A 1,071,359-nucleotide genomic window follows, 5' to 3' on the forward strand; every position below is an offset into this window, starting at 1 on the left:
AAGTACTCCATCTCTTTCTATCTTTCCAAACAGCTTTAGTAGAATAGGTATGATTTCTTCTTTAAACGTTTGATAGAATTCCCCTGGGAAGCCATCTGGCCCTGGACTCTTGTGTCTTGGGAGGTTTTTGATGATTGCTTCAATTTCCTCCCTGGTTATTGGCCTGTTCAGGTTTTCTATTTCTTCCTGCTCCAGTTTTGGTAGTTTGTGGCTTTCCAGGAATGCGTCCATTTCTTCTAGATTTCCTAATTTATTGGCGTACAGCTGTTCATAATATGTTTTTAAAATCGTTTGTATTTCCTTGGTGTTGGTAGTGATCTCTCCTTTCTCATTCATGATTTTATTAATTTGAGTCTTCTCTCTCTTCTTTTTAATAAGGTTGGCTAATGGTTTATCTATCTTATTAATTCTTTCAAAGAACCAACTCCTGGTTCTGTTGATCTGTTCCACAGTTCTTTTGGTCTCGATATCATTGAGTTCTGTTCGAATTTTAATTAACTGTCTTCTTCTGCTGGGGGTGGGGTCTATTTGTTGCTTTTTCTCTAGTTCCTTTATGTGTAAGGTGAGCTTTTGAATTTGAGTTCTTTCCAGTTTTTGAATGGATGCTTGTATTGCGATGTATTTCCCCCTCAGGACTGCTTTTGCTGCATCCCAAAGATTTTGAACGGTTGTATCTTCATTCTCATTAGTTTCCATGAATCTTTTTAATTCTTCCTTAATTTCCTGGTTGACCTTTTCATCTTTTAGCAGGATGGTCCTTAACCTCCACGTGTCTGTGGTCCTTCCAAACTTCTTGTTGTGATTAAGTTCTAATTTCAAGGCATTATGGTCTGAGAATATACAGGGGACTATCCCGATCTTTTGGTATCGGTTCAGACCCGATTTGTGACCCAGTATGTGGTCTGTTCTGGAGAAAGTTCCATGTGCACTTGAGAAGAATGTGTATTCAGTTGAGTTTGGATGTAAAGTTCTGTAGATATCTGTGAAATCCATCTGGTCCAGTGTATCATTTAAAGCTCTTGTTTCTTTGGAGATGTTGTGCTTAGAAGACCTATCCAGGGTAGAAAGAGCTAGATTGAAGTCACCAAGTATAAGTGTATTATTATCAAGGTATTTCTTGAGTTTGGTTATTAATTGGTTTAAATATTTGGCAGCTCCCACATTCGGGGCATATATATTGAGGATTGTTAAGTCCTCTTGTTGGATAGATCCTTTGAGTATGAGATAGTGTCCCTCTTCATCTCTCACTATAGTCTTTGGGGTAAATTTTAATTTATCTGATATAAGGATGGCAACCCCTGCTTTCTTTTGAGGACCATTTGAATGGTAAATGGTTCTCCAACCTTTTATTTTCAGGTTGTAGGTGTCCTTCTGTCTAAAATGAGTCTCTTGTAGACAGCAAATAGATGGGTCCTGCTTTTTTATCCAGTCTGAAACCCTGCGCCTTTTGATGGGGTCATTAAGCCCGTTCACGTTCAGAGTTACTATTGATAGATATGAGTTTAGTGTCATCATATCTATTCAGTCCTTGTTTTTGTGGATTGTTCCACTGAACTTCTTCTTAAAGGGGAATTTTAAGAGTCCCCCTTAAAATTTCTTGCAGAGCTGGTTTGGAGGTTACATATTCTTTCAGTTCCTGCCTGTCTTGGAAGCTCTTTATCTCTCCTTCCATTTTGAATGAAAGCCTTGCTGGATAAAGTATTCTTGGTTGCATGTTCTTTTGATTTAGGACCCTGAATATATCCTGCCAGCCCTTTCTGGCCTGCCAGGTCTCTGTGGAGAGGTCTGCTGTTACCCTAATATTCCTCCCCATAAAAGTCAGGGACTTTTTTTCTCTTGCTGCTTTAAGGATCTTCTCCTTATCTTTGGAATTTGCAAGCTTCACTATTAAATGTCGAGGTGTTGAATGGCTTTTGTTGATTTTAGGGGGGGATCTCTCTATTTCCTGGATCTGAATGCCTGTTTCCCTTCCCAGATTAGGAAAGTTTTCAGCTAGGATTTGTTCAAATACATATTCTGGCCCTCTGTCCCTTTCGGCGCCCTCAGGAACCCCAATTAAACGTAGGTTTTTCTTCCTCAGGCTGTCATTTATTTCCCTTAATCTATCCTCATGATCTTTTAATTGCTTGTCTCTTTTTTCCTCAGTTTCCCTCTTTGCCATCAACTTGTCTTCTGTGTCACTCACTCGTCCTTCCACCCCGTTAACCCTCGTCGTTAGGACTTCTAGCTTGGATTGCATCTCATTTAATTGTTTTTTAATTTCTGCCTGATTGGATCTAAATTCTGCAGTCATGAAGTCTCTTGAGTCCTTTATGGTTTTTTCTAGAGCCACCAGTAGCTGTAAAATAGTGCTTCTGAATTGGCTTTCTGACATTGAATTGTAATCCATATTTTGTAACTCTGTGGGAGAGAGGGCTGTTTCTGATTCTTTTTTTTTTGAGGTGAGGTTTTCCGTCTAGTCATTTTGCTCAGTGCGGAGTGGCCAAAAACAAGTTGTATTGGGAAAAGGAGAAAAAGAGAGAGAAGGAAAGAAAAGAGAAAAAGAAAAAAGAGAAAGAAGAAAAAAAAAGGGGGAGAAAGAGAAGAAAAAGGAGAAAAAAGAAAAACAAAAGGGTGGGGTGGGTGGGGGAAGCAATCAGAAATTAAGAAGAAAGAAAAAAAAAAAGCACAAAACAAAACAAAAAACAACAACAACAACAAAAAACAACACGGGGGAGTATCTTCCGATTCTGTGTACTTTAAGTCCCTTGACTTCCCCTGGAACTGGTCCGTGTCGCTGGTCTTCTGGGGGAGGGGCCTGCTGTGCTGATTCTCAGGTGTTAGCACTTGGGGGAGCTGCTCTGCCCCTGCCTGGTGCAGGGCTCAGTGGGGGTTGTTCACCCCGTGAGGCCCCGGGAGGAAGCCACAGTGGCGGGGTCAGCTCTGGATCCCTGGAGTCAGCTCCCGCAGTAGCTCCCGGGCTCTCCGTCTGCAGGGCCTGGGGGCTCCGGGGCGGGGCCGCTGATCTGCTCAGTTCCAGGCAGGAGCGTCCTTGCTGTCCTGGGCCCTCCCGGCCTCTGCCTGTCCCCGGGGGAGGCCGGATCCTGGGCTGTGTCCCGGCGCCCTGTGCTCCGGGGCCTGCGCTGTTGGATTCGCGCTCCCGGCGGTGCAGCCCCCTCCGCGGAGCCGCCGCCCGAGCCCCTCCGAGCTGTTCCCGGAGCCCCGCAGCCCCCTCTGCGGAGCCGCCGCCCGAGCCCCTCCGAGCTGCTCCGGGTCCCGCCGAGCGCTGCAGCCCTTAGGGAGCTCGGCGCACTCTCCCGGGGCGCAGGTGCCTGTTACTGTCCCAGGGAGCCCGAGGGCATCCCCGCCCTCCTGGGTCCTGCTCTAACTCCCTGCGGGCCCCTTTCCGCGGGGAAGGTCGGTGCAGCTCCTGCTTCTCCGGGTCGGGGCTCTCCTGTCCTGGGGACACTCGCCCCGGCCTCAGCCCGGCTCCTCGCGGGGCCCCTCCCCCTTGGAGGCCTTTTGTGTCTTTATTTCTTTTTCCCCGTCTTCCTACCTTGATAGAAGCGCGAACTCTTCTCACTGTAGCGTTCCAGCTGGTCTCTCTTTAAATCTCAGGCCGAATTCGTAGATTTTCAGGATGATTGGATGGTTTTCTAGGTAATTTGTTGAGGACCGGTGACTTGGAGACCCTGCTCTGCAGCCACCTTGCCCCGCCCTCTGTTTTGTTTCCTTATGGTTATCTAATTGTCCGGTGGGACTCTCTGTTTCCTCTACTCTGCTGCAGTACCACCTTTGTTGTAAACTAAATGTGTTTCTATTACTCTGTTTCTGGACTTTTATTCTGTCTCATTGGTTTATTTGTCTGCCTTTGCATCAGTAACTTACTGTTTTGTTCACCATCACCTTGTTGTTCTTCAAGAATGCTTTGGCAATTCTTGATATTTTTCATTTTCATATAAATTTGGGGCCAGCTTGTGACGTTCAGAACAACAACAAACTACTAGAGAGCTTCAATTTTGTTCAGGATGGAGAAGACTAGGAAGAGCATCATATTACTCTTAGAAAAAGAAAAAAACTGTATGATCTACAAAATCATAAATTTTCTTAAACCCACCAGAGATCCTAAGTTACATTGCAACCAAGTCATCTGACATGTATGAAAAGACAGACTCCTTCAAGGAAAGAAAGGATGCAAGTATACCTTTGGCAAAACACAGAAGAGATGACAAGCTCCCTACAAACAGGTTAGAAAAATCCAGTGAAAATTTTTTTTAACAAATTGCTAAAAGTTGAGTGTGGGATAACAGAGAAAACACAACCTCTGGAAACTGCTAACGGAGGTGAGTTTGCACCCACTTGTAAGCTTTTCTCTATGGATCTTACAAGGTGCCCAAGAGAAGAATTGAGCTTAGTTAGGGCAAGGGACTAGAGACAGCCCTAAGTAGTACAGGCCTGGAGAAGGAGAGTAGCTGATGTTTTGAGAAAAGCACAAACCTTGCCTAACTCTCTTTCCCTATGGAAACAACACCAGTAAGTCACTAGGGGAGGATAGTAAACCTGTCCTCACATGAAAACCCATTATGACTGCCAGAGAGGAAATAGAAAAACCCCCTAATCATGGAGGAGAACAGGAGGTCATCCTGACCCTGGCCATTAAAGACATCCTATCACTGAGGGAGGGGTGGTATCACTGAGAAAGCCCCTTCACCAAGGCTCAGGGCCATAGGGCTTACCTAAGCTAAGGCTGGATCAGACAACAGAGAATCCCCTGCCTCGCAGCAAGCTAGCAAGCACTAAGTATCAAATATTAGCAGTGTCCACTGGTGGAGGAGGGGTAAATAATATGAATAGAGAGATCAAAAGCTAAGAGTAGAACAACCTATCCTTCAACTTAAGCACAAGGTAATAACAGAGGGATCTGAAGCCAGTAGTGTACTAAAGGTAATCATAACAACAAAACCTAAATAAGATGAACTCCTGACTAAATTAACTCAGAACTGTACATTGTTTCTAACAAAAGTCATGCACATTTTCAGCCGTAAATACTATTTACTTCCATTTCTGCTGCCCTACACATGATGTCCATCATTCAATGTAAACAATTATAAGACAACAGAACTAGAACAAATAATCCTAAAATTCTTTTTTTTAACGATTTTTTAAAGATTTTATTTATTTATTCATGAGAGACACAGAGAGAGAGAGAGAGAGAGGCAGAGACACAGACAGGAGAAGCAGGCTCCATGCAGGAAGTCTGATGTGGGACTCGATCCCGGGACTCCAGGATCAGGCCCTGGCCTGAAGGCAGGAGCCAAACCGCTGAGCCACCCAGGGATCCCCCTAATCCTAAAATTCTTATGGAACCACAAAAGACCCTAAATAGCCAAAGAAATCTTGAGAAAGAAGAACAAAGCTGGAGGTATCACATTCCCAGATTTTAAGATAGACTACAAAGTTATAGTTATCAAAACAGTATGGTACTGGTACAAAAATAGACACATAGATCAATGGAACAGGATAAAGAGCCCAGAAATAAATCCATACTTATATGGTCAATTCATCTATGGTAAAGAAGGAAAAAATATACAACGACAAAAAGAAAGTTTTTTTAATAAATGGTGTTGGGAAAACTGGATCATTTTCTTACACCATGCACAAAAATAAACTCAAAATGGATTAACAACAAATGTGAACTCCAGCCATAAACTAAAAGAAGACATAGGCAATAATTTCTTGGACATTGGTCTCAGTGACATATTTATGGATATGTCTCCTCAGACAAGAGAAACAAAGGCAAAAATAAACTAATGGGACCACATCAAATTAAAAGTACTTGTATGGTAAAGGAAGCCATCAACAAAACAAAAAAAGCAACCTACTAAATGGGAGAAAATATTTGCAAATGATACATGCAATAAGAGATTAATATCCAAAACATATATAACTCAGCCTCCAAAAAAAATTGATTATAAATGAGCAAAGGACCTGAATAGACACTTTTCCAAAGAAGACTTAGAGATGGCCAATAGGCACATGAAAAGATGCTCAACATAACAACTCACACCTGTCACAATGGCTAGTATCAAAAGCACAAAAAAATAACAAGTGTTGGCAAAGATGTGGAGAAAAGGGAACCTTTGTGCACTGTTGAGAATGCACATTGGTTCAGCCACCATGAAAAACTGAGGTTCCTCAAAAAATGAAAAATAGAAATGTTAAATGATCCAGTAATTCCACTACTGGATATTTACCTGAAAAAAAAAATGAAAACATTAACTTAAAAAGATACATGTACTGCTATGTTTATTGTAGCATTATTTAAAATAGCCAAAATATGGAAGCAACTTGTGTCCCCTGATATCTGAATGGAGAAAGAAGATATGATGTGGGTGTATGTGTGTGTGAGATGGGCTATTTCTCAGCCATAAAAAAGAATGAATTTTTTTTGCCATTTGTGGTAACATGGATAGACGTAGAAGGTATTATGCTAAGTGAAATAAGTCAGAGAAAGACAAATACTAGGTAATTTTACTTATATGTGGAATCTGAAAAACAAAGTAACAAAAAAGAAAACAGACTCATAGATAAAAAGATCAAACTGGTGATTTCCAGAGGCGCTTGGGGTAGGGGGGTGGGTGAAATAGGTAAAGGTAAGATATACAAATTTCCAGTTAATAAATAATCACAGAGATGAAAAGTGGCATAGAGAATATAGTCAATAGTATTATAATAATTTTGTATGGTGACTACACTTAGGATTATCATTGAGTAATGTATAGAATTGTTGGATCATCATGGTGTACCCCTAAAACTAATATGTCGTATTTTAACTATACTTCAATAATTTTTTTAAAAACCAACATTTTAAAAATTATAATACATAACAAGAAAAATCAATCCCTTAACAAAAGACAAAACACTCAACAGAACCAGACAGAGAGGTGACTCAGATGTTTGTATTATCAAATAAGGAATGTCTGTGATTACTGTGTTAAAGGGTCTAAGGAAAAGGTGGAAACATGCTTGAGCACATGAGGAATTTCACAGATAGATGGAAAGCATGAGAACAAATAAAATAGAAATACTAGAAGAAAAAGAAAACAGTAACAGAGATCAAGAATGTCTTTGGACTCATCAGTAAAACTTGACAGATGAATCAATGAACCTGGATATAGGTAGTTCTTATTTATCCAATTGAAGGACAAATGAATAAAGAATTACATATGCCACATGTACGAGCAAAAGTTGGGAATAAATTGGCATCTCACCTCATAAGAAGAAAGGATCACTGAGACAGACAAAATATTTGAAGAGATGACTGCTAAGAATTCTCTTGATAAAATGAGAAGTATCAAACTGGAAAATTCACAGAACTCAGAAGGCCCCAAGTGGAATTTTTAAAACAAATAACAGTTTGAAACTGCGGGAAAAATAAAGATAAAAAGAAAGTCTTGAAGTCAGTAAATGGAAAAATTCACATTACATACAGAAACAAAAATATGAATATATAGTAGCCGTGTGTAAGGCATATAACAACAAAGGGAGATTTTTAAAGTGCTGAAATTAGAAAAAAACCCTACCAATCCAGAAACCTCTGCCAGTGAAAATAATATTCACAAGGGAAAAACTTGGGACATGTGGGTGACTCAGTTGATTAAACATCTGACTCTTGGGTTTGGCTCAGGTCATGATCTCATGGGTTGTGGGATGTAGCCCTATGTTGTGCTCTGTTATCAGCAGAGAATCTGCTTGAAGATTCTCTCCCTCTGCCCTTCCCTCTACTCATGCTCACTCTCCTCTCTCTCAAATAAATCTTTTAAGAAAAAGGAAAACTTTTTTTTGGACAAAAGCTGAGGGAATTCATTAACAGCATATACTACAATAAATGCCATAGGAAATTCTTTAGGCAGAGGGAATTAGAACACCAGATGGAAACTTTGATCTATACAAAGAACTAAAGATCTCTGGAAAATGGTTAAAATAAAGATAAACATTAAAAAGTACTTATTGTCTTGAGGTGCCTGGGTAGCTTAGTCAATTAACCATCTAACTTTGACTCAGGTTATGATCCCAGGGTCCTGGGATCAAGCCCCACATCAAGTTCCATGCTCAGCTGGGAGCCTGCTTCTCCCTCTCCCTCTGCCCCTCTCCTCCATTTGTGCTGTCTCTCAAAAAAATTAAAATCTTTTAAAAAAGTTCTTATTGCCTTGCTTTTAATCATCTTAAAAGAAAATTATCTAAATACCAAATAATAGCAATACATTATGGACTTATAGCATATATAAAAATAAAATATATGAAAACAATAACAAAAATGAGGGGGATATATTTGGAGTATACTGTTATAAGATTCTTATACTATATGAGAAAAGATATAATACTATTTGAAATATTAATTAAAGCCAAACACTGTAAATTTTAAACAATTACTAACTTTTTTAAAAGATGGAGTTTAAAAGCCAGTAATGGAGATAAATTTGAATCATAAATCCTCAATCCAAATGCAAGCAAAAATAGAAGTATAAAAGGAACAAAGAGCAGATAGAAAAATAGAAAACAGCTTGCAAGGGATGCCTGGGTGGCTCAGTAGTTGAGCATCTGCCTTTGGCTCAGGTTGTGATTTCAGGGTCCTGGGATTGAGTCTCATATCAGGGTCCCTGCAGGGAGCCTGCTTCTCTCTCTGCCTGGTCTCTGCCTCTCTCTGTGTGTATCTTTCGTGAATAAATAAATAAAATCTTAAAAAAAAAAAAAAAAACCTTGCAAGATGGCAGACTTTTATCTAAACATATGGATGAGTACAATGAATGAAAATGTTCAAAACATACAAATCAAAAGACAGATTATCAAATTGATAAAAAAAAAAAGTGAGACCCTACTATATACTATCTAAAAGAAATCCATTTTAAATATAAAGAATCCGATACAGATGCAATGAAACGCCAGGACACCTGCACCCTGATGTTTATAGCAGCAATGTCCACAATAGCCAAACTGGAAGGAGCCTCGGTGTCCATTGAAGGATGATGGATAAAGAAGATGTGGTTTATGTATACAATGGAATATTACTCAGCCATCAGAAAGGACGAATACCCACAATTTGCTTCAACGTGGAGGGACCTGGAGCGTATTATGCTGAGTGAAATAAGTCAATTGGAAAAGGACAAACATTATATGGTCTCTTTCATTTGGGGAATATAAAAATTAGTGAAAAGGAATAAAGGGAAAGGAGAGAGGGCAGCCCGGGTAGTTCAGCGGTTTAGCGCCGCTTTTGGCCCGGGGCGTGATCCTGGAGACCCGGGATCAAGTCCCTCATTGGGCTCCCTGCACGGAGCCTGCTTCTCCCTCTGCCTGTGTCTCTGCCTCCTCTCTCTCTCTCTCTCTCTCTCTCTCACTCTCTCTCTCTCTGTCATAAATAAATAAAAAATCTTAAAAAAAAAAAAAAGGGAAAGGAGTGAAAATATCAGTGAGGGTGACAAAACATGAGAGACACCTAACTCTGGGAAATGAACAAGGGGTAGTGGAAGGGGAAGTGGGCGGGGGGTTGGGGTGACTGGGTGATGGGCACTGAGGGGGGCACTTGGCGGGATGAGCCCTGGGTGTTATGCTGTATGTTAGCAAATTGAACTCAAAAAATTTTTTTAAATAAATATAAAGAAACCATTTTAAATATAAATATAAAGGTAAGTAAGCTAAAGGTAAAAAATGGAAAAGACATATAAACATTAATCTACTAGAATGGAAAAAAAGCAAGCAAGCAAGAAAGAAAAGTAGAATGGCTATAGTATTATCACACACAGTAGACTTCAGAACAAGACACATTGCCACAACTGAAAATCCATATTACATCATGGTAAAGGTGTTAAGTAGGCAAGAAGATGTAACAATCCTAAATATGTGTTCACCTAACAAAATAGCTTTAAAATACAGGAAGCAAAAATTGATGAAACTGAACGTAAAAGCAGATAAATCCATAGTCAAAGAGATTTCAATACTCCTCTCTCAGTAATTGATAGAACAAGGACAGATATAGTATTAGAAGACCTAAACAATGATCAACATTTATAGACCACTTCTCCCCAAAACAACAGACGGTATATTATTTTTCAAGTGCACATGGGACATTCACCAAAATATACCATATTCTGAGTCATAAAACATACATCAACATTTAAAGTAACTAAAATCACATAAAATGTGTTCTTTTACTGTAAGAATTAGAATTCAATAGCAAAAAAATACCTGGAAACCTCCAAGAATTTGGAAATAAAACAATTCTAAATTACCCATATGCCAAAGAGGAAGGAACAAAAGAAATCAAATATTTCAACTGAATGGAAAGGGAAGTAAAACATCAAAATTTGTGGGGTGTCCCTAAAATAGTGCTTACAGGAAAACTTATAGCATTAAATGCCTATACTAGAAAAGAAGAAACCTTCTATCATGAAATAATCTTCTCTATTAAGAACCTGGCAAAAACATGAACAGAAATTGCATTTCTTTTTTTTTTTTTTTTTTGAACAGAAATTTCACAGAGGAAGACATAGACATGGCCAACAAGCACATGAGAAAATGCTCCACACCACTTGTCATCAGGTAAATACAAATCAAAACCACAATGAGATACCACCTCACCCCAGTGAGAATGGCGAAAATTAACAGGACAGGAAACAACAAATGTTGGAGAACATGTGGAGAAAGGGGAACCCTCTTGCACTGTTGGTGGAAATGTGAACTGGTACAGCCACTCTGGAAAACTGTGTGGAGGTTCCTCAAAGAGTTAAAACTAGACCTACCCTACAACCCAGCAATTGCACTGTTGGGGATTTACCCCAAAGATACAGATGCAGTGAAACGCTGGGACACCTGCACCCCAATGTTGATAGCAGCGATGTCCACAATAGTCAAACTGTGGAAGGAGCCTCGGTGTCCATCGAAAGATGAATGGATAAAGAAGATGTGGTTTATGTATACAATGGAATATTACTCAGTCATTAGAAACGACAAATACCCACCATTTGCTTTGACGTGGATGGAACTGGAGGGTATTATGCTGAGTGAATTAAGTCAGTTGGAGGACAATCTTCATAAGGTTTCACTCATACAGGGAATATAAAAAATAATGAATTATAAGGGAAAGGAGGAAAAATGAGTGGGAAAAATTAGAGAGGGTGACAAAACATGAGAGACTCCTAACTCTGGGAACCAAGCAAAGGGTAGTGGAAGGGGAGGTGGGTGGGGCAGGGTGGGATAACTGGGTGACGGGCACTAAGGAGGGCACTTGATGGGATGAGCACTGGGTGTTATACTGTATACTGGCAAATCAAACTTCAATTAAAAAACAAATTAATTTTTAGAAAAAGAAACTGGAGATAAAAAAAAGTATGTGAAATCTAGAACAAACAGAAAAAAAGAAGCAACAAACGAAATTGAGAAGAAAAGCAGTAGAGAAAATCGGTGAAATCAAAAGCTGATGTTTTGAAATGTGAAAACTGACAAACCTCTAGCCAGGCTCCTTTAGAAGAGAGACAGACTTAAATTACCAACATCAGGAATGAAAGAGGGGATATTACTAAGATCCTACAGACATTAAAAGTACAATAGGAGCTATTACAAACAATTTTATGCCCATAAAATTGACAGCTAAGATGAAATCGATATATTCCTTGAGAAAAATACTACCAAAGCTTATTCAAGAAGAGGTAGATAACCTGAGTAGCCATAAATTATGTAAAGAAATGTAATTTGTAGTTAAGAATCAACAAAGTAACCCCCAGCCCAGGATGTCATCACTGGAAAAATATATACCAGAATTTAAGGAAGAAATAATGCTGGTTCTATAGAAACTCTTCCAGAAACCAGAATAGGAGAGAGCACTCCCTAACTCATTTTTTGAAGGTAGTAACTAAAGCAGACAAAGAAATAGAACTGTCTTCACTCACAGATGACATGATTGTCTATAGAAAAAATTCCCCAAAATATACAAAAATGTAACTGGAACTAATGTCAATGTAGGCAGAGTTGCAGTATACAAGGTTAGTATAAAAAAAATCAAAATGTATATGGAAATAAAGAGGATCTAGGATAATGGAAACAGTTTTGAAAAAAGAAGATTAAAATCAGAGCACATACATTACCTGATTCCAAGACTTTTTATAAAGCTATAGTAATCAAGACATTGTGGTTTTGGTGGAAAGATAGACATGTAGATCCATGGAACAGAACAGAGAGTTTAGAAATAGATTCAAACTTGATAAGATAACTTGATTTTCAACAAGGTGTGTAGGCCTTTCAATGAGGAATAGATCATCTTTTCAGGAACTGTACTCTAACAATCAGACAGTCTTTTTGCAAAGAAATGGAACTTATGTTATACCTATATATCTACAAAGTTAAAATGGATCATATACCTAAATACAAAATCTAAAACCATGAACTTCTAGAAGGAAAACATAAGAGAAAATCTTCATCATCTTAAGTTAGGCAAAGATTTCTTAAATAGGACATAGAAAAATCAGTATAAAACTGTAAAAGGAAAGGTTAAATTGTACTTCATAAAAGTTAAAACAGCTGTTTAAAAATACAATTAAGAAAAGACAATTTTCAGACTTAAGAGAAAACATTTATAAAACATATCTGACACAGAATTTGTATCTAAACTATACAAAGAACTCTTACAAACCATTAGATAGACCAAAGAAAAATTCGTAACTTTAAAATGGGCAAAAGATTTGACTAGAGACCTTACCAAGAAAGAGATACCACTGAAAAACACCATGAAAAATGCTCACATCTTTAGTCACTAGGAAAATGTCCCCCCCCCCAAAAAAAGCTTCAAAAACAAAACTCCACAATGCGATATCACTACACAACCTCAACAGTGGCTACAGTGAAACAAACTGACCACATCAACTCTTGGCGATGATATGGATCCACTGGAACTCTATCTCATACACTGTTGATTTACATTTGGAAAGCACTCTGGCATATTCTAAAAGAGGTAAGCATGCCCTAACTATTCTGCTCCTAGATATTTACCCAAGAGAAACAAAACATATATTCCCCGAAGACTTTTTTTTTAATTTTTATTTATTTATGATAGAGAGAGAGAGAGAGAGAGGTAGAGACATAGGCAGAGGGAGAAGGAGGCTCCATGCACCCGGAGCCCGACGTGGGATTCGATCCGGGGTCTCCAGGATGCGCCCTGGGCCAAAGGCAGGCGCCAAACCGCTGCACCACCCAGGAATCCCCTCCCTGAAGACTTCTATACAAATAAATACTCCTACCAGTTTTGTTTATAATATCCAAAAGCTGGAAATGATTCAAATATCCACCAAATGGGTGAATGAATACACCAGATTTGCAATATCTATGCAATAAAATACGTCATAGAAATAAACGGAATGAATTATTGATACAACATTAATAAATCTTAATGCTGAGTGAAAGTGGCAGATGAAAAAGTGGAACAAACTGTATAATTCCATTTATTTATGTATGCTGAAAAATTCAAATATATTTTTAAAAATTACAACAAATGTAAAACTACTGTTAAAAGATGAAGAAATACATATATATAACTAGGGGTTTTTTTAGCATTTGGATATCCACATTTTTAAAAAATTTAAATTCAGTTTGCCAATTTATAGTATAACACCCACTGCTCATCACATCACATGCCCTCCTTAGTGCCCATCACCCAGTTACCCCATCCCTCCACCCACCTCCCCTTCCACAACCCTTTGTTTCCCAGAGTCCGGAGTCTCTCATGGTTTGTCTTCCTCTCTAATTTTTCCCCACTCAGTTTCCCCCATTCCATTATGGTCCCTTTCACTATTTCTTATATTCCATATAGGAGTTAAACCATACGATAATTGTCTTTCTCCGGTTGAGTTATTTCACTCAGTGTAATACCCTCCAGTTCCATCCACATTGATGTAAATGGTAAGTATTCATCCTTTCTGATGGCTGAGTAATATTCCATTGTGTATGTATATATACATACACCACATCTTTATCCATTCAGCTGTTTAAGGATATCTTGGCTCCTTCCACAGTTTGGCTATTGTGGACATTGCTGCTATAAACATTGAGGTACAGGTGTCCCATCATTTCACTACATCTGTATCTTTGGGGTAAATGCCTAGTAGTGCAATTGCTGGGTCATAGCTCTATTTTTAACTTCTGTGAGGAACCTCCACACTGTTTTCCATAGCGGCTACACCAGTTTGCATTCTCACTGTGTAAGAGAGTTTCCCTTTCTCCACATCCTTGCCAACATTTGTTGTTTCCTGTCTTGTTAATTTTCACCATTCTCACTGGTGTGAGGTGGTATCTCATTGTGGTGTTGTTTTGTATTTCCCTGATGGCAAGTGATGTGCAGCACTTTTTCATCTGCTTGTTGGTCAGGTGTAGGTCTTCTTTGGAAAAATATCTGTTCGCGTCTTCTGCCCATTTCTTGACTCGATTGTTTGGGGTGTTGAGTTTAGTTATTTTTAGATCTTGAATACTAGCCCTTTATCTGATATGTCATTTGCAAATATCTTCTCCCATTCTGTAGGTTGCCTTTTAGTTTTATTGACTGTTTCCTTTGCTGTGCAGAAGCTTTTTATATTGATGAAGCCCCACTAGTTCATTATTGCTTTTGTTTTCCTTGTTCATTTATTTTTTTTAAAAAAGTTTTATTTATTTATTTATTCATGAGAGACACAGAGAAAGAGAGAGAGGCAGAGAGAGAGAGAGAGAGAGGCAGAGACACAGGCAGAGGGAGAAGCAGGCTCCATGCAGGGAGCCTGACGTGGGACTTGATCCTGGGTCTCAAGGATCACACCCTGGGCCAAAGGCAACGCTAAACCGCTGAGCCACCCGGGCTGCCCCCTTGTTCATTTATTTTCAAAAAAATATTTTATTTATTTGAGAGAGAGAGAGGAAGAGTGAGCAAGAGAGAGAGAGCTGGGGGAGGACCAGAGGGAGAGGGACAGCAGACTCTTCCCTGAGCATGGAACCCTATGCTGGGATCCATCCCACAACCCTGAGGTCATGACCTGAGCCTAAACCAAGAATCCCATGTTCAACTGATTCCATCACCCAGGCATATCTGTGCAATTCCATTTATATAAATTCCAGAAAATTTGTACTTAATTGCTTGAAAAGTAAATCAGTGGTTGCCTGGATATGGTTGTTGGGGGAGAAAGGGATGAAGAGAGGGAAGGATTAAAAAACAAATAAGGAAACTTTGGAAAGTGATAGAAATGTTCAATAACTTGATTATAGTGAGCTTTCACAGGTATATATGTAAGGCAAAACCAATCAACTTGTACACTTTAAATATGTGCAGTTTGGGGTGCCTGGGTGATTCAGTTGGTTGGATGACAGACTCTTGGTTTTAGCTCAGGTCATGATTTCAGGTTCATGAGATGGAGCTCTATGCTCAGCAGGGAGTCTGTTTAAGAATCTCTCCCTCTTCCTCCACCCTTCCCCCAACTTTTATGCCTTTTCTAAAATAAATCTTTAATAAATGAAGAAGTGCAGTTTATTGTACATTAATTATACCACGATAAATTTATTAAAAAAGAGAATGATGCAGTAATGAATTGCTTCCTGATATTGGATTATGCTTTTTCGAATAGTATTTTTATATGAAGATAACCCTTTTCAAACATGTAAAATGTCACAACTCCATATATGGTTATTTTCAAATGACTTTTTCAAATTTTCATTTTTTTTCTATCTAAAAAAGCATATTGAAAACTAGATGAACATTCTCTCTTGAGCTAGTTTGAATGACGATTGATGTTTAGATTTCAGGTTGAAACTTGAAGGATAATCAATTCAATTACTTGCTTCTTTTCTTTCTTCTGCTACATCTTATTGTGTGATCTGAGGCAGCAAATTGTTTTCGCATTTAAAACTATTTTTAAATAATTTGGCTTAAAGTTTCTATGGAGTACAATGACCATAGAACTTGGTCATAGACGCTTTCCTAATCAGACACTTTTATTTAAATAACATTTAAATCCAATCTTCAGTATAAAGCATATCAGTGTTTTGAAAATCTTGTTAAACACTGAAATTGAATGACCTATATAAATAATTATGTGCCATACGTCCAACTTATTAATTGAAAAGTAGCTGACTTTTATCCCCAGGAATGTTAGGTTTGTAATAACAGTTAAGTTGGCTAATACCCAAAAGATGTTAAATACTAAAAAGAATATCCTTTAATAAGAAAAGACAAAAAGTGGTCATTTATTTGAAGATATTTTTAAACTACTTTCTTGTTCTTTTTTATTTGTAATCTTGTATAGATATTTTAAAGTTTCATAGCTATTGGTTTTTATTTCAACTCATCCATACCCTATGCCTTTGGTAATTTTTATACTATTGCAAATTAGTTTGGGCCTTTACAGCAACATTAGTTGTCTTCTACAAAGTGAATATATCAAGCAATAATGATGTTTAATTTTTATTATTTTAATTAAGAAATAAAATAGGAACAATAAATTATGTATCTGTTTCCAGCTTTAGAAAAGATTTTGAAGAATATGGGTATTGCCACTGTTGAACTGTTGTTTAAACATTATTTCTCACACTGTACCTAACAGATTTAATTATGGTTCACACACTTGTTTCTTTATCATCTCTTCAGATGGAGAGCTATACAGATACATTGTAAACTACAACAAGAACATGTTATTAAGCTGTCTCTGGTGAGGAAGGTATTTTCAAATTATGCTGTAAAAGTCCCTTGCAAATGAATTCCATTAAGCACTGGCCTCCTCTTGTAGTTCACTAATCATAGTTACCCACGTAGATCAAGTAAAAAAGCAAGCCAACATATCCAAATAAAAAAGTCTTATTGTGACTGGACCCAAAGGTCAGCAACAGTAATTAGTCTAAAATCCATTTAACATGGAAAAGAGCCCATCAAAAATATTTCTTCAACTCTTTTGTAACCCATAGTTACTACCGTAGGAAGCTCATACTTTAATTCAGGATGCTAAACTATCACAAAAAAAGTAAAATTTAAAACTAATAAGAGCCAAACTGACTTTAAGTTTTAGGGAACTGGACTGGAGAAAGATCTGCAATCAGGTTTGAAGACTAGGTGGTTTAATATGAGGAAATAATACGAGCAAAGATGGGGTATAAGTGGGCTGACCATGATTTACACGAGGGAGCTCTGGAAAAACTAGCCTATTTAGAGATGTAGTTTCCTATTTGGAAGTAATGGATAATAGGATGGAAAAGTTAATCAGATTACAGAGAGCCTTAAGTGACATGAAGTGAAGTTTGATCTTGACACAATGGGCAGTCATAAGATTTTTTAAAATTATTTTTTATTTATAATAAATGGCTTCCAGACAAAACTTAAGAGGTATAAAAGGGCATTATATAAAAAATAATTGTCCCTTTTAATAAATCCTAACAATCTGATTGAAACATCTCTATGAAGAGCAAAGATGCAAGAATAGCTGAGAAACCCCTGCATAAGAAAAAAAGAAGGAAGAGGAGGAGGAAAACAATTTGCCTTACCAGATATCAAAACTTACTATGCATTTATAATAATTAAGACAGTCTGTTGTTAACATAGGGATAGAAAACTGACAAAATAAGAGAGCCCAGAAACAGTCTGTACGTATTTGAACACTTGATCTATGACAAAATGGGTATCGCAGATCACTAGGGGAACAGTGATGGGACAATTGGTTATCCATATGGAAAAGAACAGATCCCTTCCTCATGCCATAAAATCGACTTTAAAAGGTAAAATTATAACATTTTGAAGAAAATATGGGACTGTTGTGACCCTAGGAGGGAAGAATCTCTTAAACAAGATATGAACAGCACTAATCATAAAAGAGAAAATTGGTAAATCTGGCTACATTAAGATTAAGAATGTCTCTTCAGTAAAAGACATACAGAAAATGAGATAAACCATAAACTGAGAGAACATATTGTATCACCTGAAATTAGTTATTTGAAATAATGCAAGAAGAACTACAAATAAATCAGTAAGGAAAAAAACTTAATTGAAAGCTAGGCAATAGAAACACAACAGTTATTTCACGGAAGAGAAAATATGAATGGTCAATAAACAAAAGAAGCTCAATCCCAGGAGTAATCAGGAAAATACAAATCAAAACCAATGAGATGCCACTTTTTAAGCAGTGGATTGTAAAAATTAAAAAGTCTTACAAAAAGTGTTGGATGTGTCTTAGATATTGCTGGTAAAATGCTAAACAACCACTCTGGAGAACATGTAGCTATAATATTACGGTCACATAACTTATAAATTACTACTCTGCTCTAGATGTTTCCTAGAGAGTTTCTTGTGCATGTGCACCAGAAGACACACATGAGAGTGTTCATAGAAGAGCTATTTAAGTAGCAAAAATCGGGATCCCTGGGTGGCTCAGCAGTTCAGCACCTGCCTTTGGCCCAGGGCGTGATCCTGGAGTCCCAGGATCAAGTCCTCTGTCAGGCTCCCTGCATGGAGCCTTCTTTTCCCTTGGCCTGTGTCTCTGCCTTTCTCTTTTTCTCTCTGTCTATCATGAATAAATAAATAAAATATTTTTAAAAAATGACTGAGTTGTACAGCCCTTAAAAAAAATAAAGTAGCAAAAATCTGCAAATAACCCAAATGTCTAGTAACAAAAAAGTGGATAAATTTATTTTAGTATAGTCACAGTAGAATATTATGCAGGAGTGACAATGAACTGCAGCTCTTCATAAAAATGGACAATCATAGAAACATAATGTGTGAGAATGATGAGCTATGGAAGACTATAGTATTCCATTTTATAAAGTTAAAAAAAACAAGTAATATGTGATATAGTCATATATACATATGTATTAAATTTTCCTAAAAACCTATGACAATGACAAACATTAAAATCAGGTGAGAGTTACTTCTAGGATGTCAGTGGAGGATGAGGCAGGAAAGGAAAACAACAATAGCTACAATTTTGGTAAACGAGTTTTATTTTTTTAAGTTGGGAAGATGAGTGGGGTCATGGGTATTGTTTTATTTCTTAGCTCATTTGTCCTTTTTTCTTTTTTCCCTTTAGAGAGAGAAAGAGGAAGAGAGAGCCAGAGGAGGGGCAGAGGGAAAGTAGAGAATCTCAAACAGGCTCAACGCCCAGTGCAGAGCCTGGCATGGGGCTCAGTCTCACAACCCTGAAATCATGACCTGAGCTGAAACCAAGAGTCGGTTGCTTAACCCACTGAGCCACCCAGGTGCCCCACTTGTACATATTCTTTGTATGAAATATAACCTTAAAAATGATAATTTGAAGAAAAAATATATTTCCTCCTTCTACTCATTCAACCACCTATTTGCCTTCCAGAGACTTGTTAAATAAATTGCAGAGCAACCCTACAATACAGTACAATGCAGCCATTATAAAAGAATAAAGGAACCCTATATGTTCTGAATGGAATGACAACTGTATTATATTGTTAAAAGAAGTGTGTGTATAATGCTACAATTTGAATTAAAACACACACATTTGTATATGCATGAGTCAGCTATCTCTGTAAGATTACCAAAAACTGGCTTTCATGAGTTCTTGACTCTGAAAATGACTTATGGAAGCCACATTTTAAAAAAAATTGACCCAGCCACATGTAAGAAGTGAGGTGATGGCAGTGATGGGTGGGGATGCAAGGGAGGGACATTCAATAACAAAATCAGGGAAAACAGGAGACCAGCTGGAGAGCCATCACAGGAAGAACCATAAGGGAACCAGTGCTGGGGAAAGGTGATGGCAGTGGGATTATAAACAGAAGAGCATATGAGAGTGAAATAGATGTTTTGACATTGTCAATGATTAAACAGTTCATTCTGTCTAATTATTCTTGCCAAAACCTAGTAGTCTACAAAGTCACTTTTATGTATTTTTAATCTACTAAATGCAATTTATTTTATTACCCTATGTAAGACCTGTTAAATTCAGGGTGTGGTCATGGAATGTCTCAACACAAATGGTCTTCACAAGGTTTTGTGGGATCTCCTTTTGCATTAAAGCCACAAAGGGAGAAAAAATCTCTACAGAATCTGAAATTCCTTCTGATTTACCCTACATAAACTACTTTCTGACCTTTCATCCTGAGTAGAATTCAATCAATAAGTCTTCTATGAGATTATAAAAGTGTTTGCCTCCTAATAGTAATGCCAAAAATACTCTCCTAACTGGGTATTTTAAGAGGAAAATAGTTTTAAGGCAGAAAGTAGATATCACAGGATTTATTCTTTTGATGCCTGTGATTAAATAGAATTAAAACATTATGAACCTTTTCTGCTACCCAGGTACCCTATGATATGAATTTTGACATATATGTTATACCTGCAGTTATGAATTGTTCATTTTTCTGAAACTGTCCCATCAATTATTGATATGCCCATATTTTTACTTGGTTTTAGTAAAATCTGTTGGTAATCTAAAATAAAATAAACCCATCCTTTTTCTCTTCTCTCCCCCCCTCCCAATGCCTTCTTTCTTCTATGCTTCTTGCCCTCATTACTCTTCTTGCAGTTGCTCTTTTTGCCAAAACAAAGCCCAGAGCTAGTTGTATGCAGACATATTGATGGTAGTGTTATGTGTGTGACTCTGTGCTATCCTATTTTCCTGCACCTCAGATGGAGTTGTCCCTCTCACCAGAACAAACCAATCACTTCTTGTTGAAGTCCCAGAGTCTTTGAACATCTGTTGTCCTTTACGTCATCTATGGGACTCAGAAAAGATACACTTGAAGTTTTTTCTCTCATACCACAGGGATTTTCTAAAACTTGTGTTATTTCCTGTGGCCCAGAGATTGTTTCATTTTCCTGCAAGAGGAAGAAAAAAGGGATCTAAATGCTTCCTGTGATTGCATAAAGTTTATTTTAGGAACTAAAATCTGTGGGCTTTTTTTTTTCTTCTATTACATCCTATTTTCCTTGCTCAAGATTTATAGGGAATGTTAGGTCATGTTTGCGCCTTTGCACCAAGGAAATGTTTCTTTTACTGACTAGAAAGTTTTAAAGTAAATATTCTGTTGACCCTTTAGTTCAAATTCCAGGCTTGATGTATTTTTCAGAAGAGGAAAAAACATGACTCTGAATCTAGCTCCTTACTCTTTAATTAGTGTTCAGCTTTTTGCTTGAAATAGTTCACATTATTTGGTCTCTGTCCTCACTAACCAATTTTTATAACTAGTGTGCATAAAATCACCAACAAGCAAAAATATAAAAAACTTTCATTAGTTTATGTCTTTTTGTGATTAGGAGAGAAAGTTTCTACTGTCTTGAATTAGTGACAAATTGTTTTCTGTTGAATCAGGGAGATTTCTTATCCTTCTAGGGAGGAATTTTCATATAAACAAGCTTTTTGTATCTGTCTAAGGCTTCCAGTTAATTACATTTTGCAAGTAATATAAAAAATGGAGATTCATTACAATCACTACTTGTTAGAAGAGAATAAGACACAGGAGTGATTTAGTCAAGTTGCTTTTTTATAAAATGAGGTACTAGAAGGAGAGGAAAATATGCCATCTAAGCATTTAGGCTGGAACCTGTATAATCCACTTTTATTTCTGAATGATGGCTTTATTGCCATGCTTTTTAGACTGCTTTAATGTCCTGCGCTTTTAGAAACCAATGTGTTTGTGACTTGCTTGCACATTTTCTAAGAGCATATTTTCCAAATACAAAATAGGTGCTACCACTTCAGTTTTAGTTTCACTTTATAACTCTGTTAATAAAAAATCCCTGTTGCAAACTAGTTTTCCTCGACAATTCATAGCAACCTCAACATGTTATTATTTTAAGTAGTAAGTGAAGGAGTTATTAATTCCCATGTAAATAAGAGCATTAGTTACCATCTTCAAAACTGGTTTGAGGAGGGAGGTGAGGTTTGATTTCCTGATGATCTAAGAAACCAATCTGTGGAGAGAACTCTCCCTTAGTATAGTTAATTTATCTGTGCTGGAATGTGCCATACTAATATGAATTTCTTTCCCTCTATTATTTTCATATATCGATACACCTAAGCTACCCATTTTTTCAGGTGGAAGAAACAGGTTTAGAATGTTTAGTAAACTTACCTAGGTAACACTGTCAAAGGAAAATACACCCAAAGAAATCCAGGAATCATGATAAGCTTTTATTAGCTGAAACAGTCAACAGTATTAAGTGAATACCAGCGGATGTGAGATTCTCTTCCTATTACCCTATGTTATCTATCAGACTTTCTTTGCTTTACTCACTGAAGACCTTGATATGAATTTGAAGGAAAATTTTAATCCAAACACAACTGTACCTGATAAGTTAGAATAAATGTAAGTGGCACCTTTGTTGAGTTAAATATTAGTGAAGACCATCACTTTGACTCATTTCTTTCATTCACTTACTCTTACTCTCCTCCAAAAGATTTGCTTTACTTTATGGCTTTAAAGAAATATTGCTTTCTCTCAACTCCATTGCTCTGGTTTTTAAAAAGTAATGATTGAGGGAAGCACTCAAGTAATGATTGAGGTTGGCATCTGGGAGGAATAAGGAGTATGCCTCTGGTTTCCCCACCATAGAGAGTGGTGGAAAGGAAGTGTGCAGTGCTTGAAGTGATTACATGTTCTGGGCCATCTGGTCATCAGGAAAAGGCTGTGTTTTCAATTTCACTGTGAATGAAGAGAAGCGTATTAAGGAAGGAGAGCATTTAGTCTAAGGAAAATAGAAATCATACTTTATTTCTACTACTAAAAGCTTCAGCTTCCTTAATTATAGAAAGAAGGGTCACTTGTGGGAGACTGAGCATTTAATGGTGCTGCTGTCTAAGTTACTGGGGGGACTTGAAGGATGGTCTGGGAAGGTGAATGAACACACAAGGGTAGCCACTTAGAATGGAGTCACTCAAATCTTCTAAAGTGTCTCTCCACCCCCATACAATCTTTATGGAAGGAAGAAAATGAGCAAAAGGGCTAAATTTTTCTCAGGCCAAGGAAAGAAATCAGAGCTCCTGTTTCCTTAAAGTTTATTGTCAGTGTCTCTGGTCCAGGTATCAGTTGGAAAGCCACAAATCAAGTGTAATTTTGATTAATATCCATCCACTCTTCTATTTATTGAACTACCTCATGCTTTAAAAGTAAAAACCAAGTTCATGTTTTATTTACCACTTTTTAAATAAAGCACTAGTTTCAAGAGAAGCTGTAGAGGGAAAATCAACAGTAGGAAAGAAATCAATGCACAAAGCATATATCTGCACTAAACTTTGAAATTGAAAGATGGCAATGGACAACGGTATGCCAAAAATTAAGAGCTTGGATGTGAGTCCACCTGTTGCCACCAGCTGCTGATTCTGTCATCTTTGCAGGTAATTAATAGAGTACTCTGATGCTACCTGAATCAAACCTAGAAAGCTCAAATCTTGATGTGTGATTGAGATTGTGCAGCCTGAAAATTTTTTAAAGGATTTGTAGAACCTACAGTTCCACAGAAAAACGCAGTTTGCTTCATTCAAGATGTAGCTAATCACTGACTAAGAAATTTTCCTGACCTTTTTAAGAGACTATTGCTCAGGTGATCTTTGTTTTTTTTTAGGAGTGCTTGTCAAGGTGAGGATTTGTTTTGGCTTCATTTGAAGCTGCCAGTATGGAGAGAAGTGGGGTGATGAGTGGATTGCCCTTCCAAGAAGGGACCACATTGCTGTGAAGGAATATGTATTAGTATATTTTCACATACTGACTAGCGAATACAATCACCTGGACTCTGACTTCCTGAAGAAACTCTACGATGTTGTTGATGTCAAATACAAGAGGAATTTGAAGGCTGTTTATTTTGTTCATCCAACATTTCGTTCAAAGGTATCAACGTGGTTTTTTATCACCTTTTCTGTCTCAGGGCTGAAGGACAAAATCCACCATGTGGACAGCCTCCACCAGCTATTCTCTGCCATATCACCAGAACAGATTGACTTTCCTCCTTTTGTCCTTGAATATGATGCCAGGGAAAATGGGCCTTACTATGCATCTAGTCCCCCATCACCAGATTTGTGACCTGCCGTCTTTTAGTGCTACTGGTTTCCAAGGACATCACTTTCTCCACGAATTGCTATCTATTGAAGTGAAATTCATTTTTGCTGTTCAGATCCAGAGAGCCTTTTGTCCCCACCTCTCTGGTATTTTTTTATTGACTGTATATTTTCTGGCACATAAGCAATCAGAAAATGGTAGGCCATTCTGAACTGCACACTTATTTTAAATTTGTATATTTGTATCAAATGAAAATGTTCATTTTTAGAGGGTTGTTAATAGAAATTGGGGAGCAACTTTTAAGGATCTTCAGTTTCCTGAAAGGACACTGGATTTTCCATTAGACAAGCCACCAATATTGTTCATGCCATCTCTTTAACATTGCACACTTCCTTTGTGTACTTAAATGTTTCTCAAAATATATAGCATGGAGTGTGCAAAAGCTTGAAGGCTGAGAGCTTAGTGGACTTCCAGACCACTGACATGGAGGTCAGCATGAGTGGCCAAGGCTAAGGTGAGCTGGAAAGGTGCAAAGGGCCAAGTCACAAAGGGCTTCCTTCCACGTGAAGGGAGTTGGACTTTCTCTGACGTTGATAAGGAGCCCCTGGAAAATGTTAGCAGGCAGCCCTACCTGTTTCCTGATGCCTTGGCTCACTGTCTGCTCTTCATTCCAGGCCCCATGCTCACAGAGTGTAGTGCTTTGATGTGCAGCTCTTGAGCCTCAAAGGGTTTTTGACTTTCCACATTCTCTGCCTTTAGCTCTCTGACTTTGTTCACATTTAAATCCACTCTGCATCTAAAATCTGAAAGAAACTCTTCTAACTCTGAATGTAGTAATTTAACCACCCTTCCTGTACTCATGTTCCCTTACCCTATTTAATGCTGCTTTTCATGACTTCCATTTGCCTGGATGTTTCTTAACTCAGTTCTTCCCCTCTCTGGACTTACCTCCCGTGTTAGGGTCCTCCAGAGAAACAGAACCAATAGGTTGTGAGTGTGTGTAGGTAGATAGGAAGGTGGATGTACCTGTATCTACTTATCTATTGATAGAGAGACTGTTTATGTATCTACTTATTATTGAAGCTACACATCAAAACAATGGTTTCAGGCTTCATATTTATATCTTTAATAATCCATTTTGAGTTTATTTTTCTATATCATGTAAGAAAATGGTTGAGTTTCATTCTTTGGCAGGCAGCTGTTGTTTCCCCAACACCATTTATTGAAGAAAACTCTCTTTTTCCCAACCTTCTTTCCTCCTTTCTTGGGTTAATTGACCATATGAGCATGAATTTATTTCTGGGCTCTCAGTTCTGTTCCATTGATCTATGTGTCCATTTTTATGTCAGTACCATATTGTTTTCATTATTACAGCTTTGTAGTATAGTTTGAAATCTGGGAGTGTGATACCTCCAGCTTTGTTATTTCTCAAAGTTGCTTTGGCTGTTTGGAGTCTTTTATGGTTCCATACCAAGTTTAGGATTATTTGTTCTAATTCTTAGAAAAATGCTATTGATACTTTTATAGGAATTTTATCAAATCTATAGATTGCTTTCGGTAGTATGGACATTTTGACAATATTCTTCCAATCCATGGGCATGGTATATCTTTCCATTTATTTGTGTCATCTTTCATTCTTTCATCAGTGTCTTGTAATTTTCAGAGTATAAGTCTTTCACCTTCTTGGTTAAATTTATTTCTAGGTATTTTATCCTTTTTTATGCAATTGTAAATGGGATCACTTTATTGATTTTCTCTGCTAGTTTGTTATTAGCATATAAAAACAGATTTCTGTATATTAATTTTGTATCCTCCAACTTTACTGAATATATTTATTCTAATAGTTTTTTGGTGGAATCTTTATGGTTTTCTATATATAGTATCATGTCACCTGCAAATAGTGACAGTTTTACTTCTTCCCTTCGGGTGCCTTTCCCTTCCCTTCCTTTACATTCCCTTCCCTTCCCTTTCCTCTTCTTGTCTGATTGCTGTGGCTATGACTTCCAGTATTATGTTGCATAAAAGTGGGGAGAGTGGATATCCTTGCCTTGTTTCTGATCTCAAAGGAAAATCTTTCCGCTTTTCATGATTGAAGATTATGTTAGTTATGGGTTTGCAGTTTATGGCTTTTACTGTGTTATGTTCTCTCTGTAGAGTTTAGAGGTCTTTTGCCTCTTGTGAATGAATGTGGCTTTTGTTAAATGCTTTTTCTGCATCTCCTGAAATAATCATATGATTTTTATCCTTTATTTTGTTAATGTGGTATATCATGTTGACTTGCATGAGAGAGATGTATTTTAAGGAATTGGCTCACACAGTTATGGAGACTGGTGAATCCAAAACCTGTAGGTAGATTGGCAGGATGGAGACCCATGGAAGATCTGATGTTGTAATTCAAGGCAAAAGGCTGTCAGGCTGAAGACCAGGAAAGAGCTGATATGATTCAAATCCAAATCTTACTTAGGCAGGTCAATCTTTTCTTGTATTCAAGCTTTCAGTCAATTGAGTGAAGCCTACCCACATTACGGAGAACAATCTACTTTACCCAAAGTCTATTTATTTATTTATTTATTTATTTATATTTATATTTATATTTATTTTTTAAAAAGATTTTATTTATTTATTCATGAGACACACACACACACACACACAGAGGCAGAGACACAGGCAGAGGGAGAAGCAGGCTCCCTGCAGGAAGCCCGACATGCAACTCTATCCAGGGTCTCCAGGATCACCCATGGGCTGAAGGCGTCGCTAAACCGCTGAGCCACGCGGGCTGCCCTATTTATATTTTTAAATGAATTCTTGAGCAGTGATTCCTATCTTAACATCACAGCTCTTCTTTTTTCTTAAATTTTTATTTAAATTCAAGTTAGTTAACATGTAATATAATACTGTTTTCAGGAGTGGAATTTAGTGATTCATCACTTACATTTAATACCCAGTGCTCAAACACAGCAAGTGCCTTCTTGAATATTTACTTATCACCCCATTTTGCCCATCCTCCACCCACATCCCTCCATCAACCCTGAGTTTATTCTCTATTGTAAAGAGTCTTTTATGGTTTTTCTCTCTCTCTTTTTCCCCCTTCCTATGAGCCCAAATGTCCATTGACTGATGAATGGATAAAGATGTGGTGTATATATGCAATGAACTATTACTAAGCCACCAAAAGGAATGAAATCTTGCCATTTGCAATGATGTGGGTGGAGTTAGAGTATATTATGCTAAGTGAAATGAATCAGGCAGAGAAAGGCAATTACCATATGATTTCACTCTTATGTGGAATATAAGAAACAAAATAGATCAAAGTCTATTTATTAAAATGTTAATGTTATCCAAAAACTCTCATAGGAACATCCGGAATGATGTTTAACTAAATATCTGGGTGCCACAGCCCAACAAAGTTAAAACATAAAAGTAACCATCACCACCTTCCTGTCTTCTTTAACCATGAATGTGTCCATCAGCTTCTCCCTTACTCCTTTACCTTACTGTGTAACTACCACGCCTGCTTTGTCAACGGCCAAGTTTGTATCACTCCTGCCAATCTGCTTCCTCTACTCCTAAAACTGTTCAGCAACACTGAAGAAAACCACACACCTGAATATAATGGTGCTACAGGTTAGTGGTCTCCAGCTTCAGTGAGGTCCTTAGGGCTGCTGTGTGTCCCTGGCCAATTCCCTCTCCATTCCCACAGAGACTCTTTCAGACCTCTACAGTACTAGGGACATCCCAGTCTCTTTCTCTCGGCAGATGAACTGATCTATTACAGCGCAGTGAAAATTATGGATTTTAAACTGAACCATCTCAACTTGCCCCTCTTCCTCCCTGTCTGAACCATTTGAATGATCTTGGCCTGCCCACATATGAGAATGTTGGGAGCAGATAAGGGGCCATCAGGCATATACATTTTTTCTTCAGAATTCATCCAGGGTGACTGTGCCTCTAACCCCCTGCACAGGACTCTTTGAAGGTCATTGCCAGCTGCCTTCTGACTTCACCTGCCCCTTCCATGGTAGTCCATTCCATCTTTCAACTTGCCTCACCTACTAAGTGCCCACTTTCAACTCCTCTATCTGACATAACAACTCAGAGAGGTAAATCCAAATAGGATTTAGAAATGGTAGGACATAGTATCTGGATGTGGTTGGACAGATGGTACCACTCATGGAGAAGTGGCAATAGCAAGAGGAGCAGGGTGTTTTAGAAGGAAGATGATAAATGACTTTGGCCACAGTAAGTCTCAAGTGCCTGTGGGACATGTATAACCACTATTATCTCTTAAAGGGTGTTTATTAGGCCTGACTTATTCCCTCCCTCCAGGCCATGTGAGTTCATTTTTCATCTTATAGGGTGCTAAAACAAAAGGAACAATGTTGATCACCTAATCCTAGTTGTTTAAACAAGAGGGTATTTATTATGTGTAATTGAAAAGACCCTTGTTACAGCAGGCATACGTCGCATACATCAAAGATAGGTCCCAGCCCCAGGCAGCATCAGCAGTCTACCAGTCTCTGTATTGTAATCTTTTTCCATCGTTGCCTAATTGCTGGTTGAAATTCATCCCAGACCCTAGTGAGCTTAGAGTAACTCTACCAATCACCAGTTGTATTGTTTTGGTCAGTGGTCTGCAGAATTATTAAATAAGGCTCCTCAAAAAGACCTCTGTCTGTTTATTCATCAGTTCATCTAAGCATGTCATATAATTGCCAGCAAGGGGAGAGGATGGTGAGGACAGTCTAATTGCACTGCAGGCATCTGGGAGGGTCTGGAATTGTCAGCTGCTATTTGCAGCATTGGTTGGCATTAGGAACAGGCATGAAAGAAAACATGTGCTGAGACATCTCTTGAATCTATCTCTAGACTGAGAACCTGGCTCATTCCCACATAAAGACCCACTCCTAAAAGGCTATTTTGTGTTGATGATGGCAAATGCCAAGGGTGTGTGTGTGTGTGCGTGTGTGTGTGCATTTGAATGCTGCACCTTTGAAAAAGGCCTTGTAGACCTCTATACCATAAGAGTATTAATGTCAGAAAGGCAGTTCTACGTCTGGCTTGAAGCTCAGAAAGGAGGCTGGGAAGCAGACAGAGCTTTGGGAGTCATTATATGCTGGTAGAGGTTGAAGCATTTTGTTCTTTCTTAGATATCTTTTGCATCCTTCAACTCCCAGATTCCTTAATTCCAGCATTAGAAATTTATATTCTCCTTAATGGTACAAAAATTCAGCTGACATGTAACTCTTTAAAATAAAGGTATTGTGCCCCCCCCCCTCTTATCACACAGTTGTAAACTCTGCTGGTAACAGGGTATAAATAATCATGTTAGTAGAAAAATAAAGGGAGAAAACATTGTAAAGTTTTAAAGAGGAACATTCAAAAAGTATTTTTTTTTAATTTCCAAAAGATTGGAAAGTGAAGACAGATCCTTTGAGTGTCTTACAAGAATGAAATCTTTGCAGAGTTTACAATCACCAAAAAGGTATCAATAGAATGTATACAAAAATGGACAGGTCAGTTGTTCTACTTCTTAAACAGTGAAGTACATCTAAAAATGCACCCAAGTACAGAATTATAGAGGAATGAATAAATGAATGAGTCAGTAAATTTACCTCAAGAGTAAGTTAAGCTCTTTGGGATATCCCATATCTTCCTCAACCTACTTACAGGTCAATGGATGGTACTCCTTTAGTTTCTGAGGGTCTCCTGTTACTCCTAAACCAAAAGCAAAAAATGATAGATCCAATGTTCCTATTAATTTGTTAACTTTGCATTATCTCATCAAGTGCCACCAAGAAATTGCTGTCAGTCAACCACTTTTCTTTTTCTTTTTTTCTAGTGTACAGAGCTGCTCCAAATAATACATGCTTTTCATTCATTCTCTGTGTCAAATTTCCAGGAAAGGTGATGTCCCAGGACCAAGAGACCAGACTTCCAAGATTCGTGGCAGTAGATCTTATGCTGATGAAACCAAATATGGTTTGCTGAGAATATTGATAAAACCACTCATTTTTACTGAGGGCTATTCACACTGATAGATGGTCAAATACAGGAAGCAAAATAAATATGGATGATCCTGGCATTACTGCTTTTTTATTACTTTAATATTTTTCTATCTAATCTGTAGGTGTGGATGAATGCCTGCATTTAATTTTCCTATGCCTCGTGGAATTGTGGTTGTGAGTTTTATGTACTAATTCTTAAAGGAAAAGATATTTTTCTATATGAAGATGTGTTGCTTCACCCTGATAATATGACTGCTGCTTTCTAAATATGTTAAACTTTAATTAACAGATATCTATCTAATGAGATATGCAGATGAATTGAAATATAGAATTATTAAAACCTTCCTAAAACAGAATTGTTATAATTCCCTGCCTTAATAAATTATATTCAGTGTAGTCTATTCACCTTCCTTTGATTAATCTGGATTTTGTCATGCTTCAGGCTATAAACAATCATTCTGCTGCAACCATAATATATATGTATATATAGAAGGAGAAAGCAATTCCTCTCTATTTCCAGGATGTAGCCTCAGAATTGCATTTAAAACAACAACTAAAACCTTTCCGTCCATTTGTTTTCTTTTGGTTGCCTCTTTAACCCACGAGCTAACTGAGTGCTACCCCAAATTCAGTTTCTTTTTTTAAAAATTATATTTATTTTTTCATGAGAGACACAGAGAGAGAGAGAGAGGCAGAGACACAGGCAGAGGGAGAAGCAGGCTCCATGCAGGGAGCCTGACATGGGTCTCGATCCCAGGTCTCCAGGATCACGCCCTGGGCTGAAGGTGGCGCTAAACCACTGAGCCACCCGGGCTGCCCCTAAATTCAGTTTCATTGGGAATTTAGTTATTTGAGGTTTTAAAATCACTGTTAATCCTTTTTTCCAATTTCAATTGGAAGTCATACATTTTTATAAGATACGTTTAAGTTGTTGACTAAGTCAAACAAATGAGTGTCTCCTGACTTTTATAGAAAGCAAGCATTTTTGAACAAAATCCTAAGTTAGATGACCTGAGATGAGAATTTATCTGCTGTTTAAATGCTGTAATCATTCTCCAGCCCCTCTCTTAACTCTTCATTCATTGTTCAGGCAATGAATATTTATCGAGTATTTACAACTTGTCAGACAGTGTGAGATGCTGAGGAACACAGAGATGACAAATCACAATCTTGCCTTCAATGTACTTAAAGGCTAATGGGGCATAGGGATTCTCTCTTCTGCCTCACTGGCTGATGGAATACAATCAAGGCTAGATTTCAAGTTAATTGTTCTCAGTCAATAAAAAACCAAAATTTTAGCAGCCTTCCTGAAAAATTAAAGCTTTCTGGTGGTAGAAGTTTGTAAGAGGCTTCAACAAATAATGGTACTAGATCAAACTCTAGAGTAGTGCCTGGAATTACTAGAAGGCTTATTAAAACACAGATTGCTGGGCCCTAGACCAGAGGTTCTGATTCAGTAGGTCTGGAGTTGGGAGGGGGGGGTTGCATTTCTAAGAAGTCACCAGGTGACACACAGGCTGCTGCTTTGGGGACTACACTTTGAGAAGCACTGGTCTGAAGTATTTTGTCTCTCAAAAGACTTTCCCTCTGGTGACAATGATGATAATGTTAATAGCCCAGAAGCAGTGGGTTCTTGTGAAGAGACAGGTATCTTACAAGCCCTTTAGATCCATCATTACATTCAATTCTTGCAACAACTTAATGAAATAGTTGTGATTACTATCCTCATTCTACAAGTTAAGGAAATAAATATTTGGAGAGGTTAATTAATTTGCTCAATGTCACAGAGCTAGTCAGTGATAAAAACAGGATTTGAATGTAAATCTTTCTGATACAGGTCTGTAGTATCAAACACAGTGCTATTCTGCTTTCCTATGATGGCCAGCACACCTAGGTAATGACAATCTTAGGAGATGCCCATGAGCATCTGTTGGGCCTCTCTCCATATGCACCTACACCTAGGGGATTCTGAATAGATGGCTTTTTAAGTTCTCATGGGAAGGAGATAGCAGAACTTTCTTTAGTAATCTATTCTAGTGGCTATTAAGTTTTTTGTGATGGGAAAAATTTTTTAATTAGATAAAATATTTCTGTTTTACTGATTTTTAAAAGCCATTCAACCATTGAGAATTAGATAACGGTAGCACAGTACACCCAGTTGAATCAGACCCAGCTCTAAATGAAATAGGATTTGACAGTGGAACCAGGTCTGCTGCTTTATCTGGAAGGTCCTATATTCCCTTTCCAATCCTCATCCACTTGCAATCCATTTAAAAGGTGTCTGTGAAATTAATTTGAGCTTTTTGGATCTGAGTTAAAGTACTTTTGCAAATCTCCTGACATAAAAATAGTAATTATTCAATATATTAATTAATAGTTCTGTCAGGAAGGCTCAGTGATCTTAACCACAGGGTGAGGAAAATCAAAGAATGTGCTGGTGGTTCACCAGCATCCTTGGAAGGGCCATCTTGCTTCCTGGTTAGACAGCATTTTCTGTTGGGGAATTGATCCTATCTCCTGACCTTACAGCAGACTCTTCTCCCACCTACAGAGGATGCAGTGCTCTCAGATGGGCTATTACCGTAATAATATAATGTTATTATTATTATTATTATAAAATAAAATACAGATACAGAAGACAATACAAAACAATCATTATATGGCAATGAGTTATTCTGAGGTAAACATTCTTGAAACTACCAAGTCAAGAAATAAAACTTAGCCACCCACCACAATGGCCAATTTTATATGTCAATTTGACTGGACTAAGGGATGTCCAGATAGTTGGGAAAACATTATTTCTGGGTGTGCCTGTGAGGGTGCCTCTGGAAGAGATTAATAGCTGAATCAGACTAGAGATTCCCAGGCCTTCAGACTAGGACTGGAGTACACCACTGGCTGTCCTGGTTCTCCAGTTTACACATGGCAGATTATGGGACTTCTTGGCCTCTGTAGTCATGTGAGCCAATTCCTGTAATAAATGTCCTCTTATATCTATATCTGATGATATAGCTGATGGTGTTTCCTTGGAGAACCCTGACAATATACCCACCCACAATCCACCTTCCCCACAAAAGTGACCATATCCTGATTTTTTATTGTAATCACTTTGCTGTATTTTTATAGTGTTACCTTACATATGTGCATCCTTAGCACTATAATTTAGTCTTGCTTATTTTTAAAATTTGGTATATCTTTAAGTTTCTTTTAACTTATAAAATCCCTCTCCATCCTTTTCTTTTCCTCTGACTTTATGGGGAAGAATCCAGGCTGTTTGACTTTTAGAGTTTCTCCAAGTCTGGATTTGGCTGATTGCAGCCTCTTGGTGTAGAGTACAACATGTTGCCCTGTCCCCTGTATTTCTTAAAAATTGGCAACTGGGTGCAGAGGGTGGATCAGACTCATGTTTTCTCCCTTTGGCAAGATTCTAGGTAGTGTTTGGCAAGATCATAGGAAGCACAGTATGATGTATCAAGGTTGTATCAGGTTGTCTCTCTTTTTATGATTGGAATAGCTTTAATACTTATATCTTTTAATTCATTAGAGTAGCAAAATGATGCTATTCTTATTCTAAAATTTCTTTCCCATTTATTAGTTAGAATACATTTATAAAGAGATACTTCATTTACTATTGATTAATCAGCAGTATAGCTCATGTAGGGAGAGAAGGATAAATGCTTGATTCTTTCCCTTTATTTGCTAATTCTCAGGAACTAGTACTTCAGAGGTGACTAATACCTTTTTTAGAAGATTATTTAAGAACTCATGGATTTAGACATATTAATAGGTTTATTTTTATTTATTTATTTATTTTTTATTAATAGGTTTAAATACATTGCATTTATTATCATTACTGAAGCTCAAATGATCACATATTTGGTCAGTGGAAACCTCTTCAAGGCAGCTCCTGAGTCCTTTTAACATGACCCAAGTAGTCATCAATAGCTTCCTTGCTTTCTGGTATGACAAGATGTTCTAGCTTGTTCTGTCTACTTACTACCTGTGTCATGCCTGGAATCTACCATTTCTCTAACCAGATTTTTTTAGTGATAAATTATATTTTAAAATCATATGTGGTGTTAGGGATGCTCAGACTGGATCAGTCTTCTATTTCTAGTTCTTTTCAGTAGACAGAGCTTGAAAAAGGTATATGTGTGTAAACACATACACACATATGTGCATATATTTTGCATCTGCTCTTTTTCCCAGTTTTTAATAATTTTACTTTGTCTAATTGTTTAGACAAATAGTTTCTTGACCCTTATGTCATCTTTGGCCAATAGGCAAGGTAACCTATGTCAATGTTGCCCTAGTCATCTTGATTGTCTGAAGCCCATTCCTCAGGAAAGGTTCTTGGGAATAATATTCCCTATGTCCTTGTACATTGATAAATTTATTTGTACTTGAAACAAGTTTTACTGGATATTTTACAACATGTCCTTCTGGGAAAAAGCATTGCTGGAGAAAAAAAACTAATGGCAATCTAATTTTCTTTCTCCTATAATTCACTTGTTCTTTTTCTATATGCCCAAGCAATTTTCCCTTCATGTCCCTTCCCTTCCCTTCTCAATGTGGCTTGGTAATGGTTATTTTGGGTTGATATTCATGGTATGGTTTTTTTCAGTTTTTATTTTCATATTTATATGAAAACTATATATATATGAAAACTATATATTTTTAAAGAAGTTCTCTTGAGTTATAGTTTTTAGTACTTGTTTTGTTCCCTTACTTTGGGCTTTTCTTCTCCAGGGACTCTTATCAATACATTCAAGCTCCTTTGTTTATCTTCAATATTACTCACTTTCTCTTGAATCTTTCAAAATGTTTTTCTTCATTACTTTTTGATTTTTTTTTTTCAGCTGAAAGGTCTCACATTTATTACTGAACCAACCTACTGGTATAGAGGCATAGTAACAGAGAAAATCATTCCCTTGATAAGACATGTCTATTGGCCAGGTAGGAAGGATGTTTCCATATTGATAGGATAGGAACATGTGATCTCCATGTGGCTTAAATCTGTGTGCCAATTATGTTTGCTATTTCATGATGTGTGATGCTTCCTCATAGACCCAGCTTGGTTCTTCTCCAGTGTCTCCTCTTGGAGTTGTACCTGATTTTATTACCTGTTTTCATCCAAATCCACTGGGGAATAGGACGATTCTGCTTTTGTTTCTTGGCCAGGAATCGCTTGATTCTGAAAGTCTTGTGAGAAGACATGGTGATCACAGTCAACCACACGCAACCAGGGTGGCGGCGGAAAGGAGAGAGCTACTTTTTGATTTTTAAGAGATTTCTCTTTTGCACATTTAGTTTCTCTTAGGGTACTATCTGTTGTGTATATTCACTCTTACATCCCTTCACGTTTACTCTTCATTCCTGAAATGATTTTTTCTTTCTAATTTGTATAAGTTCTGTCATCATATTTCCAAGTTTTTCTAATTTTGATTTTTTTCAAGTCTTCTATTATTTTCTCAATGTCTTTGAACTCATTGTGAAGCATTCGATTACAGTTTTGTTCTGTATTGTGGAGGTGTCTTTCTGGCATGCTTTCTTTGCCTATTGGATGCTACTCAGTCCCTTATTTCCTTTTTCCTCATAATAATTTTGTATGGTATCTGCTTTGATACTTTTCTATAGCCATTTCTAAGTGAAATTAGTTTTTCCGAACTTTAGAATGAGGCAGGGGCTTCATGAACATTTCTTACTTCACAGAGCCCCCTCTTAATTGTTTTAGTGTTGTGTTCAAATATATCCCAGCTTTCTTTTTCAGTTTTCTTGGCTGGTTTCATTCTTCCACTTTGGTCTGAAATTTCTCTTTTCTTTGTCTCTGTGTCCTTCTTCTGCTTGGTTTTCCTTGCACTCCCATCACCTTCTCTGCAGTCTGGGCTCTATCCTAGAAGGGAGCCCTGATTTCACAAGGGCCCCTTCAGTCCCTCTTACTGCAGGCCCCTTGCATTCACTTGCTATTGGCAAGAGCTCAACTGGCCAGTTTCAGCTGCAGTTCTCTAATGGGTCCTTCATATTTTCCAGTGATACCTATTGACTATAGTGTGGGTTTTCTGGTCCTTGTCTATAAGTGAGGCGTCCCATTGCTTCCTTCTTCCTCCTACAGGCAGGATACCATACAGGTCTTAGGAGGGTTGGGTTGTCTCCACCCACTTAAATTTTGAGATTCATGGGGATACCATCATTTGGTTTTGTTATAAGTGTTGTCCACAGGTTTCAAGTTTTGCTATCTTATTCATTTTTTTAAAAGGATTTATTTTTTATTTATTATAGTCACAGAGAGAGAGAGAGAGAGAGAGAGAGAGAGAGAGGCAGAGACACAGGCAGAGGGAGAAGCAGGCTCCATGCACCGGGAGCCCAATGTGGGACTCGATCCCAGGTCTCCAGGATCGCGCCCTGGGCCAAAGGCAGGTGCTCAACCGCTGCGCCACCCAGGGATCCCCTTAAAGGATTTATTTATTTGAGAGAGAAAGCGTGTGTGTGTGTGTGTGTGTGTGTGTGTGCGCGAGCACGTGCACGCGTGGGTAGGGGTAGGGGAGGGGCGGGGGAGAGAGAAAGAGAGAACAAGAGAATCTTAAAGAGACTCCCCACCAAGCACGGAGCCCAACTTGGGGCTCAATTCCGTGACTGAGATCATGACCTGATGACCTAAACCAAGATCAAAAGTCTGGCACTTAACCGACTGAGCCACCCAGGCCCCTCTATCTGATCTATTTTTATGTGAGAATTTGGAGAAATTGGAAAAACTGTTTGCCACCCTGTCAGTTTCCCAGAATCTTCCCCTACCAACCCTGGATAAATGTTGCCCCAGCTTGCTTCTCACCTGAGGAGGGGGATCTATTTTAGCCTCCTTGGTAAAGACATTTGAGAGTTTCTGATAGAGAACTCTCTCTCCTCCTCAGCCTACCAAGCCCTTTTTACCCTTCTTTGCCCTCCCTGGGCAAGTTTTAGTGGGACAGATGGGAAAACAGGTATGCTTTAGAGCTTAACAGTGTGACAGGATACTTAGAACATTTTTGCAACTTGCCCTCCACAGACTGAATCGAAAGGTCAGTGATAGCAGAATGTTTCAGAGATGAAAGCTATTTCTGTTCCAACTGGAATTTTAGTGATTAATTCTTAAATAGGAGGAAATCACTTCAAATACAGTTTTTCTGAGACTAATAAGCCACTTCCAGGTGGAGGCAGGTACCATGAGGGGAAATCAGCACTGTGACCTCAGAAACAGTTGTGTTGCTTGTATTCACATGGTGAAAATTGAAGAGGTAGGATTTTTACCAGGTTCTACAGACCAGTTTTGTGTGTATAGAAATGCAGAAGCCCACCCAAGGTGGTTTTCCTCTTGATGTGGCTTCTGGAGGAAGGCAATTATATGACTGCACTTGGCATTCCCTCTCTCCTGCCTGGCAGTCCCTGTACCCTCTGATGGGTCAGTGAAGAACCATCAATTCACCAGGCTCTGCGGTGTTTCTGTGCAGGTGCTGGACTTCCTTGGAAATCCAAGTGTCCTGCTTGGTCTATCTGTCAGCTAGGGCTCCTCTGAGTTCTGGACAGGCAGAAGGCCCCGTTTGATTGGCATTTCTTTTATTAGCTGGGAGCCTGCAAACAATCAGCCCTTCTACCCTGCCAGCATTCAGTGCTTGGCTGCAAAGTGTCTCTTGGTGACCTTTATTTGCATTGGCCTGCAGATAATAGTAAGTTTCTTTAGTGAGGAGAAGACAGGAGGAGGTAAAGGGCAGATGTGAAGCCTAAGTATTAACTATGAGGACTTAAGTATAGGATGTGCAGCCAGCTCCAGCAACCTCAGGTCCCTGCCCTTTTCGAAGAAGACAATGACTGGATCATTTGCCGCCCTGGTCCAGCACCACCACAGGGACACTCACAAGTTCAAAGATTTTAGAGATCAGACTGCCACTCTCCTTCAGAGGTCCCTAAAACAGGAGGCCACTCCTGGTAACCATGGAAGAATGTGGCTTTGCCATATGGGAGAGGTAGCCAACTGGCAACCTGCAGATGAGTTTTGTTTGGATTTCAGAGAGTTAAAAAAATGTTTTTAATTAGTTGCCAACATTTAAATATCAGGAGATCTCATGTTTTGAAAAAAAAAAAAAAAAAAAAAGGATCAGTTTCTGGCTTCTCTGAGAAACCAGGGACCTGGCAACTAGTGGCTGAAACTGAGTGGCAACTGCTCCCTAACATAGGGGCCTGTGTGCTCCCCTCTTGCCCCTATGTCATCATTTTTGCTCTTTCTCCCGGATTATTCCCATCAGCATAAAAACCTAATGTTATTTCTCCTCTCTTAAAAATGATCAACCCTCTCTTTCCTGTACTTTCCCCATGAGTGCTCTCTCCCATTTCCTTCCCCCTCCCTGCAGCACTAACCCCTCACAAGAGTTTCTCACACAGTCTCCACCCTCCTGCTCTGGCACATGCTCTGCAGTCAGGCCCTGGCCTCAGGCCCCACTGCAACACAGACAGATCCCCAGATGCTGGGACTCACGTTTCCTCCAAGTCGACCCATGGGATGCCTGGCACTCTGGCACTTGGTCCCTCCTGGCCCTCCATGCTCACTATTTGCTCATCTCCAGGAGCCCTCCAGCTTCCACACTCTTGAGTATTCCTTTCTGTCCTCTTAGGTATCTACCCATTGTCCTTAAGTCTCCCCGTGCCCCTTCATGACTACCATGAGTCTTATTGCTTTAAAAAGCATCTATGTTCTGGTTCCCAAGCGTATATTTCCAGCTCAGGCCTCGGCCTGAACTGCAGTCATAGATGCAGCTGCCTACCTCACACCTCCTCTTGATGTCTAATGTCTTACAGTGGCACATGCAAGCGAAACCCTTAGTCTTTCTCCCTTTGCCAGCTATCTCCCATGTGTCTCCGTGTACATTCTTCTTCCCTTTCCTCTCCCACTCACTACCCTGGAAGACTGACTTGTATGGGCTATTCCACTTGGGCTTCTGGTTGGGTTCTACCAATGTGAATCCCAGCAGGAAATCAAGAGGTAAAGGAGAATGAAGTCCAAGTATTTATTTCTTATGCTCCTACCACACAGGTCACCCACAGCTGGCAGCATCCCTCTATCAAAAGTCAACACAGACACTTCCACATGATTCTATCTTTCCTGGGTCTGGTAACTGGCCTCTCCCACCTAGGGCTGCTCACTGTCCCACCTTTTACTAGACTTGGAGTGTCATTCTATCACTTGTGGTTTCCCTACACCCTGCCCACACCTTTATGAATAGTCCCTTCATTGAATCCTCCATGAATTATTCTACCCTGAGTGTGCCATCTGTTTCCTGCTGGGACCCTGGTTGTACTTCACACTGTTGCCCTTTTTATTTGAAGAGGATGTTATTGAGAATGACCATTCTTTGTGTGAAGAAAGAAAGGCAGATGTATGTCCGTCATTTTAATGTTGCACTTTGATAGAAGCCTAAGGGGAAAGCAGAGCTACATAGTCATTTCAGCAAATATCTGTGACTAGACCTTCACCCAAGAGGATAGATAACAATTCAGAAGTAAATGCAAATGAGGTAGAAGAGCATTCACCTTAGGTAACAACTCTGTTGCACACGCCAAACCAGTTGCGAACTCACGTGGTTCACTCCAGCTGTGGAATAGAAAATTGCAACTTATAGAAACCTTCTGAGAAGGATGCAAACTGTATTCCTACATATTTTCAACCATTTTGCCAAGATACATGTAGTGGAGAAATATTGCATCTCCTTGATCTGAAGAGTGGGCATTGATTTAGCTGCCAGAGACAGAAGAAGCTGGAGTCATTATTAATTTATCTGCTGACACTGACCCAAGCCATTCAATAAACAGGAGGCCCTGCAAGGATTATATTTCACTGATGCTATTGTTTACTCTTACTCTTAATGCTATCTATATGCTCAGCAAAAACTTCATTAAGCAAGATCCTCTCTTTTTAACATTTCACGTTCTTTTTGCACCTGGCTTAGTATAAAAAGGAGGAAATATAGTAGCTCATCTACTGGTGATGGTTGGGACAACAGGAGAAGAGGAGATATCTCTTCACATGTAAATTGTGAGATAGGCAGAGATTTTATCTTCAGTCTTCCACTTCCTGTCTCTTTCATCCTTTCAGAATTCCTTTTAACTCTAACTTTCACAATATAGGTACAGCCTAGTCTTTCCTTTCTGCAAATAAAACAATCTGATAAACATTAGTAGTAGGACTTCAGGGAAAAATATGTGGGCTTTTCCAGTGCATTTTTGCTTTTAAAACCACGCACAAAAAAGTAGGAAAGATAAATATAAATCACGATGAAATAAGTGTCAGTTTTTCTATCATTTGAGGGGTTAATTTTTTTTTTTTGGAAGTCCAAATAAAGGAAAATAAAAGCAGAAAGGATAAATAATCAGAGAGGTAAAGATTTCATGTACAAGGAGGTTTATCCTACATAGATTATTCTGATAGAAGCAACAAAAATGTGCTACATGAAAGGAATGGTTAAATAAAGTGTGATATATCCATACAATAGTTAAATAACTTTTTATACACCAATAAGCACCCATAAAACATCATCTTCTCAAAGTATGTTTGAACATATGAGGGACTGTTCAAGATAAAATGTTTGGTGGAATACTATGTTTAGTATTATCCCTGTTTGAATTATAAATGTATATGTGTATTACGTATATGCATATTTGTAATAATAAAGAAGAAGAAGGCATATGCTAAAATGCTAGCAGTGATTACCCCTGGATGATAGGATTATGGATGATCAATAGTCTGTTCTTTATAAGTTCTGTATTATATACACAATTTTTGCATTAAGCATATAAACATGTTTATTTTATAATTAAAGTTGGGGAAGTTACTCTTTAAAGGAGAGGACGTTGATTTACAGAAAAGAATGGTGGAATTTCAGGCAGCAAGGAATAGGCATTTTAATGTGTGCAAGAGCCTTCTATTGCATCAAACATAACAGCAGTAATTAATAACAGACTTCACAGAATAATAGTAATGAATCTTTTTTGTGTACTTACTTTTTACCAGGGACTGTGCATTAGCGTTCTTTGTATTAATTGCTTCTCTTCTAATCTTCTTAACAGCACTACTGAAGGTAGGTGCTAGAATTAACCTGAAGAGGCAAGTGAAGTTTAGAGAAGTTAAGTAGCTAAGTATATTGGTTAGGGTAAAACTGCTGTAACGTAAACCTGAAATCTCATTGGACTCACAAAAGGGAAGCTGATTCCTTAATCACACAAAGGTTATTTCTTAATCATGTGAAATCCCATTGGCAGCCCCAGTGGAGAGTGGGGTGGAGTTTCTACTCCATGCATGGATGGTAGAGGCCCTGCTGTCTTTAACACATGGCTTCCAAAGTTGTCCTGGACATTCATGTCAGGCTAGCAGCCAGGGTGATTGAGATAATGGAGGATTCTGCGGTTTTTATGGACCAGAATTCCCACCCACATTCCAGTGGCCAGAACTCAATCTCATGGTTACTCTTAACTACAAAGGAGGCTAAGAAAGAGAGTCTGGTCATATCTCCAGGAGGAAAGGGGAAAGGATTTGGAGAATGGTTCACTAACTTCTGCCATGTGGGGTGACTTCTGGAGATTGCAACCAAGTAAGTGGCAGGGCAGGATTTGAATACAGTCAATCCCATTCCAAAGCTGACTCCCTTAGGTACTGGTTTATAGAGCAGCAGAGTTGCTGTCTTTGGAAATGAGATACTCAATCTTTTATTTTTACTTACTTTTGAAAAGGAGGTTTTACTTTGGTTTTTAAAAGTTAAGGTTCGAAGTGAAAGGAGAGGTTGAAGTATGGTGAAAGCTAAATACCCAAGAGTGGGATAAACATCTAGGAATTATAGATAGAATGAGCTGAGGTGTGTGAAGAAACACTTCTTCAGTAGAAATAAGGTAGATTTTATCAAAGTGTAATACAAGAAGAATAGCATGTTATAAACTGATGACAAAGGAAAGAAAAATTGCTTAATGCATATTCTCTCAGGAATAGTCTTCAAATAGGAAAAAGTAGAACAAACATAATTAAGAGGGAATTGAAACAGAGATGCAAAACAACAGTGAATATACAGTCCATTGCTCTATAAAGTGACATCTGTTTCATTGGAGATGGACTAGGTGCACACATTTGCTTCCCATTACTCCCCAGATCAACCAAATTAAAATATAGAAATACCAAAAGGAATAAACCCATAGCAGGGAAGAGAATAGAACTGAGGTTTGCAAAGAATGAGAGATTTTAACATGTTTCTGGAAGGTGCAAAGTGTTTAAGAGTTAATTGACTGATGAGAGGCAGAGGAGGGTGACAGTCTAGAACTAGGGGCAGGGGATGAGGGAGCCGTCTGCCCAGTGGAGAAAGTTTTGGGTTGAGAGTCAACAGATCCTATGGAAGGCAGGTTTTAGCAGTGGAACAAAAAATGGCAGTGGGGGCAGAGGGAAACAGATACATGTAGTGAGATTCTATCTGTTGAAGAATCTATTAATGTAAAAGTCAAAATATACCTGATATAAAGGAGTAGGAGGGATGGGGAGTCAAGATAGGATGTCAGTTTTTATGTAAAAAGAAATAGAGGTTTGAATATTATTTAATGTTACAGCAATCATTAATAGAAAAACTAAAAAAAAAAGAATTAAAACATTAAGCAGAGGAGAGAGGAAAGGGGTAGTAAAAACAAAATCCTTCTCTTTCATATCAGGGAGTCAATAAAGTACTTTATTTGATAAGTTAAGAACTGGAGATATTTCTTAATTTTATCCAATAAATTATCCAGTGGAGATAGCCTCCAAAATAATAAAAATATTGAGAGTTTACCCGTTGAGTGGTGGCCCTGGGGGTGGAGAAGAAGCCAGTAGATTGTAAGTTGTAAACTTACAATTTGGCTTGTTTATGCATTTTCTTCATGGAAAGTAAAACTCAGTACAACTCTCTAGATTCCCTTACTTTGTCATGCGTAGTTTTCCCAGAAAGCCTATTAGAATACAGATTTCCAACCCTACCTCCAGCAATCCAATGAGGTAGATATAATTGTTATCTGCATTTCATAGATATAATTTGGCGGGGGTTTCTGAAACAGTGATGGGCTGTATACTAGGAACCATGTCTGTAGGCTGTGAGAAATTATTACCAATGTTTCTGCCAAAATCATAGGTATGAGAGCTGAACCAGCATTCTCACCCTGCACTCCCTCTCACCACACTTCTGAAATCTGGCGTGAAAATCTGGCTGTTCACTTTTTCTCAGTTGGAACTGTCTTCAGGGAAAGACAGTGAGCCGCTGTGCCCACAGATGAGCCTGAGAAGATGACATCCCCTTAGTGACTTCCTTTGGTCCATGGCCAGCACCTTCTATTTCTAAGCCCAGAAACAGTGTTGTCTGTGCCCTCAGAGAGTCACATCACTGCATATGACAACAAAGTCACTTTTCATTTATAATGAAAAGGTGACTTCCACTTGGACTACACACTCTGATTGACCTGATCAGCACACTGTCTTCTTATGGAGGAATCATTTAGAACAAAAATAAATCTAGAAAGTTGCTTTGTAGATGTGGAATCAGTTTATTAGATGAATAGGATGTTTAATAGACGAAACTCCACTTGCCCATCACCCATCTCCACAGCATGTATATATCTAGGAGACCAGCACTTCCCAACCCTAGCTATCCCTTACACGTGTGGATGGAGCTTTTCATTAGTACCAGCACAGGCTCCCTCGCCAGATCAGTGAATTGGAGTCTTTGAAGGTGGGGCCCAGGCACTGTACCTTTGTTAATCTCCCTAGAAGATTGTAATGTACTGCTAGAGTTGAGAAACAGTGAATTCCCACCAGACTGTCTGAAAGCTTCCTTTCTTCTGACCCAAAAAGCAGACAAACTAATATGTGTCTCAGGGAAAGGCCTGAATGCTTGTGACACCACTTTGGTGACTTCATATGGTCCATGACTGACTAATTCCTTACAAGGTCCAGAAACTCAGTATTATCTATAATATAAGCACAACTTTGCTTTACATGTGTTAGTTCATTTAATCTTCATAACAACGCTATGAGGTAGATACTACTGTTATCTGCAGTTCATAGAAGTGGAAACTGAGGAAACAGAGAGGTCAAGTAACTTGCCCAAGGTACACAGTTGTTAGATGGGAGAACTGGGATGTGAACCCAGGTGGCCTGACTTACAGTCTGGACTCAACCATCCTGTCATATCCCTTTACAATCACAGACTTCTCCCCGTCCCTTTCTGGCTGATCACCTTGATTCTTACTTCACAGAAAACCAGAGCAGTCCGAGAAGGCCTTCCACCTGCTTCCACAAACACAGCTACCAGCCTGCTGTATCTGTGAGCATCCTCTCCATTTGTGCACCAGACCCCATCTCCTCTCACCAACTCAGGAACGTGGTTCCAACACCAAAACCACCTCTGTCCTCCTCCTTAGTTATTTCCTCAGTTGGTTCTTTCTCACTAGCTGGTCACATATTTCAGCATTACATATACCATAACATCTTTCGTGGAAAAAAAAAATCCCTTCTGTGATCATACATCTCCTTTCAGCTGCCATCCTACTTTTCTCTTCTGTAGCCATGTTCCTCCGAAGAATGGTCTCTATTTGTCTTCACTTCTTTTTTTTTTTATTGCCGATTCTGCTTCCACCAGACTTTAGAGCTTCCCTTCCCCAACATAAACACATACAGTCATTAAAATAGTGCGGGGAGGGGGGGGCTCTGCTAACTCCAGTGGTCCTTCCTGAGTCTCCGTTTCTGCTTACCAGCAGTCTATGGCAGTGCTAATGCCCCTGGAAACTTCTTGCACTCTACTCTGTCTCAGCTGTGTCTTCTGCTATGTGACTGTCTATTCTTTCTCAGTCTCATCTGCCAATTTCCCTGACCCCTTTGTTCTTTCTAAGCATTGGCATGGGCCATCCAAATTTCTTCTCATTCTACAGTCATTGAATAAGTGACCTTATCCAGTACACTAAGGCTCCTCAGATTGCTACTTCTAAATATCTTCATGACCACGGGATAGGAAATGATTTCATAAACAGAACATAAAATGTGCTAAGCATAAAAAGAAATGTAGATAAATCAAATTCTATTAAAAATTTAGAATGTAGGGCAGCCCGGGTGGCTCAGCAGTTTAGTGCCGCCCTTCAGCCCAGGGCCTGATCCTGGAGCCCCTGGATCGAGTCTCACGTCCGGCTCCCTGCATGGAGCCTGCTTCTCCCTCTGCCTATGTCTCTGCCTCTTTCTCTCTCCCTCTGTCTCTCATGAATAAATAAATAAAATCTTTTTTAAAAAATTTAGATTGTAAATCAAGACACTATTCAGAGAGTGAAAAGGTAAACCACAGAGTGGAAGATACTTATAATGCATATATCCAACAAAGGACCTGTATCTATATTATATAAATAACTCCTACAAATAATAAGAAAAAGATAGACAAAGCAATAGAAAAAAAAATTAGCAAAGGACTGAAACAGCCCAGATCTCTTCCCTAAATTCCAGCCTTGAATATACAACTGCATATTCATGATCTCCACTGAATAGGCATCTCAAATATAACCCATCCAGGATAATGTCTGCTTCCCCCCTTCCCTCTCAACCTGCTCCTTTTTCAGTAGATGGCAACTCCAGATGCCAGTTGCACAGGCCAAAACCCTTGAAGTCATCATCAGCTTTTCTTTCTCTTATATCCCACATATTAGTTCACTATTGCTGTGCCACAAATTACCATACTTCACTTTCTGTAGGTTGGAGATCTGGGCATGGTTTAGCTGTCCCCAGGCTCAGACTCCTACAAGGTCAGCCAGGGCTGCAGTCAACTCAAGGCTTGACTATGGAGGATCACTTTCAAGCTCACTCATGTGGCTATTGGCAAGGCGCAGGTCCTTGTTAGCTGTAAGCTGGAGACAATAGTTCCATGCCACTTGGACCTCTCGAAGGGAAAATCACAGTGTGCCATCTGGCTCTCCTCAGAGTTAGCCAGAGAGAGAGCAAGGGAGGGGAGCTAGACAGGAGTCACATTTTGTAACCTGATCTTAGGTAGTTTTCATTAGAGGTGAGTCACTAGGTCCAGTCCACACTCAAGGCAAGATAGAATGCACTGGGGCCATGCTAGAGGCTGCCAGTCACACAATCCAACAAGAAATGCTACCATTTTTACTTTCAGAATATGTGTGGAGTCCAGGTACTTCTCATCACCTTCATTGCTAGCTCCCTGGTCCAACCCTCTATTGTCTCTCAACTGGCTAATTTCAATAGCCTCTTAAATGGTATTTTTTCCCCTAATTCCTACCACACAGACTGTTTGACATACAGTAGTGAGAGTGAGCCTTTGAAAATGAGTCAGATCTTGTTAATCCTCGGCTTTAAAAATCTCCAATGTTTTTTTTTTTAATTTTTAATTTTTTATTTTTAATTTTTATTTTTTTTAATTTTTATTTATTTATGATAGTCACAGAGAGAGTGAGAGAGGCAGAGACACAGGCAGAGGAAGAAGCAGGCTCCATGCACCGGGAGCCTGATGTGGGATTCGATCCCGGGTCTCCAGGATCGCGCCCTGGGCCAAAGGCAGGCGCCAAACCTCTGCGCCACCCAGGGATCCCAACCATTTAATTTTTTAAATTGGAGTTCAATTTGCCAAAATATAGCATAATACTCAGTGCTCATCCCGTCTAGTGCCCCCCCTCAGTGCCCATCACCCAATCACCCCAAGCCCCCACCCACCTCCCCTTCTACTACCCCTTGTTCGTTTCCCAGAGTTAGGTGTCTCTCATGTTTTGTCACCCTCACTGGTATTTCCCACTCATTTTCTCTCCTTTCCCCTTTATTCCCTTTCACTATTTTTTATATTCCCCAAAGGAATGAGACCATATAATGTTTCTCCTTCTCTGATTGACTTACTTCACTCAGCATAATACCCTCCGGTTCCAACCATGTTGAAGCAAATGGTGAATATTCGTCCTTTCTGATGGCTGAGGAATATTCCATTGTATACATAGACCACATCTTCTTGATCCATTCATCTTTCGATGGACACCGAGGCTCCTTCCACAGTTTGGCTATTGTGGACATTGCTGCTAGAAACATCGGGGTGCAGGTGTCCAGGCGTTTCACTGCCTCTGTATCTTTGGGGTAAATCCCCAGCAGTGCAATTGCTGGGTTGTACGGCAGTTTTATTTTTAACTCTTTGAGGAACCTCCACATGGTTTTCCAGAGTGGCTGCACCAGTTCACATTCCCACCAACAGTGCAAGAGGGTTCCCTTTTCTCCGCATCCTCCCAACATTTGTGGTTTCCTGCCTTGTTACTTTTCCCCATTCTCACTGGTGTGAGGTGGTATCTCATTGTGGTTTTGATTTGTATTTCCCTGATGGCAAGTGATGTGGAGCATTTTCTCATGTGTTTGTTGGCCACGTCTGTCTTCCTCTGTGAGATTTCTCTTCATGTCTTTTGCCCATTTCATGATTGGATTGTTTGTTTCTTTGTTGTTGAGTTTAATAAGTTCTTTTTTTTTAAGATTCTATTTATTCATAAGAGACACACAGAGAGAGGCAGAGACACAGGCAGAGGGAGAAGCAGGCTCCATGCAGGGAGCCTGACATGGGACTCGACCCCGAGTCTCCAGGATCAAGCCCCAGCCGAAGGCAGCGGTAAACCGCTGAGCCACCCGGGCTGCCCTAATAAGTTCTTTATAGATCTTGGAAACTAGCCCTTTATTTGATACGTCATTTGCAAATATCTTCTCCCATTCTGTAGGTTGTCTTTCAGTTTTGTTGACTGTTTCTTTTGCTGTGCAGAAGCTTTTTATCTTGATGAAGTCCCAATAGTTCATTTTTGCTTTTGTTTCTCTTGCCTTCATGGATGTATCTTACAAGAAGTTGCTGTGGTCAAGTTCAAAAAGGATGTTGCCTGTGTTCTCCTCCAGGATTTTGATGGACTCTTGTCCCACATTTAGATCTTTCATCCATTTTGAGTTTATCTTTGTGTATGGTGTAAGAGAATGGTCTAGTTTCATTCTTCTGCAAGTGGCTGTCCAATTTTCCCAGCACCATTTATTGAAGAGACTGTCCTTTTCTAGTGGATAGTCTTTCCTGCTTTGTCGAATATTAGTTCACCATAAAGTTGAAAGTTGAAGTTAAATGTGAGGGCACATTTCTGGATTCTCTATTCTGTTCCATTGATCTATGTGTCTGTTTTTGTGCCGGTACCACACTGTCTTGATGATCACAGCTTTGTAGTACAACCTGAAATCTGGCATTGTGATGCCCCCAGCTCTAGTTTTCTTTTTTAATATTCCCCTGGCTATTTGGGGTCTTTTCTGATTCCACACAAATCTTAAGATGATTTGTTCCAACTCTCTGAAGAAAGTCCATGGTATTTTGATAGGGATTGCATTGAATGTGTAAATTGCCCTGGGTAGCATTGGCATTTTCACAATATTAATTCTTCCAATCCATGAGCATGGAATATTTTTCCACCTCTTTGTGTCTTCCTCAATTTCTTTCAGAAGTGTTCTGTAGTTTTTAGGGTATAAATCCTTTACCTCTTTGGTTAAGTTTATTCCTAGGTATCTTATGCTTTTGGGTACAATTGTAAATGGGATTGACTCCTTAATTTCTCTTTCTTCAGTCTCATTGTTAGTGGATAGAAATGCCATTGATTTCTGGGCATTGATTTTGTATCCTGCCACACTGCCTAATTGCTGTATGAGTTCTAGCAATCTTGGGGTGGAGTCTTTTGGGTTTTCTATGTATAATATCATGTCATCTGAAGAGAGGGAGAGTTTGACTTCTTCTTTGCCAATTTGGATGCCTTTTATTTCTTTTTGTTGCCTGATTGCTGAGGCTAGGACTTCTAGTTCTATGTTGAATAGCAGTGGTGAGAGTGGACATCATTGTCGTGTTCCTGATCTTAGGGGAGAGGCTCCCAGTGTTTCCCCATTGAGAATGATATTTGCTGTGGGCTTTTTGTAGATGGCTTTTAGGATGCTAAGGAATGTTCCCTTTATCCCTACACTCTGAAGAGTTTTGATCAGGAATGGATGCTGTATTTTGTCAAATGCTTTCTCTGCATCTATTGAGAAGATCATATAGTTCTTATTTTTTCTCTTGTTGATATGATCGACCACTCTGATTGCTTTACGAGTGTTGAACCAGTCTTGCACCCCGGGGATAAATCCCACTTGCTCATGGTGAATAATCTTCTTAATGTACTGTTGGATCCTATTGGCCAGTATCTTGTTGAGAATTTTTGCATATGTGTTCATCAGGGATATTGATCAATAATTCTCCTTTTTGGTGGGGTCTCTGGTTTTGGAATTAAGGTGATGCTGGCCTCATAGAACGAGTTTGGAAGTACCCCATCCCTTTCTATCTTTTGGAACAGCTTTAGTAGAATAGGTATTGTTTCTTCTTTAAATGTTTGATAGAATTCCCCTGGGAAGCCATCTGGCCCTGGACTTTTGTGTCTTGGGAGGTTTTTGATGACTGCTTCAATTTCCTCCCTGGTTATCAGCCTGTTCGGGTTTTCTATTTCTTCTTGTTCCAGTTTTGGTAGTTTGTGGTTTTCCAGAAATGTGTCCATTTCTTCTAGATTGCCTAATTTATTGGCATATAGCTGCTCATAATATGTTTTTAAAATTGTTTGTATTTCCTTGGTATTGGTTGTGATCTCTCCTTTTTCATTCGTGATTTTATTAATTAGAATCTTTTCTCTTTTGTTTGTAATAAGGCTGGCTAATTGTTTATCTATCTTATTAATTCTTTCAAAGAACCAACTCCTGGTTTTGTTGATCTGTTCTACAGTTCTTCTGGTCTCGATATCATTGGGTTCTGCTCGAATCTTTATTAACTCTCTTCTTCTGGTGGGTGTAGGTTTTATTTTCTGTTCTTTCTCCAGTTCCTTTAGGTGCAAGGTTAGCTTGTGTATTTGAGGTTTTTTTCCAGTTTTTTTGAGGGATGCTTGTATTGTGATGTATTTCCCTCTCAGGACTGCTTTTGCTGTACCCCAAAGATTTTGAATGGTTGTATCTTCATTCTCATTAGTTTCCATGTATCTTTTTAATTCTTCTCTAATTTTCTGCTTGACCCTTTCATCTTTTAGCAGGATGGTCTTTAACCTCTACATGTTTGAATTTCTTCCAAATTTCTTCTTGTGATTGAGTTCTAGTTTCAAAGCATTATGGTCTGAAAATATGCAGGGGACAATCCCAATCTTTTGGTATCAGTTAAGACCTGATTAGTGACCCAGTATGTGATCTATTCTGGAGAAAGTTCCATGTGCACTTGAGAAGAATGTGTATTCAGTTGCGTTTGGATGTAAAGTTCTATAAACATCTGTGAAATCCATCTGGTCCAGTGTATCATTTAAAGCTCTCATTTCTTTGGAGATGTTGTGCTTAGAATATCTGTCATTTGTAGAAAGCGCCGTGTTAAAGTCTCCCAGTATAAGTGTATTATTATCTAAGTATGTGTTAACTTTGGTTATTAATTGATTGATTACTTGGCAGCTCCCACATTAGGGGCATAAATATTCATGATTGTTAGGTCCTCTTGTTGGTTAGATCCTTTAAGTATGATATAGTGTCCCTCTTCATCTCTTACTACAGTCTTTGGGGTAAACTTTAATTTACCTGATATGAAGATTGCTACCCCAGCTTTCTTCTGAGGACCATTTGAATGGTAAATGGTTCTCCAACCTTTTATTTTTCAGGCTGCAGGTGTCCTTAAGTCTAAAATGAGTCTCTTGTAGACAGCAAATAGATGGGTCTTGCTTTTTTATCCAGTCTGAAACCCTGCATCTTCTGATGGGATCATTAAGCCCATTCATATTCAGAGTTACTATTGAAAGATATGAATTTAGTATCATCACAATACCTATTCAGTCCCTGTTTTTGTGGATTGTTCCCTTGGATTTACTCTATTACAGAATCCCCCTTAGTATTTCTTGCAGAGCTGGCTTCGTGGTCACATATTCTTTAAGTTTCTGCCTATCTTGGAAGCTCTTTATCTCTCCCTCTATTCTGAATGAGAGCCTTGTTGGATAAAGTATTCTTGGCTGCATATTCTTCTCATTTAGGACCCTGAATATATCCTGCCAGCCCTTTCTGGCCTGCCAGGTCTCTGTGGAGAGGGCTGCTGTTAATCTAATATTTCTCCCCATAAAGGTTAGGGATCTCTTGTCTCTTGCTGCTTTAAGTATTTTCCCTTTATCTTTGGAATTTGCAAGTTCCACTATTAGAAGTCAAGGTTTTGAATGGTTTTTATTTATTTTAGGGGGGGATCTCTCTATCTCCTGGATCTGAATGTCTGTTTCCCTCCCCAAGTTATGAAAGTTCTCAGCTATTATTTGTTCAAATACACTTTCTGGACCTCTGTTCCTTTCAGTGCCCTCTGGAACCCCAATTAAATGTAGATTTTTCCTTCTGAGGCTGTCATTTATTTCCCTTAACCTTTTCTCATGGTCTTTTAATTGTTTTTCTCTTTTTTCCTCAGCTTCCTTTCTTGCCATCAACTTGTCTTCTATGTCACTCACTCGTTCCTCTACCTCATTAATCCTCGTCGTTAGGACCTCCAGTTTGGATTGCATCTCATTTAATTGATTTTTAATTTCGGCCTGATTAGATCTAAATTCTGCAGTCATGAAGTCTCTGGAATCCTTTATGCTTTTTTCCAGAGCCACCAGTAGCTTTATAATTGTGCTTCTGAATTGGCTTTCTGACATCGAATTGTAATCCAAATTCTGTAACTCTGTGGGAGAGGGTACTGTTTGTAATTCTTTTGTGGTGAGTTCTTTCTAGTCATTTTGCTCAGTGCAGAGTGGCTAAAAATGAGTTGTACTGGAAAAAGGAAGAAAAAAAGAGAGAGAGAAAAGAAAAAGAAAAAACAAAAAACAAAAACGAAAATGAAAACCAAGGAGGGGTATCCTCTGGTTCTATATACTGTAAATCCCTTGACTTCCCCTGGAGCTTCCCAGCACTGCTCGGTCAAGAACTTGCTCTTCCCCTGTCCTTCCGCTGGTCTTCACAGGGGCCTCCTGTGCTGATTCTCAGGTGTGTGCACCTGGAGGAGCTGCCCCACCCCCTGCCAGGTGCATGGCTCAGGGGGAGCTGTTTATCTTGTGAGGCCCCTGTTCCCTGGCAGCCCCCCTCCCAGGCACAGGGTGACACCAGGAGGAACAACAACAGTGGTGGCGGCCAGCTCCCCAGCCCTAGAGTCAGCTCCCCCAGTAACTCCCGCAGCTCCCAGTCCGCAGGGGCCTGGATGCTCCCGGGGCGGGGGCGCTGACCTGCATAGCTCCGGGTGCCTGGCAGCAGGACCCTGCTCGCTGTCCTGTGTCCTCCCCACCTCCACCTGTCCCGGCGGGAGCGCAGGATCCTGGGCTGTGTCCCCAGCGCCCTGGGCTCCCAGGCCCCGCAGCCCTCTCCGAGCGGAGCCATAGCCTGAGCTGCTCCCGGGCCGGTGGGTGCGCTCCAGCCCTTGCCCGCAATCGGCCCGCGGGGTGTGGCCCGCTCTCCCCCGGGCGCACCTCCTCTGTTAGTGACCCCGGAAACCTGGGGGCCCACTGCTCCTCCTGGGACCCTGCCCGAGTTCCCTGTGAGCACCTTTCCCTCCGGGAAGAATCTGGTGTGGATTTTTCAAGTTCTGGCTTCTCCGGGGCTGGGCTTTCCTGTCCCCAAGGCTCCTGCCACCCCCCTTAGCCCGGCTCCTCACGGGGCCCCTCCCCCACTGGGGACTCTATTCATTTATTTGTTTGTTTATTTGTTTATTTAATTATTTATTTGAAATTTTTTCCCCGTCTTCCTACATTGTTAGAAGCATGAACTCGTCTCTCTAGCATTTCAGCTGTTCTCTCTTTAAATCTCAGGTCAAATTCATAGGTTTTCAGGATGATTTGAAGATTATCTAGGTAAGTTGGTGGGAGCAGGTGACTTGGGGACCCTACTCTTCCTCCATCTTGCCCCGCCCCCTCCAATGTCTTTTAAGGACCCATATGCTCTGCTTCTACCCTGACCTCCTCACCTCCTACTCCCCTCTTCACTCATCCTGCTACAGCCACACTAGCCTCCTAGATGTTCATGGAACACACCAACTATGTTCCCACAGTAGAAATGCATGTGCATTTCTTCTCTTAGATATCCATAAGGCTGTGTCAATGTCACCTGCCAGTGAAGCCCTCCCCAGTTACCATTTACAAAAGGCAATATGCACACCCTTCTCACTCCTTTACTCCTTATACCCTTTAATCAGCTTGTGCTTTTCTCCATAGTACTTAAAATCATCTACCTTGTTTCACTTGTTTGTTTATTTTCTGTCAAATGCAGAATTTTAAAAATTTTTGTAGAATTTATTGGCATGGAATAGGAGTGCAGTAAACATTTATTAAACACACACATACCCTTGATCAGGTTCTATCAGATTCTCACTCTTCCTCAGGCTGGTACAGGACAATTTTGTGTCCATGTGGCACCTTCTGCGTAGTTGACTTCATCTGAGCTGTTTTGAATTCATCATTTAACTTTATGCTATGTGGAAAGGGTGGGTGGGGTTATGAAAGAGGGACAGAAGGACAGATTGGCTGGTACAGTCCCTTTTGATCCTTTAGTTCTTCATCGTGTTGTAAAAACTCTTCCTCCCCTGGGCCTCCTGATACCTCGTTCTTACTTATGCCTCCTTGTTCTCATTTCCAGACCCCATGTTCCAGACCCTGCACTCATCTAGGACTTTAGCCCCCTCAACCCTCAATTTAGACCTATGGCTCTTGTTCTATCTCTGAAATCACAAACTCTGGTATATAAATCTTTGACCCCAAATTTCTCCCCTTTCAATGTATTCTCCTTCTATTTGTCCTTGAAACACAGTAAGACGTCGACCCAATGTACCTCCGTTTTCAGCCAAACTACTGTCTGCCTTTGACTTTCTGACCTAAACATCTGGGTCATTTTTTCAGCCTAAACATCTGACTCATTTTTTCCATTCTGTACAGAGAAGATGTAGTGTAGCAGTGGAACACAGAGGCCCTGGAGATACAGACATAGGTTCAAGCCTGGATCCACCAGGCTAAATCACCACTTGGGCGAATTAATTTGTCTGAATCCACTTTCCTTGACTATAAAATGACAAAAGAGAGGTCCTGAGGATTGCATGAGATTTTAAAAAGCATTTGGCTCATAAACAGAACAACAAATGGAAATGATTACTATTAATGATAATTCTTACATGAGTTAACATTTAGAAATGTTTAGAACAGTGCCTGGCACATAGTAATTACTATTTAATGTTTGTTAAATAAGTTGATTTTTTTTCTTTCTAATGTCATTAATTTTCTTACCTTTCCCTCACGCTCAGAAACTCCCAGTTCCTGTTGCTCCAAAAGGCGTTCTGTTGGGTAAAGTCACACATTTGCCAGGCAAAATGGGCCAGTAAAGCTGGGACCCAGTGCAGCTGGCCAGTTGTTCCGGTGTGCCTGGACACCACTATCTCTGCTTTCCCCAGCAGCTATATCAGCTCCTCCTGCTCACACCGACGGCCCTCCTTACCAAGACTTCTCGCACACCGGATACATGTTCTTACCTCCTACTGGACAGGAAGACATGGAGGTCTGGCACAAACATCTGCTTGCAGACCCTGCAGCTGGGGCTCCTCTTCATTTATGTTCATCCTCACTCTTGTCTCCCACCCAAGGGCTCAATCTCACAACCTTGAGATCATGACCTGAGCTAGAATCAAGAGTCGAGTGCTTAACCTCCTGAGCCACCTGGACGTTCCTCATTACTCTGTATCTTTCTAAATGGCACCTTCATCCACCTGTTGCCAGGGCCAGAAAATGGAGTGTCACCCTCAACAACACTTTTTTACTCACATTACCCTGATAATTAAATGGTCATGAAATCTCAGAGATTCTACTTTCCACTTCTAAAATTCATCCCCACCACTCTCGTCCTACTGTCCGTCTCTTAGCTAATCTCTCAGTAGTCAACATTTCTTAACAGACTTATTATAATTCCTTTCTGATACAGTCTCCTCACTTAACTGTCTAGCTGTGCCAATCTACGCTTTACAATTCTACAGAGATGTCTTTTTAGCAATACAAACCTGCTTATATTATTTTTGTGCTTACAATTTCCAATAACTCCCATGGATAAAACTCAAATTGCTTAGGCTGACACAAGGCTCTCATGACTGCACCTCTTCCTGCCTTTTATCTTCACCTCCTAGAAGGTGGTCAATGCTATGCAATTCTCTGAGCATATCATTCTCTCCCTTACCTTCCTGGCTTTGCCTGGAATGTCTTTTCCTGGTTCTCTATTAGACTGAATTATATTCACCCTTTAAGATTCATCCAAGCTTTATCTTTTCCTAGAAGCCTTCTGTGACCACCTCCAGCCTATGTTAAATATCTCTTTGATATAGTCAGGAATCTGATGTCGCTAGTGATCTATTCAGCTAGCTTAAAAATAAAAGGCAGAGTGGGGAGGAACAGGTGCTCATAAAATTATTAGAAGGATTAGAGGAACAGGCTCTAGGCTGAGTTTCCAGGAGGGACTCCCAGACTAACACTGAATAACTGGCACACCAAAGGATCAGTGCATCTGTCGTGATCAGAACACCAGAAAATTAGGAAGGTGCCACCACAATTCTTAGCTCTAGGTCCACACTGCCTCTGCCACAATCCAGATCAGCATTGTACCCAGGAAGCTGAGAACTAGACACTGATATCACTACCACTGAGAGATAACAAACCTCCACAACTGGTTATCAGTATAAACAATGGCAGCAGTAACAGGTGGCCTCCTTCTCAGAGTATTTGCACCCACATTCTAAGTCTTTCCAGAGGGTAAGTAGTTAAGTACACATGGGGAGATTGAGCTGCAGGGAAACTGGAAAATGTAGTCTTTAGTTTAACAGTTCCTAACTTGCGGAAAGTCAGTCTAGACAGAGGATGGACTAGGGCAGAGGGAGCTAGTACGTCTATCTGCCTTTCACTCCTCTGTGCTATCATGTATATGTTCTGCAGGAATACCTTCCACTCATGTTCCACTCATTGCTTAATTATATTTCTGTCTCACCTGAAGAGCCTGTCACCTTCTTGAAGGCAAAACTATTTTCGTTCATCTCTCATCTTGATGTGTGCTTGGCACACATTAGGTTCTCAGTAAATGTGTATTAATTGAATGAATAAACAGGAATTTTAACATGACCTTGGAATTCTCCTTCAATCTACCAGAAGGCAGCTTCTATTCTATCTTCAAAATACCCTTCCAAAGAGCTCTCATCATCTTACCCAGTACAACAACCTCATTATTAATTTCTATCACTTGTTTCCATTCTGTGGTATAAACCCTTTATCACTACCACGTAACTTTCTAAAGCATAAATCTCAAATCATTCCCCTCGAAGCTAAAAGCCTAAAAGCTTCGAATGGCTTTTTCATTTAGGAAAAATATAAGATCCTTAGCATATCATTCAGAGTCTTCCTCTCTCTGTGCACAGTCTCCTTTTTAAGAAGGCTTTTCTGAAGTTCTAGAGCAGTGGTGTTTACACTGTATTGCACAGGTCCCAGAGGCTCCACAGGGCTGTTTCTAGAGCCCCAGAAGGGCAGAAAGAAAGGCCAAGCAGATGAGGGTCTGATCCCCCATTTCACTTCAGCCAGAGCAGCTCTGCTCAGTCTGATTCATGTATTGTGTTTTATATAAGACTGTGCTGAGAAAAAGCTTACATTGCTGTGGGGAAAAGAAAAGCATAACACTTTAAAAGGCAGTTTCTAAAGAACTTTATAGTGAAAGTATAGCAATCGTCCTAATGAATTAAGTTTAATTATATGTGTGTGTGGTACTGCATCTTGCTCATTTTCAAATCCCTTATGTTTAGTCCAATGGAAGCAGCCGATAGCATTTGTCCATTTGGATTGAAGAGATAAGGCTTAAAGAAGACATTGTGGTAGTCATCAGCTTCATACAGGGCTGTAAGGGAGAAGAGGATTGGACTTTCTCTACTTCCTCAGAAAAACAAAAAGTCAGACTCAAAGGAAGTGTTATAGAGATGAGGTTTTTGATCCATACAAACAACTGTCAATTTGACCTAAGCAGTGGTGGACTACCTTGCAAAAGCCTCTCTGACAGCGGAATTATCTGCCATGAATGGCACATACGTGATCTCAGTGTGGGGTTGGCCATCCCACTAGAAGACCTTGCAGGTCCTTTGTCTTCTGTGCATCCATGATCTTCTGTTGTAACAAACAATTAAGTCCCCACTGAGATTCCAGATGGCTCAGTATCTGGACTTTCAAGACAGTAATATCAACAGTATTTTTCTTTTTAGTTGAAAATGAATTGGTTTGATACTTTTATGTGATCAAAATGGTTGCTGTCTGTTTCTGATGAAGGCCATTCCAGAAAGGCGGCCATGGAACTGAAGTGGTGTCAAATGGGGGAGCCAGAACTGTAACTGAAGCAATGTTGTTGGCATTTTCTAGTCACAGATTTGTGAAGGCAGCACCTTTAGAGGAAAATTTATAGCTTCTGCTGCTTAGTAGTAAAGTAAATTCACTTGACTGAGGTAATGGATTGTAGGGGATTCTGTAATTGTCTCTGTGGGTGGTCAGCAGCCATTAATCAGCAGCCTTAGAAGTTAAGGGTTTACGTGGCCTCGTATTTTACATTATATTTTACTGCGGTTTGATTGAGTTCTCACACTTGGAGATTGGATAATGGTCCATTTTATTCCCAGAACAACTAACTTTTTACTAGAAACCAAAAAGATAAAAAGATTACTTGTTATTTCCTCACCTTGGGATCTTTTGTGTGGTGTGTTTTGGAACACGTTGGCAGGCAAGACAAACAATGACCCCGGCACTGTTGCGGTTCTCAGGGAATCCTGACACGGTGTACAGTCCTTAGAAACATTGAAAGAATTTGTTTTTCTCACTTAACTGGACCAAATACCTATCTTTGCTGGGAATGTTTTATAAGATGTAAAAGTACTAGAGGTAGTTCAAGAATTCTGTTTTATTAATATTAGAATTCCACTTAATTCTTGAAGTCCTGGCTAATATCTTCAGAGAAGAATGGTTAGCATGATTAATTAATCGCATTTCTTTTTATCTTTCTTTTTCCTGAGATGGTTGTTTAATTGAAGGCTTATGGCGTAGTATTTTTCTTTAATAAGAAAAAAATGTTTGATTTTATAAATTTCATATGTCACAATAAGGACACAAATTCAACCAATAAACTTCAAAGAACATTTCTTTGTATCAAGACAGGATACTTTCCTTGATCACTTAGCAGTGATCATTAAACAGAAGTATAATTTATGCATTATGTCATAGATATCAGTTACACCAACATTCATGCTAAGTATGGGGCTGGCCTACAGCACTATATAGTTTATGATCAATCACCAGAATATTTTCTTCTGTAGCTTAATCTGTCCTATATCCCTTGGCCTCTTGTACATATATGCATACATTCCATGTCATGGATTTCCCCCGAATTCTCTTACATTCTGCACTGTTACTGCTGGTTGTTAATGGGGCAAAGGAGAAATAGCAGTATTTGAGATGCTATCTCTGGGATGGGTATGCTTTCAGATCCAACCATTGATCTGTAGCTAAAGATTCCCTTATAAATTCTGGCAAAATCATTAGGTGTCTCTTTTTCTTTAACCTGATGTTACATTAGCAAGATAGTTACTCAGCATTTACAACACAGTGAATAAGAAAGGAATTTATGTAATTGTCCATGGCTTAAACTAACAGGATTGAAAACCCAGATAGTGTGTGTTACAAGCATATGGCCCATTTTCATGACTAATCACTTGAGATATGTAAATGGTGTCACCATAGAAGCAGCAGAAGGAAATATAAAAATATGTAATATAATTATGTTTCAGAGGAGGAATAACCAATTATATTACACAGGATCAGCTCTAAAAAGAATCAAGAAACTTCTGGTGTGTGGCTGAGGATCAAACACTGCTTTATATTATAGGCTCAAACAAATTCAGAAACTATAGTCCAGGATTAAAAGGACTGTTATAAGAGATGCAAAATGCTCAGCACAGACACAATCTTTGATGCAAATGTCACAGTTCTACAAATCCCTGATAGCACTGGGCAGCCTTTGAAATTTGGTTCATATGTCGAGCTTGTCGATATGCTACCCATTCTGCCAGAGGCTTAGAATTGGTTCTTTTCTTGGTTCACTTGGAGTGGGGGTGAGGGAATGCAAAATTTGTTGCTCATTCATTATATGTACAAGGCAACATCTGTTCTCTGCTCATTTTTTGTCTGCATTTCTCCCTTCAGAGTCTGTTAAACACAAAAATGAACTTTGTGGTTGAAATTTGCTTACCTAAAAATGAAAATAGATAGGTAGGCATATTACCTGGGCTAACATTTAGCTGAAAAGCACCAGCTGTTAAAACACTAAACCCTTCCGTGTTGTTTGGTCAATTGCCTCAATCCTGACACTCCTGTACTATGGGCTCTGCCACAGCCCCTCTTTGGGGACTCTATAGGCCTTTCTATAATCTGGCAACTAAAGGGATAATGCCTGGCTCAACAGGGTCTCCAGGACCCTGCTGGGGCAGTATGTTAAATATTTTGAATTGTATCTCTGCATATACCTAACTATCTGGAAGGCAATAAAAGGTTTGCAATAAAAGGCTGGGATGTTTCTTCTCCTTAATACCGAGCAGTATATCATTATCCAGTCAGGATCCTGGCAGAAAAGAGATGGCATATCCAAATTAAGATAATCTGTTGAAAATCATTTTATAAGAGAACTATTTACAAAGATGAGGGTGGGGTGGTAACTGAGGAGGGGACCACAGGGTAGGACAATAACCCAGGGCTGGAAGCAGTAAAACCACCCCGAATTCTGGTAAAGGGAAGAGGGGTGGCAGTAATATAGAGAAGGCTGCCTTGAAGGAAGTGACCTTAGGTCAAGCATACAGTCAATCTGAAGCAGTCCCGAGGCAGAGATTCTGGTTAGCCATGAATAACTCTCAGAGGGCTCATCTTCTATGAGCTCCCCATTGGCAGAACTGAATGGGAAACCAAGAGGCCCAAGAGCCCATTGATGGTCTGTGGATTGTGCCTTCTGGGGCGGGTCTCAAAGTGGAGAGGAAAGAGAGCCTGTTGTCAGGAGAGGTGAGAAGACACTCAGCCAACTCTCTAATTGTTACCCTACGGATTTTTTCAAAATAGTTCATATCCCACTGAAGTGTTCCTCACAAGGAAAGCATTTGAAAGATTTAGCTTGTTTCTTAGAATTTATTACTTTAGATAAGGAAACATACTTTTTGTTTTGTTAACTACATTCTCTAGGTTATGCTTTGTACCATACCAAAGCCACACTTCTCAAACGAATTTTGCAGTCAATCAGGTTTATGCAAAATGTCAATATTAGAATGATTAAAAAGAAAAAAGACCAAATAGGTGTGCGATTGTTCAGCAAAGATTCCTGAAAATAAAGTGACAGAAACTTAAACAGATGCAATTACTCCTGAGGTAGGGCAGTGTAATAATTTATTCTCAGTAAGATTCAGTTGAATCCTTGTGATGTCTACAGATGTGAAAATACTGCTCTCTTAGCAACTCTGTGGGTAAAACATACTGTTTTAGAGAGGTCACAGTTATCTCTGACCAAAATGACTCCTATTCCTTCTCCATGAAAAAACAGATGCTTACTATCTACATATTAAAGGATCAAAAGATAGATTATAGGACAAAGAGAAACGTGCTTTTTTTGTTTGTTTTGCCTTTGTTTCTTTCCAGCTTCAGCTCCAAAATGTTGAGCACATAGTGGCCTTGATAAGAGTTGGATTTATGCTGCCTACCTTTTGCTTCTAGGGTCCCACAGCTTTTTATTGCCACTCGGTGCTTTCAGACTTTAAGGAGCCATCGAGGTGGTGGAGTACATGTGTGGTAAGCCAACAGTGATAGAAACGGTTTCCAAGATGTGCGACAGCAAGAATCCTGTGCCCTGGTGATATAGTCAACTTGCAAGTGTTTCTGCTGCCAAACCCATGAGGGACCCTTGGCTACACTGGGATGCCTAGAGCAGTTCATCCCAGCAGTAAAAACCTTAATCCCACATTTGGTATCATGGGAGAGCTGAGTCCTAGATTTCAGTTAGGCAAATCACTTAACCTCTTGCACATTTTTTACTTTAGTGGACTGTCATGAGCATTACTTAGCACAGTGGTGGCTTGCCCTGGGCAAAGGAACCACTTTCCCTTTTCCTGAAAGGCCATTTCTACTCCTTTGCCAACTGTAGCTTTTGCACTCATGATGATGTCAGCCTCCTTGGCACTGAACTAAGGAAATTATAATGTTGTTACCTCTTAAGGATATCATCTGATGCAAACATATACAAACAGCTTTGTATCTGGATGAGGATTCCATCCAAACAGAAGAGAAAGGGATGAGTTTTAAAGTTCTCTGAGTATTGAGGGTTTTTTTTTTTTGTTTTGAGTTTTGTTGTTTTTTGTTTTTGTTTTTTTTGTAATTGCCTCAAGTGGGTAGCAAGAAACTCAGTTAATGAAAACATAACAGGGAATTCCAAGGTCAAGTATTTGTTAAGGGTCTACTGAATGCCCAGCACTATTCCAGGCACTGACGTAATGATAAAATGTCTACCTTGGCCACAGGAGGCTCATGGTCTAATAGGGGAGTATATTTAGACTTAGGAGCACAAGGGGTACAGAGTAGGGAGTTTTTATTTATTTTTAATTTAAAAATTTTAATTCAAATTTAGTTTAGTTAACATGTAATGTATTATTAGTTTCAGGTATAGAATTAGGGATTCATCAGTTGCATATAACACCCAGAGCTCATCACATCATGTGCCCTCCTTAATGCCCATCACCAAGTTACCCAAATCCCCCACCTACTAGCCTTCTAGCAATGCTGTTTTTTCCCTATAGTTAAGAGTCTTTTGTGGTTTGCCTCCCTCTCTGTTTTTATCTTATTTTATTTTTCCTTCCCTTCCCCTTTGTCCATCTATTTTGTTTCTTAAATTCCACAGATGAGTAAAATCATATGGTATTTTTCTTTTTCTGACTTATTTCACTTAGCATAATACCCTCTAATTCTGTCCACATCATTTCAAACAGCAATATTTCTCTCTTTTTATGACTGGGTAATATTCCATTGTCTATATCTCCCACATCTTCTTATCCATTCACCTGTCAGTGGACATCTGAGCTCTTTCCATATGTTGGCTATTTTTGACATTGTTGCTATAAACATTGGGGTGCATGTGCCCTTTTGAATCACTATTTTTGTATCCTTTGGGTAAATACCTAGTAGAGCAATTTGTAGGTCATAGGATAGTTCTATATTTAACCATTTGAGAAACTCCATACTGTTTTCAGGGTGGCTGCATCAGTTTATGTCCCCACCAACAGTACAAGAGGGTTTCCCTTTCTCTGCATCCTAACCAACATCTGTTGTTTCCTGACTTGTTAATTTTATCCATTCTAACCAGTGTGAGGTGGTACTTCATTGATTTGTATTTCTGAATTTGTATTTCAGAAGGGAGTAGCAGCAGAAGCTGCTAGAGGGAGAGGTAGAAACAGGGAAGAGGTGACATCTGAGCTGGACTTTGAAGGACAAATTCTAAGCAGAGGAAAAAACTAGAGGCAAAGGCATGGGATGTGAAAAACAGCATGGTGGGTTTGAACCGGCATGGTTGGGGAGGATGTAGACAGGAGGGGAGACTTCTGGAGGGCCTGGTGCTAGGAGCTTGGATTTTATCCAGTGAGCAGTGGGGAACTATTGCAGGACCTTAGGCCAGGCAGGGGCATGGTCAGATTAGCAGTTTAGAACCGGCAGCCTTATGTGGGTGCAAAGGATAAACTAAATGGATACACAACTTAGCATATATTAAATAGCTTTCTAATTTGTTTTAATTTAAATTAACAGTGAAATGAATGGCATAGCAGTAAGAGTCTTGTCAGGAGTCAGAAATCACATCAGTTATTTTAATAGGGAGACTTCTTAACAAGGTGTTGAAGAAAACACAAAGAATCCATTAAGGTATCATGATGGTAGTAACTGAAAGGAGCAGCTGCCAGTCCCAGGGCTAGAGGAGCAGGGCAAGAGGTCAGCATTTTTTTTTTAAAGATTTTATTTATTTATTTGAGAGAGAGAGAGAGAGAGAGCGCGCGCACACACACACACACACTAGGGGGGAGCAGGGGGCAGAGGGAGAGAAAGAAGCAGACTCCTTCTAAGCAGGGGACCTGGCCCAGGGCTCCATCCCAGAACCCTGGGATCATGACCTGAGTTGAAGGCAGACACTTAACCCATTGAGTCATCCAGGTGCCCCAGAAGTCAGCATTTTTTTTTCCATGTAGAAGATTTGGGGGATGGTGATCACGTACCATGAGGCTGGTTCTGTGAGTACTGGAAAGACTGCAAACTAGAATCACCTGTGCTACTGGAATGAAGGGCCACCCCAGGCAAAGCCCTGAGGCTGAGGAAGCACCACTAAATAGGAAGCAAACTGCACACAGGAGAGGGCAGGCTCCATCCAGCATTCCTCCCTGGCAGAGCCTAAAGGGGAGCAGTGCCACAGAGCCCCAGCCCCCAACTGCCAGGCAGAGCAAGGAGGTGAGTTTGGAGCTATTATAGCTCAGTAACGAGCACAACTGCCGTTCCCCCAGGACTGTGGATACCAGTGGATGGGAAGGATCAGGGCAGACAGAAGCTAGAAGCTAAATATTTCCTGAAACATTAGCAGGTAATCATTCACCTTTTACGCTTATTTTCATAATGATCCATGGGTGCCATTAGCTCTCTTTGTGACCTCTAATTCACATTTTCTTTAATGTCTGGGGACTTACTGATTTTCCTCTGACACCTCCCATCCCAAGTCTATTATCCTGTGGACCTTGGAACTTTAGGGAAAAGACATGAGTGGGCCCAGGCACATCAAAAGGTGGGCAATGCCTTCTTGGTCCTACAGCCTTCTGCTCATGGATCATTCTCAGATTATCTGAGGTGTATATGCCATTGGTAGAAAAATCATGCTTCCTTTACTGTCCCTGCCAGTATTTTGCTTAGGGTCCTGCTCTTTGTGGACTTTTGTGCTTGCTTATAGAATTGAAATCAGGAGTCTTGGTCACGCGGATGAAGCCTTTGATCATGCACAGCTGGTATTTGTTTCCAGTTGGTTTCTGTGTGTAAGTCTTGCCTCGATGACACTAGATGACAGTCTTCTCGAGGGCAAAAGGTGGTGGGAGACCGTGAAGAATTGTAGTCAGCAGAATTAGGCTCAAACCCCAGCTCTAACGTGTATTAAATAATTTAAGTAAGTTACTTAATCTCTGGAAGCTTTAGTTGCTTCATCTCCAAAATAGGGAAGAGTATTTACTTTCACTGGTTGTGATGGTGAAATAAAATGGTATCACAACAGAGGGCCTGGTACTTAATAGGTGTTTAATAATTTACTTCCCGTCTCCTCCCTTTATTTTGTATGTCTTCCACCATTTCTCATGATGCTGGGAAAGCAGTAACACGGGTGACCCGACTGAACAAAATAGAGAAGTTGTGGAGTCTTTTCAGGAGAGAATCTGAAACGTCTTTATGCAATTTCCCTCTTCCCCAGGCATCTAGAACATCGGGTACACCGGTAACAATTTGAAAAACTATATATAATGGCTGGAAGTTATTTCTAAAGAGGAAGGTCATCTTCAGTGTGTGTAGACATGAGCAGCCGGATACTGTGTCAGAACAATAGCTATTCATTGTGTCGGTTTCAAAGCTGGCACCGGCAAGCGAGTATTCCAGTGCTGTTCCCACACAAACAGATCTCGAGCAAAATTTCCATGACCCAATGGATTGGTGTAAACAACTCGTTGCAAGAGCTTTTTACATCTCTCCCCATGTCATTCATTTAAACACTTGAGGCTTTTCAGGGAGTCTTGTAAGCACTGCTCAAGAATTTTTTTTTTTAAAACAAATGTTCATCAACCCCGACCCTCAGGATTGTGTTTTGTTGCTGAGTACAGAGCAGACAGCTTGGTCCCCTCGACCAGGGCTGCAGATGGGAGACTCAGCCGTCAGAGGTCACAGGTGAAGGGAGACGTGTTTTCTCCAAAGGCACCAGAGCGCTGGGAGGCGGCCAGGCCCGGGCTGCTAGAGGTCTTGGAAGAATAATGACGGGCTTTTTATTTTTAAGTAGTAGTTAGCATTTGATAGCACTTCGTATTTGCAGTGACCTTTACAACTATTGTTATTAGTTATTCCTCCCAGCGGCTCTTTGAACTAAATGACACAACTATTTTTACTCAAATCCACCAACTCCCCCCACTTCCAGTCCAATCACAAGACCGGTGGGGTTCTCTGTACCTCACGCAGTCGCTTCCTCATGAGCAACGATCTCTGTGATAGAGAATATGTTCAAGCCCAAACTATGTAAAATACAGGGCATTTTAATATAGTCAGTGCACGTTAGATCCGTCACTCTGGTACTTGAAACCCCACAACAATTCCCCCCCTTGGTTGGTGTAAAAGCCTGGCAAACCTGCCACCCTGCCCTCACTGTTGGGCCCTTACCTCCTACTCCTCGCCTAATGCTGCCCCCCTCATGGGAGCCTCCTTGCGCTCCTCTACCCCAGCCCCAGGCGTTGGCACCGGGTGTAAACTCTGCCTCAAATGTTTTCCCTTCTGTTACCTGCAGGACTGACTCTCTTCCTTCCTTCCAGCCTTTGCTTACGTGTCACCTTCTCAAAGAGGTTTCCCTTGCCAGCCTAACTTAAAACTGCAACTGCGATCAAGCACTTAAAGCCTTCTAATATACTATAGAGTTTACTCAGCTATTAGGTTTACTGTTATTTTCTCTCCACCGTGAGACTGTAAAATACACAAAGGTAGGGATCTTTGTCTATTTAGCTCACTGAGATATACCCAGCACCTGGAACGATGCACAAGAAGGCGTGTGATAAATATTTGCTGAATGGACAAACACTACTCTGAAGGTCGTTGTCATGAAATTTGACCTACAGACTTAGAATGTCTCTTGATATGTGGTTTATCTTTATATTCCTTACCATGCTTCCTATGCTTATTTTCCACTTGTAACAAACAATTCATTTTGATAGCAATTCTGTAGAGATAAATGAAGCGCGTAGATTCTTAGGGTTGCAAGGAAGCATACAATCTCAGTGTGGCGGCCTAGGAGAGACTATGGGTATTGTAGCCCACTCATCTATTCTCATCCCACAGACGCATTGCCATGTTGTATTGCATTGCACTTTCTATCTCTACGGGGGGTAGATTGGCGCATTGGTTAAGAGGATAGGGTCTACGGTCAGGTGCCCCTATCAGCTAATTCTTGTTCCATCAGTACCTACCATGTGACCTTGAACAAGATATTTTAGCTTCTCCCAGCCTCACTTTCCTGTAAAGTGGTGATGAAAATCATCTCCATCTCACAGAGCTTTGTGGGGGATTACTGAGCTAAGCTATGTAAAGAGTTTGGCATGTAATAAGCATCAAGTCAATACAAGCTGTTATTAATTATTCTGAGTTTAGAAAGACCTAAATGTGGACTTTAATGAAGTCTTATTTACAACTTGTATATGACTGATTTAACCTACTTCACTAGTTTAGTGGTGGTGGGGTGCTACAAATAATAGGTAGATCTCTCTTTCCTCTATCAGTTATCAGAACATCTTCCTGCTCACATGAGTAGGGATTCTAAAATTTCTCTCTTAAGGCCCCAACCACCTCCTACCTCTTCTAAACATCTGGAAACACCAAGGTCTTAGTTCATTCCAAAGGGTCAGTCTTGGGTCTGAGTGGTCGGCCAGTGTTGTAGAACTGGCTCGACACGGTCCCCGCCGCCACAGGGATTCTCTTGTTGCCCTCGAGCCTTCACACAGCACGTGTGCTAGGACTCCAAGATGACAAGTCTTTTGTAGTGCTCAGTCATTGTTCTCAAATCACAACCACATCCAGGTTTCCAGTCTTAGCCATGGCCTGTGTTGAAACCAGCCTCCTCCAACTCCCACAAGAGTTACCCTGCATCCCTGCTGGTAACCAAGACCTGTGGTCCAGACTGCCCCTTTTCTCATGGTGAGTTTGGGGGACCCCTTTGGGGTCTTTGGGGTCCCTTTATCCCAGAGGGCTTCTTATGAGGTCTATCCTAAGCCATCAGGGAGATTCTTGAACTCCATGCACTTTCCCACCTCTGATCAGAGACCAGCTCTGCATAACAAGGGGAATTAGACATGCAGGCTTTGTCAAGCTACAAGAAGCTTTACTTGGTTCTGTCTCTAGACCCATAGGGCACAGTGTCTTACAGCATCATTAGTACCATTTAAGGACTCTTCCCTGAAGGAGGGGGAGATAGGTATCTGCTTATGCAGAACAGTAACTGGCATTACCTACCTAATTTCAGGTTGCATTCTACCCAACACCCTGTTATACTTACATTCCCTGAATCTAGTTCCATGTCTTGAAGTCAGTATAGGGCTCTCTTCTTCCCTATGACAGACCCTCACCACTAGAAAGCAATTATCCAGGTTCTCAGATTCAATTCTTCTCTACTGGCTCCCTGAATTACAGGGCAATCTTAGGTATGTTTTCTCAATAGCAATAGCTGATGCTTATTGAGCTTACTATATGCCAGGCACTGTGCTCTAATGTATCAGCTAATTTAATCGTCAAGCAACCCAATGAGATAGGTGTGATAGCCCCCTTTTGTAGGTGAGGGAACTCAGGCTTAGGGAGGCTTAGTAGCATGGTCAAGGTCCTGTGTAGCTGCTAGGACTTGAACTCTGGCTGTCTGGCTCCAGAGCCCAGTGATGCAGTGCTGTTTCCCTAATTCAATCTCATGAGTTTAATTCTTTCATGAATTCAATTCAGCTCTCTAAATCAGAGATAATACTTATCTCAGAATATCGTGGTAAGGATTAGATGTGATAAAGTATGATAAAGTGCTTAATGCAGTAGCTCCACTAGTGCTCAAAAACATGTTCATTTGTCACCTTTTCCTTCCATTCAAATCATCTCATAGTTTAACTCCTTCACATTTTGAAAGTGCCTGACACAGAGTGGGTGCTCAGTGGGTGGTAACTATGTCTACTGTTACAGTATATGGTTTGAAGTCCCCTCCCTATACTGATTGCTCTCTAACTCATTTAGAACTTAGAATGTGGTACTCAAGGCTGCACACGATAAACTAGGTGGACTTGAATAAAGCCGCACGGAAGGGGATAGTCACTTTCCACAAGGGAGGGAGGTACCTATGAAAATTATGTCCTATTACTTGCAGTCATTACTTTTTCAGTGAGGCATTTACACTGTCAATAGGTATGGAAATTGCTGCCAGTCAAACCTTCCACATCTCTTAGGCTTGTACTAATCCTCACCTCACTTGGCTTGTCCTTGGATAATTGATTGTTTCTTTTCCAAAAACATCCTTTTTCCCCCTGATTTCTTAAATACCACGTGTCTGTTGTGGAAGCTTTGAAAAATGCAGGAAATCACAAAGAAGGAAATTAAAGTCACCATGAATAGCATGATCTAGAGATAATTGCTATTAATATCTGCATATGTATCTTTCCAGTATGTGTGTGGGTGTATTTCTTTTTTATAAAATCAGGATCACACTGTTCAAAATATATTTTGAGTCTGCCACCTTTTACCATTTTCTCCCAGTCTAAGACACCATCATCTTTTTCTTAACATAACACAAAACTAGGCTGCCTGGGTGGCTCAGTCGGTTGAGCATCTGAGTCTTGATTTCAGCTCAGGTCATGAGCTCAGGGTCATGAGATTGAGCCCTGAATGGGGCTCTATGCTCAGCAGGGAGTCTGCTGGAGATTTTCTTTCTCCCTCTCCCTCTACCCTTACCCTGCTCCCCCCCCCCGTCTCTCTCAAAATAAATGAATAAAACCTTTTTTAAAAATGCCACGAAACTATTAGACTACTATATCCCCAAATTGATTTCCCTAATTCCATTCTTAATCCTCTTCAGCATATTCTCCAAAAAACACCAATGTGATTGTTGAAAATCCTCTCTCCTGCTCACAAGCCTCTAGTGGCTTCTATATCACCTGAGGTGGGCCCCCAGTGCTTCTCCTGACTGGCAGGGCTGCCAGTCTAGCTTCAGTTTCCCTCTCCTCTGCAGCCTGCCCACTAGGCTCCCACCCTATGTCCTTGCTTCTGGACCCAGCCTTTTCCTGTTTAGGGGCCTTTGCTCTTCCCAGCACTATGTGGCTCAACCTCTCATTTCAGTTCCTGGGCAGATAACATCCCTCAGAGACCACCTTCCCAGAGTGCCTCTGCTTCCACTGCCTCCTCTCCCTTACACTGGCTCATTTTCTTCATTGCCTTAATCATTCTTCTGTAATTTATCATATTTTATCTTGCCAGCTTTCATCTTGTGAGGTCCCATCATTTCAGCTTGCCAGAAGTGGTTGGGATCTTGGTAACTCCAACAATCGGGTACTCTTCTAGGTTCTTTACCTCATCTAGTGAGGTAGGTACAATCTTCATTTTCTAGATGGGAAAATTGAATAAGAGAGTATATGTACCTTCCTTAACATCACACAACCAGTAAGGGGTGGAGTTGGGATCCAAACACAGGCTCCCTGCTTCCACAGCCGTGCTCTCAACCCCACCTTCATCTACCCACTGGCTGCCTCCTGGTTTTTCTCCCAGCAGATGTCAGTAAACTTCCTTGTCCTGAAAGTCAAGATCCCCGGCCAGAGAGGCACTGAAGACCGTGTCAAGTGCCATTAAGATCCATCTCCAGATTTATGCAAGCCTGTCCTCCAGTCCTCTTTGGAGATTATAGCTGAGCCATTCTGAATTTTCCTAACTATACTATCAGGGAGCCTTTTTCCCTACCTTGTTTGTTACCATTTCCTAACTCTACAGCACCTGTGGCACACAGTTACCATCCAAGGAAGCCCATGAAAGACATGAGTATTCATGTTCCTGGGTGTCTAATCTCTGCTAAAATTTTGTAAGAGTGTCTGTTACTAAAATGGAGACATTCGTCTCTCTGCAAGTTTCTGGAAGTTCTATCATGCCTCGTGAACTCTCATATATTATCTCATTGCCATTTTTTTTTCAGATACCATAATCATGAATTCATGTTCTTTGTGGGTACCAGGGCCATTTATTTTGTTGTCCCTGTTGCAGTGAGTATTTGGGTGCACCTACAGATAGTGCTGAGATGTCATTCATCGCAGCCTGAGACTTCAAGGCAGCGGCTAGGTGTTCTCTTCCTATCTCCTCATATCTCAGACTTTAATTTCCTCTTGGCCATGCTTTTGCTTTCCTTTCTGACTTGCAGATCATTCTTCTCGATAGAAAGGATGGGAACAAACTAGGAATTGTGGAATTCTGTTTCACTATATCATTTCTAAGTTAACTGCTTCATCTGCCCCAAGCAGTAGGCCAACCCTTCTCTTGTTCTTTTTCTTATTCTGAGCACACCCCACCCCAGTGGTTCTTGTTGTTGTTACCTATGCATTAGTCTCAGGCCCTAGCCTCCCATTTCCCTGACTTGATTCTTCTTTTCATGCCATTCCTTTGTATCTGCTCTTGGTTGCAAATTCCTCCTTCCTCCCTTTGTAAGTAACCTTATAAAATATAAGCTAACTGGAGACACAGTTATTTTATTGGATAATTTCCTCTCTTCTTCCTCTCTGGAATTATGTACGAGTAGATTACATTATGTGGAACCTCTAATATTTCTAGAATCAATTTCCATATGATTAGAGTCTCTGACCATGGGACCAAAGAGCATCTGCCTAGCGCCTTATGCATAGGAGGCCTGCAATCATGGTGGTAACAACAACAACCATAGCCAGTCTTTATTTGATCCAGGCATTTATATACATTACTTCATTGAATTCTCACCATCAACATTTAAAGTAGGTCCTATTACTCATGATTCTGTTGGGGAGCCTGAGATACAGGGAAGTGATGTCTGCATAGCTGCAAGGGCAGGGTCAGGAGTCTGCCTCAGGTCTGTCCAGATTCCTGAGCATACTCTTTAACCTCTATTGTATGCGCCCTCTGAGTTTAAGTCCACTGACTCACCTCTTCTTCTCTCTGGACCTGTGGAGTTCTGCTTGCTTAGAGTTTCAGGAACACAAAATGCTCATATTCCATTCTTTGTCTCTTACAGACTATACGGTGACAAAATTCCTTTTCTCTCCAAGTGCAAGTCACCTCCACTCTGTCATCCATGTAGTTCTCCCCCATTGGCCAAAAATAGGTCCTTGTCCTTCTGTCATGTGAGATTGTCATCAGAACAAGGCTTGAGTGAATTAGAAACTCTGATTCTGGCAGGGTAGCGCTCTGAACAGACCTCTGAATGATTCTTCCATCATTCCTTGGCCTGCAGAAAACAGAGCCTGATGATGGAGTGACAGGTGTGCCTAGCTGGGTGGGCCTGAGGGGAACCGGCCCTCCATCTTGCTGCTTCCCCCCTGAGCTTTTCATGCCCTGGGAATATTATGTTGTTTTGAAGGTTTTTCTTCAACTATGATTTATATGCCACCTACTCTCAAAAAGGAATATAAAGTGGTTTACAATAAAGCATGTCTAAAACAGGACAGTTAAAACACATTTTAGAAAGAGAGGCAGACAGAGAGAGGTCAGAAATCACTTGGTTTGAATTCCTGACAAGAAGTTTTATAGCACATGAACGTATTTATTAATTCTCAATACAAACATCTAAGTGTGTGAGAATGGTTAAAGAGCTCTGCAGATGAGAAGAACCTGGCACAGCAGGGCCCATTCTATGCATGTAATGAAAATCAAATGGCATCATGCCTAGTACCATGTATGGAAATACTCATTAATACTACCTCATCTCAAGAAGCCTCAGGGGAAGGCAGCAGAGGGACAATTGCACAGGTTAATCCTAAATTGAGAGTAGACAGTCTGCCCAAGGGTCATAGCCAGGATAATTCATCACTGTCATTGACAAACGACCACAGTAAATTTGTCTTTAAATTTTAATAAGTAATTCACCTACTATACTGATAGAACTGACATTGTCCCTTTATCTCAGTGTTATTATTTTTAAGCACAGAATTAGTATAAATCATAATGGAACCTTTTAAAATTAACACACTGGCTTCGAGGGAAGCTTTTGTTATGACATTGCTGAATAAGCTTTCCAGTAGGGAATAGATGAGTGAAGAATGAATGAATGAATCAGAGCCGACATGGCCCCAGAACACCAATATCATATTAGCTGTGCCACAGACAGTTCATTCATTGAAGCTGGGTGTGTTCTCTGGCTATACTTCCTGTTGTGATGAAGTCTGACACTAGGGTAGTTCTGAATCAGACTGGTAGCCAGCACGTGACTCAGGATATCACAGGGCAGGGCAAGGAGCACAATTACATTGCTGACTTCAGCCAGACACACACCTACAACCACCTTGCTAGGTTTACATATGACCAAGTTCATTCTATAGCCAGATTGAAAGATAGAGAAGAAACAGTAGAGGGTGGGCTCGTGAATTCTTTTTTTTTTTAATTTTTATTTATTTATGATAGTCACACACAGAGACTAGAGAGAGAGAGAGAGAGAGAGGCAGAGACACAGGCAGAGAGAGAGAAGCAGGCTCCATGCACCGGGAGCCCGACGTGGGATTCGATCCCAGGTCCCCAGGATCGCGCCTGGGCCAAAGGCAGGCGCTAAACCGCTGCGCCACCCAGGGATCCCGGGCTCATGAATTTCTATGCCACCAGAGGCATGATAGACACTCAAAGTGACCAAATGAATCAGAGAAGAGATTCACTGAGGCCCCTGGTAGGCATTTTCTGCCTTCCCTATAATGCTATGGGGCATTTCTATAGTTCATGGAATGGATCAGAGTCTTAAGACAACCTAGGAATTAAGTACAAGCCAGATTAAGTTAAAAACAAAACCAGGCACAACCATGAGATATCAGGCAAGAAATCTAACTAAAACTATTTTCTTAGTTCTTTCTGCTCCCCTAATGTGAAGTGTCTAGGTATGTAAGTATTTATGGGAGAGGTAATAGTTATTTGTTGTAGGCAGATACTGATACTCTCTTGAGCCCAAGAAGTCTTTATAAATGAGAATGATTGGGACAGGGGAAATGGCATTGATAAGTCTTGGCATAGCTATTTTTTGTCAGCTTGATAGACTTTGGTAAGTAGTAATTTTTAAAAACCTCTTATAAAGTTGAATTAAAATATATAATGTAAGAACCCTTGGCATGATATTACAGCAAAACCAAGTTTTCACAAGTGATTAGGTGAATTTGTTCAATTTGCCAAGTATTTATTCACCATTTGGTTGTTTTATCCATCCAGTCCATCTGTTCATCAACCCATCCTTCCACCATTTACTCATCCAGCACTATCAAGCATTGTAATGAGCTAAACTGTGTGACCCCCACCCCCAACCCCGTCACAAATTTATATGTATGTTGAAGTCCTAAACTCCTGTACCTTGGAATGGCACTGTATTTGGAGAGAGGGTCTTGAAAGAGCTAGATAGAGGTTAGTAGGTGGGCCCTATTAGAATATGACCAGAATCCTTAAAGAAGAGGAGATTTGGACAGAGACATACAGAGAAAAGACCTATGAAGACAGATGAGGGAAACTGTCATCTACCAGCCAAGGAGTGAGGCCTCAGAGCAAACTAACCCTGCTGACACCTTGATCTTAGACTTCTAGCCTCCCAAATGGTGAGGAAATGGATTTCTGTCTGTGGCCCTTGGTTCAAGTGGCCCCAGCAAACTAAAACAAGCATCTATAATATACCAGGGCACTGGCCTAGAGGTGGAGATATCATCCATACCTTCAAAGAGCTCCCAGCCTGCCAGGTACAAAGCATTGCTAAGTGTTGGGAAAACTTCAATGATGAATCAACTACTTGGTTTTGTGAGATGTTAACAGCCTATAAAACCGAAGCTCTTGTCCCCACTGGTCTAATTGGCACATGCCCTCATTTTATTTTGTATTCCAACCAAAATTTTTTCCACGGTGAGCAATCCGTTCGGAGTCCAGTGAAATATATATCAGCCGCAGGAAACTAAAATCTGCAGAAATATGGGAGATTGTGTTTTGTTTTTTAATCCATGTGGCATTACTTATGTATCAAATAGTCTTCAGAGCATTTTTGCTGCTTTAAACTTGTCAGAAAACTCATTTTCACAGTGAAATCCTGTCTTCATAGCAGATCCATTTCCTCCCAGCTCACCCGGCTTTTGCTGATCTCCAGAATAAGCAGAAGGTACAGCAGTGACACCTGGTTCGCTTAGATTCTGTTTGTGCAATTGCTGTTTATACGGAGCCACTAACTTAAGGAACGAATCATGATTTGAACCAAGGTGGAGGACCTAGAGCAGGGCCCTGTGGCTTTTGGAGTGCAGCCACACATTTTAACAAACAGCCTGAACCAACTATTGAAACATGGAATTTTTATTTTTATTTTTATTTTTAAAAAGATTTTATTTATTTATTTCAGAGGGGAGAAACAGAGAGAGAGCGAGAGAGTACAAGCAGGCAGGAGGGGCAGAAAGAGAGGGAGAAGCAGACTCCCTGCCGAGCAGGGATCCTGACACAACATGGAGCTCAGTCCCAAGACTTGCAGGATCATGACCTGAGCTGAAGGCAGACACTTACCCGACTGAGCCACTTTGGTGCCCCAAAATATGGAATTTTTAAAGCTATAAGGGACTTGGGATATTGTCTGGTCTGAAAACAATCCCTCATATTTTATTGATTTGGAATTGGAGATGCAGGTTAAGTGACTCACCTAAGGTCAAAACATAACAAAACAAACACAAAAAGCTGGCTAGTAGCAGAAATGGGATGAAGACTCTTGTTTCGTGGTTCAAGTCCAGCTGTCTTTTCTGACCCTGTAAGTTCAGGTTGGGAAATTATACTCCAGGGCTAATCTCCTCACAAACACCATCTGTAATTCAGGTGCATTGTTGCTGAATAGAGTGTTGTAGATTCCTTGGCTTTGGTCTGAAGTGGCTAGAATTCCTATCAGTGTGGGAAACTGAGCAAGCCAAGAAGAGCCCTCTTTTCCATTCAAAAATGGAGCTGCTTATTAACACAATGAATACTTACTAGGTACAAATATGTGGCAGACACTCTGCTGGCAGTTCACAGCAACCTGTGAGGCAGGTATGGTTATCCCCATTTTGCATGAGAACACTGAGGGTTAAGTGATTGTGTCTCTTATCCAAGATCTCACAGTACCAATGGATAGATCCAGGATTTGTTCTATTCCACAGCCTGTGTCTCTCGTGATTTTTATGCTGTCCTCCTCAGCATAATTAAGAAGTGTTCTATGATAAGGCCAAATTAACTTTATGTGGAGACATAAAGACGTACAAATACAGAGTTACATCTTACTGGTTAACCTTTAACTTTTCTCAGCCAGTCACTGTTAATACAATGCTGGTTCATCTCCAGGCTAAAACTGAACACCATTGAGGCTCATTGTGACCTCTTTTGGCCAAGTAAATAGCTGGCCCAGAGTTATATAATTTTGGGGGACAGCTCTGCATTAGCAGCCATTGCAAGAAGTTTTCACTTACCCTTATAAAAGAAAAGAATCACCCTCTCCGTGGGTCCTCTTGTCTTGCTTATCAGGTCTGGCTTCTTTCTTAGCAGAGATGTGGATTGCTCCTACAAAGATTTTTTTTTTAATTCCAAGAAGACCTTGGGTACCATGTCCTGTTCTCATAGCCAGAAATTTGAGTACTTAGGTCTACCACATATTGTTTTTTTCTTTTATAGACAGATAAGAGAAAGGCCAGTGGTACACAGTGTGTTAATTTGGCACACTTAGGAGCTAATATTTACAGAGGGCTGATGTCCTGGCACCATATGGCATCCCAGGCACCATACTACACCTTTTCTGTGGATTGTCTCCCTTAGGCCTCAGAGTAACCTTGTGTTGCACCTATCTAATTTACGGAGGCACAAATGCTTGCTAAGGTCAAACATCTCAGCCAGGCTTATACTCCCATCAAGAAACAGGCCTGAGCTTTGAACCCAGGCTGTCTGTGCAAAGCCCGTGCACGCTGCCTCCCGATAGCATTTTGTTTGTGTATTTCTCCAGTCAGAAGGTTTTACTCTCCCTGACCATTTATTTTCCCTAATTCCTGATCTTGGAACAGATGATTTCCAAGATCCCTTCGAGTATTGAAATTCCGTGACTGATTAAAGTTTGTAATTTATGCAGTTTGATTAATTTGCACCAATGCCTGAGTTCATTTATTACAATAATTCTTTTACTGAAGACTCCAACAGCTTTTTAGTTTACTTACAGATCTCCTGATGTTAAAGGAATCATGCTGCTTTTTCCCAGAATAACATTTAAAACCTGAATTTTAAAATTTAAGGCTTAAAAAACAGATCTGAAAGGATTTTACCATGCACACCATGTACCAATTTTCCATATGGACCAAAATAGTCCTTTTAAGCCCCTGTTCTCTTGGTTGCCTTTGCCTAGCCTCACAGATGCAGTGCTAATTGCTTGCAGCTTCAGGTCCATTTTAACATGAGGTAACAATTTCAACATCTTGGGGTTGAATGCTGCATTTGTTAGACATGCTGGGCCTGCAATTGGTGTTGGCTCATCAGGATGCTGAATCCACTTGGAGATAGCCCCCCATCTGAACTTGGGGGGCTTCCTGAGAACTTTCCGTTTGCTCCCCTGAAACTCGGTGCACCTGTGTGGCTCCACAGCCAGAGCACCGCTTGGTCAACCCGGCAGCTTTGCGTGATAGCCCTTTTGGACAGGCGCAGGCATTTGAGTCCTTCTAATCAAGCTGTGGTTTTTGAAGAATGGTTCTGGAAGTGGCATTTACTCACAGACCTAGCAGCTGGGCTGCCCTCAGCGACTGAGTTGCTCTTTGCTGTCGAAGGCAGGCTCCACTTGGGACACAGCTAAAACTCATTCTGACTGGATGGAGAAGACAAGACCAAAAAGAAGGGAAATGACACGATTCTGCAATCACATCTGTAATTAGGGCACCATGGGACTAACTTTGGAGAAGAGCTGAACCTTGTCTTGCTTTGTACCTTGTCTGTAGTTCTGGTTGTTGGGGTCAGGAAAGCCTGGCTTCCAGTGAAACTCTACCACTGTTAATGGCTCTGCGATAAAGAGGATGGCATTTGACTTCCCTAGCCTCAGTTTCCTCACCTATAGCTGGAGATGGTGGGACCCGCCCCACAGGTGTGTTGTGAGGACCACAGGGTGCTGTCGAAATGCCTAGGTGCCTCGTGCGCCTGCAGGGCCAATTCACCTCAGCGGCTGCGTGCTATTGTTTTTGCTCTCTTCTCACCCTTCCCCAACACGGGACACAATCCTAGAAAAGAGAGTTCTTGCAAACTAGTGGTTTAGGAGCGCTTATACAGGTGTGCGCCATGCAGCATGTGTGCTTGATGAGGTCTCAGTAAATCTAATTTTGAAATCCTGTTTTAAATATACTTAGGGAAATACAGAATGCTACTCCAGAGCAGGTTGTTTTATAGAGACAATAATAATTTTCTGAATCAGTTTAATTTAGGCTTTTTATATATCATATTTTCATAAAATGAGACAACCCCCTTACCCCCACGGCTCCCTAGAGGAGCAATAGCAATGAGCAGACAGTGTTTGCCTCGGGGAGATGCTCACACTCACTCCTCCCTGTGCTTCTCCTACAGGCCAGCAGCTCATTTAGCTCATTTGGCGCAGCTGTTGGGGGCTTGCTCCCCTCCCCCCGTGATGAGGGGTCGGCCCAGGCCCTCAGCTCATGAACTTGAACTAGCGTGTTAAAGTTGAAGAGTCAAGATGGGTCTGTGTCAGAGAACTAGCAGAGTGGAAGAGACTGTCCCCCAGGGAGCTGCCCGAGGCCACGGTGGTGAGGCTGCTCCTTACCTTGCCCAGAGATCCTATTCCTAGTAAATCCATGCAGAGCGTGAGAATCGTGCCTGGCACACAGGAAGTGGTGTGTGTTAACCGCCATTACTAAGGCCACCATTATCATTGCGGTACTTGGTGCAAGACTCGCTGGGATTTGTCTCAAGTTGTCTTTCGAAAGCCCTATTCCATCCTACAGATTTGGGGGGAGGATTTTAGAACCGGTAGCTGCACAGCCAGCAGAGGAGCAATATGACAACCTCAGGATTAATTCCACAAATCACCTCAGACCCTCTATGTTCTCCTTGTTCTCCCTGAAGAGCCAGACTAGCTGGGCTCTGGCTGGGTCCTTCCCATTTACCTGGGCTGTTGCTGTCTCCCAAATCCTGCAGAAGCGATGAGCACCTTATTGTGTATTCATCTGATGGGCTGATGGAAATGGAATGCAGCCAGACTGCTAAGTCCACACCATCCTGCATTTAGGCCTCAGAAATCTGATTCTGAGAATGTACATCTTGCATTGCAATCTAGATTTCCAGAGGAAGGTTTTGGACAGAATAACACAGACCTACGTCTGGGTAAGTTAAAGCCTCCGTGAAATAAGGCTGAAAGAGCCCAAAATATAGAAGTCTGAGTCTTGGCCAGGGAGATGTGGAAGGTTCGAGGTGCCAGACGGCTGGCCTCCCTCCAAGTGTTTACCACCCCTGGTGTCACGGGGCTGTGGGCAGCCCATGTGCTTATTTGCCCCCTCCCCCCTTCCTCTCCCTTTCTCCCCCTTCCTCCTCATGTTTTCCATAGGCTAAAGAAACCCAGGAACCTATGGACCCAGAGGGAAGGTAATGAAGCAAATGAAGCCAAGGAATGAGACTTTGCCCTGGTTGAGGATCCCAAGGGTTAACAGTAGATGAGCCCTCTGACTGAAATGTAAGGACTGGCCTTGGACTTTGAATCCTAGTGTTCACCCTCCTCTTCCTGGGTGTGGACCTTCTTTCCTAGAAGTTTTGGTCTCCAGGATAGGAGGCGGCAAGAGGCCTGGGCTTGTATCTCTAGGAAACAGGAAGATTGTGGCAGCCATGGATCCAGATGGAGCCAGTGACAACGGGGCTGCCATTTCCTCACTGCCCCATCCCTCCCCCACCCCTGACTCCTCATCCCATGGTGCCCAGGCTGCCTGCACTATGTGAATATCACACACAGATGTGCCTGCTACTCAGGCAATAATTGTTGTTCAGTCGGGGGTTGCCTTCTCTTCCTAAAGCATAATGTCACATCAAGTCCTGAGCCCAGTGTAGCCTCTGGAACAGAAGATGTGCTTTTCTAAACCCAAAATACTGCAGATGCTGCCCCAAGGAAGGGCTTTCCCAATTCCTCCCTTCCCCTAGACAACTGTGTGTCAAACTAGAGGAATTACTTTCGTAAGGTAAAGAGAGGGGTTCTTGTGACCATGCCTGCTCCACTTCCTGTTGCCAGCAGCCAAGTATGCCTTGGACAGGGGGGTACCGGAGGCCAGGAGGATGGTGAGCAGCAGATATGACACAGATCATGTGGAAGGCAGGTGGGATGGGGAGAGACTGCACTGCTGGTGCACACCTGCAGAGCCCCGACTTCCTGTCCGTGTACCCCAACCCATCTGGGGGTACAACAAAGGAGGGACTTTCACCAATGGATCTCAGAGTCACCACAGGCCTCAAATTTGGAGTTTTCAAAATTTTATCTCTAAAGATATGCTAATTGGACTGGAAGAAGGAAATTATCATCAGCTTTAAATTTCTGCCAAATTTTGGTACCATGCCCATGAATTTTAAAAATAAATCCTCCTATTACATTGTGAATAGGATGATTATATTGCCTCGAATATGTTTTAAAATTTACATGTGTTACAAGAGTTAATTTAATAAATGTAAGTTTCTAAAATGTATCATAATTTTTGAAACCCTTTTAGACATCTCTTTGTTTTAATATACCTGGACTCAGGCAGCCCTCTCTTGACTTCACCTCTTGGTAGACAATGAGACAATCTATTCCCTTTCCACATGTCATTTCAACTTCAAAAAATCTAAGGAACTAATCCCTGTTTCATTACAGTGGCTGACCTATTGAAAGGGGCCTTTTAGGTTGGGCATGCACAGTTCAGCCTCTTTCTCATGCCATTAAAATATGCCCAGTCTCCCCTTCTACCCCATCCCCAGGTAAAGCTGACCACCCTACCCTGTCTCCCCTGGCCTACCCCTTCCCCAAGTAAGGCTGTGTCTTTTACATACTGTAACCTGCCCAGCTCTGGCTGATATTCTTGAGTCCTTTACCCTTAGACGATGGCACTCAACCATAGCTGCACACTGGAATCAGGGAGGAGGTGTTTTTTTTTGTCCTTTTTGAAGATTTATTTATTTATTCATGAGAGACACAGAGAGACAGAGAAGCAGGCTCCTCGAAGGGAGCCCGACGTGGAACTCCATCCCGGATCCCAGGATCATGCCCTGAGCTGAAGGCAGGTGCCCAACCCCTGAGCCACCCAGGCGTCCCAGGGGAGGAGTTTTTAAAAAATCAATGCCTGGGTCCCACCCCAGAGTTTCTGATTAACTTGCCAGGGGGTATGAGCTGGGCATTGGGAAAGTGCAGGTTAAAAGCTCATCAGGTGATCTTAATATAGAGCGAAGTTTGAGAAATAGCATGCTAAGACAGTGGTTTGAAAACATTAGCATTAGCACAACCCTATAACCCAGCAATTGCATTACTAGATATTTACCTGAAGGATACAAAAATCCTGATCCGAAGCAGTACATGGACCCCAATATTTATAGTGGCATTATCATAAATAGCCAAATTATGGAAAGAGCCCAAATGTCCATACGTCCATCAACAGATGAATGAATAAAGACGATGTGGTGTGCATATCTATACATAATGGAATATTACTCAGCCATTAAATAGAATGAAATATTGCCATTTGCAATGACAAGGATGGAGCTAGAGTGTATTATGCTAAGAGAAATAAATCAGAGAAAGACAAATTCCATATGATTTCACTCATCTTTGGAATTCAAGAAACAAAACTGATGGGACATCGAGGGAGAAAAAAAGAGAGGCAAACCAGAGAACAGATTCTTAACTATAGAGAACAAGCTGAGGGTTGCTGGAGGGGAGGTGAGTGGGGGGATAGGATGAATGGGTGATGGACATTAAGGAGGGCACTTTTTGGGATGAGCACTGGGTATTGTATGTAAGCAATGAATTGCTAAATTCTATTCCTGAAACTTACATTACACTCTATATTAATTAACTGGAATTTAAATAAAAACTTGATAAAAGGGGAAAAAAGAAGACATTAGCGTGTATCAGAATAACATTGAGGACTTATTGAAAATCAGATTGCTGGGCCCCATCCCCACAGTTCCTGAATCAGAGTGTCTGGATGGTGCAATAATTACATTTCTAGCAGGTTCAAGTTCCCAGGTGATGCAATGCTGCTGGTCCAGGGATTTCATTTTGAGAACCAGTGTCCTAAAAGAAAGAAGCCAGGAGATGGACTGGTGAGGGAAGAAGCCAGGTGAGGGAAATAGGAGTGAATGAACAAAGATCCAGCTATTTCTAATTCTCGAACTCTGCAGTTGGCTTCAGAGACTAGGACATTTCTAAGCTCCAGAGAATGGGTCACTATAGCTGCAGCTGTACAGAAAGTCCAAATGGGGTTAAGCTGAGTCCAGGCAGCCAGAGCCCCAGCTGTTGGGTAAGGCATGGCCCTGAAACTGAGTCTGGGATCTGGATGAGCTCTGACCAGAAATGTGAGTCACATGTGTAATTTCATATTTTCTAGTCACGTTAAAAAAACTAGAAAGAAACCATGAGACTAACAGTAATATACTGAAATCTAATTATCCAAAATCTTACCATTTTAACATGTCATCAACATTAAAAATTATTAATGAGATTACAGTCTTTTTTTTTTCCTGCTAAGTCTTGGAATCAGGTTTTACACCTAGAGCATATCTCAGTTCAGACTAGCCACCTTTTTCAGGGGCCACATGTGCGCAGCACAAGTCTGCATACACCAGGCACTGGGGCCCTGTGCTTCTGAGGAAGGGCTGATGCACACTGGTCCCCACTTCTCCGGGCAACCCCTCTTTCCTGCCCTTCCTAGAGCCTCTGAAATCTACTCTTAGGGTCTGCGAGTCTTTCCCATGTTCTTCACCAGCAGCGCTTCTGGAGAGCACAAAAGGTTGAATGGGCCTAATCACGTCTGTGTGTCTGAGATCAGGATCTGGGAGGTTCTACAGATATAAGCGGAGCCTGGGTGTTTGGGGGAAAGGATGAGGCTTTCGTTGGAGAGAAATGGGTGTTGAAATTGAGGATGAGGGTGAAGGGAAAGCTGTGGTTGAAAGGAACAGTAGACCCAGGCTGGAGTTTTCTTTTGGATGTAGCAAGTGGGAATGAACTGATCTCTTTAGTGCTTACGCAGGTCAAAGATGCCCAGAGCTCTGTGGTTTTTCACAGCCCGGCAACAGTCCCTGGGCTCCCCAGGAGGCATGCTGCCCCCTCTCCACTTGAAGTCATTAAACACTCGAGTATTGAGTACCTACTGCATGTGCAAGCATACTGGTGAAGCAGTTGATCGATGGTAATTATTGGGATCACATGTTTCAGAAAGTCAGGTCTGAGTTCGAATTCCCCTTTTTGCAGTACGATCTTGGGCAAGCTATTTAATCTCTAAGCCATGGTTTCTTCATTTTCAAAATGGGGATAATAACATCTATACCACAGAAATCTTGTGTGGTGATCTATGTCATTTCTTAGCTCAGAGCCTAGCATACCAGTGCTCAGTGCATAGTAGCTGCTGGGACTAAGTGAGGTAAGCAAAGTGCCGAGGGTGCAAAATTTAAGGAGGCACTTGCTCTCAGAGTTGTGCAGGTTGCACTGTGCAGGGCTCTCACCACCATCACCATTGTCATATTATTATACTGTGGTAGGTGCCTTGGGGATTACCAGGCTGCATAAAGCATAGTCCCTCCGCTCAAGAGCAGAGGGTCCATGAAGAGAGAGACGATGTATACACAGACAAATCAGAGATGGGCTAGATGTAATGATTGCCTTGAGGGAGGAAGGAGAAATCACTTCAAGCTGAGGGATTCAGAGACTGTGTCCCAGGAGAATGACCGAGGTATCTGTAGGTAGAGATGGAGGGAGAGAATAGTAGGGAGAGAGAGTGGCTTGGTCAAAGCCATGGAGGTGAAGAACTGTGCTCAGGGAACATCGAATGGTTGTGACACTGGAGCCTGGAGACGGTTAAAAGGGAGTGATGAGAGGCTGGGTGCAGGGCTTTAAATACCAGGCTGAGGAGTTTGGATTGTACTTGGTGAGAAATGGAAAGCCACAGCCGCATTCCAGGAAGGAGTAACAAGAGTAATGATGAACACCTTTCTCTTTTGAAACAGAGGGATTTTGAGAGTCAGACTCTATTGGCATTGCCCTGTCAAAATTGAACGCAAGCTCTCGTGCTTTGAGACACATGTAACTTGTGAATCGTATTATCTATTATCACCCCATTCCAACCCCACTCCCCCAAAGTAACCACTGTTACCAGCATGGTACATATCCTTTCAGACTTCTTTGTTCGTAGACAATATAGAGAGATTTTTAAAATTTTAACCAAAATGGGATCATATTTTATTTACTGCTCTGCCATCTACCTTTTATATTGTAGACAACATATATAACATAAAATTTTACTACTTTAACCACTTTTAAGTATACAATTCAGTGGCATTAAATACACTCACATTGTTGTACAACTATCGCCACCATCCCATCCATCTCCAGCACTCCTTATCTGCCCAAACTGAAGTGCTGTGCTCATTAAACACCACTTCCCTATTCTCCGCTCCTCACTCCCACCTCCAGCAGGCACTACTCTACTTTCTATTTTTATGAATCTGACCACCTCATATAAATGGAATCATACAGGATTTGTCCCCTTGTGACTGGCTTGTTTCATTTAGCATAATGTCTTTAAGGTCCATCTATGTTATAGGATATGTCAGAATTTTCTTCCTGTTAAGAGCTGAATAGTATTCATTCATCCACTGATGGACACTTGGATTGCTTCCGCCTTTGGTGTAGTATTAAATAATACTTTGCAGGCATTTTTGCATGCGAGCTCTTATGGAGCTGCTTTGTTCTTTTTAACGGCCGCCTGATATTCCATTACATGGAAGTGACTAGTCCACAATCACACAACAGCTGGTGATGTAGTGGGGATTTGAATCCAGTTCTTTTTGACTCCAAAAGCTGAGGGCTTTTCACCACTTCAGGAAACACGGGGAATGTGTACATTTTCAGCCACCACATGGACAGTATAGTGCTAAGCTAGTATAAAATAATATGATACAACCTGACTGGGTCCTGAGGAGATTCTGATAAATGAAGTGAAGAGAGTGGGGAGGCCAGATCCAGCTCTGATTTAGAAGTCCTCACTGTCCTCCCACAACAGATCCTCTGTTCTCTCTCAGTGCCGACCTGGGCTCTCTCAGGATACCTCTGGAATGTGGTAGTCCCTGCTTATCTGCAGGGGATACGTTCCAGACGCCCCCAGTAGACACCTGAAACCATGGAGAGTACAAAACCCCATATATATGCTTTGATTTTTTAAAAGTATATGCATACCTGTGATAAAACTTAACCTATAAATTATACATGGTAAGAGAGTGATCATAAAATAGAGCAATTGTAACAATATACTATAATAAAAGGTGTGTGAATATGGTCTCTCTTCCTCTCAAAATATTTTATTGTACTGGGATGCCTGGGTGGCTCAGCGGTTGAGCGTCTGCCTTTAGCTCAGTTTGTGATCCCGGGGTCCTGGGATCGAGTCCCACATCGGGCTCCCCATAGGGAGCCTGCTTCTCCCTCTGCTTGTGTCTCTGGCTCTCTCTGTGTGTCTCTCATGAATAAATAAATAAAATCTTTTAAAAAAATCTTACTGTACTGAACAGACTCTTCTTGCACTGATGTGAGATGATAAATTGCCTATGTGATTAGATGAATGAGGTGAATGATGTAGGTGTTGTGACATAGCATTAGGCTACCACTGACGTTCAGCAACAGGAGAAAGTCTACAAGAAGTTACCATTGACCTTCAGAAGGGGAATCATCTGCTTCTGGACTGCTGCTGACCATGGACCACTACTGACCAGGGACCACTACTGACCAGGGGTGACTGAAGCCTCAGAAAGCAAAACCATGGAGAAGAGGATGCTAATATAATAACAAATGGTAGCACATTGGGGCCAAAAGAGACCTCAGAGTTCCTCTGACCCAAATGTTTGTCTCAGGAGAGAAGGAAACTGGGGCCAGAGAGGGACGTGCAAGCTTCCCTTGCCTGCACTTTGAGGGTGTGGCTGCCGGGAAAGTCATGTGGCAAGAGACATCGTGCTGTTTCCCATCCCAGTTTTACTGACTCAGTCACTGTGTTGGTGCTGGAAACTCATTTTCCCAAGTGCATTATTTTTCTTGTTTATTTCTCTCTACACATGTATTCTTCCAACAGCCTGCCTGGCTTTATTAAAAGATATTTATGTTTTCTGATCACTTCTACTTCCTTCTGTTCCTTCCAGGAATGGAAAAATCTATCTGAGTGTCATTAAGAGGATATTCCCTCAGGAAGTTTGCTGGTGACAGTGGATTTGTCACCCAACTTTCTTTTACTGAGCAATTGGAATTCCTCCACAGGGGGTGAGACCTAGTATTATGACACTGTCTGAATTCAGGCAGGTCTTTTACTGACTCACCAAGTTTTCATTCCATTGTCTCATTGTCATCAGCTCGTCTGCTCTCTACAGTGATTAATTAGTTTCAAATCCCTTCTTATTGATCTAATAAAATCAACTTGTTTAATTCATGTCGGGAAATTCTGAGAATGTTTCATTCGGACTCTGATGAGGGGTCTTTCTTTTAGTGTCCTGTCGGAGACATCCCTTGGGAAAGAGGCTGTCCTCCCTGTAGTCTCTTGAATTTCACAGAGCAGATGCTGAAATGTGGCGAGATTCTCCCGGCTGCCAGGTCTGGATGCTTTCATAACAAACATTTCTTCCTGTTATTGGGGCAGTTTTTTATGTCCTCTCACCAAAGGCACATTAGGTTGCTCTTTTTTCCACCTTCAGAGGTTGTCTGAACTGGTTCCAAGCATCAAAACCTAGCATGGCACAGTGGGGCCTGCTAGGACAGTTACGGCCACCTCACCAGCCCCGGTTGCATGCTGCTTGATTTATAAATGCCTTCTTTTTATCTATTGGCTGTGATCCCCTTAGGAGAGGTTGGAGCAAATTCCCAAAGTTGAATGTTTTCTGTTCCATCACAAAAAGAAATGGATGGGCAGTTACAAGTGGCCTTAGAGGGGAGAAGGGAAGTGAGCTAGGAGTCAAGCCCACCCTGGATGCAGAACCGATTCATGGCACTCAGTAAGATGCCTGTCGGGGTGTGGTTACTTACTGGCTGGAATTAAAATTCTTTTTTTAAAAAATATTTTATTTATTCATTCATGAGAGACACACAGAGAGAGGCAGAGACACAGGCAGAGGGAGAAGCAGGCTCCATGCAGGGAGCCCCATGTGGGACTCGATCCTAGCACCCCAGGATCTCAACCTGAGCCGAAGGCAGACACTCAACTGCTGAACCACCCAGGTGGCCCTGGAATTAAAATTCTAATAGCTGCTTTCCCAATCAGCAACCACCAGGATGCGGGGGGCTTGTTTATTTAGCACAATCAGACCATATCCAACTAAGCTCTACTTGCATATTTCCCCTAAGATGGCTTTCATAAAATTGTGCCAACATTAGAATCTTCTTACACTTCCCTCAAAGCCCCCTGTGCCTGCCTGTCCTCAAGCCTCGGCTGTGCAGGCTGTGACTGAGTCACCTCCTCGGTCAGAGGGTTCTCCTACATCTCTACCAGGCAAGGCAAGAGTTGCCCCCACAAAGCAGCTCCTGCGAGGCAGGGCCCTGGGAGCTGCTGTGCAAGCTGCAGCGTTCGGCGATTCATTTGTCTTCATTAATGTTGCTTATAGCTGAGGCCTTTGTCACATATGTGATTATGTGAGATTCAATTCTCCTGAATGTGTAAACACAGAGCTCTAGCTCGAGGCTCTGAGCCGGCAGCAGCTTGGAGAGATTTCTGCTGGTGCAGGGATAGTGTATGCTTTGAGCCCCCAGGGGTACAGGCTGTGCTGGAGGACCCAGGCCTTCAATGTTAGCAACTGGTTCTTGGAGTGATGAAGGTCAGAAACGTGCGGCCTTGGTCCGTGGCCCCAGGGCCTCATCTGCCCACTGTTCACCTCAGTGAGTACGTCCTTTTCCATCCCTCCCCACCAGCTCCACGTTCACCAGGTCCGCCCAGTGGTACCCCCTCAACATGTCCTCACTCAGTCCCTTCTCTCTCCTCCGCCAGGTCCTGTCCTCATCTCAGGCCACCATCACATAGTGGCTGGATTCCTGCCACAACCTCTTTGTCATACTCCCTCCCTCCAGCATTGTTCCCCTCAAATCCATCCCGCGCTGAGGCTGCTTTCCTCATCTTTCTGAAATGCGTTACAGTTTGGGCCACTCTCCTTCTCTGGGAAAAGGCCAAACTGCTGCAGTGGATCTGTAGGGCCCTTCAGGACCGGGTCCCCAGAACCCTTCTGAGCTCTCGCTCCATTGCTATGCTTGTTCCCTTAACCCCTCACCACCACCTTTCTCTCCGTTTTTTAGGCTATGCTTTGTCACAGGGTTCCAGAACAATTCTACCTTGTGCCTGATAACTTAAGGATTTTTAGAAAAAGCACAATTTTTAAGTTTTTAACTCACTCTGCTATTTCTCAGATTAAGACAGGAGAACAGAATGGCTGGACCCGGTGAAATGTCCTAGTCACTACTCTGCTATGTGTATTCTTCCCCAGGGACTGAAGTTTCCTTTCCAAGCTACCATACTCATGCCACGTTAGGTGCAAGAAAGAGAACAGTCAAGTTACCAGAGCATAAAGGGGGGAATTTATTCAAGGGTATGCATGAGGGGACCCAGAGAAATCTGCCTTCAGGAAAGGCAGAAACAACACAGCTCGAGGATCCAACTGGCCTATCTCAGTCTCTCTCTTCAGGCTCTCTCATCAGCTTCCCTCCCTCCATTCTTCTTACTTCCTCTTGACCAGCTTCTCTGTTTACTCATCCTGTATACAACTCAAAATGACAGCCACATGCTAGGGTCTACATGGGGTTCTAACTTAGCACCCATGACCCACTTTAGCCTCCTGTTGTCTGAAAATTGCTATGATGGTCCTGTGTCAATTCTCTGAGCCAGGCTGCAATGGTCCTAGGTCATGGCAAACTTTAAGATTGGCTGTCCTTGGGACGCCTGGGTGGCTCAGTGGTTGAGCGCCTGCCTTTGGCTCAGGGCGTGATCCTGGAGACCTGGGATCGAGTCTCACATCGGGCTCCCTGCATGGAGCCTGCTTCTCCCTCTGCCTATGTATCTGCCTCTCTCTCTCTGTGTCTCTCATGAATAAATAAATAAAATATTAAAAAAAAAAAGATTGGTTGTCCTTGGCTCCAAACACCTTGCCTTCTTCCCCAAAGCTTTGACCCAAAGTGGGAGGTTACAAGGTTGTAACCTTCCTTCTCTATCAGGACCTGGGAGTGGAGGCAACTTATTTATCAATGGGAGGCTATATGAGTTATTAAATTAAATGTTGATAATGAAGAACCACAACACATTAACAAGGAGGCTGTATTAGTAACAAAGTACCCCAAACTGGGTGGCTTAAACAACAGAAATGTATTGTCTCACAGTTCTGGAAGCTAGGAGTCTGAGATCAAGATATTGATAGGGTTGGTTCCATCTTTTGTTTTTTTCAATTTTTAATTTTTAAATTCGTATATGGTTGATGCAATGTTATGTTAGTTTCAGGTGTACAACATAGTGGTTCAACAAGCTTATACATTATGCTATGTTCATAAGTGTAACTGCCATCTGTCCCCATACATCATTATTACAGAATCATTGACTCCAGGGTCGTCTGACTCTTCATTTTGTCTCAGGTCATGATCTTGGGGATGTGGGATCTCGCTCCACCTCTGGCTCCACACTCAGAAAGGAGGCTGCTTGAGATTCTCTCCCTCCCTTTCCCTCTGCTCCTCTCCTCTGTGCTCTCTCTCAAATAAATAAATCTTAAAAAAAAAAAAATCATTGACTATATTCCTTATGCTGTGCTCTTTATTCCCATGACTTCTGTATTCCATAACTAGAAGCCTGTATATTCCACTCCATTTCACGCCCCAAACCCACCCTCCTTTCCTCTGGCAACCATCAGTTTGTCACTTGTATTTACAGGTCAGATTTTGCTTTTTTATTTGTTTATTAATTTGTTTTTTTGAGTATCTTTTTATTCCACTTATGAGTGAAATCCTGTGGCATCTGTCTTTCTCACTCTGACTTATTCCACTTCACATAATACTCTCTAGGCTCATCTGTATTGTCTCAAATGGCATGTACTCATCCTTTTTCACGACTATATAATATTCAATTCATACACATTATGTGTGTATATATACCACATCTTCCTTATCTATTCATCCATCAACAGACACTTAGATTATTTCCATATCTTGGCTATTGTAAATAATGTTGCAATAAACATTGAAGTGTATATATTTTTTCAGTTAGTGTTTTCATTTTGGGGGGGTAAATATCCAATATTGGAATTATTAAATCATACGATATTTCTGTTTTTAATTTTTTGAGAAATGTCTGTACTGTTTTCCATAGTAGATGCATCAATTTATGTTCCCACCAAGTGTATGAGGGTTCCTTTTTTTCTACATTATTGTCAACACTTGTTATTTCTTATCTTTGATTTTAGCCATTCTAACAAGTCAAGTGTAATGTGATATAACCATCATTCTGGTTTTGATTTGCATTTCCCTAATAATTAGTGATTGTTGGGCACATTTTTATATGTCTGTTAGCCATCTGTGTGTCTTCTCTGGAAAAATGTCTATTCAGGTCCTATGTGCCATTTTTAAGCCAGGTTGTTTGTGTTTTTTCGGTGTTGAGTTGTAGAAGTTCTTTATATATTTTGGATATTAATCATTTATTAGGTATATTAATTTGCAGATATCCTCTCCCATTCAGTAGATTGCCTTTTCGTTTTGTTGATGGTTTCCTTTGCTGTGAAAAAGCTTTTTATTTTGATGTAGTCTCAGTAGTTTGCTTCTGATTTTGTTTCCCTCACCTGAGGAGAGACATATCTCAAAGGATGTTGCTACAACCAATGTCAGAGAAATCACTGCCTGTGCTTTCTTCTAGAAATTTTATGGTTAGGTTTCACATTTATTTCTTCAATCCATTGAGTTTATTTTTGTGTATGGTGTTAACAATGGTCCAATTTCATTCTTTGGCATGCAGCTGTCCAGTTTTCCCAGCACCATTTATTGAAGAGACTGTCTTTTCCTCATTGTTTGTTCTTGCCTCCTTTGTTATAGATTAACTACTCATACAATTGTGGGTTTATTTCTGAGCTATCTATTCTGTTCCGTTGATCTACATGTCTATTTTTATGTCAGTTCCATACTGTTTTGACTACTAGAGCTTTGTAGTGTATCTTGAAATCTGGAATTGTGATACGTCCAGCTTTATTCTTCTTTCTCAAAATTTCTTTGGCTATTCAAAGTCTTTTATAGTTCCATACAAATTTTAGTATTATTCTCATTTTGTAAAAAATGCTTATTTTGATAGGCATTGCACTGAATCTGTAAATGATTTGGCTAATATGGACATCAATAATAATAAGTATTATTACACTATATTAATATTATATATGAATATTATATAATATTTATATTATATGCAACTATATAATATATTTATGTTATAGTATATGTAAATATTAATAATGATTAATAACATTAATATTCCAATCCATGAACATAGAATAACTTTCCATTGGCTTATATCATCTTCAATTTCTTCTACCAATATTGTGTAGTTTTCAAACTTTGGTTAAGTTTATGAATTGGTTCCTTCTGAGGTCTATGAGGGAAGGATCTGTTCTATGCCATAACAAAGACTGTTTTGTTGTTATGTATCAACCCAAAGCAGATGCTAAGGGCAGGGGCAATAGCCATCTCTATAGTTCCTCTCTTAGATCTCCTCAGGAGCTCTCTGGTCAGCCCGCTTTGTTAGTCTTTCAGATACTACTAGATACTAGAGAGAGACATTAGGTTCAAATTGAGGTCCCCCACCACAGACAGAAAGCAACTTGTAAACTCCAAGTAAACATATTCTACAGACAACAATGCCCCACTATGCCCTTTCCAGGAATACAGCCTTTCAGTATTGTGAGACTTTTAGGGAAAGATTATTTATAACATGGATAGATCCGTAGCTCTGATAGCAACTATTAAAGTGATCAAGACTAGTTACAAGTGTAATGCTGATACTGTATACCACATGTGTGGTGTGTTTGAATTGTAAAAGGATCTTCACATACATTATTTTGTTTCATCCTCACTTCCTATGTGAAGTAGGAAAAGCAGATTTTTGTTTTATTTTATTATTTTTTATTGAAGAATAACTGACACATTACATTAGTTTTAGATGTACAACATAATGATTCAATATTTGAACATATTGTAAAATGACCACCATGACAAGTCTAGTTAACATCTGTCACTATAATTAGTTACAATCTTTTTCCTTGTGATGAAAACTTTTAAGATCTACTCTCTTAACAACTTTCAAACATGCAGTACAGTATTATCAACTGTAGTCACCATGCTGTATGTTAGTTATATTCCCACAACTTACTTATAACTAGAAATTTGTACCTTATCATCTTCCTTCACGCATTTTGCCCACCGTGAAACCCCCAACCTCCACCTCTGGCAATCGCCATTCCACTCTCTGTATCTAGGAATTTATTTGTTTGTTTTAGATTCCACATATAAGTGAGATCATATGGTATTTATCTTTCTATCTAACTTATTTCAATTAGTGTAATGCCATCAAGTTCTATCCGTGCTACTGTGAATGGCAAAATCTCATTTCTTTTTAATGGCTGAATTATATTCCATGGTCTCTATATATACCTCAGTTTCTTTATTCACTTATCCATCAGTGGACACAGGTTGTTTCCATATCTTGGCTATTGTGATAATGCTGCAATAAACATTGGAGTGTCAATAACTTTTTGAATTAGTGCTTTCATTTCCTTCAGATAAATACCCTAAGGTGGCATTACTAGATCAAAGGGTAGTTCTATTTTTATTTTTTTGAGGAAACTCCATACTGTTTTCCATAGGGGCTGCACCAACTTACTTTCCCACCAACAGTGTACAAGGGTTCCCTTTCCTCCACATCCTCACTAACACTTGTTATTTCATGTCTTTTTGATAATAGGCATTCTAACAGGTATGTTAGAATGCCACAATATCTCCATAATATCTCATTGTGGTTGATTTGCATTTCCCTGATGGTTAGTGATGTTGAGTATCTTTTAATATACCTGTGCAGATTTCTGTTATTTTATCTCTTTGTGCCTTGGTTTCTTCTCTGTAAAATAAAGATAGCAATAGCTACTCAAAGGATTATTGCATAGGTTAAATGCACAAATAACTTTAAAGCATTGGTACCTTGAAAGCATGAAGTAACAGATGCTAGTTCCATAACTGTCATTCATATTACAGAGGGAGCAAGGAGATGCAGAGGCTAAGAGTCTCAGCCAAGACTCTCAAACCCATGACAGAAATAAGACTGGCCCTCAAGTTCTATGGGGAGAGGATCAAATGGGTACCTCTGTGAAGCCAGAAAGGAGATGCCTCTCCATTTCCGCCCCCTATTCCTGTCATATCCTACAGTTAATTTGCTAGAGTCTCCTATAACATCATTTCTTTCAACTGTGTTTTCATTTATTTTATTTCCTATCAAAGCTGTTTTGTTGTTACCAAAATTAGGAAAGTATAGAGAAAATACATTTTAGGATAAATTAACATGCAACTTCTTAGTTATGCCAATAATATCCCCAAGTCTTTCAGTGTAGTCTTTTACCAGAAAGGGAAAGGAAAAAGGAAAATTATATACCCATATGTGTGTGCATGTACAAGCACACACAGTTATTATTAGAAGATATAAAGGAACTGGAAGATGGTACAAAATGTTTCTTTTCTTTACTTCCCCATCAAGTCTCCTTTCAATCTCAATATCAAATTCTTCTCTCTCATCCCTCTGCTGCATTTCCTGCCCTCCCACCTACTGGAGGTTTGTTCTTTCTCTCCCCTTCTTGGCTCCATTCTAGGATGTCTTAGGTTGGGATCTTCAGAGGCAGTTGTTAAAATGAGGGATCATGTGAAAGTGATTCATTAGGAAGCCTTCCCTGGAAAAATGAGGGCGTGGGGAGTGGGATCAGGAAGGAGGGTAGAAAAAAAATAGAAAAAAAAAAAAAAGGAAGGAGGGTAGAGAAAAATATCAAGCAAAGTCCCACAGAATTGCTCTTGGAGGCAGAGGAGGCCTTACCTCAAAGTGTTCTTCATCAACAAAAGCATACAAAAAGTTGGGTAGTTTACATGCCTTCAGTCAACAACCATTGGTTGTTAAGGCCTATCCTACCTTTCTTCCCAAGATGGAAATTCCCAATCACTTCTAACAATTTGTGTGCGGGCCTGAAAGTCCTTTACAAGAGAAGCAAGTACTGGCTGTTGGGAATGAAGGCACTGCTGAGGCTGGTGTGTAAGAAGGTGGCGGAGAGATCTGAGGTGACAGGGGTCCTGCTCCATCAAGTACATGGTGAATCTTGGAGGTTCTGTTCCTAATTCCATCATATGAGGGGCTCCATGAGGTCCCTCCTGAGGGAGGATGAAGGGGACTTTAGATCCTTCAGAGTGGAGAGTCTACAAAACTAACACATCTTTCTCTGTTCACATACACTGGCTCCTTTGGCAGCTTTGATGTTTTATGCTACACTGGGTCTGGCTGTTTATTTGTTTTACTAAACTTCAAGAAGGGAAAGAAATGACAAGAGTGAAAGTAGATGAAGACCCCACCAGTGCACAAAACATATTTTATTCCATCTTACTGATTTTTAAATAAAACTAAGGATTGATGATACTAATTTTCATGCCAATTGAATTGTGGATGAGGTCTATGGGCCTGGGGCCTCTGCTCTCTTGGAATGGGTTTCTGATTCAATGTCAGGTGCCCGCATATCCTAAGACTCTCACCCCACATCTTATCTTTTTTTCTTTTTTTTTGTCTGCCTCACTCCTCCTTCTTCTGTCCAATATTGGCTGTGATTTCTTGTTTCCTTCCCCTTTTTACTTCTTTGAAAGCCATGGTTTCACTAGTAAGGGAGAGATGCTGAGAGAGGGGTTTGAACACTCAGTCTGTATTGTTTTGAACACTCAGGGTTTTGTTTGAGGTGAGAAAAGACCTGGTGAGCTAACTCTCAATGGCAGTGGTGGAAGATTATATGAGCAGCAGGCATGAAGGAAAGGGAACGGGGAGGTACAGAGAGAACATGCTGTCTGGGCTCTGTGTGTCAGAGCTGATTTCAGAAGAGACATATTCTCCCTAATGAGGGAAGATGGGTTTCTGGCCTACAGAAGACAGAGCAGTTGAGGGGAAGTGCTTGGCAAGGAGAAGGCTGCTGGCAGCTGGCACCTGTTGCAGGGAACTGGGCCACTCACCTTCGGTGCCTCTTGGCAGAAAGGCAACGTACTTCCTAATGGAGACTGATGAAGCCGGAACTCGGAGAGATAATGAACTGAATGAAACAGGATTCCTCTCTGAAAGTCAGAGCTGATGGTAATGAATGCAGTTGTCTTTGTTGAGTCTAGAAGCTTCACTTGGCATGGAATTTTGTGAAATGAGGCCCTCCTTGTAGAACAACAGATTGTGAGGAGAAGAATCTATGTTTAAATTGCTGTTAAACTGAGCTAAGCAAAGGGAGGCAATAGCCTTCCACCCCAACAGATCGATCCTGTAAGCTAGGCGCTTGGAAATCTCTGAGAGGCTTGAAGTCTTCCGGAGTCTTCCAGGAACCTCTGAAAGGAAACAGGTGCAAAATTCTTTTTTGCCATTGTAGGAGCTTAAGCATCTGAAGGGCTTCCTAAGACTATTGTCCAAGGTTGTTTCTCTGAATGGAAAGACATCCTCAAGTTGGAAGCTTGTATCATTCCAAGTGCAAGCACTTTGGAAACCTAGAGAGATGATTTCCTGGGCTGGGGAGTATCAACGAAATAACCTAGCCTCTGGAGCATTTTGAAAGAAGGAACTGAAGGAATATTTATCCCATAACAACGTTGGATAACTAGTCTATTGATCTTGAGCTTCCAATATAATTCCCAACGTCATTAGCATTTCTACTGTACTAAACAGAAAAAAGCAGGTCTGGACTGGAGAGATTTACTCTTGAGGTAAGATATTTTATTGATGTTTAAACTGGTATTTATCTGTATAGTATTTGATATTTGCATTGTCATTCACAAATTTTTAACTCATGTCCTACAGGACTGCCAATGGTATATATAGTCGGTACTTCAGAAAAGTTTATGTAATTACGTTTTTGTGAATCAATTGATTTTGATGATTTAAGGAGATAATAACACCATACATCTCTAAGTCATCTTCACAGTTTACAAAGCATGTTAGTATATATGGTATCAGTTTTGACAATCTCTTTATCAGGAAGTATTGTCATCTCCATTTTCCAGAAGGGGAATTAAGACTCAGGTGGATGAAGGGATATGTTAAAGCTTCTGCTGCTTCTTAGCTTGTGTTCAGAAGTAAATCTTGCAAAAGGAAAAAAAAAAGAAGAAGAAGAAGAAGAAGAAGTAAATCTTACATTCTTTTTTCTTTATTTGATATTCATTAAATTAACCCCCTCATTGAATAAATGCTCATTCTTAAAGGTTAATTCTTCTGTTGTATATGTATGTCAACAAATATATTTATTTATCAAATTATTGTTAAATTGGGGTAGAGGGTCACTACACTGAATGAGTGTCAACTAAGAGTGAAACAAGGATTTTATCCCCATGTTGTAAAAAGAAATAAAAAGAACAATGAGGTTAAGTGAATCTCCTAAATTCTTGCTGAAATGATGGTATCAGTACTAAGTAGTTCAAGCCTCTGGTTAGCGTATAAAACACTCCTATACTTTCATTTCTTGCTTTGATAGCCTGATTATTTGCAACACCCATAAGGACACTTTTAGTAGAAGCACAATATGTGATCAAGACCCAAGGGCAGATCCACGTATCTGTGCTTTGAAGGTTACACAATTTGGCAGAACAGTTTTAAGAAAAAGAATACACAATTAGTGAAAGACTCTGAAGATTAAGCTCTATTAGCTTCATGGTAAATCTACCTCTGCCAACAGCTGGCGGGAAAGCTCTAGCGGCTCTCTTCCAGACTCTCACCATGTTCCACATCCCAGAGTACACTACCCCAAGGGGCAGAAATGAATTGGTTTTTGTCTTCCTTCATCAGTGAGGATACATCCTGGAGATGTGGGGTGAAGCCTTTGTTGGGGGCAAAGATATTGAGAGCAGCTGGCCATTCGAAATGCACTCAAGTTTCTAAGACCAGATAAATTACTTTCCAAGGAATGAAAACAATGGAAAGATATGATTGAGGAATAAGTTTTAGCAATCTTTGAACAAATTACCAAGAAATGAATATCCACAGATCACAGGAAGAAATGGTTACCCCAAATTTCAGAGGTGGATTCTGGAAACTTCAGATTAGTAATCTTAACATTAATCAGCAACAAATTTCTAAAATGGGTTATCTAGCAAATAGTTTGTTAAAATGTAGAAAGGGAGGGGAGACATGATTGCCAGCTTCTCACATGGATTCACTAAAAAGAAATATCACAAATGAAATTCATTTCCATGTTTTTTAAAAAAGATTTTATCTATTTATTTGAGAGAGAGAGAGCACAAGCTGGGGAAGAGGCAGAGGGAGAGGGAGAAGTAGACTTTCTGCTGAGCAGGGAACCCAATGTGAGGCTCCATCCACAGGACCCTAGGATCATGACCTGAGCCGAAGGCAGACACTTAACCAACTGAGCCACTCTGGGGCCCCCATTTCCATGTTTTAAATTGAAGTATTAAACCCAAACATTTGGGTTTTAGAAGGCTACTTGACAGGCTCTTTCATGATATCTTTTCAGACACGTTGGAGAAATGTGGATTGAAGTACGAAATAGTTCAATAGATTGGTTTGGTTGACTGATATAGTGATATGAATCAGTGCTGAAGGGAAAGCTAGAAGAAGTGCTCCTTTCTTTTCAACTATTGCTTGTCAGTGACAATGGAAATGCAAAGATGAATATGACAGGGCTCCTGCCTTTGAGAGTTCAGTGGGAAAAAACGATATAGGTATAAACGAGTAGCTCTGATCATTGTAGGCTGCACCAGGGATACATAAGGGAAAGAAGGCGACTGAAGTAGCCCCATTGTAGCTTGGGGTGGGGGATCTTTATGGCAATTGGTGATGTCTGGCTGTTACACCAAGCTGTCTTATAAAGCAGTGAGGATTTCAACTGGAGAAGAAGCAACCGTTGAGGAAGGACATCAAATGACTTTCAGGTTCTGTTCCGATGCTGAAGTCCTGAGTTTGCTCATGGTTAAATCACAGTAGCTGGTCTCAGCACAGCCTAGCCTGCACAAGCTCAGGATGCATCTCCACAGCCAGGCTTGAGGTTGTGTGTCAGGGGGCAGAACTGATGAGCTGGGTGACAAAGGCAGCTTGGAGACCACAGTCACACCAGTAATGAAGGAAAGGGAACAGAAGCTGGTTAGCCTGTTCAGATTCGTAGGGTCCTCATGAAAGGGAATATTCTTGGCTGCTCAAAAAAAATTACAAGCTAAAGGGCCCAGGAATTAAGAGGAAACTTATGGTCCAGCGAATGAAAGCTGGTCAGTGGTGGGAGACCCTCCACTCAGAGAGATTGTATTTATATCTACAGAGTGCTAAAAACCTCTGTATTCTCATTGCAAAGCTTTTTCATGACATTGAAAAGACTGATTCTGCTTTTCTAAAGAACAGTGTGGGTTATTTATTATCGTTTATAAGAAATACTTCTGTAATGCTACCTCAGGGTTTGAAACTAGCCTGGCTGGATGAGGCATATCTGAAGTCTGAAAATCCTCATAATGTCAGCCTTGTTTCCTGTACTGAGCATGGTTTAAAGTGAAAAATTAAGTTATTGAGTCATTTAAGTACCTGGAAAACAACTCATACAGCCTGGGAAGAATTTATTAGAAAAATGCATCTCATTCCCCCAACCCAGAAGCCCACAGCTCACTGTGCACAAGTGGCCACAGCCGGGTTCTGCTAGATCCTGTCCCTGGCAAGTGTCTGGGCCTAAATCTAAATTCTGACTGGAAACCTCCTCCCCACCTGAGAGTCACCATAACAAGATAGTCACACATCCTCAAAATTCTTTATAAATGTATCTCCCTGGAGGCTCACTCTTTCTCAGAATAACACCCTCTTCTGTGGACAAAAACTGGGCATGTGGTACAAGCAAAGCCCTTTTTACCAGGCCCTAATTACGCATAGCCTTTCTCCAGTGCACTCTGAGTCCAAGACTGGCAAGACAATGAACTCATGTTGCAGGGCTCTGGAGAATGCCGGCCATTTAATGCAGTTGAATATCGCAGCCAGAGCCTTCCTGTTTCCAAGCCAGCTGGTAGAGTTGCATGGCTCTGGGTGTGTTCCTCAGCCTTCCACCCATAGACTACAAAGAGGAGTTTGATGTTTGTGCCCTGAATACTTAGCAGGAGATGCTGAGGTCCAGCCATTGCTCCGCACAGCAACAAAAGGCTATGATACTTGCACGAATGAGGGTAGAGCTCGGTGGGCTGGACGGCACCATGCCTCTGAAGAGTAGATCTCATAGGTCCCCAGATAGGATGGTCTCAACGTGACTGGGTGGATATTCGGTCACAAAATAGTCTCTCTTCTCCTGCATAAACAGACAGACGTCATACTTCAATTCCTTCCGGAACTTAAAAATATTAGATGAATTTAACCATTCATTTTTGTGCCCTGGAGTTCCATGTTTTCCTTGTAAAACTGCTTATGTTCTTTAAAATTTAATGAAACAATATTAAATAAATCATCCAGAAGTGGCATAATAAAATGTCAGAACATCCAGGCTGTTATTCTGTTCTGAGAAATGGGTGATGTGTAAATTTGCTGCCTTTCCATCCAAGGAACTACCCTGCTGATCTGAACATGTGAAAATGGAGCTGGGATAGGCCTTCATGCCTTGGATCTCAGTAATAGAAAGGGAATACAGATTTGTACACAGGCAGACTCTTCATTTTATCCATAATAGCTTGGCAGTCAGATTATTCCCATGTTTTGGTTGAAAAAGAAATGCTATGAATAGCAATAGAGTGTGTGAGTCCAATCCATCCCTTCTTCCTCCCACTTCTTCCCCACCCTCTATTTGTAAGCAACTCTAGAGAGGCTATAAAAAAAAAATGTATCCTCATGCTCCTACCTAGACCATGTCTAGCAAGTACTCAGGACTTGCATACACTTGGCTAAGAATACAATAGATGGGTGGATAGATTAATAGATTTAGGCAGATAACTATATTATCATTTCATAATTTTTTATGGCATAAATTTCCTTCAAGTAAATAGAGGAAAACCAAGGTATCACTCTGAGAAATGATCAAGCTACTTTAAATCTCTTTCAGTTATTTTAAAATACTCTTCTCTCATTCTCTCTAGCACCCTTCAGCAGCTAGACTTGAGGTCTTATTTTAAGAAACACCAGCCCTGGGAAGCCCTCCGTGATTTCCCAAGACTGGGTTAGTTGCCCTCATTCTGTAGCCCCATAGCATGCTATTTGTTCCCTATCAGAGCATCAGCATGCTAGTCTGTATCATAACTGCTTGTTTAACTGTCTATGTTTTCCACTGTTCTATAAGTTCCCTGAGGACCGTGCCTGTCTTTTTCACATTTTGATCTTCAGCACGGATCATGACACATAGTAGCTATTCCAGTAGGCATTTGTTGAATGAGTGAATGACCTCTCTGTAATTCAAGGTCACCCTGGACTTTGTAGAGCCAACAAGCATGAATTGTGAACCTTTTATATGTGAACATCATGGTCTGTCTGGTTCTCTTGAGGCCACCGGAGGACATAAGCGGTGGCTCTCAAATCCCTTGCACACTAGCTACACAAATGAGACCATCAGAATCTCATCAAGAGTCAAACTGAACTACTGACTTCAGCTGAAATTCATAGGGGCATAAGAAGTCCTGAAGGGCAAGGAATAAATGAAACTGCATTTGGGTTTAAAGGAGGGGTAGAATTTGATTAGGCAGAGAGGGTGAGGAGGGCACAGCAGGAGGGAGGAATAAGAAATGGGGGTGAGGACAAGTCTGGCATGAACAGGGACCAGGGAGGAGCCCAGCTTCGCTGGAATGAAAAGTCCAAATTCTTCATGAACTGTAGGAGCTGGGGCTAGATGGTGAAGGATTTGGAGAGCCGGACAGAGGGATCTGAGCACCAGACACTGCATCACGGAATAGCAACACAATGTTTGATGTAGGGAATTTCGTGATACTAAAGTCATTGAGGAAGAGAGTCTTATGGCCACAGCAAGGAAGACTTGAAAGGGAGAGAGCTGTGTCGAGAAGGCCATGTAGTAGCCATGGTAATTATGCAAAAGTGACATGACACGGCCTGGGCTGGAGTGATGTGAGAATGAAGAGAGGAAAGGGAAAACCAGAAAGACATTTTGGAGGAAGAAATGGCAGGCTGGCCTCAGCTAGGGACACCCAATGTTCTTTCAAGGTCAGATTCCTCTGAGGGTACAAGCAGCTGCTCCCTGGGAACCTGCGGTCAGGGGGTGCATGGCTCACGAGGAGGAAGGAGATGTTGGGAGGTCATCAGGCTGTGCTGACTCCCCTCATGCTGGTTTCAGGCCAACCGTTCCTTCCCTGGGGCTGTCCTCTGGTGGAACGTCTGCCCACAACCTTGAGTACCGCATGGGAGGGTGACCTTCTCTTGGACACCACGGTCCTGAGTTCCAGTGAGCTCAGGGGTTGTGGGGAGTCGTCCTCTTGCTGCGCTGCCGAGTGTTGAGTCTCTCTGGGACAAAGCACCCAGGCTGTGCTGAGGCCTCACAGAGGGCAGGGCTGTACTGGTGGGCGCTAGGGCACAATGATTTTTTTAACTATGCCAGCCTTTGACCGCCTTCTCTAAGGCCTCACAGTCCTGCTTTCCCGCTTCACTCCAATGGGCTTTTCATCGTGGTCTTAAAAACCATCCTTTGAGTGGGTTGAAAAGAAAAGGTGCCGCTTTTCCAGAATGTGCTCGGGAGGAGTCGCCACCACTCCGGATTAAGTCCCTGGTCTGGAGAACTTGGAGACTTGTTGCCAGTGATTTATCATTCTGGTGTCATTCCCAGACAGCCTGCTGCTCCCCCGGTTCAGCTTTTCATCATCATTTTGGGGCTGTTTGCTCAGCCTTCACTATTGCTGTTGCAATTGTGTTTTGGACCTGACCTCCTGGCAGGCTGTGGGCTTGGCTGAGGAAGCCAGCAGATGCTGAGCGCGGCAGAGGAGGGCAGGGGACGAGATTGGGACGGGACTCTGAGGGGGACGCCTGCTGTCTTACCTGGGGAGGGGTGCACGGGGCAGCTAGCTTAGGTACCCTTTTGGAGCGGGCCCCGGTGACGGGGGGACCCATTGAGGCCTGGTTCCCTGCTCCTGCTCTCCCTAATTCCAGCTCCCCCCTCAGACTCTCTTGCTGTTGTCACCTCCCAACAAAATGATTCTAATTCTCCCCAAATGGTGCTTCATTTGAAGTGAACCCAAAACGGCCCGAGGGCAGCACACAGCTGCCTGCCTCCACTTGGGAGCCAGGGCCCAGGGCTGCAGGGTCTGCTGGGCCTGCTGAGTCACCGAGTGTCTTCTCCCCAGTGGCCCCCGTCACCCCAGTCTAAGCCTGCAGGCCAGTGAGACACCACAGGGATGGGGAAGAGGGAAGAGCTTCGGCCTGGAAAGCTGGAAATCCAGGAGTCCAGAATCCGCTCTGATGCTGACTTCTGAGCTGCCTACTTTACAAGAACAAAACACCATGTTTGCCCGGGGTGAGGGATGAATTTAGCATTATTGACTATTTATATGTGTCATGCTGTCTACATACACTGTGAATCCTCAGGACAGCCCTTGCGACAGGATTAGTTGCGTCCTAAAGTTACAGTTGCTCAGAGAGGAAAAGGGATGACTTAAGGCTGCAGAGCTAGTGAGTGGTCACGCTGGAATTGAGGTCTTCCTGACTTCTCTTACCCCACAGTGCCTCCGAGGAAGGATCAGAAGAGTAGAATCAGAACACACACTGACTCTTCTGATCCTTAGTCAAACAGACATATTGGAAGGATGTTTTCAACATCAAAAACTATGTATTGAGCCCCTTCCATGTAAGGGAAGAAAATGTGTCTACCTTCTCAGGAAAAATGCCATGGGAAGCTCAGATCAGGTGCACAGCAGCTCCTCCTGCCCACCTCTCTTCAGGGCCACTTGATTCCCTTACAATGGGAGCTGTCGGGCATCATGCTTTCTCCTGTCAGCCCAGATGAGTCAGCCCTGTTCCGTGGGAAAAGTGGTCTTGAACAAGAGCCTAAAGGCTGATCCCAGCTGCCTCACTGTATGTCAGAGGACTTGTCAGGTAGCCTGTCTGGGGTTTGTTCCACCTCCAAAGGGAAACTGGACCCCATGCCCTACAGAGCTATGCAATGAAGAGGGGCAAAGCATGCCAAACCAGAGGCTATGCTCGAGGTAATTTTCTGTTGTCTGCTCTTAGGAAGATAGGAGAAGAAAGGGTCCTTCTCTAACCAGCTGCCCTGGAACTCAGAGAATACCCCTTTGCTTCTGAAACAAGTCCTTTTTCCCTTGTTTTCCTCTCACCCCCAACACAGGGGCAGATACAGTTTGCTCCATCAAATTGTATAACATCAGTATTTTCCACATGCACAGGGGACCTGGGGGTACAGGCAGCTTGTAGCTGAGGCATGTCTCTTGGGCAAACTCAGTTATTCACTCAGCCTGGTGCAGAATTAAGTTCTTTCACTCCCCCTCCAGTAACCTGGCTGCTCCTGTAGACTCAGGCCTGGGGTAACAGACTTTGCCAAATCACCTGACTTATTAGCTTAGCTTCTTGGGTTTCTTGGAAAACAGGACCTTTCTCTGTCTGGGTTTCAGATCCAGCCTCAGGGCATTTCTTGAGTTAGGCTGAGACTGTTCAGCATGCACCCAACAATCTGCATAGAAGGCTTGAGCCAGACCAAGGATCTCAGCTGTCCATCCACTGGGGCTCCGCCCAGGTCCCCTGCTTGTCTTCTGTAAATGACCTCACATTCTTTCATAGCCCTGTCCTTCCTGTGCTCTAGTTCATCCATGACTAATGGCTTATATTATGTCTATCAACACCAACCACCCAGTAATGACTGCATGAAATACAGTGTTGGCAAGAATTCTAAAGTTAAACCTCATTTTGGTGGGAAAGAACAGCCTCGCCTTGATTAGCACTGTCTGCAGGCACGGGAGAAAAAGGGTCAACATGCATGTGAGGTATTTGCAGTCTCTGCACCAGCATTAAGAGCTCATTTCTCTGGCTTCACATCAAGTGGTGTGTGTGTGTGTGTGTGTGTGTGTGTGTGTGTGTTTAAATCTTTATTCAGCTCACATATTTTCCTCTTGGATGTGCCGTACCATTTTTTCTCCTGATAAGAGTAGCATATTTTAAAAGCACACATTTACATTTTATCATAATTTTCCCTACCCGATATGTGATTTTTGGAGGAAAGATACTCTTTTTTTGCCAGTGAATTCTGGGTAAAACTTTACACAGTTATTTACTGCCTATCTCTTGGAGAGGTTAGAAAAAAAGAAGCATATCTTTTTTTGGAAACAGGTACTAAAAATGTATTTACTCACCAAATAAATCTTTATTGAGTGGTTATTATGTGCCAGACACTGCAAGGCACTGATACTTAAATGAAAATGACATGGACAACCTCTACAAGAAGCTCGCATTCTAGCCTGAAAAAGCTATGTTAACAACCAACTGTAGATAGAATATAGTCTCACCACTTTCTCTAAGGGCAGCTGCCATGATGTTCTTAGAATTGGAGAATTGTCCTCACCAACTTTCATCTTTTAGAGGCTGAGCTGTTGAAGGAAGACCGAACCTCCTCCGCATTGTTATCCATCAGTGATTCTCAGTTTCCAGTGTCAAAGATCCTGTGGTAAAGAGCCCGTAAAATGCTCCCAGGCAAAAACTGCTGAACTGGCTAATAAATCTGACCGAGGTAGCAACAAGCCACTTGGCAATAGTTCTTGGAACCACCCTGTTCACCCTGTTCAACCTCCACAGTTTCCTGTGTTTGGTACTTGGCCGCCCACCTACCCTGTGGGTCCTGAACCAAGTCTACCCCGGGCTTGAGATCTTCAGGCTATGCCTCCTAATCCCAGTGCAAGCTCACATCCCCGGGCTTCAGGCTTAAACAGGACTTGGTGCTTCCTCATAGGGGTTCCCATGGCTGACACCATTGTCCACCTTCAATGCTGTCTTTTCAGACCAAGCCTGACCTCGCATCACTGACCTGGCATGTCCCAAATCCCATTTTTGCTAAGAGTTATTGCACAAGAATGGTCACCATGTAGTTGCTAAATGGTGCTGGAGCATGGGGACATGCCTGAATTACTTTGGCGATGTCCAGGTATTTCACATTTGCTTTCATTGTGATTCTGGGCTGAATTTCAGTACTCATCAACATGTTTGGCAATACAGAGATTCAGCCTTGGCCTGGAGGAGGCTGAAGCCATCTGTTCTTTTAAGTGATAGAAAGGATGAGATTGGATTAGCTAGAACCAGGATAATACAAGGAATGCTTTCTGAATAGCATGACCTGGGTAGAAATTTTGCTTTGTGTGCTTATGCAGAGAGCCATAAAACTGTTGAATGCGCTGGTCAGAAATCTATAGTCAGAGACAGACTGTAAGTTAGTAGTTACCAGGGGCTGAGGCATAAGGGATAGTAAATGATGGCTAATGGGCACAGAGTCTTCTGGAGAAGTGATAAAGATGTTATCAAATTAAATAGTAGCAGCAACCATTGTACAACTGTGAATAGACTACAGCCCACTGAATTGAATACTTTAAAAGGGTGAATTTTAATAAGAGAAATCTATGATCTGTAGCCCTCAAAAAAAAAACCAAAGCAGAAGACAACCTGTTATACATTTTAAAAACACTTCTTCAGCATCTACTAGGTGCTGGGCTTTACTGGAGGCATGAGAGGCATTCAGAAATGAGACAAAGAGTCTGTAGTAACCCGTCGATGCAGTTGAAACTCCTCCTTGCCCACATTTAGGGCTCCCTAAAGTGTTTGTCAGCCTAGAACCAAGTATGGACACCCACCCAGCCACAGTAGTTACCTTTGGACTTCCTCCCAGGGAAAGCCTGCCTGTCTTGGCAACCTAAAGCCCTTTCATCTCCAGGGAGTGTTTCACTGATGAGCTGGCTTATCTCACTTGTTAGTAATCACAGGAACAGAACAGGTTGCAATGAATCTTTCTTTTTCCTTATGCTGTGGGAGTCATCCAGGCCTTTCTCTGGGGCTCCATAACCATGAGAGCTCTAATACAAGATGTCCTGAGTGGGTGGCACTCCTACAAGGTAGAATTGCCTGGCAGTTTCAAGCTCCTTGGTAGGCCGTAGCGCTCAATTTTTGTCTTCACTTTGAGAGGCTAAGTTCATACAGTGGCAGTCATGATCTGGACACAAATGAGGCCCCTACCACCACTTCGTCTTGGGGAGCCTGTATCTGCTTTGGCAAAAGCAGTATGTTGTTTATGTGAAATTGTTCTCAGCCATGACCCATTCATACCTCCATCTATGACCAAAATCAAAACAGATCGGAAGCAATCTCCTATCCTCCATAGGCTACATGTTCTAACTTCTCCAAATGCCCAACATCTAACCCTAGACCTTCCCTCCAAACCAGAGCAGGGCCAGGCCCTGCCTGACTCCACTAAATGCCACCCACTGTCCAATACTTACCTCCCTCCTGTGGAACAAAACCAATTGTAACCAGATAAGAACTTCCATATGGGCCAAATGAGCTCTCAGCCAGGAGAACAAAGGGACAGTGTTGGAAAGATGTCATCCAGTATGGAGACAAGCAGGAGTTCACATCCTGCCTGTAAATTGAGCCTAGATTTCTGTTCTGAGATACACATGTACATCCCTCAGGGAAGTGAAAGCTGTGCAGATAAGCACAGCTCTGGTGATGTATTTGGAAAATCCAGGAGCAGTGAGGAGGGGCCTGTGGGGGCACAGAAGGACTCAGGGCATCTAGAAACCATATACTTCCAATTTAGAGGCTGTCTGGGGAGTTGGAGTTCGTGATGCCTTTTGTGAAGACTTGGGCTAGGTGGGGAAGCTTGCTTGGTAGCAGTGATAGAAATAAGACAGTTCATTTTTATTTGTGATGAAGTGAAACTTCAACTTAAAACAATTCCATTGTGACCAGAGCCCATATTACAGATGAGTACAGAAAAACACTGTTGGCTGTTGCCATTAACTCTCAGAAATTGTGCCTTCAAAATCACAATAAGCGGCAGCTTGAAGGTCATGAACAGGTCCTGTCCAGCTTTCTCGAAGGAGAAAACAGGCAAGCAGAAGGGGGGAGAGTTTAAAATAACAAGGGGGCTCTTTAAATAGAGCTATAAAACTGGGTGGCAAACCTAGTCCAAGGGTTAAAAACAAGCTTTTCCTCCAAAGTTTCTATGGCAACTAGATAAAATCTACAGCAAGAGTGTAGTTAATGAAATATTTCTTCTAGACCAACATGTAGCAGTAAGTAATGAAGGCTGACATTGTATAAGGATCCAGCATAGGTTACATTTTTAGCTGCTGCTTCTTTTTTTTTTTTTTCCTGGCAAGAATTGGCATGGAGTTTGGTGAGACTCCATATATTATACACCCTGATTTCCCTTTCTCGTAGCATAGAGTCTAGAAGAGTGGGGCAGAAACACTGGTGTTGATCCAAAATACTTGGAGTGCAGTGACACCTTCCTCCCTCTTCCTGCCCCCGCCCCCCAACAGTTTGGATTCATTTGACACACACTTGCAGTGTTAATTTGGACATTTAGAATAAATGCTTTTGACTAACTAATTTTATCTGTACACAAAGAATAAACACAATCTGGTGAGGTTAGTTCGGAGCTTAGTCTTGTACATGACTAAGAAGTGCTCAGAATGCCGGGACTTGGAGGCCTTGAAATGATATTTTAACTTGGTCAGTTGCTAGCAGTGGGGTCTTTGGGCCAATTATTTGATCTTTCTGTGTCTCTGTGTCCTGTAAAATGGGCATGAGGGTAGTATCCACCCAAAAATTGGTTTAAAGATTAGAGGAAATTAAAATACATAAATGTGCCTAGTAGTGACTGGTATAGAATACAGGTATTTAAAAGCTACTTATTGGATCTGATTAAATTTCTTTGGCTACATATCACCTTCAGGATTCTAGAGAAGCTCTGCTGTATTTCTCAACAGGAAGACTGAATCCCAAATCCTTTCTTTTAAGGTGCCTTCTTAAAGAACAATTTAAAAATATGGGATTTTTCTAAGTGTGGAGCATGTAATTAAATAATAATAAAAGTAGCTAACACTTATTGACATTTATTTCATGTCAGGCATCATTCTCAGCATTTTATGTGCATTTGCTTTGTAATCCTCACAGAACCCTATGTGGTAGGTAATAGTATATTATTCATTTAACAGATGAGAAAATGAAAGCAGAGAGAATTTAAAACTCTGGATAAACTCCTTGATTGTTTAAGTTACTACCACTATCGTTATCAACGCTAACATCTCATGAGCCTGACATGGTGCTAAACACTTTACATGTATTATTTCATCTCGTCCTTATAACTTGATATCAGCATCTTATAGTCGGAGACAATAAGGTTTGTAATACTAAGTAGCCCAAGATCACAAAGCTATATCATAACACAAGTGGTAGATTCACTACTCAATGTAAGCAATCCTGCCATCTGTAAATAAAGAGTTTTACTTTTTCTCACAGATCTTTATGCTTTTCCTTTCCTTTTCTTGCTTTATTGCACTGGTTCTGACCTCTGTGTGCAATGAAGACTAGAAGTGGTAAGAAAGGATATTCTTGCCTTATTCCCATTCTTAGGGGAAAAGCAGTCGGTATTTCACTACTAACATATTTGCTGTAGGTTTTTATAGATGCTCTTTATCACACTCTGGAAAGTTCCCTTCTAGTTCTCATTTATTGGTCATTTTTACCAGAGATGGATGTGGAATGTCAAATACTTTTGCTGCTCCATTAAGATGGTGATACAGTTTTTCTTTTATTCTGTTAAAGTGATAAATTTCAGTGATCAATTTTCCATTATTATGCCAGCTTTCATTTGAGAATAGCCTCCACGTGGTCATGATGTATTGTAATAATTTTTATATTGTTGCATTTGATTTGTTAGCACTTTATTATGAATTTTTGTGTCTGTAATTCATGAACAATATTGGTCTATAATTTTCTTTTCCTATATGTTATTGTCAAGTGTTGATATCAGGGTTCTTCTGGATTCAGAAAAAGAATTGAGCAGTGTATCCATTAGAGTTTCACCAGAAAAAGAACTAGTCAGATAAATATATATGTATATACATATAGGAATGTGTGTGTGTGTGTGTGTGTGTGTGTGTGTATTGCAAGGTATTGGCTTATAAAATTGTGGGTGCTAGCTAGTCAAGTCCAAAATCTGTATGACAGGTTATCAAGGACAGGTTGGCATTTAGGGTGGTTCAGCTGGTTGATTGGTCAACACTTGGTTTCAGCTCTGGTCATGATCTCAGGGTCATGAAATGGACCCCCAAGTAAGCCCCACATTGGGCTCTGTGCTCAGCGTGGAGTCTGCTAGTCCATCTCCCTTCCCTAGTCATGCTCTGTCTCTTTAAAATAAAAAATAAAATAAAATAAAATCTTTTAAAAAGAAGGAAAGGTTGGAAACATTCAGATAAGAGTTGAAGCTTTCATAAACTGGCAGAATTTTTTCTTCAGGGAAACCTCAGTTCTGCTCATAAGGTCTTCTAGCTGATTAGGCCAGACCCATCCAGATTATTGAGGATAATCTCCTTTACTAAATCAGCTGATTGTAGATGTTAATCACATCTACAAAATACCTTCAGAAAAACACCTAGAATTAGTGTTTGATTGAGTAACTGGGTTCTGTTGCCTAGTAGAGTTGACAGAAAACTGATCATTACAATCTATCTCTTGACAACTTGACACATCTCCAGAGGTCATACTTAATCTCCAGATAAAGACAATACCAAAGCCCTCTTTTGCCTAACATGACACAACTATCCTGTATATAACCAAAACACACTGACACATTCTCCAGAAGAGGATGCAAAAGTCTTGAGTAATGTTCACTCTTCTCCTTGATATCTTACAACTTGGATATGATGATGTAAAGTTAACTATTATTAATACATCTTATATTGGATGATATAGAGATGAGAGGAAAAAAACAAAAATATTAAAATATTGTATTTTGTATATATACATAAACATGTTTATAACACAATAAGTAAGATAAACTCATAACAATTACGGTCCTCATGTATGCAACTGGTCACATGTGGTCATAACTGGTCACATAAGTCATAGCACATGGTCATAGCTGGAATTTATAACTACCTTTTTAGTACATGTGCTGCCAAAGTGAGCACTTATACTATAGCTACCTTTTAACACCATTTAATACTACTATTTCCATATTCCTTTGCCTAAAGCAAGCATCCCAGCTGTGTTTTGGTTCTTTGCCTGGTAACTCGAACTGTCATTCCTGAAGAGTCTGGGCCTTTAGCAATTCTGCTTTAATTGAGTTGCTATACGGACTCAGTCACAGGGCATGATCGTACTAAGAGATACCCTAAAGGATTCCTATACTCCAGACATACTCTTCCTTACATACATCGTGTATTAACAGCCCAATTTCTCCTTGATAATTAGGGTAAAAATCTCTAGCCGGTACAGACTTTTTTCTTGCCTGTTACTCAGAGACACGAGGAGCCCAAAGTGGCTGGATCACAGTCATAACTTCCAGATCAGTGGAATCATTTTTGTGTCTCCTGGTGGAAACATTCCTCCCTTTGGAACTAAGATTGATAGAGAAGCAAAGTGTTAAAGTCAGAGAGATGAAAGCAAAAATTTTTCTGGTGGATCAAAAGATGCAATAGTGAGTGGTGCTACTTCTATTTCAACCCCCTGATTCTTAGATTTATGAATTCTAGCTGTGGGAGAAACAGTGCCGTATAGTGCATGTTGCTATAAAACATACATGACTTCTTGGAGGACATTGCCACAGTCCTTCACGGTATTGTCACCTAGATGGCACTGTGACTAAATTTTTGGGTTTTTTTTATATTTTAAATATTTTATTTATTTATTCATGAGAGACACACAGAGAGAGGCAGAGACATAGGCAGAGGGAGAAGCAGGCTCCCACTGGGGAGCCTAATGTGGGATTTGATCCTGGGACCCTGCAATCACAACCTGAGCCAAAGGCAGATGCTCAACCACTGAACCACCCATGTGCCCCTCTGACTATGTTTTTTTTAAAAGGCCATTCCATCATTCTATAAAGGCAGCTGCTTTAGGATGATAAAGGACACAGTAAGACTAGTGAAATCCATGTGCTTGTGCCCACTGCCACATAGCCCATTGCTGTGAGGTGAGTCTCTAAATCAGAAGCAGTACTGCATGGAATACCATGATGATGGATAAGATATTCTGTAAGTCCATGAATGGTAGTTTTGGAAGAAGCATTGAATTCAGGGAAAGCAAATCCATATACAGAGTATTTATTGCAGCAAGAACAAAGCACTGCCCATTCCATGCGGATGTGGTTTATTGTAATCAACTTGCCACCAGATAGCTGGCTAATTAGCCCAGGGAAAGGTGCCATATCAAACACTCAGTGTTGGTTTCTACTACTGGCAGATTAGGTACTCAAAAGTAACTGTATCCAGGTTGGCCTTGGTGAGTAGAAGTTCATGTTGCTGATCCCATGCATGATCTCCTTCACTGCTGCCATGGCCACTTTATTTGTGACCTCTTTGGGAAATGGCAGAGTGGCTGGGGAAAGAGGCTGACATGTATCCACCTATCTACTTGATTACTAAAGTCCTCCTCTGCTGAGGTCACTCTTAAGGTGAGCATTCACATGGGACAGAAACATCTTTGTTCTCTTTGCCCATTCAGAGAAGTCTAGCCCTAGACTTCTTCCTTCAACTTCCTTGTCACTGATTTTCTATTCATAGTACTTCCAAGTCTGTGCCCATCCAGTCAAACCATTGGCCATAGCATGCAAACCACAATAGACTCATACCTCTGACCATTTTCCCTTCTAAGCAAAATGAGCAACAAGGTGCATTGCTCGAAGTTTTGCCCACTGGAGGGACTTCCCTTCCCTGCTGTCTTTCAGTAATATCCCAGGAAGGAGTTGTGGTGCTGTCCACTTTTGGGTGGTGCCTGCATATAGTGCAGAACCATCTAGAAACCAGGCACAAGTTTTCTCTTCCTCAGCAAGCTTATTGTACAGAACTCCCCATGATGCCATTATCTGTGATAATACTCTTTATTTTTGTCTGGTATCAGTAAATCACAGCAGGTTTTTTATCTCGTGCTTACTGTTTACATGGTATATCTATTTCTATCATTCACTTTAAACTAATTCTGTCTTTATGTTTCAAGTGGATCTCATCTATTATAGACAGTATTTAATTGGGTCCTTTCTTAATCCCTCCCTTTAATTGGAATATTTAGTTCATTTGCACTTAATATTATTCTTTCTGAGTCTGCCATCTCATTTTTTTTCTAGTTGTCTCATATGTTTTTTTGTTCCTTCTTTTTGACTTCTTTTGGATCAACGGAAGAGTTTTTAATATGTTAGGCCACATGATTGTCCCATAGATTACTGAGATTGGTTCATTTTTTTAATCTATCTCTTATCTCCAGATCAGATAATTTCTATTTATTTTTCTTCATGTTTACTCATCATTTTTATTTAATATATTGAATTTTTATTTGTCCTTACCTATATTTTCTATTTCTCTGCTGAGATTTTCCATCTGTGTACTCATTTGACCATCTTTTACTTTATATCCTTTAACATATGCATAGTGGCTCCTTTAAAATACTTGTCTAAAAGTTCCAGCATCTGGAACATCTTGGGTTCTATTTCTATTTTTTCTTTGTTTCTTTAGCATGGGCAGTATTTCTCTTTTCCTTTGCATGCCTAGTAAATTTCTACTGTAGCCTGGACATTATGGACAATTCATTAAAGAAACACTGGATTAGATGTTGAGTGTTGAGGTTAAAGAGTATTTAGTTCTTGGGGGCAATTAAGTCACAGGTGGATCCTTCTTGGTTCTGTCAGGCTCAGTTTTGTTCTTCAGTAGGACAGGCATATTTTGGTTTTGAAGTTAGTCCTAGTTGTAGCCTTTAGTTTGGGATATAGCCCTTACTCCTAAGGTTCTTATTCCCAAAGTAGGAACTATATTCCTAAAGCAGTCTTTCTCAGGTCTCACCTGGATTCTAGACTGGAATTCCAATATTTGCCAATGCTGTATAGCCTCTGACCTTACCACCCTTGCTCAGGACCTGTGGTGAATCCCCACACTGACTTTGAGGAGCTCTTCTCTGCAGAGGTTCTTTTCTAGGACCTGATCTCACAAACTCCAACTGTTTTAGCAGCCCCAAACTGTGTCTGCCTCACTCTGCTTTGTTTCTATCTTCCTGTTATGGCAGGAATGTGCCCGAGGCGGTTGTGGGCTTGCCTCATGCTTCCCTTCTCTCAGGAATTACAGTCCCATGCTGTCTGTTCTTGCCTGAAAGCAGTTGCCTCATAGATTTTGTTCATTGTTGTAGTTTATTTCAGTAGGAAGACAAGTCAGGTGTCAGTTATGCTGTCATTGTGAGGCACTGAAATCTCTAAACATGTCATCTTAAAACCATTTTGAAATATAGTAAAGAACAAATGCTTGCCTGTGAGAGTTGCCAATGAGACCAAGCTTCTATAAAGAAAAATACGGCACTTTTCCATCTTCTTTAATGAATGTTTAAAAGATACTGCAGTTGAAAAAAAAAAAAAAAGATACTGCAGTTGGAAAATATACCATGATTAATTCACTTATCAAATAGCTTAGAAATATTTACATTTTGTAGTATCTACTAAGGAGTGATAGAATCAGTTCAACCAATATTTTGATGGTTTTCAAGGCCCTGAAAGAGAAAGAAAAATAAAGGAAAGCCCTAATGTCAAGAAGCTTTTACTGTACCAGAAAAGCAAGTCTCATAATACAAAACAAGTTAAATATGAAGGCAAGACAGAGTACAGTTACATGCTAAGACTTGTTGGAACAAATGAATGAGACAAGCCTGACTTAACTTCCCCTTCTAGCTACAGGAGAACCTCTGCATCAGACATGAGCCTCCCCCACACCCAAGTTCCAAAACCTGGACCAGGATTGGACATCTAATCTAAAGGATACCAATCTATAGGTAGGGCTTAGGCAGTAACACTTCCCTCTTCGAATTTGAATTCAGATGCTCAGAGATTGCAGTTCAAACCAGAGTGGATGTTTGGCAAGTAAAGTCATATAGAGTTGATGATGGAGGTAGCACTAGGGCAAGCCAGAGTCATGGCCAGGTTGTGGATCTGGAGAAGTAAGAACCATTGGTGAACCGTCTTCAGAGAGATGTAAGAGAGTAAATGTATGCTAAAGAAATAGAAATGTTCTAGAGGCTGAGAGAAAAATATATTCCTACCCAACAATTTTCTAGCTCAGTACTCTTTTGTGATCCTAACATTTAATTTTTTAATAGTCTACTATATACTTTTATTAGCTCTCTTTTTTCTTGAGATGGTTTTAGTGGTTGTTCTTCCCTGCCAACCCCTCCCCCACCTTATAATGACACATATTCTAAGTAAAACCATAGTTTAGATGAAAAGTGCTGTAGAAGTTCAGCCAAGATAGAAATTACTCTGGGCTAACGAAATCAAAGATGACTTCATGGATGAAATTTAAGGTTCATCTCAAAGGAAAAACAATGTTTGAATGGAGCAAAGCATGGGTGGTCTTCACATGCCTCAAAATTTTCCTTTGTAGTTCATACTATACGATCTTTAAAAACAAACCAGTAGCTTAAACTTTGCGCTTTTTTCCTTTGATTGAGGATGGTCAAAGGATAAATCATCTAGTTCTTTGTGAGTTCTCAAGGTTCCAATCTCTTGCCTTCCTCTTTTTTGGTTTTATATGTTCTACTCTAGGCAAAGAGCTACAGTCAAAACTTACAGAAATGCTATTAAAACTCTATGGAATTATTTTTATTTTCACTGTATCCTCGCTGATCCTCATTTATTTATTTTTGGTATTCTGTTTATTTTGTGCCTCTAAGATGTAGAATCATTTATAGTAGCACTAGCACGAAATGAGAAGCAGAGCACTAACTTTTAATTCCAGTTTAGCTAATTCCCTTGTGGCCTCCCAGCACCTTGCTCGCTCTCCCTGTCTACAAAGACAATGGGTATTGAAGGTCTCAATCCTTATTTCATCTCAGAGTATTATTATGGGAATTAATGAGATCATGTTTATAAGAGGATTTAATATCTTCATTGTGGTAAAACATCAGAGATTGCAAATCTGCCCAGCAATTGCTACCATAATAATTATAGTAAGCAATAGAGACTCTAATGAGAGATTTTTCCATAATTGTGAAGATTGCAAAGTGAGAAGGAGGTAGTAGAGATACAAAAGTCAGGTTCTATTGGACTTAAATGGCATTTGACTTTCCCTTGGAAGTAGATGAAGATAAGAAGAGCCTCGGAAGGAATACAGTCATTTCCTAATCCTTTGTTCTGCATCACCACAGCCTTCTCATTGTCCCCTTTGAGAGAGCACCAGTGAAAACAGCTCTGTCCTTAACTAATGCTCTCCTATTTGTTGGGATAAATGGTGACATTTGGTGTAATGGCAGTGCAGGTCAGGTTGAATAATTGCTTTGCTGTAAAGGGATCCTGGAGTAGAAGACGGAGTTGTAAGCCACACAGACAGGAATAGTATTAAATTTGCAATGGGCAGTGAAATAAGGGCTTCATTTTGCATGTTTTGGATGGGTAATGTGCAGGCAGCATTTTGACATGCATTGGCAGAAATATTAGGCAAGACTGCATGAGTGATAATGTTCCCCTTGAAGAGAAACACTAGGGGCCAGAAGGCAACCAACTATCATAAAAGTAATTAATTGTTTTACTTTTTAATGGTCTGGCAAGATTGCTTTTTTAAAAAATGAATCATACAAATGGGACTATGATGTCAGACAGACTGTCCATTGAGACTTAAGAGACTAGTTCCTGCTATAAATTATGATAATGAGTTAGTTTTAAAAATGTTTTATGAGGTTGAGAAGAGTACTGTCAAATTATTTTTCTTCAATCTCTCATTGCTTTGAATGCCTTTCAGGATACAGAGGGTAACATTTCCTTTCAAAAATTCCTTCCAAGTTGGCTATTAGCTTTACCAATCAGGTCTTTCTCCAAGGATGGTTTTAGTGCATGATTTTCATGACTCAGCTTAAAATGAACAAGACCCCATTGTTGGCTTTCTTGTTTTTGCACCAGCATTATTGACAAGATCTGCATAACTCTTGGGAAAAGGTCTGTTGTCTAACCAAGCTACTATGGAAACCTGATCCAGGCCATTTAGAAGCCTAATGCCTTTTCCTCTTGAAATTGTGAAGAATTTTGAGGCTGGTCAAACTTTGCTCAGAAAATATTCACCAGGGCAGAGGGGTACAGCTTGTTCACTACATTTCTCTTTTCATCTAGACTTTACAAATAGACTCACTGGTCCAGGGTGAGGGACAGGTGGCACTACCCAAGGGGTCATTATAAAGCACGCAGATTTCATTTATTTTACCCCTTACTTTCTGACTGGGCTAGAGCAGAGAGAAGCAAGGCTTGGCTTCTTTTTTTAAAAAGCATACACAGAAAATTGATAGCTGGGAAAGAAAAATTGTAGATGCCTATCCTGTATCAGGGAATAGCTCTATGTTCAAGAGAAGAGTTGAAACTTTACCTCAAACCTCTAGGTTCTAAAGAAGAGCTCAGAGATGTAGTCTATACTCTGGTCTCCCACGAGACAATATTCCTCCTCCCATCACTTTCCTTTAGATATCAGCTTGATAATTGAAATAACACTCCTGAAAGGCTAAGCAAGAATGTGTGCAGCACACTGGGAGCCAACTCCAGGAGTGCCCCAGGCTGTGTGGCTGGTCAAGGACTTTCCTCAATCCTTTCTTCAGGGTATTTCCTTTCTTTGTTTATTGCTAAGTATCCTGAGGCCTTAAGAGGGCAAGAGGAAGGCTTCACTGCCAATATCTTTAGGTATAAATCTCATCCCTGTGAAACAAGCCTTGCAAAATTTATAATGTGGTTATTCATCGTTATTTATGATTCATATGTACTTAAACCTTATGATGATTCTGACCATAGTCATCTCTCCTGGAACATGGGCCAAAGGGATGGAGCCTTGGGGACAGGGAAAGGATTCCTCACTATGTAACAGCTGGGAACTGGGTGTCTGTGAGTTGAACAGTCCTCTTCCTGGGATTTGATATGCAGGATGTGCCTGTGGTGTGCAGGCAGGGTACAGAAACTGAGCAGATCATAGCCTTTTCATATTCTCCTTTCATCCTCCTCAGGGGTGATGATATAATTGTACCATTATCTGAGGTAATTGGGATAACTCAATACACCAACTCTATCCCTAATTCTTGCCAATATTTCAAACTCTTTTCCTGCTAGATCTTTTATGCAAGCTAGAAAACTGATGCTATTAAGGTTTATGTCTCCCCCCACCCCTATGCTCAAGTCATGCAGATTTTGCCAATAATTTTGATGCAAAAAACAAAACAAGGGAAAGGAAAAGAACAAGAATTTGGACAGTTTGATGCTGGATTATCTGCTCTCAGTGAGGTCATTCTTGGCCCAGAGCAGACAGCTAAAGTTGGGGTGTGGTTTGGGCTCCCTCAGATTCCCCTGGGGAGAGGGCAGTTTCTCTCACAGTTTTCTTTATAAATTCTAACATACTGGCACAGAGGCTTCAAGGATGTTGTTAGATTCCCGGCAGATTCCATAAGAGATAGATTCTAAAATTGAGGGAAAACTATTAGATTATAATATATTAGATAATTAATTGGCTCAGGGCACCTAGGTGGCTCAGTGGGCTAGGTGTCTGACTCCAGATTTCAGCTAGATCAGGGTTTCAGGGTCATGGGATCAAGCCCTGCCCCACCTCAAGCTCTGCAGGAGTCTGTTTGGGATTCTTTCCTTCCCCCCTTCCCCTCAACCTTGCATATGCACACACGTGCTCTCTAGCATGCACACGTGCTCTCTCTCTCTCTCTCTCTCTCTCTCTCAAATGAATGAATAAATCTTTTTTTTTAAAGATTATTAATTGGCTCAAACAATATATTTTACTGAGTACCTAATATGAGACAGGCACTATTCTAGATGCTAAGAATACATCACTGAACAGAAAGTACAAAAGTTCCTGCCTTCATGAAGCTTACATTCTAGTGGAATTAAAGCTAATAAAAATAGAATCAGTAAATTAATGGTAGAGGTAAAGGGGATTGGGAGTGTTGCAAGAGTGCAGTTCTGATTTTAGACAGTAGTGATGAGCTGGAGTGACTGAGGAAAGAGTTGAAGGAGGTGAGGGAGTATGCCTTGGGGGTATATAGAAGAAGATCATCCAGGAGGAAGGTGCAGATAGAACAAAGGCCCTTAGCAGGAGCCTGTTGGTACACTTAAGGACAGCAGAAGACCCTGTAGCTGGAGTAGAGTAAGCAAGGGGGCAAGGAATAGGAGAGGTAATGGGAGTGGACAGAGCAAGTGGAGAGTTGTAGGCCATTGTAAGGACTTTGGCTTTCACTCTGCATGAGATGGACAACCCCTGAGCAGAGGAGTAACGTGACCTGACCAGCTGAATGCATTCATGGGCTTCTGTAAGGGTCATTTCCCCATCACTCATGGCTGCCTGCCTTCCGCAGAATGTGGAGGGCAATAATCTCCCAGGCAGAGCATCAGGGTCCATGCTGGGCCTCAGGTCTCCTTAGCTTAGTTAGGGCTCTTAATTATAAAATCTTGAGACCAGAAAGGAAATCAAATCCTGGGTTCAAGAGGACACTTAAAGAGGACACATAGAGGGATTAGTCACACACCTTTCAGGAGCCTTAGCTTCCAGCATCTGAACTACACAAAATAATTTCTCTTTCTGATCCCTCTGCTTTGAATTTAGCCATCTCAATACAGTCCCTTTCCCAAGCTCAAGCCATTTCTCAGACTGACTGGTAAGAGGAGCAAGCCCCCTAGATAGAGCATTTCTCGTCAATTGTGTCTGTGACAGCTTCTCTGCCCAGGAATGGTGCAGGACCTGCCATACCAGCTGCACTTGTCAGATCCCTTCTAGAATCTGCCCATGATATCCAAAACAAAAAGAGTGCTCGTGTGATTTCTGGTTCCACATTAAGTGGAATACATGTCATAATCTTTAAGGCAATTTTGGATTAAACTAATCCAAAACCAATCAATTGATTAAAAACATCAATCAAACAAATAAATAGATACAATCCACTCTCTGTTGCCTTTAAAAGGAAATGTAGGAGATAAAAGAGCATTCTTGGAGAAGAAGGAGGATAGCTTTTGGGAGGTCAATAGCCTGATGTGCATTTGTCCCTAGAGTGACTTCTACTGAATGGGGAGCAGATGACATGAAGCCTGAGTCACATGGTAGGTGAGCAGACCTGGGGAGGACACTGGCTCAACTGGTCAAAAAGCCAGGGACTCAGGAACAATTAGACTGGCTTGAAAGGATGATCTGAGATCATATCACTTCTCTGTGGGTCAACTGAGACTGAGAGCTGATAGAGGTGAAGCAGTAAACTCAAAACTGGAGCTGTCATGTAGCATGGTACAAGAAAGAGTTTTGAGGAAGTCTGGAATCTGGGAGAGCAGAAGCGAAGTCTGGTAATGATGGAATGAGATGGAATGAGTGCTGGAGTCAAGATCTTCCCTACCTTGCCATCAAAGTCATGATGGCTCCTTCTAGCTCTCTCCTCCAAGATGCTGCCCACCACCCCAATACTCCTATTCTTAGATTTCTGTGAAATTCCTTCTTACTAAGGTAAATCCCCTTTACTTGAGATTTACTTGAGTGTCTGTTCCTATCAACTAGAGGAGACATAACTATGTTCATTCACTTGCTCATTCATTCTGTCAATGATTTTTATCTCTGAGGAAGTAGCAATGAATAAGACAAAGCCCCTGCTCCTATGGGGTCACAGGCAAGTGCGAGATAAAGATGACAAACAAATAAGTGAATATACACTGTATCAGATTCTGGTAAGTGTAGTGGAAAAATGCAGGGAGTGGTGTGGTGGTGGAAGAAATGACAGAAGTCCTCACTGATAAGGTGGCATTCTTAGAGGGTAAGGGAGCCAGTCCCACAAATACATGGGGGAAGTATTCCAGACCAAGAGTACAGGAAATGCAGGAGGCAGGTGCTTGGTTTGTCTAAGTATTGGCCAGGGACCCATGTGGCTGAGCTGAATGAGTGAGGGTGAAAGCAGCAGAGGATGTGTCAGAGAGGCTGTGAGAAATTTCAGATTATTATCCTTCATTCACTGTAATCGTCGTTATTGAACTCTACTATGTGCCAAGTTTCCTGAAAGTCCTGGAATCAAAAATTAGGATACAAGTGTCTTCTGTCCTTAAAGGTGCCAAATTTCAATTCAGCCATCTGACATTAAAATGATCTGCAGCTTGTATTTTCCATACTTGGAAAAATCAAACTAATGTATTAGGAAAGAGGAAGTGATGTTTATTTCTTAGGGCCAGTATATCACATGGGAAAAGATACAGAATTGCAGGGTCAAAAATGAGACTTGGAAGTTTTGTTTACCTACTTCAGCCCCTACTTCCACGAGGGAGTGCCCCCAAGCTGTCCCAGAAATGTAGCCGTCCTTTGCTGTGTTTTGAAGAGGTGCAAATGGGGAATTTTCACAGATTTCTTTGGAAATGCCTTCTACAAACCCAATGCTGAATGTATGCAATTCTGTATAAAAGCATCAAGGCTTCCCCCTTATACTGCTACTACCAAAAATGTCACCAGGTGACCCAATTCCTTCATTCAAATGTTATTTTTAGTGAATGTCAGATAAAGAGTATCATTATGAAGCTGAGAACAAATCCCCTGCATATGCCTCTTCTTTTCATCTGCACCACCCATGGAGGACAAGAGTGACACTTGGCCAGTCTCTCTATCCAAATGATATCTGACTATATCCCAAAATAGTCATGTTTCAGCCAAAAGATGAGTCTGCCTTTTCTCTTCCAAAGAAAATCAAAACTGTCCCCAAATTAAGTTCCTAAATGCATAATAACTCTGCTAAATAATGGACTTGAATGTAATTTATCATTCCTCCAGAGACAGAAATAACATTAATAACTATAATTTGGATACAACTGCTCCTCAGATTTACAATCAGTCTAAGAGACTGTATTTGTTTCTGTGCCTTCTGTGAAGTCTGAACGTTGACCTGTGATCCTTTAAAGAAAATGCATGAAAATGAAGTATTATCAAATCTCCCACTCTACTCTCATAATAGACAAATCACCGGTCACTCTTGTCTCTGCTGTTCTGTTGGCTGCTGTGTGTGTGTGTGTGTGTGTGTGTGTGTGTAGAGTTTGTTTAATCTGTATTAGAAATCTGCCTTCTGCTTTTCCTAGTGAATTATTATTTTCTATTCATTTCTTCTTGTGAGCCAAGAAAGGTAAAAAGAAAGTTTGCTCAATTGTCAAAAACTCAAATTCTTGCTACCTGTTTGCTAGGGCACAAAAAATGAAATTGCTCAAGAGAACACTTGGGATTTGATGAGGGCAATTGGTTTCTTTGGATGAAGTGCAGTGCTAATGTGACCAGGGCACGGGTTCAATCCCTTATGGGCCACCTAGAGTCGTACAGAGATAAGCTCTAGCTCCATAGTATTTCTATGACCTGAACCTCAACCAATTGTCAGTGTTTGCTGTTAGCCACATTTAGGAAGCCACATGAAATGAGTATGGATCCATGAAAATTACTATAGACAAAATGTCTTAAAGTGCTGGCCCTCCCCATGAGAAATACAATCTCTATGATGTCATGACTCAATGACAGGATATTGTCAACATTTGGTACTTACATAAATATATAGAGTGCAACATCTGTACAGCGATATCTGTTTTTCAGGATGGTTAGTTTCTCTATATTGCCTCATGGATCCCAGTAGTTAAGATCTTGAGCTCCAAAGTCAAGAACTTTTAACTTAAATTCCTCCTTCATCTCTCACTTGCTGTGTCATTTTGGACAAATTAATGAACCTCTCTAAGCCATAACTTCATAACTGTTAAATAGAAGTTTAATAGAACCCAGCTCAGTATTACACGGATTATGAAGATTATATGAGATGATGCATGTAAAGAACTGTTAACTATTATTATCCAGTATGATTTGTTTCTACAGATAATATTAGCACCCACTATCAGGTGGTGGCTAGCATTAAATGAGATAATCCAGTAAAAACTTAGCACAATGCTTAACTCATAGTTAAAGGCTCAATAAATGCTGGACATGATAATAGTGATGATAACAATGACCAGAAAGTCAGTGAAGTAACTATCCCAAATTTACGCAGCTGGCTAATGAGTGAGTGGGAAATAGAACCTGAATATAATGTCACTTCTATACTATGCCTCTATATTAAAGTATGAACTGAGAACTGTTAATAGAAATTATTCTTTCTGAATCTTAACGTCTTGCATTCAGCACTAGCAGACAAGTTCTTAGTATTTGAAAAGATTGCTTACTTTGGGAAACTCAGATTTTTCTAGAACCACACTTAAAACAAAAGTCTGTTTCTTGTCCCATTCCCATCCTTCTCATTGTGAATTAACCACCTTTTCAATCTTCAATAAACACATTGGTCATTTGTCATAGAGAAAGAGTTTGTCATTTCTAGAAAGCTATTGACTACCAGCAGTAGAGAACAACAAAGCCACATGAAGATGAAGTTCAAAATGACACATTTCTATGCATCGTAGAACTCCAGAGTTTCTTACAAATAGCAGAAATTGCAGATTGTAATATGCAAGTGTGAATTACTCATATGACAAGGGTCTGTCCTCCTCCATTCATTTTCCAGGACATTGCTCTAGGAGAAATCTTTGGAGAAAAGCCCAAAATAATTTCAGAGACCATTAACATTAAACCATCTCTTGGTATGCAAGTTTCCCACAAGTTCAAATGTCATCAAATTTATTTCTTTTAAGTTTGAATAAAGATATATGATAAAGGACACCTATCATCATAGTCAATGGTAGAGACAGAATTACTATTTTAATCTCGCTAATCCATCATGGTGGTTGAGATGGTTAGAGATGGAAAAGCACATTTACTTGGTGACATGAAAGATTTTTTTCAATAAATCTCATTTGGAGTTTTAGATTTTATCATAATTTCTTATATTTAATTACCTATTACTTTGGATTCACACTGATTAATTACTACCTTGGATTCAAGATAACAAGCATTTTTCAAAAACCCATTCTACCTATACTAAGCTGGCTCTTACCAAAGGCAATAGCAGATCTCATGGGTGATAATCCCCTACCCAAATAACTCTGAGACCTAATGGGAGTAAACATATTTCACATTTTGTTGCTTCTTTTTATCTTCTTAGCAGAACTTTTCTCTCATATTTCATGATAGTGAAAATTATTCAAGGCATTATAAAGACTAGGAGAGGAGAATAGTGGGAAGGATGGAAAGAAAAGACAGGTCTTAAGCAATATGTGATACCAATGAAAAGGTAGCCCACTGATTGTTCTTTATCATGATTAGATGTCAGAGGAGAGCAAAATGAAACCCATCCCTCATGTGCACAGGCGCACTAGACAAATCCAAGCTTTCCTGGAAAGGGGAGGAAGAAAGAGGTGAAATCTCTTGCTCTTGATTCCTGTTTCCAGTGAAATGGTGTATAGATCATCTGACTATCCATGTGTGTGGTCCTTGCTCATTTGGTACTTTCCCACACATGGCACTTGGCACTGTTCACTGCTTGCCACAAGGCAGGTAAAACAACTAAAATCGCTCACCTGAGACCTCTGTGTGTATAGCGGACTTGATGTAAATACGTGTAGATGGAGAGATTTATAACCCTGAAATAACATATCTTAAAGCTGACTTTATTTAAGACTTTTTTTAAATTTTTATTTATTTATGATAGTCACAGAGAGAGAGAGAGAGAGAGAGAGAGAGAGAGAGAGAGGCAGAGACACAGGCAGAGGGAGAAGCAGGCTCCATGCAGGGAGCCCAATGTGGGATTCGATCCCGGGGCCCCAGGATCGCGCCTGGGCCAAAGGCAGGCGCCAAACCGCTGCGCCACCCAGGGATCCCTATTTAAGACTTTTTAAAGTAATCTCCACACCCAACGTGGGGCTTGAACTCACAACCTCAAGAGCAAGAGTCACATGTTCCACTGACTGAACCAGCCAGGCATCCAAAACTGACTTTAATACATCCTTGAGCTTCAGTATCTCTGCTCCTGCTGCCTGAAACACTGTCCCACCCTCTCACTTCCATTCTCTCACCTCTTAAAAGCCAGTTTCTTCCTTTTCCTTTGGATAACCATTTGGTTTTTCCTTTGTTCTGCCTTGTCCTTCCAGGTGCTATAGTATATCTACCTAAATGATTCATCAGTAGGTTTTATATGCATTTATTTTCTTTCAACGAGTACTTATTGAGCGCCTATTGTGTGCCCACCCCTGATCTAGTATTCAAAGAGGAGCAAAGGAGACCTAGTCCCTATCCTTATGGAACTCAGCAGTCAATTCTCTTCACAAAAGAAATCCTGATAGCAACAGTTAAGAGGTTAATTCCCTTTAAACTTCCTATATTATAAATTGGCATGTGACCTTCCTAATTCATCATGGCATCCAATATTCTGTCCTCTTGATAATGATTTTCAAATGTGTTAAAGCCTCATGGGACTATAGCAGTGAGCTCTATTCATGTCTCAAGTAAGTTTCTGTAGTTAAAATCAACAAAGGGAGAACCAAACCCAGAGAGACGTTTAAGATGCTAAATCCAGGGATCCCTGGTGGCGCAGGGGTTTGGCGCCTGCCTTTGGCCCAGGGCGCGATCCTGGAGACCCAGGATCGAATCCCACGTCGGGCTCCCGGTGCATGGAGCTTGCTTCTCCCTCTGCCTGTGTCTCTGCCTCTCTCTCTCTCTCTCTCTGTGTGTGTGTGTGTGTGTGTGTGTGTGTGTGTGTGTGTGTGACTATCATCAATAAATAAAAATTAAAAAAAAAAGATGCTAAATCCAAAGGAGATTATTATGAACACTCCCTGAAGGCCTGGACACAGGCATAGTTGACCTCAGAGCCATCATAAAGAAGGAGGAGGAGAAAGAGCCCTGTTATCACTGCCAGACTGCCGCCTTTGGAAAAAAAGTACAAGGGAAGTACCCAACATGTTCCTAGGAGTATGGGTCAAAATAAACAGTGCATTGTGGGTGCATGAAAACAGCATTCTTTAAACATGTTTAGGCCTCAAATTAGAGATTCCCCAGGACACACAAGAGCGGAACAAGTGTGAGGGCTCGGGGTTTGAATTAGCTCAAAGGGAGCCCTTTCTCTTCTCTCACAAGTGCCATGCAGGTGCGACTGAAAAGCATTCAATTGGGGACAGCCAGAGACATGCAAAATAAGAGTCTAAGCCAGGAGACTCTGGTACTTGGGACTGGAAAGAAGGCCAGCAGTCAATGGGCAGATTGTGCTGCCTTCTTATCAGGCGTCACAAGCTAAATAGTACAGGACTTGTCCAATATGCAGATGGGGAAAGAGCAGATTCTTGTTTTTGCTAATGGCCTCATAACTACTGTCAAGTGAGAAGCGATAGCAATGGGTAGACAGTGGGGACTTATTTATAGCCAGAGGAATGGAATGGCTGGTTTTGGCCCAAGTCTCGTGCTACCAGCCTATACAACAATGTGCTTGGGTCAGCCCTTTCCAATAGACTGTCTGCTGCTGGCCAATCTTGGGACATGGACGTGGCAGGTAGTCTTTTCTTTGTGAGCACAGCAGGATGTGCTTCCCAAATGATTTTGTCCAGGGAACCCCAGCTGCAAGATCAAGGAAATACAAATCCAGCATTTAGCCGAAAATTCACAGAAGTTAGAAACGTTGGTTGTGCTCTCTCCCCTTTTATGTGAAAAATATATTAGGATATTATACTCCATAATATATTGCTCTTTTAATGTAAAATCAAATAACTAGTTAAATTGCTTTTTGTGTCCCAACCCCCAAATCTTTGGGGAAAAAAATCACATTCCAGAAAGATGGACTTATTTATGCTTTGGCTACCAGAACTGGGTACCTGCCTTCATGTTTCCTGGGATGGAGGAGATGTGTGTTCTGGTTTGAGAAATAGAACATAATGGAAATGAGTAGCAAAACTGGCAGAAACATGACATACACTGGGAGAGGGGTGAAATTGCTTCATAAGTCATCATTTTGGCCCTGCAACCACCACCCTCTCTTCTTTTCCATCCTGTGTCATTTGAATGTCAGTTCCTGCCCATCCTCAGTCATTTAAGTATGATAACCACATAGCCACCTCCTTAATAGATTGAAAAGCTATGCATTATTTAAACCCACTTGTCTTAGACTTCCACAGATGAAATCAACACAGCCTCTGGCGGATGGACCTAAAAGGAATGGTGTGAGACAGTAATGATAAAAATGTTTGGTCATTGGGGCACCTGGGTGGCTCAGTTGGTTATGAGTCTGACTCTTGATTTTGGCTCAAGTCATGATGTCAGAGTCGTGAGATCGAGCCCCATGTCGGGCTCTGCACTCCCTGTGGAGTCTGCTTGAGATTCTCTCTCTCCCTCTTCCTCTGCAAACCCCCCCCCCCACTCATGCTCACTCTTGATCTGTAAAATAAGATCTTTAAAAAAAATGTTTGGTCAATAACCTCTTCCTTATTAATTTTGGGCATAAAATGGGCATAAAAGAAAACATGTAACTTCCATCTTTCCTAAAATAGGATATAAACCGAGAAGAAAGTAAAGTAAAAGAACCAAAAATCTAATCTGTTCTCAAATTCATTTTAATACTTTGGCATAGGTAATCCACGTGAGAGATGTCTGAGACTCCACTTATACCTAAAAAACCAGGTCTCTAAAGTAAAACAGAAAAGGAGACAAGTATCCAGGTAGAATTCTGAACTGTCTCTAAATTAACATAGGTGATTCAGACACAAGTGAGATTTTGCCTGAATGGCCTGGATAATTACCTAATGTCCCATGGCAATTGAAACAGCGAGAGTTTGCCCCAAATGAGGAATGTGAATACAAGTGTTTGAGACATATCTTGGCTGGCCGGAAGAATAATTGGCCAATTCCTTGAAAAATTGCAGAACAGAATCATGAGTGTGTTTCCCAATCCATTATTGTTAAGGGATTAATAATAATACATAATTATATTACTTATTGGATGGACTAATAAGAAGTTAATCTCCCCTTTAGTTGGAAATGTCACTAGAGCCACTCAGCAAAATCTGGGAGGCATTCCACCAAAAGACTGAGGATACATTTCCACGTGGGGAATGTCAAGGAAATCACAATGCCAGCCAAAGCAGAGGAAAATTGGCCATCCCTTCAGTCTAGAGGTTTCCTGCAGGCTGAGTCCTGGAGGATTTGCTCTTTGAAATGAAGCGGGAGATCTCATGGCTAGGGATGGGATTACTTTGGTTCAAAATGTGCACTAACAAGGGTAGGGGCTAGCTAATGAAAATACTGTCATGGATAGCTGGCTTGCTGGAATCCATAGAAAATGAGAACTGGGTGATCAAATTTGGCATCACCTCTGAAATTCTAGCCTTAAAATCAAGAAAAGCGTTCACACTCCATGTTTCAGAAGTTGCCAGTGGGACACTGTATGATCAGGAATTTGGGGGTGTAAATGACGCTCCCAGCCCATGCAGCCTGTTCAGGATAGAATGGGTAGGGCCCTCCTAACACTTAACAGGGCAAAGGTAGCTTTACCAACACTCACCCAAAATGTAGCTGGGCAGGTATAAACTTTTTTTGTTGTTGTTGTTCTTTTTTAAAACCAAGTCTTTGCTCTCAGAGAGAATTGCCAAGGCACCAAAGCCAAGACTCTATTGACCTAATTTGACATTAGACCCCAAAACCTCTGAGCTGAAAACCCAGGGCTCTAGGTCAAGATTGCGAGGGATGAATTCTAGGATCAGTGGAGTTCTGGGTGTGTATAGAAAGGTGTGCCAGTCCAGTAGGCCAGGGAGTGGAAACAAGGCATGGAGTCTTCTAAACCACTGGCTGGACCAGGGAGAGAAGGCCGGGCTCCCTGCTCCCTCTCCTTACATGGCTCCAGCTTACATATTCTTCCATAGGATGTGAGCAGCATTGAGAAAGGAAGAGTCAGCTGGCACACCTGGGAACTTCTGCAGTCTCCTGCCCTCTCACAGAGGGGCTAGCCCAGTGAACAGACTCCCAGTGGCTTGTTAATGACTCAATGTGTGGTTTGTGGTCTTCTCCAGGGAGACGAGGGCGCCAATGGAATTTCACAGATGCTGTTGGGCCTGGGAGGGAGTGTTGCCTGGGGACGGGACCTTTTCATCTCCCCTCTGTCCTCACCACCTTTTCTGACAGCTTTCATGAGAAGGCCTGCCCGTACTCTTAGCTCCATGCTTTCTGCTCTAACATGGGGTTGGCCATCTGCTTCTCCGACCCCAGAGGAAGCCAGGCTTGCTGGTGCATTTCTGTCCAGCAGGAGGAAAAAGGAATGTGGTGCCTTTTCTGTAGTCACCTGCACGTCCTGGGAGCTTAGGGAGTCTGTGCAAAGGTAAACAGTTACATAAGGAGAGACAGACTCATGTTAGTCCTGGATCTTGTTGTGTGGGGCCTGCAGTACCACGTGGGGTATTAAAAAATAATGTGGGGATTAACGACATCTCTTCCCTGTTTGCTCTTCTGAGTCATGCTCCAGTTTAAGCGGCAAGAAAGATGATGACCTTTCTCTTCACTTTAACTTAAAGAGCAGCCGGTGCCTAATGGAAAATTTTGAGAAAATTATTGTCATGAACCAACTCGATGGCTGGAGGATTTTCCCACAAGGCTTTTCTCTGGAGAAAGTGAATTTCGGGGTGAGAAGTCTGGGTGCAGTGGGTGGACAAATCGGGAAGCCCTGCAACGTGTTAGAATGGCAGGGAGACCAAGAACAAGTTCCTATTCGTGTCTGTGGCTCTCAGATTTTCTTGAGATTTTTCTGGACTTTTAACTTGAAAGCAAGAAGGACCCTTTAGGCTGTGAGCAAGGTAGGAAAGCCCAAGCCCAGACATTGGAGGTTTTCCTAGCTGTACTGATAACTAGCTAGGAAAAGGCACATTGTAGTTTCTTCCTTTGTGTGGAGGTGATAATTCCTGTTCTTCATGAATCTTATAAAAGATGTTTGGAAGATTAAGTGGTTAATCTTTGTGCAATAATTTGGGTAGATGCTAAAGAAATGTGCAGTTAATTCCCAGTCTGAAATTGTTTTATTGTGATTCTCCTCCCCACGGCAGGTTCATGATACTGTGTACTGGAATGTGTTAGGAAAAGGCAGGCAGCAGGATCAGGTCTCATTATCTATTCAGTTATTTTTCAAAGCCTTCCTTGAGGGGAGATGCCTAATGAACGACCTAACAGTAAAGGGTACGGAGGAATACAGAAGATAGGCACTAGCTGGTCTCCTCTGTTGAGTCTGGGCAGAGAGGAAAAAAGGAACTTGTATTAAAGCAAAAGAGAGAAGTTAGTCATAGTGAAGAACTTGTTGATAATGAGGATTTGAAGTTGCTGAGCAGGACACATAAAACCATAATCTTGGCCTTGCCTGATATAGAAAGTGATAAAATGGGCCACATTTCTCACAAGGAAAGAGTCTATATTATCTGAATCAGTTAGCTCTGCTTTCTGGCATAAGTGGGTTCAATTTCCCCACAACCAGCACTCTAACCTGTGGGCCGGACTACTTCAGGATCTCTCTCTAGAAAAGTCCCTTTTGAAAACTAAAGCCGTTCTTATCACTGTGAAAATGAAGGTTCTAGGGACACTATAGATTTTTTAAATGGGAAGGCTTCCTACCTTCCTTCCTGCCTCCCTGCCTCCCTGCCTCCGCCCACCTGTCTCTCTCTCTCTTCTCTTTTAACCTGTTTTATTCAGTCTGTTAAACCATCACAAACCCAGATTCTTCCCAGGAGGCTATTTCTGCCTCCCATTTACTGAGACTACCAGGTCATATCACTTGTTTTCGATTAGCCCCTAGCTATCTGAAACTGCTATTAGGCCATTAACTGCCTTACTAGACTCCTGCTCTGCTATCCCACCTCCTTCCTCTTCCTGCCACCCTACCTCTCTCCCATATTCTCCTCTCTCCCTCCTGCTTCCCCACACCTACTTTTCTTTGCCTTTTTCTGATAACTCTCCTTCCTTCCTTCCTTCCTTCCTTCCTTCCTTCCTTCCTTCCTTCCTTCCTTTCCTTCTTTTCTCTCCCAAACCATGGTTAGAAAAATTACATAATGTCTTGGAATCTACACCAGAAAGCTTAGCTGAAAATCACTCCTGGGAGGTCCAGGAAAGCCAGAAGAGGCAGTCAGATCTGTTTATTCACTCAACAAATATTTACAGAGCAGCTACTATGTGCCAGGCCCCTGAAATTAAACTATTGGCAGTCTTTAAACTTAGAGACTGTCTTACCCATCTGACATAGAGGCGTAATTGGAAATTAGAGCGTTGAGTAAAAGGCCTTATGTTATTCCTCAGCCCTGTGTTCATCACTGGTGATTATTACTACAAAAAAAAAAAAATGTAGCCACAGACCTTTCACCAACATCCCAATAGCCATAGTGGGTTGCCTTAGAATGTCAGTAGGATTATGTGTGGTAATTAGTTTCCTTTCTTTCCAGCCAAAGACCCCTTCAGCATGGTAGTGTCTGACCCTTTCAAATTTTTTCTGAGCAACCAGTTTCTAGATCATTGTAATCAGTTGTTTCCTATGGGCAAACCTTCTTGATAATGAGCTTGTCATCCTATCAGGTGAAAATACAGCAGCACAATTAATATTTGGGGATGAAAATAAATTACTGTTTTCAGGATAATGAGCCCTGAGTCCCTGTTTTAGAACTAAGTATGCAGAGCAAGACCAAAATTTAATTCTTTTCATGAGAACCAATGGGCTTTACTTCAAACCAACTACACTTCATTAAAACTCTGATAAGAGTCTGCAAAGCAGCACAGAAATATTGCAGCTGTGGGCTCTGGGAGAGAAGGAAAGAATCCTTATATTGTTCAAGTATGACACAATGAGTTTGTAATGGAGTAACTCCATTCCAGATATATTCAGATTCAATGCATTAATTCTCCTCGCCTGCGACCCGGGTTCACTTAATGGTGAAAGGGAAGCAGCAACCAACTCTCTTACTTGCTTTAGACTATACAGGAATTGAGCAACCAAGTTGGGGTGGGGAGAGGGGCAGAAGCATAAGAAGGATATATTCCCTCTGAATAAGAGGCTGGTACCAGGACTGACAACAGTTTGGGCAAGTCATGTCCAGCCAAGGTACAGAGGATGGAGAAGTGGATGGAAATTCAACAGTCCTCCACAGAGGTGGAGGTGGTACCCAACCCTCGGGACTGCATTAGTGACTCTGTCTCTGGACTACAGATTAAGGATTAAGGCCACTCAGAGAACATCTCCAGGAAGCTTTCTGCAATGCCTCAGACTAAGTTAGATGATTTTTCTGTGCTCCCTAGGTATCTTATACACCCTCCTTAATATTCTTACCACCTTCTATTGAAGTTGTCTACTTCTTCACAGTGGTTGCACCATGGCCTTTCATTTGACTCTGTCACTAACTAGGTATGTGACTTTGGGCAAGTTACTTAACTTCTCTGAGCCTCAGCTTTCTCATGAATAAAGATTGGAGATAATAATACTTAATAGGGTTGATGGGGGAATGAAATGATTTAGCAAAGGGTTTGGCATTTACTAATCATTATCACCATCATTATTGGTAATATCATCTTTCTCCCTTGATCATAAGTTTCTCATGTGTCTAGGTTACTAATAGATAGGATGTTCTCAATTAAAGTCTGTTCAATGGATTTCATAACAGTAGCTGCCAGCATGGAGTAAGATGACCACATGTGATCTCCCCTGACAGCAAGGGTGAGGGTGGGAGGCATCTACTCAGTTTTCTGTGAGACCTCTCTAGCAGGAGGTTAGGGATAATTTGTTAGCATCCAATAAGGATGGAAATCTAGGTTCCTCACTTAATATTTGCAGATGCGAGTGGGGCAGAACAAAAGTTTTTCGGTGGTGTTTGACTCTCTGTCTTGGTGGACTGCCATTCTCCTTGTCCTTTGGCTAGAGAAAGCAGATTTCTTTTGGGGCATTTATATCTGTGCCCATTGGAGTTTCTCAGTTGCCAGTTCTTTGCTTCAAGTCTGTAATATATGAAGCAAGGAGAAAGCTCACTGAATTGGGGCACCTGGGTGGCCCAGTTGGTTAAGTGTCTGCCCCTGGCTTGGGTCATGATCTCAGGGTCCTGGGATGGAGCCCCAAGTCTTGGCTCCTTGCTCAGCAGGGATTCTTCTTCTCCCTTTCCGTCTGCCCCCACTTGTTCTTTCTCTTGCTCCCTCGCTCTCAAATAAATAAATAAATAAATAAATAAATAAATAAAATCTTAAAAAAGAAAATAAAAGAACCAACACTGAAAAAAAATAAATAAAAATAAAAATAAATTTTAAAAAATGTTGCAATGCATGGGATAATGATTCAACTTGGAGAAAGCTAAGGATCAACAGAGATACCGAGGGAGGTCATTTATTCTTCTACTACATCCTTGCGTTAATCAATGAGAAGTAATCGGAACAGCCTCTGCTATGGAAGGTTAGGATAAATTGCTTGATAAGGAGATGGTCTGATGAATCCAGAGAATCTTGCACCGCATCCAAGCTCCCTGCCATGCCTCAGATGTGTTCATTTGGAAGGGGGTGGCTACTGGGGTACATATCCCAGGAAAAGCTCCCTAATAAAGAGCCGGGCACAATGCATGTAGAAAATGTGTAATTTTGTATCCTTCTCTATCTGCACTGCCTTCCGTGGGCCTCCAGAGGCAGCAGGGGTTCTCTGGTTCCTTTGGCTGCTCCCACAGTGCCTGGCTGTGGTGTGTACTTAAGTAGGGTTCACTCTTAGTGAGACTTATTAGAAACTAAAGGGCAGTTTTGAACCCTTGTGTAGGGTTCATTCTTAGTGAGACTTCTTAGAAACTAAAGGGCAGTTTTGAAGGAAGAAGTACTCTACAATGCAACTGCTTGCATCTGAGAGGTGCAGTTGTAGTCATGGCCAAGAAGAACAATCTGGACAACTTCCTAAGCATCTTTGCAGCCTATTGAGCACAGGAAACAATAGCTGTGGGCAGGCAGCCCCAGTGGCTTAGCAGTTTAGTGCTGCTTTCAGCCCAGGGGGTGATCCTGGAGACCTGGGATCAAGTCCCACATCAGGCTCCTTGTATGGAGGCTGCTTGTGTCTCTGCCTCTCTCAATCTCTCTCCCCCCCCCCCCGCCCCGTGTATGTGTGTCTCCATGAATAAATAAATAAAATCTTAAAAAAAAATAGCTGTGGGTATGTGTGTGTGTGAGAGAGAGACAGGCAGACAGATGAGAGGAAGAGAAGTGAAAATTACGGCATTTCTAACCAAATTGTTTCCATAATTTTGCCTTTCTTAAAATTAGCATAGCTAGGGAAATGAAGAGGTGGCTGCTGACTTAGAAACATTTCAGACAGCAGTGTTTCCACCAATTCATCAGAGATGTCACTAAGAAAGAGAATGACTAAAATCTGGTGGTACAAATACTGTTTCCAGCAACCTTTCTCAAGGAGTGAGAGAGGCACAGTAGATTTCGAAATTAAGGAGAGAGACATTCATACAATGTGGTCGTGAAAATATACCTAGAAGAGAAGGTCTCATTACTGAGCAGGGACTAGAGGAGGAAATGCCTACCTAATGGAAGTTGGGAATCTGGCTATATAGTCCAGGGTCCGCTACTAACTAGTGTGTGGCCTTGGACAAGTCACTTGATTTCCTCAGGCCTCAGTTTTTATATCTGATAGTAGTAGATAGTAGTAGTCCTGGTTGATAAGAGACCTCTGGAACCTCCTGGATAAAGAATTTGAACTGAGTGCTTCAGTGAACTGCCTGAAAGGGATTCAAGGAGAAAGATGTATCAAACACTAAATTCTAAGAGCTGTGCAGTCCCTGGTACAACATTTATCCTTAAGGGAAGAAAAATTCTGGCACAGCAAGCTGGGCTTAGCAATACAACTTAAGGATCAAAAGGAGTAATGACTCTTGGTTCAGCATGGAAGCTGTTGTTTGCAGCCACCCTGGCCCAATTATCTCGGTGTCGTTCACTAGCCTAGAGAGAAGACTAAAGAAGCCTGGAAAAGCAGTGCCACCAAACTCTGTAACACCACAGAGCCCAAGCAACCTCTTTCCCAGCAGAGCATAACACCAGGGCAAACACTGTTTCCTTTCCTTGTGGCAATGTACTAGGTGGCCAAGGCAAGACTCTGCCTTCAGAGCAGAGCAGGGCTGTCAATGCTGGGAAGGGGGTGCACCTAGAGACATTTCACAACCAGCACAGACCCAGAAGGAGTCTCGGGCACTTTTGAGACGCCTCCCCGGGACTCCCAAGAATACCTACAAGGTGAGGGACTGTTGAGAGAGAGTGATGCAGATGGAGTCCTACAATCCAATAAAACTCTGTATTAAGGACAAAGTTGCTCATTGATTCATATAGCCTGGAGACAGCTGGGTCACATTTCTTTGGAAATATGCTTTTGAAGGGTGTATCAAACATATGTTCTACTTCAGTAATTCTCAGCCTTACTTGCCTTGTTGCAGCCACTGAAGTGCTTGCAAGCTCTGCATGGGCTCTGATGGGCTTTCAGTGGCTGACACTGTCTAGCCTCTGCAAGCTGTTCACTTTCTTCCTGGGGCTCTTCTGTTGATGCACAGGCATCGTGCGTCACCTCGTGACCCAACGAGGTGTCCGTGTTGCTCATAGGAGCAACAACCTAGAAATGCAAGATAGTCAATCCCATTGTTGAAACCTTTGACCATCAGGAAACCAGAGTTGTCCCCCAGTGGGGGAGAAATTGTTCCATCTTTCTCTCCTACCCCAATACAATGTATAGTCCCTAAGATGGTTTCACGGAAGATGGTTTCATCATATGGAGCAAGGAGGTATAGAGAAGAGACCTGTAGCTTGACCCATGGAATGGGACATCCAGTGTGCAGATCACTGTGTCTCATAGTTTAATGATTACCAAAAAGCATCCACAACAGAGGAGGATTTCAAGAACCAGGGGAACAGATGATTTAACCTACAGATATAAGCCAATGTCTCTTCTGAGCTGCCCTTGTGTTCATGTGGTGATCCCATAAACAGAGTGACCGACATAGCAAGGAAGGACCCTATGCATGGGCCCACAAGTATGGGCTCTCCCTTACCAAGGCTGCTCTATCTACTAGCACTGTCAGAAGCAGAGATTGATACCAATTCCATGATATGAAGCCATGTTTCAGTGAGACCAGCCAGCCACTTTCATGGCAGGACAAGTATATTGGTCCCTTTTACCCCAGCATACAGTAATTCGTTTTTACTGGAATCGATATTTAACTCTACATATGGGTTTGTTTTCCCTTCCCAACATGACTTCACCTGCATAACCATCTGAAGCCTTGCAGAATGCCTGACATCTTGATGCAGTAGCTCCCATGACATTACATAAGACCAAGAGACCCATTTTCCAGCAATGGCAAAAGATGTGTGACAATAGGATTTACCATGTGCCTGCTCGTCAAGAAACAGCCAGTCTAAACAGAGTGGTGAAATGGACTAGGAAAGGCTAAGTCACCACCTTGGGGGAAAATACCCTGTAGAATTGGAGCACTCTCCTCTGGGCATGCAATATATGTGTTGAACTATCAACCAATATATAGTGTTAATGTTCCCAATAGTTACAACACATGAATGCATTAGGGAAGGAGCATGGTCTCTCTCGTCATCACTCCCAGAAACCTTCTTATGGAATTTGTGTTTTCCATCCCTACAAACAGAATTTTCCAGGTGTAGAGGCCTTGGTGCCCAGAGATCCCAGTAAGGATTCCACTAAACCTGAAACTGCAACTGCTACCAAGTTAGTCTGGGTTTCTTATGTTGTTGAATCAGCAAGCAAAGAAAGAGTTACTGTAACTGAGTACCACAAGGAGCTATACAGTTGCTCTGTGCAATGTGAGCAGGGAAGAGTACATCTGAAATTTACAGGATTCACGAGGATTTATTTTGGTGCATCCATAGGAAATGGGTAATTATAGCAATCACAGCTCTCAAGGACAAAGCAAGAAGGACCTCAGACCCTCGGGAATGTAGATCTCAAATTATACTACTAGGCAAGTGCAGTGCATATCAGTGACAAACTGCTGGCCAAAGTGTTAGAAATCTAAAATGGGAGGCAGAAAACGAAGATGGTGAATGTCAGTTATGGCCTTAGAACCAGCTGTAATTATGGGACTGCATCTTATTTCACTAGCCCTCTTGCCTTGGATCTTTTTGGAAATTTCAGCTGCTACCACTTGAGGGAAACTTCTGTGACTGACTAGACTCAGATCAGGGGAGACTTGGAAGACTCAGAGTTAGACTCAGTCCTTCAAGGAAAAAGTGAGGGCCTTTTGTTCTCAGGAAAACAGAGGCCCCAGAGTATATTAAGTGAGCCAGATGACAGAGGGCACAAGCAGGCTGCTTGGTACTGGGGTGGACTGCATTAGGCCGTTATTTGTTTTAAGATCTATTTATTTATTTTAAGATGACTCATGATGGGGGTGGGGGGAATGGGAGAGGCAGAGGGAGAGGGAGAGAGAAATTTATGCAGATGCCAAGCAGAACCCATGAGGGGCTTGATCTCATGACCCTGAGATCAGAGACCCGAGCCAAAACCAAGAGTCTGATGCCTAACCAAGCATGCCACCCAAGAACCCCTGTGTTAGAACATTCTAACCACCACTTTGGATCTCTTGGCTTCAGTTGTCTCTTGCTATAGCTGTGACTGTAGCAAGCGGCTTCACAAAGGCATAGCCTGACAGTACTTTGCCTCTCACGCATGCTGTGCAGTGCTCACCTGTTACCTTGGGACTTCATTGATACCAAGACATAGATGTAGAAATTCACTTTTAGAAAAGCAACTTTTACATATGCACACCTAGGTGTGCAGGAAAATTAACTCTGTAGAGTGAAACTTTGACCAATGGGATATGGGAGTGAGGGATAAATTCTTCCCCTTTTTTCCCCTAGAGGGACATTCCTAAGACATTGTTTACATGGCTCCATGGAATATGGTCCTGTGATAACAAATAATTAGTTGTGTCTACTGGTGACCAGCTCAAAACGCTTTCTTGTATTGGTTCTATCTCCTTTTCTATCTTACTTCCCTTGTCCTTCACTCCTGATTCTTGATGAACCTTCCCTAACAAAATAGTGGCACATGAACCCTTGCCTCAGGCTCTGCTTTCTGAGGAATCCAAGCTAAGAAAGTTGTGTCTCTAATAGTAAAATAGATAACTGTACAAAAATGGAAATATTCCCCTCCACAGAAAAAAAAGATAAGTCAAAGTTTAAGCCTAACCACGGTACTTGGTACTATTGTACCAAGTGTTCAGATACCATAGGACATCTCCTTCAGAGTTCCAGAAAACTTTTGTTTAGAATTCAAGAGTAGCAAACACTAATATAAGGATTTGGGTTGGCCCAGGGTAGCCTGGTAAGAAGGTGAGGGTGATCTTTAATGCCTCTGCAGACATTCTTTCAGCATCTTGCACTCCTCCCCTAAAACATTCAGTGCTATGTTCTCTTTTCTGTGTTCTTTATCCCAACCCTTTTAGCTACATGTTATTTGGAAATGGTCACTTAAGATTTGTATTTGAGTGTTAATGACTAGTGGAGCCTAATCTGGTAGTCCTCCAAGAACCCCAGGAGGTTTTTATATAATATCACCTTAACTCAAAAGACTGTGTTTCTTTCTTTTTTAAAAGATTTTATTTATTTATTCATGAGAGACACAGAGAGAGAGGCAGAGACACAGGCAGAGGGAGAAGCAGGCTCCCTGTGGGGACCCCAATGCTGGCCAGGACCCCAGGATCACTACCTGAGCCAAAAGCAGATGCTCAACCACTGAGCCACCCAGGTGCCCCAAAAGACTGTTTCTAAAGGTGGAATTTCTGACATCAACACGTGGCTGGTAGAGATAGATTTGAGGGTTCCTTTTAAAAAATCACATATCCAAGTCTTACTTCGCATTCATTTCTAGGATTTAGTCCAAGCTATATTTACTATGTCCTTTCAGATTATGATCATTAATGATTAGGTGAAAGTGTGTGTGTGTGTGTGTGTGTGTGTGTTGGGAGGGTAATCTTAGTTTTCCCCCACCATATTACCATTAAATTCTTAACAATAAAGTTGAAAGTTAAAATAATTTTATATGAGCAGGCTTATATCTACCACTTAGATTTTTCATTAGTATTTTACTAGTCTTGCTTTCTTACATATCTACATATCTATCCACCCAGTGACCCATCTTATTTTTTGAAGCATTTCAAAGTAAATTGCAGGCATCAGTACTCTTTTCCCTAAATGATCCCCTGGCTAGATTTTCCTCCTAAGTAGTCTGCATGTCAGGACAAAGCAAAAAAGAATTCAACTACTGCTGCTTAAAAACTCATTCATTACTTTAGGAATCAAGACAAAGTGAAATCCATGGATAGAATGAATGCGCTTGCCTCCTATTGTCTCTCGAGCAAGGAGGTGACTAAAACCGTGAACATACGTTTCCTGGAAACTGAAGTCCTGACTCATTAATCTCTGTAGGAAGAAGAAGCTGTCAAACATTAGTTCCTAGGTAGCCATATGCTATAGCAAAAATTAGCTCTCAGTTGTTTACTCTAAATATTCAAATCGTTTTGCAGTATCTTTGTGTTTCTAGGTGTTTGAAGCTATAAATCATTATCTTAAACTAAGTACGAAGTTTGAGTCAGAACAATGTAAGTTGTCTGATTGCATTCCTGACCCACAGAGATACCCTTTGTGGAAAAAAACAAGTTGCCCCATCTTGACCCTTTCTAAATTTATGTTCTCCCTGACAGAGCCACCAGCCGTGAGTTTGCAGCTTCTCTACCAAGTGTCCTTGACAACTTCGGCCCCTGTGCTCTCTCATGCCCAGCTGGCACAGAGCTATTTACAACCACACAGTCAAGCACTTAATTGTTTATTTATTTTGCATAGAATGGTCCTGTCTCCCTCCTGGTGTCTAAGTTCTCCGAACATAAGAAGCCTGTCTTCTGAATCTTCTACATTCAGTGCTGGCTGCTGGGCACAGTGCTAGGCATACACCTAAGACTTTATATATCTTAAAGCTTTCTTATATCCTCTCATTTAAAGTTAATGCATGTAGTAGACTGCGTGGCCTACTTGCTTCCAAACAACTGGCTCTGGGTATTTTCAAAGGGTTTCTCCCCGGATACGTGATCACGGCAGTTAATATCAGCCAGAGTACTTTCCAATAAGTCCGCAGGCAGTCATCATGAGCAGGGACTTAGAGACAGGGCTTTTCTGTGTCAGAGCCAGAATTCAGAAATGCTCTGCTTTTCTTGGGTAAAAAAGACCCAGGGTTTTTCTTTTCAACACCCATTTGCACTGACCTCTTTTTCTGGCTTCTCAGTAAAAGGATTAAGGACTCAGGAAGCATTGGGGGAAGAAATGGCTTGTTTAGCTGGAGAGGGGGCTTGGGCAAGTCTGACGTGGTGGGGGTGGAAATGCCATGAAGGAGCTACTATTGCTCTGTTTCTGGCAGTTCTACCAACCCAGCTCCCTTGAGAACTCTGGGCCATCCCACAGGGATGTGCATGGCAGTATGTCTTTTATGTACATTGATTAAGCACATCCTAGGAATTAGCAGGACATCGGGGTGCTGAAGCGCTGGGGCAATTCATTCACCAACACCTTACTACCCAAATCACGTATGTCAACTTCCAGAGGGTCCATTCTCTTCTGACAATGTAGCCAATGGCAATGTGTCAGTCCTTACATGTGACACCTTGTGGGTGTTTAGCTCAATAATAAATACACTTATGTACTTAAAAAAATGAAAACAGATTCAGGCAATAGATGAATGTGCCTTTCTTTCTTTTAAATTTCCCCAGAGAAACTTCCTTCTCATTCTGAATTTTATAAGATAGAAAAATCATCTACAAATGCACTGGAAATATTGAAAATAATTTCACTGAGGTCTGATGGTAGATGGCAGCGACTGGGTCCCATGGCTTGTTCCTGACCTAAACTGGATTTAATTCTAGAACCCAGGTGGGGTACAAAGTGACCTTCTTTTCATTATCCATGTTTTTACTGTGATTTTACAGTGATTTCAGTGAAGAACAGACTGAAAGAAATCTGTAGGGGCTTATCATCAAAGTCGGATATAGAAACATAGATATAAGCCACCTAGCAAGAAGCCAATTGTCTAGAGAAGAGGGAGTCCCAGAGCTGCTGCTTTTGTGTTTCTTGCTTCCTCTGCCACTCTTATAAGATCATTACCTTCAATATTTTTCAGATCAGTCTTCTCAGGAGTGGTCTGGAAAAACCAAAAAGCATAGAGAACAAACTTTGGTAGAAGAAATATAAGCGCACTCGGAGACCAGAGGTGGGGTAACTTTACCATGATCATGGCAAAGAAGCATCACATAATATTCAAGGCACCACTCAATTCTCCCATCCACATCAGCATGTACTGTGGCCCTGGATTCCCATCAGAGCCCGCATGCTATGATGCCTGGAGATTGAGGAGACCCTCTACAGCCACCTCAGATACAGTCTATAGGTTGTCAGATTGAGACCCCTGCAACTCATGAAGATATTTACATGCAATAGCCAGCACTGCAGAAGCAAGGAGGACCTACCTATTCTATGGTTAGATCCTGCTCCGAAGTAGGGTGAGGGATTAATAACTCCCTGGACCTCCCTTAAACCTGATTCTCACATAGCAAGCTATTATCAAACCCATAATGTATTTAAGAGAGTTCCCAGGGCAGATTAAAGAAAATCCATCATGTACTGTTAGGAGGAGACAATCTAAAAAATTTTCATCAGAGGAGAGAACAAGTACATAGTAAGCAAAGCCAACAGAACATCTGGAGACAGAGATGGCAGGGCTTAAATATTAGGTTAATAGTGACAGTCTTAGATGGGATTATTCTGCAGATAGCAACAGAAAATTCACTGTAGGAATATCTACTGTTTACTGAGGAAAACATTGAGCCAGGCAGGTTTGGGTTAGCATCTTCACAATGCAAGGATAGAGTCAGTCTTTGCGATTCTCTTGATCTTCCCCTGATGGTCACAGAATGGTTGCCATAACTCCAGGCATCATGACTTCACAAAGCCATTCCCAAAGGCAGCTAGCAGAAATTTTCATCATAAGCCTTCTATCTTTTATTAATTATACCATAACTAACGTTTCTTGAGCTTTTACAATATATCAGAGGTTACCCTAAATACTTCGTATGTGTTTACTTATTTAAGTCTACAGCAGATAAGAAAAACCAAAGCCCAGGGAGTATAATTAACTTTATCAGGGATTCACAGACAAGAACTGGAAGAGCTGGGACTCAACCTCTGGCATTTTGGCTCTAGAGCCCTGGCAGTACTAAACCACCTCTCAACTAGGGAAGAAGAGATTGCCCAGGAGCCCCACAGTGGACTTTGCCTTAGCTTTATAGTTTAAACCTAGGCTACATGACCACCCTGGCTGTAAGGGAGCAGGAAATGCAAGTATCTGCCTATTTCAACCTAGAGAAACATGGAGATTGCGAAGGTCAGTTGAGTGGCTAACAACAGTATCTGCCACAATTACAAGAGAAACAATGGCCCTTGTCATAAGGGAAAGGTTCTGGTGCACTAAGAGCTTAGGTGAAAGTCCAGGGTCACAGGGCTTTTTGGCTTATTGCCACTGGGGGGAAAAAAAACAAGCTTCCACCCAAAAACAGACATGAATAGCGAAAATGCCAGCAGCCCGACAGTCTTATCTCTCAGTCACTCACTGGAGTGTCTGTGCATAAGCAGTTCTTAATAAATTATTCATCCTGATTTAATGGGGGAGGAAATCAAATGCAACAGGTGTGGTTCTTCCTGCTTGTTGAATGGCTTTAAAATAAGCTTTCAGATACTGGTTGCCTCCGGGAAAGTAGAAGGAGGACAAATCAGCTATATTTTAAGCTAATTACCAAAATGCTACAATACCTGTCAAATGGGGACATTGTGTTCTAGTATCGGTGGTCACAGACTAGAACTCTGGAAAGGAAGGAGGAGTATTACATAAGCAATTTGCTTTACATATATACTGAAAAACCTCTCAGATGTCAGACATGGTCACATTCCAAATGTTATTGTAGCTACTTGTAAACTTGGGTAGAATCTCACTTTAATAAGCTTGAAGAGACTTCCAAATTGCTACATTAGATCCAAATCTCATTAAATTTGAAGTCTATTGCTATAATATACTAAAATATACTGTATTGTTTCCTGGGTTTAAAATTCACTTGTATAAAGCAAATGCTAGGTGCACAATTTATTTGCAAACGACACATGTGGAAGGGAGGGTGGGGAGGGTGCCAAAGAATGTGTCTGCCTTGTGCCAACCCAAAACGATGCTACATCCTTCTGCAATGACTGTAGTTGAATGCAACACAATATCTTAATGAAATACGACATGTTTTTCAAATGTTAGGTGGAACTGTTTTGCAATTTTATAAATTGCACGGTTTTTTGGTTTTGCCCCAATTTCTCTTGTCTCTGCTTTGGTCAGGAACTCATTGTATTAGTACCAACAGCTAAGGAATGCTATAAAATGAACAGGGTTTTGAATTGTCATTATCTACTCAGAAAATAAGGCTTCATTAAAGATAGTCTGCAACTGGAAGATGCTTAGAGCTCGAAAACAAACCTACCCAGATCTGCTGCTTTCTCTCCCTGGCCCTGGAGAGAGCCATGGCTTCTACTGTCCCTAATCTCTTTGAGCCTCAGCTTTCTTATCTGCAAAATAGGGAACTGCACTTCTGTGATCCCTTTTGAAGTTGTGAGGCTCTAAAATTCTATGATTCTACATGCTCTGGATCAGGACTTAACAGAATCCCCAAATTTGATAAATATCACTAAGTCACAACTGACACGCTTTTCTTATGCCATTAAGAATATTTAACAAAACAGAGAAAATGCTATATGAGAAGGAAATATCTTTATCCAAAAAATGAATGATTAAAAGGATAAATATTTCTCAATGCTTTGTCTGAGATTTTTTTCTTCCACATCATTTCTACACTGACGATGTTAATATGTAAAACTCCTTCAAGGCATGGAAATAGCCTTGTTCACTCGGATGTTAAAATGGCATTTTCCCTACATTATGCTTTATGAATGGAAGGTTAATGAAATTGTGCATGTTTCAGTTTTCCCTCTGCAGGTTATTTTGTAACAGGGATGAGACTGTTCTGCCTTTAATTTGGTGTTTTATTAAATTAAATGTATTTCAAAGGAAAGGCCATTTTATTCCACTATTCTGCCTTATATTCACAAGCAAGAGGGCATGCTAACTGCTTCTCTTGTTGATTCTTTTAGAAGTCTCTTATTTCTGGTGAATGTGATATAAGCCCATACTTTATGCACAGAAGAAAAGCTATGAACTTTGTTTAAATCAAAAATCTTTAAACTAAGGCAAGAGCTTCCTTTTGGATTCCTATGGTTTGCTCTCATCTCATCTAAAAAAAAAACAAAACAAAACACTTCAAATGTATCGACAGTTAACTCAATGCTTTTCAGCTAGGGGGATATAACATAGTTATAGTTATATACATATATATATGTATATATATATACACATAGTTATATATAGTTATATATAATATAGTTAGTTAACATATTCCTTAACTAAGTGGTTCTCAGTTGGAGGTTATTGGCATTGGATGGAACAATATTCAGTTTGCATGACTGACCCATGCATTGCAAGGTATTTGGCACTCCTAGCTCCTACCCATTAAATGCCCGAGCACCCTCTGATCATTGGGACACTCATAGCAGCCCCCACATACATTTCCAGATGCCAACTTCTCTGAGAGTCCAAAGTGGAGGTATCCCTCTGCAAAAAGGGGATCTAGTAACAAGAGATTAGCTTTCAAAATCCCAAGGAGAGTCTGTGTTCACATGTGTCCTAATGTGGCTTTATCATGTCTTCAGTTAACATACCTTGGCGAATTCATTACTTCCTTGGTGACAACACGACAACACTTATATTCAGAGAAGAAGCATAAGAAAGGACCACTTTTGGGACGCCTGGGGGGCTCAGCAGTTGAGCTGCTGCCTTTGGCTCTGGGTTGTGCTCTGGGTGTGAGTCCCGGATAGGATGGAGTCTTGCATCAGGCTCCCCGCAGGGAGCCTGCTTCTCCTCCCTCTCTCTGTGTGTCTCTCACGAATAAATAAATACAATCTTAAACAAAAAAACAAAAAAAAAAAAAGAAAGGACCACTTTTAAGGATCACATGACTTATAAAAAATAATACACTTTCCCTAGATTTTAAATAAGAATGGAAGTTTTCATTATGTAACTGTATAGAAAACATAGATTTATTTCTCTTTTGTACTACACAGAATAGACAGTGTCATCCACCATAAAATAACCCTTGAAAAGTAAAGATCCTGCATAATAGGAAACACACACAAGAGAATGAGTAGATTTTGTTTTCATGCTCCAGATTCCTCTGTGGTGTCAGGGTTTTGAATTCCAATAAAATTCAACAAATGGGCATTGAGTGCTAAATGAGACAGATGTCCTCTTGGGCTCTGGAATGTAAAAGATGAGTAAGACACGTTCTCTGCTTTTGAGGCTCACAGCTGTGCCTGGGAGACTAACTCTTGGATAACCAGAATGTAAAATAGTAAACATCACCACAGAGGTATGTTTACATGCTAAGGGGATCAGGTAAATGGATAGTTGGTTTCACCCAGGCATAGAAGGGTGTGGGGAGTGGGTGGGAGAGAAACAGAGACTAGAGGATCCAGAAAAAACACCTCAGACAGAAGGTATCAAGTGAGTTAGACCTTGAAGGATAAATGGGTATTTGCTAGGTGGTGATGGGGTTGGGAATGAAATTCCTAGGAGGGAACAGTATGTACATGGTCCAAAAATGTGAAAGAGAACAGAAAAAAAATCCAGTGTGGTAGATTGCTGGTGGAAAGGTGGTAGAGGGGAGAATAGAAGATAAGTTCTAAGTGGCAGTGTCTAAAGGGTCTGGTATGCCAAATGAAGAAGTTGGAGCTTTCTTACAGGTAGAAAGGAATCAATTTAGGTATTTAAGCAGGAAAGTAGAATAATCAGATTTATATGGGAACAAGAACCCTGATGACAATGCGGAAGATGGGTAAATGTAGACAGACTTCAACCCGGAATACTAGTTAAGTGAATTCACCTTAAAACTTCACTTTTTAACACTCATTCATAAGATTTGGGAAGCCAAATTAATCCATAGCAAATTAAAGGCAGGTAATATGTTGAGGATTTTCACAGTGAAAAAATTTTTAATTGAAGTATAATTAATATACAGTGTTATATTCATTTCAGGGAAACAGTGTAATGGTTCAAGAATTCTATACATTAATCAGTGCTCATCACAATAAGAGTACTCTCTTAATCCCTTTTATCTATTTCACTCATCCTCTCAACCACCTCCCCTCTGGCCACCACCCATTTGTTCTCTGTATTTATTATTTTTTTATTTAATATTTTTTATTTATTTATTCATAGAGAGAGAGAGAGGCAGAGACACAGGCAGAGGGAGAAGCAGGCACCACACAGAGAGCCTTACGTGGGACTCGATCCAGGGTCTCCAGGATCATGCCCTAGACTGCAGGAAGCGCTAGACTGTTGTGCCACCAGGGCTGCCCTGTTCTCTGCATTTAAAAGTCTGTTTTATCATTTGTCTCTTTCTTTCTTTGTTTATTCTTTTTTTGTTATTTTTTAAATTCCACATATGAGTGAAATCATATGGTATTTGTCCTTCTCTATCTGATTTACTTCACTTATCCTTATACCCTCTAGCTCCACCATGTTATTGCAAATGGCAAGATCTCATTCTTTTTTATGGCTGAGTAATAATCCATTGTGTATATATACACCACTTCTTTTTTATCCATTCATTGATGGATGGACACTTAGACTGCTTCCATATTCTGGCTATTGTAAATAATGCTACAATAAACATAACGGCGCATATATATTTTCAAATTAGTGTCTTCATTTTCTTTGAGTAAATACCCAGTAGTGCTGGGTTGTATTTTTAACTTTTTGAGGAAATTCCATACTGTTTTCCAGAGTGGCTGCACTTGTTTGCTTTCCCACCAATAGTACAAGAGGTTCCCCTTTCTCCACATCCTTGCCAACACCTGTTGTTTCTTTTGTTGTTGATTTTAGCCATTCTGACAAGTGTGAAGTGATAGCTCACTGTAGCTTTGATTTGTATTTTGCTGATAAGTGATGATGAGCATCTTTTCATGTGTCTGTTGGTCATCTGTATGTCTTCTTTGGAGAAATGTCTATTCATGTCTTGTGCCCATTTTTAAATTGGATTATTTGGTTTTTGGATGTTGAGTTGTATAAGTTCTTGATATATTTTGGATACTAACCCTTTATCAGATATGTCATCTGCAAATACCTTCTGCCATTGCATAGGTTGCCTTTTTGTTTTATTGATGATTTTCTTAATTATGGAAAAGCTTTTTATTTTGATATAGTCCCAATAGTTTAACTATACTATTATTTCCCTTGCCAGGGGAGAAATATCTAGAAAATGTTTCTATGGCTGATGTCAAAGAAATTACTGTTCACCACTACAGATTTTAATGATTTTCCCTGCTCCTAATATTCTGAATGCCAGCTCCAATTACTTTTTTTTTTTTCTAAACAAGGAAACATGAAACAAACAAACAAAAGACTTTTAAATACAGAGAACAAACTGGTGGTTGCCAGAGAGGATGTGGCTGAGAAGATGAGTGAAATAGTTAAAGGGGATTAAGATCCAAATTCATCGGGCACCAGAACGGTTTTCATGACAGTTGTACCACTGTGGTAGAGATGGCTAGTTGCTCCCCTCGACTTATGCTCCACACTCCATAGAACATAGTTGTTGCTGATACATCACTACCTAGCTGGTCACTATGTTTCCCAAGCTCCTTGCTTCTAGGGGAAGCCATGGGACCAATTTTTTTTTAAGATTTTATTTACTTATTTGAGAGAGAGAACACGAGCTGGGGTAGGGAATGCAGAGGGAGAGGGAGAAACAGACTTCTCACTGAGCAGGGAGCCCGATTCGTGGCTCGATCCTGGGACTCCAGTATCATCTGAGCTGAAGGCAGATACTGAACTGACTGAGCCACCTAGGCACCCCCATGCGACCAATTTTTGCCAGTGGAATATGAGCTTTGGTTTTCTGTGAGCTGAGTGCCCTCTCCATACTCTCCTCTTCTGCCAACTGAATGCAGATGACAGGGACAAGGCTTCAGGGAGCAACAGAGCCACAATGTGGAAAAGCTAATGTCCCTGAGTCATAACATGGAAGAAAATTAGGGAAGAGGAACACCTTCATTATATTATTACGTGAGTGAAAATAAACTGAGATGCTTAGATCTTTGTTTCCACAGTCTAATACAGCTGTGCTGCCTTTCTTTCTTGCCTTGGATTTAAAGAGCAGAACAAGAAAGCTTAAAGCTTGAACCTCTCACACCCTGGTAGGTTACCCAATGTTGTTAAAAGATTGTGGTAACTATCTCAATTTCACTCATTTCCCACACCAACTCCCTTGTTTTATTTAGCATAACAGAATAACCAGAAGGTGTTGTAAACACAGAGTATGTTTGTAAACACATTGTTCTCATGCCTTCTCAAAATTCTTGAAAATTCAGGAGGAAAAAAAACAGCAGAGCTTTGAGCTTTGTAGCACCTCTCATCTGTTAGCACCCTCCATTCTAATCCAACTTATGTTTAGATTTTACTTCCTATTTTATGCCTCCACCTGCTAAATCACAGCCACCTTTGGTGTGAAACCCAGCACCTGTTTAATGGGCTTGCGAGAGAGGACACAGCTGTTTTCAGTAGTAAGCAAAAGCATAATACACCTGGGAAAAGACAGAGAGCCTGTAAAGGACAGAAGCTGGGAATTTGAAGAGTTGCTTATACTACGACCTACTTGTGGACTATGTCACTGATGTGGGCAACTGGGATCCATCCCAAAGAGCCACTAAAGGGAGACATATAGAATGCACCTGGAGTCATCTGCCCAAAGGATAGAAGGATATTTATCCAAGAGTAACCCTGTGGGTTGGTAAGACCCCTATTGGTCAAGAGTTGCCCTGTGGGTTGGTAAGACCCCTATACTTCCAGGTTTCACATTCATAAGGGCCAATTCTAGGAGGTATACCATGCTCAGGTGTCAAAGAGGCCCCATTAAAGGGAGGCGAGAATAAAAGAAAGGGCTCCAACAGTATCTGATACAGACCTCAATGCTAGGAAATGCAGGTGGGATTTGAATCCAAACCTTCTGGTACCATTTCACTGCCCACATGCCACAGCTCATTTGGCCTGGGGGAGAGAATACAGGCCTGGGAGTTGGAACACTTGCCTCTAATTCTATAGTTGCTGCTACTGGCTACTTGACCTAGGCAAACCATTTAATATCTGGACTTCAATTTCCTTCTTTCTAACATAGGGATACCAGACTAATTCATTATTTCCCAACATATGTCCAATGGTAATGTTGCAGAATGTTAATTAACAGGTATAGCTGGGAAGAAAAGGTTTTCTGTCCAGATAAGATTGGTAAATGGAACTAATGAAATTATAGTTCTGGACAGTTATAGAATCTGTCCAGATTTCTCCACTAATGGATATCTCAGAGTCTTTATAATATATATTACACAAGTTCCCTTATTTGAGAAATATCTCACAGAAGTAGGTTGTTTTCTGTTCTCATATTTATTGAGCACTTACTGTTTGCCAGGAATCGTGCCAAGAATTTATCATGTTTTTAAAAAAATTCATTTATTTTTTAAAAACAGTATTCGTAAAAACAAAAAACAAAAACAAAACAGTATTCGTTGAGCTCTTGCTATGTGTACCACATTGTTCCTGGCACTAGATGTACCTCCAGGAATAAGACAAAGTCTTGATTTTTACCTGGAGGTAAGACAGAGAGCAGAAAGGCAATAAACAAATGCATGAACAAAAAAAATAGCATGCATCATTTCATCTTATTCTCACAACCACAAGTGAGACAGGAACTTTTAAAATTATGCCCACCTCATAAATAGTAAAACTGAGGATTTGAGAGGGTAACATTTAAAATCATAGAGGTAGAAATAACAGAACTAGGACCATATCTGAATTGAAGTCTGCTTGACTTAAAGGTAGACATCAGATGCACGGCAATGAAATCATCAGTATTCTGGGTCTCTTACATACCTTGTCATTGATCCATGTTCAGCTCATGCCCATAACCAGTATGGTCTCAAAAACTCTGCTCTATTGTCTCTTCCCTCATCTTGAAGGTCAGTGCCCCTGCAAAACACCAGTTTGAGAACCAACACACCAGATAGTCTGGAGGAAGGATCTTCCATGCCTAATGAGACAAGTGACAGCAAAAGATTCTGCTCAAATAACGGCTGAGATTCGGAACTCAAATGATTGAGAAGTGACAGTATTGCAGAGTATGGCATAAAATATAAGGAGTTATGCCTTTCAACAATTCTGAATAGACTTACATTATTCTCTTCTTACCATAATAATTAAATTTTTTCTCTACGAAAAGTAAATGATGTTGTGGAAGTTCTTGCAACTTTAATAATCTAAGGAGTGACTTGTCAGTGATAAGCTGATTTAAAAAGCATATACTTTATCTTGACAACTTGCTTTGAAGAAAATAAAAAATCCAGGGCCTGATTTTAATTATCCTTTGGTCTATGATATCACTATCAGAAATAATAAAGTAGGGAAAGGAGGATTATACTTTCTGTATATGGCCTATTGAAATGTTCAGAATGGTTGAATATTAGAAATAAGAAATATCCTTTGAAGGTATAAACTATTTGTATGTAGATGACACTTTCTTAAGTACTTTGTTATTTTTACCATTGAAAGACTCCTCTTAAAACTTCATCTAGATCTAATCTGATTTTAAAACTTCCCAGCCAAAAGGAATTTGAGAGTTATAGTTCACATAAAATCTCCATAGTATATGGAAACATCTCACACACACCCACACACACAATATTATCTTTTTATAACAAAGTAGTTGGGTTTGAAAAATGGAAAAAACAAAAACAAAACAGATCTCTGTTTTGGTAAATTTTCACAGTAAAAGGTCACAAACCATTAAAACAATACAAAGTAATCTTAAAAGATGAGACCCTGATCATCTGAGGTCTTTAGAACCACATTCCCACTAGTGTTGGGATCTAGGGAAAAAAAAATATAAGGAAATTGTAACAGAATGGTGCCTTTTACTTCCACTGATTGACATTCAGTGGGGTCATTCTCTTTAGGTGTGCACTATGGAAAGGAAGGGAAAGGGAAAAGGAACAAGGGAGTCAATGTGTTGACCATTCACCATAGCCCATGTGTTGTTGTTTTTAACACATTATCTTATTTAATAGGGCTAAGGCAGGAACCATGTATCTTTGATTTCTGACTGAGATGCAAGTAAAGGTGACTTGAAATGTGTGGGAAACTGTGCTGGGGTACTATTAAAAGCCCTAACACTTATAGACTCATCATTAGCCCCGAAGGCAAGCTAGAGAAACTAGCTCTCTCCTTCTCTACAAGAAAATATGGTCATCTGTGAGCAACCTCTTTTGAATGACCAAGGCTTCATCCAATGTGGAGTAATTTTACAATATTCAAGTAGGTGATCAAGGGAAATGCATCCTCTGATCTAAACAGGTCATAACAGAAAACTAATTGCAGATGATTGCAAAAAGAAAAGGACAGGGTGTATGGATAGTGAGATAGAAAAACACATTATGAAGCAAAGGCCGTCTCATTAGGTCTTTGAAATTATTGATTCAGGATTCCTGGGCCCTGGTTAAGAGGAAGTAAATGTTAAGCTATAATTCTCATTGTACACAAGGATGAGGCCATTTGCTAGCCATACAAGAATCCTTTGGATACTCATGTAAAGTTGTAAAGAAAGGAAAAAAAACCTTGCAAAAGAAACTTTCGCCTGTCCTAGTAGAATAAAATCAGAACTGTTAACGGCTTTCTAACAATTACTGGAATAGTAAAGGTCTGGTGTTTTGTTGTACGGTAGACTTAATGCAACAACACGCCCTACACTTTGATCATTTTGATACTTACACTTTGATCATTTTGATCCTTTCTACCTTGTTGTCACCAAGTTTAGACACCACCTCTCCCCACTCCACCCCACCCGGGGTCAAAAACCTACCTCTAGTCTGAGATAGCCTACTTTTTCATGAAGAATCACAAATAGAACACCTCTTACTCTGCAAGCCTATAAAAGTGGTCATTAAAAGGAATTACCCATAATAGGTACAGGTGGCTAATTTTTCCTTTTATTAATCCATCAAATATATATTGAGGAATTCTCATGTCTTTACCAGAATTCTTCTTGTCTTCTCTGTAGTGCTTTCAGTTTAATGTTACGTGATGGATGAAGTCAAAGCAAACCACAGTATCGTTGTTAATGGGGCACATACAAAGTCTAGGAGCACAGAGAATAGATGCTTAAGAAGACCTTGGGAAGGCAGTGAAAGTTTCCCCAAGTTGCCAAGCAATAATAACTATGAAGAGATTTGAGTAAAAATTTTTCTTTATGTACATTGTTCTCTTGATGTCCAAACATACAAAGCTCCTTTTGGAAATCTACTATACTTCTTTTCCCTGAATACTGCCAACTCTTGTGGTGGGTTGAATGACTCTGGCCCTGAGGACATATTGGTGGCTTATTACGGAATGAATGTTTGTGTCTCCTCAAAATTCATATGTTGCAGTCACTCTCCACATTTTGATGGTATTAGGAGTTGGGGCCTTTGGAAGGTTATTTGGTTTAGAAGAGGTCATAAGGATACAGCCCACATAAATGGGCTGAGTGTTCTTATAAGAGTTATGAGAGATTATTTCTTCTTTCTCTTCTGTGCCATGTGAGGATACCACAAGAAATCAGCAGTCTGCAATGCAGAAGAGAGCTTTCAACAGAACCTGACCGTGTTGGCTCCTAGATAATTATAGACTTGTAGCTTCCAGAACTATGAGAAATAAGTTTCTGTTTTTTTATCAGCTACCCAGTCTGTGGTATTTTGTTTTAGCAGCCTGATCTGACTAAGACACAACCTCTTGCTTACCTTCACTTAGTCTTACAGGTCACATTGGTTACATGCTGTCTGAATCCTTTTCCAGGCTTGTTACAAAGGCAGTGCTGGGCACAGATCCAGCCGAAAAGCTTGGCCTTCATTATTTTCTTAACCAAAGCACAATGTCAGCTTTGTCTCTTTTATTATGCTGATAGCCAGCACTAATCAAATTTAACATTTTTGTCCTTCTATTCATTTTCTATAGCTATCATTCCTTCGTTACTTCATTACCTACTTCCTCAGAAGAAATAGTTTTTATTCAAGGTGGCAGGGGTGGCGGTGGAGAAGAAGCTGACTGCAAAAGATTTATCCAAGCAGAAATTCACATAAAATCAGTTAATATCAATTCAACAAAAACTTGAGTGTCTATTACGTGCTGAGTAGAGGCAACTTAAATTTGGGTGTATACACTGACATATATGCAAATAAATGGATGCAAAACAACCTACAGATTTAATGCAATCCCTATCAAAATGCCAACAGCATTTTTCACAGAACTAGAACAATCCTAAAATTGGTATAGAATCACAAAAGACCCTGAATAGCCAAAGCAATCTCGAAAAAGAAAAAACTGGAGGTATCACAATTCTAGACTTCAAGTTATATTACAAAGCTATAGCAATCAAAATAGTATGGTACTAGTACAAAAATAGACATGTAGATCAATGGAATAGAATAGAAAACACAGAAGTATACCCACAATTATATGGTCAATTAATCTTTGACAAAAGAGGGAAGAATATACAATGGGAAAAAGTCTCTTCAATGATGTTGGGAAAATTGGACTGGAACATGCAAAAGAATGAAACTGGACCACTTTCTTACACTACACACAAAAATAAACTCAAATGGATTATAGACATGAATGTGAGACCTGAAACCATAAAAATCCTAGAAGAGAACACAGACAATAATATTTCTTACATCATCCATAGCAACTTTTTTCTAGATGTGTCTCCTGAAACAAGGGAAACAAAAGCAAAAACAAACTATTAGGACTGCATCAAAATAAAAAGCTTCTGCACAGTGAAGGAAACAATCAAAGATATTACTTACTGAATGGGATAAGATATTTGCAAATGTTATATCCAATAATGAGTTAGTATTCAAAATATATAAAAGACTAATACAATTCAACGCTAAAAAAACCCCAATAATCCAATTAAAAATAGGCAGATGACATGAACAGATATTTCTCTCAAGAAGACATACAGATGGACAACAGACACATGAAAAGATACTCAATATTACTCATCATCAGGGAAATAAAAATCAAAATCACGATGAGATATCATATCACACCTGTGAGAATGGCTAAAATCAACAATACAAGAAGCAGTAGGCGTTGGCAAGGATGTGGAGAGAAGGCAACCATTGTACACTGTTGATGGGAGAGCAAAGAAGTGCAGCCAGTCTGGAAAACAGTATAGCGTTTCCTCAGAAAGTTAAAAATAGAACTACCCTACAATCCAGCAATTGCACTACTAGGCCTTTACCCAAAAAATATGAAAATACTAATTCAAAGCGATATATGCACCCCTGTGTTTATTGCAGCATTATTTATGGTCACTAAATTCTGGAAGCAGCCCGTGTCTCCCGAAAGATGAATGGATAAAGAAGATGTGGTATATATATACAATAGATTATTATTCAGCCACTAAAAAGAGTGAAACTTTGTTATTTGCAACAACATGGATGGAGCTAGAGAGTATAATGCTAAGCAAAGTAAGTCAGAGTAAAAAACAAATATGATTTCACTTATATGTGGAATTTAAGAAACAAAACAAATGAGCAAAGGAAAAAATAGAAGAGACAAATTAAGAAATAGACTCTATTTATTTAAAGAGAGAGAGTGTGTGCACACATGAGCGGGGTTGGGGGGGAAGGGGTAGAGGAAGAGAGAATCTTAAGCAGGCTCCATGCCCAGCACAGAGCCCCATGTGGGGCTCAATCTCATGACCCTGAGACCATGACCTGAGCTGAAATCAAATGCCAGGGGCTTAACCAACTTAGCCACCCAGGCACCGCCAGACTCTTGACTATGGAGAACAAATTCATGGTTAGCAGAAGAGAGGTGGGTGGGGAGGATGGGTGAAATAGGTGAAGAGGATTAAAGTACACTTATCATGATGAGCACTGAGAAATATAGAGTATTGTTGAACCCCTGAGACTAATATAACATTGTATGTTATATTGTACATCTGAGACTAATGTAACGCAGTATGTTAATTATACTGGAATTAAATTTTTAAGTTAAAAATTAAGAAAGACATAAGTAAATGAATGGAGGGTCGGATGGATGGATATGGATGGAAGAACAGTCAAACAGATAAGGCAGGTACCTCTGCCCTCTAGAATCTCACCAATAGGAAAACACTTCACACCCCTAGTCAGATCTATGCCATAACTACAGTTGCCATGTTGCCTAAACCAGGACTGCCAAGTACTGGCATGTGTATGTGAATAAACTGACAGAATATTTGAAACTGAGATTGCCAGAGAACTAGGACTGAAATTCACTTTATCTATAACACAAAATAATAAAAGAACAAATTAATTTTGCCCAAAGAGAGATGTCTACACAAAGGAAGGGATATGTAGGTTGTCTGTAAAGTGTCAGTAGGATTATTCCATTAAGCAACCAAGAAGGACAAAGCTCTGGGACAGAAAGAGCACTGTGAGCAAGGGCACAGAGCTGGGTAAGCCCATTATAGTGGTGCTGGAGGGTTAGGATTTGGCCCTGAGGCACCAGGAGATGAAGCTCAGGAGACAGATTGAGTGGGACAGAGAGGGAGTTTTTGCTCCATAGAAAACGAGGAGCCATAGATGAAAAGTCATTTTAAACCTGACATGGGAAGCAGGGCAAGGGAGTCTGACAACACATTTTAAGCTCCAAAAGGCCAAAAGCCATGTCTTCTGGTTCACCTCAGTTCCACAAATAAACATTAGAGCTTGAAAGAAGATTAGAAGTGATCTAGTGTCTAGTTCAACATCCCTCAGTCCAAATGAGAAAAATTAATGACCTAAAAGACTCACATAACTACTCAAATGACTCATGTACTAGTTAATGATAAAAGCAAATTCCTGCTTTGCCATTTACTATTTCTGGTTTTAGGCAAATTACTTAACCTTTCCAACTCTTAGTTTCCTCATTCATAAAATGGAAGATTGTTACTATGGTTCAGTGATAGTATATGTAAAATGTTTAGTAACATGCCTGATATGCAGGAAGAACTCAATATTAACAAAAATTATGATTAACAACAAAAATAATAATGACATTACTTCAATCCCTCATTTATATATGCCAATGCTCTTTTATATATGCCAGTAGTGCCCAATCCTGGTTGATCATCGGAATCACTCAGGGTATTTTAGACAGTTATAAATTTCCTGGCCTACCCCAAATCTACTGAATGTGAATCTTGAGGTAGTGAGAGAATCTGAACTTTGAAAAGCTTCCCAGATGTTCCTGACAACAAGAGCTAGGATTAAAAACAACTGGCTGTATTTACTTCTTTTCAAAGTTTATTTTCTTAGTCTTTGGATCAGAACATGGAATTTCCTACCATGTTTCAGTCCTTTAACTGTAGTATAGGAGCTGGGGTTGGAGGAAAGGTATTGCACATAACCCTGGGATCCCAGGAGCTAAGATACACACATCTGTGCTCAAAAGAAAGGAGAGATTGGACGGCAAGATTGGAAATGGAATATTCATCACTGGTGGAAATGATTAATTATGCCCATTTTGCACATACATTTGCATGCCTCTTAATATAACATATGCAAATACATCTTTAATAGCATGACTTGTTTGCCAATGTTGAATGCTAACTGTAAATAATTTCTATTTTTTATAGTGTTTAGGAAACTTCAATATGGCACTTGCTGGCAGACAGTTGCTGTCTTCTGGATTTAGCAACATATTAAGTAATCATTTCAGAAACATTTTTCACTTACTACTAACAAAAGATGTCTAGACAATGATTTGTAGTTGTCTATGGAAATAGAGGATAGGTAAAGCAGGAATAATTTAAATTTATGGACAATTGAAAAAAATATGACCTATAGTTTCCATTTTTTTCTTAATAAGCATTTGCTAGTACAGAGCAAAACAAGCCATTAGAAGTTTTACCCCTTGTTTTAGGATCCTAGTGACTTTTTCTGATGATGTCACCAATAGCTAAGAAAATATGGGCAATAATGGAGAGAAAATAGCTATGTGCCCTGGCAGTCAGCACCTGGGAATATTGATCACTGAATACCCCCCTGTTAACATCCCCCTCTCCCTGCCCTCCTCTTCCTCACCCTCAGCGCTCAGTCCATTGTTTTCAGTCTGTAGGAGAATCAGAAACACTTGTTTGACCTGCAGATTCCTGGGGCCTCACTTCTAGAGCTTCTCCCTAGACAGCATATCTCAGGGTGAGTCTAGAGTAGGTCTAGGACTTTACATTAAGATCAGTACCCTCTTTCCCCAATCAACACTGTGATTTTGATATAGACAGTCCTCAAGACACATTTTGAAAAACACTGCCCTGGGTCATCTAGAGTATTAGTGTGGCTCCTGATCCAGTGGCACCACCATCACCTGGGAATTTATCAGAAATGCACAATCTCAGAACCCTTCTAGTCTACTCAGTAAGAATCTGAATTTTAATTTTAACAAGACTCCCTGGTGATTCATAGGCACATTCAAGTTTGAAAAGCACTGGTCTAAAGGAGGCATCTTCTTACCTCTTTGCACGTGTAAACCTATTTGTTTCCCCACAGCCTTTCTCTCCTAAATTACCTGGGATTCTTGAGTTCTCAAGGTAGGTCCACAGATGAGTCAGAAACTCTGGAGAGTAGGCCCAGCAGTGTGTATTCTAACAAGCTCTTTAGTCCAGGTAATTCTGATACATACTAGAATTTGAGATCCACCAGCATAGTTAAAGTTACTGGCCTGAATTTAAAAATGAAGCTCAATGGAATATTCAGCATCTTCTGTTGTATATAACAACATGTCAAATGATATAAAGCAAATCACACAGACTCTTGCCTCATACTGTCAATCCTCCAGAATTAGTCAATCCCATAATATCTCCTGACTCCTACTTAGCAGTGAAGAGGATGCTATGACAAATACAAGTGTCAGAGGTGATCTTCTCTTATAGTAATGAATGAAATGCCAGGATCTAAGAAGAACATAGGTAGCAGTGCTGTATAATGGTATCAGAGGATAAGTGACTCAGACAGTTGAGTTTCAAATGAAAAATAACTTTCTGATCCAAAAACCTTAGAGGTTACAGATTAGCATTCTCTACTTTCTAGCAACTGACCCAACTGGAACAGCCTGATTGAAAATATCAAGGTTGAATGATGCTCAAAAGAGAACCTCTGAACATGAACTGGGGTGCAGTGTAGTGGAAAGGTCAGGGAATTTATGACTGGGACACTGAGCAAGTCAATTTAAGTTGAATGCATCCACCTTTGTTTCACTCTTGTTTGGCCTTTGCAAAAGAATGTTAAACTTAATACTTAACCTAATACCAACTAGCTCTAACTCAGAAGTTTTTGTTTCCCTCTTGCCCCTCTCTCCATGTCTTCTGTCTCAAGCTCTATCTCCCAGTCTCTGGTGTCTTCCTTTATCTCTTCATCACACTCTATGTCCTCTGCCTCTGAGTCTCCCTAACTTCCCATTCCAATCTCTTTAATGAAAAGATTCAGCACGCCTCCCAAGGGATGGGGGAGGAGGAGTGGATTGCAATATGGACAAAAGCAGAGAGGCTGCCAATAAGGTTTTTGTTGGTAATGTTGATTACTTTTTCTGCTGTTGGAGACGTGCATGTTATCCTGCTATCTCTGCTACCTTTTTTTTCTTTTAATTTGTGAGTGTTTGCCATAGATCATTATCATGATAGTTCTTGATGGGGCTGGAGTACTAGTTTATCAAAATGTCAGAATAAAGACCAAAAGTCAAGCAAATTTGCTGCCATAAGAAGAGGCTGTAAATTTGCTGTCAGTTAAGAAATCCTTTCGAATTCAAAGTACAAGCCTAGCTGAAAGCATTTTTTAATAATTGTGACTGAATAAGTGTGAGGTTAGCCCAGTGTGTGTGCACTTTGATCTTGTGCCTTGTTAAATTTCTCAGTTTTAATAATTGGGGCCATTATTTATGCTCTGATTTCAGGAGCTATGCTATCATGGAATGCCTAAAATATAAAATCAGTTTCATTTTCTTAATTTCAATTGTTGAAACGCACACTATCCCCCTTTTATTCTTTTTGAATGTTAATAATGATGTACCCTGGAATAACTTCTTCAAGTCTTAATTATAGTTTGGTTGAAATACTGAACCATTTTAACATTGAAAATATTTGGCAAATAAGCCTGATAAGAGAAATTTTGTAAAAGTTCTCATCGTGTCTTGGATTTAAGCGCAAAGAGAAGGAGCATGTGGAGAAAGACCTTTATCTCCTTGGAATTTTATGTCTTTCTGCAATACACAAAACAATGGAGTCACAGCAGACCAAAAAAAGGAAGGAAGAAAGATTTCCTCAAATCTAATTATCAAAAAGCAATTCATCTTGCTTGAGTATTTCAATCAACACATCCCTGAAGCCACTTTCTCAATTCGCCTTCCTGTCTGATGTATGGATTTGTGTCTTTGTGTTATCATTGGAGAAACCTCTTAGCATACTGTGGAAAAAAATGCTGTTCTGCTAATTTTATGTTTTATTTCTTAATGACCTACTTCTCTGCAGCAGTTTTAGTGGAATGGCTTAAGCTCAGTCTGACTTTTTGAGAGTCCTTTACTCTGTGGCAGTGACTCAGCTGGGGTAGAGCCAAGATGTTTACATGACTGTGATGGGGGGAGGGGTGGTTACATTGCCTCAGCTTTTGCCACTTTTGGAGAGAGCTTTCAAATTGTAGGTACTCAGAATAAGTGGCATCATTAGTGGGTGTAGAATGCCCTAAGGATATGGGAGTGATTCAGAATTCTGGGATTCAGTGAAGAGAGTAAGATAGGGGCTCAGTTGTCTGAGGGAACTGGATTCAGTAGTAGAGCTAAACTGTGACCTTGGGTAAATCACTTGGCCTTAATTCTTACCTTTCAATGAGGTGAATACATGCATTTTCCCTTTATTGGAATACTGCAGTTATTAGGGCAGTACTGGCCAAGCACAAAGAAATCTTTTCACTCTAAGACAATTATTTTAGGTAATGTTTTGCTAAGGACTGCTTAACACAGGGAGCTTCAACCTAAGATTCTGTGCAAATTGAAAATGCCATAAAGGACATCAGCTCCTAACTGAAGGGGTCATTGACAGAATAATATTTCATTTCCCTACAAAGGGAGATGGGCTGGGCTTTTTGTAAATTTGATCTTTGAAACTAAAGTTGAAATTGTATGCATAATTTAATCAGTCAGTATTTTGTAGCCTAGATCAAATGATCTTGCTTACATTAATATTTCCATCAACTGTGAATACTCTCAGTGAATCAGTGCAAAATGTAAATACTCAATTGAGTTTTTCCTATGTAATCACTATGTTATGCATTGCTAGGTTCCCAGAACTTCGACCTTCAAAAGTTGGTATTTTAGATAGTACTCTCCAATAGAACTTTCCATGGTGATGGAAATGCCCTATGTTGGTGCTAGCCAATACAGTTGACATGCCACGTATAGCAATTGAGCACTTGAGATGTGGCTAGTGTAACTGAGGAACCAAGACTTTAAATTTTATTTAATTTTAAGTAATTTAAATGTAAATAACCACATAAAGCTAATGATTACCTTATTGGATAGCCATTTTAATCAAAGACAAAATAATTCTCATAAAACCATTAGTGACCACCCATAAGGAGATATGTAAAGAAATGTCATTTTGGACAAAGGAGATCTTGAGCTGAACTTGGTAGGCTAGGGTAAGGCAGAAAGTGGGAGAGAAGAGCAGATATCCTGGACTGAGGGAGAAATAAACCAATAACATGAAGACAAGAAGAGCCTACTGCTTTATCTGAACACTTAGGAGATTACCTTGATGGCTGCTGAAGATTCCTGCTAGAGCTGAAGGGAAAAAAGACTGGTGGTGAGGGAAGAAGGGCAGGCTGAAGGGAGAGCACCTATCATGTACCAGGCACTTCACAGGTATAATATGACTTAATCTTCACAACCAACTGATGTATGGTTACTACTGTTACCCTTCTTTTATGTCCAAGAAACAGATTCAGTGAAGTTATGTAATTTCTCCCAAGGTTGTAACCTAGAAAATAATGAGCCAAGCTTTAGAACTCAGGTAACTTTCCTCCAGATACCATGCACCTTAACCAACTCCACTGCAGTGTTTGAGAATGCAGATTCTGGTATCATTGTTCTTCTGTCTCTCTTAGCTTATAACTATAGGCATCTATAAATTGAGGAGAAGAAAAGTACAACATTTAAGATCATTATGCTAGGGTTGTGTAAGATATTGCATGTTGAGCACCTAGCAGTGCCTGGCACATAATAAGGGCTCACTAGATCTTTGCCTAATCTTATTATATCAGAAACAGACTCAAAAGGCAGCAAAGTAGTTAGGAGTTGCTTGAGTAGGCATCAGGCAATAATAATTGCAGCTTCTTGAACTGAATAGTGACATGTTGAAACTATTCTGTTACAAAGGACAAAGGACAGGGGTGCCTGGCTAGCCCAGTCTAAAGAGCATGCAACTCTTGATCTCGGAGTCATAAGTTCCAGCCCCATGTTAAGTGTAGAGATTACTTAAATAAATGAATATTTTTTAAAATAAAAAAAGGAGGGACAAAGGACAGAAGGGGAAAAAGGAAGGATGATTGGAATTAAGGAGGCCTCCACAAGGCAAATGTTCAACAGATGACAAAGTGTGACTTTATTTTTCCCCTAGACATAAAATTAATAAATATTCATTGGGGATAATTTTTAAATTTCAAAAGAGGACAAGGAAGAAAATTAAAATCTTCCACAATACCATATCTAAGAGATAATCACCATCAGTATTTTGATACATATCCATCCAGGTTTTTATGTTTTGTGTTTGTATGTGTTAATTCACATTTTAAATTTATTGTATTTATCCACAGTAAAAGTCACACTTTTGGTATACTGTTCTATGAATTTTGGCTAACCCACATTGTCATGTAATAAGCAGTACAATTACAATACAGAACAGTTCCATCACCCTAAAGATTTCCTTTTGCTGCCCTTACCCCTCTTAGCACCAACTGTAGCCCCTAATGACCACTGATCTGTTTTCTGATCCTATAATTTTGTCTTTTCTCGAATGTCATATAGTGGAATTATACAGGATTTAGCCATTTGAGTCTGACTTCCTTCATAAGCATAAGGCATTTCAGATTTATTCATGCATGTATGAGTAGTTTGTTTCTTTTTATTGCTGAGTAATATTTCACTGTATAGATGTGCCACAGTATATTTCCATTCACCAGAAGGACATTTGAGTTGTCTCCAGCTTTTAGCAATTTGAAGAAAACCACTGGAAAATAAGTTTTCATTTCTCTTAGGTAAAACCTAGAAATGGATTTGCTGGATCATATGTTAAGTAAATGTTTATAAGAAAATGCCAAACTCTTTTTCAAAGTGGCTGTATCACATTTGCATGTCCACTAGCAAGTCTAAGGGTTCTAGTTGCTCCACATCCTGACAAGCACTCTGATCAGTATGATTAGGTTTTTCTAAGCCACTCTAATAGATATATGGTAGTATCTAATGGTGGTTTAATTTTAATTTCCTTATACAAATGTTGAGTATCTTTAGATGTGTTTTTTTTTTTACCTTCTAATAGAGAAAATGTTATTTCTCCTTTTCCAAATATATGCCTTTTATTTCTTTTTCTTGACTTATTGCATTGGCTAGGACCTTAAATATGATGTTGAAGGAATGGTGAAAGCAGACATCCTTACCTTGTTGCTACTTAGGGAGAAAGTATTCATTCTTTCACCATTGGATATGTTAGTGGTAGGTTTTTTGTAGATGTCCTTAATTAGCTGCAGGAATTTTCCTTCATTTTCTAACTTGCTACAAGTATCATGAATAGGTATAGATTTTTTCCAAGTGCTTTTGTGTAAATGTTGAGAAGATTATATGATTTTTCTTCTTTAGTCTGTTGATATGGTGAATTACATTGATTTTTTAATAATTTTATTTGTTTATTCATGAGAGTCACAGAGAAAGGCAGAGATGTAGGCAGAGGGAGGAGCAGGCTCCGTGCAGAGAGCCTGATGTGGGACTCGATACCAGGACTGGGATCACACCCTGAGCCAAAGGCAGACGGTCAACCACTAAGCAACCCAGGCATCCCTACCTTGATTGATTTTCTAATGTTGAACCAGCCTTGTATTCATTCCCAGGATATATCCCACTTTGCCATAGTATACTGTCTTTTACATATTTGTTGTATTTACTTGTGTGTGTATGTATATTTTAATTTACTTGTGTGTGTATGTATATTTTTAAAAACAAAACCAGAATGGTACCATATATGCTTGTTTGTAGTCTCTTTCTGAAAACTCCTATTTTCTTTAAATGTAGAAGAAAAACATGTTTGCAGAGTTCCTTCTGATTACTTCAATAGGTTAATTTTTTCCCTATTTTCTCTTAGTAGAGGAATAGATAGTTTTTATGTGTATTTTGTTTCAGTGTCATTAAATTCAAAGCCTGGAATAAGAAATTTCCAACTCACACAAATCAACTCTCAGCTGATAAACTTTGAACATTTCTTAGCTAATCCATTTACATCTTGAAAAAATATGAAGAGAAAACTGCTCTAAGTTCTGAAGGCCATTACAAATGCTAAGAGCAAAGGGATGAATGTAAACCTTGAAATGCAGCCACTCATCAGGGATCTAGGGAGTCCAAAATATTTATCCTGTGATAGTTGCCTTAAAAAACCTGAATATACGACAGCTCTGGTATTTGTGAAGTAAGTTATTTTTCTTCCATTAAACTACACTTGTGTAAATAGATATCGATGTAGGTATACATATGCATATACACAGGCTTGAAGAGAGCATCAACAACTTTTTGATAAATTTTATTTGGAAGTGTTTTTTTTTTTTTTTTTTTTTTTTTTTTTTTTTTTTGCTTGAGGTCTTCCCTGGACAAGTAAGTAAGTTTTTAGATTTTTAAAAAAATATATAAATGTGAATGTTTTCTACTCCAGAAAAAAATGCTTTCAAGACTAATATGCTCTAGGAACCCACTTTAGGCTGATTTTTAGAATTCCAAAAATCTGAGTTTTTTCCAAGTGTTATTTTAGAAAATACATTCTAGTTATTCTTCACATCCTTGTAAAGAAAATGGCATTGCTTTATTTTATATGTGAGACCAAGTTCAACATAATGGTAAATCTTGCCAAAGGCCTCAAGGACACTAAGCATGAAATTTGGGAGGAGTTATTTTTGGGTTTTGTTGTGTTTTAGTGTCTCTCATTCCCAGTCTGGGTTAAGATGGGTCTGGATCTCTCAAAGTGTTTGCATGAGAGGATGAACTTCAATGTTTGCATCGTTTCCCCTGTTTTACACTCTCCTCGCATAGACCACAGCTGAGACTTTTAGAGAAAAGGCGCTTTGGGCAAGTGCAAAGTGGTATTGTCATGTTGCTACTGGAGCTGTCTGTGAGAGCCAAGAAAATAGGACAGAATAAAAAGGAAGTAAAATAAGTCATAGTGAAACCTTCTCCCTCAGAGGAAGGAAAGCAAACATTGAAATATTGCTTTTTCCTGGCTGCTTATTAAAGGGGAAATTTGCCTACTGTGCTGGAAGAGTCTTTTATTCATCGTTCTGTTGATGCAGAGCATCCAAGTTGAGGTTTGTTTTTGTATGCATAACCCATTCTGTTTCTTAAGGTGAACTCTACTGACAGTAAGTATTGAACAGATCCAGCATTTTTCTGATTGCAGGAGATGTTGATTTGTTTTAATCATGCAATAATTTATACTAAACCAATTCCTCCGAAGAAGTCTAATTTGAACATGTTTTGCTGCAAAGTCTATCCAAATTTCTGAAATATATGAAGTCATTGTTTATATGAGAGTGGAAGTCTTATTTTTAATATGAATCAGTTTGTTTGAAATAAGATGCTATTTGGATATTTTGTGGAACTGACATAATTTTGTTACTTTCAGAAATGTTTAGGTACAGCATATTGTAAATTAATTACCTGATATGAAAACCTTGAATTTATAGGTATAGAATTGTAGTGTCACATTATGCAATTAAATACCCTGCATTCTATTTTCACAAGTATAAGGTCATTGGTCTAAATTGCAATTATATAATTTCTGTTATGATTGTTAGTGATTGGTATAATTTGACTAATTATTGCCTAAACAATGGAAGTTGGCTGGGACTCAAATTGCAACAAATGCTTTTTTATATGAGAAGAGCAAAGAAACTGAATGCTTTTCTTCTTTTGTCATTCATGACGATGGGCTGCAATTAATCATAAATATTGCACTGGGGGGGTGTAGAAAGCTTTCTTTATTTGCCGGGATCATCTTTCTTGAACAGGATAGAAGGAAACCCTCCAGAGAAAAATAAATGATCATGTTTAGAGAAACATCACATTGACTGACTAATTGGAAGGATAGTGGAAAAATCCCACAGGAAATAGTCTGGAGCCTGTGACTTTTATAGTCAATACTCTTTTTAGACAGAGCAAACATTCCTTTTAATGGCATAAAAATCCATTTAAATTGAAAGTACCATCTGCCCAACCTTCTTATCTGACCACAGGGTCATGAATAACCATTGTTAGATAAGGAAATAATAAAAATGTTTTGTAAAACACAGGATAAACTTGTGTCTAAACAATTACCTTGCAATTACAAATTTGGACACACTTCCTTTTGAAAAGGCACTTGTACTTTAGGCAACTAAATACTACATAATTTATTAAAACTTTCTTAGCCTTTCCAACTTTTTCCAGTAATTTCTTCGTCTGTTTTGACACAAGCTTTGAATAAATTGGTGATAAGAGAACTTGGTTATTGTCATTCCAAAGGCATGGAAATCTGTGTGATTGCAGATAACATAGAACCCCACAATTTAAAATAGAAAGGTTAGGGAAGAAAATAGTGTGCACTATTCAGCTGCACACCCTGTTAGAGATTGCACAGGTTCTTAGTATTCCCAGCATCACTACTGGGGCTCAGGAACCCTCTGGCCCCTAGAGGTGAGCAGGATAGTGTAAGGATCCACTGATGAGATGCTTCTGGGACATCCTAGGCTTAGAGCTGTCAACAAGTTAGAGCTGTCTGCAAGTTCTATTGCAGAACTCCTCTAGGCAGTGAGGTTTTCCCAATCAAAGTGACAGGAGTGAGAATTCAATCTCTCTTATGGCCACTTCCCACAAATTCTAGTAGAGTCATACTGTCTTCCCCAATGCCTTGCAAGGAGACTTGTCATTTGGAGTGTGTTCAAAGAGGCCATAATTGCATGTCCCTAGATGTATCCCCAATGGCAGAGAAATTCTTATTGAAAGGCTAAGAGGGCAAGTCTTCCATGCTAGTATCACATTCCCAAATTAATAGTACAATTTCTGAAATATTGAATGAAATAGATTCCCTTTAGTACCATAAAATGTAGCATAAATAAAAATGAAAATTCCTCATTTAAACCTCATTTGAACTTTTACACTGCTTACCTTAGAGATTGTCTCATTACCTTAGCAACTAAGGACAGGTAGGCAGAAACAAGCTAACCGTTGTAGAGCTGGACTTTGTAGAAACAAAAGAGGCCTTTTGGGAAGTGGTATATAATACTGTTTAATTTTTTTGTGTATTTTTTTAATTGGAGTTCGATTTTATCATATTGTTTAAATATATCAGATCTGGAACCCTACTGCATAGGTTAAATTCTTATCCTGCAATGAATCCTTAAGAAACTTGCTTAACTTCTTTGGACCTCAGTTTCCTCATTTGTAAAATGGCATATATAATCATACCCATCTCAGAGGATTATTATGAAGACTAACCAAGATCATTCATGTCAAATTCTTGATAAATTTTAGCTACCACTGGGTATTTATCTACTTTAGTATTCATTTTTCTGGCTTTTCAGACACCAGGATTATTCAGCATTATTATTAGTTGAAACTGTTATTGAGAATTATCTAGCTTACCCAAATTCTGAATGCCTAAACGATTCTAGAAAAAGCCATTTACTCTTTAGACACAAAATAGACACATTTCCAATAAAGACCTATCTATTTTTCTCTCAACATTGACAGAATATTCTCACACCATAATTATACCCAAAGTTATTTAAGTGGACCCAAAGCCTCTAAGAAATTAGGTAAATGCAAACTTTGCAGGCCATCTAGCACTCTGATGATTTCTGGAGGTCATGATTATAGACGTCCCTGGCATACTAGGAACATACATACTCATCTGTCTTGGTAGAGAGAGCTTTGTAGTGCCACAGTCTCCTTTCAGGCTCACAGACTATTTTCTTCATTTTAGAAGATGTAGTAAAATGTGAAGGGAGAAGATATTTGAGTACATAGCACTAGTATATAGCCTAGTACTCACCTGGCCTTTGTTGGGTTGTCAGTGGTTTGGTTCTGGGGCTCATATTTTGAGTTATGTGTGGATTAGAGATTATTGCCTGGCATTTTTTAAAGCCAGGACGGAAAAAGTTACTTTGGTTTTTTTTAGGTCATAACATTTATGAATGTTATTGAAGATTAGTATGGAATATAAAAAAAATTGTTTTCCTTAGAATTCTTGACCTAAAAAAGTAACCTTTTCATTTTAACTTCTGAGCTTACCTTGCAATACAAGTAAATAGACTGTAGCAATATTATTCTCCTTAGCTGCAGCAGAAAACATTTTATCTTTCTTGGATGCTGTAAAATCATAAACTGGAGAAGTCAAAGTCAATTTATGAACACTCCAAGATCTTGCTAAGGAAATAGCTAGAAAATACATAGAAAAGGAATATTTATCCTTATGCTACATGCGAAATAATCTCAAAACACTTCCCTAAGTGACTCTACTGTACTATATAGGCTATGTGAGATTATGAATGCATTGAGTTTGCTTAATATGATACTTTGGGGAATGTGGTATAATTGAAAGCTTTGGAGATAAAACCAGCATCAGTTGAGTTGAAAAGTTCTTTTTTAAATAAGAGCTGTTAAATTATACTGCAAAATGCTGGAGAAAATATTATACACTTTCTAAAGTGAAATTAATGTCTCCCTCAGCATTGCTATAAGTAGTGCATCTCAACTTAGTTCATAATTGAGCAAATTGTTTCTTTTGTTTCTGGTGATTCAGAATTCCTGTATAGTAATATACCTTTTTCTTGGCTCTCTGTAACCAAGTTCTGTCACTAGATGAGGCTATCTGAGCTAGCAAATTAATGCCTGTCAGGAAGGTGTTAATAAGTCATGGAGCAAGGAGATAAACATCTACACAATTTCCTGAACGTGCAGCAAATTTGTGTCATAATTTTCCTTGGTGAATTAGAACCATAGCCATTTCACTGGTTTTCTCTTTCTCCTTTGTAACTTGTGTATCATTTATGTGACTCATTTCACTTATTAATCTTGTCTCCATGGACACTAACTATCCAATAAGCCACACTTTGGGCATTTTAGAGAGAGAGTGCACATGAGTGGCAAGGAAGGGACAGAAGGAGAAGGAAGAGAGAATCTTAAGCAGGCTCCAGGTCGGTCCAGTGTGGAGCCCCAGTGCAGGGCGCAATCTCAGGATCCTGAGATCATGACCCGAATCGAAATCAAGAGCTGGCCACTTAACTGACTGAGTCAACCAGGTACCCCCACATTTTGGGCCTTTTAAAAAGACATAAATCAGCAATTCTCAACTTGTATTTTGAATATCCAAGGGGATATTGATATAAATCAAGGAGTATCTTTAGTTCTTTAAAAGTAAGCTCAAAATAACTCTGGACTTCTAGACACTACTGAAAATTAGAAAGAATAATGATTGTGTAACAACTTTCTTTGCTTTCTAAGATTGGAAATACTGTATACTTGAAGAATTCTTAGTATAGATGCAACTATCTGAAGAAATTGGTTGCTAAGCAAATAACTGAATTGTCTCAAAAATATAATTTATGTTATACTTGCTTTCATTTTTGGATTCTATTCCCTTCCCCCAAACCCATGATATTTGGAGACACATTTTGTATTGGTATTCTAACATTTATAAAGAAAGTAAACTCTGCTTCTTTCATTTCACCATTGAAATGTTTAGGCTCTATAGATCATTATCATTTTAAAAATCGGCTTCCTTCAGCCAAATGAAATCATAGATGTGTGATTTTAGAAACTCTTTGTTTTACTAATGAGGAAGCAAAGTCCCATGACATTTAAAAGAATTGTTTGAGTTCACCCAACTAGTTAGCAACAGAGTTCTACAAAGGCGTCTCCCACCAGTATTGTATCCCCTCCCCACCAACTACACCAGATTACTACTACTATGGCATGGCTCCATCTATTTTAGAATAAAACAAGTGACAAGGCAAGGGAATAAACTGTGACTTGGCAATTTGGGATAAGGTCTATGACATTGTTTCTTAAAGTATGATATAAGGAACACTTACATTAATTACCTAGTTGCCTGTTAAAAATATAGATTCCTAGACTCTACCTAGGCCTATTGAATCTCAGTCTTCTGGGGATGGGACCAGGGAATATTCAGTTTAAATAAGCTCTCTGGTAATTTTTCTCTACACTACAATTTGCATTCCATAGACAAATGATAGCCTACATGTTTCACTAGAATCTTATTTAATATGTTTCAAATTGTCATAATAACATAATATATTCCCATGTGAGAAAAGTGTAATGTTTGCAGTGGATTCTAAGGTGTAGTGTGGAGGAGTCATGTGGTGAAAGGAAAGGGCGTTGAGTTTAGCTTCCAATCCAGGCTCTACCACCTGTTGTGTGGGTCTGGGCCAGTTACTTAACTCTCTGAGCCTCCAATTTTTCTTCTTTAAATAAGAATAATGCAGCCCTTACAGGATTGCTGAGAGATAATGGATATAAAATCCCTGGCAGGTTCCAGGTCTAGTGTAGTAGAGGCATGCACCTATTAATTGCTGTCATTACCTAAGCTAATATAACTGTGATTTTCCATGCCTCTTCCCTTACCTTGCAAAGTGAAAATACACTGAATTCTACATTGTTTCGGACCTAGCTACCATTTGTGGATTATTTCTATCCTTTGCTCCTCCTCTTCTCCTCTGTGGCTTCCTGCCTACCTTTTGGCTATTTCACTGTTCATTAGTCACCTCCACCAGGAAGAAAGGGGAAATAAGAAATTTGACTTAAAGCATCCATTTTCCTCATATGTTATTACTTTTAGTTAAACGTTTGGTTTGAGGGAAAGAGGCTGAATCACTGGCCAAAATAACATTTTTTGGTTTTCTGAGAGTTAAATTTACCTATTTCTTAGATCATTTCTGTTCCTGCTCTTGTAATAGATAACTTTACATGTCCTCATTTGAAAACAGTGATTTTAATCAACATGGCATGATAAAAGGATATTTCTACATGAATCACTTTGATTTGATTTTTTTAGGGAAATGGAGATTTGGTTTAACAAAACTCATTAAGATCCTGCAGAGAAGGAGCCAGAGTATGAAGTAGGTCATATTCAATCTTCCTGGTCATGCCCTTCAGGCATCTCTGACATGAGTTTCTAGCTTGACAGAAGTGGACTATATGTCAATGGATTCCTAGTTTGCAGAGCTCCTTGGTACAGGCTCAGACCTAATGGTAAGGTGCCTGGCAGGGCCTATGGTCAGGAGTCTTGATTTTCATGTAAACTGTCCTCAGTTTTTTTACTTGTTTAGATTTTTCCTCATGAAAGGCTCTGTATCCCAGTTGCCTGGTGTTAGGCACCCACTGGTTGGAAAGGAGAGCCACAACCTCAGCTATAGGAACTGAGATTCCAGAGGTGGAGACAACCCAGAGCATCACACAAAAGTGAGTGTAGCAATAGAGAAATTTTTCTTTTCTTTTTTTTTAAAGGATTATTTATTTATTCATGCGAGGCACAGAGAGAGAGAGACAAAGACAGACAGAGGGAGAAGCAGGCTCCCCACAGGGAGCCTGATGCAGGACTCGATCCCAGGATCCTGGGATCACGCCCTGAGCCAAAGGCAGATGCTCAGCCACTGAGTCACCCAGGTGCCTCAGGAAAATTTTTCTTAACCATTCTGGTATGTGGTCAGACTCTGGCGGGAGATGAGGGGCGGGCAGCATATAGGGCTGGGGTGGGGAGTGTCAGCTGTTAGGAGGCCTGTTCTTCTCGTCTTCCCTTTCTTTACCTATTGCCTGACAGGATGACTGATAGTGAACCCTGACTGACTGATAATCTTGCTGAGATGTCTGGCCTGATGGAGCCGCTGCAATGGCATCTTCTGGAAGGCAGGTATTTTTGTCTGCTTTATTCATTGCTTTAATCCTACACCTGAAACCAGGTCTGGCATAGAGTAGACACTCAATATATATTTGTTGAATAAATTGATGAATTAATTATGAGAGTTAATAAATGTTTGTTGAAGAAAAGAAAGAAAGAACAAAAGGGGAAAATGAAAGAGGGAAATGGGGAGAGGATGATGGCTTGGTTGAATCAATCTGATTATCTGAAGAGTGCCTTTTTCAGATAAAAGAAGATACTTCTTTGGTCAAAGGCATATGAGATTCCTACTAGTGGTAGAGCCTCCAAATAGTTTTAGGGTCTACCCCTGATAGTACTAATGCTGGTGACTGGTTGGATTGGAAAAATAACAAAAATGATGGATAAGAACAGCAGCAGCAACTAACGTTTATACAGCACCTGTACCATGTGGATTATCTTTTTATAATCTGTTTGTAAAACTTGATGAATGATAATACAAGTATAATGGCACTTTGCCACAGCAGTGTGAATGTTTCACATTTTGATATTATATGGTAGTAAGGCCATTTAGTCACTGGAATGTGATGTTACAAACAGGACCTAAGGGCAGCAGGCAAAGTCTGTTTTTTCTAAAAAGATACCATGTGTGTACATGTATACCTAAATGCTTAAAGACTACTCAAAATCATTTTAGTAATAACTTCAATTCTGGAAGTTGGGTTGCTAGGTCAAGCTAAGTGTCATTTTTACCTAAATACCATATCCTTTTATTCAGATCATAGTTTTCTGGGAAGTTTCCAAAACCACAAATGCAAATGACACATGCATCTCCAGAAAATTCTCTTTCAGGAGAATGGCAGTATGCCAACAAAGGTGAAGCATAGAGCATACTTGTAAAATGAGCCTCAACTAGGCCTGTATTTTATAAATCTGTTATGTGACCCTTATTTTGTTCTCTCTGCTGCTGTAACACTTTGGCTCTTGGAGACACTTTATTTAAATTCAGTGAAGGCAAACTGAATGAATGGAACCATTAAATAAATTGTAATGTCCTTGAGTGTGTCCTCTGTGAAGGGCCATGTCTTTGAGGAAGATAAACCTGATTGGTGTGAATTCCAACTCTGCCAGTGATCACCTGTATGACCTTTGATAACTTTCTTAGCAATTAGAATTCTCCACAAAATAAAGATAGAAATAACTTCTGAGGGTTATTTAAGGATCAAATGGTTAATATACATAAAAATGCATATCTTAATAACATGGCACATATCAGGTACATATATAATTACTTCTCTTACTACCTGGTCTCATTAACCCCTTCAGCATCCTGCACAGTACAGACTACTTAAATACCTGCACAGTCCAGAACTAGAGGAAATTAAGGGGAAAAAAATCAATTGTTCTTTCTGCGTCTTTCTCCTTTACTTTCACACAGAACACTTCACTCCCGATACTTCTTGTCACCAAGTGTTAGAGGTTTCTTTTCACCTACAACAAGCAATTCTCTATGACATCAGCTGGGTATCCTACAATTTAATTCAATTCTGACACAATCTACTTGGAGACAGTATCTAGATCCCACAGGTTAAGGACTCATTCCCACAAGACATCTCCCATCCCACTTCAGATGCCACTTGCAAATAGTAGGTCCCTAGGTTACCCAAAACCTCTGCCTGACTTGGTTTCAGGTTGGAGGTTCCCATTACCCCCTCCTCCAGTTGGATTAATTTGCTAGAGCAGCTCACAGAACTCAGGGAAACTCTTATATTTACTACTCTGATAAAGAATATGGATGAATGGGGCACTTGGCTAACTCAGTTGATTAGGTGCCCAACTCTTGGTTTTGGCTTTGGTCATGATCTTGGGATTGTGAGATTGAGCCCCATGTCAGGCTCTGCACTCTCTTCCTATCTGCTTCTCCCCTAGATCTCTCTCTCTCTCTCTCTCTCTCTCAAATAAAATCAATAAATAAAATTCTAAAAAAAAAAAAAAAAAGGATACAGTTGAACAGCCAGATGAAGAGATACTTAGGATGAAATCTGGGAAGATTCCAGGTACAGTTGCTTCTGTCACTGTGGACATGGGGTGCATCTCCCTCTTGTTGTGGATAAGTGCACCATCCTGGAAGCTATCTAAATCCTATACTATTGGGATTGTTTGGAGGCTTCCTGATATAGGCATGATCAAATATAATTCCATTTCCCGCCTCTCTCCCCTCTCTAGAGAAGTGGGAGTGGGAAGGGCTGAAACTTCCAAGCTGGCTTAGTCTTTCTGGTGATCAGCCCCCAACCAAGAGCCATCTAGGAGCCCACTCAGAGTCACCTCATTAGAACAAAAAATGTTCCAGTGCTCTTGTTACTTAGGGATTTACAAAGGTTTTAGGAGCCCTGTGTCAGGGCCTGGAGACATAGAGCAAATATATATATTTCTTATTATAAATCACATTAGCATGTAAGAGCCTCAGGGCAGCCCATTCTTTCTCCCATACACTGTTGCAGTTACAGGTAGACATTGTACTCCAGCCCACTCTCTACATTGACACAAGCATTATCTTAAATGCACACACACACACACACACACACAATTTTTCATTCAACTCCCTTCTTAGCTTTCTGCTACCTACAGAATAAAACCTAAGTTCCTTGTTGAAGCATGTGAACCTTCCTTTCTAGCTCTAGGTCTGTTGATTCACTTCTTGCTGATCCTGATCTGTTTCTTCAACCTTGTCCTGCCCTTTTACACCTCTGTGACTTGGCATATGTTGTTTTTGCCCCCAGCCTAGAATGCCCTTCTAGAATACGTTCTTCTCCACCCAGGGAATATCCACTATTCCTGCTTTCAAGGGAAAGTTCACATGATACCTCCTCTGTAAATCATCTCTGGACTGCCTGGAGCCAAGTCAGTCACTTCTCTTTATGCCTTTCTGGCTCCCATAGATCTTTGTTTATATCTCTATTATAGCAATGTCATGTAGTAATTAAAATTCAAACACACCTAGTAATGCCATTTTCTGGTTGTATGACCTTTGGCAAGTATTTAACCTCTATTAGCCTTGTTGTCTTCATTTGCAAAATGGAAACAATATTAGTGCCTAACTGACAGAGTTAATTCAAATATTAAATGAGATAATCCAAGCACAGAATGCAGTGTCTAGAACATGGTCTTTGTGTTTGTTAAACCGTAAGCCACTTCATTTTTATATCCCTGCTACCTAGAACAAAGCCTGAAACATAGTAGGCATTTAATATACATTTGTTAGAAGAAAAGAAGGAAGCAAACTATCATTCATCCATTAACAAAGAAAACAGAAAATGTTAAACTGTGTTTATGAGGAAGGCTCATTAACTATCTTTTCTTTCATGCTTTAGTTAATACTCTTGCATCTTCAGTTTCACTAGCTATAAAATGCATGCTCTCTCCCCTCCCAAAAAACTTTACTAGATGTAATATATAAAAATGACACAGCCTTAAGTCCTGTAGATATTTCTTAGCTCTAAAAACTGAGCCAATATTTGTCCCAGAAAAGAGAAGAAAAATTATCTCCTATTCTAAGAATACATATAAACTGTGAAATTAAAGAAACTTGGTAAAATGGAGGTCAGATAAGCCATGTAATAGCATTTCTAGAATCTTCATTTCTGTATATAGTGTCAACATTTTTTGTTTTCAGGAAATTCTACTTGCCCAATTATCAACTTTTCTATTGTCATCTACTTAAAATTCAAGATCCAATTACTAAAAATGAAGTGTTTCACTGTAATGATCTATTTCAACCCATTTCTTTCTGTTCATTTAAAAGTTGAGCAATAGCAGTAGGTAGCAAGAATTTTGAGTCCTAATGCAAGAGCAGGTATTGACAAATCAATTAATCCAGCCAAGTTTATAATTTACCATCTTCATAGCACTGCTGATTATTTCCCAAATGCTTTGAAATTTTTTAACATCATTTTTTTCTACAATGCAAGTTCCTCATTTGCAAAAAAGAAGGTACAAATACTTATGTGAAGGTATGAAGATTAAATGTGAAGGTTAAATGAAAAATGTATATAAAGCATCTTATACGGTGCTTTGCATGTAGTAGTAGACACCCATTAAGTGTTATGTTCTTTCTCATCAGGATTTTGTTTACAACACCATGTTTTCGTTCAGATTAATCTGTTTGCATATGGGTCTACTTCACTCTACTATAAACCCACCCAAGGCAGAAATTATGTCATACTTCTCTTTGGATTCTTAGCACCCAGCACACTGACACATTATAGGTGTTTAATACATAGTTATGGAAGTCAGGAAGGAAGGACAGGAGGAAGAAAAGAAAGAAGAAAGGGAAGAGAAAGAAACTAAATGCCCTGAGTATCATGGGATAAAAATCCTTGTATAGTTATTCAAGTTATTGTGTTTTAAAGAATTTTATGTTTTACTCTATTCTTTTTTTGAAAAGATTTTATTTATTTATTCATGAGAGACAGAGAGAGAGGCAGAGGCATAGGCAGACGGAGAAGCAGGCTCCATGCAGGGAGTCTGATGTGGGACTCTATGCCAAGACTCCAGGATCACACCCTGGGCTGAAGGCAGGCGCTAAACCACTGAGCCACCCAGGCATCCCTACTCCATTAATTCTAATAATTCTGAATTACCAGCATTTAAAAAAATATAGTTGAATACTCTTTCATACTTTTGAAATGAAAAAGACTGATATATGTCTCCTTTTGTTTTATGCCATTTCATATGAGCAAACATTACTGAATGAAAATTGCTTGTCAAAAATATAACGAATGTGAGATGGGGCTGTGATTTTGATGGTATGTGTCATTTATGCCAACAAATGAGGAGTGTCACCCTGTTTCAGGGCTCTTATGTGGCACTTAGAAAACCCTGCAGTCTGCAATCTACTTGTTCTGTGACCTAGTCAAGGTGATTTATCGCAGGTAAAAAGCATATGTTTCATGCCTTTTTTAGTGACATGCTTGACACATTACAAAATGATACAATCTGTATGGTATAAAGTCACAGTGCATACCAATCAGAGATGTTGTGCTTTGGAGTTATATAATTCACTGTTTGGAAATACTTTATCTGATAGCAAGAGACGAACAAGAAGCTGCTACCAAGATAGTTTTCAGTCTTCTCCAATAGACTTCTAGTACCCTTTCTCTGACGCGTACTGGGGCTCCTAACTTTCTTCACTTTAGGCTTTTTGTTGCATTGCTGTTCTTTTCTCTTGGTTAACATTTGGTGAATAGAATACCATTTTCTTTTTAATTTTTTAAAAAAGTTTTAATCATACAAATGTCAACAACATAAAAGTATAAGAAGTAACGAATTCTTCTTTGCCATCTCCTTACCTCCTTTCCACTCATTCTATCTACTCTCTTCCACAGGTGGGCATCATTCCCAACCTATCCTATATATTAACATTTACATTTACGTACACGTGCATTTTGGCACGTGAATGTGATCCAGCTATACACATATGTATTATTAAGCAATATCCTTTTTTCACTTAATTTGTCTTGGAGATCTTTTCATGTTAGTACACATAAATGATCTCATTCTTTCTAATGGTTGTGTAGTATTCCATATCATTGATTTATTCATTCTTCTCTTAATCAGAATAAGTTCGTTTTCCCTTTTTCATAATATAAATAATACATCAGTGAACATTCCTCTCCACAGGACAGAATCCTAGAAGTAGAATTGCCTTCTTAAAGAGCATACCTGTTTTTTGAGCACTTAGAGCAGTCTATTGACACATTTGGTAACTATTTGTTATTCTTCTCTCTTGTACATGAGGTTGGAATTCTACCCAAGTTTAACTGGTCCTTCAAATATCTTGAGATGTCAGCACAAAGAAGATTTATCTTCTTAAATAAGGGGGAAAAGGAAAGATTGTGTCACTGATGTTAATTTAATCAGAGCATTTTAATGACGTGATATTTGAGTTTTCACCATAATAAGATTCATTTCAAAGTTGAGTTCAGCTTAAGTTTTTTTTTAAATTTTTTAAATTTATTTATTTATGATAGTTACAGAGAGAGAAAGAGAGAGGCAGAGACACAGGCAGAGGGAGAAGCAGGCTCCATGCACCGGGAGCCCGATGTGGGATTCGATCCCGGGTCTCCAAGATCGCGCCCCGGGCCAAAGGCAGGCGCCAAACCGCTGCGCCACCCAGGGATCCCAGCTTAAGTTTTTAAAAAAATATTTTATTTATTTATTTGAGACAGAGAAAGAGAGAGTGTGCATGCATGTGGTCACACACAAAGGGGGAGGGGCAAAAGGAGGGAGAGAAACAGACTCCTCACTGAGCAGGGAGGCAGATGTGGGGCTCCATCCCAAGACCCTGGGATCATGACCTGATCCGAAGGCAGATACTTAACTAACTGAGCCACCCAGGGGTCCCTCAGCTTAAGTTTCATATTGATATTATCTTGTGCCACATCTAAGGAGATTTTAACTGTTTAAATGGGTATAGTCATTTAAAAAAATTATCCTTGTCGTAGATTTGAGGGGTGAGGCAGGCAAATATGGGATGAAATGGTTCTCAGCATATTAGACAATTACAATCCACTTCTGTTGAAGATCTGTGAAATGATTTCTGCTAACTTTAATGTACATTTTCTGTTTTGTTTTATTTCCATTTTTGTGATGACACAAACTTTTCCATTATTTCCTTTGAATTGAGGAAAGAGAATCACCTAAGAATTCTGAACTTTTAAGTGTTAAAAATGAGGAACGTAGGCTATAATTATATGGGTCATGTTTTGAGCTGACTTTAAAAAAGGTAATAGAGATTTCTAAGAATGGGGATATATCACAGCCTCTCAAGTGGGAGGCTATGAATAATGTTCAAAGAGAATTGAGGAGCTAGAGCCGTATTGGATGATGGTTTTTATGGGCTGTTTGGCCATGCCTCTTGGACTCCCTCCTGTATTCCCCCAGTTCCCTTCCTCACCTATCCTGACTGCTATAGTCACAAAAAAAGTTGACCTTTCTTATCACTTTACTGTTAAGTTTGTGTTGCAGCTTCAAAAATCAGAAAATTTTAAAGTGGAAAAGGAGTCTTTGGCCACTGATTCCTTTCCTTTTTCCTGAAGTAATAAAACTCTGATCTATAATCTAGTGTAAACACAGGTCATCTGTCTTTCCAAAAGATTCCTATTGAGTTTCTTTCACCTTTTTTTATAATTAAGAAAAGATGGTTGATAAGAATAGAATGATCAAATCAAACTCCTCTCTCTATGCACTCTGGACATGTGCCATCCCTTGGTCCTTTCTGATTCTATCCACCATGACAGTGCCTTCTCATCTTTCAAGCTCTGACTGAAAGCCTTCCTTGCTACATCCTCACTCCCAAAGGAGAACATTCTTCTATCACGTTTATCACTATAATTTGAGAGGGTTCTCCTGTTTGTCTCTCCTATTAAGCAGTAAGGATAGATTTGTCTTTTTCTTCATAGGTCTAGTATCAAACACAACATCCAGCAGCCAATAAATATTTAAATAAGTGAATGAATGAACAATTGACTGAATAAACCAAGTGGAAAAATAGTCCATCCTTAGATGTCAGAAATGTATTTCAATCCGGAGGATGAAAGATGAGTTAGAGGTCCTACTCTACTTTATGAGTCCATGCTAAAGCAATAATCATCTTACTTAGAATCTTTAAAGTCTTTGAGTAGGAGTGATAACTACTTACTTTGGAAAATGACTACTATGATTTGGTGTTTGTTAATGTGTCAAAGCCATCATGACAGCATTTGTCCATTCATCATTTGGTAATTTCCTGGATTCTTACTTAGCCGATGGAAGTGATCCCAGAGGTTTGTGGTAGAGACCTCTAATCATTTGGACTGGGCCAAAGTAATTTATAAAAATTTAATTTTCAGGGGCATTTGTACCAAGACATACTCCAAAATTTGTGTGTGATTATGTTTAGGTTTGATTGCCTTTCTTTTTTTAATTTGTAAGTTGAGGGCAAGAATGACAAGACCTGTATCAAAACAAAATATGTTGTGAAAACTGCTAAACAGTGGCATTTGGGAAACATGGTGTGTGCTTTTGTAGAAGTGATTAAACTGAAACAGGATTAGCAAAAATTTAGGATTCAAGATTAGCATAGAAATTAATTTCTGAACGAGCAGGTTGTCTTGTTTCATTTAATTGCTTCCTGTGTGATTATGCAAAGCTGAAATTAATTTCTGAACTATTTTTTTAGGCTTGAAACTATGGTAGTGTCTGTCAACTTTTTACTTGTGTCTGTGTCTAAATTCCTATTTTGTGTCCTCCCATCATGCAGGGGTCAATCAAAAGCCTATTTTTACCCTTGCGAGTTTCTTTTATTTTTTAAAAATATTTTATTTGTTTGAGAGAGAGAGAGAGATAGGAAGAGAGAGCATGAGCAGAGGGAGGGGCAGAAAGAGAGGGAGAAGCAGACTCCCCTCTGGGCATGAAGCCCTACAAGGGGCTTGATCTCAGAACCCTGAGATCACCACCCGAACCTGAGCTGAAGGCAGCCACTTAACTAACTGAGCTACTCAGGCACCCTACCCTCATGAGTTTCTGAGTAGTTGATTCTGTCCCTATTTATCTCATGCAGAGATAAATTTTCCAGACTGTATCTGAACCATTCCTTAATCAGTATATTTTTGAGGAAGATCTTTACCATGCCGAGCAATCCTGGGAAAGTTTTTTTTTTTTTTTTTTTTTTTCTGGGAAAGTTTTATGAAGAGACTGCTCAGCAGCCTTGAATTTGTGAGGACTTAATCAAGAGTGCAAAGCTTGCTGTAGCTTGCAGAGTCAGTTTCCACAAATGCATCCAAATCTACACAGAAGAGTGACTGTGAAGGGAGGCAACATCTTAGAGGGGCCTGCAAGGTGGCCCAGTCATCCTACTTCATTCAGGATGAGGAGGATAAAAAGAAGGAAGAGTTGAGCTGCCAAAAGTCTCAGTACTGCACTCTCTGGCTCTATAGAAGTTTTCTGAGATTTAGTTCCTTGTGATTTAGGCCCTACTTTTCTCCTTTCAATCTCCACCTAAACCCCTGCCACTTTATCATCTTATGTTGATGTGACTTCTTAGATTCATACTCAGTAGAATTTTTTAGATTTGAGTGAAATGTAAGTATACTAAACCCTTGTTAGACTGGTACTGGTTTATTCTGGACAGAGTTCTCTTGCTTCAAATTGAAAGGTACTCTTCTTCCAAGACCATTAGGTACTCAGTTGCTTTTAAAACATTGGCTACCTCAAGTTTCTTTTTTTAAAAAAATATTTTATTTATTTATTCACAAGCGACATAGAGAGAGAAGCAGAGACATAGGCAGAGGGAGGAGCAGACTCCCTGCAGGGAGCCCAGTGAGGGACTTGATCCTAGGACCCGGGATCACACCCTGAGCCAAAGGCAGATGCTCAAGCACTGAGCCACCCAAGTGTCCTTCTCTCTCTCTTTCCCTCTCTCTTTCTCTCTCTCTTTTTTTTAAAGATTTTATTTATTTATTTGAGAGAGAGAGTGAGCAAGAAACAGAACACAAGCAGCGGCAGAGAGAGAGGGAGAAACAGGCACCCTGTTGAGCAGGGAGTCCAATGCGAGGCTCCATCCCAGGCCCCCCGGGATCATGACCTGAGTCAAAGGTAGATGCTTAACTGGCTGAGCCACCCAGGTGCTCTTATCCCAAGTTTTCTGAAGAAGAAATCTCTTTATTTCTAGACTTCTGATATTCTAAAACAAAATGTTTTCCTGTAATTAGGATTTAAAATGATGGTGCAATTATAAATAAAAGTTATTCCTGTGGCTACCTAAAATAGCCATAGAGTTCAAAGTGATCAAGAAAAGGAAGCAATATGTGCACGGCACTTAAATATTATATATGTGCTTGTGTATAAGGTTATATTAGTTTTATATATAAATTCATTTCAGGAAAAACATAGAAGAATAAAATAAATGCTAAAAATAATACTAGAATCATATTACTGAAGAGAAGTAAACATATTGAATAGGTATATAGATGTTAAAATGGGACTTGATATTTTAAAATTTACAAGTATATTTATTGAAATTTACTAAGGATGGCACTTAATAGAATTCCATTCATTCACTCTCAAAATTTTCCTGAAAATACTATTTACAGAAGCAATAATATTAATGTTAAATATTTTAAGTAGAGTTTAACTTCAACATTTAAGAAACAGACCAACCCTGATATAGCAGCATTATAATCTTTTAATCAATTACGATCAAATAGCATAAACTAGAAATATGCTGAGTTAATAGTCATCAGTAATTAGGACAGTAATAATTTTGGAGAAGAAAATCACCTACAGTGATTATTTCAATAACTTACTCATTACTGTGAAGAGAGCATAAACAGAGTCTTTCAGCGTTCTTTGCAGAAGTAATCTCCTCATGACAGCTCTACTCTAAACTATGTCATTGACTTACTATGTGATCCTTTAGACATACTTTACTGTTTCCATCTGTAATGTTAAGGATAAACATGTTGAAACCTAATTTTTAAGATGTATTGACTAAATGAAATACAAAAAAATAAAGCTGTATTTAAGAATAGGCATGCTAGGTATTTATAATGGGTTCTCTAAACATAAACATATAGGAATATCAATAAATTTTTTATAAGAACAACTTCTCTAGAAGGAAAAGCATATTAATAGTGCCACACGTTGACATTTACAACCACATGTGACATTTAAATCCAGTTGCATATGGTTGCTAAATAAAGGACCTGATATAATCAAAGAAGTTTTAAAGCTTAAAGGATTCTTAAAGAGCAGCCAGTCCAACTTCCTTATTTTATGGATAAGAAAATTAAGGTTCAAAAAAGATAAGACATTTACTCATGTGTTCAAGGAGTTACTGCAGATCCAGATCTCCTTGGCTAGGGTTGTGTAGTTATTTCTCTTAGAGGCCTGACTTTTTTTGGGACCTTTGAATATGTATACCAAACATTGTCTGGAAACACATAGTGTCCCCTAGGCACAAATTTTCAAATGTATATATGCCACCAGGATTGACAAAATGCACTCATTTTAAAATTATTTAAAAAAATGATGGTAGTATTTTGGTTATCATTTTGTATTCGTCTCATCAATAGATTCTCAAAATACAAAATATCACATGGAAACCATTGAAAAATTTTGAAGTGAATATGAAGTTTGGGAACTAAGATGCAATATCCCTTCTCCTTTTATTTATTAAGACTTGTAATGATTCAAAATATCACAAAAACTGGAGAGAGGATGATTTCTTTGTTACTATTATTATTATTAATATGAACTGAGGGAACTGAGGACCAGTAGTACTGATGAAAAGATGAGTCTGAGGCTAATGAAACAATGGAAGACAATAGTGACTCTGATACTTGTAGGTACCCCATGCCACTGGAACATTAGGTACCATATGTGAATGTCAAATGAAAGTTTATCTCCTTATTTTACACACGTTAAGATAAGAGAACATTTTATTTTAATGGCATTTTTCACATTTTTCACTTGAGAAGAGTAGTATTACAGGAATATCTACCTAGTTCTTTTTTCTCCCTTTAAAAAAATTTTAAATTCAATTCATTAACTAATATAATGTATTATTAGTTTCAGATATAGAATTCAGTGATTCATCAGTCTTATATAATACCCAGTGCTCATTACATACATGCCCTCCTAAATGTCCATCACCCAGTTACCCCATTCCCCACCTTCTACCTAGGCCTTTATCCTGACTAACCAGTGGCACCCCTGACTCTCTCTGTTGTTTTATTTTTTAAAGATTTATTTTTTCATTTGAGAGAGGGAGAGTGAGAGGCATGCAAGTGGGGGCAGGGAGAGGGAGAGAGAATCCCAAGCAGACTCCCCACTGAGCGTAGAGCCCAACCGAGGGCTTGCTCCCACAACCTGTGAGATCATGACCTGAGCCAAAACCAAGACTCAGATGTTCAACCAACTGAGCCACTCAAGTGTCCCTACTCTCTCTGGTTTTTAAACATCTCTAGAGAAGCCTGCAAAACCCTTTGAGTATCTAATTTTTACAATCAGCACTGTCAGGTCTTCCTTCTTTTTAATCTTACGGCAATGTAGGCTCATTTCCTTTTGTTCATTCTTCACTGCATTCTTTATATGCTTAAAAGTAGTTTTCCTTTTCTCAAGCAAAAGAATCCAGTTACTTCAGCTCTCATGGAGCATATTTCCCACAAAGGAGCACACTCTGAAGCATTTGTATTAAATTGTGCTCTGTGAGTAGACCGTGAGCAGCACATCCCTAGAACAAAACACTCTGCCATGAATCTGCACAAAGGCAGGGTTTGAGAAAATATGCCAAGCCTTTCCCAGATGAAATGAGGACCCGGAACAGAACCCTTATTACAATTCAACAAACCAACTGCTCATTCACAGTCAGAATGTTCTCAGAGTCTCTCCTCTGCTGTTATATTCTGTGGGTTCCATGCTTGCCTTGATGTATGCGCCTCATCCCCATTAACTTTAATGAGTTTTACCCACACATCAAAAGAGACTGACCCACGTATGTGGGGACCTGCTTTACGCTGTATTTCTCAGGAAACAAGATGCCACAGGGGTAATCTTACATGGGAAAATAGCCAAGATCTTCCTTAAGGCCTTCTCCCATAACAGATTCTGTTCCTGTTTCTCTTTGCATTTGAAGTGCTTGGAGTCCAAATAAACTTTTGCATGTAAAAGAAAAAGTAAGATTTTTAAGCTAAAAGTTTGGCAGCCCTGAAAAACATAGTTTTCATTTAAACAATTTGAGAGAATACACATTGCTAAAGAATTGTGACTATATTTGTATTGAATCAACGAATACATATACAAAATAACATTTTTAACTCTTGGATTTTCTAGATTTGTTTAAAAGGGTTGATGTTTTAAGTGTTTAACTATATTACGATTATTTTTCTATTCTACTATTACTACTGGTCCTGCTGTTGCTACTATTAATATACTACCAGGAGGACCTGCTGAGTAAGAATTCTCTTTTGCTTGTCTTAAAACGCCTCCCTTTCTCACTTTTTTGGGAATGTCCTGCTAAAAGTTTAGTTACATTGAAGGAAATGGAAACAGTATATGAAGGAGGGATGGCTTTTATAAAATGGAATTTGTGGAATGCCCTTATTTTGGATGAGTTGCAGACTTCCAAATTCCACAGAAACCCAAATAAAAACAGTTATATGCCAGTTAAAACAAGACTTCACTCAGTCTTGGAACAGCCTGTATGTTATTTGGCGGTATGGCACTAACCTAAAGACTGCAGAAAAAAAAAAAAAAAAGAAAGAAAGAAAGAAAAAAACAAAGCCACAAGACTACAAAATTGACAATAGAAGAGAAAAATTGAATTTTTCTTACATTCTGAATGTAGGTCTGTGTAATCCTAATCACAAAAGTCATTTGAGCAAGTTAGTTGATTAATTTAAGAAGAAACTATTGCCCATTCAAATTTGTCATTCTTTAGCAGTTTATCTATGTATCTATCTACCCACATACCTACTTACCTCACTGTCTACCCACCTAGCTGTCTACATTTGTCATGTTTAAAATGAGAAATAGAGATCGAAAGACTTATTTGCTCTTCGTTAGAAGATGCAAACTATGGACCTATTTCTAGGACATGATACAATCCTGACATGAAAATGAACTCATTGCAAATAGGAGCCATGCCTTTCATGTTTTTCTTTTTGATTTGAACAGTCTTTGGCACATAGTGGGTACAAATTGATGGTTGTTGAATAAGAGGATACATCAGAATACTATTCCAAAGAGATAGTCTACCTAAGTTTCAGAACTCCTGTTCATTGTGTTCTGCTCATCAGTGTAATTTAAGGAATGTTGTGAAGGAGAAGGTATAATTAGTATGTGCAGCATTAAAAAAAATCCTTTATTTTAAATTCTAAGAAAGTATATAGAAATATGAGAAAGTATATATGAGGAAAATATTTATCAGAAAATACCCAGACATAGCTACTGTTAATATTTTTATATATATTTTCCCCAGGCTTAATATTTAAATGTATTTATGTTTTTTATATTTGAATAAATTTGGGGGAATATTGAATCTTCAGAATATATCAAACGCCAAATATATTTCGTATATAAAATAATAGGGAGTAAACTAAGAATGCCCTATAACCAGCTTACTTAATGCATATCATTTTCAAACAATAAGAGTTCTCAGCAAAATTAAACTAAAAGCTGAAATCAAATAATATTTGGATTAGTGACAGGTCTAATGAGACTAAGGAAATTCCTGGATCTCTAGATTGTCAGCATTCCTAAAGCGTTTCCTCTTTATATGAAGACTTCTTTTTTTAAAGGAGGACATTTCATCCAGTAACTTATGGTATTTATTCTCTATGACTTAGGAGAGTTTGATAGGCAAGGCTTCTCTGTATGTGGTAGCATCTGATCTAAAAATATCCTTGTAAATGCCTATTATTGTGATGATTTAGCTAAAAACACTTACTTGAATGTTAGGCTGTGGCAGCCCATTACGAGGACTTAACTGATGAGATGACTGGGGGGAGGTGAAGAGTTTTACCCTAAGGTAAATTCAAAGAATTGTCAGCAGCCTGTTCAATACAAGGTGAACATACAGAACACTGTCAAAGCCAGGGCTCTTTTATTAGAATTAGGATGACACTTGGGTTGCGTACCACAGTAACATGAACCCGTAGGCCACACCGTTGATGTACACATAGTAAATCAGAAGGCAGGATTGGAGCTGCAGTAGCCTCTTTTCTCTTTCTAATCCCTAAATCACTGTGGCACATGATTTCTTTGGGGCCAGGAAGTTGCCTTGCACTGCAAAATATTAAAAGGCATGGTAGTATTTTGAGGTATCAAATGAAAAGATCACTTTGAAGTGCTCTAAAATTATACTCCTTTGGCTTAAAAGAGTTAACTCACTTCCAAAGATACTTATAACTGAAAATGAATTAGGCACCAAGGAGAAGTAGATTAGTTGGAGTTGCTCATTTTTGACTGAAATGACTCAAAAGTCCAGTTCAAGGCCCATGTTATTGAGATCCTAATTGTTGTGGGTCACTCTTTCATAATCCTTCACCCAGTTTTTCTGGTAGAATGAATATGTTTCTAACAACAAAAATCTAACAACAAAATCAAACAGGATAACTGGTATGAAGCTATCCTGTTTGAATAAGGAGAAATTGGGAAAGAAAGCCTGAAAAACAACATGTTGCCAAATAAATAAACTGGCTGAAAGGATGCTCTAGAAGAGAAAGTATTTTACTCAATGACATTTTATCTTTTCCAACCTTTTGCAAGTTGGGAAAAGGAAGTATTACAAACATGCTAGGAAGTTTCTTGGGAAGTATTGGGAAATAGTAAAATAAAGTCATTATTACAGTAAGTAAAATATTAAAGATTGTTTTTGGAAAATTCAATCCAAGAATTAAAGATCCAATGAGGCTCAACTCAGTTATAAGCCTAGGAGTCTAATTAAAAAATGGGTAATAGTGAAAGGGAATAGAAGGGAAGGGAGAAGAAATGGGTAGGAAATATCAGAAAGGGAGACAGAACATAAGACTCCTAACTCTGGGAAACGAACTAGGGGTGGTGGAAGGGGAGGAGGGTGGGGGGTGGGGGTGAATGGGTGACGGGCACTGAGGGGGGCACTTGACGGGATGAGCACTGGGTGTTATTCTGTATGTTGGCAAATTGAACACCAATAAAAAATAAATTTATTATTAAAAAAAATGGGCAAGAGCAGAATAAAAATCTTATCAAAGAAGAGATACCAAAGAATAATAAGCACGTAAGAAATCATCATTTGTCATTAGCAAATTCAATCTACAATAAGACATTACTTCATACTCACTAGAGTGGCTATAATAAAAAAGACAGAAAATAACAAGTATTGTCCAGGTTGTCGAGAAACTAGAGTCCTCATACATTGTTGACAGGACTGTAAAATGCTATAGTCACTTTGGAAAATGTCTGGCATTTTCTTATATCATTAAATGCACATTTACTATATGACCCATTAATTTTATCCACAGATATCATTTATCTAAAAGAAATGGAGACCTATATCCACACAAATATTTGTATGTTCAGAGCGACACTATCCATGATAGCCAAAAAGTGAAAATAATCTAAATGTCAACTAACTGGTGAATGAATAAACAAAATGTGGTATATCCATATAATAGAATACTAGTCAACAGTGAGAAAGAATGAATTATTGATGCATGCTAACATATGGATGGACCTCAAAAATGTAATAGCAACTAAAAGAAGTCAGATGCATAAGACTGCATATTGTATGATTCCGTTTATATCAAATGTCCAGAATAGGTAAATCCTGAGAGAAAGAAGATTAGCGGTTGTCTGAGGCTAAAGATAGAAACAGGATTGACTATAGGGACACAACGGAAACAAGGCATGGATTATGGGGACTCAGTATTGGCTACTTGGAAGCTCTGGATTATAGTACTTTGGGGGGTATGCAAAATGATGATACATTGTGGGAGTATAGAGAACTGTGGACTTGGAAGCCACAGGGTGACCTTTTGGCAAAGAAGGTTAGGAGCAGTGTACCTTATAACAAGGGTGGCAGGCTTGTTTTGGGAAATCCAGAGGTTCAAAGCTAATGAAATCAATTATAGGGATGAGTTTTAGAGAAGTGTAAATTAACGTAGTTTCATCTGGATGAAGATTTTTTGTTTGTTTGTTTTTTCTCTTTGTAGGGAGAGATGAAGTAAGGGCCCTAGACAAAACAGATAGGGAAGCTGAGAGTAACAGCTTTGTCCTGAGTGTGGTGGTAGGTATGAGGAGGTGTTAAACTAAGTGTGAACCAGGAAAAAGTGAAGCCTGGTTCCTGGGCTAACCCTGCAAAATAATTTCAAACTTGATAATGTCAGAGTGGCAAACAGACAATTTTGTGGATGCAGAAATTTCAGCTCAGGGAGCTTCAATGACTTCTGAAGATCATACAATAAGCAAAACCCGAGTACAAGTTCAGGTCTCCTGATTTCCAGTTTGGTGGGCTTTCTATTGCAGATGAATTTGTGCCCCAGCATTCCTTTGCACTGTTGTAAGACCATTTGAGCCTTTTCTTTAAACTGGTAATTGATTGTACTGTGCTGAGGAGGATGTAGTGAAGAGGAGTGCTACAAGATAAATGCCCCAACTTAAAACAGCAACGCTCAGTTCCCTGGGGTGATGGAAGCCAAAGGTAACCTAAGTATCAGCAAATCCACATGGGAAACCATCCAAATGGAACAAATTTTATCATAATCCTTGGGGTCCAAAGGGAAATACCACTGCATGTGGAAAGATCAGCTCAGCATTATCAGCATTAGAGGTACTATCTATTGTCTATACCTGAAAGCTATTGAACAGTCTAAGGGTAGAAACAGCTTAAAAATAGACTGTGCCATAAGATCAGCAGTAGAGGCAATACTATTGGCAGACTTACAAAATTAAAAATAAATATTGTTATTAAATATAGCAAAATGTATGTTCTTTGATATGTTTTGGTCTGTAAGACCTTTAAAAAAAAGTCATCAAGACAGACTGCAATCCAGTGATTGCAATAATATGTTTACCTAGGAAATTTCCTTCCATTACATCAGAGGTTGCTCAGATGGAACCAGTCAATGCCCAAGGTGGCCTGTAAAAGGCCCAAGAGATAATTAAGAGAGAAGGAAAAGCGGATGGAGAATCAAAAGGTAAAGAAGGAAGAAAGTAGAAACAACTAAAGTAGGAGTAAGAGGGAAAAAAAGAGAAGAAAAGAAATATTAAGAGAAAGAAATAGGTTAATGTGGTAGGCAGTTCAATTGCTTCAAAAGAGTTTACCTTATTCTGCTTATATATTGTATCACTCCATTTTCAAGACCACTGTAATCCAAATTTTTATTGCACAAGAAATAATATGTTTGTTGTAAGATATTAGAAAATACATAAAAGCACAAAGGAGAAAATTAATATTAGCTTTAATCCAGCCTCTAGATTAAATCTCTGTTAACATGTTGGGCAATAATATTATCATCTTGTTTTCAAAACATTTTTGTTTTACAAAACTGGAATCATACTACCTTTACTTCTTTGCAGCCTGATTTTTTTTTTTTTTTGTGGAAATCATTATAGATGTTTTTCTACCTCAGAAATCTATACTTTTAAAATATTTTAAATATTTGCCTATATTTAAGTACAATTTTATAAGAATTTGATCTACAGGACACCTTATGAATTTTTGCTACTTATTTTTACTTTGTTACCATGTCTGTAAAGTCTCAGAACTTCTAATGTAAATACTTTTTAAGGAGAAAATAGAATTTCTATGGGTACTAAAGCTAGAAATAAATGAAGCATATGCTCTAGTCCTGTGCTAGAGTGTGTTGAAGAGAGATTGGAAGCCTATTTAGGGAAAGAAGAGTATTATTATCTCTCACTATGTAATAGATGTGTTTGAAAGAAGTTGTGTGTCCATCAAAAAAACACATTATTATTTGAGAAGCTTTTTGAAGAAAATGCAAAAGCATGGATCGGCAAAGCAAACGTTTAGCATCTATTGAAGCTTATAATGATAGGGAAAAATAACAAAGCTTTAATTGTGTAGTGATTAGACAGCTTCTCATGATTTCAGAAACTCTTATGCTACACCGGTTCTATACAAGGTTCTCTGATGTCTCAGATCTACAGTTATTGGTTGCTAGTAACTCACATTTACCTTCTAGAGAGATGTAATGTGGAGAAATATGGGTCATACTCAGGCAAGGACACCTAACTTGATTTTTACAGGCTAATTTAGAGATTTCTTTAAATGATTTGTATTTTCCAAAGTGATTATCTCAGCTGGCATTAAATATAATCTAAGGCCTTCTGTGAGTAATGAATCCACAGAAATCTATAAAATTTAAGAGTGTTTCATATTATTATCATCAAACATTCATTGGGCTTTCTACTAACCATGTTCTAGTTATTGTATAGGGCCAAACATTCATTTAGGGTTCTTACCTAGAGGGGCTCACAATCCAAATTTGGCCTAAAAAGAGCAGGGATAAGGGGGTATTCACAAAAATTATATTCTTTTGGTTAAATATTTAAGCAATACAAGTTCCTGTTTCCCACTGTAATGATTTACAAATGACAGTGGTAACAATCTCAAAGAGAGAATTAAGTTAGCAATCTCTACAATTATTTTTTAGCTTTGTGGGGTTAACCTTATTGGGGTTGATTAAATTCAAGCTGTGATCCCTCATGAAAACTCAATGGAGGGTCCAGATGGCCCAATAATACCTTCTTTTGTGAGAGAATATAACTTGAGGATTTTTGCTTAATTAAAGTATTTGTGCTGGTGGGACCTCACTGACTTGCTAGCCCTTTAAAAGGAGTCTGCATTACAAATAATCCTTATAAAATACTAATTATTCAAAAACAGAGTTCTACTTTCATTATTTCAGTTATGTCCTAGGACCAGAATGGCAAGAACATGACATTGTGAACCTAGACTCTGATACCATCTTTGGGATTTCAGTCTGAAAAATACAATTCTGGATAATCAACAGAACAAGGCTCTATGGAACAAAATGCCAGGAAGGTCAATGCTTTACTTTACTACTGTTCCAGTCCCAAGCTCACAATTACCTTAACTCTTGTCAAAATATTTTCTACAGTAACAGCCAAGACATAATTAGCACCTTTTCTTCATGCTGAAAATGCCATTGGTAGCCATAAAACAAATATGGAGAAAGTCTTTCAGCTCGCAACTCAGCAAATGGTTACTGGGGGTTATTGGGTATATCATGATTTACCTACTAGAAGGAAGAGCAAGCACCCCCTCTTACTCTGCCTCTGGTCCACCTGATAGTCCTAACTGTATGAGACAGGGAGAAAGAGAACTCTAGGCAGCAGGTAGGGGTTAGAAGGGAGGTAGAAAGGAGTTGTGAAATTCAATAGGAAATTACACAATAAACAATCATTTAGTGCTTTGGTTATTTAATTGCCTTTGTTATTCTCCAACTTCTTTGTCTGTAATCAGATGACATTCTGAAGTAGTTTGTTCTCCAAAAGCCTGTCTTGTATCAGATATGCAAAAAAGCACTGGTCAATTTTACCGTGAATGCAAAGACCCTTTATTTGGCTTTTCATTCGTTCTTCATTGAGGCTATGAAAGCCAGAGTAGTTATGATCACAGATTTCCAGCAGGGGGTGCAGCTGCTTCTATAGGGTAAATTCTTTTGAAGCCAACTCACATCAAACATCTGAACACTGTAGTGTTACCACTGATGATAGAGCTGGAATTTTGATAACATTTATGGTTGTCATCTCTTTTGATCCTAGAAAGACCATGCATGTTAATACTTTATTAGGATGTGTTAGAGAACTAGAGATTTGTGGAGAATTTTTAGATTAAAAACTTAAAATGCCTGACCAAAATCTTATTCTAATTTTTTCAAAGTAAATGAAGAACAAAGCTCTGGGTAATTTTAATTATCCAGTACAGCAGAACAAATGCTTAAACTTTTATTTCAGATAAGAAGAGTAGATGATATAAGAGAGCTTGGTAATATTTACTCCATCTCCTCTCTCTCTCTCTCTCTCTCTCTCTCTCACGCGTGTGGTGTGTGCGTGTGTGTAAAGAATATATTATTTTTTCAAAATTTCTTCTTTTGGGTGGGGAGGGTGGGTGTTTAAAGCTATTTCTCTGTAGGCATGGCTCCTGACCAACTTTAAAAGATGCCATCTTTTTCTTTGTTTTTTCTTGTATTTTTTCCTCTTTGTAGCCTTTTATTTGTAGATATCTGAACAGCTTCAACCACAGAATTTTGGCTCCCCGATTCCTATGTTCAGATTTTTATTTGTACAGAAAAGTGTATGCTTTATTTTTTGAGAAGAGCAAGTAATATAAAAACAAAAATCTGTTAACTTTTTCATACTTGTAAGCAGCTTTAGACAATTAATATTGATAAGGGGCAAAATTCTACAGTTTCAGACTCCCTAAATCAAGACGGATGATGTAGGAGGATCAACAGTAATGTTAGCTACGAAAATTATCCTTTGAAAATCACGGCTTTAATTGTTTGTTTGTTACATTTTTCTGGGTCTTCATTACGAGAAAATGAGATTTCAAGTCTTGTTTTCTTCTCCAGAATCATGTCTTGATTCTTTAGTATCATGTCTTGTTTTAAAGGAAGCATCATCGTATAAAGAAGGTGAAAACTACACCTTTGGACATAAAGCTGTACATATCTGCTGCTAGTTGATCCTGGTGAGTGGAAGAGAAGACAGGTCACTGAAGAAAATGGTATCTGAGAATTAAGATCCATGGGCTCTCAGAGCAAAAAGTCATGGAAAGAGCCACGGATTAAATGCCCACCATCTGGGAGGGTGCCTGGGGGGGCTCAGTTGATTGAGCATCTGCCTTCAGCTCAGGTCATGATTCTGGGGTCCTGGGATCAAGCCCTGCATCGAGCTCCCTGCTCAGCGGGGAGTCTGCTTCTCCCTCTCCCTCTGCTCCTCCTCACCACTCGTGCCCCACCCCCTCTCTCGGTATGAAATCTTAAAAAAAAAAAATACGATGATGCTTCCTTTAAAAGCCTTGATTTATTTGACTTGGGTTTATGTTGGTACATGTCCATGGTTATGAAATTTCTGATTATTTAGGAAGTAATTTTTAAAGTTAGGGTGGACACTCTATTAACACTTAACGTTTCAGAGTCAAAGTTGTGATTCTGAATAGGCTTAAAGTATTTTTAAGGACTCTTATTACAAAGGTCAAGAAATGCGTTTAAATGCATGAACTTTCCAACCCGCACAAATGGTATGGATACTTGTGGCATTAGTACCTCAAATTGATGGTTCCACTCCCTTTCCCCAATTTCTTCCTTTCCCTTTTCCTTCTTTTCCTCTGTATTTACTTTGATTCCAAGTTTTCTTTTGCATCCTTCCCTGCCTAGGGTTTGTAACCGAAAGAAACACACCTTAACTACTTAACCATTTGGTACCATTCAGGTGCAAGAAAGTGGCTGGAGTAAGGAATTGCAGTGATGCCTTTTTAAAATTAGGGACTAACAGACATAGAGAAATTAAACATGTCTCTTCGGCTTTGTCTATTAAGTTTACCTTTGAAATATGGGCAGTTAGAGGAGCAGGGGTGTGCAACAAACTTGTGCTGGAATATTGTAATAGATCTACTGACAGATATTTTCCCATTTTTACCAAAAGGCAGTTTTGGGTTTTCTAGTTTATTAACAGACCATAAACGTACTTCTGGTTGGCAGCAGCTGCATCACTATAACACACAAAAAAGCAACCTTGGCTAACTTCAATACCTTATGCAACCTAAGAAATAAAGAGTAACTGGAATTTAAAAGATTTTTCATACGCTAACTTTACTGACGATGAACTGTCTCAATGTAGGAAACAAATCTTTCCCCAAAGAGAAATTCTCCCCCCCAAATTACTTCTTTCTTTTAGACATAACAAGTTAGAGTAGTAGATTTACGGTTTTTTTGCTCATTCTTTAATCTGCTGGCAGCTATCTTAAGGCCTCTGTATAAGACAGATTCTGATGACCTTGGGAAAGTCACATTTCTTCAATGGTAAAAGGAAAGGCATTTTTTCTACCGTCTGTCCTCTCTCCACTTGTCAGCACCAGTGCTCGGAAGGCAAATACCCTGAAAGCCCGGTGTACCCCCAAACTTGCAAAATTTCCAGGTCTCAAAAAATCTTGCATATGCGTAAGGTGATATAATAAAAGCCTGGCGGCCGACGGTTGCCAAGGTTGGGCTGGTCGGGAGCTGGCGCCTTTGGGGCCATCCTAAACCCCTGTATCTCGGGGTTTCGCTTAACTTCCCTAAGAACAGAATAAGCCACGGGCCTGCGTGCGTCCGTGCCGTGTGGACCGAGAAAGGGCTTCTGGCTCCCATGGAGTTTTGCCTTCTGGGTGAGGACGGCACCAGGTCCGAGCGGGTGAGGTCTGCAGCTCTGCAGCTGGCGGGCGATCCCCGGGCAGCAAACCGGCCGTACACGTAGGAGCAGACGCGCGAGCACGTCCCCGCCAACAAGCGAGGGCGCGTTCTTTTCCTCCCTTGAATTCTTTGCTGCTCGGAGGCCGGGGGCAGATTTATCGAGAACCCCCCGGCGCCCGTGCGAGGTTTTGCAACGGCTCACACAGTATCAGGTTCCTCCGCGGTACTGTGGTTTGCTCTCAGTTTCAGCCAGAAACCGGAACAGAAGGAAAAGGAGAAAGCAGGGAAGGTTCCGAGACGGCCGCAGCTCCTACGGCGCGGAGGAGGGGGCGGAGGAGGAGAATACGGAAAAGGGGAGAGCGGAGGAAAAATGCCCACGCCAATGGGTGAAAGGGAAAAGGTGAGAAGGAACGGAGTAGGAGAGGGAGCCAATGGGTGGGAGAGGCGGAGGAAGGAGGGGGAGGGGCGGAAGCCAATGGGGGAGCCGGGACGCGAGCGAGGACGCGGCCCCGCGCTGGCTCCCCTCCCTCCGGCCCGGGCGCTCGCGCCTTCCCAGGCTCCCCGGAGACGAGGGCAGGGGCGGGGCCCCGCCGGGCGCGCGGCGCGGGAGGCGCCGCGAGGTGAGGGCGGCGGGGGCGGGGGCGGGGAATTGTGGGGAAGGCGGTGCGGTGCGGGTGCGCGCGCGCGCGCCCCGTCGAGGCTGCGCCGCCGCTCCGCCCCCGGCCGGGTGTGTGGCTGAGCGCGCGCGCGTGCGTTCCGGCGGTGCGCGCCGGGAGAGATGCTGAGGTAAAGTTCGGGAGAGAGGGAGAGAGATCCGTCAGCGCGAGGGAGCCCGAGCGGCCGCCATTACTGAGCCCGGCGCGGCGGCGGGCGGCGGGCGGCGGGGAAGGGGGGAGGGACGGGGCCGCCGCTGGTGGCGGGCGGGCGGGCGGGAGGGAGGGTGGGCTACCCGGCAGCCGGCGCTGAGGGCTCGAGGGCTCGGGGCGTGTGTGCTGGGGAGGGCGGGGGGAGGTGGCTGAAGGGACGCGGCGCTGGGTGAGCGCGCCGGGAAGAGAGGCGAGCGGAGAGTGGAGGAGGAGGCGGCGGCGGCGGGAGCGCTCCCCAGGAATGTCGCTGCCGCCGCCACCGCCACCGCCACCGCCGGGGCCGCTGCCGCTGAGGAGGAGACGGAGGAGACCGACGGTGTTAGGTAGGACCTTGCGATCCCTGCTCCCCTGGGCCTGCCCGTCGCCCCCTCCCCGACCGGGACCCTCCCGCCACCGGCTGCCCCACTCGGTCGCCGCCGCCGGTTGTAACCAGTTCGAGGCGCTGGGGCCCCGCAGCCGCGGAGGGGAGCAGGCCAGGCGGGGAGCGGCTGCCGCGGGCGGGGGGGGTACGGTCGGCGTGAAGGGCAGAGAGGCCGGGGGAGGGGGCGCTTTCTCCACAGGTGACGCGGCCGGGGTCGGCGGAGGCCTGGTGGCGGTCGGGGATCGCGCCGGCCGCGCCAGGGTCCGCTTTCGCCCGCCGCCCTCACTTGCCCTGCTCTCCGGTGGTGCGCGGGCAGGGAAGGTGGCGGCGTCTGTTGGCTGGCTGCTGCTGTTAACGAGTTCCACCTGGAAGGGGGAGCGGAGGGTGGGCGCGTAGTCGCGGAAGCACAGTCTTCGTCGCAAACTTAAGCGCCTTCCGAGGGGATCGGCCCTCTCACTTTTTCCCCCCGATCGCCCCTACTCCTCCTCGGGTTTCTCTTCTACCATTTCCCATCTGCTGCGAAAGCTCGGGGTAGGGTTGTGAGAAGTTGCACTGCGCAACCCAAACACGGAGTCTTATCGGTGACTGCGGCTGGGTTGAGGCTTTGATTATGAGTTTCTGCGAGAATAACCTCTAGATCGTCCCTCTGTTTCCACTAAAGAAAAGTATCGGGGTGGGGGTGGGGAACCGCGCGGGAGCGCGCGCGCACTTATCCACACAGAAATACTCCCTCACACCCTCCCTCTTCAGCGTTATTAGAAATGCAAGTGAGGTGGAGGCTGTGGGTGTAGCTGGCGCCGAAAGGTGCTCGAAGTGAAGGCAAACTATGAGGACGTTTGATAGAATTCCGAAAAAAGTTGCGGGGAGACGCTTACACTTTTGCCATATGATAGAAATCCAGTTTTCGCTCATGCTTAATAAATGGGAATTTTAAGTGTTTTAAATCTAGACCAAAATAGGCATACAGATTGCGTCTACGCCCGTTTTTAAGTTTAAATTCCTAACGATACCTTGAGTTTTTCTTTGTGATAGGAAACGATACCAATTTTTAAAATAGTCAAGTGTGAAACGGTGGAATACGTCCTTGTATCGGCTGATCTTTGCCTATGCTATGCTGCCTTCTACAGGTGTTGTGGGGGGGGTGGGGTGGGAGGGGTTTGCTGGCATCGCTTTGAACATCCAAACCCATACTCAATTTGAAAGTATGGGGGGGGGGGAGTACACTGAATACATTTGCATTCACCTCAGGAAGTATTTCTCAGAGTCTCCATTTAAAATGGTTCTTTTAACAAAAATTTGATCCAGGTGCAGCTACTTGGAAAAATATTTGGTTAAGCTACATTAGTGAAATGTGTTTTGAGATGTTTTACCTGTCAATTCCAGTTTATTTGACTTCAATATGATAAAACTATATTCTTAATGAGTAGTTTTAGATATACATACCATATAGGTGACCGACTGGATAGTTTTCAGGTTAAGGTTTTATTTCCATTTTAGATTGCTTTCTCACTTTTGGCCTTTTCATTTATTCTCTCAGACTGACCCACGTTACTATATCTGTAGTAAAGCAGAGGGAAAGAGTGTTGAGTGTGTATCACCAAAGACTTCCATAGCCCTTGGAGCACTTTACCAGTAAACATACATGATTGAAAAGCTAGATATATCTGTGTATTTAACACTCAAGAAATATGCTATTGCGCTATTGAGCTGATTGACTTAAAGCGGACTTCAGTCAGAATGGCACAGATGACTAAAAAACAATTGATTTGGTTGTCATGTCATGCAGGCTACATTTTTTTTAACCTACCTCAGCACCAATTATTTTACCATTCTTTCTATATGTTCCTTATAAGAGCATTGAGGAATGGGTGGGTTACACTTGGCTATCAGAGAGAGTTGTCACAGAATTCTGATACTTCGTCATTTTTTTTAGCACCTCACCCCATTTAAATTACATTAGCTGTTTTAAAAATGTCTTGCAAAATTAGTATCTTAAATTCTATCACATCTCCAAAATGTTTTGCCTATTTCCCATCTGTTTGAAAAGCAGATTTAATACACTTAGTCTTTTGGAGAAAATAATTATTTTGACCTTGAAAGTTAAGAATTTTTTTAAATGAATAAAATACTGTCATTTGCATTCCTTTTTTTTTGGAATTGAACTTATGGTACAGCTTAGAAAATAGTTTTGTACCTCAGGTTTTTCTATTGAAGTTAAAAGTTCTGTCTTATGAAGACTACTAAACTTTTTTCAATATTAGCAGGCCTTAAGGTAAGTGTTGCCTTTTAATTTTTTTTTAATTTATTATTTATGTATTATAGTCACAGAGAGAGAGAGAGAGAGAGGCAGAGACACAGGCAGAGGAAGAAGCAGGCTCCATGCACCGGGATCCCGGGTCTCCAGGGTCGCGCCCTGGGCCAAAGGCAGGTGCTAAACCGCTGCTGCCACCCAGGGATCCCCAAGTGTTGCCTTTTAGTATGAAAAGGCATAATAGAAGTTTTCTTGGTGGCTACAGAGTTAAATTTCAATTCTTGAAACTACAGTTTCTATAGAAATTATTTTAAAAACTATTTTTAGAGCTGTAAGACCCATGATTTTTTTCTTTGCACACCAAGAAGGTAGACAGGTAATATAATTAACTCATGAAACATATTCTGTTTCAATAATATCTGTGTTCCTAAAAAAATGTTTGTGAAATATATTTAAAGTATTCCAAGGGAGCTTGGTTTTCTAAAATGAATGAAGAAACCTTGATAAAGTGAATCCATCATTTGATGACTTGAATAATCAAGCTCCTATTTGTTTAAATGAAGGCTGTACTTAATCATTTTATCAAACCAGGGAAACACGCTATTAGAAATTAAGAGAAATAATTCAGTGCTGAGAATTTTAAGTATGAACTTTAATTGCTTTTAAAACTATTACTTAAACCCCTTATGGATTTTTTTCCTAGATGGCTTGAGACTTCTTCTGACAACCCAGCAGCTTCTATTTTTGTTGTTAAATGTACTCGACTTAAGAATTCTTTTGAAAAAAGAAATCTGCACATAAAGAAAACTTAAAGCCTCTGATTTGTAATTCATTAATTCGTATCACCCTTATTTATCATTTACTGTGCGCCCGGCCTTGGGAATACTAAGATAAATTAGAGATTGTGTAGCTTGATCTTTCCTTGAAGAGGTATAACTATGAAGGGGTGAATATGTACATACAAGTACTAAGAAATGTAAAAAAGAGAACTATTTCTATCAGGCACTCTTTGGGAATCATTTACAGAGTAATCATTTGATTTTGGATGTGTTAACTGCAAATAGGAGTTTGAATATAAGACAGATGGTAAACAAGGTTGGTCGTGTCCGTCCCCCCCCATATTTTGGAGGCTGAGTGTCCACAATACCTTAGGTTTGCAGTACAAAAAGATTGTTAATGTTTGGTCATGTCTTTGTGTTAGACTCCTTAGAACTATTAATTGGGAATAAGAGTTATGCATAACTTTGTAATTTTAGGGTTAAAATATGACCTGTAGATTAGACCTGGTTAGATTCTTAAGCCTTTTTCATCATGAAGAGTTAATGGTACAGTTGAATTTTCATTTTTCTAGCTTCATACTAGATTTAGCCTATTTTGTTCCTGAACAGTAATTTATTGAGTAGCTAGGGCACTATGAATAATACAGGGAAATATAAAATACTACTCCCTTGGAAGAGCTTATAGCTTTGATGGGGAGAGATCTTGACAATTTAGGAATGGTTAGATGCCAGCTCAAGATAGAGTAGAAGAGCCAAATAGAAGGCAAGACATAACTGATTGAAAAATCAGTGTAAAGGAATTTAGATACAGGAGATAAGATTTAGTAGTTAGGGAAGATTGGGATAAGTAAGAAAAAAACTTTAAGTTAATGACACTGTGGACCAAAAGGACAGGGAAGTGAGGAAAGATTGGCAGGTGGGAGGAAAATATAAAGTGAATATTTAAGAGCATCAATTTGTACCTTTTGAGTGAAATTGAAAGATTTAGGGAAAAGTGTTAACGCAAGGTTAATAGCGGGAGTGATGGGGCAAGAAACAATTTTTGTGTTACTGTTTAGCTTTGCTGTATTTGGCATTACCAGCAACCTTGAAAAAACTTGAACATTGGTTTTGATACAGTTTGTTCATTTCCTTCCTGTTGATCATGTATTATTTGTGATCCATAATTTTGTTTCTTTTTATACTCACCTTTTCAGAGCCAAATAATAACTCTTTATTTACTTATTTATCTTTATTTTGGTTGATTGTTTAGAGAACTAGTGGAAAATTAACATTTCTGTGATCTGGGGAATTGAACATCCAGATTTGTTATTCTTTATTAACCAAATAACTATTCAGACGTTTCTGAGTATTAAATGGTCTCAAATAATTTTCTTAAGTTTATGATCTGGAAATTTATGTTATCAATCTTGATGGTGCCTCATTTCTCTATTTTTATTTTTCTTTATAAATACTGTCACCTGAAACTCAAGTGACACCACCATCTGTTGCTGAAACTGGTTAGTTTTTCATTAAAAAACATGGACTCATTTGGCTTGATTTCTTATAATTAGCAGCCAGTCACCAAATTCTTTTCCTTGAATTGTTCTTTTCAATTTCTGTGGTAGTTCAGGTGCTTTTTAGCCTCCACTATTTATCTATCTCTTGGGCTTTGTGCCTCAGAAATCTAATTTTGTATTCCATTTCTAGCTTATAATGATTTCTTATTGCTTATTACAAGGTATAACTCCTGCTTGCCCTTTAAGACCTTCCATATTCCTTATATCTTCAGAAATAAGCGAAATAAGAAATAAGTCTACTTTTCAGAATGGTAACTGTGCTCAACCACTCCACCTTAATCACACACCTGGAATGACTCCTTTTTAAAATTCAAATCCAATTTATTTTTCAAAGTTGATTCAGATCCTTTTTCTTCACTGAAATGTATTATTCCAGGGGTCTGCAGGTTATGGCCCTTAGACCCGATAGGCCTTCTGTCCTGTTTCTATATAATGGCTTTTTTACATTTTGAAATGATCAAGGATACAATTGAAAGAGTAATATTTTGTGATATGTTAAAATTAAATGAAGTTCAAATTTCAGTGTTCATAAACACAACCATGGTCATTCAATTAAGTATTGTTTATGGCTGCTATTTTTGTGCTGTGACAACATAGTTGAATAGTTCTAACAGACATCTTATGGGATGCAAAGCCTAAAGTATTTATTCTCTGGCCTTTTTTACAGAAAAAGTTTTCCAAACCCTGATCTATTCCAGCTTGCAGTGATCTTTCGTATTTTTGAATTCCGATTGCATTTATCAGTTCCACGGTATAGCACATAGCCTTTGTCTTCTCAGCTGTGGTACTATAAAGTTTCTTTAAAAATTGTGGGGAAAGTGCTTTTGAGCCTTTTTTTTCAATCTATGCATTCTTTTTAGTCTATACATCTTCCTGAGATTCTTATTCAACCTCTTAATGTTTCTATTATTAAGAAAATTATTAAGCCTTACCTAACATATTTTTATAATGAAAATAAGGATTTCCTGTGGTATAGCATTATAATCTTCAATGTCAATCATGCCCTTCCCCTCAATTCTCGTTCTTCAAAGTGAGAAGACTCCGATTCTGAAGGGGAAGTGAATATGTTCGTAGTGCTAGCTTAGTGGACTTCCCTATACTATACCTTTGTACCCGCAAAACCTCTGACATAAAGTTGAGCAGATAGTAGCTAAGCACAGTAAATACTTAGGGTTGTTTACATAAGTTGGTATAAATCAGATGACCTTTGGTCCTTCTGTTTTCATCACAGAGTGAGGAAATGGTCTAGAAAGAGTTTAGAGTAACTTTCACACCAAGGTATTTGACAAGTTTAGTTTAGGTCATTGGTTATGCAGGACTCTTTTTCAAACAATAAATATTTGAAATATCAAAAGATAAAAATGAATGAAAGAATTGTCTTTGTTAAGTAGGACTTGGGGCGTACCCAGAGTATTGCCTACTTGGACCTTCCTAGAAGTACTTCCATTGAGCCTTCAGGTTTACCTAATTTGTCTTGACAAGCAGACTGTTGGTCTTAAAAAAATTGTGGACTTTTTATATTAGAATATACTGCTATGCTAATAGTCTTTGGGCCCATAGCATTGTGTATTTTTTGTTAATTTTGACTACAAATAAGACTTTAAGATTGCCTAGTGGCTTAGGATCTGAGTCTAGTGATTGACCCATTTAGTCGTCAAATATTTGAGCAATCACTGTCAGGAACTGTGCTGGGTGTTGGGAATATGGTGAAAGAAACAACAACAAAATCAGAACAAAATCTCCATCCTAATGATTTAATCTGGAATCCTACCAAGATAAGTTTTCAGGTTATTTGGTCACTACATAAGTTGTTGAAATTTTTAGTAGATTCTTTTTTCATTCACTTGATTATGTTATGTATAGTTTTTTGTAAAGACCAGTTCATAGGAATTACATCTTTAGCATCCCATTCAACCTTGAGATTATGTGCTTATGTAGTGGAAAACTTGGTCAAAGACAGTATTATGGAATGTAATTGAGTTTTCTACAGATATTACATTAATTACTTAGTTATCATATATGTTAAAATGGTCTTCCTCTTCCAGTTTTTCACAGTATTGATGCATTTGTTATTGAGAATGAACACGATTAAGAAAAGTAATACTATATCAATTGTACCATGTTCGTCTTTAGTAATTCAGTTGATACTTTTATTCTTAGGCTGGTCTAGATGGCCTGAGATTGTGAAATGTATGTGGCAGTCTTCGGGCTTGGATCTGTCTTTTCTCAAATACTTGTTCATGTGAGGGATATTTTATTTGGCTTAAAGAAAATAGAACGTGTAATTACAAAGATCCTTCAGTGTAATTAGCTCTTGAAAACGTAATTTTTGATAATATTTGTGATTCTAAAAAATGTTTCAAAAATAAAAACTAGATAGTTATCCTGGTTGAATGTATTATAGATCATAAGCTTCATGCTGATGGTTTAATCTTTTACTTTTTGGGATCCTGAAATACAGGTGCATTTTCTCCATTAATATACTTTTTTTTTTTTGAGGTTTATTTTAGAGAAAGTATGAGAACTGGGGGAGGGGGGGAGAGAATCTTAAGCATACTACCTAACGAAGACCTCAATGTGGGGGCTTAATATCACTACCCTGAGATCATGACCTGAGCTGAAACCAGGAGTTAGACACTCAAACTGAGTCACTTGGGCACTCCTCCATTGATAGCTTTAGAAAATCTCTTAGATTAATATATATTATAGTGCTTATTTAGGAAACATAATGTGCTTACGTCTTTTTTGCCCAGAGAATTAAGCACATTTTGATTTTAATATTACGATTCATGCATTTATTGAGTAACTACTATGTAGGAAGCACTGTTGGAGGCTTTTGGAATACATTGATGAAATAAAAATTTGTGCCTTTGTGGATCTTAATAAACAACTCCTTTGTGGAGTTGGGTGGGGAGAGGGATAGAATTCATGACAAGTGATAAATAAATTTTATAGTAATTTAGGAGTTAAGAGGCAAGGGGGATTTTAGGGATTACTGGGAAAAGCAAGTGGAAAGGCAGAGACATGATTAGCATATTGAGGAACAGTGTGGAGCAGAATGAGAATGGAAGAATATATGAGAGTAGGTCAGAGAGCAAGATAAGGTTGGAGAAGGCAGATCTTATAGTATCCCATAGAAAAGGATTTACCTTTGACTTTTAGAAGCCACTGGTGGGTTTTGGGCCTAAGAATGGGCAGCTCTGACTTATGTTTTAAAAGACTCTGGTGGTTCTGGTAGTAAGAGGGGAAAGAGGAGCGGGAATGGAAGCAGGGAAATTAGTCTGGAAACCTTTGGGATAATCTAGAATCAGATATGGTGGTGGACGAGGACAGAATTAGAGCAATAAATGTAATGAGAAGTGATAAATTCTGGATATGTTTTGAAGATAGGACCAACAAGAATTTCCTGACAAAATAACTTAAAAGTGTAAATTTTAAAAAGTATACCTTTAAAAAAAAAAAAAGATTTATTTGAGAGAGAGGGTGTGCATACTAATGCAGAGGGAGAGGAAGAAGCAGACTCCCTCCTGAGCAGAGTCTGCAGCAGGCCCCATCCCAGGACCCTGAGATCCTGACCTGAGCCCAAGGCAGACACTCAGCTAACTGAGCCACCTAGGTGCCTCTATACCTTTTACTTATGAATGCAAGTTTTTTGAGAAAGTACAAAACAAATTTTGATACAAGTCCAGAATTACTAAAATGATTTTTTTTCAGTTTCCTTAGGTTCCTTGTAGAACTTAAGACTTTTTTTTTTTTGCAGAAAGCTGCTTCATGTTATTAGAACTTCTGTAAAGGGAGCATGTTATGGGGGTCCTGGATGGCTCAGTCAGTTAAGCATCTGCCTCCAGTTCAGGTCATGATCCTGAGGTCCTGGGATGGAGCCTCGTGTTGGGCTCCATATTTATTGAGGAGTCTGCTTCTCCCTTTCCTTCTGCCCCTACTCCTGTTCATGCTGTCTCTCTGTCTCTCTCCTTCTTTCTCAAATAAATAAATTCTTAAAAACAAAAAACGTGTTTGAATGGCGTAGTCTGATATCTTAGAAAACTTAATCATATGGATGGCTTCATTTTTAGGGTAATTTTAGGGATCACTCAAGAAGAATATTGGGCAAATAGTTGCTGTCTCCCTACAACTTTCTCATGAACTGTAGTTCTACTCTAATAAGATATATATGTATATATATAATGTATATATATATATATAATGTACATATATATACACACGTATACATTGTTGTTACTATCTGGGGAGGTACTTTAACCATTCCCTTTGAATGGTTATAAGATAAACTTAAAGGTGAATGAGAAAGAAACTGCATTGCAAACTGTTGAAAAGCAGTACTATTGCTTAAATAAAGATTGGTCATTCAGAGATTCTTTTTAACTGGATAGCTTTGAGTAGGTCATTGCTACTTTTGTTTTGGTTTTTTCATGAGCAAAAATATGAGAAAATGAGAACAGGTTATATGGAAGTAAAGTCATAACAAAAATCAGAAAAATGTTAAATCAACGTAATCAAATATTATCATTAGGGACACTTGGGTGGCTCAGCGATTTAGCGCCTGCCTTCAGCCCAGGGTGGGGACTGGATCCTGGAGTCCTAGGATCCAGTCCCATATCACGCTCCCTGCATGGGGCCTGCTGTGTCTCTGCCCCCCCCCCCATGAATAAATAAATAACATCTTTAAAAAAAATTATCATTAAACATACTTGAAAGGAATTTTCAGATTAAATCTAATAGCCTGCATATAGATAATGGCCATTAGTTTATTACTCAGAGCACACACAAAAAAAGAGGGGATTCTTTTTATCAGCACAGAAGAACTACCTTTGTTAGTTAATGGACAGTAATTTTGACCTAGATGTTGAGGGCAGTGGATAATTTATGCATGTCCAGGTGGCTGAAATTAAGTTCCCTTATGACCTGTCAGCCAAACTCATGGGAGAAAACTATGAAGTGGTAATACCATACTCACCCAAACAAAGAGCAAAATGTTTTTGAGGACAGGTGATGACAGTTTTTTTTCTAGTCTATTGGTTTCTCAAACTTTTTAAAATCTGAGAACATTTTTAAAAATTAGAAAACTTTTTCAGATCTTTTATGTAAACTTATAAATCAGATAAAGGCTGTACTGATTTGATGATTGAGCTTGAGGGAGAGAGCAAATATTTTGTCCAGTATTATTCTTTACCACCCTGTAGGTGAGAGAATTTTCCATCACCATTTGAAACTCACTTCGTAGTGAGCATGATCTCTGGAGCTGACTTCTAAATAATCAGCAAGTAGCCTTCCTGAAAGAAGGACATGGATGTGCCTCAGTGTCTAATTGGTAATTTACTGTGAATTTGGTGTAAAAAGTATAAATGTCACACAAAGCTACCTCATTTTTAATTTAAACTTGAATATTCGTGATTTGGAGTCTGCCACTATAAAATTTATTAGGATGTGTGTTGAAACCTCAGTGTTAAAATTTCTCCGGATGCCTTGGTAGCTTAGTGGTTGAACATCTGCTTTGGCTCAGGGAATGATCCCAGGGTCCTGGGATCAAGTCCAGCATTAGGCTCCCCCAGTTTCTTCCTCTGTCTATGTCTCTGCCTTTCTCTCTGCGTCTCTTATGAATAAATAAATAAAATCTTTAAAAAAAATATTTCCTGTTAAATAAAAAATGACAAAAGGTGATAACTCACTTAATTTTAAGCCTCTATGAAATTTTAAAAATACTTTGTGTGATAAGAGTATTTTCATTTCTGCTTACACCCTGTAACTTAAACAGAAAGATGTCTCCATATTCTGAGGTATATGCTGTAGGAGAGCGGAAATGTGTCTTTTAATGAGTTTGGAATAAGCATATATGAGAAATGAATAAAGAAGTGCCTGTTAAGAGATTAGGTTTGTAGTTGAGAATTTTTTATAATATTCAGGTTCATATGACTTTGTACAGTTACCTTTCTGTTAACTTTGTGTCAGACTGGAAGGCAGGGGACAGTCTTACATGTCTTTGAATTGCTCTTCGTTTTCAGAATAGGTGTTTGTTTAATAAAGAGCCATGTGTAGTGCTAGTGTTTATTTATACTGTTTAGCATAAAAATTCCCCAAAGTAATCACTAGGTATGTTTTTCTTTTGATGTACATTTTAAAGGGTATTGTCTGCAGTTTTCTGCTTTTCTAGTAAAAAGGAAGGGTAGACCTTGTATTTTACTATGTGTTTTCAGTTTTTTTAATTGTTACAGAAGCATTGTGCTGTTTTCACAACTAATTTTGTTCTGCCTTTTTATGACCGTGTATAACTTTGTACCTCATTCATTTTTTTTTTCTTATCAGTACCTACAAATACTCTTTTTACACAGTTTAGGTAGAGAAGGCTAAATGTGGTGCTAGGTGCAAATACCCAATTTAACCAGATTAAGATTTTTAAAGAAGTTTTACTAATGGAAAAGAGTTAATAGGATTGGATGGGGCTGCCCTAATTTCTTTTACTTCTAATTATTCTATATATTTCTGTCAGATAAATATTTTTTAATCACAAGTCTGATCACGTCATTTAAAAAAACGTCTTTGACAGCTTCACTGTTTCCAAGAATCAAATTAATACAGAATACTTAATTAAACTCTTTTTGGTAGGTACTTAACATTAAAAAAAATGATTTAGTTCTTAAATTTGTGTAGATATGCAGCCCCATTTTATAGATAGAGAAACCATGACACAAAAACTGTAGTCCTAAACTCATAAATAAGAGGTTTGAAATCCATTGTATTTATTCATGGTTTTCTACTTCCTATGTCGTTCCTTCAACATAGGATTATTTTATTTTTTGTTAAAATGAATCTAGTAAATGCATTATTTGAATATCATATGGCAGATAATATTTTTAGTTGAGGCTAATAGAATAAATTTCAGAAATATAAAAGTAAATCTGAGATTTTAGTTTTTTAATATTACTTTGCCAGAAATATTAGTCGTAATTTTAAATTATAATAACTTTCTCTGTCCATTAGTTGTTAATATAGTTAATGTACAGTATATGTTGAATAGCTGTTTACTTGCAATTCAGGTCAGGGTAGAAGACATATTTGGGACAAATGATGGTTCTTTTCTTATCGTACCTCTAAGTTTTTTTTCTATGTTCTTTATTTTGTCTGGATTGAAGATAATTTTCACATATATTGATGTACATGACTGAATATTTTCCCTGTGTTGTGTAACTGATGTGGTAGAAATGATACATTGCTTTTAATTCAACCTCAAAAGAATGTGAAGAATCTATAAATAAAATTTCTATAAATGAGTGTTTCATTCTTCCCACATAAATAACCTAAATTAAATTACATGCAATTCTCCAAGGTTATTTCATGTTGCCTGGTATATCAAATAATTCTAAAAGATTGTCTCAAATACACAATCTCAAAATTATTCAGCTTCGTGCAACTCAAAATGTGGTCCATTAGCTTTTTGTAACTACTCTGAGAGGAAATGAATATAGAAATCAAGAACATTTAAAAATAGTCTGACAGTAGTTTTATGTCTATTGAATCTAATAATTGGGGTTTGGATTTTTTTTTTAAATTCATTTATTGGATTTTGCAAAATTGGGACCCTCAGATATGAAATAAAAATTGATCCTTCACCTTGATAGTTTGAGAATATTGATCTAGTTAAATACTCAGTATTTGTATTAACTGCCCATTTTTGTTTTCCTTTTGAAGTATTTGCATATTATAAATTGTAGGGGGGGCATAGAATTCGACAGATTTCATAGAAGTGTGTTGAAACTTTCTGAAAAATTTTATTTAATTCTAAACTCTTGCTAAATTTATATGAAATTCTACTTTAGGGAACAAGTTTTAAGGAACAATGTAATAGAAAAAAGGTTGTTTTTGAGAGTTGTGAGGGAGTTGTTAAGGCAACTACTACATTTAATTATCAGCAAGCGTAGTCTGTAGTCACAGGAGGCAGGAAAATTGAGGGGGAGAAAAGACCAGTTATTTCTTCAAACTTACAGGAAGGAGTAGAGACAAAATGCACACTTGGTTAATAGAAGTTTATTTTAAGTTTTGTGAAATGTTACCTTAAATTTTGTGTGTAGTTATTTTAATTGTTGGATTTGTCTTAAATTTTGAGGTCATCTTGTATTTATAACAGTAAATCAAACAGTTTTTATGGTGGTTTCCTAAAATACATGTAACATTTGTTGTTAATGTCCATAGTCTTTTGTTATAAACATCTTTAGTGTGTATGTAATTTAATGTGTAATTCGTGATTAAGTTTTGTCCTCTCTTTTCCCCTCTTTCTAGGAAGATGATCCATATGATCTTGAAGACCTTTCTGCACAGAAATGAGGGAAATACAAAGAACCAAATATAGTTCTGAACTTTGGGATCTGTATTTTGAGATGATTCTATTTTCAGAATGAGAAGTATATCTGGTTATCTTTATGAATGTAGAGACATGAAAAGAGAGTTATGATGGCAAAAAACAAAGAGCCTCGCCCCCCATCCTATACTATCAGTGTAGTTGGACTCTCTGGGACTGAAAAAGACAAAGGTAACTGTGGAGTTGGAAAGTCTTGTTTGTGCAATAGATTTGTACGCTCAAAAGCAGATGAATATTACCCAGAGCATACTTCTGTGCTTAGCACCATTGACTTTGGAGGACGAGTAGTAAACAATGATCACTTTCTGTACTGGGGCGACATAACACAAAATGGTGAAGATGGAGTAGAATGCAAAATTCATGTCATTGAACAAACGGAGTTCATTGATGACCAGACTTTCTTGCCTCATCGGAGTACGAATTTACAACCATATATAAAACGTGCAGCTGCCTCTAAACTGCAGTCAGCAGAAAAATTAATGTACATTTGCACTGATCAACTGGGCTTGGAGCAAGACTTTGAACAGAAGCAAATGCCTGAAGGGAAGCTCAATGTGGATGGATTTTTACTGTGCATTGATGTGAGTCAGGGATGCAATAGGAAGTTTGATGATCAACTTAAATTTGTGAATAATCTTTTTGTCCAACTATCAAAATCAAAAAAACCTGTAATAATAGCAGCAACTAAATGTGATGAATGCGTGGATCATTATCTTAGAGAAGTTCAGGCATTTGCTTCAAACAAAAAGAACCTTCTTGTAGTGGAAACATCAGCACGATTTAATGTCAACATTGAGACATGTTTCACTGCACTGGTACAAATGTTGGATAAAACTCGTGGCAAGCCTAAAATTATTCCCTATCTGGATGCTTATAAAACACAGCGACAACTTGTTGTCACAGCAACAGATAAGTTTGAAAAACTTGTGCAGACTGTGAGAGATTATCATGCAACTTGGAAAACTGTTAGTAATAAATTAAAAAATCATCCTGATTATGAAGAATACATCAACTTAGAGGGAACAAGAAAGGCCAGAAATGCGTTTTCAAAACATATAGAACAACTTAAACAGGAACATATAAGAAAAAGGAGAGAAGAATATATAAATACTTTACCAAGAGCTTTCAACACTCTTTTGCCAAACCTAGAAGAGATTGAACATTTAAATTGGTCAGAAGCTTTGAAGTTAATGGAAAAGAGAGCAGATTTTCAGTTATGTTTTGTGGTGCTAGAAAAAACACCGTGGGATGAAACTGACCATATAGATAAAATTAATGATAGACGAATCCCATTTGACCTCCTGAGCACTTTAGAAGCTGAAAAAGTTTATCAGAACCATGTACAGCATCTCATATCAGAGAAGAGAAGGGTAGAAATGAAGGAAAAATTCAAAAAGACTTTGGAAAAAATTCAGTTCATTTCACCTGGGCAGCCGTGGGAAGAAGTTATGTGCTTTGTTATGGAGGATGAAGCCTTCAAATATATCACTGAGGCTGATAGCAAAGAGGTGTATGGTAGGCATCAGCGAGAAATAGTTGAAAAAGCCAAAGAAGAGTTTCAGGAAATGCTTTTTGAGCACTCCGAACTTTTTTATGATTTAGATCTTAATGCAACACCTAGTTCAGATAAAATGAGTGAAATTCATACAGTTTTGAGTGAAGAACCTAGATATAAAGCTTTACAGAAACTTGCACCTGATAGGGAATCTCTTCTCCTTAAGCACATAGGGTTTGTTTATCATCCCACTAAAGAAACCTGTCTTAGTGGCCAAAATTGTACAGACATTAAAGTAGAGCAGTTACTTGCTAGTAGTCTTTTGCAGTTGGATCATGGCCGCTTACGATTGTATCATGATAGTACCAATATAGATAAAGTTAACCTTTTCATTTTAGGGAAGGATGGCCTTGCCCAAGAACTAGCAAATGAGATAAGAACACAATCCACTGATGATGAGTATGCCTTAGATGGAAAAATTTATGAACTTGATCTTCGGCCAGTTGATGCCAAGTCGCCTTACTTCTTAAGTCAGTTGTGGACTACCGCCTTTAAACCACATGGGTGCTTTTGTGTATTTAATTCCATTGAGTCACTGAATTTTATTGGGGAATTTATTGGAAAAATAAGAACTGAAGCTTCTCAGATCAGAAAAGATAAGTACATGGCTAATCTTCCATTTACTTTAATTCTGGCTAATCAGAGAGATTCTATGAGTAAGAATCTACCAATTCTCAGGCACCAAGGGCAACAGTTGGCAAACAAGTTACAATGCCCTTTTGTAGATGTACCTCCTGGTACGTATCCTCGTAAATTTAATGAAACCCAAATAAAGCAGGCTCTCAGAGGAGTATTAGAATCAGTTAAGCATAATTTAGATGTGGTGAGTCCAGTTCCCACCAGTAAGGATATATCAGAAGCTGACTTGAGAATTGTCATGTGTGCCATGTGTGGTGATCCTTTTAGTGTGGATCTTATTCTTTCACCCTTCCTTGATTCTCATTCTTGTAGTGCTGCTCAAGCTGGACAAAATAATTCTCTAATGCTTGATAAAATCATTGGTGAAAAAAGGAGGCGAATACAGATCACAATACTATCATACCATTCCTCAATTGGAGTAAGGAAAGATGAACTGGTTCATGGGTATATATTAGTTTATTCTGCCAAACGGAAAGCGTCAATGGGAATGCTTCGAGCATTTCTATCAGAAGTTCAGGACACCATTCCTGTACAGCTGGTGGCAGTTACTGACAGCCAAGCAGATTTTTTTGAAAATGAGGCTATCAAGGAATTAATGACTGAAGGAGAACATATTGCAACTGAGATCACTGCTAAATTTACAGCACTGTATTCTTTATCTCAGTATCATCGGCAAACTGAGGTCTTTACATTGTTTTTCAGTGATGTTCTAGAGAAAAAAAATATGATAGAAAATTCCTATTTATCTGATAATACAAGGGAATCAACCCATCAAAGTGAGGATGTTTTTCTACCATCTCCCAGAGACTGTTTTCCATATAACAACTACCCCGATTCAGATGATGATACAGAAGCACCACCTCCTTACAGTCCAATCGGAGATGATGTACAGTTGCTTCCAACACCTAGTGACCGTTCCAGATATAGATTAGATTTAGAAGGAAATGAGTATCCTATTCATAGCACCCCAAACTGTCATGATCATGAACGCAACCATAAAGTGCCTCCACCTATTAAACCTAAACCGGTTGTACCTAAGACAAATGTGAAAAAACTGGATCCAAACCTTTTAAAAACAATTGAAGCTGGTATTGGTAAAAATCCAAGAAAACAAACTTCCCGGGTTCCTTTGGCACATCCTGAAGATATGGATCCTTCAGATAACTATGCGGAACCCATTGACACAATTTTCAAACAGAAGAGCTATCCTGATGAGATATATGCTGTCCCAGATGATAGTCAGACTCGCTCTATTAAAATTCGAAACTCATTTGTAAATAACACCCAAGGAGATGAAGAAAATGGATTTTCTGATAGAACGTCAAAAACTCATGGAGAAAGAAGGCCTTCAAAATACAAATATAAATCTAAAACCCTGTTTAGTAAAGCCAAATCTTACTATAGAAGAACACATTCAGATGCAAGTGATGATGAGGCTTTTACCACTTCTAAAACAAAAAGAAAAGGAAGACATCGTGGAAGTGAAGAAGATCCACTTCTTTCTCCTGTTGAAACTTGGAAAGGTGGTATTGATAATCCTGCAATCACTTCAGACCAGGAATTAGATGATAAGAAAATGAAGAAGAAAACTCACAAAGTAAAAGAAGATAAAAAGGTAAGTTTAACTTATAGTACGTAATGTTTATGAAGATACTTGTTTTTGCCTTTTAAAATATGTATTTAAAAATAAAATAAAATATGTATTTTTTAAAGATAACGAATTTAACTTTGAGAACTTAGGATACTTTAAGTTGTTCAGTAAATATAATTAGCACCTCTTTAATTTTCTGAATACTTTGTGAGGGTGAATTATTTTCATTATAAATTGCCTTTTTTTTTTCTTGTGCCTTAGTGTAGATGTTTGAATTCATATTCTTCAGTATAATCATTCCAGGTGATTATGTTTATTTTCCTTATAGAAACCTAGGAAGAGAGTGATTTTGCTCTTTTGTTGTTGTTAAGTGTCCCATTTATCTCTTTTTGCCTTCTTGAGCTTCAGTTTTGCAAAATTAATTTGATATACCTGTCTCATTCAAGGATATTAACAATATAGTCAAACCTAGTAATTTGTAATATTGGAAATTTACTAATAGTTCTAGGAAAATCTTCTTTGTGGATGGTGGTGTTTTGCCTAAAGACATGTAGAAAAGTTTCTGAAGTTTGAATTGTGGTATTCTGACTAAATAGCAGTATTTCAGTAGATACTAATTTACCTGGTGGTCTTAAGCACTGAAAGCTTAAATATGTATGCTAAAGTGTATTTAATAATTTTATTGGATCTTTATCACAGTGGTACTTTAGCACCTTCATTTCTAGTACTCTTCATTCTTGAGTATGCACAAGCTTTGTTCAAGATTTTTGTTGTTTTAAGATAGCTTTCAGCAGGCTTTTATTCTTCATGTTGATAGTTTCTTCATCAGTTACATCCATAGTCTTAATATGTGTTAACTATGGGTACTTGCACACATGCTAATAATTAAATCTCATTGGCATCTTTCATGCTCACATATTATCGCTAGTCCTCCTTACACATTTTATCACTGCCAAAAAACTTCAGCACTTTTTCTCAGTTTATGCTATTAAAACTACTTAATGTAACAAAGACAAAGTAACAAAGACAAAGCATTTACAGTTTTTACATTTTAAATTGCTTTTGTGATAGTGTTTTTTCCATTTTTGGTCATAAGTCTACTTAACTGTTTTGGTAACTTTTTTTGTTAAATTTCAACTTAGAGAATAGTTGGAGGAACAGTAAAAGGAACTTTCATATACGCTTTACTGATATTACCAGCTGTTCGCATTTTGCCTCGCTTCCTTAATCTGTTTATTGTGGGTATTTATTGGTATTTACTCATTTTGAGCCCTGTGAGATTAAGTTGGAGATATTGGACTCTTTTTACCTAAGTACTTTATTCCCTAAGAATAAGAACATTCTCTTAAATAGCAACAGTACAGATATCAAAATCAGGAAATTCAGTAATGATACAGTATTATTTAATATACAGTCTGTGATCGAAAACATAGATTTTGAACATGTCAGACATCTTATTAGTTTTCTTTTATATCTTCTCCCAATGTTCCCTAATTTTTATTCAGTTCCAGTAATAATGTATACATATTTTTTTTCACTTAGTTGTATTTCACCATATTGCTCCGTAGTATTTTGATTATAGTTTTAGTTATTATATTGTTTTCCATTTAGCAAGTTGTATTAAAACTGGGTGGTTAGGCTTCCAGATTTTAAATTTTGCTATTTTTCATTGCAGTTGTCAGTTTGCATAAAGGTTTGTTCCTTTTCATTTATTATAGCAACTGGAATCACTAGATTAGAGACATGAATCTTTCAATGACTTGATATTTATTACTATAGTGTTTTTAGTATTAATTTCTTGATTATGAGCATTGTGTGGGGAAGGAATACGTTAAATTTGTATTTATATTCTGAAATTTTAGCACAGCCTCCGATTCCAGTTAGTTTATTAATAACTTCCTCAAATTGAATTAAATTTCCTCATACCTGATTTGTCTTATTTAGTCTCTTAATATGCATGGTCCTTGACTTATAAGATGGTTCAGTTTAGGAATTTTCACCTTTATGATGGTGCAAAAGCAAGTAGAAACCATACTTAGAATTTTGAATTTTGATCTTTTCTTGGGCTAGGGAGATGCAGTATGATACTCTTGAGTGATGCTGGGCAATGGCAGCAAGCTGTAGCTCCATTCATCCAGATGATCACAAGGGTGAACAACCATTTTGTTTTTCACTTTCAGTAGAGTATTCAGTAAATTAAAAGATACTCAACACTATTAATAGCATAGGCTTGCATTAGATGATTTTGAGCAACTGCAGTCTGATGTGTTTTGAGCGCATGTAGGGTAGGCCAGGTAAAGTATGATGTTCAGAATGTTAGGTGTATCGAGTGCTTTTTTCATAGGGTTATTGGGTTTATTGGGATGTAACCCTATCATAAGCTCGGGAATACAAGTGTTTTATTGACTTTAAAATCCAGGGTTTTTTGTTTTGTTTTTAACAGCTCCTAAATCTGGATATGTCTAACAATTAATAGCATATCTTAATTAACACAAGATTTTATACTTTTTTTTTTTTTAGTGGTATATAAAGTAATGGTGGTGTTTACAATCACTGCATCTTAAAGTTGACAAACAGCAGTTTGTCTTTATTTTTTTTATTCCACAGAAAAAAATGGACCTAGATTCTTTTCTTCCACACTTGCAAATGGTTCATATATTTCATTCCACTCAATCTTTTGTTTAATATATCTCTTTTCATTCCGTGTCAGTCTTTTCGTCACTTCTATTGAAGTGGTGAGCTGACTTTGAGTCCTATTTATAATCTGCTTTTAGTTGTCTTAAATCACAGTAGTTTCAGCTGTCTTACTTTTAGAGCTAGTTTAGAATTTCCTTGCACTTAAAACATTGCTTTAATTTTTAGATTCAGGGGATCCCTGGGGGGCTCAGCGGTTTCGTGCCTGCCTTTGGCCCAGGGCGCGATCCTGGAGTCCTGGGATCGAGTCCTGCGTGGGGCTCCCGGCATGGAGCCGGCTTCTCCCTCTGCCTGTGTCTCTGCCTCTCTCTCTCTCTCTCTCTCTCTCTCTCTCTCTCTGTGTGTCTACCATAAATAAATAAAAATAAATCTTTAAAAAAATTTTTTAGATTCATGTATTATGATATTTGAACTCTAAGAAAATTGGAGAAATTATATTTTAGAAGCTTTTACATCTATAAGTAATTTTTAAATCAGGTGTAACTTAAGAGTTTAGTTTCATAAGCATAGGTTACAGTGAAATTTCACAGATACAGTTTTCTTTTTCACAGATACAGTTTTGTGTCACAGTTGTGTTTTATGGCTTTGTATATATGCACAGTGAAATGCTTTAGCTTACTCCAAGACTAACTATTATTTTTTAATTTTTATTTTATTTAAATTCAATTAGTATATAATGTATTATTAATTTCAGAAGTAGAGTTCAGTGATTCATCAGTTGTATATAATACCCATTGCTCAATACATCATGTACCCTCCTTAATGCTCATCACCCAGTTACCTCATCTGCCCACCCCCACCCCTCCAGCAACCCTCAGTTTTGTATGGTTAAAAGTCTCTTATAGTTTGTCTCCCTCTCTGATTTTGTCTTATTTTTATTATATCACAGTTATCCATGGTATTTTTTTTTAAGCATTACAGAGAAAGACTGGAGCACTTTAGTTTGACTTAGTTTGCCTGAAAATATTTTCACTGTCAGCTGGACTTGAGTAATTGTCCTCTCATGTTTCAGTTCAGTAATCATTCACTAAAAACCTGCTAAACACTTAAAATCTGTAGAAAAAGTTATTGAAGGATATAAAACGTTGAAGACATGCATCCCTTAAAGAGCTTAAATGGTATTTTGAGAGATCACACCTTGTGCTTGGGGCATTGTTAAGAAAGTACTACTAGAGCAATTTAAGGAAGCATAGTGTAATAGTTAAGAGCACCTGTTCCGGAGCCAGACTTCTGGAATTTGAGTCCAGGCTCTGCCACTTCCTAACTGTAAATGTGTAACCTCTCTGCACTTCAACTAGGAAAATACAGATAATCATACTTCTTTTTTTTTGTTTGTTTTAAGATTTTATTTATTTATTTATGAGAGACACAGAGTGAGGCAGAGACATAGGTAGAGGAGAAGCAGGCCCCATGTGAGAGCTGGATGTGGGACTTGATCCTGGAACTCCAGGATCACAACCTGAGCCAAAGGCAGACAGTCAACTGCTTGAGCCACCTAGGCATCCTGATAATCTTTTTTTTTTTTTTTTTTTTTAGAGATTTATTTATTTATTAATGAGAAACAGAGAGGCAGAGACATAGAGAGAGGGAGAAGCAGGCTCCTTGCAGGGAGAGCCCGATGTGGGACTTGATCCCGGATCCTGGGATCACACCGTGAGCCAAAGGCAGATAGATGCTCAACCGCTGAGCCACCCAGGCATCCCAATAGTCATACTTCTTAAGACTGTTATGAGAAATCAGTTCATATTTATTTGGAACAGTGCCTGACACATTGGTAAATTTGTTAAGCAAAAAAAAAGGGTATACACTATTCTGTGATAGTATTGCTTAAATAAAAAATTTTTTAAAGATTTTATTTATTCATGAGAGAGACAGAGAGGCAGTGACGTAGGCAGAGGGAGAAGCAGGCTCCCCATGAGGACCCTGATACAGGACTCAATCCTGGATCCCGGGATCACGCCCTGAGCTGAAGGCAGAGCTGAAGGCAGACGCTCAACTGCTGAGCCACCCAGGCTTCCCGCTTAATTATAAATATTAAAATAATACAGAGAGATTGCCATAGAGTGTATAGAATTAATTTGACAAAATTTCATGAAGAGAAAGGTATAAATCACCAGTTTGGGGTATTTTGATTGGCTTTGAGGAAGGATAAAATATATTTTAGGTGGAGAGAATCATTTGTACAGAGGCATAAAATTGTGACTAAAGTAAGGGGAGAGATGACAGGAAACTGCTCTTTTAGAGATATTGAGAAATAGCATTGCATTTATAAAAATCTGCTAAACTGAAGAGCTAGTTTAAATCCAAAAGCAGTTTACTAAGCAAGCCCTGAGAAGTAAGGAAAGTTGTGTTGGACTTGAGGTTGAAGGCAGGGAAGAGATTGGCATCACATAGTCTAGGTGGGAAGCTGATATACATATAGTTTTATTTAAAAAAAAATTTTTTTTTTAATGGGCTCCACGCTGAGTATCAAGCTCAGTATGAGGCTTGAACTCACAACCTTGAAATCAAGGCCTGAACTGAGATCAAGAGTTGGATGCTTAACCAGCTGAACCACCCAGGCACCCTGAGTTTTATTTGTATTTATTTAAGAATTTATTTTTAAGTGTTCTTTATACCTAGCATGAAGTTGAAACTTAGAACCTCAAGATCAAGAGTCACATGCTTTACCAACTGAGCCAGCCAGGTACCCCTGCATACCCAGTTTTAAAGTAATAGGGATACAGAGACCAAATGAGAAATCAATAAAGCCAGAAGTTGATTAAGAAGACTAGAAAAATAGACAAGTGTCCTGAGGCATGATTAAATACTGAGAATTAAAAAGCGAACATAATCAGGGATCCCTGGGTGGCGCAGCGGTTTGACGCCTGCCTTTGGCCCAGGGCGCGATCCTGGAGACCCGGGATCGAATCCCACGTCAGGCTCCCGGTGCATGGAGCCTGCTTCTCCCTCTGCCTGTATCTCTCCCTCTCTCTCTCTCTCTCTCTCTGTGACTATCCTAAATAAATAAAAATTAAAAAAAAAAAAAATTATACTTTAAAAAAAAAAAAAGCGAACATAATCATAGATCAGATTAAAAAGAAAATACTGTCAACAATTTTATGTCAAGACATTTAAAAGTTTAAACAAAATTAACAAACTCCTACAAAATAGAATGTACCTAGACAGAGCTTTGAATAATCCCATAACTATTAAATAAGTTGTGGAGTAGTAGTTCTATCTTGTATAAGAATACCATGCCCAGATCAAAGTCCAAAAGACTTTTCAAGGAACAAATCATTTCAGTGTTGTACAGCAGGAGAATACATTCTTTAATTCATTCTCTGAAGGAAACAGGAGAATACATTCTTTAATTCATTCTCTGAAGTCATTTAGTCCTTTCTTTTTTTTTTTTTATTTTTTAAGATTTTATTTATTTATTTGACAGAGAGCTAGAGCCAGAGAGCACAAGCAGGGGGAATGGCAGAGGGAGAAGAAGAAACAGGCTCCTCACTGGCCAGGGAGCCCAATGTGGGGCTCAGTCCCAGTATCCTGGGATCATGACCTGAGCTGAAGACAGATGCCTAACTGATAAACTGACTGAGCCACTCAGGTACTCCGGAAGTCATCTAGTAGTCTTCATTTTAGAACTAGACAAGGATGGTATGTGAAAGAAAAATTATAGTCCTGTTTTGCTTAGGAGTGTATATGGAAAACCTCCTAAATGAAATACAGGTCTACAGACTCCTGACAAATTTTAAAATCCAACAATTTATGAAAATGAAGTTAGTTTAATATTTTAACTTTGTAGCACAATCTGATTTGACCTGTTCTTGGTGGCAAAATCTGATTTGAGGCTATTTTTATCATTGTTTATCTTAGAGTAAATAACTGTACAGTTCATTGCAAAAATATTAGTTTATTTGAGTACAGGGAACTGATCCACAATTACATAATTGACATTTTTTGCATTGTACATTATGACCAATGTCAAAAAGTTTCCAAAATTTTTTTAAAATTTTATTTATTTACTCATGAAAGACACAGAGAGAAGGGACAGACAGGCAGAGGGAGAAGCAGGCTCCCCACAGGGAGCCTGATGTGGAACTGGATCCCAAAATTTCCAAATTCAAAAACCTGTTTCCCTCAAGGGTTTTAGATAAGGGATTTTGGACCTGTAAACAGCAAAAAGCATGCAACAACAATAGATGAAATGCACTTCATAATTTAACAAATTCATAGAAAACTATATTGTGAACAGATAAGAATCTTAACAAGAAAATCCAAGGTATCTATAAATAATAAGTGAAATCTGCAACAAATATGCTTAATGGGGGAAATGGATTCCTTTTTCAACCTGGAACAAGATAATGTACACACTGTTACTACTTTATTCAGTATTATGTGGATATCCTACTCCAAGCAATAAGGAAAAAAAAGCATGAATATTGGAATGAAGGAAACACAATTGTCATTATTGACTGATGTGATTGTTTATGTAAAAGCCAAAAAGGATCTACAAATAAATCATTATTAGATAGAAGAGTTAGCAAAATATCTTGATATATCTCAGTAACCAAAAGTCCATTGCATCTCTGTATGTCAGTAATAAACAACTAGTAAAAATAGAGAAAGTGTCACTTTAAAAAACATGGTAGATTATCCAGTGCCTGGGAGTAATTATAACGTGTGCAAATCAGTATGTAGAAAGGTGAAAAACTATTGAAAGACAGTGAAAAAGATCTAAATAAATGAGGAACTCTAGTACCTTCCTATCCATGAATATAGTGTATCATGAAGAAGTCATTGCTCTTCAGGCTAATCTCTGCATTCAGTGTTTCATTCAAAGTGTCAGGATTTTCAGGTAATTTCATACACTGATTCTAACCCATATATGGAAGAGTAAAGAGCTTAGAATAGGACACTTAAGAAAGGCAAAGATGGATTGTTGGTGATGGGTGATATGTGCTTATTTTACCAGATAATGTAAACCTTTGGCATGTAAAACTGTTATTGGCACAGAGATAGGTACATTGACCAATGGAATTGAGTAGAGCACCTCAAAACATACGGTCCTCTGGAGTGGAGCTGTTATTCCAACATGGTAGCTGTATGGGGCTATTGCGGTGTGGCTAATCTGAATTGGAATGTGCTAATCTAGAGAGTAAGAAAGGCTTCCCTGAGAAGTTATTTTAAGTAAGATCTGATGGGTTAATAATAGGGCTTAAGTAAGGGAATAGTTGGGTGAACAGAAGAATATTTAATGCTGTATGAATAGATTGTTCATTTTGTAAAAGGGAATGTGGTATGTTCTTCAAAGAGGCCCCTGTCGGTGGTCATTAATCTAAGGAAGGTGCTGGCATACTTTCTGTAAAGAGCCAGATAATGCTTTAGGCTTTGCAGGTTAATACAGCCTCTGTTATAAGTGCTCAGATCTGCTGTTAGGGTACCAAAGCAGCCACTGACAGTATGTAAACAGATGAGTATGGCTGTTTTCAAAAACAGGCAGCAGGCTGGATTGGGTCCCCAGGCCATAGTTTCCTGATCCTAATTTTGTGGGAGAGAATAGTACAAGGAGAGGCCTGAGAGTTGGGTCTAGGCTTAGACCTTTTTAGCATTGTTAGACTTTTTTGTTATTTAGCTTTACAGTAATTTGCATCTAAACAGTGGTTGGATTTGAAATCACTTCATTTCAGTATGGAGAATGGGTTGAGTGATGGAAGACCAATTGACATATTACAGTAATCTAAATCATGATAAAAGCTTTGAGTAGTTGCGGTGGGGAGGGAGAATGGTGGCAGTGGAGAGAATGAGATGGATTTGAGAGTACTTAAAATCCCTAAGGTTTGATGATGTGTATTGTAGTGGTGGGGAAGAGTGAGGATGGTGAATGAACTAGGAAAGATACCTTCTTGGTTTCTAGCTTCTGCAGCTTCAAGCACTGATGCTGTTTATGATGTTGAACATTAGAAATTTACCAGGTTTGGAGTTGGGGAGTGGAAATTAAAACTGGCTGTAGAGTTCAAGTGGAGATGCCAATTTAGCAGTTAGTTGTAATAGTCCTCACAGGAGAGATCTAAGTTAGAGATACATATTTAGGAGCCAATAAAGTAGAGATGGCAATAGATTAAATTGACCTAGGGAGAGTACAGAGGAGTAGGTACAGAGGGAGAGGACAGAAAAGTACAGAGTCTTGAGGTGAGGAATCGCCAGCGTTGAATGGCCAAGTAGTAAAGATGATCCTTAAGAACAGAAGGTAGAGAGTAAGAGTAACACTTATTAGCCTTTTTGAGCTGATTCTTTCACTTGTAAATTAATGATTATAATACCTGAAATTGTGATCGGAATCAGAACTATGTGTTTCAAATTCTTGGCATGTAGCGGTGCTTTTAATAAATGCTGTTATAGTATGTATCAGGCTTGAAATAGCCTCATATACTCTGGCTGTATTTCACAACAGTCCTTTGTCCTGTTATGCTGGATTAGTTTCTGGACTTATTTTAATTTTTAGTTTTTTTCAAAGATTTTATTTATTTACTCATGAGAGACACAGAGAGGCAGAGACACAGGCAGAGGGAGGAGTAAACTCCCTGCGGAGAGTCCCAGTTTGGGACTCCATCCCAGTACCCTGGGATCACGACCTGAGCCGATGGCAGAGCTCAACCACTGAGCCATCTAGGTCCCCTGGACTTATTTTTAAATTTAGTACTCTTAGAAATTCTGAACTTGAGTTTATGCATTTCTTTGCCCACCCCCGCCCCCCAAAGAGGAAAGGTCATTTTATTTACCTTCATTCTTTGATTTCAAGATGGGAGCAGCAGGCTAGGAATCTTCTCAGATTCCTTAACACCTGGAAAATCATAACTTTTGGGTACTAATAGTATCTAAGGAAGGCTCAGAAATCTGTTTCTCTTAAAGTGGACTTGTCATTCCTGCCAAAGAAAGCTGTATGCTTTTTTGTCTTTTACACTCCCAAGATGAGTTTAGTGTTAGTTATTAGATCAAAACCTCGTATGTTTCTTGATTGCAACCATAGGAATTATTTTGTTTAAATCGTACATGTAAATGTTTCTACATAAATCTAAAAAAAATAACACTTGCTGCTACTGTATACATTATTTTGATTTTCTAGTCTATTATGGTGAAATCAAGAGGTGCTAGTTGTGACCTACTGAGTTGGTTTCATAACCTACAAGTGTTTGAAAAAATGCTTTAAGAAAAAGAACTGAATTGAGAAATTTGAGTTGTATAGATAAATTTGCCATTTTTAACACTCATTCAGTGAAACAAGGTATACCTGTGTTTAAGCCAGTTTGGTTTCTCTTCAGTATCTATTTCAGTGCTGTTACCTTGATTCAACAGTAAAATACTTTGTGAATTTATAGTGTATTAGAGTAAGTCAGTATTAAGATGATTTTTCATTTTTAGCTTTTTAAAAATTGTTTTCCTATCTTGCTTCCAGGTCCTGAATCTTTTCATTCTCTTGCTTATATTAGTGATGACCAGCTCCTATTTTATTTTCAAATGCTGCTTCCAGTCTGTATTCTTTTCTCTGTATCTTACTGCTTCTTTCTTAGTAAACCTGACTCTCAGATAATATCTTAGAAAATTCTGTTTTAGCCATCGTAATAGCACTTGGGGAAGAATACCAAAATAGGTATATAACCTTCAAAAAGACCAGAGATAGATGTCTGTATGTATATATTGAATCACAGAATGTTAATTTAATATTAGTAAATAGTGAATTGATAAGTGATATTAATATAGTAGATCCTTTAGAATGTAATAAATATTAGGCTTAGAATTATTTGACTTATAACTTCTAGAATCTCAGTCCTTATTAAGTAAAATACCTTTTAAAAATACTTTTACCAAACAGTGGTGACCAGAGTTTTCTCTTGATTAGAAATTGTTCATTCCAGATAACAAAAGTAATGAGATACATGTCTATATTGAACCGTTGTCTGTATCAAAATGCATAAGTTATAGGGTAAGTTTGCTTTTCATTTTTAGTGTATATCATTTAACCTCTTGACAGTTATTTGATGGACTGTCAGGTTCATACCTGAGAGAAACACAATCTTGAAAGAATTTTAATTAAGGCTGAATAAAAATTGCATGCTAAAAAGCTTACTGTAGAAAGAACAACACTTGCAGATCAGATACAGATGGAGGGAGTTAGACTTTGTTTAATAAGCAAGGTCATTTAACAGTCTCAAAGTATTTGAAAGTTTCATATTTTCTATTTTTCACCTATTTTGGGAGAGATTTGGTTAGATTTGTCAGTTGACAGAATATCTGTTATATCCATTATTGTCTTAACACATTTTTGGGAGTGTTGGCCACTCTTGTAAAGGCAGTATATTCAGACGAATGAGAAGGAGGTTGCTTTCCCAGACTCCTCAATCAGAATCTTTTCCAGCCTGTTTACCTTATGTTCAAGCCTATATCTATTCCTAACTAGTGAACTCTGGCCAGGAGAATAGCATTTATGGTACTGAATGTAGGTAGACCTGAGACTTTATCCCTAGATCTCTGGGTGAAGTTGCCTTTCCCCCAAATTGAGGTGCTTTCTAAGGGATGAAAACCATAATATCTGTTACAAGCAAGATTTATATATTCTTTATAATTAATCTTTATGGCCTGGTACATTATTTTGACTATTGTCAGTTGAAATCAGTATGAGTATGTGGCTTTTGTAGTTGTGATAAAAGAACTGTTTATGTGCCGGTGGGGGAGGGGGGGGTTAGTAATTACCATTTATTTTGACATAAGGAAATTGCCGTTTTATTCACCAAGCATCTTACTGAATGTCCCCTATGCCTGAGCTTTGTTTGAAGCTAAAGGATACAGGAATGATAGTTGTGGGTTCTGCTTTCAAGGAATTCAGTCTAATAAGTTTGATTTTATTGAAAATTAAAACATTTTCTATTTTCAACAGATTTAGCAAAACTTGTTCTTTCATATTTGTAATCTCATTTGGAAAGCATTTGGTGAGATGTCCTTAAGAAAGCATTTCACTTGCTTGCTTATTGGCTAATTGGCTAAATTGATCTCTGCCTTCCTGATTGATTAAGTTATATGGCGTTTCTAAGATTCCTCATAAAATTGGTGGCATTTCTGGTTTGGGTACATCAATTTATGGTATTATATAGGTGTGGATATATAAAGTATTTCTGTTTATATTTTACTATTTCTTTAAATTTGTTCTGTGCTGTCCATTTGACCATGATTTAGTGCTTTTCAAATTCAGATTGAAATGTAACAAGATGAGCAGTCTTTAAAGTATATTTATTTTACTTTTGTGTTGTAATGAGGCTTAATTTAAATGTTTGTGTCATTGGTGCGCTAATTTCACTAACCTAAAAGCAAATGTAAATATCTTCAGTGTGGCTTTCTATTCAAGCTTTTTTCCTTTGCTTTCATAACAGCATATTGAATGTTTAGCGAAAACTGGCATAGCACAAATACTGAAATTACTCTTTTGTAGCACATTAATTATAATTGTTAGGATGTATTAATATATCAAGGAGTCACTTAACTCCTATAACAGATTCTTATTATAATTTCATATTAATGGACAATTGTTTGTATTCCAAGACTAATGGGTAATTTTATAGGGTTGTCAATTTTACATACTGCAAAATTTAGCATTCTATAAATTGTACCACTTAATCTTAGAATTATTGTTTCTATTATATAGTCTTATGATTTCTAACTCTGTAATGTTTTCTTGTCATCTTAGTTGATGTAAGAGTCCTCAATAGGGCTTAATCTATGTGAAAAGAGAAACCACAAAAGGACTGCTTCTTAAAAGTAGTAATTTTTGATGTTTCCATTTTTTAGAACAAAATAAAAGTGTGTGACAAATATGATCTTGTAATTGTATCTAACTTTGTCCAGATGGAATGTACACCTTGAATACTTTGTACAAGGTAATTGTTTTGAGGTTCAGGGGAAGTACTCTAAGCCTTTGGAAAATTGAGGAAAGGTTTGGGTATTTTCTCTGGAAAAATGCACATGCACAAAATTTTGCTGGAGTTTTAAGGGTTTCATATACTTTTTAAAGCTGTGGACTCTGGTTTAAGAACCTCTGTTGATAATAAGGAAGAAAGAAGACACACTGAAATTTTTTTTTCTTTTTCTCTTGATCCTCTGGCAATCATTAGAATAACAGAAAGGACCTAACAGATTAGTTGTAAAGGGAACTAATCAGTGGCTTTAAGAATGAAGTGCTTTGTGTAATAGAAAACTCTTTTCCATGTGAAATACACTTAAAAATATCTATTTGGGGAAACTGGGAGGAAATTCACCCATTATTCATTTGAATAGCTAGATGTTTTTTAGGACCCTCTCCAGATGATTACATGTTTATTTTTTGGTTGGTGAAATTGTTAGTGACATTAATAAAATACCTGTCAGATAATTTATGTTGAAATGTTTTATAGGAAGATGGCATCTTAGAGATGAATCAGTGCTAGGACCCGTTTGTCTGTTAGTATGTACAAGAACTCAGACCACATTTATTTACCCTCAGTTACTGTCTCTTTCACCTAGTATTAGCCTAAAGGGTGTGAAAGAGCCTTCACAACATTCCTGATTTCCAGAGTTTGGACTCTCTCGGTCAGTACCTACAGCTTTTATAGACTTTTTTAAAAAAAGGATTAAGTAAACCCTCATGGAGTCCTGCTTGCCATTAAAGGCTTCTTATACAGATATAATTGTGTGCTCTGATGCAGTACTACTACTTCTCATCTAAAGTAATTGCTATTGCTTTATACTAGTTTTATCACTTTGTAGTTTAATAAGTTTTTTCTTACTACACTATAAGCTTTTTGAGGGCAATTACAATTATCATTCCATCTTTGTGTACTCTACAGTAAGGTTTCTCAGTCTTGAGTTACATATTTACCTTTTTCAAAGTTAAAATTCTTAGACATCCCAGAAATATATCTGTAGCTATCTTACAAACTTGAGTTCTTTGTCCTTGGTTTTTATTAGCCTAGCACAGTCATTTTCAACTGGGGTCAGTTTTGCCCTCCAGGGAACATCTGTCAATGTCTGGAAACATTTTTGGCTGTCACAACTGGGGTAGGGAGTTACTACTGGTAGCTATTGGATAGAAGCCAGGGTTTCTGCTAAGCATCTTAACAGTTCATAGGGTAATCTCCTAAAACAAAGCCCAAAATGTCAATAGTACTGAAGTAACAGAATGTGTTCTTTAAAAAAAAAGTCCTGTGTGAATCTAAAAGTCAGTCATACAAGGCATGTTTGTACCTGTTCATTATGAAAGGCAGGATTTTCCTCATAGGTCACAGAATTTACTTCCCTCTCATCATGATTGGATGAGAATATATTTTCAGGAAGGAACTACTATGGGCCAAAGCTACATGCTATTGCTGTTTATCTTACTTGGCTGATCTTTATTCTGCTCTAAAATATATTGCTTACGTTTCATTGTCACAGTCTTCAAAGTTGTCATAATTTCTTACTTGGATTATTGTGATGGTCTTTTTTAAAAATAGTAATTTTAATATAATTGTAGATTGATGTGCTTTTGTAAAATAATGACAAAGATCCCATACACTCTTTTTGCCCAGTTTCCCACAAATGTAACGTCTTGCAAAACTATAGTACAATATCACAACCAGGGTATTGACATTAATATAATTCACAGATCTTACTTAGATTTCCCCACTTTTCCTTGTACTCGTGTGTGTGTGTGTGTGTGTGTGTGTGTGTGTGTGTAGTTTGGTGCAATTATTCACACGGGTGGGTTTTTTGTATTGACCGCTATAAGTTGCAAAAACAGTTCTTTGACCAGCAGATCTCTTCTGTTGTCTTTTTATAATCACACCCTCCCTTCTTCTCACTCCCACTCATAACCCTTGTCAACCACTAATTTGTTTTCCATTTTGTCATTTTATAATTTTGCTAGTTCTAGAATATTATATAAATGAGATCATACTGTATGCAACTTTGAGATTGACTTTTTTTTTTCCATCATAAGTTCCTTGAGATTCAGTCAAGTTGTTGCCATATATCATTAGTTTATCCCTTTGTTTGTGGAGTAATATTCTATGGTGTGGATATACCATAGTTATTTAACCTGTTGAAAGGCATCTGTTGTTTATAGTTTGGGGCTATTATGAACAAAGTAGCTATGAACCATAAAGTACAGATTTTTATATAAATACAAGTTTTCATTGCTCTGTAGCGTTTTGAGAAACTGCCAAATTTCAGAGTGAGCATACCATTTTAGATTCCCACTAGGAATGTGTGATGAATTGTATCTCCATAGCTTCACTAGCATAGGTAGAGCGATAACTTAAGTTTCTGTGTCTTCTATTCACCCTAGCTTCAGACTGTCCTTTATGTTGCTTTCTGAGGAATAGTACTAAAATAAAGTACCTCATCTCTCTCCCTGCAAAATATATTTTAAACTCCGGTATAAAGTTCAAATTTCTTAAGGGAAAAACCCATTGGCAATGTGGCCCTTACCTACCTCTCTACCCGCATTATTCATTCCTGCACATTGCAGGTGTATTGAAATAGATGCAAAATAGTAGCAGTGTCAGAGCTGTTGTGACAATTAAGATTATACATGTAACATTACCAAGTATCTAATATACAGTAAGCAGTAAATGCTGTTTCTATTGATTTCTGAGTGCTTATGCTGACATTTGGTAGGCACCCAAATGTTTAGATGAGTAAGTACAGATCAGATTCTTTCTAAATTCCTGAACTATCCCTGACTTCATCTCTTCCTTTTAAAGTCTGGATTTAAGCCTTGCACACAATTATTTTAACATTTAACCACATAATATTTTATATGTGCTGTTAACTAAATGACAGGTAGTGAGATATTTTTCTTCATAATACATTTTTCTTGAGAACATTAACCTTATTTCCACTTAATTTTGTATCCTGCACAGTACCTAGCATGATGCTATGTACACACAGTGCTCAGTACTTACACACTACTGAAAATACATCACCCTATATCCAGATGAATTCACATAGAATTGGCTGTTTAATTCTTGTAGTTTTATGATGTATAATCATCATTTTATATGAATCCTGATTTATTAGGTTTGGATGCTTAAGTTTAGGTACACCCACATAGTGACTCCCATAGATATGAAGAATTTGATATAATGAATACTGAATTTGCATAAACTGGTAAATAAACCAACAAACAGTACTTTGTGTATTAATAGAAATCTTACATGGTAAAGTCTTTCTCTGGTCCCTGTTTGTAATTTTGTGTGCTTCTGTCAGTGTTTACTGAACATATATTTATCATGTGCTAGGTATTTTGCCAGTATAGGTACCAAAAGGAAAAGTAGACAGTTCTTATGTAATATTTTGGTCTTAAGCAGTTGCTGTAGGGAGTAAGGGAAGAGGAAGAAAATCAAGATGAGTCCTAGATTTAAGATCTAAGCAACTGGGTAGAATTACTGAGATAGTGAAAACTAAGGGTGATTCAGACCAGAGAGAATCAAGGCATCTATTTTGTACTTTTTATGTTGAGATCCCAGTGAAAATAAAACCTAAAAGTTATATGTATGAATCTGGTATTTAGAAAAAGAGATACATGATGTAAAGGGATTTAAACTAGGGATTAGATAAATTTACCTAAGGGTGTAGAGTACAGAGAAAGAATGGAGGGCTCAGAACTGAGTTTGGGTAAATCAGGAAGGGTATTGGCAGGTGAAACCAAAAGAAATCCTTTGAACCCAAGAGTAGTGAAATGGGAGCCAAGAGAGCAAGTGTTTAGGAAGGGTAGTAGTCAGGAAAGAATGTTTCTGAGAGTTCAAGAAGGATGAAGGGCAACATTTCTTTTTTAATTTGATAGTGTGGAAGTATCTGATCTTGACAGGCATTTAAGTTGAATGGAAGAGAAAGCCCAAGGGAAGTAGGTTGAAGAGTGAATGGAATGTGAAAAGATAGTAGATGTAGATGGCATCTCCAAGAAGTTTTGCTGTGAAAGGGAGCAAGACACCTGAAACTAACATATAACACTGTATGTTGACTAACTGGAATTAAAAATTTAAACAGCCAAGGAAAAAAAAAGCAAGAATTGGGATAGTAGCTAGAGGTTAACATGGGATTAAAGGAGGATTTTCATATTGTTTTTAAAGATGACGATATGTTCAGAAGAATGACCCAGGGGAGGGACAAATTAATGTTATAGGAGAAAAGGGATAGATCGTAGGGATAACTTTTTGTATAGTTCAAAGCATTTTGCCTCGTGAAAGCAATTCCAATTTAATATTGCTCTTTAAAAACAAAAAAAAAGAAATCATTACTTTTCCTGTTTTTATTTTCAACTCTTAGGAGTCCCTCTGTTTAAATAACATGTGTTTAGTTGGGTTTAATTTTGTACCAGATCTGAGAATCTTCTTTAGTTGATCTTACTCCATTTATTTATATTTTATTTTTGTAAGTTTCAGTTTGCTTTTGTCTAATTCCCTATTTTTATTCCACTTCAAAAGGTTAAAAAAAAAACTGTAAAAGAAAAATAAATGAAAAAACTATTAGTTTGCGTGCTGCTTATTTTCATTAAATTTATATTGAACCTCTATTTCAGTTTATCATTCTTCCTTCCCCCAATAATCCGTCATGATGATACTCCGTCATTCCTTAGCATAATCACACAATCTCTTATTATTTTCCCTTTCTCTTTGGGTATGTTGAGGTCTTTGGTTTTGGCCTATTATCAAATTATTTTTACATCTTGTTGCTTTAGCTATGAAATTTTAGATGTTATTTTGTTATATAGCCATACCACCATAACTTAGAATTAGTTCTATGGGTAAATATAAACAGTGTTCATTCTTTCTTCCATAGCACAAGTTCTCTACATGTAAGCTCTTTAAGATTTTTCAAAAGCAGTTTTTACTGTAATTTAAATATATTATTATATATTTGAAAACTTTAAAAGTTTTTTGTAGTTGCTTGTTACTGCACATCCAAATTGACATACTAGCTAGGTAATGAATTCTTGACAACTCTTTTCCTGTGACTATTCCTGTAGATGAGACTTCTGACTTCCCAGTTTTCCTGAGAATTTTAAAGCTAGTCTGATATTTTCCTTCTGTTGATGGTTCTTGATTTCTTCTGCCTGGATGCTTTTTAAATTTCTTTGAAGCTTACTGAGTTGAATATGATATGTCTGTAACTTGATGTTTCACTCTTGTTATCTTTTCTAGTACATGATGAGATCATTTAATAAACATATTGGCATTCATTATTTCAGAAGAGACCTCAAATCCCTTTGTACTTTGCTTTTTTTTACAGGCAGTATTCCCTACTCCTTGGAGTATGTTGATGAACAAAGCAGATAAAAATCCTTGCCCTTGTGTGGAGCTTAAATTGTAGCAGGGGATACCAAATAATGATAACAGTAATAACAACAACAAATAAGTAAAGAATGTAGCGTTGTAGATAGAAACAGTAGTAAAAAGGATTGGGAATGCTGGGCAACAGCTAGAAGGGCAGGGACTAGGATTACAGTTGTTTGAGTAGTCACTGTAGGCCTCATAGAAATCATGAAGGCGACCACCAGTATAAAAAGCTCTCTAAGTCAGGAGGATACCTGGCATGTTAAAAAATAAATAAGCCATGTGGCTGGAGGAAAGGAGTAAATGATGATGAAAGTAGAGAGAAATGAAGTTGGAATACAAAGAGGCAAAGTTCAAGGCATGCAGATTGTATATGGCCTTGTAGGCTGCTATTTCGGGAGTTGCTATCATTCTGGCTTCTTTATTGAGAATGGTCTGAGGAGATGGTGGTAGAACCTGGGGGATGGATTGAGCAGTTGATGTAATCTAGCTGTGTGAAATGATAGCTATATAATTTGCTTTACATTCTATATCTAATACATTTGCTTTACAGTTGAAAGTAGAATGAGAGAAAAAGGGCAGGTCAAGGATAACTCCCAAGATTTTTTAGCCTGAGCTACTGAAAGGATGGAATTGTTAGCATCTGAGATGAATAAGGACACAATTGGGGAATATTTTAAGGAAATCAGCAGTAGTTTAGCTTTGTAGACGTTAAGAAAGAGATCTTTCTTAGGCATTCAAGTTAAGATGTCCACTAGAATGTTTCAAATGAGTCTAGAGTTCAGGAGAAAGAGCTGAGCTGCAAGTATTTGGGTTATCAGCAGATAGAGGACAATATGAAGAGAGTGGGTATAGATGTTGAGGGAAAAAAAGGTAGTCAGGGACTGAGGCCTGGGGTATTCCCATTACAGGGCTGGCTAAGAGCATCCAGGAGCGAATACTAGTAAGGGGAGAGTGAGTGAGACAATAGAGGCGGTGTTCTCAAAGTCCAGTGAAGAAAGAAAGAGCCTGCCGAAAGGTCAAGTAAAATGAAAGTTGGGAATTAATTATTGCAAAACAGTCATTGGTGACCTTAATAACAGATTTAGTGGAGTGATGAGGGTGGTAGAATAATTTGAATACATACAAGAAGAAATTGCAAACATCTAATATATGTATATATATAAATATGGCTTCTGGAGAGTTTGCAAAAGGGAGTAGCATTATGGGGCAAATAGCCAAGGAGAGGACGATTGAGACTTTAAAAATGGAAGCAAAAGAGTATTTTTTTGGAGTATGTTGTAAGAATGATAGAGAGGGGAATTCTGATGATCTTTTTCACTGTATTCTGATCTTTCAGTTATATTGAGTCTTTTACTAGAGAGATTTTCATTTCTTTAATGAGTTTTTTTTCCCTCCAGTTTCTTTACAGTTTGCTTCATGTTGTCTCATTTCTTTGACCTTTTTTTTTTTTTTTCCCCCTCTGAGAATCCCATCTTAGAGAAGATCAGATGTTCTTGTTTCCTGGATTGGCTCTTTGAAAGCCTCCTCAACTGCTTTTTGCTACTTTTTTTCCCCCTCAGTTTGTTGCTTACAAAAGAAGCAGTTGAAATATTATGCTTTTTTATATGTTACTGATTACAGTATTTTTTGAGGATGTTAGATGCCCTCCCTTGTTGTGTTGCTGATATAACTATGAAGTGGGAAGGCAGCTCTTTCTAGAAGAAAGCTATTTGTGTGCCTTTTCCCAATCCTGTTTTCTTATACTGATGATAGTTTTTAATGTCTGCTGAACACTTAATTGATAACATTGTGTACATTATTTGTGAATTAGATGTTTATTTTACTGTGGATATTCATTTGTAGTATGAATCAAAAGTTGGGTTATTAGAAATCAGATGTTTTCCTGCTGGCATAATTATTTAATTGGGGGCTGCCATTTCTGACAATGGTTCTTCAAAACCTATGGAAATAAATTATCAAATAGCCATACTCCTCATCTTTTTCTTGGTTTCTGAGAATTGATGGCATTTTATAACAGTTGTAATCATCTAACCTTAGTTTAGCTTACAAAATTCATTTTGAATTGATAAAATGTATAGCTATAGATCAGCAACTCTTAACTAAGGGATGTATATCAAAATTATGTAGAGTTTTTCAAAATTTACATATTTTAGAAGAACTCTAAGAATTCTGATGATTAAGAACTATCACTATTAGAAAAAGGAATTATACATTTTTATTCATCATAAAAGCTAATCCAAAACTTTCTCTGAATAGAATATTCTTTTATACCAGTGTTAGTTAGTAGAGAAATTAGTAAAATCACAGAACTTAAACGTTTTTTTCCTCCTAATATATATGAATTATAACTTGAGCTGTCAAGGCAGTTCTTTGTTAGTAAATTATCCCTTTAGAGATTGCCAGAAATTCTATGCTACAAGACACTTAGCCTTTCATTACTATAGATTACTAGCCCTGAATCTTGGTATAACCACAGAATTAAATAATTTGCCCTTGTAATTTTATAGACCTTGGGGGAATGTTCCCTGAGCATAAGCCAGATAATCTACCTTATTTTACTTTCTTGTCTTCACCTTCCCAATTTTAGTCAAGTATTCAGTTCTTTTTTTTTTTTCTTTAAAGATTTATTTATTTATTCATTCATTCACAGAGAGCGAGAGAGAGGCAGAGACACAGGCAGAGGGAGAAGCAGGCTCCACGCAGGACACCCGATGTGGGACTCAATCCCGGGTCTCCAGGATCACACCCTGGGCCGCAGGCGGTGCCAAACCGCTGAGCCACTCGGGCTGCCCCAAGTATTCAGTTCTTACTAAATAAAATTTACACTCCCATTATGTTCTTTCCTATGATCCCAAGGATAAGGCTGGAATGTTTTCAGAGTCATCTGAGAGTTCAGATTGTTTCCTAAAAGGCAATATTAAAAAGAGGATTTTCTTAAGAGTTAACTGGAACATTTAGGACCAACTAGCTTACTTTTCTCATAACCGTGTTCTTTTGGTAGCGAAGATCTTAATAGATCTTATCACTTTATTCCTTTTGCTTCTGTCATAGGCCAGGCATTGCTGTTTTCATTAAGTGTAATCTTACTCATTGCTATATCATCTCTCTAAACAAAATGCATCCATCTATGTCTCAGTTTTCAGTTTTCTAGTCAAATTTTGCAGCTGGTAGTTTGCGGGCTAGAAAGTACCTTACTGTTTCTGAGAAAGAGGACTTGGCTTACTATCCTACCTCAGTTTTGAAATTAGAGTTTCTTCATTTCCACTTCCTTGCATATTCTGTTTTGGTGGTGGTGGTAGTAGTGCAAGGATTACTTAAGGAGTAAGGATCCACGCTAGCTACTTGGTGGGTTTAGGTCTTGAGCCAGATCAAACATTCCAATGCTTTGTTGGCAACATTTCAGACACCTAGTTATGTTACATGTGATCTGTACATACCAAGGTTGTATATAATCCATATCATTAAGATATAGTACATGAGGGTTTAGAAACTTGATTTCATGAGCTCTGGAAGTTTGCTAGATGGAGCAGCCTGAAATGGAGATGAAGAAAGGACTTAGTTAATTATTCAAGGTAGCCAGAGACTTGGAAGAATACATTGGGTGATCCATCCAAAGGAGAGTCTCTTCCAGAAAGAATGGGAAATTAAGATGAGTATTGCTTTATAGGCATAGGAAACTCTCCCTGTGCACCCTCCCCATCCCCTGCCCTTTTCTGGGTAAGAAATGATATGTTTTTATCCTGTTTACTACAATAAGTAAATAATGATACTTATGACAAATTTGAATAAGTTTGTGATTTATCAGAAAATGTAGGTAAACTGAAAAGAGAAGAGCTGTCAATAAAAATGCTCTAACATCTTTGAATTTCTGAAAATTTACTCATCTTCCTATATTTTACAAATTGTCAACTAGGGATGCATAATAGAATTATCTTTGGAAATGCCTACAGTATCCTACTCCAGAAAAATTGACTCAGAATCTTCTTAGCAGTTGAATTCTAGACAGTCCCTCCTTAGATTTTTGAGATGTTCACTCCCTAGCAAAGAACTCATTTTCTCCCAATGCTAGATTGAAATTAAACTCTGAAAATTAGTATTTTATTCTGTTTTTACTCTTGTAAAAATGTATCCATTACTTATGAAAACTATCTTAACATTTAAGAAGTAGAATCAGTAGATAGGAGGAAAATGGGAAAATAAGGGGCAGATGATGGGACTAAAATTCATGAAGTTACATAGTTTCATTGTATAATCAATAATTAATTAAAGCTATATTATGTTCTTATAAATAAATAGCTATACACAAAAATCTCACTTGGACCTGCCCCAAAGACCAAATAGATTTGGGAGGCTACACCTAAACTGAATTGAGCATTGATTACTTCCAGCATTTCCTTTGAGGTGGCGTTGAAAAATGACCTTTTCTAATTTCCCTACCTATCCAGTTTCCTATTATTTTCCAAAGGGAACATTCTTTTTAGTCATTTTTTTCTCTATTCACTTTGTCTCTTTCCATTGCTCAAGTTGTTAGTTCTGGCAGAATTTAACTGAGTCCCACATTGATGGTCATTTAGGTTGGATGTGTATTTACATTGCTGAAATATTAATGTTATTCTGAAGGAAATTTTAATAGTTTTAACTTGAACATGTTTTTTTATAGCAGAAAAAGAAAACTAAGAACTTCAATCCACCAACACGTAGAAATTGGGAAAGTAATTACTTTGGAATGCCCCTCCAGGATCTGGTTACAGCTGAGAAGCCCATACCACTATTTGTTGAAAAATGTGTGGAATTTATTGAAGATACAGGTAGGACTGAAGTATCATTGCAAGAATTTTTTTTTTTCATTGCAAGAAATTTAATTGAAAATTTCACTTTTGCCAAGCCAACAGTTTGTGAAATGTTTCATGATTCATAAAAGCTAAGTTATGAAAGAGGTGTTAGGATTGATTATCTTGAATATTAACTCTAGACATAACTGACATTTGAAAAAGCTTTGTTGTTGGCCATTAATGTTTTTGTTGGACTTCTCTTGAATAAATGGGTAAGTCGAATGCTAAAATGTTACTTACTTTATTCTGGAATTTAAAATAACTTGATTATTAAATTATGCTATTTAATCAATTATGACTTTAAATAGATAAATCTGAAAGTTTTCAGTGTTTTTTAAGTCTAGTACTATTATTATTACCCATTTTACACATGACTTTTTGTTTTAAATTTCATAGCAATATTTATAAATGTATGAAAGGCTGCTTGTTTGAGATATTACTGTTTATTTAGCAGCACTATCTTGATGTGGTTTATATGGTTTGAGTTGTATTTTTAAGAGTGTACAGATATCCTCATTATTTTAAAAACCAGCCTGTGTTATGTTTACTTTGTCCAATGTAAACTATCATCTGAGAGCTGGACTAGTCAAAAGTTAAGGAATAAAGGTGGAATTTTATCATTTTTGTCATGTTCATTTGCATTTTAAAACCTAAGTTAATCATGAAACCTCAGTAATTGAATGGAATACAAAATTTAATGGTTTGAAAATAAGAACTAATTCCATCTTTATTTGTTCTTAATGATCTTCTTTGATAAGTAAGCATTGTTTAAAAGACAAAACTACAATATCCTATCTAAAATGTCAAGCTAATTTTTACTTGGATATACACTTTAGCCTTTTAGTCTGATTATCGGCTAAGTTCTTTACATTTGGGGTTTTCTCCTTGGTGAGAAGTGCTGACTTTCTGTTTTAATAAAGGAGTGGAACTGTTAACTGTTATCCACTAGTATTGTATTTGAAATAGCCTATATCTTCTCCTTTCTGGAAGGTTAATAAATATTAATAAATAATATTAATTAAATATTAATATTAATTTATAGAGCCTACATTTGGATATACCCTTTTATTCATTTGTTGTTTTCCTTCAACAAAGTGTATTTCAGCCAAGTTTCTTATCTATATTTCTATCCATCTTTAGCATAGTAGAAATACAAAGGTCCCCCCCCCTTTTTTTTTTGCAAAGGTTCTTAAAATACTAACTTTCTGCTTTGAGCTTAAAGAATTCTCATTTGCTCTAGTAATATAATTTGGCTTTATGGATATGACTGAGAAATGAGGAAATATTGTCTTTAGTAATTAGAAAATAAATTAGTATTTTGTACATTTATTTTTATAATTAAAAATTCCCATTTCTTGAGTATTTTCATGATAATTGAGTGATTTGGTACAAGGAAAATGAATGAATTCCAAGTGTAAGACAAAATAAAATTCTACCCCAATTCTTAGCATAATCTGAATTAATTCAGTTAACTGACAGGTAATTTATATATTTAAGTCCTTTGTTAGAGGTATACTGAGGTACCATAAGACCACAAGAATAGTTATATAGAAGATTAAAGCCCAGTTCTTTTGTGGTGGTGGTGGTGGTGGTAGTACATTGATTTTACTGATTAATGCTGATGAGTTTTAGCAGAAAATTCTCAGTTGCTCGAGTTCAATATCGAATTCTCAATATGCACTTGTAGCCTAACCATTTTCTTTTGAAGGTTCAACTTAACAATGTAAATATATATCAGATACTTTTTTATTTAAAAGTTGTGTTTTACTGTTTGTAGTGGTATAAATGAGGAGTACTTTTACTGTTATAATCAATCGTAAAGAACCTTGAAGAAGCTATTATGGTAGTCTTAAAATTTCAACTTCATTGATGAAATTTACCAATTTTAATTGTTCAGTGAGTTTTGATAACTCTAGTCATTTAAGCACCACCACAATCAAGATAAAGAACATTTTCATCACCCCAGAAAGCATCCAGTGTTTCATCAATAGGTAATGATAGCTAGCTGTTGGGGTTTTTGTAGATGCTCTTTATCAGATTGAGAAGTTCCCTTCTATTCTTGTTTCCTTGTATCCAAAATGGATGTTGATTTTTGTCATGTGATTTTTCTTTATCTGTTGAGGTTGATCATATGGTTCCTTTTAAAGTCTGTTTATATAGTAAAATATTTATTGATCTTCAGGTATTAAACTAAACTTGCATTTCTGGGATAAACACTGCTTGGTCATAATGTTTTCTTTTTTTATATATTGCTGGATTCATTTTGCTGAAATGTTAAGAATTTCTGATTCCTGAGGGATATTGGTCTGTAGTTTTCTTTAACTTGCAGTGTCTTTGGCTAGTTTTGGTATCAGAGTAAAACTGGCATCACAGACTTGAGTCTATTTTCTAAAAAGTTTGTACAAAATTGGTAATATTTCTTTCTTAAATTTTGGTACAATTCACCATGAAACCGTTTGGACCTGGAATTTTATTTGTGAGGAGGTTTTTAACTATTGTCTAAAATTTTAAAGTAGATACAGGGCTATATAGATTTTTGATTTCTTAATTAAGCATAGGGGTTTTTTGTCTTTCAAAGAGTTTGTCCATTCCATCCAAGGTGGCATAAGATTGTTTATAGAATTCCTTATCATGGGCAGCCCAGGTGGCTCAGCAATTTAGCGCCGCCTTCACCCAAGGCGTGATCCTGGAGACCCGGGATTGAGTTCTGCATCGGGCTTCCTGCATGGAGCCTGCTTCTCCCTCTGCCTGTGTCTCTGCCTCTTTCTCTCTCTCTCTCTCTCTCTCTCTCTCTCTCTGTCTCTCATGAATAAATAAATAAAATCTTAAAAAAAAAAAATTCCTTATCAGAGGTTTAATGCCGGTAGTATCTCTGTAGTGGTGTATTCTCTTTTGATTTTATATTACTAATTTATGTCTTTTCTACCCCTCTCATTAGAAATGTATCAATATTACCAGTCTTTTCAAAGAACCAACTTTTGGTTTTATTGGTTTGTTTTTCCTCCTGTCTTTTGTCTATTTTTAATTCAGTGAATTCTACTTTTAATTCTCTTTTCTGCTTTCATTTGTATCTTATTTCACCCTGCATTTTACTAACTCCATCTATGTGTTGCAGATGGCAAGATTTCATTCTTTTTTATGGCTGAATAATATTCCATTGCATATATATGCCACTTCTTTATGAATTCATCTGTCAGTGAACATTTGGGCTGCTTCCATAATTTGGCTTTTGTAAATAATGCTGCAGTAAACGTTAGGTCGTGTATATCCCTTTGGATTTGTGTTTTTGTGTTTTTTAAGGTACCCAGTAGTGCAATTGGGGATTGTAGGATAGTTCTATTTTTAACTTTTTGAGGAATCTCCATACTGTTCCACAGTGGCTGTACCAGTGCACATTCCCATCAACAGTGCACACAAGTTCTAGTTTCTCCACATCCTCACAAACACTTGTTTCGTGTGTTTTTGATTTTAGCCATTCAGACAGGTATGAGGGAATACCTAATTATAGTTCTGATTTGCATTTCCCTGATGATAAGTGAAGATGAGCATCTTTTCATGTATCTATCTGGCCATTTGTACGTCTTCTTTGGAGAAATGTCTGTTCATGTTTTGCACCCATTTTTTATTGGATTATTTGGTTTTTTTTGGATGTTGGGTTGTATAAATTCTTTATATATTTTATATACTAACCCTTTATCAGATATGTCATTTGCAAATATCTTCTCCCATTCTATAGGTTGCCTTTCAGTGCAAAAGTCCCACTAGTTTATTTTTGCATTTATTTCCCTTGCCTCAGGAAACATCTAGAAAAATGTTGTGACAGCTGAAGTCAGAGACATTATTGCCTGTGCTCCTTTCTAGAATTTTTGTGACTTCATGTCTCACATTTAGGTTTCAATTTGTATTTCCTTGATGATGAGTGATTTCGAGCATCTTTTCATGTGCCTTTTAGCATCTGGATGTCTTTTTTGGAGAAATGTCTGTTCACATCTTCTGGCCATTTCTTAACTGGATTATTTTTTGGATGTTGGGTTTGATAAATTCCTTATGTATTTTGGATACTAACCTTCTATCAGATATGTTATTCACATATATCTTTTCCCATTGCATAGGCTGCCTTTAAGTTTTGTGGATTATTTCCTTTGCTCTGCAGAAGCTTTTTATCTTGATGAAGTCCCAGTAGTTCTCACTTTTGCTTTTGTTTCCCTTGCTGCCGGCAACATGTCTAATAAGTTGCTACTGCTGAGGTCAGAGAGGTTGCTACCATGTTCTCCTCTAGGATTTTGATGGTTTCCTGTCTCACAATTAGGTCTTTCATCCATTTTGATTTGGGGGTGTGTGTGTGTGATATAAGAAAGTGGTTGGTTTCATTCTTTTGCATGTTGCTGTCCAGTTTTCTTTCCTAACACCATTTGATGAAGAAGAGACTGTTTTCTATTGGATATTCTTTCCTGCTTTGTCAAAGATTAATTGACCATATAATTGTGGGTCCATTTGTGGCTCTTCTGTTCCATTGATCTATGTGTCTGTTCTTTTGCTGGTATCATACTGTCTTGATGACTGCAGCTTTGTAATATAGCTTGAAGTCCGTAATGGCAATGCCTCCTGCTTTGCTTTGTCCTTTAAGGATAGCTTTGGCTATTTGGCATCTTTTGTGACTCCATACACATTTTTAGGATTGTTTGTTCTAGCTCTGTGAGAAATGGTGTTGGTGTTTTCATAGAGACTGTATTAAATGTATGATTGCTTGTAGTAGTATAGACATTTTATTTTTTTTATTTTTTTTAAAATTTTTATTTATTATTATTATTATTTTTTTATTTATGTATGATAGTCACAGAGAGAGAGAGAGAGAGAGGCAGAGACACAGGCAGAGGGAGAAGCAGGCTCCATGCACCGGGAGCCCGATGTGGGATTCGATCCCGGGTCTCCAGGATCGCGCCCTGGGCCAAAGGCAGGCAGGCGCTAAACCGCTGTGCCACCCAGGGATCCCCTAGTATAGACATTTTAACAATGTTTGCTCTTTCTAGTCCATGAATGTGGAATTTTTTCCTTTTTTTTTTGTTTGTTTTGGGTTTGTTTTTGTGTTTTTTTGCATTCTCTTCAATAAAGGTTCTGTAGTTTTCAGAGTATAGATCTTGTACCTCTTTGGTTATGCTTATTGCTAGGTATGTTACGGATTTTGGTGCAGTTGTAAAATTGGATTGATTTCTTTTTTTCTGCTTTTTTTTTCACTCAGCTTTTTAAAGACCATTCGTTGTCTTTTTCACAATATCTAACAACAGTCAATTACTCTTTTCTGTCTTCTCTGTATGTGATCTCCTTTCTCCCTCACTTCCCAGATGCTTTTTAGGTTATTCTGTTTTTAACAGTTGTATTTAAAATGTTCCTTAATGTGTGCTTAAAAAAAAAAAAGAAAAAAAAAAACTTGTGCTTCAGGTTTCTGGAGCTTCTTGGATCTTTTTGGTTTATAGTTTTCAAATTTGAAATTTGGGGCCATTATTTTTTGAAATGTCTTTTTCCCCCTCAGTCCTCCTACTTCTGCTTCTGGACTGTTAGACATCTTGAAATTGTCCCACAGCGCACTAAGGTTGTTTGTTTTGTTAAGCTTTTTTCTTCGGTGTTTCATTTAGGTAAAACTGTATATCTGTTGCCTTATCTTCTAGTTCACCATTTTTTTTTTTTTCTATATGGTCCAGAAGTTCCATTTAAGTCTCTTTTTTCCTGTGTGTTATTTTTCTACCCATCATGTTGGTATTTTCCTTTGTATCAGTGAATATACTTAAAAGAATTTATAATAGCTGTTCTAAAGGCCTTTTTTATTATTCTGCCGTATTTCATTTCTGGATCTATTACTGTTTCTGGATCTATTTTTCTCCTAATTGTGACTAACTTTTCTGCTTCTTTAGTGGTTTTGATTTGATGTCAGACATTTTGAATTTTACATTATTAGGTGGTGAGTTTTCCAGTGTTCATTTTTGTTTTGTTCAGTTTGTCTTGTCATGTGTTAAGTGTTTGTGAATCACTTGATACTTCCTAGGCTTGTATGTAAGTTTGTTTTGGTGGATCCAGAGCAGCTTTTATACTGTTGTTTATATAGATCAACAATAAATTAAGGACTTGACCCTGTATATTAAAAGATCTTTTGAGAATAGAATATTTACTATTCTCTGCCCTGGCTTCAGGAAATTTTTTCTAATACATGTGGAGTATTCAGCCAAAGATTTCAGGAACTTTTCTGAACATCTTTGAGGCTCTTTCTCTGGTAACTCTCCTCTTTTTTGGTATTTTGCCCCACAGATTTTGGCCTTCCCATCCTTTCTGAACTCCTGTCTCCCATCTTGTCAACTCTGGTAGACCATTGTGCTCTGTTGTGATTCCACCTCTCTGCACTACTATCTAAAAACTTCAGTGCACTAAATTTGGTAATTCAGACAGTTTAACTTATTTGCTGCTTTTGTCCCATAGGTCACTGTTGCTCTCTCTTTCTCACTCCCGCAAATGAATAAATAAATTCTTTTAAAAAAAAAATGCCCCTCCTATTACTGGTAGGGCAACTTTATGTATACCATTAGTGAAAACTGAAAATATACTGAAATTGTAGTAAAAAAAAGCAGAAATGACATTTTGATAATGGATTCGTATTATGTACTTGTTAAGTCTTCAGATGCCTGTGGATTATCATTTAAAAGCCCAAAGACTCCACTGAATGTATGCCTATGGATCTTTGGAAATGGTTTACTCTTTAAGATTTTGGTAACTGTCATTGTGTAGATATTAATGTAAGGTATGTGTTGATGAAATTCAAGGTGAACATAGGAAGTGAGAAGAAAAGTTCAGAAGTGCAAATAGGCTATACAAAAGAGTAGGCTCTAAAACACCAGAAAGAAAAATTTTAATAAGGAAGCATCATTATCAGCATTGAATATAAAGAAGTCAGGTGACTTAGTATGATACTTTTTTTTTTTAAGATTGTATTTGTTTACTCATGAGAGACACAGAGAGAAAGAGACATAGGCTGAGAGATAAGCAGGCTCCCCAGAGGGAGCCCAGTGCACTATTCAATCCCAGGACTCCGGGATCACAACCTAAGCCAAAGGCAGATGCTCAATCTCTGAGTCACCCAGGTGCTCAATAGAGTGATACTTTTTAAAAACATTTTTGTTGAGGGACTCCTGGGTGGCTCGGCAGTTGAGCGTGATCCTGGAGTCCTGGGATCAAGTCCCACATCAGGCTCCCTGCATGGAGCCTGCTTCTCCCTTTGCCAGTGTCTCTGACTCTCTCTGTGTTTCTCTGATGAATAAATAAAAAATAAAATCTTCAAAAAAAATTTTTTGTTGTTGAGATAAAACTCATATGACATAAAAAGAGCCATGTAAAAATCTGCAGTTCAGTAACATGTCGTGCATGTACAGTGTTATGCAACCACCACCTCATCTAAATCCAGAGATTTTTATCATCCTAAAGGAAACTATAACCATTTAGTAACTTATTCCTTTCCCTATTCCTCCCTTGGCCCAAGACTCTGGCAACCACCAATCTGCTTTTTGTCTGCTTGGATTTACTTATCCTGAATATTTCATGTATCTGGAATCCTACAATATGTAACCTTTTGTCTGGCATCTGTCACTTTGAGTGGTGTTCATCTATGTTGTAGCATGTGTCATTATGAGGATATACCACATTTTATTTACTCACTGATAAGTTGGCAGACATTTAGTTGTTTCCACCTTCTGGCAGTTGTAAACACTGCTGCTTGTGAACATTCATATACAAACATTTGTTTGAGTACCTGTTTTCAGTTCTTTTGGGTACATAATCCAGGAGTTGAATGCTGAATCATGTGGTAATTCTATGTTTATCTTTTTGCGGAGCTTTCAAACTATTTTCTACAGTGGATTCACCATTTTATATTTACACCAGTAACATACAAGAGTTCAAGTTTGTCTACATGGTTGGCAAATTGGAAGAGCAAAATAAGATCAGCAGTAGCAAGAGGCACATTAACAATAAAGCAGGAAATTGAAAAACTTATTGTAAAAGGTAGGAAAAAATTTGCAAAGACTAACCTAGGAATACCTTAAATATATTCTGAAGATAGCATACTTACAAAACAAAAAATTTTCATTAAAATACCACTCTAAAGGAGGAAACGCTTGAAAGTCTTCTGAGTCAGGAAAACATGGCAGACTTAGCCTTAGTTGTGCTTTTGTTTAGCCAAGAAGATTCTCTAAATATTGATCTAAAAGTTGTATTTTATTACAACACACCAGTGATGCATGAAAATATTGAGGTAAAGTGGGTGAAATCTTTTTTTTCTTAATATTTATTTGGTGACAGCACACAGCACCTGCGTGAGTGGGGGCGAGGGCAAGGGTGCAGCGAGGGGAGAGGGAGAAGTAGGGCAAGATCTCCAGCCGACTCCCCACTGAGTGCTGGTAGGGCAACTTTATGTATACCATTAATGAAAACTGAAAATGTACTGAAATTGTAGTAAAAAAGAGCAGAAATGACATTTTGATAATGGATTCATATTATGTACTTGTTAAATCTTCAGATGTCTGTGGGTTATCATATAAAAGGCCAAAGACTCTGTGAGCCCTGTGATGTGGAGATCAATCTCAGGATCCTGAAATGAAATCAAGAGTCAGACACTTAGCCGATTGAACCACCGAAGCACCCCAGATCATTTTTTTTTTATCTTTACTCTCTTACATACCTCCTCAACCCCCACAATGTTATTCACTTGTCAGAACTTCAACTTTGGTTAGATTAACCCCCTGCCTACTCTGTCTTGGATGAGAAAGTAGATCATGGCTGTGGAAAAACATAATCCATGTGTTTTACTTTAAGTGTAAGACTGCACATCCGAAGAAATCCTATAATTTCTTAGTTGGTTTGTTCTAAAGGATTATTCCTTTTTTAAATTACCATTTGTTCTTTATATTTTAGAACATGTTTAAATCTTTATTAATGTTAGAAGGATAGTATGGTTAAGCAGTTATATACTTTTTACCTAGATTCACCATTTCTTACTTCTGTCAAATTTCTTCTTTTTGTGTGTGTGAAATGATTTGAGTAAGTAATGAGACATTATCACATTCAACTTTAAGTCTTTTAGTATGTATCTCCGAAGAACTAGGACATTTTCCCCACATAACCACAATATAAATACCATCTTCAGAAAATTTAACATTGATACAACCCTATTATCTAATCTGCCTATATTCAGATTTCCTCTATTGTCCCAATAATATCATCCTAAGATGATATTTTTTCTTTCAGTTCAGATCCAGTCAAGAAATTCCCTAGCCTTGGGTGTGTGTTTACGTGACACAATTTTTTTAGAGATTTTAAGCCAGTTTTTTTTTTTTTTTTTTACAGATTCTTCTTGAATTTTGTTACTATCTGGTCAGACTCAAGTTAAAACATATTTGACTACATAGGGCTGATGTATCCTTCTTAATACATCATGCTAGGAGACCCATGATGTTAGTTTCTAAAGGACTTTTTATGTTGCTTTTGAAATTCTAGCTTTTAATAACCTTAACAGGGCACCTGGGTGGCTCAGCAGTTAAGCATCTGCCTTCAGCTCAGGTCCTGGGATTGAGCCATGTCAGGCTGTCCTTCTCCTTCTGTGCTCCCCCTCTCTCAAATAAATAGAGTCTTAAGAAGAAAATAACCTTAACTGTCAAAGAAATGCTAAAACTTGGTATCATTGACATATTATTTTAATGATTCAAGTGTGACCTGTTTTATTTTGGATCTAGCAAAGAGGAACTTTAAATTAATCTCAAAGAATCTCTTTAGTTTCAGTATGTTGTGTCTAGCAAAAATTCCTTGAGGTTTTCTGGTATATTACTATACTTTTTATGATTTCTGGCTCTGAAATATTTTTATCTGTTAACAGGAACATTGTCTTCTTGAAGTAGCTAGTCACTGGGTCTTAAGTAATGTTTTTTTGTTATCATTTGTTTTTACATCATTGCCATTAGACAATGATCTTCATGAGAGTAGGGACCCTGTGTCCCAAAAATCATGGTTGTGGCACATATAATTAAATCCTTACTTAAATAAATATTGAAACTTCATAATAATGAGTATTTGTTCTTGTGACATGAGTTATACGTGAATAATATCTCGGTCTTTATTTTGCAAACAATTAGCATTCATTGTTTTTTTGTACAAATACAAAGAATGCATGATAATTGCAAAAGATGAGGAGATGAAGACATTTGTGTTACACTGAGACTTAAAATAACTTAAATTCAGCAACTGAATAATTTGCACTGTGCTAAGCCCCATTAAGTTATAATATCAAGAAACACAAGTTTTGCATTGTAGTACTACTAGATGATGGTGATACACAATGTTTAAGATGTTCTCTGGTTTTTCTATGGAGAGAGATAATTCTTATGTGAAAGTTATTTTTTAGTTAAATTGAAACTGTCATTTTTGTGGTTGACAACCAGATGTATATACATAGATCTTTTATTTAATGATGAAATTCCTGAAGAAAAAATAAATGTGCAAGTCTGAAGAGACCCTAGCCGTTCTTCTATTCCTCAGGTGAAATAATGTACTTTGCTCAAATAATTTAGCTTTTTTACTGAATATTTGCTTTTTGTGTAATTTTAGTATGCTAAAAAATAACTTGTAAATTCATTTAATTTTTACACCTATATGAGTTGTATGAACAATTACTATATTTTACAGAAGTAGAAACAGGCTCAGAGAAATTAAGTAGACATCTAAGATCACACAGTTAGTTGGATTCTAACTCCACTTATTACGGTGACATTTGATAATCAGAGTTGTTTTGTTGTTGTTATTTAGGAAAGGAATTACCTCTTTCATGATAGCAAAAAGAAAAGTGCAGATAAGTCCATAAGAGATGTGATTTTATGATCAAGAGTTAAGGTTTTCTTTTGTATATATTTTTACCACATATAATAACCTTTAAACATGTATAGCTTTTTCAAAAGGGGATTATTAAATATGGTTTTGTAATAATTTTAGTACATGAGCAACATCATTCCATGCAATAAGATAGTTGTCTTTGGAATTAGATTTTATGACTGACTTATCATATTCTAACATCTCGATAATCTTAGTTTATTCAGTTATTCTGTATTTCTAGACGTAAGTCTCCAGACATTCAGTATTGGCAATTAATAACCTTTTATATATACATTTTTATGTGCTTGGTTTTTTTTTCATAAAAATGTTTAAACATGAATTTTCTGTACCCAACCCAAAATGGTAGAAAGTATGCACCATAAAACAGGCATATGTTGAATATGACAAACTAATTACCCTAACTTGTTCATTGTATGACCTTGAGAAAGGCACTTCACTTTTCAAAGCTTATATCCTTATCTTTAACATAAGGCCTGCCATCAGTTGTTTTGGACATGGAATGAAAATGATGTATGTATTATCTGTTTTGTGAACCTTTATTTTATTTTATTTTAATTTTCTTTCTATTTTATTTAATTTATTTTATTTTAAGATTTTATTTATTTATTCATGAGAGAGACACACAGAGAGAGGCAGAGAAGTAGAGAGACAGGCAGAGGGAGAAGCAGGCTCCATGCAAGGAGCCTGACATGGGACTCGATCCTGGGTCTCCAGGATCACACCCTGGACTAAGGCTGCACTAAACCGCTGAGCCACCCAGGTTGCCCGTGAAACCTTTTTTTTTTTTTTTTTTAATTATTTTTTAAGTAATCTCTGTGCCCAAAATGGGGCTCAAACTCACGACCCCTGAGATCAAAAGTCACATGCTGTGCCAACTGAGCCAGCCAAGCACCCCTACATTATGAACTTTTTAATCCTTATGGTAAAAAAAGTAACAAAATGAAAGATTGGAGAGCTATTTTTTTTTTCTCAAATAGTAAAAGATTTAGTGGCTGGGAAATACAGTGATTTTAAGATATTTATTTACTGGGATCCCTGGGTGGCGCAGAGGTTTGGCGCCTGCCTTTGGCCCAGGGCATGATCCTGGAGACCCGGGATCGAATCCCACGTCGGGCTCCCGGTGCGTGGAGCCTGCTTCTCCCTCTGCCTATGTCTCTGCCTCTCTCGCTCTCTCTCTCTGTGTGACTATCATAAATAAATTAAAAAAAAAATAAAAAAAAAAGATTTACTTATTGATTTATTGATTGATTGATTGATTGATTGACAGAACACAAGTAGGGGGAGCGGCAGAGGAAGAGGGAGAAGCATACTCCCTGCTGAGCATGGAGCCTGACTTGGGTCTCTATCCCTGAGCCCTGGGATCATGACCTGACTTGAAGGCAGCCGCTTAACTGACTGATGAGCCCCCTAGACACTGTAGTGACATATTTAATTCAGTAAATTTAAGTTGTAATAATGTACGTATCTTTCTACTTCCAAATGGGATTTTAAGATACTCTTCTTGATTAGTTAAGAAAATACTGTAAAAAAGGAAAGAAAATACTGCCTTTAGCTTTATTATTCCTGTCGTAGCCTTTGCCTAAAATGTTATCACTTCTAGAAGATTCTTACTTCATCAGTGTTGATTCATCCTTATAATAAGCTTGATATATAGATTCATTTTTTTAGAGCAAATTTAGGTTTATAGCAAAATTGAGAGGAAGGTACAAAGATTTCCCATATATTCCTTGCTCTCCCACATATGAACCCCACCCCCAACCCCTGTTACCAGCATCACTAACCAGAATAGTATGTTTTTTTTACCAAGGTTGAATGAACATTAATGCATCAGAATCACCCAAAGTATCCCTAGTGAACATTAGAGTTCACTCTTGGTTTTGTACATTCTGTGAATTTGGACAAATGTGTAATGATATAACCATCATTATAGTAACAAACAGAGTATTTTCACTGCCCTAAAAATTCTGTGTTCTGACTATTCATCTCTATCCCACTCTTCCTTCCTCTACTCCAGGCAGCAACTTATCTTCTTATCCTCCATTGTTTTTGCCCTTCTACGTTGTCATATAGTTGGAACCATAGAGTTATGTAGGCTTTCCAGATTGATTTCTTTCACTTAAAAGTACGCAGTTTTGATATTTCTCCATGTCATTTCATGGCTTTATTACTTATTTCTTTTGGGCACTTAATAACATTTCCATATCTGGATGTGATACAATTTATCCATATACCTGCTGTAAAACATCTGGGTTACTTCCAACTTTTGACAATTATGAATAAAAATGCCATGAACATAGTCTACAGATCGTTGTGTGGATGTAAGTTTTCAACTCCTTTGGTTGAATAACAAGGAGTGCAATTGCTGGATGGTATGAAAAAAATGTGTTTCGTTTTATAAGAAACTGCTAAATTGTCTTCCAAAGTGTCTACCATTTTCCATTCTCACAAGAGCAGTGAATAAGAGTTCCTTTTTTTTCCCATATCTTTGCCAGCAATTGAATTTGTCAGTATTGTTATTCTAATAGGTGTGTAGTGGTTTCTCTTTAATTTGCAGTTTTCTAATAACATACTGTATGGAACATATTTTCATACTCTTATTTGCCATCAGTATATCTTCATGGTATCTATTAAGGTCTTAGGCCTGTTTTGTAATGGAGGCCTGTTTTGTAATGGAGTCATTTTCTTATTACTGAGTTTTAAGCATCTTATGTATATTTTGTAATTCTTTATCAGCTGTATCTTTTGTAAATATTTTTTCCCAGTCTGTGACTTGTCTTCTAATTCTCAAAATACTGTTTTTCATGGGACAGAAATTTTTAGCTGTAATGAAATCTACCTTATTAATATTGTCTTCATGGATTGTGTCTTCAGGGTTATATCTAATAAGGCATCACCATACCCAAGGTCATCTAGGTTTTCTATTACTATCTTCTAGGCATTTTATAGTTCTGTATTTTATATTTAAGTCTTTTTACATTTATAATGCAGTTTGAGTTCATTTTTGTCAAGGATATAAGTCTACATCTGGATTTTTTCTTTTGTAATGCAGATGTATAGCTTTTCTTACACCATTTATTGAAGAGATTATCTTTGTTCTTTGGTTGAAGATTAGTTGACTTTATTAGGTATCTGTTACTAGAGTCTCTTCTGTTCCCTTGATCTCTTTGCCTATATTTTCCTCAATACCACATTGTCTTGTTTACTGTAGCTTTAGAGATTTATATATCTTTTAAGATTTTATTTATTAATTCATGAGAGACAGAGAGAGAGGGAGAGACACAGGCAGAGGGAAAAGCAGGCTCCATGCAGGGAGCCTGATGTGGGATTTGATCATGGGACTCGAGGATCACGCCCTGGGCCTAAGGCAGGCGCCAAACTGCTGAGCCACCCAGGGATCCCTACGGTAGCTTTATAGTAAGTCTTAAAGTTGAGTAGTGTTAGTCTTCCAACTTTGATCATCTCTGTAAATATTATATTTGCTTTGAGTCTTGGCCTCTCTATTTAAAATTTAGAATCAGTTTGTTGGTATTTATAAAATCATTTGCTAGAAATTTGATTGGATTACATTGAATCTGTACATCAAGTTGGGAAGAACTGACATGTTGACAATATTGTGTCTTCCTATCTTCCTATCTGTAAACATGGAATATCTCTCTACTTAGTTCTTTTGTGTTTTATTCATCAGAATTTTGTGGTTTTCCTCTTACAGATCTCATACATGTTTATTGAATTTATACATAAGTATTTCATTTTAGGGAATGCTAATGTAAATGATACTGTTTTTAATTTCAAATTCCACTTGTTCATTGGTTTATAAGGAAAGCAACTGACTTTCATATGTTAACCTTGAATCCTACAACCACTTAGTAGTTGCAGATTTTCTGCCCACTGATATTCTACATAGGTGATTATGTCATTTGTGAAAAAATGATAGTTTCTCTTTCCAATCTTTATGCTTTTGATTTCGTTTTATTGTTTTGGCAAAGATTTCTAGTATACTGTTGAAAGGTGTGGTGGGAGGGGACACCCTTACCTTGTGCCTGATTTTAATGAGAAAGTTTCAAGTTTCTTACTTTTAAGTATGATGTTAGCTGTAGCTTTTTTTCTTGGAGGTAATCTTTATCCTATTAAGAAAGTTCCCCTCTATTCCTAGTTTGCTGAGAGTGTTTATCATAAATGAGTGTTGGCTCTTGTCAGATGCTTTTTCTGCATATTGGTATGATTGTGTGACTTTCATATTTTAGTCTAATGATTTAATGGATTGTTTAATTGGTTGTTGAATGTTGGACCAGCCTTGCATACCTGGGATAAATTCCACTTGGTCATAGTATATAAATTTTTAAGATTTTATTTATTTGAGAGAGAGAAAGCACGAGCAGCAGGGAGGAGGCGCAGAGGGAGAAGCAGACTCCCCAGGGAACTGATGAGGGGCTCGATCCCAGGACCCTGAATCATAACCTGAGTGGAAGGCAGACACTTAACCATCTGAGCCGCCCAGGCGCCTGTATAATTCTTTTTATGCATTTTAAAATTCAGCTTACTAATGCTTTGTTGAGGATTTTTGCATCTGTTTCATGAGAGATACTGGTCTGCAGTTTTATTTGCTTAATAATAGTCTGGATTTGTAAGCTTTTACCATGTGAAAAATTCCACTTTACTCAGCTTGAGATTGATGGACATTTTACTTCAGCCATTGTTTTAAGATTCAAAATAACTGGCCTGTTGAACTACATTCTACTTCATATCAGGGACCATATATTTTGTCTTTTATCACATGCGTATTTTAATACAGAGCACTTAGTAGGTGTTGTATTGAGGAATAATAAATCCTGTTTGAAATCAAAATACATCATAGTATATCTCCATGTTCTTATCTTTTCTGCATTTATGAAATACACTTTTAATTAATTTCAACAAGATATAGCTGCCTCATTTGGTGTTCATCTCATTTATGTGTGTTCTGTTACGCCTTTTGTTTTAGACTTGGGCCATCACATCTAAAGGAATGATCCCAGATCTTTTTCGCACACCCCGTGCTTTCCTGTATTCCTGATTGCCTGTTGAACACATCTATTTGGATGTTGTATCTTGGGATTTAAGATTAAAATTCAGTTAATTTTCCCCTAAGCCACCATTTCTCTTGATTTCCTTTTTTCTGATAGTCGCAGTTTCTTTTTCCCAGTTTCCTGGGCAGAAGTATTTCTTTAATCAGACTCCTCTTTCACCATTTGTGCCCACACACCATTAATTGCTAAGTCTTGCCCTTTCTTAGCAGTATTGTTCTTACCTGTTTTCCAGTGTCTCTACCACATTAAGACCTTTTTTTTTTTTTAACCACATTTACACTGTTACTACCCTTAATCCAATTGTCTTCCTGCCCCTAAATATGTCTCCTACCTAAAAATATTGAGTGCTTGGAAGAAGAAAAAAAGAATTCCATAGCCTAGGAATTAAGGCTTTTAAAATCTAACTAATTTTTGGTTGCAAGAAACCAAATGCAAAAAATAGGTTTAATTGAAAGGAAAATTATCTGTGGAAGCCAAGAGTGTCTATCCCCAATGGACTAGAATCCAGGTAGTAGTATCATCTGTTTTTGTGTGTCCTTTTCTCTCTAGATTTATCTTGTCTGTTGACACATCCTATTTTTATGTCTTAGTTTTAATTACATGCTGAGCCTAACCAGATATCTTTGAGTTCCCAGTTCCAAATCCTCAGGAGAATCTGATGAGTACAGCATAGTCAGTATACTGTACCAATCTGTTGATTTAGCATTGCCAAATAATCAAATTATTTAATTTTTTAAATAACTGATTAATGTAGAATGTTTTTTCTAAATGCATATTGCATTGTGCAGTTTTCTTGAGGTATGACTTTGCCTTAATACTACTTTTTACCCATATACCTCCCCCTGTGGTTTTTACATTTGTATCAAGCAATAAGAATGTATTTATTTTAGAGAGCATGTACACGTTGGGGGGAGGGGCAAAGGGAGGGAGAGAATCTCAGGAAGACTCTGTGCTAAGTGTGGAGCCCACTGCTGGGCTTGCTCTCACAACTCTGAGATCATGACCTGAGCTGAAACCAAGAGTCCAGACGCTTAACCAGCTGAGCCACTCAGGCTCCCCAACAATGCATTTTTAATTATCATCTAATTTGAATAAGCTTATATACTACCAATTTTAAAGTGTACAATTCAGTAGCATTTAGTGTATTAACAATGTTGTCTAAATACCATCTCTAATTAGTTCCAAAATATTTCATCCCTCTGAAGGAAATCAGTACCCATGAAGCAGACAGTCACTTCTCATATGCCACATTTTGTTTATCCATTCATCCATTGATGGCTATATGGGTTATTTACATTTTGTGTCTCTTGTAAATAGTGCTTTTATGAAGATTGTATACACATATTTCTTTGAATAGCTCCCAGCGTGGAGCCTGACTTGGGCTGGATTTCATAACCCTGAGATCATGACGTGAGCCCAAATGAAAAGCTGAACCCTCAACCTGCTGAGCCTCCCAGGCATCTCTTGGCCATTATTTCTTCATATATTTTCCTTTACATCTAGGAAAGCCCTTGTGCATATATTGGTAAACTTGATGGTATCCCAGAAATCTCATTAGTTTTATTCATTTTTCTTCATTCTTTTCTTTTTGTTCTCTCAAACTGGATAATCTCAGATAACCAGTTCACTGGTTACTTTTTTGGCCTGCTAATAAAATATGCTCTTAAATCTGTCTGGTGAATTAAAAAAAAAAAAAGTATGTATGTATGTATTTATTTGCGAGAGAGCACATGCACATGTGAGTGGGGAAGGTCAAGAAGAGACTTTTCAAGCCAACTCTCTGCTGCGGGGGAAGCATGTGTCAGGCTCAGGGTTCAGTGTCATGACCCGTGAGAACACGACCTGAGCCAAAACCAAGAATCCGACATTCAACTGACTGAGCCACCCAGGCACCCCCCCCCCCATAGTGAATTTTTATGTATTTATTGATACTCACAATTTGTTGTCATCGTTGTCCTGGTTCCTTTCAGTTCTTTGTTAATGCTTTTTTTAAACAGTTGATTTAAAGTTTTTGTGTAGTACAAAGACTGGGTTTCCTCATGGACAGCTTCTATTTATTTCTCTTGTTCCTTGAGTGTACCATATTTTTTTGTTTTTTTCTATGTCTCTTAATATGTTGTTGAAAATAAGGGGTTTTAAATATTGTGGTATCTCTGGAAATCCGATTCTCCTCCTTAGTAGGGTTTCTATTGTTTATTGGCTGTTTGCTAGTTTGGTGACTTTCCTAAAGTACTGTTGTAAAGTCTGTATTCTTTGCCATTTGTGGCTACTGAAGTTTGTACTCCATTAGCTTAGTGTGGTTAGCTAGTATTTTGACAGTTTGTTTAAATGCCTGAAGTCATTGGAAAAAATTCTTTCCAAGTCTTTGCAGATTGTCTTAGCACTCTTTCGATGCTTATAACTCTGCCTGAGCCTTCACTTCCAACTTGAGCAGAGCTTGTGGTCAGCCTAGAGGTGAAAGTTTCTAAATCTTGCTAGGCATTTTCTGAGGATGTATCCAGCCCTGGGCATGCATGTGGGCTTCTTGATTCCCCACTATATGTAGGAGCTTTTTAAAAGCTGTAGTCTCCCTTGCCAACATCTTCCATCATAGGCCTTCCCTCTCATTGTTGGTCCTGTTTTTCCTTTCTCCAAATTGCTACAGCCAACACTTAAGCCTTTAAACACCGGTGAAGCCACCTCCTCCTTTGGAGCACTTCTAGTTGAGTAAAATCTAAGCATGCCCTTGCGCTGTTCCATCTAGGAGGTAGGTGAAAACCCACCACAATTCTTTGAGAATAAGATCTGTATTGCTCCTCTGGCACATGCAACCTTTGCCCAGAGCACAGTCAGCATCTTATGGCTGTTCTGAATCTGAAGTATAGGAGTATGACAGATGGACAATTAAAAGCCACTTTCTTGGGGTGCCTGGGTGGCTCAATCCGTTAGACAACTGCCTTCAGGTCCTGGAATCAAGCCCTGTGTCAGGCTCTCTGCTCAGTGATGATTTTGCTTCTCTCTCTCCCTCTGCCCCATCCCCCTGCTTGTGTGCTTGTTTGCTCTCTCCCTCTCTCTTTCTATCCCTCTCTCACTCTCTCTCTTGCAAATAAATAAAATCTTAAAACAAACAAACACGCTGCTTTCTTCAGCAAGCCTTCTAGTAGTTTTGATTTTTTTTTAGTAGATTTCAGAGTTCTGCAAAAATTGATTCTGACACTTTTTGACAGCTCGTTAGTTGCTTTTCTGGAGGAACCAAGCCCTCAGATTCCCATTTCCATCTCTTCCTGATGCCATTCCCCATGGACATATTTTTCTAATGTATGGGTTATGTACCCAGCTTATTTTTCCTGTACACTTTATAATCTGTTTTATGATTTAGGATTATTTCAACCTGAAGGTATATAGAAACAGGCTGCGAAACTCCTGTTTTATATCCTATATTAGCAATTCGGGTAGAACATAGACCATTTTAAAACTTCAGATACAAAGAACTTTGTACAGCTCAAGGATTAGGTACTTTTCTAATAAAAGAAAAAGAAAATATTTGTAAAAGTTATTCTAAATTTCTAAATTTTTATATTTAGTTTTGGAATATTGTAATAGATTTTTTTTTTTAAGATTTTATTTATTCATGAGAGACACACAGAGAGAGGGAGAGACATAGGTAAGAGAAGCAGGCTCCCTATGGGCAGCCTAATGTGAGTCTCAATCTCAGGACCCTGGAATGCCCGGATCACGAGCTGAGCCAAAAAGGAAGATGCTCAACCACTGAGCCACCCAGGTGTCCTTGTAATAGCTTTCTAATGCCTTGATTGTTTGGAGGCCTACAATAGATAACTTTAGGTGATTCAAGTCCAAGTGAAATTTTGGTAATTCACATCTAATAAACGAGTTGTTTATTTCTTTATTACATCGTTTAGTTATTAGTGAATGGAAGGCAAGATTTTTAGCATGTGTGATTAAGTACCTTAAAATTTTCATTTAGTGAGGAATATTAAATGGTTATCACTATGTCAGGGGTTGCCAGCCTCAGCACTATTGCCATTTGGGGCCATGTAATTCTTTATAAGAGGGGCAATCTAGGATATAATTTAATTTAGGTACATTTCATTTGGTGTTCATGTCTTTTTCAACCCCTTTAATTCAAAAGTTTTGAAATTATCATCAGACTTTTTAGCCACTAGTTTTAATTTTCATTGATTTTTTTAAATCTCTGTCATTTCTCCTGTGTTTATTGGTTGACATTTCACCATTTCACCACATTTCTCCTCTTTTCTTCCGCAGTTTGAGTTTGTGTGATGTTTCCTCATTATTAAATTTGAATTATACTTTTTTGTTAGAAAAAAAACATATCACTGTGGTGATATGTCTTTTAAGTACATCATATCTGTTGAGACAGAATGTGAATTTGTCTCAATATAGGTGATACTAATTTTCATTATTTGGTGATGTCTGCCAGGACTACTTCACTGAAGTTAAAATTTTATTTAACTTTGTATTTATTTATATTGATATGGATTCATTTGTTCTTATATAGTCAGTGAGTTATAATCCATTAAGGTTTATATATATTTTGTTACTCAGATCATCATAGTTTAGGCTCCTTCATGGTTTCTGTGTCCTCTTAAGATATGTCCCCATAATTCTTTAAGTACTTTTTCAGTTTTCTGGTACAAAATGTACCAGGCATGGCTTATATACTTTTCCTGATTCATCCTTGAATCAGCCTTTGCTCCAGATTGCTCTGGTTTGTTTTGGTAGAGAATGGTATTTAGAAACCAATATTGGGGCTGCTTATGACCAACCTTCTTATTATTAGCAGAAGAAGCTAGGAAAGCTAAGAAATGTATTATGTATGTATATATATATATGTACTTTCTTCTGTAGCAATCTTTTAAAAGTTGTGAATTTATACTGTTACCTTCAATTTCAGTCTAATGCCACAAAGTACATATAATTCTAGTCCCCCTTTTGTTATTAGTAATACTCTTCTCCAACAGTGAGAAATTGTTACTCCTTGTATTCTCCACATATTTACTAATTTGCTCAGGTCTGGAATATGCAAAAAGTGTACATTATATTCTAGATTTGAAACCTACTAAGTAGAGTTGAGCCCAGTGCTCACGGGGTGTTTTTTTGTTTTGTTTTGGTTTGGTTTGTTTTTGTGTGTGTGTGTGTGTTTTGTCTTTAAATTTTTAAGGTCCAATTACCTAGAGTGAAGTACACCAAATTTAAGGGTACACTTAGATTGAGTTGAGACAAATAGATACCCCTGTTCCATCCACATACTTGTCAAGATACAGAACATTTTCATCATCCTTTATGTCTCTTCCCAGTTAGTTTTCCAACCACCCAAGATAACCTCTTCTGATTCCCCCCCATCCTCCACTTATAGGTAAGTATTAACCTATTTTAGAACTTGATATAAGTGGAATCATACAAGATAAATTTTTTGTGTCTAGTTTCTTTCATTCATTACAGATTAATTCATGTTGACTGTGTCAGTAAGATTTTATGGCATTTAAAAATTAACTTTAGCCCGTGAAACTTTTGTCATTGGATTTATGCTCCCTTTCATTATGTTCATGGATTTCTGAATATTAACTTTTCCCCCCAGCATGAGATACACTTCGTTCTCCTTTCCTATTGTGTATTCTTTGTAAAGACTAAAATAATTCTAATAGCTAGGTGAGATATGAGGAGGAATTAATAATACAATTGTCCCATGCAAAAGCTGTAACATTGGTCAAGGAATGTTTGAGATAGTGTGTTTTTTCATTGATTGTTTTTGGGGGGGGGGGTTGTTGTTACTCCTGTGATCAGAAGGGTACAATGCCTTATCAAATTGAGTGTCTTTTAGAAGTACTTTGAGGAACTTCCTATTGAACTTAGAGAATAGCTATAGATCTTTGGGCAAGTAACATAAATGTTAGATCTTTTGTTTTTTGGGTTTTTTTTTTCCGCAAGTCCCTAAGACTTTCTTCCCCTTCCCCCCTCCACTATAATTTCTTTATGTTGTTAGACTCTTTGATTTCTATTGATTTATCTTCAAAATCACTCATTCATTACTCTCTCATCTCCATCTGGTTCTGTTATTTCTTCTAAAATTTCCAGTTCTTACTGTATTTCTGATTTTTTGCTGTAACTTTATATTTTTTTGTTTTTGGTGTGTTTATAATTGTTCATTGAAGTATTTTATTATAGCTGCCTTAAAATCCTTGTCAGATCATTAGACAACTGAGGTCTGTGTCTGTTAATTGTTAATTATTTTTTTCTCACTCATGTTCAGATTTTCTTGGTTTGTGGTATGATGAATGATTTTAACTTTATTATTGTATCCTGGACATTCTGGATATTATGCTATGAGACTTTGGATCTTCTGTTTTAGCAGGCCTCTTCTGACACTGCACCAGCAGGGGAAGGAGAGCTGCTTCATTACTTCAAGTTTGGGGTGGAAGTCCAGTTGTTCTACTTGGTTTCTGTTGGCCTCTGCTGACATTACCATGGTGGGGAGGGTAGTTTCCCTCAGGATTCTAGCCTCCATTCATCCCTCTGGACACTTTAGGGAGGGTGGAAGGGTGCATTTCTTACTGCTGGGCAGAAGTGGAATTCTAATCTCCCTACTTGGTCACAACTTATAAATGTGAGGAATGGGTTTCATGGTCTTTGGCCAGAGGAGGGCAGTTATAATAAAAAATGTTTTGTTTTGCTTGCTTGCTTTCTTTGTCTGTTTTGTTTTGCTTCCTAAGGCTATACCTTTCACTAGAGAGACCAGGCTTCTCTTGTGGTAGGTTTTCTGTTACTTTGTTTTTCTTTTTCTTTTTTGCCTATGTTTAGCTGGTATTTCTGGATTGCAGGCTTCTGTTATCCAGTCCAGTAAACCTAAGTGGCTAGAAGAAAACCCAGAGAACTCATTGTCCTGTTCTTCAAGTTCCAAGGTCATTAGATAGCTCACCTTCCCTCCACCATTCACAGTCTTTTAACTTTTTATATATTGTGCTCAGAAATTTTAGCTGTATTTGGTGGAAGAAATAGGGAGAAATTTGTTTTCTCATTTTGCATGGAACTAGGTATCCTAAATAATTTAACAGAAAAAGTAGTCCATTGAGAATTTAAAAAGAAATGCCAAAGAAAAATTTAAGTTCTTAACAATATTTTTACTAACTGTTTTTGTAAGTCACTAAGAGATATACATAAAGTTAAATGTATTTGTTGTAGATATGTATGTAGGTATAAAAGCTTTTGTATTTCTTTATTCCTTTAGGATTATGTACTGAAGGACTCTACCGTGTTAGTGGAAACAAAACAGATCAAGACAATATTCAAAAGCAGTTTGATCAAGGTAAGATATATAAAATAAAATCATTTTTAAAAATTATTTTCCTTATTGAAATTCCATGGTAAGAAGATTGGTTTTTTAAGGATACAGGATTTTGAGGGGAAAGAGTTTTGAAGCAGGATTAGAAGTGTGTGATAGAATACATACCACAGTCAGGAAATAGAAGAGCTATAAATCCATTACCAGAATTAGAAAAGCAATAATTTTACTTAACACAAACCAGTATCTTTGTATATCAGGAGATGGTGCTTATTTATTTATTTATTTATTTATTTTTAAAGATTTTATTTATTTATTCATGAGAGAGAGAGAAGCAGAGGGAGAAGCAGGCTCCATGCAGGGAGCCCGATGTGGGACTCGATCCCGGTGTGGGACTCGATCCCGGGACCCCAGGATCAGGCCCTGGGCCGAAGGCAGAAGCTAACCCGCTGCGCCACCCAGGATCCCCAGATGGTACTTATTTAAAGATGCAATTGAAATTTTTTTTTTCATGCTGTAGGGCCAACTAACCATTAGAAATAAAAACAAAACTGAACTCCCTACTCTAAATTCTATAAGAAATTAAAGTTTTAAATACAAAAAATGAAAACTGAATATTATGGAGAAAAAGGAGCAAATATTTTTGTAATCCTGGAGCAGAGAAAAGCCTAAATTTGATATGAAAGTTAGCATAAACAGGGTGATAAACTGGACTACCTAAAAATATAAAAAGTCTTTATGAAATTGTGGATAAAACCTAAATCAGGAAACAACCTATAAATTTGTGGAAGGTGTGGAATATAATCTAGGCTAGATTTTAAGCAGTTCACATCAAAGAAAGTGATCAAGCATATGAAAAGCTCTATCTCTATGATTTGTAGATATAAAAAAGCAGAAACATTTGGTTTTGATTTATTACCAGTGGAAAAGATTGTTGACAGAGTATAGACAAGCAGGTATGTTACACACTCCTGGTTGTGGGTGCCTTTTAAGAGGCAATTCATGTATATCTATTAAAATTCAGATATCTTTGCTAGAGAAACTCCATTTATAAATATGTTACAGAAGTCTTTGTGTAAGCTTACAAAGATACACTTGAAAAAGCATTCATTGCAGCATTATCTGAAATTTTTTTAAAAGGAGGAAAGGGCTTACCCATTGTGCTTATAAGTAGAATACTAGATACTTACATAAAATGTAGATTTGTGTGTGTTGAAATGGCAAAATGTCCATTGTTGAGTGGTGTGTGTTTGGCAAAATGTCCATTGTTGTGTGGTGTGTGTTTACAAGTGTATTGTATATATAGTACTTCATTTTTAAAAAAGATTTTGTTGGGAAATGTGTTGAGACTTTATCAAATTTGTGTGATTTCAATTATAGTAATGAAGGAACGGGTGGTAGTTAATACTAGGGCCTCTTGAATTAGATTTCCTGGTTTTGTTTTCTGGTCTGCTACTTACTGTCTTTGTGCCATAGGGAAGTTAAGTTTTCTAATTCTTTCATATTTAGAATGAGAGTGATTAGAGGAACTATGATGAATAACGAGATAATGAGTGTTCTGTGGGACACAGCATATTAAATATTCTTCAAATAGCTACTGTTACAAGGAATGTAGCCTAGGAAAATAAGCTTTAGTATATACAAGTGTTTATCATAACAGGGATCCCCGGGTGGCTTAGCGGTTTAGCGCCTGCCTTCGGCCCAGGGTGTGGTCCTGGAGACGTGGGATCGAGTCCCACGTCAGGCTCCCTGCATAGAGCCTGCATCTCCCTCTGCCTGTGTCTCTGCGTCTCTCTCTCTCTCTCTCTCTCTCTCTCTGTCTCTCATGAATGAATAAATAAAATATTTTTTTTAAAAAAGACAAAAAAAAAAACAAGTGTTTATCAGAGCATCTTTAATGTATTTAAATGAAATCCAGATGTTCAGTAATAAAATGTTATGTAAATTGTTAAATCTGGGGGAATATTTTGTGATCATTAAGACTATTTAGGGCAAAAGGTTAATAATGGGTTAGGATATATGTAGGTTCTTTAGTACTGTACTTTCAAATTTCCAGTTATATTACAATTAAATGTTATCTGGCACACAGTAAAGTTTTTAAAAGTTGCCTGTGAAATTTTAATAATCTTAAGTAATGCCTTAAAAATGAAATCCAGTATAAAATGTATTTATGATTTGTCTGGTGGTTTTTTGTTGATTTTTTTAATGAGTAGAAAGGGCTGTAAGGAAATACGCTGATATAAAGTATAAACAGTGCTTGTCTTTAGGTGATGGGGTAAATTTTTTTTTGTTGGTCTGTGTTTGTACATTTTCTATCGTAAGTATCCGTTGTACTTACAAAAGTAAAAAAATGGTTCTTTTAGTAGCAAATTAACCTTATGACACACCTTTAGTATGTTCCATTCTTGTTTTTAAGTCAAAACTTCACTGATAAATTTTGAAATTAAACTATTTCATATAAAAAATTAAGTATAAACTTAGAAGGTATAATTTATATGCTTATTTATATTCAAATTTATATACTTGATTCCTGTCTTTTGTCTTTCTGTTTCCTTGTGGCTCTTTTGAACAGCTTATGTAAACAAAATATTCTACAAGATAGGTATTAGTGAAAGCTAATGTTCTTAAACATACTAATAAGCCTAACAGCATTTTTTTGTTGTAATAGAAGGTGCTTCTTACTTGGTTCTCTCTTCCCTTATGTCAGGCAAACTTATATTAAAACATTGGGAGAGGAAAAAAAAAACAAAACACATTGGGAGAGGGATCCCTGGGTGGCTCAGCGGTTTGGTGCTGCCTTTGACCCAGGGCGCGATTCTGGAGTCCCACATCGGGCTCCCAGCATGGAGCCTGCTTCTCCCTCTGCCTTTGTCTCTGCCTCTCTCTCTCTCTGTCTCTCTCTCTCATGAATAAATAAATCTTTAAAAAATTAAAAAATAAAAAAAATAAAACATTGGCAGAGAGATGAATCAGCCTATAAAGAAACATGGCTGATGAGAAGATTCTAAAAATCTTTGGATCTACAAGTACCTGTTTAGCTTATTTCTCTTATGATAAATTAAAATTTTATGATATAAATTATAAATTTAAATTCTTGTTTTATAGATCATAGTATCAGTCTGGTATCAATGGAAGTAACAGTAAATGCTGTAGCTGGAGCTCTTAAAGCTTTCTTCGCAGATCTGCCAGACCCTTTAATTCCATATTCTCTTCATCCAGAATTATTGGAAGCAGCAAGTAAGTTATAAGCCTCTTTTTTTTTTTTTTTTCCTTGCAGGGGTTGATGATTGTGGGTTTTATATATTTATTGCTATATATTAAAATCAGTCATGCGCTAGACTGTGTAGCTAATAAAAATTTAGCTTATAAGACTCTTTGGGGTAGGGAGTGTTCCCAGGAATACTTAGTTTTAGCTGGTTTCTCAAGTGACTCAGTGCTCCTAGAAGTTTGAAGATCATTGTACTAGAAATTTGAAATTTGCATTTTTGATCCAAACTCAGAGGCTTTGTAAGGAAATTAAATGAACTCTTCAAATGAATGTATCTGTGAAATTTCAGTAAAATATTAGCCAGTGTATGGTGTGTACACATGTGTATTTTGACTTTTTAAAGTAAAATTAACTTTAGTCTCATATCTTCAGTCATTTTTTTGAAAAAGTAAGGTAGGAAAATAGGTACTTACTCAGTATTACCATTTCCCATTTTACCATCTCTGAGTCACTTCAACCTTCTGTGATTAGCTTTATTTACAGAAAAGCTGTTGTAATAGATGATAATGTATTTAGCAGTTTCTTTAGAACATTTTGTTTACCTATCCTAATGTGCTTCAAACAGATTATTCATTGTCTTTTACAATAAGTAGAGCAGGAAGCTTTATCAAATATTTTTAAATATGAGTTTCAACAGATTCCCCACTACTTTAATTTTACAGAAATCCCGGATAAAACAGAACGTCTTCATGCATTGAAAGAAATTGTTAAGAAATTTCATCCTGTAAACTATGATGTATTCAAATATGTAATAACACATCTAAACAGGTATTTTTATTTTTATTTTTACAAATGCACTATAAATTTCAAACTTCAAAAAAAAAATTTCAAACTTCAGACTTTATAAATTGGATAAGTAATAAGACAGAAAAGGACACAAGCTAATTTAAACATACAGTTCAATTTTGGTTCTATTTTTTCTGGAGTTTTAAAATAGATTTTCATCAGTTTGTTTAGAGAAAGGTATGTTATCCTAATTTAATGATTATATAAATAGTATAATAGGTAAATTTTATCTGTTTTTTTTTTTTTATTACTGTTATTCAACAGTTCTCTACTATAGAATCTTAGAATTTCAGATGTGGAATGACTCTTAAATAAAAATACAAATTAAGCTATCTGAAATTGGAAAAATTGAGGTTTAAAGAAGGAAATTACGTGCTCAGTGTCACATAATTAATAAATGACATATCTTATGAGTAGATCCCATCTTATTAAGAGGTTTCATTTGCTTTTTCTATCACTGTGTTGCTTTCCCTTGCTTAAGTCTTCATTTTCTCAACTATAAAAACGAGAAAAATAACACCTCACAGAATTGTTCTTGGGTCTAAATAGAATTATTAGTATTTATGCTAATTTTTCAAAAGTTTACTCTTCATAATATTTTGACACTTTATCAAACTGAAGTTTGTTTTTGTTTTTTGTTTTAGTATATAACTAATAACATCAATGCTGAAACCCAAGTGCATTTCAGTTTATACCTCTTAAAAGAGAATATTAACCAATGTTTAAAGGTTCATTGTTGCAGTCAGAATAGTATAAAATTAAATGAACATTTCTAGTAACCAGTCTTTGAAGTCTCCCTCCTTGAGAAAATACCAGCATACTAGTATTGACATATAATTGGAATTGTCATCTTCTGACATGGAATATATTATCTTTTAAAAATTACCATACAAGTGGTTCTTTTTTGTTTTTGTTTTTGTTTTTGTTTTTTTTACAAGTGGTTCTTGGTATGATAACAGTTGTGTACATGGTACTCGGAGACCTTACCCAATACGGAGTGTAAGGATGGTTGGTGACCATATTATTGTCTGGCCAGATTAAAGTACTCAAGTAAGAATTGAACTTCAAAAAAGAATAGAGGAAAAAAACACAGGGAAAAGCATGTTCAAAGAATCATGGTGCTAGCCCACAGTCAGTACTATTAGACAGTTACATGTTTGGCTTCAGTAATACAGCCACACCACAAAAGCACATGTGAAATGTTGCAGAATAGCTGAGGACTTTGTGATTCCAGTAGAGAGAAAGGATGGACAGAGTAAGAATTAAGGTCAGAAAGGGAAAAGAGACAGTATGAGGTCATATAGGACAGTATTATGCAGAGTGTAAGGGACTACCTTTAATCCTCAAAATGTTTTACTGTTAAGATAAAGGTGCTTCATGAGTGTATGTCATTAAGCACACTGTTGACTTCAACTGACATTTATGAAGAGGTGAGGAATGAGACTTTCTCATTGAAAGTAGCATTGCATGCCAGGGGTATGAAAGTAGCATTGCATGCCAGGGGTAACCCTGGAGAGTAGAGCAGAGAAAATAACATCATCAGACTTAAATTTTAAAAGGAATAATCAACTAGAGTGTAATGGGAACTCTGTGTACCAGATATTCTTATACACTAGGGAAATAGCAAGTGAATAAAGCATTCATTCATTTCATGGAACTTAAAATCTAGTATAGGAAGTAAATGACAAATAATATGTAATGGATGATTGACAAATTGCAAAAACTAATCCATACAGTTACTTTTTTTGTTACATTCTCTTTCACCTTCCATATTGAGTGAGTTACTGTGTCAAATCCATTTTTTCTCCTAATTAAATTTCCTTCTTGTTCCTCTGCTACTGCTTTAGGTTAGCCATAATCATTTCTCATTTAGGTAACTCTGGTTTCTTTGTAACTAAGCTCTTTCCATGGCAGTTTTCCTATTGATTCTCCTTTGAGATCTTTCTGTAAATATCTCTTTTGATTGAATAACATGCTATACCCTAAATAAAAAACTGTTAAAGTGGTCTAGTTCTAAGTTCTTCAGTTATACCTTCTTTCCATTTCCCCCAAGCACACACCAGGTAACTGTATTTAACTAATAGCACTGAATTAAAAGTATTAATTTGTCTTATCATTACATCTTAGTGTGACTGCCTCAGTTTTCAAAATGCAGTCCTCAGCAGGAGCAGCATCACCTCTGAACTTGTTAGGAAAAAAAAAAAAAAGTACTTGTTAGGAATGCAAATTTTCAGGTCCCATCCCATACTTAATTATCAGTGTGTGCTTTAACAAGCCCTCCAAGAGGTTCTGATACACAACAAAGTTGAGAAAACACTGTTTTGACTGAATTACCCTTCCTTCTTACCATTTTACCAATTGCCCATCACTCTTTTTTTTTTTTTTTTTGCCCATCACTCTTAACTCACCTCTTCAAAGAAGCCTTCTCTGGCCACTCTCACCTCCTATTTGGTACCTTTCTTTTATAATTTTTGACCCAGCAGTTAGACCTGATACCCATACCTTTGTGTCTTTCAACTCTATAGATTTTTTTTCTTTTTTCAGAATCTGTATTTTCCTACTGCATAGAAATACCTGAATGAGCCCACTATATTTTAACAAAAGGTTAATTTTATTCTGAATATTCTTATTTTGTTTCTTAACAAATAGTAATATCTTTTACCATAGAACACATATTTTTAGGGCACATATTTTACCTCACATGAGCAGTTCCTATGGTTGAGGAGAGGGGATTCTTTGGTTTATATTTAAAATATTTTAATGTGCAAATTTAATTGTGAAACTTTCCCACCACCTTGCATACCAGGCTATTTTCTTTATGTGTGGAATAAGAGGGTCAGATAAAAATACTAAGATTCTTTGTCAATTTAATAATTTTTAGTTATAATTCAAGATTTGCCTCATATGCTCCTTGTTTATTATAGACAGTGATAGAAGTGCTTGTTCACATATTTAAGAAACTAGATATAAATCTGTTAATACTGTATGATCATTTATAAATTATTATTCCTAAGAATTTCAAGGTGAAATGTGTTCCTGTGAACTGTTGTCTTTCAAATTAAATTTGTAGCAAGGTACAAGATATTTAATGATTGGAAGATTCTTTCACAATACTAGAAACTAATTTTTTTGAAATTTGAAAAGCCTCTTGGTTGGAGCATTTGATGGAGAAATTTTTCTAAAATTGGGGTTTTTTCCAAAGTTCAAAGAGCTGGTATACCATAGTTTGTCTTTTTCATCTCTCATAATAGTCAAGGAATTTGGATATGCAATTAGAATTTTCTGTTTCTGTTCCCAGAAACTCATTAAAATTGTCACATGTCCTTTATACTCTGAGAAAAAGGGTTTGTTTGTTTCCTCAAACAAATTAAGGAGGCTTCTGTAAATTATAAAACCCTTGGTACAATATATTTTTAAAGACTATCTTTGGGTCTCATGAGGAATGGATTTTACCACTTTCTTATTACTGGAATGTAGTTGAACATCTTAGAATACATAAGAAGAAAAATGTTTTAAATTTGAAGGTAAGATAAAAGGTTATAAAGCTAAATCATCTGAGATCTAAGATACTTAAATTGTCATGGATTTTGATTGGTTTCTAATTGTTTTTTCCTATCATAATTTCAGGGTTAGTCAGCAAAATAAAATCAACCTAATGACAGCAGACAACTTATCCATCTGCTTTTGGCCAACCTTGATGAGACCCGATTTTGAAAATCGAGAGTTTCTGTCTACCACTAAGATCCATCAATCTGTTGTTGAAACGTTCATTCAACAGTGTCAGTTTTTCTTTTATAATGGAGAAATTGTAGAAACTGTGAACACTGTCGCTCCTCCACCACCTTCAAACCCAGGACAGTTGGTGGAACCAATGGTACCGCTTCAGTTGCCACCACCCTTGCAACCTCAGCTGATTCAACCACAGTTACAGACAGATCCTCTTGGTATTATATAAGTAGGAATTGATTGCAGACAGCCTGAAATTGACAAAAAGCAAATCTAGGCATGCATGTTTCAGGGTTCAGTAGTATACTTGATTTTTCTTGCAGGTAATACACATTCAAAATGATGAGACATTTTCTTTTTGAACTATATGATATTCCTTATTCACTTACATTACAAATCTAAGACCATGTGATAAGCATGACTGGAGAGGTTTAATTTTTATAAACAAAAATAGCTATAAAATACAAAGCTGCTGTTGCATGCAACCTTATTGCAATCAGTATATCATTCCTGTGGCATTTTCTGTCACATTATATTGTGAATAAAATTTTTCTATAAAAATTAAATGATTTAAAAACTCACATATATGAAACATTTAATGCTTTTCAGCCTGCTTTATGGCTGATTTTGTTATTTGATGTGCTAATTTGGGCAACTTAATTTACATTTTAGCAATCTGTGTAGATAACTAAAAGCCCAGTTAAGTATTTTATAATTTCAGGCTACTCATGCCATGCTTGGGATGTTGTTTGAAAGAAAGAAAAATACACTTAACATATTTCTACACCTTCATCTTCTAAATAAACCTGTGGATGATTTGATGAGGGGTAAACGAAAATATTTCTTGTACACGCATACCAAGGATATACTTGTGGCTAAAGTGAGTTGATAATGTTGTGCAAAGGATAGTTGTCACCAACTCATTTCTTTATGGTCCATAATGAAATAAACATCTTGTATACTGTTAATTCTGTAAACAGATGCATGTTCAAAAGATCTATGATGGTCTTGTAATCTTAATCTAATATATTTTAGATATTTTAATTTTTTCCCTCTTGGGAAATACATTTAGTATAGTGTAGAAAATACTTCATGACATTTTCATATAAGGTTATATAACTTTTCGTACATAAACATGAAATTTGTTGTAGAAAATTCTTTAAACCAAACATTTTAATCTAGGACTTCAATTTAATCTGTTCCTTGAATCTATTTTTATGTGGCCCTTAAAAACATATCCAAAAATCCATTGCTAATATAGCAATAAAAATACTTTGGGTACTGACAGCCTCTTTGGAGTGTGTATATATAAAATTACAAACTTGTATTCATATTCTTTTCTGTGATATGTTGTACTAAAATCAAACTGCTTTTGCACCATTTTTTTTTTAAACAATTTTTTTCTTTTGACATTGGTACCATATTTGCTGTAAATGACTGCTGCTTTGGGGGTTAAACATTTTGTTAGTGAAGATACAACCAGAACACTAAATTATGGATAAAAATTTCAGAATAGATGGCATAGGTAAATATTTTTAGGCTTCATTCAAAATTGGTTTATTAAAAGCCATGCCATTTTTTTTTCCGGAAAAAAATGGCATGGTTTTTCATTGTTAGGTTATATTTTTCTGTAGGAAAGAAGAAATTCTTTGGTCCGTGTTGTAATACTCATTCATACTGCAATTTTAAGGTTGTCTTATGTGTAATATAGTAAACAGATCATTTTGAGATTGGAGGCTCCTAAGAGTTTGATTTGCTCATTTTCCCCTAAAATAAATATGTCTTTCCCAACTGTTATGTCCTAGGTATTGTACTTCTAATTTAACTTCAGAATCAAGATATCAACATGAACCAGGCTGCTGTTGAAGTACATGTATATTATAAATTATCTTACTTGTGTTATACTCTTATGTGTTATTATCTTTTCTAAGAAAACAAAGTCCCTATTATTCCTATTGCAAAGCACACAGGAATTAAGAAAGTACAGTAATTTTTAAAAAGAAAAATCCGGTAAATGTAGTATTCTTAACTTGTTCTATATTACTTAATAACCTATTGTCTATATAGCTTTAATTTATAGCTGTCAGTTTAACATTGGCATGTCTGGCAAAGAAAATTAAACTTTAAGAGTTTTATAAACTGTTTCTAGGTTGCTAAAGAATTTATTTTTCTACTATATATGGTATAGACAAAGCTCAAAACTATGTACAGGAAAAAAAGCCTGACTATTTCTTTTGGAAATAGGCTGAAAAGAGAATTTTCAGAACTATACTTGTCTTCAGTTCATTCGGTCATGACTTTGCTATTGTAATATGTGAATCCCATTTTATTTAAGCTATTCTCTTTTATACTATGTTAATTTAACTTTCATGTACATTTAGTATCATTTTTGTTATTAAAACTATAGCATTTACCATTTTCCACATTAACTACCTTACATCTTCCCCAAAACTTCTCTCCATTTTTCTATGCATTCTATAATTGATTTGAAAACCTTCATAGTGGGTCATTTAAAATTCTACATTTGGTTCAGTTAACCTGTAGGTTACAGTTAATTGAAAATTAAAGTAGAGTTTAAAGATCAGTCTGTTACACTGAATTGATTGCGTTTGTTTTTGCCAAGGGTTTAGATTGTTTTTAAATCTTAGGAAAATAATTCTAAGAACAGAATAATATAATTAAACTTTTTTTCTGGTAAGTTACTGGAAGGTTTCACTGTTTAGGGACATATTATATATGAGACTTAAAGGATGAAAAGAATATTAGATAGTCTCATAATTATGGGTAAATATTAAGGCATTATATTTTACAATTTTAAATAAAATTCCATCTACACACATGTTGCCATTGTTTCATTTAAGCTTCAGTGCTTGACCAGTGTCTAGATTAGCAATATAAAGAAGCATAGTGGTACTCCTTTTCAGATTTTTAGTAGACTTATTGGAGGACAAATTCTATTCATCAGACACCAGAATATACAATTAATTTTAGAACAAAATTCCAGGCATAATACATTTCCATTTGAAATGATAATTGTTTAGTAGTGCTTCCCCCCCACCCAACATTTACGATGTATATACTGTAGGTGACAGCAATCTAACTTAGCCAAAAAGCAGCTTTTATTTTCCATATTGTGTATAAATAATGTAGACCTTTCTTTTTTGAGGTACTGGAATTCAATTTCTGATATCTCTTAGATATAAACAAAAGGGAACAATTGGGATAAGAATTTAGGCCTTAGCTTCCATGGTGATTTTTAGTTTTTTATACAAGTAATGTGATGCTATTTGTCAACTGGATATAAATATATATATATAATTTTAAAAAGTCAAAAGTGCTTTGTTTCTTTGTTTATAATTAATGTAATTTTGTGCTTCACCCACAGGATGCTGCAGTAATTTAAATATCAGTGAAGCTTCTTCTGTATAAAGAATGCTATGAATAAAACATTAAGAAGCTATAATTTTAAGTTATAGTTGCCTCTAATTTTACCATTTCATTGGTAAAAGCCCTTTTTTGGCGTAAAATAGGAAAATAAAAATAAATTTGTCAATATGACATAAGTTTTATTAGGGAAGTATATTGTTGAGCTTTTACTATACCATGAGAGGAAATCCAAAATTTATTTTGGATGTATACATACTGGTGGAAATTCAATTTTTGACTGTTTAGGAAAAGATGGATTGCTCAGATTTCTGACTCTGCTGTTACTGGACCTGAATTTTGAGCTGTGGATAGATACTCTTTTGAGCCCCTGAAAATATTTTGGTGTATTCTAGTTTATTAGCAGGACTGCTAACATTGAAGAGTATACTTTTGTTTTCTCTTTATGGTTCATTAAGCCCAACTTTATGGTTGTATGTTCTCAGATTGTATGGGTCTGGTAAAGTATGTTTGACTTTAATCTTTGTGTTTATCTTTAATTCAATCATTTTAATTACTTACCTAATTCTTGGGCTGAACAATTTATTTGTTTCAGTACTTTATAGGTGTTGTTTAATTTTCTTTTGTATTTAAACTCTTGGAATTTTCAGCAGCCTTTTCAATTTACCAAACATCTGGAAATAAAATTTTCTAAGATTTAATAGTGGAAGGAACTACTCTTCAAAATTGATTTCTTATGGTAACATCTTTTTAGTTGAGCAAACTGTATAAGCATTAATATCTTATGTCTAGTTTCTAGTCATTAGCTGTCCAGGTACCTGATCTCTTTAACATAGTTAAAATCTAACTAACGAACTTGGGATATTCACTATTTATTTAAACTTTGTCATCATCCTATGAGCTTGATTCCATATTAGTTTTATATCTTTGTGGGAAGGTGGATCTAGGTGGAGGGGTCCACAGTTCTCATATTATTTAAATTGTAAAGTATTTAATATTAGTCTTTTTATAGAAATCTTTCAGGCAATAGGAATGAGTTGGAAAGCTAATCAATGATAGTCAAAGTTAAGATTTTGGGTATTACTGAGTTTAACATATAAAATTATAAACCTTAAAATTAATGCAAGTACTAGTAATTCTGGTTTAGTCATTTTACAAGTAGTGCTAAGACCTGCAATATACACACTGAGTAGTTGTCATGGAATTTGTGGGAACAACATTTGTTTATTCCCACAGTGCAGATTTTCTGTTCAATCTTATTTGCCTCACATGGTAAAAATTATGAACAATATAATAATGGCTCTCCTGAAAGTTTGCGTGATTTTTAGTTAAGATTCTACTAGTGTTGTAACCTATTTTTTCAAGTTTTTTTCTGTTTTGTATTAAATCTTACTCCAAAACAAGTGATGTAGGCTTAGCAATTGATCTATTTATTCATTACTTCACTAATTCATCCAAGTTACTTGTAAATATATATCTATACTTATCAGATCATTTTCTTGTGACCTTGAACTGAATATTTTGTCCTAATCACTTAATGTGTTTTAGATGCTTGCTAGTTTTTAACAGATCTTGCCCATTTTAAATTTGGATCTCTTGGTTTTCTTTCCTTTTCTCTAGATTCTTGGTATTTTCATTTTATCCAATGTCTTTGTAATTCAGTGAAACCACCTTATACTTAATACCCTAAAGTGATAAGTAAAGTTAGAAGCAATCTATACTGTCCTTGTTCATATTTTTATAAAACTTGGGTTATTTTAAATGTGTAGGTGAAAAGATTTTTAAAACTACAAAACCCAAGCTATCTGAAAGAACATAACCTTTAGATAGATACCCTCTCAAATTTACTTCCTGGAAATTTCACTTTCAGATTTTTCATCTTTGTTGGTGCTCAAAGGTGTAATTGCTAAATGTTTTTGGTTTAGAGAGAGAAACCATTGCCAGTAATGCCTTTTTCAAATACAAACTAAAATATTTTATCCAATCTTCGGTTACAAAATGATGGATGTGGGCCACTAGTCAGGCTCAGTCAATGAAGCATGCAACTCATGATCTTAGGGTTGGGAGTTCAAGTCCCACATTGGGTGTAGAAATTACTTAATAATATTTTTTTCTAATATGGAAGTTTGTGACTTTAAAAATTTATTGAAATAATCATTTTCATGGTGTAGATCAAGGTGAGGAAACTTTTCCAAAGGGCAGATGATGGATACCTTAGGCTTAGCAGGCCATAGGATCTCAGTTCCACTGTTGTGCAGAAACAGCCACAAACAATATAGGAATAAATGGACATGACTGTGTTCCAGTAAAATCGTGTTTATAGAAAAGAACCAGCAGACTTGACTGAACTTGCCCCCACAGACCAGATGGTTCCTGGCATAGCTTGTTAGTAAAATTCAATCTCCCAAGTTTCCAATCATGTGGAATAATTTATGATTGATTAACTCCTAATAATATAGGTCAAAGTAATATTTTACAGAGGGTGATGATAATTATCCTCTATTTTACCATCCTTTTTCCCCTAAGGGAATGATCTTTTTTAGTTGTAGTAAAGTAAATGAGTTATATGGAATAGTTCTTTAAAAGGTTATAGTAATTAATAAAACATTACATCCAGTGTGTAGGACTGATGATATAACTGTGTATATCAGAATTGAATTGCTTTCATGGCCTTACTTCTATTATTGGGAGGAGTGGGGGTTAGCAGAGGGAAAGAGGAAATCCTGAGCAGGCTCCACACCCTGTACAGAGCCTGATGCAAGGGTCAATCTCATTAATCAGATCATGAGCCAAAACCAGGAGTTAGACAGTGAAGTGCCAACCACTCAGGTGTTCCACCTTCTGTTCTTAAAGATGACTTTATTTTTTAAAGATGTATTTATTTATTTTTAAAGCGTATTATCAGGGGAGTGCAGAGAGAGAAGGAGAGGATCTCAAGCAGGCTTCCCACTGAGCACCCACTGAGTGCTTTTTCACACTGAAAAGCACAGGCTTTTCACAGAGTCACAGGACAGGGCTCAATCCCATGACCCTGAGATCATGACCTGAACTAAAATCAAGAGCTAGATGCCCAACACCTGAGCCACCCAGGTGCCCCTTACAGTAATATTTTTAATGGTGGTAATTGCGTCTCCACACATAACATTAATCATGAGCATATGTTAAATATTTCAGTTAATTGTGACATTAATTAAGTGATTAATATTTTTAAACTACTAATCCTAAAATACCAAAATCATGTCTATAGTGGATCTCTAAGTATATGACCACTATTTTTTGGATGATCTCTTAAAAATATAAGCTTTTGCTTCGGAAACCTTTTATTGCTGTTTTTAGTCTACTTAATAAGTGCCATTTGAGGTATATAGGCAGCAACTCTTAATTCAGACAAATTCAAGCCAGTTCCTTGAACTAAGAATTACCTTAGAAGTTTTAAGAATATGCTGGCTTTTGAGTATTTTTGTTTATAGACATGATTTCCAAATCTCAGAATCACTCATGGAAACTATTTAAGCTGTCCAGAAGCCATTTAGCTGTACAAATCTCTGAGGTGCAAGAGTAAGAGATTTATTTCTAGTTCTGTGCTTATCTCTTCCATCTGGGGAAGACAAACTGGAGTTTCTGGAAGAAAAAAAGTTCATATGAAAAGAGTTCATTACATAGAAAAGGCCTTGGCACTCAAATTTAAACAACTTTATATCAATTTGTAGACTTGATGGTTACTGAGCAATATTATCATAAGTTGTAATAAACCAGTCATAACTAAAAATGTTAATGGCAAAGAATCTGGGCATTTTGCTAAGGCAGCTTTTATTGTTATTTGTTAGAAAATTCAGCTGTTTATAATGTCTTTTAACTCTTTAATAAAAGGGTCCTATCAAAATAGGAAACTGATAAGTTGGAGGAGAGAGTGATTTGCATTGCAGAATGTGTTCAGTATTTTAAACTTCTACATTCCAAGTTTTCCAAGGTCACCATTTTCATTTTTTCTACCACTTTAAAATATTTGCTTTACAAACACTGTAGAGGTTCAGTTTTTCACATGAAGAGGTTATAGCTCACGGCTTGTCAGCACACCATCTAACAACCTTTAAACAATTTAATTTAACAACAATTAAACAACAATTTAACAATTTAATTCAACAACAATTAAAGCAGGATAATTTTCAAAAGCCGTATTTTTAAAGGCATCAGTGTGATGTGGAAATGTATACTCTAGACTCAATCCCAGAAAGGGAATAGTTATTCAGAAGTTAGTAGAAGAAGACAAACTGTTTTACACTCTAGATTCCTTTGTAGAAGCTGGGTTCAGTCTGAGCATCTGGATTTGGCCTAGGCAGAGGGCTATGTTAGGAAAAGAGAAACCAGCTATGCTTTTGATGATTGTATAGGATGGGAGTGACAAAATTGTGGAGGTTTGAAAGCTGATGAAACAAAGGTCCATCCGGTTTCTCAACCAAAAACTTCCTAGGTTTGTCCTCTAGGCACAGGGATGAGTTGGGGCTAAATTTTACCAAAAGTCTGTCTAATCAGGCAAAGGGGAACCCTTTTCAAAAGGAAGAAATAGCCTTGGAGCCTTTTTAGTTATTTTATACACAATATCCAGCATACAGTTTAGATTACTAGGTACATGAAGCAACAAAATTATATGACAGATCAAGAAGAGGAAAATGTGATTGAATCCAAATGATTTAGATTGTGGGATAAAATGATCACTAATAATTGTGATTTATTTTTTTAAAGATTCTATTTATTTATTCATGAGAGACAGAGACTGGCAGAGACACAGGCAGAGGGAGAAGCAGGCTCCATGCAGGAAGCCCGATGTGGGACTTGATCCCAGGACTCGAGGATCACACCCTGGACCGAAGGCAAGCGCTAAACCCCTGAGCCACCCAGGGATTCCCCAATAATTGTGATTTAATGTGAAAGAAAACAATATTTACAGATAAAATAGTAAAGTTTTTCATCAAGCAGTGATTTTTGTTGAGAAGACCTCTACAGCTGAAAAGTTTACTCCCTAGATGAGGGGCTCCTGGGTGGCTCAGTTGAGCATCCAACTCTTGATACTGGCTTGAGTCTTGATTTCAGAGTTGTGGGTTCAGGCCTCCCATTGGGCTCCATGCTGGATGTAGAGCCTACTTAAAGCGGAGAAGAGCTCCCTAGATGAGGTAACATGGTGTGCACCCCCCCCCCAAAAAAAAAACAAGATGGGTAAACCAGAAGGCAAGATTTTCACTGGATAGTATCGATCAGGAAATGTTCAAAATGTCTGACGTGTAATTTGGGAGTCCTAGAGAACGATTGGGACAGAAACAGTGAGGTTATGGCTAGCCCCTTTGCAAAATTGAGAAAACCCACAGATTAAAATTCAGCTAATCCCATTCAAGCAGAACTAAATGTTTGAAACTATGCCTAGGTACCCATGGCAAAGGACTGGAAATCCAAGATGGGCCTTATTCTTAAAGCAGCTGGAGAAAAGACACATTACCTTGGTGGAGCTCAATAAGACTGACAGTTGATGTCTTAGTAGAAATGATCAAGAACAAAAGACAACGGAATGAAATCTTTAAAATGCTGGCAGGATGGGGAGGTGGAGGAGCAGTATCTGCTGCCAAAGGAAAAGTCCTTGTGGAATAAATGATGGTTCTTGACAAAATCTAAGGTAGTTAATCACCAGTAGGTCTTGCAATAAATATAAACCAAGGAAAGCTGAAATAGTACTCAGGCAATTTAACTACTGTTGTCATTGAGATTTCCAACTTTGGTTCCTGAGGGACTGAGCATTAAGTTCCTTCTAAAACCCCAAAGTTTGGAGGTTTTGTTCTGTCCTGTAAGAACACAAGTTGAGCCTGAGAGTTCAGTCCTGAGACTAAACCACCTCTTCTAGCGACTCTGATCAGAACTTAAAGACAGGCCAGCCTCTTTCAGGCTCCTATGGAAAATAGAATTGAAGATACAGGTCAAGATAAAGTAGGAAAGACCTTGCCCAACAAATAGTACTTAGGTTCCTTTGAAGAATTCACATGCAAGAATTATATGTGTACAGAATACGAGCAGGTCTTAATTCCAAAGTTGTTTGAACAGACCATTCATACTGGAGAGAAGCATGGTAACTGGGAAATTCAAGTCACACCTCAATGAATATTTGCAACCATCCTGAACAAAAATCTTAAAACATGCATTAAATATGTAGAGACATTTACCAAAATGTCATATATCTTTGAACACTAATGCTCACACTGGAGAGAAACCTATAGATGTACTGTAACTTGAAAAGGACTTCACCTGTTAAGTCTTGGTTGTGCTTCAGAAAATTCATACTGACAGAAAAACCATTTGAATGCAGTGACTGTGAAAAAGTCTTCACCCAGAAATCACAACTCTGTACATCAGAACTTCACACTGGAGAGAGATGATATTACATACTGAGTTTGGAAAGTCCATCAACCTCTAGTCAAACTGGTTTATTGAGTGATAGCCAGCCCCAGAGATGGCCCCCAAGGTCCTGGCTTCTAGTGTTAACACCTTTGTATGGTCCCCTACCTTCTGCCAAGATTAGTCTTGTGTGATCAGTAGCAAATAGCAGAAGGTATGGTATGTTAGTTCCAAAACTAAATTATAAAGGTCTGTGGTTTCCCCTCTTGGGTACCCACTGTATATGATGAATGAGCTTGGAAACTGATTCTTCTGCCCACAGCTGACACCTTGAATGAAACTGCACAAGATAACCAGAACTAGATCTATGCAACTAAGCTGCTCCCAGATTCTTGTCCCTCAGAAACAGTTAAATGTTTTAAGCTGCTGTTTTGGCATAATTGACAAAGCAAAAGAAAACTACTACAGTTGCACATTGAAGTTCATACTGGAGAGAGATGAATGCATAGTGCATTTTCTTCATTTCCAAGTCCTGACGCCAAGTGTATCAGAAAATTCACAGAGTAAAACCATGTATGTGTGGTGAGTGGGAAAACACTAAGCGCTAGGTTAAATCTCAGTATCAGAAAACTGACCTTAGTGAAAAACTGTTTTTATTTATAGCAGCACCTTCATGGAGAAATCTTGTTTTAAATACATGTCAGAGAATGTACGGACTATAGTAACTTCTCTAGAAAATGCCACAGCAGCATCAGCAGATTGACATAAGAGAAAAACTGCATGTGTATGTATAAGGGCTTCCCCAAAAGGTTGCTATAACTGTAGTACCTGAGTCATTATTGGTGCATTTACTGTGGGAGAGGCATCGGCATTAGTTCACAGTACACGTCAGAGAATTTATAAATGAAAGAAAATACATGTATTCAAAGTGGGAAAGCTCAGAATCAGATGAAATTGCACATTATAGATTTTTTGCAGCTCAAATTATGTGGATATATTTGTGAGAAAAATTCTAACATCTTGAATGTGTTGAGGAAAAGGTATCTTACTATACTTAAGTAATAATTCATAGGAAATACCAGTTTGAAATACTAGGATGTGGACTGGCAAACTTTATAAAGGGCTAGATGGCAAATATTTATTTTATTGTATTTTTTATTGAAATATAGATGACAAACAGTGTTATATTAGGAGATGGTCATAATTTTCAGCTTTGCAGCCTAAGAGACCAAAAGCAAGGATATTCTATAGACATTTAGGGAAAAAACTGTCTATAAAATTTTTGACAAAAATTTACAAATTAACATTTCCAATTGAAGGTTGTGTGGAAATTGCACAATCACATGGTTAAATAGATTTTAAAATAAATTTCCTTTGCAAGCCCATAGAGGTCCAAAAACTGCTGGAGCTTAGAAAATACGTGTACTACAAATTTGGAATTGATTCAATAATTTTTTGTTTTAATTTCTGATGGTACAGAAAATGTATAAAGCAACTTGACATTTGTTTGTGATTCAGACAATGTTAATTATCATGAAATGACCACTGCAGTATAGATTTTGCATGTTATCTACATTGCCTGTAATTTTAAGTTGAATTCATAGAGAAACATCAAGTCGGCAACAATAAGCTGGTTTGAACACCAGTGTTCAATAACGACAGTTGAGGTGGGTTCTCTCATTCAGAAAAATTTCAAATCCTGGCCCTGACCTCAAAAAAACTACAATCAACTTTATCAGTGCTAAGAAATTGAATTGCTGTATGGAAGAGCAAATCAGGGCATTTGGCCTACAATGGATAAATCTGTAAAAATTGTCCACTGTTGGTACTGCTAGTTTAATAACACATGATAGGTTTAAATATTTTTCATAAAGGATCTGCTGATAAGTAATACAATGAATAACCACAAATGTGAAGCCTTAACATTGCAAAAGCTTTGGTAAATTTGTCCAACAAAGCTGCTTTCTGTTCTATACCTATATTTTACCACATTCAGTTATAAGAGCAGATTCTATTTAAGGTTATATGAACATTTTCTCAAATTTGTTTAGTCATTTCACAAAACATCCATAGAGGTCATTCAGTTAATTCAAACTCAGCATTGACTAACTAGATAGCAACTGAGCAGTACTGCTAAGATTTGATACTTGGAAAACCACTTGGAATTATTTGCATTGTTTTTAAACGGATGTTACCTAGTGTTCTAAACTAAGCAATTGTTCTCACCGAAAACCTAATAGTCTTCAACAAGTTTCCCCTGGAGCCATTTCTTTGGCTGCTGTAAACATGATTTCGTCAACTCACCATGTGTTATTTCTACAGTCTCTTCAAGAAGATTGAAGAGGAGAATTGTGTTAACTAATTCTATAATGCCAGTGTTATCCTGAAACAAAACTATAAAAGAAAACTACAGACCAATATATCTCCTAAATCTTACCAACAATTTAGCAAGTTGAAACTAAGAATATACAAAAAGGATAATATGCTATGACCAAAGATGCAAGGTTGGTTTAACATTCAAAAATGAAAAATAAAGTGACACGGATGAAATTGGCATGGTAGATAACTCCAAGAGCCATCCCTCCACCAGAAAAAAGATAAATCAAGCATTTTATGTGAATATAACATGAAATTTGAGAGGAAAGGAGCCCAATTTAGTTATACAAGTTTATTTTTTTACTGTAGTTCCCACTTATATTCACCCTTCTTAGGCTACATTGGCCTTACAGAAAGTCAGAATCCTATACACTTACAGTGTAAGTGGTATAAAGCAACAAGAAGGGATTTCCATTTATAGTAATATCAGGTAGTATCATTTCGATCAATCCTCCAGTTTAGAACACCTACCAAAAAAAAAAAGACAAATTTGCTTCAAAACATCTATATGAAGGGCATCAAAAAACTAACAAGATCAGGGTTCCTAGCTAGCTCAGTTGGTAGAGTGTGTGACTCTGGATCTCAGAGTTAGGAGTTCAAGCCTCACATTAGATATAGAGATTACTTAAAGGAAAAATAAATAAATAAATAAATAAATAAATAAATAAATAAATAAATAAAAGCTAACAAGATAGTGAAGGATTATAGCCAGCAATAGGGAGAGAAAAAAGGACAACATAGATATCTATGATAGATAAACCTACCTTTGGCCTCCAATTATTTAGGAGATAACTGAGAATTTGAATAATACCTCTGATGGCCTCTGTAGTTACAAGTGGACAAGAATTGGATTTTAAGACCTCAAAGTGTTTCTGTCGTTATACAAATTTGATGTCCTACATAAAATAACAAAACCTATACAGACAACATGAATTAAAACTAACCAGACAGACTATATATGCTAACCCCAAGGAAATAAATGTCAAGATGGAGAATTTCAGCAGATGAATACAAAAACATAGAAAAACACCAAGTAGAAGTTAAGGAACTCCAGAATATATAAGCTGGATTTAAGGACTCAAAGGATTGGTTTATAGCAGATTAGACACAGCTGAAAATATAATTCATGAATTGAACGTGATTAATAGAAAAAGATAGAGAACTGAAAAAATTAAAATATAGTAAGGGGGAAGTCTTGTCATAAATTTAATTGAGGGCAGCCTGGGTGTCTCAGCGGTTTAGCGCCGCCTTTGGCTCGGGGCGTGATCCTGGAGACCCAGGATCGAGTCCCACATCAGGCTCCCTGCATGGAGCCTGCTTCTCCCTCTGCCTGTGTCTGCCCCTGTGTGTGTGTGTGTCATGAATAAGTAAATAAAATATTTACTAAATAAGTAAAAAAATTTAATTGAATCTCCCAGAAAGAGCAGAGAGAGAAAGAAGCAATATATGACTAGATAATGGCTGAGATCTTTCTATAACTATGAGATCACAGACAACTGACTAAAGGACTGTGAACCAATGGAAAGGAAGAAAATACATACCAAAGTATGTCATAATAAAACTGAAAATTAGACAAAAGCAAAAGAGAAAAAGGATCAAAAGTGTACCATTTAGACTACAAGCTGCTTTCTCAAAATATTAGAAGCTAAACAACAGTGAAATATCTCCCTAAAATTCAATAGAAAAAAAAAAGCCTTTAAGAATATTACATTTTCAGACCAAGTAGAAATGCTCTTAAAACGAAATACTGAAGACAAAATCGCATTTATGAAGGCCACACCAAAAGTCATAAGGATATAGAAAGATTAAAAGGAAAGGATTGTATAAACAACTGAATGCAAATATGTTTGAAACTTAGTGAACTAGAAGAGTTCCCCTAAAGCACAACATATTAAAACTTACATGAAGTAAGTTTACAAGAATTTACAAAGTTTACATGCATTTATAGGCCTGTATAGCTTTGCTGGTGAATTTTACTAAATAAGGAATAGCACAAATTTTTTATAATGTCTTTAATAGAATTGCAAAAGAGGAAACACTTGAATTGATTTTATGAGGCTAACATAATCTTGATAAGTAAACTGAACAATGACATAGTTATAGGGCACTATCATATATAGAAGTGAAAAATCTTTAGTATATTTCCAAAGATGTTAAAAGGGAAATATAGAATTGGTTTAACTTACAAAAATCAGTCATTGTAATGTGCATTTATAGAATAAGAGAAGAAAAATATGACTATATCAATAGATGAATACAAAGCACTTTATTATTTTATTAAGATTTTATTTATTCATGAGAGACACAGAAAGAGAGCGGCAGAGACACAGGCAGAGGAAGAAGAAGCAGGCTGCATGCAAGGAGCCCAATGTGGAACTCAATCCCAGGAATCTGGGATCACACCCTGAGCCAAAGGTAGAGACTCAACCGCTGAGCCACCCAGGCATCCCCAAAGCACTTTATATTAAAGATATATCATGTAGATACTAAGAGCTGATGTTGCCAAACTATTATCAGGCAGTAAAATGTAAGGTAAAAAGCATTACTAGAGATAGAGAACATTTAATAATGATAAAGATTTACTTCAGCAGGAAGAGTTAGCAATTCTAAATTTGTAAGCACCGAGTGAGTAGCATAGCATTAGAATAAACAAAGCCAAAACAAATGTTAGAAATACAAGAAGAGCTAGATCTCCACTATCCAAGTAGGAGATTAACACATGGGACAAGCAAATAAAAAAATAACAGTAAAGGTATCAAAGATTCAACTTGATAAGCAAACATGACATGGCTTAGACACTGCACCCAATAACTATAGATAATTATATGAGACTATTACAAAGTTGAATATATGCTGAACCACAAAGGAAATCTCAAATTTCAAAGGATTAACATCATAATTTGTTCTCTGCTTATGTTAAAATTAAGATAAAAGTTAACAGCAAGATAAGAAACTCCCTGAATGTTTGAAAATTAAGCATATACTTGAAAAAAAAAAGTTCATGGGTGAAAAAGAAAATAAAAAATGGAAATATTGTGTGTGGTTTTGTTTTAAAGATTTTATTTATTCATGAGCGACATCCAGAGAGAGGTAGAGACAGGCAGATGGAGAAGCAGGTTCCCTGCAGGCAGGTGAGAGGCAGAGGGAGTCTTTTTTTTTTTTTTTTAAGATTTTTATTTACTTATTCATGAAAGACAGAGAAAGGCAGAGACATGAACAGAGGGAGAAGCAGGCTCCCCGTGGGGAGCCCAATGCAGGACTCGATCCCAGGACTCTGGGATCAGGACCTGAGCCAAAGGCAGAGCTCAACCACTGAGCCACCCAGGTGCCCCCAAAATGGAAATATTTTGAACTAAAAGGTAAAAACATAAAATCTTGTGGTATGTTGAATTGTGGAGATTTATGGCTTTACATGCATAGCTTTGAATTATATATTAGAAGCCTAAATTATCAGCAGGGAGAAAAAAGTAAAAAATAATGAAGTAGAAAACAAATGTATGGACTAAAGCTGTAACTCAGTCTTTGAGAAGATACGAGTTATGAGAAGATAGGGGAAGAAATAAGCAGTTGCCTATATTTTCGAAAAGGCCCCTGTGACAGCACATTTAATGGTATGGGAGGAATCTGTGATGGGAAAAGACAATGTGGAATTCCCCAACAGGAGAATTACAACATAGATTCTTAGGCTTTTGGGCAATCCACACCATCTCCTATACAGAGTTCTATACCGTTCAAGAAGTTCTTGGTATGCTTCAACACCCTGGAAAGGACAGAATGACCATGGCTATCAAGTGACCATGTGGCCAGAACTATCTAAGATAAAACCCCATGACTGTGATTTGTGATCATGACCTGAGCCAAAACTGAGAGTCAGAGGCCCAACTAACGGAGCCATCAAGCACCTCTTGACTGTCGGGAATGTTTTTATGTATCACAGGGAGTTCATTAGTGGCTCTTCCCATCCATAGGCTGGGGTGGTAATAGGAGAGGTGGTCCCAGAATTGAACTCATTCATAGCAACAGGAATAGTAATGGCATTTCAAAGCAGAAACTGCCAGAAGCCACAAAGCCATACTTAGCATAATGACCTGCAAGATTGGAGAGATAGCCATCAAGGCCTAGCCACGAAATTGTGGAGATTGGTAATAAAACATGGCATCCCTCTGGGCAAAAGCAATGAACATTCAATCATGGTGCTACTTAATATCTAAACTAATCTTAAAGAGTAAGTGTGGAGAAGTAAGAGGCAAGGGCAACCTCTCCAATAAAAGTTAAAATCCCTTATTCAGTTCCCTAAACCGAGCCAGTGTTCAGACCTCAGCTTCACTTGAGCCTGGCCTTCACAGACAAAAAATGAGAGGAAACCCTCTTGGTGAGCAGAGAGATTCAGTGGCATACCTGATCATCCACTTTCATAGAACGAGGACAACTCCGTATGCATATATATAGGCTTATGGGCCATGGCAAATGATCAAAAGGGAAAGAAGAGAGGAAAAAGAGTGAACTTTTAGGAAAAAGATGTCTAGGGGAGAGACATTTGGATGGACTTACTGGAGTGGGCACAAGATGTGAAGACCTTTGTATTGGATGTTAATGTTCATCAGAGTGCATACACCATGGAAGAGGCACTAAACAACCAATTAGCCAGGATGACTTGACATCAGCCAGCCTCTATCATCAGCTGTCTAATGCCAGCAGAATGAGTTTAGAGTTACCAAGATGGCATGGCGAAGGCTATGCACAGACCTGACAACGTAAGCTCCCATTTCCCAAGTCTGATCTAACTACACCACTTCCAAATGTCCAGCCTGTCCAGATTTCCAGCAACAGAGAACAACAGAGAGTCCACAGCACCACTTGGTGGCAAGTTGACTATTTTGTACTCCCTTCCACTGCGGAAGGGTGAGTGACTTATTTTCATTGGAAAAGATACATTTTCTGATATGGATTCACTATTTGAGTGCTAAAGAGTGTTTGCACCACCAACAATAGGTTAGGATACATGAGTTCAGGAACCATAGGGTCATTCCCGGTGACCCTTTTAGGGAATCTGTTCTTCCTGTTCCCACAGTTCTAGGTTCTGCAGATTTAGAGGTTGTGTTTCTCAAAGTGGGAATGCTTGCACAATAAGAGCACTATTGAAATTTAAGCCATAGCAACCACTCAATTACTTTAGGTTTCCATGCCTAGGGATCCAGCAGACCAGAAGAATAATCACTACTTTGATAATAATTAACTTTAATCTGCAGAAGGAAGTAGAGCAGCTATTACACAATGGAGCCAGGAAGGAATATGTAGGACACTTATGTGATCCATTGGGTGTGTCTTGGTACTCTCTTGCTTAAATTCAACAATAGACAAGCAAGCCCAGCAGCCATGGCATAAGAAGAGCATGGCGACCAGAGGCTCAAGGTTAAGGGTCTGAGTCATGCCAGTTGTAAATACCTAGACGATCATTTATGGCCTCAACAAATAGCTACAGCAGTGGGACTATAGGTTGTCCCACTAGCTTGGTTTTTTATAAGTTTTTCCCAGAGAAAGTGGTCTACTAAAAAGGAATAGATGGCCCTAGAATTTATAAGAAGTGGCTCTGAGCTGTGAAAAGGGTGGACTATAGTGGATGCTCTGCCACATTGTCCACATCCCTCTCACAGCAACGAAAGACTCAACTCCTGAGAGTAATGCTGGATGGCAGGCTCTAGCTCTCAGTCCTCTCCAGGAATTACCTTTGGCTAATGGGAACCACTTTGCTCAATGGTGCAACCCCTTTCCTGGGAGTAGTCTACATCCAATTACTGATTAGTATGTGGGTATAAATACCCAGCCTCTTGATCTCAACTTGGGATAACTCTGAGGGCCCATGTCAGTTTCAGAGCTCACAATGCAGTTAGTTGAAGTATTTGTTGTGATTATATCAGAGCCCACCACCTCCCTCTGTTCAATTCTGCTCTGTTCTCTCTTCTACCACTGGCAATGGTATCTTGGAGCAGGTTTGTACTGGATTAGAGGAGAAAATAGATAAATTTGCAGGGATCTTGTAAGCCTATTGATGTCAGGTTGGCAGTGTAAAATCAGTTGTGGTGGGAATATTTATACCATAGACATCATCAAACTCTACAAATCAGGGCTTCCCTTCATTTCCACACCAGGGAGGTTAGTAAGTATTTACCAGCTCATCACTATCTACAGGTGTTGATCACAGAGTGTTCCCATTTAAACCTCCTACATACTAATTTGTGTCTGAGTCTGCTTCCCAAGGAATCTAACTTGCAAGACATATATTCAGATGGTGATAGATCTTTAATTTATCTCTATAACCTACTACTTAAGTGAAGAACGAATTCTAATCCGTAGTAGAAAACAGGGTGATCAACTAATCCTGGTTTCCCTGTGACTTCCCTGGTTTTAGCATTAAAAGTCTCATGTAAAAAGAAAAGTAAAAAATAAATAAAAAAAAAATAAAAGTCCCATGTCTCAGAAAACATCTCAGTCCCAGGCTTACTAGAATGACTAGTTACCTAGTAAACAAGTAGGCCATCTAGAGCAGGAAAGTCTAGGCTTCAGGTGTTGGACTGATTTGCTAGTTAGGGCAGGTGTTTTAGTGTGGAGCCAGCAGTGAGTGCATTTGGAGATAGCAGGGATGATTGTAGATGGTGGTCTGATCAATAGGCCATAGGTGTCTAAAAATGGATACAACTTGGGATCCCTGGGTGGCTCAGTGGTTTGGTGCCTGTCTTCAGCCCGGGGTGTGATCCTGGAGTCCTGAAATCGAGTCCCACATCGGGCTCCCTGCATGGAGCCTGCTTCTCCCTCTGCCTGTGTCTCTGTGTGTCTCTCATGGATAAATAAATAAAATCTTTAAAAATAAAAAAGGATGCAGTCAGGGGTCTGGGATTCGAGGGCAAGATTTTTTTATTTTATTTAAGACTTTATTTATTCATTCATGAAAGACACACACAGAGAGAGGCAGAGACAGGCAGAGGGAGAAGCAGGCTCCATGCGGGAAGCCTGATGTGGGACTCAATCCTGGGATCACGCCCTGAGCCAAAGGCAGATGCTAAACTGCTGAGCCACCCAGGCATCCTGAGGGCAAGATTCTAGTATCCCAGAGCATTAGTAAGGGTAAGACAGCACGCCAGTCAGGGAGTAGTTGACCAAGATGTGAAGGAACTGATACAATGCAATGCTTCCCTTGCTATCTGAAAGTAGAGTGCTCCTATGAAACCTTTCTTTTTTTTTTTTCATGTGTCAGTACTTTTAATGTTGTATACATCAAATTATAGTAAAAAGATGACTATAACAATGTGCAGCCCCTCTATTTTCATGAACAGCACAACAGATTACAGTAAACTGAGTTTATATTCCGCCATCAAGTGTGGTTCTCCCATTAGTTCACTTTGTGATGGGTCATTAAGAATATCTTCAAATCCAATAGTCTCATCATTAGCCCTTAAAATATCCAATGAAGGTTTGAGCTTGGAAGAAATGGAAGACGCTGAACCTGCTGCACTGCCTTGAATTCCATTTGTAATTTTAGTGGAGCAAACAGACCCTGGATGCTTCTTAGTGTAGAAAAATTCATTTTATCTTGGTTGAGCTGGAAATTTTTTTCTGATACTTCAAGAGGATGACTGGGCAAAAGTTCATTTTTCACACCAGGGAGACCTTTTCGAAGAAGATCATGCTGTTCAAAAGGTCCACTTGCTGAAAGTTCAGTAACTGGAATACTGTCCTTCAGCTGAGATCCAAGTCCTCTGGCATTCATCTTCACTCGCTCTGTGAACAGCCCTATTACTGTCAGCCGGCCCTGCCGCTCACTTCCATTTCCTATGAAAACTTTCATAGGCTGAAATGGTATAAAGTCAGAAGCAATTACCATTAATTTATAAGGAAAATTATTTGAGCATCCTCAGACCCCCAAAAATAATCTTTTAAGCTTTTCTGATATCTTAGGAAACATCTTACTAAGGGATGTGCAAAATAAATTGGGAGAAAGCACAGATACAGACACAGTTCAAAGCTACGATGGCTTGATGCTGAGATGCTGAGTGTAGTTCTGGGGCAAGGAGCTTGGTGGGGCCCCTCTCGCTGCTGGGATGCCTGGGGCCTGTACAATAGGTCATTGCAAAACAAACTTAGAACGCTATTTTCACTTTTAGACTTTTTTGTAAAAGCAAAAGTCCTCTTGACATTTCTTTCAGTTAGAAAAATGGATACTAAGGTAAGTGGGTCTTTCATAAAAGTGAAGTGGCCTAACTTTAACTTTGAAAATGCAGAGGACACTTGTATTTAGATATCACTAGAATTCAGGCACTAGCTTAATCACAGGGAAGCAAGTATGGACCTAATTTCTGGAAGCTGTGGAGAATTTGGAGTAGTACAATCTGTGAAACTGGATTAATCCAGAGCTATTCTATGTTAGTGATGGGGTTCTTTAATTCATACATCCTTGAGCCTGGGGCAAAGCTGAACTGGTAGGAGAAAATGAAATGATACTGGTGTAGGATTTAGAGAGTTTTTTGAGGGGAGGGTGGCAACTGCTGATGATGAGTATTGAAAGTTTTTTTCAGTGCCCTGAGAGCTAAAAGTGTACATAGTGTCTAGAGTGAAGGTGAGACCTGCCTTAGGTAAGGAGTCCAGGATCAAGTTAGTAAAGAACACAGTTCATATAAAAAATTCAAGCATGTCATCTATCACAGTGAGGCCATGGCCACAACAGAATTATTTCTCTGGCTTGTCACAAACCCATGAGGTATGCAATCTCCTTACAACTATATTCTCTCTAACAGGAAATACCAGACAGCCTAGAAGGTAAGCAAAAAAATTGTTTTAGAGATTTTATTTGTTTGTTTGTTTATTTATTTATTTATTTATTTATTTATTTATTTATTTATTTGAAAGAGAGTGAGAGTGAGAGAGCACAAGCAGGGGTAGTGGCAGAAGCAGGCTCCTCACTGAGCAGGGAACCTGATACGGGGCTCAATCCCAGAACCCTGGGATCATGACCTGAGCAGAAGGCAGATACCTGACTGACTGAGCCACCCAGGTACCCTGGAGGTAGGCAGATTTTAATTTCATCTTCTTTGTTCCTATCCTCCTCTTGTAAACTTCCCAGTCCCTTGCTAACAGAACATTTCAAATCTTGATACCCAGCATTTAATTAGTATTTTCCCAGTCCAGAATTAAATACAAGTAAAAATTTAAAGCATCACTATCCCAAAGTATTTTATAATATGGCCAAATTGATAATTCTCCATATTAGGCAATAGTATCTTGAGTCAGAAATATATTTTATATTGGTAATAAGAAAACTCAGGATTTTCGTGGAAGAGCAAAGAGTCAAGAGTATTAAATAATGATAGTGGATATAGGAAGAGGCTACTGGCTAATGCCATTGATAACTGTATAAATGTGCTTCATTTTTTAATCTGGGCCATGTTTCAAGAGAAAGCCCTTCAAACAGCATTCTCTGTATTAAGCTCTAGTCCCATAAGGATTAAATTATGGCATTCTGTAATCATATAATGGGGTTAAGATGAGATTAGAAACTGAATTACAACTTGGTAGAAAATAGTAAAGAAAATGTTTAATTAAAATTAAGTTTCTGGGGGCGCCTGGGTGGCTTAGTCCTTTAAGTGTCTGCTTTCAGCTCAGGTCAGGGTCCTGGGGTAAGGGATTGAGCCCCGAATCAGGCTCTGAGCTCAGCAGGCAGTCTGCTTCCCCCTCTATTTGCTACCCCCTTCCCGCTCATGCATTCTCTCTCTCAAATAAGTACATAAAAAAACCTTTAAAAAAAAGAAGTAAAAAATTGGTTTCTATAGAGAGCTATTTATAAAAAGCATTTTAGGCATATTTATGATATTAAATATATATAATATGTACATGATATTAAAGTTTATCCAGTTCAACACATAGTGTTTGGCTGCCTTTTATTTGAAGGGCACCATGAAGCTCCACTTAGGAGCTTCCCCATCCTTACAAAGGTAAGCTCTTACCTACATAGGTAAGCTCCTAAATGTATATCACTTAGTTCCTGTCCTTGTCCTTAAAGATCTTATTATAAATTAGGCAAAAGATGGAGTTGAGCTTCAAGCCTGATTCTTCATCTCTTTAAAGGGAATTGGGATTCATTGTTTATTTTAACAGAGGAGGACTTGATGAAATAAATGTTGTAAGAACATTAATTTGGCAATGGAACTTTGCTGGAACTTTAGGTGGTAGTCAGGGCATGGGTGTTGTAATGGTGAGACCATTACAAAGAATGCGCCTTCTGTCATTCCCATTCAACAGCCCACCAGCCACACTGCATCCATCTGGGACCTGTTCTCAGCTTTTTAGGTACTTGGAACTTCTTCTTATCCCCATCCCTTTTCTCCTCCATCATGTATCTTTGATGTGCAATGTCAACCAAATATGCCACCAACAAATGATTTTGCAGACATGTATATAAATGTGATAAAAAATAATTGTTCATTATTTATAATTTCTGAAGAGAGTGATTCATGACAATATGCTTTTTCACTGAGGATGAAGTCAAGTGATAGGTTTGAGGAGACAAAATTGGAGGAACTAAAATACTTTGTCTCAGAAAAAGGAAAGTGGTAAAGAGAAGCCCTGGAGAGGTAAAGGCTGCTTCAGTGGAGACCACGGGGGAGAAGGAGACCAAGTCATCAGTGGCCACTGATGGAGCTTTCAGAGAAGAACCTGGAAGTCTGCTGGGGACTTCTGTCATACAAGTAATATGCACACTGTGAGGTAAATCTCTTTACTTAATCTTCCTCATCTCCCTCACCATGACCAATAAAATCTCTGTTGTCCACTGGTGCTTGTGGAGAGGCTGAGTTTGTTTGCTTTTGTTTCATTTTGTTTGAGGGTGTAGGATGGAGTGTGTGGGATGGAGATGACAAATACTCAGTCCTTTAAAAATAGAGGCTGCCATAGAGACCCTCCCCAGCACTGCAGCTTGGATCCTTTCTTCCCTTGGTGTTTCCACCAAGTTCTCCTTTTCTTACTGCAAGGTTGCCACAGCCAGCAGACCTGGCAGGTGGGAGGTAGGGAGGTAGTCCTGAAGGGGGAAAGAGCTGGAGAGGCATCTGGGGCCAGGCCCTGAAGGGATTCCTTTTTTTTTTTTTTTAAGGTTTTATTTATTTATTCATGAAAGACATAGAGAGAGAGAGAGAGAGAGAGAGAGAGGGACAGAGGCAGAAGGAGGAGAATCAGGCTCCATGCAGGGAGCTCAATGTGGGATTCGATCCCAGGACCCCAGGACCTGAGCCAAAGGCAGATGCTCAACCACTGAGCCACCCAGGTGTCCCTTGTGAAGGGATTCCACAGCAAACAGGATCCCATAGCTCCCCTCAGTTCTGCTGGAACAGGCCTCCCACCCTCACCCTCCTCCTTTTTTGCCCTTCTCCTTCCACCAAGCCCCTTCTACAGGGTCACTGCTGAAGCAGAGATGGGGGGTTGGAGAGCAAAGGTCAATCTCTACAACCTGGCAGTTGGAGAAGAGGAGAGAATAGAGTAATAAAGAAGGAAACATTGAGTATTTTATTAGGTGTTTTACATTTAAGCTTTTCTTTTTAAAAAGACTATTTATTTATTCATGAGAGACACACACAGAGAGAGGCAGAGACATAGGCAGAGGGAGAAGCAGGCTTCCTGCAGGGAGCCCGACATGGGACTCCATCCCAGGACCTCAGGATCACAGCCTGAGCCAAGGGCAGATGCTCAAACACTGAGCCACCCAGCTGCCCCTACATTTGATCTTTTATAGATGAAAGTTGTTATTTATATTCTACAGATGAGGAAATGGAGGTCCAAGAGGGATTTGGTAACATGCTCAATGTCATACAGCCGGAGACTGGGCAGGTTATTCTTGCTGTAAATTTTTGTGCTCTTCCCTCCACCCACCATAATTCTGCTGTAGGGATGAAAGTGGGGCACTAAGGAAGATATTGGATCTTCATATTACAGAGCGAGAAGAAGACTTAAAGATCCTCAACATTTCACCCCTGAGGCAGCTCAATCCAGAGATATGACTACTTCACTCAAGTAGTGACATCATCAAGTTTGTGACAATCAAGTTAGGTTTTTTTTTTTTTTTTTACTCCAGGTCAGTATCTCACTACACAAAATGAAAAGGATTGCATTGTTACACACAATTCTTGGGGTGTTTAGTACTATGACTATAGAACATTACAGGTTAAAGATTTTCTACACTGGTTTGGTAAATCTTTCTCTTACATGCTTCATTCTGAGTCCTCGAAAAGTGACCTACGAAACAAACTTGAACACTGCCTATTGTGTGTGTGGGCATATGTGTGAGGTATGCTGGAGGTCTCAGATTTTAGTATCAAGAGAGACTCTTACCCTCCGCTCCTGCCCCATACCTTTCTGCCAGTTCATGTGGGACAGCAGCTTTCATTCTCATTCTGACCAAGACCCAGAGTAAGAAACACTTTTGACATCATGACCCACTGTATGTGTGTACATCTACACTCACACATTTAACACAGATGTGAAAGTTTCCTAAATATCCCTTACTGTATATAATGCTAACATTTTCTGTATTTTTTCTGTATTGATCATAACCAGCTAACCATCATTGCAGTTCTCCAGAGCAGATGATTTCACAACACAGTAGTAAGTTAGGTCCCCAAATTTAAAAGAAACCAAAACATCGATGTTGAGAAATGCCATCCAAGAAATTCTGGACTCTGAATATAGCTTGATATTACTATATAGTCAAAGATTAATTTGTCAGGGCACCATCAGTTGGTTAAGCGTCTACCTTTGGCTCAGGTCATGGTCTTGGGGTCCTGCCAATCAGGCTCCCTGTTCAGTGGGTAGTATACTTTTCTTTCTCCCTCTGCACCCCCACCCCACTCATGTGAAAGTGCTCTCTCTCTGCTTCTCTCTCTCTCAAATAAATACAATCTTTAAAAAAAAAAAAGAAATAGGAATCCCTGGGTGGCTCAGCAGGTTTGGCACCTGCCTTTGGCCTGGGGCATGATCCTGGAGTCCCGGGATTGAGTCCTGCGTCGGGCTCCCGGCATGGAGCCTGCTTCTCCCTCCTCCTGTGTCTCTGCCTCTCTTTCTATGTCTATCAAAAATAAATAAATAAATAAATATTTAAAAAATAAAAATAAAAAAATAAAAGATAAATAAAAAAAAAGAAATATGTTTTGCCCACCAACACTGAGAAGGGGTCAGGAATCAGAACTATGTTATAGAGTACCTTCAGATTTTACGATAAACACTCTTCATAAAAACACTTTCTGTACTGGGCTTATGAACAATCCTATATTCATTTTGCAGATGAGGAAAATGAGATGCAGATATATTAAATGTGATTTTCTTAAGATCATGCAAACTCTATGGTGGATTTGAACCCCGGTTATTCTAACTTTAGAGCCCATATTTTTGCAGTCACATCTGTTCTGTCATTTGATTTGTTAATTGGGCAAAGGTGGTGGAAACTCTCAGTCACATGAAGAAGTCCATAGTGTTATGAATCCTTACTGCACCAGGGAGCCTGCAAAGCTAATATAACTTAAGTTTTGATCAAACTGGGAAAAAAAAATCCAACTCCAAAATTAATGCTGTATCACTTGACACTTGAATTTCTGAAATTGCACAAAATAATGAACAAAAAATGAGCAGTAGGGGCATTCTTTTAATAGGAACAAATATAATTCCACACTTCATACTGCCTTCCACGGTTGCTAGGGTGCTGATATTTAGCCCTTTCACACCCCACTCCCACCCTATTTAAATAATATTTAATTTGTCTTTTACCATACCATCACAGGCTTAGCATGAAATTTGAGAATTCAGACAATCCTCCTTTTCTGATCAGGAGGTATCCAAACAATCTTGGAAGGATCATCTGAAAAATCTCCCCTGATTGATGTGAGCCTAAAAGTTCTTAGTGAGTTTCCAATTTATACCATTCTGTAATCATATCAGTCTGATATGATTGATATTTTCCTGAGTTTTTCTTTTCATCTAAACTTTCAAATCTATCAACACACAATTATTTATATTTTTAAATGGTCATTTTATTTCCTGCTTTATCTGTAATGTCTCCCATTCTCCATTCCAAATGTGGCTTGTTTTTACCTCTTCTCTTTATGTCTTAATTAGTCTTGTCTAAAGTTTATCGACTTTATCAGTATTTTCAAAGATATCAACTTTTTGCTTTATTGGTTCTTTTATGCCTTTGTCTTCTATTTCATTTTCTACTTTTAATCTCTATTATTTCATTCTACTTCCTTTGGGCTTATTGTGCTATTTTTCTAATTTCTCCAGTTGGTTGCCTACATCATTCATTTTTAGTTTTTCTCCTCAATATGCATTTAAAGCTACAAGTTTCTCTGTGTGTAGTGCATTGTCTGTATTCCACACATTGTGATATACAGAAGCATTTTTAATATTTTATATACAGAATATTTGTTCTTGTATTATTTCTAATTTAATTGAATTTTTTAGATATAATAGTCTTTCTAGTAACACTAATTTGAAATCTCAATCAATTTTATGGACAGTGTGAGCTTTCTTTCCATAGGCATTTAAAAAGAATGGGGAGTCTTTAATTCTTGGTTACAATTCATATTCTATATGTGTCCATTAAACTAAAGTGATGAAATTGAAATTGTGGTGCTTCAATCTTTAATACTTTTACTGAATTTGGGGTGATCTATTGCTCTCAGTTACTAAGTCTCTTAAAATCTTCCATATGACATGGAATTTGGCAGCGTCTCCTTAAAGTTCTGTCCATTTTTGCTTTACATAATTTGAAGTTATCTTATTAGGTGCATATCTTATTAGGTTCATAATTGTTAAACTTTCTTGGTGGATAGTGTTATCAACTTATAATGTCTCTCATCTCTGTTTATGCTTTTTCCCTTAACATCTATTTTATTTATTATTAATACAGGTCTGCTGCTTTCTTTTGGTTAGCATTTACTGGGTATCTCTCGCTCGCTCTTTTTTAAAGATTTTGTTTATTTGAGAAAGAGAGAGAGCATGAGCAGTGGGGAGAGGCAGACTCCCCACTGAGCAGACAGCTGAATGTGGGACCCCAAAATCACGACCTGAGCCTAAAGCAGATGCTCAACCGATGTCCCTATTTTTAAAAAGATTTTATTTTTAAATAATCTCTACAACCAACGTAGGGCTTGAATTTACAACCCTGAGATCAAGAGTCATATGTTCTACTCACTGAGACAGCCAAGTGCACCCTTTAATCTTTTACTTTTAAACTTTGTGTTGAAAATTTATCTCAAGCTATAGATATTTCTCATGTAAATGGGATGGAGATGAATTTCTTTTCATCATAGAGCAGCAGTTTTTGTATTTTAGCGAAATTTCTACCATATTTTTGTAATCATTTATAGGTTTGAATTTCTTTTTACCATATTATTTTGTGTTTTCCTTTTGTTCCACTTTCTCCCTCTTTGTCTCTTTGTTTCTTGCCTTCTTTTGGCTTTGACTGACTTTTTTGTTTTATTTCTTCTCGTCCACTAATTAGAAAATTTTGTCTATTTCTGTTCTGTCAATGTTATTCTCAAAATTTTCACATGCTTTTTAAATAAATTCTAAAGTTAACCAATGCAGTTATCCTTTTCTGGATCATTACAGGAGCTTAGAATGTTTGCTTTATAACTCTGATCATCCCCAACCCACCTATATGTTACTGTTTTCACGGTTTTGTTTTAATTTGTAGCCCTACAAATTAATTCCCAGTATTATTTTATACAGTAAACATTTGGTTTTATTTTCCCACATAATAACTATTTCCTTTGCCCACCATTCCTTCTTTCATCTCAGACCTTTCTGGGTTCATTTTCATTCTTTTGGAGTATTTTTAATAGTATGACTTCTTTGAGAATTCTCAGTCTTAGTTTTTCAAAAAAATCTTTATTTTGTATTTGTTATTTTAAGAAATATTTCACCAAATATACATTTCCAAGTTTATAGTTCATTTTTGAAGATACATTCCATTATCTTTTTACGTCGTTGAAGCTGAGAAATCAGCTGTCAGTCTAATAGAGGTTACTTTGTAGATAATTTTCTCTCTCTCCCCTTAACATTATTTTTGTCTTTGGTATTCTGTAGCTTTAGTATGTTGTGTCTCTAAGCATTTATATCTATTCATTTATGCTACTTTGGGTATTTTTAGGTTTATTGAACATTAGTTCTAAAAGTTCTCAATCATCATGTTTTTGAATATTCTCTTCCCCCTACTATCTAGTCTTACCTACTTTTATGGACTACTGTTATGGACTGAATATGTCCCACCAACATTCATATATTAAAGGCCTAGCCTCCAACATGGTTGTATTTGGAAATACGGCCTTTATAGAGGTAACTAAGGTAAAATGGGTCCAAAGGGTGAGGCTCGAATCTAATGGAACTGGTATCCTTATAAGAAAAGAGACTAGAACTCTCTCTCTCTGCACATAAACAGAGTAAAGTCAGCTATATACAAGAGAGACCTCATCAGAAACCAACACCTTCATCTTAGATTTCTAGCCTCCAGAACTTTACATATGTTATAATATCTGTATTCATCAATATTTTCCAGAGAAACAGAATCAGTAAGATCTTTCTATCTCTACCTATATAACCAATGAGATAGATTTATAGCCATATCTATATTTATCAAGAGAGACAATGAGAGATAGAAAGAAGAGATTTCTTATGAAGAATTGGCTCACATGAATACGGGGACTAAGAAGTCCCACCATCTGCCATTTGCAAGCTGGAGATCCAGAAAGCTGGCAGTGTAATTCTAGCCTGAGTCCAAAGGTCTAAGAACCAGGAGAGTCAAAGATATAAATCCCAGTTTAAGGGCAGGAGATAATCCATGTCCCAGCTCGAAGAGGCAGGCAAAAAGGGGACAAATCCTACCTTCTTTAGCTTTCTGTTCTATTCAGGCCCTCACCTGCTTGCCTGATGCCCACACACATGGGGAGGGCAATCTACTCTACTGAGTCCATTGATTTAAACACTAATATCATCCAAAGACACCCTCCAGACACACCCAGAAATAATGTTTAATCTGGACACTCTGTAGCCCAGTCAAGCTGACAAACAAAATTAACCATCACACACACACACACACACACACACACACACACACACACACAATTAACCATCACCATATCTTTGTGCTATATATTCCATGTGATTTTTAATTCTATCTTCCATTTTAGTAATTTTCTCTTTAATTATGGACAATCTGACATTTACCCCAATTATTGAGTTTCTTATCTTAGTTACACTTTTTATTTTCAGATGTTGCCTTTGATTTTTTTTTTTCCACATCAACCTGACCTTTTTTTTTTATAGTCTCTTATTCTTTGGGCATACTCTTGATACTCTCTTGCTTTTTAAACAAGTCACCACAATCTGGCATCACTTGAAACTCTAATTTTAGTTTATCTAGTGTGAATTTTGGCCTGTACCCAGTTGACGGTGGATTTGTGATTAGGAGAAACCTCAAGAGAACATTTTCCCCACTATGTTCAGAAATAAAGCTGAGACTGGCATGTCTCCTAATTCTCTCCCTTTATGTGGAGGGGTTTTGCCCCAAACTCATCTATCCGTTAGAATGACAATTTTCAGAGTCTCAACTATATGCCAATACTTATTTTGATTTGCCACTTTACATAAGTCCTCAGTTTTCTCTCCTGTCTCTTGGATGCAATCAGTTAAAGCCAAAAGCTCTACACCACCAGGGACTGTCAGATGCTTCAGGCAGCTATCATCCCCAGTGCTCATTATCTGGAGGTAACTTTCCTGCCAGCCCCACTCTGCATTTATGGAGACTTTTCAATAAGATTTATCCATCTCGCTCTGTCTCTCTGGGCATGTGCATGTATGAATATGTGTGATACACTGAGACAATTCCTCAGGGTATCTGGTTTTCATATTACAAGAAGTCATATTATACAATTAATAGTGAATATTCTCATATTCTGCTTTAGTTTAATTGTACTATCAAATTTCTCACTACAAATTCAGATCTCTGCATTAATAGTTGATCTCCAGGCATGGCTAAATATTACCGGTGAAGCCTTATTTAAGTCAGTAATGTGTATGACAGATGGAGACTGAAATTAATTCTTTTATTCAAATATGTAATTCTATTATATGTCAGTTTTGTTCCCGGTGCTGTGCTAGGAACTGGAGATGAAGAAAAGAAAAGAAAAAGACTAAGACATGATCCCCAAGGTTTTCATGATCTAGAGTGGAAGACAGACCAGTAAAAAGACAATTACAGCTCAGTGTTAAAAGAGCTTTGAAGACAATTTCCGTAAGGAACGTGAGAGCTCAGAAAAGGGCACTTACCCCAGTAAAAGGGGAGAGGACCCTAGAAAGCTAGGTTTGAGCCAAAAAAAACGGCATGGTTAACAAAACTGGATTTGACCAATTGGCTGGGATACGTTGAGGCCAAACATAAACCCTTTCTTGCAGAAGCATCTTAACTTATCCCAGCCCTAATCAGATTGCATGGCCCTAGGCAAGAGGGAGTGAATGGATCTGTCAAATTTTTACCCTTACTAGAAAAAAAAAGAAAAAAAGCTTAGAGCAGATGTTTCACGGCTGCTACATGGGTAGAAACACCTTTTGAATGAAGAATAAAGGGTATTTATTCTAGGGAACAGAAACCATGGCTCCTTAGTAGGGCATTTGAAGGTGAATTTACTATGCTGACACTTAAAAAGAAATTACTTTGCTGTTGCCTCTGGATTCTGTACATGAACAAACAATATCTATATATTGCACACCTTTACTGCCTGGGATACCTCTCCTGCTCTCCTCTGCCTCTCAAAAAAGTATACATTTTTAATTAGGACCATGTGGTCTTGGTACAAAGGATAAACAAATAGATCAGCATAACCCAAAGAGAGACCCACACTTTTAAGGTCAAAAGTATGCACAAAGGTAGCATTGAAGGTCAGTAGGAAAGAATGATCTGTTTAATACAAAACATTGGTTGATCATGTATCTGTATGGAAAACAAAGCTTGACTTCAGCCTCATGCCATACATTAAAAGATCATTTACTGTAGAATGTATATCCAAATGTGAAAAGTAAGATAATAAATAGACAATAATAACATAAGAGAATATTTTCGTGACTTTGACGCATGGAAATTTTTCTAAAACAGGACATGCAAAGGAATGTTTTCCTAGTGAGGAAAAGACTGACTGCATTAAAAGTAGGTATTTATGTTCATCCAAAAAAATAAAATCACCATGAGAAAAGGATGAAGATCAGTGCCTGGGTGGCTCAATTAAGCTCTGCCTTCAGCTCAGATCATGATCTTATGTTGGTCTCCTTGTGCAGCAGAGCCTGCTCCTCCCTTTCCCTTTGCCTGTCACTCCCCCTGCTTGTGGCCCTTTCTTTCTCTGTCAAATAAATAAATAAAATCTTTGAAGAAGAAAAGAAAAAGAAAAAGGATAAACAGTCCAACAGAAAAATGAGAAAGATTTGTGAATAGGCAATTCACAGTATCTGTTAAAATATGGTTATCCTTCTAAGTAATTATGGAAACACAAATAAAAATCATAATGAGGTACTCTTTTATGCCAATCAGACAACAAAACCTTCAAAGCATGATAATATCAAGTAAGTAAATCAATATGAATTCTCATACATTGCTTGTAGTTATGTGAACTGAAATAATTATCTGGAGACTAAATTGGCTTGTATCTGGTAAGACTGAAGAACCTAGCACTCTATGAACTTTATGAGCTTCTGGAAATAAATCCTAGAGAAAATTTCACATACGTACACGAAGAGACCTCTGTAATAGGAATCAATCAAATTATTTCTGTTAAGGGTCAGATAGCAAATATTTTAGACTTTATGGAGCACACAGTGGTCTCTATCACAACTAGTCAATTCTGCTGTGCTGTATGTACTTTAGAAAATACATAAGTAAGTGGACATTGTGGTGTTCCAATTAAACTTTATTTATGGACACCAAAATTTGAATTTCATACAGTCTTGTCACAAAATATTATTCTTGTTTGATATTTTCAATTATTAAAAATTGTAAAAAACCATTCTTAGCTCATGGGCCATACAAAAATAGTTAGCGGTGGGGCACCTGGGTGACTCAGTTGGTAGACATGCAACTCTTGATCTTGAGGTTGTGAGTGCAAGCTCCACATTGGACATAGAGATTACTAAAAATAAATAAATAAATAATAAATAGGTGGTGAGCTAGTTTTGGCCCATAGGTTGTAGTTTGCGGTCTCTGTTCCATAAGAATGTTTTCAGCGGCAAAATAATTGGCATTATCAGTACTTTTTAGTGAGAGAGTGAATAAATCAGAAAATACTGGTATATGCAAGCAAGAACACTAGCTAGGAACTACATGTATTAGCATGGATGGACATCAAAAACATAATTTTAAGCCAAAACAAAAAGTTGCAGAAGGGTATTATACTATGATACAACTTAAACAAAGTTTTTAAGCCTGAAGAAGAATACTATATATTATTTATGGATATATATATATGGAAAATTATATAAAAAATTCATGGAAATTGGAATTTGGCAAAAGAGGAAGAAGAATAGCAGCTGAGAGAGGTACACAGTGGGTCTAAGATATATCTGTAATGTATTACTAATTTTTGAAAAGTTTGAAGCAAATTGGGCAAATTAAGATTTTATACATAGGTTTTCTTTATGTTTGTACTTATATATTTGAAATATTTCATAATTTTAAAAATTATTTAAGATTTCATTAAGTTTTTAAAAAAATATTTTTTTATTTATTTGAGAGAAGTTGCAAGCAGGAGGGGTGAAGAGGGAGAGAAAGAATCTGAGGTAGACTGCACTAAGCAAGGTGCCCAGTGTGGGGCTTGATCCCGTGACAAAGAGATCATGACCTGAGCCAAAATCAAGAGTCAGATGATGGGGTGCCTGAGTGGCTCAGTCAGTTACGTGTCTGCCTTTGGCTCAGGTTGTAATCCCAGGGTCCTGGAACTGAGCCCCACATCAAGCTCTTTGCTCCCCTGGGAGCCTGCTTCTCCCTTTCCCTTGCCGCTGTGTGCTCTCTCTCTCTCTCTCTCTCTCTCTCTCTCCCCCCCCCCCCCCTTTGTGAAATAAATAAATTAAATTAAATTAAAAAAGAAGAGATGGGGATGCCTGGGTGGCTCAGTGGTTGAATGTCTGCCTTCAGCTCAGGTTGTGATCCCGGGGTCATGGGATTTATACCCACGTGGGGCTCCCTGCATGGAGCCTGCTTCTCCCTCTGCTTGTGTCTCTGCCTTTCTCTCTCTCTGTCTCTCATGAATAAATAAATAAAATCTTTAAAAAAAAAAAGAGGAAGAAGAGATGGATGCTTAACCGACTGAGCCATCCAGGCACCCCAAGATTTCATTGATTTGCCTATCGATATCAACATGGTATAAAGAACATATACTGCTTTGGGAGGAAGTTTGGAGAAGTAAAAAGACACGTTTATGACCTCAGACAAGCTTTTTAATATGTTTGAATCAAATGGAAGAAGTCTTATTTGATTCACAGTGTGTTACCTGTCTGAAAGCAATCTGAGAAACGTACGACACTCTAAAAATCCAAGCAGATATTCTTTTCTGTTTCCTTGACACACACACACACACACACACACACAATTTCATTTTAAACCTTTCTCATCAAAATATGACACATGTATAAAAAAGCACATAGAACATCAATGTATAGTTTAATTATCATGAAGTCACACTAGGTAGTCACTACGCTGATCCAGAACACTGCCAGCTCCCAAAAAACCCCTGAGTGCTCTCTCCCCTCTCCTTGCTTTTTTTTTTTTTCAAGGTAGTATTTTCAAGGTAATATTCTTGATGAAATTTACTGTGAAAACAGTATTTTGAGTCAAAGATCTTTGGAATGCCTGTGGACTCCAAGAGAAAACTGGGAAATTCCTTATGGCATTGTGTCATCTCTCCTGAAGGGGAAACCCAGGCTTAGGATGTCCCTTGAATGGCAACACTAAGCTGCCCAGCTGTCACCACATCAGCCTGTGGAGCAGGCACTAAGTTGGGCACTGTGCATACTTATTTCATTTAATATTCAGAACAGCCCCATGGTCTTGGTCAAAGGGCAAAAGAGAAAGGGAAGTTGCTTTTAATTCATAAATATTCAAGGACTGTTAATTTACTTAGACTTTTTCCCAAGGTAAAGGGTATAAGGCATGGCCCCATGTGACTAATTGGAATTTGCCTCTTTAAAGTATTTGTATAATTGTCATTTATTTTATCTGTGGAGAACTTGAGAAAATAAGTTTCCTTGGATCAGAGTGTTTTGAACACATTGAGGGCTCACTAAAATACTTAAAAGTGGTATTAAAAATGCAACATATATATGTTGTATATATTACATATATATGTAGCTGTACTGTAAATTGCAGCTCATGGATGTTCAGTTGACAAAAAGTGGAGTAGTTTGGGGGATTTAGTCCTTGGGTTCCTCCCATTTCACTGGAAAACTCATCTAACCATACATGTCACAAACTAATTCAGGACAAAAGCAAAGCCTCAGCTGGATCGTGAAAACAGATGGAAAACCTAGGAAGACTCTGTCCACCTGAAGTAAAAGGTCATCACCCTAAGTGAATGCTCCAGAAAGACATGTCTAAAAAGAAAAGCAAAACAAAACAAACAAAAAAAAACCAACAAAAAAATAAAATAAAATAAAAAGAAAAGCAGCCAGCCTACTGGAAAGAAGAAACATCACTGGGCATTTTGACTATGGTTTTATTTCATCAAATTGCTGAGTATATGCTGAGTTACAAGAAGTAAAATTGAATATGTAGTTTCCAAGTGTCTACTCTGTTTAAGGCATTATGTGGTAGGCTCTAGGAGACTCAAAAATGAATGATAGGCCATCCTCCCTGGTAAGGAAGTTACAGTCTAAGGAGAGGTAAACAATAAGACATACACAGATAACTGATTATATGAACTGTGCGTGACAAGACCAAGGGAAAGAAGTAGAGGAGAAATTAACCAGTAATTATTTGAGTACTTTTCATTGGCCAGGCATGTTTCATATATCTTTTTATTTTTCACATGACCCTGAGATCAAGACCTGAGCTGAGGTCAAAAGTCGGACGCTTAACCAACTGAGCCACCCAGGTGCCCCGCATATATCATTTTTTAATCTCACAATAACATGATGAAGTTGGTATTATTCCCAGTTCAAGGAATTGGCTAAGTTCAAAGACCTAACCCAGGATCACACTAGTAAATGGGACAGCTGAGATTCAAATCTGGTTATGCCTGCCTGGAAGTATGCATTTCTAACAGCCTCACAGGTTAAGAGCCATGGGATCTATAGAAAAGAGGTCCTCACTGACAATGTGCCTCAAATAATGAAAAAGAAACCAGGAGGATGAGTTATTTTAGGATGATGTCCCATACCACTATATACGCCATCCAAAGGTGAATTTGGAATTATTTTCTTAGCCTAGAGTATAAAACACTTCAGCTGGAAAGCATGGAGCAAGATTTAACCAACAGGCATTCTCCGTGTCTGCCATCAACCTCAAACTCTGCTTTTAAAAGATAAAATTAATTGAATTTTATTGTTCCTGTGAGCACCACACTGTGGATATATTTTTGTAAAATGGAAAAAAATAAAACAACTTTATTGTATAAATTCTGGGGGTCCATGTTCACTTATTAATATTACTATTTATATAAATGATATTTTGCTTTTTAATTATTCTTTGTTCAGGTGAATAGACACCCCTAGTTGTCTTTCTCTTTAGCTGCTTGCCTTCACCTGAATACTTGCTCCATGCTTTTTTAAGAGCTATCATCACTGTTACCATCATCATTTTGCAAGGTTAGTGAACATAGAGATTTTCATCATGTGTAGACTCAGCTGACAATCAGATAAGGTTTTTTTTTTTTCTTCCATATGAATTGTGTGGTAACGAGAGAATGTTAGAAGAGGAGCCCAAATGAACAATTCAGCACTCTCTGGTTTGATTTCAGTTCTGCCAGTAAGGCACTGCTCAGAGCACACTGCCTCCTGGCACAGTCTGTAATTCTAAGCAGGTGACGCCTAACGATGCTTGTCACCCGTTGTTTTCCCCTAAAGTGCTGAGAGGGTTTGCTGATGAAAGATAACACCATTTCTCAAAATGGTAAAAACCACTGTAGAAACTAAAATGTAAGAAATAGTCTCACCCACAGTTTGACCTGCACAGGTCAAGCTGGCTTTGCGAAAGCTGGTTTTACCAAGGGGTTGATCTGCCATAGTTGAGACTACTACAGTTTTTACAGTTTTAGCTTCAGACAAAGCTAAAACCCTAATGGTTGGCATCTCTTTCTGTTTCTCCACTTAGGAGAACCAAAGTAACCTTTAAAAGATCAAAAGTAATACTATTGTGTGGTAACATGCTTAAACCAGTGAAATCCTGTGGCTCGACTGCATGACTCTCAAACAATTCCAAGGTACTAGACGCTAACAGACTTATACAGTCTGAAACTTTTACTCTCTATACCATGCTTGATGTGATAAATGAGCAGTTGGTATGTAGTCTGATGTTCATGGGTCATTTCAAGCTAGTAAGTTTTAAAAAAATTCCATTACTTGTTAGTATAGCTCCTTAAATAATCAGGCCTTGAGGAGAAAGTGAGTTCCCAGTGAAAGTATGATGGTGGACTAACAGTATAGTGTACGTTTACTTAAACGTATAGTCCATATGCTCTATTATTTGTGTGTGATGATCTGGTGAATTGTCAATCTGTCCTTTTTGATAGAATGTGTGAGAAATTAAAATGTACATGAATGTGCAAGGATGAAATAGAGCTTCCTGTTCTCATGTTTTGAAAATGTGTTTTCATCATATAGTAGGAACAAAAGCATTCAAAAATTGATCTTTGAAATCATAATGGAGCTGAATATGACATGTAATTTAACATGTAAATATGTAATTCACACACGCTTTCTCAGAAATAAATAAAATGTGGTCGAATATTTCATTTTCTTCATTGCATTCATCACTACCTAAAATCACCCAATTTATTATTTGTGTATTTAGTCATTGTCTCTTCTACAGTCAAGTGAAACTTCATGAAACAAGGGGTGTAGTGACATGGCCATTACTATACCCCTAGAGGCTATAACATTGCCTGGAACATAATAGGAGCTCAATAAATATTTATTGCACGAAGGAATTAATATAAGTTGATAAGCATTAGTGCACTGCTTCAGAAGTATCTTTATTTCTCAAATCGACTTGATGAAGTCTTCACAGTGGCAACACCTATCAGCTTTACTAAATGCCTTGTTATTAGATGGAATTGATATGTTTAGTCAAGGAGTATAGCTAGAGTATAACGTTCCAGGAACCCACTCTACACAGGTTAGAAACAGCAAGCCATTCAGCATGAGATTTCAACAACAGTTCTTTTGTTATTGATGCTTTATTCTTTTTCATTGAAGCATGCTGTCTTGTTGCAGTATGAATTTATAAGGAAGATATGCACACATCTCAAGTGTATGCTTGAGATGTTTTGACAAATGTATATACCTATGTTAACCCACACACTGATCAAGAGAATAGAACTTTACATCATTCAAGAAAGTTCTTCTATACTATTCCTAGTCAATTCACCATTTCCCTCTCTCCCCTAAGCAACTTCTGTTCTGATTCCCATCCCTATTAGATTAGCTTTGTTTGTTCTTGAACTTCATATGAATGGAATCATTCAATCATGATTCAATCATGTACTCTTTCATGTTTGGCTTCTTTTGTGCAGTATGCCTATGAAATGCATCCAGATTGTTGTGCTTTTTTTTTCATTGCTGAGTAGTATTCCTTGTATTAATATACCACAATTTATCCATTTTCCTGTTGATGGACATTTGGATTGTATCCAGTTTGGAACTATTATGAATAAAGCAGTTGTAAACTTTCTCACATGAATCTTTGTGGACACATGTCTTACTTTCTCCTGGACAAATATGTAGGAGTAGAATTGATGAGTCACAGTTAATGTTTATCTTGTAAGAAACTGCGGAACAGTTATCTGAAAGTTATACAAGTTTACATTCTCACCAACAATGTATATGAGTTCCAGTTGCTCTACATAATTGCCAATGTTTGGTGTTGTCAATCTTTTAAATTTTAGCCATTCTAATAGATGTGAAGTAATGTATTAACTACCAGTTCTTTGATGATTAATGTGCATCTATTTGCCTATTAGCCATTTATATATCTTTTTTTTGTGTGTGTGAAATGTCTGTTCAAGTTTTTGCCCATATTTTTGGGGAGGTTTTGTTCTTTTTATTGTCAAGGTTTAAGAGTTCCTGATTCATTGTAAATATACATCCATTTTCTGATATTTGTGAAGTTTTCCTGAATATTTTCTTCCAGTCTCTGGATTGCCTATTTTTTATTTTTTAAAAGATTTTATGTATTTATTCATGAGAGACACGGAGAGAGAGGCAGAAACATAGGCAGAGGAAGAAGCAGGCTTCCTATGGGGAGCCTGATATGAGACTGGATCCCAGATCCCGGGATCATGACCTAAGCTACAGGCAGATGCTCAACCACTGAGCCACTCAGGTGCCACTGGATTGCCTATTTTCTAAAAAAGTGTATTTTGATGAGAAGTCTTTAATTGTGATGTAGTCCATTTATCAATTTTTAAATGATTTCTGATTCCTGTGTCCTATCTTCGAAATCTTTGCTAATTCCACAGTTGAAACATGTTTTCCTGTTTTCTTTTAGAATCTCCATCTCTAATTTTTTTACATGCTTAAAACACAACATTCAAATTTTACCTACCTTTTTAGGAGCTTTCAGAAATGCTAGAACTCTGTAACTCTACTAAGCTTCTTTAATGAAAATTATTTAGCCAATTTTGATGGATAAAATATGCATTCAAATAATGAATTCTTATTTATTTTGTCCAATTATTTTTCAAGAACTACGTTTTATTTTATTATTTTATTTTATCAAAGCAATGAACACTAAAGACAATTCTGAATCATTTGTTTTAATGGAGAACAGCATAGGCACAGAAGTCCTGTCTTAGGTCATTTTGTTATTATTATTTTTATAGTTGCTATTTTTTTCCTCTATTTTTATTTTCTGATTACAACAATTGTATTACTTTTTATTATTTATTTTTTTAAAGATTTTATTTATTTATTCATGAGAAACACAGAGAGAGAGAATGAGGCAGAGACATAGGCAGAGGAAGAAGCATGCAGGGGGCCCGATGTGGGCACGATCCCAGGTCTCCTGAGCCGAAGGCAAGTGCTTAACTGCTGAGCCACCTGGATGTCCCTGAATTACTTTTTATTTCATTAATAAGCTTCACTAGTCTAAAAAAGGTAACCCACAGCATTTTGGAAGGTAAAAGTGAGCTGGTCTGAGATTGAGTTTTTCCCTTCATAATTTAGAAACAGTACACCTAGAGCTGATTGAAGTTTTTCATCTTCTTATGTTCTGTTGTATTGATTCCCCAAGAATTTCAAAATAGTTCCTAAAGATTTTCCTAGTTAGACCTGTATTAGGATATCTCTAATATTAAACCAAATCACAGAATAATAGAAGTAGCATGGATTGGGATTCTGAGGATCCTGAGTTTGAATGCTGTCTGTCCTCCAACCTATTTTTATTACCCATATGAATTTATACAAGGCACATAATTCCTTTGAGCATTATTTTCTTCATCTATAGAATGGGATAACCCATGCCTCTCAGAATGATTTTTAAAAGATTTTATTTATTTATTTGAGAGAGAGAGCATGAACAGGGGGAAAGGCAAGGGGAGAGAGAGAGAGACGGATAAGCAGACTCCTCACTGAGCAGGGAGCCCTATGTGCTAGATCCCAGGATCCTGAGATCATGACCTGAGCCAAAGGCAGATGCTTAACCAACTTGGCCACCCAGGTGCCCCTCGCAGGATAATTGCAAATATTAAATGCAATCTTTTATGTTTAATGCCTCTCAAGTAGCTGGTGCTCAATAAGTATTACTCCCTTCCCATCTTTTCTAATTCTTTTTTTATATTTTATTTTAATTTTAGTGTATTAACATACTGTTATCTTCATTTCAGGTGTATAATATAGTGACTCAGCAATTCCATATGTTACTCACTGCTCATCAAGTAAAGCATACTCTTAATCCCCTTCCTTATTTCCCCCCTCCCCCTCTCCTCTGGTAGCTATCAGTTTGTTCTCTAGAATTAAGAGTCTGTTTCTTGATTTGTCTTTTTCTCATTTTCCTCATTGCTCTTTTGTTTCTTAAATTCCACATATGAGTGAAATCATATATTTGTCTTTCTTTGACTGAATTATTTCACTTAGCATTATATTCTAGCTTTATCCAAGTTGCTGCAAATGGCAAGATTTCTTTTTTTTTTTTATGATTTCATTCTTTTTTATTGCTGAATAACATTCCAGTGTGTGTGTGTGTGTGTGTGTGTGTGTATCTCACATCTTTATACATTCATCTATTGATGGACACTGGGGCTGCTTCCATACTTTGGCTTTGTAAATTATGCTGCAATAAACATGCAAGTGCATGTATCCTTTGAATTGATATTTTTTTTTAAATAGGCTCCACTCCCAGCACAGAGCCCAACGCTGGGCCTGAACTCAATCCTGAGATCAAGATCCAAGCCGAGACCAAGAGTCAGAAGCCCAAATGACTGAGCCACCCCAGCACCTCTGAATGAATTTCTTTATATTTTTTGGGTAAATACCCAATAGTGCAATTGCTGGATTATAGGGAGGTCTATTTTTAATTTTTTGAGGAATTTCCATATTGTCTTCCACAGTGGCTGTACTGGTTTGCATTCCCAAAACAGTGCATGAGGGTCCTATTTCTCCACGTCCTTGTCAACACTTGCTGTTTCTTGTGTTTCTGATTTTAGCCATTCTGACAGGTATGAGGTAATATCTCTTGGTAGTTTTGACTTGTATTTCCCTGATGATGAGTGATATTGAGCATCTTTTCATGTGTCAGTCATCTTCATGTTTTCTTTGGAGAAATGTTTATTCATGTCCTCTGCTAATTTTTTTTTCCTCTGCTAATTTTTAAAAAGATTTTATTTATTTGAGAAAGAGAGAGAGAGAGCATGAGCAGGGGGAGGGGGAGAGGGAGAGGGAGAAGTAGAATCCCAGCTGAATGTGATTGACATGGGGCTTGATCCTAGGACCCTGAGATCATGAGCCAAGCCAAAGTCAGCTTAACCAACTGCCACTGCGGCACCCCCTGCTCATTTTAAATTAGATTATTTGTTTTTTTTGTGTGTGGAGTTGTATAAGCCCTTTATGGATTTTGGATACTAACCCTTTATTGGCAATGTCATTTGAAAATATCTTTTCAGTAGGTTGTTTTTAGTTTTGTTGGTTGTTTTCTTTGCTGTGCAGAATCTTTTTATTTTAATGTAGTCCCAATAGTTTATTTTTGCTTTTGTTTCCCTTTCTTCAGGTGACATATCTAGAAAGATATTGTTGTGGCCAATATCAGAGAAATTACTGCCTGTGCTCTCTTCTAGGACTTTTATGGTTTCAGGTCTCACACTTAGATCTTAACCCTTTTTGTGTATGGTGTAGGAAAGTGGCCCACTTTCATTCTTTTACAGGTTCAGTCCAGTTTTCCCAGCACCATTTGTTGAGGGGACTATTGTTTTTAAAAGTTTTAATTTTAATTCCTGTTAGTTAACATAGTGTTATATTAGTTTCAGATGTACAATACAGTGAATCAACAATTCAATACATCATCTTGTGCTCATCATGACAAGCGCACTACTTAATCCCCTTCACCTGTTTAATACTGCCCCCACTCCCATCCCCTCTGGAAACTATCAGTTTGTACTCTATAATTAAGAGTCCGTTTCTTGGTTTGTTTCTCCTTCTTTCTCTTTTTCCACTTTGCTCGTTTGTTTTGTTTCTTAAATTCCACATGTGAGTGAAATCCTATGGTATTTGTCTTTCTCTGACTTATTTTACTTAGCATTATACTCTCTAGTTCCATCCATGTCAATGCAAATGAGACTTTACCCCACTCTAAATTCTTGCCTCCTTTACTGAAGACTAATTGACTATATAATTGTGGGTTTATTTCAGGGCTTTCTATTCTGCTCTATTCATCTATGTGTCTATTTTTGTGCCATTACTATACTGTTTGGTTTACTACAGCTTTGTAATATAACTTAAAGTCTGGAACTGCAGTATCTCCAGTTTTGTTTTTCTTTTTCAAGATTGCTTTGGCATTTCAAGGTATTTTGTGGTTCCATACAAATTTTAGGATTGTTTTAGTTCTGTGAAAAATGCTTTTCATATTTTGATAGGGATTGCATTAAATCTGTAGATTGCTTTGGGTAGTATAAACATTTTAACAATATTAGTTTTTCCAAAAAAAATTAATTTTTCCAATCCATGTGCATTGAATGTCTTTCCATTTTTTTGTGTCATCTTCAATTTCTATTAACAATGTTTTATAGTTTTCATAGTACAGGTCTTTTACCTCTTGTTAAGTTTGGTCCTAGATATTTGACTATTTTGGTTCAACTGTAAATGGAATTGTTTTCTTAATTTCTCTCTCTGATGCTTCATTATTAGTGTATAGAAATGCAATGGAATTTATTTATTTATTTATTTATAGTAGGCTCTACACCCTATCTACAGACTGAGCCAGCCAAGGGCCCCAGAAATGCAATGGATTCTGTACATTGATTTTTGTATCCTCTGACCTTACTGAATTCATTTATCAGTTCTAGGAGTTTCTTGATGGAGTTGTTCAGGTTTTCTCCATATAGTATCATGTCATCTGCTAATAGTGGAAGTTTCACTTCTTCCCTACCTATTTGGATGCCTTTTATTATTTCCTCTTGTCTGAATGCTATGGCTAGGACTTCTGGTATTATGTGGAATAAAAGTGGTGAGAATCTTATTCATGATCTTAGGGGAAAAGCTCAATTTTCCCTCATTGAGTATGTTAGCTGTGGGTTTTTCATGTAAGGCCTTAATTATGTTGTGGTATATTCCCTCTAAACCTACTTTGTTGAGAGTTTTTATCATGAATGGATGTTGTACCTTGTCAAATGCTTTTTCTGGATCTATTGACATGATCATATGGTTTTTATCCTTTCTCTTATTGATATATCATGTTGATTGATCTGAGAATATTGAAACTTATTTCTAATTCTTGATTTACTCATTTAAGAAAAGAATGCATATAAAGTTACACAAAGTCCAGAAATTAGACTTTTCTATATCAGCCTATAGTGTTTCCCAAACACTTGGTATTTAGAACCTCTTGGAGTCTTCAGACAGATTCTTATGGGTCAAAGGATTTTCTACAGGATTTTTAAAAGAAATTTTTATTGTGATGATTATCTTAAAATACTGAAATAAGCAGAGTCTGACACATTGAAATAAATTACTAATAAATAAATTCAGCTCATAACTAAGCATTACCAGGAGATTCCAATGTGAATTTGCATTTACATTTACCATTTCATCTTACTGATCTTTTTTTTAAATTTTTAAAATTTATTTATTCATGAAAGACAGAGAGAGGGAGAGGCAGACACACAGGCAGAGGGAGAAGCAGGCCCCACACAGGAGGCCTGATGTGGGACTAGATCCCGGGACTCAAGGATCACACCCTGAGCCAAAGGCAGGCGCTCAACCACTGAGCCACCCAGGCATCCCATCTTACTGATCTCAGGGACCATCAATGTGACAGTGTACATAAGTGGCTGATATTTGGTTGTTGTGTCCTACGAGCTAAATGATAGCAAAGGCCAGTGCCTGCCACTATACTTATGCTGTCTATGAAGGCAAAGTTTCTGTTTCCTAGTGATAATATAAATAGCATTTTCGATGACCAAGATTTTAGTTTCTTATATCTTTAACAAATCAATATTTTGATTTCGCATCATGAAAATGACATGCCACTGACTAATGTACTATTTTGTAGAGGCTAATGGGAATTGAACAGAGGCAGACTAATGTATTTGCACCAACTGAAAGCCAAATGCTTTCAGGACATTCTATACAAATAAAGATTTAATGGTCATTTGAATATTCTAAATTGAAAACAGAGTGGAAGCAATAATAATAAAATCTGATTTATGATCAATTTTGAAATGGTGTAAATGAGATACTAATTGCCTCTGTGAAACTCTGCATTCTCAAGCCTCATTCATGGCAAACAGTGCTGAGCCTGTTTGAAAAACCACAAGGCCTGTGATGCCTGTGTCAGACTTGTTTTGCTATAGGAACCTGTCTGCCTTGTTTTGGGAGTGAGAGGGCATTTCTGACTATACAGATTCTCTGTTAATTCTTTTCTATCTTGCCAACAATTGTTGAAATATTAGCCAACATAGTCCCAAGCAGATATAAAACAAAACATTATGAGAGGCCTAGTTCTGTCTTTATCTTCAACAGTCTATGAGCTTAGGAATGAAACAAAACAATAATATTAAGAATATATTTCTAATAATTAAAACTAACTGGATATTCTCTGTTTCATATTTTAGCAAAATTTGATTATATATATAGTGCTGATTTCAATTATATTGTTATGCTAACTCCATGTTGAAATAAATAATACAGCTTTACAGAGTCATCAATATATTGGCATTCCAGGATCTTTCACTAGCAGGGTGTAAACTATGAGGCCTGATTTTCTTGAACTACTTTATTTCATATACTGTCAGTGCCCATCTACTGTATACTGTGTCCTGATTTTATAGATGTTAAAATAAGAAAAAAAATATATGTTCCAGTTTCTGTAGAATTTTGTTGTAAACAAAGGTTGTTTTTTTCAGAACATACTTGTGTGTGTGTGTGGGGGTGTGTGTGTGTGGATCCCTGGGTGGCTCAGCGGTTTGGCGCCTGCCTTTGGCTCAGGACACGATCCTGAGGTCCTGGGATGAAGTCCCGAGTCAGGCTCCCTGCATGGGGCCTGCTTCTCCCTCTGCCTGTCTCTGCCTCTCTCTCTCTATCGTGAATAAATAAATTAAAAAAAAATACGTGTATTAGTATTCTCTGCAATTGTCACCACACAGAAGCAGACTAAGAATAGAACTGAATGGTGATTTAGTGTCAGCCAAATACATCATCTACTGCAATAAATTAATGTTATTAATGTGACTTGTATTGATTTGTAGTTTTATATTTAATTTGTAAATCTGCTTTGGTTTTAGAGTTTATAACAGCTGTAAGAAAAAGGAGTTTATACCCAGTTTTATGTTTGGACATATTAAAACAACAACATAGAAGTAATTTCAGCAATACTAGGGGTCTAGAGAGAATTTATTGCTTCAAAAGGGATCAAACATAAATTGCCTGAGAAATTCTGGTCTAGCTCTTTAACAGCACATTGTTCACAGCACCATGACATCTGATAATTTAAAGCCATTATAAAGATTTTTTTTCTCCCAAACGATTTGATCTCGTCAAGATTCAACTTTTTGTTATGTACACATAATCATTTTTTTCTTTTTTTAGAGTATAAAGTGTTTAAACGTGGTCTTCCTGCAGCACAGCTTGACTGAAGGAATTGGTAGAGAGACCTCAAGTTCATGACCCTTGAACTCTGACCATCTTACCAACTATAGATTCTCATAACCACATATCCATTAATAAACTGGTTGTAAGGTTTCTAAAGAGAGCAAGGACATGAAAGGGTTTTGATATATCTCTTCAAATCATACAAATGATCATCCATCTACTATTCTTTGATAGCTTTGAAATTAGAAATGGCTTATTGGAAAGCCAAGCCATTAGAAGAAATACATCAAAGCATATTTTATTTGTAATTGGGCAATTTAACTCAACAGGCATCTCGTTTTTGCCTAATTTTTTTTGAGGGGGAGAACACAGTGTTTCTATGACTTTCCAAAAGCTGGGAAAGGATTAGAATAATAAACAAAGGAAAGATGGGTTTGCCAATAATCTCTGGAGGTTTTCTTCTTTATTTTTGTCTCCGCAATACCAGAAGCTTTCATATGGTTTCACACTACTTTAAGTACATCATAAAATTGGATACCAATTTAAAAACTTCTCAACATTACCGATCTTTCTCAGGTTTTTACTTCAAAATATTGCGTCATATTTTTCAGAGAAAGGGTGGGACGCCCATAGGCAGGAGAAAAAAGAAGCAAACCCCCCCTTATTATAAAGATGCCACGCTCCTTATTAAGGATGGCATCTTAACGCAGCGCAGGCAGACCTATGCCCTTCATTCCACTTCGGCGTAGGGACAACTGTGGCCACTTCAGTACCGGAGGCTTTCACCTGTGGCCGTCATTTCACAACACGCCAGGCTGTGCCTGGAGCAGTATGCTTTCTGCGGTGGTTAAAACGGAAGATACCTAACACCAACATTCCAGTGTTCTCTGCAAGTAGGTGTGCCCTGCGTGCCGGTACCCTAACAGGGCTGGGTTAGGGTGCAGGAAGCAGAAGGAAGCACAGCAAGGACTGTCCATGCAACTCCCAGCGCGTGTAATTCCTCGAATCCACCTTTCAGGCCAGACAAGCGCCCTTAACCGCGCTCTTCAGCGTTCGGGCGGCTGGAGGCCTGGATCCACGAAGCCCTCGGAGGAACACCTGTGAGGGGCGGGGCCGCCCATCCGGGCCCATCCGGGCTCCTCCGACCCCGCCGCACCCCGGCCCGGGCCCTGCAGGTGCTCACGGAGCCCGGGCCGCCTACAGGGGGTGCTCCGCGTGCCGAGCGCGTCGTCAGCTTGTCGCAGGCATCTCCTGGAGGGCGGGCGCTGAGCTTGCTTCTGCCGCTGGCGTGCGACCCGGTGTCACGGGCGCAATGTCGGCGACGTGACATACTTCGCCGGAGGACGCGTGCTCGACCCCGCGCCCAAGTGGCTCAGCAGGTCGGCCTGTTCGCAAGCCCTCAGTGACCTCAGTCGCTCGGCCCGTCCCCGCTTCGCACCGCGGCAGGCCGAACGCCCGCCCGTCTGCCCGCCCGTCTGCCCGCCCGTCAGCCCCCGCTCGCCCGGCCCTCGAGGCGCCCCGCGCACCGAGCCGGACGCCCTGCACGCCGCTCCCGGCATGCTCCGCGGGCCCAGCGCGACGGCCACAGGACCCACGCTCCCACGCCCGGGGCCCGCGAACGGCCCCTTACCCAAGGTGCTCCGGGCGCGGCGCTCATTTGCATGTCCTACCCGACAGGTAAAGTCGACCGGTCAGTCGCGGCCTAGCCGGCACAACACCACACGTGCGAGCCTGGTGGGTGGCCCCGCGTCATCGCATTTGCCCCAACTTCCCGTGGTCAGCGAGGGCGGCTCACACTTCGGTCACCGTAAGTAAGAGAGGCGAGAAGCCGCCGTGCCTTATATACGCGCTGGGCGGAGCCCGTAGCGTGCTCGCTTCGGCAGCACATATACTAAAATTGGAACGATACAGAGAAGATTAGCATGGCCCCTGCGCAAGGATGACACGCAAATTCGTGAAGCGTTCCATATTTTTGTGCAGCTCCCCAGCCATCTGATTTCCTCTGCAGATTAACCCCGAGGAGATGGTATCCACCTAAGTATATGAATAATGAAATTGTGACATTTCGCTAGGAAGATACTCCTCCGGAATAGTCCAAGACGTGAGCAAAGCTGAGTTGCCCTTGGAAATTTATGTGCAACTGTCTACATACCTCGGAAATAAACCATCAGTTTGAGTTTCCGTATAGAATTTAAAAATTATGAAGTCCCAATAGTTCATTTTTGCTTTTGTTTCTCTTGCCTTCATGGATGTATCTTGCAAGAAGTTGCTGTGGCCAAGTTCAAAAAGGGTCGCCTGTGTTCTCCTCTAGGATTTTGATGGAATCTTGTCTCACATTTAGATCTTTCATCCATTTTGAGTTTATCTTTGTGTATGGTGTAAGAGAATGGTCTAGTTTCATTCTTCTGCATGTGGGTGTCCAATTTTCCCAGCACCATTTATTGAAGAGACTGTCTTCCAATGGATAGTCTTTCCTGCTTTGTCGAATATTAGTTCACCATAAAGTTGAGGGTCCACTTCTGGATTCTCTATTCTGTTCCATTGATCTATGTGTCTGTTTTTGTGCCAATACCACACTGTCTTGATGAGCAATAGATAAGAAACTTCTGCACAGCAAAAGATACAGTCAACAAAACTAAAAGACAACCTACAGAATGGCAGAAGATATTTGCAAATGACATATCAGATAAAGGGCTAGTTTCCAAAATCTATAAAGAACTTATTAAACTCAACACCAAAGAAACAAACAATCCAATCATGAAATGGGCAAAGACATGAACAGAAATCTCACAGAGGAAGACATAGACATGACCAACAAGCACATGGGAAAACACTCCACATCACTGGCCATCAGGGAAATACAAATCAAAACCACAATGAGATACCACCTCACACCAGTGAGAATGGGGAAAATTAACAAGGCAGGAAACCACAAATGTTGGAGAGGATGCGGAGAAAGGGGAACCCTCTTGCACTGTTGGTGGGAAAGTGAACTGGTGCAGCCACTCTGGAGAACTGTGTGGAGGTTCCTCAAAGAGTTAAAAATAGACCTGCCCTATGACCCAGCAATTGCACTGCTGGGGATTTACCCCAAAGATACAGATGCAATGAAACGCCGGGACACCTGCACCCCGATGTTTCTAGCAGCGATGTCCACACTAGCCAAACTGTGGAAGGAGCCTCGGTGTCCATCGAAAGATGAACGGACAAAGAAGATGTGGTCTATGTATACAATGGAATATTACTCAGCCATTAGAAACGACAAATACCCACCATTTGCTTCAACGTGGATGGAACTGGAGGGTATTATGCTGAGTGAAATAAGTGAATCGGACAAGGACAAACATTATATGGTCTCATTCATTTGGGGAATATAAAAAATAGTGACAGGGAATAAAGGGGAAAGGAGAAAAAAATGAGTGGGAAATATCAGGAAGGGAGACAGAATATAAAGACTCCTAACTCTGGGAAACGAACTAGGGGTGGTGGAAGGGGAGGTGGGCGGGGTTGGGGTGACTGGGTGACGGGCACTGAGGGGGGCACTTGACGGGATGAGCACTGGGTGTTATTCTATATGCTGGCAAATTGAACACCAATAGAAATAAATTTATAAATTAAAAAAAAAAGAATTTAAAAATTACAAAATCGACTTAATGTATGATCTTGTCTCCCTCAACAACACAAACTGCAGAGGGGCCAGGAGTATAGGCTCTGTTGGGTAGTAGAAGACTAGCACATGAATTGGTCCATGAATCCTTGCAAAATCACTTCTAAATTACTAAGTCGCTAAAGGAATGAATCTGCTAAAGGAAGTAAGCAACATTAGTGCCCATTTCTCGAGCCGACGTTTGACGTTCTTTGGCCGTTTCAGGCCTGAGTGAATGCGCTCTGTCACTTGGAGCTGCGTTGGAACAGAGACTGTCACCAAGGGGCGGTTTCGCGGGACGAGATCAGTGTCGGCGGCCTGTGGATCCCGGAGCTCCGGGACCAAGTGACCTGGCTAAGAGCGGCGGGCCCATCGGATCTGCTTTCTCGAGGCTTTCTGAGGCCGCTCTCGTATGCCCGTTTTCACCTGGTCCTTCAGGAGCACTCTGACACGTGCCTAAATCAGACGGATTCTCTGTGATGGAAATTTTGAGAGGAACGTTAGCTGCCCAAACCAATAGCAGATTTGAACCAACCAGAACACGCGTTCAGATGCGGCTACCAGGGCTGCCTAGGAACTTAATAAGAGTCATGTGACCGGCGAGGTCAGGTATCAGGTCGCAGCCAGAAGATTCCCTGGAAGGCCGGGAGGACCTCGCAGCTGTGCTAGGCTCGTAGCTGCTAGCGTGAATGCGTAATTCAACTCAGAACATTTAAACACACACACACACACACACACACAAAAAATAAAAAATAAATAAATAAATAAATAAATAAACACACAAACAAACTAACAAACTCAGAACAGACTTTCATAACAATCTTTCCAGAAACCAGTTTTGCTGCTAACTCATAACCGGGGTGAGATGGCTGGGGAGCTGCACAAAAATATGGAACGCTTCACGAATTTGCGTGTCATCCTTGCGCAGGGGCCATGCTAATCTTCTCTGTATCGTTCCAATTTTAGTATATGTGCTGCCGAAGCGAGCACGCTACGGGCTCCGCCCAGCGCGTATATAAGGCACGGCGGCTTCTCGCCTCTCTTACTTACGGTGACCGAAGTGTGAGCCGCCCTCGCTGACCACGGGAAGTTGGGGCAAATGCGATGACGCGGGGCCACCCACCAGGCTCGCACGTGTGGTGTTGTGCCGGCTAGGCCGCGACTGACCGGTCGACTTTACCTGTCGGGTAGGACATGCAAATGAGCGCCGCGCCCGGAGCACCTTGGGTAAGGGGCCGTTCGCGGGCCCCGGGCGTGGGAGCGTGGGAGCGTGGGTCCTGTGGCCGTCGCGCTGGGCCCGCGGAGCATGCCGGGAGCGGCGTGCAGGGCGTCCGGCTCGGTGCGCGGGGCGCCTCGAGGGCCGGGCGAGCGGGGGCTGACGGGCGGGCAGACGGGCGGGCGTTCGGCCTGCCGCGGTGCGAAGCGGGGACGGGCGGGCTCTGTGAGCGCCTGCACGTGTCTCAGGGTGTCCCTTGATGGAAAGCCTGATCCGTGGGACAGTACTACGGCACTGACATTTAACACTTTAGATTTCCTGACTGTTCTTGTTCCTGTTACACGGTTGCCCTGGGGTCTTGGTATCAGAACCGAGAGCGCTGCGTTGGCCTCCGCGCTCAGCGAGAGTCCGCGTGAGCGTCTGTCTCCCTCTCCCTCTGCCCTCCGGCCAGTGCTCTTGCTCTATCTAAAATAAATCTTAAAAAAAAAAAAAAAATAAATATCACTTTGGGTCCCCAAAAAGGGACTAGATCGATGCATTAGACTATAACAAAATGTTGACTTACTTGCGTGCTAAGTATACAAGATTGTTCTCAGCTCATCAAATTTTTTAATGAGAATAAACGAGTTTTATTTTTTATATTCTGGAACATTTTGACTTTATTACCGAACATGTTGTCATAACAATTCCGATTATCTACGTTAGCCGTGGAATAAAACAATGTCCCTCTTTAGTGGTGTATAAAACTGTGGTGTATCTTGCAATCAATGGCATTTTGGATCCAAATCGATGTTGCATCTCATTTTTCGGAGAAGGAAGCTGAGGCCGAGGTAAGTGTGCAGTGATAGCTCTGGGCACTGCTCGCGCTGGCTCTGTCCTCTGAGACCCAAGCCGCTGCCCTTTGTACTGTACCACTTGTGGTATTAGTAGGTTATACTGTTTGCAGTAGGTTACAAAAAAAAAAAAAAAAAAAAAAAGAGGAAATCCTGCTATTTTACAACCACAGTTTTGATTTCTCATTTGACTGCAACAGTAGTACACACTGTCAAATGGAAAGTCTACCTATTCTTTTTCTTTTTCTTCACAGAAAGAGAATATTCAGTAATAGGACACAACTGAAACAGGCCAAAACCGCAAGTCATTTTCTCTTCAGGAATTCGGCTCCAATTAAAAATAAGAAACTCAACCAGGATTTTCACATCCTCCGGGGTAAGGAGCAGATGAGTCACCCAGAACCGCAGCGTCGATGCCGGGCCTTACTTGGTGCACCCCCTGGGGACCGGCCCAGGCTGCAGGTGGGGATCCCCACAGGCTTCCTAAGCGCGGGGGCCAGAGCCCCCCCTGGAGGTTCTGACTTAACTGTCCTCCGTTTCTCTGTCTTTGTGCTCTGGGAGCTCTCAGCCGTCACTGGTCTGCTTCAGGTATCGGCAGCCTTCTCTCTGGCCCTCGTCTCCTTTCTTCTCCACTGGACACACTCCGCACAGGTGAGGCTTGTGTGAGTTCCCACCAGGCCCCTTCCTTCGCCTTCCTTCCTTTGGTGGCTCTTCCTCCTTCCTTCGTGTTGCCCTCGTTGAGCGCCCAGTGACTCCTGCACGTCTCACCTAGAAAGAACTCCAAGGGTTTTTCAAAACTCACCAGTCCTGAGTTTTATTTCTTCAGGGCTCTGCTAGTGAACCCCACAAAGTCAAACCTACTAGAGCCCTGTTTCCCAGGCTTGCCTGGCGATAGGTTCCTAGACCTACCTTCTCGCAGTGTGCAGAGGATTAGCCTGGGTCGAGGCACTAAAAGGATGATCCCGCGCATCTCCCAGATGACTTATCTGTGTTTTACAGGCTACTTTAAATGAAATGAGAAAGTCACTGTGGTAAGGCTGATGTGAGATATTTTTATGCATAGATTCCTTTCACAGCAACCATTTCCTTTAATTTGCAGCAGATAACCTCCTGTTCTGTTTCACTGAAGGGGGAAAAAAAAAAGAGAGAGAGAGACTATCAGAGACGAGCTTCCTTAATTTTTTTTTTTCCTTACTACAAATTCACCTAAATACACATGCTTCTCTATTTCCTGTCTTCTGTTTCAGGAGAGGGGTATCCCTTGTATGGGAAAAACTTGTGCCCAAGTGGACAACTTTATTTTCTAGAACCCAGAGAATACCCTCCAGGGTTACCTGATTCCAATTCTGTGGACACTTTGTAAATTATAAATAACTGACAGTGGTGCAAAATAGTTCTTCTTTATAGACATACAAAATTTGTCCTGGCCAGTAGAGATTCAGTAGACTTCTCTCCATCACTATGGAAGAAGTTAGTTTTGCTTCCATTTGCACATTCATTTCAACATTCCTTTACTTCATACAGATTTGTGATTTTTTATTTTTCTTTGAGATGGTTACAACGTCTACCTTTATCGATTAATATATTCAATAAAACCTTTAATCCGTGTTCATTTTATATCTGTATGAAAGCCATGGTTTTTACCTTTTTTACAAAAAAATTGTCTTTCCCACCTTTTTCCTTTTTCCTATCTGTAATTTCTGGATGCCCTTCTGTGCTCCAGGTATTTTAAGAACCAGTTACCTCAGACTCATGTTGAACAGTGTCACCATCTGGGTCCTGTCAATACTGCAGGCTTGTAACATAGGCACACAGGAACCCTGCCAAGTGTGGGCACTTTTTTTTGTCTTAAAGTTAAACTCTTCGGGTGGGGGGGCGCATATTAATCTCTTTATAAGGACTGAAAAAGGGGCTTCTGGCAAATTCTTCACCACACTGTGCTGGGATGGGTCTAGAGTGTCCGCTGGATGACACTTCCTGGGTTCCTCTGTTTTTGTTTTTGTTTTTTTTTAATTTTTAAAAATTTAAAATTTTATTTAAATTCCATTAATTAGCATATAATGTATTATTCATTTCAGAGGTAGAGGTCAGTGATTCATCAGTCTTACAGAATACCCAGTGCTCATTACATCATGTGCCCTTCTTAATTCCTCTTTGAATTCTGACATTTTCAATATTCTTGTGTCTGTATAGGCCAAGTGATTCAATTGCCTGGTCTTGCACACAAATCAGTTACAAGGATGAGCTATTTGTAACACATTTCTAGTCATTAAAACTCAAATGTAGAACATTCCTTTAAATGGCAGGGTTAAAAAAATCACCTTCCACACCGTGCACTTTGGGAGGATGTCTGTAGCATATAGAGCTGTGAAATTTGGCCTTGCAGGTTTGTTATTTTGATCGGTTTTAAATTAATATATGTTATATATATGTATATGTATTGTAAATAGTCTTTTAACAGTTTGTATGCCTTCTACTGAGCTGCCCAGTGGATTCACCTAACAAAACCAGATACAGGGACCCTCTGGTGGCTCAGTGGTTGAGCATCTGCCTTCTGCCCAGGGTGTGATCCTGGATCCTGAATCCTGGATCTTGGAGACCTGGGATCGAGCCCCACGTCGGGCTCCCTGCATGGAGCCTGCTTCTCCCTCTGCCTGTGTCTCTGCCTCTCTCTGTGTGTCTCTCATGAATAAATAAATTTTTAAAACCTTAAAAAAAAAAAAAAACCAGATATACTTTTCACCATGTAAGTACAGCTCGTGGGTTACTTAAAAACTGAAAAACATCTTTTTTGGGGGGGCTCTCAAAAATGAGAGTAGCTTTTTGCCAACTCTCTGTTTTTCCCAATTTTAATATTGTTCTCTGTTAATTTTTTGGTTAGTCTTTGTTTTACTTAACAGCAGTAAGTCATAGCCCACTGCTGCTAACAGTGATTGTTATTTAGTATTACAGTCTAACCATTTGGTGAGCTCTCTGCATGGATTAAGGATTTGTAGAGATCTAAGTCTCTGTTGGTGAGACATAACAGAGAAACTAGTTTGTTAGTTTTGTTTTCATATTCATCTGTTTGGGCTCAAATCAATTAAGAATGTTGTGTTCCACCAGGAAGAAAAAGAGCTCTCTGATAATCTGAACCAGTAAATTTTTTTGTGCTTCTGTGTTTACTCTTGACTGACAACTGGAATTTTAGAATTAGAGCTCTAAACTCTGTATCTTTGTGAATGTGGTCTTTCCCTCTCATTGTATGAATGTGTAATGGTTTCCTAAATCCAGGTGGTATTAACAAATTAGATTATAAAATCTCAGGACGCCTGGGTGGCTCAGTGGTTGAGCGCCTGCCTTTGGCCCATTGAGTGATCCTGGAGTCCCTGGATGGAGTCCCACATCGGGCTCCTGCATGGAGCCTGCTTCTCCCTCTGCCTATGTCTCTGCCTCTCTGTGTCTCTCATGAATAAATAAGTAAAATCTTAAAAAAAAAAATATATATATATATATATATATATATATATATATATATATAATCTCCTAAATTAAAGGAGCCTTGTTCTGATTGGCTTAGGAGATAACTGCATATATAAATATAATTCTGTAATTCTCAGGAAATAAGGAAATGGAATTTAAAAAGTGCTAAATTTAAGAAGTATTTTAAAAGAAACCAGTTCAGAAACATCTTAAAAATTTAAGTTCACATAATTTAGGTAAATCTTAAGGCAAACTGGTTTAATAATTTGATTTAATAAAAACAGCTAGGTTTTCTGTGATTTATCAATGTTATATGTAATACAAATGTACACTTCTTATACTTGGGTATGTTTTTCTATATATATATATACAGGTTTACTGATTAAATAAATTATCATTACTTCTACTTAGTGCTTGCTTATAAAAAATGTAAATTTCTGTTTGACCAAATTGATCCCTATTCTGATGACTTTATTTCATTAGTTATTGTGTTCTGGAATATGTCAACCTACAGATAGATTTCTAAGATCTAAGTAACTTAAAATCTTGGATTAGTATTAAATTGGGTTAATTAATGGAAGTCATTGGATACCTACATTGTTTCTAAATAAGATTTAATGCTAAAGTATTATTAAGCATAATTTAAAATTTATATACCTTTGTTTCTAACTTCTATATACTATCAAAAGATGGTACTTTTGGGTCATGTTCATGTTCACTTTTGCCACATTGAGAAGTTGTGTAGAGGATATTATAAACTGTAGAAAGTTGTGTTATATGAATTTATGAACTCTGGTAGGCTGATAAAATATTGGGGTGTGACAATTTACATTATTCATCACTCAGTTTTCTCTGCAAAATGGAATTAGTTGGTTAAAAGTTAAAATTATTATAAATGGTGGAGACTACATTGAGAAGGAATAGTTTCAGAGAAATATCACTGTGTATGTGCTTCTATTTTTTCAAGAAAAATACTAGTTTTGTCCTAAAGCAGCAGCAAAAAGTGTTTCATAATATTACCTTATTTTTCTTTTAATCTCTCTACTATCTGTAATAAGTTCTCCTCTTTCATTCCTGATTTTGATCGTTTTCTGTCTTATTTTCTTGATCTGTCTGGAATTTTATCAGTTTTATTGTTATCTTACAAAAAAACACCACAGTTTTTGGATTCATTTTTTTTTCCTATTGCTCATTCATTTCTATGCCATTGATTTTTGCTGTTTAGAGTTTCCTTCCTTCTATTTACTTTAGGTTTAATTTGCTCTTCTTTCCCCATTTTTTTTAGTGGAAATTTAGATGATTAATTTTAGACTTTTCTTTTTTTCCAATAGAAGCTTTTAAAGCCATAAATTTGCCTCTAGGCAATTTTAGCTGTACCTAACAAATTTTAATGTGTTTATGTTTTCAAGTATAAACACATATTTTCAAATATAGTTCAAAATATTTACTTTCCCTTTTACTTTTTTTGGTCCCATGTATTATTTAGATGTTTATTTTTAGTTTCCAAATATTTGTATTTTGCAGATATTCTTTGTAGATTTTTCTTTCTAGAAAAATAGATTTTCTAGAAAAAGTATATTTTCTTTCTAGATATTTCTAGATTTTCTTTGCGCTCTTTTTCTAATTCTCTTACAGTATGATTTCAATTATTTTAAATTTATTTTAAAAATTTATTAAGACTTGTTTTATAGCCCTAATGAATGTTTCATGTGCATATAAAAAGAATGTGCAGTTCTTGGCTGGAGTGTTCTATAAATGTTAATAGGTCAGGTTAGTTGATAATGCTCAAATCATGTACATCCTTACTGATTCTTCCATCATTTATTGAGAGAGGGATGATGAAATGTCCAGCTGTAATTGTGGAGTTCTGTACTGGCCTTTCAGTTCCAACAGTTTGTGCTTCAGAGTTTGGTTCTGATACCCAGCTGCATGAAGCCTTTATATTTCACACGTCCTTATCCACACTGTGGTTTCCTTCCCCCAACTGATTTTGTTTATTCACACAAGCTGAAGGTTTTTGTTTTCCCAGGAAATTTAAGCTTCAGTTCCACCAGAAAAACTGAGGCTACCTCATTGTAATATTTGACAATGTAAGCTGCAAGCAAAACATTTATCAATCAAATTTTCCCCACAGATTTATTTCTAAGAGGGGAAAAAATATCTTTTTAGTTACTTGTATGTTTTGGGTATCATGGAAAGATTCCTGGGTCTGATGGTCAGAGTCAAATTCCAGCTCCCTGCCTTGGACACACCTTCTGTGAAAGAAAAAATAGCAATATCTGTCCTACATGCTCCTGTGGATTGACAGGAGGCTCTGTGAGGAATGCTCAGGAAAGTGCCTTGTGTGTTGCAAAGCTCTGCAAGTGTATAAATTGCTGTTGTCACTATGAGAAACTTTTTCAACTTTAAGGCTTGCAGTGATTGTACATTTTTAGTCATTAATTCAAGAAGAACATTTGGGTATTTGCTGCCTCAGAGGCTTTCACTCATCCTGAAGGGCACCTACCTACAACTCTTAAACTGAAAGAAATACAATCCAATATCGATTGTCTGTTACCTTGGAAACTAGCACCATTTCAAAACACTGGAAAGAAGGCAGACAGTCTCTCCTCTGCTCTCCTGCCCGCTGCTCCCTTGCAGTCTATTCAATAAATTTCTATCTCCTTTAAAAACAAAACAAAACAAAAATAAAATAAAATACTGGAAACAATGTAACTGGGAGGAAAAGCACACTTGGGACCAAACACCTGTTTTTTTTCCCCCCAAAGCTTAAAATACTAGGCACCTATTTAGCATTTCCTAATCATTTTTTAAACTTTAAAGTTGTATATATTTGGGTTGTGTTTGTTAAATACACAATGAAAATGAGACAGATAAGATCTGTTGTCACTTTGGGAAAGTTAATGATAATAATGAGTGATGTGGAGCATCATATGCCTGCTGGCTATCTGTATGTCTTCTTTGGAAAATTGTCTATTCAGATCCTCTGCCCATTTTTAAACTGGATTGCTTTTTTTTCTTTGCTGTTGTATTTATGAATCCCTTATATATTTTGGATATTAACCCTCTATTGGATATATGGTTTGCTAATATTCTCTCTCATTCAGTAGGTCGTCTGTTCATTTTGTTCGTGATTTCCTTTGCTGTGCAGAAGCTTTTTAGTTTGAGGTAGTCCCACCTGTTTATTTTTGCTTCTGTTCCCTTTGCTTTTGGAATCAGATCCAAAAATTCATCTTTTAGACTGATGTCAAATAGCTTATTGCCTGTGTTTTCTTCTAAGAGTTTTATGGTTTCAGGTCCTACATTCCAGTCTTTAATCCAATTGAGTTCATTTTTGTGTCTGGGTAAGACAGTGGTCTAGTTTCATTTTTTTGCTTGTACCTGTCCTGTTTTCCCAGCATCATTTATTGAAGAGACTGTACATTCTTGCCTCCTTTGTTACAAATTAATTGATCATATATGCATGGGTTTATTTCTGGGTTCTCTATTCTGTTCTCTTTATCTATTTTTATGCCGATATCATACTGTTTTGATTACGATAGCTATGTAATATAGTTTGAAATGAGGGAGCATACTAATGTCTCTGAATTTGTTCTTTTCTGTCAAGATAGCTTTGGGTATTTGGGGTCTTTTGTAGTTCCATGCAAGTTTTAGGATTGTTTGTTCTGTTTCTGTGAAAAATGACATTGGAATTTTGATACAAATTATGAGGTATTTGTATTTTGCTTTGGGTAATATGGATATTTTAATAACAGTAATTTTTCTAATTTATGAGTTTGGAATACCCTTCTATTTCTTTGCCTCTTCTACAGTTTCTTTCATCAGTGACTTTTAGTTTTCAGTGTACAGGTCTTTGATCCCTTGGTTAAATTTATTCCTAGGTATTTTATTCTTTTTGATGCAGTTGTAAATACAGTTGTTTTCTTGATTTCTTTCTGATAGTTTGTTGTTAGTGATAGAAGTGCAACTGATTTCTAATATTGATTTTGTACCCTGCTCCTTTACTGAAGTTATTTTTTAGTTTTAACAATTTTTCTTTTTGGTGGAGTCTTCAGGGTTTTCCGTATATAATGATCCTGTCATCCACAAATAATGACAATCTTTCTTTCTATTTTGGATGCCTTTTGTTTGTTTGTTTTTTGTTTTTACCTAATTGCCCTGTCAAGGACTTCCAATACTCTGTAGAATAAAAGTGGGGAGAGTGGGCATCATTGTCTTATTCCTGATCTTAGAGGAAAAACTTTCAGCTTTTCACTAGTGGGTATGGTGTTAGCTGTGGGCTTGTCATACATGACTTTTATTATGCGGCAGTAAATTCTCTCTATATCCACTTTGTTAAGGACTTTTAATCATAAATGGATGTTGAATTTTGTCATATGCTTTTTCTGCATCTAATGAGATGACTTTTATCCTCCATTTTGTTAATGCAGTGTATCATGTTGATTGATTTGTGGATGTTGAACCATCTTTGCATCCCTGAAATAAATCTCACGTGGTCATAGTTTGATCCTTTTAATGCATTATTGAATTTGGTTTGCTAATATTTTGCTGAGGATGTTTGCTCTAAATTCACCAGGAATATTAGTCTGTAATTTTCTCTTTTTGTGATGCACTTATCTGGATTTGGTATCAGAGTAATGCTGGCCTTGTAAAATGGGTTTGGGAGTGTTCCCTCTTCTTCAACGTTTTGTAAGAGTTTGAGAGGGATGGATATTAAATCTTCTTTGAATGTTTGGTAGAATTCACCAGTGAAGTTGTCTGGTCCTGTATTTTTGTTTGTTGAGAAGTTTTTGATTACTTACTCAGTCTCCTTACTAGTACTTGATCTATTCAGAGTTTCTATGTCTTCCTGATTCATTCTTGGAAGATTATACAATTCTAAGAATGTATGTACTCCTTCTACGTTGTCCAATTTGTTGACATATAATTGTTCATAATAGTTTCTTATGATCCCTTATATTTCTCTGGTATCAGTTGTAACTTCTCTTTTATTTCTTTTTTTTTTTTCTCATTAAACTTCTGTTTTAATGGGTCTCAGAATTCTATGACAGGTTTTTGGTCAAGTTGTTTCCATTAAAAAATACTGATTTTAAAAACTAATAACTTAAAACTGCCACACACACACACACACACACACACACACCCCAAATGGTCCACTAAACATTCTCCTTTCCTTCCAAAGGTTTTACAATGCATTGTTATCATTAACCAGTCCTTTACTATTAAACTTAAATGGTCAATTGACACAAACAGTTCTGAGACCATTCTTCCACCACTGATTAAGACTGGGGCAGGGTGGATCCCTGGGTGGCTCAGCGGTTTAGCACCTCCCTTCAGCCCAGGGTGTGATCCTGGAGTCCCGGGATTGAGTCCCACATTGGGCTCTTGGCATGGGGCCTGCTTCTCCCTCTGCTTGTGTCTCTGCCTCTCTCTCTGTGTCTCTCATAAATAAAATCTTAAAAAAAAAAAAAAAAAAGACTGAAGTGGCAGGTATTGTGGATAATATTCATTTAGCCTCTGGGCAGACTTGGTGACTTTGCCAGCTCCAGCTGCCTTCTTGTCCACTGCTGTCACCAGCCACGTTGCCACAATGAACATCTTTGACAGATAGGTTCTTGATATTGGAAGCCCACATTGTCCCCAAGAAGAGCCTCACTCAGAGCTTCATGGTGCATTTCGACAGACTTTACTTCAGTTGTAATATTGACTGGAGCAAAGGTGGCCACCATGCCAGGCCCAAGAACACCAGTCTGCACTTGACCCACTGGGACAGTACCAATACCACCAATTTTGTAGACGTCCTGGAGAGGCAGACGCAAGGGCTTATCAGTTGGACGAGTTGGTGGCAGACTGCAAGCCAGAGCTTCAAGCAGTGTGGTTCCACTGGCATTCCGATCTTTACAGGTGACTTTCCATCCCTTGAACCAAGGCATGTTAGCACTTGGCTCCAGCATGTCCAGAAATTGGCACAAATGCTACTGTGTCAGGGTTGTAGCCAATTTTCTTAATGTAGGTGCTGACTTCCTTAATGATTTCCTTGTATCTCTTCTGGCTGTAGGGTGGTTCAGTGGAATCCATTTTGTTAACACCAACAATTAGTTGTTTTACACCCAGTGTGTAAGCCAGAAGGGCATGCTCACAGGTCTGCCCATTCTTGGAGATACCTGCTTCAAATTCACCAACACCAGCAGCAACAATCAGGACAGCACAGTCAGCCTGAAGTGTGCCTGTAATCGTGTTTTTGATAAAGTCTCTGTGTCCTGGGGCATCAATGATGGTCACGTAATACTTGCTGGTCTCAAATTTCCACAGGGAAATATCAATGGCAATACCACGTTCATGTTCAGCTTATTCAAGACCCAGACATACTTGAAGGTGCCTTTTCCCATCTCAGCAGCCCCTTCTCAAATTTTTTGATAGTTCTTTTGTTGATCCCACCACATTTGTAGATCAGATGGCCAATAGTGGTAGACTTGCCCGAATCTACGTATCCAATGACGATGATGTTGATGTGAGTCTTTCCCTTTCCCATTTTGGTTTAGGTTTAGCAGTGGTTTTCATGACACCTGTGTTCCAGCAGCAAACCCGTTGTGAAAAAGCAACTTCTTTTTTTATTTCTGATTTTATTTATCTGAGCCTTCTCTCTTGATTAATCTAACTAACGGTTTGTTAACTTTGTTTATCCTTTCAAAGAACCAACTCTTAGTTTCATTGATCTTTTCTACTGTTTTTTTAGTCTTTATTTCATTATTTCTATTCTGATCTTTATTATTTCCTTCCTTCTACTATCTCTAGGCTTCATTTGTTCTTCTTTTTCTAGTTCCTTTAGGTGTAGAGTTTGGTATTCATTTGAGATTTTTCTTTTTTTTTTTCTTTTTTTTCTTTCTTTTTTTTTTTTTTTATATAGGCCTTTATCACTAGGCACTTTCCTCTTTAAAACTGATTTTATTACATCCCATATATTTTGGTATGGTATTTTCATTTTTATTTTTTTCTAGGTATTTATATATTTCTCTTTTGATTTCTTCATTGACCCAGTAATTAATTGTTCAGTAGTATATTGTTTAATCTCCACATAATTGTTTTATTTTTCAGTTTTCTTTTTGTAATTGCTATTGAATTTCATACCATTGTGGTTGGAAAAGATACTTGATAGATTTCAATCTTGGTTTTACTCAGACTTGTATATTGGCCTATCCTGTCCATGTAACCTATTCTGGAGAATATTTTGTGTGCACTTGAGAAGAATGTGTATCTTGATGCTCTTGGATGTACTGTTCTGTATATATTAAGTCCATCTGATCTAATGTGTCATTTAAGGCTAATGTTTCCTTAGTGGTTTTCTATTTGCATAATCCTTTGATGTAAGCAGAATGCTAAAGTACCCCTACTATTATTGTATTGCTGTCAATTCTTCCTTTAGGTCTGTTAATGTTTGCTTTATATATTTTTGGTACTCCTATGTTGGATACATATAAATTTACAAATGTTTTATCTTCTTGTTAGAATGGCTTTTTACCATTATGCAATGTCCTTCTTTATCTTTTATTACAATCTTTGTTGTAAAGTCTGTTTTGTCTAATTAAAGTATAGCTACCCAGCTTTCTTTTCATTTCCGTTTACATGGAGTATCTTTTTCTGTTCCTTCACTTTCTGTGTGTATCCTTACATCTGAAGTAAATCTCTTTTAGGCAGCATGTAGATGAGCCTTATTTTTTTATCCATTCAGTCACTCTGTGTCTTTTATAATGGAGGATTTAGTCCACTTACATTTAAAGTAATTATTGATAGGTCTGTATTAATTGCCATTTTATTAATTGTCCTTTCTTCTCTTACTTTCTTCTCTTGTGGTTTTATGACTTTCTATAGTGTTTTTTTTTTGTTTGTTTTGTTTTGTTTTGTTTTTTATTTTGTGAAATTTCTTTCTCATTTCCTTTTCTGTATCCACTGTAGGTTTTTGCTTTGTGGTTACCATGAGGTTCACATATAACATCCTTTATATGTAACATTTTGTTTTAAGTTGATAACAACTTAAATTTGAACTCATTCAAAAACTACATTTTTACTTACCTCTTCACATTTTATGTTTTGATGTTACATTTTATTTCTTTTTATTTTATGTATCTCATAACTAATTATTGTACTGTTAGATAGTTTTATTACATTTGTCTTTTAACCTTCATTCTAGCTTTATAAGTGATTAATCCATATCTTTACTGCATATGTAACTTTGCCAGTGAGGTTTTTACTTTCATATACTTTCTTGTTATTAATTAGTGCCACTCTTTTTCAACTTAAAGAAGTCCTTTTAACATTTCTTTTTTAAAAAAAAGATTTATTTATTTATTTATTCATGAGAGAGAGAGAGAGAGAGAGAGAGAGAGGAAGAAGAGACACAGGCAGAGGGAGAAGCAGGCTCCATGCAGGGAGCCTGATGTGGGACGCTATCCCAGGACTCCAAGGATCATGCCCTGGGCTGAAGGCAGGTGCTAAACTGCTGAGCCACCCAGGGATCCACCTTTTAACATTTCTTGTAAGGCTGGTTTAGAGATGATGAACTCCTTTAGCTTTTGCTTGTCTAGAAAACTCTTTACCTCTCCCTCAGTTCTGAAGGATATTCTTGCCTGGTAATGTATTCTTGGTTGGAAGTTTTTTCCTTTTAGCTCTTTGAATATATCATGCAAACTGCAAAGTTTCTGCTGAAAAATCTGTTATATTCTTATAGGGGTTCCCTTGTATGTAACAAGTGGTTTTTCTTTTGCTACTTTTAAGATTCTTTCTATAACTTTTGACATTTTAATTGTACGTGTCTTGGTGTGGCTTTCTTTGGGTTCATCTTATTTGAAATTCTCTGTGCTTCTGGGACCTGGATGTCTGTTTCCTTCTGTAGGTTAGGGAAATTTCCAGCCATTACTTTTCCAAATACATTTTCTGCCCCCTTCTCTCTGTTTTTTCCTCCTGGAACCCCTATAATGTGAATGTTGTTCTGTTTGGTGTCATATAGGTCCCTTGAGCTATCTTTACCTTTTAATTTTTTTAAATTTTTTATTTTTTTGCTGCTATGTTAGGGTAAGTTCCATTGCCCTATCTTCCAGATTGTTGGTCTTTTCTTCTACTTCATCCAGTCTGCTTTTGAACCTCTCTAGTATATTTTCCAGTTCAGTTATTGTGTTCTTCAGCTCTGGGACATCTATTTGGTAGTTTCTTTCTTTCTTTCTTTCTTTCTTTCTTTCTTTCTTTCTTTCTTTCATTCAAGATTTTATTTATTTATTCATGAGAGACACAGAGAGAGAAAGAGAGAGAGACTGGCAGAGACAGGCAGAGGGAGAAGCAGGCCCCATGCGGAGACCCTGGGTCTCCAGGATCACATCCTGGGCTGAAGGCAGCACTAAACTGCTGAGCCACCGGGCTGCCCTATTTGGTAGTTTCTTATATTTTCTGTTTCTTTGTTGAAGTTCTTACTGTGTTCTTTTATTCTTATCTTGAATTAGGTAAGCATCTTTATGACCATTACTTTGAATTCTTTATCAGGTAGATTACTTATATCTGTTTCATTAATGTCTTTTTCTGCTATTTTATTTTGTTTATTTGGAACATATTCTTTTATTTCCTCATTTAGCTTGGCTCTCTGTGTTTGTTTTATATATTTAGGCAAAACTGCTACTTCTCCCAGTCTTGAAGGAGTGGCCTTGTGTAGGTGATGAAACTTTCCATTCAACCTTGACCTAGCCTTTGGCTGGCTCTTGAACCTTTGTGACTGTCTGCATAGCCTGATTTATTCTGAATAGCTCTCTGATGTTGAGGGTAGGCCAAGACTTGACAGTAATCTGAAGGGAAGGATCTTATTTAGAACCTAGTTTTGGGCAGATTGGAAGCAAGACCCTCAAGCAAGCAGCTTTTAAAATATAAAAAACATATACCGTCCTGTGGGGCCACAATCTTAAACCCTGCTGGCCTTCAGACCAGGAGATCTAGAGGTATCCCTGGTGATAGTTGCAAAAAAATCAGGGTTCCAGATAGTGTATGAGCTCCTTTCTAGGAGGTGTCATCAAGCCACAGTGAGGGCAAGGAAGCACACAATTATGGTGTCTTTTTTTTTTTTTTTTTTATTATGGTGTCTTCTTGAGTGCATCTGTAGCCTCTAGATGTGTGTCAAATCTGAAGCCTGTCCCAGGCTGAAGCTGTAAGACAAATAAATAGGCCTTTTTCACAGGACACGTTTTTAATCTGTTGTCTCTGAATTGACCTAGAGGTCGTAGTCTCCTAAGAACTGTCTTTCTGATTGTTACAGTCCTGTGGAGCCCAGAAATGCAAGCCCCGTGGCAATCAGGGTTAGGCAATCAAGAGGCATCCCCTGTGTGGGACTGGAGAGTGTAAGGAGTGAAGCACAATCACTGACTTCAGCATGGCAGTGGGAAAATCCCTTGACTGCATGTGCAAACAGCTTCAATTATATAGTAGGATATCTCATCTATGTGTATCTTCCAGCCCTAGCAAGGGAGTGTGAGAATGCCAAGCACACTTGCATTGTTAGGCCCTAGCCAGGAAGCAGGGGTGTGCTACAACCCCTGTACTCCCCAGCTATAGCAAGGAAGCATGACAATACCATGACTGCTCATGTTTGGCAGCCTTAGCCAGGGAACAGGGGAGTGCTGAAACCTTTTACCCCGCTGGACTTATAAGGTAGTGGGATGGTGCTGCATCTGCATGTGTCTTCCTGTACTAGGAAGATAGAGAGTACAAAAATAGCATCTACCAGAGAGTCCCAATTATCTCCTGCCCCTCCAGCAGATGCTTTAAGATTTGCAAATGAATTGCTTCACATATAGTCTAGGGCACTATTCAAATTGCTGCTTTTATACTGAGTCCTACGGTGAGTGAGACTGCATGCATGCCATTCATTTATTCGTTCATTCATTCATTCACTTATTTTTAAGTAGTCTCCACATCCAGTGTGGAGCCCATCATGGGGCCTTAACTCACAACCCTGAGATCAAGACTGAAATTAAGACCTGAGCTGATATCAAGAGTTATTCACTTAACTGACTGAGCCACCTGGGCACCTCTGCATGTAAGCCCTTTAAAAGAAGAATCTCAGTTGCCTATAATCCTTTTGGTCCCTTAAATGCAAGTCCCGTTGGTTTTTAAAGCCAGATTCTTGGGGCAGCCCAGGGTGGCTCAGCGGTTTAGGGCTACCTTCAGCCCAGGGTGTGATCCTGGAGTCCTAGGATCGAGTCCCACGTCGGGCTCCCTACATGGAGCCTGCTTTTCCCTCTGCCTGTCTCTCTCTCTCTGTCTCTCATGAATAAATAAATTAAAAAATCTTAAAAAAAAAATAAAGCCAGATTCTTAGGGGGCTTGATTCTCTGCTGCAGGTCCCAAGGGTACCTGATGTGGACACAAACCCCTTGCTCCTCCAGGAGAAGCTTTGTACTTTTGAGACCTCTCCCTATTGTGGGTTGCAGCAGAAAAGGTAGAGTTTTTGGCAAGACTGCATCTCTGCTTCTCCTACCCCACTTGACTGGTTCTTTCATTATTTGTTGTGGAGGAGCTGTTCAGCTAGTTTTCAGTTCTTTTTCAGAAGGAATTGTTTCAGATGTAGTTGTAGTTTTGGTGTGTCTGTGGAAGGAGATAAGTTCAAAATTTTCCTTCATTAGCATCTTGGACCACCAGGATTAAAATAAATCCAGATTCCTGGATTGTGTTTCAGTAGGTCTGGAGAGGAGCCTTGGAATCTGTGTTTTAGTAGGCACCCAAGGGATTATGATGCAGGGCCCTGTGGGCTACTGAGAATCCCTGTGTTTTCCAATTACTGACCTGATTTTTCTCTTTTATCTGAAATCCAATGAGCCTAAAACTAGCTTTCCATGAATAGATAGAGATTTCTCTTCCCTGTCATCATTCCTGGACCAAAGTTTTATAAATGTACTCATTGTCATCTTTGGTCTTCCATCTTTCTTCTCCTTCCTTCCTCCTCCTCTTTTCTCTTCTTCTTCCTTCCTTTTTCTTCTCTCTTGTTGAGTCATTCATTAAGTCCTATTGTCTCCTTCTTCTCTGTCTTCATTCATGTTACATTTCATTCTTATGGCCCCTCTTCCAAAACCCCACCCTCATCAGCTCACTCCTGGACTACCCAAAAGGCTTCTAGCTTCTCTTGTCCTAATTTTTAAATGTATGTATGTATGTATGTATGTATGTATGTATGTATGTATGTATTTAATGAGAGACAGAGAGCAGCAGAGACATAGGAAGAGGGAGAAACAGGGTCCCCATGGGGAACTCAATGCGGGACTCAATCCCAGGACCCTGGGATTATGACCTGAGCCAAAGGCAGACACTTAGCCACTGAGACACCCAGCCACCCCTCTTTTATCCTTCTTTAATCCTTCTTTCACATAGTGGACTATTATTTTGTACAAACATCATTTTTACACATGCCACTCACCTACCTACTCAAGAATAAGTAGTGATTTTCTGTCTTCCTTATCAGAACTGAACTTCTTTCCTTATTTATTTATATTTTTAGGGGGGACGGGGAAGAAGGCGATGGAGAGAGAGAATCTTAAGCAGGCTCCATGCCCAGCATGGAGCCTGATGTGGGGCTAGATCTCACAATCCTGAAATCATGACCTGAGCTGAAATTAAGAGTCAGACACTTAACTGACTGAACCATCCAGGTGCCCCTCCCTAAGATTTTGTATTATCCATCAACTACACTCCTCATTATCCCCAAATTATGTATTTTTAGTCTCTGAATTAGTGCCTCTAGTCCATATTTTAGACATAATTTATTTACTCTTGCCTTTGAGTATATATTCTCAAAATATATTTATTATAAACTTCCATGGACAGAGAACTACTTTGTTAAAGGGGATTGTTGATATATTGAATACATTATTATAAATCCCTTCACATAGAGAAGGGCTAGGGAGGAAACCAAGAGGACTGATGAACTGATTGGTTGAGGACTCTACATTTTATTTTATCACATATGTAAAGCTCCCTTTGGTGGTTTCCTTAAATTGGGTTTCTCTTGCTCAGTGAACTTTTAGATGAGGTAGAGTGCCTTTTATTATATTACCTATTGGTAAAATTCCCCTAAAGCTGAATGGCCAAAATTTTAAGTCAATATATAGATTCCTTTGAATACCTTAAAAAATGTTTCCGGTTTTGAGCAGCTGTGTATTTAGTTAAACTGGATCTACTAAGACAAAGCTCTGACATATTTTAATATTGGAAACCCTATCCCAAAATTCAGGAGAGGTAGTGTTGCTATCATAACAGATCTTTTGTTCTTTGTATTCTAGTCCTTTGGTGTCTCTGGTAGCCACAACTCATGTTGGAGATGGTGTAAATACTTGATAAGTCCACATATGTTTCTTTTCAGAGCACTTATTGAGGTTGGCCCCTGTCCACCCCCTTGAGAAAGACTTACAGTTCTCAACCTCTTTCACCACAGCATCACACCCCTAAGGGAGACCCCTCTTTCTGACAGTAAGAGAGATATACTACATCAGCTCTCAAAAGATCTCTTGCTTTTCTCCTCTCTGGGTAAGATGGGCAGTGTGTATATTATTTGAAAAAGTTCCTTAAGTAATTTTGAAACCCCACCCATTCTCCACTAGAATCACAGCTTTTATATATCTTAATTGCATCTTCCTTAATATCACTAAAATTCATTGGCTTATCAGTTTCTGAAATATTTGTACAGTTTACCTCTGTACTTATAATTATGAAAAAGTATTCTTTGTAATTTGTCACTTTTGCTTTATATAATTATGTGCTTACAAGTTCAAGATTGTTACATCTTTTCAAGGTGTTTTTTTTTATCCTTATGTAGTGTTTTTCTTTATCTCTGTTAATGCTGCTGCATTATCTTTTATATTGTTTGATATTAATATTGCTAAGAATGCTTTCTTTTGGTTAATAGTTGCTTGGCATATCTATCTCTTCATTTTCATATGTTTGATGTGATTTTTAAAAATTATGATTTTTTTTTATAAGTAGCACTATTTGGATCTTAAAAAACTGACCTACACTTTTATCCCATTTTCTCATGGTGGCTTTAATCCAGGGATTGGTACCATTTTCGTATAAAGGACCAGACAGTAAACATTTTGGACTCTATGAGCCTTGTATATGTACCTCTGTTATAACTACTCAAGCATAGCCACTGACAGTACATAAATGAATGCACATGGCTTGAATTGGCCTGCTAGGCATAGTTTGTGAACCTCTGAGCTTAGTCCATTTACATTTTTGTGGTTGATAATGTATCTGGACTTCTGTCATCTTATTGTGTGTTTTTGTTTATCATCTGTTACTTAGGGCATTGATACCTGAGGTTACAGATGAACCAAAAATAATTCTTATTTTTATGGTTAAGGATTAAATATACCATTATTATATTTTTGTCAGTTTTCTGTATTTGTGGTCCTGGATTCTTTCTTGTTGAAGTGCATTCTTTAGTTTTTTATTTGTTTGTTTGTTTTTTCAGTGAGAGTCTCTGAGTGGTAAGCTCCCTTACTCTATTAGACCTGAATAGCTAGGTATGGAATTCAAGGTAGATAATTTATTTTCTCTTAGTATGTGGAACACATTACTCCATTTTCTTCTGACATTAATTATTGCTGATGATATACCTATTGTCAGTTTAACTGTCATTGCTTCAGAGGAATTTGTCTTTTCTCTCTAGTAACTTTTATAATGCTCTGTAGTTTGACCACACACTAGGACTGTGGATTTATGTTTATTGATTCACATTGCCTCTCAGAGCCCTTTTTCAAACTGTGGACTCTTTCCCCAGTTCTCAAAAGTTATTAGCCATTCACCATTTGAATATTGCTTCTCTCCCCTTAACTCTCTGCTCTTGTAGAACCGATTAGATGTATTTTGAAACTTCTCAATGTATTCTCCAGGTTTCTTAACTACCCTTTCATAACTTTCTTCTCTTTCTCTGTGGTTTGTTCTCAATGCAATTTTTAAATTCCTAATCTTCTTTTGAGTATGTACAGACTTGAGGTAATATCATCTATTAAGGTTTTTTTGGTTTCTTTATTTTCCATTTATTATGTGTTTCATGCATCTCCTCTAATATCATTTGTGCCTATTTTTGAATTTTAATTTTTTTACAGATTTTATTTATTTATTTATTTATTTATTTATTTATTTATTTATTTATTTGACAGAGAGTGAGAGAGCACAAGCAGGGGAAGTAGTGAGCAGAGGGAGTACGAAAGGGAAAAGCAAGCAGGCTCTGCACTAAGCAGGGAGCCCAGCATGGAGCTGGATCCCAGGACCCCGGGATCACGACCTGAACCAAAGCATACGCTCAACTGACTGAGCCACCCAGGTGCCCCATGTTTGAGCTTTTTTTAAAAAAAAGAAAAAAAATTTTATTTATTTACTCATCAGAGAGAGGCAGAGACACAGGCAGAGGGAGAAGCAGGCTCCCTGCAGGGAACCTGATGCAGGACTGGATCCCAGGACTCCAGGATCAGGCCCTGAGCAGAAGGCAGACACTCAACCCCTGAGCCACCCAGGTGTCCCCCCCTTGTTTGAATGAATAGTATTCCTTTCTTCATCTCTGAGGGTTCTGAAAATACATAAAAACTTTTTAGATTATTCTATTATTTTCATTTGCAATGTTGACACTCATTGGTTGTCTTTTCTTATTAAGAGATTCTCCCTTTCTCCTTCCTTATTTCTTCACTCATTCCTCTCTGAATGTTGTCTCTACCCCAGATCCCTTGGGACGCCTGTTCAGAACCAGGTATGGTATTGTGGTTGGAGAGTCCTGCCTTGTGTACTCTGAATCGGTCACAGGTCCTGTCCCTGCATTTGTGGGTAGCCTTGATCAGGTCCTTGTCACATTAGCTTGATTTCAGGATTGTGCTCATTTCCTCCTATCTCCTTAGGTTTTAGCTTCACAGGAGGCCTAACGTCAGGTAGCAGCTGTAGAACCTCCTGTCACATCCCTGATTTCCCACAGTGAGTCTGGCTCAGGGCACCTGCCTTGGGCTGAGCATCTCTCCCCAAGAGCTAAAATCAGTTTGGTCCAAGGAGATCATTATCTTGCTTTAGAGCACACCTTTGAAATATCTTCTTTTTACCTTTTATCTGTTCATGTTTGGAGCAGTGGTAGGAATGGTATGGTCCCATTCCTCTTCTTTTAGGAACCATTCCACCCTGATCTGAGAGCTTTCCCTTATTACCTTTGATTCTTTCATTGGTGACCATATTGCTCAGCCCATTTTTCATACGTCACATCACTATTGAATCCTCACATGTATTCAGAGCAAGTAAACATGAATTGTTCTTGATAATTTTTCTCAGAGGCAGATGGTGGTGACTGAGCCTGATAATAAGAGTAAGTTAGGTCTCAAGGGCTGTGCCTAAGAGAACTTAGAATATGCCTGGCTTGAGTGTGAATCTAACAGTGCTGCCATGTTCCTTCTATCTCCTCTTGCTCCTCCTGACATCTCTTTCCTCAGCTAGCCTTGCACAGACTGATGTCCCAGTGCACAGAGGCTGTCTTTGGTTTGGGCTGACCCAGACTTGACTCCTGCTACCTTTTCTGACACTCTGTCTTGAACCTAATTATTTTTAGTCCCTGAGCTGTGGAATGGGAAAGCTTTGTGTGGCTGTGTGTTATGCACTATAAACTGAGCACAAGAAGCAGTGGGGGCAGAAATCATGCCTACGTTCCAGGCAAGCTGTGCACCTTCAAGGCTGCATTCACCCAGAGTGAGGGCCTTCTACTTTAAATATAGGCTGTGGTGACCACACAGGGATGCACCTCTAGGTTTCTCATTAACTTGGATAAGATGGTCAGGCAGTAAACTCCTTTTGGTTGTTGAACCCCATACTGGGGATATTTTTCCTCTGGGGCATGGTGAAGAGAGGGTTAGGGCCTGGTGCCAGGTTGTTATACTACCCATCTGGCTACTGGAAGAAGCTTCACGGTCTGGGCTTCCTTATTCAGTGTAAAGCTGGCAGAGGAGGTATCAGGCTTCCCTTTTTACATGGCTTAGGCCTCAGAGACATTTTCTCCAACAAGTGACAGCCTCAAACTGCCAAGTGGCCAGAGCAGTTCCCAGTTTTTCTTTCCTCCATGGGCCAGCTTTTTGTGCACAGTGCCACTGACACCTTGGGCCTGGATCTAATTCTTCCCTCCCCACCCTGCCGCCTTGCCAAGTTATGCAGCTATTTCTGACCATAAAGCTATAAGAAGTTGGCTCCAGGGAAGGAATTGCTGAAAATCCAGCCCTCGGTACAGGAAAATCATGGTAAACATCACCTTGTGGTGCTGCTGATATTCTCAGTATTAAGTAATTTTATGGCTTGACTCCTTCTCCAGGGACACTTCTGTGCTAGTGCCTAAGATAGCATAGAAGCATGTGGTTTCTAGAACCAAATGCATACTTTCTTTAGTTTCTTCATTTTATTTGTTTGCCTGTTTGTTTGGCTGGTCCTCAGCATCCTTTCCACTTTTTATACTTGCCAGAACTTGCCAGATAATTCCTTCAGAGAAGCTTGGGAAATGACAGAAGGAAGGAGAGGCTCATCTATAATGAGAAGAAAAGCAGCAATTATGGAAAGGATGGAGGAAGCAAGAGAAAGAAAAATCAAGCAAAAGAGACTGGGAACAAGTTCAGCCCAAGAGTTTCATGTGATTGGTAGATTTGGGTTGGAAGTCTCATTCTCAAGAATGCCTTGTGGCTAGCCACTGTCTCTGAACCCACTTAGGGACAAGGGAATGGGATTCAGGAACCTTGAGGAATCTGTCTTACAGCCAGGGTATGGGAGCTGGGGAGTCAGCCTAGCAAAGCTAAGACTTAGAATTATGGAGGCTTTGGATGAACTACTCTTCTAGTAGGCAGAGTTTACCAAGGCAGGGGGGCTGGAAGGCAACATTGATGTTTGAAATAGGGCAGGTGTTCCTTGTGTGGGAAGCTGTTTTCAGGTAGGCACTGAGAGCATTTGGAAGTCTGTATATGCCTTCCATGATTGCTGTGAAAAAATATCAACCATGGGCCCTTGGACATGGGAGAGCAGCAGTAGATAAAATTCCTAGAGAATTAAATGGGCATGGATTCCAAAATCATGAAATTTATCAAATTATCTATAAAACAGAATCTCTTGTGGCTGTTTCTACTCAGAACAGAGAAATCAAATGTAGAGATAGGACCGTCATTGGCACCATGGGAGAAATGTTGGCATTACAGTTAGGACCGAGGGAGCAGAGAGTATGTTCTTATGATTGCAGCATTTAGAGAGCAGAAAGTGGAAGTCTGTAGGTGGATGGAACTTGAGACCCACCAGAAAACCAGGTTTCCATGAGTGTGGCCATTTGGGATGCTGGGGAACCAGAGTCTGGAAGAACTTTCCTACATTGCACTCATGGTCTATTCCACATCTGTTTCAATTTTCTGTTTGCTTATGCATCTACTCCTTCTCTTTTACCCCTACCACTTTACCACTTACAGTAGACCTCTTCCATCATCAAGAGAATTCCTGCAATGCTACCTGCTGCAAGGTGTCTTTCTCACCCATTGGAAAAAACAGAGTTCCTATAATGTTGTGGGCTTTGTGCATTTCACATGCATCATCTCATTTCCTAGTTCCAGCAGTTCCATGAGGTAATTATCAAGGAGCTTTCAGGAAATATCCAAATGGAGTTTAAGATCTCTGAGTCTGACTAAAGGTGTTTTCATCTCATAGGAAGAGAGGGTACAATTGAGTTATGACCACTAATTTTTTTTGATATTTTATTTATTTATTTGAGAGAGAGAGCATGAGTGGGGAGGGGCAAAAGGAAAGGGAGAGGGACAAGCAGATTCCCTGCTGACCCAGGAGCCCCATGTGGGGCCTGATCCCAGGACCCCAAGATCATGACCTGAGCAGAAGTCAAGACACTCAACCAACTGAGCCACCCAGGCACCCTGTGCCCAGTATTTTTAAATGCTATTGAGAAGATCCTGCAAACTCTTCTTTCACTAAGGGAAAATAAGTAACAGATACTTTGTTTAGGGTTTTTTTAGGTAAGCAAATATGTCTGGAGTCAAGTTTGAATCAAGGAGTAGCAAGTCAGGGAGTGTTGGTACCTTTCTGGGCAGGTGTAATAAATCGACATTCTTTGCCAAGGAGGATCAAGGGTTGAAATTGTTGTATTGTTGAATCCCCTGAACACAGTCTGGTTTAGGAGAGACATGGAAGGCTGAGTAATTGATTTCACAGTAGTGAACCTGAGCTGGTCAATTTGTAGCAAGCTTAGTTATTCAAACTCTATTTTCCAGCTAAAAACAGATGGACCCTTTGATCTGAGATGTTTTGCTGTGCTCAGAGAGCTCACAGTCAAAGCACAGTTAGGTACCATGAGCAGAGACAGTTTTCGTTTGCCAGAATTCATCCTAATGAAGTTATGTAATCCAGAGCATCTGATTCAATGAAGGATGGGGCAGTGAGGCAGCATAGCGACCCAGGGAACTTCTGTTAGGGGTGTTAGGAGATAAGTAGTGGAACATGGGAATAGGAGATAAAATGAACGTTTGATACCATTCATGTGGAGCTGATGGGAGAAAGTTTCCCTGACCAAAGGATAAAACCATAGAGTTTGAGGGATACGTAGAACTTAAGCAAATGAGCCCCTCATTGTACAGATGAGAGACTGAGGTCCTAAGAGGTTTTCCAAGGCCATACTGCTGGGAACAGTTAGAATGGGATTCCAATCCATGTCTTCAGACTCTAACTGCACACTATGTGGAGTTGAGTTTATTTTTTTGCGGTTCCTAATTTAGTCCTGCATCTGATATGGCCAGATGAGTCTCTTGCTTCCTTTTATGAAGACAGAGTCAATAGATATGCTATCATTTCCTTATTAGTAATGGTGCCTGAAGCTCATAAGAAGTTAACACACCAGGTAATAAACTCCCACTTGTGGTCTGAGAGAAAGGTTGAAAAAATTTACATCAAAAGATATCAGAATCCCAGACTCATTAATGGATCCAGTTCTTACTAACATCCCTTTTTCCTCCTACTTGTCTTTATTTTTGTGATGGTTTTGGGCTTCCTGAAGTGAATGATGATTTATCTTGAACAAAATAGAATTTGTTCTTGAATCCTGCTGGTATAAACACTACACTAAATAAAAAGAAATAGATACAAGTCCCAAGGAAAAATCAGACTCCCTGCTTAAAAAGCAAGCACATAGTTCAGTTATTTCTTTCTTGAAGATAAGAAAAATGCACAAGACTAAAAGGCCATCATCTCCTTGCCCATGTGTAGGACTTCATTCAAGCTATGTGGATTTATTTATTTATAGTAAGATAGGGCTTTTTTCCTCCCTTGCTTCTTTTTTCTCTTCTTATCATTCATTCTTGGGGAGGTCTCTGATAAGTCAGGAAGAAAGGTAGAGACTTTGTCAGCACAGAAGTATATTAAAGTCAGACTATGAAAGCTGATGAATATTAGCGAGGAAAGGTGCATTGGCAATGGTGTCCCTGAGACTCTGAAGGAATGAAAATAATCTGGACTCACAGGACACAGAGAAGCTGATGCATCCCCCTTCGACTCCCCCCCCCCCCCCCCGCCCCACCAGGGTTGAGACAGGACACTTGAGGGACACAGAGGGATGGAAGGAACAACAGAGACATAGGTGAGAGAGAAAAGGGAGACCAGAGAGCAAAGGGCCTCACAAAGTTGACCAAAGACAGGTTCTGCAAGGACTGAGGAGTTACTGACAGAAAAAGTGTGTGTTTGTGCTCATCCAATCAGTGGAAAACATTCATTTTGGTGACTGTATACTTAAAGGAAAGTAGAATCTGCTGTCCAGACAGATACCTTTTTGCAAGTGGAAGGGGGCATTACTGATTCTGCTGATCCAAGTGGAGACTGGGACTATCAGGCAAGTCTGGACATATGGTCACAGAATGTATGTATCTATAAGCCCTCCTGATATCATGGACATAACTAAGAGGTTAGACTTAACTGAATCACAGTTATTCAGCACTGATAGGTCCAGTGCTGTGCTTGGCGCTGAGGATGCAAACTGAGCTCTTCTGTTTCTATCCCACATGAGTTGTTGTTTCTGTAGCCAGGACTCTCATGACATTACAGAGCGAGGCCAAACCTTCACAGTCCAGTTCCCCAGTTATGATGCTTCTTAGCAGGGATGGTGTATGTGGCTTCCACCTGGTCTTGCCTGCGTGGTGGTGGCTGCACACCCTGAAGCATGAGTCAGAGTGGTGTCATTTCGTTCTGCTTCTGCCCCACATATGCTGGTTTTAATCAAATGAGTGCCTAATCCTGTAGTGAATTTTATTAAGCCCTTTGCCCTTCCCCATTCCATCTGTTACATGTCTCATTCTCTATCCTCCAAATGGAATAAGCTGTATTTTTTCTCAGACTGTTTTCCTTCCGTGTCTGATGTCTTTCAGAAATAGGCCTGTAGTCAAGAATTGCAATCAAGCTGAAGTGGGTCTGACTGAGGATTTGTAGTATCCTGACTTATTTTGTCTAATGCAATACTTCTCTTATCAGCAAAGCCTCTGGTTTTGATGGCATTTAATACGGTGTGCTGGGGAGCTCTGCAGTTGGTTTCACAGACCTTCCTGCTAGGCCTGCAATTACTGTCTCTGCAGGCTGGAAAAGACCCTGGGGGGAACCAGTTATGTGGCATCCTCATGGATCTGTAGGTCTGTGCAGCAGAGCCCAAATACCTGCGGGCAGATACATCCTAACCTGGCCTCTGTGGGCCTTTCTAATTTTTTTGATTTATTTGGCTATTTACTATTTTATTGACCATATCTCCTCACACATCAAAACTAGTTTAACTTGAAAATAGGCTTCAGGGCCTGTGTCTTGGGAATAGCAAAAGAACATAAATGAATCTTGCCCAAGAAGCATATTTCTGCTGATTGCTCCTTGGCTGGTATGATAAAGTTTTAGTCTAGAAGAATGAAAAACACTTAGAAGGTGCAGATGGTAGGACCAGTTACAAATTTCATTCTCTTTGAGCAAGCACAACCCTAGACACCTGGGTTCTGTCCCTCTTTTGTATTATTTACTTCATGTATGTGTCAATTTCCTTATTTTTAAGTTCCTGTGAGGGGAAGCTTCCTGTGCCTCTCATCTTTCAAGCCCTTCTTCACCCTACCTACTACACCCTAACGCTAAACCCATCGTTCTCCATGGAGGAGGTAATTGGTAAATGTTTCTGAACTCAGTATCTTTGGCCTGCAAACCATAATTTCCTCATTTGATGCTGTCTGAAAGACTTACTGACAGGTTCTTAGAGGGAATGCAGGGGTTAACAGCCATGCCAAAGGTGTGGCAAGTATGAAAGTCACTCTATGTACAGTTCTGTGGGAGGTTTTGCTACCATAGCGGCTGAATCTTCACGCTTCTAAGGATGCAGGTGAAACATAGGGTTGATACCATATCCAATCTTTTGACTCTCTTGCTTCCAACTGTTGCTGTTCAACATACACTCACAAACCTCCTTTGTGATACGTGGGAGGAAAGGTATCTTAACCTAGGAACACTCAGCTAAACTAAAGTCCAGGGCCTCCCTTGAAAGAAGCGCCCAGAATCCTTAATTGCTTCCCAAACCAGATTCAACTAGAATATGCCGTACCTTGAAATAGATGGGAATCAAATCAACCTAAAAAAACCAAAGGAGTAAGACATAGGGACAAATGGCCACTTGATTCTCTGTATCCTATTCCTTAGTTTTTAGTGTTTAAACCCAGCTGTAGCATGCTCTCTACCCTATTTGACACTTTCATGTTGCTTCTCTCTATTAATAGTCATTGGACTGGGATGATAATGCTTTATTACTACTCTGGGTAAAACTCTGATTGCCAAGAATTGTATTTTTATATTTGAGAACAGTTCAAATTTCTGCCTCACTGAGAGTAGATAGGTGGGTCAGAATTGGCCATTATGAACAGATGATGAAAGTTCAAGGCATAGGAAACTTCATATGAGTTTCCAAGTAGAGAAAGTGTGTTATAATAACTTTCTCTGTTTATAAAGTAGTTTCCTTCTTGTTCAGAGCTGAGTGGTGAGAAACATGAGAAAGTGTATTCCATTTATGTTATGATAGCTATGACTTTAGAAGGCATAGAGGTGTACATGGGCCAGCTATATGGGGACATGCAGCACATGCTCTGTACAAAGTCTGCCTCTAGTCAGGAGGAAGGGGTGATGTTTTGTCATTTGCCCAGTAATATGACGCTTTCTAGTCACCTGCCAAGAAAAGAGAACACTATCACCAAGATCATGTCTCCTTTATGAAATCACATTCCTAACTCAACAAAGACATAAAATATAGTCTTTTGATTCTAGATAGGTGTTCTTTGCCTAGCTCCATTGTTTTTGCTCTATTCCTGTGGCCAGGGCCAATCAGAAATGCTGGGTATTAAATTTCTTCAAGGTGAATCCTCCCTCTACCCCTTTTCTGAGCCCCACTCTTTTAAACTTAAAAATCCAACACCCCACATAGCTACTAAATGCAGGGTTTCTGGCTCCTGGGAATATTGGGTGATCAAGACCAGATGGAATAACTTAAGCAACAGCTGAAAAAGCCAACAGAGTTTTGTAATCTAGCCATTAACAACCCGTTGGGGCTTCTTTGAGGTATAGAGCTAGGGAGAAGGTATGTCGGCCCTGGCTTGGTAGAGAAGGGGTTGAAACATTCTGTTGAAAGTGAATATAGGCACAAACCAGTTGTGTCAGGGACAGATAGTTTCTTTGTGTGGCTTGAATTTAAGTTTGAGGAAGACTTCAGAAACTTGAACTTTTAAACTCAGGTTTAAGAGGAGCAATGAAATTGCAAATTCCATAGGCATGGGATATGTCTTACATAGTAAGTGTCTTTGCAGCTGGTAAGGTATTGTTTTACCTTTGGTGGGCACTCAATAAATGTTCATTGAATTGGATTGAATTTTCCAAAGATAAGGATGAAGTTGGTGGAAAGCCCCAATTTGGGTATTTTTCAGTCTGTTTTCCCTATATAATTCTGTGATTCCAGGAAGGCTAGGAGGCAAGAGAGACATCAAGTTTGAAGATCAGAGAGATTCACTGTGGCTGTTATATTACATGAAACATGAAGGAATTCTGGTGAGAGATGAGGCTGGAAAAGTAAATGGGAGACAAGTCATGTAGAGTCTCTTCAGTTGGTTAAGGCAATTGGACTTCATCCTAAAAGCAGAGTGGAGCCACAGAAGGATTTTTAGTGAGGGGTATGAAATCCTTAGATACATATTTGAAAGATCCATGGGTATAGCATAAACAATGGATTGGAAGCGGTCAAGTAGGGACAGGAGAACCAGTTGGTAGACATCTCAAATTTAGATGATGCTTTTAACCTGTACTAGGCTTGTAGCAGTGAGAGTGGGGAAACATGGATGGATTCAAGACAGGGAACTGACAGTTCTTGAAATTGATTGGATGTGAGGGACCTTGGGTGAGGAGGAGCTAAGAGTAAGGGCAGATTCCAAGGTCTCTGATTTGGGCCATGTTAGAAGGTGGTGCCATCAATATGACAGAGAACAGCACAAAAGAGAAGGGTATTGGGAGGTGATAGAAAAGGTGATGAATTCAGTTTTTTACATGTGGAGTCAGAGGAGTTTGTGGGACGTCCTAGAGATGTGTAGTTGGCAGTTGGATGAATGGGAGACAGCAAAAGAGAGCACGAGTGGTAGGGGCAGAGGCAGAGGGAGAAGCAGAGGCCCCACTGAGTAGGGAGCTTATCCAGCCACTACTGTGTGAATGATATAGCCCAAGGTCATTGGTCTGTTTTGTTTAAACATATCTAGGTTCTGCTCTCTCTGAGGACTTTACCTATGCCAGAGAGGATGAGAAGAAATCCCCATCACACACTGTACAGCTGCGCTAAAAGTAGCCAGTGGGGAAGTTGACCTATAAATACTGTGAGCACATTAAGGTAAGTACATTTTAAAAAGTCCTGTCTTTTGGCTATGTTCTAATGTGATGATTGGTGGAAGTGGAACTGAAGAGTGACAGGGAAATATTAATGGAAGGTAACACACAGTCCTTTGGTCGTATAAAGAGCAATGGGCTATATCTGTTCCCAGAGGGAAAGTTTGATGAATAACAATCTCGATATACATTTTAAACATTCTGACAATGATGTAATGGGTGCTACTTTTACTCTTTGGATAGCCCGTTCTCTTTTGCTCTGGCTGGATCTACTACTTCAAGTCTGTTTAGAGGGCCACCTAAGGGTACAATGGCAGAAGAATCATGACTCCTATATTCCTATTATAGACTGTGGGTGCTGCAAAAGGCTGCTATAAGAAGCTGTAGGTGGGTGCTATAACATCAGGGACTGCTTTTCCTGCAGAGGAAAGAGCAAATCCAAGGTCTCAAGAAGGCGTGCTTTCCCCAAACATTGCACCCCCGGGTTGCTGATTAAGAGCTGATGATTCACATTTTAGAGGCCCCTCACCAGAACCCCCATCCTAACAGTCAAGCTTGAACTTTGCTAAGAAAACATTTTTGCTCTTTTTAGTCTTAGCAGCACTGGCATCTAAAGACAGACTCTGTGGGAAGGCAGGACCTTCGTTACCTCCTCTCCAAGCTGTTGCAGGAATTTCAGATCTCTGCTTGCCAAAGCACTTTTATGGAGCTTAGTGGTTTTTGTTTTTTGTTTTGTTTTGGGTGGGGGGAGGGAGTGCCTTTGGTGACTCACTCCCCTTCCTTTTCTGCTCCTCGATTTTTTCCTCCTAACTGCGGAGTCTGGATTGGGGGATCCTTGAGGTCCCCCAGGTCTAGTTTGGGTCTCCCTTAGTGGGCCCCAACAGCAGAGAGCTTGTCCTCAGCCAGGCCCTTCCCTGCTGGGTTCAACTGGCTCTAGAGGACTGCTCTATACTCGGACAAGGCAAGTCATGGTGGTATGTCAGTCTGTAGAAAGGGAGCTTGTTTTGAGCGGGAACACATGGGAAGAGGCTTTTACAGTGAGAAAGCACGTACCCTTTTGGGTGCTGAGAGGAAGATAAAGGGATCCAGAAATCAGAATGGTTAGTTGCTGCCTGGCCCTGCTGGTCTTTTGCCTGATTCCTTGGCCTTGCAACTTTGTGTTCACCTGTGTGAAGAGGCTCCGGTTTACAGAAAGGGTATCTGAAGCAGACAAACCTAGCTCTGTTCCTTGGCCAGTTTGTGACTGAGTGAATCGTTGTACTTTCTACACCTCATTTTCTTTAACTGTTAAATGAGGATGTCTTATAGGCCTGCCATGAAGAGTAAATGACATAGCAAATACATAAAACAACAGTAGAGAGTCTGGCTTGTGTGTGTGTGGGGGGGTGGGGGAGGAGCGTGTCCCTCTCTTCTTCCCAGTATTTTTACATGGGAAAATGTACTCCTCCTCCTTATTTTTACCTTTTTTACCTTTGCTCACATTCTTCCCCGTCCTGGATCATTCCGTCCAAATTCAGCTCCCTCGCAGTGCTCAGGGAGGTCCTCCTGTCTGTTACAGTGCTTTTGCTGTCCCAAGTGGCAACACCTGGCTTCCCATTCTGGTAACTACCTTCTTTTTTTAACATTGTTTTGCTGCTTCTGCCCACCTAGACTGCTGCCCTCTGAGGGAAGGAATCGGTCAAACACTAGTTACCTTTTAACAATACCTGGTAAGAGGTGCATAGAAGAGGCCTAAGCAATATTTGAATGAATGAATGCAGAAAGTTACAGGGAAAATGAGGGGGCAGTGTGTGCTGTGGTTAAGGCCTGAATAACTTAATTGCCTGCCTGGATTTGAATCCTGGTGCTATCAATTATGAACTTTGAAACTTTGAGAATTGTTCAATCTCACTGTTCCTCAGTTTTCTCATCTGCATAATAATGGCAGTGGTAGAACTACTACCTCTCTCCTAGATTTGTTGTGAAGATTAAATAAGTTAGATTTGAAGTGTGGTTAGGTCGGGGCCTGGCACACGATGCTATGTAAGGACCCACCATTATTTTAAAGAACATGGGTTTAGGATTAGACAAACCTGAGTTCAGAGCCTGCTCTATTGCTTACTGATTATGTGTCATTGGACAGAAGCTATTCAGTTTCTTTGTGCTCTAATTTTCTTATCTGCAAAATAGGGAGCATACATCTGTCTTATAACTTGTGAAGACAAAATTGAGATAAGAGCCTAGAACACAGTATGTGCTTGATAACTGGTTGGTTACTAGAAGCCTGCTCCAGTGTGACTGCATGAAAAATCATTGTAAATCATTACAATCATAAATCATTAAACACCATTTAGGAAATCAAAGACTGGGGTTTGCCCTGACTGGGAATGATTGAGAGAAGAGTGGAAACAGGGGTTGTGGGTATATTGCAGGAGGTGTTAGGGAAGTCACTTTGTGCCAGTTGCTAGGCTGTATCACCAAAATCCTGTCCAAATTAGGTCATTAGAAATACATTTGGAAGGAGCTAGAGACTTTTGCCCATGTGAAATTCCAACACAGGTCCATGCAAGTCACCTTTCTGTGTATCTTTGATTATGTAAGGTGTTTCTTATGTTTTGTCCTTACATAGCCAGCTGTGTTATTGTCATGGTGACGCTATAGGTGTGAGTGAATGAGATGTGCCATCCTCTGCCAGCCAAGCGGTTCTGTGATTCTCGGTTTCTGAGAAGGTGAAATTTCCAGCTCAGAACTTGTGTATCTGAAGGGTGCCACTTGGCACCCTTCTTCTGAAGCCAAGTTGGGACTGAGTGAGACCTAATCTCTAGGGTTCAGTGTATTGATAACTCTCTACCAAGATCTCATTTGTTGTTGAGTGATGTTTTAGGCCCCAACAGGATCTATGTCCCCTTGACTTCTGCCAGCACTAAGGGGCTGACTGCTCTCTAACGTTGTGGGGGTAGAGGGGATCTGAGTGGTTTCTGTCAGGAGCCTCACTAGGTTCATTGGCCTTGCAGGGAGGACTGGGGGTGGGAGGGGGGAAAGCAAAGGAGAGGCAGGCAGGGTGGCCTTGACTCTTTTCCCAGGTGTCTTTGCTGTGTTTGAACCACAGGACTAGGGATTTAAACTTCTCCACCATATGGATCTGCATTTAGATTGCGTGATGCAACCTTCTCACATCCCTTTCCTCTCTCTATCTTTCTGCTGCCTCTTCGTTTGAATTTAATGCCAAGTTCTGCAATGCAATAAGGTCTTTGGAAAAGAGATGTAATATATTTCTACCTCGAATTATGAATTTGTTGCATATTTGGAGTCTCATCTCACCACCTCATCAGCATCCTGTGGCTTCGTGAGTAGTGTTGGCAGTTGGTTTCAAATATCAAAATAAAAGCACCTACTTTCTTTTTTCATTACCACAAAGTTCTTTATGATTATAGCCTTATTTTCACTATATTCAGATGGGAGAACTCTTGATTAACTTCATTTTGCAGAATAAAATTCAGATATGGGAAAGCTCAAAAAAGGCAATTAATTACATTCAGGTGATGGGCCTGGCTACACCAGTTCATTAGTATCAACCTGGCTGTGCACTTGAGTTTTAAGAAGTATGATGCCCCGGTCTCACCTAAGCTAATGACAACTGGCAGTCCATTAAGGAGGTGTGACGGCAAGGACATTTTAGTCTTTTCAGATGAATCTACTGGGTAAATATGGTTGAGATTGCTGCCAAATTTACTAAGAAGGCAAGATGTCATTCTCACTGTTGAAATTAGGAAATTATGGGAATGGCTGTAAAACACATTTCAAAAAAATATACCTGATAATGTTAAATTAAAACTTGTTTTTGCTCTTCTTTTCAAACCAATGAGCATTTTGTTTATGAAGGTTTTTGGATAGCAACAGGTAAAAGGGTTTGTCTTTATGTTTTTCATTTTAAAGATTAAAGCTTCAGGGTATTAGGACTAGAAATGCTCATGATTTGTTTCATCAGAACCTTATTGAATATATTGGTGTGTCCTGTGCTAACCCCCTTGCGTGCTGTGTTGGCAGACTACTGTGCTAACCTTAGTGATTTCCAATGAGGTCGAGCAGAGTCCCCCCAGGGGACTATTCAGAGTCACATTCCCAGAGTAAGCCTTTTTCAAACTATACCCCATATCACATCCCCCAGGCTCCCCATTCTAAGGGTCTTAGTTAAGTACTACTACAGTAGTCAGCCTTGGTAATTGATGGGAATGAGAGCAGACATTAGGTTGAGATCCACTTTTCTTAAAAATTTCTGTGACACTATATAAGGTATGGTATATTTTACCCTTGATTTTAGAGATTTATGTGGAAATGTCAGGGTAGCTGTTACAAAAAAGCTGGGATTGGAACATTTTTGCATTTTGTCTGAAAGTTTGATGTATCTGTAGTTGGGATTCTGTCCCTTTTAGGAATAGAGTTTAGAGCAAAAAGGAAACCATTCTGTGTAAGATTTGCCCTAAAATGGCACCTCAGACTGGCCAAGTCCCTCTTGAACCACTTTGAGATTCTTCAAGTTTCTAGCTTGGCTGGATTGTTTTTGGAGCCAAAGAGACTTCTAATCATTAGCATTGGTGAGTTGTTGCTCATTAGCATTTGTGTGAACCAACAAAGGGTGTGAAACCCTAGCTTGCGGTGGGGGGAGGGTGAGAAGGATTGTTTCTCCTTGGATTAATACCAGAGTTATTTCCCTTGGTGCAGATCCATTCTTCTCTGTGTGGGAACGTTTAATGTTCATACTGTTAGGTGTGAGTCTCATTCAGAGAACTTATATTAACTACATATTTTTCTCAGCTTATATTAAAAAACCCACAAACCCAACAAAATACTCTTTGTCATGATGGTTTGCTCGGAAATTTGAAAAGGCATTCTGCTGTATGAGAGTTTTCCTGTGGTGCAAGTCCACCGTCATTCAAGCAAAGAGTTAACTGAGGCCAGAGACGCTTCTCTGGCAGCCTGCAGGCTTTGTGCAGGAGCCAAGTTGGGGGCTGGGAGAGGCTGATATTCATTTGTTTGTGTATGAAACTTTCATTCTCAAAGTCTTAGACATCACATACCAGGAAAGATGATTGTGAAAAGCAGGGACAAACTCAAGTGTTTCCTGGCTGTTCTGGTTGCCTCTGACACATTTAAATCTGCCTGACAGTGTTCCCCACTTGGTTGTATAAACAGGCTTTTCTTCTCCAGTGGTTAGTGGGGGTTAATTATTAATGTCCAGCAGTTGTCATAAATCCTGTTATGTGAGCCCGTGTGTTACATGAGTCATGGAGTACAACCTTTAGTTTGCACATCTTCAGCCCTCCCTCTCCGTTGCACCATATGTAAGCTTTACCCCTGGAGTTATGTAGCTTCAGGTGATGGAATGGGCTTCGATTCTGAGAAGCTTTGTGGAAGGGTTGTGCAAGAGGCCTAACTAGAAAAGTCTCCCAGGACCCTGGAAGCTCCGGTCACTTCCTTCTTCTCCTTGTGGCAAGCTCCTGGGGTCTGAATATGGCAACAGCACCCCCTAGTGTGTGACAGGGCGAGGATGGGCTCCTGGTTAACGCGATGAGGAAGGAAGGGCTCTGTCTTCGCAGTGAGCTGTGGGAAATTGGCGGCTTGCATTCATTTAACTCTACGGCTGAGCCTACATGTGCAACAGCCGCATGTCTTCTAGGTTTTGATAGCTGAGAAAGGAAGATAGAGACAGCAGGAAGATAGGGATTTAGATTATCTTACAAAGACATGAAAGCTAAGGAGAGCCCCCAGGAGTGTATCAGGAGGTCACTAGGGAAGGGAGCTATTCCTAAGAACAACTTGCCATTCTCCCAAAGAATTCAAAGCTTGGCCTCCTGCGTGGAGAGGAGGATGGATAGGGCCTGGCCACAAAGGCTTTCCATTGCGGACTGACACTGGGCCTGCAGAGGGGCCAAAGCTGCCTCTTAGAGTAAAACTGAAATTCCAAGTCCTCCAAGCAGCCGCTTAACGGCTACTTACTAGTGTATAAATATGATCGATGGGTGTTACCTGACAACAGAGTTTTGGTCAAAGAAACTAGACTTAAGTACAGGGAGTGACCGGAGGGTAGAGATGGATTACAGAGAGAAGGGAAAAGGGATGCTTCCTTCATTTTGTTCATCTAACAAATATTTATTGTGGGGCTGCTATTCAGTGTCGGTTTCTGTTGTAGGTATTAGGGGTACAGATGGGAATAAAACAGAGTCCCTGCCCTCTTGAAGCTTATATTCTTTACATTTGCCAAGAGGCAGGTTACCACAGCTCAGTTCTCTATGCTGACATTTTAAAATGTGATTTCTTTCCAGGCAGAATGTGTTTTGAGAACATGGAAAGTATCTACTCCTCAAAATCGTGTCTGCTCCAACCAGTTTTTTCTGAAAACTCTAGCTCGAACCCCTTGTTCATTAAAGATGTGTTTTCTGAGAGAACTAACAACGAATCCAGTTGCCTTGGCCCTGTGCTTATTGTCTGGTGAAAATGAACAACATAACAAGACTCGGAGGGCCGAGGATACTGAGGGTAGATTTGTAACTCTGGCAAAGTGTAGTCTTGGGGAGTTCGTTTTTCAGGGCCAGGGTTTCCTCATCTGTAGCAGCAGCCACATTCATTCCTGTGTCAGATCCTTTCAGCTCTCTACTTTGCACGGCAGACAGCATCTGGGAGAGCACAGAGCATGAGCACCCCTGAGAACACTGGATAATCATTTGAGGGTAGGAGCAGGACCAGATTAGACACTGAAAAAAAAAGAGGGGGAGTGTGGAGAAGGAGTGTGGTTTGACAATCAAATTTGGGCTATTTAAAGAATGTTTCTGGGGCATTTATTCCTGGGTCCAATTTCTGACTAGAAAATGTCTAAAAGGGAGGGTGGTGGTTGTGGATGTGGTTGTTGCAGATTTGGGGGGAGGTGCAATTACTTATACTTTTATAGGTCAGTTAAGTTTTGAAAATTATCTACAGAACTCCTGGTCATCGATTGTATACCTGAGCTGTAGCTGCTGCTGTAAAGAGCTTTGTGGGGTGGATTTTCTTATTTCATAGTGTTTTCCCTTTAACTCTCCTGTTCAGGATAGAAGTCAAGTTCCATAGGCTGATAGTCTTTGAATCCTAGAGAGCAAGTGACCTACTTACTTACTATTGTGTCTGAAATATTCAATTAGAGTGCATTTCAGGAAATACTTTTTCAGCTTGAAATATGATTTCACTTTTGTGAAAACAGACTGCAGTAGAGAGATACCTTTTGGTTTTCTTGGCTATTCTCCTGACCTACTACTGTATGGTAACTAGACACTTAGGTGCCTTCTCTCCTTGGAACAAGGCAACGTAAAGGCCACTGGCTTCTTTAGAAATGATAATACATAAGTATTATCTACCTTTATAAAGACATGTGATGAAGATTAATGAAAACTTTGATAGGGTTCAGAAACTTTTAAAAAAATGTGCGAGTTAATGTGCTGGGCTTTCTAACAGCTAGAACATGTTGATCCTGGTGTTTGGAGTTTTTTGGTTAGGCTTTCCTGACTTTGTGGTCCTTCTCTTTGTGAAGAATTTCAGCCTCTCGGTGAAGAGCAAAGCACTGTGTAAACAGGATTCAGGGATGGAATGTGGGTGGGGCTTTTTGTTTGCAAAATTTCCTCTTTCACAAGGCCAACTTTTAAAGAAATAAGACCAGGGACCTAATGAAAGGCAGAAACCTTGGGTGGCTCTGGAGTTTTCGATGTGTGTGTTCTGCCCTCTGCTGGAAAAGGATCACCAAGCTGGGAAAGCTGACGGGCAAAGCTAGGGAGTCTGTGCATTCCTGCCCCCTCCATCTCTTTCCCAGGGCTGGGCAAAGAACAGCAAAGCTCATGAAATGCCATGATGCACTTGGATTTCTGATGGATGACCTTCATTCACAAGGTCCTACAGGGATTTCCTCACCAGTTGCTGAGGTTGGGGCCGGCTGCCTCAGTCTCAGACTGCTGTGGGAGCCTGTATCACAGCATCCTCTGGCCTCATTCCTCGGGATACAGGGTGTGTTGACTAGGCTTGCCTTGAGGTTCTTTTCGCTGGCTTTAAGTGAAAACAAAACAAAATTTTAGATCCAACATAGGGGCCAGGGTGGCTTGTTTCGTTGTGATGTCAGTACAAGAGGGCCAACTGACCTACTGAGGAAAGGAATGCCCTTTTTTCCTGAGGTTATAATCTCTTTACTTTCCAGTGCCAAAAGCCCTTTTACAAAATGATGGTAATAGTTGAGGGTTATCACCTTAAGCATATATTTGCTCACCAAAAGAAAAAGCAACTGTAGGTCAGTTCCCTAATTCTTTAAAGACATTTTCTTGTCTATGAAATCCCAACGCCTGGGCAAATGTGGTTTTGCTATTCCCTGTGGTCTCACCTTTCCCTTCATGTGACAGTTTAAGTGGAAAAGTGGGGTCAACAATCCTCAATTATAACTTCCATATTATCCCTGGCAAATTCTCCATGGATTTTTCCATGCCGTGACCCACATAGAAACGCAAAAATAATAGTGTGGTAGAATGAGGATAGTGTCTCTTCATTAACTGGGTCGCTACTTTATAGATGAATTTTTGTCTGTAGTGAATGCTTGGCCTGGTTTCACACCCCTTTGGATCATTTTCTTTCTCTGGAGTTCTGGATGGAATGTGACCTTCCTGGCTGGATATGTATATGGAACTCCCATTGGGAACACTTAGATTTTTGGCAGTCAGACCTTCCAGGCAACTGGGACAGGATGTGGAGGTCTAGCCTCCGTTTCTTATAGTATCTCAGAGGCATACAATACTTTTGATAGATTTTTAAATGGGACTATGACATTTTATATCTATGATTAGTTAAAAGAGTCTAGTAACTGAAGTAATGGAATTGGTTTTCTTTTTCATTAAAGGTTATAATTACAGAAAAGTAAATTTTTTCCCAAATGTTTTAAAAGTTTTAATTCAAATAAAATGATAAAGCTTAAGGAAAACAAAGTGGAGCTACTCTGATTGAGGCAGGCTTGGTACATGCCTCTGTGGGATCTGAATTGAAAATTGCTAGTGTAGAAAAACTGAATTGAAATTTATTTTTGAGAAGATATTTTAAGAGGGCAGATAGTTGAGATCTGAGTAAGTGGAGGCCGACAAAATCAGTTTGTACTTAGGCCAGAACACGTGGTATCTTCACTGGAAATAGATGTTCCCAGAGAATAAACTTTTTTGTATATTTATCTGTTGATAACAACTGCTTCTGAACGAGCAAGGGCATTCTGGATTGCAAGTTGTGAGTTTCATTTGGACACACACAGAGACTTATGAACTAAGGGCCATGTGAAGAAGGTGGAAAAATCCTCTCCAGTTAAATTATCATGGTCCAGATTGTTAGAAATATATCCAAGAAGTGATTTCATAAAACTTTGGAAACTTGGCTGAAAACACTGGCAGATCTGTATCATCTGGTAAATATTTAGGACTTTGTGTATTTTATCTTCAAGGAAACGCAGTACACTGTAGAAATTACTTTCTTCACCAAAAACAACAAAACACTGCAAGACTGCTAGCTTTTGAATGAGAATTTTGGTAAGAGAATAATAAGTTTTTTTCCTGGGGGGTGGGGGGATGAGGTCTTACTTCTGATATAATTAGTTCACTTAAAATTCTCATCTGGACATATGGTAGCTTCATTTTTCATTGTCTGGTAGGATTTTTTGCTTTTTTGTTTGCTTATTTGTTTTCTTGACTGGGACCCCTGGATGGCTCAGCGGTTGAGCGTCTGCCTTTGGCCCAGGGCGTGATCCTGGAGACCTGGGATCGAGTCCCACATCAGGCTCCCTATGTGGGGCCTGCTTCTCCCTCTGCCTCTGTCTCTGCCTCTCTCTCTCTGTCTCTGTGTCTCTCATGAATAAATAAATAAATAAATCTTAAAAAAAATTTGTAAGAATTTCAGATTTCATCATTATCTACATCTTAAAATCTCAATATGTAACTGAATGGTAGTTGAAAATATGAATTCTCCTATGTCTTAGGAGACTTAGAAAGCAAAATGTTGGAGTTCAGAGGAAGAATACTCCCAAAAGAGAGCAATCAAACATCAAGGCCCTGTCCTGGTTTCCTCAAGTCATAAGGGTCTTGGGGTGTCTGGGTGGCTCAGTAAGTTAAGCATCTGACTCTTGATTTCAGCTTGGGTCATGATCTCAGGGTCATGAGTTTGAGCCCCATGTTGGGTTGGGCAAGGAGCCTGCTTATGATTCTCTCTCTTCCTCTCCTTATGCCCCTCCCTGCCCAGCTCACCTCTCTTGCTCTAACCCCCCCCCAAAAAAAAACCTTCTTGTATTTCATTCTCAATGGGGTTCACACGTGTGATCTCATTTGTTTTTCAAATATACATTAATATTAATGGATATAGTAATCATACACCTGTGATTCAACTTGGGAAACAAAGATGAGGAGTTCCTTTTCCTTCCCTTTTCTGTAATTCATTTTTCTGTTGATAATTAGGATAATTAGGATATTCTGTTGATAATTTTTCTGTAATTCATTTTTCTGTTGATTATAGTCAACCACTAACTATATGCCAAGTACTTTACCTATATTATCTCATTATTTCTTGTGAGGTAGGTATTTACCTTGTTTTTTTTTTTTTTTTTCCTCAGATGGGAAATAATGACTTATAGAGATTAAAAAGCTTGCAAGGATTTATACAGTTAGTAAGTGGCAGAACTGGAACAGACCCAGCTCTGACTTCATGATCCATGTTTGAAACCATTACACCATACTACCTCTCAAGAAATATGCTACTGAGAAAGCAGCTTCCACAGGCCATTTGAACTCAGCTCTCTGTCTCTGGGCTCCCAGCCCAGTTACACTCCTTTATGTACAGCATACAGAGTAGTTAAGGAGTTGATTTAGACCTCCCAAGAAAATGTTGTGGAGAGGCAACAGGGTTCTGCTCTCTAGTTAGGGTCAGCTGTCACTGGTAAGACCATCTCTAAGATGTTTTAAAACAATAAGAGACACTGTACATGAATATAAGGTCTGTGTAAAGGCCCAGTAGACAGCAACTCAGTAATTGCTCAACCCTAAGCAGGCAAGCGGGAGGCCTCAAACTGGGCATGCCTACCCAGTATGTAGGCAGGCATCATCTCAGTCTTTATTCCCATCCCAGCCTCTTCCCCTTTCTGTTGACTTGGGCAGAATCCCAACTTTTCCTTACAAAAGATCAAAACTAAGACTTCTTGGCTGCCTAAATCAGATCGTCACTGGAGTTTGGCCGTCTCTCAGAAAAGACAGGCTGGGTTGGCCTGAACTTTCCTCCCTTGCATTCCAGGAAATTAAAACTCCACTGAAGGACCTTAAAACCAACAACTGTCTCCTTCATACCATTGTTATGGCTTTGACTCCCAAACTGTACCTGATTGCTGAGTAAATGGCAGCTTTGGGGATACTGTCCAGATTCCCCAGCTTTTAATACATTTATCTCTAGAAACCTAAACTTTCTCTTTCAGACCCTAGGCCTATATAAATTAAATTGTTTTGGGTACAGTTTATTCTAAAATAACCTTTTGGATTGCTATTTGTTTGGTGTTTTCCCAAATTTTTACTTAATTTCTAGTTAACATATAGTGTAATATTAATTTCAGGAGTAGAATTTAGTGGCTCATCACTTACATACAGCACCTCGTGCTCATCATAACAAGTACACACCTTAACGTCCATCACCCAATTACTCCTTCTCCCCGCCCACCTCCCTCCATCAACCCTTTGTTCTCTTTCATTAAGAGTATCTTATGGTTTGCTTCTCCCTCCCTGCCCCCATCCCCCCCTCACCGCTTTCAAATCCTAATAGTTATCTTTGTTATTTTGATGACTATGAAATTTCTAGAAGAAATGTTTTTGTAGGACACATGTATTTTGGATCTTGTTTGTTGCAAAATTTACTTTAAGGAAGGTGCTTTAAATGCCTGATGGTACTATTGCTTTAGAAGGAGAAAAGATATCTAAGCTCTCCATTTCTCCTTTAATTTTGGTTCTGTGAGCTAGTGAGATTTAACTTCACTTTCTCTTCTTCCTCAAAAATTCAAATATTTCAGCTACTCACAACAAAATATCACAAGTGCCTTAGGAATTTTAGAGGAGGAAGGGTGTGGTCAAAATCCTGCCTTCTAAAAAAAAAAAAAAAATCCTGCCTTCTTTCTCCTAAACACAGTCAAACAGAATCTATTTACTTTGTAATTCACCACAGAAAAGATGACCTTCATTTTAGCTGCTGCATACTAAGAATATGATTTCTGACATTCCATTCATTACAACAAAAGCCCATTATTGTAAATATCTGGCCTCACATGTTTGTTATAATGCTGTGTTTCCTCTTCTGCTTCCCAAGAGGGAAGTAGTGTCACTCATATCTGGCAAATGGAAAGAGTTAAATAGATCAACTGTGACTCATCTACCAACTCAGCCCTGGCCCCAGGCAGCAGGTAGTTCTTCTGATCTTTCACTAAACTGAGAGTTTTACAGGAAAAAGCCCTTGAGGAAGGCAGTTTAAGTGATTTGGGAATTCTGTAAGCAGCATGCAGGTAAGCCAGAGGATAATCCTTTCACACCCTAAGACTTTATAAAATAGTACTGGAACCAGATGTACAGGAGACCCCAAATTTGCAATGTCTGTAGTGCACATATTGTCTAATCATGAGCTACAGAAGTATAGTTGGTGATGTCTGCCTGTGTCTTAAACCCTGAACTAAAAGAGAATGAGAGACTCTGCACTTAGCAGGTTTTCATATGATGTTGAAGAAAACCATGTCCCTTTGCAGAGCGCACTTCCTTTTGGAAGAGAACCTCTAACCCTGCAGAGCCTAGAGTAATAAAGATAGGAAATACAAAGACCCCCTAGGGGGTCATTGGAAATGATAGTGAGTGGGGCCACTCCTGCTTCTGCTTCTTGGTTCCCAGACTCATGAGCTCTTCCTACGGAAAAATAGCACCATATAGATTTATTACCTGTCCTGCATCTTGGACAATGTCATCCCATTCATGCAGAGAATTGCTTCCAAGCTTGTATTTCAGCTATACCTTCAACTAGAACAATCCAGTATTCTATCAGGCTAGTGGCTTCTGGCTGGTGCAGTACGTGATATAACCAATGTAGTCCATGGTTATGAATCCACTCCACATGTCCTTCATTATGAAATGCATTCCTTGGTCGCGTGCCATGTTTTGTGAGATTCCATGTCTTTGGAATAGGTATACTGTGATCCCTGGATAGTGGTGCTGTTTGAGATTCTGCAGATAGTAAAGCAAACCCATCCTCAGAACATGTGTATACTCCTATTAAATCATTGATCCTGGAAAAGGTATAGTGTCAACTTGCTACCAAGTGACTAGTTGGTCTCCTTGAGGAATAGTGCCATATAGGATGCTGAACATTAGTCTCTGAGGTTGGAAATTCAGAGATGGAAGTACTAGATTGGCCCTGATAAGTTGAGGCCGATTCACATCAACTGCCAAGTAATTTCGCCTATTTAATTGTTTAGTGCCTATTCCATGGTGGATGTTTTCTGATGGGCATTAACATGTGACACAAAAATCTTCACACTTCATGGTCATAACTATTAAGTCCATTCACATGGATCTTTTTGTCTCTGATTTTCTGATATCTTTTCCTTCTAGTCTCTGATCAGCCCAATTGCCCCTCTAGCCTTTCCAGTTATTGCAGTAATTTTGTTCTTCCAGTTTCTGTGCTGCCACCTGGTCTCTATTGTTTTTGGGGCCCATCAGCCCTGTCACTATCAGCAAGTCAAGTTTTGTGACTGTCTCTGGTACAATGCACTCTGGCCTACAGAGGAGAGCCACCACTGAAGTTCTTAGTGATGCTGGTTTCTTTCTCACTAACAAATTCCTGCTGGCCTTTGTAAATGAAATCTCTCTTCACACCTCCATGAAATATAATCCTCTGGTGGGCCATTTAGCATCATAGAATGCCAAATGTGACACAGAGGTGGCTTACCACCTTGTTAGGAGTCAGCACATCCCCCATGCAGAGAGTTCCTACAGAGGGCCTCTCTGCCATAGGTAGCGCATGCCACTTTCAAGAGTGGTGCTACTTCCCTCCAGGATGCCTACTTTCCTTAGCATAGGCTATAGTCTTCTCCAGGTTTCTAGGGGCTGCACTAAGAGCAAGTTTGCTCCTTCCCTGAGGTCCTTGCCAGAGTGTTAAATCTCACATCCCAAGAAAGTGCCTCCAAGTCAATTTATTCTTGCTTATACAGTCTTGTATTATTCCTGCCTTGATTAAGCACCCTTAAAATCCAGCCATAGAGGTCCTCCTCTGGGCTGTCAGCACATGCTGACTAAGTCTTATAACTCCTCTCTTATCAGTCCTAGCTTGTCAGATTATGCTGGAATTTATCCCTAGTTACTAGTTTGACAGCCAGGGGACAAGGTGGGGCCACTCCTGAAGGTGGCCTGTGCTGCCTGTGGCTGAGAGGCCTCTGCAGTGTCTGTCTGCATGGGGCATGTGCAAACTCCTAACAAGAGTGGTGGGCCATCTCTGCAGGGGAGTCTGTAGAACCATAATCCTTAGAGACTTTAACCCAACTGACCCCCTATGGGTCCCAGGTTTTTCCAGCTAAGAGTTCTGCATAATAGACCTGTCTTGACTAAGCATTTGTTTTTGAAGCTTTGCAATTATGTAGTCCTGGGTTTGCTCCTCAGTTGTGTCTACTCTTCTAGCATGAAAGAAAAGGTCCTCTTTGTAAACCACCAAAAAGATTTTATTTTTATTTTTATTTTTATTTTATTTTATTAAAAGATTTTATTTATTTATTCATGAGAGACACAGAGAGAGGGGGAAAGAGAGAGAGAAAGAGAGGCAGAGGGAGAAGCAGGTTCCACACAGGGAGCCCAACGCAGGACTCAATCCCGGGACTCCAGGATCACACCCTGGGCTGAAGGCGGCGCTAAACTGCTGAGCCACCCAGGGATCCCCCAAGATTTTCTAATTTTTATATTTAGTCTTTATTATTAGATGCTGTCCAGTTGTCCATTATCCCTCTGCAGGGCAATACTACTTAATAATAATCGACCAATCTACTGTCCTTTTTTATGCATTGTTCCCTCCTTACCCTTCAAATGTCTCAGTCTTACCAGCAAGGGTATTCGCCTCCACTGGGATGTGTTCCCACATTTCTATCAGTAAGCTCTTTAGTAGTTTTCCAGCCCCCTTGTGCCAGGGACTATCCATGCCCTACAACCACTTGGCATGTGTTCTTCTTTGTCAGATGAGAGGTGGATGATCCAGTTCAAAAATCCTATCTTACTGCCTGCTTTCTCAACCCAGTCTAATTATGTCAGTTTATGTTCTCTGGATGTAGATACCAAGATGGAATTTGGAGTGCAAGGGACTTAAAGGGAGAGGTACTTGTGAAGGATAAAGGGTAGTGAGAGCGGGAGTATGAGGGAGAGGCTTTGGATGACACCGTCAATCTGAAACCTGTCAAAAGAGAGAGGGAAGAAAGGAGGAAAGGGTAGGAAGAACCTGAGACTCAGCATAGCTCTGAGAAGATCTCAGCAGGCAAATAAGGAACCAGAGTAAAGGCTGCACTTAGGGGCATCCTGCCCTAGCAGGAATGGCCCCACTCTAGAACCCCTGCTGTGTAATCACTGGCTGAGTATGGTGCAGGGAGCTCATGACCTTGGTCTGAATGATGCCTGGAAGCCTGGAGGTGTGTCTGCTGGAGATTGGCAGCTAACTACATGCTGTAAAGCAGGGAGATCTGAATGGCCTTGCCATGGCTGCCACCCCCATTTCTCTGTCTCTAGTCTTCCCTATCTTACTGGTGAAAACTCCTATTTTTAGGTTAAAATCACAGACTCCTCATTTATTCTTTTGTTATGTTCCCCATCAACTTAACCTGTGGCCAAACCTTCAATTCCTATCTAGAATCTGATTACCTCTCTTTATCTTCACTACTTCTCCTTGATGTGAAGAGGCACAGGAAGAAGATGGCAATGTACAAGGCATAGAACACCTGAAGCTACTAGAAGCTAAGAGAGAACAGATCCTTGCCCAGGCCTTCAGAGGGGAAGCATGGTCCTGCTGACATTTTGATCCCAGACTTCTGGCCTCCAGAACTGTGAGACAATAAGTTCTTTTTAGTTAAGCCACCCAGTTTGTGGTTCTTTGTTATGGCAGCCCTAGCAAATAAATACAGATATCATCTCTCATTTGGATTACCTCAAGAGCCTTCCCATTGATCTGTTTGCTTCAGCCTCTTCCAACAGAGCAACAAGAAGGATCTTGTTTAGTGTAAGTCAGATTATGTGACTCCTTGGATCAAAAATCATCCAGGATTTCCATTTTAGAGTGTTTACATAGGCCCAGATAATATGTGTTCCACCCTGTCCTGCCCGTTTCTCTGATGTCCTTTCCTCTTGCCCATCCTGCTCTAGCTGCCTACTTTTAATCCTCAAGGAGGCCAGACTCTTGCCCCATAAGGGCTTTTGCATATTTTGACTATCCTTCCTCCAAATGCCTGCTTAGCTCATTCTCTCACTTTTTTCACTTTGTTCAGATGTCACCTTCTTAAGGAAGCCTACTCTGACCACCTTGCTTACAATCACAATCATTCCTCCCATGTACCTGATTCCTTTTAACCTACTCTATTTTGTTCTTTTCTATGGTAATTATTAGTTACTATAGGGTATAGATTATTATAATTATTTCTTATCACCTGTCTCCTTCCACTAGAATGTTAGGCTGTGGGGGAAAGATCTTTGTTTTATTTTCTGATGTATCTCAAGAAATATAACAGGGCCTGGTTCCTAGAAGATGCTTTGTGTTTGCTGGGGGGTCGGGTGGGTGGGGGAGTGGGGGGGTGGGGATAGGAGGAAGGATTTGGTTTTCCTGGATAGGAAACAGAATATAATGTTAAACTCCATAGGCTGGTAGCACAATAAATCTCTCCACAATTTAATATCTGGTTTGAATCTTGTACCCAGAACTACCAATCTTCATTCTCTTAGGAGATATCAGAAACATTCTGCATCAGGTATAGTGTCAAGGAGGAATCATGTTCGGTTTGTGCCTTCAAGGACTTCAAGTCTTGTGGCTAGAGGCAGGCAAATGCATGTTATAGATTATATTTTTTGACATAATTCCCCCCTTTTTTATATAAAAGTAAAGGAAGGGGTACTTGGAGGTGTTAACAGGACCAGGAAGATTTACTGTGCTTCATTTAATCCAAGCAGGCTGTTTTTGAAGGGAATTTGAACCGTATGTCAGGTATCACATGTAGATTTAAAATCTCCCCTCCTATGTCCTGTATCTAACTAAACAGTATAGATTCCTCATGAAAAAAAATGTCATTATCTGGAATATAATGATTATTATTTTAAAATGCAGAGATGTTTCTATTAATGAAAAAGTATGGTCATTATGCATGTTTCTGACTAATCCTAACTATCTCCAGGCCAATTTCATGAAAATTTGTAAATAAAAAGTGTTGCTGATAGATTTATGCAAAAAGAAGACTTTAGAGATTTTATTTATTTATTTAACTGAGAAAGAGAGAGCACGAGAAAGGGAGAGCACAAGCAGGGGGAACAGCAGGCAGAGGGAGAGGGAGAAGCAGGTTCCCCACTGAGCAGGGAGCTCCACGTGGGGCCCAATCCCAGGACCCTAGGATCATGGCCTGAGTCAAAGGCAGATGCATAACCAACTGAGCCACTCAGGTGCCCCAAAATGAAGGATTCATCTAAGGTTGGTGAATGCAGTGAAAAAAAAAAATGAATTCGGTAGTCACCTATTCATAGTCCTATGAATAAGATAATAAGTATTTATAGTCTTATTTGACTTTTAATTCTCTAAAATTGCTTTTAATGATCTGTCAAAAGATATAACATTTAAAAAGTGGATCTATGAAAGTTTTGATCTATGAGCTTTGAGTTTTGTTTAATTTAATTAAAAAAATAGTTCTTCATGTTTTGTCTTTGATGTGACCTAGAAATCTTGAGTGCTGTCTCAAGGGAAAAACAGTATTTTGGGTGCATGTCTGTATTTCTGCTATAATTTCCTCATTTATTCATGTTTGCTGAGTACCTACTGCATACTAGTCTAGATTGTGAAGTTGAGTATTCTCTCCATTTTATGCAGCTCAGAGTTCTTAGATATCCTGAGCAAGACAGAAATATAAGGAATTGTCTGTCTTGTATTAATTGCAACGACTTTGAGGGAAATTGCTTTATATTTCTTTTGGCTAAAAATTCTTCTGCAAGAGGGAAAAAGCCTTGTACATAATTGAATGAGAAGAAGACTAAACATTGTCAAGAGTTCAGGGTTTAAGAAAAGCACCTGTATTTCCACCTGTAAATGATATATATTCTTTGTTTTAAAGTGTCAGTTTCTCCATTTTTATTAATTTCTATTTTTTCCTCAAAAGAACTGCTACCTTTTTCCTTAGTGTGATAATTTTCATTGATGTTCTTTTCCTTTCTTCTCCAAAATAATTTTTTAAAAAGTTTTATTTCCTTCTCTTATCATTTTGTGACATTTCCACAATTATTTTATATTTTCCAACTAGGTTTTGAAAAGCTCTAAAAGCTCACCTCAACATTTCCCTGAGCAAATCAAGTTATTCTTAGATTATACCCTTACTCCCTAGCCTTTTTTTTTTTTTTTTTTTTTTTGGTTTTCCTCTTCTTTGGCCTTTCTCTTCAAAGACATCCTCTTATTGTTTCTTTCTTTTCTCTGAAATCAATAGATTTCAAAGAGCTGTTCAGTTCATATTTATGTTCCTCAGGAAGATTCTTTACTCAGAAAACTTTCTTCTTTCACATTTCTGGAAGTTTGAGTCCTATCTTGTTCTCCTTTGACCTTTTTGTCTTCATGGAAGACACAAAACCTTCTTTCTTTTCTTTTTCTTTATTTTAAGATTGATTTATTTGAGAGAGAGGCAGAGAGCATGTGTGGGAGGAGGGGCAGAGGGTAAGGGAGAGAGTATGTCAAGCAGATTCCATACTGAGCATGGAGTCTGATGCAGGGCTCAGTTCCATGGCCCATGAGATCATGACCTGAGCCAAAAATCACAAATTGGAGGCTTAACTGACTGAGCCACCCAGGTGCCCTAAAACCTTCTTCATTTTGAATTGTCTTTGGTTTATTTATAGAGTGATTCCAAGACAGAATGTCAGAGATTTTCCCTTTTACTCTAGGAAGATGCTGCCAACCTCCTCCTTGTCAGGGCCTCTGGGAGGTTCATTTTTCCAAGTTCTATTTTCTAGTTTTCCTTTGGGAGTATATAAACGTTACTTCTGTGGTTTTCCAATGTTTGCTTTCTCTTTCGGGGGGCTCTAAATGCCTTAGTCCATATTCTCAGGTTAGACAGGCTCACTTATTTAAGTACCACATTCAAAGTGTGCCCGGCTGACTTAGTTGATAGAGCATGTGACTCTTGATCTTGGGGTCATGAGCTTGTATTGGGCATAGAGATTGCTGAAAAATTAAGTACTACTTTCTGGATGGAACTAGTGTGTATTATGCTAAGTGAAATAAGTCAGTGAGAGAAAGACAAATACCATATGATTTCACTCATATATGAATTTAAGAAACAAAACAGATATACATAGGGGAAGGGAAGGAAAAATAAAATAAGGTAAAAACAGAGAGAGGAAGGCAAACCATAAGAGACTATACAGTTAAGAGAACAAACTGAGGGTTGAGGGGAGGTGGGTAGGGGGATGGGCTAAATGGGTGATTGGCATCAAGGAGGGCACTTGTGACAAACACTGGGTATTGTATGTAAGTGATGAATCACTAAATTATACTCCTGAAAGCAATACTACATTATATGTTAACTAAGTTGAATTTAAATAAAAATTTGGAAGAAAAAAATATACCCTGAAACAACAAAAAACTGTAGAATTAACCAATAAAAAATCTTAGTTTGAAAGAAAAATTAAGTACCACATTCAAAATGTCAAAAAATCAAAATCAGCTGGTCTCCGGTTGTTTATTTTTTTCCATTTATTTATCTGAGTTAGGCAATTTACCTTCTTCTAGTTAAACTCAATCTCTTAAGCTTCCCTGTAGTTTAATTTTTTAAGAGTTTTTATTCAGACCCAGTTAGTTAACATATAGTGTAATATTAGTTTCAAGTGGACAATATAGTGATTCAGCACTTCCACATATCACCTGGTACTCATTACATCAAGTGCACTTCTTAATTCCCACCACCTATTTGACTCATCCTCCCACCTACCTCCCCTCTGGTAACATTAGTTTTTTATAATTAAGAGTTTATTTCTTAGTCTCTCTTTTTTCCCCCCTTTGCTTATTTGCTCTGTTTCCTAAGTTCCACATATGAGTGAAAGATCATATGGTATCTGTCTTTATCTGACTGACTTCCTTCACTTGGGATAATACTCTCTGGCTGCAGCCATGCCATTGCAAATGGCATTCATTCTTTTTTATGGTTGAGTAATATCCCGTTGTATATATACACCACATCTTCTTTATCCATTTATCAGCTGATGGACACTTGGATTGTTTCCATAATTTGGCTATTGTAGTAATGCTACTATAAACATCAGGGTACATGTATCCCTTTGAATTAGTATTTTTGTATTCTTTGGGTAAGTACTTTGTAGTACAATTATTGGATTGTTGGTGGTTCTATTTTTAACTTTTTGGGGAAATTCACACCTACTGTTTACATGTTTAATTAAAATTTTCTCTCCATATTCTTTTCCAACTTTTTAGCACACCAAAACATTACAACGATGTCTTTAGACAGTTTAAATGTTCACAATAGGTAAATCCAGAGAACAGAAAGCAGAATAGTAGTTGTCTGTGGCTGGGGTGGAAATCAAGGTGGCACACAGATGGGCAATAACTGCTAATGGGCACAGGACTTCTTTTTGGGCTGATGAGAATGTTTTAAAACTGACTGTTTTAATGATAATAGTTGCACATATTTGAGTATACTGAAAACCAATGAATTGTACATTTAAATGGGCGAATTGTGTGGTACGTGAATTATACCTCAAAGCTGTTATTAAAATAAAGATAATTTTATTTATTTTCTTATTTAAAAAAAAAAAGATTTTATTTATTTATTCATGAGAGACACAGAGAGAGAGAAAGAGGCCAGACATAGGCAGAGGGAGAAGCAGGTGCCATGCAGGGAGGTTAGGTTTATTCCTAGGTATCTTATGCTTTTGGGTGCTATTGTAAATGGGATTGACTCCTTAATTTCTCTTTCTTCAGTCTCATTGTTAGTGTACAGAAATGCCACTGATTTCTGGGCATTGATTTTGTATCCTGCCATGCTACCAAATTGCTGTATGAGTTCTAGCAATCTTGGGGTGGAGGCTTTTGGGTTTTCTATGTAGAGTATCATGTCATCGGCGAAGAGGGAGAGTTTGACTTCTTCTTTGCCAATTTGAATGCCTTTAATGTCTTTTTGTTGCCTGATTCCTGAGGCTAGGACTTCCAGTACTAAATTGAATAGCAGTGGTGAGAGTGGACATCCCTGTCTTGTTCCTGATCTTATGGGAAAGGCTCCCAGTGCTTCCCTACTGAGAATGGTATTTGCTGTGGGCTTTTCGTAGATGGCTTTTAAGATGTTGAGGGATGTTCCCTCTATCCCTATACTCTGAAGAGTTTTGATCAGGAATGGATGCTGTATTTTGTCAAATGCTTTCTCCATCTAATGAGAGGATCATATGGTTCTTGGTTTTTTTCTTGCTGATATGATGAATCAAATTGATTGTTTTACGAGTGTTGAACCAGCCTTGTGTCTGGGGGATAAATCCTACTTGGTCATGGTGAATAATTTTCTTAACGTATTGTTGGATCCTATTGGCTAGTATCTTGTTGAGAATTTTTGCATCCATGTTCATCAGGGATATTGGTCTATAATTCTCCTTTTTGGTGGGGTCTTTGTCTGGTTTTGGAATTAAGGTGATGCTGGCCTCATAGAACGAGTTTGGAAGTATTCCATCCCTTTCTATCTTTTGGAACAGCTTTAGTAGAATAGGTATTGTTTCTTCTTTAAATGTTTGATAGAATTCCCCAGGGAAGCCATCTGGCCCTGGACTTTTGTGTCTTGGGAGGTTTTTGATGACTGTTTCAATTTCCTCCCTGGTTATTGGCCTGTTCAGGTTTTCTATTTCTTCCTGTTCCAGTTTTGGTAGTTTGTGGCTTTCCAGGAATGCGTCCATTTCTAATAGGTTGCCTAATTTATTGGCGTACAACTGTTCATAATATGTTTTTAAAATCGTTTGTATTTCCTTGGTGTTGGTAGTGATCTCTCCTTTCTCATTCATGATTTTATTAATTTGAGTCTTCTCTCTCTTCTTTTTAATAAGGCTGGCTAATGGTTTATGTATCTTATTAATTCTTTCAAAGAACCAACTACTGGTTCTGTTGATCTGTTCCACAGTTCTTCTGGTCTTGATTTCGTTGAGTTCTGCTCGAATCTTCATTAACTCTTTTCTTCTGCTGGGTGTAGGATCTATTTGCTGTTTTTTTCTCTAGCTCCTTTATGTGTTAGGTTAGCTTTTGTATTTGAGTTCTTTCCAGTTTTTGAATGGATGCTTGTATTGCGATGTATTTCCCCCTCAAGACTGCTTTTGTTGCATCCCAAATATTTTGAACAGTTGTATCTTCATTCTCATTAGTTTCTATGAATATTTTTAATTCTTCCTTAATTTCCTGGTTGACCCTTTCATCTTTTAGCAGGATGGTCCTTAACCTCCACGTGTTTGAGGTCCTTCCAAACTTCTTGTTGTGATTTAGTTCTCATTTCAAGGCATTATGGCCTGAGAATATGCAGGGGACGATCCCAATCTTTTGGTATCAGTTCAGACCCGATTTGTGACCCAGTATGTGGTCTATTCTGGAGAAAGTTCCATGTGCACTTGAGAAGAATATGTATTCAGTTGAGTTTGGATGTAAAATTCTGTAGATATCTGTGAAATCCATCTGGTCCAGTGTATCATTTAAAGCTCTCGTTTCTTTGGAGATGTTGTGCTTAGAAGACCTATCGAGTATAGAAAGAGCTAAACTGAAGTCACCAAGTATAAGTGTATTATTATCTAAGTATTTCTTCACTTTGGTTATTAATTGATTGATATATTTGGCAGCTCCCACATTCAGGGCATATATATTGAGGATTGTTAAGTCCTCTTGTTGGATAGATCCTTTAAGTATGATATAGTGTCCCTCTTCATCTCTCACTACAGTCTTCGGGGTAAATTTTAGTTTATCTGATATAAGGATGGCTACCCCTGCTTTCTCTTGAGGAGTATTTGAATGGTAAATGGTTCTCCAACCTTTTATTTTCAGGCTGTAGGTGTCCTTCTGTCTAAAATGAGTCTCTTGTAGACAGCAAAAGGATGGGTCCTGCTTTTTTATCCAGTCTGAAACCCTGTGCCTTTTGATGGGGTCATTAAGCCCATTCATGTTCAGAGTTAGTATTGAAAGGTATGAGTTTAGTGTCATCATGATATCTATTCAGTCCTTTTTTGTGGATTGTTCCACTGAACTTCTTCTTAAAGGGGAATTTTAAGAGTCCCCCTTACAATTTCTTGCAGAGCTGGTTTGGAGGTCACATATTCTTTCAGTTCCTGCCTGTCTTGGAAGCTCTTTATCTCTCCTTCCATTTTGAATGAGAGCCTTGCTGGATAAAGTATTCTTGGTTGCCTATTCTTCTCATTTAGGACCCTGAATATATCCTGCCAGCCCTTTCTGGCCTGCCGGGTCTCTGTGGAGAGGTCTGCTGTTACCCTAATACTCCTCCCCATAAAAGTCAGGGATTTCTTGTCTCTTGCTGCTTTAAGGATCTTCTCTTTATCTTTGGAATTTGCAAGCTTAACTATTAGATGTCGAGGTGTTGAACGGTTTTTATTGATTTTAGGGGGGGATCTCTCTATTTCCTGGATCTGAATGCCTGTTTCCCTTCCCAGATTAGGAAAGTTTTCAGCTATGATTTGTCCAAATACATATTCTGGCCCTCTGGCCCTTTCGGCGCCCTCGGGAACCCCAATTAAACGTAGGTTTTTCTTCCTCAGGCTGTCGTTTATTTCCCTTAATCTATCTTCATGGTCTTTTAATTGTTTGTCTCTTTTTTCCTCAGTTTCCCTCTTTGCCATCAACTTGTCTTCTATGTCACTCACTTGTTCTTCCACCTCGTTAACCCTTGTCGTTAGGACTTCAGTTTGGATTGCATCTCATTCAATTGATTTTTAATTTCTGCCTGATTGGATCTAAATTCTACAGTCATGAAGTCTCTTGAGTCCTTTATGTTTTTTCTAAAGCCACCAGTAGCTGTATAATAGTGCTTCTGAATTGGCTTTCTGACATTGAATTTTAATCCAGATTTTGTTAACTCTGTGGGTGAGAGGACTGTTTCTTTTTTTTTTAATAATAAATTTATTTTTTATTGGTGTTCAATTTGCCAACATACAGAATAACACCCAGTGCTCATCCTGTCAAGTGCCCACCTCAGTGCCCGTCACCCATTCACCCCCACCCCCTGCCTTCCTCCCCTTCCTCCACCCCTAGTTCGTTTCCCAGAGTTAGGAGTCTTTATGTTCTGTCTCCCTTTCTGATATTTCCCACACATTTCTTCTCCCTTCCCTTATATTCCCTTTCACTATTATTGATATTTCCCAAATGAATAAGAACATACAATGTTTGTCCTCCAATTGACTTACTTCACTCAGCATAATACCCTCCAGTTCCATCCACGTTGAAGCAAATGGTGGGTATTTGTCATTTCTAATGGCTGAGTAATATTCCATTGTATACATAAACCACATCTTCTTTATCCATTTATCTTTCCATGGACACCGAGGCTCCTTCCACAGTTTGGCTATTGTGGACATTGCTGCTATAAACATTGGGGTGCAGGTGTCCCGGCGTTTCATTGCATCTGAATCTTTGGGGTAAATCCTCAACAGTGCAATTGCTGGGTCGTAGGGCAGGACTATTTTTAACTCTTTGAGGAACCTCCACACAGTTTTCCAGAGTGGCTGCACCAGTTCACATTCCCACCAACAGTGTAAGAGGGTTCCCTTTTCTCCGCATCCTCTCCAAGATTTGTTGTTTCCTGCCTTGTTAATGTTCCCCATTCTCACTGGTGTGAGGTGGTATCTCATTGTGGTTTTGATTTGTATTTCCCTGATGGCAAGTGATGCAGAGCATTTTCTCATGTGCATGTTGGTCATGTCTATGTCTTCCTCTGTGAGATTTCTCTTCATGTCTTTTGCCCATTTCATGTTTGGATTGTTTGTTTCTTTGCTGTTGAGTTTAATAAGTTCTTTATAGATCTTGGAAACTAGCCCTTTATCTGATACATCATTTGCAAATATCTTCTCCCATTCTGTAGGTTGTCTTTTAGTTTTGTTGACTGTATCCTTTGCTGTGCCGAAGCTTCTTATCTTGAAGTCCCAATCGTTCATTTTTGCTTTTGTTTCTTTTGCCTTCGTGGATGTATCTTGCAAGAAGTTACTGTGGCTGAGTTCAAAAAGGGCGTTGCCTGTGTTCTCCTCTAGGATTTTGATGGAATCTTGTCTCACATTTAGATCTTTCATCCATTTTGAGTTTATCTTTGTGTATGGTGCAAGAGAGTGGTCTAGTTTCATTCTTCTGCATGTGGAAGAGAGGACTGTTTCTGATTCTTTCTTTTGAGGTGAGGTTTTCCTTCTAGTCATTTTGCTCAGTGCAGAGTGGCCAAAAACAAGTTGTATTGGGAAAAGGAGAAAAAGAGAGGAGAGAATAAGGAAAGAAAAGACAAAAAGAAAAAAAGAAAAAAGGAAGAAAAAAAGGAAAAAAGAGAAGAAAAAGAGAAAGAAAAAGAAAGAAAGAAGAAAGAAAGAAAGAAAGAAAGAAAGAAAGAAAGAAAGAAAGAAAGAAAATGGGGTGGGGGAAGCAAACAAATGAAAAAGCAAAAAAAAAAAAAACACAAAAGAGAAAACTATGGGGGAGTATCCTCTGATTCTGTATACTTTAAGTCCCTTGACTTCCCCTGGAACTGGTCCGTCTAGGTGGTCTTCTGGGGGAGGGGCCTGCTGTGCTGATTTTCAGGTGTTAGCACTTGGGGGAGCTGCTCTGCCCCCTGCCTGGTGCAGGGCTCAGTGGGGGTTGTTTACCCCGTGAGGCCCCAGGAGGGACAACCGCAGTGGCGGCGGCAGCTCTGCAGCCCTGGAGTCAGCCCCCGCAGTAGCTCCGGGGCTCTCCGTCTGCAGGGCCTGGAGGCTCCGGGGCGGGGCCGCTGATCTGCTCAGCTCGGGGGGGCAGGAGCGTCCTTGCTGTCCTGGGCCCTCCCGGCCTCTGCCTGTCCCGGGGGAGGCCAGATCCTGGGCTGTGTCCCGCCGCCCTGTGCTCCGGGGGCTGCGCTGTTGGATTCTTGCTCCCGCCCCGCAGCTCCCTCCGCGGAGCCGCCACCCGAGCCCCTCCGAGCTGCCCTGGGTCCCGCGGTGCGCGCTGCAGCCCTTAGGGAGCTCGGCGCACTCTCCCGGGCGCAGGTGCCTGTTAGTGTCCCCGGGAGCCCGAGGGCGTCCCCGCCTTTCTGGGGATCCTGCTCCAATTCCCGGGGAGCCCCTTTCCGCGGGGAAGGTTGGTGCAGCTCCTGCTCCTCCGGGACGGGGCTCTCCTGTCCTGGGGACACTCGCCCCGGCTTCAGCCCGGCTCCTCGCGGGGCCCCTCCCCTTGGAGGCCTTTTGTTTCTTTATTTCTTTTTCCCCGTCTTCCTACCTGATAGAAGCGCAAACTCTTCTCACTGTAGCATTCCAGCTGGTCTCTCTTTAAATCTCAGGCCGAATTCGTAGATTTTCAGGATAATTTGAGGGTTATCTAGGTAATTTGGTGGGGACAGGTTATTTGGGAACCCTACTCTTCCACCATCTTGCCCCCTCCTCTGCTTCCTATAATTTTCAAAATAAATCCAGGGGTCCCTGGGTGGCTCAGCGGTTTAGCGCCTGCCTTTGGCCGGGGGCATGATCCTGGAGTCCCAGGATGGAGCCTGCTTCTCCCTCTGCCTATGTCTCTGCTTCTCTCTCTCTCTCTCTCTGTGTCTCTCATGAATAAATAAATAAAATCTTTAAAAAAACAAAACAACAATAACAAAATAAATCCAATGTGCTTCCTCCTTCGGAGAGTCAAAGCTAAGCGCTTCCCATTTTTGAAACAGTAAACATTGTTTAGGTGGTTATGTTTACATGTTTAATTAAAACAGGTAAATTTATGATTTTACTACATATTTCAAATATATGCAAAAGTAGAATAGTTTAATGAAGCCCAGCATTCCCATCACCTGGCTTCAGTAATTATCAACTCATGGACAATCTTGTTTCATGTACCTACTTCTATTCCCACCTTTCTAATAATTATTTTATTTATTTTTTCTTTTTCTTTTTTTTTTTTTTTAATAATTTTTTAAAATTTATTTATGATAGTCACAGAGAGAGAGAGAGAGGCAGAGACACAGGCAGAGGGAGAAGCAGGCTCCATGCACCGGGAGCCCGACGTGGGATTCGATCCCGGGTCTTCAGGATCGTGCCCTGGGTCAAAGGCAGCCGCCAAACCGCTGCACCACCCAGGGATCCCTAATAATTATTTTAAAGTAAATCTTAGATATTCATTTCATCTGTAAAGATTTCCATGTTAAGCTTTTTTAAAAATAAACATATAAATAAACACCAATAGCATACCTAAATATAAAACATATAAATAAATAAACACCAATAGCATACCTAAACATTAATTATTTTAACAATAATTAAACAATATTAGAACTAGTGGTCAATACCATCTAGTATCTCATATTTACACATTTCCTTGACTGATTAAATATAGCACTTTGTTAAAATCAGGATCCATACAGATTTTTAAAAAGATTTTATTTATTTATTTTGAAAGACAGAGTGTGTGTGAGCCAGGGGAGGGGCAGAAGGAGAGAGAGAGGGAGAATCTCAAGAAGACTCCATGCCCAACATGGGACTGGACCTTACAACTGAGATCATGATACTAGCTGAAATCAAGAGTTGGATGCTCAACTGACTGAGCCACCCAGACACCTGCCAAATAAATAAGGTTTAATCACTGCAGTTATATTTCTTAAATTTCTTTTAATCTATGGTTTCACTTCCAACTTTTCTTTTTCCCTTTCAATCTTTTTTGTTGTTGAAGTAATCAGTAGTTTCCCATAATCTTTATTTTGCTGATTGCCTTTTCATGGTGTTGATGAATGTGCCTCTCTGCACCCTGTTTTTCCTATAAATTTGCGGTTAAATTTAGTGGTTGATTAGATTAAATATTTGATAGGTTGTTGTGTTGGGTACTCCAGTAGGGGCTACATAATGGCTGGTATTCTCCCTTTGGAGAGGTTAGCAACCACTGACAGTTATTTTCCAAATACATTAATTCATAAAGCATTCCAAAAGTGGATATTCTACTTTTACTTCTATATTTGGAAATACTATCTGGAATACTTCCAGCTTACAGAAAATCTTCCCCTCAGCAACCACTAGGGTTCTCTGAGGTATAGTTCATAAAGGAAAGGCAGGAAAGATGCTTGAATTTTTTCCTTTTATTTATCAGTTTTGAAGATAGGAAGTGATTCCCTAGTATGCTCCAGTGACGACTAGCACTTTTTAGTATCATTGTGAACTTACAGATTTAAACACGTGATATATTTAATCCATTGCAGGTATTATCCTTATTGGCACCTAAATTTTCCCATTATTTGGCCAGTGGGAGTATTCAGGCTGGCTCCTGGGTCCTCTAGATGCAACTCTAGTAGTGTTTGATGACTTCATTTTTGGTATAACAAATTGTTCTGGGCTCATCTTTTACATTTGCTGCTCCAGAACTGAGTCTGCTATTTCTCCAAGCAGCCCTGAGGTATTTTAGAGATAACTACCAGAGTACCACAGGTGTATATTTTTTCCACTTTGGTCATTATTTCTAGATCTTTTCAGTGGACAGATATAGGAAATATTTGAGATAAATTATGATTTCATACTGATACTTTTAATTCAAAAAATTGGGTTTTTACTTAATTTCATTGATCTTATATCCATGCTTCCTTTCCCTTATATTGCAGTCTCTGTCCTTAAAACCAATATAATTATTCATTTTCCTTATTCCACACTAAACACACACTAAACACTATGATTAGTTGAAAAAGGTAAAATTGTTTGCGGTTCTTTTTATAAGGAAGGTATATTGCCAAAAGAATGGCCAGATACATTATGGTGTTTTAAAGTTCCTTGGAGGGAACTTTAAACTGGGTGGCTCAGTCAGTTACACATCTGCCTCCGGCTCAGGTCATGATCTCAGGGTCCTGAGCTTGACCCCATATTGGGCTCTCTGCTAGTGGGAAGTCTGTTTTTCTCCCTCTTCCCCAGCTCATGCTGTCTCTCACTGTCTCTCTCTCGAAAATAAATAAATAAAATTTTTCGAAAAAAAGAATAAAGTCACTTGGAATGATTTGTTGTGGTGGTTATACCATCAACTGGACATACATTTAGGTGTTTTGGCTTTTTATTATTAAGGATTTTTAAAATATTTCTTTTTATTAAAGTATAATTTACATACCATAAAGTTCAACCTTTTTAATGTATAATTCTGCAAGTTTTGACAGAAGCATAAAATCATGTACCCTGCACTAAAACTAAGATATAGAACAGTTCCATCACATTCCACAATTGCCCTGAGCCCCTATGTAGTCAACTCCTGCTCCAGTTCCTAGCAACCACAGATTGTTTTCTGTCCTTGTAGTTTTGCTTTTGCCCAGAATGTCATATAAATGGAATCATACAGTATACAGCTTTTTGAGTATGGACTCTTAGCTTAAAAGGATTGCTTTTTAAAATTTAATTTTGTTTTATAATGATATAAAATATTTACATGATTCTGTAGTCAGATCAACAAAAGTATATGAAAAGAAATCAAGCTTTTATCTTTGTCCTCTCCACTTTATTCTTTGCCTTGCTCTATAGGTAATTATTTATTTATTTTTAAGATTTTAATTTTAAGTAATCTCTACACCCAATGTGAGGCTCTAACTTACAACCCTGAGATCACGAGTCACATGTTTCACTGACTGAACCAGCCAGGTGCCCCTCCCTTTTTGATATTTATCTATCTCATATCTTCTTTTCCCTTCTTAAACAGTTAACATACTCTCTCAGTTTCAGCTTTTTTTTTTCAGGAATATTTATTTTATTTATTTATTCATGAGAATACACAGAGAGGAGAGAGAGAGTGAGACACAGAGACACAGGCAGAGGGAGAAGCAGGCTCCATGCAGGGAGCCTGACGTGGGACTCGATCTTGGGACTCCAGGATCATGCCCTGGGCTGAAGGTGGCACTAAACTGCTGAGCCCCCCGGGCTGCCCTCAGTTTCAGTTTAAATTACTTTCAGGAACTCAGAATTAAAAGGGCTTAAGTGTAATATATTTGACTAACCTATAGTTTTAAATTGTAACTGTAGATTTGATAAACAGGGGTATATCACCTCCTTTCTTATTCTTCCTTCCCTTTATTATTCTCAAATGTTGTTATGAGTCAATGGTGGCAATGTGTCCACTGTTAAGGACTTACAGGGTGGTGCTTGTCCTGTAGTTTAGGGTTGGCTAGGATTTCCTGAGTCCTCGTTGTCACAGTGGGCCTTGTGCAAGTTTATGTTGCAAAGAACAGCAATTATTATCCAGTAACTAATTTTGTTGGGCATATGCAAGATATGGGGGAGAAGGCTGGGAACAAATCACACACTTTCCCTGACCTCACAATCTTGCAGTTCTCTGAGAAAGGAAGAGAAAAGCGTGAGGAACGTCTGCCATGTGTAAGAGATGGGAGAAGGTGGGGCTTCCTATTTCCTGGTGTGGTGGCCAAAGATTTCTGCAAGAGTAGCTGGACTGGGTGGCCACTTACATTAAGGTCCTCTTGACCTTAAAATCTTAAATTCCCAAACCTGATCTGAGGACTAAAGGGTTCATTTCTACAAAATTTATTCCTTTGGGCTACCACGGTTTTCAGACACACTTCTTTAAGTGTATTAGGTAGGGCAGCACATTAATATATTAGATCTCATTCCATTCTTGTCCAGTACTTTTAATAGGTTTCTAGAATACAGAAGAGCCCCAAGGAGTATTAATAAGAAAGGTATGTGAAAGATAGTCAGGGGTCAGATTGTAGCTATAATGAAGCTTAGGTTGCTAATGTACAGAAGACAGATAATCAAAGTGACCTCCAAAGGTTGGGAGGATGGGCCTGTTATCAACAAGATGAAATGATATATGGAGACATGAAAGGACGGTCCAGGGGAAAGTAGAGCAAGTTTGGGGCCCAACTGCTGCTTAATGTTTATAGGGTAAGCCAGCAAAGATAAGTAGCAGTCTATGGGAGCTACAGATTGCTACTTCACTATTTCTGCCCATCAGATCTCTCACAGAAATCTTTCTTATGGCAATTCTCATCAGAAATATACAGGAAAGTGAATACTAGAAAATGTAGTTCAGCTTAGCCAAGTTGACACATTAAAAATAGTACATATGTGTGTACTAGTGTGATTCTTTGGTGGCAAGTAAGACTCCAACTAAAATTAGCTAAAGAGGGGCACCTGGGTGGCTTGGTCAGCTAAGCATCCAACCCAGATTGTGGCTCAGGTCACAATCTCAGGGTTGTGAGCTCAATCCCTATGTCAGGTTCCATGCTGGGTCTAGGATTCTCTCTTGGTTGCCTGGATGGCTCAGTGGTTGAGTGTCTGCTTTTGGCTCAGGGTGTGATCCTGGGGTCCTGGGATTGAGTCCCGCATCAGGCTTCCTGCGGGAAGCCTGCTTCTCCCCCTGCCTATGTCTGCCTGTCTCTGTGTGTCTCTTGTGAATAAATAAAATCTTAAAAAAAAAAAAAAAAGATTCTGTCTCTCCCTTCCCCTCTATCCCCTCTGCCCCTCTTTTTCTTAAAAAAAAAAAAATAAGGAAAAAAAACTTTCAAGATAACAGGGGTTACTCAAGTAATCTGGACAAGAGTGTAGAGGCAAGAGTGTAGTCTAGAGGGCCTAGAATCAGTCATTGCACACAATGCTCATACTTTTATTGCTGCCCCTTGGCAGCATGGCTGCTTCATTCTGTCCATAGGCCTATTTCCTCTGCCTCTTTTTTCTTTTTTAATATTTTATTTATTTATTCTTGAGAGAGAGAGAGACAGAAACAGAGGTAGAGGGAGAAGCAGGCTCCTTGCAGGGAGGCTGACGTGGGACTCGATCCCAGGTCTCCAGGATCATGCCCTGGGCCAAAAGCAGTGCTAAGCCACTGAGCCACCTGGGCTGCCTTCCTCTGCCTCTTTGATCTACATAGCAAGTACAACAAGATGGCCAGCCCATGTGTCCAAATGTTGTATTCATTGTAACTAGATGAGGCATCCCAAGAAGCTAAGTCATTCTGTCTCTCTGTCTTTGCCCTTCTTCCTTCATCACTATTTCAGTTAAAAAATTAGCAAATGAACTCTAATTGGTCCAGCTTAGACCTCATGTCTGTTCTTGGTTCAGTCAGGGGAACAGAGTCACACTATATAAAATGGCTCTAGGATCAAGACTTGCCACCATGAAGGAAGCTGACAGCTGAGGAAAGTTCATTCAGTGAGTTTCTAGAATTTGTTCTTTAGCCAAATTTGTTCTACAGTTTGCTCCTCAGCAAGCTGTGACACCACAAGAGCTTTGAGCTCTCTATGGTTCTAAATAGTGCAGGGTGTCTTTGTTTTCCTACTTTTCAGTCTTCTCCCTTGCAGTGCTCAGAGCTCTGATGCCCCAAGACCTCTAAGCCTAAGGATGATCTCATCATCCCTGCTCTGAACTAGATATCTGCATCATTAAAGAGAAAAAGGAAAGGATAATGTAGTATTTAATCTAAGGGAATTAAGGGTAAGTCTGAACCCAAAACAAAACCACAAAACTCAGCCAACAAACCAGCCAAACTACCAACCCACCCCTGGAAGCTTTTGTTCCAACTAACCACTTATTTTGATTCTGAGTCAGACAAGCCTTGGATTTCAGAGAAACCTAAAGGGTATAACAAGCTTGGAGACTGAGCCAGCCAAGAAACCAGCATTGTCATTTGGTTTAGGCCAGATGGCAGTCTTGAAAAGGTTCTAACACTGGGGCAAATACAAAGATACTATTCAACCTCCGCACCACCAGAGACTACTCGTTAGGCAACTCATTGTTTTGTCTCTCTTGGAGGTTTTGCACAGAATGAATAGCTAGAAATGATGTGATGGATGGTTTGAAACCACCTGAGGGGTAACAAAATAAATTCTGTTGCTTTCTCTAAGTTGTAGGAAGACTAGAGTGAGAAGAATTCATTGTATTGCCTGGATATTAAGTACTTATTGGTGATAATTGGGCTGATAGTATTTTCAGGCCTGTTTCTAAAAGCCAGAAATACCCATCCAAGCATCACCAACACAGAGGAGCTGTGAAGTGGACGAATTTTGCCATCTGTGACCTATGCCTCCAGGCCCACTTCACTCAATCATTCAACAAATATGGTAGGCACTGTACAACTCTCTGAAAAACTCTTGCTTAAACAAATCAATAGAGCCTTAGATTTAGAAGGATTTTAGAAGAGAATGGAGACCTACACTATCTAGGGATATCTTTCAGTGACATCAAGTGCTCTATATTCAAAGGCAGCACCCTCCAACAGTGGTCATCTCGAAATGACAAAAAACTCTTCTATATATTGTAATGAAACTTCCTTCCTCTATTTCTACCTTTGGGTATAATCTGTCCCATGGAGAACACAATCTCATTCCCACTTACACATGACAGCCTTATAAGGCTTACAGATATTATCACCTTCCTTCAGGTCTCCTCCAAGGTGAGCATTCTCAGGGCTCTTGGCTGTTCTTGTGATATCATATGAGCATTCTAGTTTCAGGTGTTTCTCTTCAAATATGATGCTCAAAATTGGACATAACAATACCTAAGTGCAGAGTTTAGTGGATGTGTTACACTAGGATAGTAATGTGGTTTATATTTACTTTAGTAATTATTTTGAACATATTGTTTGGATTAACTAAGGCTCCTTGGGGGTAGGGGAGGAGGCCAGATCTCTTCTACTTCCTACTCCTGCCATTGATTTCTTGAATTCAGGTGTATTGGCATTGTAGTCAAAGAAGTCTGTATTAGTTTCTGAAACAAATTAGCACAAATCTGATGGCTTACAACAACACAAATTTATTATCTTCCAGTTGTGTGGGTCAGATATCTCATAGGAATCTCTCTTGCTTAAAATCCAGGTGTCATCAGGGTTGTGTTCCTTTCTGGAGGCTCTATCAGAGAATCTATTTCCCCACCTTTCTAGCAACTAGAGGCTGCCTATATTCCTTAGCTTGTGGCCCTCATTTTCTATCTTCTAAACCATCAGTGTCGCATCTCTGTACCTTTCTTCTCTCTATAGTCTCATTTCCCTCTGAATCATCTCTTCAGACTTTTTCATTTTTAAGGACTCTTGTGGTTAATTTGGGTCCCTCCTGGTTAAACCAGGATCATCTCTCTGTTTAAAGTTCAGCTGATTAGTAACTTCAGGCTGGGAAGGGGGCCTTCTTTTATGATCCCTTTTAAGAAGGAGAGGGAAAAATTTCCTAGAGCCTCCTTGCCTGCAACAGTCATCTTCAATCATGTTACTGGCTAGAATTTTGTCACTTGCCCATTTCTAACCTAATCACTGGCAAGAAAAAGAAATGACCATGATTGGTTTTGGCTAATCAAAGGAGGAGGGCCCAGCCTCCCAGGAGGAGGCAAGTAGGCCTGACACCTGAATCAAATTGAGTTTCTGCTAACAAGAAAGACAAAGAACGTTGCTTTTTGGTGTGCTGTATTCTACGGTGTGACCCTGATAATGGCCTAATAATCTGAAGGAGAGAGAGCATGAGAGCATAAGAGAGGTATTTTAAAGTAATTTTTGCTTTTTTTCTCCCCCTTTTAAAAGGAGTAAAAAAATTTGAGATATCTAGAGAAAAGAAAGAAAAGTATCAATATATTTTAAGTGTTTGGGTGTTGTATCAATCAGGTTTCAATTTCAGAGAAATTTCAGAAAAAAAATATATATTTAAGAAATTTCAGAAAATATATATATTTAAGAAATATATTTATATATTATGGAAATATATATATGCTATATATATATATTTGGATATATATAAATCCCTAGTTCTCACAATTATTTAAGGTCACACCCTTGTAACAAATCTCTTGGTATATGTGTATATACACATATGTGTATCTCTGTAAATATGTGTATGTATAGATACACCCATATACACACAATGGGATTTGTTACAGGAATAGGACCTTATGTAATTGTGGGAGTTGGCCAGGCAGTCTCTGAAAGGCTGTCGTCTTCACATTTGATGCTGGAACCTGTGGGTACAGAACAGGCAGGGAAGGGAATATGACTATAAAGTGGATACTATAGAAGAGCAAGAAGGAACTGGAACCACGTAGACAAACAGCATCCCACAAAGATGGACTAAAGCTTCAGAAATTCTTGTTGTCTCTGGTCTTTCTTTAAGGTTGACTGAATCTTACTCAGATTCTAGTATTTAGTTTACTCAGGATTTACTTCCCTTCCTGGATTTTCCTCCCTATATTTGAACTTGGTCTGGTTTAAATAGGAACACTGGCAAATTTAAACATTAGAGTTGGTAATGTACATTGGTTAGGGGCCTGTACTTTAAGGGCTTCATTTTCTGACAGGAGAATGAGGAGAAGGGACAGGGTTAGTTTAACAATTTGTATTTTAGGTGTTATGTCAGAGGGTCCTTTGTCTTTCCTTTGCTATGCTATCGAAGGCTTATGAGTGATTTGCAAACAAACTCCTGAGACATTTGTTTCTCCTCAATAAATAGGAGCCATATATTATCCTTTAATAATCCTACTTACAGTCCATTTTAGGTTTGGCATTGCTTTTTGTCACTAGATTAATTTTTTTTTCTTTTATAAGTAAACTCTACCACCAACATGGGCCTTGAACTTACAACCCTGAGATCAAGAGTCATATGCTCTATTGACTGAGCCAGCCAGGGGTTCCCTTGGTCACTAGATTGAAAGATTATACTTAGGATATCAAAACTTCTGTCTAACTTCTCTTGGTTGATAAATGCCAATTATAGTGTTTTAGGCTCAGTGGCTATATCCTTCACTCAGGGTAATGGTCTCATAAGACAAATGTTAGCAAAAATTTTTTAAATTGTGCCTTTTGGCATTATTAACTATACTGGTTATTAAGAGTACCACGTATAGCTTAGAAGCATTTTTGCATAAATCACTCATAAATCACATAAATCATGTTTGAATTAAAGAGAAGGGAATCCAATGTACTGAATGCTCAGGATTTGTCTGCTGCATGGTAGGTATCATCTCACTAATTCACATTACATTCCCAAGGGAGTAGCTTCCCAGTTTACAATGGAGGAAACCATGCCTTAGAGTGGTCACTCATGTGTCTCCTGAACTATAAAATGGTGGAGCCAGGATTTGAACATGGTTCTATGTGCTTCCAAAGCCCCCCCCCCCTTTTTTGGGAGGGGTGCTGTTAAATTAAAAAAAAATTAGGACTGATCCTAATAAGTTTGAGTTTCCTTAGTAGTGTTCGTTATGGGTCTACTATAAGATAATGTGCTTTAGTACATTGATTTGAAATGAAATAAAATGATAGGGTGTGTTTGTATATGCACATACACATATGCTCATGTACACTCACACACACTTTCCTATTAGGGAGAGGGATTATCTGATCTGATTCTACGTTAAAAATATTAATTCTATATTAAAAAGGCATGTTGATAGAACAGTACTTTTTTTCTTTTTTTGTTTTTCTTTTATTTTAAAGGGAATTATTAGTAAGGTATGTATTTATATACATAAACTATAATATCAGCATTTTAATGCTAATATTGATGTCTGCTGATGACATTCAAAATACTTTTCTCTTTATTAATCCCCATATTAAACTTAACTATTGCAACAAACCGTGATTGTCAGAATTCTTATATTATCCTTATGTCACCTCCAAGAAGCTACTTAATTAATTCTTCGTATTATATTTCTAATTTGAAAATGAAAAAAAGAACTGACTACCCAAAGCATCTTATTCAAAACCTGTCTACCCTCTCTTGGAATTTTCCTTTCCTTTTCCTTCTCTTTGACTTTTTGTTCTCCTATTTTCAATTAATACAGAGCTTTAATACATTTAGGCATCATTAATTTTGAACCACACTTAAAAAAACTAACTTATGAGTAGAGGTAAATATTTAAGGCTATGTAAACTCATACTGCTGTTTTCCAAACATGTTCATAAAACATTAGCCTATTCTGTTGTCCTATTGTTCAAATACCAGCTAACACTTTTTTGGTCGGCAAAGACTGAAACATCATGTTTGGATGAGAATAGGTTTCTTCTCCCATGTTGACACTCAGCTCCAGTGATGTCTAAAGCTACCATGCCAACCTCTGCTAGCCACATATGCCAATTTAGAATTGGATCTAGTCTAGTGTATATGAGGGAGTGGAACTCAGTAGTGACTTAGGAAAGTGAGGATACAGACTTGTTCCAGATGGAGTGAGGGAAGTTGAGGAGGGAAAAAGAGTTGAATTTGTGTGAGTTTGTGTGAATTGCAGAATTTTGGTGCCTAGAAGGAACAGCTTTGTGTTTTTCTAAATAGCTTTGTGTTTTTCTTCTTCATATGTTTCATGCAAGGGCAGAGACACTGCTGACACCCCTGTCTAGTACCCAGGGCAGGGACATCTAGCACCAGCATAAGAGAAGTATTGTCAGGCCAGGGACCTTCCTCATTCCTACAGCTTCATACCATGAAGACTGTGGCACTGGATAGTAGCTTTTTCCAGATAGATTCTGTTCCATTTCTAGTTTCTGAACTATCTAGGACTGAACTTCTTGTAGAAACGTGGAGAAACAGGATTTTCACTCTAAAATATGTTAGTATTTTGCAATTGTAAAAAATTTCCAGGATTAGAAATTTATTGTAAAACTGTGCAAATGATTTGTCTTTTCATAGCTTTTTCTCTTTTTGGGTGGATTCTCGGCTCATGGTCCTGCCTCCTATTTCCATAGCCACATACCTAGATTTTGAAAACAGTTAACTTATCTAGCCAGAAACTTCTATACTGGTTGTATTTCATGGCCAAATCATTCAAGTAACTAACTTGCCCTAAATTTGTTTTGGAAGCATATTGGTTAAATAAAAGCATAAGCTTACAATGAAACACTGTTCAGCTGTTGAAGTGAAGGAGATCAATCACTATAGTAACTAGAAAAAAGCAAGTAGCAAAAGAGTATATAATAACAAGTTTTTATCTTAATTATTTACATATATGTACAAACAACACATAGAAATCTCTTTGTATGTCTGTTAAAAAAAAAAAAAAAGCCAAATAAAAATACTGAGTTCCTATCCTCTGGAGATGTAGGTTTATGGGGCATAGTTTCTTTCTCTGTTAATGTATTTCAAAAATGTCTCAACTTTTAATAATTATCATGTGTTTGTAAAGACATGCTCTAAAAATACCCTATTCTTTTCCTCTTTCAAAACAAGTCAAGAGGCCCAATCAGGGCCTGTATTGGGTCTGAGATCCTGAGGGATCTAAAGAATTAAGCATAGGGCATCCCTACTCAGTATGATATTTTATCTGAAAAATCTTATCCTGACCAAACCATCAAGCCTAATTAAAAATGGAAAATTCAAGGAAGGAGAGGCCTCTCTGCACGCCCCAGGGGAGCCATTCTTCCCTGGCTCCCTCCTGATTCTTCCAGTTCATTAGCTAAAAAGGAGTTAGAGTAGTTGTCTCAGGCCACAGCTGCTGCCTTCTCGAATGTCTCTCTGATCTGGTCAGCAAAACCCCTGGTGGAAAGCAGCAGTCTCTGAGAGTGTTGCCAGCCCAGTCTGCTGGCTGTCTCTAACACAGGCCTGCTGGCTGGGCCCACCTCCCTAAGTCTCCCCCTCCTCCATCTCCAAGCCATTGTGCTATAGATAATCATTAGGCAACATGAGGATTGAATGGCTTTATTCTTTTATGCCAGGAGTAAGACATTCAGAGTTTAGGGTCTTGCTAGGGATATTCCAGATCTGAGATCTTAGAGATAACCAGAGCCAATGACCTTATTTGGGTGAGGAATATCATGTGCCCCCTGGCGACAGTGCTCTATACTCTGGGGTGTTTAGACTGTAGAAGAGACTGCTCTTCTTTGCTGCTCTTTGCTGCGAACCTCAGGTCCCCTTTGTGGTGATGCTTGCCCTCGCCATGGCACATGGGAAGCCCAAGGAAGGACACAAGCCTGAGAACAGGGATCTTACTGTTTTGACGATGGCAGGGTAAGACAAGTCACATAACAACTAATCCCATAATGTACACCTGGATCTGGTATGGTGGCAGCGTGCCTGAGAATGGGAGTGGAGGAGGAGAATTTGGAGAGCCCAGGAGAAGACAGAAGTTCAGCTTTTCAAAAGGGTCCTTCTTAACTCCTTAACTCCAGAACTGTGCTCCCATAGATCACATTCCAACAGTTAGAAAATTGCAATTTACATTGGTCATTTCCCGGGCCACTACATTATAGAGTTTCTATAGCCTTGATTCTCTGGCCCTCAGCCCTTTTACCAATCTGATTATATTGAAATCAAAAGAGATGGGGCAGGCAAAACCAAACTTGTTTTGTGAAAATAGCCCCTTCCTTCATTTAAGGCCTAATTATTCAATTTCCTTTAAATCTTAATGAGTCTTAAGCTTCATTTTTAATAAGAAAAAATCTTGCATGTCTTGGTTACTAGGATAATTTTAGTGCTTTTCTTGTGTTACTGTAAAATAAAGTATTTTACCTTTTTAGTGAGAGGGAGTGTATGTCCACATGAGTAGAGGGTGGGTGGGTGGGTAGGTGGGGGTGAAGGGAGCAGAGGGAGAGAGGAGAGAGAGAGAGAGAGAGAGAGAGAGAGAGAGAGAGAGAGAGAGAACCTCAAGCAGGCTCCAGGACCTTGAGATCATGACCTGAGCTGAAATCAAGAGTTAGATGCTTAACCAACTGAGCCACCTGGGTGCCCTAAAACAATGTATTTTGAAAAACACATCTATGGGTAGCTAATTCAAGTAGGCTAATTTCTGTGTTTAGGTAGAAGTAAATTTTACTAAAGAAGCTAATCTTAGATTTTTCTTTCTTTCAAGTCAAAGAATGTGCTATTTGTGGTAGAGGCCATGAGAGATCAAAAACCAGATATTATTTTTTAGCCTCTGTTGTAGCTAGATGTGGCCTTCCTTGCCTGAGGGATATGAGTGAAAGTGACTGCTTCTCTTCCCAGGCTGACCTGTATAAACATCTCCCATGGGCAAGCCCCATTCTCTTCTCCATTTGTCTGCTCAATGGAGAGATTCAAAGACGTGAAAGAGTTACAAGATAAAGGAACCTGAGTCCTGGATAACCTTGTGGAGCAAAGTCCTTCTCATGACCCTCATTGGACTGTGATGTGAACAAGAAGAAAACTTTTAATGTACTTAGCCCTTGAAGTTTGTGGATTCTTAACTATAGCAATGGGTCTCTCCCGATTTAAATGAGCTACTCTAAACTAGGGTTCAGAGGTGCTTTCTCTGTACTTGTATTTTCAGTCATAGGACATACTACATAAGAATGTTCTATAGTTAGGCCTTCATTTAGAGGGAGAGGGCTAATTCATGGCATCAGTAACTCTTTAAGGCAAGCTTTTTTTTATAGCAATATCTTGTGGAATGTTTGTGGGCAAGCCTTCAGAGAATGTTTACACTAGAGTGCCGTTATTATCAAGGGCAAAAAAATTGCCTCTCCATATAGCAAGACTAAGCACAAATTAAAATGCTCTCTTTCTTCACTTGCAATGGTCAGGGGTAAAGGAACACTGTTATTAGATCATTTCTAAGATGACTTCCAGATATGGTGTTCTGCACCTGTAAGTTTGCTTGTAACAGAAGCTATTAGGAAAAGAAAAAAAATTACTGAATAGATTTGTGTAGTTCACACAATAACAGAAAATGAGATCTCGCAAGTAGAGAAGTCAGGGTAGTTCCAGGCATCTCAGTCAGAGGAGCTCATGAAAGTCTCTTTAGCTGCCATCAGGATGACTCAGCTCCACTTATCTTCCATCTGTTCCTCTCTTGCCCAATACTCCATTTCCTTGGGGAGAGGGTCAGATGTAAATTGTTGACATGCCTACCCTTTGGCCAGGATAGGGAGTCAAAACTGAAACCCAGGAATACCATAAGGAGGATAAAAAGAGAACATTCCCAACAAAAAGGCAGGATTCTAAAACATGCCTTTAAAAGCACAGAAGGTGGTAGCAGGAAAAGGAGAAGCAAAGTTATATATGTGACTGCCACTCCCTTATGTGGTTGTGTCCTCTGAAGACTCTGTGTCCTTTTTCTAGTCTAATAAATGTCTGAAATGACTAAGGTAGGTTAACACACAGAACTTCTATATTGAAAGAATTCATTTATAACTATTTAGTTGGAGTATTAGGATAGTAGGAGGCATTATCATCAAAAACTTAAAATTTATTATTTTAGTTTCTCATAATATGTATGAGATTTCTGGACATATATTCCAAAGAAGTGAGCTGTAATTATTATAAGCATGTGGCATTGTGCGTAATTGCAGTTTTTAATATTGTTGAAATTAACAAACTTCGCAGGTTTATCTGGGAAGGATCTTCAGATTGACAGCAATTTTTAAAGTCCTTTATTTTGGTAAGAAGCAATGTTTGGACTCATTAGCATCTGAGGTCAAAAAGACAGTAAATCATATGAAGCCTGCTTATTATTCCTTGAGTCACTGGATATACGCTTCATCCAGTTTCCTCTAATGTTAACATTTTATGTATGCATACTTACAATCATTTTTTAGTGATCGAACATAATCATTTAGATGTAAGAGAGACAGATTGGTGCATTTAAAACAATGGGGTTTTGGATTCTGACAAACTTGGAATCAGGAACTATATTCCAGCCCTCCAATTTTGGCATTTTCTGATTCTGGGGGAGGAGATTGCCTTTTTGACCTCAGTATAAAATGTTTCTACATCACAAGAAGGACATGGAGAAATTAGGAAAAAAAAAATGAAACCAGCTATAGTTTGCAAAATATGAGTGCATGTGTGCATACATGTGTGTGTGTAGGAGGGTGATTAGATAAAAATACAAACTATGAAAAACAACTCAAGCTTCCCTAGTACATGAAGTTCAAGATTCTTGATCCAAATAATCTATTTTAACCAGGTGGGGCTCAAATCCTTGTTGGATTAATCTACGCTCATCATTTATTCTGATGAATGTCCATGGGGAAGGGTAACAGTACAATACTGGCACCATTTCACCTCTCAACAAAAATCTGCTTAAAACCAGATGCCTGGTAGCCATATGACAGACGCTCCACCCAGAAGAGGGGGCTCCCCTCAGGGATCCAGGAGAGGCACAGATGATTATGATGCATGCTTGCTTCTAAGCCTAATGGGCAGGCTGGGAGGGAGAGATGGAGCCCTGAACATCTTGGAGGTGACACCCTCTGGGCCATAAGTGCTCCAGACAGGATTTAGCTTCAGCTTAGCAGCTGTCCCATGGCAGCAGCCCTTTTTGCCATATGGGGGAGCCATATTTTGGCATGGAATTGGGATTCTCAGGCTGGTAGAAACCCCATCCATGTGAGTGTGTGGGTCAGAGGCCTAATTTGAGAGTAAGGGAGAGAGATGAGAAAAGAAACTGTCAATCTCCAATTGCCTCATTTTTTTTTTTTTAATGTTAATTCAAGGACTGTTATTCTGATCTCCAAGCCATAGTAGGAGGGGAATGAGTGTTTGTCACCATCAGAGACTGTAACAGGGAGAAGATGATAATCAGGGTTGGGCTGATAAAGAGTTTTACCAAGAGGAAATGCTTACCCCCGGTAGGTTTATTTGGAAGTCCACCAGTGGTCATTGGAAGTGTCACAAAGTGAAAACATGACCATTCAGTAAAAAAATGAAAGCCAGGTGTGAGGCGAGTGGCATTTCTATATCAGCTACACACCCAGATTTGTAATGGGACAGGAAGCACAAAGGCCAAGGCCTAGCGGTGTTCCTCCCTTGATGGCTTTGGTGGGACACAGGACCAGAGGACAATTTCTTTGTCTGAGTGACTTGGTGAGGGCAGGGTAGAAGAGGGATGATCAGGGACCTAATTTGTTGTGGTTAAAGATTGAGTCATTAGCATTAAAACATTAGCATTGTTTGAGCTTTAAAGAGGTGACAGAAATATAATTATTTTGAGTAAACTTAGTGTTTAGAATATTCATGTTTGTGGGGGTATTATATGTAGTCTTATTTATTTGCTTTTTAAAGGTTTATTTATTTGAGAGAGAAAGAGAGAGAAGGCGAGCATATGAATAGAGGGAGGAGCAGAAGGAGAGGGACAAGCAGACTCACCACTGAGTGGTGGAGCCCAACATTGGGTTCAATCCCAGGATCCTGAGACCATGAACAGAGCCAAAGTCACTCAACTGACTGAGCCACCCCAGGTGCCCGGAGTCTATTTACTTGCAGGGTGTGGCAAGGATGATAATTAGGTAATAGAAAGGAACAGGCCAGTGCTGAGATGGTTGTTAGAATGAAAAGAGCCTACTATCCTGAGCCTGACAAAGGTGGATTTGAATTCTACTGTCACCTTTTAAGTAGCTGCAAATTACTTGCTCTTGTAATTTTTGCTTCCATCATTTTACATAGGAACAGTAATGCCTGTTTTGCTGGTTTCTAGGTTAGAGATGACGTATATAAAGTGTTCAATTTGAACTAGAAAGTGAAAGAAAAATTGGTAGCTATCATTGCTGGTGCCTACTTTCATATATTAGTCTTGAGGACCGGGTCCATGCATAATGCTTTTGTATCTTGCTTTAGTTGTAATAGGGCTGAGCCTAAAGTTGTCACTCAACTATTAATAACAACAATTAACATTTACTGGCTTACCCGTGGGCTGTGTGTTGTTCTAGGTTCTTTACATATACTAGCTCATTTAACCACCACACTCCTACTAGTGTGCTGATTTGACAGATAAGGAAGTAACTTGGTCACGATCACACGGTTTGTGACAGAGCTGGGATTTGAAACAGTAGTCTAGTTCTTAATTACTGTTGGTTATAGATTCATGAGATCATAAAGTTGGAAGAGGAAAGAGAAGTTTTATAGCTCAACCTTATGCCCCACAATGAGAATTGCTTGTTTGATATTTCTGATATTATGCTTCTTCAGCTTCCGCTTGTCTAGCTTCAGCAACAAGATGCTTGCTGGCACAATGAGGCAACTCTTTCAATCGTTGGGTGACTTTTTGTGGGAGATTTCTTTTCTTTAAAGATTTTATTTATTTATTCATGAGGGACACCCAGAAAGAGGCAGAGACAATAGAGGGAGAAGCAGGCTCTCGCGGGAAGCCCAATGTAGGACTTGATCCCAGGACCTTGGGATCACGACCTGAGCCAAAGGCAGACCCTCAACCACTAAGCTACCCAGGCGCCCCGTGTGGGAGCTTTCTAATGTTAAGCTGAAGCCAGCTTTCCCTTTTCCTTCTCCATTGATCTTCCAGGTTTTGAGATAATCAGACAGGGTTAGCTTGCTCTTCAACATTACACCTGCTTGCTATTTGAAAACCACCATCTCCTCTTTCTACACCAGCAAGTTCATTTTCCCTCAGTGGTGACTCATCATGCTGGTGGGTCCTCAGACTATCTCTTTGTATGTGTGGTAGAGTAAACAGGACAGTTATTGTCCACCAGCAGTACATTATTCCTTTCTCAGTGCAGGTGAAAATTGCATTAATTTGTGGACAAGCTTATCACACTCAGTTTGCTCCCACTGACTTTTGGTAACTATAACCTCCTGTATGTTAGTCTGCTCAGGCTGCTATAGCAAAATGCCATAGACTGTGTGGCTTAAACAACAGAAATCTATTTTCTTACAGTTCTGGAGGTTAGAAGTCCAAGATTAAGGTTCTGGCTGATTTGGTTTCTGATGGGAATTCTCTTCCTGGCTTACAAATAGATGTCTTACTATGTCTTCACATGGCCATTACATATGTGTGGAGAGAGACAGAGAGTTCTGGTATCTTTCCCTCTTTCATAAGGACACCAGTTCCATTGGATTAGGACCCACCCTATAATTTCACTTAACCTTTATTACCTTCTTTTTAGGCCCTGTTTCAAATACAGTCAAATTGGGGGCTAAGGTTTCAACAGGTGAATTTTGGGGGACATGATTCAGTTCAGAGCATCCTATGGTTATAGGCTTATGGCTAGGTCCTGGAGACCTGTGATGGGGAACCAAAGGAAAGGGCTTTAGCTGCCAAATCTTGGGCCACAGGGCAGGGTGGGCAGAGTCAGAACTGCCCCTGTGCCTTCAAGGGCTATGCTCCCAGTCTCTATAATCCCACTGAGCCCCTTAGGCTTCCCATTCTTGGTTTTGAGTAGCTGTGATACTGACAAGAAGGAGACAAAAAGGGACACAGCTGAAATCTGTTATTGCATCAATAACTCTGAGATTCACACCCAGGGATTTGCCTATCTATCTCATATCGGGCATGTTGCCTTCCTGCCATAGAAACAGATGCAGGGAGGGCAGGTTGTAAGCTGGAGCCCTTAATCATAAGGGCAAAGGGAGCTCTCCCAGGACCTTCACTGCTGCCAGGATGACTGTGGAGACCTGCCAGAGAAATCCCAGCAGCCTTTGTGGAGAAGCAGAAGCTGAAGAGACCCACTGGTCCTATGACCCAACCTGCTTCAGCTCAGAAGAGAGTTAGGACAGGGCAAGCAGGGCATCTGTCCATTAGGATTCTCCAGATTACAAGTGCTAGGAAAATAAACCTAAAGTGCCTTAAGTAAGATGGGAATGTGTTAATTCACATATAGTCCACAGGCAGGCTGAGCTTCCAGTGTGGTTTGGTCTGGTTCTCAAATACTATCACAGGGATCTGTCTCCAGGCTTGCTTTGTCTGGGTGGCAGCTTTACCAGCTCACTTTGTGGTTTCATATCCTCACACTACCAATTCCAGAGGAAGACTAAACATGTTTCCTTGGCTCTGATTAGTTTATGTGCCATTCTGGAACTAGTCAGTGTAGCCACAGGGATGGGATATGTTGTTATTCTAAGCCAATTAGGAACCCCTGCCCCTCCCCGAACTACGGTTGGAGTCAATTCCATGGAAACCACATGACTGGAGAATAGTGGAGGGTGGTTTCCCAAAGGAAATTTTGGATCTTCTTTCTCAAAGGAAACTGGGTCTCTTGGAACTTTTGGAAATGGCTGTTGGACAAAAACAACAGGAGTTTATTACAGAGCATTTCTGACATGGTCCCCAAAACAAATCTGTGGTCACTGTTCCTAGAATGTCCTTGAGAATTGTAATAATGTCACTTCATACTCTTATTGCAGCAATTTTATGTTTTTATATACTGGAGTATAGGATTGTAGTCCACTTAGATTATCCCCCATTTGTTCCTGAGATTCCCCCCATGGCCTTGTCATTTGTGCCCATCCATCCAAAAACAAATACTTTTTAAGTGTCTACAGTGTACCAAGAGATTCTAGATTCTGGGGATGTTGCAGTGAACAAGACAGAGATGGTTACTCCCCTCATGGAACTTTCAGTCTAGTGTCCCAGTTTCCTTATCAAGTTTTTGTGCTAGAGTTTATCCTATCTTGTCATGTGGCTCAGGCATCTCTGATCTTTCTAAGGGCATGGCTGCCCCCACTACTACTCTGACCTTGGTCTATTCTTTATTATGCTGTGCCACTTGGAGAGCAGGATCTCCCCTTAATTCTGCACAGCATGGCAGAGACTGCCTTACGCTCTCATACATGCAGGATACCACTTGTCACAATTGTCATGAATTTTCCGTATATTTATTTGTTATCTTTCTCTTTAGACCACTCATAAGGGTAGTGAGTATGTCTATCTTATTCATCATTGTTTTCCTTTGCCTGGCACAGAGCCTGGAGTATATTAGGCATTCAAATATTAGAAAGATCTGCTAAGATTGTCAGGTTTAACAAGACTGCTTCAGGTAGAGGAATAATGAAACACAAATGCAATACCAAAGGAATCCTGAAACAGTTAGTAGGTATGTGTCTTGGTTGACTCAGGCTGCCATAATAAAATAGCATAGATTAGGTGGCTGAAACAACAGGCTTATTTTCTCACCGTCTGGAGGCTGGGAAGTCCAAGATCAAGGTCTTGACCAATGGTGTTCCTGGTGAGAGCTTTCTTCCTAACTTGTAGACAGCTTCCTTCTTGTGTGTATTCACATGGCAGAGAGCGAGAGAGCGAGCAAGCTTTCTGGTATTTCTTCTTGTAAGTACATTAATCCTGTCCAATAAACCCCCCCTCCTCCATGACTTCTTTTAACCTTAATTACCTCTTTATAGGCTCTATTTCCAAATATAGTCACACTGATGGTTGTGGCTTTAATTTATGAATTGTGGAGTGACCCAACTCAGTCCATAGCAGACCTGCTAACCTCAGAATCCACAGTTCCACAGTATCTTCGGGGGCCTTTCTAGTGTTCATCTTCCTAGTTTTCTGCTTACTTCTATGTGGCAGAGGCTGGCTAACTATACCCTAGGGTGTTCAGAGTAGGTTTACTCATGGGAATCTAAGTATACCTCCCCCCAAGACCTGGAAAGTGAATAATATTCTTCTGCTCCCAGTCTAAGGTTGGCTTTCTCAGTCCCTATTTTTTTGTCCAGGTCTCTGTCTCGTCCAAGGATTGGAACTGTCCACTCCCTTTTGGGGAAACTTCAAAAAAAGGTAGTAGGTGTAACCAAGGATGCATTGGGATTTTTGTTTTGTTTTTTCAAAACAAAGGATCTGCCTATCCCAAAGGGAATTCACTTCCTTGTATCTGGACACATAGAATTGCTTTCAGCATTTAGATGGCAGGCTTCCTCCCACTACCCTTTCCCTTCAGATTTTACCCGTTAAGGCTTGGAAAATCTTAGGAGTGGCCCAACTCATGTTATACTTACAGTGCCTGAGATGGGTACTGAATCACATAATACAATATTTTCAGTCTCAAGCCAGACCTCTGTATTTATGAACCATGATGGCTGGAATAAAGGAAAAAAACTAAAGGATCCTAAAACTGCCAGAAATGTGTTTTCTGTGTACATAAGGAGTGGAAGCAGGAATAATATTTGGAGCATAGTTTTTCTTTTTTCTGACAGCCCTCTAGGTCATATAGCTATAATTTAAAAACTGACTCCTAGTTGTTTGGAATAGCCCTGAATATTGGTAAAGTCAACCAAATATAAATACCTCAACCTGGGTAGTAATTATTTTCTTTGGTAGTGGAAAGAATGTTTCTTGAAGAGAAAGACAAATTGTTAAAAGTGGTTTTTGTTTGTTTATTTGTATGTCCCCTGCCATCCTCATTCATTGATTGGTCTAGGATTTCTATGGAGAATATTTGACATGTCTAATAAGTGTTATAAAGTTCAATGAAGAAACTTCTTGGACCATTAATAGCTTAAAAACAACAAATAAGAGTAAAATGTGATTTCCAAGTGGTTGGGTCTGGATATTATCTTTTTGGTAATAATGATAAAGATAACAAGTAACATTTATATAGTGCTTTAGAGTTTACAAAATGTTTGGTGGGTTACCATTAGGTCTACTTTAGGGATGAGCACTCTGCTCAAGCCCAAGCTAGTAAGTACTGCAAATCTCATCATTCAGATAACTAGTAGATATTTGTGGTAGGGTGGGGGCATTTTCTCTCTTCTCCCCCTCTCCCCAGTGTTGCCTCTGCTTCTGCTAGGCAACTCCACTTTGTCCTGCCACAACCTGCCCCCCAGCATTTCTAGGGCTTCTGCTGCCTCTGAGACCAGAAGGATGAGGGAATCTCTGCCACCAATGAAGAAATTGCTGACTGTGAGGATAACCATGTTATTAGATTGAACACAAAACTACTAACTCAGATTCTTATACTTATGTATTCATCCTGGCTCACAATGAGCCCCATTTGATGGATATTTGCTAGTACACACCCTTTTGATGCCATTAATTTTGTATTTTTCCATTACCTATCTGAGGCCCACTGTTGGCAAAAACTGAACTTGATGAAGTTAGGATTCTAGAATCAGGAAATCCATTCCTGGAGGAGCCCAGGGAAGTTTTAAGACCTATGATCCCTGACTGACCTTGGGGACCTGGTAATGAGATAATGATGACAGATTTTGCTCTGAGGATACTGTCTTCAAGGACCATTCCCAAGATCACTACCCTGTGTGTTGCCTGCAGAGCAGGAGAAACCCAATCTTCCTAGCCATTGACTTGTCTGCTCAGACAGCTCCAAGTAGAACTGCTCCTCCCCTTGAGGTTCAGCCAAATGACCTTCTTTGTGACCTCTGAATTCCTATTGCTGAGGAAAGAGGAAAACACTGGGTTATGGGGAGATCATATAGAAGACAGGATTTGTGACTGTTGTCAGAGGGCAGATATTTGTCCCTCATCTGTACATTAATAAAAATACTATCCACTAGTGGTAAATCAGAGTCTTTATATATCTTATTCTAAGTTACTCCATTAGGACATGTATTTTGTTGGGTGTTGTCATTTTTGTGTGCTGTGTTTCTTTGGCCGTTCTGAATTTTGTATCTATGTGATTTGGATGGGTATGCTGGTATGCTAGTATTGCCATACATATATTTGCTAATTACAGGATGTGTTTTTCCCTTTGGAACTGTTCTTATTGAAGGAAAGTTTCTTTGTGTGTGGTTCATGGTTGAGTTTTACCTATGTTTGGTTTTATGTGATTATTTTCTTTTTAAAAATATACTTGTATATATATTATTAAACGTTTTCCTCCATGTTTCCCAAGGGAAGCCATGCACAAAGAAGGAATGCAGTAGAAAAGGAAATTCTAGTGCACCTGCACTCTTGGTTACTTTCTCAGACAATGGTTAAAATCTTTACCACAGAATGAAACTCTTGCTTGTGAGGATGGGTAGTGAACTCATCACATGTTTTAAGTTTATTTTCTTGGCTTTCCTCTGGGGATTCTCCCAACCTCTGTCATTTTTCCCCAACGTACCCAGGACCATCGTGGACCTCTCTTCCAGCTAGTCATCTGGGCCTTGGTGATTTAGAAGCTTTGAGGGTCAGAGAAGAAAGTTCTGACCTAGATTAAAGTCTGAGATCACAAGTGCCCAGAATTCTTTTCTTTTCAAGTATTAATGAATCAATGATACTGCTCTATTCGAGCTTCCTTCATTAGTATCTTCTCCTTCTGATAGCACATAGCTGCTGCATCTAATACCAAAGGGGATGATAACTTATAGGACTACTAAGGAGAAACTAGTATGGTATATTTAACATCCCTTAGCATTTGAGCTTCCTCAACTAGCAGGTTTTGCTCAATTTCTTACTGACCCAGTGCCTATGGAGCAGTGCTTATTTGCATGGGAGACTTTATCTTCTTGGTACAGGCATAGATAATCCACAGTACAAGAAAGAACTGATGAGGAGAGCATTGCACTTGTCATTGCTGTAATTGATGCTGCCTTACTACTACCTCCTCTTCTTCCTTTTCCTCCTCCTCCTCTTCTTCCTCTTGCTTTTCTTCTACTACTTCTATTGCTGTAATATTATTGCCACTACCTGCTGCTCTGACAGTAATCACAGCTAATGCTGCTGTGGTTGATCCTGCTGCTACTATTGCTCATTGTACTAGGAGCAGCAGGATCTAGTACTAGTTATTTTGTTGCTGTTGCTAGTTACCATTCACATGGTCAGTTCTATGCCAGATGCTGTAGGAATAAAAAAAATTTCATTGTCAAAGATTTCAAAATGTTTATAATTTACATACGACTATCCTGAGAAATAATGGCTGGCAAACAAGGACAATAATTACCATTTATTTAGTACTAATATGTGCCAGATGCTTTGCATGATTAGCTCGCTTAGTTATCTGACCACCTTAAGAGACAGGTCTTACTATTAACCCTTTTCAATACATCTGGACACTGTGTTCAGGGAGGGCAAGCAATGTGCCCATGATCACACAGCTAGTGAATGACAGAGCTAGGATTTAAACTTAGGTTTGTTGGGCTCTAAAACTTATGCCATTTTCGCTAGGCTGGCCTGTAGTCTTTAAGTGTTGAAAGCACATTCCCCTTTATGGTTTTGGGGGATTTTATGATAATGTCCAGAAACAGCAGGGTATGTGTCATGAAAAAACTAAAACACAGAGGATGTGAGTGACCCTTAGAGCTAGTTACCAGGACTGAGACTCAGGACTCCCAGTTCCCAGGTGATGTTCTGCTTCCCTAAGGAGTAACAGTGTTTTACTGATTTTGTATTTATGAAGCAACCCTGCAAATTACCATAGGGCCAGAGACTGAAAATTAGGCCAGAGGGACAAGAGTTCTAGCAATTATTAAGATTGTGTACTTCCTGGTATACTTGCCATGCCATGTACTTTGTGCAACTGTATTCACTTTGATCAGCAGCATTGTTTTTATAGCACCTTTGCCCCCTGTGCAGCATTGGCATCATAGTTTGGAAATAAATGTCAGATCTGGTGGCTGAGTAGTTTGGAGATGTATGTATTGCTTGATTTATATATTTATATGTATTTATAATAAATGCAAGAGTTTATTGAAAATTTAGTCTCTACCCACCAGTGTCAGATTATATGAAGTTTTTTCAGGCAAGATGTTTGCAGTTCATAGCCTCTAAATTGCAAGGAATTTTTAGAAGCTCTTTAACGCATGATTTCTTCTCCATTATCCATATGTAGTTCACATATTGTAGATTATTGGAGTGAGCACTTGCTCTTTTTTCCATTACTGGCTGAATTCTGGGCTGCTACTGGGGAATCAGAGTGGTGAAGGTAGGATGCCTGGAAAGGTATGTCAATGAAGGAGGGTCTGTGTTAATGTAAATATAAATATTTTGAGGATTATGTGTTGTTATGCCTTGAAGGTTAAGGGTGTAGGCTCTGTAGTGAGTTTACGTACTGGGTTTAAAACCTGGCTCAGCCATTTATAGCGGCAAGATCTTAGGCAACTCTGGATACCTCTGTTCATTATCTGCAAAATGAGGATGAGTTCTCCTCTCCCAGGATTCCTTTTTTTTCCCTCCCAGGATTCTTTAAAATTGAAATGTGTTAATACATATTCTAACAGTGTCTGTCACATAGTTAGCTATTATAAGCATAATTATTATTATAATTTTTTCTCATTTCTCAAAATATAGCTCACATTTGATGGAACTTTTGGGATGCCTTACTCTATATACCTTTTCTGCATATGCCGCCATAGTAATTTAGGCTGAAGTATATTTTTATTTACTTTTTAAAGATTTATTCATTTTAGAGAGAGAGAGCACAAAGGAACATACAAGTGGGGGGAGGGGCAGAGGGAGAGAAGCTTCGGGCAGACTCCCCACTGAGTGCAGAGCCTAATGTGGGGCTCTATCTCATGATCCATGAGTCATGACCCATGAGACCACTACTTGGCCAATTCTGCAGCTGAGCAGAAACCAAGAGTGGGAGGGACATTTAACCAACTGAGCAACCCAGGCATCCTGTAGGCTGAGACTATATTTTTAAAAGGTATCTTTTAGGTATAAAGAAAAATGGGAGAAATATAACAATTTATAGGTTAATAGAAGATCCCATTTCTAGGAAGCTCAGAAGAGAAGGAAATATTTGGAAACTCTGTTAGAAGAATAGCAGTTAGAGTATGCCTTTTGCTAGTTTAAATTCTGGGTGGCTCCAGATCCCTCTCACTCCCCAGATGAAGACTTCATTAAGGCACATTCAAGATCTTTTCCTTCTGCTTCCTTGTCCAGCCTCATCTTGCACACTCCCCCTCACCTTTTGTAAGTCAAGTAAACAAGGAGAGTGTGGATCGTTACAAATATGTCATTTTTAGTAGAAAAACTCAGAAATTCTGCTTGTAAGCATAGCAAGTTTGTAGTGATTTTTTTTCATGAATGTTTATTATATACTCATATTTCACATAGTGCAACAAATTTACTCTCCATTATTCACATGTGAATTGTTTAGTTCAGGGTTCTCAGTTCTGACAGGTTACTAGGATAATTTGGGAAGCTTTGAAAATACATGTAATTGTTCAAATATTACAGTAGTTTATTCTTTTCATTTAATAGTCCACTGTGGCTATTTCTGGTTGAAGAGCAATTCTCTTCCACTGATGACGCAGAGCTGTCCATCCTGGGGGCTTAGGGATTCCATCTCTGTCTCCCAGCTATCATCTGGTTTGCCAGACCTTTCTTCCCTTCCCCATCAGAGTTTACCTCTTCCGGGAAATGATGACATAGATGGACCTTGAAGGCATTATGGTAAGTGAAATCAGTCAGAGAAAGACAAATCTTATATGATCTCACATATATGTGGAATCTTAAAAAATAAACAAACCTAACTCACAGATACAGAGAACAGATTGGTGATTGCCAGAGGTGGGGGGTGAGAGGTAGGCAAAGAGTTAAAGGTCAAAATGTATGTCCTTGGGCATGCACTTAGATGAGCGCAGAGCCTAGAGAGAAATTCAGATTCCAAAGCCTACATTCTTTTTTTTTTTTTTTTTTAAGATTTTATTTGTTATTCATGAGAGACACACAGAGAGAGGCAGAGACACAGGCAGAGGGAGCCTGATGCGGGCCTTGATCCTAGGACCCCAACCTGAGCTGAAGGCAGATGCTCAACCTCTGAGCCACCCAGGCATCCCTAAAGCCTACATTCTTTTACAACTTTATACCTTTCCTCTTGCCCCTTTCCTTCTCTTTGCTTCTCCCCTTCTACTTTACCTCGCTCTTTTTCTTTCCTATTTTTTCATTCCTCCCTCCCTTTTCCATGCCTTTTTCTCTTCTTTTTTCTCCTATCTTTCCTACTCCCCTTTCTCCCTCTTTTCCCCTTCTTTTCTCTTCCTTCCTTTTCCTTCTCTCTCTCATTTACACATTTCTCTTTTCCCTCTTTCTTAAAGCACTTACAAATATGGCATTTTACTTCTTAGACTCTCATAATGGTATTAGGTAAGCAGAGCAGTTATTCCTCACTTTGCAGATGAGGAATCTGAGAGATATTAAATGATTTGGCCAATTTCCCATGGCTAGTTAACGTGTAGGCTTCAACCTAATGGTCTTCCCACTAGTTTGGTTAGTGGCTGTCTCACAGCATGCATCACCTTGCTGGTATTGATGGTTGCTCATGGCAGATGGTGATAACTCTCCTCCAAAATATTCATTAGCTTCCAACTGAGTGGAGTGAATCCTGAGGTAATTTAGGAGAGAGCAGGTTTGTGAGAAAGAGACCATGGGGCAGGTGGGACTTGGATTCTCCTCAAATTCTACCACCTAAGAGACATTTACTCATAAAGCTGTCTCCTGCAGTAGAAGAGGACTAAAGTGATTTCAAAACCCACCAAGGCCTGGGAGCCCTACCCAGCTATCAGAAGCAGCACCTCAGAATGGAGCCTCTTTTGGGGGTGAGTGTATGCTAGTATTTACCTTTTTCAGAATCACCCCTTGAAGTCCCACATAGGTAAATGGTGCTGGCTCATTTTTCTTGGAACACCATCTTTTTCTCCAGTGTAGCTCATCTGATGTAGCATACTAGTGGCATTCTACAGAAATCATTAACAATTCAAAACCTTAACCACATATTATTACAGTCCTGACTGACCACAGTGATCACTGTCTACAGTTATGTCACACTTCTTGAGTGTTTAAAACATTGAGCTAAGGGCCAACACACCAAGTAAAACAGATTCTGAAGTATTTTAATTTTATATTAGGAAAAAGGTTGGTTTCTTGGCCAAATTCCGTACAAGATCTGGATATCTTTTTGTTGTTGTCATTACTATTTTCTTTTCTCCCTCCTTTCTCCTTTACTGAGGTAAAACTGACAAGTAATATTGTAAGATACTGAAAGTGTACAATGTGATGATTTGATGTATATAGACTTTGTGAAATGATTACTGCAGTCAAGTTAATTACACCTATCACCTCACATGAGTTACTTTTTTTTTTTTGTATGAGAATGCTTATGATCTATACTCTTGGCAGATTTCAAGTGTACAATACTGAACATTTTTACTCTTTGACTAAGATCTCTCTTCAAGTCCCGGACAACCACCATTCCACTCTCTGTTTCTATGAGTTTGATTTTTTTTTTTTTTATCAGATTCCACATATAAGGAATACCATACAGTACTTTTCTTGTCTGGTTTTTTCTTTTCTAGCCCTGCATTGGGCTCCAAGCTCAGCACAGAGTGTGCTTGAGACGCTCTTTCCCTCTCCCTCTGCCCCTTCCCTTCCAAGCTCTCTCCCTCTCTCAAATAAATTAATCAACCTTTTTTTTTTTTTTAAAGATTTTATTTATTTACTCATGAAAGACACAGAGAGAGGCAGAGACACAGGCAGAGGGAGAAGCAGGCTCCATGCTGGGACCCCAATGGGGGACTCGATCCCAGGACTCCAGGATCACACCCTGGGCTGAAGGCAGCCCAAAACCGCTGAGCTACCCAGGCATCCCAATAAATCTTTAAAACAAACAAAAAACCCACAATATCACCTCATATCTGTTAGGATGTGTATTGTCAAAAAAATGAGAGATAACAAATGTTGGTGAGGATGTAGAGAAAAAGGAACCTAAACTCTGTTGGTGGGAATGTAAATTGGCACCACCATTATGGAAAGCGGTACAGAGGTTCCTCAAAAATTAAAATAGAGTTATCATATGGTGCAGGAATCCCACTTCTATGTATATATCAAAGGAAATGAAATCACTCTCTCAAAAATACCTGCAGGGCTTGATCCATGACCCTGAGATCATGACCTGAGCTGAAACCAACAGTCAGATGCTTAACTGACTGTACCACCCAAGTGCCCCTCATTGTGGTTTTGATTTGCATTGCCTTGATTAATGATATTGAACATCTATTTATATTTGTTACTTGCTGTATGTATATCTTCTTTGGAAAAATGTCTATTCAGGTCCTTTGTCCATTTAAAAATCTGATTGTTTTTTTGCTTTTGAGTTGTAAGAGTTCCTTATATATTTGTGATATTAACTTGTTATTGGTTATATAGTTTACAGACATTTTCTCCTTTATTAATTGCTTCCTTTGCTGTGCAGAAACTTTTTAGCTTTATGTAGTTCTACTTGCTTATTTTTGCTTTTGGTGTCATATAAAAAAAAAAACATTGACAAGACTAATATTAAGGAAGTTTTGCCCTATATTTTCTTCTAACAGTTTTATGGTTTTAGATCTTATCCTTAAGTCGTTAATCCATTTTGAGTTAATTTTTGTATATGGTGTAAGATAAGGGCCCAGATTCATTCTTTTGCATATGGATATCCAGTTTTCCCAACACCATTTATCCAAGGGGCTACTTTTCTCCATTTTGTATTCTTGGTGACTTTGTTGAAAATTAGTTGACTATATATGCATGGGTTTATTTCTCTATTCTGTTCCATTGATCTATGTGTCTATTTTTATGACAATACCATACTGTTTTGATTACTATATTAAGATAATTTGGTTTTTTTTTTTTTTTTTGATAATTTGAAATCAAGAAGTGTGATGCCTTTTTTTGCTTTGCTCTTCTTGCTCATGATTACTTTAGCTATTTGTAGTATTTTGTGATTCTATGCAAATTTTAGTGTTTTTTTTTTTAAGATTTTATTTATTTATTTATGAGAGACAGAGAGAGAGAGAGAGGGGCAGAGAAACAGGCTCCCTGCAAAGCGCCTGATGTGGGATTTGATCCCTGATCCTGGGATCACTCCCTGAGCTGAATGGCAGATGCTCAACCGCTGAGCCACCCAGGTGTCCTGAGTTTTTTAAAGGTTGAATTGTATCTGCAGATTTCTTTGGATAGTATGGACATTTTATTTTTTTTTTCTTGTTTCCACTGCATTTATTACTAATATAAAAAATGTTTAAAAGAAAAAAAAATTCATTCTCAGTTCTCCAACGGCTCTCATCCTTCCCTCTTGCCCACACAACTCCTGACCCATTTCCTCAGGGCCAGTGCAAAACCGAACCTGTTCACTGCCGTTTTCACAGAAAACAACCAGTGCCAGGGATGTAGGGAAGAAGGTTAGACGAGGGCGACAGTACCGTCCAGGTTCCACCCAAGGGTAGGCCAGGTGGAGATTCACAGAATTCAGACGAAAGGGCTGGTGGCCTCACAATGACATACTCTAACTAAAGTGGGCTGGAGAGGAGATAGGATAGCCCGTAAGAGGCTTTAGAGGACATCTCATGGGCTTGTGTCAAACCCCAAAAAACCGACACCAGGAGAATAGGGAGACCAGGGAGGCAGTCTTGCAGAAAGTTTCACAATTCTCCCATGTTGGGAGGTGTGGAAAATCTAGAGGGCATCAAGAGCCTCACTCATTTTGGCAGAAAAACTTACTCTAGTGTTGGGAAGTCACAATGATGCCACGGACACTGAGAAAGGCTACGTACGAGGGGACGCACAGTTTCACAAAGCACAGTGATCACAGACGAGTGGTGGGGATCATGCTACTGACGCAGGATCTACAAAATCCAAAAGCAGAGAGAGTGGCCTTTCAGGGAATAACTCTGCACCAGTCATCCGTACTTGACCCCAGGTCAACCTGGTGAGTTTCACAGAGCAACTGGCAACTTTGGGGATAGGGTTTGTCACATAAAAAGGACTTAAAACAAGCAGCTAGAAGAAGGGAATGGCAGGAAACTGCTCCAGGGCTCTTAGGAATCGAGGGCAGTGCCGAGGGCTGGGTGGACAGATAGATGCACAAGAAACAGCACCAAAGAGGTTTCCTGTTCAGCAATCGGCGAAGGGGAAGAGGATCCAGGAGGCAGTTGAAGAGAGCAAAGGTGGGGTCCTGAAGGCGAGTCTCTGGAGGCTGAATCGGAAGAAAGCCCACACACTGGGCACCAGTGATGAAACAAAACTCTGGACCCCAAATGGGGGAGGTGAGAGATGGGGGTGGGTGTAACAGCCTCACAGTAGCCGACACAGGGCCACAGGGAAATATATGGCCGCTAGGTCAGAGGGCTCCTTCCAGCCTGGATGGGAAGGCACAGTCTCACAGAGGAGGTCCATTGACGCCTGGGTGGTAGAAGGCACAGAGGTCCTCATATCGACAGTGGCCCTTTTTGGCAAAGTGTCGGCAGACGGGGCGGTTGGATTTGTCTTCCATAACTTGGGGGCCATCCTTGGGCGGGCAGGTATTTTTTATAAGAGACCAACTTTTGAGCCTTCGGGGATTTCTCTGCTCTTTGTGAAAGCCTCCTCTGGAAGGACCCCCATGGCCTGGTCCAGGAAAAGGAGGTTCAGTATTGGCCCCCCACCAGCCACAACCATATGGGCCGCACCTGGGGCCCAGGCCTCCCCGGATTGGGCCTCTGCCCCCTGGGAGGAGGTGAGAGGCTCAGCAGTTGTGGAATCATTGGTCCCCTTGATCCTGGAGGACCTCTGTGAAGAGAGTCTGCATTCTTTTCTGTCTGGCTCCTTTCGCTCAACACCGTGTTTGTGAGATTCATCCAGGTTGCCTGTAGCAGGAGTTCGTTCATTTTCATTGCAGTGTAGTATCCCATTGCATGCACACACAACAACTTATTTATCCATTCTACTGATGGTGGACATGTGGGTGGATTACAGTTTGGGGCTGACTTGGGATCACCAGGCTTTCCATTGGCCATGGGGGGAGGGCCCAGAAGGCTAGGTGGTCCGATGGGACTCCCATCCTCCTCGTCTCCAGTCTCCCCCCGCTCTGGCAGTGGGGGCTGTTGTGGTGGCGGCGGCTGCTGCTGATTCTGCTTCTTTCGTTTGGGCATCGTGGTTGCGGCAATCAGTATGGACATTTTAATATTGATTATTCTAATCCATGAACATGGGCTTTCTATTTATTAGTGCCTTTTCTAATTTCTTTCATCAATGTTTGTAGTTTTTAGTGTACAAGTCTCTCACTTCCTGGGTTAAATTTATTCCTAAGTATTTTATTCTTCTGGATGCTATTATAAATGGGATTGTTTTCTTTCTTTTTTGGATACTTTGTTGTTAGTATATAGAAACACAACTTATTTTTGAAGAGCTGGGTATCTTAATCTGTCTGAGCTACCAAACGGAAATACCATAGGCTGGATAACTTATCAATAACAAACATTGATTTCTCACAGTTGTAGAGTCTGGGAAGTCCAAGATCAAGGGGCTGGTAGATGCAATGTGTGGTGAGACTCCATTTCCTGTTGATAAATGGTACCTATTTGCTTTGCCATCACATAGTGAAAAGGGGCAAGGGAGCTTTCTTGCGCCTCTTTTATAAGGGCACCAATCCCATTCAGAGGGATCCACCTTCAAGACCTAGTCACCTTAGAAAAGCTCTACCTTCTACTACCATCACCTTGGGGGTTTGAATTTCAACATATGAATTTTAGGGGAACACACTAAATATTAAGTCATAGCACTGAGTATAAGCACTGTGAACATAGAGCTAGGTCAAGCAATGATTTTATTACTTGATTTTGTTGGTTTTTATGATATCTCAATATATGTATTACATATAGTATATATTTTTCATGTGGCATGTATATTTATGAATATTTTAGATTTACTTTTATGCTTGTGTCCGTGTAATCCTTTCTGGAAAAATTCCATGGAGCAAGAATAGTTTGTATTATGGTGAAATGTTTTTGTAATAAATACATTGATAGAATGTTGACTCCAGCAGTAGATTGGTAAATTTAAAAATAAAATGATGTTGTTGTCTAGAGTAAAGAGAAAAATTAATATTATGCACAAAAACTCATTTCTCACCTGTGTTTCTGAGTCTGTATGTATACGTGTGTGTCTATATGCACACACATTTATAGGAAAAGGAATGACATTTTCCTATATAAAATTATCTTGGAAAACCACATCTTTCTAGAATGTATAATGTTTATGCTGAAAGAATATTTATAAATGAGGGTTAGTTATTTTATTAATACTTTTTCAGGTAAGGGGAGGGGTCTAGTTTAAAAGCAGACTGAAAATGCTATGTTAGTTTATAAGATTCAGATTGAAAATAACTGGAAACAGAGATCATGACCACTGTCTTCTCTATGTCTGATGACACATAGTAAGTGTTTGCTTGCTGACTGGCTTTATCATTTTTGATTAGGCCTTCTCAATAGCAAATAATTTTTTTGTTATTTTAGGCATCAGAAGAAGGGAAAAAGATTGACACAGGTAAGCCTTAGTAAAATCTTATAATGTTTCCAACTACAGAGTGATAAGAAGAAAGCTGTCAGGAAATTTGTCTTTGCTTGTAATGGAAACAATGTTACTTTTAAGAAAAAAATTAGGAATCAAGAGGGACTTACTAAGAATTACTTATGCCTAGGAATGTGCTGAAGGTTTTGGGAAAATCAAAAGTAGTACAAGAAATGGTTAGTACCCCAAAGACTGTCTGCTTGAGTAGACAAGATTAAGACCTATGAAAAAATTAAATTCTAAAACAAGAAAGCCCCAGAAATACAGTGCAGAGTTTAAATAGTTTGTAAATCCCTGCTTCATATGTTGGTCCTGAATGTTTTTCCTTCCCTACATAAAGCAGCAAACTGTGCTTCCACCCTCACTAAAATACAAATACAAGATGTATGTCTACATCATGAGCTGATGATTTGGAAATAAGAGTCATTAACTCCGGAAATGGTAAGAATTTGGGGCATAATTCCTAGTTGTAAGTAGGGGAAAATGTCCAGGAGGAAACATTTGTTTAAATGTTGCTCTGTCTATAATAACACCACCAATTTCTGCCCTGCCAGTTCAGAATGACTACGAAAGACTGCAAATAGACTGTCGGACTGAAGATGAGAGAAGTTTTACTTTTTCCTCTTCTCTAGCCTCCAGACTAAATCAGGGGTTCAGGGGGTTCTAGTCCATTGTTGTTTATAGTCCTGTTTCCTATAGTATGGATGGACAGCCAGTAGAACATTAGTCCATGATAAAAGGATTCTGTAGTCCAGTAAGTTAGGGAAATACTACATAATAAATCTCTCCCTGAGGGGATCTCAATGCATATCAGCATATTAAAGGCTCTGAGAAGCTCTGTAATAAGGAAACCTGTTTTTAGCATTGTAAATTTATAATAAATAACAATACATAATGTTATAATTTTATTATGTATTTTATTAAATTATTTAATTTATATTTTATTAAACTGTTACAGTTTTTTAAAAAAATTTAAGTAGGCTTCATACCCAACATGGGGCTTGGACTCATTGTCCTGAGATCAAGAGTTGCATACTTTATGGACTGAGCCATCCAGGTGCCCCTAAATTGCTATAAACAGATGACGTGTGTGGTAAACTACCCCCAAATCTCTTTAATACAGTAAAGGTCTATTTTTCCCTTACTGCAGTTCCATGTGGGTCAGTGGGTGGTTGGGAGAGCATGGCTCTACCCAGTGTCATTCAGGGGCTCAGGCTCCATCCACAATGTGGGGCAGTTATCTTCCAGGGCTTCATAATTTTCTACTAGATACTTGGCATCCAACTCGCAGGGAGGGAAGTATGGGGAAAGCATACATGTTCCTAAATACCTTCAGAGGTGTTTCTTTTCACTTCCACTCACATTCCATTGGTAAGAATTTGTCCTAATGTTCAGCTACAGGTAAGGGCACTGGGAATGTACCTAGGCGGAAGAGGAGAAACATGGGTATTGGTAAGCAATCCCAGTAGGTGTCACACGTTGTTCTGCTGAACCCCAAATATTTATTTTCTCCCTTTTGCTCTGCAACAAACATATTCACATCCTAGGGAAGCTACCTGAAGTCCCATGTGATCCCTACATCAGCTGAAAATGCAAGACTTTACAGTGATGCAGAGTCATCTCTGTCAGAGGGAAAATGGGAGACACATGGTGGTCCCTAACCCACAGCAGTTCTGAAATCCTTCTAGTCATTCACGCCTGACACTCCCTGCCTCATTTCACTGATCTGGTCTTGATTCTGCTCTCCGGGAGAAACTCATTTATTCTTTGAAGCCCATGGCCCTGGTTGTCTGAGAGTATCCCTTGTCTATTATTACCTTCCCTGACCTCATCTGAAGTAAGTAGTAAGAAGTAAGCCCTCCTTTATAGACTTTGCAAGCCATTTCCTAACCATCTTAGTCCAGAGTCCAGAATCTGGTTAGAGGTACAGTTGAGAGCTACAGTCTCCACTGATTGGGGTGAATGAACTATTAATGACAATAGTAACAAGGTTTGACGTTTCTATGGTGCTTCTGTTTTCCAAATGTATGTATGTGTATGTATGTATGTATTTGTTATTTTATTTATTTATTCATGAGTGACATGGAGAGAGAGAGGCACAAGGCGGGACTCAATCCCAGGATCCCGGGATCAAGACCTGAGCCAAAGGCAGATGTTCAACCACTGAGCCACCCAGGCTCCTCACCCAAATGCTTTTTTATATATTATTGCATGCAATCCTCAAAAGAACCTCACAAGATGGGGATGCACAAAAACCACTGGGAAGTCTTAAGTGAAGTATTATAGGTCCATTCCCAAAGCAAGAAAACACTTTATGATTTGCTTCTGCCTTATGGATTCCTCCTTCCTTTTTTTTTTTTTTTTTTTTTTTAACTCTACCTGGGCCATTTTGTGGGCTAATTATTCAGCCTGTTCAGGTTATTAAAAGTCTGGCCTGACCTCAGATTTGATGAGCCATCCATCTTTTCCTACCAGCAAATGACTTGCTTTTGGTGAGACTGACAGGATTCTTCTCATTCTGAGAAATTACTTTCAAGTCTGAAATACCTAATTCCACTCTGCTCTCTCCTCTTTATGGAATTCTAGGATTTCAGCTCTGGAAAGGCCAATAATAGTTCTAGACCCATGACTCATTCAATCTTCCTCAGAGGCTGAGGGGTTCTTCAGAGGGTGCCTTCATGGGTCAGTTCAGAGCAAACTGGAGGTAGAGAAGAGATCATCAGTTTTGGCTCTAGGCTTCTTATCACCCCTCTATAAGGGCAGCCTAGCTTTGGACTGTATCATTAGAATAAAAGGTTCAACTACTAACAAAACTTGCAAACCATGGTTATTAATTAAATACATTCTCTCTCCAGATGAAAAACTTGAAGTCCAGAGAGGTTAATTGACTGGTATGAATGCACACAGATGCTCACTGGATTAACATTATGTTTCCTGAATCCCAGAGAAGTGTTCTGCTCTGTAGTGGTTGCCTGTTACTTCTGTTGGTGTAGCATGTGGCCTAAGACAAAGGGTGGGAGACTGAGAGCAGGGGTCACTCAGGGAGTCAGCTTCAACCTCTTGCTCTTGGTCTCTCAAGTCTTCATTAGGTGAAATAGGATCATTCGTAGCTCCCTATCCTACTCTGTGAATGGCTGATGGTGCACCCTGCTAGGATCTTGGCACCTCTCAGACATTTCGTCAGCTCCTGTTTACCAAGGCACTGCCTGAATTCCTTCTGCCATTCTATCTCGTCCCGAGCAGTTAGCTAACAGCGCCCTTTAAAATCTCAAGTTGGGGAGAACAACGTAGTTGTCCAGTTAGATTTTGGGCTCTTCAAATGTTGTTCTTCCTCTTTATTTAAAGATAAAGTGGATGGAGGTCAGCTTGATCCTGTCTCAATCCATGGTCTGAGAGTATTAAATATGCAAGAAATGGCTGCTTGGGTCCATATCTCCTCCTCCCTCACCCCCTCAGTTCTCACCACATAATATTTGTTTCTGCACGGAACAAGAAAAGAGTGATTGCTTTAAATCTGCCTTTCTTTTACCAATTGGGGAAATACCTCACTGTGTCTTGTTTAAATGTGGCTTTTCACACACTTGCAGCTTTTGTGGGGGGAGGGGCATGAGTAATTTCCTCTTCTGTGTCTTTTTGCCTCGAAGAGAGGAAAACAGAGCCCCAATGTTTGGAATGTCAGTTACTTCAGAAGTTCTGGCAGGCTGGTTTCTTGTCCCAACCGTCAGGTTTGGTCCCCCTAAAGACTTGCATTTTGGCTGTGAGTAGGAGAGTTTCTCCACAGGCTAAGGGATGAGCCCCTGGAAATTGAGATCAGTGTGGTATGCCCCCCAGATCCTCCTTGCACCTGCCAGTCCATGCACAAGTGAGACCTGGGGCTCTGGTGTGTTAGGAAGGTGCTATGGGTCTGTGTCCATCAGGGAAATGATTAGGGCAGATTTCATTGGTGGGAGTTTGCCCATCTTTTGAGAATTAAAGCTTATTTACTCTAGAGTTAGAGTCAGTTTCTTAGCTGTTTATATTCCATTTTAAATTCTTTTTCTGCCCCCTGCTTTGTTCTTTTGACAAGTGAACAAAAATTCTTTTTAATAACTTTTAAAAAGGGATCATCATGCCGTCCAGAGAGGAAGAAGTGATCAAATTGCCCAACAGAGAAACACTGTGCATTTGTTTTTATCTGCTCAGTATTAAATCTCTACCCCCAACAACCTTATTCTCTTCTAAATGTGTAACAACAAAGTAGGAGGTAATTTTTATTTTTCCCAGTGTGCCATCAGGGAAATCCCTTTTAAATCTATAGATTTTAGTCCAATGAGGGATCCTCTTCCTTTGGTCTACATTTTGCATATCGTCTGTTTCTTACAGGGCTTCCGTATTGTCTCAGGCTCCACTGGAAATGCAGCAAGGATTCCTAGCACATCCCAGTTGCCATAGCAACAGCAGTCTTTCCCATAATGAGCTGCATCATCTGAACTGATGTCACAGCATCATGCAGCAGGTCAAACAAGGCATCTCCTAGTATTGCATCCTACAGATGTGCTGTAAACATCAAAAGGAGCCGGTGGGAGCAGGAGATGGTGAGTGTTGAATGTCCGGGCCTTAATTGCACGGCTGTTTTGTTGGTTAGTCGGTGTCTGCTAAGGCGGAGATGGGGGGATGTTGTCTGCTTAAAATGGACTAAGGAAAGAAGGCTGTTTTACCTAAATCTGTTTTTCAGGCTGCTGGGTTAAGACAAAGGCCTGTAAGAGTCATAGAGGAATCATAATACATAGAATTATTCTTGCTCCATCTCTGCCTGTTATTTTTGGTGTTCTCATAGATTTTTTTTCACAAACATAAGATAATTTTCTATTGCAAAATCCCACATAGTCTCTAAAATGAGTAGTTCAAAATATTTCAACATTGTAAAGACATATATTTCTTTTTTTATGGGACAGAGCTCATTGGCCCCCTAGTCTCTCTAGTGATTATTTTTTTTAGATATTTAGTGATTTACAGTATGAAATTTAGTATTTACCTCGGTTGGGTTTCAGTTTCTTCATGGCAAGGAATGAATGCTGAATAAGCATTTGATATAACCCTGATGTGAAAGGGGATCTCTTGCATGTTAAAGACAAAATTTATTAAAAGCATGAATGAAGGGCCAAACCAAATGAAATTACTTGAGCCTTTTGATTTATATGATAATCCTTCAGCCCATGTCCTTCATAGTTAGTTGAAAGCCTGCACACGATATTTTCACATCTCTAGCTAGTCTCTAAAATAGCTGGAGTTGTTTGCAGGTGGACTTGTAACAAGTCTGCTCTCTGCGGCAGTTGCAGTGAAGGGTAATGCTAAGGAAAGCCTCTGGAAATGCCAGTGGTGCTGCTCTTAACTTTAGCCAGAATCTGGTAAGGTCAAAAAATAGCAAGGTTCTCAGTGACTGTGGCAAATACAGATCTCTGGGCTTAGTCATAACCTCAACTCAATTCTGAAACTCCAAATAAACATGTATCATGTACATTTCAACTCTTAGCTATGTCTTCAGGCATCTTCATTTTACGTGTATTATTTTTTTTCCCCCTAAAAACTGTGGTCTGACAGTGTCAGATAAGGAGCAGTGTGTTTCCTTTTGTTTTGGGAACTAAAAAGGATTTTCTTGGTGTAGCTGATTGCTTCTAAGAGAGAGAAAGGAGGAGGCACATGTCAGTTCAGTTGATCAATATGTCCACTTGGAATCAGGGAGTGGTCTTTTGGCTCAGTGCTGCTGAGTTGATAGTTTTTATTTGAAAAGTCTTATAGGAAAGAATGGCAACCCCTGAGTTCCTCCTCTTTTAGGTTGCTTATTGAGCCTAAAAGAGATGTATCCTAGAAGCAGGAAAAGCAATACCTCCAGGCAGCTTGGAGTGATTTTCTTTTTTTTTCCAGTCGATCATATTGGTCCCACTAGGCACTAGCTGGAATGAGACACCTGATTTTAATTGGTTTGTTTATACACATCACATACATGCTACTCTTGGTCCTTTAAGCTTATGTGGCTGACATGCAGCTCTGTGGGATGGGAGAGGTCAGCTCAGATGGTTTTATTGCAAGCACTTAGGAGCATGGATTGTTCATTGCCTGCTTTTTTGTTGTATAATGTGAGCAGAAAGCTTTGCCGGGACTGCTGGGTGTGAACGCAGCTAAGTCAGAAGCTCTAAGGTGACAGGGAGGAGTCCTAGACGGAGATGGGGGAAGGGAAATTGTATCTAGTTGCTAGAAAATGAGTCTGGAGAAAATCACTCAGGGCCCATCAGAAATACTTCCAGGGAAAAGCAATGAAGAAAGACTTATTTGGTAACACGAATCATTAGGAGTAAAAATAACCAAAAGGCAGCATTTAAAAATGAGTCTTCTATTTGCTTAATTTTTGTTTCTTTTGTCTAGCAGTGTGTTCAGCTGCTTCATCATGGGTGATTTGTACAATTACTGGAAGTCGCAGAAGCCAGATTCCTTAAGGGCAGTGTTAGAAAAAGTGGAGTCATGCTTTGGGGGTGGGGAAGGCGCTGGTGGGTGTGGGCTGACGCAGTTATCTGGTGAAATATCCTCTCTGTTTGGAGGAACCTGTGACTCCCCCTCACCCCCGGAAGTATTCCAAATGCAGTTACAGTTCTCCAACTTTATGCTTTTGTGCTCTTTTTGCTCCAGGAGAACAAAGCCCTAGTAATGGGAGCTGTCATCCTGATGATCAGTTTCTTTGCAGAGGGCCACAGCCTGTGCTGCTCTTTGATTAGCTGCGTGTCTTAATTACTGGCTAAGGCTATTTCAGTTGCCTTAGTCTTAATATATCCCCCAGGGGTGGATGGGGTGCGTGTGTGGGGGGGGGAGGGAAAGATTACTCTATGGCTGCATTTAGTGGTGTTTCACTGAAACTTTCTAGAATTTAAAGAGTTTTGTTTCACAGTGATGAGTGAAAGATCATCAAGACCATGTTTACTAGGTGGCCAAGTTTCTACCATGGAAACCTCACGAGAAGTTAAACTTTTGGTTATGGGTTGTTGTTTTTTTGTTTGTTTGTTTGTTTTTTATTTTTCCCTGAATTACAAAGTTGCAAAGAAGTTAATTATTTGTGGGAGTGATAAAAATAGTAATCAAAATAACAGTCATAGCTATCATTTATTCAGTTCTTACTATGTACCAGGCACTGGACCTAACATTGTATACATCTCATTTAGCCCTTATATTGACACTGTGACATAGAGAATAATAATTCCACTTTATAGGATTAGGTGGTATTATTCATATTATGCAGAAATCAGGTCTTAGCCAGGTTAACAAATTTGCCTAAGGTCATATAGTTAATAAGTTATTTGGTCAGGATTCCAAACCAGTATGATTTGACTGTGATGCCCACATGTTTACTTGTAGACATCTTAGTTTTATGACATCTTAACTGTGTATACCATACAGATCAGTCATCTTTACTCTCTCATACTCACCCCACCCTTCTCATTCTAATTGGAAAATCAAATTTCACATTTTCATATCTGGAATGAAATCCCATTTATGACACTAAATTCAATTTAACTGCAGGGAAGAGCTTGAATTTTGGTGAGGTCCTTGTCTGATCCTAGAGATTTAAGTAATGCAGAATTGATGCTCAGAACTTTTGCCACTCACCTTACTCAACACATCTTTCTAGCAGGATCTGCCTATGGGGAATGCTGCATAAATAAGTGTGAGCATGATGGAATTGTACTAAAAGCAGGTCTTATCTAGGTCAGTAATGAATCATGTTTGTTGTACCTGTCTTATCAGCTACATATATAGTACTCTGCTAACTTTAAGACATTTGCATTTCCTGGTAATACCAGGCAAGGAATAGAAGAGGAGACTTCTCTCACAACCAGAAGGCAAACTCCAAATCCATCTCCTAGGTCAAGAAGGTAAAAAGAGAGTTATTTTGCTGAGTGGCTGAATCAAAATGCTGCCCATCTCTGACAAAGTACCAGAATGACAGCATTGTGCAACATCCTGGAAGCCCTGTGTTTGAGGAGGGCTGATACAGTCATCTCTGCATCATCTTGCCCATCCCCAGCTGCCCACACCCAGCGTCATTAGTGGGCTCTGAGGGTTGTTCTTTGTTTGACTGTGGGGCTAATGCATACAAGACAGCACATTGATATTGATTCTGGTATGGTGAATACTTAGAAATATCATTCCACGGAGCTCATTAGCCTTTTCTAGGTTCTGGAAAGAAGTTAACCTTTGCCCCGTCTTGGTCCAAGGAGGCACAAGCTTGTGTCTTCGTGAGCTACAGAAATGAGAGGCTGATACGAAATCAGTCAAGTTACTAGGTACAGTGACTAGAGTTAGATTCTTATTAGGGAATAACAAAGCCAGTGGAAGTTAGGGAAGTTGGTACACCTGCTGCATGTGTCCGATTTCCTCCTATTTCCAATTCTAGAATCAGTGAATTATAATTTGTTTTGATCCTATGGAATCAGTTCAATTCAATGAGTATTATTGAGTATCTACTATATGCCAGGCAATGCCTGGGAATATAGCAGTAAACAAGACAGATGCAAATCTCTTTCCCCATTACATTCTAGAGAGGGAGGCAAAAATAAACAGGGAAATTCAGAGTAGAAAGTATATTGTAATCAGCCAAAAAGTACATGTCCATTCAACTGACATAAACCTGGCCAATGGAAATATGAAATGTATAGGACAGGTCAGTTAAGGAGAGATTCTTTTCTTTCTTTTTTCTTTTCTTTTTAAAGATTTTATTTATGAAAGACAGAGAGAGAGGCAGAGAGACAAGCAGAGGGAGAAGCAGGCTCCACATAGGGAGCCTGATGTGGGACTTGATCCCAGGACCCCTGGATCACTGCTGAGCCACACAGGTGTCCCAGAAGAAATTTTCATTTTAGTAAAAGATATTTCTTGCTTAAAAGAATATATTTTATTATTTATTTATTTAAAGAAATAGTACAAGCAGGGGGAGGGGCAGAGAGAGATGGAGAGACGGAGAATCTCAGGCAAACTCCCCCTGAGTGTGGAGCCCAACATGGGGCTCAGTCTCACGATCTTGAGATCATGACCTGAGCTGAAATCAAGAGTCAGGTGTTTAGCTGACTGAGCCACCCAGGTGCCTATAAAAAGATATTTCTTGCTTTTAAAAACTATCCAGAGGGATGCCTGGGTGGCTCAGCAGTTAAGTGCCTGCCTTTGGCTCAGGGCATGATCCTGGAGTCCTGGAATTGAGTCCCACATCGGGTTCCCTGCATGGAGCCTGCTTCTCCCTCTGCCTGTGTCTCTGCCTCTCTCTTTGTGTGTCTCTCTTAAATAAATAAAATAAAATCTTTAAAAAAAATAAAAGTAAAAACTGTCCAGAGAGCCCTCTAAATTGAATGTTTTACGCAGTGTGCCAGTGGAGGTATGTGCCACATGGACACAACTACTGGTCACCTCCAGCCATCAACAGCCTGTTCATTCCTCTTGGTATGCCTTACAAACATCACTTTAAATGGGAAGCATTTCTTTAAACAATTACATTATCTGATATATTTAAAACTATGATTATAATTTCATAAACTTTCCTGAAAATTTTCAGGCGCATGTTCATACATGTGTAAGATGTGTCTGACTTGTGACAATCACTTGGAGATTGACTACTCTTCTTTGATGGCACTTGCACATACCGACTCTGTAAGGGGGCCATGAGAGGCAGCACTTTTCAGGGGAATATCACTTTTTTATAGGACTTTGGTCATAGCAATAGACTTTTAGTTATTTTGAATTAACCAAACTTTTCTTTGTAAGCACATATCTAGCAGTAGATGAATCCCCCAGCTGGTTTTAAGACTTGGTAAGGATGAAAAAAAAAAAAAAAAAAAAAAGACTTGGTAAGGATGAAGGAGAGACTTTGTTTCTCTTGTAAGCTGTTTTCATCTGTTTTTCAGCAAGAGGGCATGCTTCAGACTCTTCCGGCCATCTTGAAGCTGAGAGCTTTGAGTCACAAAAAAGAAATGGGGAGAGAATGTGGACTTTAGAACTGGGTCTTAAGCCAAATAATTCATGGGCAGAACCCGCCTGCAGCTTGTGTTGTATGTTTCCAGGGCAGGCTTCATGGGCTTGCAACCTGTGTAGTCACATAGAACTTGTGCTAGGAAGGGTCCACACTTAATTTAATGTTCTCTGTCACCATCTTGAAATTCTTATTTTTTGAGAGGGAGGGAGCATCTTAAAATCCTTTGTTTTTAAAAATCTTAATCTATTTTTTTAGATTTATTTATCTTTTGAGAGAGAGTGCATGTGTGCAATGCACACATGTACACAGGGTCGGGTGGCAGACAGAGGGGGAGAGAGAATCTCAAGCGAACTCTCTGCTTGAGTGCAGAGCCTGATAAGGAACTCAATCCCACAACTCCGAGATCATAACCTGAGCCAAAATCAAGAGTCAGACGCTCAACTATCTGAGCCACCCAGACATCCCTCATCTTGAAATTCTTAATTTTTTTAAAGATTTATATATTTATTGTAAAGAGAGAGAGAGAAAGAATCCTTAATCAGATTCCCCTATGAGTGTGAAACCTGACAAGGGGCTTGATCCCAGGACACTGAGATCATGACTTGAGTCAAAATCAAGAGTTGGCTACTTAACCAACTGAGCCACCCAAGTGCCCCCTCAAGTAATTTTTGAGTAAGGGGTTCTGTGTTTTCATTTTATACTGGATTCTGCAAATTATGTAGCCAGTTTTGTATGGCCATTTTGATATTTAAAAAATTGACAAATTTGAGTTCCAAGCATCTCTTTAAGAATTAGATGATAGGGTTCACTTGGCAGGTGTTGATGTAGCAGCATTCTCCAATTCATCAGTCTCCCCACCCGTCCCATCCATTTACCCCCAACTGCTACTGCCTCAGCCTTGTGGATACTTGATTTTAAGACCTCTGCTATGGAATAGTTCAAACACTTTTTTTTTTTTAAGATTCTATTTATTCATAAGAATGAGAGAAAGAGAGGGAGAGAGAGAGAATGAGAGAGAGAGACGCAGAGGCAGAGGGAGAAGCAGGCTCCCTGCTCCACAGGGACTCGATCCCAGAACCCCGGGATCATGACCTGAGCTGAAGGCATACAGTTTGCCCCTCAGCCACCTAGACGCCCCAAACAGAAATTGTAGAGCTTAAAATAACTAAAGTACCACTGTTGAAACAACCCAGAGCAAAGACTCTAAATGTGGTAAGTTAGAGGCATCCATGGTAATTCAGTGCCATGCACAGTAATTCAGTAGCATTTCTTTATAGACATTGGGGAACATACCACATTATACCTGAAGATTTTTGGTAGGTCAGGCTTGTCATTACCATTGCTTTCAGGGGGGAAATAAAATCTTTGCAAAGCAAGCTAATTAACTATCCTGTAGGTTCATTGTTTATGTGTATTCTCCCACCCTTTGTTTACTCCTTGATTACTTTTATCACCTTCTTTGTTTAACTCTCATTTAAATTACACAACATTTTTACACTGACTGGGTGGTTTTTGTTTTTTGTTTTGTTTTGTTTTAGCATTATCCTTTTTTAATATTCTCTCTCCAGGAGACTGGCTGCCTATAATTTGAGGCTATACTAATGCAGGAAGAGTTCATATCTTTTTTTTTAATTAAAAAGGGAATTATAGTCAATATTTATAATGAACCCTTCCCTAGCAAGGCGGCTTTAGCCATGCTAATGTTTGTAAGTCTAGATCCACCATTTCTATTTGTAATAATGAGATGGTGACAGACTCCTGGATCTTATAGTATGTGAAGCATTCTGACCCATCATGCTACAGTGAGAAGTGGCTGTATTAATCTACAGACGTGCAGAGAATTAATATGAAATGAAGATTGAAGGATAGCACTTGCTGCACAGGAAAAAGATAACTTTTTTTTTTTTTTTTTCTGTATGAGAGTAAACAAGGACCTGACAGATGCATAAGGGGCTCTTGTTGTTGCTTAGAGGACTAGGGAGCGTTGGACACTTCTTTAAGGATCAAGCCCCAAGGACTCATGGCCTTACCATGTACCCTGTAACAATCCTAACACCTACCATGGCCACCATTGTACAAGTTGTAAATCCATCTGTGTTGGACAATTTCACTCGTCACCTATTAACAAATGTGTCAGATATTTACCATGTACAAGATCATATGCTGAAGGAACAAACACTTCACAACTTAGGACAACCAAAGGCATGCACATCTGTAGTCCTTGGAGAGCTTGTCATAGATTTAACATCCTGTTGTCTGGGCTCTGCTTGCAGATAGTTCTGACTAGTTCTTCTCTTGTTCTGGAGATACCCTGAGATGGACCTCCAGGCATAGCTGAGGCTGCCCCCATCTTTTGTTCTTTTCATTCAATTTCTTAACTTAAATGGTTTTCTTTTTCTTTTCTTTAGATTTTATATATTTATTTGAGAGAGAGCACACACGAGGTGTGTGCCACAAGGGGGGGGAGGCTGAGAGGGAGAGGGACAGCAGGCTCCCAGCTGGGAGCCGGAGGAAGGGGCTCAATCCCAGGAGCTTGAGATCATGACCTGAGCCAAAGTCAGACACTTTAACTGACTGAGCCACCCAGATGCCCCAGTTTTTTCTTAAATAACTCCTTACTTTAGCCCACTCAAAATCATTATGTTGTACCTCTCTCGGTTCTTTCAATTTTTTTTTTTTTTTTTTTACTTTTTCATTTTAATTCAGCTCTTATGATCTTAATGCTTATAGATGATTTCTACCCCACTGGTCTTTCTTACCACTCTCACCTTCTGGGAGACCTCTGGACCTGCCATAATCCTCTTCAGCAGCACCCCCAGGGTCCTATCTCCCCTGCTGCAGTTTATTCCCATCACATTAGCATTAAAATGGCCCATCTAAAACCAGGTGTGGGCAGCTTCCCTTGTGGAGTAATCTGCTTACATTTAGCTTTAGTAGTTAATTCAAATATTGCACTCTGTTTTTTGTTTGTGTGTGAAGTAAAAAGGAATGACTCTTCAAAATTTATATTAGCCACTCTTGCAGGCAATCTGTGTGGCATCAACTAGAAATAGCTAAAATAGCAGGGCCTTACATCATTTAAGACTATGTGCAAAAATGAAAATAGGTGTGCAAATATAGTTTAAAAAATTATTCTGTAGTGTTATTATTGCATTGCATTTTCAATTAAAAATAAATGAAAATAAGGAAGAGGGGTGGTGAGAAGGTGGATAGCAGAGCAAGGCACCACAGCAATGCATCTTTCTTTGGCCTTGACCAGGAGTGGCATAGAGCTTCTAGGACACTCTAGGGGAATACGTGTCTCAGAAGAGGAGCTGCTTGAAAGGAAAGGACAGATCTGAAAATAAAGGCAAAAAATAAAAACAACGTCTAAAACCGGCTCAGAGAACTAATGATTGCTTTGGGAACTAATAAAGCATTAGACTGGTGAATTAAGAAATATATGGTTTTCACTAATTTAGTAATAAATAGGCAGAGGACCAAGAAAAAGTAACGTAACCTGTTTAAGAGTCATATTTCACCATGTTAATTTTCACTTAAAGTGTTTTTCCTTTTGTTCTTTGCTCTGGTTAATATGATTAGGTTTATTGTGAATAAACTCATATGCTTTATTTTTATTTTTTAAATTCTTTAAGAAAATGACAAACATCATAATCTCTGGTATGCTGTTTTTCTCTGATTCTTAGATGTTAGATTTAACACCATCCTTGTGTAAATACTGCATATGATTAAAGCTTACACAAGAAGTTGTAAAATGAATGCTGTCAACCAGCTTGAGGAAAAAAACAAAATGTTCCTTTTCAGAGATAGTCTAGAACTTCAGATGGTAATGGAAATGTCATATTACCAAACCTAAAGTGATTTTTTTCCCCAATAATTTGCACCAAATAAGGGTTTCCATTTTGGGTTTTGGAATCTTAAAATCCAGTAATTTACACATGTGTATATAGGTTGATATTCTCTATACAGGAGATTAGTGATTAGGGGAGGTGGACAGAGGTGGTTGGTTCCATGGAAGCAATAGCCAATAGCCAAGTCTTCCTTCCTTGAATCAACCTATCTTCTGACACCCTAAACCAAATCGCTAAATGAGAACGAGCCCTAGAGAGTAGATTTTGGAGCTATGTGTATTTACCTTTGAATCTTAGCTCTTATATAAAATTATTAGATCTGTGATCTTGAGTTTCTAGAGTGTCATTTCCCCATATAAAATGGGGAATATCCATTTTACAGGATGAAATGAAGTATTTTTATGTAATGTTATTGGCACAAAGCATCTGATAAGTGAATGTTGTTATTATTTCACTTTTCATAAGTAGTGGGATAAGATTAACATTCTCCCAAGAAGAAACATAATTTCTCAACTCCAATCTTAAACAAAGGAAATAATTTTCAGAGCTTTCATTAATGGAAAGGAAAACCGTGTAATATATTTTAAATGCTTATAGTGTGCCACGCACATATATTATTTCGCTTAATTTCCTTTCCCTGCTTAATTTTTCTCCATAGCACTTATCACCATCTGCAAACTACACATTTTTCTCATTATCTCCCCTTAGCGTAAAGCAAGTTGCATGAGGACAGAGATTTTTGTCTGTTTTCTTCCTTGCTGCTTTCTTAGCTCCCCGAATGAGGCCTGGCATATAGTAGGTGCTCAATAAATATTTGTTCCAAGAATGAGTGAATTTACATAAATAACCCTATGAGGGGGCAATATGATTGTATTTGATATGTAGTAAATGAATTCTCTTTTGCAGTGATGCTTTTCAAGGTTCCAAACATCCTTGAACGATTCTTACTATTCTGGATAGCATGCCAAGAAGCTCTTGTGGCTAATGGTTAGGCCATCACGCACCATCCAGTTATTCTAAAATTTCCATTGAATGCAGGGATATTACCTAGGCAGTTCTGATAGGATCTTCTTTTTTACATGGTTTCTACAAGGGACCTGGAGTTTCCTAGGTCATATGAAAGATACATTGATTCTTCTATTGGTGATTGTTTCATTTTTTCTCTCTTTAGTGAAATAAAGAATAGCTTCAGGAATAGCTTTTTGTTCTTTAAACCATGAATCCTTAGCTATAAATCTCAGATGGATGGATTGGTGGATATTGAAAGAATCTCCAGGGAAAAGACCAGATAGGGGGGAATGATAAGCCACAGCAGTCAATCCTTCCCATTCGCTATTTAAAATGCTCAAATGAGAAGTAAAAGCAAAGCACAGGCACATAGCAATACATTTGTTTGGCCAGAAGAACATACAGCCTCATAAATGAAGGAAATAATTAAGATAGCTAATTTCTGCCATTTATGTGAATTAGAAGAAAACTGTGTTTTAGCAGTGGATATTTATAGCTGGATTTTTACTAAAGACATAGTCTAAATGTCATGCTTCTGAACTGAGTATTTCTCAGAGAGCAGGTGTGAGATTTTTTTTTTCTTGAAATTCAAACCATTTTGACAGCATCCTATTTTTAGAATGCCTTTCTCTGTAAAAAGGCAAAACAATATCCAAAAGTAATTAGAAAAACATCCTGGAGAAAGAAGACTATGTTCTGCTTATACCATAATAATAACAGGCTGAATAAGAAAATGTAATGCTGTTAAATTTTAAAACTCATACTGTTTTTATTTTATGGTTATGAAACATTTAATGTTTACTTTAGCAACTTCATCATGCTACAGGATAAAAATTATGCCTCACGAAAATTTTCTTACATCTGCAATACATACCCTGGCCAGTTGAAATATAAAAGGATATTATTGTATTTAAATAGAATGTTATTCTGACCTATTTTAAAGAGCCCTGGGCTGGCAATAAGGAACCTGAGTTTTAGTATCTGCTGACATAATCTTCCTATATATTAGTTTCCTGTACAAAAGAACAAAAGGATTCAATATAAATGATTTTTGTTTCCTTTTGGCTCTAATATTTTATGCATCACTTATAGGATTCTCCTACCTTTCAATTGTTCAGTCTTCTGATTTTTCCAAAACAGTGTTTCATAGAATATTTTAAATTTACTTAGTGCCCTCATGTAGGTGAAAACATATTTTAATTTATACAGTGTTTAAATTTCACACTTGTGTGTTTCGTTAGCTTTGTTTCATAGTAGTCTTGGTGGTTAACCTATGGTCAATGCATAAGTTTCTACTTATACCAGAAAATTATTGTCTTTTATACCCACTTTTTAATAGTTTCCTTATCTTACAAATTCATGTGTTTTATATTTGCTCTTTCTCTTTTTAGCAATAACGTGTATTTTCTGTTACTGAGTTGAGTGAAATGTTCGGTTCTCCTCGTTGTGGAATCTTTTTAGAAAGTCACACTGCTGCACCAGATATTCATAGAAAAATGTCAGTATTTGTGCTTTTATAAGGTCAAATCATAGGGAATTTCCATTTTTTAAAGTCAGAAATGGCCAAACATTGGCAGTTTCGTGACATTCAACCCACTAATTTGTTAATTATCATAGCACTGTAAATCTTTACAATTTTTATAATTCAGTAATGAAAATTTGTCCTTAAATGAGTAAGTGAAATAGTGTAAAGAGCACACAGGGGTTTTGGTGAAAGACTGATCTGGGATTGAATTCTACTTTTCTGCTGTTAGAATGTTCCTTAGGCAAATTGCTCAACCTCGCTGAATTGCAATTTGCAAAATGGAAAAGCTGACACCTGCCTCACAGGCTTACTGAGAATGTCCAGGACTCCCAGAATGGTGTCTGTTACATGCTTCCCACTTAGTAATTGGTCATGATATCGTTACATTGTAACCATCATAGTACTCCCTCAATCTTAAATGTCTAAATATTTAGCAATTAAAACAAACAAGTGGACCTCTAATGAGAAATGATTACAAGAAGGGGCAGATTCCCAGGAAGGGAAGCTCTAGTCCTATCCTCTAGGACACTGTAGGCTTTTGACAAGGTTACTAAGGGACATTTTGAGGGAGAAAGGAAGGCTGTCTTTCATGTCATCCTCAACTATCTCTGGAGTAATAATTCCATAATTTGTCTGGAATCTGCAAATTTACTTCAACTGTTTTCCCTTTTATATTTTGTTTTTTGAGAGAAACAGCAATAAACTGCTCTTATGAAAACTATGGGCTATTACATTGTAAATGTAGCAAATAGGTTTTAAATTTTATTCTGTAAAATTGTTTGAGCTAAAAAAAAGAGATTAAATGTTCACAAGTGTTCTCTATGCTTAATGCTTACTACATAAGCAAGTCGAATGTTTTGTCTAAAATGACTCCCATGAAACTGTAAGTCTGGTTCTAGACTGGAAGGGGCAAATCTTTAACTCTCCTCTTTTTCTCTGGATGGTCCTATGTTTGTCTATCCTGTAGCTATGTGTTGATAACTCATGAATTCAGATTTCTAGGCTCTGGTCATTTTTTTCTAAGATTCAGACTTTTATTGCTCCTGCCTTCTATGTCTTCTCCTAAATCTTCCATGAGTACTTTCACTCTGCATACCTAAAATGAACTCATCCTCTTCCCCATTCCAAACTTGTTCCTCTTTCTGAACTGTCTAGAATAAAACCTTACCTTCAATCCCATCCCTCCAGGTAGAGACTAGACATGATCCTCACAGCTTCCTGTTCCATCTCTCCCCTCCCGGACCCAAGTCTACTGAGTCACTAAGTCCTGCAGAGTTTCTAAGTCATTGGGCTTTGGTGAAAATGAACTTAGGGGAACCCCAAATAATTTTTTATTCTGTAATTGGTTGAGGTCATGCTCCCTAACCTCCTGGCTTTCCCTTTTCTAAGCCATAGACCCTATATTATTAGACATTCTATCGTGGAAGCCCCTTCCATCCCCATGATCTTTCTAGCTGTGCTCTGAACTTTTTGAGCCTCGTTAAAACCTGTGTCCAGGTATTCAGTATGCCTACTGTGCTATGGTGAAGAAAGGGAGAAAACGCACAGTGTGAGCATGCACTTGGGACTCTAACAAACAGAGATGTGTTATTCTAGATGGAAAGAGTTTGATATTTTTTTCACTTTGAAATAAAAGTTTATCTGATCAGAGAGTTCCAAAAGTTGATATATCAAGTTACCAAATCCCGACTCAAGAGGATTACATACTGCTGACTTCAGCACCAGATTGTATTTCTTTTTTTTGCAGGCATGATTCTCACTTGTCTTTTGAATTAATTCCAATGGACAGGAGCCAGTTTTAACTCTATGACCTACACACTGGCATTGTTTACAGTAATGGTCACGAGAGAACAAAGCAAAGCAATCCCCCCTCCCCCAAAGGATTCAGACAACTGGTTCCCATGAGGAAGGCAGGTGGCATGTTGGTGAGCTGCGCTTAGTTAGGATCAGTTAGAACTTTTGAGTTCAATTTCTAGTTTCATACATGCTCTGTGCTTAAGGAAAGCTTCCTAGCCTCTCTCAGCTCTGCTTTTCTTCATAGCACTCTCCTTGTCAAGTATTGTGTAATTTAGACACATGTATGGAGCACCTAGCACAGTACCTAAGATACAGGAAATTCTAAGGAGTGGTAAGTGGAGGCTGGGGCTCTTCCTAATGTAAAGGGAGGAGGACAAACTGGTGAGCAGTGTCACTGCCTGGCCTTGTTTTAGAATTTACATTCCTGTCCCAGACATGTGAGATTTCAGTGGTCAAATAATTCTTGTACCAGCATCTTGCCCAACTACCCTGTTTCTCCCCTAAATTGAACAGGAACAGTCATATGACATGACCAATATTTATATAACAAATTTTATTTTCCTTATGTTTCCTTTAGTTTGTGGAGAATATTCTATAGAAAAATGTTTTGGAGCCCAGTGAATAATAACACTTACCATTAACACTCATAATCTCATTAAGGGAAAATTCCCCATCTTAAAATGTGCATTTACTTCTCTAATACAGATTCAATTCACACAGTCTGCTACACACTTGTTATTAAAATATTCTATACAGTAAACTTCACATTTTCCCTGCAGATGCTGAATATGTAAGCAGACACAAGGGTTATGCATCCTCTGTCAGGGAACGAAATTGCCTTGAGGGGTTCTCTTGGTACAGGTAAAGCTTTGCCTTGGAAATGATGATGTGACTTAGCAATGAAGGGTTAATATTTCTTACACTGTCAGGTGTGATAGCCTGGAGCCTCACCCCTGGAATTTCCTCTGTCACTGAGTTCCAGATATGTCTGGGTTTGTACACTGAATGTCTGCCCTATGTTGTGATGAGTTGATAATTTGTCCTATCAGTGAACAAAGTGTTTTGGCACCAAGGTCAGAAGAGGTTTCTGAAGAGAATTCATCCTAGGAGAGGAGGAGTCAGCCACAACATGCTTTAATCACTAGAGGGTGGAGTGATTCTAAGCCCAGTTTGATGTGGGTCACAAGGTATCCTCTTCCAGTCACTCTCTGGACTCAGGGCTGAGTCCTATTAAGGCTGAGGAGGAGCAAGTGGGCTGCACATAAATGCTATTTCCCTAGAGAAGGCATACCTCATTTCAGCACAAGACCACTGCTTCAGCAGCCTTCAGCAGAATACTTTGTGCAAGAGGGAACAAGTCATGTTCCCCTCTTTCCATGGATGCTCTAACTGGACGTTTCCAAATTCTTTGGATTGACATCCTTATCTATTAAAAAAATATCAGCCCTCTCAGATTAGTGTATCATATATTTTATAAAACATACACAAAAGTGAAATTAAAAAGGATGAAACAAAAATTGAATAGAAAACTGAATATCTTCACATTCCTAAAGGTTTGCTTCATGTCTTCCCTGGAGTGAGCCCCGACCTTGCCGACCACTGCTCTAGAGCATCAGTGGGAAAGGCCTGTCGGTGTAGCTATTCCTGGCAAAGGTGCCCACTCTGTAATGAGTGTGCACACATGTGAGACCCCCCCTTTTTTTTCAGGGAGCTAGGCTCTAGTAAGGCAGGTGAGAGAAAGAAATGGAAAACCTGAGATATTACTAATAATGTAATCCATTTATACCTCCAGGCTGGTGAACCGTGGGGAAAATTGGGTTGTACAAATCAAAAATATTTCTGAGACAGTATGTCTGTACTGGATTTTAGAGGTTACCATCAGCTTTTCACACATAACGCCTCAACAACTCTGTATGGAGTATAAATGATGAAAATTGAGAATTTCCTTAAGCCAATTTGATCACACTCAATTCTCAGATTCCTTTAAGAACTCTATTTGGAAATCTCCTTGGATTGAAGCCCTTTGCCCCTTGGCCACTTTTTAATGAAGTCTAAATTTAGTAGTAATATACCAATAGTAGAAAGTAAGGAATCCCTTTTTTTTTGCTGACCTGGTCCCTCCTATAACTCTTTCTGAGGGGAGGAAAGACAATCCCTAACCAGAAGTATGTGGTTTTGCTTACATTCCCAAAAGATGTCTTTGATTGCTTTGATTCATATAACTCTTTTCCTCAAGGAAATTGGAATATATTTTGGCTTGGAGGACATTTGTGTGAAGCCATGTGGCCTCTGAGGGCCATGACCCAAAGGCAAGTGTTGGTCTAGATAGCGAGGTAGAGATGAAGGGCTAGAGGAAACACCTGGGTGGGACCATGCCAACAGCAAAAGTGAGGACTCCAAGTATCTGGGCCAGAAATATGCTAGACAGACACCAGGGGATTTTAGATGGTGGAGCCTGTGGTAAGGGTCAACTAGCCTTGCCCAGAAGAACATAGGCTCTGGACAGAGAAAGAATAACTGACTATGAAAAAGCAGTTATCCAGAACCAAATAGAAGTCCAGAGTGTTTAGTAAGAAGAATGTAGATACTGAAAAAGTCTCCTTTTGTTAGATTGGGGAAATTCTGTTTCCTTCTATCTCCCAGCATTACTACTACAGTGCTTTTACCCTGGACCACATGAAGCTTTTGATATATCCTAAACCAGGGTGAATTTACCATAGTGCTTCCTATCCAGCAACTCTGCAGGGCCCAGGTAATTCAAGAAAGGTGCAAGTGGCCCTATATCTTATGCTTTTCTTGTGTGCTATATGTCCTGAGCCTGCTTTTGGTCCCAGGGTCCTCACAGATCCTCCCAAGACACCTCTCTGATTCTTGCCCCTGGAGGATTCCTGGTGCAGAGTACCACTCTCAGAGTACTTGAGGTCCCCTTTAAGGCACCCCTTTTGGACCCTTCCTATTGGTTATCTAATTCATAAAAGGGACTCTCCTGTACCTATTACTCAGTGAGAACAGTGTCATTGGTTTTTGACAGGACAGGAATTGTTTGAAGGCACTTTTACAGATCTATTGGACAATAGCCATTTCCATACTGATGACATTGCAGTATTTCAAAACAAGAGCTATTTTGGGCAGGTCTTCAAAACTGTACTCTATAGCTCCAGAGTGAGTTTGACTTGTATATGGGAGTGATTGTTTTTAAAATGCCCTTCAGTAATGGTTTTATTCCTTTTTTGAGTGCTTTCTGTGTGTCAGCCTCTATGTTAAGTAGTGCTTCATATACACTAGCTTACTAAATTTTCAGTAAATTTATTAAAAAGTAGTGGAAGGACATACTCAGTGCCTAAATCTTGGTTTCTAAATACCATTCTTCAGCAAGAGGAATCAGAGCTCATTGGAGTGGCTAATTCTAGGTCTAGGGCAGAGAAAAATTTAAGATGAATGTGAGCATTTTGCAGTGTGAGGAAGTAAGGAAGTGTCCCAAAAGCAAAAGGACAGAGCAAGTCAAAGGGACACAAGAGCCTAGACAAAAAATTCCTGATGGCAAATTTGGCAATAAAGTAAATAATATAGTAATGAGTTATAATCCAAAGTATAAAATAAATATACATGAGTACATATTAATATAAATAAATATTAATAAACAGGGTAAAGAGACAAATTTTCCTTATAGAAGAATTCCAAATAATATGTGCAAGTAGTCCTATGTCTAGGAGTAAGAGCTTAACCCACCCAACACCCCAGTTAAGGTGGCCTAGACTTAATGACTCACTTCCAAGGAACAGAGTATGGAAAGAGAATATTAGTAATCTACAGGAGAGAAATCTGGCAAATATTACCTATCCCTTATATGATGTGATGGTAAGAGCTCTTCATCTCCATGGTATTCTTTCCCAAAACCATAAGCCCATTCTAATTTTGATGGGAACATGAAACATCAGATAAACCCAGACTGGGGGTCTACAGAGTAGCTGGCCTCTCTTCCTCAAGACTGTCAAGGTCATGAAAAAAAACAAGAAAAGCCTAAGACACTGTTACAGACCAGAGGAGACCAAGGAGATATGTCAGTTAAATGCAATGTGGCACCCTCGATTGGGTCGTAGAACAAAAAAGGACAGTAATAGAAAAACTGGCAAAATCCAAATAAAATCTGGATTTTTAATTAATAGTAGTGTGCCAAGATCAGTTTTATAGAGTTTTTTCTTCAAGATTTATTTATCTGAGAGAAAGAGAGAGAAGGGGGAGGGGCAGAGTGAGAATCTTTTTTGAGAATAAAATCTGATTTTATTTATTCATGAGAGACACACAGAGAGAGAGAGGCAGAGACATAAGCAGAAAGAGAAACAGGCACCCTGCCGGGAGCTTGATGTGAGACTCATCCCAGGACCCCAGGAACATGACCTGAGGCAGATGCTCAACCACTGAGCCACCCAGATGTTCCAGGAGAGACACTCTCAAAGTAGACCCCCAGCTGAGCACGGAGCTCCATGTGGGGCTTGATCCCACAACCCATCAGATCATAACCCCAGCCAAAACCAAGAGTGAGTTGCTAAACCAACTGAACCACCCAGGTACCCCATCAGCTTTATAGTTTTACACATGTACTTTAATAATATGAGACATTAACAATGGAAGAAATGAGGATATTATTGAAATAGATGAATGAATAAGTAAATAAAACAGTTGAGAAAAATGTAAAAAGTAATACAGACTTATTTTTTAAAAATCCGAGTATTGTACTATAGAAAATGAAATGCAAAAATTTCTCTCCTCTCTAAGGAGGAGCTCCAAACCCACCCCATTCCAATCCCAGAAGTAAATATAGTTTAATAATTTGGTATAACTTTTCCCTGATATTTTATATGATCTGTATATACATACTCTTAAAATGTATAACTGGAATCTTGCTTTTCATTCTATCCTGTGACTTATTTCTTCTCTAGTAAACGCTAAGGCATGGACTTGGTTTCAAGACAGAATGTCGTGATTTTCCAAGTGCTTTTCAAAATGTTTGTGAGAGTATTGCTTTCATAGAGGCATTACTATCAAGTCTGTATCTTCCTTTGTTTTTAAGCCTTCTAGATGTATCTTATAGATATGTCTTAGGCATTTCTAAATTTTTGTCATATTACCCAAGATTATTACTTGCTCTGCTCAAAAAATAGTATTTGGTAATCATGGATTTTTAAGAAACAAAGACTAAGAAAATCAAGTTGTTTATCATTAAAAAAAAATAGAAGTAAGAAAGATGTTGCTTATTGCCCACACTTAGGCCATAACTTTGTAGGTGGAATAGCATCCATAACCGAAGCTGTTAGTGATAGAAATGGAATATCTGTGTGTGTGTGTGTGTGTGTATGTATACATGTATACATATGTAAAATTTTAAAGCATAACTTTACTGCTGGCTCAGATAGGGTAAGATAGTAACCTGATTGAGCCCAGAGCCAGAGAAAGTACTAATTTGAATAAGGTTTTCTTTATTTTCACCCCTCTTGTAACACAATCAGAGCTGAGACTCAAGTATGGTTCTGTCTTAAGCATCATGCTGCAGTGCCTCCTACCCACACTGGATAGCCCTGCTATAGAAGCTGAAGAGAGTTATCCAGCTGTGGGCACTGTTTCCTATGCAACCCTGGGGGGCTGTGTGCATGTTTGAGTGTGTGAGAGGGTCTTCAACATACTCCTCAGGCCTTTCCTCCTATCATATCTCTCTCCCATTCTCAGCCCATGTTGTACCTGCCCTTCACTGGTCAGACTCACTGTACCATTCCTAATGTCCTTTTTCTCCACCAATGGCTGGCATATTCTGCAGAGAAAAGTGAAGCTAAATAATAGGAATTATTCCCATGTCCTACTTCCCTGATACAAATCTACAAGCTAATATATACCCCTTAACCTATTTTCTCTGGGCTTTATAGGAAGGGCCATAATACTGTTAAAAGCCCGGGTTTTGGAGTCCAGAAGAAATGTACCTGTTTCTGGCCTTCCACTGTAAGTGTATGACCTTGAACAATTTACTTAAAACTTTCTAATTCTCAATTTCCCTGTCTGTTAAATAAGCATGATTGTAGTACGTACCTACCTGGTAGTATTAGAAGATAATGCAGGTTCAGTCAGTTTAGCATGATACCTGGCACAATAAATGTCCAGCATGGTGAATGGCCATAGTAACTTCTTTTTGTTCCACCTTAAATCAACCCTCCAGGTCTCACCGAGATAGTAAACTGCTCCTATTGCTCACATTTCCTCTAGGTTAAAAGTAAACAAGAACCACCTTTATTTCCTATTGATGTTCCATTTCTCTTTCCTCACAGTCAAGCTTTTTAACAGCGTAGGATACTCTGCTTCACTTCACATTAGCTCTCAGCCTATAGCAATCTGCCTTCCATGCTTCTTACACCAAAACTGTTCTTGTTCAGGTTGCCAGAGAGAGAGCCCCCTAAAGTAGGCATCTGCTTTTTGCTCATTTGTCGTCTTTCCCCTCTGGTACCAAGGCACCATCTCAGGAGCTGCCCTTCCTCTGTGGATCTTGATGTAACCATCAGTTCAGGTGCCTTGCTCTGGAGTTCAGCCCAAGGAGTGGACAAGTCAGGCCAAGCAGACAAGCAAGTCAGGAGAGTGGCAGATGGTGGCATTATCTTCCTGCTACCCTGATTCCCTTGGACATTCTCTTTTCCTGCCTTTTCTGTGGGTGAATTCTTCAGTTTTTCCTTTGAGTCTGTGATCTGCCTCATATTCCTTCAATATAGTTCTTTTTGCTCATGTGGGACAGTTGGTTCTGTTGCTTACAGCAAAAGGACCCAAACTGATGTAAGTTCTTTGAAGCTTCTTTGATGCCTCACATGTAGTTGACCCCTCCCTCCTCCTTTCATCCTTGAACCTAGCATATGTCTCTAGTAAAGTTTGTATTACTGTTCTAGTTCATAATACATGAATTACAATTGTGTATCCATATGTTTCTTTTTTCCACTAAAATGTGAATTCTTTGAGGAAAAGGACCATATTTTATTCATTTATGTATTTCCAGCTCCTAGTATGGTAGGAGCTTTTATCATATAGTCTTGTTCCCAACTAATATTTGTTGACATATTTACTGTTACTAAAAAAAACCCAAAACACTGCGGTGATTCAAATATAGAATACATTTGTTTTAGAGTATGTTTAATGAATCTCTTCCATTATAAATTTAGGACAAAATTTTAGCCTCACTGTGTATCATAATTGGACCTCTTTAGTTGAGAAACTAGGTCAAGGAACTGGTATAGTTAAGGGAAAGCAGAATTGTAGACATTTTGAAAGCCAGTATGAGTTTCTGTATAGGAAACTCCATCATGTCTGTTTTGAGGTACTGTTTTAGATAGATATATTATGATTTTGTATGAAATTATTCTGTTTTTCCCCTCCATATCTATAAATGTTTATCTGAATTTAGGTTAGATTTATTGCAAGTGGAAATTCTTAGAAAAATGGCCCAAAAGTCAGGAATATTTGTGGGTCCTTATTTGTGGACTAACACTTAAGAATTTCGAAACAGAGGGCACTTGGGTGGCTCAGCAATTGAGCATCTGCCTTTGGCTCAGGGCATGATCCCGGAGTCCCAGGATTGAGTCCCACATCGAGCTTCCTGCATGGAGCCTGCTTCTCCCTCTGCCTATGTCTCTGCCTCTCTTCCCCACCCCGTGTGTGTGTGTGTGTGTGTGTGTGTGTGTGTGTGTGTGTGTGTGTCTGCCTCTCTATGTGTCTCTCATGAATAAATAAATAAAATCTTTAAAAAAATTAAAATAATAAAAAATTTTGAGACAGCATTACTGGATGGAAAGCAGTCCTATAACATGTAATAAGATCATGGCTGCTGCTAGTCCATATGACACTTAAATGTAATTTAGAAAAAGACATCCCTTCTGTAAAACACTTTACTTCCACCTTTAGGAAATTATCATAGACTGATTTTTATTAGAACAAGATGCTTTCCTGCCATCTTCTGGAAAACTACACTAATAGGTATGGAGGATATCTGTGAGGTGCTTCCCACAGAACCCTGGCCCAGAAGTGGTGCCTTTGTTCAATGGATGGCCTGCATTGTGGCATATATGGCAGCCTTAGCTATAGGATTATATTTAGCATTCTCTTCTTGTATATGGATTTGCTACCAATTACCAATTATCATCCAAGTGATTCTCGGACCACATCCAGACCTCTGTGTTCCATAGATTGAAATAGGGCACCCAAAGTTCTGTTTAGGGTGTTGCCTACCTGACTTGAAAACTATAACCTCAAGCGTTCTGAAACACTATGTGCATTAACTATGGCTTCATAAGAATCCATTTTTAATTCCCAACTCCCTTCTGGGACAAGATTTCTACGTACAAATTTTAGGTTTATGGTAAAACACCAAAAGCTGTGGCCAGTATTTGATCTTTGTCATTCTTAGATGTCCTTTGTTTGGAAGTTAAAATCTCTGTTCTTATGCAAATCCTGTGGTTGTTGCTTAACATATGTAGCCAGGAAACTATTTGTTCCCTGAATAAAAATGAACCCTTACTTATTTTTTTCATAAATAATGAAGTTTTGAACCTACAGAATTTGTATATAGTCTGTTTTCTCCCTCTCTAAGTTTGGTCTCTGACCTGTGTGTTCGGTGGGGGCCTGGTATACAGTGAGCCAGTGCAATTTACTCTATAGGTACATTCTAGTTTTTAACCTTTCATGAGGACCATCATAGCAGGAGAGCTATGATCCCAGTAAAGTTGGGAGGCGAATGGAACATTCTGAAGATAGGTACAGGTTGTAGGTGAATTGGTCTATTTTGGAGCTGGAGTGGTGGGTGGGGACAGTGGGAAGGGAGAGAAGCCATGAGATATGAGTTAGAGGGGAAGATTCCTGGGCCAGTATGAAGAGAGTACTAGGTAAGGATCGGTGATCATAATATAGGCTGTATTTTCAGTAATGACCAGGATGATAGAGATTTAAATCATCCTGCTACTGATGGATCTGAGAACTCTAGTAACATTGCATCAAACAGACACCTGCTGAGGCCCCAGGTACAGCCAAGGCCTGGAGAAACAGCAGCTGGCAGGCTGGTCCCTAAGCTAGGGTTGGCTCAGGGGCTAGCCTTGGATGGATGGAGGCTTCTGGCCATGACAATAACCCAGCTGACATTCATTGGATTCTAAGTATTTGGTGGGATTAAAAGGCCCCTTGCCTCCTTAGAGCTGCCAAAAAGAGACACATAACAACTGTACATTAAAATGGATGAACTAAGTGCTACAACAGTGTTTCTGAATGGACAAAATCCTGCAAGAGTGCAACAATAAGGAGCATTTAACCGTCTTGAAAGGAGCCTTCTCTGAGAAGGTGGTCTTTAGAAATTAACATCTTTCTGTTTGTTCCTGATTTTTTTTTTAAGGAAAACATGGTCATTTTAGAAAAATGGAAGTATAGAATACATATGAGAATCAGAAAAAGGTATACTGTTAAAACGTTTTTATTTTGAAATAATTCTAGATTTATAAAAGAGTTGGAAAAGTAATACAGAATGTCCTCATATGCCTTTTACCCAACTTCCTCTAGTGTTAACATCTAACATAACCATGATATCTTTATCAAAAGTAAGACATTAGCTTTAGTGTGCTAGTATTAACTAAACTATTGACTTTTCCCTTGAGATTTTTCTGTTTGTTCCCTTAGTGCCCCTTTCTGTTCCGGGATCCAGTAGAGGATCCACATTGCATTTAGTCATCATCTTTTTGGTTTGCTCAAGTCTGTGATACTTCATAGTTTTACTATCTTTCCTTGTCTTTTATGACCTGATACTTTTGAGGAGTAGGGGTCACGTATTTCCTAAAATGTGTTCCTCAGTTTGAGTTCTGGTATATTCTCCTGAATAAACAGGTTATGGATTTTGGGGAGAATACCACAAAAGTGATGTGCCTTTCTCATCACATAAATTAGAAGGCTCCGAATATCCATACCTGATTCCTCATGACTTTAACCTTGCTCACACCATTAAGGTGGTAGTTGCCAGTAAAGTTATTATTTTTCTCTTTCCATGCTCTATTCCTTAGAAGCAAGTCACTAAGTTCAGCCATGCTCAGGTGAGGGGACTTGAGCTCCACCTCTTGGAGGGAGGTCTATCACAAAATCTGTGGGCATAAGTTAAAAGCACCATGGTCATTAGTATATTTGGGAGGTGTTATTTTGAAGCCATGCAAATATCCTCCTTCTCCTGAACATTTTCGCCACTGATCTTAATGTTTATCAATGAATCTTGCCTGTAGCAGTTACTATGGTGTCATAATGGTGATTTTCTATTGCCCTCATTCCTATACATTTATTAATTGGAAAATTTTTTTGGTAAGTAATATCACTTCTACATTGATATATTTGTTGAGTCATTTATTTGTTTCTGTATAGCTCATGGATATTTATTTTATGCTTCAGGTTATAACTCAGCATTGTAGTTATTGATTACATTGATCAAATTGTTTCAGCTTTGGCTATTGAATATTTTTGAGAAGCTGGAGAAGGTCATCACAGGCTGAGAACACAGTAGGAATAATGATCTGGTAGGGGAGGAATCTGATGGGATCCGGGAATCCAGATTGGGTCCTGCAGGATGAAGGGGATGGGGTGACAGGCCCTGGCCAGGAGGCCAGCAAGGCTAGCACTGAAAAGAAGGCAGCAAACAGCTGAGTTGGCAGCTATTTCAAAGCACAGTAACTGATGAATCACTGGACCATTTACAGGGACGCCATCTAGAGTTTTGTTTTGGATTCTGCAGAGCAAAATGTGAGGTGAGGGACTAGTGAGAGTTTTCTTCATTGACTCTGAAATTTTTCTCCTTCCTGTAGGAGATATTTCCAGCTACAGTTTTTATAAGGATTGGATTCTTACAGGTTTTTTTTAAAAAGCTTTACACTTTATATGGATCAATCTCAACAAAGATGAGGGCTCACTTCGGCTACTGGGAAAATCATTTGATTTCTGCTCGTTCATGTATCATCCTTTGCTTACTCTTTCCCATTCATTGGGTCCAGTGGGGTGTTGCTATGCGTTAATGCTTAAAGAAAGCTCACTTCCAGTTGTGCAGACTTAATATTTGAATTGCACATTAGAAGGCATCCCTCCTGCTGGTTGACTGGCTACAGGAACTTGGGCAGGTCTTTTCTCCTCTCTGAGCTTCTCTTTCTCCAGTGCTGAAAAGGAGATGATTTGCCTACCTCACAGGTCTGTTATGAGAAATGAATAAGATGATTGATTTAAAAAATCACCTAGCATAGTGCTTGGCCTATTGTACTCAATAAATTCTATGAGCATCTGACTAGAGCTGAGAGTGTCCCTAAAAGATTATCTAGTCTCTAGTGGACCAGATTATCTAGTCTCTAGTGGACCAGATTATCTAGTCTCTGTGGACCAGAGAGTGCCCCTGACATTGAGGTTTTGTATTTTCTTTTCTAATATTTCCAAACACATGGACTCCACAATCATCTTCAACAATGGTGAAAATATTTATTTAGAACCTCTTATATGTTGGTATTATATAGCTATGTGAAATAAAATATGTCTTGGGCACCAACAAGTTTACAATACTATAGGGGACACAGTTGTGTAGACAGAATTAAAATTCAGTACATTAAGTGCTACACTAGGGGTATGAACAAAGTACTGTGAATGCAGTGTGAGAAATAAATGAGTATTTCCAAACTCAGGAAAACTTCTGAGAGAAGTTCACATTTGAGTTGGGCCTGTATTCCAAAATGGAATTTGCTAGGAAAAGGTGTGTGTATGTGTGTACTCATACATATGCATTTTTGGGGAGGAGAGGGAACATACTGGTGGTGGGGGAGTTCCAGGTAGGGTGATTAGCACACGCAAAGCTTGGAAGCAGGAACAAGCATGTCATGTACTAGTTTTATGTGGCTTGAGTGTCAGGTATATAGATAGATGGCTGGTTGGAACAGGTAAGTTCATGGAACTGGAGAAATGAGTTGGAGCCATGTTAAGGAGTTAAGACTTTATCCTGGTGAAAAGAGAAGTCACATAATTAGACCTGTGTTTTAGAAAATCACTTTTGTAACAACCCGAAAGAACAGTCAGTAGAGGAAGGACTGAAAATGGTGAGTAGGTTATTGTCATAGGCCGGGTACGAAAAGACAAAGGCTGGCATGAAGCTGTGACAGGGGATTGGAGAGTGGGAAAGAGTCAGTATTTTGGAGGTATATATGTTAGGACTTTGATGGAGTCGAGGAAGGGAAAAGGATAGCCAAAGATGGCCCTGAGGTTTATAGTGTGAATTACTGAATGGATGGAATATTATTATCTGAGATATGGACGAGATAGATTTTTTTTTTTTTCAGTTTGGTGCTGGATGCCATGTTCTTCTGGGTGCTGGAACTATGGAGAGAAAACACATCAACCCCTCTCTCAGAGAATTTACCATCCTAGTGAACAAACAAAAAGCACACAACTAACCAACAAACCAACCAACCAAACCCCTGTCAATTACACATTGATTATATACTAAATTCTACAGGACACAGGGAAATAAGCATTTAAGTCTAACCGGTGCAATAGAGAAAGGTTTCACAGAAGAGGTGCCATTTGAGCTCCTCCTGAAAAGATGAATGGATGGTTACTAGGGAGATAAGGGGGCAGTGGCTAGTCCATGGTGAGGGAGTAACCTTTGATGGGTTAAAAAAAGAATGAAAGAGGAGGAACTGTAAATGAAATGGCTGATTACCCCCTTATATTTTAATGGATGTGGCAGGGTCCATGTCTCTTGCTCAGCATCATCTCTCCAGTGTGAATGGTAGAGAAAGAACAGGAGAAACAGGAAGGGTGTTAGTGGGGAACTGCTTTACACTGAGGTCTGGATATTTTTTTCTTTTTCTTTTCTTTCTTTCTTTTTTTTTTTTTTAAATAAAAGCTGAGTAGGAAAAGGAAGGTGTGAGAAAGAACATTGCAGGTCTTGAGAGAAATAAACTGATAAAGAGAAATGAAATGGATCAGTAGTCTCTAAGACTCTTCTAGAAACGGGTGCAGAGAAGTCTCCTTCGTAAGCCCTCTCTAATACAAGTTGAGTCCTTGGAAAATCTGATTGGATTGTAGACTGTAGAGTCTGCCTGGTGGGCAGGTCAGAGTGGTTTACCCAACTTTAGGTTTGTAAATGTAAAATCAGTGCCTTCCATAACCTTCACCCCTTCTATTGAAACCTGGTGGTGGTGATGGTAGGAGAGAGTGGGATTGATTGTTTGTTTTTTTAAGATTTTATTTATTTATTTATTTGACAGAGTGAGAGAGCACAGCAGGGGGAACAGCAAAGGGAGAGGGAGAAGCAGGCTCCCCGCTGAGTTGGGAGCCTGAAGCAGGGCTCCATCCCAAGACCCCAAGATCACGACCTGAGCTGAAGTGTCTATCCCATTGGCTAAGGCAAATAGCCATAATTGCTTTTGATCATTTTACACTGACAGTATTTTGAACCTTTTATGTATTTGCCCTATCCCTCTCTCCACTCCAATACTACCCATTTCTGTCTTCCCCAACCCCCTATTGAAGTATAGATATTTCAAGATACATGAGATAAGATTTTCATTCCAAAGAAAAAAGTGAAGAGGGGATGCTTTGAATCATTTCCCACAATTTATATTTCAGAAGTCCCAACTGGGAAAAGTACTTTTCTAGAAGATAACACAACAAGCAAATCGTGACAGTTTCATTAGAGCCCCAGTCAGAATGTTTTTGTCTAATTTGTTGCTAAGTGGTAGATTTAGTTTGCCAGAGAGGTTGGACTCTGGAATCAGGCATTTAAGTTATAAATAGAAATAATGTTAGGGATTCCTGAGTGGTGCAGTTAGTTAAACATCTGAATCTTAGTTTTGGATCAGCTCATGATCTCAGGATTGTGAGATCAAGCCCCTTGTCGGGCTCCGTGCTCAGTGGGGTGTCTGCTTAAGATTTTCACCTTCCCTCCACTCAAGCTTGGTCTCTCTCTCTCTCTCTCTCTCAAATAAATAAATCTTAAAAAAAATGTTGAAATTATAAAGAATAATAGAATCAGGGAACAGCTTAGAAAATCGTCTAGATTCTAGGGCAAACTCCATACCTCACAAATGCAGAAGTTGATACTCAAAGAGTCTAAGCCATATGCCCAGGTTAGCACAGGGAATTAAGCTGGGCTTGTTCCCAGTGCCCAGGCCTGACTTCCTGATTGACTGGCATTAGGCTCTGCTACAGACAACAGGACACAGCACTACATTCCCATTCCCTAATTGCTTCCGGCCTGTTTTTCTCTCTCTCGATTGCCTAAATTATGTGGTGGCAGTAGCTATGTCAAGTGAGTAATCTCAGGGCAATTAAATTATTTATCTAATGATAAAATAATGAGACAGTAGGGAGAGTAGGGAGAGATATTCTTTTTTTTTTTAAGATTTTATTTATTTATTCACGAGAGACTGAGGGGGGGGGGTGGGGGCAGAGATACAGGCAGAGGGAGAAGCAGGCTCCATGCAGGGAGCCCGATGTGGGACTTAATCCCAGGACTCCAGCATCACACCCTGGGCTAAACCGCTGAGCCACCCAGGGATTCCCCTCCCCCCCCCCCTTTTTTTTAAATTTTATTTATTTGGGATAGAGATTCTTTAGGAGGAAGTTTTCTGCAGCTCAATAGTCATTTCCACACTACTTCTTCATGCTGGGGCCTAGCTCACTCTTTCTTCTGTAGCGCGCTTATGGGGGCACCTGCCATTAAAAGCGTCTGACGTCTCACCAGAACTTACTGACAATTCTTGAATCCATATAATGGATGCCTTTTATTTATTTTTTTTTAATGGATGCCTTTTTATGGTCAGTTAACCCTCTTGACTACTGAGTCCAGTCCTTTTCCATCTCCTCTGGATAGCTTCCTCCAGCTTCTCTGGCTCTCAGACACTCCACTCTCTCCTGTAATCACCTGTACCCAGGCTGAGTGTCAGGAGGGCTTCTGGGCCATCTGGCAGTCTGTGTTCTCAGCAACCAGTTCACATTTTTACCGCAAGCCCTCTCTGCTACCTCACCTCCTTATTCTAAGGAGAATACCCTGATGTCACCAAGAAACTGTTGATTGTAGGGAAAGGACTCTTTAGCTTCCATACTCCAGGCTTGCTTGCCACCATTTACACTCACCATTGCTTCTTTTCTTAGGTGTGTCCCTGCCCTGTCTGCACGTAGCCTATTCCACTTCCCCTTCCTGGGGCCCTGGCCCACTGGTCAGTCCCTTTCTATTCCCTGTATCTTTTTTTTTAATTTTTTTTTTTAATTTTTTTTTATTCCCTGTATCTTTAAACCTATCTTCACTGACTCTTCTCCTCACATATAAACACCTAAAAAACCCTTCCCCATCACCCTAACCTTCCTTGTTTGCCCTTCTCCATGAAAAGCCAGCTGTGCTCAGCCTCATCCCAACACCCCCAATTCTGCTCCTGCCCAGGGGGCCTGGTGTTTGATCTCCAGATTTCATTCTTTTATTTGCTAATAAGTTTTCTTTCACTTAGAACATAGCACTTGAACTAAACTTGATGCCAGAGATTCCCAGGAGTTAATTCTTTGTGGGGCAGCGCCTTCAGGGGTCACAGTTGCCTCTGAATGCTGATAGCCTGTCTCCCACACTACAGTGACTGTGAGTGGAATGGGGGAATGGCTGTGATCCTTGGCACATACTCTCTGACTTCAGTCCAAGGTCTTTAGAAAACCATTGTGAGATCAAGACAGTCTGTCCTGAGAACCAAGCCCTTTCACTTTCAGAATGTTGACTTTAACTGGCATTGCATATTTTATCTCTTGCTGTGTTTCTTTTCTAACTAGAGTGACATCTTCTGCTCTCTACATTTGATTAGAAAATGCTGTGTGTGTGTGTGTATGTGTGTGTATGTATGTTGAGGAGTAGTTGTGGAAAAGTGTTGATCATCACAATTGTAACTAGCATTCCATCTATGTGTGGTCTGTTTAGCCAAAATGTTAAACATGAAAATTGAGGTGTTCAAATCTCAAATTTGTCCCCTAGGAGAAACAAGAGTTTGTGTGAGGTCATAGGGCAGCTCAGAGGAAGCTGGGGGAAAGAAGTTCCAGGGCATACTACACCCAGCTGCTTTACAAACAAGCCTGACTTCCCTCTTGACAAAGCTCCCAGAGTAGGTTCTTGAAAGGAGCCTGCATGGTAGCCAAATATAAGGGCATTCTAAAATTCCCTGCAGTGGGCTGCTCCAATCAAACCATGAATTATTCAGAAGATCTCTTGGAAGCCTTTCTGGGAATAGCAGCCCCATTCCTCTGGGACAGGCTCTTTTGAATGAGAGGCCCAGCTACTTGTTCAAACTTTCTGGCAGGAATTTCTTTCCCCACAAAACAATATGCCTTCTAAACAGACATCTATATCATCGGTTTGTCATCTAGAGTCTTATCTCAGAGGCTGATAAGACATGTACTTTTATACCAGTGACTGGAAGCTTGGGTTAAGAATATGAAATGGTCAGTAGTGCTCAACACTCATGGAATTAAGTGGTCAAAAACTTAATCTCTTTGCTGGTTGTTTTTAAAACTATTAATTGCTCAAGAGCTGAGATTATGAAATGCTATTAGATATTTATTATGAAAAAGATCAGATCTTTCTCTTCACCTTCAATTAAAGTGAACACATTTTTCTTTCTGTTTTTATCAAAAGTTGACTAGTAGTTCCAATATCTATTTGTATTTTTTACTGTATTTTAAATGAAAATGGATTGTCATCAACCATATTTTTATGATTTTAATTTTCCCCTCAATGATTGTAGGACCATTAGGATCCTACTCATTCAACCTTGCTTCTTGGGGGCACCTGGGTGGCTCCGTGGTTGAACATCTGCCTTTGGCTAAGGTTGTGATCCCAGGATCCAGGATTGAGTCCCGCATCAGGCTCCTGTGGGGAGTCTGCTTCTCCTTCTGCGTATGTCTCTGTGTCTCTCATAAAGAAAGAAAGAAAGAAAAATTAAAAAAAACAAAAAACAAAAAACAAAAAACCTTGCTTCTCGTCCCATCTGATCAACCCTATTTTTCTTTGCAGGCCTGAGGAATGGGGACAGGGATGAATTCTCAGCTAGCTCAGTGAGGTCTGCATAGTAGTCTTTTTTGGACTTCCCTTCTAATCTGACCAAGCTGCTTAACTGCTTCAATTTCTACCATTTTTCTTCTTTGCTACTTATGATTCAAAATTACGGGGATTGCTGGGTGGCTCAGTGGTTTGGCGCCTGACTTTGGCCCAGGGCAGGATCCTGGGGTCCCGGGATTGAGTCCCGCTTTGGGCTCCCGGCATGGAGCCTGCTTCTCCCTCCTCCTGTGTCTCTGCCTCTCTCTCTCTCTCTCTCATGAATAAAAAGAATTTTTTTTTTCAAAATTACATAGTACAATTTCATATCCCCACCATCACAATTTGCCCACTATGGAATGCTGCTGGAGACAGGAAACTCACTGCCTCACAGACAACACATTTATTTTCAGGTAGCTGTGGTTGCTAAAAATCCCAAACCTGTTGCTCTCTACCTTCCTTTCATTGATTGCACGAGGGCCATTGAAAACTTGTTTAATCTCCTAGAAATCTGAAGGTGGTTCTTATGTCCTTTGTTTACTCTTTCCCTGCCTCCCTCCATGTGTCTTTTCCAGGCTGAACTATCTCAGTTTCCATTTTACAGTCTATTAACCCTCCTGATTATTTTTCTCTGAGCAGGCAGGGACTTTGTTTCCATTAGCATGTGGTACACAGGACTGAACATAATCCGTTGTAGGACTGTCATTTTATCTTTATAAAATTCTATCTTTATTCTGTACTTTTAAGATCACATTAGTTTATTTCAATTAATTCAACGGTAATTTATTAATTGTTTCCCAGGTGGTAGAAATTATAGTAGGTGCCTGGCTGCTGGGACTATGCATAAATGCTATCATGGAACAAACAGACTAGGAAATTAAAAGAGGGAGAGTGAGCGAGTGAGTGAGTATAAAAATAGTTAACTGGAAAGTATGATGAGGATTAGCCTGGGAGAAGCACAAGTGATTTGTACTTAAATAGTTGGAGAATATTTCCTAGCAGGCTGGGGAAGGCCCCCCAGAGGAAGTGACTTTAAAGCTGGACTTCACAGGAATTGAGTGGGAGATAATAGGGATGAGAGAATTAGAGGTCATTTAAGGAGAAGAATGTTCCAGGCAGAAGGAAGAGGCCTAGAGGTAAGAAAGGAACCGAACACAATAAAATCCAAATGAAGATTAGCCTGTGAAGAAAAGGCAGAGATGCATGTAGTAGGAGACAGAGGCAGTGCCCAGACTATGGGCCCCTTAACAGCTTCAATATTGAAAACATTAAACACATGTTTGAGTATCAAGTATGTGCCAGCCACTGTTCTGGGTTATGGCAATTAGATAGATAACAACAAAATAGATAACAAAATAGATAACAACAGCAAAAAAAATCCCTGCCCTCATTGTACTTATAGTTCAGTGGGTATTAAGAAGTCAAAAAGCCTTGTTGAAGTTTGGGCTTTACCCTGAGGGCAGGGGAAAGACATTGAAAGGGTTAAGCAACAGAATGATGTAGTTAGAATTATATTGTTCAAAGTTAGGTATGATTTCACCTACTGGGGAGGGTACTCTTGAGGATGAAAGTGTTAATAATAATTATGTTGGAACAATAGGTATAAACTGGGCAAAGTAGAAAAGATGGGCAACCTTTTAAAATGTGGGGAAAAGATCAGAGGGGAGCAAGAACGGAAGCAGACATTGGCCATTGCAGGGACGTGGGTGGAAGATAGCCAGGCCTGGTGCCAAGGTGTGGAGTGAGATGGAAGTAAGTGGATGGATCTGAAAAACACTTAGATGGACAGACCTGTTGTCCAAAGCAGGCAAGGGACACTGAATGCAGTATGGTGCCAAAAACCTTCTTCTAGACTGATAAGGACTCAGAAACCCATAATTATTAGACAAAGTCATTAGATCTGTTACTGATTTCCTATTGTCCTGTTATCTTGTCCAAATGATGACCAACTTAGTCAAAATTCTTGATGGAATCTAGGTAAGTGTATACATCTATTACATTTTTCCAAACTGCTTATCCAGGAAACCCATTTAAAAACAAAAAAGTGTGTGTGTGTGGGGCGGGGGGGGGGGGGGGGGGGGGCATTGGTCTGATAAGACTTATTAATAACAAATGTCCTCTTGATTCTGAGATTGTTGTTTCCTTCCCTTTCAAGTGTTGGCTGATGGTTATTCTTTTTAAGATTTATTTATTTATTTATTTATTTATTTATTTATTTAACAACAAGCGAGCAAGTGAGCACAGGCAGGGAGATCTGCAGAGGCAGAGGGAGAAGCAGACTCCTTGCTGAGCCCAACAAGTCTTGATGAGGGAACCCAACATGGGGCTTGATCCTAGGACCCTGGGATCATGACCTGAGGCTGAAGGCAGATGCTCAACTGACTGAGCCACTCAGGTGCTCCATGGCTTATGGTTATTACACTATATTAGGGTTTTCCAGAGGAAAAAAAACTGATTAAATAAAAATTTAAAATATATATATAGAAAAAGAAAGAGAGAGAAACTTATTATAGGAATTGGCTCACACAGTTATGGAAGCTGAAAACTCACAATCTGCTGTCTCCTAGCTGGAGAACCAGGAAAGATAATGGTATAATTCAGTCCAAGGCCTGAAGGCCTGAGAATTGAGGCGCTGAGGGTATAAGTGCCAGTCTGAGTTAAAATGCCCTTGAACCAGTAGCACAGATGTCTGAGGGCAGGAGAAGATAAAAATTCACCTCAAGAAGTGAGAGTGAATTTGCCCTCCTCCACCTTTTTGTTCCATTCAGGCCCTCAACAAATTAGATGATGCCTACCTGTATTGGTGAGGGTAGTCTTTTTATTCAGTCTACTAATTAAAATGCTAATATCTTCCAGAGATACTCTGATAGCCACACCCAGAATAATGTTTTACCAGCTCTCTCTGTGCATCTCTTAACTCAGTCAAGTTGACACCTAAAATTAGCCATCACATACACTATATGTGTATTAAATTTTGAATTAAAGAATCTTTTCTTGCATAGGTAAGGGAGCAAGCAATTCATTTTAAGCACTGATTTTTATCCCTTCAGTGGTTGACTTCCTCCAAATATACACATCAATTCTTTTTGTTGTTTTCTGTGTTTTTTTTTTTTTTTCCTTTTCTGTTAAATAAGTTCTTTTAAATCATAACTCCCTAGAGCGGCTTAACATCATTAGTGTTGCACAACCATTATTTCCAAGCCAGTATGTTTTGTTCCACTTTGGCTACAGATTATATGATACATGGCATATTCAGGACAGGGTCAGAGATTCTGAAATCTCTGCTATCATGAAGAGGGGACCTAATAAAAGACTGAAAGACTGTGGACAAATCGGCACAAACCAGAAACTGCTGTTGGAGAAGCATCTTGGGTACGTGCCCTCAGAGGAGTAGCACCACCTTCACACAGAAGGGAAGGGCTTTCTTGGTTCCTGGCCATCATTTTTTTTTTCTTATAAAAATGATGCTATTGATCTGATAGCGTTGTTCTAGGTTCTTATGAGAAGTGCTTATAAAAATTGTTGCTGAACATGCTAGATATGTGAAGTGCTATTTAATTGCTTAATTACCAGAAGTGAACCCAAATAATGACTGAGTTTGATTTCCTGCAGAGTAGAACTGTTCCTGATGCATGACATTAGCAGAATTCTGCAGTGTCTCTAATTGCATAGTCCTGAGGCTTAGCCATAAATAACTTACTGATTGATCAGGGAGGAAACCAGTGACTCTATTAATGCTGGTGAAATGGAAGAAGGACTGAGTAACTTTCATAAAATAAATAATTTACTTCACCGTTAAATGATGGCGAGAAGGAAAGATAATCCCATAAAGCTAAAATATATTGCTCTTATTAAGACTCTCAAAATATAAACAGATGAGTAAATGGTTAGAGATATGTTTGGGGTTTGTATTTTCTTGGCATACAGAGACTGGACAGGTTTGTTTTAGTACTGGAGAGACTTGCCTCATTCTTCATGTATTCTGTTCCATGATGGCGTCCTCTTCCCTTGTGTAAGAGGAAGAGGAGTGAGTCATGATGACTCCTGGTTTGAGTTTCAGTTAATTCCTGAAGATGCAAAATTGAGTCCACAAATTATCTTATTTAAATTCACTCTGGTTGATTTCTTTTGAGGGGAGCCTTTTGCTAGTTTAAACAGTATGACCCAGCAATTGCACTACTGGGGATTTACCCCAAAGATACAGATGCAGTGAAACGCCTGGACACTGCACCCCAACGTTTATAGCAGCAATGTCCACAATAGCCAAACTGAGGAAGGAGCCTCAGTGTCCATCGACAGATGAATGGATCAAGAAGCTGTGGTCCCATGTATTCAATGGAATATTACTCAGCCATTAGAAATGACAAATACCCACCATTTGCTTCAATGTGGATGGAACTGGAGGGTATTATGTTGAGTGAAGTAAGTCAGTTGGAGGAGGACAAGCATTATATGGTCTCATTCATTTGAGGAATATAAAAAATAGTGAAAGGGAATAAAGGGGAAAGGAGAGAAAATGAGTGGGAAATATCAGTGAGGGAGATAGAACATGAGAGACTCCTAACTCTAGGAAATGAATGAGGGATAGTGGAAAGGGAAGTGGGCGAGGGGTTGGGGTGACTGGGTGACGGGCACTGAGGGGGGCACTTATGGGATGAGCACTGGGTGATATGCTATATGTTGGCATATCAAACTCCAATAAAAATATATACAAAAAATAAAAAACAGTAATGATAGCAAGAGAAATTCAAAACATGGAAATTAACTAATTCCTAAAAATAAATACTGATCTTGTTTTCTATGACCTAAAAATCATCATAAGCAGTACAAAAGCCAAAACCCCCTCCTCTTCTTCCTTCCTTTCTTCTTTCTGTTCTTTCATCACATGTTTACTGAGTACCTATTTTGTTCCTGGCACTATACTATATCCTGGGGATATAGAATTGCCATCACCCCTGACTGTTGAGAGGGGATGAACAAACAGGTTGCTATACAGAAGGACACATGTAGTTCTATGGAGGCTAGCATGCTGAGGGAGTGACTAATAGATTAGGAGCCAGGGAACACTTGGTATACAAATCAAAATTATAACCATTTTGTAAATGTTGTTTATTAACTTAACATTTTTCTTTTCTTTTTTGATGGGTCCTTTGTGGATTTCTGTGACTATAGAGGAATTCCGAATCACTATTGAAGACTTTTGTAAAGAAATACACCATTGGCAGACAGAGGAGGGGATGTTTTAGTTCAGTGAACCTTGGACAAATGCAAATTTAGTGGATCTGATGTAGTGTTTGTAATAGATAAGACATATTAGTCACCCATATGAAACGCCATCACAGTGAACCTGTAAATCCTTATTTTTTCCACTATATTGAAACTTCTTTATAATAAATGCAGTTGTTCAAAATCACATTTTTGGTTTTGGAGTGCTAGAGATGAAGTAAAGAGAATGGCAAGTCTCAGGTGTTTGCAATCAAGCCCTGACTCATTAATTGATAAGAATTTTTCTGAACACAGTGAAAGGAGGGATTAGGAACTCTCAAAATGAGTTTTTTTTTTTTTTTTTTTTTTTTTTTTTTTTTTTTTTTTTTTAGTTTGGAGACTGTTTCTTATGAGAACACAGAATGATTAGAGGGAAGTGAAGTAAGAGGCTAAAATGGTGTTGCTAATTGTTGCCTGTGAAGTTTCAGGGAAAGATAAGAAGGTTAGATGCAAACTTGAGTAAAAATTCTGAGGAACTTCTTAATCTTCCAGAGTCTGATGGTTCTGGTTCTTTCTAACATAAGATTTCATTTCAAAACTTATTGTGTGTGTGTGTGTGTGTGTGTGTGTGTGTGTGTGTGTAAGGTCATGGTTAGCATTTCTAGGAATAGATCAAATATCAGCTAATCATAAGTGAGCTTTTCCTCACTTATATATTGATGTAAAAGCCTTTATAGGAAGAAATAATTACTATATAATTATAGAAAACAGACTTGAAATGTGTGCATCTCATTTGGATTAAAATTTAGCAGCTGTACATCCTGATGTAGTTATCTCTGGTTAGAGATAAGAGGTAATGAGAACAACTCTTCTATGGAACAGAGGATATACAGATTGCTACTGAGTGAAAGAAAAGGCCAGAAACAGTGACTGACAACTTTGTATAAGAAATAGCACACTTCGGGATCCCTGGGTGGCGCAGCGGTTTGGCGCCTGCCTTTGGCCCAGGGCGTGATCCTGGAGACCCGGGATCGAATCCCACGTCGGGCTCCCGGTGCATGGAGCCTGCTTCTCCCTCTGCCTGTGTCTCTGCCTCTCTCTCTCTCTGTGTGACTATCATAAATAAATAAAAATTAAAAAAAAAAAGAAATAGCACACTTCTTAGTCTGGTGTTCAGTTTAATTCAGAGACATGTTTTGGGGGCCTAGAATATGTTGGGACTATGCTGAATATTATATATACAAAAATCGAGACATTGTCTATCAAGAAGCTTTTGGTGCATTTGGGAAAAATACATACATGACCACCAGCCACAGCTTGACAGTAACCGACTGATATATAAGTAAGCTAACTTTTTCTAAGAAGTCATCTCAGAGGAGATGCTGCTGTTAACAACACTTACACATTTGCCAGATAGAGAAATAAAGGAAGGGTCTTCTGCTGACAAAGAGAAAAGGATGACAAAGTTGGCAAAGGCTGACAAAGCCTTGGCCACAGGACAGTATATAAGACATTAGGGGATGTTGACTCATTCCATTTGGCTAGAACATAGGGTGCGAACTGTGGGGATAATGAGAGGCTGGTGTGGTAGAATGGAGCCAGACTGTGAAAGGCCCACCTAAGATGTTTGGATGCTATCCTCTAGATGATAGGGAGCCTTCATAGTCCTCCTCCCACCAACATTTTATTATGAACAGTTTTTAAACATATAGCAAAGTTGAAGTAATTCTATAAAGAGTGCTTGCATAACTTATCATCTGGATTATACTATTAACATTTTACCATACTTGTTTGATCACCTATGTATCCATCCATCCATCCCTTTAAAATCCATCAATCTTTTTTATTTTTTGTGCATTTTGAAGCAAATTACAGATCTCTGTACATTCCTCTCTAAATACTTCAGAAAGAATGTCATTAACTGGAATTTACTCTTTGTTTGAGATATGTAGTATAAAATTATAATCTTTATAGGTTTTAAAGAATAAGGTAATCAATTTTGTATTTATAAAATATAGAATGGAAGATCACTTGGAAGAGGGAAGCAAATTAGAAACCTGCTTCAGAAATCTAAATGAGAGATGGTAAGAATGTGATGAGAGCCTGTAGTAGGAATGGAGAGATAGCATTTAATTCAGATGAGAATCCAGAAATGGAATCTGTGGATCAGTTGACCAACTGAATGTAAGGAGGGGAGTAGTGGAAGGCAAAGGCAGGCTTGGGGGAGTATAAAAAGTGAAAAATTACCACAAAGTACCCTGAATAGCCAAAGCAATCTTGAAAAAGAAAAGCAGAGCCGGAGGCATCATAATTCTGGACTTCAAGTTTTATTACAAAGCTATAGTAATCAAAACAGTATGGTACTGGCACAAAGAAACACTAAAACATAATAGAAAAATCCAGAAATTAACCCACAATTATATGGCCAATTAATCTTTGACAAAGCAGTAAAGAATATCCAATAGGAAAAAGACAGTCTTTTCAACATTTGGTATTGGGAAAACTGCATAGATACATGCAAAAGAATGAAGCTGGATGGCTTTCTTGCACTATATACAAAAATAAACTCAAAATGGATTTAAAATCTACAATGTGAGACCTGAAACCATAAAAATCCTAGAAGAGAACACAGGCAATAACATTTTTGACATCAGCTGTAGCAACTTTTTTTCTAGATAGGTTCCCCCGAGGCAAGGGAAACAAAAGTAAAAATAAACTAGACTACATAAAAATAAAAAGCTTCTGCACAGTGAAGGAAATAATCAACAAAGCTAAAAGGCAACCTACAGAATGGGAAAAGATATTTGCAAATGACCTATCTGATAAAGGGTTAATATCCAAAATATACAAAGAACTTATACAGCTCAACACCCAAAAATAATCCAATTAAAAATGGTCAGAAGACATGAACAGACATTTCTCCAAGGAAGACATACAGATGTCCAACAGACACATGAAAAGATGTTCATCATCACTTATCATTAGGAAAATTAAAATCAAAACTATGATGAGCTATCACCACACACCTGTAAGAATGGCCAAAATCAACAACACAAGAAACAACAAGTGTTGGCAAGGATGTGGAGAAAGGGGAACCCTCTTGTGCTGTTAGTGGGAATGCAAACTGGTGCAGCCACTCTGGAAAACAATATGGTGTTTGCTCAAAAAGTTAAAAATAGAACTACCCTATGATCCAGCAATTACATTACTGGGTATATACCCAGAGAATACAAGAACATTAATTAAAGGGATAGATGCATGCACCCCATATGTTTATAGCAGCATTGTTTATAATAGCTAAGAAATGGGAGCAGCCCAAGTATTCGTTGATAGATGAATGTATAAAGATATGGTATATATATTCTGGAGTTCTGGATGGAGCTCCAGAAGTATAATGCTGTGAAATCAGTTAGTCAGAGAAAGACAAATACCATATGATTTTACTCGTATGGAATTTAAGAAACAAAGCAAACAAGCAAAGGGAGAAAAAAGCCCAAGAAACTCTTAACTATAGAGACCAAACTGATATTACTAGAGAGAGCATGGGTGAGGGATTGGGTGAAATAGGTGATGGGGATTAAGGAATGCACTTGTCATGATGAGCACCAGGTGATTAAAATAAAAACTTCAAAAAAAAAAAAGTGGAAAAATGAACCCAAAGTAATCTAGCTTGGACAACTGGGTGTGGATGATGAGATATGAGTAGAGAGGGGGAGAAAGGTTTGGAAGTAGAACCAAAGCTAGTGAATACAATTTTGAACATGTTGAGCTCAAGGTGCCTGTATAACGTTTCAGGTGGATATGTTCAGATGGGGTTTGGCAATATTCTCTGGAGTTCAGGAGAAATATCAGAGTTGGGGTTGTAGTGAAGGCATGCATCAGGCCTGGTAAGTTGAAGCCATCTTAAGGAGAGCATTTAAAATAAACAGAGAAAAGGGGCTAAGGGGACAACTCTGGGGAAAGCCAATATTTAAGGAACAAGAAAAAAAATTCTGAGCTGATGAAGGCAGAGAGGAATAATAAGAAGGTTAGAAAAGAAATCAAGCCATAGATGATAGATAGATAGATAGATAGATAGATAGATAGATAGATGGATGTTTATTATGGGTTTGCTATGTTCTAGGCATTATAAGTGGTTTATATTCATAGACTTATTGAATCCTTATAACAACCCTATTTTTAAATAAGGAAATAAGGAAACTTAGGGACAGAAAAGTAATTTGCTGAAGGTCTTACAGTTAGTAGTGGTGGAGCTGGTTTTTGAACTGAAGTCATATGGGTTTGCTTTATTATGATGGCAAAGGAAAGGGAGTTTCCAGGAGAGAGCAATCAGGGCGTCACCGTCCTCCCAGATCTGACCCTAAGCTACCTTTCTACTTTGTCTTCCAATTAGTCTTCACCTACTTGAACCTGGTCAATTTGAAGTGCTCCATGTTTTCCACAGAAGCTCAAATTATACTACAGCTTATCAAAATGTTTTCCACTAGTTTCATGAGATGCCTTGTGAATAAAAGTGCCTCGTAGTTAAATAAGGTTGAGAAATGCTACCAACTCTGTTTTCCTTTTGGGAATTTGCAAGTAACATTAGCCCATCAAAGGTATTGGGAAGTCCTGCAATAAAGAACCTATTCTAACTTTGTCTATCAAGTGTTTCCCAAACTTATTTGAACTTTTTTGACTTTGGGCCCCATCCCCTTGTCCTAATAGATAATATATGTTTCCATCAGAACTAGGGGTCAATGAAATGTGGCTCCAAGTGAAACATGATTTTACTTTCCTTCATGTGGTGAGATGCATATAGTTTTTCCTGCCTTTCACTCTTGATGGCCATAGAACTCACTCTCCCCTCTAATATCATTATTCATGCCCTCCACCACTCCCACAGTCTAAGAGAATGGAGACCACAACTCTTTCATTTTGAGGTTTTACATGGGACTTACGGCACAGCCTCTCATATAGTAATTATCCTGTCAGTCTATTTGTGAATAAATATAATGTACAAAATACAGGGAAAATTAGTACTGTTTTTTTTTTTAAAAAAAATTAAAGTCCTCAATTAAAAGGACTTATTTCAACCAGAGAAGGACAATCATCATATGGTTTCACTCATACGGGGAACATAAGAAATAGTGAAAGAGATTATAAGGGAAAGGAGGGGAGCTGAGTGGGAAAAATTAGAGGGAGACAGACCATGAGAGACTCCTAACTCTGGGAAACAAACAAAGGGTTGCAGGAGGGGAGGTGGGCAGGGGGTTGGGGTAACTGGGTGACAGGCACTGAGGATCCTGGGCACTTGATGGGATGAGCACTGGGTGTTATACTACATGTTGGCAAATTGAATTTAAATAAAACATTTTTAAAAAATAATAAAAGGACTTATCTATTCAAACAAAACATGAATGCAGAGAGACTCAAACCCAGCTTGTATTTGAGAATAAGGAGAATGTGTATGTTCTGTTTTTGTTTTTATTTGAACTGTTTGCTTTTGGGTTTAGTTGAATAAACTGAGGAAGGTAACATTTTGGTTATTCTTCTCCTAACTGCATATGGGATATACCACAAAATCTTGGAAGTACCACTTTTCTCGAGCAGTGTCTGGTCTTATAATTTCAAGTAAGACTTGGATTTCTTAGCCAGCTCAGCACATACCTACATCCTTTGAACTTCCTTACTGGTTTGATGCAATTATTTCTTTTGCTCATTCTGACTTACTGTTGGCAGTAGTCCCACTGGTTTTGTTATTTCATTTGTGAGTCCTTATATGGATTTTAATCAAATGTGATGTTGGGTCTGATTTTTCTCTCCTTTGAATTATATAACACATTCAGCTCTGCCGTCCTGTTTTCCCTCTGAGGCTCAAGTAGAGATTTCTCTAACTACCTCCCACACTCTTTTCTGCATTATGTGGCTCACAAGTTCTACATGTGGTTAAATCATATAGAAGTGGTGTGTGTGTGTGTGTGTTTGAGAGAGAAAGAGAGAGGGAGAGAATGCTTCTATGAGTCAGGGTGAGTCATACCGAGGGACACAGGCCAGCCACGAGCACAGGCAGTCACAAGAGCATGGAGATATCTAGCAAAGGCCTGAGCATTTGGGTAAAATGGCCACTCTCCTCCTACATATTAATCCTCTCTGCGTTCAAGTTTTGTTTGTATTTTAAGCTGGCTGTCCTACCTCTGGAGCGGAACACCAGAATCCTTGTGAGTTTAGAGGGCTCTGTAGGAGTTTTATTAGCTCACAATACGTGTTTAAGAGTCCCTGATTAATTATAATTATTGTTTTATTTATTTATTTATTTATTTATTTATTTATTTATTTATTTATTATTTTTAAGTATTGTTTTAGAATGAATCTTAGATATTGTATGAAGAAGGCAAACCCTACTTGGAGTATATTTTTTTTATTTTCAGAGTCTCTTCAATGCTGTGAAGAGTAAATTGTTTTAATTTGCATATATTAATGTGGCAGTACATTAATAATCATTCAGGGAAACAACAGCCTTGGTGGCCACTTATAAAGCTCTAAATTTATTATATTAAATGGTTTGTAATTTGGGAGAGGACAAGAGACCCAAGAATAAGATCTGGCTACGTGTAATAAAAGAACATTAGGCTATCAAGAATAATTCTCATTGTTTTCCATAGTAACATTATGGTAAACAATTAAAATGGCAATATTTTGCATGGTGTGGCAAAATTTTATTGTCATGGCCACATCACATAGGGAGGAAACTAACATTTAACATCTCTGTAATAATACTGAAATATTTAGAATAAGCAAAGAATGAACAACTATTATGATGTCATCAAAATGGAAAGTGTTGCAAATGACAGAAAACATACTTTTGGCTGAATGCACAGGGAATGCTGATGGTATTCATTAAGCATGAAATAATAAGAGGAACAAAATTTCCATCTCCGTCCCCTCCCCTATGAAATATCTTCTGTTTTTTCATCTCTCCCTTTGAAATCAATATATGATCTTTGCTTTAATCCATTTTTAAAGCTTCCTTTGAAGTCGGTGGGAGCTCGTGCCTGGAAGACAGGAAAGTGGCTGAGGATTGGGTGCCTGCTGGGGAAGAGGGACCAGCCTAATCATCACCAGAAAAGAGTATTTATTGATTTTCTTCCTGAACATGGTCTGTTAGGCTGCATAGCAATGTGATTTTTAAAAATGGTTTGATTCATTTTCTAGTATTATAAAGGTATTAAGATGACCCAGACCAATTACTTTTCTTTTTTTTTTTTTAAGGACACTATTTTCATTTAACACGATTGGAGAAAAATGAATATTTATAAATGGAAATGATTCTTTTATCTTCATACTCTCACAAAGGCTGTTTTACCTAAGTGAATTTTCCAGATAACGAAACTAATACTTATCTAATAGAGTAATTCCTTCAAGGACAATTGAAGAGTGTAGGATTATTTTCTCCTGTATGAAATTACTTCAGACCACCTAGCTTTTTTTTTTTTTTTTTAAATATCATTAAATACTTTTGAGCAAGATAGGAAGTAATTGATTACTCATTCTTCTTGCTGCTGCCAGTTGTCCTCTGTGATGCAGGTCATATGTTCTGTTTCTATTCTCCCTTATTTTACACAAAGTTGTCTGAAGAAGGTTGAGGAAGCCTGGGGTAGCTTTATGCCTTTTCTAAAGGGTAAAACACAAAGACTACTCCTTTTCTCATTTCCTTGTTCTTTCCTCTCCTCTTGTTCTGTTCCTTACTTCCTGGTCTCCTCTCCTTAGCCTGCTTCTTTTCTTTTCCCCTGTCATCCCCTCTGACAATGCCAGCCCCTCCTAGGAGCAGGGGGAGCCGGAATCCATGTTTGGCCAGTGGCTTGGCCTGTGGCTTGAACTCTGCATCTCTGATTGGATCTTGACCTGGATGCCTCTCTGGGCCTCAAACTCAACACTTCAAAGCTGAGCTCAGCAGCTCCTGCCAAGATTTTTATTTTTAATCTCTGTGAGTAGCATCACCTGCCATCTAGCCCATATCTAGCCTGAAAAATCTGTGCATTGCTCTTGGCAATGTCTCCTCCTTGTCACTCTGCCTTTAATCATTTAACAAATCCTGTCATGTCCACCTTAGAAATCCATGATCTGCCTTCCTTCTTCACTCCTTTCTGCCACCACCTAGTCTAGTCCTTATCACATCTTGCTGATAACTACAGCTGCTTCCTCTCTGGTCGCTTCCTAGTACAAACTTGTCTTCACACTGTTTCAAGTTATCTTCCTAGAATTTGATGCTGACCACATCATTCTCAGACTTAAGAACCTTCTGAGAACCAGCTGAGCATCTAAAGCCTTTTATAATCTGAGCTGCATTTCCAGCTCCTTTTCTATGCGGTAAATTCATTGCTCCTGCCACTGAAAATGCTGCTTGATTCATTGACAAATGTCTAGGTACCCTTCCAGATTAGTTGGAGTATCTTTTCTGTGAAGCCTTCCTTACCATCTTTAGGCAGTGACCTGCCCCTTGTCTGGGCACCCACCCTCTGTTTGTTCCTCATTTATAGTACTTGGCGTGGTGACCTACAATGATCTCTTTTTATGTGTGTCTCCTGAACCAGAATAAATGTTTCTGGAGAGGGCAGTTTATAGTTTATTTCTCTCTCCATCCCAATGCCTACCTGACATCAGGTACAGATCAACAAATGTCTGATGAAGGAATGAAGATTCTTTTTTTTTTTTTTTTTTTTTTTTTTTAGGAATGAAGATTTTAAGAGGTCTTTTTCACTTATATCTGGGCTTGAAGTTTTATGTTATTGAAAATGCTAGTTGAGACATTAAAATAATAAAACATTTTAATAGATTCTCCCTTCAAGAGCCATATAATTAGAAAAGGTATATAATTTTTATCTCTTATAAGGGAAAATAGTGCCTGCAAACTGAGGATGATCTAGCAGAAGGACAGAAGGTTCTGGTCCTTAGTGTTGTCCTCAAACCCTTGCGTCACCCCCAGAATCATCTGCTGCTACAGTCCTTGTTACGTGAGAAAAGTAACTCTATTTTTTTTTTTTTTTGAGAAAAGTAACTCTTGATCATTAAAACCACTTCTAGTAGGGTACAGAGAGCAGCCATCTACTTCAGATCTTCCACTCTCAAGATTTCTGGGAGGATTTCAGTTAAGAGCCTCTTACAAAAGAAGTTTTTCCCTTAATGTTTTTGGCAGGACCTATAAATCAAACAAATTACCAAAGTTTTAATTTAAAAAATACTAATAGAGTGGGAGAAACATGCAACCAAAGTGCCTAATCTGTGATAAGAATGAGAAACCTTTATTCTTTAAAAGAAATGTATAAAATGGGGACACCTGGGTGGCTCAGTGGTTGAGCATCTATCTGCCTTCAGCCCAGGGTGTGATCCTAGAGTCCTGGGATCGAGTCCCGCTTTGGGCTCCCTGCATGGAGCCTGTTTCTCCCTCTGCCTGTGTCTCTGCCTCTGTCTCTCTCTCTCTCTCTCATGAATAAATAAATAAAATCTTAAAAAAGAAATAAGAAAGAAATGTAGAAAATGTCAATGAGGTACCCTTATTTACAAAGAGAAACTTGGTTTTAATTTTAGTGATTTCTGGGCAATGATAGAGATAGAAAATTATCCATTTAGATAATTTAAAAATTGAGTGAGAGGATCTGACTTTATTCAATAAATATTTAAAATATAAGTATGCTTCAGTTCCATTGGTTGGGCAATTGAAGGAGGAGGAAAAAAAAAGACTGATCTGGTGGCAGAGCAATGGGGAAGTAGGAGGCAGAACATGGTTTGCTTTAGAGGGAAGACTGGGGAGAGGTAGAGCTTCATTGTCCCTCCCTCCTTTCCAACTTACCTCATCTGGCCCAGACCATCCTCCAATGGCATGGCTACCCAAGGTACCTCAAGTTCTTCTCTCAGTTTTTAATCAATCTCTATCCCCAGACTCTGTCCCTAATCCTCGCCCAGGGTCCAGAGTCCCATGAGCTGTGGGGGTCTCATCTCCTCCCTTTCCTTAGAGGGGTGAAACTTGTACCGGCTCATTGACAGCCTGATGGGGTCCCAACTAATGTTTGGTGTGTTTTTTAGCCCTCTGGGCCTCAGTGTATTTGTATGTGAAAAGAGGATTAGTAATACATACCCCACAAGGCTGTGAGTTGCCTTGTAGGTCCTCAACCAACATTTATTTCCTTTCTGCTTTTCGCTGCTGTTCCATTTGACTCACTTCTGCTCTGATACCAGCGCTCTCCAGTCCTCTCACCTACTAAGAATTTGCCTCCGCAGTTCTGCCTGGAGTCTACCCCTGTGTCTGAGAGTGAGGTTTCAGAGGTAGGCTTTGAGGTGAGAAGATCTTTGTACCAGCTGCAGAATTAGACATCAAGGCTCAGGTCCCAGTTCCATCATGTTCTCAGTGTGAGAACTTTGGACAGGTTGCATTTTCCCTTGGTGGCCTAGTTTCCTCATTGGTAATTTGAGGATAATAATTACTTCTACTTCTAGGATTGTAGGAAGGATTAAATGAGCTACTTCATGGAAAGGGTTTAGTGTAACATCCAGCACATTGTTAGTACTCAATATATATTAAAGATACCCCAACTTAGAAAATTTGCTGACCAATGACATGATGTCCTCAATGTCCAGTTTCATCATCCCCTGTCAGAAAAGAAAGCATGGCAGGATTTAAGCACAGGTTTCAAAAGTATGTCCAGAGCAGGCCCTTGGTAGATGCTTGCTGTGGTGGCAGGTGGGGGTGGGGGGGAGGAGGGCAAGGTGTATACTGCCTTTGATATATATGGGAGGGAAGCTATACCAACAGGGAAGGATTCGGTGACTAGGATGTGGCTCCTTGGGAAGGGAGTGGCAGTGGCAGCTGGAATGAGGAGAGTACACAGGGTGCTGCTGCCACCACCTGAATGCTTTTGGTAGCTCCACTGGCCTCACCCTCTTGCCACCAGCTCAGAAATTACCTAATAGCCTCAGAGCCCTGTAAGTCCTGCTTAAAAAAATACTGCTTTAAAAAAATCATGTGCCATTCCAAGATAGAATTTTGAGATTCGGTGCAGGAGGGCAGAGTTCACGTTCACATTTTTCTTTTCTCAGTGAAGAGTAGGGAGAGAAGCTGAAGCTACAACTACCTTCAAAGATCAGCAAAATATTTAGGTGTACCAAAAAAAAAAAAAAAAAAAAAAGAATGGTCCTAAGCCCATTTTAAAAGAATATTTATTATTTAACTGTGTGTTGAAAGTACTATTATCTAGCATTCTGGCCACAGAACTAGAATTCTTTTTAATAGGAAACAAGAGTTTGTGTGTCTGAGTGTGTCAGTGTACATAAAGGTACTATGTCATTTCTTATTCTAGTCTGAAAAAATGAATGGCTTATCTTTCAAGGGCCTGTATCGTTTTCTAGAATGACTACAGTTTCTGAAACCTGTCATGTATCACATATTCTGAGGCAGAAACAGAATATCTTAATTTGGCCAGTCCCAGAAAATCCCGTATGCTTGCCTGGTGACAGTACAGCGGAGTTACACCATGTGTAATTTAACATATGCAAATTCAACCAGAAGCATTTGGAAAGAAATTTAAATATTGTGACTCATTCTACATGCCAACTCATTCAATAAGCCTTGGCCTGCTGGAGGGCTCTCTTGAGATGGGAGACACGCTCTTCTTTCCTCAGTTCATCTCAGCTCCTCATGCCCCTCAGAGTGGAGCAGCTCCCTGAGCTAAGGGTGACTCTGGGTTTAAACCCCACTCCTGAATGCAAGTTAACTTTTTCACCTCTTGCATAACCCAAGACTCTTGCATAACTCTTCGAACCATGGAGAAACATAGTGTTACTGAGTGTCCAAGTATCATTCTCTAATGTGATGCCTTCCTAATGGATTTTCTTTCTTAACATTTTATTTATTTATTCATGAGAGAGAGAGAGAGAGAGAGACAGGCAGAGACAGAGGCAGAGGGAGAAGCAGGCTCCATGCAGGGAGCCTGATGTGGGACTTGATCCTGGGACTCCGGGGTCACACCCTGAGCCGAAGACAGACAGATGCTTAACTGCTGAGCACCCAGGCATCCCCCTCATGTATTTTCAAGAATGATTTTCAAAATGAGTATCTTTTGCTGTATCTGTTGCCTTGGCAAGTTAAGCCCTGGTGAAATACAGCTCCTCACCCTACCACTAGTTGTGGGTCTTATTTACCATTCCACACCTCCTTCCCAACTCATGTTTTCTTCCTTTCCCATTGTACATGCAAGTGACCAGGGTAGGCTGTAGAAGAGCTAGTTCATACGTAGCAAGCGGCCGCCAGTAATGTGTTCAGTGCTGGAACTTGGAGTACTTAAATAGCAGCTAGCACTCTGAAAACTTATGGCTGAGGTTTGGGAAAATGCTCTGAAGGAGCAAAATCGCTTAACCTGTGACACCAGGCTCTGGCCCAAGAGGAATCTAGTCACTGTGTTCTATCTTGCTAGTATAATGAGAGGAGGACTTTCTTTCTAGGTATGCTAATTCTCACAATACCATAGCAATAGGTAGAGTCTCGACAGTATAGATTCTGTGTCTTGCATTGCCCTAATCTGCAGAGAATTTGGGATATTTTTAATACCACTAGACAAATCCTCATGGGGGAGTGGGAAGAAAAACAAATTCTAAGGTTGTCACCTCATGTTTTGTTACCTTTGCTTAGTAATACGGGGAGGAGAGAAGCAAGGGGTAGTTGATAATGGCTACCTATAAGAAATCATAGAATCATAGATTTTTGGTAATGGGGGCAATCTCAACACTACTTATTGAATTTCAGAGGGGTGAAGTGATTTGTTTGAGGTCAAAATATGTGGTGAAACTAGGAGCAGAACCTCTGCTTCCTGGCCCCAGGCTGGTATTCCTTATGCTGTTCCAATGTCTCTGATGAACTGGTTAGTAGGAACTGGTTGAGCTTGTTTTGTGGTTGTATAGCCCCACCCTTTAATGAGCTCCCTGCAAAGGAGAGAACAAAGTTCACATTATTCTTTCTTGTTTGAATTTTAGGGTGCATGGTTGTCCCTGGCAAAATGCCAAGTGTGCCTAAACTCTAAAAACTTTTGCTTGTATGTGAAGGGGGTGGGGATGGATTAGAATGGGTGGGTTAGGATGGGTGAAGGGGTATGATTTATGCTAATAATGAAAGTCAGAATTGCAAAAATGGTTCCATTTCTAGTAATGGGTGCTTATGGAATCAACCGGGGGTTTATGGATATTTCATACTTTGATTTATTTGGCGTTAGGCAAGGAGTAAGTTTGAAATGAGAAATAGCTTTGGACTACTTTTTTGGTACTTCACCTGTTATGGGATCTCGCTATGACTTCACCTTTGATAGGAAATCCCCTGTATCCTCATGATATCCTGGAAAGAAGGTAGAGCCTAAGAAGCTGAGAGGCAAAAGCAGTCAATGTGCAGATTGAAGACATTTAATTAAATGTTTACTCTGATTCAAGCTTTGAAGCCCAAGGGGTCACATTAACATAGTCATAGAAGGAAAGGAAATTCTTCTTGACTTTTAGATGGCATTGGTTTGAATGGAACTTCTATTCCACTAAGATTATTATTATTATTTATCTGTGATTAGTGGCCTCCATTTTAAAAAAATGTTGCATTTGCTGCAATACAGCATGTGCCACACCCAGCGGAGAATAAATCTTATGTATAAGCGGTTGGTTCTTTGCACTATGGGTTTAGGATCTACAGTTGTTCTCTGGGACCAACTCTACCTAGATATCTTTCCTCAATGATACGTGACCAGATTCGTTCCTGGGAACTTTTTGAAAGCAGTTAAGGGATTAAGTAAGTGCAAAGGCTTCCGATTGCTAACTGTTCATTTAAAGCAAATGGCAAATAACATGAATTATCATTCTCACATTTGATTTCCACTGCCTCCTGATTAGGAAGTTGACACAACTCCTTGACTCAAGTGTGTCTGCTCTGATCTTATTCAGATCTTCTTCATTGATGTCTCCGTCTTGGAACTATAGCTTTTCTTTCTCTGCATTGGAGAGTTTATTTCCTTCTTTCCAGGCTTTTATTACCAACTGGGAAAAACTTGCAGTGTTTTTACCAGCAGTGGTTGGAAGTTCATATATATCTATGGTATGTGTGTGTGTGTGTGTGTGTGTGTGTATACACATACATACTCTAGGTATTTCTGTTCTTACAGGTTCCTGCAAAATATGTGAAAAATCTAGCTTATTAAATATGCTCTTTGGAACCAGCTTCTCTCTGACCTTTGCACAGTTGAGACAGCAGTTATATGACCCACGTGAACTCTGACTGAGAAGAAAGCAACTTCTCAATGGGTTCTGACCTAAAGCTTCCTCCTCTACAAAAAAGTCACTGACTCTATGTGATACCTCTGAGTGACTACCCATAAGTGTCCACATAGAGCTAATGTGGCCAGAGATTGCTCTTAACCCAATTCTGAGTGAGCTAAGTCAGCATAAATTAGTGTCCATGCATAAGTGACTTTGTCATGAATCTTATATGCAAATATATCTCAGCAAGTTTACTAGCTTTCTAATTGTTGGCTATACTGCTCTACTCATGCTGTCTATGAGTAAGAAAAGAGAGTTGGAGAGAGGGAGGAAGAGGTAGAAAGAAGGAAAAGCATAGGGGTGGACAGAATAGAGCAAGGGGCTGAGGGTGGGAAAGACCGAGAGAGAGAGAATTTATCTGAAGACTTCAATTTCTGCTGGATTATGTTAATTACTGATTTAAAAATTGGTCCCATTATTCAACAGTGTCCCTGAAAATGAAGATGATACATTTCAACTGCATTTTTATTTTATTTTTATTTTTTTAAAAATTTATTTATTTATTCATGAGACACACACACACACACACACACACACACACACACACACAGAGGCAGAGACACAGGCAGAGGGAGAAGCAGGCTCCATGCAGGGAGCCCGACATGGAACTCAATCCCGGGTCTCCAGGATCACACCCTGGGCTGAAGGCGGCGCCAAACCGCTGAGCCACCCAGGCTGCCCCTCAACTGCATTTTAAAGACAGAAATATACATGTTAGACTTTCAGATATGCCTCAGGAGGAATTTGGCTATATTCCAGAATGTCATTAAAGAGCAGAAAATATCTCTAGAATTCTAGCATGAGAGCTGGAAAAGATCTCAATTTAGCTTTTCATTTTGCAGAATCAGAAACTGAAGTACAGTGATGCTAATAAGTGACTTGCCAGAGCTTACCAGCTGAGCAGAGGCAAAGAAGGAACAGGACACAATATTTCTGCTTTATATACTGTAGACTTTCTACTGAACCCTGAACATCAAATATGCCAGGAAACTGACAGTATCTGAGAGACTCCAGGAAAGAAGGGCTTGGTTGGAATTGAGTTTGAAGGTAAAGGCAGGAGACGCTGACCTGTTCTGCAGTGGGAACAAGGTTGAGGTAAAGATTTTGAGGGAGGTGGCTTCTTTAGGCAGCTTGCTATGCGGCAGGGTGGGGTCTTAGTCCTGGAAGAGAAGTCTGGTGAGAAGAGACACCGTCATCGGCAGCAGTAGACCTTTACTGACTCCTTGGTGTTATTCCTTGTTCTGAAGTTCACTTTGTTTGATGTTGAAATAGGTGCTTTAGATTTCTATGGTATATCTTCTTCCATTCCTTTAATTTTAACCTATCTTTGTCCCTATATTTAAAGTGAATTTCTTGGACACCTGAATGGCTCAGTTGGTTAAGCATCTGCCTTCAGCTCAGGTCATGATCCCAGTGTCCTGGGATCGAGTCTCCCTGCTCAATGGAGAGCCTGTGTCTCCCTCTCCCTCTGCCTGCTGCTCCCCTTTCCTGTGCTCTGTCTCTCTCTCTGTCAAATAAATAAAAGCTTTGAAAAAAATAAAGTGAATTTCTTGTAGACAGCAGGCAGTCGGGTCTTGGTTTTTAATCCCCGCCATTTATTTACTTGTTTGTTTATTCATTCATTTATTTATTAAAGTTTTGTCTTATAAAGTAATCTTTACACCCAGCGTTCAGCTCGAACTCAACTCAGAGATCAAGGGTCCCACGCTCTACCAACTGAGCCAGTCAAGTGCTCCCTAATCCCTGCCTTTTAATTAGAATGTTTAGCTGATATCATTATTTATATAGTTGGATTTAAACTTACTGCCTTCCTATTTGTTTTTATTTGTTCTATTTTTTGTTCCCTTTCCCCCCTATTTTCCTGCTTTCTTTTGCATACATATTTATTATTTTAGGAGTATTCTTTAGTAGCGAATATTTATTATTTTACACCCTCTATCTCCTTTATATTTGTTATACTGCTTTATTGCTCTGAAGTTTACCATATGCTTTATCTTATCACAGTTTATCTTCAAATATTATACTACTTCCTGTAGAAGGTAACAATCTAACAATTTTTAATTTCTTCCCTCCTGGCCTTTGTGCTATTATTGTCAGACATTTTACCTATATATATGTTGTAAATCCCCCAATACATTGTTATTATTTTGCTTTAAACATTTATCTCTTAAAAACAATTTTTTAAGAGTTTATTTTTAAGTAATCTCTACAACCAATGTGAGTTGCAGAGAATTTACAACCACAAGATCAAGAGTCACATGCTCAATTGACTGAACCAGCCAGGTACCCCTTAAAAACATTTTTAAACAGGAAACTTTCTTATGTATGCACATATATCCACATATTTGTCATTTTTGATGCTCTTCTTTGTGTAGATACACATTTCTATTGTGTTATTTATATTTTGTCTAAGAACTTTAAGATTTCTTATAACACAATATTGCTAGTGATAAATTTTCTTAATTTTTTGTCTGTCTAAAAAAGAATTTACTTTTGAAAGATTTTTTTTACTGGTTGTAGAATTCTAGGTTATAGTGTTTTTCTTTTGTACTCTAAAAATGTCATTTAGTTGTCTTCTACCTTGCATGATTTCTTAGAAGACACTTATGATCATTTTTATTTGTTCTTTATTACCTAAAGTATCTTGCCTCTGGCTACATTTTTTTTTAAAGATTGTATTCATTTAGCTGAGAGAGAGAGAGAGAGAGCATAAGTAGTGGGCAGGGAAGCTGACTCCCCACTGACCAGGGAGCCTGATGTGGGTAGGGCTTGATGTGAAGCTTGATCTCAGGGCATGGAGATCATGACCTGAATCAAATGCAGATGCTTAGCCAACTGAGCGACCCAGGTGCTCCTTTCCTCTAACTACTTTTAAGATTATTCTTTAATATTTTGTTTTTATTTTTTAGCAATTTGATTATGGTTGTCTACGTGTGATTTTCTTTGTGTTTATTCTGCTTAGAGGTATTGACTATCTGGGATTTGTAGGTATATAATTTCTATATAGATAGAAAATTTTCTGTTACTATTTTTGATTGGATGCCAGCCATTGTGAATTTTAAATTATGTGTGCTGGATTTTGTCATATTTCTTTAAAGAGGAAGTTAGGTGGTTTGCAAACTATAGTCCTGGTACTGGAGCAAGTCTATTGTTACTTTTTTTTTTCTATTGTTACTTTATAGGTGCAGTTACTTTATGAGTAGTTTAGGCATATTACATAGGGTATGACTCTTCTAGAGTCTCTATGAATGCCTTGTATATTGAAGGAAGTTTCTCTACTCTGCTTATTGGGAGTTAGGATGATTCCCAATTCTATGTGAGCTTTGGAAATTCTTCAGCTTGCAACTCTCTTTAATTGCCATTTCCTAGGAAGTTGGCAGGCCTTGCAGGATTTCATACTGTGCATGCACAGATTATATTCAGCTGAAAACTCACGGAGATTTCTACTCATATTTCTGGAGCTCTTTCTCTTTCTAGCTTCTTTTCTGTATTCTTTCCTGTCAACTTAAGGTGCTATGCCCTCCCTAAATTTCAGTTTCTGTCTCCTCAACTTATTGAGGCCACCAGCTCTTTTTGGTTTTCCTGTCTCTATAATATGGTCTGGAATATGCCTCTAGGAGAAATCTGGGCCTATTATAGTGTTGATTTCACTTAGCTTCCTTTTCTCCAGGAATCATAGTCATGTTGCTGTCTGTAGTCTAATGGCTAAAAACCAGGGTGGAGACTACGTTTAGGAGAGGTACCAAAGGGACACCTGGGTGACTCGGCAGTTGAGTGGCTGCCTTCAGCTCAGGACATGATCCTGGAGTCCTGAGATCGAGTCCCACATCAGGCTCCCTTGCATGGAGCCTGCTTCTCCCTCTGCCTATGCCTGTGCCTCTGTCTCTCTCTGTCTCTCATGAATAAATAAATAATAAAATCTTTTTCTTTTTTTTAAAGGAGAAGTACCAAAGACACAAAATTTAAGAAAGCACTGTGTCATGCAAGTGCATGATTGGCCTTTAAAAAGGAATGCCAGGCAGCCTTGGTGGCTCAGCAGTTAGGAGCCTCCTTCGGCCGAGGGCGTGATCCTGGAGACCCAGGATGGAGTCCCGTGTGGGCTCCCTGCATGGAGCCTGCTTCTCCCTCAGCCTCTCGCTCTCTGTGTCTCTCATGAATAAATAAATAAAATCTTTTAAAATAAAATAAAATAAAAAATAAAAAGGAGTGCCTTCTTAGATTTTGCACCCTAAGCACTTGTCTGGCCTCACCGAGTCCCAGCCCTTTTGAAAACAATTGTCATATATTTTATCCAGTTTTCTTATTGTTTATGGTGGGAAGGTAATTCTGGATTCTGCTAATTCCTCATTGCCCAATGTGCAACTCTCTTGTCATCTGCATATTTAACTCAGAATAATGTTATAGACATTATTCTACATCAGGAAATTTAGATATTTAGCACTCTATAAAATGATTGCCTTGTATTCCATTGTGTGGAATGAATCTGAGGAATTAAAGGAAGTAAAACTCATTTCTTAAAATGTCTCCTCATTCTCGGATGTGACATTAATGTATGACTGAAAATGAAATATATGGATGTACATAAACATTTCATTTAGAAATATGCTTTGTACTAAGTGTGTTAACTAAGAGGCAATTCTATTCTTGGCAGGTGGTTTTTCAGTACACTTCTTGATTTGTTACTTGGACATATTTATTAATTCAGGACAGTGGCCTGGAAATAAAATTTGTTATTGTGGCAGTGTTCAGCATTACATTCCAGAGCATGGGTAACAACCTTAATGATGAATCAAAACCAGAGTTCTGGGAGATTGACAAAACACATAAAGATTACTATCTTTGGGGTGTTACTCAGCTGTTTTTCTTTCTCATTTAAATTTTAAAAATAGAGATAAAGGTGAAATAAGAACATTAAGGTCTATCTAGTATTTAAAACAAATCTAAGTGGAGAGCACACTGACATACATTGTCCAATTTTCAGTTTAACAACAAACTAGGTATCTTAAAGGCATAGTCTGTTCTAACAATATCTTTAAATTTTTTATTTATTTATTTAAGTAATCTCTACATGCCCAATGTGAGGCTCAAACTCATGACTCAGAGATCAAGAGTCTTATGTTCTTCTGACTGAGCCAGGCAGGTACCCTAACAATACATATCACATGATCATATCAGTAGGTGCAGAAAAAGTATTTGACAAAATACAACACTCATTCATGATAAAGATTCTCAGAAAACTAGGAACAGAAAGGAACTTCCTTAATTTGATAAAGAATATCTACAAAAAAAAAAAAAAATCCCTATACCCACGTCATACTTAATGGTGATGAACTAGAAACTTTCTCACTAAGATCAGGAACAGGCAAGGATGTTCACCTCTCTCCACACTTTTTCAACATTCTACTGGTAGTCCTAGCTAATTCAATCATATAAGAAAGGGATATGAGAAGTAGGCTGAATAGAAAGGAAGAAATAAAACTGTATTTATTTGTGGATGATATGATTATCTTCTATGTAGAAAAGCCAAAATAGTCTTGGAGCTAATAAGTGATTATAGCAAGGTTACAAAATATAGGGTTAGAATACAAAAGTCAGTTAATTTTCTCTATACCAGCAATGACTAATCTGAAATTAAGAACACAATACTACTTATATTAAGCATGGCCAAAACAAAATACTTACATATAAATCTAACAAAATATGTACAAGATCTGTATGAGAATAAGTACAAAATTCTGATGAACGAAACCAAAGATCTACATAAATGGAGAGGTATTCCATGTTCATAAATAGGAAGACCTGATATTGTCAACATGTCAGTTCTTCCCAACTTTATCTGTAGATTAATGTAGTCACAATCAAAATCCCAGTAAAGTTATTTTATAGATATTGATAAGCTGAATCTAAAGTTTATATGGAGAGGCAAAAGACCCAGAATAGCCAAAACAATATTAAAGAAGAAGAACAAAATAGGACTGACACTGAAGTATTGGTGGAAGAATAGACAGATCAATGGAACAGAACAGAGAATCCAGAAATAGACCTATACAAGTATATTCAGCTGATCTTTGACAAAGGAGCAAAGGCAATACAACGGAGCAAAGACATTCTTTTCAACAGATGGTGCTGAAAGAACTGGGTATCCCCATGAAAAAGAAAAAATCTATCTAGACACAGACTTTATGCTCTTCAAAACATTAACTCAAAATGGATCATGGACCTAAATGTAAAATGCAAAACTATAAAACTTCTAGAAGATAACATAGGACAAAGCCTAGATGACCTTGAGTATGTAATGATTTATTAGATATAACACCAAAGGCATACACAATTTCTTTCATACATGATGCAAGAAAGCATTGATAAGGTGGACTTTATTGAAATTAAAAATGTATGCTCTAAAAAAAATAATAAAAAAATAAAATAAAAACATATGCTCTGCAAAAGACACTTTTAAGAGAATAAGACTGGGAGAAATATTTCCAAAAGACATATCTGATAATGGACTATTATCCGAAGTATACAAAGAACTATTAGAACTCAACAATAAGAAAATAACCTGATTAAGAAATGGACCAAAAAATGAACAGACACATCATGAAAGAAGATATACAGATGACAAATAAACATATGAAAAGATGCCAGACATCATAAGTAACTAAGGAATTGTAAACTGAAACAACAATGAGATACTACTATGTACCTATTAGAATGACCAGACTTCAGAATACTGACAACACTAAATGCTGATGAGGTTGTAGAGCAACAGGAACTCTCATTTACTGCTGGTATGAATGCAAAATATCCAGCCACTTTGGCAGACAGTTTGGCAGTTTGTTACAAAACTAAACATACTTTTACCATATGATCCAGAAATTGCACTCCTTAGTATTTACTCAAACAAATTGAAAACTTATGTCTACACAAAACCTGCACATGGATGTATATAGCAGCTTTATTCATAAGTGCCCAAACTTAGAAGCAACCAAGATGTTTTTCAGTAGGTAAATAGAAAAACCATGCTATAACCATCAGGGGAATATTATTCCATGCTAGAAAGAAAGGAGCTATCAACCATGAAAAGATATAAAGAAACTTAAAAGCATATTACTGAGTAAAGAAGTCAATTTGAGGTGGCTATATACTATATGATTCCAATTATATGACATTCTGGAAAAGACAAAACTTTAGAAACAGTAAAAGGATCTGTGGTTGCCAAGGGTTAGTGGGAAGAGAAGGATGCATAGGTGGAACATAGAGGATTTTTAGCATTGTGAAACTATACTGTGTAATACATGTTATTATATGTCTGTCAAAGCCCATAGAATGTGAACCCTAATGTAAATTATGGACTTTGAGTGATAATTATGTGAAAATGTAGATTCACTGATGATAATAAATGTACCCTGCTGCTGTAAGATTTTGATGGTGGGAGAGATTGTGTATATGTGGGGGCAGAGAATACATGGGAAATTTCTGTACCTTTAGCTCAATTTTACTCTGAACCTAAGCTGCTCCAGAATAAAGTCTATTTAAAAAAAATTCAAGGTAACACTGAGTAAAAATCCTAAATATTATAAGGCTAAGTATAAGAGTCTTTGCTTAGTTTCTGTAGAAAGCAGAGCCCAAAACAAGAATTCAGATGCTTTATTTGAAGGTGCAAACACAGATAGTGAGGATTGAGAGTAAAGGGGAAATAAAGCAAGGAAAAAATGCCAAATATGTGATGCAAAGCATTATTGTACTGGCTCTCACTTGACAATAAACAGGTCACTCAGCAGGCAGGTGTCCTTAGAGACTCCTACAGAAGAATTGCAAGAAAGACTTGATCCTTCAGGTGTTTCATAGAATCAGTCCAATGGGGCACTAACCAGAGAAAGGAAAAAGGGCATGGTTGGGGGAATATGAAGATACATTGGTTTTGTGTACCAATATATTAAGGAAGAAAGAATGAGAAAAATATAGGAAGACGTGGCATCAGAAAATGATGTTCTAGGGATGCCCGGGTGGCTCAGCGGTTAAGCGTCTGCCTCTACTCAGGGTGTGATCCTGGAGTCCCGGGATGGAGTCCTACATCACGCTCCCTGCATGGAGCCTGCTTCTCCCTCTGCCTGTATTTCTGCCTCTCTCTCTGTGTCTCTCTCATGAATAAATAAATAAAATCTTTAAAAAAAAAAAAAAGAAAGTGATGTTCTGGAATAAGGAGTTATATCTAGATCTAATTCCATATTCCATAATGTAGTTGTGTATGATGCTGGGGGAAGTTAGGTTACCTTTCTAATAAGCCATATTTTCCTCATCTCTGAAAATGAGATGAAATAAAATTTCATAGGGTAGTTTTGAGAAATAAATGAGCTTAAGGAAATTGCTTGGCATTCAGTGAACATTGCTTTCCTTGGTTCTAATTCTGTTCTTATTTTAATTTCACAAACTCCCATCATGCCAGCTCTTCCTCAACATTTGTTTCTAGGGAGATTGGGGCCATAGAGAGGGAAAAGCTCAATGTTGTTCCCCAACTTTATTGGGAAATAACCCAATAAATTTGAATTCCCCCTAACTTTTCCTGTACTCAGGGTGGCTAATGCCAAAGAGAAATGTCCTACTTTTACCATTTCATAGAAAAAAAGACCAACATGCCTCCTCTTGAAAAGTGAGTTGTTTATTCTCAGATTACTTTCTGTAGGTCCAGTCTTACAATATCTGACAAAAGGATTTTTTTTTTTTTCTGTTTTGGTTTGTTTGTTAACTTTTCTTTGATAGTAAGGCTGTGAGTAACATAGCCAAATATGATTCAAAGCTACATCTGGTATTTTTTTTGTCCTTGGAAAGTGCAACTGTAGTTTTATCATCAGTAAAGATAGTTTTCTTTAACAGTTGAGCATGATGTTTAGAATTATCAAAGACAGCTAACTTTACTCGGTGGTCATTTCCAATTGCTTTGGAGTCTTATTAATTCATAACAGCTATTTTTGTTTATTTTTGATTTATACTTGAATTATAGTTTATTTTCGTATTTTCAGTGGTTAGCTATTTGTGTTCCCTTTACTTTTTCTTTGTCGTTCTGCAATTTGACATGCATTTCATTCTCATGTCTTTTCATTTTGAAGATGCAAAGCTTTATTTATTTATTTATTTTCAAGATTTTTAAAATTTATTTTAGAGAGAGACAGAAGTATGAGTAGAGGGACAGAAGGAGAGGGAGAAGGGGAGAGAATCTCAAGCAGATTCTCTGTTGAGCAGGGAATCTGATGCAGGGCTTGATCTCAGGAGCCTGAGATCATGACCTGAACGGAAATCAATAGTCAGAGGCTTAACCAACTGAGCCACCCAGGCACCCCAGGGAGAGTCAAAGCTTTTAAACAGGAAAATGGCATCATGGAGAATATTTGGAGTCTACATTCTCAGAGGCAGGTGAAATGGGTAAAAATTGGATTAAGAAAAAAATCTTACTCTTTGACTCTTCTAGTTTATAAAGCACAAATATACATTTATTACATGTAGAGTATATCTGTGGTGGTAAAATTTTATGAGGTGCGATAACAAAAATATGTCTAAAACAGCACTTGAGGGGCACTGATACTTAAAAAAGGTTGAGAAACACTGGTTGAGAGCCAAGAAGGATACTTTCTAAAAGATACTTTCTAAAACTGTGGTATGGACTGAGGAATTCAGAATAAATGCCTCTGTTAACACTGTGTTATCTATGTTAATAACAGTCAGACCACAGAAAATGCAACTATGTGGAAGTTAAATTGTCATTTATATCCTTCCTTATGCTTTCTAGCAACGTTAATGTTTCTTTTGTCTTTGTTTTCTTTGTATTTTGTTGGTTCTTTAGGCTCTTTTTTCACTGTTTTCTAGAGATGATTAAATTATATGCTGACAAGATAAGAGTAAAGCTTGTTGGAGTAGAGTTAGGACTTTAGAATCAATCTGTTATATTCCATCACAAGCAAGTGCTTTCTTCTTACCTGATTTTGTATCTATATTTCATTAGTTAAAAAAAAGAAAAGAAAAGAAAAGAAAAGAAAAGAAAAGGAAAGAAAAAGAAAGAAAGAAGAAAGAAAGAAAGAAAGAAAGAAAGAAAGAAAGAAAGAAAGAAAGAAAGAAAGAAAGAAAAAGAAATCAGAACCATGGGTACAATAATAAACAAAAATCTTCTGGTGTCTCTTATCATTTCATTGGATAGTACTCTGTTCTTTTGAATTTCCAGGACATTTCTTATACTACCTTTCTGTCATGTGGCCTTGCTTTATAGTCTTTTCTTTAGTTTTATTTTACTGTACTAATCTTTCTAGCTGCAGAGTGTCTTAGGTCCATAGTTACTGGCATGCAGAAGGTGCTCAAGAAGTATTCATTAATAATTCGTTAATTTACCAGGTAGTTTAATTATAGCCCAGAAGAGAGATACCAGAAATGGTAATTTAAAATCTATGTGGAATATTTTTCTAGCTGAGATGCTGTAGATGCTGTCCTGTAGATGAGGGAGGAGCTTTGTGTGCAATAAAGGAGGAATCCTGCCAAGTTTAGGCATGCTTGTCTGTGAAACAGGTGTTTTTAGAAACATTGTTCTCTAGGAAATATTAGTTGAACTATTCCAGAATTTGAACAAGCTATCATGTCATTTTCCTCCATCCTTCTGGAGAAAATTTCATTTCCCAAACAAAAGACTCATAAATTATAATAGATTATAAAAGATTATAAATTATAATCTCTATGAACTGACATGGAATGATTTCCTTGGTATATTATTAAATGAAAAAAGCTAAGTGTAAATGATTATCTATAGTATGGTACATTATTATACGGCAATTAAGAAAAGATTCATTTATGAAGAAAGAACTACAAGAGTGATAAACCAGAAATAAGTGAGATTAGTTATATGGAGAAGGCAGGAGGGAAAAATGTGTGTGTGTGGGGGGGGGGTGGTTTTGCGTGTGTGTGTGTGTGTGTGTGTGTGTGAGAGAGAGAGAGAGAGAAAGAGAGGGTGGAATAGAAATCGAATAAAAAGATGAAGAGGAAGCATCTTCCTGAATATTTTTTTTTTGTATAGTTCTGACTTTTAGAACCATGTTAATGCTTCACTTACTCAAAAAATCATCTGAGATGTGGAGAAATATCAGAGAATACAGTGGTAACAAATGAACCTATCACACATGAATAACTTAACTACAGTAAATGGGATGGAAAAGGAAAGAACTAACCTAAGTAACTTTGGAAAACAGTTTTTGACTATGCATAGTAAGGCCAAAACTCTAAATAACTGCACACAAATAATGTTCTCTGGCTAATAGCTTATTTTTTCACAGGGACATGGGTTAGCAATTTTGAAATGATTTCATGTGTATTTTAGAGCAAATAAATACATTGTAGATAATGAAAACAAAGTCTCAATGTCAGAGAAAGGAAATGCAAATATAGAGAGATAGGGAGTGACCCCTGTGATAAATTGGAATTGGAGGTATCAATATGAATACGTTTGTTTTTTTCATTATTTATTTATTTATTTAGAGAAAGAGAGAGACAGGGAGGAGGGGGCAGTAGGGCAGAAAATATCTCAGGCAGACTCCTCACTGAGTATGGAGACTAACATGGGGCTGAGATCATGACCTGAGTGGAAATCAGAGCTGGACACTTAACCAACTGAACAACCCAGGTGCCCTGTGAACACGTGGTTTTTAATGTATACATGAAGATATATAAAAATAGCTACAATTTTGTAGGCATGGCTTAGTATACCTATATTTTCTAGTTCTGTCCACTAAGAGGGCCTAGAAACAATAAAAACCCAGTGGCCTTGAGCACTATCAGCCTGGACCTTGGTTTCTAAATATCTTTCTCAAGTGAAAAGAACTTCAGCTCTTCAAAAGACTGGCTAATTCCAAGGCTGAGGCAGAGAAGGTTCAAGGTGAGTCTAGAGCATCTTATTATGTCAGAAAGTTAGGACATGCCAAGAAATGATTGGGATATACTGAGAGGATATAGGAGCACACTTGAAGGAGCTACCACTAGCCAAATAGGAAACCATTTGAGCAACAAGTAATTAATGATAATAATGGATTATAATTCATAGAATAAAATAAACATCCATGATTCTATAGTATTAAACTTAATAAATAAATGGAGAGAAGGGAAATCTCTCTTTTTTAAAAAATGGTTTTATTATTTATTCATGAGAGACACAGAGAGAGGTAGAGACACAGGCAGAGGGAGAAGCAGGCTCCCTGCATGGAGCCAGATGCGGGACTTGATCTTAGGACCCCAGGATCATGCCCTGAGCTGAAGGCAGATGCTCAACCACTAAGCTACCCAGGCGCCCCAAGGGAAATCTCTTTTTATAGTAGAATTCTGATTAATAAATATAGAAGAAATAACAGAAATAGAAAAACTATCATTTGTTAACTATTACAATAATAATCACTATAAGCAAGAATCATTTGTTAACTATTACAATAATAATCACTATAAGCAAGAATCATCAATGGATGCTAAAACTACTAGACAGAAGTATTTGCATAGTCTAAAAGTGTCTCTCCATGAAATACTTATTAATTTCAATGGGAAAATAACTAATTTTACAGTGAAGAAAGCTATTAGATACCCCTTAGCCAAATGATCAAAGTTAACATCATCAGTAATTAGACATATATTAACAACATGTATCTCCTGCTAGGATACACTGAGTAAGGTACAATATCATTTTTGTGGTATTCTTTTTTTTTTTTTAATTTTATTTATTTATTTATGATAGTCACACACAGAGAGAGAGAGAAGCAGAGACACAGGCAGAGGGAGAAGCAGGCTCCATGCACCGGGAGCCCGATGTGGGATTCGATCCCGGGTCTCCAGGATCGCGCCCTGGGCCGAAGGCAGGCGCCAAACCGCTGCGCCACCCAGGGATCCCTTTTTTTGTGGTATTCTTATCATAAATGCATAAACTGAATTTTATACCAAACATCAAACAAATCCAAATTGAGGGACATTCTGCAAAATAACAGGCCAATAATATTCCAAATTGTCATAGTCATAAAAGACAAAGAAAGACTTAAGAACCATCTGTTCCAGGTTGGAGGAGACCAAAGAGACCTAACAAATAAATGCCTTGTGTGATTCTGAACTGGACTCTAGACTAGACATTAGTGAGATAAAGGCAGTTTTTTTTATATTTATTTATTCATGAGAGACAGAGAGAGAGAGGCAGAGACATAGGCAGAGGGAGAAGCAGGCTCCATGCAGGGAGCCTGATGCAGGACTTTATTCCAGGACCCCGGGATCACAACCTGAGCCAAAGGCAGATGCTCAACTGCTGAGCCACCCAGGTGCCCAAAAGTTAAAGTTGTTTTGAAATTTAAATTTAAAAAACTGAAAAGAAGAAATGTAGCAGGAAGAGATTTAAGGACAAATACTGTTTCTAGTCTTGGTTATTATTATTTCTGGGTATGACTGATAATGATAAAGGAAGAAAATGCTCTTTCTCTAAAAAAATATATTCACAAACACTTGAGATTTGTCATGTATTTTAAGTTCTTTTTTTCAACTGTAACTTGCAAAATTGGACATATGAGGAAATAATAGGATGGAGTGTGGAAATTAAGTGGGAAGGAAAGAACAATTTTTTAAAGGGGAAAAGAATCATGTAGAAAAATATCTATTTTCAACCAGATTCCCCAGTCTTCAATTACTGCATATTTAAAATTGATAATGACCATCAAACAAACACTCTCACCTAGTTATGTTAAATGATTATACTTACCACAGGTGCATGAATTTTGTTTTTTGTTTTTTTTTTTTTTAGGTGCATGAATTTTGATTTTTCAAGTATGAAATTGACAACTGGTAGTATAACATTCATTAGGATGCTCTTTGAGCAGTAAATAGAATTGAAAGCCATTTAATATTTCAAGAGGAGTTTTTCTGATGCTCTTCCAAGGTCATTTTCTACTTTCAGTTAGTTGACTGAGCATTCATGATGTGTTGAGTGTCACCTACAAGGAATATAATCTCTGTTTGCTTGAGGCAAATGTTTTAAAATTCCAAAGATTTAGGATTCTGACAGAGTCTGGCAAGTAGGTGTTACACCATTAGGGATATAAAGGTTCAAAAACTGGGGCCATGGGCCGGGGAATAGAGTATGACCTTTGTTTGGTCTTATACTTCTACAGGATTAGACGGAACGTCAGAGTCAGAGTCTTGAAAAGGATAAAATAAAAAATCTTGGAGCACAGCAAATGTGGGTCATGAGCACGTTGGCAAACAGAGCAAACAGCAATCAAGGTCACTTACTCTTAGAGAAATTTATATTCACATCACACAATAGTTTTCTTTCCCTCTCTCTTCTCTACATCTGAATGCAAAAACACATACACAGACACACACATACAGATATCCCTAGACTTGGCTGCACCATGTTTATTTATTGCATGTCTTTTTTGCATGGGTGAACTTTGGTTCTTTTTCTGGTCAACTGAAACATAGTTTTTGTTTTGTTTTGTTTTGTTTTAAATTTGGGTTCTAGAAAAAAAAATTTGGGTTCTAGAATGTAGTTGAGAAGCAGTTCTTGACCTAGAGACACAATTTTATTTTTGTATTATTTTGTATTAAAGGTTGACATTCTTAGAAACTAAAGGAAAAGGAGAAAAAAGACCCTGGTCTCTGGAAAATTGTGGGGCAAAACAAATCTGCATGTAAAGAATTGAGTGTCTGATAAACAGCATCATTCATTATAGAGTAGATCCTGGTGTGAGTCATGGTCACCTTGGATTCCTTTCCAGGGGCCTTGCTCACCACAAGTTAGGAGTTGACCTCAGAAGTTACACAGTAATAGCATCAACCTAGAGCTGTTTTCCTCACTTTTTCCCACCAGGCACTCAGAACAGATCCTGTTCATGCCCACTGTGGACAATCATGGGAAACTTAGGGACAAGTTCTATCCCCAACAGGCTAAATATATCTCTGTCTCCTTTCTCCTTTGCCCCTGAGTACACATGAGAATGCAAATGATAGTAATAGGATTATAGCGATAACCTTGAACCTGCTTTCACTTATTAAGTAGTGAGTTATTTGCGTAGTCTGGTACTTTATTATTAGTAACAAGTTACTTTCAAGATATCTCAAAAACAGGTAGATACAGCCCTTGAGCCCCCATACTGAAGTGGAGCATTCTGTTCTGGAAGAGGTCTGCTGCTTTGTTATACAGAGGAAATGCTCTGTTGTCTATGCTGTGTTACCTGTATTGACTTCTAAAGATTGTCTGGAAACTTGTATTTTTTCCCCCTATTTTACTTTCAAAACCTTCCTGGGGTATCACCTCTATCCTTCATATCTCAGATGGAGTTCATTGCTTTGATGTCTCTAGTACATTTATAGGTTGGGCATACATCTGTTATTGCCCCCTGCACCTGTATTGTGTTCATTTGTTCACTTGTCTGTCCATTTCACTGTGGATTCTAGAAATGAGAGCCCACTGTTATCTATCATTGTACCCCCTTTGCTTAACACTGTGCCTGGCTTAGAGTTGCTGCTCTAAGTGATGTCTGGTAAGCTATGGAAATAGCTCTAGGATACATTATTTGGGAGTGAAATATGTCATTCATTATCTATAATGAAAAAAAAAACATTATCTATAATGGGTATTCATGGCACTGGGGAAATGCCAAAAGACTTCTGCTATTCAATAGATAATTATTATATTTTTAGGGATGGAAGAAGAGGGAGAATGACAGAAGAACCAAAAAGGAAATAGTTTTCCTTTTTTACTTCACTCCTGAGTTTGCCTATGAGATTTGATAAATTTCACTCTAGACTAATTGCCATCCAGTGCTAAGGGGTAGAGTTTATGGTCTTGGCTTGCCGGCCTCATGATGGTTAGCTTTAACTGGCATGTCAAGAACAGATGATTTTTCCTTCCCAACAGCATGTTCTTGGAAATGAGTTGACTTGGAGTAGTCTACCTATCAATCATTTTTCCTTTCTCCTCCCTAGCTGAAGCCTGATTTCCTTTTGGCTTCTACCCTCCCACTACAAAGTCAGGTGTCTGGGCAAGGGGTGCTTGGCGGGGAAGCTGAGTCCACCTCCAGATGCAGGAATAGGCTTGATTGGTCAGTCCTATCCTCTGGCCAGTAACTGGTTCAGGAATGACTTTGTACTACAAAACTGGACCCATGATAAAAGAGGAAAGGTGTGCTAATGACTTCTGGGAAAGTTTTCCCTCACTCTGTTGTGAGAGTTTCCAGAAGTGAGCTCTTTTTCTTGCACTAGATGCTTTTGTGGGTAGCTGTGAGGTTGAAGTACTTCTGTCATTTCATTAACAGGCTGAACCCTCCTAAAATGGCAGAATTAATAGCATTCTGGGGAAACCAAGCCAGGATTGCTGGATTAGGTCAACTATGGAACCTGTCCTTATGCTACTCTTCCAGTTACATGAGATGATAAATGTCTGTTGTGAGTACAGTGAAAGTATCATAACTCATTAAACAACAAAATAAAATTTACCCACTTTTGAATAGGTGGAAAGTGGAAACAATGCAAGACAGTTTGGAAGGTAAGAGAGTCTTTAAAAAGTAGTTCCCTTAGACCAGTGCTTCTCAATCTTGAGCATCATTAGAATCATCTGAAGAGGGCAGCCCAGGTGGCTCAGTGGTTTAGTGCTGCCTTCAGCCCAGGGTGTGATCCTGGAGACCCAGGATCGAGTCCCATGTCATGCTCCCTGCATGGAGCCTGCTTCTGTCTCTGCCTCTCTCTCTCTCTATGTCTCTCATGAATGAGTAAATAAAATCTTTAAAAAAAAAAATCTGAAGAACTTGTTAAAACCCAAATTGCTGAGACCTATTCCCAAAGCTTCTCATTCCAAAGCTCTGGGTGGAACCTGACAATTTGCAGGTTTAATAAGTTCCCCAGTGGTGCTGATGCTGCTGGTCCAGGAACTGCATTTTGAGAACCACTACTTCAGACTTCCAAGTTTTTGCTCTTTCTGCCAGGATAGTAAAAGGCAGTAGGCAAGGCCATGCTGCCAAGAAGGGTGCTCTGTCTCTTCCTGGGGGAGCCACTGAGCTCTTCCAAACAGGTTGGGCAGGTAAACTCATGTAATGGGACAAGTAATCAAACCATGATTGTCTTCTTAAACAAACTGTATACTTCATGGAGAGGGCATCTATGACATAAATATCTTTGTTCCCTGTAGGACTTACTGCAAAGATCTAAGCACACTGTAGGCACTCAATAGCACCTGATGTTTAACTTATCAGAAGGAAAGTGCTATCTGCCCACCTCTTTTGGTTGGATATTTTAAGGCAAGTATAGGTAGGACATATGTGAGGAAGTCTAAAGCTAACTCAGGATGGTGATCATGTAAGTAAGAGCACCCCTAGTTGCTAAGAAACTCCAGCAACTTGTTCTATAGGAAAACGGCAGCACCGAAATCTTTGAAGCTTTAGGCTTGTGAACAGGCAGATTGTAATCCGCTATCGCTTTCTACTTTTCACACCAACCACAAAACAAATCTCTGATACTGCTCTACTGATTTGGCAATGCTGCTTTTGCCCTCAAGTATTTATTCCCTCTGTAGATACACTGACGTCAGGTTTATAACAAAGGAGATTTGTGTGCTACAGACAGATAACAAACTCTCACTTTCTAAGAGAAGAACTTTTCTACCCTTTGTGGAGCTTGCATTTAGAGAGGTAACTGTTTCTTAAGTAAGTAAGAATTGATGTTTATGCACGGGCTGGGAGTGCTTCCACATGGTGGTCCCAAATGCAGTGAGCTCTGCCTCTGAGATGTGATGGAAGAAGATGGGCAGTCAGCAGGCATGAGACCTTCTCCCTTGCAGGGAGTTGCTCTTTCCTCCAAGCCTTTGTTTAAACCAGGCGTTTGTTCACCCTGAGGCACCATCAGGCAAGGGCTTCTTGCCTTTTACAGCCCTGTGCGTTTCTTTTGGTGTTAAGGTTTTGCCAAGTGACTCACCATGCTGGAAATGCGGAGAGGAACCTGCAGGAGTAGCCAGGAATGGATTAAGACAGGACCATCAAATCTGATGAGCAATCTCTGTGCTTTTCAGCCATCCGCAGATGTATTCCGGCCTCTCCCATGGTTTCAGGCTTCTGCTGCGTCTAGCCAGAAGGGGTGGGGCAGTCTCTGTAAAGAAGTAAATGTGTGTTGATTACTACACTCGCAAGCCCTCACAGTGGCATTTCTCCAACCCTGGAATTGAATTTTTACTTGGTGCAAATTGATGGTACTTTGCACATTGCATTCTTCCCTTTATTTCCACAAGTTATTAGAAATAAAATTTCAAGGAAATATTCCTCATTTAAGGAGTCAGAGCAAAAGGCTATAATAAGTTTTGAAGTGAGAGTGAGGTTCTTGGGATCCCTGGGTGGCGCAGCGGTTTGGCGCCTGCCTTTGGCCCAGGGCGCGATCCTAGAGACCTGGGATGGAATCCCACGTCGGGCTCCCGGTGCATGGAGCCTGCTTCTCCCTCTGCCTGTGTCTCTGCCTCTCTCTCTCTCTCTCTCTCTCTCTCTCTCTGTGTGTGTGTGTGACTATCATAAATAAATAAAAATTTAAAAAAAAAAGAGTGAGGTTCTTGTCTCATGGAGTGGAAGAATGAATCTCATGGACAAAGGAGAGTGAGTAAATTGATAGAAGTTTATTAAGCAAGGATACAGATAAAGGTCTCAGGAGTGAGAGGGGTCCCAACAGGGTTGCTAATGTGGACCTCCACTGATAGTTCTTTATTTAGAACTGACCAGGGAGCTTGTGGCCTTATCATTCTTGTGATGTCTTGGTTTGAGTAAGGACAGGTGATAATATATTTAATGGCTTACTTCTTTTTAGGGTCTGGTTATTCTTTGTTGGTCACAGGTGACTGTCATAAAAAAAGACACACCGCCCCCCCTCAACACACACACCTAGGGAAGGGTGGTTTGGTTTGTTCCCTTATCTCTGGTTTCCTTATACTTCAGCATTTTTGGGATTTCTGTGAGCCTGATCACATAGCCCTCTATCTATCTCTCCCTATTAGCCCCTCCTGTCCCTTATTCAGTTTGATAGAGAAGACTCACTTAGATAATTAGAGGTTTGAGTTTAATCTGGTATTTTCTGAAATGTTGGCCCTTGTTGGGAAATACCATAAAATATAAATATTAAGCCCCAAAAGTTAAAATATAATAGAGCTTCTACAAAGCAAAGATTTTATAAAGTTTTTCATCAAACGATCTCTCTTTATTCTCAAAGATACCATCGCCAGTCATTTAACTATTTTCTAATTTTCACCATGTTACATCAGGGAACAGGGACATATTTCTCCGTGTCATGGTAGAGGTGAACGTTGAATACCATTTGAAGCTGAGCATTTTGGGAACTCCCTGCTTAGACACCAAAATTACCAAATGCTTTATGGAGCAATAACCTTCCATAGCTTCTTTGTTCCACCCAATGCTGATTTCTCAGTGAGGTCATACATTTCTTGTTGAAAATGATAGAAGTTGGGCAGCCCAGGTGGCTCAGTGGTTTAGCTCTGCCTTCAGCCCAGGGCTTGATCCTGGAGACCCAGGATCAAGTCCCACATCAAGCTTCCATCATGGAGCCTGCTTCTCCCTCTCCCTGTGTCTCTGCCTCTCTCTCCTCTCTGTGTAGTCTCATGAATAAATAAATTAAATCTTAAAAAAAAAAAAAAAAGAAAAGAAAATGATAGAAGTCGGAAATTTCCTATTGTGTCTTTTTCAAAACTGCTTGGTTCTTTTTTGATAGTATCTTGTTCCTTTTTCATACTTTTATTCCTTCTTTTACTTTTACAAATAATTTAAAATCTACTTGTCTTCCAGCCTGTTCTGATAATTTTATTATGTGAAGTTCATATTTGTTGTTTCTACTGACTGTTGGCCATGGTGACATGTTCATTCAGGTAGTATGCTTTAGGGTTGTGAGCTCTTGTTATTTGTGAGAACCCCTTGTGGCCTGAGTTGTATGTGTGTCTTTACAAAGAGCTGTCCTGTTTATTCCTTTAGCCAAGACCTCAGGGACAGTGACATCTGGAAACCAATTTTGATGTTAATTTCTCTGAGATTTACCTGCTCTTGTAGGTAATGTAAATGTGTATTTCAAACCCACATGAGGGCAGGCCTGGGGTTCCAAATTACCAGGGGAGGTTTTCTTTTCTTTCTTTTTTTTTTTTTCTTTTTTTACCTTTAGAGTTCAGCCTGAGATAGAGAATTTCCTTGTTTCTTTTCTCTGTGGGTAGCTTTTTTCTAGTTTACCTGTTCTCCAAGAATAAAGTCCTAGAGTCCTGGTTCAACACTAGGATCTCAGTCCTACCTTGTTGGCCACATTATGTGTCATTTACACAGAAGACTGTTACTGAGAGGGGCAATGACTTCCAGAGTAACAGAAACTTGAGAACCTGTTTTTCAGGTTTCTCTATGTTTGAGGCCTTTGGGATTTCCCTTCAATTCCTGAGAAAGAAAAAAAAAGTCTCTTGTATTTCTAAACCATCTCTTGAGGCCTTGTTGACTCTAGACTCTAAGGAGCAAGGAGACCTCACAACCTGGAATTTCCTTACAATTCCAGGATCCAAAAAAAGACTGTAACTTGAAGATATTTCTCTGGTCAATCTTTATTTAAATATGAATTTCAAGGAATTTAGAGTATCCCTAAAGTTGGGTATGGGCTGGGATAACCTCTACTTTTGAATTCCAGCATAATAGAATGAAAACTAGATTTAGAATCAGGAGACCTAAGTTCAAATCTTGACTTTGCTATATAAAATTGGGTAAGTTAGGGGACCCCTGGGGGGCTCAGCAGTTGAGCATCTGCCTTGGTCTCAGGGTGTAATCCCGGAGTCCTGGGATTGAGTCCCACATTGGGTTTCCTGCATGGAACCTGCTTCTACCTCTGCCTATGTCTCTGCCTCTCTCTCTATGTGTTTCTTATGAACAAATAAATAAAATCTTTAAAAAAAATTGGGTAAGTTAAATTGTCTGAGCTTCCATTTCCTCATCTGTAAAATGGAGACAAAAATATCTGAAAGAATTGTTGTGGAAAGTTATAGTATAGGTTAAAATAAAAAATTAGACTGGAATAAGCATTCAAAAATGCTAGTTGAATGTAGCTTTTCAGTCATTAATGGTTATGGTCTGCCTCATTTTCTGGTGTCCTGGTCATTATGGTTGGTAATCTAACACCCTTTCTACTCTAAACCAGTGGTTCACAAACTTAAGTGTATCCTAATCACTTGGAATTTTTCCTGAAACACAGATACTGTGCCCTAACTCTGGAGATTTTGATTTAGTAAGTCTGGAGCTGGTCCTAATATTTAGCATTGTTCCCAGGTACTGCTGATGGTCCAGGGACCACATGTTGACAACAAGTCATGGTAATCCTATTCTTCCCACTGATAATTGGTTTAGGAATGGGCCTGTGATCTAATTCTGAGATGTGAGGGGAAGTCAGCTGAGAGCTTTCAGTAAAGATTATATCAATCCTGAGGAAAGAAAAAGCTGGTCCTGCTTTTCCTCTGGATATTATGTCAGGATATGATGCCTAGAACTGCCACAGGCATCTTGCCTTCATCCTAAAATGAAGCCATCTAGGCTAATGAGCACCAAGAGGTTCCCAGGGCAGCAGAGCTGGAATCCTGATCACTCTTCCTTGGGTAGGTACTGCCCTACCTCTGTTATTTCATCATATGAGATATTGTGTAAATGCAAAAATTAAAAAAAAAAACAACTGTTAAATACAGCTTGAGTCAGAGTTTCCTCATTATTGACAGTTCCAAATATTCCAAGTGATACAGCTGTCATATGGGTATGTTGTCTTATTCTCTGCCATACCCAGCTATAGTGTGCTAGAGTATTTGAGTTCATTTTAAATTATGCTTTCATTTCCTTTCTTGAACTATTAATTTTCTGTGAAACTTTCTCACTTTACTCCTGCACTCACCCAATCCTCTGGGAATGTGCTATAATACTGTCAAGAATTTTGAATCCCTTGAAAGGAGACGACTGCTACAAACTTGCTCTCATTTGCACATGTGGGACTGCAGGATCCATTTCTGGTTGAATGCATGATGACAGTTTTATTGGATGTCTACTTGCTTGTGTTCTATTTCTATACATTTTTATTTTCTGGCAACCTTAGCTAATTAGGAATTTAATCTGTCTTCTTTGAGACTTTAATTCCAGTTTCTAGAATTTTCCAACCAAGTCAACATTGATTCTACCACATTTCAAATATACCCTGTCCTTCTGTGTTGAATTTTTGCTGGAAAGAATTGCGGCAAGAATCAAGGCCACATGATGCAAGTGCCTGAATCCTGAATCGTGACTAGTATTGCAAAGAAAACAATAAGGGAGCTCTCTAGAGAGTTGAGCCAGCTCAGCACCTCCACATGGAGTCTGAAAAAAGGAACAGAGATTTTTTTCCCCCTCTCTTTAATCCTAGTTTGGACAGCTTCTTTATTCAGAACATCAAGGACCCTCGACAGTTGAATGAAAAGAGTAGGGGCTCATTGGATTGCTAATGAGATACAAAGCCACCTTGGAATCAAATAAATTTTTATCTGTTGGCTCTTCTGGCCACAGGGACATGAGTTGAAAGCCTCAAGCTAATTTCTATTGACAGGTATCCTTATCATGGTTACAGTGTGATGCACATCCTAGTTGGCTTCTGAGATGGAAGGCTGGAGGCTTCCACTTGTGTGCTTCCTTCCCAGCAGATAGGTGGGCTGAGGTGAGGAAATTGGTACTGATATGGTATGAAAAACAACACACTATCTGGTAGGAAAATAAATTTCTTAAGAATTACAGCTAATATATACTGTTTTTCATTAAATTACATTTTTAATCCCACAGATCTAGGCAAGTGTTAAAATGAAGAATTCTCATATCCTGATATCAAATGTCTTTTCTATTTCCTAACTGTAATTAGGTCTATCAGCTAGATCATACTGCAAGTGTTCTTTTGAAACCTGACCTAACAACCCAAGCTGGAAGTAATATTTCTTTTTTCTGAGCACTTGGAGAGGTTAATCACTCCACTCTTATCCTGTTTTGCTTTGCAACCTGTGCAGCTCTTTGAAGGCAGGGACTGTGCAATATCTTTTCTTATACTCTCCACATAAGATTCAGCACCATGTTTTACATGTAGTAGACACTCAGTAAGTATTAGTTCATTGTTTGAGGTTTTTTCTTATGAGGTAAAAGCACTGTAGACTCAGAAATCATCCAAGAAGAGAGTTTTCTCACGTAGGGTTCATGGATGGGCATCAGGGCTTCTGCAGACTCCCTGAAATTAAATGCATAAATATTTACTGAGGAGAGACCAAAGCTGTTGAGATTCACAAAGATATTGACATTTTGGCTCCCTCCTAAATGATGAGAATTACTGAACTCATTTATTCATTTTCTTACCTTCCTGGTCCTAGGTCCTAATGCCATGTCCATGACCTCACAAATGCAGTACGGGTTCTCTTGTAATGTCTTGGTTTCCATTTTTAGTTGTTGTTCCTCAAAGAGAAGCAGAGATTAAATGGAAATCATGTGCTGTGATAAGTCTATTGTATTTTTTTTAATTGCACAACATTAAAAGGACTGTGTTCTTAAGTTCTAGTAGAAACTGTTTATCTTAGTAGTTAGATGTAAGGGCTCTAAGCAAGGTGGCTTGCACTTGAATCCCAGTTCTGTTACTTAGTACTTGTGTGACCGCGGACAAATTTTTGAAATTCTCTGAATCTCAGTTTCTTTATCTGCAAAATGGGAATAGTAATAGTGATCTAATTCTTGGGGTTGCCCTGAGGAGTGAATGAGTCAATGCCTGTAAAGTATTTAAAATCATGCCTTACACACATAGTAAGCATGATGTTTTAGCTATTATCATTGCTATTGTTGTTCAACTTTACCTCATTGTCATCAGTACAGATTAGCCATAGTAATTGTGTCTTTGGTGGCTCTTTCCATCACCAAATTCTCTCTGGGTAATCACATTAAGATCAGAACTGGTTGATGGATTGCTTTGCAGAAATTATGTAGTTTTACTCTGTACCAGGTATAATTCTATGTTTTCTTGCTGGAGTTTGCCTGGCACTCTGAGGTCCAGTTCTTATCCCATGAAAGTATTTAAGTCATTTTAAACATTATAAGGGGGAGAGAATCAAGATCCTTTGAGTTTCATAAATATGCCTTATTTCCACATAAGATATTAACAAAATAGTAACAAAAATATTCTCCATTCCAAGAAAAACTTTTAGTAGAGTCTTCATAATTTTAGTTGCCGTTAACTTAGAAATAGATAAAATGAAGGGCAAAGGATGCAGACAGATTGAAGTCAGTCCTGCCTGACATTCTTTCTATTAGTTTTAAGATTAACCCTCTTAAAATGATAAAAGGTTTTGATTAATCCCAGAATATGTATACATTTATTTGCAGAGATGATATGACTGGTGAGTTCTTAGTTAGCATTTTTGAGAGAAGCAGAAAATAATGAAGTGATTTTTGTGGAGGTAGGGGTTGTACTAAATGAGACAGTTTGTCCAATGTTATTTTTATGAGGTGACTAGTAAACATTTGAGAAGAGAAGTGATATATAGAGGCTGTGCTGCAGAAATTCTTCAGCTTAGTGTACCTTCTGTGACATTTCCTCCACTATTCCCTGAACCCTGAAACTGTAATTAAACAGCTAATACCACCAATGACTCCATTCTTAGGATCCTAAGAGCCCATGGAATTAGAATATGCATATATAAGGAGGAGAAAACTTTCAATTTGAGGTCTAGATAATGATGGACATTAGGGTTATGAGGAGTAAGAATACATATTCGTTAGGGTCTTAGCAGGAAATTTGATACATACAAACTGGGTAACTTCAGAGTTTAAAACTAAATTTATATGGGGATCCCTGGGTGGCTCAGCGGTTTGGCACCTGCCTTTGGCCCAGGGCGCGATCCTGGAGACCCAGGATCGAATCCCACGTCAGGCTCCTGGTGCATGGAGCCTGCTTCTCCCTCTGCCTATGCCTCTGCCTCTCTCTTTCTCTCTCTCTCTCTCCCTCTGTCTATAATAAATAAACAAACCAATAAATAAATAAATCTTAAAAAACCTCTAAATTTATAAAGGTGTGGGCAGGATATAGAAAAATGACAAGGGATAGTGTAGTATCCTTAGGCTACTAAGGGGTGAGGGCAGAGCTTGTCTTCCCCAGGTCTGAACTGGGAAAAGGAGTAGGCAATAATTGTAATCCAGAAACAGAGGGGGAGGGGGAGAGAAACAGGGACAGAGACAGGGAGAGAATATTGACAACCAGCTGTGTGGACATCTGATACAAGTTTTGAAGTCTGGCCAGAGTTGGAGGATGGTGGGAATGTAAAAACGGTATAGCCATTATGGAGAACAGTATGGAGGTTCTTCAAGAAAAAAAAAAAAATAGAATTACTGTATGATCCAGAAATCCCACTCCTGGGTATGTATCCAAGGGAAACAACACCACTGTCTTGTAGAGATATACGCACCCCATGTTCATGGCAGCATTATTCACAATAGCCAAGATATAGAAGCTACCTAGATGTTGTCTACAGATGAATGGATAAAGAAAATCTGATATAGCAGAATAATACACAATGGAATATTACTCAATCATAAAAAGAAGGAAATCCAGTTATTTGCAACAACTTAGATGATCCCAGAGAATATGATGCTAATTAAAATAAACCAGACAAAGACAAATAATATATAACCTCACTTATATATGGTATCTAAAAAAAACTGAACTCATCAAAACAGAGAGTAGAATAGTGGTTGCCAGAGGCAAGGATGTAGGGGAAATGGGGAAATATTGGTCAAAGGGTAAAATGTTTCAGTAATATACATGGTGACTATAGTTAATAATACTGTATTATATACTTGAAAGTTGCTAAGAGAATAGATCTTAGGTGTTCTTAGCACAGACATACAGAAAAGGTAAACATATGTGGTGATATATAGATTAATTAGCCTGGTTGAGGGAATCATTTCACAAGGTATATCAAAACATTATATATACAATATTTGTCAGTCATATCTCAATCTGGGAAGAAAAACCAAAGGATATGGCCAGACTGGGGCAAGCCTGCAATGAAAGGAAGACATGAATGCCCCAATCTCATTCTTCTTTCCTCATTTACACTACTGGTCCTTTATGAACCCGAAAGGAAGCCAGAGATCAGGGAAGATTATGTGCTCCTTAGAAATAATGGCATACCTAACATTTCAGACACCTGGAACAGATAATTTTTAATTCTCCTCCCCCTGCCTGTATTTTTAATAATAGTCATGTAAATAATCAGTCATAATTATTGTTTTCTTGATTCATTCCTAAGCTTTACAATAAATATAATTAACAGGTAAAAGAATAATGTATAGTGTTAGTGTTATAAAGTTTTCAAGTTCTGTAAAATATTTTATGTGTGATCTTAAATTTGCATTTGTCAAACAATATAGTTGTACTCTGTTTTACTATTTGCACTTTGTTTTAGTGTTCTAAATTTGAAGCATGAATTAAGAATTCCAGGTGGCCACACAAAAGGATGAAATTGATATAACTCAAGTTTTGGTTCTTCCTCTTGATAATCACTGTTTCTAATATGCTATTTTTTTTCTAATATGCTATTTAAACAATAGATATGGAGGCAAGAAATGCTTCTGCAGCAAGCTCCAATGATTCTGGACCCTTAGAACTTAGTCTGGAAAGGAATGCCTGTAGTTAGGTTCCTGCATGTCAGGGCTGACAGTGTAACTGGAAGCATTTTTTTTTTTTTTTTTGGAATGAACTCCCATGTAGAACATAATGTTAATTAAAAGTAAAAGAGAGAGAGGGAATGAGAATTTGAGGCCAACCCACATATTATTAAAACTGTAGGAATTCTTCATTTTAGAAGTTAGCCATGGTGTTAATATAAAGCAGATTAACATTTGCTTGGTTCATTATTATTTTCAAATTATTCACAAATGATTCCCCCTTATTGCCTACACCAGGAGTAGGGTAGGGAGGGGTCCAGAGGGACAGCAGCAAGACGTCTTGCCCAGGACATTAAGTTAAGGATTGAGAGTTTTCTAAGCCAGAGGTGGAGAACTCTTACATTTTTGCTGTTTCTCTCCCATTGTTTTTCTACTCTTTGTATGTCTGCATGAAGTCGTCAGGAACATTAACTTCCTCTTAAAGATTTTGTGACAGCTATGTACTTGACATGAGTGGCTGAGTGGAATGATTACAACAAAATGGAGGAAGGGCTCATAATTCTATATAACAAATGAGAACTTTAGAAGCTCTTCTCTTGCTGCAAGACTGCTTCCTAGAACTTTCAGGAAATTCCATTTGAGTGATAATTTTGTACCCTATATGCGCATCCTTCTTTTTTGTACTCAAGTGCTCTCATTTATCTGCTTTCCTCTTCTTCCTGCTTCTACATGTCTTGAGGATATGCTGGCTCTCTTGGCCTTCTCCCCACCCCCTTCTTGGCAACTTCTGTTTGCTTCTTATTTCTTCACTGGACCAGACATGAATTTGTTCTGGGAACTTTTAGTAATCTATGGAAAAGGTTGTTAAAGGCTTCATGTCAGATGTTTAGTTGCTTGGTAACTCAAAGAACCTCCTGCCAAGTTTATGTTCAGAGAATTAGAAAAATGGTTCAGTCCCCACTGTTTTTGGGTCTGGGCAGCATCAGTTCACCAGCTCAGCTATGTCTAAGGAGTTCCCCCACACAGACACAGAGAAGAGCCTCAGCCTTCCCAGAGCATGGAGGGTGAAGGCAGCAGCAGAGCTCATGCGGCCAGGTCTGAAGAAGCACAGGGGAGGGTGCCCTGTAGTGAGTGTACGCACTTTTGCAGAGCAACAAAACTAACTGGTCAATGTATGTTGGTGAGGTAGTTTGAGAGTCTGTTGGTTTTTCTACTTTAGGATCTCTCTCACACTCTTATTTCACTTCTGAGTATCTTTCAGGAAACCTATAATTTGAGACTTAAAGGACTCTAAGAAGTGGTACCATGTAACCTCAGAGCAGTGTTACAGAACTCACTCTTGTTGCCAACATCCACAAATACATAAAACCAAACAAAAATCCCTTAGGATTATGGACTGGAAGCTACCAACCTGGAGGAAATGAGGTTTCCATAGTGATAGATAGGATGAATCTGGGTGAAATATTTGATTTTAACACATGTTAATTGTCAAAGCACCAGAAACACCAATGGTCACATGAAGAGTCTGTTCCTCACTGAACTGCAGGTGATATTTTCTGCCTGATGCTATGCAGAAAAGTACCAGAAGGGTAGGCTCCTTATAAATGGTGTCAGGGTCCTCTATTACTCGCACAAATCATTGGCCTTGTAACTTCCCCAAACTGTAACCCAGAGGAGGCAGAAAAACTAAGACAAAAAGGAACTGCCACAGCATGAATAAAAAATTAGTGTTTGTTGCACCCCAGTTAGGGATGGGGAGTGGAAGGGGGAGCAGGATCTTCTCCAAGACTGGCTGGCTGGGAGCCAGGATTATTCAAGTGGAAATGAACAGGGAAGGAAGGGGAAAGAACAAAAGTCTTTTGAAGGGTACAATAAAAATTTTAGTGAGTCTTCAAATGTTGCATTATCTTGTAAAAGTAGGCATTGTATCAGTTGCATATTAACTTTTAAATGATTGAATTGGGATAAAAACTTAAAAATGATTGCAAAAAAGGAAAAGATCTCAGATTAGCAACAATATTTATACTAAAAAGTTTTCAGTGTTCGGAGTAACAGATTTTGGTGATGGTTTTAACTGTTGGGAGCTCATTTGATTTTCATTTGAATGGACGAGGAGCGTGTCTAAAAATAAGAATGAGAACTAGGGCATCTGCTGCAGTTTTTCCTAAGACTACAAGTAAATTGAATATTACTCTTTTTCATAACTAGGGCTATTAATTATATCCTGGTGTGGTTTAAAAGTATCTGAAGCAGGTAAATGTAGAGGAGGAATATGATCTTTGTGCTTTTACTCTCATGGCCTTGGATAGGAATAAGGATCATTGCTTGGTGGATATTGACGAAGGGTGTAGGCTGGTGTCCATGGAGAGGATGATCCTGATGAGAAGCTGCATGTGTGGGATGATTGGTTCATATAATCAATCAAGACTAGTTCATATAACCAGGTTTTTGTTTTTGTTTTTGTTTTTACAAAGATTCCCTTCCCTTTTGAAAATGCTAATAACTACCTAGATGACTCTGGGGGTTTGAAAGGAGTTAGGCAAGTAGAAAGGATTTTGGTGTCATGGATGTTCTTTCAGGTGGCTTAGGAAGCTTATTCTGCTTCCTCATTTCTTGATAGTGCTGAAGTTAAGGAATATTTTGGAGTGCAAAGCTACATGGATGAGGTAAGAATCCAGAACTCTTGAGCCAAAAATGATGGATTAGAGAGAAAAACACTTTTTTCTTCTTTAAAGGCTAGATCAACAGGTCAAAGTTATAAAAGCAAATTTGGATAGCTTTCTAGTTGTTTCACAACTGAACCATCTTCTTAAAAAAAAAAAAATAGCAGCCCTTTATCCTTGAATATGGAGCAGGAATCTTGAAGGGGTAATTTCTTCCCGGGGTGGGAGGTTGACAGATGGCTCCTGAGGTTCCTTTCTACTGTGAAATCGTATGATTCTCATAAAAAGGTTTTTCTTCTCTGCAAAATGTACTTCGCATATTGACACAGCATAATAACAAAGGTTTCTTCCTCCTCTGATTTGAAACTGACATGAAAACTAATAAATAGTATGAAAGAAAACAAAATTCTTTTTTAAAAATATTGATTGATTGATTGATTGATGATAGCCCTAGAGAGAGAGAGAGAGAGAGAGAGACAGAGACAGAGAGAGGCAGAGACACAAAAGGAGGGAGAAGCAGGATCCATGCCGGGAGCCCGACATGGGACTCGATCCCAGGACTCCAGGATCGCGCCCTGGGCCAAAGGCAGGTGCCAAAGTGCTGAGCACTCCAGGGATCCCAGAAAACAAAATTCTAATGGTAAAACTGATGTTAGTTGCTCACCTCTTACAAGAAGACCAGAACTTCAGAGGTACCCTCAGGAGAATCCACCTGACTTACTTACCTCTCTTGGTCATATATAGTGAGATTTTTAAAAGGTAATGGTGAAATCAAAAAAATGATTTTTTGATGATTAAGATGATAAGTGTTCCTTGAATGAGAAAGAGGAAATGATTTAGAATTTAATGAAATAAAGTCCAATTCATTTCTCATAGGTAGACAATGTTTTTTTTTTTTAATTGTTTTTAAATTTTATTTATTTATGATAGTCACACACAGAGAGAGAGAGAGAGAGAGAGAGAGAGAGAGAGGCAGAGACACAGGCAGAGGGAGAAGCAGAGGGAGAAGCAGGCTCCATGCACCGGGAGCCCGATGTGGGATTCAATCCCGGGTCTCCAGGATCGCGCCCTGGGCCAAAGACAGGCGCTAAACCGCTGTGCCACCCAGGGATCCCTAGACAATGTTAATAGTTTTTTGTTTTATGTTTTTAATTATTTCAGGATACTTCTAATTTTGGGTGGTGTTTTTTAGGAAGTTTTGCTTTAAGTTTATTTTATTTTTTAAAGTATATTTAAGTTTGTTTTTAAAAAAGATTTTATTTATTTATTCATGAGAGACAGAGAGAGTGAGAGAGAGGCAGAGACACAGGCAGAGGCAGAAGCAGGCTCCATGCAGGGAACCTGACGCGGACCCGATCCCGGGACTCCAGGATCAGGCCCTGGGCTGAAGGCAGACGCTAAACCATTGAGCCACCCAGGCTGCCCTAAAGTTTATTTTTTTAAAAAGATTTTCTTTATTTCAGAGAGATAGAATGTGTATCCATGAGCACTCACACAAGCAATGGGAGGAGCAGAGGGGGAGGGAGAGGGAGAGAGAGAATATCAAGCCAACTCCATGCTAAGTACAGATTACAAACCTGAGATCATGACTTGAACCAAAATCAAGAGTCAGATGCTGGGGGATCCCTGGGTAGCTCAGCGGTTTGGCGCCTGCCTTTGGCCCAGGGTGCAATCCTAGAGTCCCGGAATTGAGTTCCATGACGGGCTCCCTGCATGGAGCCTGCTTCTCCCTCTGCCTGTGTCTGTGTCTGCCTCTCTCTCTCTCTCTCTCTCTCTCTCTCTGTCTATCATAAATAATAATAATAATAATAAAGAGTCAGATGCTTAACCAACAAAGCCACCCAGGAGTGTCAGTTTTGTTTAGAGTTTAGATCTTATAAAAAATAAAATAATTTTTGTTGAGAAGAACTAAACCATACTAAATGGTTAGATAACTGATTTCATAAATTACAAGTGTATCTATATTCACCCACACTTAATTTCATTCAATATCTAAGAAGCTGATTTGAAGCCCTGAGTATGTGGAAGAGTCTTCTCAACTGTTAGCCTCATTGCAAGACAGTAGTTCTCAACCGGGAGTGATTTTGCCCTCCCCACCCCCCCATCCCCAGGGACATTTGGCAATATCTAGAGACATTTCTGGAAAGATGGGAGTACTATTGGTATCTAGGGTGTCTAGTGCATAGAGGCCACAGATATTGCTAAACATCCTGTAATTCACAGGGCAGCTCCTTAGAACAAAGAATTATCTGACCCCAAATGTCAATAATCCTTGTAGGTATGTGATATTACAGATAGAATATCCCCTCCCAACAATATCTGTAGGTCTTTCCTTCAGATCTGATCAGATTTCAACTTCTTGACTAGAGGGTTGAGGTCATACTGAGTGGGACCTGAGTAGAAGATGTGAGGTCTAAACATTCAATAGATATATATATATTTTTAAAGACTTTATTTATTTATTCATGAGAGACACAGAGAGAGGCAGAGACACAGGCAGAGGCAGAAGCAGACTCCTCGCAGGGAGCCTGACATGGGACTCGATCTCACGACTCCAGCATCAGGCCCTGGGCTGAAGGCAGGCACTAAACCACTGGGCGCTAAACCACTGAGCCTGGCTGCCCTCAATAGATATATGTTGACTTAATTCCTCAGTTTAGGGTAAGGTGCCCTTGCCTTCAGTTGTGTTTGGTATCTTTCAGTCTAGACACTCTCCATTTTGCTCTTCCAGAGAGAGCACGTTTCTTTTTCTTTTCTTGTTTTTTTTTTAAAGATTTTATTTATTTATTCATGAGAAACACAGAGAGGAGAGAGAGAGGGGCAGAGACACAGGCAGAGGGAGAAGCAGGCTCCATGCAGGGAGCCGGACATGGGACTCGATCCCCTGTCTCCAGGACCACGCCCTGGGCTGAATGCGGCGCTAAACAGCTGAGCCACCCGGGCTCCCCACCCGGGCTGCCCGAGAGGCACATTTCTAACAGAGGGTATCTGGGATTCTAGCAGCTTCTTAAATTGGCTTTCAGGCAATTATCCTGTTTTTAGGCCCATCATACCCACTGCCAGGGGAATGAGATATCATCAATTCTGAGGCATTTCTGGTGCTCCACATATAAACTGGGTTGACTCTCAGTTTCCCACTGCCAGATTAAGCTTTTTCTGACCTGCTAGATCAGTTACTTCTTTCCCAGTTTTCTGGTCTTTGAAATTCTTTGTCATTATTATTTCTCTTATTCTCTTTGTTTTGAAAAAAATTCCTTTAGTGATATTTTTGCAGGATATTAAGAGGGAGCAGAGGCTAATGAGAGCATGTGACTTTCTGTCTTTACCAGAAGTATAAAATCATTTTCTTCTCCAATATGTTTTCTGTAATACTGGCTACTCCATTTGCCTGCTAATACCAGGAAATGCCCCCCACCCCCAACACGCACACACACACACACACACTGGTAAGAGAAGGGTTTTATTGAGTGTTGAGTCTTGGTTTTTGTGAAATAAGGTTCAAAGTTCCCGTTACTAAAAAGAAAACAAAATAAAATATTTCTCAGTATTACTTTTATCCTCTCTCAATTTTTTCTCTTTAACTATTTCAGAGCTACTTATTTAATATTTATTAAATATATAATATATATGCATATAATATATGCTCATATTACTTATTTAATATTTAATATGTAGCATACAATTGTCCTACCAGTCTATTCATATAAAGCCTTTATTTCCCCAGTCCTTCATGCACTCACACTCTCACTCACACCCTGACTCATATATTCAGTATGTGTTTATCACATGTTTGCTATGCAGAAGGGCCTGAGTGAGACAATATGTAGGATGCAAAATTGTGTCCCATGGTTCCTGCTTTTAAGGAGTTTACAATCTTCTTTGCATCTTTATAGAAGTATATTAAATGACATGACATACTTCTTTGATAATGTGACATACCTCATAATCTTTATACATAGCATTGACACACTACCATCCTCCCCTTTCATACCATCAGCTTTGAAGGGCATCTTTGGGCAAGGCTATGTCTGCATAAATATGTGTTATAAATGTGCAGGGGCTCCACTTTTATCAGATGTCATAACCAAAGGAAAATTACCATCCATTTCCCTTTGTGTCTCTGTTGAGTCCTTAGGAGATGAAGCTAAAAACTCTTTGCTCAATATTCCAAAGGAGCGTCCAGTAGTCACTCTTCCAGTCACCAGGAAAGATCTCCCTAAAATCAATTTATACATGGCAATGTGCCCAGGTGCGTGGTAGGTAGATAGATCTTCAGTGATATGTGCCAGGGATGATGGTGTTAGCAACCTGCCTTGGTCTAGTCCTGTATTTCTTAACATTTCAAATACGAATGCCTTTTAATAAAGAAAAAAGATGGTAGAATGAGAGTAGGTGCAGATGATGCACCTTTATTTGTCCTAATCTTGAATTTGGAGGTTTTCATTGTAAATAGGTCAGTCAGTCCTACACTTGCCATTTTACATATAGTGTCTCCTGGATTCCCACTGAGGAGGCTATCTAGAGGTCCTTAAGAGTAGGTATACTGGTTTTTTTGTTTGTTTGTTTTGTTTTTTTGGTATACTGTTTTAAATTGCCTTTCTTTTTTAACAGCTTCTTGCCCTGATCACCCAAAGATACCATTGTAAGGATATCATTAAACAAGTAAGAGAGGGTCACAGGGCCCAAAGAAAACATTTTCAAGGCAAATCATTTTTAAATCTTGTAATATACAGTCATCTGATGGGGGAAGCTCACAGTTATTCAACCACAGATTTCTCCTTTGCTTTCCGCTCCAACTCATCCCTGCAACATAACTCAAAGTGAAATGCCCTGTCATTGTGCTTTCTGCTGCATTCACCACAGCTCTTGGCACTATGTCTTGATGAGAGGAGCTCTTCAGGTTTTTCTTCATTGACTGATGGGTGAAGTTGGGCTGCAAGAAACAGTGTTGGAATTCTCTTTCTCTATGGAGTGCATCCTCCTTACAGTTTGGGGTTTGCCTTTAATGATTTTGTCATAGGCAGAAGGATGAGTTCAAAGTAGAGATCTAAACTGACAGCCTATGCAGAGGATCAAAAGGGGAACACAGCCACAGAGCCCAGGAGATGCCAGTGTCAGAAGTTAATCATAAATTTAGCTAGCCAGAATCTAGAATGCCAGATGAAGGGTTCCAGGGTGAAACTAGGAACATATTGAAAGGGATATAAGCTTATTGAAAGCCAAATGAGTGATTCACAGTTGAAATTAAAAGGTGAATAAGGGGCATCTGGGTGGCTCAGTCAGTTAAGCATCTGCCTTTGGCTCTGGTCATGATCTCAGGGTCAGGGGATCAGCTCCACATGGGGCTCCCTGCTCAGTGGGGAGTCTGCTTCTCCCTCTGCCCTTCTGCTTATGCTCTCTCTCTCTCAAATAAATGAATAAAATATTTTTTTAAAAGGATGAATAAAATGGGAAGCTAAGCATGACTTTTGGTTTTTTCTCCTTTTAATACTGATTGATTGTTGGATCAGCCTGGGCATGTAGGTGCAGAGACCACTGAAGTCAGAGGGCCAGAAGGCAGGGTAGAAAAGACTTCTTGCTTTTGACTACATGAAGTCTGGAATCCATTCTCTTTTTGTATACAAATAATACTTAGAGTTTTCTAGAGCAGTGCTCCCCAAAGTGTTCCCTAAAGGAGTATTAGTTTTTTTAATGCAGAAAAATATTTGGAAAACACCAAATTAAACAAAATTAAGAAGTTTTTTTTTTCCCTGAAGACTCTTAGAAGCAAATGTGTGCTATGTATTTCCCATAGAAGTGTATAGGAAGTGTTTCCCAGATGTATTCAGCCTCCAAACCTTTTCTTTTAAGAGCATCACAGGACCAGTATTATGTGGACCTCATTTTGGGAAATGATGTTCTGGCTGCTATCTGGATATGCATGTAGAATTTTCATGTCTTCTACTCAGAACATTTTGTTCTGCTGGTTGTCAGAGCTCACCTTGTGAAATTTTGCAGCCGAATGAATATATTAGTACATATTAGTCCTTATCTTCAAAGCAGTGTTTATTAAGATGAAATAATGCATTGAGGAAATATTTGAAGCCCTTTTACTTTACAGCCACGTTAGAAAGAAAATGACCATGGTAGAATTTCTGGGAAGTTCAGATCTTTAATTTAATCTTGCCCTAGGGAGAAGATGACCTTGAATAATTTACCAGATTAATCCATTTACTGAGTTAGATTGTCTTTGTTCAGATAAATTTGGACACATGTTTAGTTTGAAGCAGAAGTTTTTAAACTCCTCCTCCCCCCAGTTTGGTTTTAAATAGAAGATTGCTTCTTGGCCTTTTGACTAAGATCAAGGATAGTTTTAAATAGAGGTGATTGATTAAATTATAACCTAAGAATAAGATTTTTGATATTTTTCTCCTTAAATATTTCATAGACACAGAAATAACCAGTGATACTGGAAAAAGTAAAAGACAAAAAGAAGAGGTTAAATCTGTATGATGATGAATTCTTTTGGAGATATAATGCAATATAAGGGTATAGAAGACCTTCTGTTAGCCATTGGATGATGTCATTGTGTTATTTTATGTAATGTCCATGCATTTTTGAAAGTTTTTAGGGTAATGTGTGTGTGTGTGTGTGTGTATGTGTGTGTGTGTGTATGTGTGTGTGTGCCCATCTCAGTCCCTTAACTGAGAAAATACTCAATAGCTATTTAAAAATTGCCTTTGGGGCAGCCCAGGTGGCTCAGTGGTTTAGCCTGGCCTACAGCCCAGAGCACGATCCTGGAGTCCCGGATGGAGTCGCACATCAAGCTCCCTGCATGGAGCCTGCTTCTCCCCCTGCCTGTGTCTCTGCCTCATTCTTTCTCTCTCTCTCTCTCTCTCTCTCTGTGTGTCTCACATGAATAAATAAATAAAATCTTTAAAAAAAAGTTGCCATTGTTATTGTAAGGCTTTTGACTACTTTTTGCATAATAAAAACCAGTGTTATTTAATTCAAGTGACTGCTTCATAGTCTGAACCCAAGATGTTATTTTAAAATGGTTTGCCTTCATAAAGATAAATATTTCAAATTCTGTAGTAAAACTACATTGCTTTACTTGGGTTTGCCTGAACGCTGAGATCCTGTTATAATATAAACATTGTTATATTTAAGGGGTGTGTGTGTGTGTGTGTGTGTGTGTGTGGTTTAATATATAAATGTAATTGTAAAAGGTTATAAGAACCCTATGAAGTGATAGCCAAATACCTTTCTTTTTTGTAGTATAGACTGATAAACATGTTTTAAAGGACAGAGACTTGACCCAGAAGGAGATACTCCTATCTTGTCCCTAGAGATCCTAAAAAGGCCTTATACTAGGCATTAACCCCTTGCCACAGTCTGTGAAAAGTCTTATTGGCACAGGGACCAGAAAAGAGAAACTCTTATCTGTATCTGCAGAGACCCTATAGGTGACCCACCTTCCTCACAGCCATAGACTGCCAGTCTTCCAGCAGTCTGGGGGCTGGGGTCCCAGCAGGAGACACTCCTCCTATCTATGCCCTGGGAGATCCTGCAAGGATCCTGTATTCCAGCCTCTTCACAGACTCAGTGTGTCAGTAGTTCTGATGGCACAGAGACCAGGCCGCAGATACCTTTGTATACTTTCAGAGTATCCTGAAAGGGCCCTAAATTTGGTTCTTTGCCCTCCTAGGTACAGTCATTGAGTAGTCCAGCTGGCACAGGGACAGGTGGAAGATTCCCATGTTTGCCCCTTAGGAGATTCTGAAAAGGCACTATACTTGGCTCTAGACCTTATAGTTACAGTCACAGGCCAGTCCAGCCTACTCAGGGACCTGGTGGGAGATGTATCTATTTTTGCCTCCACAGGAAGAGGCAGACTTCAATCTTAGCTATCTAATCTGAAACAGCCCTGTGGATTGAGTTTCAGCCATGATCCACAGCCAGTCTTGTCCACCCAGGAACTCATCCAGTAACCAGGTAGTCATCTTCTCAGGGTCCTGGGAAGAGCCACACCTGCCACAGACATGGCAATAGGTCCTCTCTCTGAGGACCCAACTATAAACCTTGAAGTAGATTCTTGTTCTAGCATCACCTTACTGAAAAAGATACTAGAGGCAGTCCCACCTACACAGGGACCAGGTGCAACACACACCCACCAAGACCCTGGGTAACAAGCCTGACAACCATGGATCTTACTGAATACCCAGTTACAGCCTCATAATCAGCTCCAACCCAGCACAACCGTGATTCTGGAGGTAATCCCATCAACTCAAGGAGCAAACAGAAGAAGGTCTTTACCTGGTAAAATCAATCTGTAATAACTGGAAAAAGATGTTGGTTCTTTCAAATGCATAGACATCTCTGTGGGATTATATGGATAATAAATAAGCATGCAAATATGACACCACCAAAGGAAGCTAATTAAGTTCTAGTAATTAACCCTAAAGAAATGGATATCTACAATTTGCCTGACAAAGAATTTTAAAAAGTCATCTTAAAGAAACTGAATGAAAGGCAAGAGAATATAGATAACTAAATGAAATCAGGAAAACAATGCATGAACAAAATGAGTTTAATAAAGAAATAGACACCATAGAAAAGAACCAAACAGAAATCCTGGAGCTGAAGAATATAATGATAATGATAGAACTGAAAAATTTAAGAGAGACAACAGACTTGGTCATACAGAGGAAAAAATCAATGACCTCAAAGATAGATCTTTTGATATTAGCCAGTTAGAGGAACAACAACAACAACAACAACAAAAAGAAAGAGTGAAGAAAGCCTACATGAGTTACAGACATCATCAATCAAATGAACATCATATAATGAGAGTCCCAGAAAGAGAAGAGAGGGAAAGGAGTAGACATAATATAGAAAGAAATAATAGCTGAAAATTCTGCAAATCTTGGAAGAGATGTGGACATTCAGTTACTGAAAGCTCAAAGGACCTCAGGCAAGATCAACCCAAAGATTATGCTAAGACATATTGTAATCAAATGTTAAAAGTCAAATCAAGGAGAGAATTTTGAAGGCAACAAGTGGAAAATGACTTATCACATGCAAGGGAAATCACAAAACGCTATTGGTGGATTTCTCTGCAGAAACCTCACAGGTCAGGAGGGAGTGGGATGATATATTTAAAGTGCTGAAAGAAAAACTATTAGTCAAGAATATTGTACCTTTATGCCTTGAAGGCAAAACTGTCCTTCAGAAATGAAAGAGAGATAAAAACATTCCCAGACAGACAAAAACTAAAGGGGTTCATCACCACTAGACCTGCCCTACAAGAAATGCTAAATGGAGCACTTCAAGTTGAAATGAAAGGATTCTAACAACATGAAAATATAAAATTCACTAGTAAAGGTAAACATATAGTCAAAATTAGAATACCGAAATAATGTAATGTATAAGTGTACACATTACACTGTATAAAGTGTGATGTAATGTATACATCACATTAGGGATGTATAGGGATGCTTGGGTGGTTCAGCCGTTGAGCATCTGCCTTTGGCTCAGGGCGTGATCCCAGAGTTCCAGGATCAAGTCCCACATTGGGTTCCCTACATGGAGCCTGCTTCTCCCTCTGCCTATGTCTCTGCCTCTCTCTCCCTGTATCTCTCATGAATAAATAAATAAAATCTTTTTAAAATATGTTATAAATAGTTAAAGGCACAATAATTTGCTAATGGATACACAACATAAAAAGATGTAAAGTTTAATATAAGTAGCATAAAATGTAGGGGGAGGAGAAGTGAAACTGTAGCTTTTTAATGAGGTTGAAGGTAAGTAGTTATCAGCTTAAAATAGACTGTTGTATTTATGTTTTATGTAACTCTCATGGTAATCACAAGGGAAAAGGCCTTTACTAGTTATACAAAAGACAAAGAAAATGGGAATAAGGCAATCACTACAAAAAATCATAAAGGAAGACAGTAAAAAAAAAAGGAGAAAGGAACAAAGGAACTAAAAGAAAATAACCAATGACAATAGTAAGTTTTTACCTACTACTAATTATATATAAATAGATTAAATTCCCCAACCAAAAGGCACAAAGTAGCTGAATGGATAAAAAGAATAAGATCAGCAATGTGCTGCATACAAGAGACTCATTTAGCTTTAAGGACACATGAAGATAGAAAGTGAATAGATGAAAAAAGATATTCCATGCAATTGTAACAAGAGAGCAAGAGTGGCTATATTAATATCAGATAAAATGGACTTTCAGTCAAAATTACAAGAGATAAAGATGATCACTCTATAGTGATAAAGGAGTCAATTCATCAAGAAGATACAACAATTGTAAATATATATGTACCCAACATTGGAATGCCTAAATATTTAAAGTTAATAGAACTGAGGGGAGAAATAGATAGCAAGCAATACAGTAATAGTAGAGGACTTTAAGATTCCACTTTAAACATCGGATAGACCACCTAAACAGAAAAATAACAAGGAAACAGCAGACCTGAATAACACTATGGACTAAATGAGCTTAATAGACATATACAGAATATTCCATATAATAGCACTAGAATACACATTCTTCTCAAATGCACACAGAACATTCTCCAGTATGGATCGTACAGTGGGCTGCAAAACAAGTCTTAACAAATTCAAGTCACTCAAAATCGTATCTAGTATCTTTTCCAATCACAGTAGTATAAAAATAGAAATCATTAACAGGAGGAAAACTGAAAAATTCACACACCCAAAAAAATATATGGAAATTAAAAAACACATTCCTGAACATCCAATGGATTAAAGCAGAAATCAAAAAGGAAATCAAGAAAATATGTTGAGACAAATGAAAATGTAGAGGATGCAGCAAGAGCAGTTCTAAGAGGGAGTTTTATTTTTATTTTTATTTTTTTAAGATTTATTTATTTATGATAGACATAGAGAGAGAGAGAGAGGCAGAGACACAGAAGGAGGGAGAAGCAGGCTCCACGCCTGACGCGGGACTTGATCCCGGGACTTCAGGATCGCGCCCTGGGCCAAAGGCAGGCGCTAAACCACTGAGCCACCCAGGGATCCCCAAGAGGGAGTTTTATAGTGATAAATGACTACATTGAGAAAAAAAATCTCAAAATATAGCTGAGCTTTATACCTTGAGGAATTAGAAAAAAAGAACAAACTAAGCCCCAAATTAGCAGAAAAAAGGAAATAAAAGATCAAAGGAGAAATAAATGAAATAGAAACTAAAAAGAGAGTAGGAAAAACAATCAATGAAACTAAAAGGTTTTTTTTAAAGATTTTATTTATTTATTCATGAGAGAGAGAGAGAGAGAGGCAGAGACAAGGGCAGAGGGAGAAGCAGGCTCCATGCAGGGAGCCTGATGTGGGACTCAATCCTGGGTCTCCAAGATCATGCCCTGGACTGAAGGCAGCGCTAAACCATTCAGCTACCCGGGTTGCCTTAAAAGTTGGTTTTTGAATAGATAACAAAATTAGTAAAACTTTAGCTAGACTAACTAAGAGAGAGAGAGAGAGAGAGAGAGGACTCAAACAAGATTAGAAATGGAAGAGGAGGCATTACAACTAATGCTACGGGAATACAAAGTATTGAAAGAGGCTATTGTGGAAATATTATGCCAGTGCATTGGATAACCTAAAAGACATGGATAAATTCCCAGAAACATACAACCTACCAAGACTGAATTAGAAAGAAACAAAATTTGAACAGACCAGTAATGACCTAGGAGACTGAAGCAATCATCAAAAACTTCTCAACAAAGGAAAGCCCAGGACCAGATGGTTTCAATGGCAAGTTCTACTAAACATTTAAAGAATTAACATAACTTCTCAAATGCTTCCAAAAAAATAGAAGAGGAGGGAACACTTCCAAATTCATTTTATGATGCCAGCATTACCTTGATACCAACACCACATAAGGACACTACAAGAAAAGAAAACTTAAGGCCAATATCCCTGATGAGTGTAGATATAAAAATTCTCAACAAAATATTAACAAACCAAATTCAACAGTACATTAAAATGATCAGGGCAGCCTAGGTGGCTCAGTGGTTTAGCGCTGCCTTCATCCCAGGGCCTGATCCCAGAGACCTCGGATCGAGTCCCATGTCGGGCTCCCTGCATGGAGCCTGCTTCTCCCTCTGCCTGTGTCTCTGCCTCTCTCTCAATCTCTGTCTCTCATGAATAAATAGATAAAATCTTTAAAAAAAATAAAATGATCATATACTATGATCATGTGAGATTTATCATTGGGATACAAGGATAGTTCAACATACATAAATCAATAAACATATATATCACATTAATAGAATAAAAAATAATCATATGATCCTCTCAATAGATATAGAAATAGCATTTGAAAAAATTCAATATCCTATCATGATAAAAGCTCTCAAACTGAGCATACAAGGGACCTACCATGGTGGCCATAGATGACAAACCCACAGCTAACATCATACTCACTGGTCAAAGGCTGAAAGCTTTTCTTCTAAAATCAGGAACAAGACGAGGGTGCTGACTCTTACCGCGCCTATTCAACTTGGTACTGGAAGTCACAGCCAAAAAGTTAGGCAAGAAAGGATATAAAGGCATCCAAATCAGAAAGGAGTAAGTAAAATCATCTCTGCAGATGACATGATCTTATATATAGAAAATCCTAAAGATTCCACCCCAAAATTGTTAGAATACATGGATTTAATAAAGTTGCAGAATACAAAATCAACATACAGAAATCAATTGCATTTCTATTTGTTAACAAAATATTTGGAAGAGAAATTAAAAAATTGTATCATTTACAATAGTATCCAAAGTGATAAAATACTTAGGAATAAATTTAACCAAGGAGATGAACGAACTGTACACTGAAAACAAGAAGACACTGATGAAAGAAATGAAAGAAGACAAGAATAAATGAAAATAAATTGGGTTTGTGGATTGGAAGAATTAGTATTGTTAAAATATACAAAGCTTTCTATAGATTTAATATGACTTCTATCAAAAGTCCAATGGTGGGCAGCCCGGGTGGCTCAGTGGTTTAGCGCCACCTTCAGCCCAGGGCAAGATCCTGGAGACCCGGGATTGAGTCCCACGTCAGGCTCCCTGAATGAAGCCTGCTTCTCCCTCTGCCTGTGTCTCTGCCTCTCTTCTTCTCTGTGTCTCTCATTAATAAATAAATAAAATCTTAAAAAAAAAGTCCAATGGTATTTTTCACAATAGAAAAAACTATCCTAAAATTTGTATGAAGAGACCCTTGAATAATAGCTAAAGCAATCTTGAGAAAGAACAAAGCTGGAGGCATTACACTTCCCAAATTCAAACTATACTGCAAAGCTATAGTAATAAAAACAGCCTGATACTGACATAAAAACAGACACATAGACCACATGGAATAAAATAGAATAGAGAGCTCAGAGATAAAACCATGCATATAGAGGCAACTAATATTTGACCAGTAATCCAAAAATATTCAGTGGGGAAATATTCTTTGCAATGTATGATTTGGGAGAAAATATTTTCAAACTATGTGTCAAATAAGGAGTTAGTATTCAAAATATGTAAGCAACTCATACAAGTGAACAGTAAGCAAATAATCCAATTAAAAATGGGCAGAGGACTCAAATATACATTTTTTTCCAAAGAAGATGGGGTACCTGGGTGGCTCTTTGGTTGAGCATTCGACTTGGCTTTAGCTCAGGTCACAATTGCAGGGTAATGAGATGGAGTCCCACATTGGGCTTTGTGCTCAGCGTGGAGTTGGCTTGAGATTTTCTCCCTCTCCCTCTGCTCCCACTCCCTTGCATGCTCTCTCTCTCTCTCTCTCTCTCTCTCTCTTTTTCTCAAATAACGAACTAACTAAAATCTTCAAAGAAGATACACAAATAGCCAACAGGCATATGAAATGGTGCCTCACATAACTAATCATCAGGGAATGCAAATCAAAACTGTGATGAGACATCATCTCACATCTGTTAGAAGGACTATTCGTAAAACAGATGAGAAATAACAGGTATTGATGAGGATATGGAGAAAAGGGAACCCATGTTCTCTGTGAGTGGGAATGTAAATTGGTGCAGCCACTATGGAAAACAATATGGAGGTTTCCCAAAAAATTAAAAATAGGGGCACCAACCTGGCTCAGTCAGAACAGCATGCAACTCTTGATCTTGGTATTATGAACTCAAGCCCCACATTGGGTGCAGAGATTACCTAAACAAATAAATAAAAACAAAAACAAATTGAAAATAGAACTACTGTATGATCCAGCTATCTCACTTCTGGGTATATATCCAAAGGAAATGAAATCATTATCTTTTTTTTTTTTCAAGATTTTATTCATTTATTTATTTGAGAGAGAAAGAGAGTGAGAGTGAGTGAGCCCAGGGTGAAGAGTAGAGCGAGAGGGACGAGCAGAACATGTGCTGAGCATGGAGCTTGATGCAGGGCTCAATCCTGAGATCATGACCTGAACTGAAATCAAGAGTCAGACACCCAACTGACTGAGCCACCAGGTCCCTGAAATCATTATCTTGAAGATATATCTGAATCCCCATGTTTTTTGCAGCATTATTCACAATAGCCACAATATGGAAAAAACCCTAAGTGTTCATCAATAGATGAATGGATAAAGAAAAGGTGATATGTCTATAATGTATCCATAAAAAGGAAGAAAATTCTGCCATTTATGACATGAATAGACCTTGCAGGTGAAGTAAAATGAGTCAGACAGAGAAGACAATTACTATATGATATCACCCATATATGGAATCTAAAATAAAGCCAAATTCATAGAAACAAAATAGAATGGTGGTTGTTATGAGCTAAGGGTAAGGAAAATGAGGAGATGTTGGTCAAAGGGTACAAACTTCAGATTATATGATGAATAAACTCTAGGGAGCTAATGTACAGCATAGGGGCTATAGTTAACAATATTGTATGTTAAGGGGCAGCCCCAGTGGCGCAGCGGTTTAGCACCGCCTGCAGCCCACGGTATGATCCTGGGGACCTGGGATCGAGTCCCACGTCGGGCTCCTTGCATGGAGCCTGTTTCTCCCTCTGCCTGTGTCTCTGCCTCAATCCCTCTCTCTCTGTGTCTCTCATGAATAAATAAAATCTTAAAAAAAAAATATTGTATGTTAAAAGTTGCTAAGATGTTCTCACCACATGCAAAAAATTGTAATTATACAAGCTGATGGATATGTCAGCTAACCTTATTGTGGTGATCATTGTGTGTATCAAATCAGCATGTACACTTGAAGCTTACACAATGTCACGTGTCAATTATGTCTCAGTAGAGCTGGGGAAACAAAGACAAAAATGGCAAAGGAAAGTACAGAGACTTACTCTTTATGTTCAAGATCAATCTTCTCCAGCTTGTTTCTCCTTAAAGTTCACTTGAGAATTAAGTATACATAGAAGCTGCTAGTTCTTCCTCTCCTGGATATGAAGTTCCTGGAGGGTTGGGGAGGCAGTCAATGAGTGTTGACTAACTTGTTTTCTAGCCTACCCAGGAAAATGTCAAACAAAGTGAGATGTTCATTAAATACATTTTTTTCTTAAACTATAGTGTACATAAAACTGTCAGGCTGATATACTTCTTCTACCTCCTTATGAATCTGTTCAAATCTGTTTTCTTTTAAATTTGCATATTATTTTGCACATTTTGGTAGAAAAAGAAATCATATTCTGTCAGCTGTTTCTGTTTTTACATGTCAAAAAAAACATAAAACAAAAAACTAGGGTGCCTGGGTGGCTCAGTTGGTTAAGTGTCTGACTTCAGCTCAGGTCATGATCTCAGGGTCCTGGGACTGAAACCCGAGTTGGACTCCCCACTCAGTATGGAGTTAGCTTGCTCTCCTCCTCCCCTGCTTGTGCACTCTCTCTCTCTCCCAAATAAATAAATAAAATCTAAAAAAAAAAAAAAAAAGGCAACTCTCACCTTTTAGACTCCAGCCTAATTAAAGGGCCATTCCAAATGCTCTTATTTTAATAATTGAATCATCTTCATGTTAATAAAATATTCTGGATTGTTTGTTTTCAGGCAAAAGTAACATTTCTTACTGAAGAAACTCATTCAAAGGACCCTGAGTATCCAAATCAGTGTTTGAGTCATACAGAACTATTAACAATGACAGGATCAGGGCAAAGGCCACAGTGAATAGAAGCTATGACAAGCAGAATTTGTCTGAGATTCATTTGTATTTGGCTGCAAATGACTAAGTGAGGCCAAAACTAGCTGTGTCATGTGATGTATGATATATTTGAAAGATTATAAATGGATGATTTCTAGAGTCTATTGGAGAAGGACCAGTGGTTTCTGAGTGTCACATCAGTTGTTAACTGTTGCTAACAAAGAAAGATAGGAAAATAAGAATAAAAGGCCTAGGAGATAGCTTTCAAGAATCTGAATTGCTCTTGGATGGAAGTGAGGTGCTTATGTGCGTGGATGATAGAGCTCATTGAAGACTTACCTAAGTAGGGCCAGGAAGTGAAAGGCTCGAAAATGATGACCTTTCTGGGAACCTGCTGCTCCTTTTCTTCCACACCACTGCTAGACTCGGGGAGTGGTGAGTGTTAAAATCAAATGGCTGGAGGGTTTAACTTTCAGCTCGGGCTTGAGCTCTCTAGTGGTAGAGGGGAGAGTGTATGGGTTAGTCTGTTTACAATGTTCAACATTTTGCCCTTTGTACTCTTGTGATTTAGAGGGGTGCCCTAAATTAAATTTTTTTTTCTGTCTTTGCTGAAAGGAAGATCCGGCAAAAATATCTTGTAATATTTAGTTTATAAATAATTTTCTAGAGTTGATAAAGGATCTGCTGGGTTCTTTTTAGAGGCTTTTAAGTCATTGGCCTTTACTTAGCATTTTCTATTATTGCTATTTATTTCATTAAGCAAGAGAATAAATAATTTATTAGGAGAAAGACAAAAACTCAATGAAGGTGAATTTATGCTTAAAATAGTTCATGCTCCATCCTTTTATTGTCTACTGGAGTACACAGCACAAAAATATTTATGAGCTTATACTACCTCTCTACTTTTCACTAGAAAATATGTATTTTATTTTTCTTTGAAGGTCCATGATATACAACTTTCATTTGTTCTAGGAATTATTTTTCAAAACATTAATTCATGTCAGAACAAGTCATATTTTATAGGACACTCACCTTCAATTTAGATGGCTGATTGGGCAGAAATGCTGGACAGTATTTAATGGATATGTTGCATTTTAAGCAAAACTATTCTAATATATTTGAAAAAATAAATTCTACCTTGTTGAAATTGTTTCTTTGAAAAGCAGACATAGTACCAAACCTTAATTATTCTTTTTGTAATAAAGGACATCCAGATGGAAAATCTCTGATCACATCAGATCTTTGGATATTAAGAGCTTTTGCCGTGCTCCATTAGTATTTTTTAATCTGACATCAGAACTTGTAAAGAAAATCCTTTTTGCATGTCTGGGAAGTTAGGGTGAGTAGGAAATAATGCTTTTGAAAATCCTGGTCTTTGTGGGAGTTCATCACCCGTAAAATGCTTTCTGTTTATGGAAGAACAGCAGTATGGGTAGTTATTTGATGTGCTCTCATGTTGCAGCATGAAGAGCAAAAACAAATGTAATATTAGTTGAAAGACTTGGCTTAAATTCATTATTTGGTATTTCACTCTGATTCAGTTGTCTTCAAAAATAATAGTTGTTCACTTTAGAATATATCTACTTGTGGAACAAATAATAAAATAACCTCACTGTCAACCTGATCATTTAATCACCTGTGGCTTTGATCATGAGATCAGATTTAGTTCACAGGAAGCAGCTCTTTCTTAAAGGGATTATTTGAATGAATCAAATACAATCTTATTGAACTGAGTCATAATAAGCCAGTTGTGTTAAAAAGCTACGATGTTTTAAGAGATGGGTAGGCACAATTTTAAACCTAGTATTTTAATCAAGTCCCCCACCCAATCTTGTGACATTCTCTACCAAAATACACAAAATAATAATTTTAATAATCAAATAAGTTTGGGAATTAATGCACCCCTATATATTGATGCTCAGTGTGCTTGAAAGTACTAAAGCCCTGTCCTGCAACTAGGAAACTGTTTTATTTTTTAGTCTAGATATTTTTAAGTTTTATGTTTGCATACAAATAGTTAAGAGTCAAGTAGTTCTGAGATTTAAGATAAACAGCAGTCGCTAGACTTTCTTCTTTTCCATGTTCTGTTCTCCAGAGATAACCACTTTTCATCTTTTAACTGATTTTTTTGGTACTGACCTCTGTCTTGAAACAATTGAATGGTATGGCTACTTCCTGAGTACTTTTTCTCTTTTTAAATTCAAGTATGGTTAACATACAGTGTAATATTAGTTTCAGATGTATAATATAATGATTCAATAATTCTGTGTATTTCTCAGTGCTCATCAAGATAAGTGTACTCTTAATCTCCTTTAGCTATTTCACCTATCTGCCCTCCCCCCCCCCCCCCCCCCCCCCTGGCTAACTACTAGTTTGTTCTCTGTTTAAGAGTCTGCTTTTTGGAGCACCTGAGTGGTTCAGTCAGTTAAGTGTCTGATTCTTGATTTTGGCTCAGGTCATGATCTCAGGATTGAGATGGAGCTGGGAGTCAGGCTCCATTCTGGGTGTAGAGCTTGCTTAAAATTCTCTCTCTGCCCCTTCCTCTGCCTCTCTCCCTTTCTCTCTAAAAAGAAGTCTGCTTTTTTGTTTGTCTCTTTTTTCTTTGTTTGTTCATTTGTTTTGTTTCTTAAATTACACATATGAGTGAAATCGTATTGTACTTATCTTTCTCTGACTGAATTCTTTCACGTAGTGTTATATCCTCTAGGTCCATTCATGTTGCTGCAAATGGCAAGATGTCATTACTTTTCTTTTCTTTCTTTCTTTCTTTCTTTCTTTCTTTCTTTCTTTCTTTCTTTCTTTTTTTTTACAGTTGAGTAATATTCTGTTACACACTCAGGCACACACACACTCCCCACTTATTTATCCATTCATCTGTTTTTGGACACTTGGATTCCTTTCATATCTTGGCTATGGTAAATAATGCTGCAATGAACAGGGGATACATATATTTTTTTGAATTAATATTTTTGTTTTCTTTGAGTAACTACTCAGTATTGGAATTACTGGATCATATGATAATTCTATTTTTAACTTAACCTCCATACCGATTTCCACAGTGGCTGCACCAGTGTGCATTCCCACTAACAGTGCAGGAAGGTTCCTTTTTCTCCATATCCTCACCACCACTTGTTATTTCTTGTGTTTTGTATTTTAGCCATTGTGACAGATGTGAGGTAATATCACATTGTGGTTTTAATTTACATTTTCTTGATGATTAGTGATATTGAGCATCTGTATGTCTTCTTTGCAAAAATGTCTAGTCAGGTCCTCTGCCCAGTTTTTAATTGGATTATTTGGGGCTTTTTGGTGTTGAGTTGTATAAGTTCTTAATATGTTTTGGATATTAACTCCTTATCAGATTATCATTTGCAGATATAGTCTCTCTTTCCTTTGATATATAAAACCTTTTTATTTCAGTGTGGTCCCAGTAGTATTTTTGTTTTTTGTTTTCCTTGCCAGAGCAGATGTATCTAGAAAAATGTTTCTATGGCTGATGTCAAAGAAATTACTGACTATATTTTCTCCTAGAAATTGTATGGTTTTAGGTCTCACATTTAGGTCTTTAATCCATTTTGAGTTTATTTTTGTGTATGGTTAAATTGTTGTGCCCAAGATTGCGAATCCGAGAAACCACCAAGGAGCCGACACCGATGCAAGCGCTCGAGAGTTTATTTACAAGCTCGAGCTTGGGTCCAAGTATACTGGACACAGCGGAGCAGGGACTTGGACCCTGAAGTGGGTCACAGCTGAGTTTTTTATAGGTTGGTCTAGGGGATTTTTCAGAAGGGCTGGAGGAATTTCTCAAGTTCTGTTTACATTCTGATATGGGGCTTTCAAGGGTATTGAGCTCTGTTCTCATTCTAATATGGGAATTTCTACCACGGGGTGAGCTCTGTTGTCTTTCTGATATGGGATTCTTTGCTGAGGGCAATTCTGAGCTCTGTTGTCTTTCTGATATGGGATTCCCTGCCAAGGACATTGAGGACATTCTGCAGTTTTTCCCATAAAGTTCAGCTCTTATTCACAGGGGCCAAAGATGGCTGTACTTGTGCTAATGCTAAACTTTAGGTGGGATGGCCTTAATTTTTCTCGGCCTCCACAAAATTAAGTGGTCCAGTTTCATTGTTTTGTATGTAGTTATCCAGTTTTCCCAACACCATCTGTTGAAGAGACTGTGTTTTCCCCATTGTATATTCTTGCCTCCTTAGTTGTAGATTAATTGACCATAAAAGTGTGGGTTTATTTCTGGACTCTCTCTGATCTGTGCCATTGATCTATGTGTCTCTTTCTGTGCCAGAACCATGCTGTTTTGATTACTACAGCTCTATAATATATTTTGAAATTTGAGAGTGTGATACCTCCAGGTTTGTTATTCTTTCTTAAGATTGCTTTAGATATTCAGGATTTTTCAAGGTTCCATGCAAATGTGTTTTTTCTCTCATCATTGTTGATTTCTCATTGTGATAGATGAGAATTTATTTAGCTTGCCCCCCATCCCATCTATCACTCTCTTACAAGTGTGCATGTGAATATGTGTGTGCACTCTTACAATTCCCACCCTCTCATTCTTCCTGTAAAATTATATTGTGATTTGGATTATATCAACATTTAGTGTTTGTATTATTAAGATTATATAAATGTGATTTTTAGCTAACCTGGCATAGAGTAATATGATTCTTGTTCTATTTTTATACACTTTTAAATGTTTTTCTGGAGTTTGTAATTATTATTCATTTAGTTTTTTATGTGTTTATCTCTAATTCAACCCTTAGTTCTCTACTAGTTGAGTAAATCTCTTGTAGCTATGTATGTGCATTTACATCATGTTTTCTCTCAATGTCACTTGTTTGAGCAGTCTTTCTGAAAGTCTTCAGAAAGTCTTCAGTCTGTCCCATTCTGGACTGTTTTCCTTCCTTGTCTGGTACACAGCTGCCATCTTGAGATTTCCCTTCTTCATCAACCATGGAGTGCTAGGTCTCCTGTTTTCTGTTTCCCATGACTTCCTCTTTCTGGGTTTCCTTTGTTTTGATAGAGTATCTAGAGACACTGATATCTTTTGAGAAGAGTATGTGAGAGCACACAAAGAGAGTATGTGCTTTTTGTGAGCTTAAATATCTAAAAATATCTTTATTCTATCCTCACAATTGGACTGTTTATCAATGCATATTTTTGGTACACAAGTCTATGCTATGCTATTTTTGGTACACAAGTCTATGCTATAATTCTTAACTTTTTTTTTTTTTTAAAGTAGGCTCTACACCCAAGGTGACTCAGATCAAGAGTCTTTAGTCTTTAGGTCTTACCTCTATATGCTATAATTCTTTTTCCTTCTTAAGGAAAACAGTTGTCTTCTAGCTTCCAATGTTGTTGCTATGGAACAACACACTCTTGTGTGTCTCCTCTATTTTCAGTACTCCACTACTGGCATTTATGATCACTAAATGTGTGGTGGTGGTTTTTACCACACCAAGAAATTATGCTAACAACTGGCTATCCTATAATTTAACTCAATCCTGACATTATCTACTTGAAGATAGTGTCAGATCCTACAGGTTAAGGGATCAATTCCACAAAACTGTCTCCTTCCACCCACTTCAGATGCCAAGTGCAAGTCTAGGTTGTTACCAGTGTATCTGACTGGCTATAATTCAACCCCCTTCTCAGGTTCCTGCCAGCTCCTTTTCAGGTTTTCTTAATTTTCTATACCCAGTCACAGAATGCAGGAAAACAGTTTACTTACTAGATTACCAGTTTAATACAAAAGATATTAAACAATACGAATGACAGCAGATAAAGAGATACATAGGGCAAGGTCCCCAAGGGTCCTAAGCACAAGAGCTTCTGTCTCTGCGGATGTGTTTTTGTTCACCAATCTGTGTAGGCCCTCTGAACCTCATCCTTTTGGGTTTTTATGGAGGCTTCATTACTTAGAAATGATTGATTAAATTACTGATCATTGGTGATTGACTCAACTTCCAGCCCTTATCTTCTTTCCCCTGATTCAGGGGTGGGACTGAAAGTTCTAACCCTTTAATCAAGATTGGTTCCTCTGGCAAGCAGCCTCATCCTTAAAGGCTTTCCAAAAGTCCCCTCATTAACATAAATTTGAAAGGGAGTTGTTGAATAGCAGGACACTCTTTTCACCTTTATGGCTCTGGTACTATTTTGGGAACCAAGGACAAAAGACCAACTGCTATAACAAAAGATGTTCCCCTTGCTTTGTGCTTAGGAAATTCCAAGTGTTAGGAGCTCTCTGCCAGAAATGAAGGCATAGATCAAAATATATTTCTTATTATAAGTCACAATATCAGAGTTGCTGTTGAGAAATCCAAGGCAGTATAATTTATGATTCCTTGTATATGCCTTTATCTCTAACCCAGATTTCATTTTCCCTAATATTCTGAGATTCCAAATAAAGTACCTTAGTGTTTGTCTATTTGCATACACTTGGTGGGTCTTTTTAATCTAGAAACTCTTGTCTTTCTGTTTCTTAAAAGATTTCATTGATGATTTTATCCTTTCTCTTTCTTTTTGCATTCTGGAACTCCTGTTCTCTAAATGTTGGGTCTCCTAGATTGGTTACTAATTGTCTTACCTTTTCTTTCCTAATTTCTATTTATCTTTTTGCTTTACTTTGTGTGAGATTTTCTCAACTTTATTTTCAGCCATTGTATTGAGATTTCCCCTTATGCTGTCATGTTTTTATTTTTCCAAAGTTCTTTTTTGTTCCAAAAATATTTCTTTTAAAAATAACATTCTATTCTTGTTTTATGGTTACAGTATCTTATCTCTGATAATCTTTCTCTTTCAGTTAAGTCATCTCCCTGCATAACCTGTTTCCTCCAGGTTGAGGTTTTTTTGTTGCTTACTTTGGGCCTGTATCCATATTAAGGCTTTCTCTAAATCTGTGCTAATAATCCTTGAGTGCCTGATCATATTTAGGAGTAGGAGACCAGAATGCTGAATGAACTCTGCTCTGCATATATGGACAGGCCTATTGACTGTGAATGTCACTGTAGGGTGATCTGGATGTGCTAGTTTTATTATCTTGTCTTCTTGGACTGATCAGATCTCTTGGAGAGGGGATCTCTCATCTCTTGACTGGAGAGTAAAGACTTTGGAGAATCAAGTTGGGAGAGACTGGCAGGAAGGGAGAGATCAGCATGCAGATTGGTATGTTAACTCAGTCCACCATTTTCAAGGTACTTCTGTCTTCAACTTATCACTGTCCCCAAGTCCAGAGACCTTTTAATTGATCCTTTTTGGAGAATACAGTCTTCTGCCAGAATTGGGGGTAGGAGCAACCACCCAGCAACACAGAGTAAGGAAAGATTTAGAGTTCTAACTTATTTTTAAACATTGTTCAATCAGAGTTAGTCTCAATGTGTTATTGCCCCTTTACCCAGACAGAGTTAGGCCAAACTCAAGGTTAAGGGCGCAGTCCTCCAAGGCTGCCAAGTATGCCCCAGGCTTCTGATACCAGCTGCAAATTCAAGGGTCCTCAGTGTATCCTCACTTCAAACCAGATTATTATAAATTTGAGGGTCCTTATAGACTCCTTTGGATTTGCTAATTTGATCTATCAACTCACAGAACTCAGGAAAGCATTATACTTGTGATTATAGTTTTATTATAGTAACAGAATGCAAATCAGAACCAGCCAAAGGAGGAAACATATAGGGTGGAATCTGGGACTGAGAAGATTCCAACCACAAAGTATTCACATCCGTAGGGATATATTGCCCTCCTGTCATTGATATGTGACAATAATCATGGAGTATTGCCAACTTGGGAAGTTTGCTTGAGCTTCAATGTCTGTAGTTTTTCCTGGGGCTTCATTTCTTAGGTATGATTGATTAAATGATTGCCCTGGTGGTTGCCCAAAGTCCAAGCCCTCTAATTGCATGGTTGATTTTTCTGTCTGGCTAGCCTCATCTTGAGTCACCTTGTTAGAATAAACTCTCAGGGGTGGTCTGAGAGGCCCATAATAAATAACAAAAATACTCCTGACATTTGGACTATTCAAAGATATAGAGGTTATCTCCTAGGAATCAGGACAAAGGTCAGATTTTTCTTTTTGTAAAGTTCATTCTTGGCTCTACACTCTTCCATCTCCATTTCTAGAGGTACCTGATTCTATCAATTCTAAAATGCTTAAAGATTCTGAAGTAAAATTAGGTTGATTCTTTGTTCTCTGCTCTGCTGGTTTAGGATTTAGCTTTCTTTCTTTCCTTTTTTTTTTTTTTTTTTTTAAAGATGTTATTTATTCATTTGAGAGAGAGGGAACAGAAGCAGGGGAGGGGGAAGGGCAAGGGCAAAGGGAGAGGAAGAGGAGCAAAGTGGGGAGGAGGAGGAGGAGAGCGGGGAGCCTGACATGGGGCTCCATTCCAAGACCCTGAGATCAAGACCTGAGCTAAAGGCAGACACTTAACTCACTTGAGCCCCCCAGGCACCCCTGGATTTAGCTTTCTTGAGTCAGCTGAGGTATTTATCACTTGTTCATCTAATTTTCAGTTTCCAAAACTTTTTCCTCCCATTCTTGAGTGTTTAGATTAAAAAAAGAAAAAATCCTCTGCAGTTGTATTAGTGGGATTTCTAGAGAAAGCAAAATTAGATTCATATATTCAGTATGCTATCTCTACTCAAAAGTCACCCAGCACTCTCATTTTGTTTGTCAGTAGCAACTTCTTCTAGAATACCTATTAGCACCAGGTAAATAAACACTGAGTTGGCAAACAATTGTATATTGGTGCATTAAAACAGACCAATTAATTTAGGCTTCGGAATCTTTAGAAAAATAGGGCTTAGGGCTCATTTCCTTTCTACTTTACATAATGAAGTCACAAAAGATAAGTAGCCTCTTATCACTTATTGACTGAGGATGAAAATATAGGAATAGAAGAGAACCTTTTAACTTCAATGTTGTCTATTTTTACAATGTTTGAATTAATATATATTAGTTTTTAATTAATTTAAAAATAATTTTAGAACAGAAAGCAAAGTAACAATATTGCATTAAATAATCCCTAAAAATTTTCCATTTTAAATCTATGATACTAGGTTTAATGGAGAACTAAAAATGGAGAATTCTTTTATATTTAATGGAGTAGGAAGGACAGTGCACAGAACTCCTTTTATCACTCTGATCTAAACGTCAGATTTGTAGGCTCCCTGTCTCTCTCCCTCTCTCCCTCTCTCCGTTTTTTTTTTTTTTTTTTTTTTTTTTTGGACTAGAAAGAGGTTTTTAAGGTTACGTTTTATATTAATGAAATCTACTTGGAAAAGAGGATGTTGATGTTGATCCTCTCATAATGCTAATTTCTCATTTCATTTTCTTGGTAAGTAAGAGAACATGCATTGATTTCCATTTTAGAATACAACTGCAATCCAATTTCTCTTCTTTTACAGTCTTTTTAGAGTTTTTGCTCCATGTGGGATTCAGTCCAAACTCCTTGGTATGGAATGACCTTCTTAGCATTCTTAAATCCCCAACTTATCTTATAGCCTTATCTGTTCCTGTTCACCATCAAGCTCCCATTTCCCCTCAGTGCCGAATTATTTGCTGATTTTCCCAACTTCTTGGTGTTGAGATGTTCCCCCAGGCTTTGATTCTTTCCCCACTTCCTTTCTATCCTTGCTCATCTAAATCATACCTGTTTTTACAAGCCTATCTCAATGTTACCTTACCAGAAAATATTCCTCCTTATTTTTCCTCCAGTTGACCCCAATCCACTGGAGCCTCATGGGGCTTTTGTGGCTCACATCCTGCTTGTGTAATAGGTATCAGTGTGTGTGTGTGTGGGGGGGGGGCAGTGGAGGGAAGGAAATTGTCTCTATTATAATTTCCTTGAGGGCAAATATGTTGAGTCATATACACACATAATATCTTATATAAAATTGATTCTCAATAATGTCAGTTGATTTGAAATGAATCTTGTTTTCTTTGTGTTAATAGCATTGGCAAGAGCAACGATTGCATAGATTATGTATTAGAGTTTTAGAATCCATTTCTTCTCAAGCTGTTTTCTTGAACAACAGAAAGGTAGCTGCCCAATACTTAAAGATGATTATTAGCAACTTGGGATGGGAATAAGAAATATGAACACTCATCATTGAATCCAGGTCACACTCTCATGACCATGAGCACCATTTGCAGCTAACTAGTTGATGCAGCCAAATGATCTGAGTGACAGGAACCAACTGCTGTGGTGGGGAAAAGAAAACCCAGAAGGTATGATGACTAGGCCTGTCAATCTGAGTGTCCATCCACAGGAGAAGAATTTGAATAATCTGGGGTGGGGGTGGGGTAAAGGGAAGGAAGAGAAGCCCAGGATGGAAGATGATGGATGAAGTATGTTATGGCTGTCGGAAAACCCTATGCTCTGGGTGAGGGAGTTAGTGGTGATTGAAGGGAGACTGGGAGAGGTCTTTGTGGGATTAGCAGGGTATAATCAACCATCTGCCTGAGGACACAGCCATTCACAAAGGACATATTAAAGGGGAAAAAAGAGAGGAAACATCAGTGATAACACCAAGGAAATCTTTTTAATTGCAGAAATCTGTCAGAGCTCCACTATTTAGATGTCGGCCCTCCCCCTCCTCCCTTTCACTTGAAGTCCTATTCACGGATATCTGCTTGCAGGCTGTGTCGTGGCAGGAAGATTAGAAAGTGAGACTAATCTGGGGTTATGGCAGTGATCTCACTAAACCTTTTTACTCCAGGTGAATGCTGGACGACTTGGAGCCAGAAGGAGAGAGCTGAGGAGAAAGAGGAGACAATGATTATGGAAACTTCCTTAGGAGCATCTTACAAAAACCACTCTCTATTTTCCCCCCAAGTAAAAATCTAACTTAACACTTGTTAGGAACTCTTGGGCTCCCCTCTTTAAGAGCTTAGAGCCATTTAAAGCTTCCCAACATCTGACCTCACAAGAGGCCAGGGAAATACACAGGCAGCAAGATTTAAAACCAGAGGATGAATTGGAGCCTCAACCATCTAGGTAGGCTGTGAGATTTAATTCAGCAATTTATTAATCTTGTTTTTGTGGGTTTTTTTCACAGAGCCTGCTTCTAGAATGTTGGCATCAGATTCAGGGTACACCTCTTAACTTTGTTTATTTTTTCCTTAATGCAATCAAACCATGAGGACTAATCTTAGACACAAATGAAAACATTCCAGTCAACCTTTTTTTCCTTTCAAAATTCATTGTCTTTATGAATAAGTTATGTGGAGAATGATTATGAGAATATAAAAGAAATGAAATGAAGATGGAGGGAAAAAGGACATGTTAGTGATTCCTAACATTTTCTCTATCTCAGTTTTGTAACATGTGCTTTGTAGCAAGCAGATCTGTTAATTTGGCTAGAATTGTGCTTTGGTCTCTTGTTTTTTTTAGGGAGTAAGCAGAGCACAGAAAGATTGAGAGGAAGTATTTGGGTTTGGGGTTTATTTCATAGATAGTAAGCTGCCTCTCAAACTTGGAAATGATGTTCTTACTTGGAAAGAACAGTTTCTTCCTAAGAAAAGAGAGGGAACTTGAACCTATTTCCTTCAGATTGGCCTTGTCAGCTGGTTATGTTAATGTAGTCCTATTTATTTATAAATTTATTAATTTCTTCTGCTTTAGGATTGCTCAGTTTTTAAAATACACAGTTCTTTTGAACTGTGACTGGATGTGCTCTGTCTACCCAGACAATCTTTTCCATAGTGATCCTTGTTTTGGCAACTGTCTCCTCTTTCTCTGTGCACTTATCACTACTTGTTTGCAAAAGACCTAACTATAACTGCACAGGCCTGGAGCTTATACATTAGCTTCCAAATAGGGACAGTGGAGTAGCCTTCTCTTCGGAAGAGATTTAGGCTACAAAGGGCATATGAAGTCTGTGCTCCACAGACTCACAGTGCCCTGCTGGCATGGAGCAGCCCTGACACCAGCTTTTATCTTATTTGGCCACAGGAAGAGAACCCAAGGGGGGTGGAAAAGGAGGAGCCAGACGCTTAATCCTGAAGGAACTTTAGGGACAAAGCATTTACAGTGAGTACATTTGGCAGATTTCTGGCTTTTCTATTCTTTTATTTAAGAGAGAAAATTACAAGAGAAGAGAGAAAGAGGTGGGCAGCTTTGATGGCTGTGTAGTTGCATTTTTTTTTTTTTTTTTTTTTTTTTTTTGTCTCCTAGCTTGGTAGAAGAACACTCTCTGATTTAAATCTGTCTTATTCAAGCCAAATACCTTCTGCTAAGGTCAGGTTTCAACTAAAGACTTGTGGACCATCAGGAAGATAGCAGAACCAATCTTTGTTAGTAAGCAATTCATGGTATGTTTCTTCTGTTTCTGTAGAATGATAAATAGAGTCTGGTGGGAAAAGCCCTCCCACAAATTAAAAAAAAAACAAAACTTTAAAATCTTTACTGCTTGCAGGGTTTTGTACTTTAAATGTTGAATCTTCTTTGGATTTGTGGAAAGGAAAGGATTTGATTTATGTTATTTTTAACAGCAGCTGGGATAAAGGTGGTATTATCTCTAATGCTGGAAAGGTGGCCACAGATAAGCATTTGATGGGGGAGGGAGGAGGGGAGGACACTGGTTTCCAAAAAGCTGGTTGATTACTTCTATCGCATACTTTTGGATCCCGAGTAAGTGGGTGGGCACCTGTACACATTGGGGTCATTGCTTTCATTTGCATCATCAGAGTTGTCTGCTGGCTGTAAAAGAAAATTTCTCTGTGGCTGGAAAGGAATCTTTTCACAAGACGCCTTATAAAGAAGAATGCAAAACTTATAGCATTTAGAAGAATATATAATAGACTTGTGTCAAATTTCCTTTATTTGCATTCAAATGGAGCAATTAATTTGATGGGAAAGCAAACGGAAGTAGTCATGATAGGGGCAGGAAAATATACACAAAGATTGTTACTATAGGTCTCTAAAATGTGAAGCAGTTTTCCTTTAAGTTCTAAATTTATCTTTGACATCAGATGTAATTTTGTGATCATCAAAACTAGAGATTGGTTATCCATGGGTGATACATTAAGTGAATTATCAGAATTGGAAATTAAATGTTTATAGTAATTACTTTCCATGAAAATGGATAATTAACCAATTTTATGCCTCTTCCCAGGCTTGCTATGCTATTATGACACATAAGATATTTTTTTCCCAATGGCAAAGGTGTATGAGGGAAAATAGAAATTGAAATAAAACTTGAGTAGAGCACTACTTTGCTTTACTTCTCTGAGATATGTAAATTCTCTTGTTTATAGTTTCATCAGTTAAATATGGAAACATCACATCCAGGTTGAAATTTTATACATGCAGAAAAATTTTCCTCTGCAGCTTGAATGTAAGTTTTCCTTACTCATGTGTGATGAACACTAGCTACATTTTTATTTAATGCTTTTATTTTCTTCTGTGTGTCCTCTACATACATAACCTCAACATCTCTCTTGTCTTTAATTTCAAACTCTAAGGGGAAAGAATCTGCTGTGTTTGTTTCTCTGGGAGGAATTAGCAACGTATAATGTGTAAATAGTGATTTACAAAAGGCATTTGCATGGTAATACTTTATTTCGTTCCATTAAGTAGGACAAATCTATTAATAGTGTTTATGTACTTTGGTAAAACGGAGGGCCAGCACTCAATGTCTACACAGTTCTCAGTATAGGCGGGATGCTTCCAATGGCTTTGAAGTCTCTGGATAAATAACACTAGGTAATCACAGATCCTTATAGTCAGATGGGATCTCACTCATCATCTAGTCCAGTTTTGTCATTTTACATATGGAGAAACTGAGACTCAGAAATCTGGAGCCACTTGCCCCACACAAAACTGTATTGTGCCTGCTTTGTGCACAGCCTGATGGTATATATGGAAATGGTGTATGGTGGGACAAAAATTGCTTTGAGCCAGTTTTTTAGTATGTTCTTTAGTTTACAGTAGGATGTATATTCCAGCGAAGGTCCTGTGTTGATTTAGAAGTTTCAGAGAAAACACAATGATGGAGCATCATTGTTCAGTTGTGCAGGGTGCTGAGGAGGGATCTGGGGTCAGGTATCTGAGTGGGTATTGTGGGTGTGGCTGAAACCATTCATTGTCCACTACCCTGGTATTTAGTTTTCTGATTTGGGTGAATCTGGTTTCTTAGAAGAAGTAGCCACTGTGACACCAGTGTCTTCTTCATTTATCACCAGTTCTGTAACCTTCCATTGGAAACCTTTACTTTTGTGTATCACATTCCTTCTCTGGGATTGTGATTCTAAATAGATCCCCCAGAGGGCAGTGATTAAAAATTTAAAAGTGCTCTGGGAAATCAGAACCAGAGCCTATCTGAGCCCGGGGTGTGAATAAGTAGTATGGTAGGTCACTCTTCCTGGAATTTTATCACTCCTGGAGTTTTGATATCTCTTAATTGTTTTTTTTTTTTTTATAGGCAAGTCTAGTATTATTTTTAAAAAATGTATGCAAGGATGGTTTAAAATGTGGGGTATGGATTCCTCCCTCTTGCAATCAAATTGAGAAAGCTGTTGAATTGAAGCCTGAAACTGTTCTCTAAGTCAGGTACCAAAGTGATAAACCTACTTTATAACATAATACTTTATTTTTGAAAAGACTTTGCTTTCAAAAATTCATCCATAAACCTGCTAATCATTTCATTTAAAAATTAAATGTACACTGCAGCATTGGAAGGCTTCTGAAATAATATGTCATAATAATAATTTATTCTTAAGTCTTTCGCCAGTTCAGTAAGTCTTAATTCTCTGTGCCCATTTCTGTATGGAAAGTTACATGTTCCTGGTAAAATTGGGAGCTTCCTTCCACCTCTATTTTTGTACATAAAATAATTTTGGTGTTGTTACTAAGTGAATATTAAGAATCTTCTTTAGATTCTTATTTAGATTCTGTATTTCTTTAATACAGGCTATTTTCTGACAATCACATTTAATTTCACATTTTGGTCAGCCACCTTTAATCTTTGGGGAAAGGAGCCAGAATACGTAGAACCAGAAAAAGTCTAATAAAAGAAACCCATTACCTTCGGTAGAAGAATCTGCTCTTGAAACTAAAAATAATGTCTATGTAAAATGTTTAAAGAACAAGACCCTAAAAGTTGTTATTTTATATGAGACTGGGTCTAATATAAAAAGTAATTATGTAGCTTAGATCATTACATTAGTAAATGAGCTTATTCTTTTTTTTTTTTTTAAGATTTTATTTATTCATTCATGAGAGATGCAGAGAGAGAGGCAGAGACACAGGCAGAGGAAGAAGCAGGCTCCATCTAGGGAGCCTGATGTGGGACTTGATTCCAGGACTCCGGGATCACGACCTGAGCCAAAAGCAGATGCTCAGCTGCTGAGCCACCCATGCATCCCAAATAAGCTTATTCTTAAGCTTATCAACTTTATCATGACTTACACTTATTTTCCTTTTTAAAAAGATTTCATTTATTTGAGGGAGAGACAGAGATAGCAACAGAGAGCACAAGCATGGGGGAGAGGGAGAAGCAGGCAACCTGCTTAGCAGGAAGTCCCATGTAGGACTCAATCCCAGGACACTGAGATCATGACCTGAGCAGAAGGCATATGCTTAACTAGCTGAGTCACCCAGGCGCCCCTATACTTGTGTTATTTTAAACATATTTAATTAACATTTTATTTTATTTATTTGTAATTTTTAAAAAAGATTTTATTTACTTATTTGAGAGAAAGAGAGAGTGAGAGAAACAGCACAAGTGGGGGAGGGGCAGAAGGAAAAGGAGAAGCAGACCCCCACTGAGCAGGTTGCTGAGGGATCATGACCTGAACTGAAGGCAGCCCCTTCCTTAACCCACTGAGCTATCCAGGCACCCCTTAATTAACATTTTAACATTATATGTTTAAGACCAAATTATTACTCTTGAGATTCCAGAGGCCCCTAAAAATTTCAACATAACCAAATATTAATGTAATTTAAGTTGATAGTTATTAATATTAATAATATTAATTAAATATACTGTATATACTAATCCATGATTTATACTTTCTGGCAAAGTATAGGTTTGGAATTACTACTACATGATGTCTATTTATCTAACATATTATAGAAAGGAGCAACCTCTCTTGAATTCAGCATGGTGTTCCCGTTAATTAGAACATGTTCCCCCTCTGCTTAGCCCATAGATTGAATGTATTGGTTGTAATAGCCAAAATGATGCTTAGGTGCTTGTAGTAGAAAAGCCCTAAATGCTAGTGCCTAAAACCAGATAGTTTTTTTCTCAGTAAAAGAAGTTCAGGGCAATAGTCTAGGACTGATACAGTAGCTCCTTGTTATCATGTGGGATTCATGTTCTGACCACCCTGCTCTACCATCTTCTACTGGCATACCCAAAAGCATCTCCTGGTCTGAGAAAACAACTGGAACTCTAGCTGTAAAGTCCACATTACAGGCTAGAAGAAGGGGGAAACACAGAGGGGCAGAAAGAAGGCCTCTCCTTAATTAAATCAGCTCCCTTTACACAGCTCTCCCAAACATTCTGTACAATTCCACTTACATCTCATTGGTCAGAACTTAGTCACATGGCCATACCTAGCTGCCATGGAGATAGGAAATGTAGTTTTAAATTCTTGGCAGAAATATGCACAGCTGAAAATCAGGATCTTATTAGTAAAGAATGAGGAGAGAGTGGATGCTGGGGTAGGCAGTACCATATGGTTTTGTGTCCCTATTATATGCTGGGTCTTGGGGCTACTACATAGAAACTCACAACACCTCCTTCTGTTTTTGCCATGGGCTTTGGTTTCTTAATTTAGAAATCTGGCTTAATTTAGAAATCCTGTTTCTTCTGTGAAGTATCATTTCTTTATTTGGCAATCTTGTCTGACTCTTTCCTGCTTTCTTCTTTCCTCTTGCCTTTCAGCTGTTTTGGAAAGAAGTAAGGTTTAGACTTCTCAATGTTAACCATGAGCGTGACACTTTCCCCGCTGAGGTCACAGGACCTGGATCCCATGGCTACTGATGCTTCACCCATGGCCATCAACTTGACGCCCACTGTGGAGCAGGGTGAGGGAGAAGAGGCAATGAAGGATATGGATTCTGACCAGCAGTATGAAAAGCCACCCCCATTGCACACAGGGGCTGACTGGAAGATTGTCCTCCACTTACCTGAAATTGAGACCTGGCTCCGGATGACCTCAGAGAGGGTCCGGGACCTAACCTATTCAGTCCAGCAGGACTCAGACAGCAAGCATGTGGATGTGCACCTAGTTCAACTAAAGGTAAGGAAGGTCTCTGGACTTAGGTCCATTCTAGACAGAAGTCTGAGAAAGGTTATAGCACCTGGAGCCTGAGTTCTGTACCTTGTAATGAGGAAACAACCAGGAAGAAAAACAGAATAGCAGGTTTGATCCGCAGGGGCAGATTTCATTCTTTCCTGATTTTACTTCATGGATTGATTATCTGGAATCAAACTGATCTTAGGATACAATGTGGAGAAGTGAGGAAAGAGAAGGGCATTTTGGTATAGTGTCATAGAAATTAGTTATGAAATAAAAATATTATAAAGAGGTTTTGTAAAAAGACTCTCACAGGTAAAATATCATACTGAGCTGTGATTGTGAGTATAGTATATGATTATTACCTTCTGTTGCAGTTGATGCTGTCTTTGTGGCATAGAATAGATTCTGGCATGATGGGAATGGGTGATGTTCTTTTAAAATGAGTCCTTTCATCCAGGTACAATGCACCATGTGGAACAAGGGTGCTTTTATAACAACTCATTCAAAGTTCAGATGTAAAAACAACAACAAAAAAATCTGTGGCTTCTAGAGCCCTTGAAAAGCTGACTTTATTATTAATGAAATGGAGGTTCTAGTAAAGAACGCTACTGCTAATGGAGATTTTGGCCTAGGGACACCAAGGTACAGTGAATCTTGTCCTGTCATAGCCACTTCTCTCTTCCAGGTCCCTGAGGCAAACACGCACTCAGGTTAATGACCAGCAATGCAAGGCAGATTTACAATCAGGGCATTGGCCCCAAACTCTGATGTAAATTTCTAGTTAGATGTGATCCTAAGGAAAATTCGTTTACCTAAGCTCATTCATTCTAAACTATCTGAAACCAAAGACCAAACAGATTCTTGGATCTTAACACTTAAATGGTTTATAGTCTGCAGCCGTTAGTGTGAGAAGAGATAGACAGTTAAGGTAACAACAGGACATGTGCCCCAAAGCCTAGAGCACAGCCTACTCAGACTTCTCAGGCTGATTTGGCAGATCGTGAGCCTAGCTGCCGCATTTGAGAGATTGTCCAAGAGAGGGAAAGAAAGAGTTGGGTGGGGAGAGAGAGAAAATGTTTAAAAACCAGAATGGCTGGGCTTCTCCCAGGTGGAACAGGCCTAAGTGGTCTTCTTTCCATGGGATCTTGAGAAGGAAAAAGTGCAAAAAGGTTATAGAGACATGACTAGGAACCAACTTCAATGCAAGCCGGCCTGTTTCCCCACTGTGGCAACAAGGAATAATGTGTCTCAGTCCTTGAAATAGGGTTCCTTTAATCAAAGGAGCAGCTCTCCCACTCCTAGAGGCAGGAGTGAAATGCAAGTCAGAGGCTCCACCCACCCCCCTCCTTTGTTCCCCTTCTGTTGTACTTACATGTGGCTCCCATAAGTAAATGCAGGGTTTGCAGTTGTAAGGAAAGTTAACTGTTGCTCCCCCAAATCTTCAGATTTACACAGAGAAAATGGTAAAAGATTAAAGAAAATGGCAGGGGTGGAAGGCAGAAATGGAAATATCTTGAGAAGACTCCACTAAAAATGCTGCAGAGGGCTTGTAAAAACATTACAGTGTCTGTTAACTTCATTTAACATGTATTACATCAGTAATACATGCAAATTTAAATTTCAGACAGGAATGTAAAGTTTTTATATGATCAACCAGGGTTATGGTTAGTGTTTAAGAAATCACCTCTAGGGTGATTTGCTTGTCTTTTTCTCCTTGGAACTGTCTGTCACCTTCTCATCTTAGTCCAAAGGCATCTCACACCTGCCTACATCCTGCTCTGCTCCACAGTAAGGTCTGTCTCCTCTGCTGAAAGAGGAGCCTCAGAAGGGTAGGAATTCAACAAAGTAATCACGCAGTAATCAGTGACTGTTAAGGGATGAATTGAAATTGTTTTATGTTCATTTGATTTTAGGGATTCTATCATTACTTTTTTTGCAACTTCTTTCATCAAGGAACTTAACCAACATTTTCTATTATGTTCTCAGATATTTTGTAATAGAAGAGCCCTTCCACATTGAGCCCAAAGTCAACGAACTCTGGTCCGTGAACTGAAGCTTAATCTCCACAAGGATTTAGTTTTGGTCTCCTTATCTGCTTTGTTAAATTTCCCCCTTTTTTGCATAATATTTCTTTATTTCATCAAGCACCTTCAAGCATTTAAACAATTTTTAAATACATTTCAGTTTCTTAGATTTCCATATTGATCCACAGAACAAAGGGGGAACTTGGGCATAATGTTTTATATGTGAAAACACAAGGAAACAACCTTATAGAAGCTGCTCTCAATTAAGGGGTGTGGCAAAACAGAGGAGCAGGCCCAGCCTGGGCAAGGCCAGCCTTCTGCTATGGGGCATCTCACTTTGGCAACTACTACCTTGGTGAATAACTCAGTTTATTAATTTACCATGAAAAATAACCATCACAGGGATCCCTTTAAGGACCATCAAGACACATATGATTTCTAAATTTATATATCTATCCTAATGTTCTCCCAGGAACCCCACCTATCTACCTGACATCTCTAATGTGTCTTTAAGTGAGCATCTCAAACCAGATATGTCCATTGAAAAGCTCTTAATCCCTCCTACCCCCATATCTTTTTAATTTCAGTGGAAGGCACCACACTTTGCCAACCCCAAGTATGGCTCCCCATTCCATACATATGTCTATCCAGAAGTCCTATGGCTCCATCTCCAAAATGTAACCTAAAGCCATTAACTTCTCCCTAACACTGCTGCTGTCACCCTAGACAGGCCGTAAGACTGCTTGCCTGGGTTACTTTTAGAGCTTCCTCTACCACCCTGCAGTTTATTCTCCACACAGTAGCCAATGGAATCTTTTAAAAATGTAAATCAGGTCATGTTACTCCCTTGCTTCCTATTGGCCATAATAAACCCAAATCTCTTCCTGTGGCTCTGCACCTGGTTTGGTTCTCTGGCCACATCTCTTGTTATTTTCTTCTTGTTCATAAAAGCTCCAGACACATTGGAAGTTCCAAAGGGATGTTAGGCTAGTTTGCCTCAGGGCTTTTCTTGTTCCCTCTGCCTAAAAATTTTCTTCCTCTGTCTTTGCCTGGCAGAGTCTGGATCCTCATCAAGCAGTCAGGCAGAGGGATAGTTAAGTTCTAACATCTGGAGGTGCAAGCCTAGGAGAGAGTTGGGCAGGAGTTGGAATGGTGGGGCCTGTTCTGTTTGGTAAAGGGCAAGCACACAAAAAAGGAGTTACCCTCACTTAACTTGACTTTTGCCTCATACTCCCTTTCATATTGTTCGATTTATGTCTTGTCATCATGGTCTTCTCTATCATCGCGTGGACGTCTAACTTAAAAAATCGGTTCAAAAGTGCTTTTGGAGAATACTCACGATAGGCTCAGCCTCTGGTTTTGTTTGCTTGTTTGTTTTGTTTTTTAGATCCAACATGTAAATGAAATTATACGGTATTTGTCTTTCTTTGTCTGACTTATTTCACTTAGCGTAGTGTCTTCTGGGTCCATTCACGTTGTCACAAACTGCAAGATTTCATTCTTTTTTATGTCCGAGTCATATTCCATTGTGTATATATACCACATGTCCTTTATCCATTCATCTATGGATGGGTACTTGGATTGCTTCTGTATCTTGGCTATTGTAAATAATGCTGCATCAACATAGGGAGCCATATATATATATATATATATATATTTAGATTATTATTATTTGTATTTAGTTATATGTTCTTTATTTATTTTGGATATTAACCCCTTATCAGATAAATCATTTATAAATACCTTCTCCTGTTCAATAGGTTGCTTTTTTGTTTTATTGATGGTTTTCTTTGCTGTGCTAAAGCTTTTTATTTTGGTATACTCCAAATACTTTAATTTTGCTTTTGTTTTCCATGTCTGAGGAGATATATCCATAAATATGTTGCTAAGACTGATGTGAAGAGATTACTGCCTATGTTTCTTTTTAGAAGTTTTATGGTTTCAAGTCCCCATTCAGGTCATTAATGCATTTTGAGTTTATTTTTTGTATGGTATAAGAAAGTGGTCCAGTTTTATCCTTTTGCATCCACTTTTCCCAACATCATTTATTGAAGAGACTGTCTTTTCCCCACTGCATAATCTTGTCTCCTTAGTTGTAGACTAATTGACCATATAAGCCTGAGTATATTTCTGGACTCTCTAGTATGTTATATTTACCTATTTGTCTGTTTTTGTGCCAGAACCATACTGTTTTGATTCCCATAGCTTTGTGGTATGTCCTGAAGTCTGGCACTGTGATACCACCAACTATATTCTTCTTTTTCAAGATATATTTGGCTATTTGGGATCTTCTGTGGTTCCATCCAAATTTTAGGATTATTTGTTCTAGTTCTATTAAAAACACTATTTTGATAAGGATTGTATTGAATCTATAGATTCCTTTAGGTAATAGGCACATTTTAACATTAATTATACTAAATGGCACTTTCTCAAAGAAACTATTCCTGATCCCTGTTCTTGAAACACCCATCCCCTTTCCCACAATTATCTAGTCCATTATTTAGCTTATTTATTTACTTATTTAGCAATGGTTCTTATCACTAGCTACAATTATTTATTTGTTTGCTTGTTTGTGTTAGCCCCATTGACCTCAAATGTCTAATTCTCTGCTCTATCCCTTTTGCCTAGGACAAGAACCAGGCACTTGACAGGGGCTCAGATTTGTAGTGGAGTCCAAGTCTGTATGGTCAATACCTTCTCTGCCCCTAGATAGGCTTATACTGGAAGTCACATAAAGAAGGCTGCTTGATGGGGAGTGAATTAGGACAGAGGCAGTGGATGAATCAAGGCCCAAGTACATTTGGGCTGTTATTTTCTCATCAGGGAGATTCTGAACAGCTCAGAAATCTTGGATATCTTGCCAAAGAGAGTCTGGTTGGGAGAGCCTAGGTGGCTTCTTTCTGTAAGTGGCTGTGCCTGGTCCTCCTCCTCCTCCTCCAGACTTTTCTGTCTGACTGCCTTCTTTGGTAATGATTTTGGCCAAAAAGCATATGCTCTGGTCTTTTAGACCCAAAGTTACTCCTTTTCTTTAAAGGTAATTTTGCTTATCTTCTGGTCATTAGGTTGATCTTAAAGTGTATTCGTCAGAGACTATACTTACTGACCTTATTTCCAAGTTCTTAGGGGAAGTTTTATTGTAACCCCCAGGATGAATTACAAAGCACTATTATAAAGTTCCCAAGTTGGGTGGTAGGGAAGTGATTGTTCTAGAGAGTGAATAAAAACATTTAACGTTAAGATTAAAATACGGAAACGATATAATATACTATGTAGTTTTCCCATTTTTTATGCTAAAAATGTAATCCACATACTTTACTTCTTTGTTTCCAGATATTCTTTAGTAAGAACCATGGGAAGCCAGCTTAACTATTTTTAGAAACTCTCTCTCTCCTCTTTTGGATTCAGAGGCTGCACTGTGTACGAAAACCAGACTGAGAACCTTATAAGATTTTGGCTTTAACTGAGACTCTCATCTGGATGAATGTATTTGGATGCTAACTAGGCAAATTCAGCACCTCTGCTTCCTGATTAACAGTCTTCTTAGATAGAATATTATTTGTATTCCTGGCAACATGACAGGGAAGAGGCAAGGCTTAGACTAGCTAGCATAAACTAAATTATATGGCTGCATGACAAATAGAAGTTTTGACGTGACTTAGCTGGAATCAGCTCCCCAAGTAACCCACTGTAGATAAATTGTACTCCGAGCCACCTCCAGATGACGTTTGTGTCTGTTTCTTCGATTTGGGCCTGATTCTCAAAGTTAGAACATTAAACAGAGACTCTGGTTACAAGATGTTCTGACTGGATTGTATCCAGACAGAGATGTGCCTGACATCTGGAGTGGATCCAGATACCCAGGGACTCACATGGGGTCTGGAAGTCTTGCTGGAAAAAAGGCTTGAGTCCTCTCTATAGCTGAGGTTGGCATAACAGATGGGCCTGATGGATGGAAAGTGTTGGGAGTCCTGGGATGACAGAGCTCTTGGGAGAGAATTCACCCTCATCATGGGGCAAGGAGTCTGTCTTAGTGCAGAAGGGACTATGAGGAGGGCAATGGTAGTTTGTGGTAAGGTGTGTTTCTGGTCCTGGAACCCATCCTGAGCAGCCAGCCAGGCAGCGTGGGGACCCAGTGAAGCAAGGAGCTTGTGGGTGTGACTTGGAGGACTTGTGTCTCTACTGATGCTCTACCTAGAGTCCTTCCCTTACACTTGTGCAGCAGGGGTAGAGGGGAGAGTGTTCTCTTTCTTCCCCTGCTGGAGCATAACTAGCTGAGCTCTTCTTGAGGTGGCAGAGGGACAGCAAAGTGGCAGCTGTGCAGTGTAGGCTCCTCTGGCTATGGCCATGAGCAACAGCCAGGGTCGATTCTTGGGCCATCTAAAACACGCCCTAGGAGTCTCAAAATCTCTTGCTAAAGGGGACTCTGAATGAAACTAAAATTCTGACATCGGAAGTTTGGAGCTTAGTGGATTCTGGTATTAATGTTAATATTATCAAGTGTTAAAGCCTAAAACATTCAATTTTACCATTTTGGGGCAATTTCTGATTTCTGACACATCTTAAGTTAAAGTTAAGTAAGCATCAATTTGAGATTGAAGACCAAATAGCTTTGTTTTGGGGGAAGCGTAGATATTTTATTCTTTTGCCATTTAGACTGCCAATTTCCAAGAAGTAGGTCTCAATTCATTAGTGTGTTGTGGAATCAATTTAATGAATTACAGAGTTAAAGCAGTGACATAGAATTACTTGAAGTAAGGATAAATATGATTTTGTGAAACTTGATTAGTTATATACATATTATATATATATATATATATATATATATATATATATATATATATATATATTTATATCTATATATTGAGTCTTGGTGTAAACCTATGTCTTTTACTGAGTCAAAGCCAGGACAGTTTGATAGTTACTGCTTTAGACCTCTTTCAACTTTTCTTTTTCTTTTTTTTTTTTTTTTCTGTCAACTTTTCTCAATGTCTTTAATATATACTTTAATTTTGGAACATATCATGCAAGTAAATGTAACCTGGTGCTAATTTTTCCAACACCATTGTTTTTTGTACTTATTTGGGAACAGAACTCACATGAAATGCTCATTAAATTGGCAACACCAAAAGCATATTCCAAACCTCAGGAAACTGGAAAATAAAGCTAAGTTTTCTTTTCTTTTTTTTTAAAAAAGATTCTATTTATTCATTCATGAGAGACACAAAGAGAGAAGCAGAGACACAGGCAGAGGCAGAAGCAGGCTCCATGCAGGGAGCCCGATGTGGGACTCGATCCCGGGACCCCAGGATCATGCCCTGGGCTGAAGGCAAGCGCTAAATCGCCGAGCCACCCAGGGATCCCCTGAAAGCTAAGTTTTCTATTAATAGATATAAAGATGTCAATTTGTTTTTATTTCCCCAACACCCAGATTTGTAGCTAGAATCTTTTTTGGTTGATGTGAATTCCTTGGAGCGTATTTTCTCAGGGAAACTAGATGCTCATGGTCAAGTGTTTTGAGAGTGTGGCTACAGTTTGGTGCTTATCTGTGAAAAAGTTTTTCTACAATTAGTGCCTAGATTATGAAATGATATTTGATATCATTGACCAATAAAGATGGATGAAATAAAAAGAATGCTTAATGTTTGAAAGGCTAGTTTTAGATATTCAGGACACCCAATTATGTGGAAAAATCTATCTCAGTCATTGACTAAAATACCCCCTTTCCTACTCCCACATCTAATGCTAGAAACCTGGCTGTGTGCTAACTAAATACTTTTTGATTGTTGAATCGTTAATATATTTTCAAAACGATTTTGGGAGATGATCTAAAAGTTTCAGATCTAGCACATGTTTTATGCATGTGAATATTCATGGTTAAAACATGGGAAAATTAACTTCTGGCACATATTACTATGGGAAGTTTTTGAGTATGTGTGAACATTAGGCACTGATTTATTGCACTGATGTATTTAGAGCTCAGGATGAACATTAATTGTTAAGGTGTCCCAATAAGTCTACCAAATGGCCCAGCTGTGTGATTTTTTTTTTTTTTTAGGAGAGGGAGAGAGAGAGGTGCAGAGGTGCAGAGGGTGAGAGAGAGAATCTTAGGCAGTATTAAGATATAAAAGGATTCGAAAGTGAGAAAGTGTGGAGAAATGCATTTTTTAAAAAAGATTTTATTTATTCATGAGAGACAAAGAGAGGCAGAGACATAGGCAGAGGGAGAAGCAGGCTTCTTGCAAGGGAGCCCGATGGGGGACACAATCTCAGGACCCTGGGATCACACCCTGAACCAAAGGTAGACGTTCAACCACTAAGCCACCCAGGCATCCCAGAAATGCATTATTTTGATTAGAGAAGTCTTGCTGGGATTTGTTACTTTAAAAAAATGGGTTTAAAGTCAGCATGTACAGTCTTCCAGTTATGGAGTGAATAAGTCATGGAGATGAAAGGTACAGTATAGGGAGTATAGTCCATGTTATTGTAATAGAAATGCATGATGACAGATGGTAGCTACACTCGTGGTGAGCATAGCACAACACATAAAGATGTTGAATCACTGTGCCATATACTTGAAACTAATATAATATTGTGTGTCAACCATACTTCAATTATAAAAAAATAAAATAATGTCAGCATGAATTATCACTGAACCATAATAGTCATCAGTTTCCATGGTCTCAGGGCATTAGATGTTTGTAGGAGCAGTCACCAGAAGCAGGATATGAGTTAACTCTCTTCCCTTGCCTAGAGAGTTTTCAGTTCGATAGCATTCCCTGAATGGCTGATATGTACCAGGAGTTTTTATTTACAGTATTTTATTTAACCCTGACCATAATTCCCTATCATAGATAGATGAAGAAGTTTAGTCTTAGAAAGGTCAGCAGCCGGGATGCCTGGGTAGCTCAGCAGTTGGGCACCTACCTTCAGTCCAGGTTGTGATCCTGGGATCTGGGATCGAGTCACGCATCGGGCTCCCTATGAGGAGCCCGCTTCTCCCTCTGTCTATGTCTTTGCCTCTCTCTGTCTCTCTCTCTATCTCTCATGAATAAATAAATAAATCTTAAAAAAAATAAGATGCGTATTTCAAGGTATTTTTTTTTTAAAAAAGGTCAGCAGCTGATCAGCTTGGGAGTCAAACCATGCTTTTTGAGTCTTAAGTTGAATATTCTGTTTTAGTGCAGTGGCCTCACACCCTTCTATGGGTGTGAGAAATTTTGGTGGCTATAAAGTATAAGACAGTTTCTCGTTTTCTTGTATTAGATGCTTAAGATTAATGGATTTGAGGGTGGTGCCTCATTGTGTTTCTTTTCTTTCTTTAATTAAGAAGAAGATCCAACTTATATGTATTTCAATTCATCACCAGTAGGAATGTGAGTGTTTTGAAGTGGGATGTACATGAAATCCTGGGGTCCTTCTGAGTAGGGGTTGTTCATAGCTACTCTGAACTAGGGAGAGAACTTTGTTTCTCTTCATTACTTGCTGCTACCTTGCCCACTCTCCCCCCTTCAAAATTTTATATCTCAAAGAGGGAAACGTGATTTAACTAAAGTGAAATGATACCAAGGTGTGAATTACTAGTATCCTAACATAGAAGTGAGTGGAACAAGAGATAGACATCTTTAATGATAAATGTTAAGAAATCAATCGATTTCCAGGAATGGCATGTATAGAGACAGTGGTTCTATCCTTGCACAGCAGAATCTCCTTGGAAGCTTTTTTTAAAAACCCATTTCCCAGACTATATTCCAGACAGCTGTATTAGAATCTGGGTTTAGACCTAGGCATCAGTCATTTTAAAGACTCCTCAGGTGATTCCAATGCACTCTAGGGCTGACAACCCCCAGAAGATGATTTTTGAGCAGACGACTTTTGAATACATTTCACTTGTCAATGCATTCTCCTGTTCCTAAAAAAAAAAAAAAAAAAAAAAAAAAGACAGCCAGAGATTTAAAGTCACTGATTTAGGAGCAAAAACTCCTACATGACATTTTTGAATTTTTGCAGTTTCTCAAGTGACCTCATATAGTCAGTAAAAAATAGTAAGAGGCAAGGGAATACATTCATGCCAGATACCAGCCTGTATGTTTTAAATGTATCAATGTTATTCTCTTAAATTTTTTATAAACAAAAGAAAACCGAATTCGGGTAAAGTAAATGTTTCTCTCTCATTTAATTCATACAACTTTTTGAATTAGAAATTATTTTGCAGAGAAGTTCAGGCACAGGGCTGCCCACCTATAATTGTGCAGACTGTATATATATATGTCACCTTTTGAAGTTATGCAGTGCACTACATGCACAACTTCCTGTGGCTGTTTTGTATAGTCATGGGAGATAGCTTGAGCAAAGGTTGCTTTGAATATGAAAGACAGAGAGCTTCTTTCCCTGGAGCCAAGGAATGATGAATGATATATATTGTTGAAGTTAGTGGAGACACATTTTGAAGGACCATAAATACTTTGAATGCCTCAGAGGAGTCTACAAATAAAGAAATAACATGGTAAAAACCTGTGTCTTTGGATGAGTTTGTGGTAAGTGCATGGTGATCTGGGAAGGGAAGAGATGTGAGACAGCTATGGGGACATTTGGTAAATGACAAATGGTGGCTGGCTTGGATAGTGAGAGTTGGAAACAAGAAAAAGTCCATCAGACCAAGTGGCTGATATAAGCCCAGAGAGGCCGTGGGGGTCAGAGGTGACTGGTATTCTGCGGCTAAATTTGCCCTCATCAGACTCAAATTGAACTGCTGTGTCTATTGTCACTTTGCGTTAGGGCTGAGGGCTGTATTTCTTTATATAAATGTGAATAGAATAAAAAGGAACAGAATAGAAATCTCACCTGGGTTCATTTTAGCAGTGTGGATGTTATTAGTGGGCTTTTTGGAGTAGCTCCTTCCATTGTTCTGTGATAACTTAATGAGCCAATTTTCTTCATTATCTGAATGAGGCAGATTTGCCAAATACATCATTAAATGGAAAGGGAATGTATGAAATGAAAGTGAAAAGTGATCTCCTCTCCTGAGGAAGAGGGAATGGATATAACGATTACTGGAGAATTGGTTCACAAGGAGGGAAATTGACCTTAGGCAAATTATGTAGGAAGTCTTCAGTGCTTTCTTGTAGTTTTCCCTTTTCCAGAAACCCTAATTTCTACTAAAAGACCCTATAAAGTAATAAGCAATAGTGTTGACAGTGGCTACCACTCAAACTTTTGTTCCTGCAAAGGGAATATTATCACACTGGCCAAAGGTATCCATATCTGTAATTGTGGGAGTCAGGTGTTAGCGACAAGGTGGGGAGAGATTTCTTCAAATAATACCACATAGAAGACTACCTCCGTTACGCATGCTCTATGCCCCACTCCTGGAAAGAACTTAATTAGGAGTGAAATGTTTGAAAAAATATTTTAACTGCAGTGCTTGCCTCTCTTAGCTTTCAGCTGTCCTCTCAGATAAAGTCCAAATGCCTGGGCATGGCCTATTGTTCCTTCCCAGTCCGGACCCCACTGGCCAATTGTGTCTTCTGATGTTTCATTTCCTGCACCTCTAAAAAGCCAGGCCCTTTTAGAAATCCAGATCTTGGAATATGGTTTCTCTCTCCCTGGAAAATCACCTGACTCTTTACCCCAAACTTCTGTGTCTGGGAAAATAGTTGCCCATTCTCAGAATCTCAGCTAAAATGTCACCGATCTGGTGAAATCATTCTGAAGGCCAGTCTGGTCCATCCTTCTGCAGATTCCCCCCATATTTTCACATGGTGTCCATTGTAGCAATGGTGATAGACACAATCTTCAGTCTGAGTGACTACTCCTCCAGCTGTTATGAGGAATCCTGTTTTCTCTATTTGTCCAAGCTTAATATACAGCTTATGTTAGCATGAAATACATTTCTTTTGATTATTTTATTGATCTAATGTAAACCAATATATTCAGACCTATGAATGAATAGCAGATCTTACTGGGGGAATGTTACTTCCCACATCTATGATGGAAATCTGAGGGCGTGCATATTTTCATTTTGTTTGACCTTTGACAGAACATCCTGGACACTTTGTACATTAGGGATATGACTTAGGGGGAAGACCTTCAGCTCAAAACGCTATTTGCAATTCCCAAAGTCATGCACCAATGAACATTTAGAGGTAAATCATGTTGTTAATGGAAAGTTGATATCATTAAGGAATAGTTACTGTCAGGAGACAAAGTTGAGATACTTTAGTGTCTTTGGGGTTTTTGTGTTTTGGGTTTTTTTTGTACTGTATTTTGTAGACAAATGTAGGATTTTTTAAAAAGATTTATTTATTTATTCATAGAGACAGAGAGGGAGGGAGAGAGAGAGAGTCAGGGGCACAGGCAGAGGGAGAAGCAGGCACCATGCACAGAGCCTGAGGTGGGACTGATCCAGGGTCTCCAGGATCACGCCCTAAGCTGCAGGCGGCGCTAAACCGCTGCGCCACTGGGGGCTGCCCCGAATGTAGGATTTGTATACATTGGTTTTTTTGTTATTATAGCAAAAGCTATTAAAGAACTGTGTAGACTGGATGATTTGCTGGGTTCTTCTTTAAATGTGTTAACTCTAGTAGTTCTCCCTCGGGTGTGTATACTCTCTCTTGGATTCTGGTGCTCTATAATGAGTAACAAACTATATAAACTAAAATGAACCTAAACTCTGCATGATAAATACAGTAACTGACATTATTTTTTGTGCATATGATTATGTGCTTCATTTTTCTCTCTTCTGCTTCTTGTGATCTATATGTATCTCTTCTTAATTAATTATAAACCTGAGGTGTCTGTATTTTTTTAAAAAATATTTTTTTAAACTTTTATTAATTAAGTTATAAGTATATAAAATGTATTATGTTAGGAAAACCGTGAATTTTGTTCTCAGAACTGGTGGACATCTGTTTTGTTGTTGTTTGTTTTAGGTTTTACAATTATTGGGCTTAGTTTTTCCTACAAATCTACAAGCAATTATAATTTTTGTCAGCCACAGGACCATACATAAGACTAAATATTTCATAACTGTTTAGTGTGGTTATTCTAAAATTCAGTATATTTTAAATGTAGTTCCATAAATGTGTTGCAGGTTTCCAGCACAAATTTACTAATGCTTAAGGTACAAGTCTTTATGAAGACTGTGCATTTATTTAATATAATTTAAATTTTAATTATAATTTTATTTTTATAATTTTTAATGGTCTCCACTTTTATTTTAAAAAGCAAATGTAGTATATTTTATTTCTCATTAAGTTTAAGTTTGTTTCATATGGTCTGTTATTGGTACTTTCATAGTTTTATTAGCCAAAGATAATAAAAAAGAAATCAGATGATTGTATTTCCCTTAGACCATGACCCCAGCTGGACATTGCAGCACAAATTCTAGACCCACAGCCATTCTCATCCACATCAAACTTAAAATCAGTGATCCAAGGCCTAGTACACAACTCTTCTCTCCACTGTGAAGCCTTTCTGGGTGCTCTCAGACCGTGCTGCTTAGCACCTATTCTCTTGATCCATAATTTATCACCAGTGTTTGGTATCTTGCATTATTTCCTATTTCATATGTTGTTTTCTAATTTCCTCAAACAAGTCTAAAGTTATTTTAAAGAAAAATCCTCCCATTTCCTTTGCATAAAATTGCAAACATTTTTGGTCAGCCTATTGACTGAATCCTTATATTATCATTTTTAACTTTTCCTTTCTGCTCTAAGTGGCCTTAACATGCCAGGGAAACCATAACTTCCCAAGGATATTTCAGTGAAATAATAAAATGTATTCATAAGTATTTTTAAATTAGTATAATTATCCACAGAAATTTTGGGGTTAAGGCTTGGTCAAAACAAGCAGAAGTTTGCTGGAATTAACTCAGGGAAAAGTTTGACATTTTTCTTAATAAGAATGAAATGATGAGTAACCTTAATTAGGTTCCATCAAAAACAAGAAACTCCAGTTATTATAACCCAAAGTTTGGGCCAAATTAAATCTCTGAGTCCTATGCAAGTCTTTTATCAATTCAATTCTAATAAATCTCCAGTGTAACACATATTTGTGTTGGAGAGGAAGTGAAATTATGAATCTCTCTGTCTTGGACTGCTTGTCCAAGCTTACTTATACAGCTTAATGTTCATTTACATCCATTCTGTATCCATGTGAGAGCTGGTATGGAAATCTGCTCACTGACAACATTTGCTTTAATATTTCTTATAGTGGGAGACTTGGTTTCAAAGGTTAGATTAGAACAGGTGCACTGACATAAATCAGCGATATATCTGCTCATATCCTGCTTTTCCAGTAGTAAGGACGCAAAGGGGAAGGAACTAGAAATGAAATGCACTGACATCTTGATTTATGATGCCTAGGACCAAAGGTCCTCTTGCAAGGGAGGTAAAATGCCTGTAAATCAGGTGTGGCTGAATGGCTTTTGTTTGTAGTTGGATAACAACAATGCCTCAATGGCAGCTTCTCTTTGGTGCCCACATTCGGTCACTAACCTTAGGATGGAACGGTGCTTCCCTTTTCTGGGTCTCAGCTTCCTCATTTGTAAAAGGAGGGAACTACAGGGTTCCTTCCAGTCCTAACATTTTACACACCCAAGCAAGCTGTAAAGTCTGCCAGATTTGTGGCTCTGCTCTCCCATTCTCCTCTTTTAGCACCTGGACCGGGACTCTTGTTTGCTCCAAAAGTTCCTCAAGTTCTTTACTCTGCTGGTAATACTTCTAATCAGCTACCTGGTGTTTATGCTTTGCTTTCCTCAAAGTGGTTTGTGTATGTGATCTCAGTCAATCTTTATTTATTTATTTATTTTTTCAATCTTTAGAATAGCACCTAGACCTCTGGTGAAGGACCTGAGGCACAGAAAGGTTAATTGATTGCCTAAGTTCACACAGCTAGAAAGTGGTAAAGCTAGGAATAAAAACCAAGGCTTTATAGTCCTCAAGTCTGTTAACTATTTTTAGATGAGCAACTTCTTTGAAAATATGATAAAAACTGTAAACTGTCTTCTCAGGACATTGCACACACATGCCCATAATATTTCGCATACTGTTTCAAGAGACCCTTGCAAACCCATTTGTGGGCACTCCAAGTTGACTCCTGTAGTATATATCGTACTGCTCTTTCAGTTTACTTTTTCTTGATTTCAGGATGGAAAGATTAGAGCAAGAAGAAAAGATATGGAAAAGGCACAACTGATTCCACAGTCTTATGTTTAGTAGAAAATAGCCCCCTGGATTCTTGTTTGCATTAGTTTTTTCAGATGCATGAATGTCAGGGGCTTTGAGGTAGTCTCCCAGTCTCAGAAAGATGGTGGATTGCAGGAGAGATCTTCACCTGGAAAAATTAACTTCTGAGCCTACTCTGTAATGCCTGAATTTTCTCTGCCCACCACAAAGGCTTTCTTTCTATAATTACAGATAAAACATTAAATATAAGTTTCATTGGGATAAGAAATCAATTGACTTAACATTTGCATCAAGAATACATACCAGAGGCTTTCTTAGAAAATAGTTTTTGGTGAGCAGAGGGCTCTGGGCTCATAAAGACAAGACAGGAGGGAAAGACTTCAAACAGATACCTTCCTGGTAAATGGGCAGTCTTTACCTTGAGTCATATGGCTTCAGGGTTATCTCATTCAAGCAGAAGAAAGTAGATTCTAAGTACATGGGTAGTAATTGCTAAGGCAGTTGAAGGTATTCTGAAAACTAGGTTGAGGCTGTCTTGTAGAGCTTAGAGGGCAAATTAGGATGTCCTGGTCCCTTTTCTTGACGGTGGCTCATTTAGTTCAAGATGCCTGAGAGATTTCAGAAGCACACTAGAAACAATGAACATTTGTTGCCTCATTCGTATCAACCAGCTTACTAATGCTGGTCAAATCAGTGACAATCACTTGTTACCACTGCTCTCATGCCTTTCCCCTTCTTGCTGGCCCAGTGCTGGGAGTGAGGCAGATTGGAAAGCCCCCAGAATTTGGAGATGGTAGGCTTGGTTCTGGTCCTGTCTCTGCTACCCTCTAAACTTTTTTTTTTAAGTTTATTTATTTTATTCATTTATTCATTTATTCATTCATGATAGTCACAGAGAGAGAGAGAGAGAGAGAGGCAGAGACACAGGCAGAGGGAGAAGCAGGCCCCATGCAGGGAGCCGGACGTGGGATTCGATCCCGGGTCTCCAGGATCGTGCCCTGGGCCAAAGGCAGGCGCCAAACCGCTGCGCCACCCAGGGATCCCTCTGCTACCCTATAGAAGTTAGATTCCAAGCAATTCAGTGATTTCTGGAGCCTTAATTTCCTTACCTGGAAATATCTACCTCTTCAGGCTATATTGTAAAAATCAAGTAAGATCATCCTTTGGAAGAACTTGGAAGTCTCTCAGGTGCTACATAAATGTTAGTAGTTCTGGTTAAGATTATCTCCCAGTCCAAACACTGCTTGCCGCATATGTAACTATGGAGGGTGAATTGGTAAATGTATATGTATATGTGTGTTAGAGTTGTGGGAACTGTATATACTTCCAAATATAATAACTCTTCTATAATTTGCTTTTGACCATTAAAACACAAAAAAGTATAGATTTAATAAACAAGGCCTGCAAGGTGCAGGACATATTTCATTTGACATTTTTAGTTAACATAATGAAATAAAAAACAAATTTGATTTTATATTATGCTAAATAATATTCTATGGTATATTAGCATACTTCCTTCTCAAATTTTCAAGTGCATAATATTGAACATTACCTGAATCTTTTTCAGGATTAAAGATATTGTAGCTTTTGAGGTTATCACTTGAAACATCATTTTTACAAAATAATATAGATTTAAACATAGTAAGAGATTTATGCTAAAGTTTTCTTCTTCCTTCAATGTCCTTTTTGGGGATTTGTTTTTCTTCTCCTAAAATGTGGAATATGAGGAGGGTCCAATTAATTGAGGACCTACATTAATTATAGTTTTACTATTAAGACTGCTACAATTTGGGGTGCCTGGTTGGCTCAGTCGAGTGCCAGCTCTTGATTTCAGCTCAGGTGATGATCTCAGGGTCGTGAGATTGAGTCCTGAGTTGGGCTTCACGCTCAGTGGGAATTCTGCTTGAGATTCTCTTTCCCTTTCCCTTCGTCAGTCACCTCTGCTTGGGACCACGCACATGCTGTGTCTCTTTCTTTCTCTCTGGAATAAATAAATCTTTAAAAAGAATACTACAGTTTGGGCCAATTTGGTCTTTAAGAAGTCATCTTTAAAAACCAAATACAGGAAAAAAGCCTTCCATATGAATATGTTTACATATCTTGTTTATAACAGCACAATGTTAAGAAAAACACAAATGAGGAAAGTGATGTTTTATGTGTCTCATAATCCAGTAGTAGAAAAAAATAGTTGACTCGGGGGTAGGGAGGAAATGTTGCTTTAGATCTGCAAATAGCTTGGAGTCTGGAAATACCTGTGAACAAACAAACATCTTTCTTTAGCTTTTAGCTAGTTTGCATGATTGTCTAAGACTAAATTTTATATTGACCGGTGTATGAAAAAATAAGATATTTTGCTGCTGCAGTACATTTTGATGTAATCAATATTCATAAGTAGAAAACATCAACTTCCTAATCACTACAAATCCATTCAATTAGTTGAATAGTTTATCATCCTTTCAAAAAAATCTCACATGGCTTTCAATGCTCCACTTCCATTTTCTGCTTCCTTCCATTTATCACTCTTTCTGGTCTGTTCTACAGAACTAGCACAAAGGGCATAACTTTCTTGGCATAAAGCTATTTATTTGCTAGTATGTGAACCGGTATCTAGGAAACATGCCAAATTAGCGCAATCATGCTCAGGTATGGAAAACATGCATATAAAACATGGACTGGGCTCTCATGCTGCAGGCACAGCAGCTCCGTAGGTGAACCTGTTGTTGAGTAATTTACTCTTGTCTTCTAGGCACAGATATGATGTTTAAACAAAATACTTTATTTTTTTTTCTGATTATAAAGTAACACATAGTCATAAAATAAACAAACATCAGTGTCCACAGTGCTGTCCAGTATGGTAGCATTAACCACAATGGATATTTGGACTTAGATCAGTCAAAATTAAATAAAACTAAAAAACACTCAGTTTTTTAGCCACACTTTAAATATAGTTAGTGGCAACTGTATTTAACAGCACAGAACATTTCTATAATGCAGAATTTCTATTGGACAATGTTGATTGATGTTTTAACCTGTACTTTCTTCAACCCTTTTTTTAATTCAAGGGTAAGTTGTGGCCATATTTCCATTTAATTAACTGTAGCTCAGTGCTGTAATTTTTAATTCTGCATGGTAATCTGCTGCCTGGATGTGCCTTAGTTTATTTGTCTAGTTTCCTAATGTTGGTTGTATAGCTTGCTTCTTTGTTTCTCCATTAAAAGAGTGTTCTGTTTATTATCTTTCAGCATGTATCGTTTTGTACTTGTCTAAAATATTTAATATTTGAATTGCATGGTTAAGGCTATTCATGTTTTATATGTTGGTACATATTGCAGAACTGCCCTGCAGATACTGTATCAGTAAACATTCTTAGTTGATTGTGAGAGAGACATTCACATCTACTGGGGCAAGTCACCTAACCTCTCTAAGTTGCATTTAATTTTTCTATTCAAGATAGAAATAATAACACTTGTCTTACTAAGTAGTTACTAGGAATGAAATATTTGTGAATACTTTAAACAAATAAAAGGAAAGTGCTACTATTTGATATTTATTTTATTAAATTACCTGTTGATTGCAAAGATTGAAGTCAGGGATCCTTAATCCTTTGCAATCTAGTTTAACACCCAAAATAAAGAATAACGGTGATGGTAGCAATTGAGAGAACACGCCTTTGAATACTAACTACATCATGGGAAAGGGGATTCTGGCCTCAGAAACATCTTTTATTGTTGTACATATAAGTATATAAGTATAAAGGTAGGATTTGGAAAAATGTCTTTACAGAGACATTTAGAGAAGTGGGATAATTTTTGTTTTAATGTTAGAGTGGGGTGAAGCCTAAGAGATCACCCAACCCCACTCCTCATTCTACAAATGAGAAAGGAGATGCCCAGAGAAGTTAAATGAGTTCTTGGATTCACACAGCTAATGAGCATAGAATTTAGGTCAGACCCCAGTCTTCTGATCCTCCACCCAGAGTCCTTTCTTCTGCAGTCTGCAGCTCTAAATGATTTAGGCAGGAGGTGGCAGGAAGAAGTTCAAGTCAGTCTTACAATCTAGTTGGATACTAATATTTACCTAGAAATTTATTCTTGAAATAAATGCTTGTACAGGCTAACTGGGCTGTTTGAGAATCAGGCTGCCAAATGCTTATTACCTATTTGAAATTCTCTTAGTGATAATAGAAATTTTCAACCAGATACTGTAAGCCAAATTACAAGTCAAATCTGTCTCATGAATAGCATCTAAGTTAGCATTGCTTAGAAATGAATTGTTTGAGGAAGATCTCAGAGTCTCTGTCTTTAGCTCATCTCTGAAACTCAAATTTAACACCTTAATTTACTTTATGACTTTACATAAGAAACTGTAAGTACAGAGAGCTTCAAGTTATGTGGAGGATTCTGATCACCCTGCAAACCAGCCATATGGCCAGTCCTCCCTGCACTGTCTAAACATGCCTTCAAAGTCCTTTCCCTCAGTCTGTATGCCTGGTTGCCTCCCTCAGGATTTCTCTTCTCGCTGACTTTTTTTTTTTTTTTTTTTTGACTGTCCAATAGCCACTAACAATAAATAACAGAGAAATTAGGGTTGATGGTTCTCTTCCTATCGGTATCTGGGTCTTCTAAAATACAGGAAGAATTCTTAAATTTAGAAAGGGCAGACCCCATTCGCTGAGCCCCATGTTGGATTGCATCTCCATGAGAGTGCTTGTACTTCTGTGGGAACCAGAGACTTGCAGGTTTTCTGGGTAGAGCGTATCTTCTCGTGTGGCCATGTCTGACTCCCATATCACAGGGCTTTCCATACATGACAATACTTGGTCTTGCACTTGCTAATATTAAGCAGTAGAGGATGAGACAACACCATGTAAGGACTAACAGTTTTCTAGAACAGACCAATAGGGAGATAAAATACAGTGACAACTTGATTTTTACATGAGATGAAAAGATGCAGATAATACACGTTTTTAAGTACTTAAAGAGCTGTTTTTTATTTTACATTTCTTTTTTGCTATAGTTGAAAAGGCATATAATTATAGATTTGGAATGGATTAGTTATTTTTCCCAACATAAATGCTTCCTTATGTTAAATTACTTTCCTTCTTTTTTTTTTTCATTTAAAAGTTTGTGTTTTTATTGAATATAGAGCAAGTGAATAGTTTTTCTTGAATATGCAGCAATTGAATGATGTGGATATGAGAATTATCCATTGGAATAATGTCTCAGTGTACTTGCCAAGTTGTCATCAAACCTGGCTTACTAAAAATCCCAAGAAGTTCTTTCTTGATAATAAATTTGCTTGCCTTCTCCTTTTTATTGAAGCAAAACTGGTTCACTCCAAAATTTTCCTTTGTGATGTTGATACTAGGGAAAAAACTGGTGAGCTTTATAATCTCTGTCCCCTTTATCTTCTTTAAGAGACTCTGATCTGTTTTTGTCAGGGGTGTCCTATATTTTAATTACATAACATTTGTAACCTTCCCCAACCTACTTTGGAAGTACTCTGAAGTATAAATCCCAAACAAATGATTAAGTTTGCTGACTGTCTATCTGCCTACAATAAAATGGGTTGATGGGAGAGGGAGATGGGTGAAGTCAGGAGATTTTAGAATGGCTCTTTTGATGAAAGTAAGGGACAGAGAAAGGGATTTTACCTCATTTTTTTCTTTAAGATTTCTTTATTTTAGAGAGAGAGAAAGAGTGCAGGGGTTGGGGCTCAACCTCAGAACCACTGAGCTGGGGGCCAGGGCTCAACTTCAGGACCCTGAGATCATTACCTGACCCAAAACCAAGAGTTGGATACTCAACTGACTGAGCCACCTGGGTGCCCCTAACTCATCATTTTTTTCAGGACAAAAATTTTTTTTTGTTTTATTTTGTCTCCACTTTTTTAGTGGTATAGGAACATATGTAGAAAAGAGCAATATACGTAAATTTCAAAAGTTTAAAAGTGATTAGGGATTAATATTTTTTATGATGTGATAAATGAATGAGAATATTTTATTATGAAGTAGATATAATACTGGTGCTAAAGCTGTTGGAATCTATGGAAATTGGTCTAAATATTATCATAGTGCTTTATATGGAAAGCCACATTCACCATGGTTTAATTTATTGATGAGCAGTCTTTGAATGCCATATAATGCCATTATGTTTAAATTGGCAAATCCTTCAAAATGAAGAAAAAAATAGAAATAGTCTTTACTTCTGAAATGTAGTTCGATTTTAACTTTGAAAAGAACACAAAGTAGAGATTAGAATTCTTCTTTTTACAAAAACCAAAATACAGAGTAGAAATCTATAATACTATATTAAAAAAATCACCAAATACAACTGTTTTCAGAAGTTGCATGTTTAATGCAAGAGTTTTTTGTTTCAATATCAAATAAGAAACAAAAATACAAGCTGATAGCAGCCTTTAAAAACGAATTCTGCTCTCAAATTGAAACAAATAACTTTGGTGGATATGAAATCTAAATTAATTAAGCTTATGTGATGGTTTAATAATGTTTGTAACTGGCTGGGTCAGCCCATCTGTTCCAAAATAAGTACCTTAAATTGTCACATGTCTGTAAATGGCAAACAGGGCTGGTCATGACCAGAGTCAGAAAATTGGATCATGTCCATGGACCTCAAATATAACTCTTTAATGGACTTGCTACTCCTTTAGTGCTAATAATTATATGCATTTTAACCAAAGATATAATCTATCTAAAAGAAGAGAATAACACATTAAGAGAATTAATTTAATATGAAGAAAATCAGTGACTTTCAATTTATGATTTCCAAATAAATGATACTCTTACTACTTTGAAAACTTTAAAAAGCCTAATGGAAATGGTACATTTATATAGAATTGTACATTATATGGTTTTACAGACTGACATTTGTTATTGCCTTCTGTCTGAAATGCTATCAAGCCAATGAGGTAACAAAGATGTTTTATTTCATTTGGTCAGGGAGCTCTGAGAAGCAGTTGTATTTGTCATTGAGTAAATGGAAAAACAGAAAAATAATAATTTCTAAATAAATTTAGCTTGTCCAACAAGCACAGTCTTTCAAAACATGGGGTTTATGGTGGGAAAGGAAAAGATATAATGAGGGTTAAAAGAGATTTCTAAAAGAGATTTCTTGGTGAAGACAAGGTTGAGGAACCACTGAATTAATCTATTGAATAGGGCCTTATCTACTGAGTAGGGCTTGAGGAAATTTGCTATGGAAGATGCAGGTATTGATCAAGTTGGGGAGGGAAAGGGCTGAAGCTCCCCTGGCAATGGGCATTTTAGCAATGTCCAGGTGAGTACATGAGGATTCTGAACCTTATTTTACCTGCTTCTCAGTTTGCCCTCATATGGGCTCGGTGTGAAGTGAAGGCAGCTTAAAATTAGAAATTTGCCATGATTAATTGAAAATTCTCTATATAGCACATATGGCAAGAGCACATCCCTCCTCCTGGCTCCCAGCACTGGGCTGGAGCATATACAACTCAGAAATCCCAAGCTTCTCGCTAATCTAGGATCAACTTCAGGATCTCAACACAGTGGTAGACAAGAGAGTGAAGCCAAACGGAGAGATATTTGTGTGATGACCACACTGGGAATTCTTCCCTGTGTGCTGCTGGGGCTGACATTCTGATAAAGTTTAGGTGTCTGGGGAAGCTGCGCAGATTGGGCCTGGTCTCAAGACCGCATTCTTATCTATGTCATAAACATGAAATTTCTGAATCGTTCCTGTTAGCATTTTCATCTCTGTTCAGAGGCTACAAACTTTAATTATATAACTGGGACCCAAGTTATGCCAAAATAGATAATTTAAGCTTTCTATTCACTTTCTTGAAACCTTTCTTCTTGCCGCCTACCCCCGCCTCCTGCCCCAGGCAAGTTTTCAGGGCTGACCTGGTCATCCTTTTAGCAGCTCACAAATATTTACTTTGTGATTTAAGGATTCCACTAGTTTTGCTACAGATATTCTCTAGTGACCAAAGTCACATGTTGTTCAATACCCCTGCTTGATAGGAAGTTTAGTATGAATGAAAAGCCTTGACAAATACATGGAAGTATATAAAAGAAAGTTAATTTATTCAAGATGGTAATTCTTTTCCTACCCTAAAGCTGTATTAGCAATCAGAAATATATCAAATTTGCTTTCATTTTTTTTAAAGGAACCCTAAGCAGAGAAATATCTACCTAGAAAAGCCAATTCTTCAGATTAGAATAATGAATTTTCATTCCAATTATGTACATCTTCATATACTGTCTGGTAATTAGGAGCCTAGAATTATAATATTGCCCTACCGTTAACTTGAAGCTTTTAAATTTCTGTTGTATCAGTTTCTTCTTCAGTAAAATAAGGATAAATACCGACTTCATAAAATTCTAGGACAGTACTAATGTTACTTACTTTCCACAGATAACAGAAACTGTATAATATTATGTGTTGATGATGCTATACTTAGTTTATATATTCTTTTCTTAGTAAGTTTTCCTTTATTATTTGTGATTGTAAATGTCTTTAAAATTATTATTAACCATAATAGTAATACAGAAATGAACAACAGAAAAGATTGATTACTATACAAAATTACTATTTTTTAAATAGAGTAAGAATAACATCTTCACAGACAATGAAAGCATGCCAGAAAGATATGCGAACAAAACATGAAGATGGTACTTAATATTTCTAATTGAGCCAAAAGCAATTTACTAAAATAAGAGAATAAAATACAAGCATGGATCATAATTAGAAGAACTCAGAAGTATGATGATTGAAGAGAAGGAAGATTTTGAGAGGTGAAAAACTCGGGGAAGAACTAGAAATAAAAAGGAAAATAATTTCAGGAATGAAGACTCTACTAGATGGAAGGAACACAATAAACCAACAGGTAATTAAGAAGATCTTCATAAAAGCCAAATAGAAACAACCAAAATGCCCATCAACTGGTAAATAGAACATTTCATTTATCCATAAAGGAGTACTACTTACCAATAAAAAGAATGAACAAATTATACACACATTACTATAAATAAATCTCAAAAGCATTCTGCTACATGAAATAAACTGGAAACATAAAAGGCTGCATACTGTAAGATTCCATTTAACTGACATTCTAGAAAAGGCAAAACATAGGGACAGAAGATGGATCAGTAGCTGCCAGAGGCTGGAGCAGGGTGTGTCTATGTCAGGAAGAGAAGGTGATTAATTGCACCGAGCCCTGAGAACACTTTTTAGGGTGATGGAAATGCTATGTGTCTTAGTTACACTTCTGCATACATTTGCCAAAGTTTACTACACTATATACTTAGAAAGGATTAGTTCTATTATATGTAAATTACACCTCAGGAAAAATAAAGAAATAAAGAGATGAAAAGGGTTTGAGAAAAAGTAATGGATCCAGGAAGATTGACAAGACAATTACACATAGGCCTAACAGGAATCCCCAAGAAAGAAAACTAAAATAGTGGAATAGAACCAATATTGACATCTCTATCTACTTCATGAAAACTTTCTTGAAATACAATTCTAAATGATTTACAATTATATATTGGAAAGGCACTATGCATATGAGAAAAAAAAATGGCCAGAAAATGAAAAACTACTGGAGTATAAAAGGTGGAGAAAAAGTGAAAGAAGAAAAAAAAATCCTATGGTCATCCAGGCTAAACAACCAAGTCATTGATAAGGGAAAGAATATCAGATTGTCACTAGATTTTTGTCAGCTGATTTTTTTTTTTTTTTTTTTTTTTTTGCCAGAAGACAATAGAGTAACATATTTAGGATACTTGTGAAAGAAAATGAGAGCTAACTATTCAGCCAAATAGCACTTCAAGTATAAAGGTCACAGACAAACTTGCAAGAAACCAGGATATGTTGTTTCCTGAGTGGTTGCTGAGGAATCTACTGTAGAATGTGTTAGCTAGTCAGAATAACTAGAGAAACGTCTATGTGAGGACTGCTGGCAGTGATTTTTCATTAGTTGATAAAAATTACAGACAGAAAGACCACCATATGCAACTCTTGACAAAACTCTATAATACCACCCATGAATTAGTCTTGCAAAAAAAAAAAAAAAAAAAAGAAAGAAAAGAAAAGAAAAGAAAAACAATATGATCAAAATTAATTAACTGTTAATTTCCAAGAGACATACAGGGTACAGGGGAGGTTAAATAATACCATAAGACTGCAAACAGCAAAACCCAGACTGTGTGAAATGTCAGAATCAACAGGACAGACAACTCTGCTTCTTCAACAAAGTTTCCAAGCAGGACAGAGAGGGGGAAAGAAAAAAACATACAGACTGATGGAGCTAGTAGAGTCATATTAACCAATCAGTGTGTGGACCTTGTTTGGATCCGGATTCAAAATGCAAGCTATACAAACAAGATGTTTATAGGACAACTGAGGAAATATGGGCACTGATTGGATATTTGATAATATCAAGGAATTACATTTCTTAGGGGTAGAATAATGGTATTGTGGTTGTGTTTAACAACCTTAAAAAGGAGTCCTTGTCTTTTGGCAATATGTACTGAAATTATTTAGATGAAATGATAGCAAGTCTAGGATTTGCTTCAGAATAACTTGAAATCAGCAGGAGTAGGTGGGAATGCAGATGAAACAAGATTGGCCATGGCTGGTAACTGTTATTGCTGGGTGCCGGGTACATGGCAATTCATTATCCTGTTTTCTCTGCTTTTGACTGTCTGAAAATTTCCATAATTAAATGTAAAAATAGAACGATTAACATTTGTGGAAGAGCTTTCACAAATGTATAGGAAAAGCATTATCATTCTCCAGGACAAGAAATGAAGGCTTAAAGAGGTGATCCTTTAGCCCAGGACGTGACTAGAGAGCGTCAGAATTAGGAATTCATTCCTGATCCTCTGATACCATATCTTGTCTCTGCTCCTCTAAACCATGCTGAGCCACCCGGGCTGCCCCTAAACCATGCTGTTTTAAAAGCAGAGGTGGCACTTTTCTTTGGTTGTTTGGGCGATTCTTCCCAGGACTCAGATCTTCATTGAGGAGGAGGTGAGAATCCCAAGTTGATCTGTGATTCCTGCAGCATCACACTTTTTACTTTTTGATGAGAACCCCAGTCTTTTCCTCAGCTTACCTGCAGGCACTGCATCTTTGTGTCGGACTCACTGGTCCTTTTCTTTCCTTATGTCATTACATGTTAAATTTCTCTGTTTTATTTGCCTTCAGTTTCTATTTTCGTTTTTTATTCTCTGTTGTCTTTTCTCCATAGTCTTTCTTTGTCAGCTGACTTTTCAACAGCTTTTCTTCCTGGCTCTGCTGTCAATATTATTTCTTCTCCCTCATTCTCACCCTGATGATCACCTTCCTTTTTTTTTTTTTTTGATCACCTTCCTTTGAAAGAGTTGGATTCAGGTGAGTTTGAGAAATTGAAGCACAAAAGAAGTTCTCAATAAGGCAGTCCTCATGAGATAAGAATCTAAACAATAGCATTTAGAATCTAGAAAGACCTACGATTTTTCTATTTAGATAGTAGTCTGAGAGGAAACCTGGCACCTTGAACAAAGTAGATGCCCCATTAATAATTACAGATGACATCAGTGAAGAGGAAATGAAATCATATACTCAGAAGAGCTAGTTTCATGAGAAAAATGTTCCTTACTCTATGCCTTTTGACTTATCAGGCTCTGTTTCCATCTCTCTATATGCCTTGCTTTCTATATCCAGGAAATAAATACACCATAGCCTTGTGAGACAATATGTTGTTGCCTTTTCATTGAGTCAAAGTCAGCACACCTGGTCAGCATAGCACAGAAACACTTGAGGGCAGGGACCTCGTCGATTCATGTTCACATCTCTGTGCATAGGCACCCTGTAATTGTGGGGTGTTGCAGGACATCACCTCTCTTGTTCATTTCAGGTGTTAGGAAGGGTCTCTGCTAAGGGTCACACACTTGTGCTCTCATGTCCAAAGGTAAAACTGGGAAACAAGACCTTTGTTTATTTATTGTCCTCCCACCTCACATCTTTATCTCTCCCCCCTCTCTCCCAGATACTCCACACTCTCATGCTTTCTCTTGATGGAAACTCTCCTCTTAGCACAACAGTGTCCAGAGACTTGCCAATCACCAAGTGCCCTGTATTCTAATTGGACGTGTCCCCTTTGCTCTAACAATCCTATCCCACTTGATCAACATTATTATTTCTGAGTTACTGATCTGAGACAGCATTTGTTTAAAGTGTTTCTTAATAAAATATGAATAACAGACAGGTTTAGTCCAAATTAATCTTTGCTTAGGGGAATGTGTAAAACAGATTGTCCTAAATTTATAGTGATGCTTTTGGAAGAGGTATTAAGTAGGCATTCCAACTAGAAAAATTGCTGATCCTTCCTCACTTTGTCTCTCCTCCCTGACTCATGGGATTTGCAGTTAGTACTCATGCAGCTTTGGGGAAGTGCTTTCCTGTGCTGCTATGGACCTTGTGCCAGGAAATAATTTCTAGGCATTGTTTGGTGAAGTTCGACTTGTTTCAGCAGGCTTATGAAACTAATCCAGGAAATCAATAGAGTTTTGTATTGCTCTTAAGTATCTCCAAGGAAAGAGATTTTCACAACTTTCTTTGTATGCCAATACATCACAAACTTAGTGACCACTAAGATTCTCCGATGTAACTTAAGAAGAATGGAAAACATACATGCAAACAATGTTTGAATGTTGAAAAAAAAAAACCATTAGGTTATGTGACATATTAAGTTTCCAGTAGATTCCTGTAGCATTTTCTAGAAGTAGAAAACTTTTAAAACACGTCCAGTAATCTGTAGAATAAATTTAAGATCAGTTTTGACTTTAATCTGTAAGAAAGTAGACAAGGTTGAGGGATTAATTAAATCATTGAATTTTATCCTGACAAGGGGAGAGATTGGCTCTACATTTACTATTTACTTGTATTGTAGCACCACCTAGTGTTGATACAGAAACACTCTCTGCAGCTTTCCTAGCTTCTCGCCTGGCTGGTTAGCGAAACAGCAACCCAAAGCATCTTCTCGGCCTGTTAGCCAAAGAAATGCTGCTCAAAGATGTTTCTAAATTATGAAATACAGATTATGTTTTGTTTCTGAAATAAATTTATACCTTCAGTTACCTAATGATCAGAGTGACATATTTATTGACAGGCATATTTGACATATTTTATCACTTTTAACATAAAATGTTTATTCTTTTTTTTTTTTTTTTAAGAAATAGCCTGTAGTTGTTGGGAATTACTGATATGCTTTAACTTCAGTTGCTCTTTGAACAAACAAATCTTTAAGTGGTGAAACATCAATTTCTTCAAATATAGGGATGCCATATCAGGCTCAGGTTAGCATCTAAGCACCATCACTCCCACCCCTGACAGAGCGTCTTCAGGGCTAAAAAAAGCCACAAAATATCAGCTGGGGTATTGACCTTTAGAACTTTGTTACTCAAAGTGTGCTCTGTGGACTGGAAGCTTAGGCAACACCTGGGAACCTGTTAGGAATGCCGAATCCCTATCCCTGCCCCAGACCTGCAGCCTCAGAGCCTATAGCTTAAGGAGGTCCCCAGGTGATTCATATGCCCATTAAAATTTGAGAAGCACTGTTTTAGAGACCCCCCACCTTCCCCAAAGACTGAACAGCCATCAAACCAAGACTAAAGATTTTAATTATAATTTTGGATTTATATTATTTTATTCTTAGGAAAAGTTATGTGATTTTCTTGCCTGACTTATAACTTATTTCAAATAAATTGTATCACTGCTGTTGTTGGGACTCACATCAGGTGGCACAGCCATTTCCTACCAGGATCCATCAACTTCATCTTTTGGGAAACATAGTCAGGATGCATTTAAAGCAGCTGAGAGGAAAACTGCCAACTCTGAAATTTTAGAGTATAAAATGCTAACAAAATATTTAAATTAAGTTTGCTGTGCTAGCTAGAGAAACTCATAGTTTGTAGAGACACCAAAGGGATGGGGCTTAAATAATTTCTGACAATTGAGGTAGAAAGATACACTTAGAAATTGTATTATTATTAAAATGGGAAATCTTAAAGCTTGATTTTTCTTAAACTTTACTTTTCTAGCTCTTGCTTCTATTGATACCTCTGGTAAATTTAGTGTAAAAATAAGAGTAGTCACTGCCATTTTTTTGATTAATGTTCAGTTAGCTCATAAGTTTAACAAATTGTCACTGACAAATTTAAATTCCTAAAACATTTTAACCTTTCTAATAATTCCTAACACCTTAGATGAATAGGACAGACCTAGAACCTAACTAATCTATCATGTAGACAAATTAGTAAAGGTAATAAACCATACTTATAACTATGTTAAAGTAGATTATTTTATATTAAAAATTAATCAAATTCTTTTTTTTAAGATTTTATTTATTTATTCACGAAAGACACAGAGAGAGGCAGAGACATAGGCAGAGGGAGAACTAGGCTCCATGCAGGAAGCCCAATGTGGGACTCAATCCCAGGATTCCGGGATCACACCCTGAGCCAAAGGCAGATGCTCAACCGCTGAGCCACCCAGGGATCCCAAACAAATTATTTCGTTAAAATCACAGCTGATATCTATTAAACATTTCAAATTAATATTTCAAGCCAGGGGCACCTGACTGGCTCAGTCAGTGAAGCATGAGACTCTTGATCTCAGGGTTGCGAGTTCGAGCCCCATGTTAGCTGTAGAGATTACTTAAAAAAAATTAAAGGCAGTATTATATTTCAGATTCTTTAAAACATTTCAAAAAAATATTTATTTATTTATTTATTTATTTATTTATTTATTTTTAAAGATTTGTTTATTCATGAGAGACACACAGAGAGAGGCAGAGACACAGGCAGAGGAGAGGGAGAAGCAGGCTCCTCACAGGGATCCCGATGTGGGACTCGATCCCAGATCTCAGGATGATGCCCTGAGCTGAAGACGATGCTCAACTGCCGAGCCACCCAGACATCCCTCAAAAAAAATTTAAATAATAAACACAGTTTGCTTCTATAATTATAAAACTTACTACTAGATTTAGCTCAAAGTACTATGGCTTATGCCATCATCTGTATACTTATTTCTACATTTTCCTAGTATTTTATAGTCATTTACACAGCTAAGGAGGTAGCAGTTATTTGATCCATGACCAGTTCTCTAATCCAGTTATGGACTGGTACAGTAAGTAAGACATCATGGACCAGAATCTAAGAGCTGGGTGATACTTCTGAAATCATAGATTGCCATGCTGAACCTTTTGTATATATATAGTTGAAGTCTTCCCTCCCAGTGGGGTAATCCAAGTCCCTGGTTATTAGCTAGGACTTATTTTCACAACACAGGGCATCACTTGTGTCCAGGATGTATTCTACCTTTATCCAATATTTATTATAAACTCTTTCAACATGCTCTCCTCCCAAATTAGTAGATGGAATTCTGTATCCCCCGCCCACTCCCCCCGAGTGGGGCCACAGCTAATGTCTTCATTGCACAATTGACATTGATTGAAACCTGCACCCTCATCCAGGGCATAAACTGTTTTTATTCATCTACCTCATTTTACAGTTATTCTATTGACTTTGTCCCCTGGCTGGAGTTTGGCTGAACATGAAACACTAGGCATTGTGTTCCTAGACACTTCCGAGTAAGCCCAGGTATTGCAATGTGTCAGTCATCCTGGGTACGACTTCTGTGTTGGCATATTATTGTGTGTAAACCAAAAAAAAAAAAAAAAAGTTCTTATGAGATTACTTTCAGACTTCAATATATAGAAGTCCATTGGATTGTTCCTTAAAAGAAACTAGGAGCTTGATAATGTACTTGTCATCATAGGTTGTGTTCCCAGGAAGCAGATTCTGAGCCTCTGGGTTTTGCATGCTGGACATCATTTCATAGAATGCCTATGAGAGGTGTGGGATGTCAGATCAAGCATGGGAAGAAGCTGAACCCCAGGGCAGCTGTGATAGAGACCTCCATCCTTCCTATGGGAAACTCTAATGGAGTGGTGGCTCTACCCCTTCCCTGCTAGGCTTTATACTCCCTTCCAGGTACTGGCTATAGAAAGCTACCAGGCAAGGACATGACCTTGGGTGAGGCAGTTGAGGGCAATTCCCAGAGAGGATCTTAGCTGAGAGCAGTAAGCAACCAACACTCCTGGAAGTTGGGAGAATAAGTACTTCAATCAGAAGTGGTGGGGAGTATAAATGCTTTCCACAGCATTCACTGAAGTGTTTTCTCTATTATTGTTGTTGATTATTATTATTGTTATTACTATTATTGAAGGGCTTGATCCAGAAAATATCATGGTCTTTATCGATGGAACTTAGCTCCAGGAGAGGCAGTGTAACAGTAGATAGATCCCTGCAATGCAAATGCAAATGCTTCTCTGCTGAGGGGCATTGTGAAGAAGGCATGAAAACATGGCCGTGATGTTGGCAGGGAGATGGCAATGAGGTTCTCTGAACCAACTGTCTCCTGCAGCTGTGAAGAGACACACAGCTTGGCTGCCAACTGCTGGGCTCATTGTGCTTTGGCTGAATTTAGTTCTCTCTCATGTCAACTTGCAATTCTGTGTTGAAGAAAATTGGTCTAGTCTGTCACCATCTCCATCTCCTAGCAACTGAAAGAGATTGAAACAACAGCTGGGTAATTTGATATTGGGAATTTAAAGGTCATGAAAATGGAATATAATAGCTATTTGTATTAAAAGGAAAAAAAGAGAGAAAATGATGTAACTCTAATGCTTAGAAATGTTTGGAATGCCACATGGGTTACAAACAGTGAAAAGCTAGTTTAAACTAGTTGGACTACTCCTCTCTCATATGATTAAAGGCCAGAAGCACTCCCAAACACATGTATTTGCCAAAATATAAATTCCTGTGGAACATTGCATTCGTAATATAGGAAATAGCTTCTATCTTCTGCATTTATTTTCTCAAAGATTAACCTACTGCTTTCTTACTACAAGTTTTGTAACAATAATTTCAATATAACATAGATGACAGCTTTATATTTTATTTTGCTTCTGGTGGCCAGTGGGCATGGGGAGCAGAGGTGAAGATGGGAGGAAATGAGGGGTGGTCCTCACAGGCAGTGATGTGCCGGGTGCCTGCTTTATAAGCTGCTCACGGTGTCTCCAGGGTGTGTGTACATTCCGTAGCAATGGGATTGTGTGTTTGAAAACTAGAAAATGAAAAGCCAAGTGAAATTGTTGATAACAAGTTGTTTTCCCTCTTCCCTGGGGCCAGTGAAGAGGCCATCTGGTTTTCAAATTAGGAAAGCCAGAAGATATGGTGTTTGGTCTCAGAGTGAGTCAAATGTCGTACTCTAATGAAAATACCAAAGCAGAAGGAAAGAAGGCAAGAAAAAGGAGGGTGGGGGAAGAAAAGCTTGAAATGCTTAATTAGTGGGGTGAGCTGCTTGCCGCTTGCTTTCCTATAGGATCATAATCCAAGTGTTTTGCAACTGTTTAGTAAACTTGCCTGGACAAGGTTCATTTGAAGGGATGTGGATTACGGGGGGTGGCGGGGGGGGGGGGGGGGAGTGAAAATCCAGTGCTTTACATGGTAGATGACTGCCTGGTCTTGTTTCTCAGAATAGCTGTGGTTCACCCACCACATATGCAACTTTCATCTTAGCACAGTGGGCAGAAGGCCATTGTTTTCTTAGTGGTTCACTTCCTTGCCACCTTCTCACATGGTTGGCTGATGGGTCTACTGCTGCCGTCAACTTTGAGCTTCCCTGTCTTTTTTTATTAATGCTAAGAGAACCAATGAAGTGGTGCCAGTTCCCCAACAGAGTGTTTGGGTTTATGACACAACAACTTGGAAGAGGTGAGGTAAAAATTAATTGAGAAATATGTGTCTTAGTCTTATCCATCTACTTCCTTACCTCCCAACTCCCCCAAGACAACATCCATCCCATTTATGACACCTGAAGTGGAACCATATGAAATTACTTTTTTTGGTAGGTCAAAGGCAGCTAAATATAGGTATTTTCATAAATATACGTAAGTTTTCTGTTTTAAAGCAACTGAGTGATTTTGAGTGATTCTAAGGACAACTGTCCTTGGAATTCTCTGAGGAGAGAGAAAAGATCTCAAGGTAAACAAATTGACAGACATACTTACTTGTAACCAAACTAAATTCTAGATGGGGCTGGCTTCTGGTTTATAGACAGAAAAGAAAGAGGGATTGCATCTTGCAGGAAACTAGCATTTCTTCCTAAGGGAGATGAGGATTTAAGTTCCCTTTGTGGGATGTTTCCGGCTTATTTGGTCTTCCACTTATCTTAAAAATTCTGAATATTTATAGTTTATTCATTTTCTGAAATTTGTTCTGATTCTGGATCTCTGTGTTACATTAAAAACAATTTGTTTATATGCTCCTTGTTTTAGGAAATATATTGACTTTTTTAGATGAAAACCCCATTTCCATTCATTCGGGAAAGAAGTATGTATTCACTTTTTCCTCAACATTTATTCTCAATATTCTATTTTTGAAACACAGGGTGTATATTTGTTTAAATTTTCTCTCTGAGAATGAACCCAAAGCTACAATCTGATGGACATAATACAAAGGAATGTAAATCTTAGTATAGTCCTCTTTTATTTATTTTTAAAATTTTTCCATATAGTACTCTTTTATACTTTATTTTTAGTGGCTTAAGAGTGTATAATAGCCATAGTGAGTCTTTATTCAACGTTTACTATGTGTCAGGTACAATGCATGTACTATCACATTTAATCCTCATTCTATGCTGTGGGTCCTAGTCCTAACTCACTTAACAAAAGAGGAAATTGAGGCACAAAAGTTCTCTTCCAAGGGATCGAAGTTGTTAATAGCAGTGTTAAGACTAACTTTCAGGCTGTCTCCAGATTTGCTCTTTTAACTTACAGCACCGTTCTGCCTTCATACTGATGGTAACCAATTGAGGCATCCCCCCAATTTATCATTTTTAGTCAATGTTCTGTTATCAGTTCTTATTTTGAAGGTGGCATTTGGGCAAGATGTCTTGAAGGACTGAAGGCAGGTATATTGACTATTCTGTGATGAGCAAAACTTCAAAAGAAGCATTGTAATGAATTTGCAGCACATGGAGATGCAAGCACAACCAGCTGTGTTTGCAGCACTAATGTACAACCAACCTGCTTACCTGAATCCTTGCATTTTAATCTGATGAGTCAAGTCTGCAGCCGGAAATTGTTATTAGCTCTTTGAACTCCCCATAAAAATGTTTTAAACCCACTTTTAACTATGCAACGTTATTATTATCTACCTAATGCTTTAAAATTTTCTTGTTTCTATGCCAAAACAGAAATTCAATATATTGTTTCTGAGCATATTTATATGCTATATTTTCTAGTATCTTATATGCTATTTATCAGTTCAGCAAATATTTATTGAGAGGCTACCATATGTCAGACATTCTTCTTGGCATAGCAGTGAATAAAACTGGCAAAAATTCTGACCTCGAGCACTTAACATTCTTGTAGTGATTAGTTCTTAAAAGGGTTATCAACAGAAGGCCAGGGAAGGAGGGTGGATCTATAGAAGCAACTCCTTAGAAATGACTGAGAGGCCTGGGGGAAAATGTGTGGTGCCTTCTTCTTTTTTTTTCTTAAAGATTTTACTTATTTGGGGGCACGTGGGTGGCTCAGTGGTTGAGCATCTGCCTTCAGTTTAGGTTATGATCCCGGGGTCCTGGGATTGAGTCCCACATCAGTTCCCGCTTGAAGTCTGCCTCTTCCTCTCCCTATGTCTCTGCCTCTCTCTGTGTCTCTCATGAATAAATAAATAAAATCTTATAAAAAAGAGATTATTTATTTGAGAGAGAGAGAGGGAGCACAAGTAGGGGTGGATGAGAGGTGCGGGGGGGGTGGTGGAAGCAGAATTCCTCAATCCCAGGACCCTGAGATTGTGACCTGAGCTGAAGGCAGACACTCAACCAACCAAGTGACCTAGATGCCCCTGTGTGATGCCTTCTTATTCAGGAGGTCCTAGAGCCAGCTCAGACTCTACTCAGATTAAGAACAAACAGCAAAATGCAGGTTGGAAGAGGTTTCAGGTGAGCTTTGCTTGTGTGAATCACTTGAAAAATACATCATGTTAAGATATTTATATAGCAATCTAAGTCTCACACTGGACACTAGCCTTATTTCTCATAGATAGAATTTTTTCTAGCCATATTTTAATTGTGTTGCATGAAGATGAAAACTCCTAGATGTGGGGCACCAAGTAGAGGATCTTTCTGAATCCCAGAGTTAAAAATAATAAAGGGAAAAATTCCATAAGTAGAAGCAGCTGAAGAGGGAAGCTGAGGGTGGGGTTTACAGTTCTCCCAAGGAGTGGCTGAGGCTGGCTGGTTGAAGCTCAGCTCTGAGGCAACTTGGCTTCCATATGTGTGTGTGTCTGTCCTGACGAACTAATTTAGTGCCACGATGCCAAGACTAGTATGTATCACAGACTTGCAAAAATGCATTGTGGTATATTTACTGCTTTGGTCCCCCAAATCAATTGAGCCAGATCCTTTCAGTAACAAAGCAGTTTTATTTATAGAGATCTTGCTACAGATGAGAGGCAATTTAGAGGAGTGGCTAAAGGAGTTGATTCTTGGAGCCCAACTGTCTGGGTCCAGATTCCAGCCCCTCCTCTTACATGGCTACACAAAGCAGCTCACTGTGCTTCATTTTCCTTTTCTGTAAAATGATGATCATAATAATAGCATCTCTTTCATAGGATTGTAATGAGTATTAAATTAAATAGTATCTGTGAAATGCTTAGAACAATGCCTGGCCATAGTATGCACTATATAAATGTACTCGTATGAGAGTCTTAGATTCTTCTACATTGCTTGGCTGGAGCTTAGCATTCACAGTGAATCTCGCCAGACCTATTGGGCATCACCCCGAAATGCCAAAAGCAAACTCTTAAGGCTTAGTTAGAGTTAAAGGCATATGCTGATCAAAACCATGTATGGAGTTTTGAGTTTTCATATTCAATGATTAAGAGCCAACATCAGTGGATATTGTTGCCACGAAACACCATAGACACACACACATGCATGCATGCGTGCCTGTGTGTACGTGCACCCTCAAGTCAAGTCCCAGTGTGGTTGCCATCAAATGTGTCAGGAAGACTCACATTCAGATCTATAAAATCAAGGGATAGATGTGGGGACCTGAAGATCCTTCTGCTAAACAGATGACTGAAAGATTAAGGCAATGGTGAGGAGGAAAATTGCAAGCTCCAACTGGAGTCAAGATGTGATGCAGCAACAGCAGCAACAAAGCTAACAGGCAGTGGTGACTAGGATTAAAGATGAACTGAATGTCTTCGGAGGGAAAGCCAAATGAGACAGAAGACGCATCCATAGGAAATCTTTGTCATCAAAAAACAAAAATGTAATTTGGTGCCTGAAAGAAATAATCAACACGTGGAAAACTAGATTTAGCCTGAGCTATGTTTATTCAAGTTCCAGGTCTGGGAAAGAGGTTAAACATCAGCATAGATTTTATGGGGAGCTCCCAGAACAAAGCACATTGTGATGACTCTATAGGACTTTGGCTTTTAGGCAGGAGATGGGGATGTATAGAGGCTGGCCACACAGGTTAGAGGGAGTGAGAATGGTTAGATTAAGGTAGGGAATAGAAGAGAAGCATAAACAAGCCTTCTTGGTGTAATGGAATTCACCATTCACCATGAGAATTCCTGATTTCTACTATATTGCTCTCTTTGGCTCAGAATAAAATTACTTTCTAGGAGGGAGGAGCTAGCCTCAAATTAGAGGGGGTTGAGGAAAATATATTGGGAAGAGAGAAGAGGAGAGAATGGAGCTGCCCAGTCCTATTTCTTTGAGAATTTGACATGTTAAAGGACCCCAGGGATATGGGGAGAATGCTTCCTGAGAAAGAATTCCATCTGGTATCTGGTTTAGACTTAGGAACATGTGGCTTATACCAAGTAAACACTTTCTTCTCACTTTGAGTTTTAGCATTGTGTACAATTGCTTTTACAAATAAATTCTATCATTTCCCCCCCACATTACATGGATAATATATATTCTTATAAAAATGAGGAACAAATAAAAATAATCTATGGCCCACTAGAGATAGGCACTATTACCATTTTTGATGTATCTCCTTTTTCCAGTTTTTGTTTACATGTATAAAAAATTGGACTCAGACTCTATCACGATTTTATACTGTTTCTTTTTTTTTTCTTCAAGATTTATTTATTTATTTTAGAGGTAGGGAGAGGCAGAAGGGAGAGAAAGAATCTCAGGCAGACTTTGTGCTGAGTGCGGAGCAGATTCGGTGCTCAATCCCATGACCTGAGATCATGACCTGAGCTGATACTAAGAGTTGGATGCTTAACCAGCCGAGCCACCCAGGTGCCCCTATACTGTTTCTTTTTTTAAAATTCAATTTATGGGGTGCCTGGGTGGCTCGATTGGTTAAGTGTCTGTCTTGGGCTCAGGTCATGATCCCAGGGTCCTGGGATTGAGCCCTGCATTGGGCTCCCTGCTCAGTGGGAAGCCTGGTTCTCTCTCTTCTTCTGTCTGCTTCTCTGCCTGCTATACACACATTCTCTCTCTGTCAAATAAATAAAAAATAAAAATAAATAAATAAAATTCAATTTATTTAAACTAAAAAGAAAAAACAAAAAAATTTCATCCATCCACGCACCCCCAGCAACCACCAATCTATTCTTTGTAACTATGAGCCTAGTTTCACATATATATATTCATATAATTATATATGTTATATATTATACATAATATGTATCTTGAGAAAGAACTCTGTATATATATTGTTTATGTATACACATATAAGATTCCACATATAAGAAAGATTATGTGATATTTGTCTTACTATGTCTAACTTAATTGCACTTAGCATAATGCCCTTGAAATCTACCCATGTTGTTGCAAATGGCAAGATTTCATTCTTTTTCATAGTTGAATAATACTGTTCTCTCTCTGTGTGTGTGTATACCATGATTACTTTATCTATTAATATATTGATGGACACAGGTTGTTTCCATATCTTGGTGATTGTAAATAATGTTGAAATGAGCATGAGGCTGCATATGTCTTTTTGAATTAGTGTCTTCACTTTTTTTGGATAAATGCCTGGAAGTGGAATTGCTGTATCACATGGTATTCTTTTTAATTTTTTGAAGAACCTCCATAGTGTTTTCCAGAGTGGCTGCAATTTCCACCAACAGTGCCCAAGGATTCTTTATTCTCCATATCCTCACCAACACTTGTTGTTTCTAGTCTTTTTGTTAATAGCTAATCTGAAAATTTGTGAGGTGGTATTTCATTATGGTTTTAATTTACATTTCTGTGATGATTAATGATGCAAAGCATCTTTTCATATACCTGTTGGTCATCTGTTTGTCTTCTTTGGAAAAATGTGTATTCAGATCTTCTACTCATTTTTTTATTGGATTGTTTGTTTCTGCTATTGTTTGAGTTCTTTATATATTTTGAATAGTAGCCTCTTCTCAGGTATATGATTTGCAAATATTTTTTCCCATTTAATAAGTTGCCTTTTCGTTTTGGTGATAGTTTTCTTTACTATACAGAAGCTTTTTAGTTTGATGTAATTCCATTTGTTTATTTTTGTTTTTGTTGTTTTTGCTTTTGGTGTCAGCTTCAAAAATCATCACCAAAATCTGTGTCAAGGAGTTTACCACTTATGATTTCTTCTAGGCGTTTTATGATGTCAGGTCTTACATTCAAGTCTTTAGTCTATTTTGAGCTAATTTTTGTGTATGGTGTAGGGTAGTGGTCCAGTTTAATTGCTTTGCATGTGGCCATTCAATTTTCCAAATACCACTTATCGAAGAGATTGTTCTTTCCTTGTTGTATATTCTTGGCACTTTGTTGTAAATTAATTGATGATATACTTGTTTGTTTCTAGGCTCTATTCTCTTCCATTGATCTATGTGTCTGTTTTTATGCCAAAGCCATGCCATTTTAATTACCAACGCTTTTATATGTAGTTTGAAATGAGGGAGCATGATGCCTCTAGCTTTGTTCTTTCTTAAGATTGCCTTGCCTACTTGGAGTCTTTTATGGTTCCATACAAATTTTAGGATTGTTTGTCCTATTTCTGTGAAGAATGCAATTGCAATTTTGATAGGGACTGCATTGAATCTGTATATTGTTTTGGGTAGTATGAATATTGTAATAATATTAATTTTTTCCAATTCATAAGCATGGAATATCTTTCCCTTTATTTGTGTCATAGTCAATTTCTTTCATTAATGTCTTATAGTTTTCAATGTGCAGGTCTTTTCCCTCCTTGGTTAAATTTATTCCTAACAATTTTATTCTTTATGATGTAATTGTACATGTGATTGTTTCCTTAATTTCTTTCTGATAATTTTTATTAGTGTATTGAGATACAACAGATTTTTGTGTATTGATTTTGTATCCTGAAACATTACTGAGTTTGTTTATTAGTTCTAACAGTTTTTTGATGGATGGGGCTTTTTATATTTGTCATCTGCAACTTGTGACAGTTTTACTTCTTCCTGTCCAGTTTGGATACCTTTTATTTCTTTTTCTTGACTAAAATAAAAGTGATAAGAGTGGACATTTGTCTTGTTCCTGATCTTAGAATAAGAGTTTCTAGCTTTTTACCCTTAAGTATGATGTTTGCTGTGAGCTTGTCATACATAGCCTTTATATTATTGAGATACCTTCTATTTTGTTGAGTTTTTTTTTTTTATCACAAACAGATGTTGAATTTTGTCAAATGATTTTTTTCTGCATCTTTTGAGATGATTTTTTTTTTGAGATGATTTTTATATTCATTTTGTGAATGTTAGGTATCACATTTTTGGTTTGCAGATGTTGAACTATCCTGCATCCCTGGAATAAATCTCATTTGATCATGATATATGATTCTTTTTAAAAAATATTTTATTTATCCATGAGAGACACACACAGAGAGAGAGAGAGGCAGGGACACAGGCAGAGGGAGAAGCAGGCTTCATGCAGGGAGCCTGACGTGGGACTCAATCCCTGGTCTCCAGGATCACACCCTGAACTGAAGGCAGCGCTAAACCGCTGAGCCACCGGGCTGCCTATGATATATGATCCTTTTAATGTACTGTTGAATTTGGTTTGCTAATATTTTGTTGAGGATTGTTGCATCTATGTTTATCTGGGAAACTGGCCTATAATTTTCTTTTCTTGTGGTATCCTTATCTGGTTTGGGTTTCAGGTAATCAAGGTATGCATTTTTTAATTTAGTATTGTATCCTAAACATTTTTCTGTATCATAGAGATGGGCTAATATATCTATCTTTTCTCATAACTCTTGTGCTCCAGAAATCTCTAGTAAGTTAAATACTAAGAGGTTTGTAGAGTTCTTTACCTACCCTATGCTGGTATTGTGATGGTTTATGCTTTGTGAGGCCAATTGGGATTTGCAGGATTTTTTGAGCTTTGAGAGGAAAAAACTCGTTTTGCAAAGAGATTGGAGCTTACTGTTGGAGTTTGTATCTTGATAATCTTTCTTTGAGGAGTGAATTGTGAAGAAATTTGCATTTCTTCATTCAAACAAATGATAGGCAGTTGCTTGATTGAGAGACAACTATTGACTACTATGTTAGCTATTTAGAAGAAAGAAGAAGTTGAACTATATTCTTCAGGGTAGAGTGAAAAAATCATAGCTCCAAAGTAAGAGAATTTTGGAGTCATCTTTGAACATGAAAAAATTCACAATTGACCTAAATAGTGAGTTCTCCTACGTGACTCTTGCCTTAATGTGTTAAGCCCTGACATCTTATGATTGAAATAATAGCACAATATGCAATATTCAAAGGGCTTTCTTCTTAAACATTTGTATCCTATTCATAGTCAAGGTGCCCATTCATAGTTAGTCATGCTTTCTGATGTTGGATTTCTTTCCATGATTTGTACGTATTTGTGTAAAATGACTCCTATAGCTATTTTGAAGGAAGGAAGAAACAGTTTTGTGATTTACTATTAAATTAGTGTGGAGCCCAGATTTTTAAAAATCCATTTTCATTTACCATTTGTTTGAATTTTGATTTTAGTAATAGTAGGTAAGGTTTGGTATGTAAAGCAATGCAAGACATACTCTCAGGAGCCAGAGTTCAATACACTTGTAGTTGATCAGCCCAGGTCAGCTGCTTCTTCAGCCCCTACCCCCACCTGCTTATGCCTGAAGATCCCACTGACCCAGGAAAGTATCTAGTTGGTTTTCTGGTTGCTTTAACACAATGAGAATTAATTCATATTTACAGATTCATGTATAGTAAAAGGACTTTTAAAATAAGAAATATTTATTTTTCTGATCCACACAATTGTTGTAAAAAAAAAAATCAGACAACAGACAAGTGAGAGTTCACTTTCCATGTTCTTCGAGATTATCCCTGTTGACAACTTGCTATATACTCTTACAGACTTTTAGTTTCATATTTATATAATTTAAAAAACACATTGGTTACTGTTATTTAACCAACTCTCTTACTCCACATTATATTTTAGGATCTCTTTCTGTGTATTTGGGATCTACTTTCTTTGTTCCACTTTATTGATTAACTATGATTAAAGATACAAAATGGTAAACCCTGAAAAGGATGTCTCTCTCATGCTCTTATTCTCTTGCCTCATGTTTCTCCTCTCCAGAGACAATCATTGCTAGCAATTTCACGTAAAGCCTTCCAGAACAAATACAAGCTTCATTATTCCCTTCAGTATGAAAACAAGCTGTACCATATCCCAGTCTGAAAGAGGAAGAACTCTTCTTCCACTTGTGTATTCCCTTCCAGCTACCACCTCATTTCTTTACTTGCCTTAGAGCAGTAATCCTTAAAAACTTGTCTCTGATTATGGTTTCCATTTCCTTTTCTTCCACCCTTCATCATAGCAAACTCAATTTTTAGGGTCTATTCAAGCACTCGTTGTGTGGGGGCACCTGGGTGGCTCAGTCAGTTAAGCATCTGCTTTCGGCTCAGATCATGATCCCAGGGTCCTGGGATCAAGCCCCATTTTGGGCTCCCTGCTCATTGGGGACTCTGCTTCTCTCTCCCTCTGCCACTCCTCCTGCTCATGCCTTCTCTATTAATTGCTCTCTCTTAAATAAATAAAACCTTACCAAAAAAAAAAAAAAAAAGGAACTCGTTGTGTGGCTTCCTTATTCTAACTTGGGACAATTTGAAGAGCAAGCACCGTTTCAGAATTCCATGTGAAGTAGGCTGATGCATTCTTTGAAACTGCATTATAGCTCAACTTTCCCAGTCCTGCTTGTGTTTCCACTCTAGAGTCTGCTTCCCAGGAAACCAAATGTGACATCCTCTAGTGGTTTTTCCATCTCAGAATAAAATCCTGAAATCTTTCAATGGGTCTATGTGTCCCCTCTTCTCCCCCTACCAACTTTTCTGGTTCTGTCTCCTATGCATTCCTCTTTGTTCATTTCTATTTAGCAGTTCCCGAAGTACACTAAACATATTCCCACTCCAGAGATTTTGTACTAGCTCTTCAGACTTCCTGGGGTGCACTTTCCCCAGATAACCTCCTGTCTCAATCCTCATGTCCTTGAAATCTCTGTTTAAATATCGCTTTAATCAGAGGTTCTTTCTTGACCACTCTGTATAAAGCAGCATCCCCACTATCACCCTAACACCCTTTAATCCCCTTAGTCTACTTTTTGATTTCTTCATGGCACCTACTACTATCTCATATATGCTATATTTTATTTACTTATCTGTCTTTTTCTATCCTGTCCTCTGCTGTATCCCAAGGGCCTAGAAAAGTACTTGCCACAGAAAGTATATTGAGGTTCTATTTATGGATGAGTTATTATTCATTTTCTTTTTTATGCAAATGTTGCAATCTTTATATAGGTGCACTGCATATTGTTGGTTTTTTTTTTCACTTAATAATGTCTCTTGGAGAACATTCCATATCAGAATATTAAGAACTATCTTACTCTTTTTTAATAACTGCATAGTTTTCCACTATACATATAATTTATTTAATCTGTCCTCTGTTAATGGACATTTCCAATGCTGCAATGAATAGTTTTGTAATGTTGTTTTCTACCATGTGGGTATACCTGCAGGAAAAGAATTTTTAAAATTGTAATTTGCTGCTCACAGGGTATATGGCTTATACGGGTATTTTTGATAGATGTTGCCAAATTGTTTTCCATAAATCTTGTACTAATTTACATTCTCACTAGCAAGATATGAGTATGCCTCTTTCAACATGAATGCTCACTAATTCTTTGTTATTGCTAATCTGATAAATAAAAATGGTATTTCAATGTGGTTTTAATTTTCAACTCTATTATATTGAGGTTGAATTATGAGTAGTTGCATAAGGAATATGGCTGCCGGCTGGTCCGAGTGGAAAGCTGAGTCATCCAAGAAATGTTCCATTGATGGAGGAGGTGCCAGGCGAGGTGGAGAATTCCCTGTACTTCTGGCAGCACTGGATAGCCACAGAAGGGGATGGGGGACAGCGTGGGGGAGTTCTGGGGCAGCCTATTTCTTTTTCCTTAATGCCCCCTTCCTTCTCCCCCATGGCATATTTCTAAAGTTGCTTTTTCTGTCAAATAAACCTTAAAACTTTTAATTTTACTTAAGGTTTTTTCTTTCTCTCTTTTTTTGTCTTTTTTTTCTTTAAAGAGGTAGATTGAACAATATTTGAATTGACTTTATATTTTATCTAAATAACTGAGCTGTAATAAAGTTGTGTTAGTCAAACATTTGGAATTGTTTAGCTGAGGGCTCTTTTTCCCCATGGCAGTTTTCACCTGGCATAAAATGTACTAGATGAATGTCATTATTGCAGGTGAGGTGGATGGGGGAGTGAAATTGCCACGTTCCTGTTTTGTGTTCCTCTCTCAAGTGCATCTCTTTCCCTAGGGACTAGGCACTCTTAAGGTGGGGTGGCGTCCTACCCTCAGTTTGAAGAAATTGGATCTGAAAGAGGGCAGGGGGGAGCATGATCAATGAGGCCATTTCTTATGTTTCTTTCCTCATCTTCACTACCCCTTGAGCTGGGTGGATTTTCTCTTCTTGACAAATAAGAGTGTTCAGTAGGAAAGGCAGGTTGAAAAATAATAAAACCCACCTCCTGCCGCTTTGTTTCCCCTCCCTCTTTCAGTCTGGTAACAGGAAGAAACCACACCAATCAATACCAACAAGTTTCAATGTTCCTTTTACAACAAAAGGGACTTGGCTTTTTTTTTTTTTTAAGATTTTTATTTATTTACTCATGAGAGACACAGAGAGAAGGCAAGGACATAGGCAGAGGGAGAAGCAGGCTCCTCATAGGGAGCCGTGATGTGGAACTCGATCCCAGATCCCGATATCACACCCTGAGCCAAAGGCATAAGCTCAACTGCTGAGCCATGCAGGCCTCTAGGGACTTGACTTTTTATTTAACCAAATGTGGGGTTTTGGTGACTTTTTGATAACATAGTTTTTGGTGAATTTAAATTTCTTGCTTTTTGTATTTTTCTAACCAATCTTGTTTTTTAAAAAGGTTTAAAACAAGAAAAGGTCTAGAGAAAAAACACTCCTGTTTTTGCCACATGATGTTTCACAGGTACAAATACAGAAAAGTGCTTATCAGTTGATTAAAAGCCACTTTTGATAGAGAAAAAAAGACAATTGTATTCCCTTTTATATAATCTTTATTAATACCTTTCTTATAAACTTTGTTGGGATTGTTGCTCTTTTACTTCTTAACTTTCAGAAGATAATGTGAATATTTTGAATATTTTTTTTAGTTTGTCTTTTATATTTTCACTTCGCTTATGATGTTTTATTTTTGATGGAGAAGTATAACATTTTTTGCAGTGGAGTTTATCAGTTTTTTCTCTATAGGTTTTGTGGCATACTTTAGTCTTCCTCGCTTTGAGACTGTAAATATTTTTTCTTATATATTTTCCTCCAATACTTTTAAGTTTTGATTTTTTTGCATTTTAAATCTTTTTTCTTTGAGAATTTATCCTGATGTACATCTTAAAGACATGGGCATATAAGTTCTCTTTAAATCAAAGATAAAGATTACCTTAGTGTCTAAACATCTGTTGAACAAATTGTCTTTTCTCTGCTGCTGATGCCAATTCATCACATTTCTATTTCTGGCCTTATATTCTTTTCCATTTGTCTATTTATTCAAGTATAAGTACCATATTGCCTTATATATTATAGTTTTATAATGTTTCATTAGTTACCTGATTGATTTTAAATCTACGCTCAACTAAAAGATAAGTTCTGAAAAATAATGATATTTGCAAAATTTCTCTGCCTTTGTGGCTTATTTTTTCCACTTAAATTTTATTTTATTTTATTTTAAAGATTTTATTTATTTATTCATGAGAGACACAGGGAGAGAGAGAGGCAGCAGACAAAGGGAGAAGCAGGCTCCATGCAGGGAGCTGGACGTGGAACTCTATCCTGGGTCTCCAGGATCATGCCCTGGGCCGAAGGCAGCACTAAACCGCTGAGAAACCCAGGCTGTGCTCCACTTAAATTTTATAACCAACTAGCCTAGTACCAAATAAAATTTTGTTGTTTTTTTTTATTAGAGTTTTGTTGTATTTAGAGAGGAATTTAGGAAGAACTAACATTTTCATAATCTTGAGTCTTCTTATCCGAGAACATGGTATATTTATTTATCTGTTCAAGTCTTCTTATATTCCTATCAGTATATATTCCTTTTTCATGTTTTTAAATTTTTGTGAATATGCTTTTATTCTGAATGAATTGAGATCATCATATGATTTTTTAAAATTTCTTTTTCAAACTCTAAACTAACATTGTTTTCCTGGGATGAATCTAACTTGTTATGATTATTATCCCTTTTTATATAGTACTGTCTTCATTTATGAGGACTGGTCTGTTTCTGGCTTACATGTACTCCTCTGGAGTGTCCCCTAGAGATTCATCCTGAAAGGTGGAGTTTTACCAGTGCTCCTTTTCCTTGGTAGGTTCTAAGCTCCAGTTTTTGTCTCTCCAGCACTGAGAGCTGCTAAAGCTTTTCAACTTCTTAGCTCTGCTTACAAATCTGCAAAGGCCTTGAGGGGGAAAATAGTGCCAACTCTCTTATCTCTTTGAATTTTCATTCTCTGTGGGATGTTAGGTTCTCAAATCCCTGCTGCCTTGGTAAATCTCTGATGCCTTCACACTGATTCTTTTTGGTTCAGCATGTCTGGTTGTTTTCAGTGACATGGTTTCTCTGCATAGGCTCATCTGCCATTATCAGAAATGGAAATCAAGAAATGATATAAAATAGAAATTTAAGATGCTATTAAAGTACAGTGGGGGGTTATAATTTTTATCTAGGCCTCAGGGAACAACAAAGGTGGCACAAACTCCCTCAAATACCAAGAATATCATTGAGTACCCCATGGGATGTGCAGTTGATCTGGCTGTGACATTTGTTGCTCCACCTATCTCAGGTTAATTCTGCTCATCTCAAGGTGAGGTGCCATCTCCTTTCTCCACAAACACTTCATGTGCATCCCACCATACACCTCCTCCAGGATTACTCAGTTACCCATACCTGGAAATAAGGAGTTACTCATGCTCAGCATCTGAGTTTCTTCACCCACCACATCCATCTGGTTACCAAATCGTGTTTGTTATATCCCCATATTATTTCTACAATATGTTCATTCTTTTCCACCCCCACTGCCTTTGTGTAGGTCCAAATATCATCATTCTCTTTCTGAGTTATTAGAAAGGCCCCTATTCCCTCTTTCCACTCTCCTATCAAAACAAGGAATGATCCTTCTAAAATACAAATTTTACCCAAGCTTTTGCTAGGGTGCTTAAAACCAACAATCGCTCCCTATAACCCATAGGATAAAATTGCATGCATTACACCTATCTGCCCCCTCCTCCCCTGCCAGTGAATAGACAGGCAGGCGCTGTGTGCTCTAGGATGCTCAGAGACCTATGTCCTTGCACAGGGCTGCCCCTTCCTAGCATAGGACTGGAGCAAATGACAATCTCTCTGCACCTACGTTTTCTCCTCTACAATAAGAGGAAATTGAACCAGAAGATTTCCAACTCTGGCGACTTTGTGATTCTGAATCATTGCCTTAAGATGTGTTGTTTGCCTTTAAAAATGAAGCTTATGGGCATCTGGGTGGCTCAGTGGTTGAGTGTCTGCCCTTGGCTTAGGTCATGATCACAGAGTCATGGGATCCAGTCCAGGGAGCCTGTCTGTCTGTGTATCTGCCTCTCTCTGTGTGTCTCTCATGAATAAATAAATAAATAAATAAAATCTTTTGAAAAATGAAGCATATGTTTAAATAACATCTATGTTTATGTTGTGAATACTTATAAAGAATAGTATCAAACATCAATTATATAATTTTTGGTAACAACAATTGGTTTTATCTGCATGGATTCGTGACTCAAATGGGAAGCTAAATCATGACTTAATTCAGCTGTTTTAATTTCAGTACTTTACCACTGAAGGCCCACAGAAGCCCCTCAGGATTAGGGTATACTGTAAACTGTGATCCTAGACATCCCTTCCTCTGGGCTGGCTTGAACTATGATGAATATTTAAATTTTCTGGTTCCATTTCTTGCCTCTCCACTCACTCTTTCCCTTGCATGCTGGGTTCTTCTCATGCTGAGGTGTTTTCGGCTCCCTTATCAAAACTGCCTCAGACTTTTGCTTCCAGGTCTTCCCATAGGATGCTTTTTCTTCCTGGAATGATTTTTCCCCAAATCCAGGTCTGGTGCTCTCTTACTTTGTCTTTAGAATTTGGTTTTGCCTTACCTCCTCTGACTAGCTTTCTTATTCTGAATGAGGTACCCCTCCTCTCCTTCCTGTTCCCATGATACCCTCCACAGATACATCACTGTGCTTCTAAAAACAACATTGTGATTACTTACTTTTTACCATCCGTATAGATTCTAAGATCCTTGAGAACAGGGGCCATGGTTGTTTTATTTGTTTGTTTAATTTTTAAAATTCCAAGAGCTGAGCACAGAGCTTAATAGATAATGGATATTTAACAACACATTAATTTCTATTTAAATGAATGAATACATTTCACAATGAGAGCCATTAAAGAAATACATTTCCCTTATAGGAATCTTAGAAGAATCCCTCTTACAGCTAACTTTCTCAAATGCTTCTATGCCTCTATTCTTGTATGCATGTAAAAGAATCTGTCTGAAAGCATCAGAGATTTACCAAGGCATGTACATATACATGTACATATTTATGCATATAAACTTTTGTTGTGTGGCTGACTAACAGAAAATAATGTTTAAATGCTTCTTAAATTCTCTGAAAAATATGTAAATTCTCACATAAATGTAGCTTTCCATACAGACGTTAATATTTGGTTCTGGTCAGAAATTCTTGTCTTGATTTTATCTCTTTTATTCTTTTGTGCTGGCAAAAGCTGACAGCTATTTAAATAAGAATTAAAAATAGGACCCTGTGAAGTACATGTTTCTTTTTTTTTTTTCAGCCAGGATATAACTGACCACAGAACTGGAGTTATCTCTCTCTCTCTTAAAAAAATTGCCACAGGCTATGCTATCAAATTCTAGATAAAAACCAGTGGCAAAAAAACAAATTAACTCCTAAGACATATTCTAGTGGTCCAAATACTTTCATCATTTCTAGTAGAAAATATGCTGTTTTTTCCTTATTCTGAAAGACGTTCAAAGAATTTGAAGGTTAAGTGCACCAGTTTGTAGCCCTAGAGTCTGTGATTCATCCACATTGTGAGTTGGCTTTGGCTGCTGAATGTGTCTTCCCTTTTTGTATTATTATCATATATGAAGGAACCTCAGCTTAAAGGAAGTGGGAGCTGGGGTTTAGAGAAATGGAATAATTCCATCTCTGAGAGGGAACTATGTGAAAGCCTTTTGGCTTTGGGAAGGTGGATTCTTATTTATCAACAGAACTGATTGACTAGAGCAGGCATGGCTTAAGTTTGAAGCTGAGAATGGACTCTAACTGCATTCTTACCAAAGATTTGACATTATTCATTCATTTGCTCCCTCATCAGATAGTCACTGAGTTTTATAATGAAGAGGTCTATGTGATGTTCATGGTGCCAACTCAGAACTGCTGGTCACCCTAACTAAAACCGTATCTGAGGAGAATGGGAGTAGGGCCGGAATAGCTTGTTGAACTCAGAAGCAGGCCCGGGGTACTCCATTGATTCTATAACATCCAAGAATTCACTTATTCAGCATACATTCATTGACATCTTTTAAGGGCTCCATGCTGTTTTCAGTCAAGCCAGCTGTGCAAAGATGAGCCTGAGACCACAACTACCAATCAGAGCTCCCTGCTTGAGGAACTAGGGAAGAGGGAAAAAGATCATTAAGATATCAGGCAGTAGCAGAGCCTGGAAGCATTGAGGAAGGGACATTAAGCCTGCTTAAAGGAATTATGAGACTTCCAAAGGAGGTGCCCACTGAGCTGAGTGTCAAGAAGTTAAGAGAGCAGTAGTGAAGGCAAAAGAAAAGACTCACAGATTGTCTGATTTGGTGTTCTCTTTTTAGGGAGACTATGGCTAACCTTCCCTAATAGATTTATCAATCCTTTTATTTAAACTTCTCTTGGGGGATGCCTGCCTGGGTGGCTCAGCAGTTGAATGTTTGCCTTCAGCTTAGGGTGGCTAAGGGTGGCTCAGGGCATGATCTTGGAGTCCCAGGATTGAGTCCCACATTGGGGTCCCTGCATGGAGTCTGCTTCTCCCTCTGCCTGTGTGTCTGTGTCTCTCATGAATGAATGAATGAGTGAATGAATGAATGAATAAATAAATAAATCTTTAAAAACTAAATAAACTTCTCTTGGAATGAAATTTGGTTAATTCTGTCTATAAGTGATTTCTCAGCAGATCTCCAACTCAGGAAATTCTTTGTTTTATCTAATTTATATCCACCCTCCTCCTGGAAATTCAACGCCTGTCCTTTAGTTCTATCTTTTGTGGAAACCATGAGAAGGGTGCTGATGAGGAAGTTGAAAGTTTTGTAAATTTATCCCATGTAGTCTCTGGGAGTCAGAATGCTCAGTGCTTCATGGAGGAACTCACTGGTAAGGAGGCACAATGCAATTTCCTTCTACTGTTTCTTTTTGGGTTATTTCTCTTATGAGATATGTGTCTACAAGACAGTCATATTAACCAGTAGGTGGAGTAGTTTATTAGAAATACAAGGCCTTAGTAGATCTGTATCTATTTCTAAAGGGGAACTAACTTTAATAGTTATGAAAAATGTTCAGAGTATTTTTGCATTTATAGCTTTCTCCATGTGAGCCTGGAAGGGAATGAATAATCTTGGTAAGACTCCGGGCACTTAGTTTACTTTTACTGGGGCTTCTGGTGGAGCGGTATACTATGTGACCAGATACTGCCAGTCAGAACTTAATATTGTTTTCTAAAATTGCCCAAGTCACTTACATGCTTCCATTGAATTATTATTATTCATGATGGGTCTAAGCTCTATGTGGGTATTAAAAGATAGGTGTATCATTTCTGCATTTCTCCTTAGCTAAAGTAGAAACCAATGTGGTGGGATATCGAGGAAGTACTGCACACAGATCATAAGCCTCTCAAATGAGCTTTCTATTGTAACCAAGCAACTGACACATTAGACACCCCTTTGCCATCAGCTTACATTCTCTGAGAACTTAGGTCAGCGCCTAAAATAACCCTGCTAATTGTGAGGGGGCACATGTGGACTGGAATTCCAGTTAGCAGTCTGGGAGCTGAGAGACTGAAGATTTGAAACCTGACTATAGTTATACAGTTCATAACTTCTAGGCAGTTAGGCCTAAAGCCTGTTAGTGTTCAGGTAAGGAAATAAAGTTATATTTTGTGTTTTATATTCTCTGTTCATAAAGCTGGTTAACCAGAGACAGCTGGTTAAATACCAGATCTGCTTGAGTTACAAGATCTGGGCTATCTGTGCTCTGCTTTAACCTGTGGGTTGGGTGTAGAGGAACTAACAGAAGCGGATGGCTTGGCTGAGGGACATGAAATTTCGGCTGTCTGTGTAGGACTCCGCGATACTTTGGACCTCTACTTGCCTCACAGTTCAGGTAGGCTGTTGTTTACATGGAATTCTTTGTAAGATGGACAGAGCTCATAAAACTGTTCAATTCCAGAGTTGGACATGAGAGTCTCAAGTGTCTCTCCTGCACACAACATGCCTGTGTTGGTGGGCACTGTTTTACTCCCTACTTTGACATTATGCCAAATCAAAGTCTTCATGTAACTCAAGTGCACTAAAATTCTAGGACAGAAGAGAAACTAATGGAGTTCATACAGAGTGTGATTTATCTGGCATGTGGGAAATGCCTCTTTAGAATTTATCTTCCTCTTTTCTGTTTTACTTCCCTTATTCTAGCTCCAAAAGGCAGGCCTTTATATTTGTGAGAGATGATGGGAGAGAATATTAAGCCTCTGAGTGTAGTTTCCATATATTTTAAGAGCACTTAATGAGGTCTGTGTTTTATCTTTAGACTGAGATGAAAATCAACACTACTCTTTCCAGATAACCTCACTTAGCCTCCTGTTTGTGCCCCATATTAGTTTAATTAACATAAAATGCTGCAGTATTGTTCATCTTACTCCAATGTTGACCTACATCATAAAGTATCAGATTTAGTTTTGGCTTCCAAGTATCTGGCATATAAAATAAGTCTGTAAATGCTATAAATGATGCTTTGGAACTTCCACCTATAGTGGGTTATTTATTCGAGCATTTTTTCAAATTTATGCATATATCTCATATACGACACATATTTCTGAAACATATGTGCAAATGGGTATTTGAAATTGGAATGATTTAATCCATACTTGGACAGCTGATCACTTTTAAGGAATCCATGTGTAAAATGAAGAGGAAGTCATAAATTATGCTTTGATTATTCTTTTTGCATATCAGGTTCTATATTGAGGTAATTGACATTGCATAAACTAGGATAAATTTCTCAGGAGCAAAACCTGCCTTTTCAATATATGAATATATATGTATGTATATGTATATGTATATGATCACATGAAGATTTTTAGGTGTTTCTAGAAGGATGTGTTTTTTTGTTGTGAAGGATTTGGGAGTGGCCTATTGGATATATTGGATATTAAATTGTGCCTTTGGTATAGAAAGATTTTCTGGAGATAAGAATCATGGTCTGAAACTTAAGAAATTAAAAACTTAAAATTGAAAAGAATATTATCCTAGTCTTTGTGCATTATGTCAATTTAATAAACCTGAAAAACTGTGATGGCTTTTCTAACATATCTATTAAATCTCAGGAATTATTAGTTTGACCAACAAAACATTGCCAATATTTGACAGTCTTGGACTTATAAATGGCGATTTTATGTGGTTCATTCTAATTGTTTAATGGACATAAACTCATCTTAATGAAAATTTAGCCTTAACCTCCAAGACAAGAGTAGCAAGAGTCAAATATTCTCATCAATTATGAGAGCTATCTTGTTAAAAATATGATCATCAAAGGTCATTTCCTGTGAAGAAATCTGGTAGTATGTGTTACATCCTTTTTTTCAATCCTTAGCTTCTTTGTTTGGTCTCTTAAAAGGAACTTACTCTTTCCGCCAAGTGCTACCTACAGTGTTTATCAGATCCGGTGACTGTGGGCATACATCCTCAATGGCTGAGGGTTGGTATTTAGCTGAGTTTGGGATGTCTTTGAGAAGGTTCATCCTATAGTAGCTTGTCAATGACCAAATACATGTTAGAATTTTAGGGTTACTTTATGTATGCTATCTCAGTGCTCTATTTTTTTCTAATTTCTAATTTTCTGATATCATTGTTCTAGTTTTTACGTAAGTTCAGTGCTTTAAGTTTTCTCCTAGATACTTTCTCCTAGATACTGCTTTAGCAGCAGCATAAGAGTTTTTATATACTGTGTATTATTTTTATTCATTTAAAGATGACTTCTAATTTACTTTTGATTTCTTCTTTGACTCATGGATTATTTAGAAGTGTATTAGTTATTTTCCACCTCTTTAGGGATTTTCCAGAGACCTTTTTGTTATTGTTTTCATCATTCTAACTTAATTTCACTGTAACCGAAGAGCATACTTCTTATGACTTGAATCTTTTAATTTATTGAGACTTGTTTTATGATTATTATCTATCTTGGTAAATATTCATAGGCATTTGCTGTTGTTTGATAGAGAGTTCCAAAATGTCAGTTAGGTCAAATTGGTTTCTAGTGTTGTTAAAATATTCTCTATCTATAGTTACTTACTGATTTTATGTCTCTTTGTCCTATCAATTATTGAGAGAGGTGTATTGAAATGTCCAACTATGATTTTGAATTTGTCTAATTCTCCTTGCAGTTCTATTAGTTTTGGAAACTCTCTCATAACATACATTGACGTTTAGGGTTATAATGCCCCTTTAATGAGCTTATTATCCCTTTATCACTATGAAATGACTGTCTTTATCCCTGATAATGTTCTTTGCTTTGAAATTTACTTATTCTGATATTAATGTAGCCATTCCAGATTTATTTTAGAGGCTTTTCTCTGTTAGGAAGTTTCTATCTAAGGTATTTACATAAAAATAAACTGTATAACTATTTTACTTATTAATACATTTAACTTATTAATTAAATGATAAGTAGAATTCATTAATAATTATTAGGTGTTTTTCTACAATTCCATCTTCACAGTGCAGGGTTTCTATAGCCATCTTATCTCTACTGTTATGTGATTATCATTATATAGTAAGTAGCCTTCTTTCTATATACTGCATGATATTTATATATTTAACATGTAGCATGAAAGGGGCACTGGGCAGTCAGAATGGATGCTAGCAAACAGCAGGTGTGGCCTTACTGCTTGCATGCTGGCTAAATATCTGTCCTTGAATATATATCAACTGATGACCCCTGAGTGAGGTATGGGAACCATTTTTCTGGTCATACATATGCTCTACCTTTTGTAGATATTTTTTTTAAAAGATTGTCTGGTTAGAGACCCTAGAACTATTCAATAATCAAGTTAACATGTATATCAACTTCTTAAGTCATGGCTTTTTTATGTTAAGGGAAAACTTCATAAGGGAACTTATTTTTAAACTTTTATTTTAGGTTTTGGCTGATGTTTCAGGCAGCAAATACTTACTCATTAGTTTGCTAGTTATTTATTGAGATCCATCCCTCTCATATGTCACCTATTGGAAATTTGAGAATGAACACCATTTGCCCTGAAGAAGCTACTGTACTCAGGGAAGGAGGCCTGTTGTGGGTCTTTGCACACCTAGGATGAGATGTGGCAGTGTGTGGGTGGTATGTAAGAGAGTACTCACGGGATCTCTCAGGATGTTAAGAGCCCAAAATAAATTAATCAGCCCATTTCCCAAAGGGTAGCAACTATTTTGTAATGTATATCCTGTTTTATTCTTCCAGAGAGAGATTTTTACCATTTACTTTGTAACCAATGTATCTTCAATGATTAATTTTTTTTTGTCCATGACTGGGATTTTATCTCATGGTGTACCTTACACGCTCTTGGAATTCCATAAATATTTGTTAAATGAATATTTACCTCTGTGTATGGAAGATATAGGAAGAAATTGGAGTTGTCCTTCAGCCCTGTCCTGAGGTGGATATCACCCAAAGTAAGTGACTATTACCCAGAAGACACTCCATGGCAGGCATTGGGGGAAGTTAAGGCATCCTCAGGGAACAGGAATGGGCCATGGTGATATGCTTATAGGACTGAAAGCAGAGCAACAAAATAATTTTGTGCATAGGGCCTTCTGTGTACTGAAAATAGAGTGCATCTTACATCATCTCATACCTTCAGTGGGATTTACGCATGCCTTTGTTCCTTTCCCTACAATGTAGCCTCAGCAGCTTGGCCCCAGGAATAAATTACCTTCAGTTGCCAGCTAGGCCAGAGCAGCTTCAAGGGATGGCATATAGAGAGGTCAGGTTGGTTTGGTTGTACTACTGGTAAGAACATTTAGAGGATTTGAACTACCAACTCAGTAATAGTTGGTAAATAGTTCTACATATTTCCTCCCCTTTTCTTTTTCTTGTCAAAACATTTTAGAAACTCTTAGGTAAACCCAGTTTAAAAATAAGAGAAATTTCTAGAACTAGGTGATGAGTACATGAGTGTTCATTTTATTATTATTCTTTATACTTTACATACAAATTATATGTTCTGTGTATTAGAACTTTTCTCATGATAGAAAACACACAGGATATGAGAAAAAAATCTTTCAAACATGATGTTAAGTGAGGGGTGCCTGGGTGGCTCAGTCAGTTAAGCATCTGCCTTCAGCTCAGGTCAGGATCCCAGCATCCTGGGTTGGAGCCCTGCATCCAGCTCCCTGCTCAGCAGAGAGTCTGCTCCTCCCTTTCCCTATTCTTGCTCATTCTCTCTCTCTCTCTCTCCCCGCCCCCACTCTCAAATAAATAAATAAAATCTTTAAAAAACAAAAAACAAGGTTAAGTGAAAGAAACAAAAGAATACATACTGTATGATTTCACTTATATAAAGATCAGAAATAAGGAAAACGACTATTTTATGTAGGTCAGCATACGAACTAGCTAAAAAGATAACAAAGAAACAAGAAGTGATTACCATAAAGTAATAGGCTTGATCACCTCTAGGCAAAAGGGCATATGGAGAATGCTTTTGCTGCCAGCAATGTTCAGTTTCTTCAGCACAATGGTGGTTACATATATGTTCACTTTATGATTATTTGTTGATGTGCATTTAGGACTTATAAACTATTATCTATGCAAATCATATTTCACCACATAAAAATAAAATTTAGTGTAAAAAAAGGAGAGAAAAAAGAAGGAATTTTCATTTTTATTCATTCATTTAGGACTATCATTTTTTATACAGTTAGGAAAGCTGCTCCTTGCTTTAGATTTTAGCTGCTGTTGATTTTGGGCTTATGTCAGTAGGTCTCTATGTATTATAATTTGACCTGTTCAGAAGATGAATGTGATTGATAATACATAGCCTTGATATTGATGCTTAGAATAGAACTTGGATAACATTTTTTCATACTGTAGTAGTAATATTAAATAAATATCACTACTAATAATGATATTTGGGATATTATATAAATTTACTATCATATTATTATATATTTGATATTATTATTACATATTTATTATCAAACTGAATATGATGAGTATTGCCCATTTGACATTCTTAATTTTTTGAAGCATTAATCACTTAAAAGGAGAGACAAATACCGGCACAATGTTCATTTGTTACATGGTTTTTAACTTTAAAAATCTGACAGTTATAGTTGATAACTCCTTACTTACACCAAATACCCGTTATTGAAAGTAGAACTTGTTGAGGAAGTACATATGTATCTGATGAAAATTAAAGCTTTTCAATTAGATCTGTATTTGTATGAACTGAAACAATGTATCTGTATTTAGCTATTATCTTTAAAAGTTTAACTGTAATTGATATATCCAAGAAATACCTGAGACTTAGATTCTTGTTTCTTTAGTGTCTTTGTGTTTGACCCACTTAGATGAGGTCTTTACTTACAAGGAAAAAGAGATGGGAAGAGGTATGGAAAACTCACTAACATGTTTCAGCAGCCTGAACCGTGGACTTATCAACAGGAAACAGGAAATATAAACAGATTATTCTTAGCAATGATCATGCTTGCAAAAACCTGAGCAATTTTCTGTGGAGAAGTAAGCACCCCCACATATCCCATGACTTGATAATTTGACAGATTGCTGCACAGTATTCACTTGATAAGATTATTAATGGATATTTTGTGAAAATGAATACTGCTATATGTTTGAAGGATTCTTACTACAAGGAAAGAGGGGAAATATAATATTCAACAAGTTACCATTTCCTATGCTCTAATCCTCTGGGATACTGCACATCCATCTACTAAGTTCCTAGTTGGAAGGAAGACACCCACACCATCCAGGTTGCACAGGTGCCAATGGTTAAAATTGCATCCATCCAGTGTGTTTACCCATGATTGGTAAGTTGTGGTTTGAGTGCCAGTGCTAGCTAGAATGATAAAGATTTGGATGGGAGAATAGAACTTAACAGTGCTAATCAGTACCTGTGGGAGAAAGCTCCAACATTTAACCTTTTTTCTACCAGTTTTGCCAAATGTTTCTGGAATTTAAAGGTATGATGGGCATAGCTACCAACATGTCATAAGATATTTCTCCTTCACCCTGTTTATCCATGGTATGGACAAATCTCTTTTTCCTTTATCTCAACTGGGCAGGTATGCACACAGGGAACACTTGGGTGGACTCCCAAAGAAGCAAAAGTTGAGCCTTGCAGTTTCTCCTTGCAGGTGCATTCTGATGACTCAGAACTGTAGCAGAGCAATTCTGCTCTGTGCAGTCATTTAAAGATCAAGGTTCCTTACATCTTGGGTGGTGTTGTCTGATAAATTATAATATGAACTGTGAATGTGAATTATATGTGATTTCAAAATTTCTAGTAGCTGTATCAAAAAAAAGTAGAAATGAAGAGGTAAAATGAATTTTAATAATACATTTTATGTAATCAATTTGTTGAAAATAGTATCTTTTCAACATGGAATCAACATAAAATTATTAAAGAGTTATTTTAAAGTCTTCCTTTATATTAAGTCTTCAAACTCTAGTGAGTGTTTTACACTTATAGTACATCTCTCAATTTGGACTAGTTACATTTTAGGTGCTATCATAGTGAACAGTACAGATCTAGAGGCTCTGCTATTTTCTAGGTCCTCAGATTTCCTCTACTGGATCTTTTGAATTCAGCCAGCAGATACGGAAGAGAGTGCATAGAGGATCCTCAAGGAGATTTTGGGATATAAGCAATGAAATCTTTTTTTTTTAAGATTTTATTTTATTACTTATTCATGAAAGACACAGAGAGAGGGGGAGAGGCAGAGACACAGGCAGAGGGAGAAGCAGGCTCCATGCAGGGAGCCTGATGCGGGACTGGAGCCTGATGCGGGACTCCAGGATCATGCCCTGGGCCGAAAGCAGGCACTAAACCGCTGAGCCACCCAGGGATCCCTAAGCAGTGAAATCTATACCTTCTACCCAACTTCCATTGGCCTGAACTCAGTCATGTGACCCCACCTAGACTGCATGAGGCACCCCCAGGTTCAGGCATGTGCCCAGGGGCAAAAGGAAATGGGTTTGTTGAGCATGGGACTGAATCTGCACCACAGCAGATAAGATATTATTAACCACACTTTGCCATGCAGGAAATTGATGCCCAGACAGATTAAATGCTGGGTGAGTTAGGGGAAAATATAAGTAGAATGCAGACCTACCCTCCCTAGAGTAATGTTTCTTCCATCAGACTGCCCTGCCTCTTCCACTATATTTGTTTCCCAGCCTCTTTTTTTTTGTTGTCGTTCCTTTGTTTTATTTGTATTGTTTCAAGTTTTTGTTTAAATTCTAGTTAACATATAGTATAATATTGGTTTCCAGAGTAGAATTCAGTGATTCATCAAGTATATAACACCCAGTGCTCATCACAAGTGCCGTCCTTAATGCCCATCACCCATTTAGCCCATCCCCCACGCATCTCCCCTCCAGCAACCCTCAGTTTGCTTTCTATAGTTAAGAGTCTCTTAAGGTTTGCCTCCCTCTTTTTTTCTTTTTTCCTTCCCCTGTGTTTCTCAGCCTCCCATTTAATTCTGCCCATGTAAATACAGTTTTTGGAGAAAGCCTGATGGTTGTAATATTTTATCTCATTGGCTCTCCTAGGCTGCTCTATGACTTGATGACAGTATCCTATTACTCCTGTTTTAGAAAATGACAGGCAGTCCAGTATAATGAAACAAATATGCCTTATTACTGAATGGTTCAAATAATAGTACTATTCTGAGCACTGCATTATCATTTTGAGTGGGCCTTTTCCTTCCATGTACTGAAGGTCCTCATTCAAAGCAAAGGATTATTAAGGTCCTCATCAAGCCATTTCAATCAATGTATAAATTGCATTTTATGTTATAATGAGCAGTCTGCTCAATTGAAGTTTTCAGCTTTTTAAAAGTGCTTAGAAGAATAGTAACAGAAGTGCTCTTAATGGTGAAATTATTGAAGTACTTGGATAAGCTGCTTTATTTTTTAGATGGAGAAATAAGATAATATTCCTCAAAGCAGACTAATGATAAAGAGTGATGGTTCTCCATGGACTACTGATTATAACATGATTATAAGTGTCTATCAAGGGCAAGTTTTGTTGAAGATGGTATCATTAGACCACTACCCTTTAGCTTTAAACTACCCATAGCAAACTGTTTTAGGGTTTTTGTTGTCTTAAATTTTTGAGTATTTTCAATACATTCACAGAGTTCAAAAATTTAAAAATATTATAAGATAGACAATGCAAGGTCCCCATTCCATCCTCTAATGCAGATGGTTAGTCCATCTGCCTAGGTTCTCCCTAGGTTTTTGGAATGATCTTTCCAGAGTTTGTATGTGCATTTATAATGAAACATGAATATATATTCTTATTTTCTTTTTATGTTATCCTATACACATTGTCGCACATCTTGTTTTTTAAACTTACTATGTCAGAATATGGAAACTTTTAATCATCATCATTCTTTCTTATAACTGTGTAGTATTCTACTGAGTGAATTTGCCATAATTTACTTAATAGTCCCCTACTGATGGACATTTAATCCATTTCCAGTCTTTGGATATTGCAAATTGTATTGCGGTAGGTAGGCTTGAACATAAGTCATTCCACAAAAAGTGCAAATGTATTTGAACCATAAATTCTCAGAAATATGATTGTAAGACAATGTGTATATATATTTGGAATTTGATAGAAATGGTCAAATTTCTCTCCCAGTAGTTGTACTCATTTACTTTCCAACCAGGAATACATAAGAATGCTTATTTCTTACACTTTTGCCAATAGTTTTTGTTATCAAATTTTTGAATTTTATCTTGTAGCTGACAAATGATATTTTGGTATTGTTTAAATTTATATTTCTCTTACCATGAGAAAGATTGAGCAGCTTTTCACACATTTAAGGACTGTTTTTATTACTTTTTCTGTGAACTGTGTTCATTTCCATTGCCTGTTTTTTGCTTGTATTGTTGGTCTTTTCTTTATTGATTTGTAGGAGCTCTGTATTGAGTAGGGGAATAAGCCCTGAGATATGAGGCACAATATATATATATATTATATGTTTGTTTGTTATTTGTCTTTTGGCTTTGCTTAAGGTATATTTCTTCATCATTATGCAGAAGTTTTCCTTTTCTAATGTGGTCAAGTTTACCTTTCTTTTAATGACTGGATTTGAATCCAAAAGATCTTCCCTACTCTAAGCTTATAAATCATTTACCTATTTTTCTTAGTAATTTTTACACTTTCATTTCTTATATTTAGATCTTTGATCTATTTGTAATTTTTCTAGGTACACAGTGCTTTTAACTTAGTTATTTTCCCCAAATATTTATCTAGTTATTATTTTTTTTCCCAATGATTTGAAGTAACTCCTTTATCACATGCTCAGATACACCTGTGTATTTGAGCCTGTTTCTGGACTCATTCTTTCTAATTGTCTGTCCGCATTTATGTGCCAGTTTTAATAACTGAGACTTTATACTATAATATTTGTTAGACTAGTCTGTTTTCATTGCTCATTTTGTTGCTGTTACTGTTGTTGTTGTTTTCTCTGGCTGTTCTTTGTCCATTTATAGATTAGAATTAGATTCCCATCTCCTTTCTTCAACCCCTTTCCCCAATAAAAACTTGCTATTTGTATTAGGAATTGCATTACATTTGTAAAATAACTTAGGGAAAGTTGCTATTTTAGTGGCATGGCGTTTCCTATTCAAGAACATGCTTTGCTATCACATTTGTTCATTTTTTAGAAAACATTTTCAGTATATTTTAAAGTTTTCTTCCTTTAGATCTCCCACATTTCTCTTAGGTTTATTCCAAGGTACTTTATCTTTGTTGTTGCTATATCGTTAATGGAATCTTCAGTTAAAGCTCCCAAGAGCTTATTTTTTGTACATATGATAAGTATTGACTTCTAGGTATTAATTTTACTCTACTATCTGATTAAATTTTCTTTAAAGTTTTCAAGCATATGGAAAACTTTGAGTAGTGGTAGGCTTACCTTTTCCTTCCCAATAATTATTCTTTGGTGCAGTTGTCAGTCACTGAGTTACTTTGTGGCAACTAACAACTTCTAGATTATCCTGGCCTATAACAACAAGATATATTTGTTGCTCACATTGTATGACTATCACAGGCGAACCCTTGGTGCTCTGCTCAGTGTCTGTCACCTGGGACCAGGCTGAAGGAGAATCTCCATCTGGGAGATGCTGGTCTCTTGAAACTAAGAAGGCAAGAGTGATGACAGAACCACTCCATAGCTCTTAAAATTCCAGCTGCTTTATTCTGGCTTATGTTTCATTGGCCAGAGCAAGGCATATGACTAAGCCTGATATCAGTGGGATGAGGAAGTGTAATCTTTTAAAAGAGAGGAGCATTGGCTATTAGAGATCAATATCACGATCTACTATAACTCTAGTTAATTTTTCCAGAAAAGTAGCAAAATTTGAAAAACAGAGTCATAGCTTACAGTCTGCTATCCCCAATACTTAATTGTATGGACTTATATATTTGTTATTGCTCTATCAATTAACTCTTGCTGCATAATAAGCCAGTCCACAATTCAGTGACATATAACAGTAAGCATTTATTTGTCTCACATGCCTGTTGATTGACTGCTGATGGCCTAAGCAGGCTGAGACTAGGTTGAAGCAAGTGAGGACTTGACAGGAACAAATTTAAGAGGGTGACAAAAAATTTGGTAATCAAAGCCAAAAATATATTAATGTAGTATTTTTTTAAAAATTGTATTTATTTGAGAGAGAGTGAGAGCAAGCGAGTGAGTGAGAGAGAGAGCACGAGCTATGGGGAGGGACAGAGGGTGAGGGAGAAACAGACACCCTGCTGAGCATGGAGCCTCATGTGGGGCTTGATTCCAGGACCCTGAGATTATGACCTGAGCCAAAGACAGACTGAGCCAAGAGGGTGCCCTTTAATGTGATATTCTTAAAAACTAAAATTAAAGCAGACAAATCCATGATGAACAAAATTTTAAATTTTAAATAAAGACAGAATCAATGACAGTGCTATGTCAAACCATATTGGAGACTGAGGCAAAAAGAAAAATCAATAATATTGATTCTGTCTTTATGAATGTTATTGAAAAAGTATATTGAGTGTTATGTATAAGGCATTATTTATATGCATAATGTATATGTATATCTTGTTTATGAGATGTATAAATATGAATTTTTCCATTAATCAGTCATATTCTATTTGTAGCAAATATACTCCTTTTCATAATCAGAGTCCAGTAATATACACAGTAGTTTAAAAATTCACTTTTGAAATCTTCAGAGTATTCCTCATATTCCTTTAAAAATCCTCAGTTGTGCCTTAATTTCTAGCATTAAATAGGAAAAATCATCTATGAAAACAGGCAAATATTACTCAGGACCAAGTATTTGGTAAGTAAGCTGGGTTATTAAACTGAATATTAATCTTTGGCCAAAAATAAGAAATAAATGTGAAGATATAATATTCATTTTATTATGCAACTTGATAACTTGACTTACAGGCAGTTCCTAAAGTGGAATTCTAGAAAGTTCTTTTTAAACTTTACTGTTGAAAAAGGTAGACAACTCCACAGAGTGACAACTTTGAGAGAAAACATTTCTTTTGAATGTATAAAGTCTAGAGTTAATGTAGCTCCTCTTCCATCTCAGTGAATTGAAGAAATGTCCTAAGTCTTGGTGAACAGAAGGGATTATAACTGTTAGAAACTTATTGAAACCATCCTAAGAATATTGAATCAGCTCTGTAGAGTGCAAAACAGAAGTCAGAGTTCTATTTTTTCTGTCCTGGTGTAGAAATTGAAAATATTTACATATACATAACATATCAGGGACTGATAACATACAAAAACGATGGTAAATGTTTCACCATGGAGAGACAGGCCCTTACCACTTCTACATAATGTGCATCCTTCCTTGTTGAATCTCAGTCATGCCATGTCTATAAATCTGGCCTTGATTTTGTGAGCATATGTAAGTATCTAGACACATGTTGACTTGCTGCCAGTAGGCAGGGATGCTTCATTCATACATGAGTAAATTTATGAAAATACCAATTACTCAGCCCGATTCAGAAATACATACATTCAAACCTAAACCTGTGTGTCAATATATAACAAGTAATAGTTTTCTGGCATTTGCAACTGTTCTTCATATGTAGATTTCACCGTAGTTATTTCACTTTAAAGAAATTCCCCATCTCTTTTTCTGTGCGTGCATATATAATCTCTCTCTCTCTCTCTTCTCTCTCTCTCTCTCTCTCTCTCACACACACACACACACACACACACACACACACACACACTTCTTAGGAAGACCTTAAGAAAATTTTTTTAAAAATTCAGTCACATGACTAAAAAGCAGTGCTTCTCCTGAGTTGGAGAATAGGAAGAGATACTGGGGGTAGCATAAGATAAATTCACTGTATGAGAGGATTTTTGTTTGTTTGTTGGCAAAGTTAAGTAAAATTCTTACTCATCTTCATTCTGGCTTGGTCAGTTTTGTCTATCGATTCAATAATTGCTTGTTATTTGTCATCAGTATCAGTCAGTTAGGGGATAATAGCATGACAAACTTTGGGCATTTGTAGAATTACTTATAGCAAAGTAACCAGATGTTCAAAAATTTGTAGTCTTGCAGGAATACTAAAATAAGTAAAGCATAGTGCTTCCTCTCAAAGGCCTTACCATCCAGTGCCTCAAACTATTAGGCAATGTTGGGGGTACCTGGGTTGCTTGGTCAGGTTAGGTATCTCTCTTCAGCTCAGGTCATATTCCCAGGGTCCTGGGATCAAGCCCCACATCAGGCTCCCTGCTCAGGGGGGAGCATGCTTCTCCCTCTGCCTCTGCCTCTCCCTCTTCTCCACTCACTCTGCTTGTTTTCTCTCTCTCTCTGTGTCAAATAAATAGAATAAGAAAGGGTTAAAGAAAATATCAAGATGCAATGCCTGGATGGTTGTGCTTATTAAGCGGTGTCTTCCAGGATCAGAATGTAATTGGCTGGCTCAGCACGTTGTAGTATTTTTTCCATTTTTCCCTTCTTTTCCTTCCTACACATGCAGCAAGCTATTTCACTCAGCTGTGAAATATGTACCATTGCAAGGCAATGTATAATTAAGTGCTGGAATGAGTGGGGCAGGCAAATGCCATTGGAGATCAGAGGACAAATAATTCAGCTTGGCTTGTGAAAGGCATTGTAGAGAAGGAAGTACTTGAACAGGGTCTTGAAAAAGATTTGATCACATACAGGACAGAAGGACAGTTTAGGCAACAGTAATGCTGTGAGCAAAAGACAAGAGCCAGAATGAGTCAGGCTTATTTCAGGGAGTGTCTAAAACTGTCTCCTCTGAAGCTGGATAGGGAATGCAACTGGCAAGGATGACTGGGAGCTAGCTGGTGTGGCCTGAAGGAGCAGGCCATGGCTTACAGGCCAAGGATCTGAGCTCTGCCACTAGCTAGCCACGTGTGCTTGGCAAGTCACTGAACCTTCGAAGCTTCAGTTACCTCAGATGTGAAATGATGATTCAGACCGAAAAATCTCTAAGGCAACCTCCTATTTGAAAGTAACCTGGGATTCTTTTATGGTGGTCCTTGATAAACAAGAATAAAGACTTTTGGGGGGGGCTCCTGGGTGGCACAGTTGGTTGAGTGTCTGACTCTTGGTTTTAGCTTATATCGTGATCTTGGCGTCATGAGATCGAGTCTCACATTGGGCTCTATGCTCAGCACAGAACGGAGTCTTCTTGAGACTCTCTCTCCTGCCCCCATCCTCTCTCTTTAAAATAAATAAATGAATCTTTGAAAAAAAAGACTTTTGAATTTATCCCAACATTGCAGAGCCTTTAAGGTTTTTTTTTTTTTTTTTTTTTAAAGGGAATCATGTAACAAAAGGGAAAATTTATCACATACTTAAAGGGGCATTTATTGATATTAAGCTCATAAGGGGTGATTGTCTTGGGAAAGGCAGTTGACATATTGGAGGAAGGAATCCAGCTCAGAGACTATGCTAGTAGTTCAGACAGGAGCAGGGCAATTGAAATAGGAATCGAAAGAAGGGGAAAGGCAAGAGACATATTCATTCATTCTTTATTGGTAATAAAAAAGTTGTACTGGTTTCTGGGGATCCAGTGAGAAATAATACAGAAGGAATACAGTAATACAATGTTTGTTAACATTGTAACAAAAGGAAAAACCAGCAGAATTTGGTAATGGGACAGTAGGGTATTTGTGCCTTGAAGAGAATGATGTTTATTCCAAGGCTAAATATCCAACTATGGAGGATCAGTTTAAAAAATATTGTATTTTTTTCTAATTGTATTTTCATAAAATGGAATACTATGCAGCTATAGAGAATTATGAAACATTTGTTTATATGAAAGGATATTAATGATATGCCACTGAGTGAAAAACAACACAAATATAGAATAGAAAATAGAAAGTTATCTACCACTTTATATAAAGAGTAGGATTACTGGTGATTTCTTTAATTACCATTCATTCAGTGATTTATTGAGGGCCTACTACATATGAGGCAATGTTTTGGGCTTTAGGAATAATAATACAACATGGTGTGTGATTAATTTTTTTGTCTTTTCTAAGAGATCAGGATGTATTCAGGGGGGTATGGCCGTAGATGACTGTGGTTAATTTTTTTGTCTTTTCTAATTTTTTTGCAATGAACTACTCATATTATCTTTGTTGAAAACTAATTTCTAGGGACACCTGGGTGGCTCAGCAGCTGAGCATCTGCCTTTGGCTTGGGGCATGATCCTGTGGTCCTGGATTGAGTCCCACATCGGGCTCCTGCTTCTTCCTCTGCCTACGTCTCTGTCTCTCATGAATAAATAACATCTTTTAAAAAAAGAAAACTAATTTCTAAGTAGAGTTTAAAAAATTCTTCCATTGGCCATTTGCCTGGTGCATGAGTGTATTTTTTATGAGTCCTCCTTGGCTATACAAGTGAAGTGAAGGTTGCATTGTTAAAATTGACACTGTCCTCCCCATGTTTCCTCCAGGTGTTTACCCAAGAGGGGAGGTAGTTCCAGGACACCAGCCTCCTGCTTAGGGTAGATCAGGGCACTGCTTGCCCTTTGGCAGCCAGAGTGGTCAGAACTCCCAGGCGCAGTCTGGCTCCAAGGCAAATGGAGTCCCGCTTATGAGACTTGCTACTCTGCTGGCTTTTTATAGTCCTTCTGAGGGCTGGTCATTCCAGCCTGGTGTCAGTTTTCATTTGCTGAATGTTATTCGACACTCCTTTATTCCAGGTGAAGTTGCCTCTCCCGGAAATCTCTGTCATTCCATAAACACTGGCAACTGCCCCACAGTGCAGCTGACCTCCCACAGTTTTGAAAAACAAAATGTATTCTGGCTACATTTAAAGGAAGTTTTGGGGTGAGTTCGTGAGTGAGGATTTGGCTGTAAGATTTTTGTGGGCAGAGCACCTAAAGGGGGATCTGGAGCCGGTTATCACTTAGGGTCCAGGGGCCTTCGATAAAAACCTTTGTGTTATTTTTTCCCTTCCTCCAAACACCTCTTCTCCCATGATTACTACTAACCGTATCTTTCTGCTAGAACGCGCTCATCACTGCCTCCTATTTTTAAAAGGCAAGTTCTTTGTGTATATGCTGAAGAACAAACAAGCCAACAAAAAGCCACCAAATTATTATTTTTTGAAATAGTATTTCATGTTCCTTATAATAAACTGTAATATATAAGTAAACATGGGGCTGTATATATGAAGAAAAAATTGCCTGCAAACCTATTCCCCAGAGATGTTTTGGTGTATTTTTTGTGCACTTATTTTACTTTCTACTCACATAGTGGTGTGCAGCCTTTGTTCTACCACTTTTGTAGTCTATTTATAGATCTTAAGCTGTGTCTATTCCCATATTTTCCATTAAATAGGCCTATTCTTTCTATAGCAAATGAATGCTATTATAATTAGGTGCTTAACTGCTTTTTCAATGTCAAGATGGCCTCTAGGCCCTGAACATATGTTTGTCCATTTCAGAGAAGCATCCACTTATTTTTTCATGTCAGTTCTGGCTGAGGGAAACCACTGGAGTCAAGCTAGCCAATCAAGTCCTCATTCTTTGTTGCTCTGTGATGAACCACCCAGGGGCATTTAGATGCAGAAGAGTCCTCAGGGTCACTGATAGTCTTGACCTTTGCACCAACCTGAGGGAGAAAGGAGGAAAAGCGGTCCCTTTGGACCATAGCATCCTACACATACCTTCAACCCTCTGCTTACAGTGTGAAAGCCTTCTTATGTTTGTATGAGCAGTCCTGGAGCACAAATCCTCTGTAGTATAAGTGGACAAGCAACATAGATAAAATTTAATTACAGAGTCCACTTTTCACTAGTTCCAGTTCCTAAATTTCCTTAGGAATTTCCTTATTAGTATTCTCTCTCTGATTTGAATGCAGCCCTTTCCAGCCTAGGTGTCTCTGCACCAGGCTCTCTCAGTTCAATCTTGCTTTTGCCTGCCATACTCAAAATCTATTTTATTGTCATTAAGATGTCATGCAAGTCTAAAGAAGCAAGATCTTCCTGGCCTGGGTGTTCTAGTCTTTAGTTCACTCTACTTACAAAGATCATCTACTGTTACCCTCTTGTATTAACTATTGATAATTCCTTTATGTCTCTAATTTCCCACAGCAGGTCTTTTCTTCAGCCATCCACTTATGGCCACACATTTTTCTCTTCCTTCCATAGCGCTAAACTGACTGCTTAAATATAGCAACTATCTCATTTTAAGCATTGAGTTCATCTTTCTCTCTTCTGCTTTTTTTTGTTTAACTTTAATAGTATGCTTTACTATTTGTAAGCCACCTTCAATCTCTCCTTTTTTTTGGTAAGAAGGTCTAAGTCATAAAGAAACAATATAAATTATCCTTGTAAATATCTCTTACAGTCCTTTCTTATTCATATTTTCTGTATCTCTAGCTCATTTGCCCCTTTGCTTTGTTTCTTTAATTTTATTATTCGTTATTAATTTACTTGTACACATCCAAATTTTCACTAGACATTCACGAGATAGTTTCTGCCCTGCAGTTAAATAGTGGTAGAGGAGCATATGACTTAGGATACTATTGGCAGGAGATTATTAATCATGGATTATATGTTTAAAGGAATGACCTGAGGTTCAGTTGAGATTTGTGCTCACTCAGAGCTCATTTATTGTCCTGCTTTTCCTTTTGCGTGTTTTCTGAAACCCTGTTCATTGTTAGGTACGAATAGAATTCTGTGTGTGTAATCAGAAAGTTCTCCCTCACTAAGTTTATAGTCAATCCAAATAAGCAATGAGGTTAAAAATGATTTTATAGGTAAAATTAATCTGGATGTTTGGAAAGTGCATTGAAATCGAATTTATTTCTTAGCTGGTTGCTGATTTCCAAGGTAAAGTCCTCTGAGGAGGCTGACTTGGTGTTATAGGACTGTTCAAATGGATCCTTCACCCTCCATTTTGATGTGTCATTAGGACATTAATAATGGATGGTTGCTGCACTTGGTGGTCAGATATGTTATTTTGATCCATTTTTATTTCCCAAAGGGGCCTCTGGAAAAGGGCAATGAGAGTAGATTTAAAACCACATTATTGGAATTCAATAACTTTTGTCTCGCTTTGTATGTCTGGTGCTTGCTGAAGAGCAGTTCTAATATGGAGAGTCAGTCAAGCATGGAACAGGCAAAACACCAAAATGGATTTTTTTTAAACTAAGATATAAGCTGAATTCTATGTTTTAATTTGGGCTGTGATGCTCAGAATTAAACTTTCCATAAATGTGTTAGATGTACAGATTTTGCTCTTTTTGATTCTGTGGATAAAGGGATGAGCATAGGAACAAAAGCAATCTACCAGTACAAATTATTTGGATTGTTGGAAGTAAACATCTATATAAATCAGTTAGCAAGAATTATTTGCTTCAAGAATTCCTAGCAATGGTGAAGGACTGAACTTTTACTTATGTAAAGTGTACCCCCAAAGGAGCGCTGAATTCCCTTTAAATGTCTTCCCTTTTCTGGTAATTACTCAAAGGCTGGAGTAGCTTGAAAGTGGAAGATTCTGAATCCTGGGGTATGAAGGTCACTCCTGGACATAAACAAGATCTTACTTTATCAATTGGGAGAATCTGTCTTCAGAAAAATCCCTCCCTTGTGAGTCTGTATGAAAATGTAGAAGGGGGTTGGTGATCTATTCAGCCACACTCTGGGACACATTTGATTGAATTAAGAAGAAGAGAGGATGAGTAATTTATGTTCCCATTCATTTCAGTTGTTGAATATCTTCCCCTCACCCATGTTTTTATTTCAAGTCTAGTAAACTTAAAAAAATAATCAAGTAAAAAAAAAGAGTTAAAAGTCTTAATAACCACTGATTAATGATAGTTTCTGGCTAGTAGCACCTGGCTACCTGATATAGAGACCTAAGAGAATGATGGGTATGGATGAAGTGAAGTTCTCTCTACACACACACACACAAAAAGAATTCTGGGAGTCTAAAGATCCTGTTCCTTTGATATTGATCTTCTTCAGTCACCTTGATATTGTACTTTATATTATTTACTATGCATAGTTTGACCTGCACTCTCTGACTATCGTTTTGCTATGGACACTGACTTCATTTCTTTGTTGTTGTTTCACTTTACTTTTTTTCTTTTTCACAAGAAAAATGAATCTATAGTGGAGAAAATTTAAAGCATACAGGCAAACTATTAAAAATCATTTGTAATGCTGCCACCTATAGAAAATACTATAAGCAGCTTTGACATCTTTTTTACTTCTTTCTTTCTGAGTATACATGACAATCATTTTTTATAGAACTCTCTTATAACTTACTTTTTCTCGGTTAACAATGTGTCTTGAACATCTGATGCTATGAAATACATTGTGCTGTGTCATTTTTGGCATCTGTATATTTTTTCATTATATGAAATATCATGTTAAATCAATTTCCTTTTTAAAAAAATTTTCAAGTACAGTTAACATACAGTGTTATATTAGTTTCAGGTGTATAATACAGTGATTCAAAAACCAATCTCCTTTCTTTTGATTTTTTTTTGTTGGTAGAATTTTTCATCATTATAAACAACTCTGTGATAGCATTTCAGTAGGTAAATCCATGATTGCCCTAGGAGAGATCCCTAGGAATGAAATTATTGGGTCAGTGGGAGGCAATGGGAGCTATCGATGAGGTTAATTGATGACTTGCTTTCTTGTCTGCTCTACATGAAAGGATAGCATTGGTGCTTTAAAATTTGGATTTACTGTTACAGGGTCTTACCCACTGCCCTTAAAATTAGTTCTTCACAGGACTCTGATCCTATGAGGCTTTATAACTATTCTCACACTTGAGATTTAAAACTTGTGTCTATAATGTTAGGTCACAACAGTCATGTTGTAGGTGTTTAAATACAAATCAACATCCAAGCTAGTTGCTGTGGATATTTATGTGGAGGAGGAAGGCATAGAAACACATCCTTAGAAGCTGTGCCATGGTCTTAGTGATCTAAATATATAAAGAGTGTATCTAAGAAAGAGGTTGACCAGCTCAAGGTCACATCGTGAGTCAGCAATGAAATCCCAAATAGGGCTTTCATCCCCTTAACCTTTTTATCCCAGTATAAAGAGTACTTATGGATAGATGAAGAGAAAGCATTTATAAATGAACTTATCACTTATAACTTGAAATCCTTAACAATATCAAGAGAGTTACTAGAAAATTTCCACCTCAGGTAAGCAAATCTAAATTGCCAAAAGGTATTGATAGATTTTTAGATAATGAAATATTAAATGACTGAAATGAAGAGAGAGGAATGGTGGCTCAGGTAGATGGAAATGAGCCTCAAGGGTGTGTGCGTGTGTGTGTGTGTGTGTGTGTGTTTGCAGGCAGCAGGGTTGAGGTGGAAGGAACATAGAAGGGGAAAGAGTAATAGCCTGAGGCTACCATGGTGACCAAGGAAAACACAACCAAAGGGCTTCTCAGGACATTAACCCTGGAGTGAAGGTAGAGGTCTTGGCCCTCATTATGCACAAACCATAGATCTTGGGATCCCTGGGTGGTGCAGCGGTTTAGCGCCTGCCTTTGGCCCAGGGCGCTATCCTGGAGACCCGGGATCGAATCCCACGTCGGGCTCCTGGTGCATGGAGCCTGCTTCTCCCTCTGCCTGTGTCTCTGCCTCCCTCTCTCTCTCTCTCTCTCTCTCTCTGTGACTATCAAAAAAAAAAGAAAAAAAGAAAAAAACCATAGATCTTTCCTCCTCTGTCTGGTGTGTGGATCTGCACTATTATTTCAGAACATGTGGCAGGGTCGCTGGCAAGAGCCAGGGAGATACCTTCCAATAACCCCAGGAGTGGGGCTCAAGTGTCCTGGTTCCCAGTCTAGTGCTCATTCTACTACTAGTAGGAAATAGAAGTCATTTTTACCTGAATTTTCAGAGATACACAAAAGTTTCTGGGTAACTAAAGCTCAGATTCTGCATTATGGGAGAGGTACACAAAATAAAAGAGAAAGAAAACAAAATAAAATCTTGGAGCTTGAGAGTAGAGATGATCCATCCAGCATGGATTTATTTTTATTTATTTATTCATTCATTCATTCATTCATTCATGAGAGACAGAGAGAGAGGCAGAGACACAGGCAGAGGGAGGGCCAGGCTCCATGCAGGGAGCCCCATGTGGGACTTGATCCCAGGACTCCAGGATCCGCCCTGGGCCAAAGGCAGGAGCTTAACCGCTGAGCCACCCAGGTGTCCCCAGCACTGCCTTTAGATGAGGAAGTTAAGGCTTAGTGATCTATTGGGACATAGGTAGTCAGGACACAGGACCAAGAATTCAGACTTTCTGACACTCGGCTTCGTACAAAATGATCTAGATACACTGTGTGATTAATTTTATTCTTTCTCATAGAGAATCTTCAAGCTTCTATTTCATGGTTCATGAATTCAGTATCACTAATATCAGCATGTATTAAGATTCTATTTGCATGTGGTACTGTCCTCTAGAAAGCGAAATAGACAAATGAAGCACTTGACACAAAGGAATTTCCTAAGGAAGATAGATCTCATAGAAGTAGACAGAAATAATAGATAGAGCACTGAACAAACAAAGCAAATACGTAAGTTGTACAACTTCGGCTTTATGAGATGGTAAGTAAAAAGAGCCTTACAGCTCATTGCTTAAAGAGAAGACCTATTTTCATTACTAGATAGCCTTAAACTAATAATTATTAAGAATCATCCTATGCCCTGTAGTTGTTATATTGGAAAGAAAAAGAGTATAGGACCTGGCACACCTAGCACTAGAGTGCAGGCAGTGGTGCAGTGTCTTTGGTATATTGTTGATTATTCCCTTCACTGATTTTTGTTGTATACATATTCTCTGATGATCTGCAAAGACTGGGAAGGGTCTGCTGAGGCAAAAAGCCTCTCCGGGAATGCCTCCTAAAACCAAAAACATTTTTCCTTCCCCGAGAACTAGTGGTCATGTGCTTCTCAGTTATATTTTTATCGAGGCTTTTATTTTTCCCTTTTAGAAAGACCTTGAAGATGATAAAGGAACTTACAAAGCCCTCAAATGTTTCATCTGTATAATGCGAACTGTGGTGAATGTGAGACTAGGATATATTTTCTATTCTCTCAAAGACTAGTTAAAGATAAATCAGAGGTGACCTTGCTCTTCTATGGTAACAAATGCCACTTTGGCCAGGTATCTTCATAAATGCCTGACCTAGTCATCTGCTTCAGGACCAGTATTAGTAGCAGTATTAGGGTATTATTAGTATTATTATCGTGAAACTATCATATGTGTGATATGAAATAAAACAAATGAGTAATTACGGGATCTTCTAATTCCATCACCCCTGGTTCTTGAGAACCAGGAGTCTTGGTGTAGAAGAAAGGAGATATTGATGTAGAACAGAAGATGTTAGATAAAACCATTGTAGTAGGGAATTTGAATTGGAAATATCAGTTATGAACTCATATTTTATTTTTAAATATTCATATTTTCTGTCTCTGTTAATTAAAAATCCTACAAACAATGACTAATCTAGTAGTAATGATTCTTCTTATTACCCAGATGTAGTCTGAAAACACTTTTCCCATTAAAGGAAATCAAGGCTTTTTAGAAAAATGGCTAATTTCAAGTCTGGAAATACACAAGATGAATGAGGAAGCTATAAAAAACAATTAGAATAATCAACTTGAAGTCAGATTGAGGGGGATCCCACTGGCTAATCATGGACAATTTGAATTTCAATAAGATTAAGCATTGTAACAGGTCAAAACCCAACACATATGTCTAAGTCAATGAGTACTTGATATTAAGTAAACCAAATGGTTGCTTACCTTCTGATTTAACAGAAAAACAGTTCATTATCTTGAAAACTGGGCTGAGAATCAAGCATTTATCTTGACTTTCCTTTATGAATTGTATCACTTTAAACAAATAGTTGATAAAGGGAAACATTTTCTAATAAAGTTATTCCAGCTATTAAAGCAAAATGATAGAATATAATTATTCTGCACCCTCCAATGCATTGATAGATTTAGGCACAGAGCATCAACTCCAGAAGAGTTGATATCATCAACTATCAAAATAGAACAAAAGCAAAGGAAAAAAGCTCCTTGTTGAAAGAATGCAACAGTACTTGTACTTTTGTTAAAGAAATTGAACCTGAAACTAATTAGACCTGAAGATTTAGCTGCCAGTTTGTAGAAAGAGAACAAAGGAACCAACATGGTGACTGCAATCAACAAATCCTAATTATGGGAAACTCTGCAGGTGTAATGCCGCAGGATCTTTAACAGATTAATTACATGAAAAAAGAATATAGATAGAATCTATAGATTTAAAAATACTTAAAGGTCACAGCAAGTGAAAAACTGGGCAAAGTAAGTTATAATATCCAGGAGTGCATCCTTTGGTAATAAAACCAGAAAGAGATGCAAGAAGGTGATTGTTATGCAAGTCAAGAGAGTGGTCATTTTTGCAGGGATAGAGGGTTTTATTACGATGGGGAGGAGACACATGGCGGGAAATTTTTTGACTCAGATATTTGTTAGAAGGATGTTTGTCTTATAATAATGTAGATGCTCTACATTTTGTTATGATTTCCCATATCTGTTTCATTCTTTAAATGTAAAACAAAACAAAACAAAACAAAACAGGAAAAAGAAAGCATGTTAAGCAAGTCCACCCACCTGATGCTGTCTTAGAGATTATCACAATGTTGCCAGCAGTGGGTCAACCAAGTTGTGGAAAATTGTGTTCTGGGGCAAAAAGAATGTATGTTCTGCTGTAGGTACATTTGCATAATGTCAGTGATGGACTACCTTTCAAGTTGCTGGGAGGCTGGTTTTTTGTTTTCGTTATAGTTGTGCAACAGTAGGTGCACACATAGTTCCCCAGGTGACCCGTCTCTGGCTCAATAGTTTTCATTGTGTGGTGCCAAGAACACTGGCTTCATGGCCACTGTGCGCTTAAGAAAATGCACATCTCTTGGTCCCATTTCTTATCAAAGAAGCAGCCCCAGAATCTATATGATCAACAAGCACACTGCAGGGTAAGAACCACCACTGACTTCTTAGTCAAATTCTACCTGAAATCACTTTATAAAGGTGTGGGAAGTATAGATCCTCGAAGCAATTTCCAAATGGGCTGCTTAGAGTCAAGGCCATAGTTGTGATTTTTGTTATTAGTAAATGCACTTAGATTGTGAACCACTACCCAGCTGAGTCATGTAGAGCACTGTATGTGAATTTTTCAAAGAAAACCTCAGAAAAACATTTTCTCTAGGGTGCCTGGGTGGCTCAGTCACTGACGTGACCAATTCTTGATTTTTGGCTCAGGTCATGATCTCAGAGTCCTGAGATCAAGCCTCGTGTTGGGCCCTGTGCTTGAGATTCTCCCCACCTGCCCCTGCCCCACTTGCACTTGTGTTCTCTCTCTCTCTCTCAAATAAATAAATCTTAAACAAAACAAAACAAAACATTTTTTCCAACTTGCAACAGCAATTATCAATTTTCTTCTCATCTTTTTTTGCTTAGGGTTTTTCCCCCGTGGGATTAGGAGTTTAAAGTGATAATCAAGCAATGAATCCCCGAAGTTTTTAAGCGACAATTCTAATAACAACAACAAAAATTCAAATAATGAAAAGAAGAACAATACAGATTTGGATATGGGCAGGTATGGCCAGATTGAACTTCCAGCTGGTCCTTCCTCAGTTGAAGGCAAAGTAGACTTCCAGAGTGTGAAAATGCAAGTGTGAAGGCTTTTTTTTTTATATATATATATATTTGAGTTTATTCTTCATTTAAATTTTAAAACACTATTATAGTTGAATATTAAAACAAAAACAAAGCAAGTAGTGAGCTATGATTATAGTCCTTCACTCATTCACTACTGCATATAAAATGCCAGCAGCAGTGTTATTCACTGGCTCCATTAACAGGTCTGACACTGAACACCACCCCTAGGATGATGTTCATTATCCTCATATCCTTCCCCATTGTAATGGCGCGGTCTTTCCTGATTGGGATCAAAGTCCACTAGTTCTACCTGGTCCATTTCATCAGTCTCTTCTACTTCTTCCTCTCAGGTAGGAGTTTTTCCAGCAAAGAAAGTTTATCAGGAGAGAGAAAGCCATTCTCTGGAAGTTTACCTTAAATTCGATGATTAGGCGAATTTAATGGTCTCTCATATGGTCTACAATAAATTGGCATGCCTTCGTTTAGCACACACTTGATATCCCCATGCTTGACAATCTGACCTGGATGAGAGGTGATGATGATGGTTCAGTTGTCAAGAGTAGATATTGGCTTTTGAAAGCCACACAGGGCTTCAACCAGCTGTATATCCATACACATAAAAAGATCTCCTCGTGGAGTAAAAACAGCATGGTCCTTCTGATCTAAAACAATGATAATATCTCCTGGTTCCAGTCCTGGTTCTTGGTCTCCCTCACCATGGAATGTTATCTTCTGACCATCTTTCATGCCTTTGTCAATATGCACTTCTAGAATCTTCTTCTAGCTATCTCCTTCTGTTGCAGCTTTTACATCTGTCTTTAGGACTGATCCATTCCCCATGGCCCTGGCACTCCATACACACAGATTGAATTTGCTGAACCACTCCAGATCCTATCTGATGAATTTTTATTTGCATTCCAGTACCTCGGCAATTGGGACATTCGACTGCTCCTTTCTTACTACCTCGGCCTTCACATTTAGAGCAAATCACCTTCTTTTGCAGAGCTAGTTTTCTTGTTGCACCATTATATAAATCTTCTAAGGTTACTGAGAGCTGATACACAACATTTATACCTCTCCTTTCTCTCTGCATCCTGCCTCCTCCTCCAAAAAACATATCAAAGGTGTCTGTGGGGGAGCCAAAACCACCACCTTCCTTAATTGCCTGCTGTCCTCTTTTGTCGTATAATTCCCATTTCTTTGCATCAGAGAGTACTTCATAAGCTTGAGAAATCTGTTTAAACATCTCTCTTTCATTTGGATTATCAGGGTGGTACTTCAAGACTGCTTTCCTGTAAGCCTTTTTCAATTCCTCCTGGGTGGCATTGGGTTTGACCCCCAAAACATCATAGTAAGTGGTTTCTTTCACCAATTTCTACAGCCGGTGAGAGGGCTGAGGCTCCCGTGTGTGGGGAGGAGGGGGGGGGGTTGGGGGGGGGAGTGGGAAGGAGCGTGTTGCTGGGCGCAGCACTGGCAGCCACCGCTCCTCTGTGTCTTACCGAGCATTCTGGAAAGTGCCAGTGTGAAGGCTTCTAAGTCTGTATTTAGCATCTTCCTCCTCTCCTTTCTATCCAATCCTTTTCTTTCCCAAACCTACATGCTTTTTCAGTGCCTCTACAAATCAAAACAGTTGACATCCACTGTCAGCTGCTTTCTTTTGCCAGTTGAGTGCCAATTACTGTGGATGTACTTAGGAGAGGAAACTAGACTGGTACTTGGTTTATAGGGATTTGTGAAACAGTATTTTATTCAATTGAATCTAATTCTACAAACATCCTTTGAACACTGACCAAATGTGTGGCAGTATCCTAGCAGTGTGGCATTAAAGTGCATTTCCTGCATCCGGAAAGGTACAGTCCGGTCTGGGAAATGGAGGAGTTATAGCGAATGATAACAGCAAAATCATTTACAAATAAATAACCTCTTTTCAGTCCTCACACTTCCCAAATTTTAGCAGTTAAAAGGATAATCACTATTTGTAACTATAGAGTTCTTAAATCTTTGGAGAGAGGTGTGTACTGTGACCATCGATTGTAAAAAGTCACAGCATCCCTCCCACCCTCCCATTACGTCTTTTTCAATATGACAAAGAGGAAATTAGGACCATTAGGACAGTATGTTTTCTCAAGGAAGGAAAAAAAGAGGGAGCAGTCTAATTTGAGGGAAATAAAGTACCTTGTCATAAGAACATCTATGTGTCTTTTGGAGAAAGTACAGTTTTGAAAGTCAGCTGAAGATGACATTAATGCTCTGAAGTAGGAAGTTTTTAATGTAAAGTTGTAAGTTTTAGTTCAAATGGCTCACAGTTTTTATTTTAACCAAGTAACTGTGGTGTTCCCTTGATATGTATTTTAAAATATAAAGTTCATGTATTAGGTAAGAATCTCTTCTCAGCTTTTGCTAGTGAACACACACACATATGGTGAACATATGGGTAAAAGATACTTTAACCATTTATTTCTACAATTGCTAGTAAACAAAATGAACAATCATGATGACATGGCATTTTGCAGTAAGACTAAAATATGTACAGAAAATGCTTATATTTAATTCTCTTCTTACTGACTTTAGATCATGAAAACTTATTGTAAATGTAATTTATATTTTTCTAAATGTAATGGTATGTACTGGTTAAGCTGAGGGTGTGAGATTTTTGAAATTGTAATAGGAAAACAATAGAAGTGGATGGAGGCCTCAATGTCCTTTAAAAAGCAGGCTTTAATTCACAGTTTCTTAGAAAAACCATTTGACTGTGTTCTGTAGTTACACAAATATAAGTGAAGAGTGTTTTGAGAGGATCAGTGAAATTATTTTGGGGAGATGAGAAAGAGAAACATTATTTGGGGTTGTAGATGAATGGAGAAATGCCTGCCAATTATTGTTTGCTCCCATGGAGAGGCAGCTTATAGAAACTGGGTATTTTCTGCGTTTTCTCATTTAAGGATTGCATGTAGGGAAGCAAGAGGCAGAGAGAAGTGGGAACGACTGTATTTATGGGACTTCATGAACTTAAGGTGCCAAGTGTTTGCTTTAGTACCAGGGTGAAGAAGTAGCAAGAAGGGTGGGTTTCCCTCCAAATATACTCAGCCTGGAGATTGGCAGTTTGGGCCACTTTGGAAGAATGTTGATCCATGGATACTTGTCATTTCACAAGAAAACCTTCCAGATGTCTTGAGAATGGTCAAGAATGGGCATAGTGGCCTTATGATGAGACAGCAAACAGATCCTCTCCCAGGGACAAGTAGCAGGAGCTGAAGCAATAAGAGCACTCACAAGCGCTCATCTCTCTCCCATGCTGGTGAAAACCAAACGGTTAAATACATAAGAGCATGGTGTCTCTAGAAAAGATAACCTACAACTGAAAAAATATACAACAGAACTACAAAAAAAGAAAAGGCACCTCTCTCACATAAATGCATAACTAAGTTAAAAGAAAAATGACCAACCAGCTGGAGTTTATTTGTAAACTGTCTTAGGTCAGTGTTTGTATGAGCTGCCCCAGTAACCATAGAAGATTCCTGTTTCAATGACAGGCAGCAACAGCTGCAATTTTGAGACCACAATGTATCAGAAAGGTTGAGCAAAGTAGGCAGTTGACAACATAGTGTATTCAATGCATTTTACCCTGTGAGTGATGGTGAATGCCACAGAGGCTGCTGTGCTATATGTGAATTAAACAAAAGGGAGAACATCACTTACCCGCATTAACACAGTAACGTCTAAGGAAAAAGTCATAGGCAACTTTGAAGATATGTTGCCGTTTGCTTTAATTCACTTTGAGATGGACTCCAGATTACCCTTATTTTCTTTTATACTCTCCAGAAAATAATGTGGAAGTTGTTGAATCAGGAATAATGATAGTAGTGCCATGACCTTATGACTGTGTTCTTGTTAATTTCCAAGAATCTGATGAGAATATGTCACCCAAAACTAATTTTCATATGTATTTTAACAAGAGATTATAAACTGTTTTTCTCTTCTTATTTTTAAAATTATCATACAGAAAAATTGACTTTCTTTTTTAGTGTACAGTTCTACACATTTTAACCCACATGTACATTTGTATAATTGTCTCCACACTCAGGGTACAGAACAATTCCATCACTCTCAAAAGACCTCCCTTGTGCTATCAGTATATAGTCATGCCCTCCCCACCCTCAATGCCTGGCAGCCACTGATCTATTGTTCATCACTATAGTTTTCTTTTGAGAATGTCATGTAAATGGAATTATATAGCATTTAACCTTTGAAACTGGCTCCTTTCACTTAGCATAATACCTTTGAGATTTTTACAAGTTGTTACATGTATCACTAATTTTTCCCCCAATTACGTATTATGTAGATATACTATAGTTTATCCATTTACTCACTGAAGGACATTTAGGTTTTGGTGTTTATGAGTAGTTTCTTTTCATTTGTGTATGTGTCTAAGTTTTTATTTCTCTAAACTCTCGGGAGTGGGATTGCTGAGTCTATATCTAATTTCATAAGAAACTACTAAACTGTTTTCCAGAGTGACTGTACCATTTTGCATTCCACTAGTGGGATAGGAGAATTCCAGTTGTTCTGGAGTGTCACAGAAGTGACTGATTTCTAAAGACATTATCCTTCTATCCTTAATAATAATGGGTTGTATCAGGGACGATTTGAGGATCTATAAAAAAATGTTATTACTTGAAGAACATTTAAAAATTATCCTCAGGGATCCCTGGGTGACGCAGCGGTTTAGCGCCTGCCTTTGGCCCAGGGCACGATCCTGGAGACCCGGGATCGAGTCCCACGTTGGGCTCCCGGTGCATGGAGCCTGCTTCTCCCTCTGCCTGTGTCTCTGCCTCTCTCTCTCTCACTGTGTGCCTATCATAAATAAATAAAAATTTAAAAAATAAAAAATAAAAATTATCCTCAACGGGGATGCCTGGGAGGCTCAGTGGTTGAGCATCTGCCTTTGGCTCAGGGCATGATCCCGGGGTCCTGGGATCGAGTCCCATATTGAGCTCCTCATAGGGAGCCTGCTTCTCCCTTTGCCTATGACTGCCTCTTTCTGTGTATCTCTCATAAATAAAGTCTTTAGAAAAAAATTATCCTCAACATAAAATTAAAAGTTTATTATGCTTTCAGAGGTCTGTTGATCTAGTCATCTAAATGGGCTTGCTGGAGAACATCTTTTCTCAAATGAAAATATATAAGGTAATGAATGAAATTCATGGGAGATTTTAAGTAGCTAAAGGAATTGATACCAAGTGCTGATATTGAAAAGTGAAGCTAAACAATTCTATCTATTGAAGTTAAGTTTTTGTTCATTGTCATTGTACATTGTTTCATTGTAAAGTAAGGTCCATATCATCAAAATTATTGAGCGTCCAACGTATTGATAGCCACTAACTATATGAAGAGGTGCTGGGGAACCGGCCTTCTAGTTGGAGAGAACATTACTATACCAAAATATATGCCCTGGGAATGAAGCTAAACTCTGACAATGATGATAAAAATCTTCATAATTATATGAAATAGCATTTTGTCACCTATATTCATAGGAAGTTAGATATATTTTCTTTCATTTATTCATAACAGAACAGGACAACAGGGCCAACTCCAGGCACTGTTAAGGGCCAGGCACTCCAGGCCCTTAAACTTATGAAGGTTAACAGTTTGTCTTGGTATCCTTGACTGCCTCTCTCTGGATCTGCCTTCCCCTACCTCCACACAGTTCTAGAGTCCTCTAGTCCTCTAGCCCTCATCCTTGTGGATGAGGCATACAAGGGATAAGAGCTGCCTTTAAGTGTGATAGACTGAATTTGGGGTTTTAAGAGTGAGAGAAGTCTGGACTGGTGGATCTGTTCATCATCACCTTGTCCCAGTTGAGGCATACTTGGGAGTCAGGAGAGGAATCTGAAAGTCAGAGAAAAAAAAGTATGGTGGAGATAACACAATGGAGATAAAGGCTCAAATCAGTAGAAATGCTGACCAGAATTAGGTGGGAACAGGAGAAATGGGATAATTTCAGGCTAACATGAAAGATGAATAATGGACTAGTGGACCAAACCATCTCTCCCCTTGATGCTGGAAAAGGTTCCATCTCTGTCATTCATAAAATCTTCAATGTCTTCATCCCGTTCTTGATCTTATCTCCTTTATAGACACTCAGGTTTCTGCCTACTAACACCCTCTGTAGAAATAGAAAAGATTCTGAAGCCAAACATTAACATTTGTTGGAGGATTATACCTCATGATGGATTTTAGTCCCTACATGAGCTTAACCATTCGTTGCTGTGTTAAATTTAAAATCTCTAATTGTATAATGTTAGTGTTAATGCTTTCAGTAAGCAGATGGAGAGAAACATTTTTGCTTATGGGTCCTTAAGACATATTTGATAGATAGATAGATAGATAGATAGATAGATAGATAGATAGATAATAGATGATAGATAGATAGATAGATAGATAGATAGATAGATAGATAATAGATAGACAGACACATATATATTTCCTGAACCTGAGGGGTTGTTTCTTTTTGTATTCCTAAAAAATCTGTGAATCTAAAGTTGCTAAATTTGTTTCTAGTAAGTAGCACTGCAGTATTCAAAAGTTTGTTATACACTGAACAGCCATGTGAGTTGAGTCTAGTTTCTAGTTGCTATCTACTGGAGTCACATGTCCAGTCAAGGCTTATACGCATCAGTTGGGCTTTGGTTCAACTCCACCAACACATCCCCCCGACCCCCCACCATGCTTCCACTTCACCTTATTAATCTAATGCCCATAGGGCCTCCAACAAGTCAGATCTCTCAGAGCCTTTTAATTCCAAACAGTCTCTACTGGGAGGTAGCTATTCAGGAAATCCTTTGTAAAAGTTTCTAATACCTAGTTAGCTGACTGAATTAAAATAAACAGAATGTCCATAATCTTCAGCTTCTTTCATATAAACATACAACAAACTGGCAATGATTAAGGGTCTAAGCCTGAGAAGCTTCAAACTGATAATTCTTTAAATATTTGGTTGACATTTATATAAAGCAACAGAGAAAATCAGATTTTATATTACTACAAGGTATGTATAGATTCAGAATCATTCAGTTATTTCTCTAAACCTCTCATTGAATATTCTAAATATAGTTTTATGTTTGGAGGGGATGTACACACTGTCATATATTTGTATACATATATATGTACATATGTATGTGTGTATATATATATATGTATATATATATATATACACCCTTCACATATATCTGTAGTTCTTGTTCTACAGTTTGTGTGTCCTTGTAATTTTGTCAAACCACATACCTGATAGCAGAGTAGAGGGCATAAAAATAATTAAACAAATGAATAGACCCCAGAAGTTTGGACCATGCCATACATTACTTAGTTTCAGATTTTCAGCAGAGACTACATGTACACATTGCCAAAATACTCAATAGAGGGAGGTCAGCTCTTGTGGGAAGAGTATTTCTTTCTCCTCAGGGCCCATCTGGCTTCTTTGGGAACAGAGCCAATTTATATTTCACAGACATCTAAGGAGGAGGGTGCGAAAGCCTTAGTTAACTAGTATCATTGATACTTTAGTGCCCCTGTTTGCTTAGCCATCTTGACCCATGACCTGACTCTGACTAAGTTCCTATGTTCATTGTGAAGGAGCCGAATTATGTGCAAGAAGAGTGATGGCATGTAGTTTCCATGGTGCCAAGACTATACATAACATATTGTATTGGAAAGTGGGAATGGTGTGGCTGAGAAATACCTATATGGGTATTCAGAGCAAGTGGCATAAGTTACCCAACTTTTCCCTCTGCTAAATATATAATACATTTCTGCATCTGCAGGATTGTAATGGTATCTAGGAGATAGATACTAACAAATTCAAATTATGAAATCAAGAGTGTGAGGAAGTGGAGAACATTGCCAAGGGAGTGGTTAAAGTGATCATTGTAGAGGCTGTGCTAGGAAGGAGGTGGTATGTAAGAAAAAAGAGGGTAGAGGGGTTGGTGGGTAGATTGAGGTTATAAAGCACCTATAGTGGGAGAGTGGGAGTGAAAAGATCAGATAATGAGAGGTTGGTGGCAGAGGGGACTTTCTGATATTGTTCCACAGGTGAAGTGATGACAAGGTTCGAAGTAGAGCTATGGCAGAGAGTTATCCCAGTGGAACAGGTATGAAGGTCTTAAGGATTGTGGAGTAAAGGACATTTGAGGCTAGGGTATTGATTGGTTCATCAGTGTGAATATTGACATTACCAAAGATAATGGAGACGAGAAAACTGAACCACATGCATTCTTCAGTGTGGAGGATTGAAAGAAAAGAATATAGGTAATAGTAATGAAGAAAGAAGATGGGAAGGCTAAGCAGACACTGGGCACCTAGTGAAAATAAAGCGTGTTAGTATGAGGACAAAAGAAAAATGATCAGAAAGTGGTAAAGAAGCACCATAGATAGCCCTTCCCCTAGCAGCCCTTCCCTCCTCATCTTTCAGGTGAGGGCTAGGAGAGTGAACAGCCTTTACTGGGAAGGCAGTGGGGGAAGCAGGAGCCTTGGACGGAATCAGGTTTGGGTAGGAGAAGGAGATAGAAGTACCATTCTGTGAAAAAGTTAAGTAGAGTTTTGGATTGCCTGGGTAGCTCAGTGGTTGAGTGTCTGCCTTTGGCTCAGGGTGTGAACCCAGAGTCTCGGGATTGAGTCCCGCAGCAGGCTCCCTGCATGGAGCCTGCTTCTCCCTCTGCCTATGTCTCTGCCTCTCTCTCTCTCTCTCTCTGTGCCATCTCATGGATAAACAAATAAAATCTTAAAAAAAAGTTAAGTAGAGTTTTGTTTTTGTTTTTGTTTTACAGTGGAATGGAAATATTAGCCAGGAAAGTACAAAGAATTTGGATGAGATCAGCTGCAGGAGGAAGAGAGTTTCCCAAGGCAACACAGTACTACATAGAAATGAATATCCTAAGAGGGCAAAGGATACAGGACATTTGCTTTGGGATAGTGGTGGGTAAGGTATCAGGAATGAGAAGTGTAGGAGGTAAATCGAGTAGATGCTCCAAGCAGGCATCTGCTGAGACCCAGGCAATATGGAATATTTGAGGCCTACTTTCATGTGCCAAAGGCCAGCAGAGACTGATTAACCTAGCTGTGAGTGGTTCCCATGCACTGGTTTTATTGAAATGGAAATGTGTTTGAATGGATTTGTTTGATTGGAAATGTGATTTTTGCCCCAAATCCCTTTTGGACTACATGTGCTCATGGGCTACATTTGTAAGAACTTTACCTAATTAGGACTCCAAAATCTGTTTAAACTTTTAATCTATTTCAAATTATTATCACCAATCTATATAACTATCACCAATTCTTGGTCTTCAAGAAATAATATTGGAACAGTTATTGGAATTGTACAATAATTATTACTAAAAATTCAACACAACTTCCCACCATTCTTAAATAGATTTTTTTCCCCTACTATTATGTAGTAAATACAGATTCCACTTTAGTTTTTCTTTAGAAACAACTAATTGAATTCATATGAAATTGAAGGGTTGTTTCTAGCACAGACTGACTGTTTGGATATTCATGATAGGACTCAGACCTCAAATGTTATCCTAAAATTTTAGCCTTAACAGAAATCATAAATAAAAGCCCCATTTAAAAAAAAATCACAGAGGCATAAAAAAGAATGAATCACTGAGTACTTTTAGCTGACATGGACATCCTTTTGATGCTTAATGGATTCAAATTGCTCAAATAAATATTACTATTGATGCTACCCATTTCATGCTGCTGGCCTCTGACAGCACAATGGGAATTTAGGAAATTGTAAGGACAAATGACATATCAGACACCAAATCTGCCTACTTAATAGTATGTGTGGAGGAGATTGAAACTTTGATTTAGTAATGTTTTGTTTAAAATGTCCAGGTCTTAAAACAAAACTATAATTTTGTCTTTCTTTGTCCTTGGGGCTTTTCTGGCTTGCTTCCTTAAAAAGTAATCCTGTCAGACCTATAAATATAGAGAACCAATTGTGGTTTCCAGAGGGAAGGGGGGAGGGAGGATGGCTAAAATGGGGGAAGGGGAGTGGGAAATACAGGCTTCCATTTATGGGATAAGTATCACAGGGATAAAAGGCATAGGTTGGGGAGCACAGTCAATGATGTTGTAATAGTGCTGTGTGGTAACAGATGGTACCTACCCTTGTGAACATAGCATAATGTATAGAGAAGTTGAATTGCTATGTTGTACACCTGAAACTAATGTGACATTGTGTGTCAACGATACTCAAAAAAGGTCTAAGAAAAGAGTGATTCTGATTACAAAGTGTGGGTTGAAATTTAGATATGCTTATGAATTTAAATATTAAAATCTGTTATGGGAATGTGACAATTGTCCCTTACACCAAAGACCCCTTGACTCATTGAAAAGGGTTGGGAGTTCCTATGAACTGGTCTGGTGCCCAGGAAAATGACCTGCAATTATGTATCTGATCTAAAACAAAGGTAAGTTAGCCAACATGTGGTTTACCTGAGTTGCTGGCCCTGACGATTGGTGTCAAGTGAAGGAGTGAGTCCTCTCCCTCAAAATAAGCCTAAATAATCTTCATATATTTTGTTTTTCTTTACTGCAGGACATTTGCGAAGATATTTCTGATCACGTTGAGCAAATCCATGCCCTCCTTGAAACAGAGTTCTCCCTGAAGCTGCTGTCCTACTCCGTCAATGTGATCGTGGACATCCACGCGGTGCAGCTCCTCTGGCACCAGCTCCGAGTCTCGGTGCTGGTCCTGCGGGAGCGAATCCTGCAGGGTCTGCAGGACGCCAATGGCAACTACACCAGGCAGACGGACATTCTGCAGGCTTTCTCTGAAGAGACAAAGGAGGTGGGTATTTGAAGCCAAGTAATGTGTCATCAAGTGTAGTCATCTGAGAGTTTTCATTTCAGAGAGGTGGGATAGGAATCCTTTCAAAGTAAATAATCAAGTCCTGAGCCAGGTTTTGAATCTAGGTATAGTGACCAGAGGCTAGGGCACTTCTAATGTGAATAAAGCTTTATTTAGGCCATAGTTAATTCACACCTGACCACTCATAATTGTTGGTGCTAACCTGGCTTCTTGTTGCCCATTCAGTTATTTGATAAATATTTATTAAGCACTTATGATGGCTATGCACTAGGTGCTAAGAATATAATAGTGATCAAAATGTGGTCTTTGCCTTCAAGGAGTCTAGTACTAGATAGAGACAAAAAGTTAGACATTAAGGACAGATTGTGACAAGTCTATATAATGCCGCTGGATGTCAGAGAGGGGCACCTAACTCAGACAGGAAAGCTTTTCCAGAGGAAGTGGGTCCAATCTGGAACCTGAAGGAGAAGCAGGATTAGACTGGGTAACAGAGGTAGAAAGTGTTCTAGACAGAAGGAATGGCATCATCAAAGATCCAGAAGTAAGAGAATGACAGATTCAGAGAGCTATAGACAACACTGGATCAAAAAGTTCAAAGGACCAGGATTTGAACAAATAGGTAAGTGGAGGTCAGATGATGAAGATGAAAAGCCGTATTAAAAACCTTATGAGGGACACCTGGGTGGCTCAGTGGTTGAGCATCTGCCTTCAGCTCAGGTCGTGATCCTGGGGTCCTGGGATAGAGTCCTGCATCGGGCTCCTCACAGGAAGCCTACTTCTCCCTCTGCCTATGTCTCTGCCTCTCTCTGTGTCTCTCATGAATAAATAAATAAAATAAAGAAACAAAGCAAAACAAAACAAAAACCATATTAAAAGAACTGAACTTTATTTTAGGGTCAGCAGGAGAGTTTGTTTAAGGAATCGACATGATTACATTCATGCTTTGAAAAAATCATTCTGGATGCAATGAGTCAAATGAGCTTTGGAATTTTATATAACTAATGTATCTGGATTTTTTGTACTTCTATTAAGAGTAGTTTAAAGAGTTTGTTGTCACGTTTGATGCATGGCTCAAGAATGAACACTGTAGGGGCTCCTGGGTGGCTCAGTTGGTTAAATATCCGACTCTTGATTTCAGCTCAAGTCATGATCTGGGGGTTGTGAGATTGATCCTGTGTTGGACTCAGCATTCACACAGAGTCTACTTGTCCCTCTCCCTCTCCCTCTGTATATCACCCCTCACCTCAACTCCACTTGTACTCTCTCTCAAATCAATCAATCAATCAATCAATCTTTAAAAAAAGAATGAACACTGAGAATTTGAATTCAAATGAACTCTCCTAATACCACATAAAATTTGACATATATAGGAGCAAAGCATTGTGCTAAGCAAGGACTGTGTGTGTGTGTGTGTGTGTGTGTGTGTGTGTAGATAGTCCCTTGGCTCTTGACATTCACTTTCATGCTCTACCCTTGGTTTTGTGGAAAATATATATAAAAGTTTATAAGACACTTGTATAAATAAATAAGATTAAAAGACAGTATAATGAGTGTTGCATAATTCAGTATTAATTAATGTTTCAGTGGCTCCTACATTATCAACAACACAAAACAACTCTGTGCCTATTCTCATAAATTATTTATACTTGTTGATTATTGTTTTCATAATAATGATACTCTTGCTGAAGCAAATTCCCTGCCGGCCCTGGGAGTTTATGAGAATCAAGATCTACTGGGCTCCACTTGAAGTTTTAGGTTCTTTGTCTTTATCCTTTCCTGTTATTGTGGCAGTGAAGGAGGTGGTAGAGTCCTCTAGTAGAGTCCTTTTTTTAAGTCATAGAATGAACACAAGGGTGTGTGTGTTGTGCCCAGATGCTATCGCTCCCAGATGGGATCCTTAGTGTGTCCTTGACTGGGACTCTTGTGGTCCTGGGAGACTATGGAGAAGCCCAGCTTGTCCAACTCTGCCCTAAATGTGTTATTCATGAGGTGTATGCAGTGAGGGAGAGATGAGGGAAAGACGTATCTAAATTCTGAAACCCTCTTTCTTGAGATAGCACCTGCCATCCCCAGGCTATACTTTGTTGTCACTGTCATTCCTCCTTATGTGTCCTGCTGGATCTGCCCAACATCCAGTATTGATCAGTCATCAGATCTGGCTACTTTCTACTACTGGAGGTGGGGGGGGGTGCATAAGAAATCACTGGATAAAATCAGTTCATTTTACATATTTATTTATCCATTAAATAAACATTTATTGATCACCAGCTCTTTGTTGTAGAGCAGGAGATATAGCAGTATTCTAGGGCTTCTTGTTACCACTGGTGGTGTTTTGTGGAATATGTTCATCATGCACTAGTTTGAACTTGTGTCATTCAAGAAGCGGTACCCGAGATAATGATGAAGAGCCATTGAGGCTAACTAATTGTCACTGGCCACCGTTTTATATTTTGAGTTTATATTAAGTAGGTATGGCTCTCACAATATGAGCTCAACAATTATTTACAGATTGATTGGAAACAATTTAGTGCATTTTCATATTTGAAATTCTTTAGTTCTGTCATAAATATGCAAGAATATGTTGTGTGAGGGATAGAAGAACGGTGGATTCTCAGCCATCTGCTTTGTGGATATTTTTCTATAAATTGAAGCACAGTTTCCATTATCCTTCCTAAAGCTGTGAAAACTTGATCCTATTTGTCCTTCTAGTGTGACTCCATGAGAACATTTCAAAGACTGCTTTTTTTTGTTTGTTTGTTTCTGACAGCAAGAACACTGGGATTGTGGAAAACAGGAAGGGAATTAGGATAAAATTCTAAGCTTTATCAGAATATATTCAGCTGCAAAAAATTTGTAGAATGAAGAGGGAAATGGCATAAAACAGGCTGATAAACTGAAATAGTAGATGTCCTTCCAGTAAAAGTGAATTCATTTTCTCTTTTTGTAAGTTTTTGTAGTTTTTGTCTCTGAGCCACATTGAAGGATAAGTTGGAAAGCTGGGAAAGTGGCAAGTTCTCTTTCTGTCTTTGCAAAAACAAAATGTGTAAGTTTAGTTCTTTTATTTAAATATGACACAGACCATATTTTGTAAGCAAATTAGCAAATGTTTTGCTAAAACAAAACCAACCAACTAAACGAATAAAAAACAGAGCAAAGCTCAACATTGTGTATAAAATGTGTTGTACTGAAATTTTTTACATTTCAGATACTTTGACGAACACTTTATTGTTTCATATAGTAAGGAGGGTAAGGGATATTAAAAATAGTTCCATTTTATAGATGGAAAAACTGAATCTAAGAGAGGTTAAGTGACCACTTAAGGACATAAAGCTGGGATTAATTAAATGAAACAAATAAACCAGCTCTTAATTGATCTCTGTTGTAATAATAGTAGTTCTTCCCTCCCTCTCTCCTCTGCCCCTCCCTTCCTTTCTGCTTTTCTTTCTATCACTCTTAAATATTTATTGCTTTCCTACTATGTATAAGGTACTAAGCATTCAAAGATGAATAACACAGTTTAGGAATCACCCTCATAGTTTTGTTAGAGCCTCAAATAGTTCCAGGAGGTAGGCTGGGAAGGTGCCATTATTATTTTACAGATGATATTATTGTATCGGCTGAAGGCAGACCTTAACCAACTGAGACACCCAGGCACCCCAAGAACTTTCTTTTTTAAAAATTGCCTCTGTATGGATGGTGAAATCTAGAAAAATACTTTTGAAGAATCCTCTTAATAACAGTTTAAAAAATGCATGGATAAATGCTTATCATTTGGTCTTTAGGATATGAAGTAGATAATACACTGTGTGCTGTTTTTTGTTTTGTTTTTTCAGGGAGGGATTTTTTTCCAAATTAAAAATGCAGTCTTATTAAAAATAGTCACCCCTGAGTGACAATCAGCCATGCACAGAAATAGTTGGCCTGGTTGGAACCAAAGGGGCACTGAGTGTTTTTGGGTGTGGTATTTTCTTCTCCAAACAAAGGACTGGCTACAGAAGGGATCTTCAGGGGAAGACTTAGGAAAACGTAGCCATCCCCTATTAGCTGAGATGTAGCCTCACATCAGATATTCATCTAATATCATTTACTGAGTACCAGTTATTTTCAAGCATGTCAGTGTTCCTGATCTTAGAGTTCTGTCACCATCACAGAGGACATCAGATACTTTCCCTGGGCTATAGAAACAGGTGATTAACACTTGTAGGAGTCTAATTTTTACCTGAACTCTCAAATTTCTTTTTCTCTACCCATTGTGGAAACACTTTTACTTAAAACCTCTTTCACCTCACTTAGGTAGCTACAGTGCTGTACTTATATGGTAAAAATGATAGAAAAATTATGCAAATTTCAACTAGTTAGTAATTTAAATACCAACTTATGAGAGAGTTTGGGAACTTAACCATCATTTATAATACTAATTTTGCAAAAGTATTAAGTTCTGAGTACTGAACAACCAAATTAAAATAATTAAATAAGGGACACGTGGATGACTCAGTGGTTGAGCATCTGCCTTCAGCCCAGGGCATGATCCTGGAGTCCAGGGATCGAGTCCCCGCATTGGGCTCCCTGCATGGAGCCTGCTTCTCCCTCTGCCTGTGTCTCTGCCTCTCTCTCTCTTTCTATGTCTATCATGAATGAATAAATAAATAAATCTTAAAAAAATTTGTAAAAAAAAAAAATTGAATGAAGTGTGACTTTTGTTCAGCTGGCTGATTCCTTGTTGGTTTTGGCTACTTTTAGTCCAGGTATGAAGCATAAAAGCCACACAGTTCCATTTAGATAATTTTTATTGAGATTGGAAGTTAATATTGGTTTCTCATTTTTGTGCAGTGTAATTTAGCATAGGGATACCTCTCATTTTGAATAAACTTTCCTCCTCAATATACTTGATTAGTAAAAGTAATAATGTAATAAGTAATAAAAGTGAACATTCATTGAGCACCTATTCATGTGCCAGATTTGTGTCTTACCTTTATTATCTCATTTAAGACTCACAACGGTCCTTGACATGGCTTATCATTTGCTTTTGTACTGGTGAAGAAATTGAGGTTTAATGACATCAGGCTACTGGCTCATGGTCACATGGCTAATTTGTAGTAGAGCCAGAATTTGACTCTTAAACTCAGGCTTTTATTCACTAGAGTCAACTAAAACTACATAATCAGAGGAAGAAATTACATGAAAGCATAGAGTTACATTCCAAAACATCGTCAGATTCATCCATTCATTCATGTATTGAACAGATACATCTGTGATTACTTACTCTATGCATGTCACTATGCTAAATATTGCAAGTGTTCTGGTGAGTCAGCCATTTTCTATATGATTTATACTCCTGTGGAACTTATAAACCAATAGGGTAAACAAATTAATCAAATAATCACAATAGTATTTATTTACAGATTGAGGTAAATACTTAAAGGAAAAACAACATAGTTTTATGAGAGCTTGTAAAAAAAATCTGACTTAGGTGGGAATTTGGAATCTTGAAGAAGTGAAGCTTGATCTAAGGTCTGAGGGATGAATACAAGTAAACTAGTTAAGGGATGTTGTAGGTAGGAAGCTTTCTTTTTTTTTTAAGATTTTATTTGCTTATTTGAGAGAGTGAATAAGAAAGCACAAGCGGGGGTGGGGGGAGCAGAGGAAGAGGGAGAAGCAGACAGTGGGGAGCCCAACACCTGGCTTGATCCCAGGACTCTGAAATCAGGACTCTGGGATCATGACCTGAGCCAAAGGCAGGTGCTTCACCAACTGAGCTACCCAGGTGCCCTGGTGGGAAGCTTTCTTGACAAAGGAAATACCACATACAAAAGCCATGAAGCTGAAGGAACTCATTATGTTCAAAAACTGAAAGGAGGACACTTTGGTTGGGTGCAGCCAGGGAGGGGATGGTGGCTTGAGAGAGGCCTCTATATGTATGTTCTTAGAAGGGTCTGGGTTTTTAACCCAATAGCAAGAATCTAACAAAGCTAATAGCAGGAAGCATCATGTTTGCAATTTGTAAAGATTACTCTTTAAAAAAAAAAAGATTTATTCATTTATTTTAGAGAGAGAGTATGGGGATGAGGGGGGTGGGGTAGAGGGAAAGAGAGAGAGAATTCCAAGCATACCCCCCACAGAGTGTGGAGCCTGATATGGGGCTTGATCTCACGACCCTGAACTCATGACCTGAGTGGAAACCAAGAGTTGGATGCTTAACCAACTGTGCCACCCAGGTGCCCCAAGGTTACTTTTTACAATGTGGCAGTATGGAAAACAAGCTGGAGGAGGGGGTATGTCTGTTGAAAATAATATTCAATGAATCAAAGAAAATTGTGATACAGAGATGAGAGTGTGGACTCTGGGTCAGAAAGCCTCCATTTAAGATCTAGATTGGCCCCTAGATATGAGGCCAAATGCTAGTTATATACCTTCTTTTGGCTTCAGTTCCTCTTATATAAAACAGGGACCATAGTACAGACCCCAGAAGAAAGTTATTGTGAGGATTCAATGAAAAAGTAATAGTAGGAATAAACCTTCCCCATTTATACATGAGGAAATTGGGGCTTAGAAAAGTTGATGAGTTGATAGGGCTTATTATTATCATTATTATTATGATTATTATGGTTATTATTATTATTATTATTATTGTTTATCTGAATATTGTGGAGTACCAGTGAGAGGAGTAGGAGGTAAAGGCAAGGTGAAGTTACAAAAGGAGAGAAAACTTCCAAAAGCAAAATGAACAAATGAACAAATGAACAGAAAAACCCAGTGGAAGGTCCTAGAGTACCTGGATCTTGGGACAACCTGGCTGAAAGGAGGGGTTCAGCAGCCACATGACTTCTGGCTTCAGTTTGTTCACTTGGTTCCTCCTCCAGGAGAAGAAACGACCCTTCACTTTTTAGTTTCCTTCCTTCTCTTCCTAAAAAACTAGACTACATCAGGCTGTCCTTAGCCTGCTAGGCATCAAAGGATTCTAGGGCCCTTCTGTCTTCAGCAAATTGTCAATCAAAAATCTCCCCATTTGTTGTATGCTATTAGAAATTGCATTAGTGGGGCAGGGGTGGCTCAGTGGTTGAGCGTCTGCCTTGGCTTGGGTCATGGTCCTGGGATTGAGTCCCACATCAGTCTTCCCTCAGGGAGCCCGCTTCTCCCTCTATGACTCTGCCTCTCTGTGTGTGTCTCTAATGAATAAATAAATAAAATCTTTAAAAAAAAAGAAAAGAAAAAAGAAACTGCATTAGTGATGAAGGGTGCCTGGGTGGCTCAGTCAGTTAAGCAGCCGACTCTTGGTTTCATCCCAGGTCATGATCTCAGGGTCCTGGGATCAAGCCCTGCATTGAGCTCTGTGCTTAGTGAGGAGTCTGCTTGAGGATTCTCGCTCCTTCTGCCCCTCCCCCTCCTCAAGTAACTAAATCTTCTTTAAAAAAGAAACTGCGTTAGTGATCAGATAAAAGCCTTCATCACATAATTGAAGATTAAAAATACTCACGTGTAAAGTCTTTTTTTTTTTTTTTTTTTTTTAGCAGAGAGGGCTTTCAAATCAAATCTGGCCTATCTTGAGTTATAAATAACAAGAGCAGGAGGCACTTGATATCTAAAATACACCAATGGGAATGGGGGAGAGGAATGCATGTGAGAGAGAGGGGACAGGGACTAAGATGGTAAGTTTTGATATTCATTACTTTTCTCCAGGATTACCCGTGTTGATCTTCAAAAGGGCGGGTATGAACAGAAGCTGGTCCTGAACTGTTTCTGTGATGTATGCAAATTCAGTAGTTCACCTTTGTGATTTGTGAATATATAGTTAACATGACAGACTTGTGAAATTGGTTATATCACTTAAACACATTTACTGAGCATCTTCTATAAGCTAGCTACTGTTGTAGATGCTGGAGTGATAGCAATGTGCAAAGCAGACGTTTGTGGAGATTTTATTCTTATATTACTTTGTTCCCAGAATTTTATTACATCACATAAGAAGTGCTTATTAAATGAACTATGGGCTATTTTAAAATGGAAAGTTAAGGAAAGAATGGATGTCTTTGACTTGACCTTGACCATTTCTATCAAGGCTCTATTCTCCAGATTAAAGAAAAGTCCTGAAATATTTAAGAACAGGATACTATAGAAAGCAATATAATTGATTAATATACCTCTCTATATGTTAAACCAGAAGCAGTTGAGACTGCTGCATTTTTTCACCTTTACAGTGGCCTCTGCTGAGATTTCATTTGAACAGCTAGTTGAGTATAATTGATGTTGCATTTACTGAAACTGTTGCCCTTGTCTGTTTCAGGGCCGGCTTGATTCTCTAACAGAAGTGGATGACTCAGGACAGTTAACTATCAAATGCTCTCAAAATTACTTGTCTCTGGATTGTGGTATTACTGCTTTCGAACTGTCTGACTACAGTCCAAGTGAGGATTTGCTCGGTGGCCTAGGTGACATGACCTCTAGCCAGGTCAAAACCAAACCCTTTGACTCTTGGAGCTACAGTGAGATGGAAAAGGAGTTCCCCGAGCTCATCCGAAGCGTTGGGTTACTCACTGTGGCTGCTGACCCCATCCCTTCCAACTGCAGCGAAGCAGCAAGTGAGGAGGGACCTCAGGTATCTCTTTCAGCAGATGACAAAAGTGGATGTGAGGAAAGCAGTGCTTTGACAGTCAAGGAGCAACCGAGCTTAGTGCCTGGGACATCATCTTCAGGGGAAGCTCTGACAAATGCTGATCAAGCCCCTCCTGAGACTGTGAAGCAAGAATCCAGTTCTTCCTCACAACTTGGGACAAAGAACCAACAGCCTCTGCCTTGTGAAAATGCAACTCCCAAGCGATCCATCAGAGATTGCTTTAACTATAATGAGGACTCTCCCACACAGCCCACGTTGCCCAAAAGAGGGCTTTTCCTTAAAGAGGAAACTTTGAAGAATAATCTGAAAGGCACTGCAAGAAAGAAGCAAATGGCTGATCTCAAGCCTGAGATGAGCAGAAGCACCCCCTCTCTAGTGGATCCTCCTGACAGATCCAAGCTTAGTTTGGTGTTACAGTCTTCCTACCCCAACAGTCCTGCTGCTGCCAGCCAGTCCTATGAGTGTTTGCACAAGGTGGGAGATGGGAATCTTGAAAGCACCATCAAAAGTCGCATCAAGGAAATATCCTCCAGCCTGGGAAGGCTTAGTGACTGCCATAAAGAGAAACCTCGACTTAAAAAGCCACAAAAAGCCCCAGAAGAGGGGCCTCTGTGCCGAACACCTAAACGGGGAGCCGGTTCTGGCAAGCAAGCCGAAAACAGGAGGAACTCAGTAGTGCCAAATGGAATTCCTTCAGGTACTCCCAAGGCCACAGAGGGGCCAGAAACAGAGTCCGTTTCCCCATCCTCACTCGAGCCGTGTAATCAGAAAAGTTGGAATGCCAAATTGCCAGCGCAGTCAGAAACATCCAGTTCACCACCTTTTACCCAAAGTAGCGAATCCTCTATTGGCTCAGACAGCATGGTGTCTCCAGTACCCCTTCTTTCAAAAAACAAAAGCAAAAAAAGTTACTCCTCCTCCCCAAGTCACGTCACCAGGAATGGTCAGGTTGTGGAGGCCTGGTATGGCTCTGATGAATACTTAGCACTACCCTCTCATCTTAAGCAGACAGAAGTTTTAGCTTTAAAGTTGGAAAATCTAACAAAGCTGCTGCCTCAGAAACCCAGAGGAGAAACCATCCAAAATATTGATGACTGGGAACTGTCTGAAATGAATTCAGATTCTGAGATCTACCCAACGTACCATGTCAAGAAGAAGCATACAAGGCTGGGCAGAGTGTCTCCCAGCTCGTCCAGTGACATAGCCTCTTCACTGGGAGAGAGCGTGGAATCTGGGCCCCTGAGTGACATTCTTTCCGATGAGGAGTTGTGTATGCCTCTCTCCGGTATGAAAAAATACATTGATGAGAAGTCCGAGAGAGCTTCATCCTCTGAGAAAAATGACAGCCATTCAGCCACAAAATCCGCTTTAATTCAGAAACTGATGCAAGATATTCAACACCAAGACAACTATGAAGCCATATGGGAAAAAATAGAGGTAAGGTGGTCTTCTTAACTTGAAAGATTTCTTACCTGATCTTTGGAAGTAGTGCTGGGGAAAGGTCAATCCCTCCCCATCCTCATAATAAAAATGTTACTATGTTTGATAAGCCTGATTCCTCAGAAGAAGAGAAGGAGAAGCACAATGATCACTCCATTGCAACAGAGTATGTATCTTTAGGTACTACTCTTGTCAGTGCATTAGCCTGCTGTGTCCCTGCTTGGTATAGGAATCCCTGTAGATATTGCTCACACCTAACATGGTTCCTGATGAATGGTGGGCCCCTTTGGGTGGAATAAAACAAAACAAAGTAGAGCAGTAGCTGTGCACACACCAATACCTCAGGAATACATGAATAGAATGTTGCAGTTATCCTCACTGATTTTTGATTTGTTTATTCTAACCCCAGAATAGTTTACCATTCCCAATGTTAACTTCCTATAGAAATAAACCAGATGTTTCTAATATTGGGTGGAATCTTTGTGTTTCTTCAATCTTCCTCCTTTTTGAGGCCCCTGGCTAATAACCATGCTTCCTATTCTCTGTACTATCTGTGGCTCTGAGATGGGGAGTTGATATTTTGGGTAAATCTGTTTGTTTACTGAGAAAGCGAGTGAGCATGTGCACAGGAGCAGAGAGGGGGTGAGGGGCAGAAGGAGAGGTAGAGAGAGAATCTTAAGCAGGCTCCACCCCTAGTGCAGAGCCCAACTTGGAGCTCAGTCATGACCTGGGCCTAAATCAAGAGACAGTTGCTTAAGTGGCTGAGCCACCCAGGAGCCCCAAATCTATGCTTTTAGAATGGATTGTTAGATGAAATCTTTGAGAACAAATGTCAAAATTCTCAGAACTGAGCTCTGTAATTTAAGCTGATTTAAGACACTGGATAAAAGTATAATACACATGGACAGGCTAACCTGGAGGAAGAAAATGAAGGTGTGTAAAACAAAGGAAAAGCTAATGGCAATATATATAATAGTAATATATATTGATAATTATTTTTACTAAGAATTTATGTATCCAATCCCTACGGCAACCCTAATATTAATCTCATTGTATGGATAAGGAGATTGAGGCTGAGAGAGACCAGGCAGTCTGCTCTAGAGTCCATACCATTAACTAAATGCTCCCACACCTCAGTAAGGAAGTGATCGATATATACTGCATGTTAATAGTGTCATGCTGTAAAGAAGAAGTAATGTCAGTGGAGCCAGGACTTACCTGGGAAGTTCTTGTGAAGTGCCAAACCTTCAGTGGAATTTTGAAGGGCATGCCAGGATTTAGACAGAGAGGATATTGGGTATTTTAGGTAGGAGGAGCACAAACCAAAACACAGAGATGGGAACTGGGAATGAGCATGCTTATGGGGGTGGGGGTACAGAGAGTCCTGACTGGAAGGTCCGTGAAGAGAGAGCAGTGAAAGTTCCCATACATATAACAGACCCAGTGGCTACAAGGCACTGAAAGCCAGTACAAGGCAATTAGAAGGTAGGACTTTTTCAGATGACAAGGCTAAGGCAGACCAGGGTTAGAAAACTTGCTTTAAGCCTCACAGCTGGTAATTACAGAGTAAGGGTTTGAATTCAGAGCCAGCACACGTAAAGCAGTGTGGGCCATGGCCTCCATTAGCCTTTCTGGAAGATTTAGCTGATGCTAATAGGAAGGAGGTCATGGCGGTTATGATGGAGGCCATGGCAGCCAGTCTAAGGGACAGCTGTGATGTGGGACTGGCAAAGGTGGGGAAGGCTGTTGAAGAAAGCAGGACCCAGAGAAGTGGTTCCAGGCCTTGCTCAGCCATTCAAGCCTGGAGTGGGCTGTGGCTGATCATGTTTCACTCTGGGCCTTGTTTCTTCTTTTGTAAATAGAGATGTTTTACGCAGATGATGGCCACAATACCAATTTCCAATGGTAGCATGTTTTGTTTCCATTATCCTGCAAAGATAAGTTCAGCCTCTGGGGACTGGTATATCTTTAGTAGAAGAAAGAGTTTGGATGGGTAGCTGGCTTGAGGTGGAGATGAGGCAGGTAATTTAAAAAATAAATACATTGATATTGATTATATGATAAAACCGTTAAGAGGAAGTATCTTGTGAGGTCCTGGAGTTGGGATATGAAGTAAAGGCTGAGAGAGGATTAAGCCTCTTGGTCAGTCCAGCCTCCCTTTATCAATTCAGTGGGGCAGCTGCCAACCCCCAGGTCGGTTGACCTAGGACTTCGCACTCTAGCTTTGATCTACCTATAGTGACCTAGAGAACCTATTCTACCTGCAAGTATAACATATTAAGAGAAGGTGTTATTTAACATCTTTATATCATGTGCTAGGTACTTTACCTGCAGTAATTTTCTCATAGGATTCTCAAACAACCCTACAAGGTAGGTTTTATTATCCAAAATAGACCACTTGTCTCCCCCCACCAACCCGCAGTGTTCCCACTTTGGTCCTAGCCTCCTAATTGGTCTCTCTGCTCCCACCCTGCTCCTATTACAGTCTGTTTCTAACACAGCAGCCAGAATGATCCTTTTGAAACATAGATCAGATCAGATCACCTCTCTGCTCAAAACCCTGCACCAGCTCCTGTTGCAGAGGCCCTCCACAGACTGTTCCCTTGGATTTCCTCTCTGACCTGATTCCTAACTGCTCTTCCTCATGCTCACTTCACCCCATTCCCACTGGGTTCTTTGCTGTTCCTAGAACAAGCTGGGCATGCCCGTGCTTTTAGAATCTTTGTCACTTCCCTCTGCCCGCGTTCTTCCCATCAGATGTTCTCATTTCTAATTTTTTTTAACCTGTTCTGAGTCTGCTGAAGTATTAACTTCTCAGAGAAGCGTACCCTGACCACCTTTGAAAAGGTATAACCCATGAGGTGCCCGGGTGGCTCGGTCATTTGGGTGTCTGACCCTTGGTTTCTGCTCAGGTCATGATCTCAGGGTTGTGAGATCAGTATTCTCTCTCTCTCTCCCCCTTTCCCTCCCTCCCTTTCCTTCTCCCCCCTCCCTCTGTCTCTCTAAAATAATAAATAAATATATATTTACAAAAATAAAAGGTATAACCTGAAGGCTTCTTGTTTTTCCTACAGCTCTCACTGTGTTCTGTCATTCTTTATAATTCTGTTTAGTGTATTTGTTGTCTTAGCATGTTTACTGTTTCCTCCAGCTACAATGGAATCTCTGTGAGGGAAGGAATATTTATCTGTTTAGCTTGCTAATGAATCTAATACACCTATAACAGTGCCTGGCATATTGTAAGTGCTCAGTAAAGACTGTTGAATAAATGAATGAGTCTCCATTTTAGAGTGGATGAAATCGAGTGCAGAGAGGTAAAATCACTTTTCCTAGGCTGCCCAGTTCTAGATAAAGTCTTGAGAATAGATGAATTCCCTGAGAGAATGAGGATAGATGGGGAAGAGAAGAGGGCTGGTAACTGAGACTCAAGTTCTCTCCCACTTATGAGGCAGGAACAAGGGAGAGGTTCACTCCACAGAGACGGTTCTTGGATGCTAAGTAAATGGAGGAAGAAGGGATGTAAGATGGACGTAGCTTTGTTCTCTGTAAAAGGGATATGGAGAAGAATAAGAACAAAGACGAAGAAGCAACCTTTAGATTTGGTTGAGATGGCCAATGAGGACCTTAGAGAAAAATGGATTCAATCAATGAATGGAGGTAGAAATTGGATTATAGATGATTAAAAAGTGAAAGAATCATTCATAGCTCAAGGAATTGGGTTGAGAAGGTAATATGAGGCAAAGGGTGATAGTTGAAAGTAAAGTCAAATAAAAATTTCATTTAGAAAAAAATTAAAGCTTATTTGAAGTTATAAAAGACGCAATAACAAGAGTGTAAATGTGGCACAGGCTGAGACAAGAAGGGAAGGAATGTGGAACTCCATGGGAAGAATGGTGACCTGATACGAAAAAGTTATAAGATACTGAGGAATACATCCTGCTTCTGATTCCACCCCTACCAAATGGGGAGTGGTGTGTTTCCTCCTTCCTTCATATACTCAGCTCTCCCGTCTTCTCTCTGAGTCACACAGAATACAAGATTGAAGGCACAACAGATTGGGGACTTTATGGGGCTATGATAGAATCCCTGGGATAACACCTGGGTGTTAGGGTGACAAGGATCTTAGACACCTTTTAGGTTCCTGTCATTTCCCACCCCTCATATTTGAGTCTTTCTTATAGTAGCCTGGTATGTGAATGTGAAATATTTTTTAAATTTTTTTATTCTGTAGGAAAATTAATTTCCTTGAATACATATGTTCACATGACTTAAAACATATATGTTTAAAAATATCTAGTAAATTTTTTTTTCTCTTCTTTATTCTCCATCTTGGGCTCCCACCTCATTGAAGGTGATCATGGTTGTTTTAGTTTATATGTCCTCTAAGAAGTTCTTTACACATATCCAAGCAAATGCAAATGCATATATTAAGCAATATTTTAAAACCTAAGAAACAAGTTACAGCCTATTCTTCTCCACAAATAAAAATTCTTCTGTTAACTCTGTGAGTTCCTAAGAGACGTTCCTTTCCCAATCTCTTGATGGGAATTAAGGGGATTTTGCTCAAATATGCTTGATTTTCCCAGAACCTATCATGTGGATGAAGTAATTGAGCATCTCAGGTTGAGTGTTCACCTCCAATGGGAGCTTCACAAGGCCCAAAATTAAAAGTGAAAAAGTTAATCAAACCATTGAACTAGATTCAGTTGTTGTGGAGCATTCAAGAAATGGAGTAAAAGTAATGAAGAAAAAGGAGGAGAGGGCATGTCTGGAGCAGATGAAATCAAACAGAATGGTGAAAGATTAACTTACTGAGCGGGGTCTTATGTGGTGTAAGTATTAGGGATTGGCAAACTATAGCTTGCCCAGTGCCTAATTTTTAAAACAATGTAAGATTGGAACACAGCTGCTCTCATCATCAATGTCTGCTTTTGTGCTTCTATGACAGAATTAAGTAGTTGTGACAGAGATTGATGGTTTGCAAAGGCTAAACTATTTATTGTTACAGGAAAAATTTGCTGACCCCTGCTCTAGTGTAAGGAAGAAGGAAGGGATCAGCATCTACTATGTGCCAGGTTCTGTTATAGGTCCTTCCATTTAATTTAGATGACAACCCTGTGGAAGAGGTATTATTGGTCTTGTTTTACCAACGATAAATCTGAGGCTCCAAGGTCATACTGCTGGTAGTATAAGAGCTGGAAGTTCAACTGAGATGCCAGAACTGACTTGATTTTCTCCTAAAGATATATTTCAATACCAGAGAAGTTAGACAGTAATCACATATACAGATAAAATCTATTTAGAAAACCTATAAACCATTATAGGTTAATAAATGAATAGTGTGACTTCTTCCTCATGACCTGGATAGAAATGAACTGTCTAGCAAGTAGCCGCTTGTCCAAGGTGAGTAATTGCTGATGCCAGATTAATAGCTGTATGATTCCTAGGGGGGGGGGGGGGCTAGCAGAAAGCAGTGTAACCTGGTGCCACTGTAGTGAAGCATTTAAGGAGATCCCAGAGGATGTAGTGCAAGGTCCACTTCTCACATCATAGGTTTCCTGTTCACTCTAAGTTCTCAAAGCTCATCCTGGAAGATATTACCTCATTAGGTTGGACTCATTGGTAGCAAGTTGACAGTTGCATGATATAGCTGATCCCTTTTCTTTCCAGCTACCAATATCTTCAGATTCCAGATTATGGCATCTCAGCTATGGTTCAGTGACTCAACTGTTGTTAGCAATTTATCTTAGGGACATCTATAACCTGATTTTAAAAACTTCTTTGGTGCCAGCTAAGGAAGTCTTTGCACACTAGTTATTTCAGATACAGTGCAACAAATACTTGGCTGAATGCTTGCTTTTTGTAACTAGGCTATGTAAAATCACAGTCAAGTCTGTGGTAGTAGCACAAAGGCAGCCCCCATTGCTGCTGGGAACCAGTTGGTAACATCATGAGTAATGTTAATGTAGAAGAGATTTAGTCCTGGGATTAAATTGGCACTGATTTATTTTTCCAACAAGTAAAATAGGTCCAGATAGATGCTGTCCTTTCTTTTACCCTCATTTTGACTATATGTTGACACACTAGAGATAACACACTGGTGATAGTGATCATTAAAGAAGTAGCATGTTGTCCTCAATTCTCTTCTTTTCCTTTTCTTTTTTTCCATTGTGATAAAAAGCATGTAGCATAAAATTTGCCATTTTAACTGTACAATTCATTAGTGTTAAGTATATCTACATTGGTGGGGGCTCTTGGGGGGCTCAGTTAAGTGGCAGACTCTTGATTTCAGCTCAGGTTGTGATCTCAGGGTTGTGAGATTGAGCCCCAGGTTGGGCTCCACTCTGGGCCTGGAACCTATTTAAGATTCTCTCTCTCTCCCTTTGCCCCTCCCACACCCTGCACCTGCACATGTGCTCTCTCTCTCTCTGTCTCTCAAAAAAACCAATTATTCACATTGTTGTGAAATAGATCTCCAGAACTTTTTCATCTTGTAAATCTGAAACTCTGTACCCACTAAACAGAGATTTCCCTTTATTCCTCCTCCCCAAGCCCAGTAACCACCGTTCTACTTTCTGTTTCTATGAATTTGACTACTTTAGATACCTCCTGTAAGTGGAATTATATTGCATTTGTCTTTTTGTGACTGAGTTATTTCACATAGCTTAATGTCCTCAAGGTTCATGTTGTAGCATATGACAGGGTAAGGCTGAATAATAATCTACTGTGTGTCTATAGCATATTTTGTTTTTTTGTTCATCTGTGGATGGATATTTGGCTTGCTTCCACCTCTTGGCTATTTTGAATAGCCCTGCTATGAACATGGGTATGCAGATATCTCTTTGAGACTCAGCTTTCAATTCTTTTGGGTATATATCCAGAAATGAGATTGCTGGATCTCATAGTAGTTCTATTTTTCATGTTTTGAGGAACCTTCATACCATTTCCCATAGCAATTGCTCCATTTATAATGACACCAATAGTGCATAAGAGTTCCAATTTCTCCACATCCTTTCCAACATGTTATTTATTTATTTATTTTTTAAATAGTAGCCGTCTTAATGTGAGATGATATCTCATTGTGGTTTTGATTTACATTTCTCTGATGATTCGTAATGTTGAGACATCTTTTCATTGTTGGTCATCTGTATATCATCTATGGAGAAATATCTGTTCAAATTCTTTGCCCAGTTTTAGTTGGGTTATTTGATATTTTGTTGTTGAGCTGTAGGAGTCTTTGTGTATTCTGGATATTAACCCTTTATTATGTATATAATTTGGAAAGACTTTCTACCATTCTGTAGGTTGCCTACCCACTCCCTTGGATGGGTCCTTTGATGTTTAAACATTTTTAAGTATGATGTAGTTCATTTGTCTGGTTTTGCTTTTGTTTCCTGTGCTTTTGGTGTTATCTCCAAGAAATCATCGCCAAGTTCAATGTCATGAAGATTTACCTTTATGCTTTTTGTAGGAGTTTTATAGTTTTAGGTTTTTGAATTCTCCTTTATTTTACCTCAGTGTGATTACCTCTCATGTTTTAAGGATTCCACCCCGGGCTTTCTCATAAGATAGGACACAGCTTCATAGCTAGAGCCAAGTCATCTTCTGGGATTTGGCCTTTAAAAAAACACTTGGAATCACACTTTTTAAAAAGTCTCATCAGGGCATTATTTATTTGATTTGAGATTTGAATAAGTCTCATTTGAAATACAGCTTGATCTTTTTTTATTCATCCCCAGAGTAACTTATAGTCAACTATTTATAGTCAAGGTCTGCCATAAATTGAATTCTCACTCACTTTTGATATTTCTTTTATACCAACTATGCACCAGCTTTCCTAGAGTTGGTGGAGTAGTAGTCTGCTCTTAGGTGTTGATAATGATGTAGGAGCATTTTATCAGATGGGAAGCATATAAGGTAATCAGATTTCACTGTTTTTCACTGTCATTTCATTTTGTATATGCCTTTCTGATATGATAAGTTTTTCCCTCAGTTGCTAGTCTTCCTCTTGTCTCTGATTTCTTCTCTTCCATACGTCTTCTCTCCCATTCCTTTTTCATTAATTTTTTTCTGGACCATATAGTTTTCACTTTCCGCCTCTTGTTTCCCTTTTTCTTTCCCCAAGGTATCTTCTACTTTCTCCCTTTAATATTGTCCTAGGGATTCTCAGATTCCAAATATGAGAGCACTATGAGTTGGCTCTTCAGCACTATTCAAGCTTGAACTTGTTCCTTTCAGTGCACTGCCTAGTCTTAGAATTATGTATGTAGAGAGTTGAGGAATTGTTCAGATGCAAGAATAAAGAAAATAATAGTTTAAATATCAAGGAAAAAGCCAGATTCTCAAAAAATTTGGACAGACTCAGCTTTGTAATTAAAACTGGAAGATTCAGGGATCCCTGGGTGGCGCAGCGGTTTAGCGCCTGCCTTTGGCCCAGGGTGCGATCCTGGAGACCCGGGATCGAGTCCCACGTCTGGCTCCTGGTGCATGGAGCCTGCTTCTCCCTCTGCCTGTGTCTCTGCCTCTCTCTCTCTCTCTGTGACTATCATAAATAAATAAAAATTAAAAATAAAAAAATAAAAAATAAATAAAAAAAAAACTGGAAGATTCAGAAGTGCAAAAGGATCACAAATTGAGTATGTGTTGCTATCCAACAAAAGGTATAATATCATAGCAGAATTGTGTAGAAACCCTGTATATTCTTCTTTATTTATACTATGCATAATCTAAATTTTTGCCTTAGATTCCAGTTTTAGAATTTGAGAGAGCTGTGACAACATAATTCAAGGCTCTCTGATGATTACTTAAGATAATATTTGGTAAATACCAAGTGGAAAGTCCTGCACTAGGAGAGCAGAGATAATAACAAGTATTGCTAGACCAAGCATCACAGAAGGGGGACTACTTGAGCTGAGTCTTGACTGGTGAGTAAAATTTAGATAGAGATGAGGAGGTGGAAGGTTAATGACAGAAGCTTTGGCATAAGCCAAGGTTGAGGGCAAGAATATTTAAGGTATATTTGTGAAAGAGTAAAGAGAGATGCTTGATGTTTTGGGGTATACGATAAAGTGCTCTAAGCAAAAAGACCTCAAAATATAATAAAATAGAATATATATATATATATATTTTTGTAAATAACAAGAGGTAGGCAGACAGTCCAGGAAAGAGGCCATGTAGCAATCCAGGTCCCTTCTCCCTGTTCCTCTTCTGTGACTCACCCATTCGGTCAGCATTCCAACCCACCAGCATACAGATATGACCTGGAAGTTGTATATACTGTCTGTTCACATCCCACTGACCCAGACTTTGTCATGAGGCATCACCTAACTGCAGAGAAGTTTGGGAAATGAACCTCTAGATTATTAACATTGGGAGGCAGATGTCTCTTAATCAACCTCTGGTTAGAATAGTTTGTTGTAGGGCCAAAGTATAATGGACTTTGAATTCCAAGCGTTTGCATAGTACAAACACAAAACAAAAACTTGCCCAATGAATCCATGCATAAATGAATGAGTGAAGGAGGGAGGGAGTGAATGTATTGTTGTATTTGAACATTTGACCTTTATCCCCGAGACCAGGAGCTACAAACTAAAATGCCTCTAAGAGTTTAGACAGATAACATAAATGAGTCACTCAGCTGGTGTAAATGGGGAAGGATGGGCACTGAGCAACTGGAGGGTAAGTGCTGAGTCTAAAGGCAAATGATTGGGGACGCCTGGATGGCTCAGTAGTTGAGCATCTGCCTTTGGCCCAAGGCATGATCCCAGAGTCCAGGGATGGAGTCCAGGGATCAAGTCCCACATGGGGCTCCCTGCCTGAAACCTGCTTCTCCCTCTGCCTGTGTCTCTGCCTCTATCTCTGTGTCTCTCATGAATAAATAAATAAAATCTTTAAAAAATAAAAAATAAAGGCAAGTGATTGATTGTTGTGTTGTAATGTGGATCCTGTGTGACAAGATCTTACAATTCTGAAAAAAAGTAGGAAATCTGGGTTTTATGTGACATCTCCCAATTTTTAAAATGTTGGGGCCAAACAATTTTAAAACAAGCCAAATAAAATGTATATATAGTATAGATTTGGCCTTTAATAAAGTCACCAATTTGCAATCTTTGTGAAAATGAGAAACTAGTTAAAATTTTTGGTCCACAGAGTTGGTATAGTTTTAGAAGGTTAATCTGATTGTGATGCACTTGCCTGGATATACCACTTGCAAAGTGGTTCTCTGTTGTGGCTGCTTATTATCATGACTGGAGAGATTTGGGGAAAAAAATCCCAGTCTAACTCCACGCCAGACTAAATCAGGATCTTGACAGGTGAATAATTTTAAGAGCTCTTCAAACAATTACAATGTGCAGCCATGGTTGGGAACTAGTCCTCTAAGGCTACTTTGGAAGGTTTTGCATAGAATGCATGTAAAAAGATCTCAACTGTGGTTTTCAGATCCAGCTGAGGAAATAAAGAGACAGAGATGGGAGATGTTATAAAAGACACATCAGTAAAAATTTTTGGCTTTTTAAAAATAAAGGAGTGGAGGAAAGGGGTCAAAAGAGTTGGAATTTTAAGCTGAGTTCAGGGCTGAGAGATGTAAGGAGTTTAACAAATGGTTCCAAGGAACATATGAAATTAAGATACGCAGTAAGTGAATGGGGCAAAGGTAAATGTTTTCTGATAGGCAAACTGACTCAAATCCAAGTTGTGAATTCTAAATGAACCCAACATTTTTAAAGGTCAGGCTACACTTTTTAAAGAATAATCTTTTGTGTATATTTTGTTTGTTACAATGCCAGGAAAAACCTGTGAGTTAACATTGTTAATGGATTTATTGAGACAGTATGCCAAGGTCATTGCCCAAGGTTGGTAGAAAAGAACTGTGGGGATACAAAGCCAAGTCCTTCCTGGTTCAAACATTAGGAATGTTTCAGTCCTGCGTCACTTTGGTTTCTGCAGAGCCTTAGATGGGTCTTGAGGCTTTATCACGATGATTTAGCACCACCGTGAGGCTACATCCAGTCACTGCATCTGTTTTTTTTTTTTTTGGCCTCTGAAATAAATGAGAGGTGCAGTTTTTTTGTTTATAGTGTCACACATTAAATGAAAATATCTCTTTCTTATTTTCTTAGTATGGAAAGGTCATGATTAAAATCTTAGTGTATCTAGATAATGAAAGCACCTAACTACATTTAGCAGGAAGTATTTCTGTATGATGAAAATCAAGAGTGTTGCTTTTTTTTTTTTTTTTTGTAAATTCAACTAAAACAATTCTTAGGATATTAGTGAATTCTTCTTTATCCTTAAGTCTAAAGTCGTGACCCTCTGTTGGTTTGGAAAGGTGACAATTAACAAAACAAAACAAAACAAAATCTTGATATTTATGGCCTGCTTACAAACATTGAGGCAAGGTACCAAGAGGTTTATTCATTAACACATCATCACATGTTAATTCTCAAGAAGAAAATCCATCTTTGATGCAGACACTCTTCTATTGTATCCCCATTTCACCAGTGAGGACCCAGAGGCTTCAAGAAGCTGGTCATTTACTTAAGAGTATAGGACTTAAAGGCAGGAACTTTGGGCTCAGATCACAAGGCCCCACCTTTTTAATTATGAAAAATTGGATAAGTCTTTAAAAATTTAGTGTTAAAAAAATAAAATAAAAATTTAGTGTTTAGTCTCTTAATCTGTAAAATGTAATATTAATTAGTTAATTACTGTGCCCTTGCATAGATAATTGTGTGAAATTACAAAGGCTCACTGTAAACTCTACCTAAATACTAGTCTTATCATTAGTGTGACTTCATCTATGAATCCAGATAATCAGCATCAGCTTTAGTAGATAGAACTGGAATGAAAATTAATCTGCCCCTAACTAGCATTGTTACCTTGAAATTAAACTTCTTAAGCCTCACTTTTGAAAAGTAAATGCTACTAAAGAAGGTGAGGTGGATGACCTCTAAGATACTTCTTAATTTTGAAATTTTATGGGATTGAGTATGAGGCAATGACTAAGCAGCCGTTTCTCAGTAAAATACACTGTGGAGTATATCACTTCTGCATGGCTGGCTTTCTGTTCCATGGGATGCTGGGTGACTTCCTCTTAGAAGACCCTAAAGGTAAGTGAATGTGAGGCTGTAAAACTTCAGTGAGCCTGAAGTAATATGTAATATTACTATATCATATTATTATAATATTATTATATTTATTATATTGCTATAATATGACAAGAAACAGACATCCTAGAGGAATTTGGGGCATGGCTAGAGTTTGTAAGATACCAAGAGATCAGGGACAATGGTGATAGTAAACAAGTGAGCGATCCAGTAAGAATTAGATATGGGTTAGCCTAAAATTATAGCAAATAAGGTCAGTAAATGAAGCAGATAGGAAACATTCACCTTGGCAGACATGCCATTGTGATGTCTTAAAATTACCTGTCAGCACTGCTTTTGTGCTCTGTTCAGACAATGTGGGGGAAAATCATTCCAAGAGTGAGTTCTGTGTCAAGGTCACTCATGATGGCAGACCATGGCTAAGACTGTGGATATTACTATATAAAGATGATTGGCCTGAGTTTTGCAAGGCAAATAAGCAACTTTATCCAGGAAAGATGCTGCCTGTAAGCTCAGACCCATGTGCTTTCTGTCTCTCATTTTGATTCAGTCCTGTGTATTCCTTTTTAGGAAGCCAGTGGCTTTCCTATTGGCCTTCATTATTTATCAAGGAGTAAAAGAAGCTGTTGGTATTTTCTTTTTTAATGCTTTTAAGATAATCAAACAGGAGAGGTGCCACTTATAGGTGGTGCTCTGATATTTCTTATTTGTATGGAGACTGTTCAGCAGTACTCACTTGAAAGGTGTGTGTGTGTGTGTGTGTGTGTGTGTGTGTGTGTATGTGTAAGAGAGAGAGGGATATGGGCAGACACAGAGAAAAAAGTGTATGTCACAATTAACAAGCTAGTACTCTTCCCCTTTCTTCCTACTAGAGTTCATTACCTTATAGAAATAAAGCTGGTATGTTGAATCAACAGAGGTATTTTTGTTTTGCTTGCTTTCTATAGCATAGACTGTTTATACCCTTCTAAAATAAAGTCTCATTAAAGCCCTTTTCCTTATCCTATATTCAAGAGACTATGACCAGAGCCTTCTCCATGGGATACAGGACTCATGAAAAATCATATGGTGCCCAATCCTCTTTCTAGAGACATATTTATATGAGGGGAAATCTAGCTGGAGTAGTACCTTGCTCAAAGTAATAGAACTCTATGGCAAAGGAAAAGGTGCATTTGGTAGGAGGAGAGTTCTGGAGCCATCCAAATTAACAGATGAGTGAGCTTCTGTGGTTCTAGATGGCGGCAGAGTGTGGTGTCTAAGAATATTATGTTATCTTGACCCAGTGACTTAGCCTTGTCTCAGGTTCCTCCTCTGCAAAGTAGGGTTAAAAGTGTTATCTTCCGCATAAGAAGTGTGACTATTAAATGTGTTAAAATGTGTAAAGAGCTGAGATTAGCACCTGCAACGTAGTAGTAGTATGCTTTCAGTAAATGTGAACTCCTGCGACTGTTATTGTTATTGATACGGGAGTGGAGGGGTGAGGCCTTAGCAGCTTATCCTATATAGGTCACTCTAACTGTAACCTGGCACGTTTCCTCCGTGGCTCCTGCTCTGCCTCAGTCTAGCTAGCCCTCACCGACTGCTTCCCAGTATACGGTAGCAGCCTTTTAACTGACTTCTTTGGTCTCAGCCCTCTACTCAGGCGTTTGGGATCAAATGTCACCACCCTGTTTTCTCCCGCTCCCCTTCAGCTACCTTAGTCACCGATGATTAAGGCCATTTCTCCCTCTTCTTGGGAACTGTGCTGGTTGCCCTACATTTTTTGCACCTCTCTTCTCTGTGAGATTCTGGGCTTCCCGTCTTGACAGATGATTCTTATATTGTATTAGAGATAATTCTCCTCTAATTGGCCCAATAATTTTAGTTAATGCACTTCTTGACATTTTAGGAAGTTTATGTAGGGGAATTTATGCTATGAATGTGTGTTCAGACAACTACAAACAAGCTTCTAGTTTATAATATTGTCACACAACCACCTTATAAATAATATGTGCTTATTTATTTATAATTTGTATTTATACATATTTATAATATTTATTTATAATTATGTGCTTATAAATAATAATTCCCACAGCACTCTTTAACCAGAGGGAGGGTCATTACAATATATTATGGGAAGAAAAAGGGCCTTTAGTAGGTTTAGAGTTATCCCTGAAATCCCTGATTGCTAACAACGGAAAGATTATGAAAGTGTCTTGGAAAGACATTAATAGGTTGGGGTGATTTGTTAGGAAGGGGACATTTGAGCTAGATTTTGAAAGATAGATACAGCGAGTAGAGTGGGAGACTTTGGGAGAACGTGTGACAGTCACCAAGATTAGTTTCCTGTCAACCTAGACTAGAGAAGGTGAATTATCTGAACATGTCTCTGTATGCAAGAGCCACATATGTGACCAGTCAGAAAGGCATGAGAAATTGTTGAGCTTGGTGGCCTCATTTTATGACCAAAACCTGTGTCCCTCAGTCCATAGTACTTCCAATGAGGAAATCCTGTCTCCTGGTTATGCCGGATCTTGCAAGCTTGTCACAAAGGGACAGCAAGCACTTTTTTCAGAGATCAACACTAAAATATCCTTAGTGCCCCACAGCTCTTGTCTTTTTATTGTGGTAGCCCTGAGAGACTTTGAAGCAGATTCTCCTTCTCTGAACTTAGGGGATGTGTAAAGAGGTTCACAGTTGGTTTTAAGACATGGCCAGGGTCAAGAATCACACTGACAGACACGGAATGAGGGACTGGAGTAAAGCAATTGAGTGCATTGTGCTGTGGGGCCTCCTGAGGTAGAAGGCATGGTGGATATGTCCTTATACCTGGGTTCAGAAAGCAAACTCAGAATATCTAATACCATGCCCATCATCTGCCTGTGAGCTATTCCTTCCTTCTGAACTTCTTACAGCTTCTTTCAGAAAATGGTACCTCTGGTCATTCCAGATTCTAACAAATTTGTCAACCCTCCCATCCAGTTGGTGCTGTCTATTTTAACCTGACCCTCTCTGTGGCCTGATGCGTTTCCTTCATGGCCCCTGCTCCTCCCTCAGTCTAGCCCTCACCAACTACCTCAGGGTGTATCGTTGCAGCCTTTTAACTGGCTTCTCCAGCCCCAGCCCTACACTCAGCGATCCACCCTCTAAACTGCAGCTGGAGTGAGTCTTCCAAGATGTTGATCAAATTTTCTCGTTCCCCTGCTCCAGCAATCCAGTGATCACCATGTTGCCCTCAGGATATAGTCCCAACTTCAGAGTGTGTTGTGTGTGACCTGGCTCCTTGTTAGGCCCTCCAATCTCGTTTCTCAGCTTTTTGCTATTTGCCACCAGAGTGTTAGCCATGCTCAGCCGCTTAGAGTTCTCACAATGAGCTGTTCTCTCTCAGACTTTATCTGCCAGGAATGTTTTTCTCTGTTACTCCCAGTGCCCTTTTATTTATTTATTTTTTTTTCTGAATCATTTACACGTATCTTTCAAGGCTCAGCTTAGTTGTGATTTCCTCCCAGAAGCCCTCCTTGATGCCCCAAGTCTGACCCTAAATGCCTTTCTATTGACTCCTAAACATTGAGATGATCTACAACAGAGGTTCCCAGACTATGATTCAGGCATGTCTAAGGTTCCCAGGATCCTTTCAAGGGGCCCAAAAGGTCAGCTATTTTCATATTAATACTAAAATGATGTTTGCCTTTTTCACTCTCGTTCTGTGTACTGTAGAATTTTCCAAAGGCTATATGACATATGATATTTCAGTAGATTAAATGCAGAAGTAGAAATGGGAATCCAGCTGTCTTCTATCAAGCCAGACATTAACAAGATTTGCATACAGCTAACAATGCCACTCTTCACTGTTTGTGAAAACGCAATTATTTTTCATAACAATGTGTTATGCTAACCTGCATGTAATAGATTATTATTGTTACTACAAATGAATTAATAATCATTTTTAAATTTCAAAAATGAATATTTATAGTTTTAAACCCATAGAAACAAAAGCTCTTTGGGGCCCTTAATAATTTATAATAGTCTAAAGGAGTTCTAAAAGTTTGAAAACTGCCGATCTATGTTATCACACATATCACACTTTATATTATTGTGCTCTGAATTCTGTAAGAGAGGAGTCTGGGTCATTTATATGTGAGTTTTAGGCCCTAATACAATTTCTGATACATAGTAAACTCTCAATTAATACTTTTTAAATAAAGGACCTGATACACACATATGCATGTGTATGTACATACACTTAAGAGTTTGAACAAAAAAAAAGACAATTTAATTTTTTACTTGATCTGGCCTAAAGCTACCCAATCTAGACAGTACATACAATGAACTAAACCAATAGTACTCTGAAGTTTTGTATTAGTTTTAGAAGCTCTATTTCTGTCTTTTTTTTTTTTTTTTTTTGAGCTCTAGGAATTTTGTCCAAAGACTGTCACTGAAAACTTTAAAATTAGAGCTCTTTATTGAATACACAACCTCTGAGTTCTTCTGAGTGGGCTACCTACTGGGTGTGTGTTATCAGTCAAGTACTTAAACTTGCTGAGCCTTAGTTTCCTCACCTGTAAAATGGAGAGCACTGAACTAGATGGTCCTAAGGGCCTTTTGTAGATTTTTTATGCAAATTTTCCTCCTTTCCAAGCACCTGTATTTAGATAATACTATTTTCTGTCTTCTTGGCTCTAAAACGATAGTGTAGTGGCTGAATTTCTATTCTTCACTGACTCACCACCCTGAAGTTCTTTGGTAGAAAGGTGGCAATTTTCTTCTTTTGAAAAATTTATTATTGAAGTACAAGTGACATACAATGTTATATTAGCTTCAGGTGTAGGATATAGTGATTCTGCAATTCTGTACATTACTGCTCAGTGCTCACCATGATAAATATACTCACCATTGTCACCACACAGAGAGTTGTTACAGTATTATTGACAGTATTCCCTATGCTGCACTTTTTGTCTCTATGACTTTTTTTTTTTAATTGAAGTGTAGTTGACACAATGTTACATTAGTTTCTGGTGTACAACAGAGTAATGCAACAACTCCATATGTAATTATGCTATGCTCACTACAAATGTAGCTACCATCTGTCAATACAATGCTATTATAATACTATTGACAATATTCCCTGCATTGTGCCTTTTATCCCTGTGACTTATTCATTCCATAAATGGAAGCCATAAATGGTATCTTCTACTTCTCCTCACCCATTTTGCCCATACCCTCAACCCTTCCCTCTGGCAACCACCAATTTGTTCTCTGTATTTATGGTCTGTTTTTGCTTCATTGTTTTTTTTTTTATTTTATTTTACATATGAGTGAAATCATATGGTATTTGTCATTCTCTGTCTGACGTATTTCACTTAGCATAGTGCCCCCTGCATCCATCCATGTTGTCACAAATGGCAAGATCTCATTCTTCTTTAAGCCTGAGGGATTTTCATATATATATATATATATCCCCCCATCTCTTCTTTAAACATTCATCTCTCAATGAACATTTGGGTTGTTTCCTATCTTTGCTATTGTAAACAATGCTGCAATAAATAAACAAACAGGGCCCTGGGTGGCTCAGTGGTTTAGAGCCTGCCTTCAGCCCAGGGCGTGATCCTGGAGTCCCAGGGTCAAGTCCCACATCAGGCTCCCTGCATGGAGCCTGCTTCTCTCTCTGCCTGTGTCTCTGCCTCTCTCTCTGTATCTCTCATGAATAAATAAATAAAATCCAATAAACAAACAAACAAACATTGAGGTACATATATCTTTTTTCAATTAGTATTTTTGTTTTCTTTGGGTAAATACCCATAATACCATATGCTGGATCATATGGTATTTCTAATTTTAATTTTTTGAGGGAATTTAATTCTGTTTCCCACAGTGGTTACACCAGTTTGCATTCCTGGCAGTAGAGTTCCCTTTTCCCCACATCTTTACCAACGCTTGTTATTTCTAGTCTTTTTAATACTAGCCATTCTGACTGGTGTGCAGTTATATCTCATTGTGGTTTTGATTTGCATTTCCCTAATTAGTGATGTTGAGCATCTTTTTACATATAGTCAACAGACATGTGAAAAGATAATCTTAGCATTTTATAAACACTCTCATCTAGCCACTTGCATTCTTGTTCCAGATATTTGATTTGCAAGGAGGTCTTACTAATCAGGAAAGTATTTAGAGCTAATCTAAATACAGGGTTCTAACAGTACTGTCAGCTCTGTCCTTCAGTGTCAAGGAGAAGCCCCTTTTTCAGCAGCCTCATGACTTTATGGACATGACAGGAAATGTTTACTAAGAGAGATTAATTAACTGCAATTAATTAGGTCAGGGGAGACCAAAAGCCATGGGACAAAGAGAGAAGGAATGAACAGGGAAAGGGAAGAGGAGAGGAAGGGAGGGGAGCGAAAGAAAGGAGGGAGGAGAGGAGACCAAGAAAAGGTAGGGACTAGGAGATGAGGAAAGAAAAGAAAAAGACAAATGAGAAGCAGTGGTCAAGAAAGAAGGAGGAAAAGAGGACTGGAAAGAGAGAACACAGAGTGTGGGGACTCATTGAAAGCAGAGGTGGCTGTGATGGGACTGGGTGAAGCTGTGTGGCATGGGCTGGGGTTCTCCCAGAGGCTTGGGAAATAAGAATGGGCCACAGTGGATGTTTTTCTCTCTGTGAACCTCCTGGGAGTAAGTCTGGTTAGAAAGGCAGGGTGGGGGCACCTGGGTGTCTCAGTGGTTGAGCATCTGCCTTCAGCTCAGGGCATGATCCTGGAGTCCTGGTATTGAGTCCTACATCCAGCTTCCCGCAGGGAGCCTGCTTCTCCCTATGCCTATGTCTCTGCCTCTCTCTGTGTGTCTCTGATGAAAAAAAAAATCTTGAAGAAAAGAAAAGAAAAGAAAAAGAAAAGAAAAAAAAGAAAAGAAAAGAAAAGAAAGGCAGTGTGGTGTAGTAGTTCACTACTCTGTACTCTGTAGTTCACTACTCTGGGCTCTGGAACAAAACTATTATCTGTTTAGTGACTTTATGAACCTTGAATAAATTACATAATTCCTCTAGGCTTCAGCGTCTTCATCTGTACAGTAGGAAAATTCGTGAAAACTAAATGACTACATAAGCTATTAGAGGAATAGCTGGTAGATGGTCATCACCCAAATGTTCAGTATAGCTATTTATAATACTGGATGTGAAAAACCTATAGTGAAGCCATTAAATTATCATAATCCTAAATTCTAAGGTGTGACCATCTCAGGTCCTCTTTGGGGGATTTAGAGGTAGATAAAGATGATCTGATTTGCTCATTCATTCCCCCTGGAGGATTGGGGTGCTTGAGGCAAGATCTCCCTTAGAGGATGTGAGCAAAGCTTTGGGGCAGCCTTACTCCCTGGGAGGATCCCCAGCTTCATTCCTGCAAAAGTATTGTGTAAGTACTTGGGCTTGTCTGTATTTGAGTTTTCCCTTCTATAAAACAGACGGTGTGGGAATCTTGAAGCATAATGTTGTCCTGGCACCTGATCAGTGCTCAATTAATATTGATCTATTATTAGTTCCAGTTTATTCCCAATTATTTTACTCATTTCTGTTTTTATTAGACTTCGATGATACGTATTTTGATCTTGTTTTGCCCTTAAACTTGTTGATTACTTCTTTTTTATAGACCAATAGGGAGCAACTGAACTCAAACCCTGGATTTGTTGGAGGAAACTCTTTTCCATCATCAGAATCAGGGATCTTTCTGGGCTCTTCTTTTCCCAGTTGAAACTATCGTCAACGGTATTTGAAGATGATGAATCAGCTCTACTTATCCTTTGTACATGATACTGAGTTCAGAATAGGACTTCCCACCCGGTCAGTTTTAGATAATACCACTCCATGCCTTTTTTTAATGCTCTTTCTTTCCAACTGACAGCCTTTTACTTTTATTCTAGGATAATTTTATCAGGAATATTTTTATATTCTAAAGTCATCCCATTCAACCTTTAGAAAAGAAGCTTAAATATTTCATAAAACATTTCAGCGTTTGAGTTTTCTTGTGGCATCAGAGTTAAAACTGCCTTAAACCATTTCATTTTCTCTTCAATCTTTTTTCTCAAAGCACACACCATATCCTCCCTTCTGTCAATTACTTACCCTGTGTTAGATCTTGTGGGTAGGAACATGGGTAAACGTGTGAGGCAGTGGAATCCAAAGCACCTCTTTTAACTTCTTGGCCTTTTATCTTGAGCCTCTGGGTCTTGGGTGGCACATTAAGTACATAGATAGCTGACTAGGAAAGGTAAATTGCATTTGACTACTATTGTGTAAAAACCTAAATTGGGCATTTCGTATAGGAACTATGTGTATAGGAATTAACCAGAAATGTGAGACTGAATACATATGTCAGTGAATATACGTATAAAATCTCAATGCATTATTTCATTTCTAAGTGGAGTTCTAACTTTTCCAGTTATTGGTGCCTAAATAAAGCTTCCTTCTGCCTAGGGTAAGAGGATTGCGATTACTTGCTGGTAGCCATTGTTAATGTAAAGATTGGCTCCAAATCGTGTGGCCTATTTCGAAAAGGTAAACCAGATTGTTCTGAAACATTTGGCTATTAAGGGAGAATCATCCTGTTCCGATGTACTGGTGGCATAAGGAGCTGGGGAAATCCCTGCTGACCTGCAGGCTTAGGTGCTGCCTCCTTCATGTTGCCTCATCGGATCACCTGAGACAGAAGGCAGGGCTCCCTCCTCTGCATGCCCAGAGCAATTGGTGCCACCTCTCATCCCATGGCTGTGTGAGGACTTTTCTGATCCATCTCCCCTGTGGTCTAGCACAGTGCTGTATGCTTAGTGAATAATCAAAACTTTCTAAGTGAATGAGATAAAAGATCAAAGCAGAACTTATTAATTAGGAATGATTTTTAAAAATCATTTTTTAAGGTGTGCGTGGGTGGCTCAGTCAGGTGAGTGTCACCCACCTCTTGGTTTTGGCTCAGATCATGATCTCAGGGTCGTGGCCTCCAGCCCAGCCTCGAGTTCCATGCTCAGCGAGGAGTCTGATTCTCTCTCTTTCCCTTTCCCTCTGTTCCTCCCCTGACTTGCTTGCTCTCTCTCTCTCTCAAATAAGTGAAAAAATAAAATCTTTTTATTTTAAAAAATAATTTACCAAGCCCTAGTTTTACATCAGACTTTTAAAAAATCTATTTTTCTTGAAATCCTCATGTAAACCCAAGATGGATATTACTGTCCCTATCTTACAGATGAAGAAAATGAGGTTCAGAGACATTAGGTAGCTCATTTGGTTTATGCTGTTAGTAAGAGGTAGATGGAGCCTGGGTTCAAATTCAGTTTTGTCTGGTTGCAGCAACTGTTCTCTTAATAATATCCATACTGGTTCATCATGGGAATGTCTTTTTTTTCCCCCTCTTTTAATATAACCTCTTTTGCCCCCTGCAGTTAATCCTCATTTAAATGTTTTTCAATTTTTAATTTCTGCTAGGGACTTAGACAAATTGTTAGATCAGTTGGCCTTTCATGATTTCATGTGCTGCTAAGGAGGCTATCTGGACTCACATTCTTAGCTCACTACTTTCTAGCCATAGGGCACTGGACAGGTCTCACCTCCCAGAGCCTCAGTCTTCTCACCTGTAAAACAGGTCACAATACTACTTACTTCACAGGGTATTTATGAAGCTCAAATTATCTGTTGTATAAAAATACTTTTAAAAGGTCCTAGCATACATTGAGTGCAGTTTGAGGATCGCATATTGTTTCTGGTAGCATTGTTCCAATGAGATGATTCAGTGGATCTTTGAATACTAAGAAAGGGGTAAATACATTATAATAAAGGTTTAAAAGATTTGACAGTAGAGGCTGAACAATTTTTTCATAAATATAGTGAACTAGTTCATTTTTTCAATGCCCTTCAGTGGGTCCCCATCTAAAGGCAGCTAATTTGATCTAGACAAGGTCACACATCATGCTTGATTTCTTTGTCCACTGAGAAATGAGAATCTTTTTGAGGGTGTACACACATACAGACACACACACGCTCGCGCACGCACACACACACACACACACACACAGTCTAACAACAAGAAGAAATTAGCAGTTGAGGTCCTTGGCTGAACTCCTGAGAACCAAGGGCCATCTTCTCTGTGATGAAATTGAGTCAGACTCATCTATCATTGAGGCACTGATAGAATGAGCTAATTCCAGCGTGTAACTGCCTCACATTTTTGGTTGAAATTTTCCATAGGTTACAAGTGAACTTTACAGTGATTTTGTGCTTGAAAAAAAAAAAAGGTGTATGTTCCTTGCTAAGCGTCGAGCCTCATCAAAGATCTTTCAGAAGAATGAACAGAAAACAGTGAATTTGAAGGGTAAGAACCAACAGCTCAGAGAATTTTACCTCAGTGCCAGGACTGTGGGGCTGGGAAGAATTGTTGCTTCTCTGAGAATACTATTTCTGGACGTTGGTGTGGTGCTCTGAGAGAAACTGACTGTGGAGTGGGATGTGGGTTCAGGCCCCAACTCTGCTAACTCCGCCAAGGCAAGTCCCTGACCTTCTTTGGCCCTCTTTTTCCTCAGCTGTACATTGACCAGATTCAGCACCACTCTACACACCTGTGACAACACGGCGTCTACTTCCTGTTGTAGATGTCCCCTTTTAGCTTCTTAGAGAAATAGGTTTCAATTTCAGTGTGGTCTAAAAATCATGGAATTCTATGCAAGATGACCCCCCCCCCCGGGCTTTCAGTACCTTAAGGCAGAGACCATGTCCCATTCCCCGCTGTCCGTATTGCTGGCTTCTGGCCCCATACCTGATGCAAGGAAGGCGCTCCCTTCTTATTCCTGCTCCATACGACAGCCTTGCTGGAGGGCAATAGTCATACCTCCACAGTTTGTATTTAGCCAAACTAGGTTTGCTGTAGAGAGAAATAGGTAGGAAACTAAATGAAATAATGGGCATTCTTAACCTGTCTTGAGAGTGTAGCTATTTGTAAGACTCGAGGGTAAATTTTCCTTGTGAGTATAATCTTCAAATGTATGTGAACCAGCTGAGGGCTCTAGCAGATTACTTTTTTATAAACCTGAGAGTGTACATTTGCATGCACTTTGTGCTGCTTAGTCTTTAAAGAGATTGATGCCTTAGAAAGTTTAAAAGTAAGATTTTTAAAGAAGCACTTCATTAAGGAACTTTTAAAATGCAAATGATTTGAAAGTGGGGAGTGTGCTGTCAAGTGGTGGTAACAAGGCTGACAGCATTCCATTTTCTCTCACTGTTGGATGACCAACGTGGATCCTTCTGGGTGCGGAATCCTGGCTTGGCTCTAATGAAGAGTTAGCTTATAGACTCAAAACATGTGTCAGATATGAATATGTCTAAGGACCCATGGAAAAGGATACAATTATGGGGGGGTCTGGGAGGACAGGGGCCTGTGGACTGAGTCACACTCAGTGTGCCCCTAGAGAGCTTGGCAGGGGGTAGAGAAGGGTCAAGGAAGAAGGGACAGAGAGGGACAGTCAGGAAACTGGTGGTAGAGAACAACAGGAAAGAGGCTATGCAGGTACGCAGGTACGATACTTCAGCAGGAGTTTAAACAAGGAAGGCTGTAAGGGGGCCTTTCAGAGATTGGTAATTCAGCCCATAGCAGTGAGTCGAACATGCAGAAAATGTGCTTTTATGTAGTGCGATGGCAACCTTGGATTGTGTCACGAAGAAAATCTGAGTCTTAAAGTCATCTTGGACTCTCAAAGTATGTAACTGTGAACTCAGAATGTTAGAGAAACGAACACAGATGGGTCAAATACCGAGAATAATAACAAATTTGGATACAGACAGAATTCTGATTACAGACAGAATATGTTTCACAGAAAAATCCAGGAGAATATTCCAACTCTTTATTGACTGTAAAAAATTTTTGACTATTCAAATTACTTGACTTGAATAGGCCAGTGCTTAGACATGCTTTATGTTCTACCGAAATTTTTGCTGCATTGATATTTATCTTTTTATTCCCAACAATGCCCAGCAGTGCGCTTTATACAGAGTAGGTAGTTAATAAATATTGGTTAAAGAAGTGAATGAGTATTTGTCATACTAGGTATTTGTCATACTAGGACTTGATCTGCATTACATAATGAATTTTATGTTTTTCCCCATTTTCCTGTGTTGTTATATATGTTACCTCCTTTTCCTTCACTCACACCACAAAGGACTCTAGCAGAGCTTTGGAGAGTTAGCATCAAATATTTATTGTATGCATCCAAATGTGAGTTCTCCACACACAGCATGGTTCAGTATATAGAGTGGCACTTAGTTGGCCTTTCTAAGGGGCCCACTTCTGATATGGGGATACTACACAGTACACTGTCCACTACGCAGAACACTGGTGACAGTACACACATAAAGAGGCTGAGAGAGGTGGAAAAACAGCAGGTGACAAAGGTATCAAGAATCGGATGGACTCTGGTTTCATTTGCCTTTATGACCTCTTTATATTTTTGTGGCTACGCCTATTAGCAGGAGGGGAGGTGGAAAGCTAAGAGCTCCCTAAGGAGGGGGTGTTAAGCTTTTTACTATAAGATTATAAGGATTTTCCAGCTTTCTGTTGTGATGGCAACAGAACTTTTTAGCACCGGCAAGAAAAGAGTTGAGAAAAGGTTGCAACCAATGAGAATTGGTGAAGTAGGGATATAATTTAGAGGAAACCCAGAGGGAAGCCTTGACAGGACCTCTGTTTCCTCCAAATCAGATAGCCTTGGTTTTGCTGTCTGGCTAGGCTATGCAGAGAGATCATCCAGAAAGGTTCACCTGGGTCCCATGAGTTTGCCTAATGTGCCTCTCATAGATTTCAACTAACTGTGTAATCATGGTTCTGTTAGGAAATCTGTCACACATTGTTTAATACTCGTTGGCTGAGACTAACCTTTTGTGATGAGGTACCCATGCAATCACATATATGCATGTTGCTTAGTTTGCTTGTTTTTTGGAGGAAGAGATTATAAATAGTATATAACTGGTTATATTTCAAGTAATGTCTTCTACTATTGGTCTTCTTGGATTTAATCGGTTGTTTCCAAAATAATTTACTTCCTGACTTAATTTTCTCCCCAAACCAATTTACAGATAAAACCACTCAAGTCCAAATTCAATAGTAAATACTATTTAATAATATAAAAGATCATTTCATCTCACAGTTATCAACCATCTAGATTCTGATACTCTGATGAGCTTCCATAGATGGTATTTCTGTAAGTCCATGTAGCCAACAAAGTGTGTCTTAATTTTTCACTGAAATTAGTTATGAGAACATCAAGAATTAGGACTTCAGTTCTAATACACTCTACCCTTGTTTCTGCTCACAGGTTACTGTACACATCTGTAGGGATCTATGGTAAACATCAAGTCAAATAAGAATTTATGTATTCCAAGTTGTGGGAAATCTTCCAGAAAGAGGGACTTGGGGAGTGCTGTTTTAAACAGGTGGGAATGCTTGACTGAAGAAAGTGAGCCTGAAGTAACATCTGTGTTAAAAGACCCAAGTACTGGGACACCTGGGTGGCTCAGTGGTTGAGCATCTACCTTTGGCTCAGGGCATGATCCCGAGGTCCAGGGATTGAGTTCCGTATCAGGCTCCCCACAGGGAAGCTGCTTCTCCCTCTGCCTATGTCTCTGCCTCTCTCTGTGTGTCTCTCATGGATGAATAAATAAAATAAAAAAAAAGACTCAAATATTTGAGAGGAAATGAAAAACAAGACAACCCTCAAATCTATGGAAATGTAGAAAAGGAGAAAGAGCAGACAAACTGATACCCTCAATAGATGAGAAAGGGCAAAAGGAATTACTTGGCATGGACTCCTAGCATTTAGAACAAGATACAATATGAGAAAATTAGAGAATAGGATGATTTGGGTGGATCATCAGAAAAATGCCTTTGGCAGGGGAATGTGTTGTGTGAAACCATCCCTGTTGGATATGTTTTCACTTTACCTGGAAGAAATGCTTCTGAGTGATGACCAAAGGAAGCCCCAGTGATGTCATTAGTTTGGAATTGGAGGCTAGGAGTTGAGGCATGTGAAACTACCTCCTCGTTTCCAGCCCTGGCAATTGCAAATGCATAGGCCTTAGTTTCTAGTTAAGATGACCCCAACATGATATTTCTTATTGGCTTTACCAAAGTAATCTGATTAAGGTGGGTTTGCAAAAGAATGGGTGTGATTATCCTCTGACCTTGGCACAGTAGGAATAAAATAGGGTAAGTTTGGATAACATTTAGCAACATGGGAAAACAGAGGATATACTTCCACGTGGGATGATTGGCTGAGCTCCTCATGGGCTGAGGACATGCCAGAGCATGATGAGACAATCTGATGGACACCGTGGGCCTTCATGCCCACATCTCTGCTCTCTCTCCTTTTGACAGACAGGAATGTGTTTCTGAGTGCTATTTGTCAGCCTTTCTCACTTGCCACCATTCTCAGTCCCATTTTCTCTTCTTTTAATAATCATTTTGAGGCCAATCAACTGCTGGGATTAAAGGGTTATAAATCTTAAACTATTGTTTAGGAGAAAACAGAGGCCTAGCTTCTGAGAAGCATGATAAAGAAAATGAATTTTCGCCTCTTCTCAATTCAGTCTCAGAATATCCTCAGTTAATCATTAGAGATATTAATCAAAATTAATCAAAAGGCAAATCTGAAGAACGGGTTAAGTTTAATAGGGAAAATAGCGTCCCAAGCCATTTCAGTGGGCACAAATGCAGAAGCCTGTCCTTGCTCCTGTCGACCTCCAGGTGGTGCTGTTTCCCCAGACATGGAAAGCAGGCGCCCAGCCCCAATTCTTTCCCTTAGGTTCACAACTGGGCTTTCATTTTTTTCAAAATATTTTCCGTTTCTACAGATGTGTTCTTTTAAATGGTCAATAGATTTTTATAACCACTATTTGAGAAATTGCAAGATTATTGTGATTTGTGCTTCTTAGCCGAGAACATTTCTTTATGTGTGGGACACACCCAGACTCAGGTGTTTACGTTTTTGCTCATTGATCCCACCTCCTCTACCCTTCCTTGCTTCTTAGAACCCAGGCTCAGCCACAGACAGTTGGGCTGTCAGTAGAACTCATCCAAATCCCTTTAAACACTTATGTGATTTAAAAATAGATTTGTAGTTCAGTTAAGGCAACTCAACTCCATTGGCTTCTGAGTAAAGAACACCATCTTTCCGGGAATGCTTTTATCCCCCAAAGCCAGCGAGGGTTCCTAGCAGACCTGACCTGATTTTTTGGTGAGGGGGCACTTGTCAGACACCAGAAATGTTTTGATGATTGGAAGACACATTTATAAAGACTCCTGACAATCCAATCCAAATTTCTCAGAAAAAAACCACAAATGTTCCTGGGGAAAAGCTGCGAGGGAATCACGCACGGTTTCCTTCCATTTTGATAGATTTCAGTGCCTGGAATAGTGGAAATGCCATTCCACAGTGTGGAACTAGAATGGGAATGGAGTGCTATCAATTTTACCCTCCATGAGGTTTGGAATTTTTAAGATTGGCTTTAAAGAAATGATCAACTAACATGCTTTTCTTGTCCTTTTTTCCCCTTCTCTTTTTTGTCACAAAGGGGTTTGTAAACAAGCTGGATGAATTCATTCAGTGGTTAAATGAAGCCATGGAAACCACTGAGAATTGGACACCCCCTAAAGCAGAGACGGACAGCCTTAAACTGTACCTGGAGACACACTTGGTAGGCAAGACTGTGTTGCTTGTGCTGTTAGTAATGGAAAAGATTTTAATGCACTGCTTGTTTGTTTATGGGGGAATATAAATTTTATTTATCAGAAGTCATTATATGCTAATGAAACCAAGTTTTAATGGGGTAAACTGCAAAGGCTGAAAATTTACAGGCATTTCAAGTCATATACTATGAAATCTAAATCCTCCATATTTCAAGCTATTTTTTCAAAACTGTTTCCAGAAAGGTAAGTAATTAACTTAAAAATGTACTAAGCTCCTGTTCTCTAAAGCTATAATTGAAGGTTTTCTTCTTCTGAAAAAAATAAATAAATGAAAGAGATCATTTTGATGACCATTCTAAGCTTTCTAGAATTCTTGTAAAATTAATGAACCTCTCATTATCAAGAGGGTCTACATTATCTGTTCTACACTGGGTTATTTTAATAAAATATTTAAAACGATGATCTCCATCATTTTTGCTGCTATGTGGTTTTTTCAGCATATAATTAATACAACTGTCATTACACTCGTCCCTGTGCACAGGGAAAATCATGGAGGGGAAGTGGAAAATACTTGGATGAATATGCTTCTGAATATGTTAGAAGCAAGAATTATAGACTGGGGGACATTTGATGAACCTCATGAGGTTTTTACTGAATGCTTCAAATGGCCGATATCAATTATGAAGGGGTGGAAACCAAGTAGTGGAGTGTGATAAAGCATGAAGAAAAAGCACGTTGTCATAGGAAATGAAAATTCAAGCTTTAAGGATCTCATCTTTATTCCTTTCACCGATAGCATAAAATTGACAAAGGCAATGAACACGGATCCTTGGGTACCCAACTGTGGGGTTGATTTTCTGCCCCTCTTACACACTCAGAATTTGGATTGAATAAACATTGTGTGGGAGTCCTACACGTGTGCAAGCTCACAGAGTTCCAGACAGTTCCCTGTGATGTTAAACGAGAGAATGAGAGAGAGGGAGACGAGAGGGGAGAAAAGGGGAAGGAGAGAGAGGATGTTTTAGGCTTTTGGTGTTTACTTTTTGCAGTATGTTTTATATCATTGCAAGTAAAACAGTCTCAAAATCCTATTGCTGCATGAAAATAGCCTTGTGGATGATAAAAGATGACAAAACTATGTGTAAGAGGATGAGTGTATTGCTTCTCTTTTTAGAGACCCGGGTTGATGGTGTGTAAAAATGCCAGTGACCCTAACCACCTCTCTTGTACATGGGTTTTTACATATTGCCCTTGGTACTCAATTCCCTGTTCAGTAGAAACTTGATTTTTTTTTCTTTTAAAGAGGGCATTTCATAATAGCAAGATAAAGATATTCAGCGCTTTATAATGTAAATTGTATTAATTAGAATGTCAACTTTTCACTGGCATTGTTCTGACAGAAATTCTAATCTGTGTTTAAACAGGAGTATATGAACTTTATTTCACATTAAGTGTGCTGTCTTAATTTCTCTTGATTTAATATTTTATGGAAAACACACATTTAGTTTTTGAGGTCCCAGAGGGCATGGGGACATGAAGAGGGCTTTAACCCTAGGCTATTTGTTGAAAGCCAGGCTAGGAGAGTAGGAACCAGGGTCTCACTTCTCTTTGGGATTTGAGCAACATGGCCTCTTTGTAACCAATGCGCACTCATCATTCTCAAGTCCCCCTTACAGAGTTCCTTTCTTAGTATTGCCGTGTTGGCCTCTGCCTCATTCTAGCCCAACAGTATCCAGTAGAACTTTCTGTGAGAATGGAATATTCAAGGTTGCAATGTCCAACATGGGAGCCACTCACAACATGTATCTCCTGAGCACTTGAAATGTGGCTTAAGCAACTGAAGAAATGAATTTTTAATTCTAATTAACTTACATTTAAATGTAAATTGCCACATGTTTCTGTGACTACTGCATTCTAGCCTTAATCAGTTGCCAAACTCTTTACCGCTGCCCATAATGAATTGCACGTATGTGTACCTGCTTCATAATGACAGTCTCCTCTGAAATGTGCACCCCTCATCCCCTTTGTTGTGGATCTCTACACTAGATCCACAGCAGAGTCCTTCTTAAAATGTTTATCTCTTAAAGAATAACCTTGTTGTTACCTAATGATCAACACTTTCTTGAAATGAGTTTTCTCTAGCATCACCTAATTATATTGGTTGGAATAGAGATAACATAGGAGCATCTTCATCTCTGCTTTGCAAATAGTGAGGCACTATGCTCTCCAGATCTGCTCGGTGAATGCTAAATCACAATCACAACTTTGACTTCTGAAATTATGAATAATGCTGGCTACCAGTTACTGAAGACTCAGTGTGCGTGGATTGGCAGTGATACTTACGGACAATTATTGAGTCACTGCTATACTACATGCAGTGCCTGTTGCTCTAGATGCAGCCTGTTGTTTAAACGTCCCTCAAACAAACTCTGAGTTACTCAGTCTCTGAGGACAATGTCTACCTTGTCCTCCTGATCAATACTGTCATTTATATTTTTTATTGTATTTCCTTACTGTGGTGCTGAGTTAATATTAAGTTATTCTTCTCAAAAGAAGGCAAAGAATGCCTGCCTTCCCATAAAGAAAGTATACAACTAAGCTCAGAGATTTATATCCTTGAATTCAACATGCATAAGTCATTACTGCTCCTCACTGAGTGGGCAAGTGGTACCTACAAGATTATCCAGTATGTAGAGATAGTTATGTGAGTTTCTTTAAACATGAGTTTCTTTAAACACCTCTATAGATTCTATAATTTAACATTAAATCAACAGACATGCAAGCCCCTGAGTTTGGTGTCTTCCATGGTTTAACAATGTGTTAGAAGAACTGGCACCCTGCAGTGATTATTGTAAAGAAAACAAATGTAAAGACAATAACAAAAGTTGCACATTTATATTTTGATACTTAATTCAATTATTTTCCATGACAGTAACCAAGGGTTTTTACCAACACAAATCAATTAAAGCTTCACAATACCTTTATGAGAGATATGAAGGAGCCTTATTTTAACTGTAAGAAATACTGTGAAATTGCGATGATACATCAATGATTTTCCATGATAATTAATCATCTGCTTGCAACCTGGCTGCTCCTTTCAAAAAACAATTCCTGTCTTCCTAGAAAATGACATTCTCAGGGAAATGTCACTCTGGAAAGGTATTTTGTGAGTATTGAGCATCCCTCTTCTCTGAAAACCACTTTTAAAACAGATAGTATACTTATGCTCTTGGACAGATTCCCTTCTTCTTCACCTTTGTCTACTTTTTTCCTTAAAACAGCTTTATGGTAGTATAACTAACATACAATAAGTTGTATATGTTTAAAATATATACATCTAAAACTTTCAACAAATTGGCAAATGTATACAGCCATAACACCATATTCACAGTCAAGATAGTGAATATATCCATCACCTCCAAAAGCTTCCTCACCACCCTTTTATAATTCTTTCCTACCTTCTCTCCCAGCCTTTCCCTAATCCCTAAATAAGCACTGATCCGCTGTTACTATGAAGATTATTTTGTACTTTTTAGAATTTTACATGAATGGAATCAAACAATATATGTCCTCTGTCTCTCTTTTTCATCCGCCCCCCACCCCCCGATTTCTTTCACCTAGTTTTAGGATGTTGCATGTTTCAACTGCTTATTCATTTTGGTTGCTGAGTAGTATTTCATTGTATAGATTTATCAGTTTGTTTATCCTTTCACCTGTTGATGGACGTTTAGGTTGTTTTCTCTCTTTACCTTTCTTAGTGTCTAAAGAAAGAGAAGTCACAAAAAACTGCATTTTTGACTCAATGCATCATAAATAGAAGCCTCATAGGGGCACCTGGTTGGCTCAGTGGTTGAGCGTCTGCCTTTGGCTCAGGTCATGATCCAGGGTCCTGGGATCGAGTTCTGCATCGAGTTTCCCGCAGGGAGCCTACATCTCCCTCTGCCTGAGTCCCTGCCTCTCTCTCTTTCTATGTCTCTCATGAAAAAATAAATAAAATCTTTTTTTTTTAAAGAAGCCTCATAAATAGTTCTGGGCAGACTATTTAGATTTTTTTTCCCCTAAGAGAATTTATAATATCTTCAGACTTAGAGGGCTTATGAGTAAAGCATCGGAGCAGGACAGCAACTTCTCCCTCTAGAGATTTCAGTTCATGTCCATATTTGCTTCTGAAAAGATAACTCTGATCTCCCAAGTTGTTTTTATGCATGCCTAACTCACCAAATGGGCACCACGTTGTATAAAACCAGTTGCAGGAAAACAGCAGTTTTTAAATCCATAGCCAATCAGGTATCTAGTAGGAGAATGCAAAGTCTATGACACCATAGAGCACAAGGGCCTGATTTAAACTTGGGAGATAAATTTGCACAGGCAATACCATGTCATACTGGGCAAACATTAACCAGCCACATAGAAATAACGTTGGAGGAACAATGCTCTTAATTCAGTTTGATGAATAAGAAAACATGGGGAGAAATGGTGATGAAGAGTTCGTCTATCCAGCACCTGTGCATGCCAGGCAATTATGTAGGTGCTAGGAATACATGATAAATGAGTTTGGCTTCTTTCTTCCAGGGATTTGCAATCTAAGAGAGATGACCATAGATTAAATGTAGTCATCTATAGAGCCATAAATGGTAAATGTAATATAATTTTGAACAGTAAACTTCTCGTAGGATAAGCAAAGTACTGATAGGAACACACAGAGAAATTTTTCTTCTTCTTCTTCTTCCTGAGAGTAAGGAAGGCTCAAAGAAATAACTGAATGTAGACCTCATAGGCCATTTGTGATTTTTTTGGATAGAGAGGGGAGGAGAAGAGATGCGAGGAAATTTTATGGGCAAGTTAGGGAGGTGTGGTGAGCCATCTGGTGTGGCTGAAACTGGATTGGGGTCTTGTAGGGTTGGGGCTGATGGTGAAGGAGATTGAATGTCTTTTTAATGGATTGAATGTTTCTCTGAGAGCAAAGGGACTCCATGAAGATTTGATTTGATTTTAAAACAGTAGAGTAACATGAATCAACTGTAAATTCTACATGAGGGTAGAGTCAGTTTGACATAGATTAAATGGATGAGGTCCATGGCTTAGAGAAAGGATAACTATGAGCATAATGGAAAATGGATTTGAGTATAGCATTTGAAAGATGCGGGTACAGACAATGTTTATCAGCTTTTTTAAATGTGTGGGTTCTTTTTTTTTTAATGACGAGTATATGGATGTAACACAAAATTCTAATGGTAAATAAAGGAAAGGGAATAAAAAGGTAGAAAGCCAAAAGTAAGCCTCCTACCTCTGTCCTCCCAGTTACCCATTCTCTGCCTCTGAGGCAACCAGTATTCCTTGGTTCTTTATATTCTTTCAGTATTCAAGGTATTTGAAAACAAATGCATGTGTGTACTTAACTTTGTTCCCTTGACTTATGTTACCAATAATTCAAAAAGAGCAAATGTAGAATTACTTTATCCTTTTGAATGCTGCACAGTGTTCCATTTATGAGTATGCCATAATTCACTTAACTAGTTCTATATTGATGAAAACTTAGGTTGCTGTAGTCCTTTTAAAATTATAAACAGTGCCTCAGCGTATCTGCTTGTATATTCATCACATTGCATCATTGTAAGTATATCCTTAGGATAAATACCTTATATATGAAATTTCTGTGTCAAAGGTTATATACATTTACAATCTTTCTGTATTGCCAAATGGTCCTTTATCGAGATTGTACCAATTTATACTCAGCAGGGCATGGAGAATGCCTCCATGTGCACATGCTTGCTATTGAACTGTTATCACATTGGTGATCTTTGTCCCTTTGATAGTTACAAATGGCATTTCATTGTAGTTTAGTTTGTATTTCTTGTATTTTAAGTGGAGTCGAGTACCTCTTCATATTTTTAGGAGTCATTTGTATTTCTTTTTTGAGAACTGTCTGTTCATATTATTAGCCTATTTTTTTCTGTTGGGTCATTGGCTTTTTGCTTCGAGATTTATGGGAGTTTTGTATATATTAAGGAAATGAGTCCCTGGTCTGTGATGTGAATAGAAAGTGTGTTAAAAGGATACTATTTTGGGGATTCTGTTCCAAAATAACATGGATATCTCCACAGTTTGAGGAATCAAGAGTTCAGGAGATCTCAAGGTCAGGCTGATAAGTATGCAACAGGTCTCTACCCATCTCAAAAGCACGTTCAGATTCCAACCCTGGAAAGACCAGTGTGCTCCAGGGAGTTTGCTTACCTAGGCATGGGTGGAATAAGACTGAGATCATGGAGGCTGTGGTTGAATACATGGATGAAGTGATGTCTAACCATGAGAAAACTGGAGAGGAGGTGAATCAGCGTTAGGTGGTAGGTAGGTAAGAACAGAGGAGAGGGGATAGATGACAGAGAGGGGGATGGATCAGAGTTCTCTTTTTGATGTTCTCTTTTGGATGGTCAGAAACCTCAATGGCAGTGTCTATTTCATCTTTCCTCGTCTTCCCTGAGGCTACTAATGTCCTTGACAATAGCACAGCAAGGCCTGCTACCTGCTAGCTGACAGAAATCTAATCAGGACTTGAATATATCGAAGAGTGTGGAAATTGGCAGAAAGCTTCTCTGTGTAGAGTGGGCCCAAAGCTCTAGGGCCTTTTGGGGGTGTGCAAAACTAGGGAATGTGAACATTACAAGAAGGATTTGCATGGGAAAGAGGGGACAGATGTTACAAAAGCTTGGTGACTATGGGGGAGCATGTGCTGAAGGTGAAAGAAACTTTGTCTTTCATGCAGCGGCTGACATTATGGAACTCGTTAAAGAAAAACATTGTATTCACTGGGAAAATAATTCAAACCAAAATTCAAATAAAAGAACATAAAAATAAAAGGAAAAAGTCTTACCCTCCCTTGGATAACTTGCATAAACAGTCTGTTCTATATCCTTTTGGACCTCTTTATATAAAGGTGCATACATTTTAAGAATTTTAAAATTCATATTTACATGCTATTCAATGACTTGCTTTTTGTATCTAAAGATATCTCAGACTTCTTTCTGTCAGTGCATGAAGATCTATTACCCATAGCACTTTTAGCAGCTCCTTAATTTTTTATTGAGTGGATGCGCCACAATTTATTTAATCATTCCCATGATGATGGCCATTTAAGCCATGTCCTTATTTATGCTTTTGCAGATAATACTGTAGTGAGCATTCAGGTTTGTTTTTGTTTGTTTGTTTGTTTGTTTTTACACATTAGTTGAAAGTCTCCTCTTTGTCCCATTAGTGTTTATTTATAGAAGCATCTCTGGACCCCCATGGACTGGAAGTGTGTAATACTTATAATACAATACAATACTTACAATAATGGATGTTGCTACAGGCCTAGAAAAGTGAGTAGAGCCCATGTTTATGTGTGTACAGAGGTTGAGTATGTGTTTATAGGGGTAGCTTGTAAAGCCCACCTTCTAGAACTTGTTCATTTCAGGATTAGTACCTGCAATTTGAGGGGGCTACCACAAGGTGGCGCAGAAGCACCAAATCCTGCAGACAGAGTTTACCGTTCTTGGTACCCTTGAAGGGTTTGAAATCTTCATGTGTCATTACCCTAAGTACTTATAAAAACAAACTGGATTAAACTGGTAGTGTTCCTGGCTAATAAAATCTCCACACAGATACTTTCATGCATTTATAACATATATTTAGAACTTCATGTTACATTGTATATTTTTTTTATTAAATAGGTTTCATTTGTTTCGTTAAAAAAAATATATACTTCTCACAGAGTTTTTAACCATACAAGAAAGTTTCCCCGAAGATGCTCAGCTGTTTTTCTTTTGCTCACCCTTCTATGTCCGCCTCTGCTCCATTTTTCATTGCTCCAAGTTAAGAGATAGAGGATGGGCTTTCCTTTTCCCTACTTCCTGGTGCCCACCTTTCCCTGGCTACCATCCTCTGCTGAGATGACAGGCAGCCCTGGCCCAAGAAAGACGAGCTTCACAAGCCTAGCAGCTGCCACTGTATAGCAGCGACTGTATTGCTCAGCTAATGGGAGACTGTCAGTTAGACTTCAAAAGACTGAGCTGTGTGAGTTTGGCTGCCACTTCCCTCAGCCTTGCTGAGCAGAGCTAGTAGCCTCGTAGGAGCTTTGAAGTTCCATTTGCTCGTTCCCCTGGATTCCCATCAGTTTAAGGTGAATAGCTGAGAATTTAGTGGGGAGCAGCATTACTTCTCTTTGGGGGATTTAAAATACTCAGTTCTCAGCCTTGAGTTACTTCCTTTGGTAGCTTGGGAATGGAAAGCTCTGCTGGGAATTCATGAGCATGCGGGCATTTTGGCGTTGATGTGTGGGGACAGGAAGCTCATTTTGGACACGTAGGAGCCCCGGACCACGTTCCTTTGCTTACATAACTATTTCTGGACATCTAGGAGACAAATAGTATTGTCTTCCATTTTCAGTTTAAAAGGATTCCTGAACTGTTCAGAGCACCTGGGGATATACTTTTGGCCTGATTCAGTTTAAGGACTTGGGCTGTGATACCCAGCAGTTCTCATTGTTTTGAAAATTGTTGGTGGCTAGACATTTTACTAATTTATTATTTTGTTTATTGCTCTTTTTAAGATGTAATGATTGTTTTACATTAGGATACCAGGGAAACACTGTGTTTATTAAGCATTTCCTATTTAGGGGCTGAAGAGAATATTTGCAGTCTGGCTTTGCACTGTGAGGGTTCACGTACAGGCCAAGGACACTGTGTAGACAAAAGCCAGGGTGTGGCCTAATTCTTCTAAGCCAGGGTGCTGTCACCTCCTGCCTCTCTTCTTGTATAGGCCTATGTGTAGTTCCCACTTACCTACCGGGTGACATGGAGTTTTGGAATCTCGAAGCAGTTTACTCAGTATAAGTGATATTAAAGGTAAGAGTTTGAGGCCTGAAGCAGATCTGAAACAGAAAAATGCCTGTCATATCTGCTGAAGATTGTTGTGAAGATCAAATAAACATGTTGTATTTGATGATGCTTTGTTCATTTGGAGGGAATCGTTAGCATTTTTGTTGGAGACCTGAGAAGAATGTGTGGTGTGAGAAGCTCAGGTGCCCCTAGAGAAGTTGGATTTCTCCCTATCCACCCAGACTGTCACCTCCTTGAGGGGATGGCTTGTGTGTCTCTTTGCAGTGTCCTCTGACACCCAGCCTTGTATGTGCATAATAAGTACTAAAAATATCTGCTAGATGAATGAATGAGCATTTGTAAGAGCAGTGTTACAACCATTACAGGCAGCACATTGTAACTAGTATTGTAAATCAGCAAACAATAACTGAGAATGTCTGTGAGTTAAATTATTTCCTCTACTATTTCCAAACCAAAAATGGACTCTGGTCACAGAGCTTTCTGGGTATTGTCTGGTATATTTGTGACAAGAGAAATGCCTATAGAGGGAAAAAATTGGAATGTTTTTTCCTGTTTTCAGGATGTAATTCATTCCCTTTGGCAGAAAACACAAGGAAGATATTTTTTTTTTTGAAAACAAAAATATTAACTCTGATATTAGAAAGGTTTAAAAAAATTCTGCAGGTTAATGTTGCTATTTCAAAATACGAAGGCTGTATGACTAGACAGGATGTTAATGATTTGACATTACAAAATTTATTAAATTTATTTTTAAAGCATTTTGGTTCCCCCTCTCAAATGCATGAAACATGTGGGAGTTGGAATAGATCTGCCCCAGGCTGCCAAACAAATTTTTAATGGAACTGGAGTCCTTCAGGGATTGTCCTAAATCCACATAATATTCTTAAGTCTTGGTGTTTGCACTGGGACCTGTATATTAGCAGATGTACATGTGAATAATATACTTATATCCATCCATCACCTTGGTGACTCCACATCTGTAGGGGCTGCTGCACATCAATTATTCCCCTGCAGGGGGTAGAGCGATATTTGGGCCAGCATTGACCTCTTTTTTAATCAGAGCCTCAGAGCACTGTATTCTGGAAGTCAAGTGGTCCCTTTAGACAGAACCTGTTTGAGACTCCACTCTGCCTAATGTGGCCACGCTGGGAAGTCAATGTGATTACCTGTGCCAGATGTGGAGGTGGCATCCAGAAAAGCAAATTAAAATTTGGTCACCAAGAGGCACTGTCAACACTTAGGATCTTTCTCCCATGTATCTAATTTTTGTATAAGGTATTAGTGAGTCTATCAGAAAAGAATGTCAACCTTAGTAAAATACATTTACCTTCCACACACACACAAAATACAACTGTTTATTTGAAAGAAACTGTGATTTGTTTGAAGAGCTAAATTCACCTTCAAATGCTTGGAGATGTGTTTTGTTTTGTTTTGTTTTTTAAAGATTTTATTTATTTATTCATGAGACACACACATGCAGAGAGAGAGAGAGAGAGAGAGGCAGAGACATAGGCAGAGGGAGAAACAGGCTCCATGCAGGGGAGCCTGATGTGGGACTTGATCCTGGAACTCCAGGATCACGCCCTGGGCTGAAGGCAGGCGCCAAACCACTGAGCCACCCAGGGATCCCTGGAGATGTTTTTATTATCTCAGGTTTCAGGAAGAAGGTCTTCTCAGGAAGAATGAGGATTTTTGTCTTTATATCTTAGTGCTGCCTTCTTTTTTTTTTTTTAAAGAGGAAAACAAAGTTTTTATAATGCTTATCTTTTTTCTCATGAACTTGGAACTTCTTTCTCAAGTTGTACCTAGTGCTTTTAAATTTTTTAAGCTTCTGATAGTATACCTGGAAGTGTGTTGCATATTGTCATAACTGATAAATCAGTGACAAATGTGGCCAGTTCATTTGGTTGGGGAGATACACAATTGTGGTGGTGACTGACCATTTATTTAATTACGTGGTAAGTACCATATGATGAAAGGGTAAAGTTAAATTGATGATTTGGGCTATCTCAGCCAGGGTACAGTTTACATGGCAATTACACTGAGATCATCTAAGTGTAATTGGCAAGTAATTTTGTAAGCAAAGGAACATGACAGCTCATTTACATGGTGTTCACTGAGTAAAATTTGGGGACATTTATCAACCACTTCTAGGCAAAAAGCGACTGTACCAATATCTCCCAAGTGCTATATGCAGTTTGAAAGCTACTTGGAACGTTTTTGGTCTGAATATTTGTTCCCCAACATTTGTTAGGTATGTTCTGTGTGTCAGGCACTGTCCTAGGCACTGTGGACTCAAAAATGAGTGGGAAGGAACTCGTGGATGGGAAGCAAGCACATCATTAGTTATCGAACATTGCAGCAAGTGGCAGTTCAAGCTCTGCAGAGGTACTGGTGATACTGAAGAGAATGTGCAAACTGGGAAGATAGAAGAAAGACAGGGAAAACTTGCTAGACAGATTGACACCTGAGATGAATCTTAAAGAATGAGTAGAGCTTAGCCAGGGAAGGGGAGGACTGTCCATACCTCCTTACCAGGGGTGCCAGCAAGAGCAGGATCTCAGAGGAGCAAGATGGCTGGTGTATGCTAGAAACTTGAAAAACTTGAAGCAGTTCAGGCACATTTCTAGACATGGGACCTGAGAAGCGAACTTGGTTGGGATTTTAGAGGGCTCTATAAGTCATACCTCTGGGAAGCTATTAAAAGACCTTAAGAGAAGGAGCACCTTTTTCAGAGTTGTTTTAGAGATAGGCCATTCTGTGTAACCAAATGTTTTAATTGAGTGACTATGATATGCCAGGCGGTGTTCTACTGGTAAAAAGGCATTTCTTCCTCACAACGATCTCATGAAATAGGCACTAATATTTCTCCCTTTTTACAGTGGAAGAAACTAAGTACCTAGGGGTTCCCACAGTTACACATGGCTGATGGAGGAGCTGAGGTTTGAACCCAGGCTGTCAGCTCCAGAGTCCATACTGTCACCAGCACCTGCATGATATCATGGCCTCCTTGACACAATCAATTGCAACTGCCTGTTTATAAGATGCACATCCTCCACCCCATTAGACTGTGAGCTCTGTGAGGTCAGGGGCTGTATTTACCTTGTTCACAGCCCCATCCTGCATGCTTAGGACGATGCCTGCACCTTCAGAGACATGCCACAAATAAGGATTAAATGTAGTTTTGAGAGGCCATAACCAAAAGCTGTCAAAGTCAACCTGGCAGGGACAATGATGAGGGCCTGAATCTTGGGCAGTGTTAGTCAATATGGAAGAGTTGAAGATGAAGAAATTAATTGGCAGGGCCTGGTGATTGATTGGACGTGTGGATTTTGTTGGCATATTCTCACAGTGTTTCTGATTTCCAACTCCTCCACTGGAGAGATGACTTGGCAAAAGAATTTGAAGCTCGTGCTGCTTTTCACAGAGCTCTTAAATTCCTGAGAAGAAATGTTGTGGACTCAGGATGAGAAGTCAGAAGAAACTTCCCTGGAGATGTTAAAAATAGAATGAACACATCTGCCCGGGACGGTTGAGAGACAGAGCTGCCCTGGGGTAGATGAATAGTTAGATGGCCTTTGGGATTCTTCCCCCTTTGAAAATTTTCTAGTTTAGAATAAATAAAATGTCTCCCAAGCCACCTATCCTTAACTGCCTGGCTGAAAGATAAAATCAAAGTGTCCAAGGACTGGAAAATACTGAGTCCAAATGCCTGGATTGTAGGTAAGGAAACAGAAGCCCAGAAGGGTTAGATGATTCGCCCAAGAGCACACACTCGAGGCAAGAGGAAGCCCCAAATCACTGGCCTCTCTGTCCACGCACACTTTGCCCCAAAACTCAGAAAGCAGCATGTATGTTTTGGCATGCCTGTGGGCAAGCTTCTGCTGGGTGATGACACTAAAGCGAAGAGTATGTGGTATCTGCACCTAAGAAGTTTGGAGAACCTCAACAGTAGGCGCTACTCATCACTTGAAGTCGCCATAAGGTACCATTTACCACAGAACACATTTGGAAAATAGAGAAAATGAACTTAAAAGTCGTAATGGTTTTTCTTTAGTCTCACTTATTTCCAGGCATTGCTTCAGTGCTTTATAATCATTATCTCTAATTCTTATAATAACCTAGAAGTTAGTATTATTTTCATTGTATGTCTTAGAACGGCGAAGCACTGAGAACTGATTCCATGAGACCAGACTCTGTTAACTCTAAGTCCTACTCTGCACAAACGATGTTAACATTTCATTGTGTTTCCCCAAGGTCTTCTGTTCCCATGTGCCGGGAGTGTTCATTTACATAGCTCTACTGCTATCATGGGTGCAATTCTGAATCTTCATTTTTTGGCTTGTAATATGTTCTGTGTATTTTTCATGTGATTTCATAATCTTCACTTGAATGGCTGGATAGTGCCTTGTCAATTTTTCCAGAGGTTCTTAAACAAAGAAATGTTTACTCATAAAAACCCTTCAATTCTTGGCACATATGATATTTGGAAGGTATATTTTATATTTTGAAGACCAGATGATCATCCTCTGTCAATGGCATGGGGAGGGAAGAAGAGGATCTGCCAGGCTCAACACAGGGGATTGGGGCTTTCTTCCTCAGCAAGAGCCCCAGTGGGAACACAGGATGGTGTTAAGGCATGGCTCAGAGTGGAGCCCTGGTGGAGATGGCCTGAGGCAGGTAGCAGGTGACTTTTTAAGCCTCTGCTTTTCTGATTGAACACACATTCTTCCTCTTGCCCTTGTTAAAAAAAAAAAAAGCAGCAAGTTTTCATTTTCTTAGGGTAGTAAAAAATCTTTTGTGTGAAGAAAAAGTGTCATCAAGTGCCTTATTCATCAGCATATATACCATCTCTTTAAAATGACAGTGGGAGTAAAAGTTCATCAGTTCAATATGTCTTTCACATTGGGAGACTCCTGACTAATAACCTCTGGTATTTATCATCAGAACAGCCAAAGAACTAAATTCTGGCACATGCTGCTCTCACACACTGAGAAAAACTTAAAAAGACGGAAGATTTTCTCCATTTTTTTCTTCTTTCATTCATTTAGAAGAAAAGCATACCTTTTTTTAATTAAAAAAATTGTGAGCATGCAGAAACATCTGGCCTATATTATCATCGCAGCCTCCTCAATGGCCTGCTTGTCTCCAGTCTGCCCTTTTAAAAACTCTGCTTAACAGTCAGAGAGATCTTTCTAGAACACAGAACTACAGCAGTTACTCTCCAATGTGGCTGACATCTTCTTGCCTCTTTCATGGCCCTTGGAATTAAATAGCATGTATAGCCATGGCTTCCACCTCTCCCACTTGTACCTTGTCCCAGCCACACCAAGCTGCTCAAGGCTTCCCACTTCCTGCTACAATAAACAGCATCTCCAGGCCTGCATAAAAATTAATCCTTTCTGTACAAGCTCCCTGCAAGGCTCTGCAGAACCTGGCACCCAGCTTGGGATCCCACAGCACCTATCGGCATTTACTACACTCATGGAATATAGCCCACAGTCTTGGTTTTACTGGCTAGCATGATACTTTAATTAAAAAAAAAATCTCATTGGGTAGGGCATATTACTATTCAGTTTGCTTAAGGTCCCACCACTCTCTATTTTTTTTAAAGATTTTATTTATTCATAGAGACACAGAAAGAGAGAGAGAGAGAGGCAGAGACACAGGCAGAGGGAGAAGCAGGCTCCATACAGGAAACCTGATATGGGACTCAATCCCAGGTCTCCAGGATCATACCCCAGGCTGCAGGTGGCGCTAAACCGCTGCGCCACTGGGGCTGCCCCCACCACTCTATTATACACCAAACCTTCATTCCCCATTTATGCTATGCTGGGTCACATAAGGCTCCTGGCTTTTTTTTTTTTTTTTTCTAAATCTCTTTTACCCAAGAGACTATACGATGCTTATGCCAGGATTATGTATCGCTACCTTTTGTATCTATAAGCCTGGCAAAGACTACCCAATAAATATATACTAATTTGTGCCTTAAAGAAACTGAAATTGGTCATGAAAGACTTAATAACTCTTTTTTGGATTTTCTGATTGTTCACCAACATCTCAAAACTCATGGACATCAACAGACGTGCAGACATTAACAGTATTTCATTGGATGATTCAAAGTCTGTGTTCACCATACGAAGCTACTAAGACTGAGCCACTTAGGATCTTTAAGCCTCTGAATGTGATTATGGTCTTACCTACTATTTCCTGCACCAGGAGATTCCTATCTGTTCTTATGAGTCCTCATGAGTAATCATTCTTCACCTTTGTCGTAGTTTTGTCCAACAGGGCACACATTTCCTAGATTTCATTTCGCATCCACATGACTGCCATACTCTCATCCAAGGGGAATCTTCAGAAATTTGAATAGAAGGGGATTAGATGCAGTATTTTGTTTTGTGAAGTCTGGTCATGGTCAAAGTACAATCAGTTTGCTCACCCAAATTTCCATCCTGCCAAGGAGTAATGCACCCAGATCTATCTAAACTGGTGAAGCTAGAGATTGCAGGGATGGAAATACCCATTGGTCAGCCTCTGATGTATTATCTTTTTGATAATCCACTCCTTTGTCTCAGTGACTGCATTTTCCATTTCCTTAGTTATTATCTTCTAGATATTCAATTACATGCTGCTTCATTTTTTAGTTTTTAAAGATTTTATTTATTTATTCATGAGAGATGCAGAGAGAGAGAGAAAGAGAGAGAGAGAGTCCGAGACAGACAGAGGTAGAAGCAGGCTCCCCACTGGGAGCCTGATGACTGACTCGATCTCAGGACCCTGGGATCATGATCTGAGCCAAAGGCAGATGCTCAACCACTGAGCCACCAGGTGCCCCCATGCTGCTTTAAAGACATTAAAAAAGATCTTGAGTCTCACAGAACCCAGATTACTCATATTTAAGGAATTTCATGTAGTCAGTGACCTAGGAACACGGTACCCACCTATGACAATGTTGTTGCCATAAATTAAATCTTCAGAGAATGTCCTGAATTTTCAGGGAATGCTGTGGATGTTGTGGAGGGACATAAGGCATTGCTGAGGAGCACAGAATGGATATGTGTCCAAGTGTCAGATAAAGACAAAGAAAGAAAATAAAACCGTTTCATTTAAGCTTCCTTCCCTAGGAATAAGGTAGGAACAGAAGGGGGAGAGCTTATTACAGAATCCTTTAGCAGTCAGAAATTTCATTGACAATTTTGTTAATGTGCCTGTATAGCTGCCTTCTCAGAGGACAATTGTGAATTCCTTAGGTGATGTTATTAATGGTTAATGGGTGCACCTGAAAATCAAGCAATATTGTGCCATTTGAGTAATAGATATATTAAATGGGTCTTTTCTACTGCATCAAGCTTATCAGCTTATCTTTTTCCTAATAATGAATACCTCATCTTTTCCTCTTTCCTAATCAAATGCTTCCACATCATCTTGAGGCAAAACCAGACCCAGCTGCATCTATTCTATACTCTTGGCTTCAATTATGTCAAATTATCCAACCTACTCACAGGTCCTTAGGTTCTCTTTTGCTCTGAGACATAAGCCTGATGCACCTCTTCAGAAGTTCGTGATTACTAACCATTCAGCACAAGTCTGTTGTAAGTAAACAGAGAATCAGAGAGAGTACTAGGCTAAATTTACAGTTTTAAGGAAATCTGTAGAACACATTTCTTCCTAAACTTTGGCACTCTCCTGTTGATCTCAAGTGTTTTTCTTTTCTTTGTCCCTCTTCCCTGAAACATACATGAACCTTACTCTACATGGCATGGTTTCAGAGTTGAGGATTTCTGCTGCAGTGACAAAAAGTACGTGCAGCCATATTTTGGCTATAAAATAATAAATATTTAATTTTTCATAGATATCATATTGTTTGTATTGATCAAGGCATTAGGCTTCTCATACGTTGCCATACTTTATTTTATTCAACTGTATACCTGTAGCTGAAAGAGGACAATACAAGAGTGAACAGCCTGTGGGGAAACTTAATACTGTTTCTTTCTGTTGTATTTGGCTAAAACTCTGTTTCTTATGCCTCTAGTCAGATGAAATAGTTCATTTTGGAGTCAAAAATTTTTTTAGTCAAATTTCTTACCTTTATACTTAATGGTCTGAATTGTCTGTTTTTATCGCCTTCATTTTCAGTTTCTTTTAATCTGCTTTTTATTCTCAGCTTTAAAAAGACCACCTTTTATCCACTAAGAAAAAGGGAGCCCAGATTCACAACTGAACATCTAAGATAACTTAGAGGCTATACTTTGTTCTCCTAGTAACACATTTAATTGCCTTTTGATGCCAGAAGCCATGTTTTAACCCCCCTAAATCCCTGTCACTTTGTCCAGTTTACAGAACAGGCATGATGCATGGTTTCTAAATGAATGAATACCTAATTTTACAATTTATGGTGGTTTAACCCCTTTCATCCAAATTACATTCTAACTGGGTCTGTATCATCTTGAACTTCTGTTAAATGTTCTCAATACTAAGATTAGTGCTGTGCATACAGCAATTGCTCAGTGAGTGTTCAGTAATAGCAAAATATGTTGTATTTTTGGAGTCCTATCATGGAGAAGCCAATATTTGACACACAGTATTTCAAATTCATGTTCTAATTAGTCAACTCAAGGAATTGATTTTCACCCTGAAGACTAACCACTGATTCAGGAGATTGGTTACCATGATTACTCTCCATTGGACCTCCTTGTGGTTGGAATGCCTTATAACATTCCAGAGATGGAAAATCTTTGGAAAACCACCCATGTTTCTTGAAATATCGAAATGGAAGCCCTCCTCTCAGAGAGTGTTACTGATTCAGTTAGATATCCATTATTTCTACAAATCTATTGAACATCTTGTGTGTGACATGCATTGGAGATAAATGTGCAACTAGTATTTCTTTAAAATTGCTTAAAATGTGGTAGCCAAGTATAGAAATAAAGCAGAATACAGATGATAAGTTCTGTAGTACAAACACACGTAAGGAACAGAGAAGGGAGTAGGTAACTCCATATGAAGCAATAGAGAAGGCTGCCTGAAAGAAATGGCTCTGAGTTGGGATTTAGCGAGCAGTTTTTAGTTTTTGGATGACTGTCGTGAGTGAAAATGCCCCCGATGTGCTTGATGTATTCATTTTTCAGACCGAGTCACACTGTAAGAAATAAGCTTTTAAAAAATCGAAGATTTGGAGAGCATTTGACCCCTCAGCACAGCACTTCATTCCACCTTGGTATTCTCTGGTTTGTGTGATATCTGAGAAACAGCTGAATCCAACCCTTACTATATTAATGGATTTATATATGTGCACATAAGGCTAATATATTTTATGCTGCCAATTTTTTTATGGTTTCATAAATAGTGCTATCACTAACATTTTTAAAAAGTGAAGGAAAGAGCTCATATGTGCTGGTAGAAATTCAGTGTATTTTATAGAACACTGCTATTCCTGATATAGCCTACGGGATGTGACTTTTCATAAAAACCTAATGAATTTCTAGATTTGTCAGCTGTTTCCAAACAGATGCACTCTGCTAATCTAATGGAAACATTTTGAGCCCAGATTCCAAATATCAATAGCTTTTAGTATTGCAAATTAGTTTGTCTATTGGGTAAATTGGGCTGTGTGGTTCTTGATAAAAAGTAGCAAGTAATTTTGTATGGATGTTTTATGTTTAACTGCCTTGCCAGGGTTTGATGCTCATATTTTTCCTTGCAGAGTTTTAAGTTGAATGTAGACAGTCATTGTGCTCTCAAGGAAGCTGTGGAGGAGGAAGGACACCAACTTCTCGAGCTTATTGCATCTCACAAAGCAGGTAAATCCTCCTGAAATATTGCAAGCCTTTATGTCTCCAGACTATTAAGAATGAAGAAGCATTGCTGTAAATTACTGCATATATTCACTTCCTTATGTATTATTAATATTTACATTATCAGATTGACCTTCAAGATTTATAAATGTTTCATATACTGCATACAATGCTGTGATACTTATAAGATGAAATACTGCCTCCAAATGGTCTGTTCATTTTATTTTGGGCTTGCTGTTCGCCCGAGTTTCAATTGAAATCACATTCCTGAAAACTTCACATTGACATGCTTTTTGATGTAGGTGCTCTGGAAATAACGTTAAGATAATGAATGAGAATTGTGCAAATAGTTATAATGCATATGCATTAGGGTACTTATAGATATCATTACAGATATAAGGCAGGCAGTCCAGATATATCCGATTATTTCCCTGCCAATTCGCACACATGAACATTTTGCATGTTTTCTGCTGGTCATTGCATTAGCAGAGTTTTGGCCTTAAACCAACTCTTACCCGGTATTAATGTATTTATGAAGAACAGATTATAAATAAAAAATAGTTTTGTCATTTGGTTATACTTATCCTGGTAGTAAAAGACCATAAGACAGGATGAATTATAATTTGACTCTTGCTTTGAGCTTACTACAGCTAAATAAGGAAAGAGCAACATTAATCGGACATGCTAATGCTAAAGACTGCTGTCTTATTCTGGTCCATTTACTATATTGCTCATTGCATTAACTTTGCCTATTTCTGTACATCTTTCTGATCATTATAAGGTCTCCACACAGTTACACAAAAGGGCCTTTTACTTGGAATGTGAAGCTTTCATGTTAGTCATTTTTGCACATTGTGATTTTTGTTCGACATGCATTTTTTTTTTTTTAGCCAGTATACTGAAGCTAAGTCGATTCCCAACCATGCATCTATGTGGTTATCCCATTTTTGGTCCTTATGCCTTATGCGAAGGCAAAAATCCCTGGCCCCTCTCCTTAGGGACAAAGGCTTATATGGCAGGTGATGGTAATTGTCGTTTAAAATTATGTTTACTATTTGGGATATTCATCTAATTTATTGGATAAAAGACAATACTGGGTAAAAATGCAGTCCAGTCTGTAACTTGTATTTTCCCCTCATTTTGGAGAAGGGCTGAAGGACATGCTGCGGATGATTGCAAGCCAGTGGAAGGAGCTGCAGAGGCAAATCAAACGACAACACAGCTGGATTCTCAGGGCTCTGGATACCATCAAAGCTGAGATTCTGGCTACTGATGTGTCTGTGGAGGGCGAGGAAGGGACTGGAAGCCCCAAGGTAAGTGGCTTGAAGTTTGCCTGATTTCCTCTCATTTCTGCCTTCTTTTGAACTAGGCACCACTGAAGTTTTCTTTCTACCCCTAAGGCTTTTTGTTTCTACTGGGTAAACTTTATATATCTATTTCTATTTCTCTCTCTTTATATATATATACATATATGTGTGTGTCTATCTACATATCTATATGTCTATATATATCTATACATCTATATCTATGTCTCTCTCTCTCTCTCTAGAGAGACATAGAAAGATAAAACGAAATGGCTTAGTTTAAAACAATAATAATAATAATAACAAAAAGGCTACAACTTTCAAGTTTTCCAGGAAGAGGTCTTTTTGTCAAAAGTGCAGAGTAGGAGGGGGATGATACTTTAAGGGTAGGAGAAAGGGGGACATAAAACATTTAGTAAACAAAACATAAAGCATCTTTAACATGAATAATCAGAATGGTTTTAAATTGTTTTTTTGCAACTATAAATCACTATAATCAGTGCAATCACTCAGCTCTGACATCCATTAGCCGCTTGGTTACAGCAAATTAACAAAGAAGAGAGAAAGTGATTCATTATCTCATTCCTGTTAATGACTATCAGATGCATTGCCTAATTAGGGGATGGTCATTGTAGTGGGAAGAAGGTCATATGCTTTGCTACAAATCTTTTTGCTCTGAGTGTAAGTTCTCCATAATGGTGCATGCACCGAATACAACAAGTACTTTAAAAATGAGTATTGACATGTTTTGGTTATCTATTTTAGATTTACAAAATAACCCATAAAGCATATGCAATTAAACTTTAAGTGTATTTTTTAATACAGTACACTGCTGTTCTAAAGGTATCTTTGACCTCATGATGTGGAAAATAATTTTATTAATTCGGTATTTTCTCGTGGTCTCTCTTTCTTTTGTATTTATTCTCTTTTGAAAGTAAATGCAGAAAACCAGTCTCATAATAGACTCAGCCTTGAAACACATTGCTGTGTGGGGGAAAACAGATTTAAGAGTTCATGGTTTCTATTCCAGTCATGGACAAAGTAATTAAATCATCAAGTCACATTTATTCAGCATCCATGTGGATTGGCATTGTGCTAAATGTATACAGAGCAAGTTAAACCCTTTACCTTCGTAGACTTACATTCTTAAGTGCACGCAGAGGAGAAACCCCACCTGCCCAGCAATGGTGAGACCATGCAGCCAGTGAAGAGCTCAGAAGATTTATGGCTTTGGTACCTCAAACAACAACCTTTAACTTATTTGTTGGAAACATAGAATGGAATGATGAGCTCTGTTCCACTTAAAGAAAGCTCCTTGGAGGAGGTCACATTTCAGGAAATACTCGAAGGAAGGAAGAGCAGTGGCTTGGCACAGGAGTGCACATTTTAGGAAGTGACGTGATGAAAAGATCAAAGCTGGAACTAATAATATGGAAGGGAGAATGTATTCATCAGATTTCTCAGGGCAGAAGTAGGCCCTTTCAAGGAACAGACTGCAGGGACAAGTTGAAGGGACTAATGCATTGGCTGGGGTGGAGGTGGGGTGATGATGAGAAAAAACACAGCTCTAAAGTCTGTTGTGTCCTATTTATTTATACTGATTATTTACTTTTAAAAAGCTATCTGCATACCAGATGTGGTTCTATGGCACCTCTGTGGATTCTTTCATTTAATTCTCACAACAAACTTATAGGTTAGTCCCATATGATCCCCAGTGGAGAGAATGGAGGCACAGAGAAATTAAGTTACTTGCCTAAGGTCACACAGGTATAAGTAGTAGAACTCAGATTTGAATTTGATTGGCCCCAGAGCCTATGTAGGTTGCCACACAGAGTACTGCCTCTCAACTGGCACTGCTTAGGGCCAGGTATGGTGGTGATGAACAATTAGCTTCAGTGCCTGTGTCACACATGGATCTTGTGGTGAAATGGGGAGACAGGCTTAATCTAATAATCATGCCTCTATAGATGGTGATGTGCTATGAAAGAAAAGAGAGCAGCTAGAGGTTGGGCTGGGAGAAGTGATTTAGATCAGGGGCATCAAGGAGGGCTTCTTGGAGGGGGCAAAATTCTATGACTAGGCCCATGCAGTTGGAGAGAGAGACAGAAGGGTTTGGGTGGCCTCTGATAGCACAGGGGAGGGTTTTGTAGTAAGTAGGGAAATGACATCATTGATTTGCAGCATAAAAAGCTGTTCCTGGCTGTAGTATGAAACATGGGTGGGTGGATTGGGTAAGTGGGAGTTAGGGTAGCGAGGTACCAAAGAGGAACTGCAGAGATGGCTCAATCACCTAAATTAATAAAAGACTGGGCTAAAAATGAATAGTAGCTCTCTTCACCAGACCCAATGTGAATTTGACTTTGAAACCAGCTCATTTTGTAGGGGAGTATATTGAGTGGGAATAAAGAAGATAACCCAACAAAGAGAAAGTATTATCAAAGGACAGGCAGTGTCAGCATTTCTCAAAAAGAGGAGCACTTGTCCAGGCCCAGCCTTGAGAGATCAGAACCTCCTGGCTGGGGCCCCATAATCCGCATTCCACAAGCTCCCAGAGAACCACATTGTCCTGTAGGCTCCAATAAGGCCCTTTTCCTTCAAGGGCTACAGGATTCTCATATGACCAGGATCCTCAGACAAGGTGGAAGAAAATCTATCACTTTGTTGCTTATAATAACAAACAACTGATATCAATCAAAATGTTTAAAACAGGGACCAATTAATTAAATCATGTTACATCTTATCCTAATGCATGGTTATAGAGTCATTTAAAATAATGTTTTAGAAGAGAATTTTGAAACTTTGGGTAAGTCCTATAATATACAATTGTGTTTTTTTTTTTTTAAGATTTTATTTATTTATTCATGAGAGACACACAGAAAGAGGCAGAGATACAGGCAGAGTGAGAAGCAGGCTCACTCAGCAGGGAGCCCGATGTGGGACCCCATCCCAGGATTCCAGGATCATGCCCTGAGCCGAAGGCAGACACTTAACCACTGAGCCACCCAGGCGTCCCTGCAATTGTGTTCTTTAAAAATACTTAAATAATGTAAATAGTTGTGCATTTTTAAATATCTTTCTAAATCTCTACAATGAGTAAAAATTATTTTAATCAGAAAAATAAAGAAGGTATACAAAATACAAGAATTAAGAAGTGATTTAAATGGTAAAATAGGTGGCAATTATCTGTGAGGACTTGAGATATAAATTTAAAGGTCAGGAGGAAGAATAAATATATCTCGTTCTCCATGATTTGAGTGCCTCACTTCTAAAGAAACAATGACAAAAACCTCTCTGTTTCAATCATCCCCAAAGTAAAAGTGTCTTCCTTGAGTCCCATCAGTTTACAAAAAACAGGCTAAGTGGTTTCCGTTAGTATTATTTCTATTCCAAGCATTCTGTGTCACGCTGTGTGCACAGTGTCGTACATCTACGAGCAGCTCCTGGAGGGACTTCTGTAGGTTTTGGCAGCCGTGGAAGCTGAGGGAGGTGCAGAGTCTGACTCCGACCTAGTAGAGCCAGCAAAACCCCAGGCCTCCTACCTCTCAACTAGTTCTCTCTTGCCCCTTCTGGCCTGAATTTTCTCTGGACAAATGAACTCCATAGTCAAGAAAGTGAAATCAACTTAAGACAAAGGTAATAGATCTCTAATTTAAGCTTAGGAAACTACAGAAAAATCACTATGATTATTCTTTTTATCTGTTTAATATCCATGAACTGTCTCCCTTAGTCTGTGCGGCAAACACAAAGAATATTTGGGAAAGCTCAGACTCAGAGGGACATCAGACTGCCTGGGTTCAACTCCAGGCTCTCCCTAGCTGTGTGTGTGTCCTTGGGAAAGCAACATCACTTCTTTGTGTCTTAGGTTCCTCATTTGTAAAATGAAGCAGTGATAATATCCTCTGCAAAAGGTTGTGATACAGATGAAAGAGTTGACATAGCTGAAGCACTGAAAACAGTGCCTGGCATATGGGAAATCCTAGATAAGATAAGAGTCAGTGGACAAGTTTTCATTTCTGATGGTGGAGAGAGTAAACAATTATAATAGAATCTGGGATATACTCTACTAAAGCACTACATTAAGAAGTAGAAGCACTCTGAGTTCACAGAGAAGGAAGTATCAAAAGAAAGATTAACAGGGGAATTGATGTTTAAAATGAGGGGTGGAAAGGATGTTTGTCAGCATGAAACATGTGCAGAGATCTTGTGGTATAAAAACGTGTGGTAAGGCTGGAACATGGGATCTTATTGTGGATGAGAATTAGGCTGGCTTGCAGGTCTGCACCAAGGCTCACAATGTGGATGAAAAAATAACCCTTAATGATCAGTGATTTGAGCAATAATTCTTCATATATCTGTTATTGACACAATCCAAACCAGAGTGAGAACTCTGTACGGACTACATCTACTATGTACTGTTTAAAAAGAAAATTTTCTTGCCGTATTGCATGACATAGAGCAAGCTTAAATAGGTTACTCTAAAGTTGTCTAAGACTAAAAGCTTGGATTTGACTTGTTATCTATCATGTCAGTTCTCTTTCCATGACGTGACCTTGCTTAGGTCACGTACAAATTGTGCCATGAAATGCATCTCCAAGCATAGCAGTTATGATCATCTATTTCATCTTAAACCTAAAAGAGAACTAAAATTAAAACATAATAATAATAAAAAAAACCTCCAGAATTCATCTCAAGTTTACTTCAGAAGCTACTGGGAACTTGAGAAGCATAATAGAAAATCTAAAGAATATATCTAGGGGGTATTTTTCTTTTTTACCTTGTTTGAGAGACTGCAGAAAAGGACTTGGTCTTAGAAATCTTGTAAAGAAGGAGGATAGGAGGAAATTCAAAGACTCTGGGAAACTTCTCCCCCAGGACTCGACAGCATACCTTATTTGTTGTATTTCATTTTTTAAAAAAGTGTTTTCCCAGGACTGCAAGATCTTTTATACATGGAAATAGAGAACAGAATTCACCAGTTCTAGAAATAGAGCTTCAGCACTCACTTCCAAGAATTGAATATATGCTCGTAATTATGTATTTTATTTTAAGATAGATTGGTTAAAGTTTATCAGCTAAAACTAGGCTTTCAGTATGTTAAATTTTTGAATGGTGTATAGCTGCAAGGATTTCAAAACATTGAACACCCAACACCTAAGAAAGGCTGCATTCCTTTTTTTTTTTTCCTCTTTTGACCTTTTGAGGCAAAAAACAAAAATCCTGAAAGCAAGTAAGCATTCTTGCTAGTATTTTGCACATTGCCTCCTTTAAGATGTTCTTATTTTCTGCTTCTTTGCCTTTCACCTATTCAGCCATCATTATAGTTGTCTTAGAATCGGGCCCAGTGTGTCCCTAATGTGACATCTCAAACTTTGCATCACTGTAATCCCACAGCAGTTCCTTTGTACTCTTTAAAGAAACAGATAAGTTTATCAGGGCCCTTCGGTGGCTCAGTTGGTTTAGCATCCAACTTTTGATTTTGGCTCAGATTGAGATCTCAGGGTTGTGAGAGGGGGGCCCCTGCATCAGGCTCCGTGCTCAGCAGAGAGTCTGCTTGAGATTTTCTCCTTCACCGCCTCCCCCCATGCTTGCTCTCTATCTTTTTCTCTGTCAAATAAATAAATCTTTTTTTTAATAGATAAGTTTCCAGAACAAAAAATATTTGAAGATTTTATTGTAAATTCAGAAAACTTTACAGCTACTAGAAGGGTGACCTAGCCTGGGTTCCATCAAATACCTTCATTTCCTTAGTGAATGGAGACAGAAGGTTGGGTGCTTTGAACTCCAGGGTTGTGCTTATTTATCTGCTTTCTTTGAAGTTCTTACATTGACATCTTAGATTGTCATCCCTTTGGAAATGGATATCAGACTATGAAGGTCATCCATGTTATTACTCAACAATAGCACTTAGAGTAAGCTTAAGAATACTTCTTAAATACGTTTGCTCAGCCCTACAAATGACAGTTTTAGATAGTGGTAAAGAAGGGATGTATGTGTGGCTTCTAACTTGGTTATGTTGCCAACACAACCTGGACTTTATTCAGATATCTAGGGAGAACAAGTCCAATATTAATACACATTTTTTGTGTATTTATCAGACACCGGAGTGTTAACCTAGTATTATGTTAATAAATTATGGTAACTTTCTTTATCTGAAGTGGAGAGAAAGCAGCTGATTTGGAGAGTACCTTTGTATGATATTTTCCTTGTATTTTATAGTGTCTCTTGGGTAATATTGCAGCTGGATATTATTATCGTGGAATGGAATTTGATTTTGATGCTTCCAAAGTATTGTCTTTATATTCTTTCCTTTTCCGGCTCAAAAGCTGATGTAGGTAACATATTTTTAAATATAAGATCTTTAGAAACAGCATTCAAGTAATGAATTTATATGTTGCTAGTCCCATATACACTGACACATACATGTAGAGTTACTTGAGATACTTTGCTGTCTTCCTTATGGAAAAAGGAGCACAGCTATATGTGTCGAAAGGAATCAGATATGATATCATAAGATTAAATTGTGCCTAAAGTGGTAGAGAGAAAGACAATAGGCAAAGGCCTAGCCATTATTTATTGAGTGCTGACAGAGAGCTTTGCCCAGTGCTGGGCCAGACGTGAGGGAAGACATGCACAGTGGTCTTATCATCTCGGTGTAAGCACACAGTGTAACATCTTGTCTAATGTAAATTGGGCTATCTCAGATCTAGAATAATAGATCACCTAAGATTCAGATCATCTTAATTAGGATGTTGGCAGATTGAAATGGAATGTGGTTCTTGATGCAAGCAAATGAGTAGTAAATGCATTACCAATTCCACCTCTTTCACACAGAGTTCTTCCTAAAGCCAGTATCTGATCCAGTTTCTTTTCTGCTGAACTATATAAACATAGTCCTGATATGCAGTACCTAGGGAGAGCACTTTCTTCTACTGTGGATTCTTCAGTAGTGCTTTTTTTGTTATCAGAAGGGCAACTTTTCTTCAAAAGTGTTTTTGAAAGACAGAAACAAAAGTGAGTTATTTCTTTGAAGATCAGTTGTAGTTACTAAATTTATGATAGAATCCAATAAAAGATAGTTCCTCTAATCTCCTTGAGGCACTTAAATTTGCATATTATCAGATGTATGGGTGGATCCAAGATGAGGAATTTCTTTAAATGATCTGCCACTCTAATGAGGTGACTGAACAAATGATTTGAGATTGATAAAAATATATTCTAGGTCAAAGGGCAGGTAATGGGCATCCCTAGCATGGTCTATATGATATGTGAGCCCACACCTTATCTTAATTTTTTTATACTTATGTTTCCATTGTCGGTGGTGGCCTTGAAGGTAGAAGAGTTTGGCTCAGCAAAAATCTGGGAATGAAATTCTTTGGTGTCTCTAACCAACACAGAGAAATGTCATTGACGGGAGAAGGTAGTCTATTTTCTTTTTTGTATTTAGCCAAACAGTGCCTAATCTCAGAATCTATAATACCTAGAGTTACAAAGATGTGTGGTATTGTATACAGAGCTGCATTCAATGGAAAGCAGCCCTCTTTTATTGGCAGAACTCACATTCTATTGTAACTCAGCATGATCTATTTTAAAGATAATGTATAGTAAATACATTAAGAGGGACTTTTTGGTACATAGTGGAGGTCAACATTTCAAAAACAAAAAGCAAAAAACAAAAATTGCCAACCATAAGTATTTAAGCATAAAACGGAAGGAAAGATACAGAATTGTTTCCCAAAACACTGACATTAATAGGTCAATTCTTTGAAGGTGTGAAACAATTACCTCAGTGTATGATTTACCCTTTTTCCCCCGGAATGTGTTGTTTCTGGCAGGGGAGCAGTCTGAGCTGAGGAGAGCCCTGCTAACGGGATTACTCTGCTTTGGCTCTTGTGTTTATTGAGTCACCTAGGACTTCTTATAAAACAGCAGCTTCCAAATGTACACACACCTGCACTTGACACCCTGAATACTCCAAACGTTTGTTTAACTGTTCTCACACCCAGAGTATCTCTCCCACCCAGTGAGGTCTGAGATATCCACATCCTGCTTTTTTCCTTCTCCTTGGAAGTCAGCTGCAATCTAGCCATTTGTGTGCTGCTGATGTTAAGAGAGATGGCGATCTTTTCTCAGTGTAACCCAGTATTCTTTGCCACCAGGACTCACAGAACATTCTTAGTCTTACCTCCCACTGCGCCTAAATGAGGGTTAATGTTTCTCAGGAAACGTTAACTAGATTGGAGGTCCTGCTGGGCCAGAGCCCAGGGAGCCATCTCAGTGCAGTTTCGAAGACATTTTGCACTGGGTTGGGGCGGTGCCTTCCTGTCTTTATGCTTGGCCTGTGGAGGCCAACACTTGTTTCGCATTGCCCCCTGCAGGGCAGAGCAAGGCCGTGGATCTTGCTGAGTAACGATAGGGAGAAAAGAAAGCCTAGAGCAGGAGACCAAGACAAAGAAAAAGAGAGGGTAGGAGAAAGAAGGTACAGAGAGAAAGATAAAAGAAGGAAGTAGTGTCCAGTAAATTTAGTTGAAGCTAACTGCCCAAGTCCGTTTCTTGGACATTTATGGTTTTATATCTCTGTCTCTGTCTCTCTCTCTCTCTCCTTCTGTCTTTCTCTAGATTTGGAAATCAAAGTCAGAAAAGCTTTCTGCACTTTTGACATCTTAGGCATTATTGTGTAACCATTTTGTGTTTGTGTGTGTGTGTATATAACACCCTCTAATGGGTTAGCACTTAGAGTGGAGTCACTATGCTCTGGGTTTGTGACAAGCCTTTTCCCCGGATGGCCTCATTTATTTTTCCCAACAGAACTAGCAGTTGTAACTCCTATAATCATTTTCACTTTACTGATGTAAGAACTTAGGCTCCAAACATATATAAGATACTCAGTCTTATTCAATCTTTTTTAAAACCTTACATGACAGGGTAAAGGCCAAACACCTTATCCTGTCATTTGACTCTACCTGCTTAGTGAAGATTCATGTCACTGTTTCATTTCATCAATCTCCTAGTTAATTCACCATCTTCCAAATGCAGTTTCCTCTTTCTTTTCTTTTTTCCCTTTTGCCCAGGGTTTTTCCAGTTCTCTATATCTATGCTGCTCTTATTCATCCTTAAAATCAATAAATATTGAATATGTAACTACACTGTGATGTCATAGCTCTGGGCAGGACACTGTACCTCTCCTTGCTCCCTGCTCGTTTTTGGAGACAGATTTGCACATATGTAATTCTAAATTAATGCAGGCTGTATGATAAATCCTATAATAGGGCATGTAAGAGACAGGGAATTTGGAGGATGGGACATGATCTCAATCTGATGAGTCTAGGAAGGCTCCCCCCACCCCTAAGAGAAAATGGATTTTGTTGAGCCCCTAATATTCTGATAAATTATTGGTAGGAAGATATTAAAGGGAGAGCATTCCAGGCAGAGGAATGGCCCAAGTATGGAAAAGAGAATGTATGAGGGACAACTAGAGAATTGTGAACAATGAATAGTTTAGCTCTTTCAAGCATAGTGTGTCTAATTTATGAGAAGGAATGAGGACATAGTGGGAAATAAATTCTGTATAATGGAGAACTTTGAATATCAGCTGAAGAGTTTGTATTTTACTAGTATGCCATGAGTGTTTTTAATGATTGGATTTAGCCATAGAAAACAGATGGCAAAAGTAGGATGAGAGAGGAAGGACCGAATTAGGAATCTAGTACAATAACTAAAGGCAGCTGAAGTAAAAGCAGTGGCTGTGATAATATAAAGAAAAAATAGAAGTGATATTATAGAAGAAGAAATATCAGAATTTGGCATCTGGAGCATGGGGAAGTGCTGTAGGAAAAGTTAATGGTGACCCAAAGGAACTGAGCATGAGCAGTTAGGAAAATCATGTTAGCATTTACGGACATTGGGCACATTTTGATAAGGAGCAGTTTTGAAAGCTAAGTATAATGACTTGGTATCCAATTAAGAGTATCTGGGTATATAACTGGGGCACAGATATTTTGTAACCTCTGCAGGTGATTCCAAAGTACATAACAGTTTGAAAACAGTAATTTAGAAATAGTTTTGAAGCCTGAAAATCATCTATGTGGTATTGTGCAATATTCAGTCAAAAATACAAGTCTGAAGCTTGGAGAGAGGGTTGATGCTAAGGATACAACTTTGGCAGTCAAAATAGAAATAATAGCTTTGGAAGTTGATAGTGACAAGAAAGGACTATTGTATGAGAATAAAGGAGAAATATGATAGAACCTTGAAGAATGTCTGGAGTAACTGAGAACAAGGATGCCATATTAAAACTGGGGATTGAGTGGAAATCTATGTGCTCAATAGTGAAACTCCCAGAATGCCGGCAGCCAGGGGAGAGTCAGGATGTAGGTCAAAGGAACTTTTCGTAGAATAAGGGTGACACTGGCATGTCTATAGGCCAAAGAAAGAATGAATTAAAAGGGGACAGTTGAAGAAGATAGTTTAAGAAAGACAAGAAAGAAGGTGAATTGGCACAATGATTCAGATGAGGGAGAAGAAGTGAGTCAAGTGGAGCTGTGGGTTTCAGGAAGGGAGGATGTTATCCTCTGAGATAAGAGAGAAAGAGGAATGTTGGGTGGTAAATAAGAGTATTGAGGGAAGGTAGCCAAAGGATTTAGGCAAATTCAGTGTGATTAGACAGTGAGACAATTATTTGACCAGAGGGAGGGTTTAGGATGAGGGGCGACTGGAGAACAAGACTGGGATTTAAATCCTACCCTCTCAATAGAGATTTCCTATAATTTTCTAGTCCTAAGTGATTACTACCCCTCTAAACTGTATTGCATTTACTATCTGTACCACATGTTTGGTGATTAATCACATGCAGCCTTGTGACACCATTTCCATTGTTGTCTTGAACTTCCATTTATATCTTTTATAGTTAACTTTTAAAGTGATTATACTCCATGACTACAAACCCCTTGGGGCAGTGTTTATATCCTAAACCTCTTTGTTCTACACACTTTAAACATTATTTGAGCTAAAAAGATACTTTATTCGTAATTGGTTGATGTAGAATATTCTTATTAAAGCCAAGGACAGAATTACACTTTATTTTCTCATCTTTCATGATACTTTATCTTAGCTGTATAAATAATGACACAATTCTATCTTATCACCTTTACATTTTTTTCCTACAATTCTCTCCCATTTCCTTTGCCTCTTGCTTTTTATTATGAATAAAAAATCTTTAGAGCCATTTCACCATAAAATAGCTAGTAATTTATGCAATAAAAAAGAAATAATATATGATTTTATTATTATTTGTGTACTTTCTTGATTCAGGCCTAGTTTGTTGTCTTAATAGGTTAAGTTTTTTTTTAAAAAAAATCTACTTAAACAGACTTGCTGAAAGAATATACTCTGAGTTGCTTCTTTGAAAAGGATTAAAAATGTCTAATGTAACTTACCAGCTGACCAGCACACTGGTTGATGAAATTTGTAGTCTTTGCTCTAAAGCTCTCTAACAAGATTAGGTGAGATTGAACCTGAGAAGGTAAAGGTCTCTAAATTGACATAAACTGAAAGGGCAGAACTGGATCATACCACTATTTGAATCGCTAACAAAGTCTAATCTCTGACATATTATATTTGGTGCACTATAATCTGTGTATATACACATGCTTCTAGTAAATGATGAATGAGGTTTAGCTAACATAATATAGTTTATACTCTTCTGGACCTTTGTAGGAAATACAGGGTTGAGGAGCCCTGCATTGTAAAATGACCTGGATCACTTCTCTGAAACAGTCTCCATAAAACACAGACTCATGCATTTTTCCAAACCAGCTTGGTCAGATTTATTTTCCTGCTGTCATTCATTTGATGCCTCTTCTGGCTTTCATTAGATAGATGGGGGAAATACTGAATTTCACTAGATAGTTCCATCTGGCTAAAACCAGTTAAGTAATTTCTGATGGGAATTGTTGGTCTAGTTGTGAGACTAGACAGAAATTAATATATATGAACGTCAGTACTTATTTGAACCTTCTAAAGTTCATCCATAATTTGAGGGCTATGCATTTTGAATTATGAGGAATTTTGAAAAACTCCCCTTGGTCTCAGCCCTTTTCTCTTTTTCAGAACCTCATGCCCAAAACGTTTCTTTCTTTCTTAGCTGAAAGTAAATGAATAACCACATGTTGTAAACTCATGATTCCAATGCTAAGGAGGCTCAATTGTATCTGTAATATTGACTATCGTAGGATGCCAACCACTTAATGTATTGGGAATTTTCCCATTATTCAAGACTTTGGAGATTCCAGAACTTGACCTGCTGTATACTTAACAAGTGTCTTAAACTCACTTCCCCTACTTACGCTATTGTTTCCTCACTTTACAAACTCTTTGAAGAGAGAGGTACATATTTATTTATAAAATGGCAACTTTCTGGGCCCACTACAACTTATCATTAATGAAGTTCTTTTTTTTTTTTTTTAAAGATTTTATTTATTTATTCATGAGAGACGCAGAGAGGGTGAGGCAGAGACATAGGCAGAGGGAGAAGCAGGCTCCATGCAGGGAGCCTGATGTGGGACTCAATCCTGGGACTCTGGGATCACGCCCTGAGCCAAATGCAAACGCTCAACCACTGAGCCACCAGGTGTCCCAATTAATGCAGTTCTTATGTCATGATGCTTTTTTTCTCTCAAGTAAATTAAAGTAGTATGAGTCAATGGAAAAAATGTATTTTTTCAAAATTATTATTAAATAGTGTTACTATTAATTTTTGTTGTGTTTTAGAGTGAAATGAAATCATCTCATTTCCTGATAGGTGAGAACTTTGTAACTAACTTCGGTAACTATTACCGTTAATCAGTACTTGCAAGTTTTCCCCAATCCTCTTTTTTTTTTTTTTTTTTTTTTGGTTGAAGGCTAAGAATTATTAACGGTGTAGTATAGGACAGAGAGAACAGCAATGTGAATAAAAACATCATGGCATAAAAGGTAAATTTGATGCTCCGAATGGTTTCCTTCCTTTGTAATTACTTTTGTATTTTCTCCAATTGTATCATAGTTTTCACTTGTATTTCTGCTCCAGACCTTTGACAAATAGCATCTTCTGTTGTTATCTACAGATTCTTTTAGTGTCAGTTGTATACAAAAAGCTTAATGACTATTCTCTTTTGGCTAATATGCAAAAGAGGAATCAGGTAACAGAGTTTGAAGATAGGATCTCTTTGGAAATCCTGCATCTTAAGCAGATGTTGTCTCACAGTAGATTCTTTCAATGAATGCCTTAAAATAGAAACTCTTGTTGTGCATACTTTTCCTAGGCAATCAATAGTTCTCTTTCTTCCCATAAGTGATAAAAATTGGATATTGGGAAGTATAGGCACACTTTTCCTCCTAGGAGGGAAATGGGTTGGGGATAATTCACTATTGACATAATCATCAACAGCAGCATCAAGCAATGCTTATTAGGCTTCATTTGCAGGCATGGGGACTGCCTACCCAATAGCCATTACCCCACTAATTCTGTACTGTGTGGTTCTGGAAGGTGGACTGTATTCCCCAGCCCAGGCAGTCACTCATGGTCCCTCAGACAACCATCAGGACTCCCTTCCACGTTACTGATTGGTTTAGGCACAGCCAACTAATGCACTTCTGACTGGAGATGAAGAAAAGTCTCTGCAGGGCTTTCAGAAAAGCTTTTTTTTCTTCTTGTAGAAAGAGATGAACAAGAAGAAAAGATTCCCTTTCAAACTCTGGATGCTTTCAAAAGGACGTGAGGCTGAACTGCTGTAGCCATTTTGTTGCTTTATGAATAGAGCTAGGTTGAAGTCAAGGTTTATATGCCCAAGATGACAAAGAAGAAAGATGGATTTTTTAAAAAATATTACTGAATAGCTGAATTGACTTACCCTGGAGCCATCCTCCTTCAGCATTTTTGACAATTTCCTTGTTTCCTTAGGCTTCTTCTGTTAGAAGAGTTGGAATTTTCTCTTATTTATTTAAATGCATTAAATACATGCATTTTAAGCAACAAATTCACTGTTCTAATGAAGTGTTATCAGCTGCTGAGTATTTTACCCTTTGAATCTTTCTCTATTACTGTTCAAAATTCTTTTACTTGTTTTAGTCCTCACTGCTAAACCATCATCCGCCTTTTTAAGCCTCTTCTCAACTCATTGCTACATGGTACCTTTGGCCACAGGTGTTTGATTGAAATTATCCTCATCAGTTCACTCATGACCTCTTAGTTACCAAATCAAATAGTCTCTGAGACTCAGCTCTGTAGTCTGTAAATAAGGCATGTGATCTTGATTGGTGGTTTTAATTTTAAAAGTATTAGCCAATTAATTTATTTCAACCGAATCTTATTCATAATCCCAACATGTAAAACAAACCAAGTGTTAAAATAAATAAAATAAAATAAAGTAAAATATGCTTTTTACACACACACGCACACACACACACACACACACACACACAGAAAACCAAAGTGGAATTTCTTGATTGACTCAGGCTTTTCACCCCTGCTTATTGCCACCTGAAGTTTCTCTAGCCCTCCCTGCTCCCAACCTCTGCACAACTCAGAGTTCACAGAGGACCTGATTCTAAGACTAGATTCCAAATTGACCTTGTTGGTATCTGTCTCACCTCTTTTCCATTTGCACTGTAATTCTTCCACCTAGAATGCTTTGGTGGTTTTCTATTGCCTACCTATAAAATTCCGTCCTTCCTAACTTTGTCCCTGTGAGTCTCCTTTGTTTTCATTTGCTACAGCCACATGTCCTTTTTTCCTCTGCTCTTCTCATTCTACTCCTCAGATCCTGTCCATCTGAACCTATTCCATCCTTTTCATTCCCACCCCAGGACCTACCTGAGTCAGAGTGACTGCCAATTTCCTGAAAGTGCCTATAGCATTTGTACCTCAGTTGTAGCACTTAGCACATTCATCTTTGGATTTTGCATTAAAGATATTCCTCATGCTGTATGCTCTCTGAAGGTGGGGAAACTATTTTTTGTTCATTGTTCTGAACACTGAAGTGTTCAGCATATGCACCTCAAAGACTACTCTCAAAAAATGCTTGTTGATGAACAAAAAATTTGCAACAGAATTCAAAATCCTTATAATATGTGGTAATTCTTTAGGCTACTTATTTCTGTTGGTCCTTTAAATATGTATCATTTTTGTAAATTGATCTATACTCTGAAATTTTGTAGATTCAATTAATTTAATTGATAAAATGGAATCTAAGCTGCTTATATAAAACTAAAGTGAAGTATCTTTTTAATGCAAAATTTTTTATAGCTTTTCATTTCACAATTAAAAAAAAAAAAAGAAAAAGAAAGCCACCTACTATGCCCATACTTGGAAATTTGCCTTTTTTGACATTTTATGCGGGGTTGAGTTAGTTAGCTCACTGATATCCTGGGCTTACAAGTTGTGAATTAATGAAAAGTGTGGCAGCTGTACAATACTATAATTTTCAAACACTTAATTTTAATTTAAGTAATTGCTTTTGAGCTCTCAGGAAGGACAACCAAATGTGCAATTTCAATAAAGTATACCTCTTTTTTTCTTTATTTTCCTGGTTCCCATAATCACTATAAGATTATTGTATATTAGTAGAATGTATTTGACAATTCCATTAAGTTTAATAAAAATTATGAAAGTCATTGAAGGAAAGTATATACCACTGTACAACTATTTAGTTTTTACTATTTCATTTTAGCTACTTAGTGGTTCATAATTTTATTAATATCTTAAAATAGTTCTGATGAAAAGAAAAAGGTATGTTGATTTGGTAAAGTTAATATTCCAAACAAACTGTAATAAGAATATATCTCATAATATAGTAGTGATAGCATAATGACTGATATGCTTTGGAGGAGAAAAAAAACCAAATACACTAGGAAGTTTTTTCCAAGACTGAAGTTATTGATAATTTTCATTGCTGGAAAGGAACTGACTTTGGGACTAGAAATAATGATAGGGGCAATGAGATATATTTCAGAATCAGATCACTGAGAGCTTGAGCTAAATCCCTATATCCATAAACAATATCCATAAACAATGGCAAATAGAAGGTGCCATCCCCAGGGATTATCAGGTCAGAGAATCCTTTTCCTGCACCTGCAAACAAGGAATGATATTTATGAATGTATTGTCAGAGTTGAAAGGTTGGCTAATTAATTCATACATGATTGCTAAGAAGATCAGAGATATTTCATACATAAACTCCTATTGTTGTCACCAGGGTAGGCATCTGACTTCCTGCTCTCATGCGTGGTGAGATGGGGGGCTGGGCCCATGGTCCTGGGTTAAGGTGAGGAACTTTGAGTGAAACATTGCAACATGGAATGAAGGAGAATCACAGCATCCAGGGCGAAGGTGGGCATGAGAACCAAAAGCACAGCTAGAAGCAAGGATTCAGCGCACAACTGGAGGCAGAGGGGATGGATATGAAAAGGAAAGCAGGAAGTTGAACCTAGAAGGAGCCACTTTGAGGCAATAGTACTCAGAGCCATATGCTTTACAACACAGGGACCTCAGTGGTAGTGGTAGTGGTAGCTGTTAAGGTGCCAGAAAAACCAGCAGAGGCCATGTCTTCCACACAGCCTATCCTGTGATACCTGGGATTCCTGTTCCCCTTCAGTGCAAAAATACTTGTGCTATAGACCCCGCAGATTCAGTGTGTGACATCTTCATACTTTTTGAACTCTAGCATTATGCCCTAATGTGACTAGCTTCTGAAATATAAAAGATACAGGATCTGACCTCCTTAATTATAATATTAATGTTTGTTATTGTTATTGCAAAGTATTATGATACCTTGTCAAGGATCTTTGAGGTTAATATTTTATTAACATGTATCTAGAGGTCTAAAGTAAATTGCTTCTATGACTCTGTGTTCATTTTTTATTTTTGGTAGGTCTACTAGGCATAGGGCAACACTTGAAACATGCTAGTTGGCTGGTGCTTTAACACTAACTTGGCTGCTGATCCCTTTCTAGATCCCACATTCTCCCATTCTTTGCCCATTAATTCTATAAGACCCAGTTTAAATCAGAGAAAGGAAAATGGGCTGCTTAAAATGAATATAGTCAGGGAAAGGCTCTGGCTCTTAAAGCCTTGCCCACAGGAGCCTCAGTGAATTTCTCTCTGCAAAGTATTTGATGCTTGCTGCTTAACTGCCAGCAATACCTCTGTGGGATCAGTCCCTAGGGATAATAGAACTATGGCTCCAGTCCCAGACAGAGAAGACTCCAAAGAGGGTAAGCTAAGGAAGCTTCTTCCAAGTAGCTTTACCTATTTCAGCATATATGGCCCGGTCTTTAAACTCCCAGCTCTCATCAAGCAGGATTTCCTAGTATTTTCCATATCTTGGTCTCCTAACGAGCCCTGAGCACTAAGTGGGCTCCACTGTCTCTCTGCATCCGACTGCCCCAACTGTGTTAATCATCATCTGCTCACAGAAGCATGGAAACCCTGGGGGATTAGTGTTTGGCAGAGTCAGTAAATTGGTTGGTTTGTGCAAAAGTTTGGGAGAAGAGAACAGAGTGGCAAAGTGAGTTAATAGCGGCAACATGAGGAAAAGTGGTGGTGAAAATGCAGAGGGACGGCTCCCTATCTAATTGTATTGTGATTCTGAATAAAGAGATCTTTGTTAAGTATAGGTTAAGTTTAGTTATTTTCAGTGCTAGTGGGAAGCTATTTATCTAGTGTGAATGAAAAGCGAGCCTGGGTTTACGAGTCCAGGGCCCCACATGATTGTGGGAGGGCATTGGAAGATACTTGTGGTATTAGGTGGCTATAAATGACGACAGAACACGGGACTAATAGGACAGATGAAAATATGCTGTTCAAGAAAAATAGTCTGCCTTTCATAAAACACATGACAGTCCTGCATCCTGCATCTGCCATGATATAATGACCCTATTAACACAAAAGAAATGGAAAATAAGGAGTCAGCATGGTTGTTACCTAAGCCCGTCATAACATTTTAAATTGCTTAAAGTTGCAATCTCCTAAAAAGAAATTACGGTTGTTGAGTGGCCCTTTTGGCTACTTGGCAAGATCTGTAATTCAAATGGTTTAGGAATTAATTCTTACAGAATTTTGTCTCAGCTTTTCTATGTAAGAGGGTCACAGCATTTTATATATCACAGAAAAATATGAGGTGACTAAGGCCAGAAAAAAACAGGCAGGGAAAAAGAAGAAAACATACCTCTTTCCCTGTTTCATAAAACTGTAGAGTGCTAAGTAAGACAAACAACCTTATAATTAGAAACAAAATTATGAGAAGTTATTTTTATTCAAAAAATCACATTAATGGCTTTGTCTGCAGCACAGTTATTACCAATTGCCATTAACTTGTTGACACAAACAAGCTTAAAATTTACTTCATATTCTGTAGTCCTAATAATTTTTTGAAAAAGTGTGGCATTCAAATGATGTAATTAAAACAAGTAGAATAATAAACATATATTTATGAAGGGTTGTATATGTATTTGTTGTAAGTTGAACAGATAGTTTCTAGTGGTTTTGTGAGTCATACAGTGAATAATTAAAATAAATTTAAATTCAAATATTAACATTTCAATTTCCAGTTTGGTGAACATAAGCAAATTATTATAAGTTTGTTTTCAATTCCTGCAAAGCATATTAAAATTAACTTTTCCTCCATTTAAGTAATGTGTATAACTAAACTTCCTTCCTACTGTGAAACGGTTTCATTTATTGCTATTTGTAAACTGCCTAGGATAGATGCAGAGTGGATTGGGCTCGAAACTCCTTGAACAGTTTCTTTTGAAATAACACTACATACGTTAAGCTCAATTACACATCCAAACAGCCACAGCTCACTTTTGGTAATTTATTCATTGATTTAACATAGTACCCAGAAGAGCCATGCCTGCTGTCATTTTTGTAATATATTATGTTTTAAATATACTCATGCTCACCCATGCACACCATTAAGGTGTGCATAAACCTGTGTTTTTCTCTCTTGACAGCTATAAATGTTTGTTATTATTACACAAAACATATGTTCATGTTGTTTTTGTCTAAATTATTCTATCTGGGGCTATAAAGTTTTAATGTTATTAGTTGCCCTTAGAATTTTAATGTTTCACTGCTGTAACCTTCTTAGGATTTCTGTGCAATTAAATAGAAACTATTTCACTGCAGCCTGGAAGAACAATATATTTTATACAAATAAAAAAAAAAAAACCTTCCTGTTCCATTTTCTTTCAGTGTAGTAAAAATGTTTGCTTGACAGTTTTTCTTTTTGGTCTATAGAATCCTCACCTGTGGTCATACCTGAGCACCAGCTGCATGTGGGACATTGCTCTTCCTGCTTCTGGCATCTGCTGGAAAGACATGAGTTAAGCACCATTTCAACCATTTCGGCCAAAAGGAGGCTTTTTTACCAGCCCTTCAGAGGTCATTCCAGGTGCTATTTAGTTGACAGCACTTGGGCTTGGCTTTGGGCTGATATGTACAGAGACCAACAGGGACTAACTGGGAAGCCCATTATAATGCCAAATATATGTCTAATTTGGTTTGTTTTCCCAGCTTAGGTCAAGGATGATTGGTCAAGAATGTTTTTATTTCCACATCAGTGGAACACCAGCATTTGGTTGAGCCATGGGGGTGCTTTTCTCTTAGGTCTCATCTCCTTTCTACACCCACTTACTTGGTCTAGGTCTTATCATTCCAGCCAGAGAGGGCCAAGACTAATCTTGAAATCTGATTTCCCACAGATAGACTCAGGGAGTTGCACATAATTTGTATTTTACAGATGAGGTCCTGAGGGCATTCTGATTTGTCTATAACCCTGTAGTTAATGTTGGCAGTGCCCACCCCACCCTGAGTCTTCAGTATTCAGGCACAGTGCTGAAACTGAATAATGTCACTGGCTTTTTTTTTTTTTAATTTTATTTATTTATTCATGAGAATACAGAGAGGAGAGAGAAGCAGAGACACAGGCAGAGGGAGACGCAGGCTCCATGCAGGGAGCCCGACGTGGGATTCGATCCCGGGTCTCCAGGATGGCGCCCTGGGCCAAAGGCAGGCGCCAAACCACTGCGCCACCCAGGGATCCCTGTCACTGGCTTTAAATTGACTCTCAGCTTCAATTTTGCCTCTGAATACTGATCACTCTACTTCCATCATCATCCTCTTAAAATACATGTTGGGTCACATCAAGCTCCAGCTCAAAAGCCTTGCCACAAATAAATCTGAATTCCTTTAAAAGGTACTCCAAATTTTCCTTGATCCAGCATCAGATCACTTCTCTGGACTCACAGACCCTATGTCCTGTCACCTTGACCCCACTTCTCCAATGCCACACTCAACCACAGGTCCAAGCCAGTTCCTTGGACTGGGTGCTCTTCTCTGCTTTTTACCCATCCTAACTGCGTTTCTTCTGAATCCTTCTCAAATATTACTTCACCCATTAGGGTTGTCCTAATTCTCCTTCAGTCAAAATCAATCACATCTGTTATATTCCTTTAGCATGTTGTGTCTCTGTGAAGCAACAGATATTTCTCATATATTTCCTTCTGTTTTATTGTTATTCACTAGATTCTAAACTCTGTGAGGGCAATAACTAGACCTCTTTCATCTTTGCTTTTGTACCCAATATCTGTACCCAATACTCAATACCTGTACCCAATACAGTATTTCAGTATTTAGTAGGTACTGTTTTATTGGTGATCTTTCTTTCTTTCTTTTTCTTTTCTTTTTTTCTTTTCTTCTTCTCCTCCTCCTCCTCCCCTTCCTCCTTCTCTTCCTTCTTCTTCTTCTTCTTGTAATCTTGAAAGGATTGGGAATCACTGAACCTTTAGGCTGATATCAATTGAAGTTTTATTCAGTCTCCCTGCCTTTCTTTGTTCAGGGCTTATGGACATGTATATAGACCTAAAGTCTAACAGGCTTATAGAAAAAGAGATTATATGACTCCTCAGAGCAACATATTATGTTAGTGGAAAAATCCTTGTGAACAAATTCTTTTGTTTACATCTGAAAGTACCATCAAATGTTCAGTTCCTCTTGTCTGTCCTCTGAGGAATTGAAGACTATCTGGTCTTCATCCTCTGGATGATATCCTACTGCAATAAAAACTCAATGTGAAAATCAGAGAAATAAAATAAATGAACTTTGAACTAGGAATATCTCACATATCGGTACTGTTTTCCTTCTCTTTGCAACCCAGTTTCACTTGTAAGAAAATTAGTTATTTATTCATCAGTATTTGATATTATATTGTTTTTCTAGATTATCACATTGAGTTGCCACAAAAACTGGAATCACTTTCTATCAACTGGATTTGTTCTTAATTAAAATATAAAGTTTCAGAGCAGGGTAAGTTTAATTTTTTCCTTAAATAGTGCTCTAAAGATACATTATGAAATGAGAATGTCTCAATGTTTTCAGGAACTGAGCCTAATAGGATGTTATTTTAACAGAAAAGTGGGTTAGTGTCTCTTTGCTTTCTTCTCTGGCCCTACCCCCAGTTAATGGCAGTCTCCAGGAAAGGGAAAACAGGAAATGAAGTTCTTAAAGGATTTGTGGAAGTCTCTCCTTTAAAATCATCCTTTTGGACTTCTTTTTGTCTTCCATATTTTCCAGTTTAGCACCATATGCAAAGTCCAGTTGGAAAGAGACTTAGAAAGCCACATTTAACTTCTTTTTTAAGCATTCTTTTTTCGCCCCTCTCTTTGTCTTTAGAGTGGTCTTAAATGGTGGAGATTAAGGTCTTTAGCAGCGGTCATTACACATGAACAGTAGACTTCCCCTATACCATTTTAATTACATTTAAAGTTTTTAACAATTATATGATAAACCTCTGCAGGGCTAAGGGTGGGAGGAGTGGATGTGGAGCTGGAGCAGCTTTCTCTTTTAGAAACAGAAAAACTTGTAATGGAAAACTGCAATATTTGTGGAAGAATGGAGATGGCTGAGAATGGTAAGTCAAGGTGCTTGGTTACACAATAATCTCCCATTGAGTGCTCATTACTGCTAAATAATTGTGCTACGAAAAGGTGTCTCAGTTAGGAAAGGGTCAAGGAGGTCAGTTATCCGGTGGTAATGACCATAGCGGTCATTAGAGGGTATTAATGCTATTAAGAATAGAACTTTAACTTTTTATTGAAGTTTTTATTTAAATGATATTAACTTCAATTCAACTTTTAATTGAGGTGCAACCATCCAAATTCTACAGCTAGGCACCAAGAAGTAATGAACATAAAATTACATGTTCTTCTGATAGGTTGATGGTTCTTTATTAGAATTTCAAGGGCCTCCACAGAGCTGTTATTAGACACAAACTGCTCTGAAGTCTTCTGTTAGAATTAGGGCTGGGTGAATGATTCCCGGAAAGAATTTCACCATGGACCACTGCAAGGGAAAAAACTGAGGGAATAATAAAGGGAAGTTTTTTGTTTTTTTGCCTTTTTTTTTTTTTTTTCAAGTTGAAAGGGTTCATTTATATGGCTAGGTTTGGGTACATACGTCAGGCCCTTAAAACACAGTATATATCTCACTTCTTTACTCTTTTCCTTTCTTCTTTTTTCCCCCTTGGTGTCCAAATAAATGGGGGAAAAATAGAAAAAGTTTCCCCCAAAAAAGGAGGCTGGTTTTTTTTTTTTCCTCCTTTCTCAATTGTAAGGAAGCTCATCTCTTGATAATTACACACATCTGGTTCTTTCAGGGTAGCTGTACCTGTGAGAAGTCAGAATAAAATAAACAATTTATTAAAATATAAGTTGAGCCACACAAAAAGGAGAACTAATGCCAGATTTTTGCCATCCATGATTTATAAATAAGTTATTTTCTAAATAAAAACATCCAACCACCTGCAGTTCAGATCTCATAAAGTGGGAGGGATGTGCAATTTGGGGAGGGAGTCTTCTATTACTCCTTCTCTAGGAACAAAGGGGAGATAAAGCAATTTCAAGGTTCATAATTTTACCTCTCTGAGCCAAGAAGGAAGAAGCTATGGGTAGTGAACAATTTCATAAACAAAATTGTCAATACCTAAAACCCTTTGTTTCATTGTACTTTGTGAAAATTTGGTGTTAAGTTGGTTGGCTGCCATTTTACAGCAAAGAAATTTGCTGAAGAAATTGATAATGGCCTTTTTTTCCTTTGGAAAAATATTTAAACTACTTTGCATTTTTGGTAGATAGCCAGCGTTTTGTCATTTAGACATGTCACATTACTATGAAAACACCATGCATCATAACACAGCCTAAATATGTGATTTGCTGAAGTGCTAGTTTCTGAAAAAATTAAAAAAGGAAAAAAAGAGAGAGAAAGATATGAAAAAAGACAGGCACAGATTTTTTTTTTCAAAATGAAAGCCATTCAGCATTTTTCCCCAGTAGAAGAATGCTCTTAAGCTAGCCCCACATCTCTGGATTTCTAGATATAAGTGGGATTTTTCTATAAATGTAAGAGGACAGTCCTAAACTTTGTTCCTAATCAAAGTACATATGTGTACGTTTATGACATGTTTTAGTGAGCTAGTTGCATGTAAGCATTCACTGATTAGGAAGCTATAAAGATTAGATCTTGGATTTTTAAACACAACTGAACTTCTTCAGTGCTTTAAGATTATGTCTTTGGTGAGTATAACAATACTTTGCCATATTACATTGTATTACATTGACTAAACAAAGTAGTTAGTTTGGAATGACCTTGATGTGAAAGGAAGAGAAAACCACTTTCCAAAAGCTAGGTGAATATGGGCTATATCTGTGTCATACCCAGAAATTTATTCTTCTAATATGTGGATTTCTCTTTTCCTTTTTGCAAACTGAGGCTGCAGTTACCAGCTGCCTCTTCCTGTCACGATTAAATAACGCTGTCACAACGTAACATGTAAAATTTTTAATCGAAGATCTCATCTCATTTTAAACTTGGGTTTTGAGAAGATCTTGTTTCATAGGCCCATTTAATTTACTTCAAACCATCTTTAAATTGAAATTAGAAATAAGGTCCCAGATGAGAATATAAGCAAGCAGCTTATTGTATTGTTCAACATTTAGAAAATGAAACTTTTTTTTTTCAATTATAAAAAGAGTATAATGGAAATTACCTCATGTTGCTATTTTGGAAAAGAAAAGCAATATAATGCATTACTTGTAGAATTTGATGAAAAACCTGTTAATGCAATGGAGTTAGGTACAGCATTGATTTTATTTTCCAAGACATTTTTGTAATAATTTTTACAATAGTTCAGGGGAAAAAGGCAAGATGCTTTTGGATCAGAGAGAAAATATCCCTATCACAGCTAATGTCTCCTGCTAGGATTTATATGCAAGCAATAACTCCAACAGAGTGAAATTATAACCTGATAATGTGAGCCTTCAGTGTTCTTTGAAATGTGAAGTAAAAAAGGTAAGCCCTTCCACAGAGTGTGTAAAGTCTGCTTAACAGTGTAACCCTTTCCTGATTCAAAGGGTTAGTTCTTTTAATATTCTAAATGATTCATTGTTCTAATATTAATAATAATAGATATTTATTGAAGAAAACTGGAAGCTACAGACAACAGTAAAAAAGAAATAAAAGTCACAACTCTCTTATCATTGAATATTAAGGATGAGTAATATTCTTATGTATAATATTTCCTTCTAGTCTTTCTTCTACTGCCAATAATTTTGATGAATTTTGAAAAATTCACAGATTATACATAGAGATTTAAATTAAATCAAGATATTTTATACTTCATATGTTCTATTAGGAAATATGCTTCCCATGCCTCATTTTCCAAAATAGTATTTCATTTTGTTAGGAAGCTTTGTTTTCATGTTTATATTACTAAAATCTCATATTGTGCTTGAAATATCCCATCTATTGTTTATCATGTTATTTTTAGAAAATTATTCTTTATGTACCCTATGTTTGTGTACAAGATTAAGATTAGCACCGCTTCTGTGCTTATGCAAATAAGCTCATGATGTTATAATGACAGGTTTTATATTTACCAATTTTCCACTTTTTGGAATGCTTTCTTAGATAGTTTATGATTTCATGATTGGATTTCATGATTGAATAGTTTATGATTTTTTAAGATTGAGATTGGTTAGATTTTAAATAGGTTTTACAAATGTAGCAAAACAGAGTTAGTAAACACTATATATTACAGTTGTGCAGTTGTACAAAAGTTGGAGAAATACATTTATTGATCTCCTGAGAGCAGTAATTGCAGCATGAAGAGATGGGATTCTATTCACATTCTTCTAGTGCTTCGAAGTTCGTTGTTATGATTGAACCCAGCACTCCAGCATTTCACCAATAAGATGTAGCTCATAAGACTATTTGAGTTACTCTGCTGAAAGTAGCCTTAGAATAAGCTGTTGAATTTGCCACATAAATGAGATGTTTAAAATGATTTAAAAATTTACAGCAGCATTTCGATTGTCAATTTAGGTAAAGGTCTTTAGAAAGCAAATGTAATATACTGTAGATGTGGTTATGCTGTGGGTTGTCAGTGTTCTTTTATAAATATAGTAGTGTAGTAGTCATTATAATACAAAAGAAGCCTTCTTAGACCTTGATGACATTCTGATAGCATTCTGTAGTATTTATGAAATGGCATTGTAGATGATAGAGTATGAGACAACTTTCTCTTCCTAGTGGTAGAATTTTCATTATTATATTCATTCCTTTTCCCCAGGGCTTATAAATGCTTGTTTTATTTTAAATAATGGGGGAGGTGGGAGATAATGTGATTGGATATCTTTTTTGCTATGAACCACTGACCATACTTTTTTCTCCTTGCCCACTAAATGAAAAATATTTATTGAGCAACTTATATGAAAAACACATACTGTATTCTCTTTAAATGTTTTATGAATGAAAGTTTAGGAGTTTTTGCTATATAGGAGGACTTAACTGCTTCAATGATCGGTCAGTGTATCCTTTGGTCAATTTATTCTGCAAATACCTATTAAGTACTTAATATTTATCACATGTCCTAATATTTATCTTCCTCAAGCTTTCAAATTTTGTGTTCTGGTAAAACTTGGGCTTCCCCTAAAAGATTTGGTAAAACTGCAAGAAAGGAGAGGAACAGACCATCTTCTAATTTAAAATCAGACAAAACTGATCTTTAATGGGAATGTTCTGGATTTGGCAAACTTTGTGCTCAGATAAAATGGTAAATTTCCAGAGATATACATCTGTGTATAAGAATCCAAGCAGGAATGCTTGATGGGGAGCTAGGAAGGGAATCAAAGAATCAGGCTTTGAACCAGAGAAACAGTGGACCTTTTGGAAAGACCCTGGAAGCTATAAATGACTTCTAGGAACAAAAAATTTGAGCAAGAAAACCAAACAGTGTAAAGCTAAGATTCAGATGGCAGTTTTGTAGGTTTCAAAAATTCCGAAGAAAATCTTGGAGACAGTTCATTCTAAGAATACCATTACATAATTTTTGTTTGATTTAATTAATGATTTGTATATGTGGGGGCAACTTGTTTAGCACCAAAATTATTTAGATCAGTTCATTCTTTACTATCATTCATTTGTATCACATATATTTTGTATGCAACTAGAATATTTTATTAGGTCAGCAGCCACAAAGTCAGCAGGTAAAGTCATCTTAATTGTAGCGCCATCTATGATAGAAGATCAAGAAGGTATGACACATGTTAACTGGGTCCTTTCTCTGTTTATTTTTCCAATTTAATTTAATTTTCATTGTAATGAACCAGAATATAAAGGATTCCTATCCACCCCATCAATTCATATAAACTGTCTTTGACTCACTTTTCAGTCTTTGACAGATTTTAGGCACACGACGATAAAAATCATACAGCATAAGGCTTTTACACCAGAAAATATGGAAATAGAACAGCAGTTGTTCTCCTCAGGACAGAGCCCTCTATCTGGGAAAACAAGAGATTTCACCCCCTTCTATGAAGTTTACTCATTTCGGTCTGCTGCTTTAATTTATAGTGACAGCATCTTTAAAGAGCCCCGGCTTCCTCTAGTAGATGGCATTATTGTTCCCACGATTCATTCCCCTTTCCTGTAAGAGGATTATATACCCTTGCCTGCTATCATGTGACTTGCAGGCCTCCTGTGGAGGAGGATGTACCCTTGCCCCATGGTTCTGGAGCCCAGGCTTAGCCATGTGACTTGCTTTTGACAGTGATGAGTGAGCAGATGTTTTAGGAGCCATCTCACATATCTGCCAGCTCTCTGGCTCTTTTCCTCTGCCACAAGACTTGCATGTCCAAATAAGGGCTGCTCCTTCATCCTGTATTCAGGAACGAAACAGACAGACGGAGGGAGGAAACTCAAAACTCACAACTCCTTCACAGCCATCCTTAGCAGACATGTAATGTAAGTGAAAAGTAAACATTTGTTTTTGTAAGCCCCCAACATTTGGGGGTTGTTACTGAAGCAGAGTTTACCAAATACAGTTACCAAAGACCTAAGTACTTCCCCATCTTCACCAAACCAGCCTATGCTTCTGCATGTTTTCCCAGCTCTGTCTCCTTCTAACACTGCTGTTTGCTCACAAACCTTTTGTAGCTCCTTATCTCAAATTTGAACCTTTTCTCATTCTAAGGCAGCCTACAGTCTAATTCATATGGCAAATTTATTTTACTTCACATAGCTTTCATTACTAGTTGGATCAGTTTCCTCATTGCCCCCAAAGCTCCACACATGTGTTTAGGGTAGCTGAGTGTAATGATTAAGAGTGGCTCCTGGACTGAGACAGCATAGGAGGGAACCCTGGTCCCATGCCACCTGGCTGGGTGACCTTGAACAAGTTTCTTGGGCTATTTAAGCCTTAATATCCTTATCTGAAAAATGGGGATAATAAAAGTACCCAAGTCACAGGGCTGTATTATTAGCCAGTGTTAAGTGTGTGCAGTGCTCAGTGTGGCATCTGCCACATAGTAAATGATCAGTAAGTGGTAACTGGGATTATGTTGTTGCTTTCATGTGGAATGATTTTCTTTCTTCTGATTAATCTCCGTTTTGAACACACATCAAATCTGAGTTCAAAGCTCACTTTCTCTGTGAAGTCTTCCCTTACAGTTTTTTGGCACTATCTATATATACTCATTACTGTTTCTTCCTGGTTTTAAGCTTTCTGAAAACAGTGATGAATGAAACTTACTCTATTTTTCTATAGGCTGAATAGAACCAATTGATTAATAGTAATTCTCTTGTTAAGGTTATTCTTTTTGAGAGCCAGTGATTTGGGGGAGGTATGGGTGTAGAGATAGATTCAGTGTAGAAATCGCTGTAGTTTTAACAGAATACAATTTGATTTTCAGACTACTCTGAAAATGATTGACTTCTGGCGTATCATCCAGTTTCCTAAATACACCCCAAGCTTGAAAGAATCCTGTAGCCATAACAATTGATTTGGTGTTAAGATAAAAACATGTCAAGAATTCAAAGCTAAAGGAAGTGAGGGCCAGACATTAGGGTCAGCTTTCAGTGTAGGGCTCAAGAGTGACCTCAGTGTTACTGAATTTAATCAGAGAAGTTTTGAAAGGGAAAATCATTCCTAGCTCAATGAAGTATATGTTCTGCCAAGGTCAAGTTGTCTTGTATTATTTGGGTCTCACCACTGAGTACTTTATTAATTGTTTTCAGATTGGAAAATAAAGTTACAGCCTTTCCAGGAAACTCTGGGAGCCAATTTATTTTAGTGAGGGAATGAGGCATGGAAAAGCATTTTGCCAATTCTGCAACTGTGAATAACAGGGAATTATGGAAAGCTTGATGTCTGAGTCATGGTCAGAGTAAAAAGTCTTTGCTTCAAGCCTTAAGGTGTATGTAAGTTATATATATGACATAAGTCACAAGGGTCCTGTGTTTGGATGTTTTATTGTCTATTTTAATTTGTATCATTCCGTAAAAAAAAAAAAAATAAAGAATCACATGAAGCAAACATCATGGATCCATCTGTAATTATTAAATTGAAAGTAATTTTAGAAAGTACTACCTTCGACAGAGAACTCCACTATTAATTAGGCTGTGGCTAGGAAGCTGTCTTAGAACTAGGAGCTAGGATAGATGAATGAATTAGAACAACATCTACTGAAGAACACTGATAGAAATAGACAATGATTACATTGAAGGTATTGATAAGTATAGTTTGGGGAAAAGAATGTCAAATGTTTTTATGGGAAAATGATTGTATTTCAATGGACTTATTTTGCTAAACACATAAAAAATGTTGAAAGTGGGTGATTAATTACAGTACTTAATTTTTAAAAGTATGATTGCATATGTGAAAGTTGTAGAAATACATATGTGAAGCCAAATAATGGTAGAAGAGGAGATCACTTCAAAGAACAGGGTGCTATAAAGCCATGTTTATTAGTTTTTGTGAGAACAATGTGGTACCATTCAATTTATTCGTTGCTTTATGTTAGATAGTTCTCAAGAGACCTGAAATCCACCATTAAGCTTACTGATTTACATGCAAATAGTTGTCTTCTTGCTTGGTTGTATGTAGACTAGTATTTGTAAGGACCCTGTGTTTTGCCCAGAAATGTTTTGTACTTATTTTAAAAATTCTTTAAAATAAAAGTGTCCCTGTATCTGTTAGACATTTTAAACCAAAAATCTATATACCTTTAAATATAGCAGGCTTTGCAATGCAGCAAATGGTACATGTGCAGAAATATCTACACACATATAATTGCTGGCAATCAAATGACTTGCCCATCAAAACAAGCAAATGGATTCTGTTTTACTCTAAATTCACGGATGCTGTCTTCATTAGGAGTGTTAACTTATCAAAACATCATTTGTTTTGCACTTGGAAAATCATAAAAACATATCTTTAGGTGTGTGATGGAATTTGAAAAACATTCTTTTGATGTGTGGGTTCAAATCAGGACAGCTAAGTTGGAAAGAAGAGATTGAGAAGCAACTATTTGAGTTCTTCTAAATATTGTCAGGCCCTGTGAGTAGAACTGATGGTTCAAAGTTCAGAAAACCACAGCCCTGCCAGCCCTGCATGAACTTCACGTTGAATATGGAAAAGTGACATGTACCTCCATGCTGTGAGTGCAGTGTGATAAGTCACAGTGGTGGTGTCTACACCAGCTATCATGAAGCTTCCCATGTGGAAACTTAGTTTTAAAGACTGAATAAAAATAAATTGGATGGAAGTCTACTTCATGCAAGCAGCCACAGTGTGACACTGTTAGGGTACAATGAGTAATTCCTTTTGGGTGGGAGGGAAGAGAAAGTGGCAGGACAGGGAGGCCAGCAAGGGGCAGACTATGAACAGACTTGTGTGATAAGTATGACCAACTGAACTTTACTGTGACAGTAAAGGGGCACCTGTGAAAGTATTTAAGCCATGAAATTGAGAGGAGTCTCTGACAGCAGTGGAGCGCATGGATGGGGGCCATGGAGTTGAGCCAAGAAAAGCAGTGAGGAGGGGAGCCTCTAGCTGAGCTGGTACAAGGCCGTGACAACAGGAAAATAGAGAGGATAGGTCCAAGAGACATTTAGAAGATAGAAAAATCTTGGCCTAGCCTATCATCTCTAGTTATACTTTTCATATGTATAAAATGGGAATAATAATAGGATTATGTACTCCACAGGGTTGTTGTGAGGATGAAATGTAAAGCACTTAGCATGGAGCCTCGAACACAGCATAAGTTCAATGAATATTAACTTATGATACATCATAGTACATCAGTGGAACTTGGTAACTGATGGAAGGGAAGAGAGAACAGAGGCAACTGCTGGCTTTGGATGAGACAGTGGTTGAAAGCGATGAATTCTGAGACAGGTAGTCGTGGAGGAAAGACCAGGATCCTGGAGGATGGAAGCCAGATTATAGTGGGTCTAAGAACAATTCAGAGTAAAGAATTGCAGAAAGGGTAGGTTACTCTATTAAGATATTTGATTGTGAAAGGAAGGGGGAAGAAAGATCACAGCCAAAGGGCGATATTACATAAAGGTTTTCTTTTATTGCTTTGCTTTTGTTCTGGGTTACTTGTAGCATATATAAGACTATGTTCAATTGAGTCAAGAGTCAGAGAATAGTGGCAAGGAGATGGTTGGTATAATGAACCCTGAGATCTAGCTTGGAAAAAACAGGAAGACTGCAGATTGCTAGATTGCTGATATATGAGCAGGGATTATAATTACTCAAGACACGTCTGGGAAGATGAAATGCATTAACAATGAGAGAGAGTGAGAGAGAGACACAACCAACACAAGTGAGCTGGGAGAAATCAGAGATTGTGGTCAGAGAAGTGGAATGTGGGAGTTTACATTCTAGATATGGCAAGAATATGATTACGGGAGTGGATTGCAGAATGATTAGCTTATCAAAATTGAAGAAGTGAAGGAACTGGAATGTGGGAAGAATGACCCTCATGTAAAATGGAATTGTCCAAAGCAGACCAGGGTTGGGAGAGAGATAAAGATCCTGAGCCAGGTACCATAATCCTCCACTGATGAATGGGAAAAATCCAGGAATAATGGGCCATACACAGAGATTCAAGGTTTGTCTCAAGGGATATGTTTTTATTTTTATTTTCTTATTTCTTTTTTAAAGATTCTTTTTATTCATATGAGACAGAGAGAGAGAGAGAGAGAGAGAGAGAGAGAGAGAGAGCGAGCAGGGGAAGAGAAAGAGGGAGGAGAAGCGGACTCCCCACTGAGCCAGGAGCCAGAAATGGGGCTCAATCCCAGGTCTTGGAGATCATGAGCTGAGTCCAAGGCAGATGCTTAACCATCTAAGCCACCCAGACACCCCAAGGGACATGTTTTAAAACTAGGGTAAGGGAACAATAGTTTGGAAAAGACTATGGGGACCACAGAGACTGTCTCCCTTCACATTATGGCAAGTGTAGAGGGGAAGAAAACCTCAAAACCTGTAGTTTTGAGGAAAGAGATGCTGAAGATATGCAGAAGAGGAGTTGGAAGCAGTAATGTGTGAGGACAGGTGAACACACAGAAAAAGGAATTTCTTTTTTGAGTAGGTATGAAGAAGGGCAAGGATGGGAAGCATGGTAGAATTAACTGGGCCCAAACTTCCATTCTGATACAGGCAGAGGCACTGAGCGGTAGACAATATATTCAACTCTATGTCTTATGTGTTTCTGTTTTGCTTCTTTTTCTTTTCTCCAACCAACATTTTGCCTGTTTCACTGTATATTAGCATTTCAGCCAGATAATTGAGGGGAGAGAGATAGTGAGAAGGAATGAAAAGCTAATCAGCAGGTGATTGTATGTTGTATCAGTGAAAGCTTAAAAATTGTTGAGTTTATGCAAAATAACTGCAGCACATAGTTGGTATTATCTAATGGCTCCATCCAAGCAAAATGGCACCATCAATGGAAAGACCACTTTTTCTATCTGCCTCCCCCTTTTATTCCTTTCTTCCTCCTTTCCTCTCTCTTACTTATTTTTTTTTCTCCTCCCTTCCATTTAAAACACATACATTGTGTTTTAACCACCAAAGCACTGTGCATGGTTGTTGGTGCGAGTATTGGAGGTGGTATTAAATGAACAGAACTTGGTTCCTATTCCTACATTGTTATAGATAAGGAAATAATTAATGTTATACATAACTATAACCATACTGCCAGCCAAAAACATGGCTAAAATGAAGGCATAAATGATCTCTTCTGGAAGTATAGAGGAAGGAGCAATTAAAGATTATGAAATCCTTTATGAATTCATGTGCCTAAGCAGGAAGTTTGGTCCTGATATGACAATAGCAGTCTCTAAATTTCAAAGTGTAGATGGCTATATATGCAATATAAAATGTTTAAATGCTATTGCTATTGAATAGTTCATAATGTGTCAATGTTATGATGTATTGATACTTACAAATAAGACCTGAAGATGATTAAAGGAGTTGTAAGTGATCCAAAAATACCTAAGTTGCTTTTGCATGAGTGTACATGAAATTATGGTTTGTGATTAATCATTGATGTACTCAAAGAACTGAGATATTTATTCTTGGAGAAGAGCTTTCAAGTATACATCAAATTTTTACAAAGAAGATGCTGCAGTCATCTTCATCTATCTCATGACTAGAACCAATGATTGCTTGTATCTACACAACACAACCATTTTGATACAAAGTGAAAATCATTTATTTGTTCATTCCTTCATTCAGTTGTCAAATGTTTTTTGAGTACCTTCCATGTGCTAGGAACCACACTAAGCTTTTGGGAAAACAGTAATGAGCAAACCCAGATGGGGACTTGTCTCCTCATGAGACCTGAGGAATATGGAAGGTAATCAAATATTTGCACAAATAAAAGTAAAATTGCACCTATGAAGAATACCACAAGGGAGAAGTCCAGAGTGTTAGGAGAATTTGTAATTGATTTGATCAAGTCAGGGAAGTCAGTGTTCATTAAGACCTAGAATGGACAAGAGATCTGAATAATGATTAGGTATTAACTGGGCAAAGGTGGAAGGGGAATGAGGGACTGAAAATCTTTTTTCTAGGAGAGACCTGGTGTGGGGTGAGCTTTGGGAGGGAAGGAGCAGACTGCTTGGGGCCTTGTAGTACTTCTTTGCCATAAAGGCATAATATACAGCAAGTAAATTCAATTTTTATTCATATCTTTTAGCTTAATATAGATACATCTCAAGGCAAATGCCTTTCCCAAGAATAAAGTGGAAAAGACATTATCGTCATGATGGAATATTTTAACAAAATGTAAAAATGGTAACATTCTTTTTTTTTTCCCCCAATAAAGGTGAGGTAGCATACCTCTTCCTTACTCAGAAAATAAATATATAAATAAGAGGAAAAATAAGATCTCTAGCTCCTATCTTGTTTATCCTAATCAGGATTAGCTTTATCCTAATCAACAATCTTATATTCAACCTTAATGATATTTCATTAGCTTCTCAGAACCACCTTTCCTGTCTAGGTCTAATTATATCTAATGTAATGTATCTCAACTCACTATATTAAATCATTTTTAAAAAAACATTTAAAAACATTTAAAAATACTGCAGAGCTTTGATTTAGGCCTTAAAGAGGATTGAGCCCTCTTATTTCTTTTTGGGGTCCATGACTTTCTAGTTTTCTCCTCAACATTTCTTTTTTATTTTCCTCATAAGTGTCTTAGGGAGATGAAAAGAAATAATTTTCGGTGTTTTTTTTTGTGACAATTTGTAAATATCTACGTAAGTAAAATGCAAGCATAAGCATCTATTCTAATCAATCCTTAAAATAAGTTAGTTCTTCAATATGCTTTACATTGTGAATAGAGACCAACTCTTTCTTGTCTGTGTTCACATTAGCCCTCACGGATAACCCTCAATTGTTTGAGAGTCTTAGGCATATCTAGTGGTATATTTTAATATCCTATTATCCCTGAAGACCAAGGTTCTAAACTTTATGAATGCTAAGCTTCAAAGAATGTAATTTGGAAATGACACAAAAGTACTACTTCGGAAAATTTATTGTATTAATGGCATGGGACTCTTACATATATATACAGTCAAAAAATGTAAAAATAAAAGTATAGGAACAAATGTACAAACAAAAATCTAAGATGTGAAATAGTAAGGAATCATTAACTGCTGCCATTTCCCTTTGATGACCTTTTGGCAGTATGTTTTCATAAACTGTCACTAGGTACGCTACCCACTGAATCCTCAGATTTTGTTCAAAGCACATCACAGATACAATTTTTAGGGGAGATGCAGGTGAAATGGTTTACTGCTCTTCTACTCCCTGGAAGATTCTTGTGAATTTTTCCTTCACAAAAAGAATGTTTGGGTACTAATAAAGAAAAATATGCCCATCTTCTCTCTGTGACAGTCATGAATAATCAGGTGTGCATCCGATTAAATCTGGCATGCTCAGTGTACAGAAGGGTAGATCTGAAGGCAAGAGAAGAATACAAAGTATGTAAGTGGAAGAAGTGGAATATACGATACAATAAAGAAAGTCAGAAAGCTAGGACTTTCCAGGCAGAGAGAAGAACTTTTTGCTGTCTTTGAGTTGAAAAACTGAAGGACCTATGTTAACCAAACATATTGGAGTTGAACTTGCAAGTTATTTCTAAGATTAACTGACAAAAACGATGGCCTTTAGAGGACAAACCTTGAAGACCATCCATGGAGATTGGTTGAATTCAGTGTGATCCTTCCGCTCAGTGAGAAATAACTTCCGCTCAGTGAGAAATAACAGAAAGCTACAATTAGAACTTGGATAAAGGTGAGTTTACTGGAGGAGACTAAAAAGGATGCAATCTACAGGTACATCCTTGATAAAATTGCAAATAACAGTACAAAGATTCCATTAAAGAAAGTGAGGAAAATTTTGTTTTTAGGGTATTATATTTTGGCCTGATGAGAGAGAAAAAAAGAAACCAACATTCTTATGCTAAAAGTTGTTTTCGAAAATATTCTTAGTAGTTGGAGATTTGTAGATGGCAAATCTGCAAATAAATGAAGGTATCTTTAAGGAAAAAGGCTGTTAACATTATTTTTCCAGAAATGCAATATCATTTACTTGGAGGAACAGAAATGATTAATATAGTCTTTTTGTTCAGGGAAGCTATTCCACAAGATAAAAGGCTAGTAATCTAATAACTAGCATATCAGTATTATTTTATTTGCTTTTTCCTGTTTGCAAAATAACTTCAGTGCTATCTTGTTATTGTTGTTATACTTGGCTAGTTATACATCTACGATAAGAGAACATAATTAATGTGAAAAATTATACTGAAATGGTTGTGTTTATTTTGTGTCACTTTAGCAATGCCCCTTCAGGAGTGCTATTCTTATTTTCCACTTGCATTCAATAATAGGCTTGCAGCCAGTGGCATTGTATTTACACAGTTTTTGTCAAAACAATTTTATCTCTAATAGATTTTTATCTACATCGACTGAAAACTTCTGTTTCTGTTTAAAACTTTAATGTAATTTCTTGCATCTCTATTTCAGGCAATAGAAAAACTTTTGAACTTCTATATACTTGGCAGCTATATATTTTTTCTTTCACAAAGTTGATTTATTTTTTTAAATAGGGGGAAAATGTCCTTAAAATTAGGCATCTTGTGTTGGAATGGACTATGAAGAAGGCAACAAATCTGAACATAGTCTGTTCCATTCGTTCACCACAGAAAGGAGCATTTAAAAAATACTCCAAATTCTGTGACCTTTAGATGATTAGAACTGGTTACAAATATACATGAATTCCCCACAAACATTAAATGAACCCCCAAGAAACCTTATTTGAGAATATGTAGAGATGTATTTTCATTTCGATGCACAAGGATTTACATGTGTGGCTCCCTATTAGCATTACTCAGGTAAATCCCATTAAAAAATGCATATGCCTCTGTGTGTATAAATTTATACATGAAGCACAGTTAAAGTATATCAGTGTTAATACTCTACCATGGGAATACAATATGACAAGGAAATTGGCAATACAATTAAAGTTCACATAGTATTAGAATTTTTTTCATTAAGATAAAAAAAGTTTTCATGACAATATAAGAGGATGAATTGAGACTTACTAGTACAACTAGAACAAATGTGCACATTTCAGTATAGCTTTGAAACAAATATAATAAGGTGGATTAATGCTCTGGGTCTCTTGAAAGGGACTCTCTTACTATTGTATTGTCCTAATGAGAGTTTGAAATCTTCTGGCCCTGAAAGTAGAAAGTAGGAATCAATGGTAAAACCCATCTACAAGGACGCATATTACGTTGAGGAAAGTGTTTCCTGATTGCCCCTCTCTTCTTTTTCTTTTTCTTGACTTCTTCATTTTCTTGCTGCATTCTCTTCTATCTCCTGCTTTGTTTTGCTAGTGTTTTCTAATACCCCCAATGGTTTTCCATCCTCCTGATTTATAAGCATGTTTCCTTATACATTTGTGTTGTTAAAGAAGGGTTACAGTGTTGCCTTATGCCAACTATGTGTCTTCGGAGGAAACATAAAGAGACGTCCTTTACATACATGGACATTGGTGCTTAGTCTTCATTCTTTGCCCAACAAAAGCCATCTGAAATAGAAATGAAAAATGCTCGGTTCTTCACCTTCACATAGGACTCAATTCATAGCCTTGAATTACCCATAATGCTGACTTTGGTTATTTGCCTCTTTCCCCTGTTTCTTGTAGATATATTCACCTGACATACTGAAATATTAATGAATCCTACATTAATAGATGCTCACATATATGTATACACATAGAGAGCTCATAATTTTGACTTGTGAGAAAGCTACTCAGTTGCAGAGCCTTGAGGATGAGACATTTGCTGGAGTAGACCATTTCTGACAGATGATTTGACGTTAAATGGTCTGATTTAGTTTGGTAATCTGCTGCTTACCACAGAATGATAGGGAGGCATTGTGAGCCCAACCATCTATGTAGATTGTAGTTCAGATGGGGTTGGGATTGCACTTCAGGAATTTGAAGAGGTGATAGGGATGGGAAGTTACTACCCTCGAAAGGCTGTCAAATAATGACCAAAGAAGTGGCTTTTTCTGTGAAGGTCATTTCTCCCTCGTCTCAAGTATTTCCAGGCCAGCATCAGAGAGGAAAGCTGTCAGTAATTTCTAACCTGGCTAGGTTTCATCTGGTGACCTTGGAGCAAAGAAGTCTAACATAGTGCTGGTTTCTTGAGACATTCCCTTGATCTCTCTGTAAATACTGCCCAAGGGGTTTTGTTTCCAAGATGTTCCCGAGAGTTCTACTGGCCTAGGAAGTAAAAAGAATTTTAAGTACTTGAAATTTTTTTCTAGTTTGCTTTAAAATGGCACAAAGTCTATATAACAAGGCCTTGGATTGTTTTAGTTTCTTATTGTATTGTGGGGACCAAGATTTCTAATCCTGCAGCTTCTCTGTTTCTCTCTGCCTGTTTTCTTTTCTGTCTTCTCTCTACTCACCAGCTTTCACATACTGAAACATTTGTGTTTCTCTGACTATATAAATTATTTTTTAGCCTTTCCAGTTAATCTCCCTAATTTGTTACACAGAGCGCTCAGAAGTTCCTCGTATGATTACCCAATAAAAATTCGCTTCTGTCTTTGTCAAGAGAGGCCTTCGTTTCCTAAAACACTGCCATGCCATGATGCTTCTGGTCTTTGACAGATGAACAGGTGTGTTTACTGTAATCAATGGATCATTCAAGCACAAAAGTTACAAACCAGTCACCTCTCATTTACGGATTTATTTCTATGACAATCCTAAATCTTTTGTTGTCATCTTTCCTGTAAAACATGCACCAGTACTTTGCTTGGGGGTGGTGCTATTATCTGGCTAAAGAAAAAGAGTATTTGCTTTTGACAGTGACCTGATCTTGAAAAGTTAAATTTTACTTAAATTCTGACTCTGTGCACAAGGAGAATTGGGTCATTAAATTAAAAACCCAATAATTTATCTATATGCATATATCAGGAAAAACTATTTCATCCTACAGGGCTCATAGTTAAAAGAACAAGGTTGGCACTGAAATTTTCAACCTTGAGTATCTTATTTAAATGCCATTAAGCTACAGTAATGTTTGCTGCACTTCCTTTCCCATCATTGCTGATTGACAATATATTTGTAGGTAAACAATGTCTTTTATAACTGGCATCTTCCTGCCATGTATGCTCCTTGATGGCACTTTCTGGTGTGGGTGACAGAGGAGCTCACTCATGTGTTGAGCCTCAAATAAGGCTGTCTTGAATTCAAGTAAGGCTGGCGAGAGGAGCAGGACATTGGTAAGGGAGGCAAACACTGTTTATACACAATTCTTGGGAACCTGGCAGGGAGATCAGAGCATGGCAGGGAGAAGGAGCCTTCAAAAAATATCACACAAGACTAAATAGCACTTTTTAATGGGAAATTCTTGTTTTGACTCTAATTTTATGCTTAGATGCTTTTAATTTGATCCACATTTAATTTGCCATTCCTTGGAGATGGCATTGATTATATGAAAAACTATCTGCTCTATTGCTAACAAAACAGAATTGGTTTCAGGGGCTACCATGATGGCATTGTATTTTAATAGTGCCCACCTAGAAACATTGAAGCACACACCTCTAGAATCATGGCTATCATCTCTATGCCCACTCTTCTGATTGTGATTGCCTAAAAGTTTTGTAAAAGTCAGTTCTGAAGAAAAATGGGTCAAGATTGAGTCTTAAAAAAGCAGGAAAAAAGCCAAGTTTGGACATTTGAGTGATAAAGCATTATAAAGGACGTTTGAAGAGCTAAATGGCAGTTATACATCTGAAAATACATATAATAACATACAGTAGGTTTTATTTATATAAATTTGGATTTCCCAAAACCCCATCACTTTGACACTAATGAAAATTAACAGCATTCAACACTGGTGTGACAAGTTTCAGAGAGGAACAGAAAGAGATTCTGAGTTTAAGCTAAGTGCCTGCATGGTTAACAATTATTTTAGTTAGACGTCTGAAGCTGCATACAGAGAATTCACGTCTTCTATGTTTTAAAAATTAGGCTTCCATTATTTCTGAAATTCTAATGGCTGAACTAGCAACAGTAAAGATGTCCAGGTTTCAATGAAATATATTTCATAAATTAGCTTATCATTGCACTGATTTAGCATGCCTAGCAGGTGAGAGACAAAAACATGTGTTATCTTCCCTAGGGAACCTTCAATGAATGTCATTCTGGCTTCATATGTCTTTCTTCTCTCCCCTTCTTGAACTGATATAAAATTCTAATGTGTGCCCTCTAGTTCCATCTTCACTGAAATCTAGCAAAACTGCTGAAGGTAAGATAGTGGCAATGGTGCATGAAAAAAGGGAAAAGGAATACAGTGATTCATAGCATACTTGAAGAAAGTTGCAATTGTTAACAGCACTACTTTTGTATGTAGACAGGTTAAAATATGTCACATATCAGTGATAAAAATAAAGTTCTTTGTCCTGGCTACTTGCTTAAAGTTCATGGGAAAGGCGCTACAACTATATTAGTAACTTGAAAATATTTCCATATGTATCTGAGGGCATACCAAGTCACTATCTCACAAAACAGTAGCCAAGAAAGTAGGTGTAATACGCTGGGACTATCAGCAATCTTGACAAGTGGTTGTTGTTTAAATACCAGAAGTGATAGATATTCTGTAAACCCCTGCTTCTATTATTATGAAAATGAAACCTGACATTTTTAAAGTATAGTAGCTCAGGCCAACTTCTCTTATCTCTGTGTCTTTGTTCTTCTATGCAAATTTGAACTGCCGGTTCAAATATCATTTTGTGAATGGCGTTCATTGGTCTTCACTTCTAGTGAAGCAGATGCTAGTGCTTTTAGAAAGGAACCATCCTTCTCCCTCAGCATTATTCCCATTTGCTAGATGAGAAAACTGAGGTGTACGTTTCCTTTTACTGGTAAGAAATGTAAGCTTTGGAATCCTGTTCACTTTCATTTTTTCTAGTCCTCTTTTTTTTTTTTTTTTTTTTTTTTTTTTGCTGATGTACAGCCTTTTTTTTATTTTTTTATTTTTATTATTATTTTTTTTTAACCTTTTCTTAGGAAGCCTGAGCCAACTTTCAGTGGCCTCCTCACTTTTTGAACGAAGCTGTCTGGTAAAAGCTTTTGCCAGAATCTTCTTCTGACAATGACAGGAGGAACATGTATCACTGACTTGTAACAATCTTTGAGAAAATCCACACAGTTGAAATTATGCTGCTGAATCTAGCCAATAAATTTTGGCACTACTAGGATAATTTAGGGATATGAGTGCTGAAAGTTACTACTCTTTTTAGTAACTGAAGTTCAGAACTTGATGTCTATGGGGCATTGGGCAACCATGAATCCACTTTGCCCAGCTCTATGAAATATGCCTTTTTATGCAGAGCACAAACAGATTCAAGACCCTTCCTGGAATTACTTGAAGAATTAAAAGAATTATATTATCAGCATGACTACACTTGCCTTTCTTCATCAAAAAAGAGTGTCAGTGTACCCTGAAAAGGTATACCTTTAGGCTGTTAAAAACAGATACCTAAATCATGATATATGAAATTGCACCAAAACAGGAATTTATCTGAAGTCTTTGGATCAGTATTTCTCCCTTTATTTTCTTTCCATTCAAAGTAATGCAAATAGTTACCATCACTTCTTGAGGCCTTGTCATAAGCATGGGAATTGCATGTGTTCTCATTTCTGTGACTTCAGCAAGCCAGAACTAAACAGTCACAAACTTAGCTAGAGAAGAATTTAGAAGAAGCTTATCAAAAATCAGACATTTTAGAAAATGTGTTGATTTGAGCTGGTTTTGGTTTAAAAGCTACAACAAAATATCTCATTATTGAATCAGACTTGGTTTCCATTAGTTACCACTCAGGTTGTCCTTTTTTTTTTTTTTATGAATTACTATTTGCTTATATAGAAATTAGCTTTTTTAGCACTGTTTTATAAATAATAATAGTGATCATTTTTAGAATTGCCTTTTGGAGGAACACATATGAATGCCTTCCCTTTTGGTCAATTGCCTTAAGCAAGAAGGATCAGGTCTTCCTTTCCTATTTATTACACTTCCCACTCTGTCATTATCAGGTCTGATGTTTAGCAAGAACGCTTTCCAATCGCCTGTATGTGCTTTGACAGCACTGACAGTAGAAACTGTATCTTAACTTACTTGAATCAGTGCTGTAGAAAAGCACCCAGGCATGCTGAAGACAGCTTTTATGAGGTACATTTTGTCAGTGTAAACACTATGAAATCCAACACATTTGGAAGAGCATACTCTGTATTTGTTAGAATGAATGAATCACTAATGGATTAAAGAGCACAGCCAAATAAACCTAGACTAGTCATAAGCATATGTGGCCTAATATTCAAATGTAGGAAATCCAATTAAGCTCCAGCTCTCCTTAGTTTCTCATTCATGAGGCAGTAGCTCTACCGAAAAAGCAAATAACTAAAAAGTTTCTTTTACCAAAAAAAAAAAAGGCATTGCATTTTTAAAATATAAGTTTGAAGTTAGTCTTCCACAGATAGCCAATTTAATTATGCTAAAAATGACATTTTTAATTAAACACCAAGGTAAGCATAAATGGATTTCAAAATAATTAATCAAACATCAAAAAATTGAAACCTTTTTCTGCTTGAGCAGCAGAAATGAAAGAACCAGTCTTCGGGTCTCATAGAGATTCAATCTAATTTAATTCTCTGTCTTCTCTAAATAAACATTCCTAAAACCTTTTTTTCATCTGGGGGAATAAGGATGAGAGGGGTAATCAATATTTCTAGCATTTTAATTAAAACCGTTAGTGGAATAAATCCATTTAATTATCAGTTAATGAAATACAAGGTCATTTACCTGACAGGAACTTTGAGGGTGGATTACTAGCTGGAATAAAGCAGAAGAACCCAATGTCACAGCCATTTAACTTCTGTCAAATTTAAGGTTAAAATCCTTTTAGACTGTTTAACCTATTCTCTACCATTTTTCTATTATGTATGCCAATTGGCAGGAGAAATGCATGTGAAAACTTATTTTACATTTAATTGTGCTGCAAAGTTTTCATTAAATTTCTGCAAATATCTTTTTATTTCTAAGGCATGAACTGAAAGGCTACAATAGATTCCAGTGTAGTTTTATTTGTATATTTATTATGTTTATCACTTATAAAGAGAGATTTGGATTTTCTTTACAGCAAGTCTTAGGCATTATTTCTTCTTTTTTTTAATAAATATGAATTAATTATAAATTTCAGCAGTCTGAAAATTTAGTATGCAAATATGGAACAAATATGCAATAGTAAACAAATCACTTTGAATAATTTATGGTTAATTTTATACAATCCCTTTCTGAAGTGACCTGGATTTCATAAAAATAATATTAAAAAGCAAGAGCTGGTTGGTCACTCAGCTGGGTTTGCAAAATGATTTGGTAAATGATTTGAAGTCGGTTTAACAAATGAAGAGAGGGCAGAAAGTGTGTTAGAGAAAAGTTCCTTGTCTTTCTTTGGTGGGGACACAGGGTTTCTCTAAGCTGCTCACATGGCTCACATTTTATATAAATCACCTTTAAAAATGGAACCTAAGAAAAATGGAACCTTGTACTTTCTTTCTTTAACACAGATGTTGAATTAATTATCTAGGGTTTGGGGTTTTATTATAATTTTGTATATTTGAATTTGTCTCATCGGCATAAATGTCAGAGTTAAAAAGATAGCTTGTTATTGGGGTCTTATTCTTCTTTTCTAAAATGAAACTCCCTTAATGTTAGTCCTGTGCAATGCAGACAAGTATATGCAATTTACTCCGCAGTATTTCATCTGGAGACACCTTAGCTGTGTACCATGCAAGGAGCCCAGTATACCTTACACTAGTTTGCCTTTTAAAAAAAAAATACTGGAGAGCCAGGGAGAGAGAGACAGCATGAGCAGGGAAATGATTGGCAGAGGGAAAGGGAGAGAGAGACTCTCAGGCAGACTTCACACTGAGTGCAGAGCCTCACGCAGGGCTTGATCTCACAACCCTGAGATCATGATCTGAGCTGAAATCAAGAGTCAGACACTTAACCAACTGAGCCACCCTGGTGCCCTGCCTTTTGTTTTTTAAGTTATTTTGTTTTTCTTAGTAATCTCTACACTTAACATGAGGCTCAAACTCTAGACAGGGAAATCAAGAGTTGCATGCTCCCTCAACTACATCAATCAGGTTCCTCCCCCCACCCCACCGCCAACCCCACCCCTGCAATTTGCCTTTTAAAGACATGCTGGTGATCTGGTCTAACTTCTAAATGCTAAGTACAATTAATTTACAAAAACCTATGTCACCTAAAAAACAAATCCGTTACCAGCTCAAATATGTTTTAAGCGGACCAAGGTTCCCTGTGAAGATGCAATAATAGCAAAAGCAGCATTTTTAGGCCTGTTTTGCATTCACCTAGACTGTTCATAGATTTTTAATACTTTAAGAAAATAACAAATACTGTTAGGAAGGCTGGTTTAGGCTGGGTAGTTCCAAGAGCTCTCTTTCCTCTATTTTGTATTCTTTAAAATGTAATCCTTGTGACTTACCAAAGAGGATTGTAAAATTTGCTTGTTCTAAGCCATAAAGTGAGACATAATAAAGAAAAATTATCCGTGATACCTAATTATTTTAACTTTGATTGGAATATACAGTAACAACTGGGAATAGCCCTATGATGACACAGAAAGGCTTGGCCTTGTTTAGGTTATTTGATGCTCTTCATACTGACCAGTCAGTCATAGGAATTTGCCCCAGTAGCCCCTCTCTGCCCTTTCACATATTTTAATGGCCCCCACCTTGGGTGCCCAGTGTCCACATTTATGCAGCGTCTGCCTTGTCCCTTGCTCTGCATTTCCAACCACTTTCTCTACCTTATGCAAGGTGCCCGTGCCTGTTCTATCCATGGCAGCCAAGGATCATGGGTTTAACAGATTCATCACTCTTTCTAAGTTGTTTGAATGGTGGTGGTGTGCTACCTAAATGTTACAGATAATATAATCATTCTCTGTGCGGTCATTTGTAGCTTCATGTGCTGGGAAGATCTTCTCCCTAGAGATTGTTAACAACAAATTGTTGTAATTTCCTTCTGGTCCCTTGTATCTTAGATTCCTTGTTTTTTGACTACCTTTTATCCTCACACCTCTGTCTTTAAAGCCCATTCTAAATCTTCTTTCTATATACATATTCTCATAAAAGTCTTATCATTTATGATGATTTCAACCATAACCTTAGGCAGTGACATTCAGATGTAAATCATCAGTTCAGTCTCTGCCCACTTTGCAACCTACAGTTCCATCTTCAATTGCCTGTAGAAGATTACCAGTTTTATATGGTGTTGACACCTAAAACTTTCCATAATAACTAAATGTATCTCTTTATCCTTTCCTACTTTTTCTGTCATTATCCTGCTGGTACCCTGCCAGTACTTCCTTTAGCAATAGGTACCAGAAGACATTTTCACTCTTCTTCTCTTATATTTCCCAAATGGGAACCATCAGCCACCAACTTCTACTGAATCTTCCTTGACATGGCCTTTTGGAATCACACTTTTCTATTTTCCCAGCTGTCCCAGTAGCCTAGACCTTAATCTATTTCTGTCTAGATGACTCCACCAGCCTCTTACCTGATTGTCTTTCCTTCCCTTAGAAATCCAGAATATCATAGAGCTGGATTATTTTTAAGCATTCTTTTGCCTTCTGATCCTTATAAAACACAGAAAATTTTCCTGGAAGGAAATTCCATGCATTATAATCATTCCCTGTTGCATCAAATCCAAGTTATTTTGCCTTTTCTTTAAAGATACTTCCAGCCATCACACCAAATTAATTTTTCATTTCCAGTCAGGAAAACTACTCTCCATTCAAGCTAAAACTCAACTGCTGTGCTCTGAATTTGTTCACCTCTCTCCTCACTTGATATTTTCTCCCCATTCCTTTTTCTGAATGCACATCTCTCAAACTTTTAAATCCTTCACTGATTTACTCCCATGCAACTCTGTGTGTCCTAACATTTAAAGTGCAGAAGAGTCTCTTTATTCATTAGTACATATTTTGCCCCCATTTAGGTATTTGACCATTGAAAGTTTAGTTATCCTGTTTGGCACTTTTTTGCTCCTCTTCTTTTATTAACCTATAAATAATATTTGTGTATCAATTTCCTCATCTATAAAATGGGTATAAAAATATTCATCTCAAAGGACATGAAGAAACTATTAAGTAACAGGTTTGTATTTGTTCATCTGTTTTCTGTGGTCTCTGTGTTAGTACAAGTAGAGCAAACAGAAAATTGCCTCATTTTGTTTATGGTCATGAATTAGCATGTTCAACAGAAAAACATAGTAATTGATTTCTCCCATTTCATGTGCATGCAAGTTGAATGATTGGCAATTTCTAGGTTTCTGCCTACTAAACACCTGTGCAGACTCATACTAGCAATCAGAAGACCCCTGTCTTGGGCTATTTGGGTTCTTCTACCATGTGCAGTAGTCTAATTTGAAACCATTGTACCTTAAACTCTTAACTAATTGCTCAAACTTAAAGTCATTATTTCAGATCATTATTAAAAATCAGACTCTGCCCTATAAAATGCCCATAATTTTTAGCAGCTATATATCTGCTATGTAATTTCCTCTTTCAAAAAATGTCATGCTCAATTTAATATTGGTATGTCATTCGCAAGCGGCGAGGGGACTTTGTGAGGCTGTTACAAACTCTAGTTTCATAAGAGTTGGGCTCTGAAGCCTGCACCACTGATAGTCTGGGTCTCTTTTCCTGCCACAGTCCCACAGCATATTTTTCACACCCTGAGGGCTCCCCTAGGGGATGTTCTGTCATGGAATGAAGTGGCATTGACTAAAATGAAAATTTTCTCCTCTATGAGAAAGCGAACTGAGAGGAACCCAATCACACATGCAACAAACCAATTAAACCAAAACAAAACACAATTCCATGGGCTTATTAGTTAAGAACGAGATATACTATACTGATAGTCTTTTTTTAATAAAGATTTTATTTATTTATTCATGAGAAACAGAGAGAGAGAGAGGCAGAGACACAGGTAGAGGAGAAGCAGACTCCCTGCAGGGAGCCTGATGCAGGACTCGATCCCGGGTCTCCAGGACCAGGCCCTGGGCTGAAGGTGACACTAAACCACTGAGCCACCCGGGCTGCCCCTGATAGTCTTTTAGGAAGGTACCTTGTACACAAAAGTATTAAACAGCTATTTTTATAAAATATCTAAAAAATAAATAAATAAAATAAAATAAAATATCTAAAGGATACAGAAGAATCGTATTCTAAGCACTTCTATAAATTCACAAAATGATGTATGTAGGATTTATGATTTCAATCTTGTTTATACTTAACTTTTGGTTGTAAAATATTTTGGTGAGGGAAATACAAACTAAGGAGTTGAATCTAGAAAAAAATATCAATTGAAACGCTGTGTCAATAAGTAAAATTGATTGTTGAAAGAGAAATAGCTATCAGGAAAAGCACGAATACGCAGCATATTAAGAAATAGTTGACTGTGGCAGAGGTTACTCTCTCATCAGAAAAAATGAGTTTTATTTGAATAATTTAATTTGAATTAAGATATAAAGACCCTTTTGTAATAAAATATTTTATGAATTGGTAAGCATAAAAATCACTATGGTTTCACCCCAAAACTTACTATTTAATGTTCAATTAAGTACAGAATTCAATTTTCAATTTATTTCATGCTTTTTGTAAACCATTCATGTATGGTTCTCCTTGATTTTTAGAAGATTCCTACAAATTCCTTGAAGGGCCAGAGTATCCCACTGATTCTACCGTGTTTTGCTACAGGATCACATACTCTTTATCTGAACAATGTGAAATTCAGTCTCTGAGGAGAGAGAGAGAGAGACAGAGTTAAAGAATGAATTTGTTGCAATTGGGAGAGATTATCACCCTTTCTTCATTCTCAATTACCTTCTACCCTGATTATACCATTCAATTCAATGGATAACTATTCATTCAAATATTTTTCATTTTTGGGAGGAAGGGAAAATACAGGAGAGAAGAAGAAAGAGAAAGGAAAGGAAAGTGAAAAGCAGAAAAAATGTTCCCCAACACAGTTTTTAATCATTCAGAAATGTGTGAGGGATGAATACAAGGTAATATATAATTTAAAAGCCATATGGCATATTTGCACAATGCATCACTGGATCTTTTAGTAAATCTTTTATTGATTGATTGATTTGATTTGATTTTTAAGCTATTCTTTGTCCCCAGTTTTATTGAGATGTAATTGGCATGTAACATTGTATAAGTTTAAGGTGTACAACATAAATATATATATATATGCAAAATGATTACCACAGTAAGATTAGTTAACATCCTTCATCTCACATAGTTATAACTTTTTTTCTGTGTAATGAAAACTTTCCAGACCTGATCCTTCATCAACTTTCAGATATACAATACAGCAGTGTTAAATATAGTCGTCATGTTGTACATTACATCCCTGGGACTTATTTATCTTATAACTGGAAGTTTATACCTTTTGACCACCTTCACCTGATTCATTCCTAACCTTACCCTCTCCCTCCCTCACCACTCTCCTACTCCATTATAAATCTTTTAAAATGTTGATATCAAGTTTTTAAGTAACTCTGATGTATGAGACAGGATTTGAGGTGCTTTGGGATGTTCCTTGACTTTATTTTTTTTTAAGATTTTATTTATTTATTCATGAGAGACATACAGAGAGAAAGGCAGAGAGAGAAGCAGGCTCCATGCAGGGAGCCCGACATGGGACTCGATCCCAGGTCTCCAGGATCACACCCTGGACTGCAGGCAGCGCTAAACCACTGCGCCACCGGGGCTGTCCCTGTTCCTTGACTTTAAAGAGATCATGATTTTGTTAGGAAGGTAAGACTTACATACCTAAACAGATCACTACCAATGCAAGGTGGTCTATGACACATAGTGGAAGAAAAGAAGCATAAGCGTTGGAACTAGGGAATTGGTGTTTGTGATGGCTTAGAGGACTTTTTGGTTTTATGTCAGACAGCAGGCTAGAGAAAGTGTTTTATGCAGAAACATGTTGCTTACAAAGACACAGGGGTGAGAAGCTTCTATTTTGGAACCAGTAATGAGTAGATAGACAATGGTCTAGGGAAGAAAGTTGTGTAGAATATAATGGGAGGTAAAATTGGAAAAGAAGACAGGAATTAGACTGAGGAAAACCTTTTTTGCCAACCTAACCTTTTTGTTCAGGTGCGTTGGAGTGTATTTTCCCAGATTTATGGTGATCATATTATGGGGAATACAATCAGAAATCTAAAGAAAGTCAATATATATTAAATTTGTCTCTTTGAAGATAAATCTGTTTCTCTCAAGTGTCTCTTTTTCAGTTATTTCAGTAAGAATCATAAAATGTTGGTTGACCTGAAATGTTACAGAGACTTAGCCATCTACTGGTAAAGTAAAAGTAATAAAAGTAGGATACTTACCAGCAGTGCTAACTTTGAATTTGTTTCTGTTTTAGGTTTTGGTTTGTTTCTTAAGTTGATTTTTAAAGAAAACTGCATACTTAAAATGCATTTATGAAGCAATATTTACAACAGAGATGACTATAAAAATACATTCAAGGAGAGCAGAAATCTTTCTATTTTTTGTGACTTTTATTCCCTTCCCATCAAATTTTGCTAATTATCAAAAGTGACTTTTTTCAATAAATCTTTCTCTTCTTCAAAACTTATTTTTTTCTCTCTTTTTTTTTCTCTTGGAAGCCATCAGATTAGGCATGGGCTATTTTGCTTATTTTTTATGACCATTTCCTGTAATACGCTACATAGGAGAAAAAGAACTTTTTCTTAGAGGTTCTTCTGAATTACTCTGAGTAAACATCACCTGGGGGTGTTGGTTAAAGCTGACCCAAACCCAGAACCTGGAATCATTTGATTTTAATTGGGCCTTAGAATCTTCATTTTAGTGAATCCATGGCTGATTATAAAGCTGGTGATCTGAGAAACATTATCTAGAGTAAAGGAGAATAAATCAGTTTAGTGGAGAGCAAACTCATCTGTCTTAAGTATTTATATGTAGTTAAACAAATGGCTCAGTGCTTGATGCTGTAGGTCTATTCTTGCATCTCTGAAGGCCTTCTATAGAGAAGATCCTTGGGGGATTCCTGGGTGGCTCAGCTGTTTAGTGTCCCACTTTAGCCCGTGGTGTGATCCTGGAGTCCCAGGATCGAGTCCCATATCAGGCTCCCTGCATGGAGCCTGCTTCTCCCTCTGCCTCTCTCTTTGTGTCTCTCATGAATAAATAAAATCTTTAATAAAATAAAGAAGATCCTTGGAACTTAACACCAGAAGGGATATTTGTGAAGATTGTTCTGTTTTTCTTCCTTGTACTTCCCTGCCTAAAAATCCAAATGAATTTAATGGGCAGATAATACTGATATATGGCAACCCTATATAAGGAATTTTGTCATAATATAATTTCCAGAATAGAGGAATAACTTCGGAAAGGCCAAATGCATTTAAACAAAATTGAGAAGTGCCCTTGCATTAGTTTCCAGGGCACTGCTCTTAGCAATGATTCAGGAAGAATGTTCCCACGTGGTCTCTCAGGAATCCAGGCCCTGATTTGCCATAGGAGAAAGGGCCAAGGAATTTACTGTAACAGCTTTCAGAATGGCTTTGCAAACCCAAGAAATATTCATTTCCTAATTTGTCAGCTGAAAAGGAGTTCAGAGAGTAAAAATACTGATTCATGCTGATCCTGTGGTTGGCTATGGTGAAGGGATCAATGGTGGGAACAGGAGAAAAGCACAACTCTTTGAAATCCCTGGGAACAAGCAGTTTTGATGGTAGTAACTGCTTAACCCAGCAAATGAGCCTACAAATCTATGAAGGCAATCTGCTAGCTCTTTTCTCATTGTACTAACATTTACCACAATGACTGTGATTTCTGGTATTTTCAGTTTCAGATTTAAATATAAAATCATGAGAGACACTTTATATCATTGTCACATGGGTTTCCCTGTGTCTAAAATACCACCTTATACACAGTAGAGGACCAGTGGGGACTTAGTTGTTTTGATTTTCTGCAATATTGTGAATGTTTTTCTTAATGCTTAATCAGAATGTGATCACTTTTTCTATAAGTATGTGTTTTTAAAGGCTTGCAATGCTTTTTACTATAATTTTAACATGTCTTGGAACAAAAGAATATAGCAGTGTGCTTGCTACATAGGTACCATTTATTCCATATAATGATGAAGCTATTTTCATTAAGATGATTTTTTTTTAAAAAGGTAGGGCATAGTATTAATAGTACTTGAAAACTGGCTCATGTATTGATTCTACTAAGGAAAGACCATGAAAGTCAGTTTTGTATTTAACAAAAAAGGCATTTTTAATGATTAATTGTTGGTGGTCCAGCACATGGTAGTATGACAATAAAAAACTATTCTTTAAAAAAAAATTTTTTTAATTTTTATTTATTTATGATAGTCACACAGAGAGAGAGAGAGGGCAGAGACATAGGCAGAGGGAGAAGCAGGCTCCATGCACCGGGAGCCCGATGTGGGATTCGATCCCGGGTCTCCAGGATCGCGCCCTGGGCCAAAGGCAGGCGCCAAACCCTTGCGCCACCCAGGGATCTCAATAAAAAACTATTCTAATACATCTGGATCTTTAAGATAAAGCAAGGTAACATAGATTGTTTTAAAAATGAAGTTCCTGCTATTTTGAGACCTCTAGTATATTTTTTAAAGATGTTATTTATTTATTCATGAGAGAGAGAGAGAAAGAGGCAGAGACACAGGCAGAGGGAGAAACAGACTCCATGCAGGGAGCCCGACATGGGACTCGATCCCTGGACTCCAGGATCATGCCCTGGGCTGATGGCGGCACTAAACCACTGAGCCACCCGGGCTGCCCGAGACCTCAAGTATTAAATGGCATTGCAGCTGATGCTTTCCTTGGTGTCTGGGAAGGATAAGAAGAGATTAGGTGGCAGTAGTCACATTGATAATGTTAACTCTATTATAGACATTCATTCATTACATATAAGAAAGGTGACAGGTGCACCTGGGTGGCTGAGTCGGTTAAGCATCTTCCAACTCTTGATTTCTGCTCAGGTCATGATCTCGGGGTCATGAGATGGAGACCCACCTCAGGCTCTGCACTCAGTGTAGAGATTCTCTCCCTCTGCTCATCCCACTCCTTGTGTGTGCATGTGCTCTCTCTTGTGCACGTGCACTCTCTCTCAAATAAATAAATAAATAAATAAATAAATAAATAAATAAATAATCTTTAAAAAAGGTGACAATCTATGGAAATTTTTTTTAAGTCAAAGTCTATCCTCCAAATGATCAGTGAAAGATTATAATGTAATTCGTTTTTAAAATGTGGAGGCTTTTGGCTCTGTATTTTCTAAAGAACATTCTTTTTCATCTTGACAGAGTTTTCACTTGTATTGTATATGTCTCCGTATTTAATATTTTAAATTTGGTGTGTACTTCAAAACTGATCTCTGTTTTGTGATTTACAACCTTGGAGAAAAATAACATAGTAGTCATAACTTTGCAGTTTTTTGTGATGCATGAAAATCAGATTTTTTAATGTTGGTTAATGCTTTGCTAATTAAAGTGTGCATGTTAATTAAAGCAGAGGCTAATGTTAATTACCTATATTAATGGAATCTCATGTAGCACCTGCCTGAAGCAATGGGTTCAATTTTCAAAATATCTCAATTAAGGGTGAAACTTTTGATTTGCATCTAGTAGGGTTTCAATTAACTGCATTGAAAACTTAAATAACACTCTTAGGGGTGCAAAACATCAGTGATTATATGAAGTATGGTGGAGCTCAGTAGGTGAAAAAAGAGAGACTCTTTTTTCAGTCTAACTATATTTATTTCTTGTCTACTGGTCAAAATTCTGTTCATCCACCAGGACCCAGAGAGAACACCTCTTCTGTTAAGTATTTTTTAGTTCCCAGTATATCATCAGCACCTGTTTGTTGTTCTTCTTTTATGCCATTCTGCCTTGTATCGTAATTACTTATTACAGTTTGTGTCCCTTGCTAATGAGTAGCTCTTTAAAGGCCTTGTCTTCCTCCCTTATGAGGACCATTACCCCTGATAAGAAGCCAGGATGTTTTGATAAGTTGAAGACACTCATTATTTGTTTGTAAAATACTAAGTACATTTTTTGACAAAGCATAAATGAGTGGACTTTTTACTTTTAGCACATGACAGTTGCACTACTGCTACATTTGTGACTGCTTTCAGTAAAGCATGAACTTGCTGTTTGGGATTGTTTTTCTTTAACAAATAAGAGATTGATGTTTTTGTTAATTTCAGTTAACCATGAGCTGGAATGGGGAAAAGGCTACTTGTTCAAGATAAAATGGTCAGTGTAAAAAAAAAAAATGGTCAGTGTTATGAGACCAGAAGACATGAGTTAATGCTGGCAGGGGTGATGTTAGACTCTGACTGACCATTTTGCATGCAATGTTAGCTTGTGATCATAAGCACAAATACTTTGAGTAAGCTATTCATTTAAGGAAGCCAGTATGTTTTTATCTTGGAGGATAACACACGGGGTTGTCATGTGATGGACCCAAATCTTAAAAAAAAAGAATTAAAAATATAAATAGATGGCTGGAGACAGATACATTGTAATTAGTATACTGATCAGTTCTCCCGAACTTACTTATTATGTTTGCTGAAGACCCAGTAACAATTATTTCTATTGGGTCTTTGGAAAGGATTATGAGCTAATAGTGCTAACCTTTTTGACATCTAGTATAATCACCATTTCAGAAAAATAGTTTCCATTACTCTACATAATAGGGGAAGCAATAATCTCCTCAATAAGTATACATAAATAGATCACACACTGATTTGCAGCTCCTGGAATAAGTACCAGTTACTGGTGTTCCTTGGCAAACTTTGACTCTGACTGTCCATCTCAGCGGGCCCAGATTTGTCTTCATTCAACTGTGGCGAATATCAAATGAGCATACGATTTTCATGTGTAAGGTGTAACCGACAAGGTGACATAAAAGGCACTGTTTACTATCCTGATGTGCTATTGGCATGCTGATTAAAAAAAAATTTTTTTAAGGTAAAATGGAGTAGTATTGATTGAGCAAGAATATGTCAGCTGTCATCCTAATGGCAGGACATATGATTCCTAAAAATAAGATGTGATTGTGTCCCTTAATGAAAAACAATGCAAGCTTAGATGTGATAGTGAGAGCTCACATACTTCATGTCACACTGGCTCAATGTTGGTTAGTTAGTAGAGAGAATAAATGCAACAACTAGCTGGAGAGATATGACAAATATGCCAATCAGATTTTCCCAGGATGAGGCGATGGTCCAGGCCTTTACAACTCAGAGAACAAAGTCACCAAAGCATCCATTCCCTGTTGTGGTACCATTAAGGTGGCAGATGGCAGAGCATTAGCAGAAAGACACTGGGAACAGCTGGAAAACATCCGGTAGGAAGTGACAACCTAATGGGTGTGCTGGGCTTTTCCTAATTGTGAGGTAATCACTCAAAAAGCCTGGAAAGAAACTTCAGTGTTTTAGTGGTGAGAGAAAGGAGTTGGCTGGAGCACGAATGACATTCTAGTTCAGGGATTTGAGGGAATTCTGAAAATAAGTGACTGTAGAGCCTGTTGAAAAGATTCCAGGAAAAAAAAATATAGAAAATTGATTTGCGTTTCCCCAAGTGTCAAATAAGAACACACTTTTTAAAGGTGTCTCTGAGGCTCGCAATGAACTTGCAATCCACTTTAGGAAGAAATTTGATTCATCACCAAATTATGAATAATATTTAAAATGTAGGATTTTGAGGGTCTATGGAAAGGTTAGGTGTTCATAGAGAATATGGAAACACTAATTAAAGTGGAGTAAGGAAGGTGGACTACTTAATGACTCTATTCACCATTCTTCTTTCTTGATTTACTATCTCATGACTTTTCTGGAACCTAGAAGAAATATAAAAGGCTTTTTGGCTATTTCTGTCTCTATATTTCTTCTTCTTTTTTTTTTTTTTTTCCATCCAGCCATTTGTCCTTGATTGTCTATGTCTCACTGCTTGCTCTCCCACTTTCTGACAAGGATTGCCGAACTTTTCATAACCTCTCTGTCAGGACTCACCATATAGAGTGACATTTCATTTCGGGAACTTATTATTTCCTATAGAACAGGAACAGTGAGGACAACATTCTCTAGGGGGCTGATAGGTAGAATTTAGGGAGACAAAGGCCACTGGTCCCTGCTACATGATCAGGGCAGATTATCTCACAGGTGATGAGACAAGCCCTTAGTTGCTCCATGAAGCCTGTGTTGGAATATGCAAGCCTACACATGTTGGAAAGGAAAGAGAAATCTGAGTAGGTGCCAGGGAATCCATGGATATCCCAGTTGCTGTCTGGATCACTTACAGGATTAAACTAGACTGTTCAAAGTACAGCCTTTCAATAAATATTGAGTCCATCTTCCCTTCTACAACTTCCCCCTTATCCACTGTATGTTTGTCCTGCCCTGGGGACCCAGGCTCAAACAAATAAATAAATAAATGAAAACAAGGAATGGAACAGTTTACTATGAGCAGGGTCTGAGCACCCTAGTCTCCAAATATCTAGGGTGCACATGTCCTCTTTAGAAAAGGTAGGTTGCTGTGAGCAGAGGGCCAGGTGGGATCCAACTACAGAGGGAGAGGGGGGAGGTGAGGAGGTGGTGAGGAAGTGAGAAGTCAGAGATGGGAGTGGAGAGAGTTGAGCAAGTATAGTTGAATTGGGATGGGACGTAAACACAAGCCTTAGAGAGGCAGCTCAGAGAAAACGGTGGCAAAAAGGGAATGGGGTCAGAAGGGAACAGATATAGAGTGTCTCTGGAAAGGAGTAGCAGGGAGACAAACTGAATGCAGAGGAGTCAAGGGCTCAACATGTACTGCAACCCCAGACTTAATTTCTGTTACCACAGGACCCCTATGAACCCTGCATATTAATACATCATGATAATGGTAACAAATTATTACTGATTGGGAACCAGCAGTCAGAATCACCAAGAAAAAGATCCTACAGTGAGGCTACATTGCTCATTACACCTTGGACATGTGATGGGAAGGAGTGACAAGATGGTTGAATGCTCAGCTGGCCAGGGCACGGTAATAGAGTATGTGGAGAAGAAGCACTTGGTGGTGGTACACAGCCACTCAAGTTTCACAATCAGTATCATTTCTAGAAGTAAAGGAGCAGAGAGGATTGGGTTTTGGGTTTTTTGTTTTTGTTTTTGTTTTTGTTTTTTTGATTGGGTCCAAGGATCACAGGACAAGGTATATTGAGTCTGGCAAGAAAGTGACTGATGAGTATATATTTTACCTGGGGACTTCGAGCCACATCCCAGCTATGTTAGCTGCCATAGTCAGGGACTGGTTGGGGATTGGAAATCATGGTTGCAGGAGTGTGGCTAGAGAGGATAGTTGAGATGGGTAATAGAAGAAGCACTAGACTTGGAGCCAGCATCTGGCTGGCTCTTCCTCTCATTGCCTATGTGACTTTGGACAACCTAATTTATTTGATCTCTGGCTCTGTATCTGTTCAGTGGGGATAATGATGCCAGATCTACCCAGGCACAGCATAAAATTATTATAATTATCAAATGAGAAAATGTATGTGAAATCACATAGGCCATAAAGGTATAAATGTAATTTATTATGAAAAAGTATCAATATCTCATTCTCCATGATGATTGAAGCATTTACTCAGGTAGCTGGTGAATTGTGAGCTAGGTGAAAGATAGTGAATTCAGGATCACCACATCCAATTAACCTGTTAATATGCATACTGAGTCAAATAACAGAACAAAATCAATACTCGTTTCAAGGAAAATAGATTATTTGGGATGGCACTATAAAATATAAATATCTAATTATGTAAATATAAAATCTTATAGTTCTTTTTACATGTCCAATAAAATGATGGAGGGTTTATTTTTTGGTATGGAATTCTGACTAAAAGCAAGATATTTATCATTTAAAAAATACGATTGTCTCTTAAGGACAGTCCTCAAGCTGCAAAGTAAGATATTGAAGACAGCAGTGCATTTAGTGCCAATATAAAATGAGTTTGTTCTCACTGTCATCTTTTATTCCCACATGTTTCTGTCTCAGAACTCTACTCAAACTGAAGTCCCAGCAGTCTTTAAGTATCACTGTGGAGACATAGGTGGATCATCATGTGAAATGTTTTAAGTTCTAGATTCATCTGATTATTTTTTCGTGGTGTCTTGTGACTTTCTCCTCTACTCCCTATTTCCTGTAAACTATAAATTTTGTCCAGAAGCTTGCTCAGAATAAGGTTGAACATTTTTGACAACTGTACTTCCTGTAGCCTCTTATCACGTCAGGTTGTCCATTATTCATGATGCTAAAGTCGTGACAGCCTATGTACCTTTAAGAGGAGAGTTCCCTTGTAATTAGCAGACAATCTGTAGGGCAATGCTTTGACATTATGTGAATATTCAGTTCACCATTAAAAGTTTGCTCAATGGTTTTAGAATCCTTTGACGTTTCTTTCTGGAATCAATTATTTCTTTGGGGCTTGTAAGATGGTATTTTTCTAATTTTATTATTTCTTTCACATTTTTACCTGGCATTATTTTTCTATAAAGCTTCTTCTTCAACTTCAGATGAATTATAGTTCCTTTTTTATGTATGTGTGTACATATTTATGCATATATGTATGTATGTGTATATTTTAAAAGGTTTTATTTATTTATTTGAGAGAGAGCATGAATGGGTGTGGGTAGGGGGAGATGGAGAGGGAGAAGCAGACTCCCTGCTAAGCAGGGAACCTGATGCAAGGCCCAATTCCAGGAGGGTGGGATCATGACCTGGGCCCAAGGTAGATGCTTGGCCATCTGAGCCACTCAGGTGCCCCTACAGTTCCTTTTTTAAAAAAAGTGAAATGCCTAGTTTTTCCTCCCTATTTACCAAGTTTTGAGGTAAGAAGCTACTGTAATAGTCACTTTCAGTAGTGAGACTTTTTTTTAGTCTCCCTTTTGAGTGTAATTACAGATTGATTGGTTTTATTTATTCAATACGCTGCTATCGATTAGAATAATTCTTCTTAGGATGCTTAGGTTGTCGCAAATTTTCCAAAAAGGAGTCTCCTCTTGATAGCTCCTGTGTCCTTTTGACAGATCCCATTAGTCAACGAATGCTTCTTTGCTTTCTGGTACAAGATGTCCCAGGCTCACTTTATTCTTTTCCTACTCCAAATTTGTAAAGGGATTTTTAAAGTGATATGTTCAGCTATTTTTATAAAGAAACAAGCTGTACCAGACTGTCTCTTTGCCTCATTCATTCATTTAGCAAGTACTTACTAACTATCTGCCATGTGTCAGGAACCTGCAATATCAAAATAAATCTGGCTCACATCCTATTCTTGGGGAGCTTAAAATCTAATAGGATGGAGGAATAATGAATATCTAAAGGTGGGAAGAGATACGTGTTTTATAATAGAGGGGCATATCTTATGTTGAGGAAATTCAAATGAGGGGAAACTTATAGGGACATTTGGAATGTATGGGATGTGGAGTTGCAGAGATGGAGTAAAGCTTGGGAAGCAGAGGTGGAAAGGCTTTGTACCTAGAAGACATGGTTTAGTCTAACATGAGTATAAGTGGGGTTTGCTATTTGTCAGAAAAGGAAGTCAATGGGCAACCCCGGCGGCTCAGAAGTTTAGTGCCGCCTTTGGCCCAGAGTGTAATCCTGGAGACCCGGGATCGAGTCCCACATCAGGCTCCCTGCATGGAGCCTGCTTCTCCCTCTGCCTGTGTCTCTGCCTCTCTCTCTCTCCTCTCTTTGTCTCTCATGAATAAATAAATAAAATCTTTAAAAAGAAAAAGAAAAGAAAAGGAAGTCAAGGTGGGTATGGGGAAAGGTAGACTGGCATCCACTTACAAACAGTGTTTAAGTACTGTTCTAAGACATTTGAATTCTGTTCTAAAGAAAATGGCAACCATGAAAAGGCTTTTTGTTCTTTGGTGTTATTTGATTTTTAAACCAGAACAGCAATATTACAGATGTACCACAGGAAGCTTCACAGAGAGGCCTTTTTTTTCATGTGGGTCATTATAGGGGAAATGCAGTCATACTGTTGGCCAGTTGGATGTTGAACAAGCTGGCTGGTAAGTAGTATAATGACTCAAATAGAAGGCACTAGCTACTCCTATGGTATGTCTCACATGCAACAGTAGATCACCAAAAATGTTTTATTGTTACTTCATAACTTATTATATGGTTCAATTGCCTGTCACTATGAAAAATCTCAGGCAGCTCAGATGTCTTTCTCCTAAGCATAGAACTCCTTCCTCTTGCTTCTTTCTCAAAATCTTGATAGTTATACCTCCAGATATTAACTTACATGGTCAACTTTCATTGTATAAGCTGTAGCACCTGAGCAAAACACCTCAACGACCAAAATGCTGCTGAAAATTGAAAGCCTAGAAACTCCTACTGAAATGATACTTCTTATGCTCTGACTTTGAGGTTACTTACTTAACTCTTGTTTTTGGTTATGTAGTTTCCCCACTCAGTTTAACGTAGCATGTGAAAGAAAAGCTAAGCTTCTAGAGGCTGTCACATCAAGATTTGCAAGGAGTAATTCTTCTAGCCTGGACATAGTAGAGGGCATATATTGTTAAATGAGAAACTAGAACTCCAAGATCATGGGGCCTAAAGCTATTCTATGTGATAAAGAGCAGTTCCAATACTACCTGCAAGTACAATTGCATTACCATTGGCGTTTATATCTTCACAGTCATCCACAGAATAGATTCTGTTAAGGATATGAAATATTTCAGACTTCTATTCTTAATGGAAGAAATGAAATAAAAAAAACCTTCGTACATCAAAAGGTAAATTGTCCCATCCCTCTCCCTTTTGATAATTGACAGCCTAATTAGATGGGTTTTGGATCTGTAAACTCGTCTTAGCAAGTTTGACCCTTTATTAAGCATTTTCATTTTCTGTTGATTCCGTGTGATTTGAACTTTCCTATCCTGTTATGTGTTGTTCATTCTTCCCTACTATGACTTTAAAAATTCTGCTTCTTACTATGGCCTGGAATGTGATTTATTTTCCCCATGTCTGAGCTCAACTGGTCTTTTATCTCCAGGGTTAAAGTGTCATAGAGACCTGCTAAAATTAAACATCATCACTTTAAATTAAAAAGTGTAACATGGGGACCCTTGGGTGGCTCAGTGGTTTGGCGCCTGTCTTTGGCCCAGGGCGTGACCCTGGAGTCCCAGGATGGAGTCCCGCATCAGGCTCCCTGCATGGAACCTGCTTCTCCCTCTGCCTGTGTCTCTGCCTCTCTCTCTCTTCTCTGTGTCTCTCATGAATAAATAAATAAAACCTTAAAAAAATAATAAAAAAATAAAATGTGTAGCATGGAGGCTTAATAGCCACCGGGAATTTTTCTGTTTACACAATTCATAGAAAATCCCAATCTATGTCTTAAGCTGAAGGAATCTCAGGAGACTTTAGTCAAAGCATCCCTTTTCAGGATATTTATCCTGCCACAGTTCAGTAAGTCTTTTGAATGCCACCATTCATATCTTACCTCTCAGATTGGCAACTTGAGGTATTTGACAGCACTTGCCAAGGATCTCTGCTTTCTACTAGGACATCACCTCTTTTTCAGGCCTCTACTGTGATTGTCCATGAACCTACACCCAACAACCCATTCATTCACTCATTCATTCAGTATACAGTTTCCTGGGCATGGGGTATACAGTTATGAATGAAAATGATGAGGTCCTTACCCTTATGGAATTTACATTTCAGTGGACTATGAATCAGAGAATAGTAAGAGGCACCTGTCTTAGATGAGATGATCAGGGAAGGAAGTAACATTTAAACATTAAACCTAAAGGAGATATGAGGGTGACAGCCACGTGAAAAAGAAAGAAGGAATGTTCTAGGCAGAGGGAACAGTGTGTTCATTGTGGGAAGATGGTAGGCTCATCTAAGGAATTGAAAGAAGCCTAACATAACTAGAATAAGTGGGCAAGGAAGAGAACAGCTCAGGAGGAGTGATGGACAGTGAAGACTAGATAAGGTGGGCCCCTGAAGACTCTGGTATTCAAGGGGAGATATGTCTGCAATACACCAGATGAGGCTGAGGTCAGAACCTTCCTTTAAGTAGATTTTGAGCATAGTATCTAATGCCTACCATTATGTTGTCAATGTAAGGGAGAAATACAGAATAATGGAAATATAAAATAATAATGGAGCAATTTGTTGAAATTTTCTGTGGAGAGAGCACTGTTTAGGAATCCTTCTATAACTAGTCTTTGGCTTAGGAAATAACAATAGTTCTTTTTTTTTTCACTCTGATCCTAAAACAAAGAACAGAAAAAGATATAATTGAGGTAAGCAAAAGTGAGGAGAAAGCAGGAGGGTATAATTTTGTTTTACATTTCCCTAACTTAGAATAGCATTATACCTGATGTGTTGGAATCAAGCCATCGGAGAGGAAAAAAAATATGTATTTGTATTTTTGTTTTCAGTCTCCTCCAGATATAATAGCAATGAACTAGTGAGCACTTTCCGGAACAACTAAGCAACAAGAAACAACAAGCCAACCTTTATGAGCTCCAAGCAGCAGTAAAGATGACCAATCTATGTAGTCATAAAGATGATATGAATGTATGGAAATCACTGTTACAGAGTTTTGTGCAAGTGTGTGTGTGTGTGTGTGTGTGTGTGTGTGTGAGAGAGAGAGAGAGAGAGAGAGAGAGTGAGAGAGAGCGAGAGAGAGACAGAGACAGAGAGAGAGAAAGAGATCTACCAGAAAATAGCCCCAGTAGCTCCCTAATATTTGAAGAACTTGTAGAAAGGAGGGAGGAATTATTGGATATTGTCTTAGTTGGTTTGAGTTTCTATAACACAATACCATAGATTAGGTTATAGAACATAAACAACAGATACTTATTTCTCTCAGTGCTAGAGGCTGGACGTTCCAAGATCAAGAATGCTGGTGGATTCAGTCTCTGCTGAGAGTCCACTTCCTGGTTTATTGCGACCTTACATGGTCAGAGGGAGAGGGAGTTCTGCAGAATCTCTTTGTAAGGGCACTAGTCCCATTCATGACCTAATCACCTGCCTAAGACCCCACCTCCTAATACCATCACATTGGGGATCAGGTTTCAACATCTGAATTTAGGAGGAGGACACAAACATTCAGTCTATAGCAAATATGTTTTGATTTTAGTTTGAGTTCTAGAGTTTCATTTTTGAGGATATTACAACTTCAGCCTACAAAAGAATTTTATTTTAGTCAAGGTATTATTTAAGAATATTTCATTTCAACATCTGTGGGCACTATTGTGATAACCATTCTTCACACTCATATACATGCTTGCTTTTTATTCTCACTCTTCTTTGTCTTTATTCTGCTCATTCCACTTTCTTCCTATTGGGTCTCCCTTTGGTTGATATGCCTAAGCCAACTTCTGAGGCTCTGTGATCTTCCCTGACTGTGCAAATTGGGGCTCCATAGGAAATTCCTTCTTCACATGATCTCTTCCTGTCTGATACCCAGATCTCTAGGAATAGGACCAGGATAAGTCTTAGGCATAAATGAGGGAAGTAGACACTCAAACACTTGGGAGTCTTTTTCAGGCTCTCCTCACCAGTACTGTGAAAATAGATGTTCATCCATAGTCTTTCCTAAAGTTATCTTGTAGATTTATGAATTTCAATCTTTCAATCAAGAATATTGAAATTAAAACAAAATAATATTGAAATTTATAAGCTTGGAGATAATTATCATGTTAAGATATTAATGTCTGTGAATATTTACTATGGATTAATATATTGATTTCTTTTTAATTCAATAGCTAACAAAAGGAGGTGAGGAACGGGCAAAGATAATGGGAGCTCTTATTTTTTTTAAAAAAAAGTTTATTTATGTTAGAGAGAGAGAGTGGGTATATGTGCATGGATGGGGGGAGGAGCAGAGGAAGAGAATCTTCAGACAGACTGCCCATGAGCCAAGGTGGGGCTTAATCCCAAAACTGAAAATATCATAATCTGAGCTGAAACTAAGAGTCAGTTACTTCACCAACTGAGCCACCCAGGCTCCCAGATAATGGGAGCTTCTGCGTGGTAGCTGTTATATAAAGCTGTGAAATATAATGGCGTAATCTTATCCAATATTTGATTCCTTGTCTTACTCAAAGTAAGCATCTTGGCTTCAATTAGAATTTCCCAACTAAACACAATTATCTACCTTTACATTTTTATCATAACTTTAGTAAATTGATTAATAACCAATATATTGAAAAGCACAGGGTCTTTCCTAGAGAAATATTTTGATATTCCCTACAAATCTGATTTTAAATATAATATTTATTATAAATTTTAAAATAAATCTTTTGGTTCTCTTTCTTTTCTTCATCTTTAAATATTTTTCATTTATCAGTGAATCACATCTCAATATAATATCTAGATACAATGTATTTTCCCTCCTTTTAAATACTTTTATATTCTCATCTGTTTTTATGGCATGTTACTGCATGTCTCCAGAGACACACAGCATTTTTATTTTCAAGTAAATTTATATTAGTTACAGTCTCCAGCTGTTTTAGATATAGGATCATTTCCTGTCGGTACTGTTTCCAGGACAATTCTTTTTTCCCCTCACAAAAATGAAAAATGTAATTTAACAAAGACATCCTATAATTGTCTTCATATATAGCAAGGTATCTAGCAATCTAAATACTTATTTTATTTAAAACATCTGTCTACATAATATCTAGTGATTGTCCAGGGCTATATCATCCTTGGGAGAGGCAGCTGCTGCCATTTTTATTTAATTTATGAGGAACCATCAAAAATGTTTCCTTAATATTGAATAGTCTGCCGTTATGTCATATGTGAGGTTTTTGTTTTGTTTGTTTTTTTTAAATGAGAATAGCTTACCTTTTTGGTGCTTGCAATTAGTCTTTTTCAAGTTGGGAAAGACCATTCTTTTAAAAATCACTATGGAAACATTCTGCAAGAATAGTAAGCTTTTGTTATATATATATCAAAGTATCATAATAAAAATGGTGGCATGCTGCTCTATTCATGTAACTAGACATACATTGGAATCACATTTTAATTGCCACATTCTTTAAGAGTCATTTGTCTGTAGTGCATTTTTTGTCTTATTTATAAAGAAAAGTGTAAAGTCTTTACTGTGAAGTCATTCTGCTGATTAGAGCAGTCAGTCGGTATTTTCTTGTTATTTTTCAGAAAACATATGGAAGAAGATGGAAGCTTCTATAAAAGCTCTTTGTCTTGGGGGTGATACTGAATGTTGCTTATAGAGGAATCCATTTGTAAACTCTACTTATTGTGCACGACCCTTGGAGCCTAAGATAAAGTGTTTAACTTTTAATAGATTGTATCAATTTAGGCTCAGCTGAATGCCAAAAACAGCAGACACCCAGGCTTACAATAGTGTGTCTAAATGAGAAAGTTTACCTTTTCCAGGAAAGTAATGAAAATATTCCTTTTTGGAACACTAAGAGTATGAAAGGGAAATGATTATGGTTCCCTACTGACATACAGTTATGATTGACAGGAAAAACCAACATGCATGCCACCTGAGACATCTTGTTCAGGAACTTTCTGGAGGGTAGTAAATTGGTGTTGGCACAAACACAAAAAAATAAAATGACTTGATTCAGCACTTTTCAATTCTAAATCCCCAAACACTAAAGAAAGAAGTAAATATTCATCAAATGATCAAAATTTATATTGATTTTTATTCTACATTAGCAGCTCAAAGTCGAGATTCTTGACAGGGTGGATGTCGGTTTGAATGATTCTCTTTGAAATGAGGATATAGGCACTGAGCTGAGTGCTACCGTGCATTCCTGAACCATAGGCCCTGATTATTAGAACCCTAGGAGGCTAAATTTTTAAAAGAACAGTATAAAGACACACTTGTTCAGCTCTGTTTTGATAACTAAATTGTTATTATTAGTATGTAAAGTAATTCTTGTTGTTCCTGCTTCATTCCTTCCTTTCTATCACCATCTAAGGACAACTATTTTATAGAATTTCAAAGGAACTAGAGCTTGCGTTGTAGCCACAGAGTTAATAGCAGCATTTGCCAGCATAATTGTACTTGGGAAGGAACTGCCAGTCCTGCAGGGCAAGAGAAGCTAAGATTGTATCTTCACATTATACATCTTTAATTTTTAGTTTCTGCCAGAAAGTAAATAAGGATTTGCTGTAGTGGAATTTGGAAGATGGGAACAAGGGTGCAGCCGTAGAATATAAACACAGACTTGATGCCTGTGTCATTGTGCAGAGATTTGCTAAGGAAACAGTAATGGAGAGACATCGAAATTCTAATCATCCCCTCCAGTCCACACTGTGTAATCACACTCCCTTCCCACCGTAGCTCATGACATAAAATGCTGAATTTTTAATGATTTTAACTACTTGCATTATAAAGAGGAGGATGGTGGTGGATGAGGCTCTCCACAAATGCAGTTGTGTGATATATTTGTTCTTTGTGTTTGTTAGGTGCAGGTGGTGGTGGTGGTGTTTTTAATAAGCATCTCCCCTTTCATTAAAGTGGAGGAAGAAGACATTTTTCTTTACATCCAAATAAATGCAGAATAAATACTGAAATTAGCATTCATGTTAATTTTTCTACTTTGTTTAAATGCTTACTGTTTAACAAATGTTATTAAGGATATGGCTTTGAAATGGAATTTCCTTAACATTATCATGAATGTTTTTAATGACTTGCAAACAGCATCAAGTCAATAGAAATATGATGACCTTTTAAAGATATAAGTATATTATTTTTCACTTAGATCGGTTATCTTTTGCAGTTGTCTGATTTGATTGTCCATGTATCCATGAATATAAATACAAATAAACCTTGGGAACCTCAGGCTAGGTTTTCTGGAGCTGCCAATATGATCATAGGAGTTTTATATCCTAATATACAATGATTAGTATATACAGTAGTCTTTTTGAGTATAATATTCAACTAGCTTGGAGACACTTATTAAATATTTGCTATATATTTAATTTTTATTATTTTTATTAACAATGGGAAAATGTTAATATTTTTAAATATTTTTTATAACTCTCTTATCCATCGATAAAAAGAACATTCTAACAAACTTACTGTTTGTCAACATTTTTGAAGTGTAATAATAGTTTTATCCTTAGGTGAAGATTTTAGCTCCTATTATTTAAGTATAATTTTTCGGTTATTCTTTGTTATAGGTTCCCTGAAGTCAGGCACTGTGTCTGACCCAGATTGGTAACTTGTACAATATCTTAACATAACCCTGTCACGATATATTTGTCAGACGAATAAATGAGGGCCCTTAATCAATTTTACTATAAAAAAGTGCATTGCTCCTTAGTCCTCCGATTCTCTGCGCCAACTCTGTAGGAGAAGGAAGCTTTGCTACTCCCCTTGGTCATACACACAGGACTGAAAAACAACACGAGATTCTCATCCATTGTAATGCCAAATGTTATTTGTGTTTAGCCAGAATGTAGCTAATCATAGATAGCTTTAGAGAGTTCATTTCTATGCAAGGGAAATGCACCTTTTTTTATTGAGGTAAAATTGGTATATAACATTAGGTAGATTTCAGGTATACAAAATCATGCTATGTTTGTATACACTACATGATCACCACCATAAGTCTACTTACCATCCATTACCATACAGTTGTGGCCCTTTGTCCCTTGCACCCATCCCACTGCCCCCTTCTACTCTGATAACCACCAGCCTCTTCTCTGTATCTATGGGTTTGCTTTTGTTTTGTTTTGTTCATTTGCTCTTTAGATTCCACATGTAAGTGAAATCATAAGATATTTGTCTTCTGTCTGACTTATGTCCCTTTCATAATACCTTCAAAGCCCATCCATATTGTCTCAAGAGGCAAGATTTCATTATTTTTTATGGCTGAGTAGTAGTCCCTTGTTTATATATATTCCATGTCATCTTTATCCATTCATCCTTTGATGAGCACTTAGGTTGTTTCTATATCTTGGCTGTTGTAAATAATGCTACTGTGAACACAGGTATGGATGTATCTTTTCAAATTAGTGTTTTTGTATTCTATGGATAAATGCCCAGAAGCAGAATTGCTGGATCCTATGGTAGTTTTATTATTAATTTTTTGAGAAATCTGCATACTGTTTTCCATAATGGCTACACCAATTTAAGTTCTCACCAAGTGTATGAGGGTTCCCTTTTCTCCACATCCTCTCCAATATTTGTTATTTCTTGTGTTGTCCATTCTAACGAGTGTAAGATGATGTCTCTTTGTGGTTTTAATTTGCATTTCCTTAATAATCAGTGATGTTGAACATCACCCGCCTATTGGCTGTCTGTATGTCCTCTTTGGGAAAATGTCTGTTCAGATTATCTGACCATTTTTAAATTGTTTTTGTTTGTTTGTTGCTGTTGTTGAGCTGTATGAGTTCTTTATATATTTTGGATATAAATCCTTTATTGGATGTATGATTTGAAAATAACTTCTCCCCTTCAGTAGGTTGCCTTTTCATTTTCATTTGATGGTTTTCTTTGCTACCATATATAGGATCTCTCTATTTTGATGTGGTCCCATTTGTTTAGTTTTGCTTTTATTTTCCTTGCCTTTGGAGTCATATCCAAAAACCAAAAGCAAAAACAAAAAAAGGTCCCACATTGCTAAGACCAATGTCAAGGACCTCGCCACCTACATTTTCCTCTGAGAGTTTTATGATTTGGGGTCTTACATTCAAATGTTTAATTCATTTGAGTTAACTGTTGTGAATTATACAAAATAGTGGTCTACTTTCATTCTTTTGCATGTGGCTGTACAGTTTTCCCAATAATGTTTATTAAAGATACTGTCTTTTCCGCATTGTATATTCTTGCCTCCTCTGTCAATAATTAATTGATCATAAATGTATGGATTCATTTCTGGGATCTCTATTCTATTCCATTGATCTATATGTCTGTCTGTGTGTCTATACCAAGTTTTGATTACTATAACTTTATTGCATAGTTTGAAATCAGAGAGTGTTGATATCTCCAGCTTTGTTCTTCTCTCTGAAGAATAATTTGGCTATTCAGGATCTTTTGTGGTTCCATACTAATTTCAGAATTATTTATTCTACTTCTGTGAAAAATGCCATTGAAATTTTGATAGGAATTTCAGTGCATCTATAGATTGCTTTGGTAGTATGGACAGTTTAACAACGTGAATTCTTTCAGTCCCTGGGCACAGAATACGTTTCCATTTATTTGTATCTTCTTCCATTTATTTGTATCTTCTTCAGTTTCTTTTTTCACTGGACAGGTCTTTCACTTCTTTGGTTAAATTTATTCTTAGATATTTTATCCTTTTTTATATAATTGTAACTGAGATTTTTTTCTTAATTTCTCTTTCTTATAGTTCATTATTAGTATGTTGAAACAACATGGTTTTGTATATTGAATTTGTATCCTGCACCTTTACTAAGTTAATTTATTAGTCCTAAAAGGGTTTTTTTTTTTTTTGGTAAAGTCTCTAGGTTTTTTTTTTTTTTTTTTTTTTTTAAATATCTAGTGTCATATCATCTGCAAATTGTGAGTTTTACTTCTTCCTTTTCAATTTGGATACTTTTTATTTCTTTTTCTTTTTTCTTTCTTTCTTTCTTTCCTTTTCTTTTTTTTTTTTTTTTTTTTTTTGGCCTACTTGCTGTGTCTTGGACTTCCAATACTATGTTGAATAAAAGTGGGGAGACTAGGCATGCTTGTTGTTTTCCTGATCTTAGAAGATAATCTTTCAGCTTTTATCCATTGAATATGATGCTACCTGTAGGTTTGCCATGTATCCATATATGGCCTGTATCATATTGAGGTGTTTTCCCTGTATACCAACTTTGAGAGTTTTTTTATTATTATTATTCGTTTTTTGAGAGAGGGAGAGCACTAGTGGGGATTGGGGAGGTAGAGGGAGACAGGGAGGGCTCAGCAGGGAGCCCAGTGCAGGGCTCGATCCCAGCACTCTGGAATAATAACCTGAGCTGAAAGCAGACATTTATCTGATTAAACCACTCAGGCACCCCAAGAGTTTTTTTTTAAATCATAAATAGATGCTACATTTGTCAAATGTTTTTCCTATTGAGACCTGTTGAGATAATAATCTTATGATTTTAACCTTCATTTTGTTAATGTGGTATGTCACGTTGATTAATTCATGAATGTTGAACTATCTTGCATCCTTGGAATAAATCCCACTTGATCATGTTGTATGATCTTTTTGATGTATTGTTGAAATCAATTCGCTAATATGTGTAGAGGATTTTTGCATTTATGTTCATTAGGGATATTTGCCTATGATTTTCTCTTTCCTTGTGTGTGTGGGGGTGTATGTATGTGTGTGTGTGGCTTTGGTATCAGGGTAATGCTAACCTCATAAAATGATTTTGGGAGCTCTCCATCCTTTTCATCTTTTCTGGAAGAGTTTAAGAACAATAGGCATTAAATCTTCTTTGAGTATTTGGAAGAATTCACCAGTGAAGCCCTTTGGTCCTAGGCTTTTCTTTGTTGGGAGATTTTGGTTACCGAGTTAATCTCCTTTCTAGTAATAGGCCTGTCCGGATTTTCCTATTTTTTTGTGATTCGGTCTTAGAAAATTGTACGTTTCTAGGAATTCATCCATCCCTTCTAGGTTGTCCAATTTGTTGTGGTATAGTTGCACATAGTAGTCTCTTATAATTCTTTGTGTTTCTGTCATATCAAATGTAACTTTTTCTATTTAATTTCTGGTTTTATTTATTTGAGCCTTCTTTCTTTTTTCTTGGTGAGTCTAGCTAAAAGTTTGTCATTTTTGTTTATCTTTCCCAAGAACCATCTCTTAGTTTCATTGATCTTTTCTACTGACTTTTTAGTCTCTATTTCATTTATTCCCACTCTGATCTTTATTATTTCCTTCTTTTTATTAACTTTGATTTGCATTTGTCCTTCTTTTTAGATGTAGAGTTAGATTGTTTATTTGAGATTCTTTTTGTTTGTTTCTTGAGGTAGGCCTGTATTGCTGTAAACTTCCCTCAGAACTGCTTTTGCTGCATCCCAAAGATTTGGGTATTTTGTATTTTCATTTTCATTTGTCTCCAGGTACTTTTTTATTTCTTTGATTTTTTTTGTTGACCCATTAGTTGTTCAGTAGAATGTTGCTTGATTTATACATATCTGTGATTTTTCCAGTTTTCTTCCTGTAACTAACTTCTTTTTCTGTACTACTGTGGTCAGAAAATGTGCTTGATAAAATTTGAGTTCTTAAAGTTGTTAAGACTTGTTTTGTGGCCTAACATATGATCAGTCCTGGAGAATGTTCCTTGCACACTAAAGAAAAGTGTGTATTCTGCTTTTGGATGGAAAATTCTGTGTATATCTATTAAGTCCATCTGGACTAATGTGTCATTTAAGACTGATATTTCCATATTGATTTTCTGTCTGGATGATCTGTCCATTGATGTAAGGGGTATTAAAAGTCCCCTATTATTATTTTATTGTTGTCAGTTTCCTTCTTTAGGTCTTTTAATATTTGCTTTATATATTTAAGAGCTCCTATGTTTGGTACATAAATATTTACAAATGCTATATCCTCTTGTTGGATTGATTCCCTCTGTCATTATATAATGGCCTTCTTTGCCTTTTATTACAATCTTTGCTTTATCTATTTTTTCTGAATAGATTTAGAGGCACCATCTTTCTTTTAATTTATATTTGCATGGGATATCTTCTTTCAGACCTTTAGTTTCTGTCTGTGTATATGCTTAGACCTGAAGTGAGTGACTTGTAGGCAACATATAGATGGATCTTGTTCTTTTTATTCATTTAGCCACTCTATGCTTTTGACTGGAAAATTTAACCCACTTATTTTAAAAATAATTATCAATAGGTATATATGTATTGCCAATTTTTTTGATTTTGTAGTTTCTCTCTGTTCCTTTCTACTGTTGTAGTTTGGTGGTTTTCTTTAATGTTATGTTTAGATTCTTTTCTCATTATCTTTTGTGTATCTATTGTAGATTTTGGCTTTGTAGTTACCATGAGATTCACATGTAATACCCTATGTATACAACAGTTTTTTAAATTGATAGCGTCTTAAGTTTGAGCACATTCTGACAAGTCTACCATTTTACTCCCCTCCACAATGTGTTCTGTTTCTGATGTCCTACTTTACATTTTTTAATGTCATGTATCCCTTAAGTAATTATTATGGTTATAGTTAATTTTGCTACATTTGTGCTTTAACCTTCTTATATCCTTCTAAGTAGCAATCTACAACCTTTACAATATATGTGCTTTTACCAGTGAGAGTTTTATTTGCACATGTCTTTTTTTTTTTAAGATTTTATTTATTTATTCATGAGAGACACACACAGAGAGAGAGGCAGAGACACAGGCAGAGGGAGAAGCAGGCCCCATGCGGGAGCCTGATGTGGGACTCGATCCTGGGACCCCAGGATCACACTCTGGGCCAAAGGCAGGTGCTAAACCGCTGAGCCACCCAGGGATCCTCCTTGCACATGTATTCTTGTTACTAGTTAGTGCCTTTTCTTTTCATCTTGAAGAAGTTCCTTTAGTATTACTTGTAAGGCCAACTAGTAGTAATAAACTACTTTAGTTTTGCTTGTCTGAAAAACTCCTTATTTTTCCTTTAATTCTGAATCATTGCCTTGCCAGGTAGAATATTCTTGGTTTGAAGTTTTTTCCTTTTAGCAGTTTGAATATATCATGCCACTCCCTTCTGGCCTGAAAAGTTTTGGCTGAAAAATCAGCTGATAGCCTTATGGGGGCTCCCTTGTATGTAGCAAGTTGTTTTTCTCCTGTTGCTTTTAAGTATTCTCTCTTTAACTTTTGGCATTTTAATTTCAATCTGTCTTGGTATAAATCTTTTTGGTTCAACTTGTTTGGAATTCTCTATGCTTCCTGAACCTGAATGTCTATTTCCTTCTCTAAGTTAAGGAAGTTTTCAACCATTATTTCTTCAAATAGCTTTTCTACCCCTTTCTCTCTCTCTCTCTCTTCTCCATCTATAATACTGATGCTATTCCTTTTGATGTTTTCCCACAGGTCTCATAAGCTTTTTTCACTTTTTAAAATTCTCTTTTTCTTTTTGCTGTTCTATTTGGGTGAGTGCCACCGCCCTGTATTCCAGGTCACTAATCCTCTCTTCTAGTTCTTCTAGTATGTTCAACTCATCTAGTGTATTTTTTCATACAGCTGTTGTGTTATTCAGCTCTGTGAGTTCTGTTTGGTACTCTTATGTTTTCTATCTCTGTTGAAGTTCTAACTGTGTTCACTCATTCTCTCAAGTTCATTAAACATCATTATGACCATTAACTTTGAACTCTTTATATGGTAGATTACTTATTTCATTAAGGTCTTTTTCTGAGGTTTTGTCTTGTTCTTTAACTTGGAACATATTCCTGTGTCTCTTTGTTTTGCTCAACTCTCTGTTTTTGTTTCTATGTATTAGATGAAAGAGCTACATCTCCAAGTCTTGAAGGAATGGCCTTGTATAGGTGATGGAACTTATTGTTCAACCTTGCTCTAGCTTTTGTTTTTTTCTCAGACTCTTGTAATTATCTAAGTAGACTGATTCGTTGTTGATAGTTCCCTGCTATTGAGGGTGTGCGAAAACCTCTCAGGGTTCCAAAGGGAGGGATCTAGTGCCTAGTTTTAGGATAATTGTAAGCCAGATCTTCAAGAATTATCTTTTAAGGTATTTAAATATCTACAATCTGTGGGTCTGCAATCATAAACCCTGCTGACTTCTAGACCCAGAGGTCTGGAGGTATCCCTGGGCAACAGTTGCTGATATGGCTTTAGATATGTGTATAAGCACCTTTCTGGGAGGTATCAGAAAGCTGTGGTGAGATCAAAGGAGGATGAAATTATTCTTTCTTCTCACCCATGTTTTTTGGGGGTACTTCCATTAGCCTCTGATGTACAGAAAAATCTAAAATCTTCCCCTCAGGTCTGAAGCTCCAGGACAAGAAAATAGGACTGTTTTTACATGAAGACTGCAGGCGTATTGTAGTCTGGTGTTTGTGTAGTGCCCTGAGGGTGGTAGCCTGTCAAAGACTATCTCTTCAATTGTTTCAGACCTGTGGGAACCAGAAATACACTCCCGTTAGCCACTAGAGCCAGGTGCTCAAGGAGTATCCCCTGTGTGGGTTGCATGTTCCGACCAGATATGGTGGGGTGGAGTGAAGCTTGAAGACATTGGGAGAGAGCACTCAGCCAGCCCCACCATGGTGCCTGAGAGCTTGACTGTGGTATTTGGGGCCAGGTGGTCAGCCAGCCCAGCCATGGTATCGTAGGGCATGGCCTCAGCTCTTGGGGGTGATTACTCCCACCAGAGCTAGCAGGCTAGGAAGTGATATGAAAATATCCCTGCATAGGACCAACACCAGTGAGACAGAAGCAGAATGCAAAAGTGGTGCCCATTAGTGCCTTTGCCTCAGAGAGAATTCAAACAGCTTCCTGCCTTTCTGGTAGACACTTTAATATTAACAAATGGGTTTCCTTCACTTATGGTGTAGGTGCCTTTCAAACTTTGCATCCCTAGGCTACTGGTCTATGAATGAGCCCTTAAGAGTAGATTTTATATTTCCGTATATCCCTGTAGTTCTCCTAGAAGGAAGTCCCATTGGTTTTCAAGGCCAAACACTTTAGGGGCTCATCTTTCCATTGCAGTTCCCAAGGAATGGGGTGTCAAAACCCCTTGCTCCTCAAGGCTAAGCTTCATATTATAAGATCCCTCTTGACTGTGGGTCATGGCATCTTGAGGTGAGATTTCTTTTTAGACTGTGTCTCTGCCTATCCTCCTCTTCTCAATGTGACCCTTTTATCCTTTGCTGTGGAAGTGCTGTTCAGTTAGCTGTTGGGTCCTTTGCAGACGGAATTGTTTTATATGTAGCTGTATATTTGTTGTGTTCATGAGAGGAGGTAAGTTCAGGATTCATCTATACTGGTATCTCACATCCTCCTCAAAGGAGATGCACTTTGAATTTAGTCCCAAAGGTGAGTTATTTTAGGAAATTATGAACCACCTACAATGATGACAAAAGCAAAAATGCACAAAATAAGCAGGATCTTGAGGGGTGAAAATAACAGTCTCAATGTAAAGGTGATAGCTCTAAATCCTGGAGTATGGGGAACTCTACCAAACAAAATCATAGAGATTTACAAGTGTAGATTCTCACCAACCCTGGGAGTCCTTGTCAGGGCCCATGGGGTCTTGAGACCTGTAGGTGCTTCCAGAAGAAGGGGCAATCTGGGCCAGTTGCATGAAAGGGATACAATGGGGGGGGGGGGAAGAGAGGTCATAATAAATATATCAAGAAGAGAAAAAGGCATGTGCTTAGAGATACCACATTAAAGGTTAAGAAAATTCTGTGTAGTGAAAGTGGAAATATATTTCCAAAAGACAAAATTATTGCTGGGAAAAATACAATCATCTCTCTCTCTCATCCCCCTGCCATTATGTAAAAGATCTTTCTAAGTAACCAGGGACTCTTCCAAAAACAAACTGGCATTGTTAATGTCTCCTTCAAAAGTTTAAATGACTCTTCTTTTTTTAAAATGAGAAATTGGATTTTATTGAGCTAAAACAAATTCCTACCCAGAAGATTAAAACTTGTTTTGAAGTGTATTGTGAAGATTACCACTGAAGACAATAGCTAAAGTTTTCATTCTATAGGTGTGTGATTGTTGTGGTGAGTTTCTAATATAATATATGGCATGTAAGATCACTGTTAGCTGAATAAAACATTATCAAATGATTCTTGAATTAAAGAAGATTTTCTCCCTTTTTCTCCTAGAGAAGTTATGTATTTCAATAATTTTCTTTTGTCAAAGAAAAAATAGTCTCCTTTCTAAGTGAGAATGAAGCCAACAGTTTCAGAAATCAAGCTGAGGCTGCAGCCTTCAAACAATCTGTTTTATTTCTTTGTACATTTTAAACCATTTCAGATTTTCAAACTCAGTTAATTTATTCAACCAATTTTTATAGAGTGCCTGTCCTATGCCCTGTGCTGTGCAAGGTGGTATTGATACAGCAGCAAACATAGAATAAAGTCCTGCCCTCATGAGGCTTCTAATCTACTGGGGGAAGATGGACAATACAATATAAATACCATCTTTTGGCTAGATAGAGTAAACATGTATGAAGGAGTATAGGGATTGCAGGGTGATGGGTGTGAATTGAATTTTTAAGCAGGAGATCAGAAAGGGACCTGAATGAGAAGATGACATTTCTGTGAAGACCTGAGGGAGGTTAGGGACTAGCTGTCATGCAAACAAGGCCAAGTGCCCTTAGAGCATAGCATGCCTACCAGCCCTGCCGGAGCAGGCCAAGATAGGATGAAGACAGGACTCAGGACTGACCATTGGCATGGAGAATGTGGACAAAAGCCTGATTGGAGTGTGTTCAAGAGAAAATAGGAACAGAATTGGACATAGAGCATATATAAAAGTGATTTTGCTATAACAGAGAAATGGGGCTTTGGCCAGAGGACAGATTAGTGTCAGTGGTGTCTGGAGATTATTTCTTCTTTTTCTTCTTCTTCTTCTTTTTTCTCCTCACCAAGGGGAAAGCAACAGCATTTTTCTGGCTGATGCGCTTATGCTGATGAGAATAATACCGAGGAGAGGAAAACTTAATGTGGGAAAGAAGGGCAATTTACTGCTGAGGTGATAATCTTTATGTAGATAAGAGGAGGTCTGATGCACAAGTAGGGATTGGTTTTAGATAAGAAATATGGAAAGTTTCCACAGAAACAGGAGGGATGGAAGAGGATGTGGACCCAGATGCAAGTAGGCAGGTAGCTACGGTGGGAAGCTATGAAGTACAGTATGAATGTGCAGGTAGACCTAACAGCATGAGTTAAAAAAGAGAGAAATTACTTTTAACATTCTCAGTATACTTAATCCAGCAAAGGATGCTGGGACATGCAGTGATAATGAAATAATTGACATTTCTTAACTATTTAGGTCTTATTCTCTTTAGGGCAAGGGTATGGGATATGTCTATATGTGATTATAAAAGTGATCTTGTGTTTAATCCTGTAAGGCTGTTAGGGAATTTGACCCCTCAAATTTATCATGGATTAGCTATTTGGTTATTAGATACAATATCAGGGGGAAGTATGTGGTTGGGTAATTTTCTTCAGGCCCCAAAGAAGGTTATTGAATTTGGATCACCACATACAAAGCCAAATTTAAATAAAATATTTTAGCACACTGTGTCTTCTGTTCTGATTAAGGTATTAATTTGTAGTCTGAATCTGAAGAGGATTGTCCCAAGTGACTTAGGCTCTAGGTGCTTATAAAACAAAGTGGGAAACATACTGTTAATGATAAGCAGCAAAGGAATAATACTCAACTTCAGATGAAAAGGCAATGTTTCTAACTTTATTATGTGTATTAGTCTGCTAGGATGACAGTAACAAAATACCACAGACTGGGTGGCTTGAATAACAAAAATTTACTTCTCACAGTTCTGGAGGCTGAAAATCCCAGATCAAGATGTTGGCAGGTTTGGGTTTTGGTGAGGCATCACAGCTTGGCTTGGAGTCGTCCACCTTCTCCCTGTGACCCCACACTGTCTTTTCTCTGTGTGAATACTCTTAATCTTATAAAAACACCATTCCTATTGGATTAGGGCCTCACCCTTGGGACCTAATTTAATCTTAATTCCTTCCTTAAAGACCCTATCTTCAAATATGGTCACATAAGGGGTAAGGGATTCAAAATATGACTTGGCAGGGAGGAGGGTACTCAGTCAATAACATTATGTTAAAGGTGTACTAGAGGTACAAGTTACTAGAACCTCTTCAGCACTTATTTGGGACACTGGCCTGATGGAAACTTAATTCTCTTCTCAATGCAGTGTTCTAAAAGTCTATCAGGAGGTAGGTTCTTTATGAGCATATTTGGACCTAATACATCAGATGACTCTCTTGCCATGACAGAAAAAGAAAGATGGAAAAAGATGAGGGCTTTCACAGAAACAATGACATCTTCTACTGGCATATTGTTGGATAGCATCCAAATTCCCTAATCTGACATTCTCTACAGCCAATCCCCTTCACTGTTAGACTCTTCATCCAAATGCCCCCAAGGTCCAGCCACTATTCTCTGAACATGACACATCCTTTCACAACTCTAGGTATTTGAACAGACAAGTTACTCTGCCTATAAAGATATTTACCTGCTTCTTCACCTGGCAAAATCATACTCATACTCCCAGATCTGGTTCAAATGCCACCAGGGAACCTGGGTGGCTCAGTTGGTTAAGCATCTTGCCTTCAGCTCAGGTCATGATCCCAGAGTCCTGGGATCAAGTCCTGTGCAGGCCTCCCTGCTTGGTGGGGAGCCTGCTTCTCCTTTTCCTGCTCTCCCTGTTTGTGTTCTCTCTATCTTTTTTTCTGTCAAATAAATAAATAAAATCTTTAAAAACAAAACAAAACAAAAAAAATAAATGGTACCTCTCTCAAGCTTTTATTGCCCGTTCCTCACTTGCAGACAATTAGTTATTTTTTCAAGTCCCATCCTCCCCCCATATGCATCTCATGTGGAATACTTGTAGCTCTCTGTTGGCATCATTCCTTCCTCCACTATACTGTGGTCCCTTCTTTATCATTCTTCTTTGTATCCACAGTCCCCGGTGCAGTCCCTGACACGTGAGAATGGTCCAATGAACGTATGAGGAATAAATGGATGGATAGATGAATGTACAATTCATTTATTCAGCAGTTATTTACTGAGCCCCTCTCATTTTCCAGATACTGGCAAGTTGTGGGGAATACAAAATAGCAAAGGAGACAGACACAGCTTCATTATGGAGCTTGGAGTCTGGAGATGGAGACAGAAAAAAGCATAAACCAGTAAACACAAGAATTTTAAACTGTTATTTGCTGGGAAGGAGATTAACACTGTTCCAAAAGAGAAAAAAATAGAATGAATCTACCTTTGATAGGGTAGTCCGGGTAGGCCTCTATGAGAGAAAAAAATGTCAACTAAGAGCTGAAGGACGAGAAGACATTAGTAAGAGAATGTTCCAGAGAAAGAGAACAATATGTGCAAAGGAATATTTCCTGAGACAGGAAAGAGTTGTTTAAAGAACCTGAAAGTAGGCAAGGATGACAGGGGCATGGTGATTAAGCAAGAGACAAGTAGAAAAATGACATCTGAGGTAGGCAGGAACCAAACCTCTTGGGGCATGGAAGAAGTTTTGGGGTTTTTTTGTTTTGTTTTGTTTTGTTTTGTTTTGTTTTGTTTTGCCTTGATCTGAATTCAGTATGCAACCAACTTATGTTTTATAAAAATGACTGTGGCCACTGTAAAGGGAGATTGGAGAGGTAGGAATGGGTGAAGAGAGATGCATGTTAGAAGATAATTGTACTGCAGGAGAGAGGAGGCAAAGGCTTGGACTAAGCTGGCAGGAATCAGATTGGGCAGACAGACAAGAGAGACATTCTGGAAGAGGAATCAATGGAATTTAGAGAGTAAATGTCTGTGGGAAATAAAAGGAGTTAAGGATGACTTTCAGTTTTCTGACCTGAGCAACACATGGTGCCATTTGTTTGAAAGGAGAGATACACGTACAGAAAATTCTGAGGGATGTGGTGAGAATGAGAAGAGAGAGTTCTGTTTTGAATACTTGTGCCTAAAGTAAATCTAAGTGGCAATGTCAGGTGGTTGGTTAGATATGTAAGTGTGGAGCTCAGAGGAGAAGATTGGAAGCCATACCTGTATAGACTGCACTGAAAGTAATGGAAAATAGTATAAATAAAGAAAAGGAGTCCAGAATTAAGCCCTGAAGCAACAACAACCAGTGATCTCAGCTATGATTCAGAAATCAATCAATGAGCCATCTGTAAAACAGATTGGAGATGGTGGAGAAGGAAAGAGGGAGAATGATTGAGAATCCATCACATTAGGTCAGCCAAAGGGTAATGCAGACCTTGAGTAGAATAAGTAAGAACTGATCTTCTTTCTGTCCCATCACTTTCTCATCTCACATCCTAATGTCAACCGTTGCTTCCAGTTTTATATGTCCAACTTGGTATTTTCACGTGTTTACTGAACATCTTGTTTTGGCTATTTCACCAGTACTCAAACCCAAAGACTCAAATCTAACTCATCTGTTTCATCCATCCATATTGCTTTTTTTATACACCTACTCCCATTGGTGGCATCATGGGGCTCTCAGCGACCAGGAAGCAACAAGTTGATCTGTCACAGGGTCTGTTCTCTCTTGCTCCTCTTTATTTACCTTAAAAAGTAAGTTGCCAAATTCTGTTGATAACACATCAAGAATGTTGTTTAATCAAGCTGAGCTACCATTTGTAAAATATAGTCCAAAAGTGTCTAGTATTATCATAAATGCTAATAAATAAAATTCTTTTAATCAGACATCCAATGTTACTATTTTTTTTAGAAGTGTATTTTCTTCAAATCTTCCTCCTAAAAATTCATCTTTGGACTAAGATATAGTATGAGAAAAATTTAACCAGTCTGCAGAGAGATTTAGACTGGCAAAGCCATTCAACCTTAGCAGAAGGAGCTACTTTGGTTCTATTTTTATCATCACGTTTAGGAATGAATCACTGAAAGCAGAGAGAGAAATAGAGATCGATAGGAAAGACTTGGGCCATCTAACTCATCTCTTTGTTAGTCCAGGGAAGTTTCCTATGTCAAATGCCTGTGAGATATTGTGCAATAAAAGTCTTACATTGCAACATTTCAAACATTTTCATAAGGTGACTAATTATCCTCCAAGTTACGCTCAGCATTGTTCTCTAAACTCTTTTCCATGTATCTCTGTCATATGAGAGGTGTGTCCCTTTGTACACAGAAATGGCAGAGGATCTCAAAGGGATGAGGTCCAATTATTTTTTCATAGTAGTGATATCTAAATTGAGCCGATCTCACTCTCAATGACTCTTTTTGTGACCAGTGACATATACATTTGTGAGGTCATTATCCAGAACAAAGAGTGGTCCAGCTTGTTGCCTTAGGGCGATTAAAAATATATGGGAACCTCTAGGGATCAGACATGTCTCTTGATCCCTAATGGTGGAGTTACACAATTTGAATGGGGTTTCCACTAGAATACTTGGTGTGGGATGATCTCCTCGTTATCCCTACAGCCTTGAGGAGGGGCATTGGGAGGATTATTGCTTTTAAGTTCTTTGATTCTCAGTTACCAGTTAGTTTGGGCAAGAAAAATTCACATGAACCAACATACAGATTACAGTTTTTAACTGATTTCCGAAACTTCAATAAGAATATAGTAATTTGAGCATTTTTTTAAAAAAAAGTTTCTCCTCCGTAGTCTAGACTGTTCAGAATTAGAAATTGTAGAAAGCAACAACAAAGGAACTCCAGAATGGTTGGAGATCTAAACTGGCCATTTCATTTACAGAGTCCTGATTTGCTCTTTTAAGCAGCTGCCACTTTACACCTCTGGTTTTGTTATTTTATTTTATTTTTTTTTTCTTCTTCTTCTTCTTCTTCCATGGTCAAGTCTATAAAGCCAGGGATCATGCAAAAGGCCTTGGTTGGCTCACAAAAAGTAGAAGGTCATGTCTGACTTGGCTTTTCTTAACTATTACAGAATTCTGGCAACTACCCAACAGCTGACCCAGAACTGTCTTTAACACAATATGTAATTAAATTAGAAAGAAGTAGCAGCTTTAAGGCTTATCAGAAATGTTAACGGACGTGCTTGGATTTAGTGAAGTAGGCCAAAAGAAAATAAGAGCTGCTTTGGCCTACAGTGCACAGGAACTCAGCATTTCCCCTCCCTTTACCGTGGGCAAGCATTCCCGGTCTCATCTGGTGTTCTGGGGAACCCTAAAGCCACAGGGATCATAACAGCTGCAATAAATAAAGCATCTATTCAATACATTTCCATGCCAAATATTATTCAGCATTCTTTTAGCCTTGGTTTGATAGAAAACAGCATGGTGAACTTACTACCTCTCTTTACTACAGTAAGCCCCAAGTAACTATGAAGGATATAACAATTCAACCCAACATGTAAGCAAAATCACTATTCCTTCTATTTTAAACTTAAGATGATAACACAGAGGACCCCTCAAAATGTAATAAAAGAAGTCTGTTGTCACTATTGAAGATGTATTAGAATTAGTACTCGGCTTTTTTTATTCTTCTCAGGGAAGATAATGAGAAACGTTCAGAATCTGTGTCCACGCAAATGTATGGGTTGGAGGGAGATCTTTAAAAAATAAATGTTACATATGTGGCAATATGAAGAAGAATATTATTAAGGAATTTCACAGAATTTTTATGTAAAATCTCATCATACAGTATCATGATCTCAGGGATATTTTGTGATATTTACTGAGTCTTCTGAGAGTTCATTTATTCAGGTCATATTTTAAGGAGGGACTTATAGGATTCAGATCTAAAATATAATTCTGTAATATGCCCAGCTGATCCCATTAAATCCAGCCCGAAAAGGAGCAGTATAATGATGTGAACAATTCCCATTCTTTGCGTTGTTACACCTCACTTGAAATGCATTCCTTGAGGATTAAAACAGCAATCCCTCTTTGTTTCTCTCTCCAGGCTGAGGTTCAACTCTGCTACCTGGAAGCACAAAGAGATGCTGTTGAGCAGATGTCCCTCAAGCTGTACAGCGAGCAGTACACCAGCAGCAGCAAGAGGAAAGAAGAGTTTGCCGATATGTCAAAAGTTCATTCAGTGGGAGGCAATGGGTAGGGAACTCTTCTTTTTCTTGTTTTACTGTCACCAATCTCTACTCTTTCAATGATTCTCCCCTACCGGGTGTTCGGCAAGCATTTCCTCCTTAGTGGGCATATCAGGAGAAGCTCAGGAGAGTAGGCATCTGTGTTCTGTTCCATTTGTGTGAGAATGGGAGGCTGTGGATTTTATCCGCCCTTGTCATTTAGCCCAGAACTTCCTAACTCTGTTGTCATTTTTTTTCCAAAACAGCCTTTTTACTAGTTTCAAATCTCCGTTTTGAAGCAGAGATGGTAGGAGTGATGTGTGACTGCGGCGTGCCCATGGTGTTGGTCTTTCTTCTTCGTAAATGTTTTTTCAGTGTTTCTCCCCCCTTTTTAAACTTTGCCATTTATTTCAAAGTCTATCCAAGGAATTTTAAATATCAAAACCTCACTGGAAATCTGATAGAACATAATTTTCCTGAAAACATAGCTGTTTAATAATCCTTTAGAGACCCTGGGTTAGCCAGTTGGCTTCACATAAAGTCAATTGGAATAACAGACTAGCCCTAGATTTGTCTATCGTACGTGAAAGGACCGAACAAGTTCAGTGACCCATCAACAATTTCATTCAGCCTGAGACATATGACTCCATTTGCCTTATACTAACTACCCATACTATTAAATAATTAACTCATACATCCAGATATTTTCAAATGCTATAACTAATTGCTTAGTTAACAAAAGTTATTTAAATATTGTGTGTGTATTTTTTCTTTTTCTGTCTTTTCTGGCTCAATTCTATTATTTTATAAATAATTACCAAAGAGTAAAAGAGTACTAATTAAATTTAATTATTTCATTATTTTAATGACTTAATAATAAGTATACTCATAAAAATGGAAACAATAATCTATTTCACTTTTATACTTGAGCCAGACTTATGATAAAGGGAAGAAATCATTCCCCCAAGTTCCATTACATGTTAATAAGCGTTATATAAACCTATGGCATATAACTGTAGTCAAAATATTCCCTGAAAAGTCAGGAGGAAAGAAATCTTTTCATGCACTTATTTGCACTTATATTTTAAGTGCTTATAGTTACAGATATTTGGGGATAAATTAAGTACTGATTATAAATTCTGTCTTGTGATAAAACCCAGAGTCTAAGAATCCAGGGAAAGGATAAGAGTTCTAATTCTGCTTAGGAAATGGCAATGGACTTTCCAAGTTTTCAAATTTCAGATTTTCAAATCTATATAAATTTGCTGCCCTCGCTAGACTATTTTATACATAGACACATTATGAACATATCTGATTTATCTTAGATGACTCAGTAGACATTCATAAGTATTTAGAAGAAGAAAAGAGTAGCAGCAAATAACAAAGAAAAGGTTAAATCTTGGAGCAAGAACAATAAGCTGTTTTGAGGCTTTAACATGCTTTAGTTCCTCTCAATGCCTAAATAGTCTTTGGTGTAGATGCAAGCACAAACTGTAGGTCACATTTTCATGTTTTCTAAAAGCCCTAAGGACTGAGCGGGCACCACGTGCTTCTGACCTCAGATTCCAAGGACCCAACCTGAGTACTTACTCTGGGTTCCACAAATCATAAATTTGCCCTGGGAATTGCTTAGTTAACAACAAGCATTGTTCTGTGAAGTGGGAGTAGGTGAACTTGCCTGATATCCTTTGTTTATGTTCCTTGGGGTGCTGAAGGCTGTGCATTGTGCAGAAATTTAAGAGTGTGCTGAAGAAAAGGCAGCTATTTAATACTAGGGACAAAAACCATATACTCCTTTTTATTTTCTGTTTACATACAGAAAAGCATTGTTGGAGGAATGCATGTGGGTGAGGTTATCTGGGGTGTCCTGCGCCCAAGACTCCCTGCTCCCACAGTCAAATCCTTAATTCTGGAGCCTTAAGAACACAGTCTTGTAAAATTATCTGCTCCAATGATACATAAACTTCATTAACTGTTCCTTTTGTTGTGTAGAATGAGCATTGTTTCCAATAAGCAACTGTGGGAATAGTGTGGGCTTTCTAGGGTCCTCATTCCATATACAGACATCCAATCCACTAAAGAGAAAATTAAGCTGGTGATACAATTCATATATTTTTATTTCCTCCCCATGTCTACATGCATACTAGGAGTTCATGGTTGAAAAAAAATGGATAGGCTATGCCAGGGAAGATTCAGCTGCTAGGTAGAACGATGATCTTAAATTTCTAGGAAGTTTACATAACCACAATATTGCTTAGAAATGAATTTGCACCTCTCTGGCTCGATAAAAAGTTGGACATCAAGATGCTAGAACAGAGCTTATATACAACTATGAAATGTGTGTCTAACAGTCATGAATATGTGTGGTGGAAAGATTTTCCTGAATGTATGTGAGGCTGTCTGAATGCTAGTAACAGAGTTGTTTACCTATGGGAGACATTGGCACTGGCTCTACATTGCAAAGTGGGAAACCGTGGCTTTCTGGAGGGACATGCAATGCATGAGTCACCGATGATTCTCTATGGGAGCAGATTGGTGCTTTTTGATTCCTGGCAATCTACATGAAAGCATTTACAAATTGTTTGGTTTCTTTTGCCTGGTAAATATTCCCTGAAGGCCTACTGTGTGAATGGCTTGATAGTCTGAGCAGAGTGTGTCAAGAACACTTACCTTTTGTATATTTTGTAAAGTGTAACCATCTTTCTTCCTGACACGTTTTTCTATCAAGAGGTTGTCTGATTTCATTTTTTGAATTTTAAAGATGCTATTTAATTCATTAAGTAGCATCCTACTCGCTGTCAAGGCTTACTGTCGATCACAAACCATGTCTTTTGTTCAGTTTATAAATGATAGAACTGGAAGGCAGAAAGGTGAGGTGACTGGCACACCCAGGATGATTATCTAAATTGGAGCTAAGATCTCAATGCAGAGCCTTTGGTCTGAATGCAGTGGACAGTTCATCAAGTCGTGCTTTCCTTTTTCTCTGAGGATTTCATTCAGACTCCTGATAACCATTTTTTCTTCTAAATCCTATGTTGTGCGTATTCCATAGTGTATGAAATTAAATTATGACATTGTTCTACTCTGGAGAAATTGAAGAGTCTTAAGGAGATTTGATTAAAGCCACAAGGAAGTTTGGGCAAGAACATTGGGAAGTAAGCTTAAGTGAAAACAAAATTGACTTAATTCATTAATTTGCCAAATATTACTAATATGAAGTGCAGAGATTAAGGGCAAAAAGGAGAGGCTCATGGTTTGGTAAAAGGAGCCAGTTGTAGGCAGCATGGAATAAAGTGCTAAATTAGAAATCTTTTATTGGGTAGGGGCTGTGGCTCATGGAAGGCAGACCTCAATTCTGACTGCAGTGGGAAGAGTTGGAGCAACTCAGGAAAGACAGTAGAGAGAGGACTGTGGAGACCACTTTTGAAAGAATGCTTGGTCAGTGATGTTGAGCATCTTTTCATGTGTCTGTTGACCATCTGTACATCTTCTTTGGAAAAGTGTCTAGGTCCTCTGCCCATTTTTTAAATTGAATTACTTGGTTCTTTGGTGTTCTTTTTTTTTTTTTAATTTTTGTTTATTTATGATAGTCACAGAGAGAGAGAGAGGCAGAGACACAGGCAGAGGGAGAAGTAGGCTCCATGCATCAGGAGCCCGATGTGGGATTCGATCCCGGGTCTCCAGGATCGCGCCCTGGGCCAAAGGCAGGCGCCAAACCGCTGCGCCACCCAGGGATCCCTTCTTTGGTGTTAAGTTGTGTAACTTCCTTATATATTTTAGATGCTAACTTTTTATTGGATAAATCATTTGCAAATATCTTCTCCTATTGAGTAGGTTGTCTTTTTTTTTCTTTTTTTTTTTGATGGTTTCCTTTACTATGGTAAAGCTTTTTATTTTGATATAGTCCCAGCCGTTTATTTTTGCTTTTGTTTCCCTTGCCTTAGGAGATATGTCTAGAAATTGTTGTTATGGCTGATGTCAGAGAAATTACTTCCTGCCTGTGTTTTCTTCTAGGATTTTTATGGTTTCAGGTCTTATATCTAGGTCTTTAATCCATTTTGGATTCATTTTTGTGTATGCTGTTAGAAATTTGTCCAGTTTGGGGGCACCTGGGTGGTTTAGTCCGTTAAGCATCCAACTCTTGATTTTGGCTTAGATCATGAACTCAGGGTTGTGAGATCAAGCCCCACACTGGGGCTTAAGAGTCTCTTGGTATGGAGCCTGCTTAAAATTCTCTCTCTCCCTCTCCCCTGTCTCCTCCTTTCACTCTTTCTCTCTCTCTCTAAAAAAAAAAAAAAAAAAAGTCCAGTTTTATTCTTTTGCATGTAGCTATCCGTTTATTGAAAAGATTGTCTTTTCCCCATTGTATGTTCTTGCCTGTGTTTACTGCAGCGTTATTTACAATAGCCAAGACACAGAAGCAACCTAAATATCCATTGGTAGATGAATAGATAAGGAAAATGTGGTACATATACACAATGGAATATTACATAGTCATATTACACAGAAAAGGATGAGATAATGCCATTTGAAACAACATGGATAGACCTAGAGGGTATTAGCTAAGGGAAATAAATCAGACTGAGATAGACAAATACCATAAGATTCCACTCATAAATAGAATCTTAAAAAATGAACAAACAAAAAAGCAGAATCAGAATGATAAATACAGAAAACAAACTGATGGCTGACAGATGGGAGAGGGTAGGGGATAAGCAAAATGGGTGAAGGAGAGAGGGAGATATAAGCCTCCAGTTATAGAATAAATCACAAGATTTAAAAAGCAGAATGTAAGGAATATAATCAGTGATATTTGTAGTAATAGTGATGTAATGGGACACATGAGTAGCTATACTTACGGTGAACATAGCATAATGTATAAACCTGCCAAAGCACTAAGTTGTATGCCTGAAACTAATGTAACATAGTATGTCAACTATACTCAAATAAAAAAAGGGGGGGAGGGGAGAAGGCTGGGTCAGGGGAAGCGCTTTTCAATTTAATCTGAACAAGTGTTTATTGAGCACCTACAAAGACAAACCATGTAAATTCACGAAATTTACACTGACAGCAAGGAAGTGTTACAGTAAGCCAGCATTTGAAGCAGAGGGTGCTAGAGGAGCTCAGAGGAACAGGGTGGACTCCATGAGGCAAAGCTACCTCTGTCATGCTCACTATACTCTGCCCTGAATCTGCTACGGTGCTTGGCATGTGCTAGATGCTCAGTGAATGAATACATAAATGAGTAGCTAAAATTGGTGTGGGGGTCAGGGAGAGGGAGCAAAGATCTGGAATCATCAGAATGCCTGCTGGTTCCATATGACTGGAAAGCAGGGTAGAAAGTTGGGTATATGTGAAAAATAAGGCTTGGGAAGAAGGTGAAGTCCAGCTCTTGAAGTTAATCATTGAATTCATGGTTCTTAACCAGGATAGTGCATCAGAATCACCTGTGGAACCTTTAAGCTGAGAAATGCCTGCCATCCCCCACCCACACTGAAAATTCTGATTCGGGAGGCAGGCATGAGCCAAGGATATAAATATGTTCATTTGCTCTAACGTTCATTTCTGGTTGAGAATCTTTGCACTAGTGGTCTTCAAAGTGTGTTTTCTGGACCAGCAGCATCAGCATCTCCTGGGAATTTGTTAGAAATGCCAATTCTCAGTCCCACTCTGGACTTAACTAAATTGGGAAGTCTAGAGCTGGGGACCAAGCAACCTTTGTTTAATGAGCCCTCCAAATGATTCTGATGCTTCTGTTTGAGAAACACTGCTTTTGTCGATGAAGATTTTAGTTTAGAAATTAACCGAGAAATTAACTGAGAATCCAGGAGACAGGATTGGAGACTAAAGCCAGAAAGAACTGATGACCCATCAGATGGAATGAGAGAGAAAAGAACTACTCTGAAGTTCTAATTTCTAGTTCAGGGAGGAGAAAGAAAATAGGAGGATTTGGGGGGGTGCCTGGGTGGCTCAGTTGGTTGAGAGTCTGCCTTCAGTTCAGGTCATAATCCTGGGGTCCTAGGATGGAGCCTTGCATTGGCTTCCTGCTCAACGGGCTCCCTGCTTCTCTCTTTTCCCATTCCCTGCCTGTGCTCTCTCTGACACACTCTCTCTTTCTCTCAAATAAATAAATAAAATCTTAAAAAAAATGAAATAGGATTTGGATTCAAATGGCTTTTGTGTCATTTACATTGAATATTTGTCGAACAACCATTAAGTGCAGGCTATACTGGGGATGTAGAGACAATGGGACACGGTGTGTGGCAGATGTATATAAATCAGGAAGACCTTCCATAAGTGTCATGGAATATGTCTCAGAGTCAGAAATGGCAATGAGAATGCTTCCTATGGAGGCAGCAGTGTATACAAACCTCTAGAACCAGTAAAGGCTGCCCAGCATGTCAGTTTTGAAACAATATTCTGGCAGTGGTGTGAAGAATAGATAGGCATGGGCAAGAGTAGGCAATGCTCATTTAAGATGCTATTCCAGTCATCCAAATAAGAAATAGGGCCTGACCTAGGACAGTAGCAATGAAAGCTGAAAGTTTCTAATGGAAACTGAAAGAAGGAAGTTGAAGACAGGCCTTGGACACCAAGTAGGTAGGGGGCATTATGGGAAGGGGAGTTTAAACATGGACTTCCATGGGGCACCTGGGTGGCTAAGTGACTGAGTATCTGTCTTTGGCTAAGGTCATGATCCCAGATTGAGTCCTACATGGAGCTCCCTGTAGACAGCCTGCTTCTCCCTTTGCCTATGTCTCTGCCTCTTTCTCTGCATCTCTCACGAATAAATAAATAAAATCCTAAAGAAAAAAAAAAAAAAAGAATGGACTTCCATGATTCAGGCTTGTGCCCTCTGGCAAATGGACATGTCTTTCACTGAGGTGGGGAAGAAAAGGCAGTTGCAGGAGTGGGGGGAGGGAGATTGAGTGTTTGGGACATAGTTCTTTTGATGGTCTGTGGAATATTCAAGTGGAAATGCCCAGGAAGCAGATCCGGAGCTTAGGATTTTTGGGCTCCTCAACCATCAACAAGGACAATGTGGTAACTATGGGGTAGCAGAGGCTGAGAGAGGTAGGAACTGACTCTATGGTGAACTGCTCCCCCACCGAGGTGGACATAATGTTATTTTTAAGGAATGCTTGTTTGAAAAAAGTATGGATAGTCCAAACATTTTGATTTCAGTTGGAATCTTTCCTGCTATGTTATGCAAGTATTCGAAAATAAAAATTCTGTCATTGAGAATTCTAGGTGGTACCCTGACTGGCAGGAATTTAGAGCTACAGTCACCTATTATTTTCTGTCTCAAAGCTGCAGGTAAAAGCTTCTGATCCCAGATATTAGAGTGAATTAGGACTGCTCATATAGCTTCTTAACTACACAAATCACATTTACCTTTAGGGATAGTCATGAATTCCCTGTAGTCTGATTTTTTAAAGGAGGAGAGAGTGTGTACTAGATTAAAAATTAAAGACCTTAATTCAGGTTGGCACTCTTCTGCTTTTTAGCCATGTGACCTCGACTGGGACACTTAACTTCCTCAAGATGCAATATCTCTCTCTGTAAAATGGGCATAGTTATCCCAGTCTACTTCATGTTCTTAAATTTAAAAAAATTATTACAAAGTATAGTTGACATACAATGCTGTATTAATTTCAGATGCACCACATAGTGATTCAGCAATTCTACACACTAAGCAATGCTTATCCTAGTAAGTATAGTTATCACCTGTTACCATACAATGTTATTACAATATTATTGACCATATTCCATATGCTATACTTTTCATCTGTGACTTATTTATTTTATAACTGGGAGTTTGTACCTCTTAATCCCCTTCACCTATTTTGCCCATCCTCCTACCCTCCTAACTCCATATATACTTTGTAACCCAGAAATACAATAATTGATAAGAAAATATCCGAAATATTTATAATGTAATAGATATATAAAAATTAGCGAGTGAAATATGCATTGAGCAACTACTGTGTAGCAGGGAGTGATATGAGATGCTTGCAATAGAAAAGATACAAAAAACTTTATAGTCTAGGGAGGTATAAAGATAAACTCCGATACATCCTTATGAAACAGTGGGTAAAATTCAAGATAGAGTGTATTATGGGGATACTTAGGAGGTCTGCCTAATTGGAGAGATTTATGGGGGGAGGGAATATCTGAGCTGTTATAAAAGGTACATTGATAGAGAAAAAGTGAGAATCTCAACCACAAGACAGTAACTGTGTAGGGAGGGTGTGTGTATGTGCACGTATGCGTATTGAGGTTTACTATAAATACTAATTTGATGTTGTTGAAGCAGAAGGGCATGGAGCTCTTTTTGACTCTGCTTCCTGAGATCAGGAGGGAATACCAAGCAAGTCCTTAGGGACTTCTGCTCCTGTGGTAAAGTTCTAGAAGATACCTCAGTCTCATTGGCCACATGCCAGGCTTTCTCTGGCTATGTGGAAATTCGAGCAATGTCTGCAGATGGAGACATAGTCGAGGTTTATGCCCTGTATCTAAGAATATATGAGTAATTCACCCCTTACCATGCAAGGTTTTGGTATAAAATTTACTCCGAAATACAAACAGATAATTCCCAAACACAACAGATTGAAGTAAATGAACTTTTTTTTTTTTTTTAAAGATTTTATTTATTTATTCATGAGAGACACAGAGAGAGAGAGAGGGAGAGAGAGAGACATAGGCTGAGTGAGAAGCAGGCTCCCTGTAGGGATCCTGATGTGGGATTTGATCCCATGACCCTGAGATCATGACCTGAGCCAAAGGCAGACACTCAACCACTGAGCTACCCAGGTGCCCCCTAAGTGAACTTTAAATAGACAAAAATTTGGCAGGAAAGGTGAGTCCATTTTCCTTCAGAAAAAGAAGCATCTGGGATGCCTGGGTGCCTCAGTGGTTGAACACCTGCCTTTGGCCCAGGGTGTGATCCTGGAGACCTGGGATCGAGTCCCATATCGGACTCCCTGCATGGAGCCTGCTTCTCTCTCTGCCTGTGTCTCTGCCTCTCTCTGTGTGTGTGTCTCTCATGAATAAATAAATAAAATCTTTAAAAAAAAAAAAGAAAAAGAAGCATCTTTATATTTGTATGAAAAAACACATACAGATATATATAAAGCATTGCCAAAGGGAAATGATTTTGACAAATGAAGACAAATATATCACTATTTAAAATATTGTTTGATTAAAGATCAAATTTGATTCTCTAAATTAATTAAGCAATAAGATACACTGAATGATTTTAACCACCTAAGAAGGGATATAATCACCCTGTATTTTACTGCTGCAGGGTGATCTTCAGGGTTTTCTGTTGAACAACATACCAAAAATATCTCTGTTGCAGTTAGAGGAACATAGGTGCTTGCTCATATTGTCTTGCTGGTTCTCTTTCTCACATACAAAATGACCATTTTTAATTTGTGCTCAATGGGTGTTTTTGGAATATTTAAATATTTTGAAATAATAAAATGTTTTCTTTTTGGTATACACCAGCCGTAAAATGAAGTACCACCTCTTATTAGAGCTAATGTTGACAGTGTTCTCAAAGATAAATCACTAGGCAACCCCCAAAAAACCTTATTTCCACCATGAATTTCTACTTTCTTCCTCTGACTCTTATCCTGTCTCAATCTAATGAATAGCTGATGTTCATTTCATGTTGTCTTTGCTCCATCTTTTGTACTCTGATGTTATTAAATAGGGAGATTACAACACAGCATGCAGTTAAAAGGAGCAGAAAGTACCTGGCTACCTTCTGGATGACTGCTATTCTGGCTACTATGCAATTATTAAAATCGGTGTTTCTGGGCTACAAAAAAAGAATCTCACCAGTAGAACTCTATTCATTGGAGTCATGATATTATACCCTTTTAATGTGCAAGTACATTAAACTAATTTTAGACCTGGACAATCTTCCACTTCAGTGATCTAATGCCAACCATGCCAAGGATTCAGCAAAGGGCAAACCAGAGAGGCAGAAGCATACTCTTTGGGGAACCATTACTTCAAAGTTAACAATAAAATCAACTTACAAAGATATATATCTGTATCTCCCTTCCATCTTAATTTCTGTACTGCCTTGAAGAGTTGATGAGGCCCATTGAAAAGGCAGATAGATGCTAGCAGGGACAATGAGAGTACCAAAGACAAATCTAATCTACCTCATTGTAATGTGCAGAGCTTAACTCTTTAAAATGTATTCCTTTATTCATTCTCCCATTTTCTTCACAGAGGATTTGAGTCAACTTACAAAAATATTTACAATAAAATAAAATAAATATTTGACAGAAGTTAAGCAAAAGCAAAATATGTGTAAGAAAACAAACAAATGCTTATTCTCTGCATATCCTCAAGAGGGGTTGTGATTTGGCTCTCAATTTTCCATACCAAAGAAAAGAAAAAAAAAATCTCCTCTATCAGAAAATTCATGGTGTTCTAGGATTTAAAATAATATATATCAAGGGAAGCACAGCTTCTTTTGCCACTGAGGCCTGAGGAGTTTCTCCTGTAGTTCTTTAAGGAGAAGACAGTCATCTGTGATACTATATCCTGACAAGAGAAATGAAATTCCCAAGGCAGTTATTAAACATGGGCTGAGGAAGTGATGTCAAAGCATAATTCGGTAAGGACAGTTCTACAAGTAACTAAAACCCTGTAGTCTGAGCATAGCACTCCCTGGTCAGGGTCAGCCTTGATGGAGGAGATAAACAAAATAATTGTAGGTGGGCTCTCCATGTTAATTCTGCTAACAGGCTTTTGTTAGGAATTAAGTGGCAGAGAGTAATATCCAGACTATTTACTTCCTGCCCTAACCCTAAGAGTAAATATTCTCTATTACTTATTAAATCTTTGAAAACCTGTGAGGCTGAGAGTGGGATGGTCCTTTTACAAAAGGTTAAGCTGCCTGACGTGAGTCTGGTGACCCAGTATGCCAGTAGCATGTGTAGCTCCAGTCCACTCTAACACACAGATGACAATGTAGGAAGATTTATTTTCTCTTTTTTTGATGACATCATCTCTTGTTTTGTATTGTCCCTCCATTTCTGTCAAAATCACTACTGATTCTAAATTCTTCAGAATGTTTTCCAGCTCTTTGGCTAGACTTAGTTAAAAGCATATTATCTGGAAATTTAGATAAGAGTTTGACTTCCTGACAGCCTAACAGAGTCCTCCAAATACATTCAGAAATCTACACTGATATTTCTTTTTTTTAAAAGATTTTATTTATTTATTCATGAGAGACGGAGAGAGAGAGAGAGAGGCAGAGACATAGGCAGAGGGAGAAGCAGGCTCCATGCCGGGAGCCCAACATGGGACTCGATCCCAGGGCTCTAGGACCATGCCCTGGGCTGAAGGCAGGTGCTAAACCACTGAGCCATCCTACACATCCCCTACACTGATATTTCTAATTGATATTTTCTAACCTTGGAGATTAGAATTTTGTTTTGCTTAATGGCTTTTGTTACAGTAACAACTGCTTATGGACAGGCAGCCGATGAGTCCATGAGAAAGTGGGGCCAGTCATTAATAAATTTGTAGGAATGCTTTTCTTTTTCTCAGGCATTTTCACATGTATGTGGGCATATATGAGAATTGAGAAAATTACTGCTGGAAAGAACTCTATATTCCTTTTTATTTATTAATGGCAAAGGCAGGCTGCTTTTCTCATGAGGAAGTCGCTCATGAATTTTCATTCAAAATAGTAAATTAGTGTCCACACTTTAATATGTTTAGAGTGGAAAGGGATTCTACATGCAACTGTGCATATCAGATTCCATGTCTAGAAAGCTAAATTTTATTCTTTAATGATATTATGATTGGGGCAGGGGCTCCTGTCCTATCTCCCTTCTATGCTTACATGCCACATAGAGTAAAGGGTGATGGGAAATTCTGATCTGTTATTAGTATTTTACTTTAGTAAAATTCTTAAACCATATTTGTACAAGATTTTGTTACCACTCCCTTTAGTGTCTTTCTTGAAAAGCAGAGGCAAACTTCCTTGAGCAAATAATGTGAAGAGTGAACACTTAGTGAATATTTGGGGAAAGAATCAATATGCTAAAGAAGCTAGGAAAATTGGATCATTTAATAGAAGTCCCACTATAGACAAGCTGGTATTTCAGGAACCAGTCTTGTGTTTTTGGGTGTGTTGGTGTGAAACAAACCATTAAACATATAAAAGATGGAGTCTTAAATGCTCCCAAATACATGTTACTCAGACTTAGGTAGAAAAACTGCCAGGACTTTTTAGTGTTATCTTTTCTTCAACCAATAATTGCTCTATTTTGATGATTTCTTCATCTGGTTGTCTGTTTTAATCAAAATTCCTCAGTGGGCCAAGCTGAAACCTCATATATTCACACACACCTCCCATTGATTTCACTTGGGTGAAACTTTATCTTTTAAGCAAAGTTTAAGTTGAAATGTTGAGTTAATGATGCTCACTTTAAATACCAAAGGCTGAATGCATTTATGTATTCAAACACTTAGCTAGTCAAACATAACTCCCATCAGGGTTTAGAGGAAGGATTATTTCTTAAACTATGCTAGCCTTACAAATAATGTATTGCTACCCAATCTGCAGAAAAATGATACCGAATAAGCTTGTTAGTATTTTATTTCTGTGGTGAAAAGCCCTGGAATCTTTTTGTAACCTTGAAAAGGCAAAGTAAAATGGTGGACAGGCTGTTGGGAAATATTTTTGTCAATTACCCATAGTAGTTAACCCAAATTTAGAAATATACATTAAAGAAAAAGTTGCACGTTTATTTCTCCATAGCCTTCTCTCCATCTCTATTAAATTCTCTGACTATGAAATAAATACATTCATAATTCTGTACTTGTCTAACAAAAGCTGACTTTGAGTTAGATGGCTGTTTCTCCTCATAACATGCATAAGCGTCTCAACATCCTAAAATGGAAATGTAAACCTATAATAGAAATGTCCAACTCTTTTATTGTGATCCCATTTAAGATCAAGTATATGGCAATTTAAAGGAGAAATATCCAAAAGAATACCATTTTGGTAATGTGTTTGCTTTATAACACTTTCCTAGAGTATATATAAGTTTGCTTTGTGACATTTTCATAGAGAATGTGACAGATTCACAGGGTCCTGAAAAGGTATGCTTTGAGATCTTTTAAAATCTAACAGGGACACCTGGGAGGCTCAGCGATTAAGCATCTGCCTTTAGCTCAGGGCATGATCCTGGAGACCCCGGATTGAGTCCCACATTGGGCTCTCTGCGTGGAGCCTGCTTCTCTCTCTGTCTGTGTCTCTGCCTCTCTCTCTCTCTTTAATGCATAAATAAATAAAATCTTAAAAAAAAAATCTAACAGATTATATATTTGACTGGATGAGTTAATACAAACCAAAACACAACTAACAAAAAATTTTATGAGGAAAATCCCTCCAAAAGAGTAGTTCTTATGTTTATATTCCTTATGAGATTATGAGCTACTTGCTATAATTTCAGTTGCCTCTCTCTTCTAAAAAGAGAGACAAGGCCTTTGTCACCAAGAATTCAGGAAAAGAACCTTGTTCTGAATTCAGCTGATAGAATCAGCATATTCTTCAAAGGGATGTAAAACTGTTAACGAGTTCTATGCTACCCTTGATAAATTCACTCATCTATGATCCTCTCTGTTTTCCTGTATAATAGTTGGCATTTTTCCTGGAAGATACTGTCTTTCACAAAATCACTTGGAAAACACTTAGCACTACCTTTGCAGGTAATGTAAACGTAAGATTAAGTAAACTACTTTCTTATCCAAGAATCTTCCTGAAATAATGAGCACACTTAATTGCATTCATTTCAGAAGCTTTTGAAGAACCAACAAAGAAATCTAGTAATTTATTTGTGATTTGCTACAAAGTTACATATTTGATTTCACTAAATTTGTAAAGTTCTGAGGTCTTTTCAAAGCTGCGAATTACCATGTGGCCAACAATCTGAAATCAGGCACAAATGCTTAAGAAAAATGTTTCTGTCTTCAGTAGTAGGACCTTTTAAGAATTGTTGTTTGGAAAACACTGCTGTTGATTCTGTACCAATAAAGCAAAATATGAAACCAAAGCATTTACAATATCTAACAAACTCAAGCCTACATATTCTCAGCTAAAATGAAAATAGACTAGACTGAAGAAAGGGTGAGTATCTGTGTGAGGTTCCTTTGCTTTGTGGGTCTTCAGTGTAGACCCTTGGAGAAGAAATGTGAGGTGCAGTTAACTAGAAGAAAGGGGTTTTGTTCCAAGTCCCTCGCTAAGGGGAATAATAAGAGGGAATAGTTCAGTAGATATAAAGTCATCGTAAAGAGCCAGTTCAAACATGTTCTTGGTTCTGAACATTTTGCCATCCTATATATGCTTTGTTTATTTAAATCTTTAATTTTCAGGGTAGAAAAAAGAAGGTGTGAAAGGAATGGGAGGGCAACTCACATTAATGGAGAACCTACCCACGTAATTCTTTTCAAGTTAGCATATGCACCTTTATCCTGTACTTGAAGGCAAAATCCCACCTTCAGAATGAGTGAAGAAGCCAGTCCATGTTGCACTGGCTGGGCTGATACTGGCATTTGGGGAGGAGATACTATTATCTCTGCCACGTGCTGCTCTTCTGAAGTCATTCTTGCCCTACTAAAGATTTTTGGCTTCATTTGAATTATTTGAGCATAATCAAAATTTCTTTTCCTCATACACATATGGAAAACAGGCTCCTTTATTTTCCTTGCCGGTTGATAATTTTTATGAAACATCCTAAACACATAATTTCCTGACAAAGTAAGGGAAAACCTTGCTTTAAGATCAGAGGCCAGGAGACACTTGGGTGGCTCAGTGGTTGAGCGTCTGTCTTTGGCTCAGGTTGTGATCCCAGGGTCCTGGGATCGAGTCCTCCATGGAGCCTGCTTCTCCCTTTGCCAATGTCTCTGCCTCTCTCTATGTGTCTCTCATGAATAAATAAATAAAATCTTAAAAAAAAAGATCAGAGGCCAGGCTCTTTAGCACAATGCTTATAGCCTCTTCTAATAAATTAACATCATCATTAAGGAACTATCTCGTGGAGTAAACGCTGTTTTTCAGATTTATTTCTCTCCCTAGTTTTTTCTAAGATGGCATCTGGGTTTACATGACCTTGCAATTCTGGGGTGTGGTGAGCTCCCCTGATTTACTGTGGCCCTAGGGTACAGATTGGCTGGGCTCATTGAAATGGATCTCACCTTAGATATTCTGAGGTTGTCCCCCACAGAGGTTCTGGCTGTGTTGTTCTCTCTTGGCTTGGTCAGGTGGTATTTTCTGCTGTCTAAGCCCCATCTCAACCCTTACTGACCGTGCCAACCCTCTGAGGTCTGGCTTCAGAAGTTCCCCTGCCCGCCCTGGGGGTCACTGTGCCTCTGTTCCCATGGCAACACCTCTGTCGAGTTCACCAGATGAACTCCCAGAAACCTCATGGGGGGTGGTGGTGAGGAGAAAGAATAGTGTCCTCATTGAGGAGATAAAAGAACAGGTAGCAAAGGGAGTGTTAACCAAAATTCTCTCTGTAACATTCCAAGTCCAGGTTATGGTGAAGACACTTTAAGGCAATCTCTTCCCAGACTACCTAGCACGAAATGGAACTGACATCCTTGTGCTTTGGACTATCCTTTCAACATGCCTCACATACCTCCCCTCTGGTTCTTAGTCCAAGAGGGGAGGATATACATCTTAGCATGAGTTCTTTTGCCTCTATTTCTTTCTTATTTAAATCCACTGATATGGAAAGGGTGAGCTTTTCCCTTTATTTCTCCTTTGCTTTTAATGTTCCCCAGGACCATACTTTCCTAATTTGGGGGGGGTGTTATTTCCCCTTTCCCCTGTCTTTATGGTTAAAATGGGGGAGGTGCAGTTTCTCATTTATGCTGGAATTCCTTGCTATTCAAAGTGAGACCTGTGACCAACAGCGCTGCCAGTTGCCAAGAATGCAGAATCCCGGGCCCCACCCTAAAATCACTGAATCAGACCTGCATTTCAACAGAATCCTCATCTCTGTCACATGCACATTAAATCTGAGAAGCTCTGCTCTAGGCCACCATAGCCTTCCAAAGGTTTTGGTCACATCCCCTATACCAAACGTCAGTTAAACATTAATTCTACACATCAGTCAATGATGATCCTTGCCCCTGGATACTTATGGTCTTAGTCAATAATCTTTATCATTATGGTAAAGCAATTAAAATAAATTAGACAGTTCTAGATCTAGTTTTCCTCTATCACCAGACACACCTTAAGTTTTCTTTGGCAGATGTATTAAGATTAAATTGTAAGTTATGAAAAGTAGATGTTCATTTTCGTGGAAATCAGTCATTTATTGTATAGAGACAGGAACAGGGTAGTAATAAAATACTCACTTGATAAATCCAGATTCATACTTGAACCTGCTTGCTTCATTGACACTGATAGGGTTTTGCTCAGTTACAGTTTGATAAGGATGTGATTTCTTTTAGGGAGATGATTTTGGGGGGAAGGACAAAGTCATAGTTTTTCATCCTGCACTTTCATTTTCTGATCACAGTGTTTTAGAAGAATCTGGGCTTTACTTATTCACCAGGCTTTCAATAGAGAATCACATTAATCCTTTTAAGCTCCTTATTCTAATGATTTATTTTGTTGAAAACCATAGTGATCCTCCTTTGAATTTTAATGATTGCTGGCTATTCAAAGATTCATTGTTTTGACTTCCTGTCCTTACCTTTGTTTCCTACATGTCTGTGGGGAACACCTGTCTAATACTGGATCTGCCCCTGGTTCTCACTGGCTTACCAGAGTCACTCAAGCCTATCTCTGAGTGTTAAGCTGAAATGCTGGCTACTCATCCATGACAATAAATGTAGGATATATGTTTGCAGAGATAGGCAGATAGACAGCAGAGGGACAAATAAATAAATGATTGAGTCATTTCCCAGTGAAAATAGTATTTCAGATCTGATAATAAATTGTGATCATTGTAAAGAAATTAGTTAAATTAGTATTCTTAATCGTAAATGTATTTAGGATACAACATCTGTGAAAATCTAGTAGATGAAAAAGTGGTTTGAATTTTTGAGGGGGCTATTCTGATCCCCCATTCTGGACCATACAACTTTCACAAGGCCCTGACCCCCCATTTCTCAGTATGTTAAATATGGCAACGCTCTCTTTCAAGGACATAGTAGTAGTCATTGTGTTCAAGTGCTGTAAATCCTCAAACAGGGTTAGCAAATGGAAATAGTCATGATATGTCTTGGGTATGAGCATCAGAATAACATGTTATGTTTTCGAAATCTAAGAAATGCTATGTCACAGGCTGGAGTTTCTATTTTGCCCACCGTGTAACCACACAGAGAATTCTTCCCTTCTCTTTTTACAGGTATCACCTAGGAACATCACGGGTTTTCAAGAATATATTATTCTAATATGAGATTTTAACAACTACACTGTATTTATGCATAATACATTTTGTGCCTTATCTTCAGGCTTCTGGACTTTGATTCAGAATATCAGGAGCTCTGGGATTGGCTGATTGACATGGAGTCCCTCGTGATGGACAGCCACGACCTGATGATGTCAGAGGAGCAGCAGCAGCATCTTTACAAGGTTAGAGCTACCCTTCTTGCCTTTACCTTGCTGTGGAAGATCTGATTAGCCTGACAAGTCTCTCTCTCTCTCAGGATATCTTTGCGTTCATTGTATGTATCATGGTGTCTATTAGAATTCCCTTCCCTGTCCCCAAACTCATTTCCATCCCTTGTGTGCTGACAGGCTGCACCGACATCATAATTGCAAGAAAGTTCCCTTTATCACATTCTATTTGGTGTAATTCTATAGAAGGACAAAGATTTATCTCCAAGATGAATAGCAATAAATGAAACCGCATTAATAAATAGACTGAAACAAAATGAAGGATAAATGGACTGCTAACATTTAACAAAATGTGTTTTCATTGGAGCACTCAGGTGGATTCTATCCACCCCTCAGATCTTTCCAGAGAAAAAAGAAATTTGCCTTCAGTTTGGCTTGCTACTTCCAGGGTACAGGGCTCATTCAATTTAATGTTTATTAGTGATACATAGAACAGACGTTGTCATATCGAGTCAATACATTTGCGTGTGATTTAAGAAAACTGGCTTGGAACTCATATATTGATTGTAGGCAATCCAGCTAATAACTATCTATATTGTTTTTCCGTGTCTGCTAATTCACCCTTAGCCTAATATGTTTTACCAATTCTCCTTAAATAGTCTTAGAAATTCTTACAAAACAGCTATGTGATTTCAACTGAAAAAATGGTTGCAAGATTCACAGTGTCTGAAAAAGCTATTGGGGAGGGTAGAGGGACTTTCCACTGAAATATCAGATTGCAGTAAATCTTCCTCATTTAGGCAATTTTTATTGGAGTAATTCTGACAGTTGTCATCCTTGAATTGCTTTGAGCATATGGCATATTTCAAAGAGCAGATTGTGAATCATAAAAAATAAAATTAATAACTAACCACAGAATCAGCAACAGTATAATGACAGGAAACAACTACCCTCTAGCTTTTAAAAATTTCTTATAGAATAAGAAGTACATTCAAGGTCAAATAAAAGTTGTCTTCTTTCTTCCCCATTTTTTTAAATCATTTTAAGTTACCTTTCCTAAATATCTTATTTTAACTTTTACCTTCTCTACAGAGAGATCTTTATGTACACTTTTCAAGTGTCTGGTTGACTTTAAGTAGTGTCCCCTGAGAATCATCTTGGTTAAAAGAAGATGTAAGCTCCCCAGGGAGTCAGCAAATGGTGATATTTTATTCCCTAAAGAATTCCGTCCAACATTAATCGAGTTTGTTGACTATTAGCTATTTCCTATATGGGTGGCTGTCCACATTAACAACAGAGCTTATCTTCTGACATAACGTATTGTTGGAGTAAGAGTCCTCACCTAATGTGAACGAAGCTAGGTGATGTCACGTTTCATGTCAGGATCAAGAATTATGTATGAAAAATGTCCATTAATCTTTATTAATTTATTGATACAAAAATATTAACTTTATTCCTAAAAAGCATCAAAATTAAACCAAACAGGAAAAAATAATACAAAAGTTAACTAACCATAAGCCATTATCTCTGATTTTATTGCACTCATGATGCCAAATAACATTTTTCTTCTTGATGTATTTGCATTTTGCACATAAACCACTATTTTTTTTTCAGTAATAGTGCTATTCTTTGTCAAAATCATATCCATATAATTTACATCACAATTAATAGGAAATCAGTCTTCTTTTTCTTGTGGTTTCCTTATAAGTGCTCTGCCTGAAAATTCCCATTCTGGTATATTGAAGGCCATTATTCCACCCACTTAGTACTTCTGGATTAGAGTATTTGCCCAAACATTTTCCATATTGGGGTTCTTCATTTGTGACTCATGTCCTATCATCATCTTTCTGCTCTGAGGTGCTTGACATAGCTAAGTTTACAAAACTGGCACTAACTTTGCATTTGGCTTATAAGCAAAATTAAAGGTTGAGCTACATACGAGAGCAAATGCTAACCAGTCTATAGGGTCTTTCTTTATCCAAGCCCCCATGTTATTCCAGAGTTTTAGAGACCTCCAAAGCAATCCTGAGGACATCACTAAGGAGTCATTTAGAACTTGGGGTGGCTCCAGAATTAGAAAAATTGATGGAGGAAAATTAATTTCAGGTCTTTGTTTCAAATCCTCAGGGATTCTCAGGTTAGGTCAACATTTTCGATGTCCTATTGCTCTGTTGTAATGTGCCTGAATTTTCAGGAATCAACTGAACCTATGACCTGGGAGAGGAGGACTTGGAGACTATTGATCATAGAGACCCCTGAGTAATAGTGCTTTTCTGTTGGTCCCCAGGCCTTCCTGGGCTTTCAATACCATTTGAGACTTTAATCTTTAAATTTGTTGGCCCTGAAAGATACCAGTGTTCTATCAGCATTTTTCATCAAGGGCACCACTGACCTTTGGGACAGAATCATTTTTTGTTGGTCAATGGGACTATCCCTTCCACGTGGGGCATTTACGATTCACATTCCCTAGCCATTGTGACAATTCAGTAGGATGCCTAGCCGTTTCATGGCATTCCCAGTCCAGTTCAACCTATGTACATCATTTTCCTTTCTTAAAATGCATCTATAACACTAAGAAAAATGCCTTGTGCTTGGATTTTGTATGTTGTTAAGCAAAACACCTTACATAGCCAATATTGAACGAACAATCATTGTGTTAAAAAATTAAGGATGAGTGCTCATTTAGGTAGCATATGTACTAAAAAATTAAGGGTGAGAATGAAGTTCATGATCGCTGGTATTATCATAAGGAATGAAGGTGAAATCTTTCAGAGAGACCTTCAGCTGAGTGATGGTAAAATCTCAGGAACTGTAGACCAGGACAGAAGCATGATTCCTATTACCATAGAATTCAAAACCTTTTCTCTCCTCTCCCTGGTGGGGGGGCTCTCTGTACTTTATCACTCAGCTCCTTCCCTAGTCATGCCCGGATCCTGAGTCATGACATGCATTATACAGACCTAGGTGGAGCCCCAAAGTCCACATTTGGAAATGTTGGTTTAGAGGAAGTATAATAAAGTGGTAGTCAACGAGTGAAGATTTTTTTTTTAGCCTTTTCAACATCAGGTACTATTTGCCTGACTTTACCAATTTATTTTATAATCTCATCTCTGCTAGAAAAATCATCTGGCCTGAACTCCTAGGTATGCTGCTATAGACAAATACCTTCGATTATTCATTCAGCAGACCTCCTGAGTTGGGTACCTATTGTGATATGTTGGTTACCCCAAACCAGCAGAATACCAAAGGGACTTCTTAAAGGAAAAGAATTAGGTTTAATAGGCAAAGAATACATTGACACAACCTGATGTAATTTATAATTTAGAACCTTAACATTACAATGAACTACAGAAGAGATTTTCTGTTTAAACCATTTCTTGTTATTTTCAGATTGTTAGGAATTTAAGACCATTTTCTTTCTAATTAATTTTCAACTGCAGGTCTTAAGAGCAACTAGATTCTTACTTAAAAATGATCACTTCTTTAAAGATATTTTCTTCCTCGTTTCAAGACAGTGAGCCATATTGCCAGTGTCTTTCCTTCTCCCTTCTTTGTCTGGCCTCTACTTGACCAACTTCGGAGCAGGGACCTTCTATAGCTCTTTTCTAATAAACACTAGCAGTATTGTCAGCCTAGAGAACATAAACGTAGTTCTTTCTTGTTTTTTCTTCCTCAATCTGAGAATCACCTCCAAGGAGAATTTGCTCCCACTCTCTCCCTTTCTTTTTCTTCATTCCTCCTACCTTCCTAAGTAGGACAATTTAATTTGTCAAAAGTAACCACCGTGATTTTGAAAGTTCAGCTCCTATTTGGACTGGAGTTACGAAGCCAGAATTCATAATCACAGGGAGCTGTCACTCTGCTGGTCTGCATGTGCATTAACTATTAATGGAGAAATATTTAAAACCCACTTGCAAAGGAAAAGCTCCATTTTTTCATTTCTACAGATCAAAGGTGGCATTATTCTTGGGCTCAGGGAAGCTCAAGACACCCCCCCCCCCCCAATCCCATGAATTTTATAGACTGAGTGACCTAGAAGCATCACTAAGATGGGAGAAGCTGGAGCTCTGGCTGCTGCTGTGGCTGTCCTACCCTCTGAGGCATATGCAGCTGACTCTGGAGTGCTGTGAGGCTGTGCCCTGTCAGGGGCTTCTTACCACACTACAGACCACTGCCCAATCTCTGCCACCTACAAAGCACAGATGACAGAGCTCTTAGTGATCCTGGGTTGGTGTGAGGTTCCAGAGTACAAGGGTTAATTTCCTGGGTCAAATTCAAAAATTGTGATCTGGTGATTATTGTTATACTTGAACAGAGCTGTTTTCAGATAGTGTAAAGCTCATTAAAACACCACATTTATAAATTTGTTCCTGAGAGAAGGCTTAGCTGCTCCTTGTAAAAAAAATAGTAGTTTATATGATTTCTAAGGGGTTAAAATAACACAGCTTAAAAATTATGTGACATTCATACTCATTTCAACTGAGACCTTTATACTTTCAAGGAATTTACACTGAAGATTTTATATTTCATTATGAGGGTTAGTTACTGTCATACAGTTCTACTTTTATGGGAAACATGTAAGTGTCTTCTATCTTTCTCTTTTGGCATAAGTATCATATAAATATGGCCTGGGGGCAAAAGGAAAAGAAGTGTTCATTTTGCATGATACAATGCTCACTAAATCGACTAATTACATTTTTTACTCTCTGGATTTGAGGTTGCTTATAAGAATTCACAGGAAAAATTTAAAAATATTTTTAACACATAAATACAAATCAGACTAGTCTCTCTCAGTGAGAAGAGTTAATATGTAGGCATATAGACTGTTTGTTCCTACGTACTTACTAAAGAACCTAAAATTTCACCTTGGGTTTCCTGGTGGTAAAAGCAAAGAGGGAAATGTGCTCAATTGCCAAATTTACATTTTCCATGAGAAAAAAATTATACTTCCTTTTAAGAAATTAAGTTTATTTTGATACTTAGATATGAAAACACTTTTTATTAGGATTTACATTTTAACATGTAAAGGAGTAGAACAGCATAATAGAGAAATGTCTAACCACAATATTTCTTACAAGCAAGTTTCTAAACATAATACTTCTAACAAGTGAATTACTTTTTCTCTAACTCTGTTGCCAGGTAACATTACAGATTTTGAGCACAGCTCACATCCAGAAGTGGTTCCTTTCAATGAGAGTTTGACCAGGTGGGATTAATAAGAGAAGACATCAATATTATATGTTTGAAAAGAAGAGGTTATTAGGAAAGAGAGAGAAATATAAGCATTGTAGAGAAAGAAAAACAGTTGAAATTAGTTAATTTACAGCTAACCAAACAAAAATGAGTGATTTAAAACAATTAAAAACAAAAAGAGTAAATTAAAATCATGGGTAGATGAATGAATAAATAAGAAAACTGCTAAAAAGCAAATACAAACAAACAGAACTAAAACACTGAAAGAAGAATTGCTTTAGGAAAAAGATAGACAAAAGAAAGGGATAAATTTTATCTTATTTATTTAAAGATTTATTTATTTATTTATTTATTTATTTATTTATTTATTTATTCATGATAGACAGACAGAGAGAGAGAGACAGAGAGGCAGAGACACAGGAGGAGGGAGAAGCAGGCTCCATACCGGGAGTCCAATGAGGGACTCGATCCTGGGACTCCAGGATTGTGCCCTGGGCCAAAGGCAGGCACTAAACCACTGAGCCAACCAGGGATCCCCAAAAGGGATAAATTTTAAAAGAGAAAATATTACTTAGAGAATTTGAGTGTGCATAAGACAAGCATTATGACTTTTTAAAAGAAATATGTATAGAATAAGATTAGAAATTCTGGAGAAGGGGATCCCTGAGTGGCTCAGCGGTTTAGCGCCTGCCTTTGGCCCAGGGTGTGATCCTGGAGTCCTGGGATCGAGTCCCATGTCAGGCTCCCTGCATGGAGCCTGCTTCTCCCTCCTCCTGTGTCTCTGCCTCTCTCTCTCCCTCTCTCAATGTCTATCATAAATTAATTAATTAATTAAAAAAAATTCTGGAGAATAAGAAACACAGTGTAAAAGACTTGGTATTTTATGACTACTGATGCCAAACTGACGTTGTCATAGCTATGAACTGATCATAGAAAAGAGATTAATTCCACTACCCCTATATTTTATAAATCCACAATTTCAACCCTCTATAATAGTTTTCTTTCATTTTGTTGTGGACTAGATTGATCTAAATAATTTCAGATGTTGTCCGATACCTTTATGAGTGAACTTAAGCTCCTAAAAATGAAATGCTAAGCTGATTTACAGTCTAGGTTGTTGTAGCTGGGCTTAAAATAGTAGAGAATTCATTACCTTTATAAAAAAAAAATTTATGTGTTGGTGTATAGAATAGAGAAGTATGTGTCAAAAAATTAAATTCTGGGGGTGCCTGGGTGACTCATTCAGTTAAGGGTCTGACTCTTGATTTCAGCTCAGGTCATGATTTCAGGGTCCTGGGATCAAGCCTATGTCAGCCTCTCTGCTCAGCAGAGAGTCTGCTTGAGGATTTCTTTCTTTCTCCCTCTGCCCCTCTCCATTTGTATTCTTTCTGTCTCTGTCTCTGGTTTTCAAATAAATAAATCTTTAGAAAAATTAAATTCTGTTAACCAGGCCTTAGGTTGGAATTTCAGTACCAAAATGAAGCAAATTACTAGTTATTGAAGCAGTCAAGGTAAAAATGTACTAGATATATCAGGCATAAGAACCTAATGATAATTTTTTTTACCTCTTTCTCAGTAGATTAATTGTAGAGCTTAATTGTATGTTAGATTAAAACTCCATTAAGATAAGAAGAATATGCTTAAAATCATTATAATATTTCAAATAACATTATCTAGTCATTTTAAAAGTGATCAGAATAGGAAAATCTAGGCTGCCTCCACCGCTATGGAGAAATGAATTTGTTGTTCCATTTTTATTAAAGCTAAAAAGTCCTAGATTAGCTGTCATATTAATGTTTGCTGTGAAGACAAATACACATATTTTTCTTTTCTTTCTTGAAGAGGACAAAACACGTCCTGAAAATGTTTAGAAGTAGATGAATGTGGTTTCTGAACGATATGGGAAGTGCTGTTTTTGCTGGAACTTACAATTCCTATTTGGATCGCTTTTTTAAGAGGGAGAGAGAGATAGAGAAAGGATGTGAAGAGAATAGTATGCCAAGAAATAGTTGGCTCTGTGTGCAGAGGGGCAAGGAAGGGAAGCCCCGCCAGCAGTTTTTGTCTCTGGTGGGTGAGCTGCTGTCCGGAAGGTGCGTTGGCTCTCCGGGCTGCCTCTGCTGCATTGTGCTACTCCCTCTCTCCCTGGCCTGGCCTGCTCTGGCCTAGAGTGGATCAAACAAGCCGTGGGGAAAGTTCCCCTCATTTGCATCACTTCTAGACAGCCCTGTCGTACTCTTTGCTGACAGGAAATCACTGTCTTTGTCACCTTTTCTCAGGGCCCTCCTTTTGGCAGAGATGGGCCATGTGACCACGCTTAATCACAACAACAGGGCTGGCTCAGGACTCAATGACATGTTTTCCTCAGCACTTCAATAAATGGGGTAGAGGAGTCAGGAGGAAATGACTACATTAATTTTAAAGTGAAAAGATAATTAACACTTGAAGGACTAATGCTACAACCTATGGAATTATTATTCAAATTGAAGTTAATTTATCAAAAACTTGTGAAAACTATCTCCCCTAATGCAACTGTTTTAAAAAAAATCAACCTTGAATTGTAAGAGTTGGGCCCGTTGGAGGGAGAATGGGAAGAAGGCGGAGAGAGGGGCTTTGGACAGAGAGAGAGAGAGAAGGGGGGGCGGGGAGAGAAAGAGGGAAATCATAGCAGGCATAAGCTGTGTTTGAAAAAGCAACTTAAATGGGCTAAAACTTCAACATTTGGGCCTGAAGGCTGGAGCATGTAAAACGCTTACTTAGATGATATGAATAGGACACTGGCAAACAAAAGCAGCAGTGTGCTCCTAGAAAACTGTGCTTAAAGGAGTTTCCTTGGCAACAGAAATGCAGTTCCAAAAGTAGACAGAACTTTCCTCAGAAAACATACTATTAATAACAACCTTCCGGAACAACTTGGAACAATTTGACGACTTGGCAATAATAATGCCAAGTGTTCTGCAAATTAATCTCACACATAACAGTTATGTTTCCCTTGCCCGTAATTCTGCTGGACCCTACCAAGAACTCCCTGCTTTTTGGTGGCGCGAATGTGAAAAATATTTCTAAATGTTGTCATGGGAAAAGAAAACCAAAAGAAATGCTAGTGGCCGGCAGCGGCCAGTGATTGTATTCAGCCCCTTGGAACCCAGGAGATAATTTAATGAGATGAGTTGATTCCAATTAAAGTGACTATGTCTAGTATCTCGTCTCAACAAACATGCTTCCATGAACAAAACTCATTAAAGGGTTAACAGCCTGAGAACTGCTATGATGTGAAGCACATCTTGAGGCCACTGGTTATATAAATGTAACACTTCACTAAATACGTGCTGGGTGTTATTTTTAAAAGCATCATAATTTCTTGTCAGCCCAGAGAATAAACTAATCTGGGATCTACTTGGCCAATGAGAATCATTTGAATTCTCCTGAATGCAACACATTTGCCAGCCAAGAAAGGTATAGTGTTCCCCTCCTCTGACCTTTCTTGAATCCTTGGATCTAAAGGTTAAAAGTAATCAATATCTCATTGCATGGCTTGGTTTCAGGGTAATAAGTAATAACCATCATGTTAAAATCCAAATGATTACAGATAGCTCTTAAATGAGTTGACCTGTTTGGAAGCTTTTATTAATTGCAATCAGGATAATCGTTAGAGTTTGCTAATAAAATTTTGGATTAAATTGCAAAAATTCCAGCCTTTAACTTTTGAAAAACGACTTTTGCTTAATTAGATGTGAATGTGCAGTGGTCCCTCCTGTGTTAAGTTGAGAGATTTGGCTTTAACCGCACGTATTTGGAGATTTCTTTCGGTTTTTATAAAATAAATTAGAGGAACACTTAAACTACTTATAAGAAAGGGTGTTAGGCTCACTACCACCTTTTGCTCCAGAACTGCTCGATATTGTGTGTCGGTTTCGGGTCAGTGAGTCCATGGAAATGTCCCTCTCCTACTTTTTAGCATTTCCTATTTTTAAATTACTTATCTTTAGGGGCTATATTCATATTTGGGCTGATCTGCTTTGTAGCTAGAAAAAAACATACGATGTGTGATTACACTTCACACAGGATGAACTGAGAGTTATTTATTTTGTTTGAAAAAAAAAAAAAAGGACTACCAAGGTTTAAAGATGAAGACCAAGCATTATCATTGACAAAAGGGTCTTGATGTAAAAAGGATAACTGTTAGGTTTAATGTGCATGTAATTACTTCAGGAAGGCATTGGTTATCATAACTATTTCATAACTCCAACACTAAATCATATAACCTACAATATGTTATAACATAGCCAAGTGTATAAGATATGCCATTGAATCCAAATATTGTGTCCTTATGATTATTCTAGTTTTTACAATTTATTAGAATTTCATACAGGTATTCCTAAAACAGGTAGGTGGGGCTTAGAAGGATAGCTAGATAATATGTTAATTATTTCAAAAAAAGTCCTGGTGCTTGCTTTGGCAGCACATATACTAAAATTGGAATGATACAGAGAAGATTATCCAGGCTCCTGCACAAGGATGACACGCAAATTTGTGAAATGTTCTATATTAAAAGGATAAGGAGAAGAAAAAGTAGTCTGGTACCTGTTCAGAATATTCTGGAAAATCCTGGGTTGGAAAAGTTCAACCATAGTACTTTCAAAGATCAATTCATTAACTTCCTCTTTTCTTGCCCTTATCTCACTAGCATGTCTAACTTTAAAAAGAGAAGACGTGGGACATCATTTTGAAGTATTAGGAATTCTCCAACCCAACTATTTCCAATATTAAATGTTCATATTGCCTTAAATCCCATCCTTAAGATTCATCTTTGAGGTAAAGAAGAACACACTCTACTGGATACAGATATTCTCAGGAGGTAGGGGAATAATACTGAATTAAATGCCAATTTTAACATTTCGTTAAAATTGAAAGGGTACTAGAAAGGGAAGATGGAATCAGTAGAGAGAAGAAATCTAAAAAAGATACCAAGGACAGATATTATTTATTTCACCATTTGATAAGAAGGGAGATATGTTTCTGTGTGTGTGTGTGTATTATGAGAGTAGGATAGGAGAAAAAAAATGAAATTGGTCAGATCTTACTATTTGACTTTGTTAGTGCCTTATACATATCTTATTTAACACTCATGGTGATCCTGGATTATTTTCCCCATTTCATGGATCTGAGCCTGAAACACAAGCAGGTTAAATGACTAGCCTAAACGAACCAGTTTCTCGGGTTAGGCTAGGGTTTGCTGAGATTCCAAACAATCCCCAAATTGCAAAAGTTTAAAGTACAAAGATTTATTTCTCACACATACTACACATCCATCACAGGTTGGCTGTGGGCTCTGCTTGGCATTGTTTTTACTCCAAGACTCAGACTAATGAACCAGCCACCCTCCTTAAATATTCCTTCACTGTGGCAAAGGGAAAGGAGAGTTATGGAGGGTCTCCCTCTTGACATAAAACCTTCTACTTGGAAGGGAAACACATAACTTCCTCTCAAAATCATTGACCACAACTAATTGCGTGGCCCTACCCAATTCCAAAGTGGATGGGGAAATGGATCCCTACTATATGCCTAAAAGGCAGAAAGATAGAAATCGTTGTTGAGCTGTATCAGTAGCTTCCACAAGAAATAAGTAAATAAGTCAGAGTTTGAACCCAATCTGTTTGGCTTTAATGCAGTCTTTCACATGCTACTTGCCTGCTCACTGTTGCCCCGTATCATCTTCTCTACCATCGGAAGAATTCTCGCAAGTGCATTTTCCTCACTTGTACCAGATAGAAAGAACTTTTTGTACCAGATAGAAGGAACTTCCTATATATTAAATGAAACATGATGGACTTGGGTTTGCTCTTTAGCCCATCATCAGGCTGTTCTGTGAAAACCCCCAAACTTTCTTAAGCACCTCAGCACCCTGGGAGAATGTTGCCATGTGGAACTTCACAGGAACCTCCTATATTTGGTGAGATTCAGGAAAGCTAAGGCTGAAAATATTCAAGTTTTTGGAGAGAGAGATGCACTAAAGACAGCATTACACTAGGAAGATTCAATCTCATGGATCCTGTTATTGCCACAGGGAGTTACTGGGGAAGGGGTCCCCATGGAGAGGTACTCTAGAGGAATACCGTTTGCAGAAAAACCACTTTCCAGTCCTGTCAAGGAAGCAATTTCAGTTCTCAGAAATAAGGGCATTCCCAAGCATATTTTTAATAATGTTGGCATTTGCGAAGCTCATACATTCTTAAACTAGGCACTTCTGCGACACTCTGTACCTAATGAGGCACACTGGGGTAAGCTAAGAGGGAAGCAGTGGTCTTCCTGCTGAACCCTCACTCATTTACATAAGGCACAAAACATAAACATACACACACGTACACACACATGCATGCACACACTCACATACACATTTTCTTTTACTGAAGCCAGGAAAGAGTCAAGCAGGCTAATGCTTCTAGAGATTATTTTAATTTTCTTCTAAACATTTTTAGACCACAGAGCCTTTCTCTAGAAGGACATCTATACACCTTTGTAACTCCCCTGAACATACTATTTTAGCCACTTTCTTAAGTCATTGATTCTATATGCTCATTGATATTTGCTTAAAAAAAAATTTGTGATTCGTGATGTTTTTCTTGTCATCTCATTTTATCCATTGAAAACTATAAAGTTTGTGGAAGAGGTCCATGTGTACACATGGTTATGCACACACATTTATGTGTGTTCACACATACAGACACGAAGTATACAAAGTATTAACTCATTTAGTTAAAAAAAAATCTTTGATATGGATTGAATTTAGATGAAACCAGATTTCTTGGGCCAAATATGCTGGTAGTCCCAGGACATTTAAGTCACACATAAGGAGATCCCTGGGTGGCTCAGCAGTTTAGCGCCTGCCTTTGGCCCAGGGTGTGATCCTGGGGTTCTGGGATCGAGTCCCATGTCAGGCTCCCTGCATGGAGCCTGTTTCTTCTTCTTCCTGTGTCTCTGCCTCTCTCTCTCTCTCTCTGTGTGTCTCTCATGAATAAATAAATGAAATCTTTTTAAAAATCACACATATGTAAATAACTACACAAACTTCCTTCATACATGCCAAGTTTCAGTTTGGAGCTAATTTTTGTTATAAGTCTCGGCATATAGGATTTTGCTACCTTCATTATAATAGTTTTACCCTGTCGATATTCATAGGTGTCTCCCTAAGAGAGCCCTCCTTGAGAATAATTTAGCCATGAGCACTTTGTTATAATTAAATGCATACTTTTTAATAGTGAGGATAGATTTGGACTTTTAGAACAAATCTGAAAATGGATAATTAAAATTTTTGTTAGACTCCATACTCCAGGAGGGCAGGGTTCATGTCTGTGTTGTTTATTGCCATATCTCCACTGCCTAGTGTTGTACCTGGCACATAATAGAAACTCAATAAATATATATTGAAAAACATTTTTCAAATAGGTTTATTTAATAATCTACTAATTAAATTCTACTGATCCAATCTATGCTATCAATTCTTTACTTTTGCAAGAGAACAATCCTATTTTCATGCCATGGTAATTCAGTCTGAAACTTCATGGCTTCCTCTTATATCGTAAATTCAAACAAAACCAAAAATCTCTCTCCTTTAAAAACTGAAGCGCATTAAGTGCAGTGCTTACTACTCAGAATACCCAAATTTGGTCAAGTATCAGGGAGAAAGAGAGGGAAAAAAAGAGGGGGGGGGGAGGAAGGATTGGATAATGATGCCCATGTCCGAGACAAACAGTACAAAAATGCACAACTAATCATCATAATTCTGTGGCTAGTCTGTAAGCCCTCAAACTGTAATATTGGTTGTTGTATTCCTGATTATATAGACAGTATAATTACTTATACATATAAGGATATGATGTCCCATGCAAATGTAAAATAGAACAATAGAGGCAGGTGAATGAACATGGACAGTCGTTAGAAATGCTAGGAATATCAGCACATTTTTTCCTTGTACCATAGTTAATGGGAGAGTTTATTGACATATTTATTGTAGTATATTAGAGTTGACATCAGAAGAGTGTGTATGTCTAAAAAAAATTGTTATGGAGGAAGTAAGCAAAACAATAAGAGGTAACCCGAGTCCATCGTGATCAGGGTGGATGGATGGATGGAGACTGACTCAACTTTCCAAAGCTACAGCTAGCTAATTCAGAATAAGCAACTTAATAAAAAATTAAGCAACTAATAAAATATTAAGTTTTGTGGCTGGGATGTCAGGAGAAATCTAAAATGTAATTTTGAAACTTTCTCCTACTCGTTTATTTAAAAAAAGTTTCTCACCATTCATAGTTTTTAAAAATAATCCTCATATATGGTCCTGTATCTCTTTCACTTAGCCATTAATTGAGAGCTTCATTGGTTTTATGCAATTAATAAAAAGCTAAAAGATATACCATTTAAATGAGAATTTGATACAGATTTGTGATGAATTCACCATTTGCGAATTCACTATTTGCCCCTATTTATGTCCTTGACATCTATTTGGGTTTTAGTATGTTCCCTTTGAACTTTGTCCTTCCTCCTCTGCTCTCCTCAGCTGGGACATGTTGAGATTTGAAAATATGTGTGAAGTACGTCCCTTTCTCTGTGATTATTCTCTCTTCTTCCTCAGTCTCTTCTGCCTGCTGATGCTAAAGATCCATTCTGTGAATCGCTGGATTTCTTACAAGCTATGAACAAAAATCCTCATGTTCATTAAAACTTAAGTATAAATGAATCTCTAGAGCTGAGCTAATTGAATTCTTTTTCTACAACATGGGAATATTGCAAAATAACTCAGAATTGGCTAGCATTTTATAATCCATGTTTTGATGATAGTCTAAGAGGCTCCGTCCGTCCAAGTTTGGGTTAGAAAAAGAAATGAAGTATGGAAACACTGTCAGAAGCCTTTTCTGTTTACAAAAAGATCCAGGGATACCATGAGTAATGCCAGAAATCTCATGTGACAGCCAGCTCTTGTGGGATTTTTTGAGCTCACCAAGTTCAGGAAATAGTTCCAGAAAGCTGATTGGAGTTCAAAGATTTTTTTTAAAAAATTAACTGAAGTAAATAATTGTGTGTTCTGTCCATTGTCCAACACTGCTGCTCAGACCTGTGCTCTGCTGCGGGTGTACATCTCCCCAGGGCTCGGTAATATTGGGCACTCGATAAATAATTTCTGATTTAAATCACCTGCTTAATGAGTGTTTTCTCTTGAATCTTCCAAAGTGAATCTCATAGAGGTTTTGTACAGTTATTTATTTCCACGGGAGGTGAGAATTTTACCTGGAGTTTCAGGACTGCAAGTGACCTCGTAAGGACCTTCATTTCATTTCCTCTCTTTTAAGGATTGTTTTTTATCCATTCCAGATAGGAGAGAATTTGTCCTCTATTAAAGATCTTTCCAGAGGGAATTCCACAGCCTCCCATTAAAATGTTTAACAACTCTCCCTGCCCTGAAAGTCTTCTTATATCTAGTGTAAATCCCTTCTGTTGTTAGGTTTAATTGTCAAATCAGCCAGAATCCATGCTCGGTAATTAAACCCCTTCTTTCTGTTTTCTATATAGTCACATTTCTCAAGCTTTTGCAGGTTTCTTTTCAAGTTAAAAAATCTTTTAAAAGTCCTTTATATCAGTCTTGTCTATACTCTATCTAACTGAAACCACTTCTATCCTCTTTTATAGGAGAAAATATGCTAATATTGAGATGGTACTGGTAAATCCATATAGTTGAGGGGCTTTAACAAGCTCCATGGATTTCTCCATCAGGTTTTTCAACTCTCTCTTATTAACAGTTAATAAAATAGTTCATGGATGGTTTGGAAGAGGAATATGGCCTGTCTGAGATGGTATGACTTACAGCATGTACCAAAAAAAAAAAAGTTTGAAAAGGATATAAAAATGGGCTAAAAAATCTTCTTCCCATTTAGGGACAGAGCTGCTTCTTCTCCCAGTGGATGCGTAATATATTATTTATGTAAGAGTGAGTGAACATCATGTTTTTGGCTCACATTCCATTTGGAGCATATACAGTATGACAGTTTCTTTGGCTTATTGTTGTATATATGGCTATCTATTTTTAATACATTGCTTTTGTCTTTTTTCATGCTTGCTTACATCTGTTGTTATGAAAACTGACATAAAGTTTTTAAACATAAAAGAAGTGATGGAGAAAGAGATGGTAAGAGACAAACAACATTTTAAAGGAACGCAAGATGGAGAAACAGGAGCAAAGTCTCCATGGGGAGAACCAAAGCAGCCTCTGCAGGATAAATGGGAGGGAGGGTCAGAACAGAATTCTGTGGTCACAGAGGAAAAATGATCATGAGACTGCAGAAAGCATTTTTAAGTTAGAAGGAGCATACTGCATTTTCTACCACACTGTTTAAGCTTTTTAAGCTGCAGTTTTCAACCTGTGAAATGGGCATTAACACCCACTTTGAAAGGTTGTCAGGATTCAATCAGTAATGTATGGAAGGGGCCCAACCTTGTGCTTGGTAAATAGCTCAATATATAATACAGAATCAGGGGTTAGCAAGCTATAGCCTGAAGGTCAAATCCAGCCCATGGCCTGTTTTTTAAATAAAGTTTTATTGGAACATAGCCAGGCGCATTCATTTATGTATTGTTTGTGGCTGTTTTTGCACTTCAGTAACAGAGTTGAGTAATTTCAACAGTGACCATATGGCCAGCATGCTAATATATGTGACTCTTGGCAGAAAAAGTTCACCAGTCCCTTGTATAAATAACTATTATGGTGACTGTTTAGTAATATACATTTTTCTACAGACTCGAATTATTTTCCTATTCAATTTTCTATCTGTTGTATTCCAATAATACCTGTTGACTATCATTCTTTTGCCCAAGGTTCAAGTTTTCCTTTTGTAATAACCCAAAGTCGGCCTGTTTTCCTTGCTCCTTAACATTAAATGGTTAATTGGTTAATTTCACCACCAGGTGGCCTCCTATACTCTATTGTGCTAGTGGGACCCAAAGGAAAGCAGAAAATGGATCTAAAATGAGTCTTTCAACTTTGGCTGTGATTCTCCTCTTATTAGCACTTTTCTGGTGGCTCTGCTGCTCTGAAATCACTCTATGTTTTATATTTGGTCCTGAAACATAAATTCACACTGACCTTTTTAGAAAATGAATTCTAAATCACAGTTAGAAACAGTTAAAGCAGTAAAAACAAAATAAAAATATTTAAATGCATACTCACACCTACATCAAAGTGATTTTTTTAAAAAAGAAGTTTAGCTATCACATAAAAGGTTTACCATGACACAATATTGTTCTCAGATGTGTACTGGCAGGATTAACTAATCTTGAAGCTTCCACAGGAAAGACAAAGGCCACTGCCACTCAGATCTCCATATGTTAATTTCCCTTGAAGAACATAGGTGGACTTCAGTACCTCAGTTTCTTTATCTTATTTTATTCTCTAGATTTTCTATTTGAATTTTCTTTTATATTATTTTTGAGCTTTGCTGAAGACCATTGTTTGGCAAGGAAGATTAGAAAGCTGTGTGATAAAGTGCTGGAGAAGGAGGCTGGATTCTCCTTGGGCAATGACTCTTATCCTCTCAGATTTCATTTTCTTCATCTGTAAAGCTAGGGGGATGGACCAGGTGGCTTTAAGGTCCGTTCCAACTTCAATATTCTCTGACTGGTGAAAAATCAAAGATTATCCCAAGGAGTAATTGACTTGACTATTAACAACCTGGCAAAACCAGAATTTTAGTAACTCAATTTCAAAGGCTAAGGAAACAAACTCATGAGTAAATATAATTTTTTTTGGCAAATTACCATTAAAAAGCATATAGTTGTTAAATGCCACCTTGTTTTTAGTTCATTTCAGGTGGTAATCATAAATGCACATTTTATAAGCCCTCTTAGGCTGTTTTCTTAACATTTTATTTTTATTCAGTGGTGGATAGCTAGTTGGATTCTAGAACAGTGTCTTGCTAAATCTGTCATGGAAGTTTAGCTTTCTCTTTGACGTCTTATTTTCTACACATTTCAATTTTCCTAACTTTTTGTGGGGGGCAGAATGATCAAGTCCTCCTTAAATTTCTTTGCAGCATAGAACAGATATATTCACTTATATTTCCATTGAAAATGCATCATTCTATATGAAGGTAACCTGTTCTTACCTTCTGGTTAAATAGCTATATGCACATCACTGGTTTGTATTTGAATTGTCACATTGGATGTCATGGCAAACACTGATGAAGGCATTTAGCTGTCTATGAGGAAAGGACCAGAATTGTCCCTAGGGCATTTTGGTAAAGAACAGGCTCACGTTTGAATCCAGAGTTACCCTGAGAGACCTAGTGACAGGCAATTTCTCTAATTCCAAATTCCTTACTGGGGCTGCTTCTCTGGAGAGCTATCTGGTTAAAGGCAGATTCATACTTGCTTGGGGAAAAATTGATTACAACTTTTTCCCACTTTGCAAACTGCACTAATTAGTATCAAGCTCAACTAATAATTTATGAAATTTGCATTGCCTTCTGTTTGCCTAAGCACAAACATTTCTTCTTTTTTTAATATGTATTTTTAAATATATATTCATGTGTGTCATGTTCATGTCTAATACATATTAGTAATTAACAGTCTTATAATTTCACCTTTACTTTAAAAGTAAGGAAAAGTAAGAAATGATGCTGTCTGGTATGAATGACTGTGAAGATGAGGTGCTAAGCATCTGTTAGGGATTATTCTATGCTCTGAAAACTGACATAAAAGGAAGGGTATCATTTTCCTCAAGTAATTTATGACCTATTTGGAAAAGCAAAACAAACAAACAAAAAAGAAATAATAGCAAAGATAGCAAATATGGGTGGTACAAAAGAAGAGTAAGTGTTGGTCCTCTTAGAATGTCTTCATAAGAAGAAATATTTGAACTGAGCCTTTCTGGATAGAATTTAAGTAAATGGAATGGAGTTAGGTACATTGTAGAACAATGTAACATGGAGGAAGAAACCTTCAGATCTAGGAGTTAGTTTGACACATGACTAGGACTTTACCCAAATCAGGAAGATACATTGGGGAAGAGGAGCAAACCAGTGGCACATAATAATGGCTTTCAACCGTGTGTGGTCAGTCAAAGTCAACAGAAGCCAAGATTGTTTTCTATTGAACATTGAATCCTAGATTCCATGTTTCTTGTAGTGAAGGGAAATTATATACATAAATATACAAACTAATGGCATTAAAGAGATGAGAAGAGTTGTGCCAAAGGTCATATTTTCTTAGCAGGCAACATTTGGATCAAGTTTGAACAAACACGTCTATATAGTGCTTATTATGTAACAGGAGTTGTTCTAGGATCTTTGCGTATATTAGCGCCTTCAATCCTCACAGCAAACTTGTGAAAGAAGTATTAATATTATCCCCAGATGAGCAACTAAGGCACATGGAGTTGCACAGCTTTGCACAAAGTTTAAAAAATGGGCAATCTGATTCCAGGCGTATATTTTATTCTCATTTATTTATTTATTTTTGCCAAACTCCTTGAATCTCATTGATTCACAAATTAAAATGCTTGGCATGGGTCCTTTTCTATCACCATGTTTATAGAACCTAGTGATCAAACGGTTATGTGTGTAGGTTTTGAGAAGTAGTATTACTAGGTAATACCAGCATATTCCTTCCTCACTTCATTAAGGGTAGAGAAAAATAGTAACACTTTGTTGGTATATTTTCTAAAAGATGAAGACTGTATATACATAGTTAATATATATGTATTATATATAAACATACTATATATACTATGTATTATATGTAAATATTGTTTACCTCTTCAATGACTCCATTCCAAAGTGACCTACCTATTTTTTTTTCTAAGGTGGGCAGTATTACAGTACGTTATGTCTAAGATAATAAAAATGAATGAGAAATATGCAGTCTTGAAATAAGTAACAAACCACATTATCTTATTGTAAGTCACATGTATTAAGAACGAAGACTGTTTTAAAATGGCACATTTTACATAGAGATCTGAAATTTCATACAAGACCTATTTATTTCTTAAAATGTTTGTGGTGAGTATATTATTGTCTTTGTTTTACAGATGTGATAACCAAGAGAATAAGAAATAACTTCCCTCAATAGAGCAAGCTACCAAAGGGAGAAGTAACAGCCACAGAGAAAATGGTGCCCAGTGAAGGGGCGCCTTATTGATGTGCTCAGAGAAAATCTTCAAAATCACAAGTTTTAGTACCTATTTCTTTTTGAGAAGTTATCCATTGTTATGGCATAAGCTTCACTAAGTGGCCACATCCTTGTACTTCTGGGGTTTTTTGTTTCAATCTCCACTTACTGAATTTTTGCAGCCCTTATGCAAATTTTTAAGTCATCAGTATTATATTCTTTCATCTGATAATTTCAAGGGAACCATTCACTGAAAACTTTCTCTCTGGCTGTGATTTCCTTCCTCTTCCGCAACATTATCTATTTTTATGTAGTTTTTATGATTTATTCTCTGTGGACTAGTTATTGTTTCCCCTATCTGGTGAGACCTTTGTAATTTCCCATATTTGCTTATTACTTTCTCTCCATTCATCTGTGTATTTCTTTCATTTTGTTCTCTAAATCTTTACTCCTTCCTTTCTCTTACTTTTATCACTCTTGGGATTGAACACACACACACACACACTGTTTCACTTTAATGGAGCTATTCTAATAAACATCCTTGAATGTTTAAGGCAGACTCCCTTACATAGCTGGGAAAATGCTCAGAAGCAGTTATCATAACCAACATTTGCTCTTTATAGTCTTAGTTTATGCTAATAAATTTTCACCTGTACCCTAGAGCTTCTTTAAACTGTAAGCCATCATTCTTCTGAACAATAGGCACGGCTACCAGTGAGAGTCTGTCTGCCTTTTTAGCCTCAACTTCATGCTACTGAAAATTTGTGGAATTTTGAAGGATGAACCTACAGCAAAACGAATCTGGCCATAGAAGTTCCAAGGGTGTTTTGACCACTCCAAAGTCACTTTGAACCACATTCTTGACCTCCTTTATTTACATTATACATACTGCCAGGGCCTACCAATTTTCTCAGAATTTGGGACTGTATCTAAAGATGGATTTTCAAGAATGACAGCATGACCTAGCAAGTTAAGCTGAAATTCCTCCTGAAAGTTCTGTTTCTGGGTTTTAACGATATCTTACTGACCTTGGGCAAGTCACTTAACTTCTATGTATCAATTTCTAATCTATAAGACAGATGTGATATTACTGACTTTCCCCGTGGGCTTGCCATAGGAGAACAAAAAAGAAAACAATCCATTGAAATGATGGTCACACTTTCTGATGCTGGAGCAACAAATAGTACTTAAAGCCTGAAATCTCTAAAATTTATTTTCTTAAGATCTCTTTCTAGTAAATATGTACATGTACTCCAAAGAAACAAACAAACAAAAAATAGGCTAGAACAGAAAAGTTTTTAAATCTGTAGCAGATTGGTGTTGGACTGGATACTGGACCCACCTCTTACATCTGGGTCAAATATTATTGCCACTGGAAAACACTGAATTCCTAAAAGGTATCCTTAAATATTTAAAAGGTTTTTGTCACCTTCCTCTTTTTCTTGATACATTTTATAGAAGCTTTCTTTCTGTTAACCATTCCTGGCCATGGGAAATAATTAACTTTGTTCACAGTTTCTAACTAAAAATTGAGAGTAATGTTTTTGTATTAGATAGATGCTCTGATCACATAGTTTTTCTACAGAACATGAAGTTCAAAGATAAATGGAGGCAATCACATGCTACTCATTTCTGTGTGCTAATACTATACCTGACATATGTTTCAACAGCTGATATAGACTCACTTGGGTTTTTATTTGGGAGAAATTCAAATGAATAAATATTTCCCAAATACCTTCTACATCTAATCCATAATACTAAGAGTTACTGTGGATAAAGGGTGAACAACACATGATCCCTGACCTTCTACATCCATTGTAAGAATTTATAATCTAATTCTGAAACTACATTCATCCTTATCTGAAGTAAAGGTAGCAGAGTAGCCTCAAAAAAGTGGCCTAGGGCATCAAGTACTTTACAATTCAGGGATTTGGGTGATCACCAAGAAAAACTCCATGGCATTTTGGATCTGTTAAGATTAAAGATGTAAAAATCTTTTAAAAAGCCAAAAATACGCTACAAAGAAAAAGTCTTGATATCAATACATAGAGGGATGATGGCATTTCCATTGTGTTTTTGGGAGCAAACAACCCTGGAAATGCTTTGATCGGTTCTGTCTTAAAACCTAAAACATGGTGAGTTCTGGATATGTTTCTCAGGGCTGATGTACATAAGTCCCTGAGGAATGCCTATTTGTGGTAAACCTGAAAAGATAGCTTTTGATAATGACATTATGGAAGATAGTGCTTTCAGCCTTCATTTAGGCCACTGATTACTCTTAGAGTTCCAAAGTCACTGTGTTCTGTAGCAATATCTTTTTGATAAACTACAATGGCTACAGTGTTCTACCTCTCATTTTTCTTGTCATCCTCAAAGAGAAAGCATGATATTCTCTTTGAAGAAACATTATCAACAGCATTAACATGAGAAATATATAGTCTCTTCCTTATGAAATTAATTTGGCATTATTTTTGAGGTGTGCAACATCTTGGCAACTGCTTTGGTTTAAAACTCTGTGATTTGGGAAAAGCACGTTTCAGAATGTTTAATTCAGCGATACAAAAGGCACTAATGAAATATGCATGTATGAATTTTATATCATATTAGTTCCCTCTTTCTTGAAATCTGAATAAAAGCCAAACATCTGGATTACGTTTGAAAAGCCTGAATTTCCAATTTTCAGAGAGATTCAATCTATTTTGACATTGCACACTTAGCCTTAACATTTACAGTGTGCTATTAACATTACTTGCAATTGTAAAAAAAAAAAAAAAAAAGTCCAGATTTAAACAAACTTGGTGCCTCCTAATGCTAAAAATATATCTATATTTGAAATGGCTGCTGCTGCACAACTGTATACGTCCATGGTTTAGACTTCATCAGCATTTCTATTATAAATACTTGTGTTGAACAAGCCTATAATTCAGCTATAGAGATATGGGGTAAGCTTTGATATATAAATTCTCCTATGGTTGTATATTAAAACAACAAACAACAATTTGTGTATTGCTTAGTTTGAAAAACTGTTCATTGATTCAGTGTTTACCAAGGACCTCAAATATTCAAGGTACTGTTCATGATTGGCCAAAAATGGAATAGCCCTCATCCTTTGAGATTTTATATTCTTCAAACATAAGACAAATAATAAGATTTCTGTTTTTATGGATATTTGGATATATTTTGGCAGCTAGACTAAAGGCAAGTGCATATTTATGGTTGTAATTTAGGGAGGTAAATATGGATACCGATGCTTTATCTCATTTCAGTATCATAGTTTACGTAAGATATAAGTGATCAGTCAAGTTTTAAGAGGTAAAGTAAGAAGTTCTATGCTACACAAGAGATCATGGAAGACAGAGAAATGTGACATTGTTTGAAATTTGCACAATAGTAAGCCTTCAGTGGACTTTAATTTACTACACTCAAATTTTTACTGGATTTCTTATAGCATATATTAGGTAAATGTCATTCTTTTGTGACATGTGGATAACAGCTAAAGTCAGGAATTTCCCTTTTCTCATCTTATTTTGCTTTATTAAAAAATTCATTAGATTATAAAGTAGTACCCGATGAAACAAAAATAGATGTGTTGCAAGGCATTCTGTTTAGGTCAGAAGATGGAAAGTAGAAGAAATAATACTTTTATATTGGAAACTTTTTTGAAGGAGAAAACTGAGTTTCATTACATTAATTGCTGCTCCTCATGTCTTTTTTCCATCCTACACTGCGTACTCTAACAGATATTACATAATTGCATAACTATTCTTACTATGTGCTGACATGACATTACGACAGCCCTGATATGGTGCATCATAATGAAACCGTAATTAGAACAGTCATGATGTATTATGGCAATGATCCACATCGTCACTGAAGTGCATTGGAATGCACACAAAACCCATTGAGATGTGCAGATTTTCAACATAATATAGCACAACCATGAAGTTTCATAGCATGGAGGAGAAATTGCCATTATGCCCACACTGCTGGCAGCAAGGGTTATAACACATTTCTTCAATCTGTTAGGGAAAGTTCTGTATTGATGGAAGGAAATATTTGAGAGTGGCATTTGTGAAGTTTATGTCTTTAAAAAAATCTACAGGAAAGACTTTATTGAAATATAGACTTAGCTGCATAAATTCTATAGAAGTTCCCCCATAAAATATTTACCAAAAAAAAAAGACTCAAAAGGTTTCATTTAATGACTCAAATTCAATGAAATCCTTTTCTAAAGTAGGACAGATTGAAGATGATTTGAGGATTTTTCATTTAACCTTGCCTTTTCTTCTCATTCTCAGTGTCCTATCTTGAGCTTTGATTGATAGCTTACATTTTATATGGTTATACCTTTGCTCCCTTGTTGTTCTCCTAGGTTTCTCTACATGAGAATCTTATATGTGAGTCTTGTTCCAGTAAGTGGTGGCTTCTCCTTGACTTGGTGTGTTTTGGTCTTAGCATTCCTCTTATACACATAATAATATGATCATTATGGCTGATTTAGAGATGGGGGTGCAGAGAAGTTCCACTTTCTAAAACAGATAGGAACTGTAGACTTTATTTTCTAGACCAGTTCTCATTCAGTTCCTAACTATCTCATAAAATATCCCAACCAGGTACACTTCCGGTCTCTGCTTGAATACCTGTGGTAAGTTGGAACTCCCTGTTGCCTCAGCTTTGTTCCTACTTGTTCTTCAGCCTTTGATCCCATGCCTGACCTCTGAGATCAGATGAAAGAAATTAGTATTTTTCTATTGAAAGTCTTCTAAATTTTTCAAGTTGCTTACATGTCCTTTCCTCTCTTCTATCATCTTCAACTCTTACTTACCTGTTGGCTGAATATCTTCAGCTCCTTCAATAGCTTGCTCCTTGGCGAAACGTTAAATATTTGGCCTTCCTTGAGTGCTCTCCTACGGACATTTTAGAGAGTGTCTAAGCGCCTCTTGGAAAATAGAACCCAACCAGAACCAGTTTTGAGCCTAGTAAATCACAATCAAGCTGTTACTTTTCTTATTTATAACCCTATGTTTATCTCAGTCCAGCCCCAAGTCATATTTCCTTTTTTATATTTACCTTCCACTGTCTGTTGACTCATTGAACCTAAAGACAGTTTATGCAGTTTTTGTATTTTTATTTTTTTTATTGGTGGGAGATTATTATCTCAGGCTTGACATGTATCATATCTTCTACTTAGATTTAATCTACTATGCTAGCATGTTGTGTTCCCTTTGGAGTATAGTATCATCATAGCTTCAGGTTGCCTACGAATTCAGATCCAGCTCAGGGACATAGTTTGGCCTGCACAGTTTTAAAAAGTTTTAATTCAATGTCTAAAAATTAGGAGATTTCACATGAAAATATATATTTCTGTCTTCTCTTAAACCAGAAACCTGTTCACATAGAGACCATCCTGAAGCCATAATCTCAACAAAGGAACAGTTGAAAGAGCTGAGTAATGGTTGCCTCATTTAGATGGAACTCATGTTCTCCTATCCTCCACAAACCACACTACTTCTTTTTCCCCTTCACTCGGATCGAATGTTAGTAATCATCCAATTTTTGCATTGTTTTTCTTTTAGTAGAGAAAGTAGTTCTCTTCTTCCAAGACACTAGCAATGGTTAGAGTATGAAAGAAGATGATTTAATCTGTGCACAGCTCAACTTCTTTACATTAGCTGCCAGGTAGTAGGATACTACTTTAGCTAGCTACTACTGGCTCAGAAGAACTGATCCTTAAATATTCAGAAATTTTGCCAGTGGTAGCCACCTTTGGTAGTTTGGAATCTGCCATGGGAGGAGTATTTACACCAGGGAAATCAGCAAACACTACAAATTAGGGCTTTTTTTTTTCTTTTTCCTCAAGACGGCCATTTTGCTTGTATACCACTACCTTATACATATATGAATTTCTGATCTTTGAATTGAAATATTTATTATTCTCTATTGGTCATTGAGATTAGTATAATCTGGCAATCCAATCAACATGCCATACACATATTCTACTTCCATGTATCATTAATAAAAATATTGAATAAGACTAGATCACAAAAGAGCACTGTAGTATAAGATATCCATAAAACAGTGATCTTTACATATGTTGTTCAACAGGTTCTCAGGAAAACTCCTTGCTTCTGTGCTTCTAAGTGATTACATCCTTCTGCTCACTTTATGCTTATGAAAACCTAATGGAATCACGAATACCTGATCTAGGAATTCACATCCTTGCTGTAGGGATTTAAGTCATTAGATTTTGGGTGTATGTTCTTAGCAATTTAATTATGTTTAAAATCTGGTTAGTAGTGTAGTAAATAACTGGTATTGCTACAAAATTGCATTGAGAAGGTAATAGGATTGAATTTCTACACAAGTTGACAGTCAATTAAAATTTCCATATATCCAATGAGTTAGCCAGTTCTTGGCCGGGGAGCTAGAACAAATGCCTTCCTCCTAAGCCGATCACATCAAAACAGGCAAAATTTATAATAAAGTCAAATCAAGACTCAATGCATCAACTAAAATGTGAGCGTGGTTTATCAAATACAGATCAAAAGCAAGAGATAGACTAGAGAGCACCCACGATATTTCTTCCTTAAATTCCTCTATTTTTTATTGTCACTGGAGGAAAAATAACACATTAAAACCTCCTTACTGAATTACTGTCCTAAACCAATAGATCCATGGGGCTTGTTCAGCTAAAAACCACAACAGACTTTGTAATGCAGTGATGTAATCTTGGCTTTGTGTCATTTATATTCAACCTAAAAAAAAAAAAAAAAACAATTTTCCTGAATAGACAGGCTGACAACAATATTGTTCAGTGTGGGTTTTTATTTGGATTCTTTCCAAATGGTTCACATGCCTTCACAGTAACACATCATGCTTGCTTACGTTTTTTTTTTTTGCCTGAATTCCAAAGTTTGCCCCTTTTACTAGCTTTCTATTTTTCTTTTAAGGTCTCAGTTATGTTTGTAAAACTAACCAGCTCCACCACAAAATTAGGATGTATCTTGCAGAGTGCATTCATTTTACTTTTTGCATATTTTTCCCGAGGTCATGTCAAGGTTAGTTTGAATTCCATCCTACATTAAGACTTCTTTCACAGCTATTTAGCTCGGCAGCCTACTCCCCGCTGGGGTCTGCCCCTTGGGCACGTCAAAGCTTCAGACCTGACAAATCACACACAGATGAAGCTGTACAGTTTTTTAAACAGTTTCATCAGTAACTTTTTTTTCTTTTTCACTATCCTCCCTCATATTGAGATTTTTTTTTCCCTCTGAATTACCATTTAAGGAATTTTAAATTCTATTTGAAACATTTTGTTTTCCATCAAAATTGCAAACTAGCAATATCATTTATTTTCTAGTAAATCATACTAATAGCCTCCTAGTCACCAAGACTATACACCAAAAGACCCACAGACCTTTCCTGACTAGTGTAACTGTAATTCCATTGTTAAAATCTATTTGTAGCAGGAAGCTTAGTGTTAGAAAGGTGGTTACATCTACCGGAATCAGGGGAAAAAAAAAGTCAACCATAAAAATGCATCGAGTTTATGACATATTACGGGTTGAGCCTAGAAATGTTTCTCAAATGGTTCATAATATGCTCTTATCAGTATTTTAGCAAAGAGTGAAACTAATGGTGCAACTCCATTTCCTGTTTAATTGATGAAGTTAAAATGCTTGGTTGCTAATGAGTGTATTAGCAAACAATGTCCCCTCTACAGGCTTAAGTAAATCAGGATTTTTTTTTAAAGCAGTGTATAGTCCTTATTTTTATATAACAAAAAAAAAAATTGGCTGTCACAAGATTGCTAGATCAACTGAAGAAATGGTGTAATTATTGCTGTATAGTTATTTTGGCAATGTCAAATGGCCAGATTATAGTTTTCTAGTTCTCACACTAGAAAATAGTTATTTTCTTTTACAAACCATAGGCTTTTCATACATTTTCATTCAGGACAAACAATACCTGAATATCTTAACTGCAGACTAAGCAGAAAAACTTAGAAGTGAGAAGAAAAAAATAATATTTGAATGATTCTCCTCTCCTTGGTCCTCTTTTACAGTTAGCTCAGTATAAAAGCACCCAGCGAAGGGGTCTTTAAAGGTTGCTTGGTTGAAACTAATTAAAGACAGGTCTAAATAGAAAAAGAAAAGAAAAGGGGATCAAAGGAATTACATTAGGTGTCAGGATGTTGTTTGGGGACATTTTATTTAGGTTTTTGTAATTCTATTCCAGGAAAAAGCAAAATTCTAAAAATGTTCTTTTTTTTGCCATAATTCCACATTTGCATTATTTTTGCAATAAGATACGTGTCAACAGGCAAACATCTTGAAGAAATCATTTCGGCATTGGCGCATTAACACATTATGGTGAAAAGAGAGGCTTGTGCTTTTCACGCAGTGCATTTCAGTCTTCAATTAATGTGAAAGCACTACAATGCCTATGCAACTTCTCTTGCCTAGTGGTGTACCATTTATCATTGCAGTTTTACATTGACCTTGACACCCACTTCATTAGAATAAAGATTGTCTACCATTTAGGTTACATTGTTCCTCTGCACAGAGACCCCATGCAAATTTCTGTTCAGATAGAAGAGCTGCGAGGCTGTCAGAGGTCATCTGCATTAAATGATTGCTGCTATTTTCCAACTGCTTCTTTTCATTCTACTCAATTCAGGGTAGGAGGATCAATCAAGTCCTCTGCCTGAAACAGTGGGACTGCTGGGAATATAACTGTTTTGGGTAGTAGTGGATATGCCCTAAACAGTATTAAATATTTAATATAAACTCATTAAAGGCCATGCAAAGGCTTCAGAAAGATAGAAGATTTATATAGAAATCTAAGGGGCTAGAGAACCTTTAAAAAATAAATAGAAGAAGAATAATAATCAATTTTATAATTTTAGATGATGAGATCACAATAGTTCTGAAACTTAGTGAATCTTTTCTGTGGAGACTTCTTTCTTACCCTTGCCATGGGTAGGGAAGGGATGAGACAGGCAGGCTTGGTGTTCTTATGCAGTATTTCAACATGAAATCGGAATGAAAAGTTCTTGGTTCTTGGTGTTTTTATTTTTCTTCTATAACAATGAATTCTACTCTGGGTATTTGTTTTCAAAGGCTTGGGTATTTGTTATGTAAAAGAAATGATTGGAGAAATAAGTTGCCAGGTTTCCTACTTAAGTTTTCTGAGTGATATAATTGGAATTAAATTATTAATGGGAGATACTTTAAAAAAGATTGTTTTATGATCTTCTATTAGGGAATTTGCAATTCATTTTAATATTTGTAGTTTGATTTATATTAAAGATAATGCAATCTATGTCCAATTAACAATACATGGCCAATGTAATGTGATTTCCAGATCATGCAAATGGAATAAGCTAGAAGAGGGGGTAAAACTCAATTCTTAACCTCAGATGTAATTTGCTGTGCGAGTTCTGGCAATTTTAAATGACATTGCACTTTTTAATTTTTCCAAAGGCTCAGCAGCAAATTTATCCCAATCAAGAAAGCCTATTATTAATTTACAAGGACAATTGTAGGAGTCTTTATAATTTCTCCGTGCAATTATTCGCCATAAATTGCTAATGATAAAATACAAAGAGTTTGCAAGAAATAACGACTATTATTTGTCTTGGGCTTGAACCTTCTTCAATCTGGAACATCTTCCTGGAGTGTGGGTGATAGTGGCTCCATGTGAAACATCACATGCGTTGTGAAATGCTGGACACTGCTGTTCTGGAAAAGGGGGCAGCACAGGAGCTGCGGCAAAGACGGCACTGGCCTCTAGCAGATTCCTGCACTCGGGGGGCATGTACAGCTGAGCCGTGGACCCTGGACTTTCATATAAAAAGACTCTTTGTTCGCCACTGAATGGCATTAGGCATGGACTTGCTGAGGGGCCACCATGAAGCCTCACATGAGGAGGGCAAACACTAGCCAGAGAGCACAATACGAGAGTCACAGACAGACACATCTCTGCATTTTGGTGCAAAAATGCATATTTTCACGTATAGTTTTACCAGTAGTTTGGTGTTTTGGTGTATTCCTAGCATGTGCTTTCTTGTAAATAGACTAAAATACATGTTTTGTTTTGCTTTTTCCCTCGCTGTATTTTCTCTCTCTTTCTGTTGTGAGTTTAAAGGAAAGGGGATTATGCTGGATATACAGGTGTTTGTGTGTGGTATTACTTTGCACTGGGAAAGATACTCAAACTTGATATTCTAATAACCAGATCATTTTCCTTGCTTTAACCCTTCTTGATATAAAGTCACGTAAAGCCCAGTTAAAATGTGGCATAAGATGGAAATGCTCAGACCCTGAAGACACAGAATTGGACAGCTCTATTCTAATAATCAAGAAAATTCTTTGGTTTAATTCTTATGTTTCTTGTAGCCAAAACTTCACCCTCTGCTCAGCAATGTCTGGTCTCTTTTCAGCATAACCAACAGAAGCACCATACAAAAGTCTTACAATGGATGTCTTAATCTCTCTGTGTGCTTTTAGAGCATTATTTTGAATTCCATCATGCTGCCTTTTTTCTTTCCTCTTCTGAAGTTTTATTACAACAGCAGAATTCCCAGGGAGCTTTGGGGGCAAGGTTCACATAATATAGCCCTGAAGATTTGCTTAGGTGGAATCCATCCCCCAATCCTGGCCATCTTTTGATGATCTTTCTATTTCAAAAAGATTCACTGGGTAGTCTTATAGCATTAGCTGTATGTAGTTTATTTTCTATTTTTTTTATTTACTAGACAGTGAGCATCTACAACCCTTTCATGATGCTTTCTTTCTCTGACCTCACAGTGACAAGGCATCTTGTTCTTTAACATTGAGGGAGGCAGAAAAATGCTTGAGTTGCTCAATGTGTGCCTTCTATACCAGTTTCAAAATGGCTTATTCTTCTGGTTTCCATGGTGACAATTAACACTGTTTCAAGGCATTGTTCCAGTCTCCATTTGGGCAGAATTTTTGGTGTGATTTTTAACAAAAAAAAAAAAAAAAAAAAAAGATTTTAGGAGGGAAAGAGCCTTTAGCATAACTGTCAAAAAAGTTATCTCAATCAAGTCTTTATGCATTTCTAATTATATTTACTTTCAGAAATCCATGTTTTACTGGCTTTGTTTTATAATTCGATTTTAGCATTTGTGTTTTTAAAAAGCAAGCACTGAGTAAGAATTTCTAAAAACTTCTTTAATTTTTAGTTAAAAATAGCAAGCTAGTGTTTGTGGTTATTTTTAGCTTTGTTTTTAAAGTTTTCTTATATACCTCCCGGTACACATGGGAGTGGCATTTTGGATAGGAGTAGCCTGTGTCTTTGATTTAGATCATTCACGTATCTATTAGGAGGCTTCATTAGTCAAAATTGAATTGGCCAGGCAAATACACTTAATAATGTAAATATGCCCTTTCAATAGAGTATATTTTATTTTCGACTAGACAGAGAGGCCCACAGCAGGTGCTGTGGGGAAATTAAATACTGGATGCTTATTTACCTTTGCACTCAAGGAAAGCCATCTGACTTTAACTTTGTTAATCTCATTTTTGGCTATTGAAGAGTAGTCCCTATCATAATATCCCCAGACTATAGGACACAATGGGGGCAGTCTCTGCTCACTTGCTGCTGTGGGTGAAATGAATATGAAGATTAAATTATCTTCTCTCCACAGGAGAAAGTAGCCCTACTTGATAGGATGACTGAGAACTGATGGAGCTGGCAGTTGATTCTCCCCATCTAAGGCTTCTTTGCTGAAAAGATGTTGAAAGAGAAAAGAGCAAAATGTCTTGGGTATCAGCAAAAACAACCCTCTGGCATTGTTACACATATATACAACATGAGGTCCTAAGTCATATCAGATTCAACCTTCAGAGGGCCTCAAAACTTAAAGTCAATATCTGTGCCTTAAATTACATGAGATTCTGGTACCCCTTGTGCATATACTGATACACCTAATGATTAGCTAGATTCTCCTAGCTTTGATAGTTTGAAAGCATTGTCCATCAATCACATCTTTGATCAAGCTATTTATACAGTAGGTTACATGGTGGTGAGACAGGGAGCATACGTAAAGACAAGTTTTTTAATGTAATAACCTTTTATAATAGCCATTGCAGTGACTACTTGTACCACATTTCCTAGAGAAAATTATTTTACTATGTCTAAAATTAAATTAATTGCTTTTTATATTTTTTTATTATTACCAGACTATCATTTTTATGAGACAAATCTAAACTGTCCTCTGTCTTGACTGATCTGCTGTGTGGGAGCCCTTAAAAGTTGGGGTAAAGAGAGGGATGAGCTTGTCATAAGTGAAGTGATAACTGGTTGAGACTGCTCCCAGGTGGCACAGTCAGAGGACTCCTTCTATCAGTGCACGTGGCATAAGCAAAAGATTTAAATAGGATTCTTCTGCCTCCCTGAAATGCTGGTTTCCCCAATATTATGTCAAAGAAGTCTTACCAAATTAATTATGTAAATCTTTGTCAGCAGCATCATCTTTAGATGGGAATCTGATTACCTAAAGCAGATTGCCCTCTCCTCAATCATCACTTTGATAAATAAAACACTATCTAGGTTTCTAGAATACTTGTTGAGTATTTTGTCCAGAAAACTCGGTGGCCAGTGTTTTTTAAGTATTGGAGTAACATGGTCCTGGTAATTGCCTGCCATCAGAAAATGCAATCAGAATCTCCCATGTGTCACAGGTCAAATTCTGGAAGAGTTCTGAAACAACCCTTCATTTTTTTTATTATGCATATTCATGTAATTTTGGATACTTTGACACTCTGATCAACATTCATTAATACTATGAAATGCTTTAAATCATCTCATTTAAAACATTTTGTTCTGTGATCCACAAATGACTAACATTTGCAGAAGTTTACATAATACAAATGATGTGTGTGTTTAGTGTAAATGAAAGATTAAAATATGAAACAAAGTATGCAAACATATACACATAAATGCTGAGTATCTATTACCCAAAACAAGGATTTCATTCCTTCTTTTCCTATAAGCTACTTCCAATTGTATTTTAGTTTGGGATCTTATCTAATACTGTGTTTTCAGGGTGAATAACATGCTTGGGCATGTTTTGGACTTCCTGATTTGCTACTTTGCCCAGACAAAAGCTTTTCTCTTTGGATCTGATGAGGCGACCCTCTTAGCTCAGTTAGCGCAATAGAGCAATACTTCCAAGGGCCTCAGTGGCCCAGCTTACGTGCCTCAAAGGAAAAAATTGGAGGATCGCCATTACGTTTTGGAAATGTGCTAAAGTTGTAAATATGGATAATGTTTTAACCAGAATCTAGTTTTCTACTCAGAGGTGTTTTTGTGTGTAGTACATTTTAAAAATATAGTCATTTATAGCTATTTGTAATTTAAAACTTTCTAACTATGAAGTTATCCAAATAGAGTGTTTTGAAGAGAATCACTATAGAAACTGCCACTATAGAAATCACTATAGAAACATTATTAAATGGCACTTAGGTTATCTCTAGCAAAGCATCTCTTAGCAGAGACTCACTTGGCAGTTTATTAGAATATAACATGTATTGGGGGAGAGGTATCTGTAGTCAATTGTGATGTTGGGGGACATTTTGTGGTAATCATTAAAGAGGCATAGATTTGTAAACATTTCCAAAGCACTGATTTGCTCTTTTTTTTTTCCTCTATATGTACCTCTTCTCAGGCCCACACAGTTTTTAAGTAAAAGAAAAATGGGGAGAAAAAGTGTTAACTGAGAATTCAGGAGACTTACAGGCTAAGGAGGAAGGTCACACAATCTTTAGGGATCATTTTATTTGTACCTGTACCACCAGTTCTTTGTGGGGCAGAGATGAGAGATGGGCAGCACTCCGGAGTCACATGCTAGCTGAAATGAACTGTAATATTAAATCTCTCTGGACCAGGTATTTTCCTGTTTGGAATATCTTAAATCAAAGATCATTTGTGTGTGTAAACTTTACTTTAAAAATGACATAAATCTTAGTCAACTAAATGCAATCCCTTGGATGTTGATGTATGTGTGAGTGATATATATTTGAAATGTTTCCGTAACATTCCTCAACTACTGAAGATACTTGGATTTAGCCTCCCCATAAATTTTATTGGAAACAAAAACATTTAACACCCATGAGCATCACTAACTCTGTGCTGAAAGACTCTTTAAGAACACCTGTCTCCCTAATGAGATCTCTCCTTTTCTTTTACCGTTTCAGCGGTACAGTGTGGAAATGTCCATCAGGGACCCGAAAAAGGCGGAGCTGCTTAGTAAGGTTGAAGCACTGAAGAAAGGTGGCGTTTTACTACCAAATGATCTCCTTGAAAAAGTGGATTCAATTAATGAAAAATGGGAACTGCTTGGGGTATTTGCATTTTTATTACTGTTTGTAGGTTATGTGTACATTTTTTGTGTAGTGAAGTACTCTATCTGTCTGATTTCTAATTTGAAGCACAAATATCTCTCTCTTTCAATTCACCACCTACCTTTCAAACAAGCTATTTATGCTATTATGAGGGAAAAACACTGCTTTTCCTCTTCTGTTGCTTTTTTTTTTTTAACTCTGAGCTTGTCTTCTCTCAGATTTTAATAATTTTGGTTCTTTAATACATAAAAAAGTAAGTAAAATATGCCATGTATTATGGGTATGCACCAAGTCAACTATAATACAGTATATCTGATATACACTGACTGTCATGCTTGAATGAATGTTAATAGAATTTATTCTGAAGGTACATGTTAGAGACATCCACTGTTTAACTATTTACTGTACCCTTCAGACGAAAAGTGGAGTTGTCACTACAGCTTCCAAGTCACAAGAAAGCCACCAAAACAAAGATGCAAATCTGACCCAAATCTGAATTGCAGAATGAAATCGGCCACTGTTTTGTGCCTCAATTTCCAGCTCACTTTTAACAAAAGCCCAAAAAAAAAAAAAAAGTTTCGTGTAATTCATTTCACGCAATGATGGGCTGGGTCTCAGCCAAAGACTGTGTTGCAAGAATCTGGCAAAAAGGCAATATAGAGATTCTGTTAACCACAGACCAGGATGGCACTTGTGCGAGAGACAGTGCTGTCCTTTTGTTGGAAGACAGCTGAGAGAGAGAGGTTAAACTGTATTTTTTCATCCACTTCTCTCCTAAATTGCCTTCACTTCAAATCAAGGGTAAGCTAAATTTGTCAATTACTTAAATGATTAATTATAACAGCAAAGTATGGGCGGTGTCAGCTATGGAGCATAATTTTGCATGCCTTCCCTTTTCTGCCTTTTTTTAATTTTAAAGAAATAATACTCCAAAAATATTTTGAATAAAAAGCTCTCCGTGTACCTTGATGACTTGGAGGAATGCCAGTGTTCGGTTTATGCCATACTTAATCTAGGTGATTAAAAACTGCAAGTTTAAATCCTCGCTTTCTCATCTAAATTCACTACACTCTGCACTTGTGCAAAGTAACTTAAAACATCGAAAGTTTTTATTCTGACCTACTGTTACTTTTTACTAGTAATTAGTGGCTTCCACTTTATAATATGGTGATTGAAATCAGAACCTGCTAAATTCCACAGAATTCGTTGATGATCTACAGGAGAAACGTGGTTAACATACGACATTTTTAAAGGGTTATTTCACTAAATAGATGAGATCAGCAACTTTATGTGCTTGATAGAAAGAGCAATAGTTTATGTTGTATTTTAATATTATCTATTTCTAATTTGATAAGCAGCTCACAATAATCTTTTCTGAAAATTGTTTGATGTTGGGTTATATTGCTTCCTCAACAAAAATTGTAAATCAAGAGAAGATTAAAGAAAGAAACAATATTTAGCTATCCTTCATGAGTCAGATACAAAAAAATGGTTGTCATTTTGACAAAAATACCCTTTGAGTACAATAGGCAGAATTTTGTAATGATTTAGGGGGTGAGAAGGGTGGAAGGGAGACTTTAGCAAAACCTATGCCACACCAACACCACCAGGCATCCTGCTTTAATTGGCATGATTACATTTTAATTGGCATGAAAAAAATTTAAAGACAAGGATTTTAACTTCTAACAATAGTAAAATAGAGGGATATGGTTTTTAATATTACTTTCATCTAAGGTGAACAGTGTGGAATGGAAATACATTAGAATGAAATGTCAGTGGTGCGTACAGTTTAATCTGTGAAATTTTGTCCCCTGTGCTGCATATTACTCTGTCTCAATTGCATATTAAACAACCCTATCAAGGCAGGCATTGGCATCTGCTGTGCTGACACAAATTGTGAATTAAATGAAATTGATGTCCTCTGTCGTATATTTATGAAGACGGACCATTCTCTGAAGTATTCTGTTTATGAAGAATTTATGATTGCAAACTGTTCCAGAACAAAAAAGTGGCAATAAATTCTTTTTTGTGACCCTACCCTCCAAGGGCATTGATTTCACCTCCTGCTGCTACTTTTGTTACAGCATAAAAACAATAGCTAAATCTGGATTCCACCGAGGGTCTTCAAATTATCAATATTTGCACCATGAAAATACAAGGGTGTTGCCAAGAAAGGCTATTTTTCTGTTATGATCTCCTAAAGATACTATTTACAGAACACTACGCAGCAAATGAATGTTTGTTGACTTAATTTTATTTGTGTTTTAAAGCTTATTTTTGTAGGTTTAATTCATCATTATAGATTAACTCCTACTGATTCTCCAGAGTGTTTTCCTTAAAAAGAAAGAAAGAAAGAAAGAAAGAAAGAAAGAAAAAAGGCCCTCTCAGCTGCACGTTCATGCCATAGAGGTTAATCTAAGAAGGCTTCTAGAATAGTGGATTGGGACTTCTTTTGACACGTATATTAGAAAGTCTAGCATCCAGAAATGCAAAGTGGGAGAAATTGTGGGGCTGAACAATTTCCAAGTCAGGTAAAATGTAACAACAGCACCAAGGAGGCTACCCCTTCTTAACAGCCATGGTTTGGGAAATTGTAGTTTATGAAATGAAAGAGAGAGAGAGAGAGAGAGAAAGAGAGAGAGAAGAAAGAAAAGAAAAAGAAAGAAAGAAAGAAAAGAAAGAAAGAAAGAAAGAAAGAAGAAAGAAATAATTTAATTCTCCATGCACAATCTACTCTTGGCCTCTTTAGTATATTGATTAAACTCGGACTTCTATCTCCTGAAAATATTATGCAGGGAATATTTTACTGTAAACTCCTGTCATGAGAATTTAAATGAATTTTCATCAGTGACCATAGTGAACTTTTCCTTCCTGTTAAAGGAAATTATAAGTGAATGAGGTCTTCTTAAGCCTCTAGTGGTAGTCAGAACAACACACATTGCTCAAGAATTCAAAAATCCTAAATGGAACAATGAGCTAATCTGAACTGAATGTCAGTTGTGAGGTGGCAGGTGCAGTGGGACACCTTCCAGGTGGCTCTTGTTACTAACCAAACTATGGTATGTTTTTGGTGCTGAAGCTAATCTATTTTTTTTGTTTTTGTTGTTGTTGGTTTTTGTTTATTTGTTTGTTTTTGGTTTTGTTTTTGCTTTTAATCTGATGCATTAGAAAACCCTAGGACAGAAGATCCAGGACACAATGGCAGGACACAGTGGGTCTGGTCCACGTGACCTGCTCTCTCCTGAAAGCGGAAGCCTGGTAAGGCAGCTGGAGGTCAGGATCAAAGAACTGAAAGGGTGGCTAAGAGATACAGAGCTTTTCATCTTCAATTCCTGTCTGAGACAAGAAAAGGAAGGAACAATGAATGCTGAGAAACAACTGCAATACTTTAAGGTAATAAAAAAACAATCAAAGTTGATAAAAAGCTTTCTTTATGGTAGGGATGAAATATTTATCAAGTACATAAAGTATTATACCCATGTATCTATGTATCACTGTGCACTTAAATGTTTCTTTGAATTTATAGACACCCTCCACATTTCTTGTATGCCAACATCTCTGTGTGTATAAAGATGAACATTAAACATATCAAATACACATTGTATAGGGGAAATCTCTGCTGCTTGTGTGTTTTGTGCAATGCCTGTGGAGGGAGGGCTTTGATAAATTAAAAGCAGACCAGCAAACACTAAAAAATACTGAGGACTTTGAAAGGCAGACCTAAATGTTCCATAAATAATCTGGCTAAAAATACTTCATAAATTGATATGATAAAAGCACATGATTTAATTGAAGACCATTAATGCTAACAAAAGGAAACATAATTTTTACATATGAGAGAATCAACTATTTATAGAGGGAGGAAATAAAGTAAGAGGTTCCTACATTACAGGCATAGTCCATTGTAGAAAAATGCCAACCTTGGCAACACAGCTGGGTGCGTATTCATTGTATATCCGCAAAGAAGAAGCATTTACCCCATTTGTTTCCATGGTATATGCAAGATCTATTCAAAAGCAGTTCAGAATTCAAATATTTTCTTTTATTGCCTATGCTAGCCTGTACTACTTGAATCCTCCTTTAAATGTGGTAATCATTTGGGCTCTGAGGCTTTGGGGTTATAGGATATGAATTTGGTGCAAGAAACCTTCTGGCATGAATGGTCTCAAAGAGGAGAAAGGGGGAAACCAAGAAGGAAAGAACTTCTTAGGACCAAGCAACTGTTTCTTTTCCAAGCCTTCCAGAACCAGGTTTTATTCATTACCCCCATGCCCAGCCCCCCACCCTGCACCCACCATCCCCTCACAGCCCTATGGTCTTCCAGCAGTGGATCAGAGAATTTAGTCACATGTGGCCCATGGTTTACCTCCTGCCTTCCAGACAGGCAGGCTCATGTTGCTTACCTGCACAGCCTAGGAGGAGGAACCCTTTAAGATAAGACCACCATACTTCCTAGTAAACTGCATTGCACACCTACAAATTGTTTTGGTTGAAAACCTCCTCTTCTCCCATTGAATGACAAGACCAAACTGGAAATTAAATGAAAGCCTCTTCCCAAGGCAAATAGATTTTTACTGTTTAAAATCTAACATCCAGAAGATTTGTTATTTCGTCTCTTCCTGTCTTGCCCTAACCTTCACTGCAGGGAAATGAAGTCTTCAGATGGTTGAATGCTGTGTTATTTTGAATTTGGCATGTACCCTATAAAGCATCCTGGTCATTAGTAGGCTGGATGATGTGAAATATATTTTTTCTCTATAGTATCTATATCACAACTTTAGTGAACCAGTTAATGGCCCCAGACAGTTGTGTAACCTTGGTCATGTTTCTCGTATTATCCCTCGGTGCTTCAGTTTCTTCATCCCATAAGATGAGATACCAATAGTATTTATTTCACACAGTTATGAGTTTACATACATAAATTATTATTTCTACTTTTTGTAATGGTTCATTTAAGGGATAGGAATCTCTTCATATTATAAACCTCCAAATGTAACATAATAATTAGAAACTGACAGGAAGTTTGTTATTACAATTATTTGTATACCTACCTACTCCCATATCTCATAGATATTTAAAAACAATCCCCCCACACTTTTGTTATTATTATAAGTTGAAGAATGAGCAGTTCTATATTAATATAGCTGATGCTTCCAAAGACATTAGCTTCATGCTTTAGCTTTGTATAGTGTCATCAACAATATACAATATTGCTGATACAATGTACAATATACATTGTGAGTATATATATGTGTGTGTCTCATTTGATGCTAATAGCAACCTATGAAGTGGAATCTTGATTTTGCAGAATGTGCCTATGGAAACACACACGGAGGTTAAGTTTTGCAAGTCCAAGGCCACATATAATGAGTGGTAGAATTAGGTTTTAAATCCAGGGCTGTCTGAGTGTAAAGCCTATTCTCTGAACTACTATGCAAAATTGATATTTATTGATATTTATTGAATGCCTTTCAATGCTGCATGGCTCAAAGGAAAAAAACAGGACAGAACCAAATGTCACTATTTCTTTGTGGTTGGTTTATCAATCATAATTTTCAGTAATTTGGCCAGAATAGCAGATAGTCTTAGCTACTGAAGATCTTGGGAGGTAGAAATATTTGTGTTTTTATTTTACATTTTTATACTGCAGCAGTGTAAACTTCTTTGCCATGGGTCACTTTTTAAATTGAAGCATTCAAACTTTTAGAGTTTATGGAGCCCTGATAATTTTTCTCTATAACTTGAAACTTCAGTTCCTTCTACAATTTTGACCTTGAGGAGTTTGATCAGATAAGCTAAGTGGATCTAGCATGATGGCACTTCTTTTTTGTTTTGTAAGAAAGCTTTACGCCTGTCTGTTGGAATAAATGTCTTTCCTAGCCAGAATTTTAAATATTTCTGAGCTGTTTACTCTTTAGCGTTTAGTGTATGATTAATCAAGTGTTCTGTATATTACCACATTCATTGGGCAAATTAAACCAAATGTTTGTAATATAATAATAATGTAGCATAATGTTTATAACCTGTCAAAATCATAATTGATAATAGGCATATGCAGAATAAAAACTTTTACCACAAACCTAAAGAACAGATACCCTCTGCCTTTCTAAGTGATAAAGCCTCTCCAAAGAGCGTTATTAAAGAAACTTTACGTGTGGAACTTTTTGTCACATTTCTCCTCTTCTTGTGTGTTCCCAAATGTCTTCTGCTGTCAATGGTCACACTGAAGACAGGCTTTATCCACAGGACTTAGCTTTATGATTCTCCATTCTCTAAAATCTCAGGCTTTTAACAGAATGAATTCCTTTATGTGACACCCAGAGTAATGATAGATAAGCCACAGTGCACTACCCCGGAGAACAGGGTGGGAAGGTGCTGCATATAAAAAGGAAACCCCCCCCCCCCCCAAAAAAAAGGAAAACCCATTACTTTGTAGACACAACTGTTTCCTTCTTAGAGTTTGGTCTGGGTTGAGAGAAAGGAATCGGATCTTAAGTATTAGGAAGAAGAGAAAAAGCGGTTGTGGAATGTATTCTTTTACTTTAAGGCAGTAAGTGTGATAAACATGGGATAAACAAGACAAAATTCTACCTAAGAAAGAAAGAGTCAAAGCCCAGCACAGGGAGATACACGAAGGTGTGAACCTAAGACTCCTGGGACAGAAACACAGAATCATCAAGGAGTGAACACCCCATTACAATAAAATGTGGAGAGCACATCAGAGAGTTAATGAGGTCAGCTGGCAAAGGACCCCTTAGAGTCCTCTGTGTGTGTGTAGCTTCAGTGCCATTGGCTGGAAAGCACTACTTTTTAATGATGACCCTTCCAAGAGAAAATAATTGCTTAATCATATGTTTCTTATATTTCATAATGAAATTCATTATCCTAAAGACTCGAATTGGGGAGAAATTATTCATGACTAGCTAAAAGAGGCTGTAGCACTGGACTGGGCCCAGAACCAGCCCAGGAAGGCAAGTTTAGAGCTGCCAAGAAGGTCTGTCATCAAGAAGGTGAATGAGTGGAATAGATTTAGTAAGCTTGGCTGTGATTAATGTCTCAAATTTGCTTAGCAATTTAAATTTGACCAAGCACTTTTATCCAAACTATTATACTTAAACTTTCCACTAATTATGTAAGGTGAAAATTATGATTACTTTCTTTTGGGTGTTCTAATTTATTTTTATGAATGGCGAACTTGAGGTGTGGAAAGTCAACATGACTTGTTGGAGTCCTCACAGCAACTAGCAGCAGAGGCAGAGCAAAAGCCATGGTCTTTGGGTTCAAATTCCAGTATTCTCCCATCTGGTCATTCACCGATCTTTCAGAATAAACACTGAAACCTCATTGTACACTAAATCAAGGGTTGGCGAGCATTTTGTTGCAAAAGGCCATATAACACAATCTCTGTCACAATTACTCAACTTGGCTGCTGTAGTGTAAAAGCAGCCACCAGTAATATGTAAATGAATTAATATAGTGCGTTCAATAAAACTAATTTACAAAACTATTTACAAAAGCAGACAGTGGGCCAGATTTGGCCCTCAGGCCTTAGGTTCCTGACCCTGCTCTAGATTACAAAAATTACCATAAACATGGGCATGGCTACCATCTGCATCTCCTTTGAGGAAAGGAGGCCATGTTAGAATTACAGTAGGAGGAACAAAACATTCTTTAATAATTTTAACAATGACAACTAATCCTTACCAAGTGTTTGTAGGATGTAAGTCACAGTTTCTAAATGTTTAACCTCCACTTGCTTATTAATCCTTATCACCATCCTAAGGCAGATAGTTTATTATCCCGTATGTATAGATGAGAAAATGGTGGTAGGGAAAAATGAAGTTATTTGCTTAAGGTAGTAAATGATAGAGCCAATAGTCTGTTCCAGAATCTGCCATTACTTTGTAGACTCAACAGTCCCTGGGTTAAAGATCTTTTTCTGAAAAGAGAAAAACACATTAACTGGTAGCCTCCTCTTGTTCCTCATCCCATTTCTGAATACTCGGCAGCCAGCTGAAGGAAGTCAGTGAGTCAGTTTTAAATCTTGGAAATTAAAATTTTTAGGATACAGTCTTTAAAAGGATGCTAAATTAACTATTAAATGTGTAGCATTACTAAGTAATTACTCTGAAAAGGAGTATCACAAATACATCTTTTAATAAAAGGAGATAAATAAAAGGGCTAAACACAGTTCACATGCTTTGAGAAATGTTTTCCCAAATCTCACTGTGTGGTTTCCAGAAGTAAAAATTGGACCAATCTAGCCAAGACATTTAGAGGGAATTTCCCATGTCCGTTATAACCAATCTCAAATGCCACCACAAATAATCACACTTCCTGTGTCCCTCACAGCCCATATTTTTAAGGAGATTAGGTTGGAAGACAGAAGAGGATATTTTGGAAGTTTTGGAATATGTGAAAGGAAGTTGTGGTTCCTACAGGTCCAGGATCATCCCTGCTGCTGTTTTCTGGAGCCATTACAAACTTTGTAATGATGTTGTTGGCAAAGCTGCAAAGAATTACAGTGATTCAATCTGGCTGTGACAAAAGCATCTGAATGCTTTCAAAATCAACAGATATCAGATGAGACTTAATCTTTTCTATATGTCTTAGATAAATTTTTTTAAAAGCTATAATATTAACCAAGTATGTTTGTCAAAAGAAAATACTGAATTCAGCTTTTATCAGGTATTTTTTCCCACCATATATTAAAAAAAAATCTATCATCTAACACTTTAGTAATTTTAAGTAACTGGTTACAATCCAGAACTGCCTTTTAAAAAAATTTGGCTGGGTTAAGGTTTAAATTCAAAGATAGACTTAAATAAATGTTACACACACTACCATCTGGGGGTAGTGGGAAGATCTACAGGAAATTTTTATAGGCAGTCCCAATGCAGCCTTTTAAAGTAAATAAAAGGAAACAACAGAGGCCAAATTCTTTATGAGCATACCTTTTACTAGAAGAAGATGCTGAATTGTTTCTATGAAGGAGAATGAGTTGAGGATACAAGGATATAACTGTGTACTTATTTCACATGTGTCATTTGTATTACTGCTGTCAGGTAAACCAGATTCATGGAAATTAAAGACAGCAATGCAAATCTTGAAAGATTAGAAACAGGTTTCACCCATTTTTACTTTATGGCTGCTTAGACAATCAACATAGTTGCTTTGAGGCTCTGAAACCATCATGATTAATGTTTCTATTCTTGATTCTTAACTGATTTTTTAAAAAGATTTTATTTATTTATTCATGAGAGATACAGAGAGAGGCAGAGACACAGGCAGAGAGAGAAGCAGGCTCCCTACCGGGAGCCTGATGAGGGACTCAATCCCAGGACCCCAAGATCACTACCTGAGCCGAAGGCAGATGCTTAACCACTGAGCCACCCAGTCATCCCTCTCAACTGATCACTTAACATTACTTAAATATCATTTTTATTGTTAATAAACCCAAATTAGGAAGAAACTGGGGGAACAGAATTGCAAACTTGTCTCCATACTCTCCATTTAATCTAAGTGTAGGATGAGAGCAGTGCATCTGACCCACAATAGTGAAGAAACTTACACCAATGAGTTCAAGATGCTTGGGTTTGTAGTGGTTCTACCTATTTCTAATCCATTATCTTTCTTAAAGTCCTAGGTTTCTCATCTTAAAAATGGGGATAACAGGGTACCTAGGTAGCTCAGCGGATTACGCAGCTGACTCTTGATTTATGGCTCAGGTCATGATCTCAGCGTTATGAGACAGACCCACGTCTGGGTCTTTACTGAATTTTCCCCTCTCACCTGTGAAAAGGACGGCTCTTTTAGGGTACAATAGACCAAATCAGATTATCAAATGTGGGTATTCACATCAGACTATTTTTCAGCTTTTGAGCAAGATAGCAAAACAGCTACTTAGAGTCCTTCTTCATTTTTTGTCTTCCTGATCTTTTATAAACACTCTTTTTAGACCTTCATTCTATTTCTCCCAGATTACTGCTCTACACACACAATTAGATATCCATTTAAGGAGATAAACAAAATTTCTTTTTTTAGTGTTCATAATGAGTTGTCAGTCTTCTGTAACTTTAGCACCATGTCATTCTTTTACAATTTACCAGTTAATAGTATTTATTGAGTACCCTCGCTAGGTGATGTTAGTTGGCAACATTATAATCTAGGATTTCTAGCTATGTAATCTCCGTAAATAATTTCTTTTTGCCTGATATCCTTTTTTGTAAATTTAGGTTTTTGGTTTGAAAGGATTCCTTTCACCTCTAGCATTCTGTGATTCTGCAGTAGGCATCTTCTTCCTTTGATAAATTTATTCAATTATAGATGCCATTTAACTCCTCTAAACAACACTTTGAGTTTGGCACAAAATTTCTGATACATAGCCAATTCTGTGTACCAGGAATCATGTTTACTTCACTGGGAATGATGCTTCAGAAGGACAAAGGCATCTTTTGAACCAGAGTTTATTGCCTTTGGAACCACCCTAGCCAACTTTGTCTTCGTACCCATTTCCTTTCTAACATTATGATACCTTTATAATTTGAATAGAGATGCTGATCTAAAATGGGAAAGAAAAGGTCTTCCTAGTCATAAATTTCAATCAGAATGGTGGCACAGGTAGCATGAATATATATGTTTTTGTTGTTTTATACATTATTGGGACCTGGTTGTCTTAAAAGTAGAAAGAACTGTTCCAATAAATCACTGGTACGATTTTGTGATGACAAGCAAATGTACAGGTCTGTGAGAAGTGGAATACAGAAAACTCTTGGTTAAAATTAATGACCAGTGGGGTGCCTGGGTGGCTCAGATGGTTAAGCATCTGCCTTTGGCTCAGGTCATGATCTCCAGGTCCTGGGGTTGAGCCCCACATTTGGCTCCACTGCTCAGTGGGGAGTCTGCTTCTCCCTCTCTGCCTCAAATGAATAAATAAAATCTGTAAAAATAATATATATAATTAATAGTTTGAAGAGGTGGAGATTTGAATCTAAGAGGATGAACCAGAGACCCTACAATCAGAGACCCTCCCTCACTTTATTCCTTTTTCATCTATTAGGTGCCTTGAAGTCCTTCATGATGTTATCTAAAGGCATAATGTTTCCTTTCCTGTCATTTTTTCCCAGTTTTTTAGCATATTGTCTTAGGTGATTTTTTTTTATGAATTACATTCTAATCAAATCTGAAAATCTGTATCTTTTAATAAAAACACTAAGCCCATTCATATTTAGTTTCTTAATTAAGATTGCTGACCTTTTATTTCATCACATTCACTTACTTATTCATTCAATAAATATTTCTTCGACACCTACCATGTGTCAGGCACTAGGCTGAATGTTAGCAGTGCATGAAGCTTACATGGTGGTCTTGTTTAAATATTTTGCTATAAGACATGTTGTTTTGTTCATTTTTGCCCTAGTGAGTTGGAATTTTTTTTAACGTATTCTTTATATCTAATAACAAGAATGAATCAACTTCTCACTGATGCCACTTTAAAATGAGAAATTGACTTCCCTGTATCCTCTACTGTATTTCTCCATTTTTTGTTGGTATAATCTTGGATTTAGTTTTTAGCTAATATCATTATTATTTTGCTAATATAATTACATTCATTCTCACACTTTCAATAATTTCTTTTGAAATTTGCATTGTTATTTCATAAGAATATGAAAAATAGTTCAGAATTAATTCTTTATAATATTCATTTCATTGCTCAACATCAGTTTTTTTCATACCATGGTTTTCCATTTTCTTAAAAATATTACTCTTAGTACTATTATATTGTCTTCTAATGATTTTTTAGGAAAAGTACATTCTTAGTATATTCTCCATACCCTTGCATGTCTGAAAATGCATTTTACTTGACCTTGAATATAAACAATAGTTTGGTCGAATGTAAAATTTTGCCATGGGGAATATAACCTTTGACTGTCAAAACTGCTAATGATTCTTTTAGCATTTATAATTATAAAGGAAAAGTCTGATTTTTGTTGCTACATAGTAACCTTGTTTTTCCACTTGTATATGAGTGAGTGTTGGTCTCCTTTTATCTCTTTTGCTGATAACTTGCTAAGTCCTAATTGATTTTGAAAACTGAAATTCTGCTGTAGATCAGAGAGTTTTACCTACTGTTTGATTATCACAAGTTCTCTGTAAGTTTAGTTCCCTTTTGGTAGTGCTATTCTGTGCATATTGTGTCCCCTGGATCTTTCCTTCATTTTTAGAAATGGATTCTTATTTCCCCTTCTTTAACAGGCACTTTTGGTGAAATTCTCAAGGTTGTTTTCTGTTTTTGCAGGACCTAATTTTGCAGTTTGTTTTCATTGCAATTTGCAGTTTGTTTTCATTGCAATTTTTTTTAAGATTTTATTTATTTATTCATGAGACACAGAGAGAGAGAGAGAGAGACAGAGACAGAGACAGAGACAGAGACACAGGCAGAAGGAGAAGCCGGCTCCATGCAGGGAACCTGATGTGGGACTCGATCCCAGGACTCCAGGATCATGCCCTGGGCCAAAGGCAAACTGCTGAGCCACCCAGGCATCCCTCATTGCAATTTTTTATTCACCAGAAGTTCTTTTCATCTTCATACAATCTTTACTGATCTTAATTTGTTTCTTTTTCAGAAGTGCCTTCTTCAGTGCCATGGGTACAATATCTTTGTGCATATTTTTGAGAAATGGATTAAAATTTTCTAAGGTTTTCCTTTTTCTTAATTCTGTTTCAAAAGGAGTCTATTAGTCTGTTGCTTTGAGTGCTCAAATTGGACCCTCTTATGAACTACAGTGTCCGTTAGTGTATGTCTCTTTATTTTTAAGGAGAGAGTTTGGCTTTCTGGGACTGAACGTTAAGATAGGTCCTCTGAAAGATTCTGTAAATGGTTTCCTATATAAATATTTCAGGCCCAGACAAAAAGGAAAAAGAAATCTTAGCTTCCCCTTAGTTTTATTTATTTACCTTTTTTTAAAAAAATTTATTTGTTTATTCATAAGAGACACAATAGCGAGAGACACATAGGCAGAGGGAGAAGCAGGCTCCCTGCAAGGAGCCTGATGAGGGACTCCATCCTGGATCCCGGGATCACACCCTGAGCCGAAGGCAGATTCTTAACCATTGAGCCACCCAGGCGTCCCCCCTTAGTTTTATTCAAATTCCAGGATGAGAATATATAAATCATATACAAGGGATGGCAAATTGTCTACTGATACTGGAGGTATCTGGGGTATGTACATATCTAATATCAGGTCAGGGTGAAAGCAAGCTAAGGAGTCAACACCTTTCTTATTCATCAGGAGCATCTTCAGTAGTCTTGCAGAGTTGTGTGTCCATCAGCTTTGAGAGAGAAAGCCCCATTAGAAGATAGCTATCCTGTAACTTAGGCAACAAGTTCTAGGGACTTGAAATAGTGCAATTACAGTGGAAAATAGGAGGCTGGATTTAAGAGAGACCTCAGGGTTAGAGATGACAGGATTTGGAAACTGCTATGCTGGTAGGGGTGCAAAAGTAGAAGGTTTTCTCAGGACTCTCTTCCACTCAGAGCCCCTCTCTTCCTGGAATGCTATTTCCTCTGCCTTCAGGTCCTCTTTAAATAAGGAAGAGAATCTTCAACAAAAAGCATTGGAAGTATTAGAACATTGTAAGGATAGAGGGGTTCTAATACCTAAAGAGAAGCCAGTTCAAGATTATTTGGGACTGTGGGTAAAAATATTTTTAATTTATTCAGTAATTTTCTCTTATGCAAACACCTATGTCAGGTGTTGTGCTGGGTATTAGGGTGAACCATTCATTGTCCTCTTCCAAGGAACACATGGTCTAAAGGGGGATAGTAACAAGTCAACAAGACAACAGAATAGAATGTGGCATGCGCTGTAGTAGGAGTTAACGTAGTATACTGTGCAAATTCATGGGGCATTTCTGGGGAGGGGCAAGGAAGTTTCTGGAATGAGTGACTCTAAACTGAGATCTGCAGTGAAGGAGAGGGAGAGTGAACAGAATAGTATGTGCACATGCCTGGAGACCTAGAGATAAGAGATTGAAGAAATTCATGTGTTATTTCCTGAGCTTATTTAAATGTTATTGTAATGTGTATAGGTATGCATCTATGTGTCTTATCAACAAACTAGAATGTAAACATTTTTTTTAAATTAAGATTTTATTTCTTTTAGAGCAATTTGAGGTTCACAGCAAAATTGAGGGAAAGATTCAGAGATTTCCCATTATACTCCCAGCCCCTACACATGCACAGCCTCTCCCATTATCAACATCCCCCATCAGAGTGGTACATTTGTTACAACTGATGAACCTACAATGATGCGTCATGATCACTCAAAGTTCATAGCTTGTATTACAGTTCACTTGATGCTGTACATTCTATGGGTTTGGACAACAATATAATGACATGTACCCATTTATCATACCAAGTATTTTCACTGTCCTAAAAACCTTCTGTGCTCTGCCTATTCAATCCTCAACCTAGCCCCCTGCTCCAAACCCTGGCAATTACTTATCTTTTTACTCCGCATAATTTTGCTTTTTCCAAAAGGTCACATGGTTGGAATCATACAGTATGTAGCCTTTTCAGATTGACCTCTTTCACCTAGTAATATACATTCAAAATTTTTCTATGTCTTTTCATGGCTTGATGGCCCATTTCGTTTTAGCACTGAATAATATCCCATTGTCTGATTATAATCCACTCACCTACAAAGGACATCTTGGTTGCTTCCAAGTTTTGGAAGTCATGAATAAAGCTACTATAAATATCCCTATACAGGTTCTTGTGCGGACATAAGTCTTCAAATCCTTTGGGTAAATACCACAGAGCACAGTTGCTGGATTGTATGGTAAGAGTGTGTTTAGTTTTGTAAGAAACTACCAAACTGTCTTCCAAAGTGCTGGTACCATTTTGCATTCCCTAAAGCATTGAATAAGAGTTCTTTTTCCACATCCTCTTCAGCATTTTGTGTTGCTGGTGTTTTGAATTTTGGCCATTCTAATAGGTGTGTGGTGATACTTCATTGTTGTTTTGAGTATAAACTTTTTAAAAGTAGGGCTATCTTAAAATATTTGTTTTACATATCCTCCTTCATAGTACCATAGACAATGTACTTTAGAGTCACTAGATACTCCAGTAGTACTTAGAAGATTGCAGATTTTATCACAAGATGGAACATGATGTCACTTAGCTAGCTCAACCTTCTTATTCTAAAAAAGAAAAAAACAAGTCTCTGATAAATTAAATGACCATAAAATCAGAGCCAGACGGCAGCCCACATCCCCTGAATCCTAATTCAGGCCATAGTCCAATAATACCAAACCAGTGATTTCATGCGAATTAACACCAATGTCTTTGCAATTTTCACAACTCAATTTTTTCTCTATAAAATAGGAATGATAAGTCTCTCTAATTTGGTGAATAGAAAAAAATGATCATAACAAGGGATGTTGTGATTAATAGCAAATGTAGAAATGCTTATTAATACTATGAAGTCAACAGTATTAAAAATACATATGACAATAAACCAAGGCTCTTTTGGTATTGGAATTCAGAGACTTACCATCTTGACCTGCAACAGCTTCTTATTTCCAGGGGCTTTACTCTCAGGAGTTCAACTTAGTGTCGAGTTTGCTATCATTTTTCACCTTCTATTTATGTTGTACCTCCATATGAGGAGCTTAAAGAGCTTTAGAGACATTAGCTCATTAATCCTCCCCAAACCTCTGTAAGATAGGACGGAGGCATAAATCATTATTCCCATCTGGAAAAAAAATAACATACCTTATCTCTCTTAATTTCATTGATGCTCTAAACTGTTGATTAAATCCTAACTTATACCCTGTACATTTAGAATATTGCATTCTCTTCCCCAAGGATATTTTTCTTTCTTTTTGAATTTAATGTCATGAGGATAAGTATAAAAATGAATCAGCAGGTCTGGTTTTAGAAGTTCATTTGAGAAGTGTGGGATAGGTGGTAAACCAGGCTCTTCCTTCCCCTCATGCTCTTCTCCTTTTCCAAAATGTCCTTCATTATTGCCCTTAAAAGCAAGAGAAATGACTTTTAGAAATTGGAAGAATGTTTCAAGACCCATTCATTGCTTTATCTATCAGCCAACACAACCAGCGAGAGCCAGAGGATATCCATTCAACCATGTCATCCTACTGCTCAAAAAGCATTGGTGCAAAGCTTCATAAAGCATTTAAAGCTTTATGAAAGCAACAATGGAAGTTAACTTTTTGATTTGGTGTGCTTTGCTTAGGCAGGTGGTTCTCACTATAAAGATACTTGGAGTTAGACTTTCATGATGTTAGAACATGAGCAGAATATATGAACAGAAACTGAGGCCAAGCAAGGTTGATTCATAGAAATGATTGCAACAAAACACTGTTCCAATTAAAGTAGTTTCCTACAGTTCAGGACAGTGAAAGGAAAATAAATAAAAATTATAGACAAAATGAAATTGTTCTTTCACCACTAGAATCTCACCAGAGAAGATGAGGGTCAACTCGATTTGAGAGATATTCAGAGCTGTATTTTACTATTTTTAAAAAGTCCATCATAGACCACCTCATGATATTTTTCCTATCTCATAACAGAATAAGATTATGTAATACTCTGATGCCAGAAGATCTTAGAAGTTAAAGGATCATTGCATTTTGAAGAAAGGGTATTGAGGGAACATAGAAGTTACATGATTTACTTGAGATCACACAACTAGTTATTGCCAAACTAGGAAAAAACTCTAAGTTGTACTTTTTTCCCTCAATCCAAATTACTTCTTAGATTTTCAGTTGGAACACCTTCATGATCAGATGACTTATATTCTGTGTTGTTGCCAAAGTATTAGATGAGATGAATGAAGACACTACCCTCCAATATATTCAGTCACCTTCTAGGGAGCAAGCAGGAGAGAGATGTGGTGTCTCAAAAGAAATGAAAACAGAATCCTCTAAAAGGAGGATTAACTTTATTCAAGAAAAAGCTCTCAAAAAATTCTCCTGGACTTCTGCTTTATTTTAGCTCTGGGAGTGTTTAAAGAATGAAGTTCTTATTACATTTCCTTTTCACAAGGTTCTGGAATATTGCTTTGAGCTAAATAATCATTATAGCAATTTACCAGTTGGCTAATATTTAGTCAGCATCTCTCTACTACCTAATATAATGGTTGAAGAGTGTTGTGCTGTTATATATTAGTTAAACTTCTAAATGATCCTGAGAGTGTGATTAGTATTACTGCGCATCTGGGAATACTGAAAACTGGTGAAAAGGAGTGGAGTTGCCTTGGGTTTCCACCACAAAAGCAAAGGAAAAAGCTAAAAAGCAAATTCCTAGTGATCCAAACTCACAAGAAAATGCTCTATTTAGATGCTATAAAAATAAAATCAGAAGTAGGAAGTTTATAGAGCTGCCTATACCTCAATCTCTTCCAGGTCAGGGAGGAGTAAATGAATAAACAGAAGAGTCTTTCCAATGTTGACTTTTTGTCCCAAGTATCAGTTTCCTCCTTTTTAGTGGTATTATTCTCCAAAGTCCAACTCTCTTCCTGTATTCTTATTGTGTCCCAAGTGTTCTTGAATTCATTTATTTCCCACCTGTAGGATTCTGAAATAACAGGAATACTTCCCTAAAATACCAATTCCTAGCTGTTATACTTCAAGTAACACTCTGAACTTTGTGACAAGTTCCAAGAGTGGTTTAATGAGAAATAAACAATATGTTAGAGATAAATTTGGGAAAATAGGGTTTGAGAGAGGAGAGGGGTGAGGAATAGTCAACTGTATATAAATGAGAGAGCAAGAAAAACACCATGCAACAAAGCCAAATGAGTCATGAAACCAGTTCTATAATCTGTCCTTTCCTATGTGTTCCACATTACCCCTGGGAATTCCTCTGAGGTCATCCTTGCCCGTGTGTTCTTTTACTTTCCTTCTTTCTCCTTGCTTTTCTTGCTATTTCATTCTCCAGGTATGATCTTTATGATGATCTTCCTTTTATAGGTTTAGCCTAATGAATGTATTGTGCTGTACCTTGTCACATAGAATTCTTCTTTCTTTCCTCAAGACTCTCCTGAATATTCCTTTGACCCTGCCAGTGAATACCCAATATCCATTAAAGGCACAGATGAGTTCAGGTAGCTGGGATCAACAGATAATCTAGAAGAGAAAAATCACCTTTATCTATTCCCCAGAATTTCTTTGAAATTATTCCTATGGAATCTAATACAAGATAAAAAGTACAGTGGGTGTTGTAAATAGATTCCAAAATATAATAATGTAAAAATAAATGGCAATTAATGCTTTATCTGCTTATGAAAAGAATGATTGTGGAATTTTAAGAAAAGGTATTTTGTAGTATAATGGCTAAGTTGCATTTATATCCAGCACCCTTTCCCCCTTATTGCTAAAAGTTACCTTCCTGTAATTGCAGACTAGTTTAGCATCTTAACAATAATGGACATGTTTTTAAAAGATTATTGCCAAAAGTGCATTCTTTATTCCAGGGAGACGCTGTAATAGATACCAGCATTTTAGTAATGATACAAGCAATCTGTAAGCTATTACAGTTTTCTTTAGAGTAACTTAATCTTCATATTGTTTTGTATGTCTGGAATTTTAATAGTGTTTTTAATTTAGAAAAGGAAGTATATAACATATTACTAATTACATGTGAATATGAACTAAGCACATGACCACTGGGCTTGATTCTTAAAAACAAACATATTTAAAAGTACTTAACCTAATGTAGGGAAAGTCACAAAAAAATTAAAGAATACCGCACAGTGATAACAACAGCTTTTATAGAATAACACAGTGAGGATCTGCAATTTTAGAATGATTATTATATTTTAGTCCACAGCTAAAAAAATAGCTAATAGAAATAGAAATACTCCTTCCCAAATATAATTGCTATTTTTTAACACATGAAACTACAAACAAAACATCAAATGAGTGTTTATAAAAGAATGATTAGCTTTTCCCTTGATGACACCATTCATCCAAGAATTTTCAGTATTAGCTAATAGTCCTGGTGGCCCTTAATTATTCACTTTTGTTGGTGAGGATGCTAAGTGGCAAGAAAAAGTTATATCTTTTTTTCTAGGTCAAAGATCTGGTTATGTAGACCATGGAGGTTAAAGTGACTTGTCTTTGGACCTTATTCATCTGCTGTCTAGATGAACAGAGGGGAGATGATTTTTTTCTTAAAAAATGGAAGTATGCACTGAAAATGTTTTGATTTTAAATGGTGATAAGAAATCATTTGGGGGGAATATAAGGGAAGGGAGAAGGGAATATAAGGGAAGGGAGAAGAAATGTGTGGGAAATATCAGAAAGGGAGACAGAACATAAAGACTCCTAACTCTGGGAAATGAACTAAGGGTGGTGGAAGGGGAGGAGGGCGGGGGGGGGGGGTGAGTGGGTGACAGGCACTGAGGGGGACACTTGACGGGATGAGCACTGGGTGTTATTCTGTATGTTGGTAAATTGAACACCAATACAAAATTAATTTATTAAAAAAAAATAAATCATTTGGGGATGCCTGGGTGGCTCAGGAGTTGAGCATCTGCCTTTGGCTCAGGGTGTGATCCTGGAGTCCTGGGATCGAGTCCCACGTCAGGCTCCCAGCATGGAGCCTGCTTCTCTCTCTGCCTGTGTCTCTGCCTCTCTCTCTCTCTCTCTCTCTCTCTCTCTGTGTGTCTCTCATGAATAAATAAATAAAATCTTAAAAAAAAAGAAATCATTTGGTGTTAGAATCTAGGCTTATATTGTCATGTACAATTTTGAAACTATTTTGGCACATATCCCAGACCTTCTTCAAGAAACTGATAAAGATGTGCTTGGTAAACCAATTCAGTGGTCTTTAATGCTATTTTTAAAATCCAGCTTTTACATTAAATAAACCAGTTTGTTATTTTGAAAGAAGTTATAATCTACTTAAAACTGTCATTCTCTGTTTCTAACTCGCAATTAGATGGTATTTCCAAAATGTCAGACCTAGATTCTGCTTCTACCATCACCATAATAAAATGTGACAGCCAAGATATTATATCAATACCTTTTCCATAATTAGCAATAAGGATCCTGCCAAGGGTTAACTAGAAAAGTTTCATAAACGTTTTTCTACAAATGGTTCTGAAGGCAGTATTATGCTTTTGAAATCTGCTAATGTAGCAAAGACTCATGACAACCAGGAGACAAATCTATGGGCAAAACTGTTTGGAGAGAATAGTTTTGTAGTGTATGATGTATGTTATGTAAATGAGCTTATTAGGACTCTCATCTATTTTATTATTGGTGACCAATTTAATAGAGGCATTTAAAAAACAATATTTCTGCCTGACTCCTAGAAATGAAGAAGATACATTGATATAATTGAGAGCAAATGATTGCATGTTGTGCCATTTAATCATGTCATTTTTCAATTGCTATTTTTTTGCACTTCACTGCATGCTTATAGAATATTTAGCTTCAATATAGATTAAGTCCCAGGGTTTGCAACTGAGCTGAGATCCTATATTGGTTGACGTTGTCTTTTAAGTTTGGAATCAGTTAAAATATGTAGATGTCATCTGCCCATATTTCCTTTAAAATATGCAAGTCATCATTCATACCTCACTTGAGGTATTTTAATTTTTTTGCTGTTTTGAAGAACTACCCCTTTACAATTCCGGATGGAAATTCTTATTTGCAATACCTATACACTAAACAAGGTAAACACATAATTGGCTCAAGAATAGAGCTGTCAGGACCAAAAGACCTGCTGACTCTTTGCTGGAAACTTTGATGATCATTTGTCTAATGAATGTTTCCTACTTTTGTTCAATCTCTTTCTGATTATTTATATAACTTACATTTTTCTCAGAAAAGAGATAATCCTCTACTGTCTGCTAGCATATGAGGTCCTTGTGGGTGGAAAGTTTGTCTGTTTTGTTCACTGATGCATCTCAAACACTCAGAGTAGTGCCCTTTATAATAGGTGTTCAATAAATATTTGTTCAGTGATTGAATTGATATTTTTTCCACATCTGTTATCATAACCACCCTGGGTTTAAAAATTATATAGATTACTAATTTTTAAAATATTATTTATTTATTTACTTATTTATTTATTTGAGAGATAGAGTGAAAAGGAGCAGGGGGATGGGCAGAAGCAGATTCCCCCTAAGCAGGAAGCCCAATGCAGGACTTGATCCCAGAACTCTGGGATCATGGCTTAACCAACTGAGCCACCCAGACACCCCAGATTACTAATTTTTAACATAGGCCTAGAAATGTGTTTAAGATAGACCTCAAAAGTTATACTGATGAACTTGTTGTCTGTCTTATCAACAGTAACTTTATGGCTGTGGCCACTTCAGTTGGAAATCAAGGGCCAGAACAGTCTGAAAATGGAGAAATTTTATAACCCTCTTCTGCTCTCTTATGAAAGGAAATGTAGCATAATGTTTTTATGAATTGGCTTGGGATTCAGGTTGCATGGGATTCAGGTTAACATCCTGCCTTTGCTGCTTATTAGCTGTGTTATCTCTGGTGAGTTACTTAGCCTTTTCTGTCTTTATTTCCTCTTTTGTAAAATAGGTACATGGCAATAATGTATATCTCATAGTGTTGTGAAGATGAAATGAGCCAATACATATAAAATACCTAGAAAAATACATAGCAGACAGAAATACACAAATTATGTTTGTCATTAATCTATGAGATTAGTGAAAAATAACTAAGAAAATACTCAGAATAGCGCTCTAGCAATTTAATAAGATTCAATGATTGTTGGTTACTATTTTACAGTCAATAAATCTTTGATTAAATATCTGAAGAGAACACAACTTTTTAAAAATTTTGTGTTGGTTCAGATACATATAGTCAACTTAGAATGATCTTTGGTGAAATACATGAAGTCCATTGGAAGGTCCTGTTTCTCATTTTTCTACTGAAACCAAAAACAAAATAGATTAGAATTTCATAAGATGTATATGATTGTAAATGAAACTCACCACTACAGTAATTAGACTTAACTAACATTCTTTAATTTCCACATTTTCTTCAACTCCTTTTCCACATCCATGCTCTTCTATGTATACTTTTCTGTTTATGCTTTATGATATTTCTAGAAGTAGGACAGCTATATTAAAAACAACACTGTATTATTTTTATCATATAGCAGAATGTCCTATCTGTTGACTGAGATTTATAGGTTTGCAGTTATGACTATATCGCAGTGAATTTTATAGTCACTACTTTTTATTATTTTTATTATTTATTATTTATTAATTGATTTATTTGAGAGAGAGAGTGTGTGTGTGAGACTGGGAGAGGCACAGAGGAAGAGGGAGAGAATCCCAAGCAGATTCCCCACTGAGTGCAGAGCCCAGCAGAGGGATGTGTGATTCCACAATACTAAGACCTGAGCCAAAATCAAGAGTCAGATGCTTAAGTGACTGAGCCACCCAGGCATCCCAGCCATTACTTTTAAAAAATAAAAATACTAATAATAAAAGGTCTAAATTTTCATTTGTGTGTTAATATGTGTATGGACCCACTGTTGCAAAAAATATGATGTCTGAATGGTATTAGTAATATCATATAACCTGTTGTCATGACACACCCTGAAGGTACATATATCACCAGTTATGTGGCTGATAATATATACCTGGCTTTACCAAGAGACTTAAAAAAATAGTTTTATTGTGACATAATTTGCATACCATAAAATCTAATTTCAGAACATTTTCACTACACCCAAAAGAAATCCCTTAACCATTAGCAGTCATTCCCTGTCCCCCACTGACTGCAACCTGAGGAAACCACTAATCTACTTTTTATGCGTTTGCCTATTCTGGACATTTTATATAAATGGAATCATATAATATGTGGCCATATATTTCTGGTTTCTTTCATGTTGAGGTATGTATCAGTACTTTATTCCTTTTTTTTTTAAAGATTTTATTTATTTATTCATGAGAGACAGAGAGAGAGAGAAAGGCAGAGACACAGGCAGAGGGAGAAGCAGGCTCCATGCAGAGAGCCTGACATGGGACTCGTTCACGGGTCTCCAGGATCACAACCTGGGCTGCAGAAGGTGCTAAACAGCTGGGCCACTGGGGCTGCCCTTTTTTTTTTTTTTTTTTTTTTTTAATAATAAGCTCTATGCCCAATGTGGGGCTTGAACTCATGACTCCAGGATCAAGAGTCACATGCTCCACTGACTGAGTCAGGCAAATGCCCCTTTTATTCCTTTTTACTGCCAAATAATATTCATTGTATGGATATACTACATTCCTTAAATCTATTCATCCATTGATAGATACTTGTGTTTTTTTCCACATTTTGGCTATTATGAATAATGTGATTATGGATATTTATGTGGTCATAGGTTTTCAATTCTTTTGGGCATTTACCTAGGAGAGAAATTGCTGGACCATATGGTAATTCTATGTTTAACTTTTTGAGGAAATGTCATACTATTTTCCAAAGTATGCCATTAGTGCCATGGCACTAATTTTCCAAAGTATGAAAATTAGTGCCACTAATTTTCAATCCCACCAACAGTTCATAAGGATTCCAATTTCCCTAGATCTTTGCTAACATTGTTGTTTTGTCTTTTTTTTTTTAATTTTAGCCATCAGAGTACAGGTGAAGTAGTATGTAGTTGTGGTTTAGAATTGCATTTCCCTCATATCTGATGACGTTGAACATCTGTTCATATGTTTATTGGCCAGATGTATGTTTTCTTTGAAGAAATGTTTACTACTTTACCCTTGTTAAAAATGAAGTTACTTAACTTTATATTATTGGATTTTAAGGGTTCTTTATATATTCTGGATACAAGTCCTTTATCAGATCTATGATTTTCAGGGATGTCTGGGTGGCTCAGTGGTTGATCATCTGCCTTTGACTCAGGGTGTGAACCCAGTGTCCTGGGATTGAGTCCCACATATGCTTTCTGATTTTTTCAGTTGTAGTTCTTAAATGAAAGTCTGTGATCCATTTTAATTTAATTTTGTATATGGTGTGAGGTAGGGAAGTCCAATTCATTCTTTTGCATTTAGATATACAATTGTCCCAGCACCTTTTATTGGAAATGTTTTTTCTGACTTAATTGTACTGAGAGCTTTTTAATTCTACTTATCTCATTGGTAAGCATTCAGTCTTTAATGAATACCCTGGTACTTAATCATAAAATAGGCCTTTTTTGGCATAAAATGGCATACAAATGCTGTTTTAAACATTATCTTGTGTAAATTATTACAGCATCAGAACACTGTTATATTTTGTTTCTATATGTAAACTTTTATTATGTGATATTACTTCCTTAGAGGAGTTCTATTGACTAACCAGTCTAAAGTAACACCACCACCACTTTCCATGATATAACTCTATTTTATTTTATAGATTTTATCACTACCTGATATTTTCTTGTATGTTTATTTATGTTTTTGTTTCCAGCCTCTTACCACCACCTCTCAACACACACAAGTTCAAATATAAGTTCCATGAAAGCAGAAATCTTGTAGCTCACTGCTATATCCCCACCACTGAGAACTGCATGGCACATAAGAGGCACTCAGTGAGTACATTTGGATGTTTAAATGGATGGGTGGATGGATGGACAGTTGAATTATGATTATCATCATATTCCACTTGAACTTCCATCCTGTTTAAAATGTAGTTTCTTGACCTTTATTATGTGACTCACCCAACTATAATGCCTGTCCTCCATTCCTTCCACTTTTTCAATCTTCACCAACTTTAACATGGTACTAGCTCCATCTAATCTGTATACTCCAGCTAGTAATGATATTTTTTATCCCCCAAGTCAATGTCCATAATTTAGCATGCATATATATTGCACCTCAACATTTGGGTTACAATCTCACTGTTAACTATGCACCTTCCTTACTTCATTTAACACGTACAAAACCTGATGGGTTAGGTCTTATCAAAAACCTTTGCCTTGCATTTATTTATTTATTTTTCCTTTGAGGAGGCAGAGTCTTCTCTTTATGACCAAATCACAAGCACTTAAAAACAGGCACCACATCTTATTATATTCCTTTTATTTACCAATTCCAATTCTATAATGAAAAGTATGGTGTTTGGTGAATAATTGATACTCAATAAATGTTTATTGCTGTGAGAAATAACATCCATATAATCTTTGTTAACCTTGTCCCAAAATATTAGCCCAGAATCAACCAGTTAAAAGTATCTTTTGAAGATTCATAGAGTTACCAGTGTTGCCTCTCATTTTCCCCATCTGCATTAACATTCCCTGCATCTGATGCCTTCTACCTTCCAAATAATCATCATGGTTTTGTTTAACTATATACACTTTGTGAGAGAAGCTTCTATTTAATTTAGCACAATGCCATATGTATTAGCATCATTCATTCTGACTAAATGACTAATTTGATAAAATTAATAAAAAGGAGTAAAATCCCCAAATATGGTATTCAAACAACCTAACATATTATAATTCTTTTTTTAGAATCAAAAAGAATTTTATTTTTTACATTTTTAAATTTAAATTCAATCTGCCAACATATAGTGTAACACCCAGTGCTCATCCCATCAAGTGCCCTCCTCAGTGCCCATCACCCAGTTACATCTTCCCCCCCACCCACTTCCCTTCCGCAATCCTTTGTTTGTTTCCCAGAGTTAGGAGTCTCTCATGGTTTGTCTCCCTCTCTAATTTTTCCCACTCAGTTCCCATCATTCTTTTTTAAAAATGTTTATTTATTCATTTTAGAGAGAGGGCACAATGGGGAGGAGCAGAGGGAGAGGGAGAGTCTTTTTTTTTTTTTTTTTTTTGAGGGAGAGTCTTAAACTGACTCCACGCTCAGCTCAGATCCTGATGTGGCTCCATCTCACTACCCTGAAATCACAACCTGAGTTGAAATCAAGAGTCCAACATTTAACCAATTGTGCAACCCAGGTGCCTCCATTATTATCATTCTTAATAATGATATTGAAAATTCTGAAGATATGGACACCTGGGTGGTTCAGCAGTTGGGCGTCTGCCTTAGGCTCAGGGTGTGATCCCACATCAGGCTCCCTGCATGGAGCCTGCCTCTCTCTCTGCCTATGTCTCTGCCTCTCTCTTTCTGTGTCTCTCATGAATAAATGAATAAAATCTTAAAAAAAAAAGGAAAATTCTGAAGATCATCAAGCAAGTACTAATAATATAAAGATACCTCTATTCAAAAAGATCTATTAATTGATTGACTCATTTTCTTTTGGTAATTTAGTGACAATTAAAAAAAATAACTGATCACCAAATGGGTGTAGTCTCTAGGCTGTTGGCTAACAGTGTGACTCCAGAATCAGAACTTGTAACCTCTATTTTATACTTCTAAAACAAAAAAAGAAATCTGCTCAGCTGGATTAATTCTCTTATATGTAAAACTAAGTTCCTGTTTCCTGTAGGCCAGGGTTTTCAAACTTTAGCATGCATTGTAATCACTTACAACTTTTGTAATCAAAAGTTCATCAGAAATTTAAACCATGTCTCATTGGGGCCTATCCCAGAGTTGCAGATTCAGATGTGGAGTGGCACCAGAGAATTGGAATTTCCAAGTTCACAGGTGATGCTAATGCTGATTGGCTCGGGGAACACTGTCTGAGAACCTTTGCTCTATTCCTCTAGTCATAGGTAGCAGACTAAGAGAAGACAATTGCCCACCTCATGAAATTAAAATGGTAAAATATAGAAAATGCGAAAAAGAAGAAAAACACTTGAAAAAATGTGGGAAACCCTTGCAACAATGAGATGGAGCTATTTACTTGTGATTATTTAAACCAGAAGAAGTTGCATGTCTTTTTCAGTTTTTCCCCCTCTGTTATTTCCTCACTCCAACTAGATTGAAGGCAGGTATGTATCATATATGCAGGTTGAAACTTCTTTATTGTGCTTACCACAGAGAGGACACACTCAATACATATTGTTAAACTGATCAATCTAGAAAATAAAGTTATGTTTGATTTTATAAATGGAATTGCTGCATAAGTGGTTTTTAGTTGACAGATCACCTAAAGTCCTATCACTTTGTTCATATTGACCTACCCAATGATGTTACATTAACCTGCTGAATATAATTATGTAAGATATAGAGACAAATTGATTTGTAGTTTCTCAGCTAATTTTTTTCTCTCTCTGTTTTTAACATATACTTAGTTTTGGTATTTTTAAAATTGTATTTTCTTCCTCATCTCTCTTTTCTCTATTTGATTCTTAAATTTTACTTATTGTGTAGTTTGGGTTTGGGCCTAATTATAGTTCTTTGCTTGTAAGCTTATTTATATCTTTTTTTTGATAGCAGATGACAATATTGTTTAATGACAGGAATATGGGTATACAAGTAAATTATAATCATATTATACAATATATGTGTGTATTTATGTTTAATGTATAATGAAAAATAAAATATCAATATTGGAAGTCTTACCTTTAATGGTGTTAAATTGAAGCCAGTGTCAAAAATGATGTTACATTAGGGCATGTAGGTGGCTCTCGGTTAAGCATCTGCTTTGGGCTCAGGCCATGATCCCAGGGTCCTGGGATAGAGCCCTGGATCAGGCTCCCTGCTCAACTGAGGTCTGCTTCTCCTGCTTCTGTGTGCTCTCTCCCTCTCTCAAGTAAATAAATAAAATCTTTTTTTAAAAAATGATGTTACATCACATTTGGCTTAATAATAGAGTGGTTTAAACAATCAAAAAGGTTGACAAAGAAAGTCAGGAGAGGAAAAAGAAAAACTCCCATTAAAAAAAAAAAAAAAAAGAAAACCCCCCAGATAAACCAAAAGCCCTCCTTTGCATTACCATTGATGAATTGAAAACCAAATTGACTGTTCAGTGTGATAAAAAAAAAAACCTCCAGCCTGTTGGCAACTCTGTTGCAACATGTTAAAAAAAGATGTATTTAGAGGGTTAGAGATCTGCATATTGTAAAGGAAAAAAAATAAGTTAGAAATTTTGATTTTTACTTTACATTTCTTATAGCAAGCCTGCCTGTTTAATAACATGAGGAAATTGAATAAAATGTAAAAGTAAATAAAAAGTTCATCAGAAATTTAAAAATAGCACACCCAAACTATATTCCAGCAACTGAATTCTGAAGTGATACAAGACAACTACCTCCATACTAACAGAGATAGTCTTGTAAGAAGAAATTAGCCTAACAATTACCAAATAATCGGACAACTACATACAAAAGCCTTTGGAATCTCTTTCATAGATATACTGATAATTAGTGGGGGCTTTTTCTTTCTTTTTAAATTTCTTTTCACTCCTCTTGTCTCTGTACTTCTCTGTGAAGGCAATATGACTATGCTTGGGAACCAACATGATCTCATGAGAGATCAAGGAAAATGCTTCCAAATTGGCAAAAACGAAAAGCATTCCAAACTTTTCTGTTCCTTACTTCCTATCCAGCTGCTTCACTGTCTCTTCTCCCTGACACACTAGGTGCCCCCACTGCCCCAGGACACTTGCTCCCTGACCCTACTGTCTTTATAACCACCACCATTCAGCTTGGACCATCTGGCTCATGTTGTTTCCTTGAAGATTTCACCAATTCCTCCAATAGCAACTTGCTCAAACTTCTGTTAACATGCCTCTCTCTACATCATTCTCAGTATCACACTTATTTGTATAGACTCTCTTCAGGAGAGTCCCAGCACCTCGAGAGAAGGAGCAGTAACTTGCTCTTTTGTGAAGCAGATGTGCCTGAAACAGTGCTTGGCAGAGGGAAGGTGCAGTGCACAGTAGAGGAGGACTGAGAGATAAGGATGAGTTTATCTTATTTCAGTGCCTTACTTAGATTGTATAGTTTGGATTTCTGTTTTAAAGTACTTTCCTTTGAAAATGTAAGCCAGAAATAGTTACAATACTTATTTGTTCCGGTGTAGTTATATTTAACATTTCTCTGTGCATAGTTTATCATGGAAATAACGTAAGCTACTGATTCTAAGAAACATTGCCAGCAAATGCATTGGTTTTATTTAGTATGTGTTTGTGATTATAAATAAATATGTATATTTTAATGGTTGTCATGGAAACCCATTTATGTAGACGAATGTTATTTTATCAGTTATATCTCCTAGATATAGAAAAGTATCAAAAAAGATGTTGGCCATTTAAAATTCTCAATTTTCACCTCCTTTTTAAAATAGTGTTATTTCCCAGCATGCATATAGGATATATTATTAATCTAGGATACATTATTAATCTAGGATACAGACTAAGTTCTTTGAATATTTAAAGTAAAAAAAATTATAGGATTGTGAAGATACAAAAATTAGGTAGTGAATGTTAACATTCCATCAAATCTGATATTGAATGTCAAAAGCAGCTTTCACAGTTTTTAAACTATCTGGACTGACTCATATTAAGATATGGGTAGGGAACATCTAGATACTTAAATACTGGATACATTCTAGATACTCATAAAAAAATTATGGCCAATGACCTTTATGAAAATTTGCCCTAGTGATCTCACATGTCCTCCTTCAGAACTTTTTTTTTTTTTCCTTCAGAACTTTAAAAATGCCTGTGAGGTAGATGAAGTCCATTTGGGCTACTTTGTAAGTGTTACCAATGTGGCTGTGCTAACTCCACACATGTTTTTAGTGCCATCCATAGCAAATTTTCATTTGGCTAAGAAACATTGGGACTTTTTGCTGGCTTGAGGAATGCAGTTATTAGTCTAGTCAACTGCAAAGTGAGTTTTGCAAGATTCAGTTTAATGGCATGGGAATATCACTTTTGATTTTTTAGCCCTGTATTTTTAACAAATTTATAACAAAACAAAAATGAAAAATGAAATCCTCGATATTCACATTCACAGGACTCATTTCAACTCATTTCATTTGGTTCTATTATTATCTTGAAATGTTAATATTGGCCCAAAATTTGCCAGGTATTAATTTGGCTTGATAGTTTGTCTTGCTGAACAGTTCTAGAGTAAGAGAACAAATTGAGGGTGGGTGGAGTGTGTGTGAGAGGGAGAGAGAAAGAGAGAGGATGCATTTAGGAGTAGGGAGATAGCAGTATTGGAGGAAGAGATGGAAACAATGCTTTTTGCTTTAGTAGGCCCTCATTTTATCTTTGAGTATCTAGGGGTTTATCCTCATTAATCACTGAACAAATGAATAGCATCAGTAAAGAAATTTGTCAGACTTGGGGTTTATATCAGGAGTTATGTAGGAAAATAATAATGAATGCTAGGAAAATAAATAAGGGTAAGTTCAGGAAACAACTAAAAATGCTGCACTGGTATAAATTGAATAATAAAATTCCTAGTCATATTTTGCCATAAATAGAGGTTTGGGAATTTGTCATTCACCTTATTTAAAATTCAGAAATATTAAAGGTACAGTGTTCTCTCATTACAGAAATAATAGAATTTCGGCTATTACTGAGTTAGGGTCATTTAAATGGCTATACCATGTATTATATCAATAAGCAGAACATCTGTATGAAATGTCCACCTGCTGATCTACTACCACTCTGTGCACATTTCAATGAACCGCACTTAATCATTTTAAGACTTCTTCTAATGAAGCCTTATCTAGATTAACATTTTAAGCACAAATACTTTTAGGCATTAAAACTCTCGCACTAAATGAAATTGCATTGTCTTGTTTACCCTTGTTGATTAATAAGCAATCTGTTAACTGTTAGAATAGTCCAATTGTAGCAGTAGAAGGAGATTAGTAATTCAGTGATGTTTGTGGATATAATCATCATTTCTCCTGAAGGCTTTGAATTAGAATATCACTTACACACTATCCGTAGGCAAAGAAAAGATATAATATTTTTAGACATGTGTACCCACTATTTTGCTTGAATCGTTCAGCTTAGGGTCACTGCAGCAATACAAATGCTTCTGGGGGCAAAATGCTATTTTGATGCATGCATATCCTTCTTAAATTGTGTGAATGTCTATTAAACAGCAACCAACAAATAGTGCAGTAATAATCCAGTATCCTAATTTCTGTTTTCAGAACATTATTGCTTTGTTAATCAAGCTTCGGAAGAGGAATGTTGCTTATCCTTCCCCCCCACCTCCAATAAGAGATGTTATATATCAAAATTCTTTGCAGTCTTACTTAACTTTTTCCCAGCCGGTAGAAAACTAAACTTTTAGCTCCAAAAAAATCTAGGAATAAATTAGGAAAAATTCCATTTCTTTTTGGAGCACTTTCCTATCTCTTGTGTTTCCTAGGACCTGTAATCAAAGCATGTCAGTGGGGATCCCTGGGTGGTGCAGCAGTTTGGCGCCTGCCTTTGGCCCAGGGCGCAATCCTGGAGACCCGGGATCGAATCCCATGTCGGGCTCCTGGTACATGGAGCCTGCTTCTCCCTCTGCCTTTATCTCTGCCTTGTCTCTGCCTCTCTCTATATATATGACTATCATAAATAAATAATAAAAAAAATTAAAAAAGAAAACAAAGCATGTCAGTCTGTTTAGCATTCCCATGACTTATATGATTTATTTCTTTAAGCTATAAATTGCTAATCACTTAGGCGTCAAGGTAGGACCCCGCATTTTATAATGGACAAATCAGTGAAAAAAGGGAAGAGGACCAGATGAGCTAAATTCTTTGGTATTAGTTTGGTATCAATAGAGGTCTCCAACCCGAAGACAACTCTCTCAGAGCTCTTCTTGCCTTATTGTTCATAGCTGAGTATATTACTACAATTTGAAATTATAGTAGAATAATTCATTTCAAGTTTTAGGAAATTTTGCTCTGTAAACACTCATGGATCAATCTCTCTCTATATTGCAGTCTCTCTGTGGTGAAATCAAGCAGCGACGTCGTGGAGTGGCCTCCATCCTGCGATTATGCCAGCATCTTCTGGATGACCGGGATACTTGCAATCTGAACGCAGACCACCAGCCCATGCAACTGATCATTGTAAATCTTGAAAGAAGGTGGGAAGCCATTGTCATGCAAGCTGTCCAGTGGCAAACACGGCTACAAAAGAAGATGGGAAAGGAGTCTGTGAGTTATTTTTTTTAGCATAAAACTTTTTTCTCTTATTTTTCTCTTATTTTTCTCAGAAAAAAATTATTCCAGGGCTTAGAAAATGTATTTATTTTACAAATGGTTTTGTGAACTAAAGAGATAGATATCTTCAACCACTCAATGAGATTCATTTGTCGTAGCACAGAGATTTATTTGCCTACTAATAAGAAGTGTTTCAGAATATCTCATTGTCTTTAAAAAAATCACATGAAGATTTTCCTTCATCTTAACAAAGTAAGCCATTAATTCCTTCAATTATTCCTTCACCAATGATATTCTTTAATCATACAATACCCCATGAAGATTTTGTTAGAAGGTGGCTTTCCATTCTCAAAGTATATGTAGCAATGTGTATGCTCTATAGATATGGTAATGACATAAAGTATACTCCTTACCTTGTCATTACACGATAAGTTAACACTATTCGTACAAAAAAACTCCACTGTTTCTTCTTGGAGCTCCTTCTGATGGAGGTGTGTTGCTGAAAGCTAGCAAGTTTCCTCTTTGAGTTTTAATGCAGTGTGCAAGGTAGAGGTAGGGATCCCTTTTAAGAGTTTTCCAAGTTGATTGTAAGTTCAAGCTGTTGCTACATGAAGGAAATATATGTGACTAGAGTTGTTTAATAATAATATAGAAAAAGCTCTTGTCCAGAAAACCTTCATATCCTTAAGAAAAAAGGTTTGCTGATAAAAAGATTGCATTCCCCACATGACTTTGAAATCACTGTCCATTAGTTGAGGCCTAAGTCACAAGTTTGACTTACATAAATGAAATACATATATGAATACATGAAATGAAATATGAGTTTATATCATCAGTTCTATGTCTTTGGAAAGTACAAGATTCAAAATTGAAAAATAAAATATAATAATCCTGCTGTAGAAAAAGATCCTTTTTCTATGAATTCTAATTTTAACAACATGTTAATATTTGCTATTTGATGGGTTTGGCATTGGGGACTAGAAACAGAAGGGACAATGAATCAGTAAGCCTTCTCACTCTTTCTGCATCTGTAGCTATATTGAGTCTAGGGGGTGATTTTATCCTTAACAGTTCAGTTTAATTGTTTTGAGCTGAAGTTGTTAAATTTCTTAAGACTTCCAAGTTATTACCAGTAATCAGAGTCTATATAATTGGATGTCTTTTCTTGAAATGACCTGTTTGTTTTGAAGCTATTTAGCTGGAGTGTTTTCTTTCTTTCTTTCTTCCTTTTTTCTTTTTCTTTCTTTTTTCTTTTTAGCGTTGGGAAGGGCAAAAGAGGTTATTTTTTATTCTATAGTTTGAAGCCTCTAAGCATGGTAGTGGCCATAATAAAACTTACACAGAAACCATCTGCACCTGGAGAAGCTTTGACATTTTGGAAGCAAACTGCTTTGGAGAAGACAAAAATGGCTTTCTTTGGGGATTTATTTGAAATTGTATGATCAGGGATACAGGACTAGATCTCTGTGGACTAGATGTAGACATTTTTATCCTACTTCTGTGGTAAAGGTAAGCTTTCACTTTAAAACCCTGGCTACTTGTTAGAGGCTCAGGATAAAACATAGAAGTAGATATAAATTGCTGATAGAGAAAAGTCTCCCCTTTTCTTTAAGTTAGCAGCTGAGTATGTAGGTTGTTTGGAATGATAGGAGTAACAAATAAGGTCTTCTGTGTTAAACAAGGTTGAAAATCACTGTCAAGAAAAGGATAGAGGAGAGTGGGACTAATGCCAACAATACAGTAAGCACAGGGTACCTCATTAAGTTGGAGATATTTCTTGCTTCTGATCTCTGTTGGTTGGATAGAGTCCAAGTTGCTCTGATGGGCAAATATTTGACCATGTGGGAGGCTGCCTATGCAGAGAAGCAGAAGTCTATTAGTGACCTGTTTGCTTTTTACCATATGTTTCTGCCCTTATGCCATCTCCTTCTTATGCACAGGGACTATCACTACTATGTTTCCAAGGCCTGGGACATATATACACATGGTAGATGTTTGATAGATATTTGCTGAATGAATTAGTACATGCTTTATTTAATAACTTTCATTTTATTTATTCTGGCATTTGGTTTAGAGTTATATCTATATTCATTATCAATGTTCATATTCCCACAAAATGGCTTTGAGTATTGTTATATTCCTATAAGAATATTCACCTTCGTGGGACGACAAAAAAACCTTCTGACTTTACTTTTGGTCTGATAGGAGCAATGTTTCCACGTTCTAAAACATGATATGAAGTACCTCGTGGTATATACTTTTTTCTTCAAATGTTATTTCTGAAGGAAATTCCTTATGAGGTATTGGATAAAGTGGTTCTAAAAATGTGGGCCAAGTTCTGATGCTGAGGATGAGAAGCTCTGATTCAATCACTGTGTTATAGAATTTTCCTCATTAGTCACTTGAAATAACTTATATGATATGCCACATAATCATACATGCAGTGCTCTGTATTGTTCAATTTACATCTGTTTGTGTGATAACTTGATTACTGTTAATCCCCTTCATTGGTCTGAAGAACGCAGCCACATAGAAAATTTCTGCTCACCTTTGCATTCCTAAAGCCCCACATAGTACCTAGAACTTAATAGGTACTTCATAATATTTGTTAAATGAGTGAATTTTCTCTGAGTGATTCTCTGTAGTAGTCAATGTTAGATACTCAAAAGTGAGTAAGGTCTCTTCCATCTTCTGACAAAGTGTAGCTAGAAAGATAAGACAAATATACAAATAACTATAATACTAGGTGGTATTCACTGGTAATTACTGGCTTCCCTCTTATAGTTAACAATGACAAAAATATGGAAAACCTTTCAATAATATTCAGAAAAATTCAAGTGTATAAATGTCAAACAAACTTCTCTATTACCCCTAACTAGGTAAATAATGACTATATTTTTCTCTTTTTTAAAAAGTTGCAAGAAAGTCAGAGATCTTGTATTAAAATCCCAAAAGCATCCTTCTCCCTTATCAAGATTATGAAACTGCATAATTATTTGACATTACGCCTGTTATTCATATATTTAAAGTCTTTGCCCAGACTTAATATTGTGTGTTTGTGTGTGTGCATGTTACCTGTAACATTGATCTCTGTCAATGCTTTTCAAGCTTTAATTCTAATTTTCATTTGATTTGTATGTTGTTGTTTCTCCTAGTACCCTGCCATCTTTCTTTGTGAGCCAAAGAAACTTTAATTTTATTCCTTTTACACTTTTTTGTTGGTTCAGGACCATATCTTGACTGACAATACTATGCATTTGTATTTCCTGAAGCCATCCCATCTGCCAAAATAACATTCTAAATTTATTATGTATTTATTATAGAGGACCAGAATTTTTATTATTTTAACAGCTTAAATATCACTTCCTGCAATAGAAATACAAATTAAAATATACAAGACAGTCCACAATAACAACAATAATCCCTACCAATAATCAATAAATTGACTTAGAACAGTGTTTCTTGATTTTCAGTGAAGCGACAATAACTCCTTGATGAAGGAGTTCTTCCTTCTAGGCCTTCTTCTTCTTAAGATACATAGACAGATTTCCACTTTCGGCCAAGATAAAGTAAGGGACCAGATTTACCCTTGTACCTGAAACAACTAAAAAACTGGACAAAATCACAATTTTTAACCTTGAATATCAGGCAATGAAGAGATGTGAAATGAGTGAAGTATACTATTGTTACCCAAATCTCTACCTAGTGTTTCCAGGGCACAGTGTAATAGAAACAAAATCTATGCAGAACCTGGCAATCTTGCTGAATTGAAGAGATAGGTCTAGGAGTCTGAGGAGGCCAAGGCAGCTAAAGTTGCTATAGCACAGAGTACTAGAGAGGAGGGAGCTACAGAGAAAGAGCTGTAGACATACGCAGAGGGATCCACTCAGGTCTTAAGTGGAAGGAACCATCCAAAAAAATTAACTGTTAATAGTTCCTTTTGTCATCAGTCACAGGGGAAATCCTCATATTCACAGGGCATGTGCCAGAGTATTAAGAATATTTTTGCTTTAGCAGTGGGGCAAAAATTAAGTCTAAGTGCAGTTCTAGTCTTGCCCAAAAATGATAAAAGCAAGAACTGAAAGAATCAAACTCTTTCAGGGCACTTGGGTGGCTCAGTCAGTTCATTGTCTGACTCTGCTTTTGGCTCAGGTCATGATCTCAGGGTTGTGAGATCAAACCCTGCCTCAGACTCCATGCTCAGTGGGGAATCTGCTTGAGATTCTCCATGTTCCTCTCCCTCTGCCCTGCCCCCCTCCCCGCTTTCTCTCTCTCTATCAAATAAATAAATAAATCTTAAAAAAATGAAACTCTTACAAAGTAAATGACTTTTTAACTTTTTTAACGGCATCCTAACACAAAACTTGAAAATACTTATAGGCATGCAGGTACCCAGGATCCAACAAGGTGAAACTCATAGTATCTAACATTTAGTCAAAAGCAATTAACATTCAAAAAAGGAAGTAAAATATACTTGATAATGAAGAAGAAAAAATTAAGCAATAGAAGCAGATCCAGTAATGATGCAGACTATGGAATTAATAGATAAGAACATTAAAAGTTATTTTACTTGTATTCCATATGTTCAAGAAGCTAGAAAAAGATATCATGTTTATTAAGTAGAGACATTGACGATATCTATCTGTCTAAAATCAAACTTCCACAGATGAAAACTATAATAACTGAGATGAAAAATACACTGAATGGTATTAACAGCCAATTACACACTGAAGAGGAAATAATTCATAAACCTGAAAAACAATAGAAACTGTCTAAAATGAAACAGAGAAAAACAAGACAAAATAGAATACATGGCATCAGTCAGCTATGAGACAATTTCAAACAGCCTAATATATATATGTAATTAGAATCCCTAAAAGAAAGGACATAAGGACAAACAATTTTGAAAGAAATAATGGCCAGAGTCTTCAAATTTGATGAAAACCATAAATCTATAGATCCAGAGTGTCAACAAACCTTAGGCACAATAAACATGAAAAAAAACTACACAAAGCAACATCAGAATCAAATTGATTAAAACTAGTGATGAGAATATCTTCAAAGTACCCAGGAAAAACAGAAACATTATTAAGAGTTACAGCAGACTTCTTTTTTCAGAATGCAAATCAGAAGAACAAATCTTTATAAAGCATTGGAAAAAAACAACCAAAAAAAAAAAAAAAAAGAAAAAAGAAAAAAACAACCAAGAATTCTATACACAGAGAAGATATTCAAAGAGGAAGATAAAAATGGTTTTCAGACATCAAAAGATGAAAAAATTATCACCAGCAGAATGCATTACAAGAAATGTTATGAGAAATACTTCAGGCAAAATAAAAATGCTATCAGCAGGAAACTTGAATCTGTGCAAAGAAATGTTAAGCACTGGAAATGTTACCATGTGGGTTAATATGAAATATTTTTTTGTATTCTTTAAATGTCTTTAATTGATAAATAGGTTGTCTAAAGCAAGACAATAACAATGTATTGTGGGATATATAACACATCAGAAGTAAGACACATGACAACAATATCACAAAGGTTAAGAAAATGAACTATACTGTTAAATGATTTTTATACTACATGTGGTAATAGAATATCACTTACGGGTAGACTGTGAAAAGATAAAATGTATACTGTGACTGTCTAGAAACACAAGAAACTATAACTAAAAGCCCAAGAAGGGAAACAAAATGAAATAATTAAACACACACACACAATGCAGGAAAAGAGGAAAAATGGGAATAAAGAACAGGTGTAACAAAGAGAAACAAGCAAGGTGGAAGATTAAACCAACCACATCAGTAATTCTATTAAATATAAATGAACTAGAAACCCCAATTAAAGGGCAGTAATTGTCAGATTGGATTAAAATAAAGCAGAATTGAACTATATGTTGCCTATAATAAACCCACCTTAAATATAAAGACAAATATGTTAGAAGTATGAAAAAAATATACTTTAAGATAACACAAAATTTTAATATTTAACAAATTAGATTTCAGAGCAAAGAATAATACAAGATATAAAGAAAAACATTTTTAATGATAAAGATGCTAATTCATCAAGAGGACATACCACTACTAAATATTTATGTTTTAATAACTGAACTTATACAAGTCAACAACTAATACAAATGAAAAGAGACAAGAATGCACAGTTTTAGTCAGAGATTCTAACACCTTTCCTCAAAAACTGCTAGAAAAAGCAGAAAATCATTAAGAATATAAAAGCCATAAACACTTCATAAACCAACTTGTTCTTACTGACATTTAAAACACCCCATCCCACAACAAAAGAATATACATTCTTTTCAAGTGCACACAGAACATCTACCAAGAATAATTCTTTTGTGAGCCACAGAATTAAGTTAAATTTAAAAGGATTCATATCATACAAAGTATGCTCTCTGATTATAATGGAATTAGTTTAGAAATAAAGGATATATTGATAAGATCCTCAAATATATGGAAACTAAATAGTACACTTATGTACAATTCATGGAGCAAAGAAGAAATGAAAAAGGGAAAGTACAAAGTGTTTGTACAGAATAGAAATAGAAAACAATATTAAAATTTGTGCCACAAAGTTTTGTGATTAAAATAATGACCTTAGCTTATGCAACTAGAAAAAGAAGAGCAAGTTAAATACAAAGTATGTAGAAGAAAGGAAATGAAGATCAAAGCAGAAATCACTGAAATTGAAAATAGAAAAATAATAGAGTAAAAAAAATAATAAAACAAAAAGCTATTTTATTGAGAAGATAAAGTTCCATCAAGACTTATCAGGAAAAAAGAAAAAAAAAATTATCAACATCACTAATAATAAATATACATCACTACATATTCTAGTAATTAAAAATAGCTAAAAGCATATGAAAGGGATATTATGAATAATTTTATGACATTAAGTTCAACTATTTAGATAAAAAGAAAACCTTGAAAGTTCCCAGCTACCAACATTTATTCAGAAAGAAATACACAATCTGAGTAGCCCCATATCTCCTAACTAAATTGAATTATCAGTTAAAAAACACCCCTACAAAAAAAATCTAGGCCAAAATGGATTTATGGGTAAATTCTTCCTAATAGTTAAGAAAGAAAGAGTACTAATTTTACACAAAAATCTTCCAGAAAATTTTAAAAAGAATTCATTCTTTGAGACAGTATTATCAATTCATTCTTTGAGACAGTATTACCCAAAGAAATAAGAAAACTACAGACCAATATCCCTCATAAATAGAGATTCTTAACAAAATTTTATCAAAGCAAATCAACAATTTATAAAATAGATAATACATCATGACAGTGTGAGGTTTAGAAATGCCAAATTGCTTTAACACTTGAAGAAAATCAATGTAATTCACCATATTCATAGACCAAGAAAGGAAAACTATTATATTATAATAATGGGTACAGAAAAAGCATTCATCAGATCTAATATCTTTCCTTATAAAAATTCAGAAACCTAAGAATAAAGTAGAAACTTTCTCAGTTTAATAAAGGGCATATACAAATAATCTAGAGCTAACATATTTAATGGTAAAAGACTGAATGCTTTTCTCCTAATCAGGCATAAGGCAAGGGTGTCCATTTTCACCATTTCTGTTCAATATTGCACTGGAAATTTTAGCCAGAGCAATAAAAGAAGAAAAAAAGGAATTAAAGACATGCCATTTAGAAGTTAAGGAGCCAAATTATCTTTACTCACAGACTCCATGATCATCTATGAAGAAAATGCTATAGAATCTCCAAAAAAAGATCCTAGGGCTAATAAAGGACTTAATAGGCTATAGAATACAGGACTAATATACAGACACCTCAATTATATTTTTATGTACTGTGAACAGTCAGAAATTGAAGTTAAAAAACAGTATCATTTATAATAGCAGCAAAAACATGAAATACTTAGAGATATATCAGAATGCATGAAGACCTATACTCTGAAAATTACAAAATATTACTGCTAGAATTAAATAACTAAGTGAGTGATGAACTATATATATATATTGTGTTCATGGGATCAGAAGGCACTATATTGTTAAGATATCATTTCTCCTAAGATTTATCTATCGGGTTAATGTAATTCAAATGAAAATTTTACTAATGTTTTTGGTAGAAACCTATAAGCTGTTGTCTAAAACTCATATAAAAATTCAAAGGCACTAGAAGAGCCAAAACAATTTTAAGAAAGATGACTAAAGTTGAAGGAATTACATCCCCTGATTTCAAGACTTATAATAAAGCTATGGTAGTCAGGAGAGTATGGTATTAATAATCAAGGCCAAGAAATAGATCAGGATAGATATTTCAGAAATAGAGCTGTACATAAATAATCAGTTGATTTTTGACAAAGAGGCAAAGGCAATTACAATGGTAGTCTTTAAACAAATGATCCTGGAACAACTGAATATCTATACACACAAAAATGAAATTGAACTCTATGTTGCACCATACTCAACCATGAAGTCAAATTGGATCGTTGACCTAAATGTAAAATGTAAAAAAAAAAAAAAAAAAAAGAAGGAAAAAAATTATTGCGTAAATCTTTGTTACTACTGGAGGAAATATGAGGGGTAGTAAGGAAGCTTTTGGGGATGGTAAGTGTAGTCACAATCTTGATTTTAGTGATAGTTTCATGGGTGTATTCAAATGTCAAAATATATAAAATTATACATTTTAAGCTGTGCAGTTATTTTATGTCAGTTATATCTCAATAAAACTAAAAAACACATGGACATACACAGAATTTCATATGTAATTACAAATTGGTTAATAGATTACCTGAAGCCTGACAGTGAATAACCTTGCTTTAGAATAAATAAATAAAAATGGGCATTGCTTTTCTAAAGGATGAAAGAACAACAACGACAATAATAATAGTTAACATAATAACACTTAATAGATATCAGGGCCTTTTCTGTCACATATTAAGTCATTTAAGGCTTTTTTTTAAAGATTTATTTTTATTTTTATTTTTATTTCTTTTGAGAGAGAGAGAGACAGCAGTCGAGGAAGGGCAGAGGGAGAGAGAGAGTCTTAAGCAGACTCCATGCTGAGCATGGGGCCCAACCTGGGGCTTGATTTCAAGATCCTGAGGTCAGTCATTTAAGACTTTTAATAACCATATGATATATATAATATTATCCTCTCAAATTTGCAGAAGAAAAAATTGAGGCAAAGAAAATTTCAGCAACTTTTCCCGAGTTGCCCAGCTAGTTTGTAACTGATCTGGCATTCAAACCTAGGCATTTTGTTTCCAGAGTCAGTGTCTTGAATCAGCAGCCTAAATTGTCTCCCTAAGATGAAGCCATTTTTTTAAAAAATTTTTATTTATGATAGTCACACACACAGAGAGAGAGAGAGAGAGAGAGAGAGAGGCAGAGACACAGGGAGAGGGAGAACCAGGCTCCATGCACCGGGAGCCCGACGTGGGATTCGATCCCGGGTCTCCAGGATCGCGCCCTGGGCCAAAGGCAGGCGCTAAACCGCTGCGCCACCCAGGGATCCCATGAAGCCATTTTTTAATGATATGAATGTTGCATATGCATCCACTGTTGTTTTAACTAAGCAAATTCAGAGGAGTTTTATAAATACAAATAAAACCTATTGGATTTTGAAATTATGTCATCCCACGTTTCCAATACAATGTAGGAAATTATGGATCAAATTTATTCATTAGTCATTATCACAGGTGATAAATGAAGGTTTTTTTAAAGGTTTTATTTATTTATTTGAGAGAGAGAAAGAGCCTAAGTCAGGAGGAGGAGCAGAGGGAGAAGCAGACTCCCTGCTGAGCAGGAGCCTACCATGGGGCTTGATCCCAGGACCCTGGGTTCATGACCTGAGCCGAAGGCAGACGCTTAACCAACTGAGCCACTCAGGCATCCCTGAAGAATTTTAATTGCCAAAAAGTAACCATATTTAACTGGTCTAAGAAAAGCAGTAGTATTTTATAGAGAACCCTAAAAATGAGCATTAAGCAAACATTTTCCCTTTCAAAGTACTAGGAAAAAAGTAAAGAGAAAATTTGGGCTGCCATGTGAGTTGCTTGACCACTGATATTTCATTGACACTTATTTAAATATTTACTATAAGTACTTGGGGTTCTTATTAATTCACACCTCTTCAAATTAACTCCTGACTTTCATGGAATTTGTACTAAGAAATCCAGTTTTCCAGTGGTGTATTGTAATTGATCTGGCACTCAAACCTAGGCATTTTGGCTCCAGAGTCAGTGTCCTGACAAGTCAGATTTCTTTTTTCCAATGCCATCTCAATAAACCTTTACTAGACAGGTTCAGGCTAATATAGAGCAATTCTGTCAGGGGAAGCCAATGTTGCTAAAACAAGGTGTCATACATTGTGAGGAAATGTGTTTCTCAGTTTATTTTATCTTCTCATGTTAATTTTTTTGATTATCTGGCAAATATCCCTCTAAAAGCCAGTAGTATAAGTGTCGATCACTAAAAGGATGGGGCTGTTTTGTTATGTGCTAGCAGTATCAAACCTTGTATTAGTCATTGGGTTACCATTTTCATCCATTGTCTCATTTAATCTTTGTAACTACTATAGATGAAGAAACTAACTTTTTGAAAGATTAATTACCCACGTTCTCAGAACCAGTAAGAGGAGGAAAAAGATCTGGATCCATATATGTGTGACTCCAGGACTTTAAGCTCTTTCACAGCTCTTAAAAAATTTATTGATATAATTTCTTGCCTCACCTTCCCCCCAATAGTCTTGTTTTTCTTTTATATTGGAAACTTCCTGGAATTCTTTTTTGAATTGAATACAAGAAGAATAATATAAACAAATGATAACACAGTAATTTCTGTTAATATACCATTTTTTATTAGTCAGTCCTAAGAATATTTGAATGATATGTTAGAGATCTAAGACTCAAGCTAAATTGGGTTTAGTTAGAGAATTCCATTTGAAAGTAAACCCAATGCATCCCTGCACTCTTTCGGCTCTTACATAAAGAAAGTGATTCATTAAAAGGGATAGAGTTAAGTATTGGGATTATTTGGAAAAAAAATAAACAATAAAAAAATCTCAGAATAAAAAAGAAAAAACTTGAGAGGAAAAAAGAGTTTCTCTTGAAAAACTGAAAAGTTTGAATAATATCCAATGGGAAAAAGACTCTTCAACAATAGTTTGGGAAAACTGGACAGCTACATGGAAAAGAATGAAACTGGACCACTTTTTTACACTACACCCAAAAACCAACTCAAAATGGATTAAAGACCTAAATAAAACCATAATAATCCTAGAAGAGAGCACAAGCAGTAATTTCTCTGACATTAGCTGAAACAATAATTTTCTAAATGTGTCTCCTGAGACAAGGACAAGGGAAACAAAAGCAAAAATAAACTATTGGTGCTTCATCAAAATAAAAGCTTCTGCACAGAAAGAGAGCAATAAAAAAAACTAAAAGACAGTCTACTGATTGGGAGAAGAAATTTGTAATGACATATCCAAAAAAGGATTAGTATCTACAATATATAAAGAACTTATACAAGTCAACACCAAAAAGAAATCAGATTTAAAAATAGAAGACATGAACAGACATTTCTCCAAAGAATAAATGGCCAATGGACACATAAGATGATCAATGTCACTCATCATCAGGGAAATGAAAAACAAAATCAAAATGAGATACCACCTCATATCTGTGGAGAATAAAACAATCTCAAGGAACAATGGGTATTGGTGAGGAGAAAAAGGAAACCTCTTGCACTGTTGGTGGAAATACAAACTAGTGTAGCCTCTGTGAAATACAAACTGCTACAGTCACTGTGAGAGACAGTATGGAAGTTCCTCAAAAAATTAAAAATAGAACTACCTTATAATCCAATCATCATATTATTGGGTATTTACCTAAAGAATACAAAAACACCAATTCAAAGGGATATATGCACCTTATGTTTATTGCAACATTATTACAATAGTCAAACTATGGAAGTGGACTAAGTGTGATATATATATATGTATAAATACACATATATATTAAAATAATGAAATCTTGCCATTTGCAACAACATGGATGGATCTAGAGAGTATGTTGCCAAGCAAAATAAACCAGTCAGAGAAAAACAAATACCATATAACTTTACTCATGTGGAATTTATGAAACAAAACAAATGAACAAAGGAAAAATGTAGAGACAAACCAAGAAACAGATTCTTTACTCTAGAGAATAAACAGAGGGTTACCAGAGAGGAGGTGGGTGGGAGAGATGAGTGAAATAGGTGAAGGGCATTAAGAGTACACTTATCTTGATGAGCACTGAGTAACATATAGAATTGTTGAATCGCTATATATATACCTAAAACTAATATAACACTGGATGTTAACTACTCTGGAATTAAAATAAAATAATTTCAGGTAATGACAAGTGCAATGATGAAAAATAACAAACAAACAAATATACATACAGTTGACTCTTGAACAACATGGTTTGAACTGCAGAAATCCACTTACATACATATTTTCCCCAATAAATATATTGGAAATTTATTTTGAGATTTGCAGAAATTTGAAAAAATTGACAAGCTATGTAGCATAGAAATATCAAAAAATTAAGAAAAAGTTAGGTTAAAAAAAAAAAGACCTTTGTTCAAGATGGTGGCATAGAAGAATCTTCAGCTTACCTCCACCCATGGACATAATAAATATACAACTACTTAGAGAATAATTTATTTAGAAAAAGTCCTAAAAACTGGATGAACAGATCTCCACAATGAAGGACAAAGGGGCAACATTGTGATGCATGGGAGTGGCAGAGACAAGGTCTTGTCAAAGGAAGAAAAGCTCCATCCAAGGTGCAGCAATCCGCAATTGGGAAGAATATCAAAGGGAGAGAACTCTTCTTTCAGCACCAAGTTGTTGGAGCTCCACATCAGACACTACAACCCTTAACTACTGCTCAGGAGAAATGAGCCCCACAAAAGCCAAGCTTTGAAAACTATCAGGGATTGTATTCAGGAGAACCTACTCTTTAAGGGCTCACATGCACCCTGGCATTCAGTGCTAAAGCACCAATTCTGAAAACACAATATTGGTTAAAGGGACCCACTTTCACCTGGGGTGTTTGCCAGAGAAGGAAGAAACTATTGAGACAGTCTTTGGGGGATGTAGACAATGTTGGTTGTCATTTTTATGATCATATTCAACCTTGCTAGTGCCAGTGCTGGTGGCACAATATTGGAACTCTCACCGTAACCTGCTAATGTGGGCAAGAACAATTTGCTGAGATTCCCCACCCACTGCCACAGTTGTAGTAGCAACATGGTGTCTCAGCTAATTGAGCCAGGGGGGCAGACCTGCCTACTACTGTGGTCTCAGTGGCAGCTGTAGTGCCCTAGCGATGGCCACAGTGGAGTTGGGGGGTGGAGAGAGAGCCCAACAACTGCTGTAACCATAACAAAGAAAGCAGTGCTTCAACAACCTATGGCAGGGGGAGAGCTATAACCATCACCACATCAACATCTACAGTGGCAGCCACAGCACTGCAACCAGCCAGACCAGGAGAGCCATGTCCATCACTGCAGCCCCAGCCAGCTGGGCAGTGGGGAGAGTTCTGTCCACTGCTATTCCACAGCTACTGACCACCCCACAATAGATAAGCACACACACCTCAAATAGGAGATTCTCTTTTAGCACCTGCCTCTGGTGATCAGGGAGGATTGTGCTTCTGATCCCTATGGGACATTGACACAAAGTCACTCCTTCAAGACTGAAAGAGGTAGCTGATTTACCTAACACATAGACCACAAACACAGAGAGTCAGACAAAATGAGGAGGAAGGGAAATATATTTCAAATAAAAGAACAATGCAAAAATCTCAGAAAAAGACCATAATAAAACAGAGCTAAGTCATCTACCTGATAAATAGTTCAAAGTAATGGTCATAAGGATGCTGACCAAACTCGGGAGAAGAATGGATGAACACAGCAAGAGGTCAACAAAGAGAAAGCATAAGAAAATATCAGTAGAGATGAAGACTACAATAACTAAAATGAAAAATGCACTAGAGAGAATCAACAACTGATTAGATGATACAGAAGAACAGATAAGTGACTTGGAAAACAAAGTAATGGAATCACTGAGTCAAAAAAACAAAATAAAAAAAAGAATTTTTAAAAATGAGGATAGTTTAGGGGACTTCTAGGACAGTAGCATGTATACCAATACGAGCATTATAGGGGTCCCAGAAGGAGAAGAGAAAGAGAAAGGGGCTGAAAACTTCCCTAACCTAGAAAACAGATACCCAGGTTCAGTAACCACCGGGAGTCTCAAACAAGAGAAACCCAAAGTGATCCACATCAAGACACATTATAAGTAAAATGTCAAATGTTAAAAAAAGAGAAAATCTTAAAAACAGCAAGAGAAAAACAACTAGTTAGATAAAAGGGAACTCTCATAAGGCCATCAGCTGATTTTTTTGCAGAAAGTTTGCAGGTCAGAAGAAAGTGGTATGATATATTCAAAGTGCTGAAGGGAAAAACTTACACTACAGACTATTCTACCTGGCAAATTATCATTCAGAATTGAAGGAGTGATAAAGAGTTTCCCAGCCAAGCACAAAATAAAGGAGCTTATTGAACAGCCTTACAAGAAATGTTAAAGGAACTTAAAAAAAAGTTTACTTTTTGAGATAGAGTGTGCACATGAGTGAGGGGAAGGGCAGAGGGAGAGGAAGAGAATCTCAAGCCGACTCTCCACTAAGTGTGGAAAACAGGGCTCCATCTCACAACCCTGATATCATGATTGAGCTGAAAGCAAGAGTCATAGGCTCAGCCAACTGAACCATCCAGTTATCCCTAAAGGGACTTCTTTAAGCAGAAAATAAAAGGCCATAACTGAAAGACAAAATTCTCACTGGTCAAGGCAATTATATAATAAAAGTAGTGGATCAATCACTTATAACTAGTATGAAGGTTAAAAGATTAAAGTAAACTCAACTTCATAATAATTAGTCATTTTTTTAATGCACAAAACAAAAAGATGTAAAGTGTGATGACAAAAACATAAAACATGGGGAGATGTTCAGTAAAAATATAGTACTTTTAGAATGTGTTCAGACATAAGCAAGCATCAGCTTAAAATAGACTGCTATATACAGTTGTTATATACGAACCACCTGCTAACCACAAACCAAAAACCTATAATAGATCCCCAGAAACAAAGTGAAAGGAATCCAAACATAGCCCTAAAAAAAAAAAGCGTCAAACCACAAGGAAGAAAAGCAACAGAAGATAAAAGGAATGAAGAAGAACTACAAAAATAGCCAGAAAACAATGAACAAATGGCAATAAGTACAAACCTACCAATAATTATTTTAATGTAAATGGACTAAATTCTCCAATCAAAAGGCATAGGATGGCTGAATGGATTAAAAAATAAAAAGCAAACCCATCTATATATTGCCTAAAGAGACATACTTCAGATGTAAAGATACACAAAGACCACAAATGAAAGTATGGAAAAATATTCTAGGCATATGGAAAAAAAAGAAACATATGGTAGAAATACTTATATGAAACAACAGATTTTATAACAAAGACCATAAAGACAAAGAAGGTCATCACATAATGGTAAATGGATTGATCCAACAAGAGGATATAATATTTGTAAATATTTATGCACTCAACAAAGGAGCACCTAAACATAGGAGCACCTGCCTATAAGGCAACTGTTAAAAGACATAAAGGGAGAAATTGACGGCAATTCAATAATACTGGGGGACCTTAATACCTCACTTATATCAATGGATAGGTAACCAAGATGAGGGCAGCCCAAGTGGCTCAACGGTTTAGCGCCACCTTCAGCCCAGGGTGTGATCCTGGAGACCAGGGATCGAGTCCCACATCAGGCTCCCTGCATGGAGCCTGCTTCTCCCTCTGCCTTGTGTCTCTGCCTCTCTTTCTGTGTGTGTGTGTGTGTGTGTGTGTTTCTCTCATGAATAAATAAATACAATCTTTTTAAAAAATTAAATAAATAAAAAAAGATAACCCAGATGAAAATCAACCAGGAAACACTGGCTTTAAATGACACATTAGAGCAGATAAACTTAATAGACACACACACAGGACTTTCTACTTAAAAACAAGTGAATATATTCTTTTAAGATGCACATGGAACATTCTCCAAGATAGATCACAGATTAGGGCACAAAACAAGTTCTCAATAAATTTAAGAAGATTGAAATCATATCAAGCATCTTTTCTGACCACGATGGAATGAAAGTAGAAATGAATTACAAGAAGAAAACCACAAAAAAAAAACAACAACAACAACAAAGACATGGAGACTAAATAACATGCTATTAAATAACTAATGGGCCAGTGAAGAAATAAAAGGGGAAATCAGAAATTACCTTTAGACAAATGAAAATGGAAACACAATATTCCAGAGTCTATGGGACATAGCAAAAGCTGTTCTACGAGGGAATTTCATAGCAATACAGGCTTACCTAAAATATCAAGAAAATTTTCAAATAAACAATCTGACTCTACACCTAAAGGAATTAGTAAAAGTAAAACAAAACCCAAAGTTAATAGAAAAAATAAGGATCACAGTGGAAATAAGTGAAATAGAGACCCCAAGAAAGAAAGGATCAGTAAACCAGGAGCTGGTTCTTTGAAAAGATAAACAAAATTGGCAAACCTATAATCAGATTCATCAAGGTAAAAAGAGGCCCAAAATAAATAAAATCAGAAATGAAGGAGGAAAAGTTAAAACCACAGAAATACAAGGGATCTTAGGAGAATACTACCTACAATTACATACTAACAAGTAAACCTAGAGAAAATGGATAAATCCCTAGAAACACACAATATTTTAAGACTGAATAATGAAGAAATCGAAAATCTGAATAGCCCAATTACTGGCAAGGAGATTGAATCAATAATCAAAAAACTCCAACAAAAAAACCCAAAACCCAAAAAACTCCAACAAAAAAAAAGTCTGGAATCAGATGGCTTCACAGGTGAATTGTACCAAACACTTAAAGAAGTGTTATTACCTCTACTTCTTAAGTTATTCCAAAAAATTCAAAGACGAAGAAATGCTTTCAAACTCATTTAATGAGACCAGCATCACTCTGATATAACAATCAGACAAAGATGCTACAAAAAAAGGTGAAATTACTGGCCAATACCCTGATGAACATAGATGCAAAAATCCTCAACAAAATATTAGCAAACTGAATTCAACAATACATTAAATGGATCATAAATCATGATCAGATGGGATTTATTCCAAAGATGCAAGGATGATTTAACATTTGCAAATCAATCAACATGACATACCACATTAACACAATGAAAGGAAGAAAATCATACGATAATCTCAAAAGATGAAGGAAAAGCATTTGACAAAATTCAATGGCTATTTATGATAAAAAGCCTCAACAAAGTAAGTATAGAGAGAACATATCTCAATATAATAAATGCCATATATGACAAACCCACAGATATCATCACAGTCTTTTCCTCTAAAATCAGAAACAAAGGATGCCCATTCTCCGCACTGTTATTGGACAATGTATTGGAATTGTAGTTAGGCAAGAAAAGGAAAGAGAAGGCATCTAAGTTGGAAAGGAAGTAGTAAAACTGTCACTATTTGCAGGTGGCATGATATGATCTGCAGAAAATCCTGACAATTACACCAAAAAGCTGTTAGAACTAATAAATGATTTCAGTAAAATTGCAGGATACAAAATTCATTTTCAGAGATCTATACACTAATAACAAACTACCAGAAAGATAAATTAAGAAAACTATGCCACTTACAATGACATCAAAAAGAATGAAATACCTAGGAATAAATTTAACCAAGGAGATGAAAGACCTATACTATGATCACTTTAAGACACTAATGAAAGAAATTGAAAATGGTACACATAAAATGGAAAGATTACTATGCTCATGGATTGGAAGAATTAATATTGTTAAAATGTCCATACTATCCAAAGCAATAAAAGATCTGTAATCTCCTATCAAAATCTCAGTGGCATTTTTCACAGAACCAGAACAAAGAATCCTAAGATTTGTGTGAAACTGGAAAAGACCCTGAATAGCCAATGCCATCTTGGGAAAGAAGAACAAAGCTGGCAATATCATGCTCCTGGATTTCAAACTATACTCCAAAACAATAGTAAACAAAACAGTATGGAACTGGCACAAAGACAGACACATAGATCAATAGAACATACCAAAGAACTCAGAAATAAACCCATGCTTATATGGTCAATTAATTTACAACTAAGGAGGTAAGAATGTACAATGAGGAAAAGACACTCTCTTCAATAAATGATGTTGAGAAAACAAGACAACTACATGCAAAACAATGAAACTAGAGCACTTTCTTACACTATATACAAAAAAACTCAGAATGGATTAAAATTCTAAATGTGAAACCTGAAACCATGAAACTCCTGGAAGAAAACATAAGTGGTAAGTAAGCTATTATCAAGTAGCTACTGGCTATTTCAGTCTTAGGGATATTTTTTTACCTCTATCTTCTCAGGCACATGCAACAAAAGTCATAAAACAAATGTGACTACATCAAACTAAAAAGCTTTTGCACAGTGAAGGAAACCATCAACACAACAAAAAGGCAATCTGGTGGATGGGATAAAACCTATCTGATAAGAGATTAACGTGCAAAATATATGTATAAAGAATTCACACAACTCAATATCGAAAAAATTTTCAATGAAAAATGAGTGGAAGAGGGGATCCCTGGGTGGTTCAGTAGTTTAGCACCTGCCTTCGGCCCAGGGCGTGATTCTGGTGTCCCGGGATCAAGTACCACATCGGGCTCCCTGCATGGAACCTGCTTCTCTCTCTGCCTATGTCTCTGCCTCTCTGTCTCTCTCTGTCTCTCTCTGTCTCTCTCTCTCTCTCTCTGTGTCTCTCATGAATAAATAAGTAAAATATTTTTTAAAAAATGAGTAAAAGAACCAAATAGACATTTTTTAAAGAAGACATACAGATGGCCAAGAGGCACATGAAAAGACGTTCAACACCACTAATTGTCAGGGAAAGGCAAATCAAAAGCACAATGAGATATTGCCTCACACCTGTCAGAATGACTATTATCAAAAAGATAAGAAATAAATATTGGCAAGGATGCAGAGAAAAGGGAACCCTCATGCACCGTTGGTAGGAATTTAATTTTGTACAGCCACTGTGAAAATCAGTATGGAGTTTCCTCAAAAAATTACAAACAGTATACCACATGTTTCAGCAATTTCACTTCTGGTTATTTATTTGAAAAAAAAGTGAAAACACTACTTGGAAAGACTTATACGCCCCTATGCTCATTGCAGAATCATTTACAGTAGTCAAGATATGGAAGCAACCTAAGTGTTCATCAACAAATGAATAGATAAAGAAGTGTGTGTTTGTGTATGTGTGTACACACATGTATGCAATGGAATATTACCCAGCCATAAAAGAGAATGAAATCTTGCCATTTGTGACAACACGGATGGACCTAGATAGAAGGTATTATGCTACATGAAGTAAATCAAAGACAAATACCATATAATTTCACTTATATGTGGAATCTGAAAACTAAACAAATTAACAAACAAAACAAGATAGAAACAGTCTCATAGATACAGAGAACAAACTGGTGGTTGCCAGAGGGGAGGGGAGTAGGGGATGGGGAAATTGGTGAGGGTGATTAAGAACTATAATCTTCCAGATATAAAATAAAATAAGACCATGGGGTGTGATGCACAGCATAGGAAATATAATCAACAGTATTCTAAAAACCTTGTATGGTGACAGATAGTAGGTGGTGATTATTTTGTAATGTGTATAAATGTCAAATCACTGTTATAAACCTGAAAATAGGGCAGCCCTGGTGGCGCAGCGGTTTAGCGCTGCCTGCAGCCCAGGGTGTGATCCTGGAGACCAGGGATCGAGTCCCACGTTGGGCTCTCTACATGGAGCCTGCTTCTCCCTCTGCCTGTGTCTCTCCCTGTCTCTCTCTCTCTCTGAATAAATAAATAAATAAATAAATAAATAAATAAATAAATAAATAAATAATCTTAAAAAAATAAACCTGAAAATAATATAGTGTTGTGGCTATTATACTTCAATTAAAAATACAAATTGCAAAAAATAAAATAAGAGATTTTTGTGCAGTACAATTCCTCCTTTCTTTTACAACTTTCCCAATTTAGGGAACATCTGTCATCTGCAACATATGAACAAATGTATCAATGTGGAAACACTGAAAGGAAATCAAGATATAAACTAATAAGTAAAAGGACAGATAATTTTCTTCAGTTTTTAGAAATCTGAGAATGTGATTTAAAAAAAATAAAACCTTGTAAAAGACACAGGAATAATTTTAGAAAATAAAACTGGTTTGACACAGTGTCAAATTCCATTTATTGATAATGTCCTCAAATGACTTGCTAGTTCACTCCTAGATTTTTGTGGAGAAATGTCCAGGAGTCATTCGTGCAGACACCTTTAGCACTGAATGGATACATGTGGGAGACAACAACAGTGCATAGAACAAGCAGTGGCCTTTTCCCACAAACACCAGGAGATCCCCATGGGGCAACCCCAAATACCATTTTGGAATGATCTTACCTTCACATTCATTTTGGGACCCATCTCAGTAAAATACTATAATGATTGTAATATAAACCTTTCAAGTACTCAGTACAGTTCTGCTTAGCCCTTTTCAAAACCCAAACTTTGTTCCCCTAACTCATCATGTAAGTTCTCTGAATGATCCCAACCACTATTTTCCTTGTTAGGAGGAATAGTTATCAATAACAAATAAATCATTCTTGCTTTTCTAACAGATGTTTTAAACAGAAAAGTCTGTATTCTTTGGAAATACCTTTATTTTTAGCAAATGTACCTTTGACTCCTTAGTAGATTTAGGATTTTACATTTTTATGCTTCACAAAAAAATTTGTATTTTTGTTTCCCTTTGCCCTGGCATTTGAGAGCTCTAGTGCTGAAAACAGAACCTTGTGTTCAGAAAACTCCTGCACATTTATTGGCCTTGAAGGTATGCAACACATCTAGCCACATAATTGAAAATAATAAGGCCACGATAAATGGGATGGCCCCAGGGTAAAACACCCAAGGGACTCAATTGGTGTCACTTTGCATCAATGTCCATGCATCATGGTAATTGAGGTAACATAACCAATTACCACATTTTAATTAGAGTTCTAAGAACTTGAGAAAATTTGCAATGATGAGACAGCTCACTTTTAAAAAGAAAAGAAAAGGAAAGGAAAGCAAAGGAAAGGAAAGGAAAGAAAGGAAAGGCGGAGGGAGGGAAAGGAAAGGAATGGAGGCCGGCCCACATAATATGTTACTCAAACTTGTTTCTTGCAAGCCGAGGTTGCATAAAATGATGTTTTGTGAGTCTTTATTTTTAATGCCTTTTCTATCTTGCAATCTTATAATTTGGTGATGCGCTTTGAGAAACCAAGTATTTTAAAATGCTCTTTTGTGACTCAAGTAATAGCACTCTCACTCATAGTTTTAGAAATTTATGACCAAAGAAATTCTCTAGAAAGTGGCCTTGGCTTATAATTTCATTTCCTATCTAAGTGTTTCTCACCATTGTAACTTGGAGATTCATTCTAAGTTTTAAGTCCGTGTCTAAACACAGTGACACATTATTAAATTACATATTTCTCTGGCTCTGGTTGCTAAACAAAAATAGACCTAGATTCCACCCCCCTCCTCAAAAAAAATTAAAGGCAGAAAGAATTACTGCATTTAGAAAATAATTTTGACTTGTGGCAATTATTTTTATAAGGCTAGAGTTTAAGTGAAAAACCTCCTGTAAAATTTTAGTGCTGCTACATAATCAAGTAATTATGTAATTACTTGTACTTAATTACTTACAAGAGAGATGGTTGTTAAAAAATCTTTATACATGTCAAAAACAGCTTTCTTCTTTAGAGTATTTCTAGCTGAGCTTCAAACACCACAAAGCTCTTTTAAATGTAATTTCCAATAAGTTTCTTTTTCTTTCATAAATTTCTTGCCATTTTTTTCAAATATGTGAAAGTGGATTATACTCAGCCATACGTGCACTTCCTCCTGTTTTCACTCAGCAAGAAAAGAGAAAGGAAGGGAAAGAGGAAGGAAGGAAGGAAGGAAGGAAGGAAGGAAGGAAGGAAGGAAGGAAGGAAAGAAGGAGGAAAGAAAGAAATGCTTTTAAATTACAGTTGAGGGACACCTGGATGGCTCAGTGGTTGAGCATCTGCCTTTGGCTCAGGTCATGATCCTGGGATCCTAGGATCAAGTCCCACATCAGGCTCCACAGGGATCCTGCCTCTCCCTCTGCCTGTGTCTCTGCCTCTCTCTCTGTGTCTCTCCTGAATAAATAAATAAAATCTTTAAAAGTAAATAAATAAATAAATTACAGTAGAAGGGGGTTGATGTTAAATATAAGTACATGTCCTTAATGTGGGGATTCACAGTAGGCAAAGTATATTTTCAAGGGAAGTTGGGAAATTTCCTTTCCTTGAGTATTAAGGTAGAATGTGGTGACTAGGAGCTTGGGCCAGACTTTGCCACTCAGTAGCAATTTGATCATGGCAAGTTTTCTAGATTTTCTGTGTTTCAGTTTCTTCATTTGGAAGATGGAGGTAAACAATAATACCCATCAGTTAATGTGAGGTTTAAATGAATTAATAGTTGCAAAGTCCTTTGAACAACCGCTATCTCAGAGTCAATAAATGTTAGCTGCTATTATTATTTCTTATAGGGACTGAGCCTTATTTATCTTTGTAATTGCCTAGAAATCAACACAGTTCCTAGCATATGGGGCAATGAAAATATTTTTGCTTAATAAACACAGGAGCACATGGTGGAGAAGTGAGTAGGAGTTGAGGAAATCTTGTGCAATAGATTCCATGGTTGATATAACCTCTCCTTTCTAGCCAGAACTGGCCAAACCTAAACCAGATAAATTAATTCTAGACAGACCTCCCTCAGCCCTGGTTGATTTTATTTTCTCCATTTTCCTCTTATTTTTACTTTAATTGATGTCTTCTGTTTTAGGCTAAGATTGCTCTTTTTCTCCCCTCAGTTTTCTATGGTAGGAGCTCAATTTATTAATTTTTAGATTTCTCTTCTTTTCCTAATATATGCATTTAATGCTATAAATTTCCCTCTAAGCACTACTTTTGCTGCATCTCAAAATCTTGATGAATTGTATTTTAATTTTTATTTAGTCTAAAATGTTTTAAAATGTCTCTTAATATTTCTTCAACCCATGTGTTGTTTAGAAATGTATTGTTTGTTTTTTTATTCATGAAAGACACAGAGAGAGAGACAGAGAGGCAGAGACACAGGCAGAGGGAGAAGCAGGCTCCATGCGGGAGACCGACGTGGGACTCGATCCCGGGTCTCCAGGATCACACCCTGGGCTGCAGGCGGTGCTAAACCGCTGTGCCACCGGGGCTGCCCAGAAATGTATTGTTTAATCTCCATATATTTGAGGATTTTTCAGCTGTCTTTCTGTTACTGATTTCTAGCTTAATTCCTTTGGGGTCTGAGAGCATACATTATATGTATGATCACTGTCCTTTTAAATGTGTTAAAGTGTATATTGTGGCTCAGGATATGGCCTGCCCTGGTGAATATTCCATGTGAGTCTGAAAAGATGTGTATTCTGTTGTTCTTTAATGAAATGTATATAAATGTTAATTAGATCCAGTTGCTTGATAATATGGTTCAGGTCAGCTGTATCCTTACTGGTTTTCTGCCTCACTGATATATCAATTACTAAAAGAATAGAGCTAAAACAGAAATCTCAGCACTGGTTGAAAATCCAGCTATAATGATGAATTGTCTCTTTTTCCATGCAGTTCTGTCAGTTTTTGCCTTCCGTATTTTGATGTCCTCTTATTAGATGCATACATGTTTAGGATTATTGCTGCTTCTTGGATTATTGATCTCTTTATTATTATGTAATGCCACTCTTTATCTCTGATGATTTTCCATGTTTTCTGAGTCTGCTTTGTCTGAAATTTATATAGTTAGTCGAGCTTTCTTTTGATGTTAACATAGTATACCCTTTTGCATTCTCTTACCTTTCTGAATTCTTATATTTAAAGTGGAGTTCTGTAGACAACATATAGTTGGATTTTTTTTCTTATACACTCTGAAAATCTCCTTTAACTGCAATATTTAGACTATCCACATTTAAAGTGATTATTAACATAGTAGGATTAATATCTATCACGTTTGTAACTATTTTCTGTTCATTGCATTTGTTCTTGTTTTTTCCCCTCATTTTCCTGCTTTTTAAAATTTTAATGGACCATTTTGTATTATTTCATTTTGTCTTCTCTTTTAGTAAATCAAAAATTTTAGTGGTTGTCCTAGAATATTCAATATCCATGTTAAACTAATCCAAGCCTGCCTTCAAATAACACTGTATCTTTTCATATGTGTACTGCCAGTGACTTAACAGTTTTCTCTATTCTTTCCTCCAATCCCTTATGGCATCACTGCCATTCATTTTCTAAAACCTGTTACCATTACTACTTTAAATTAAGGGTATCTTTTAGCTCAATTAATAATAAGAAACATGGGATCCCTGGGTGGCGCAGCGGTTTGGCGCCTGCCTTTGGCCCAGGGCGCGATCCTGGAGATCTGGGATCGAATCCCACGTCGGGCTCCCAGTGCATGGAGCCTGCTTCTCTCTCTGCCTATGTCTCTGCCTCTCTATCTTTCTCTCTCTCTGTGTGACTATCATAAATAAATAAAAATTAAAAAAAAATAATAAGAAGAAACATGATTTTATTTTACCTTTATTTATTCCATCTCCATTGCTTTTTCCTTTATAGGGATCCAAGTTTCTGATCTATGTAATTTTTCTTATTCCTGAAGAACTTCTTTTGACATTTCTTGCAGGGAAAATCTGATGAGAAGCAATCTCCTTATGTTTTTTGTATGTCTGAGAAAGTCTTTATTTCTCCTTCACTTTTGAAGGAGAATTTTCTTGATGTAGAATTACAGGTTAGTGAGATTTTTTTCTTGTGATAATTTAAATATTTTATTCTAGTCTCTTCTTGCTTACATGGTTCTGATGAAAAGTTCACTGTAATTTTTGTCATTGTTCTTCCATAGGTCAGGCATTTTTCCTGACTTCTTTCAAGATTTTTTCTTTGTCTTTTGTTTTCTACAGTTTGAGAATATGATAGGCCAATTTGGTGTTTATCCAGATTCCTGGCTCTGGGTTTTATTTTTGTCATTAATTTTAGAATATTCTCAGTCATTCTACTTCAGATATTTCTTGTCTTCCATTCTCTCTTTCTACTCTTTCTGACATTCCAATTATATATCTGTTGTATCCTTTCAAATTATCCCAAAGTTTTTGGATATTCCATTCTTTTTTATCACGTTTTTTTTTCTCTTTGCATTTAGGTTTAGAATTTTTAAAATATTTAATTAATGAATTTATTTATTTGAGAAAGAGAGAGAGAGAGAAAGAGAATGAGAATGAGCAGTGGGAAAGGAGGAAGCAGACTCCCCACTAAGCAGGGATCCCTGGGATCAGGACCTGAGCCAAAGGCAGACAGATAACCATCTGAGCCACCTAGGCACTCCCAGGTTTGAAATTCTTTATTGACTTATCTTTATCAGTTATTTCCTTGGCCATATCCAGTCTAATTATATCAAAGGCATTCTTCATTTCTTTACAGTTTTTTTCTAACATTTCCTATTGATTCATTCTTAGAGTTTCCATCTGTGTGCTTATACTACCTGTCTATTCTTGAATGTTGTCTACTTTTTTCATTATAGCCTTTGATATGTTCATCATAGTTATTTAAAAATTTTTGACTGTTAATCTCCAAATCTGTATCATATTTGGGTCTGATTCTGATTCTTTGACTCTTTAGACTGTTTTATTTTTTCCTTACCATTTAGCATGTCTTATAATATATTTGTGAAAGCTGGACAGGGTATATCAGGTAATAGAAATTCAGGTAAATAGGGCATTTTTGTAAGGTTTTATGTTAATCTGGCTAGGAGTTAAGCTGTATTTCATGTTTGTCATAATTGTAATTCTTTTATGCAAACCTTAAACTTCTTTAGTGTCCTTGTTTTTGTTTCTTCTGTTGCTTTTGAGTTTTCCTAATAATTGTTAAGATATTTTAACACTCTTTTAGCTCTAATCCACCTGCTACTGGTATTCTATGTGGTGTAGATCATGAGTGAAGTAGGTGAAATATTCTATAATTTTAAGATTAACTCTTAGTGAGGGGTACTGAGTAGCACAGTTGGTGGAGCATCTGACTTTTGGTTTTATCTCAGGTTGTGATCTCAGGCTCATGAGATTGAGCCCCACATTGGGCTCCAGGCTCAGCATAGAATCCACTTTAGATTCTGTCTCCCTTTCCTTCTGCCATTCATATTAATGCTGGCTCTCTCTCAAATCAATCAATCAATCCATCTTTAAAAGAAGATTAACTCTTAGTTTTGGTGGGCTTATGCCTTTGGGCTGTGTCCTTCATAAATGTTTCTTAGCTTCTTCACCCCAGAGGGGAAATAGGAAAGCGAGGGGTTCCAACCAGTTTATGCTCTAGTAGCTTCTGTTTTAGGTAGTAGATCTCATTTGTGATTATCTGGACCTCACCTGCACCTATAGATTTCAGGATATCAGTTTTCCTGGCAACCTCAGTGCTTGGATAGGCCCAAGAAGAGTCATTGGCTTTCAGTTTGTTTAGCTTTTCCTTCTTTTGAAGAGAGGAGTGACAACATCCAAAGCACTTTACCTGTCATAGCTATAGTTAGAAGTCCTTAGCACTAGTTGAAATGAAGTATTCTAACCCAAACTAGGGCACTAGGGTTTAGCATTAGGTGTAGGGCAAACCTGATCCAAGGCAGCAAAATGCAAATCCAGGAGAAACCTAAGATGCAGGATAGAATCAAGCAGAGCTAAGAATCCAAATCTTAGGAGACATCAATCCAAATGGGCAGGGACAGGAGTTTCAAACCTAGATTGAAGCAAATGGGCTATTTGCACGGTAAGCTCCAGCACCATGAGAGTGATTCTGGAAGGAGTGCAGACTTTTTTTGATAGAGAATCTTGAGAAAGGGAACTATTAACGGTACAAGTGGTTTGGGGCTGGATGTAGGCTAGCATTTCTCTTAGCAATTTTGGGGTGACAATTTGATGAAAAGTCATACTTTCCTTTTTCTTTTTTTTTCTGTCTTTACCATAATAATTTTAGTCTACCACTGGCACAGCCTCACAGCTAGACACTTGGTCGATGTGTTGACTTCCAGCTAGCCTCTTCAGCCCCTCAGCTTTACCACTATCTGGCTTTAATACTGTTTAATACCACAGAAATACTGTTGTGACAAGGATAAACAAGGATATGCTGTAGCTCTGTTTTGCTTGTAAATTTGAATTCATAAACTTCCAAGCCATCATAGACTAGCCTCACTCTGACTACTATCACCCTAACTAAGGAAGTTAACTGAGGCAAGATGGAATTACCAGAAATTGAGTTTCTTCCAGAATAGCAGAGGAATTGCAGTTCAGGAAACACATGCTGTAGCAAGCTACAGGTGAGTCCATTGAGGGTTTGGGGTGAGCTGTATTTATAGGCAAAGGGTGCAAAGATCAGAAAGTCCAACCAGAGTCCAAAGTAGTTAAGTTCAATGGCTTGAGGATGGGAAGAGATTCTTGGCAGATGTTCGTTAGTCAGGAGATAAGTCTCAGTCTTCTGTAAATCAGGAATTTAAGAAAAATCGGGTTCTCAGTTCTTAAGTTTTGTTCTTCTGAGGGAGAATGTGTGAGATTCTTCAGTCTATATCCTCCAGTTCCATTTTGTATTAAAATCCTTTCACATTATATGAACAATTTTCCCAAAAAAATTGTCCATCCAATTAGTTCTAAATATTCCAAAAATTGGCAAAGGGTATGATCAAATGATACATAAGTACTAAGTAACAAATACAAAGGGTACTAAACCAATGAATAAATATCTAATCCAACTAGTAATGAAACAAAAATGCAAAGTAACATAGTATGTCAGTTGCTATTTTTATCCATCAAAAGGAGGGAAAATTAATGACAAATTCCAGAGTTAGAGAGGTGAGAATGGGTTGCGAGCTGGCATAATTATGTATTTAGCTACTTAACAATATCCTAAAACATGTCACATCCTTTGGCCTTCTATTTATTTTTCTCAAATTTACTCTCAGAAAATAATCTGAGCCATTTATATGAATATGTCTATCACATTTTATTGTAAAAATCAAACCTAATTGGAAACAATCGAGATTTCTAATATGTATTTAAGTAAACTGTAAATTGATGGAATATTTAAACCCATCACTGTTTTTCAGAAAAGTTTTTCAAGTCCTATTAGTTTTACTTTCTAAAGAGCTCCCAGGGTACCTGGGTGGTTCAGTCAGTTAAGTGTCTGCCTTCAGCTCAGGGCATGATCTCAGGGTCCTGGGATGGAGCCCCGTGTCGGGCTCCCTGATCAGCGAGAAGTCTACTTCTCCCTCTCCCTCTGCTACTCTTCCTGCTTGTGCTCTCTCTTTCTCTCACTCCCTATCTCTCTGTCAAATAAATGAATAAAATCTTAAAAAAATAAATGAAGAGCTCTGAAGTCCATCCAGTTTTCCCTAACTGTACTGCCTTAGTCCAAGATACTGGCATCGCTCATGAAGTGTTTAGGGTATTACTGGCACAGAGGAAGTGCTCAGTAAATGTTAGCGATTCCTTTTACCTGTACCACTACAATAGACTTTCAAGTTGCCTTCCTTCCATCATGTTTTGCCCCTTTCCAGTCTGATCTCTACCCTGCAGCCTGTGTAATCTTTTAAAAACACTCATGTGATCACACCACTTTGCTTGCTTCTCCAGACTTATTTCCAGTCACATATCCTCTCTCTGCAGCCCAGATCCACTACCTGCTGTCAGGCCCCCAAATGTAGCATGTTCCCTCCTGCCTGCAAGCCTTGTTCCTTCTGCCTTCGCCATTCACCATGCTGTGAGTTGCCTCCCAGAAAATTCTTACTATCCTTCAGAAATCAGCTGAAGAGCCACTTCCTCAGGCAAGCTTTTCTTGACCTCCTGGAGTAAATCAAGTTCGCCTCTTATATCTTATCACAGATTGTAATCTTACCCACCAGGTAAATCTTACCCACTAAAACTTGGCTGTTTTATTCAGGACAGGGCATTCAATAAATATGTGCTGAATAAATTTGCAGAATATATATTTATCAAATGAATGACATTATCTGAAAAGTTCATTTTAAGTTGCTTTAGTCTACTTACTTATTTTTTCTTCCTGTATCAAACTGCCATTAATTCGGTCTTCATCGACCCACTTCTATACCTTCTCATATATTCATAGTTTTCTCAACCAAATAAACCTCTAATTATATTTATGTCAAGTATAGCTTCCCATCCATGTACCTTGAATTACTTAGAGGTGAGCTAAGATATTGAAACCCTCATCCCTCCTGTTGTGTGAGGTGGGAGCAGGGGGAATAGAATGCTAGGTAGGACCTGGGAGGAGTCCAGGCCATTTCCCTTCTGTGGTGAGTAACCTCTTCTTTCCTTCCTTCCTTCCTGGTAAGCAAGTCTATATTAGCATATTCCATATGTCATAACTTGAAAAAGATTGGGAAGCACTGGTCCAGAAATAATAGGTATTAAGTCTCAATACCAACCCACTGATCTTGAAGCAATAGTCACATTTAAATTTTGATTGAAGAGAAAATATTTAATTGAAAATGCCACTAGGGTCAAATAATTTTCTTATCCTGCTATAGGAAGATCAGATTTACTCTAATTTTCTTTTTTATTCAGGTCTAATGTTTTAGGTCTGTTGTTTCACTTGAATTGTTTTTGATTTTTTAAACATATAAATGACTAAGTTTGCTGAATGTCAAAGAAAAGATCTTGTTTTGTCATCCAGGGGGTTAAAATTGAAATACCAATATTGAAAAGACAAATTTTTGCATAGAAGAGTATATAGTAAAGCAAGATAGCCAAGGCATATCCATAGGCCCTAAGTCTGAAAAACTAAAGATATTTTAACTTAGGTTAAATATTCTTCCCATGGTGATAATACCGTCAGTTTATCACTGCTGATTATTCAAGAGTTGGATTCTTTTTTTTTTTTTTTTATTCAAGAGTTGGATTCTGAATATTTAACCTACTTGCAAGGATGGTTTGTTGTCTAATGCCATTGAGTCATGGAATTGGAAGGGACTGAACCTATAGGCAGATAATCAAAAGTACCTTGAGTACCTGCTATATTCTCAGTGTTGTTCAGAGATTTATCTACACAGAAGGAGTACAGGACATGATCTTCATGCTGAAGAAATTGGCAAGCTATATGGAGCAATAGTAAGATAATATTGACATAAATGAGACAATAATTATTCCAGTCTGTGTTAGGGCTGAAAATGACAGCATCAATTACAAAACCAAATACAAAGCTGCGAGATACTTGAGAATTGAGTCTATGCTCAGTTCACCTTTCTATCTGCTCATGATTGGGTGGTACTATGTAGGAAGTATTCAGTGAACATTTGTTGAATGAGTAAACAAATGTCAATACTAAATTGTATTATTCTATCACTGGTGTATGATCAAATGGGAAAGAAACCATTGAGGGCAGAGTTTCCAGATAAATCTTTATAGAAGAGTTTAAGACTGAATTTTGAGAGACTTGGTAAGGGCAATAGAAAACACATTCATTCATAAAATATTTGTTAAATGCTTGCTATAACAGAGGCATAGTGACATGAATGAGCAGGGGATATTCATGAGGCAGTTACCATGATGAAGGTCAGCATTAGAAGCATTATATTACATTTTGGTCATTTTTATATGACCAGATTATGGGATGCCTTAAAAGTCAGTCAGAATAACTTAGAAGAGAAAAAAGCCACTGAAAGTTGTTGGTGTTTGTTCTGTTTTGTTTTAAATGACAGGAGTATTACCCTGAAGGGATTTATTTTAGGAAGCTTGGTTTGAGAAATGGTATGTAGGATTATCTTGAACCACATTGTTCTCCCTTCTGTCTTTAAAAAAGTCTAGGGATAGATTTTTCACAAACTTTCATGGGAGTCTCTGAGAATGTTTAGTTGCCCTTTGAATAGCAAATTCTTCTGGTGAATCTCACCTTTTTCTTGCTGCAGCGTAATTCCATTTCTTGAGTTTGGAGTTTTAGAAGTAGAGAACTTTTTCATTGTCCTAGTTGTAGTAACCTTCCAAATGCTGTAGGAAATAAGTCTTTCCCTCCCTCCCCTCAGATAAAAGAACTCCAACTCCTTTGACCTTTCTCAAATGGTTGGTTTCTTCAATGTTTAAAGACCATTCCTTGACTATTAAACTTTAATGATATCTAACTAACTAGATTCTCTCACAGGACCCTGATTTCTCCTCGTTTTTACACTTAAGCAAGAGTAAGTATAATGACAATTCTTCTAAACATTAAAGTACCAGAAGCTCCTAAGATAATCCCATTTCAAGAGCAGTTTTTGGCATAGAAGAAAAGTCAACCTTGTTCGATACAGGATAAAGAATTTTTAATTTTGCAGAAGCTAAAAATATCTAGCATTCTCTTTATTCCTCACCTTGTTACCATCATCATTTGTTAAGTGTTATGTTCTTAGCTCTTCAAATACCTGCTGTCATCCCCAAGGACTGGAAAGGAGTTGTGGCAATAAATATCTAGAGAGTTGTTTCTTCCTCCCTAGGGCACCCATACATCTAGCTATGAACAAGAAGTGTCAACTCAATTGTAGCAATCAAGCAATAGGCATGTGCAAGAATGAGGAGAGAAGATAAGTTAGCTTAGGACTCTAGGTGAGTCCTGTCGACTTCGTAGTATTTCCTGCTGGAGCTTCAGTGGGCCCACATGGCCTACTGGACCTCCCTACCCAAGGATCCCATGCAAGAAACTTAAATTCTCAGTGAAAGAGCAATGTGCTCAGCCAAAACTATCAAGGGTGGCACAAGGGCAAGGTAGGGATTCCAACCTTTGTGTATCAAAGGTTGTTCCTGTAAAATGACTAACTCATGTCATTCAAATTGATGCACATTGAAATTGGTTGAACTCAGAAGACAAAAGCACAGAATATTAGGGGATCCAAATAATCCATGCCTTTTTGCTCTTTTCCTTGTTTTACAGTCTGAAAGAACCCACTTCAAATGAGGAAGGGAGTCCAATTTTCAAAAAGCAGTTCCTCCATTTTTTTCTCTTTCTGAGTGGCACTTAGACAGTAGCAGTGGTAAAATAAACAACAATGTGTTGGATTTTGTTTCTCTTTATCTATATGACATTTGTGTCATCACCGTAGCTCTAATCCATATTCAGGTCTTCATGTTTGGTGTGCAGTAATATGTAAATTATCTTGCCAGCTGCATGGAGCAGTGTTTGTTTATTCTATTTCTTTTGGCACTTCACAGAACTGAATTTCTGCCAAAATGGGGCTGCTTCAGGGAGCACTAATGCTCCAGGAGGAAGTTTTGAAAGGAAACGCACATCATAAGTCTTCACTCTGTGAAGCAGCAAAATCAAAACAAACTTTCTGTTTACTAAAATATCGGTATTATGAATGTAAAATAATGTGTTTGTTAAAATATAATGAGCGCGCTGCCCATCTCCATGATGCTCGGTGTACGTGGGTTTTGGAAATGAGGACACGATGCTGAGAAAGCTGGTGCATTTTTATTCTTGGAAAGAAAGTAGGTGAAATGAAACAGACAGAGACAACATCTAGAAGTTTAAGGGGAAAAGAAATATTTCAACATGCATATTAATCTCTGGAAACACATGGCATTTACATGCATTTAAATGTGGACAGCTGTGGCGTTTAAGTGTTAAAAAATTTCATTAATGATGCATAGAGCTATCTACTTCTGTTGGCAGGCCTTTCAGTCTTCAATCTGACACTTCCTTTTTTATCCAGCAAGCTAATTTCCCCTCTTTTGTGAGTAGTAACTGTTTTCACACTACTGCTTACCCAGCAAGGCTCCTTATTGTTTCATGGTTAATTATCTTCTCCAGCTTCACCTTCCCCAGCAAAGGGAGCAGGACTGTTCCTCCCCAGCACTAATGAAAGCTGGGTTTTATGGGTTACACTGTGTAAATAAACGCAAGGTCTGATCAGGCAACATAATAAATGAGTTCCTAAAGTTTATGGAGTCACAGCTCATCTAGTGATTTTACTAAATAACGAGAGAAAATGATTAATTTGTTGGGAGGAGGGACTTTAAATTTGGAGGAAAAAAAAAAAACCGCTTTGTTACCCCAGTGTGGAACCTATCTGCGGATAAACATAAGGGATGCCTGCTTCTCCAGGTGGTCCCCACGCTCCCTGAGAGCAGTGATGATGTTTGCCGGGAGAGTGTCTTGGGTAAAGTAGACCTTTGAAAAATATTGTTGATTTGGTAGGAGGTGGAGGTCACCTACATTATATTTCCCTGATTACTTGCTCTTTATTAAGGACCAAAAAAAAAGTGGTCAAGGTTTAGGTAGTCAACATATGCTACGCTGTGCAAGGACTGTGCAAAGAAAGCAGACAGAAGGCACAAATGCTACTGCTGTCGAGTGCTTAGAATAGTCAGTTCAGCCGGTCTTGCCCAGGTAATTAGCTCCACTGGCTGGTCAGTATCCTGCCTCCTTGGACTCAGCATAGTCTCTAAATCATAGCTTAAGGACCTATATCTGAAGGGCTTGGGGCTTGTAGTTATTTTTGGTTATCTTTTGCTTTGCAAAAGAATTTTAAGGGATTAAGGTGACCCTAAACCTCTAATATTGCTTTTTTTTTTTTGATTTACAGAATGAATTCATATTTTGAGATTATTTTTCCTCTAGAATGAAATTTACATGTCTTTGATTTGGGAACCTTTGATTTGGGTTACAGTTTGAATTAATGTCCTGACATTCAAAACTCTCAAGTGCCTCCTCCATGAGAGACCAGGGCCAGAGCTTCTATTGCAATCAAGATGGAGTTTTTAAATCTAATTGGATCTTAGGATCCTTAGTATTTTTCTCTTGAGATCTCAAAAAAGACAATGCCCCAGGGATTCTACATTTTTAAAACGTCTAAGGATTCTAGGAATCAAAAGTAAAAAATCTCTTGGAAACTTACTTCAAAGGTGTTTAATACCTTATAGGAAAATTCATCCTGAAATTTCAAGTGACTTTTCCAGCATCAAGTGTAACTTGTATACTCTCTCATCACTTTTACTGAAGGAATAGTGACAATGCAAGGGAGGTGTTCTAGCAATTCTGAGAATATTTAGCTTCCCTAAGTCTAAAAGCACTTATCTGTAAAGGAATCTATTAAAGGTGTAAATCAAATGAAATAAAATCAGATAATAGAAATAAGAGTTAAGCCGTCATAAGAAAATGAATCTTAGAATAGCTGCCTATTAATCGTCGTAAACCTTGGGCCAATCAGGATGATAAACTCAGAAAAGGAAGATAAGTTTGGTCAATTGGGAGGGAGAAGAGATTAAAATTATATGTACTATTTTTGATAATCCTTAATTATCAAAATTAGCCAACATTTTAGTCTTGTTTTTTTCTCTCTCTCTAAACAGTGTGTTGTAGTCACAGCCTAAGAATTAAACACAAAAACCAAAACAAAACCACCCACACCCTATTTATCTGAAAGGAACAAACAGATAAGAACAATAATAACCATGTAGGCTCTTAATATGTACCTTGTTAAGAATGAAAAGACACACAATTCTCTCAACTAATATGTACTTTGTAAAGGGCGCTATGTGATGTTTGGCTTTTCGAGCAGAGCCCAGCATGTTGGCAAGGCTCTCCTTGTACACTTGGGTACCTCAGGGGCATGCCGCAGATTGCATGTTCTTAAAATTCAGCCTGAAGTTGGAAATGCAAATCTATGTCACAGAAAAGCCCATGTGTTGGGAAACTTGGCTTGTTTACAGCACTTTTCACCTCCTCTTTACTATGAATATGCTTTGGAGGTTTTAAAATTGTAAGTTTTTATTAATGGGAGATCCTTATCATAAAGGAGGGATAAGCATATACTTTGTACTAAGGCAAAGATAAGGCAAAAACTCCTTCCAGAGGCACACAACTCACATGTTCTGTCAATTCTTGACAGCCAAAAGGCAAACACCAGACAGCTAAAACAATGCCAGAAAAATGAGGCCACATGTTATTAGGCGGGGAAAAAAGTCCTTTACGAGACATGGCATGTGGTTCTGTCATTGTCATCCAAGTCGGTTTTCCATGTGCTAGAATGTAGAAAATGCCACCATTTTACTGTGGTTGGGTTTTACAACTTTATTGAAGTCATGATCCTTCTGTGCTTTGTTTTCTTTAAGTTCTATATAATACTATAGGGATCAGAAAAAGAAATTATTTTATTTAAAAATCTTTTCCTAAGTTTTTTGTTTAATTAGTTTCTCAGCAATTCTGAATTTAGTTACTTTCTTGAAACTCTGGGGGAAAACTTCCAGGGAAACAAAATAGTGAGTAAGAAAGGAAAAATAACTAATTTTCCTATTCAGTCTATTGTGTATATAGAATGACAATTTCCATATGTCTGCATATAAAGCAATAGTCAAGACAAAATAATTTTTCAACAGTAGTAGATTATTTTTCTAGTTACTTCCAGTAAAATATTCAGAGTTGGGTGGGAAGGTACCTTTTTTCTACAGTGGATGCCTGACAGATAGGAGTAACGATCTACACAATAATTACCTTATATAAGAAAAACTTAACTTGAAGCAAGACATTTGACTATTGCCACTATAGCTTCCGTACTACCAACACTAAGGTTACTACATCTAAGAGTTATTTAGTAATTATGACAATATCTACTTTTTAAAAATTATGACAATATCTACTTTTTAAAAATTTATTGGCACAAACATACAGCTTCTTAATCTAAATAGCATGCCAGTGGGGCAGGCTCTCCAGTGACACTGAGATTGTAGAAAGTGGAGAAAGCAGTGCTCATTTGTCATAGTATCCTTTCTTCTGTGGAGTTCCTTCCTACAGTCTCACGATCACCCTGTTTATGGAACCCTCTACGTTCTTTGGCTTCCATGGTCTCTCCATGTCTATTCTCCTTTCAAGACTGATTCTAGAGGATGAGAAAGGTGGTAAATAGCCCGGTAGGACATGGCTCCCATTTTTAACAGCAATTTTACTCTAGAGCTGGGATTCCTTCAGGCTACTCTCTGGCACATCTGACGCTCATTTCCTCACCTAACCAGCCTCTAGGATCTGCTCTCTCAAAAGTTACAGATGACTTTCTTCTTGCTAATTCAGTGGCTTTCCCTTACCTTCCATTCTTCTTCTCTTTTCTGCTCTTATAACGCTCTTAACCACCCACTACTTTAAATGTCCCCTTCTCTCAGTTCCCAGAATATTATTATACCAGTCCTACTTGGATTTTTCTGCTGTTTGTTCCCTCTGCTGGCTGCTCTCCCCTCCTATGAAAGTGCGCATTAAAGCTCTGTCCCATCTGCCTCTGTTTCTTACTGTTCCCTCTTCTTGCAATGTCCCCCTCCCCCCATACTTTTTCTGAATTCCTTTCTCTTCAAAGAAGCCTATACACCCTTCAAAATAATAGACAATAGCAATGTGACTAAACTCAAGGCAGGAGAGTCTATAGGGTGAAAAGAGGCAAGACATAACTGTGAGACCTACTGTCATCTAAAAGGCAGCTGAAATGGATTTTATGAGGAGGCTTAGCATCAAAGTAATCAAAAGAGGAGGAAATTTCAAGAAAAATGGAGTCAAATACTACAGAGGAATCAAGTAAAATAAGGTCAAAGGAGATCGGGCTATCCCAGCAGATAAGGGCTCTATTAATCCCACTCCTCTTGCCTCAAAAGAGACTGTTACATCAAAATGAATGAAGTTGAGCAAAGAGAAGTACTATAAACAAGTACTATAAACAAAGAGAAGTACTATAAATGCTCTTTTCTTCAGCATTTCTGAGAATGATGAGCACGTGCACAGACAAAACAAAGAAGTCTATAACAAAAACTACCTTTATTAATAATATATGCACATGGGATCCCTGGGTGGCGCAGCGGTTTGGCGCCTGCCTTTGGCCCAGGGTGCGATCCTGGAGACCTGGGATCGAATCCCACATCAGGCTCCCGGTGCATGGAGCCTGCTTCTCCCTCTGCCTGTGTCTCTGCCTCTCTCTCTTTCTCTCTGTATGACTATCATAAATAAATAAAATAAAATTAAAAAAAAAATAATATATGCACAGAGATATAAATGAATTCAGAAATACTCTCTTTTGTAATATTTTTATAAGCAAGTTTCTTGACACAGTGATGAAGTCCTGTTATGTATGTTGGTCTTACAGGCTTTGAAATTCAGCAGGACTGAAGACTCCTATTAGCTTGTTTGTTTTATTTTATTTTATATTTTAAAGATTTTGTTTATGAGAGAGAGAGAGAGAGAGAGAGAGAGAGAACAAGCAGAGGGAAGGGCAGAGGGAGAGGGAGAAACAAACTCCAACACAGGACTCAACCCCAGGATCCCTGGATGATGACCTGAGCTGAAGGCAGACACTTAAGCAACTGAGCCACCCAGGTGCCCCTGTTTTGTTTTGTTTTGTTTTAATTGAGGTGAAATTAACATAATGTAAAGTTAATCATTTTAAAGTGAATAATTCACTGACATTGAGTACATTCACATGTTGTGTAACCATCCCTTCCCAAAACATTTTCATTGCCCCAAAGGAAACCCCACAAATGTTAAGCAATTGCTTCCCTCCTCTCTTCCCCCTAGCCCCTGGTGTTCACCAATTTTTATTCTGTCTTTATGAATTTGTCGAGTCTGGAATTTTATATAAATGAAGCCATACAATATGTAATTTTCTCTCTCTTTTTTTTAAAGAATTTATTTATTTATTCACGAGACACACACAGAGAGAGAGAGAGAGAGAGAGAGAGAGAGAGAGAGAGAGAGATGAGGCTGAGACTGAGACACAGGCAGAGGGAGAAGCAGGCTCCATGCAGGGAGCCTGATGTGGGACCTGATCCCGGGACCCCAGGATCACACCCTGGGCTGAAGGTGGCGCTAAACCGCTGAGCCACCAGGGCTGCCCTCTATGACTTTTTCTATAGGTGATGGTTTTCATGAGCATAATGTTTCTGAGGACACTAGCTTTTTCAATTGAGAGGTAGCACCAACTAGAAAGTCAGGAATTCTCTAGGTGGTTTCATCATGGCAGAATTTAACCTCAGGACCATTCCCCAGATCTCCTCAATGGTTCATAAGACCACATCCAAGTCTTTCTGCATGCAGTTCACTCAGTAAATTTTTTTGAGAACCTGGTTTTTGCCAGGCTCTAGTGGCGACAAGACAGACTGCCCTCATGGAGTTTATATATGGGAGGAAAACCCCTGATTCTTAATATTGGACTCTTTTTGTCCCTGGTTCCTGTTGAAAACTAAGGCAATTTTTGCTATTAGAAAACTTACTTTAAAACAACATCTAATGGATTTTTCATCTTCAACAATTCCAGAAATGTTCTGTAGAGTCAAGACTAGGAAATATGTCCATGTCAGTACTCATTTTAGTGAGATTTGTGAGATGACTGGGTTTTACTTGTCTGTTTTGAGTTTCTGATCAGCTTTGTTATTGAAAAAAGAGTATTCGCTAGAACAGTTTTTGATCATTAGTGTGAGATAGACTTTCAAAGCATTTTCTGAGCTGAGACAAGTTACTTTAACATTATTGTCAATCTGATAGATAGTGAGCAGGATTTGATTGCTCTCATGTGTCAGTTGTGATAGAATTTCACAGACAATGGACCTGCCTTTTTGAAAAAAAATTATTTTCAGGAAATAGAAAGTGCTTGAGTTATGGACCTTGCTGAGGGCTGGGCAGGTGTCTTTTCTCATCTGGTTATTCCTGAGGGATAAGCCCAGTCAGGATATACAAAGACAAACCCACACCCCATTTACAGTGCGATGGGAGCAAGTAAGGGGTCTAACTGATATTTATTTCATTAAATTCCATGCATGTGGTTGTACTAAAGAGATTCGTCAACCAACCACCAGTCTTCATGCAAACAGAGTTATGGTTATTTAATTGTCAGCCATAATCTCCTGTCCCACTTCAGCAAAGGGAATCTATGCTAATAGTTGATCATTGGCGCCCACAGTGTGCCAACCCTCTACCCGCCCCCATAGGACTTGACATACATTTTCTCATTTGAAGCTCCCAACATTCCCTAAGGTGGACCCAATGTGCTGTGATTATCCTGATATACAAATGATGGAACTGAGGCCTGTTAAATAGCTGAACTAAGTAACTACATAACTGTTAAATAACTTGCCCTGGACTACAGAGCTAACATGGAGAGGGGGAATCCAGGGCACTCAGATCTATTTGAGTTTCTACTCTAAATCCCAAAATGATTTATAAACAGTGAACACTTTTGCTTTTCTTCCTGTTTCTTTTTTCATCTATATTTTTTTCATGCTAACTCTGAATCTATTCTCTTCCCAGAAAGAGGCAGATTACTACAAACTCTGAGTTCTCTTAAAAGCTATACCTTCCATTTTCTGAGAACTAGTGATTTGTTGTGGTTGTTGATGTTTTTGTTTTTGTTTTTTAAAATAAAATTTCCACCCCACTCAAATTTAGGGAGACAATTTTGCATCTAATCCTCAGATACTGTGATTTTGGGGGCGGGGATGCAAGGGAAAATAATTGCATCAGAAAAGCAGAAAAAATATATGAAAGTTGGAATTTCCCCTTGTTTAATTTGATCCACCCCCGTCTCGATATATTATTTCTCCCTCCTGTCCAACACCTCAAAATTCCATGTGGTCTGCATTTTGCTCCAGAGTAAATACACAGATCTTTATTCAATTACATTTAATGATGTTTCTGTTTTTGTCATTTTTATTTATTTGTATATTTTTGTTATATTCCACTTTTCAATAGATACATCTCTATTCCTAGGACTTTGCACATGGTATTGCTTAATAAACTCCTGGGTCTGGAATAAATAGGAGGAACACAAATTACAAGTCCTTCTCATGGTTTTGCCCATGTAGAGCACCAGAAGTTTGACTGGAACATTCAGTTCATGCTAATCTTTTTGACATTCTTTAGATTGTCAAAAGATGCAACTTTTTAAAGGAAACTAAAGGGATCTAGAGGTAGCTATATCATATCTCTGTTGGGTTGTTTCATAGTGTCAAGTTTCCTCACCCCACACTTTAGCTGGTAATATGTTTCTCATTGCTTATAAAAACCCACTTTGTAACCTAAAATTTTAAGAAAATCCTAGAAATGCAGTCCTGGGAGACCTAATTCAATTAAAGCCATACAAGTACAGAAGGAAGTTAATTCCAATATATGTTACTTGCTACAATTGGATCATCATCACCATCTTTTCTCCATCCTCTTTTACTTTCTCTGTAGATATTGTACTGAAATCAATAACCTGCTTCCAAGAATAAAAAACAAAAAAACAAAAACGCAGCACCAATTAATTCTACTTGTTTCTTGAGCAGATCTTGCAGGGGTGTGTGTATGTGTGTGTAATTATTTATATAGAGCTTTAGGTTTAGGGCAAATTCTGCACCAATGAAGTAAGTTTATGAATGAAAGACCCTCACACAAATTAATTTAATTCAGAATTATCTTTGGAATTGCATCTTTCTATTGGAACCTCATGGACTACTCACTATCCTTTTGGTTTCAGTCAAATATTCTTAGATTTTGCCTAAATCCATTTTTGATTTATCACCTTATCAAAGACAGGAACATTTGTGCCTTTTAAAAAGTACCAGACAGTTCCTCTAGAAAAGCAACAACAACAAATGGTTAATTAGCTTGAGCATTACTGGCTGCTGAGCTATCATCAAAGAGAGCATTCGACCAAATAATTTTCCTGCCAGTTACATCACTCTATTCATATATCATTTTTTTCAAAGATAACTTTTTAGTTATATAAATATCCCAATGCCCTTCCCTTCCACTTGGAAACTTTCTGTACTTTCTTGCCCCCAGGGGATGTTTTATGTTTGAGGTTAAATCCTGAGGAAATGGAGATTTTATTGAAAATATTGACAGAATTTAATCCACAACAGAAGGGAGTGAATGAAAGCAGAACAAATAGCACTTCCTTAATATGTAAAATTTAAAGCCCAAAGTGAACGATTTTCTAAAGGATCTTGTCAGATATTCTCAGGAATTGACATATAAATAATTCCAGCAATTACAATAAATTAAGGGATGTATAGGAAGAGAGAGTTAAGGAGGGGAAAGGACAGAATTACATTCAAAAGTTTAATCTTTTCCTACGGAAAATTTCTACTCCAGCTACTAATGGAGCAGAGGATATGTTCTTTTAGGTGCTGCTGTTTTATACTTTCTGAGGCTTGCATTTGTAAAGCCACAAAGATAGCATTTGGTCAGAAAATGACTATGTCATGGAAGACAAGTCCAAGTTACAGGTGTCACTTGGGCTAAGCTCCTGACACACACCCAGATGGCACAATTCTTGCATCTCGTGTGAGCCCCCGGGTTTGGGACTCTCATAGAAAATCTGTGCTTAATGTTTAAGTCAACCAGAGAGTTACAAAGAGAGCCTCTTTGAAAGACTAGTTCAATTATTTATTAGCACTCTCAGAGTACAATGTCAGGCAAGATAGTATTTGAAATTAATATACTATTTGATTAGACTGATTGATTGTTTCTACAGCTGAAGATTTTAACATTCATTAGCCATACTAAGCGGTCATTAGTACTTCCTTTATCAGCAAGCAAAGAATAAACAGAAATTCTAATAAAAATTCATCACAGCGAATATACTCCATACCTAAGTGAGTATGATGACTGCCAGTGTTCTAGATTAACTGCTGTAACTTTGGCAGCATGAAAGATTTCTGTCATAAAATTTTAAAAAATATCCCTTAATTAATGTTTACTTTGTAACAGGACTGTTTTAAACTTAAGTAGGCTATGCAGATAATCTCTTACATATCCAGTATAATAAAGTGCTAATGGGTGTTTTACACTTAATGAGGTTGTGTTTTATCCTTCAGCTACTCATCCCAAGAAGGACTGAAGCCTTCTTAGGAAAGTTTTGTGAATGTGTTGCTGGTGAGGCCTTTTTCTCCACTACTGAGGAATAAAATCATCATGGCCTGTTTTTTCAACCAGACTGTTAAAATATTCCTGAGTTCTTGTGTAAATATGCTGACCTATTACACTGTGTGACGTCTCTTTCTGCCTAGTATATCATGAATCCCTTATGGTTTTTAGGACAAATTGAGAAGAAGGTAGGCAGAGAGAACCCTTTATGAATTGACTCAAAGCCACTCTAGAGCAATGCTGCATGTATTAAGAATTATAGCGACCTTACATTGACTGCTCCCTCAGCCCTTCACAAGCCTTAGCTTAGTAGTATTTAGAATTATCTCGAAAGATGGATAGTGCTAGCCCACTTGAACAAGAGATGCAAAGAGATAGGTACTCAGAAAGGTTAACAACTTGCCCACAGCCACACACCTGGTAGGCAGCAAAGTCAGTATTTCATTTGCTCTGCATAGTTCTAGAGCCATGCTTATCTGCTTGACTACTCTGCATAAACATAAGCTGAGCTGCAAAGTTCTATTTGAGTTTCTATCTATAGGTAAGCCTGCCAGGGCCTGCATATCTATATCCTCTCTCTTGGCTCTCACATGAATCTAGACAGCTGTATGGCAAGTGAGGATGGTGAGGGAATCTGGACAGAGTCCAGGAGCCCATTCAACTACTGTGTCCCAGAACATGTCAAGCTTACCTAAACCAAGTTAGAACCAGGACATCCAAGGAAAGATCAAGGATCCCAACCATGCTGGCACAGTGCAGTGTAAGAGAATCTGGGCTAAGTCAAACTTGAGTCAGGAAAGTCTTTAGATAGTTGTTATTCTAGGGCTTGCTGGTGGGCTGGAGGGGAGGGTTCCTGCTTATATTGAACAGGACCAGGTCTGACAATAGTGAGACAAGTTAACAAGATCAAAGTAGAATGTCTGTCATAGAAAGAGACTGGGGAAGAGAGAGAGACTAAGAGAACTGAGGCCCAAGACTCAGGGTCCAGTAAGATGTAAGTGAAGAGACCAGTCAAGTGTTGTTTAACTTGGGTCTATTTGGGAGCAGAGCCAAATTCTGAAAGGGAAGGCGGAAGAAAGGATAGACAAGCAAGGGTCTCTGACCATGAATGGCTCTACAGGTGGCTATGAGTCTCTTCTGCTTCCCCAAGGCAAGGCTGCTTCAAGTGGGAACCCCAGGAATAGAGGTAAGAAGGGGTCTGCCATTGTGGCTGAAGATAATATTCCACTGTGGACCGCAGCACTAAGAGTATCAGAGTGAATGTGCCTTGATGATGTCACAGGCTGTACTCTTTTTACCTTCATTTACCTGATAGTTTTATCTTCACCCAGTCCTAGGTTTAAAATGTAGAAGAATCAATAGGAAATTGTTAATTCCAAAAATTACAATGTGGCTGTAATAATTTTACAGTTTAATCTATGTTATTGCCTTCAGTGACAAATTACTATCGATAGAAAAACCTATTTCAATAATCTTGGGTATTATTCCAGAGGAGGAAAGAGCTGATAATTATGCTATCTTTCAAATCCATGCTTGGGGCAAATTTCTTTCCTGACTCTTCCAAGAGATTTTGAATGGATAAAGTGTTCATGTTTGTGTTCCCTAATTCTTTTTCTTTTTTCTTTTTTGTCCTACACAGGAGACTTTGAATGTGATCGATCCTGGCTTGATGGAGCTGAATGGTACGAGTGAGGATGCCCTGGAATGGGATGAAACTGACATAAGTAACAAGTTAATTAGTTTGAATGAAGAATCAAATGACCTTGATCAAGAATCCCAGCCTGTCATGCCTTCCTTAAAGCTAGAAGAGATAGGTAGTGAAGACCCTGGTTATGAAGAGGAGGCAGGTGATCACGGGGGATCTCAGTATGCCTCAAGTATCACCGCCCCCTCCAGTCCACACATTTACCAAGTGTACAGCCTCCACAATGTTGAACTCTATGAGGACAACCACATGCCATTTCTGAAAAACAGTCCAAAGTTCACCAGCGTGACACAGCCTAGTGTTTTAACTAAGAGTCTCAGTAAAGACTCTTCATTTTCATCTACTAAATCTTTGCCGGACCTCGTAGGAGGTTCCAATTTGGTGAAGCCCTGCCCATGCCATGGAGGAGACATGAGCCAGAATTCAGGCAGTGAGAGTGGAATTGTGAGTGAAGGAGACACTGAAACCACTACCAACTCTGAAATGTGCTTGCTCAATGTGGTAGATGGGTCCCCAAGTAACCCTGAAACTGAACATCTGGACCCACAAATGGGAGATGCAGTTAACATGTTAAAGCAAAAATTTAAAGATGAGGAGGAACGCATTAAGCTTCCAAATAGCTCTCAGTCATCCATTTCACCAGTGGGTTGTGTAAATGGAAAAGTTGGAGATTTAAACAGTATTACCAAATATACCCCTGATTGTTTGGGAGAAGAATTACAAGGAAAACATGATGTGTTTACATTTTATGATTACTCGTACCTCCAAGGCTCAAAACTCAAATTACCAATGATAATGAAACAGTCACAAAGTGAAAAAGCACATGTGGAGGATCCCCTGCTTCATGGTTTTTATTTTGATAAAAAGTCCTGCAAATCTAAACATCAGGCTACAGAGTTACAACCAGATGCACCTCCCCATGAAAGGATTTTGGCAAGTGCATCCCATGAAATGGATCGGAATTCATATAAAAGTGGTGATGTAGAGAAAACATTTGCTAGCATGCAGAATGGCAGACAACTCTCCATTTTATCACACAGTTCATCTATTGAGTCCCTTTCTCCAGGGGGTGATTTATTTGGATTGGGCATCCTTAAAAATGGCAGTGACAGCCTCCAGCGAAGCACTTCTTTAGAAAGTTGGTTGACATCCTATAAAAGCAATGAGGATCTTTTTAGCTGTCACAGCTCTGGGGACATAAGTGTGAGCAGTGGCTCAGTTGGGGAACTGAGTAAAAGGACACTAGATCTCCTGAATCGTTTGGAGAATATCCAGAGCCCTTCAGAGCAAAAGATAAAGCGAAGTGTTTCTGATATTACTCTCCAAAGCAGTTCCCAAAAGATGTCCTTTACTGGCCAGCTCTCATTGGATATAGCATCTTCTATCAATGAAGACTCGCCAGCATCTCTTACAGAACTTAGCAGTAGCGATGAGCTCTCTCTTTGCTCAGAGGATATTGTATTACACAAGAACAAGATCCCAGAATCAAATGCATCATTCAGGAAGCGCCTGACTCGTTCGGTGGCTGATGAAAGCGACGTCAATGTCAGCATGATTGTTAATGTCTCTTGCACCTCTGCTTGCACTGATGATGAAGATGACAGTGACCTCCTTTCTAGCTCTACCCTCACCTTGACAGAAGAAGAGCTATGCATCAAAGATGAGGATGATGACTCCAGTATTGCAACAGACGATGAAATTTATGAAGAATGCAACTTGATGTCAGGGCTGGACTATATAAAGAATGAACTGCAGACCTGGATCAGACCAAAGTTTTCCTTGGCAAAAGATAAAAGAAGGTGTAATCTCAGTGATGAAATAAAGGGCAATAAGGATGTAAGTGGTAGTGAAATGACCAATCCCTCGGATACCCTGAACATTGAGGCTCTACTGAACAGCTCCATAAAATGTCTCTCTGAAAGTAATGGAAATGGTAAGAATTTATCCCACACCCATGAGTTAGGGACAAAGGGTGAAAATAAGAAAAATATTTTCAAAGTTAGTAAAGATCCATATGTGGCTGACATGGAAAACGGCAATATTGAAAGCACTCCAGAAAGACAGAAAGACAAACAGAATGGGATTCCAAAGGAATCAGAAACTCTTAGTTCAAGTAGGAAGAAGAATTCAGACACTGAGCATTGTAAGTGTAAAGCACTTATGGACAGCTCAGATGATTCCAATACTGCTGGAAATGAATTTGTTCCCCAAACTCTTAGACATCGTCCAAAGAAATGCCACAAGCACCACCATTTTGAAAATGCAACTGCTGCTTCTGCTCCCACTGAGAAGTCTTATCCAGAACTGCCTTCAGAAGCCAGAGTTATCAATAGACAGGATTCTGACGTATTGAAATCTTCATCTAATGATGCACCAAGGGTGGCTGGAAAATCTGCTCACTGCTGCTTCACACTTGAACAAAATGAAACAGAGGAGAATGTCTCTGTCGGTGACAACATTTCCTGTTGTGACTGTGAGCCAGATGTTTTCCATCAAAAAGATGCTGAGGATTGTTCAGTACACAACTTTGTTAAGGAAATCATCGACATGGCTTCAACGGCCCTAAAAAGTAAATCTCAACCTGAAAATGAGGCAGCTGCTCCTACCTCATTAACTCAGATCAAGGAGAAGGTGTTGGAACATTCTCACCGGCCCATCCAGCTGAGAAAGGGGGACTTTTATTCCTACTTATCTCTCTCATCTCATGACAGTGATTGTGGGGAGGTCACCAGTTACGTAGAAGAAAAGAGCAACACTCCAGTGCCACCAGATATTGCCGACTCTGGCTTAGAAGACAAGGAAGACCCCGAATGCTTCTTTGAGGCCTGTGTTGAGGACGACCCCGATGGAGATGGGCCTTGCCTCTCCAGCACCCCTCCAGATGAACCTACTCTTTCAGATGAAGCTGCTACGCCACCGCAAGCAGCAGCTGGCTCTCCTACGTTCAGTGATACTTCTCTCTTAGCTGATGAGGTAGACATGGTGGCGCTTTCAAATCCTCCCCACCAGAAAGAATCTGATGTTGGAAAGGAAGCAGATGGTTTACCCCCAGCTACTATCTGTGGGGAGAGCTCAGAGTTAACTGCTTCGAGGCTGGGCAGTAAAAGGGAAAGTTCAGAAAACACAGGTGAATCAGGAATGCCCGAAGAACGTAATGCTGCTCCGGCCAAATCTGGAGTTCCAGGACTCTCCTCAAAGGCAAAGCAGCCAAAAGACAAGGCTGTGTTACATCCCAACCCCAAAACTTTAACCTGTGAAGAAAATCTTCTAAATCTTCATGAAGAACAACATAAAAATATGCATAGGTAGAATGCAACCCTCTCCACGCATGAAAATCATCTCATTGAAAGGTATGTATACTCCTATTTTAGTATATAACTTTAATATATTTTAAACGTATATTTAATATAAATCTATATATATTTAAAATACGAGCCTGAGTCAACAATGCCACGATAGGAGGAAAAACTAGTCAGAATGACTGGTCATGGCAGATATTTATCTGAATAAGACATTTAGGTGGAAGAAACATTCCCTAGAATGCAAGTAACTGTGAAGCTAAAGTGAGAGGAAATAGTCACAATCGACATTTCTAGTGACATTATCTTTCCTACATCCTTCTGGCAAGAAGAATACAAAATTTCAGGAAGTGGCTGAATAATGGAGGACCTCACATTCTTCCTTCCACCAAGGGAAGAAAAGAAGGTTCTCCCAATTGCAGTCACACCCTCTGATCAAAATGCGTGTGCAGTGATAGTGCTCCGCACTTGAGTTTGCTGCACACAGAGCTGCCCTCTCCCTTCAGTGCCTGGAAATGAACAATGATTAGGTTAAAGGCTGCATCTTCTGATCTGGGCCTCCCTTTTATGCTTCTGTCTAATGTAACTATCATCACATTTGCTTCCCCTGTGGAAGGCTGTGCTGTCACAGCTCCTAATCATGGCCAAGTCTAAGGATTCAAACAGGAGGAGAAAGTTGATGTTCAAGAGGAGGCTCTTATTTATCCACACACAGCCTGAGAACAGGCCCAGAAAGCAAATGCAGAGAGAATACATGACAAGTTAATGGCGTTTTGATAAAAACAGAATTTCTGAATTTTGCTTGAAGGTGACAGGCTGATTTCCATCAAAATTTTTAAGAAAGTCATTCCACTCTTCATATTTAATAAGACAGCTATTGATTGATAATTCTGAGATGATGATACAGCTCGAAAAATGACACAAAAATTCTGTTATTTTCTGTGTCTAAGCCCCTGTGATGAATATACTTTCTCAATCAAGTCTAAAGAAGAAAATTTGAGCTTTTGAATGTGAGAGCTGTATTTCACCAAAGTGTGAGGTGCCGAATGCCATCTCCACCCCCCCACTCCAGAAGCTTAATGCCGTAACCTAAACTCGTGCTATAGGAAATGAATTACAGAAGCAATCTACCCTAATTTGTTAACTTATTCAAATAACAGTTATTATACTTAACTATGCTAAAGATTATCTTTTTTGTGGCAGATTGTTTATTTTTTGATGAGCCTAATTACTGATTTTCTAAAAGTAATTTACATTTATTACAAATACATCTTTTAAAATGTGACAGATAAATGTTGTTCCCATAATGTATTATGAAAAAAGTTACTATTTAAAAACACATTATTTAATTTGAAAGATGAATGGCAAACATCATTATTTTTTTTCCTGCAACACCTGTGCCCTAAGCTCATTAAAATGTGTGATTCTGTGTAGAGCTGCTAGAAATGGGGAGGGGGGATCTATACCATATATATACCCTAAAAATAAACTCAGTATGCAAAATCGAGGGAAGACATCCTACTTACTAATATAGCTCAACTAATTTTCTATGTTTCAGACTCAATTTACAATTGGCCGCAAGTGAGAACAAAAGTAGGAGAGAGAGAAATGTATTTTCTGTGAAACATGTCCACCCCATAATCACATTCTCCATCAGTATGCAGTGAAACTGACCATTAAGGGAGAATAACTGCAATCCCATAAGCTGCTTCTAAAGAAGTTCTATTAGTACCAATTGTACCACTGGCTCTGCCAACCTGCCACCAGAAGGGCTGGTGGAGGGGGCTGATTTTTGTTTTCTGCAAAGGGATGAAGGCTTGGAAGCAACACTGCTCTGAGCATGATATCATGTGACTGTGACCCTTACTCAAGTCACCAGTCAGTCTGATATCCGGAGCCCGAGAAGCGCTGGCACAGAAGAAGCACCCAGGGTCACAACTCTTCCTTTTTAGATACTCCAGGAGTATCTTCTGTCCTTTACATAGATAGAGAAGGGAAATGTAAATGATAAGCAGCTCCATCTTTGCACCCGGGGAAGTGAGTATGAAGTGAACATGCTGTTGGATCTGCGCAGCCCTCACATTCTACAGGCACGACAATATAAAACTATCAGCGAGCCCACCTGCCAGTCAGCAGTATTTCATTGAGCCCCAGAGATGGGGTTCCTGGCCCTATCTCAGGCAATGGGAGAAGCAGCCAGATTTTACTTCTGCAGAACTCACATTGCACTCAAGTGACTTTTTATCAGCCAAGGGCCACTTAAATAACCATATTTACTGGTCCTAGTCAATTTTTTCAGTATCATGCAGATCAAATATCTGGATGCCTAAATTTTCCACCAGTTGTTACCATTGGGTACCTGGGTATAAATATTTACATTTTGTTAAAATATTACTGACCATGACAAGTTATTTAATCTCAAAATGTTGGCATGCCTTTGGTGTTAAAAATCAGGAATACCGTAGTAAAATTATTTGGTAAATATGAAACCTCAAGTCCATAAAAGATTAACTGTTGTCATTGTTCTTTCTACAAGATTCAAATAGAGCGGGAAAAGCTCTACTTTTTAAAGCGGTTTCAAAACTATCAGTTGGGGTGCTCTATCTAGATAATAAAATACACCATATTCAGTTTGCTGGGCTTTTTTTCCCCCAGAAATAAGTTCTCAAATGATGAAGTTATGTCATTTGGAAGAGCTACAACTTAGCACAGAAACAGTCTGCAACACTAACAAGAATTCTTTTCAAAAAATTTTTGAGGTTTTTTCCACTTACTGTTCTAATTAAAAACCCACTGAAACTGTTGAAGTTTTAGACATGGTCGAACACAGGATGCATTTCCTCTGATTTCTAGGCACACTGCTGTGCTTTTCACTATTTTCATTTATGTGTCATGTTTCTACAAAAATAGAGAGGTCAGTTATAGCAAATCACATCAAAGGAAAGGTAACTGGATAGATCCAGATATTTCTGCCTAATTTGGAGGAAGCACATAATGTATGTCTGGAGTGCCTCCTAGGACCTGCCTAAGAGATGTACTTTGCACTAATCTTTTTGCTGTATTCTGACAGTTATTTCTTCATAATCCTCATCATAAGCCTCTGATCTTTGGTGAATGATTTAACCGTAAACTTCAGGCTGGATAAATCCTGTGGTATAAAAATTTAACTCATCACATGCAGCCAGGGTGTTTTTTTGTTGTTGTTGTTTTGTTTTGTTTTTTTTCCTTTTTGGTTTACTCTGGTTTTCAGTTTTGTTTTACTATGTATGGGGTGTGTGTGTGTGTGTGTGTGTCTTGGAGGGGCTGTATTTACTGAGGATGCATATATTTCCTTCAGAACTTTTTAGCTCCATTGTTTTTCCTGTTTTATTAGTCTGCAAATGTAATTGTTGGTAGCTCATAGAGTTTAGATTTTCAACAATTACTTGTATTTATGCATGCTCAAGTATACACTTACACAGTAAAATTGCTGCCAGTTAGTTATCACAAACTGAGAAAACTTTAAGAGCAAACATTTCTCATGTATACAACAGAAATTCTTATTCTGTTAGTTGGATTGACACTAAGTATTTAATATGATCCAAAGCTGGCCAAGCAGGTTTAGGAAACTACTTTTGGTGATAGTGTATTAATTTTTCACTAAACAGTACAAGCGTAATCTTATCAAACTTACCTTCAAAATCACTTTTAAAGTGGATGTGAAGGTTCTGGTGGATGTGTAATTTTTTTAATTATCCAACACTTCTGAATAACTAGCCCTGCCATGCTAAATGACAAAGATTTTATTGGTCATCACCTATCTCTCTCTCTCTCTCTCTCTCTCTCTCTCTCTCTCTCTCTCTCACACACACACACACACACACACACCAGATCTGTGTCTCAATCAATTTTGCCTGCCCCTTCCCAAGTGGGCCAAGTTGAAAGAATTGATTATCCAGAGAGAATTTAAAGCATTAGTAAGACCAGCTTTGCCTCACCTAAGGATTCCTTACTCTGCGTCCGTATTTCGATTCAGGTCCTCAGCATTTGAACAATGCATTACGTTCTTTCTTGAGTTATTGCAGTATTTGAATGTACCAAATTTTGTACCATCTGTTCCTGTCCATCTCTCCCTGTTCTTGAGAACGGGCCTTCTATCCCCAACTTCCTGTGACTTCAGCCAAACCACATTTGCTAAAGTTTTTCTGGCTCTTAAAGTTTACAAGATTATAGAGAAAGAGACAGAGGATGAGAATATTTAGTTCTAGAAAGACAATAAAGCAACCTGACATCAGACATCAGAACTCGTTAAAACCCAGACAAGCAAAAAAAAACCTGCTTTCTTTGAGAGTTGGTAGGAGGACCTAAAGTAATTACATCCTGTACTGCCTATCCCTGGAATTTAGCCATCCCTTACATCCAACTTGTTGCTTTCAGCCACTTAGAGATAGGCAGAACTGGTGAGGTTGGAACAAATTTGTATCTGAGCTATCGAGATGTACAGATATAATTGAGTCATTCTTATTTGCAGAGTGTACCTTAAATGAAATGCATTCGTATTCGAGCCAGAAGCCCAAGTTATATCCTTTTATCCGCAAGGGGCTGAAAACATTTGGGATTCTAACACTGCTATGAATATTTCACCGCTGTATAATACTGGAATTGTTCAGTCCATTGTCACACATAGTCACTGAGGGAAAAGTTGAACCACCTGAGGGCCCAGGTTCCCCAGCTGTGAATCACTGCTGATACTTTGCCGCATTGCTAGGCACCGGCAGCCTCACATTTTCCGTGATTTGAAGCTATCTCTAGTGCTCAAAACTGAGTTCACAAGCAAAAGAGTAGATGATATTCAGAGAAAAAGTCCAACTTGATGATTTTTCTTGTTTTCTTTAAAACCATGTCTTTAAAAAAAAAATCAATGTATTTTTCAATAGATTCTGAAGCATCTTTGTCAGTAATGTGAAACTTGGGCAATTAAAATCACTGTTTTATGTGTCCTTTTATTTCAGAATATGAGCAGATTGTTCCAAAATGACAGTCTTCCTCAAAGGGCTCAGGTCGGCAAATGAAACAGATTTCTGATACGTTTTCTTATCACTTTTTTTGTTTCTTGTAGATAAGCCTGGCTGTAACTCAGGGCTGGCCTCCTCGTCCCACCCTGGGCTAGTCTGTGGTTTCATCACGTCACTGCCAATTGTTACATTGACCTCTCCCAAGATGAATCTTCCCTCTGAATGCGATTTGTCCACATGAGCCTTGTGATCTGGATTGTGCACTGGTTTTCTTTAGGTGATTGTCTTTGAAGTTTGGCAAAGCTGCTTGTTCTCCCATGGATTCCTGTCCCAAGCTACCTCTACCAACCCCACCTCTCCAGCGAGACTTTTCCGTTTGCCTCCTCCCTCCCCATCTACTCTTTAAAGTTCTGCAGTCCACCAAATTGATGGTCCATTAAATTCACCTGTCTGGAATGACACCACCCCCAACCCCTACCCCTCGCCACCCGTACTAGACCAATTTCATGTTTCAATCTGGATTTTTTTTTTAAATGGTATGATGCCTGTGTTTATTGAAGGAGATTTACCTAAAAGGCCAACATTTGATTTGATCGCAGCATACAGAAGAAACATTGGTCTTTCTTTCAAAATTTAGCAACTTTTAAAAGCGCTGTTTTATTTATTTTATTTTAAAAATAATTATCTATGCAGCACTTCAAGAACAACTATATGGGTGTTGTATATTATAAACTGGTGATATTCTACTATTAAATTATGTACAACATTTTTGTTTTTTATGCTTCTTGAGGTGGTAATGAGAAAAAAGTTTTTTAAAAAAGTGTGCCTTGCTGTATTTCTTATACCATTTATTAAAAAGCTGCTTTCACGGTAAAATTATGTTGGTTTGAAAGGAGGAAATAGCAAGGTTAAGATGTGTGAATAATTTCTGTATATATGTATAACCAAGTACAAACATTGATGTATAATGACAGTATAAAATGCTTTCATGTTTATGATGTCTAGTGATGTGGAAAATATAAGCCTTAAACCATTAGATTGCATGGTAATTAAAATTGGCATAATAAACGTAGTTTATTGGGGGAAAAGGAAAATCAGTGATCTCTTCTACCTGTGTTCTTTACCAAATTATTACATCTAATTCTGGAAAAGCTGTAACATGTAGTAGCTTCCACAATATCCGTGTTGCATAAAAGGCTTAAAATTGCTTAAACTACACATGAAGCCTTTACAATTTTCAAAATCTTTCTGATCACTGTAAAGATCTTGGAACACAAATGATTAAGTGCCAGTTCCCCTAAATCAATAAGAACCTATCCTAGATTTTTTATTTCTACTTATCATTGATGGTTTAATGTTGGATTTCAGGCTACCTAGTCCATCTCATATTTATTTTATGTAATTTTTTTGAATGGGTTTAGTAGAAAGATGGTGGTAAAGTCTAGAAAATTTGACTATTTTAATTTAGACTATAGATTTCAGGTGTATATTTTGTTAGGAGAAATTAGCTGAGAACTATTCCACCTGGTCTTTATTGATCTTCTTAAAAGCAGTTTTTAATTTTTATCCTAACACCTACTAAAGTGCCTGATACACAGTAGGTATTCCATAAAAATTTACTGAACTTAAGTATTGAATTAGGCAGTATGGATGACATGTACCTTTTCATTTTGAGAAGCCTACACTAAAACATGTAAACAACTAGAAAAATATGTAATGCAATCATTCAACTGATAGTTAATTAACACCTTTTATCTGCAAGGACTATTCTAGATGTGGGGAATGCAATGATGAATAGAGGCCCTGCCCTCCAGCGGCTTACCTGTAGTATAGGGGAAGTGAACACACAAATGAGGTGCAGTAGTTGTTCTACAGGCAAGGTAGAGAGCAGTGTGGTAAAAGAGGCACAAACACAGACGTAGCAAAGAGGGACGAGGCAGAAGGAAAGGGCTAGAAGGGAACAAAGAGTTAGACAATAGAAAGTGAGTGAAATTTTATTCCAGGAGTAGTAGGCAAGAGGTAAACTGGGAGACTGAATGAGGAGTCTTTAAAAAAGTTAAGTTGGAGCTTTTGTATGTGATATGGTAGGTAGTCTTCCTACAAAGGAAACCTTGTACTCTTTCTTTGGCACGTGATTTTATTTATCATTAGAATATTAGCACAATACCAAGAATGTTTAAATAACACGAGTCTATAATTTTACCACTTTAATAACTACTCATATAGTTATGTCTCTTCTAATCTTTTCCATACATATTTCTAAATTGATTAATCATTCTAGGCTTTTGAATTGGTAGTAATAGTTCAAAAGAAGTTTTAGGCAGACATCTAGTAGCGGTGGTCAAGATGATTACAGGGGGAAGACATTAGAAACGGCTCGTTAGGAGGCAGCTGCAGAAAATAAGCTAGGCTTGAAATAACAGAGTACACGGGGATAGTGGCCCAAGATGCAGAAAGAACAAATCCTAGTGTCTTTGAAACACCTAAGAGCATTTGGGATCTCTGCTAAGGTACGGTATTATTTTACATATTGAGACAACCCAAGTTTTCCTTGGGTAATGCCAAGGTCTACGTCTACTGGAACAAACTGACTATAATGTTCCATTTATCTGTTATATACTCATTGAACACCTTGAGGTATTAAAAACATTTGCTTCTTAATTATCTGCTTAATATTAGCGCTGAATTTGTAAAATGACTTCATTGAATAGTACTTTTTCTGGTCAGAAGGGATGAGATAGCTTCAATCTCTTGCTGTGTGTAGGCACTACCTCCTGAGTCAATCGTCCTTGAAAATGGTCACACCAACTCTGCCTACACCTTCCAGAGCCAGCGATTCCTTATTTGTTAAGTCAGGCTGCCCCATGGTTGGGCGCGTCTCTGTTAGAAGGTTCTTTCTCCAGTTGCTGAAATCTACAGAGTGCTCCCTTGGCTCTCCTTTAATTTTGCTCCCATTTCTGGCTTCTGTCCTGCTGAGCTGCTCAGAGTATTTCTACCCCTCATTTCTCATGGCATCTTTGAGGATGACCAAGGCCAGTTACTCGTCTTCTCCCAGGTGCTGTGATTTCAGTTCTTCATTCCCTCAACTACCCTTCATTTGTCATGGGTTTCAGATCCACTTCAACCTGAGTGAATGTTAGACAGAATCCTTGAAGGTGAGGAGCTGTCTTTATCATCATACGTGTAGAAAAATATCTGAACATTTAAGTGGTTTTCTCTAAAAATATATTCAAGATATATGTTTATTCTATTATTGTAAATTTCAATAAATAAATAAATAAATAAATAAATAATCCATTATGTCTTTTAGTGGCCCAGTCTAGTGCCGGAGTCATCTTGAATCTTTTCCTTACGTCAAATCCAAACCTAACCTGTTTCCATATAAAGCAGGGTTCCCCACCCCTGCCACTCCATTTATTTATTTATTTATTCAGTCATTCAACAAACATTCATTAAGTGACTACTTGTGTGAGGCACTGTTGTTTGGCATTAGAGATACAAAGGCAGCTAGAATATCGTCTCTGCCTACAAAGAGTTTATAGTTTTTCTTGTGAAAGTGCTTTTCATGTCCTTGAATAGAGTGATCTCTCCACATTAAATGATGACCAATTTATTTTGTTTCCTATCTAGTTTCTCTACATTTTCAAAAACCTAGTGAGCAAAAATAGTATGCAGTCATCCGGATCTGACTACTAGAAGAAGTGAAATGTCTTTTGTGTTTGAAAAAAAATTTTTTTTAAGATTTTATTTGTTTATTCATGATAGAGAGAGAGAAAGAGAGAGAGAGAGAGAGAGGCAGAGACACAAGCAGAGGGAGAAGCAGGCTCCATGCAGGGTGCCTGACGTGGGACTTGATCCCAGGTCTCCAGAATCATGCCCTGGGCCAAAGGCATGAGCTAAACCACTGAGCCACCCAAGGATCCCCGTGTTTGAAAATTTTAATTACAGAAAAAAAATTTCAGATTTCTGGTCACTGAATAAATATGCATCTTCAACAACAACAGAACAATCTAAATTCAGTGCTTTTGTGAATCTGAGTTTGATGATTTTGCTGTGTTGTATTCATCCAGCATAGGTCTTACCCATGCTAAAAAATTTCTGGGAACAGATTCTAAACAACTATCAAAACACACTGAAATAATCCAGCTATTTCTCACAAATCAAATTATTTTAATTTCCAAATGAGTTTAGTATTATTTTAGAATTTTGATGAATACCTGATTTTTCAAGCACTGTATAATTCGTATATTTTAAATTTTCTAACTTGAACCAATGAATTTATAACTTTTTTCTATACATTTTTTCAACTTTTATTTTGAATAATTTCAGGATTATATAAAAGCTGAATGAATAGTACAGTATTTGCATACTCATCACTCAGATACATTTATTGTTTATATTTTACCACATTTGTTTCATCTCTCTCTCATACACACTTTTGTGTGATTGAACCATTTGAAATTGCAGATTCTAACACTTCATCCAAATGTTTCAGCATACATATTCTGAAAACAAAAGTATTATTCTACAAGTGCACAATGCCATCCTAACACCCAAAGAATGTAACACTGATACAGTGATATCTGATAATCTCTATCAACTCTATATTCAAATTTTTCCAAGTGCCCTGAAAGTGTCCATTTACAGTTGTTTTTTGTTTTAATCCCAGATCCAAACAAAAATCATGCATTGCCTTTAGTTTTTATGTCTTTCTCAATTTGAACACTTTCCCTATGCTTTTATTCTTTCTTTCTTTGGTCTTTCATAACTGACATTTCTGAAAAGTCCAGGCCACTTTTATAAAATGACCCACAATCTGGATGTGTCCAGTTGCTTTCTCATTATTCAACTCAGGGTAAACATTTTTGTCAAGTATAGTGTATAGGTGATGTTGTGTTCAATAGTTGCTCTTTAATGAAGAATGAATGAGTCACTGACATTCTTGATGTGTCTCAAAGTTCGCACGTTACTCTTAAAGCTCATGCTTTATTAGTTTAGGGCAGGGGTCAACAAACTACAGTTTGGGCTAAATCTGGCACACTGCCTTTTATTGTTTGGCCTATGATCGAAGAATGTTTTTTGCATTTTTAAATGGCTGGAAAAAAAAAACCAGAAGAGTATTTCATGACATGTGAAAATGGTTTGAAATTCAAATTTTGGTATCCATGAATAAAGTTTTATTGGAACAGAGCCACACACATTTGTTTACATATTGTCTATGGCTGCTTTTGCACTCTAACTGCAGAGCTAAGTAGTTGTGACAGAGACCATGTGGCATACAAAGCCTAAAATATTTACTGTTCAGTCCATGACAGAAAAAGCTTTCCCATTTCAGGTCTACAGTATTCTAAATTCTGACACCATTTTCTTAGAGGTAGATTCTCATTTGCAAAATCAGTGTAACATATTAGCACCTGCAGTTGTTATTTTTTGCTTTCTAGATTTTTGTTGAGTTCTCAATTTCAGTTTCATATTACCTTTACCAAAGTATGCCTTATTACACAAACTTAAAGATTGCTCCACATCCACAATTGGTTTAAGGATTTAAATGTAGTTCATTTATTACAGCCTGGCTTTGATTGATTTAGAGGGTTAGTCAATTACAGACTAAGCCATTAGTTCAATCAGAACCATCAGGAAAATTGACATAACCTAAACTCACTTCAATTCACTGATAAACTGCAATCTTTTCTCCAAATGTTTTCATAAAGCATTTTTAAATCTGGCCATTTCAAAGAGTCCGTTTTTACAAATTTATTTTTCATCCCAAAGGTAAAAACCATGATCATTGATTGTGTAAGATACACTTTCATTTTCCACACACTGGTCATAATTAACAATCTGAGTTTGCCAAGGAAATAAGTATGGCCACAGGTGGGTATTCTTGTTGAACAGAAGATGTTCAAATGGTAACCACCCTTTTTGCTTTTTTCCTTAATTCACCATCGAGAGCATTACCACTTCCCACTGCAACATGACTGTGGAGGGGACACTCAAGGAAGTTTTATAGCCACTTCCTCCTCCTTATAAAGCAACCATATACCTTTCATATAGCCATGTCCCCTAAATATGAAACTTGTCATGTATTTGCATTTTCAGAGTAAAATAACACAACGATGTGTGCAAATCCGGCTCATAATGTCAAGGTTTCTTTTTATTATTATTATTCATGAGAGACACACAGAGAGGCAGAGACACAGGGAGAGGGAGAAGCAGGCTCCCCACAAGGAACCCGATGAGGGACCGGATCCCTGGAGCCGGGATTGTGCCTGAGCCGAAGGCACTCTTAACCCCAGAGCCACCCAGGCATCCCAGTGTCCCAATGTCAAGGTTTCTTGTAGCAAAGGCATTTTGGCCAATACCTTGAGACCATTCTGTTTCTTGATTGATGGGCCCTCACTGAAGTAGAAAATATGCAAAGATTACTTGTTCTTGTGTTCTTAGGTAAAACAGGGCCTACATAAAGCAACTTCTCTCATTCTCTTTTCTGTTGTAACACACACAACTTGGAAGATGTGCACATGTGTGAGACATTTCCAGGCTTTTACCAAACATTAATAATTTCCAGTGAGGAAAGACTTCCCCCCCTTCTTTCCCACTTGTAAAGGGGATCATAAAGCAGCTAAATGGAATGACATTACTCTCTCTATAACTTTGAAGCAAACCTAATTCATACTTTAAAAAGTTTTTATATATTAGTACCTTATTATTGGTTACAAATACCTTATGACATCATGTTTAAGAATCACTGATACTGAGGCTTATGCTCTCTTGGTTGATAAGAAGTGCCCCAATATCTCAGAAAGGACTCCCAAAGAAAAGAGGATCGACACCCCTGTGCATGAATGCTCAGCCTTGGATGCTCCACGATGATGAAGAACTCAAGCTTTCTGGTAAGTATGTTCTTTAAAAAGGTGAATTTAAGGGAAACAAATGTGAAATGCAACAAAACTTGGCCTCAAATTTACATTGGAGAAATGGCCAATTCTGATGAGCTAGCCCAGATAACTTCACCCTGGTTAACTATAGAAGCATAAGATTTGGAACATCAATATCTTCCAGATGTACAGAAAACCTTTTGTGTCTCTACCACATAAGCTGCCATGTTCATCAACTTTGCTGACCATGACATTACTCTCTTTCCCTTCTACATTCAATTTATGTGGAAATTTGGAATAAGATTGCCAATGTATAATCTGATGTTTTTCCACATCATCAAGATATACAATAATGGATTTTGTCAATTTAATAAAAATTAATATATGATTTAATAAGAAACAACACTACAATTATTAAAATATTTCTTTTCTTTACATTTATCCTGCCATTAAAAATACATCCTAACTCCCTGTAAACAAATGGGCCATTAGAGGCATAAAACAAACATTATTCAGCAAAATTTATTCGAGGACTAAAATGACAGAAGGTATTAGGAACATAAAAACGTGTAAGATCCTCTTTAAATCCCAATATTCCCTAACCACTGGTTTATAAAAAATACTCAAAGGTTTATAGAATTAGTCTTGTTCTATTAGTTTATCAAGTTACTTACACTGTCAGCAACTCAAAACAAATAATTTCCTCTGTGTGTATGTGTTTGCTTGCTTGCAAATATGTTTCATTTATTTTAAAGTGTCTTTTTATATAGAAATCCAAGTTGCTGACAATTTATCTTGTCATTAAAGTGGTGTGAAAATCAAATCAGTCTTCATATAAGTTCTCTTATCACTGCTGATCTCAAATGACTAATGATGTTTACAGCGAGGTTTTGTAAATTGAAAGCTCCCTAACTTTTCAGGAAACGGTTATTTTTTTTTAACATGTACACACATTTTGGCTCTTTTCTAAATACTTTCATAACTTTCTAGGTTCAGGATCATTCTCTTACCAGTAGTGCCTTTCCTTGCAGACTGTATGTAAAAATATTTTTTAAAGTAAAATTACTAATTATTTAAAGGCCAAGAGGCATTTTCAATAGGAATGAAATAATATTTGCTAGTATATTTAAAAAAGAAAAGAAAACTGATTTGGAATGATTGTAAACCAGAATATTCTTGTTAACCTAAGGGTCTGCTTATTTAAGTCATCTGTGACTTACTGGAAACTCAGGCAATTTTTTTATAGATTTTATTTATTTATTCATGAGAGATAGAGATGCATAGGTAGAAGGAGAAGCAGGCTTCCTGCAGAGAGCCCAACGCAGGACTCCATCCCAGAACCCCAGGATCAGGACCTGAGCCGAAGGCAGATGCTCAACCACTGAACCACCCAGGTGCCCCACTCAGACATTTTTAAACAAAATTTAATCTTTGATGACTCAGCATCACCATAGTGATTACCAATTATTGTTTGGTATTGTAAATAAGTATAGGAAACCTGGCTAGGCCAGTAAACATACTCTGGATATTATTGTTTAAACCAATCTAAATAATAAAAGAACTCATTATCACTCAAGTGATTGCTATGTACCGTGCACTGTGCTAATTGGTGATACCCATTTTACAGCAAGGAAACTGAAGATGAAGAGAGCTAGGCTACTTATTATTTGCTTTCTTTTCATAAAAGCAGAGTTTGAAGGGAAAAACCTGCTTCAGAAACTCATTTCCGGGCAGCCTGGGTGGCTCAGTGGTTTAGCACCGCCTTCAGCCCAGGGCGTGGTCCTGGAGACCTGGAATCGAATCCCATGTGGGGCTCCCTGCGTGTGGCCTACTTCTCCCTCTGCCTGTGTCTCTGTGCCTCTCTCTCTCTCTTTCATGAATAAATAAATAAAATCTTTAAAAAAAAAGAGAAACTCATTTCCCATCTAGATAAATAAGGAGTTATTTTACAGAGTTCACTTAACATTCGTACACGTGTTGCTGAATTTCCTGTCTGTCTTACTTATAATTCATGCCAAAACTGAAGAAAAGACTTTCACTTTAAAAAAAAAAATTCTTATAAAAATTCTATAGGAAGAAATGATAGCTAAATTAGCACTTGAAAAAGGCCAAAGAAAATTATATATTGTATATAATTATGCCTCATTATGACCTCTGCACATTTTCCAGAAAAGTTAGGCATTAAAAATATACACAACAGGAACACCTTAAAGGTCAGAGCGTGATGAAAGAAAAGTGTGATAGTTAATCATGAAGGACGAGGTTAATGTTCTGGTGGGAACATACATTTTTATCGTTACTTTTTGCTTGATAAATACTTTAAAATATGCAATTTCCCTTCCATGCACTTGTTCTTATCTGAAAGAGGCTGCAGAGAGAGACAATTCTATAAACTATAACTTGAATTTTAGTTTAATGAAATGAAAATGTGGGATTGGCTGTCTTCCTAGCATCCTTCTGGTGATTTTTTTTTTCACATAGGTCTTTTCTGCCCAAAAGATACTCTCACTTGGAGAGTAAGTAAGAAAGTCTCAGTTTCCAGAAAATTTACCTCAAAATTTCTCATTATCTTCAAGAGACATTTCCTAAGATAGCGTGTTCCTGGATCATATTTGTTTGATTTCACCCTGGGAACACACCTAACTGTAAGCATTTAAAATAACAAATCCAATTGTTTTTTGACTTTTTATAATAAAATAACTTCAGATTTACAAACTATTGCAAAAATGAAAAGAGTACACTTTAACCAGGTTTACCTATTGTTAATATCTTACCCCATCTGCTTTACCATTTCCCTTTTTATTTTTGAAGTATAATTAACATAAAATGTTATGTTAGTTTCAGGTGCACAACATATTGATTTGACAATTCTATGTATTACTCAGTGCCATCATGATAAGTGTTGTCACCATCTGTCACCATCCAACATTATTACAATATTATTCACTATCTTCCCTATACTGTACTTTTCATCTTCGTGACTTATTTATAACTGGAAGTTCACACCTTTTAATCCCCTTTAACCTATTTTACCTATCCCCTTATTCCTTGCCCCTGGCAACAACCTGTTTGTTACCTGTACTTAAGAGTCTTGGGGTTTTTTTTGTTCATTTTTGTTTAAATTCCACATATAAGTGAAATGATACAGTATTCGTCTTTTTCCATCTGACTTATTTCACTGAGCATAATACCTTCTAGGCCCATCCATGTTGTTGCAAATGGCAAGATCTCATTCTTTTTTATGGCCAAATAATATTCCATTGTATGTATATGCCACATCTTCCTTATCCATTTATTGATGAACATTTGGGTTGCTTCCATATTTTGGCCATGGTAAATAATACTGCAGTAAACATGGAGGTGCATCTTATTTTCAAATCAGTGTTAAAAAAATTAGTGTTTTTATTTTCTTTGAAGATAAGTGACATATATCATGGCCTTTTATCCCAAATATTTCATTGTATATTTCTAAATAGGGCTATAGATATGTTCTCTTTCATAACCATATATAATTGTCAACTTCCAAAAGTTTATATTGATATCATAGATTTATCTAATCTACCTTTCACATTCCAATTTTGTCAGTTTCCTTGATAATATCCCTTACAGCATTTCTTCCTTCTTCAGTACGCAAAGTAGGTATTAAATTTAGTTGTCATATCTCTTTAGCCTCCTTTAATCTGTAAACATTTCCCCAGCCTTTCTTTGTCTTTTTATGACATTGATAATTAAGAAGAATAGATCTTCTCCCAATCCCTTTTAAAAATGCATTATTCTTCATTTCATCTTATCTTTCCTCATGATTAAATTGAAGCCATGCATTTTCAATAGGAATATTGGTCTTCTGTCCTTCTTTGGTTATCAATCTTGAGACACACAGTGTCCATCTGTCCCCCTTTAGTGATGCTAATTTTGATCATTTTGTGGAGAAACACTTTAAGCAGTAAATGAATATTCTGCTCTGCCTCAAAATTTTCCATATATTTAGCATTCATTGATAATTTTTGTTTAATCTGATCCTTGCCAAGATGGTTGCAAAATTATGATTTTCTAATGCTACCATTTACCAACTGGCTTTAGTATTCTACTGTAAGTTAAATCCTTCCCTTTCCCCCTATTTCTTCATCTAGTATAGATAAAAAAAAATAATGAATTTTCCCCCATTAGTTACAATTCATCACTGCACTTAAATTATTTTGGTGAAGAAACTGTCCCAGATTTGGCTAGTGTGAACTTCTTCAATCTAGCTCTTGAATCCTTATAACATCTCTTAAGCAATCCATTACTTTCTGGTATAATAAAGTGTTTTAGGCTAATCTACCAGTCCCAATCCTTAAATCACCCATTTCTCTGAAGAGTCTTGTTTCTTTTTAGTAGGGACTGCATTAGAGACAAAGATCTGAGTGCTAGGTATATGTATGGTTATGGGGCTGTCTTTGCTTCTTGAGGCTTTCATCCAACAGAGCTAGGAAATACATGAATGTGTATATGTACACGCACATACAGTTATATACACAAAGCATATTCAAAAATTCACATACACACATACACAAACATGTATATACACATATACCTACTTTTTCAGAAATCAGGAGTACCTACCAATTCCTTCAATTTCAATCTCTCCCACAAGATTCTTGACTGTTCCTACTCCGTATTTCTATTTCCATTCTTCCAGCATGACCATCCTGGATACTAGCAATATCAATAAATTTACTCATTTGTTGAATAATAGAATACCTTTAAAATAGTTTCAGAAATTGCTTCAGAAGCATTTTAATAAACAACCACCTGGAAAGAGTTCAGGATTCACTTGCAATTCCCCCATCCCCACATTTGTCTTCCTACACACTTCACTCTGCTCAAGACTGAGGGAGTTTGGTTAAATACTCTGTTTCAAAGTTCCTACATGATTTTGTCACTAAATTATTGGCTTCTTTCTCCTCTTTTCTCCCTTCCTTCTGCTTTTCTTCCCTGCCTTCTCCCCTTTCTTCTTTTTCTCTCTTTTTTATTTCTTCCTTCAGTTATGATATTCATTTAAAATAAAATTAAGTTCATTTGTTTTCATTTCTTTTCAGTTTTAGGTTATTGTTTTTCTTCCTTTCTCTTCTTATTGAGTTAATTTTATTTTTTGGATATTAACATGGTTTCTAAAGTCAAAACTACACAAAAAGTTATATTCAAAACACTGTTACCCCTTCTCCATCCCATCAAGCTCAATACCCCTCAGTCTTGTAAGTGCACAGTTTCATTGTCTTCTGCCTTATCTGTCCTTTGTTTCTTTCTGTAATAAGCAGACATATGTAAATGATGTATACACTCTTATTTTCTCTTCTAGCACAAACGATAACATATTACTGTGTCTTTTGCCTTTGATTTTTTAAGTTTAATATTGTCCCCCCAGAAATCACTCCATGTCATTTCATAGAGATGTGCCTCAATCTTTTTTGTAACTATATGGCATTCACTGGTCACAACTTCGTTGAAGTTCTTTTGTAACCACAAAAGGAGATTTGGAGTACATTCCATCCCTACATTACATACAAGGATTAATGACGAGAGATTTTTTCAAGTAAAGTGTTGGTGTAAATGGCCATATGTGCTCTGTTTATTGTCCAAGAGCAGCTATGTTTTTAGTCCATAATTTCATGTTTCTCTTGATTTTCCTTTAGGAGTTATCCCTATGCCCCTGTCTCTTAATTACAATCCATGCCACTTCTACCCCCACCAATAATTGGAAACTTTTCCTAGGCCTAGAAACATGCTTAAATATCTGCTGTCATCAAATGCTTTCTCTCAAGTGTTGCCTCTGTGCACTGCCACAAGACGCCCAGCTGGAACGGCCAGTCAGGATAAAAGCCATCCAATATTCCACTGACCAAGTCATGCCAGCCCCCATGTGGGAATATGTCCACTCAGGGTCAAGTTTTCATCATTTTCAGAAAGACATTGTAGTGCCTAGCAGCAGCTCTGTCCTCAATCCTTTTTCCTTATCATGTTACCATCATATGTCTCCAGCCTACACTATCTGAATTCTTAGAAGTTTTATGCTAGTGTATCTTTCCCATTCATTCTTCCTCTGTAGTCTTATTCCTGCCCCCTCCCTCCTCTGAAACTGCTCAAATATAATTCCTCAGGAAATTATAAGCCTACTGGACAGCAAAAAAGCATCGGGCACTTGAAACCTTTCTAGAAAGCCATTTTTCTTGACATCTGAAGCCCACAATTCTCTTCCTTACCTCTTCCTTTTTGACACATGTCTTCTTCCTGCCTTTTCTACTACAAGTCTTTCTCCAGATTTCCTTCTTAGGCTTCCTCTCTTTTCCCTCTTTAGTTCTCATCAGAGTTATTTCCTACTTCCATAATTTCACCTCACCTCTAGGTATAATTTGCCAGCATTTTATCACTAAGCTTCATTTTTCTCAGGAATTCTAGATCTAAGTTCTTTTTACCCACCTGGGTTTCCACCCAATAGTTCACTTCAGAACTCATACTTTAAAACCAATCATGTAATTTTTCATTCTTTTATATGATTCTCTATCTCAGATAATGACATTAACATTTTCCCACTGGCTCAAGATTCAAACTCCAGAATAGCTCTGATTCCCACCTCCCTCTAATTTCCTAAATGTGACTAGAAAAGTTCAGGTGTTCCTTCTTCCCCAAATTTTGAAATCCCATTTAGGTACCTTCCATTCCCACTGCCATCCTGATGGCAAGACCCCCTTGACTCCTGGTTCATAGCAATAATTTTTTAAATTCATTTTTGAGTCATTCATAGTATGTATCATTTTTTTCCTCACACATTTGATTTAATCAAGTCGTTGTGAATATCTAAATTTGTGCCCTACTGGAGATGAAGATTGTGCTTGTAAAATATCAGATGTTTATCCTCTTGAAGGTGGTTTATGGGATTCTCAGTCTTTAGTCTGTAAAAGACTCACCTGAGAAGTTGGGAAAATGAAGATTTCCAGTTTCCACCTTTATTCTGATCCAGTGGGCCTGGGCTGGGGTAGAGCCGAGATATCTGGGTACAACAAATACCCCACATTATTCTTTTGCAAGTATTTCACTGACTGTACTTTCTAAGACACTCTTCCAAACTAGGAACTAGTACTGACTCCGTGTTGAACAGATATTTCTCAGACATTACTTCTAAAAGTGATGTGTGATGTGAGGCAACTTACAATAAAAATTAAAACAATTACATGGAAATCATTAATATAATAAAAGGCTCAAGCCAACAATTTTTTAAAAATGAACAAATAATTATTTAAAAATCCAGACTAAAGGAAAGTACTGAAACTAAAGCATAAAAACTCACTCTGAGCTTCTCTGCAATCAAGGTAAAGAAGAAAACATGACCATTGAGAATATTCTTTGTCTAATAAAAAGAAGTAACTTTCAACTACACTTGAGCTTTGAGAGGAACTTGCCCAGTGGCTCTTTATTTGGTTACCACTGACTAGTAAAAACTATAATTTTTTTTTTTTAAGAAGCGTGCACCTACTTCTTACAATAGGCTTACATGAAAATACAGTAATACAGTAGCATTTTGGAGAATTTTTTAAAGGTTTTATTTATTCATGAGAAACACACAGAGAGAGGCAGAGACATAGGCAGAAGGAGAAGCAGGCTCCCTATGGAAGCCTGATGCAGGGCTCAAACCCTGGATGGGGCATCACAACCTGAGTCAAAGGCAGATGCTCAACCACTGAGCTACCCAGGAGCTCCAATTTTGGAGAATTTTGAAGATGAGTGAATGGTGGGTTCCTTCGATATTCTCTTCTAAGTATCAACAGTCTCAGCCAGGCTTTTGACTGAAGATGAATAATAGACAATTCAAAATTGAGAATGTTTTCCGGTTCTCCTCACAGGTAGTACATGTTTCTGATTGAAAAAAGATCCAATGTGTGGATGACAAAGATGCTGTTTCCTTGTGAAGATAAAAGGACTTGCCTGATATTTTTATCTTAATGGAGAGCCATTTTACCTCTCGACGACAGTGAGCTAACTGAGCACTTTCAAACAGATCAAGGGCAATTCTCACAAAGCATTTCAGTGCCTGCACAAACTGATGGCAATGCTAGAATTATGTACCATAAAACACAAAAGAAATGGCCTGCCTTGGAAGGTTTTGAGGATAAGAAGTACCAAAGATCTGTTGATCTGTTCTGACCACAGAAGATCCTTAACATGACCTCTGTAAAATGTTTAATTTTGAGACCAGCTGCATACCAAGGGTTAACCACGTAAATCACAAATTATTATCCTAAAGAGCTACATATAGCAATCAGTTGAGCAGACCAGGTTAATATCATCCATTTAGATGTCAAAGTGTGCCTGCCCAAATTGATTATTTGTTTTTAGGAGAATTAATATTTAGCAGCTATCCCTAGCATAAGTTGGCCAATAGGGTGATTGCTTGTCAAAACCACTTCTGTGACCAAAGAGGAAGGAGTGTCATCAACACATAAGAGGTACCTGTCTTGTTGTGGCTAGGTCATCTAAAAACAAACAATTTCTTTAGTTATAAAATTAAAAGGAGGGCACTTGGGATCCAGCCCTGTTTTATGCCATTTAAAATAGACATTTCATCTGTCAAAAGGAAGGCCTTTTCTATCCATGTTAACTTGTGCCATATTGTTCAGCAGTAATGACTCTGAGAGAGAATTATAAGCCTTGAATCTCTGTTGAGATCATACACTTACGCCTTTTTATGGATTCAATGTCCAATGATAAATCAATACATTTCATGAAAAGTCTTAAAATGCTTCTTACTGATTGAAAGACTGCATTTTATCTTCAGAAATACATTCTGCATGCTGATTTCTCCATTTCAATTATCCAAACCTAATTCTCAATCTATCCTCATGCCTCTTCTTATATACTCTCTTATAGTTATTTTAACATATATCTTATAGGCCCAATTAACTTTCTGTAATATTGGATCATCCAAAGCTTTGAACAATCATTCTATAAATATATGAATACTCTAAATTTTTGTTTAAAAAAAAGAATTAATAAGTACTGGGTAAATGAATAAATGGGTGAATATTTCCTACTGTGGTTATGTTCAAAAATAAAGTTCCTAACCATACAGTTTGGAGACACAGAAGAAAGAAGCAAAAAGTCGAAGGTTGTGATGAAGGTGATCTGTGTCTTTTAGCTCAAGAAGCTATTTTTTCTTCAGTCAAGAAAATTTGGAATCCTATCACTATGGATTTTCAAGGTACAGAGTTTGAAAATGCATGGGCTTCATCAGCACCATGCATGCCATAAAATTACAGACCTTGTCACATTGGCCAGGCCATTGCAATGTTTCAGTTGGATTCCTCTAATCTAAATTCCTCTAAAATCTAAAGAACATCTAGAGTCTGAATCATGAACACTGTAAATTCCTTAATTTTTTTCATTTCTGTCATGGCTCCCACATGTGGATCATGGAGTTATATTTAACCTCCAAAAAGTTCTCAATTGATTGGTAATGTATTTATATTTAGATACCAGCTCTTTTTCAGTACATTACACAATCAAGTCAAGGATTTCCTGTATTTTTTACCTCATGATGTGCATAAGAAGTGATGATCTCATACTCTGGAATAAATGAAGGAGGCTGGTCATGGGGATATGCCCTCTGGGCCACCATGGGGGCTTAGAGGATCCAGCCCTAGCTTGACAGTCACACCATATTCTGGTGTCTGTCAGAACCAAGTTTGGGAAGCCCTAGTTTTTTGGGTTTTTTTTTTTTTTTTTTTTTTTTTTGGCCGGGGGAAGCCCTAGTCTTAAGTATATAAATCAAATCGTAGAGTAGCAAGTGGTTGTTAGGTCTAGTTTTTTATTCCCAGGCATTAGATTAAATATCCAGAATAGTAGTTGTTTACTGTATAATTGAAGATTTATCCTTTTTTAATATTTTATTTATTTACTCATGAGAGACACACAGGGAGAGGCAGAGACACAAGCAGAGGGAGAAGCAGGCTCTCTGTGAGGAGCCTGATGCAGGACTCAATCCCAGGACTCTGGGATCATACCCTGAGCCAAAGGCAGACACTCAACCACCCAAACATCCTGTTTGAAGATTTCTAAAGTTTGTTCAAAGACTGTTATGCAACAGGTACAGTCTCTATGTGGACCACTGGACTCTCTGCTCATTATAGTCAGCTCCTTTATCTTCTTATAAATGAAAGTCAACACTCTCATAAAAACTATCCTTCAAAATCTCAAGTAAGTCACTTGTCAGTCTCTCTGCATAAATAAGGTCATTGTTTTCTGTCTCTTTCTCAGGGCTGGTTTCCTATTTCCTCAGTATTTTATTTTATCTTCTTTTTAAATTTTTGGCTTTTTAAATTCACTGTGATTTATCCACATTTTAAAGAAAAACATAAATAAAAAAGTGACAAACTATTCCAGGAACATCTGGCCATCACTGCATATATGCATATTGGCTACTCACCTCTTACTGACATCCTAATGTATTATTTCATTGTAAGTGTACTCAGTAGATGCCATTTACACTTACTCTTAACAAATAGGTGAGAAACAAGGGACTCAAATAATGAAATTATAAATTAGAGCTGCTGTTGAGTAAAGCACTATACTTAATAGGTTCTTTTTTTTTAATTTTTTTAAAATTTTTTTTAATTTTTTTTAAAAAATTGTTTATTTAGAGGATGAGTGGGGTGAGGAGATGGGCATAGGGAGATGGAGAGTGAGTGATCTTCAAGTAGACTCCCTGCTGAGCATGGAGCCCAACTCGGGGCTCAATCCCATGACCCTGGGATCATGACTTGATTAGAAATCAAGAGTCAGGGCAGCCTGGGTGGCTCAGCAGTTTAGCACCGCCTTCAGCCCAGGGCATGATCCTGGAGACCTGGGATTGAGTCCCATGTCAGGCTCCCTGCATGGAGCCTGCTTCTCCCTCTGCCTGTGTCTTTGCCTCTGTCTGTCTCTCTTTCTCTCTGTCTCTCATGAATAAATAAATAAAATATTTTTTTTAAAGAAATCAAGAGTCAGATGCTCAACTGAACAAGCCACCCAGATGCCCCTATACTTAATAGGTCCTGAAGAATGTTATCTCATTTGATTCTCACAACAGCCTAACAGGTAGATAGATACTAGTATTTCTATTTTATAGATGAAGACACTGAAGCTCAGGGGCATTAGATAACTTGTTGGTCTTGGATTCAAGCAGATTAATTCTCTGACCACTGCTACTTACTGTTCCCAAGAACAATAGTTCAGAATAATAATAGTGAGACCAATTTGCACTATGTACATTATTCTAGTTCTTTCTGTAGGCACTCTTATATAGAAGCCAATTCACATTAAAAGTTGATTTCTACTTCAAATTTTATTATTTCCTTCAAAGGACCAAGTATAACTTCAAAAGAGTTAATGCTTCTCAAAATATGCTTTTAAGCATATTTTTTCTAACCATTATGGTTATGTGTTTTTTTATTGAGACATACTTGACATATAACATATTAGGTGTATAACATAGTGATTCGATATTTGGATATATTGTCGAATGATCACCACAATAAATCTAGTTAACATCCATCACCATACATAGATACTAATTTTTTTCCTTGTGAGAACTTTTAAAATCTGCTCTTTTAGCAACTTTCAAATATACAACACAGTATTATTAACTAGAGTCACCATGCTGTACATTACATCCCCATGGCTTATTTATTCTATAACTGAAAGTTTATAACTTTTGACTCCCATTTCATCCACAGCCTACCCCCAACTCCTGCTTCTGGCAACCACCAATTTGTTCTCTATAACTGTGAGCTTGCTTTTGTTTCTTAGCTTCCACAAATCTGTGAAACCATACAGTATTTGTCTTTCTCTGATTTATTTCACTTAGTATAATGTCATCAGGTCCAGCAGTATTGCCATAAATGGTAGGATTTCCTTGTTTTTTATGGCTGGACAGTATTCTATTTTATGTATACATTTTCAGGTCAGTGTTTTTGTTTTCTTAAGATAAATATCCAGAAGTGGATCATATGGATCATACAGTAGTCCTATTTTTAATTTTTTGAGAAATCTTTATACTGTTTTCCAGAGTGGCTGCACCAGTCTGCATTCCCACCAGTAATGACAAGCATTCCCTCTTCTCCACATCCTTGCTGACATTTGTTACTTCTTCTTCTTCTCTCTCTCTCTCTCTCTCTTTTTTTCCCAATGACAGCTATTCTAAAGGTGTGAGATGACATATAATCATGTTGCTTCTTGGAAAAACCTTATTTATTAAGCAAATAGCACTTGCTATGTGTCTAAATACTAGGTGCTTTATAAATATGAACTCATATAGGCCTATGAAATAGACACAATTTAAATATGGGAAAACTGAGGGAAAAGTTAAATAATTTTCCAAAGTCCCAGAAATAGTATGGAAATAGAGCTGGGATCTGAACCTATGCTTCAGAGATGAAGCATTTCACTGTCCTCGAATCCTCTATTGATTGCTGAGCAGTGTGTTATTTCTAGAATGTATGATGACTATTTTAATTCTATTATTGAAATTAAAACCATAAAGTATGTGTTTGTTGATAGGTGTATGTAGACAGACATATGCATACAGATACATTTCTTAAAAATGTAAAAGAAGGGTGCTTAGGTGGCTCAATCTGTTAAGCCTCTGCCTTTAGCTCAGGTCTTGATCTCGGACTCCTGGGATCCAGCCCCGTATCATGGGGCTCCCTGCCCAGCAGGGAGTCTGCTTCTCCCTCTCTCTCTCTGCCCTTCCCCACCACCCCCTGCTTGTGTTTGCACACTCTCTCTCTCTCAAAGAAATAAAATCTTTAAAAAATTTTTTAAATGGAAATGAAAACAAGCCCTCTTACTCAGAGATGGTAACATTTAAGCCAAGAAACTAATGGTCAAATGTACATACAAACCTCAGGTTTCAAAGCTTCCAGTGCAGTAACATAAATCTGAAGTCACCTCAACCTTTCTCCTAGTTTGAGATACCCAAGTACTTAAGCAAGCGGGTCCAAAATTTGGTGTCTTGACTCCATGCCTAGCAGCAGAGCTGAGACAGGCAGGGCTAAGACTCTGAAAATAATTAACCCGGACTTACCCAGCCTCAAAGTGAATGGAAAGACCTTGAAAGTTTTTCAATCTTGGATCAACATAGTGTCAAGTCTGCCTCTGCTTTCATCATTGATGAGGATATTATTCAGCTGTGACATAACAGTCATTTTTTAATGGCAAGTGCATATATACATCACAATTATTTTATGCTCTTAAATGCCGGTCACTGTATCTTGTAAGAAGACTATTCAGTTTATCTATCTATCATCTATCTATCTATCTATCTATCTATCTATCTATCTATCTATATCTATCATCACTGTTAAATTTAAATAAGGAATTCTATCGCATACTGCCCTCTCTCTAGTTAATTTTCAATAATGTGATTTGGAAGGTATTTGGGAGTTCTCTTATACTTCCGTCTAAGAGGCCTGGGACATTTTGACCTTTCTTGAAAGCAGCTTTTTTTTTTTTTTTTCAATCTGGTGAAAGAAAAGAAGAAATAGTGTGCCTTATGGCTTTTGTTTCATATATACAACTGCTCCTAAAACAAGACCCTCTGTCAGACACCAAGTGGAATTTTAACAGATACTATATATTAATATAGGTATTGCCCAGGCAAGCAGTAAAACCCATTGAAAAAACTGCTAAAAAGGGGGTAAGCTTGATATTTTTTGGACATAGACACAGTAGAGGAAGCGCTCTGGGCATTTGGATTCACAGGGCTTCTGTTCAAATCCCAGCCCTGCCATTCACCATTTGTATGTCTTTAGGCGAATCATTTACCCTTTCAAAGCTTAGATCCCTTGATTATATAATAAGGATGCAAATAATTTGTAAAATTGCTTTGAATATGATAGATTATTAATTAGCTCAGTGCTGTCCCCTTGTAGGTCTATAGATACAGATAGATAACAAATGGTTATCTTTATTCTGAAGATCCTGTGTTCTTATTTAGAATCTGATATAGGAAGATAACAAAAATAAAACAAGGAAATGCTTTGGGCAGCATCAAAATGGCAAAAAGAAGGACCTGGCTGGCCCCCTTTTGGTGCTAAAAAGCTAGATGCTCTGTTGTAAAATCTCTACTATTGAGTAACCAACGCATACTAATCCAAATACTACATGTAATAATGTGGAACCAAGTGTTTGCTCTATCATCCTCTTTCATTGGGAAATATTTTATTTGAAACAAAACAAAAGTACACAATTTCAATTACTTGATAGGTTTCCATGATGCAGACAAACTTATCCAAAGTACGATCATCTTGCACAGGCTTGGTGCTATACAGAGTACCTAGGCAGCATGGATAGGCTATGTACACTTTCCCAGATGCGGCACACTGTGATAAATTATATCTCAACAAAGAAACTACACTTATTCAAAGCAAGTTTGGAAACAATATTTCAGGAGCCTAACCGTTCTTTAATCATATACTTTGATGGAAGAATGTTCTTACACACATCAGCTCAGCTCAATTCCTTCCAGAAGGACTGACATCTTAAACTGCACTAAACAATGAATCACCTTGTCAAATAAAGTGCAAAATGGAAAACCTGTTACCAAACTCATCTGATATAATGACATTTACAACAACATGTTTGAAGTGATAAACCGACAATAATAATTATATTTCCTTTAGACTTTGATTGTACTTTGAAAGTTCGATGCAATCATACTTTATTCCTTCAAGAAAATTTTACACCCCGACATTTAATTTCTGAAACTTCAAACCTTCTATGAACATGCAAATCACAGTTGGCATTAAAAGAAGCACTTTCGGCTCTCTTTCAGGAGCCTGGAATAATGATGACGATGATGATGCAAACAATGGCTAAGTATAGGAGACTTTTCCTGTAATTCAAGGTTGATGGAAGCATTTCAGTTCAGAAATGACAAACAGAGCACTTTTCTTTCCCTAACAACAAGATCCTACTGGTGGGCTCTCTTGAGGAGAATAAAAGCAGAATTTAAGGCCATGTGAAATGCCCACATGCATAGAATTTTTGCACATAGTAGACACTTAATTAGTATTGAACAGATTAACCATGGGATATTCTATATAGTATTCTGAGCATTCAGATGACTAGGTCACTCCTATGACCCTAGGAGGGGCTTTTAATTACCCTTAGATCCCAGAGCAGGCTGGGTTTTTCCCCCTGCCCTGAGTTTAGGCCTTGCACATACTCCTAGCTTCCTCAGCTACCCCTAATCCTGCTGGGTCAACAGGCTCCCCAATCTGCATCTGGGCAAATGTCTCACTTCTCTCTGGGGTGACCAAGCATTGGACCCTCTCCTGCATTCCTAAATTCTCACTGCTCCAGCAGTTGTGTCCAAAGCCTTGTAGGCTCACACTCACTAGCATTCTCCATCTATGTTTTCAGTAGCTCTGGTTGAAAGTTCAATAGGGGAAAAATATTAAGATTTTTGACTGAAATGAAATTTTATATACTATTTGAAGGTACCAGTTATCCATGCTCTATCATGTAAAAATGGACATATATTTCTAGACATAACTGTTTTAGGCACTCTATTGAACATAAAAATGGTATATTTTGATGTCTAGAGTTGTAATCCTATGTAAGTGAAGGACATGCTATATACATAGATTTTTCTTTATGATTCCTCAAATCTAATATGGCCTCTGTCACAGGAGATAATAAACTGTAATACTTCAGACCTAAATTATGAAAGTGTTTATCAAATTTCTTGTTTGAAATACTTTGCATACAACTGCATCAACTATCAGATTGCAAATTCCTAGCAGTCTGTGTGCTGTTCAGTCAATGCTGTCACCATGCCTTCCAAAGTAGTAGCTGTTAACAAATGGGTTAATATGGAAATGAATATACATATTTAAATAAAAGATACCTTGGATTTAAAGGAAAATACCAAAAGATAGTTTGGCATGGTCTTCCAAAAGGCAGGGAGATTTCTTTCTCTTTTTTTTTTTTAAGATTTAATTTATTTATTCACAGAGACACACACACACACAGAGAGAGAGAGAGAGAGAGAGAGAGGCAGAGACACAGACAGAGGGAGAAACAGGCTCCATGAAGGGAGCCTGATGTGGGACTTGATCCTGGGACTCCTGGGCCAAAGGCAGGTGCTCAACCACTAAGCCACCCAGCCATCCCAAGGCAAGGAGATTTCTAAAGCAGCTTGACTGACTCATGTGTCTGGCACATAATAATATCACAGTTTCATTTTTGTTAAATGGATAAATGAGGAACAGCAGGGAGATTTTTTTTTTGAGTAATTGGACTCATTATTTAAATATATCAGACGAACTTATTCATCTGGCATCTCATCTGTGAGAGCCAGTCTCACAGTATAAAACTCAAAGGAAGGTGGTCCTATTGATAAATGCACAAATCAGGGTGCTGTGAGGCCACAACAACTGCTGTGATCACTTGTGACACGACCACAGCTTAGTGCACACACTACCTATTAACTCACAAGGTATTTATTATGAAACCCATTCCACGGATGAAGATAAGCCACTTCCCTGAGATCTAACAGCAATCATGGGGCTGAGCCAAGATTTGAAGTCAAGCTTGTCCTTTCCAAAGGCTATTATTTTCCCTGTGCTGTCCGGCTTGTCACCAGAAGTCCATAAAATCCAATGAAAGCCCAGGCAGGGAGGGTGGGGAAAGAGATGAGGCTTCCAGCATTTCAGACTCATTTCAGGTAATGCAAATTTGAAATCGAGAGGTCAGTTACAAGAGGGGACTACGATTTTGTTGATTCTAAAAATGAAACTTTTCTACATACGTGTGCATATAACTCTAGCCAATTTTTTAAAAATTCTTTTGACCCAAAGTGTAGAATAACACTTGCGCATTCTTTGAAAACAATAAGAGATGATTGGTGGCCACATGCTGAAATGGTTATCTTCCCCGTGCTCTCCACATCATTATTTGTAAAATCATCGACAGGGGGAAAGTGATAAAGACTCCATATTGTGCAAGATACTACTGCATTCAAATAGCTTTGTCCCTTTCTCAAAAAATCAGGCAGGAAAACTGGCTAATTGGAGGGCCAGCAAACCCATGTAGCCTACATAATGATTTCCAGGGACAAGGACACATCAGGGTTCACATTCTAGTAAATGACTTTAGTAGCAAAGAAATTGGGAGGTTGTCTTCTCACGTGCTGTGTCCACAGGAGCAAGAGCTTTGTGTAGCCTGCCAATATCATACACGAAAGCCTGGGCTAATGTCTGTATTAATTTAACTTTTCACTGGAACTACTGCTCAACTTTTTTCTTTTAAATGATTCACTGCTTTATAAAATGAAAAATCTATAAAATGTAACAAGGACTCTATGACAATTAGGGCCATATGCTCTTTTTTTAATCTTCTTTTGGAAACTGAATTTTTCATGATTCAGATACTGTTCCAATAATTAATTTGAAATGTTACCATATTTTTCTGAATTAGTGTTCTTCATTTTTCTCCAGGGAAGAAGGTGAGGAACTGCAAACCACTTACCTTTATAGCAACCTGGTTGAAACCACAAGTTAAGTGATAGCAATAGCAATCATACTTTTGTGTCTCTCTCCAGAGCAGTAATGTTCAACAGTTGCCAGTCAGCAGCCTTAGCCTGCCTTGTTCAGCCACTGAGAAAAGAATGTGGGCATCAAGCCTCAGTGGTGTGCACAGATCTGGGGAAATTTTGTCCAGAATGTCCATAGGTACTTATCATCATCATCATAACTACTAATTGAAGTCCACGCTCAAGTCAATTCATTAATTTAACAAACATTTATAAGGCACCTAACTATGTGTTAGGCTGGATACTAAACACTGAAGATACAAAAGTTTCTCAGTCCACAGTCATGGAATCTAACCCTGATAATGTGCCCTGATCTTCCACATTTGATCTGTTAGCTAGTCCAGTTGATTCTGTATGCAAAAAAAAATCTATTACCTTCCCATTTCTTTGGCAGAAGTCCAAGCCACCATCATTTCTTACCTGCACTACCATAGCATTCATTCATCCATTCATCTCCCAATCTACTCAAGAAACATGGGGCACCCTCTATGTGCCAGATGCTTTTCTGGGTTTAGGAGACACAGCTGAATGAGACAGACAAGGTCTCTATTCCCATTAAGCAGCATTCTCAAGAAGGAAAAACAGAAAATTTTAAAAAGAAGGAAAAAAATCAGCCAGTAATTAGCATACTAATGATAATAAAACAGGAATCTGAAAAAAAAAAAAAAAGGAATCTGTTGTTGGAGACAATGACAGTAAGTAGAGACTCCTTAAATTTTTCTTTGGGTCTTCATATTCAGACAGAATATGCCAATATTTGTCTTTGATTTCAGACTTTGGAAGGCAAAAATAGCTGAATGCCTACTTCAAGATCATTTTTGGCATCTTAAACTTGTCAGTAATTATCTAGGTTTCCAACATTACTAATCCAAGTAACAACATCAATGATACAAACAAGATATGCCATTAAGTTTTATTGTTAATGTCTGAGTATTCATTTTCAACTATAGGTAAGTATTATAGATATAATTTGGGTATAAATCTACTTTATGTTTTGAATTCCTCAGTCTATTAAAATAAAAGTATGTGTTTATTATCATAAGAATAACTGCTATACTATATGATAATTATGAAAGCTATTAATTTTATTTATGCATAAACACAATTGTGAAAAACTTTCAACTAATTAAATAAATAAGGAAATAGATCAGCAGATTTTTAAAAAACCCTTTAGGATGTATATTTATGTTTTAGCTATCAAATTCTGTTTAGGTTGTAAATTTGATAATATCCTCTTTTAAAATTCTTTGCATCTTGATAAGATGCATTAAAAATAGTATGCCAAGTTTCACACCTCAAAATTTCCTGATAAGATAAAAATAAGCATGTTTAACACCACTTGTGATGAACCACCATTAGTCCAGTCATAGCTACAGAGTACAAGGGGCATAAAGACAAGCAGAGGTTATCGGAGAAAGATCAGGAAACCCAAAACCATTTTGCTCCTTTACTGAAGTTAGTAGGAAGTAGCATCATAGTGATTAAAGGAACAGCCTAGTGGCCAGCAGTGCTGAAAAATTATTTTTGCACTGTGGTTTCAAACTTCTCAAATCAACTTCTAAAATCTCCCATGGCAAAATTGTAGAAATAATTCAATTATTTATTCACACATTAGATTTATGTTTTTAATCCAGATGTTCATTTTATAAGGAACTAAATATTGAATCTAACACTTTGCAATTCAGCATTTATCCAAAAAAAGGTATACCAATGCATCTAGCAAGAAAGCCCTCTCTGGGAAGGGGACTTTAAGCTGTGACCTGAACTACAAGGCTAAGCCATTCAGGCAGTGCTGTGGGTGAAGAGCACTGCAGGCAGAGAAAACAGAGGGCACAAAGGCCTCTAGGAAGCAACCATCTTAGGACATTTGAGAGGAAGAAAAATGTGGCTGGAGAAACAGGAGGAAATAGGGAAAGCACCTCAGGTGAGGATTGAGTGGTGGGTGGGATATAGATGCTACATTTCCTCTTCCACCCTTGGCCTTTCCATCCCCAGCACGATGCCTGGCAATGGTAGGCCTTCAAATAAACATCCAGTGAATAGATACTAGAAAAATAAAAATAAACACGACAATGATCTTTTAAATTACAATCCAGTAACGTATAAAATAATAACACATAAAATGAATGGCTTCCACTATTAAACTATCCACTATATGCCATACATATAGTGTGTTCAACATTCTATTTCATTTATTTCCTACAACAAATCTATGACCAAGATGTTATTCTTCCTGTGTATTTTTTAAGAAACAGCTAAGACATTAGAAGCTCAGAGAGAAGTGCTTTGCCCAAAGTCATCATTGGTAAGTGGTGGAACCAGGGATTGGTCTTCCATGACCTTTCCATAGCCTTGGATTCCATATGCAGAATGAAAATTCTATTTGGTTGACATCTGGGAGGTAGTGAAGGTGTTTTGAGCAAAGTAAAACAATTCTTAAAATGTTTGATGAGTAGGAGTAGGCATTTCTGGAATTCTAATAGATCATTTGTACTTTTAACTCTGTGAAAACTAAATGGAGCTGCTATTCAATTTCCTTCCCAATCTTTGCCCCAGGACTCTATTTCTGATTCCACTCCCTCAATTAAAGAAAACTGGGTTAACTTTTAGGATGCAGAATGCTCCTCTGACACACAAATAACCACAAGGACAATTAAAATGATAAAATCTTAGACTAAATGTGAAATAAAGTCAAATATAATTTCTCCTGAATGTTTATAATTATTTTAGAGATAAAATCATGTACTGTGCAAAAATTCATGAACTCTAATTTTCAAGAAAGAAAATAGCACAATTACAATGAGCCCTACCTAAATGTGTTTTTAAACACGTTATTATTTATACCAAATTTTTAATATGTAGTATTTTCAGTGCGCCTGGTTTGGCTCAATCCCGTTAAACAAAAACAAAAACAAAACAAAACAAAAAAACCCCTACAGAATGTATTTCTTCATGTGGCTAGATCTATTCCCAGGTTGTGAAGAAGCAAATTATGTACTTATCTTCTTTCTTTCTAACTATGAATATAAAGTCAGGGACAAAATGTATCCTTGAGTAGCACAATAATTTGCTAAAAGGCTACACAATTAAACAAGCATTTTGCCAAGATTTTTTAAAATTATAAGGGAGCAGGCAAGCACAAAAGAAATTGACTTTCCAGCTATGAGGGCTGATTTGAAAATATTAAAGAGAGACACAATTCATGTATAGTTATGTGACCCTTTTCCCTTAAAATCCATTTTGATCATTTTCATATGTCATTGGATATTCTTCACCTTTCTTTTCACTATATTCCCCATACTGTGCATTTCATCCACATGTCTTATTTATTTTATAACTGAAAGACTGATCTCTTCACCCCCTTCATCTATTTCATCCATCCTCCCAAGCCTCCTTCCCTCTGAGAACCATCAGTTGGCTCTCCCTGGGTTTGGTTCTGTTTTGCTTTGTTTGTTCACTTACTTGTTTTTTAGATTCCACATGTATATGAAATCACATTTTTATATAATAAATATGTAATTCTTCAATGTGAGGCTATGTCATTCTTTCCTTAGCAAAGCTTCCTTTTGTATAGGAAGATACTTTTTTCAAGATACTTTTTTAATTTTGGTAATGTAGAAAAAATCCATTGGAGTAAAAATATTTTAAAATAATCAGCTTCATTAAGGTATAATTTACTTAAAACACACCCATCTGAAGTTTATATTTCAGGGAATTTTAAAAAAAATTATATGCCCTACATCCACTATTACAATTAAGATACAGAATCTTCCAATAGAAGGGTATGTCCCTTTGTGTCCCCCACTTCCCTGGCCTAGGCAACAACGATATGGCAAGATAGGTGGTCGTGCCTCTTCTAGAATTTCATATAAATAGAATCACGCAATATGTATGATTTTTTTTCTCTCATCATAATGTTTTTAATATCCATCCATGTTGTTATGTGTGACAGAAGTTCATTGCTTTTTGTTGCTGAGGAGTATTCTATTGCATGGATTTACTATAGTTTGTTTATTTTTTCCCCCATTGAGATATTTGGGTTACTTTGGGGTTGATTATTTTAAAGAAGGTTACTATGAATATTTGTGTTCAAGTTTTTCTGTGAAGATGCTTTCATTTCTCTAAATATCTAGAAGTCGGTTTTCTGAGTTATGTGGTAGGTGAATGCTTATCTTTACAAAAGCCTACCAAACTGTTTCCCCAAAGTGATATTCCATTGAATATTCCCACCAACAGTGTATCAGAGTTCCACTTGCTTCAAATCCTTGCCAACACTTGGTGTGGCCAATCTTTTAATATTAGCCATACCAATATATTATAGTCGAATCTCACTGTGACTTTAATTTGCATTTCTTTAATAACTCACAATGTTGAGCTCTCTCATATGCTTATTTGCCATCTGTATATCTTCTTTGCTATGGCATCTTTTCCAATCTCATGCCCATTTTTTTAAGTGGATTTTCTCCTTACTGAGTTTTAAGACTTCATTATATCTCCTGAACAAAAGTCTTCTTGGCAGATATAGTCAATACAAATATTTTCTTCCAATTTGTGACTTGTCTTTCCATTCCTTAATGGTATATTTTGAGTGGCCAAAGTTTTAAATGTGGGACGCCTGGGTTGCTCAGCAGTTAAACATCTGCTTTTGGCTCAGGGTCTGACCCTGGAATCCTGGGCTCGAGTCCCACATTGGACACCCTGCATGGAACCTGTTTCTCCCTCTGCCTATGTCTCTGCCTCTCTCTCTCTCTCTCTCTCTCTCTCTCTCTGTCATGAATAAATAAATAAAATCTTTAAAAAACCCAAAATTTTAAAAGTGATGAAGTTCATGATATTTTTCTTTAATGACTTACGGGTTTTGTTTCCTATCCAAGAATTCCTATCAACAGCATGTCAGTAAACTTTCCTAATTTACTAATTGAAAATTAATAATATCTCAGTATTTTCCTGAGATTGAAATATACTCAAACTCTATTACTTCCCAGGACTATTGTGAGGATTAATTGAGATTAATCAATTAGTGCTGGTGACTGGACACACTACTGTTACATGTCAACTTTTATTATGATTATTTGTCAAAAACTTGTATTTCTCCCCTTTTTAAAAAAGATATTATTTATTTTAGGAAGAGACATCGTGCGTGTGCACATGTACAAGTGGGGGAGAGGGACGAGAGAATCTCCAGCAGACTCCCCTGAGCATGGAGACCATGACCCTGAGATCATGACCTGAGCTGAAATCAAGAGGTGGATGCTCAACTGACAGAGCCACCCAGGCGCCCCTATTTCTCCTTTTGTAAATTCCTTTACACACAAAATCTTAAGTACTTTATAAAATCAGGAAACAACCTTTCATCCCCCATCATCATTGCCATTTTGTCCCCCAGTAATAGCATTTTGTTTTTCTAATTTTTCTCATTTTGCTTTTTCTGTGATTCCTTCCCACTTCCCCTCTGGTTTTCAGTTTTGGAAAATCCTTCCTCATCTAGAATCTCTTCTAGATGTAAGAATTTAATATATGAAACAACTGGTACTATAAAATGATGGGGAAAATAAATCAGTAACTTATTTGGGGACTATTACAAGCTATTTTAAAATTTAGAAACTTACTTCACATCATGATTTAAAATGAATTACAGGTGAATTAAAGATCTAAATGAAATAATAGGGCAAAAGTAAAATACATGGGAACATGGCGTCCCATCACCTTTGCCATAGTCTATTGGACAGAAGCAGGTCCCAGGTGCCAGCCGAGCTTGGGGGGGCGGGGGGGCTGAAAAGATCATGGCTCAGCAGAGGTCTCATTAGAGTGTGTCCCCCAACTACTGATGCATGTTAACACTGATGAATCCCAAATTCATTATGCTGAATGGGAAATCAAATAAAAATAAAAAACTAAAGGAAGCACATACTTTGATTCCATTTATATAAATTACAGAAAGTGTGAACTAATCTCTAGTGATATGTCCCTCTCCAAGTACAACCTGAAAACTCAAGGGAGCTAATACCTTGTGGGGAGAATCCTTTGCCAGTGGCTGATGAAACCATTGGATAAATATGCCTGCTCTTGCCTTGCATCATTCAACTCTGCTCTCATCTTTGCACCCAAGGACTGTGTGAGATTAATAAAGGAATGCACATAGGCTTTCTGGCTGGGGCTCTGCTTTCTGGGGAACCAAGGCTAAGACACTATTATAAAGAAAATGTTTTCCTAGTATTATTATCTGCAAGAGACATTCTTAAATTGCTCTGTTACTACTTACAGATATCAAAGAGCTAGAACATGGCACACTCTCCAGTCACTCCTCTCTGGCTACATGAGGAGTAGTGGAAAATCTGTAAAAGGAGTCAAGGACCTGGTAAAATCTGATACTAGCATAATCTCTCCTTAGTTGGCATAACCTTCTGGGTGTGGCCAATACTATGTGGCTATTCTCTTCCTTCCTGTCTTCTTTTTTATCTCCTTTTCATAAAACAAACAAACAAAAATAAATCAAAACTAAAATGCTTTCATCATGTCATAGTGGAATCTCCCTCAATGTCTTTGTATGCCACAAAACTTCACATCTTCAGATCACTATTTGGCCTCTTGTCTTGCTGATGCATAAAGGACATGGAAAACATTTAAAGATTCAAATTGCTCAACCACAACCATGTATGAGAAATTAGCCCAAATGCTAGTCTCCAGAAACAACAAACCTAATGATGTGGTGTCACACCAAGCTTATAGACAAAACTTCATCTTCCTTGGAGTCAGCCAGACTCTGGGGATTCATTATCATTCAGTACCAACATCCTACAAATGTTGAGAGGTCCCTGCATGCTGTGGCTAGAGTCATGCAAAATCTGTCTTTCCTCCAAAAGCTATTTCATTACCTTACTAAGTTTCTTGAAATTCTTTGGAGTTGCTTCTTTAGTTTATAATACATATCTGTCAGCAGACCTTACAAAATTGCAGTATGTTATCTTGCAGTGCTCAAACTTTAATACAGGCCCACTCATTGAGCATATTAGCAGAGACTTGTTTATCAGTTTATGAGAGAACTTAACTTTCAAGAAAGAATACATAGGAAAGGAAAATTTTCAGGGAAAAAGATTTGATAAAGTTTCCAGGAAGGGTCTGGAAAATGGGAGGGCACTGCATAGATAAGAATAGGCTAGGTTGTTGTAACAAAGAGACCACCAAAACTTTGGGGCATCAGAATGAAGGTCCTTTCTTGTTTACAAAACAGTCCACGTTGTTCCACATAGTCTTTCAGGGACTTGAGCTGACAGTGGCAATGCCATCTTCAACACATAGCTTAAAAGGTCATTCTGTGGGTTGCATCCCGATCAGGCATAAAGGGAAAATAGCACAGGGAAGCACACTTGGGAAGTTTTATGAGCCAGGTTTTAAATTACACTCTGTTGGCCAGAACATAATCACATGGCCCTGCCTAACCTCTACTGAGGCTAGAGGATACACTCTAGCTCTGTACCCAGGAAGTTAAAGAAAGTAGATTTTGGCAAAAAACAATCCACAAGGAGACAAGGCCTAAGTGGGTGTTGGTTTCCAAGCTTAGGTACTTTTGAGGCAACTAGAGTAACCTGGAGAAATCGGATGGGAGACGAAGTTCAATATTAGCTACCTACTCCTCTGTAGCAAATTATTATAAAACTTTTTGCCTTAAAACAATACAATTTGTTTTTTGTTTCTATGAATCAGGAATTCTGGACTCACTCAGGCTGTTCTGGCTTGGGGTGCCCCATGAGATTAATTCAGAGAGTGGCTGGGGTTGTAATCATCTAACGGTTGGACTAATCTTGCAGGATCCACTTTCAAGGTAGCTCACATGGCTGACAAGTTGGTGCTGGCAGTTGGACCAATTCTTTCTCTTATGGACCTTTCTCTAGGGCCCCTTGCCTGTCTTCAAGACATTGTCATGGGCTTCTTCCAGAAAGAATGATCTAAAAGAAAAAGGTGGAAACTTGGTTGTCCTTTACGACCTAGCCTAGGAGGTCACCTCTGCCATATTCTTTTGGTCACATAGACCAGCCATGCTTCATTGTGGGAGGGTGCAACATAAAGGCAGGAATACCAGGAGTGGAAATCATAGGAGGCCATTTTAGAGGCTGGGAACCAAGGGTTTCAAAGGTCAATTAGATAGAACTAACCTACAATCAACTGTTCCACCCATTATTTAGTGCCTTATTGATGAACTGTGTAAATTAGCTGTATATACTAAAAGCAGGTTAAGTCAATCTGTTCAAAGCCTGTATATCCACCTATCTTGGGTATGAATCACTCAACACCTGAAATAAATTGTTGAGCAATCTTTGAAGTAAGCCTCAGGAAATATGTCCTGATTCTTTAAGTTCTTGTTCTTACTCTCTAGTGAGCTCACTCCACCATCATAGCTGTCTCACCTATCCTTGGCCACCTGCCCAAGAACACACTTCTTAGATTTTAGTCTGAGAGACTCATATTTGTAATTCCCAACATTCTTTTCCTTATAACGCCCATATCTCACTAAGAACTTAAAATGGGAAAGAAAGAAAATAGAAATGAAGCCTCATCTTCCTGTTTTCTCCCTGGAGTTTTTCATTATAAATAATCCAGAGTTTCCAACAGGAAAACTGACACCTGAGGAGCCTGGCTATGATCAGGTGCTAGACTTCCTAACAATAGGGCTATTGTTGTGCGTACTGTTTGTTAGACTTCTTGTATATAGAATAGTTAACTAGGAATCAAAAAGATCTAATATTGGCATGGTGCCCAGTAGCAATAACTCTGAATCTAATACCATATTGGATATATCCAGTCACAGGCAAGCTCCAAAACAGTCTGCCAAAAACCAAACCCAAACAAAACAACTTTATGCATCTAAAAATATGAATTTGTAGCTGCTAATCTGAACTTTCTGAAATGTTGGATGTTTTGAAACTATTTTTAAACTCTGGAATACTAGACCTATATATGAGGGTGCTATAAAACCAGAGTCACCTGGATATTTTAATAAGGCGGGAGAAGTTTTTTCTTCTATCCACCAATCTATCCACCTTGGCGAGAGCGTCTCTCAGAATTCAGGAAGACGAAGCCATAGAAGTGTAACTCTGGGACAACAAAAGAGCAATCCTTGATAAAACAAAACAAAACAAACAAATAAACAAAAAACATAGAGAGTGGAAGAAACCACTGACACCAAACTTGACATGTTCAGCTGCCAGGCAGGCCATGGATGCCTTCTTGGAAACTGCCTTTTCTGCTCCTTTCTGACAGGGATGTGGACATGATTGTCTTTGGGTGGCATCTCCTGAGAGCCCCTCAGATATCTGGTAGGGGCAAATTACTTTCATTGCCATAATATCAATTTCACAGTGGAAAATACTATCAGTGTTATTCATATTGCTTGAGTACAAAAAAAGGAAATATTTCAGAAACTTTTCTGAAACTGTGAGTGATGACCATGCAACATGACAGTGATGAATGCACAGTGTAGAGAGAAATGCTTCTCTCCGAGGACTCTGCAGCCTGAGCTTCAGAAATGGAAGCTGCCTAAAGAGACACTCAGATTGTCATTATTTATGTATTTATTTATTTATTTATTTTTGCTGATAAGAAGAAAAATATTCATCAAATCTGGATCAAATTAAAGTTGTTGCTTCTTCAAAGAAAACACTAAGTAAATATATGTAGGTCTCCCTTATGAATTTAGGATTATTTGCTGAGAATAATGTCTTCATCATAGGCTTTCTTTCATGTATAAAAATGTTTCCTGAAAGCTCCACATTCTTTTCTTTTGTGGTTACCTCCAGCACAATTTATTTATCTGGCCATTTCTCAATAAACAGAACTCAAATATGTATTTCTTCAAAATTTCCTAGCATTGTTCATATACAAATATGTGCAAATTTGATTTATATGCTCTCTCAAATATATTTAGCAGATGGTAAAGAAAACCATATTTTGAGATATTAGGTTCCTCCCACACTTAAGATTGAGACTTACATTCTCCTACTAACTGGACTATAAAAGTATTTACCTGTTCAACTGTCACTATTACATAATTTCAGCAACTTCTCCAGAAGAATTTCTCTAGAATTTCTGTGTGCATGTGAAAAATGGCAGTGTGAACAATAATAAATGTAGATTTGATACTCTCCTTGGAAAGTATTCTTTTTAACCCCAACATTTACCCACCAATATTCTATAAACTGGTTAAAAGAAATGCTGGAAGCATTCCACATTCCAGGGTAATTGCAGGATGTCTGATTCCTTCTGATCCTTAACTATTAGGAAGAGAATAGAAATAGTTTCCTTGATGTCGTCAGGATGAAGTGCCAACCCAAAGAGCAACAGAATCTGTCAGAAAGCTTTGTCTCTCTTATCCCTGTAGACTAGAAAAGATGCCTAAAGCAGACTTTATACAAGAGCTCCCATCCTCCTCCAAACATGCCACACCATCTCAAAACTTTCTAATTTTCTCTTTTGCATGTCTTTCCTTGCCTAGAACCCAGAGGCCCCTGCTGTCTTCCATGGCAGGCCGCTGCTCATCCTAGCAATCTAGGTGGTATCTCTCCTAAGCAGTCTATAGAAGTCTTACACTTGTGATCCACGTATCACATGCCTCCTTTACGACAATGGTTGGCCTAACGGGTATTGTTTTGTTGTTTGCATGATAGTCTTCCCCACTAAACTATAAGGTCTTCAAAGGCAGAGACTGTCAACAGTGAACTTTTCAGTGCCCAGGTTCCACTCAGCCTAGCACATAGCACATACTCAATAACTATTTGATCAAGAAATAGACAAATCTCGGGGCACCTGGGTGGCTCAGTCAGTTAAGCAATTGACTCGGTTTCAGTTCCTGTCGTGATCTCAGGGTCATGAGATGGAGCCCCACATCACATCCTGTGCTTAGCCTGGTGTTTGCTTGAGTTTCTCCCTCTCCCTCTGCTCCTCCCCACTGCTCACTCTCTTTCTTTCCTTCCTTAAAATAAATAAATAAATAAATCTTTTTTAAAAAAAGAAATAGATTTTATATACTCCAAGTGTTTTCATATCCTTTATTGGGTTACTTCTTTTAAGATAAAAGATCTTGTTTTGGAATTTTGTAAAAGTTTCTTCATATGCTTCTATGGGAAATTTTGCCCTTTGCAAAGCTGGATGTCTTAATTTGCTTTCTATTGAAATTTCATGTTATATACTTTCTTTCAAATCACATACTTTTAAATTTATAATATAAAGTACAATCATCAGCGTAAAATATTTAGGCATGCAACAGATATTTCAGTTCAACCGCCTGGTGCACAAATATGCCATAGAGCTATACACACACAGTGGTAAATAGTATTATCCCATTGAAAGGTGGGGTCTGTGCCCTTCCCTGGAATCTGAGTGGGCTTATAACTGCTTGGGAAAAAGAAAAGAAACAAAATGAATCTTAACTTGAAATGTAGCATAGAAGTAATTACTCAGCCATCAAAAAGAATGAAACCTTGCCATTTGCAACAACATGGATGGAACTAGAGTGTATAATGCTAAAAGAAATAAGTCAGAGAAAGACAAATACCATATAATTTCACTCATATGTGGAATTTAGGAAACAAAACAGATGGACATAGAGGGAGGGAAGGAGAAACAAAATAAGGCAAAAACAAAGAGGGAGGTAAACCATAGGAGATTCTTCATTGCAAGAAACTGAAGGTTGCTGAAGAGGAGGTGGGTAGGGGGACAGGGTAACTGGGTGGTGTGGCATTAAGGAGGGCACGTGATGTAACGAGCACTGAGCATTATAGCAGCTGATGAATCACTACATTCTACCACTGAAACTAATATTATGTAAAGATCTCTGCAATAAGACATGACAAGCAGGAGTTAAAAGGAAAAAAATTGAACTTCATCAAAATAAAAAACTTTTCCTCTTTAAAAGGTAGTTATGGGGGGCAGCCCCAGTGGCTTAGCGGTTTAGCGCTGCCTGCAGCCCAGGGTGTGATCCCGGAGACCCGGGATCGAATCCCAGGTCAGGCTCCCTGCATGGAGCCCGCTTCTCCCTCTGCCCTGTCCCCCATGAATAAACAAAAATCTTTAAAAAAAAAAGATTTTAAAAAGGGATCTCTGGGTGGCTCAGCGGTTTAGCACCTGCCTTTGGCCCAGGGCATGATCCTGGAGTCCCTGGATCGAGTCCCTTGTCAGGCTCCCTGCATGGAGCCTGCTTCTCCCTCTGCCTATGTCTCTGCCTCTCTCTCCCTCTCTCTGTGTATCTCATGAATAAATAAATAAATTCTTTAAAAAAAGGTAGTTATGAAAATTAAAGTAAGTCATAGACCAAGAGAATATATTTGCAATGTATATATTTGATAAAAGATTTATATGCAGAATATATAAGAATTCTAAAGACTCAAAAACAAGACCCAATCTAATTTTGAAAGGAGAGGGTGGTGATGTAAAAGACTTCAACAGATATGTCACAGGAGAAGATATACAAATGGCAAATAAGCACATGGGAAGATTTATTAGGCATCAGGAAAATGCAAATTAAAACTACCAAGAGATGCCATCCATGAGCTCTATGGGTTAAATGAAAGCATCTGAAGATGCCAGATACTGATAGAGGGGGTGAACAAGTAGAACTCTCACACCTGACAGGGAAAAATGTAAAATGTTTGGCGATTTCTTTTTAAACATCCTCCTATCTCCTGACCCAGTGTTTTTACTTCTAGGTCAAGATAAATAAATAGTTGTTCACAAAAATACTTGTTTATAGCAGCTTAATTTGTAATAGTCAACTCTGACCACAACCCAAATGTTCAACAGGAAAATGGGAACGCCATTTGTAGTATATTACTATAATAGAATAGTATGCATTGGAAAGAAATGAACTGCTCACACACACCACATGGGTGAAACTCAAAAACATATGTTTAGTGAAAGAGGTGAGGCAAAAAAGAAAACAGAGCTTCTGAGTCCCTTTATGTGAAATTTGAGATTAATCAAAACTAATTCACGTTGTTAAGTCTCTACAACAGCCATTGCTCTGGTAGGGGGTGAGGGGGTTGAGAATTGACATCAGGGAATTTTCTCAAGATGATGAAAATACTCTCCTGATGGATGTGGAGGTATGCTCCCCCTTCGAGGCCTTGCTGTCTTCACAGCTGGGAGTGCTGTGGGTGAAGCTATTCTAAAACTTTTCAACGTCTTCCTCTTGTGCAAACTCAGATTCCTGACCTCATCCCTCCATGATCTCTCAACCTCTAAAACTGCACCTCAAGCTGTCCTTCATTTTGCTTGTTTAAAAACTGTCCCACCTGGTTGGCCAGATGTTTTCAACTCTGGGTCCTTCTGTTGCCCTCTTTTCTGGACATTTCTGTCTCCTTCAGCTTAAAGATCATCCTTGTGTGGCCATCTCTGACCACTCTGTATCACTGATCTCCCTGCATGTTCACCATCCCTGCAGATTTCTTCCCAAGGCTTCTCTCTACAGGATGATTCATTTTCTACATTGTCTGCCTTTGTCACTGGGCTGGAAGCTCTAAGCAGGGACTTGTCTGCACACTACTCGATTCCTGGCCTCTTGCACGATGACTGCCACAGACATGTGCTCACAAGTGGCAACCATAATTTTAGTATCTTCAATATGGCACATGACTTCATTTTCTTTAAATCAAATTAAACTCAACCGTAAGCCCAGCTCCTGCATGGATGGTGGGAAATACGATGTTCATTAGCACTGACTCTTTGGACAGGGGGCAAGTGAGCTCATTGGCTCTTCCACGCTCACATCCTCAGCCAGGAGCCTCCCCAGTCACCACTCATCACCCTGTTCCACTCTCACATGAGATCTTCCACGTCCCCTGGCCCCAGCCCACACTGAGCCTTGAGGGCACTGCATCTCTTCACTTCCACTCTGGGACTGCTACGATAATCTCTTCACAATAAGAAACTTGTGCAAAAAGGAGCATTTACCTCAAATTCTCTTCTGAAGTAAAGGAGGTCACCCTACAGAAGTGGTAAGGGAGAAAGAAATGCAAGAGGGAAAAATACAAATTAACGTCTCAATGAACTTTTTGCACAGGGAAAGATAAAATGGCTAAATGGATGAATAAGTATATCCAGGTCACTAAAGCTGATAATTTGCTATCATGGAAACCATTGGTTGTGTCAGCCGCCATTACACTGGCATAGCCACTTGTCACAGGATCTTTGAAAGGCTTACCACTGCTCTTAAGATAAAGATCAAAAGGCCTAACAAGGCATGCCAGGTTCTAATGTGGTCTAACTCCAGCCTTTTTCTCAGAGCCGTGCTCCCCCTAATTCTAAGGCAGTAGTTCTGAATTTTTACTATGCATTAGAATCAGCTGGGGAACTTAAAACAAAACAAAACAAAACAAAAGGAAGGTCATTCCCATCCCAGAATGATTATAGCCAAATCCTGGAGATGGGCCCCAGGCCCCCCCCTCCTTTTTTTTTTAAGCTCTCCAAGTATAGTCAGGATAGGGAACTGTTCCTTCAAAGTCTCTAGCTCCCAGGGCCTTTTTTCCTACTTAATTGCAAAATAGAATGATTCTTTTCAATTTTTCAGACTAGGCCAAGAAACTGGCATTCACTACTTCTAGCTTTTTCCATTGTGAATCACCAGTAATCTTCATGCCTCAAGTCTAGCTATCCTTCTCAGAGAAGTCTTCCCTGAGCAACTAAAGTCAGGTCCCCTGTTTCATGTTCTCAACATGCCCAGTGTGTCTTCTTTAGATCACTTATCATAGTTTGCAATAATTCTCTTGTATGACTTTTAGAAAACTAATGTCTGTCTCCCATATTAGATAGTATTGTGGAATTTGTACATAATTATATCCAGAGCTTAGGGCTTTATAGGAAACAACAAAAATTTGTAGAACTTTTAAATATACAAATTAACGTTCTTAAATAAGCAAATTAAAGAATGGATGGATGTGGGAACCTATGATCATTACACTTAGAGTATACAATCAAGTATACAGTATATGACTAAGACAAGACAAAATACTCGTTTTATTTTTGGAAAGGTTTGACAGACCTTGAAAATACTTTCATAGATAGTAGGTTCACAAACCTAGTTTTTAAATATTTGTGTTTTTAACATTTATACCAAATGACATCCATGAATATTTGATATTTTAATTATTTAAATTTAATTTTCTGACATGAATAAAGAAAACTGGTAGAAAAAGAAAATCTTGGCTTGTCACTGAATGAAGAAACAAATAACTTCCAAAGACTTACAAACTACAATATTTTTACCTGGGTGAAAAAGTCATCCCTACAAACACAAAAAACATGTCAAAACAAAATTAGAGTATCCTCTCCAGAAATTTTTTAGGAGACAGAAACAGTTTCTGGATTCTATAATGCAACATTTTTATCTTTTGTTAACTCAAAAAAAAAAAAATCTCAGTTCAGATGAACTGGGTTTTCAGTGAAGTAAGTCCTTGCTTAATTTGAAGTGTTTCTTTTAGAATTTTATATACTTGTCTAAAAACGTCTTTGTAGAAAACCTATAGAATTTTATTTGACTATCTTTTTCTTCTTTAAAATGCTAGTATTAACAGACTACAGTTTATCATTTAAACTCTAAGTACGAAAAATATTTCTACTTCCCAACAACTTGAAGTTTAAGAAACTGCCTACATGACAAAATTACAATGTATAGATTGAGTCATTATTTGTTCTAGGGTGATTTTTTTGTCATTAGCCTTATGAGTGTTTTCATATATGACTTCCCTAATCATAAAGCCTGTGGTAGTTATACTAGAAAATATAAGAGTCTGATTTTGTTTTTTTGAAAGATGACGTCTGGGTGTCCCTGTTCTATACTTTGTAGATCTGAGTATATATGTTGCTATTTTACACTTAAGGAGAAGTGATAGTTGCAAAGTCCTTGAGCAGCTGTTTCCAATGTTCTGCTCTGTGTGTTGTGTTGATTAGCGGCACGTGGCAGGCGATCACACCCTGTTCAGAAGGAGGCAGCAGGCAGAGGCTCTCCCGTAGCCTCAGAACACTTGCCCCAATTGAGGATATTCGCTGATGACATTTCTTAAACTATTCTGATGGCCTTCCTCACAGTCCCCAGCCCCCTGCCCAGGTTGGCCATTGAAATGATTGACCAATTTGCATTTATAGAGGACATCCTCCGCAATATCTGTGAAGCAAACATTATCGAGGGTCTTTCGTGTGCCACACACCAAGAGGAGCCCCAGAAAGACAAACATAAATGCAATTTTCTATCTTTTTTGTCAAGGTGTTCATCTTTACTGGCCTGGCATCTTTTTAGTAGAAGGAGATTAACATCTATCAGCCACCTGTTAAGGGCCAAGTACTTCATACACATTAAGAATTCCAATTGTGTGCCTCAAAACAACCCTGTGGGATAAGAACTATTTAAGTTTCATTTTGCAGATGGGAAAACTTGTTCACTTGCCCATGGACGAGTGGCAGGCTGTCACCATGCTCTCTGGGGAAAAAAAGTCCCTGGAAACGAGGAACTCAAAAGAAATGGCAGAAGATGGGGCCACCCTGCTCTTGTGGAAGCCTTGCTCAGCAGAGGATCCAAGCTAAGTCTCTGCTAAGGATATTAGGGGAGGGAGGTTGTCATGGTGGCACAAGGGGAGAAACAGATGCTTTTGAAAATGGCAGAAGGGTCAGCTTGAAAATGAGAATGCCTTCCCAAGCGCTCGACGTTAATAAATTGCTCACCCCTCTTCCCGGTGAGCCTGTGAGTTTTAACATGCACACTTCTTTTGTATGACAAGCGTGACACCCATTTTTCTGCTACGTGTACAGAGTCACTTAACAATGAAACGATGCAAATATTTGTCTCTGGGTGCTAGGCACACTGTCTTTCAATCGGGGACCTGCGACTAGTAGCTTATGAGCCACCTCTAATGGTACTGAGCATCTTCCCTCAATCTATATTCACATCAGTCCCATTTTCAAATGAGTCAAATGGGAAGCTGAAGTTACGCAGTCAGAGCTTAACACCTCTGATTTATGGTCAGAAGTATCTTAATAGGATCATTCATTTTCCTTCGCTCGTTCAGAACATCTGATGTTACAAGTTTCTAGAAATGTTCGTGTATCCTCTGGTTCTGCAAAAATATAATCTTTATCTCCAAAAGTGACCTTCAAATGAGCAGGAAATGAAAGCCGGCCGTTCTTTCTCAGTCACCTTGCCTTGCTTTATTGATGTGTCATAATGGAAATCTTGAGAGCCAGAAATCTCAGAATTATTATGATATTTTAATCTTTTTAGGTTAAGTGTAAATGTGAAGGTGTAGGGCAAAAAGCATTAGTTTAGGCCTGGCTTTATGAAGTATCTCTTTCTTGCCCTTTTCTCCTTGTTCAATTGCTTTAGAGAGGCTGTCTCTTCTACAAATCTGTGATTTCTGGGCTTTTGTGAACTTGGTCTTCTACTTCTTTGACTTTTACAAGTGACCAGATTTAGGAAATTGGGATGACTCGAAGCCCCCACCCGCCCAACCTCACTCCACCCCGTCTCCTCTACTGCCCCTTCCCTCCACCTAGCACTAGGTCCCTTGTTTCTACAACATATTTTTAAAACATTTGCAAACAAACCTAACTGCAGTCTGGTTATGGTCTCCATTCTCATGAAAGACATGTTTGTTTAATACGTGCTTTTTCCAGTTTGAGACTGCATGAGTCAGGATAGAGATGCTCTGCCCAGAGCATTCTAGTCTTCTAAGTAGCATAGGATTGTCAATGATCTCGCTCAAAAGCTAAAATCTTGCTGTTATCTACTTTCTTGAGTGTGCACTCCCAATTCAAAATCATCAGAGTATATATTTATAACGTGCAATCCTGGAATTGGTACTCTAAAATGTTCTTTTGTTGGGATGAACTCTTAGTAATGGATCAATTGCTTACCTGGAATAATTATTTATTCTCCTGAAGCAGAAATAATTGCTGACTACTTGATTCTAAATGTATCTACAGGGCAATAAAAATTAGGATGAATTAGTGAATGTACGAAGTATTTGAGTAAATAGAAAAATAACCCTTCTAACATCAAGATTTTTGTTTTAGTCTCAAGATCACCCCCAAAATTGGTTTTAACTGTATACTGAAACTGTCTGAGACTGCCAGATATTTTTAAATGTCTCCTATTACTTTAAACATACTTTAGAAAAGAGGCTGTACTGACTTTATTTTTAATTGCTGAATTTCACCAATAAATCCTCAGTGGGAAAAAAAAATCAGACACAGTAATGGTAATGGACAAAATGAAAAGTAAGAGCTGTCTCTTACCAATCTCAGTCTCCATAGATAACCACTAAAGACTTTAATTTGTATCCTTGCAGGCCTTTTCTAGAAAAGTAATTATATAGATATGATATTCAAATATATTTAATAAATATATACCAACAGTATATTTCTATTTTAATATTTGTATTATGTCCTCAGCTTTATAGTTTCCATCCTTCTCTGAAGGCTATAGACTGTGACAGTAACACCATGACTGTCCTGAAATTGGGGGGCTGACATCTTAGCTACTCAGTTGGCCCATATTGAATGGATTGAACATCTGACACATTATATTTTAAGGTCTCAAGGAGATGTTTTATGATCAGATTTAACAGACCACATACTCTTTCCTTTAGGGAGGCCATAAAATTCCCAGATTATGGGAGTAGATCTTGCGCTCAAGTATTCAGTTCTCTATTTTAAGCTTGATTTTTCTTTTATTAAGATATGTCAGTGGCACTTTGGTTAAGTTCCCTTCTGTGGCACAAGACTCCTTTTCTACATATTTGTTTTCATAATCCTGTGTTTTTTAAGAAGCCATCTCATCTAAGAAAATGTAATAGGGAGCACTTTTGTTACTGAAAAAGATCTACCTGAGTTAATGAGGTTGTTAATATAAATCCATGAGTCCAACATGTGACAGCTTGATAATAGTCATAAAACCAAAAGGGAGGGACACCTGGGTGGCTCAGTGGTTGAGCGATTGCCTTGGGCTCAGGGTGTGATCCCAGGGTCCTGGGATCAAGTGCCACATCAGGCTCCCTGCATGGAGCCTGCTTCTCCCTCTGCACGTCTCTTTCTCTCTCTCTTTCTCTCTCTCTCTATCTATCTCTGTGTCTCTTATGAATAAATAAATGACTAATCTTTAAAAAAGGGAAGTTTCCAGAGAAGAAAAGTACCTCTTCTAACTTATAATAAACTGAAAAAAGAAGATCCTCACTTAAGGTCTTTTTTTATTGACAAAGAAGGGAAGAAGGTAGGGGAAGGTGAGGGGGCCCTAACACATTAATGAGGTGTAAAAGTCAAGTTCAAATAGAGGAGGCAAAACCTGGGCTTTTTTCTTCAGAGAAATTTCACCAGTGGAAGGACAAGCCATGAATAAAAGCATGTTCTAGTTTTATTTTCTACCAGTAGCTATTTGAGGATAGATGTTTTGTTCCATTGAGTAGGATTTCAAAGTCTTTGTTCCTCTGAGTTTACAACTGTCCTGCCCAACTCACTCTCATTCCCTTTCAGTGGTTAGAAACCTTCAGTGCAAAATAGCCACACAACAGCTTTTTAAAAAAATTGTCTCTTTTCCATTTTACTTCCATTGACTATAGTCTTAAGGCATCTGAATCAGCCGCTTGCCTTCTCTTTGTTAATGTCCACTGGTATCCAGTTTCTCACTTTCCCATAAATAGGGAGATGACGAGAATCCCTCTAGTTTTGCTTTCTCTTTTCTCTTCTCTTCAAAGTCAGAGTCAATAGTCAGCAGTTAGTGCTCACATAAATCTTGTTATTGTTTATACCAACTCACCCTTTCTCGTGCTATTAGAACCACGGTGGCCAGAGACCCCAGAGATTTGCTCATCTTAAAGCTTTAAAACTGCACCACTTTTATGACAACAGTAAAGCCTTGAGCTGTCACTTTCCCACTACAAATGTTATTCACTGTGATTACTGGCATTTCTTTCTGGCTCATTCTCTCCTGCTCCCACTCCCCATTGATCATTTGAAAAAAAAAATATATATATATATATTATATATATATATATATTTGAAACAAATAAGGTATGAGACTAGTAATTAACAATTCTTAGTTGAGCTGCATAAAATTCTGTGGTTGCCTCCTCAGAATCTGTATTCTATTGGATTCTATATCCTGTTCTTAGAACTCCTCATCCCAGTGCTCTAGTGGGCTTTAAGGGAGCTCTGAGAACAGGAGGGATAAAAAAAAGCATGGCCTTCTCCACAATGAGGAACTAGCTGTGTCCTGCCATGATCCTTCATGGGCTACCTGACGGTCTGACCCACAGACCCAAGTTCAGGACAGGACTCTGCTGATCCTGGTTGTGAGATTCAGGCAAGATGTTAGCTTCTTCATCCATGAGTTTTGTCACTGGAAACACCACATCTACCTCACAGGGCTGCTGTGAGAATCAATGATGTACATGGGAAGGTATTATAAACTTCTGATCAGACTTTAAATGTTCGAATTTGACAAGTTTGTGAATTAAAAGAAAGTGGGGAAGAAAGGTGTGGAGGTGCAAAAGAAATAGAGCTCACCTACTAGACATTTAAAAGTCATAGTCAGATGGTCCAGTGGGGTTTGAATTTTCAGAGTGCACCCCTATGAAATTGGAACTTCATTTTTTTTCACGTTCACAGTGTTGGAGAATAGGAAGCTATTGTTATTCTCATTTTACAAATGAGTACAATGGTATAAAAAAATTATGTCCTTTGCCCCAGGCCCCTTATAACTCGGAATCAAAAGCTTTCCAATTTTGACAGCCTAGATATTTGTCTTACAGCCTCCAGAGAAAGAAGAGGATTTATGTGGGAAGTTCATCCTGGGAAAGGTTACATGTTCTCTAACGTATGTTCCTTTTCCATGAACACTTTGCTCTGTCCCAGAATTGTGTTAACTGTATCTTAAATTTTATTCTGCACTTCCCATTAAAATAAACCTGTTTTTAAAAATCTCATTGTAAAAATGCATTGAGAAGCCAGGTTAATAAATAGAGAAAATAGGGCAGAGAAACTTCCCAAGGGCCTAAATCAGCCATTCATCTTCAGGTTAAGAGCTTCCTTTTCCCTTTTTCTTTTTCTTCTCTATCTTACGAGGCATAATACATGCAAAATATAGTTTTTAAAATGAGGTTTATTTCAACACTGTGGGATGGTGAAGGTAGTATTAGAACTGATCCTTCCCACTGAGTCGTAGAAGAATGGAGAGTTAAAAATCTACTGTCTGGCCTACCCAAAAGGACTTTTCAAAAATGTTCACAATGAAAATTTCACTTGGAACAATGCTTTGGCTCAGTTTTTGACAAGTCAGTTTATATATGAACAAAGTAACAACGTGCAGGTTGAATGAGATGAATAGTGTGTAGAGTAGATGTGTCTGGGAATTTCCAGTTATTTTGGTCTCTGAATCTTTTGAGGAAATTACATAGCCTAACTTCAGTTTTTCAACCAATATAGCAAATAATTGACCTTGAAAGAATCATCCCAGAAGCTCCCAATTTATGAGTGAATTCTAAGAGTTGGTATAAAAGTCAGTTGACTGAAATTTGAAATTTATCTTTTTCTCTGGAAGTATTTTTTTAAATGCAGACTAGTTCCCCAACTGGTATGCAAAAATTTCACCCGTAGTGAATCAGGGATCCTAAAGTTATTCCAGCAGAAACAAGCACTCCAGCTTCTTGCCCATCTCTCTGCCCTGGCAGCATCAATGTCAGAGGGAACGGATTCAGAGGGCAATGGCACCATTGAAGAATAGGTGGATAGATATTTCTGAGGTCTTGTAACTTCTCTCTCATGTGTTTGTCAGACAAAGCAATACTCTAAATAAGTCATTCCCTACATATGACTGAGGAGCAAAGGGATGGTGCCCACAGGAACTATAGGTTTGGGGTTTGCTTACTCCACTGACTTTTCTGCATGTAGGTTGTTCTTTGGTCAGGCATTTGTAATTTGGGGACTCAATGTCAGGATGCCTAATTCCTATGGACAAAGGGCATGTGTATGCGAGTGAATGTGTTGAAAGACCTACCTACACAAAACCAGAGTCTTGGAGATTTCGTTTCTCACAGACAGTTATTATTTTCAAAAACAGATGTTAATGTCTTAGGACTTTTTTTTTAAAGATTTTTATTTATTTATTCATGAGACACACACAGAAAGAGAGAGGCAGAGACACAGGCAGAGGGAGAAGCAGGCTCTATGCAGGGAGCCCAATGTGGGACTCAATCCCGGGTCTCCAGGATCACGCCCTGAGCCGAAGGCAGGCGCCAAACTACTGAGGCACCCAGGGATCCCTGTCTTCGGACTTTAAAATGGCCATCATTGGGATGCCTGGGTGCCTCAGCGGTTGGGTGCCTGCCTTCGGCTCAGGTCATGATCCTGGGATCTGGGATTGAGTCCCACATCAGGCTCCCTGTGAGGAGCCTACTTCTCCCTCTGCCTAAATCTCTGCCTCTCTCTCTCTCTCAGTCTGTGTCTCTCATGAATAAATAAATAAATCTTTTAAAAAATTAAAAATAAAAAATAAAGTGGCCATCAAAAAATCTGTTTGTAACCTGTACAACCTAAAAAGCATCAAATCTGAGTTGAGAAATAAACTTTAACTTTCATTTCATTTTTTAAAAAATATTTTATTTATTTTTTCATGAGGGACAAAGAGATAGAGAGGCAGAGACATAGGCAGGAGGAGAAGCAGGCTCCACATAGGGAGCCCGATGTGGGACTCGATCCCGGGACTCCAGGATCACTCCCTGAGCCAAAGGCAGACGCTTAACCACTGAGCCACCTAGATGCCCCCCACTTTTCATTTTAGATAGAGAAATGATATTCATTTAGTATCTTGTAGAAACTTTGTGCTTAAAGAAAAAATATTCACAATTTAACTTAGATGCTATGAAAATTTATTCTCAGCAGATGGCTCCAAAAAGAGGACAGATTAAAATTTATTGGTCTTCAAATGGATATAGTAAAGTTAAACATTAGTTTTATAGAATCTTTTTTGGTTTTGGGGGGGAACAAAATCTTGAAGGATTATCCAAATATTTGAGTGAAAATAAAGTCTTACATTCAACCCCAAAAACCTATCTTTATCAAGGGCCATGGGTATGATGGCCCAAACTTAAGGGAAAAAAAGATTCCTGTGGCAATAATAGCAGAATAAGTAAATCCTATTATTAGATGATTATCTTATGCTAGGTTTGGAATATATGCCATTATAGCCATGTTCCCTTCCCTCTTAGCCTGCTAGCACATGCAAGCTGGGTTCTTCTCAGTCCCTGGGATGCCTTCCAAAAGGAATGGGGGAGGTAGGGCACACGGCCGCATATGAAGTAGTATTATCCCAACATTCAGATCTTTGTGTTTCAGAGTATTAACCAGATTACAGGTCATAATCTGTAAAAGCTCCCCTGCTAGTGCCCTGCTTGACTTCTTTCCAGATGAAATCTCTTCAAACAAATCCTGGATCACAAAGATATTGTGTTTTGTGTCTGGAGCCAAAGGAAAAAAAAATATGCATAAAGAAAGACAAGTATCCGCCAAGGGTAAAGAGCTAGATTGATGAGGTTCTGCGTTTATCACCTCTGGAAAAAAAATTGTTCCTGTAAAAGGAGCCAATTGCAACATTTAGGATGAAGTAATTCATCTAGTGATTCTTCTTCCATTTGAACTTTTCATTTCCTTGTGCTTTTTTATGGATGCCCAGTTTGAATGTGTCTAGATAAGGACATGACTTATTTATTGGCACTAAGAGCTTTTTATAAATTTAATGTAATTTATGGATTTTTAATAATCCCTCTAATAGTTTCTTTACATGAGTTACCACTTTTTTTTAAAAGCCAAATTTCATTTGCTTTATGACAGCAAATGAGTAAAAGAGAAAATTAGGGCTTAAATAGAGAGTTACCCACTTGGCAGCCCAAACCTATCCTTTGGCTCATAAAACACTACTGATGGGGGCACCCTATTATTTTTAAGGGGTTCATGAAATGGACAGAATTCAATTGTTCTCATTTGTTCCTGCAGCATGCAGACAGGATATTTATGGGAAAGCACTCAAAAAAAAAAAAAAAAGTCTTCCATTCTCAATGGGAAGGTCTGAGGTAAAGTGGTTGTAATCAAACTTGCTTGCTAAATGCCCTCAATTTTTCAGAAGCAATTTTCCCTATTTTTACAAGATTTTTTCCCCCTCCAGAGGTTAACTTTCTAATTCAATGGATGATTACTAGTATCCTTTAGTTTTTCATTTGTAAATTGTTTAGAACTTGTATCTTGAGCAAATAACCTGGGGACATCATTAAAATAATTCCAAAGGGACTATCCTGTAACAGAAAGTCATTGGTCTCTGAATGAATGTCCCCTAGAGTAGACAGTGTTCTTTGCCTTCCCAGTACATCTGTTTGCTGCACACCAATGGGATGGCTCTCTCCCATGAGCTAGGAATAGAGAATAAGAGATTCCTTCCTCTCTCCCATTAGACCTCCAAGGTTCTTCCTCTGCTGCGACCTGACTACTTCTCCAGGCTAGGGACAATTTTCCCAGACTTCAGCCCATGCCTCCCTAGAGCTGTCTTTGGGTCCTACTTCAACTATCCTGATAAAATTGGTTCCCATTCCATGTAAAGTTCATTTATTCATAATACCTTTAGTGAGGTATATTTACATACAATTCACTCATTTGAGGCATTCAGCTTGTTAAACTTTGGTAATTATATATACTAATGTAACCTCCACCACAAGCAAGACATAGAACAATTCCATGACTAAAAAGTTCTCTTGAGCCTCATTGTAGCAGATGCCTTCTGATTCCCAGCCCTAGGCAACCACTGACTACTTTGTCTCACTATAGTTTTGAATTTTGCATAGGAGTCATATAATATGCACTTGATTTGTATTATTTCACTTAGCCTAATGTTTTTAGAGACATCAGTAAGTTAAGTGTATGAATGTTTCTTTCCATGTTTTTTGCTGAGTGTATACCACAATATGTTTATCAATGGATCAGTTGACAGACTCATATTGATTTTTTTCCACATCTTCCATCTCGTTTGAAACTGATTTGGAAGTGAATCTCTTAAGTTTCAAGGTGTCTGTTTCAAAAACTTAACTAATTAAACACATGTGCATTTTAATGTAATAGGAAAGGGAAAAAGCAGAGGGATCCATGGGGTCCTTACAAATGAATCACATTCTAGTGAATTAATGCTCTCTGGAAAATGAGGAATTATTCAAGTGTGGGGAATTAGTGCTATTGTGGAGAGGTGGGAAGTTCATTCAACATCTGGCAGAACAGAGACACTGAATAGTTGGGTCTCTGCAATGGTCCACCTGGATTCCTGTATCTCTTTAAGGGGAAGTTACTTACTTTTTCCCTTCAACCTGGTCTGTTTCTTCTAATGGCCACTTAGATTATAGTTGAAATGTGATAAGGAACTTCTGCAGTTATTTAAACATGAAAGTCCTGTGATAGTTCCTTCGCTCATGCCTTGAAGTATTTACTTTTTTTTTCCTACCTACATCAGTTCTGACATTTTAAAATCTGATGATTATTTGAAAAGAATTGCTATATGACTGAATTGACCTGTCAATTTGATAAAAACTGGTTGATCTGTACTGATACAATGGAAAGTTATGACTTCAGTAATATTACTTAAAATTTAATGTGCATAAAATTACCAGAGAGAGATTGACAAACATGAAGTTCCTAAGTACTCCCTTTACAGGTTTTGATTAAGAAGTTTGGGATACAGTCTAAGAATCTGCTTTTGTAAGCATTCCAGGCAATTCTGAAGCAAATGAGATGTAGATCTCACTTTGACAAATGCTAGAATGCAAAAGATATGATATAAAAAAGTCTAGTCAAGGGGCACCTGGCTGGCTCAGTCTGTAGAGCATGCAACTCTTGATCTCAGGGTCATGAGTTTGAGTCCCACTTTGGGCATAGAGATTACTCAAAAAGAAAGAAAAGAAAAGAAAAGGAAAAAAAGAAAGGAAGAGAAAAGAAAGAAAAAAGGTCTGGTCAAACTGGTTATTTAGCAAACTACAGACATGAGGAAGGACTCTTTCGTTGGCAAGTGACAGAAACCCAAATCAAACTGATTCAAAGCTGATATATATTGTCTCATGTAATTGGAAAGTATGGGATTAGAATTGGCTTCAGTAAAAATCTGACCATCTGTTGGCTTTCCAAGGATGTCATCCAGGCTTGACTTCTCATTCCATCTTTTGGATTTCTTTTCTTCTATGTTGCTCCCTTCAGGAAGACTTTTTGTAAGAGCTGGCAAGATGGCCACCAACAGTTCTATGCTTATATGCCACCTTCTCAGCAACTTCACTGGAAAAACAAAAGTTCCCGGACTGAGTCTAATTGGACTGAGTTTTACCACATTCTCATCCCCAAAACATTCAGAATGCTCTGGATGGCCAGGCCAGAGTCAGGTGACCCCCTCCAATGTGAGTGTGTGTGTGTGTGTGTGTGTGTGTGTATGAATGTGTATAAGCATATGTTTGTGTGTGTTGAGAGATGAAGGGTATGGATCAGCTCCAATTAAACCCCTTAGATTGGCCATAGGGTAGGCATGATTCCCTCTGGCACAACAATGACAAATCAATGTCTTAGTTATGGAAAACAGCCCAAATCTACTATGTAACACAGTTCATGTCAATAGATGCTGGTAAAATGCTACATTTTCCTCCAACTAGCTGTACATATGGAAGATCTTAGATTTCAAACTCTTAGTGACAGAGCGCTAAAACTGATTTGTTTTATATGGAGTTTAGTAAGTGCCCGCCAATGCAGGCTTAATAAATACATTTTAATCTCAGTCATTAGCATTGCTATGACCAAGTAGCTTTTGGAAGGCTCACTCAAGAAAGAAAGGAGGGTACCTAATAAGACTGTTTCTGTGGATTAGAGTCTGCTGGATGGTGAGGATCATGCTTTTTTGAATTGTGCTTCTAAATCCATAACTTAAACTGCCATCGCTAACTATGATTGCGTGATGAATTATATTTAAGAAAAAAAATCAGCTTAAACTACCTCATCATTGAGAGGTGAGAGGTAAAGTAGGAAGAATTAAAAAACAAATAGCAGAAATAATTGAAAGAGCCTGGTTAAAGAAGATGAAGTCTACACGATGTATAGAGGAGTTAAGCCAGGACTATGGGGGTGAGATGATCCTGATGTGCATAAATGTGGGCAGGTAAGAAGAGAGTGTGATGGAATAGGATGAGCAAAACTTTGCTCTGCATTAGAATGATCAGATCTAGAACCGCTATGGGCAAAAGACTACAAAGGAGTCTTATCAATAATATTACATTGTGAAATAATTTCATAAATGATCATCACTGAAGAAATTTAAGGCTAGGGTGAACAGTACACACACACACACAAAACAGAACAGGGCATGAAAGACTGGCAGGAAATGGGGATCCCGTGACCAGAAAGGTCTCTTTTGATCTCAGTTTTCTATGATTCCAAAACAAATGTGTCTCTTTTGTATACTCTTTCTAAGCAACAAAAATTTGAGGTCCAGGTCACTGTCAAACATGCCAGTCCTTCTCCCAGGCCTGCTGTCTGGTACAGATCTGATGAGTCTTCATGGCTTATGACTCAGCACATTGAGGAAGTAACAACAGGTGTCTTTTCTCTGTTTCTTGTAACTCCTGACCAATCAATGCCTCTTATAACCTAAAATTTTAAACCAAAGATGTCTGAAAAAATGACAAACCTCAGCTCAAAACAGACTCACAATACCTTATGATTTATCAGTTCAAAATATTTTATGATTTATCAGCTCAAATTTCAAAAGTTCAGGGAATATGGCAAAATTTCACCACAAAAAATTTTTTTGTGGTGATATTACAAACAATTTCTCTGGAAATCTAATGATCTGTCAGAATTATGTTCTTTTATGTATATGTTTTAAAACTACTGCGTATGCATACATACTTTTAAGACTTTCCGCAGTGATCACTACATGGTATCATTGTGTATACATATAGTTTGTTTCTTGACATTTTCTCTGAGGTGAATTGACCATGTATCCTACTTAGGGAAAAGCAAGTTCAATGAAACTATAGTAAATTAGACACCAAGAAAAAGACAAAAGACGTGAATGTGAATTGAAATGATTTTAAGGGCTGGATATAAGATGACATCAGCATGTTGGCAAGAAATAGAAATACACAGCAGGCTAGACTGTCTGATGTTCTGTCCAGGGTGGAACAAATGAAGATGAAGGCAAATGCAAAGCTAGAGCAATAAATACAATTGTCTAAAACGTGACCTTCCTGGTCATTAGCATATTTATTTTCTAGCATGGAGGAAATTATTTAACATATATGATTCATACTTCACCTCCCTGTTTTTTCTTCCATGCTTTCATCTCTATCAGTCCTGCTCTAGCTCTGATCTGACACCCATCCATTCACCCAGAAGATTGTTTTGAAACTTATGTTCTGCAATAACTTCTTTTATGTCTTTCAGGGCTCCTTCCTCCTCAACCAAACTGAAAACTGACTTTTGCTTGACCATGAAACCTTCCTTCCTCATTGCTCAGTTAGTGGCTTTTCCTTACAGATGAGGGTCCTAGATTCCTCTAAGAAGGCAGGTCTGCCACGAAAGTTTGTATTGAGTTGGCATACTTTTTTTAAAATTAGTTTTTAAAACGATCTTATTTATTTGAGAGAGAGAGAATGTGAGTGGGGGAGGGATGAAAAGAGGGAATCTGAAGCAGACTCTACACTCAGTGCGAAGCCAGAAGCAGAGCTTGATCCAACTGTGAGATCACCACCTGAACCTAAACCAAGAGTCAGATGTTTAACCAACTGAGCCACCCAGATCCCCTGGCTTGGTATATTTTAAGAAGAAATCCCAGGGAACAGGGAGGGGACCTGGGATGGGTGATCCTAGGAAGGAGGGAAAGCCAATACAAAGATGCTTATCGAACTGATCACTGCTCTGAAGAACAGGAGAGCAATCCATGTGGGGACACTCTGAAGAGCCTTACTTTTAGCACCTCAGAATTGCCTACTGAAAGAAAGGGGAGCATGTATCCACCAGCTAATTGTTGGACAAATATTGTCCTAATTTGTGCTAATTCCCTCTATTTTTAGATTGCACATAAGCGAGTGCCACATTTTATTGTCAGAAGGGCCTAGGGGTGGACGGTAAGGGCTGAGCGGGAGCTTGAGCTGGGGTGCTGTCAGCTTACAACTCTGTGAAGGTGGTTGCTGCAGCCATTTCTGAAGTAAGCTGTGGCCAAAAGAGATGTGAAGAGAGGCAAGGGAGTGTTCTAAACAAGGGGCAGCTAGTTCCTTAAACATTGCTGCACCTGTGCACTGTTCTACCTTTACCCAGTCACTAATTTTCTGGAATCCATCACATCTCCCTAAACTACTCTTTCCCTTACCTCAGCTTCCAGCCACCAGGATACTGTTCTCACCTCCTCAATGGTGTTAAAGCCTTGTCTTCTTCTCCTGTGTCACCATTTTCCATGGCTTAGGTACAAATGGGAATGACCCTCTAACTTCCTGGCCTCAAAACTCCTACTCTGTAGGCATCACACAATGTGAGTTAGCTCTGACTATACTCTACACTATCACCTAGGCTTGCCACACTTGTACATCTTAAGCACAGGGATTTTGTTTGGTTTTGATACATAATCTATTCGTTTCCTCATTCCTTTTGCCCTTCACTTTGTTCTGCCTGTGCCCTCAATACTTCTTTTTTCCCATCCCATATCCAAGCAGTTCTGGTTTTGTTTGTTTCCTTACCTAGGCTCAATTTCTTGAAATGAACAATCATGTCAATAACAAATGAGATGCCACCTTAAAATCTTATGATTCCTTTACCTACTGTCCACTTCTTGACTCTTATCAAAGAATCCTTGGTTCTTATCAAAGGATGCTGGAGAAAAATCTCAAAGCCATGATATCAGTCTCAGCTACAAATTCATACTATTTCATCCTTGCTTAAGTAGCTATCTTATTTTATTGTTTTTGTATTTTTGAATATCTAGATGGGTGTGTTTCTTAATTTCTTTCTTTCTTTCTTTCTTTTTTTTTTTTGTTAATTTCTAAATGAGTGTGTTCCTTACATGCCTTTTCACATTCCCCATGCTTCCACCCTAGCCTTATTACTCATTCTTGGTAGATGGCCTTGCTTTCTACTTCACTGAGGAAACAAAACAAAAAAAGAGAGAGAGAGAGAGAGCAAGAGACTAATGTTATAGCTTAAGACCTTTCAACTTCTCTTATTTCCATCCCCAGATTCGTACCTTTAGACAATCTCTTTCTTTGGTTCTGTCTCTGAATAAAAACTAGCCCACTTCCCTGTAGGCTAATTCCACCCTTTTGGGCAATAATATCAAAAGAAATGCAACAGGCTCTAATTTGAATTCATTCAACTGTTTGTGTCCGCACACCAGCACGCTTAAAGTCCTCCAAGTTTTCCATGGCATTTCTCTTTGATTTGTCACCATCCTGCTACATCAATCCACAGCTAAAGGCAGTATGTGCATCTTTTGAAATAAATTATGATTTCCTTTCTGTTCTCTCCTGGAGAAGTCCTCTTCACACTCTACCTAGATCAGAGCACTAGTCTCTTGGCGATCTTCAAGATGCTGACACAGTCATTACCTCATATAATCCCTTTCATAGATAACTAATGAAATGCTTATAGTTTCAACCTTGAGTGGTGTTTAGGACCTCTATAATCCAGCTTCTTACATACCCATACATGCCTCAAACTTTTCTTTAATATAGGAGGATGTTCCTTAGCACATGTGTGTCTATTACTTAGAATATCTTTCCTGTCCTTTGGACTATCCACACTTTACAAATTACATTAGTGTGGATTAATATTTCCTTTCCTCAAATGTCTGTATAAGACTACAGACTGTATAAGCAGTCTGTAGTATATTTGGTTACACATTGCTTTTATTATTTTTATTTATTTCTTCTGTTTAGGACTTGTGTTTCAAGAGAGAGAATATGCTTCTTCGGAGCAAGGACTTTATCTTATACATTTTTTGTCCTGACAATGGTGGCCACTCATTAAGTACTTACTACAAATACCCGTTGACTTCATTTCAATGAGTCAGAGCCTTTCATTTGAAAAAGGAACCTACGAATGGGCACCTGAATACCAAACAGTATAAACTAGCTCTTGAAAATTCATGATTGGAATGAATCGGCATAATTAGGATTATCTTCTTGTTTTTTCTGAATGTTGGTTGTGAATGACCTAGCTTCATGGGAATCTTGAACCATGGGAATCACACTGAAATTTACAGTTTCAACTAAGTGCAGTGCCTAACTGTTGATCCAAAACTACATTGATAATAAAATATAAATGTAGCCTAAGTTTATATGTCATAAACACTCAAAATATGAAAATATAAAAATCTGGAAACATAAAAGTTTGACTGTTTTTTAATGTTTTTATGTAGATGTTGACAGCAATAATTTTGAAATTTGAATATTTGTTTGGGGGTGCCTGGGTGGCTCAGTCTGTTAAGTGTCTGACTCTTGATTTCTGCTCAGGTCATGGTCTCAGGGTCATGGGATCAATGCCCAGCATGGAGTCTGCTTACAATTCTCTCCTTTTCCCTCTGTCCCTCCTCCCACTCATGTGTGCACTCTCTCCTCTCTTTATCTAAAATAAAAATAAACAAAATCTTTAAAAATAAATAAATAATAAATACTTTTTTGGGATTTATACAAATCAGAGATAAATACGTTTTTGGGATTTATACAAATCAGAGATAATAATTTAACTCATAAATTTCATGTTTGTGGATGCTTGAGTCATTAGAATAAAGATAATTTAAGCAAACAACACGGCAAATCTCTTTTCTTTAAAAAAAAATGTGATAAATATTGGTCTAGCCTGACTTCCAGCCCTGTACAAGAGTCATCACTGTAGCATTCATGCCAACCTGTTTCAACAACGCTGCTTTCCATGATAGGAAGCTTAAGTTTTCTTAAGGCAACCTACTACATTTGAGGAGAGATTCTGTTTTTAGAGAATTTCTTCATTTGATTTTACAGGAGTTACATAAGTTCAAATACCTGTTCATACACATGAGTGCAATAGGCCATCTGTGACACAGTAGGGAGTAGTGGGGACTGCGGTGCCTGGAAAGTGCAACTCTGCTCCCCCTGAATACTACCAGTGGACAGAGGGGCCAATGTTGCCAAGTCTTCCTGTGACTCAAGAAATGCCAAAAATCAGGATAATTATATGAAATCTGTGGCTTTTCAACATGATAACTAATTCAAAATGTTAGATAAACCATGGTGGACAAGGGCAGCAGATTAAATAAACACAACTGTGGGTTTAACTTGGCTATGGGCCCTTCAGTCCTGAGTTAATTCCTGCCCTAAACATTTTTACCTCTGGGGAAAAAGTATGTATTAAATTGATATTCTTTTACTTAAAAAGCGGGGGGAGATAAGTCAGATATCTAAAGACAACTATTGTTCTCCATATTTACCCCAGTCTTATTGAAATTCCTTGAGTCTTTTGAACCCAAAGTATATTTAGGTTGAGAAATCAATTACACATGCTGATATTGAGAGAGTCGTGATTTAGAGAGTTTCTTAATGCAAAAGAGCAATTCCTATTATGACTGTTCTGCTTAGGTTTAGTCCTTGGTAAACTGTTTATTTGGAAACCAGGCCTAGTATCCTCTAGGCCTCCCAACTTTATGTCATAAGCATGTTTCATAAGCATAACTTCTATGTCTTCATTTAGATCACTGGTTCAAGCTAAGCTGAGCTATCCTAGGGTCAGTGACTGTCCAATGGTAGGCCACTAGTCCTGCTGCAATGACTCCCAACCAAGTGGCATGTTTCTAGAAAAAATAACTAACCTTTCCAAATTATATTTTTAGTATCTAAACTTTATTTCTTTTTCTTCATAGGAAGGTATTAAGATAGAGTTTATAAAATATTTTGTCAAAATAGAAATACATTGTGTAAATTATTTTCTTTATTTACCAGCTTAAATTCCACTGAAAAAGGAGTTTAGGTCAGTATTATCATATGGCACAACTCATATTGTATTTTGCCCACAAGTCAACCCCTAAACATAACTTGTAGAATACAATGTGGTTGGTGCCCCCTGGAGTTGTACATCCACTACAGCCCTGAATGAGGTTAATTTGGCAATAATACAACAATACCTCCCCCTCCTTTTTTTTTTTTTAAAGTAGGCTCCACTCCCAATACAGAGCTTGAACTCACAACTCTGAGATCAAGACCTGGATGCTCTACAGACTGAGCTCCCCAGGCATCCCTACTTTGGCAATAATACTCTTGACACATCTGTGCACATATGCTACCTCCTGGTGATCATGTTCAAAGGCCGGGCTTAAAAAAAAAACTGATTTAACAATTTGCTGGCATCAGACATACTTTAGAATGCGTTTTTTTTTTTTAAGATTTTATTTACTTATTCATGAGAGAGAGGCAGAGACATAGGCAGAGGGAGAAGCAGGCTCCCTGTAAGGAGCTCGATGTGGGACTCAATCCCAGGACCCCAGGATCACTTCCAGAGCCAAAGGCAGATACTCAACCACTGAGCCACCCATGCATCCCAGAATACATTTGTTTGATAAATATTTTGGTGACATTTGAATGTATACAAGAAATTATAATTTGGTTATATAATCAATTTTTAATCTTAGTAAATGCTACATAACCCCAGGGAAAAATATAAATATTTTTGGCATTCCATGTATATTACTCACTTAAGCTTAATAAGCACTGTCTATTGCAGTTAAGATGATCTATGTGAGCAAGGGCTGATGAATACTTTTGTAAAGGGCCATATAGCAAATATTTTAGGATTTGCAGGCCACATATGGTCTTTGTCACATATTCTTTGTATTTTTTTTTCCTAGTGGTAACCAATGTTTCAATGGCTGGTAATTTAATAAACAGTAAGTATTGTTTTACTTTTGTTTTTTTTTTTTTCCCTCCTTATTTCTACTACATGCACACACCATCCTAAGTAGTTTTCAGTATTTAGCAATGTTTGGAAACTCACAATAATCCAGGGAAATAAATTGTCAGGTTGTCCCCATGGTTTAGTCTGGAAAATTAAAGCATAGCAGGGGTTAAGCAAATTGCTCAAGTTTTCATGATGATTTTGCTCTTACAAAGAATTTCTTAAAATTGTATCTTATGTACATTAAAGGGTGAAAATAAATGAAAGTGGTTATAGGGAATTGTTATTTATTTCTATATAAGGTAAAATGTCTTAGCCTTTTCCATTTTTCTCCTTTATACCACAGAATACAACTGCAGATGTGTGTGTTTTCACTGTATTTTGAAATGATAAACTGATATGAAAATATTTTAAATAGCATGCCAAAAATGTCTTCACTGAGCACAAAATGGACAAAGTCCAAGTGTTAGTTTAAATTTCATATTATCTACCAATCTTCCCAGCAGAATCTGAAAGATGTTATTGTTTGAGTCACGTAGTTCTTCTGAATAATCTTTTCTTTGTAAACAGTTGGCAATCCAAACTGGATTTTTCCATTTAATGTTCAAAAGAAACTCATGTTTAAGATTGTTTTTAATTAGCATCTCTGTCACCTTCTTTTTTGACCTCTTTTTTTTCTTTTTTGTCTTTCCTTTTTGGTACTGGTGATTTTTTGACTTGCAACTTTAAACTTGTTCATTTTCTTCTTTAACACTATAATTTCCTATTTGCCCAGGCTTGCATTCCCTAGTTTCCTCTAAAACTGAAAATTAGTGGTCGTTTTTCCAAAAGCTGTAATTTTTACACTAACCTTGTTTCTTCTTTTAATTGGTGTTTTTCTGTCAGACAATGGTAAGGGGCTGGTGGTGGGTGTTATTTATTTCGAGAATCCTGTTTCAGTGAAGCTTTTGTGAAAGAAAGGCTGGAAAGGAAAATACTCCTTATGGCATTGCCCATGGGGTGAATAAGGAGGAAGAAGGGGAAGAGGTAGGGTTATGGGAGGGAGCAGGGTAGTACTGGAATATCCTCATCAATTCAGAAATTAGAGATCAGGAAGCAGGAGCCAAAGGGTTTCTTGGAATTTAAATATGAAGCCATGTCTAAGTCCCCATAAAACCAAGTTGCTAAAAATATCCCCACACCCCTATCCCTTACCAGCTTTCTGGTCACTGAAAATGAGGACAACTAATGACATGCATGATACACATTCAAGAGAAGAACCCAAGGCTGAGAGAAAGTGACTGCATTAGAATCCCTTTTAGGCAAATGAGTAAGTTTCTGCATTTCTTATCTTTTGTTGGTTTCCCTCTGTGGGCTACTGAGGACTTCCCCTGTTAGCATTAACTGTCTCCTCTTTTTGAATGTATTACAGTTAAATGGTTTGTTTCTTGCAAGAAATCTAAAGGTTTTGAGGAGGGTTCCCCTCAACCAGAGATGATTTGTAAATAGAAAGTAGCATAAAGGAATAAATCATATAGGATTTCAAACCTAAACCCTTTTTTATTTTTAGTTTGGACCAATAAAATGGACTAGAGAATTAGAAGATTTAGGTACTGTTGTATTTGATCTATGAATTTTAATTTACTTAAAAAATTTTAAGCATTCTTTCAAGTATGACAAATAATTGTTCCAGTCTTAGTTCTCTCATTTTATACAAACTGCAGTTGAAAGAAAACATGTTAAATTTCTCTGAAATTTTCAATTAAAAAAAACCCGGATTCTTTAAATACCATTGCAAATATCCTATATTTGAAACTCACAATTTTTTCATCCCTTTTCTCCCTAGTTTCCATGACTTTAAACCTCTCACAATCTTACTTTTAAAGATTATCTAATTTTATGTATTGGTTTTCCTGCCTCAGTTTTTTTAATTAATAAAACTCTATGTTATTTTTAGCATGGCAATCTAATCAATGGGGCATACTTCTACCAAATTACAAATAATTAGAAGGCATCATTTACAGTAAAACAACATAGGTCTATCTAAAAGTAAATATTTATATAGGGAGAATGCTAGTAATTGTTAGATACTGAGAAGAATTTAAAACTTTTGTTGAATTATAAGGTACATGCAAAAATGGTAGGTGTAGAAGTCTATGAATTTTTACAAACTATGCTTCTATAATCAACACTTGGATCCAGAAGCAAAATAGTATCAGCATTCCTAAAGCTACTCATTCATCCACCTCAAGGGGTAACCCCTTCTGGTCTTTTTTTTTTTTTTTTTTTAAAGATTTTATTTATTTATTCATGATAGAGAGAGAGAGAGAGGCAGAGACACAGGCAGAGGGAGAAGCAGGCTCCATGCACCGGGAGCCTGACGTGGGATTCGATCCCGGGTCTCCAGGATCGCGCCCTGGGCCAAAGGCAGGCGCCAAACCGCTGCGCCACCCAGGGATCCCCCCTTCTGGTCTTATGACAGCCTGGAATAGTTTTGCCTGCTTTAGAACTTTCTATAAATTGAAACATTCTGTACTATTTTGTGTCTGTTTCTTGCTCAGCCTTTGCTGGTCATATTTCATCATGTTGTACATAATTGTTCTTTAATTTTCATTCTATCTTGAATAGACCTTGATTTATTTATCCATTCCGTTGTTGATGAATTTGGGGGCAATTTCTAGTTTGGGGTTCTGTTTTGGAAAAACCTACAGTTCTCCTCCTTCGTCTTTCTCTTTTACTTTCTCATAGAACACTTCTCTTCTGGTTCCTATATGTATGGGATTTTTCTCCACACCAAGCAATTCTGTGACACCAGCTGAATGTTCTATAATTTAACTCAATTCTGACGCTATCTACTTGGGGATAGCATCAGATATCCCCAAGATTAACGGTTTAGTTTCATAAGGCTGCCCCCCCCACCCCTACCAACCACACACTTCAGATGCCAATCACAAGTAGTGGGTCCCCAGATTACCACAACTTTTGTTCAACTTGACTACAAATTGGAGGTTACCGTGCTTTCCTCCCCATTGGATTTGATTATTTGCTAGGATAGCTCACAGAACTCAGGGAAACACTTTGGGAAAGTTCTAAGCACAGGAGCTTCTGTTCCCATGGAGTTAAGGTGCATCACCCTCCTGGTATGTGGATATATTCACCAACGTGGAAGCTCTCCAGACCCTGTACTATTGGGATTTTCTGGAGGCTTTATCATGTAGGCCTGATCAGTCATTAACTATTTCCAGCCCCATTCTCACCTCTCTGGAGAAGTTAGGGAGAGGCAGAGCTGAAAATTCTAAGCTTCTAATCAAGACCTAGGTATTTCTAATGATCAGCCCCCTATTCAGAAGCCCACCCAGGTCCACCCAGATATACTTCATTAGAACTATAGATGCTCCTTGTGCTCTTATCACTTAGGAATTTGTAAGGGTTTTAGGAGCTACTGTCAGAATCTGGGGACAAAGAACAAGTATTACAAGAGATGTTCTGAGTGCTCTTATCATTTAGGAAATTACAAGGATTTTAGGAGCATTATTCCAGGGGCAGAGATTTTTTTTTCCTGTCATCTCACAGGTTCATACAAATAGTGTTACATGAACATACTAGGGTATGACTTTTGGTTAATAGATTTATGTATTTGTGTTGGGTTCTTCCTTAAGGAGGAGACATTGGGTCACAGTGTATGCATGTTGTTCGGATATTAGACAGCGCCAGCTCTCTAACCTGGTTGTACCATGCTATGACCCCACTGGTGGTGACTGAGAACTGAGAACACAGAGGCTGGCACAAGGTCTTTTCTATCCTTTACATTTTATTCATGCTAGAAAATATGTAGTGGCATCATGCTATTTTAATTTGCATTTTCCTAAAGTCCACTGTGATAAATGTAAAAGCACACTGCCACAATAATCAAATCCTCCTAACAATTTGTACTAATGACAAAACTGGGCTTCAGTGGATTTGTGATATACTAAAATTCACTCAGCTTGGATGTGGTAAGCCAGAATTAGGTTTTGCTCATTAATGTGGCACATAATAATGAAATTGTAGAGCCAAATGGGGTTTTGAAATTATCTTATCCAAAAATTTCTCACAGATGAAGAAACTAAGGCCCAGAGAGTTAGATGCATTAATCACTTCAGACATCACATTTCCTTTGGTTTTGTCTGATAAAATACACTGGGCTAGAGGTCTGGCTTTGATTCTGGGTTTCACCACATACCAGCCGTTTGGCTGAATCAAGTCACCTGCTTTCTCTGGGCATCTATTCTTTAATGAGAGCAATATGAACACAATGATGCTTTCTTGTTTGTTTCTAGACATCCAGAAGACAATTATGATAAAAACTGCAAATTTCTATGGCTTGTAGCTGTGAAAGACTTGAGTGGTCTTCGATGACCCATCTTCCCTCTATACCATGAATGCTGATCTTCAGCCTGGTTCAGCGGCTGATATTCCAATGGTCTACTGGGTGGCTCCACCTCAATACACATAGACACCTCAACCAATCATGTCCCAATCCCAACATATCTTTCCTTTCCACTGAACCATGTTTCCTACCTTAATTAACATCCCTGATCTTCATCCCTTATCTAAACTACATTCCTGTCTCCTCCACTCCACTGCATTCCTTCAAGCCAAGCATTTATCACCATACCACTTTCTATTGGAATAGTTTTTTAAGAGGGTCTGTGGTTCCAGTCTCTTTCCCCACTAATATGTCCTCTGCAATCTTGCAGACTTCATCCTTCTATATTTTAAGATCATGTCATATTCTTGATATAATAAAATAAAAATATCTTTCATGACTTTCCATGGACAATGAGATGAAATTCAGATCCATAGCTTGGCATTTAAGGTTTTTAATATCTGGTACCTGCCTTTCTTGCACACCTGAGTTTATTTTCGGTTGCTTACTTTGATTTTCCACTTCACCTCCACATCCCACCACACACCCTGCCCTCTCTCTACCCATGTTCTGCTCCCTGCATGAGACATATATACTCTCATTCATCTGTAAGAAACTGGTGACCCAGAATGTCTTTTTCTTCTACACTTGTTAACTTTCTACTGATTTCCTCATCCATGAAGTCTTTTCCTATCCTCCCTTCTCTTTGTCTAGGTCACCTTCACCTTCTCATCTGTTTCCCTGTCCATCATTACAAAGTTCTCTTGCAACATTTTTCACATGGCACCCTAGCCATTTGTCTGCATGTCTGTTTTCTTTGCTTCTTTAGCTCCTTGGGCATCAGGATTGGGTCTGTCCATCTCTATAGCTTCTGTGCTGGATAAACAAAGATGCTCAATGAGTACTTCTTGGATGTACAAATGAGTTTATTGAATCTGAGGTGGCAAAAAAAAAAATCAGGCTTTCCTTAGTAGCAAAATACGGAGATACAAATTTCCTTTTATTAATATGTTCAAGTTTTGTTTCTTTGGTTTTCCTGTTATCTATATATATATATATATATATATATTTTTTACTAGATGTTTAAAATTATGGCACTTTTACGTACAATTTAAGTACATCTATTTGCAATTATGGAATCTTGAATCTAAAGATTTGCATGGGACTACTTGAGGCTTTAAACTGAATATTATAGATGAATTTCCTGAAACCAAATTTATCTTTAAAAAAATATAAGTCAAGAGAGTTGCCAAGTAGAGTGTGTAAAATGGAGTACACTCTCTTCGTTGCCTTGTTTAATTTTGGTCTGTTCCTCTTTGTTGCCATTTTGCAGTGTGTAAAACTGATACACTAAGCTAATTATGTAACAGTTAGCATGTGATTGATCATAATGTTGCTTTTAGAAAAACCTGGAAAATACAAAACAAAATCTGGCATATGAAAAAACCCAAAATATATTTTAAAATTAAAATAATATAATGCCTAGGTGAAACAAATGAAAACCTACAAATAAATCTTCCCTGAAATAGAAATCCCCAGATGGATTATGAGCCCTTTTCTAGAAAATAAAAAATCATAAAAGAATCAATTACTCATAAATGTATAAATGTTTCACCTTTTCCTTAAGGTATTTTATGTGGACACAGTCATCACTCAAAAATTTAGCTTTTAATTTAACCTTTAAAACCTAAGATTGCTGATTTTTAAAAATGCTGCTGTAAGAATACACTATAACAACATTCTCAAAGTGGCAAAGTCTCCTTGATTTTTTTTTTACAATAATTAAATAAGTAACAATGCACTAGGAAAAGTTCACGTTAATTTTCCAAAATGATTTTCATCTTACAACATTCCAGATTTTACATGGAAGTTCTAAAGAATAGAAATATGCTGAACAAAGAAAAGGAACATCTTGAGGCAAGTCACAAAAAGAAAAACTAATAAGGATTAAACATTTTTCACACTTTGTTCAAAAGTGCATATTTTGATTTTGTTCTCACTTAAGTAATGCTAAATTATAGTATGAAGCCCACGTTAGTAACTACTCTTCAATAGCCACATTATCCAGGATTACTGGCATTAAATACTAAATTAGCATTAGCTGACTGCTATTGTTTATAAATTAATTTTTTTTCTGTTTCTGTGAGTTCTGTGAATTACATTGTGTAATCTCTTGTCTCTCAAGGGAGAGAGTGTTACAGTGAACATAGCTGTGGCCTAGAAACTGAAGACAGCATCAAAATGTGATTTGCCACCAAGTGGCTCTGTGACTTTAGATAAGTCATTCAACTTGTGTCATCTCCCTTTTCAGGGCATTGGATTGGAACTGGATGCTGAGCTCTATTCTAATTCTAATATTAAATGACCTTTTTAGAGCCCATATTAAGCCCATGTGGCTTATACCACTGTCCAGTCCTTTCTCTAACATTTCTATATGAAGACTCTCATAGTTGAAAGTGACTAAGTCTCTGTCAAACCGTCCAAAGCCAAAAAGATACTTGACTGGCTCCTAAAACTGGAAAGTCCAGTGGTAGATCTGGGTCTCAAAGTCTGGAGAGCCCCAAGGGCCCAAATATATCATTAAAATTCAGTTTCTTGAGTTCTTTTTCTCGGCTCTGCTTTCCTTGCAATTGGTTTCATTAATAGGCAGGTTCTCTTCAGATGGCAGTCTCTGGTAACTCCACACTACCTCATCTTCATAGCAAGCGACACTGGTAGGGAACAAAAATTTTTATTTCCAACGGAAGTCCTGAGTGGCCAGGTCTGAGTCCTGTCTTCTCGGGGGGTGTTAGGGGTGAGTGAAGGTGGGGATGGGGGACATTTCCTCATGAACAGAGCAGAGAGTGCTGGCTCTTCAAAGGAAACCAAGGTATGGCTTGCAGAACAGGCAAAGTGGATGCCAAACAGACAAGAACAACAGGTATCCATCCCCCTGCAACTTCACAATCTGGGTCATCTCTCATCTGAAAGCTTTCCCCGTCCAATCCTGCTCTCTTCCCTTTTACCTTTCACAGGTGTTAGCTCTCCCAATGAACCCTGTCCATATCTAACTCTGTCTCAGCATCTGCCTCCCAAAAGGCCCAAGCTGATGATAACAATACATTTGGGCCTGGATTATTTAGTACTTATCTGTCAATGAAAACCCCCACTTTGGGTGGTAAGGAGGGCATACATAGTCCTTGGCACAATGTATAACTCCATTACTAAAACCTTTACAGGGAGTGACCTGGGACAATGTTGAAGTAGAGGGGAACACTGATTCCAACAGTGATTCAGGACTTTGAAAAATCTTGAGTAGGAGGTGGGTGGGGAATAATGCATTTAAGGACCGTGCATCTGGCTTACTGTTATTAGGCTGAATTGAAACACTAGAGAAGAAAAATGAAAAGCTAAAGGCAATTATCAAACTGAAAACTAATGGAGAAATTCCGGGGACCTCTTTGGCAGTTTCAAAAACAGCCTTTACCTTCTGCAGGTGGAAAGTAGGAAAAGTAAAACAAAATAAAACAAACAAAACAAACCAACAAACAGAAAACTCTGGAGTTAGTATAATTGAGCTTGATTGACTGCTCAGTGGAAGCAAGTCTCATGATCAGAGCACTTGTGGGAAAATCAGGAAGCTTTACATATGATGTGGGGGCATCAGAGTAGATAACCCTAAACATTCTGGTTCCCCAAACCTCCGAACCTTTGGAGACTGCATAGGAGCCTGCCCATCCCTATTAAGAGCTAGAACTCTCCCCATATGGAAAAACATTGCAGAGTCTTCTTCCTAGTAAGGCAATGGGGGCGGGGGTGTGCTTCCCTTTAAGATCTGCCACCAGCACTTCTGGCTGTCTTGCTGATGACTAGGATCAAGTCTTACCATAATCCAGCTAGAGATGTGCTGAGCGTGACAACAGAGAAAACAATCATATCTTAAATTTGCTACAAAAACTAGTAAGCATATTCCAGCAGAAGCTGGGGAAGTACCCTGGGATTGGATTTTGAAGGTGCTTCACAAAGGAAACCAAAACATAAGACCGGATAAAGGAAATTTAATTGATTTAGGGGTACCATCTTGGAATATAGAATTTCACCTTAGTGAGAACCTCAAGACATGACATGCAGCTTTTGATTTGGCAAATACGTTTGTTCTTTCTATCTTAATCAAGAAAGATGAACAGAAACAGTTCATCTTGGTCTACATGGTATGGACGAAAATATACATTCACAGTTTTTCCCCAGGGCTATATAAAGAGTGTCATAATATAGTCCTAAGGGATCTGGACCATCCAGTATCCTTCAGAATATCACTTTAACCATTGCACTGATGATGTTATACAGATCAAGCAAGTTGGGTAAGAGGTGGCTGGCATACTGAAAGTCTTGGTAAGACACATGTTCTTTGAAGCACAGGAAATAAACCACATACATATATAGGGGCCCATCATATCAATAAAATTTTAGGGACTCAGTAGTCAAAGACACAGTAGGACATCCCTTACAAAGTAGGAAAAAAATACAAACTACTGCACCTTGTATACCCTACAACAAAGAAAGAAGCACAATGCCTGGTAAGTTTCTTGGGGCTCTGGAGGTAACACATTCCATACTCAGTAATGCTACTTCAGCCCAAATACAAGGGAGCAGGGCTCTAGGCAGGTCCAGACTGCATGTAAGCTGCTTGCACCATAGGTTCAGGCAGACTCTATAGTTCTGAAGATGTCAGTGGTGGAAAAGATACAGTGGAGTTTGTGGCAAATCCCATTTGGAGAATCTCAATGGTTCTAAAGTCCAAGCTCTCTGCAGCAGAGAAATATGTACTTTTGAAAAACCATCAAGACCATAGAAGTGATGATTTGAGGACCAGGAGAACTTCAAATGGAGAGTAGAGAAGGGCAATGATGAATACCAGTTGCCAAAAGGACTGCAGTTTTACGTTAGGAGAGAAACCCACAGGAGTCCTGGAGGGCTGTGAAAACATGGAGACATGGATCCATATAGTACAAGGCTGGCCAGTGGCCACCATGAAAATGCACTGCTTGGATCTTCCTTCAGGAAAGAACTTGCCATTCAGTCTCAAGGAATAAAGATAGCTGACAGACTCCAGTGACAGTGCCTTTGGAATATGTCACAACTTTTGAACCAAGACCATAGTCTTACCAGGTGGTCCTCAGTGACTGAGCAATGTGGGGCTCCCAGGTCCTGACCACTTCTGCCCAACGTGGGATTCTTCTGACACAGGATCTAACTCTCCATGTTGGACAGTCTGACTCTCCCTGACCAATTCTGCCTGCATCTCAAGACCCCCCCACCCCCACCCCTACCTGCCCATGACTTCTCTTTGACAAATCTCAGATTCATGTCCTCCTGCTCTAGGGGCTTGCCTTGTCAAATCTTGCTTCTTGTTTCTTTATCTTTCATGGGCATTATTGTCATCATTCTCCCACACAGCCCTTAAAACCTCTTGCACTCCTATCTTCATCTTAACATCTAATTCCAGTGAGTAATAACTAAATAATTTGGTAAAATTCTGAATTTGGGCTAAAGTCTACATTGTCCATCTGCTTCAAGATCTCTTGGACTATTTCTCCAGCTTAGTTCATGAAACTTTCTCACCAGTGCCCAGTGAAACTAACTCTAGGAACTTTGCTTCAGTGACTTTTGCTATAGCTTCATTTTTCAAAACTATCCTGCAAGCTACGGCTCTGTGGAAAACAGACTGGGGCGATAATTTCAGCTTTAGGAATCCCCTCTGATTGTTAAAAAAAAGAGGAATCCTTTCTTTACTACTTTTTGTGTTTGTATGAAAACACAATTTAGTCTTCTTCGCTCTCTTTCTATTATATTTTGCAACAGGTCTCTGCCCAAAGATTTGCTGATGAGCTGGTGAGAAGGGTGTCCATAACACAGAAGGGCAAGGGTACCTGTGAGAAACACGGCTACTTTGATTGTTACGCATTGTTTTGCATCCTATGTCATGTGTTTCCTACCTTCTCCTGAAGTTAAAGGCTCCAAATATTTTGAATCATTTTTTAGTTTCTTCCTCTGTCTCGAGGAAGAACTTTGTAAGGTGTAAGAACTTTGGAGGTGTTTTGTTTATCCCTTAGAAGGGACACTGATTTTAAGTGGTATCTGGTTGCCTTTTTCTTACCCTCTCATTTTCTTCCACTCGTTTGAGACTTTTCTGTAACTTTTATTAAGCTATCTCTGAGTTCAGAAGGCTGAGAGAATTTTTCCTTTAAAAAAAAAGAAAGCTTGCCTACCAGCCAGTTTTATATTTTTCCCCAAGCACTCAACAGTCTAATCTTTTTCCCATTTAAAATGAGAAAGAGTTTAGCAAGAAATTGACTTGATGTTAGGACAGGAGCTTCGGGAAGCTCTAATCTCAGTGACAGGTTTAACAAACCAATCCCGCTCTCTGGTCTCCTACATATTGAACAGGACCTGCTCCTTCTGGCCCTCCAGGTACGAAAGTAAGTCTCTAAAGCAGGTGAGGGCTCTTTATTCTCTCTTTCTGTTGGTGTTCTCTTCTGTGCTTTCAGGATCTTAAGTGAAATATATTCCCTACTATTTTGGAAGCAGAAGAATTTAGAAAGGGAATCAGTCTTTGGTTGCCTCTGAAATATTTGCTACATATAGCTCTACTATCTGCACAACTCCCAAACTGGTGATATTTGGAAATATATATAAATTTGGAGTCTATAAAGGAATGTCTTGTTTTCTGCTTTCTCTTTTCATGAGAGGAAACTAATGGCATACATTTTTGGGGCTAAGAAAAAGACTCTTGCCTCAAAAAAAAAAATAGTATTATAATTATCCTTAACATCTTTTATTGGTCACCAACAGTAATCTTCAGACTTTAGGGTACATCACAATAATCTGGAGGATTTTAAAACACAGCTTCCCAGCTCCCACTCTCAGAGGATTTTATTCATGAGGTAAGGCTTAAGAATTTGCACTTATAACAAGTTTCTGTGATGATGATGAAGTTTGGGAACATATCTAGAGAATTATCTATCTATACCATCATCACATTTCCTAATAGAAAAAAAGCTCTTAAAATTTCTATGACCATTCCTATTTGAACTGAAGTGTTGTAATTGCTTTATATTATAACTAAGTGAACCTAACAGAGAAAGGGAAAAAATCCTGATTTATTTTAGGAAAATTAATTCATAAGATATAAAAACTCTCTTCTCAGTCTCATTGGAGGCATTACATACCTGTGTCTTAGAGGAAAAATACTTGTGGCCAAAATAACTGGCAACTAAAAAACATAAACTATTTTAGTTGCCTTTCTTTTTCTTTAGTTGTCTCAAATATTTACTGGAATGTGTTGAAATTTAGAATTTTTTCCATCTGTAAACATGGGGCTAATAAGAATTACTTTAGAGGCCTATTCCAGGCATTAAAGGAAAGCATGTGCGTTGAATGCCAAATATAGTGCCCAACTGGCAGCAGATAATCAAGACATATTCATTTTTCATTTCAATTTCTTTACCCATTTTAACATTAGGTTTTTTTTTGTTTTTGTTTTTTTAAAAAATATATTTTACTCTGACAAATCAGAGAAATAGGAAAGGATAGGAACAAATTAATTTAATGTGGGGTTATTTTTCATTAGATGTTGAAAGAATTTTTTAACCAAATAAAAATGAGATGATAGGACTAACACCTTCTAAAGATTTATTTACTTATTTATTTGAGAGAGAGAAATGGTGAGAACACACAAAAGCCCACAGTGGTGAGGAGCAGAGGGAGAGAGAGAGAATCTCAAGCAGACTATTGACTGAACAGGGAGTCTGAGGTGGTGGCCTGAGCTGAAATCAAGAGTCGGTTGCTTAATCGACTGAGCCACCCAGACATCCCAGGAATGACACCTTCAATGCAGACTAGGCATGTTATTTTAGACTATTACTGTGAACTTGAATTTTCTGATTCATACTATTTCCATATCCATGTAATATAATCAGTAATAGTTCCCACCTAGAAGTGTGTTTGCATGTAAGGAACTAGGCTAACCACTTTTTTTTGCCTTAGTTCATCCTTATAACAATCCAATGAAGTTGTCTTTTCCAACTGCTATAGATATCCATTTATTACTATCTCCTCTTACCTATAGTGAAAGATCCATTACTAGAAGCTTTGTTTTGTATCCTGCTGTAGACCCACTGTTTAAAAGAATACTTGGCATATAGTAGGTGCTCAAGGAGTATTGAAATAGATTTATGCATTAATGAAAGGAAATGAATGAAAGCAACTCTTCCCTGAGAGGTCAAGTAATTTCCTTCAAGTCCTTGGCTATGTTAAAACCTAGGTACTCTGACTCAAGTTTTTCTTCTCCTGACCCTTAGCATATATTCCAGAATATGGACCTTTTTTTAAAAAAAATATGGACCTTTCTAAACTGTTTTTAAAATATTTGAGTTTCTCTGTAATTTTCAAATGGTAACAATTAAAAAGAAAATAGGAATTTAGAAAAGTTCAAAATAAGCTTGAGTTGAAAGTTAGAGAGTCTTAGTAGGGAATGGTTGGGGGGAGCAAGTTATTCTATAGCTCTGTTTTGCCTTTGTGCAGAATCAGATGGTAAGGACATCTGAGATCACCAAAAGCAGATTCTCCCATTCTCAAACTGATGAATGCCTACAGCCATTCCCTCAATGAAAGGTGTGGTTGAGGCTTCCTAGAGTCCCTGTTTCCTCTAAATTCTACAAAGTATAAACATGGTGATGGGGTAATCTCAATCCTTGATACCCCTCCCTCATATTCTGAGTGCAGGCCAAAAGAACAAGAGTTGAGCATGTCATTATTGAATAAATAATATTTGCACATTTGTCTAGGTTTTATTCAGCCATGGATCAAATGAAAATCACACCTCACTATACAAAATTTCTTATTATACTAGAATTCTGAAAAATTTGTCATCTTCTCTCTAAAAAAAGAAAAAATGTAATCACATTTTATTACTATATCCCTTTCTCTTTGGCTTCAATGGCAATTAGAATGCATCTTGGTGAATACTTCAGAATGTGGTTATTACTAGGTTTCAAATAAACACTGTTTGAAACTAATCTTCATAAACTTCAATGAAGAGTTACTTCTCTGGATGTGTTCATCTCCTAATGTCAAGTGGATTTCTGAGTTGGACGGTCTCCTTATTCTACAGTAATGGAACTCTTGATTTTTATCTGGCCGCATGACTATAATATAGACTTCATTTCCCAGTGTATCTTGCAGCCATTCATGGCTATGTGAGTAAATTTTGATAACTGAGAAATAAGGATAGTATATGTCACTTCTAAAGTATGTTCTTAAGAGGAAGATCCATACTCTGGATCTTCTCTCCCTTACTCTGGTACTTTTATCCTGCTTTGTACAATGTGGATGCAGTAGCTGATCATCTTGGACAGTATGGATTAGTTCAACAGTATTGACATGGTAGAGAAACAAGATGGAAGGAATCCAGGTCGTTGCTTGACAATTCGGGTACATCTATCTTGGACCATCTACTTCAAAATGTTTACATGAGAGAAAAATACTTCTATCTGATGATGTAAGCATTTATTATCTTTGGTTTTTGTTATACAGAGCTGAAGTGATTTCATATACAGTTGATTTTACTTGTATAACATCCAGTGTTTCTTTTTAGAAAGAGTTAAAGATGAGGAAATCATAATAAGCTAAGGTCCTTGGCAACAAGGCAATTTCCAAGTGAAAATACTTTGTATCATTCTCCAAAATAAAAGTAAATAAGATTGGCAAAAGTTTCAAATTTGAACAATTGGGTTAGATATTTTCTCTCATATAATTGTTAATGAGTCTTCCTCAAATCTGTGGTTTTCTTTGGTTTTGACCACACAAATCACTTTTTAGGAGAGGTCATTTCTCAGTCAAAATAAGTTAAGTTAAAGCAGAATTCAGAGATACACAGATAACATTTCTGATAACATCCTTTCTTGATTTCCCTGAGACACAAACATTGGAAACTTGTGTTTGTAAATAAGTCAGTCAAGAAGCTACTTCTGGAACTTTAATCAAATATATATCTGACGGTCGAGATATAATTCCTGAACAAGATTATTTTAAATTATATATTAAATGATTAATTCTTCAGTAGCGTATCATCTCTTTGAGATATGCCTTTGATTATGAATCACTAACAACAAATAGTAATTTAACTTCAAAAGGTTCAGTTACTTCCTCCTTGTTCTATACCTTGAGCAGCTGTCCAGGGTACTTAAATAAAATTAATTACTGTAAATACTTAAATTACAGATTTTTCTCTTTTTGTTTTCTGGATTAGAGGTTTTGAAAAATGAAACTGCTTTTCACAATAACTCAGTTTTTCTACTTTGAACAAGACTTTGAATAATGACAAAGAATTATGATAAAAAATATTTGTGATTGCCTGTGTAAACCATGTTAGAAAGACTGTACAACACTTGGAAAACAGTGTGATGATGTTTTTCTTTTCTTTTTTAAGATTTTATTTATTTATTCATGACTGAGACAGGGAGAAAGAGAGGCAGAGACAACAGCAGAGGGAGAAGCCGGCTCCATTCAGGGAGCCTGATGCGGACTTGATCCCGGGGCCCCAGGATTATGCCCTAGGCTGAAGATGGGGCTAAACCACTGGGCCACCAGGGCTGCCCTGATGACGTTTTTCTTATGGTATAGAGATAATATAATTAAAGATGATGTCTATAAAAAAATATGAAATTAAGGGACATTGACTCCAACAGACCCCTCGTGAAAAATTTCTTAATCTGAATGAGGATAGTTATCTTGTTCTGCATCTCCACAAGTGATCCTCTTCAGTTTCCGTATAATGGAAAACTCCTTTCTGCTGTGGAACTTCATCTAGCTCCTTAGGTGTTTCACTTTTCCAACCTCCTGGAGTGTCATTCCAATTTTTATTTTCTTTTCTCATCCTTTTTTAGGAGAATAGAGGGAAAATTAATTTCCTGTTGCCAGATCTACAACATTAGGTATCTGAATTGCTTTGCTCCAAACTGTGCCCACTTCCTGGACGACAGTATAAGAAAACAAAGTACCTATTTTGGAATTCTACTCAAAATCAAAACTCTAATATATTCATAATAATCCATTCATGACTTGATAACAAAGCAATATGTAATTGCAAAGTGTATTTTCATCTTAAAAAATAACTATTTTATTTTATGCCTCTACAGATCATGCACATGATTAATGCCAGAATTTTACTATCCTTTGTGTAAAGCGGAACTTTAGCCTTTATCCAAAGTGTACCAGACTCTGGGGAACACTTGCAGTATTTTTATGTTAGCTTTCTTGACTTTGATAAAAAAAATTAACCACACATAGTTGCAAGTATATTGTTCTAGAGTTTAAAATTAATAACATTTTAGACCTGTCAACATTCATCAGTAGATCATGTAAATATTGCGTTACTTTCCTGGGTAAATATCAGGACCTTTCCCATCTCTAAGGAAGAGATCTTGGAAGATAATTTAGAGATTGTTCTCATGTCGGTGACTACTTTTCACTGAATAATTAACCTAAGTCAGGCACTGTCCTAAGTACTTTATACACTTTATAACAAATAGTCCTTATAACAATCCCTTGAGAACCATATCACTATTTTTTTTTTCCAAATGAAGGAACTAAGGTTTGGGAGAAATAAACAAATTGCCTGAAGTCACTCACTTTGTAAAAGGTAGAACTGTATTCAAACCCAGAGTGCATGATTCTCACCCCAAGCTCCTGACCATATTTTATTATTCATTTGGTTCAGCTCCTAACCCCCATGGCACTTTTGCGAATTTGACAGGAGTCTATTGTTGCTCCTAAGATACTTTGTTGCAATCTATTCTTTATATATTTGCCTCTGCTAATAAACTTTTTGCTCCTAAAGAAGGAACTGTGTCTGAATGCCACCATACAAGACAGATCCATTTTTTGCTGGGTGAATTAATACCAGGTTAGATTGTGGAAGCCGAGAGAGTTAAATAACTTGCCTTTGACTGCTCGGTGTGTAGTATCAGGATCTGAATCTAGATCTCCCATCCCAATCTTCTATGGTAAACCTTGCAGGTAACCAATGCTTCTCAAATATGGTGCATGGATCAACTATATCAGTATCACCTAGGAGTTTGCTGGAAATGCAAATTATTAGCACCCCCTTCCCTTATTGGAAAAGATCTTGTAAAGGTCAGGCTCAGAAACCTGTGTTTTAATAAGCCCTTCTTGTGATTCTAATGCACGCTAAAGTTTGAGAATCACTACTCTAAGTGAAGAGACATAACAGTTTAATAGAAACAGAATGGTTGACTCAGCATGGAGTGTAATAAAACCAATCCTTTGATTTGCCGTGTGATTAGGTTTATAAAATGTCCTATCCTGCAGAAAATGAAAAAACCAAGCAAAAATTCATCTGGAATGGTTGTTTTCATTTTGGAAAAAAAAAGTAATCCAAAACAATTAGTCACTACTTCAAAAACCAGTTCATTGAATTAATAATTTTAAAATTCACAAACACACACAAATTCAGTGAAGAAGACTCCAGTGGCTATAGAAATATGCCTACATGAAGGAACCAAATCAAATGCTAAAGAAATTTCCAGTTAGCATTAGGTTAAATTTTCACTGAAATAAAACTGTGCATGGGTCACTCCTGGATTTGTGGTGCAAGTACCAACTCACACTTAGTGGCTTTGTGCAAGTTCTAAGGATGCTGACAGTAATTGAAGAGACTAGAACCAACATTTGTGACCAACATATATAATCACAGGTAGATTTTTAAGTTGTCTCTATAAAAACCAGAAATATTTCATCTCCAAAACCAAATCCAGAATTATTAAGAAATATGCAAAAGCAAATTTTAAGATTAGGCTTTTGTATATGTTGAGAGAATTTAATTATTTTTCATTTAAGTCTAAATTTAGCTTTAGTTAGAGTCAATTGATTGGCAGATGCCTTGGAATAATATGTGCCACAATGTGTGAATATTGTAATAAAAAAACACACATACAGGTTTGAGACCCTTTCCCACCAATTTAAAAAAAAAAAAAACAATTCCTCATCCCTACTGCCTGCTGCTGAATTTTAAAAATAGCTAAAGGATTTCCTCTCTTAACTAAATCTCTTCTCTTTCTACTATATATTTATAAAGTCCTCTGAGAATTAGTTTAGCATAATAGCTTGAGATATTCAGTATTTGATATAGGTAGTATTAATATGAAAAATCCTCAGTACTCTCCTTTTATATTATATATGAACATACATATATTATAAATAATGATTTATTAGATATTCTCTCTTAATTCCTTAGTTTCTCTTCTGGAATATCAAGAAAGTGCATATTGCCAAGTTTATGTTACTTTTTTTCCTCCCTTGACATTATAGTCTTCCTTTTGAATGGACTAGAGGACATGTTAATAGCATGGCAAATGTAGCAGTAGGAGCTGAATTCAGTTTGGATTGAAGAGCAAAGATGGAAAATTGTTTAAATAAAATATTTAACCCCTCTACAAAATGTAAAATCTCCTTCCCACGGTATGGAGGGATCTTAATTTTAGCTCATGGATCTTTCTACAATGAAGACTCTCTCACACAGATTGTTGTAAATTATCACATGAGGTTTTGTTTTGGTTTGTTTTTGTTTTTACTTTTAAATAGAAAAAAAAATCTCTCACTGCAGCACGATCACGTGCATAAAACACTCAACCTTTCAGAGTAAAACATCTCTTACCTTATTCATTACATACAGTATTTTCATTCTGTTTGTTTTGTTTTGCTTCATGTTATCCTGATCTCTATGTACTTTTTGTTTTCCTCTTAAATATCTGACCAAAGTAAAGCAAAAATTAGTTGCAATTAAGCTCTGTAGCTCCTCTCTCCTACCTGTCAGTGGTAGCTTCTGACAGCCAATAGTGAAAATTCAAAGTAAAAACCATTTAACTCTAAGTATGGAAATGAATTTCCAGAGAATAGATATTTTTATCATATGAGCAAAAGGCATGGTTGTACACTGACAACAAAGATGAAGATGTAAAAAATGTAATTGTGATAGCTGTATGTGTATCATTTGCATATATGGAGGGTTTAAAACATCACAAAATTCTTTCTAGATCTAGACAACATACACTAATATGTAGATTTTAGGGGGGAGGAGAATACAAGATGAAAAAGTATACAGGTTAATGCTAACTGGAGCCCATTTAGTTGGATGAGTGCCAAAGCAACTTTCAAAATATTTCAAAACAGCTGCCAGCATGTAAAGATTTTAACTGAAAGAGTAATGAAATCTGAATTACTAATGAGCGAATAAACTTATATTTTGCTTAAGGTCCTTAATGAACATGGAGATAAGCAGATCCAATAAGGACTTTTAGTCTCTCATGCATGCAAACCAAACTTCCAGAGTTACACATGTAAGGACAAAATACTGAAACCCATTTATAGGCATTCTAAGGGAATCTACAGTGCCAGTCTTCTTTGAGTTTTCTGTGTATTTCTATTTTAGAAAAGAAAGTTTCTGGAGGGCAGGAGCTCTATTAGTTCTCTTAAATATGGGGTTGACAGCTTGGACCTTTGAAGTTGAATGTGCTCATTAAACTCTCTTTTAATAATATAAAGTATAATTGAAGTGAGCTTCAGCATATCTAGTCTTAATGTCTGACAACAGATCTCACATATTCTTTCTATTTGCCCTTTAATCTTCCGAGAAAAACTTGTCCTCCAGAAGGGAAACAAAGCAGGGCCACGTATTTCCAGACCCACTATTCTGTAAAACAAGTAGTTAATAAAAATATAATCCCTGATCTTTCCTGTTCCTAGAATTGCATTGAAACAAAGAACTGTGATATTGTCTACAAATATAATTCCCTGTTGGTTGTGCAGAGAAACTTTAAAAGGGAAAGTAATTTTCTAAAAACTCTACTCTTTTGGCCAAAGAGGGCTTCCCCTCTTTGGCATCATTTGGCACATTGGGACTGCTTCTGGATCAACCAGATCTAGCTTGGAATATTGAATTATGCTACAAGAGTCAAAGTACATATGGAAGCTGGAGCCACTTGCTGGAAGCCTCCATCAACTGGCTGACCTAGATATCAGGTGGCAAGCACAGCACCAACCCACAATGGGCCAAAAATTCAAACTAATGCTATTTTATAGAAAGCCACTGCCTGGATCTGTGTTGATTTCTATCTTCATTCATCAGCCATTTACTTGGATCCTTTGGCCTATAGTACTGCGTACCTTGACCTATGCAGTCCGAGGAGAACTCTTCCAAACCCCTAAAACATTCCTGACCTCTCTAGAATTGCCATGGACTCCATCCTTTCAGCTGGAAAGCCAGCTCAGAGTCAAGGGATGGTATTTGAGATCTCTCTCTTCAGATCCTGCCCTGAGGGTGAGAGGTGGGGAGGAGAGGGCGCAGAGACCCAAGTCAACCCACATCTCCTGGCTGCGGTGCTCTGAGGGGGAATGGGACTCCCATCTGTGACCACATCCTCACAAGGCGGTTTTCCATCTACTCAGACCCTCCACTCTTCCCACCCCTCACCCCGTTCTCCAAGACCTTGAGTTTGGCCTTTGAAAAGCAAGTATCTCGGAATGAAATGCCGCTAAACTAGAAAATGACCCCTTTCCAGGAAGGAAGGAGTCAGGACCTCGGTTAGGTCTTCGACTAACTCGTGGGATCCCCAGCACACGGCACAGATGCTCATTACGATTCTTTTTACGTGCAACATGTGGGGGACGAAGCAGTTTCATATCTCCTGGTATTATCTGCCGTCCAAAGCATTTTCTTTGAGAGGAAAATGGAAACGCAGCTGCGCCGTGGGCCCGGCCAGCGAGAGCTGGGGCTCCCTCCCTCTGTCTCCCTGCGGCTGCCGGGCGCGGGAGGATCCTCCGGAAACTGACTCGGGTTCGGGGAGTGCAGAGATTGCCTGGGCGGGCGCGGGACGCAGCCGGGGCGCGGGCCGGCCTTTGTGCGGCTCGGCTGCTCCCCGGGAGGCCGGAGGGTGGAAGGGGACGTCCAGTTCTGCGGCGAGGGCAGGCGCCTGGCCCCGGCTCCTCGTGCGGGAACGCTGGGCTGGGCGGTCTCTGCCGCTCTCGGCCTTTGCAACTTCTGGCCAATCGGCCCTGCCCTTTTGGGTCCCCGCCGGCCGGCTGCGCCCCAGGCTCAAAGGGTTAAGCAGGTGTCTCGCCCAGCGAGGCGCTATTGGCCGAGGGCCGGGGCGGCGCGGCCGCGGTCACTACGCTCCGCGGAGCCCAACTTGGATTCGTGCGGCGGGCGCGGCGGCCACTCGTCCCCCGGCTGCAGGGCCCCGGCCTCGGATCGCGGGGAGAGGAAAGGAGAGAACGAGACGGGGAAACCCACATCAGCACCAGCCGAGCGGGTCGCGGGTGGGTGCGTGCAAGAGGAGGGGAGCCCTGTCGCGCCCCGCGTCGCTCAGGGGCTGCGCCTCTGCCCCGCAACTCCGGGCCGGGCTCGCAAGCCGGAAGGAAGACGGAGGAAGTGGGGCAACAGGGGGTCCTGGGCAAGGGGTGGGGGGAAAGGATCGACTCCCGCAGCCCCCACCCACTAGTAGGGCGAGAAGAAGTGCAAGTTGTCATTAAAAAGGCGCGCCCAAATCACAAGCATCCCTCCTCATCCCCTAAAGAAATACCAATGTAATAATGCAGAGAAGTAACTGGGAGACATGAGGAAATAAATGCACGTGTTTTCTCTTTTTGTTTCCCTGGTGGTTGGAATTTGCAGAGTTCGCCTCAGTTGTGGCTGCTAATTTATTCGTTTCAACGCCTGAATAGGGAGTATAGAGATGGGTCATGGGGGGCGCAACCGGACCTCTCTAAACGGACCTACAGTCCCCAGCTCACAAGTTTGTGCAAGACTAACCTGCCCGCCCACCAGGAGCGAGGAGAGTCCCTTCTTATAAAGGGAACAAACTCTCCATTGCACAAAAGCGGCTTCTCCGCCCGACCCCCTTCCCCCCATTCTCCCTTGCACACCATCCCTTCTCGATAAGCATCAAGTTCTCCAGTAGTCCAACTTGCAGTTGGCAACCGCCCGCACTGCCTGGTGTGAAGAAGACTGGCAGAGAGGGGTCCCGGGTGGGAGGGGAAGCTCCGAGCCCCCATTCCTGCACACGCGGGCTGAAGTCCAGGTTGCTGGAAGCCGCGGGAGGCGCGAGCCTGCTTGGATGGTGGTTATTCTCTAGAGAAAAGAGGGGAGAGCGCGCGCCTCCGTCTTGCACTTTGGGTCGGAAGTGCGCGGTGTGTGTGTGTGTGTGTGTGTGTGTGTGTGTGTCTGTGTGTGTGTGTGTAGAGGGGGCGGGAAAGAAAGGCACCCTCCGCTGCCCGTCATTCCCTTGCACCGGCCAAGTCCTCGCCAAGCCTCCCGGTGCATCCTTCCTCCGCCACCCCTCCCCTTCTTCCCTCAGCTGGGCTCGCGCCGCGCAGCCGGAGCAGCCAGTGAGAGCAACATCCTGGAAAGAGGGGGGAGCACCGCCGCCCCCCAAAAGGGAAAAAAGGCCCCACCCTGACACGTTTTGCTGTTTGCAAGTCCCTCGCACGCCCCCCGCACCTCCTCCTAGCGCTCGCTGCCCCCCCACCCCAGCCCGCTGCGCGCACATCAAAGCGCCTCTCCGCCGCGCACAGTGGCCGCGGCTCACTAATGGGATTGCAGGCTGGTGCCTGGCTCCGCTGCTGCCGCCGCCGCTGCTCGCGCTGCTGCTGCCGCCGCCGCCGGAGCCCAAACCCGAGCCCCCGCCAGCTCTCGCCCAGAGCCGCCGCGCCCGGGGGCCGAAGCCGCGGCGATGATCCGAATCTTTCCGGATTTCAGCGTGCAGGTGACGGCCGCGGCGGCCGGCGGGGCGGCCGCGGGGGTGCCGGCCGGCGCGGGCATGGGGAGGGCCGGCACCGCGGCCAACGGCACCCCGCAGAACGTCCAGGGCATCACCTCCTACCAGCAGCGGTGAGTAGTCCCGCCTGGGCTGGGATAGTGCCCCCGCCCCGGGGTGCTGGGGTGGGACTCACTTTGCCTCCTGTTTTATGCGTTACAACACACAGGCACATCGTCAGGGCTTACTTTGCTTGCTCCTCGTTCTATGGATGAGAAAGAGGAAAATAATTCACAATTCGGACGGATCGAAAGGCACTCCAGTGTACTGGCGAAGTGAAATCATCCTTTGCCCTCTGCCTGGCCCCAAATCCAGAACCCCAGCCCCGTGTAGCCTAGGAGTTGCAGCGAAGTCTTAGAACACAGCACAAGGTGCTTTTGCAAAGTTTGGGATCCCAGTCCCCTTCCGCGGAATTTCCTCATGCCTCTGCCGGGTGCGGACCCGAGCTGACGGGCAGCCTGGGGGGGGGCAATTGATCACCGGAGGCTGATTGATCATTTGTTTCCAAACAGAATAGGAACGATTTTCACGTGTAGCTGTAGACTTGGAATTCTACATAATAGTGTTATCATGTCACCTGTTACTACAAGGAAATACAGCATGAAATCCGAGTCTCCTCGGCGCTGTTAAGTATTCATCTTAAATGCATTATAATGCAAATGCGTAAGATTCAGAGATGCGAGTTAGGAAGCAAATTTTACAAAGTTAGGCTAGGTGGGTGAGAAGGAAGTTTTAAAGTATTACTTGTTTGCATTTCTCCCAAACAGCTATATATATATTTAAGTAAATATATACATATATATACTTAAATAAAATACAGTTGTGATATTGAATTAGTAAGCATTCTTTGATTCAATTAAGAAAGAAAGGGGTTGGAGGGATACCACCACCAACAGCCCTAGAACCCTAAAGTTTTTCCTTAAGGACAAGTTGTGATCTGTCAAGATTTTATTAAAAAAAATGTAATCCACAAAAATGTGCTGAGAAAAACTAACAATGTAGTATGAAAGGTAAGCTTCCCATTTGTGGGGCTCAGTTTCATAGAAGATGGAAGAAAAAAAAGAACACATGAAAGTGTGAAATTAAATATTTGTGTTTCCCAGATTGCACACGATTAAATATCTGAGAGATTTGCCAATGGCATTTAACTTAAAATATACACAATGCATAATTCAAATAACAGTTCCTATTTTTACCTTGTATTTCAAACTTCATTGATTTGAGAACCTTTGATTTGAACCAACAGTGTTTAAACTGAAAAGGTTAAGATAATCTATCACTGCCATATTTTGTGCTTTCTAACCAATGGCCCAGCGACCAGAGCAGATTTTGCATAACACGCTGAGTGTTTTCCAAGTTGATGCCCAGTACTGCAAATATTCTGTAGAAGACTTCATTATATGCTCTGAGTACTGTCGGAAGTTTTAAAAAGAGAGTCTTGAGAACAAACTCAAACACAGGCTATTTCTGGTCAAAGAGATTTTTAAATCTAAATTATTTTAGTCTTGTTTTCCGTGATTACAAGAACCTACAATACAAAAGATCTGGGAATCTTTCAAACATAAAGGACTAGAAAAGAATTAGATTTTTCCTTTTCATGGTTCAGGTAAGGGTGGTTTTTTTTTTTTTTTTTTTTGTTTGTTTGTTTTTCTTTTTTGTTTTTTTGTCACTTACAAAACATTTAAATGACAATATAATCTGGTGGTCACCTTAACTAGGAAGTGCAGGCAATAATTACAATAATGTGGTCTGTGAAGTAGGGAGCCAAGGGTCAGATATGTCAGATGGCCTTTGGACAATTTCAGAGACCTCCAACTAATCCATAAGATATAAATTGGGCATAAGAGGTGGTCCTGAATTTTCAGCCTTTAGGTTTTCTCTCAGAGTGTTGGTGTCCTTCACCACAAAGATCTTCTCAGGGCCAATTTCCCCCACAAGTCAGGAGCCTCCGGGGGTGATCCTCCACATCTCCCACTCCAACACTGAAAGCTCCACTGATGCCTTCCACCTTCATCTTTGAATTTGGGCTACTTTATCATGTCTCTGAATCTCAGTGTGATCCTAAAGACTAAAGCTTTAAAAATAGTCAACCCTAAACTTTAGCCTTTGGGATGTATTATTTCCTTCCTCTCTTCTATGTCCAGTCATATTGACAGAGAGAAGGTGCTAGCTGTGAAAGATGGAGCTTTCTTTGGTTTCATTATTCAGATAGGATGACACCTGTTACTGCCTTTAATTTTTGTTACTCTGGGGACAGAGGAGTGAGCCATGTGAGGCAAGAAAATCATTGGCAAATGTTTAAGGGAGGGTTTGAGTCATGAGTCCCAAGTCCTCGTGTCCTCTGGCACTGCTTCACCAGGCCACCAGCATGTTAGGCTTTAGACACTAGGAGGGGCAGACTTGGTTTCCACTTCAAGACCTGAATGTGTTTGCTAAGGTGAACGGTGACACATCATTTTACCAAAGTCTATATTTGCACTGAGTGCTTTGGGGGAGTCTGATGAGGGAGTGACAGGAGTTGGGGGCTTTTCAAGTTTAAGAGTGGCCTGTTGGGAGAACACAGCTTCTCTCATTTGTCATCTTTGGGCAGGAATGCCCCAGGCTGGCTGTCCTGAAGCCAAAACTTCCAACTGGCAACTTTTCCCCCTTCCCCGCCAGCCCCTGTGGATCTTGTACTCAACACTCTCCACTTCAGTTCATTTTTCAATCACTCTCATCTTCTACCTGTAGAGTGTACTCCAAAGAGAACTCAAACACCGTCACGCAGATTAAATGCGTCTGCCACGAAAAACACTTGTGTTTTCGAAGTTTGCAACCCTCGGCCCCCACTTTACTGGAGCGGTGGGACCCAATGGGACCCCTTCTCGGGTCTGTTTTTTCTGAAGTTTAAAGTAGAATGCGAAGCCTCCCACAGGACTGATGTCTTCCGTGTGGCTTTCATCTATTCGAAGTGGAAATGCGCTGGGAGTCCTTCCTGCCTTCCTGGTTGACACATGGCTGAGAAGCTGCCCACACCGGGCAGAGAGGTTTAGGGGAGAGGGCGCTCTGGCCGGAGCCTACCAGGTACTAGGATTCCTCCCCTGGCCCCTGGCCCTTGGCCCTTCATGGAGTGGCCCTTCCCCTAGCCCCTCGCAGAGCTGTAAACCGGGGGAGGGGCGGGGCGGGGTGGGGTGGGGGGAAAGAGAGCGCTGGATGCAGAGGTGCCAGGTCCCAGGGGCCAGGTGGCACAGGCGTTCGTGTCCAACTGCGTCGAAGCGCCCGGGGATTCACCTGTGAACCCCGGGGTCTGCAGGCACGTCTGCGCGTGAGTGATGCGGCTGTTGCGGCTCGGGAGGCGTCGGTGGGAGCGCGGGAGCACCGAGGTGTGTGCAGCCGCTCGCCCGCCCCGGGGCTCCCGGGGCTCCCGGGGCTCCCGCGGCCGCCGGCTGGTCTGCGCTCCCGCCCGCGCGTGTCTCCGCGGTCTCGGAGGCGCTCCCGGGGCGCCGTCCTGTGCGAGGCCGCTCGCGGGGCCTCCCAGTTCCTCTCTCCTTTTCCCTGGTGGCGATACTCCTGAGAAGGGAAGTGTTGGAAACTGCAACTGAGTGGCGTTGTTGCGCCGGCAGCCGAGCTTCCCAGGCCCCCGAACGAGGGAACGAGGGAGAGAGAGAGAGGGAGAGAGGGAGAGGGAAGGGGGGTGTGTCTGCGAGCGCGCTCTGGAGCGAAGCAGCTGGAAAATGCCCAGAAATACTTTCACAGCGGCCGAGCGGGGCCCCCGGTCCTCGCCCTCCGCGCCCCTCCGGCCCGCGCCCCCCGCCCCGCCCCGCCCCCCGCCCCCCGCCGAGGCGCTGTGTGCCCCACCTGCCGCCGGCCGGCTCCGGGCGGGGGCGGGGCGGGGGCGGGGGCGGCCGCGGGGGTGTGGCGCGCGCGGGGCGAGGACCGGGGGCGCGGGGCCCTGGGCCGGGCGGTCCGCGGGCCGGCGCGGCAGCCTCCCCCCCGCCCCCTCCGCCGCCCCCGCCGCCGCCGCCGCCGCCGGTCTCCGCGCTGGGCATGTCTCGGGAGCCGAAGCGGCCCGGGCCGCGGGGGCTCTGCGGCGCATGGACGGCGGCGGCGGCGGCGGCGGCGGCGGGCGAGCAGGGGGAGGAGGAGGCGCAGGCGGCGGAGGAGGCGGCGACCTGCGGCGAGAGGCACCGGCGGCGCGAGGGGCCGGGCGGCCGCCGGCGAGGCTCCGGCCCCACTACTTTGCCGTAGCTCCCAGCCCCAGGGCCCGGCCGCCGCCGCCGCCGCCGCCGCCGCCACGGCCAGGGCCAGCGCCAGGGCCCGCGCCAGGGCCAGGGCCAGGGCCAGGGCCAGGGCCAGGGCCGCCGCCGCCGCGCACGCCCGCACTCACTCCCGCCACCCACGCACACGCACACCCCCGCCCTCCCCACGCCCCCCACCCGGGAGGGGGGAGCGAGGCAAAAAGTAAGAGAGGAAAAAAAATAGCAGGAAGATGGCGCCCACCAAGCCCAGCTTTCAGCAGGATCCTTCCAGGCGAGAACGGTAACACTTTTCTGTTTATTGAACCTGCCGCCCGGGCGGCTGCCCCCGCCCCCGCCCCGCCGCCGCCGCCGCCGCCGCCCCCGCCTCGCTGGGGGGCCCGCTCCGCCGCCGCCTCCTGGGCCGCGAGCCCGCCGGGACCTCGTCTGCGGCTGCGGCTGCGGCTCAGCGCTCGCCTGCGGTCCCCGCGCGCATTGTCCGCCGGCGGCGGCTGCGGCTGCGGCTGCGGCGGCGGCGGCGGCGGCGGCGGCGGCGGCGGCTGCGGCACCGAGCGGGCTCCCGCGGCGGCGGCGGCGGCGCCAGGCTCTGCGAGCAGTCGCACCTCCTCGGCTCGGCGAATGGAGTGACTCGCTGACAAAAAAAAAAAAAAAAAAAAAAAAGAAAAGAAAAAGAAAAAGAAAGAAAGAAAGAAAAAACAAAAAAAAAAAAAGAAAGAAAAAAGAGAGAAACAAGCAAGAAAAAAAAAAAAGAGAGAGAGAGAGAGAGAAGGGGCCGCCGTGTGACGAGGAGCAGCAGTGAGGGCGGGGGCCGGGGATCCCCGGGGCCGCTTCAGGTCCCTTGGCAGCTGCTCTCTAGGAAGGAATGAGGCTGGGGAGGGGGAGGGAAGGCAGGCGAGAAGGGGGAGGAGGAGAGGAGGAGGAGGAGGAACCGGAGGAGGAGGAGGAGGAGAGGAGGAGGAGGAGGAGGAGGAGGAGGAGAGCAGGAGGCGGCGGCGGCCGGGGGCGGGAGCGGGGCGCGGGGCGCGGGGCGCGGGGAGCGGAGCGGAGCTCGCGCCAGGCCCGGAGTGGGTCGCGGAGGGGCCGGCTCGGCGCGGAGCAGCTAGGCCGGGCCGGGGCACAGGGGCGCGCTCGCCGCCCCCGCCGCCCCCGCCGCCCCCGCCGCCCCCGCCGCCCCCGCCGCCCCCCGCCGCCCAGGCTGCGCCCTCAGCCCCGGCCACTCGCGGGCTCCTTCTTTGCCCTCCTTGCCACTCCCCCGCTCCTCAAAGAAAAAAAAGAAAAAGGAAGAGGAGAACCCTCAGATCCGAATTAGCGAGTAAACAGCGAGACTCGAAATGCGCCAACAGTTGGAACGTCTGTGCCCCGTTAGTTACCGTTGGGGGAATCTGTGTTTTAAAAAGTTCCTGGTGAGAATCGCATACCCAGGCGAGGGGCTCAGCCGAGCATGTCTGTTTGAAGTTAGTTAAACTAAAGCCAAAGGAAAAGGGAGTTTGTATTCAAAATACCCTTGGCCGTCCCACGTGAATGGCATTGTTAGGTTGCAGAGTAGCTGAGCACCCCCCCCCCGCCCACGTGGTTTCCCCTCCTGCTGTCCACCCAGCCTACTTTGTTCGGAATCCTATTTGGTATTAATTGGCAGCATTAATGACATTAATTGCATATAGCATATTGGTTTGTGCAAAGTATCTTCTCTGTTTTCGAAGAGGAAATGCCCAGTAGGAAGTATGAAATGTTGTTACCCTTTGCTTCATGAGGAAAACAAATGCTGTTAGATGTATGCCCCCTCCCAACTTTCCTCATAGTACACCCTTGAGTGAACGTGAGAAAAAAGACAAGGGAAGTCCACAGTAGTTGCAAGATTTAATTATTATATGGGTGGTTTTATTTTTGGTACAATGTAGCATTTAACCTATTGCTTACTTACATCAAGAGAGGTAAGAGATTTAAATACGCTATTTATTAGGAAGCTTCAGTTACATTTTTGCTTATTTCCTTCGTACAGTAGAGTCCGCAAAATGGTCAGGGTGAAGGAAAAAAAAATTTGTTAGGGAGGTACATAATTGACTAATTCTAAAGTCTGGGTAATTTCAACATAAGTCATATACCTGAACGCAAATCACACATAATCCAGTTTTTAAAGATGTTGAATGTGTATAGCATTAACTGTCTGACAAGTCATACTAGCTGAAAGGAATATTCAGTGTTTTATGAAGAATTCACATATTAAGTACTTTGCTCTTGTAGATAGAAAAATTCAGAACATTGTGCACGTCTTCTAATAATTATTTATTTAACATGGCGATGAATACTTTTTCAGGTCAGAAGTTTGTAATTGATTTTCTTCCTCCCTTCTATCCATCCTTCCCCATCCCCAGTTCTGTTGGTAGTAAATGTATTTACTGGGATGGCCCCAGTAATCTCTCTAGCAGAGGCCTATTTGTGTGCCATTTTGGGAATTTTTCTGAGATAGGAATCTTGAAGATAGAATTAATTTCTGGAGGAAACTTCATAGCCTGTGCATGAGCGCGTTCTTTATCACCTGTCTCCATTTGGCATTCGAAGAAGGTAAATCAAAGTGCGCGATTTGTTATTCTGCTCCACTTGAGAGCTGAACTAAATAACACTTGGTCTGAAATTCTGATTGAAGTTGTAGGAGGATATACTGTATTTAATTTAATGCCCTTTAATAGCATCTTCTTGTTCAGCTCGGATGCTGTCATTTTAAAGGTTGGATCTGAGAAGGTTTAACCTGTAGGGAGAGGGAGGAGTAATAGCGAGGTAGGGGGCAGAAAGAGAGAGAGAGAGAGAGAGAGAGAGAGAGAGAGGAAAGAAGGAGTTACAACCTAAATGTTTCAAACAGTAATAATCACAAACTTGGCCTGTTATCCAAACAGTTGTTTTATGCCTGGAGGGTTCATTTTGTTATTAGGGCTTTAAATGCTCTTAACACTTTAAGTGTAAACATTACACATGTTAGTTGATTTGGTTTTGTAATGAGAAATGGGACGTTAGATGGTTTGTTCAGGAGGGGGCTGTTTTTCATAGTATTTGCTTCAACTGAGTAGAGTCATTTCACCTTTTTGTTCACTTTGTGCCTAGAACTTGTTGGTTCGTAGTAGGGTTTCTCTGTAACAGTCGAATGCAAATATGTTTATAAAAGATGACTTTCTGTGAACATGCTTTAGGTGATATCCTCCCGTTTATTTAAAAAATGGTTTCCAAATCATTGATTTCATAAAGGCATTTATGGACACTGCTCTTTTCTGCTTTTCAGATACACTGGTAATCAAAAACTTACCTAGGAAAAAAAATATTTTTGGAAGTGTCTTGTAAATTTATAAAATAGCTGACCTGAGTTTAGTAATACAGTACAAACGTCATTTCTTTCTGGTAATGTCGCAGAGTAAATTTTGGAGAAAGAAGCTTCTTCTTAATGATGTCTTTGGTTACTATTTGGCACTGCTTAATATTCTCTCTTACACACAGGAAGAACCCGAGAGCCTGAGAGAACAAGCTGCAAACTTTGTATATTTAAACTTGCTTGATTTTTCTTTAAACTCCAATAGGCTGCAAATTATGTAGCACTACCACAGAGTTTTTCCACTATGTGGATGTATAACCAAGAAAATTAGACAGATAGAAGTGTCAAGCATGTGATGTGCTCATGCTGGTTTGCAAAGCATATTCCAGTCATACAAGACTTTTGGTTTAAAAAGTGAAGGTGGTGGTGGAGATATTTTTGGAGGTATTTCTTTTTACGTTGTAAGCTTAAACACAGAGTGATAAATGATGATATGCATTGTCTAACACTTGCTTATATATAAATAGCTCCACAAGATTGCTTAAATGATAATCGAAAATATGAAATAGGATGGCCTTCATATCACAAGGCCAAGGGTCTACAAATGGAAAAACTGAAATAATGAAATATTTCCAAGGCAACAGACTGTCAACAACAACGGTAATGCATGGGCATATCATAGAACCACCAGAGAGGATATTAGATCGTATAGCTCTGCAGCCAGGAGTTATAATGACCTTTATTATGTAGGACCCTCCCACATTACAACATCTTTCCATAGTCCCAATTTCTGGTTTGTGAATTGAGAGACAAATAGCTGCTCCAAATCTGGAATATGCCAGTTACTAGATTTGATTCATTACAGGGAGCCAACTTGACATCAACATTACTTGATGCTTTTGGTTAAAAAAAACAAACAAGAAAATGTTACATGAGGTATTTTCAGCATCTAATGGTATTATGAGTACAGATTTGGTCTCTAGATCTTTGCATATTCTTGAAAATATGAATTTTATTTGGCCAAAAGTTATGTGAGATTACTATCTCAGCAATGAACTGATAAGAATTGCATTGTGATTTAAATATAATCTGCACATTGGAATGGATTGACATTTTTAGTGATAGGAAGTTTGATTTCCCCCCTGAAATTCTACACAATGGTTGCCCCGACAATAGAGCTATTTTATGGGAATTCCAGAGTTTACATGAACCCCTCAATACTTCTACTGAGTCCCAGATCTTAGTCTGGATGGAATCCAGTGGCATGTTAAAATTGCATCTGTTTGAAATGGGTCCTCATGCCCAGAATCTCCTGCTCTGTGGTGAAGTTTTCTGTGACAAGATGCACAGATACATACTTTTGTAAAAGCAGCGCTTTTGGGGGAGGATTTAGGCGGTATCGCTTTCATTTAGTTATTTTTAAAGCTGTAGAGCTTTATATCTTATGAGATATTTGTGGGGGATATGTCACAAATATTTCTAAATCTCTCCTAGTAATGTTTTTCCCTATGAACTTTCATAAATGCTTTACTATTAATAATGGCCCCAGTGTAAACCTTAGTCTGTTTTTGTTTTCCTATTTTTCCTGCATTCCCGTGGTCCTCTTTCCTGCACAGAATGCTGCTTTTGCTACATTTAAGGAAAATTAAGCACACATGAGAGTAGAACTGGCCCCTCCTATTTTGTTTACAAAAGCTATTTTTCTTATAGTGTAACTTTTCATCATTTAAATTTTTGAAAATTTTGCATTGCCTAGGCCGACGATTTAACTTCAGGTATTTTATAGACATGCCTCAGTTGTTTATGCTAGATAAGGCTGAAAGTTAAAGGGTTGGTATGCTGAAAATTTAGTTGATTAGTTGGTTAAATATTAATTTAAAACTGTAAATGCTACCAAAATTGCATATAATGCAATATGTAAAACTTTAAATATTTAAATCTGTACTAATATTTAAGTCTGTACTTCTAAAATTTATGGGAAAATTCAGTTACATCGCTTTGCATTTAATGATGTTAGTATTTTCACAGTAAATAGTGGGCCCCCCCCTCCCTTTTTCCTCACTGGGCAGTGTAATAAACCAACTGTAACTGAATGGTATTTTTACTGCTCTGGGCCCCATTAGTGTGAATAGGATGTTTGCACTATTAATTTTGATAGAACCTTACATAGTTAGAATAATTTGTAGTAATATTAGTAATACTACAGTGCATAAGCAGGACATAGCTTAGTAAGAGTAAAGAGATTATTGCTATATCTGACATGACTAGGGTAGTGACAAGATTAAACGGCACTTGAAGTTTTGTCTGTATACCTTTCTAGAGTATAATGTTTTGGTGAATTAATAGGAATATTTGTGCTCTTGTGTACAAAATCATGAGACACAGGATGAAAATCGCATATTACTATGGCTCAAAGTGCTCATGGCCTTCGACTATAATTATTGACTAGTTCATTCACGCAGTCTTATTTATTGAGCCTCTACTATGGACAATCATGACTTAGGGCAGAAATGGTCATAAATAATACTCTGTAAGAGCAGTTGTTCTGGCCATAGACTTGCCCTTATACTGGACATGCAAAATATTATAGAGAGCCAGAGAGAATGTTATAGAGAGCCATATATAGAACACCCTTTTCTGCAAAAGGAGAAAGTGCAGAATTCATAGAAATATAAATAAGGGCCCTCTATCTCTTTTGATTTTTGTTTCATGTTCTGGTTGGGGTGGGCATTCAGGTTGTAAAATATTGTAACTAATGACCGTAAAATGATTAGAGGCTCTTGGAGGAAAGAAAGAAAAGATGCCATATAAATGTGAGTGAAAATATACCCGATTTTTAAAAATAATCTCTGATGGGACTAAAAAAATAGAAATAGATCACACCTGATAATAATAAACATTTATTGGACACTGCTATATATTTTAGGCCCTGTATAAATACTTCACAGTAATTTTCTCTGTGGCCTCCCCTTGCCCCCTGAAGGGAGGTGCTCATATCCCCACTTTCAATCCAGAAAATAGAAACTAATCTTCCCAAGGAAGGTAGTAGAGTTAGAGATTGAATTTAGGTTTGTTTCTGTAGCAGTGTACCTTAACAGCAATGTGCAGGTGTTCCGTCTTTGGATTTTCCAGACTCAGGGGTTTCTGTACTAATGCCAGAGAGCTCTTGTGGCAGGAAGACCCCGTGCACTATGGATCGTGAGTTAGATCTCTGCTTCTTGGTCATTTATCAGATGTTTGGAGAACTTCAGAAATACAATGTTTATAAGTTAGAAGAGGGATGAATATTTAAGTTATCTTCCCTCTACTCTTTAACATTCCAGTAGTTTTGAGGGCAAGCTCCACAGCTGTATATACTTCAGGGACGATTTTTGATGGAATGGTTTTAGAAGAATCGGTTTGCTGTGTACACATAGCTCTTTGGTCATAGATGGTGAAGTACTCAGGGACCTCTTTTCCATGGGTGTTATCTATGCCTCAGAGTGTGCCACAGTTTGTCTAAAGATTACAGTTGAGACATTTTTATTTTGTGATCGTTTTGCCACTGAGTGGGCTGAGGCAGCCTCACAGCCTTTCTGAATAACACTCTTTGGTACTTAACTGTATTTCTGGATATTATCTTTTGAAATATATAAGGACTCATACAAGTTGGCCTCCTGCCAAATTATCTGGCATTATAATAATGATAGCAAGCATTTATATAGCACTATGTGTCAGGTACTAGTCTAAGGGCTTTACATATATTAATTAACTCATTTAATTAAAAACTTGTTAAAAATGGACCACGATAAATACATAAATGATAAGTTCTCATTATTTAGTCCCTCTTCCCCTGTGGGCACACACAGACACTTGTGGCATCTTCAAGAAGAGAGAGTCTTTGGTAACATTTTAATTTCTCTAAGGCCAGGAATCTTAGGGGTTGTTCTGGCATGTTCTTTGACAAAAGCTATAGCTTGGGAAACTTTGTAACATCTGACACCATTACTGCTTATTGTAGAATGTCTGCTAGATTTGAAGTAGTGGACAAGCATGTCCCATTTATCTTTACGTTTTTGGCTGTAACACTGTCAACCAAATAGCTTAAAAAAAAAAAAAAAGGTATAGTAGGAATTTCAGACCTTGAAAGGACTAGATAAGCAGTGCTTGAGTATTTGTGGGTGAAAGAATTGAGTATTTTACTTGTGTATTTTATTAAAATATCCACTTTCACATTCAGGAAATCTCTTGCTTACATAAAGAGTAGGTTGCCTTATAAAATGTTAAAAAGGGCTCATTTAGAGAGATGTTTTGCTAAAATATTGAAGATAAAAAGCAGCAGTCAATAGGAAGTATAAGTGAAAAATAGGCTACAAAATTTAAAATAGCATTCAGATCATCTTAAAAGAAATTACTTCTGATTACAGTATTTTATTATCATCAGTATGCTAATGCAGAATTAAAGGGCTCTGACTTGGGTACCTAGGTTATATATAACATTGAAGCTTAAATCTTTATCACATATTTTTGAAGGTAGTGCCACATAGCATTTTAAGACCACTTTGTGGAATCATAGGTCATTTCAGTTATATTCCATTACTTCTGATAGAGTCTTTTTTATTTATAAGATTTATAAGAAGAATTTTATTATAAAGAAAAATATAATATTGGATTAAGGGTCATCTTTATATGAATATACAGCAAATCGACACCCTTTTACCCTCCAATCTATGGAATTTTCTTTTTGCCATGTCAACACTACAGAAAAGGATACTGGTTCTAAACTTCATCCAGAAGCACTTTACTCAAAAAAGACTGCAGTTACTGTGGTAGGGGCAGATGGAATGACTGAAATGGTTTGCACAACCTATCTCTCTGGTAGAAAATGGAGACGTCAAAGAAGAAGGGTATTTTAGTAACTAATATGTATTGCGCTGATTGAGGGAGTATTTTTCCTATCAAATAATTTATTCCTCAGAATCTATTTCTGAAAAACATATATATTCTATTCATATAAGAAAAGGATCATTTTTTTTATTGCACAAGATTCTGTGTACTCTGCATGATTTATATGTAAAACCTACATATATACCGTTTACAACATAACTTACATATAAAATACAAATCGGACCTACCATGTTTGTATTATATCCACCTAAAATGCAAAAATATTTCAAAGGTATCTTGAACATATTATAAATGTCTTACTTTAGATCGAGTTAAATTTACATATTTGCAGTGAATTGGTGACTTTTTTGTTTTCCTAATGCTGTAAGGAAAAGTAGGCTCATCATTTTTTTTTTACACATTTTTATTGTTCTGTGTAAATGTAATTTGTTAATCCTGTGAAATTTGTCATAGATAAATTTGCTTGGATTATCTTGTCACCACCGTATCTGCATTCTTTTGTTCATTGCTTATTCATAATTTAACAGTCTGGCAGTGAGCCTTTTTGGGATGCTCACAAAAGATATATGACCTCTACCAGCTGCTACTATAACCTGCAGAATGCACAGCAAGACATTAGAAACGTGAGGATTCCTCTACTGATTAAAGTGCTCTTCATTTAAACAGTCTGTTCATAAGAATCTCAGGAATCTCTTGCTACCAGCAGTTTTGATTTTTTTTTTCTTCCTAACAAAATTAGTTCTAACAATTGAATCTTCATTTGGTATGATTTTTTTAATAGGTGATGCAAAGAAAACTAATTTCTTGAATGCTTTTGCTTCTTTATAACCAAATACTCAAAAATTTTCTATTTGGGCATGGTAAAGTTATCCAGAAACAGTTCTATCAGGCTTGGAAGAAGAGAGAGTAGAATGGCAGTGTCACATCCTAATCTTAGAAGAAATGGTTGGTTTCATCCTACTTGAATCCAAGCACTTTACAGTTTGTATTCTAAACACCCTATATGATGTGGTATGTGGCAGACATTAAAAATAGAATGTTACTTGAAGTGTAACCACATCTTTAGGTTTTCATTATTCTGAATTAGTTTAGCATATGAATTTATTCTCATCCCCTCTCCACCCCTGCCCCCCCACCCCCCGCCCCCAAGAAATCAGCAGATCAGTTTATGAGTAATGGCTAGTTTTTGCCTCTCTTCTGTGCAGGCATATGATTACGGTTCAAAATAATTCATTGCTAATCCATGCAGTATTGGTTCATCTCCATCACTCTGTTCTGTGATTAGAGCCTCAGGCCTGCTGCCTTGCTTTCCGCCCTGATTTTCTTTAACTGCAACCCTTGTTTTAATATAGTTCTGTAGTCACCACTGTCCTGCTAGCCCCTCTCCATCCCTCATATATATCGATTGCAGTAGATTAATATTTATTTGAAGCTATTTTTCAGACTTTGTGAAAAATGTATTCATTTCTTACTGTGAATCTTCATCTAAAGGGAGGGGGAGAGGGAAGATGTAGGACTCAGGTATGCAACTTCCTATAAAGTGAAGCTATTGCTTTTCCGACCTTCACTCTTTGCTCTAGTCACTGTTTGTTCATTAGACACAAATCAGGAAGCTTAATTTCCTTGAAAAAAAATTTAGACTAAGCTGTGATGTTAACAGTTTAACTCTTGTTTGTAACAGTTCTAAAATGGCTTTCAGCATTTTCTGAGCACATACTGTAGTCAGTGAAATTACCATAATATACATTGATCAGCTTGCATTGAATATTTCCAGACAGGGACACAAAGCTATCATTTTCCTTAACATCAAAATTTGCCAATTTCACCAGAAGGTCATCTAACAGATTTTTTAAAGACTTTGTTTCAGATCTCAGTAGTCCAGTGTTCCTTTTAATAATTACTTTCGTCTCATTGTAGCCGTGTGTTTGAAAGTGTAGGTCAATGAGGATGATTGCATTCAGAATTTCATGATCTGTGTAGTGGAACAAATTGAAAGCAAAGCCTGTATCAATCACTGTGAAGGGAGGGTTAATTGTTACCGCTTCTCAAGCCTCTGGACAGATAAACCAGTAATGAAATACTTATTGCTCTGATATGTGAATGCTGAAGGATGAAACAATGGAAACAGAAGCAGTCTTCAGAGATAACCAAAAAGGCAAAGAAAAAAAAAAAAAAAAGATAAACCGGATGAAAGTATGAAACTATGTGCTGCATTAACTCTCTTAGAAGTAATATTGTTTTTAGCTTACTACCCATCTTTTTCTGGCAGGTTAGGGCAGTATCATATATCAGGTTGCTAAAGCCAAATAAGAATATAAATGGAAAACCCTCTTTCTGTAAAAATAAAAGAACTAAAAAAACACAGTCCTGTGCTTTATATGAACTCTGCATATTTTATAAAAATATTGTTTGAGTTACTATTTAAGGTTTTCTCCCTTAAAAAACTAGTGATGCTACATATGTTAAATATTATACATGCATAAATGGCTTAAATTCCAGAATGTTTTAAAGGATTTGTTATCTTTGAAGAGATTTTGGAATCACTGGCCCATTGTAGACCAAAGCATTGAGAAAATTGTGAAACACATAAAGAAATAGTAAAATAATTAGTGTTGCAAAGAAATCATGAGATTAAACACATTTAACCATTTCTTCCATATGAACTTAACATTTAAACATCTGTTAGTTACTTATATGTTGAAATATATGCAAAAATATTTAGCCAAATTGAAGTCTTAGGCCCATGACAATCATCTCAACACAGTGGGTAGTTCTGAAAATTAATGAGAATGATAATACTGTAAAGACTGTTCCAGAGTTTGCCCAAATTCATTATCTAAGACTCTTGTTAAGAACATCTCAAAGAATTTTAACCAGGAAAATATATTAATGGTTCAAAAGCATTTTCAAAACCCTGAATTATAAAAGTATAATAGAATTATATATGCAAGAGTTATAGTTAGCAACACAGATAGCAGAAGACATTATGATGGCATATTTTTCCACAACCTATACTCCTTTTGTACATGGTTTCATATGTAGGGTTTAATCTCCTACATTATTTTTGTTTGTTTTGGAGGCAAGAAAATCAGGATCATTTAAGAAATAAAATGGATTCCTTCCCATTCATGTAGGGAAGCTGATAGCTGTAAAAAGTTAGATGTGTCTTTTGGCAGTCATTTTGTATTTGATACAAACAGCTACTAACAAGCTAGAACATTTTTAGGAAAAAGAAAGAACTATCCCACATATTTTTATTTGTCTTCAGAAATTAAGAATTTCCCAAGGCCTGTTTCTGCACAGTACTGGTGTAGCTGCATAGAAACTTAAACAAATGATAGGGGCATAGTCTTTTTTATGACAGTAGCACCATCCTCCAGCTAATGTGGTTGTGAATATTGTAAAAATTAACGGTAATAGTAATACTGTAACATCTTTGAATCAGGATATTTAAACTGCTATTAAAATACACTAGGGTATAAGTCAGTAGAGAGCTCTGAAGTATAGCTGTACCAAAGGGTATCGACTTTGGTGTTCAACAAATGGCAGGCAGAAAGCAAGGAGAATTTCTTTACTGGGTAATAGGTATACACTTAACACAAGGACCTATGAATATTGAGATTGTCAGGGCAGCACATTATGAATTACCACTGGGCACTTGCTGGTTGGGTGCTAGTAGAACAGCAGGTAATGGCCTAAATCCCAGTCACTGGTTTTGGTCCTTCATTATCTTTATCGGAAGTCATAGTCTACACACGTCTTTTAACCATTTAGAGCCTTACTTTCTTCATTAGTATATTAAGTTACTAACATTTCCTTCCAGCTTTGAAAATCTATGACTAAATGATTTGAATTATTTGAATATATGATAAGAATAATGAGTTGAGGTCTGTGGTTGGGTTTTTTTCTAATTGCATTAGTATTTACAAATATTCATTATTTATAAAGCTATTAAAGTTTTTAGATCAAAAACAGTGCTTGTCATGCAGGTATCAATCAATGAAATATTGGATATTTAAATATTTTTCTTCCACAAAAACATCTTTGCATGGAAAATTTTTATTACAAGAATGTCCAGAGAGACATTGCAGTGGAAGCTATAGGCTATATTAAGTTATATTTTAAAGTGACATATTATGCACATGACTCAAGGTAGCACTAAAGAAAAATACTAAAAGTGTTTAGCGATAAATACATTTGTTGGTTAAATTCAATTGAGAGGTAGGACAACTGTGGAAATATTTGAAAACCAGATGATATACCACAAAGAAGGAAGTTAACAATGTAACGTTTGATGGACAGGCGAGCACTTAGGGGAATAAGTAATCTCTGAAAATTTTGTGTGTTCCTAAAACATTTATAAAGGAATAAATTTCTATAGTGAATTATTTGCCCAAACTACAACAATTATTTCTTTCTAACCTTGTTTTTCTTTTTAAACAATTTTTTTAAAAAGATTTTTTTATTTGAGCGAGCTTGCAAGCATGAGTAAGTAGAGGGGCAGGGGGAGAGGGAGACTCCACACTGAGCAGGGAGCCTGATGCGAGGCTCCATCCCAGGGCCCTGGGACCATGACCTGAGCTGAAGGCAGATGCTTAACCAACTGAGCCTCCCAGGTGCCCCTCTAACCTTGTTTTTCAAAGGAGCTTTCTTATAATTCTTCTCTCTTACTTGAAAGGGTGAACTCATTCATTTAGTGTTTGTAGTATAGACAGATTTAAATGTTTATGATTGGATAAGATTACTTCTAAATAAATTAATAACTTTTTAAATAGATGTATCATTTAGTCATTTATTATTTCCTTTTAAAGTTTCTAATTAATGATGTTAATAGATATTACAAGTATGTTCTTATTAGGTAATTAACTTTTTTTGCCTATTTTCTCTCTTTATATATTATACCTATATTCTGTATATTATCAGTAAATTTAAGAGTATTTTATCCCCTAACACTATTTTATGCTTAATTGTCAGTGATAATTTAACACCATTAATAAGGATATTTTTTCCTAAAAACACTCTGTTCCTCCCAAGATAATTTTCCATTTTTCTCTTATGAAAATACCCAAGAGAATTAAAAAACCATAGCATAGTCTAGACTGGACTTCTGTAACTCCTATTTGAAAACCAGATGATATACCCTCTTTGCTCATCAAGATCTTACTTTCTCAAAGCTACTGTTGGCTAAATGTTGGGAGGAAATCTGATTAGAACAATTTACATTTAGGAATGAAGTTATTTTCATTTTTCAAAAGAAGCCAGTAATGCTAAACAAAATTTCAGTGTATATTAGAACATGGAGAATCTTTAGGGTGCCCTTGTCTGTCTCTCCACAGCACACATATGTACCCCTTCCCAAGAGATACCTTTAGTCAACACCTTGAAATTTGTCTTCTGAAAATTTTATATCTCATTGTGACATTGTTTTTAGAAATGATACACTACTTTTCTTAGAGTATAAAAAAGGCTAAATATCATGAGCTGGGTTAAACACATGTGCTATATGGATTCTCATTGGTAACATTTAAAAAAGCAAGTTAAAAGTCTCTCATGGTGATAAGAAGCTACCACCAAGTAAAGAAATTGAGAATTGGGTGGTATGTTGTGACACTAAGATTGGAAGTGTCTGCTCAGTGCTGAAGTAGAATTTAAGTGTGAGATTTATAGATGGCTGCAGAATTCTTGTAGAAAGGAAGCCGCATCAAGTGTTTAGAGTTGGGTTGAACAAAACCACAATAGACTTCACAGAATCCAGCCCCTGGCCTGCTTCTCCTGTAGTCAGGTTCACTTACCAAGTCCAATTCCAAGGGCAGAAATTACCATCTAACTGTATTTTGCTGTTACTCGTTTGCCAGCAGCATCTGTTCCTTACATGGTCACAAAGGCTTATGATAAGCTCTGACTGAGTGTAGCCTCTCTTGACTTACACTGGAATTTTTAAACCCATGGTCCATCAATGTTATAGCAGTCAGCAAATGGGCTTTAGGGGATCTGAGAGTCTCCGGAAATGGCATATTCATACATTTTTATCAGTTACTTAAAGGAGTGTATTTTCCCTGAAAAATTTGTGTCAAGAATTGTGAAGTGCCTGAGATTTTACCCTACTTGCAAACTTAGTAAGTTAGCTTGCCACAATTTAATGGATATTGGTAGAAGATGCAATATCCTGAGATTGGAGACAGAAAAGTTTATTCCAGCATTAGCAGTAGCAGGAGTATCAGAGTTTAAGGCAATTCCCTAATCTTCCTACGAAGAGGGCCACATAATACCTGTGTATGTAGTAGGTTGTGTTACAAGAGGAGTTCGAACTTAAGGAACCTGAATTTTTTACAATGGGCAGTAAATATGTCTTCCCTTTGCTCTGGAGGGAGAAACACTAGCTCTATCCTCCAAGGCTGTTTTCTATACAAATAACCTCAAATAGATACTCTGGTACAAAGGATAGTTAGTGCTTTGCCTGCAAGATGTGCAGAAATGAAAGAGACTAGTCTTTCAGGAGTCTGTACCATTGTTACGGTGATTATTTGGAAGGATGAGAGGGAGTAGTGATGTAATTGTCCTATTGTTTCACGTTTCTTCGAGCTTAATGTAAAATGAAATCAACTATTTGAGAGAAAATGACAAAGATTTTAAATATGTAGGCTTCCCAAACTTGCGTATGGTGCTGTACATCAAGCTTATATAGATTCAGTTGATTCAGTAATGGATACGTCCTTATAATGTTAGTATATTAACATTCTCATACTTTTTATCACAGTTGACTTTTGTCCTGTTTATAAAGTATGCTCTCTTACTGGTTTGCTCTGTTTATCCATAAATTTTAACTTTTTGAGAGTTCACTTTGTGTCTTTGCATTAGGTCATTTTAAGTTTCTCCATAGCTCAGTAAGATAGGTTCTGTCAATATCTCCGCTAAATAGTTAGGGTCACAGTAAGGTTTTGGAATTGGGCTAAAGCTTCAGTCTGTTGACTTACTATATAATAGAGATGGCATTCTTTGACCATGCCAGCTTCTTTCTGATTTTGAAGAATTGTTTTCTATTTTCCTTCTGTCTTCTGGGGCTTCTTCATTTTCCCACAGCATTTTCCTTTTCCTGCCTCATAATGTTTTTACCTTATCTGTACCCAAATCCTCACTCCGTATGGGCCTAGCTGATGCTATAGGTCTCTTTTTACATACTTCATTTAAATACCTCCCATGGACTTGTAAGTATTGAATCTTTTTGCACCCCCACATTATACTAAATTAGCACCGTATCTTCTGATTTTGTAGCAATCATATCTGTAAAGCTAATTATTACAATTACAACATAAACAAGTCAACCAAAGTTTTACAGGTCATACCTAGCTTTGTAGTAAGGTAGTACGTTATAGATTGTTATAAGGAGATTATGATCTTGTTTAGCAAGTTGTAATCTATAGTCCTATTTCCTGCATAGTTTTTATAACATTCAGTTGTGAACAGATTTACATGTTGTGAGGTTATTTTTTAAATATTTTATTTATTTGGGGGGAGGGAGGGAGTGAGAGGGAGCAGGAGCCAGAGGGGAGGGGCAGAGGGAGAAGGAGAAGCAGACTCCCTGCTGAGCAGGGATCCCCATGTGGGGTTCCATCCCAGAACCTTGAGATCATGACCTTCAAACAGAAGGCAGATACTTAAACAATTGAGCCACGCAGGCACACCTAGGTGTTGTGAGTTATGGTGGCTTGGGTCATAAAGTATCCCTATCTTTTGCATAGCATTGCACTTTTGTATATACCATCATTTTTTGATATAGCTCACTTAAAAGGTTTGGTTAAAATGACTGTGGCTTTTGGTCAATTCTGATCCAAATGTAAATTAGAAGATCACATCCAATCAGTGCCTTGGTACTTTGCTTTCCCATTTTCTAGTCTTTTAGCCTTATTTTAATTACTATAATTTAATAAAAATTTATGAACAAAACATATCTAATAGCTTACAAGACCACTCTGGCCCAAATATTCTGTAATTATTCTCTGCAATGAGGATGTTTACATAAATGTCAATAAAATATCTGGAGATCATGCTAAAAAATCAAACTGGAAGGCACTCTTGAAGAAATGACAATGGAATGTAGAAATTGTCTCTCTGTTGAGAGCAGATTCATCATCAGAATCTATTGTTAAAATTCTAAATATCCATAACCAGTATAAAGGACCATTAACCAAAATGATGGATGATGAAGAAATAAATTATAGTTTCTTGTGTACTTGTCTTTCTACATAGATTGTGACCTCTTTGGAAGGGAAGAAATCATCATCTCCCATTGTGCATGCCCAGTGGTGAAACACATTCCTGGAACAGAGTTAATGAATGAAGGAATGAATGAATTCCAGTTCTAATTATGCCTACTTCATATTTACAATTCATCCCAGGTAGTCCTTATATCTGTCAAAAATCTACAGCTGTACTTTGCATACCTCATGGTTTCTGGTCTAAAAAAGAAATTAATAGGGCAAAATAAGTGTTTTACAAATATAAATATTTTACCAGTGCTTAGAAATTTCTAGTGTATTCTGGGTTTCGAAGTTGAATTATTTCCATTGTCTGGCCTGTAATCCCTGAAGATTATACCTCTATAACTCTACAGAGAGTGGTTTTAAGTGTAAGATGTGTCACAACTCTCCATTAACCAAGGAACCAAGAAAATTTTAATTACAACCCAATTTATCACTGACAGTTTCTTTACCTCTAAACGATACTACCAAATAGATGAATTCTGGAGCAATGGAATGTTTCCCATTATATTAATATTAAACCCATTTTGTAGTTATAATTTCATAAAATTTGAATTCTATTAATTCTATATTTCACAAAATTGTGCCTATAATAATTTAAGTTGATTAGACTAAAACTTAAAAATTCAATCATGTAAAATAGAACAGATTACAAAAAGAATTGACATTTTTCTAGGGATCTCTCTTCTACTAATAGCCTGGTTCAGTCATCATGTGGCCATCTGTGCATAATACCTATAACAAAAATCTTTGCACAGAAAACCTCCTGTAAGGATATCCTGAATAACCATGATTAATTTAGCTCTTTACCACGGTCAAGTAATAGTGGCGAGCACTGTTACTTTTGTACAAGCCAGTAGACAGATAAAACTTGATAAATTTGTTTGAACTTAACATATATAAAGAAATGAAATAATTAATGACTCTAGGGAAAGAATGGATCAGTAGTTCAAATATACTTATTCCTTTATTTCTTTACTTTGAACATTGCTCAGTTTCTCCAAAGTTTATTATCTGTAGTTACCAAATTTTGTCTTTAGTACATATTATCCATATTCAGATATGCTGATGTGTATCTTGAAAAATTTTTAGTATGACGTTTAACTACAAATTTATTAATACACAAGAAACACATTCAGCTCTCTGAAACCAAAGTAACATCTGAAATGTTGATGTATATACTTAAATATGTTCAAACACACACACACCTACATGCATGCAGGTACACACACACCCTATGCAAACAGAAACAGAGCCCTACTCTATAAACACAGACATTTTGTTGAGTGTTAATCATGAAAAGTCAGTGTAATGGGCCAAAGCTTTCCTCTTTGCCCAAAGAGAGCACTGAGTTATAGAAACACATATAACCATGCATGGCTGTTTGGTGTGGTGTCCTGACATGACAATGATTTTATTTTGTCCAGATCTACTCTAGCTTCTCAGCTCTAAATGAAAGTGTCCTTCTACCTTAATATCTATTTAGGAAGACTACTCTCTTCTGAAAAAAGCAGAGTATCTCTGGATTATGCTTTTCTACCTGGAAAATTTGAGCAACTACACATATGCCTTATAGTTTTAATAGTAATATTTTAAGTATTGCTGCTTATTGCATAATCATTATGTGTCAGATGCAGTGATAAGCTGTTTGACATATTATCTTAATTTTCTAAACATTCAGGGGTACCTGGGTGGCTCAGTGGTTGTCTGCCTTTGGCTCAGGTCGTGATCCCGAGGTCCTGGGATCAAGTTCTGCCCTGGAGGGAGCCAGCTTCTCCTTCTGCCTATGTCTCTGTGTCTCTCTCCCTGTGTCTCTTGTGAATAAATAAAATCTTTAAACAATTTTTTTCCTAAACATTCGAATTTGTTACTTTGTTGATTTCATCTTTGATATCTTTAAGTGTTGCTCATTTTAAGCATTTTATTTTTTATTCCAGGTATTTATATTGCATTTGTGTCTCATAGAAATTTTGAAAGCTACAGAAATTTCATTTTGGTTTCACCAGGTCATGCCCTCATTTCTTTGGGCTGACTTCTTTCAGTTTGGGGAACGTGTACTCCTTAATCCCGGATTTGGTGGTAACATCACGGTAAGCATTGTAGGCTTAGGGAATTTCTCATTTTATTTGGTTTTATAGGTTAGGACATTTTGTTGCCTAAATGTAGTGCCTATAGCTTTTGAATCATTGTGCTTATACTTCCGCTTCCCACCCCTAGCTCAGCACTGGGACGTCTGGTTCCACTGTCATATTCTGGCCACTCTTCTTGATATACTCCTTCTCAGACTCACTCAGCATTTCCTTAAACATACTTCAATTCCCTTAGAGTTGAGCCTTTCCATTTTCAAATTTGTCTCCATTTTCAGAGGTTTATTTCTCTCTTTGAAAAATCCTGTGACCTCTGTTCTCTACTTTTCTTATTTCTTGTTATCTTATAAATTCTTTAAAATGACAGTTCTCCCCTGAAATAACTGAATGCTTCCAAAAGGGTTAAGATGTTCTTCCTCACCCAACGAACCTACCATTACCTTCAGTTTTTCTTAGCCAACTGTATCCTGCTTCCTTGTATACTTCAGGCCTAAGGTGAGCTTCTACCAATATACATTTTCAGTCTTTATCTCCATAATCTCTTGACAGCATTTGACACTACTGGTCACCCCTTCCTTGTGGAGACATTCTGTTCCTGTGACATCTGTGATGCCATGCTTTTCTGGTACTCCACCCAGCTCTCTTTTTGTTGTCCAGGGTTCTGGCCTTGTTGTCTACTCATCTCATTCTGTACTCCCTACAGGAATCTGCCATGCATGCCCATGGCTTTATAAAAGGGAACAGAGATGCTGACAACACAACAGTTATTCATCTTCAACCAGGATCTCTCCTGATCTCTAAGCCCATATACACAGCTGTGGATTGCTCACAGCCAGTCAGTTGTCACTGGGGCACCTCAAGCTCAAAGGGACCTGAAACTTAATTATACAGTGCTTGGCATATATAGTATGTGTTCAGTATATATTATGTGTCAGTTGAGTGAGTGATAAATAAATAAATACATGGGTAGGAAGTGTATCCTTAGAATAGGCTCATGTCAGCATGTTGATGGCGATACTGTTATCTTGCTCTGTCAAACTATTGACACAGAGACTCTTAACTGCCTTGACCATTGAAATTTGTTTTGACTTTCTAATCTCTCTTTCGACCTTCTGGTTTCCAGAAACACTGCTTATTTTGACGGACTCTTGAACACCTCACGTTTTTATGTTTCTAAACTTTTGCTTCTTATGCCCCAGAAACTACAAATTGTTTATTCCTAGACTTGGCCTGATTTTTGACAGGGGATACATGCTATTTCATAGGTGTGTATGTGTGTGTGTGTGTGTGTGTGTGTGTGTGTGTATGTGTATGTATGTACATGCACGCTTTAACTGTAGTTCACATAAAGACTCCAAAAATGAGTAATGACCTTGAATCTAGTGTTAAGGTTGGAAAGTTGCAATAATCTAACCTTTTAGGAAACTATATTTACATTTATATGAGTAACTATTTTCTGTACTTTGATTCCATGGTCATTTTGCCCTTTTTAGACTTCTTTCAGGAAATCTGTAGTTTGCATGGATCATGTTCAGATTTCTGGTAGACATAGACTGAATTACTATTGTAATAGTTACAGGGCAAACCACTTTAGGGAGAGCCCCATGAAGATGCACATAGTACTGGTTTTAGAAGTGTTCAAGCATGCTTCAGTCCCTCAGTAACAACATCACCTCTTTGTGCGAAATTCCTGAATATTCTCAGGTTTACTGAGGAAAAGATCTATTTTCTGGATTAATCAAGTAATGAGTATAATGCAGTGCTGTACTCTATGGTCTTTCTAAGCTCAAGTGTGCTCCACAGAAGGTGGATATGTGGACCAAAGTCAAGTAGCTTATGGAAACCAGCATAAGCATTTTATGAGTGTTACTTGAGGGACTTAAGGTATACACCATGTTTAATTTTTAGGTGAGTTCTCTTTTACAATTTTTGGTGAGTACTGGTTAATTGTTGAGTCAGGAAGAATCTATAGCTTTTCCTATCCTTTTAAGCATGTGTCAGGGGGCTTTGGAAAGGAAGGGGATATGATGGTTATAAGGTAGTCCTCAAACACAGGGAAGAACTTTAAAAGGAAGACCAAGACGGTTTACTTACTTTCATACTTTCTTTGTATTTGCATAGTTTTTTTCCATTGACTTAAACATTTTTAGTCATTACCAAACTCATGGAATGGGTTAAGGAGAGAAGCAGGAAAGACAGGATTTATTACAGTGGCCATGGAGAAGCCGTGCCTTATTAAATGTTTATAGCTTTGTGTATTTCTTGGAACAGGAGAAAAGCAAAAGTAAAATTCTGCATTAATATAAAAATAATCTGTTCAGGGGATCCATGGGTGGCGCAGCGGTTTGGCGCCTGCCTTTGGCCCAGGGCGTGATCCTGGAGACCCGGGATCGAGTCCCACGTCGGGCTCCCGGTGCATGGAGCCTGCTTCTCCCTCTGCCTCTGTCTCTGCCTCTCTCTCTCTCTGTGACTATCATAAATAAATAAAAATTAAAAAAAATAATCTGTTCAGATACAAATGGAAACTAAAGAGACATATCTCTTCTTGTATCCTAATGGTGGCTGGCTGAGAGATCTTCTTAGACGAATTGCCAGAAACACCACAATGGAATGTCAAGTTATAGACTTTTTTTTGGGGGGGGGGGCAGTTACTCTATGTACTGTTGTAGCTTTTATTAATTCCAAAATAATAAAAATGGATTTTCCTCATTACTCTGAAATGAGCAGAAGACATAAACAGACATTTCTCCAAAGAAGACCTACACATGGCCAACAAGCACATGAAAAAATGTTCCACAACACTTGCCATTGTGGAAATACAAATCAAAACCACAGTGAGACACCACCTCACACCAGTGAGAATGGCTAAAATTAACACGTAACTACAGCTAGTCCCATGTAGTCATACTTGTTTGGGTCTTGAGACATTATTCGGGTCTCTTACTATAGAATATAATCCTTTCCTATCCATAAATTTTATTCATACAACATGTATACTTACATGTTTAATGCGGAATTAAGAAAAAGGAAAGTTATATAAAACTTACTAATGATTCTTAAAGACTTATTAGGAGCCGAAAACCTGCAATAAGACAGCTTCATTTAATCCAAAAAACCACAACTGCAGTGTCTTGCATTTTGGTTTATTGTGTCTTCCTAGCATATGTGTTTAAACATGTTCACCAACCTCTGGAATTATTTAGAGAAATGTTTGTGCTGCTTAATTCTCCACATAAATGGTAATTTCATGGCAGTTCTTGAAATAAACATTTTTAAACTTGAAAATATTTTGCCTATTTCCATACAGAAACAAATATTTAAAACCCAAAGTAATATTTTACCAGTAATTTGAAACCTAATAACATTTCTCTGAAAAATGTGAATTCATATCTGATTGTAGTGCTGCCATCTTATATTGGTTCTGCTCTCTTTCATACCTAATCTATATAACATGTTGTGATAAATTACTCCATATCTCAAATTGAAGATGCCTTTCAGTTATTCACAGTATGAGTACTGTCTGATATCTTATGTGACCACACCTTCAATTTTCACCATCACTGTCATCATCATCATTATGATGAAGGCAAATGCTTTGAACTCTTTCTGTATTTCAGGCAATGTGCTAAGAGCTTTTCACACATTATCTCATTTAATTCCCACAGAAACCCTTTGAGGAAGAGATCATACATCCATTTTATGGGTGAGGAACCAAGTCTTCTCTGCAAATCAGTCTTGGTCTTATTTAAATTATTTTAGAAAGCTACATTTCAGTGGTGAATAAAAAGTAAAAGAATTGAGAGTGGTTCAGAAGTTCAAATTCAGAACAGCATATGATATTCAGTTGGCCAAATAAAAATAAGCTAAAATCCTCTTAGGCAAATAATCAAACACAAATGTAAAACCCCTCAATTTTCATTTGCAGTTATGGTCAAAAGAAGCAATTAGAAAGGAGGTTTTTTTGTTTGTTTGTTTGTTTTTTTTAAAACAACTATTTTGGTATAGTGTTCTGTTGCTTCCTCATGTCACTGAGAAACTGTGTGTCTATGTGAGTTTAGAGACTTAACTGGATTAAAGGGAGAAGAGGTCATGATGATGGGGAAATATTCTGAAAAATGTCCACCTACCTGCAGAGGAGGATGCCAAAAACTATGAATTGGTTGATTAATTTAGTTTGAATTGAAAAATATAAAGGCTGGATTTTTATTGTTTGAGTTATTAAAACTAGATTTTGAAATTATTAAGCACTACTGATTTATTTCAGACTGCAAGTAATAACATCACCATAAAGGTAGAACTAGATAGTGTTTGTGAATTATCTAGTTCTACATTTTAACAACAAACCATTTAACCATTTAACAGCACATTAATAAATGATGAAAATGCTATCTAAATGAGAAGTGTTTGTACTTATAAATGGAAACTATTTTAAGTGCAAGCATTAACAAACAGATTATTAACATTATAAGAAATCTAAGAATTTACTAAAGTTTAGGAACTTATACCACAATTTTAAAGTACATATTTCTTTCTAATTCAAGAACCCTTCATCTCCTTTCCTTCTGAAACTATTTATTGTTCAAATGGGCAGTACCCAGTGGCTTCTCTCATTATTAGTGGTGATAGATGACAATCCTGAAGAAAGTTTAGATAGAATTTAATGATAAAAATAACACTTTCTGGGCCAAAGAAGTTGCTTTAAAAATGCAAGCAGTTCTGAATGCAAATAAATAATGGCAAAACAGGTCTTTTCTCTTTGCTGTAATAAGCCCCATATTAGCTATCTTTCAGATTTTAAATACAGAGTAACATTTGATAAGAGGAGCTTTGCCAAGTGGAAAGAAGATAGCAGATAAGGGCATTAAACTGAAATAATGGGTAGCTAAAAAAGATAATGGATCAGGCTGCTCCAGAGCAATTTGTGGGGAGAAAAAAAGAAGAAACTTTGCAGCTGGGTTCTCCAGCTTTTTCAAAGAATAATCACCTCTAACCTCAATAAAGTGCTGGCTGCAAGGGGAAGGCATGAAGTAGGTGTGACTTACATAGTTGACAGCGAGGAGGTTGTACTGGATCTCTGCCTATTGACTTGAATCATACCTGTTGACTCAGTGGCCTGCAGTCCAGCCAGCACATCTCTCTCTTCCCCTGGAAGAATCATTTAAGAGACAGAAGCAGTCATTAGTGCTATGATCAACTTTGAAGTTAGACAGAATTGGCTTCTCCATTTTAATGTTTACATTAATTTTACATTTGAAATTAATATCCAGTGTTCAATTAGAACTTAGTAAATGATTCACTGAGATAATGCATGGGCAAATGTTTTATAGACTCTAAAGTTCTCCATAAATACAAAGTAATACAACAATTTTATGGCATAAATAGTCCTGGTGCTCAGTATTTAGGACACTTGCTAGTTACAGAGAAAAAGAAAAATAGACTGGGGAAAAGCTATGGTTTGAGGGGTCTGAGGTGCTAGTCATTAACAGAAGATTCCATTTTTCACTGTCTGTTCTTCCTTGATATACCTGAAAATTATATTCGAAGAATAATTACTTTGCCTTCACTAAAATGCATATTCCAGTGTGATCACACTTACAAAATAATGATTGAATATGAACTTAAATGACTGATAATGTCCAAAACAATACTGTCCCCAACTAGGAAATTTTCTGCAGTTCTTTGTTTCACTTTTTACCATACTAAAAAAATGACAAACATCCATTGATTTAGTGCTTGCTGTATGCTAAACTCTGTGCTAAGAGTACATTATACATTATTCATTCTCTGTTCAACCTTATGGGATAGGTGTTACTGTTGCCATTTTATAAATCACGATGCAGCAGTACAGAGAGGTTAAGTAAATTGCTGAAGGTCACACAGCTAGTAAATTTTATAGTCAGGATTCCAGCCCAGATCTCCTGGGCTCCAGATCCAAGGTTCCTATCTGATATACCACATATATTATGGGAAATGGGCTGAATTTTCCCCATTATTCTGACTATTTCTTTAAGTTAAAAAAAAACCCCAATTGTTATATATGTAGTAGTAGTATGCTGTAAATAGAAGTGAAAAAAGTATCTCAGGGAAGACATTTAAAATTCCATATGAGTAGAGGAAATGCTGAAGATTTAATAGAAGCCTCTGTTGTAAATCAGGTAGCTTGTTTATTCTGCCAGAGGATAAATTTGTTTATTTTAAAAGGTGGAATTAGAGAACCATAAAGAAATGGTAGTTCTGAAAGTCCAACAAAACAGTATTTAAAACATTATTAATATGTGTGTCATGTAATGTAAATGTACATAAAATACTCTGATTTGAGCTTTTGGTCTTAAAATTCTCAAGATGATCCAGGTTGGTTGGCTTGTGTATGGATTATACTATATTGTGTGAGTACATTTACCAGTTTTATATTTGAAATATAATTACAGATTACATGTTTCTAAATCCAATGGTAAAATTTAATCATGGTATAGTTTCGAGTTTTAAATCACATTACTTTTTATAACCAGTACACTGTATGACGTTTATTATCTAATCCAGTTTCTGAAGGGCAGGAATCTTGGAGTGCCTTCCCTGGGTGATTCAGGTTCAAGGTCTTTCATGAGATTACAGTCAAGTGCTGAGGCTGGAGTATGGCTTCCAAGACAAGGTTATTGGCATGTCTCACTTCCTTAAAGGCTGTTGGCTGGAAGTCTCCTTCCTCACCTCAGACTTCTTCCTACGCTGCCTAAGTATCCTTACAGTGGCAGCTGGCATTTGTCAGAGTGAGTGATGAGAGAGAAGGAGGGAGAGAAGGAGGGTGGGGGGAGGAGAGAGAAGGAATGGAGGGAGGAAGAGGAGAGGGAGAGAGGAAGAGGACAGATTGTAAAGGTCTTTTAGAACCTTGGAAGTGTCATGCCATATTCTATTGGCCACAGACACAATCCTGGTACAGTGTGAATGGGAACTACACGAGAGTGTGAAATACGAGGATGTGCAGAATTAGAGGGAAACATCGTGGAGGCTGATTACTGTAAGTATTAGGAAAAAAGATGTGCCAGTAATGCTCCAAAGTTTTTTGAGGAGATATTGCACATATTATGTCACAAAAATTGTAGTTAAAAAAAAAAAGAGTCTGAATCAAATCCTATTCCAACCTTGGCTATCGCCAAGTGATTTTGTTTAATTGAATTTATAGGCTTAGTTGGAATTTGTTATATTAGACTAAAAAGCCATTTTTATAATGGAAGAACAATAGGTGCTGGATTTGAATGTCTACTTTCCTGTTTCCCACTCTGCCACTTCTGAATCTCAGCTTTCTTATCTGTGAGATAAGGTTAGTATTAGTCGTGTAGACTTGCAAGATCTTAGTTGTAAAAATTCTAATCTGGTGATGAAAAATAAATGGTAGATAGTGGAATTAGTAGATGAATAGACAAAAATATGTTTATTTTCAGAAACATTTTTAAAGAAAAGATGCATTAAAATTAATTAATTTTTAGTGCTTTACCATAATTCAGAAAAGAATGTCAGGTGGGATTTCCTCTTACAGCTAAATAAGTAAAAAGAAATCCATGTTACTAATAATTTAATAGAATGAGACTAATTGAGTGAAGAGATACAAGTATGTAGACTGAATGAAAGATGAAATTGAAACTTTTTTTTTGAGCATTTGCATTAGTGGGGACTAAAATTTTAAAACACATTGAGATAAGTGGCATTATTAAAAATGATTTTGTAAACCTGGAAGGAAGTTTCAAAACACAGTATAAAAACGGAAGGGTCATTAATAGTAAAGCAACTGAAGTTCATTTTACTTCTTTTGTATTAGTTTATCCTAGATTAGAGATAAGTTAAATTTACATATAACAGTTCTTGGTTTTTGAGGAAAGGCAAAATGTCAGTCCTTAAAGTTTTGTTGTTACTATTGTCAGTTGTTTCTATTACCCTCAAGCTCCATGACTTCATTAATTTTCCAACCCAGAGTCCTAACCTAATATGTCCATTTTGATTCTTGTGCAGTTTCATGGTCTTTTTTTAAATCTCTAAAAGGAATGGGTTTTCTTTTTTACCTTTTATCGTGAATGAAAATAAATATTCAGAAAAGTCCATATAACATATGTATACAGTTTTAAAATAATTATAAAAATCAATTACCTTAATACATTCATTTTCTTTTCCTTCCTTCCTTTCTTCCTTCCTTCCTTCCTTCCTTCCTTCCTTCCTTCCTTCCTTCCTTCCTTCCTTCTTTCCTTCCTTCTGTGTGTGTGTATATTTTCTAGGGCTGTTATAACAAAGCACCACATGGGTTGTTTAAACAACAGGGCTTCATTGTCTTACCATTATAAGGACAGAAGTCCAAGATCAAGGTGTAGGCAGGGTTGATTTCCTTCTGAGGGCTATGAGGAAGAAGCTGTTCCAGGTCCCTCTCATAGTTTCTTGTGGTTTGCTAGAAATCTTAAGCATTCCTTGGCTTTTCTATATCACCCCAGTCTTTGCCTTCATCTTCATATGGTATTCTCCCCCAATTTTCTTTTATATATAAGTACATTGGTCATATTGGATTAGGGCCCACCTCGATGACATTAATTGTATCTGCAAATGTCGTTAGCAAATAAGGCCACATTCTGAAATACTGGGGGCTGGCACTTCAGTGTAATACCTACATTCAGTAAGACAGATAGTACTATCCCAGAAATGACACGTGGAGCTGTGCACTCCCTCTCCTTCCCATAGTAACCTTGATTCAGACTTTTGTGAAAATGACTTCCAGGTTTTCTTTATAGTTTTACCATTTGTGCATCATCTCTAACAAAAACATAGCTTTTGTTTAAGACTTCACTTATGAAAAGAATACGTTCTAAAAAGTGGGGCTGAGAATTACATGCCAGGTATAATGTTATCCTCAATTCCCCAGGGCAATAATTATTAAAAATGTCCACTCTAAGGCTAAAAGTAAATACTGAGAAATCATACTTGTAACTTCCAGCAGGCAAACTAGAATTAATAACTTTGTGAGCTCCATTTAAGATCACATATTAATTTTTCTATACAGACTGCCTCCTCAGATAATGACTAATACCTATGTGAACTTTTCTAAAATGTATTTTCCCAGTTTGTTCTTATTATAATGAAATCTATGATCATGGATTCCAAACTTTTCATTACTAAGAACTCAAATTAATGAGTCTGCTCTAAACTCATTGTGAAATATTTTAATCTTTTAAATAGCACTTCTTAAGATATATCCAAGTCTTTCTTGTTGTTTCTTTTTTTTTTTTTTCTTGTTGTTTCTTTGTTTCTTAAATTCCACATGTGATTGAAATCATATGGTATTTGTCTTTGACTTATTTTACTTAGCAGTATACCCTCTAGGTTCATCAAAAAAAGACTCTTAAATACAGAGAACAAAATGGTAGTTGCCAGAGGAAAAGTTGTGGGGGTGATGGGTGAAATAAAGGGAATTAAGAGTCTGCTTGTTGGGATGAGCACTGAGTAATGTATAGAATTGTTGAATCATCACACTATACACCAAAACTCACAAACTGTATATTAATTATAATTTATTTAAAAAATATGTATATCCTAAAAAAGATATAATCAGGTCTTACCATTCTTTATTGGTTAGTGATAAATGTCTACCAGTGGGACTGTTGGTCAACTTGAGATAGCCTGTGTAGTAAATCAGTGCTAGTATCATACTAGTTAAAAATCAAAGGAACTTGATGTTTTAGTTTCCTTGTGAAACCTTATTTAGGAACAAGTATAAGACTTAGCTTTAAAAAATTAAAGAAAACAGTTCATGCCTGTTACTTCCTTTGAAGATTCCTAAAGATCCAGGTCGTTCAATGAAACAAACACACATGCACACACATTTGCACTTACACATAATCTTTGCTGAAGTCTGCAGCATGAAAGCACAGTTAAATTAAATTCCTTGTAATCATGTTTTTGTTTTAATTAAAATCTTCAACCCCATAAGTACAGATGGTTGCCAAATTTCAAATGACCCATAATAAATCCGGCAGGTTGCCCTGTTCTCCCATTGCACTCCCTCTTATTAAAATCCTTTCTGTGTGTACTGTAGAGAAAGAGGTAAAAAAAGCAACACTTGCCACATAGTAGATCATTCGTATTTCTTTGTTGAACAAAATACATTTTCAGAAGGTCGTTGAGGATTCTGAGTTCAGGAGTGGGAAATAGAAGGATTGTGAGAAGGATTAGGATAAGGTAGCTTACCAGCAAGGTCTACTCACTTCAGACTTTTGCTCACAGGTGAGCCTCCTCCCCATAATGGAAAGTTGCTGCTCTGCTTTACCTGAAAGGCTCATCTCACCTAATAGCAGGGGAACTCAGCAGCCAGATACATTAGGGTTAGCACACATTTCCCTTTTTACAAGGTAGATACTTCCAGAAAGCACCCTTGCTAATTAGTGTCATCACATGGCCTTCCTTCTTATACCTCAGGTACAGATGGGTAAGGAGGTGGTTTTGTTGTTGTTGTTGGGGGCCTCTTCTGTGATATAGGAAGGGGCGTGGTTATTAAGATTCAAAGGAAGGCACTTTCAGCTAAGTATTTGGGAAAGAAAAGACTCAAAAAGGAAGGAAAAATTATAAAAACACATTCATCTGTTTGAAGTTTTTGCATTGAACTAACTCCAAATCCAGCCAAGGAGTGGTACAGAGTGGAGTTAACTTCCTTTTTTTTTTAAATTTCTTTTTTCACCTACTCCATGTTCATGCTGGGAATATTTGGTTCATAATTGTGTCACATTAAGGTTAAAGATTTCGTATAGGGCTGATAAGATAGATACCTGACCACAATCTGAAAAGTTATTAGTTTGAAAAATTTTCCAAATTTCCTATCAAAATGTACTTTTTGAGTTTCATTTGTTTGTAAGTTTGGAATTGCTTGTAAATGAAAATCTGTTTATAATTCAACAAGTGTATTTTGAATTTTTAAAGTCATTTCTACAGCAGGGATACCTAGATTAGGACATCTGAAATAGGCCATAGGGCATAACTTAAGTGAATATATTTTTATTTTTTACAATAAATTACTTTATTGTAAAAGTAAAGAAGTCAAGAACTTTGAAGTCAAGAACTATATCAAATGGATTTCTGCTCCTTTGGTACATAGTATATTGCCTTGCACGTAGATTAATTAATGTTAAGGAATGAATGAATGAATGAATGAATGGTTATATAGAGATAGAGTTGATAGAGTATAAACAACATAAGTCATTTCATGAGTAGATTTGTGAGTTTATTATTTTCTAAGTGACAAAGGAGATGTCCTTTATTATCAGTAAATTCATTCAATAAATATTAAACTGAGTACTTATGATTGCTGGTCACTATGCTCAGTGCTTTTGGGGGAGCCAAGATAAATGAATCAGGACCTCAGCCCTCAATTTCCAGTGGGGAAATAGTCATAGTATAATAACACATAAAAACAGAATGAGAAAAAAAAAAAAAACAGAATGAGAGGCACAACTACACCATACAGATCAAGTGCTTAATGGTTCAGAAGAGTAAGAATAATTCAAGTGTTTGGTGACATTTGATTTTGGAAATGTGATGAAGAAAAAGAAGGTATATATCACTAAAGGTATACTTTCTGCAGTCAGGAGAAAAATTGGCTAGTGATGGCTTAAACAAAAATTAGTCTCTCTCTCATATATATATATATATATGTATATATAACAAATAGTAAGAACTGCAGAGGTGACCATTGTTGTTGGTTTAATAACCAGATACAGGGCTGGTGTCTCCTTTCCTTCTCTTGGCTTCTCTGTGGTTAGAAGATTACTAACTACTCAAGATAGAAAGGGTGGATGCTAGTGGAGGGACAGTCCCTTCATGCTTTTTATCAGTAAAGCAAAGGCTTTTCCAGAAGTTCCAAGCTGACTTCTGCTTAGAAATCATTGGTCAGATCAGTGCTATATGGCCACCCTTAATTATCATAGTACCATACAAACTATACTAGAAAGGTATAAAAAGGCAAAACCAAACAAAAACAAACACAAAAGAACAAACTAAAGGTTTTAAGGTAGATTTCTTTAGTGTTACTAATGAGAGTAAATATAGAAAGATATCTGATCAATAAAGAGTAATCTGTCAGAATTTAGATAATTAATCATGATCTCCAGATTTGTTACAGGGTGGTATTGGTAGAGGAGTTTTCTTGCTGTACCATACTGGCAAAAATTGGACATAAAAGTCTGCAACAAGCACTTGACTGAGGAAAGACTTCTAAAAGTTGAGGGTATTTGAATCATGAATCTTTTCCTCTAGACCAGATCTTTTAATACTTCCAACCTAGAGAACTTATATTAACAGCTGAGTGATTCCTTATCTTTTCTTGAGAAAATATAGCTGTTTTTTTTTTTCCCCTTTAAGTTTCTAGAAGAGACCTGTTTCCATTATTTCTTTCAAATTGTCATGGGCATATTTGATGTTGTCAACAGAGGAGATTTATAAAGAAGCCTCTTTGCTATCTTTAAATCACTGGACCAGTGGGATGGAGCAAAAGGTGTCCACTGTTTCTTATATTAGAATCCTATCAGTTTTTATTGTTTTATTTTTATTTTTTTAAACTTTTTTTTATTGGAGTTCAATTTGCCAACATATAGCATAACACCCAGTGCTCATCCCATCAAGTGCCCCCCTCAGTGCCCATCACCCAGTCACCCCCACCGCCTACCCACCTCCCTTTCCACCACCCCTTGTTCGTTTCCCAGAGTTAGGAGTCTTTTATGTTCTGTCTCCCTCTCTGATATTTCCCACGCATTTTCTCTCCTTTCCCCTTTATTCCTTTTCACTATTTTTTATATTCCCCAAATGAATGAGACCGTATAATACTTGTCCTTCTCTGATTGACTTATTTCACTCATCATAATACTCTCCAGTTCCATCCACGTCGAAGCAAATGGTGGGTATTCGTTGTTTCTGATGGCTGGGTAATATTCCATTGTATACATAGACCACATCTTCTTGATCCATTCATCCTTCGATGGACATCAAGGCTCCTTCCACAATTTGGCTATTGTGGACATTGCTGCTAGAAACATCGGGGTACAGGTGTCCCGGCGTTTCACTGCATCTGTATCTTTGGGGTAAATCCCCAGCAGTGCAATTGCTGGGTCGTAGGGCAGATCTATTTTTAACTCTTTGAGGAACCTCCACACAGTTTTCCAGAGTGGCTGCACCAGTTCACATTCCCACCAACAGTGCAAGAGGGTTCCCCTTTCTCTGCATCCTCTCCAGCATTTGTTGTTTCTTGCCTTGTTAATTTTCCCTATTCTCACTGGTGTGAGGTGGTATCTCATTGTGGTTTTGATTTGTATTTCCCTGGTGGCCAGTGATGGGTAGCATTTTCTCATGTGCTTGTTGGCCATGTCTGTGTCTTCCTCTGTGAGATTTCTGTTCATGTCTTTTGCCCATTTCATGTTTGTATTGTTTGTTTCTTTGCTGTTGAGTTTAATAAGTTCTTTATAGATCTTGGATACTAGCCCTTTATCTGATAACGTCATTTGCAAATATCTTCTCCCATTCTGTAGGTTGTCTTTTAGTTTTGTGACTGTTTCTTTTGCTGTGCAAAAGCTTCTTATCTTGATGAAGTCCCAGTAATTCATTTTTGCTTTGGTTTCCCTTGCCTTCATGGATGTATCTTGCAAGAAGTTACTGTGGCCAAGTTCAAAAAGGGTGTTGCCTGTGTTCTTCTCTAGGATTTTGATGGAATCTTGTCTCACATTTAGATCTTTCATCCATTTTGAGTTTATCTTTGTGTATGGTGTAAGAGAATGGCCCAGTTTCATTCTTCTGCACGTGGATGTCCAATTTTCCCAGCACCATTTATTGAAGAGACTTTTTTCCAGTGGATAGTCTTTCCTGGTTTGTCAAATATTAGTTGACCATAAAGTTGAGGGTCCATTTCTGGATTCTTTATTCTGTTCCATTGATCTATGTGTCTGTTATTTTTTTAATTTTTAGGTTTTCATATTTTTTTTTTTTAGTATAGGAATGTGAAGTTCTTTGTAGGAAAGGAAGACTAAAAAATGCAACAGATCATGGAGGATTACTAGCTCCTATAATAAATAGAACAAAACAATAGCAAAACAGCTCTACATTTTTGATAGTACCTTTACCTCTTACAGGTGATTTTATTCCTTGGAGGTTTTTTGAAAAACAAAAAGGAAAATAAAAAAAATAAGATAATAAAGAATAAAAGTAAAAAGGAAGCTAGGTCCTATTTCCTCTAGAGCTGAAGCTTTGCAGCAGACTATGATCAGTAGACTCTGTGCCAGTGAGTTGTTTGTGCTGGGAGGGGCCTGCTGCACTGATTCTCAGGCTGACCTGTTTCAGTGGAAATATGCCTCCAGTGCGCAGTGGAGGTTTTTTGTTGCTGTTGTTATGTTGTGGTGGTGGCAGTGTATGTATGTGTATGTTGCCTGAACCACTCTAGTCCTTAGACTGCTTCTTCTGGCTTCCTTGTGGACCACAGTGAAGAAGAAGAAAAGGCAATCAGCATTTGGTGAATGGTATATATCAATGGCTTTTGAACAATAGTGTGCATAAAAATTTGGTGGAAGCTTGGTAGACCTACAGGGCTCCTGAGTTAGTCAGGAATGGAGACTGAGAAACTATAGGTACTTCAGACAGTTCTGATGATGGTAGCCCAAGGACTCCAATTTAAGAAACATTCATGTAGATAGATAGTGAGGTGGTAGCTCCCACGGTAAGTCTGCATGTGTCTCACCTGCTCTGGATCTTTAACATCAGGGGTCTGCAAAATAAGACATGTGTTCTCCAGGTGGTTTATAGGCAGACCCATTTTGGTTTGGGAAGGAAATAATGAAAGTTCTACTTATATTCATTTTTAACTTTTTCTTTTAAAATTTATTTCTTGTTTGTGTAATGTACATGTTGTATGGTGGATTACTAGCTTTTTTTGCATAGTCGTACATATTTATAATAATTTAGAAATGGATAGGGTCAGGCAGCCCTGGTGGCTTAGTGGTTTGGCACTGCCTTCAGCCCACGGCATGATCCTGGAGACCCGGGATCGAGTCCCACATCGGACTCCCTGTGTGGGGCCTGCTTCTCCCTTTGCCTCTCTCTCTCTCTCTCTCTCTCTCTCTCTCTGTCTCATGAATAAATAAATAAAATCTTAAAAAAAGGAAATGGATAGGGTCATGTGTAATAAAAGCCTTCTCTAGAAAATGTACTGATAGGCAAAATCGAAGAAGTTTGGAGATGACTGTTTTCAGTGATTTATAAGACCCAAATCCATACTTCTCTCCTGCTCTTTACAAGAGTTTATTTTTCCTTAATTGTTTTTCATTTAGATATTGACATTAGTCATTGCTTCTTTTATTACTGTATACATAAACACAGAGCATACCGGAAGATTGAGAGGAGGGAAGGGCTTTGCAATTTATGTCAGGTAGAAATATCTGTGTACTAAGGTTAATGATCAGATCTAACACCTTCATTTAAACAAACCCCTACTGTGGAATCAAGAAAAAAATCAAAGTAACTTCAATCTCTCAGGTTATGGATGACTTCAACCATTTGCAGAACTTGCTGTCTCATCACAGCACATCCAGAACTCAAGAGTGGATATATTTAAATGTGGATTTTCTACAAGCAGCTCGTTCTTTGTCTTTAAACCTGGAGTTAGTCCCTTCTCTTCTGTGCTCAGAGGACTCTTTCTTATCACCTGTATCTCTTCAAGGTTGAAAAAAAAAAGACATTGCTTTTACTACATTACGATAGCTAAAAACACTAATTGTCATCATATTTATAATTCATTAAGTAAATTTTTCACTTCCCTTATTTGGAGCTGACATCAAGATTTTAACGTCTTCATATTTTCTGTGCTTTAAAACAGACAGTAAGATCCAAAGAGGCCATGATTTTCTATCCCAGGTTCCTCTAGTTGGTATTTTTAGGTATAAGGCTATTATTACTTTTCAGGAGTTTTCACACACACACACACACACACACACACACACACACACACCCCTAATCTATTTATTCCACTGTATTGTCAATAGAGGAGAAAAAAACCCACATAAATTGTTGGCTTGCAAAATTTGAGCAGTGTCTGTCAATATTGTCATTCTTTCACAGCACAGCATATGCTGTGTCTGAAGATCTGAAATGTATCCTGGAGTTTCGTATACAATTTTTAATGAAAAGAATTTAAATTTAAAAGTTTTTTTCATTTAAAAATTTTATTTCTTCTTTTACTGCTACTTTTTCCTGATATTTCTCAGAAGTATTATTGGATGGATCTGGGTAAATTGGAGAGGAATATAAAATTGGAGTTAAAATGATAATGAATATGACTAACCACTATGGAGTCCACATGTGCCAGACACTGTGTTGGATGCTTTATTATCATTTAATCTTGACAATAATCATATGAGCTGGGTGCTATTGTTATTATCCTGTTTACAGATGAGGAAATGGAGATTTGGGGAGGTGACAAAACTTGCCAAGAGTCATTCAGGTAGTATGTTGAAGAGGCTGGATTTAAACCTGGATTTAAAAGACATTGCTTTTAAATGTGCAAGACTGTGATTTTTAGCAGGGTGTATGTATTCTGCTTTTGACCCTTTTGTAAGATTGCAAGTTGGGGTGGGGTCAGACTACTTTGGGGAAAATAAGTTGTATCATACCCCCAAGTAAAAGCCCAGGTGCACAACTGGGAGTTGGCCATACCATGTACATTCATAGAGCATGATTTCCCTTGTATCTGAGGTGAATGGTGCCCCCTAGAGTTGTGCAAAGTGGTGGTGCTGGCTGAGAGCTTCTGTTTTAGGCATAAGAAGTTGAAAGAAGATAATGGAGTCTGTGTATATAAGTCTTAACAGCTGTGTATAGATCTGGGCACCAGGATGCTAGGTGGATGGAAGGCATCCCAGATCCCTCATGGAGGACACTAGTCCCCTGGCATTAGAGAGGCTCACTAAGGGTCTGTGCTCCAATCCCTGGGAAATATTCTAATTACATCTTTAAAACATGTGCTTAATCCATAGATCGAAGACTGTCAATATTTCTGTATTTCTTTTAACTCCTCTGTAAAATGAAAATGAGCAGTGTTTTGTGTACTAGAGAAATGTTGCATGGGTTAGTGAGAAAAGGTCTTCAAGTGGTTTGTTATTTTTTTTTTTCCTCACAAAGTGTCAGATAATGATTAGATTCAGTTTTAGATTGATACTTTCCCCAGCCCATCAGGTGACAACTTTTTAAGATTGTCTAGGTGTGATTCCTGTAGAGTTGAGAGGTCGGGAATCCTATCTATCCTTTCATGTTTATATCCCCCATACTTGGAATATTATAAGAACTCAGTAATTGCTGAGTGACTTAAAATTGCTCACCTATTCTGAGCCTCAGTTTCCCCTTATCTGTAAAATGGGGATACTGTCTGAATCTTACAGGGTTGCTTAAGAAGATGACTTGACTAACATCTTAAAAAGTTTAGTATAAGTGCCTGCCACATTGTAGGTATACAGTAAGTGTTTGCTATTAATATTATTATTATTCTGCAATTACTGCCTGTTCCCAAAACTTCATTTCTGCCTTTGCCACTTAAAAATCTCCCTGCCCTTAAACAAACTAGGTGAGCTATCAGAGTCCCATTTTCTTACTCTGTAAAATGCCTACTTCCCTGATTGCTATGTTGAAATAAGATTTAGAACTTATAGTTTATTTACTGCATATTATATATAATATATATATCATTGAATTAGGCACATTTTCTTATTTAACACTTGCAGAAATCTCTTGAGGTAGGCACCATTGTTTTTATTTTACGATTTGGAACTCTAGGGCTCAGAGAGTGGCTTTAGTCAAAGATCTAAGTAGTAAGTAGCCAGTGTCTGATGCCACTCTCCTGGACTATATATATACATTTATGGGTGGTTATTTGGGACATCTCATTCTTTGGGACTGCAGGTTGCAGTACAGTAAGTTACCTTAGCATAATTTGCTCTGTTTAGTTGTTTAAAAACATCATGGTAGAATGGACATTTCAAGGAATCACATTTCTCCCCACATTCTCTTTGTTTTTACATTTTCAAATGTCTTTTCCAGCCTAAAAATAATGGATCCTGGATTTTTCAGGTCAAGAAAAAGTAAAACTATATAATCAAAGTTTGGGATGGGGTCCTTTTGGTGTTATATTGCCCATTTTGTGGGCTTTGAAGTGGCTTTTAAAGAAAAGCAGATTCTAAACTACCAGGTGAGTTTAGGTTTAAACTCATGCCAATTGACTTGTCAGAAACTTTTTCATAAAGAAAAGAAATGGCATATTATTATGTCAATTTTAAGCAACTAGATAGAGTTTCTATGAGTGTTAAAATTATGCCAGAGGATCATGGTTTTGAACATATCACATATCCAGAGACCTGGAAGCTAAAACTAACTACTTTATCACTACGTTTTTTTCCCTGGGGTGTCTTAATTAAAAACCAATTTGAGAAACAAGAAGAATCCATTCCTAGCTTGAAATATTGTTTCTCTGACAGATCTTTCTTTGCTGGAAGTCATCCCAAAGTTGTTTGGAGTGTCAGGTTCAGAGTTAATTGGGTTTTACTATCTAGAGAGAAGAGGTGGCTCTTTTATTTTGGTCTGTTGTTCCCATGGTTGTGAGCTTTGGAAACGTTTGACTCAGAAATCATGAGATAGTAACACAAGCACTATATTTTTTTTGAGTTAGTATTGATTGACAGGTCTCTATTCAATGTAAACAGCTTGAAGGGGGAACTGCAGTTATAGAAATGGAATTTGCGTTTAAGAATATCCTCTTGTATGACATAATGATGAAGTTTCACATTAATCAGAATAACAAAAAGGGAGATATTAAGTTTTTTGTAGTGAGTTGTAAATTAGAATACTGAATTAAGAATAAAATGTATTTTTGTTTAGGTTTTTCTTCTCAAATGCTACTATTTCAAAAGAGCACTGTTCATGTGAAAGTCTGAATAAAATTCACAGAGTAGCATCAAGGACCTCTGAGCCCAGGAAACTGAGTTTGGCAGTGCTAATTTGTATTAAAGTTGTTGTTGCATGACAGCCGGAAAAAGATTTAATGCTTGCCACCTGAATCAAGGCACGGAACATTGGTTTCTATAACTGCCATGAATTTGAATCGAGGCCAGTATCTCTAAATTTGAAATAAACTGATACTCTGTCGTGAAAGAAGATACAGGCCACTTATGTTGTGGAAGGTATTTAGAAAATAGTATTTCAATTTAATTTTTTAGCAATAAACACACACACATACACACACACACACACATTTTTCAAATTGTTAGGCTCCTCAGCACTGTGGCTTGTAGTGGTTCTTGCTGTTAGAGGTTCACACAAGAGAACTAAGAAATGCTTGCAGCCATTTATTATCCACTTCCAGCCAGGAGTTAGCAGTGAATTTGTACCCAGTTCCAGGTTTGGCGTTTCTCCTGTACCACAGAGGAGCTGCTCACTTCATCAGAAAGTCATTATCCCTCTTGGATGTCACTATGGTTCAAAGTATTACAGTATTGCTCTAGGAATTTAGATTTTAACCCAGCCACCCTGCTGTGGTAAAACCTTAGAGCCACCAGATGCAAAATCCATTCAGATGCCTAGCACAATAAAAAAGATGATGATGACAATAATTCATATTTTGCATTTGCAAAAACATCTTTCATCTGAAGAGCTTTTGTAAACGGAACATGCATCTTGAGACTACTTTATAGAAAGTGATCTTTGAGTCCAATATGGAAATGAATCCACCTCTGAGGTGAACTGTGGCAGCCATTTAATTATTTTTAATGGGGTATGAATGAAGCACAGTTGTATCTCTGTGCAGTAAATGTTTTTGCTGAGAAACTCAGTTATATATTACATTAAAATTTTCAGACTATTTTTATTCTTACTAAAAATAGTATGTTCTTTTGATTAGAAAAATTCTCAGAAAGTTGGCTATTTGAAAACAAAATCTCTACTGAGCTTTTTTGTTCAATTCATGGAGGATCCCCTTCTGGTATCATAGAGGTGTCTCTCAAGTGTTCTCCCAGCACCCTGCATTTTATTTCACCTTCTTGGTTGGAGTTGTAGGAAGGGCTCCAGCAGCATGCCGTGTTGATGGGCACGACCAAAGCACACGCAACTCTTCCGTTGCACAGATGCAAATAATCCCAGGCTGGTGTCTCTTCCCTTTACATGTTCTCCCTGGGTGATCTCATTCATTCCTAGGGTGTCCAATAGCAGCTTTAGGCTGATGGCCCCTTACATTTCATCTCTGTTTCCCATGGCTCTCCTCGTTTTCTGCTGTATTTTCTTTCTCCTCTTTCAAGGTATCAACCCTGCAGCACAAATTCCTAAATAGGATATCCCTTAAAATAATGTCTTTCGGGCAGCCTGGGTGGCTCAGTGGTTTAGCGCCACCTTCGGCCCAGGGCCTGATCCTGGAGACCCGGGATCGAGTCCCACGTCAGGCTCCTTGCATGGCGCCTACTTCTCCCTCTGCCTGAGTCTCTGCTTCTCTCTCTGCTCTCTGTGTATTCTCAGAAATAAATAAATAAAATCTTTTTTTTAAATAATGTCTCTTTGTATATAGTCCTTAAATAGTAACTATTTAATTATTATTTATTTAATTAATCTAACCTCATGCTTTTGCTTCTGTTATATATGCTCAGTATTTGGCAGTATTTAAGACAAACTCCTCCTTCCAAAATCCAGTTAGTTTTTGAATTCTGTGAACATGGTGCCTTACATCTATCCACTACTTGATAGGAACCAGTCAATGGGCTTTTACTGCTAATCGTAGGATAAAGGAGAAGAAAGAAAGTGAAACCAAAATCACTCAGTTTCCCACCTGCTAATATCACTCAGATGGTGGAGGCAGAGTTGAAACGATTGGCTAAGATAAAGCTGTGGGTAACTTGCAGCTTTCAGTTATTGTTCTGTGGTGACAGAACAAATTGAAAAGTTTGAGGCTCTGCCAGAAATGATGTGTGTCTGGTTTGTCCATTTGTAACCATTTGCAGCATGGAGTGCAATAATAAAGTATCTTAAATGAAGGTGAAAGGACATTTGCTTTTTAGATGTAATTAAAGAAAAAAAAAAAAACAAATTCCAACGTACAAAACTGTGGATGTTTGGATAGCAAATTGCCATTACATGGAAGTATTTTCCCTGTCTTCGGCCAGTAATTATAGTGAATATATTCTCCATCAAAGATGAAAAAATTCTTCAAGTTCTGTGTTTTTTAGAGTATTTTGTAGGGCTTGCAAACTTGAAACTTTTTTCCTTGTGAAGTTTTACATTTTTTCTTAGACTAGAAATTCATTCCTTCACCAAATTTGTGTGTGTGTGTGTGTGTGTGTGGTGTGTAATGGAGTTATTTATTCAAATATATATATTTATTCAAATATATATTTATTCAAATATATATATATATATTCAGGGAGCAGGACACTCACTTGTACTAAATCTTCATTTTTGAGATGAACACTTTTATCTCTGACATTGTAGGTTTTCACTTAATTTTGTTCTTCTGACAATGATCTTGAATGCGAAATTTCCCTTTATAAATGAAAAAAATATGTACACCAGTATTCATTCCAAATGTCCTTGCCAAATGTGATAAGTTTACATCTTTGGCTGGAACTATGTGATATGTTTTGGGTTTCCTCCTTCTCCAATGATGGCTATAAATTAGTGATGCTATATTATATTTATGTAATATATCAAATCTTATCAAATAAAGCAGTATTATTGAGGGTAGTACAGAAAAACTCATTCAGAAGAAATTTTTTTTAATATATTATGGTTTAAACTGAAGCCTAACTGACTAGATTCAGTGATTCAGTATATATAATACATTGTATGATGCCCCATGTTCTGAAAGTGAGTTGGGCAATGTTTATATGTAACCCTGATCTGGATTATAAAGGCTCAGTCTTAGTTTTGTTTGAGTTTAATCCCTGCTATATCTTAGAACTCTACATGGAGTTAGAAGCAAAGTGAGGAGTCTTCCAAAGATCTTCAGAGATCTTCCACTTGGATGGAGTCACTGATGCCATTATATATATCTTGCCAATTTTTAGTAATTGTATAAGGTGAAAATGCTCAAAAAGAGCTAGATACAAAAAAGAAAGGAGATGTATTATAAGAGAGCTCTGGTGTTCTTTTTTCAAAGTTTTGTTGTCACCCTTCTTTGGAGATGTGGTCATGTAAGTATGAATACCTAAATACTTATGTTTCAATTTTCTATAAGCCTTTTTAATGCTATATTTTAAATGGAAATAATATTTAAAGCACATTTTTATATTCTTCTAGTCTTTACAGAATTTATTCTATCATTATCAGTAAGCTGGATAACATTGGGATAGCTGGAATACTGTGGTATTTGCATGTATTTTTTTAGAGATAGGAACTGCTTCAAAAAAAGAAAAAAAAAACAATGGAACCAAAATAATGTGTTTATTGTTCATTCTTAACAGAAGCTCTATTTTCTCTTGTAGGGTGGAAATGGTTGACGTTAATTATCCTTAGTCATGTGAATATTCTGTGAATTTTTGCTCTGTCTTCTAAAAGAGTTTCTGAAGGGTTGGCCACCAAGTCTACAGCTTTGGTTTAGTCATTTCTATGGTCTAAAAGTGCAATATCTGATTTAATTGTTAAGGATGATTGCATCAAGGGAGGTTTTCTGACTTGATATCTACCTTGCCAACCAATTAAGTCCTGGGTATAATGTGCATAAATATGTAAGGAATTTGAGGGCCAAATTGTATCTGTTCTCTCATAAAGAGAGTTCTTTAAATTATGGTAATGATTATTACTTGATATTTATGAGGGCCATCTGGGCATGACATTCCAGAATACTGTCTCAGCAAGATATGCTTATAATCAGACAAACAAGCAAATAATATATATTGATAAAGAAATGGAGAACAAAGAAAGGAATCCTGTATGTGGGCTTGGTAACAGTGGTTTTTATGTATGTCAGTGTCTTACTTAATTTAGGGAGGCCTCAGTGATATGTCTTGGAGGAGGGAGATAACAGCTACATGGTCTAGAGGCTACTCAACATTTTTGAAAAGTCAGAAATCTACAGCACACAAAAATATACACAAGACACATGACACAATGAAGGGATCTTTGGTTATAAAAAGTCTACTTTGTTGATGTTAGGCTGTTCCTATGCAAACTAAGATTTTTAATGTTTCAGGAATTAATGTTTATGCTTGTTTTTTTTTTATGAAGAGTTTGTCTAATGCACCCAATGTATGTTATATTTAGTTAGGGAATTGAACTTCTTTTGGAATTCTCAGGTGTAGACTTTTGGGGAAGATTTCTTTTCTTTTTCCATGGATGCCAGCCTGGGATTATGTCTGAAAAACAAACAAAATGAAACAAAATCAGCATACTCATAAGAAAGGACACATTTTGGGAGGCAAAAGAAGGCAGAAAAAGAGATCTCAGTCTTATAAGAGTGTGAACAGTCACTTTCTGTGAGCATTTCACAAGGATGTTTAGGATTCAGATTCTGAATGTGGATGGCAGCAGCTTGATTCTTCCTAATGCACAGAAATAGCTTGGAAGAAGCTATAAAGTTCTATCATGTCATGGGTTGGTGAGCGAGGATGGATTTACACGATCAAGGATATAAATGGCTTGGAGTGAGTCGTTAGTCATAAGGTCCACGATTCTTCATAATTGACATGGCTTTCCCTTGTCATTCATACAGACAGCAGTAAGGATGGGGAGCTGCTGTCATTGTCACAGCAGCCCTGAGAGCCTGCATAGACGCTGCCATGAAGATTCTGAGCTCAGTACAGAATACTGCATGTCTCTTGTAGTCTGTGTGTAGCTGTGTTTTCAACATTTTGCATCTTTTTAAAAATCAAACCTGGAGCACCAACTATACACTGCCCTTTCTCATTTGTATTGGTTGGAGAACAGAATATGAGCGATGGGTTTTTTTTTCCAAGTGTGAATATATATACCTGTGTTTTGAGAATAAGATAGCAGTGTTCTCGTGCCATTCATCATGATTCAGCCTTAAAAGCCATGCTCTAATGAGCAGACAGGAAAGCGTATTCTCTTCAACCAAAAACATTTTGGATAGATTACTCAGTGTCTACTTCCAAAGACTTATGGCCATTTAGCACATTGAAAAGATTTGGTTGCAGCTGCTTTGCTTTGACCATCAGGGAAAGTATGGAGAAAGAAGGGAAACCTCTGTGTGCATTGGTTTATGTGTGTTGATGTCAGTGGGGAGAATGAGGGTTTTGGTTCCATTACTGTGTGTCAAGTATATTTTTAAATGTGACCTAAACCTAAAGGCAATGCTAAACACCAATCAAAGGCTTCTTCATTAAAATTTTAACTTATTTTGGGGATGTTCCTGGGGATTTTGAATAGGGGCAGTTATAAAAATGATCATGTAGGTTACTGGTAGTTTTGAAAGTTAGCAGTACCACTACATGAAATTCAGTAAGAGCAGTCTTGTAGCTTTGATGGAGCTGGGCTATGGGAATGCGAGTCTTTAGCTTAGGGTGGATATGATTTTACATTATTATTTTTTCTAAGGTGGAGAAATGAATGAGGCATGCATTCATGTTTTTCACCTAGGCCAAATGGAAGACTTTTCAGTGATGTAACCCATTAGGTTGGAGAAGCTTTTCTGTGGAGCTGCCCTGCGGTGCTGGGAATAAGTTATGAATGCTGCACTGTTTCAGTGCAGAGGGCCTTGCCGGGAAGAGAGCGGTGTGCCTGGGCCCCAGCTATTGAGAAGATGCCAGTCAGGGATGAAAACGTCTTTCATGAGACTATTGCTAACTTCCCTGTGACACATTCCCATAAAGCAGAGAGTATTTTTAAAACCAATAGTGTGAAAATATGCACAATACCTTACAAAAGTCAGAGGCTTTATTTTAAAGTATGCATGTTGAGTGACTAAAAATATACAGGTTGGTGTTGGAATTCTTTTTAGTGAATTGGTCTAAACAGTTTTCCTCTTCTCTCCTCCCTCTCTCCCTGTTCACAGCTCTGATTTCTTTTGCCTTTTGGTTACAACTACAAAAGATGTCTTCTGAGACAAATGCTGGTGCATGACATCAGGACGAAGGAATGCTCAGCTCAGTCCAGCATGTTTAAAAGCATCAGCTGCTTGAAAAAAATGTTACATTTTTCAGGATGGATTAAAAAATGACGATGATCCCCGAGAGGGGGAAGTAGGTGCAGACTTTAAAAGAAGTTTTTTTTGTTGTTGTTGCTATTATTTCCAAGGATCAGAGACATACTCAAATTAGAATTAGATTTTGAACATTAGCCATACAGTGTTTTTCCTCACACAGAAGATATCCTATGGTCTTTATTAAACAGGTGATAGTAATAACAACAGTAGGACAGCATAAATTGTAAATTTTATAAAAAGCACAAACTTAAAATTGTAAAGTTTAAGGCCTGAATCTTTTATTTTAGACAGTAGAGTTTTATGAATTTACATGATTAATTACTAACTGATTATATGTCAAAATAATTTTAATTTCTTTTGTTCTTAAGTATTGCCATGGCTTAATGTGGAGTACTTTCATAAAATTTCCAATACTTGGGTAAAGGGGATATTAATTAAAATAACAAATATTTTGTCATGGCTTTGTATATGAGAGAAATAGGTTTCTTTTTTTAAAAAGACTATCGATAGTTTTTTTGATATTTCAATATATCGATATATTTTGATATTTATCAAAAAATATCCTCATAAAGTTAATATTATTGATTTCCATTTTTAGTTCTATCTACATCAATAGAAGAAAATGGAAATTCTGGAAAATTTTTAACAAGTACAGTTTCACAAAAATATATCAAAATGCCAATATGTAAAACATTCAACTCAGACTGAAGAAGTCTTTGCTTTGGTGATTAATTGCCTATATATTTAAAAATTTTAATCTGTAAGTATTGCAAATTTCTGTTAAATTATGGCTTAAAGTATTAATCATGTTAAAGGTAAACTGAGTCATGTTAAAATTTTTCGAGAGTTTATTTGAACATCCATCGATTCCAATTGGGCAGCACCAAACTGCTGAAGGTGGTGAAGAGCACTCCACCAGCAGGAGCTAGGTTTTGTTGAGCAGACATTGAAACAAAACAAAGCTGACTCTGGCTTAGGTTTTGGTTTGCTAAGGTAGCTACCAGGGCATTAGAGCCACACCAGGCCGATGGCATCCTTATTTAATTATTTTAACAACCATTGAGTAATAGATGCTAAAACTGTTTATGCCAAGAAAAGTGTTCATGGATCAAATGATTTCTGCCTGCAGGGAAAGGGAAAACAGTGAGGAAAGCAAAAACCAAGGACCCAGGTGGACTGCGCACATAGACTTGACATGGGAAGGCCAGCAAGTGCCTTAACTATATCCCACGGTAGAGTGCCCATGGCTCTTGAATAGGAAGGGGGAGTTTGTGAGGGGAAGTCTGCTCACTTAACTAGGCATTGAAGTCTCCAAGTTGACTGAGGCTAGCACAAGGCAACTTTTTATGTGTGCTTTATGGAAACTGAGCCACTAGAAATGACAAGAAAATTATGAGACCGGATGGACCTTTTGTTTATGCTTCATATTCTGGCCATAGGTTTGCTGATGGTTTTTTCTTAGGGCAAGAACATTAGAGGCTTTAACATGAGAACAAAATGAGGGAAAGATTATATGTACAGAAGATAAAACAAATAGTTTTGGTAATAGTTTTGGTAAAATTTCTGGATAAGTTTTCCAGTTGAACAATGGATTGAAGACATTTATTCTTCAGTAGTCATGGCCTCTTTGATTTTCCTTCTAATAGATTTTTCTACTATTTAATTTCCCTATAATAAGTAGCTATATTTGACTCTCGAACAACATAGGTTTCAACAGCTGCATGGACCCATGCATGTGTATTTTTTTCTTCACTAAATGCAGTATAGTTCTGTAAATGCATTTTTTCTTATGATTTTCTTAATCATGTTTTCCTTTCTCTAGCTTACTTGATTGTAAGAATACAGTATATAATACATATACCAAATATGTGTTAATTGTACATTATTGTAAGGCTTGCAATCAACAGTAAGCTATTAGTAGTTAAGTTTCTGGGGGAGTCAAGGTTATACTCAGATTTCCCATTGTTTGGGGGGTCAGCAACCCCACCTTTGTGTTGTTCAAGGGCCAATTGTACTTGCATTTTTTTTGTAGGTACATTATACAGCATTCAAGGATTTTATGGCTGTTTATAGCATTCAGGATAATTTGGGAACAACAGAAAAAATTTCTAGCTGAGCATTTGGCACAGTTAATTTGGTGACGATTCAACTGAAAAAAATATTAAAAAAAAAATTCTGTAAGATTGCCTTTTCTGCATGTCCAGAGCAGACCTTTGTCAAAGAAAAGAGTCAGTAGGATAATTTTCTTTAATCTTTCATCTTCTCAGTTAAAAAAAGATTTGTAAAAGATAATTCCTTCTGGTTTATGTCAGTAGCATAGCAACAGACACATTAATATATTAACAGTGATTAATTAAGATACAATAATGGATAACAACTGGACTATCCCATATACCCATTTAGGATTAAGGCTTTTGCCTGGTCTGGTATTATATGAAAATAATGAGAAAATCTTATATAATATCTTTCTTATGAGGGGCCTGGAGGTTGATATCTGTCATTGAGGATCTCTTAGTCTGTCTGTGAGGAGAGGAAGGAGTGGAGACAATCGTTTGTGCAAAGCAACAGTTGCAACTGGTGTAATGTATGCTATGAAAGAGGCAGATATGGAATGTTCTGGTGCTATAGGATTGGGATACCAGACTTATTGTAGAGGTTCAAGAACGGATGTCAGGGGGATGGGAACCCTTTAAATTTGAAGGATAAGAAAGAACTGGCAAGTAGATAAAGTGGAGAAGGACATTCTAGGCACAGGGTAGAAAGGCCATAGGGAAATCTGCATAGCCTGTTGCAACTGGACACATTTGGTTGTATGACAGGATACAAGGCTGGAAAGCTCTAGTTTAGGAAATCATTAAAATTTATATTTTGTGCAATGAATTTTGAGCTTTATTTTAAACTTCCTATCACAGTGCCTGTGGTTTGAATTAAGCTGAAAGCTGCAAAAGATTAGCTTGAGAGTGAGCTGGTTAGATGTGAATTTTAGAGGACTAGCTTTGATGGTGTTGTGGAGGAGAGAGGAGGGAATGAGACAGAGGAAGGAGATGCCTGTGTGAGGCCCTGTGGTCTTCCCAGGCAGAGATGGCCACCTGTTCAAAATAGTGAGTGGGAAGGGCTTAGTAACTTATAGGAAGGAAAAGCTATAGAAATTAATTGCTGGGTGAAAGTGAAGGGTGAGGGAGAAGGAGAGAGTCATGATAAGCAAAGGTTTCTGAGTCATTGGATTGTGTTTTTATTCCCTGAAACAGGGAATGTAGGGAAAGAAGCAGATTTGTGCCAGAAGATGATGAGTCCTATTTTGGACATTTTGCAATTGAGGATTTCCATTAAAAAGTGAAATGGCAGAAACTCAAATATTTGCAGACAAATTCAGAATATGAAAATAATTGAATGTATTTGATAAGTGAATGCCTGTTGAATGACTGAATGGATGTGTAGATTAGTCATCAATTCATTACATTTTAAATGACTATTATTGACTTGCTGTAATTATTTTAAAACCATACAGCACGACAGAAAGCAGTCTAATTATTATAAAAGCAAAAGCAGAAGTCACAGAAACAATTCTTTTTGTTACATAAAATTTCCAAGTAGGTTAATGTGACTATACATAAGTTGATTAGTCTGGCTGCTAACATTTTCCTCTTCCCTGATTGCCTGTTTTTTGAATTTCGTAGTAACAATGGAACCCAGTAGGGTAGAAGAATAAACTTGAGGAGAATTGACCAATAAAAAACTTGAAAATGAAGAATGAGTGTAGTTTTTTATAAGTTGATGGAGGATTAATCCATTTGGATTCAAAGTTTGTCCTTGGTGAGATTTATTACTGGAGGCTTATCAGGATCAGTGAAGTGGTATAGAATGGTCATAAATGGCCCTAGAGAGGTATGTTTGTGATCATTTGGTAGTAAGGATTGATATTCTTCATGTTCCCTTTGGAAAGCCAGCCTAGTTAATGGGGCTGTAGTTCTAGAAGAATAGAGTTCCGAGTAAGAAATAATCTGGACTCCAGGGGTAACGTCACCTTCTAAGACTACCATGGAGGTTTTCCCTTTGGAAGAATCAAGATCCTCAGATTGAGGTGTATCTGGCCCTTTGGCAAACATAGCCTTGGTTTCTAGCTTTCTGTCCTTCTGACATAGTTTTTCCCCATGTCCCTTGAAGCTGTACAAGGTATGGGTTGTATTTTTGCAAGGGCAGTGGAGACTGAATGTAGGTGGAATTTTTCCCTCAAGCCCTCCATGAAGTAACATACATCATTCATTTAATGACTACATGACAAAAAATTTTGATGATAATTACTTTTCATCTCTTAATTTGCATCATTCAGATCATAACCCATGACTAGATCAAAGCAATTTGATTGAATTGTAAGTGCCATCCCCTATATTCAGCATTACAAAATTACCATTCAGGGTTAGTTAAAAAATTCTTACTTTTGCATCTCCCCTTGAGCCTCACAGTAAGATATTCATTGCCTTGGTTATTTGAAGATGACACAGGGTCTGTCACTCACCTAGCTGGCACGGAAGTCTGATGTTGTCAGCACTCAGAGGTAGATCCATCTCTTTCGAGTGGACTCATATTAACCACATTCATGAGGCCAATAAAACCAGAATGCCAAATTATTCATCTACAATGAGAAATAGAATCACACAGATGGAATGCTTGTCTTAGCAAGCCCCTAACATTCTTTTCTGACAGGGAGAGCAGATCACACTGAGGAGGGGTCCAGTAGGTATGGAATCAGAATGGGGGACTGGGGTAAAACAGACTAACACCCTGGTGCTGCCTGATGGCTGTAGACTGGTCAGGAGGACAGAATTTCTCCAGTCTGTTAACTGAGGCAGCTCCTCCACGTATGGCATACAGAAGGAAACGTTCAGCATTTGTCTCCGTTGCTTTCATTTTCTAAATTGTGTCTGTCATTAAGGCATCCCTTTCTGAGTATTATATTCTTAATTTATCAGGTTATACTCAAATCTTGATTAGAAGTTCTGTTTCTTTATAACGATTTTCCCTTTTTTGGTTCTCATTTATTAGTTATTGTTACAGTAGGAGTTTCATAGATCAGTTTAATTTCCAGATATTTAGATGATGCCAATGATTAGCCCCCAGGTATGGGCACTATCTAGAAGTGAGTCAGCAAAGGCTGACTCACTGCCTGTCCTCAGCATTGGAGCCACACCTATCACAGAGCCTCATATGAGGCTGTCTGGGAGGTGAGTTGCTGTGGTTATTGTCGTTTTAGAAGTATAGGGGAAAGTTGTGTGTGGTGACCACATTTTCTGAGCCCAATATCAAGATAAAAGCTACTTTATACCTTCAAATGAAGGCACTAAACATTATTGAATTCTCTTTATTGGGAAAAATTGTATGAAATCTTCATGATGTCATGATTAATTTCAGCATGAAGGAGAAGAATGAGGCAAAGATGACTCCAGAGTTTTGGATGATCAGAAGAATGGCAATATCAATAATCAATATAGGTAGACTGAGATACAAAGATTGTTTAGCAAAGAAAATGATGATTCTCTTGGGACTGTTTTGCTTATGAATGTGTGTGAGGACAGGGATGCAGGTGTAGATTTGTGAGTGACCAGTTTTAGAAGTTTGAGAGTAGTAAGAATGGAGAGACACCAAAGGAAATTAAAAAAAAAAAAGTTAAGGAGGTGGCGGAAGTGTAGGGTCAGGAAATGCAAGGAAGGGAGAAATGCTAGAGGAAAATATAATCAAATGCAGTTTCCCTGCTTTGTGTAGGATCAGAGATCTAAGAGATAAGAAATATACGAGGAAATTATAAGCAAATGCACAAAATGAGATGATTTTGGACCTAGAAATGGCCACTGAATTTGATAACAGTATCACGAGTGACAAAAGTTCCATTTATTAGCCATTTTGTACTTTTTTTTTAGTTCAGCAGTGGCTTATTTTCCACTTGATGATGGGCAGAAGTCCTGCACTTGACTGACAGATTGTGGTCTTTATTTCTCACTGTAAATTAATTATTCTCTCCAGTTAATTTTTGATGAACCTGATTTAAATTTTGAACGAAGTTAGTTTTTAAAAAAGAAATAAAAGCTTTAGAAAGTCAAAATATTATTACCTTTTTAAAGATTTGATGTATCTTCACGGCTTCATAGATCTAGTCAAATTTTGATTAATAAAATTGTGGCATGAGACTCTTTTTTAGTTCTTTCTGATATTATCAGATAGTCTGTTTAATTAAGCACTTTTGTTTACATAAACAGGATCTTGGCTTATCACAGCCCAGAAGGAATTTGAAGAGGAGGATTTTTAAGTCTAATTAATTACCTTCTGCTCCAGGGGAAGGGAACCAGAAGTTTGCAGAGATATCCTCCTTTGAGTTTTCTAAGTTAAAGAGGTGTTACAGAGGCTGGGTACTCTTTGAGTGGAGTGGGACGGGGAAAGAGTAGGGGTGATAGACTGGGATAGCTAGTTATTATTTTGTTTGAAATATATGAATTCCATGAATACCATAAATATGCAAGTACTTGTATTTATACATGAATGCATAGTATTGAGGAAAAATATAAATTATATTGGGATTCCATGGCGCCTCACGATTCCGTCTGTTATAGTAGATTCTTGTAAACTGACTCCCAAGATATTGAATTAATATTCTGTCAACAAAGAGTTAAGATTGGTTAATGCTACTTATACCTCTCCTTCAGCAAAAAATAAAAATAATACATCTAAACTACATTATATACAACACTTTTGTAAATTACAGATTAGTGCACAAAATATTTTTCCTCCATGAAAAATGTAATTGGAATGAATAACAGTGATTTCATGTAAAAACAAATTTTTGATGAAGTTTGCAAAATAAGTATTTGTTATTTGGACCTTAAAATTAAAAAAAAATTAATAGCCATCCTGGTATTTATGTTTTAACCAGTTAAGCACCTTGATTTCCTTCAATCAAGAGTCTCTACTTGAAATAATTGTCATTTTAGTAAGGAAGCAAGTAAGTCTTGGGAAAATATTATAAAGACAAGAAAGAAAGAGGAGCATTTTAACAGGAAATTTTAGCAGGGGCAGCTCAACGCAGTAGAAAGAAAGAACCTAGATTCAAACCTGGTTGTGATACTAGCTGTGTGGTTTTGAGAAAATTATTTGACCCTTTCACACCTCAGGTTATCATTTACAAATTGGCAATGATACCCACACATAATATATCGCGCACAGGAGGCATTCAGGATATGATGATTCTAAATAGAAGGAATCCTACTGGGCACTTTCACTTCTGGAAAAACCAACCATGAATTGGGAACCAGCCTTTCTTAGGGACATACCAACAAGCAACCTTTACATCTTGTTTTGGGCTCTTGTAATTTCAGCCATGTTCCATTATTTTCTCCTCTGCTTCATTTTCACAATCACGGTCTTAAGTCACCTTGCATTCAAATGTGAACATTTTCCAAACTGATTTCCTTGGCTCTCTTTTCTCCTTGTTCTAAATCTCTCCTGGAGTTTGCTTTGTTCTGTATATCTCCAGCTATCCTCTGGTTTTTCTCCACTCTTCAACTTATATTAAAACTCAACTTCATCCCTTGATCAGAATTCCTCATGACCCACCGAACATCTTTGGGAGATGTTCAGCTCTTGTAAATTAGTCGGTCTAACTCTGTGCCTTCACTCAGGGCTTTCTCCTTCTTGTTCTGTAACCTACATAATGGTTGAAACATCCATCCAATTACTCAAGATAGAAACCTAGGAGTCACTATTGACTCTTCCTTCCATTACTCCCTATTTGCTCTTAATTTTGTCTACTTCTGTTTCCCACCACTATGGTCCTGGCTCAGGTGCTGCCATCTTTCTCATCTAGGTAACTGAATAGCCTCTGAACTGCTTTTGTTCTTTCTTTTTTTTTTAAATTTATTTTTAGATTTTATTTATTCATTTGAGAGAGAGAGAGAGAGAGAGAGAGTGAGAGAGAGAGAGCAAGTGAGCACAGGAGCAGGTGGCAGGGAGAAGCAGACTCCCCTCCAAGTGGGAGCCTGATGCAGGGCTTGATTCCACAACTCAGGGATCATGACTGGAGTTGAAGGCAGATTCTTAACCGACTGAGCCACCCAGGTGCCCCATGAACTGCCTTTGTTCTTTCTCTATCATGTCCTGTTTAAAAACTTTCACTTATGGGAATATCAGCCACAATGGAAAACAGTTTGGCAGTTTGTCACAAGGTTACCCAGCAATTACAGGTATCTATTTGAAAGATTTTAAAACATGTACACAACAATTACAAGTACACACATGTTCATTGCACCAGTATTTGCAATAACCAAAAGGTGGAAACAGCCTAAATGCCCATCAACAGATGAATGTATAAGAAAATTATGGTATACATGTTAAAATGGAATATGTTGGCCATTAAAAGAAGTAGTGATACATGTACTGATGTGGATGGACCTCAAAAACATTGTGCCGAGTGAAAGAAGCCAGGCACAAAAGGTCACGAATTGTATGATTCCATTTATATGAAGGGCTAAATCTGTAGAGACACAACAAGCTTGATGGTGGCCTGTGCATAAGGGAAGCAAGGAACAAGGAGCAGGTGCTTAGTGGGTATGGGGTTTCCTTTTGTGGTGATGAAAATATTTTGAAACTAGATAGAAGTGGTCAATAAACAGCTCGTTCAGTAAATAATTTTTGAAGCGTTCACTTTAAAATGATTAATTTTATATTATCTGCATTTCGCCTCAACTTAAAAAACAACAGAGGGCAGCCTTGGTGGCACAGCGGTTTAGCGCTGCCTGCAGCCTGGGGTGTGATCCTGGAGACCTGGGATCGAGTCCCACATTGGGCTCCCTGCATGGAGCCTGCTTCTCCCTCTGACTGTGTCTCTGCCTCTCTCTCTCTCTCTCTCTCTCTCTCTCTCTCCCTCTCTGTGTCTCTCATGAATAAATAAATAAAATCTTTAAAAAAACAACAACAGACTTTCATTGGCTTCTCCTTATGTACAGAATGAAGTTCTCTTTCCCATCCATATGAGAATAGGTGCTGTTCCCTAAACACTGTATTCTTTCCCCAATGTAAACTTTGCTTGATAAAGCCCAACTGCACCCTTTGAGGAAGAACAGAAACACTAGAATTTCTTCTGTGAAATATTCCCTACTCTTGCCATTTAACCAGGTGATTGCTATTCTCCCTCCCCCTTCTTACAATCATACGACCTGGTCATGGTTACAGCCTGCATCATGCTATATCTAGGTTAGTGGCCTTCCTGCCTCTTTCATGTTTATATTTCTTTTTTTTTTTAAAGAGGGTTTTTATTTATTTTTTTTGATAGTCACAGAGAAAGAGAGAGAGAGAGAGGCAGAGACACAGGCAGAGGGAGAAGCAGGCTCCATGCACCGGGAGCCCGATGTGGGACTCGATCCCGGGTCTCCAGGATCGCGCCCTGGGCCAAAGGCAGGCGCTAAACCGCTGCGCCACCCAGGGATCCCTCATGTTTATATTTCTTATGCCCAGTACAGTGCAAGGAACATAGTAGGTATCAAAGTTGGTTCCCGTGTTGTATTTTTAAAGAGTAATGTTTGCTCCTTTATTTTTAATTATTGGCTGTGATTTTTTAAAAATCCAGTTAAACTTCTGTTCTGCCTCTTGATTTATAGTAGGATTACTGTGAGGAATGAGATGGGGATTGTTATAAATGTTACATTTCTTGTCAAATACGGTTATATTTTATAAACGATTATTCAGTGTAAATCTCCATCCTGAACTATTTTTATTTCTAGTAATTGGAGATATATTTTAAAAATTATTTTCTTTGATTATTTTGCAAAAGAAACAATTTTAACTTTAGCTTCTTACCTTTGGTAATGGTGCTCTAAAAGATTACATATTTTGGGGAGAAGGTCTGTTAAAGATGCATTTTCCTAGGCTTGTTATCTTTACTGTTACTTGGTTCATCCTCCCCACCCCCACCCCAGGCTTATTTAGAATGAGCTTCTGTTGCTGGTAGTAAAAAATATCCTGAATATATCCTGAATAATGTAACTTAGCGTGCTATAATCACTACATTTGTTCTGGAGCTTTGAATAGGAGAAAGATCAGTCCTTGTCCCAAAATGTTTGCTGTGGGTTGAGGTGAAGCAGACAGGAAAGCCCACAGTTACCACCCAGTGTGATGAATGCTATAATTGACATTTATACAAAATGATCCAGTATCACAAAGGAGGGAGACCCTTACTCTGTTGGGGGGAACAGAGGAGAAAGCACAGGTGCCACTACACAGTTGAGTTGTAAAGAATAAGTTATGGCAACAGGGTCTAATGGTTTCTGGAGAGTGTTAGCAGCCTCTGACTTAAAATAATTTTACCAGTTCTTGTCTGGGTCAGACATGCGTAAACCAGTTTTGATCAGGGGGCGCCAGGGTGGCTCAGTGGTTGAGCATCTGCCTTTGGCTCAGGTAGTGATTCTGGGGTCCTGGGATCGAGTCCCGCATCAGGGTCCCTGCAGGAAACCTGCTTCTCCCTCTGAACTGTGTCTCTGCCTCTTTCTCTGTGTTTCTCATTAATAGATACATAAATTCTTAAAAAAAAAAGTTTTGATCAATTTGAACTTCTTTGCTACCAAATATCTAATAGGAACTTATTTTTTGTCAACTCCCATTTTATTTGCCCACTGTAATATATATATGTATATATATATATATATGATATATACATATGTGATATAATATATACATGTATGTATATATATGTATGCATATATATTTATTTAAGTAAAGCTGACACACAATGTTACATGAGTTTCAGGTGTATAGCTTGGTGATTCGACAAATTTATACATTATGCTTTGTTCACCACAAGGGTAGCTACCATCTGTCCCTATGCATCACTATGAAAATGTCGTTGACTGCATTTTAATGACTATTGTCATGATACGATTTACCAGAGAGCATGTTAGACTCAGATGCCTCAGACTAAATATGTTATGTGTTTAGCCTCTGTGTTCCTCCATGCTGCATTGTATTTGATTGCCAGGGTTAACTCTGTGGACCAGTTCATTCCGTGATGATGCTGGATAAACGAAGGTGCCACTGCAAGACTGTGCAAGTATTTATGTTATAGACACAGATTTTGTGAGTTGTTACACATCTGGTGCAAGTATATGAGTAGAAGTTCGAACTTCAATTAGTTGAGTTTATGAAGCACTGACAGTGTAGGGCAATATATGAGGCATGTAGGAAATTACAAAGGAAATAGGAAACACAATCTTTGTTCATATTGAGTTTATAATCTAATGGAACAAATATAAATGGAGATACATGATAACAGATAAAATAAACATAAAAACATAGTCATAACCAGTTACAGATGGATAGAGATATTTGCACAAGTGCTGTGGGGTTGGGAAAATGATTGCAGTGACTACTGTCAGCTGGGGTAAGTCAAGAATTGTTTCAATACAGGATGTAAAATTTAGGCAAAAATATTAAGGACAGGAAGGACAAGGATTAGGGTGGGGGAAATCATTCTAGGAAGTATGAATGAAAATGAATAAAATAAATGAAAACAGAGGGAGTAGGCAGGCTTTTGGTAGATCGCAGTAAGGTTTGTTTGAACAGCTGAGGTTTTATGGGAATCAGACTTATTTTGGAAAACCTTTGCGTAGGCTAACTGCTGTAACAAACAATCCCAAATATCAGTGACTTAATGCAATCAGATGTTACTTCTTCCATCAGATCCAGTGGGAATCTGCATGTGCATGGGGTCTCTATTGTAGTTATTCAGGGTTCCAGGCTTCTTCCAGATAAGTTCTACATTCTAGGAGTCGTCTTCTTGGTTCTAAGAGTATTTCATTCAGGTGGTGAAATGGACAGAAAATGGAGGATAGTCTGTGGGAAGTACATGTAGGCCCAGCTTGGAAGTAACCTTATACACATTCTGCTAACCAGAAAGCAGGCTCATGGTCACACCTCTATGCAAGATGCTGGGAAAAGTAATCTAGGTGGGTGCTCAGGAGGAAAAAGTTGTGAGTTTGGGGAAATATATAGAAGTCTTTTGCTATCATTTTTATGATAGTGTACTCTGAATCTAGATCACATCCTTATTTTTCACTGAAAGTTTACTTTGTTTTTTTTAATTTGCCTGGTGAGCTTAGATGCCCTGCTATCATCTAACTCACCACTCCCTTCTTTCCTAACTCTGTTATGCATTATTTTTTTTACCAACAATTTTTTCATTCTTCTATTACCTTAACATGATGCTTTGGAGTCACTTTTAATCTCTTTTTCTTCTTTACTTTATAGATTTAGCAATTTTCCTTCAGAATGCCTGTTCAATGTGTTCTTTTTTTCTTTGTCCATCTTCAGCACACTCTTGTCAGTGACCCTATCTCCTAGTGATTGGACTGGTATGATCATTTCCTTCCTAGCATTCTGCCCTCAATATTGCCACTAGATAAACAATCACTTTCATCTTTCTACTCTTCACTTAGTAATCCTTTTTCCTCCCTTTGGTGTGAGGATGAATCCAAAATTCCTCAAGTATACTTGAATAATCACTATTATCCTGCTTCTAACTCCTTTCCAGCCTCATTTCTGACAAGAAGGCTCTATTCCAGGCAGGCTGGTCTCATTAGTCTTTGAATTAAAAGGATGCTAATTCCCACCCTGGAGATATGAGCTTCCTCTGGAGAATGTGCTAATCGCTCCTTTTTTTGGAAAAAGCTCCAGCTCATGTCATATATAACTCATGAAGCTTTGCACAAACACATTGGTCTTAATAATCTTTGACTTGCATGTTCCACTCACTCCTGTGGACCCTTAGTCACATCCAGCCTTGTTTTGCTATAAAAATGTTTAATGTGTGCATGTTTTGTCTGTTTATATTGATTGTTAAGATACATATGGGCAGAGATTATGACATATATCCTGTAATTTCCCACAGGGCCCAACATATAATGGGCCACAAGGTGATTACTCAATACCTACTTGCTGAATAAACGCATGGAATAGAGATGAAGGTACTTAGGTATGAAGATAATCATTTGGATAGGAGTTTTCATTTGATTCAAGAGGCAGTTGGGAGCCATTGATGGCTTCTGAGAACTGGAATCAAAAGTTACTCAGGGAAGAGATTCTTATGGTTGTATGTGGGATCCTGTCAAGGTGAAAATAGATGAATATAAAATGTTGGAGATAGAGTTAAAGCAAAGACCTGCATTGTTCATATAAACAATGTAGGGGCCCTGTTCCCTACAGGATTGGACAAGACAGACATCAGAAGATTACCGGGAAGCACTGTAGACATAAAAGTAAGTGATATGTCTCATAGGTACTCAGAGAGCAAAGGAGAGATGGCTTCCACAAAATCTCATAGCAGCATAAAACTGATGGGAACAAATTGGGGATGAGTACAAATTTGAACATAACGTTGATTTCATATAAGTTCCATCTCAAGTTCCACCAGGACTTTAAGTCAAATGCAGATGTTCTACCAACATTGACAGGATCCTATGTTTTAAAAAGCTCTGCCTGTGTCTCTGCCTCTCTCTCTCTCTCTCTCTCTCTGTGTGTGTATCTCTCATGAATAAATAAATAAAATATTAAAAAAAAAGCTCTGACTGCAGAATTGGGAGACCAATGATCTAGTCCTGACTTTGTTGTCATTGGGGGTTTGTGACATTGTGCAAGTCATTCGAACTTTTTATATAGTATAAGTGGGTTAGGCTAGAACACTTTTATAGGATGGATCCATTGGCAAAGATTCCATAATTAATAAATTTTGGAAATTCTGTATATTTTTCAATATTTTTAATGAAAGTTTCAAACATACAGAATAGTTGAGAAACTTCTACAGTAAACATTCATATACTCACCACTTAGATTTGACAATGATATACTTGCCTTATATATCTGCTCATCTGGCCATTCCTTTGTTCAGTCATCATTTCTTTTCCCCCTACCTTCTCCTCTTTTTTCCTTTTTCTAAAATACTACTTACTACTACTGTTACTAATTACTATTATTAATGCTGGTCAAATAAAGAAAGCATAGTAGTAATGAACTGTGGGATTACAGATATCTTCATTACTTGTGAAGAATTTAGATTGGCTAGATCTGAATTCCTGGAGTCATCTTTAAACTTTGTCTTATTGGGGATCCCTCCTGGGTGGCTCAGTGGTTTAGCACCTGCCTTTGGCCCAGGGCACGATCCTGGAGTCCCGGGATCGAGTCCCGGGATTGAGTCCCACGTCAGGCTCCCAGCAGGGGGCCTGCTTCTCCCTCCTCCTGTGTCTCTCCCTCTCTCTCTCTTTATGTCTATCACGAATAAATAAATAAATAAATCTTTAAAAAAATAAACATTGTCTTATATCCCACATCCAGTCCATCAACTTTATTCTTGAATCATTTATTTTATACTCCACATTCAGCTTATCTCTTCAACACTGCTTTCAAAATATACCTCAAATCCATTAATTTCCTGCCCTGTAGCAAGCTGTGTCAAGCCACTATTTTCCCCCATCTGATACCTAGTCCCCTGCTTTCACTTTGGTTTGGCCACAGTTTGTTCTTTGCAGTAAGGCAGAATTATTCTTTCAAAATAAACATCAGAACAAGTTGCTCTTTTGCTCAAAATCTTCTAGTAATATTAGTGTGCCCTCCTGGGCCATGTATCTTTTATTACTCTGCTCACCCTTTCATGGCATTTTATACTACCCTGTTTCTTGCTTATTTAACTGGGTCTATATATTCCTACCTTAGGGCCTTTGCACTTGCCTCAAATCCCCTTTACCCAGATTATTCATGATTCCCATCCTGAAGTTACTTAGGTTTCTGTTCTAATGTGACCTTATCATGAGGGCTTTTTTGATCACCCTATCTAAAATAGTTCCGGTTTTTTTTTTTTGTCACCTTTCCTTTCTAGTTTATTTTTTGTATCAGTGCACGTTTATTTATTTGTTCATTTTTCCCCCATGGGGACAGATATGGCCACTACCTAATTCTAGGGATATAGAACAATAATTGGCTCATAGTAGATGTTTAACATATGTTTGTTGAATATGTAAATAAATTGAAGATAAATAATGTAGGCATAGAGGACATAGAAATAAATAGCAGAGACACTGCACTGATGTGGTGACTCTTAAAATTGATAAAAGTAAACTTGCTGACTTTTTAACACATACTGATGTTGTCTAAAATAGCAGAATCCCAGGTATGACATGAGAGTGAATTTGCAAAATGCTACCCAAGTTGCCTTTGGCTTTTCTCACCTGTATTCATTTGTGAGGAAGAAGATGGAATGAGGTAAGCCTTGGTAAAGTGTGTTGGAAGATCATATGCTTGTCAGAGTTGATATGAAGTTCAGCTCTAGGAGTTGAAAAGCACAGTAAGAAGGGAACTAAAATCTGAAAGAAAAAAAATCCATGTATTTTTAAGTCACCACCTGACAGTTTGCATTCCAAATAGTCTTAGTATGTTTTTATTAAGTCAAGCCATTGCACAGATGCCAGAGTTCACCTGTGTAGGCATGTATCATAGCAACTTGGGAATTCTAATAAAAATAATAATTTTATTCATAATTTTTGTTTCATTTCTTTGCTCAATTTAAGATATCAAAATTTCCTTCCTTTTTTTTGCTATAAATATATTTCAGTATTAGCTCTTTTTAATCCCTTTCAAACCACATCCACAAAATAAATACTTATCAGTTACTGAGAAATTGGAATGTAAGCTCAATTATGTTAAAAACTAATGGGTACCACTAACACATAGTAACAGCTTCTTTTGCAATATTTATTCTCTTAGTGATAAAAAAAAATAAGCCCAACAGCCCATTGCTGCAGAAAGAATTTAGCTACAAGTTTATCAATTTGAGCAGGCCAACTGCACAACTAAATGCATGTGAAACTTAACAAATCCCTTGGGGAAGCTGACTGTAAGAATTTTCTAGTCTGTGTCGAGTTACTGAGGTGCGACATGGTGGATCGGACTTAATGCCTTCGGCAAGCACAATCAAATAGAGACAGTTAAGATTTTTCTGTGTCCATGAAGGGATCTCTGGTAGGTGTCTAAATGAAGCTTTCAGAAAGGAATATAACAACATCATGAGCTCTTTTCCTTGAATATTTTGGCGGTTATTTTGGTTTAGAAGAAATCCAAGTAAGATTTACACAGGGTAAGCTTTGTAACAGTTGAAAGATTTAAGATTATGATTTGCTTTATAGGAGTATGGGAAAATCCAAAACATTTCCCCTTCCGTTTTAATCTTAATTTTCAAGGAGAAAATTCAAGAATAGTCTGTATTTACTGGAGTTGCTTTGAGTTATGACAGTTTGATTTTGTGGTCTCCTAAATTGACAATCCTACCCACTCTGAGAATTTCAGAGGAGTTTGCTATAAGAGAGTTACAGTAGTAAGTAGTTGAGTGTGGAGCCTATTACCGTGGTTTGTATACCGGTTATACCACCTATTAACATGTGACTCAGGGCAAATTAGTTAACCTCAGGTTTATAATCTGTAAAATGGGTATAATATCATCAGTTTAGGGTTATGTGAAGATCAAATTCAGTGTGAAGTTAGAGCTTGACACATTGAACTCAAGAAGTGTTAGTTCTACAACAGCTATGATTATAATAGTAATTTGTGTAATAGTCATTTTTGTATTGCTATTCTGTGATTACTCAGAACAGCTATTGCCATTTCTCAGGAGTGTGAGTCATATGGCAGTACTTAGCCAATAACAGTCAGTAGAACTGGTAGATATGAGAGTAGGGTCCACAGATGTTGAAAACATTGGAACCACTGCCGGGCAATGTATTCCAACTGGGAAAGACACTTCTGAAGAGGAAATTCACTCTGAAATAACCTTTGTCAGAAAATAGAACCTTTTAATCTGAAGATCAATAGACTGGAGTTGCAGGGGAAATGGTTCTAGCCTTAATGGTAATGGAAATCTTCTCAAAATTGTGAAAACAACTGCTCCTTGAACATTACTTGGCTATTGGGCCTTCAGGATTTAGAGAGATTCCCATTGTTTCCAACATCAGCATCCATGATAACACCAAAGAGTCTTCATAATCACACAGTCCTTCAGGCTTTCCAACTTTTTCCTGAAAATTGTTCTCATGGTACAGCCTTAGCACAGAAACCTTGCCCCTAAAACTTAACTTTCCCACTTAGGCAGCCAACCTTGGAAGTGTGTCATTCACTCCCCATGACCTGGTTGACTGAGATGGTGGGGAGCCATTGACCTTGGACTTTCCCCCAACTCTGTGACATTTACCACTTCCTTCATCTCCTTTTGCCCTCTGGATTTCAGGAACCCTGCTCTTGTTCACTCTCTCAGTGGACAGTGCTTTTTCTACTCCTGTGCTTCTTCTTTCTCCCTTCAGTACTTTCCTAATCAGGATTTTCTAGGAAGAGATGGAGAAAAGTTGGGAGCGGGGGAGCATGGATGAAAGGAGAAAGCCTGCATCTAAACAGGGCCACCACCTGATTTATGGTTCAGCTGCAGACATTTGGATGGGAAAATGGGGCTTATTAATAATATACTAGGACAGTTAGGTATAAACATGGCTGTCCTGGGTCCACTCTGGACCTGAGACTTTACAGAAAAGCAGTATACCTCCTTCTCCTTCTTTATTCTTTCTACTCAACATGAGTACCACCAACACAACTAATGCACTGACTTGTTGAGTAGTTACTGGGGAGGGAGCAACCCTGGGCTACCATAACCTGGTCATCTGAGGGACTAAGCAATCAGGTCACCCACAGAGGTCTCTAAAATGTCAACTATCAGTCAGCAAATCTTTGGGAACTCATTATTATTGCTAATATTTTTGATCAAACAGAACCAGTAGACTCATTTCTTCATTATTTTCTCTGTGTGGGGAAAAACAAAATGGGAATTCAGTCCTTTGTACAACTGTTGGGACCCTCTTTATAGTTTCTATAAAGTTTCATAATGAGGAGCGCTGAAAAAGCCTTTAAAGTTTACAACACTGAACAGTGGTTGGAAGCATTATGCCCTTTTCTAGAGGTATGGCACAGTCTGAATAGTTGACTTGAAAATAAAACATATTTCCAATAAGAACAAATTCATCTGTGCATGGGTCTCCTCAGTTTGTTTAAATAAGTGGTAGATTCTCTTAGTAAATAACTTTGTAAATACCTATTCTTTGTACCTGAGCAGAGTAAATAAACTAAAATTATGACTTTTTTATTTGTTAGGACCTATTTTCCAACTTTAACCTAAATCTTACAGTCAGTGACTACATAAAATAGTATAGTGTGTTGGTGAATGTTGTGGTGATTTTAAATATTAATTTAAGTAGATAGAGTTCCTATTATAAGTACTTCCTTTTATTTTTTTAAAAGGTTTTATTTATTTGTTCATGAGAGACACACAGAGAGAGGCAGAGACTTAGGCAGAGGGAGAAGCAGGCTCCCCACAGGAGCCCGATGCGGGACTTGATCTCGGGACCTCGGGATCATGACCTGAGCTAAAGGCAGACGCTCAACCACTGAGCCACCCAGGTGTCCCATAAGTGCTTCCTTTTAAGATGAATTGTAGGGGCCACAGAATTTGAGCACTGGGAAGGACATTGATATCACCTGGTGTAACCATCCCAGATGAGAAAGGGTGCAGGAGAGCTCAGACGCATATGCTACTGGCTTGAATCACTAGCAGGTTCACTGTACAGTTTTGTTCCACATGGCAAATATTAGTAAATACTACTAGGCTCTAATAGGTAAATCATTTAAAAAAATGGTATTTTGCTTCAGTATGGCAACCTAAATTACCAGCAAGCTTAGGGACATCTGCTATGTTAAGTGGAATCCCTAATTTAATTCATTTACTCCTTATCTTCACAAGTTATTAAAGGACCAGAAGCAGATATGGCTTTATATTGCATTTTTTCAATTGTGGAATTCAAAGAGATACTGTTTTGTTCAGCAGATGATGACTTGTCTTGTAGTTGTAAGTGCCACTACAAATGTCTTATACTTACAACATAAAGAAACTGATCCTTTAGCTTGTACTTTGTATAGATAGTAAAAGCTTTCCAGAGAAAGAATATTTCATATTCTAGTGTAGGGGTCAGCAAACTTTTGTGGTAAAGGAACAGAGAATAAATATTTATGGCTCTGTGAGCCATACAGTGACTCAGCTCGGCTGCTGGAGTGCACTGTTGGTATGAGAGACAGTATGTAAAAAAATAAACATGATTGTGTTACATTAAAACTTTATTTACAGAAACAGGCTGTGGATAGGATTGCCAACTCCTGTTCTTTTGTGATGATACGTTTCTAAATTAAATATTACCATAGATGAAAGTTATTCTTCAATTTTATTTTAGTTAAGTAAAAAAAAGTCTTTGTGTCATATCATTTATTGAGGAATTTTGTATCATTAGGATGTGCCCTTCATTAAAATAATTTCAATAAAATGTTATAGAGAACAATAGAGAAGTACTAGCAAGGATTATCACTGCAACATTATTCATAATAGTAAAGAGAGGAAACAACCTAAATGTTCATGGATGAAGAACTGGTTATACAAATTGTGGAAATCTGCACAGTTAAAAAGAAGAGCTACAGGTATTTTTAGTGACAAGGAAATTTCTCCCCAACACCATTATCTTGAAGGATAAAAAAAAAAAAAACAAGTTATAGAATGGTATGTACAATATGACACCATTTATGCCAAACAAACAAGTCACAAAAGAATACTGCATATTCTCCCTGGATACAGGTGTACGTTTGGAAATTTATAGAGAAAAGCTCTAGGGGAATACATACCGATGGTAACAGTGATTACCTCTCTGGAGGTACTGGGTTTAGGGGTGTGATAATGGGAAACCACAAATTTTAAAATGATATTAGAGAATGGCCTGTGAAAAAATGCTAGACAGATGTTTATGTTCTGAGACAGTATAAAGAATGAGGATTTTTAAATTAAAAACTTCTAAGTTTAAAATTCTAGCAAATAAAATATATAGTCTTTATAATTTGGAGGTTCTATGAGAAATGAATGTTAGGTAAGAATTCCACTTCCAAGAGAATGAGCATGGATTTATTTATTTGCATAGACCTTGGATCTAAAGAAAATCTTTGAATATTATGACATTTGAGAAACTTCAAACTTTGCAAAGGTGGTAGTAGACTGACCACCAGAGTGGACTGACCACTCTGGTCCGCAATTTATGAGCTATATGTCCATGTTATGGTCAGTCTGGCCTCAGGAATTTACACCTCTGCCAGTTTCACACTTCCATAGGGTAAGTTATTTTGTAACATGCCACCTTTTCAAGTGAAATCTGAGAGGATTTGATGCTAGTGTACCTTAATTTAGCACAGTCATGTTGTTCTAAAATGTGGCTGCTGTGCACTAATACAGTATGTGAGCCTAGACTTAGGATGGATGATATAAACCAAAAAGATGCTTATTTATGGCTGAGAAGGGGCTGGATTTTTAATCTAGCAAGTATTTGTTGCAGACCTATTATGAACTCCTCTCACTATATTGGAAAAGTAGGTGATACTCAAAAAAATGTGAATAACAGCTTCTTTCCTGAGGAAGCAAACCACCTCATTGGAGAATAAGAAAAAGTAGATAACATCAAGAGACATTACATTTCAAATACACACTTGAGAATCCAGTGATATATACAGTAGATCAGGGGACCAATGTGGGCTGAAACAGTTGAGGGTCAGCTTCTTAAGAGAGTCTTGATTTGGGCCTCAGTGTAAAGTTTGGATAGATGGGGAAGATATAAAGGCAGATTTTAAGAAGGAGGGAGCTTGTGAGTAATGATAGTGAGTTGGAGAGCAACTTTAGACATCTCTTCTGAATAGTAGCATGGTGTAATGATGATGGCAGCAACAGTGACACTAATGCTACTGCTGGTAATGGAAGTATTGGTAGCATTAACAAGAGTAATAATAACACAAGGGTCACGTTTTTTTCACTGAGAGTTTTATGGCAGGTAAGATACTAAGATACTGTTTCATATAGTTTTTTCAATCCTCACTAAGCCTGAGGTTATAGATAACAGTTTCCCCCCTTAACACAGGTGAGGAATCGAGGCTTAGAGAGGTAACACAACTTCCTCAAGAACATTTAACTGGTGAGTGTCAAAGCCAGTGTGTAAGTACTGGCTCTGTGACTTCAAAGCCCAAACCTCCAAGGCCAAGCTGACTCAGAAGACAATCATGGTCTCCCACCACTTCTGACACTGAGTAACCCCCTAATTCACTTTCTTCCATCATAAAATAAAGATTCTGGATAATACAATCCCTAAGATTTATTGTGCTCATGCTATGGTTTAGTTACTTCACCAGAAAATGCGACTAATAATTGTACTGTGCAGATTAGATGAGACAGTGAGGGAATATATAGAACAGTGTCAGGGAAATAGTAGACACTCAATAACATTTTAGAGTCCAATAAATAAAACATTGTTATCACTTACCATCAAACAGTCAGTCTAGATAATTGCTCAACATTTGTTCTAGTGGATACATCCGAAATGGGGATGAGGGACTTGTTGCCAGGTGAGCACGAACCTCTCTATTATACAGGCAGGGTGGACAGCTGCCCCAAAGATGTGGGTAATAACTAAGTGAGAGAGTTTGTGTGAGCTCCTCTTTAAAGTGCTGGAATCTAACTGCATATATATTGTATTTTGCTAAGTAGCTGTGGTTTTCTGAAAGAAGTAACATCTATAACATTTTGGGAGTCAAAGTGAGAAGGGCGCAAGCCATTTCTCCATTAGACTAACTTTGAACCAATTTATGCAAGAAGATGTATGTTCATAAATTACACGATTTTGCCTTTTCCTACTTGTTTTTCCAGTAGTCATCCTACCGATGCATGGAAAATAATTGAATTAGGCCAATTATACATTTCTTTCCTTCTCTGTTTATGTTTTTGGTATCTTTTCTTCACTTTAATGTTACTTTTGTTGCATACCATCACAGTTGAGGCAGCCTGCTCAAGGTTCACTCCTGGTTTCTGGCAGGGATGAATCAAGAATTCAGGTTTTTAGGTTAGAAAGGCCTGAGGCGATGTGCTTTTTCTCCCCTCCATATGTTTTTCTCTTTGTTCTTTTTTTCTTCTCCCCCACCACCCACCAAGAAATAGGCAGATTTCTCCAAATGAGCTTAGGCAAGATCCCAGAATGTACAATAGAAAGAAGAGGTGTTATTCAGGTTGACTGGAGGCCTAGGGCCATGTCTGCCTTCCTTTCCCTTTCTCCTCCATCCCATGATCTGCACCCCTATTCAGGCCTCTGCATAGGAAAATTACATCATAGTGTCATTGATAGTACAGAGGCACTGTGAGTTTTCTTATTACTTGATGGAGGTTTTAATGTGTTTCTATTCTCAGTAAGTTCAGTAGGAGTGTATAGTGGAGGAGAGCCAGGATCTCTTCTTGAATTAAATGGTCTTTAGTGGCTATCTACTCTAAATATTTCTAATATTGCATCATTATTTCGAGAAAGGTGTGCTCTATTTGTGGAATGTAACTAATGTTTAGTGAGAATTAATAATATTAAATACTAGGACCATATTTCTTAGAAGATGATATGTATCAGTCTCTTAAGTAAGAGTTTCACTTTTAAGATTTAGACCATATGAAAATCTTCAGACTAAACTCTATCAGGAAAAAGGTATGATATGTGTAACCTCAAAGCTGTATCTTTTGATCAACATGTTTATATATAAACAGTGGCCAAAGCATGGCAAAATTCAGGGTCTAAATTTGTTGCTCAATATCACAAGTGATGGTATTTATCTAACATTCTTAGGGGCCAAAAAAGTGGTAGGGTGAATGGTCAGTACCTTTGAAGGGTAGTAGATTCTAATGGTCTGCTGCACTGGATATCTGTCCCCTTGCTGCTTAGATACACTGATTAAGTGAGAAAAGAAGTTAGAAAAAGAATTGTGTTCTTCAGTTGGATTCAACATCTTAAAGAATACATGGAAATCAGATTAGATGGTTTCTTTATAAAACCAATGAAATTGTTTCTTTGCTGTAATGAATGCTTAGATCTCTTTATCTCTCACGGTTGTCTTGTATATTTCTCTAGATATGAAATGTTTACAGTAGATTTCTTATACAAGTTTTAAATTAGCCAGACTTGGTATTCTTATGGAAAAATGTTTCAGATGGACTTCAGAATCATGTGTTTGCTCATTTAATTAGTTTAGATTTAAGGTAATGATGTTAAGGGCAAATCTTATATTCTGGGTACTTTTATTGTCCTCTTGTTTTGATTATAAGTGTAACACATGCTCATGGTGTGCCATGCAATGCATATATAAAGACAAAGTTACTTGTGATCCTGCCTGACAGAAATATAACCATTTAAAAAATGTTGGTGAAAAAAAAATGTCGGTGGTAACTTGTAGACTTATTGCATTTATAGGTATACATTTTAAAAATTGTATTTTACTATTACACATGATTTGTGATCTGTGTTTAACACATTATGTATAATATAACTCTACATCATCATTTTCTATAGTTGCACAGTATTTAATTGCATAGTGTTTTATGTAAGCAGTTTTTTATTAATGGGTATTTAACCTGATGTCAATATTTTGTTTTTATTAACAATTCTGTAGGGGATCCCTGGGTGGCTCAGTGGTTTAGCACCTGCCTTTGGCCCAGGGCACGATCCTGGAGTCCTGGGATCGAGTCCCACGTCGGGCTCCCTGCATGGAGCCTGCTTCTCCCTCTGCCTCTCTCTCTCGTCTATCATAAACAAATAAATCTTAAAAAAAAAATTCTGTAGATTTTTTTTGCAATTGTGTGTGTTTTTGTTCAATTACTAGATTTGCTTTAGGTAAATTCAGAGAAACAGAATATGCATTTAAATTTTGATAAATATTGTCAAGCTGTCTTCTAGAATTTTGGTTGTTTTTTTTTCATGTTAGTAATAATATGGAGATGTCATAAAAAGCTGAAATAAGAAATAAAACAATTTTCATTTTCCTGGATACATTCAAGTGAAATGCACACACAAAATCAATGTGAAACATCTTCAGTACAGGATCAGTGGAGTTGATCTTACTGATTATTTCCTGTAAAACATTACTCAAATCAGAAAGGCAAATATTTTTAAAAATTACCCCCATAATTTTGTTTACAATAGGAAAAAAGAGAAAAATGTTAATTTTTGGATAATATTAAAGTGCCCACTGTCATGTTATTTTTGTGAAGATGTGAATATACATTTTATGGCAGAGACAGATAAGGGATAGAGGGAATCATACAGCTTATTTCTAGAGTAGGTTATTTGTTTAAGGATTGTGTTTCATAACATCATGATTTTAGTATTAAAAAAGATAGAAATAATAGTTGTAGAGATATATATGTTTCCTTTATGTTCCTGTTAAAGTTACAGAGATAGGGCAGCCCTGGTGGCCCAGCGGTTTAGCGCCGCCTTTGGCCTGGGGTGTGATCCTGGAGACCCTGGATCAAGTCCCACGTTGGGCTTTCTGCATGGAGCCTGCTTCTCCCTCTGCCTGTGTCTCTGTTCTCTCTCTCTGTCATGAATAAATAAATAAAATCTTTTAAAAAAAAGTGTTAAAATGCATAACATTATAAAAAAATAAAGTTACAGAGATATGTTTGTAATTAGTATCCTCAATTTAAACTACTCCAATATAAAAATTATAATGAAATGTTATATACCATTCTTTTGGATTATCTTGAAATGATCACATACTGATAAAAATCATTATTAATATAGTGTCTTTTATGTGATATGTAACATATCTTAAATGGCTTACTGATATATAGTCACAGCTTAGTATATTAAAATAAAAAATCATATCTGTTCTTTTTAGTGAATAAACTTGTTGGACAATGGAGAGAGGTTCATGTGTGTTAGAAGTGGAAATAAGTTGTAGATAGACCTGAAATGGCTTCATTCCTAGGGTGAGGAAATTAGAATTGATAGCTGGTCTGTTAAATCTTGTTAAACCTGGGATTGATGGATGTATGTTGAGGAGACATGGCTAGAAGGGCCTGAGAATGTGTCTCCAAAGTTCTGGAAGCTTGAGATATAGGTAGTGTCTTCACCTGTTTTGCCACTTTTCAGGTCTGGGAAGAATGGGCAGGGTGGGGGCTCATTGTTAGGGCCCAAATGGCTTTAAATTGAAATTTGAGGCTGGTAAAGAGAAGAAGAAAATAAAATAAGGAAAACATAGAATTAATACTCGACTAGTGAAGAAGAGGGGTGAATGAGGACTTTGGAAATTCTCTGGAAATCATAGCAGAGCATAATAATGGGGATGGGGTTAATATGGTCAGATATCTCAATGCTGGGTATAGATTTTTAAGATGAAAATTAATTATGGCATAAGAGCTATGAACAAATCTTGGCTCAAGGATTAAGGGGAAGGACTGACAATGGAAAGACCTCCCCTCTGCAAAAAAAAAAAAAAAAAAACAGATTAAAAAAATAATACACAGAGGACTCCCTGTATATTACATAGGTAATAAAAATAGTACATACCCACACACAGAATATATTTTTTTAAGTTTTTTTAAAAATTTTTTTATTTATTTATGATAGTCACAGAGAGAGAGAGAGACAGAGAGAGAGAGAGGCAGAGACATAGGCAGAGGGAGAAGCAGGCTCCATGCACTGGGAGCCCGACGTGGGATTCGATCCCGGGTCTCCAGGATCGCGCCCTGGGCCAAAGGCAGGCGCTAAACCGCTGCGCCACCCAGGGATCCCCACCAGGGATCCCTGTGTGTGGGTATGTACACACATAGGGAATATATATGCATACATTGACACATATGTGCATATTCCAGCACATATCTACATACATTCAGGAAGGAAATAACATCAAAAATATTAAAGAAGGTACCTTCAGGCAGTAAAATTTTGAATAATTCTTTTTCCCTCCTTTTGTATATTTTCACGTTTCAACTGTAAGCATCTATTACTTTAAAAATGAAAATAGTACTTAAGTAATATTTTTAAATACCAGAAACATCAAAACACATAGTTGAGTAGAAAACATTTGGGTATAGATGAAATAATTAGAAGTAGTTGGTCACCTTTAAGATGCTGCTTTATTTACTGAGATTACAAAACAGTCATTGTGTTGGGAATAGCTATCCTAGGGAATTTCATCTCTATAGATGATCTGCCAAGATTCTGGAAGAAATATGATTTGTTTTTTTAAAAAAAATCCCTCCAATAATTGAGGAAACAATGGAGTAATAGGCTAGTGAAGACTATACATAGAACTGTAATCTGAGACTTTAAGGAGTAGAACTTTGAAAATCCAAATGAAGATTTTAGTTCTGTGAATACAGGGCCAGTGGTACTGCATCACTTGGCCCATTGTAAATAATCTAAAAATATGGGTGGTTCAGTGTCTCAGTAAACTTTATTTATTTATTTATTAAGATAAACTTTTATCTTTAAATATCTCAATAAACTTTATATATTTATTTATTAAGATTTTATTTACTTATTTATTTATGAGAGATGCAGAGACATAGGCAGAGGGAGAAGCAGGTTCCCTGGGGGAACCTGATACGAAACTCAATCCCAGGATCCTGGGATTACGACCTAAACCAAAGGCAGATGCTCAACCACTGAGCCACCCAGGTGCCCCTAACTCACGACTTTAAAGGGATTTCTGGTATTCAGTCAACCCAGTAAATTTCTGTAACAAGTGAAGAAATGAATGAATGAAAGAGTGATTGAGTGAAGATGAGCCGTTGGTATGGGAAGTAGTAATAATAACATCCTGACATGATAGATGACTGCAACAAAGAAGAGAGCAGTCACCCAAAAAAAATCACACACATTTCCAAAGTACACTCGTAAAATATAGGATTATGAAAAAAAGACTTTAAGTTACATTTGGAAACATAGAAAGAGGGAAAATAAAAGATCTAGCTCATTGTTTAACTGACCACTCCCCTGTGGGATCCCTTGCAGCTTGTTTGCTCTTCTATGCACTCATTTCTCTTTTGTGTTACACTTGGCCATTCTCTCTCTGTGACTTTCCTTCTGGATTTTTAAGCACACTGTGTCATTTTGATGTTTCTTTCATTCTCATCAAATATATTTGCACCTTCTAGGTGCTCTGTAAATATTTGTCGATTTGCGTTGTTTGGAACAGATGGTATAATGTTAAAAGACAACAAAAGAGAAAGAAACACCACTAAATTCTATTTAATTTTTGTTTTCTCTGTAAAGGATAATGATTTTTCAAATTGTAAATGGCAACACGACCATATCTAAAGGAACCTGAAAACCTGAAGTAGGTGTAGAGATTCTAAATGAGCTCCTAGTTGTTTTTTTCTTTTAAAAAAGATTTTATTTATTCATGAGAGACAAAGAGAGAGAGGCAGAGACATAGACAGAGAAAGAGGCAGGTTCTGATATAAGACTGGATCCCAGGACCCCAGGCTGACAATCTGAGCCGAAGGCAGATGCTCAACCACTGAGCCACACAAGCATCCCCACCTAATTATCTTAAAGTGGTTCAGATTCATACATTGCATTCAAGGCTGTGGAACTACTTTTGGAAATGTTTGGAAAAACTAGGAAAGGAAGAAATGAATCAATATCCTGATATTCTGATTAAGTGTTTGCCTAAACTGGGACCCATTCCAGGATGGGAACTTCTAAATGGATGAGTTGACAGTGCTTGGAAAAAGACAGTAGTCATTAGGTGACAGCCAAGGTGTCGCACTAACCTCACTTCCTTTGTACAAAATATGATTACTGAATCTGTTGATGAGGGAAATTGTCAAGGCGTAGTTTATCTTAGTTTGTGCAAGTCCCTGAGATTGTATGATATGTCATTAATTGTGGCCTTTTCGTGGATGTATACGTTGTGTGGTGAGGGATTCATGGATTTTTGAATAAATGGTCCCAAAAGATAAAACTGAGGCTGATCTATAAAGAGACATTGTTTTAATCTGATTTTGTTCAACAATTTTGTTAAGATTTTATTTGAGAGAGAGAGAGAGTGAGAGCATGAACGGGGGGGGGGGGGGTGAGAGGGAGAAGCAAACTCCCTATGAGCAGGGAGCCCAACGTGAGGCTGGACTTGGGGTTCCATCCCAGGGTCCTGGGATAATGACCTGAGCTGAAGGCAGGGGCTTAACCAACTGAGCCACCCAGGTGCCCTGTCTGTTTAACAATTTTATCACAGGCCCACTTATTAATGTCTTACAAGTTCAAAAATTAGGAAGAATGGTCACTGATAATATGGTGGTTAAAAGTGGCCTAAACTCAAACCCTGGCCCTGTCACTAGTTGAGTGACCTTAAGCAAATTACCGAACTCTTTTCTGCCTTTATTTTTTCATTTGTGAAATGGAAACAATAGTACCTGTTTGTGTGTGGTGCACATAGGGCCCTTAGCACTGTGCCTAGCACTTGACAGATACTCCACAAATGGTAGCTAGTGCCTATTTAGAAGTTGCTGTGCTGGGCATCTTGTACACAAGGAAACTAAGCATTAAAGAGATTAAATGAATGGGTTTCCTCAGGGTTAATAATGGACTAAGAATATGTAAGAGTAATGGATGTGAAGTTCATAAAATTTGTACTTTGGTTAAAAATCGTTGGTATAAAATTGATCTAGAAGTTTTAGTTGACTGTGAGATAAATATGATCCATGCTTCTATCATGGCTTTAGAAATATAGACAGAAAAAAATAGATCCTGCATCTATAATGTATTATTTTGTTTTTTTCTCATAACATTTGTTAAGAGGGGCAGAGCATATCAGAACTATCTGGAAGAACCCAAGTTGGGAAAAGTGGAAACTCCGAAGAAAGCAGGATGGCTATCTTAAAATATTTAGAAAGGATGGTTTGGAAGAGGGATTGATTGATTCTGTGATACTCCAGAATGGGTTATAGGAGTAGAAGTGATGGGAAGGCCAGTTTGACCTTTAGATTTTTGCTGACCCTCAGACACATTCAGAAGTGGGATGATCTGCCCTTTGAGGTGGTAAACATCATCTTCTCCAAGTCATGGCAAAGGCAGGATTCTCTGAGAGATACTGTGGAGGGAATTTCCAAGTTACATGAGGTAGATGAGCTCTCCATTCTCTTGCAATTTAGGAATTTATCATTCTGTGAGAGGTTGAATCTTTCAAAATAATGCATTTCCTAACGATGAATGTTACTAGTTTAAGGCACCTCTTCTTTAACTTTATGAATTTAATTGATTTTTTTTAGAACATAAACAAGTTGCAAATATAAGAAACGTATTTTTCATTTTGGAAAAAGATGACTGTTTCAGTGTTATTGGGAAAACCATAATTTTAGTTACTAAAATTCAAAGCACTGAATTCATTACATTACAAGAAAAGCAATTTCCTCTTCACGATTAATTGTAAGACATTTCTTCCATTATTGAAGAGAAATCGTCTGTGTTTAAAGAGCACTTATGTTGAGTTAAGAAGGTGACATTTCTTTGACGTTTGTATGTACATAAAGGTAGCTTGTAGAGAAATGTAAGAACACAAGAACTGCAAACTTACAAAAAATAACTTTCACATGAAAAGCCATTTGATATGTATCAAATATGTTCTTCGACTTCATACAGTTATTCATTTTGGAACCCAGAGTTTCCTTCTTTGAAAAAATCTCTTAAGGTTTCTAGCTGCAGTAATATCTTGTCCAGATTCATAGCATTGTGTTAGAATTCTGCTGAATAAAAATGAGTATGATTTTAGTAGTGAAGTGTGCTTGATTCATACCCTCCCCTCCCCACCCAGGTGTCAGGCCAGCCCAAGCTGTTTAGCACAATGAAAGTTCTTGTTTGACCATAACTGCACATCTCACTCCACAGGCAATCAGCATTTTAATTAGTGATTCAAAGGAAAGTCATTGTCGTCTCGTTGCTTTATCATAATTGCCAAATAATTTTCCATTGAATAAATAAATAATGTAAAGGAGAAACCTCCCCTCATAATGCTGTCATTAAGGCTTCATTTTTTTACCCCCTCATTTGTATTTGTATTAACACACAGCCCACTTGAAAAGGAGTAATTATAATGGCTTTCTGATGGTAGCCAGTAGCCTATGCTTTTTAACAACTGGGGATGGTTTCCTTTTCTATCACCCTTTTGCACTGCATGGCTTATTTTAAGTTTTAGCTAAAGGAAGCTCATGGTGGCTGGTGTCTCCTCAAAGGTGTGTGAAAGCGAAGGATTGATCTGCTCTGTGCATCACTGGAACTAGGTAACTTGCGTTATGACTCTGATGTTCTGTGTAATTGATGCAAGTCCTCTCCTAGCATTCTGAGATTGAAATCAATATTCATTTGGAGTGCAACAACTGTAATAAACTACATTCCCTTTGTAAGCAGTGGCTAAGGCTTTGTAAGGATCAGTTAGGAGTAACAGATTAACATTTTGGTTGGGCTGGGGTCTATTTGAATAGATATGAACAATGTCTTCAAAACAACCCTGTTTAAAACACTTGGTTTCATGAAATTAACTTTTTATTTTGTTGTACAGAAACTTCTTTTGCTTTTCCTTTATCTGAGTCTCTCTTATGACTGATTACAAATCTGGACCCAATGCAAAGGAGGAGTAATACTATTTTCATAAATAAGTTGATTTTCGTGAATAATATTACGGATGTTATTTGTATATCTTGACAGATTTTTCAGATGTCTTGTCAGTAACATTATCCCTTGCAAAATATCGATGATTGGCAATTGGATTTGTATTCGCTGTTAAAAATGGATGTGTCTTAAAAATATCTAGTACAGGGCAAAACTTCAGATACCAAAGAGATGCATTCTGAAGAATAAAAAAATCAATATCAATTAATTTTCACATCCAGACAGCAAATTCATCATTTTAAGTATAGCCATGTGAGAATTGGCAGACTTTAGAGGCCGAGTGTGCTGGTACTGGGATCACACAGATCCAAGTTCAAATCCTAGCCCCACTGCTGACCAGCTCTAGGATCTTGGGCAAGTGCTATAAACTTCAGCTCCTGTTTATGGGTCTACAAAATGCATATGTTAACAGTAACTACCCCAGAATAATGCTGGGATAATTAAATGAAATAGTTAACGTCAAAAGTCAATGCATTACTTGGCATATTTTAAGCTCTTGATAAGTGTTGAATTATATAGACAATGATAATTAACCTGCCTCACCTCTTTTTTGGTCAGATATATTTTCTTTGTACCCCATCTCTACCACCTGGAAAGTGCCCCTAAATACCTCACTGCCTGGATGAGACTCTCAGTACCTGTTTTGCTTCTCAGGTACCCTGCTCCTGTCAGACCAACCCTTTTAAAATATTGGTCTCCCCCAAACTTTTCACAATGACTATTTTAACAAGTCCAGTGTTTTTCTGTTCAACTCCATTCAACCCACCACCTCCCATATGTTGGCCTCTGAGTTACAGGGTTCATGTGAGGAGTAGAAGATGCCATGAAAGGAAAGTAGATTCCATGGGGCCTGGTACTACATCACTGTTTTCATCACCAAAGTCAAAGCCAATGTTTGAGTGCTAGTACTAGTCTTAGGCAATGTTGTAGGTGCTTTCCCATAATTAAGAAGTATTAAATGAACAAAAGAACAAAGAAAGAGAGTAAAAAACAGACTCTAAAACACAGAGAACAAATTGGTAGTTGCCAGACGGGATGTGGGTGATGATGGGAGTAATAGATAAAGAAGATTAAGAGGTACAAACTTCCAGTTATAAAATAAATGAGTCATGGAGATGAAAAGTACAGCAGAGGCAATATAGTCAATACTATTGCAGTAATGTCCTATGGTGACAGATGGGGACTATGCTTATTGTGGTGAGCACTGAGTAATATATACAATTGTTGAATCAATATGTTGCACACCTAAAACTAATTTAATATTGTACATTAATTCTACTTCAATTAAAAAATGATCATTGCCATTTTATCGAAGAGGAAATGGAGACACAGAAGATAATTGGCACATGGCAGTTGCTCTGAAAGTGGTAGTTTGTTTTCCTATTACCTTCACCTGAGTGAGCAGTTTTCTGGTTTTCTCCAGATATGTACATTTCTTGTGTGTCAAGAGTCACAAATTATGGCACAAGAGTCAAAACCAGTCTCCAGACATAGGTGTACAGTGTTTTAGTATCCAGGGATTTTCACATAAAAATGCCTTTCACATATGCGCCCCCACTCTGCCAGCCTTACAATCTTCCCAGTCCAATCTTTTTTTTTTTTTTTTAAAGATGCTATTCCTTCTTACTGAAACTGTTCCTAATATTTTCACCTTTGTGTTATGGTGTCTTCTCTGAGTTCCTTCAGTACTTTACAGTCTTTACAGACAATTTAATATCATATAATAAACATAATAAAATATGTAGTATTTTGTGATACTGACTGTGTCTCATGCGTTATCCACTTAGGTTCTTATAATAAGGGACAATATCATCAGAGTAGGGGAAGGGGTAACACACAATAGTTGTTACCACTTATTAAGAACACATATTTTATACATATAAAGGTCTACCCATGAAATTACATATCAAGGCAGGTATCATCATCCCCAGTGCATTGATGAGGACTGAATGAAGACTTGCAGAGGTTAGGTGATATGCCTAAATTAATGGAAAGCTGGGCGGACATTCAAACCCCAAGCCCCATACTTTTTCCACTTCATTCAGCTATCTGCCTCTTGTCCATAGCCTCCGGTTCATTTACCAGATTTTAAGCATGTCAGAACAATCACCTTTAATAGATACAGTGTGGACTTTAATAGGGATATTTTTATTAGTTTACTAAGTACAGGGTGTAAATTTTCTCATGTCTATAGGAAAATAATGAAGATAAAGGTTAGGATTCATTACAAAATAAACTAAGTGCATTGGAGCATATGCCTTTGAAGATGAAACAAAAGTATATATAAGCCTCTTGGACGTCCTACGAGGCATTTAATTAAAGTTGTTAGAAATTGCACAGTCTCAGAGATTTTTTAAAAAGATATTTATTTATTTATCTAATAAGCAAGAGCAGGGGAAGGAGTAGAGGGAGACAGAGAATCTCAAGCAAACTGTGCACTGAGCATGGAGCCCTACTCAGGGTTTGATCTCATGACCCGGACGGAGATCATTACCTGAGCTGAAATCCAGAATCTGATGCTTAAACAACTGAGCCACCCAGGTGCCCCACATTTTCCGAGATTTTTAAGATACTATGTTTTGTAAGAAAACACTATTCATAGTTTAATCACTGTGTGTCAATAAACCTTTCAGTGTCTTCCTTCCCATAATTAATGATCAGTTTTGAAAGGAATAGAGAACATATTTTATTATTATCACTGTTCATCAAAATAGACTTCCTATTCTAGCTTATGTCATTTGCCAATGTCATGCTTAGAATCTTTTCTTATGGGTTTCTTTTGCAGTGAGCTGGTGTTTTAGTCAACAGTTGGGGTATGTGACTTTGCTTTTTCTGAGTGCAAACAGAATCTATTGCCTTTAAATTTTTAATCCAAGACTGTTAACAATTTTGTGAAAAGAAGCAATTCTATCCAAGAGCTGCCCTCAGTGACTCTTCCAGGCAGACATAATAAAATAGTGGCAAACACAAGTTTTTTAAAGAAAAAGGAGGCCACACTAAAACCCTTTTCAGCCCTGTCTTCTGGGTTGTCACCATCAAATATGGCTACCAGTTAAGATCACATTTCACATTTCTGACTCAGGCGGTTTGACAAGAAGCAATCTGAAGGCTTTCAGAAAGAAATCTGTCTGTGGTAGTTTTTGTGTGATGTAAATATTACAAGGTCAAATTCATTTTTTTCCAGTGAGACAAAATGTTAACCTTACACTTGGATTCAAAGCTGACCCATGACATCACTTTTGGAATGAATATTTCTTTTCATTGGAGGGTGTGACCTAATCTCCATATTTCTTCTATGTATCTTATTTCCTAATTTGACTTTGAGTCAGAATCACCTTTTTTCATACATATGTTGATGCTTTCTGCTCCTGGAAATAGATCTGCAGGCTGTTAACAATTATTGTCATTCCTATTACATTCTAAAAATGCATTCTAAAGGTGGATTGGTGCTGTAGTTTTATAATAACCTGAATGTGGCCCTGGTAAAGTGGATGGGAAGAATATTCAGAATATATCCTTTTCATATTAGATATTTAAATCCTTCAGTGGTTTTGAGATTTTAGGGAAACCTAGTTTCCTGATCTTGATATAAATTATTGACACATATGAGCTTTTTTGCCTTTTGTGTCTGTTTATAATATTTATGTTAAAGTTGAGAAGTTAGATTTGTTCATTATGCATATATTTAAAGATTATACAAAAATCCATCATATGTAGCTTTGCCTTTATTACCCTGTAAGTCTCAGGCATATGTTCAGATCAATTCAGCAAACATTTATTGAACACTTACTATGTGTCAGACACTCAAGCAGAGGTGAAAAGATGAATACAACATTGGTTTGCCTCTTACATATTCACGATGTGGATAAATTGCAGGAAAAATAGATATTTTATTGTGTTTTTAGGAGAGTAACTTGGTACATCTTTAAGACAGGACAAAATGGTAGGACACACTCAAGTCCTTATATTTGAATAGTCCCATGTAGTTTGTGACTACCATACTGGACAGTACAGGTCTATAGGATAAGAATATAATTCATTCACTGAAAATCTTGTTCTTGAGTACTATTAGGTTGTAGAGAAATACTTACCATATAATATTAAATGAAAAAAGCCACTTTCAAAACATTCACAATTTTGATCTTAGTTAAAAATTACATGCACATATATCGATACACATAGGAATATAGAAATATACCAGAATGTTCAGATGGAATAAATCTGAATATTGAGATTATTATGACCTTTAATTGTTCATATTCATCTGTGATTTTCAAACTCTTCATAATGAACATGTATTACTTTTATAAGCAGAAAACACCAAACATGGAGAAAATTCATTTTTTTTAATATTATAGAGTGCAATACTCTTATAATGAGTTTTTAAAATCTAAATTGTAAATCTAATATAATTTTACCTCTAGGATATACCTTATAGCTATGTTCTCAAAACCATTTTATTCTTAACCTGTTGGCACATTTCTAAATTTACTAAGGCTCTCTTGAAATGGTTCTCCATGCCCACTAATAAAAATACCATATGTGTCTTCATAGATTTTAAAATAAGAAGCTTAGCAGAAAAAAGAGAGCACAGAGGGTCCACTGCCTCTGCAGTGATCACTGAGAATTTGGCAAGCAGAGGGCAGCTAGCTTAATTGGTTTTGAGCATAAGTTTTTAGGATCAGACAAATCTGGGTTTGGATCATGGTTTTGACACTTACTGGCTTGAATAAAGATCTCTATGAGACCTTGAATTAAGCACTTTAAGTTTCTGAGCCTTGTTTTATCATCTGAAAAACGAGAATATCGAGATCTACCATGCTAAGTTGTTGCAAGAATTTAGTATATAGTATTTGTAATATACCAGGCATGAAGCACATAATAGGTGATCAAGACATGTTTGTTCCTACTTTACTCCTAACCATACAGTCTAGGAACTGACTGAGTTGTATCCCTTGCAAGGAAATTTGGTCAGAGCAAGTCTGCCAAGCGAGGAGGCACCAGTGAATTCTTTCAGACTCTGAGTTTCCTAGTTGGTTCCAAAAGGAACTGACAAAATACTGGAGAAAAGATAAATGGAATTTTATTATTTAAAATGTTTCAACCCTTGGTCCCATCCTCACTGAAGAATTTCTTTGCTAATATCAGACTAGACTCTTGTCTATCCAAAAGGAACAAGATCCCAGATATCATATTGATTCTGGGTAGTAAGAGGTATATGCCAAATCAAAATAATTTGTTTGTATCAGATGTGATTTATGTTATTTAATGTTATCAGATGTTATTTAATGCAAACAGAGAGCACTTCCTCCCTGCTTGTCCTCTGGCTGGCTCCTATTCAACTGTCAGGTCTCAGCCTTGATGATACTTTCTGGGACATCTTCTCAGACACCTAAACTCTGGGCCTGACCCTTCTGTGTGCTTCTTATTTTGCTTAGTTTTAAGTATACGTTAATCAGCTGTCTTCCTTTCCAGCTAGCATATAAATTCAGGGGCAAGGACTCTCTTTTCCCTTATTGTATTCACAGTTTTGAATGCAGTTTTGACCCATGGTAACTATTCAATTAACACCTGTTCATGTGACTTGTTTGGGCAGAATTCAATTGTATGTTAATGGAGCCTACATACCAATAATGGTCTAAATGATTTCTTTTCATTTTTTTTTTTATTCCTCTTGGTTCACAGTACTTTTTTTTCACAGTACTTTTCTTGCTGTGTTTTCATTCTGAAGAGCGAGGAAATCTAAATCTATAATCTTAACTGTCCCCATTTTAGTTTCTGCCTCACAATGGATTTATCCTTCTGCATACTCTTGCTTCCAGTTAACTCACCTCTGCCTTACAGTCTTCCTCTTGGGTGCAGTATACTGGTTCATCAGACAGCCACTTTAAATATATTTTTAGTCTCTCTTCTGCCTTTTTGATTGGTTCTTGATTCTATTATTTAACATTTCATGTAGATAAAAATAGATTTGGCTTCTTGAATCCAGAACTCAAGAATTCCTCATCCTTTCCCTGTGACCGTCTTCCTGCCTTTTCCCTCTGTACCACAGAGGCTGTTCCTCTCATTAGTCTAGCAGAGCTTAATCCTTAGCAGCTAAATTCCAGGCACTCTCTAGGACCTGCCAGCTCAGGGAAAGGGTGGTGTTAAATGTGATGTGCTTCATGCCCTTCCTTCCTGCCAGTTAAAAGTATCATTTTCTCCAGTTGACCCAGTGAAGGAAGGTTAGCAAAATGCTTCTAAGTCCTAGGTCAGATCATAGCCTCCAGCCCAGACCACCAGCATTGGGCAGGGGATCGGGTCACTGCCAGACACGTGGAGATATGCACAAGGGCTCTATTTTTCTTGGGCTGAATTGAGCAGTCTTCCTGCTCCCTCCTCTCCTAGGAGTTTACATAGATGGAAAATAAGTTTTCTCTTTTGGCGAAATAGCAAGGAAGTTCAGAGAAAGACGTGTTTGGGCACCAAGTCAGGAGGAATAGGAGTCATTGGCAAAGTTGGAGAAGTGTAGTCTATTCATTTTTTTCCTGATTTTCCAGGCTTTTTTTTTTTTAAATAGGTTTCTCTCTCTCTCTCTCTCTTTCTCTCTCTCTCTCTGGAGATATGTATCAGTGTAATGAGTTTCAGGATTGTAAAAAAAGAATTTTATCTCAAAAGCTCTCAAATACTGAATACTTGGTTAACTACTTAGATTAGGTGAAGTGGGTCTCTTTCTTTCTCTCATTCTCTCTTTATTTCCTTGTTTTTGATATTCTAGTAGCTCAGCTTCCACTTAATTTTAGCAGCTTGGAGATCCCATTTTATTTTATGAATGTTATTGAGGAGAAGTAATATATATGCCCCCCCCTCCAAACCATCTACATTTGTTTTCTGTATTATATGATTTAATGCTTGGCTATAAATGACTCTATTACAGATTCCTTTCCCTTCTATGCTACCCTTTAATATGTGAATTTACAAGGGGCAGTAGATCTCCCAGAAGCAATATACATATTTTTAACAGTATGTAGGGAGGCTGAACTAACTTGTGCTGAGCATAATGGACTGGATATGAAGGAAATGGGGACTGGCACAAAGAGCTGAGCTCAGTTACAACCTTTTCCTGTGCCTTCTCTTCTATACCACACAGTACTGCCAAAGTATAGTCAGACCTATAAAAGAAAAAAAAAATCACATCTATGGTAGTTAGTTTTAAATCTAATATAACGTAGGCTACTCTCTCCATCAATGCATGGTTGTTCATAAAATGTCACTTGTTCTTTTACAAATTAAAGAAGTTTATTGGGGGTGAGCATCAGCAGTTCATGCCTTGGACCATTGTGTAAGTTTTATTTCAGCCTCTGTAGTGAATCTTAGTTATTCTTGGTTTTTTTGAACACTTAGTTTTTACCTTCAATATATAAAATACATTTATACCTTGCAAGCACGAGCTTTCCCTTTAGGAATAACACGTAGCTCTGAAAAATATTGGGTATTTTCTGCAGTTGAACTTCAAATCCATTGACATTTTTATTGTGTCATTTCTGGGGTGTGTTTTGTAACTAGCCCCCAACTGTTCCTTATTTTTAAACCATGAGAGATGGATTTCGAAAATTCTACTTTATAAGCAAAAAGCTTGCACAATGGTAGGAATAATAAAATAAAAAAGAACAAGTGAGTGGAAGCTCAAAATAAACACAAAAGTGAACTTGATACCATAAACATCATTCTGCTGCTGCTTTTTTCTTCTTTTCATGCTGAGGTCTCAATGTGAGATTAGTTTCATTATTTGGGATAGGCTTGGACTTTGTGGAATTTATTTTGTTCCCATCAGAACCTAGTATCTATGGCAGTTAACATAGGCAGATAGAGAAATAACCAAAATGTCATTGATACATTCCAGCCTGGAGTTGTTGTGTGCAGATAACTTGTGGGAACACCAAGGAAGGAAGAAATGCATTTACCTGGGAAAACCAAAGATGGCTTCACAGAGGAGGTTAAAGGCAGATGTTTTGAAGACATAAGAGTTGTATTAGGTGGAAGTGATCAGACAATCCATTTAACCAGGAAGCACAACACACGCAAAGGCTGCATTGCAGAAGGTCTTGGAGCAATGGAATTGTAGGAAACTGCTTGGAGAGACTAGCTGGAGGAGTGTCTAGGACTGAGGGAGGGCAGCAAGTGTTTGGCAAAGCAGCACTGCAATTGCTAATCTTCCAGGCGAGGTGACTGGACTTTCTCCACTATGCAATGGGGAGCATTGGCATTTTAAGTAGAGAAGATAATATAGACTTGGTCTCTTAGAAAAACATTGATTTTAATAATTAAAAATGAATCTAAAGGTGAAGACAGTCTTTCAAAGTAAAAATGAAGGGAGACCTTAATCAAAAGTGAAGGAGATCATCTAATATTCCAGAGAAACCTATTTGTTACATAGGTTCCAGTTTCTCAAGCGAGCTCTTAAATCTCCAAAAAGAATGATGATTTTTATCAGCCCAGTATTTCCATTAATGGTTCTCTTTTATTAGGGAGATGTGCATTCTGAAGGATTTAAAAAATAATGATATATTACTATTTATCACACTATAAAATATTAGTTGGAAAGGCAGCATTGTAGCCTTTGGTTCAGACTCTCTGATGCTGTGATCCCAGATGGAATTGAGGACCATGAGTCTCCTGATGAAAGAGAGTTGGGTCATTTCATTTCTGCAGTTGGGAAGGCCCACTCCAAATTGTGAGTGTTATTGGCATAATCGTGGTGTGAAAATACTGACTGCTAAAATCAAAATGAGAAGAACTGAGCACTGCCCATTAAGAAACCATCCCAGATGATTAATTGTATTGAAAAAAAGACACCCTTTAAATATTTGCCCTCCAGTTAGATTATGCCAATTTATACATTATGTATTTGTTGATATTGTCAGTATAATGGTGGTGGAATTACAACTTTGAATCAGACTTCCCCAGTTAAACTGATGATTCAAGTGGCCTTAACTGTCTCAGTCCTATCTCCCTTTGGCAGGGCTTAATAAATGCAAATCTAAAATATCGGCATTGTAGCTTTAAAAACATGCATATTTTCTGGCTGTTGAGAAAAGTAAAAAGTAAACCTGAACACTTGGATTTCAACCATTGAAGCAAAGACAGAGAGATGATTGAATTCAGTCTTAAATTTTATAGAACTAAATTTAATGGTGAGCACAATCGCACTCTGTGGTGATTGTTTTCAGTGCTGCTTTATTAAGTTATGTAATGGCAGGAGTTCAAACTCAGTGATTGTCGAAATGGCAAATTTAAGGAGTATTTGAGATTGCCTGCCAATATGCAAGTATAAGGGGTTTCAAAAGTGCAGAAAATATTATTTCCACCTTCCCGTTCCTGTAGCTTATTATTCTTATTCAAACGGTTTTAGGGATTATATTTAATACACTGCCTTAAAAATGTTTAAAAATCTCATTTTATTCCCCAAAGATTTGTTTTTTGCTGTTGCGATTAGATGATGACAGCTAGCTGGCTTTTAAAATTGATCAGGAAGTATTCTGGCAGTCGTTCAGTGTTGTAATAGCACTTTAATGGATATGAGCCATTCACCCAGATCAGACTCAATGTCAAAACAGGCGAAAATACAGCTGTCACTCTGGACAACAAGATACTCATATGCAGCAGCTGCCTAATACACTGTAGAAAGGCAGCCCTTTAGCGATATTTAAAAGGTGTGTCAATGCCAGTGTATGACTGTCCCATAAAGTTGGGGTGTGCCATCTAGAAAGGAGGAGGGATGAGGACATGCATATATTTTATCCATGTACTTATTTAAGCATATCCCATGAAAATCACCCTCGTATATACTTCAGATAAGCAAGACCACATTCTAGATTTCTTCTTTCTTTTAAATACATACAAAACTGGGAGACAGGCATTAAGGAGGGCACATGATGAGATGAGCACTGGGTGTTACACTGTATGTTGACAAATTCAATCTAAATAAAATTAAAAGAATACATACAAAAATACTTGAACACCCACATGCACATCCATGCACACACACAAATGCCTGTTGACACTGTTGGGGAATGCATGGTGTTAATGAGGTCAGAATCCTTTATCAGTCTCCATATGAGGCTAATAAACTCTGCTCTGAACTAAATTCAGATGCTGATCTCTCTCCCCAGCTAGTCGACTTATACATGCAGGCATTGATTTTGAGAGCTGAAACAGGAAATCACAATCAGGACGGTAACTGGTGACACTAGTCACAGTGTAGTGGATTGGAGTCATCTGCATCATGACCTGAAGGACAGTACCTTACTATGATAACACCAGTAACTGGCGATGTTCTGTCACTAAAAATATCAAACCAGCTTTATTAATTTATTCAATTCTTGAGTTAGTTGTGTAAAATGTATAGCAGAGGGTAGTTTATTTCCCAGTTTTATGGGTGAGGCATCCGAGATACAGAATGGTTAAGTGAATGCCAATGTCACATGCATAATGACTGCAGCTTAGATATCAGACTCTGGGTTTAGTTCTCTTTTCTTGACATAATTCCTACAATCATAGTTCCAGCTCAACACCTGTTTCATGAGCATCTATCGTATGCCAAGCACTCTTCTAGATATGGTAGGTGGATATGGTAGGTGGTACCAGGTCAGTAAAATAAAGATCTTGATCTCATGTTGCTGAGAATGTAGAAGGAGAATGAAAATGATTATTGCATATAGCTAGACATAATCCTGAATGCAGTAAATTTGAGAGTAGAGAAGGATATCTGATGCTGTGAAAGTATAGAAAAGGGCATGTGTAAGGAAAGATGACATGAAAGAGACTCATCTTTTTGTTTTTTAGGTATTTATTTTATTGAAGTATAGTTGACACACAACGTTACATTGGTTTCAGGTATACAACATAGTGATTTGACAAGTCTGTACATTATTCTATGCTCACCACAAGTGTAGCTACCGTTTGTTACCATAGATGACCTTAGGCATCTTTTGAAATAGACAGTGATGAGGTCTAGACTTATCTAGGTGAAGAGTAGAATGTGAGCAAGGAGAAATGTGTATTCAGGTGACTAGGAACTGCTCACATTGACCAGAATCCAAGACCAAGTGCAGGAGAATAGCACATACTGTGACTGGAAAAGGATAGACTGAAACATTTGACTTAATTAATTCGTAGACCAAGAGTGGGGTTCTGAGCAAGGCAATGACAGATTGGAGCCATGTTTTAGGAAAGTTGATTTGGCAGTGGTATACAAGAGAGATCAGAATGGAGAGAGTTGGTATATGAGGAAACCAGTTAGGAAGTGATTACAACATTCAAGGCAAAGGAAATGAAGGCCCCCAGTGGGGTGGCAGCTTGTCTTTGGGTTTCTAAGTGGAGCTTCTGAGTGTGCATGTGATTACTGTCAAAAACTTGACTTCCAGCTGCCAGCATCCTTGCTCCAGGAATTTCTCCTGCTACTGCAGCCTTTGCCAGGGAATTAACATAGTCCCCAGTGATTGACAGAGATGCTATGTTAGTCCACCAGCTTCTTCACCATGTGGATGGGATAATCCTGAGGTGCGGTTTACACTGGCTTCCAGAGTTCCTTGGTGGGATTAAGCTCTAGTGGTGCATCATGGTTATATTGACTTTGTATCCTTATTGCCTGCTTTTCACTTCCCCAATAGCCTTCTAGTATTTTCGTTACCTCCAAATAAATGATTTGCACTCAAATCTTTCATTATCTGCTTCTGAGTGGGGATCCTCAACAAAGACAAACTCAAGTACCAATTTGATCTTGTGACTGAGTCAAAAACTTAACACTGGCACCAAGTTCAAACTGTGGTTCAGACTGGAAATTATAATTTGTTTCATTCTTGATCCAGAAATAGTTTCAGCATATCTGTAATCCTATGATACCTAAGTCATACCAAATCAAATAGGAACTCTAAGCAGTCATTTGGCCCAATCTCTTTGTGTAGCCAAACAAGTGTAGATTTGAAAACATTTTGATGGAAAGGAGAAGTACAATTAATCAGTTGTATTATATTAATATCTTCATTGCACTCAAATAAATATATAGACCTATTTGTTCATACATTTGTACTACATACTGTATATGTCCTTGTTAAAATCTGTGAACCAGTTAATGTCCATTGCCTATTAGAAAATTAGTAGATTATGCCCACAGTGTCACATCTATTCTCTGCCCAATGGTTCATTTGCTTAACTGATGACCACTCTGTCCCATTAAGAGCCATCATACATCATATAATAATGATACCTTCCATATTTACAGTCCACAGCTATACCAGTTACCTCTCAATCACATTCTAACTTGGTCAAATGTCAAGCCCTGATTATATTTATTCCTTTGTCCCCATAGTTGTCATATTGATGTTCCTTTAATGTGTTAAGAATATGTAGTAAATTGTTAAATACCCAAATTACCACTGTAAGCACAATTGCCCACTGACCCTTAGCTTTTGAACCATATGCATATTGTAAAACTATATTCATTTAATGATATTTGGAGATATTATTTAAAAACAAAATAGCAAAAAAAGTTATAATAAATTGAAGTAATGAAGATTATATAAATCAGGTAATAGTCACTTTGAGGAAAAATGCATATAATAGTGTTTAATTGTACTTTTTGTGTTAGGTTTATTTTCCTTCTAATTTGAGTAAAGGGCTACTTTTAATGTGGGGTTCAGGTATCTCTGATTTGCTTTTTTCACTTTAAGGACATTATTATAGAATTTACCAATGAAAGCATTGTGCATTATTACATGAAATCATGAGTCAAATTACAGTAGTATTTCTAAAGTAGGAATAACTGTTTGAATTTTTGAAAATGTCCTATCTTAAATATTGCAAATAAAAGGTCATGTAACATTGTAATGAAATATTTGAATCTTTTTATGCTCATTCTGTTAAAATATGATTAACGTCATCTATACTTGGTGGTACACTTAGTATATAGTCAGCTGGAAAATAAGATTAAAGATGGCATTCTAAATGTAAAACTATGGAATTGGTAATACGTAGTGGTTACTTTAGGCATTTAGAATGTTAATGTACTTGCTTACAGAATACATACACATTTATTATATATATATTTTTTCAAGAAAGTGAAAAGCACATTAGGGCATGGTATAGATATTTTCAAAGAAAGGTTTAGACTATGAATATTAAGGTAATTATATTTAATTTGGTAACACTAGGTACTCTTTTTTTTTTTTGAGCAATTTTAAATTATAGGGCCCTCGGAAACATGTCACTCAATGATCTTATTTTATGAATGAGAAAACTAAGGGAAGAATTAGACAATGATATTACTATGGAGGTCACAATACCAGTGAAAGGTAACATCTTGGGACACTTTGCTCATTGGCTTTTGAACCTATTTCAGCAATTCTGATTCCTTGGGAAAGTTTTGTTAAGACAAAGTCATTATCTTTTAAGATTGTCAGTTTATACGAAACCAGTTTCATAGAAAAGTGAAAAAAATCAGTCAGGCTGGTTGCTGTATTTTAATCAATGCCAATCACATTGATTGGATGAATTTCTTTTACTTAATGACTGAACTGATCAGTTATTTTGATATTTTGCAGACACCTAATGAAAGAGCATCATTCAAAAAGTTAGTCATATTTTCTGAATGTATTTAGTGAATTTTGCATATAAATTAATCCAACCAAACTGTCTATTTAATATGACATAATGTTCACTAAATGGGCAAGCAAAAATCAAGGGCCTTTTGAGGACATTTTTAAAATTGGCAGTGCTCTCTTTGACTTATTTTTATCTGCGTTATTATTATCCGAAGGCAGATTTTTGTCTGTTTTGATGGGGCTAGAACTTGTCTTGGGAGAATAACAGCCTTGCACCCTGAGATGGAAACACTTGCTGGTATTTTTTGACATTTCAAGTATTTTCATGTTGTGTTAGAGCTTAACCTCTACCGTGCACATGTCTGATCTTCTCAACTAAATTGTAAGCTCAGTCTTATACATCTTCAAATCCCCCGAAGTCCCAGCAGAGTTCCTCTTCGTTGCTGCTCAATAAATATTTGTTGTTTATTTCAGAACTAGTTTTAATCTTTGTTGCTATTCAGGGCTTTGAAAATATATAACAGACATTAGGCAGAAACTTGAAATGCTTTTTATCAGTTGGTGCAGCATTTTCCAATTACTTTGCACAAGAGAGTGCCAAGGGACATTTTAGAATTGTCTGGGCTACCAATATGGCTTTAAGGGTAAACAGACTTCACTGACATGAGCTCTTCTCTTTGTACCATTTGTGCCTTACCCTTCTTAGCAGCATCCCGACACTCTTGAGCTTTGGGTAAATGGGTCACTTTTACCTCTGTGGATGTCCCCAGTGCTTTTTGATCACTTGCTTGTGGATATGTGGTTTTCATAGAATTGTGATATGGAAGACTAGTTTCTTGGTCTTAAGGAAGAACGGAAACGTAGGATAACAAAAGCAAAAGCACCTATGCTTTCCTAATTTATTTTGAAACTGCCCTGGGAGCCACTTCCTTTTTAATCTGGGGGAGTTTATGCATAACCTTTACTGATGTTTGGGAGAGCAGATCCCTGGCCTATGCCATAGCCATATTCTTCATCTTTTCCCAGGTCTGCCTCCAAAACAAGAAACTCTGGAAAGCAGGGGTGTTAGAACTCTTGGGGATGAAAAGATGGGGAAGGCAGGGTGCTGCAATCTTTACTTAAGTTTCTAGCAATGGCTTGAGTAATGGTAGGGAGCTCAGGGACCATGAGTTCCTAGCCAGTTCTCTGAAGAAGGAGAACTAATTTTTCACAATAAATTCACAATAAATTAATTTTAAATTTCACAATAAATTAATTTATTGTGTATTTGTAAAATACACGATAACTGATGGCAGCTTGGTAAGAGTAAGTTGCTCACAAAGATCGGTGATTGAGGTATTGGGGTGGGCCGCCAGGAAGAATGGAGGATAATATTGCCACTTGGGACACTACAGGGTTGATACTATACAGACCTTTAACCAAAAAGAGGGTGGTATTGGATGCCTAAAGGTGGCATAAGAAAAAAAAATCCAATGGGAGAAGTACAGACAACAAAATTCTTGGACTCTATAATTTTGCCAGGGCCAGGATAAGCATGTGACAATATGGTGGTATAGCATCTATTACTGTGGTGTGTAACACCTGAAGCAGAGATTTTCTGAAAGGTAAGTTGAAGATTTATAAAGTGAAATAAATCTCACAATATAGCGAATTTACTATATACCCTTAATTGTCATATTGCGTGGAAGGAAATAATTTTGCCTACTTCTACATTAAAAGCAGGGAAAAAAAGCAAGATCAAAAAATCTCTTTATCGAGAAACAAAAGAATATCTTTGAAGGATGCAGAAAGAACAGATGTTTTCGGTATCTGAGTTGAACAAATTGCATGAGACTATGCAACTGACCTGCTCTGTTTCAGACCCATCAAGGGGCTACCTGCATATATATATACTCAAGGCATCATCATTATTATATTGCAGAAAAATCATATCCATCTTATGAACTGGAGCCACAGTTTAAAGCTGTACTTCTAACTAAACACCATCTTTTTAGCTTGGGAGTTTTTTGTAATGGAGATTGAACTGCTGTACTCTTGCTTAGAATGGACTTTGGTATTATGGCTCTTGATTGAAAGCACATAGAGAGTGGAGAGAGTATCAAAACAGAAGCCAAGAATAATCGTCTCAGGAATGAATATGAGAACCAGCTACCTTAAATAGGCTTAAAAACATGAACAGTATATTTGTGACTTCGAATACATATTGGGCTAATTTTAATCCTTTCTAAATTCATATTGTATATTAAGGTAGGTGATTGGGGCTTTGCCAAATTTCTCAAAATTATATATTAGCTAAAATATTTGTTGGAAAATGAGTCCTATTGTCTGTATTCAAGATTCTCAAAAGATGTATTTCCAATAACAAAAGTTTCTGTGAAATACCTAGAGAAGTTGGACTGATGCCTTGAAACTAAACTGTACAGAGAAATGGTGACACATCAGCCAAATTGCAGAAATACTTTAATGGGAAGTTTCTGTTTTACTCTAGTTGTTTTACTCTGTTCAATTGATCTTCCTAGATGATTGAGGGGACTGATTATCCTTATGAATTCCCATGGACTTTTTCATTTGAATGTTAGGGCTTTTTTGATACTTTGGATTCAAATTAGAGGCAGTTTGATCTAGGGAAGCATCCTGTCACTTGATTCCCATCTACTTTTCCCTACTTGTGGATAGTTTCTTCTTATTTGTTAGCTTCACTTGTGTGTGTGTGTGGGGGGAATGCATTTCTTCCTCATCTCTGTTTTATATTTCTCCCTATGTGAGCTTTTTAGTTTTCCTTAGTAGGATAAAAAGGGAATGTGCTAATTCTCTCTCAGTTTTTAAACTCCTTAAAGAACGAGGCTTAGGAATGAATGAAATCATTTCGAGAATCTACCAAGATATATGCCTTAATTGTCATATCTTTATTTCTGTGGCAGAGAGCAAATTGATCCTCACTTATAAATAACAAACAAGAGGCATGCAGGAAGAAGAGGCAGAGAAAAGGCCTGCGTGGATGCCTAGTCTCAGTTTAACAGAAATAATGATTAGGTGGAGAAATGATATAAATAATTTAAGAGGATGTCTCTGTGCTCTTTCTAATAAAATCTTGGTTCTCCAAATAGAGAAAATATTTATGTTTCTAAACAGGAAAAACAAGTGTTCCAAAAATAATGTCTAAAATATACATACTATGCATAACAAAGTTAATATTTTTTAAAGGGATAATTCTTTTATCATTACAAGAAAAGGTTATGTCATACTAGCTGGTTACATGTGAGTTAGCTGTACTGTGTTTAATTTGCATGTGGGAAAATCAGATTTCTCCAATGGGAAGACAATAATAAGGATAGCCTGTTTCCAGTTGTTTTTGAATCATAAATATCCAGCAGCTATTTTATTTTTCTAAGCACACCCAATTGATATAAGTTTTTAAGGTGGAAAAATGCTGATGGTCACAGTCAAGGCAGAGTACAAGGTCATTGTTGTAAGTTAATGGCATTTTGGAAACAGTTTACTAGTTATTTTAGGACAACTTGAAGCAGGATGAAGTTTGGTATACATTGATGCCTGGATCTTATTGAGTGAGTATGGGTGACTTTTCAGAGGTGAGAAACAAGAAGAGTCCATGTGCAGCCATGGGAACACAAAGTGATATTTTTGGATGCCATCAATATCCTATGTGTAACTTCAAAGATTTACCCATAAGGCCATGATCAAGAATTCTTTTTTGAGAGATTTGTTTCCATGAATCTACTTCTTTCATTGAATTATCTGTAGCATCATTTTGACTACCTAAATGATGTTCATTGTGAGGTCATTCTGCAGAACTTGTCATTTTATGCTCTGGTATTCATGTCTGCTTTTATGACATTTTAATAAGTGGAGGAAATGAACCTCCCACAACATCGTTACCTTTTTTTTAAGGTACTTCCTTGCTACCCATGGAAGCCTAATTTCCATTATATTCACTCTGCTACAGAAATACTTATTGCCAGGAAGGAGATATTTACTGGAATCCACGAGTCCAGAATTCATCATGATTCAGTGTGAAATCCGCTGCCCTTTGCTCCCCACCCCCTCTCGGACTGGAATGAAATGTGCCTTAAACTGAAGTGAAATACATCACATGCAGCAACAGTGGGCCCTCGCCTTGCCTCTATTCCTGGTGTGAAATCGATACACTATCTTTCCTCCTGACCTGTTCCGTGACCTCCATTGCAGCTTTCATGCTGAACAGCAATTGCTTTGAACAGTCTGGGTCTGCCACAGCTCACAAATGATTCTCAGCTTCTGTCTAAAACTGGTGCTGATAACAAAGGCTTGATTTTAAATAATGCAGCTGTAGTCGTCTTCTAATTATGAATTACATGGAAGTGCAAGCTCCTCTATTATTAAACACTTTCAATAGCAGGCACGGTACATGTGCAAGCTACGCACAGGGGCCTGGGGCCTGGCAATCAGGCCCTTACATTTCTCTGGCAAAGTCTGGATTGGTAGAGAAGGGGGAAGAGACACAAGGTATATTTACACATTTCATTCATTTTCTCCATAGAATTTTATTTGGTGATACATTAATTTTTTTCCACATAAGGCTCTATTTTTTTTTTTCCTGAAGGAAAACAGTTTTGAATACTGGATTATAAGATCTTACACAAGGAAGGACTAGTTGACAAATATTTGCTTTTTGATATGGTGGCTTTTGCTAATGAAATTCCAGATTTAGGGGATCCCTGAGTGGCACAGCGGTTTGGCGCCTGCCTTTGGCCCAGGGCGCGATCCTGGAGACCCGGGATCGAGTCCCACGTCAGGCTCCTGGTGCATGGAGCCTGCTTCTCCCTCTGCCTGTGTCTCTGCCTCTCTCTCTTTCTGTGACTATCATAAATAAATAAAAATTAAAAAAAAAGAAATTCCAGATTTAGGCGTTTAAGATTCTGACTTACCGGAAGGAGTGGCAGTCACCTGCAGGAATATTTCTCCTTTTGATCACTCTGTAACTGAATATGGGCAAGTAGGAGTATCTTGTGATGGCATTTTAGCCATTTTCAGGAGGCTATTGAATGGAGGAATTTATTGTATCAAGGAAATAATCGGCATTTTTATGCATGCTAAGAAAATGAATATATAATTAGCTGAATTGCTTTACTTGGCTTTGCCAGACTAGAAATCAAAGGATGAATGAAGTGCTGAGTCAGACTGGAATTTTTCCAAATAACTTGCTCTGAAATAAAGGTGACATGGTGTACTTTGTAAAAACCCTCCTTTATAAAATGAGTCATTCTTATGTATGTTTGGTTTGTGCTATTGAAATGAAATTTGTTTAATAATGAAGGACACATACTTTCCACAAAGTGATCCATATAATGTAACAGCATCATCAATGGTGCTTTCACAGTACACACATATCAACATATAAGGAGGCATTAATGCATATATGATTTTGTTTATTAGTTACTCCATGAGCGGAGTAGAATCATGGAGAGAACATTAGAATCCTAAGGTAATGATCTTAATGCAACCTACTTCCAATACAGTGTGCTTTACCAAAATCTTCTAATCTCTCATCATTTTGATTTTCTCTTCTGTAAATTGTGGTTAGTAAAGGAGATCATGTTTAACATCTTTTCTGTTGCAGATTTAGGTAATTACAACACTAATAACAACCCTTTACATTTGCACAGAACTTAGTTTCCAGTGATTTTTCTCCATGCATCTGACCTTCTTAAACACACTAGGAGGTAGCCAGGGGTTGTTACTCTTCCCAATTTCTTGATCAGGAAACCAAGATACAAAATTGTTAGTCAAGGCTGCACTGGTAGTAAGCGGAAGAATTTGAACTAGAACCAAGTCAGCTGACAGCTAGTCCAGAGCTTATTGTGGTGGACTAGGTGAGGATTTACTATTAGTATCTGAACTTGAAAGATAGAGACTTGTATCATGGGCTCTTCATGTTTTTTAATTGCTCAAATGAAGTAATTCCTTTAAAATTTACATACTATGAAGGCAGTCTTTAGTGATTTGTTTATTGTCCTATCTAAATATCTAGTGATTATAATGTGCTGTCTTGGGACAGCTCCAGATCAGTTCTATACAAGACAAATTATGTTTATAAATGTATAAACATATATACTTCAATGCAAGGAGTATTGAATTCAGGGAGATATTTATGAATGCAGTGCAGTCAATGCACCTTGACTAAGATTCTTCTAAGATTCAGTGATTTTGTGATAATGATGATTTCTTCACAACAGGATGTAACTTGAATCATCTGAGTTAGCAAATTGAAAGTCCTCAACAAACTGTCATGTTCCTTTTCTAAGTGTGTCACATTTTCTTTTGGGCACATTAAACAGTGCTTTTTAAAGTGTAAATAAAAAATGGCAGGATACCAGAGGAATACATCAGCCAAGAAGAAGGAAATACCAAGCATAGAAAATGTACTGTCATATATTGCCACATCTTTAAGAGGAAAAGTTTGGATCCTCTGTCCCAGGAAACTTTTGATAATGGGGTTTTCCTAGTATTCTTCCATGCAGGAAAATTCCTGTTGTATTAAGGCTCCATCATGGTACCTGTGGAGATATTCCAACTACATGGATTGCCTAAGTAAATAGAATCAACATGGGTGAAAAAAAGAGTGCTGCCGAAATGGATGTTTGTACCCAGGGTGTAGAATTGTCTATTTAGAAGCACCTGTGATGACATGCATGGATATGTTCCATGATGAGAAAGACAAATATTTTCAAGTCCTACTTGCTCACCCACCAGGCATCTAAGGAATTTTTTTGTCATTTTGTGAAAATCGTTTTTAAAAAACCTTTTTATTTAATTAGCGAACATATTAGTTTCAGATGTAGTGTTCAGTAACTTACCAGTTGCATATAACACCCAGTGCTCATCACATCATGTGCCTTATTTAATATCCATCTTTTTTTTTTTAACATAACACTATCTATTCAAAGTGATGTGGAAAATCCTGGCCAAGATAAAACCATCCTTCGCCAAAATATCAGTAGAACTGAAACGTATTTCTTGTTCTCCACCCCATCCTATTTAATTATATGCATTATTAGCTTTACTCTTCAACATGCCCCTTCACTGAACCCATTGTGAACTTGGTCTTAGCACTAATAGTATCCTTGATCACACTTTAGCATTTCAATTTTAAAGTCCGAATTTGAAGGTCTGCTATTCCTATTAAGAGTTTTTCCATGAAAAGAGTAAATCTTGGCTAGAATTCAGTGGTAATTCAGCTTAACCAACTTAAGAAAAGCCTTTTATTCACAGTAGTTATTTTGAGACAGTTGAGTACAGAAATGTGGGTTCTACAGACAGAAAAATACAAACTTTTATACAGGGCCATTTTTTTCCTTTAAAGAAGACAGTGCTAATAAATCTTGTTGAATCAAGACCTTGAAAGAAACTGAAAAATATGTACAGATCTCAAATATAACCAAGAAAAGTACTTTATATTACCTGGCTGCTGCTGCTTCATAATGTGGTTTTAGTTGAATGTAATCTCCTCCACTCAAATTTGTTTTTGAGAAATTGCCACACTGAAAGTTGAAACCATTTTTGTCATTCAAAAGAAGTGGAGATCAATACTGAAGCTCTCCTATTAGTTGGTACAGTCTACTTTAGTGTTAAAAGATTTATGGTAAGAACACATTTCTAAATATATATTACATTCCAGTGGTATAGTAAAACCTCAGAATAAAAATTTTTTTTCAAGAGAAGGAGGTGGTCTATTTATTATTGAAATGCTGTACTAAACTATAATTCAGTGATATTTTATTCCAATTAAATTCTCCTTAGTAGTAATCCTTTTTTATGATAAGCAAAACTGAATAATACAGGGTATGTTCCCTCCGATGAATTGTTGTGTAACAAGACTTGATGGTAATTCTACCTTTTCCAAAATCTGATATCAGGCAATTTATCTTCTAAATAATACTCCTGAGTACCAAAGCTGAAATGTTTTGGCTTCAACCCAAATCAAACTTGAGGAAGCAGATTCTCCAGAGCATTTCCCTAACTCTGTAAATTTAATTGTTATAATGAATAGAATACATGTGTCAAGATTACTTGTGATTTTACCTGTTTACCTCTCTTACTAAGACAGAAAGAGCAACATGACACAGGCTCTTACTGGAGTTTGGGGGAAAAAAGCATTTAATATAGCACATGATCATTAAATGTAAACTGATTTTAAAGGCCTATTTCTAGTTCATTTCAAAATAATTCAAGATTAAAAATACATTGTCCAACCATAATAAAATAGACTGATGGAAGTTTTAAAAATCCAAAAATATATATCTATAAGGCACAAAATGTTCTGATAAAGCATTTGCATATACAGAGGAGTATCTTCGAATACTCTACTTACTTCATAGTATCTAGTCACATTGCCTCATCTTCAATTTCCTTTTTTCATATGTCTACAAACATGATATGCTTCTTGTATTTGACTTTTGTGCAGTATTTTTTCATAGGTGGTGAAATCCAGAATAGTACTTAGATCAAGCTAATATTGGTATCATTGTCATTCATACCAGAAGTTAGACAGTGGTAAAGTTCATATTATTTATTGGTCTCAATTTCAAAAACTGAAAAGGTAATTGGGGAGAAAGCCAAAGCTACTATAACTCATTACCATGGATAATAATATTAATCTTAGTAATAAAAATTAAACATTAAATAAGTATTGCTAAATGTAGTCTATCAAAGATTCTTTTTGCCATTTCTTTCCTCCATTTATTTTAAAATTATTTTAATTTTGTTAATTATTTTATTTTAAAATTCATTTCTCCTATGTATTTAATTATAGTTATTTTAAAATATTCATTTCTCCTATATATTTGAACCATGATTTTTAGATGAGGCAACCATTATATTTTACTTACATTTCTAGTACAGAAGAAGGACATATCCCTAAGAAGACTCAAACCTTTCTTATAATGCTTAAGCAGCATGATTACTGTTGACTGTGAGCTAATAAATGTGTATATCAATAACTGTTATTTACTGTTATTTAGTCATGAGGAAAGTCTGTGTTATTTCCAACTTGATTTATTCATTTAGAATTCATTAAGCTACAAACTTGTGCCACGCATTGTGCAAAACATAGCATGTGATGAATTCTTGCCTTCAGATTTCTAAGAGTTTGTTCTTTAGGGGAAGCAGAAGGGTAAGCAAGCCATTGAATTAAATTGTGATGAGAGCTGTCATAGAAGTCAGAAGAGAGGATGGTGGAGACTCAAAAGAGGGATAGATATGCTGTGGGTATCACAGAAACACTCCACAGAAGAGCTAGTTTTGAAGGATGAGGAGTAGAAAATACTGGATAGGTGTGCTTCCTAGTTAGATAAAAGCTAGAAGGTTGGGAAGAAGAGATTATAAAGCACAGTAGCTGGAAAAACATTGAAGTCTTTTTCTCTTTTATTTAGTAGCCCAAGATGAGTAGCCCAATCAAAGGGGTGGCTCTGCTCCACAGGATCATTCAGGGTTCCAGGGCCTTTTCTTTTGTTGCTCTAATGTCAGTATTATTCTTGTCTGCATGGTCAAAGTTGGTTGTAGTTACTTTAATACAGCTTGAGGGAAGGAAAAAGTATGGAGGAGCACAAACCCAGCCAGTATCTTAAGACTTGGACCTGGAAGTAGTAGTATGTAAAACTTCCTCTCCAATTCCACTGGTAAGAATATAGTCATGTGGCCATACCCAGCTGCAGAGGAGACTAGGCATCTGTTTACCACTCTATTACCAAGGCCATAGTAGACAAAGGCCAGATCACCAAGGGCCTTATATGTCATCCTGAATGAGGGAAAGGACTTCATAAATTGCTTTTTTCCCCATGTGAATCTTTATTTCTGAGATTTGCCAGACAAATCTTACCTCATCAACTTTTAAGTCTTAAACTCTAAGTCATGACCTGCTATGAAGTCTTTTCCTTTATGTTAATTTTTTCAGAGGATGTTACATTTCTGATTTTATTTTTGGTCACTATCACAAATTGATATAATTCATTTTGCAAGTCATCAAAAGCCTAGATACCAAGTGCCCTTAACCATGCCAGAGAACAGATAAGTATTTTTGCTAATAGTAGGATATATACCATTACTCTAGGTTGGGTTCATATCTTTGTAGGTGAGGCTATTCCATTCTATTTTTGAGTTTTCATTTTTGTTCTACTCAAGAAAGTTGTTAAGCTTAGTTCAGCTGGGCAAGAGGGCTGCAGAGAAGGGTCCTATGGACAGTTCTTATCTGAGTTGATGGATTTTTTTTTCATCTAAAAATAGTTTGGGGTGAGGCTTAACAAAGAACCTCTAATTAGGTCTTCAGGCTATGCAGAAAGATATTAGAGGAATTGCCTTATAAATAAGAAACATTTATTTCCAGGGCTTCTGCTACATAAGAAGGACATTTGGCTGCATTGGGAATGGAGGTTTATAGCCTGTAGACATAGTTGGCTATCCTTTTGTTGAGTTTTTCCTGAGGTGGTTCTAGATATAGAAAACATGGACTATGAGGATACCAGCACAGGAGCACTGCCCTGTGCATGTATGTTGGCCTTTTTGGCTCTACGGTTTTTAGAATTGGAATTCTAACATGTAAATTTTTTTTTAACATGTAAATTTTTTTAACTAGAGTTCACACTTTTGAACACAAAGACCAAAACAACAAAAGCTTTTCAGGAGGAGATTTTGTAGCAAATGAAAGATGCACTCTGCTCTCTGATGCTAGTCAAGTTAAAGCCACGCACTAGATTAGTCCTGAAAGATACATGGAAGTCCTCCAGGGAAGTGAGAGGCAAGGCCATAGAAGGAGAGAAAATAGCACGTGTATCAGTATGCAGGCATGTACAAAGCTTAGAAGCCATAAGGGGTGTGAGACAGTGATGAGAGAAGGATAGGGATGGGATGATGGTGATGGGTGAAGCTGCAGAGGTAGGCAGGGGCCAGGCCCAGATGAACCTTGTATGCCACACTGTGATGCTGGAGAGAAACTTCAGTACAGTGATCTACTCAGACCTGCATTTAGAAAGCCCATTTCATCCAGTGTGGCAGATGGAATGAAGGAAGATGAGTCTAAGCCAAGATAACCTGGAGGCAAATACTGTAGTGATCCAGGTGAGGTGACCTACCTGTGCTGAGAATACAGCAGTGTGAACCAATTTTGCAGAGACATGTAGGAGACAAATGTGAAAGCGCTTAATGACTCCCTGCAAATGGAGAATGAAGGAAGGGAAAGATAAAGGATCCCTTGTGGATGTGGTGCCTGTAAGAAGGTGTGGGGCTGATGCCTGAGGTAATTCCAACAGGGGATATAGAGCCAGTTAGTGAGGAGAGGTGATGGCATCTAGTTTTTTAAAAACGAAGTGCAAGGTCCAAGTAGAAATGTCCAATAGTTAGATGAATATACAGGCCTTCAGTTTGGAATTAAGATGAGAGGTGAGGCTAGAGAATTGGGAGTCATTAGCATAAAGGTGAAAATTAAAGCCAAATATATATGGTAAAAAGTAGCCCAAGGAAGGGTATAGTGGTTATGAGCTAAAACAATTTTTAAATCACTCTTAAAAAATATATTCTATTTATTTATTTGAGAGAGAGATAGCACAGAGCATGAGCATGAGTGGGGAGGGGGGGGCAGAGGGAGAGAGAAAGAGAGAAGCAGGCTCCCCACCGAGCAGGGAGCCCTGAGGCAGGGCTCCATCCTATGACCCTGGGATCATGACCTGAGCCGAATTCAGATGCTCAACCAACTGAGCCACCCAGGTGCCCGTTAAATAACTCTTAAAACATATTATCTTTCCACTAGTACTTTAATAATTTCCAATAAGCCAAATAATTTCATTGCTTAAAACATTTCTTTAAGCATATGCAAGGTTAATCAGCAATGGTACAGTTATTTAGTAATCAGTGAGATAACTGAAACGTGACAGTCACCTCCTGAAACCCAAACCCATTGTGAACACTGGTGTCCTTTCTCACCCAGGACAAGAGCTGTAAAGAAATCAGATGGAAACCAGAGGCCCTAATATCAGGGGATAGAATTTGGGTAAAATTTAACATATACATTTGGAAATGTTTAATGACTTATACCTATTTCTAATGTGCCTTGGACACATAATTGCTCTCAAAATGGGGTGAAAAGTAAAAAGTGAAATATTGGAGATAGGAACATACATCTCTACCCATTTCAAAACAGATCCTGCAGAATGTAGACAGGCCTCATAAAGGGTACTTAGGAAAACCTAACATGGATGCTGAGGTTTCTTAAGCACTGTTTCTGTTAAAGGCTTTTTGGTGGTGTCATCAAATGTACAGAATATCCCCCTTGAAATAATACAGTATCTAAGTGTACTCTGCCTCTATTACTGTTTCTCTGGGTGTAACCTGGCATGCCTCTTGACCTTTCTGAGTCTCAGTTTTCTCAATGAAAGGACAAGCTTGTGCTAGATGTTTCTTCCAGCTCTGAAAACTGTCCACTTGGGATTCACAGTATAGGGTACTCTTCTTTAATGAAAAAAAAAAAAGAGGCTTATGAAATCTGAATAGATAATTTAGAGATGATTATTTGCATTGCAGATGGATTGTCCTATTTATAGCAGAATTTGCTGGTGGGAATAGTCCTTTTCAGAAAATTGGCAGTTGTTTAGAGAAAGAAGTATTGGACATGGGGTCAGAAGAGCTTCCAGAAACCAGACAACTTATCTATTAGTTATTTTACTTAAGTGTGTTAAATATCAGTTTCCTCATTTTACTGAAGATATTAATAAAAATGCATGGCTATGATACCGATGATTTTGAAAGCTGTAAGGTATTATAAAATGTAAGTTATTGTCCAAGGAAAACTGGTCATTCTAACCTAATACATACATATGTAATTCTTTCAGTGTTGGGGACTGTTTGCTAGAAATGGACCTCTGGTGGGATTGGCACTGTAGGGACCCATAGTGGCATAGCCCATAGAATAAATGATAGGCATTTTGCATTGGAGATTACTCTTCCCTTTTCTTCAGATACCTGAATTTAGGTTGTGCCTTCGGGCATAGTTTTTTTTCCCAACCATTGTTCTTGCAACTGTTGGTCCAGCCTCCTGAGCTGCCTTGACCTTGGGAGGACATCCACCAACCCCATTTGCCTGCCTGATCTCTTCTCATGTTTTCACCATCATTAATGCGACAGTGCCTCAAGCCATGTGGAACTTGCATTTTAATGTCTTTTGTTTCTTTGTCTAGTTTCAGGTATGGCACTGACATAATTTTGCCAGCCATTATGGTTCAGAACTATTTCCAGAACCCCAAACTAACGGAGACAGTGATGTCAGAATGGTAGATTGCCCACTTTGCTGAGTATACTCATCTTCGAATGGGACTCAGAATGCTTAGTGGCTGAGAGGTGCTGCATTATGATATTCTAACAGTGAATGAAAGTTCCAAGGGCAGGCTAGCACCCTTGCTGTTATTTGCCAGGAGGGTATGTAGCACTCAGTGTGAAAGGAGATGATGTGTGTAGACATATTTGGGGAGAGAGGCTTTGGATGGAGAGATTTCAGCTGTTCTCAAGGCACTTATCTATAAAATGTAGATCAAAGCTGTCCCAGAGGTCACAGTTCTGTGATTACAAATTTCCCAGATCCCTTGAAGTTACAATTTATGGTTCCAATTAGCAGTGGTACCTGTGGCTTCATGGGTATTGTGTGCCTATAAGGTGTAGACAGCATCTCTCAATACACTTGCACAAAGACTATATAGATAACTCTCAGTATATGTTTGTTGAATGAGTGAATAGTTATGGTTACTATCCTTTATTTTGTTCCAGGCCTCGTGATAAATGCTTGATATCATCATCTCTAATTTGCATGAAATAAAATTTATCTTCATTACAGGTAAAGGAAGTGAGGCTCAGAGAGGCAGTGCTCCTTTTTCAATGTCACATAGCTAATCCGTGGAAGAATTCGAAGTTGCAGTCAGGTCTGTCTGATTCCAAAGCTTGGGCTTCTCAGTACTGCTTAGGTGTGTCTCCCAACATTTAGACAAATGTGGGAATCCTCAAACATTGGGCAGATAAGAGGACAGAAGAATAGAAAGAAGGGCCTGTCTAATTATTTCCCTTGTGTCTGCTTCACTGGAGTATAATTGTACTAGATGTTCAGATACTTTCCAAGTTACCCTTTTAGGTTTTTTGTTTGTTTTACTTTAAGGTAAAAACTTATTAGCTTTCCAGAATTAATAGAAACTAAAGGGATAGTTTGTATGTTTGCTCACTTATTTATTAAGTAATCTCTATACCCAACATGGAGCTTGAACTCACAACCTCAAGATCAAGAGTTCATGCTCTACTGACTGAGCCAGCCAGGTGCCTCTGCAGGAATACTTAGTGCTGAGAGAATTCTTTAGGTATCTTGTATCTAGGGAGAAAAATCTAATGGGAGACAGACTCTCAGATTTTGTTGGAAGTCAACTCTTCCCAATCATGTTTGGGGCTTGTGCCCTTTGTTCCAGAACATGGCCAAGTGGATGGATGTCTGCACTGGTTCAGAACACTGAATTCTCTAGTCCTGAACACAGCTCCTTTCATCTCTGATAAGATTTGATCATTCAGAATGTTCCTTTCTTTTAAGCTGGAATCTGCTTTCTTATTATATCTTTAATACATTAGACTTAAGAACTCTTGGTGGGTTCATAACAAACAGGTGTCTTTTCCAGGCCAACATTTCAAATGTTTGAAGCCCCGTGATCTTCTCTATGTCTTTTCTTGGAAGATATGGTGCCCTCGATGGCTCACCATTTGCCCCAGCTCCCTCATTGTTTGTCCTTGTCCCCTAATCTTGCTCCATTTTATGTATATACCTCTAAACAGAAGGCCTGGAACTTAATAAATTATTGCTGATGATAGAAGATTCATTTATTAAGTCAGTGTTTTTAAATAAATGTTATACTAATTAAATCACCACAAAAACTGATAGACCAAGTCAATCAAGACAAACCTATCTACATGAAGAATTAAGGCAGCAGAAGAAAAGTCTTAAAAGATCACAGTATAAGATACACTGAA

The 1,071,359-nt window shown here is 38.1% G+C and overlaps 4 protein-coding genes, 3 non-coding genes and 3 pseudogenes across 36 annotated transcripts in view; 5 read left to right on the plus strand and 5 right to left on the minus strand.

Annotated features, from left to right (window-relative positions):
• Positions 1-34,841: 34,841 nt before the first annotated feature.
• LOC112926460 (large ribosomal subunit protein eL39-like) lies at positions 34,842-35,217 on the minus strand. The gene has a single exon (XM_072760444.1). It carries the CDS (start codon positions 35,205-35,207, stop codon positions 35,052-35,054), a length of 156 nt encoding a protein of 51 aa, XP_072616545.1. The 5' UTR covers positions 35,208-35,217; the 3' UTR covers positions 34,842-35,051.
• Positions 35,218-163,134: 127,917 nt separating this feature from the next.
• Positions 163,135-269,057, plus strand: ARHGAP5 (Rho GTPase activating protein 5). 13 transcript variants are annotated; one of them, XM_072761372.1, is made up of 9 exons: positions 163,135-163,533; positions 169,583-169,684; positions 170,043-170,132; positions 207,166-211,053; positions 233,713-233,860; positions 257,114-257,191; positions 260,273-260,404; positions 261,098-261,203; positions 264,849-269,057. In XM_072761372.1, the coding sequence occupies exons 4-9, from the start codon at positions 207,334-207,336 to the stop codon at positions 265,174-265,176; spliced, it is 4,512 nt and encodes a 1,503-aa protein (XP_072617473.1). In that variant the 5' UTR covers positions 163,135-163,533; positions 169,583-169,684; positions 170,043-170,132; positions 207,166-207,333; the 3' UTR covers positions 265,177-269,057. The 13 variants fall into 13 exon arrangements, with proteins under 13 accessions (XP_072617473.1, XP_072617478.1, XP_072617477.1 ...); XM_072761380.1 differs by lacking the exon at positions 169,583-169,684 and adding an exon at positions 169,278-169,341 and having other exon boundaries at positions 163,256-163,533; XM_072761381.1 differs by lacking the exon at positions 169,583-169,684 and adding an exon at positions 169,278-169,341 and having other exon boundaries at positions 163,291-163,533; positions 170,043-170,128.
• Positions 269,058-284,406: 15,349 nt separating this feature from the next.
• LOC112926461 (proteasome maturation protein pseudogene) lies at positions 284,407-284,856 on the minus strand (annotated as a pseudogene).
• A 27,615-nt stretch (positions 284,857-312,471) lies between these two features.
• LOC112926609 (U6 spliceosomal RNA) lies at positions 312,472-312,578 on the plus strand. The gene has a single exon (XR_003236363.1). It is a non-coding gene; the product is annotated as a U6 spliceosomal RNA (small nuclear RNA).
• Positions 312,579-315,133: 2,555 nt separating this feature from the next.
• On the minus strand, positions 315,134-315,240 carry LOC112926610 (U6 spliceosomal RNA). Its single transcript, XR_003236364.1, has one exon. It is a non-coding gene; the product is annotated as a U6 spliceosomal RNA (small nuclear RNA).
• A 54-nt stretch (positions 315,241-315,294) lies between these two features.
• AKAP6 (A-kinase anchoring protein 6) lies at positions 315,295-886,785 on the plus strand. 6 transcript variants are annotated; one of them, XM_072761386.1, is made up of 17 exons: positions 315,295-315,477; positions 316,554-316,950; positions 344,583-344,710; positions 409,371-409,582; positions 522,155-522,512; positions 608,705-608,956; positions 617,259-619,025; positions 646,698-646,820; positions 665,395-665,491; positions 666,635-666,798; positions 747,901-748,049; positions 765,527-765,647; positions 799,202-799,348; positions 802,517-802,741; positions 831,136-831,351; positions 875,132-878,547; positions 883,595-886,785. In XM_072761386.1, the coding sequence occupies exons 5-16, from the start codon at positions 522,189-522,191 to the stop codon at positions 878,504-878,506; spliced, it is 6,960 nt and encodes a 2,319-aa protein (XP_072617487.1). In that variant the 5' UTR covers positions 315,295-315,477; positions 316,554-316,950; positions 344,583-344,710; positions 409,371-409,582; positions 522,155-522,188; the 3' UTR covers positions 878,507-878,547; positions 883,595-886,785. The 6 variants fall into 6 exon arrangements, with proteins under 6 accessions (XP_072617487.1, XP_025863470.2, XP_072617490.1 ...); XM_026007685.2 differs by lacking the exons at positions 315,295-315,477; positions 316,554-316,950; positions 344,583-344,710 and having other exon boundaries at positions 409,203-409,582; XM_072761389.1 differs by lacking the exons at positions 315,295-315,477; positions 316,554-316,950; positions 344,583-344,710; positions 409,371-409,582 and adding an exon at positions 515,983-516,261.
• Positions 402,586-403,600, minus strand: LOC112926462 (proline-rich protein 3-like; annotated as a pseudogene).
• LOC112926451 (dnaJ homolog subfamily A member 1-like) lies at positions 598,301-602,707 on the minus strand (annotated as a pseudogene).
• Positions 775,269-775,375, plus strand: LOC112926613 (U6 spliceosomal RNA). The gene has a single exon (XR_003236367.1). It is a non-coding gene; the product is annotated as a U6 spliceosomal RNA (small nuclear RNA).
• A 77,186-nt stretch (positions 886,786-963,971) lies between the features above and the next one.
• The window catches only part of NPAS3 (neuronal PAS domain protein 3), an 832,714-nt gene continuing 725,326 nt past the window's right edge, over positions 963,972-1,071,359 (plus strand). For 5 of the 13 annotated variants that reach the window (XM_072761395.1, XM_072761397.1, XM_072761398.1 and 2 more), the window contains exon 1: positions 968,522-968,699. In XM_072761395.1, the coding sequence (XP_072617496.1) occupies positions 968,650-968,699 (50 nt within the window). In that variant the 5' untranslated portion in view covers positions 968,522-968,649. Of the gene's footprint in view, positions 964,256-968,508; positions 968,700-1,071,359 lie in introns of those variants that run through there. The other 8 variants (XM_072761390.1, XM_072761391.1, XM_072761392.1 and 5 more) reach the window with 4 other exon arrangements.

Source organism: Vulpes vulpes, chromosome 6 (genome assembly GCF_048418805.1).
Source record: "Vulpes vulpes isolate BD-2025 chromosome 6, VulVul3, whole genome shotgun sequence".
Taxonomy (NCBI): domain Eukaryota; kingdom Metazoa; phylum Chordata; class Mammalia; order Carnivora; family Canidae; genus Vulpes; species Vulpes vulpes.

Coding starts and splice junctions, on each gene's coding strand:
- AKAP6 (XM_072761385.1), top strand. CDS start 522,189: ATGTTAACCATGAGCGTGACACTTTCCCCGCTGAGGTCACAGGACCTG. Junction 646,821..665,394: donor TGTACCTGGAGACACACTTG/GTAGGCAAGACT, acceptor TTTTCCTTGCAG/AGTTTTAAGTTGAATGTAGA. Junction 748,050..765,526: donor CATTCAGTGGGAGGCAATGG/GTAGGGAACTCT, acceptor CCTTATCTTCAG/GCTTCTGGACTTTGATTCAG.
- LOC112926460 (XM_072760444.1), bottom strand. CDS start 35,207: ATGTCTTCTCACAAGACTTTCAGAATCAAGCGATTCCTGGCCAAGAAA.
- ARHGAP5 (XM_072761372.1), top strand. CDS start 207,334: ATGATGGCAAAAAACAAAGAGCCTCGCCCCCCATCCTATACTATCAGT. Junction 211,054..233,712: donor AAGTAAAAGAAGATAAAAAG/GTAAGTTTAACT, acceptor GTTTTTTTATAG/CAGAAAAAGAAAACTAAGAA. Junction 260,405..261,097: donor AGAATTATTGGAAGCAGCAA/GTAAGTTATAAG, acceptor TTAATTTTACAG/AAATCCCGGATAAAACAGAA.